The sequence below is a fragment of the Tenrec ecaudatus genome, chromosome 3 (genome assembly GCF_050624435.1).
Source record: "Tenrec ecaudatus isolate mTenEca1 chromosome 3, mTenEca1.hap1, whole genome shotgun sequence".
Taxonomy (NCBI): Eukaryota; Metazoa; Chordata; class Mammalia; order Afrosoricida; family Tenrecidae; genus Tenrec; species Tenrec ecaudatus.
In genome coordinates this window covers 75,788,900-76,880,085 of record NC_134532.1, presented here as the reverse complement: position 1 = coordinate 76,880,085, position 1,091,186 = coordinate 75,788,900, and the positions used below count along the sequence as shown (strand labels likewise).

Sequence of the window (1,091,186 nt, the reverse complement as noted above, 5' to 3'; positions counted from 1 at the left end):
TTCACCATTCTTCTCCTTAGTGTTTATCATTCTCTACCATACATTCCTATTTCCCTTATTATCTGGTCCCATCTAGAATAAAAATTGGAGAGAATGGGAATTCTTATCTTTTTAGTTTTTTTATCCCCAGCACTTGCAAAAGAGCTTGACCCGTTGTAGAAGCTCCGTTAATATTTGCTAAATATATGAATGAGTGAATTTTTCCTGGCACAAAGTATCAGTCTTCAATACATAGAAAGGGTATCTACATTGTCATATGCAGAGTGCTCCGTAAATTAGATGTTCTTTCTTCAATGAGATTGCAAATTTTCGTTTATTCATGCCATTTATGTGTGTACATTAATATGCAATGTTTTTATAAATACAGATAATATCATATATTATTATATTTTGTATGTTGTGTATTTTTGTAAATAAAAGTAGAAGTGCTGCAAGATTTTCCATTTTATTTAAATTCATTCAAATCACCATCCAATAATTCAGATCTACAGCTAATAAAATAAAGCAAAGATATAAGGAAAACATTAGATGCACACAGGTTGCTTAGATTATTCAATTAAAAATGTAATTTAAAAAGTGAAACTATGCTAATTACTGAAATTTCATATTCTCATATCAGACAGTATAAAATTCTGGAAACATGGAAAATCTCAAATCTCTCAATCCTAAAGTCTATCAGTAGATACCAGAAACTTTCAAGGCACATTAACATTTTCTAGGGGAGGGAAAATGTTCAGTAATACAGAACTATCTATAAGACACCATAAAGTATGTTTTGTTGAAATGTCTCCCAGCATGAGACTAGCCTTCAAGTGAGGCCGCCTCAGAACCAGCACTGGCTTCTTCCAGGAAAATAGCCTCAGCAGAGGACTCTAACTCAGCTGCAGACATTTTACTTTCTAGGTCAGCAGGGTCACCAGAGCCTTCCTCCTCTGCTGTACCGGGGTCATAACTCCTGGCAGCAGCCTCCAATGGGGCTGCCTCTGTGACCCCTGGGGCCACTTCACCTTTCATCTCGGTGATTCCAACCTCAGAAGCATCTGTGCCCCCCTGCCCCGTTTCAGCACCGACTGCTGCCATCCCCAACAGAACAGGGCCATTTTCTGGACAGGCTGGATCCTCTTTTATGACTGCATCTGTACTGTGCGGAGCTTCTTCGGCACCTATGACCTCTGCTTCCACAGCACACACTTCAGCGGCTTCTGAACTGGCTTCCCCTGCTTCCGTGACAGATACCTCAGGGGCTTCTGAATTTGCTTTCTCTGCTTCCACGGGATTCTCTTCTTCGCCTGCAGGATGTTGTCCGGCAAGCCAATATTAATTTAAGGAGCATATAGTACAATGGGATACTGTACAGTCATTCCAAAAACAAACCAACCAAGATAGGCTGTACTTAATGGTCACCAAGACAGATGGGAAGTTAAAAGAAGGAAAGAAGCAATGCCCAGCGAATGATACAAGTGTTCAGACAAAATATACGCATCTATCTTTGTACCTAGATAGTTGTGTTGTCAACGATTTTCAAGAATTCAAAGATACTGGTGTCACTGGTTGCCTCCGAGAAGGGGAAGTGGGGACCTGCTTTTCTGTGAACCCTTTTGAACCTGTTGAACTTTAAAAAGAAATCATTCGCATTGTATTTGAGCTTCAATTCTCAGCATCCTTTTTGCAGAAGGCAAAACCCATTTGCAGAGTCCCCATGTGGATTAAGATTGAATTCTTTCTGACCACTAACCAAGGATGTGGACAACCTTGCCCTCACACAGAGAGCATTAGAAAGCTGGCTGCCTCGACTCCAGCCCAAGGAGGTGCAGTCTCTCTCAGGGCTTGCCTGTTATGTTCTTCATGGACAGTACTGGTCGCATCATCATGAGTCAGGCCCTGACTGCTTGGGCCCAAAGACCCTGGACCAGTCTTGTAAGCTGTCCTATCTAACAGTGAATGTGTCCCAGTCACGGCCTTGTTTCTTACTTCTGTAGCCCCATGTACAGCTGTGATGTATTGATCTGCCATCAATCATGAATTTGTGATAGCTTCCTTTAAATAAAACTACCCTCCTGACTGTAATTCCTCCCATGCCATTTTGGCCTAATGCTAAAGGTCTCCTTCGTCCAGGCAATGTGTCTTTGCTCTGTTTAAGATTTAATAAATGTTCTCCTTAAACTATATTTGGGTCTCTTCTGTGGCCTAAACCAACATGCATCACTTATTCAAATACCAAGAACATGAAATGACACAGTTAACCTGTCACGAGGGAGCATGGTCGAACGACCAACTCACTAACAGTGAGACTTTGAGGAACCACACACCCTTTCTCAAGTTAACTTCCATCATCTGTCAAAAGTAAGGATGTTGGTGATACCTGTGTCATAGGCTTGTTGTGAAGACTAATTAAAATAATGTGTATGAAAAGTGTCAAGCTAATAAAGTGTTATAAAATGCAATATTTCATTATTGCCAATTATAACTGACCAATTCAATTTTTACTGAAGATATTCTGTTGTTTATTGTTATGACTAACAGGTTAACAGAATTCCATTAAAAAAAAACTAGTTTCTCTGCCCCTGGATAAATTAATAATCAGGGCACTGTATTGAGATGGAAAAAAGTGTGACAAACAGAAGCAAGTTGAAGGCAATATATGGTAGAGTGAAACAGAAATGTTCTACTCTTTTGGTCACCATTTTGTTATCAACCGAATCAGCTGAGGAACTTGATACACATGACTGATTCAGGAGTGAAGCATTCTTTAAAAAGAATGAAGCCTGGGAGATCTCAGCCACAATTGAAACAAAAATTAGGTTTGTGATTTTTTTTAAAGGCAATCTCAAACATATCAGGCTGCTGAAAGAAAGAGATACTGTATGCATTAAATGAAGCCTGAGCAGAAGGGAGAGCCTTATTTATCACACAGAGACATCAAAGCCACTGGTCAATAATATAAATGGAAAACTTTTTCCGTCACCGAATGCGCTCATCCAAAAAGCATAGCAATAGTCATTAGATTCTGGTTGCATTTTTCATTCCTGAATGAACGGCCCGGAGCTATTGTGCATTAAGTTGATAAAGAAGTCCAAAGCAAAGCTTTTTCCTTGCTGGAATAAGAAGGTGGGGAAAGACAATAAGAAATTGACTTTACCTTGAAGTGGATGTAACTCTGCTTTTCTTTTTGCTTTCAAATTTGTCACATGACCGGTGTGTTTGGATTGCTCTGCTCTGATTCTTTTGTAAGCCTGAAAGTAAAGATGTCCTTTTAGCTCTGAGATTTATCAGGGCAAGTTCAAAAGTATATCCACTTCAAGCGAGAGACTGAACATATCACACTATTTTACTTCGATGGAATTACAACTATTGTCACCAAATAAAATTTTAAAAATTTAAAAGTATATCCATTTCTCTATGTAATCGTTCTTAGAAGTCTAAACCACCACCACAAAATATTGAAAGAAACGACACAGGCCATCTGCTCGTTTACTTCCCTTTAGAAACCTTTGCCATAAAGCAGAATGGTCAGGAAAAGGAAGAAGCAAATATTCCACAAGAGTCAAAGATAACTGAAAACATGCACACCAGATACACAGCAAAAGACAGCAAGGAGAGCAGGGACTGATGCTTGAACCAAAATGTCCTGACAGGCATTTAAAAACAGCCTCCAGCATTTATCCCAGGGAAATGGACACTTTTGTTCACTTGAAAGCCCGCCCATATATTTTTATACCAGTTTTATTTGTAGTAGCCAGGATCAAATCAGCCCTGATGTCCTGCATTGGGTGAAACCAATGGAAAGGAATTGATACACACAACAATTGGGGTGGATCTCTAGGGACATTTGATGGACTGAGGGAAGAAAAAAAATCCAGTCTCAAAAGCTACATCGTTTCTGGTCCCATTTATGTAACATTCTTAATGTGAGAGGGAAAAAAGTATAGCAATGGAGGATAGAGTAGTGGTTGTCAGAGGCTGGGAGGTGGAGGTGGAGGTGGGAGGGCAAGAGGGAAGTGAGTGGAGTTCGAAAAGGGGAAACTGCAGGATCCTTGTGGTGATGGGACTGTCCTCTCTCTTGACTCGGTGATGGCGACCTGACCAACACAGGTGCGAAAGTTACATGGACTACACACACCTGCAAATGAGTACCTGTAAGACTGGTGAAACCTAAACAAGGTTAATGGATTGCAATATTGTATTTCTGTTAGGGAAGCATTACCATTGGGAGAAATGGGGTGAAGGGGGTCTCTCCATGTTATTTCTTGTACCTGTGTTTACATCTAAATAAAGTGATGGAAGCACGTCCAAACTGACATTGGCCTTGACTATCCTACATGGTCCCATCAAAGGGTTCCTAGTGATACCACTGTTGGTATGAATTGCCCTGAGTGAGCTCCAGCTGGTGGGGACCTTCTATTCTACAGAATGAAATGCTGCCTGGCCTGCTCCACTGTCACAACCTTGAATGTGCGTGAGCCCAGCATTGGGGTTATTGTGTCAACTCATCTCCCTGCTAGTTTTCCCCAGTTTCACTGACCCTACCTTGGCTCCTTTATGTATACTTTTGAAAGGTTAAACCAAAGTGTAGTCATTACATATTCTCATAATTTCTCAAAGAACATATTTGTCCTATTTTATTCATAATGAAAATTCTATTTTGACTTCGAAAACTGACGGTGAAAAAGTGAAGGAGTCAACAAGCTTATATTACTTAACACACAAATTTTCCATTATTTCTTCTTCAAAATCAGGCTCTTACATGTTTTTTGTCTTACAAATTTAACAATCATGACCCCGGCAATGAAAGAGCAGTTGGAGAGGTAAGTATGCTTTCTTATTTCATAGATGTCTATACTTCATAAAGAGAACTTACAAACAAATCTCCATTTCTAAACAGCAAAAAACGAGTTGACCTTTCAACAATATTTTCTTTTAAATGTTCACAAAAGTACCTACCTTAAAAAATTAATGTAATTATTAAATGAGCCAGGAGCTTGACATAAGAGACTTACTCAATAAATAGATGTCAGCTACCATAAGTGATATTTATAATAGCACTACTTTTACTGAATGCTCACTGGTCACACAGAGTAGCAGCATTAAGAAATGTTGATTTGATAATTTTTTTTAATTTCTATAATATTTTAGTTAATACTTCCAATGATTCAAAGTATTTTTCAAAAGTATGCTTACTGACATTTAAACCATTGGCTACATTGCATATTTAACTTATATCATGGCCTGACGTGACGCGGCTCTGAGTTTTACCATGGGCTGTAAAATCGCTGGATTCCTCAACACTCAAAGTACTCAAACACTTACATAGTATCCACCAGCACCGACTGTGACACCTACAACCAGATAATATATCATATTTGACCCAGACGATCCAGGAAATTTGTTAGATGACACCCAGCGGGGAGAGGCTAGGAAAACAAGGTTACACACAGTTAGTGCCATCACGCAAGTGAAACTAGCTTAAGTAATTTCATCTCCCCAAAAAAGTTCCCTTCAGTCAACCCAGAATCTATTAGCACCAAATGACTCTGGCTTGCGGGAGGACAGCATCACAAGGCGAGAGATGATTCGCCCTGGCAGTCTCGCAATTTAATTTGCTTTAAGTGCTTATGAAACCTGTCACCTTGATGCTCAACGTGACCACGCTCTTTCTTGGACAAGGTGCAGGTGTGGCTAAAAGGAAATGGCAACAGCATTAAAGAATTTGGACTGTGAAATAAAATTCATCTTAGCAAATAAAATCCCTTTACTGTATGTACTCTACTAGAGGGCTGAATGGGAACGATTGTTTTTAAAGTGAATTAAGTACACTTATCATTGATTTTCATAAAACTTGTATTACATGAAGGGAAACACATCACACGTTGCTATAAACCTATACTATAACATAAAGATAGGAATAAACCTAATTTTTTCTGATATAAAGCAGAAATGAATGGATAAAAGCTTATTAAAGGTAAATGTTGTAACAAGACCACCTCTGAAACAGTACAATTCTATACGAACTGGTTGAAATAAACAAATTATTTTATTTAAATATATTTATCCTGGTGGGCTACAATTTGCACATACCATCACACCTCAAAAAGTCACTGCCGTCTAGTCGATTCTGACTCGGAGTGACCACACAGCCGCACATAACAATACAGCCCAGAATTTAAAATTTTGCATTAGACTTTTAAAGCTGGAAGAAGTTTAATGTTTGTACTTTAAATTCTCTATTTTAAAGGCAGAGAGAGACATTCATTTATTCACTCAACACATTCTGTGGAAGGCCTACTGAGTGTTTGACACTGAGGATAAAACTGTGAACAGACCAGGCCCCTAGCTTCAAAAGCTCCCGGTGTGGAAGGAAGAGATGGATGTACAGACAGATGTACCGGTTAAAAATTGTGAGACAGTATGGCAAGTGCTATCTGTAACAGAGATAAGTAGGAAGTACAACAATGTAAAAACTCAGGGCAGGTCTCGCAACCGGGGAGACACTTGGCCTGAGTTTTGAAGGCAAGTAGGAGTTTGTTAGACAGATAAGAGAAGGGGTGGTGTCACGGGAGGCAGAAAGAACATGGGTAAAAATATGAGAGTTTTGTTACAGGGAAAGTGCAACGTATTGTTTATATCTCCACAGGGAAAGAGGGGCAATAAAAAATGGCAACGTTATCTAACAATAGCAGGGATGTGGGAAATAAATATCTACTTAGTATCCATTGAAAGATTTGTGAGATATGTTTTAGGGCAATGTGAAACAAATAAGCACTCTAAACCTTGCAGAAGAATATTTCCTCACATGGGAAACTCTTTACAACATGACAAGTGGAGAGTTATAGCAAAATCATCTGTAAAGAACTATCCAAATTTGCCAAAGCAAAATGAGTAAAGGCGGTGGATTCAGATGCCTATAAATGGGAAGGGGGGAAAAAAGCCTAGAGCACTGTAAAATCAATTCACAGTCATGGAGCCAATTCCACTCCAATTCACAATGACCCTGTAGGACAGACTGCCTTTGTGGGTTTCTTAGGCTCTAAATCTTCTCAGGAATGGAAACCCTCATCTTTCTCCAGGGAGGTGCTGGTGGGTTCAAACCACTGACCTTGTGGTTAGCAGCTCAATGCAGAAACCCACTACCCCACCAGAGCTCCTTGTTGGACCACTACAGATTGCCAAAAGGTTGTTAGTGGTCATCTCTGAGTGGTAAGATTACAGGTGATTTCTCTTTTCCATTTCTGTGCCCCCCCCCAATGATCTATTATAGACTGAAATTATTTACTCATTGAAGAATTTTTGAAGCAAAAAGGCCAAAACTTGATGAGGTATTGTTAAAATTATATCCTTACATACATAAAACTAAACCATTTTAATTTCTCATCAAAGTTAAGAAGTACTAAGAAAAGTTTAAGATTCGTGTCTGAAGACAAGGTTTACATTCAATAATAATCGTTCTTAAAATATACAAACAAATCGGGGTCAGACAATACAGTAGTTAAATGAAAATTAGATTAAAAAGCACCAATATGACTAGGTACTAAGAATTTTTTATCCTATTTTTCCCCACGTTGGAAAGGAAATTATTTGAAACACATGCAGCTACCAAAACCAAAAGTGTGTCTATATTTGCGCACGGTGATGCTGGGCTGCGGATACGCAAATAACACAATGCTGGGGTCAGAGGCCTCATCTTTCTTCCGCTCCCCACGGCGCTATCTTAAGCTTAAAATAAACGCATGGCTTCTCCCAATTTGATCGTTGAAAAAAATTGTTCCATCTTATTAGAAATAAAGATCTACAAAAAAGAAGACGCCTTATTTCTGTTACTTTGGGGTAACTTCTTCCCAGTTAGCATTTTATAAAAATAGAAAGTAAGCTGGATCCACCTTCTTCCCCTCCCACCCTCTCCAAAGGCCTAATCAAAGGGTAAGCTCGAGATGGGGGGTGGGAGCGGGATAGTCCCTGGCAATTTCTACAGGAGTAACGGGAATCCACACTTCGGAAGCCTCAGGAGTTTGTCTGCGACACCTGCACCCCAAGCAAGAACAAGGGAGTAAGATGGAAAGAGTAGGGTGCAAGGTAAGAATTAGGACAGAGCAGGCTGGGGCAGAACTACCGGGGGACGCAAACCTACACCCAGGTTTGATGAAAGACACTCTCTCGCTCACTTCGCTGTGCTGGGGTACCACACTAAACCCTATTTTTATTCTGTCAACATTCAGCTCTCCCGGCAAGACTTCGCCTGCCGGTGCCTTCTGAAGACGTTCCACTGCCACTTGTCTCCAATACTAAACAAAGGTGATTGAGAGGTGGATTACAAGTCAAATGATGGAGAGATAACACCCCTTCCTCCCCCCCCCCCCTCTACCTGTGGCCCCAAAGAAAAGGGACTCATAGGGCCCTTAATCCCTGCGGAGATGGTGCCCAGTGCCAACCGCTCGCCGAGTTCTTGCTGCCAAGCGAGGCCTGGACCAGTCTTGCGCAGACCCTCCTCCCCACGCCCCTGCCCGTCTGTCTCCCTGTCCCCTCCGCGCCTCTTGCAGTCCGAGCGCCAATTGGTCCCTGGACTAGGAAAGGCGGTAGGCGACACGCGTGTTAAGCACTTTCCGAAGCGCCTTTCATTTCACGAGGAAACAAGGGTGGGTTGGGGGAGGGGGTATTAAAGATCTCGTCCCAGACCAGGATTCGAACGTGGGCAAGTCAGGTCTGACTTCGGACGCCGCGCTCTAAAGTTCTCTACTTCCAAAGACAAGTAGCCCCCCCACCCCATCTTCCAGCACTTTGCCGTCCCGGCTCCTAAACCTAGGTTTCCGTTGCTTCGCGTCGGGCTGGGCAGCCGTGGGACGCGGTCCAGGTGCGCCCGCCCGTCCCGCCACGCCCAGAGCGCGGGCGCTCACCGTCCTTCGGGAGCGGCGCGGGGCTGCCGGGCGCCCGCAGAGGCAGCGCCAGCGTCTTGGTGACTGCCCGCCGCAGGTACATCGCTCGCCCTCTCTCGCTGCGCGCTCGCCACGCTGCGCACTCGGGCCCCGCCGGCTACCCTGGAGGGCGAGGCTGTGCGCCCCGCCCCGGAGGGCACCGTCCCCTCCGCTCCCCAGCACCGCCCCCCGCCCCGGAGGGCACCGTCCCTCCTCCCGCCCCACCGCCCCGAAGGGCACCGTCCCCTCCGCCCCCCAGCACCGCCCCCCGCCCCGGAAGGCACCGCCCCTTGCCCGCGCCCCAGCTCGGGGCTGCTCTTCAGGCTCTCCGGCGATCGTCGCCGGCTCCGCGGGGTCTCAGTAAAGGGATCGGGAACCCAGAAACCCTCCTGGCGCGCGCACCTAGCCTGGAGGAGCCTGGAAATGTATCCTGATTCGCACCGGGATGAAAACCCTAGGAAAAGTCTAGTGATGGGTTGGTTGGACCGGCAGCGTGAAGCGGGGCAGCCTCCGCCTTTCAGGAGGCCGGTGGGTGGTGGTCAGCGCTGCCTGCATCCAGCAATTCACTGCTTGAAGTGATTTTAAGGATCCCTCACTGCCATTGAGGCGACGCCTGACTCAGAGGGACTTAGAAGACGGAGTAGAACTACTCCGGTGAGCTTCCCACCCTGTAACTTCTTGGGCAGTAGAAAGCCCAGTGGAGCGGCTTGATGATTTTTGAATAGCAGCCCAACGCGAAACGACCACGCCACCAGGGCTCCTTGACTTTGTACAAACTCCAGCAACTCTATCTAGATTCCTTCTGGAGAATGAAATTAGTATTCCACATCAACTGAACACTCTACAGTCTGAGTCCCCGTCCCCACGACCTCCCCAGATTTCACTGACTTGCCAAGTGGTGTCTACAAGGATTTGTCACAGCTTAAATACGGAAAGCAGTAATTAATACCTATGACCTTCTCTAAATGATTAATCTTTAGAGGGAACTGCAGCAAAAATTCCACAGCTGCGTGGCTTTAGCAAACAAATTTCTTTTCTCACAGGTGAGGAATTCAGGATACTAATTCTAGGACTGAGGAGGAATTCAGGGCGTTAATTCTAGGATTGAGGAAGTCACGCTGCTCATTCTACGAAAGGGCTTTCCCTTTCCAGTTTCTTTTTAAAATCATTTTATTTGGGGCTCATACAAGTCTTATCATAATCCATACATACATCAATTGTATAAAGCACATTTGTACATTCGTTACCCTCGTCATTTTCAAAACATTTGCTTTCTACTTGAGCCCTTGGTATCAGCTGCTCATTTTTCCCCCTCCAGGCCGATGACATGGTAGTTTGTCCACCCCCATCTCTGCTTGATTGCTTCTCCGTCATGATCTTTATTTTATTTCTTTTTTATATCAAGAGTGATTGGCTGAAAACATACCCTCCACGGATATGGCCTCTTAATATAGCTAAGAAGGCCCCTTCCGTCTTGAGGCAACGTGTAACATCAACAGCAATGAAACTCAACTTTCAAGTTGCTCAGTCTGAGGAAGTAACTCCGCCGGCCGGAGAACTTAAAGATTCTAAACATTAAATAGATTTGTGAGATAAATGAGGCCACTTCCACGAAAGATTCATTTCATCTTGAATGTTCATACCTTTCAGATCAAGGGGGATTTTCTACCTACTCCACTGTTGCAGAGGCTAAGTGTCATTCTATATTGATGGGAAATGCTTTCACACACCTGTAGGTTGTCACATTCACTTTGTAGCAAGCTGCCTCTCCGGAACCTAAGAGACTCTTACAGTAGGTTTTCCTGCGGAAGACTACATAAGTCTTGAACAATAATTTGCAAGTCGTTAGTCACATTGTTATAATGCCGCCCTTGAGTGCATCCTTGACATTTTGCTTAATCTGGTTAGGAAAGCAAACAGGACAGAGAAAACTTGGCCTGCTTCAGATGACCTCCATTTAATGGAAGAGCAGATTACCAATTGCTCATAAACAAGTTCAAGTTGAAACAGCAGAAAATTAAAACAAGTCCACCAGAGCCAAAGCATGACCTTACATATATCCCATCAGAATTCAGAGGCCATCTGAAGAATACATTTGACGCACTGAGCACTTAGGACAGAAGACCAGGGGAGTTGTGGAGGCCATCAAGGACACTGTGCAGAAAACAAAAGGTCGTTGAAGAGAAAGGAGAGAAAATAGCAAAATGGGGGTAAGAAGAGACTCTGAAACTTGAAGATGAGACGCTAACGCGAATGGAGGAACCAGTGAAGTGAAAGAGCTGAACAGAGATTTCAGAGGGTGGCTTGAGAAGACTAAGTGTAAACACCTGGAGCTAGCGAACCCAAAAAAGAAGAGCATGCTTAGCATTTCTCAAGAGTTGCAAGCCCTGCTAAGGCAGTGGTTAGGCTGTGATCTGCAAGGTCAGCAGTTTGATACCATCATCTGTCTCTCAGGGGAAAGACTGGGCTTTCTATTCTTAAAGAGTAGGTCTCGGAAACTCGCAGGGGCAGTTCTACCCTGTCCTACAGGATGGCTTTGAGACAGCATCAGCTCAGTGGCCGTGAGTTTGGTTTGGATGTGAGCAGCAGCAAAAGAAGATGGAAGGAACGCAAAGTTACTGTGCCCAAAAGACTCAGTGCACATTCAGTTCAGCGTTCAGGAGGGAGCAGATGATCATGAACACATGGTGTGGAAAGAAGTCCAAGCTGCCCGCAAGGATTGCGGATACACAATGGTTCAGGAATTGATGAATACCAACTGAGATGTTTCAACAAACCGATGAAAGAGTAGAAATTCTCACTTGTCTGTGTCAAGCAATGTAGAAGACCAACTGGCCAACTAAGTGGAAGTGAATCATAGCTTGACCTATTCCAAAGAAAGGAAGTCCAATGGAATGCAGAAAGTATTAAGCAATATCACCAACATCACAAGCAAATAAAATTTGGATGAAGATAATTAAGAAATGCTTGTAGTAGGAAATTAATAGGGAACTACCAGAAATGCAAACCAGATTCAGAAGAGGGTGTGCAACGAGGGATATCACTGCTGGTGTCAGATGGATCTTGGCTGACTACAGAAAATAGCAGAAAGAGGTTTTCCTGTGTTTCATTGATTATACAAAGGCATTTGCCTGTATGAATTAAAATAAAATATGGATAACATTGAAAAGAATGGAAATAAAGTTAATTATTCTCAGGTAGAATCTGTATATAGATCAAGAGGCAGTTATTCAAACAGAACACAAAGAGAGAGTGTGTGGTTTGAAATCAGTAATAGTCTGTCAGGGTTGTGTCCTTTCATCATAACCACCCAATTTGTACAAGACCTCTTTAGAGTATTGCAGAGCAAGCATGTGACTTTGAGGACGAAGGTGCACCTGACCCAAGTCATGGTATTTTCAATGGCCTCATATGCATGTGAAAGTTGGGCATTGAATTAGGAAGACCAAAAAGAATCAATGCTATTGAATTGTGCTGCTGGAGAATATGGAAAGTACCATGGACTGTCAAAAGGACAAACAAATCTTTCAAAAGAAGTACACTAGTAACTTCGGCCATGCCAGCAGAGACCAGACTCTGGAGATGGACACCATACTGGTGCAGTGGAGGGGCAGTGAAACAGATGGAGGGCCCTCACCAAGATGCTCAAGCAGCGCAACAATTGTGAGGATGGCTCAGGACCAGGCTGTGTTTTGTTCTGTTGTACACAGGGTCATTATGACTCAGAACTGACTTGATGGCACTTACCAACAACAACCTTCATTCTGTAAGTTGAACACATAACCCAAGAAGTTGGACTTTATCTATGAAGAACAAAGCCTCAGAATTAAAGGAAGACTCATTAACAACCTACCGAGAAAATGCTCCTGAGAAGCAAGGATAATGAGACTTTGTCTCATATACTTTGGACATGTTCCCAGGAGAGACTAGTCTCTGAAGGACATAATCCTTAGAAAGAAAGACCCTCAATTAGATGGACTGACTCTGTGGCTGCAACATGGTTTCAGATACAGCAATGGTGTTGCACGTAAGCAGGAACTGAGTAGATGGCACCTAAAAATTTCAGATGACCTCCACCTACTTGGGAATGTTAACAAACTTGTATTAGAAACATATCATGACCTGATGCAAAGGGCTTAAGTGGAGAGCAAATGCTTTGAAAATGATTAGGGCAAAGAATGTAGAGATGTGCTTTATACGATTGATGTATGTATATATATATGGATTGTGATAAGAGTTGTATGAGCCCCTAATAAAATGTTTTTTTAAAAAAAAGAGTTCCCAATAAAATAAAAAATTTTTAAAGCTGAAAAAAAAAAAGAAACATATCGTAAGGTGACTCTGCTGGCAATTGTAATTACTTTTATTTCAAGCCTAAGTGCTATATATTTTAAAGCATTTTTTTTCTTTTCTTAAAGCAATTTCTTTTAAAAATCATTTTATTGGGGTTCATACAACTCTTATCATAATCCATACATACATCCATTGAGTCAAGCACATTTGTACATTTGTTGCCATCATCATTCTTAAAGCATTCTTTCTACTTGAGCCCTTGGTATCAATCAGCTCATTTTTTGCCCTCACTCGTGGCCGCCCCCTCCCTCACGAACCCTTGATAATTTGTAAATTATTGTCATGTCTGACATCTCCCTTCACCCACTTTTCTGTTGCCTGTCACCCAGAGAGGTGTATATCCTTGTGACGGGTTCCCCCTCCTCCCCCACCTTCGCTCCAGCCTCCCGGTACCACCACTCTCACGACTGGTCCTAAAGGGTTCATCTGTACTATATTCCCTGTGTTTCCAGTTCCTATCAGTACCAGTGTGCATCCTCTGTCTAGCCGGATTTGTAAGGCAGAATTGGGATCATGATAGTGGGGGGGCGATGGGTGGTGGGGAACATTAAAGGACTAGAGGAAAGTTGTATGTTTCATCATTGCTACACTGCATTCTGACTGGCTTGTCTCCTCCCTGAGACCCTTTTGTAAGGGGATGTCCAGGTGCCTACAAATAGGCTTTGGGTCCCCACTCCGCACTCCCCCCTCATTCACAATTATATGATTTTTTTGTTCTGGGTCTTTGATGCCTGATACCAGATCCCTTCAGCACCTCGTGATCACACAGGCTAATGTGCTTCTTCCATGTGGATCACACAGGCTAATGTGCTTCTTCCATGTGCTTCTTCTGAGCTAGAAGGCCGCTTGTTTATCTTCAAGCCTTTAAGACTCCAAACGTTCTATCTTTTGATAGCCGGGCAAAATCAGCTTTCTTGACCACATTTGCTTATGCATCTGCTTTGTCTTCAGCAATCAGGTTGGGAAGGTGAGCATCATGGAGTGCCAGTATAATAAAACAAGGTATTCTTGCATTGAGGGAGTACTTGAATGGAGATCCAATGTCCACCTACGACCTTAATACTAAACCTATAAATATATGCACATAGATCTATTTCCCATCCTCATATATATTTACATATGTATATGCCTTTATTAAGAGCTCTATAAATGCCCTTTACCTCCTAGTTCTTTCCTCTTGTCCCACTATCATGCTCAGCCTTCATTTGGGTTTCAGTAATTCCTCTGTTACAGTACCCTTGATCATGTCCTACCAGGTCTCCTACACCCTCCTCATCACTAATTTAGATCACTTGTTGTTCCCTTGTCCCTGGGTTTAACACCACTTCCTCCCCCTACCTCCCTTTTCCCCTGCCTCTACCCCAAACCGGTCCCATTGTTTTCTCCTCCAGATAGTTTATCCCCCCCTATCTTACCTAGATGTCCTGCAGAGATAATATGCACAAAAATAAGACAGAACAAAACAACAAAAAGCCTGTAAATAGTTCAAGGTTTGTTGACCTTTAGGAGTGTTTTCCAGTCAAGTCTGTTGGGGCGCCACACTCTGGCACCAAAATCTATTTTTGGTATTCCCTTGGGACTTCCTTGCTCTGCTCCCCTTGCTGTTGTTGCATGCCCTTAGTGTTTTACCTCAGTATGGTTGGGTCAGTTCAGGCACAATTCCCACTGTGTCTCCAGTGTTTTTCCCTGTAGGGCTATCATGTCTCATAGAGGAGCTGGCCATATGGTCCTCTCTATATATTTGCTGCTATGAGCAGGGATATCATCCTCGAGGTTTGGTGGGCCAGGATGTGCTCCACTTTCTCTTCCTCCCCCTTCATTTACTCCTGTGTGCTCTGATCAGACATGTCCCTTTCCCTGAGCTGTAGCTTAAGTGCTGTCCTCTGAAGTAATTTTTTCTGGGGGGAGGGGCAGCTGTCCACATAGTAGGGATTGGGGCCAGCCCCTCAGACCTTTTTACTGGTTCCCTGCTTCAGCCAGTATGTTGCATTCACATCTTGGAGCACTGGGCTTTTAGTCTGATCCCTTTTACCCTGTGGAGAGATAAACAATACTCTCCCCTTGGGTGGGCTAGTGCCCTGTTCCCCTGGTACCCATTTCTTCTCCCCCAACCTACCTCCTTTTTAGTTGGCTAGTATATGTATCCCTGGATTTGGCCTGGCCCCAGCCATACTACCTGGACCTCACCCCCAAAATGTTTGTATACAGTAGCTTTTTCCCTATGCCCCCTTTCCATTTTTCTTTTTTAAAAGCTTACCTCAGCGGGCTCATGTTGTAATTGTCCTTTGATGCTTGGCTTACTTCACTTAAAGCAATTTCTTAAAGACTGAATTATTTCATAGACTGAGTGATTTCCAGTCCTTGAAAAATGACATCATGCTTGGTAGAGGACCAGTGAAAAAGAGGAAGCCTTTTTTTATTTTTTTTTAACAATTAGGGGCTCATACAACTCTTATCACAGTCCATATATATACATATATCAATTGTATAAAGCACATCCATACATTCCCTGCCCCAATCATTCTCAAAGCATTTGCTCTCTGCTTAAGCCCTTTGCATCAGGTCCTCTTTTTTTTTTTTCCCCTCCCTTCCCTCTCCCCCCTCCCTCATGTGCCCTTGGTAATTTATACATCGTTATTTTGTCCTATCTTGCCCTATCCGGAGTCTCCCTTCCCCCTTCTCTGCTGTCCCTCCCAGGGAAGAGGTCACATGTGGATCCTTGTAATCAGTTCCTCCTTTCCAACCCACTCACCCTCCACTCTCCCAGAATCGCCCCTCACACCCCTGGTCCTGAAGGTATCGTCCACCCTGGATTCCCTGTGCCTCCAGCCCTCATATGTACCAGTGTACAGCCTCTGCCCTATCCAGCCCTGCAAGGTAGAATTTGGATCATGGTAGTTGGGGGGAGGAAGCATCCAGGATCTGGGGGAAAGCTGTGTTCTTCATCGGTACTACCTCGCACCCTAATTAACCCATCTCAAGAAGAAGCCTTTTAATGAGATGGATTAATACAGTGGCTCCAATGATGAGCTCAAATCTAACACTGTGAGATAACTCAGGACCCTGTGGTGTTCCCTTGTTTGACCACAAGGTCGCTGAGTCAGAATCAACTCAACAGCACCTACCAACAATGTAGAAAACTAGAAATGGACTGCATTGTTTTCCCAAGACTCCATTTTTATTGCTATAATAGATCACTGTAGGCATAAAGCAAAACAATGTAGGTAAGTACCTGGGAAGACACATTGGCAAGAAATTAAGAAAAAGTTCTGATGAACATTCAATTGCTGCCCTAAGATATTAGGTAGAATGAAGAGGAATAGGGTAATCAAGATGGTCACTTCTTAACGTACCGTGTATTTCTCATGCAGCACACATGGTGCTCACAGGAAACTAACACACTGTGGTGTTTTAGTTTGTAAAAAAAAAACACCATATAATGCACAGAAATACAATGTTCTTGGTAGTCATTCAGTATTCTTAACATTGGTTCACTTCCTTTTCTGCAGTAAAATAAATATGAAATTCACTAACACTTGTAATATTAAAGACTTCATTTCGATTGCTTTCCAAATGGTAACAATCATTTAAATGACTACTTCTGTAAAATGGCATGGTGGAATTTTACATCCTCTAACTTCTCATGCTCATAGCATGAGCAAGATTTGCATCTACACCCTAAGCCTGATTTCAGAGGCAGAAGTCAGACATGCTCTAGCCTCCAAACTTTTTTCAAACCAGTTGGGACCCCGAGGGCGGGATGAGTCAGGATCAGCACAAAGCTGATGAGGTCAGACAACTCTTTCAGGTACAGCTGTCCTCCCACAGCACTCTCCACTCCCTGCTGGGTTTCCTTACCCACTGCAATGGCCACACCGAACGCACAGACCCTACACAGTTATAAGGTTTATTAGAGAAGTCAACAGGCTATGGTTCAGGATTAGGATCAACTTGCAGATAACAAAATATAATTTAATAGTGTAGATACAATTCTTCAATCAGGGTGGCTTCCAACCAAGACTGCGTTCTTTCAGTCTGTGCGCAGCTGTGCCTACTCCTGGGTCGTGTCTCAGCCTCCGAACTGCTTGGGGAAGTGCTATATCTCGTTAGGCCCAATTCCAAGTGCTTGGGGGCTGAAAGTACCCAGTTCTGGTGTATCATGGTCAGACAGCTTCTACAGTTGCTTTGTGCTGTCTCCTGGCTCCTTGTGCTGCTGCTGCTCTTCCTGCTGTGCAGGCTAGCATCATTTTTCACCATCTTCAAAGGTTTAGCGCTCTCCTCTAGATCTAGAAGGTTCTCAGTATAGGGATCCCAGGCCAAAGTATATACTTAATACCTAAGCTCTTAATGGTGGGAAGGTTCCCCTCAACTTCTTTGCAAGTGGCCATTATGTAAACCTGTTTGTTGTCAGTTGCTGTGGAATCAGTTCTGACTCATGGTGCTACTGGGCTAGTTCCCACTCACAGTGACTCAAGACATAACACAATGCTGCACCAAGCTCATAATTGCTCCTATGCTTGAGCCTATTATTGTAGCCATTGTGTGACTCTATCTTGTCCAGGGTCTTCCTCTTTTCCACTGTCCCTCTACCAAGTATGGTAGCTTCTTCCAGGGACTGATCTTTCCTGGTAAGACCTCCAACGTACTTGAGGTGAAGTCTTGCCAACCTCACTGCTAAGCAGCATTCTGGCTGTAAGCCTACTTCTTGTCAATTTCAAATCCTGGTCTTACCACCAGACCTCCAAGTGACCAATTTCCTTAGCAAACCTCAGAAGCTTTACTTGCATGGTGATCAACCAATTCCCACAGTTGCTTTGTTATTGGATGGTTTTATATATCCCATTTGCACAGTAGCGAGCCTGGGTGGCACTGGTGTTTGCTCACTGGGTCCCTACCCTCAAGGTCAGCAGTTTAAAACCACCAGTTGCTCTTAGGGAGAAAGAAGGCTTTTAACTTCCGTGAACAGTTACACTCAGAAACCTAGGGGCCCAGTTCTACCAAGTCCTTTCTATAGGCTCTCTCTGAGTTGGCCTTGACTCAATGGCAATGATTTTTTGTTTTTAAGTTTTATAGTAACTGACCAATTGTTGCAAATTGTGTAAACTAGACCAAACCAGTACATAGAAAATAAAATGAAGCGAATATACAGAGCAAGCCTTGGTAACATTTTATTTCCAAGCCTGTTACTCCTAGGCTTGGGTGCCTTTTTGTTCTTGGGATTCAGCCGCACAGTCGATAGGTCCTAAGGGATGACTGTGCAATTGAGGAGACGAAAATTGAGACACAGACAAATTTTGGGGTACTTACCTCTGCCATGGCATCAGGAACCAGGTTTCAGCAGGAGAGAATGTATTCCTGTATCAACCCCCCTAATTACAGGTAACCACATACATAACAAAGAGTGATGTGCCCTAACCCTAGAGGTCCCTAGTTCATTGGGGCAGTAACCTAACACCAGTTCTGGGGGCAGGTAAGAGGGAGCAGGGAGAGCAGTAGCATATCTGCTCCTAGAGCTGTAGGCCAGATAGCAATCAGTCATGTACTTGTAAGAGGTAACTTTAAGGCAGCACTATTATGGGAGGATATTGTGGAGATTATTTTTATTTGTGAGAATGTGATCGGGACTCATCTCTAACTCACAAGTGTGAAGGCCTCCCTCCACCCAGACCCCTGGCCTCCCAGGCTTCTTAAATATGAGAATAAAGAATTTGCCCACACACACGGTCTTCCCTTTCCTGTTCCCACATACATCTTTATAATAACGCTTTTAGATTCGCATGGCTTGAGTCGGGTTTCCGTTTTTGGATTCAGGATGCATTCAATTGTACCTAGGCCTCCTGCTTTCCCAAAACCATATTGTAAAGAATGGGTAGTTGGATTTTTACTAAGCTCAAGAGTGGCTAGACTAAGCAACAAATCATTTCCAAGAGAAACTAGAGTTGTAGTTAAAGAATACTTCATTTCATAGTGTAAACCGGATTTCCATTTAAAAAAAAGGGGGTACTAATAGAAGTCGGAGTTGATCACAGTCAAATTTAGATCAGGGGCTGCAATGAAATGGGTTTTTCTTCATATATGGTCTTTCTGACCTTGAGTTTAGAATTCTGCTAAACATAACTGGTTGGGCTGAAGCCTGGAATAGGAGTTTTCCTTGCGGTTTTTTTGGTCTTTGCTTTCTGACCTACCAAACCTCTACGATGAAAACAGTATTTGGGTTCTTTTGTATTTTGAAAAATACAACAGTGGTGTAGTAGGAGGAGTGGTGTAGGTTAGGCATTAGGTTGCTAATTCAAGGCTGGCAGCAAAACCCACAAACTGCTATATGAGAGAAAGATGAGGTTGGTTGCCACTGTACAAATCTAGTCTTGGAAATTCTACATAGGTTTGTGATTAAGTCAGAGTTAACCTGAGAGCAGTGGGTTCTGGGCTGGGTTTGTATTTGGAGTAATAGGTTGGTTCCAGCTCCCCAACATAACACAGAGTAAGTGTTTTGGTTAGAAATTTAAAAGTTGTGATAAAGGACTCAGTGCCTTCAGCAGCGATTCTTGAATCCATTTTCATAAGAGTTTTCTTTTTTTAAACAATGTGTCCTTAATTACTATGGACTCAACTATCAGTGGCAAAGGCAATTAGTGTCCTAAAAATCACTGCACACTAACATTAGGTAGATTAAATCTGCATTGAATGTTTAATGATTAACCTTTTCCACTTGTACATTTAACACAACATACCTTCTAAATTGAAACGCTTTTAGTATTATACCTTAAAGTTGACATTTTCTGCCAAGTTATCACAAGATGCATTATCTGAAGAATAAGGAAGTAGTCTAATTTGTTTCACATAATGAAGTAATCCACAAATGCTGAGATACACATTCACAAATAACTTTCCTTTCTCGTTTACATTCAAAAGATTGGTGAATCCAGAAGAACTCCTGCAGTCACTACATGGAGCAGACCTACAAGGGGGGAAGGGGGGTGACGGGACAAAACAAAACACATGAGCATCAGCTAGCAGAAGTAGTAAAATTAAACTACTCTGAGTATAATTAATTAAACTTAGAGCTGCAGGGAAAGTCTAGAAATCAAAGGCAACCTTTCACTTTATTTGTTTAAATAAAAAACATTTTAGTTTACCATTCTTCAGAAAAAGCAATTAGTTTTGATTCAAAATCATGTTTGTTTTAAATCTCTCAATTCCTTGAATGAGACAGTGGAACAGGCAAGCTGATGAGCAATGGAAACCCAACCCCAGGACCTGAGTTTTGGGAACAGTTAAGTAGGAGAGAAAAGAGCAAGGGGATGCTAACGACTATGTTTACAACCAGGAGATAAAAGCTACCTGCTTTTGTAAACATAACCCACAGAAAGTGAAATCTGAGTGACTTTCCACTTTTCAAAAGGTTAAAGGATTTCATTTCAAGCATCATCTGAAATATGCGGAATATATAAGCAAAATAAGATCTACCTCTGTTTTAAATCACACACTATGCAGGGTTTATGCATTTTATTTGCAACTAGGTTTTACCCGGGACTCTCCAATTAGACATTGACTTCAGTTACAATCATAATTTCAGGATTAATCAGAAACCAAATCAAACCAAACCAACAACTCAAAAAACGTCTGCCCATATATTTCACAAATACTAAATAAACTCTTAGGTGGACCAGGCCAGATATTGGGCAAGTTGCAGAGTACATGATGACTCATAAAATATCCAGGGTTCCTGTACTCTAGGAATTTACAGTCAAGTATTTGAATATGTCAAACACAAATTACAGAATGTACAATTACTTAACATAAGTACTATGAAGGAAATGCGTAATATACTACTTTTAAAAAGTGATTTGTTTTCATTCTTTTTTGTTTCATGCTTAAGTATAACTTCCTCTGAACAGGAAGCCAAAAGTAGTGATAGGAAATGATTGTTAAGAGATGTCTATGGGTCAAGGTATTAAACATTATAAATTTGTCACAAACAGAAATAAGGGCTAAAAAGTAGCAGCCTAATAAAAATGTAAACAATCATTATCTAAAAAGAAGTCAGGCTACCTTGCATAATCATAAAATGGAACACTTACTGTATCAGTATTTCAATAGTTTATTCCAACCCATTTCTTCTTTTATACTCTAAAACATCTTCATTATGTTGCTTGATGAGCTAGAAGTAGGTGACATTTAAAATTAGAAATACAATCTTTCTGGCAAACTTAAACAGGAAAGGGTTACTGATGCTACTTCTAACTGTGCATCATTTGGGTGATATTTTGCAAGAGCTGAATAAGAACAGATTAAAATAATTACAACTATTTTAATCAGAAATAAAAGGCTAACAAAGTCTTAAAATGAATGCTGTACAATTGTTAATTAAAATCTGACATACTAAATTTGAGAAGGCAATCCTCAAGATTTGGACTCAATTTCTGCCAAATAAATTATTTAATGGATGATATATAAAATGTAGTGATTTACCACCCAAACCAAATGCAAACTCAACTACTAGGTAGATTCTGACACATAGCAAACCTAAAACTAAAGAATAAACCTCACTGCCATCGAGTTGATGCCAACTCACAGTGACCCTATAAGACAGGGTAGAGGTGGTCCTTGTGGATTTCCGAGACTATAACTCCTTCTGGTATTCAACATCTGACACAACAAAACTTGGCTATTTAGCACTCAAACTGGTTGGTGAGTTATGTTACACTGCTAACCTTTTCAAGTTTTGATATTATAAAAGAATGACCACCTCCACTCCTAATCTATGTGTACGAGCTGAATTTCATGGAGGAAAAACATTTTCTTTAGATTATATAACAGAATATGGAACTGGAACAATAGTTGTTACTGGGTGACAATCACTTCAATTAAAGAGCCAATTCAATCACTGTGCCCTCAGGAGAAATCAAGATTCTTTTTAGGAAAATCCTTAACTCAAATTAAGAATATGTAAAATTTCCTTATAAGAAAACACTGAAAAAGATGCATTACTCTTGCCAAGTTGTGATTTTCAACATCTTTTATCCTTTCCCATGTCAGAGCTCAACTGTTAATGAAAAAAAATCCCACATAGGAGATCTAACTGCTAGAGTGAGAGGCAATGGAAAAACTCCCCCAAACATGAGACACAACAAAAACTTCAACTTAGAAAAAGTAAACAGAGAAGCAGAGTTTCATACTAGGTTCAGCCAAGGAATCTCTACAAGCTTGTTTCTTTGTTTGTAAAAGAGCAACAGTAATCATGCCTAGGATATACAATGTTGAAAAAGTTAGATGAGTTATGAAAAGCACTTAAGGAAAGACTCAAAGAAAGAATGGGGTGGGGCTGCCATACACTACATACAATATCCAACAATGTGAATAATTTATTTACTATACACATTGAGACGGAATGTTTTGGAAGGCTTAGGGGATTTAATTTGTATGAAAGTCTTTTTAAAAGTTCCTGGAAAGAAGTCCATCAGTTCCGCTTTTCCAGGCAATGGAGGAAACCCTTGCTTTATCTTGTTCATCGCAGGTTTGTCCCTGTGGCAATTGAAAACAGTGCCTTCAAAAAGCCTTCAGTCCTTATTACAAATTAAGAACAGCAAAATATAATTCATATTTAGCAAAACCAACATCCTTTACAAAATCACATGCCTGTTAACAATGAATGACAATTTAAGCCTCAACAGGTTTTCCTAGGTCAGAGAGATTTTAATACGTTTTAGTCCTTGGGATTTCTCTCATGGAAGAGAATTTCCAGATATATCCAACTTTATTAACCTCGAGCAGCCCTGGACGGTTTAGTGGGTTACTCATTGGGCTGCTAACTTGGAAAGTTAGCAGTTCAAAAACTACCAGTAGCTCTAAGGGGGGAAGATAAGGCTTTCTACGGTGTTGGAAGCCCTAAGGGCAGTTGGCTGGCTGAGAAGAAATTGATTTCATGGCGGTGAGTTCAGTTTGATTTTATGGTTGTCATTAACACCAATATCCGGTGTGGCAATGCCATTCCTTATTGGGGTTTCGGGATATAGGGCGCAAGGTACTTACAAAGGCCCACAGGAAGACTGTGGTGCCCAAGGTCAGCCCAACCTTCAGCCAATCAGGTTTGCTATTTATCGGCTCCTGAACGTAGAACTTCGACCTCGCTGAAACTGAAATTGAGAGTGGGTAGGAACAAGTAAATCTGTAACTTTCCGCCCGGTGTGAAGAGAAAGCTAACATTAATTCTCTCTTCCACCCCCCAAGCAATCAGCCCAGCAAATAGATTCGAAGGGTGCCCGGCCCCCAGGACGCCTTCAAAGCCCCGTTTACGGCCCCGCGGACCACAGATCACTGGCAGGAGCATCTACCCTCCCCAGATCTACAGGATAAGCCTGCAGGGGTCGGTTGGGGTGGAAGTGGGTCACCCAAGGCTGCCTCGCCGAGGCCGGGCCGGGTAGCGTAGGTGGGTCTGCGGCGGGAGATGGCGGGTGAAGTCGGGATGGGAGCCGACCTGGGTTCCGGGACTAGGACCGGCGAAGGCCGCGGCAGGGATAGGCCCCGCCGACCTGGCTCCCCTGGGAGAGGTACAAGGATGACTCGGGTCTGCACGTGTAAAGAGGGACACTCACGACCGCTCGGGAGCCGGGCCGGGGTCAGCAGCCGGGAGAAAGGGCGCAGGACCGCGGGCGGCGCCATCTTGACGACTTGGCTCCGCCTTCGTGCGCCCTCCGCCCCGCCCCTCGAGGAGCCGGCGTCAGCCGAGCGCCCCCTGGCGACCGGAAGTGCAGGGCGCGCCCGCGCCGCCACCGCCCCCCTAGGAGGGTGTTCCCGCCCAGCGGGTCGCACGGAGGCCGGGTAGCCCCGCCTCCTCTAGACGCAGTGGGCCCCCGGGTGATTGGCTTAGGAAGGAGGTGATTAAAATAAAGTCGATAAGGTCGTTCATCCTCTTCTCCGCCCTTAGTGACTTTATCTCACCCTTCTAAATGAAGCAGGGAACTGATAAGAAAATGTCTTGTTGAAAGAGTGAATGTTTAGAGTTCAGTTCCAGGCCTGGGGCCCCCGGGGCAAAGAGTCCTGGCGGAGCTGTGAGTTAGACGAGGGGTTGCTAACCTCAGGTGAGTGGTACCTACCCACCAGCCTGTCCGCAGAAGATGCTGCCTGCACGCTAAAGGTTTACCGCCGTCGTCTGCCTTACTGGGCCCCCGTGAGACGGAATGTGCTCTCTGGCTGGCTGTGGGTAATGTTCTTCAAAATAACTCATGATAGGCGGTGATTATTAGCCTCACTTTATAGAGGAGATTCAAAAAGTCCATCACTTGAACAAGAGCCCCCATTCATCTTTTTTTTTTTTTTTTGCAAAACCCGTCGTTAGGACTCTGTCCTGTGAGGGACAAACTGCAGTGAGGCGGAGATGACCGGTGGAATTGCCTGCTGTCCATCAAAATACGAGAAATAGAAATTTAAGATTTGGTGTTTTAGAACTCCAAGATGGAACTGGTCCCTAGCTTGTAAACATTCCTTTAAAGCATAATCAGTAAGGATAGTTTTCTAACTCGGGAAGGTGGTAAGGAAGGCCATTACGATGGGGAGCCAGGCACGATAAGGGATGGAGCACAGTGCTTGCGGGAAGGGGGGTTGAATTACTACCAGGAGCCTCTCCACTTTTGTGTTCTTGTCCCCACTCACAAGGAAGATTTGACAGAGATCAGAGTTTATTACAGGGAACCTTCAGTATAGGATTCTGAAGTGTCTTTAGCTAGCTGAGGGCCTGGTGGAATGTAGAAATCGGCCTTTTATTCTCCTAATGGGGCTCCTTTCCCCACTGACTGACTTTCTGTGGGTCTTCTGCTATTGGCTGGTTTTCTGTAGTTTCCCTCCTCTAAGTACCCGTGTACACCAAACTTCACGTTGTGCCCTGTCCCCACACCTAAAGCCCAGGCTTCTATTCAGTCCCTGTGGGGGTAATGTGAACATCCTGCCTTTCAACAAAGAGCCTTTTCACAATCTCGTCTCATCCATTCAGGAAGAAATAGGTCGTATCTGCCCTTCATCTTCCTTTGTGCTGGGAGGTACCTGGGAAAACATGTCTCCACCTCTCTTTTGTATTAGGATTCCTGATGTCATCACCTCTTTTCCCCTTTGCCCATTTCCATCTACCTAACCATGGTCTGCTGGGTGAAGAGGTTAAGCCATGGGCTGCGATCCTCAAAGTCAGTAGTTAGAAACCACCAGCCAGCAACTCAGGAGAAAGACAAAGCTTTCTACTCTCATAAACACTTAACAGCCTGGGGAACTAGCTCCCAGAGGCAGTTCTACCCTGTCCTCTAGACTCACTATGAGCCGGTGTCCAGTCACTGGCAGTGAGTCTGGTTTGGGAACAGTGGTCTCGTCTTGGGGCGGGAAAAAAAAAGCATATGCCCAGGTAATCGTTTCCTGTGTTCGTGGCAAAATCTGCTTTTTGTCACACAGTTTAGGAACTTGTTTCATGTTATGATTGCAAAACCTGTTTTTGGTTACATAGCGTGAGGAATTGTTTCCTGTGGTCATTGCAAAGTCTGCGTTTTGTCCCATAGCTTGGGATATATAATTGGAATGATTTTTCACTGGATTTTCAAAGCAGTTTGGAGGTAACAAACGTAGCCTTCTTTCACCCACTAAAGAGGCCAGGTGCTGTAGTTGTTGTTCTTAAGTACTGTCCAGTCTGTTCCAACACTTGGCAACCCAGTGTACCATAGAAGGAAACCCCGCCCCGTCCTGCCCTATCCTCACAATGGTTATGTTTGAGCCCATTGTTGCAGCCACTGTGTCAATGCATCTTGTCTAAGGCCTTCCCCTTTTTAATGTGCCTCTTCTTTACCAAACATGATGCCCTTCTCCAGAGACTGACAACATGTCTAAAGTCCATGACCTTGTCATCTTTGCCATTAAGGAGCATTCTGGCTCCACTTCTAAGACAGATTTGTTTGTTCTTTTGGCAGTCTGGGTACACTTGATGTGCTTCACAAGCACGAGGATTCAAATTCATTGATTCTTCTTTGGTCTTCTATATTCAGGGTCCAGCTTTCACATGCATAGGAGCCTATTGAAAATACCACGGCTTGGCTCAGGCACACCTTAGTTCTCAACGTAACATCTTTGCTTTTCAACACTTGAAAGAGGTTGTGTTAGGAAGGGTTCTCTAGAGAGATAAAACCAGATTGTTGATAATTTTATATATATTTATAACGATAGATAGATAACACAAGAAATGAACTATTAAATTATAGACAGATAGATATATAATACAAGAAATGAACACTTAAATTATAAAGCAGTACAAATGGCTCAGTGCAACTCACTCCCATGAGAGAGTTGTGAGACGCTGGCAGTCCTTCAAGTCTTGAGGGCCACCAGGTAATCCTCTGTAGAGAGAGAGAGCTAGGCTATCCCAGCACAGGCAGCAAACAGCAAGGCAGGTCACCAACCGTCAGTCAGGTTACCAACAGTCAGTCCCCAGCTCCAGAGATGTACGTTCCAATTCTCTGGCGAGGCAAGTCTTAAAGGGACCTCAAATTACAGCTACGCAGTTCACAGGCTAGGTGTCCCACAGGTAGCGTAGCTTGCAAATTGAGGCACAGAACAAGCAAAGCAGCCACACACTGGTCTGATGATCAAAGAGAGAGAGACAAGGAAGGCGAGGCTCACTGAGCTATTTACCTCTCCACCCTTTAAAAAACCCCACATGTGTTTATTGGCCAGGCTGACACAATAAACTATCTCAATCCACCCCTTACCAACCTGGCACCTGTACACAATTTTTTAGTCATATATACTTATATAATTTCTGGACATTGATGAACTCGCACTTAGAGAGCGGGGATGGAGGGGGAGGGAAAAAAGAAAAATGAGCTGATTCCAGGAACCCAAGTGGAAGGCGAATTTTGAGAATGATGAGGGCAACGAATGTATAAGGGTGCTTTACTCAATTGACGTATGTATGGATTGTGATAAGAGTTGTATGAGCCCCAATAAAATGATTCATTAAAAAAATCACACATACTTATCATCAATTGTGTATCATACATATAAATGAAAACACACTGAGTCCAACTGTATCTGATATATCATACCTGAACAAAGGAAAGATATGCAATAAGCACATAAAAAGAAAATACATTGACAATTACAAACCTCGCTTTTGCAATTGATCACATGGTCATAACTTATAGGTAGAACTACCTTCTTCTATTACCCATTCTGTATTACCTTTGCCCTCAGCAAGCACCTCAGCTGGGTTTTTGCCTGGTGGGGTGACCCAGACCTTCATTCCTGAGGGGTCTTGGTCATTATAAGTCCTGTTGGGATTGGGTTGCTGTAATTTACCATTTACTTTAATCACAGGGCATGGTAACACTAAGAGTCGGCCTATGGGATTTCCTGGATTCCAGACATATTCTTCTTTACCTCCATTATGTAACACCAGTCCAATTTCTCCTTGGTAATCAGGATCAATCACACCACTTAGTACAGTGACACCCTTCCTGACCTGTTGATCCAAAGGCATGAGAAGCCCAAAGTGGCCAGGGGGCATTCTCAGCTGCCAGTTCACTGGAATCCGTGCTGTGTTTCCAGGTGGGAGAGTTCCTTCCTTCAGGACCAGGACCTCTAGGCCTGAGGAACACAGGGTTGCTGGGACAGGAAGCAAAAATGCTGCAAGTGGATCACTAGGAGTAATAGTGAATGGTGCCACTCCAGCTTCCACACCTTGGTTCCTGGACCCATGAATTCTGGCTATTGGAGACACAGTACCATATACTGGCCGCTGGTTTAGAGCATATACATCTTCCTGGAGAACATTGCCCCAGCCCCGCAAGTTGTTGCCACCTAGTTGGTGCCGTAATTGTGTCTATAGGAGCCCATTCCATCGTTCTATCAAGTCAGCAGCTTCAGGATGATGAGGAACATGATGTGATCAGTGGATTCCATGGGAATGAGCCCATTGCCTCACTGCATTTGTGGTGAAGTGCGTTCTTTGATCTGAAGCAGTGTTATGTGAGATGCCATGCTGGTGGATGAGGCATTCTGTAAGTCCACGAATAGTAGTTTGGGCAGAAACATCGTGTGCAGGGAAAGCAAATCCATATCCAGAGTAGGTGTCTAGTCCAGTAAGAACAAAACACTGTCCCTTCCATGATGGAAGTGGTCCTGTGTAATCAACGTGCCACCAAATTGCTGGCTGATCTCCCCAAGGAATGATCCCATATCTTGGACTTAATGTTGGTTTATGTTGCTGGCAAATGGGGCACTCAGCAGTGGTAGTGGCTAAGTCAGCCTTGGTGAGTGGAAGTCCATGTTGCTGTGCCCATGCATAACCTCCATCCCTGCCGCCATGTGCACTTTGTTCATGTGCCCATTGGGCGATAACAGGAGTGGCAGAGGAAAGAGGAGGACCAGTCTCCACAGCGCGTGTCATCTTATCCACTTGATTATTAAAGTCCTCCTCTTCAGAGGTAATCCTTTGGTGAGGGTTCACGTGAGATATAATTAACTTTACTTTCTTGGCCCATTCAGAGAGGTTTATCCACATACCTCTTCCTCATACCTCCTTGTCACCAATTTTCCAATCATGGTCCTTCTAATTCCCTGACCATCCAGCCAAGCCATTAGCCACAGCCCATGAATCAGTATACAATCTCACATCTGGCCATTTTTCCTCATATGCAAACTGAACGCCCAGGTGCACTGCTCGAACTTCTGCCCATTGGGAAGATTTCCCTTCACCACTGTCCTTTAGGGAGACCCCAGAAAGGGGCTGTAGTGCTGCTGCTGTCCACTTACGAGTGGCACCTGCATATCGTGCGAGCTATCTGTAAACCAAGCATGACTTTTTTAGTCTTCAGTTAAAATATGGTAAGGAACTTCCCAGGAGGCTATAGGTGCAGACTGGGAGAAAGAAGGTAATGTGACAGGAGTGAAGGCTGTGGGCATTTGGGCCACTTCTTCATGCAGCTTACTTGTCCCTTCAGGTCCTGCTTTGGCCCGATCTCGTATATACCACTTCCATTTAACAATGGAGTGTTGCTGCACATGTCCTACTTTATGATTATGTGGGTCAGACAATACCCAGTTCATGATGGGTAGTTCAGGCTTCATGGTGACTTGGTGGCCCATGGTGAGGCGATCAGTCTCCACCAAGGCCCAATAACAAGCCAGCAGCTGTTTTTCAAAAGGAGAGTAGTTGTCTGCAGAGGATGGCAGGACTTTACTTCAAAATCCCAATGGTCTACACTGTGATTCACCAATAGGGGTCTGCCAAAGACTCCACACTGCATCTTTATCTACAACACCTCTAGCACCATTGGGTTAGCTGGATCATATGGTCCCAGTAGCAAAGCAGTTTGCACGGCAGCCTGAACCTGTTGAAGAGCCTTTTCTTGTTCTGGGCCCCACTCAAAATTGTATGCTTTTCTTATCACCTGATAAATAGGTTGAAGTAGAACATTCAAGTGAGGGATATGTTGGCTCCAAAATCTGGTGTGTGTCTCCTTTTTAATCGTTGAGGCTGCTAAATGCAATAACTTATCCTTCACTTTAGTAGGAATAGCTCTACATGCCTCACACCACTGGACTCATAGAAATTTTACTGATGTGGAAGGTACCTGAATCTTCGTTGAGTTAATTTCCCAACCTCTTGTATGCAGATATTATACCAATGAATCTAGAGTCTTTCATACATCCTCCTTAGTGAGTCCAATCAGCATAATGTCATCAATATAATGGACCAGTGTGACATTTTGTGGTATAAACAGGCAATCAAGGTCCCTTTGGACTAAAGTATGGCACAGGGCAGAAGAGTTGATGTACCCCTGGAGGAGAGTTGTGAAAGTATATTGTTGCCCCTGCCAGGTGAAGGCAAACTGCTTCTGGTGGTCCTTTGAGACTGGTATTGAGAAGAAGGCATTAGCCAGATTAATAGCTGTATATCAGGTACCAGGAGAAGTACTAATTTGCTCAAGCAATGTAATCACATCTGGAACGGCAGCTGCAATTGGAGTCATCACCTGCTTAAGTTTATGATAATACATTGTCATTCTCCAGGATCCATCAGCTTTCTTTGCGGGTCAAATAGGTGAGTTAAATGAGGATGTAGTAGGAATCACCACCCCTGCATCTTTCAAGTCTTTCATGGTGGCACTGATCTCTGCAATCCCTCCAGGAGTTCGGTACTGCTTTTGGTTTACTATTTTCCTAGGTAATGGCAATTCTAATGGTGTCCACTTGGCCTTTGCTACCATGATAGCCCTTATTCCACATTTCAGGGATCCAATATGGGGGTTCTGCCAGTTACTAAGTATGTCTATTCCAATGATGCATCCTGGAACTGGGGAAATAACCACAGGATGGGCCTGGGGGCCTACTGGACCCACAGTGAGGCGTATCTGAGCTAAAACTCCATTGATAACTTGACCTCCATAAGCCCCCACTCTGGTGGGCCTTCAGGACACTTTAGGTCTCCTGAAATTAGTGTCAGTTCTGAGCCAGTGTCCAATAGTCCTAGAAAATTTTGATTATTTCCTTTCCCCCCAATGAACAGTCACTCTTGTGAAAGGCCGCAGGTCCTTTTGGGGAAGGCTAGAAGACCTTCGGTGATGTAGCAGGGTCCTCCTTCAAAGGGACCCGGCCTCCCGCCCCCTTCAAGGGGTTGTGGGTCTGTAAACTGGCTCAGGTCTGTGAATTGGTTGAGCGATCATGACTGTCTATTCTGCTGTTCACCCGATCTACCATTCTTCCACCTGTATAGATCATGTAAATATTCAGTAGGTTTCCCATCTATTTCATTCCTAGGGACACTGTGGCTAAGTAGCCAATGCCATAATTCCACACGAGACAGGTTGCTTTGGTTACTACTGAAACCTTGTTGTCTATTATAACCACACCCACCCTGTCTCTGTTGATTCAGTGCTGACACCTGACCTCTACCATCATGGGGACCAATCAGCCCCATTGTGGGCAAATGTCGGAGTTCGCTTAGGGCAGAGCCCACTGTTAATCCTGGTACACATAGAATAGCAATTACAGGAGTCTTAAGAGATGCTGGGGCCCACTTCACAAACTTGTTCTTTATGGTTGTGGTAAAAGGGATGTCCTGAGGACATTCCCTTTTTGAATCTATGGGAATATCCTGATAGATCCATTCCAACATACCAATTTCTCTAAGCTTTTGGATGCCTTCCTCTACAGCGTACCAAGGTAGGTCAGTTACTTCAAGTTGGTTTAATCTAGGCCATCTGGAAATCCATGCTTCATTGAACCAACCAAATAAAGAATTAGATCCTCTCTTAACCTCTCTCGCAGAGACATTGAAAGAAGAGTCTGTGCTTAGGGGTCCCATATCCAGAAACTCAGACCGGTCTAATATTACATTTCGTGCACCAGTATCCCACACCCTTAGTAACCATTCCCAGGAACATTCCCCAGGCTTCTGCTTGTACGTATTTGAAAACTCGAGGAGATCTTTATGAGTATAGTGTGCTTCTTCTTATGCAATCACTTCAACCTCACCTTTAGGAGCTTTCTAAGACTTAAGTTTAGTGACAGGTCTAGTGGAAATAATGGGTGGTGAGGGTGTTTCCTGGGTGTTCTCAGTAACATCTTATGAGGCATCTCCCTCAGGCAATGCTACTGCTGCAGCCCCACCTGGCATATCAACTTGAATAGTTTACCTAATCTGCTCAGGTATGGATTAAGAATTAATACTTTCAGCTGGGAGGGGTGGATCTATTGACTGGGGTGGGTCAATTGTTTCTCAGGGCTCAATATCCTCCTATTCTGGATCATCAGCCCATATGTTCCCATCCCATTTTTCAGGGTCCCAACTTTTCCCAATCAATGCCCTTAGTTTGGTTTCAGACACTGCTCTAGATCTGCAATTCAGCTGCCTTTGTAATTCAGCCACTTGTATAATAAGACTCTGGACCTGGTTCTCAGCAATGTCAGCTCTTTTACTAGAGGAGAGAAGGCTCTCCTTTGTAGCACAGAGGGAAGTTTTCAAATCCATTAGTCTGTGCCTGAGGCATGCTTTTGAGGCTCTGAGACTATCCCTCTCTTTAATCACACTTTGCATTGTAAGATGGACCAGCCAACCAGCTTCCCTATACTTGTCATTATCACAAAACTCCTGGAGATTATCAAACATACGATCACTCAGAGCCTCTCCTTTAACCAGCATCTCATCTATCGGTGGTGCTACTCTAGGTATTACCTTTGCTATTTCACACCATGGATTAGGAAGAGTAGCAGACTTATCCATGCTTTGGGGTGTCGGAAGTAGCATTACTAGTGTTAAGATGAGTCAGACTGGAGAGTCAATTTAAGAAGCCCATATTTATGGTTTTCTTTCTCTAGAAGCACTCCTGGTACTAAAATGTGTTAGATAGGGTTCTCTAGAGAGACAAAACCAGATTGCTGATAATTTTATATTTATTTATAAAGATAGATAGACATATAATACAAGAAATGAACACTTAAATTATAAAGCAGTACAAATGGCTCAGTGCAACTCACTCCCGTGAGAGAGTTGTGAGACATTGGCAGTCCTTCAAGTCTTGAAGGCTGCCAGGTAGTCCTCTGTAGAGAGAGCTAGGGTATCCCAGCACAGGCAGCAAACAGCAAGGCAGGTCACCAACCATCAGCCAGGTTACCAACAGTCAGTCCCCAGCTCCAGAGATGTACGTTCCAATTCTCTGGCGAGGCAAGTCTTAAAGGGACCTCAAATTACAGCGACCCAGTTCACAGGTTAGGTGTCCCACAGGTAGTGTAGCTTGCAAATTGAGGCACAGAACAAGCAAGGCAGCCACACGCTGGTCTGATGATCAAAGAGAGAGAGAGAGACAAGAAAGGTGAGGCTCACTGAGCTATTTATCTCTCTGCCCTTCAATTAATCCCACATGTGTTAATCGGCTAGGCTGGCACAATAAACTATATCTCAGAGGTCTTGTGCAGCAGATTTACCCAATGCAATACACTGTTTGAATTCTTGACTGCTGCTTCTGTGAGCATTGATTGTGTAGTCAATCATGACAAAATCCTTACCAACTTCAACCTTTTCTCTGTTTATCAAGATATTATCTATTGGTCCACTTGGTCCAGTTGTGAAGATTTGGGTTTTTTTTTTTTAAACATTTAGTTGTAATCCACACTGAAGGCTGCAATCCTTGATCTTCATCAGCAAGTGCTTCAAGTCCTCATTTTCAGAACACAAGGCCGTGTCATCTGTATATTGCCTGTTGTTAGTAAGTCTTCCTCCAATTCTGGTGCCATATTCTTCTTCATATAATCCAGCTTTTCCAATTGTTTGTTCAGTGTCTAGATTGAATAAGTATGGTGAGAGAATACAACGCTGCAGTACACCTTTCCTGATTTTAAACCATGCAGTATTCTCTTGTTCTGTTTGTACAACCAGTTCTTGATCCATGGACAAATTTGGCTTGAGCACAATGCAGTGTTCTGGAATTCTCATTCTTCTGAAGGCTATCCACAGTGTGTTACGGTCCACACAGTGGACTGCCTTTGCATCGTCAATGAAACACATGTAAACCTTTTCCTGGTGTATTGCTTTCATCTGACATCAGCAGTGATGGCGTGGTTCCACTTCCATTCTTGAATCCGGCCTGCACCTCTGGCAGCTCGCTGTCGAGGTATTCCTGCAACTACTGTTGGATGATCTTCAGCCAAATTTTACTTGCATGTGATATCAGTGATGTTTTTCTATAAGTTGTACATTCTGTTGCATCCCCTTTCTTTGGAATTGGTGCAGATATGGATCTCTTCCTGTCAGTTGGACAGATAGCTGTCTTCCAAATTTCCTGGCACAGACGAGTGATTGCTTCCAGTACTTCATCAGCCTGAAACATTGCTCTTGGTGTGCTGTCAATTCCTGGGGTCCTATTTTTGGCTGTCGCTTTCAGAGCATCTTGAACTTCTTCCTTCAGCACCATAGGTGCTTGCTCATATGCTCTCTCTCTCTTTTAATTATTTTATTGGGGGCTCCCATAGCTCTTATAACAATTCATAAATCAATTGTTTCAAGCACACTTGTGCATATGTTGTCACCATCATTTTCAAAATGTTTTCTTTCTACTTGAGCCCTTCGTATCAGTTCTTTTTCCCCTCCCTCTGCCACTCTCCCACCCTTGTGAACCCTTGATAAATTATATATTAGTGTTATTATTTTCACATATTACACTGTCTGCTATCTCCCTCCACTTACATTTCTGTTATTTGTCCACCTGGATGGGGAGAAGTTATATGTCAAGCATTGCAATCGGTTCCCTCTTTGTCTCCTCACCTTCCCTCTACCCTATGGTATCACTACTCCCATTATTGTTCCTGAGGGGTTGCTCTTTCTGGGTTCCGTGTGTCCAGAGTTTTTATCTGTACCAATGTACACACTCTGGTGTAGCTGGATTTGTAAGGTAGAACTGAGGTCATGATAGTGGGTGGGAGGGAGGTAGCATTAAAGAACTAGAGGAATGTTGTGTGTTCCATCGCTGCTGTACCGCACCCTGGCTGACTTGTCCTTACCTTGTGATCCTTCTGTGAGGGGATGTCCAAGTGTCTACAGATGGGTTTGGGTTCGATACTCTAACCCCTTCATTTGCTTTGATATAATTGTTTGTTTTGGGTCTTCTGATACCTGATTCCTGATCCCATTGACATCATGTCATCCCCCAGGCTGGTGTGCTTCTACCATGTGGACTGTGTTGCTTCCCTGTTAGCTGGGCACTTGTTTAAACTCAAGCCTTTAAGACCTCAGGTGCTAAATCATTTAATATATAAGCTACCTCTTGGATTGGTTAAATGTCAACTAGTTATTTTTGGTACAGTGACTGTGTATTCTTTCCATCTTCTTTTTTTATTAATAAATCATTTATCGGGGGCTTTTACAGCTCTTATAGCAATCCATACATGAATTGTATCAAACTCATTTGGACATATGTTGCCATCATCATTTTCAAAACATCTTTTTTTACTTGAGCCCTTGGTATTAGTCCATCTTCTTCTGATGCTTCCTGCATCATTCATCATTTTTGCCCATAGAATTATTCTATGTTGTAACTTGAGGCTTGACTTTTTTCTTGAGATTCTTCAGTTTCAGATATGCTAAGCATGTTCTTCCTTTGTGTGTTTCAAACTCCAGGGTAGAGCAGGGCTCAAACTGCCGAGTTCATTTTTCTGCTTGCACTTACTTTTCAGCTTTACAAAAACCCATGTTCACTGCCTTGGAGTTGATTCCAACTCATAGGACAGGGGAGAAATACCCTGGTGGATTTCTGACACTGAAACTCTTTACAGGAGAAGAAAGCCTCATCTTTCTCCTTTGGATCAACTAGTGGTTTTGAACTGATGACCTTGTGGTTAGCAACCTGACTATACCACCAGGGCTCCTACTTCAGCTACATATTTAGGCAAATTACTTGGCCTTAGTCTTACATCTGTAACACAAAACCTCTCCCGCAGGGCTATTTGAAAGTTAAGTAAGTGATCTGTTCTCTCTCTTTCTCTCTCTGTATGTGTAATAGGGTCACCATGAGTCAGAATTGGCTCAATGACAGTGGGTGGTGTATTCAAGTCTTTAATTCATTCTGATGTCAGAAGGTGATATCAAATGTTAAATCCTTTTTGGCCCCTTTTATATTTTTTGTTAGTGCTATTATTGAAAAATGGCAGCAAAATGTGAAATATGTATACTGTGCTCTCTGGATCATTTTTACATGCAACTGCTGGCAAATGGATTGCTAACTTGAAAATCACTTTATAGTTTTGTAACCTAGTTTGAGCCTCCGGGCCTCATGCACAAGTAAGCAAACCACCCAACTAATGCGCTGAGTCAGTGGTTGGTTCTCAGCTTCTTGCCCACTCAGCAACCTGTCAGCTGTATATCCTTTTACACCACCCCGCGTCAGCTTGTCCTGAGGAAGCCTTTGCGATTATCCAACAAGTTGGGACAGAAGCTCGATTAGTCAAAGTCTGCAGAAACCAGCTACAGGACCTTCCTCATCTCAGTGCTGCTGTTGGAACAGGCTTTTTTGTTTTTCTAGAACTTTGGTCCCCATGTCCTTTAACGAGTGGCTATTTTTGGAAAGTGATGCAGTATGAGTGCATTTCTTTCTCCCAGCCGGTTGGAACAGATGGGACCCGACCCTGGGCTGGGAGCAGGCAGCTGTGTGCGAAACTCCATCTTGTTAGGGGCCCCGAAGAAGAAATTGCAGTCCGAAGCTCATAGCTGCGCTCTGGTGGGAGTTGTTCCATGGCATTCCTTCAAACATCTCCAGGGTTTGAATGTTAAAATCTTCCTTATGACTCAAGCAAAAGGGTCGACACCCAAGTTTTAGTCCCTGGTGTTTCCACTGGGAAACATCTTACTCTGTTCACACTTCCCAGGGTCTGTTAAGGAGGAGCAAGAATTGAAAAGAGTTTAACACACATAATTTAAAATGCTCAAACCCGCTCCACCTATCGTTGATTGATTCATGATGAGTGCACAAAAGAACCACTATCAGGCTCGGAGAGGGGGAAGCCCCAGATGTCCCTGCACTTGAGGCAAAAAAGATCAGAACAGCACAAAGTTAATGCTTGTTAAATCTTGGTGGCCTCCGGATAGGGCAAGATATGACAAAATAACGAGGTATAAATTACCAAGGGCATATGAGGGAGGGGGGAATGGGGAGGGAGGGGGGGGAAGAGGACCTGATGCAAGGGGCTTAAGTGGAGAGCAAATGCCTTGAGAATGATTGGGGCAGGGAATGTATGGATGTGCTTTATACAATTGATGTATGTATATGTATGGATTGTGGTAAGAGTTGTTTGAGTCCCTAATAAAATGTAAAAGAAGAAAAGAGAAAAAAATGATTAGGGCAAAGACTGTACAGATGTGCTTTATACAATTGATGTATGTATATGTATGAACTGTGAAAAGAATTGTATGAGCCCCAATAAATTGTTAAAAAAAAAATCTTGGTGGCAAATCTATTTTTTCCTAGTGTTCCTATGAAAGTCAACTGTTCAACTGTAAAGATCAATAGAGAACATTGTACAATGGGTGGATGTATGGCTTGTGATAAGAGTTGTACAAGCTCCCAGGAAAATTATTTTTAAAAGACAAAAAAGAGAACATTGTACAGATATAAAGGTTAGTTTTTAGTGGAAAATTACACTTTATCTATTTAATAGAATTGAAATTTCCAGGTAAATCATTCTCTTTTGTTAATTTCTGGTTTGTTAGATGCATTGTGACAATCGGGACAGGCAAATATGTGGGATGGGATGAATGATGTAACCGGCATCATCATTTGGCCTTGGGTTTGTTAACCTTCTACATCATGTCATTCACAGCACAACTCAAGTTAAATGTTATTTTCTTTGGTCACAGAACAGTGATCAGACTAGATCCTTTATAGTTGAACAGGCTATCAGGAGCCCTAATGGGGTAGTGCTTATGTTAAAGGCTGTTAACGACAAGAGGGCAGCTTCAAACCACCATCTGCTCTTTGTGAGAAAGAGGTAACTTTTTACTTCCATTCAGAAACTTCCCAGGGGCAGCTCTACGCTGTCCTACAGGGTTGCAGTGAGTCAGACTTGATGGCAGGGTGAGTAGACTTCCAGGTTGTATGGTCCCTGCTGTGATATCTAGGTGCATTGTCACTAGGAAATTTGACCCGATGAAGGTTTGAACCACATCAGTATTCATGGAGACCCCCCCAAATTGCTATTTATTTGTTATCAGCAAAATGAATGTAACTTTTTCTGAACTATATCATTGGCTCATCTACTCAAGTACTCAGCTTCTGATAGTAACTAGTTCAAAGGCCAGCAATTCTCTTCCCACAAAGGGAAGAATATGGTTGATGGGGAAAAGAAAAGAAAACAAAACAAACCCCCATGGCACATAATAATATTGCTGTAAGAACTTTTCTATGTGAAGCCAGAGATTTGAAAGCTCAAGTTAGTCACGAAGTTAAAATGATAGCGAAGTGGGAACATTTTTCTAACTTTTAATAATTCATATATGTTTGACTGTGGATCGACTGGGGGCCGTGAGGTGACCAGCTCCTAGCTTGTGAGTCCCCATTTGATTCGACTGCAGCCTGGTGTCACTGCAGTCTCCACTTTCCCGCCTGCGAATCCCGATGGGAGCAGATTGCCAGGCCTGCAGTCTTTACCTGACAGCTGGTGGACAGACCTTTCGGCATGCAGACCAATGCCCATTCAATGCACAGCCATTGATCACCAAATAACAACTGCTTCTATGAATTCTAAGTTTGTTCTGAGGTGTGTGTGTGTGTGTAAAATGTGTCACAAAATGCTTGGGAAATGGGATGAAAAGAGAATGGAATTTTACCACAAACTCTTTGAAGCACACTTGTTTTTTTGTAAAAAACAAAAACAAATGAAACACCCAACAACTGATGATGGTGTCCCACAAAGATATGGGTGGGCTGAAAAGTTAGGATGAGAAGGTGAGAGGGAGGAAAGGGAGACAGGATACACGAGGATACAGAGAAGAGGGGCTCTGGACCAGTTGTTAGTGGTCAGCCAGTTAATCCTGACTCCTGGTGCCTCCGTGTGCCCAGAGCGGACCGGTTTCATTTGTTTCCAAGCCTGGGTGGGGTTGCCCGTGGTTAGTAGTTGGACAATTAACTGTATGCCCCACCCATTTTCTATCCTTTGGGCAAGTTTGATTCCCCAAAAGGGTCTGTGGCAGTGAGATTTTATGTTCACTTGAGGCTGCATCAAAGTGTAGGGGTGGAATCCAGCCTGTCAATCAGGTCACAGCCTGATGATGCCTCCTGGGGAGTGTGGCTTTCCTGTAAGCAGGAGACTCGGATCCTTCCCCTCTCTCTGCCACTTTGCCTTCCTGCCTGCTGGTACTCTGTCTGCAGTGGGGGCCCACAGGGGACTCTGGTGGCTGCTGGCACCCTGCCACATTGCCACGGACCTTGGATCCCATGCAAATCTGCACCTGGTATGAGATCTTCCTACTTCCTGGTTCACCTTTCTGCATCATGGCTTGTAGCTACCTGAGTCTGAAGAGCAACTTATAACCTGGCCTTGGACTAATGGTCTTGAGTTGGAGTGGGTTAGGATGCCTTTTTGATAGAGAATGACATATATATAACACACACATATGAAAGAGCTTCTTGATATAAAGCTCTTTCATATGTGTGTGTGTGTGTATATATATAGAAGGGATATATATATATAGAAGGGATTTATATATATATATATAGAAGGGATTTATATATATATATATAAGGGCTCCTGGATTTGTTTCCTTAGACAATCTGCCCCACCCAAGGGTTCCAGACTAATGCAGCCCTGCCCCCAACTCCATCAAAGTACCCTGGACCTCCTAACTTTAGAGTCCAGGACAGAAAGGGGAGAGGAAAGGTGAGGAGAAATAGGCACAGTATGATTCCATTTGTGTAAAAAAAACAAAATCCCCCCAGATAACTTCTCAAAACAAAACCCAAACTGTCCATGTTCGAAAACTCAAACATGATGCAGATAAAGTCTTCTTCATGAAATTTGTGAAGAGTAAGCATAGAATTCTGGGATGCATCAAATGGCACAAGTTGTGCGGGCCAGGCGCACATCTGATCTTCTCTGGCTTCCCTACTGCCACAAGGCAGGGGTCAAATGCCCTCGCCCTCCATCCTTCTTTAACAGCATCCATTCCCCCCAGGGCACTCTACTTCTATTCGGGGTTTGATAATGTGTTGCAAAGGCCACGCAAGACTCACAGACAATGTAATTGTGATGGTTTATTTGGAAGTTAATAGGTTACCACAAGTCAAAATCAGTAAATAGCAAGGATACAGTTGTTGATCCACAGCATCTCTCCTTAGCCAGTGGCCAAGTCTCCCGCTTGTCCTCATCATCTCAGACACATGATTCCTTGGTTTCTGCCTCTGTGGTCCAGGAAGCCAGCCCACTTGTCACTTCAACATAGCTGAGAAGGGACCCCATAGTCTCTCACTGCTCTTCTGAATTTTTGTGCCACAGGCTCTGGTATTTCTGTTCTCAGGGGCCTCAGCTACTTCAAAGATCTTGGACATGCTCTTCCAAATGGGGTTTCTATGTCCCAAAATCAAACAAACAGACCCCAAACTCACTGCCATTGGGTCAATTCTGACGTATAGCAACCGACTGAATAGGGTAGAATGGCTCTTGTATGTTTCTGAGATTGTACCTCTTTATGGAAGTTACGATCTTTATCCTGCAGAATGACTGGTGGGTTAGAACTGCTGACCTTGTGGTTAGCAACCCAGCTCTTAACCACTATACCACCAGTACTCTTATACCCCAAGGAATGGCTTCATTGGGAGGGTGGCTGTCTTCTGGCCCACCATACCCTCAAGGAAAAGGAAGGATAGTGCCTTAAACTGTATAGTAATCTTAAGGTGCCCCTAAGGAAAGGTTATGATATAGTTAACCCCTTCTATTATGGTTACGATTTAATGTCACCTTAATCATGATAGAGAACTCCGTCTAAAATGGGACCACAGCCACAGACAGAGTCCAGAATTATCACATATTACATAAGGAACTATGGCTGTAATTAATAATGTAACGATATTAATTGACTACATCTCACGACATATTCCAGGGTTTGAATGGCATCTAGAGGGTAGACACTTAGGGGATTCAATAAAATTCATAGAAAAATTCCACATACTTTTTGAAGTCTTCTTGTATTAACATGAATGACCAAAACCCAATCTTGCTGCCATTGAGTCAAGGTTGACTCAAAGCTTCTGTGGGTTTCTCAGACTGACTGTTTAAAAGAGTAGAAAGCCCAGTCTTTCCCCTGTGGATCTGCAGGTGGTTTCAAACTCCCTGTCCTGTGGATCGCAGCCCAATTCATAACCAATACGCCACCAGGGCTTCTATCTTTATTAAAGGGGAAGGCAATATATATATGATGGACAACAGTAAAAAATGACAAAGGCAGAGGGAGGATACAAGTATTAAAAGCAACAGAAAGACAAAAGACATAAATAAGAAAAAACCTCATGCTCCTAACAAATGGAGTGGGCATTCAAGATAGTAGGTAGAAAACTGAAGTTTTATTCCATATTTTTCCAGTGGGAAACATCTTACTCAATGCATACCTTCCAGGGAAGCTTACAGCAATTTGAAAGAGACTTACATAATTTTTTTTTAAAAAAGCAAACCCCACTAGTGTTTCATAGACTTGTGATGCAAAGAATGCTACATATCCTATTTTTAGGATCTGGGAAAAGGTCATAAGAAACTGAGGGACACAAGAACGCCCTGTCCAAAGAATGGAACATGCAGTGTTAGTTTTAAGAAAGTCAGTTTTCAGACCCTCACCTTCTAGGGTGACTAAAGGAGGAATAGACACATGAAACAGAGAGGGACTAGGGTATGCGATAGTACATGGAGGGACTGCAGTAAATGAGCTGGAACAAAATACATATGAATGTTTGAATGTAAAGCAGATGCGCTATTCTGTAAATCTCCACTCAGTCACAAAATGTAAAAAATACCAACAAAAAACCAAGTATATAAACCTGGATAATATGTCAGAAAGCAATAGTTTCTTATTTTTATGATTTTTTAATAAAGGTTTTTATGATTTTATAGTAAAAAAAAGCCAAGGGAAAAATTAGCTGAAAAAATATTTAAATAATCAATGAAACACCATTCTGTCAAGTAGAAAGAAACTATGTATTGAAAATGCTAATGGCAACATATATACAAATGTGCTTGACGCAATAGATGTATGTTTGGATTGTGATGAGCTGTACGAGCCCCCAATAAAATGTTTTAAAAAGAAACAAATTGCCACTGTGATACATGTATCACTGTGAGTTGTTAATGAAAAGATACAATGTTTCTATAGGAATTTAGTGAGAGAAATTTCATTGAGAGAGGTGTCTAACCTTGCCCAGACTAGCTGTACTGTGTAGTATCTTTCATAGCTTCCCTAGCTTCTAAGATTTCAGGCTTTGTGGAAGAGTTGAACTAGGCGCTAGCTTGAGGCCAGCCAGTTCTTCAGGGGAATCAATGTCGCTACACCCTCTACTCCTAATCGATTAAATAGAAGCATCTTTAACCTTCAGAGGCACCTTGGCAGAGCAAAAAATGGCACTCGGATCTGGCTTACTCTACCTCTCTGGGCTCACCTTAATTAAGCAACATTCGCCAAATCACCTACACCCCAGCTAGAGCCATTTAGCAGTCACACTCTTCAGGCTATGGAGCCACTTTCTCTCCGTATCCGCGAAGTCTTGCCCCTTTGCCCTCCGTTTCCGCTCTTTACATAGGTAGAACGCGCGACCACAGCGTTTCCTAAACATTTGCGTGTTCACTAGCACGTACGGCTCATCCTGGGATCATACAGCTCGGATGAAACGAATGAAAGGCCAGCATAGTAGGGAGGTTAATACAAAAAGGCTATTTCCCATGGGAGGCGGCAGCCACCCACCCGGAGCTGGCCGCTCGTCCCTTCTCGGCTCCTCCGTGTGGGAGCGCAAGGGCAGAGCCCGCGGGACGCTCGAGGCCGCGGCGCGCGGGCGGCGCGCCAGCTTCCCGACAAGCTCCGGGGCGAGGGGCGGGGCAAAGCAGGTCACGGCGCCTGCGTACTAGCAAGTGTGACCCGGGTGGGAAAGCCCTCCGCGGCCGCCATTTTGGTTGCCTCTGTCGGTCTGTTCAGTTACCACGTGAACCGCCGACGGAGACCCGTGGGGGGAGGCGGCGGTGGCATTAAGTGAGAAAGGAGAAAAGACGAGGGGTAGGGGGTGTCCGGTTAGGGCGACGCGGCGACACCTAAGGCCCAGGGGCGGCGGCGGAGTAGGGTTTTCAAGGCTGAAGCAGCCAAGGCACGCCGGCGGTCGGACAAACAGACTGACCCAGCCGGGCGGTGGCGGGAGCTGCGGGAGGAGCCGGAACGATGCCGGCCGTGAGCCTCCCGCCCAAGGAGAACGCGCTGTTCAAGCGGATCTTGGTAAGTGTGAGGCTCCGGGCAAGCGGCGGGTACGATTTCGCCTGTGCCCGGGCCTGTCACCCCTAACCTCGGCCGCGCGGGCACCGAGCCACCCCCGCCCGGGACCCCGCCTTCGTACCCTCTGACCAGACCGAATGCACGCTCGTGCTTCGTTCTTTTGCCTGGATCCCTCTTGGGCCCGGGCACCGGGCACCGCGGGCTCGTGCTGCGGTCCGCGCGCTTCCGAGGCCCGGGTTCCGGACTAGGCCCCGTCCTGCCGGCATCTGGAGTGCGGGTTTCTTCTGCCCGGAGCGAAAGGGGACGGCGCCGGGCCCTGAGCTGGGAAGCGGGCTGCATGGGTTCGGGTCTCGGCCCCGGCCGGGGCGAAGGCGGGGTCCCCCAGCCGGGGCCGCCCGCGGACAGGACAGGTGCGCCGGTGCAGCAGGGCTCATTCATTGCCGTAGCGCGTTTCCCTCCGCCGCGCGTCCCTCCCGCTGCCTCTCCAGGGATTCACCTGTCCCCGCCTGGCCCAGGGTCACTGGCCCGCCAGGGATGGAAAGAGGCAGCCCGGGGAAGGAAACGAAGCGTTCCACACGGCTACCTTCTTTAGTTGGTTGGATAATTGAGTGTGCCGTCCCCCGGCCTGTCGTGTTCCCTCCTTTCTGGAGTCCAGTAGAAGCATTTATTTCTTAGTTTCCGAGCGGGAAACAACCGCACCCCACCACCCTCTTCGGGAGGTGGGGCCCACTGCAAGAGGCGGTCCAGTAGGAAGTGAAAAGTTGTAGAGACAGACTTTTAGACAAAAGTGGTTCGTCCGATGCATCAGAGTGAGTTTGCTTCAGAGAATGGGGACTCTCAGAACTTTTACTCCCCTGCATTTTAATAAACCGCACTGGCCAGCAGGTTGGGAGGACTGTTTACAGTGTAAAGTGTGGCCTGTAACCTTGTTGCTGTAATTAATGTAGTGTAACACGTTTTTGTTTGCCACTCAGTGTGTAGGTTGCCCCTTGCGTGAAATGAAGAATTAAACTGTAGTTGAAACTAGTTGCCTAATTTAAGACTTTTTAAAACTTAGAATGTGCTGGCTTTCTCATCAGAATTAATTTTATTTGTTTGTGTTTCCCCACAAATCAAAGAGTAATCTATAGTAAACTAATTGTGATACTAAAGGGGGTGGGGCATGTGCCGGCTACTATGTAACCCTTGGCTACTTTGAAATCTTTTAATTTTTTAAATGACCAATAGCGTATGCAGATCAAACTACAGTATAGTTTAACAAGGTCATTAATTTATTTGAAAAGACTAATTGATGTGTAGTACTGTTGTATTGTCTAGGATAACCTTTGGTCTTTAATCCCCTGAACTCTCTATTTGGAAAAAAAAATTAAGTTGAAAAAAGAAAAGTATAAGGAATTACTAAAATCTTTTACCTAAATTTGGTAGTTGCAGTCATAATATTCCAACACAAAGCATTTCAGCAAACATCTAAGAATAAAGATAAGTCTCCTGTTTAACTCTGTTCAGGTTTTCCCATATGTTAGGGTAGTACTTTCCCTCTCTTTATTGTGAATTAACTGAAGGTTTACAGAGCAATTTTCCATTCAACAGTTTAGCCAGTTTGTTTCATGTCATTGATTGTAATCCCCAGTTTTACGTGCATTCATTATGTGTGTGTTTTCTAGGCCATGTTATGGATTGAGTCTGTATTGACCACCATACTCAAGACACCCAGAAAGATAGCTCTGGCCTGTATAGATCAAAGGCCACCTCCAGCCCACTCCCTTTCCCCTTGCCTCTCAACTTTTGGCAACCACTAATCTCTTTCTATTCATTTTAAGAATGTCTCAAAAGGAAGTACACAGTATGTACCATTTTGGATTTAGCTTTTTAAATTCAGCTTAATTCCCTTGTTCATCTAGGTTGTTGTGTAGTACATGAAAGTTTGTACTTTTTTCCCCTCCCCACCCTCCCCAAACCCAAAAGTTTGTACTTTTTAATTATTGAGTAATAGTCTCTGGTATGGATGTACCGCAGTTTGTTTAATTTGTAGGATAACAATTTTTGATGAAGCATCCTAAACAATGTTTTTGGTTTTGAAGAATATCAAGTCTTCAAGTCGTTAAAATTAAAAATTTTATTGTGATAAGTTATATGCAAAAGAAGTTCTAAGGAATGTGAAAATCACTTAATGAAGGAGGGAGGGTCATAAGAACTTTAATGTTCTTTTATATTAGAAATGAAGAAAATATTATTAGTCAAAAGGATAGTTAATGTGCTTTTAAGGCTTCTGCTTTCTCAGTTTTTTTTAGTAGCTTCTTTTGTTTTTAAACTCTTCTCCCCAATAAACAGAAAAATTGGTCCTACCATAATGCCTTGTGATCAAGTGTGGATAGGTTAGTAACACCTGCAGCATTCTGGTTTTGAGCTGCTATTTTGTAAAGCGTACTATTCTTGTTCCTGGAAAATTTGAGTAGGAGATGAAAGTAGTTTATATTTTTTAAAATGTGAGACCACAATTTCAAAATAATGAATTAGGTTTTTTGTCTTTATTTTCCAATGGAAATTTGGATTACTCACTAGTTTGCAAAAATATCAGTTCCTGCATTGGGTCTGCCTCACTTGATGTAGTCTAATACTGCATGTTAGCCTCCTTTTTCAGGTGCTACTTTTCTAAGTGTGTTTTTAGAGTCCTTCATTCTCTCACTTGTCAAGGCAGGGGAGATTGATAGGAAAGAGATGGCCTTAGATTAAGATAAATAACTTGTTCAAGGAACCAAATTATCAAACCTAACCCCTTTCCCCCCAAGTGGTAGTTACACCCTATCTACTGTCTCCTTCTGAGAGGGTCAGAGAGAGAAGGGAGTTTTTGGTAAAAGAGTTATAATAATTAGGTGAAACACATTATAGTTAAATACTTTCATTAGATTTACTTCCATTGGAGAGATCGTGTTTCTACTGTACGTGGTAGGGGTGATTTAATTGTAGATGAAAGTAAACTAGGGAATTATAAACAAGTTGGTTTCCATGTGCACATGGAATGTCAGTTGATTTAAACTAAATTTCAGTCACAAAATTCCTCATTTTGACAGTAACTGGAAAATAGGTTTAATAGACTGCCTGTACTGCTTGAAAAAATAACTAACAAAAATGGGGACAGGTTTTAAAGTTTTGAAATCACTTTTTTTGTAAATGCTTGGTAATAAAATATCCCAACCAAAATACATTTCAACTTAAAAGTACAATTGGCCTTCTGTATCTGTGAGGAACACATTCTCGGATTTAACCACTCCCAATAAAAATTATTGGCATCGGAGGGGGAGCAGTGTGGCTAAGGCGTCCTTTCAAAGACTAAGGGAGCATAAAATGCTATTTATACAGTTTGTATTTGGTACTAGAAGTGATCTAAAGATGATTTGAAGTATATAGGAGGGTATGCAAACCCTGCATCATTTTTATATAAGGGCATTGAAGAACATCTGTGTATTTTAGTATCTTAGGGGGGCACTGTAACCAATTTCCTCTGAAGATACTAGGGGATGATTATGTGCTGGAAAATGAAATGTAATTTTGCTATAATGCAGACATAATACCTTTTTTTAAAAACCATAAAATAACTTTAAATAGTCTATAAAATTCTAGTAAGTAAAAGCCCCTTTGATCAAACTAGTAAATTTACTGTTTATTGTAAAATTCTTATTAAATCTTTTTAGAATGAGATTTGGTATAAACAAGCAAATATGTTTTTATTTTGAATTCACAAAGCATATTTTAAAAATATTTTGTGTTAGAGATCTGAAAGATTTGTCCAAAGAAACAAGGATTCTTTTGTGTCAAGTGAGTATAACTTGTGCCAGTTATTTGGGGCACAGTATATTCAGATTTTAAGAAGTTAGTAGAAACAGTTTTCAATAGTAGTAGACAAAGCTATATTTTTAGAAAATACAAGGGTGTTTCAAAATGGAATGAAAAGATAACCAAATTTTCCCACAAACTTTTTAAAGCACCCTGTAGACAAGAGCTTTGGGTATTTAATTTAATGTTTGATTTTATGTTCTAAAGCTGTGCATCCCTCTGAGATGATTACTGGGCTTACACAAACTAGTTATATGATGATATTAAGAGTGGTCATCTCAACTTTGAACTATGGGTTAAAAGGAGACAGGCATGGCACTCTACGTGTTTCCAGGACTGGTGAGGTGCTCATTCACTTGCCTGAAATGAAGGCTATCTTTCTTCGGTCTGGATTCTTATTTCCTGTGGTATTTTTGTTTCTGATAGCATACATTCACATATATCATTCTTGTTCATAAAGGCATTTTTGTACATACAAAGTTAGATAATGTAAAGAATCACATGATCATATGCATTTGGGCCAATAAGCAAAATTATAAATGGAGACAAGAATCGAAGTTACCAGATGTGTTTTATTTGAACCCACAGTCAGTGCCCTTGGTGAAGCAGTCAAGAATTCAGACAGGTTACATTGGGCAGTGTGCTGCAAGAGCTCTTTTTCAAGTGTTTAAAAATGAAAGATGTCACTTTGAAGACAACTAAGTGCCCAACCCAGGCCATGGTGTTTTCAGTCGTCTCATAGGCATGCAAAAGCTGGTTCAGGAAAACTGAAGAATTCATGCTTTTGAATTAGGTGCTGGCAAAGAATATTGAATACACCACAGACTATCAACAGAAAGAACTGATTGTCTTGGAAGAAGTGCAGTCAAAATGCTCTTAGGAGCAGCAATAGCGAGGCGTTGTCTCGTAGACTTTGGCCATCTTACTAAAGAGAAACCAATCCCCGGAAAAAGACACCATGATTGGTACAATAGTCAGAAGAAGACTGGTATCTTCAATAACAGGTTCAAAAATGGCAAAGATTGTGTGGCTGGCTGTGCAGACAGTGTTAGAATTTGAGTCACTTTGAGAATTCAACTGTACCCAACAACAGCATGATGTAAAGGGCTGTTTGTTTGAAATTGTGTCTCTAGATACCTGCATCCCCCTCATTTGCTTTTCGATCTCTGCTCAAATGTCCTCTAAGTGTTAGTTATGGACCTTTTATAAAATGGAGTTCCTCTTCAATCTTTTTTTCCCTGTTTTATTTTCTTCATATTACTAATCACTATCTTGACAAATAATACTTGTTTGCTTACATGTCTTCCTGAAATTAAAGGCAATTTTCATGAGGTGCCCTGATGGGACAGTGGTTAAGTAAGAAGTTTGGTTGCTGATCAAAAGATCAGCAGTTTGAACCCAGCAGCTGCTCCAAGGGAGAAAGATGAGACAGTTTGATTAGCAGTCTGCTTCTGAAAAGACTTACAGCATTGCCTTAGACACTTATGGGACAGGTCTGCTCTACCCTATAGGGTTGAAATAGGACAGTGAGATGTATGTTTTCATGTTTATTTTGTTTTGATGAGAATAGGAACTTTCTGACTTATTTATATTTGTTAGAATGATGTTTAATAAATATCATATGAAATGAATATTAAAACTGATTACATAGCAAGAGAGGAATCTGTGGACTGTGTGCTTGTATTAGATATTTGGAGAAGAGAGGTGAACTGGGCCTTAAGCACTGTAGACTCCATTATTATCTGAGGTAATTGTAGGATATTGGGCAGACCTATACCTCAGGTCCAGTAAGACCTTGAAGAGTCATTATCAGTGAATTATAGTATAAGTTTGTTTACATGGCTTTTTTAAATCACAAAAGCGTAATCAGAGGAAAGTTTTTGTTTTCCTTTTTTGGTTGTTGTAGACTCGGAGGGAAAAATGGCATATAGCTGTTGTGAGATGTCTGCTCAATCACTGTCAAGACTGTATGGGTCAGTAAAACTCCCTAACTGATTCCTGACACAAAGTCTGGCTTGGAGACCACTGGTACACCAATGTGAAGCAAGAATAGAAAATGGAAACATGAACTGTAGTTTCAGGTTGTTTCATGAGTGTGTTTCAGGGGGAAAATACAATATAAATTCTTGAAGGTTGAGAAGGTTCACTGATAGGGGAAGAGCACTTGACTCTAAATACAGTTTGGTTATAGAGGCAATAATTCTGCTGAGAGAAAAACTGAAATATGGACCTTAAAAGTGTCAGTTGCCAATGCTGATGGTAAAAAGAAAAATTGAAGAGAGTTTAAGAGAGTGCTGATTCTTAGTATAAATTTTGGGGTGTGGAGGGAATTTTGTGCTATGGTTATATTTTTAATCTGAGGGGGTTTCCTTGAGTGCCAGCTGTGCATTTATAACTAAGTTGCTTTATACTGTGTATTATGTGAGCTTGTGTTTAAGTGGTAACTTTTGAAAAATGGCTTTAATTTGTTGGATTCCCCCCATCATTGCCCCAAGTAAGCTATGACTTAAATCATTTCTTAAACTGTTAAGCTAATAAAAACAATCTCTTTAGCTGTTTCAACAAAGAAAATTGCAATGTAGAGATATTTTTCTTACCTGATAAGTGTGCTTTCATTGATATTTTCTTTGGTTAGTACAACATGAATAAAACTTCAGTTAAGATCATTTAAAATGTCTATATTAAAGCCTGCTGGGAAACATGTAATCTTGTTTGAAGCCAGTGATGCTTTTAATCTTGAATATGCCATTTGATTTTGCTTCAGAGATTATTTAAACATTCCCACGTGACATTTGCAGAGCTGTTTTACCTGCACATACGTAAAAGGAGAAGTGAAAGTTTGCTTTCAAAAAAAAGACCTCGGGGGTGTAGTTGGGGGAAGCGTTTAGAGTTGTTCATCTGCTTCCACATGCGGTTAGCTTCCAATATTAATTTTGTTTGCCTTTATTATAATGGCTTATATTTCATATGCTAGTCTTTTTATAGAGAGATTCATTAGAGATGGAAAGATCTCCTTTGGTTATCAGGGCTTGCTGCTGAATAAGAATCTTCGAGAAAGGAAGAAATGAGGTAAAAGACCATAAACTGACATCTGTTTTGAGCCAGATTTGGTGCTAGGCTTTTTTGCAGGTCAGCCAATAGAAGCCTTGCAACGCTCCTTTGCGTAAATTAGAGTTAATGTAGCTTACACTTATGATTACATATTGAAAGTTTATTTCTATTGATTTATTTTATTGCTTTAAAGCCCATTTTTATCCATCAAGACATCAGTTTCAAAAAGTGTTAGGCAACATTACTCATGAAAAACTGTAGGGCCTGTGGGGAAAATATATTGAGAACAGCATTCAAAACTTAATTGTTAGATTCTGACTGATAGTGATCTTCTGGATAGGAACACTGCCTGACCCTTCATGGTCCTCAGAATTGTTAGGCTTGGCTTATTGTAAAGAATGTTAATTACTGACAGATTTATTTTTAAAACTAGTACACGTTTTCAATGGATAATAAATAGACATTTTACCTTGATAAAGTGCTGCAATTTGCTTGTGAAAGAGCACTGGAAGACTACAGCTTGTGATTCTGTGTGAAGTGGTTGGAGAAGCTTATCTGAAAGTTGTTGCACTCGATGGAGATGGGTGTTGCTCATAACAAACATGGTAGACTGAAGTAGCTGATAGATTTTAGAGCTAGGAGCCTATGGGAACTTATTAGTCCTCCTCACTTGGTTTGAGTTCAGTACAGTTTTCTATGTTCACCTCTTTTCTGAAGCAAACATGAAACTTGAAATTCAGTGTGCAATACATAAAATTGCTAAGAACGAGAATTTCAGAGCACTTCATAATGGAACCTGTACATAAATCAAGAAGCAACTCCAATTTTGCCTGATGGGGAAAGGCTTAATCCATTTTATGAGCCCTTTGGAAATCTTTGGTATGTATGTTTAAGGGGTATAGCTGTAATCTCTTGCTTAGTGATCACAATGTAATCGTAAGTGTTAGCTACACTTGTAGTTGCTTCCCTGGTTCTGGGACAACAGCATCTGGCAGGAAAAGCAATTTTAGGAGATTTGGGGAAGAATTATACAGTAGCTCCAGCATTCACCCCTGCCCCTGCCTCCACAGTTGCCTCGGAAATAGTAGGGATCTGCCCCATCCCAACCCCCACCATGTTGAGTGGCAGCACACAATCAGGAAGGCAGGGGAAAGGGAGCTAAAAAGCTGGAGGGTAGAGGCCTGCCTAAACTCAGTGGCATAGGGATTGTCCTTGGGCTGCTTCTGAATTTGAGTCTGCGTCCCCATTATGATGTGAGAGGTCAGATGGTGTCCTCAGGCCATTCTTGAAGTTGGTATTATTAGACTTCTTATTAGTTATGGATTATGTCTTAATCTGAATGTATTATGGATAGTGAATGTTTCGCATACCTAGATATGTAGTGGAAGAGTATTAGGTATTGTGATTACAGAGTTTGTAAACCTGCCTTCAGTTTATGGTTGACTGTATATGCTAAGTATTGAAGTTAGGAATTATCAGAAAGGAACGGGCTTTATTTTAAGCCTGTGTTATAGAGTATGGGAACTTGGTGGAAACCTGAACTCCACACAATACCTTCAGGATATTTGCCTTTGAAATGATACTCAGACCCATCCAGAACTCCTTAGAGAACCAGAGCATTAGCTCTGAAGTAAATAGCTGCAGGAAAAAAGTGACTTTGGCTTTTCAAATTTCAAGCAAGTAGTTTGTCATTGGCTACATCTAGGCAGGAAAAGTTCATTACCATAATTGAAAACTCCTTTCTGGGGCTAAACGTTAAAGGGAGCAGGAAAGCAGACAGCGTGGTATGCTCACTGGTGACCACTTAAGTCTACTTGTTGGGAAGTAGGGGAGGTGCAGCAATGAACATGTGGACTAAGTTTGGACATGTTCCATTAACACCTGTTGACTTCGTCCACAGAAGCTAGAGCTAAGCAAGCAGATTGTCTTAGATTGGGTTCTCTAGAAAAGCAAAACCAGTGATGCTTTTCTGTTTGTGTTCATTTATATAATGAAAATGGCACACATGGTGTTAGAAGCAGGCACGTTCTGCTCTAGGCAGGTTCCTAGTCAGATGGTTAGATGTTAGGCTGGAGGCTTCTCCTGCTCAAAGAGCTGTGGTAGCTAAGGGTCACAGGCTAGTTTCCAGAAGATGGGGATGAATCCAACGTCAGCAGGTCAGATTTGTGGCTGCAGGATGACCCCTAGGATTGACAGGCAATGTGGCAGGACATCGTGCCTCGAGTTCAAAGAATGGGAGATAACTGAGCCAGATGAGGATCCAAACCAAAACCAAACTCACTGCCATCGAGTCAATTCTGATTCTTACTGATCCTATGAAACAGGGTGTACCTGTGGGCATGACTGAGAAGAGCTGACCTGACCTAAGAATTGTATTCTGAGTATTTCAGGTCCTAAGTTGCAGCATTTTCACTTCTCTAATATACTCATCATGAGTATAAAATGTGAGTTCCGTGTGACCATTGCAGTGACTTGTAGCACGTAGCAGAGAAGTACAAAGTGTTGTGGGAATGGATGCCAGTTAGAGTCAGAATTTTGAGGAAAGTTGGAGTGTAGTGGTATGTCTGACCTCTACATTACAGGAATTGGCCTCCCCCCTTGTGAAGTCAAAGGAGACTGATGCCAGCCCTGTCCTCTGTACCTTTCTTACACTCAACCTGCTATTTAAACACTCTTGATATTTGAAGCACAGCGTGGCTGAATGTAAAATCCTTGGCTCACACCTCTTAAATTTCTTGAAAATAATTTCCCTGCCTGCTTTCTTGCTTGTGTGTTTCTCATGCCATCCCAATTTTCTTGTCTTTGTGGTGTTCTTGGTGATGCCAGGGTTTTTTCTGTACTGACTATTGTGAATAAATTTTCCCTAGGTATATGGTTTCAGCATGTAAACAAGTGTTTTTTTTTAATTCAAGAAATGTTCTTGATGTAGAATTTTGATTACTTTTTGTTCTTTAGCAATCTTTTCTTATTGGATCTTCACCTGTGTTCTGTAGGTATTACTTTTTCTGAATTCTTTTCACTTACTTAATTTGAGGCATATTCCTGCTTCTTATGTCACATAAGTACATATCTGTTCTCTCTAGGGCATTTTATACTGACTGTACTCTTAATTTCTCAGACCTTTTTGTTTTTATGTTTATTTTCTGGGTCTAATAGGCTTCCCATTTATATCTTATTGTTTGTCCATTCTAGCCTGCATTTTTTATTTGAGATTTTCTTTCATTTCTGCATTTGTTACTTATTTGCACCTGTTCCCCACTTACTGATAATTAAACACCAAAGATGAGGTTGTTAATTAAGAAATTCACATTAAGTGAAAACTGAGGATGATTATATCAGATCACAAAATGGAAGATGACTATATCACTACACAAATATCAAATAACATCATTACATAATGCCAAATCATTGGGAATCCTAACCCAGTCAAGCAGACTCATAACCCTGTTACTGTCTGCATTATTATCACCTCAGATCAGTTGTTGCTGCCTAACAGATGTCATTAATGCATATATAATAGTAGACCTTTTATTGTTATAAATGTAGAATGTCAGAAAATGGGGTAGTTGATAATTAAGTATGGGTGTGTTTTTAATTTGTTTAGTGTTGTACTACCTGTATCCTCTTAGGGTCAGATATTGGGTGTTTTTATCTCCCTGTGTTAGACAGGGTTCTCTAGAGAGACAACCAGATTGCTAATAATTTTATATATGTATATATATATATACACACATACAGATAGATAGATAGATATATAACACAAGAAATGAACAGTTAAATTATAAAGCAGTACAAATGACCCAGTTCAACTCACTCCCATGAGACAGTGGTGATACATCTGCAGTCCTTCAAGTCTTGAGGGCCGCCAGGTAGTCCTCTGTAGAGAAAATTCCAGCTATACGGGCACAGGCAGCAAACAGCAAGGCAGGTCACCAACAGGTCACCAACAGTCAGTCCCCAGCTCAAGAGATGTAAATTCCAATTGTGTGGCGAAGCAGGTCTTGAAGGAACCTCAAATTACAACGACACAGTCCACAGGTAGTGTAGCTTGTAAATTGAGGCACAGAACAAGCAAGGCAGCTGCACACTGGTCCAGTGATCAAAGAGCCAAAGAGCAAGACAAGAAAGGCGAGGCTCACCGAGCCATTTATCTCTCCGCCCTTCAATTAATCCCACTTGTTTTTATCGGCCAGGCTGGCACAATAAACTATCCCACTCTCATAAAGTTTTTCATGTTTTATTTCTTATAAGTAACATATTATGAGTGGTAGGTACTTTGATTAATTGTATTGTGTTGTATTTTACTGAATTAGCAATAAGGGACAACCCCCCATCCCCCGTGGTGTACTGATTAAGTGCTGGATTGCAATGTGCATGGTCGGCAGTTCGACACCACCAGCAGATCCAAGAGACGAAAACTGAACTTTCTACTCCTGTAAACAGTTACTGTCTCAGGAACCCCCAAGGAGTGTCCTTTTGAGTCAGCATGGACTTGATAGCAGTGAGTTGAGTGAGAGGTAGAATGCATACACATTGAATCTACTAACTGCAAGATTCCTGGTTTGAACCCACCATTTGCTCTAAGGAGAGGGATGAGGCTGTCTGCTCCCATAAAGATTTAAAGCCATAAAAACTACAAAAGGGGTAGTTCTTCGGTCCCATAGAATCCCTAAGATTTGGAATCAACTCAATGGTAGTGTGAGTGATATATAGGCAGTTTCATTTTTGTAATGGATTTTGAATAGCACCCTTAGTCTCTTAGTTCAAGAGTCCTATTTTTTATGTTAAAATGAAATGCAGGCTTTTACTTTAAATAAATGGCTTCTTTTGTGTCTTATATATCTTATTTTAGTAGGGTCCTTATCTTCTGTTACTTTCTTCTTTTTCTTCTTTCCCTTCACCTCCTTCTGAGATCCACCCTCTCTTCCGGAAAGCTTTGCTAAGACTGATAACCTGTAATCCTTGCATAATTTTCTAAACCTTTTAGTAGCAGCTGCTGCTCTGCTTCTCTCTCTCTCTCTCTCTCTCTCTCTCTCTCTCTCTCTCTCTCTCTCTCTCTCTCTCTCTCTATCTCTATCTCTCTGTCTGCTCTCAGTATTCTCTCATGCTGGAATCCTTTTCTGAGGGTGAATCCTTGTTAATAGTACATATACTCAGTCTCCCTGAGGACATTCATGTTTTTCCCCCTCATTTGAACAGTTCCCACCAGAACTTCTGATCTTGGATAGTTTTGCACTGAATGTGAATTGTAGTTTGATCTCCATATAGTACTGCTGGGTGGGCTATAAAGGTGGCTTTCTTTGCCCTCTGTTCTAGAGGAGTTGTGGAGAGCTTAAAGTTATAAAGTAGCCATTATCATACAGAAATGTTGGATTTGTTCTTTTGTGCTGTGCTTGAAAGTAGTGCTTGCTTTAAAATGACTTACAATTGAGTTTTTGTATAGATGGTTACATTTCTTTTTCTGTGCTCCATGGCCATTTCATTGTTCCCTGCAAACTGGGTGTTTCTCGTTATTTGTGTGATTCTGTTATATACTGAACTCTCAATCATACCTTGGGTTTTTGTTTCAACTTTTCTCTGTTCCTAGTATCATGGATGATCGCTTTTAGAATTCTTTTACACAGTTCTATTCATATTAAGTAGGATTGGTAAACCCTCCTTTAACTATCTCTTCTCAATTGGCATAGTTTAATAATGAGAAAACTAAAAATAATAAGATAAAATATTACTATGGTATGTTCACAGGGATATATGAGAGAGCTTCAAAAAGTTTATGAAGAATTTCATAAATGTTTTGAAGCCCTCTCTAAAGTAGTACCCGGGAAGTAAGATGTAATTGTCACACTTCATTCTGCTAATAGTAAGATCATATTTGTACTTTGAACTACTGGGCCCAAAACTTTCAGAGATTCCCCAATACTGGTATATTAAAATATCTTTTTATTTATTTTTATTTAAATATCTTTTGTTCCGTGAAATACTAATGATTTGTCTCCCCCAGATACCTTATTTGGAAAAATTAAAACAGCAGCCCTACTTCAATTCCCAATTTGGTTTTTGAAATGTTACTAGTTTTTCAAAATTCAGGAGTGTGGGAACAATAGTTGTTTGAGACTCAGAGCGTGACCCAGAATGTCAAATTGACTTAAAATATTCTTATAAGGTTGCTAAAAGAACGAAGATGGTTAGCTTGAATAAGATAAAATCGATTTTTTATAGAGCTAGAAATCAATAAACAACTAAAGATAGAATTTGGCTTATATTTCTAAGACTTAAAAAAACCCACCATTTTATTCTGTGTGGGATCCCTGGTGGCATTGTCAAATGTTGAGCCGCTAGCCGGCAGGCTGGCAAGTCAAGCCCACCAGCCACTCTGGAAGAAAGCTGGAGCTACCTGCTTCTGGAAATATTTATTGCATCGGTAGGTCCTATTGATATAGGATTGCTCAGAGTCAAAATTGTCTAGATGTCAGTGGATCTTTTTGGGTCTTGAGCACATGCTTTAGGTTTACATCTAAGACTTTTGACTAGTCAGCAGTAAAATGGATTGTAGTACTGATGGAGAGTAGCAGTGTGAACTGGCTCTGCACATGAGCTTTGTAACCACAACCATCCCTTCCAACTACGAAATTTTATAAAATAACGGATTGGTTGTCTCATTTTGATAGGTTTTATTTTGTTTTAAAATTTTTCTTAATATAAGAATAAGACAAACTCATTTAGAAAAATGAATATAAAACTGGAAGGACAAAAATGATCCTTAGTATTTTTTTTCATGATTGTATTAGTTTACTAAGCCATGTGACATCAAAAGGACATGTCTGCAAACAGAAACTAAAGTGAAAAGAATTTTAGGAAAGGGTGTGGTAAAACTAATTTTTCAGGTTTTTAAATTGGAGTAAAATTGTACTATTTTATCATTTTGGTACATGCATATACTCATCCACACACAAAATCTTCCAGAGGTTTGTGGAGGAAATTCCGTATATTTTAATTATTCTGTATTCCTTGTATTTTGAAGTAATTTATTTTTGTTGAATATACACAGCATCAATATGATTACATTGATTCTTCCCTCAAACTTGGCAAGAAAATGTTTTCATTTTTCAGGTGTCTAGAGATTACTTCTATTATACTTAGTCTTGCCTGTGGATCAAAGTAGATAATGTGGTTGCTGAGACTTGGAACTCTAGATGAGTATTATGCAATAGAGTTTTCTGTGATGGTGAAAATGTGCTATAGCAGAACTGTCCAGTAGAATGTCCTTTAGCCACTTTTGGCTATTGAGTATTTGACATGTGGCTAGTGTGACAATTACATTTTAATATGCAAATTAAAACAGTAATTTAAATATTATATAACCAAAGATGATAGATTCTCTGACTCTTAAGTTGATATATGCTTTCTTAATTATTTTCTGCCTCTATAGATAGGACTTAGGAAGTGCCAGTGAGGCATCTCTTAAATAAAGAAAAAATAATAGTAATGCCAGGAGTCTGCAAAGAGTTCATGGAATCAAGGGGTCAGGAGAGGAGGGAGGGAGGGAAAAAGAGGAGCTGATGCCAATGTTTAGAAAATTATGATGGCAACATGTATACAAATATGCTCGATACAATTGATGTATGGAATGTTGTTAAGAGCTGTAAGAACCCCCAACTAAATGATCTTTAAAAAAGAACTTCATGGAAAAATTCTATTCATTTAAATTTTCCACCATTTGAAGCCTCTTCATAATTCTTTTTCTAAGACTGTCAGCATAAATTCACTGCCCCGTAAGTAAACATCCTTCCTTCCCTCTCCTTCTCCCTCTCATCTCTCAAACTCCCTGTCATACAGTCGGCTCTGTGGAACTGCCCTGGTGAGCTTAGAAGCCTAGTCTTGCACAGTGACTGGCGGGTTCAAACTGCTGGCCTGAGGGTGCAGCCAAGCTCATAACCACCACACCACCATGACGTCTTCTCACCTCTGATGACTCACTAATAATCTTTGATTTCTACATACCGTTTATACTCGTGTAGAAGCTGAGTTTTTCAGCACATTTTTAATGCCGTTTTTGTGGTAAAATTAGGTACCTCGGCTGGTATTTGGGTCGGCTTATACATGAATATATGTGATAATTGCTTATTAAGGGAGACTATAAATTGTTTATCTTTTTTAATTGTTTATCTTTTTACAACGAACTTATTTATTTTTTCCAACGGACTTAAAAACATGATGTTTTAAATGTTTATCTGTATTGTGGTTTAGGTCCAGGATTTCATTTTTCTTTATGACTGAGTAGTATTCCATTGTTTGTACACTATTTTTTAATCCATTCTTCTCTTAAGGGGAATTTTTTATATATATATTCCCCAAAGTGTGACAGTGAACTTTGGTGCATAGGTTTCTCTTTGTGTTCCAACCTTTACTATGATTAGTATTGTGTGTAATTAGGATTGTGGTTGTTGAGTTATAAAGTAGTACTTCAGTTTTTTTGAGGAACTGCCAAATTGTTCTCCACAGTGGCTGAGTGGCTGCTTATATTCTGTTCTCCCCAGCAGTGGATCAGGATTCTAATTTCTCCACAACCTCACCCATTTCTCTGAAATGGAACTTACCCTTGTGGCTCATTTTCAGCCAAATGACAGACAGATCATAGCACTGGTGAATAATCAAACAAGAACAAAGACTGGAAGGGTGAGGAAAGAAAGAGGCATCCAAACAGGAAACAGGAAGTGGGATAAGGGATGCTACATTGAGTGAATCGCAATGAATGAGATGAAACAAAATATATAGAAATTGTTGAATATAAAACTAATGATCTTTCTAAGTCATTACCCAATTCATAGTAAAAAAGTTTTTGTTTTGTTTTTTAGATGCACCCAATAAACAAGATTGTAAGTGTTGTGCACTGGAAACTGTCTTCCAGCCTTCTTTTTGCAGTAGAGCACCTTACACAGCTTGTTACAGTCCAGTTCTATTAATGTCAGTAGCCAACCATCTTGGAGATTTCGTAACCTTCTTCCTGTATTGGTGAAATTAGAGACCCCCCCCCCACCTTTTAAAATGAATACTAGTGAAAGGGTGCTAACACCTATAAGTTTCAGATGCCATGCTTTCTTAAGTGCCAATAGCTCATGGTTCCGTAGTACCTAAGTGCAGAATGGCACCAGTGAGCGAGCTGCGCCTGCCGCCTAAAGAAGCGCTCCTTCTGCAATTCCTCCACACTGCACTAGATAGCAGCAACCAAAGGGTCACTTCTCCACAGGTGCCTGAGGAGTTGTTAATTAAAAAAAAAGCTTTGACACCTGCTGTTCAGATTGGATATAGTTTCTTGATCTATCTCTTTTTTTAAAACATTTTATTAGGGGCTCATACAACTCTTTTTAAAAAAAATTTTTTTTTATTTTAACAATTTATTGGGGCTGATACAATTCTTTTCACAGTTCATACATATACATACATCAATTGTATAAAGCACATCTGTACAGTCTTTGCCCTAATCATTTTTTTCTCTTTTCTTCTTTTACATTTTATTAGGGGCTCATACAACTCTTATCACAATCCATGCATATACATACATCAATTGTATAAAGCACATCCGTACATTCTTTGCCCTAATGACTCTGAAAGCATTTGCTCTCCACTTAAGCCTTCTGCATCAGGTCCTCTTTTTTTCCCCCTCCCTCCCCGCTCCCCCCTCCATCATGAGCCCTTGATACTCCACAGATTGTTATTTAGTCACCCTATCCGGAGTCTCCCTGAAGGGAGACTTGATCTATCTTTCAAGTGTACAGAGTGTTTCCTATTATCTTCATTCTGTTTTTGAGCTTATATCTTGTTTTTTTGGGGGGAAGGTCATATTTCAAATAGTTTATTATTGCTTACTTACCACTGTTAAAATAACAAATTTATAATCCTACATAAGTATAATCTCTGAATTAGCACGTATTAGTTTTCTGTTCCCATGAACGTTGATATTTTTTTACAGATCTCGTGATTTTGCATTTATCCTATACATTTTGAATATTATATTATCAGACTTTTGGTCCTTAAGAATATTGCATTATTTTAAAAGAATATTACTATTTTTATTTGAGCAAATGAATTCCAACTTTTCTGTGGACTGTGGGTCTCATGGGATTTTAATTTCCTAGGTCATTGCTTTTTGTTTGGGTTACTCTTAACACATATGCCACCTAGTTTCCCATGTGGGGTTTGAACAGTGTATTTATTAATTTAGTTGTACAAGTCTGTGGCATTGTGAATAGATCAGGTGTGTTATATTTGGTGAAGGAAAATTTTTTTTTAAAGGAAAATGTTTTTGTTACGGCATAGGCTCTTAACAAAACTCATTGCCATCAAATTGATACATTTTATTATTTCCTGTGCTTGCTTTGGGTTTAATTTGCTTTTATTTTTCTAATTTGTTTTTTTAAATCATTTTATTGGGGGCTCATACAACTTATCACAATTTGTACATACAGCAATTATATAAAGCACATTTGTACATTCGTTACCCTCATCCTCAAAACATTGCTCTCCAAGTAATCCCCTGGCATCAGCTCATTTTTCCCCTTCCCTCCCTGCTTCTCCCTCCCTCATGAACCCTTGATAATTTATAAATTATTATTTTGTCATATCTTACACTGTCCAACATCTCCCTTCACCCACTTTGCTGTTTATTTTTCTAATTTGTTAAAGTGAGTCCTTCTCTTATGATATAGGCTTAATTTTTCCTGACTTTTTTTGTAATTTTCCCCAATGTCGTCATTGCTGTTGAGTGCGCCATATCAATGTCAAATCAGGGCTACCCTGTGTGACAGTAGACGGACCTCATTGATCGTTACAGGACAGATTGCCTGGTCTTTCTTCTGTGGAGCGGCTGCAAGGGTTCAAACCATTAGCCATTCTGTTTTTGAACTTAATTAAATTAGATTAATCTTTCTCTGCAGTAGACCACCTGGATCCTCTGTTTTCTGTTATTTTTAACACTCACTGCAGCAGCTCCAATTTAACTGCAGTATCTAGTATTTAGAGTCTTTACATAAAGTTGATGTTTCATTTTAGGCATTACCATTAGAATTTTCAAAATTGAAATTAGGTGCCTTGGCTGATATTCAGGTTGGCTTATACTTGAGTATATACGGCAGCTTTATTTTTTTGTTGTTTGTGTTACATTTGGTGAAGGACAGTGTTTTGTTGCATGGCATAGGCTTTAAAGAACAAACTCCTTGCCATCAGATTGATGTCAATTCCTGGTGACTCATGTGTAGAACTGTGTTCCAGAGGGGTTTTGAAGGCTATGGACTTGGAAGTCAATCACCCAAGTCTTTCTTTCTTTTTCCTTTTTTTTTTTTTGACCAAGTCTTTCTTAAGGTGCCTTTTGATGGGTTTGAACTACCAACCTTTTGTTTAGTAGTTGAGCACTTAGCCATTTGCACCACCCAGGGGATTCTTTATGTAGGCTATATCATATGTGAATTTCATTTCAGAACAGTAAGGGGAACATTGTTGTTAGTTGCTGTCCAGTTGTTTTAACTCCGAGACCCCGTGTATAAAAGAATGAAACACTGCCTGTTCCTGCCTGTCCTCACAATAATTGCTATGTTTAAGCCCATTGTTAAAAGCACAATATCTATCTGAAAGACAAAGCTATCACAATGTAAGTTATTTGTGATTAAAAAACTAGTCTGGGCAGGGAATTACTTAATATGGGTCATCTAGCCATAGTTTATAGTGATGTTTGTAAATTCTGGCCTCTGCCTTTGGTATAAGCTTCATAATAACTTCAAAAGCTTTTGTCTGCTTCCTTGCATTATTGTCATTTCTGGGTCTGATTTGTTTTTTTGCCCCCCAGAATATATGCCACAATTTTCTACCCCTTCACATTTCTAGGAATTTTTTTTGTCTTCTTTATAATTTTGGTTATTGTGGACGCTTAACCTGTTGTCTTTCTTAATAGAATTTTGTTTTGGCAGGCAGTTAATTTATTTGCAGATCAGCTTGTTCTTTTCATGACCCCCCCCCCCATTTTTGTTTTTTAGTGTTCGTGGGTCTAGATTACTCTTAAAATTTGATTTTTCTAGGTGTCTATTGAATCCTGCAATATTTAAAGTCTTATAACTGGTTGTTTGGAACAGAAAAAGTTTCCAGCCTTGTATGAGCACCTTTAATTGTTCAGTTCACATCTGCGTGGTGGATTTTTAACCAGCCTCAAGTGTAACCTCTCAGCGGTGTAAATGGTTAAGCACGGAAAGCCTGCATGAAGGCATCGTGAAAGAGGGCAGGCCTGGCAGTCTGCCTTGAGAATCTTAGGGAACACTTCTGTACATACATGGGTTGACATGAGTTGAAATTGACCTGATGGCCACTAACACAAACAACACAGCTTAGTATTTGATTAAAGATTTCTATTTAGCTATCCCTTTACAGTTCTCTCTGGTACTCTGCCTTATAAATTGCAGTTTTCCCAACATTCCTAACTCCGATATAACTGTCAGTGAGGCTGCCACGCTCTTGTTTGGATTCTCCCTTCATGGTCTGTGGTCCAAAAACAAGATTTTGTGGGGAGGGAGTGGATTCACCTCATACATTCTCTTTATCCGAGATCACAGTCTTGCCTTGGCTGCTGTTCAACTGCTGAAAATCATTATTCTATATATACTTTCCAGTTTCATACTTGGCGAGAGCAATATCTGATAGCAGTTATTGCTATAGAATTGGAAGGATTTAGCATTGGGAATTTTGTTATGTTTTAGAATAATTCATTGTGTTTTAATTGATACTATTTTAATGGTTTCTATACACGTAATTATTTTGCAATTTAGTTGCTGGTGAAAGATCTTATTCTTTTATATGTTTAATTGGGAATTAACTTGTGCCTCTGCTATAGGCTGGAAAGTATTACAACATTCATACCATACCAAGAGTACTCATCCAAGTCAAGAACTTCAGATAATGGAATTGTAGACTAGTTCTTATTTAATGTTTTGTAATTGTATTATGGAGAACTTCATTATACTATTTTATAAAACACTTTAGAATATGAAACTTTTGCTTAAAATGCATCATATGTAATAGTATTTCCTAAGTAAAGAGTAATTAAGTTCCCTGAAGACTTTATGCCTACTGATTTGGTTAAAAAGACAACATATGAGAATCTTGTCATATCTTTCTTTAATATGGTCTTGGTTATTAGGTGCCCACAAGTTGGAGCCAACTGGTGGGCATCTAACAACCATTCTGCTTTAAAATAAGATTCTCTGGTAACAACCTGAGTTAAAGGTGAATAGTACATAGAACTGTCTATAATACTTTTGTTTTGTTTTGTTTTAGATAGGGGAAAGAAACAAACGTGATGTACTATTTCCTATTTTTGTTCTTCTCTATTTGCGACCAGATAACTGTGAGGTGGAATCCACCTGACAGCAGTGGGTTTGCTTGTCAGTGAGTAAGAGCAGTTTTAGTGAGTTTATATGATAAACTACCCTATATACTCGAATATAAGCCAACCCAAGTATAAGCTGAGGTACTTGATTATTACCCGGGAAACAGAAAAACTGATTGACTCGAGTATAATCCTAGGGTGGAAAATGTAGAAGCTGTTGGTGAGTTTCAATAATCAAAACAAATGAAAATAAAATTACTAAAAATTGAGGCGTCAGTGGGGTAATGTATTTAAATATTTATTTTAAATAAAAAACATAAATAAAAGGACAACAAGTCATTTAACATTAGTAAACCAGCACAGTAAGTGGAAAATAGGTTCAACAAAAACAATAAGGTATCAACAATGATACCTTAAGAGTGCTATCCCCTGAGCTCAACCAGCAACCAAGCTAAAATGTAGAGTTAAAATCCTTCAAAACTGGATTCCTCATCGTCATCCGTATCCCAATGCAGAGCTTCAGCTGGTGTGAGGTCATCATAGACGCTGTCCTCACTGAGATCGCCGTCATCACCATCACTGCTGTCATTTTCATACAAAGCACAGTCTTCACTGCCATCCACAGCATTACTAATACTACATTTCTGGAAGGTATGTCACACCATGTCTTCTGGAATGTCTTCCCATGCATCTCGAACCCACTTTGCTATTAACTCTATGTCAGGCTTCATGATATTTCTACCTTTTATTAGTCGGACTTGACCAGATCACATCCTTTGCACATGGTCTTTAAAGGCTTATTTAAAGATACACATCCTAGGACGGCTTTGGTTGGTTAGATGTGAGTAAACAAACATTCAAAGCCCTGCAGTGTCAGCGGGGCTTAGGGGCTTAGAATGAACAACAGAGAAACGGCAATCATCCGTGAGATAATGGGCACTCCTCCCATTACCTGGGGTTGAGGGGGGGTGGTGGTGTTGGTGGCCAGTGAGATGTTACACCTCGCTGGGGTACCACTGGCCCGTGTATAAGCCGAACCCCGGTGCTGAAAAACTCGGCTTGTACACGAATTTGTACGGTAAGTTGATTCCATTAAACTGTGAGACGAGACTTACTTATAATGAGTCACCTGTTGCAGAAGTAGGGCTTTTATGGATAAAAAAAGGTTGGGATCTGATATCATGAAACAGTGATTTTTGTTGGAAGAGAAATTAACCCTTAGCAATTATTTGGAGGAAGATGACACTAAATTTTTCCAAGTCAACCTTACAGAAGATAATTGACTTAATGCCACTGAATATAATTTTAATATGAAAGGCTGCAAATTTTATTAATTGGAAATAGAAGAGTCATTAGGAATTAAAATGTCATTACTGTCCTAGGAAGTGATAAAGTAAAAAGCCAAGCGTGTACCAAACCAGAAACCAAACCCAGAGGGTTTAACCACGTGTCACCACGTGCTGACCCAGAACCCAATCCTTTGATGGTCAGAGGAGGCTTGCCCTGTGAGGATTCCACGACTTCAATCTTTAAGGAAGCAAACAGCATCTTCTTTCTGCCTTGGAGCAACTGGTGGGTTCAAATTGATGCACTGATAGTTTAGGTAGCCCAGCATTTAAACCACATTGCCCCCCAGGGCTTCTCCAAGTAGGTACTGTAGTAGTATTCAAAGCAAAGATCCAGGTTTGTTTTTTTAATTTTTAGGTGGTAAACTTTTAATTATATGGGTTTATCCATTTAAGTAATTATGCTTGTGTGCACATGTTAATTTGCTTATTTAGTTATTAAGCAGTGAGGAAACAAAAGCTATACTAACAGTTGATTTTGTTGACAAATTTAAATGGGCTTTTTTGTTATTTATATTGATAAAATGTCTGTGGTAGAAAGAGATCTAAACCATTTCTGAGGGCTAAGATTGCAGTCTAACTTACAATTAAGTAGGTATGTCGCTATGAGTTAGTGAGAAATGATTCTGTGACAGTGTTGTTTTTGTTCTTTTGAATTAACTATGTCAAGTTGGGCGTGTTCCTTGTAAATGAGGGTTGAATTTTTTGTGTTTAGTTTACAGGATTATCAAATTAAATGTTAAGTGAGTGATCGCCTTGAAAAACGTGCTGTAAACAAATGTAGTCTTCTAAGATCAAGAAAAAACAATGGGAATTCTGATTATTTTAAGTTCACCTGTACAAAATAAAGTCACATTGTGTATGTCAAGTAAGACTTTGTATATAACTTTGCATGTGCTCATATGAATTTTATTTATGTAAGCATATTTCTACTATAGTGTAGGTAATACTGGATTCCAAAACTAAACCCAAACTCACTGCCCTTGAGCTGTGACCTCATAGGGCAGGGTAGAACTAACTGCCCCTGTGGCTTTCTGACACTGTAACTCCACATTGTCCAATGGAGCCACTGGTGGCTTCGAAATGCTGAACTTGGGTTTAGTGGGCCCATAAATTACTACTACACCACAAGGGCTCCTTAAATTTTGGATTAGAGCTTTCATATTAACAAAACATTAGATTATTAACATCAACTGTATTTCATTAGATTGTTTTGCTGATTTTTCTTGTTTGTATTAAGATTTCTGCAAAAAAGATTTCTGCAGTGGCTATATAGTGTGATAATTGCTTTATGATATTTCAAAGAACAAACTACATTTTCTTTTATTTTAATGGACTCGGCACTGTTATCGTTCATTTACAGTATAATGATAAAGTGTAGTGGCTCTGGAGCCAGATTGTCTGTGTTCAAATCTTGTATCCGACACTTAATAGCTGTGTGGCCATAGCCAAACTAGATAATCACCTTGGACTTCAGTTATCTCATTGGAAAATGAGTATAAGAGTTGAATGAGTTGTCACCATAAAGCACTTACTTAGCACAGTGCCAGGCATACAGAAAATTATTATTATAAAGTATTTTGCTTGTCATTTTCTGGTGATTTGTCTCCATGATTTAGGATGACTTATTCTCTTTGATAATCAACAAAATGGTTAGGATTCAGTAGCTAACTTTATTGCTGAAAGTCATATTTTGAAGGTAAAGTTACTTGATTTCAAAAGCTGCTTTTTTCATTACTTCACGAACTTCTCAACTATTTAAAATAATTTTTCCCGTTCATAATTTTTTGGGGGAAATAGAAATAATATTAGTATATAATGTGAGCCATTATGACATGGTGCCAGGACAGTGAATTATTTCATGTGGGTCTTCTAGTCAAAGTTTCTGTAATTCCCACCAAATGACCTATTTTCTGTAGGGGCCATGGTAAGAAGGTGAGGGAAGAGACTTCACCTGTGAGTAATTGCTAACAGGATACACTGTGATTGCCATCCTGTTGGGTATAAAATGAGCCTCTGAGAAGCAGGAAATGAAGATTCTCACTGTCAGCAAGAGCCAGGAGTGGAGCATGCCCACTGGATTCAGCAGATCCCTGCACAATGAACCTCCTTAATCCAGACGATGGCATTGACATCTGAGAAGTGGCAAAGGAGCAGGAGCAGCAGAATCAGGAGCCAGTTCATGAAACAGAGTGATGGATTTCCCAGCCCACAGAGAAATAAAGCTGCATGCTTTTGGACAGGAGGCAGACTTGTGGAGTGGAGTGCCCCTGGGCACTTCAGGACACTGGGTTCACTGACCCATACAGGTTGAGACTTACGGTGGAGTGGCATGCCCTTTTGGCACTTATTAACAGCTCTGAAAGAACTTTGTAACATGTCCTGACTGAACACCTGTATCCTGAATATTTCTCACCTACATTAAAACCCATTAATTTTCTTAATAAAACCCCTTAATCATGAATATTGTCTGCTACTTCTTTTTACTTTCTTTTTGCCTGCTACTTCTGTGTGAACTAGCAATGGATTATAGAATGGGCTGGGTACCCCCCAAAACAAAATAACTGAATTGCGCTGGGTGGAGCAGAGCTTTAATAGTATGAATTTTTCCTGCTAAGCAAGCATTTAGCAACTTGCTCTGAGTTAGTACACCCAGTGGCGTCACCCAGAAAGGTTCTCTCTGGTCATAGTGAGTTATTTCATAAGCATTTTGTCTGAACCTCGTTTTTCTTTTAAAAAAAAAACATTTTATTAGGGGCTCATACAACTCTTATGACAATCCATACATATACATACATCAATTGTATAAAGCACATCTGTACATTCTTTGCCCTAATCATTTTCAAAGCATTTGCTCTCCACTTTAGCCCTTTGCATCAGGTCCTCTTTTCCCCCCTCATGAGCCCTTGATAATTTATTATTTTGTCATATCTTGCCCTATCTGGCATGTGCCTTCACCCCTTCTCTGTTGTCCGTCCCCCAGGGAGGAGGTCACATATAGATCCTTGTAGTCGGTTCCCCCTTTCCAACCCACTCGCCCTCTACTCTCCCAGTATCGCCCCTCACACCCCTGGTCCTGAAGGTATCTACCCTGGATTCCCTGTGCCTCCAGCTCCTATATGCACCAGTGTACAACCTCTGCTCTATCCAGTCTTGGAAGGTAGAATACGGATCATGGTAGTTGTGGGGGAGGAAGCATCCAGGATCTGGGGGAAAGCTGTATTCTTCATCGGTGCTACGTCGTACCCTGACTGACTCATCTCCTCCCCTAGACCCCTCTGTAGGGAGTCTCCAGTGACCGACAAATGGGCTTTGGGTCTCCACTTTGCACTTTCCCCTTCATTCACTATGGTAAGTTTTTTTTTTTTGATGATGCCTTATCCCTGATCCCTTTGGCACCTCGTGATTGCACAGGCTGGTGTGCTTCTTCCATGTGGGCTTGAAGATAAACAAGCGACCATCTAGCTCAGAAGCAACAAAGCCCACATGGAAGAACACACCAGCCTGTGTGATCACCTGGTCCCGAAGGGATCAGTTACCAGGCATCAAAGAACAAAACATCTTATCATTGGCTGCACACCTCCACGATACGATCACCGAGGACAAACGGGTGCATAAGCAAATGTGGCAAATAAAGCTGATGGTGCCCGGCTATAGAAAGAGATAGTGTCTGGGGTCTTAAAGGCTTGAAGGTGAACAATCGCCCATCTTGCTCTGAACCTTGTTTTTAGTGTTGGCTAATTTAAGAGAACAGTGTGCAGCTGTGAAATTTTGTTTCCTGCGTGGGAAAAATATACCACAGAAACGGTTGTTATGTTTAACACAGCTTACAGGGACAGTGCTATGGGAAAAACTCAAGTGGTTTTCTTGTTTGAAAAAGGTGAAATGTTGATTGATGACACCTCATTGTGGACATCCGTCAACTTCCAGAAAGGATGAAAATATCAACTCAGTACATTTGTAGTTTGTTCCACTAGGTTATAATGGTAATCAAGCTTTCTCTTTAGAGGTTCTGAAAAGATTGCCTAAAAGGCCTGATTTGTGGCACATGGAGAACTGGTTTTGTAACCACGACAATGCACCTGCTCACGCAGACATCTCAGTGTGCCAGTTTTTGGCGAAAAACAGAATGCCTTTCTTGCGCTTCACACTTTACTTACCTGACCCCTCTCCTTGCTACTTCCTTTTGTTTTTCTGAATGAAGAGGGACATGAAAGGACAGCGATTTGATATGTAGAAGAGGTGAAGAAAAAAATCAAGGGAGATACTGTCACCCATCCAAAGAGATGAGTTTGAAAAATCTTTCCAGGAATGGAATCGCAGATTTGACAAATAAAGTGCAATGGAGAGTACTTTGAAGGTTTATAAGGTTGTTTTTTTAAAACAAAAATTTGATAAATAGCTTTGGGGAAAATTTCTCTGGGAGGTGGGGGTGGGCAAAGAGTACACCCTCACAAAAGTCCAGTGTGAGAGCACAAGATGATGGTTCTTGATGCTTTTTGTATTTTAGCAGAAAACCTAGATTCCTTTTGTATCATATTTATTATATTAACATTGTGAAGTTTAAGCCTTAGATATAAAAGCAAATTTTTCACAAAACACACTGGAAGAGATTATTGGTAAACTTTTGATGATTGACTGCGGTTTAATTCAAATATGTAATTTTTATTTTTTCATACTTTTGTAACATCACTTCATAGTTTCTATTCCTTTTTTCTCTATTTTGGTGAATGTTTCTTAATATTTTGGTTGGACATATACTTAGGATTGGAAATGCTGGATTAGAAGGCTTGTGTATGGTTATTTTTATTAGATATTGCCAAATAGTTTGTTTTTAAAATGGAGTTCATTGTGATTCGGTTATTTCCGATTTTTCAATACCTTTATTATGATTATAAAATCATAGTTTGTAATACTTTGTCTATATACATATGTATGTAACACTACAAATTATACTGAAAATGATACCAATGATAAGACCTAGATTTATAATTTTGTTGTTTACTTTAACCGCTTTTAAACATAGCATGCTGGAGATGCTTTATTGTAGCATACCAGTGTAGTACAAAGAGTACTTCAGGATAATGCAAAATAAGTCTATTGTGCGGGGGATACCGAGTTGTTCAGAATTGGAAAAGGTATGTGTCAGAGTTACACGTGGTCAGCAAAGATTAGTCCCAGAGAAGGACACCATGCTCAGTAAAGTAGAGGGACAGGGAAAAAGAGGCAGGCCTACGACAAGATGGACTGACACATTGGTTTCAGTAGTAGTCTCACACATTAAAAATATTTATGAAGATGGCATAGGACTGGTCGGTGTTACCTTCTGTTGTACATTGAGTCTCTCTGAGATTTAGAACTGACTCGATTGCACCTAACAGCAATAACAGTCACACCAGAGAAACGGGATCATATGAAAAAGAATCCGGCATGAGGGTTGGAGACAGACTCATAAGCAGTCCTACTTGCTAAAAATAAAGGTCCTGGAAGTATTTACTAATGAAGGTCAAAGAATACAGCCTTTAGATCACCCCAAAACGTGAGAAGAATAAACCTCACAATATGGACCAAGAAACAAAAATCATGATAAATGATGAAACCTAAGCTTACAAGGATTTCATTGTATTTGGTTCAACAATCGGAACCCATAGAAATCTAGAGCTAAATTCTTTGGGAAATTTTACATCTTTTTTAAGGAAAAAGGGAAAGAAGTCACTTTTTCCATCAAGGAAGACCAAAATTACCAGAACAAGACTTGCTGTTTACTAGACTCAGGGAAAATCGAGGAAAATTCTTAGATGGGTGCACATAGTAGTCCCAACAATGGACTCAAAACCACCAGTAATCATGAAGATGGCATACGGTCAACCACACTGCACTGTTATTCCTGAGTTCTGTAGGAGTTGAAGCTGACAACACTAGCAGCACGGTTACATTACATAAACTTCCTTGGGCAGTGCAAACAAGTCAATATAATTTGAACTCATCAAGTGATGGGTGATTTTTGCTGAGGGAAGGAGTTCGGTGGTCAGTTTTCTCCCACTGAGCAACTGGTGGGGTTTGAACTGCTGACTTCGCCCCCCCTTTCTTTTGACAACAGAATCATACAGCTACTGACCTTCTGGTTCGGAGTCAAAGACTTACAGAAGGGAGATTTGCTTTTCCCCAAGCCAGCTGATTTGGTCATATGTGAATAGACTAGACTGAAACAGCTGGAGTTTGCTTAAACAACTGCGAGCTGCAGCTTAGCCAAGTTAATGTAGAAAATGAATTGTCACGTCCAGTTAGATTTTAATTCTTGACTAAGCATGCTCTGAATTTCATAGCCTCACTGAGAAGTTATTTAGTTCCCACATTCTTTATGCCCAAACTGAAACAGGAATATAGTGAATAACCCCATTGAAAGTTTCACAGGGATGACATTGGTGGGATCCCAAAAGCACTTAAGAATGTTGGCAAACTGTTATTGGGGGTTGTCCTGGGCAGGGGGAATGGGGTGGATAAAGGGGAGCTGATAAAGTAGTTCAGGAAGAAAGAACATATATCACAACTTATTGTAGCAATTGTACAATACTGCTTGATGTGTTTGAACTCTGGAGTGTTATATCTGTAAGAGCTCCCAATAAAATGATTTTAAAAAATAACAAAAAACTTTTTCATCATGGTAAATGGACCTATGTCTGTATCCCGGTTGACCACCACAGGCATCTTTATGGTTGCCAAGCAATGACATAATCTTTCATCAATACATGTAACTTCTCTGACTATTAAGCTCTTGCAATGGATTATTAGATGTAACACAGCATTTAGGTTCATGAGCAAAAGTCTGCTTTGTTCTCTCTATGATGCTGAATTTGTGGCCAAAACAGGTCCAAGTAAGGAAGGTGGCATATGTTTGAGTGAAATGCCATTGGTAAAGGCACTTGGGACACTGAGCAGGTTGTACCTTGGTCACCTCAACCCAAGAATTCAGGAAATGGGACTGCTTCCAAGCCAAAGCAATGGCAGAAATAGCAAAATATGGCCTTAGTTTAGGAGGCCTCACCAAGTATACAGAACGCCTCCCCTGACAATTGCCACTACAGCCAGCAGAGCTGCAGGAGAGTGGCCAGTGCCATTTTGAAGATCTTTCTTATAATTTTTATACCAGAAAATTTATTCTGCCAGAATGGTTGTGCCAATTTTCACTTCATCAGCAGCATATGAGAATTCCAGTTGCTCCATAGCTTCAGTAATTTTAGGGGGGTTCAAAATGTTTGTGGAGATAACAGAATGTTTCTGCAAGCATTTTGAAGACCCCTTGAGATTTACCTTTAATCTTTACCTTTTAAAAATATTAAGCATTAAAATAACCTTTTTTAAGAATGGAGTTTTACTTGTTTGTTTAGAGCTCTTGCAAAGTTTGTTGTTGGACTGCCTGCTTACTGTTATTTATTGATTTGTAGAAGGTTTATATACAGGATATAAGATCTTTGTCAGATATCTTGCAAATATCTCTTCTCTGGCTTGCTGCCTTTCACATTCTCTGTTGAACTTTTAATTTTCCTCTTTAATGCATCTTGCCTATTCCTGTAGATGCTTTGTCATTTTATCTTCTACATTTAGATCTGCACTGTTTCACAATTTTTTTTTTTTTTGTGGGTCTTGTAGAAGGGTCACTGTGCCTCTACAGGTTTCTTTTCTCAGTGCTTCAGTTTGGGTAGTTTCTATTGCTGCTAACAGAACTTTTCTTCTGCAGTGCTATATTTCTCTTTTATCTTGCCAACTTTTCATTTTAGAAACTGTATTTTTCTGTTTCTAAAATTTAGTTTTCCCACTTTTCTCATCATATATGTATACTTTCCTGTAAGTTACTGAGCATATTTATAATAGTTGTTTTGGAATTTTTACCATAATTCTATTATTTCTCCTGCTTATGGGTCATGTTTTCTGCTTCTTGGTACATGTATTAATTTTTTACTGGATGCTGGGCATTACAAATTTCATGATGCTTTAATGGGATTTAGTATTGGACCTTGTGAAGGCACTTGTTTATCAACCTTATTTCTTTTGAGACTGTTAGAATGGGTCTAGAGTAGCGTTTACTATAGGCTCTGTGGGAGAAAGGAGCTCTGGTGGTTTAGTGGTTATGCATTGGGTGCTAATGGCAAAGTAAGCAGTTCGAATCCACCAGCCACTCAGGGATAAAGATGGGGCTTACAGTCTTGGAAACTCACAGGGCAGTTCCACCCTTCCGATAGGGCCGCTATGAGTCAGAATGATGGCTTGAGTTCGGTTTGGGTTTGGGTGGGAGAAAGATGAGGTTGCTTCTGTAAAAATTTATTATCTCAGAAACCCGTAAGGTGTCGATGACACTGGGTTTTGGGGATTTATGTCTACTAGTCAGGAGCCCTGGTGGAGCCATGGTTTACACACTGGGCTGTGATCTGCATAGTCGGCATTTTGAAGCCACCAGCAGCAGCTCCTGGGCTTCTACTCCCGTAGGGGCTCTGCGTCAGCGTAGACTTGCTGGTACTGAGTAAGTGCTTAAACTTTTTTGCAGTCTTTACTGAAAACTGACTACCAGTAGTTAGAATTCCCAAACCTTTGTTAGACTTAAGATAATTTCACCTTCCTACTTTTTACAGGCGTTCTTTGTGTGGCCTTATGGCATTTCACCATCCATATATGTGGCTCAGTTAGGTGGCATGGGGGCCCTGTGCATGTTTTAAATCTTTTTTTCAGCATGCCTCCAGCATTTTCCGTATTCTGCCCTGAAGAAGACCTCCGCCTCTTTGAACTTTAATTTCTGTTTTCAGCTCTATTGTCAGCTGTGCTCTACTTGGAATCCCTTTCTCTGTTCTGTAATCCAGATCGTGCTTCCAAGTGTAATGCCAGGGACATGTCTAGAGATCATCTTGTTCCATCCCCTCTTGCATGGTTGACAAGCTTGCACAGTCTGTTGTCTCATGTCTAAAGACAGTTATTTTATATATTTGTCCAGTTTTATTGTTTATTTGGGAAGGCAGGTTCAGCCTCACATTACTTTACCCTAGCCAAAAGTAGAAGTTTCCTAACTATATAATTTTTTTCCTAGCTATATTTTTATAAAAGTAGATTTTCTGAATACTAATAAGGGTTTTAAGAACAATGATAACTAATGAGTATTGTTCCAGAAAAATGACAAGTCAAGATTAATTCTTTGATTCTTTCCATCATACTTCTCTTGAATGTGCTTTGTTTTGTATTATACTTATAAGAAAATTATGTCTTTAAGCATTCTGCTAAGTAACTAGGGAGATTACATTTATTTCATCTTATGCCTCCTTAGCACATGTGAACAATGAACTCACTGTGCAGAGTTGATTCTCGGGGCAGAGACAATATTTGCACACCAGTTTGGAAATTATTGTACAGAAACTAGTACTGATAAAGATCCTATTTGAAGATGGAGGCATGGGGGGAAGGAGAAATACCAAAGGTGATTAGGTTTTTTCCTTTGATTAACTTGTTAAGTGAGTTGAGAGTAAGTATCTTGAGATGGCAGTGATTTGGTAGGGGATAGGATTTGGGAAAATAATCAGTTTATTTTGGATATATCAGGTTTGAGGCGTGAAACAAGTTAAGATTGTATCTGCTTGGACTGTAGTGGTAAACTTACTAAGCCCTCGCTTTCTTGATCTGAACTATGACATTTTATGCTGTTTCCATTCATTCTGTTATTACTGAGCAGGGGCACGCCCTTTGGGAGGTCCCACAAAGAGACAGCACTTCAATTATAAAACGATTATAAGAAGCACACATGGGCAATTTTATTTCTTGCTAGCCAAAAGGAAGTGAGAATTTCTTGGAAAAAGACTGCCTCAGAAGAGGCGAGGAGGGTGTTATAAGTTGAGAACAAAGAAATATACATATTCATAAAGTATTTGGTGGACTTTACCTATTCTTAAGGATTTATGCATTATTTATATGGGGCTGGGCTAGGTTTTGGGATAGATGTGACTTGGGCCCATGGCTTTAGAATTGGGTCCAGCAGGAAAAATTTAAATAGCTGTGGACAATTTTGGTTCTTTGACCTCAGTTCCATTGTAATCTGGATGGTTGAGGAACAAGGCCATGTCTCCTTTTCACGGCAAGTCTGTTTCTAGCCAGCTGCCTCTAAAGGACATTGTTTTGGGGGGACAGAGGGGCACACTTTTTAACTTCTTGATCCTGACAGAAACATTTCCTAGGCAATTTATCGCATACCCACCCAGGGGAGTAGACACTGTTTTTGAGTTAATTTATCTATGCAGATGGGTTTTAGCGTAAACAAGTGGTCTTTTCACGTCCAATTTACTCACTGTCTCTCCCCTGTTCAGTAAGCAATTGGTGCGGAGGGTTTTCGCTTAAGCAAGGGGAACGTTCTGTTCCAACCCTTTCATCGTCCTTAACCTCATTGGTTATCATCATATGCATTAATTATCCCTCCAAGTTTCAAATACATTGCTTTAAAATTTGTAATTAAAACTTTATGGCAGAGAATTCTAGCATTGATTAACAAAAACTGTGGATACAGTTTTTTTCCTGGGACAGTGTTTTAAAACTTTTTTACTATAAAAGCACATTTTGATAATTCAACCATAGAAGTAATAAAAAGTGTATTGAAAAAATAAGCCACTTAATTGCTCTTTTAGTTGTTTTTTCTGGTAACATTTCTGTTATACATTTGTTCTTTTAGCCTTCTGAGTATGGATTGATGCGAACTTATAACTAATGTTTTCTCATTTCCCCAACAGACGTCTATTACAGGGTTTCTTTGTTTTATAAACTCATATGGAATACTTACTTTTTAATAACTATGCGTTTAACACTGTTACCAAATATTACACTAAAATCACATATGTAAGATTTTGTTCTCTTGGATGATTATGCTCCTCCCATAACGATATAGAAAACTTTGAAAATCCTATGGAAGGTTGCTATGAGTTAGAATTGACTCAAGGGCAGTGGGTAATCCATTAATTAGCCATTTTCTCCAAATTTGTTTATGTAATACATGATATTTTTTCATATCACCAAATACACCAGTTCCATTTGCTGCCCTGTTGGAAAACTATTCTTTTTGGTGACTTGATTTCATGCTCTATTTTAGTCATGTTGTCTCTAGTCCTTTTTGTCTGTGTTAGATTCTTTTTCACAGAATTTCCACATTCTTTCTTTTTAAAATTCCCTTTCAACAGTTCAACAAGGAAGAGTTTTATTTTATTTTTGGTGGGAGGGTGAGGGGACGGTAATGCACATTGCACAACATACACCAGTTCAGCAATATTTGCCTTTTTGTGATTGACTCATTTCACTTAGCAGTGTTATTAAAGTTAATGTATGTTTAGGATTTCATTTCATCTATGACTTCATTCTTTATTGCTGAGTAGTATTTCACTATTATGTGTGTACCTCATTTTAAAAATCCATTGATGAACATTTGGATAATTTTTACTTTTTAATACATACACTTCTTTGTGTTACTACCCTTAAATATACACCTAGGTGTGGACTTGTTAGCGTCATATGGTAATTCTAAGGAGCCCTGGTGGTATGGTGAAATGTATTTTCATACATCCTCACCAGAATTTGTTATTTTCTGCCTTAACCTCCCTGGCGGTCTAATTACGTCAGTAATTTTGTACCCAAAGTAGTACATTGTTTTTCATAAAATTTGTTGTTTTATATTGTAGGCCTGAAATTCTTAAGAAATTACTCATTTTAATCTCTCTAGTAGACATTCCAGGTATGAGAAACTTTAATACACAGTTAACATTTACCCTGAGCCACACTCGGGATTACCGCCAGGGAGGTTAGTATTTTTTAATTCAAGAATTTAAAATTCTTGGCCAACTTAGGAGGGGTGACAGGTAATAGTTTTGATGGCTAAAAACTTTTGATATCTTTACATGTTAAAAACAGATCCTCCTCTAAAAGTTAGGACTTTTTCTTTATTCCCAGGCTTTGACCACAATGTGCTATAGTGTGAGTATTTTTTTCCACTCATGTGCAGGTACTCTTTCAGGCCTTCTTGCTTGAGAAATTTTTGTCATTCAGTTGTAGAAAAGGAAACATAGTTTAAAAAATAGTTCTTTGCTTTTATTCTGTTTTCACTTTTTAGAACACTTTGAATTTTGTAGAATGAGTTTAAGATTTCCTTAACCTTTTTCTTCATCATATTTTACAACTTCAGACATTTTAAACTAATTTTTTAGTGAGAAACTCAACTGCTATCAAGTCCATGCCAACTCATATGGACCTTGTATAGCAGGGTGGAACTACCCCTGTGATTTTCTGAGACTTTTAACTGTTTTATGGGTAGAGAAAGCTCCATGTATCTCCCTCGGAGCAGCTGGTGGTTTCTAACTGTGGACCATGTAGACCACAGCCTAGCATGTAACCACTGTGGCACTAGGGCTCCCTTGGTGAGGAGAGGAAATGGGAATAAAATTAAGTCATACTTTTCTAAGGGGGTGCTATAGTTTATTGTGCCAGCCTGGCCGATAAACACAAGTAGGATTAACTGAAGGGCAGAGGGATAAATGGCTCAGTGAGCCTCGCCTTGGTTTTTCTGTGCCTCAGTTTAAAGGGGTACACTACCTGTGGGATGCTTAGCCTGTGGACTGTGTTGTTGTAAGTTGAGGTCCCTTTAAGCCCACACGATTGGAATGTTCATCTCTGGAGCTGGGTGGGGACTTACAGTTGATGACAGTTGGGGACCTGCCTTGCTGTTTGCTGCCTGGGTATATATAGCCCAGCTCTCTCTACAGAAGGGGACTGGCAACTGGCAGCTCTCAAGCCTTAAAGGACTGCTAGTGTCTCACTGCTTTATAACTTAACTGTTAATTTCTTATCTATCTCTGTATAATTTAATGGTTCATTTCTTGAATTATATATCTATCTTTATAATATATTTATATATAATTACTAGCAATCTGGTTTGTCTCTCTAGAGAACCCTGTCCAATACAAGGGGGGGGGTTCACAAAGTTTGAAATTAGCACAAGACTGGTCCCAAAAGGTGGAAGTTATGCATCCCAACGCGTCTCACCTTTCTCAACTACTGTACCACTATCATCTCTGACACCATCACCTTCAGTTCCTTATGTCCCAGGGTTCTGCAATTCATTGTAATGACCACTCAGAATTCAAAGGGTAAAGGGAAGCCTACATGTTTTACCGTACCCTCTGTCCCAGATCCATGCATGAAAAGGTCATTTGGTAGGAGTTACAGAGCTTGACTAGAAGAGCCACATTAAATAATTCACTGCCCTGGCAAAGTTCATTTAAAAACACCATTTTTCTCTGAGCTCTTTAAAGCTCCCTGGCATATTTTGCATCAGATGTTAAATGTTGCACTGCTTGCTAAACAAAAGTCTTTCTTTTATTTTGACAGAGATGTTATGAACATAAACAGTATAGAAATGGATTGAAGTTCTGTAAACAAATCCTCTCAAACCCAAAATTTGCAGAGCATGGAGGTAGGTGTAAATACCTTATACTTGTGTTAGTATATTTGTAGATGTCTTTCAGTTGACTTGTATTATTTCTAGCTGCTTAATTAATTTCTAGAGTGAGTGGTAAGACCCTTTATTGTCCCAACTGACTCCTGTGAGGAAATAGTATACATTACATTAAATATAATGCCAATAAAATGTTAACCTATTTTACTTGCTTTAATGTTTTGAATGTTAGCTCTGTGAAAAAAGGCAAAGGGGCACTATCTTTGTACAGCAAAAATTGGTTTTTCAAAATTTAATTAGAACTTTGCTTTAGCTTCTTGAGAGTATAAGCTTAATTTTTTTAAGATTAAGCTATCTTTAAGATATAATTTATGAATATATTATGTTGAAAGTAGAAGATTGATCATGAGATATGTGACTAAACTTGTAAGTAGGTGTTACCAGATCTGATTTTGTAGGCTCAAAAAATATGATTCTTTGTAAATTAAGTTGATAAAGTGAGACGTATCCAAACTTAGTTATTTTTCTTTGTTAAAAAACAAATTCTCTTTGAAGCTTGCCTGCTGGGTATTAGATTATTTTTTAAAATTTATTTCCAACATAGGAATCCTGGTTATGTGAACTGAAGAGTACCAAACCTCATTGATTTGAAAATAGTTTCCCCACGTATTTTAATATACCCCAAATCAAGTTTGCATAGCAAGTATCATTATTTAACTGGCAGTATTTTAATGATGTTTTTCAAAGATAGTGTGTCATATTTGTAATGGCAACTTGGGGGTTAATAAAATATTGATTTTTATTATGAATATTTAAATTTTAATATATAAAAAGATTTGTAGTAACATTTGTTGGAGTAGGTTTCGTATTTATGGCAACAAAGGGTTATTTTTAAAGATACCCTTCTAGTTTGGCTCCTTGCCAAATGTATTTTGTATACTTCTATATCTCTTATTCCTAGTTATTCTTTAAATAAATTGCAAATATTTGGTCCTATTAGGCAAATACAAATCTTTATTTTTAATTCTTTTATGGGCCATGAGATACATGTACAAATTAGAGATCTTACTTAAGGACTAAATGCTTTCCTTAACTCTGTCTTAATCTATTGATTTCAAATGATAGGTTTATGCTTTTTCACTTCTGTTTGCTTGCATATGTAATAGTACTCTCCAGGAATCATTTTACAGTACATCTATGGAAATCAGGCATGTAGGTAATTTGTGTGTGTTCTCATCTTTGAACAGTGCCTTTCACCTTTATGTGACTTGGGTTCAGAAAAGTAAAACCTATTTTCAAGTTAAAATTTGTCGTACTTGTCATGAGGGAGGGAGTGGCAAGGAGGGAGGGGGAAAACTGAGCTGATATCAAGGGTTCAAGTCGAAAGAAAATGTTTCGAGAATGATGAGGGCAACAAATGTACTTGACACAATGGATGGGTTGTGATAGGAATTGTATGAGTCCCCTAATAAAATGATTTTTAAAACGTTTTTGTCGTACTTGAAAGAGTTCAATTACTCTACAGCTCTAAAAGAACAGAAATAGAGCCATTGGATTTTGACAGTATATGAATTGCTAAATGTAGCTTTCCAATGCAGTTTTGGCTAATACAATCTAAAAGGGCTTGCTTACAAGAAAAGATTTAGAAATATATTTACTTGGTTACTCAGGTTTTTTTTTAATGTTTTAATTTTGCAAATACATGGGCATTTTCCCAGTAATCATCTGGGTGTTCTTAAATTCTGTTACTAATATTATTTCTTTATTCTTTTAATTAGAAACTCTGGCCATGAAAGGATTAACATTGAACTGTTTGGGGAAAAAAGAAGAAGCTTATGAATTGGTTCGGAGAGGTTTGAGAAATGACTTGAGGAGTCATGTGTGTATCCTTTTTGAGATATTTATAAGTGTTAGACTTTTAAAAATTCATATTCTAGCCAATGCAGAAGATTTTGTCAGCTTGATTGTTTTCTAAATAAAAATTTGATGTCAAATATGTTTTTTAGTTGAATACTATCCTAGATTCTGCATTTTATGGACTGTTGAAGATCAAAAAGAAAAAAAAACCATTGTGATGTTCTAGAAAGGGAAGTGGAATGACCTTATTAAAATTATTATTGACTTTATGTGTTTAGAAAGATTACTGGGCAGGGTTTAATAGAAGGAAGAAATACTGAAAGGGATGATGTGGTGATTTGGCAGTAATCCAGATCTAAAGTGAAAAGACCTCTGTTAAAACAGTGGAGTAGTTATACATATTTTTTTCCGTTGTAGCATTTCATGACTTTTTTTTTAACCACAATTTGCTGAATTGAATGTGGCCCTTACTGGACTTAAGTTCTTGGAGATAGATGGCTGTATTTTGGTCACCTACATAAACCTTACACTAGGTTTATAGGACTTGTCGTTTTGACATATTTCAATTCCCTTAATGAAAGACACAGAAACCATTCACCTCCTACCATTTGTACTTCCTTTTATCCAATTAATGAGAAAATATGTATCTAAATTAATTTTCTTCTAACCTTTCTAATCTCTAAGTTCTATGTGTAGAATACCTATCTCCGTGGATATGCAGCAATTTGATGTAAATTGAGTATCAATCCCAGTATATCAGTTGCATTCATGATACCATCAGGAATAAGTATAAAAACCAAACTCAGTGCCATTGAGTAGATGGCCACTCACAGTGGCCCTTAGGACTAGTTAGAACTAGTTAAGACCGGAACTCTTTATGTTTGTGGCTCCTTAGGAACTGTTGGTAGTTTCCAACTGCTGACCTTGCAGTTAGCAACCCAACTTGTTACATAGTCATAAAGTTCTTAAGGAGTAAACAGCCAACATAGAGACAAAAATTGGTGGAATATGATTATGTTGTGTTTAAACCTTTTAAAAGAAAATTTGTGGTTTCATTCATTCCATTCACATGTCAATTTCACGTGTCGATAGAAATAGTATAATATGTCCAGAAGCCTAGTGTTAAGAATTCTTAATAAGTACCTGTTAAATAAGTGAATATTTTTTATTTTATACTTTGTTGATTTTTTAGAAACTTTGTAACACATTAACATGAAGAGGATCTTGCTAGTTAAAAGAAGTCACATTGATTTTATTGGCATCTCATTTCTCATAATAAGGCTAATTCCCAGCAGTCATTGGGTATTTTACTTTGTGTCAGCCCATTGCACCCATTGCCCTGTTGTTTCCCATTTAGCACTTACTATGCACTGCCGTGCAAGCACTTCCATTTCTATTTCAGTTTTATAAATGAGAAAACTTGTCCTAGGTAGTAGTGTTAATAAAACAGACTCTGCATAATTCTGGATAGAAAACTTGTGCTTTTTAAAACGATATTCAATTGCTTTCTGTCCTCACATTCCCTCCTGTTTTAAAAGCTTGTGCTATGGTATTTCTCAAAGTTTCCTGGGCGATCTTATGGAATATTATTTTTGGCTTGTAGAGTGTATCCTTAACTAAATCTTCTAGGTTGGCATGTTTATGGCCTTCTCCAAAGGTCAGACAAGAAGTATGATGAAGCCATTAAGTGTTACAGAAATGCTCTAAAATGGGATAAAGACAATCTTCAAATCTTAAGGGACCTATCTTTACTACAGATTCAAATGCGAGATCTTGAGGGTTACAGGGTAAGTAAAATAGAACATTTATTTTTGTTTCTAAGGAGAAAATACTGTCATAGTTCTTAGAACTTCTAGCGCAGCAGTTCTCAGCCTGTGGGGAGGTGGGTGTTGTCGAACGACCCTTTCACAGGGGTCGCCCGATTCGTAACAGTAGCAAAATTACAGTTATGAAGTAGCAACAAAAATACTTTTATGGTTGGGGGTGACCACAACATGAGGAACTGTGTTAAAGGGTCGCAGCAATAGGAAAGGTGAGAACCACTGCTCTAGAGTAAGAACTTCTAGAGTAACTCAAAATATATTTTACATTTTTTAAGGAATATAACTGTTCTTTTCAAAATATCCTTATGGCGATTCTGTTTATGATAAGACTTTAAAAATTATTTTGCCATATAAGACAAATCTGGTGTATTATTTTGAACTGATATAATCTATTCAATGAAAATTCGCATTGATGCTCCTCAAGTCGGAGCTTTGATGGCATAGTGGGTTTGCACGTTGGGCTGCTAACCATGTGGTTCGTGGTTCAAAACTACGAGCTATTCTGGGAGAAAAAGGTGAGGCATTCTGCTCTTAGTAAAACCTCAGAAACCTACAGGGGCAGTTCTACAGTATCTTATAGGGTCACTGCATTGGAATCAACTTGATGAAAGTAAATTTGGTTTAACTCTTTAAATGGTCAGTAATTTTGTATGGTTTTATATGTAAATAACATCTTTACTGTATTTTTCAAGAAAACAAATTTTACAGTTCCTATGAGTCTAAGTCTTTGTAGCTTTACTTTTAATTTTAACCCCATTGAATATATTTAGTCCTTTTTCATATTTTTTTTCATGTAGTACATGCTGAGTTGTTTTCTATATGTTAACTCTAATTAGGTGGGTACTTTATTATTTTTTTAATTATATATTTTGGGAGAACTTTTGAATAATTTTTTTTCCCCTGATACTGTATTTTCTATCCTATCTTAATTTTTAGGATAAATATGTCAGAAAATAAAGAAGGACATTGCAAGTTTTTAAAAACATAAGAATAGCTTGGAGGCTTCATTGTACTTACGAAAATATTTCTTAGACTCCATAAATATTATACAATATGGATATTTAATTTAAACTCTTCTGTTATTCCCAGTATTGTGTCATGAAGCCTTTGACATTGTGGGAGTAAATTGATGCCATCTTTTAAGCGAGTATGTAACTAAACCTAAGTAAAAGGGGTGTTGTTACTTTATTTATTTATATTTTTGGTGTGTTCCTTTAAAGGAAACGAGGTATCAATTACTTCAGCTTCGACCTGCACAGAGAGCTTCATGGATTGGATACGCTATTGCCTACCATTTATTAGAAGATTATGAGATGGCAGCAAAGATTTTAGAAGAATTTAGGAAAACACAGCAGGTAATATCCAAAAGTGCTTTCAATAGATCTATTTTAATTATAACTAATAGATTGTGTGCAAAGACTTGCTCATTTTTAATTTTGAAATAGTTTCAAACAGGAAAATTGCAAGAAAAGTGTAAAGAATTTCATATACGAGTTCACCAAAATAACCAACTGCTAATATTTGACCCATTTCCTTTAGATTTTATCTCAATTTTCTTTCTTTATGTATTTGAGAGTAATTGTGTACACCTCTTCTTTTTACCCTCCCCCCTTTTAATGCCAAATACTTCAGTGTATATTTCCTCTGAAATAATTTTGCCGTTGTCACCTTTATCAATATTTTTGTTTCTTAACAACCATGCTCTATCAGTATGGTTGTTTAAAAAAACAAGACATTCAACATAGTAGGCTTCTATTATTGAATTTACAGTCTTTATTTCAAAATTTATTGTTCTAATTATATCCCTCCTGGAAATTTTTTTCTTTATTTCAGGACCCTACTTTGTGTTTATAATTTTTCTTGTATCTTTTAATATAAAACAATATAGAAGAATTTTTTGCATCTCACGATATTAATAGCTTTGGGTCATTGCTTTTATAGTAGTCCTTCAATTTGTATTTGTTTCCTCATTATAATTTTACAGTGTTGGTGGGAAAAAACCACAGAAGTGGTGATGTTGTCACCTTTTACTGGTTCATCATATCAAGAGGCATCTGATGTCTGTTCCATTTGATCACTTGGTTAAGGCCCTGTCTGCTAGGTTTCTGTACTCTTAATTGCAGATTTTTTTTCTTTCTAGTTAATAAGTAAGGAGATAACTGAGATTTTCTGTTCCTCATAAAATACTGAAAATATTTGGAGTTAAAAGAACACTTATTTAGACATTCGTTTATTTATTTATGTGGTATGAATCAATTATTACTATGATCACTGTAAAATGGTGATTTTCTAACATTGCTATTACTTCTAGATTTATTGTTTGGCATTTTACTGTTAAGCACGAATTTCCCTTATCTTCCATTTGCTTATTCAGGATGTGTGAGGCCTTTCTGATTCTTTGATTCTTACTTTAGTCATCAAGTTTTATGAGCTAATATTGTCATTATTTGTTTCTCCATAGAAAGATATTTAGATGTTTAAAACTCAGTTTTATGTGTCAGTTGACATCCTTTAACTTGTGTGATTTTGCAAGTGTATCCAATTTTCTAATAAAGTAAAATTCTTACTCTTAGTATCCCTTTATATCTATATACAGACATCCCCTGATAAAGTGGATTATGAATATAGTGAATTACTTTTATATCAGAATCAAGTTCTCCGGGAAGCAGGCCTGTATAGAGAAGCCCTGGAACATCTTTGTACTTATGAAAAGCAAATTTGTGATAAACTTGCTGTAGAAGAAACCAAAGGTAATTTATTAAGAATGCAAATTATTATAGTATGTAGTTATAACAAAGAGTTAACCTGAAAAATCATTGTGTTGCTCATGACAGTTTCATATAATAGACACTTTTGGTGTTAAAATTTTATTTTTTACTCATGCTCTAATTTCTCACTGTGGAAATACTGTGTATGCTTTTGTATAAGCCGAGTTTTTCAGCACTTTTTTTATTTTAATACTTTTCTGGGGGCTCTTAACATCTCATCACAATCCATACATTCTTCCAGTGTGTCAAACACATTTGCACATATGCTGCCATCATCATATTCAAAGCATTTTCTTCCCCCTCCCTCCCCTGCCCACGCTCCCTCATGAACCCTTGATAAGTTATAGATTATTTTTTTCCATATCTTACATCATCCTCCATCACCCCTCCCCCACTTTTCTATTATTCACCCCCCTGGGAAGGCGTTCTAGTTGATCCTTGTGATCAATTCCCCTTTTCTCCCTCCACCCTCCTCTAATCCTCCTGGTATCTCTATTCTCCTTATTGGCCCTGAGGGGTTTATCCTGGATTCCCTGTGTTGTGGGCTCTTACCTGTAGCTGTGTGCATGCTGTGGTCTAATCCGATTTGTAAGGTAGAATTGAGGTCATGATACTGGGGGTAAGGAAGCACCAAAGAGCTCTTTGTGTGTTTCGTCGCTGCTATACTGCACCCTGACTGCCTCATCTCTTCCCTCTTCTGACTACTCTGAAGGAATGTCCAATTGTCTACAGATGGGCATTGGGTCTCCACTGATTACCACACCTCCACTCTTGCACCCCATTCACCTTGGGTATGGTTTTATTCTGGGTCTTAGATGTCTGGTACCTGATCCCATCGACACCTCGTAATAACATAGGCTAGTGTATTTCTTCCATGTGGGCTTTGTTGCTTCTGAGCTAGATGGCTGCTTGTTTATCTTCAAGACTTTATAACCCCCGACACATATCTTTTGATAGCTGGGCAGCTTTCTCCACCACATTTGCTATATACCCATTTTGTCTTCAGCAGTTATGTCCAGAAGGTGAGCATCACAGAATGCCGTATTGTTAGAACAAAGGATTCTTATGTTAAGGGAGTACTTGAGTCGAGGCCCAATGTCGATCTGCAACCTTAATTCTTAACATATAGATACCAGTACATAGTTCTGTTCCCCTCATTATATATAGTTACATATGTACATGCCTGTATTTAGGCCTCTATAAATGTCCTTTGCCACCTCCTGGTTCTTTCCTCTATTGCCTTTTTTATGTCCCCCTTGTCCCACCATCATGTTTGGCCTTCATTCAGGTTTAATAATTCCTCGCTGCTACATTGCCCTTGATTGAACTCCACTCGGCATCCTACAGCCTTCCTTCCATTGATTTTAGTTCACTTGTTGTTCCAGTGTCCCTGGATTGGTCCCCTTTTCTTTTCTCCTACCTCCCCTTCTCCCATATCCCCCTGGAACCATTGGTCCCATTCTTTTCGTCTCTGAATTTTTTATCCCTCCTGTCTTATCTAGATAGATATGCAGATACATTAATAAGTGCAAAAACCAGTCAAACCCAAATAATACAACAAAGGAAGTCAAAACCAACAAAACAATAACAGAAACAGGAGAAAGCAAGAACAAAATAACAATAACAAAGAAAGCCACTGACAAAAATGGAAAAGCCTATAAATAGTTCAAGATCTGTTTGTTGGCCTTTATGAGTGTTCTCTAGTCGAGTCTGATGGGGTGCCACACTCTGTCTCCCAAGTCTATTTTTGGTATTCCCCGGGGGTGTCATCAGTCTGCTCCCCCTGTTGCTCTGCTTCATGCCCTCGGTGCCTTGCCCCTGCATGATGGGGCCAGACCATTCACAATTTTAATGCAGTTTTTGTGGTAAAATTAGATGCCTTGGCTGATAATCAGGTAGGCTTATACTCAAGTATATAAATACACATTTAAAAGATGGATATTGTTGCTATTGAGCTGATATCAGCTCATTGACATAGGAGAATAATTGCAGTAAATAAAATGTTACTGAATGAAAATAAAGGAAATGATCACTTAATTTTATAAGGCAGAATATTAAATTTTCTCACTGTATATACTCGCGTATAAGCCAACCCAAATATCAGATAAGACACCTAATTTTATGACAAAAACTTCATTTAAAATGTGCTGGAAAACTTGGCTTATACTTGAGTATATGCGTTAATCTTTTTAAGTCAAAATTTCTTGTTAGTTAAAAGTACTGGCAAATCATTTTTTTCTAAAATATAGTATAAAACTTCCTTATGGTATCCTTTATCGCTTTCTCTGAATGTTTTGGTGTTCATAGAAAATTCATTCTGAAAGGAAAGGAAACCAGACTTTTAGGTTTATGTGTATAGATTGAGGTAAGAGGGGTGGATCCAATGATACCTTTTATTAGATAACGAATACACAAGTGAGCTTTATACAGAGTTTTTACAGCCGAGGTAATAATTATTAAAGAATGACGATCAGAAAGACAAGTAATCTCTAAGAGTAACCATCTGAAATGTTTTGCCTTTACTGACCTGTAGACTTGTGCTTATTGGTTACACCTTTTATTCGCTCCTTTTGAAGTTTAATCCTTGGAATATGTTATATCTCTATGCCTAGTGTTATAACTTGTTTGTGCAATAAAATTTCAACCTAGTGTCATGCAGTTGACCAGAAAATGTGGGAGTCTAGGGATCCTGCAGCTCAGCTGTGATCGAGATTTCTGACTTCATGGAAAGATCCCAAGACTGGCAAGAGCTGCCCACTGGCTACTAACTAGCTATATGATTAAAGGCAAGGACTAAGCTACAGTTTCTTTAGAAATACATGAGAATTTTCAAAGTGCTCTTATGTATATTGTTACTATGATATCCTTATTAACTTGGTAGTAAAGAAGAATGGCAGATAGGTCAAGATAGTTAAAAGACTCAATTGACCGATGGAGTTTAGCAATTTGGAAATTGTTGGTGACTTTAACAAAAGTATTTTCTGAGCAATTTGGATGCAGGGTGGTATGACCCAACATTACAGATTTAAGTGAGGATAAGAGTAGAGGAATTAAAGAGAGAAAAATGACTCTTACAAGTTTTGCTATAATGGGAAGCAGAAATAGGGTCATAGATTAAATGGATGGTTGATTAAAAGAATGTTTTTACTTGTTTTTGTGCTTATTTCAAATGCTCCACAAAACGTTGAAAAGTAGAGATAGCAGAGGAATTATAAACTGGTTGAAAGTTAAAGAATTATCTTAGATAAGAATATAGGTTTCAAAAAAAGAATAAATAGGCAATTGGGTATATAGATATAATGGGTGTTTATGGAGATTCTCTCCTGTTTCCATTTATTCAGTGAAACAAGATGTAACGCTACCAGGTAATTAAAAATACATATGTATGTTTTGAGTGTCTATAATGTATTGGATATTAAGCATAGTGTTAGGGAGAAGGAACTGACAGTAGTCATTGGGGACTCCATAAATATAGAGTGGTTTTGTGGTTTTGTGATAGGGAGAAGAGACCAGGATGACACGGCTTACTTAGGAGCTCGATCCTGAGTAAGTTGACATAGTTAAATAAAAAAATAGTTGTTGTTAATGTTTTAAATAGTTTTATTCACAGATAATTCCCACACCATGCAATTTATTGACTCAAATATATTTAAAAGGGTTGTACAATTATCACCATAATCAATTTTAAAGGATTTTCTTCATTCTGGTACCCATTTCATCATTTTTGTATCCATTGCCCCTAACCTCTGCCATAACCCTCAAAATATATTACTCTAGTTATTGTCTCTAGATTTACCTATCTTGAATATCATAAAGGAATATCATATCAATACACACACCCCTAATAAAAACCTAACAGAATAAAGAAAGGAAAACCTCAATGCCAATGAAGCAGAAAATAAAAAAACTTGAACAAGATTAAAATATGTCAAATGGTAAGCTATTAAAGTTTAAGCTCACTATGCAGTAATCTACTTTCCAATGTACTCTGCCTAAGGACAAGACTAGTCACATCCCTGATTAGTGATTTGAGTTGCTCGTTGGAGAGGCCTAATCTGAGAAGGGGACTCAGCGAATGGGTTTGGGGTTTTCACTGTCATCATACTAATAATTCTCTGATCCTACTGGCTGGTGTGCTTCTTTGTGGGCTTCGCTGACACTTCACTTGGGTGGCTGCTTGTTCTAAGATCCTGAACACTATGTCTGATAGCTCGCACCATCTGATTTCTTGCTGTGGTGTTCTTCAGTGGTCTCTTCATGAGGACAAATAGTGAGCAAGGACCACATTCTAATGACAAATTGTTCTTAGATTACAGTTTACAATTAAGTAAGAACTCAAGGTTCATTTGTATATCAAAGGTTTATATATATCCCTAGTCTACTTTGGAGGCAGTATTATCAATTTCTTGAGAAATAATATAAATAACCTATGGAACATTTGCTAATTCTAAAAACCACCATCATAGCAATAATTCCTAATATATTAATTTAGCCAATGGCATAGAATGTAAAACACTATCCAAAAAGGAAAATAAGTATAGGAATATTCATTAGACTAAAATATATGGAATATCCACTTGTACAGATTAGAAGCTGATGTGACTGAATGCATTAAGAAACAATCAAAAGTTGGACACAAGGTAAAATGTTCATTAGTGCTCATTCACAAAGGCAAAACTATGTCTATAGCCAAATGTCTACACAAAAAGCAGTGTGCAAAGAGTACTTCAGTTCCTTTAATATGCACCAGGTGTGTTTAAGGTAGCTTGTGGTTTACTTAATAGACTTTCCAAATCAGATACTTCTCATGTACATATACCACTGAAAGACAAAACCTAAAATCCAGGTGGCCTGTAGTATGAGTTCAGGTTCCAGGGTCACCAACAGCTGAATAGAAACTGGGTAAAAAATGCACGATTAGGGGAGGGAGGGGAAAAAAAAAAGAGGACCTGATGCAAGGGGCTTAAGTGGAGAGCAAATACCTTGAGAATGATTGGGGCAGGGAATGTATGGATGTGCTTTATACAATTGATGTATGTATATGTATGGATGGTGATAAGAGTTGTATGAGTCCCTAATGTAAAAAAAGAAAAGAGAAGAAAAAAATGCTTAGGGCAAAGACTGTACAGATGTGCTTTATACAATTGATGTATGTATATGTATGAACTGTGATAAGAATTGTATGAGCCCCTAACAAAAAAAAAATGCACGATTAGGAACAATCCAGGGCAGATTCTCCCATGGGAGATGGGGGAGGCACTATGTAAATATTGTTGAGCATTTTCCCCAAGGGCAGGTTATCCCTCTTTGGTTTACCTCACAACCGGAAGTCAGAATTACTTTTGAGCTTTATAGTGAGTGAGTAGGCACAGTTAGGCAAAATATTTTATTGTTAAATCTGAAATTTCCAAGTCCTCCCATGCACAAAAAGGTGGAGATTCGGGGAAAGAACTGAAAGTGTGTATTACATTGTGTATGGGAGAAAAGGTAGAAGTTATAAAAATGTTCTCAGTGAAGTGGGTTTTTGCATAGAACACAGGTGACAATTTGAGTCATAAAACTCTTCATTTCAGAGGATAGACGCCTGTAGCAGTCTTTTGCCTCTAACTACTATTGGATAGCAGTACGGTCCATTCTCCACCCCACCCCTACACCACCCCACCCCATCCCCAGAGTGAGCTATGACAACTAGAAATGCTTCCAGATATTGCCAAATGTCCCTTGGGTGGCAAAATTGCCCTAGTTGAGAACCACTGTACAAAGGTTAGGAATACGAGCTCTTCCACTGTATACCCTAGCCCAGGCACTATCCAAAAGATGCTGGACAAGTCATCCTAAGTCTTTGAGCTTTAAGATGGGGAAAATAATAACCTGTGTTGTAGACATGTGACTATGGAACTAGTGAACACATGTGAAACATTTGAAAGAGTCTTTGACACACGGTGCTGGAGCCCTGGTGACATAGTAGGTTGTGCTGCATTGCATGAGACCTATGAGGCCTATGTCGTCTTTGGAAACCACAGGAGCAGTTCTAGTCTCTCTGGTGGTTTTTTTAATCATTTTATTGGGGCTCATGCAACTCTTATAACAATCCATACATATATCAGTTGTGTAAAGCACACTTATATTTTCGTTGCCCTCATCATTCTCAAAATTCGCCTTCCGCTTGGGTTCCTGGAATCAGCTCTTCATTTTCCTTTCTTCCCCCCCTCCCCGTTCCCCCCTCCCTCATGAACCCTTAATTTACAAATTATCATTTTATCTTATCTTACACTGCCCAGCGTCTCCCTTCACCCACTTTCCGGCTGCCCATCCCCCAGAGAGGAGGTTATATGTAGATCCCTGAGATCGGTTCCCCCTTTCTACCTCCCCTTCCCTCCCAGTATTGCCACTCTCACCATTGGTCCCGAGGGGTTCATCTGTCCTAGATTCCCTGTGTTTCCAGATCCCAACTGTAACCGCTGTGCAGTCTCTGGTCTAACCAGGTTTGCAAGATAGAATTGGGATCATGGTAGTTGGGGGTCTAGTCTGTCTTGAAGGGTGACTATAAGTCAGAACTGACTAGATGGCAGTGAGTTTGGTTTTGAAAGGGCTCAATTGTCTGATAAGAGTTAAAGTGTGCTAGAATGAAGTAGTGGTTTTTAAACAATAGCTTTGTTGAATGGATGCCCATGAAGGATAAAGAAGGATTCCTGACCTATGTTTAAGATTCTTGAGAGTGGTCGAAGTACATCTGTTGCTAGTGAAATCAGTGCATGCCCCTGGCCCATTTGTTTCTCCCTTCCATGAGAGGATATACAGAGCAAACGGGAGCTAGGTTTAAGATTGATTTGACCCTCCCCCCAGAAGAATTTGTTTCAAAGGACGACATTGATTCTGCAGCTCCGGGAGAGAGACCTATCTGATCAGAGCACACGGGAGCAGATGAAGGGGGAGGAGGAGAGGGTGGAGCACAGCCTGGCCCACCAGGCCGTGAGGATGATGTTCCTGAGTAGAGCAGCCAGTCCACAGAGAGGACAGCATGACTGGCCCCACTATGAGACATGATGCCCCTCACTGACCCATAGTGCTACAGGGGACAGCACCGGAGACACTGTGGGAATTGCACCTGACCTGATCCCACCACACTGAGGCAAAGCACTGGGGGAGTGCAGCGGAACAGCAAGGGAATGGAGTGGCAAGGTCCCCAGGGAATGCTGAAGGTGGACTTTGGGGCCAGGGTAGGGTGCCCCAACAGACTGGACTGGAAAACACTCCTAAAGGCCAACAAACAATCCTTGAACTTAAAGAAGAAAAAAAAAAGATTGATTTGAATACCTAGGACTGCTGTTTTTTAGTGGTGTAATCAATAATGGAATCCAAGAAAGCCAAGCAGAGAGTATTTAGGTTTCTGATAGACCTGAAGAAAAGGGAATGGGGTTTTATCTAAGGTAGAAGGGTAGGATTCATGAAGAAGCCAAGACAGTTAAGCCTAAAGCAGGATCCCTGCGTGATCGTGGTCACTGGGAGAGAGTCAAGACTGTTGCAACACTGTTGTCTTTGAAAATGTGGCCATGACTATCAGCTGTTAGAGCAAAGTCATGTTGTAACTGATGAAGGAAGCTTAGCTTAGACTATGGGATGGGTCATTCATGTGGATGCTGAAAGTGCCCTTATGGTGGCAGGAATAATTGTGGACAAAGCCCTATAATTGAGTTAATCCTGACTTCGATAGGGTCTGGTCCTGTAAATCTGTAATGGCCAGTGGGTCTCAAGAAAAGCTTGTGGCTTTTGGTCCAAGGCATAATTCATAGCACCACCAGGACTCAGTGGAAGACTGGGTGATGGCATGAGAAGCCCCATTGTCACAATGGTCAAATACTGTGCTGGTGTCAGAAGGGCTGGTGGCTAGTTCACATTTGCCAGTGCTCCCTGGGAGAACAACCTTGGCCCTCTCTCCCTGTAAGGAGCCACAGCTTAGGAGTCCAATAGGGCTGCTGTGAGCTGTTGTCTACTCAAGGCATCTGACAAGATCAGGTGATGTTTGGAGATGTTGTGCTTAGTGAAGGTGGGAAAGCGGTCTGGAGCTGGACACATATCTGGGTAAATAGGAAGATGGTATTTCTAAAGAATGTGAACGTCAAAGGAAAAGTGGATCATAGAGTAAAGAGTGATCTTAGAGGGAGTCAGGCAGTGCAGTAGTTACCAAATCTACTCACCTCCCTACCTTCATTTATAAGGAAAAATTAAAATTATGACTAGAAGGTGCTTTTGTTTTGTATTTTTAAATAAATAGTTAATTTAAATTTCCCTCTCCATCAGGAGAACTTCTATTGCAGTTATGTCGTTTGGAAGATGCTGCTGATGTTTATAGAGGATTACAAGAGAGAAATCCTGAGAATTGGGCCTACTACAAAGGCTTGGAAAAGGCACTCAAGCCAGGTAGTGTTGTTTATGACTTCTTTCTGTGTTGTTTGTTTATTTGTTTGAAATGCACTTGTATATTGTTGAAGAATCCAAGTCCACTTTAGGTTTTACTTTTCTTCCTTTTATAGTCACTCAGATCAGTGCTTAAATCTGAGGGGGAAGGAATCTGGAGGGTTTGTGGCTGTGTGAGCATTCACCCTTTTTAAAATTTTAAACTCTTAGTTCGTTTTTTAAAGAAAAACACATTCGGTATAGTTACACAGTTCATCTCATTAGTTAAGTCAGTAATAGTATCACCTCAAAGCCCCATAAATGTGTTCTAGTTTTCTTTCTTCCCACCTCTCCTCTTTCCATAATTGTCTTTTCCCCCCAAGATTAAATTGATTGCCCATGATAATGGATGATACCTAAGTTACAGGTCCAGCTACAATTTTACCTGCTACAATTATTCAATTTAGATATATCACATAGGATATGCCAACACCATTTTTTATAACCAAATAAACTCTATTAACTTGCTTTGGCGACCATTTTTAATGATGAACTCCAGGTTGCATCTCAGTAATGATCAGTTCAACTACAACCAAGGTTTCTGAAAACACTGGCCTCTGCCCCTAAGCTGTCTTCTAAAGTTATTTATATTTCAAATCACCCTGAAGAAGTTCTACCCGTCACACTGTTGGGCTAGTTTATCAAGAGGGCTTAAGAGTAGACTTCACACAGCACATTTAAAAAGTACATTCTATTCAGCGTCGTGATCAGACTATTACATTTAGCAATCAATAACATGGACGAGGGAGGAAAAAAAGGGAAAGAAAACTACACCAAACCCTTTGTCAGATTGCTTTACACTTTCCACAGAACAGAAACTAAAATAACCTGTTACTCAGTCACAAATACAGTCCTCAAGTTCTTTTGCCCATATACTGAGTATTGTCTAAAACATTCCTCTTTGTAGCTGGGAGGCCCTGCCACAAATGTAGTTGGCTGCGTTCACAAATGTGTTGTAACCCTTAGCTTCCGTCACTTCTCTGACTCTCCTCTCCTGCTAAGCTTTGTTTCCTGGTAGTCAGTAAAATCTTTTGCCACTGCCATAACTACTGCTGCTGTTTGAACCACCATAGCCACCTTAGTTTTGTGGTTTGGCAAAGTATTGACCTTCACCCCTTTAAGTGCCAGAGCTTCTGCCTCCAAAGTTTCCTTCCTTTGTCAGCCTAAAATCGGAAGATCGATTGTTGTAATTGCCAGATTTTTCGTTGTAACTTCCGCCACTTCCAAAATTGTTTCTACTACCCCTGCCAAAGCCACTGCCTTGGTTTCTATAACCTTGTCTACCACTTGCATAGCCTCTGTTTTCTCCAGAGTAACCAGGGCCACTGCCTCTATGATCACCATCACTACCAAATCCATTATAACCATCCCACTGCCACCATATCCACTGAAGTGTCCATCCCGAACAAAGTCGTCATTCCCACTAAAATCACCTCCTTGGCCACCACTGAAGTTTCCAGAAGCATTTTGAGCTCTTTGGCTGGAAGAGTCACTGACTGGCTCTTGCTTTGGCTTTCCTTCCATCACAGTTGTAACCATTCACAGTACGGTGTTTCTGACTGACACTCTCATCTATGGAGTCGTCATCATCAAAAGTCTCTCCTGTTGCCACTGCCTCAGTGTTCCCATATTACTTAAAATAATCTCATAGGTGGTGCTCTTCAGTGTCGTCTTTGATGTTACCGATGTATTTTTTTACAGTTCCGTGGGCACCCAGTCTTTGAGCGTCTTCTCGTGAGACAGCTTTCTTTGGTGTCACAACTCTTCCTTGTGTGGCCTCGCCTTCAAGTTGCACCTCCTCCAGAGTAGAGTACATGCCAAACCCAGCGCCTCTGGAGCGCTTGGTGTTTGCATCGCTCATGACCACACAGTCTGTGAGCATCCCTGTTGCTCAAAAGGGCTCCACAGACTCTCATATCTTGTTTCAAAGCTCAACCCTCTGATGAAGAGTTTTTGCAGAAGTTTGGACTTTTTTGGAGACTCTGATTTTGACATGACGGCAGTGGGGCGTGGGGTGGGCGCTGAGTGCTTGCTCCGTGCATCCACTGGCAGAAGGCTCCCTTCTGTTCATCCCCTCGCCCTGCCCCCACCCCATCCCTGGCCTCTTTGTAGTCTTATTAATATGTGTGTGCATTTTAGATTTTATAATATAAAATATTTCTCTTTAACAAAGTTTGCCATGTTAGTAATTTCTAAATCCAGTTGCATTAACTATGTTCACAATGTTGTACAATCATGACCCTTGTTTCCTAAACATTTTGATCACTCCCAACACTCCAACCCATTGAACTGTATCTGTCTCCCTTTTCCTCCTCTCTGAGAATATTATTATTGCATATATATTAGAAATAGAAGTCATAAGTATTTGGCTTTTGTCCCTGGCTTTTATCATTTAACTTAATGATCTTAGGTTCGTTCATGTTATATATACTAGTGCTTCATTTCTCTTAATAGCTGAATAAATTTTTTTCTATGTATACTACATTGTATTTATCCACTTCTTGATGGACAAGTGAGTCATTTTCACCTTAAGGGTATTATGAATACTGTAATAGTGCTATGAAATAAACACTTGTTAGTATCTTTATGCATCCATGTTTTTGATTCTTTTGATTACATAGGTAGGAGTGGAATTACGGGGTCATGTAATAAATATCTTTATGGTCAACTTTTTGAAGGACCAAACTTTTCCATAAGTAGCTGGATCAATTTACGTTCCCAGCAGCAATGCATACAGGCTCTCCATATCTTCAGCAACATTTAGTATTTTCTATTTTCTTGAAATAATAGCTGTCCTAGTGGGTTTTAAGTGGTTGTCATTCTGATGGTTAGTATGTTTTATTAGCTATGAAAAGCACAACAGAAAAATAATGGTTAAGAATTAGTTCAAAAACCGAATATAAAAGTGCATTTGCAAACTTTTCATCTTATGCAATAAGCCAAGCACTTTTCTGGAACCTTTCCTATTACAGATTCTTAGAAATGGTTGAAAAGAGAACAAATTTAAAGCCGCTCTTAGGAAAACAAACAATTTTCAAAACTTGAACATGAACCTTCCACTGACAGAAAAGGTGTTTCTCAGAAAGAAAGAGTAATTTGAGTGTGGTAAGCTGTGGTTGTACCTGAGTCGCCAGCCTGGGGCCTACCAATGTATCTTGGCACCGCATATTGTTCTCTATGTAGAGACAGGCGCTCCATTTCTTCACTCAGACAAATGGGTTCAGAGACTTTCTCTGCTTCTCTTCCCTTCCCTCCCCTCTGAATTGGACAGTCCCTCACAACCTGGAAATCAGCTCTGTAGCAGCCAAATGATCTGATGTGGTGCTGCTTCCTCAGGGCTAGCTCTGAGTCATTCTTCAGACTGTCGAAGTTTGTTACAGGAAGTGGAAACTCCACTGGGAACACTAGCATAGTGAATTAATCAGCAGTGTCTTCAAAAGGAAAGTTAGAGAAGATAGAAGATATTTAAGAGAGGCAATTGTAGCAATGAAACATGAACGGGGCTTGGGGGGGGGCAGTTACCATTAGAAATCTGAAACGAAAAGCAGAATCTCAATAGATTGAACAGAAGAGAGTCTATAACTGAGGGGAAACTGAAATTCAGCCTTGATTATTAAGAGGTATATAAAAAACAGATGAAAGTAGAGGGTAGATGGAGAATATTCAAAATAAGTCAAAGGTGAGGAGTTAGGAAAGGCTAAAGAGAATGGTAAATAGAAAATACATAGGAACAAAACCACGTGACTTTCTTGTAACTTGAAGAAAGACCTTCTCAGCCTTTGAAAAGATACTTAAAGTACTCTTCATGTTCCAGGTGTCTTCAAATTCCTAAGATACTTACAATTAGTTTAGGTCAAGTTACTGGTTTTGTATTTGAAATATAAAAATATTGGAACAAAACATTCTAAAATAATTTGAGTTTGGGTGGTAAGATTACAAATAATTTTTCCCATCTTATAAATGTTCTGGTAAATGGAATACATCTTAACGTACTTGGAGAAATTTATACTTTTGTAGGGAAATGTAGTTTGTGCTATAGATCACATTATATATATATATATATATATATATATATATATATATGAACTTTCTTTTTACTTTGCAGGTAATATGTTAGAAAGGCTAAAAATTTTTGAGGAGGCCTGGACTAAATATCCTAGAGGACTGGTGCCAAGAAGACTGCCATTAAACTTTTTATCTGGTGAGTGTGAAGAATTATAGAGGGATGAAAATGCAATTATGATTTAAAGTTCCTTTCCTGGGCTTTAAATGTTAAATATGCATATTAATAGCAAGGTGAGCATTGTTCAAGTTGTCTGGGTAAACTTAAGCAAACAGGATTTTTTTTCTTTTAGGTGAGAAGTTTAAGGAATGTTTGGATAAATTCCTGAGGATGAATTTCAGTAAGGGTTGCCCGCCAGTCTTCAACACTTTGAGATCATTATACAAAGATAAAGAAAAGGTAACGAAAAAGCCAGTGATTTCTAGTAGCGGTCATGTTTGCTCAGTATTTGGAACAGTTGATTCTTGATGTTTTGTGCACAGGATATGTTTTATGAATCTGGTATCAGTCTTCCTAGCTTGCCATTTAAATGTTTTATTGCCTTCTTTTCACCTTTTCTCTCTAGCTGGATAATGTGCTGCTTATTTGTTTTCTGTCTCTTGTCTCTGTTTATGTGAGGTGGCCTCAAAAAGATCATGGCAAAATGGAATTTTCCCATGAATTTTTTGAAGTTCCTTCCTATTTCAGTGAGTCAGTGTAGATATGAAAAATTGGTAAGGTAGTGTTTTTCCAACCTTTTCTTTTATCCCTGTTCATGGTGAAAGTCAGACGTGATACTTTTTTTTTTTTAAGACAAGTTTTAGTTTAGTAATCTTTCTCCTTTTTTATTTGGTAGAAAAAAAAAATCTGTCATAAGAGTTTGTTTGCTGTCCCAGTAAGTCCAGCTTACTCTTTCAGCTCTGTGTTATAATATTGCAAATGCTTGTTTAGAGGATGGTTGATTCTTCTTAACTTAGATGATTTTGCCTGCAAATACAATGGTGTCAAGATACGGGTTGTTGTTTTTTTTAATGAGTTACAGTGAAGAATCATAATGATGGAACAAATGAAACCGGTTAGACAATCTAACTTAAAGCACATAATGTGCATGTATTTGCCAGTCTTGATGAAAGACCTTGAATTAGAGTTTGATTGATTGGTGGTTCACATTTTTCCCCCCTGCATAAATTATGTATGTCCACAAAATGTGCTTGGTTATTTCCGGTTTTGGTAGAGGGAGAACTGAGATCTTTGTGAAGTACATTTGTCATGTGGAGTCCAACATTTTATTAATTTTCTCATTTATTCTATATGTTTCATTTATACCTAAATTGATTAGACGTCTAGTTTATCTGGTTCTCTTTCATGGTATTGATTCTGTAGAAGCAGGTCTTTCCTTTTCTCATTTCTTAAGTTGAGGTAGAACTGAATTAAGTTATGCAATCATGGTAATAAACGCAACTGATTCAAACAGGTTTGAGGGGAAGAAAGTGACTCTTAGTAAGCATATAGTTCAACTTGTGGGAGCAGAAGGACATGGGCACACCAGAGTAACCTAGCTGCGACCATTCAGTTCTGACAGTTTACTGAGGTATTCAAGAGAGCTGGTGTTAATCTGTTAAATTGGCTCAAATGTAGTTATTTACGAGAACTTCTGTAGTAACAAATCCATTAAGGATAGATTAACTAAAGAATGGGAAATACACACATATGCATATTTTCACTGATCCTCATGAAGCTAGGAAGCAAGTAGTGCAGTCCTGACCAGGAGCAATCTGAACCTGCATGGCCATGGATTTTCCTGGAGCTTGTGAATGGGGCACACCCACTGTTGGTGTTGCTGCTTCTCGAATGTTGGGTCACCGGTTATAAAATTAAAAGTTGGTTCCTGTTGTCTCCTTGTGGAGTTTTTTTCTTTGAATTTAGCATTTATTTTTGGAATTTTTTTTTATTCTTGAGCAAATATTAGCTCTGGATGTTGTTTATGTAGATTGAGTTTAAAAATGAATCAAGACATAAATCATTCATGATATTGCTTTTCTTTTTCCAGCCCTTTTCTGATGCTTAGTTCAGCTTGGTGCTTTATTTCCTATCGTGGGAAAAGGGATTACCAAGAAGTTCTTAGAAAATTTTCCTAATACACACAAATGGATAACTTTAAAATTTTTATGCAGAGATTGAGATCTATAAGTGGGTGTGCGTATGTGTGCGTGTAACTGGCTATTTATTTAGTCCTTTAATAATAACTACTTTTCCATTAGAATCGTGGAGCTGTTTTTAATGGAGCGTGCTTGTGTGTTTATGCTCTAGGTGGCAATCATAGAAGAATTAGTAGTAGGTTATGAAACGTCGCTAAAAAGCTGCCGGCTATTTAACCCAAATGGTAAGTGCTCAAGTTTAAAATGTTTTGAGAATTTTAATTAGCCAGTTAGTATTATTAATTACTCAGGGTAAGCACAGGACATTAAAAACTTTTTTCCCCTAGAACATGCTGATCTTTAATTTGCATATTATATGGAGCTATTTCTCTGTAAGTGCCACACGTGTGCACTTTTTTTGGAGAAGGAACTTATGTAAAATGTAAAACATCTACTAGATGTTATCATATATAGCTCCCCATTTCCTCAGCATCCAGCTTCCATAATTTTTATTTATGACTAACTTCACTTCATCTATATCCTTCTAAAGTAAATCCCAATGGTTACATGATCTCTTTCATGACTTTCAATATCTAGAAGGTAAAGGGCTTAAATATAGCTGTACCATTATTATTGTGACAACCAAAAATTAAACCATTAATGTCAAATATCTAGCCTTTTTAAGTTTGTGTTTAAGGATGTGTGGTGGCACATTAGTTAATGCTCAGCTGCTAGCTTACCCAGTGACTCTGAGAGAGAGCCCTCAAAATCTGCTTTTATAAAGGTTAGGACCAAGAAAACACTTGCCAAATGAGGTTGATATGATTCCTAATCACTGCAACAGCTTACAACGTTCACATTTCCAGATGTCTTACAACTGTGAGCATTTTTTCTATTCTTGTTTAAATCATTTGAACTGGGATCCAGTAAGATCTGTGCTTTGATATTGGTTGATAGTCTCCTACGCCTCTTTTAGTTCATAGATTTCTGCTCTATCTTACTTTCTGACTACACGTTTAAGGAATCACTCTTTATTTCTTTGAATTTTCATATTGTGGGGTTTGCTGGATGCAGTCCCATGGGGTTTAACATGTTGTTATTCCAGCCTCTGAATTTGCTGGGTAGAGCTGTGCTGTACCTGATAGCCATTTCCCACATGACTATTAAATGTTAAATTAAGTAAAATTTAAAATGCAGTCCCTTAGTTGCATTAGCAATATTTTAATTGCTGCTCAAGAGCCACATCTGGTTAATGCCTACATAGTAGACAAGGTCGGTTTAGAATGCTTCCATCACTCCAGAAACTTCTATTTGGCAGGCTTGGTTGGTTTGTTTATCTTTTTCTATAAAAGAAATGTGAGCAAGATGGCGAATTTAAAGGTATACGTGTCTTCTGTATCAGGAGGCATCAATCATTCATTTTATTATTTTAAAAGGGAAACTTTCACACTGCTTACCCAATTAGGCTGCTAACTACAAGGTCAGTAGTTTGAACAAAGGGATAAAAATGAGGTTTTCTGCTCCCATAAAGATTTGCAGCCTTGGAAACCCACTGGGGCGGTTCTATTCTGTCCCATAGGTTGGGTCTCTATGAGTCGGAGTCAGCTCAATGGCAGTAAGTTTGGTTTGGGGCTCAACATTGCAGTTTGTATGGATGGGAAAAGCATGATAAGTGTTGGTGTCCCCAGTCCCCCCCCCTTCTTTTCTAACCAATTTTCAAAATAGTTGGTTTAGTCGTACTCTTCAGCAAAGATGAAATATGTATTTTTGATGTATTAAGAGTTCAGAAGTTGATATTTTAAATCACTATAACATCAAATGATCCCAACTTTGAGGTACTCTCCTAGTAGTAGGTGACAGCGTCCTTGACAAGACATTCAAGACGAGAGTGCATCTTCGTATTCCTCCTATACCCTTGGAGCCAGTTCTTTTCTCAAGGAGCCCAGTTTTTAGTATAAAAGCCCAGAGGGAAATTTGAATGCTCATTGCTGTTAGATCATTTCTAGTTCTCAGATTAATTCTAGCATTACTTTTTAAAAGGCTTTGCCATGATTTCATTGGTTAATCATCATGATATTCCTTTGATTATCAGCATTTTTCTACACATTTTACAAATGTGGAAGAGGTTCAATGACATGCCCAAGAATATGCAGCACTTTTGTTGCAGATCTATCAGATCGGGAGTTGGTGAGTTCCACTCCTATTGTTTGTCCATTGAGCCGTTGTGCTTTTAACTAGGCTGAAAATAAGCATCTATTGCTTTCTCTGAAAGCAAATACCTTGTCAGATTTAAGACATTTGTATTACAAAACCTTTTTTAATGTGTGGGTTGTAGATTTAACTTACACATTTTTCTGAATATTAAAATTAAATCATGAGATAAAATACAGAATAAGCATCCTTTGTCATCTTGTTTTTCTGATATAGGTCTTATTCCGTAAAACTGTGCATCTGTACAGATTTCAGCATATTTAAAATCTAACATTAATGTTATAATTACCTAAGTTGAAAATAACCGTATCACAAGTATATTTGTGTATAGTTTAGCACATTAGCTAGAAACCCAATTCAGCAGTCAGTACTTTTAAAACTCTCATTATTAATACAAGTTCTTTTGACTTAAAAATTTTATCTTCTTATAAATAATCATCAATAATGCATTCCTCATTTGTCTTACCCAATCTTTTCCGTTTTCCTTTCAGGTAATTATTTGCATTTTCTCTCATTTATCTGTCATGTTTAATAAAGTCCATATTATATGCAAGGCACTGTGCTGGAAGCTATAAAGGCACAAAGCTGAAACCATATTTCTTTTCAGAGAGCGTATAGATAGGGGCAGTTTTATAGCTAGATACTGAAGTGACATGGTTCAAACTATTTTACATTTGTAATAAAAATAAGACCATTTTCAGCTAGGGAATTCTTTTACCATATATAATTGCTAATATTATCTTCATCTGTCCCTCTCCCCCTTTTTAAGATGATGGAAAAGAGGAGCCACCAACCACGTTACTTTGGGTCCAGTACTACTTGGCACAACATTATGACAAAATTGGTCAGCCTTCGATTGCGCTGGAATACATAAATACTGCTATTGAAAGTACACCTACACTGATAGAACTGTTTCTTGTCAAAGCTAAAATCTATAAGGTAATATTCTCTTCTGCCCTCTTAAATATGGTAATGAGCCACAATAAAAATATTTTATAAATTCTAAATATTTTCATGAAAGTCACATTGAATGGTTTGAAAAACATGAAATAATGAGTACAGTATTTTCATCCTCAGTTTATGTTTTTAGAGTCTAAATTTATGGTAGTCTGGTCATTCATTTATGTGTATGTGTGTTTGCTCCTAAGTCCAGAAGTATTGCTATAAAATCATAGGAACTATTGTTAAACAAAAAAATCAGAATAGGAAACAATTGTTTCTTGTTGTGACCGCCATCTGGGCCTTCCCAGAAGAGCGCTGCGTTTTTTTATGCTCCTTCGAAATGGCAGCTTTGTGGCGGCTTCAAGGGACTCAAATTGTGCTCCTTTTCAATGCTCTCTGAGTTTGGGGAACAGAAAGTCTGATGTGGCAAGTCAGGTCTGGAGGGTAAATGTAAGGTTTCACAAAGTAATTCTCATAGGACAACCTTTGCTAAACTTGTAAGCAAACAGATGCATTGTTGTGATAGGAAAAAATTCTTTCGTGCAACTTTCCTGTTTTTTCCTCACCAATGCAGTTTTCAGTTTTCTTAACTTCTTCCTAATGAGCCTCTGCCCTTTGAGAAACTCTATCAGGATTACTCTTTGAGATCCCCCCAAAACAGTCACTATCACTTTCTGAGCGGACTTCTACCTCCTTGATTTACGTTGGCCCAGCCGTTCCCCATGGAAGCCACGCTTTTGATTAGACATTTTGGGGGGTGGGGTGGGGTGGTACACTAAGGACACTAAAGACAGATATGCTACTGAGAGAAACTGACTGTAGCCATCTACTGATTGCAGGAACTTTTAAAACTATTTTATATACAATAAACCCATGGAACTGTGAACTGGAACGCAAATAGCAGTAGTTTTCCTTCTGTCTTACCTTGCTTCTGCACATGTATATTCTATGCTATGAGATGCCCTGAGTTGTACATTAATATATCTTAACATATTTAAGTGTGATCACATACCAGTATATGGTCATGTTACTAAAATGACAAGATTCATAAATGTATCTGCAGATAGCCTACTCTGGTAATATACTTAACACACTTTTAATTTATTCTACTTTCATGTTTGTAAGCATGCTGGAAATATTAAGGAGGCTGCAAGGTGGATGGATGAAGCTCAGGCGTTGGACACAGCAGACAGATTTATCAACTCCAAGTGTGCAAAATATATGCTAAAAGCCAATCTGATTAAAGAGGCTGAAGAAATGTGCTCAAAATTTACCAGGGTTTGTATACCTAGCGTTCCTTTACATGAATACACAGAACATCTGCCACTTTATACTTATGGTTCTCGTTTATATTGATAGATGTCTGTGATTTTTACGAGCAAGGGAGCTAATTTATTGAACACTCGTTACGTGCTGTGTTCTTTTTCTTCTGTTGGTCTCTGCTCCCCACTTTGCAGACTTTTGTTAATCTGTTGCAAAGGACCTATTTTCACAGTGGTTGGAAATGGATTTAATTTTGTTTCCCATAGTTAACTATTAACTCTTTTACTCTCAGAATGTTTTTAAGAAATACAAAATTTGAGAGAACTTTTTAATAAGGTGCAATGAATGATATGAAACAGTGTGTATGAGTTATTACTGGAAAACTTAATTTGCTCTGTAAGCCCACTTTACCCAATTCACAGTAAAACTTACTTGAAGTGGGAAAAGGATTTCAAGAAGGAAAAGACTGCCAATTCATTTAAAAAAATTTTTTTTTTCAAAATCAATTGAATATCTTTCCCATTTTACATTCTGTGGTGAAACTGTGTATTGGCTCAGCAGTGGTGTTGACTATATGTGATTTTCCTGTAGGAAGGAACATCAGCAGTAGAGAATTTGAATGAAATGCAGTGCATGTGGTTCCAAACAGAATGTGCCCAGGCTTATAAGGCAATGAATAAGTTTGGTGAAGCACTTAAGAAATGTCATGAGATTGAGAGAGTAAGTACCTTATGTGTATATGCGTTTCTCATTTTATGCTTGGTCAAAGCCTTTTCATTCAGAGTTCCTGGTGTGTTTTGTATGTTGTTATAGTTTGAGTCTTTTCTGATGCCTCCAGGTGTGAAGAACAGAAACTGAGCACTGTAGGGTCTCTCTCAGGGCTGTGCCTTTTGCAACAGTTTAGTGAAGTGCCTTGGTGCCCCTCAAGGATTCCTGATTCAGAGTGGGTTCTCTCAAAGATCAGCATTCATGGTTTTCCATTTTTAAAATGGAAATGACGATAGAGTGTACATTTCCTTTGCAAATTTTAATGGAAGTTTATACTTAGTTATATTTTTATTTATTATTGAGCTTTTTTTTTAAATGGTACCGTGTCTTCAATACAAAGCTCAGTAATTCAAGGATCCTGTTTGTTGAATAATGATACCATGTACTCTTGATTTTATACAAATATGGTGTAAGCTTTGAAGCCTTTTTACAATATTTTATAACATTTATAATTTCTCGTTTTTGCGTGCACCTCCCCAATTAAAAAAATGATATTTGAAGAGGATTAAAGAACAAATAGAATATGAGGGCGATCTGGCAGCGACATCTGTCACCCCATTGATTTGGCAGGGTTGATTCCGTTATCTGGCTAGCTAGACAGCCGTCCTCCTCCTCCTCCCTCACCACTCCTTTTGTGTCCTGTTAAAGAAGACAACTTTCCACAGCAGTAGAAAGCTGGCTGTGCTTCAGTCAAGGGCGGATGAGTAGCTGTTCTCTCCTAGTAGAACCTCCAAACAAGCTCTAAAGGAAATAAATGAATTAGCCACAAAATGAGAACTTTCATATGCTATCAAAATATTGTATTATCCATATGCCAGAGAATTTTTTTTCATTTTTCACATATATAGTTTATATAATTGCATGTTTGTGGTATTACAAGTAAGTAGAGAACACCAAAGCCTAGGGAAAGTGGGAAAATTGTTTCTTGACTTTGTTGCTGATTGTTTGTAATCTTTTATGCCAGCTTCATATTGCATAGGGTTCATCTATGTACGTCAGTAAAATGGCCCAATAGAATATACTATAATTCTTTGGAAATGGTTCATCACATCATTATATATACTAACAATTGTTGATTTGTTACAATAGCTTATGTACGTATGTTTAAGAAAGGAATACCGTGTATACTCATATTCTTTTCATTGTTATACCTTTCCATTCAACAAATTGTGTAGTGCATGCTTCTAGCCATATCCAGCGCTAGTTGATTGCCAACTGAATTTGCCAGTTTGATATGCAAAGTACTTTTATTGAATGATGACGTTTCTAATGTTTTTTATCTCGCTGAATTTTTTCATGCTAAGAAAATTAGTAATGTAAGGCTTTGATTTTTCTAATTTTCTCTTACATTGCTAGTTATTTAAATTAATGTAATGAAGTTACCGTAATTAAAAGAGATGGTTTTGTTAGCATTTTATAGAAATCACTGATGACCAGTTTGACTTTCATACATACTGTATGAGGAAGATTACCCTTAGATCTTATGTGGACTTATTAAAATTAGAAGATGTACTTCGACAACATCCATTTTACTTCAAGGCAGCAAGAATTGCTATAGAGATTTATTTGAAGCTTCATGACAACCCTCTTACAGATGAGAATAAAGAACATGAAGCTGATACAGGTATCATATTTACTTTGAAATTCCTTATTTTTTTGCTCTGGTTCATATATGTGTGTTTGTAGTTTGAAGTAATGTATAGACTTTTCTTAAGCTTTTAAAAAAGGTGCTACATGCGTGGTAAGAAGATGATAATCATTATGAATTTCTCTAAGCAATAGAGTATTTTGAATGGAAAATTTTAAAAATAAGACATTTCTATGTACTGATGCTTGCATTTAAATCATTTGAATTTGATGAGTTTTATCTTTAATATGTTTTATCCAATACTCACTATTGCTCACTGTTAGGATGTGTTCTGTTTGAAGTTGAAATTCTCTATGATAGTGTCTATTAATAGATCCTGTTCTCCTTTCTACGGTAGTTTATGTTTCAGTTACTAAGCGGTAATTGCATATGGACAGGCAAAGCTCACTTGGATTAACCTAGAGAATCTGCTAAGATAAAAGTAACCCAGGCCCTTGCCCATTCTTTCCACTTCCCCTTCTTATTGTGGTCGTAGATGTATTGGAAATTTTGTAATTTTAGCTACTTTCAACAGGGGAACTTCTAAAGTTAGAAAAATGGATATAAAAGATAATGGAATTTTTCCAAGCCTTTTTGAATCCCCCTTGCATAATTAAGTGACCTTAATTACATTCACGATGTGTGCAAAGAGCATCACTTTGCAAAACTTCTTTTATCGTCCTTAACAGAAACGTTATTACCCCATAAGCAGGAACTCCTCCGTCTCCTCCTTTTACCCATTTTTGGTAATCAATAAATGTTCTGTAGGCATTTGCTTATTCTACATATTTCACATATGTTAGTTCATATAATGATATGTCCATTTGTATCTGACTTTTAAAAAATAATTTTATTAGGGGCTCATACAACTGTTATCACAATCCATATATCATCAATTGTGTAAAGCACATTTGTACATTCATTGACCTCATCATTCTCAAAACAGTTGCTCTCCACCCAAGCCCCTGGCATCAGCGCCTCATTTTTCCCTCTGCTCCTCCCTCCTTCATGAACCCTTGATAATTTACAAATTATTATTTTGTCATATCTTGCACTGTGCAACTTCTCCCTTCACCCCCTTTTCTGTTGTCCGTCCCCCAGGGAGGAGGTCACATGTAGATCCTTGTAATCGGTTCCCCATTTCCAACCCACCCTCCCTCCACCCTCTCAGTATCGCCACTCACACCACTGGTCCTGAAGGGATCATCTGCCCTGGATTCTCTGTGTTTCCAATTCCTATCTGTACCAGTGTACATGCTCTGGTCTAGCCAAATTTGTAAGGTAGAATTGGGATCATGATACTGGGTGGGGAAGAAGCATTTAGGAACTATTGGAAAATTGTATGTTTCATCGTTGCTACACTGCACCCTGACTGGCTCATCAACCCCCCAAGACCCTTCTGTAAGGGGATCTCCAGTGGCCTACAAATGGGCTTTGGGTCCCTACTCCGCACTCTCCCCCTCATTCATAATGACATGATTTTTGTTTGATGATGCCTGATACTCTGACTTACTTTTTGCTTAGCATGCAATCAACTCTCACGTCCAATTGATTACCAGTTAGCAGTTCTTTGATTAGGATTGAAGATCTAAGCATGATTAAGGAGTGATTCTCTATGACCCTTGAAGTTTTGGGTCTACATTCTGAATAATTTTTCCTTATAACTTGCATTTGTTTGCAATTAGAGACCTTTTTCAGCTTGTTTCTTGCCAGTAAAATTTTGAGGGGTCCGAAGGTCTGTTTTTATTTTGTATTGTCTATTTCTTCCCATCTAAATTGGCAGTATTTCTGTTCATGTAATTCTCTTCCAGACATTCTATGTCTTTTATAAATCTTATTAAAATCCAAAAAGCTTAACCCTTAGCTTTATCTCGGCATGTATCCTGGCAATGCCCGGGATTTGATCTTTGTTCGTTAGCCAGGCCTGGAGAGATTGAGAATTTTCAAAATCATCACGTCCCTTCCTTGACGTTACTTTTCTCTTGCATCTTCGTGAGCAGCAAGCCTAGTCAGGTAGTACTACCGTCAACACATTGCGTCACCTTTCCTTCCCTGGAGCCCCGGTTCATCTGATGTGTTTTATAATGGTTGCTGGACTTTTCTCATTATATGTAAATGGCATGTACATCATCTGCAGCCTCCTGCATTTTCACTGACAATCTGAAGCTGTTTCAGTGTTGACTAGAGCGCTCCTTAAGAGTCTGTCCGCCTTTGCCCCTCCCTGATTTCAAAGCAGCTCCAACATTGTAGATGTTTTTCAACTGTATTCCCAATTCATGTGCCAAAGTTCATTGCTGCATAACAAAATACTAAAGAAACACTTGGCTCTAAATACTAAATGTTTATTATCTTGCAATTTCTGTGGACCAAAAATTCAAAAGTTGCTTAGCTAGTAATTCTGAAAGCAAAGTGTCTGTCATGAGGTTGTAGTTGGGGACAGCTGACGAAGTGACCTGGACTCTGTTTCCAAGATGCCTCTTGATCGTGGCCAGAGGTTTCCGTCCACAGGGTCTTTCCCATAGAGTTGCTTGAGTTTCCTCACAACATGGCAGCCAACTTCCTCAAAAGAAGCAAGTAGGAATCTACCAAATATCCAACTGCCATTGAGTTGATAGTGACCTTTTAGGACCGGGTGGAACTACCCCTTGGGGTTTCAAATGCTGTCCATCCTCACAGGAGCAGAAAGCCTCACTCTCGCAGAGTGGCTGGTCGGTTTCGACTGCTGACTTCGGAGTTAGCAGCCCAGTGCGTAATGTGCTCTGCCACCAGGGCTCCCCAGGCGGGCTCTACGGTGCCTTCATGCCCTGATCTTGGATGTCACCTATTCTTTCTTTGAAAAGAGTTGCTTTTACTGAGGCATAACCTTTTGAAGAGAAGAATTTGTGGACTGAAACAGTGGTAATTTGACTCTTTTATGTTTCTCAATATTAAAATGAATTATCCTAATACTCACTGAACATGTAGCGTTTAAAAATAGTGCTTGAAGTGGAACAATATGGATTATTTGCTTTATCAGTGATTTCCAGTCTGTTTTGATACATCCCAGTTTGTGGCATAAGGGATATTGTTACGTCTCATCATGTATTAATTTTCTTATTCCTTAAATATATGAGTTTTTTTTTCTGTATATTTCAGCACGGGGTTAGGCCCTACCTAAGAATATAACAATGAGTAAGACAGGTCTCTTCCAACAAGGAGCTCAACAGTTAAAGCAATAGAGAAAATATTTGTGTCCAGCAAAATATATGACATAGTGCTAATTCAGAGAGGAGAATGGTTAAGTGTTTGCCAGGTTCTGGAAAACATAAGTCCAGCGCTATAGAGATAAGAAACAGTAGATTGAAGTTATAGAATTATAAGTAATTTGATATTGCTGGAGGAACATGAGCGCTTTGCCGTGGATACATTTTATGTCTATATCCCACTTGGATTAAAAAATAGTCTGAGGAGATTACTTTGTTTTCTAATGTGGAACCATTGAAAGGCTAAACACATCTAGTCGTGTGTGTTCCTACCATCTCTTTAAAAGGGGGGGGTAGTATGATATTAAATAATAGTGCTCTTATACTTACTAATCTGATTAACCTGCTTATAATTTCATTATTGCTTATTGCCTGCAGCAAACATGTCTGATAAAGAGCTAAAGAAACTACGTAATAAACAGAGAAGAGCTCAAAAGAAAGCCCAATTAGAAGAGGAGAAAAAAAATGCAGAAAAAGAAAAGCAACAGAGAAACCAGAAGAAGAAGAAGGATGATGACGATGAGGAAATTGGAGGTCCAAAAGAAGAACTTATCCCTGAGAAGTTGGCCAAGGTATTTACTGGTAGTGTTTAGCAACAATTGAGTCAGCAGCCTTACCACTGTCTTGTTTGAAGGATATAATGAGAACCGAACAGTGCCCTGTTCCAGAGGCATCCTAGTGGTCGGGTATACACGGCAGCCTCTCACTTGACCGAGCTCCATGCCAGCACTTAGGTATTTGGTTTTTTAACCAGCACTTCTTTTTGTTCGTCGATTCGGATGTAGCCAAATACCTCTTTTTAAAAATCCCCCCTTTTATTACAATATCTTTCTAAACCTCATCTTTGAATATCAGGTACTGAGCATCTGAGCATAATGTCAGCACATTCCATGCTACAGCACTGTGTATAGTACATATTACCACTGAGACCAAAGAAAACCAGCACGCTAATGGGTGTGGGTCTTCATACTTGAATAGCTTGTCGATTGAACTACCTGGAGTGGGAAAAGTTTGTCATTCAAGTCATTGTTATTCAAGGTTTGGCATTTGCATCATGTTGACCTGAATCTAGATCTTAGTCCTGGCACTTTAGTCACATAACCTTGGATGGATACGTTTAACTTCTGCTTGCTTCTTCATTGATAAAATGGGACTTTACAGGCTCATAGGCAGAGCTGGTCATTAAAATATCACGTGTAAATTTTCGTAGCTAGCCTACTTTGAGCTTGTTAATAACAGTCCTACGTGCTTTCTTCAGGTCCTTCACGGCTTTGTGTTCCAGCTGTAGATACTTGAAGAATTTATTTCATAAAAGCAATATGGTTAATCATATGGCCCTAGAGTTCTTTAGCCTTATTAGTAAGTGAAAATTCAAAACTACATGCTCAACTGCTTTATAACTGAGAGAAATTATAACACAGACATGGCACATTGCCATAAGAAATGATTTTCTGAAGGACATATGGGCACCCTTTCATAAAGATAAAGCATGGTGTGCCCCAAGGAACAGGAGTACTAGTTTTAGTATTTAGAGTTTATTTGAGTGGCAAAGGGAAAAAAAATTATATGTGTGTGTGTGTATATATATATATTGACCTTGTTGATCTCATAGAGGATTGCAGTCATTCAGCACGATGACAACTATCAGGCTTCTGTCATTATGCCTTCTGTATTTCTTTACCACCATCATGCCTGCCTGCTACCATCACACTATTTGCCTTCCTGTAGCTCCTGACCACCTTTGGTAGAGTTCTTTGTAACTCTTCTTGCCTTGTATTGTAGCTCTTAAAAGGAGGTTCTCTTTGGATTGTTAGGACCCATCTAGGAGAGTTTAATATCCTGGTGCTGCAGCGGATTATGTTTTAGACTACTAGCTAAGTTCAGCAGTTTGAAGCCACCAGTAACTGTCCAGGAGAAAGATGTGCTTTCATAAAGACGTATCCTCGTCACCTCATCAGATCCGATTGGAAAACATTCTTAAGGGTCAGCAGACAGACGTGGTGCTATTTATAAGCTTTTTGTTTTGCTTTTTTTTTTTCTTTCGTTCCATGTCTATCTGTATAAGATGGATAAACAATCCCAAGGAGAAAACAATGGGACTTGTGGTTCCCAGGGGCCATGGGAGAGGAGGGGGTGGGGAAGGGGAGCAGGGAGCCAACAAACCCAGGGACAAGGAAACAGCAAGAGAGTTAAAATTGATGATGAAAAGGGCATATTATGCCTAGTGGAGTTTGATAAAGCACAATGTAACCGAGAGGAATTACTGAGAGCCGAATGGAGGGTGAGCAAGATAGTGGGACAGGAGGAAGAAGAAAGAAAACAGAGGAAAGAACTAGGAGGCAAAAGCTGTTTGTATAGGTATAGGGATGCATATACGTAAATATATTAATTTGCGATGATAGGGATATAGGTCAGTATATATATTTATTTGTTAAGTATTAAGGTGGCAGACAGACTTTGGACCTCTACTCAAGGCCTTCCTAAACAATAGAACACTTTTTTCTAATAATCTGGCACTCTTTGATACTCCTTCCCGAAGACAAAATGGGTGCATAAACAAATGTCAAGAAAGATGATGGTGCCCAGCTACCAAAAGATAGAGTGTCTGGGGTCTTAAAGGCTTGCAGCCATGTAGCAAGGACGCATTGAACCCTACACGGAAGAAGCAAACCAACCTGTGTGATCTTGAGTTGTCGACAGGATCAGCAGGTATCAGGTATAAAAAGACCCAAGCCAAGCAATTATATTGATGCAAATTAGCGGGGGGGGGGGGGTGTCGGAGTGGAGAACCAAAGCCTATCTGTAGACAAATAGACATCCCTTCACAGAAGGGTCGTAAGGAAGGGACAATTCAACCAGGAGGCAGTACAGCACTGACAAAACACAATATTCCTCTAGTTCTTTAATGCTTCCTCCCCACCACTATTATGATCTAATTCTACCTTACAAATCCAGCTAGACTGGAGTACACACATTGGTATAGATAAGAACTCTCAACACATGGATTCCAGGACAAGTAACGGTAAAGGGGCGGTGGGGAGGATGATTGCATGGTTGGATATATAATGCCCCCGTCCTATGGGGAACGAATAATAGAAATATAGGTGAAGAGAGGCAACAGACTGAGATATGAAGTAACAATAGATAATTGATCAAGGATTCACAAGGCTGGGAGGCTGAGTTAAAAGAGGAGCTGATGCCAAGGGCTGAAGTAGAAAGAAAATGCTTTGGAAATGATGGTGGCAACATCTGTACAAGTGTGCTGACCATAATTGAACGATGGATTGATATAAGATCATAAGAGCCCCCTAATAAAATGATTACTGGTTATAAAAAGACAGCCTCAGGAACTCACAGGGAGAGATCTACCCTGTTCTGTAAGGTCGCTATGAGTGAGCATTGATTTGATGGTAGTGAGTTTGCTTCCATAGAGCAGAGTTCTTGTATTTGAGCATCTTACAGGCTTTGGGGATTTTTGTGTACAGCCTGTAATGATTGCTTGTGGGCCAGCTCTGGTTATCTATAGTCAGGGTGGTGGAGTTCAGAACAAAATACTGACTGAGGAAGGCACTTCTGACTGCTTTGTTTGAAAAGTCCCTTGACTCTATCGACACTTGATCTTAGTCAAAAGGCCAAGAAGCGACGACTCACTATATATACGCTCTCCTGTCTCTTTGACCAGTTGGCTCTAGTATGCCCCTTCCAATAGCAGTCACGTTTGTCTCAGTGCTCTGTCCAGGAGTGTAACAGTTACGTGGTAAACATTGTATCTGCCTTGTAATGGTTACAAATATGTTTATAATTAATGTCATGTATAACTAAAGGATCAGTTGGAGCAAATTTCTATGGATTACAACTTTTCTAATGTCATCTCATCTTTAGTTTAACATTTAATAAGTAATGCATTTTTGTTGAATTTGAGTTAGAAGCAAGACTGGGTTGATAGTGCACTGTTTTGAACAGCTGACTTCCTGTCACTTGATTTGAATTTATGAGCTGTTCACTTATTCTGCCATGTTCTATACAGCCTCCTTTCTACCTCGTCTTCCTCTTAACCCTTCTTTCCCCTTGCGTCTTCCTTGTTTCTCCTCTTTTCTTTTTTCCCCTGGTGTTATTTTTTGTTCTTCCTTGTTTACTGGACCATTGATCTCTGTGGTTAAAAGGCCAGTGAAAGATTCTGGACTTTAAGGTCCCTATCCTTTAGGTTAGAAAACGTTACAATATGACAGTGTATTTATGGGTGGCTGGTAAACGATTAATGGGAAAAATGTAATAGAGTAACATCACACTCCCTCCCAAGTCTTACTTCTATTTTTATAATTTCTCTTGTGTTAGGTGGAAACTCCACTGGAAGAAGCTATTAAATTTTTAACACCATTGAAGAACTTGGTGAAGAACAAGATAGAAACTCATCTTTTTGCCTTTGAGATTTACTTTAGGAAAGGTAGGCAATTAGAGCGTAGTGACCCTATTTTGGGGTCAAATGCCAGTGTAGCGGCTTCTCAGAAATGTCTGCTCTGAACAAATGTTTTAATGGCTATAAAGATATGGTTCTTTATTCGAGGAAATGAAAATCTATTACAGATGTGCTTTAAAAGTAGGATTTAAGGTCCAAATTCAATTATGGAAATAGTCAATCAAGGCTTTTATAACTGGTGAGTGGGTTGACAAAACTCATTAATTTATGTATAGCTTAGAATGGTTCCTGGCACAAAGGAAGCATTAAATAAATGTTTACTTTCTGTTGTTATAAAGATTAAAAAGGCGGTCTTTGAACTGTATTTTGAAGGAAGGTCCGATTTCTAAAGTTGCACAGAGGGCTTTGGGAGGTGGGCCTCAGTTAAGAAGACGTGTGTGTATATAAATTATGCTGGAATTGTTCCCATTGCTTGGAGCCAGAGAAAAGATCTTTTGAAGGATTTTGATTGTTGGGTATAGAATATGATATACCATATATACTCAAATATAAGCCAACCCGAGTATAAGCCGAGGTACGTAATTATTACCTGGGAAACCAGAAAAACTGATTGACTCAAGTCTAAGCCTAGGGTGTGAAATGCAGAGGCTATTGGTGAGTTTCAATAATCAAAACAAATGAAAATAAAATTACTAAAAATTGAGACATCAGTGGGGTAAAGTATTTAAATATTTGTTTTAAATAAAAAACATAAATAAAAGGACAAGTCATTTAACAGTAAACTAGCACAGTAAGTGGAAAATAGGTTCAACAAAAACAATAAGGTATCAACAATGATACCTTAAGAGTGCTATCCCCTGAGCTCAATCAGCAACCAAGCTAAAATGTAAAGAGTTAAAATCCTTCAAAACTGGATTCCTCATCATCATCCATATCCCAATGCAGAGCTTCAGCTGGTGTGAGGTCATCATAGACGCTGTCCTCACTGAGATCGCCATCATCACCATCACTGCTGTCATTTTCATACAAAGCGCAGTCTTCACTGCCATCCATAGCATTACTAATACTACATTTCTGGAAGGCACGTCGCACCATGTCTTCTGGAATGTCTTCCCATGCATCTCGAGTGCACTTTGCTATTAGCTCTAGGTCAGGCTTCATGAGATTTCCACCTTTTGTTAGTCGGGCTTGACCAGATGACATCCATTCATGCCACATCCTTCGCACGTGCTCTTTAAAAGGCTTATTCAAAGATACACATCATAGGTCGGCTCTGATTGGTCAGATGTGAGTAAACAAACATTCAAAGCCCTGCAGTGTCAGCGGGGCTTTGAATGAACAGCTGAACAGCGGAGAAAAGGCAATCACCTGCAAGATAATGGGCGTCTGTTACCTCGGGGGTGGGGGAAGCAAAATGTTATACCTCGCTGGGGTACCACTGACCCGTGTATAAGCCGAACCCCAGTTTTTCAGCACATTTCTTTGTGCTGAAAAACTCGGCTTATACTCAAGTATATACGGTATATATGCTAGTAACATGCCAACCATCATGAAGATTTCACAGCACTGGACAACATTTTGCTCTGTTGCACTATACACACATTGTAGGTCTCTGAGTTGAAAATGGTTCATGGTCAACGGATCAGATTTTACAGTATTGAGTGGATGTAATTGAGGTGGTAACATATTAGATGACAAACTAGTTAGACCAAATAGAAGATGGTTACATAAAACAGTATAAATAACTGATTCAAATAAAGTGGTACCCCTCTCTGAGTGTCCATTAAGAATTAGGTTTATCAAATAATGTTGGGAAAAGCTTACTATGTTGCAAAACAAGGTCCTAAAATAGTTATGGTATCATTTTAGGTTAGGCTATTATTTAATGTGTATAAATTGAAAAGTGGTTGTGAAGAAACAGCTCAAAAGATAACACTTTGCCTCTTGGTAGAATTTTGAGTGGTTCAAATATTTTTTACTGTTTTATTGTTTGGAAAGATATCTATTTTCTACTGTACTTTCTGTTTTTTACAATGATCCATTCTAATTTGAAAAGCAAAGTTTATTAGCTAGTACAGTAATGCTCTCAAACTTCACTTAACAATTCACCTCTTTAATAAGTATTCATAAACTTTTGAAGTGCAAAGACTATTCAGATACCAATTTTTGTTCATCATGTGGATGTACTTCTAAAGTTTGGGGAAGGTGGCAGACAGCATAGAAAAGGTTTAAACCGACTGAGAGCCTAACCTTGGTCAGCACGTCACTTCGTAGGGGAAGAACATCCAGGAATTGACTGGAAAGGAACAGGTAAGTAGACGGGAAATAAATCATTTTTCATGTCGCCAGATAGAATAGAAGTAGTTTGAAGCATACATCGTGGGATTTTGTAAGTAATGGAGAGGAAGTGGAAATTATTTATATGATGAGGTTAGGAAACAAAATGGGTTATTGTATCAAATGATTACAATCTTTCCCTTTTTTGTAGAAAAGTTCCTTTTGATGCTGCAATCAGTAAAGAGGGCATTTGCTATTGATCCTAGTCATCCCTGGCTTCATGAGTGTATGATTCGCCTCTTTAGCACTGGTATGTCTTGTTTTACATTGCGTTACTCATTGATAGTGACTGTATACGTGATGTGCTCAAGTTTGTCGTTAATTGTTTTAAAGCTGTTCATCATTAAGTTAGCAGAGGGAACACCAGGGATATCTTTCCTTGTGCTTAGGTTCTTTATTTTATTGCTAGAAATGTTATTTGACTTTGTTGTGGAATGGTTCAGTTAAGGTAATTGAGAAATCTACTTTTTCTGAGTCAAAAAATGTTTATGTAATTGAAGTTTGAATCATATTTCAATATGCTTAAAATTTCTTAAGGTTTTTAAGTGACAAAAAGGTCTTTGAGATTGACTATCTCACTTATGTGTTTTTAGATTCATATCTTTATATTTACCATTCTTAAATAACTGAGTGGATATGAATGTTTATTTAGCATAATTATTTACATCTGAAATAGTTTTATGTTATGGAGGATAGGTTAAAAAGTTTAAAACAATTGCCTGTGCTTTTTGAACATTTGATAATCAAATCTATAAATTAGCTCAACACAATGGATAGATGCATGGATTGTGATAAGAACTGTATGAGCCCCAATAAAATGATTTTTTTAATCTATAAATTAATTTTTAAAATCACTTTATTGGGAGCTCATACAACTCTTATCGCAATCCTTACATATATCCATTGTGTCAAGCCCATTTGTACATATGTCATCATCATTCTCAAAACATTTGCTTTCTACTTGAGCCCTTGGTATCAGCTCCTTATTTTCCCCTCCCTCCCTTCCCGCTCCCCCTCCCTTATGAACCTGTGATAATTTATAAATTATTATTTTGTCATATCTTACACTATCTGATGTCTCCCTTCACCCACTTTTCTCTTGTCTATCCATAAGTTAATTTTTATGCGATGTTGAGTCTTAGAACATAAAAAAGTCAAGGTGTTATAATTATTTTATAATTGAGAATGCTGGGTCCTTAAAAGGTAAAATTACTGTTTAAGAAAACATAGCTAATTTGTATCTTAGTAATGAAGCCAGCATTAGGAGCACAAGTCTTGTATATTTTCCTTTCTCCTACAGTTTTCTTTTCAAAATTAAGTGCCTCCATAATCAAGGAGCCCCAGTGGCATAGTGGTTACACATTGGTCTGCTAAGTGCAAGGTCAACAGTTTTCAAAACCACCAGCGGTTACACAGGAGAAAGATGGGGCTTACTACTTCTGTGTAGAGTTAAAGTCTCGGAACCACACAGGGGCAGTTTTAGCCTGTCTATATTATAGAGTTGCTTTGAGTCTGTATCAACTTTGAATGAATGAAGAAGCCACCTAAAGTCCAAGAGATTATAGAATTTCCATTAATGTGATACCTACAGACATTGAGGTCTCACATAATACAGCATTTTCAATTTTAAGTTGAAATGTTGGCCTCAGCAAACTTTGTGTTCCATGGGTGTCAAAAGCTGTAAAGTCAAACCTTTTTTTTTCCTCTTAATATTGTGTACCTTATTTAATATAAAGTGAAATGGGACAAGTAAAGGAAATGGAATCGTGTGACCTTCTTTAAGCTCCTGCCATGTAGACTTTTAGAGGAGACACAGCCCCAGGGGCTTAGTAGGCTGTGAACCAAATCTCTTCGTAGTAGGCTGTGAACCAAATCTCTTCGTACGTTGTTTCTTTCTGGAAATGAATGGTGTCACTGGAGTATTATTGGATGCCTTTTAAACAAATGCTAGCTTTTTTTTCCTGACACTTACTCCTTAAATTTATATGGTTTTCATTTTTCAAAGGTGGATTCGTCGGTTGGTTTTCTCTAGGCCTTGCTGTTCATTAGTCTCAGTAAGTACATATTTGAAAGCTGACAGCATTGTATCTAACGAGAAGTTGTCTTTAATTACTCAGCAGTGTGTGAAAGTAAAGATTTACCTGATGCCGTGAGAACAGTATTAAAACAAGAAATGAATCGTCTTTTTGGAGCAACGAATCCAAAGAACTTTAATGAAACGTTTCTGAAAAGGAATTCTGATTCATTGCCACACAGATTATCAGGTAATCACGGTATTTTACCTTTATCTTAGTAAACTAAAATAAATGTAGGCTTTCGTTTAATGAATCAGTGACAAGTTCATGCATGTTTTAATTTGAAAGAAGAAATATGTATATGTCACATTTTATTTTTTAAAAGCTCACTGTCATTGAGTGAATTCGGACTCATAGCAACGCTACAACAGATAGTTTGCTTCTTACAAATTTTTTAGACAAAATTATTACTGTGAATTAAGGTCAGTCGTTTCCCTGGTTTGGCCTTCTAGAGAAGTGAGTGAGGGGAAATGAATTTACTGACTTTAGCTATATGAAGTTGCATACAATAAAGATGAATTCTTCTCCCATGAATATGCCGTTGAAATTCACCTGGATGTTGCTGTCATCTTTTTTATATTTTACGTTATGTACTTATCAAACGTGACAGTGCTAAACACCTGAAAACGCCTCATAGTCAGTGAGAAATTCAAGTACATTGAGCTGAAATAGGACTTTATGGCACCATCCTTTTAAACAACTTTCTGAGAAGCCTACTTAGTGTTTGACCCATGTGAAATTTTTCATTCTACCTTTTTGCTCATATTTCCCCCCTTATAGCTAGTAAAGTACTTTCCTCATCCCAAATTATAATGCTCATTCTAGAAAGAAAATTATTCATGGCCTCCACCACATAATAAAGATATTGTTAGACTATGTGGAGCGTTTCATTTTTCGGTAATTATGCATCGTTCCTCTATACATTTTTATATTGAACAGTGAGACTATTTCTGATCTACCTACAACTCTTGATTAACAAAAAGTAAATTTCTCAAATGATTGCTTCCATGTTAACCAAGCATTGTGCCAAGTGTGCATATGTACTTTGCGATTTGAATTTGGAGAGATAGAGGGTAAGATACTGGCTTTGAAATAAAATAAGTTTCTTTCCCTCCCCACCCCCCATTAGCTGCCAAAATGGTGTATTATTTAGATTCTTCAAGTCAGAAGAGAGCTGTAGAGTTGGCAACAACACTTGATGAATCCCTTGATAACAGAAACCTCCAGGTAACTTTTTTCCCCCCATAATCTCGCTCTGAGTTTACCTGCCTGCTCTTTCTGTTTTCAACAAGATAATTCTCACCAAGGCAAGGTAACTTCTTGTTACTTCAAATCCTTATGAATCTGAATCAGGAACTTACCTTATTTGTATGTCTGACCGTTGTTAACTAGTTTGATATCGGCTACTCAAAATAAGTTGTTTCCGTGCTTTTACCAAAACCCATACATTCCATAGTTATCTTAATTCATATTTGTATTTGTCTGAGTAAGAAGTGGTCTCAGTGAGGATTCGGATGTATTTTAGAATTGCCATTTCTTTTTATTTTCTCTTCTATTTTTTTATCAACTTTTCAGACAACTTTTATTGCTCCAGGAAAGGGAGAAGAACGGAGCCCAGGGGCACCACAGGTTAAATACTCAGGTGCAAAACTGAAAATTCAGTGGTTGAAACTCACCAGCTCCCCCAAGGGAGAAAAATGAGGCAGTTGGTTTCCTTAAAGATTGACAGCCTCAGAAACTCGGTGGGACAGTTCTGCCCTCTTTGATAGGGGTCACTTCTAACAGGAAGCTTCTTAAGAGCAGTGGTTGGTGATGGGTCAGGAAAGGCAGGCAGGCGGCCCCCACACCCACCCAAGGCTCCCAAGGCCCTCACTGTTTCTCCCATTGCCATTGATGTACTCATGAGAGGCCAGGAAAGTCTTGAGCTTGGGCCGGGCGCTGAGAGCAGGAGGAAGGCGTCCATTCAGCTGGGGGCCAACACCTAGTGGATCAGCAGCAGGTCCACCAGGTTGTAGTTGGCAAAGGAAATGGTTTGACCACCTTTGTTCTGGGACAGCAGGGTCTCAAAGGGCTTCAGGTGCCCAGGTAGTGCCTTCAGGTAATCTTCCTTATCAGCCTCTTGGTATAGCTATTCCCATTCCTGTTCCTGAATTCCATGTGTTGTGAGCTGTGACCTCTTATCTACACCTGTGTACATGTTCCGGTCTACCCTGAAGTAAGAGAGGCAGCACAGGGGTCTGGATGGTGGGAGTGAGGAAGCCTCAAGGAACCAGAGGAATATTGTGTGTTTCATTGGTGCTTTACTGTGTCCTGGTTGACTCATCCTTTCCCTGTGACACCTCTGTGGGGAGTGTTCTATTGTCTGCAGGTGGGCTTTGGGTCCCTGCTCCATTCCCTCTTGTTCTCAACAATATGTTTTTGCTTGTTTGTTACGGGTCTTCTGATGCCTGTTATTCCATCCCATTGACACCTCAAAATTGCACAGACTGGTGTGCTTCTTCCGTGTGGGCTGCTTGTTGTTTTCTGCTGGATGGCTGCGTTTTTCACTTCAGGCCTTTAAGACCTCAGACGCTATATCTTTTAATAGCCGGGCACCATCGGCCTTCATTACATTTGCTTATACACCTATTTTGACTTCAGCAATTGTGCTGGGAGAGAGAACATCACAGAATGTCAATTTGTTAGGACCGAGTGTTTTTGCATTGAGGGAGGGTATGAGCAGAGGCCCGAAGTCTGTCCATTACCTCAGTGTATTGCCATATAAATAGATGTACATAGGCCAATACCTCTATTTTTATGAATTAATGTATTTACATATGTACACACCTACGCTTATACCTCTATTCATAGTTTTGCTTCCTAGATCGCTCCGCTGTTTCCTCTTACCTTCTTCCTGCCCCACCATCACGCTCACCCTACTTCCACCTCTTAGTAATTCCACTCAGCTAATTCCTGCTTCTCCAACACCCCTAGGAGCTATATGCCTTCCTCGTTGTTGATTTTAATGCCCTAGTTGTCCCCCTGTCTATGGTGTTGTTTTCTCACCCTCTCACTCCCCCTGCCTCCTTCTCCCCCAACTCCCTCAGGGACCATTGCCCCCATTGCACCTTCCTCCAACTTGTTTCCCATGCCTATCTTTTTTTTCCCCATGCCTATCTAATATAAGTAGGGAAACCAACAATAACCTAGACCAAACAACAGGAAAATAAAAGAGTGAAAGGAAAAAACCCAACATAATTCCAGGTCTGTCTGCTGACCTTTATGACTATCTATCTCCTCACTGTTCCTGTGGGAATTCCGGGAGCTGTCCCTTCTAGCCTGAAGTCTAGTTTGGGGGTTGTTTATGGCTTTGTGGCTTTGCTTTGCTCCCATTGCTGATCTGTTGTGTTCCCTTCTTGTTTTGCCTCTCTGTGGGGGTCCAAAACCAGACTAACTCGTTTTGAGCTGTTGTCAGCTGTACAGTCCTCTCTGCCCTAGCAGCTCAGTGCAAGGATGTCATCCTTAGGGCTTGGTGTGTCGATTTGAGGTCTAGACCATCCCTTTCTCTTTTGCCTTCTTGGTTTGCTTCCTTGTGTGTATGGCACGTTGGCCCCTCTCATGAACCTGTAGGTTTAGTGTTGTTCTGTGTTGCACAGACTTTTAGGGAGTGCCTCAGTGTGGCTCGGATTGGGGCTGAGCCTGCAGCCCAGTCTCTTCATGCATATCTCCACGTGGTTATTGCCCTCACGGTTTGGTGCGCCATGGTGGAGTCTGTGTGCACACTCCAAATTCTGTGGAGACATAATCGGCACTCTTCCCCCTGGTGAGTTAGGGCCTGGTCCCCCATGCTGTCATCTCCTGGCTTCCCTCCCTCTTTCCCCCCTCCTCTTCTTTGTATTGGAATAACATGTGGCGCCGTGGGTTTGGTCTGACCTCCACCTGACTGCCTTTACTTTAACCTGTTTAGTGTGAGATAAGTGGCTATTGTGCTGATTATACTTACCTCAGGGGACTCAAGTTGTACATGTCCTTTTGTGATTGGCTGACTTCACTGAGCATAATTTCCTTCAACTCTTCCCATGAAACGACGTGCTTCTTGTGATCATCAGTGTTTTTTAGTGATGTGTAGTACTCCCTTGTGTGTATGTGCCAGAGTTTTCTTTCTCTTTTTTTCTTCAGAGTTTTCTAATCCGCTCATTTATTGATAGAAATTTAGGTTGTTTCCAATTCTTTGCATTGTGAATTGTACCACGCAAACGGCTGGCCGTGGTTTATTTCTTACGCATTCTGGGTATGTGCCCGGTAGAGGGATAGCTAGGTAGGTCATAAGGTAGCACGATTTCCATTTGCTTTAAATTTTGCCAGATCACTTTCCACAGAGGCTGTACTATCTACACGACCACCAGCAATGGAGGAGAGTTCCTATCTCGCCACATCCCCTCCAACATTTGTTGCTCTCTGGTTTTCCGATTTGGGCTATCCTCCGTGGTCATGGATGGTATCTTATACTTGTTTTAATTTGCATTTCTTTGATGGCATTTTCTCATGTTTGTTGGCCATTCGAGTCTCCTCCCTAGTGACATTTCTTTTCATGTCTTTTGTCCAGTTCCTCGGGGAGGGGGGGGCTGTTAAGCTATTCTATTTTGCAGGCTAGGAGGGTATTATAGATTTTAGTAATAGTTTGTTTGTCTGTTGTGTCATTGCTAAAAGTCCTCTCTTAGTCTGTGGGTTCTCGTTACCCTCCTGGTGAAGCCTTTGATGCACACAAGTGTTTTATCTTTAGTACATCCCACTTGTCAACTTCAGGTTCACCTGTCTATGTATCCTTCCCTATTACAGTTAGCCTATGTAATCCCTGGGCCAAGGTTCATAGGTTTGTCCCGATTCCTTCACTGATGGTCCTGATAGTTTGGGGTTTTACTTCTAGGTCTGTGATCCACCGTGAGTTTGTTCATGTGCATGGGGTGAGGTAAACATCTTGTTTCATTTTTTTTTACAGGTGGATATCCATTGATTCCAGCACCATCCCCCTCCCACTTGATGCTTTTTAGGCCCTTATTGAAAATCAGTTGTCTATATGCTGGTGGTTTATTTCTGGGTTTTCTGTTCTTTTCCATTTGTCTGAGTATCTGTCATTATACCAGCACCACACTGTTTTAACCACGGTGGCTATGTAGTAGGTGTCAAAGTCAGGTCAAGCGAGCCTTCTGACTTTGTCTTCTGCTAATTCTGGGCTTCTTCTCTCTCCATATGAAATTGGTGTTCAGTTTTTCCAATTCTCTGAAGAAGGTTGTTGGTATTTGAATTGGGATAGCATTAAACTTATACAGTGCCTTGGGTAAGATTGATGTCTTTGACATCTCTACTATAGTGAGTCTTCCAATCCACGAACATGGGATATTCTTCCATTTGTGGAGGGTGCTTTTGGTTTCCTGTAGGAGGGTCCTATAGTTTTCCTTGTATAAGTCTTTTGTTATTGTTGTTAAATATATCCCTAGCTATTTCAATGTGTTCTTGACTATTGTGAAGAGTACTCCCTTCTTGATCCTCTTCCATGGCCTTGTCCAATGTATATAGCAAACCAATAGATTTCTGTTTGTTGATCGTGTATCCTGCCATGCTTCCATGTTCCTCTATCACTGTCAGTACTCCAGTTGTGGAGCTTTGGGGATTTATAGAATCACGTCATCTGCAAATAGTGATAGTTTTACCTCCTCCTCTCCCAGTTGGATACCTTTAATGTCCTTCCACTGTTTTGTGTTGTTAGCTAGGACCTCCAGTACGATGTTGAATAGAACTCTGGGGACTAGGGTCATCCTTGTCTGGTCCCCTTCAGTGGGATTGTTTTGGGCTTTTGTCTATTAACTGTGATGTTGGCTGTTGGCTTTTCATAGATAGCTTGTATTAACTTGAGGAATTCTCTTTCCATTCCTATCTTCTTGAGAGTCTTAATTAGGAATGAGTGTTGGATGTTGTCAAATGCTTTTTCTGCGTCTATCATTATTATGGTGATTCTTATACTTTTTCTTATTCGTGTGGTGTATAATATTGATGGATTTTTGGATGTTAAGCCACCCCTGCATCTCTGGAATGAATCCCACTTGATCATGGTGGATGATATGTTTAATATACTTTTATATTCTGTTGGCCAATAATTTGTTAAGGACTTTTGCTTCTATGTTCATTAGAGATATTGGCGTGTAGTTCTCTATTCTTGTGGGGGTTTTGCCCTTTTTGGGTATCAAAGTTCTACTGGCTTCATAGAATGAGTTTGGGAATTTGTCGCCCTTTGCTATGCTGTGGAATACTTTGTAGAGGATCAGTGTCAGCTCTTCTGTGAATGCTTAGTAGAATTCTCCTGTGAAGCCATCTGGTCTGGGAGCTTTTTGTTGGTAGTTTCTTGATAGCTGTATCTATTTCTTCCTTTAATATACTTACTTAATAGCAAATCAGGGACATGGTTTTTCAAAAGAAAAGTTATGACTTGCTAGTTTCTAACTTATACATTGTTTAGATCAAACCTGGATTATTTAAATACCTTTCTAGACTAGGCAAAGTTGACAGGGTGTGTTTCTAGAAGCTAAACATCTCCCAAGTGAAAATAATATAAAGAAAATAAAAGTCAACATGACTCATTTAAATTAGAAGAAGCAGACCTCTTGAGTTTTGTTTTCTATATGTTTATATCATTTTATTGAGAGGTATTACAGATACCGTAACATTGCATAGTTCAGTCACATCTCTTGGGGGTTTTCAGTGAAGGAATTGCCCATTTAATCTTCCTTGGATACAAGGGAGCTTTGAAAATTTTGTGGAAAAATTCCATTATCTTGAAATTCCGTTTTTCCACAAACTTTTGAATTTCATACCTTCTTCTATACCACCACCACCCCCTTTAAATAAAACCATTTTATTGAGGGCTCTTACAGCTTTTATAACAATCCACACATCAATTATAGCAAGCACATTTTGTACACGTTGCCATCATTTCCTTAGCATTTATTTTCTATTGAGCCCTGGTGTCAGCTCCTCTTTTTTTCTTCCCTTTCCTCCCCCCACCCCCTGTGGCCCATTGATAAATTATAAGTTACTTTCATATCTTTTTAAAAAGTCATTTTATTAGGGGCTCGTATAACTTTTATCACAATCCATGCATAGATCCATTGTGTCAAGCACACTTGTACATTTGTTGCCATCGTCATTCATATCTTACACTGACCACTGTCTCCCTTGCCCCTCTGTCTCTGTTGTGGTCCCTTCCCACCCCCCAGGGGGCGGGTTATATGTTGATCATCCCAATCGGTTCAGTCGTCCTCCCTTCCTCTCTCCACCTTCCCCCTGCCCTTCTGGTACCGCTGTTCCCATTTCTCTTCCTAAGTTTAATGTCATGAAATCTTATGTCTTATCCATATCTGTGCATGGGCTCTGGTCTAGCCTGCAGTGAAAGGCAGTTCTAGGGTCATGATAATGGGGGATGAGGAAGCGTCAAGGAACCAGAGGAGTATTGTGTGATATACCCTTTTCTATCTAGACACTTTGCTGCTTAGGATTTTCTTTTAATTTCAATAAAAGGTTGTAAATAGTAATGCTTGCTGACCTGCTTTGGGCCTCAGAAAATATTAAAAGGCAGTCATTGTAACATTTGACATTTATATTCTTGGCCTGGGACTTACTGAGTCAAGGTTTCCAGATCTAAGGAGGTGCTAGCTCCAGGGGCTGTGCTCTCGGTGAACCCTTCCCGTACCGTTCCCATGACAACCCTTTTGTATATACCCTGCTCTTCTGAAGAAAGAAACCACTACAGTAACTTTCAAGAACATTCTCATAGGATATACTGGGGTGGGAGGGGGTGCTTCAAAAAGTTTGTAGCAGATAAAATTTAAAGATAGTGGTTTTTCCGCATGAACAAAGTGCTTTTGTTTTCCTTAAAGATATGTATTCACCTCTTATTTTGAAAGTTGAAGGGTCTTACTGAAGTGTCTAATAAATTTTCCGTAAAAGCTTCTTCGAGAAAAGTTCTAACATGATGTTTTTTCTTTCTTTAGACATGCATGGAGGTGTTAGAAGCCTTGAGTGATGGTAGCCTAGGAGACTGTACAGAAGCTGCTGACGTTTATAGAGCACATTGTCATAAGCTTTTCCCTTACGCTTTGGCTTTCATGCCTCCTGGTTATGAAGAAGATATGAAGATCACAGTTAATGGAGATAGTTCTGCAGAAACTGAAGAACTGGCCAATGAAATCTGAACATCATTAAAACAAGCAAATGGAATGACTTTGGACCATATCTAGTGTATAATATTTTTGTCACGCACCTGCTGCATTGCTCTAACTTACACAGAATGAGAGGAGTAAATGTTCTGCCTTCAAATAGTGTTTTACTTTTTTTATCCTGCTGAAAAAGTATATATAAAATATCTAACATATTACAGGATATAGGTTCAGTTTCTTAAAAAAAATTAAAAGCTGCTAAAATTGAGAGGTTAAAAAAAAAGATACCTTATCCTATTCCTACATGCCCATCCATGTTTTTAAGCTAATTTATATGAAATCTGGAGGCTGTTACAGCTAACAAAGCAGGTGTGTGGCGGAAATATTACTTTAAATTTGTCTTGTGAGATTTTGCTATATCTCAGACAGCATAAACGCTGTTTCAGCACTGGATTCTTTCACTGAGCACAAAGAGTTGTTGGGGCTTTAGCATCTGACTGATTTTGTTACGGGATTGATTCTGACCATAGGAAGTACTCAACGTGAATCACTATTTGCAGAGAAACCTACAACAGAGACTGACTGCTGTTGTAGTAACAGGGACATAGAGATAGAAAGCAGAAGAACTAAGAAACCTAGAGGGTGTTTCATATGCTTGTTGTCTTTCCAAAATTGACTGTACATGATCAGTTTGGTGTTCTTGTACCACAGTTTTTAACTGAAGGAACCAGTTGGAACAATCTCAGTTTTCACTAAAACTTGAAGAAATAAAATCACAATGCCAACCTTTCAGCATTGTTTTGGCCAAACTTGTTAAAACTGTAATGCAAGAACCAAATGCACTGTGATGTGGCACCAACTAATTAGCAAGCATGAATTTTCACCCCCGAGTGAAAACAAACCTACCACGGCTTGAAGTTAAGAACAGAACTCCTGGCTACCATTCTCTGACTGATCAAGAGACTCCTAGTTAAGAACCTCAGCAGGCCTTGTTCACGATATGCAGAAACAAGTGCTGCAGTTTAGATACCTCTGGGATTTTTCCACAGTGTCACAGGTTTGTAATACTTGAAGCCCTACATTTCTAAGAATATATTTCTTGCTCAGTTGTTTCAGGCAAGCCCAAGACTTTGTAATTTTTAAAGGGCCCAAGATTTTTTTTTCTTTTTCAATAACAGACCAGCTTTTTTTCCCCCTGCAGTTACAGTTGTAATTTCCTTTTTGTTGTCAAACATAAGGTACCAAATACGATGCAATAAATTGTTTTGAAAAACAGTTGTGTGAATATTTCAACGAATCTGTGTTGGGCTTCTGTGAGAATACATCGGTGGAAACAGCTGTAAACCAGAGGCAGTGTAATGTGTTATAAGTTCACCCACTGAAGCATCGTGACTGGTAGTACAGATGGGCTAACTGCGGGTGTCGGAAATCCCATGATGGACTCGCAGTCCTGCTCCTGAGGGATTAAGGCTTTGGTGAGGGCCAGGATGGTGGCAGGTACAACGAATGTAATGCATTCTTTGACAGGACAGCAGAAAAAACTGCTATTTTGATTGAGAAAATGAGCCTTACCATTTAAAACCCGTATGCTGAGAACCAGCCTTGGGCTCAATATTCTCATTGAATTTGCAAGATCTGAACAAATAAGACACCTACATAAAAGTGAATCGCTTGTATATATAACTGACCTTTTTTGCGGTACTGTTAGTTTATAGGAAGTATAAAAGGGGAGTTTTCAGGATATTTCATCCTTTTACTGACCGAGGAGTTGTGCTAAAACCCAACCTTTCATAGTACATGACTGTAGTCTACTCCCCAGTCTAACAAGTGAGTGATAGGAGACATACAAACAACTCCAGTGCTCTGTTAAATTTTATTAACTGGCCCTGTCTCAGGAACATCTTTACAGATGGCAAAAAAAATAAATAAATAAATAAAGCGAACAAACTTTTTTCAACTTCTCCTAAGAGTGGCACCTGGCGTTCTCACTGTTGCGAAAGAACACCAGTGCTACCTCTGCCACTGAGGCGCGTTTGGAGGAGGCGCCAGCCATAGAACGGGGGTGGGGTGTGAATGATGGTGTAACTCTACTGTATATGGAAACGAAATTCCTATATTTGTCTTGACAATGTTCAAATGATGTAGATTGTCTTAGAATGAATATTCATGAGTCCTCGGAACTCTTGAAGCTGATGCCATTCTGAGGAGCTAAATTCCTAACATGTATATTGTATTCCCACCCAATTTTACTGGAACTATTGAATAAATCTTTTATTTTCTTTCAGGTTTACTTGATAGTGGATACATTGTCTGGTGTCAAAAGGACCTTGACTGCATTTTATGTCCAGACATCACCCCTCTAAACCATTGTACTGTACTCTGTTGCTCTGAGTAGAATTAACTGGATCATCTCACATTTGCCTCTTTCATTCTATTAATTTCAAATGCCTTTGGTGGGGTGGGATAAGGGGGGGGGACAGGGTTAGAGAAACAACGTGGAAAGAAATGGAGTGCTGTTGTAATCTAAACAAGTGCCTTAATGTTCCTTGCTGAGAACTGGTGTTTTCGGCCCTTTTGAGAAGAAAGGGTCCCTTGACCTGTATTAATTAACATAGGAAAGTAAAGTTCTCTTTGTTTTTCTTTATATTCAACTACTCTTGTCATTTCTCATTTAAAAACAAAAATCTGACTAGGTTAGTTTACTCAGTTTACTTGGTTGGCTGAGTCATAAGGTTTAGACATTTTGCTGTATAATATGCTTAAGAATAAAGCGTGAGCTCCACTAGCGTGACTGAGAGTAACTTAGTGGCTGCCCTTCCTCCGGAGTTCCCAGGCCCTTGTTTTCACAGCATAGCTTGCACGTCTGGTCTTGTTCACTGCTGTTAGAGCTATGCTTGGAAGAGACCAGGAAGGTGGGGTCCTGATTCAGGTAGATTTGGGTCAGTTCCAGGAAGTCACCTGTACAGTTTCTAGGGTGATTTCTCTTGCCATGTGGGGCATTTATTTGGGAGAAGGTGGAAAGTGAGGTGTGTTGGACTTCTGTAAAAGATAATGTACGTGCTCAGAGAATTACCAGCATGTTAGTAAACGAATTGCACAAAGTGGTCTTCAATTGGAAAGAAGGCTGTCTTCCATTTCAAACTCATGCGCAACTTTTAAATTACAGACGAGATACCTTGACTTGTGCGCTTACCCGCTAAACCAGCGGTTCTCACCTGTGGGTCGCGACCCCCCTTGGGGGGGGTGACAAACGACCTTTTCACAGGGGTCGCCAAATTCCTAACAGTAGCAAAATTACAGTTATAAGTAGCAGCGAAAATAATTTTATGGTTGGGGGTCACCACAACATGAGGAACTGTATTGAAGGGTCCAGCACTAGGAAGGTTGAGAAGCACTGATCAAAACTATGCCAAACTCACACTCAAAGGCAGTTTCCCAGAATGGCTACATTTTGCACTCTTGGAAATGGAAACCTTAAAAGTTTGCTTCTAATTTTTATAATCATGACTTGTGGCAGTAAAAGGTTTTTAAAGGTTATTTTTATTGAATTATACCATTATCTTTCACTATATGACCTATTAGGCGCTAGTGTGCAAGACTAAGAATGCTCACTCCAATATAGCACAAGGGGATTACACTGCTCAACACTGCCCCTCCATCAGCACATTGCCTTCCTTGTATGAGGACATAAAAATAGAAGAAGCAGGTGTTGGTTTAAAAAAAGGGGGGGTAAGAGCCCCCAGTAAAATGATTTTTAAAACCAAAAAGGTCTCAAGTTTTTTCTAAGTTCATCCAATTGCTTTTGAAGAGACTAGAAGAAAAAGATGATACTTTTGGTAAACTTGTATTACTAATTTGTCAACTACAGACAAGCTTAAAAATGTACATCCTCAGTGCTCTTCAGGACAGCGTTCTGTGTGCCACAAATGGACCACTCACTGACTTTCAAGCCTGCTTGTAGCAAAACTAAAGTTCCTACTTGGGTATTTTTAAGATGATGCTGTGGTTCTTAAATGCTTTTAATTGGGCCTCTCTTTCTCTAGCTTAGGGTTCAGGTTAGTGTCAACGAGTGGTATAGTTCTTCCTAACCAGGCTGTGGGAGTGGTGATTGTGACGGATCAATATGGTGGACAAGATAATGTGAAAATGTCTGCACTTGCTGGTTGAATCTAATGCTTGAACTAAGCACTGCAGATGACACCCTTTATCAATTAGATCAGAAGCAAAGGAATCATGGGAATATCTTCTGGACCCCCATGACTTTCAATAATCGCATTACTGTGCATATTTAATTGCCTGTGTGCTGGCTTCACGGGCCCCCATCCCTGATGGACACAGTCTAAGTGTTCAGCTGCTAATGGAAGGATCAGCAGTTGCATCCCACCATGATGCTCCATGGGAGTGAATGCAGGTGGTCTACTTCAGTAAAGAAAGCCTAGAAAAGTATGGGCAAGTTCTTGCCCTATCTTTATAGATAGGGTCGCTGTGAGTCGTCAGGAAACTCTATAGCCATGACTTGTTTAACAGACTTCTCTTCCCATTCTGTGGTTACCTTCCCATTCTTCAAACATTGAGCTTTCCTATAAAAAGTTGGAAGTGGCTTTGACCTGCAAGTTGAGTGCATTGGCTAGTGTCTGATGCCTACTCACAAATGGGATGTTCTTCAACACCTTTTTTAAAAAATCATTTTATTGGGGGCTCATACAACTCATCATAATCTATACTTATATCCATTGTGTCAAGTACATTTGTTGCCCTCATTCTCAAAACATTTGCTTTCTACTTGAGCCCTTGGTAACAGCTCATTTCCCCCACTCTCTGGCCCTTCCCCCCCAGAACCCTTGATACTTTATGAATTATTTTGCCGTGTCTTACACTGTCCGATGTCTCCCTTCACCCATTTTTCTGTTGTAAATCCCCCAGCGAGGGGGTTATATGCAGATCCTTGTAATCAGTTCCCGCCTTCCTTCCACTCTCCCGGTATTGCCACTTTCACCACTGGCCCTGAGAGGTTCATCTGTCCTGGATTCCCTGTGTTTCCAGTTCCTATCTTTAGCATTGTACATCCTCTGATGTAGCCAGATTTGTAAGGTAAAATTGGCATCATGATAGTGGGGGTGGGGGCAGAGCATTTAGGAACTAGAGGAAAGTTGTATGTTTCACCATTGCTACACTTCACCTTGACTGACTTATCTCCTCCCTCTGACCCTTCTGTAAGGGGATGTCCAGTTACTTACAGATGGGCTCTGGGTCCCTACTCAGCACTCCTCCCTCATTCACATGATTTTTTTGTTCTTTGATACCTGATCCCCAACACCTGTTTCTTAATGAAATATTAGCCTCCGTATCTCATTTTTCTTAGAACCACTTCCTTGTTTTTGATTATTCCTGCCCGATAACTTTAGATAACAAAGATGTCTCCCAGATTCTCCCCTCATTTTCTAAGCTATGGAATACTAACAATTTGCTTCATTAAAGTAGTAATTTACTATGCTTTAACAGTAGTATTCAGAAATACTTAATGTATTGTGCAGCATTTCATTGAAAGCTACGTAAGAACAAGTTAAAATCAAGCCAGTTCTCACTAGTCGTTATGCTTAAAACTTTCAAGAGTTTATTTCAAGCCTCCCATATCACGTAGCACTTCCCATTCACCTGTTGAGATGCCTTCTATTTGGGATTGTCTAGTGATAGGAGTAAATGAATACCCTCTCGAGAGGCACTCTGAGTCAGAATAGGAACTCGGGTGCTATGGTGAGTAGTTGGGTTGCTAACTGGAAGGTCACCAGTTTGAAACCAGCAGCGGCTTTTCAGGAGAAGACTTGTGTAAAGTGTTGCCAGAACCCACAGGGGCAGCTTTACTCTTGCCCTGTAGAGTTGCTATGAGTCAGAACTCAACTGAGTTTTTATATCTGTTGATAGTGCAGAGTACGGGCACCTATGAATGACAAAATCCAACAGCCTACAGTTAAACCAACCTAAAGTGTTAAATGACAATCCTCGGGTTGTTTAATGAACTAGTACGGAGTATTAACAAGGTAAGCCCCTGAGTATCCACCTTTGGGTTCTATTTCATTTGAGCGGCAATCCTTTTTGAATTGATGAGACAACAGAAAGGAAAGTTAATTGCAGACACATTGTCAACAAAACAAAATTGATAGGCAGCTAGTCAAAGGTAGGAATTTGAATTCAGCCTGTGTTTTCCTGCTGCTGGCCAGTCCAGGATCCACCGTGCTCCCTCACCTGTAGGTCTGACTGGCATGGCTATGGTAGCGCAGCCATACAGCACTGGGCACCCCCTAGAAGTGGCTGCGTCCCAGCAGTAACTCCACCACTGCTCAGTCCGTTCACAGTGGCATCAGCTTGCCACAGCCACCTGACTCCTCCAGGCCTGAGGTATGTGCAGTGGTGGTGATAACAGGTCACAACTTGGCATTGCCACATGAGCACATTTTTACTACTGTGGCATACTGTCTACGGGTTGGACGGCTAACCACAAGGTCAGCAGTTTGAAAGCCACTGCAGAAGAAAGGAGGCTTTCTACTCAGGCACAGTTAAAAGTCCCGGAGGCCCCCAGTAGTAATGCTAGCCTGCCCTGTAGGATCGCTGTGGGCCAGAATCCACTCAATGGCAGCGAGTTTATTGTGTTAAACATTATTTTTACCTCAATAGACTATAGACCCATTGTACTCCTGTTAAGAAAGGATTTCTTACAACTAATTTTTAGTTTACTTATGTTTCTCCCTGTAGTTTGTCAAAGTAACATACTACCTTGTAGGAAATGGCCTTTCTGGGTCATCTGGTCATTGGATTTCTTGGTCAGCAGTGAATCTACTCGTTCTTCATGTTGTTGGTACCGAGTCACCCAGGTGAAAGCATCCCAGAGAATTTGTTCATGCAGAGTTTTTCACCTTTCCAACATTTTGAGGGGATTGGTAACACACCATTTACTTGATAGATATTTCTTGCAATTAACACAAGTAAGCAGACTCCAAGACTGTGTCGTCCATAACTAATTTCCTGTACTGAGGTTCCGCATTGCATCCCTTTGAGTGGTACCCTAGTTTTATATTAGAACCCCAGTGGAACTATTGAACAGCAAAACCAACCCAACTTGGTACCCAGCACCACCTGCAAAGGTTCTGATTTAAATGCCCTTAGGCAGGCCCTGGAATTTGTCTTTCTCTTTCTTAAAAAATGACATCAGTGATTCTAAGGTACACCCAATGTTGTGGACCACAGCCTTTGAAAAATTGAATATTTACTCAGAGAAAAAGGCCAAACAAGTATGTGTGCGTAGATTTCCCTGCCTTCTATTAGAAGAACCTAGGTGAGAACCCCTTCTGGTCAACCTTAAAGCCCATGCTTTGCCCTATTGGAATCATGCTCTTACTACTCTTGTTGAGACATTAGTTAGCTCTCAAAGGGGAGAAAACACCTCTCTCTCTCTCTCTCTCTCTCTCATATATATTATATATATATATATATATATATATATATATAATGTCATAGTGACTTCCATTGAAACAGCCTTTTACACGGGTGTGCCCTCGGTAGATGTATGTGTTTTAAAGTATATGGATCCAAAGAGAACGAGCAAGCAGGCTTTTAAGTAAGGTGAATGGTATATATTCCTCTCTGAAAATACACAGCCTCTGAAGCAAGTAGATACTCCTGTTAGCCCTCAAGAGCTTTTCTCTGTAATGAGTGGATCATTAGTGAAAATCTCAGTAGAGGATGGTGCTAGCGATGCCTGGAGGGGCTGGCGAGCAAGATTGGAGGCCCCTGGAGCTGTCGTGTTAGCAATAGCTCACTGAGCTCTTCTGTGTCCCAGGTAATATGATGCTTCACCTTTGCCCAATCATTTAATCTTTGTCAAGCCATAGGAGGTTTAACAGAAATTTAACCGTTAACAGACAGTGGGGGCCCAAAGAAGTCAACTTGACAGTCACACAGCTTGTAAGGGATAAAATCTGATTCAGGCCCACAAATTTTTGGTTTCTATTCACAAGACAGTGGGACCTCTGGCAGAAAGCAGGGAGGACAGCAGGAAGTGTGGGGAGGTTAGAGATGGTGAGGAGGTAGAACCCGATGAGCTGGCTCTGTGATGGGGACAAATGAAGGTGAAGGAAGATTGAACAGTGATGTCCGGAGCTTCAAACCCTAAACCTTTCATGGTATGAAACAAAAGGAATTGGTCAAAGTTTGGGGGAAAAAACCCTTATTTGACATGAATTCTAAGAAGCCCTGGTAGCCCAGTGGTGAAATGGCTGGCTGCTAATGGAAAGCTCCAGGGTTTACACCTATCCAGCAGCTCAGCAAGAGAAAAAACCTGGCCCTTCACCCTCAAAGACTGCAGCCAAAGAAACGATCTACATGTGTGCACAAAAGCTGCCATCAAATGGATCCTGACCCTTGGCCACCTCGTGGTGCAGTGAGGCGCTGCTCCCCACTAGGGTCTCTGAGACTAAGTCTTTACAAGGGCAGGCAGTGTTGCTGCTCTCCCGTGGAGTGGCTGCTGGCCTTGATCTGCTTACCTTAAGGTTAGCAGCGTGAGGCTCTACCAGTGCTGCTTAGGAGAACCCTACAGGGCAATTCTATGTCCTGTAGAGTGGCTATGGGCTGGGATCCACTCAGCAGCACACAACGGGGAACATCTAAGTGGCGAGGGTCACTTGGAAGGTATATGGATCTGGAATTCTGAGGTGTGTGGCTTGAGGTTGAGTGTGATTGTTAGTGGGTGGCCAGGACAAGCCTACTCAAAGAGCCGTAGAACAAAGATGTCTAGGCAATCCCCATGAAGGTAGAGAAGAAAACAAACGTTGCCATTGAGTCGATGTTGACTCACTGATCATATAGAACAGGACTGAACAGCCAATGTGAGTCTCTGGACTAATTACAGGAACAGAAAGCCCAGTCTTTCTCCCTAGGAGAGTAGCTGGTGGTTTTGAACTGCTGACCTTGCAGTTAGCAGCCCATCACGTAACACACCACCAGGACTCCTGAGAAGGAGAACAGGAACTAGTAAAAGAAACCAACAAGTGGTTTTCAAAATACTAGAAGTAGAAGATGCTGCTGTTGAGGAATCATGGTATTCAAGGATTAATTAATAACAAGGGCAAAATCAGGGTATTAGAATTCACGCCATTGTTTCTCGGCCTTTTGGCTAAGATCAAGTGTAGAATTTACACCTTTGATTATTTTAAGAGCTGTCTATCAAATTTTGACAAGGATGTTGATAATACAGCAACTCTCAGAAACTCTGATGTATAAATTAGCATAGTCAATAGGAGGGCAATTGGCAATAGGCAGAAAATTAAATATGCATATATCTTATGAACCAACAATTCTAATCCTTACTATATGCCTTTTAAACATTCTCACTCACTTGCTAGGGAGACATGTACAAGACTGATGACTACAGCATTGTTTACAAAAATAAAAGTTCATAAATGAAATGTCTGTCAACATACTGTTCAGCGTTACCGAGTTAATCCTGACTCACAGTGAGTGACCCCACAAATAACAGAACGAAACACTGCCCGGTCCTGCGTCACCCCACGCCACTGTTGCAACAATTGAACCCTTTGTTGCAGCCACTTTGCCAATCCAGCCTGGGGAAGCTCTTCCTCGTTTGTTTTTTTTTTTACCCTCGAGTTTAGCAATCGTGATGTGCTCCGGGACTGGTCTCGCCTGGTCACATATCCAAAGAGCATGAGACAGAGTGTCACTCCTAAGCAGCATTCTGGCTATACTTCCAACGCGAAAGGATTCACTCTTCTGGAAGCCCATGGTCTGTGTAGTAGTCTTTGCCGGTACTAGCCATCATTCCAAAGCCTCAGTTATTTGGTCTTCCTTGCTGATTGATTGTCCATCTTTCTTCTACAAATATATGAAGCCATGGAAACCACCGTGTCTTGGGTCAGGCACACTTTAGTTCTCAAAGTGATATCTTTGTTCTTGAACACTTTAAAGACGTCTTTTGCACTTCGTTAGACTTGCCCAACACCATATGTTGTTTGATTTCTTAACTGCATGCTTCCCTGGGTGTTGATGGTGGAGCCAAGTGAAATGAAATCCTTGGCAGCATTGTCGTGAGGCTGTGTATTGATCGAGTTGTAAGGATTTTGGTCTTTGTGTTGTCTATGTGATCCATATTGAAGACTGTAGTCTTTGGTCTTAACCAGAAGTGCTTCAAACCCTTTTGCCTTTCAGTAAGCAAGATGTGTCCTCTGCCTAGCATAGGTTGTTGTTAAGCCTTCCTCCACGTCTTTACCAATTTTGAACCACATGGTATCCCTTTGTTCTGTCTGCATAACTGCCTTTTGGGGTTTGTTTTGTTTTTTAATTTTAACAATTTATTAGGGGCTCATACAATTCTTATCACAGTTCATACATATACATACATCAATTGTATAAAGCACATCTGTACAGTCTTTGCCCTAATCATTTTTTTCTCCTCTTTTCTTTTTTTACATTTTATTAGGGACTCATACAACTCTTATCACCATCCATACATATACATACATCAATTGTATAAAGCACATCCATACATTCCCTGCCCAAATCATTCTCAAGGCATTTGCTCTCCACTTAAGCCCCTTGCATCAGGTCCTCTTTTTTTTTCCCTCCCTCTCCTTTCCCCCCTCCCTCATGTGCCCTTGGTAATTTATACCTTGTTATTTTGTCATATCTTGCCCTATCCGGAGTCTCCCTTCCCCCCCTTCTCTGCTGTCCCTCTCCCAGGGAAGAGGTCACATGTGGATCCTTGTAATCAGTTCCCCCTTTCCAACCCACTCACCCTCCACTCTCCCAGCATCGTCCCTCACACCCTTGGTCCTGAAGGTATCATCCACCCTGGATTCCCTGTACCTCCAGCCCTCATATGTACCAGTGTACAGCCTCTGTCCTATCCAGGCCTGCAAGGTAGAATTCGGATCATGGTAGTTGGGGGGAGGAAGCATCCAGGATCTGGGGGAAAGCTGTGTTCTTCATCGGTACTACCTCGCACCCTAATTAACCCATCTCCTCTCCTAAACGCCTCTATGAGGGGATCTCCATTGGCCGACACTTGGGCCTTGGGTCTCCACTCTGCACTTCCCCCTTCATTTAATATGGTATATATACATATACACATATATACACATACTTATATCGTTGGTTTTTTTTTTTTTTTGCATGATGCCTTATACCTGGTCCCTTGGGCACCTCGTGATCGCACTGGCCGGTGTGCTTCTTCCATGTGGGCTTTTTTGCTTCTGAGCTAGATGGCCGCTTGTTCACCTTCAAGCCTTTAAGACCCCAGACACTATCTCTTTTGATAGCCGGGCACCATCACCTTTCTTCACGACATTTGCTTATGCACCCATTTGTCTTCAGCGATCCTATCATGGAGGTGTGCAGTCAATGATATGATTTTTTGTTCTTTGATGCCTGGTAACTGATCCCTTTGGGACCACTCGATCACACAGGCTGGTGTGTTCTTCCATGTGGACTTTGTTGCTTCTGAGCTAGATGGCCGCTTGTTTATCTTCAAGCCTTTAAGACCCCAGTCACTATCTCTTTTGATAGCCGGGCACCATCAGCTTTCTTCACCACATTTACTTGTTCACCCACTTTGGCTCCAGCCGTTGTGTCGGGAGAGTGAGCATCATAGAGTTCCAATTTAATAAAAGAAGGTATTCATGCATTGAGGGAGTGTTTGAGTAGAGGCCCAAGGTCCTTCCGCCACCTTAATACTTGACCTATAAAATAGACACATAGATCTATTTCCCCATCCTCCTATATATATTTGCATGTACATGTCTTTGTCTAGACTTCCATGAATGCCCTTTGACTCCTAGCTCTTTCCTCCATCTCCCTTGACTTTCCTCCTGCCCTACTACCATGCTTCATCGCCACCTGGGCTAGAGTATACCTCTTCTCTAAGCACCCTTACCCTTGATCATTTCCCACCAGGCCTGCCACTCCCCCTTCTCTACCATTCGGGGTCCCATGTTTTTCCCTTGTCCCTGGGTTTGTTAACACCACTTCCTTTGCTCCCCTACTCCCCCATCCCAAGTCCCCCCGGAACTGTCGGTCCCGTTGTTTTTCCTCCAGATAGTTCATCCAGCCTGTCCTATTCAGAGAGACCTGTGGAGACACTAACATGCACGAAAACAAGACAGAGGAAAACAAAGCAACAGTATACAACCAGACAACAAAACAACAAAAACAAACCACTGACAAAGAACAGAACAAAACAGTTCACAAGAGAAAAGCTTGTAGTATGTACAGGTTTCATTCACAGGAACACAATTAAGTGTTCTGAACCTCTCCTTCACAATGAATGCCAATATAACAATAAATTGTGTGACATTAATGCAGTGGAATGCTGTCAGTTAAAGTAGTATTAAGTGAACCAATAAAAAGTTTAAAAGAAGGCATTGAAATTACAAACAGAATTCATGACAGTATTTCTCTTAGATGAGGCTAGGGCATATAAGTGGCCTTACACACTATCTATAAACTTTGTTGGTTTTAAATAGATTTTGGTTAGATATGGCAAAATGTTAAGTGTTTCTTTGTTAAACTATTTGCGATATATTTTTAACTTAAAAGGTAAAATCATTTAGTTTCTTTCACTGGAAGTGCTGGTGGATAAGAATGGTGAATAATATTAACTCACTCAGAAAATAAGGAATAATCTATAACTGAAGCCAATGCTGTTTTGTTTTTCACATTTATCAAGAGATGGAGAGTGTTTTACTGGTTTATTAAGAAAACTAGAAAATGTAAAGCAGGAAGTTTATCTGCATGTGTAACATACTTAGTTAGAAAAAAAAGGCTCTGGTAATTTCTAAAGGATGATTAGTCACGGTCTTTCAAAAATCCTTTTCATATACAGTACCTCATACACAGGTACGGTACCCCTTCTTTAAATGGACTCGCAAACAGACCTGTACTTTCAGTATCAGGACACAGAACAATGGAGAATAGAGCAGGAACTCGAATCCAGGATTCGATTTTCCAGGCAAACTACACCTTTTTTCCAGATCCCACTGTTTTATCCATGTTTATTTTGGGTGAAAACATAGCAAACAAAACATTTACCAAGTTAACAATTTCTACATGTACAATTCACTGACACCGATTGGCTTCTTCACGATTTGCTGTGTTCCTTGATACCTGAAGAAATGGCATGGGGCCCACATTGACCTCCTCCGAATCCCCACCTGCCTGGGATGATTGATTCTAATGAGGCAGAGGTCAGAGGTGCCTGCTTTCCCCACCCTTTTCTGACCCATTCTGCCACCGAGCAGCCCTCCCACGGAATTCTCCTCTCTGCTGGGTTTGAGAACTCATTGCAATGGCCTCAAAGGCTCGGGCCATACTCACAGTGCGGGCGGGCTGAGGACATCTCCAACTTAAGAATCCCGGGTCTAAAGGACGTGCTCCACTCCAGGGTTTTCTCTGATGGTGGTTGAGACCAGGCCCCAAGATAAGCTTCCATGTACCTGAATGCATGGCCTCATCCCTCCTGGGGGTGCCATGCATCTCACGGACATTATTAGCAAGTTATTCGTTCCCCTGGTGGACCACAAGCGCGCACCAAGATTCACCTTGTTCTACACAGTCTTTTGGTGTGGGTGACAAAGACTGTGGAGAAGGACTGGAGTAATTCACTGCACAGGTGGGAAAGTGGACAGCGACAGAACACCCAACCCAAATTTCATTATCCATTTCATCAGGAGCTCTTAGGGACATCATCCATTCATCCCAGAGTTCAATCACATCGAGCAGTACTGGACAGTTGCTACCACAGTCAGGTTCAAGACATTTTCTTCCTTCGTGAACTCGGTATTGGCTCCCCTGTACCGCGCACCCCCCTGCTCTTCACCCCAGGACCCTTTATTCTACCTGTTGTCTATAGGTTCATCCATCCTGGGTTTCATCTACTGAAAAACAGAAAAACATCACATAAACTTCTACCCATAATGACAAAGTAAATCAGAGAAACCCCAATCTGAAAAAAACAAAAACACAGAAAATCTTGGAAACCAGATCAGGCCCACAGTGTATCTCAGAGGGAGGGATCAAGTGACAAGATTTTAACTGTTCAAGTCAGGTTTATCCTTTCAACCTCCTACAGTCATCTCTTCAACACTCTTTGGTAACCAGCTTACTCCCATACCTTCGTTATGGATCCAGGAAAACCACCGGAGACCAGAGAGGCAAGGGTGGGCTGGCCCTGGGGAAGGGGAGGATCCGCCTGGGCAGTGGTAGGGGAGGCACAGCGGGGACGCAGGTGGCCACCAATGCTAAAGAGGAGTCCATAACTGTCAGCAGGCCTTGCTGATCTCCAATTTTCAAAAAAGTTTGGCACATAATCCACATATCACACAATTCAGTAGTTCAGTCACATCAAGAAGAGTTGTAGCATCATTACCATGAGTAAAGGGAAATCAAGCGACGTTAAATTTTAAACTGTATCTGCAATATCCCACTTTCCAATGCGCCCCCCAGTAGCAATGCTATTCCTACCCCTGGTCTAAGGCCAGAGGGGATTCCCCTAAGGCTGAGTCTACACTTTTTTTTTTTTAATGGACCCAAGGGAGTGATGTCCAATTTTAGGAACTTTGCTATCTTTAGCTTGTAACATGCTTTTCTGGTTTCCAGGGGTCCCTCGTGCTGGGGTCTTTGCTGGGAGATCTTCCTGCACTTACTACTTGTGAGTCACGTTCCTCTGCAAATCCAAAGGCTTTCTTCTTCTTTTCCTTAGTCTTTCTTATTATATGAAAATCTTTTTTTTTATAATAGTGGTCGGGTACAATATCTGTCTTTTTGTGTTTGCCTAACTTCACTCATCATTATGCCTCCCAGATCCACTTCATAAGGTGCTTCACAGTTTCACCATTCGTGCTTTAACAACGTATAACAGGCCTTCATGTGCAGGTAACAGAGTTTATTGATCCATTCTCCCATTGATAGGCGTTTAGTACCCTGGTTCTCCTTGTACCCTGGGAGTTGCTTGGCATCCCTGTCGTTCCTGGGTGTGTGTTTCTGTGCCTATTCTTTTTTGTTAAAATCATTTTATTGGGGGCTTGTACAACTCTTATCACCATCCATCCATCTATCTACCCACCCATTGTGTTAAGCACATTGGTACATTTGTTGCTCTCGTCATTTTCAAAACATTTCCTTTCTACTTGAGCCCTTGGTATTAGCTCACTTTTCCCCTCCCCTCGCTACCCTTCCTCCTCATGAACCCTTGATAATTTATAAATTATTATTTCTCCATGTCTTACACTGTTCGATGTCTCCCTTTACCCCCTTATCTGTTGTCTATCCCCCTAGGAGGGGGTTATAGGTAGGTCATTGTGATCAGTTCCCCCTTTCTCCCTACACCTTCCCTCTTCCCCTCCCCCTCCTGGTATAGCTACTCTCAATATTGGTCCCGAGGAGTTTATCTGTCCTGGATTCCCTGTATTTCCAGCTTTGATGTGTACCTGCATCTCTGTGACTATTCTATTTTGGGGGGGGGGTTTTCTGAGAACCATTTTATTAGGAGCTAATCCAGACATCATACTATTCCATAGTTCAGTCACAGCAAGTCGTGTTGTACAACTGCTACCACAATCAGTTTCAACACAATTCTTACTTCTTCAGCTCCTTCACATCAGCTCCCCGTTACCTTCCCCCACCTCCCTCATGTACCCCCCAGGATCCCTTACTCTAGTGGTTGTCTCTACAGGTATCCTGATCTCTTTAATAAAACCCACCTCAGAAGTGATTAGGTTTAGGATCTTTGGTACTCTGGTACTACTTGATGAACAAAACAAAGACAATCTCCATGCCTAAACAGGGTTACAGTCATACAGCCATAGGTACAGGGGTTAGGGCCTCAATGCAGCTTTGGGTCCAGTTGGTCACAGGACAGTGTTAGGAGAGGGAGGAATAGCTCAGAATAGCTGCCTTAGTTAGTCACTTGCTTTCTCTGCGCATAGCTTGCTGTGAGGATAAAATGAGGCAATTTATCCAATAATAATTTGGCAAAACCATATACTATAAATAATCATAAAAAACCTTCAGAGATGTTAGACAGTGTAAGATATGACAAAATAATAATTTGTAAATGATCGAGGGTTCATGAGGGAGGAGGGGGAAAAAAGGAGCTGATACCAAGGGCTCAAATAGAAAGCAAATGTTTTGAGAATGATGATGTACAAATGTGCTTGACACAATGGATGGATGGATTGTGAGAAGAGTTGTACGAGTATGAGTTTAATCATTTAAAAATGATTTTTAAAAAACAACCCTCAATAAATGCTTGCATGGATCCCTGGTGCCACAGTTGGCTATGCATTGGGCTGCTAACTGCAATGGCTGCAGTTCAAATCCATCAGCTGCTCAGTGCGAGAAAGATGAGGCTCTCTGCTCCTGAAGAGATTTATAGACTGGAAGCCTTAAGAAAGCTGTTCTTCTCTGCTCTGTAGGGCCGCGGTGAGTCTGAATTGACTTAATGGTGGTAGGCTTTTGGTGTTGTCATTGTCGCTAACAGTTTAGCCTAAGGCAAGTAGTTTAGACTTTTACACTTTATTTTCTTATCTACAAAATGGCGTGTAAAACAAGTGGACTCTGAATAGTTCACAACGTTATCTTTTGAGGATTACCATTTAAGGTGAAAGAAGAAATCAGGAACCTCCCCGTGGTAGCAGTAATCAGGAGCCTAACTGCTAACAGGTATCAGCAAGTCAGACCTGACTCTTAGAGACCCTGTGTATAACACAAAAGACACTGCCCCGTCCTGTGCCATCCCATGATTGTTATCTTTGAGCCCATGTACAACGCAACAATTGTTTCTATGGTCCTAGAATTTAAAAGTATGAATGATCTGATAAATATGACTGTACGGACGAACCACTTTACCATCTTACCCAATTATGAGTGGCTTTAAAATGTTCATGGACTGTGTTGATGCAAAATATGGGGGTCGGGATGGAGACCCAAAGCCCATCTGTACATAATTGTGTATCCACACACAGAAGCAGTATAAGGGATGATTCAACCAAGGTGTAATAAACACACATCATCCCTCTAGTTCCTGAATGCTTCCTCCTCCCATTACCATGACCCAGTTCTACCTTACAAAGCTGGCTAGACCAGAGAATAACCATTGGAACAGATAAGAGCTCTCCACACCACAGGGAACTGAGGAAAGATACCCCCCCTGAGGGACAGTAGTAGGAGTAGTGATATCATGAGGGTAGGGAGTTGGTCAGGGAGAGGGAAGGGTGAGAAAAGGGGAACCCATCACAAGATTGGATATACAGCCCCCCTCCAGAAAGGGATGAATAACAGAAATGTGGGTGAAGGGAGACAAAGGGCAGTGTAAGACACAAAATAACAATAACAAAATACAATTGATATAGGAGGGTGGAAAAGCTGGGGAGGGAAGGGGAAAATGCAGCTTACATCAAGGGCTCAAGCAGAAAATGTCTTGGAAATGATGATGCGATGTGTGGAATGTCATAAGAGCTGTAAGAGCCCAATAAAATGATGATGGGAAAAAATGTTCATGGAAAGAACCCATTATCTTTTAATTCTATTTTCCATTTTTGAAGCTCCCACATATATCTGAGAGAAAATTTCCAAAAGAAATTTCTGAGCCAAAGGACATGCACTTTTTTTTAAAGGCTTTTGATATGTGTCAAATTGCTTTCCAGAAATGTGTGGATCCCCCACCCCTTGAACATGTTGCAACTATTTATTTCTCTATTCACTCATGAACCCACACTGTCAAGAACCTGCAAAGGAAAAAATAGAATCTCATCATTGTTTAAAGCTACTATGATTTCTCATAATTAGTAAGAAGGCACTATGTTAGTCCAGGTAGACTAGAGAAACAAATGCAAGGAGACTCGTGTATAAGAAAGAGCCTTATATACAAGAGCAATTGAACATTAAGAAAACATCCCAGCCCAGTCTAGTTCAAGTCCCTAAGTCCAATATTAGCCCATATGTTTGATATCAGTCTATAAAGTCTTCTTCAGACTCATGCAACACATGCAATGACATCAAACGCAGAAGGATCACAGGCCGGTGGGTGGAAAGTCTTATGGATCCAGTGGTGGCAGAAGCATCTCAGCGCTGGCAGGGGTCCCCACATGGCTCCTTCAGATCCAGGGCTCTAGTGTAGCTCCATGTGCCCTGTCCACAGGAAGGTCTCGCAGTGAGCGGGTGTCCCGCCTTGAGCAAGCTATTTATCTCCTTAGTGCCTCCAAATGAGGTCATCAACCTACGACCTGATTGACAGTCTAAACTCCACCCCTTCACTCTGAAGCCTCAACTTGACACCAGATGATGTAACAACCACTGCCCTCTTCAAAGTCTGGCGCTCTTTCCAGTGCACATAGGTGTGACACTTATAGTTGACAGGTACACACCAGAGGGCACAGGGGCCGACAGAGTAAGATTTCTATATTCCACTTGAAAATAAGTTGGTTCTAAAACTTGAAATATGTGTGCCAGCAGTTTGTGAAACTCATTTCTGCCTCATTGTCTTGGTCACTGCTGCTCTCTTTCCCAGAACACCCGTTCCTTGGGTGTCAGCCAACGTTTGAGTCAGAAGAGCTAATCCTGTCCCTCACCACAATGTAAAAGTTATTTGAGAGCCAGTAATATATTTCAACAGGCAAATGAAATCACCATTATCTGAATAATATCCTTCTAAGAGTTTCTAAATGAAACGACGATCATTTTATTCTCATTTTCAGTTTTACTTCAGAGCCAATGTGTGAGTTGAAAGCACTGCATAGGACCTGCTCCTGCCCCGCAGCTCGGCCCCTCCTTGGGCAAGGCTTCCCAAGGTCACACAGCCGCCTCGTGCCAGCGCGACGGCGTTAGGCCTCTCCCTGAGTTTTCTTCCTTTGATTACCATTCTTCGGTTTTCTTATGCTTGTGTTAAGTTCCTTAGATCTCTCATTAGTGTGCAACCTTACCCAGTGAGCAGATTTTACCTCCTGTTTATTTGTGCCCCCAGTGCCAAGACCAGCCCACTGGATGCGCCCTCGTGGCACAAATAGATGAGCACGTGGCTGGTAGCTGAGAGGAGGCGGCTTGAACCCTCCCGGTCCTCCGCAGGGAAAGACCCCACGATCGGCTTCGGCGGCGATGACAAACTGTCTGGGCAGGCCTACTTGGTCAGACTGGGTTACTACCAGCCAAGCACAACCCCCCTCCCGCCCCCACAATCTAATACAACCGCTGATATCAAAGAGCTCATGGGGAGAGCCGATGCTTCAAAAAGGATTGTAGAAGCAATTGTACAATTATACTTGAACTACTGGAATTATGGATTATTGTGACATCTGTAAGAGCTCCGAATAAAATGAGGAATTAAAAAATATCTACCAGGAAAGGGATTTCTAGGGTGTGTCCTCTCACCATATTTGTTCGATCTGTATGCTGAGCAAATAATCTGGGAAGCTGGGCTCCATGAAGAATGTGGCATCAGGAATGGAGTAAGGTTATTAACCTGTGGTGTGCAGACGACACAGCCTTGCTGGCTGAACGTGAGGAGCACTTGAAGCACTTGCCGATGAAGATCAAGGACTGCAGCTTTCAGTCTGGACTATAACTCAATGTAAGGAAGACCCAAATCGTCACAACTGGATCAATAGCTATTGTTGGTAGGTGCAATTGAGTTGGTTCTGACCCACAGCGCCCCTATGCAGGAGAGAAGGAAGCACTGCCTGGTCCTGTGCCAGTCTCACCGTTGTCCGATGCTTGAGTCACTGTTGGAGCAACTCTGTCAATCCAGCTTGTCAAGGGTCTTGCTCTTTTCCCCAGACCCTCCACGTTAGCAAGCATGGTGTTCTTCTCCAGGGACGGGTCTCTCCTGACAAGATGTCCAAAGTTTATAAGACAAAGTCTTGCCATCCTTGCCTCTAAGGAGCACTCTGGCTGTCTTTCTTCCAAGACAGATTTGGAGTCCTTTTGGCAGTCCATGGTACTTTCAATATTCTTTGTCAGAACCACAATTCAAATGCATCGATTCTTCCATACCAGGGATCAGGAAACTTTTGACATGGAAGAGCCAATCCTTACAACAATTTAAAAAGTATTATTCTAGGGCCATAAATAAAACATAAAAACAAATGAAATCACTACTATCTGAATAATGCCATTAAATTTTTTATAAATGAAACTATGATAGTTTATTTTCATTGAAAATTTTACTGCCGAGCCACATGTACACACCGAGAGAAATGCATATGGCTCTCAAGCTGCAGGTTACCAACGCTCGTTCTAGACCAGCGGTTCTCAACCTGTGGGTCGCTACCCCTTTGGGGGTCCAACGACCCTTTTACAGAGGTCTCCCGATTCATCACAGTAGCAAAATTAGTTTCGAAGTAGCAATGAAAATAATTTTATGGTTGGGGGTCACCACAACATGAGGAACTATTAAAGGGTCGCAGCACGAGGAAGGTTGAGAACCACTGCTCTATTCCAATAGGTAACACACTAATACACAGAGAAAAGATTGACGTTTTCAAGGACTTCATTTCGTTTGGATCTACAGTCAATGCACACAGAAGCATCAGTGAAGAAATCCAAAGATGCATTGCATTGGGCAAAGCGGTTGCACAAGATCTCTTTAAAGTATTAAAGAGCGGGCTGCCCTGCTAACGGCGCGAGCGGCGGCGGTCCTTGCCGGCAGTATGCCCCCCTTGTCGCTGCTGAAGACGGCCCAGAATCACCCCATGCTGGAGGAGCTAAAGAACAGCGAGAGGTACAACGGCCACCTGGTGAGCTGTGACGACTGGATGAACATCAACCTGCGGGAGGTCATCTGCACGTCCGGGGATGGCGACAAGTTCTGGCGAATGCCAGCGTGCTATATCCGAGGCAGCACCATCAAGTACCTGCGCATCCCCGATGAGATCAGTGACATGGTCAAGGACGAGGTGGTGGCCAAGGGCCGCGGCCAGGGTGGCCTGCAGCAGCAGAAAGGCCGCGGCATGGGAGGCACTGGCCGAGGTGTATTTGGTGGTCGTGGCCGTGGCGGGATCCCAGGCACAGGCAGGGGCCAAGAGGAGAAGAAGCCAGGCCGACAGGCAGGCAAGCAGTGAGCTGCATCTGCCACATCCTGGGAATTGGGGGCGGAGGTGGGGGTACAGCCCATCCCGAGGTGGCATCTCTGCCTGCGCGCAAACCTGACCAGAAAACAGAGGTGGCAGGGGCTGGAGCTGCCCTGTCGGTGTTTCCTTCCAGACCCTCGTCAGAAAAGCCCTTTTTAAATTTTCCAAGCAGCGATGCGAGTTGCACCCATCTTACTGTTTTTGATTTTGGGATGTAGTTGTGGGACACCCCTCCCCAAGTTCCTGCATACGCGTGGTCCCATGTGTGGAGCAGCCCAGGTGGATCCCTGCACAGCAATAGGCGGGTGGGTTTCCCTTTCTCTGGGTGCAGAGAGCCTTCTCCAAACCCGAAGAGGCCAGCGTGGGCCCTGGAGTGGAGTCGGAGCTGCTACACTGTGTTCTCAGAATAAAACCAGAGGCGCTGGCCTCTCACTCCCTGAAAAAAAAAAAATTAAAGAGCAAGAATGTCACTTTGAAGACTAAGGTGTGCCTGACACAAGTCGTGTATTTTCTTTCTTTAAAAAAAATAATTTTATTGGAGGCTCCTACAGCTCATCACAATACATACATACATTCTTTGGGTCAAGTACATTTGTACATTTGTTGCCATCATCATTTCAAAACATTGTCTTTCTACTTGAGCCCTTGGTATCAACTCATTTTCCCCTCCCTCCTTCACGAACCCTTGATCATGTATAAATTATTATGTCTTACACTGACTGCTGTCTCCCTTCACCTACTTTTTTGTCCATCCTCCAGAGAAGGAGTTATATGTAGATCATTGTGATCTGTTTCCCCTTTCTCTTCGCACCTTTCCCTTATCCTCCTGGTATCACTACTCTCATTATTGCTCATGAGTAGTTTATCTGTCCTAGAATCCCTATATTTCTAACTCTGATCTGTACCTGGGTAAGTGTTCTGGTCTAGCTGGATTTGTAAGGTAGAATTGAGATCCTGATAGTAGGGGGAGGAAGCATTAAAGAACTAGAGGAAAGTTGTATGTTTCATTGGTGCTATACTGCACCCTGACCTCCTTGTCTCTTCCTTGTGACCCTTCTGTAAGGGGATGTCCAACTGTCTACAGATGGGCATTGGATCTCCACTCTTCACTCCCCCTCATGCACATTCATATGCTTTTTTGTTCTGGGTTTTTGATGCCTGATACCTGATCCCATCGACACCTTATGATCACAGAGGCTGGTGTGCTTCTTCCATGTGGGCTTTGTTGCTTTTTAGCTAGATGGCCGGTTGTTTATCTTCAAGCCTTTAAGACCTCAGACACTTTTATCTGTTGATAGCTGGGCACCATCAGCTTTCTTTACCACATTTGCCCATGCACTCCCTTTGTCTTCAGTGATCGTATAAGGAATGTGAGCATCACAGAATGCCAGGTTATTAGAACAAAGTGTTCTTGCATTGACGGAATACTTGAGTAGAGGGCCCAATGTCCCTCTGCTACCTTGATAGTAACATATTAATATATGCGCATAGATCTATGACCTTATCGTTATAAGCCATGTATTTTCAATGGCCTCCTAGGCAAGTGAAAGTTGAACACTGAATAAGGAAGCCCAGGAAAGAATGGAGGCATTCCAATTACGGTTCTGGTGACGAGTGTTGGAAGTACTATGGACTACGAAAGGACAAACAAGTCAGTCGAATCCAGGATAGCTACACTTTGGACATGTCAAGAGAAACTAGTCCCTGAAAAAGGATATATGCGTGTAGAGTGAGAGGGCTGTGAAAAGGCGGCAGGCCCTTAAAGAGATGGACTGACACAGGGGCAGCAATAGTGGGCTCAAGGACATGAACGAGTGTGGGGATGGTGCAGGCCTGGGCAATGTGGGGTTCTGTTGCACACGGGGTCACTATGAGTAGGAACCGACTCGACAGCACCTGACAAAAACAATAAAAAGTCTAAAATGTTAGGAGGAAAGAATGCCCCTCTCTCCTGGATCGAATTGTGTCCTGCAGAAAACTTGCAAATCCACAGCCTGCTACTTGTGAGGGTAACTCAGTTTTCAATCAGGGTTAATGAGGCACATGAGTGTTTTAAGTCAATTGCCTTTGAGACATACAAAGAGATGCGCATAAATGGAGGGACGGTAGATATTCACCAAGGGACGCTACAGAAGCTGAACAGTCGAAGTTCTTCCCCTGGAGTTCTAAAGACGCAGGCTTTCAGTGTCCCTGTAAGACAGGGTAGAACTGTCCCTGTGAGTTTTCAACTGCCACCTTGAAACCACTGTGACACCAGGCCTCCCAGCTAGAGGAGCATATTGAATTCAGACTTCTAGCATCCTCACTGGAGGCCTAGTGGCACAACGGCTAAGCCCTTGGCAGTGAACTGAAAGGTCAACAGTTAAAGCCACTAGCTGCTCCAGTGGAAAGATGGGGTGGTCTGTTTCTGTTACAATTATAGCCTAGGAGACGCTATGGGGCAGTTCTACGCTGCCCTGCAGGGCCACAGAGAGTCCGAATTGACTCGATGGCAATGGATTCCAAGTTTGGTCTTAGCTTTCTATAAGAAAACAAATGTCCGTTCGTCAAAACGACCTGCTCAAGGCACGTGCTATTCCTGCTTCAGCAACACTAGAGCACTCTCATTTACTCCCTCCATTCTATTCTCCTGAAATTCCTAAAATCCTAGGGGTTTTCCCTGAAATGCTAGGTTTCTATATCCTAGCATCTAGGTCTTTTACTGTCTTTCCCATATTTTTAGTTCCCTGTCTTTTTTTGCACACCGATATTCTCATTTATTCTGTCTGCATCTACAGCTAATTTGCTTTTCCCATTAGGTTATTTTACTTCATTTCTAAGTCGCCCCCCCCCCCCCCACTTTCCAACCTGCCAGGGCAGTCTGGTAGTCTCTTGCTCATCTTTTAAGTACATCACTTATTCTTAAAAAAAAATGTGCTCGCTTCGGCAGCGCATATACTAAAATTGGAACGATACAGAGAAGATTAGCATGGCCCCTGCGCAAGGATGACATGCAAATTCGTGAAGCGTTCCATATTTAAAAAAAAATTACGGTTCTGGACCTGGACCCTTCCTCTGACCTGAAGGTTTGGGGACATGGGACAGAATCTTGCCATCGTTCCTGCTTCTCTGGACATTGTCAGTCTCAACACCCTTGAGGAAGAAGGCTGCCATTGTATCTGCCATCTGGGATTCATCACCCACCGGATCTACTTGATCAAGGGTAAGAGTCAAGACGGAAGTCAGCCTTGTGAGCCTCTGCAAGGGTGTGCTGACATAGGGAGTAGCATGAGAATCTGTGTAGGGAGGGGCCTAGATGTTTGATGGCGGGGTTTCAAGCTTGTCTCTGGAGCCCTATGTGAAGTGAGTGCCACCAATGTGTTGCCATTCTTGCCTCTAAAGAGCTCTTTGTCCATGTGTGCCTGCACAGTCCATTTCAAGAGGGACTATAGGGGATGGATAGATAGTTAGAATTACAGAATTGACACATAGCTTAAATCACTGAATCTGAACTGATGATTTCCAGCATAAATCACCACTGATTCACGATCAAGAATCAATTCACAACAGAAAATAAAACAGAAAAAAAACATTACATTTTGTATGTATTCTATACCCAATATCTGTTAATTCCATTATCTATAGCCCGTAGAGTGAACCCAAGAGACATCATGAGTTATGGACACATTGAGCTGCTAACCACAGGGTCAGCAGTTCGAAGTCACCAGCTGCTCCTTAATAGAAAGAGGAGGCTTTCCACTCCAGTAAAGAATACAGTCTCAAATAAATTATTGATGCTATCAATGGAGTCACCTTATACCCAAGGATGATTGATAAGTTTTTTAAGTATAAAATGATAATAAGACCACTAAAGTAAAACTGAGTCATATTAATTAATTAATTCTAGCCCCAATCCAAGAACAGGTAGTACTATGACATGACCTTGCTGGATACTTGCCTTCATGAAAACATCACTCAAGATAAGGGTGCTACAGCAAAATGTGGTGAAGAAAGCAGATGGTGCCCTGCTATCAATTGGATTCGTGTGTGGGGTCTTAAAAGCTTGTATTTAAACAAGCAACCATCTAAGCGAGGAGTCAACTAAGGCCACGTAGAAGAAGCACACCAGCCTGTGTGATCCAAAGATGACAAACAACAACATCCAAATATGAAAAAGGGAAAGGTTAAATTGTAGAAGCCAATTTGTAGAGGGCTGTGGAGGACAGTAGGATCCCAAAATCCAGGTCCCCTCTAACCAATTGGGGATGGGAGCAGCCTTATTATCAGACAGAGATTATTGTAAACTTGATGATACGATACCTGGTCAGTTGATCTCCCACTTGACCCATACTGAATTTCTGTTTTAAATATTTCTCGCTTGTTCCGCGACAGAAATTTTCTCTCGGGCTTATTTTAGTATCGCTAGTGGGCTTTTCTTTCTTCCTTTTTAGTCCTTTGTTTTAAATTATGCTTCCCAGTTTACAGAGCACAGAAGGAGCGGCTGCATAGAGACAATAATTCATGTAATAGCTTATCACAGATATATAGAGGTGGGGAGGTTAAGGGGAATTGGGGAGTAAATAATGTATTTGGGTGGGGGTGCACTAGAAATGATTGTGATGATATATATGTAACTCTTTTTATAAAAGCCACTTAACTTTGGAAATATATGTAGATTTTACATCAATAAAACAATTGGAAAATAAGGTCTCAAACACAGAGGCAGTTCTACCCTGTCGTATTGGGTCACAGGGTCAGAATGGTCTTGTGACCCAAGTCAATTGCAGTGAGTTTTGAATGAGTTATGGCCCGTGGAAGTCTGTATCTATTATTTTTGCTGATTGTCAGATATAGAGGTTTAGCTTCTTGGTGTGTGGTGTCCTTTGATTATGAGCTCATTGCCTGACCTTGAATCTCAGAAGAGCCACTTGTTATTTCAGTGAGGGTTTACACAGAAGACTAGGCTTCCTTAACAATTTCTTTTTTCTTTTTTGAGTTAGTGAGAGAGTGAGCGAGTGAGAGAGAATAAAAGAGTGAGAGTGAGTGAGAGCGAAAGAGTGAGAGTGAGTGAGTGAAAGAGTGAGAGAGTAAGAGAGAGTGAGTGAGTGAGCGAGTCTTTCTTAACAATTTCTACACACTTATTTTAGCTTTCTCGTTGTTCCGTTCTGGCTGTTCCATCTCAGTGATGCTGTCTTATGCTACCTCACTTTCTCCTCTTCAGAGGAAGCGCTGACCACGTGGTCTCATACAGCTGATTTTTTTTTCTTAAAGAACCTTACCGTTGAGTTGTAATATTTATTTTCAAGTCAATTGGTGGTTTTTTAAACGCTACCTTTTATTGTGAATTAGATGAAGGTTTACAGAGCAGATGTTTACATTCAACAAGTCATACACATTTCATCTCATACATTGCAGTCCTCCAGGGTAACTGCACTTATCCCACATCCTCCCTGGGCTTCCCATTTCCAACCATCCTTCCTTCCTAACTCTTTGGAACTTGGTCCTTGAGTCAATGCTGCTTCTTTGATCTCCACGGGTTGATGACTCAGAAGGATGCTTATCTCACTGGTATTTCTTGTTCCTCTTGAGCTATTGTTGGCTGAACACTGAGCCAAGAGGGTGAGTTCAGCTCGTGACTACCTGACTTGAAGGGTGACCAAAGGCCATAGTCTCAGACATTCCACTAATCAGCAGGTCTGGCTTCTTTTATGATTTTGAGTTTTGTCCAGATTTTTCTCCCAGTCTATCTAGAACCGCCTACGGTAATCCCTTTCAGAGCAGTTGGTAGTGGTAGACAGGCACCATCTGGTTCTTCTGGTCGCAGGGGTCTCCATGTTCATTTTGGTCTATTAATTCATTGGACTCATTGTTTCTAAGCATCTTCAGTGCCCCACGCCCCATTTGTCCTCTGAACAGGCAGAAACCAAGTTACATCTTAGATGGTTGTTCACAAGCTTTTAAATCTCGTCACTACTGACCAAAGTAGGATATAGAATACTGGCTTTGTGGACTGTTATGCTGATTGATTATGCTGTTCTCCAAGATGTTGGACCTGAGCCCCCAGGCTCAGTGATTCACTTCCTTAAGGTGTTTGGCTATGTCTAAGAAGTTTTCCTAACCTTGTCCCTGCATGCTCCACCACACCCATGCATCTATTGACAGCTAAGTGAATATATCTATGTACAATTATGTTCTGTCAATCTTTGTGTGCATGCTCCCATGTTCGTCCCCCCACCCCCCACAGCCATTCAGCCTTCATGCCTAGTCAATGTGCATTATTTATTAGCTGCTCTGTTATTTAGCTAAAAGATAGCTTCAGAGCCTTGTTTCAGTTCAAGGTTTAAAAAGTGGTTCAGGGCAGATCTCCAAGCTCAACTGGTCTAAGTAAGTTTGGTCTTTTAAAGAATTTCTTTCATACTTTCTATTCTATCAGGATCCAGAGCAAGAGAGCGGTGTAGAAGGGTTGTATCCTTTCACCATATTTATTTAACCCATATACTGAGCAAATAATTCAATGATGGGTTATGTGAATATCAGAAGTGTAGCCTTCAGTATGAACTTCAATTTAATGTAAAAAACGAACCAAACTCACTGCCATTGAATCAATGTCAACTCATAACGACTCTACAGGACATAGTAGACCTGCCCCTGTGAGTCTGCGAGACTGTAACTTTACAGAAGTGGAAGCCCCATCCTTCTCCTGTAGAATGGCTAGTGGTTTTGAATTGCTGAACCTGAGGATTGCAGCCCCACTTGTAACCACACCACCACCAAAGCAAATCCAAATCATCCTAAGTAGACCAATAGACAAAACCATGATAAACGGAGAACAAAATTAAAGTTGTCAAGGATTTTATTTCTTGGATCCCCAAGCAATGCTCATGGAAGTAGCAGTGATGAAGGCAAACAAGGTGTTGCATTGGGTGGGTCTGCTACACAAGACCTTTTGAAAATGTGGTAGTGCCAGGATGTCACTTTCAGGACTAAGGTGCACCTGGACTCAGCCATGGCATTTTCAGTTGCCTCAGATGTGTGTGAACATTGGACAGGGAATGAGGAAGACCTCTGAAATATCATGGCCTTGGGAAGAATACTGAAAGTACTGTGGACTGCCGTAAGAACCAACCAACCTCTCATGGAAGAACTGCAGCTGGAATGTTCCTTAGAGGTGAGAAGGGGGAGACTTGATCTCACGTGCTTTGGACTTGCTATCAGGAGAGACCATTCCTTGGCAAAGGACATCATGGTTGGCAATGTAGTCAGAACTGACTCTATGTCACCTAACAACAGCAAGAGACCCAGTTACCACGACTCTGATCATAAGGATCAACATGGTAGCTGGGCACCATCTAGTTTTCTGGTTCATGTATACTTTTTTGCTCTGGATGAGTAGACACCAATAGTTTCTTCTTCGATGGCCTCTTGCAAGCTTCTAATGCCTCAGTCACTAAACTAGGATGTAGACCATAAGTTGTATGGACTACTATATTATCATTTGACCAAGTTGTTGCATGAGATTGTGATCTTAAGTCTTCAAACTCCTAAAACAAACTTTACTAGGTATTTGGTATGCCTAAGATGTATCACTGTGGCCCCTGTGTACCAGATTCTATATATAAATATATGCATGCACACCAGGGAGTCCTGGTGGTACAGTGGTTACACACAGGTCTGCTAACTGCAAGGTCAGTAGTTTGAAACCATATGTACCTGCAAGAGAATGATGAGGCTTTTTAGCCAGTAAAAAGATAGTCTTGGAAACTCACTGGGGCAGTTCTACCCTTATTGGGTTACTCTGAGTCTGAATTGACTCAATTCTAGTGAGTTTGGTTCTTTTTGAATATGCATGCACACACACCTGTACATTCATGCAAGGGGGCTTTTAAATGTTTGTGGGAAAATGGAATGAAAGGTAATGACAAATTATCACAAACTTTGTATACCTCATATACAAATATAAATCTATGTATACAGTTGTACATCCACACACCATATTTGTTATTGTTGCTGCTATGAGCCAGCAAGTCAGTTCTGACCCAGGACGACCCTCTGTACAACAGAATGAAGCACCATCTGGTCCGGCGCCATCCTCACAGTTGTTCCTGTGCTTGAGCCCACTGTTGCAGCCACTGTGTCAGTCCATCTCCAGGAGGGTCTTCCTCTTTTCACTGCCCCTCTACTAAGCATGATGTCCTTCTCCAGGGACTGGTCTATCCTGACATGCCCAAAGTACCACCCTCTAAAAGTCACTCTGGCTCTGTATGGGCACGTGTATCTACCCATATACATACATACATACATATGTAGCCGACACGTTTTTGGTTGTTGTCACATAATGTGCCTTTTTCTTTCCTGAAAGTGTCCTCCTAGCGTATGTCTTAGTTGCATCACTTAGCTTGGCCAAGCTATGCACCTCTCACCCACATTTAGTGCTATTTTCTCAACACTCCTAATAGTCAATGTCTACTATCTAGAGAATGACGTCCCCTTTCCCCACCCCTACTAACTACCAACGAACATTGATCTCTGTGTATATAGCTCTTCTTGTCTTTTAAAGAAAACTGTTTCATGGGCATCTGCTTCACCCATCGCACCATCCGTGGGTTAAATATACTAAAGAGGGAGGTGCATGCTTGCTTGCTTCTAACAGTGGCATCAATCTCGCTGCTTTTCACGCAGCATGACCTGTAGACTCCCCCACATTACGTTCAGGGTGGAGAATGCTGGAATGAGACCGTGCAGGAGGAAGGAGTCTCCCTGGCTGGTTGCTGCTCTTTCTCGGCGAGCTCCTGCAGCAGCTTCTCCAGCACCCAGCTCCTGCAATGCCTGAAGCTTTTCCTTGCCCCCCTCCGGCAGTGCAGATGTCTCTGCTAGCACCAGGCTTTCCAGCAACAGGCGCCAACAGTGTGGGCAGCTTCCCCAGCCCTGCTTACAGCTTTGTAGCACAGTGACTTCTGCAAGACATCTACCCATGAACAGCTTTCTCTGACACCCTGGAGGGCAGCTTTCCAGTAAGTTCCAGAAGGCAGATTTCCACCAAGTTTGCCGGCACACCACCATAGCAACTTCCCTGCCGCTTATTCAAGTTTCTCTCTCAGAACTGACACTCCTGTAGGATTTGCTTTACTTCTTATGGAGAAAAGGTTGATGCCGGGATTTTACCTGAATTAAAAAAGCATTTCCCATGGAAACGGCAATCAGATGAGGTAATGCACTGGAGAACTCTGCCGCACAAGACCCCCTACAGCAAAGACATCAGTTTGAAGACTAAGGTGCATCTGACCTGTCACCTCATATGCAGACTCGTATGCTGGAAGGAAGACTTCAGAATTGATGCCTTTGAATTATGCTGTTGAATTATGGTTGCCGGAAGAACGACCCTCTGTGGGGTGGTTCTTTCGAACAAACCAGAGCTGGGAAGTTCTTCAGAGGTGAGGACGGCAAGGCCGTCCATGTACTGTGCACACGTTATCAGGAGGGGCCAGTTCCTGGAAAATGACCTCATGCCTGATAGAGGATGAGTGAGACAGAGTAAGACTTTGGGGGTTGACACAGTGGCTGCAATGAGCTCAAACTTCGGAAAGATTGTGAGGACGGCCCCGGACTGGCAGTTTTCTGCTCTTTTGTATATAGGGTCACTATGAGTCAAAACATTCTCCACAAACCAACACACTGTGCCGTGGAGTAAATGCCGACGCATAGTGACTCTACCTGGAGGACAGGCTAGAACCCCTGTCGTGATTTTCTGAGACGGTAACACTTTACTGGAGCAGAAAGCCCCGTCTTTGCCAGAGAAGAGGCTGGTGGTTTTGAACCACTATGCCACCAAGGCTTACTCAGGAGCAGGCCAAAATCCAGCATTCTATTGTTTATTTTATTCACTGCAGATTTCCTGTGCACTTGTTTCTGTGGCTTACTTGATAAATTCTTCGTGGGGTAAAGTCAGAAAGCCCACCTCACAGCCACTAGCCAGTGCTGAGTACATAGTTAACATGATGTAAACCTTCCATGACTCGCTTTGCGAAGACTGACTTGAGCAGTTCTGAGACTCAGCACACTAAACTGTGCGATGATAATAGCAATTTACTGTCTGTGGTTGTTGGTTGCCATCAAGTTGATTCCAACTCAACGCCCTTCCATGTGATAGACCCAAGAGTATCATTTGGCCCAGAGGCTGTTCTTGGCCGCCTTCATCTTCGTCATTGTTTGACTTCTTTGTGTGCGATTTCCGTGAAAATTTACAGAGCAATTAGGTTTCATCAATTCATACCCATTTTGCTTTGTAGCATTGACATAGTCCCCACTGGCCTGGTTATCCTGACCATTTTCTTCCTATCAGTAAGCTTTATCCCTGGTACATGCTTCCCCTTTTCATCGCCTGCGGTTGATCATTAGCTCTAATATTCATGCGAGCAGATCGCCAGCTCTTTCTCCCACAGAGCCAAGGGGTGGGTTCGACTCCCAATCTTTCTTTAGTAGCCAAGCACTTAACCTTTGACCTCTGGCTTTTGACATGACTGTTTGGATACTCCAGTGAAAGTCCTTGCTCTGTCTATTCCTTTTATGATATTGGGGATTACTGTTAAAGCAATGTGGTAGAAGCACTGGAGACCAAAACCATATTTCTCTGAGTAATTGAATATGTCTTTAACGGAAAGGTGATTTTATCAACTGGTATGGAAAGCGAACTAGAACTGAGAGAAGAGTCCTGACGAAGCCTTGGTGGGTCCATTCACTCTCAGGTGGTATTTGCCAATGTCTGGAGACTTTTCTGATTGCCATAAATGGGGGTGGAGGGGGCTCTCCTGGCACCTGGTGGGCTAGCAGCCAGGGATGTTGCTAAACACGCTGCAATGCACATCGTAGTTCCCACGACAAAGTATTAATACCTCCTTGAAAACGGATTCATCCAGAGATGGAATGAAAAGCCCAATGTAAGCAGTACAGGAACCCTCCTCTGCCTCTGTGCTCAGGCTTTCACTTCAGTGAGCTATCTGAGAGAGGTTCTGTGGCCAGACCTGCTTTAAACATGGTCTTTACCATGGGGTAGAAGCACGAGGGCTAACACAGTGGCACCTCTGCATTAAACCAAAGCTGAAAATGGGTTTATTTTGTATGTCAGTGCATCTCTTGTATTCTACATCTCTAACATCCCTTCGGTTTTTCTTTTCTCCTGACCCTAAACAATGTATAATTTTCGAGTTTAAGTTAGGACGACAAAGGAGTCAAAAGGACAGTGTCTCCCAAGCTAGATAAGCTTAGTGCTACAGAAAAAGCTGTATGGTCCCTGCAGATGAAGTGGTCAGGGCAGCACTAAGTAGTGGAGTCGTCCAGACAAAATGAATCGTCCAGAAAATAGGGCTGTATAAGCCCTCCACTCTTCCCCACAGCAGCATCTCCTCCACGAGGCAGTGCAGGAGGGTCTCCGGTTAGTCAGCTCAGGAGAGTGGGACCCATGCGTCGGTCACTCTACTCGCAAGCTAAAAATCCGAAATTTCTCTAACAGTGTCAAGTAGCTACAGTGATTTTCCAAGTGGTGCCAAACCGTGTCTGAGACAGGATTCACACTGTCAAAGCTTAAACAAAGAAACTCTTCACTCACGGATTCATCATTCGCTGAGTCACAATGAACTTCCAGCCAAGAGCTGGTAGTTGGCAATCGAGGTAGGCCACCACATATAATATCTCAAAAACATGAACCACAAAAGGCAGTATTCAAAGATGTTCAAGGCCCAAGGGGGCCATACTCCCCAAAGTGGCACAATGCCAAATTACAGCAAAGCACACCCTGAGCTGGAGTGATCTGGGTGCGCTTCAGAGAAAGGGGTGTTTTGGCATAGGATGTGAACAGCTAGGATGTGGGCAGATGATACCCTCTGATTGTAGAACAGCAAGAGCAAAACCAAACTCACTGCCACTGGGGAGTCAATGGGACAGCGCAAGCCTATGGCACAGAGTAGAATCGCCCTTTGGGGCTTGGGAGATGTAAATATTTTCGGGAGTGTAAAGCCTCATCTTTCGTGGATCTGCTAGTGAGCTGGAGCTGCTGCAGCCCACCAGGAACCCACTCCATCACTAGGGCTTCTCTTTCCCTAGTGGGTCTAAAAAAACTGCCGTTAGTCATACTGAACGGGATATCCGTTACCTGATATTAACTGTACAGGCACTGAGCCATCACTAGGGCACAGTAAGTTTAATTACCAACAGAGGCCCTTTCGTAACAACGCCTGCGGTAAATGCCCCAGGGGCCCGTGTGTGACCAGCTCTTGGGCTGGGGGCATTAGGCCTGGGTCCCAGGACTGGATATCCACGGAGCACCGGGCTTCCATCTATCGCCTGCTCACCGACTACAAAGCAGCCGCAGAGCTGAAGGCAGCACCTTCGGCGGCGCCCGGAGCCCACCTCCTAGTGCATGCACCCCCTCGCCCGGCGGGTCCCAGGCAGCGACGCGCGATCCAGTCCGTCTAGTTCTGGCCGCCGCCCCAATTCTCCGCAGGAGGCAGGGCACGCGGCAATGATCCCGCAGTCCCCTTTCGAGGCAGGGGGGCCGGGCCTCACGTGAAGCAGCCCCACAGACACGGCTGCCACGGAGTTAACTCGGCGTCAGCACCCTCAGACCACGCCCCCGAACGAGGCGGCTTCCGGGACCTCTCGCGAGAGCTTGCCTGCCGGGACCACCTTCCCCAGCGGCTGCCATTCTCGCCCCGCCCCCGAAGTCCTGACGCGACTTCCTTTAAGGAGCGGGAGCCTTGGACGTGGCGGGGGCCGGACAGCTAGGGGACCGGGCCGAGGTCGCTTTGCTCCGCCCATCCGCCATGCGCCGCCGCAGTCCGCCTCTGGACGGCCCCTCACTGTGGCCCGGGCGTACTGAGAGTGGGGCAGCCGGCGGGAAGGGCGGGCGTAGCCGGGCGGTGGGCCCCGCCCGCGCAGGGGCGTGGCCGGCGCGGTGCGCACGCGCGCGGCCCGCGTGGAGGGCGGTGGCTCCCGGGATGTTGCGCGGCCGGGTGGGCGGGCGCGGCGCGCTCGTTCCGGGTGGCGTAATATCCCCGCTCGTCCGTGTCTCCGCTCCTCCCCCTCAGTTTGGGGCGGGCGGGGAACATGGCTTCGGAGATGGAGTCATCGCTGGAGGCAAGCTTCTCGTCCAGCGGCGTGCTGCCGGGGACCTCAGGGTTTCTGCCTCCGGCCCGTTCCCGTATCTTCAAGATTATCGTGATCGGTGACTCCAATGTGGGCAAGACGTGCCTGACCTTCCGCTTTTGCGCTGGCCGTTTCCCGGACCGCACCGAGGCCACTATCGGGGTGGACTTCCGAGAACGAGCGGTGGAGATAGATGGCGAGCGCATCAAGGTGAGCGGAGGGAGGCCTGCCAGGGAGGAAGCAAGCCCCGGGATGGCAAGGGTCCCAACCCTCCCTTGGCCTCAATCGTTTTTTCTCGTGCCGATGTGGAGGCTGGAGTTGGGGGTCGTCAACATTTGGATATGGCAAACTTAAGACAGTATGCCTAAAAGTTGAGTGTGCATGCGATTTACCTAGGGACTTTGATTTTAAAGAAATGCAGATTCCGATGTATCCAGCTTCTGGGGGATGCAAACACAGCTGGACCGAAGAGCACCCGTTGAGTAACCTGGGTGGAGGGGCTCTCCTCGACCTCAATGGCTGTCTTAAGGTGTTTCCTGTCAGTGGAGTCAGACCGAAAGAAATAGAATGAGAGTTCCCGAACCTGGAAAATCCCTTTACTAACTTAGTGTAATTATTAAGAATTCTTTTGAGCACAGCCCTAGCTCCTGTGGATGTAAACCTCTTGCCTCTGAGGAATGACCTAAGTTGCTGTTCTCTTGCATATAGTTTGAGAAAAGTCCGTTTCTCAGTGGAAACATCTATATGTGATAGCTGTCAAGAGTATAATCTTTGGGCTCCACTTCAGATTCTTATCACAATTTTCCCTCCTTTGAAGTCCATATTGGTGGCTTCTAAGACTGGGGACACCAAGTCATAGTAGAGAAAGTAATAGGCTCAATGGCCAAAGTTGGAATGGTAAGGGTCTCATTGGACAATGAGAATCAAAGAGAGGGTTTCGATGGTGTAAACACACCTAATTATTCCAAGCTACCACTAGCCCCTCAAACACTAGTGAATCCCATACCATAAAGCATATCAGACCCAGGGAATCCAGGACAGATGAACCCCTCAGGACCAGTGGTGAGAGTGGTGATACTGGGAGGGTGGAGGGGAGGTAGGGTAGAAAGAGGAAATGATAACAAGGATTTACATATATCCCCCTCCCTGGGGGACGGACAACAGAAAAGTGGGTGAAGGGACACCTCGGATAGTGCAAGGCATGGCAAAATAATAATTTATAAATTATCAAGGGCTCATGAGGGAGTGGTGGGGAAGGAGGAGAAAAATGAGCTGATACCAAGGGCTCAAGTAGAAAGCAAATGTTTTGATAATGAGGGCAACAAATGTACAAATGTGCTTGACACAATGGATGTATGTATGGATTGTGATAAGAGTTGTACAAGTCCCCAATAAAATGATTTAAAAAAACCCCCAAAACATATCAGCCTCAGGAATTGGCTGGCCTGCTTTATATTTCCCTTCCCTTTCGCTCCCTGGTAGGGTATTCATCTTTATTAGGTGTGCTACTTCTCTCCCACCTGCACCTTTTTAGGCAAGAATGATTTAATTTTTAGCTCTGTAATACCTCTCACCCCCATCAAGAGGTTTTATAGCTAATGGTGGCAAAGGAGAAATGACCAGTTGCTGTGCAGTGTGTGTCAAGCGTAGAACCATGCTCTGTTAGGCCGATTGACTAGAGAAACAAATTTAGGGACACTCATATTTGTATAAAAAAGAGTGTTATATCCAAGATCAATTGTATATTAAGAAAACATCCCAGTCCAGATCACTTCTGTAAGCCCGATGTTAGCCCATACGTCCAATACTAGTCGTAACTCCCTCATCAGACTCGCACAGCCACATGCAATGATGCAAAATGCAGGAAGATCACAGGCTTGTGGGTATAATGTCTTGTGGATCCAATGGCTGTGGATGCATACAGGCTGCCATCAGCTTTGCTCAAAATGGCTCATCTAACAAGAAGGTGAAACAGGTCTCAGCAAGACTCTGTATGGCTTGTCAACAGGAAGGTGAAGACACAGAGAGGAAGTTCCCAGAATCCTCATGAGAAGACCGTGCCCATCAGGCTGTGACCTGATAGGTTAGATTCCACCCCATTCACTCTTAATATCCTCAAGTTGACATGAGATTATGAAACTACAGTATAGCTTTCAGTGGCCAATTTTTGGAAATAGATCACCAGATCTTTCAGCAGCTGGGAATGTTAACCACTTGTACTACCCAGGGGTCCCAAAGGAGAAATAAAACCAACCCTTCTATGGGCCTTTCTGCAGGAAAAACCCAGACAAGTCAGTAACAATTCTTTGGGTGCACTGTATTAAGGAGTTAAGACAATTTTTCTACGTTAAAGAGAAAGAAATAAGAGGTGGGCGGAGGGCAGAGAGGGCGGTAAAAAAAAAAAAGAAAAATAGAAGAGGCTGGAAATTTTTGCACTAGAATTAGGCTAGGCCAGGAAACCTGTGGAGGAGGGGGCAAAATGGGAGGTAGGAGCTTTAGAGGGAGCTTAGATAGAAACAGGTGTTCTTAGTGAAACTGCAGTGGCTTTGGGACCTTATTGACCTGGGTTCAAATGTAAACCTATCGAAAGTATAGGCTTGGTGGGTGGAGGGGCAGCGAGGAAGAGAGGACCCTGGACAAGATGGATCGGCTCAGTGACTGCAACAGTCAGCTCAAATATGGGCATCAAAATGTTCTCAAGGATGAGGATGGTGCAGGACCAGGCAGTGTTTCATTCTGGTATATATCGGGTTGCTATGAGTTGGAACCAACTCCACCACACCTGACAACAATACACATCTTTAGTAGGGTGACCAACGTTGGGGTTGTTCCTCTTTTAAAACTGAAGTTCCACATCCCCCAAACCCCATAGTCTCGTGGAAACCAAGACAGTTGTCCCCCTTCTACCTAAGCAAGCCTCTTAATCTTTCCATCTGTTTTTCCTTCTGAAAACGTGGGACAATGATACCTTCTCTGGCCAGTGTGGGGATTAGATGTGAACATATGGGAAACGCCTGGCACAGAGCTGGTACCTTGGGAAGTTTTTTGCCCGCCTTAGTGGTTAGAGCATTATGGCTCCTCCTTATTGGTACTGTCAGGGCCACCTGCGTGTCTGGAAAAGTAAGCAGTGATGGGCGGAAGGCATACACACACAGCAGAAGGGGAAAGCAATTCCCAATGAGCGGGAACAGGAAGTTTGAAACAAAACAGCATAAAACGACAGAGGTGAAAGGAGTTAAGAGTTTTGTTTCCCCTTTGCTTGCTCCCAAGCTGCCATTTATACACAAAGATGAGTCAGGTGCAGATTGGCTGGTATAAACTTCATGTACCTTGACTGGTAACCAAAAGGTTGGAGGTGTAAGTTCAAGTCCACCCCAGAAGAAAGGCCTGGTGATCTATTTCCAAAGCACCAGACATTGAAAACCCCTGTAGAACACAGTTCTGTATCACTGTGAGTCAAGACGGACTAAATGGAAATGGCTTCTTTTTGATTTTTGTAAGAAAGAAGATGTATCCATTGTACAGAGTTGAGTGCTTAACTACTGGTGTGAGTGCCAACAGGCAGTGGTGATAAGTAAACCAGGGCCACAGGTGTGATGTGTGCGGCAATACAGAATTCTTTCTGTGGTTGAGGGGAGTAAGAGGAAAACTTGATTGGGGATTACTGTCTGTTCCGCCCTCCCCAAATAAAGCATATGTATGTCAGAATCGTTTTACTTAAGTCTCATCACTTGTGTGTTTGTGATGTGCATGGACATGCTATGTTACAAAAGCATGCGCCCCCCCCCCCCCCCCCCCCCCCGCCCCAGGCTCTAGCCTTATCTGTTTTGATGAATGGCTAGGTGGCAGCTGGATTTGGCTTCTGAGATTTTCTGTCTTCTTCCTGAAGCCCTAATCATTAATTTTTGCCCCCATGCAAAAATGGCATCCCTGATCTCTGTTTTCCTTATTGCCACGAGGCAGAGGTCAGACAGGCCTCCACCCTTCATCCTCTAACTATCCTGACCCTGACCACTTCTCCCTTGGTTCTCCTATGCTGGTTCGGTGATCCATTGCAATGGCCACACAGAACCTGCAGACAATACAATACTCACAGTTTTGGGGGTTTCTGAGGAGCACTTCTCTGGAGAAGGGCATCCTGCTTGGTAAACGGAGGGACAGTGAAAAAGAGGAAGGCCCTCAATGGCCTGGATGGACACAGCGGCTGCAACAGTGGCTCAGGAGTGGCAACAATGGGAGGATGGCACAGGACGTACGATGTTGTGTTCGGTGGTACGTAGGGTCACTATCGGTTGGAACTGACTCAGTGGCACCTAACAACAACAACAGCAACAGCATAAGGGAAGTTAACAGGTTACAAGTCAGGGTCAGTAAACAATAAGGATACAGTTAGTTATTGGTCCGTAGCAACACTTCTCCTCAAGCCAGCAGTCAAGTTTCTTACAGGTCCTCAGCCTCTGAGCCACACAGCTCCACGGCCTCTGCCTCTGTGAACCAGAAAGCCAACCTGCTGCTTGTCTCACAGTCTTGGCACTGCTTGTCTGTTCTGTCTCATAGCCTCTTTGCCTCAGTGTCTGGTCTTGGCCTGGTTCATGTGATCTGGCCCATGGTCTGTCTCTGTGCTGCAGCCGCTGTGAGCGATCTGGAGCATGCTCCATTGGTGGCTCTTCTGTGATTGCCGGGGGACTTCTCTGCATTCCCGCCTGCATTTCCCCTCTTCTAGGGGGTGTGTTTTTTGTCTTTCAGCAGACCATACACCCAGGGAAACAAAGGGCTATGATTTGGTTCACACCCTCCAGTCCGGAAGGCCCTGCATCCCCACCCCCACCCCCTAATCCTGCTCATTTGCACACAGAGAGCTCCCTCCAAAGTGGAACCATCACCACAAGAACAGAGGCTAGACGCTACAGTACATCAAAGAGGGGGTGATGGCCGAAGGGACATAATAATGGACTACCTGCCCACCACTCACTGCATTGAGTTGCTCTGAAGGGTTTTTCAGGGCCTGGTTGTTCAGAAGTAGAACACCTCACTTTTCTTCCACATGCCCTCTGGGTAGACTTGAACCTCCAGCCTTTCAGTGAGCCAACCATGTTAATTCTTTGTACTACCTATATGAAAATTTAAAAAAGCCCATCTCCCTGCCATCGAGTCAATGCCGACTTGATGCCGATGCTGACTTGATGTCAACTCATAGGGACTGTAGGGCAGGGTAGAACTGCTGTGGATTCCTCAGACTAACTTTGTTTTTTTAATACATCTTTCTTTGATGTCAGAACAACCTCCAGTAATCAAAAGAAATATAAAGCACCAGCATAAAGCAGTTGTTAATTTTAATATCTACAATTGACATCTTTTTCAAATTTGCAGGAGATATGACTGATTTAGGAAATGTTTCTGGAAGCAGGGTAACTTTTGAGACTGTAACTCTTGACGGGATTCGGAAGCCCTGCCTTGATGCTGAGCCGCCACTGGTGGCTTCCAGTTCTAGCCTACCACGTACCCAGTATACCACCAGGCCTCCAAGTTGTTAGCAGTCATTAAAGGGAAATCATGAGAACCTCTTAGTAAATCAAATATACAGTAGATAATTGCTGAAGACAGTTTGTTATGCAAAAAGAATTATGAAATGGTTCAGGGGAAGTTCAAACCCTACCAGCTGCTCCGTGGGAGGAAATAAGGCTCTCAGCTCCTGTAAAGGTTGACGGCCTGGGAAACCCTGTATTGGGTTGCTCCGAGTCTAAATCAACTCGATGGCAGTGGGTTTGATTTTGCTTTGGGTGGTCCGTGTGTCCACAATGAGTTTTGGTGGCACTGTTGGGTATAAGCATTAGACTGCTGTCCACGTGGTTGGTGGTTCAAACTTGCCCATTGCTCTGCAGGAGAAAGAGGGGCTATCCGCTCCTGTAAGACTTAAAGCCTCAGAATCCACATCTTAGTCCAGATCAACTCAGTGGCAGTGGTGGTGGTACAGTGGCCCTTCAGTCACCCTTTAAGCCTGGAAATGAACTCATCCCGCTGGCCCATTTTCAGCCAACAATAGAGGTCTATTTAGTGAACCAAGAGTTGGTGAGCCCTGCCCAGTGGAATCAACCATTGAGGTCAGAGGGCAGCATTCAGGACAGAGTTGAGAAGGCAGGCAGAGGTAGCAGAGGAGGAGGTTTGGAAGAGGGAAACAGGGAGAAAGTGGAATAAGGATGTCACATTGTGGGGATTGCAGTTCATGACATGAAACAAAATGTGTATGGATTGTTGAGTGGAGAACTTATTTTCTCTGTAAATTTCCCCAATTTATCATAGTAAAGTTTTTTTTTTAATTTTAAGTGTTAGAGACCTAGATGAATGATTTGTTAAGAAATGATAGCATCACATTGGGGTTTGTTTTGTTTAATACAGGTTTCTCTGGTTCCTAGCAGTTCTTTTGACTTGTGTTCTGGTACATGTAGAGTTTTGTGAGGAACTACAATACTCTTCTCCAGAGTGGTTTTACATTTGTACAAACACTGGTGGGAGTTCCAGATTCTCCACATCCTGATCAACACTTGGCATTATTCATCTTTTCTATTCTAGACATTCTGTCCAGTAGAAAGAGGTACCTCATTATGACTTGGGTTTGTGTATCCCTGCTAATGAGGTTGACCATCTTTTCATGTGTGCATTGGTGATTTGCATATCTTCTTTGGAGGAAGTCAGTTCATGTCCTCTACTAGTTCTTAAATTGGATTTTCTTTTTGAGTTGTGTAATTTCTTAAGAATTCTGACCACTAGGCCTTTATCAGCTGTATGATTTGTAATTTTTAATGTTCTATGGGTTGTCCTTTCACTTTCTTGACGTATCCTTTGAGGCACAAACATTTTTAATTTTTAAAATGAATGTCATCTGTCCAGTTTTTCCCCTGGTTGCTTGTACTTTGGGTGTCATATTTAAGAAACTATTGACTAACCCAAGGTCATGAGGATTTACTTCTATGTTTTCTTTGAAGAGTTTAATAGTTTCAACTCTTATATTTCCTACTTTGCTCCATGTTCAGTTAATTTTTGTATATGTGTGAGTTAGGAGGTCCAACTTAATTCCTTGCACGTTGTCTCAGTGCTCTTTGTTGAAATAATAACTGGTTTTTGAGGCCTCATGGAGTTGTCTTGGCATACTTGTAAACAACTAGTCATGGAGGAATGGGCTTCGGTCTGGACTCCAAATTCCATTCCATTCATCAGTATGTCTAACCTGCTAATACCACTCTGTCATTGTCGCTCTGTGGTGCGTTTTGAAATCCACAGTAACAAAATTTTAATTTTAGGTTGAGTCTTGGCATGTTAATTAGTATCAAAATATAAGAAAGTTTAAGGAATTGCATATTGATTCTCTCTGTAGTCAGTGTAAGTAGTATGTGAACGTTTATGTTGAGGAAGCTAAGACCTGGAGGTCTGACTAGTTGGCCCATAGCAGGTGCTGACTATTTGCCGACTTGAGTAATTCTACATGTTAATAAAGGAGTCCTGCTGGCAGAGCTGTTGCATATTGGGCTGCTTACCGCAAGGTCAGCAGTTTGAAACCACCTGCCACTCCCTGTGAGAAAGACGGGTTTCTACTCCCATAAAGAGTGACTGCCTTGGAAACCTCCGGGGACAGTTCTCCTCTGCCCTGTGGTGCCAGTGGGAGTTGCCACTAACTCCACGCCAGTGAGAGAGTTTGAGATGTTGATAGCTGTTAGTTTGCTTTGGTAACACTGGTTTGCTTCTGTCTCTCATTTATGTGACATCGAGTCTTTGGACTGTCTGCCATTAGGTTGTATACATGACAAGGTGGTATAATGATTAATCTTGTGACAGTCCATATGCACAGTTTTTGCACATGACTTATTAACAGAACACAGTTTTTGCACTTGACTTATTAACGGAACCGTTTGTACTTCAAACCCGCTCTCTAATGCTGCCAACCAAGAAAACTCCACAGAACTCAGTTGTAGTGCACTGGATTACCATAATAAGTTGGAATTACTTAATAACAGCAGGTTTAGGTTGGTTTCTGGTTGTTTTTTTCCCCTCACTTGTAATATGACCTGTAGGGGTGCATTGAGGAGTAGAACCTGTGATGGCCTGTGTAACTATTTGTGAAAATATTAAATCATATGTGCAATGAGGAGTATAAGTATTAAATAGTACCGTATGTGTAACTATGAAAATAAGTATTAGATAAACTCATTACCATTGAGTCAATGCTGACTCTTAGTGACCTTATAAGACATGGTAGAACTGCCCCTTTGGGTTTCCGAGACTATGGGAGTAGAAAGCCTCATTATTCTCCTATGGATTTGAACTGCAAACCTTGTCGTTAATGGCCCAAGGTGTAACCACTATGCCATCAGGGCCCCCAAGTATGAAGTAGTATGTGTAAATATGAATATAAACATTACATAGTATATGTAGTGAACAATTGTGGGATGTCATTCAGCGACTTGTCAGATAAATCCATGGCCCCTGGGATTGCAACTGATTAAAGCGCTTAACTGCTCACCAAAAGGTTGATGGGTCAGGCCCACCCAGAGTTACCTCTGAAGAAAGACCTGACTTTCTAGAAAACCCAACCACTGAAAATCCCATGGAACATGGTTCTTCACTGACATACATGGGTTTGCCGTGCGTTGGAATTGATGGTACCAGACGGGTAAGAGAAATTCAGTTAACCATATATTTGAAAAAAAACAAAAACCTAACTTACTGCCATCAAATCAATTCAGACCCTTAGCCACCCTGAGAGGCAGGGTAGAACTTCCCCTGTGGGTTTCTTTACTGGAGTAACTCTTCACTGGAGTAGAAAGCCTTCCTTCCCCCGGAGCCGCTGGTGGTGTAGAACTGCTGAACTTGCAAGGAGGGAGCAGTGGCATGTGTGACCACTGTGCTCCAATGAACCACATAAGGTTTTATTTTCTCTTTTAAAGGAGTGCAAGTTGAAAGGAAATTTGGGGCAGTGGGTTGCTACTACTCAGGGAGTCTCAGAATGAGTGCCCAACTGAAAGAATGTAACCAATGTCACTGAACTGTGCATTAGAAATTAGTGAATCAGTATATATCTGCTCTGTATATTTTCAACAATAGGAATAAAAAGAACTAATTTTTCAAAGCAAATGTGTTTATTCATGTAATAAAAAATAAGACTAGCCCAAACCCACTGCATATGCTAGGTACTGGCGTGTTCCCAGCACTGAGGTGTCTTCATGCCCTTCACCACTGGGCCGTTTACAGTGTTCGAGTGCTCTATGAAAAATCACCCACTGAGCCTTTCAGTTCATGCTTCCAGTCTATTACAGTACAGCCTGGAGTTGTTTCCACTGGGGCCAGTACACTACCATATTTTTCCCTGCAAATAGCACACCTATGTAAATAATGCATACACATATACATGCTGAAATTATGTTTTAGTGGTTTGAGCATAGTATAACATACAAACACCAAACATGTCTCACTATATTTCCAGAAGTGAATTTTGACCTTGAAATTCCCAAATGTTGCTCTTGATCATATTTCTATCATAAAGGTATAAATCCTGGTTGAGAAGTTATGGAACAAGTTTGATAGTAGTCCTCCAGTAATTTGAAAATCAAAACTTGAAATTGCACACTTGCTCTGGGACTGGTTGAGGTGGGGCTTGATAGCTGTGGAGTTCCTGGCCACGGATCTGTGCCCAGCAAGAGCCATGCCCAGGGCTGCGCCCAAGATGGAGCGCGAGAGACATGCCTCCCTTCTGTGTCTATTTTGGGAGGTTCAGATGGCCAACAAGATATATACAGCTGCAACACATCAACCTTACCCACCAGAGTGGCCTCTTGGGCCTCGGGTATGTAGACCCACCCACTGCTTGGGCTGGAGCCAGCCACCTTGGAAAGGGATATGTGATGGTTAAAGATTGTATCAGCTAGACACTCTTGGGTAAGGGTAGGAATGGAGCTCCACCTATCAATTGGCTTTGCAGCCTGATGCCACCTCCTTAGTGTCATAAGCCTTTTTGTCTAAGAGAGAGACCAAGCAGGATCACATCCTCTAGCCCTTTACCCTCTGCCGGAGCTGGATCTTTGATTTCCGTTTGTGTCCCCTGCTGATCCCTGAAACTGTCAGCAGATTACTGAAGATGGATTCATTTAGCCAGCTTTGGACCAATGCATCCACCAGCCTGTGCCCCTTGCTGTTTCTGCTTCATCATCCTGCTTCCTGTTCATCAGCTTCCAGGATTCAGCAGAAGCCTGACTTGAACTAGCCTGGACTTATCTATTTCTACAAGTGTGGAAGCCATTTCTTTTCTTTTTTTTAATTAAAAACAGTTTTATTGCTATTTCTTGTTACACATATAATGTCACTGGTTTTATTTCTCTAGAGAACCCAGCCTAACAGGCTGTTTCTGGAGGAAAAAGTGATTTCTTTCTGCATCAGGGAAAATCGTTTACAGAGCAGGGAACGAAGCCTGCTACTGTAGGAGCAGCTGTAGAACTGGAGGGTGATCTGGTGGGGGCCTGCTGCTGGGAACCACAGCCTCATGTAAAAGACTCCAAGACAAAGACAGCAATAAATCCACTGGGCAAGGGAAAAAACCCCAAATGCTGAAGTCCCCACCATGTTAAAAAATACTGGTGTGGTGCTCTCTGAAAAGAACATACAAAGGCTCACAGTATGAAAAATATCTCATGTGTGTGGTCTTGTTAAGTGCCATAGAGTCAGTTCCGACCCATATTGACCGTATGTGCAACAGAAGGAAACAGTACCCTGTCCCACGCCATTCTCACTACTGTGCTTATACTTGAGCCCATTGTTGTAGCCACTGTGTCTGTCAGCCCGTCTCCCTGGGGGCCTTCCTCTCTGCTGCCCCACTACCCACCATGAATGATGTCCTTCACAGGGACTGGTCTTTCCTGACAACGTGACCAAAGTATGTAAGGTGAAGTCTCACTGTCTTTGCTTTAAGGAGCACGCTGGCCATACTTCTTCTAAGACATACTTGTTTGTCCTTTTGGCAGTCCATACTACTTCAGTATTCTTCGCCAGCACCACAGTTCAAACACTTAAATTCTTTGGTCTTCCTTTTTCAGTGTCCAACTTTCATAAAGCATATGAGATGACTGGAAAATACCATGGCTTGGGTGAGGCACACCTTAGCCCTTAAGTAACCTCCCTGCTTTTCAACACTCTGAATGCATTCTTGTGCAGCAGATTTATCCATTGCCACCCATTGTTTGACATATTAACTGCTGACTCCATGAGCATTGATTATAGATCCAAGCAAGATAAAATTCTTGACAACCTTAATCTTTTCTCCATTTATCGTGCTGTTACCTATTGACCCAGTTTTGAGTATTTCAGTCTTCTTTATATTGAGTTGTAATCCACACTGAAAGCTAAATCCTGATCTTTGTCAGCAAGTGCCTCAAATGTGTATTATATGTATAAAATTAAGTGGTAACTAAATCTACAGGGATTAGATACTTAACATATTTGGTAAATATTGATACATTTTCTCTAACACTTGAAAGACCATTTTATTCAGACAAATTTGATGTACATTGATTTATTGAATGCCAAGTTGAAGAATTGGAGCATGTAGTTCTTGTGCCCGCACTATAACTTCATTGTGAGGTAACTAGGCTAGTGCCAAGGATCCTTGGTGAATCATTGGTAAGTTCGTGGCTGAAGACGGAAAGCTTAGCTGCTTAATGAACCTACCCTGGAAGGAAAGACCAGGTGGCTGGCTCTGGTAACGCAGATAGCCTCAGGGCTGTGTCGGCAGTTCTGTGTCCTATAGGGCCACTGTGAGTCGGAGTCAAACTCAGTGGCACACTACCACAGTGGCGGGTATCAAGTCTGGGTTCTGAAGAGACTTGATGGAAGGGAGTGATCAAAGCCTTTTAAATAAACACTAAAGACCATTTAAAGGCGATTACATTTCTCAACGTGTAATTGGAATGAAATGAAATGTTTTCTTTCCCTTTTCAGATCCAGCTATGGGACACAGCAGGGCAAGAGCGATTCCGAAAGAGCATGGTGCAGCACTACTACCGGAATGTTCACGCCGTAGTCTTTGTGTACGATATGACCAACGTGGCTAGTTTCCATAGCCTGCCCTCTTGGATAGAAGAATGCAAACAACACCTGCTCGCCACTGATATTCCACGGATTCTCGTTGGAAATAAATGTGACTTGAGAAATGCCATTCAGGTACCCACAGACTTGGCACAGAAATTTGCTGACACACACAGTATGCCTTTGTTTGAAACCTCTGCCAAAAACCCCAATGATAACGACCACGTGGAAGCGATATTTATGACCTTGGCTCATAAGCTTAAGAGTCACAAACCATTAATGCTAAGCCAGCCCCCCGATGATGGGGTTATCCTGAAGCCTGAACCAAAGCCTGCAATGACGTGCTGGTGCTAAGTGACAGTCTTCATGGTGCTGTCTCATTTTGACTAAGAAAATATGTCTGAAGTGTTGACAGTGATAAGTCAAAAGATTTGATCCCAACCTAGTGGATCATCCTGGCACCTTACTGTTTTATCATTGTCATGCTTACTTTTGTACTCTGGTATCAACTTAATCAAGTCTGTCACTGTGACAGCACAAGGCACAGTTGGTCTTCAGATGAGGGTGAGGTGAAGCAAAGGTAGGATGAGTCAGCTGCTCTTTCCGCTGAGAGCCTGTGAAGGAAGCTTCGCAGGAGAATGTGATGTGTCTTAAGGGCCAGCAACTGTTCAATCCCCCATTGGTAGGAGTGGAAAATGAATGGGGAATTTAGTACATAATACTGGTCTACCTTTTGATGGAATGTGTTCGCACTGGGATAAAGACTGGCGTTCGCCTCTCCACAAAGTTCTTCATTTTTCAGTTACAGTTTTAATTGCATTGGTATTGGCACAGGTTTGAGCCAAGATTTTAGGACCAGTGGAAGAAGGAGTAGAATGTCTTCTGGTTCTCAGCCCAGAAAGGTGTCTGCTTTAATAGTTCTAGATTTCTCGATGTTTCTAATTAATATCAGTCAGTCAGTTCTATAGAGATCACTTTCTTTTAAAAGAGCCATTTGAATTGTTTTCTTACTAAATCCTATTAAATTAGCCCCCCACTCCCCCCCCCCAAAAAAAGTCAGATTTAAATCAAATGAAGTGATAGAATTTGGTGCTTTATGTTTTGTTTCAGCCTTTTAAAAACAATGAAAAGTGAATTGGAAACCTCGGAAGAGTTGTAACACGGGGGACAGAGGTACATATAGTTCTTGGCTGCCAATAGCAGGCCTATATTTAGCTTCAGGACATTGTGTGTCTGGCATAGGTTCTTTTGCTCTCTCCTGCCTTCACTCCCCATGTCACCTTGATTGATGTACAGTAACGACGAAAGAATGACTTAACAACCTGAGCTTGAATTGTAGCACTAAGGGTATAGCTCCGACTGCTGCGAGTCTGTGTTTCTGCAATAGACTTGTGATAAAGCGCATCCGTTTCAAATTTCCTTAAGATGCGTGCTTACAGCAAGCTGTGTCTCAGGGTGAAAAATAAATATTGGAAAATGTCTATCCCTGTGGAAAGAATATTTCAAAGAGTCTAATCCTGAGTATTTTTCATATGGATTTAAAGTTTTGCACAAAGAAAATAGCAAGCTGCATATGCAGCTGTGTAACATATATGGAATATGAGCCATGAACTTCAGCTGAAGTGTGCATACTCACTGATTCTGGTAGATTGCTGTCCTTGGGAAGTTTCGAGGAAATTAGGTTAAATACATAATCTAGTTGGGGATTTGGTTTAGTCATCCTGGTGGTTCTTTCAGGATAACTGAAGCTTTAAAACCTAATAATTGTATTAATGGAACTAATTTAAAATGATGATGATTTAAAGGAAATCATCTTTGAGTTTCCAACATGAGAAGTTATAGGAAAACAAATTTGGCTCTATGTGATTGTAGGGTGATGAGTCCATTACTCTTAGTCAACTTACTCTTAATCAAATCGACTTTCTCTTTTTAAATTCATGTTCCTTTGTAACTATTTTAATGGGAAACAAAGACCGCTGTCATCATTTTGATGTGATGGTGGTATCTATCCAGTTGTATCTGGTCCTTGTGTTCTAAGGAAGGGGATTCATGTGTTCAAAGACATGTTCTAAAACGGAGGGAGAAAGTTTACAAATGCTTCAGGCACATTTTTGTTTTTCAGTACTTCCATTAATGGTTTAAGAAACAATTATTTAACTTTAGTTCTTTTTATAAGAAATTAGTGGCAAGTATACCTTCTAGTTCTGTGATAGGACTTATATTTTCACCCTATTTATTAATCTTAAAAGATTTGTATCCCATTTGTAACAATTTGTTCTAATTTTTTTGTATGTATCCTTACGTTAAGATAAAAATAACATCTGTCAATAAAGCTTCTAGATATTTTTCCAAAATATTTATAAAATGCTTCATTGACTGTTGAGACATCACTTTCAGAATGGCGACTATCTAGAAACGAATCATTAACTTCCAAGCACAAGTCATACGTTGGGTAAACTATAAATTTCTTGTACTTGTGCTCATCAGTTGACCTCAGGTATATTTTGGAGAAGTGGTAAATCGAGAGTACCAAAAGAAAGAAATAAGGAAATAAATGCAGGTATCTATTAATGACTTTACTTTATGGAAAGCTTATTATTTCTTCATAAAACCCCAACTCAAATAAATTTGTTATGAAATAATCTCACTGTAACATCACCTCCCCCTCCCTGCCCCTGAGGATGTAGTTCAATAAACTAACTTTGCCATAAAACATTGTGTTTTATTTCTTGGTTATTGAGGTGAGTATAAAATAACTAATCTCTCCCGCCCCCCGCCTTTTCTGGGTTTCCTTTCCACCATGATTCAATGCGAAGAATGGACTAAGGGGAAGGTATTTAATGTGACGCCTCAAGCTCCAGGTACCTTGGGCCAGACTTGACTGTTCGTTTCTCTTGTTGTCTTACCTGGGAATAAAACAACAAAATTAACCTCATGGCACTTCATTTTTTGCTTTGTGCATCTGGGCCTAAAGAACAGTTCAGGAAAAACAAGCAGCCGAAAACAATCCTCATGATAAAACTTTGCTGCTTAGGCAGTTTCTTAATACCTTAGTGTGAAGGGCAGCTGCAACAAGCGTGATTGGCAGCGGTTTCAAAGTAAAATAGTTTAGTGGGATAAATGATAGGAAATTATATTTTTAAAAAGGTGGAGACAGGGTGTGGCATAGGATGGTAAGCTTTAGATCAGGGGTCCTCAAACTACAGCCCGCGGGCTACATGCAGCCCTCCATTTGTCCGGCCCACCAGGTGTTTTTGCCCCGTTTGGTTTTTTACATCAAAATAAGATATGTGCAGTGTGCATAGGAATTTGTTCATAGTTTTCTTTGTAGTCCGGCCCTCCAACGGATTGTGGACAGTGAACTGGCCCCCTGTTTAAAAAGTTTGAGGACCCCTGCTTTAGTACTGATTCGGGCCCTTTATGAGAGTATATATTTTGGCTTTTGGGCCGCCTCGGCTAATTCTGCTCCTTGTGGTGAATTTATTTCACAGCTAAGTTACTACTCTCCTGTTCAAACACAAAATTACATTATTCATGAAAAGTTGTTTTCTTGATTGGTGATTAAAATTATGGGAGAGAGCAGGGGAATGTGCTAGAACTTGTGTGTCAGGGACTAATTCATTTCTTTTGTTGGATTAACAATAATTTATAAATTGTATGAAATATCCTGTACCTTCAATATCTTTCCAATTGTGTTAGGCTAGGGAACTACATCGATGAATAGGATTGTGATTTGAACTGAACCAAAAATAGGAAAACAGGAATTCTGCAATATAATGTGAACGTCATCAAAGAAGCATATAGGAAGGACAGTAGCTTGGAATGGAGTGGCCTTTGGGCTTGGATGCAAGGGAATTGTCCTTCAGTGCCATTGAGTTGGTTCCACGTGCAAATGAATGCTGCCTAGTTCTGCACCATTCTCGTAGCTTTTACTGTGTTCAAGTTCATTGTTGCAGCCACTGTGTCAGTCCATCACACTGAGGGTCATCTTTTTTGCACCCAAGGACTTTATCCTTCCTGATAACATATCCAAAGTTTATGAGACAGAGTTGCTGTGTTAGTCTGGGTTGACTAGAGAAACAAATTCATAGAGACACTTGTATATACGAAAGAGGTTTTTATACAAGAGCAATTGAATATTGAGAAAACACCCCAGCCCAGTCCAGATCAAGTTCATAAGTCCAATATTAGCCCATATGTCCGATACCAATGTATAAATTCCTCTTCAGACTCACGAAACACATGTAATTACGCCAAAATGCAGGAAGATCACAGGCCAGTTTTTGGAAAGTCTTGTGGATTCAGTAGCAGTAGAAGCATCTCAGCACTGGCAGGGGTCTCCATGTGGCTCCTCCAGCTCAGGGCACTAGCATAGCTCCATGTGTCTTGCCAGCTGCAATGTCTCGCAGAGAGTGAGTGGGTGCCCTTCCTCAAGCGAACTATTTATCTCCTTAGCACCTCCAAATGAGGTCATCAAGCTGTGACCTGATTGACAGACAAAACTCCACCCCTTTACTCTTAATCCTCTCAAATTGACAACAGATTGTATAACTACACAGTCGCCACCCTCTTTTCTAAGGCACATTCTGGTTGTATTTCTTCCAAGACCAATTTGCCCATACTTCCTGGCACTCTGTTCAGTAATCTTTGTGAACACTGTACTTCTTCCTTATTCAGTGTCCAGCTTTCCCAGGCATATGAGGTGAATGCAGATATCATGGCTTAGGTCAGGTCTACTTAATCCTAACTGCTACCAAACCAGGACTCACTGCCATTGAGTAAATTCTGACTTTGAATAACTCTTTGGGTTTCCAAGGCTGTAAATTTAATATATATATATATATATATATAATTTATATATATAATCATTTTATTGGGAGCTCATACAGCACTTATCACCATCTATCTATCCATTGTGTCAAGCACATTTGTTGCCATCATCATTTTCTTCCTACTTGAAGCCCTTGGTATCAGCTCATTTTCCCCCCTTCCCCACCCTCTCTCCCTCATGAACCCTTGATAATTTAGGAATTATATATATTTTTCATGTCTTCCATTGACTGATGTCTCTCCTCACCCACTTTTTCTGTTGCCCATGCCCCTGGGAGGGGGTTATATATAGATCATTGTGATCAGTTCCCCTTTTCTCCCCAACCTTCCCCTACCCCTCTTGGTATCGCTACTCGTTTTTGGTCCTGAAGGGTTTATCTGTCCTAGATTCCCTGTGTTTCCAGCTCTTATCTGTACCTGGGTACATGCTTTGGTTTAGTTGGATTTGTAAGGTAGAATTGGGGTCATGATAGTGGGGTGGGGGGGGCAGGGAGGAAGCACTAAAGAACTAGAGGAAAATTGTATGTTTCTCGGTGCTATACTGTAGCTGTACATCTTTAAGGGAGCAGGAAGCCTCATCTTCTGGGTAGGGGGTGGTTGTTTTGAACTGAAGGTCAGCAGCCCAACTCAGTTCACTAGGCCACCAGGCTTCGTGTTTTTTAACCTGTTAGGGAGGGGGTTTGCGGCAATTTGTCCAATGCAACACACTTAGATTTCTTGACTGTTGCTTCCATGAATGTTGGTTGTGGATCCAAATAGAATGAAATCCTTGACCATTTCTCTCCCATGTTTATCATGATCCTGCTTATTGGCTTCACTTTTAGCAAGCAAGATTGCCTGTCACAGGTGGTTCATGAATCTTTTCCAATTCTCTTACTTCATTCTGATGCCTTGTCCAGCTTCTTAGATTATTTGCTCCGCATAGGGAAGAAGTAGGTTTCAAGATCTCATGATGGAGGGGACACTTAGACTATGCCTTGAGGTAAAGTTGTGGGCATCCTTTGGGTCAGGAGGAGGGAAGGCATCGAGGAGACCCTAGCAAAGGCTCCGGGGAAGAGCTGGAATCAGGATGATTAGCAGACTGGTGTGGGTGCATGTTGGGGGGGTACGTCCTCCGGGCATTAGGAATGAAGCTAGCAAGATGAGTATTAAAATGCCAGATCCAATGCAGTTGTATTAGCACCAGCTTGGGGACAGAGGGCAGAAATACAAATCAGCCTAAATGAGAGGATGTTTTGTAAGGTGTCTGGCTTGTTTCACGGGGACTTGAAGACATGGCTATAGCTAGATTCAAAGAAGAGCTGAGACTGAACATTTGAATTCTTTATGCTCAGCTTCTCTGTACATCTTATGTTTATCTCTTATAACTCAGTTCCTTCACTTTTCTAGTTCAGTTGATAGGAAGCACTATCATTGCTTCCAAACTTGGATGCTGCAGCCATTCAGAGAGACGTGAACCGATTGTTCATCCTAAGTCAAAACTGTTAGGATGGACTATGTTTGGTCTGGCTAGAGTTGGGTGTTGCGTCCAGTGATCAGTTGCGGTCTAGTTGATTCTGACTCTTGGTGACCCTGTGTGCAGAGCACAGCTCCGTAGCATCTTAAAGGCTGAAGCCGTTTGGAAGCATATTGCGACACCTTTCTTCTGAGGTGTACTTGGCCTGGGACTACCAACTTTTCAGATGTCCTTAACCATTTGTACCACCCAGGGACTCCTGCCAAGTTCACAGTACCAATAGCTGAAAGGAAAACACAGGTGACTCCCAGGTTTGAAGGTCAAGGAGTTGTGGAAGAGGTGGAGGGAGTTGTAAAAAAAGGAGGAAAGCTGCTACAGCTACACTAGATAACGAATGAGAGCATTTAAACAAGTAGTGAATGAGACCCACAGGTCTATTCTAGACATTCTGATGGCAGTGGGAAGGATATGTGGCCAATTAGCTAATTGCAGTCGCCCAGCAGAAAAAGCTTTAGCTGGGACTCAGCTAGAGAAGAGTACAGACAGGAGAAATTTCAGACTTAAATCCTCTGGAATTGGAGGCTGGTTAAATGTAAATTGACAACGCCAAGGTCAGAAATGTAATTTCATGAACTAGTAGACATCATTCTTTTGTAGGGCCATACACTACAAGCAATGTAAAGGAACCAAAACCTCTTTCACCTAGACCGAAAGACAATATCATGATAAATGGAAAAGATGGAAGCTGTCAAGGATTTCAATTTGCCTGGCTCCATAGTTGACGCTTACGGGAGCACATCAAGTGAGGTATTGCATTTACAAAGGGCTGCTGTACAAAACCTTTAACAGGTTGAAGAGCAAGGATGTCCCTTGAAGGACTAAGGTGCTCCTGCCCCACTCCACCTTAATTTTGATCACCGCATACGCATGTGAAGATCACCGCATACACATGTGAAGGTTGGACAACAAAGAATCCCGCACAAGGACTGGTGCATTAGAATTCTGGTGTTGGGGAAGAGTACTGTGGCCTGCCAGAAGACTGAAAAAGCTGTCTTGGAAGAAGTACAACCAGAATGATCCTTAGAAGCAAGGATGGCAAGGTTTTGCCTCATGCACTTTGGACATGTTGTCAGGAGGGACATGTTCAGTCCCTGGAAAAGGACAGTAGGTTAGGTATAGTAGAAAACCAAACCAAACTTGCCGTCATCGTGTTGATGCCAACTCATAGTGACCCCATAGGCAGGGTAGAACCGTCCCTGTGAGTTTCCAAGACTGTAATTGTTTATCGGAGTTGAAGGTTCCTACAGAACAGCCAGTGGTTTTGAACTGCAGACCTTGAGAATTGCAGCCCATCTCACAAGCACTCCGCCACCAGGAACAATGGAAAAAGAGGAAGACCCTTGATGAGATGGATTGACACAGCAGCTACAACATAGAGGAACAGTTACAAGAATGGTACAGGACTGGGCATGTTTCCATTTGGTGTACATAGAAGTTGCTATGAGTCTCAATGGTACTTAACAACATTGTTGCCTTTTATTGGTACATTTAAAAACCACATCTCTATTTGTCTTTGGGGGTTGGCAACATTATATACAAATTTACAGGTGTATTTTAACATTTGAAGTATATAAGTAAGGGTAAGATGTAACAAAAACAAACCAATGAAAAACAAAAGCAGCAACAAACCACTGCAAGTATGGTTCATGGTAACTCAGCCACTGCGTGAGGCGTCATTCTAAATATTCTTTCCTCTAAATATTCTTTCCTCTGCACCAAATGATGGGGGAGAAGGGAGAGGGCTGATCTCATTAATTCCGAATACAGTACCCTTGATTATATATAATCATCTCCACATCTTCTTAGTCAGTATTTCATAGTTGAATGTCATTTGTTTTTTATACAATCATCCTCTCCCCCAAAGTGCTCACCATTTGAAAATCACTTAAAGTCAAGTGATTCCTCTTGATTCTTTTATACTTTAGCTTCAACGGCTTTACGAGGGAAAAGAATTCTGATGTGGTTGAGTCATGCATGCTTCGTGAAAGCGAGCAGTTTATACCAGCATGATGCCATAGCAATATTCCACGAGGACTTTGCAGCGACATGTGTCTTCCTGGTGTTTTGTCACTCTGCTTTTACCCTCTTGGCTAAGCTTAAAGCAATGTTTTCTAATTGTTAAAAGTGAATCAACTTATAATACTGAACTCCCTCCATATTTTTCTCTTGGTCGATGGTAAGCAAGGTCCAGTTCTGCCAGCTCAATCTTAGCAAAACCCTATGAGCCACGTCAAACATTTTTTATGGTCCCATCTGCACAATGGGACAATACCATTGCTGGTTCCCTTTAAAAGCCTTGGTGGTGCAGTGGGTAAAGTGTTGGGCTGCTCACCACAACATCAGTGGTTCAAATCTACCAACTGCTCTGACAGAGAAAGATGAGGCAGTCTGTTCTAAAGATTTACAGTCTCAGAAACCAGAAGGGCTTCTGAAACTCGGTAGGGCTGCCAGGAGTGAGAATTGGCTTGACAGCAGCATGTCCGTGGGTTTGAAGACGGTTATATTGCCTTGTTGTTGGTGCGACTGAGTCGGTTCTGACTCTGAGCAACCCTCCGTACAATGGAAGGAAAGACTGCTGGTCCCGTGCTGTCCCCACAACTTTTTATGGTTGACACAGTCACTGGGTCAGCCCATCTTGTCAAAGGTCTTCCTGTTTTTTGCTGCCCAAGCATGATATTTTTTTCTAGGCCCTGGTCTCTTCTGACAACATGCCCAAAGTACGTGAGACAAAGTCTTGCCTTCATTACCTCTAAGGAACATTCTGGCTGTACTTCTTCCAAAACAAATTTGTTTGTTCTTTTGTCAGTCCATGGTACTTCCAATTTTCTTCTCCCACACCACAGTTCAAACACATCGGCTTTTCTTCAGTCTTCCTTCACCGCCAAACTTTCACATGCATATGAGGAGATGGAAAAGACCAGGGCTTGGGTCAGGCACACTGTTGTCCTCAAAAATTGACTTATACAAATTAAATCCTTTCAGAAGCCTAAGTCAGACTTCATATTTCTACAATTGATGATATGGTTCCTTATACAATTGTCTCTGCTACTTAATTGTGTTGTCTCCCATCATCTCCAAATTTACTACAGAATTTGTTCTTGGAATGTTCTTGGTCTTCTGCTTGGAATTCAGATAAATAGCCTCAACTTTCGACGTATTCCTAATCAGAAAAACAAAACAAAACAATGACCTAGCTCTTCTAAACGTTCTGTCTTCATCTGGAGCCTCTGACCAGCTCAGACCGGTTTGCTTGGATGACATGCTGTTACCACTTCTAAAAGAGGTGACCACTTCTTGCTCAATCGGGAAAATAATGAGTCTTTGTTGTAAGGTGCTTTTGAGTTGGTTCTGGCTCCTAGTGACCCTCAACAGAATCAACACTGCCCCATCCCTCTCCATCCTCACGATTCCTGTGCTTGAGCCCACTGTTGCAGCCACCCGGTCCATCCATCGCAGCGAGAGTCTCCTTTTTCACTGCCTCTCCATTTTACTAAGCATCAGGTAGGAGCTAGTTCTCACCAGTCTGGCAGAACCAATACCTAATTTTTTGTTGAGCTCGTTCAGTGAATCAATTGTTAAAATCCAGGGTTCTGTGATTTCCAGGCTGGCTGGAAATCACAAATTTACATTCCTTACTCTTTTTGAATGTTCATCTGTATAACAGCATATTCTAAGTGCATAATCTTTATTTCATGTATAGAAATGAAACTCACTGCCATCAAGTGAATGCTGATTCAGTGACCTCCTGCTGGGTTTCTGAGACGATCGCTATTTCTGGGAGTTCTCCCAAGGAGCCGCTGGTGGATTCTAACTGTGCACATGTGGATGACAGTTTACTGAGCAATCACAATACTACCAGGGCTCCTTTATTCCCTCCACAGGCAAACAAAACAAGACAGAACTCTGCTTGTAATATGTATTTATTAATTTAATAAAAGTCATTATACTTTTGATGGAATACTGTATTTCTACTCCCTTATGTTTACTTCAGTAAATAAATATGGAATATACAGAGAAAAAGTGTCAAAAAACCCAAGGATGGCACTGTCATTCATTTCAGCTTGTGTTATGCTCCAAGTTCCCATGAGATATTATGGGTGAATTATGCAATTCCTCAAAGTGTTATCTTGTGAGGACAATTGCTACAAGTTCAGCAGAAGCAGAAAGGGCTTTTTCCCCCAAAGAAGAGAAGTTGCCCGCTTGTGCTTATCAAACGCACCGACTGCTGTCTGGTTGGCCTGCCTCTAAAGGAGTGGGATCCTCCTCCTACTGTGAACAGATGGTCCAGGAGAAATCACACGGCTGATGATGCACGGATCAAAGTGGAGACTATTGCAAATGAGGACACCAAGAACCAATATGGGGATATCTTAAATAACACTTTCATTGTTTTGTGTCGGGTATTATTTAATATTTTCCATGAATATTTTAAAAATCCTTCCTTATTGCATAAACTAGTTTTGTGGACCTTACTTTTATTGTTCTTATTTAAGTATTAACTGTATGAAATAAACTGCCTTTTGGTGTACCTTTTTTGCTTCTTAAAACGGTCATTAGGACAGTGAACCAATTGTTAAATTATTTGAATCCCACCTCTGTCAGTAGGCTGTCCTTCTACACGGACTGGTCTCTCCTATCAACCTGTTCAGAGTACCAGAGACAAAGTCTTGCCATTCTCGCATCTAAGGAACATGCTGGCTGTACTTCATCCATGACACATTTGTTTGTTGTCCTGCCAGTCCACGGGACTGGCTGTATTCTTCTCCAGCACCACAATTCAAAGGCATCGAATTCTTCTTCTTTGGTCTTCCTTATTCAATGTCCAATTTTCACTTGCATCTGAGGTGACTGAAAATACCAGGTCTCCTTAGAAACAGCTTTAACTTCTCTTCCATTCTAAGCCTCAGGACATCTCACTGTAGGCCAATTTGGGGAACCTGCCATAGGGATGAGGTCTTAGTTTAAGTTAGTGTCTATTTTAGAGGCTACACACTGGGTCACCTACCCATTTGTCCCCACAAGGTCCTTTGAATGGTTAATAATAAAATTGAATATCTGTTAAGTGAACATCTAAGAATGAGAATGTTAGCAAAATATTACTAACAATTCTAGAAATAAAACAAAACCACCTCATTGACAAAGAGTTGATTCCAACTCACAGTGACCATACAGGGCAGAGTAGGACTGGCCCTGTGGGTTTCCAAAGCTATCAGCAAGTCTCATCTTTCTTCCACAGAGGGTTTGAACCACAGACTTTGAGGTTAGCCACTCAACACAACCCAATATGTCACTAGGGCTTTTTAAAAAACTAACATTAAGATGTTAAAAAAAAGATGTTGTAAGTTCCGTTAGTGGGAATTGGAATGCATCCTAACTTGGGTCTACCAGGAATCCGCACACCACATACAGAGAGAGAATAAAGGAGATGAAGTATCAACAGTTGAGCATAGGCCGGGGGCAGACTGAAGCGGCGTTGTTTGGAAAAGCCTCTCAGAGCACAGCAAGCCACGTGGAGACATTTCAGACACAGGGCAGAGGGCATGTACAAAGGCACCAAGGCAAGACTGTACGATACTTGATCTTGTCCAATTTTTTCTTCTGTTTTTGTTTAATCTACTGAGAATAAAATGGTCTCTAATGATGCTAACTTGTACCTCCCTGATTAAAAATGAGCAACATTTTATAATTTATTTTTCATATGCATTTCATTTTCTGCAAAACTCCTGTGATGCCATTTTGGCCATTTTTTTCTACTGGGATGTTTTATTGATCTGCGAGTGTTTTTAATATATCTTCTGGATATAACTGCTGATAAGATGTGAGGCAAATATCTTCCCTCTGCTTCAGGATTGTATTTTCTTTCTTTTTTTTTAAACAATTTATTGGGGCTCATACAATTCTTACAGGGCTCATACAGTTCATACATATACATACATCAATTTTATAAAGAATATCTTTACAGTCTTTGCCCTAATCACTTTTTTCTCCTCTTTTCTTTTTTTACATTTCATTAGGGACTCATACAACTCTTATCACACAGGATTGTATTTTCACTCTTTTTATACTACCTTTCAAAGAACAGATGTTCTCCCGTTTTATGAGGTTGAATTTATAAAAAAATTTTTTTTGAAATAGTTTGTGTTTTTGCAACTTATGAAAATCTTCTTATTTTACAGTAAAAAAAGATATTCCATGTATATTTTTCTACATTTCTTCTACATTTTTTGCGGTTGTATTTTTCACAGTCAGAAGTGACTCGAAGGCAGTGAGGCTTTTTTTTTTAATCCACTTGGAATTTATATGTACCCCGTATACACTCGAGTGTAAACCGACCTGAATGTCTCCAAGGCACCTAATTTTACCACAAAAACTGCATTAAAAATGTGCTGAGCACCCTGGCCCACCAATCCTTGAGGACAATAACTCTGCTCAGAGCAGCTAATGCAAAGAGAGGATCATATGGCTGGCCCGAAAACGACATCCCTCACTGACTCATGACCCTACGGGGGACAACACTGGAGACACCGTGTGGGAATGGCTCCTGATCTGACCCCACCACACCAAGGCAAAACGTGAAGGGCAGGGCGTGCAACAGAACAGCAAGGGGAGCAGAACAAGGAAGTCCGGAGGGAATACCAAAAATAGACTTTGGGTCCAGGGTGTGGCACCCATCAGACTCGACTGGAAAACACTCCTAAAGGTCAACAAACAGACCTTGAGCTACTTACAGGCTTTTTATTTTTTTGTCATTGTTTTTTTATTGTTGTTTTGTTTTCTTTGGTTGCTTTGTTTTGTTCTGTCTTGTTTATCTCTGCATGTCTATATAAATAAGTTAGGTGGGATAAACAAACAATCTGGAGGAGAAAACAACAGGACCAAAGGTTCTGGGGGGACATGGGAGAGGGGTAGGTGGGGAAAGAAGTGGGTGTTAACCCCAGAGACAAGGGAACAACAAGTGATATAAAATCCATGGCGAGAAGGGTGTAGGAGGCCTGAGAGGGCTTAATCAAGGGCAATGTAACCGAGAGGAATTACTGAAACCCAAATGAAGGCTGAACATGATAGTGGAACAAGAGGAAAGTAAAAGGAAATAGAGGAAAGAGCTAGGAGGTAAAGGGTATTTATATAGGTCTAAATAAAGGCATGTACATATGTAAATATATATATGAGGATGGGGAAATCAATCTATGTGCATATATTTATAGATTTAGTATTAAGGTAGTAGATGGACATTGGGCCTTCACTCAAATACTCCCTCAATGCAAGAACACTTTGTTCAATTAAACTGGTATTCTATGATGCTCACCTTCCCGACATGATCATTGAAGACAGAATGGATATATAAGCAAATGTGGTGAAGAAAGCTGATGGTGCCTGGCTATCAAAAGCCATAACATTTGAGCACTTAAAGGCTTGAAGATAAATGTGCAACCATCTAGCTGAGAAGCAACAAAGCCCACATGGAAAAAGCACAGCAGCCTGTGTGATCACAAAGTGTCAATGGGATCAGGTATCAGCCATCAAAGAACAAAAAATTATTATATCATTGTGAATGAGGGGCAGTGTGGAGTGGAGACCCAAATCCATCTTTAGGCAACTGGACATCCCTTTACAGAAGGGTTGTGGGGAGGAGACAAGACAGGGTATAGCACCGATGAAACATACAACTTTCCTCTAGTTCTTTAATGCTTCCTCCCCCACAGTATCATTATCCCAATTCTACCTTACAAATCTGGCTAGACCAGAGGATGTACACTGGTACAGATAGGAACTGGAAACACATGGAATCTAGGACAGATGAATCCCTCAGGACCAGTGGTGAGAGTGGCGACACTGGGAGGGTGGAAGGAAGGTGGGATAGGAAGGGGGAGCCTATTACAGGGATCTCCATATAACCCCCTCCCTGGGGGACAGACAACAGAAAAATGGGTGAAAAGAGAAGGCAGACAGTGCAAGACATGACAAAATTATAATAATTTATAAATTATCCAGGGTTTGTGAGGGAGAATGGGTGGGGTGGGAGGGGAAAAATAAGGAGCTGGTACCAAGGGCTCAAGTAGAAAGGAAATGTTTTGAGAATGATGATGGCAACAAATGTACAAATGTGCTTGACACAATGGATGTATGTACAGATTGTGGTAAGAGTTGTATGAGCCCCCAATAAAATGATTTAAAATAAATGTGCTGAAAAATTCAGCTTATACACAAGTATATATGGTTTGAAGTCAGGATCTAATTTTTACCCTCCCCCCCCCCCCACACACACACATGAATTGTCGACACCATTCATGAAGTAGGCTTTTCTGACTGACCCGTTACTATTGTTAGTTGCTGTGGGGTCAATTCTGACCACATGTGTCCACAGTAGAACTGCTCCATAGGGATTTCAAGGTTGTGACCTTTGGGAAGGAGGTCAACCACAGCTCTCTTCAGAGACTCCTTCAGGTGGGCGCTAATTGCCAACCTTTCAGCTAATATTCGAGCACTAAACCCAAATTTGCTCCTTACAGTGGCTGCTTTATCATCAGGAAAGCTTCCACATGGGTCTCTTTCTGGGCTGCTTCCTTCTGTGAATCTGGTTGACTAGCCCTGGGCCACTACTGCAGATGCTTAATGTCTGTCACTTTGGATCTTGATGTTTGGTAGAGCAAGATCCTTGTCTTGTGTTTCTTTTATAATCTCGGTCTGCTCTTGGATCCCTATTCTTCTTCACTAATTTTAGATTCCTTTATCAAATTTTATGAAGAACCCTAATGAGATTGCTTTGCATTCATCCATTAACTTTGAGCACTTGACACATTGACAATGTTGAGTCTTTACTCAGATTATGGTAGCTTGTTCCATTTATTTAAGTTTCCTTTCATTTTAATAAAGTTATATCATTTTCTTACAGACTCAAAGATGGGCTAACAGAGTTAACCCTACTGCTCCATCCTTTTGTTGCTTTTAAAAGGTCTCTTGGCTAGTTCCATTTTCTACTCGTTGGTGTGTGGAAATAGATGTAGTTAATTTTTGAATGTTGAGTTTTATATCCATGGGCAAAGTAAAACCATCTACTACTTCTAATTATTTATTTGTGTATTCTTTTTCTGCAGCGTAGTCTACAGAAATTACCATATCATTGAAAAATGCGAACAGCCTTTTTACCTGTTTCCCAATTTCTCTACATCTTCTCTGCATCTTGCCCTTCATCTGTTGTCCGACACTTCTCAAGCTCCTGCACTCAATTATCAAATAGGAGAGAGGAGAGCTGACACCCATGCCTTGTTTCTAATCTTAAAGAGAATGCTGCTGTTATTTCACCATTTTATGTAATGCTTGCTCTTGTTTTTCATGGACAGTGTTTCCTCATTCTCATTAAATTACTGTCAATTCGACTTTGCTGGTTTTGAAGTTAAGAGCCTTTTTATTTTATTCTCTAGAGCAGTGGTTCTCAACCTTCCTCATGCCGCAACCCTTTAATACAGTTCCTCATGTTGTGGTGAGCCCCCCAACCATAAATTATTTTCATTGTTGCTTCATAACTGTCATTTTTCTACTGTTATGAATCGGCCAACCCCTGTGAAAGGCTCATTTGACCCCCTAAGGGGCGAAGACCCTCAGGTTGAGAACTGCTGCCCTACTGGGTGAAGTGCTGGTTTTAGAATGTTTTACAATATTGACACTCTGGTGACTTAGTGGGCCACGTATTAAGCTGCTGATCATAAGGCCATTGGTTTGAATCCACCATTTATTCCATGGGAGAAAGAGGAGATTATCTACTCCTACAAATATCTAAAGTCTTAGAAATCCTATAGGGTCATATAGGGTCACTGAGTCAGAATTAACTTGAGGTAATTGAGGTGGTTTTTGATTTTTACTCTCAGCAGTAACTCTTACAAGCTAGGTCTGAATGCTTCTCTTGGGAAAGTGAAATAGATTTTCTAAAATGATACTGCTAGAAAAGGATGGAGCAAGGATTTAACATCAGATCCGTCAGACAAAAGAGTCCCTGCCTGTGTTAGACAGGGTTCTCTAGAGAGACAAAACCAGATTGCTAATAATTATATATATCTAGATATATATAGATATATAACTCAAGAAATGAACAGTTAAATGATAAAGCAGTACAAATGGCTCAGTGCAACTAACTCCCGTGAAACAGTTGTGAGACACCGGAAGTCCTTCATGTCGTGAGGGCCACCAGGTAGTCCTCTATAGAGAAAATTCCAGCTATACGGGCACAGGCAGCAAACAGCAAGGCAGGTCACCAATAGTCAACCAGGCCACCAACAGTCAGGTCACCAATAGTCCCCAGCTCAAGAGATGTAAAGTCCAATTGTGTAGCAAAGCAGGTCTTGAAGGAACCTCAAATTACAGTGACACAGTCCACAGGTTAGGTGTCCCACAGGTAGTGTAGCTTGCAAATCAAGGCACAGAACAAGCAAGGCAGCCACACACTGGTCCGATGATCAAAGAGTGAGAGACAAGAAAGGCTAGGCTCACCGAGCCATTTATCTTTCCGCCCTTCAATTAATTCCACATGTGTTTATCAGCCAATAAACTAACTACCCCACTGCCCTTTCAGGACTCTTTGCTGCCTTATTCTTGGGTTGAAATGTATCCAGTACAGAGAATCCTAATGGAGATGCATGCGAGCAATTGGTGCTAGATAGAGGAGGCATTCAAGGAAAGGGCATGGAAAGAAATGGGAATGTAAATGGACCTTGAAGGCTGCTCACCTTTGGGATGTGAGGTTGAGTTCTCCTTCCTTTCCTGCTGCCCACTCCCAGAGCCAGGTGATTGACTGCTCTGGGAATTCAGAGAGTGGCTGGGCCATGATGGTGGCTCCACACCTCCCACTTGATTCTGTTCTCATTCGCTCATAATTGCTTTCCTGCTTTATAATTGTTATTGTTGTTTTGCCAGAGTTGGCTCTCTTGTGGACCACAGGTGTGTGTGTGTGTGTGGTGGGGGGCATCATCTGAGCCTCCTGCATGTCCTGCAGGTTATTCGTATTACTCACTCTTGGCCAAGCATTTCTTGTGATGGAAAGTCAAGGATGAAATCCATAGGGAAGACTCAGTTATGTTTGAATAGATGTCTCCGGTGTTCCAAGCAGTGAGGATGAGACTATTGCAATAAACAAAGCTAAGCTCTGACCCCAGAGAAGTTTATATTCTAGTGGTGGCAGACACACAACCAACAAATAAGTATGCTGATTGGATTGGAATAAGTGCTAAGATGGAAACAAATCAGGTGATGAGCTAGAGGGTCAATGGAAGAGGCCTACTAAGACTGGATGGTCAGGTATGGTTTGAGCCGATCATTGTTGAAAGTTATGAGAGAGCTAGCCAGCAAAGAACTGGAGGGAGAGAAGTAGTAGCCAGAAGAGCTTGCAGGCCTGAAGCCAGGAAAATGGTTGGCAGGCTTGAGGAGCAGAAGGTCTGGCTGGAGTCCAGTGAGTGGTGAGAACAGGCTGAATGGTCCTGGAAACACACAGGGGTCCTCAGCCTAGGCAGTCACGTGGGTTGTATTCTCATGGCAGCAGAAAGCCATTGAAGGGTTTTCAGCAGGGCAAGCTTGTGACTGACTTGGCTGTTTTAAACAGTCACCTTGAGTTGCTGTGGTAGTGGGTGATTTTATGCCAACCAGGAGTGGAGTTAAACCTATTAACCAAGTGGTAGCTTGATAATTTCTCCTTGGGGGCATGATCTTTTGGATGAGAGTGAAGGACACTGGGAACTGCCTCTCTCTCTGCCACTTCACTTTCCTTCTTGTTGGGATGTTGCCAGAACTCTGCCTGCCATGAGGGTGGAGGTGGGGGGGCTCCTTGTGGGCTACATGACTCTGGGAGCTGTTGGTGCCCTGCCCGGTCTACAGCGACCTTGGCTCCACATGGCCCTGCGCCCACCAGCCTGTGATCTTCCTGTGTCTCCATTCTGTGTCACTGACATGAAGCTACATGAGTCTGAAGAAGGATTTATGGACTAACATCAGACTTATGGATTGGAGTTGGACAGGGCTGGGATGTTTTCTTGATAAATAATTACTTCTTGATAAAAAGCTCTTTCTTACACATAGATGAGTGTCATTGGATTTCCCTAGACAGCCCGATCAAACATCATTGTTATGAGTTAGAGGGTAAGAGGCGAAGGCAGTATGTCAATGAGTCTCTGTGACTTATATTTCTTATAGGCTTCCTTCAGTGACCACCACCCCGACATCTTCTTGGCCAGAGCTGGGTCTGGAGGACATCAGTGGCTACAAGGAATTCTTGGAAGGTGAATTGTTTAGTCAGGAAGGCATGGGAAAAGTCACTAACCCACAGCAGCTGCCACTGGGACTATCTGAGTTATGTTTACAATCGGTCTGAAGTGAGCAGGGCACTTGTCACTAGGCAAAGGAGAAAGCACGCAGGAGCACCGAGCTCCTAGGGATGGAGTAAGGGTAATAGGTTCTACGTCAACTTGGGTGACCAGGATTCCCATGATGTGCTCTCACATGGAGGCTCTGCATTGGGCAGGATCGGCAGTTCAAACCCACCAGCTGTCCCTGGGGAGAAAGGCAGGGCTGTTTACTCCCATAAGGAGGCAGTACTACTATGCCCTACAGCAGCGGTTCTCAACCTGTGGGTCACCACCCCTTTGGGGGTCGAACGGCCCTTTCACAGGGGTCACCAAATACATCTGGCATATCAGATATTTACATTACGATTCATCACAGTAGCAAAATTAGTTATGAAGTAGCAACGACAATAATGTTATGGTTTGGGGTCACCACAACATGAGGAACTGTATTAAAAAGTAATGGCATGAGGCAGGTTGAGAACCACTGTCCTGCAGGGTCTCTGAGGCCGAATGGAGTGGATGGGAGTGAGTGGTCAGCTCCATGATGTGATCTTCGGTAAAGCAGCCATGCAGTTGTGGGGAGAATAAACCCCAAACTAAATTCACTGCCATCAAGGTGATGCTGACTCATGGCGACGCGAAAGGACAGGGTAGAACTGGCCCTGGGGGTTCTGGGCCTGTAAATCCTTATGGGCATAGAAAGTTCTGGTTTTTCTCCCACGTTGTGGCTGGGAGTTAAAATCGCTCCCCTTGATGTTAGCAGCCTAAATTGTGGGGAGCACAGGACTCCTCAGTCTGGTCACAGGCTTGATACGACTGAGGGACCTTTCATTCCGAGTGTGTCCTACTCTTAGTATAAATCAGCAGTGTTGGGAGGCTGGCTCACGTCGACTGCTGGATCTGAATCCTGCATCTGGTTCCTCAACCTCCTGTTACATCACCTGCTGACTCCAGGAGCCACCGGCAGACCTTCGACCTGGGAGTCATTCACTTCGGCATCCACCAGCCTGTGGTCTTTCTGCTTCTTATTCGTCAGCCTCTGAAGCTGCAGGAGTCAGGAGAAGGCTTCTGGTTACATTGACCCATGGACTTGAACTTCACTCTTTTACAGCGGCGTGAGTCATTTCTTGATACAAATCTCATTCTATACACAAACACAACCAAGACTCACTGGTGTTGCTTCTCTAGAGAACCCAATGGAACAGGGCTTTTCCTGACCTTTATAGACTCACAAGTGAAAACCAAACTCAGTGCCATTGAGTCAACTCCGACCTAGAGGAACCCTGTAGGACACAGTATAGCTGCCCCTGTGGGCTTCTAAGGCTGTAAATCTTTACTTCTCCCTCCCCTCGAGCAGCTGGTGTGTTTGAACTGCCAACCTTGTGGTTAGCTGTCCCCGCATAACCTATTACTCCGCCATATTTTGCCAGCACACTGTGAGTAGTCCCACCATTTAGACTACACTCATTACCCAACCTCCTTAGGCCAAGGTACAAAATCCAAATCCTGCCTTACTTACACTGAAGACCATGACTGTCATGCTGGCCAGACTATTTTCTCCCTGAAGGCAGATTGATAATTAGAGGCACTCAGGCTGAGCAGACAAGGAGCCCTAGGAGTGTAGTGGATATGCGTTGGGCTGTGAATCGCATGGTTGGCAGTTTGAAGCAACAAGCAGCACCTCCGGAGAAAGACTGAGCTTTCTACTTCCAGTTACAGTCTTAGAAACCCAAGCAACCAGAGAGTTGTGGAGAGAATAAACTAAGAGCCCAAATTACAGCCCTCGAGCCGATGCTGACTCATGGCAACCCTAAAGGATAGGGTAGAGCTGCCCCTGTGACTCTTCATGGGACTAGAAAGCTGTCTTTCTCTCATGGAGCGACTGGTAGTTTTAACCTTGACACTCGCAGCCCAGTGTGCAACCACCACATCCCCAAGGCTAAATTATGGGGAGACTAGAACTCCTTAAGCTGGTCACAGCCTTGATTCTGAGGGACCCTTCGTTCCGGGTATGGCCTAGTCTGTATGAGTCTCAATGAGTCAGCATTGACTCACTGGCAATGAGAGAGGCTGAGCAGGGACTCCAAACCCAGGGATTTGTCACATCTATTAATGGCGAGCTCACTGATACCTGATACATCCATTTGCTAATAGGAGCAGAAAAGGCAATGGCTCTGACCATCTCAGGAAAGGTAATGTTTGCCTTTGTGACATGTCTTTTCTGAGATGTGTCTAACCAATAACTCTGCTTTTTAAAAAAGTAAATACTTTTATTGGGGGCTCTTACATCTCTTATCACAATCCATACATTCATCCATTGTCTCAAGCACATGTGTATACATGCTGCCATCATCATTTTCAAAGCAATTTATTTCTACTTGAACCCTTGATATTGCAAAGGTGAAACTGAGGTACAGGGAGGAAGACGGACATAACTGACAGGACAAGGGAGAGCAGAAACAGAAATAGCTTTATTGGGGGAGGAGGGGAGCACTCGGAGGAGGTTCCGTGACCTGGGCCAACACATCAGGAAGTGGTGCTCAGCAGCTGGGGCGAGGGTTTTTAAAGGGGTGGCGAGGAATGTATGGCAATTAGCATATGGGGTCTGGAAACCGGGAGAATTGCTCGTCCACTCCTTGCGGCTTTCTTCCAACAAGGAACATCTGGTTTCACTGGTTATCTTATCTGGCGGTTATCTATCTGACACTGTCTGCTGCTGTCCTTTGGGATGCAGGGACTGGACCTGCTTCAGCTTTTTCCAAATGGGGGCTGCCTAGTTCAGACCCAGCCCAAACAGATATCAGCTCCTCATTTCCCCCCCTCCCACCTCCACCCATCCTCTCTCCTGAACCCTTGATAAGTTATAGATTATTATTTTTATATTTTACATCATCCTCTGCCGCCCTTCACCTACTTTTCTGTTGTTTGTCTCCCTGGGAGGGGGTTATGTGTTGATCCTTGTGATTGATTTCCTCTTTCTCCCCCACCCTCCCCTAATCCTCCTGGTATCTCTATTCTCATTGTTGGCCCTGAGGGGTTTATCTATCCTGGATTCCCTGTGTTGCAGGGCTCTTATCTGTTGCAGTGTGCATGTTTTGGTTTAATCCTATTTGTAAGGTAAAATGGGAGTCATGATAGTAGGGGGGAGGAAACTTTCAAGAACTAGAGGAAAGCAGTGTGTTTCATCGGTGCTGTACTGCACCCTGATTGGCTCATCTCTTCTTTTTTTTTTTTTTAAACAATTTATTAGGGGCTCATACAACTCTTATCACAGTTCATTCATATACATACATCAATTGTATAAAGGACATCTGGCTCATCTCTTCTTTTTGACACTTTTGTGAGTGGATGTCCAGTTGCCTACAGATGGGCTTTGGGTCTCCACTCAGTCCTCCCCCTCATGCACATAGATAGGATTTTTTGTTCTGAATCTTTGATGCCTGATACCTGATCCCTTCGAAACCTCATGATCATGCTTCTTCCATGTGGGTTTGTTGCTGCTGAGCTAGATGGCTGCTTGTTTATTTTCAAGCCTTTAAGACCCCAGATGCTATATCTTTTGATAGCTGGCACCATCAGCTTTCTTCACCACATTTGCTTATGCACCTGCTTTGTCTTCAGTGATCCTGTTGGAAAGGTGAGCATCATGGAATGTCAGTTTAATAGAACAAAGTGTTCTTGCATTGAAGGAGTACTTGAGTTGAGGCCCAATGTCCATCTGCTACCTTAATACTAAATTTATAAATATATGCACATAGACCTATTACCCCATCATCATATATAAATATATTTACATATGCACATGCCTGCATTTAGACCTCTATAAATGTCCTTTGCCTCCTAGTTCTTTCCTCTATTTCCTTTTATTTCCCTCTTGTCCCACCATCATGTTTGGCCTTCATTTGGGTTTAGTAATTCCTCACTGCTACATTGCCCTTGATTAAGTCCCACTAGGCATCCTACGCCCTTCTCTCCCTTGATTTTAGTTCACTTGTTGTTCCCTTGTCCCTGGGTTGGTTTTCCCCCACTTCCTATCTCCCATCTCCCCTTCTCCCATATACCCTCGGAATCATCGGTCCCACTGTTTTCGTCTCTGAATTGTTTATCCCACCTTTCTTATTTGGATAGACATGCAGAAACATTAATAAGTGCAAAAACCAGGCAAAGCCAAACAAAACAATAAAGGAAGTCAAAACCAACAAAACAATAATAACAACAAAAATACAAAACCAAAATAACGACAAAAAGAAAGCCACAGACAAAAATGGAAAGACCTATAAATAGTTCAAGTTCTGTTTGTTGGCCTTTATGAGTGTTTTCCATTCGAGTCTGATGGGGTGCCACACTCTGTCTCCAAAGTCTATTTTGGTATTCCTAGGGACTTTATCACGTTGCTCCCCTTGCTGTTCTGTTGCATGCCCTTAGTGTTTTGCTCCAGTGTAATGAGGTCATATTGGGCACAAATCCAGCACTGTGCCTCTAGTGTTGTCTCCCGTAGCATGATGGTTCAGTGAGGGACATCATGTCTTGTAGCGGGGTTGGCCCTATGGTCCTCTCTGTGCATTGTCTGCTCTGAGCAGGACTATTGTCTTTGGGGCTTGGTGGGCCAGGATGTGTTCCCATCACTTTCTATCCCTCTTCATTTCTCCTGTGTGCTCTGATCAGACGTGCCCCTCTCCCCAAGCTGTAGCTTCAGTGCTGTCATCTGAAGTGCATTCTTCTGGGGTGAGTGGGGGGTGGAGGGTGTAACTCTGATTTTCAAAAAAACCTCTTTCAGAGAGGGAGGGGAAAAACGAGGAGCTGATGCCAGGGGCTCAAGTGGAAAGCAGATGTTTGAGAATGATGAGAGTAACAAATATGCAAACATGCTTGACACAATGGATATATGTATGGATTGTGATAAGCATTGTACAAGCCCCCAATAAAATGATTTTTTAAAAATGGGAGTGGAGGGAAACAAAACAAAACCTCTTTAACATTTTATTATAGAGAATTCAAAACATAGAAAACACACAGTTGAGGTGACTGAGTGTTATCAGGAGAAAGCAGTCCATGGAGATGGACGATACCCGCCCCTCCCCTGCCCTCCATGAGACGGGTTGACACAGTGGCTACAATAGTAGGCACAAACATAGGAGCATTGTGAGGCTAACGCAGGACTGCTCTATGTGTGGCTCTGTTGTACAACTAGACAGCACCTACCAACAGCAACAAAGCCCTGTATGCCCCTCACCCAACTCCTGTCATTATCAACACCCCTCCCTCCAAAAATCTGGCTCCATCATTAGTGCTACCCACCTCCCACACCACCTGGATTATTTTGTAGAAAATTCCAAACTTTTCAATTATTTTTAAAGATATTTTATTTAGTCAGGTCCTATAGGTTTAAGAAACTTTCTCTTCTCCCCTCTCTCTCTTCATTAGATATAATTGCTGATTTAAAAATTACCTCTGGAAGGTAAAAGGAAATAGAGGAAAGAACTAGGAGGTAAAGGACATTGATACAGGCATGTACATATGTAAATATATTTACAGGCATGTACATATGTAAATATATTTATATATGATGATGGGGAAATAGATCTATGTGCCTATATTTATAAGTTTAGTATTAAGGTAGCAGATGGACATTGGACATCCACTCAAGTATTCCCTCAATGCAAGAACACTTTGTTCTATTAAACTGACATTCCATGATGCTCACCTTTCCAACAAGATCGCTGAAAACAAAGCAGGTGCATAAGCAAATGTGGTGAAGAAAGCTGATGGTGCCGGCTATCAAAAGATTGGGGTCCTAAAGGCTTGAAGATAAACAAGCAGCCACAAAGCCCACATGGAAGAAGTACACCAGCCTGTGTGAACATGAGGTGTTGATGGGCTCAGGTATCGAACAAAAAATCATATCATTGTGAATGAGTGGGAGTGCAGAGTGGGGACCCAAAGCCCATCTATAGACAACTGGACATCCCTTTACAGAAGGATCATGGGGAGATGAGTCAGACAGGGTGCAGTGTATCACCAATGAAACACACAACTTTTCTCTAGTTCTTTAATGCTTCCCTACCCCCACCCCCCACTATCATGGTCCCAATTCTACCTTACAAATCCGGCTAGACCAGAGGATGTACACTGGTATAGATAGGAACTCGAAACAGAGGGAATCCAGGACATATGATCCCCTCAGGACCAGTGGTGATATCGGGAGGGTATAGGGAAGGTAGGGAAGAAAGGGGGACCCAATCACAAGGGTCTTCATATAAGCTCCTCCTTGGGGGACAGATAACAGAAAAGTGAGTGAAGGGAGATGTCAGATAGTGTAAGATATGGCAAAATAATAATAATTTATAGATTATCAGGGGTTCAGGGAGGGAGGGGAAAATGAGCTGATACCAAGGATTCAAGTAGAGAAAAAGTTTGAGGATGATGATGGCGACAAATGTACAAATGTGCTTGACACAATAGATGGATGTATGGATTGTGATAAGAGTTGTAGGAGCCCCCAATAAAATGATATTAAAAAAAGGTACCACTGAAGAGTTATTTTCGAGGTCTTGGGTGAAGCCGGCATTCTGATGGTGCTCACCATGTAGTCAGCACGGTGCAGTATATGCACTGCGCTCTCTACAGAACTGCTCAGGAGCAGCATTTGAGCATTGCAGGCTGAAGGTGCTGTGCAGCAGCAAGGCCAGGTGTCTGTGCGTTCTCAGAGAACTTACCCTCTGGGACCTGAGCCCCAGAGCCTGCAGATATAACAAGTTCCCTGGCGATTCTCATGGCCGCTGGAGGCGAGCACCTCTGACCAAGAATGTTTTCAGAGATTCTTGCGGTAGACAGGGCTCCTGTGTGGTGCTGAAAAAATGGGGACAGAGGCTTCAGAGAACCAGTTGCATTTCTCTCATGCCTCCCTGTCCACTTTCTCTTGCTGGCTCCCGTCCCAACTGGGCCAGAGGCTCTGAACCTTCCAGATGCTCCACCTTGACTGGGTCAGGGCGGGTAGGCTGCCACAGAATGAAGTGTATGCCCTTTGACACTCCTTGTGGCTGCTCGGATGTCACTCACAGGCAGGTTTCTGCCTTCCACACAGCGGTGACTGCGGTTGTCTACCTAGATAAGAAGTGTTTCTGTATAAAAACACATGCACACGTGCCCACCCGCACAGAGAATTTCTCTGGTGGCTCCATTCTATTGGGATAACTTACTTTCATTTTTAGGGACTGATGTATTTAAACTGTTAATTGAGCATCAAGGAAGGGATTATAGAGCAGGTGTCAGATTTCCATTCATCATTCATGCACACTTTGCTTTAGCTCGTTCACTGCGATTCAGTGTACCGCTGACGACTTCCTTCCTTCCTAACCCTCCTGAACTCTATCAGGGAGTGAGTGTTGCTGCCCTTTAGTCTCATTCCACCTATCATTCGAAGGTGTGTGCACTCCACCAGTGCTGTCATTCTCCTGGAGACCCGCCTACTATTTGGATGCCTGCTGAGCCTTGAGAGGGAGTTCAGGTCCCAAACTGAAGTTTGGGCCATCGTCGTGGGGGTCCCACCAGTCTTGAGTTGATCTTCAGTATGGTGTCTTTTATGATTGTCAGTTTTGTCCCACCTTTTTCTTTAGGGACCAGTTAAATAGATATGGAATGGGTACCATGCCCTGCCCTGACGCCCAGCTTATATAGGACCCACAAGATAAACTGCACCATGACTCCATTTTCTTTAGACTTCCAAGCGCTGTTTCAAGCGACTTCCAGCTTTTCCTGTTTTAGAGGAACTACATATCCCTCTGCCCCAGCCAGAAAGCTAGAGACTGGAGGAAACGCAGGCAGTTGCTGGTAGGTGAGAGTATCTACAGGCTTGCATTTCATTCTGCACAGCTTGTGCTTATGTTTAACAAAAAGGAAACCTCCCTGGAAATCCAGGACTCAAAAGGGAAAAACGGTGATAGGTCATGGAAATACAAGACTACATTCTTGACCTGTGTTTTGTAGAGAACTGCCCTCCTCAGATAGAGATTTCAGAGCTAGTTGACATGAAACAATTTTGTTTGTTCTTAAAGACAAGCTAGCAGGTTTCAAAACTGATGTTTGGAGTGACTTGAAAAATAGGAAAGCCCTGGGAGTTGGGGTCCTCTCTTTGACTGTTTCAAGTCCAACGTGGTATGTTTGCATTGTCTATCCTTCACAACAGTTCTTTCTTCTCCTGCCACAAGCCAGGAACAGGACAAGAACAAATCTCCTCCACAAGAGGGCGCTGAGCCCTGAAGACTTTAAACCAAATCAAAACCACCCAGTAAATCTTAACCCAGCAATTCTGTAAGGCATAGCTGAACTGTACCCGCATGATTTCGAGGCTGCAATCTTTATGGATTAATAGTTCAGTGCTTAACCACTGCAGTGCCAGTGCTCTTGAAGAGCTTTGTTTCTGGTCATGGGGGTCTCCGATGCTTGAGTAATCTGAATTCGTCCACTTGGGGCCCAGAAGATATAGGGAAGTAAATGTTCCCCTCTCATTCACGAAGGGACATCTTCATGAATTGAGTCTATCACAAGTTATAAATTTTATGAATTCAGACTGGAGCTTACAAATTCAACTTTGAACCAGCTGAAGTGTTTCTTCCCCCACCCCCCCAATTTATTACATGGTAAAGAAGGTTTAGGGGGTTATTTAAATTGAATGAAACCCCTTTCCTGTAACCAAAACACACACACACACACACACACACACACACACACACACACACACACACTCTCTCTCTCTCTCTCTCTCTCTCTCTCTCTTTGTAAGGATGGTCCCATAGTGATGATGTGTTGGGCTGCTAACCGAAAGGTCAGCATTGTGAAACCACGAGGGAAAAGGACAGGCTCTCTGCTCCTGTAAAGAGTTACAGCCTGGGACACCCCCAAGGGGCGGTTCTCTCCTGTCCTATGGGGTTGCATGGACTCGTTGCTTGAGGGCATGCCAGTCATTGTTAAGCTAACTCCAACTGGTCTGTCTTCTAATTAAAGTGATCTCTTGTGAAACATTTCCTAGGCAAGACTTTGCTGACTTTGGATTAGATTGTGTGCATGAAAGCAACAACATACGCTGCATGTCCTCCATGCTGCCATTCAGAGTCCGTATTTGAGATCATTTACTATCCTGGTCAATGCTCTGTTTTCTTCCTTCTTCTTCTTTAAATGACTACTGAACCAAATGGCCAGAAACTCTTAAAACACAGTGTATAAACAACCAAACTCATGACCAACAGGTTGGTTCCACCTCATCGTAACCCTATGGGACAGAGCAGAACCATCTGACGGTTTCCGAGGCTGCAAATCTTTCTGAAAGAGAGTGCCTCATACCATGTGCCTCTTCCCACCTCAGACCAGCACACCTCCTGACCTCCCTCTGACTGAAACCCCTTTCCTCAGACACAGGTCCCCAGAAGTTTTCCTCTCAGTTCCTCGTGTGCTGACATGGCCCCTTCTTGGGGCGGGGGGGCCTTCCCTACTCTTCCCCAGAAGATAGGATCCTCCTTCCCCCTGCCCCTCCCCCAAACACTCCTAATTTTTCTCTTTGTTCCACCTTTTCCACAGTCTTTTACTTATTCATCATCATTTTTTTTCTCTACTAACATGTAAGCTCCACAAAGGGCAAAGTACTTTGATTTTATCATTGCTAAAAGGAATACTGGTGGCATAGGGATTACACATGGGCTTGTGATCTACAAGGCCAGCAGTTCAAAACCACCAGCCTTTCTTCAGGTGAAGACAGGGATGTCCACTCTTATAACCAGTTACTCCTATAAAAAGTGCCACCCCGTCCTGTACAGTGGCTCGGAATCTGTCTTGGCTCAATGGCAGGGAATTTGGTTCTGTTTTGGTACAGTTAATAATAACCAGGGGCAAAGCTTGGTAATTATTTATGGAAGGAAGCACAAACCAAGAACATGCTTTTTAAAAGAGACACTGCTCGGTCACTCTCCTGGCAAGCATTTGGATGGCTCGCTGCACCGAGACAACTACATTCAGGGTGACTTGTGTACACAGAATGAAGTGCATCGGCCTTGCCACCACGCCCATGTTCAAGTCCATTATTATGGCTACGAGGCCAGTTCCCCTGCCGTGTCTCCATGACCCTTTGCTTCACCCAGCAGGGTCTCTTTCCCCAGTGATTGAGCTGGACAGTGTTCTGTTGTGATTCATTAGTTTTCACTGGCTGATCCTGGTGCAGGGTGTAAGCACGGGGTCACGGTGAGTCAGACCTGACTCAGCAGTACCTAGCAATAGCAATCATCTATATACGGGCTGGCTGAAAGGGGCACCACAGCCAGGGAGACCAGCTGGTTGGTTGTCTAAGCGAATGATCAAGAGAAAAGAATACGTGGTATCACTGGCCATGTCTGTGTGTCTGGCGAGTGAACAGCAAGGACAGAGCTCTACCGTGGGGGCTGGAGGCTGGCGGGAGGTCCAGAGAGAAGCCGGGATCACCATAGTCCAACTACACACCCATCTCTATCACTTCCTACTTTGAAGTATGGCCGTGTTACCCAGCTTCAAGTCAGCTATCGCCCCCATGCGTCAGTTTTCCCACCTGGAAGGGGAGGCGATGACAGCAGTTGATCTTAGCTTGCTGAGACAGTTACATGGATAATCTACAACACGTAAGACTGCTGTCTGAACGCTGGCCAACGTACCTGTGTAGTTGTACCCTTCGCCACCATCTGGTTGATTCACTTCTTTCATTAATTTGAAGAGACTACCTTGTTTTATCTCCTGCAGAAATAACCCCACACGATACCAGCGAAGTAGATTCTGTGGACAGCCCACCCCATTGTCTCTTCGGTGCTAGGAGAACCCCAATTTTGTTCAGGCGAGCCGCCCTTCTCCACACAGCCACGTGCTTGCCTGAGAGGATCTTGGAAGAGGCAGAGATGCTGGCGGTGGTTTGGGATAAAAGGGAGCGTCTTGAGTTTGTTGGCTCAAAGCCATTCTAAAGATCACCAAAATCTGCTATAACACCTCATTACGTCCCTCCAGCTTTTAAAACGCAGCTCAAGCTTCTCGTTTTGCAGATACTGTCTCTCATCATCTTACTGATGTTCATCCCCCCCACCCCTTAGCATTTACGTATGCAACTCATGCAGTTAATTAATCAACCGGACATCTTCGGTTGATGTTATTAACTGTTCAGGCATCAGGCGTATGCACCACGTGAGTCCCAAAGATACAGCAAGCTCCTTACCTTTCTCCAGCCCACGTTAGCTCTCCCTATATATGCTTCTAACAAGAGCCGTGATGGTATGGTTTGTTACACGTTGAGCTGTTCACTGCAAGGTCAGTGGTTCGAACTCACCAGCTGCTGTGAGGGAGACAGGTGAGACTGTTTGCTCCTGTAAAGATTTTCAGCTTCAGAAACCCTATATAGGTTGCCAGGAGTTGAAGATGAGTTGTTGGCAGTGGGCTGGGTTTATAGGCTTTTATGTGGGCACAGTGGTTCCGTGGTAGAATGCTCAACATCCATGCAGGAGACCCGGGTTCAACTCCTGGCCAATGCACCTCAATACAGCTACCATCTGTCTGTCAGTGGAGGCTTGAGAGTTGCTATGATGCCGAACAAGTTTCAGTGGGGCTTATAGACAAAGGTGGACTAGGAAGAAAGGTCTGGTGATCCACTCCCCCAGATCAGCCTATGACGCCCACGTTTCGGGTCCACAACCCATCATGCGGTAGTGCAGGAGCAAGCAGTGTTTCCTTCTGCTTTACATGGGGCTGCCAAGAGCTGAGGCCAGCTTAACCACCGCGAATGGCAATGCTTTAAAATAGCCAGTGGTGAGTAAGACTTTAAAGCAAATTAGAGCATAAGATGCGCTTAGGTCATTTAAATATGCAGATTCTAATTGAGAAAAATGCAACTGCCTTTTGACCCCAGATGAAAAGACACCATGACAGAGGATTGTATAATTTGTTTAATACTTGCATTGTTTCTATAGCGCAATTATAGCAATCTTTAAGTTTACTTTTCATTACAAATATTTGTCAAGTTTTGTTTCAGAAACATTTTCCCTACTCTCTTGCACATGCACCCAGACACACTACAAAAAACTCACTCATTACACAGTAAGGGCAAACATTATTCATGTAAACATCTTTCATTAATTTCCCATAATTAAAAAAATCATAGATATTGAATAAGGCTCATAGATTTAGTTCAAATTCCATAAAAGCCCAGTGAAGGACGCTTATTAACTCGATGGGGTTAACTTCTTGTCGCAATCAATGCTGAAAGCTGACCCCTGGCTTTCGATCCTTACACATGCTTCACAACCTGATCAATGGTTTTCAGGAGAACAGGAGAACACAGAGAAAACTTGAGCAGGGAGCTCAGAACCATGGGCGGAGCTTTCTCAGATGGTAAGCACACATGACTTCGCCCTTGTAGTTTCCCAATGCCCAACAGACATTCACGATCCTAACCCAAACCAAGCAGGTATGTTAGGCTATACTGGCCCATGTGTACATATTGCTAGCATACACAGTGAAAGTTGTCAGACAGCTGATCACTTCATTATAGCCAGGACCAAACAAAGCAAAGTAAAAGAAAGAGAGAAATCCAACCCATGTTGGACCTGGTGATGAAGGGTTCAGTAATGTGGAAGTCAGGTGAGCTGGGACGTTGTCCCGGGGATGGGAGTGGTCTAGGTAGTACAAGGAGTTTGGGTGATTGTGTAAAGTCACAGACAGAGGAAACAAGGGTTCTCGTGTTCCGCTTCCCGGCTCTCTCTGGTTGGAAGTTTGGTGCGAGGTGCATAGTCTTCCAGAGTGAGACTGGAAGTGGGCTGTGCTGAGATGTGCCCCTGGCCCCTGCTCCCGCCTCCTTCCTCTTTGTAAGGTGGAGGCCTGGAGGCAGGGGGTGCACATGAGACGTGAAGTCCCACCCCACCCCCACCCCCGGTCGGGGCCCCAACTCCACCGAGGGCGGTCTCCCTGACATGTGGGATCAGGCAGTAAGGGTGGCGGTGTGTGGTGGCCTAGAAAACCAGTTCCGAGGTTCACACGGCCAAGTCTGGCTTCAGATTCTGCTGCCCTGCCCCCCCAAAAAACAAAAAAACAAATTGTGCTCCGGATAACTGCACCAGTGTCTCTGATCCATTCTCGGGCCCCTCCGGAGCCCACAGTGATATCACGGAAAAGTGAGCGCACCGCCTTTAGCACCTAACTCACCACCTGGTAGCGGCTGAGGCACTGGGAACGCCTACAAGCTCTTTCCCCATCAGATGCAACCGCCCCAGAGGAGTTGCCCCGAGTCAGAGTTGTTTGTAGGCTGTTTTGAGTTCTAAAAATCAAAATTGATCTGCATTATATCTCAATAGACTCATAATTCTCACCAAAAATTTGTTGGTAATTTGTTTAAATAGCACTGGAATAATTCAACTTCATTTAAATATAGTCACTCTGCCATGAAAATATTTCATACAAACGTCTATTTACATACAAGCACATTAAAATGTGTGAGAAGGGTGTCCGCCCCTGTGGTTGTATGGCTTGAAATCGCTTCATTGCTTTGAATATGTATGCACACATCTGGGAAAGTAAAACCATTAAAATTTAGTATCTTTAAAGTTAAAAGAAAAAGAAGACATTGAAGTTCCAAATTCCTAAAGGGAAATTTCAAAGAAAGAAAGAAAGAAAGCAAAGAACAATCTATCATGGTACCTTGAGTAGGGGTCATTTTGTGAACCTTTGATCTGTGACCAAAAAAAAAAAAAAAAAGGAGAGAAAACATTACAACTATCATTCTTGCAACACGGTTTTGCTTTTTTCCAAAACAACAACAAAAAACCGCATTGTTTTAAAAGATGTTTGGATTCGAAACCACTACTCTATGACAGAAACTTTAGGCAAACATTTTAAAACAAAGCAAACCAGAATTAGACCTCTACCTTCTTGGAAGATTTTTTAAAAATGTATTTTGCCATGAGGGATTGTAGATTTCATAGGCGAAATCAATAGAAGTGACTAACCTGCCACCAACCGCCTCCCCAAGAAGACAGCCCTTTGTTTCCCTGCCAATGAAAGCTGGCCAGTGCTTACACCTGGCCTTCCGGTTGCCCCTTTGCGGTGGTTGGCTACAGCAACTGTCCTTGCAGCGTGATGACCCTCCAGGACCCAGGTTCGAGACAGCCTCGGAGAGATTCCAAGAGAGCTAGAAAAAACGCAGTTCCCTCTTTTAATTTTTTTTTTCTCAGCTAGACCATGGTTGAAGCTGGTTAAAGGTCCTATAAAACCTCAGCCTCTGCCATCCGTTCGCTTTTCATGTCATTACTTTGTGTCAGAATTGTAGACCTTACGGTTCTTTTTGTGAGTCCGTTTGAGCTGTCCACCTGGGGGGCGGAGTCCTAGTGCTGAGCCCCTATTCCTAACGCAAACACAAGGCAGTATTCCAGCCGGGAAGGCGCGGAGGGAGGGTCCGCATGCGGGAGGTGGGCACGCACACTGTGGCTGCTGGGGGAGAGGGCCCACCATGTGCCAGCGTGCCACCCTCTGAGTTTCTTTCTCTACCATCAAAACCCCCGCCAGACTGAGCCGCTGTCCTGATATGTCTGCTTCCATGGTGGATTTAAAGATTCGGTAGAAAAACACATTCCGGAAAACCCCCCTCATACTTTGGCTTAAACAAGGGCTGGCCTTACCCCCCCACCCCCCACCCCCGCCGTTGTTTACTTCCTAATGGAACGACCTGCTGGCTGGACTTGACCTCCGTTACCCCAATCCCAAACCTACACCGGCTGCTGTGGGGTCGACTCTGCCTGAGTGCAGGGGTAGGGCATGCTCAGGAGGGGTTCTCAGGAGTTGACCACCAGGCCTTAACTCGGAGGAGACGCTAGGTAGACCTGAACCCCCTACCTTTCACGGAGCAGCAGCTGGGTGCATTAACCCTTTGCCCCCACACAGGGCCTCCTACCTACATAAAGAACTCTGTCACTATCAAGCCCCCTCCCATTCCACCCTTCCACAAAATCCTGCACTTGCCAATGTGTGTCACAGGTGGGGTGGGATGGGGCTGGGTGGTGGAGGAAGACAGCCGACTTCAGAGAAGCGGAGAAAATGGAGAGGGAAATGACTCCCAGAGAGACACGCAGTCTCATGTGAACAGAGAATTCAGACCAAAGTTCGAAAGAGCGTGGCCGAGATCGGCAGGGTGTGTTCCCAAGAAGCCAGGAAGCAAAGAAATGCAGGAGGAGAAAGAAGAGCCGAAGAAACCAGGAAGTGTGAAGACAGGAGGAAGAGAGAGGCCCAACATGGGTGTATTTCCCCCCTCTGATTTGTCTGACTCCAAGGTTCCCTTCCAATATTGTCCAAAAAAATCGAGTAGCTGGTTAATCATTATTTATAGCCCTTCAATCAACTTTATACATATCTATTAAAAAAACAAACAAACTAGCCATTCCATTGCACAAATGGTTGTGCTGTGCTGCACCCTCCCCCTCAGGAACAGAGTCTTTGAGAGCATCCCTACCTCACAGTCTACTGCCTGCGATTCAGGACAGCCCTCCTTCTTCTGAGAACTCACTCAGTTTGGGGGCACACACGAGTTAAAGCACCCAGCAGATGGCAAGTCCAGAAACTGCCCACGGGGCATCTTTTACAGAAAGACTCCGTCCCTTAGAATAGAAGCGATCCTATCCTGGGGTTCGGTTGGTCATCTTTTGAGTGAAAATCCCCTCCAGACCCTTCACGGCAGAGCTTCCTGGAAGCCCTGACAACCCTTCCCAGGTCTGAGTCATTCGCTGACACTCATCAACAGGGATCAATGGCCCTCTGGTAACTGCTGCCAGCGACCTGGCGGCAAAGTGGGCGAGCCGTGCACTTCTGCACTGTGGGTGCCGAGAAGATGGGAGTGTGGGCAGCCCAGCCAAGCGGGGGAAGCTCCCTGTTTGCAGGGCTGAGTTCCACACTCAGGGGCCTCCAGAAGACACCACAGCTCTGGATCAGGAACACTGGGGTAACTTCTTCCTGAGAGGGGGGTACCCTGGACAAGAAACAGCCTTCTCCCGTCTGCCCATGTCTCCACCTTTGCCCAGTCCTGGGACCCTCCTCATCAGCTAGAGGCCAGCACTTGATGCCGTCTAGATGGAGGGCGCTCTCCTGGAAAAAAACGCCATGGACAGGTCTGCTCTGCTCACCTACCCAGCTACCTCCTCCAGGCGCCCAGAGATGCCTCTGCGGGGGCACGTGGGGACCAGGCCATTGCCTTCAAGGTGGGATGGAGGGGTTCCAAGGATGCACTCTGGGGAGCTGGCTGCCTTTCTCTCTAGGAGCAGCAGGTGGGTTCAAACAAGGGCAGAAATGCTATCCACGTGGTTGCCTTTAAGTGGTGACAGGCGTGACTCTTAATTGACAGTGCGCAGAAGCTGGTGAGGGCTTCGAAATGACAACAAAGAAGCGCTTCCTCCTTAGGGCTCGATTGATAGCTCGTGATCAGTATGCCTGCCTTAATAGCAAGGATTAAAAATAATAATCCAAACAACAACTTGTCAATTCTGCGTGAGAATTCAAGTTTTGTGACTTAACTAGAGTTCCATGCCCAGTGGCCCACGCCAGATGGCCCTGGGTGGACGTAAGTTTAAAGTGGACCCAAGGAGACAACCTGCGGGCACTGTTGAAGAGACTGCAAGAACTGCCAAGGAGCTACTGCTCAGAAATATTCATTTCCCTCCCTTCTTTCTGAAAAAATAGGTTACAATGCTTTCATAACTTAAAAGTAAACTCATTTCTTCTCACATCTGAAAGCAAAGGTATCTTTGTTTACATGCGAGAATAATAATTCTGTAATAATAGACAGGCCCTAGGGGCCAGATTTTTTTTAATATGAAGACAATAAGAAGGAAACAATGACCTAAAAAGAGGCAGAGAGACCCACACACTGCCTCTGACACAAAATGCAGGTGGGAAGGGTTCTCTTAGAAAAGCGATCTAAGAAACGGAATAGGCTCAAGGGGTGAAAAAAGTCAAGAAACAGGCTTCGGTTCACTAGGGGGAAAACCCAAAACAAAGCCATTCTACTGCAAGATACAGATCAAAGGTTAAAAGGCAAGTGTTACTACATTGAGAGAATATAAAAATGTAGTAATTCTCTCCTCTCCATATGGCGCATATGCAAGTATAGTAACATTTTGCATTGGCCATGGGGGTGGGGGGAGATCATGGAAAACCACTGTCTAAAAACGACTGAAAAGCCCCATTTCCCTTTTTTTTTCAGTCTAGTCATTTGGCATCTCTGAGTGCAGCACAGATTTAGACTTGAACCACGAAAGAACATCATGCTGTCTTATGTCAAATGCTTGACACTACCTCTCAGTAGGACGTTGTTGCGAGGCTAGCTAATTTTAAATCTGCTATGAGTCATACAGTCAAACCTAGTTAGTATGCAAGAAAGTCGTTGCTAAACGCGGGGTGAGAGGATGTGATGTCACAGCATGAGCAGTCCCTGGTTGTCCCGTTGTCGGATAAACGTAGTGCATAGATCCAAGTTTCTCCTCCGGGTCTCTGAACCCAAGCGCCGGCCGCCTCTCACTTCTGCTTGGTGTCTTGGAAGGCCTTCAGCTCCACCTGGTACCAATCGGGGGCTTCGGGCCCACTCTTCCCCGGGGGGCTGTGGTCGTAGCCATAGGCAACGGTGAGCTCCTCGTCGGCCTCCACAGCGTGAAGTGTGCGGATGCACTTGATGGGTCCAAAACGGGGGTGGACAAACCTAAAGGGCAAGGTTCACACAGTCATTCCCCAGGCCAAGATCAGGGGCGCCAAGCAAAGGCTGGTCAACAGAGGATGCGGACATGAGAATCCCTTCACCTGCCCCCTGCTGGACACGACCACTAGGGACTCCGCTCATGGGCCAGGGTCAACAGCAAGGGGGAATGTGGTAAGCCAGAGAACCAGGTATTGGTGCCAGCTGGGATGCACACGGAGCAGCCCCATGCATGTCAGTGTAAAACTGGGCACCCTCAGACTTTCAGTGGCAGGTACTATGGGAGCAGAACACCAGGCCTTTCTTCTAAGGTGAGCTGGGGTGGGCTGAAGCTACCTGCCTTTCAGCTGGCAGTGAGTTGTGTCTGAACAATACGATTTCATTAAAAACATATCACTCCTAAAGTGGCTCTCTGGTTCACATGCGCTCTCTCTCTCTCTCTCTCTCTCTCTCTCTCTCTCTCGCTCTCTCTCTCTCTCTCATACACACACACACACACACACACACACACACACACACACACACACACACACCATGTCTTGATTTTCTGTCCCTGAAGCGTCTCTTCGACCCTCTCTGTTCTGGTGTAGTGGGTAATGCATTGGACTGCTAACCACAAGGTTGGCATTTCAAACTCACCAGTGGCTCTGTGGGAGAATGACGAGGCTTTCTGCTCCCATAAAGATACACAGCTTGGGAAACCCCCAGGGCAGTTCTACTCTGTTCTTCACGGTCACTGTGAGCCAGAATCGACTCACCGGCAGTGAGTGGAGTTTGCGCTAATGGACAGACTGTCAGGCGGGAACTCAAGGCATTCAGATCGGGAGCTAATCCTTCAAGGTGGAGGTAAGGCATGATGGGTAAGGACACTGAGTCACTGGGACCCCGGGCCTGGATTTCCACCTGTGTGTTGGGAAGCAGCCATAGCAGCTGCTCGACTGGATTATGGAGAGGCAGTCTACTCTGGAATAACCCTCAGGAAGTAAGTGCTTCGTAAATGGAAATTGTATTACAAGTAGTCAAATCACTCCTCGGCTCCCAGTGGTTGGACCCCTTACCAACATGCTCCCTACACTTCGAGCCAGGAATAGAAAGGCATCCGGGCCCTGCTGCCCCTTTGGCCCTTTCGGCCAGACCTTAGGAAAAGAATGGAAGGAGCTGTGCCTTTGCTTCTGTGCACATGCGCACAGCAGGATCAAGGATTCTAGAAACAAAGGAGGGTCACAAATTGGTGTTGGCTTTTGCATCTGGCTGTTATTCAAACAGCCCCCAGTCACTGAGATTTGGTCACACTGGGTCACAGAGGAAAGCTTCAGAGGGCACAGCCGCTCATCCCACAGCTGTACCTGCTCTGGGATTCTGCGCCCTTGTCCTTTCGGTGAGGAAGAAAAGGCACGAAAGCACAGAGCTGTGTCGCGTTTATTATCGGTAGCCGTTGCCGCCTGAACGGGCTGCGAGGCTGTGTGCAGATCGGCATGCTGCCGCCATGGCCTCATTCGCAGGGGCCCTGAGAGCCTTGGCGTGACTAACAGGGTCACTTTCATTCCACAGGACACAGGTCCTTTGCCATTGCCACCCACATTCAAACAGCAGCTGGCGCTTCAGTGCTTGTTGATCAACTGCCAAGAAGGGCAAGTCGCTGCCGGAGCAGTTTCTAAACCATCTCGAGCACGCACAGAGGAACGTTACTGAGGAGTCTCCGAGTCCTGGGAATTTGTCGACAGACATAATATACAGGCTCTCTTCTCACATGGGCTACAAAACGAGGGGCCTGCGGGCCTCCAAGTTCTAATGGAGCATCAAAGCTTGCCCGCAGCTCAGTGACCCCCGGAAGAAGTGGCATCCCCCTGGGCAATTAATTGGAGAGCAGCCAAGATGACACAGAGACTCCCAATTGTATGCTTCATGGGATAGTCGAAGAAACCAGAGAGGCCTGGCTTTGGGGAGAGAGCATTCAGAGAGCATGTGGAAACGGCTAACGTATTTCCAGGAAAAGATGTGGACATCGTGCATAGGAACGGAGATCATTAGGGCCCAGAACTGAATGTGCTGGGGCGCAGAGTTTGGGCTCAGTAGAGGGGATTTTTTAGCCAGAGTTCAAAGGCTAATTTTCAAATGTCTCTTTCAGTTGGTCTAAATTCCTCCATGGATAACAGTCAGTTCTCCATTCAGGGAAATTTTCCAGCCCAGCTTCAACGAACAGTTGGAAAAACAAAAATTCACTGCTATGGCATCAATTCTGACTCACAATGGCCCTATAGGGCAGACAGAACTTTATGGGAGTAGAAAGCCTCATCTTTCTCCAGAGGAGTGGCTGGTAGTTTCAAACCGCTGACCTTGTGATTATCAGACCAACGCATAACCTGCCATGCCACCAGGGCTTAGGACAGTTGGAAGGGGCAGCTCAAATCTTGAGAAGGTAGTAGGGTTCTCTGAGATTTTAAAATACTAGCTGGACTGAGGTATAGTTGACACGTCATTGAATTCACCATGTTAAAATAGACAATTCAGTGGTTTCTACTAAGTTCACTGAGTGATGCAGCCCTTCAGAGGTCAGCACTGAAGCTACAGCTCAGGGAGAGGGACATGTCTGATCAGAGCACACAGGAGCAAATGAAGAGAGGAGGAGAGTGTGGAGCACATCCTGGCCCACCAAGCCCCAAGGATATTCCTGCTCAGAGCAGCCAATGCACAGAGTGGAGTATAGGGCCGGCCCCACCACAAGACACAGACACAACTTCCCTCACTGACCCACAGTGGTACGGGAGACAACACTGGAGACACAGTGTGGGAATTGTGCCTGCTTTGACCACACCACACTGGGGCAAAACACTAAGGGGATGCAACAGATCAGCAAGGGGAGCAAAGCAACGGAGTCCCCGAAGAATACCAAAAATAGACTTTGGGGCCAAGAGGTGGCACCCCATCAGACTCGACTAAAAAAACACTCATTAAAGTCAATAAACAAACATGGAACTATTTACAGGCTTTTCTTTGCTGTCTTTTGTTTTTTTTGCTTTGTCTTGTTTTTGTGCTTATTATTGCCTCTGCAGGTTTATCCAGATAAGATAGATGGGATAAACAATCCGGAGGAGAAAACAATGGGACCAGCATTCTGGGGAGGCACGGAAGAAGGGGAGGTCAGGTAAAGGAAGGGGGCTGCCAACAAACCCAGGAACAAGGAACAACAAGTGATCTAAAATCGATGGCGAGGAGGGCATCGAATGCCTGGGGAGGCTTGATCAAGAGCAATGTAGCCAAGAATTACTGAAACCTGAATGAAGGCCAAACATGATGGTGGGATAAAAGGAAAGTAAAAGGAAATAGAGGAAAGAACTAGGAGGCAAAGGACATTTATAGAGATCTAAGTACAGGCATGTACATATGTATATATGTATATATATATATATATATAATGATAGGGAAATAGATCTATGTACATATATTTATATGGTAAGTATTAAGGCAGCAGATGAACATTGTACTCCCTCAATACAATTGTACTATCTCAATACAAGAATTATTTGTTCTAATAACCTGGCATTCTCTGATGATTAGCTTCCCGACATGATCACTGAAGACAAAGTGGGTGCATAGGAAAATGTGGTGAAAAAAGCTGACAGTGCCCAGCTATCAAAAGATATATCACCTGGGGTCTTAAAGGCTTGAAGATAAACAAGCGAAAATCTAGCTGAGAAGCAACAAAGCCCACATGGAAGAAGCACACCAGCCTGTGTGATCACGAGGTGTCGATGGGGTCAGGTATCAGGCATCTAAGACCCAGAACAAAAAATCATATGAATGTGCATGAGGGGGAGGACTGAGTGGAGATCCAAAGACAATCTGTAGAAAATAGGACATCCCTTTACAGAAGAGTCACAAGTCAGGATGAGTATAGCACCGACAAAATACACTTTTCTTTAGTTCTTTAATGCTTCCTCCCACCCGCTATCATGACCCCAATTCTACCTTACAAATCCAGCTAGACCAGAGCATGTACACTGATACAGATAAGAGTTGGAAACATAGGGAATCCAGGACAGATAAACCCCTCAGGACCAATATTGAGAGTAGGGATACTAGGAGGGTAAGGGGTAGGTGCGGGGAGAAAGGGGGAATCGATCACAAGGATCAACATATAACACCCTCCTTGGGTATGGACAACAGAAAAATGGGTGAAAGGACATAGCAGTTGGTGTAGGACATGAAAAAAAAATTATCAACGACTTATTAGGGAGGAAGGGTGCAGGAGGGAGGGGAAAAATAAGCTGATACCAAGGGTCCAAGTAGAAAGAACATGTTTTGAAAATGATAATGGCAACAAATGTACAAATGTGCTTGACACGATGGATAGATGGATGGATGGATTGTGATAAGAACTGTAAGAGCCCCCAATAAAATGATTTTTAAAAAGTTGTACAACTATCACCACTATCGTTTTAGAATGTTTTCATTATTCACAAAAGAAACGTCCCTACTCAATAGCATGTACTCCTTAGTCCTCTGGCCCCGCAGCCCCGGGCAGCCGCTAAGCTCTTTTCTGTACCTTTCAGATAAACGGTATGAGACACAATCTTTTTCAAGCTTCACCAGGCAGCACATACCAGAATTTTATTTCCTTCCATTGCCAAATAGTGGGGAGCCTTTGATTTTATAAGGAGCCCTGGTGGCCTAGTGGTGAAGTGCTTTGCAGTGAACCGAAAGGTTCAAATCTACCAGCTTCTCCAGGTGAGACCAATACGGCAGCCTGTGCACAGAGCCTGCAGCTGCGCCCAATGGGCTCCTTACGAGTGGGAACTGACCCCACGGCAGTGGGTTGGGCTTGGGGTCTTACTTTCCGTTACCGGTCCCTGTCCCATACCAACACCTCACAGTCTAGGCTCAGGATTGTAATTTTCTCCTCCTCTCACATCATACAAGGCTTCCCTCCCCCTCTCCATGAGGCAGAATCATGTCGAGCTTTTGGAAGAACAGTCTTTCGTCTTCCAGAATGAGGAAACAGGACGAGAAAAGCAGCGGTATACGGCACTTCCACAGCGTTTCCAACTCTCCCGTACACTTTCCCGATTCCTAGCTCCCCACGGCCAGAGCGGATGGAGGTGAGCACCCGAGTGCTTAGGTCGCCCCCCTAAAGCCCATGCCCTGGTTAATCTGGAGGAGCAGCCTTGGAGGAGAGCGTCACATTCCACGTTCATATACCAGGCTCCCCCTTCCGGGGCCAGGGCCAGACGCGGAGACTCAGCCGGGAGGTTCGGTGCCGTACTTACATGTCGTAGATGCAGTTGGGAGTAAAGGAGTGGTTTGCCTTGTGCCCCAAGGAGGCACAGTACTTGGACACGTGATTGTAGGGCTCAGGCACGTCAATGACCGTCTCTTCATCGAGGGAGAGGGTGTTTCCATTAAGGGCCCAGTCCCTGCTGTCAACCTGCAGAGAATAAGACATCGAGCATCACCACACAAGAGCTCAAGGATGTTGAGGATATTAACTCAGTTATCCTTCATGGACTGACGGGAAAGGATGTGAAAAATATCCGGAGCATCCCTCTGTACACGGAGACCAACAGCATCCTTGGGCAGCACCAAGCAGTTCAGCTTATATCCAAAAACAAAACAAAAAACAACCCCACTTACTGCCATTGAGTTGAGGCTGACTCATAAGGACCCTCTAGGGCAGGGTTGAACTGTCCCTGTGAGTTTCCTAGTCTGCAACTCTTCACAGGAGTAGAAACCTTCCCTCCCCCCAGTACTTTCTCCCACTGAGCAGCTGGTGGTTTCAAACTGCTGACCTTGCGATTAGCAGCCCATATCTACGCATATTGATTTTTTTCCCCACTGACCTTAATATATATAAGGAGTCTTGGAGGCATAGTGGGTTAGTGTTGGACTGAAAACCCCAAAAATAAGCCATTCAAGCCCATCGGCTGCTCCAAGGGAAAAAGATGAGGCTTTCTGCTCCTGGAGAGATTGCCAGCCTCAGAAACCCAGGGGCTCTTCTACTTTCCAGATCTCTCTCTATAATCCGGATCTATCATATGACTTTGATATATGGCATCTGGTCTCATCTACCCTACATTGAAGAAGCCCTGGTAATGTGGTGGGTTAAACACTGGGCCTCTTAATTGAAAAGTAGGCAGTTCTTACTCATCACCTGCTCTGAAGAAGCAAGATGGAGCTGGCTGCTCCCATAAAGATTTACAGCATCCGAAACCTACAGGGGCAGCTCTACTCTGTCCTATAGGTCACTAGGAATCAGAATGGACTCAATGGCAATGGAATTTCCCGCCCCTCCTCAATTTTGCCATTAGTTCTGCTTTTGCCCCCACCTTCACCCTCAACGTCTCTTCTACAGACGCTAAATTTCCTTAAGGCAAGGGCAGTGTCTCATTCATGCCCACAGTCCAGCAGGGCAGGTTTCAGCACAAGGCCAGATTCGGCTATTTGAAATCCTACTTGAATTCTGCACCTTACTAGCTTTGTGGCCTTGACAATGTTGGTTAACCTCTCTGGGCTTCAGCTTTGGCTTCCTCTTCTATAGATTGTTCATGGAATGAATAAGTCAAACAATATCCTGAAGGTGCCTGTCACGTGGGGACTTCTTTGGACTTTCCTATGTTGAGGTCCAGGCCCATCACCTGGGGACACCATCTGCCAGACCCCAGCTCAGCTTGAGTGACCTGCAAGCTCCTGTCAGTGCAAACTCTTTGGGAGCCCTCGGGGCACAGGGGTTATGTGCTGGCTGCTAACCCCAAAGCCAGCAGTTTGAAACCACTAGCCAGCTCTTAGGGGGAAGATGAGGTTTTCTCCTTCTGTCCTAGAGGTTCACTATGAGTTAGCATCGACACCATGGCAGTGAGTTTGGTGGGTTTTTGTTTTAATCACTTCATAGAAATATGTGAAAAAGGGAAAACATAGAAGAGGGATGTTAGCAGCCAATTGAAGTCCCACATATTGAACAGAAGTGCAACCCACGATGAAAATCACTCTCTGTGCTCAGTGTCAACCCTTTGCCCTAAAGCAGACACTTACAGAAATTCATCGTGACATGAAAGCAGACACACATACGCACAACAATCCACAGGATATCTCAAAAGATGGAACAGATTGTACTTTACAGACAAGAAGTGATTCAACTCTTTTTTGTTGCCAATTAAAAAGAACACAGCAACTTTTCACTGTGACTTGGGTGAAGGCTTGGGTGAAGGCTTACAGAGATCAGCTTTCTGTGCAACAGTTCACCCTCCTGTCATTGTCTGCAATCCCTACAACTGAATCTCATTTCCCCCTGTGTTTCCCATTTGGATTCCCCCTTTTTTCCTAAGACTTCATGCCTCTTGCATTTTGTCCAGGGACAAATGCTGCCCTATCATCTCAAATCCCTCGTTGTTGTAAGGAGTGTGTACCGCAAGGGTTATTGTTTACTGTATAAGTCTGTATTTTTAAAAACAGTTTTATTGGCACTTCCTCCACAGATCATACATTCAATGGTTCAATCATATCAAGAAGAGTTGTACAATCATTACCACAATCCATTTTAGAACATTTTTCTTTTTCTTTGTACTCATTGTGATTCCTGTAATTATTTTTTTTTTCATTGTGGCAAAAATTATACACAACAAAACATTCTCCCATTCCACAACTTCTACTTGTATAATTCAGGGCCTTTCATTAGACTCTTTATGTTGTACACCCATTATTGACATCCTTTTACAAACCACCATCATTAACGCAAGCTCGGTGCCCCCTAAGCAAATGTAGCCTATATTTTTAGAGTTCAAAATTTCCTCTAGAGGTTCCTCTCCCTCTACCCAGCACCTTCTAATGGGATGCTTGTCGGAGCAGTAGGTGGTGGTTGTGGGGTACCATCCGGTTCTTCTAGTCTCAGGGTTAGGGAAGCTTTTCATATCTAATTTATTTCTAAATGGACCTCTTGTGACAGAAGGTCAGCTATTGTGTGATTGTGATGCAAAGATTAGCATTGGGCTTTTGGTCTTTAGTTTCTTAAAAAAGAGCCCTTAAAATTCTTAGGCAATTGAGGTGCCTTTATGACTTACAACCTCTGGACAGCACCCGAGAATGTGTACTGAGCCGAGAAGGAGTAGGGCCTCCAGAGACCCCCACCTGGCAATAGACAGGAGAGGAGCACAGTCAGGCATGCTTAGTCAGTGATTGCAGCAGGCATGATTATGCAATGAGGCCCCGATCATGACTATGCAGTGAAACCAGCAAAAGCCTTGAACATGGAAATTCAACAGACTCCATGTGTTAGTGAGACCATCCCTGCGTGCCAGAGGAGAACATGGCCCCGGGCACCACAGAAACTGCATGCCAGGACCAGGAGCAAACCTTGCCGGATGCATGTCTTTGGTTTTGTTTTGATGTTTTTAAAAAATCATTTTATTGGGGGCTCTTACAGCTCATAACATTTCCATCATCTTTTTTTGGGTACATTTATTAGGGGCTCATACAACTCTTATCACAACCCATACATATACATACATCAAATTTGGTTTTTAATTCTTTGGGGCTATACTAAACCGATCACGGTAAACTCGGTGATCGTCTCAGTGAATTCTGTGAGCTGTTCCAGAGAATGAACAAACTGACAGGGGCCGGTCTGCCAGCAGAGGCTGCTGTACCCCTGTGGCAGCTGGGATGGCTGTTCTTGTCACTGCTCTGAGTGGCTGGGGACGGAGAAAGACTGCATGGGTGGTTGACAGGAAGAACGGGTGGTTGACAGGAAGAACAGGGTTCTTCTAACTTGCAAGGTCTGACCTGAGTCGGGGTGGTTAGGGGCAGAGAGAGTATCATGTGAGTGGCTGGCGAAGAGGATGATGGAGATATGGAAGAGTGAGATGAATGCGTTTCCAGGTGGGAATTGGATTCTGCTGATCCTTACCACCCAGTCCACAATAAAGGTGAATGTCCCCATCTTGTCCCTTTATTAGGGAAATGAATTTTGCACAAACAGAAGTAGGGGGCCTTCCTACAAAGCATCCTGCCCCAAATCAAACATTAATCATTGACAGAGTTTTCAGAGATTGGGTACCAGCCTGCAATGACTGTCTCATTGACAGCACTATCCAACTCTCTACAAAATAGTTGACGAACTTTAAAAGAATCCCCCTGAAAGAAAGAGGGGGGGTAGGACATGGGTAGTGGGGGGAGCAGGGCACTAATCCACCCAAGGGGAGGGTATTGTTTATATCTCTACAGAAGAAGGAGAGAGAGACCAGGCTTCAACCCGGTGCACCAAGACTTGAATACAACTTACCGGCATGTACCAGGGAACCAATAGAGAGCTCTGTAGGGCTGGCCTCAATCCCGACTATGTGGACACCTTCCCTCCCCCTCAGAAGAATGCACTTCAGAGGACAGCACTGGGGTTACAGCTTGGGGAGAGGGTCGTGTCGGATTAAGAGCATACGGGAGAAACACAAAGGGATGGAGAGGGAGGAGAGGACATCCTGGCCCACCAAGCCCTAAGGATGATATTTCTGCTCAGAGCAGACAATGCACGGGGAGGACCATAGGGCTGGCCCCACCACAGGACATGGTGTCCCTCACTGATCCATGATGCTGCGGGGGAGAGTACTGGAGACAGTGTGGGAATAGTGCACAGTCTGGCCCCATCATGCTGGGGCGAGGCACTGATGGCATGCAGCAGACTCATGAACCCTCTGGGGAATACCAAAAATAGACTTGGGAGACAGAGCGTGGTATACTATCGGACTCAACTGGAAAACACTCCTAAAGGCCAACAAACAGACCTTGAACTATTTATAGGCATCTCCATTTTTGTCAGTGACTTTCTTTTTGTTATTGTTATTTTGTTCTTGCTTTCTGCTGTTTTTGTTTTGTTGGTTTTGACTTCCTTTGTTATTTTATTTGGCTTTGCCTGGTTTTTGCACTTATTAACATATCTGCATGCCTGTCTAGATAAGACAGGCGGGATAAATAATTGGGAGTTGAAAAGAACGGGACCAAAGGTTCCAAGGGGATATGGGATAAGGGGGTGGGGTGGGAGAAAGGAAAGGGGGGGGGAGGGACCAACCCAGGGACAAGGGAACAAGTGAACTAAAACCAATGGAAGGAAGGTTGTAGGCTGCCTAGTGGGACTTAGTCAAGGGCAATGTAGCAGTGAGGAATTACTAAACCCACATGAAGGCCTAACATGATGGTGGAGACAAGAGGGACATAAAAAGGAAATAGAGGAAAGAACCAGGAGGCAAAGGACATTTATAGAGGTCTAAATATAGACATGTACACACACACACACACATAGAGGGGAATAGAACTATGTACTCATATCTATATGTTAAGAATTAAGGTTGCAGGTGGACATTGGGCCTCAACTCAAGTACTCCCTCAACACAGGAACACATTGTTCTAAACATCTGGCATTCTGTGATGCCCATCTTCCCGACACAATCGCTGAAGACAAAATGGATACATGAGCAAATGTGATGAAGAAAGTTGATGGTGCCCGGCTACCAAAAGGTATAGCATCTGGGGCCTTAGGGGCTTGAAGATAGACATGCAGCCATGTAGCTCAGAAGCAACAAAGCCCACATGGAGCAAGCACACCAGCCTGTGTGATCATGAGATGTCGATGGGATCAGATATCAGGCATCTAAGACCCAGAATAAAACCATACCCAAGGTGAATGGTGGTGGGGGAATGGAGTGGAGACCCAATGCCCACCTGTAAACAATTGGACATCCTCCCACTGAGGGGTCACAAGGAAGAGATGAGCCAGTTAGGGTGCAGTATAGCACCGATGAAACACACACCTTTCCTTTAGTTCTTTGGTGCTTCTTTCACCCCATTATCATAACCTCAATTCTATCTTACAAATCGAATTAGACTATAGCATGAACACTGCTAAAGATAAGAGCCCACAACACAGGGAATCCAGGATAGATAAACCCCTCAGGGCCAACAAGGAGAATAGAGATACCAGGAGGATTATGGGAGGGTGGGGGAGAAAGGGGGAATCAATCACAAGGATCAACCTGGAACTCCCTCCCAGGGGGATGAATAACGGAAAAGCGGATGAGGGGTGATGGAGGACGATGTAAGATAAAAAAAAATCTATAACTTATCAAGGGTTCCTGAGGGAGGGAGGGTGGGGGCGGAATGTGGAAGAAATGGGGAGCTGATATCAGGGGCTCAAGTGGGAAGAGTATGCTTTGAAAATGATGATGGCGGCCTATGTGCAAATGTGCTTGACACATTGGAGAAATGTATGGATTGTGATGAGATGTAAGAGCCCCTAATAAAAGTATGTAAAAAAAAAAAAAAAGAATCTCCTTAAGGCTCAAAATAAGGAGGAAAAAATAACTTAAATAATAATTTTTCATAAAAGCCAGTAAATTTGTCCTTTTATATCTCTTATGGACACTGAATAAAGGACTCATGAGAAAGTTGAGTGTCAAAAACAAAATAAAACAAACAAAAAAAAAACTCCCCAAACAAACAAAACCAAAACCAAAAATCCCACAAACCAAACTCACTGCTGACTCATAGTAACCCTATAGGAGAGGGTACCATTGCCCTACTTTTAATAATGGCACAAATAGGTTAAAATTAAAATAGTGGAAAGAGGTAGATCTTGTGCATTGAAATGGAAAGAAAACAGTCTATTAATATAAAACAATATGACATAATATGAGACAGATTTTATGAAACACACAACTAAGGTATTCCATTATTATAAAGGGGTCAATTCTTCAAGAGAACAAAACAACCCTCCTTGGTTATGCCAATAATAACAACATTTCAATATGCATTCCATGGAAATTGACAGTCCACCAAAGAACAACAGAAAATCCCATATTTATGGTCAGATTTCTCCTTACTCCTTTCTCAATAATCGATAGAACAAAACAAAGACAAAATCAGTTAGAACACAGCATATTTTGAACAACACTATCAATCCATGGGCGAATGATGAAGCTTCCTATTTCAGGCCTCCATGCAGCCTTGGAAACCCAAAGGTGAAGTTCTAGGAGCTAGAATCAACCTGATGGCAGTGGTTTCTAAAAAGTCTTATCCCCCAACCAAGAATGGTTGTACCTATATAACCACACGATATAATACTAATGAATGACTGACATTTGGGAAAACAAAACCAGATGAAGAGAATTTTAAAAATAGCTTCGGAGTAGCCTCTTCCTAAGTTAATGTCTGTGCGGTTGTAGTTCTGTGTTGGTCTCCTCGTTGGTCTTTCCCTGTGTGTGTGTGTGTGCCCCGCTCTCTGTTCAGGGAGCACACCTCTTCATCTCTAACTTTAGTGTCTGAATTCGCCCTTGTCTCACATTGCCAAAATGGATCCCTTCGTATTTCAAATCCTAATTGTTCCGATTATTTATTCCCTCCAATCATCTAGTCCCTTAGCTTCCCAATGTTAATGTCCTATTCTAACTGAACACCATTCCCTCCTGAATAAATTATCCTTATCATTTCTCCCTCTTCTTTTTTCCACTTCTCTTTTTTATCCATTGGATTATCTGGATTGTCTGAGTCAGTAACTCTTTACTGAATTAGAAAACCTTGTCTTTCTCCTGAGGAATGGCTGGTGGTTTTGAACTGCTGACCTTGTGCTTAGCAGCCCAATGTGTAACCACTACACCATCAGGGTTCCTAAGAGTATTTGACAAAAAGGCCTTTAACCAATCTAGTCAGTTTACCACTTGTATGCCACTCACCTCTTGGTGTGTAATTCGGACTCCATTATAAAATGACATAACAGTATTAGGCCCCACAGCTACCTTTGAAAACAGCCCTTCTCCAGCACGGGAAATGAGAGATGCAGCAACATAAACCCTAAACGGGAGGGGGAAAAATCAAAACACAATAATGACTTTAAAGATTTGATATGCTATTCTCTAAATCACTTTTCAAAATATGATGGTTATTGAATTAAAAACATGCCAGTTCCTAATTACTAAGAAGGAAGAGAGGAAGAAGAGTGCTGGCAACATTGGCAGGAAAAAATATGTTGGCACTGGGAAGAGGAGAGTCGTGTCTTTTTAGCAGCAGTGTTTAAAATTTACCTGCTAATAAGACGAATATTAGAATTCCGTTAGACCGAGCCTCAATAGTCTGCCAATTTGTTTCCCATCTCTCGTTTCTCTTTGACTCATCTGCTGAATAAAACTTGGCTTTCTCCCCACTATTATAATTCTGTGATGATTTCCCCCTAGACATGACTGTGGGGCTGGGTTTAACACAAGAGCCTATACTCCATCAATAGTTATTGCGGTTCTGGAGATGCACCTGAGACTGGTCATCGGTAATTTCTGTTGCTTTCATCTTGCCTTCCAGCTTAAGATCTGAGCGCTAGGCTTGCCGAGGGCTATGATTGACAGTGGGAGCCTCTACATCTATTTCAATTTCCACATTGATTCTGCCTCCCTGAAGCCTTTCTGACCACTGAAAAGCGAAGTAAAACTTTGCCCTTCAGCAGAGGCGTTTGCAGAGACTCCCCCAGCCAGCCCAGGGAGGGGTCCTCTGGAACTTGCCTGGGCGTGATGGACACTGTGGGAGCCCTGGTGGGAGAGACTTAAGACTTGGATACGTGTTGGGCTGCTTACAGCAAGGTAAGCTGTTCAAAACCACCAGCCACTCTGCAGGAGAAAGATGAGGCTTTCTATTCCTATAAAGATTTACAGTTGCAGCAAACCAGCAGGGGCAGTTCTTCCCTGGCCAGGAGCATCACTATGAGTTGGAATCAACTGGAAAGCAGTGAGCAAGGTGGTGGTGGTGGTGGTGGTGGGGTGGGGAGTGAGCACGCACTAGAGTCAGTGATCAGGCCATGTGGTCATGGATTATTCTCTAGCCAAGGAGGTTAGAGAGTCCTGAACGAATCTTGGAAACCTCTCTAATCTGCATCCCATTCATGGTCCCGTTCCTGCTTCTGTCGTCTCAGCTGTGACTTTAACGGACAGATCTGTAGTCCGTCGTGATTTTGTGACAATCTCCTTGGCTTACATGTCTTGAGCTGGCCAGTTCTTGTCCGTGAGAATGTACTATCCAAACTTAGCTTTCCCTCATAAAAGCTTACGTTCACTTACGATCTGGCTTTTGCCGTGTGGATTTTTTGGAGTTGAGAAGCCAGAACTCAGGGAAAGCATCCCAGAACCTAGTAACTAGTCAGAGGTGTGAAGAGGCAAAGCGAGCTCTTGCCAGCCTCCCCCAGGGTCTCTGTTCTTCTCCCCAGGGCGATTGTTCCTTGAGCCTGGATCTTGGAATGAAGACATGTGGAACAGACCTGAGCCCAACCTGAACCCTGGAATCCAGCCTGGCCCAGCTGAGCCAAAGTGGCTGAGCCTCAGCCAACCTACGGGAACCTGAGTGTCAAACAGAATGTTTGCTTTCAGGAGGCGCTGTTGGTTTAGAAGGTACTGTGACACAGCAGCCGCACAATGCCACAAAGGCTCCTTCCTGTGGCTGTGGTGCTGTTGTGTTTGCGGATAATGAGACCAAGCTCATCCTTTTGTAAAGGAGCCAGAGCTTCCCTCCACAAAGAGGCCCTTCTCTGTGTCTAACACCACCGCCTGGGGAAGAGGCCTGCTCGCAGATGGGGACAGAAGGCTCAGCGAGAGGTCAGCGTCACACTGACAAAGAGAAGACTGCTGACTCCGAATCCTGGGTAAAGCACAAAGGAAATGCACACACGAATCCAGGACTAGAGTTTAGCTATCCACCTCACTTGGTGTTTGGCTCTGTTGACGCAGGGTCTCTATGTGTTGGAATCACCTGATGGTACCTAAGCACATCAGCGTAGATTAGAACGGAACAGGGCAGGGTTTGCCCCTCTGAAGATGAGCTCATGGGACCGGAAACGGGAAGGCCTTTATGCTTCATTCATCCCCCTGGGTGGGCACAGGAATGATCTTGGTGACAGGAGGCTCTCTGCTCCAGAGGACACAGAGTGTCCGTGACGGCTGTCGGGAAAATCTGGGCAAAGGTACAAGTGCCGGCCAAACACCATGAAGGGTGGAGTTGATGCTATTGGTCTGTCTGTGTGAAGGCGGAGGGGCGGCAAATGTTTCCTTCCCTATATTACTAGGCCACTTAAAGTCAGTAAGTGTTTTGGTCAGTGCCGCGGCTGGAACAGCGAGGCGTGTGCCATGCAACGATGTGAAGTCTCTCTCAGCAAGCTGCAAGCAGCAGTTCTCCTCTGTCCTGTATGTAGGGTTGCTAGGAGTCAGAACCCACTGATGAGTTTTGGGGAGCCTCAAGAAAGGGCACACTTATGGGGTGAGTTGGCCTAGCTGCTCTTTCTTCTGAGGTCTCCTTCCAGGCTGGGCCTGTGAGCTGCTGTGTGCTAATGGTGGAGAACCTCTCCCATAGGGATGGATCCTTTGAGACTAAAACCCACTGCAGAATACGGGCAAAACACGTTTCCTCAGGAGATACGAAACACATGCTTCCTGAGAAAATTTGAGTACTGATTTGGAGAATCCCCAAAGGAAAATCATATTTTAATGCAGAGCTGGGTCTGACCACGACTCTGGTCTGAGCAGAAGGCACAGAAACCACCCTCTTCCCACCACTGGGGCCCATTAACCTCAGATCAATCGAAGCCACAGGAACAAAGATACCTCTCTGATTCATACGCATCCGGAAGAAGAGCATTGGTGGAGATGCAAGAGGAAGTCGACTTATCAAAATGGTACAGTGAACCTACAGAAAGAAACAAGAATTTCAGTCCGGGCAGAGTTAGCAACGAATATCACAAACAGTGCTGCACTCGACGGGGCGGGCAAGTAACAAAGAATGCTACTCACGGTAGACCAACTGGAGTGAACTTCTTCAAGGGAAAGGTCTAGCTTTTGGATTTGCCCTTATGTTTTATTTTCGGGTCTTAATGATTAGCCATCAACCCTAGCTCTTAAAATCCCAATGTGTTCTCCAACTTCTTTATTCGAGTGGTCTAAATGATGTCGGCATAATTAAAATTCATAATCGAGAGGCTTACAACCTTGGAAACCCTGTGGAGAGGTCTCCGTTGTCTATAGGGCCAGTGAATTGGAATAGACTCGCTCACTGTGGGTTGAGTGTCACTGGGGGTGACCCAGGGTTAGTGGAAGCCACACTGGCCCCTCCTGGTGGGGGGTGGAGCCCAGAGACCCCGCTTAATGCAGCCAGGGCTTCTCTTTGACCCCTTCCCTCTCTCCATCTCCCACCAGCACCTCTGCAAAAATGGTGTGGGGTGGGATCTACCCTAATTGCACAAGGACAGGAGAATCAAGATCAACAATGCAAAACTGATCCCTTAAAATGGAGGTCAGACATGCTTCTAGCCACCAACCTGATCACCAATCCGGGTACCCATGTCTCTCCCAGAATGCTCTCTACTTCTCTCTATTTGACAGTTTGTTGCAATGCCACACACAACTCTCAAACAATACTCACAAGTATGGGATTATCAGGTTAAAAGTCAGGATCAAAAGAGACTGCAGATACAGTTGTTTGGCCAGGATAGCTTCTTCCTGGCTGTGCCTCTCTCTGGCCCTTGGCCTCTCACTCCCATAGCCCTTGGCCTCTGTCTTTCTTGGGCAAGTGTTACAGAGCTCCGTGGTTCGGCCAGTAGGTTTCCAGAGGCTCTCCACTCTGCCAGCGAGCCTGCTGCCCAGAGGTGCTCGGCTCTCTCACTCGGAGAATAAGAAGCACCGCACGGTGCCCACTGGTCTGGGGCACCACTGCTCTCTGAGGCTGCTTCTCACCGGCTCTCATCATCTCCAGGGTTACAGCTCTCTCCCTGTCTCCTCGGACTGGAGCTTCCCAGAGCCCAACAACATGCTCCCGCCTGGTGCTTCCTTCTCAGTGACCCTGAGGCCTCCCCTTTGTGCCTCTAGGATGGCTCAGGTGAAGCCCAGCAGGATGGCAAAACTGACCGATTTCCTCATCAGGCTTCCACGCCATGCCCCCTATTTGCATACCCCACCCCATCATTTGGTTGGCATTACAAGACCAGGGCTAGAAAGGCTAGATAAAAGCGACCCTTCACACCACAGTTTCCCTGGGGTCAAATCCCGTCAGGTGCTACAGACACCTGGGAAGTTCTTCTGCAGGAAAAGGGCAAAGAATGCCGTCTGCTAGCAAACCAGTTCAGCATAGCACAACACACGGATGGGTTCCCAAGGCTGCAGAGCCTGATGGGAGCAGACAGCCCCATCGGCAGGTGGGTTTGAACCGCTGACTTGGATTAGCGCCCCATGCTTCACTCCCCCATGCACCAGGGCCCTTTGTCCTCCAAAAGGATACATCCAAATCTTTAACCAGGTACCTGTGCATGTGACCTTAGTTGGAAATAGGCACTTTGTAGATGTGATCGAGTTAAGATGCGCCCATACTGTATTAGAGCCTCCCCCCCTCCGCAAACAAAAACCATGGCTGTTAAACTGATTCTTATAGTTTCTGAAGTTGTTTGATCTTTACAAGGGCAGAAAGCCTCCTCTTTCTCCCATAGGGCAGCTGGTGGGTTTGAACTGGCGACCTTGGGGTTAGCAGTCCAACGTTTACCCAACAGCACCACCAGGACTTCTTTGTTGGATGGGACTTAGTCCTAGTCCTATATGACCAGTGTTCTTGTCAGGTGAGGCGAAGACACAAAGAGATACACACATGTAAAGATGGAGGCAGAGACTAGACTGATGAGAGAGCTAGACGCCAAGGAACCAGAGATGGCCAGGAGTAGAAAAGATGGGAAGGATTCTTGCCAAGATCTTCCAAGGGAGCATGGCCTTGCCAACACCCCGATTTTGGACTTCTGGCCTCCAGAAGGGTGAGAGAACACATGCCTCTTGCTTTAAGCCACTTAACTTGTCATGGTTTCTTCTGGCAACCCTAGGAACTGGAAATATGAGTTTGATGGCCAGGAAGCTAGCTTGTGGCTCTGCCTCAGCCTCTGGTCTCAGCCTGGCTCCTTCACTCGGTCCCATGGTCCCTCTGCTGGAGCCTCTAGTGTCGCTGGTATTGGCCCCTGCCACTTCACACAGCGGTCTCAAACTTGTTTCCCTGGTGGCTCTTTTTACAATGCTCCTGGGACTTCTCTGTGTTTCTGAGATGGCTTTGTAGAGGTGTCTTCCAGCAGACTGTACCCCTAAGGAACCAAAGTTCCCACCTTCTACACTAAAATGAAGCCTTAGAGTATTGCCCCACCTTAATCTTGTAACAGAGAAGGCCCTCCAAAGTGGGGTATGACCACAGGTCTAGAGGCTCAGGTTAATGATGCATCACAAAGGGGATTGTGGCTAGCAGGGCCGTATTAATCAGCTATATCTCAGAAACTAATACACAGCCTGTAAGACCTAATCTATTGGCCAGTTCAGTAGTTAAAACTAGAAGAGTGAGTGGCTTGTAGCGCCAGTGTCTTACAGATCTGCGCACGGCCCTTCTGAGTCCTCTTCATCACGGGTCAGCAGTCATGGTCCTCACTAGCTTGAGGCCCAAACTGGTCAACATTTCCTTGAAATGCCTGGGGAAGCCCCTCTGACTGTGGACCAGAGGTGGGAATGGCCGTGGTATCTGACAGTTCATTGGGAGGGCGGATGACTGCAGTTGTGGGTGGGTCAAAATCCGACACCTTGGACTTGATCTCCCTCTTGGGTTCATGTATGTTTGCTCCAGTCTCTGCTCTGATTGTGTGTGTGGTGGTGGGCTGGGGGGAGAAGAAATACCCTGGAATTGATTATGGTGATGGTGGAGGCACAAGTCTTAGGAATGTGATTGAACTATTGAAATGTATGATATGTGAATTGTATGTCAGTGGAACTGATAAACATAAGCAAAAAAATAAAAAGAGCCCTGGTGGTATGATAGGTAAGTTCAGCAGTTAAAACCACCGGCCGCTTGGAGGGACCAAGATGAGGCCTTCCACTTCCATAGCTAGTTATAGGCTTGGAAACCCACGGGAAGCCCATTAAGTTGCTATGAGTCAGAATGAGCTCAATGGCTAGGAGTGTGAGAATTCAAAAAAGAGGTCCCTGGCTGGTGTGAAGTTAATACCTTCGGCTGCTAATTGAATCTGGAGGTTGATTCTTCCCACAGGTACCTCTGAAGAAAGGCCTGGTGGTCTGTCTCTCCAAAGTCAGCCAATGAAAGCCTACGGAGCACAGTGCTACTCTCAGAGGCGTGGAGTTGCCAGGAGTCAAAGTTGAGTCAATGACAACTGCTTTGTTTTTCTCTGAAACTACTTGAGGCTTACCAGAATCCTATCAATGAATTCTCTTCCTCATTTTTCTGTTGCCTTGAATGACTTAGAAGCGATGTCTATTATTTGTAACCAGGAGTTCTAAGAACACCAATCATCCCTTGTGTTGTAGAATTAATACTCTCACTTCACAAAGTCTGTTACAGGACAGCAGTGTAATCACAGCAGGAACTTTTGTGACCGGTGGTTGTTCTGTGCTGTGGAGTCAATTATAACTCACTTACCAGACCCTGCAGGACGGAGCAGAACTGCGAATATGGCCCCCTTATGGGTAAGGAAGACAGGAACGCTAGGGGCATAGTGGTTACCAGTTGGGCTACTAACTGCAAGGTCAACAGTTGAAAGCCACCAGTTGCTTCAAGGGAGAAAAACGAGGTTTTCTACTCCCGAAAAGAGTTATAGTCTTGGAAACTCACAGGGCAGTTCTACCCTGTCCTATAGGGCCACTATGAGTCACCATCGACTCGATGGCAGTGAGTTTGGTTTTAGTCTTTGGTATAGGTGAAGAGACCAGTGCTGACAAGAGAAATAGCTTATCAAAGACTATGATCTAGTAAAAGTTAGCACTGGAGCGCAAATTCATTATTCACGGTTCTTTGCAATCAAAATGTTGCCACTTCTGACATTTTAAAATGCGGATCACCAGCTGCATACATCCTCCCTTATGGCTGTCCCCTGCAGGGTCTCAATTTGAAACATTGTAACACTGCTCTCTTTCAGAATACACATGAGGAGCCCAGATACTAGAATGTGAAGTTCCAAAGTTACTGTTGCACTTAAACAACAACAACAAAAGGTAAAAACTTTGGAATAATTCCCCATGTATAGAAAAGGTACAAAGATAGGTGTCCAGATTCCCTTCCCTTACAGTTTCTTTCCATGGTAACCTTTTTACATTCCCATGATAAAAGCCCCAATCCAAACTATTGCGGTTGATGCCTCGCAGCGGCCCTGGGGGTTCCCAGGTTGTAAATCGTTATGGAGGTCGACTGCTCCTGCCTCTTTAGGAGCAGCTGGTGGGCTCAGCCACTGACCTTGGGCTAGCAGCTGAACCATCAGCTCGCTGATGCACAGGTATGGAAGTTAGTGTTCCAACGCATACTCTGGGGGCATACAATTCAATGTATAAAACACACACACACACACACACACACACACAGAGCTTTCTTACACTAGGCACTTCAAAAATGCAGCATACTGATGTCTCTCTGTATTTTTCTGTATTTGCCAGATTTTCGACAATAAATATTTCTATCCTCAGAATTTGCTTGTGTGTTTGTGCATAGCATATTGCATTTCTAAATGGAACTGAGATTTCCCCCCTGCCCCCTCCTGGTATGGATGCTATCTGGTTCACGCACATATTAAATATGTACTCCATGCAAGATGCTGGACCCTCCAGAAAGCAGGCGATGTCGTCCAGAAAGCAGGCGATGTCTCGTATGCTTGTCTTTTCCAGTCAGAGTGTGGAGCTCAGATAGCACAGTGCATTGGAAGTTGAGCTACTAACCTCAAGGTCAGTAGTTCAAACCCACCAGTTGCCACCCTGAGAGACACGTAAGGCTGTTTGCTCCTGTAAAAGATCCATCATCTCCGGAGCCCCTGACAGGGCCACCTTGGAGTCGGAATCAATTTGATAGCAATGTGTTTTGTTCTGGCTTAATCAGAACTTGGACTGAGTCAGCTTCATAATTTGGGCCAACTTGGAAGTTCTACTTCATAATAGCTCTTCACGATCACTCAAACGCATGTGAGCTGTTCAGGTATAATCATCTGAAGTAGATCAAGTGACTGCGCTCATTTCTCTACTCTGCACTGCCACCATGACAATTTCGGGCTACTATTCCTTCAGACTGGGACCAGATCTTAGACAACAAGAGCAGACTCCACCATCACCAGAGCCCTCCTGTCCAAGCTGGCTGAACCGAACAGCCTAGGCCCGTGGCAGGACAGCCGGTCAGCTGGCCTACATCTGCGGCTGTGGAGCACTGGGTTCAGGAGAGGCTTTGGAATGAAAGCGACACATCTGGAACACATTCTACTTACTGCCAGGCACCACTTCAAAGTGAGGCCTCCCTTCCTCAGTGGACGTAAGGGTGGCCAGCTTTCCTTCTATCATCTCTCCATCAATGAATCTTCCGTAAAGGGCGGTCCTCTCATCCGGGTACACGTAGGCGATCTTCTCTCCCGTCATCTCCCCATCCTCATTGACTTCTCCTACCAGGCTACCACCATCCTGAGAGGAGAAACCACAGAAGGGCCCAGAAAATATCACACGGAGTGTTTATCAATGTAACTCGAAGGCAGACTTTTTCTCTTTTATATTTCCATTCTTAGCAGCATGAACACGGACAATCACAGTTTAAGAACTCTGCACTTTTCACGTGAGTAAGAAAAACGTGATGCGCATCTTCTCACCATCCCTGGTACAGACACACGTCTAGGTGAAGGTAGGGGTATGTACAAGGAGCATGGAAGCCTGATTCCCAGAGGAAGGGATTGGGCGGACCTGTTACTGGTTTGGTCATGTTAGTTGTCCTGGACAATGTAGACTATAAATCCTGGGCAATATATCCTTAGATATATTCCATCTTGGTTTATTATTGAAGAAATAATAACAACTCACCTAACACATGTTCTGTTAGTCACAGGCATTGAAAGGATGTGTAACCAAATGTCACATGCGGCCAGTACCCAGGGTAATGCAGATCTCAGCAAGGCAGCCTTGCCCCCTTTTACCCAGTCTCTCTCCTCCACTGTAAAGTGATGAATGTCGGTAGGGTCAAGGCAGAGGGACCCCGGGGGCTCTGTGGATAGGAGCTGAGTTAGTCACTACATCTCTTTCCCTGATCTGAGGGACAAATGTGGGGTTTTCTACCCTGTTCGGCGCTGGCAGTCTTAGAAACCGCAGGGACAGTCCTACCCCGGCTCATAGGATCCCTACAAGTCGGAATCGATTCAATAGCATATGTTGTTTTGGTTTTTAATTTGGTCAGTTAAGAAAGTCTTTTACTCCTGACATACATCAGAGTGATTTTAAAAAAATCATTTTATTGGGGGTTCTTACACCTCTTATCACAATCCATATATACGTCGATTGTGTAAAGCACACTTGTACATTCGTTGCCCTCATCATTCTCACAACATTTGCTTTCTGCTTGGGCTCTTGGAATCAGCTCTTCAACCCTCCCACCCCCGCGTGAATTTTTATGTCTATTTGCAAAGATAGAGTTGTCTGCCCTTCTAAATCAATAACTATCTCCCTCACACTTTTTGTCATCACTCTCCCTTCCTGTCCTTCTTGATCCTCTTTCTCTCAGGAGCCAGCTTTGTTTTCTGTTTCTCTCATTCCATAAGGGTCACTCAGCTTACCAAATCATTCTGTATCTAGGAGGATAGTTGGTAACGATCTGTCGAGTTGACTGGGCTACCAAAATTCTATCCTAGCAAGCAAGCCAATGACTCTATCTATCTATCTATCTATCTATCTATCTATCTATCTATCTATCTATCTATCTCCACCCCAAACACCCTCAGAGCATAGCTTTGGAAATCCAAGACCTTTATGGATCCACTAGGAGGACAGTAGTACCATGAGGTCTTCTAATGCTGGTTGTTTTCTCAGCTCCAAGGTTTCTGCTCTAAGTCAGGGCTGTAGGGTGCCTTTGTGATTCCAAAAACGCTGCTTTACCAAAGACAGCAGGAACAAAGCCCCTAGTCCTCCATGCGTGCTTTCACAGTCAGTTAATTGCTCTTTGGAGGGGAGAAAACAAGATGATCAATTAAAAGCACATCAAAGCACTGCACATAGAAGAGAAGTAATTGGAAGCACTTGTCATGGAAAGACAGCGGGTTAGGGATATCTTCATTGTTCTCTGTCTTCTCTGAGATCTTTCTTTACCAGCCAGCCCAAACGGAGGCGGTAAACTTGCCTTCAGGCTTGCAGGGAGTGTGTTAGACTGCCTGGGCGTCCCGCGCTCCAGTCCTGGGAGCCAGAACAAATAGAAGCCTTCACCCTCTCTCCAGCCTCACACCTTCTCCTTCAAATGCTTTACACTTCTGGCTTGGGAGAAACTGGGTTTCGCTGTGTGCAGTGATAAAGCCGAGTTTCTTCTTCTACTGCCAAAGGGAGGGAGGGATCTTTCACTAAGACTCTGACATCACTGTGCCAGAGTAAATTTCTCAAAGAAATAAATTATCCTGAGAGGGCACTTGCACACACTGTAGGGAGAATCATTGCTTTTCCCTTCTCTGGCTCCTGCTCTTGGAGCCCCGCTAGCATCATAGTTACACATTGGGCTGCCAACCTCGAGGTCGACAGTTTGAAGCCACCGACCGCTCCATGGGAGAAAGAAGAGGCTTTCTACTCTTGTAGACAGTTACAGTCTCAGAGACACACAGGGTCAGTTCTACTCTGTCCTGTTGTGTGAAATCGACTCGGTGGCAGTGAGTTTGGTTTTCTTTGGTTGGCTTCTGCTTTGGCCTCAAAACCTTCGTCTGATGGAGAGGGAAGTATCAGGGGAAAGCAGGGCTTTCTGGGGTTCACTGGCTCCCCCCCAACCCCCTGTAGAAGGAGGAAGCATACATTTGATGGAGAAGAAGGTACTATCTGGTTACACCCATTGACACCTATTCCTCTCCAGGGTGGGGCTCACAGGATAAAAGCTCGCTACTTCTCCACGGCCTGATTGTTTTACTCATTCGCTCCTGGCTCCTGGGAACTGGCAGTGGCTGCAGAGCCACCCGTTCCCTTCTCCAGGCGGCCCTCTCCCTGGGGAAGCTCACGCGGTAAGCCCGCACCCAGGTACCTGCAGCATTCTAGCTGCTCCGTCGGCAGCAGGCCTATCTACTCAGTTCAGAGGGGCCGGGGCAGTCAATTTGACATCACCGAGAGGGCTGAGAGGTGTCATTTGTCCTCTCAGTGGCTGACAAGTCACTGTATGTAAAGCAAGCGCATCAACCCAGGACCGTGTAAAAACTCATAACTCTTCAATGTGTCCTTCCAAGACAGTCTTCTCTTGGGATCTTATGAGATAATACGACTACAGGCTAAACTCAGTAATTAAATCTAGAGCCATTTCCAGGTGTCAAAGGGCAACTGCATTGAGCAGGATGGACCCATTCCTCCACGGGAGTACATCTTTGATCTCATCTCAGCACTTGCATAAGGAGGCTTGGGCTGCTACCCACAAGGTCAGCAGTTCAAAACCGCATACTGTTCTTCTGGAGAAAGGTGGAGTGTTCTATTCCCACAAACAGTTCCCGTCTTGGAAACACCCAGGGACAGTGCTACCCCGCCTTGGAGGTCGCTATGAGTCAGAATGGTCCTGACGGCAGTGAGTTGGGTCTTTGGTTTGAGGGATGTGCATGGATCATGGTGGTGGCTGGGGCCCTGGGAGTCAGTTCCGACTAACAGCGACCTCTGTGCAACAGAAGAGAACACTGAGAGCCACAGGTCAAGTGATGGAAGTGGGAGCCTATGGTGACCCGTCTGGCCACCTTTTATCCACCCCCACCACACATGCACCCCAACTTTCTCTGGCTTCAGGATTCACATCAGCAGTCCCAGCCACTGGGCAGAGAGAAGTGCCCTCTGGCCAATCACAAAGCAGGTTTGTCTTCCCAGCCTGGCGAGAAGCCCCACGCACAGCTTGTTCTTCTTGTCTTCCTCTAGCCAGTAACTAGACTGGCTTCTTATCCATCACAGAGCCTACCAAGACGACGTGGAGAGTCTTAGTAATTCCTTAAGAGGACACTTGACAATCTTTGTGCCCTATGCCCTGTTCCTAGGCAAGGAGCCCTGCTGGCCCTGCAGCAAAGCACTCAGCTGCGCCCCTGAAGGTTGGCTGAACCACGTTGCTGTTTGTGCCTCTGAGATGGCTCTGCCTCATGGCAACCCCCTGGCACCACAGGACAGCAGCCCGGGCCTGCGCCATCCTCACACTTGCTACGTTTGACAAAACTATCCCTGGAGTTTAATTTATATAGTTAGCTGAGACTTCCCAATCCACTCCACAGCAACCAACACCCCTGTCTTTTAATGTATATTAATTTATTTTTAACCAATGTGTTTCAGGCATAGCATATGGGATATCTTAAATGCAAACAAAAGTTAGAGCATTAAGCCCCAACCATGGTCTTGCCACATTTTTACCTTAATAAACATCATGCTTTATTGCAGAATGTTAGCAAATCAAGTTCCATTTAATCACCTTCACCGAATATAAACCCTAAAGCACCTTAAAAAGTCAGGAATAGAATTACAAAATCAAATAAATCTTTAAAAACCCTAACACCCCCACTGCCAGAAATTGCTAGGTTAGTTCTTACATATGACGATAATAAAATAGCAAAACCAAACAATTTCATTATTCTTTTCCACATGCCAAAGGAATGAAAAGCAATAGAGATTTATTAGTGGTACAATAAGGTGAAGTTGTCCCAATTTGTCTTTTTACAATAGAAACCTGTATTTTTTATCCCTGTTCTACTGTAATTCTTTTTTTTTTTAATGTATAACTACCACCACAACCAAGACTCAGAACACTTCCATCACTCTCGGGTCATTGTCCAGGCTCCAATCTAGGTTGAGCATGGTGAATCGTTTGTTTCTAAAGCAACACTGAAAAGTAATAGCAGATGTCCAGGCCCACAGTGAAGCCAATAGCGAGTAAAAGTGTGAGAACATGCCTCAGAAACGGCTGCTCCTGTGATTCTCAAGAGTCGCAGCTCCATTTCCAACCGAGAGAAAATAGTTTGCTCTCTATTATGAAGAGTCCAAGAAATGTCTGAAAACCCATTGCTTTCCAGCAAAACAAACAACCACGAGGCATAAACACACACACACACACACACACACACACACACACACACACACACACACCCCAAAGCCAATGCCATCGAATCGATTCCAACTTAGAGAATCCTCACCGGACAGAGTAGAACTGCCCCATGGAGTTCCCAGGCTGAGAGTCCTTGTGGAAGCAGACTGCTACATCTTTCTCCCAACGAGCGGCTGGTGCATTCGAGCCCCCTCCCCTCGCCCCAATTTGTCAATAAGCAGCGGGGCTCCTTCAGAAGACTTACTGGGTAATAGATCCAACAAACTCCATGCCGAATGTTATCTTTATATTGCCCCTTGAAGACCAGCCTCCCGTCCGTGTCGTATTCCTGGGCTGGGCCATTCAGCTCTCCATCTACGTAGGTGCCTTGGAGAACACCCCCGTCTTCGTAAGTATATACTCCCTGACCCTGCAGGGCGTCGTCCACATAATACCCTTCCAGGGTGCTGTGAGAGAAGGGAGAACAGAAAGGGAGGGCAGTCAGAACACGGCTCAAGGCTCTGAAAAGAAAGGCCACATTCAACGAACGTTGTACCCAGCTATGTTTCCACTGGAGAGGGTGATTTAATTCCTAATCTCACTCACTCACTCACTCACTCACTCACTCACTCACTCACTCACTCACTCACTCACTCACTGCCATTGAGTCGATGCTGACCCATAGCGATCCGAAAGGACAGGGTAGAATGGCCTCTGTAGGTTTCGGAGCCAGTAACTCTTTGCAGAGAGAAAGCCTCGTCTCATAGCTGGAAGCTGGAAAGCAAGCCTTGCCTGACCATGCTCCCAAGGATAGATGCTTGGGAATACCAGGAAGCAGAAATTCTGCTGTTCCCTTTCCCACACATAAGCCCCTCGTGCTTAATTTCCCACTGAAAATTAAGTTCAGCTCAGTCCAGAATGCAGTGGTAATTCTCATGGCTTATATGGTGGTCTCTAATAATGAAAATGTAGTTTAGAATATGTAAAGGTCTATGTTGTTGGTGTATTATTTATTAGTGACACCCAGAATTAGCTTAGTAGCTAATCAAAAGATCTCCTTTCATACCTTTGTCTCTAAAAGGGATTTGCTTCTTCTGTGTATTTGAGTGTGTGTGTGCATGTGACAGAGAGATAGAGAATGAATTTGAGTCTGCTGATGGTTTCACTAAGTACCCTGGGTGGCGATGTGGGTTAAGTATAGGTTTGCTGACTGCAAGACTGCAGGTTCTAACCCTCCAGCCGCTCCGCCCTCAGGGGAAAGATGAGGCTTTCTGCTCCTGTAAAGATGCATAGTCTCAGCAACCTTCCATAGGTGGCGATGAGTTGAAAGCAACCTAACGGCAGTGGGTGTGAGTCTTTTGGCAATATCATTGCTGGCCTGGAAAAGCTGAAGGCCAGTGGTGCCAGCGCCAGGGAAAGCTCATAAAGTGCTCCCAGCGTCTTCCAAGCCCCGCCCCACTCTCTTCCAGAAAGAACATCTGGGGGAAGGTCAGGGACACCTCTTCAGGGCTAGCCTCCCAATATGCAATTAAACGAATTTATTAAAAAACCCCATCATTTATTTTACCTAATAAGTTTAGAATAAGGTAAAGAATTATTCTTTTTAATGCAAAAGGTTAGTATCACATAATAACAAAATATGTGTCACACTATTATTTTAACGCAGGTCACTATGAGCTGGAATCAACTGGCACAGAGGCAGCAATAATGGACTCCAACGTGAGAATGATTGTGGGATGGTGCAGGGCCAGGCAGCGGGTAGTAGCTCATCCTATTGTCCCAGGGTCGCGATGAGTGGGAACTGGGCACCTAACAACATCATGCTAATGCACGTAGTCAGCGTTCAGTCATTAATTCAACTAGTAAATCCTTATGACTACAGGGTGCCCTGTAACCACAGGTATTATGTGAGGCTCGTCACACAGGGTAACAGGGACGCTCAGACATCTATCAGGGGGCAGGTGGGATGCAAAGGGGGCTGTGGGAGCCGGGGAGGCTGCACCTGGCTCTGCCTGGCAAATTCTTGTCACTAATGAATGAGTGCGAATGATCTGCAACTGGGTGACAAGAGTGTCCGATTACACATTGTGATTGCACTAGTTGGAGTCTCCCAAGGAGAGAAATAGTTTCCTTTCCGTTTTGTTTGCATGATCAATGACGAACAGGCTTACTCACTTCAGGGTGAGAATAAAGTGCACTTGAGCACAGCGCCTGCATAAATAATCAAAATTCAAACCAGCAAGGTGGGATTGATGCGATTCTGCTGTCATTAGACTTCCATAGTTAAAAGAAACAGAAGGACTCTGGTGACAGAGAGCACATCAGCGGACAGACTGTACAATCGAGCATTTCAGAAAGTACTCATCACTTATCTGCATTCTTGCACTGCTAGCTACAATCCAGGATGCCCAGTTAAATGGGAGTCTTAGGCATATTGAATATACCATGGACTGCCAAAAAAACGAAAACAGAACAAAACAAGCAAATCTGTTTTGGAAGAACGATAGCCAGAATGTTCCTTCCAGGCAAAGATGGCAAGACTTCATCTTACGTACTTTGAACATGTCAGGAGAGACCAGCCACTGGAAAAGAACATCCTGCTTGGCCAAGTGGAGGAGCAGAGAAAAAGAGGAAGGCCCCCAAGGAGATGGACTGACACAGTCACGGCGGCCATGGCTCAACCAAGAACAATTGTGAGGGTGGCGCGGGACCAGGCAGTGTTGTTCCCTTGTACACCCAGGGCCACTACAATTGGAACCGACTGGAAGGCACCTAACCACACTACCTCATAATATCAGACTACAGACCTCATCACTTTATATCCTTCACACAGCCCCAAGTCAATCTGCATTGAAATGCCTCTTTCTTAATTATCAGCCCAGGATCGATGAGAGGACCTACTAAATTGTCTTTAGGTTCATTAAGTCCCAATTACCTTGAGAAAAATGAAGGAAAAACAACCAAAATCAAAACCCAGTTCCTATCTGTACCAGTGTGCATCCTCTGGTCTAGCCAGATTTGTAAGGTAGAATTGGGATCATGATAGTGGGGGGAGGAAGCATTTAAGAATTAAAGGAACGTTGTATGTTTCATTGTTGCTATACTGCACCCTGACTGGCTCATCTCCTCCCCGAGACCCTTCTGTAAGGGGTTCCAAACTGGAAACACAGGGAATCCAGGACAGATGACCCCTTCAGGACCAATGGTGAGAGTGGCAATACCTGGAGGGTGGAGGAATGATGTGGTAGAAAGGGGGAAACGATTACAAGGATATGCATGTAACCTCCTCCCTGGGGGGTAGACAACAGAAAAGTGGGTGAAGGGAGATGTCGAACAGTGTAAACTATGACAAGACAATAATAATTCATAAATGATCAAGGGTTCATGAGGGAGGGGGAGCATGGAGGGAAGGGGAAAGATGGGGAGCTGATATTAAAGACTCAAGTAGACAGCAAATGTTTTGAGAACGATGATAGCAACAAATGTACAAATGTGCTTGACCCAATGGATGCATGTATGGATTGTGATAAGAATTGTACGAGCCCTCAATAAAATGATTTAAAAAAAATCCAAATCCAGATTAGAGATTAGAATAAAAATTAGAGATGTTAACAATTTTTGTTGCTGCTGTGAGGGTTCATTTTGTGTGTCAACTTGGCTGTGCTATGGCTTGACCTGCGCTAGTCTAATTGCAGGTACTGAATACAATACACCCTCATGAACTCAATCCCCTTCCAACGCGATGGAATCAGTTCACTGGAAAGGAAGTAGCGTCCTTAGCATGTGCCCTGTCTCCAGACTATATACATTTTGACAGAACCGTCTCCGGGCTTTGTTCTGTGCTGTAGCCATCTCTTGACCTAAGGGTTTTGGGGTTCATGCCAGCGGAAGTCCTTAGGCTGAGGTTAGATCTCCAGAGTTCGCCCCTGCCGGCCCCCTACACAGGCTTGCAAGCCTGTAGGAGTCTCTGACCTGGAACTTAACTTTTCAGTTTTGGACTTGCCCGCTTCAACGATCACACGAGCCAATCCCCTGAAGTAAAGATTTCTCTCTGTGTATTCATTGATGGTGTCCTGGTGGCAGTGGGTAAAGGGCTCCGCCGCTAACTGAAAGGTTGTCTGTTCGAATCTACCAGTCCTTCTGTGACAGAACGTTAAGGCAGTCAAGTTCTGTAAAAATCTACAGCTTTGGAAGCCTTGTGAAACAGTTCTGCTAGGCGCCATAGAGTCGCTATGGGTCAGAACCCACTCAGTGGCAGTGAGTTTGGTATATATACCAAACCATATATATGTGTGTGTGTGTGTGTGTGTGTGTGGTAGTTACATAATCTCATGTCAACTTGAAGGTATTAGGGATGAAGGGGTGGAGTTTAGCCTGTCAATCAGGTTGCAGCTTGATTTGGAGGGCCACCGAGATACATAGCTAGCTGGAGTCCATTCCCTCCCTCTCTCTCTGCTTCAACTTCTAATTGACAAGCCATGCGGAGCCACACTGAGACCATCAAAAGCCCTGGAGATGCTTCCACTATCACTGGATCCATCAGGCTTTGCACCCATTGGCCTGTGACCTTCCTACATTTTGCATCATTGCATGTGGTGCGTGAGTCTCATGAGGAATTTTTGGGCTAGTTTCAGACTCATGGACTTGATCTGGACTGGGATGGGATGTTTTCTTAATAAACAATTAATCTTTGATATAGAGCTCTTTCTTAAACATATCTATGTGTGTCTCTGGATTTGTTTCTCTAGTTGACATGGCCTAACACAGGGAGCTTCAAGAAGTTTATGGAAATGTGGAATTAAAAGGTAATGGAATTTTCTCCCTGACTTGCAGAATGTAGAAATACACACACACACACACACACACACACACACACACACACAGATCATTTGTGGGATAATTTATCAGAGAAGGGATGCGGGTCTAACTTTTAGTTTCCAACTTAAAAAGGGTAGTTGAAATAAACAGAACAGTGACTCAAAACGACAATTCACTGCCATGGGGTTGGGCAGAGAGAACAGCCCTGGTGGGTTCCTGAGACGGCAATGCTCTACAGGAGCAGAAATCCGGTTTTTCTCCCGATGAGCTGCTGGTGGTTTGGGGTAGCAGCCCAACGAGTGACCACCACGCCACCGAAAGCTCCTTACAGGGCAGTGGCTCGTTAGTAGTGACCTTCTCATCTGCCTTGCACACCGAGGCCCAATTCTTTCTACAGGTTGCCTGGAGCTTCCAGATTAAGGCAGACTGGGGGGGGGGGGGAGGAATCTGACCAAAAAATCAGCCAATGAAACCCCTTGTGGACCACAACAGTCCGATATCATTATGCATGGGTTCCCATAAGTGCGATATCATTATGCGTGGGCTTCCCTAAGTGCGGGACTCAAAGGACGCGGCCGACCGCAGAGATGGGTAGCTGTTCCCGTAGTGGGACTCAGTCCGCTTGCACCGCTTTGTTCTTTACACTTTACAGTGATCCTTAGGGCTGCGAACTGGTTGTTAAAATATTTAAATCCTTCTGCTGGATATTTCCCTATTTTTTACCTTGAATTTACTTTCTTGCGATGTTTATCCTCTCAGCCGACAATGGTCCCCTTAGTGACATGGGAATGGGAGTTTAAAAAAGAAATGACTTTCACCTTATCTATTTGTTAGAGTTCTCATTCCAAACTTTTGTTACAATTTCAATTTAAAATACAATAAAACAAGTACGATATCTAAGTGTGGTGGCTTTTAAAAATTCCCCTTCAGATCTGTCAGTCTGTTTCAAAGGTCCCTGATGGCACAGTGGTTAAAGTACCTGGCTGCTCACCAAAGAGTTGTTAGTTCGAACCCACCAGCCACTCTGCAGGAGCAGGATGCGATAATCTGTTTCTATAAAGATTGAAAGCCTGAGAGACCCTGTAGGCTGCTCTGTCCCTAGAGAGAGAGAGTGGCTATGTTGCGGCACTGACGCGGCCACAGTGGGCTGGGTTTTGTTTTGTGACATGTTGCTTTCTTGGACTCTCAAGGACAGGCTCGGGATTTGGGGAAATCAGAGTAAGGCAAAGCCAGCTCAACCCCCACAGTAAGTTTTGTGTGTAGCTCAGAGAGAGAGGTCAGGAGTTGGGGAAATGTGGCTTTGACCCTGCTCAGTCACCATTAACTTCTATTACACAGCGAGCCTCCTGACACACCTGGAAATCAGGGCATGGATCAGACAGACTCTGCCCTCAGGGCACTCTCTGTCCTGTAGGGGAAACAGGACATTTACAGTAACACGTTTGTTGAAAGAAAAAATAAATCATTATAATATGAGGTCAAAGGGACATTGCGCAGAAAAGTACAGTAAACACCCTGCCATGGAAATACAGCAGGAAAAGTTATCCTCTGGGGTGTTGAGAGATCCCCAAAGGTCTGGTACCAAATCTTGAATGAGATACTGAGCTTTAAAAAGGGCCTGGCTGGGCAAAGGAAACTGTCACAAAAGCATGACTGGTGGCAGCTCAGTCCATCACAGCGACAGGTGGGACAACACAAGCAGGGATGGGACAGGTAGATTGTTAGATAGAAGGGCTTACAAGATCGGTCCTGGACCTTCCGACCAAGGCTGCCAGGGTGAGGCTGCCAGGGCATGACTCATGACTATGCGACCCTATATTGTCCCTAGTACGGTGACCTTCATTAGGGTCACACCTAGGCAAGACCCTAAGAGACTGCCTCTCCCAGGACAGGCCAGGCCAGAGAGGGATGGAGACACTGCACTCTCCAAGGCACTGTCCAGAGGAAAGGTTCTCTACATCTTTGTTTAGGGATCAGAAAGCATTCAACGGAGGCGTAATCTACTTGGGGCCCTGCCAAAGGAATTTGGGCTGTCTCAGCCATCCATAGCCTTTTGCAAACCAGAGTGCTCAGAGTTTCAGCTTGAATACATTATAATGCCCAATAAGCTGGTGTCGAAATAGCAGTCTTCCCCCAATGTTCTTAATTCCTCTAAATCAGTGGTTCTTAATCTTCCTAATGCGGAGACCCTTTAATACACTTCCTCATGTTGTGGTGACGACCCCCCCCCAACCATAAAATTATTTTTGTTGCTACTTCATGACTATAATTTTGCTACTGTAATGAATTGGGTGACCTCTGTGAAAGGGTCGGCTGACGCCCAAAGGGGTCACGACCCACAGGTTGAGAACCACTGCTCTAACTGCTTGAAAACTTGTTAGAGCACATGGCTCTCTTCTGTAGCGATGTGAGTTCAAAGTCATCGTTGGAAGCTGGGGCCACGCAACCCTATTTCTTCTCACAGAGAAGGGTCCTGCAGCCAGTGACGCCATCACAGCAGCCGCACAGAGAAGGGAAAACAACCTGCAAACGGCCCCGCTGTGACCTGGCTTACAGGTCAGCCCTGACGCGGGCACAACATAATGAAATGCTGCCTGAATGTGCACGATCCCTGGGATGCGATGGTGGAGCGAACTGCTGTGATCTATAGGGGTTTCCCACCACTGGGCCTCAAAAGTAGATCATGAGGTCTTTCTTCGTAGTCTCTCTTAGGGGGTAGCCCCACTGAAAGGAGTTTCACATCAATAACACCCAAGTTTCCACTGATGGATGGATGGATGGTGGCTACACATAGTGTATGCACTTGGAATTGAACCTGGGTCTTTCATCTGAAAGGAGAGCGTTCTCCTGCTGCATCACCAAGAGACCCCTATGGCCCAAAAGCCCCCACCGCTGTGGCCAAGATACCCTCCTGTGAAAACCATTTTAACTACGGGCAGAAAGTAGATCAGAATGGTGAGGACACCGGTGTGAAGGGATTCTCACAAAGGCACATCATTCCAAAGACAAATGTTTTTAGGATTGTCGAGTGCTACCTGCCGTCAAAGAAGAAGAACTTGCCCCGGCCGTTCTTTTCTCCGTGGACAAAGCTCCCCTCGAATCTGTCTGTGGAGGAGTAGGTGACGGTGCAGAATCCGTGCGGCAACCCGTCGTCATCCAGCTGCCCTGGGAGAGAGGGAAGCACAAGGCAAACTTTAACCTTCCCGGTGCTCCCTGACCGAGGCGGCAGCAATCGGATGTCCCCTGACCAACATCCCCGAGCTGGCAGAGACCCTTCCCGGGCCAGGTCCGCAGGGAATGCAGAGGGTTCCCCCTCCCCTGTGTGGGCAGGAGCAACTGAATCGCTCTGTATATGCTGTGGGAGTGGTTAGGGCCGCATCAGAGGGCCCTAGACACATGTCTGAGTAAGAAACCCCACTAAGGCTGGTTATTGTCAACACATGACCATTTACAAAGTACTTGCCTGCATACTACTCCTAGAGGCTCATGCGTAATAGGGGGTGCGGTAGTGGGTGGGTGGGAGATTGTTGGGGGGATAGCACTGGTTTATTGCCAGATACGTTGCCTTTAAAATACATGTTCTAATTTCTGGAAGCAAAGTAAATAATACGACGTTTGCATGTTACCACACAGTGCTTAACCTTAAACTTCCTGTTTTTCTTTACAAAATCTTTTAGCTTTGCGCGTTTAGCAAGCAACCTTGTCCTCTGCCGCTTTGTTCAGAGGGGTTTTCACTGTATCTGTGCCCTCACTGACAGTGAGTGGATTCCGACCCCACAGGACAAGGCAGAACTATCCCACAGGGTTTTTGTGACTGTAAATCTTTATGGAACAGCTGGTGGGTCTGAACCACTGACTTATAAATTAGAATCCCCCATGGTGCTTAATCCCCTGTGTTCCAGGGCTCCTTGATGTATCTTCATGGCCATTTAAGCAATAATTGAGTCGATTTTGCTCATAGGACTATATAGAACCAGGTAGAACTGTCCCTATGGGTTTCTGAACCTGTGACCTCTTTTTTTTTGTTGTTGTTGTTGAGGCTGTAACTCTTCATGGGAATAGAAAGCCTCATCTTCCATCCCTTGGATGTAGCTCCCAGGAGGCCCACAGATGTAAGATGTAAAGAGAACATACTCCGTGCTACCCAGAGAAGGCTTTCAGCTTCCAACGAGAACAAAGAATCATTACTTCCTGTGGAAGTAATGGTGAGCAAGGACTCTTATAAACTATTCTTTAAAAGACTTTTTTAAGGAGCCCTGGTGGCACTGTCAGGTAAGCTATGGGCTGCTAACTGCAAGGTCCGTGGTTCAAATCCACCAGCTGCTCCTCAGGAGAAAGATGAGGCTGTCTGCTCCTGCTCAGAAACCCTACAATAGGGTCACTATGAGTAAGAACCAATCTGATGACAGTGGGCTTGGTTTTGGGTGTTTTAATTAGTATTGCTGAAAATTTAAAATCAAAACCAAACAAAAAACCCCAATATTTTATGTTTTGGGGTTACAGACATGTGTTACCAGGACACAGTACAATAAAACATGACAATTTGAATAAAATCCTAAAAATGTAATTCCTTTACACAGACTATAAACTTTCTGCCAAGAGCTAGAAAAGTAAAAGGGTTAGAAGGAATTGTTCAGCCCTGGTGGCAAAGTGGGTTATGCGTTAGGCTGCTAACAGAAAGGTCAGCAGTTTGAAACCACCAGCGTTCCCTTCCAGTAAAGAGTTACAGTCTTGGAAACCCACAGGGGCAGGTCTACCCTGTCCTATCGGTTTGCTGTGAGTTGGAATCTGCTCATTGGCAGTGAGGTTTTCTTGTTTGTTTGTTTTTTTCCCCCGAGAAAGAACTGGGTCATACCTGCTTTCCTTTCTTTCCAAACTCAACTGTATGAGCGCAGGACATAATTCAATGGCACTCGAGCCAAATGGAATAATTTGAACAATTATTTTCTAAATACCTACTGATATTTTTCCCATTAAAATAAAACAAAGTCTCTTTTTCCTTTTAGTGAAAAAAAAATACTGCGTATAGTTAACAGTTTTTCTTTTATAAAATGTTGGTGGGTTCAAATGAGAGCCAGCCTTTAACTTTCCTCCGCAGTCAGCTTCTTCCTTTCCCTGTCGGTGTCCACGTCAGAATGACCCGTTCAGTCTCACAGCCAAGGACGTCCTACTTTGCTGAAAGGACTTCCCTCACAGAACGTCACGTACTTCAGATTCTATACACTTGGTGTTGGCTAATGTCTGTTGTCCCACTCTAACTTCGAGCGAAGTCTTCCAATAAACACGAATATGATGGGAGAAAAAATACAGAGTCCATCTCCCTCCACTGCCCGTCCATCACAGTACCCAATACCCTGGAGTAATGCCCACTCCCAGGGAGCGAGACGGACAACTGCTGCCCAGGGCTGGAAGGCTTTTAAAAAAAAATAGTTTTATCGGCGCTTCATCCAATTATCATACAATTCAATAGTTCATCCAAATCAAGAAGACTTGTAAAGTCTCCACCACAATCAATTGCAGAACATTTTCTTTTTACCCATATACTCATTATTATTCATCATTTTTTTCAATGTTGGAAAAATTGAAATTTTTTTAATGTTGACAAAACATTCACTAAGTCAACAACTTTTACCTGTCTAATTCAGTGCCATTAACTATAATCTTCGTTCTGTATGACCATGATTGATATTCTTTTCCAAATTGTTCTGCCACCATCGACACAAACTCAATGCCCCCTAAGCAACAGCCCTTCCCCCTTCACCCATGGGAACCATAGGTCAAGTTTGATTTTTTAAGTTTCCTTGATATAATATTCATATTTCACATACGTCTATAGTTAAACTGATTCTAAAGAGTTGTATATGCCCCATCACAATCCATTCTAATGTTTCCTCCCACACCCATTGATTGCTCCCCAAATCCTCCGCCCCCATTCCAGATCAACCATTCATTGCATCAGTTATTGTCTCTGTGCATAAGCTGCCCACCACATCTTTCTCCTACGGAATGGCTGGTGGGTTCGGACCGCTCACCTCTAGGTTAGCAGTGGAGCTTAACGCCTGTGCTTCAGGGGATCAGTCCCAGAGTCCCCAATCCTACGTCTCAACAAAACACCCACAGCACTGGAGGTGGGATATGAGAGCAAAGCCTGGAAGTGTCACATCCCCCTCACAGCACTGAAGGGACAACACGGATCTCATCTGACCTTCCATCCTGCAGCACCAAGGGCGCTGTCTCAGATCAGTGAGGAAGTTCCAGCATTCTCTCTCTCTCTCTCTCTCTCTCTCTCTCTCTCTCTCTCTCTCTCTCTCTCTCTCTCTCTCTCTGTGGAGAGGCACACATAGAAGTTACTGAACTCTGCCTGTGTCTCTGGTGACACTGCAGACAAGATATGCTGAAATGGGTGGCCTTTCCTGGTCAGAATAAAGGTTTTCAGATTGCACAGTGTGCGCCCTGGTGGTGCAGTGGTTAAGAGTTGGGCTGCTAACTGAAAAGTCAGCAGTTTGAAACCACCTGCGGGCTCTGCGGGAGAAAGAGGACGCTTTCTGCTCCTGTCAAGGGTTAAAGACTTGGAAACTCACAGGGGCATTCTACTCTGTCCTACGGGGTTGCTATGAGACACACTGGACTTCCTGGCAGTGAGCTTGGCTGAGCCCTTTGATTGTTTTTATTACTGGGAGGAACTCTGGAAGCTTCTTCTAACAGGCCTCTGGGCAAACAGCTCTTGTCCAGCAGCCTCCTACTCACGGCAGCCTCACCTGTGTCTGGAGTTCTCTGTGGCAGGTGGAGGCGCTAACCATTTGCACTCCCCAGGGACTCCCTAGCACACCTTGCAGGACCCTTTGTTGGCTTGTTTCTTAGTGACCAATTACCAGGAGCCGAAAGGAAGCGCTAAAAGTACAACCCAGCAAAGGGGATTCCTTCCGGGTCAGACAGCAGGCTGCTTCTGGAAAAAGGCCCTGCCTGTAGCTTTCTCATGAGAGATCTAAGAGTGGGGTGTGTGTGTGTGTGTGTGTGTGTGTCCCTCAGCACAAGCAGACCTTACATGCCTTGTTGGTTTTGCAGATTAGGATACACCTTTTTTTAAAGAAAAAAAGTAATAATAAAAGCCAAGCTTATTCTGTTTTATGGTCACGTACTTAGATTGGCTGTTAAAAAGCATAATTTGATTTTTAAGATGAATTCTCTGGGGGAGCTCAATTATTCGTTGTTGGGGCTATAATTTTTCACGTGTGGCCCACACCGCGAGAATGCTGCCAGGACCCTTAGCATGCATTCTTTTTAGGTACAGGAGGAGCCTTAGCGATCTTCTTAGATGCACACAGGGCCATCTCCCAGGGCAAGAAGAAGAATGAATACTTTTAAAAACATATCAATATGCTGAGGGAGTAAGACAACACTGAGACTCTGATTTCCATTTCTAGCACTTTATTTGCGGGGATTCTGATAGCTGCTTGCTTTGAAACCTCCCCCCACCCCCACCCCCCTCAGTGTCTCCTTCACGCTCGCAGGCATTTTCCAGGAAGAAACATATCAGCCATGGCTGCCGCTCCGGGCAATCATAAGTGCCCATCAAGGGGCACAGTGGTTGAGGACTTGGCCGCTAGGCCAAAGGCCCGTCATTGGAACTCACCAGCCGCTCCACCAGCGAAGCCGAGGCAGCCCGAATGCAGGAAGATCTAGAGCCTGGGAAATGCTGTGGGGCTGGGCTAATCTGCCCTACTGGGTTGCTGTGAGTAGGAATTGCCGGAAGGGGTTGGCTGGTTGGCTGGCTTGCTAAGTGTCTTCGGAGCCCCCCAACTGCTCTGATTATCGGTGCCTTTTAATCATGGGAGAGCAAAACGCAGAGGCTGCTCGGCTGCCCATGGCTCCCAGCAGTCTCAGCTCTAGGCCTGTGCGCCGCCAGCCTCCTCTTCCTGTCTCCTTCCCCACACCCCGCCCTCCCTTTCCCTGGCCTCAATCCCATGCTTCAGCAGAACCGACCAATTACTCTCAGCGGAATCGGCCGCACAGCTCCGTTCTCCTGTCTTTCCTCACGAGGTTCCCCTCTTCCACTCTTTCATTCTTCTTCTAGGAAATCTATTTACGCCCTTGTCCCCCTTCCTCTCAACCACACGATTCACCTGTCTAGATAGATTGACATGGCATTGTCTTACTCGGGACCATAATCTTTGTAGCTAGGGGCAGACAAATAGATACAGTAAGTAACACATAGTTCTCTTCCCCACAGGCCTTGAAGAATAACAGCATCGTTCTCCACTGAACCAATGAGCCGCAGAGTTTTAAAAAGCCCCAGCAGGAGCTCATGAGGTGCTCTCAGGGCCTTGAGCACAGGGCAGACGCAGGGCTACCAAATGCCCCCCTTCTCCGCAGGGACTCCTCGCATCCATCCGCACAGAGGTGAGACCGTCCCCGAACTACCATCCCACCCTTACCGAGCTCAGAACGGTCTGTGTCTGTGAGGTGACCACGGACATTGAGATCTGTTTCTTCCCCACAGGAAAGGCTTTCTGCCAGAGTGAGGATGCCCACTGCTGACTGTCACGTGAAGTTCTCTTCCCCACAGAGTGTTCTAAAAGTCACACGAGTCTTAACTATGTTAGCTAAGGTGAGGAACAGTTAGTTCACAATAATCCGATGGCACCAGGTGGCGGACACGGCTGAGCACGACACCTTTCTCCTGAGCAGCAGGTGGCTTCAAACTGCTGACCTTGTGTATCACTCAGCTCAATAGTAACCACTTCTCCACCACCACTCCTCACACTCGACCACAGCTAACCGCTAAAGAATTGTTCTGATAACAATACCAGCATATTATCTATCGGTTACTTCGAAACTCATTTTAATGTACCCGTTTTTATGCTTAATTGGCTCATTAAAAATATATAATATATTAAAAATATATTTTAATGTGGGGAGGCAGTATAATACAGTTCACTGGGGTTTTCTGGAGTCTTTGAATCTGTCTCCCCACTTAGCTAAGTGGCCGGGGAAAATGTTCTTAACTTCTCTCACTTTACTTCACTCCTTTATTAAATTCAGAATCAAAACAGTACCCTCCACATAAGCCTGGCTGGAAAATATGTATGAAACACAGCACAGAGCCCACACAAAATAAAAACAAAACCATTATCACAGTATTGATAGATCTGACAATGAAACTCATGAGAACAGAGGGTCTGTTTATGGGGAGACTAGTAGCCCAAAGGGTCCTGAAAGCCAGCATACCAGGAGGAGGTGCTCTTTGGGAAAGTTCACCACCCGCCCTCATGCCTGTGCCGAATGCTGACAAGCTGAGCTGTGGGGAGGGGGGTGGCCGACTGCAATCAGAAGGGCTGGGGAAAAGTCCCTGCGTGCAGTCTTCTGCACGTGCCAGCTAGATTTGGCTCCTGAGATTCTCCTAAGGATTTTTCAAAGATTCTATGTTACTCTGCCGGCAGGTTAGTACGGCCGAGTCACCATGTGCCTGGATTGGCCCAGACACAAAAAGGTTAAGCCAGTTGTCCCAGCAAAATTACGAATAGTCTCTCTCCTCACTCATCTAAAGAATGCTCTGATTTGGACAACAAAGCTCATGATCGCCCTGTGCAACTACTAAGAGCCTTCCCTGTTTATAGTTCACTGGACAATCTCAAACACAATAGGGAGACATGTCTAAAGCTGCCTGTTAATACTCTGCAAAGGAGATTAAGGGTCACGGGGTGCCCGTCCACACCAGGGAAGGTGCTTTGACCTGGGAGAACTGCCCTTGACTAAGAGTTAACTTGGGAATTTTATAAGTTAAGCTTTGAATACGGAGAGCAAGCCGTAACTATTCGTGGGTGTGTTTTATCTTTTATAACACGGAGGCACAAGTGAATTCCTTTAAAATTCCACTGATCAACTGAATGCTTTGGGACCCCAAGAACTCCCTTTCTTTGGCATTATTTAACAGAAAGAGAAATCTCCCTATGTGTTCACAAGGTTGTGCAAATTTTCTTAAACAAACAAACAATCAAAACCTTTCTGTTTTTTTTGAGTCAGCTTTGGAGCTGGCTGACCAAATGTTATTAGTTCCATTGGGATGGGTACCATGTCAGAGATTCCAGAAATACTACTCATGCCATCTTGAACCTCCTGGTGCACTTTGAAAGGGATCAAATGTGTTTTATAAAAATGAGTTGCTTGTCTCCACTCAGAAATAGCGATGCCCCGACGCATTCGTACACTGTCACCACTTTTTGCCCCCTTTACTGCCCGTGGAACTTGTTTATACACGTTAGAAACGGGAATCAACTAATGGTTAAAAATCATTTACCTAGATGTCTGTTTTCAAAGATTCTGGAAGAATCCAGTGTTTGCAAAAACATCACGATGTCTGGAGGCAGAGCCAAATAAATACACACTCTGGAGTATTTTCCAATGTTCCCTGGTACAAAATCATAGCATCCCAAGAGACAAACAACCAGATTGTATAACGTCCCCACCTCGTTTTTCTCAGAACTGGAAAAGGTGGAGAAACTCAGCAAAACAAAGTGGTGAGAACACTCAGGGGAGGGGCACTGGGAGGGAAGGGGCGGAGACACACGCCACCAGCGCGGTGATATCACCCACAGCCAACTGCATGGAATTCAGAAAGTTAAGTGTCACTCAGCGGGACTGGTATCGGCGAGCCTGCTCAGCGTGGCGGCTGCACCAGGGCTAGGAAGCTGCAAGGGGCGGGGGGAGAGGACGGTGTGCCAGAGTTCGCTCGGGGGCAGCAGAGGGAAGGGCCCCCGGGCTCCCGGAATGTGCGCGTTCGAGTCCCGAGTCCGGACCTTAGTCCATCGCCTAGCAAAGATTTCCTTTTCTGCGAGAAGCGTCGCTCGGGCCCCGGCTGCCACGTGCCTGCTCCGGCCCGGTGCGCTGCGCCAGGGAAGGGACTCGGATCGGCCTGGGTGGCCGCAGGGCTCGGCTGGGAGCGGAAGGAAAGGGCTGGCTGCGGAGAGGGACTCAGGGTTGCCCAAACAACAGGACAGGGAGATTGCTCACGAAGATCGTTCCCAGGGCTGCCTTTCTGGGCACAGCTCCGTCACCGAAAAGAAGGGGCCCAGGGTGCCAGGCAGGTTTCGTAACTCCGAGGGTGGCTGCCAGCGGAGTCCCGGCGGGCCGGAATCCGCCGAATCTTCCCAGGGGCCCTGGGTCCCGTCCTGCGCCCTGCGCCCTGCCGCGTGGTGCGCCCCCCCACCCGCTCCCCGAGTCTGGCGGTCCGCCACCCGCGTAGAGGACATTAGCGGCCGCGGGGCCCGTGGCCACCCCGGCCACAGCCCGGCACTCCTCCGGCGCTTCGAGCCCTCCGCGCCGCCTTCCCCCGGAGAAAACCTTGTACCTTCCACCGCTTCCTCCGCGATCTCCTCGTCGCTATCCATGGCGGCTGGGGACCCTGCCCAGCTCCGGGCCGCACGGCTGCCTCGCGTGCTCCCGGCGGCTGAGCGAGCTCTGGGGCTCAGCCCTGCGAGTTTGGAGGAGGAGGAGGAGGAAGAGGAGGAGGAGGGGAAAGAGGAGGAGCAGTCGGGGCTGAGTCGCACGGCCTCTCCCTCCAGCCCTTTCAATTCCTTGGCTTCCAAGGGCTGCGGCAGCGGCCGTTCTGCCTTCCGTCGCCCACTTGCCGCTCACCTCCGAGGCTCCCCGGGCCGCGGCGGGCGCCGCCGCCGCCGCAACTTTCTCCTGTAATCCTCCCTCTTTGTTACCGAGCAGCTGATTCGCTGACATCACCCAGCGCCCGGGCGCGCCCTCCCCCGCTGACCGACAGCTCCCTGTCCCTTCCCCGAAGTCAGGTTCCTGAAAGCGAAAGGCGAGCGGGCCGCGCGCCCCAGCCCACCGCCCCCGGGCCCAGCCGCGTGGGTCTTTTGCTTGGGAGCGCCCTGGCGAGCGCAGGGTGCGCCATGCGGTCCTGGGCCACGCGGGTCTCTTGCGAGCACTTTAGGCCACCTGGTACCCGCGGGGGGGGGGAAGGGGGGGAGTGAGCCCCCGACCTCCAGTTATGCCTGGAGTCACTGGGAAGTCCTGATGCTCAGTCCCTCCGGGGTCAGCCTCCCCCAACCCCCTCCAACGCATCCCTCACGCCCGCCCGGGGCCGGAGGAGGCGTTTGACGTTTAGGAGCCTCGGCGCCCGTGTCCCCACTTCACCCCGTCTGACCCCCAGGTCTGCTGAGTGCGGCACGCACCGGAGCGCAGGCGTCCACGCCACTCGGCGCACAGATGCTAGCCTGTTTCCCTGACGCCAAAGGGTGTCATTTGGAACTAATTCCGGTGGACTGTGGTGTCCCCTGCGGCCCCCACCCCCCACCCCAGGGCGCCCGGTGGACAACCTCCTCCGGACCGCCCATGGAGCGCTTCGGCCTGATCGTGAAAGTCACTAAACCAAACGGCCGTGGGTTCTTCATCCGGCAGGGAACCAGCCGCACGGAAGGCCCGGCCAGGTCCTACTAGCGATGACTGTCAGAAGTAAAGCAGCTACGAAGGAGGCGGAACCTCCGGGCTGGGGCGCCACCTGTCCCTGTCTCCTCCTGGATGTGCGTAACGTCCCCCGGCTGCCTCCCTGAAGTGCCACCACTTCACAGAGCGTCTTCAAGTGGAGAAGCCCCCTGGGTGTCAGGTTCTTAGTGTCATCATGGCGCTGCCTCTTACAGGTGGCGGCGAAGGGCGGCCGTAAATAGATGGTTAAATGGCTGCAAATGTGCCACTGTGCTGTGGAACGCCGGGTGCCTTGCCGGGTCACTGCCGCGGCACGGTGGGAGGGGGCGCGCGGAAGAGCCGCGAGGCTTAAAGAAAGTTGTTTTCATTTCGTTTCTGAACAATGAAGGAGACTTTGGTGATTTTAAAGTACTTCTAAGACGCCAGAGAGGCCACACCTCACTTTTAGCTCTGTGCCTAGAGGGCGGGTTGTAGGCCCTCGTGTTTTTGTTTTGAAATTCAGCTTTCCCTGGGGGTAGGGGGTGGGGAAGAGCAAGGGCTGGGACTTTCGCCCTTACTGACCGCCAGGAATTTGATGCCGTTTTGACTGGTGGTACCGTGAGTTCGAGCTGCTAACTGGACCCCCTGGCTGCTCTATAGAGGACGATGAGACAGTTTCCTTCCTTAAACATTTACAGCCGTAGAAGCCCTAACCGAGCAGTCCCGCGCGGCTCTATCGGGTCTTGGGAAGACAGGGAAGGGCTGAACCAGTAAGTAGAACACTTCAGTCTTGGTGCAGTTTCTACAGCAGAGGGACCAAGGGGCCTCACATGCCTGGGTGGATTCCTCCGCCGGGAAATAAGTTTAGACTACAAAACTGTAAGCTCCCTTCTGAGGTTTTATCTCTGATGTTCTACCGGCTCAGGTTAGCCCACCCTCCGCTACACGAGACTAAAACACCAGCTTAGATTAGAGCTAGCTTAGACTAGTTCTAGTTTAGACTGGCTTAAAACTAGAACTCCTGTGCTCGGTCTCACAGAACACTGTGCTTTCATCGCTAGGTTCATTCAAGCATCTCAGTGGCTTCACAGAATTCACAGACAGAATAAACCGTCTATTAATGATTTATAATTCAGGTAAGATATGCTCAGGATACAGTTGTTCAGTCAGGACATGTTCCAGAGTTCTTTCAGGGCTGCTAATAAATACCCAGAGGGCATGACACTCTGCTGTAAGCCTCAGCCCAAAGGTACTCAGTTTCTACTCGGTGGGTCAGTGTGGTAGTCTGGGTACTTTAAAGAAACACATCCACATAAACTCATGTATAAGAGAGAGTTTTATATAAAGGGTAAGTGCACATTAAGAAAACATCCTAACCCCACAAGTCCAACATTAACCCATATGTCCAACACCAATCCACAAAGTCCTCCTGCATCTCACAAAACATACGCAATGATGCTGACTGCAGGAGGAAAGCTGAATCAATGAACATGCACGCATCTCAGCCCTGGCAGGGGTCTCCACACGGCTGCTCCAGCACCCAGGTCCTTGCGGCATCTCCTCAGGGATGTCTTGCAGGAAGTGAGCCTTGCCAGCTGAAGCAGGGACCTGGCTAAGGCAGCTGCACCCTGGTGTGGCCATCAGAAAGCAAGAGACCCAAGAACTAGAAAGGGGAGGCTCATGGAGCCATTTATCTCTCTACCCTTCAATTAACCCTACATGTGTTTATCGGGCAGATTGGCACAATAAACTGGAACTGTATCAGTCAGCAAACTCAGCGCTCCCAATTAAGTATGCAGAGGTACCTCACTCCGCAAGCCAGAGTTCTGCCCCAAAGCGCACAGCTTTACTTGCTCTGCTCTGCCTTATGCGCTGGTTCTGTGGTTGCTGTTGGCCCTCTGCCACTCCTCTGAGGTCAAATCTGGCTTCTGGATCCAGGAGATTCACTGCACAGAAAGCTCAGGGTCCAGAGGATGTACTCCACTCCTGCCTCTTACTGGTAGTAAGATTCCCTCTCCTACTTCTCAGAAGGCTCATTTTATACCCAGCCGGATGACAATCCAACGGATCCTGTTAATTACTTGAAGGTGAATCCTGTCCGTGTTTCTCCTCACCTACAAGGAAAATGTAGTTTGGCGGGAATTACAGAGACGTTGGTTAGAAAGTGAATTAAATAATGAAATAATTCATTGACCTTGCAATTCTGAAGACCTCGGTCAAGGCTAGACCACTCTGAAGTCGTTAGGCTTAGGGCTGACTACTCTGAGGTACTGCAACTCAGTCTAGACCTCTCCCAAGTCTTACTAAAGTCTTCTTTAGAGTTCTCCAGTATAGGTAACTGGGTCTCCGGATATGCAGAGAAGGTTTTCCTGCACTGAAGATTAAAGAGCCTCTTCTGCTTGTGTTCTTAGGAACCCACAGGGGCGGGGCAGTTGTACCCTGTCCTAAAGGGTTGAAATCAAGCTGATGGCAGCGAGTTTTTGTTGTTGTTCTGGTTACATCATATTCTAATACCGAAAGAAGATTTTATGTCTGTGTTTGAATCACTTACTAATCTTGGTCATTCATTTTCCGGTAATATTGGCTTGGTGGTGTACTGGGCTTTATGTTGGGCTAACCACCAGGTGAGCAGTTCGAAACCATCGGCCACTCTGCAGGAGAAAGATGAAGCTCTGTCCTTTTGTAAATAGTTACGGTGTCAGAATCCCACAGGGGCACTTCTACCTTACCCAGTAGGGCTGCGATGAACCAGAACTGACTCAATGGTCATGAATTTTGTTTTTGAGGTAGTTTTTCTTCAAACACACTATTTCCTCCTTTACATGCATGTATAAAAAGCTTCCCCAGCTTGCAGTATTTTCAGAGGTAACAAGGATGTTGAAAATTATATGCAGCGGCAAAAAGAATGACTTCCTTTATTCAAAGGCAGCCAATGTGGGAAGAGTTAGAACCAGAGAGAAGCAAGTTCAAGGCAGGTGGTTTTGTGTGTCTATGTGTGTGTGCATATGCACACACAAGCAATTATATATGTATGTGAGAAGAAGAGAGAGACTCACGTCACAAAGCACCTTGCTTCTATTTTCAGGTTTAGGAAAATATTCAAAATGCTCCTTGGTGCTGGGAGGTTTTCTCAGCCTGCACTGCACACTCAAGCAGTTTGGTGCTCCCTTTGACCTTGGGCAGGCCTGGAAAGGGGCACACAGTTGACCCACTCTGGACCTGCCAGTGGGTGGAGTGGTGAGCAGGGTCTTCCTGGGGAATGGGGCTTTGTACCGGAAGCCAGAACTAGTTGGGGTGCAGCCCCATCTTCCCTCTACCACCCTATATGCCTGCTGGCTCTGGGCCCAGAGTTTAGGCAACATGTTTTTATGACTTCTTTCAGGCACACTTGCACTTTTTTTATTTTTTACAACTTATTGTGTTATATTTTCAGTCTCTAGATGGACTGATTCTTATTTATAGCCCCAGAACTCAACACAAGGCCTTGTAAAGAAGGGGAGGGGGGCGGGGGCAGGGCATGCCTTGTCAGCGATGCTTTTGCTGACAGGATTTTACTGTTTTATATAAACAATGGTGAGTCTTTCTCCCAGATGGGATGCACTTCCTGTGTTTTGCCAAAGAGCTTTGTTTCAGCTCAAGTCTAAAGGCATTTATGAGTTGCTTTAATTTCCCACATCTCCTGGCCCCAAATCCGCTTCTGTCCCATTCTTTCCCATCATGTTCTTCATCGAGCGCTCATTTCAGAAACCCTCTTTCCACTTGGCTTCCCTGTCGTATTCTGTCCCCAGCCCATGTGGTCATGGGCTAGAAAATCAATAAAGCTCTTCATCACAAACAACGAGCAGCAGCAGCAGCAATAGCAGCAGCAGGGCTCAGCTCAGATCCTAACTCTGGAAAATCCCAGCTCCGTACAGAACGCCACCCCAGAGGCAAGCGCCCCCCCCCAGCCCCCCACTCCCTACAAAGCATAACAAACTGGCCCTGAGCCTAGGGCTTGCTCCATGACTCTCCTAAACAGCTCTAGCTTAACTTCCCCGCCTCTAAAGATGTGTCCTCGCTCTGTTTACTTGGGGGGAAAGAAGTCTCTCTTTCACTAGAGCGAACAGTCAAAATACTGAGTTGATTTAATTCTTTTCACCACCCATGTCTTTCCTTAGAGAAGGCTGATGTTTACTCACAAGACTCCTATTAACTGGTGCAATAAAGATGCTTTTTGCAGGCAGAGAATGTGCCTTCCTATATTCAGGGGAAGCAGGTGTGTCGGCGCACCACCATGCATGCTATGTGAACCACCAAGAGACTAGCCAGTGTGCACTGGCTCTTACTGGCACTCCATCCTGAGCCCAGCGAGGGGTCGGAGGGCGCAAAGCAAGCTCCCAGGTCTCCATCTTCTTGGGGCGGCAGAAGCCTCAGCATAGGAAGTCTCAGGGACCTCTCTATAGGAGCCCTTGGTGGTGTGGTGGCTCCCAAAAACCGTGCGATTTGCCTCATCAGCCTCTCTGCACAAGGGAGGAAAGTGTGGCAGCCTGCTCCCATTAAGATTTACAGCCTTGGAAACTACAGGACAGTTCTACTAGGTCCTACAGAGTGGCTGTGAGTCAGAATGGATTATTCTTTGGGTTTTTGTTTGGGCCTCTCGGGGGACCTTGGATGGTGTAAAATGCTAAGGGCCTCCCCGTGGAAAGAAAGGTTGGGGGGGTTGAGTCTATTCTGAACTGCCTTGAAGGAAAGGCCTGGTGACCTACATCCCCAGCTTCAGCCAACGCCGTGGCTCACAGGTCTACTCCGACACATGTGGGGCCGCCATGAATTGGAAATGGCTCAATCGCAGTTGGCTTGGTGTGGCGCGCACGTGTGTGTGTGTGTGTGTGTGTGTAGCTGTCTCCAGAGTGTGATGGCTGGTGTCTGGGTTCTGGCTTGCATGCTCTCCACGCATCTCTCACACAGGACAGGGACTGCTTGCACCAAGGGACTCTTACATAATTGCCATGGCCCCTTTGCACTCGCCCACCAATTTGATTGCGTTTCCCCGTATCGACTTTGATTACACCAAGAATTAGCTGAGCAAACTGGCCAATTATGCTTCTCCAGGCCTTCATGTAGGACCGAGTAGAACTGTCCTGTAGTTTCCAAGGCTGTAAATCTGTGAAGGAGTCTGGGCTCCACACTCTCTAAGCTCATCTTTCCTGGAGAAAAGCTAAATAGAGCAGGAAGAGCCTGAGCCACACGTGGACTGTGGAAGAAGTGAGGGCAACTCTGAGGACAACACGCAGCAGCCCCGTGTGTTGCATGGGGATGGGGGGGCCTTTATGTCCACTCTGGGAGGAGAGGCATGGGCATTTCGGGGGAACAGAGGTCCTTCCGTTCTGAATCACTGATTAAGTCATCAAGTGGCTAATTGTGTTAGTGACTACTGCAGAACCAGGGGGAGGGCCCAGAGAGGCCAAGCGAGGAGAGCGTGTGGGGGAGGAGCCGGGAGGAAGGGGATGAAAGGGAGACATTTAACAGTTGCTGCTTGCTGCCTGTGGAGCCCAGAGGAGAGCAACAAAGGAACATCAAGGGCATCAAATAAAGGTCTGGGAGCAAAGGAGGATACGGAGCCATTCTTTCTGCTGGAAATAGCCACTGACTGCAGGTCGGGTTGGGAAGAGGACTCACAGATCCAGGCTGACCTGATTCCAGCAACAGGAAGTGCAGGAGAGAGAGAGAGAGCAGAAAAACCCGACCTGGGGAAGTGAATTAAGAACAGAGAGCATCATCGTTTCCATGACGCTAAAATACCTCGAGAGCCACCCCCACCCCGGGCTGCTTGATTTCTGTTCTTGCAACCTGTTCACACCACCGAAGCCTAACTAGTAAAGTTCATTGAGACCATCTGGGATATGGGAAAGGGGAGATGCAGACTGGATCCCCCTGTCTGGTTCATCAAACGATGCAGTGAAACACGTGAAACTGGGCAGCACTGATTAGTAAGGCAGCATAAGCAAGCCTGTGCTTAACTGGGCAATCCACTCCTGCTGCCTTGGTTCCTTCCGTTGGATTCCTTGGATTCACTGGGCATGCCTTTTTCCCTAGCTGAGCTTCCCGAGGTCAACCTGATTCCCACTCCTTGGGGAAGTGCCTCTTTTTTGTGCCACGAGTCACCAGCAGTAGTCTAAGCTTCCTCAGGATGCCCGACACCTTACGCCAATGTTGTCAGGAGCCGTATAGTCGGTTCCGACTCATAGACAACAGCACGGACGAACGAAACACTCACCTGCCCGCACCAGCCTCACAGTCCTCGCTATGTTTGAGCAGCCACTGTGTCATTTCATCTGGTTGGAGGTCTTCCTCGTTTTTTGCTGCCCCTCTGCTTTATGGAGCATGGCGGCTTTCTCCAGGGACGGGTCTCTCCTAATTGACCAGGCTTATTAAGATACATGTGCCCTGTCTTGGGATAGAGTTGTCTGTGTCTCCCCGGATGCCCAGCTCATGACTCTATCCCTCTTCTGCAGGAGAGTAAGGAGTGCTAGAATGAGCCAAGAGGAATCATTTCACTTTTAGGATGCAGACCTCACCTATGAGGGGGCTTCAAGAAGAATCGTGAAAAAAAAAAAAGACACAAAGTGGTAATGGAGTTTTCCATGAACGTTGGAAAGCCACGCTGCAGATGGATAGGAAAATGTCTCTGTGTTCTCCAAACGGGACGTTCTGATTTTGAATTCAATAACCAGACAGAAGAATTTTCGTCTGGCTTTGTTAAGTCATTCACCAACAAGGACGAGTTGATGCGATGTTGCTGTGGTGCCTGGCATGAGATGATCACCTAGACTTTGCGGCTGCTCACACCCAGAGGGGCTTGGCACGAAGACACCTTTATCAGGCCTCCACTCTGCTGGGGATCTGCTTTGTAGTCGTTTGGAATGTGGACTGTCCTTGCAGGTCCTATTGATCCTCCTTGCTGAGCTCATCGATCAGTTCCTAGGAAAAGATGCTGTGTCCAACCTTTTGAGATATCTTTTAGGCAAACTGAAAGAGCCCTACTCAGATGTACCTAGGCTGAAGACACAAGTCAAAAAGTACTGCTATAAGAGATAGAGGCCTTTTACGAAACAAAAGCAGCAAATCTTGAAACTGTTGTTTCGGAACATATCCCCCATCAAATCCGTACATTCCCGAGGTTTCCATAGCTCTTACCCTACCTTGATTCAGGCCACATTAAAGCATCGGTTTTGCCACCCCTGGGAGACTCACATGGTGTTCCCTTTGCATGTTTGAATTTGGGCAACACAAAGAAGTCTGAAGGGTAAAAGTAAGGCTGGATGGTGGATGGGTTAAGGTTTCCCAACAAAATTCCTGGAGGACAACCCTTGTTTGCTACCTTCACAGATTGAGCAGATTTATTGTTATGGTGGAAGGAAATTCTTTGGCACAACTTTCCTTATCAATCGTTTCCAGCTTTCTCTAAAACTTCTTCATAGGGAGGAAGAGAGAGTGGAGCACATCCTGGCCCATCAGGCCTGGAGGACAATATCCCTGCTCTGAACAGCCAATGGACAGAGCGGACAATATGGCTGATCCCACTACGAGACACACCATTCCTTGATGGCCCAGGGTCCTAAGGGGGACAACACTGGAGACTCAGTGTTGGAACTGGCCCAGACTGACCCTGTGACACTGAGGCAAACCACTAAAAGTGTGCGGCAGAGCAACCGTGGGAGCAGAGAAGGGAGCCCCTGAGGGAGTACAAAGGACAGACACTGGGGCCAAAGCATGGTACCCCATTGGACCTGACTGAAGGACATGCCTAGAGATAAAAAATCAGACCTTGAACTATTTACAGGTTTTCTTTCTTTAAAAATTTTTTTCTTTTAATTAATTTATTCTTCTATGGGTAATTGGTTTCCTTTTTTATTGTCATTGCTGTGTTTTCACTCATCGCCTATCTTGCTATGGCTTGATTTTTGGTGCATATTATTATCTCTACAGATCTATCTAGATAAGATAGACTGGATGAATAGTCTGGAGGAGAAAACAATGGGACCAATGGTTCTGGGAGGACACAGGAGAGGGGGAGGAGAGAGTAAGGAGGTGGTGTTGACCAACCCAGGGACAAGGGAGCAACAAGTGATCCAAAATTAGTGACAAGGAGGGTGTGAGAGGCCTGGTATGGATTCAGCAAGGGCAAGGTAGCCAAGAGAAATTAGTGAAACCCCAATGAAGACTGAGCATGATAGTGGACAAGAGGAAAGCAAAAGGAAATAGAGGAAAGAACTAGGTGACAAAGGGTATTTACAGAGGTCTAAAGACTGCAATGTACATATGTAAATATATTTATGTAAGATTCTGGGGAAACAGATCTATGTGCATGTATTTATAGGTTTAGTATTAAGGCAGCAGATGGACATTGAGCCTCCACTCAAACACTTACTCAATGCAAGAACACATTGTTCTATTAAATTGGCATTCCAGGATGCACACTTTCCAGACATGATTGCTGAAGACAAAGTGGGTGCATAAGCAAATGTGGTGAAGAAAGTTGATGGTGCCCTGCTATCAAAAGATATAGTATCTGGGGTCTTAAAGGCTTGAAAATAAACAAGCAGCCATCTAGCTGAGAAGTATCAAAGCCCACATGGAAGAAGCACACCAGCCTGTCTGACCACGAGGTGTAGCAGGGACCAGTTATCTGACATCAGAGAATTAAAAATCATATCAGTGGGTGCTCACTTTCCTGATACGATTGATGAAGACAAACGTGTGCATAAGCAAATGTGGTGAAGAAAGCTGATGGTGCCCGCCTATTAAAAGATATAGTGTCTGGGGTCTTGGAGGCTCAAAGATAAACAAGTGGTCATCTAGTTCAGGAGCAACAAAGCCCACATGGAAGAAACACACCAGCCTGTGTGACCACAAACTGTCAAAGGGATCAGGTATCAAGCATCAAGGAACAAAAAAAATCATATCATTGTAAATGTGGGTGAGTGCAGAGTGGAGACTCAAAGCCCATTGTTGGCCAACCAGACACCCTCTTACTGAAGGGTTGTGGGAGGAGATGGGCCAGTCAGGGTGCAGGGTAGCAACGATGAAACATATAACTTTCCTTTAGTTCTTAAATACTTCCCCCCCCCCACTATCATGATCCCAATTTTACCTTACAAATCTGGCTAGACCAGAGGTTGTACATTGGTACAGACAGCAACTGGAAACACAGGGAATCAAGGACAGATGACTCCTTCAGGACCAGTGGTCAGAGTGGCGATGCCTGGAGGGTGGAGGGAATGTGAGGTAGAAAGGGGGAACTGATTATAAGAATCTACGTATAGCCTTCTCCCTGGGGAATGGACAGCAGAGAAGAGGGTGGGGGAAGACATCGGACAGTGTAACATATGACAAAATAATAATAATTTATGCATTATAAAGGGTTCATGAGGTAGGGGGGAGTTGGGAGGGAGGGGGAAATGAACAACTGATATTAAGGGCTCAAGTAGAAGGCAAATGTTTTGAGAACGATGATGGCCACAAATGTACAAATGTGCTTGACACAATGGATGCATATATATGGATTGTGATAAGAATTGTATGAGCCCCCAATAACATGATTTAAAAAAACCCCAAACTTCTTCATAATAAGTCCGCATGAGAAAAATCTAGCAAGTTTGGCCCTTTGGGGTACCAAGGAAGCTGCTTATATTATCTCTCAAAAGTGATGATGCCGCCACTAAGGTAGAACAGGGATAGATATACCCCGAGACAGATGAATGGATTTTGAGCTCACACCAAAAAGAATCAGTTCTTATGATGTGGCCCTACTCAATACTTACCATCATTAAGGGATCATTGAAGATATGGATGTTATAACACAATGTGGTAAAGAAAGGGGATTGTGCCCTCTATCAGAAAGAATCTCAAAAACTTATTTTAAAACAAGCGGCCATCTAACTGAAGTGTCAGCCAAGCCGACACAGAAGAAGCTCATCAGCTGGTGTGATCCAATGACTGTAAATAATAAAATCCAAGATCAGAGGAGGGAAATGTGTTACAGCTGAAATGATGAGCATCAGGTTACAGAAGGGTGTGGAAGACAGCCAAAGCCCAAAACCTATCTGCAGAGACCTAATAAAGATTAAGACTCCCCTGAATTCCCTTGGACCCTTGACTAAGAATGTGAAAAGTCTTATCTTCAGACAGAGTGTATCTGAAAGTGAATTAATGCAGATATAGTTAAGTAAAACTTTAGCATCATATCATTTGTTTTTAATTTGATCTATTCTTAATTTGTTCTACCTTTTATTGTCTTCTGCTTTCTTTTGGATTGGGATTTTTCTGTGTTTTAGTTTGTTACTATTGTCGGAGGTGTTTCATATGGTTTTCTTTATATGAAATCCCAAACTCAAACCAAACTCATTGCCATTGAATAGATATGAATCATAGCCATCCTGTAGGATAAAGTAGAACTTCCCTTGTGGGTTTCTGAGACTAACATTTTGTGGAAGTAGAAACTTACAGGTAAGTAAGTTTCCAGCAACAGTAATTAGATGAATAGTTTCTTAGGGTTATGGCAGGAGAGATTGGGGGGAAAGGGGGAACGACTAATAAGGAATACAAAAGTGAAGAAAATGTTCTACAACTGATTGTGGTAGTGATTGCACAACTGTTTTTAACACAATCAAACCATAGAATTGTATGGTATGTAAACTATGTCAATAAAACTATTAAAACAAAGACTAGCCCTTTGGGGTCCTCAAAGCAATTGTCATAAGCTTCTCCCTTAAAAAAATCATTTTATAGGGGACTCTTACAGCTCTTATAACAACCCATACATCAATCTAACAAGCATATTTGTACATATGTTGCCATCATCATTTTCTTTTCTTTTTAATCAAATACTTTATTGGGAGCACTTACACCTCTAATCACAATCCATACATTTATCCATTGTATCAAGCACATTTGTACATTTGTTGCCATCATCATTTTCAAAGCGTTTCTTTCTACTTGAGTCCTTGATATCAGCTCCTCATTTTGTCCCATCTGTCCCCAACCCTCCCTCCCTCACGAACCCTTGATAAATTAGAAATTATTATTTTCATATCTTACATTGGTCACTGTCTCCTTTCACCCATTTTTCTGTTGTTCGTTGCCCCGAGAGGGGGTTATATGTTGATCCTTGTGATTGATTCCCCTTTTCTCCCACACCATCTCCTTCCCCTCCTGGTATCTCTGTTCTCATTATTGGTCCTAAGGGGTTTATCTGTCCTGGGTTCCCTGTGTTGTGAGCTCTTATCTGTCGCACCATACATGTTCTGGTCTAGTCAGATTTGTAAGGTAGAACAGGGGTCATGATTGTTGAGGGGAAGCATTAAAGAACTAGAGAAATGTACGTTTCATCGGCGCTATACTGCCCCCTGATGAGCACCATCATCATTTTCTAAATGTTTTCAATCTACTTGAGCCCTTGGTATTAGCTCCTCTCTTTTCCCACCCTTCCACACTCGTGAGTCTTTGATAAATTATAAATTATTATTATTCTCATATCTTATATCGACCACTGGGTCCCTTCACCCACGTTTCTTTTGTTCTTCCCTGTTGGTTGTATATGGGGGGTTGTTAATATGTCAATCATTGTGATTTGTTCCCCATTAATGTTCCTGGTGGGTTTATCTGTCCTGGATAGCATGTGTTGAGAGTTCTTATCTGTACCAGTGTACATGCTCCAGTAGGATTTGTAAGATAGAACTGCGGTCATGATATTGGGGGCTAAGGAAGCCTCAAGGAACCAGAGGAATATTGTGTATTTGTTGGTGCTGTAGTGTACCCTTGCTGACTCATTCATTCCTTGTGATCCTTCTGTGAGAGAATGTCCAATTGTCTAAAGATGGGTTTTCATCTCTACTCCAACCTTCCTCGTTCTCAACAATATGATTATTTGTTTTGGGTCTTCTGATGCCTGTTTCCTGGTCCCATCGACACCTCATGGTTACACAGGCTGGTGTGTTTCTTCCCTATGGGCTTGTTGCTTCTCTGCTAGATGGCCACTTGTTAAACTTCAAGCCTTTAAGACCGCAAACGCTATATCTTTTTATTTTCTTTTTAATTTAATCATTTTATTGGGGGCTTATACAACTCTTACCACAATGCATGCATACATTAGTCATGTCAAGCACATTTGTGCATTTTTTGCCATCATCATTCTCAAAACATTTGCTTTCTACTTGAGCCCTTGGTATCAGCTCCTAATTCACCCCCTCCCTCCCCGCTCTTCCCTCCTTCATGAACCCTTGAAAATTTATAAATTACTATTATTTTGTCATATCTTACACTGTCTGATATCTCCCTTCACCCACTTTTCAGTTTTTCATCCCTAAGGGAGGAGGTTATATGTAGATCCTTATAATCAGTTTCCCCTTTGCACCCTACCTTCCCTCCATCCTCCCATTATCGCCACTCTCAATACTGGTCCTGAAGGGATAATCTGTCCTGGATTCCCTGTGTTTCCTGTTCCTATCTGTACCAGTGTACATCCTCTGGTCTAGCCAGATTTGTAAGGTAGAATTGGGATCATGATAGTGTGGGGTGGGAGGAAGCATTTAGAAACTAGAGGAAAGGTGTATGTTTTATCATTGTTATACTGCACTCTGATTGGCTTGTCTCCTCCCCTCGACCCTTCTGTAAGGGGATTTCCAGTTGCATACAGATGGGCTTTGGGTCCCCAATCTGCACTTCTCCTTATGAGGTAATTTATTGTGCCAACCTGGCCGATAAACACATGTGGGATTAATTGAAGGGCAGAGAGATAAATGGCTCAGCAAGCCTCGCCTTTCTTGCATCTCGCTCTTTGACCATCGGACTAGTGTGTGCAGCTGCCTTGCTTGTTTTGTGCCTCAATTTGCAAGCCACACTACCTGTGGGGCACCTAACCTGTGGACTGTGTAGCTGTAATTTGAGGTTCCTTCAAGACCTGCTTCGCTACACCTTTGGAATTTACATCTCTTGAGCTGGGGACTGTCAGACCCTGTCATCTGGCTGACTGTTGGTGACCTGCCTTGCTGTTTGCTGCCTGTGCCCAGACAGCCTGAATTGCTCTTCAGAGGACTACCTGGTGGCCCTCAAGACTTGAAGGACTGCCAGTGTCTCACAACTGTCTCACGGGAGTGAGTTGCACTGAACCATTTGTACTGCCTTACAATTTAATTAACTGTGTATTTCTTATGTTACTTATCTTATCTATCTGTATAAATATATATAAAATTATTAGCAATCTGGTTGAACCATGTCTAACACAATAATGATTTGATATTTTGTTCTTTGAAGCCTGATACCTGATCCCTTCTACATCTCATGATCACACAGGCTGGTGTGCTTCTTTCATGTGGGCTTTGTTGCTTCTCAGCTAGGTGGCTACTTGTTTACCTTCAAGCGTTAAAGACCCCAGACACTATATCCTTTGATAGCTGAGCATATGCACCCACTTTGTCTTCAGGGATCGTGTTGGGAAGGTGAGCATCATGGAGTGCCAGTGTAATAGAACAAAGTATTCTCACATTGAGGAAGTACTTGAGTGGAGGCCCAATGTCCTTCTGCTACCTTAATACTAAACCTATAAATATATGCACATAGTTTGATGTCCTCATATATAAATATATTTACATATGTGCATACCTTTATTTAGACCTCTATAAATGCCCTTTGCCTCCTAGATCTTGCCCCTATTTCCTATTAATTTCCTCTTATCCCACTATCATACTCAGCCTTCATTTGGGTTTCAGTAATTCCTCTTGGTTACATGCCCTACCAGATCCTACACCCTCCTCACCACCTATTTGGATCACTTGTTTCCTTGTCCCTGGGTTTGTTAACACCACTTCCTTTTCCTCCACCTACCCCTCTTCTAAGTTCCCCCAGAACTGTTGGTCCCTTTGTTTTCTCCTCCAGATTGTTCATCCAGCCTATCTTATTTAGACAGACCTGCGGAGATAATAACATGCACAAAAACAAGACAGAGCAAAACAAAGCAGCAACAGAAAACAAAACAACAGCAACAAAAAGCCGATAACAACAACAAACTCCACAACAACAAAAAAGAAAAGCCTGTAGTTAGTTCAAGGAGTGAACATTTGCTTATCTACCCATTTTTGTCTTCAGGGATCCCTTGTCAGGAGGGTATCACAGAATGCCAAGTTAATAGAACAAAGTGTTCTTCCATTGAGGGAGGGCTTGAGTAGAGAGAGGCTCAAGTCCATCCACTTCCTGAATGTATTGCCTTATAAATATATGTGCATAGGCCCATGCCTCTATTTTTATGAATGACTATATTTACATATGTAGACAACTATGTTTCTACCTCTCAACGGTTTTGCTGCCTAAATCTTTCCTCTGTTTCCTTTGACCTTCCTCCTGCCCCACCATCATGAGCATCCTTCATTTGCTGCTCTGTAATTCCTCTTGGCTAGGTTGCTGTTGCTGCAACACCACCAGGGTCCCTACACCCCCTCACCGTTGTGCCATAACCTTCTGAGCTGGCTTCTCTGACGTCAGTTGAATTGACTCAACAGATCCTCTTGGAAACCACTATTTTCATTGGACCAATCCTTGGAAACCCCAGGGGGAAGTTCAACTCTGTCAACAACATTGGTCTCTGTCACTAAGAGTCAAATGTCACCAGAGTTACCAGAAATACATATGTGTATATAAAATCCAAGTTACCAGATGTAGGGGGTGGATCAGTGGTAGAATATTCCCCTTCCGTTTGTGACACCCATTTCAGTCCTGGCCAATGAATCTCAAGAGCAGTCACCACCTATTTGTCAGTGCTGTGTTTCTATGACACTGACTAAGTTTCAATGGAGTGTCCAGTCCAAGATAGATTAGGGAGACCTTGGAATTTATTCCTCAAAAATCTGTGGAGCTTTACATCTGGATCTGCAACCCAAACCAGTCATGTGGATGGCCCAAGATTGGGCAGTGTTTCTTTCATGTGTGCACAGGGTCATACAGGAACCCATCAACAGTGAACAACAACAATTAACAGTTAACAGCAGGTTCATGCATAATGTCAATAAGAAGGGAGAGGGAAGCAGGCCAATACTCTTTCCCCCTCCTAAGATATGGGCTATTTACACAGACACTCCTTAGTATTTAGAAACAGCCCCTCAGAAAATGCTTTGGAAATTCTTGAGTTATACAGCAGAATTTACTTGTTTGTGGACTTTTTTTTTTTTTTTTAATACAAGGGACTTCTGGTATACAGTTTCCTAGTATTTGGAGAACTTGACCTTGACTATAAAGTAATGTGGCCTCCATTATCTTATTTGCATTCACAGTAATCCCAAAGATCATAAAGGATTAAAGACTTGTCTCACACAAATAGTATGTGCCCAAATGAGGCCCAAATTAAGGGCCACTGGGCCTTAAGCCATGCCACACATTATGCAGAGTTATAAACCCTTCAGAGATTTGGCCAAGGAAAGCAAGAGATAAGTGAGAACAGAACAAACAGTCTACGGTGTTCTAGAAGCTTAATTCACAAGATACCATTGAATCCTTCCTGAGAAAGACCCAAGACAACTGTTGTTTCCATTTATAGTTGTGAGCCTCTGAATTTAAATAACTTATCTGTGGTCATATAACTTGGGAGAAAGGGATCGCCCAAATCATGAAGAGGTAGGTACAGACAGAATGGAGACAGGGAAGTTGTTCATGAACAATTTTAGAAGATGACCAATTAAGGAAAATTCTTAAGGAAACTCAACATTAATTTTGATGGTGTTGTGCAGGGTGGACTGTATAGAATTCCTGATTATCTAGTAGTACTCTAACAGAAGGACCACAAGTGAGTGTCTTTAAAAAACAAAAATTTAGTTTCCCACAGTTTAGCATGCTAGAAGTATGTAGGTGTTCTGGATGCTTGCTCCAGCGAAAGGCCTTCTTCCTGGTCTCTGCTCTGTTTCTGCTCCTGGGCGATCTCCACGTCTCCAGATCTCTCTCCCTCCATCTCTGCTCTGCTGGTTTAGTCTCTTTATATCTTAAAAAAAAATCATTTTATTAGGGCTCATACAACGTATCACAATACATACACACATCAATCGTGTAAAGTACATTTGTACATTCATTGCCCTCATCATTCTCAAAACATGTGCTCTCCAACCAAACTCCTGGCATCAGCTCCTCATTTCCCCTCCCTCCCCGCTTCCCCCTCCCTCAGGAACCCTTGATAATTTATAAATTATTATTTTGTCATATCTTTCCCTGTTGGACGTCTCCCTTCACCCACTCTTCTGTTGTCCATCCCTCAAGGAGGAGGTTATATGTAGATCCTTGTAATCAGTTGCCCCTTTCCAACTACCCTCCCTCTACCCTCCCAGTATTGCCACTCACAACCACTGGTCCTGAAGGGATCATCTGCCCTGGATTCCCTGTGTCTCCAGTTCCTATCTGTACCAGTGTACATCCTCTGGTCTAGCCAGATTTTTAAGGTAGAACTGGGATCATGATAGAGGGGAGGAAGCATTTAGAAACTAAAGGAAAGTTGTATGTTTCATCTTTGCTACATTGCACCCAGACTGGCTGTCTCCTCCCGAGACCCTTCCTTAAGTAGATTTCCAGTGTCCTACAGATGGGCTTTGGGTCTCCACTCTGCACTCCTACCCTCATTCACAATTATATGATTTTTGTTCTGATGATACCTGATACCTGATCTCTTCAACACCTCGTGATCACACAGGCTGGTGTGCTTCTTCCATGTGGGCTTTGTTGCTTCTGAACTAGAGGGCCACTTGTTTGCCTTCAACCCCAGACGCTATATCTTTTGATAGCCGAGCACCATCGGCTTTCTTCGCAGTCTCTTTATACCTTAAAAGAGATTGACTCAAGACATTTTCTGTACTTGATCCTGCATCATTAACATAAATGGACAGATCCCATTCCCAATGTGGATTATAACATTAGGCTAAAAGGTTAGGAATCACAACACACATTTTTTTCTGGAAACATAATTCAGTACAAGACATGTTGGGGGAGGGGGGACTAAGCCACAAAAAAATGTGTGTGTGTGTGTGTGTGTGTATGTGTTTTGTGTATCTCAGAGAATAACTTTGAGTTTGCATCTGGTGGCACACTTTTAGGGGGTTGTCTCCAGAGGCATCCACTTCTTTGAGATGACTCTGCTTGGTTTGTACTTCTGGTTCTGGTGTGTCTTCGCTGATGTGATCCCCTCACAGTGTACAGCACCGTGGTAGAGAAGTCAGTGTCCAGGAGGCATGTGCAAGCTTAATGGCAGGAGGTGTCTCTGCCATTGGACAACCAATCTAATCAAGCCCAGAAGCTGAAAGAGAACTTTCAAACTATGGAAGTAGACCAAATTGTGCTTTTGGAAATTTTCATGAAATTTTTTTGTTAAACACTCAGTGTTTGTAATTTAAAATGATTCACTTTATTACTCTTTTCCCCCCTCCCCCCCAATTTATTACTCTTGAGAGAATAAAAACATTCATTATAGAAATACCAAAAGTAGGAAGATTTCTGGGAAGATGGAGACAGAGTGACACATACCAGAGGGACTCCGCAGAATTCAGCCCAGGAGAGTTGCGTAGAGGGAAATTCAAAGTTACTGGAACACAGGAGGAGCATCATAAAGATAAGTAGGCATAGACCCATGGGGTTTTGAGGGGCTGGGGGCTTTTGGTTTACCTCTGTGAAGGCCAGCTGGGGCTTGACCTTGGCCCCACCACTGTCTCTGCCGGAGTCTGGACCATTTGGAGCCCAAAGGGGGGCTTGGTCTCAACACAGCCACAGTTTGCTGCTGCCTGCCTCAGGGCAGGAACAGGACCCTTGCAGCTGCACGGGCAGGGATCCGGGTTCAGCAACATTGTTACTTTTGTTTCCATCTCTTTACTCTATCTCCCCACAGTCTTGGAGGCTGCTCAGGGTTATCGACACAGTCACAGCTTGCTGCCACTGCCTCAGGGCACGTACTAAATAAACCCTTGCAGTTCCAGGGACTGGGATTGGGACTCAGCTACACTGTTCCCTTTGTTTTCCTCTCTTCACTATATCCCCGCACAGTCTCAGCTGGCTTACTTTAAAATTTTTTTTCTCCTCTTTGTCTCTTTCCTGCTCTCTGAAACTCCACTGCTGACCTCCAAACCATTCCCCTTAGCCTGGGGTATTTATGCCTGCGTCACAGCCAGCTAGTTGAGCTCCAACCTGTGTATCTAGCCTGAGGCTGGGAAAGCCCTGCTGACTTCCACCAGGGAGCACTCTGTCCAACTTCTTCCTGCCTGTGTGTCTGGGGGCCTAAGGCAGCTGGGTCAACACTCATCAACATTCCAAGCTGCTGTAGGAACTTCTGCCCAACCTCCGCAACACCAAAGCAGGCAACCCACCAGCCTTCTGGGGCACTCCCCTGAGAGGGAAGCCATAGGAGGATAAAGTGGTAGGTTAATTCCATAGTGAAGTTAGCAGCAGGCAGTTCGAAGAAGAATTACTACAAGTCTCCCAGAGACAGTCAGTGCTCTTTGACTCCCTGGAAAATGCACTTGGCTCCAACACAACACAAACAGCCATCAGTCCCAACGACCTCAATGAAAAAACAGGATAAACAAAAAACAATGGCAGAAGCTGTTCTGAACATAACATCATACATAGAAGAAGCAAACATTGAGCTGCCACAGAAAGAAAATTTTCAGAATGCCTACTTGGAGTCATACAGGATATGAGAAAAACAATACAGAAAAAGGATGAAATGATAGAAGAGATAAAGGCCATACACCAAAAGGAAATACTGGAGCTTAGGAAGGAGATAACAAAAACCAGTAGGAGAAACACTGACCTCGAGAATTGACTGGAGGAAGCAGAGAACCGCATCAGTGACTTGGAGGACAGTCAAGCAGACTTTAAGAAACGTGAACAAAAACCTAATAAGATCATCAGAGAAGCTGAAGAAAACTTAAGAGCTATGTCTGATCCTATGAAGCGGAACAACATTAGAATTATTGGCTTACCGGCGGAAGACACAACAAAGAAGTCATCTGCAATAATTAGTGAGAGAATTCTTGGAGGAAAACTTCCTCAGCTTAATGAATGAAAACCAGGCAGCCATTCAGGAGACTGAAAGAACACCAGCTAGACTGAATCTCAAGAAGAAGTCACCAAAGCACATAAGTTAAACTGTTCAACTTTGAGGAAAAGGTGAAAATCATGAGAGCAGCTAGGGAAAAACAAGCAATCACATAAAAATGTTCCCAAATAAGAATATGCTCAGACCTATCAGCAGAAAATATGAAGAAGAGGAGAGAGCGGAGTAACATATTCCAAAAATTGAAGGAAAACAATGCAAACTCAAGAATACTCTACCCAGCCAAATTATCTATCAAGATGGATGGAGAAGTAAGAGTCTTCCCAGACAAGGGAAAAGAATATGTTAGAAGAAACCCAGCCCTACAAAAGATTCTTGTCGACCCAGTATGGGCAGAAGAACAACACTCACCACGCATAAATAAGAGATGACCACATATAGCAACCTCATCCAGAGAGCAACCAAGAGAAAACAGACCCTAAGATAGCATTGGCTGAAGGATGGAAAGAGTTCAAGAATGATACACATACACACACACACACACACACACATACAACACACTATTGAGAAATGAAAGTAGGACAACAACCAACATAAAAGATATAAGGTGACATTACAGAGTCTGCAGATGGAGATAATAACCCTGAATATCATTGGCCTGAACTCAGGCATTAAAAGACTAAGACTGGCTTAGAAAACACAACCCACCAATCTGCTGCCTATAGGAGACACATCTCAAGGCTACAGACAAAAATAGGCAGAGACTCAAAGGCTGGAGAAAGATATATCAAGAAACAACAATTCAAAAAAAGAGCATAGGTTGCAATCCTAATCTCCGATAAAATTGACCTGAAGGTGCAAACCATAAAAAGAAATAAGGAGGGACACTAAATGATACTCAAGAGAATGGTAGACAAAAATCCGCTAAGCATTGTAAACATAAATTCCCTGATTGAGAGACCCACTGAATATGTCAACAAAACACTCCAAAAGATGAAAAAATAAATCACAGCCTCAACAATTATAGTGGGCAACTTCAATACAATGCTCTCTGAGAAAGATAGATCACAGGAAAAGAAACTCAGCAAGGAGGCTAGAGATCTAAGCACTACAATTAGACAATTTGACCTGATAGATATTTATAGAGCTTTTCATCCAAATACAAAAACAATTCACATTCTTCTCAAGCCCATATGGCACAAAATCCAAGATAGACCACATGCTGGGGGCATAAGGTGAATCTACATAAATTTAAGCACTTTGATATCATACAGACCTCTCTCTCTGCCCACTGTGCCATAAATCTGGAAATAAACAGTAGGAAGATGAAGAAAACAAGGGCAATCAATTGGAACATGAATAACTACTGCAAAAGGAGTGTGTACTGGCACAGATCAGAGATGAAATTAGGAAATGTCTAGAAACCAATGAGAATGAGCACACGGCATACCAAAACTTATGGGACACAGCAAAGGCAGTTATCAGAGGAAGTTTCATAGCAATACATGTACACCTGAAAAAGGAAAAGAGACTCATATCTGATATGCTGGCACAAAATTTACAACAACTAGAGCAGAGTTAGCAGGACAATCCTACTAATAGTAAAAAGAAAAGAAATTATAAAAGTCAGGGCTGAGATTCAGGAGAGGGAAAATAAGGAAACTGGAAAAAATTAATGCTGCTAAAAGTTGGTTCTTTGAAAGGATAAACAGAATCAACAGACTGCTGGCAAACCCAATGAATGAAAGGAGGGAACAAATTTCAATAGCAAGAATAAGGGATGAAAGAGGGGATATTACAACAGACCCTAATGAAATCAAAAGGATAAGTACACAGTACTACGAAGGATTGTATTCCAATGAATTAAAAAATTTGGACGACATAGACAAATTCTTGGAAAAACAATCCCTCCCTAGATTATCCTCGATGGACGTCAAAAATCTCAACAGACCCATAGCATTGGAAGAAATAGACAAGGTTATCAAGGGATTACCAACAAAAAAATCCCCTGGACCAGATGGCTTCACTGGAGAATTCTACCAAGCATTTAGGGCAGAACTAGCACCAATCCTACACAAACTCTTCCAGAACATAGAAAAAGATGGCACACTCCCGAACTCCTTTTATGAAGCTAGTATAACTCTGATACCAAAACCAGGCAAGGATCCAACAAGAATTGAGAACTACAGACCAATATCCATAATGAACAGCAATGCAAAAACCTTAACAAAATACTAGCCAACAGAATACAAAAGTATATAAAACAAATAATTCACCATGACCAAGTGGGATTCATACCAGGGATGCAGGGATAGTTCAACATACGAAAGACCATTAGTATTATTCATCACATTAACATGAAAACTATAAGAACCATGTGATAATATCGATGGATGCAGAAAAAGCATTTGACAACATCCAACACCAATTCCTGTTTAAGATAGTTGAGAAGATAGGAATGGAAGGAAAATTCCTCAAGACAATACAAGATATATATGAAAAACCAACAGCCAATGTGGTAGTCAATGGGGAAAAGACTAACACAATCCCACTGAAAAAGAGGATCAGACAAGGATGTCCCTTGTCCCCACTCTTATGTAATATCATACTGGAGGTTTTCGCTAACAGCATAAGGCAAAGAAAAGACATCAAATATATTCATCTGGGGAAGGAAGAGGTGAAACTATCATTATTTGCAGATGATATAATTTTATATATGGAAAATCCCAAACGTTCCACAAGGGGAGTACTGGAAGCAATAGAGGAGTTTGGCAGAGTGGCAGGATACAAGATCAACAAACAGAAGTTCATCGGACTATTATACACAGCGGATAAGACCACAGAAGAGGAGATAAAAAAGGTGGTACCCTTCACAATAGCCAAATACAAATTGAAATATCTAGGGATATACCTGACTAAAAGAACAAAAGATCTATATGAGCAATACTACAGAACACTATTACAAGAAACCAAGAGCGACTTCAACAAATGGAAGAATATCCCATGCTCGTGGATTGGAAGACTCAATATGGTCAAGATGTTAGTTCTGCCAAAGGCACTATATAAGTTTAATGCAATCATGATACAATTACCCTAATCTTTCTTTAAATAAATGGAAAAACTGATTACCAACTTCATATGGAGAGGGAAGAAGCCCAGAACTAGCAGAGAACTCAAGAAGGACACAGTGGGAAGGTTTGCTTTACCTGACTTTAGCACATACTATACAGCCACAGTTCTCAAACCACATGGTATTAGTACAATGACAGATACTCAGACGAATGGAAAAGAACTGAAAATCCAGAAATAAATTCATCAGCATACAGACAACTGATCTTTGATAAGGGCCCAAAAATATCCAATGGGGAGCAGATGCCCTCTTTAACAAGTGGTGCTGGAAAAAATGGATATTTACCTGCAGAAAAATTAACCAAGACCTTTATTTCACTCCATGCACAAGAAGAAACTCAAGGTGGATCACAGAACTTGAAGTTAACCCTCAAACTATTAGGGCCATCAATGAGGGAATTGGGACCAACTTGAGAACTTTGGCACAGGGAATACATAGGCTATCAGAAATAGGGAAGGACACAAACACAGAGGAGGCATAAATTGATAAATGGGATATACTGAAGATAAAACACCTGTGTACATAGGACGAATTCACCAAGAGTGTAATAAGAAAGTCCACTGACTGGGAAAACATTTTTAGCAATGACACATGAAACAAAGACCTTATTACTAAAATCTACAATACTCTGCTAGCTTCCAACAAGAAAAATACTAATTGCCCAATGAGGAGGTGGGCAAAGGACCTGAGCAGAAGTTTCACAGGGGCCGAATTCTGAATGGCCAACAAACATATGAAAAAATGTATCTGTTGGCCCTGAATCAAGGCTAACAGTTTGATGGAGCTGTTGGCTTCAAGCAGGAGCCTAAAGAAATGTCTTCCTATGGTCTGTGGGCCATTTCAGAACTTGGAAATGTAATGACCAATTCATTAGAAAGAAACATCTGGGGAGGGGGGGTGGAATGTATCTGATCTTTAGCCATAAGAGAAATACAAATTAAAACAACAATAAAGTACCACTTAACACCCTCAAAGGTAGCCCAATTCAAAAAATCAGAAAGCAACAAGTGTTGGAGGGGATGTGGGGAGACAGGAACTCTCATCCACTGCTGGTGGATGTTAGCGAGCGAGACCCTCACCCAGACCACTCACTGAAACAGAGATGGAAACAGTAAAGCTTTATTCAGACAGATTCAAATCTGGGCCCTCACCCGCAACTGAGGCAGGCTCAGTCTGTAAGGCGAGAGCCCCGAACAGCTTCAAAGGGAAGTTATTATACATCCCTGTGGGGTGTCTTGCCAAGCAAGGGGAGGGGGAAGGCAAGTTCTTGTGTGAAACTGGCAAAGCATTCTCAGAAAAGTGAAACAAAACAGTTTTTAAGTCTAACAAAGTAAGTTCTACATTTAAGATCAGTTTGTCCCCAGTGGTCTGCCAAACGATACTGTAGGTAGGCTAGGCTGCTTCTTGGAGCGTAAACATCCTGGGCTGGGCTATACCTGTTTCAGGCTGCAATTTAAAAATTTTCCATTTCTGAACGGGCAGGGGGTGAGCTGCCTGTTACTGTTACAGGGCACCCATTCCTGACCGGGCGGGAGAGTGAGCTGCCTGTTATTGTTACAGGGCACAGTGTCACAGTGGACCTGTAAGTATGTACAACCAATATGGAAATCGATCTGGCGATATCTAAAACAGATAGAAATTGAGTTACCATACAAGCCAGCAATCCCCCTACTGGGCATATACGCAGAAGAGGCAAGAAACAAACTAAGGCCAGACATCTGTGCTCCAATGTTCTTTGCGGCACAGTACACAATTGTAAGGAGTTGGAAACAACCCAAATTTCTATCAACTGATGAGTGGATTAAAAAGCTGTGGTATATACATACAATGGAGTACTACACATCCCTGAAAAAGCAGGGATGAACGTATGAAGTACATCACTGCATGGAGTTTAATTTGGGGGTTGGAGAAAAAGCAACTAGAAATAATGTGATATGACTGCCTAGTTATCTTCAGAAACATCCCAGACGTGTGAAGAGAAGGTGGTTGGAGGTGAATAAGCCATTATTTGACAAAGATAATTTATTTAGTTAATCAAATCACTCACCAGCCATTTATAGACCACTTACAATGTGCTGGGTGCTGTTCTAGGTGTTCCCTTGACAACTTGGATGAGATAAAGTACTTGAGTGGTACCCCAATGACCGTCTGCTACCTTAATACTAAATCTATAAATATATGCACATAGATCTATTTACCCACTCTCATATACAAATATATTTGCATGTGTACATATCTTTATCTAGACTTCTATAGATGCCCTTTGCCTCCCAGCTCTTTCCTCTATTTTCTTTGACTCTCCTCCCATCCCACTACCGTGCTCAGTCCCCACCCGGGTTTCAGCAATTTCTCTTGGTTACAATACCCTTGGTCTTGTCCTACCAAGCCTCCCACACCCTCCTCACCACCGATTTGGGTCACTTGTTTTTCCCTTGTCCCTGGGTTTGTTAACACCACTACCTTTCCCCCCACCTCCTCCTCTCCCATGTCCCCATGGAACTATCAATCCATTGCTTTCTCCTCCAGATAGTTCATCCAGCCTATCTTATTTAGACAGACCTGCGGAGATAATAACATGCACAAAAACAAGACAGAGTAAAACCAAGCAACAATATACAACAAAACAACAACAACAAACCAATGACAAAAATGAAACAAAACACAACAAGAAAGAAAAGCTTGTAGTTAGTTCGAGGATTGTTTATTGGCCTTTAGGAGTGTTTTCCAGTCCTGTCTGTTGAGGCACCACACCCTGGCCCCAAAGTCCACCTTCAGCATTCCCTGGGGACCTTACTGCTCCATTCCCTTGCTGTTCTATTGTACCCTCTTTGTGTTTTGTCTCAGTGTGGCGGGATTAGATCGGGAGCAATTCCCACACTGTGTCTCTGGTGTTGTCCCCTGTGGGGCTATGGGTCAGTGAGTGGCATCATGTCTCATAGTGGAGCTGGCCATGTGGTCCTCTCTGTGGACTGGTTGCTCTAATTGAGAACATTGTCCTCAAGTCCTGGTGGGCCAAGATGTGCTCCACTCTCTCCTCCTTCCCCTTCATCTGCTCCCGTGTGCTCCGATCAGATATGTTCCTTTCCTGGAGCTGCAGATTCAATGCCGTCCTTTGAAATAAATTCTTCTGGGGGGAGGGGGAGGTGTCCACTTAGTAGTTGGGATAAGTAGGTAGTCATATAACTTTATTTCTAGTTGCTTTTTCCCCAACCCCTAAATTAAACTCCATTGCCATTGAATGGATTCTGACTCACGGTGACTCCACATGTGACAGAGGAAGCTGTGCTCCTAAAGTTGACCTTGACTGTAATATTTATGGAAGCAGATCACCAGGCCTGGCCTTTTAGATTTTACTATTTCTGAAAGGTCTGTCTTGAATTTCATGTGTCAAACAATATTTATTATACAAATGAACATACCCCGGTCTAACAAGATTAATGAGGTAAAACTAAGACAATAATAGTAAGGGGAGGAAATAGTAAACTACTAGAGAAAAGGTATGTTTCATCAGTGCTATATTGCACCCTGGATATGTCCCTTCTGTGAGGGACTGTCCCATCATCTTACAGGTGGACAGTTTTGAGTCTCCACTTTTTCTGTGCTCCTTCATGTCAATTTGATTGTTTGTTTTTGAACTTCTGCTACCTGCTCCCATCGACATCTCGTAACCACACAGCCTGACATGCTTCTTCCATGTGGGCTTTATTGCTTCACTGCTAGAGGGTCACTTGCTTAACTTTAAGCCTTTAAGACCCCAGATGCTCTATCTTGCAATAGCTGGTACCATCAGCTTTCTTCACCACATTTGCTTATGCACCCATTTTGTCTTTAGTGATTGTGTTGGGAAGGTGAGTATCATTCATTGCCACATTATTAGAACAAACCATTCTTGTCAGGCCTGACTTCTGAGGTGCTGCTGGGTGGGTTAGTTGTCCAATGTTTAATAATTCGTGACATCTAGAGAGCTTCCAAACTGAAGAGAGGATTACAAAATAAATAAAATAAAAACCAAACTGCCTGTTTTTCTAAATATGGTGGGCCAGAGTAGTTGATTTGCTCCCCAGATGAAGACTTTCAGAATACAGACTCCCCGATTTGCAAAGAGAACTCTTGTAGGCTTCCACGCTGATACACCAGGCTGTCCAGGCAGTGCCGGCGCTACAAAGAGGCCGTGTTCCCAAAGTTGCTTTGTGTATGTTGTTTGTTTCCAACACAGAATGCATTTTTCATCAGGAACAATGTTCCCCTACGAGGCCACAAAAGCCTATTTAACCCACAATACACAGTAGGGAAAAATGAGTTGGCATTCTAGGACACAAGACCGAAAATTAATAAGAAATACAACGTAACCATTTATGCTGGATACCAGTGCGGAGGGAAAGGAGGTTGAGGCATAAGGAAGTGGGTAGTGGAAGTGCAATTGAGACGATGGATAAGAGGTCTGCCTCGTCAGGGGCAGCTGGGTGGGCCTGAGCCTGTCAGAGGGAACATTCTGGTAGCATACCTTGGGAAAGAGCAGGCAAGCTCTCGGCAGTACTACTCCCCATTGAAGTCTACAGCCTGGACTCAGCCCATGAGGCCTTGCCCATAAATTGAGACTTGAGAGTATACGTGGTACTGGAACTTAGGGGGGCCAAAACAGGGAGGTTCAATTTTGGTTTCGTCATTGTTCTAAACACCCAAACCAGTTCCTAGGGAGTAGTGATGACTCAGGGCAAGCCTGTTGGTGTTTCGTGGCTGAGCATTTCCAAAGGACAGTACCAGGTCTTTCTGTGCATTAAATATCACCAGCGTTTGACGCTTTCATCGACGTCTCTCGTATGTTGTGGTTAGCTGCCGTCCAATCAGCTCTGACTCCTGGCGACTTACTACACACCAGAATGAAACGCTGCCCTGTCATGCACTGTCCTCATGAAAGCCGGCTCCCGCGAGTCCCTTATGGTGATGGCGTAACTCCCACAACAGGTTACACAGCAAACCTGCAGAGGCAAAAAGCTGTGTAAAGTAAAACCCGTTAGAGGAAAACAAAAAAAAACATTCTGCACTAAATATAGATCAACATAAAGCTGCTTATGAACTGTGGTATACTCAGACATTCTCACTATGGTCCTAGGGCCATTAGGAAGGAGACACCAGTCCCTGATAGTGGTTCCTCCATGAACATCACATCTGTCCAATCACAGCCTGATCATAGGAAGTGCTTCAGAGCATCAGCACATGGAAGGTACATGTACAGAAGGAAGCAGAGAGCACTAGAGAGCAAACATGGATCCATTTGGGGCCAGTTTCTCCTTGGACTTGCAAAGGCTGCCTGGGCAGAGATGATGGCTCTTCCGTGCAGTCCCACTTTGCATGGTAGGCGAGGGACTCAGAGGTTCTTTCATAGCCACATGGACTAGTTAGGTAAGAAGGAAATCTCTGCTATATGTACTCCCACCTGGCACCATCGGAGAGGGACCCCAAAGTCCCTCCTCCAACTATTTTTATGTCCCGAACTCTATGTGACTTACTACACAGAATACTATGTAGATTTTCTGCCTGATTGCGTTGGGTGGGTGAATGAGGGAAGTGGTGAGACATTTGGGGATTAATTCACTTGTTCAGACAAATTTTAGGATCTCTGGTGGTGCTGTGGGTTAGGCATTGAACTATTAACCCCCCAGCTTCCCTGAGGGGGAAAGATGAAGTTTTGTACTCCTGCAGATGTGCCCAGCCTTGGAAACCCTGTATGGAGTTGCTATGAGTTGGAATCGACTTGATGATAGTTGTTTTTTGGGGTTCATTAGGCCTCACAGGAGTGGGGTAGAGGGATTCTCTGAGGCTTAATGATGCCAGCAGGGAGGGAAAAGTAAATAACTGGCTGATTGAGCCATGCCAAGGACTGCCTCCTCTCACTCAGACTTTTGAACCTCCGTTGTTTAGTCTATAACATGGAGTGGGATGAGACTTGGAATCTGACATATGGTAGACAGTCTAAAAATGGTGGGGGTGCTTTTTCATGGGACAGAATGTTTTGAAGTCTCCTTTTCTGTTAGTTTTTTGGGGTCGTCTGCACATGTTCTTTTGAGAGAAGGACAGTAAGCCTGTCTAGTGGATTGTCCAGTTGACTGGCTCGTGGTGCATCCAGGTTAATCAGAGTAGAGCATTGCTCCATAGAGTTTTCAATGGCTAATTTTTCAGAAGTATATTCCCAGGCCTGCAGGGTGCCTCTGGCTGGGTTTGAAGCTCCAACCTTGTGATTAGCAGCTGAGTGAGGTAACTGTTTGCAAACCCCACAGACTCCATACTAGAGTAGACAGTATGATGTGAATGTGACCCTAAGACGCTAACAGTCAGAAATGTCACCTTGTTAAAGGAAAGAGATTCATCTCTGGCCAACCCTATCCCTTTCTGGTCTACCATTGATCAGCAGGTATGAAATTACATCCCGTGACTTTGCACCAATGAGATCCATGCAGAGAACCGAGTTCCACTTGGGAGAAGAAATCAAGTGAGAGGCCCAGGGTGGACCAGTGTAGTGGTTCTTGACAGGACCCTGAAATCAGCCCAGAGACGGCAAGGTGAAGACACAGGGCTGTTGATAGAGACAACCTCTAAAAAGGAACATGGCAAGGAGGGACAGGCATAGAGGTGGTGGCAAAAAAGGAAACAAAGTAGCTGTGGTCATTAGATTTTATGTCAACTTGGATTTGTGTGAAAGTGTAGGGGTGGAGTGTAACCTGTCAATTAGGTCACAGCCTGATGAAGTCTCCTGGGACATATGGTCTTCTTATGGGGCAGAAACTGGGAGCCGTCCTCTCTCTTTGCCCGGCCTCCAGGGGTGGCCTGCTCAATCCCAAAGCTGTCAACACCCTGTCAGGTTTCCACTGACCTTGTACCCATGAGGCTCGGATCCACATGCCTCTGACCCTACCAGCCTGACATCTTCCTGATTCACCTTTCTGCATCTTCAGCCCATGGTTATGAGAATCTAAAGAGGGACTTAAGAACTAGTGTCAGACCCATGGACTTAAGACACTCAGGGCTGGGATGCTCTCTTGATATATAATTACTTCTTGATATGAAACTCTTTCTCAGACACATATGAGTGTCCCTGGATGTGCATCTCTAGACAATCCAGCCCAACACAATAGCCTTCTTTTTCTTGGAATCTCCCCGGGCCCATCCTGTCTGGAAGTCTTCACTTCAAGTTTTGAATTCCTTCCTTCCTTATGACTGGTTCACGTGGGCAGGGTGCTCCTTACCAAATCCCAGCTTTCTTATCGCTGCTCACTGCTCAAAGCTATCGAGTCGATGCGGACTCACAGTGACCCTATAGGACAGGGTAGAACGGCTCCTGTGGGTTTCTAGGAGTGTAAATCTTTACAGTAACAGAAAACCCTGTCTGTCTCCCACAGGTGGCTTTGAACTGCTGACCTTGAGGTTAGCAGTACAAAGCATAACCACTATGCCATAAAACCCAGGACCTCCCTCATCAATGAATTGGAGGAAATAAAGAACTGCCAAAGTCATTATTGTATTCCCCTTGGAGCTTTGGATGAAGCATACTAGAGCCTTGGACAGGTCTCAGAAAGTTTTATGGGAGCAAAGAGTATCAGCTCTTTTCTGGGATTGTGGCTGAACTAGTTAAATTGCACTAACAGAGAAAAAAAATGCTGAATTATGTGTGAGTACCTTCTTTATCACTCAAACACAATGCCCAGGTGTTATATCCCAAATCCATTGCAAGCAGTCCCTAGATTATAAATGTCTGACTTATGGACAATTTATATGTGTCTTTTAATATTATGCAAACTTACCTTCTTTTGAAACAACTGAACAAACCTTTGCTACTGTTGTTGTTGTTGGTAGGTGCTATAGAGTCAGTTCCAACTCATCGTGACCCAATGTACAAAAGAACAAAGCATTGGTTGGTCCTGTGTCATCCTCACAATTGTTACTGTGTCATTGTGTCAATTATTACAGCCATTGTGTCAATCTAACCCACGGAAGGTCGGCCTCGGTTTTGCTATCCCTCTGCTTTCGCAAGGATGACACTCTTCTTTGGGGATTGCTCTCTTTTGATAACAGACTCAAAGTATGTAAGATGAAGTCTCACCATCCTTCCTCCTAAGGAGCATTCTGGCTGTACTAGTCCCGAGACAGATTTTTTCCCCCTGTTCTTCTAGTATATTCAATAATCCCTGCCAATATCATAATTCAAAGGAATCAACTCTTTGGTTTTATTCATTGCCCAGTGTGATAGTTACATAATCTGGTGTCAATTTGGGACTTGAGAGAACCAAATGTGAAGGGGTGGAGTCTAGTCATCAATTGGATCATAGCCAATGAGGCCTTTGTGTGAACATGGTCTTCTCTGAGAATTATCAAATTCCTGGATTGCCTCCTTGGAAGTGGGAGACAGTCTCTGTCTCTCTCTCAGCTCACTCCTTGGGAGACTCTCTACTGACAACACTCACTCCCGTAAAGATACTCTACTGACAAGACACATGGTACTATGCTGAGAGACCCCATGCCCTGAGAAGTGGAGAAGCCACGTGGAGACCCCTGCCAGTACTGAGATGCTTACACCGCCACTGGACCTACAAGGCTTCCCACCCACTAGCCTGTGATCTTCCTGCGTTCACCATCATTGCATGTGTTTCGTGAATTTGAACAGGGCTTTATAGACTGGTATCAGACATATGAGCTAATATTGGATTTATCGACATAATCTGGACTGGACTGGGATGTTTTCTCAATATTCAACTGTTCTTGTATATAAAGCTCTTTCTTATATGCATATGAGTGTCTATGAATTTGTTTCTCTAGTCTACCCAGACTAACACACCCAGCTTTCATATACATATGAGGTGATGGAAATGCCATGGCTGAACAAACGATCCTTGAATTAACTACAAGCTTTTCTTTCTTGATGTGTTGTGTTTTGTTCTTTGTCGGTGGTTTGTTGTATACCGTTGCTTTGTTTTTCCTCTGTCTTATTTTTGTGCATGTTATTATCTCCACAGTTCTGTCTAAATAAGATAGGCTGGATGAACTATCTGGAGGAAAAACAATGGGACCGACAGTTCCGGGGGGACATGGGATAGAGGGAGGTGGGGGGTAAGGAAGTGGTGTTAACAAACCCAGGGATAAGGCAACAACAAGGGATCCAAAATGGTGGTGAGGTGGGAGTAGCAGGCCTGGTAGGGAATGATCAAGGGTAAGGTAATGAAGAGGTATAGCTGTAACCCAGGTGGGACAGGAGGAAAGTCAAGGGAAATAGAGGAAAGATCTAGGAGGCAAAGGGCATTTATAGAGGTCTAGACAAAGACATGTACATATGCAAATATATATATATGAGGATGGGGAAATAGATCTATGTGCCTATATTTATAGGTTCAGTATTAAGGTAGCGGAAGAACCTTAGGCATCCACTCAAGCACTCCCTCAGTGTATGAATACTTTCTTCTATTAAATTGGCATTCTATGATGCTCACCTTCCCGACACAACCGCTGAAGCCAAAGCAGGTGAGTAAGCAAATATGGTGAAGAAAGCTGATGGTGCCCGGCTATCAAAAGATATAGCACCTGGGGCCTTAAAGGCTTGAAGATAAACAAGCGGCTATCTAGCTCAGAAGCAACAAAGCCCTCATGGAAGAGAACACCAGCCTGTGTGATCACGTGGTTCCGAAGGGATCAGTTATCAGACATCAAAGAACAAAAAATCATATCATTGGGTGCACACCTCCATGATACGATCGCCAAGGACAAACGAGTGCATAAGCAAATGTGGCGAAGAAAGCTGATGGTGCCCAGCTATCAAAAGAGATAGTGTCTGGGGTCTTAAAGGCTTGAAGATAAACAAGTGGCCATCTAGCTCAGAAGCAACAAAGCCCACATGGAAGAAGCACACCAGCCTGTGCGATCATGAGGTGTCGAAGGGATCAGGTATAAGGCATCATCAGAAAAAAAAAATCTTACCATAGTGAATGAAGGGGTAAGTGCAGAGTGGAGACCCAAAGCCCATTTGTTGGCCATTGGAGATACCCTCGCAGAGGGCTCTAGGGGTCAGGGTGCGATGTAGCACCGATGAAGAATACAGCTTTCCCCCAGTTCCTAAATTCTTCCTCCCCCTAACTACCATGATCTGAATTCTACCTTGCAAATCTGGATAGAGCAGAGGATGTACACTGGTGCAGATAGGAGCTGGAGGCACAGGTGAATCCAGGGCAGATGATACCTTCAGGACCAGGGGTGTGAGGGATGATACTGGGAGGGTAGAGGGTGAGTGGGTTGGAAAGAGGGAACTGATTATAAGGATCTACGTGTGATCTCCTCCCTGGGGGATGGACACCAGAAGAGGGGGTCAATGGAGACGCCGGATAGGGCAGGATATGACAAAATAATAATTTATAAATTATCAAGGGCTCATGAGGGAGGGGGGAGTGGGGAGGGAGGGGGAAAAAAAGAGGACCTGATGCAGAGGGCTTACGTGGAGAGCAAGTGCTTTGAAATTGATGAGGGCAAAGAATGTACAGGTGTGTTTTACACAATTGATGTATGTATGGATTGTGATCAGGGTTGTATGAGTCCCTAATAAAATGTTTTTTTTTTTAAAGTATTCACTTAAGGAAAAAAAAAAAGAGAATGCCATGGCTGTTAAGATAGCAGATGGACTTTGGGTCCCTACTAAAGGCCTCCCTAAACACGAGAACACTTTGTTCTAATATCCTGATACTCTTTGATACTCACCTTCCCAACATGATCGCTGAAGACAAAATTGGTGCATAAGCAAATATGGGAAGAGAACAGATGTTACCTGGCTATCAAAAGATATAACATTTGTGGTCTTAATGGCTTGAAGTTAAACAAGCAGCCATATAACAGGGAAGCAAACAAGGCCACATGGAAGAAGCATACCAGCCTGTGTGATCATGAAGTGTCCACAGGATCGATCAGGTACCAGGCATCAAAAGATCCAAAAGAAACTGTGGGAAACAGAAAGATTTCTCCCAAGTTGTCTCCCTTGTACATAAGTAATGTATCCCAAACTTAGTTGCTTGCTACCTGTGGCAAATGACTATATACTTGGAGGTCAACAGAAGTAGGTCAGGGGTTATTCTCTCTAAGGGTTATCAGCCATCCAGAGCAAGCAGTCACCACTGTTTATCCCACAACAAATAGGACCCACTCCCTTCTGATAAGGAAAGTAGTTGACTGTTTCCTTGTAGGAGACCCCAGAGCGGGCAAGCCTTCCTCAGGGTGACCAAGGTTAAGCTGCCATCATGAATCTAGGGTCCGCCCATCTTGTCACATGTATACCTGTAGTCCCTCCCATTCCTGTGTGCATACCTCTAGCTCATCCCCTTCCTGTCTTGCCTATGCCTATCTTATATCCCCTTCCTATGATGTGTATACCTATTGTACTGCCCCTTCCTGTGACCTGTAATCACGCCTCCCTAAGTAGTTATAACCCTTGGTTAGCAATAATGTTGGTCTCTCTTGCTCTTGTGCTTGGGCTCTCCCCATGAGGACCACCAAGCGGGGCTGAGATGAGCATGCTACCATGAAATGTGTCTGACTCCATTACTTCAATCTCTCTTCTATCTCTTCTGCTCTCTACGACTTCACTATAATCTTTGCTTATTATATCCATACAATTTTGCCTACTGGACCAGTGATCATGTGTTGGGGGCCCTCCTTTCTCCTACAACAAACAATTATATCAATGTGAATGAGGGGGATTGGCATGGAGACCCAAAGCCCATCTGTAGACTTCCTCCCACAGAAGGGTTACAAGAAAAGGACAACTTAACCAGGGTGCAGTAAAGCACCGATGAAACACACATCATTCCTCTACTTCTGGAATGCTTCCCCCCACTACCATGATCCAGGTCTACCTTAAAAATCAGGCTAGACTGGAGTACACACACATGGACACTGATAAGAGCTCTTGACACATGGAATTCAGGACAGATAAAACCCTCTGGAACAGTAGTGGGAGTAGTGATGTCATGGGGGTAGGCGCATGGTGGGCACAGGAAGTGGTGAGGAAGGGGAAAAAGGGGGGAACCCATCACAAGGTTGGATATATAGCCCACCCCCTAGGGGGATGAATTACAGAAATGTGGGTCAAGGGAGACAATGGACAGTATATGACATGAAATAACAATAATATATAATTGATCAAGGATTCAGGAGGGGGGACAGGGTTGGACACGGAGGGAGAAAAAGAGGAGCTGATACCAAAGGCTCAAGTAAAAAGAAAATGTTTTGTAAATGTTGATGGCAACATATGTACAAATGTGGTTAATACTATTGAATGATGGATTGTCATAAGATTTGTAAGAGCCCACCAATAAATGATTAAAAAAACCCAACCAAACAGGAAAATGCCATGGCTTCGGTCAGGTGCACCTGAGTCCTCCAGGTGACATAATTGTTCTTCACACTTCACCTTGTGCAGCAGATTTGACCCATGCAATGTATCATTTGATTTCTCGACTACCGCTTCCATGGGTTGGATTGTGGATCTGGGTAAAATGAAATCCTTGGTGATTTCAGTCTTTTCATGATGTTGTTTGTTGGTTCAGCTGTGAGTATTTTCCTTTCTTCATGGGTAAGTGTAGCCCATCTTGAAGGTTGTAGTCTTCGATCTTCATCAGGAAGTGCTTCCACCCTTCTTCTATCAAGCAAGATGGTGTCATCTGCATATTGCAGGCTGCTAATGAATCTTCCTCCAATCCCGATGCCATATTCAAATCCGAATGCTCAGCAAATTACCTGAGAAACTGGACTATAGGAAGATCTTCATATGGATCTGCTTGATACAATTTCCACATATAGAGATCTTCATGTAGTCCAGATTTTCGGCTTATTTGCTCAGCAGTTAGATTGAGTAAATATGATGAAAGGGTACCGCCTTGATGCAGTTATGCAAGCATAATCTGGCAGTTATGTAACGATGTAATCATCCTCCAGTTTGCAATCTGATAGGGTCATACTCTCTTTTCACATAATATCGACTTCCACATACTGTCTGAGCCTTTGGGACCTAGGCATGCTGACAAGCAAAGAGTAGGTGTATACTAACATGGACGTTTCTAGGTTATTTTTCTCTGGTTCTTGGATTATCATGCACAATAAGTTTGCAAGCAACAATGATGATTATTGTGATCAAATCCTGGACTCAAGAAGCAGTAGCCTTCCTCAGTCCTTGGTGGGATTAATGCAGGTGCTCAATCACAACATCTGTGAACAAAGGGGGAAAAATGGGTCCATTGAGCATGTAGACTTCATGGAGGGACATGAAGAAAAGACTCGGTACAAAAGGAGCAACCAAAGGAAGCAGACGACAGACCACTTGGACAGGGAATGCTGAAACGCTGCTCGCTGAACGAGGGGACAGAGATTGCCACCAGGTACCCTTTGGCTGATCTAATTTCAAAAACCCCACCTACTGCCCCACCTCATCCCCCACTGTAATGGGCCATCCTGCCGGGAGGGGGGCTTGCATATTGCTACACTACCAGAAGTTATGCCCCTGGCATTTTCAACCCCATCAGGGTCACCCAGGGTGGACAGACTTGGGCAGAAGTTCCAGACTAACACAGACTAGAAAGAAATGCCTGGCCATCCCCGTCTGGAATGTAGCCTATGCTCACAACTGAATCCGCTCTGATATGGCTCTGCAGGATGAGATACTTGGAGCAAACAGTGGCTGCAGCCATGGCTGTGCGGGCATTAACGATGGTGAAGAGGGTGCTGTACTGGGTGGGTTCATTCTGTTGTGCATGGGGTCACCATGAGTAGGTCAAACACCCCCCATAACCACCTTTCATTTATTAGGGCCCTGCTCCTCCCCCAGCACTCTATGCTGAGTTCGCTAATCCACCGCAATGGCCACACCGAACTCACAGATAGCACGCACAATTAAGGGAGTTTACTAGGGATAGTAACAGGTTACCACGTCCAGGCTTCTCCTCTGCCAGGAGCTGAGCCTCTCTGCAGACCTCAGCTTGTCAGGCACGTGGTCCCTGGGCCTCTGCCTCTGTGGGCCAGAAGCTGTCTGCTGCTCGGTCTCACAGCGTCACAGTCTGGGTGCAGCGCCTCTGTTCTGTCTCGGGGTCTCCCGGCTTCAGTCTGGCTCCTTTGCTGGGCTTGCTTGGGCCTGCGCTGTAGCCTCTGGTCCCTGTGGTACTCTGTGCTACTTCAGACAGAGATCGCGAATGTGCTCCATGGGGGGTGGGGGGGGTGGGGTTGTTTCTTCTTCAAATGGCCACGTGCCACGCGCTTATGTGTGAGCTCTAAAATCCCTAGGTACCACAGGCCCCTGACATCTCTCCCTGAGTTTGGGAGAAGGTGGGTAGAGATTGGGCCGATCCGATGATATCTACACTTGGCACTTTAGGTCCAACTCTGCCCTAAAATCCACTTTCTTTCTTTAAAGTCAACTTTCTAGATTACGTAATGAAGCGCCCCTCACCCGTCCGTGATGAAGAAAGGGGAGGTTAGTGTCTCTCAGAAGTCACACACAGCAACAGCAGAAGCTTAAGGAAGGTCCCCAAGTCACGTGATGCCTCAATAGCAGACGCAGGGAAAGGATTCTGGTTTCTGGTCCTTCCGGTTTAGCTGCTTCAGCATTCAGGGTCTTGTTTTGTTTTTAAACTTAAAAAAAACCAGTACAGAGCACACTGCTTTTCCATTCCACAATTCATGGCATTTGTGTGTGTGTGTGTGTGTGTGTGTGTGTGTGTGACACAGGTTGCCAGTTCCACAAAGTAACAGGACTGCCCACTTCCGTCTTCTGGTTGCCATTTCCATCCCCCCCCCCCCCCCCGCCTTTATTCCAGTCCCTTTCTGCTTTCTGAGCTTTAGTGTGGGCGCGCGCGGCCCTTTTAATCTTGTATGGGTGGTTTTTCCACGGAGTGCATGCACTCCTGGGGTTATTTTTGCCCTCTAGGCCTGATGGGGTGCTGGGCTTCCACAGGGTTGGGCTGCTAATCACAAGGTTGGTCATCCAAAACCACCGGCCGCTCCACCGGAGAAAGATGAAGCTCTCTAGCCCTGTGAAGAGCTATGATCTCTCAAACCCCCGGCCAGATGGACCCTGTCTAGTAGTGTCACAGTGAGTCAGGATCCACTCGATGGCAGGGAGTTTTTAAGGCCCATCCAGTGTTTGGCTGAAAGTTGAGCCACTGGGGTGAGTATGGTCCCAGGCTTGAAGGGTGACTGAAGTGCACAGTCTCAGGGATCCACCAGTCACTGTCTGACCAGTTAAGGAATTCTGGTCTCTTATGAGTTTGTCTCCCAGTCCGGCCAGGACCAGGCACCGTCTGGTTCTTCTGGTCTCAGGATTGTGGAGGCTGTGGTCCATTACTTCTTTGGACCAAATGTTTCCACGGGTCCTTGATTTTCTTTCCTCTTTGCTCCAGAAAGAGACAGACCAATAGTTGCCGGCATTAAACCTCATTGTCCCCTTAAATCTTGTATTGTGTGAGGGTTGAGGGGCTGTAGCTTGGGGTTGGTCACATTTTAACTTTCCTCCTGAGAAAGTAAGTGGGTAACCCTTACTGATCCTTAAGTGCATCTGAGATATCTGGTATTGCTGTTACTGAAGCAACACAAGTGAGTGACTTCAACAAACAGATGTATTCTCTTGTAGTGAGGTGGCTAGAAGTCGGATGTAGGGCCCTGCCTCTAGGGACAGGCTCTCTTTGACTGTTACTGGGACGTTCATCCCCAGCCACCACTACTGCAGAGAAATCTTGTCTCTTCCCAATGGAAAATCATCAGGAGATGAGAACTTTGCACATGAACAAAAAATGTTCATTAATCAGCAAGCAGGGGTGGGGAAGGCCTGAGCCCTCATCTCCACAAGCCAAAGTGTTGTGAGGATTTTTAGAGGTTCTGGTGGGAAGGGGCATTATGTTTCTTGATGAGCTAGGTAGGGATTCTCAGGAGAATAGCCCATTTAGGTAGACCCATATTAATTAATGTACACGCAGCAGGGTCTCATCAGAGAGGTTTCGGGTACTAATGAACAAGACTTAGTTTGGGATTCACATCTTTGTTGGTGGGTCGGGTCCTTAGTCCACATCCCTGAAGGTAAGGCTGGTGGGATCGCATCCTTTGCAAATGCCCAGACTATTGAATCAATTTCCTTGTCAATCAATAACTAACAACATGCTTTGTTAGTTGCCAATTATCTTAGAGGAGATTCCAACAAGGCGCTCACTGTAAGGTAGAGAGAAGATTCAAATCAGTCACGATGTCCTGTGGGTTGCAAAGAACAAAGTTTATTTCTCGCCTGGGTGCAGATGAGCTGAGACAGGATAGTCCATCAGTCGGGCTGAGTCTATACCAGGCATCAGCCCTGAGCTTGGGGACTGGTGCCCTTATGGACTGTCCAGAGATGAGGCTTGGCTCCTCTGGGGGTGGAAAATACAGGCCGGGGGCTTCTTGATCCACTGGTGTCCTGAGAGCTCCAGGTAGCCATTTTCGGTCCTCCTAGTTTGTGGTTCGCTGACTCCACTTCCCTGTCCCTGCTGGAATTTCCATTGTTTGGGACTGACGCCCACCCTGCTGTTGCCCACCATGCCCCAGTCTGCCACAAACTTAATGGCACATATCACCTTACCAACCATGCCTTACAGCTGCCACCGCATCCTATCATCCCTAATCCATACACGTTCCTTTCTCTTACTCTCTCCACAACAACCTTTTTCTCAGGTCTTGACCTCAAGATGCGGCCTTTACCATTCCCCATCCACCCTGACTCCCAAGGAATCTCCTTGACTCAGAACAAGTGCAGCATCACCTCTGAGCAACCAACTCTCACAGCAAATCTCCCAGTCTCCAATAACAAACAAACTCTCCTCTCCTTTCTTGGCCCTGTTGGATTCTTTTGCTTATGGGGACCCAATTTTGCTCACTTCTTTAAGCCACTATACCAGGCAACCAAGGGCCCAATTGATGAGTCCCTAGATCCTGCACATCCCATACAAGTCCCTTTCCAAACCCCCCAGGAAGTCCTTCTGGGGGTTCCAATCCTCACTCTGTCACATTTCTCTGAGCCTTTCCTGCTGTACACTGATGGAAGGCAAGGAAGCTGTGGGACTCCTAGGGCAGAAACATAGGTCCACTCTGCAAGTTGTCCAAAACTTATCCAGGCAACTAGACCCCGCCCCCCCCCCCAACACCCGTCCCCAATACAGGGATGGGTTGCCTTGCCTAAGTTGCCATAGCAGCTGTCCCAACCCTGGAGAGTCAGAGCTCACACACCATGGATCGACCACTGTTTACTTGGCAAACCTCCTTTAAACAATTTACTGGGGTGGAAGCACAGTTCTGCACTTTCTTACTCTTCTTTATCATTTATCCCTTATGGAAAAGTCAACTTCTCTTTTTATCCCCACAGCATCCCGAACATCATGCACCCTGTACCCCTAACTTTAAGAGACCAACTCCTAACTCAGCTTGCCTAACTCTACTTTGCACCCCAAACATCAACTCCCAGCCCACCCACAGTATTAACAGTAGCCAACCTTACCCCAAAGATGGACACTTGTTTCAGGTTGGACCCAAACAATCTGGCAACTGTGGGAAACAGCGATGGGAAGAGAGTGAATGCAGACAAATTCTTTATTTATGGAGGGAAGCCTTTACACCTATGAGTTAGAGATGAGGCCCAATCATATTCTTTTTTTTTACTTTTTCTTTCTCCTCCTCCCACCCTCCCCTTCCATTCTTATGACCAAGATTAATCCCGACAATATCCTCCCGTAAGAGTGCTACCTTAAAGTTACCTCTTACAAGCACGTAGCTGATGGCCATCTGGCCAGAGCTTTAACTGTAGGAGCAAATGAGTGAGACTGCTCTTCCTGCTCAGGGGATGGGCATGCCCCCTTGCCTGCCCCCAACACTGGTGTAACTCAGGGACTTTTAGGGTTAGGGTACAGCCCACTTTGTTCCAGGTATATGGGAGCTGTAACTAGAGGGGTTTGCATGCGTATAAGTTGTATATAAGTTGATGTTCAGAATACAATACTCTCTCTCTGCTTCGACCTGGCTTCTGAAGCCATGGCATAGGTGAGCACCCCAAAACTTTTGTCTGTCTCTTAATTTCCTCCCTTTAATTACACAACTGTCCCTTAGGACCTGTCTGTATATGAGGCTAGGTAACATTTCAAGCCATGCCTGATCCCACTCCTGATGCCCATATATCTTTGTTTTTACTTGTCACCTTGGCACCACCTCTAATAAAAAAGGGCTTACAGGCAGTCCAAGACATAGTCCAAATGTTAGCCAACACATTGAGGCAATATGTTCTTTTGCAGACTCACAGCTAAGAGGTTGCCCCTCGTCCTATCTATAAAGAAAACCATCTGGAATGTAAGGTGTAATTGAGTCTGCTAAGAACTAATGTTCCTCCATGTTTACCTCTGAGCACACTCTATGAAGTCTGCCCCAAGGCTGACCAGTAAAACGTCCTGCACAAACAGGGAAGAATGTGCCTTTGTCAGATACCAGCAAACCAAAGACAGTGAGGCCCACAAAGGAATCAGTGAACCAGGAATGATGGCGACTGAAAATGACTGCCTGGAGCTCTCGCGATGCTGATGTATCAAGGAGACCTCAGGCTGGATTTTTCACCCCGAGGGGCCAAGCCCACTCCTCATTTCTGTATAGTACAGAGGGCCCTAGTCTCTGTGCTTGGGGCTGATGCCTGCTATAGCTTCAGCCAGCCTGATGCACGGTTCTGCCTCAGTCCGTCTGGAGCCAGGCAAGAAATAACCTTTGCTGTTTGTAACCCACCTGGCCTCATGACTGAATTGAGTCTCTTCTTGTTGGGTTTCTGGCATTGTTTACCTCGGCTCTTGCTTCTTAACACTGAAAGAATTCACGTGGGAGAAGTGAATTTGACTTTTATAAATCCAGGTACCTTTTATGAGGGTAAGGGAAGTCTAGGGAATTACAGTCTCAGATAGTTCACGCTCTCTCTGGAAAGCATGCAAGGCCGTTTGGGGGATCACACAAGATTTCAAGACAGGAGAGAGGAGGAAGTGGAGGAACGGGAGGGGTGAGCCAGCCAGCTAACCCAGGGACAAGGGAACAACAAGAGATCTAAAATTGATGGCAAGGAGGGCATAGAGTGCCCGGTGGAGTTCGATCAATGTGCCCTACAAAGGCCATCTTTGGCACAGAGGAGGAACTTCTCCTTGTTTGATCCCGCGCTTGCCTTAGAGAAAGGCTGGAAAGGAAGGGGGTTAGGCAGTCCTGGAGCCTGCCCCAGGTTTAACAACAGGGGTGTTTCCAACATTAAAACAAAGCAGACTTGGGTTCATTTGCTTCCTGAACATCACGTGCTTAAATTTGGAGATGTTAATCCTCTTTTTAATTAAATGGAAAATCAGATCAAAGTTATGGCTAGTCCCACTAAATTATCTTATGCTCACTCTGGGAAGAAATTCTTCCTTCATCTTCTGTAATCGAGGGTTTTGTCTTTCCCCTATGTGTCTGCTCACTTGTCAAATCTGTTCTTTTTACATCTTAAAAAGCAATTAGGTTTAAGACACCCTCTACTCTGATGTGGACTCATTAACATAACAAAGAACACTCTGTTGCCAAATGGGATTGTGTTCTCAGGTTCAGTCATGAGGATGTCAGACCTACTTTGGGGTTGTTGTTAGATGCTGTCCAGTCGGTGCTGGCTCACAGCGGCCCTGCGTCCAACAGGTCTTCCACCAACCTCACAATGGTTCTGATGCGTGAGCCCACTGTTGAAGCCGCTGTGTCCATCCGTCTTACCTAGGGCCTTCCTCTTTTCCTCTGCCCGCCCACTTTACCAAGCACCACGTCTTTCTCTGGGGACTGGTCTCTCCTGAGAACAGGTCCAAAGTATGTGAGAGGAAGTCTGGACAGTCTTACCGCTAAGAAGCATTCTGGCTGTCCTTCTTCCAGAAGAGATGGATTTGTTCTTTTGGCAGCCCATGGTACTCTCAGTATTCTTCTCCAGCACCATAGTTCAAAAGCATCGAGTTTTCTTTGGCCTTCCTTATTCCATGGCCAACTTTCACATGTATGTTTGGGCAGGTCCGGACCGGGCAGCCCCCACCTCCTCTCAGGCTTCTCAGGAAGATGAAACCTCAAAGCCCCTGTTCCAAGTCTCTCTGGAGGAAGGATGACCTATTGAACTGTGAAACTCCTGCCCCAACACCCCAAAGAGCTTCTCTCTCCAAGCCGGGTTTGTGTCGCCCCGTCCCAGCACTCCAGAGAGCAGGTTTGCAAACAAGATGACTTCTCATGGACCGCATGCTAACTCAAGGTCCCGCAACTGCAAGCGATAAAAGTTCTCCCATCCTTCTGTCAACCTATATTTCCTTAGCTTGAGCCCTATATATCTCCCACAGCCTCACAGACAAGTTGCAACTTTCCTGACCTAACTCGTTGGGTCGTGAAATTTGCCCGGGAGTTTCTCTTAGCCTCAATAAAGCCTTTCTTTACTTTTCTCTCTCGGCTGAGCTCTATCTTCGTTCTGTGCCTTCGTTTCAACCTCACAATGTATAGGAGGCAACCGAACATCCTATGGCTTGGGTCGGGCTCACTGTAGTCTTCAAAGTCACATCCTTGCTTTGAAACACTTTAAAGAGGTCTCATGCAGTAGACTTACCTAATGCAATGTGTCCTGACTGCTGCTTCCACGAGCATGGGTTGTGGATGCAAGTGGTAGGCTTCTGGCGTGGCTTTCCGGGGTTCTTGCTCCATAATGCTGAAAGACGCACTTTTGTGATCCAAATGACTTTTATGAGGGGAAGAGAAGTTTCAGATAGTACAATCTCAAAAGTACATGCTATTTCTGGAGCGTGTGCAAGGCCGCACCAAGAACCACGTGGAAAGAACACCGGAGCAGGGGCTCAAAACTGTGTGTAGATTTGAAGCAAGAGCAGGAAAATCACCAGAGGCCAAGACTCAGAGGAACCTCTGCTCACAGCTCGAGGCTTACAGAGAGAGGGCGGCCTGCTACACACTGTTTTTACCCCTCCTTCACCACTGGCTGGGTGGTGTGGCTGAGTGTATTGGCAGACCATATTGGCTGAGTTAGCGCACCTGTGTGATGTCATAGTGTGATGTAATTTTGCTGGTGCCTAGCATTGTGTGTGCGTGCAGGTTTCTCTTTACTTGTGTCTGAGCATGCTCAGGTCTGGATTTTCCCATGGGTTTCTAATTAGTGTGCCTGATTTCTTTCCAACTCCTTGATTGTGGCATGGAGAGCTAGTTTTCATTTATTAGGGAAGACAAGCCACTTTGCTTCTAATCTATCAACTTGTCCTGAGCAAGATGAAATCCTTGGCAACTTCAATCTTTTTTTCTGTTAATCATGATGTTACCTCTAGGCTCTGTGGTGAGAATGTTGGTGCTCTTTACATCGAGTCATAATCCATGTGGCAAACTGCAATCCTTGATCTTCATCAGCAAGTTTCAAGTCCTCCTCACTTTCAGCAAACCAAGTTATGTCATCTGCATCCTTAGGTTGTTAATAAGCCTTTCTCTAATCCCGATGCCACATTCTCCTTCTCTGATGATCTGCTCAGCATCCAGGTGGGATAAGTATGGTGAGAGGATACAACCCCGATGCACACCTTTCCTCATTTTAAGCCATGCAGCATTTCCCTGTTCTGTTCCCATGATTGCCTCTCGATCCAGGTACAGGCTCTGCACGAGCATAACGTAGTATTCCGGCATTCCCATTCTTCTCCAGGCTATTGGTCGTCTGTTATGATTCACATAGTTGAATGACTTTGTATAGCCAATGAAGCACAAGTAATCATCTTTCTGGTATTTTCTGCCCTTATCTAAGATCCATCTGACATCAGCAATGATATCTTGTGTTCCATGTCTTTTGAATCCATCCTGAACCTCTGGCTGCTGCCTGTCAATGGACTGCTGTGACTGTTGCTGGACGATCTTCAGCAAAATTTTACTTGGATGTGATGTCAATGCTATTTTTTTATAACTGGAGCATTTGGTTAGGTCACCTTTTTTGGGGGAATAGGTACAAATATGGATCTCTTCTGGTCAGTTGGTCAAGTAGCTCTCTTCTAATTTTCCTGGCATAGACGAGTGAGTGCGTCCAGTGCTTCATCAACTTGTTGAAACACTTTAATTGGTATCCCATCCATTCCTTTGACTGACTAATGCTTTCAGTGCAGCTTGGGTTTCTTCATTCAGTACCATTGGTTCATACTCACAGTCCAACTCTTCAAATGACGGAATATCAGCTAGTTCTTTTGGGTACAGTGACTGCGTATTCTTTCCATTTTCTTTTGGTGCTTCCTGCATCATTCAATATTTTCCCCATAGAATCTTTCAATAACTCATCTAAAAGTTTGAATTTTTTCCTTGAGTTTTTCAAGGTACTTTGGGATGCATCACTCAATCCATAAAGCCTTGCCTTCCTGACCTTCTATAGCAAGCCTTCTTTATATCTGCACTGAGCAAGGCCAACAGGGATTGCTGTGTTTTCTGCTCAGGACATAAGAATGTTCCATAGTCTCTCAGTTATTGGTCTTCTGGAGCAGGCCCCCAGCGGAGCCTGGACAGCTCCCACAGGACAGGCCGGAACCCCAGCTGCTGGGGAGCAAGTGTTCACTATTTATAGCAGGGAGGGGGGCTGCAAAGGAATGGAATTTTCCCCTTCTTAGTCGTTTGATACAACCATTAGGAAGTAGGCTCTCATAGGTGCTAACAGACGACATGAAGCAGGGCTGTTTACAGTGCTTCTCAAGCTTGCATGTGCATGAGAACCACCTGGAAGATTTGTTAAAATGCAGCCCGAGGGCCTCAGCCTCCGGTTTCTTGATTCAGTAGTTGTATGGTAGAGCCTGAGAATCTGTGTTACTGACAGCTTCCTGGGGGATGAGGATGCTGCTCTATTATAATGGGTGCAGGGTCCTGCACATTGGACATGGAAGACGGAAGAATAATCCGTGTGTTTAAATTATGATGCTGGCAGACAATATTCAAAGTACTATGGCTTGCCAAAAGAGAGAGAAAAACTCTCTGTATTGGAATAAGTCCAGCCAGCATGTTCCTTCGAGGCAAGGCAGGCAAGGCAAGGATGGAGAACGACGTCATGCAGGGTGAGTAGGGGGCAGGGAACAAGAGGAAGGCCCTCAGCAAGATGGATCGACACCGTGGCTGCAACAATGGGCTCAGATATCAGAACAGTTGTGCATATGGTGTGGGGCGGGGCGGGGTTTAGTTCTGTTGTACACGGGGTCTGCCATGAGTTGGAACCAAGGTGACAGAACTGTGAAGAATCTGAGGTGGCACCTTCCTTGCAAGCTAACAAACCGGTTTTCAGGTAAGTGACACTGGATCCCTAGCTCAGAGATAGCTAGTGCATTATTCTTTGTGCCGGTTCTCCTAGCCCAGTTCCCACAGGGTGATGTGAGGAAGGTCAGGGCGTGTCTATACAGAGTGGGCTGGGTTACTTGAGAGGCATCCCTACGCTAAGGAAAACTGGATCTTCATAACAGTCCTGCTTAGGCATTTGTACCTAGGCCTGAGGTTTATGTTCCAAAGCCGTTTGCTATGCAAATGTCCTTGACAAGATAGCCCAGGTCAAAGTGCTTCTGCTCACAAGATGTGCAGAAATGCAAGAGGCCTGTGGAGGATCATCTTCCAATAAATCAATCCCACTGATTTCCTGTTCTTGAATTCATTATATTCTGCTTTTGCTCTGGTCAATTTCTTCCTATTTTCCTCCTACTTCTTTGTTTAACAATTTTATTGGCATGTATTTCACATAATATACAATTCAATAATTCGATTATCTTGAAAAGGCTTGTGCAATCATCATCACAATTTTTGAACAAGATCTTCTTTCTTCTACTCATTATTATTAACTCCCCATCTCCCCAACCTCTCCTGACACACCCCTAAGAAACTATTAATCAAATTACTGTTCAGAAAAACACACACCTAAAACAAAGCCAACAATAACAAAGTAAAACAGAGAAAATCCTCAATTGAAAGAAAGCAGATATCTGGTCCGATATCACAAATTTCATACTGACAAAGCTAGGTTTAATCTTACTAATAAAAATGATTCATAGTCTAAAAGAAAAAAGTGGAAAATTTTAAAATTAGAACACATTTAAAATGAATCAAAAGGGAGAACAAATGATAAAATGTTAGATTTTACCCTGAGCATTTCTGCATGAATCCACTTTTCAGTGCCCTCTGTCGGCTAGTAGGGCTCTTCACCCCTCTGGTCAGTGGTTCAAGGGGATTCACTGGAGGCTGAATCCATGTGGGGTCCCTGCAAATGGATTTGGGGCTTTCACTGCCATCCACCGTCTTCGGCAAACATGGTGCTCAGAATTTAAACTCTAATACCAACCCCTCTTCCTGTGGATTTCTTCTACTTTTCCTAGCTTCTTGAGTTGAATCATCATTTCCTTTACTTTTCTTAAACTCAAAACTCCACGAGGCTGTTAGTTTCCTCTGGCCAAGTCTTTGGCTTCCTCTCATAGCTTTTTAGTGAGAAGTGTTTTCCTTATTATTTTGTTGTCAAGTGATAGCTTTCCTTTCTTATTTGCAGAAGCCAAAGGGTTTCAGCAAAAGTAGTCCTCCTCGGGGCCCCTTGCTCTCTTGGTTCACTCAGGACACGACTTCCTCAGCCCACTTGCTATGCTCCTGGGAGTTTTCTTCTGGTTGACTCTGGCTCCCGGTGACCCCACGTGCAGAGGAGAACTGCCCCCGGGTCCCTGTGACTTGTGTGGGCTAAACACGGTCAAACTGCACTTCACTGCATTTTAAGGAGGAAATGGGATTTGGAAGGTGAAGGGTAAACTCTTGACTGATTCCAGCGATTGAAAAAAAAAAAAAAGTCACTCAGAGTCTCACATTTGTCTCTAAATGTGGAATTGAATTGCATTACCTCTAAACCCCTTTTCCGTTTACAACCCTAAGAGATTTGCAATTGGTTTCAATTAATCTGCTTTAAACAGTTTCAGATGGGAACACATGAAACTGCTCACAACAGATCAGTCAGTAAGCACAAATAAACCCGTGCTTACCGTGCTTATTGGGTAATCTGTTTCTGGGCTGACTAATTACTGGACTGACAGTCAAGGCAACGGGGTAGAGTAGAATGGTCCCTGGCTGTAGAAATTAGAGAAGCTGATTCAATCTTTATCCTGGACAAGCAAGGCCACAATTCCCTCAGATAGTTCCCTATGAGACTCAGTGAGAAAAGCGATCCTGATGATAGGCAGTGAGCAAAGAGGGGTTCATTTCCTCTCCGTTTGTAGCAAGAAAGCAGCTCAGCAGGTTGGAGTCATTGTAGGGGACAGACTGATGCTGGGGGCTGAGCTGTGGAGTCTCCCTCCCTAACAAGGCCGCTTCCTGGTTCAGGCTGCTCCATCAGTAGGAGCATCATTAGGAGACAGAGCATAGGCTCCCAAGATCACTGGGTGTACAATTCCCTCTTCAGACTAAAAACAAAAATTACTCAGTGCGATCCTGACAATGAAAAACTTGGCACTGTAGCATACCATCCAGATTAAAGTGTAGGCATCTGCTTTTGCAAGCCCCCTGGGTTGTTCTCGTGGTGTGGCTCCTGGGTCCCCCCCCACTCCCCTCAGGGAATCTCCCACTTTTGGAAGCGCTCTATAGATGTGCCCACCTCCCTATTTCCATGTATAGAGAGCATGGCCAGGATGTTGGTCCCTGAAAAAAGTTCCCCAAGTAACCCTATTTTCAATTTGCATCGTGGACACATAATAATATGTGTGTTACTATCCTTTTTTTTTTGCAACCTCGGTGCCACCAGTGTGTTTCTCTTTGTGCACAGTCCTCACTATCTTTTCACATGATGCTGAGTGCTTTACCTATATCGTACTTACATAAATATATAATAATACATTTAATATATTGACCAATGTAAGCCTGCAAATCAGTTTGAGAGTTAGGTATATCATGCTGCTTTACGAATGGGGGGCTGTAATACTCGGAACAGTGAAGCAGTTTGCCCAAGGTCACACAGCTGGGAGAGGCAGCGCTGATTTGAATCTAAACAGCTTTGTTTTAGAGTTTAATGGCATTGCAGACATCGATGCAATTTTACCGCAGATGGCACGACCAGTTTATTATGGACACTTTTGAAGAGCTGGAGGTAAAGCGTAATTTTCCCCAATTGTCCAAAGAGTCCCAGATGGCCTAGCAGCAACCTTGATGTAAGATGACTGTGTCACAAGAAACCCGAACCAAAAGTAGGATGGATCCCACCCATGTTTTCCAGAGCAGAACGGCTCCGGCGAGTTTCCTGGTCCCTCATCTCTAATGAAGCTCATGTCAGGGCCTTTTGGTACTGCCACTGTGGCAGGGCCGACCTTTACCTCGATAGATGAGTCTGACTCATTTTCACCACCTAAGGGCCTTGGCTGCTTCGTAACCTGTGAAACGCTGCTGTTGAGGGTGGGCCGTCTCCTAGAAATCCTACAGGTCAGAGCAGAACTGCCACGTAGACTTCCAGGGTGACACATCTCTACAGAAGCGGATTGCCACAAGGAGAGGCTGGTAGATTCAAGCCACTAGCCTCATGGCTAAGAGCTGAGAGGGTTGTTTTTTAAATCATTCTACTGGGGGCTCATTCAACTCTTATCACAATCCACACATCCGTCCATTGTGTCAAGTATATTTGTACATTTGTTGCCATCATCATGCTGAAAACATTTGGTTTCTGCTTGAGCCCTTGATAGCAGCTCCTCATTTTCCCCTCCCTCCCCTCACCCCCTCTCTCATGAACCCTCGATGGTTTATAAATTATTATTATTTTGTCATGCCTTAACACTATCCAACATGCTCCTCCACCCACTTTTCTGTTGTCCATTCCCCAGGGAGGAGGTTATATGTAGATCCTTGTAATCGGTTCTCCTTTTCCACCTCACCCTCCCTCCACCCTCCTGGTATTGCCACTTTCACCACTGGTCTGAAGGGATCATCTGTCCTGTGTTTACAGCTGTGCTTACAGCTCTTATCTGTACCAGTGTACATCCTCTGGTCTAGCCAGATTTTTAAGGTAGAATTGGGATCATGATGGGGGGAGGGGGAGAGGACACATTTAGGAACTAGAGGAAAGTTGTATGTTTCATTGTTGCTACACTGCACCCTGAATGGCTCATCTACTCCCCCGGGCCAGTCGCCTGCAGATAGGCTTTGAGTCTCCACTCTGCACACCCCCTCATTTACAATGATATGATTTTTTTGTTCTTTGATGCCTGATCCCTGATCCCTTTGACACCTCATGGTCACATAGGCTGGTGTGCTTCTTCTATGTGGGCTTTGTTGCTTCTGTGCTAGATGGCTGCTTGTTTACCTTCCAGTCTTTAAGACTCTAGATTCTATATCTTTTGATAGTCAGGCACCATCAGCTTTCTTCACCACATTTGTTTATGCACCCATTTGTCTTCAGCGATCATGTCAGGGAGGTGAGCATCATGGAATGCCAGTTTAACAGAACAAAGTATTCTTGCATTGAGGGAGTACTTGAGTGGAGGCCCAATGTCCATCTGCCACCTTAATACTAAACCTATGAATATATGCACATAGATCTATTTCCCCATCCTCATATATAAATATATTTACATATATACATGCCTTTATCTAGACCTCTATAAATGCCCTTTTCCTCCTAGTTCTTTCTTCTATTTCCTTTTCCTTTCCTCTTGTCCCACTATCATGCTCAGTCTTCATATTGGGTTTCAGTAATTCCTCTCGGTTACATTACCCTTGATCGTGCTCTACCAGGCCTGAGCTGAGAGGTTTAACCACTACCAACAGAGATTCTGATCCTCTCATGAAAACAAAAAAACCACACAAGTCCCCCCAATCCACTGTTATTGAATCAATTATATTAGCAACACTCTAGAATTATAGTATAAGGTAGAACTGCCCCTTGCGGGTTTCCTAGACTGTAACTCTTTATGGGAGTAGAAAGCCTCATTTTTGTCCTTTGGAGTGGTTAGTGGTTTTGAACTGTTGACCTGCAGTTAGCAGGCCATCCCATAGCCCATTGCTCACCAGGGCTCATTAGCACTTTATAGGGTTTCTGAGGCTGTAACTTTTTATGGACTCAGAAAGCCCCATATTTTTCTTGTAGGGTGACTGTTGAGTGAGCTGCCAACCACGGGCTTTCTGGCTCACCTATTACCTGATAGGCCCAAATAACTCATTGCCGTCAAAGCCAATGATGATTCACAGCCACCCTGTAGGACACTGCAGAACTGCCCCTGTGGGCTTCTGAGACTGTAAATCTCTACAGGAGCATAGAGAGCCCCATCTTTCTTTCATGGAATTGGTGGTTTTGAACTGTGGACCTTGGGGTCAGCAACCCACCAAGTAACCACTGTACCATCAGGGCTCCTATCCTGACAGCACTGGAGGCAAGTAACATGAGGTGGGGAATATTTTTTCCTTAAATTTTAAAAAAAGAAGTACTCTCCAGTTTTTATTTGGAATTTTTTCTTGTAATAAGTGTCTGCATGTGCTAGCTTTCATGGTGACGAGTTTATATCATATAACAAAAGTTTGCCACGTCAAAAGTTTTACACAGGCAATTCAGCAACGCTCATTGCTTTTATCATGTCGTGCCGAACATGTTTGCCTGCCTGTTTGTTTGGCAAAATGCTTCATTGAAGACAGTCACCCTCCCGAGCACATGAAGGCTTCATGAGTGTGCTGGCTCAGAGAGACTAATGCCTAAACCTGGGCGGTCCCAACAGCAGGCCTACCAGGATCCCCCAGCACCTCTGGCAGGCTAATTTGCCAGACTTCAAAGGGGCATTCTCGGGATCTTGGGTGTCTGGGCGAGCTCCACAGCACTGGGAATGCTTTGTTGTCTTATTGTAGGTAAGGCAGTCTGCCATTAGGAACACATCTTTTAAAACGGCAGACTGTAATCTTATTCTGTTTCATGAGCTAAAGACAGCCCTTGAGCCCACAGTGTGTCAGACCCAGGAGGGACAGCAGCGACCCTCTACCTTCCCAACAGCGTTTTGTTACAAAATAGCCTTTAATGCTTTCCCATAAAGCCCAATGCCCTACTTCCACATGCTATTTTCAGGTTTTTATTCACCCCCTTTTTTATGTGAACAAAATGCTTTTCTGAGATCTGCCAGCATTCATATTAACTCATTCCTCTCTTTTCTCAGCGTTGCAGCAAGCGGATGATTCCCTGGGGTTCAAGCAGGACCTGCCCTTTTAGATTTTCCCTCCGCCTGGCTCTCCCCTGGCTTAAAGCTAAGATGACTGCAGGGCCGCGGGTAGCTCTCCACGTGCCCCAGGGCCTGTGGGAGTCAGTGCACGTGTGCCCATGCTCAACCTAGACATGTGCCCATATGCCTAAATAATAGAATGTTCCCACTGACTTGCACAGCCAGACACAAGGCTTTGCTGTCACAGTGTACATCCACCTGCATGCCCACTTAGACAGACAGAAAGTCAGTCACACACACACACACCCCATACCAATACAGGTCCATTCCCCAGAGAAAGCATATGGATTCAGGCAGACCTTCCTATAAAACCCAACTCAACCCATTGCCATCGAGTCATTGCCACCTCCTAGCGACCCTATGGGACAGGGTAAAACTGCTTCTGTGAGTTTCTGTGACTGTAACTCTTTTTTAAAAAAACATTTTATTAGGGGCTCATACAACTCTTATCACAATCCATACATATACATACATCAATTGTATAAAGCACATCTGTACATTCTTTGCCCTAATCATTTTCAAAGCATTTGCTCTCCACTTAAGCCCTTAAGGGAAATAGAAATCCCAGTCTTTCTCCCTTGAAGCAGCTGGTGGTTTCGAACTGCTGACCTTTTAGTAAGAGGCATACAGAAGTCTTCACAGGCTCTTAAGTTAAAAGGATGCCGGGAACTAGGGGAAAAACCAAATAGGTACAAACCCACGAAGAGAATTACTGCCTGGATAAGAATAAGTTCATGGCCGGCAAAGCAACACAAGGTGGTGGTTGTCAGTGCTGTCCAGCCTTCACCTGAGATGGTTGCAAATATCATGGCTTGGACTAGCACCTTGTCCTTAAACGACATCTTTCCTTTCTAATATTTAAAGAGGTCTCGTGCAGCTGATCTACCCAAAACAATATGCCGTTCGATTACTTTTTAGAAAAAGAATTTTTGTTAGTGTGCCTTGGTGGGAGGACTTACATTTCAGACCATCAACTCTACATTCAGCACTTCAATCGACTCATGAGTCCCCCGTATTCTATTCTACCTTCCTCCCTGGTTTCTCTTCTCCCTCTCTTACACCTCCACCCTCCCCTTATTTCTCTTCTCTCTTTCTTACACCTCCATCCTCAAGTCCATACCTCCCAACCTTTTGAATCCGTTGCTTCATCTTCCCACCCTTGTCCTCCCTCCAGTCTGTTCCCTTTGGTATACCAGTCTTTGTCCTGGGCTTCGTCCTTATAATAGTGGCCTGATCCAATATTTGTCTTCTTGTGATTGACTAACTTCACTCAGTATAATGTTTGGTTCTCCAGGACCATTGATGTCAGGAGGTGTTTCCTGGTTTCATCATGGTAGCCCAGTTTGACTAGAGAATCAGTTCCAGAAACACTCATGTATGTGTAAGAGAGAGCTTTAGAGCAGAGTATTTTTATATTGACAAAACATCCCAGCCCAGTCCATATCAAGTCCATAAGTCTGAAATTAGCTCATAAGCCCGAAAGTCCCTCTTCAGACTCACACAGTTAAAGGCAATGATGCAAAATGCAGGAAGGTCACAGGTTTTGCACAGGTGGCAGTGGAAGCATCTCAGTGCTGGCGCAGGTCTCCACGTGGCTCTTCAACAGGCAGTGAAGTACTGAGAGGGAGGACAGCCTGCAAAGAGCCTTTTATCTTGGTAGTCCTCCAATCGAGCTGCGACCTGATTGACAGGAAAAGCTCCACTCCTTCACTCTTAATACCCTCGAGTTGACATGAGATTATGTAACTACCACACATACTATTCCGCGGCATGTATCAAAGTTTCTTTATCCATTCTACTGTTGGCCATTTGGACTCTTTCCAATGTATTGCTATGTGAGCACTGCTGTAGTGAACAATGGAAATGCACATGTCTCTTCAGACTCTGACTTTTACTTCTTTAGGACATATACCCAGCAGAAGTATTGCTGGATCATAAAGGATTTCTGTTCCCACTTGCTTGAGGCAGTACCATATTGCTTTCCACAATGGTTGTACATATTTACAGACCCACAGCACTCTATGAGAATTCCCATCTCTTTGCCTCCTCTCCAGCATTTGTTGTTGTTTTAAATAGCCTTGTCCGTGTCAGGCAATAACTCATTATTATTCTGATTAGCAGCTCCTGGATAGCTAATGATTGTGAGTAATTTTTCATGTTTGTTAGCCATTTGAATGTAATTTGGGGTGAACTAGCTGTTCATGCCATTTGGTCACTTTTTAGTTGGATTGGTTTTTTTTCTTATTGAGGTATTACAATTTGTAGATTTAGAGATTAGTCCCTTGTCTGTTGTGTTGTTGCTAAAGATTTTTCTCCAGACTGTGGGTTCTCTTTTGATGAAGTTTTTTGATACACAAAAGTGTGTTATTTTTAGTAGGTCCTAGTCATCTATTTTTGTCTTCTGTGTGTTTCCTTCATTATATTTAATAATATGTCTATACCTTGCAACAGGGCCCTTACATTTATCCTCATTTTCTCATTGATGATCTTTATGGTTCTGGGATTTACATTTAGATCTTTGCTTCATCTTGGGTTCATATTTTTGTACATGAGGTGAGGTGTGACTCCTGTTTCATTCTTCTGCAGATGGAAAATTGATCTGTCCAGCACTGTTTGTTGAAGAGACTATTTTTCCCATTTAATGTTTCATTTTATTTCCTGACTGCTGCTTATCCTTGCATCCACAATCAATGCTCATGGAAGCAGCTGTCAAGAAATTAAAGGACGCATTGCACTGGGTAAATCTGCTGTAAGAGATCTTTTTAAAGTGTTTAAGATCAAAAATAGCATTTTGAGGACTAAGGTGCACCCGAGCTAAGCCATGGCATTTTCAATGGCCTCATATGAATGTAAAAGTAGGACATTGAATAAGGAAGACTGTAGAAGAATCAGTGTATTTAAATTATGGTGCTGGTAAGAATACTAAAAGTACCAGGATGACCAAAAGAACAAACAACTCTGTCTTAGAAAAAGTACAATGAGCATACTCTTTATGAAGAGAGACCAGTCCCTGGAGAAGAGCAGAGACAAAAAAGGGAAACCCTTGATGAGATGCAGTGACACGGTAACTGCAACAATGGGCTCGAACATCAGAACCACTGTGAGGGCGGCCCAGGGCTGGACGGGGTTTCCTTCTGTCGTGCCCAGGGTCGGTATGAGGTGGAAATCACTTGAAGGCATTTAAGAGAACAGCAGCTTATACTGGCATTTATTATAGAGCTAAGTAAAATGAAATCCTTGGCAACTTCGTTCTTTTGTCAATCTAACATGATGCTGTCTCTTGGTCCAGTTGTGAGGTCCACTTTTTTCCCATTTACATTTAAAAAAATATGGAGTTACAATGCATACTGATGTTCTTGGTCTTCATTAGCAAATGCTTCAAGTCCTCCTCGCTTTCAGCTAGAAAAGTTGTGTATCTGAAGTTGCAGGCTTAAGATGAGTGTGGTGGTTAGAGTTTATGCCAAGTTGCTGGTACCTGTGTGGAGGTAGGGATGGAGTCCAACCTGTCAATGGGGGGGTAGCCTGTTGATCCCTCCTTGTGAGTGGCCTTTTAATTAGAGAGGTAATGAGGAATTCTCTCTCTCTCTGGCCTTCACCCTACCTGCTAGCTGGGATTCTGTGTCTACCTCCAAAGGCAGCCCATGTGGACTGCTGACTCTGGGAGTTAACCTTTTGGCACCTTGTCATGTTCCCACCAACCTTGGATCCACTTGAATTGATGCCCCTTGGTCAGTGAATTCCTGCTTCTCTAGTAACCTTTCTTCACCATCAGCCTACAGCTACATGAGTCTGAGAGGGTTCCGCCTAGACTCAGACCCATGGACTTGAGCTGGACTTGGCCTGGGATGCCTTCTTGATCTCAAGCTTTCTCAGATGTATATGAGTGTCCCTGCTTTTGTTTCTCTAGTCAACGCAGCCTAACATAATGAGCATTTTTCTAAACTTCATGCCATTTCTTTCTTCATCCACTTTTGTTTCTCGGTTTATTTCAGCTACTTGGATGATTTGCTCAGCATACAGATTAAATAAATAGATGCAAGGATACAACCTCAAAACACATCTTCACTGATTTTACTCCATTAAAACCATTGGACTTCTTGTGTTCCAATGACTGCCTCTTGATGTATGTCTAAGTTCTGCATAAGCAGAGTTAAGTTTCTGGAATTCTTATTCTTTGCAATGTTACCCATAGCAAAATAATATAGTCCTGAAATTTCACATCGTTCTGAGCTTAGAATCTAGGAAGCAGACCAAGTTGAACAATGTGATTTGCTGTGACTGTTTTGTGTGATCATGAGCGGAGAGAACTCTGGTCTTCATAGGAAAGTGATTTGGGGAAAGTTGTAAAATGGCTTGTCTACTTGTCCTTTAAATCTATTGATTTAACATTTTACTGATACCAGTTTCTTCCAATAATTAATTTGGCTCCTGAGAGGTCTCTAAGCACTCCTCAACTCAATGGAATTGTAGTGATTACTGAAGATAATTCCTCTTGGAGTTCCTTGGGATGCCTTCTAGGGAACTATTAAATCAGGTATATTGCCACTGCAAAATAATACATGTATCTAGGCATATAAATTAGCCTCCTGATAATTTGGTTAATATAAATGCATTTGGTAGAATTGGAACTAAGAAAATTGAGTTTCTGATCTTTTATAGAGCTTCCTCAGAGGTCCTCCCTGACCTTTCAGATAGATGCAATCTCATAACTTTCACTCACTCAACAAATATTTATTCAGCACACAATATGGACTAGGCCCCATTCTAGTGGTGATAATCCACCAGGGAACAAATAAAGAGACATCCCATCCAGGTGGAGTTTATAGGGAGCCCTAGTGATGCTGTGGTTATGGGTCAGGCTGCTAACAACAAGGTTGGCAGCTCAAAATCACCAGCTGCTCCACAGGAGAAAGAGGAGGCTTTCTACTTCCGTGAAGAGTTGCAGTCTTGGAAATCCCCAGGAGATGTTCTACCCTATCTTCTAGTGTTATTATGAGTTGGAATAGAGTCAATGGAAGTGCGTTTGGCTATTTTTAAGTTGATTTTGTTTCTGGTGGAAATAGACACTTTGGACTCTTCTTTTAAAGACTATCTTATAGTATGTAAGTTGTTCATTTGCATGGCCATATGATTGTCAGTTTCCCCCTCTAGAATGTAAGATATGGGGGCTGGCTTGGTTTTGTTAATCACTGTATATCTGGCTTTCACAAAATAGCAATTTATAAAAGGTACTGAAGAGATACTTGCTGAATGAATAAATTAGTATTATCAAAATTTCCTAATGGAATGTTGAAGCCCAAGTAACTGATTCTAAATCTTTCAGAAGTATGCATGCTGGGGATTACTAAGGTACTTTGTCATCTTGTTCCCAGGTCTGTGTCTCATACAAACTTTGATCTTGCCATAGAAGAGTAAAACTGTCTGATTATAAAAATAAAGCCCTTGGAGAAAGATTACGCTACCTGCTTCCATATAGATTTATAGTCTTGAAAACCCTGTCTTAGGTGACTGAGTTGGAATCAACTCAATGGCCCTGGGTTTAGTTTGTGGTTATGATTGTCATATAGATTCCTGCAACAGCAATGACAACTAACAATCCTTTGTGAGTAGATACACAGGTAAGTATGTATGCTAAATGATGAGGTATGTTGCATGGGAGTATACCTGCATACATATATAGGTGCACGTATACTCATGTATATAACAGAGCACAGAGGCCACAGTTAATGCTTAGACATTGGGACTGAACCACGAATCCTGAAGGCTGAGGCCCATAACTTCAGAGGAAATTTAGGTCAATCGGCAAAACACAGTTTATAAGGATAATGGTCTACATTCTAGTCCAGTGATCAGCACCTGGGGTCTTAAAAGTTTCCAAGTTGTCATTGTGTTAGGCATGGTTGACTAGAGAAACAAATCCGGTAACACTCACATATGTGTTGATATAAAGAGCTTATCAAGAAGTAATTGTACATCAGGAGAACATCTCATCCCAGTCCAGATCAAGTCTACAAGTCCAGGACTAGTCCCTAAGTGCCTCTTTAGACTCACACAGCCACATGCAATGATGCAGAATACAGGAAGATCGCAGGTTGCTGGGGGTAAAGTCATGTGGATCCAATGGTGGTTGCCTCATCACAGGGCTCTGACTGCCATCAGGGTCAGCCAGCACGAAGGCTGACAGACAGAGAGACAGAGAGGGAGGTTCCCAGGGCCCTCCTTATGAGATGGCCATGCCCACAAGGAGTCCCCATCAGGCTGTGCCTTGATTGACAGGCTAGATTCTACCCTTACACTTTTATGTATCAAGTTGACATGAAATTATGTAATTGCCACAGTCATCTAGGAAGCAACCCTTGGTTTCGTCCTATCAGAAACACAGGAGAACAAAGAAAAACCTAAACTCAAGGGAGCAATTCATTCAAAGGAGTAATGGCCCACATGAACCACACCCTCCTCTAACCTAAACCAGAAGAACAGGTTACCACCACTACCGACTACTCTGACCAAGACAACAGAAGTTCCCGGTTATAAAGAGTAGAAAAATGGGGAGGCAATGTAGTGATTTATTTAATATAGCTCTGCTAGCCAATGCCTTTGTTATTCCCATAAAACAATCTTCATTTACCTGATGGGTCTAGGTAAGAAAGTGAGGGGAAGATATTGATTGGATTATGTGATTAAACTGTGAATGATGGGTAACAGTTCATTGTGATTGCCATCTGGCTGAGTGTAAAGTTGGCCATTGCAGCAGCAGCGGGAGAAAGAGGAGAAGGAGGAAGAAGAAGAAGAAGAAGACAAAGGAGGAGGCAGGGATTTCACTTTCAGCAAGAGAGTAAGAAGTACCAGGAGAAGAGGGTGTCCTTTGGACCCTGAGATTTCTGCACATTGAATCTCCTTGATTCAGAAAACAGCTGAGACCCCAGAGGAGCAGCAACAGAAGAAACCAGGAGCCAGAGTGGTGGACTTCCCAGCCCACAGAGCAAAGACAGCAGAATGCTTTGGGGCAAGAGTATGGCTTGTTGTGGAGTTAGGTGCCTTTGGGCACTTAATTGGGGGAGCTGTATTTGCCGGCCCACAGAGCTGGAGCTGAGTGTCTTTGGGCTAAGGCTTAAAGTGGAGTGCCATGCCTATTGTGCATTTATTCGCAACCCTAAGGAGCTCTGTAACATTTCCTTAAGAGGACAGGTGCTAGGCCAACAGGCTGAGGGCCAGACAGAGGCCTGTCTGTGAGCATGGCCAAGAAAAGGCTGCCCTGACTAAATAACTGCATCCTGAATTGCCACTCCTGAACTTCCCTAACAAGCCCCATAATTGTGAGACTCTTCTGTGAGTTCGGTGTGGTCATTTACAATGAATCACCGAATTCAGCCACCAAAGGAGAGTGCCATGGGAGGGTCAGAACAGGGTAAAAATAGATGGAGGGAAGGCGGTCTGACATTCACCCCAAAGGAATCAGCCTTGAGCAGCTGATGATGGTGATTTTCCTCCCCATTGGTTGGAGGAGGTCAGACACCAACCTTCATTTCAGGTCATTCTTTTTTTACAGTCGAACAAAGTCCAAAGCCCAAACAAACAAGACACCAGACTTATCCTTAACTATATACAGACTGATATAATTGTATGTAATAAGGTTGTGCATTAATAATTGCAATGAAAATCCAGCATAATGTTTTAAGACACTAAACAATGTTCAATTTCTATACATATATTTGTGGTAGAGACATAAGAGCGATCAAGGAAATATTTTTTTTATATTTTATTAGGGGCTCATACAACTCTTATCACAATCCATACATATACATATATCAATTGTATACAGCACATCCGTACATTCTTTGCCCTAATCATTTTCAAAGCATTTGCTTTCTACTTAAGCCCTTTGCATCAGGTCCTCTTCTTTTTATTTCCTTTCCCCCCCTCTCTCCACACTCCCCCTCCCTCACGAGCCTCAAGGAAATATTTTAAAGGAAAAACATTAACTTAACATTTTATTGGGAATGGCAGAAAGAGGATGGAAGAAGCTGTCAGGTACCAGCCTGTGTGATCACGAGGTGTTGATAGGATCAGGCATCAGGCATTGAAGACACAGAACAAAAAATCATATCAATGTGAATGAGGGAGAGTGCAGAGTGTAGACCCAAAGCCCATCTGTAGACAGAAGGGTCACAAGGAAGAGATGAGCCAGTCAGGGTGCATTATAGCACTGACAAAACATACAACTTTCCTCTAGTTCTTTGATGCTTCCTCCCGCCCCTCCCCACCACTATCATGACCCCAATTCTACCTTACAAATCCGACTAGACCAGAGCATGTACACTGGTGCAGATCAAAGCTGGAAACACAGGGAATCCAGGACAGATAAACCTCTTAGGACAAAAAATGAGATAGAAATACCAGGAGGGTAAGGAAAAGGTGGAGGGAGAAAGGGCGAACCAATCACAATGATCTACATAAAACCCCGCCAGGGGGACGGACAACAGAAAAGTGGGTGAAGGGAGACATAGGTCAATTTAACATGAAAAAAAAAAAAAAGGAAAAATTGCCAAGCATTCATGAGGGAGGGAGGGTGGGGAATGAGGGAAAAAATGAGGAGCTTGGTATCAACCAAGGGTTCAAGTAGAAAGAAAACTGTTTGAAATTGATCTATGTGCATATATTTATAGGTTTAGTATTAAGGTAGTAGATGGAAGTTGGGCATTCACTCAAGTACTCCCTCAATGCAAGAATACTTTCTTCTATTCAATAGGTATTCTATGATGCTCACCTTCCCGACACAACCGCTGAAGACAAAGCAGGTGAATAAGCAAATGTGATGAAGAAAGCTGATGGTGCCCAGCTATCAAAATATATAGCATCTGGGGTCTTAAAGGTTTGAAGGTAAACAAGCGACCATCTAGCTCAAAATCAGCAAAGTCCACATGGAAGAAGCATACCAACCTGTGCGATCACAAGGTGTCAAAGGGTTCAGGTATCAGGTATCATCAGAACAAATAATCCTACCATAGTGAATGAGGGAGGGGGGAGTGCAGAGTGGAGACCCAAAGCCCATTTGTAGGCCACTGGACATCCCCTCACAGAAGGGTTTTGGGGAGGAGACGAGCTAGTCAGGGTGCGATGTAGCAACGATGAAAAATACAACTTTCCTCTAGTTCCTAAATGCTTCCTCCCCTCCGCACCACCCACACACACTGTCATGATCTGAATCCTACCTTGCAAGTCTGGCAAGACCAGAGGATGTACACTGGTACAGATGGGAACTGGAAACACAGGGAAATCCAGGGCGGATGATCCCCTCAGGACCAGTGGTATGAGTGGCGATTCTGGGAGGGAATAGGGAGGGTGGGTTGGAAAGGGGGAACTGATTTCAAGGATCTACATGTGACCTCCTCCCTGGGGGACAGACAACAAAAGAGTGGGTGAAGGGAGATGTGGGACAGAGTAGGATATGACAAAATAATAATTTATAAATTATCAAGGGTTTGTGGGGAGGGGAAAAATGAGGACCTGATGCCAGGGGCTTGGGTGGAGAGCAAATGCTTTGGGAATGATGAGGACAACAAATGTACAAATTTACTTTACACGATGGATATATGCACAGATTGTGATAAGTTGTATGAGCCCCGAATAAAATGATTTTTAAAAAAAGAAAATGATGATGCCAACACATGTACCAATGTGCTTGACACAATGGATGTATGTATGGATTGTGATAAGAGCTGTATGAGCCCCAATGAAATGATCAAAAAAGAAAGAAACCGTGAGAGCATGTTGCCCTGAGATGACCTTCTCACCGTTCCCCTTTGTAGCCTGCTAGTCGATGGACGTGGAAAGCATACAGCAGCATCTATGAAAAACGTGCTGTGCAGAATCATCGACTATAGGAGACCAAGGGGCAAAGCTTACCTGAAAACACAGATGGGAAGACCGGGAGGGACAGAGGCACTGGGGAAAAGAAAACCTGCCCTCAAGGAGGAGAGGATGCAGGTGCTGACGCACTGCAGTGGGGACTGCAGCCAAGGTCATGGAACAACTTGCGTATGAACTATGGGCTGGGAAAACGAATTTGCTAAGGAACCTTTCACCTAAAGCACAGATATTTCCAAAATGGAAGGTGTGTATTCATCCACCCCCTGTGACAGTGCTGCTCTCTGCTAGATTGGAGGCTCTGGAAAAATGTCTCCTTTAAAGATCCCGCGCGTTAATAGGGTAGGTTTTGTGGGTCAGAAACTGTCTCTCTGCATAGTTTTAGTTTTGTGTATTTAACCTTTAAAAAAATGGAAAACTATTCTTAACTGGAGGACTGTACAAAAACAGGCTAGGGAGGATTTAACCCAACCAGCTGGCTGTAATTTGCCAGCCCCTGTCCTAGATAATTAAAACACAACACAACACACCAGTAAAAGGAGAATCTCCAGTACAGCAAGCAAAGGGCAATTGAAATAATGGTGTCAATTATGAAACAGAGAATGACTCAAATGTTTGGGTAACAAACTCCTTTGCAAAGCAGGTGGCTTATTTCTTTTTAAAAAAATAATTATTATTATTTGGGAGTTAATACATATATCATATTGTTAGGTTTCTGGGGTGGTTTACCTTGGTTCTTGCTTCTCAACGCTGAAAGAATTCCTGCAGAAGCACTTTTGTAAATTTAAGTAGTTTTTATGAGGGAAAGGGAAGTTTCAGGTATTACAGTCTTAAAAAGTACACGCTATCTCTGGAAAGCGTGCAAGGTCGCATGGTGGGGCTGGGGAAAATTTGGGACTGAAAATGAACCCAGAGCATGAAAAACCCTGTGAAAGGAATGCAGGAACCAGTGTGCGGAGCCAAGAGCAGGAAATCCCAAGAGAGTGAGTGGGTAGCTAGAGGGCAAGCAGGGGCGAGCGCAGGAGGAATCTCACCTTCTACTTGCAATGCGCACCTGAACTAGAGAAGAGAGTACCACTTGCCTGTGGCCTGCTTTTATCCCCTCCTATCCCACTGGCTGGGGAGGCGTGGTTGAGGGTATTGATCTTCTTGGCTGCCTTCATGCGCACCTGTGTGATATCATGTCTCTGGTGTCTGGTCTGTGCGCCCGGGTGGACCTCCCACCTGGGCCTAGGTGACTTGGGTCTGAGCATGCTCAGTTCTGGATTTCCCCACAGGTGTCTAATTAGTGTGCCCGATTTCTTTCCAACCGTTTTATTGTGGCATGGACAGCTAATTTTCGTTCAGCATTTGTTGGAGACAACCCCGTTTATCCATAATCTGGCTATCTTTCTATATAATTCCATAGTTCAATCATGTCAAACAGAATTATTCAATTGCTACCACAGTTGCCAAATATTCTTTTTCTTCCTGGACTCCTTGATATCATCTTCTCTTTATGCCTCCCACCACCATTGTACCCTCCCCCTCCCCCCTCCCCACCCCGTGGCAGACAGGTGGCTTCTAAGTCTTTGCTTTCAACAGTATTTAAGGAGAATCTAATCAAGTGTTCAGCTGGTAGAGCATAAAATATAATTTTGGATGATAGATTCCTGTGTGATTGTTGCACTATAATTTGGAAAGCATTCAAAAAATTAAGTAAAATGATACTTGTGAAACTCATTCCACTCTCACCTACTTATTTTAGCTCAATAATATTCCTTGGTACTTACATCTATAAGAAATTTTAGAATAGAATTCATCTATAAGTCTGCTTTATTTTAGTAATGAGTAACATTAACATTCAGGTACTAATTGGGGGCAAGAACCCAGCTGATCTTAAGAAATGCATTTCCAGTAAAATTTTACTTATGACTTTAATAATTATTTAAATATAATTATATAATATTGTTCAATTGTATACCAATAATTGCAATGAAATTTTAGGAAAGCATTTTAAAACTCTTAAAGCCTTATTGGATAGAAGTTTTCTGTTTTTGATAATTTTATTGGAGACTCATACAACTCTTATCACAATCCATACATCCATCCATTGTGTCAAGCACATTTGTACGTTTGTTGCCATCATCATTTTCAAAACATTTTCTTTCTACTTCAGACCTTGGTATCAGCTCCTCATTTTCCCCCCTCCCTCCCTGCCCCCTCCCTCATGAACCCTTGCTAATTATAAGTTATTGTTATTCTGTCATGTCTTACACTGTCCAACATCTCCCTTTACCAACTTTTCTGTTGTCCATCCCTCAGGGAGGGGGTTATATGTAGATCCTTGTGATCAGTTTCCCCTTTCTACTCCATCTCTCCTTCCCCTCCTGGTATTGCTACTCTCATTATTGGTTCTGAGGGGTTTATCTGTCCTGGATTCCCTGTGCTTCCAGTTCTGATCTGTACCAGTGTACATCCTCTGGTCTAAGAGCCGGATTTTTAAGGTAGAATTGGGATCATGATAGTGGGGTGGTGGAAGCATTAAAGAACTAGAGGAAAGTTGCATATTTCATTGTTGCTACATTGCATCTTGACTGGCTCATCTCCTCCCTGTGGCCCTTCTGTAAGGGGATGTCCAGTTGTCTACAGATGGCCTTTGGGTCACCACGCCACACTCCCCCTCATTCACAATGATATGATTTTTTGTTTTTTGATGTCTGATACTCGATCCCTTCGACACCTGGTGATCACACAAGCTAGTGAGCTTCTTCCATGTGGGCTTTGTTGCTTCTCTGCTAGATGGCCGCTTGACCTTTAAGACCACTCCCCTCCTGCGCCCCCCCCCCTTACACACACACACACCACCACCACCACCACCACCACCACCACCACCACCACCGCCTGCCATTTTGCTTGCCTGCCTCCAGAGCTGGTCCTATGTGGGCTGCCCAACTCTCAGAGTCGCCTGCCACATTTCCACCAACCTTGGATCCACATGACTCTGCTCCTACCAGCCTGTGATCTTCCTGAATTCTGCCTGATCTTTCTGCATCATAAGCCTGCAGCGATGTGAGTCTGAAGAGGGCCCTAGCTTGCTTCACACTTGTAGACGAGTTGGACTGAGCTGAGAGGCATTCTTGTTATAAGATTATTTCTTGACCTAAAGTTCTTTCTTATACTTGTCTGAGTGTCATTGGATTTGTTTCTCTAGACACTCTAGCCTAACATACTCATTCTAAAAGATTATTTACAAAATTAGTCATACAGTCTGGCAAGTAGTCTTCAGGGCGAAGTTACTCTGATGCCAGCCATCCGAGTTTGCAGTAACTGCTCATGCTGTCTGGTCAGGTTCTTCCAAAGTTGTCTCAATGTCACCCTTCCTTCCCCTGATCAAATTTAACTGAGGGAAGATTAACCCCTTGCTCTGAGTCTCTTTTGAGGAATAGGCATGTTAGATTTCCCCTGCTGCATAATCCATTCATTGATTCCTTTACCTTCAGCTATGATTTCTCTTTCCTTCCATTTTTCGTTTATTTTTTTACCCAAACTTTTCCACCTGTGAAGGAACATCAGTTCTGATGGCTGTACCCATCCAGGTTGCTGGTAGCGACACCAGTCTAGCGAGGGCTCCTCCCTCAGTCCATTCCCTTTCATGTTGGGGGAGGCTATGTAGATACAAAGCCGGTGGACTATCTCGATCAGTAGACAAGACAACACTATTCATAGCCAATCCCCATTTTGCCAATTGGGGTGATACAATTCATCTCATCAGGCCCTTGGGAATTTGGGCACACAAGGTGGGCACACAAGGCCAGGAGTATAATTAGAGTTTCTTGCTGAAGGATCACCCTGGCTTCTGGCACTTGCAGTTGCATCTCTGGTTCTGGAACCCCAACAGCTGGCAGGAAAGAAATCAATCTCAGGCGAAGTGGGGAGGAACTCTACAGTGGCACCAGCATGCTCCCCGCCTTCTCTTCTCCCCACCCTCCCAAGAAAAGCAGTTGTCTGTTTGGTGGGGATCCTCCATTTGTCCATGCTGAGTGTGAGCACACATGCATGGAGGTATGCAAGCCAGCCCTTCATGCCTGTATCTCCCACCATTTCAGATAACAAAGGTTTCACTGGCCTATTCCGGTGCTCTACTGAAGGTGGTACGCAACATGCTGTGTCCATCTAGTATGATGTTTCCTGTCCCAGCATCCTGTAAAGTATGTTCCTTGGCCTGAGGAGATATAATCCGAAGGTTATAATTGGTAGAGTTTCTTTTGTTCTTATACTTCGATGGTGTTTTTAGCAATTTTTCTGTTAATGGATATGCAAAGCCCAGTCCAGAGTAAGTGTCTATTTCTGTGAGGACCTATTTGTGGCCACCTGGTGACACTGGTATCATTGGTCTGATATGATCAACTTGCCAGCAATGTGCAGCGCATGCTTCTGAGGGAATCTGCCCCACAGTCATCTGCAACTTCTCTCTTGCTGGCAGACCGAGCAGTCCTTATCGACGTTTTGTACCTCAGGGGGTGTGATGGTTAGATGTTGTGCCAACATGTTACACCTGTGAGAAGGTGAGTGGAGTAGAGAATACAATCTGTCAATTACTGTATTACTCAAATATAAACTGACTCGAACATCAGCAAAGGAACCTAATTTTACCACAATAACAGCATTAAAAATGTGCTGAAAAACTTGGCTTACATATGACCATATACGGTAGGTTGTCCTGCACATTGCTGGCCAGTGATGCCTCTTTGGGCTTGTGGCATTCTCTCTCTCTCCCTCTCTCCCTCCCTCCTCATGTTGCTGGTGTGGATTTCCCCACAGTTGCTATCTTCTGCAGCTGTTGCCCATCCCACTGCTGCTGTCACAGCTACCACCATCACCTGTTCTAGCTCTGCTTCTTGGCTCTTCCATCAGCAACTTCCTGAGTCAGGAAGGGCCCTTGGCCCAGAATCTGACTCACAATAGTAAGCCAACTGGCTCTGCTCTCTGGCTCTGGGAGCCACCCTCCTGATATAAATTCCTTTTCTGATGCTATAAGCTTTTTTCTTTATATACATATATTAGTGTCCTGCTTTTGCTTCTCCAGAAAACCCAGCCGAATACAGGATGCAAGAGGGATGTGTCGAGATCCAGCCCATCTCTGCATTGCTGCAGCACTGCCATGCCCGCTCATCCCATGGACCCAGTTGGCCACCTTAAGGGAGCATACCAACATGTCCACTTGCTGATTCTAATCAGCTTCTGATCTAGGAAGTAGGGTTGTCTGAGGAGCACTGACATGTTCTACTCTGATATCCCCTTTACATTCTCATAGTGCTTTCTATAGGCGTTTATTGAATGGTCCATTTTTTTCCACTGCCCATTTGCTTGACCATATATAGCCAGGCCATTGGTCACTGCTCATGAATCAGTAAAAATCCAAGCACGTGACCTCCACCATTGTCTAATTCTTCCATCATGGCTAGGAACTCAACTTGCACTTCAGCCCATTGAGCTGGCCTGTTCTTGCCTTCTTCAACTAAGGTCTTTCCATCTGCTAGTCTTCACGCAAGGGCTTTCCACTCACATATTGTGCACATAATCTGGAGCTGCCATCTGTGAACCAAGCAATCTTCTGCTGGCCAGCAGAAACTTGTTCATAGGGCACTGTCCACGTGGCAGTAGGGTTTGGCAGCTTCTCAGATGGCTCCAGGGGAGGACCTATGGGAAAAGAGTTACCTGTTCATGGATATGATGGTGCCCCTGGCTTATTCTTGTTGGAACCATTTCCATTTTATTATGGTACTGTTTTGGGCACTACCTTTCTTATTTGACTCTTTTTCTGGAATCACCCTAGACATGATAGGTGTCTCACATCTCATGTCACCGAGGCAGTTTCCATCAATCCCCAGTAGAAGGCAAATAATTGCCTTTCAAATGGTGTGTAGCATGTCGTAGCTTCAGGAAATGTCCTAGTCTCAAGGGTGTGGTAGAACACTTTTCTCTCAGGTCTTTGCATAAGTTCAGGCCTGTATAAGCATGCGTGGTGTTTTGTTGTTAGGTGCTATGGAGGCGGCTCTGACCCATATGACCCTAGGCACAACAGAATGGAATCCTGCACCATCCTCACAATTGTTCCTATACCTGAGTCCATCAAAACAGCCACTGTGTAGATCCATTTTGTCAAGGACCTTCCTCATTTCCACCACCCCTCCTCTTTACCAACCATGATGTCTGTCCTTCTCCAGGGCCTAGTCTCTCCTGACAATATGTCTACAGTATGCAAGATGAAGTCTTGCCATCCTTGTCTCTAAGAAGCACTCTGACTTTACTTCTTCCAACACAGACCTGTTTGTTGTGTTGTCTATGATACTTTCACTGTTCTTCTCCCGCACCATAGTTCAAATTCCTCTACAGTCTTCCTTATTCAGTGTCCAAATTTCACATACATATGATGCAACAGAGAATACCATGGCTTGGGTCAGGTGCACCTTAGTTCTGAAAGCAACATCCTTGCTCTTCAATACTCTAAAGGGGTCTTTTGCAGCAGGCCGAATGCAATATGTCTTTTGAGCTCTTGACTGCTGCGTCCATGAGCATTGACTTTGGATCCAAGCAAGACAAAAATATTTGACAATGTCAACCTTTTGTTGGTCTTCCTCACATTGAGTTGTAATCCATACTGAAGGCTACAATCTGTGATCTTCATCAGCCAGGGCTTCAAGTCCTCCTCATTTTCAGCAAGCAAGGTTGTGTCATCTGCATATCACAGATTGTTAATAAGCCTTCCTCTAATCCTGATGCTGTGTTCTTCTTCATATAATCCAGCTTCTCTGATGAGTTTCTCAGCATACAGAATGAAAAAATATGGTGAGAGGATACAAGCCTGACACACATTTCCTGATTTTAAACCATGTAGCATTCCTTTGTTCTGTTTGCACAACTGCCTCTTTATCCAAGTATGAGTTCCTCATGAGTACAATCAAACGTTCTAGAATGTCCATTCTTTCCACGGTTATCCACAGTTTATAATGATCCACACAGTCAAATCCCTTTTCATAGTCAATGAAATACAAGTAAACATCTTCCCGGTGTTCTCCACTTTGAACCAATATCCATCAGACATCAGCAATGATATCCCTTGTTCTGTGCCCTCTTCTGAATCTGGCCTGAACCTCTGGCAGCTCCCTCTCAATGCCCTGCTGCAATTGTTGTTGGATGATCTTCAACAACATTTTACTTGCATGTGATATCAATGACATTGTTCTATAGTTTGAGCATTCTGTAGGGCCAACCTCTCTTTGGAAGGGGCACAAATATGGATCTCTTCCAGTCAGTTGGCCAGGTAACTGTCTTCCAAATTTCTTGGCAGAGACAAATGAGTGCTACCAGTGCTTCTTCAGCTTTCTGAAATATTTAAATGGATGTCCTGTCAATTCCTGGAGCCTTTGTTTTGGCTAATGCACTCAGTGCAGTTGGAACTTCTTTCAGGACCATTGGCTCACTTTCTGAAATGGTGGCATGTCGACTAGTTCTTGTTGATACAGCGACTCTGTGTGTTCTTTCCATCCTCTCTTGATGCTTCCTGCATCATTCAATATTTTGCCTATAGAATCTTTGAACATTGCAATTCAAGGCTTGAAATTTTTCTTGACTTCTTTCAGTTTCAGATATGCTGACTGTGTTCTTCCCGTTTGGCTTTCTGATTCTAGTTCCTTGCATATTTCATTATAACATTTGCCTTTGTCTTCTCGAGCTGACTTTTGACATTTTCTGTTCAATTCCTTGACTTCATTCTTTCTTCTATTTGCTTTAGCTTCCCAAGATTAATAGCAAGTTTCAGAGTCTCCTCTGACACCCACAGTGATCTTTTCTGTCTTTTTAATGACCCTTTGCTTTTTTTATGAATGGTGTTCTTGATGAATTCCCATAGCTTGTCAAATCTGTTCTTTGGATGTTCTTAAAATTCAGGTGGAATAGACTCATAGTCGTATTTTGCCTCTTTTGGGCTTGTTTTAAATTTCTTTAGCTTTATCCTAATTTGCATATGAGCAATTGATGTTCTGTTCCACAGTAGGTATCTAGTCTGGTTGTAGCTGCTGATATTGAGCTTCTTCATCGTGTCTCCCCACAGATATAGTCAATTTTATTTCTGTGTATTCCATGTGTATGAATGCCTTTTGTGTTGTTAAAAAAGGTATTTGTTATGAACAAGTCACTGGGTTTACAAAATTCTGTCATGTGAGCTCCAGCTTAATTTCTATCACCAAGTCCATACTTCCAACTACTGTTCCTCTTTGTTTCCAATTTTGCATTCCCATCCCCAATAACTATCCATGCAGCTTGATTGCATGTTTGATCAATTTCTGACTAACATCATTGATAGAATCCTCCAATTCTTCATCATTCGTTTTTGTGGTTGACGCATAAAGCTGAATACTAGTTGTATTGAACAGATTTCCTTGAAGGCAAGTAGATATGTATGATCCAATCATAGACAGCATTGTACTTCATGATGGATTTGGCAAGACTCTTTCTGACAATGAATGCCAGGCCATAGGTCTAGCATAGTGAATCGTATGATTTTCTGATTCAGAATGGCCAACACCTGTTCATTTCAGCTCATGAATGCCTAGGATATCAATTTTCATGTGTTCCGTTCCTTGTTTGCTGCTTCCAATTTTCCTACATTCCTACTTTGCATATTCTAAGTTCCAATCATTAATAGATTTTGCAGCCATTTCTCTTTACTTTAGTCATGTTGCATCAACAAACGAAGACCCGGAAAGCCCCACTCCCACGGGACACCTTCTCCAAGAAATAGACTTTGCTTCAGTCATGCTTTGAGTGCCCGAGGAGCCCATCCGTATTAGACAATGCTCTGAAGCTATGCACAGGCCTTCAACAGCTACGATTCTAGAAGATATGCCACTGGTATTTCAAATGCCCACAGGATCACCTCAAGTGGACAGGTTTCAGTAGAGCTTCCAGACTAAGAACAGACAATCTGTAGGAAGAAGCCACTGAAAACCTGTCTGAAGGTGGATCACCAGAGTAGGCTTGCTTTCTGCAGCTCAGTGGCTGCGTGTCAGAGAGAGACTTGTTTGTTTGCTGAGAAGAGGTGTTTTTGTGGTCCAGTGACTGGATCCTTATCGTTTATGGATCCTGACTTATGATAACCTGTTACCTACCCTAATAAAGCCCCATGATGGTGAGTTTTATCTGTGAGTTCTTTGTTGCCATCGCAACAAATTAGTGAATCCAGCACAAAAGTAGAGTGTTGTGGTTGGAGCAGGTGGGGTCAGAATAGGGTACAAGAAGGACTGAGGGTGGAGGCACATTTGACCTCTGCCTAATTGGACATTGGGGTGGCGTGGGGGTGAAATCTCCTCCTCCTTAATGAACTCAGAGGAGGCCAGCTGTGATATTTTACTCACTTTCAACCAGAGTATGACAAACTAACAGACTGATGATGGACTGGAGAAATAGGATGTAAATAGTAATTCAAAGAGAGGAAAGAGTGATATGAAAATTTTACATGTCAGAAGAGTTTATTCTTGTGATTTAAAAAATGGATTTCTTAGGCTGGACTCCCTAGAGGAACAGAATCAGAAGCTTATATATGTAAATATATAATAGGGAGATTTATTTTAAGGACATGGCTCATGAAGTTGTGGAGGCAGGCATGCCATGTGTCAGGCTGGAGGTTTCTCCTGACTCACAGGGTCACTGGCACTGATGAACTCCATACCTGCAGGTCAGATGGTAAGCTGCTGGCTCATGTTCCTAGAACTAGAAATCAGAGGATGAAGAGTTTGATGCAGAATTGAGAAGAGAGTGAACTTTGCCAGGACATCCATCTACATCGGATGCAGTCCATACCCCTAAGTTGTTTGCCCCTTAGGTAAATGAGACAGGACCACCTCCTTCTATGGTTCATGGTCCAGGGGAGAATGCTGATGGCTCAGCCATGGGAGCTTATGACGCAATGGTTGGGCTGTTTTTCTGCCTGAAATAAAAGGACACTTGCTTCCTGCTTGCTGAGTAAAGCTGCAGAAGGCAGAAGTCTGCAAACTTATCAGTTACTTCATGTTCCCAGCCTCATCCGCTCCTCAGGTCTGTGAATAACTTGGCTGATATATTAATGCTTCTATGTAAACCTTCCAGTTGTGAACTGTCTCTCTTGTGTGCAAACCTGTCATGTGTTGCAGGCTGTGTGGAGGGAAGGTATTTACGTCTGCCTTTCATAAAACTCTGGGACTTGGAGTGTCTTACTGCAGGGAACCTCACACCTTAACGTTGTCTATCTCTTTTGTATATAAGTTTTCTCTTTGTAGATCGTACCCCTTCAAACCCATTCGATTTTTAAGATAAGAGCTGCTCTCTCCATGGTCTTGTACCTAAGGAAACTTATTGGCTTTCAACTGATTCATTTCAACATGTTCCCTTTGTTTACATCAGTTCACAAAATGGAGGATGATTACATTATATTATATGAAGAGCAATTGGTGGAGTGTCTGCCCAAACACAGAATTGTAGTCTAGAATTAACCATCACAGATGATCTGGCACTAAAATGACTGCCATCTTTCTCCCAGTATGGTTCACAGAGCGATTTGACAGTTTTATTTTAAAATGCCAATGTGCATAATGCATCAGATCAGCAGTTCTAAAAGTTTGGTCTCTGAAACAGCAGCATCATTTGGAATTTGATGTTATTTGCCCTATGTAGGGCTTCCAATGCTGTAAATCGTTAAGGGGGCCACAGAAATATGAATTCTGAGGGTGGGACCTAATAAGCCTTTCAGGCGATTCTGCTGTAGTTGAAGTTTGCAAACCACTGACTAGCAATTACTGCCCAGGCAGCTGCTTGATTTTCGAATGGAAATATTCTCACAAATTTCCCCTCTTCTTCTTTCTGTTACCACTCGGTCTATTCCAACTCACAGTGCCCCTGTGAGGACCGCGCAGAGCTGCTCCGTAGGGATCTCACTGTTGTCAACCTTCACCGAAGCAGACTGCCGTGTTTTTCTCCCATGGAGCAACTGGTGGGTTTGAACTGCTGACCTTCCAGCAAGCAGGCAAACAACTAAAACACTGCTCTACAGAGCTCCTTCACTCCAGGTGTTCGTAAGCAAAGGACGCCTGAGGACCGCCGCTCCATAGCTCCATATCCTGTGCCTGTGTCCACCTTTACCGAGATTCCTTCTAAGGAGGGAGAGGAACTCAGCGGGAAGTAGAAAGGACCAGGTTGGGGACGGAGGAGAGAGAGAAGCGCACTGCAGGCAGAGACACGAGCAAGAAAGAGGCCCTGAGGTGGGGAAGCACGGATGTGGGTGAGGGCCGGTATGCTGGGTTGAAAAAGCGGCGGAGGTCGAGCGTAGTTGGACATAAATTTGGACCGGCAACGTGGCAGTGAGGTCAGAATTAAGCGCCTTTGACTCAGCCGACCTGGAACAGGTGGGAGAAACAGATAGTCAGTGAGGCCAGATGCTAGCGGGTGGCCCTGGTCGCCTCCTCGCTCAGGAGGGGTGCGGCCTTCCACAAGCAGTAGGAGCCCCTGCTTCATCTGACTGGGGTGGACACCAGTGCCTCCCGTGACCCTGGACAATGCCACCGCGTCCTCCCCTCCCCGCAAAGCCGAGGCTTAGAGGCAGAGGCATGCTGGTGTTCTGCGGCAGCGCTAGTCCACGTGTTGTTTGGGGGTCTCGCCTGCTGCCACTTCGTACATGTTTGCCATTCCCCAAGTAGAGCGCGTGATCACCTGCTGGGATCAACAGCCGGAGCTGCTCAGCCAGAAGGAATGCGCCGACTGCTGATCTTTCTTTCCATTTCACCAAGGACACGCCCGCCCGGGAGGAAAGGCATTATGTCATCAAAGCCCTGCCTCATTGGCTGGCCATTTCCCAGGGGGCGGGTTCCCTTTCCAGTTGCTTCGTTCTCCTAAGTGTTAATATGCCCCACCGGGGCACATCCTGTCACTTAGCGTTCCAGATCCAATGCCTCTGATGTCATTAGGTTACGGCAAGACGGTGAGATCACACTGTGCTGGTAAATTTCAGATGACAGAAAGGATGCACCTTAGCGGGAGCTGCCCGAGCCTCCTGTTTCCCCCTGGAAGGCAGCCGTGTCGATTTTGCATCACCATGTTACATTAATTCAGAATGCAGTATGCATGAGGGACAGAGGTAATGAAATTGTGACACTAGCGCTTCTATTTAGTGTCCTATAAAATAGGATGCAAATGAATTGGTCCTGTCCCTGCGTTTTATCACAAAGCTTCGATTTACGGTTGCTGCAAGGATTGGCGTCTGCATGCTTATGGGGTTCAGCTGCCCTCTCCGTTCTCATTATCCGTCTCATTTCTTGAAGCACAATAACGGAGCTGGTTAAAAAAAAAAAAAAAAGGTCTTATATAATTATTTAAAGAAAAGGGTGGGGGCAGTTGTCACAATTTCTTTCTCCAGACTTGAATTTGATGTTCCTTTTAGATGAAAAGAGCGGAGATTAATACTGCTCCCTCCTCCCCCTTCCTGGGAGTTGAAAAGCAATACGATTCCAAAGTGAAAGTTCACTGAATTCATCAAACAATCCCACCATTGGGGCTGGGGGGTGGGGAATGGTATGGGATAAAATTTCAAAGGAATTTTATTTTAAAGTAGCCACTGTGCCTTAGCAACACTCTTAATGGGCCCTTGACTTTGCGTTTCCAAGCACATGTTTAGTGAAATGCTAGATGGTGAAGGGAACCCGAGTGCTGGTGTCAAAGACTAAAGGCCTTGGGTTCTGCAAGAGTAACAAGAAGGGCATCCTCTAGAGATGAAGACTTTGCTCCGTCAGAGCCAGTGTCCAATCTCCGGCACGTACCCTTGGGGCTGGCTGTGGGGAGGATTGCCCTGCCTGCCACCTCCTGACCATCGAGATGTGGGGTTGGGAGGTGTACTGACTTTTCTGTGGCGTCAGTGCCAGCTCACGTGACCACATTTTGTGTCAGAGTCAAACTGCACTCCGTAAGGTTTTCAGTAGCTGAGTTTTCAAAGGCAGATTGCCAGGCCTTTCTTCTGAGTGGCCTCTCACCAGACTTCAGCCACCGGGTGACCCTTCAGTTAGCTAACAGCGGAGTGCATTTGCTATTTGTGGCACCCAGAGACTCCCCTCTTGGGAAGAGCCCTGTCCGCATTTTACATGGCTCTCCTTGGGAGTTACAACAGAGTAGCTTCACATTCTGCCATAGTTAGGTTTTTTGTGTCAACTTGGCACCAGTAGAAACCTGTGGGTGGAGGTTAGCCTGTCAATCAGGTCACAGCTTGATGACCTTTTTTTGGAGGCAAGATGAAAGATAAATGGCTCTCTGAGGTCAGCCTTTCCTCTTTCTCCCTGGTGGTCAGCCTAGCACACTGCCTGAGTTAGCTGCCCTGCCTCTACACGTATACTGTGCTAAGCAACTTAGCCCTTTGTTGCAGCCACTGTGTCAATCTATCTCATTGAGGGCCTTCCTTCCTTCCTTCCTTTCTTTCTTTCTTTCTTCAATGTCCTTCTACTATACCAAGTTTGATGTCCTTTCCAGTGGCTGATCTCTCCTGACAACATATCCGAAGTATATAAGATGAAGTCTTACCATCCTTGCCTCTAAGGAGCACCCTGTTTGTTCCAAGACAAATCTGTTTGTTCTTTTCGTTGTCCATGGCACTTTTGATATTCTTCTCCAGCACCACAATTCAAACACATCGATTCTTCTCTGGTCATCCTTATTCAATGTCCAAGTTTCACATGCATGCGAGGCACTGGCAAATACTCAAAGGTTTGGGTCAGGCTCACCTTAGTCCTCAAAGGGCAAGGAGAATCCAACTCTAAAACAACACAAGGTCAGCACATGGCAGAGGCCAGACATGCCTCCACTCTCCATCCTTCTTTTACCCTATTGAGATGCTGACTGTTAGTATGACACTACTTCTCCACTGAGTTCAGTAATCCATTCCAGTGGTTACACAAAACTCTCAGATAATACTCATGATTATTGGAACTTGTTAGGAAAGTTCATAGCTCACCACGAATCAGGATCAGAAAACATTAAAAACAGAATCTTTTTGTTTACTGCAACACCTCCACTCAGCCCGTGGTCAAATCTCTCTCTCGTCCCAACCTCCCCGTCACACAGTCCCTTGGCCTCTGCCAGGAAGCCTGTCACTCTGTCTCATGGTTTTGGTGTTGCTTGTGTGCTCCGCCTCATGGACGAGCCCTGGTCCCCTGCTTTGCCTCATGGTCTCATTGCTGCAGCCTCTGGTGCCTCCACCACCTCAGACAGGGATCTCACATGCACTCCACTGGTGGTTCGTCTTTCTTGGTTGTCCCGAGGTTTTTCTGATTCCTGATTCTGAGATGACTCTCATACTCAGAGGAATGACAAAACTGACCAATCCCCTCTTTGGATGGTCCCACCCAATCATTTGGTGAGAGTTACAAAGACACAGATGGAAGAGCCATAAGTAAGTTTTGTTTCCCCATTTCACTACAGTTTTAAAAAATTTTTAAATGTTAATCCCTGAATATCAAAGACCAATATGGCATGAAAAGCTCAGTTTTAGAGTGATACTGGGATTTTCTTCTGGTTTTGACATATACTGGCTATATGACTGGTAAGTAAAAATTTTCTGAGTCTCTATTCACTTTTCTGTGAAATTAGAATAATACACCTCAAAGTTGTGTGTTAGGAAGAGTTCTTTAGAGAAACAAAACCAGGACACTTATGATTATATATATATGGATAGCTTTATATAGCAAGAGGAATATGACAGCTAATTAGTCCATACAGCAGTAGAGAGGGTTCGGTTTAACTCACTTCTGTGTAACAGTTGATATACTGGAAGTCCTTCAACTCATGTGAGCGGCCAGGTCCAAGGTCAAGGAAGCAGACAGTCGAGTCTTCTTTTGGGCAAGGCAAGCAGAGTCTGTCCACAGGGAGCAAACAGCAGGGTGGGTCACCAACAGTCAGTAGCTTGGGAGCTTAGCGAAGCAGGTCTGGGTGGGATATCCAACACAATCTATGCAAGGTGACAGGATCCTCCAGCCTCAAGCTCAAGCGATATACACACCAGCAGTATGGTGAAGCAGTTCTTGAAGGAGCCTCAAACTTAGCGACATGATCCATGTGTTTGCTTGACCCACAGATAGTAGTATAGCTCACAAGTTGAGGCAGACAACTAGCTAAAGCAACAGCATGCTCCAGCAAGCTCTGATCCCCAGACGGCAAGAGAGAGGGGGGAGGGCCTTGCAGAGCCATTTATCTCTTTGCCCTCCAAACAAACTGCAACCTGATTAGTCCCTCATGGTCCTATTGGCAAAGTTGGCACAATAAACCTAAATATCACTGTTCATCCCTTGCCAACTTGGCCCCTGTACACAATTCTTTAGCCATATATAATTTCAAGACATTAATGAAATCACACTTACATCTAACATCAGACATTTATCATATATAAATGAACACACACGGAACCTAATTGTATTTGGTATATTGTACATGAACAAAGGATAGAAATTCAATAAGCACATATAAAGAAGAAATGCTGACAATCACAAACCTCTTTTTGCAATTGATCTCATGGTCATAACTGATAGGTAGAACTACCTTCTTCAACTACCCATTCTGTATTACCTTTGCCCTTGGTCAGCACCTCAGCTGGTCATGGTTCTTTGCATGGTGGGGTGACCCAGACCTTCATACCTGAGGGGCCTGGGTCATTAGATGTCCTATCAGGATTGGGTTGCTTTAGTTGACCCTTTACTTTACTTATAGGGAATGGTAGTATTAAGAGATGGCCTATGGATTCTAGACATATTCTTTGCCTCCATTATGTAGCAGCAGTCCAATGTCTCCTTGGTAATCAGGATCAATCACACCACTTAGTACAGTGACACCCTTCCTGACCTGTTGATCCAAAGGCACGAGGAGACCAAAGTGGCCAGGGGGCATTCTCAGCTGCCAGTTCAGTGGAATCCATGCTGTGTTTCCAGGCGGGAGAGTTCCTTCCTTCAGGACCAGGACCTCCAGGCCTGAGGAACACAGGGTTGCTGGGACAGGAAGCAAAAATGCTGCAAGTGGATCACTAGGAGTAATAGTGAATGGTGCCACTCCATCTTCCACCCCTTTGTTCCTGGACCCATGAATTCTGGCTATTGGAGACAGCACCATATATTGCCCGCTGGTTTAGAGTATATACAGCTTCCTGGAGAACATTGCCCCAGCCCCACAAGTTGTTGCCACCTAGTTGGTGACGTAATTGTGTCTTTAGGAGGCCATTCCATTGTTCTATCAAGCCGGCAGCTTCAGGATAATGAGGAACATGACATGACCAGTGGATTCCATGGGAATAGGCCCATTGCTGCACTGTATTTGCTGTGAAGTGAGTTCCTTGATCTGAAGCATTTTTACGTGGGATGCCGGCCAGTGGATCAGGCATTCTGTCAGTCCACGAATGGTAGTTTTGGCAGAAGCATCGCGTGCAGGGAAGGCAAATCCATATCCAGAGTAGGTATCTACATGAGACATGATTATCTTTACTTTCATGGCCCATTCAGAGAGGTCTAGCCATATACCACTTCCCCACAAACCCTTGTCACCAATTTTCCAATCATGCTATTTCTAATTCCTAGCCATGCCGCTAGTCACAGACTGTGAATCAGTATACAGTCTCACATCTGGCCATTTCTCCTTCCAGGCAAATGGAACAGCCAGGTCCGCTGCTCAAAGTTCTGCCCATTGGGAGACTATCCCTTCACCACTGTCCTTTAGGGAGATTCCAGAAAGGGGCAGTAGTGCTGCTGCTGTCCACTTATGAGTGGCACCTGAATATAGTACAGAGACATCAGAAAACCAAGCATAAATGTTCTGTTCTCCAGCTAAATTATCATGAGGAACTTCCCAGGAGGACATAGGTATAGACTGGGAGAAGGAAGGTACTGTGACAGGAGAGGAGACGGTGGGCATTTGGGCCACTTCTTCATGCAGCTTACTTGTCCCTTCAGGTCGTGCTTTGGCCTCATCTCGTATATACCACTTCCATTTAACAATGGGGTGTTGCTGTTCAGACAGTACCCAGTTCATAACGGGCAACAGAGGCCTCATGGTGAATTAGTGGCCCATGGCGAGGCATTCAGTCTCCTCCAAGACCCAGTAACAAGTCAACAGCTGTTTTTTCAAAGGGGGAGTAGTTGTCTGCCATGGATGGCAGGACTTTACTCCACAGTCCCATTGCACTATGTTGTGATTCACCAGTAGGGGCCTGCCACAGACTTCACACTGCTTCTCTATCAAACACTGACACCTCTAGCACCATCGGATTAGCTGGATCATACGGACCAAAGCAAAGCAGCTTGCACAGCAGCCTGAACCTGTTGAAGAGCCTTTTATCTCTTTGCCCTCAATCAAATGGTGACCTGATGAATCCCACATGTTCCTATTGGCCAGGTTGGCACAATAAACCTAACTATCGCAGCTTGGTGTATGACTTGAGTGAGAGAATGTATATGCCTAGCCCAGTGCCTGAAACAAAACAAACTCTCTGCCCGCAAGTAGATTCCAACTCACAGAGACCTTATAAGAGAGTGGAACTGCTCCTGTGGGTTTCCAAGACTGTAATCTTCATGGGAGGAGAAGCCTCATCTTTCTCCTATGGAGCAGCTGGTGGGTTCAAACCACTGACTTTGTGATTAGCAGCTTAAAGTTCAACCCACTACACCAGCAGGGCGCCTGCCTGGAACACAGTCAATACTAAAAATATTTAAAATTTATTTTGATTGTTAACATGACTGCTGTTAAAATTTGACCCTCCTTGGAAAAGCTCTGGGCTGCCGGATCCCTTTCTCGCTGTAAAATAATGCAGGCAGGAGGGGCTGGGGTGGAGAAGGACCTCGCTTCACCGAAGGCACCCACCGCTGTGGTTGGGTTGGGTGAGGGCTGTTGTAATTCCACTGGTGTCCCTGTGAGCAAGTCATAGCAAGCTGCCAGCTTTCTACGAGGCAGGAGGGCTTCAAGTTCTGCAGGAACAGTGAGGTCTCTCTTCCAGGGCTCTCCCAGCTGCTCCTGGTCCCCCACAATTTCTGCAGTTTTCTGGAATTGGAAAACAGCCTATTGTACTAGCCATATAAAGGGCAGAACGTTTCCAATCCTTAAAAAGAAAAACTCCGAAGGAGTGTTACAGAATGTCTCGGCTAGAGACAGAGGAGGCTCAGATGATCTGGTAGGTCAAGTTAAGTAAGCCACAGTCTTTTCTCCCATCCATCAATTCACCCAACGGGTTCAAGGGATGAGGAGCGGCTGGCAGTGAGGCAGACTCAGCTGAAAGAGTTTTCCAGAGCAGTGCCCCACCCAGAAGCCAGGATGTCCTGGAGAAAAGACCTTGTGACTAAGGCTTGGAAAATTCCAAGGCTCAAGAACCCTTGGGTTGTCAATCTAACTGCACGTTACTGGGGAATACCTTACTTCACAAGCAAACTGAGGCTCGTCTCCCACGTCATGTCGAAGAGGAGCCCCAGCTCCATAGATAGCAGGTGAGAGCGAGAAGCCAGGGACCCTCCCAGTGGGGCAGCGAGGGACTCGGGACATGCTGAGAGGCTGGAGCAGCTTCTCTGGGGTGGGGGCTGAGGTCCCAGCTCGGTCAAGCCTGCCGCTTTAAGGACACGATAAATACATACATGTAAATACATACTGAAAAGAAGAGCATTTGATATCCCACTGTGGTGGCTGTGAGGCATCAAGTTTTGGATATTAATATTGATGAAATCACACGTGTATCACAGATGGGGGAAGCCTGAGCTAGCTTAGCAACAGAGACATAGAACCAAAAATTTGCACATGATGTGTTCTTCAGGATTTAGCCCTCATGGGTCTGACTTGGCCATTCATTACCCTTCTCTAAGGAGAGCAAGAATCTCAAAAGATTTAAGCTGGGTCTTTTGGATGCCCACTCAGTGGAAAATTCAATCAATCATCTCATGCTGCTTTCCCTGACTACATGACAGCTGCATTGATTGATTGATGTGGCCAGATGTTTGGCACTGTGTAACAGACGCTCAGTCAAAACGGTGGCGTAGAGGGAGCTTTTCACTTGTCACATTGTTGTCCTGCTTCCTGAGGGGACGGCGCTATTTGCTAGCATTTTGAGACCATTTCACGGAGTGATTGTCTTCTCCATGCCCCCAGTGCCACTGCAGACGAGAGAGCCTCTCTTTGCATCGGGAACTCCAAATTAGGAAAGTGGCGTGCTTCAGGACGATAGCTCCAGACGCAACCTTGCCCGCTCCTCTTGACCTTGTAGGGCTGCGGCGACTATGCCTCTCTTTCCCACCTGACTCATCCGCACAAAACCGCTGAACCCCGGCAAAAGGCTTTGTGTTGGAAAGCAGGCACAAGACACTTAAGAGATTAGACCTCACTGGAAGATAACGACATTAGCAAGAGCTTCTAGTGGTCGTCACTGGCGTTGCCATATGGGAAGGGAGAGAGGAAGGGTGACATGCCATGTTACAGGAAATTGCAGGAAAAACGTCAAGTTGTATAGGAAACCCTAGGTCTGAGAACTTGTAACGATGTTGCCAAAGTTAGAATAAGATGTTGATCACCTCTTCACTTTGAAACAATGTCTTCCCCTAGCTCCCAAGAGTCCCCTCCCATTTCTCCTCCTACCTCCCCTTTCAGCCTCTACGCTGGTCTGAAAGCTGCCCTACCCGGGGACTCAGTTCCCGTCACACTCTTTCTCTGGTTAGATCACTGATCTCAGGCTGGATTCTAACGGCTGCCTTACCTCTTCCCGGAGCTCCAGGCTCAATCACGCAGCTGCCGGAGCGACATCTCCACTGGTTGTCAGGATGGCATCTCGCCATGCCCCACTGTGAGCTCCTGGACTCCTCTCCCAAACCTCTTCCACCCTCAGCCTATCCAACCCCGGTGAGCAACACGGCACGTTCAGCATTGCAGCTGCTCTTAGGGGCCCTATAGTGCTACCTGCCCAAGATCTGCCCTTGCCCAACCCCCTGGATCTTGTGAATGTGACCTTATTTGGAAACAGGTCTTTGCAGATGTCATTAAGTTAAGGACCTGGAGATGACAGTGTCCTGACTTGGCTGGGTGACCCCCAAATCCAAAGACAAGCATCCTATTAAGAGGCAGAAGAGGAGAGGACACAAACATGTGGGAGGAGTATGCCATGAGAAGCCAAGCATTGCCCGGAGTCACCAGAAACTAGAAGCAAGGAATCGAACCTTCGCTTCCAAGTTCTTTTCAGATTTCCCCTATGGTACTTGTTGACTATCTGTCTTGTGCCCTTGAATCGAACCGTCTCAAGAGCCTGTGGGGTAGGCGAGCCCTGCCGACCATTTGTCTTGGTTTCGGAATTCTGACCGTAGAGAATACGTTGCTATTGTTTCAGCCACCACGGTGGACAGTAACAAGTGATCACTCACGTTCGGCCTGCGTACTGCCCAAGCGAGCACACCGTGGCAATCAGCTCTCCTGGACTTGGCTTTCTCCTGCGCCTGCTCCTTCTTTGACCCTGCTTTCAAGACATATCCAGAACCTACTACCTACATTTTGCCCACTTAGGATATTGTAATCTTGCTAGTCTCCTCGATTCTGCGGCCACCCAGCCTCCTCACCCCTACATAGCCCCTTTGGGGATCTTATTTACATAAAGTCCAATCATGGTAGGAGCCCTGGTGGCAGAGTGGCTTATGGTTTGAGCTCCCAACTCCAAGATCAGCAGTTCAAACTCACCAGCTGCTCCTTGGGAGAGAGGTGAAGCTTTCTGATCCTGTAAAGATGTGCAGCCTCCAAAACCCAAAGGGGCAGTTCTACCCTGTTCTAAAGGGTTGCTATGAGTCAACAGCAGTGAGTTTGGCTTTTTGTTTTAGATCATGGTTCTAGCTACCATCTCAGAATAAGAGCCTCACCTCAGTTACAAGGGCCGCGTGATCTGGGCTACCCCTGTTGCCTCTCTAGCCTCATTTCAGACCATCTCTCCCTTGCTCACGCTACAGCCACAATGGACCCTGTGCTGTGCCTTGGATACCATCTGTGGCATTCCTGCCCCAGGGCTACCATATAGGAGTCCCCTCTGCTCTGAAACCCTCTTCCCCTAGATGCCCATGTGGCTAAATCCTGCTCGATGAGCCGTTCCCCAACCACCCTCCTTGAAATTTCAGCCCTAAGTCACTCAGGATCCCCTTCTGCCTTACTTTTCTCCATAGCTCTTCTTCCCACCTAAATGCCACATGCTGGCACGATTGATGGCATTTTCCCATCTACTGATAGGTATAAATGAAACCCTGGTGGTGCTATGGGATGGTATTGGGCTGGTAATCACAAGGAGGGCGATTCAAATCCACCAGCAGCTTTAAGAGAGACAGATGAGGCTGTTTGCTCCTTTAAAGATGTGTGGTTTCAGAAACCCTGTACAGGGTCACTGGGAGTTGGAATTGACTAGATAAGGGGATGGCCAGCCTTTGAGACAGAAGAGCTAATCCTGTCCCTCACAACAGTGAGAAAATTATCTGAGAGCCATAAATATAATTTTAGAAACCAAATGAGATAATCATTTATTGGAAAACACCCTTAAAAAATTTTTTTATTATACTCCAGAGCCACATGTTCAGACTGGAAGAACCACACCTGATGGAAGCTGCAGTTTGTTGACTACTGGATGGAGGAAGGTGAGGCATGGTCTGGGTGATAATGCTGTGTAAGATTCCCACTGGAAGGGGCTTTAGGGACCCTTTTGTTTTTGTTGGTCACAACTGTGGAAGTCTGGTTTTGTGTCAGTTTGGATGGGCCAGGGTTCTGAGTAGTTGGGCAGCAATCTCCATGCTGTGATCTAACACAATATAATCAACTCCATGATGGGCCTAACAATGTAATTACTTGTGAGAGCAGTGAGTAGCTGTGGTGGAGTGTAGCTTCTTGGTCAGTTAACAACCTGGATAAAATTGGAAGAAAGACTCCTGGGGGAGGGGGTAAGCAGATCCTCTTTGCATTAGACCAGTTGACTAGAGAAACAAACCCAGAGACACTCATATATGTATAAGAAAGAGCTTTATATCAAAAGTAATTGTATATGAAGAAAACATCCCAGCCTAGTCCAGATCAAGTCCATAAGTCTGATACTAGTCCATAAATCCTGCTTCAGATTCACTCAGCCACTCACAATGATGCAAAATGCAGGAAGATCACAGGCCAGTGAGTGCAAAGTCTTGTGGATCCAGTGGTGGTGGAAGCATCTCCAGTGCTCTCAGCATGTTTCCATGTGACATGTGACCTGTCACCTGCCTCCAGGGAGACAGGCTAAATTCAGCTCACATGTCCCTATGGGAGCCATGTTGGCACAAAAAACCTAACTATCACAGCCCACCCCTTCACTCTTACACCTTCAAGTTGACATGAGATTATGTAACTACCACACTCTTCAGGCAAACTACATGGGCAAGCCTCACTTCGGTTGGCTCTGGATCCTGCATCTGATTTATGGACCTGTCATATTGTCTGCCAATTCCAGGAGCCATCAGCAGAGTGCTGGCCTTGGGGTCATTCAACTGCATCCTCCAACTAGTGGTCTTCCTATTTCCCGGTTCATCAGCCCCTCTAGCTACATGAGAGAAGCCTTCCACTCTCCAGCTGATCCAATGTTTTAAACTTCACTGGTCTTATCCTCTTCTGTAACTGTGCAAGCCATTTATCGATGTAAATCTCTTTCTTCATACACACACATCCAAATGTCACTGGTTTGCTTCTAGAAAGAACTGAGCCTGTTACAATGTGTCACAATGACTGAACTCTAGCCTCTCCTACTGAGCCTGGATAGTGTGCAATACACATTTGTTTAACGAATAATTGATAAATCACATAACTTCAGCTCAGTGGCCTATAGAAATAAGTGAAACAAGATGGTATATCTTATCTGCTATCTTATGCTCCCTCATCTTCTAAAGACAAAGAAGAGAGAGAATGTGTGTCATCAAAAGCTAAACTTTCAGTCCATAGTAATTCTTCCCTGAGACTCCCTGAGATCACTAAGTCTCTTCATCACATCCACTGTCTGGTCCAGCAAAGGGTAAGTCACTAGACTTTGTTCCAGGCTGGAGTAATGATGTTAAAATACCATATGTGATAGAGTCTCCTATATGTTCTTGTTCCCTTGGTGTTCAGTCAATCAGCTTTTCTGGACTTACTGCAGTCCCTGGGTGATGCAAGTGGTTAACATGCCTTACTACTAGCTGACAGGTTGGAGGTTCAAGTCTACTCAGAGATGCCTCAGAAGCAAGGTGTGGTGATCTGAAAGATCAGCTACTGAAATCTGCTCCGATGCATGCGTGTCAGCTTTGACTTCTTGCCCACTGGTTGGTCCCGAGCTTCACGAGACTTGGCCCTTCTGCTGAAGTCAAAGAGGCGACCATGTAGGTTTTGCACTTGGAGGCAGCCCTGCCCCTGCCATGGTACCCTGCCAGTGCCCCCACACATAGGGCTTTTACAGGGCTGTGTGCCATTTGAATGGGTACAAATCAACTCATCACCCTGTGAAATCATCTCTGTAGATTCTCAGAATTAACTCAGATGGCAGGAACTCTGTTAGACCAGAAGCATGTGTCTTTCATAGTGAAATTTATTCAAGTGGTCCTTCTGGTTTAGACAGAAAAACAACAACAACAAAAAAAAACTGGAAGAAAAAAACTCAAAAACACCCAAGCCAAACTCATTGGCATCAAGTCCATTCAGACTCATAGCAGCCCTATAGGACAGAGGAGAATGCTCTCTTTGGGATTCTGCGGCAGAAAGCTTCCTCTTTCTCCTGTGCGGCAGCTGATGGATTAGAACCTCCAACCCCATAACTACCCAGCAGTCCAATGTGTAACCTACATGCCATTTATGCAGAGGTGATGAAATGGCCAGAGAAGGCTGGCTATTCAGTAAGAATTTTGAATACATGAGGGGTACCCTCCAAACCCAGAATCATACTTGGCAGAGAGAAACTTTCGTAGTACCCATTTCCCCCCACTAGGCAAGCATTGAGCAACTGGCTCTGAGTTAGGGCCCCCAGTGGTATATCCTGGAAAGGTTCTCTCTGGTCACAGAGAATTTTTTTCTGAAAGCAGTTATGCTCAAACCTCATTTTTTTGTGATGGCTGATTTAATAGAACAGCAAGTGGCTGTGACATTTTGTTTCCTGGTCAAGGAAAAATGCGATAGAAACTGTTGTGATGTTGAACACAGCTTACATAGGACAGCGCTGTGGGAAAAAACTCAAGTGTATGAGTGGTTTTCTCCTTTCAAAAAAGGTGAAATGTTGACTGATGACAAACCTTGTCCTGGACGTCTGTCAACTTCCTGAACAAATGAAAAGGTTGACTCGTAGTGCATTTGGAGTTTGTTCCACCTGTTAATCTAGCTTTCTATTTAGAGGTTTTGAAAGATTGCATAACAGTGTGCAACATAAAAGGCCTGATTTGTGGCAGATGGGGGACTGATTTTGCCACCATGACAATGCACCTGCTCACACAGCCATTTCAGTGCGCCAGTTTTTGGCAAAAAAAAGTGATTTGCCTGTTTTGCCCCATGCATGTTACTCACCTGGCCTCTCTTCATGCAACTTCTTTTTATTTCTGTGAATGCAGAGGGATATGAATGGGCAGCAATTGGATGGCATAGAAGAGGTGAAGAAAAAACAAGGGAGGCGCTGTCAGCCACTCAAACAGATGAGTTTGAAAAAATGTTCCAGGAACGGACTTACAGATTTGACATATGTAATATGTGTAATGGAGAGTTTTAGAAATACACAGCTTTGAAAAAGAAATTCCTTTTGTGGGTGGTACCCTCTCACATATAATTGAGAATCTATATCATCTATGTGCGTTTTCTTTCTTTATTTCCCTTTCTTTCCTCTTGTGTGCCCAGCATTGTTTTAAGGGCTTCACACAATTGATGCACTTTAATTATCATTTTTTAAGTTGACAATTTTATTTTCACATGTCACAATACAAACACAGATTATTCTTGTTGTGTTTTCTTATCCACGACTCCACTCCCAAAGCAATTTCCTTTTTGATAGAATGAGCGGGCAAGTCTTTCACGTGGTGCTGTTAGAAGACACCCCACGTCACAGCACCACGATCTCCTGCTGATGTGGGACAAGTCATATACAACTGATACAGAGAGGTGCCCCTGCCCCTACCTGTCTGCTCCAGTCATTCTGGCCTGAGTGGGCACCATCATTAGGTGGGTGGCGCCGCATCATTGGGGTCCCAGGCATCATTGGCATGTGGCTTTCCATAGGTGGCCTAATCCTAGGAACAGGTCCCACTGACGTCATTCCAGGAGGAGAAGGGCCCATCACTGGAATCATGGGTGGGCCCCTCATATAGGGTGCTGGCATCATATCAGGGTGAGCAAGACTCCGGAGGCTGGGGGGAGGTGGGGTCATCGTTCCTGCTGGCAGAGAAGAGAACGGAGTAGGCGTCACCTTTCCTTGTTGAAAGGCAGCCCTTACTTTGCCAGTCAGGCCCTGGGCTTGCTCTTGAATCCATTCCTGACAGTCCCTCACATTCTCTTTGTGTTTCCGACCACCGCCTTTCTCACAGTTGCAGAGTCTTGGGTGAGGCATGTATCACAGTAGTCAAAACTTGGGCACGTTGCTCTGCCATTCAGATGCTACCCATTTTACTCCTTATAACAACTTTAAGACCTAGGTGCTGCAGTTATCATCTTCAGTGTCCAATGTTCCCGTGCAGAGGAGGCAATGGGAAGCACCATGGCTTGAGTAGGTGCACGCTAGTCTTCAATGTAGCATCCTTGCCTTTCAATATTCTCGGAAGGTCGCGTGCAGCAGATTTCCTCAATGGAATGCATCCTTTGATCTTCCATAGGCATTGATTGTGGAGCCAAGTAACATGAAATCCTGCACCAGTTCAATCTTTTCTTCATTTATCAAGATGTTACCTATTGGACCAATTGTAGGATGCTGGTCTTCTTGACGGTGAGTCATAAACCCTATTGAAGGCTGCTGTCCTTTTTCTTCATCAACCAATGCTTCAAGTCTTCCTCACTTTCAGCAGGCAAGGTGGTGTCATCTGCATATCCCAGGTTGTTAATAAGCCTTCCCCCAATGCCGATGCCACACTCTTCTTCAGATAAGCCAGCTTCTCTGGTGAGCTCCTCAGCATACAGATGGAACAATTATGGTGAGAAGATGCAACCCCGACCCACACCATTCCTGGTTCGAAACCATGCAGTGCTCCTTTGTCCTGTTCCCACAACTGCCTCTCGATCCCTGTGCAAGCTTCACAGGATCACAGTGAAGTGTTCTGGGATTCTCATTTTTATGAAGGTTTCCCACAGTTTATTATGGTCTGCACAGTCAAATGCCATTGCATAGTCAGTGAAACACAATTCAACATCTTTCCGGTATTCTCTTTGAGCCAAGATCCACCAGACATCAGCAACGAGATCCCTTGTTCCGTGTCCTCTTGTGAATCTGGCCTGAACCTCTGGCAGCTCCCTGTCAGTGTCCCGCTGCAATCTTCAATATCTTACTTGCATGTGATATCAATGATATTGTTCTATAGTTTGAGCGTTCTGTAGGCCACCTCTTTTTGGGATGGGCACACATGTGGCTCTCTTCCAGTCAGTTGGCCAAGGAGCTGTCTTCCAAATTTCCTGGCATAAACGAGTGCTTCCAGTGCTTCATCAGCTGATTGGAACATTTCAGTGGGCATTCCATCAATTCCTGGAGCCTGGTTTTGGGCTGATGCCTTCAGCGTGGCTTGAATGTCGGTCTTCAGCACCTTTGGTTCTTGCTCATATGCTAGCCCCCCTCTCCCCCCCAATGTGGCAAGTTGACTAGTTCTTTTTGATCCAGTGGCTCGGTGTATTCTTTCTCTCCTCTCTCGATGCTTCCTGCATCACTGGGTAGTTTGCACGTTCAAGATTGCCACTGGAGGCGTGGCTTTTGAGCTCTTTCAGTTCAGGTGTGCCCAGCACACTCTTCCCTTTCGGTTGTCCAATCCTGGGTCTCTTGTTTACTTGACTGATAATATTTCCAAAGACCTTCAGTCCGGAGGAGGTCAAAGGAGCAAGGCTGAGGATACCGTCATGATGCTGGAGGGACGCCGTCGGAGCCGCAGTCCCCGCACACTGGCACCTCGGGAAGAATCAGAGCATCTTTCTGAAGGCCACGGCACCTTCAGATGTTGCGCTGGCTATTTTCGGTAAGAAGCAGAGCGGGGATGTCAGTGTCCTGCGGGTATTTACAGATGTGCAGTGTTGGAGCACATAAACAAGTGAGAATCTGAATGTACAGAGTGAACCAGACGAGAGTGGCTGACATTATAAAAGAGCTCTTTGCTTCAGAAAAGAAAAACCGCGTCCCACTCCCTGAGACAGCAAGTTCTCTATCCGGGTAGCCACCGGAGGCAGAAAAGCCTTACACACTAGCACTGGAAGCCGCTGGCGTTTGGCGATCCATCAGACAGGAAGGTAAATTCTGGCTAAGAGGACGATGCCACCATGAAAGAAAACGAATTTCGTCTCTTCCCTCCATCCTCTCAAGTCATCTTAAAATGACACGTTGAAAAACACCTCCTTGGCCCAAAGCTGAGCAGACTCCTCCGTGCAGCTGCCGCGTGGAACAGCCTGGCGTGGCAAGGCACCAAGAATGAAAAGCAGGAGACAGCGTAGCTGTCAGCATTTTCACAGACTCGGGGATCAGTGAGCCGGTGTACGGACACACACAGGAGACCCAGAGCTCCTCATTTACCAACAGGAGACATGCCATTGGTCTGTGTTTGTGGCGTGTTAAGGACAAACAGTTGGTTTCTCACCCACAACATAGGCTTGAGGGCTTTGGAAAGCTTGCAACACCTCAGTGATTATGAGCACTCACTGACAGTTTCTCCTGGTGACAGAGTGGATTAGGAGTTGGCCAGCTGACTGCAAGGTCAGCGGTTCAAATCCACCCACCGTTGGTGGGGAAAGAGAGGAGGCTTTCTGCCCTGGCTATAAGTCAGGATGGACAGGTGTTTGTGTTTTCAGAACGTACACTGCTAGTTTTCTAGATGATAATAAACTGTGACCATGAAAACCATGACGATTGGAGGGAAAGTGTGAACACAATCTGAAATTTTGCATTCCCCAAGAAAAATCTTACTAGTTGAAAACTACAGAATCAAAAAGACCCCTGCAGTCTTCAGAGACTGTGTGCTTTCAGGGGCTTTGTGAAACTTTGACCGTTTTCATGGTTAAGAGTGTAATTCCAGTAGATTTCCGCCAAGGATTTAATGAGGAAATCCCCCGCAGCTTCAAAAACTAAATTTGGATCAATCCTGACAGACTCAGACATGAGACAATTAATTCCAGACACCAGAGGGCACCAAAGCTCAAGTTGATTTTACACACACACACACACACACACACACACACACACACACACACACACACACACACAGAGAGAGAGAGAGAGAGAGAGAGAGAGAGAGAGAGAGAGAGAGAGAGAGAGAGAGAGAGAGAGAGAGTGTAAAACACAGGGTCACAGTAACAGGGATTAGAAAAAAGTCTTTAAAAGGTCATTCCTGTTGTTTTTAGACAAGACCTGACCTGCTTATTTCAAGGACTGCGAATGTTTCTTAACGGGAAGATCATCTCTTTTTATTTCATAGCTCGATCTATTATTTCACAGCTCTGCCAGCCAGGAAACTCTCCATACCAGCTCCCGTATGATGCCGCTGCACACCTACTACACGTCAAGCCCCGGGGAAGCCAGGTGCGCCTGAAACACAAAGTCCCTGCCCTCGTGGTCCAGAAGGGAAGGTTGATTTACACCAGTCCCTACCATCAAGCCTGCTGTGTTTTTTCTGTGGACGGGGCAGTCCCACGGCTTTGGGAGCAGCGGACAGGGGACCTAACCCCATTGATGAGGTCAATGAAGGCATGTTAGTTTCCCATGGCTGCTGTGACCAATCACCACAAGGTGGGTGGCTGTAACCAACAGACATTATTCTCTGCGGTTCTGGGAGGCAGAGTCTGAAAGGGAAGCGTGGCCTGAGGCGGCTTGACCCCAACTTCCTCCTCACGTCTGTGTGTCCATTTCATAGGAGTATGGCTACTCCCCAGATTACGACTGGATTCCGTGCTCAAGACTAGCTGTCTTTAAGTTTTGTTTATATGCAAATTGGAAAGTATCCCATAACGTCAAGAGGACTTTATAGATTGGTATCAGACATATGGGCTAATACTAGACTTATGGACTTGATCTGAACTGGGCTGGCATGTTTTCTCAATATTCAACTGCTCTGGCACATAAAGCTCGTTCTTTTACATATATGAGTGTCTATAAATTTGTTTCTCTAGTCTACCTGGACTAACACACACATGTTGAAAGAAATTCTAATCAATGAATCAATTAGGCTTTTCTTGAGAATGGAAAGCATTCTTGAACAGGGAGCCCTCTTCAGAAGAGATGAGCTTGTCTCATGGCAACTTTGATGATCTTACATTTACTGCAACTTTTAAAGGAGGGTTGTCATATCGACTTGATGGGCAGAAGACGGGCTCTCTAAAGCAGACCTTTAGTTGGGGTTGGTTTATTCAATTTGTGTGCCTGCGTTCTATTGGCCACTTATAGTTTGGTCCAATCCTTTGCAGTCGGGTACTTTCTAACTTTGTTATTTTCAAATTCTTAGTGTACTTCTTCCCAGAACTGTTTCTATCACTGCAACAAGGGTTAAATCTTTATCAGAGATTCTGGGAAGGGTCAAGTCTTGCTCACAAGTTTCTGGGACGTGCTAAGCCTGGGCCAAGCTGCTACTCTTGCCAAAAGTTCTGTTTATTCAAACACTTGTCCCTGGTGGCTCTGTGGCTTAGATTAGGCTCCCTAACTATCAAGTTAACCAGGGAGAAGGCACATAAGTAAGCAGGGGTTTGTTCTCTTGCTGAGCCCATGAAGGCTCTGCTGAGGCTGGTGTGCACACAGCTGATCTCTTTTCTGCAGCTCGTGCCCATGTGCTGAGGAGCTGCAGAAAGGGTACCCAGGAGCGAGGCTGGTGACATTGTGCTGAGTGCTCTAAGAGGTAGGCCTCACCTCTCTCAGCACCAGAGAGGTTTGGTTGGCATGACTTGTCCCATTAAGTGTGTGCCACCTCGGACACTGTGTGTGGACTCCTCACAGCAAAACCATGACTCCGGAATGACCAGACAGCACTCTCGTAGAGCTTGAAAGAGGAGAAGTGTATTAGCTCATGACCAAGAAGAACTAGCCCTCCTGGACCCTGAATGGAGCGCTAGCGAGCTTAGCTTGCATACCTTGCCTGTAATAGGAAGTTGTCGGGTAACAGAAGCAGGAAGGGCTGAGTGGAAAAGTCCATTGCTGAGGTGACCAGGGCAAGGCTGGGGAGTTCTTGGGCCCCGGCCCCGTTACAGAGCACTCCTCGGGTGAATGCTCAGGGACTTTTTTGACAACTTCCCTCTTCAGAATAACAGGGAAGCCTTCTGGACCCCCCTCCTTCTTCCCGGGAAGAGTTGCTTGCTCCCTCCTGTGCCTCTCTGCTCTTTGTACCCCGGTGATGACAGTCCACACAGCCTATTATAATCCACGTGTTTACACGCTTGCCCTTTCTGCTAGACTGTGCGCTCCCTGAGGGTAGGGGCTGTGCATTATCCAACTCCGTACCCCCCAGCCCCAGCACAGGGCCTGACATATTGTTGTTGTTAGGTGGCTATGGAGTCAATTCCAACTCAGAGGGTCCCTCTGTACAACAGAAGGAGACACTGCCTGGTCCCGTGCCAGCCTCACCATTGTCATGTTCAAGCCCATTGTTGCGGTCACCACAGGGTCTGCTTTTCCGGCGCCCCCTCTTGGCTTAGTTTACAGCGAAACCCTCTTTACTGTATGGCTGTCCTCGTCCTGTCTTATTAGCCAATTGAAATGAAGTGTACAACAGAAAGGGATTTATTGTCTGCACAGATAAGGAGCGGCACGGGGTCTCATGACCAGAATGCCACAGGCTCCCCGAGTTGGGAGTACCTGGGTCCCTTTAACCCTCCACCCTCTAGCCAGTCCCTGTCTGCTTGGTGAGTCCTGATCTCCCGGATGTTCTCTAGAGGAACTCTGGGTTGAGAAATGGGCCCTGGTAGAACGGTGGGACAGATAATTGTGGTTCTTTCCCGTGAAGTCTGGGTTAGGGGTGAATTGGAGGATACTGATGGGTGTACTGAGCATGCTCTCAGCCCCAGCCCAAACTGGGAGGACCCAGGGGACATTCCTTGTGAAGAGTTCTTGGGGTGGGGAGTACTGTGCAAGATGGACAATTAATTGAGAAGGGGGGCAGTTAGAGTAAAGGAGATGTTCGTGTAGGGGCTTCCATTGGTTCCTGCTTGCCTCCTGCACATTGGTTTTAATAATCTGAACTCTTGATCTGATTGTATTCTGTATCCCTTCCCTTTCTGAAGTTCTTTAACACTTCCCGTCGTTGCCATTCAGGTACAAGGCAGGCTGTGCTGGTTACGTAATCTGGTGTCAATTTATGAAGGCGTAGGCTCTAGCCTGTCAATCCGGTTGTTACCTCGATGACCTTATTTGGAGGCAAGAAGAAGATAAATAGCTCACTGGAGGCCAGATACACACATACTCTCTGCTTCTGTCTTTCCTGCTGACAAGACACATGGAGATACACTAGAGCCCTGGAGCTAAAGGGTCTCTGGTGGAGACCCCTGCCAGTATTGAGATGCTTCCACTGCCACTGGATCCACAAGACTTACCACCCACCTGTGATCTTCCTGCTTTGGCATCATTGTATGTGTTTCGTGAGTCTGAAGAGGACTTTATAGATTGGCATTGGACATATGGACTAATATCAGACTTATGGACTTGATGTGGACTGGGCTGGGATGTTTTCTCAATATACAATTGCTCTTTTAGATAAAGCTCTCTCTCACACACCTATGAGTCTCCCTGGATTTGTTTCTCTAGTCTACCGGACTAACACACAGGCCAAGGCTCACAAGATATAGCTTCCAGTCTTCACCCACGCCCCCATTCCCTGTGCTCTTCTCTCTCTGAGACAGTCTTCCAAGATCCCCACACTCCTTGTCAACTGTGGTCATCCCTGGGTGCCAGTTAGTCTGTTTTCAGCAAATACCAGCAAGATCGTGACTTGGGAATGATCAGGTGGCACTTTTGGAGAAATTGAGAGAAGAAAATCTATTAGCTAGCGACACAAAGGAGCTAGCGTTCAGGAAGCTCTGGGCCCCTGAATGGAGGGTGGGTGTGGTGTTTATATTTTATCTGTAGGATGTCTAGTGCAGACACGGCCCTTAGTAAAGGAGGCAGGGCGCTCTCAGAAGGAGGAAGTACATGAGAAGAGGCAGTGCCCTGGGCTTTCTTTTCCAACGGTGAAAAATCCCCCTTTAGGATTTTCATTATAAGCTTATAGTGACTGTCCTGGTCAACCACTACCTGGAGCACGTCTCACTGGCATTACCACTGGTTAACTTCCTTCATACAGTCTCTCGTCATGAAGCTTGACTGAGGTCTGTGTAGCCATTGCAATGGGCATTAGAAATCAGAGTGGTTAAAAAAGAAGAAGCCAAACTCACTGGCATCCGGTTGACGCCAAGCCTGCACGGTCCCTGTGGGTTTGTGAGACCGTAACCCTTTATGGGAGTAGGAAGGGCAGTCTTTCAGAGCGCATGGGTGGCCACTACACTTCCAGGGCTCCAAAGAGGTCAAATAGGCAACACAGATCAAGGCAAGAGGAGGAGGTGGCCATCCCCGAGGGTTTGCTAGGCTGTGACCTTCCGGAAGCACCTGGCGAGGTCTTTGATGAGTGGGGCTCCTCAGTAGGTTGGAACGGTCAAGCTCTCAGCAGCCCGGAGTGGAACCATTTCCACACCAGGGCTCCTGATCGAATGCTTACTTAGCCTGTTATTCTCGGTTTAGATGGCACGTCCTATGGAAACCTTCTGAATGCTAATGGTAGTCCTGAAATACCTAGTCTTGGTCCAGTTGTTCGGTGCCGGCAGTGGGTTCGGAGGCACAGGACCCGCTTCACCGCAGAATGAAGTGCTGTCTGGTCCTCCACCATTCTCACAATCTTTGCTATACTTGAGCACATGGATGCAGCCACTGTGTCAACCCATCTCCTTGAGGGCTTTCCTTTTTGCGGTCCTGTTAGGCAGCTTAGCTTAGGGATTGGGAAGTCCATTTACGCATGCCCAGGAGAGCCAGCAAAGAACAAAGCTGGATCTTCCTGCCAGTGGGTGGAGATGGGTGTTACACCTGGAGCAGCCCACCTGGGCCAGGTGACTGCAATTCAGCCAATGGGATCCACCTGGGGTCGTTCACCATGCCTCCCCAGGGAACCCTTAAGAAGGCAGGAACCAAGAGGGAGAGAGTCTTGTTTGGGTGGTCTGGTTGTCTTCGTGGGAGGAGAGAGATCCTTGCGTGACCTGGGGCAGTCTGCCAGGCCACATGGTCAGAGGAATCCTATGGGTGCCGCGTAAAACCTGAAGTTTCTTTTAACTCTCATTAAATTCACTTGGATCACGAGCCCGGCTCCAGCGTGAATTCTTTCTCGTGTGGAGCCAAGGACTGAGGCTGAAATCTAGCCAGGAGAGAGAGACCTAACACTCCCTCTGGGCAGTGGTGGCTCTGGTGAATGGCATTTATTTCTGTGGCCTGCCGAGCCAGGCGTCCAGCTGAAGTGTGACGAACAACACGGAGGGGGTGGGGGCGAGTGGGGGGGGTGCTCTTGAGACAGACAACTCTTTCACGGAAGGGAGGCTGGATCAGGCTAGAGGTGGCAGAGTAGTGGACGTTGAGGGGGGCGGGTTGTTTTTATTTTGAAGATGGGAGAAGATGAATATGCTTAACTACTGATGGGAAGTGTCTACAGAAAGGGTCCCAAAGACACAAGGGAGAGCTCTTCTGCTCCTGAAGAAAGGCCTGCAATCGACTCAGGGAAGTTCATGGCCACCAGTGCTCCCCTGGTCGACAACGCTCCACAAACTGGTCTGTGTGGCATATTTCTTTCTCCCCTCCCGAAAACATAATTGCAAACTAAACTAAACAAAACAAAGGCAACTCAGTGCCATTGAGCCCATGCCGACTCATAGTGACTCTGTAGGACAGGGTAGAACTGCCCCTGTGGGTTTCCCAGACTGTCACTGTTAGTGGGAATAGAAAGCCCTGTCTTTCTCTCTCAACACTGGTGGTTTCAAAGGACTGACCTTTCAGATCGCAGCCCAAAGCGTAACCATTATGCCACCAGGACTCCTTGTCAAGCTGCGTTAAGATGTAGTTAATCAGATACCCGAGCAGAAAAGCAATGACCAGAAACCATATACCAGTCAGCTGTGCAGTGAAGGATGGTGATGGCAGCTGGAAAAGTCCACAAAGCCATCCGTATGGTTTGTAGAAGGTTCTGAGTACGAGCGGCTGACTTAGCTTCAATGTCAAACACAGTTTGTGTATCATCATCTGGACCTGCATTACCTATACCCTGGCTCCCTTTTCTAAATGTGCATAACCCCAAACTGGTTAAATCTCCACTCCGAATGTCACAGTTAAGCCTCATAATTCATTCCTGTCTTAGCAGAAATGGAAGCGAGTTGATGACTGTACTCCTCATAATAATTTTAATATTCTTACTGAAGACCACTATTCATTTTACACACCCCACCTTCTTCATTTTCAAGATAAATCCTACTGCTGTTATCTCTTTTGCAGAATGTCTCTCTCTACTCCTTAATAAGTTTCTCTGTAAGCCCCAAACGGCAACTGACTTGATAGAATCGTGTGTTTGTTAAGAGTGTCTAAAAGCAAAGTCAGTACTGGAATATCAGAGACATTGTGTCTAAGAAGATTGTTAAAATGTAACAAGGTTTTTTCCCCCCTCCAGGTAATTTTTGCCATCCCATAAGCATTCTCCAATCTTCAGCCCGGGAGGGATTTCTTTTTATAAGCAAGTCCGCTGGTTAGCAAGTTGCAGTTGTATAACAGTACAGCTGCTGCATACCCTCAGGGTCAGAGTAAATCAGCGCCTGACAACATCACGGGTCCATAGACACGATTGTACAGTGATAATATAGAAAGACATAGTAAAGTCATAGACGATAGGAGAGGTAGGAGAGAAAGTAAAAATAAAGGAGCCAGACACATTTCATGGTAGCATGCTCATCTCAGCCCCGCTTGGTGGTCCACATGGAGGTGGGAGATGAGGGGAGGAGAGAGAGGGAGGGAGGGAGGAGGGTTTATTTCTAACCAAGGCTTATTTTTATACACTTAGAGGTATATTTACTGATTACAGGTAACCACATATGTCACCCGAAGGGGTTGTACCATAGGCAATGGGAGGGGGATGACCTAGGGGTGTGCAAGCAATAGGAAGAGGAGGGATTAGGGGTACACATGTGACAAGATTAAGGTGACCAGACATCCCGCTTTGGGAGGGACAGTCCTGATTTTGAACAATTTTTCCCGCATCCTGCGGTGTTTTAAAAAAGTCCTGATTTTTGGAAAGAATGCACGACAAAGGTTTCCGGCTGCCATGTGGCTATTTCACCAGGATATGAGTTTTATCAATGGTGTCCCGCTTTACCAATGTTAAAATCTGGTGGTTGTCACAAGATGGATAGATCCTAGATTCAAGATCTACCTTGATCATCCTAACCTTGATCATTTTTGGGCATGCTAGACTTATTCTCTGGGCTCTCCAGGGAAATAGTCACTAACCTTATCAGTGGAAAAAACAGTAGTGTCTGATTGCTCTGGATAGCTGAATGCCTTCAGGGAGATAACGTCTAAGTAGCTGAACTCACAGTTGGCTGGCAAACAGTAGGACAACCTGGGGAGAAACCTTTCTGTTTCCCACACATTAATGAGGTGTTACACTTGCCAAGTCTGGGCTAAACATTCCATAAACACATGTAATTTAAAATTATGGCCAGAGTGCTCCACAGATGCAAGGATGGCGAGACTTCATCTTACCTACTTTGGACATGTTATCAGGAGAGGTCAGTCCCCAGGGAAGGACATCATGCTTGCCAAAGTAGAGGGCCAGTGAAGAATGGGAAGGCGCTCAGCGAACGGGATTGACACAGTGGCTGCAACAGTGGGCTCCGTATAGGAACCATGACAAAGACGGCCCAGGAATGGGCAGTGCTTCATTCTGTTGTCCTGGGGTCCTTATGGGTCAGAATGCACTTGATGGCACCTAACAACAACAGCAGCAATAATAATTCAAATGTCACAAAACTCCATGTGATAAGTATTTCATTTCCCTCATGTTATGGACTCAAATAATCTAAAAGAGTGGACGTGCTTGCTTCATGGATACAAACAAATAAAATGGAAACTGTGCATTGAATGTCAGTCCAGATTAAATCTCAAATCCATGTCATTAATGATCTGGCTGGACCCTGGTGTCATAATGATTAAGCACTAGTCTACTGACTGGAAAGTCAGTAGTTCAAACCCACTAGCCACACATGGGAGATAACATGGGGATCTGTTTCCAGATGCCATCGAGTCAGTTCCAACCCATGGCGACCCTGTGCAGAACCAAATACTGCTCGGTGCGACACCCTCCTTACAATTGTTCCTGTGCCCCAGCCCATTGTTGCAGCCACTGTGCCTCTCCGTCTCCTTGCGGGCCTTCCTCTCCTTCGCTGCCCCTCTGCTTTACCAAAGATGATGCCCTTCTCCAGGGACTGGTCTCTCCTGACAGCATGTCCAAAGGACATGTGACAAAGTTTCACCATCCTTGACTCTAAGGAGCACTCTGGCTGTACTTCTTCCAAGACAGATTGGTTTGTTCTTTTGGCAGTCCGTGGTGTTTTAATATTCTCCAGCACCACAATTCAAATGCATATTTTCTTCTTTGGTCTTCCTTCTTCAATGTCCAACTTTCCTATGTATATGAGGGGATTGAAAATATCATGATGTGGGCCAGGCACACTGGAATCCTCAAAACAACGTCTTATGTTTTAATCCTCAAGAGAGGTCTTGCATGGCCATAGAGACAGCAGCCCCAGAAACCCTACTGGGAACTTCTACTTTGTCTTGTAGCGTCAATGTGATCAGAATGAACTGGACGGCCCTCCGGGACTGGACTACTGCTGTGATAAGGCATGTATCGTGGTTGCTGCTGCTGCTGCTGCTGTCCAGTCAGTCCTGTCAGGATCCTGTGTACAGCAGACAGCGCCCTTCCTGGTCCCGAGCCATCAGCACAATGGTTGCCATGCTGAAGTCCATTGTAGCAGGCATTGCATCAATCCATCTTGCTGAGGATCTTTCTCTTTTTCATTGACCCCCCCCCTTTTATTTAACCAAGCATGATGTGTGATTGGTCCCTTATATTCAGGTTTTGTGTCAACTTGGCTGGGCCAGGATTCTCAGTGGCTGGGCAGTTAATACTTACTAATTCTCCAAGATGTGACCTAAGATAATGTAATCACTTCCATAATGGGATTTCCTTTGAGCAGAAAATTAGTTGTAAGAAGATTAGGGTGGGATGCAACATTCTTATTTAGATCACAGCCCTGTTGCAATCAATCAAAGGAAAGGATCCTTAGAGCTGTGGCCTGCATCTAATATAAGTGGATGCCGTGGAAAAGCAAGCTTGCTTTTTCGATGGGTCTGGATCCTGCATCTGGCTCATCCGCTGACCTCCAGTTCTTTGCATTTCAGCCAGTGCGCGGCGCTCTGATCTGCCAACATTGAATTCAGTTGCTTCTGCAATCACAAGTCTGAACTTTCCCTACCAATCTTGGGTTGATCAGCCTCGGCGGCTGCACAAGTCAAGAGCAGCCTCCAGTCTGACAGCTGATCCATGGACTCAGAACAGCTACAGTTGTGTGAACCATTTTTTTTAATGTAAAATTTGCTCTCTATGTTACCTATATAAACTTCACTGATTTTACTCCTCTAGAGAACCCAGTCTAAAATATCCCTTCTGATAACATGTCAAAAGTTCATGAGATGAATTCTTTCCAACCTCACCTTGTTTGGACTTCTTCCAGAACAGACTTGTTCATTCATCTGGCTGTTCATGGCACACTCAAAATTCTATGTCAACACCATAATTCAAAGGCACTAATTCTTCCTCCATCTTCCTTATTAATTATCCATCTTTCACATACATATGAGGTGACTGAAAATGCCACAACTTGGAAAAACAGAGAAACAAAACCCACCGTCAGGAAGCTGGTTTGACTCCTGGTGGCTCGATAAGAGAAAGTAGTGCTGCTCCACAGGTGTTCTGCGGCTGTAAGTCTGTGTGGAGGCAAATTGCCTTCTCGCTGTCCCTCAGAACAGCAGGTGGGTTTAAACGGCTAACTTTTTGGTTCGCACCCACATCGCTTAACCCACTGGGCTACCCAAACTCCTTTGACTTGGGTCAGCAAACCTTACTCCTCAAAGTGACATCTTTGCTTTAAAAACAGACAAAATAAACCCAAGTCCAACACGATCAAGAGGTCTTCTGTGGCTTCAAGATTTCCTCGCTGCCTGATAGTTTGATTTCCTGGCTGCTGCTTCCATAGGCATTGATGTGAACCCAAGCTACACGAGATCCCGGACAACGTCACTCTTTTCTTCATTCAACACGATGCTCCCTATCGGCGCTTATTGTGAGGATTTTGGTCTTTTTCTATTCATTTATTTTTAAAAATCATTTTATTAGGGACTCATACACCACCCATCTCGATCCATACATACATCAATTGTGTAAAGCATATTTTGCACAGTCCTCTGTCTCCCTTCACCCACGTTTCTATTGTTCGTCCCCTTGGGGTTGGGGGGTTGTATGTCAATCATTGCAATCAGTTTCCCCTCCTCCACCTTCCCCCTACCCTCATGGTATTGCTACTCTCATTACTCGTCCTGAGGGGTTTATCAGTCCTATTTCCATCTTCTTTTGATGTTTCCTAAATCATTCAGTATTTTTCCTATAAATGCTTTCAATTTTGCAATTCATCGCTTGAATCATTTCTGATTAAGATATCCTGAGTGTGTTCTTTCAGTTTGGTTTTTTAACTCTAGGTCTTTGCACATTTCATTATAACATTTTACTTTGCTTTCTGGAGCTGCCCTTTGAATTTTTCTATTTAGCTCTTTGGCTTCATCATTTATTCCATTTGCCTTAGCTACTCTATGATTAAGAACACATTTAAGAGTCTCTTCTGACATCCTTTTTGAGCTTTCCTGTCTTTTTAATGACCTTATGCTTTCTTCATGAATGATACATTCTTGATGTCCTTTCATAGCTCATTAGTCTTCTGTCATTAGTGTTCAATGTGTCAAATCTATTTTTAAGATGATCTTGAAATTCAGGTGGGATAGACTCAAGGTTGTATTGGGGCTCTCATGATCTTGTTTGACTTTTCTTCAGCTTCAACCAGAAATGAGCAGTTGATGGTCTGTTCCGCAGTTGCCCTTGACCTCATTTTAGCTGCTGATATTGAGCTTCTCCGAGCTGTGGTCTCTTCCCACAGATGTAGTCAGTTTGAATTTTTTCCATTACATCTGGAGAAGTCCGTGTGTATGGTTGCTGCTTGTGCTGTTGAAAAAAGATATTTGCTGTGAGCAAGTCATCTGTCTTGAGTGATTCTATCATGTGATCTCCAGCTTCATTTCAATCACCAAGAGTATATTTTTTAACTATTATTCTTTCATCTTTGTTTCTGACCTTTGCCTTCCAATAATTATCAGTGAATCTTGATTGCATGTTTGGTCGATTTCTGACTGAAGACATTGGTAGGATTCTTCAATTTCTGAATCACAAGACTTTAATGCTTAGTTCACAAATTTGAAAAATAGTTGTATTGATTGGACTTCCTTGTGTGTAAATATACATTATCCTACCACAGAAAGCATTGTCCTTCAAGATTGATCTTGAAATGTCCTTTTGGATGATGTGGCAGTTACATAAACTTCTGTCAACTTGAGCAAAAGGTGGAGTCTAGGCTGTCAATCAGGTCATAGTCAATGATGCCTCTGTGTGGGCACAGCCTTCTCCTGAGGATTCTGGGAACCTGGAGTTCAGACACACAATCTCTCTGCTACATTCCTGTTGACAAGCCACATGGAGCCATGCTGATGGCAGCCAGAGCCCTGGAGATGCTTCCATTACCACTGGACCCACAGAACTTTACACCCCCCGACCTGTGATCTTCCTGCATTCAATGTCATTGCATGTGCTGTGTGAGTCTGAAGAGAAATTCATGGGGTAGCATCAAACATATTGGCTAATATTGAACTTATGGACTTGATCTGGACTGGGCTGGGATGTTTTCTTAATATACACTTACTCTTGGATATAAAACTCTCTCTTACACATATATGAGTGTCTCTGGATTTGTTTCTCTAGTCTACCCAGACTAACACAGATGATGAATGCCATGCCATTCTTCCTGCTGTGTTATTCCCAGCACAGAAAACCATATGACTTTCTACTTGAAAATGGCCAATACGAGTTCATTTCAGCTCACGAATGCCTAGAATGTTGATCTCTATTTGTTTCATTTAAGTTTTGACAACTTCCAATTTCCTCGAGTCATACTTCATATGTCCCAAGTTCCAATTATTATCTAATATTTTCAGCTGTTTCTTTTCATTTTGCCTCGTGCCTCCCCAGCAAATGAAGGTGCCGAAGGCTTTCCTCCCACAGGCTTTACCCCATCTGAGTCATTATGGTCAACTCTACTTGGAGAATGAGCTCTTCCTCCGTCATATTTTGAGTGCCTTCTGACCTGAGGGACTCATCTTCTGGCATCATCTCTGTACAAGGGTCTGTTTTTATTCATTAGGATTTTAGTAACTGACAATGTTTTGATGTTATCCATAGCCCCCACCTCTCCCCAGTGACTAATTCTTCTAACGTGGGTAGCTTATTCCTTCTTCATAGCCTGTTCTTATTCTGGAAGCTCTGCTGAAATCTGTTCACTTTGAAATACCAAGACATATCCTTAAGCCTCACAGCCACATACAAGCCACCACAGAATGAAAAACTGACAGACAAGTGGTAGGTAAAAGTGGAATTATGCAATATTTTCCTGGAGGAAATACAGCCAGAGTGTTCTTTAGAGGCAAGGAGGTTGACTTTGTCTGACATACTTTGAACATATTGACAAAGTAGAGGGGCAGTGAAGGAGAGGAAGGACCTCATGGAGATAGGTCGACACAGTGGCTGCCACAATGGGGTCCAGCATAGGAACAAGTGTGAGGATACTGTATCCCAGGCAGGATTTCCTTCTGTTTGTGTACAGGCTTGCTATGGGTCAGAACTCACTTGACGGCACCCAGCAAAAACATGCAGTCTTTGTCTTTTTGTGTTTGACTTATTTCACTCTGCCTGTCTTGGCAGACATTCATCTATGCTGCAAGATGCACTTACATGGACTTGTCATTACTCTTTATTGATGTGTGGTATGCCATTGTATGTATGTACCTCAATTTGTTTATCTGCTGATGGACTCTTAACAATGTTCTGAATTCCTTATTTGCAACCAACTCTTTTTCAGGGATGAGCAGACTCCCATTCGAAAGCCAGAGGAACTGGCTGGTGGTTTTTCACTGCTGGCTTTGGGGTTAGTAGTCCATGTAATCACTATGCCACCGAGGCTGTGTATCCACACAGGGATTCCTCAGATGGATCTGGACTTTCACTGTTACCTCTATTCATCTGCAAACTTTGCTCAGAATTTAAGCTCTAACGCAGTCTTTTTTGAAGCTATACATAAAATCCAAAAAAACCTGAGGAACTTGACCATGGATCACGGGACTATTGTGGAAACAGAAGAAGGCAATATTGCCTGGTTTAAAATCAAGAAAGGTGTTTGTAAGGGTTGTATCCTTTCACGGGACTTGTTCGATCTGTATGCTGAGCAAATCATCAGAGACTCTGGATTGTTTAATGAAGAAGAATAGGGCATCAGGATTAGAGGAAGGCTTATTAACCACCTGTGATATGCAGATGGGACAACCTTGCTTGCTGCAAGTCAGGAGCACTTGAAGCTCTTGCTGATGAAGATCAAGGATTACAGCCTTCAGTATGGATTACAACTCAATGTAAAGAAAAACAAAATCCTTATAACTGGATCAATAGGTAACAACATGTTGAATCCTTGAAGTTGTCAAGGATTTGTCTTGCTTGACTGCACAATCAATGCTCATAGAAGCAGCAGTCAGGAGATCAAACGATGAAACCTTTAGGTATTCTGCACAAGACCTCTTTAGAGTATTGAAAAGCAAAGATGTTACTTTGAGGACTAATGTGTGCCTGATTCAAGCCACAGTATCACCTCCTTGGTTTGTGAAAGTTGGACACTGAATAAGGAAGACCATAGAAAAATAGATGCATTTGAATTATGGTGCTGGAAGAGAATATTCAAGGCACCATGGGCTGCTAAAAGGACAACAAATCTGTCTTAGAAGTATGACCAGAGTGCCCCTTAGACACAAGAATGGCAAGACTCTGTCTTTTTTTTTTTTAATTTTTTTATTTTAACAATTTATTGGGGCTGATACAATTCTTTTCACAGTTCATACATATACATACATCAATTGTATAAAGCACATTTGTACAGTCTTTTCCCTAATCATTTTTTTCTCTTTTCTTCTTTTACATTTTATTAGGTACTCAAACAACTCTTACCACAATCCATACATATACATACATCAATTGTATAAAGCACATCCACACATTCCCCGCCCCAATCACTCTCAAAGCATTCGCCCTCCACTTAAGCCCCTTGCATCAGGTCCTCTTTCCCCCCCCTCCCTCCCCATTCCCCCCTCCCTCCCTGTCTTACATACTTTGTACATGTTGTTGGGAGAGAGCAGTCCCTGGAGAAGACCATCGTGTTTGGTAAAGTGGAGGGGTGGCAAAAAAGAGGAAGCCTTCGAGGAGATGGACTGACACAGTGGCTGCTATAATGGGCTCAAGCACAGGAACACTTGTGAGGATGGCGCAGGCCTGTGCAGCATCTCATTCTGCTGTGCACGGGACCGCTAGAGGTCGGAACCGACGCAATAACACCTAACGATGACAGCAACAGTCTTTGTCTTACATCACTTTGACCATCTCATCTCACTCCTTGTGTTAGTCTGTGGTGACGAGAGAAACAAACTCAAGAGAAGGAGAGAGACTCATCATCAATATCAGCCTAGTGGAGATTCCTGTAACGTGGAGGTCAGACAGACATAGTTCTTCCTAATTTTTACACCATTTCTGATACTCCCTATTCCTCCCATACCTCTATTTCTCTACTGGGTTAGATTACTAATTGCAATGGACATGCAGAACTCACAGACCACACCTCAGTTGTGGGCTTTATTAGGGAAGTAACAACTTACGATTCAAGATCAGGAATAACCCGGGTTACAGTTCTTTAGTCAGGATAGCTTCTTGGCCATGCCTGCAAACTGATCTCTCTCCATTTCTTGGTTTGTGGCCCCTGCCCTTGGGTGGGTTTAGGATGAACTCCACCTGTCACTTTGTGATTCTGTGTGGTGGTTTGTGTATTGTTATGATTCTGGAAGCTGTGCCAGTGATATTTCAAATACCAGCAGGATCAACTGACGTGGACATAGTTCAGCAGTTGTTAGCCTGACACTGGCTGACTAGAACGAAAGGTCTACCACCCAAGGGGAGGTTATTGTTTGTGTCTCCACAGGAAAAGAGGGACCAGATACAAAGCCAGTGCCAGATGAATGCAGTGTGCCGGCAAGGAGTGGGGAGCCAGTGGAGGGGTCTGAGGGCTTGGCCCCCATACCAGCCATGTGGACAACTGCCCCTCACTTCAGAAGAATTTAATTGAGAGGATGGCACTGAAGCTGCAGCTAGGGGAGAGGGGCATGTCTGATCAGAACAAATGGGAGCAAAAGAAGGACGAGGAAGAGAGAGTGGAGCACATCATGGTCCATCAGGCCTGGAGACCGATATCCCCACTCTGCACAGCCAATGGACAGAGTGAACAATATGGCTGATTCCACCACGAGACATGCCATCCCTTGATGGCCCAGGGCCCTAAGGGGGACAACACTGGAGACTCAGTGCTGGGACTGGCCCAGACTGACCATGTGACACCGAGGCAAACCACTAAAAGTGTGTGGCAGAGCAACCATGGGGGCAGATCAGGGAGCCCTTGATGGAGTACAAAGGACAGACACTGGGGCCAAAGCATGGTATCCCCATTGGACCTTACTGAAGGATACGGCTAGATATAAAAAATCAGACCTTGAGCTATTTACAGGTTTTTCTTTCTTTAAAAAATTTTTTTCTTTTTTTTGTTTTTTTTTTAACAATTTATTGGGGCTCATACAATTCTTTTCACAGTTCATACATATACATACATCAATTGTATAAAGCACATCTGTACAGTCTTTGCCTAATCATTTTTTCTCTTTTCTTCTTTTACATTTTATTAGGGACTCATACAACTCTTACCACAATCCATACATATACATACATCAATTGTATAAAGCACATCCATACATTCCCTGCCCCAATCATTCTCAAGGCATTTGCTCTCCACTTAAGCCCCTTGCATCAGGTCCTCTTTTTTTCCCCCTCCCTCCCCATTCCCTCCTCCCTCATGTGCCCTTGGTAATTTATACATCGTTATTTTGTCATATCTTGCCCTATCCGGAGTCTCCCTTCCCCCCTTCTCTGCTGTCCCTCTCCCAGGGAAGAGGTCACATGTGGATCCTGGTAATCAGTTCCCCCTTTCCAACCCACTCACCCTCCACTCTCCCAGCATCGTCCCTCACACCCTTGGTCCTGAAGGTATCATCCACCCTGGATTCCCTGTACCTCCAGCCCTCATATGTACCAGTGTCCAGGCTCTGTCCTATCCAGCCCTGCAAGGTAGAATTCGGATCATGGTAGTTGGGGGAGGAAGCATCCAGGATCTGGGGGAAAGCTGTGTTCTTCATCGATACTACCTCACACAAAAATTTTTTTCTTTTAATTAATTTATTCTTCTATGGGTAATTGGTTTCCTTTTTTGTTGTCATTGCTGTGTTTTCACTCATCACCTATCTTGCTTTGGCTTGATTTTTGGTGCATATTATTATCTCTACATATCTATCTAGATAAGACAGACTGGATGAATAGTCTGGAGGTGAAAACAACGGGACCAATGGTTCTGGGTGGACACGGGAGAGGGGGAGGAGCGGGTAAGGAGGTGGTGCTGACCAATCCAGGGACAAGCAAGCAACAAGTGATCCAAAATCAGTGGCAAAGAGGGTGTCAGAGGCCTGGTAGGGATTCAGCAAGGGCAATGTAACAGAGAGAAATTACTGAAACCCAAAAGAAGGCTGAGCATGATAGTGGGACAAGAGGAAAGTAAAAGGAAATAGAGGAAAGAGCTAGGTGACAAAGGGTATTTATAGAGGTCTAAAGACTGGAATGTACAAATGTAAATATATTTATATAAGAGTGTGGGGAAACAAATCTATGAGCATATATTTATAGGTTAAGTATTAAGGCAGCAGATGGACTTTGGGCCTCCACTCAACCACTTACTCAATGCAAGAACACATTGTTCTAATAAATTGGCATTCCAGGATGCACACCTTCCCAACACGATAGCTGAATAAAAAAGTGTGCATAAGCAAATTTGGTGAAGAAAGTTGATGGTGCCGGCTATCAAAAGATATAGTGTCTGTGGTCTTAAAGGCTTGAAGCTAAAGAAGCGGCCATCTAGCTAAGAAGCATCAAAGCCCACATGGAAAAAACACACCAGCCTGTCTGACTACGAGGTGTAGAAGGGACCAGTTATCAGACATCAAAGAACTAAAAATCATATCAGTGGGTGCCCACCTTCCTGCTATGATCAATGAAGATAAATGTGTGCATAAGCAAATGTGGTCAAGAAAGCTGATGGTGCCCGGCTATCAAAAGATATAGCGTCTGGGGTCTCGGAGGCTCGAAGATAAACAAGTGGCCATCTAGTTCAGAAGCAACACAGCCCACATGGAAGAAACACACCAGCCTGTGTGACCACGAGCTGTCAAAGGGAATCACGTATCAAGCATCAAGGAACAAAAAATCATATCATTGAAAATGTGGGTGAGTGCAGAGTGGAGACTCAAAGCCCATTGGTAGCCAACCGGATACCTCCTTACTGAAGATGAGTCAGTCAGGGTGCAGCATAGCAATGATGAAACATATAACTTTGCTCTAGTTCTTAAGTGGGTCCCTCCCGCCCCACTATCATGATCTCAATTCTATCTTATAAATCTGGCTAGACCAGAGGATGTACATTGGTACAGATAGCAACTGGAAACACAGGGAATCCAGGACAGATGACTCCTTGAGGACCAGTGGTGAGAGTGGTGATGCCTGGAGGGTGGAGGGAATGTGGGGGTAGAAAGGGGAAACTGATTACAAGAATCTACATATAGCCTTCTCCCTGGGGGATGGACAGCAGAGAAGAGGGCAGGGGGAGACGTCAGACAGTGTAACATATGAAAAAATAATAACAATTTATGAATTATGAAGGGTTCATGAGGTAAGGTGGAGTGGGGAGAGAGGGGGAAAACAAGCAGCTGATATTAAGGGCTCAAGTAGAAGGCAAATATTTTGAGAATGAAGATGGCAACAAATGTACATATGCACTTGACACAATGGATGTATGTATGGATAGTGATAAGAATTGTACGAGCCCCCAATAAAATGACTTTTTTAAAAGAAATAAAGATCTACTTCTGAAAATTATCCAATGAAAATCGTATAGATCATAATAGGATATTGTCTAATGTAGTGCTAGATAATAAGCTCCTAAATTGGAAGGTACTCAAAATATACAGTAGCCCAAACAATAAATTTAAGCTTATCAATAATCATGAAGATGGTACAGGACTAGACAATGCTTTGTTCTGTTGTGCATAGGATTATCATAAATAGGAGCCAACTTAATAGAAACTAAGAACAACAGTGTGTGACAAAAGATGCTGTTTAGTTCTCTTACTTGAGGATTAGTTAATGCTTATCTTGAGAACTTGCTTGTATCTGCTTGGTTGTATGAAAGGGTGTGCTTTCTGTCTGTCACTTCCATCTCTTAGTGCATTATTATGTCTGTACATCACATTCTGGTTTAATGCTTATTCAATAATAAAATGTTTTTCCTCTTCTGCTTTTGTGGAAGGGTTTTCTGCATTGGCAGGAGATTTTGTTTTTAATTATATTTCCCCAGCACTGACCTCTGGAAAAGCCTCACTAATCCACCCTCTCTGGAGGACAAGACAGATGGTCTGTCTCTCCACATGCTCAGTGTGGACAATAGTTGGAAAATAGATAGAGGGACTGGAATAATAACTCATATTCATATTTAGGATTTAATTCACATTAAAGGATTAGAGAAGGTTATTTATCTGGAAACTCCTAGATTGAACTGTTTAATGTGCCATTATCAATACAATAGTAAAGAGAACATAAAGTCTTATTTCCAACACTTAAAATGCTGGCAAACAATTACAGTCTTTGCATTTACTTCGCCCCTGAAACTGAGCATGCTCTTAGCTGACAATAGCCGTAGTTTGCTCCTCTCAGCCCCTGTCCATCTGTGGTAGAAAATGGCTGGCTGCATGGGAGTTTCTCAGAGGTTGAACCAACGGAGGCTTGAAAGGGCGATGCTTCTGGAATGAGGTCTGGAATGTCCATTTTATTTTCATTAGAGGAAAGCCTGTCTTTGTATCCACGGCCCTGCTTTTGTTGGCCTCTGCAGGCATCTGAACCTTAGGCCCCCTGCTTTAAGATGGTGGCATATAAGGGAAATGGTCGATGGATTGATTCTCTCCCACCCCCCAGTTCATACATGCAGATATTCATTCCAAATAAAACATGTTTAAATGTCCTCTGGGCATACTGGGGCCTTCGGACAGTTTGTGGGATTTTGACCATTATCTTTCAGTTCTAGTTTTCCATGACATTTTCCCCAGCTCCTTCACGGATGTGAGCAAGGACTGCTACTCAGTCCATTCTGACTCTTAGAGACCCTCTGGGACAGGCTAGAACCGTCCCTGAATTGTGTTAGACAGGATTCTCTAGAGCAACAAAACCAGAATGCTATTAATCATATATATATTTATACAGGTAGATAGATATTGTATAAATACATATAAAATCAGTTGACCTCTAGCATCTTTTTTTGCAGAAGATCTGTGTATCCTGTCTGCATAGTCCATCATCGTGTTGGAAACCCCCAATTGCTAATTGTTTTGTAAAGTAGATATGCAGGGCTTTCTTCTGAGACATCCCTGGGTAGACTCGAACACTCAACCTTTCGATTACCAGTCAAACCTGTTAACCATTTGCACCACCCAGAAACACTTTCCCAAATCCCCTTATTCTACTTCTTTTTCTTTTTGATAATATTTTCCACCTTCTAGCCAGAGCTTGTTCATGTCATCAGGAGAGATTAGTCCCTGGAGAAGGACATCCTGCTTGGTAGAGGAGCAGTGAAACAGAGGAAGGCCCCCAAGGAGATGGACTGGAAGGAGATGGACTGACACCATGGCGACAACAATGGGCTCAGGCAGAGGAACAGCTGTGAGGGCGGCACAGGACTGCAGCACTTCATTCTGTTGTGCAGAGGGTCACTGTGGATCAGAACCAACTCAACGGCACCTAACAACAACCAGGGTTTTGAACGGGCTCATTCTGGCTTTTTCTCCTGATGAGAATTTGCCTTTCTCTCCCAGATATATGGAATCAGAAACTACATTTTAAGAAGCTTCCCAAGTGACATTTTTGCCATCACATTTTATTATTATTTTGTTGATTATTATCTTTCCTATTTTAGCTCAAACAAAATGTTTTCTTTTTTTCTCAACCTATTACATTTTAAAATCATTTTATTTGGGGCTCATACAACTCTTATCACAATCTATACATCCATCCATTGTGTCAAGCACATTTGTACATTTGTTGTCATCATTATTCTCAAAACATTTTCTTTTTACTTGAGCCTTTGGTATCAGCAACTCATTTTACCCCTACCTCATGAACCCTTGATAATTTATAAATTATTATTATTTTTCATGTCTCACACTGACTGATGTCTCCCTTCACCCACTTTTCTGTTGTCCATCCCCAAGGGAGAGAGTTATATGTAGATCATTGTGATCAGTTCCACCTGTATCCCCCCACCTTTCCCTTTTCCTCCCGGTACTACTATCTCATTATTGGTCCTGAGGGGTTTATCTGTCCTGGATTCCCCGTGTTTCCAGCTCTTATCTGTACCAGTGTACATGCTCTGGTCTAGCTGGATTTGTAAGGCAGAATTGGGATCATGACAGTCAGGGGAAGAAAGCATTAAAGAACTAGAGGAAACTTATGTGTCTCATTGGTGCTATACTGCACCGTGACTGGCTTATCTGCTCTCTGTGACCCTTCTGTAAGGGGATGTCCAGTTACCTACAGATGAGCTTTGGGACGCTCTTTTTCTTTGATGCCTGATACCAGATTCTATCACTACCTCGTGATGACACAGGCTGGTATGCTTCTTCCATGTGGGCTTTGTTCTGAGCTAGATGGATGCTTCTTATCTTCAAGTCTTTAAGACTCCAGACTCTATATCTTTTAACAGCCGGGTACCATCAACCTTCTTCACCACATTTGCTTATGCACACATTTGTCTTTAGCAGATCGTGTCGGGAAGGTAAGCTCACGGAATGCCAGGTCATTAGAACAAAGTGTTCTTGCATTAAGGGAGTAATCAAGGCATTCTTATGTATACATAAGGTTTTATGTATTTATAGGGTTTTATGTTTACAGATGAACCACCTGAAAATGTGGATGCTAATTCAATATATCTGAGGTAGAAATAAAAATTCTCCATGTGAGAGCATGTCAGAATGAAGTCATTTGAAACCTTGCTTCTAATATACTTTTTGACTGGTTGTTCTAATAACTTATCATGTTTAATAATAAATATGCCTTAATTTCTAGTGGGTTTTAGATGTTGTTGATTGTCTTGGTTCCTACCCTACTCCCTCTGAGCCATTTTACTGCTTTATAATTTAATTAACTGTTTGTTTCTTATGTTATATAGCTATCTACCATAACATAAGAAACAGAGCGAAAAGTGGATTGAATACTGACCAAGAGAGGGAACTGAACAAAATCAGGGAAAGAAAAGACCGACAGACACACAGGGAAAATTGTCTGCTGGTCTGATGAAGCACAGGCATCTAGAGCTTTTGCAAGTAGCACTAGACTGGGACAGCAGCTAACAGCACAGATGTCCAACTGGTGTCACCCTCCTCACATAATCCTGGTGACCAGAAGCCTGACTAGCTCCTGGTGTCACACACCTAGCAGCCAGTGTATGTCTTTCTGTACAGCCCCTGCTCTAAGTGAGCTTGGAGCCAGGCACTGGGGACTGGAAGCCAGGTGTACCACCTCCTCGCCTGGAGGATTGTGAACACAGGCTCATCTAAGCAGCAGAATGCACCAGTCCCATCCCCAACTACCCCTGGACAGGCAAGAACTTCCATAACCAGTTGCCTTGCCTCAGGCTGTCCTCCGAGTCTTCTGGGAACAGGTACCTGATCTCAGCCACCTCTGAGCTGGCACAAATTACTTCTGGATCAGGTCCCTATCCCCTGACATCAGTTAGGTTGGCAGTAACTTCTTCAGGTGTGGCCTTTAATGAATGCTTTGCTCCTTGAAAAAACATAATCTAAGTCCAGGTTGCCTGTAGCATACAGCCTAGCTCATCAAGAGCTAGATAGAAACTAGGTCAAAATTGCATGAGTAGGAACACAATACAGGGCAGATTCTCCCACTGGGCATTCTAAATCAGTAATATCAAGTGTTTTTCCCAAGGGCAGGCTGACCCTTCTGGTTTACCAACCAACAGAAATGAAATGACTTGCTCAGAGAGAAAGGTATCACTGCTCCACTGCCCTTGGTCATTCATTTCCATGGAAGTTTACTGAGCACCATGGCAGGAGTGTCTATTGATTTGTGGTAACTTGGGGACAATCCTATATGTGGGAGCTCTGGTCTTCTCCTTATTTTCTCTCAATGAAACACAGCCCCCAGCTGAGGGGAGGCCTCTGAAGTGTTTTTTCAGATGTATAAATCAAATCATAGAGACACAGTGCTCCATGTATTTCAGTCTAAAAAGTTTCCTATATATGTCTATTTTCCTTTTCTCAAAAAACGTCTGTGCCAGTGGCTAAATTAATATTATTATTATGAGGATTATCAAATGTCCCATGAAAATTATATATATTATTTCTCAAGAAACTGATAATAATGTCTCTATAGTGGATCATGGATATAAAAAACTGTAGATATAAAATGGATTTTGAGCTTATATTTATTCATAAGTCTTAATCTCAGAATACTTGGTGCTTATGATGTGGCTCTGCTTGACACTTGCCCTCATGAAGTGATCCCCGAAGATATAAGTACTATGGCCATGTGTGGGAAAGAAATCAGATGGCGCTCAGCTTTCAAAAGACAAATAGCTTCTGGGTTCTTAAAGGCTTGTCTTAAAAGAAGCAGCCATCAAAATGAGATGACAGCTAAGTCCACATGGAAGAATCAGAAGAAGTGCACCAGCCAGAGTGATCAAAAGATTATCAACAAAAAAAATCCAAGATCAGAGGAGGGATTGGATCTAGCTGCGCTACTTGTGGTAGTCTCAGCCATATTTTCTTTGTTTACAAAGTTAACTCTGCCCTCTTCCCTCTCCTTTTCAATCAGCATCAGTCCTTCTGATGCAGGTACCCCAACAGGGGCCTGAAAGACCCAACCAGAGTGGTGCTAGGGACTCATCTGCCTAGATGATTAAGAGCAGCACCGAAGGCATAAAGACACTGGAATTTCCTTTGTCTCTTTCTCCTCTCGCCTCTCTTACCCCTACTCGCCCCCTGAAACAAATGCTGCTCTCTGCAAACTCCTTTCTCCAATTCTACCCTTTCCCCACCCTTTCCTTCCTGCTTGCTACCCCACTGCTGGCTGCGGCAGGACTATTAACCTCATCTTTGCCAAACTCTATTCCAGTTTGGTTGTGGGTCTCCATTGAACCCTGTTTGCCTCTATTGTCCTGCTGTGGGCCTCTTATACCCTCTGTACCTTTAAAGTCAGCTAATTCTTTGGTTTCAGACAAGAGACCAGCTCCAATCTTCCTCTATGTAACTGTCTTGAATTCCTTTCACCTTACCTCCTTTGATTTCTCCTTCCCGTGAACATTGTTTCCCTGAATACAGCTTATTAATAAAAATCTCGTTCCGTCTCTTGTTTCTAATAGAGGGAAGACTGTCTTAGACCTTAAATTCTGAGCCCCCAGTTTGCAGAAGTGTGATGCACTTATACCCCCAGTAGGCTTCTGGGAATTCCCACTAAGCTAAAGACCCAAACTTCAACGAATGAGTTATTAGTAATATGCAGATCGGTCTCATCTAGATGCTTGGATATTAGACAGAAACAGAGATTTTTTAAAAAACATTTTATTAGGGGCTCATACAACTCTTATCACAATCCATACATATACATATATCAATTGTATAAAGCACATCCGTACATTCTTTGCCCTAATCACTCTCAAAGCATTTGCTCTCCACTTAAGCCCTCTGCATCAGTCCTTTTTTCCCCCCTTCCCTCCCCCCTCCCCCCTCCCTCATGAGCCCTTGATAATTTAGAGATTGTTATTTTGTCATATCTTGCCCTATCCGGAGTCTCCCTTCCCGAAACAGAGATTCTTTATTCTTCCATTTGATATATCTCATTTAGGTACTTAAGTTACTAGATCAAAAGGTCATCCATAAAACTGACTATGGGTAAGAATGTACAACGATTAAAATAAAAGTTAGGTGTTGATGCTTTTGAAAGTTTGCTGTTAGCCACTTTTCTTTTCTAAAAGACCTGCATGATTACCTGCTTTGGTTACTCAAAAGAAATCAATAAAGGATTTTTGCTTTTCTGAAGAAACAGAACAAAAAAAACTAGCATGCATATTGGTTTTGTGGCACGGTATTAATGCAGTAGCACGTATCCAGAGCCGAGAGGGGGAAACTTCCCCAGGAACTCAACAGTGCATATGTTATTTCTATAGGTGATGGGAAATGCATAAGGCTTTTTGCCTGCTCAAAGAGGAAACCATTGTCTCTTCAGCTTCTGTTCCTTGTGCCTTGGTGGCCATGTGTCAGGCCATCTGTCTTGCTTCATTTTTGCTTGCTTGCTGTTTGTGTAGCTTGCATTTTTAATGTCAAAGAGCATTATTTAAAACATATCCTACACAAATATTGCCACGCCAGCGTTACAAAGAAGACCCATACCCAAATGATAGAATAACCAAGAGCATAGGGGTTAGGAACAACACACCGCATCTATGTTTTGAGGCACAATTCAGCGTATAACACCCACTGATAACATTTGCCATTTCACTTTTTGTTGTAGTTTTAGGTGTCCTGGAGTCAGTACCAGCGCACGGGGACACTGCGTATCATTAAAGAAAGACCGTCTAGCCCTGCACCATTTTCACAATCGCGGTTATGTTTGCGCCCATGTTTGCAGCCCATGTCTCCAGGGATCATCCTGTGTTTCACTCAGCCTCTCTTTAAGCGAGGGCTATGGAACATCTGGGCATGAGCAGCACTGAGAAGAAACATAATCCTCCGGGAAGTGAACGATGACAGGAAGAGAAGGAGAAGTTGCTGCTTATAGCCCACTTATATGTTTTTGAAATATAGGTCAGATCTAGAGGAAGTGAAAGAAACTTCCTGTTGAATTTTCCTTTGTTGAATGTGTCTGGAAGTCTCTAAATGTAATTTCTTGGTGTAAAATAAACTGCAGAGATCTGGGATGTGTCAGTCTGCTTTATGTTTATTGAAGCCATTCCATTGAAGCTGAAATGTTGTAAAATTATATAGTGGAGTGAAGAGCTACAATTAGTGTAACAGACATGACCATATTCCTCAATCGAAAGCTGTCAAGACCTCAACAATCAGATACAAGAAAATATCCCGGAGCCCCATAAAATCATTTCTCCTAGGGAGGATAACATTTTCCTCTGATTGCTACACATGCCTTTGCATATTTTACTACCTTCTACTCTCCTCTTCCTGAGTTAAAAAAAAAAAAGCATGTCTTCAAAATAAACAGCCTTAAATAACGTCGGAGATTCTGAACTGGTTGTTTAAACTAGGAAGTTTAGATAACCGTGGCTAAGCTCTCAAAATTAAAAAGGTTTGGGCAGCAATGTAGAAATATTATCATTCCACTAAGGTAAACATCATTTATCTAACCTGGGGTCGACTTTGATTTTGGGGTTTTCTTCCAAAATGTCCTGAGGACTCTTTTAGCTCTTCAAGTAATGCAACTTGATGCAGCGCTGACAGCAGGCACTGCTGATTATGTAAACAACCCACAGCGGGAGTTCTGATTTTGTGCTTGTGTCTACTCTCATTCTTCTGATCATAAACTCTGTGAAGACGGCCTTGTTTTCCACCCAGGAGTAAATCATGTGGTAATCCCATTTTCATCCCCAGTAATGTATTTGAGTCGGGCTTCTGATTTAATTAAGTCAGAGTTCTCCTAGGAGGCTACTGGAAGAGGGGAGGAGGTTGTTCTGGGAGGAGGTTTTTGTATCTGTATACAACACCTATGTGTTGGGTTGGGTTCTCTAGAGAAGCAAAATCAGTGCCACCTGTATGTGTTGTCTATAGAAAGAATTTCTAACAAGGAACAGCTTACATAGTTGTAGAAATAGGTAAGTGCAGTCCGGTTCAAGTCAGGCTTTTCCTGACTCCTGGAAGCTGATGAGCAGGAAGCAGGATGATGAAGCATAAGTGACAAGGGAGCACAAGCTGGTGGAAGCAATTGTCTGAAGTTAGCTGAATGAATCCGTTGGTATCTGCTGATAGCTCCTATGGTAGGCAGGCAACAAAGCAGGAAATCAAGGAGGCCGATGCAAGATCCTGCAGAAGGTAAAGGTACCAAAGAGAATTCGACTCTGCTCAGTCTCTCTCTTACACACAGTGGCTTAGAACACTCAGCAGATGTCCTCAGGCTGTGATCCAATTGATAGGTTGATAGATTGATACTCAGGAGGAGTATCAGTTGACATAATCCTAAACCATCATAACCAGAAAGAGCAGGATCCATCTTGTGACCATGGCAAAAAACCAACACCTGGAGTAAGGGAAGGAGAGAGAGAAGAAACCCAGCCCCTCCTTCATGATATCATTAAACCTCCATATCAACCAACTAGGGATATTATCTTGAGACTTTTAAAAGTGAGAGATAGTTTATTTTCTAAGGTGTAAGTCAGTTGAGCCTGGACTTCCTGGTTTTGCTGCCCCAAACGTTGTAATTAGTACTTAGCAAAAAACAAACAACAACAAACCCTCTCTAATATGTTATTGGCAATAGAGCCTTCTGCTTTGTGGATTGAGCAAAGACTTGGTTTCTTCACCTTCTCCTATGGAGTGACTGGTGGCCTTTAACCAGCAACTCTGGCTTCCCACATCCTAGCTCCTTCTTTAGCTAGTGTGTCTTTTTCTACCCTTTTATTTTTATGTTTTAAAATAACATTTTGTTGTGTTTTTGGTGAAAGTTTTCAAAGCAAAGTAGGTTCCCCGTTAACAACTTCTACGCACATGTTCCCGTGTCATTGGCTGAAATGTTCACAATATGTCAGCGTTCTCATCATTGGCATTCTGTTGGTTTTATTTCCATTAATCTACCTTTCCTTACTCTCCTTGCCACATCATCTTGGCTTTGGGGTACATGTTGACTGTTTGGTCTCATTCTTTAGGGAGGCACAGTAATAAAGGCGATACTGTTTATTTTATACACCAGACTATCATTTGGCTGAAAAGTGACCTGCGGAAGTACCTTCACTTCTATGTTCCAAGGTTATCTTGGTTAGGGTGATGGTCTTGGGGGCTCCTCTAGCGCTTATCTGTTCAGTAGGTCTGGCCTTTGCTAAGAATTTGAGTTTTGTTCTATATTTTTCTCCCATTCTCTTAGGGACATTCTATGGTATTCTGGGTCATAATGGTTTATCGTGGTAAGTGGGAATTATCTAGTGTGTTAATCTAGGTAGACTAGAGAAACAAATCTAGGGAGATTGATATGTGTATAAGAGAGAACTTTATATCAAAGAGTAATTGTGTATTGAGAAAACATTCCAGCCCAGTCCAGATCAAGTCCAAATCCCAATATTAGCCCATATGTCCGATAATAGCCCATAAATTCTTCTTTAGTCTCATGCAGCATATGCAATGATTCTGAATGCAGGAAGATCACAAGTCAGTGGGTAGAAGGTATTATGGATCCAGTGACAGTGGAAGCATCTGAACATGGGCACGGGTCTCCACATGTCTCTTCCAGCAATCTGGATGTCTCAACAGCAGGAAAGGGAAGGCACAGAGAGTGGGCCTGACCTCTAGTGAGCCATTTATCTCCATTGTGCCTTCAAATGAGGTCATCAAACTGTGGCCTGATTGACAGGCTAGATTCCACCCCTTCACTCAAGTTGACAGTAGATTATGTAACTATCACATCCAGTTCTTCTGGTCTCAAGTTAGAAGAGACTCTGATTCATGTGGCCTATTAGTCCTGTGAATTGATTTCTTCTCTGAGAGAGGATTTTCTTCATTCTCTTTTACACTATGCAAATATAGACTAAGAGTTACAGCCCAGATGGCCACTCACAATCTTTTAAGACCCCCTAGAAACTACTCAAAAATCTAGAATGTAGAACATTATTGTTGTGAACTACACAATTGACTAAGTTGCCCTCTAAGACTATAGCCCAAAGCCTTTTGCTCAGTGAACCAATCCTGCAAGTTGATTGGGTATGTTTAGGAGGCTGCTCTCTATGTGCTTTGTTACACATATGGACATATATTCAGCACTTGCAAACATGTGTATACATAGACCTACAGATATATCTGTACATGCATATGTGTATGCTTACATATGTCTTTCTACACATATGTATTCATATTTACCCATGTAATCACATCTTTTTGGTTGTTTTCACTGTTAAAAATTATATATGGTATATTATTGAGGTAGTTAGTTTATTGTGCCAACCTGGCTGATAAACACATGTGTGGTTATTTGAAGGGTGGAGTGATAAATGGCTCAGTGAGCCTCGCCTTTCTAGTTCTCGGGTCTCTTGCTTTGTGATGGTCGGACCAGGCTGCAGCTGCCTTAGGCAGTTCCTTGCTTCAGCTGGCAAGGCTCACTTCCTGCAAGACATCCCCAAGAAGAAGCTGTATGGACCTACTCTGATGCAGCCCTGGGTGCTAAAGCAGCTGTGTGGAGACCGCTACCAATACTGAGATGCTTACACATTCACTGATTTGGCTTTCCTCCTGCAGTTGGTATTGTTGCGTGTGTTTTGTGAGATGGAGGAGGACTTTGTGGATTGGTGTCGGATATATGGGTTAATGTTGGACTTGTGGGCTTGGGCAGCACTGGGTTGGGATGTTTTCATGATGTGCACTTAACGTTTATATAAAACTCTCTCTTACACATATGAGTTTCTGTGGATTTGTTTCTCTAATGTACCCAGAGTAACACAATTATTTACAGAGTGTCCCTTTTTCATGTATTTCACCTTCTTCTTCTTTTAAATCATTTTATTGGGGCTCATACAACTCTTATTGCAACCCATACATCCATCCATTATGTCAAGTACTTTTGTACATTTGTTGCCATCATCATTCCCAAAACATTTGCTTTCTACTTGAGCCCTTGGTATCAGCCCTCCTTCCCCCCCCCCCACCCCCCGGTGAACTCCCCTCATGAACCCTTGATAATTTAGAAATTATTATTATTTTGTCATGTTTTACACTGTCTGACATCTCCCGTTCTTTTGTCCATCCTCCAGGGAGGAGGTTATATGTAGATCCTTGTAATTGGTTCCCTCTTTCTACCCCACCCTCCCTCCACCCTTCGGGTATCGCCACTCTCACTACTGGTCCTGAAGGGATCATTCTCTCTGGATTTCCTGTGTTTCCAATTCCTATCTGTACCAGTGTACATCCTTGGGGCTAGCCAGATTTGTAAGATAGAATTGGGATCATGATAGTGGGGTGGGGGAGGAAACATTTAAGAGCTAATGGAAGTTGCATGTTTCATTGTTGCTACAATGCACCCCGACTCTCTCGTCTCTTTTGTGAAGTGATATTTCTTATTATGGCTCTTCGATCCATGTCTTTGTAGCTGCCATCAAATAACTGCGTGGAACTATCAAATAAGGCATGTGAAACATTAGTAGATGGAATGGTCCGTTTTAGTTGCTGTTCCTTCATCAATATAACAGGAACTTCCGAAGTAGGAACGGAGAGAATTTCTGGGACTGTCAAGGAGGAAGAGCACATTGGAAATCCCTGCCTGAAGTGGTGGAGGCAGATGCCACGCCACACCAAGACCAGAGGCTGAGCCAAGGAGACTATGATGCAGAGCAGAAGAACTATGCTGACACCATGTGACTGAAGCAGAGCAGTGGCAGGGCTTCCAGGCCCAAAAGGCATCAGCTAAGGCTGAGAATATGAGGCCCACAGAGATTTGGCTCCTGGCCGTGAGAGTCACTTTTATAGACTAAAGGTTGCATCCTTCATGTTTTATAATCTAACTAGAGGTAACTTGAATAACTTGAGTATTATGTGAGTTCGGTGTGACCATTGCAATGGATTATTAAACCCAGCAGAGTAGACTGCCATGAGAAGAATGGATAGTATAGACATGTCTAAACTCAGCCTAATGGCACTTGGCCTTGGGTTTGTGGAGAGATGGTGTGGTCAGAGGAGATCAAAGATGGCCTCCCTGACATTTTCATATGCGTTGTCATGACTTTACCCACATTCAGTTTTGTCTTTCAGACCACTATCCAGAAAGTAACTCTTCCTCCCTCTCCTTCCATGCCTGATCATTATCAAAGATCTTTGCTTTCTGTGTGTATACCCGATCTTGACTTTTTATAACACGGGGATCTATACAATATTTGTCTTTTTGTGATTGACTTGTTAGCTCAGCATAATGTCCTCCAGATCCATCCATGTCATGTTTCATTGACTCCTCATTGCTCTTCCAGTTGCGCAGTATTCCATTGCCTGTATGTACCACAAGTTGTTTCTCCGTTCATCTGTTGATGGGCACCCAGGTTGTTCCCATGTTCTTGGTATTGTGCACAGTGCTGCAGTGGACCTGGGTATGCATATGCCAGTTCCCATTGCTCCTCTTATATACCTAGCCTATATACCGAGGAGTGGAACCACTGGATCATGACGTATCGGATTGCTAGACTTTGGGGGAAGTGTCGTTTAGGAAGTCTGTTTTTCATTATTGTGGTTGTTCCATACCCATCAGCAATACTTCTGCAGCCACACCAGAATTAGCTATTTTCTCATCAGTACCATTTTGGCAGAGGTGAGATGGTATCTCATTGTACTTTGCATCTCTCCAGTGGCTAGAGGTTGCTAGTATCATTTCATATATTTGCTGGACTCCTGAATGTCCTCTTTTGTGAAGTACCTGCTCATGTTCTTTGTCCGTTTTTTGGAATGGATTTTTTGTATTTTTCTTGGTAAATTGTTGAAGATTTCTATATATTTTAGAAACTAGACCCTGGTCGAATATGTCCTTGCCAAACAATGTCTTTCTAGTCTGTAGGTTCTCTGACCATATAGTCTATCATTTGATCTTCCTTTGGACTCATCTTCAAGTTGTATCATTTTTTAGTTATTTTCTGCTGAAGCAGTTACATAATTTGTCAACTTGCAAAAGGGTGGAGGCTAGTCTGTCAATCAGGTCACAGCCAATGAGGCTTCTGTGTGGGTATAGCCTTCTCCTGAGGATTCTGAGAACTCCTGTCTTCCTCCCTGGAGGCAGTATACACACTCTCTCCCTGTGAGACATTTATATTGACAAGCCACATGGAGCTATGCTGATGGAGCCAGATGCCTGGACCACACCAGCGCTGAGATGTTTCCACCACCACTAGATCCACCACTTTTCACTGACCGGCCTGTGATCATCCTGCATTAGGCGTCATTGCATGTGTTGCGTGAGTCTACAGAGGAATTTATGGACTAGGACTTGAACTGGACTGGGCTGGGATGTTTTCTTAATGTACAATTGCTCTTTGATATAAAGTTCTCTCTTACACACATATGAGTGTCTCTGGATTTGTTTCTCTTGTCAACCCAGACTAACACATCTGCTTTCTCTTTAAGATTTTTCTGTTTTATCTAGTCATTGCTGGGTTTATTTGTCTGAATGCTTTGTATGATATTGTATGATTGTATTTTGTTTTGTATGAGATCCAGGATAGGTAGATCTATAGAGACAGTTAACTCGATAGGGGCATGGGAGGGGAGGATGGGGGAAATGGGAAGCTAACAATTGGAAGTACAAGAAGAAAATCTTCTGAAATGGATTGCGGTGATGACTGCATAAATCTTCATAAGACTGAGTGATTAAATTGTATGATATGTAGAAAAAACTGCTATGAGCTATCACTTCATAATTTCTAATAAAAATCACAGACAATAACAAGTGTTGGCAGAAATGTGGAGAAATTGGGACCCTTTTCCATGGAGGTCATGTGTGTAAGTTTACATAAAACTGTATCTTGGAAGCAATTGGTAACTCCTCAGAAAGTTAGATATATACTTTTCAACTGAGATTTTTCTTTGTTTTAGTTGGTGATTATAATTGGGTTTTTGCTTTAGTTGTGCTTTTAGTTGTCATATATTTTTCTTTATATAAAATCCAGGGTAGGCGAATATAGAGAGACAGTAACAGGATTAATATTTTCTTGGGGTCGAGGGGAAATGGGGGGCTAGTAACAATTGAATGTAGTGACGACTCCACAACTCTACTCAATATGTTTAAACTACAATATGTGAATTATATAGCAATGTGTCAATAAAATGGTTAACATTTAAAACTAAATAAACGTCCATGTAGCTTAAAAAAAAGAAATATTTTTCTATTTAGCTTCTTGAAATAGTGCTTTATAGTTGTCATTGTGCAACTCCTTTATATCCCAGATTAGGTTTGTCCCTGGGCATTTTATCCTTTTAGGGTTGATTGTAAATGGCACTGTTTTCTTAATTTCCTTTGCGGAGTCCTCCTTGTTAAGGTAGAGGAACAAACCTGAATTTTGTATATTAACATGATCGCTTTGCTGAATCCTTCTATGAGTTACAGTAATTTTCTTGTAGAGTCTTTTGGGCACTCTATGTTTAGGATCGTGTCATTTGCAAATAAGGATAGTTTACTTCTTCCCTCTATTTTGAATATTCTTTATTTGTCATTCTTGCCTTATTGCTCCAGTTAGGGCTTCACGTACATTATTGAATAACAACCATCTTTGTCTCAATCTTATTCTCAATGTGAGTGCTCTCAGTTTTTCTCTGTTAACACTGATGTTGGCTGATGATATTGCATATATGTCTGTAATTAAGCTGAAAAAAATTCCCTTCTAGTCTTGTTTTTCTGAGAGCTCTTATCAGGAAAGGGTGTTGGATATTGTCAAATGCATTTTCTGCATTAATCGTGATTTATATGGTGAATTACACTCATTGATTTTCTAGTAATGTTGAATTATCCTTACATTCATGGTATGAATCCTGTTTGATCATGATGTATTGTTTTTGATATGCTGTTGAATTCTGTGGGTTATAATTTTGTTGATAATTTTTGCATCTATATTCATGAGGGAGCTTAGTCTGTAATTTTTTGTATGGTGTATTTGCTTGACTTTGGTATAAGGATTATGCTGGCTTTATAGAATAAGGGAATAGTCCTTCATTTTCTATGTTCTTAATAGTTTGAATAAAATTGATATCAATTCTCCTTTGAATTTTCAGTAGAATTCTCCAATGTAACTATCAGTGCCAGGGTTCCTTTGTGTTGAGTGTTTTATACTGACCCATTCAATTTTTCCTTTGTTATAGGTCTGTTCACATTTTCTACTTCTGCTTGTGTTGGTTTAGGTATGTAGTGTGTTTCTAGAGATTTCTCCCACACTTTCCATTGTGTTTTTAAAACGTTTCAACAAACTGATTTGGTGCTAGAGATACTCCTCTTCTTTGCCAAGAAATTTGGAAATTTAAGCCACTTGCTCAAGTGACTAGAAGAGACCTATAGTCATCCTCATCTTAAAGAAAGATGCTCCAACGAAAAGTAGACATTACCAAATAATAGCATTAATATCATACACCAGTAAAGTTTTGTTGATGGTGATTTACAACTGGACGCAACAGTACCCAGGGATCTGCCATCAATAGGGAGTCACCAGAACTTCAAGCCAGTTTCAGAAGAGGACATAGAATATGGGATATCATTGTAAATGAGGGTGAGTGCAGAGTGGAGACTCAAAGCCCATCTGCAGGCAACTGGACACCCCCTTACTGAAGGGTCACAGAGAGGAGACAAGCCAGGCAGGTTGCAGGGCAGCAATGATGAAACATACAACTTTCTTCTAGTTCTTAAATGCTTCCTCCCCCCACTATCATGATCCCAATTCTACCTTACAAATTTGGCTAGACCAGAGGATGTACACTGGTACAGATAGCAACTGGAAACACAGGGAATCCAGGACAGGTGACCCCTTCAGGACCAGTGGTGAGAGTGGCAATACCTGGAGGGTGGAGGGAAGGTGGGGTGGAAAAGGGGAAACAATTACAAGGATCTACATATAACCTCCTCCCTGGGGGATGAACAACAGAAAAGTGGGTGAAAGGAGACATCAGACAGTGTAAGATATGACAAAACAACAATAATTTATAAATTATCAAGGGTTCATGAGGGAGTGGGGAGTGGGGAGGGAGGGGGAAAATGAGGAGCTGATATTAGGGCTCAAGTAGAAAGAAAATGTTTTGAGAATGATGATGGCAACAAATGTACAAATGTGCTTGACACAATGGATGTATGTATGGATTGTGATAAGAATTGTATGAGCCCTCAATAAAATGATTAAAAAAAAAAAGAATTTGGGATCTCATTGCCAGCATCAGATGGACCTTAGCTGAAAGCAGAAGATATTAGAAAGAGGTTTGCTTGTGTTTTATTGATTATGCCGAGGTATTTTATTGATTGTGTGGATAGTCACAAACTATGGATAGCATTGGAAAGAATGGGACTCACAGAACACTTCACTGTGCTCATGCAGACTCTGTGCATAAACCAGGGGGCAGCTCTTCAAATAGGACAAGAGGACACTATGGGGTCGGGGACACTGCTTGGCTTGAAATCAGGAAAGGAGGGCGTCAGATTTGTATTCCTTCACCATAGTCATTCAGTCTGTATGCTGAGTAAATCATCAGAGGAGTTGTACTCTATGAAGAATAATAAGGCATCAAGATGGGAGGAAGGCTCATTAATATCTTATGATATGAAGATAACACATCTTGCTGGATGAAAATGAAGAGGACTTAAAACAATTACTGATGAAGATCAAAGACTGTAGACTTCAGAGTGGAGTGCAACTCTATGTCAATAAGACAAACATCCTCACAATGGGGCAATAAGCAAAATCAGAATGAGCGAGAAAAAAATAAAAGTTTTCATATACGCATGTAATTATGGATTTCATTTTACTTGGATCCACAATCAACACTCCTGGTAACCAAAAACCAACCAAATTCACTGCCACAGAGTCAATGCTGACTCACAATGACTCTATAGAACAAGGTCAAATTGCCTTTGTCAGTTTCTGAGACTTATCCCCATCCCCTCTCTGAGACAAACTCTGCAGGAGTATAAATCCCTGTCTTCCTCTGACTCACGGAAATAGCAATAAAAAAATAAAATGACAAATGCATTGGGTAAATCTGTTTGCAAAAGACTCCTTTAAGGGCGAAGAGCAGAGCTATCAGTTTGAGGATTTAGCTGTGCCTGACCCAGGCCACAGTATTTTCAATGGCCTTATACGTATGTGAAAGCTGGGTGATCTTTGACTTGTGTTGTTGGCAAAGAACGCCGAGTAAACCATGGACTGTCACAAGCACCAATACACCTGTCTTGGAGGAAGAAGAGCTGGAATCCTTCTTAGAAGCAAGGATGGGGAAACCTCACCTCCTGTGCCTTGAACATGTTGTCAGGAGGAACTGATACCTGGAGAAGGATGTCATGCTTGGTAGAGTCAATGACAGAGGAAGACCCTCACAGAGATGGCCTGACACAGTGGCTGTAACAATGCACTCAAACCTAGCAATGACTATGAGGGTACTGGAGATTTGGGGTGTATTTCATTTTGCTATATGTAGGGTTGCTATGAATTGACACCAACTGGACAGCCCCAGGGTAGGAGATTTGGTGACATAGTTGGTTATGGGTTCAAGGCACCAGCTGTGACTGGGGAGAAAGATGGAGGTTCCCTCCCATAAAGATTTACAGTCTCAGACACACAGGGGCCAGTCTACTATGTCCAGTAGAGTTGCTATGAGTTGACATTGAGTTTAAATAAAATTGAGCTTGAGTATTTTTGAATGGTATGTCCCAACAACAAAAAACTTTCAGGAAGCAGCCTGTCCTATCTTTGTCCTGGGAAATATACGGTGGGTTGGAAGTGCAAGCTTTCAATCAGAAGTCCAGTCCATGCTCAGCCATGCAGAGCTCCTTCTAAAAGCCCCACTCTGTATAGAATTAATCCAATCATATTCTGTTATACCCTTTTGGGGGTCATTTTAACTGATGAATATTTGAGTAATTTGCCACTGTTCTCTATTTGTAAGCATTCTTGCTCCATCCATGTAACCACTGCCATCCAGTCTACTCTGGCTCCCAGAGATCCAACAGGACAGAGCAGAGCTGCTCTTTAGAGTTAGTGAAGGTGTAAAGTCTCAACTTTCTCCTGGAGAGTGGCTGGTGCATTTGAATTCCTAGCCTTCTACGGAGCAGTCCAATGCTTAACACCCTGTGCCACCAGGGGTCTTGTGTTACTGTTGTTGTTACGTGCCATAGAATCAGTCCTGACTCACAGTGACCCTGTGAACAAAAACGTGAACCATTGCCTCATCCTACAGCACCCTTAATATTGTTTTCACGTGTAAGCCCATTGCTGCAGCCACCGTGTCAACCCATCGTGTTGAGAGCTCTCTTGATAACATGACCCAAATATGTGAGATGAAGTCTCACCATATTTGCCTCTAAGGAACGTTCTGGGTGTAGTTTTTAAAGTTTAAACAGTTTTATTGGCATTTCATTCACATGTCACACAACTCAATGGTTCAATCAGATCAAGAAGAGTTGAACAAGCATCACCACAAACAATTTTAGAACATTTTCTTCTTTCTTGTACTCATTGTTATTCATGTGATTTTAAAAATTGTGGCAAAAATATACACACACAAAAAAGCCATTCTCCAATTCAACAATGTCTACATGTATAATTCAATGCCAGTGGTTGTACTCTCCTTGTTGTGACTGTACTTCTTCCAAGACAGATTGTTGATCTTTCGGCAGTCCATGGTACTTTCAATATTCTTCGCCAGCATGATAATTCAAATTCAAATTCTTTCTTACTCAATGTTCAACTGTCACATGCATATGAGGCCAAAGAAGATACCATGCTTGGGTTAGGTGCACCTTAGTTTTTTAAGTAACCTCCTAGCTTTTCAACACCTAAAGAAGTCTTGTGCAGCTGATGTACTCAATGCAATTTAAAGTTAAGTCTCTTGACTGCTACTTCCATAAACATTGATCATGGATCCAAGCAAGACAAACTCTATCTTTCTCCATTTACCATGACGTTACCTCTTGGTCTAGTTGTGAGGATTTGCATCTTCTTTACATGGAGTTGTAGTCCATACTGAAGGCTGCAATATTTGATCTTCATCAGCAAGTGCTTCAAGTCCCCTTCATATTCAGCAAGCAAAGTTGTGTCATCTGCATCCCACGAGTTGTTAATAAGTTTTTCTGAAATCCTGATGTCACCTTCTTATTCATATAATCTAACTTCTCTGATTATTTACTCAGCATACAGATTGAACAATTATGGTGATAGGATACAATCCTGATGCACACCGTTCTTGATTTTAAACTATGCAGTATTCCCTTGTTCTGTTCACACAACTGCTTCTTGATCCATGTGCAAGTTTCCTATGAGCTCAATGAAGTGTTTTTAAAATTCCATTTTTCTCCAGGTTATCCATAATTTGTTAATATCCACACAGCCGAGTGCTTTGGCATAGTCAATAAAACATAAGTAAATATCTTTCTGGTATTTTCTGCTGTGAGCCAAGATTCATCTGACATCAGCAGTGATATCCCTTATTCCATGACTTCTTCTGAATCTAGCCTGAATCTCTGGCAGCTCTCTCTCAATGTACTGCTGCAACCATGGTTGGATGATCTTCAGAAAAAGTTTACTTGCATGTGATACCAATGATATTGTTCTGTCATTTGAGTATCCTGGTGGGTCATCTTTCTTTGGGATGGGCACAAATATCCACCTCTTCCTGTCAGTTGGCCAAGAAGCTGCCTTCCAAATTTCCTGACATAGACAAGTGAATCCTTCCAGTGCTCCACCAGCTTGTTGAAACATTTCAATTGGTATTCCATCAATTCCTAGAACCTTGGTTTTGGCTGATGCTTTTAGTGCAGCTTGAACTTCTTCCTTCAGCACCGTTGGTTCTTGCTCATATGCTACCTCCTGACATGGTGGGATATTGACTAGTTCTTTTTGATACAGTGACTCTGTATTCTTTCCATCTTCTTTCGATGCTTCCTGAACAATGCAATATTTTCCCCATAGAATCTTCCAATGTTACAACTCAAGGGTTGAATTTTTTTCTAAAATTTTTTTTCCTGCTTAAGATATGCTGAGTGTGTTCTTTCTTTTTGGTTTTCTAACTCTAGGTCTTAGATACTTTGTCTTCTTGGGCTGCCCTTTGAAATTTCTGTTCAGCTCTTTGACTTCATGATTTCTTCCGTTTGCTTAGGCTAATCTATGATCCTTATCACAATCTATCCATCCATTGTGTCAAGCGCATTTGTAAATATGTTGCCATCATTATTCTCAAAACATTTTCTTTTTACTTGAGCCCGTGGTATCAGCTACTCATCCCCCCCACCCCTCCCTCATGAACCCTTGATAATTTATTTTTAAAACTTTCATGTTCTACACTGATCGAAGTCTCCCTTCACCCACTTTTCTGTTGTCCATCCCCCTGGGAGGGGGTTATATGTAGATAATTGTGATCAGTTTCCTCTTTCTATACCACCTTCCCATTAACCCTCCTGGCATTGCTACTCTCATTATTGGTCCTGAGGGTTTTTCCCTGTGTTTCCAGCTCTTATCTGTACCTGTGTACATACTCGGGTCTAGCCAGATTTATTAGTTAGAATTGGGGTCATGATAGCAGGGTGGAGTTGGGAGAAATCATTAAAGAACTAGAGGAAAGTTGTACGTTTCATGGGTGCTATACTGTACCCTGACTGCCTCATCTCTTTCTTGTGATGCTTTTGTAAGGGATGTCCAATTGTCTACAGATGGGCTTTGGGTCTCCACTCCATTATCCCCTTCATTCACATTGATATGGTTTTTTGTGTGCTGGTTCTTTGATGCCTGATACCTGCTCCCATTGACACCTCATGATCATACAGGTCCGTGTTCTTCTTCCATTGGGCTTCGTGGCTTCTCAGCTAGATGGCCGCTTATTTATCTTCAAGCCTTTAAGACGCCAAATGCTATATCTTTTGACAGTCCGGCACCATCAGTTTTCTTCAACACATTTACTTATGCATCCATTTTGTCTTCATCTATCATGTCAGGGAAGGTGAGCATGTCGGGTTAGTAGAACAAAGTGTTAGTAGAGTGTCAGGTTAGTAGAACAAAGTATTCTTGCATTGAGGGAGTACTTGAGTCAAGGGTCATTGTCCATCTGCTACCTAATGTACATAGATCTATTACCCTATCATTATATAAAAATATATTCACATATGCTCATGCCTGTATTTATACCTCTATAAATGTCCTTTGTCTCCTAGCTCTTTCCTCTATTTCCTTTTCCTTTCCTCTTGTCCTGCCATCATGTTCAGCCTTCATTCAGTTTCAGTAATTCCTCTCACCTACATTGCCCTTGATCAAGCCCCAGCAGGCATCCTATACCCTCCACACCATCGATTTTAGATTGCTTGTTGTTCCCTCGTCCCTGGGCTGGTTGACACCTCCCTTCCTCTCCCCTTCTTCCCCCTCTCCTGTGTCCCCCTGGAAATGTCAGTCCGTTGTTTCCTCCTCCAGATTGTTTATCCCGCCTATCTTATCTAGATACACATGTAGAGACAATAATACGCACAAAATTAAGCCAGCAAAACAACAAAATAAAACAAAACAACAACAAAAAACCCAATGACAACAAGAAAAGCCTATAAATAGTTCCGGGTCTGTTTGTTGACCTTTAGGAGTATTTTCTGGTTGAATCTGATGGGGTGCCAGGCACTAGCCCCAAGTCTATTTTTGGTATCTCCTGGGGTCTTCTATGTTTTCCTCCCCTTGCTTCTCTGTTGCATGCCCTTAGTGTTTTGCCCCAGTGTAGTGGGGTCAGATTAGGCACAATTCCTGCACTGTGTCTCCAGTATTGTCTCCCATAGCATTATGGGACAGTGAGGGATGTCCTGTGTTGGGGCCGGCCCTATGGTCCTCTCTGTGCATTGGCTGCTCTGAGCAGGTATATCGTCCTCGGGATTGGTGGGCCAGGATGTGTTCCACTCTCCTCCCCTCTTCATTTGCTCCTGTGTGCTCTGATCAGATGCACCCTCTCCCTGAACTGTATCTTCAGTGCTGTCCTCACGTGCATTCTTCTGCAAGAATTGGGGGTGTCCACATAGTTAGTATTAGCACTGGCCCCACACATCTCTCTATTGATTCCCTACTTAATTCTGGTATGTTGTATTCACGTCTTGAAGTACCGAGTTGAAGTCTGGTCCCTCTCACCCTCTCCTGTGGAAGTATAAACACTACCCTCCCCGTGGGTGGGTTAGTGTCCTGTTTCCCCCAGTCCCCATGTCTTTTTCTTCTTTCTTTACCCCTCATTTTCAGTTGGCTGCCATACCTATCGCTGGATTTAGTGTGGTCCCTGCCATACCTATCGCTGGATTTAGTGTGGTCCCTGCCATAATACCGGGACCTCACCACAGGGATGTTATGTATACAGCAGCTTTTCCTCTTTGCTCTTTTTGCATTTTTAAGCTTACCTCAATGGATTCATATTGTATTTAGCCTTTTGTGCTTGGCTTGGTTAACATAATTTTCTCCAAATCTTCCCACGTGGAGATGCATGGCATGCATTCATCACTGCTTTTGGGGATGTGCAGTACTCCATTGTATGTATGTACCACAGTTTTTTAATCCATTGATGGAAATTTGAGTTGTTTCTAACTCCTTGTGATTGTGAACTGTGCTGCGATGAACATTGGAACACAGATGTCTGGTTGTGGTTTGTTTCTTGCCTCTTCTGAGTACGTACCCAGAATGGGGATTGCTGGGTCATCTTCCATTTGTTGAGTTCACTCTTGGTTTCTTGTATGGTAGCTCAATTTGCATCTGTTTTAGATATCACAAAATCGATTTCCATAATGACTGTTTATACCTACAGTTCCACCAGGAGTGAACAAAAGTTCCTAACTCACCACAGCCCCTCCCACACTTGTTATATTCTGATGTTTTTAATTTGGCTACCTTTGAGGGTGTTAGGTGGCATCTCATAGTTGTTTTAATTTCCATTTCTTTTATGGCTAATGTTTGGGAACATTTTCTCATAAGTTGTTGGCCATTCTGATTTCTGCCCTTGTGAAACTTGTGTTCAGGTCCCTTTGTCCACCTCTTCAGTAGACAATTAGGTTTTTTTTCTTATTGTAAGCTAGCAGAGTACTGCAGATTTTAGTTATAAGGCCTTTGTCTAATGTGTCATTGCTAAAAATGTTTTTCCAGTCTGCGGCCTCTCTTATTACTCTCAGGGAATTCTTTGGATGTACACAAGTGTTTTATCTTCAGTATATCCCACTTGTCACTTTGCGCTTCCTCTGTATTTTGTGTCCTTCCCTCTTTTCAATATCCTATATATTCCCTGCACCAAGGAAGTGATTACCCTAGTAGTTTGGGGTTTTACCTCAAGGTCTGTGATCCACCTTGAGTTTATTTTTGTGCAGTGAGTGAGATAAGGGTCTTGCTTCATTTTTTATGCAGGTAGATATCCATTTTTTCCAACACCACTTTTTGAAGAGGCCATCTGCTACCCATTTGATATTTTTGGGTGCTTATCAAAGATCAGTTGTCTGTATGCTGGTGATTTTATTTCTGGGTTTCTCAGCTCTTTTCCATTGGTCTGAGTATCTGTCATTATACCAATACCATACTGTTTTGACCACTGTGGCTGTATAATAGGTGCTAAATTCAGGTAAAGCAAGCCCTCCAACTTTGTCCTTCTTCTTGAGGAGTTCTCTGCTAATTCTGGGTTTCTTCCCTCTCCAGGTGAAGTTGGTAATCAGTTTTGCCAATTCTTTGAAGAAAGATGATGGTATTTGTATCAGGATAGCATTACACTTATAGAGTGCCTTGAGCAGAACTGACATCTTTACTATATTGAGTCTTCCGATCCACGAGCATGGGATAGTCTTCCATTTGTTGAGGCCAATCTTGGTTTCTTGTAATAGTGTTCTATAATTTTCCTCAAACAAATCTTTTGTCTTTTTAGTCAGGTATATCCCTAGATGTTTCAATTTGTGCTTGATTATTGTAAAGGGTACTACCTTTTCTATCCCCTCTTCCATGGTCTTGTCCAATGTGTATAGCAGTATGATGAACTTCTGTTTGCTGATCTTGTATCCTGCCACTCTGCCTTGAACTCTTGAACTCTTCCAGCACTCCTCATGTGGAGCTTTTAGGATTTTCCATGTATAAAATCATATCATCTGTGAAGAATGATTGTTTCAGCTCTTCCTTTCCCAGATGAATATCTTTGATATATTTTCTTTGCCTTGTGTTGTTAGCTAGGACTTCCAGTACAATGCTAAATAGGAGTGGGGACAGGGGCATCCTTGTCTGGTCACCTTTTTTCAGTGGGATTTTGTTAGTCTTTTCTCCATTGACTACCACGTTAGCTGTTGGTTTTTCATATATAGATTGTATTATCTTGAGGAATTTTCCTTCCAGTCTTACCTTCTTATGCAGCGGTTCTCAACTTGTGGGGTTCTCAACCCCTTTGGGGGTTGAACTACCCTTTCACAGAGGGCACTCGATTCAGAGCAGTAGCAAAATTATAGTAATGAAGTAGCAACAAAAATAATTTATGGTTGGGGGGTCAACACATGAACTCTATTAAGGGTCATGGCATTAGGAAGGCTGAGACCTATTGTTCTTGAGCAACTTAAACAGGAATTGGTGTTGGAGGTTGTCAAATGCTTTTCCCACATCTATCGATATTATCATGTGGTTCTCATAATTTTTCATGTCAATGTGTATAATAGTAATGGTCTTTCATATGTTAAACAGCTCTGCATCCCTGGTATGAATCCCAGTTGGTCATGGTGAATTATTTGTTTTATATAATTTTGTATTCTATTGGCCAGTATTTTGTTAAAGATTTTGCATCCATGTTCTTGATTCTTGTGGGATTCTTGGTCAATTTAGGTATTAGAGTTATACTAGCTTAATAGAAGGAATTTGGGAGTTTGCCATCTTTTTCTATGTTCTGGAAGAGGTTGTTTAGGATTGGTGTCAATTTTTCCCTGAATGCTTGGTAGAATTTTCCTCTGAAGACATCTGGCGTGGCAGATTTTTTTTATTGGTAATCCCTTGATAACCGTGACTATTTCTTCTATTGCTCTGGGTCTGTTGAGATTCTTGACGTACATATGGGACAGTCGAGGGAGGGATTGTTTTTCCAAGTATTTGTCAATGTCTTTTAAGTTGTTGAATTCATGGAGTACGGGCCTTCATAGTACTGTGTCATTATCCTTTTGATTTCATTAGGGTCCATTGTAATTGCCCCTGTTTCATACCTCATCCTTGTTATTAAAATTTTGTTTCTTCCTTTCTTTGTTCTGTTGCTTCTGTCAATCCTTTCAAAGAACCAACTTTTAGCTGCATTAATTTTGTCCATAGTTTTCTTGTTTTCCCACTCATGAATCTCAGCCCTGATTTTTATTATGTTTTTCTTTTGCTATCAGCAAATTTTTCCTGTTGACTCTGCTCTAATTTCTGTAAATCTTTGTCAGCATATTAATCATAAGTCTCTCTTCCTTTTTCATGTGTGCATGCAGTGCTAACAAATTTCCTCTGATAGCTGCCTCTGCTGTGTCATATTCTCATTCTCGTTGCTTTTAGAAACGCACTAATTTAATCTCTGATGTGGGTCAGTACACACTCTTTGTGCAATAGAGAGTTATTCATCCTCCAATTGTTTGCCCTTGTTTTACTCAGCATCCCTTTGTTGATTTTCAGCCATACGACATAGTGGTTGGAGAGAGAAGTCCGTATGTTCTCTATGTGCTTAAATTTACACAGATTTGACTTGTATCCCAGCATGTGGTCTACCTTTGAGTATGTGCACGTGGGCTTGAAAAGAATTAATTTTTTTTTTTTTGCATTTGGATGGAGAGTTCTGAAACTATCTATCAGGTCAAGTTGTCTAATTGTAATGTTCAAATCTGTAGCCTCCTTGTCAAACTTCTTACCCTGAGATCTATCTTTTTCAGACAGTGGTGTATTAAAGTCAACTACTATAATTTTTTTAAAAATTTATTTTAACAATTTATTGGGGCTCATACAATTCTTTTCACAGTTCATACATATACATACATCAATTGTATAAAGCACATCTGTACAGTCTTTGCCCTAATCATTTTTTCTCTTTTCTTCTTTTACATTTTATTAGGGACTCATACAACTCTTACCACAATCCATACATATACATACATCAATTGTATAAAGCACATTCATACATTCCCTGCCCCAATCATTCTCAAGGCATTTGCTCTCCACTTAAGCCCCTTGCATCAGGTCCTCTTTTTTCCCCCCTCCCTCCCCATTCCCCCCTCCCTCATGTGCCCTTGGTAATTTATACATCGTTATTTTGTCATATCTTGCCCTATCCGGAGTCTCCCTTCCCCCCTTCTCTGCTGTCCCTCTCCCAGGGAAGAGGTCACATGTGGATCCTGGTAATCAGTTCCCCCTTTCCAACCCACTCACCCTCCACTCTCCCAGCATCGCCCCTCACACCCTTGGTCCTGAAGGTATCATTCACCCTGGATTCCCTGCACCTCCAACCCTCATATGCACCAGTGTACAGCCTCTGTCCTATCCAGCCAACTACTATACTTTTTGAGAATAAGATTTCTTTTTTTTTTCTTTTGAAGTGTTTGATTGACAAATTTCACAGGTCTCTCCTTGGGTACATATACAGTTATTATGCTCACTGGTTCTTGGTCTACTGTTCCTGTGAGTATTACATAGTGTCCCTCCTTATCTCTTGTTATGGCTTGCACCTTGAGATCAATTTTGTCCAAGATTAGGATTGCAACCCCTGCTTATTTTGAATTGCTATTTGCTTGGTATATTTTTATCTAGCCTTTGATTCTCAGCCTACTTTTGTCTGTAATCTTGAAATGTGTCTCCTGTAGGCAGCAGATTGACAGGTTGTGTTTTCTAAGCCAGTCTGCTAGCCTCTGTATTTTAATGCCCGAGTTCAGCTCGTTGATATTGAAGATTATTACATCCATCTGTGGAGTCTGTGATGCCATCTTGTACCTTTTGTGTTGGGTGTTTTCCTACCCCCCTTTCTTATCAGTGTGTTGCGTGCATGTGTATGTGTATATTTCATGTTTGCCTTTTTTCTATCCTTGAGCCAATGCTGTCTTGGGGGCTGTTTTCTCACTGTTGCCCTCTGGGTGGAGTTGTTCTAAGTGGTGGTCCCTTATTTGTGCTTGGTAAGTACTGTTCTTCTTCCCATATTGGGTCGGCAATAATTTTTTGTGGGGCTGGGTTTCTTTTAATGTATTCTTTGAGTTTTTCCTTGTCTTGGAAGATTCTTACTTCACCTTTCTTGATAGATAATTTGGCTGTTCACAGTATTCTTGGGTTTGTGTTATTTTCCTTCAATTTTTGGAATGTGTTACTCCACTCTCTCCACTTCTTAATAGTGTTGGCTGATACGTCTGAGCATATTCTTATTTGGATGACTTTATAGGTGACTGCTTGTTATTCCCTAGCTGATCTTGTGATTTTCTCTTTTTGCTCAAAGATGGACAGTTTGGCTATTTTATGCCTTGGTGACTTATTCTTGAGATTCAGTCTAGCTGGTGTTCTTTGAGCCTCCTGAGTGGTTGCCTGGTTTTCATTCATTAATCTGGGGACATTTTCCTCTAAGAATTCCCTCACCATTTTCCCCATTGTCTTCTACATTGTGTCTTGTTCCGGTAGTCCAATTATTCTCATGTTGTTCCTCTTCGGAGCATCAGACATGGCTGTCAGGCTTTCTTCAGCCTCTGTGATTATCTTATTTCAGTGGTTCTGAACCATCCTAATGCCATTACCCTTTAATACAGTTCCTCATGTTGTGGTGACCCTCCAACCATAAAATTGCTACTTCATAACTGTAATTTTCCCACTATTATGAATCAGTTTACTCCCCCCACGAGAGGGCCATTTGACCCCCAAAGGGGTTGCAACCCACAGGTTGAGAAGCACTGTTTCATTTTAATGTATTTCCCACTTGTTGAAGTCTGCCTGGTCATCCTCTAGGACACTGGTGTGATTCTCTGCCTCCTCATGTCTGTTGGTAAAGTCTGTGAATTTGCTATTAGCTTTTTAAAAAAGTCATTTTATTGGAAGCTTGTACACCTGTTATCACAATCCATTGTGTCAAGCATATTTGTAAGTTTTTTTGTCACCATCATTCTCAAAACATTTGGTTTCTGCTTAAACCCTTGGTATCAGTTCCTCATCCTCCCCCCCTTACTGACCTTTGTTATCTTGTTCTTTAGGTTTTGTATTTCCTTTGGTGCGTGGCCTTTATCTCCTCTATCACTTCATCCTTTTTCTCTATTGCTTCCCTCTTATCCCGTATGACTCCAAGCAGTATTCTGAAGATTTCTTTTTATGGCAGGTCAATGTCTGCTTCTTCTATGCATATTGTTAGGTTCAGAATGTCTTCCAACGTTGCTTTTTGTTTCTCCTGTTTTATCGTTGAGGTTGTTGGGGCTGGTTGTTGTTTGTGTTGTGTTGCTTTTGAGGAGACTGGCACCATTTTCCAGAGTTGAAGAGCACTCAACTCTCTCTTTGGGAGACTCATAGGGATGCTTCTTTTAAATGCCTGCTGCTAACTGCACTGGGGGGGAGTTTGGGCTACTGCTTTATCCTCCTCTGGTTTACCTCTCCCTAGCCAACTAGTATTCTGTTATTTGGTGGAAAAGTTGGTTTGTTTTCTCAGGGGACACTGGTTGGGTGGTTGTGGATTTGAGAGCATGTTGCTGCACTGGATGATCTAACATAAAGCTGTGGTGGTGTGGCCCATGGAAGCTCGGAGTGCCTCAGAAGGCATATGGGTGTCCCTACTGCAATGGTGTGCGTAGAGTGCTGGCGTGCCTGCTTTGTCGTAGCACATTGTGGATGTAGGGTGGAATTGTCCTAGTTGGTAAGATCGCCACAGAGATTGGGCGGAGGTTCCCACAGCATCCTGGAGCTCTAGAGAGAGCTGGTCATGCTGCCTTAAGCTGTGTGATGGGCTACAGCAGGTAGGTGAAAGTTCCCTCAGACATGTGGGACTGGAGAGTACAGACAGGGGCTCCCCCAGCCACATGGAGTACTGTGGAAGGTGGGAAGAGGTTCCCCCAGCTGAGTGGAGCACCACAAAGAATGGATGGGAGTTCCCTCAGCTGCTTGAAGGCTTTGGAGTGTAGGCAGGAGTTCTCCTGCAGCAGAAGGCGGGCCGCATTTCCCCAGACCCATGTAAGGCCACAGAGGGCAGGTACTGAGTGTAGGGCAGGCATAATTTCCCTACTTGAAGGGGACTGGTCTGGAGGCTGGCAGTGGCATGTGAAAGGAAAGAGAAGAGAAAAATAACAACAGAGGAACAAACAAACAAAACTGAGCCCACTGAGATTGTGAGGGGAAAGAAAGAGAGAGAGAGAGAAAAGTAAAGAAACAGCTGAGCCTTCTGACCTGAGGAACTCATCTTCTGGCACTATGTCTGACCAAAGTTCTGCTTCTACTCATTAGACCTTTAATATAAGACAGTGTTTTGATGCTATGCATAAGGTTTTCAGTGGCTAATTCCTCCAACATGTGTAGCCTATTCCTTCTTAGTAGTCTGATTTTCATTTGGAATGTCTGCTGAAACCTGTTCACTTTGGGTGATGCTGCTGGTGTTTGGAATACCAATGACCTTGCCTCCAGTATTACAGCAACACACAAGCCACCACAGTACGACACAGTCACAGGCAAATGGTGTTAGGAGTACATATTTCTTTAGAGCATAATTTGTTCCTCCTCCCTCCTTTTTTTCCCTTTCACAGTCTACTGTCTTTTTCAAGAGGAGAGAATGCTAGGGTAAGAAATCTTCCATCTGTTCATCCAGGAAGGGCATTTGTGTACACATCCTTCCTGTGATAAAGCCAGCTAGCAATCTCGCGTCTAAAGCAGACAATCCATGAATATGTACAGAAGGATCACAGGATGGGGGTGATGGGGAAATGGGGAAGGTGTTACCATCATACAGGCTTTTGCAGGAGAAAAGAAAAGGAGTCAGTTCATTGCTAAAGGAGAGATTGTAATGCAAAGCAGAAAACACATACAGGAATATGAACATGAGTCTCCACAAAGCGCCACGGACCCTGAGACAAAGTGAAAAGGCCATTGTGACTCCGATCACAAAGATGATAGCCTGGCCATGATTAAAGATTACACTGGAGAGTACGGGATTTACCCAGAAACTCAGGAACTTGATGGACTGCCTTCTCTCCAAAATTCAGAGGAGGAGCAGCATGGCTGGCTTGTCTAGGGAGGGGACCCAGGGGAAACCTGCCTGCAGGGAACCAATCATCACAGTGCTAGTGAACAGGGAGGCTTTTTAAGGGTAGCCTGCAGGGATGAGTCACTGTCCTTCCATTGTAAGCCCATCAGCTGGCTTCACATCCTGTAGGGACGGTGACTAGTCAGAAAAGAAGATAAGTTGCTAAGCAACCAGGGACTATGAGGGAACTCTCCGCCTTCCTAAGGAGGCAAAGTATTGAGGAGGCTCCAAAAAGGATTTAGCTTTTAAAAACAATCAAAGGCAACTCCATCCACCAAGATGGAAAGATTAAGTGCTACCCTGAGAAGTAGTAGGGAGCACTGATGATTCAGAGATAGACTTCGCATCTGGGTTCACTTCCTAGCTAATAAATCTCATACTCAGCCAACAAGAGCCTGCCTCTCAGCAAACCTCTCTTGTTGCCACGGTGCTGAACCGATTGCAATGGAGTTTCTAAGGTAGACTGGGAAAAAAGACCTGGTGATTTACTTACAAAAATCAGCCAACGAAAATGCTTAGGGATCACGACAGTTCAGTCCCACACCAATCATGGGTGGGGGGTGGGGAGCAGTGCCTGGAAGTATTTTTTCCCACTGTACATGAGATGGCTATGAGTTTAAGACTGATGTGAAGGTCACTAGCAATAACAACAAAACTACAACCCACTGCCATCAAGTGGATTCTGATTTTTAGTGATCCCGTAAGCACAGGAGATTTGCTCCCTAGGATTTCCAACGTTGCAAATCTTTACAGAAGTAAACAACCCCATCTTTATCTCTTGGAACAGCTGGTGGGTTCGAACTACCAACCTTTCAGTTAGTAGCTCAACACCTAACCCACTGCATCAAAACACAGGAGTATTCAAAACCCAAACCCTAAAAGATAGTGTAGTGTTTGCATATCTCTAGGTTAACAGACAAGCACTTAGATACTTTGCTTCCTTAAAGTAGTAGCTGGATCCTTTTTTTCTAAGGTGAAGCCTGACTAGAAGGAATTACTGTGGCCTGGGAGTAGAAGGAGAAGGGAAGAAAGGGATGAATAAGGCCAGAGAGTAAATAAGAAGCAGATATTAAAGAGAGAGAGGGAGAAAATTGTGGAAGAGAAGGCATCTCTTTCAGCATTAGGAATGGCCCGGTCATCACAGGACTGGGCCGTCAGGGCTCCTGTGCCTCCCGAAGCAGCAGTGTAGACATTAGGCCAAAGTGGTTCTCAAAGTGTGGGCGGTGTGGATAATAACAACTATGGATGACCTTGAGAAGAATGGGAATCTCAGAACACTTCCATGTGCTCCTGCAGAACTTGTACATGGATCAAAAGGTGGCTGAGTGAACAGAACAGGGAAAAGTGTGTGGTTTAAAATCAGGAAAGCTGTGCATCCGGGTTATACTCTCTCATCATGTTTCAATCTGAGTACTGAGCACATAATGAGAGAGGCTAGATTATTATATGAAGAAGAATGAGGCATCAAGATTGGAGAAAGGCCTATTAACCACCTGTGGTATGCAGATGACATGCTCTTGCTTGCTGAAAGTAAGGAAGATTTTAAACAGTGGCTGATGAAAATCAAGGCTTACAGCCTTCAGTCTGGACTATGACTCATTGTAAAGAAGACTCCAATCCTCACACCAGGAACCAATAGGTAACATTATGGTAAATGGAGGAAAGTTTGAAGTTGTCAAGGATTTCATCTTGCTTGTATTCACAATCACCATTAATGCAAGCAGCAGTCAAGATCAAACGATGCATTGTGTTGGGCAAATCTGCTGCACAGGACATAACTGAAAAGCATGGGTGTTACTTTGAGTGTTGAAAAGCAGGGATGTTACTTTGAAGACTAAGGACTAACCCAAGCCATGGTATTTTCCATTGCCTCATGTGCATGTGAAAGTTGGGCATTGACCTGCCCCTCCCCCCAGAAGAATTTATTTCAAAGGATGGCATTGATTCTGCAGCTCCGGGAGAGGGACATATCTGATCAGAGCCCACGGGAGCAGATGAACGGGGAGAAGGAGACAGTGGAGCACATCCGGGCCTACCAGACCCTGAGGATGATGACCCCAATTAGAGCAGCCAGTCCACAGAGAGGACCACATGGCCAGCCTCACTATGAGACATGACGCCCCTCACTGACCCATGGCCCTGCAGGGGACAGCACCGGAGACACAAGTGTGGGAACTGCGCTTGACCTGATCCCACCACACCGAGGCAAAGCACTGGGGGAGTGCAGCAGATCAGCAAGGGAATGAAGCGGCAAGGTCTTCAGGGAATGCTGAAAGTGGACTTTGGGGCCAGGGCATGATGCCCAAACAGACTGGACTGGAAAACACTCCTAAAGGCCAACAAACGATCCTTGAACTAATTACAAGATTTTCTTTCTTGTTGTGTTTTGTTTTGTTCTTTGTCAGTGGTTTGTTGTTGTTGTTTTGTTGTATATTGTTGCTTGGTTTTGCTCTGTCTTGTTTTTGTGCATGTTATTATCTCCGCAGGTCTGTCTAAATAAGATAGGCTGGATGAACAATCTGGAGGAAAAACAGCGGGACCGACAGTTCAGGGTGGGGGATGGGATAGGGGGAGGTGGGGGGTAAGGAAGTGGTGTTAACAAACCCAGGGACAAGGGAACAACAGGTGATCCAAATCGGTGGTGAGGTGGGTGTGGCAGGCCTAGTAGGGCATGATCAAGGGTAATGTAATGAAGAGGTATTGCTGAAACTCAGGTGGGGATGGAGCAAGATAGTGGGACTTGAGGAAAGTCAAGGGAAATAGAGGAAAGAGCTGGGAGGCAAGGGGCATTTATAGAGGTCTAGACAAAGACATGTACATATGCAAATATATATATATATATATATATATATATATATATATATATATATATGGGGAAATAGATCTATGTGCCTATATTTATAGGTTTAGTATTAAGGTGGCAAAAGGACATTGGGCCTCTACTCAAGTACTCCCTCAATGCCAGAATACTTTCTTCTATTAAATTGGCATTCTATGATGCTCACCCTACCAACACAACTGCTGAAGACAAAGTGGGTGAATAAGCAAATGTGGTGAAGAAAGCTGATGGTGCCCGGCTATCAAAAGATATAGTGTCTGGGGTCTTAAAGGCTTGAAGATAAACAAGCGGCCATCTAGCTCAGCAGCAGCAAAGCCCACATGGAAGAACACACCAGCCTGTGTGATCACGTGGTTCCAAAGGGATCAGTTATCAGGCATCAAAGAACAAAAAATCATATCACTGGTTGCACACCTCCATGATACGATCGCTGAGGACAAATGGGTGCATAAGCAAATGTGACTAAGAAAGCTGATGGTGCCAGGCTATCAAAAGAGATAGCATCTGGGGTCTTAAAGGCTTGAGGGTAAACAAGTGGCCATCTAGCTGAGAAGCAACAAAGTCCACATGGAAGAAGCACACCAGCCTGTGCGATCATGAGATGTCGAAGGGATCAGGTATAAGGTATCATCAGAACAAAGACATCTTACCATAGTGAATGAAGAGGGAAGTGCAGAGTGGAGACCCAAAGCTCATTTGTTGGCCACAAGAGGGACTAGTTTCTGGAGAAGGACACTGTGCTTGGCAAAGTAGAGGGACAGCCCCCAAACTGGGTCTGAGGGACATTGAACGGGCCCCTGTTTAAAAGTGTGAGGATCCTGCCGTACACTGTGACAGGTACACTTGTGCTCAGAACAGTGAGGTGGGTTGATTAGGGCTTCTTGACTCTCAAGCTTCAGATGGGTTGATCTGAGTACCCATGTCCGCTACAACCTATCCCACGTATAAGATGCTTTTGCCCCAATCAAAAGGTGGCACTGAATAAGTAAAATGGCTGTGAAAATATCCACCATGATCATATTACGCTATAATGATTTGTTTACCTTGACTATGAACTAGAATCTGTCCAGTAAATACCCTTGGACAATGTCTAGGTAAAAGAATGAATGAAATGTCCCAGAATCCCTTTCACTTATGCTTGGCCTATTTCCATCTTGCATTTCATCCACCACAATGTTGGTGATCTCCAGAGACAAAAGGTGACACTTTCTGTGTCACGCTGAGCATTTGAGACTTGCTGTCAGAACTGTCCGAAGATTGGCCATCTTGGTAACATTTAAGAACCTTGGGTGGTCACTGAGCACAGGGCACCAGTTTTTGGCTGTACTGTTGATCATGTGGGAAATCTCCTCTGTGAAGGTAAAATGTACAACACGGCCCAACTCACACTTTAGAGTGTAAACTAGAGTCTAAAGCCAGGGTCCTCAAACTTTTTAAACAGGGGGCCAGTTCACTGTCCCTCACACCTGTTGGAGGGCCAGACTATAGTTTTTAAAAAAAAACTATGAACAAATTCCTATACACACTGCACATATGTTATTTTGAAGTAAAAATAAACCAAATGGGGCAAAAACACCCGGCGGGCTGGATAAATGTCCTCAGCAGGCCGCATGTGGCCTGCGGGCTGTAGTTTGAGGATGCCTGGTCCAAAGCATAATGCAAACCAGCCACAAGAAATTCATCAAGGAATTCCCCAGGAGCCCTGGTGGCACAGTGGTTACAAATTGGGCTTTGATCGACAAGGTTAGAAGTTTGAAACCACCAGTCACTCCATGGAAAAAAGACGAAGCTTTCTACTCCTGTAAACAGCTACCATTTCAGAAAATCACAGGGGCACCTCTGTGCTATCCTGTACGGTTACTGTGGGTTGGCATCAACTCAATGGTAGTGAGTTTTTGGATTAGTAGATGCTTACAGAATGCTTGGAAACCATCTGGCCAGAGCCAAAAATACTAAGACCAGATGCCAAGACCAAGTTCCCCTCAGGCCGGTCTTGGTAAACAAGAGGCCTTAGGGTGAGGCCTAGCCCACTGAGCCTCCAAACTGCACACATGAAAATAGCATTGTCCGGTACATAACAGTTTTAAGAGACCCATTCAAATGGCTCACTTAAAAAGAAAAGTCGGTCTTATTTTAAAGTGTTCGCCCTGTAGAGTAGAATGAGTTTCCTCCGGCCACAAGCTCGGAGCACAGTTAACCCATGGTGATCCAGTTCATTCCCCCATAGAACTGTCCCACGAAGGTTCCCAAGGCTCTTACAGGGGACCTCCCCTTCTTCCTCCCCCGGAAGCAGCAGCCTTGCACTTAGCAGTGAGCACTTTAACCAGTGTGTCCCCTCTGGGCTCCCGAATGCAGCCACACAAACCTAAGGATGTTGCTGTTGTTAGGTGACTCAGTTATTGTTGGCTGCAAAGATTAAGTGAAGCCAGACCAGAGAGAAGAGAAGGGAGAGGAGAGAAGGGAAAGGGAGAGAAAGAGAGGCCCTGAACTCCCTGGTGAACTCCACTGTGGTGGAGACTGAGGTTTCAACTGGTGGGTGGGGGTGGGGTGCAGGGTAAAGCAATAAAGGGAGTGGGTAGAAGCCACAGATGGGCAAATAAAGAGGAAGGGGAGAGGATTCTCAGCTTCTGGGGGCTTTAAGCGGGTCTCCATCCATAAAAATTCCGAGGCAGGGTGTTGCTTTGATCGTTCCATTTGGCGCCTAGGCAGATGGCGCATTGATTTGCGGCCCCCTGCTCTGCTCAGGGAGGCAGGCCATTCCTCCTCCGACAGGTGCCCGAGCCAACATCACAATAGTGGGTTCAGACCCATAGCAGCCCTATGTACAACAGTAAGAAACACTGCCTGGTCCTGCGCCATCCTCCCCATTCTTTTGCTTGAGCCCATTGTTGCAGCCACTGTGTCAATCCATCCATTTCATGGAGGGCCTTCCTCTTTTTCGCTGCCCGTCTACTTTACCAAGCAGGATACCCTTCTCTAGGGACTGATCCCTCTTAACCTGTCCAAAGTAGATGAGATGACGTCTTGCCACCCTTGCCTCTAAGGAGCACTCCGGCTGTCCTCCTTCCAAGCCAGATGGGTTTGTCCTTTAGCAGTCCATGGGATTCCATCTTTTTCTCCAGCACCACAATTCAAACGCATCGATTCGTCTTCAGTCTTCCTTATTCCATGTCCGACGTTCACACGCATAGGAGGCAGTTGAACGTATCATGGCGTGGGTCAGGCCCACTCGAGTCCTCAAAGTGCCCCCCCTCCTTTCCACCCTGGGATAACTACGGAGAAATTGGTTCTGGCCATCCGAGGAGAAAGCTGGAAACAAACCAAGCGCGACCCTTCCAAGTGTCTTTTTTGCCACCCAATTCTCAGAAGCGATCTGGGCCGCTCTCACAGTCATTTGCATTGCAAAGCAGGCTGGAAATTGGCCTTATTTAAACACGAGCTCCCGGCAAAGGCCCTCCCACGCGCACCTCTGGCAGCCGTGACCCAGCCACAGATAAAAGAGGCGGCCACGTGAGCGGCTGCCGCTGCAAAGACGCCTTTGAGCTGAACCGTGTAACTAATTAATGCAGCTTGCTCTCGCTCAGGTTATAAAGAACACCGAGCGATCCTCCACGCTTGGGCCTTTTATATGCACGCAGTGAGAGACACAGGGTGTACACGCTTCCCCCCTTTCTTCCAGAGAAATCTCCGCTAATCCCCGGCGCTGCGCCGGATCACAGCCAGGCCTTGGGCTGCAGCAACAACAGGAACGATTCCTAAGCTTCTTTTGATCCTGGCATCAGGCGGAAAGGGAACAAAAAATAATAAATCCACAACTCCCCCGTGGAACGTCAGCTATCACACTGGGATATTTAAACAACAGAGCGAACCTGAACCTGAACCTTTGACTAGGAGTGACCTGCAATCAAGGGAGTGAGCAATTGTTTTTCCTGGGGCTGAGTGTTGCCTCAGTCTGAGGACCAGCTCAGAAACCCAGGGGACCCAGGGCAGCAACCTGAGTCAGGATGGGGTGCGGTGGGGTGGGGCTAGCGGGGGCCTGGCCCTGTGGGAGCCGGCATCCTGCTGCGCAGCACATCTGGACGTGCCTGCTCCTTCCCATCTCCCCTCCCCTTTCCAGCGATGGCCCCAGAGGCAGGTTCTGTGCAAGACTGAGAAGAAACAGGCAGGTTCAGCGGCCTGTTGTTAGTTGCTTTGGCGTGGATTCCCACGCACAGCAACCTCATGGGTGCAGAGTGGAAGTGTTCTATGTGGTTCCCAAGGCCGTGACCTTTCAGAACCTGATCACCAGGCTTGTCTTCCGAGGTCACCTCTTGATGGCAAGGCCACCTCCTGGTGGCTTTCGATCTCCAACCTCTCAGCTAGGAGTCCACCCTGCTCGCCCTCCCCACCTCCTGCCACCGGATGCCTTCAGCAACCTTAAAACTCCACCAAACCCATTGGTATTGAGTGAGCTGGACCATAGAGACTCTATAGGGCAGGGTGGAACTGGCCCTGTGGGATTCTGAGACTTTTTACGGGAGTCGAAAGCCCTGCCTTTCGCCCAGGGAGTGGCTGGTGGTTTCCAACTGTGGACCTTGCAATTTGCAGCCCAACTCATAACCCTGCATTACCAGCATCTTAAATAACTTGTCTTTATTAAAAAAAAACAAAACCAAAAACAAAGCCCAACTCTCTCTCTTCTTTCTTCGCTTTGCAAGCATGTCCCCAGCTTTTTTCTGAAGTCACTCTATGGAAGCCTTCATTGGGAAAGGGCTCTGCTGGCACCACCCCCAGGCACAGGGAGGGTGGGAAACTGGATGGCCAGAAAGAGCCCCTTGTTTCCCATTCCTCTAGCTCAGCGGTTCTCAACCTGTGGGTCGAGACCCCTTTCACAGGAGTCACCTGATTCGTAACAGTAACAAAATTAGAGTTATGAAGTAGCAATGAAAATAATTTTATGGTGGGGGGGGGGTCACCACAACATGAGGACCTGTATTAAAGGGTCATGGCATTAGGAAGGTTGAGAACTACTGCTCTAGCTGCTAGAGTCTAGCAGGTAACTAGCTGTTTGCCTGGCAGCCGATTCGGTGTGACTCCCATATGTCAGCAGAACGGGCATGGAATGGCTGCTATTTCAGTGGTAGATCATCTGCCATGCCCTTCATCCCAGGTAATTCCCGGGCAACTTGAGCCTCTCGGTTAACAGCCAACATCAACCGTTTGTACCACCTAGGGGCGTCTCTAGCACATACCGTGCTGCCACCCCCGAGTTAACTGTGTACATCATGACAATCTGTGGACAACACTGAGAAGAACGGGAATTCCAGAGCCCTTCATTGTGCTCCTGTGGAACCTGTACACCGATTAAGAGATGGTGTGCACAGAACAAAGGGAATATCGCACAGTTTAAAATCAGGAAAGGTGTGTGTTAAGGGTGTATCCTCTCACCATATGTGTTCAGTCGGTGTGCTGAGCAAATCATCAGAGAAGCTGGAGTCTATGAAGAAGAACGTGGCATCAGGATTGGAGGCAGGCTGATTAACAACCTGTGATACGCAGATGACACAACTTCATTTGCTGAAAGTGAGGAGGACTTTATCAGCACTTGCTGGTGAAGATCAAGGATGGTAGCCTTTGGTATGGATTACAACTCCACGTAAAGAAGATTCAAATCCTCACAAACTGGACCAATAGGTAACATCATGATACATGGAGAAAAGTTTGAAGCTATCAGGGATTTCTTGCTTTCATCCACAATCAATGCTCTTGGAAGCAACAGTCAAGAGCCCAAAAGATGTGCTACTCCAGGTAAATCTGCTGCACAAGACATTTTGAGAGTATTAAAAAAGCAAAGATGTTACTTTAAGGACCAAAGTGAACCTGACTCAAGCCATTGTATTTTTGTTTGCCTCACATACATGTGGAAATTGGACTAGAGAAGAATTGATACAATTTAATTTTGGTGCTGGAGAAGAATATTCAAAGTACCAGGAACTGCTAGCAGGACAAACCGATCTGTCTTAGAAAAGTTAAGGCCAGAGTGCGCCTTACACTGTGGTCATGTGGTCAGGAGAGACCGTTCCCTGGGGAAGGGCATCCTGCTTGGTAAAGTGGAGGGGCAGCAAAAACAGAGGAAGGCCCTCGATGAGATGGTTTACACTACAGCTGTAGCAAGGTGCTCAGGAAGCGGTACAATTGTAAGGGCCGTGCAGGACTATGCAGGGCTTTCTTCGTGGGGTTACTGAGTCATTACTGACTCTATGTCACCGCCATCAACAGTGTTGCAGAGTGCACTGGAAAGTAGATTAGCTCCTCAGTATCTCCAGCCAGCCCAGTGAGGGCCAGTTGCTTTGAAGGGTTTGCCTGGGTGTGTCCTTGATGGAGATAACCATATTGCAGACAATACTGAGGGTCAAATGGTCACGAGTCAGTCCCTATCATCTGTACCCTGACTGCCTTGGTCACAAGGTCCTGGACCAAGCTTGTAAGGTCTGCTATCTAACGTAATATATGTGTCCCTATTATGGCCCTGTTCCCACTTCTGCAGTTCTACCTGTAACTGATTTATTGATCTGCCATCACTCATAAATGGTGTTCCATGCCTTATTTAACTAGTACCCTGACTGTGAATTCTTGGATGCCGTTATGACCTTGAGCTAATGCCTTCTGGATGATGTATCTGCCGTGTCTTTGTCTTTCTTAAGAATTAATCACTGTTTTCCTTAAATTATATTGAAGCTTGGGGTCTCCTTTGTATTTCAATGTAGCGTAAATGTAGGGGCTTGCAGACAAAAAAGGTCCCGTGATCACTAATCTTTGCATCTCTTCCTTAATTTTTTATTTAAAGCATTCCATTCGCTCATCTCTACCATTAGCGAAAAGGCCAGTGAAAGACCCTCAGCAAGAGGGGTTGACGCCGTGGCTGCAACAACGGGCTCAGCCCTAGGAAAGCTTGTGAGGAAGGCACAGGACCAGGCAGTGTTTCTTTGTGTTGGCACCAATCAGAACGGACTCAACAGGACTTAAAAACAACACCAATCTATCAATATGTCGCACTTACATATAATGTCTGCTCACTCACTGTGACTCTAAGAATGATCAACCACCCTGCATTTCTAACCCATTGGCTCTCTTACCTGCACATTGCCCTTCCTGCTTCCGTAAACTCAGGTACCTGTGAATTCCTTGGCCATTCATTGAAATTACCTTCAGCTCTGTTGCCTTCCATCAAACATTCCTGGAAAAACTGCAGTCCCACTTGCACCCAACTGGCCACCGATTCGGTGTCTGTACCTGAACAACACGATGACACACCTCCTGACTGGCCTCCCTTTACACTCCTGAGCTCATACTTCAAGGAGGTTGTGTTAGTCTGGTCCAACTAGGCAAAGCAAGCATACGCTAAGTGTCTAAAGTGGTGGGGGTGTAGTACAGGGAACTGGTTCCATACGTGGAAGAAAAACTGAGAAATCAATCGGGCTGATGAGGCAACTTAAAGGCTGCAGCAGTATAAAGGTGCATCAGAGACAAAGATGGAGGCATGCCCGGAGAGCCAGCCCCTAACAAGTCATCACAGGCCCGTCAGGCACCATTGGAAAATGGTAATATGTAAATATTATAGTAAAGTCATAGAGAAAAAGAGAGATAGAAGAGAGAGGAAAATAAAGGAGTCAGACCCATTTCATAGCAGCATGCTCACCTCAGCCCCACTTGGTGGTCCGCACGGAGGATATGGAAGGTGGGAATGGCAGGGGAGAGAGAGGGTGGGGAAGGAGGACAGGGGAGAGGATGGGGGAGAGAGTGAGTCTTTATTGTTTTGGGGCTTTTATATGTAGCCATTAGTCATTCAGGAGTAGTTACATACATCGCAAGGTGGGTGGGAATCACAATAAATTTCCTGAGCACACAGGTGAGGAAACCTAACACCTGAATTGGGGGAAGACTTGAGGGGGCATGGGTGCCTCGGTAGGAGAAGATAGTCAAATAATGTCTGCCTCTACAGGGAGACCGAATCAACCATGTGCTCACTTTAAGGCAGCATAGCTGTTGGGGGCGAAACTTTGGGAATGAAGTTGGTTAGTTTCCCACCAAGGCAGGACCACCAGAGCTCTGGACTAAAGTTGCCGCGTGGCAGCTAGACCCAGGGTGCCTAGAGGCTGATGAGTCCCACCTCTGGTCCTTAGAGCAGTGGTTCTAGGCCATCCAGGTATTCAGATTCCCACTGACACTGCACTGAATGCTCCTTAGATTCAAGGCTGGCAAGACTTTGTTTCACATACTTTGTACATATTGTCAAAGAAAGTGGGACAAGAGAAAATTAAAAGAAAACAGAAGAAAGAACTAGGAGGCAAAGGACATTTATAGAGGTATAAGTACAGGCACATACATATGTAAATATGTTTATATATAATGATAGGGGAATAGATCTATGTACATATATTTATATGTTAAGTATGAAGGTAGTAGAAGGACATTGAGTCTCTGCTCAAGTCTTCCCTCAATGCAAGAACACTTGGTTCCAATAACCTGGCATTCTGTGATGCTCAGCTTCCCAACATGATTGCTGAAGACAAAATGGGTGCATAGAATTTGGTGAAGAAAGCTGATAGTGGCTGGCTGTCAAAAGATATAGCATGTGGGGTCTTAAAGGCTTGAAATTAAACAAGCGGCCATCTAGCAGGGAAGCAACAAAGCCCACATGGAATAAGCACACCAGCCTGTGTGCCCATGAGGTGTCAATGGGATCAGGTATCAGGCGTCAGAAGACCCAAACCAAACAAACATATCAATATGAATGAGGGATGTTGGAGTGGAGACCCAACGCCCATCTGTAGACAATTGGACAGTCCCTCATAGAAGGGTCACAAGGAAGGATGAGCCAGCCAGGGTGGCATATAGCACCAAAGAAACATACAACATTCCTCTAGTTCTTTAATACTCCCCACCTCCACTATCATGACCCCAGTTATACCTTACAAATCTGGCTAGACAGGAGCATGTACACTGATACAGATAAGAAACCCCAACACACAGAATCCAGGACAGATAAACTTTTCAAGAACAATCATGGGAGTAGTGATACCATGAGGGTAGGGGAGAGATGGGGAGGGAAGGGGGAAGCAAATGCAATGATTGAGATATAGCCCCCCACCCCACCCAGGGTGAGAAACAACAGAAACGTGGGTGAAGAAGGACAGCGGATGGTGTAAGATATGAAAATAATATATAATTTATAAAGGGTTCATGAGGGTGGGAGGGCAGGCTAGGGAGGGGAAAAAAGAGGAGCTGATACCAAGGGCTCAAGTAGAAAGAAAATATTTTGAAAAGGATGATGGCAACCTATGTACAAATGTGCTTGACGCAATGGCTGTATGGACTGTTATAAGAGCCCCCTATAAATAATTTTTTAAAAGGATAATTAAAAATAAAATAAAGCGGATGGTTTTAAATGGAAATAGATGGCCTCACATTCCTGAAGGCTAGAAGTTGAATTCAGGGAGTTGACAGGTCATGTTCTCTTCTGAAAGCTTTAGGAGAATAGTGTTTTCTTGTCTCTCTCGGGTTCTAGTAGCCCCAGGTGTTCCTGGGTTCACACCTGTAGCAGAAGTCCACCTCTGCTTCTGCCTCCGCAAGGCTCTCATGCCTCTGTGTTTGTTTCTTTTATACACTCACCATTCTTATGATCGTTTTGGGTTAGAATCCACTCCAATCTTCTATGACCCTGAATTAACTTTACTGGTAGCATCTTCCAAGAGCTTCTTTCTTTAAAAAAAATCCTTTTATTGAGGGCTCTCACAGTGTATTACAATCCATACATCAACTCTATCAGGAGCATTTGTACATGTGTTGCCATCATTCTTTTCTAGACAATTATCTTCTATTGAGCCTTGGTCTCAGCTTCTCTTTTTCCCCCTTCCTTCCCCACCCTCGTGACCCCTTGATGGATTATAAATTATTATTTTCATGTCTCACACTGACCACTGTCTCCCTTCTCCCATGGTTTCCATTGTTCTTTCTCCTAGAGGGGTGTTTGTGGTTGTGTCAATTATTATGATAGGTTCCCTCTTCTTCCCCTCCTCCCCCTTCATCCTTCCCATTTGGTATCTCTCTTCACATTCCTGTTCCTGTGCACATGCTCCTGTCTAGTCAAAAGTGAGAGGCATTACTGGGGTCATGGTGGTGGGGGTGAGGGAGCCTCAAGGAACCTGAGGAATATTGTGTGTTTCATTGGTGCTTTACTGCACCTTGGTTGATTCATCCCTTCCTTGTGACCTCTCTGTGGGGGATGTTCCACCATCTACAGATGGGCTTTGGGTCTCTGCTCCGACCCCCCTCGTTCTTAACCATATAGTTTTGTTTGTTTGATTGTTCAGGGTCTTCTGATACCTGTTACCTGGTCCCAATGACACCTCATGATCACACAGGCTGGTGTGCTTCTTACATGTGGGTTTGTTGTTTCTCTGCTGGATGCCACCTGTTTCACTTCAAGCCTTTACAACCCCAGACACTTTATCTTTCAATAGCCGGGAACCATTTGCCTTCCTCACCACAGTTACTTATGCACCCATTTTGTCTTCAGCGATTGTTTTGGGAGGTTGAGCATCTCAGATTATCAATTTGTTAGAACAACATGTTCTTGTATTGAGGGAGGGTATGAGCAGAGGCCCAAAGTCTGTCCACTACCTCAGTGTATTGCCATATAAATATATGCACATTGGCCAGTACCTCTATTTTTATGGATTAATGTATTTACATACAGACACCCCTATGCTTATACCTCTATCCAGAGCTTTGTGTCCTCGCTCATTCCTGTTTCCTTTACCTTCCTGCTGCCCCACCATCATGCTTGCCCTACTTCTCCCTCATAGCACTTCCTCTCAGCTAGATTGCTATTGCACCCGTGCTTCCCAGGATCTCAATATCCACCTCATTATTGATTTTATTCCCTAGTTGTTCCCCTGTCTATGGTGTTATTTGCCCACTGCACCTTTCCCCTGCCCCCTTCTCCCCACAATCCCCTCTGGGACCATTGGTCTTGTTGCTTTCTCCTCAGGCTTGCTTATGATGCCTGTCTCATGCAAGTAGGCATATCAACAACGGCATAGAGCAAACAAATAGAAAACAAATGGGGAAAAAGCTCAAAGTAAGAAGAAAAAAAAAGCAAAACCAAAAGAAACACAACAACAAAACATGCATGCTTCCAGGTCTGTCCACTGACCTTTATGATTATCTCCCCACAGGTCCTGGGGGACTTCTGGGAACTTCCCCTCCTACCTTGAAGTCTATTTTGGGGGGCTCTTTAGGGGCTTTGTGACTTGGCTTTGTTTTCATTACTGATTTGTTGTGTTCCCTTCTTGGTTTGCCTCTCTGCCGGGGGATTCAGATCGCACTTCCTCCCTGCTGCGTGTCCCCAGTATTGTCCTCTGTCCCAGTATATTCCTGTAAGGAGAGAACAGGTCATGAGCTGTTGTCAGCCCTACAGTCATCTCTGTGGAGACATAGCCAATATTCTCCCTCTAGGTGCATTAGGGCCCTACTCCTCCCATGCCATCTTCTCACTCTCACACCCCTTTCTCCCTTTCCCTTAACTCATTTTGGACTAGCATGTACCTCCTTGGATTTGGTCCAGCCTCCACCCAACTGCCTGCAACTCGGTGCGTAAGTTGTGAGAGAAGTGGCTTTTCTTCTGCACCTACTGTGCTGGTTATCCTTACCTCAGGGGACTCACATTGTACTTGGCCTCTGTGATTGGCTGACTTCACTTAGCATAATATCCTCCAACTCTTCCCACGAACGTACATGTTTCATGAGATCATCAGTGCTCTTTAGGGATGCATAGCACTCCATTTTGTGTATGTGCCAGAATTCACTAATCCACTCATCTATTGATAGAAATGTAGGTTGTTTCCAGCTCTTTGCGGTTGTGTATTGTGCAGCAACAAACACTTGAGTACAGACAACTGGTGTGGTCTGTTTCTTACCTCTTCTGGGTAGGTGCCCAATAGAGGGATAGCGGGCGATTCCATTTGTTTTAGATATCACCAGATCGCTTTCCACAGAGGCTGTACATAGCTACACAACCACCAGCAACGGAGGAGAGTTCCTATCTCACCACATCCCCTCCAACATTTGTTCCAAGACCTTATTTCTAAACTAGGTCATGTTCACAGGCGCCATGCCACAAGTTGGGACTTGTATGGAATAAAGAACTCGGTTTGGCCTTGGTCTCTGTTTTCTACAAACCAGACTTTGGAAGTCCCTCAGCAATCCAGGTGTCCTTGTCTTTCTCAAACAGCCCAACCCCCAGCCAATCCCACTGCCATCTAGTGGATTCCAACTCACAGAAATGCTGGCCGTTAGTGTACACTGTCTCTGTAGGGTTTCTGAGGCTGTAAATACGGAAGGGAGAAGATAGTCTCATATTTCTCCCATGAGAACAGCCAGCTAACACTTCCAGGTGTATAAATGAATGGAAAGCCTTCAACTTAACACCTAGTAAGTACCCTCTGGAAGGGGGGAGAGTATATTCATAGAGTTATGCATGGGCGTTGAGGCGCCAATGATTATAAGGGGCCCTGGACCTCAGATCTTCCTTGGAGGGCTTCCTGGATTGGGAAGAGGGGACAATGGAGGACCTGTCCTGGGATCTCTCCAAGACCTTGCCAGATGCCTTTCTTCACGTGTAGCCTTTCTAGTTACAAGCAAAGAACAGTTATATGTATAGGTGATTATCTTCATGAATTTTGTTAGACGTTATGAAGCATTAATTAGCCTACAAGGGCTATCAGGACAGAGTTATAACTTGGGGCCCAGGTTGGGTAACTCACTCCCTGCCATCGAGTTAATGTCAGCTCATAGTGACCCTATACGACAGGATAGAACTATTCCTGTGAGTGTCTGAGATTGTAACTCTTCACGAGAGTAGAAAGCCCTGCTCTTCTGCTGTAGAGGGAATGGTGGTTTCAAACTGTCGACCTTATAGCTAGCAGCCCAGCACATAATCACTATGCCACAAAGGTTGTTCTCTGGCTGTCCAGTAGTCAAGAAAAAAGCTGTCGGGGCAGTTGATGAAGAAGGATAGCATCCTTCTTGTGAGTTGCAGGGAGGGAGTAGGGTAGCAGATCTGAGGAACAGGTCATTGCATAGACTCCTGAGCCCGTAGCTTGTTTCTGCCACCTGGTTCAGATAGCCAGGGATGTTTCTACCTGGCTTAGGGTGGCTAGTGATGCCACTGGTCTGAACTCTGGGTGGTGGGTGGGTGGGGGCGGGGACCATGGAGATGTGGGAGGTGAAGTTTGGATCTCTTTCTGGGTAGGAACTGGAATCATGCTGACCCTGGGCACTTAATTCGTGATAGAGAGGGGGTTGCTCACCTTGCCACTTGCTTACTGCAGTTGGCACAAGACTCCAACACACGTTTTGTGGAGGACACAAAGCTATGACCCCATCCAGTGCCCTCTCCCGTGTATAACAACACTAGGGAATGAAGGATGTCTGGGACCACCAGGTATGTTCTGCCCTGGAGGACATTCAAAGGAAAAAAGGTTCAGCAGCGCTTTCCATAAAGAAGTAATCGCCTCGGTGTTATGGACTGAATTCTATTTTCTCCCAAATATGTTGAAGTCCCAATCTCAATCACTGGGAATGTACTGATTACACATAGACAGCCAGTCCCACTTGGACAGCTTTCTTTCCTAGCCACTCTGTCTTAAGTTACTTCTAAGACAAGTAGATTTTTTTCATCATTATTGCCTTTTATTATCAGTATCTTTAAAAAATTTATCTTTCTTCTTTCCTTGGGGAGGGGAAATAAGACATACTAGTATGAAGCCAAAACTCACTGGCCTTGAGTTGGTTCTGGTTCAGATGGGCTCTGCTGTGGGTTTCCCAGACTGAAAATCTTTATAGGAGGAGAGAACTTCATCTTGGTCTTTGGGTGGCTGGTGGGTTTGAACCACCTGCCCTATGGATGGCAGCCCCATGACTTACCCCCAGCGCCATCAGGGCATATTTTAATACATACATGAAATATGCAAGTCATGAAAATGTGCTTCAGTGATGAAGGCGAGTTGGGCGGTCTTGTCATTTTGTCAGTTGTGGTAATAACTCCACTGTGGAAGTTTCTGGATCCTGTGTCATCTCTGCGCACGAGGATGGCGTTTTCCATCAAAAAGTGAGTGAGCTTTGTTTGTAGTTTCCTTTACTTTTTCCTTCATCATTTCACACAAACCTTAGATGCTCCCCACACCTCCCTGTGACTTTCAGAGAAAGTCAGGCTTTGGCTGCATGCTTTCAAGGAACTGAAACCCCTAATTTAGTTAGAAAGCTAAACTTATATCGTAGTGTTTTGAAGAGTAAATCATTCAACTGGACATATTCAAGTGAAAAACTGAAAATGAAAACATCAGCAAATGATGAAGTTCTTTTACTTTATCATTTCTTCCATTTTTGGTAACTTCAAGGGCAAGTGTCAGAGTCTCCTCTTGTTATTTTCTCCTTTTCTGATGTTTTAATGACCTTTTGCTTTCTCCATCTCTGTCATCCCACAACGTGTCTGGCCTTTATTCAGTAGCGTTTAATGAATCTGTTCACATTTTTTCTTGAGATGTCCTCTAAATTCAGGTGTGTTAGACTCAAGGTCATACGAGAGTGTACCCTCCCTTCCCCACCAAAAACAGAAAAAGGAAAAAGTCTCCGCTGGGCGGAGCTTTTATGCTACACATTTTCCCACTAGGCAAGCAGCAAACAACTCACTTGAGCTAGTGTGCCCAGTGGCATTGCCTGGGAAGATTCTCTCTGCTCACAGGGAATTTTTTCATAAAAGCAGTTTTCCTTAAACCTCGATTTTTGTGATGGCTGATTTAAGAGCATGGCATGCGGCTGCGAAATTTTGTTTCCTGCTCAGGGAAAAATGCCACCTTAACTGTTGTGATGTTGGACGCAGTTTACAAGGACAGCGCTATGGGGAAAACTCAGGTGTAAGAGCGGTTTTCTCATTTCAAAAAAGGTGAAATGTTGATTGCTGATAAGCCTTGTCCTGGATGATGTTGACAAAATTCATGCACGTGTGCTTGAAGACCCACGATGGGCCACTGAAGAGATGGGGGTTATCTGGACTATCTTGTAGCTCATTTCAGAGAATTTTTAACAGAAGATTTGGAAATGAGAAGGGTTGCTTAGAAATATGTGCCTTGGGTTCTGCCTGACCAGCAAAAAAGAGCAGAGCATCCAGTGGAAACATGGTGTGACAGGGTGCAGTATAGCACCGACCAAACACACAACATTCCTCTAGTTCTTTAATGCTTCCCACCCCCTACTATCAGGACCTCAGATCTACCTTACAAATCTGGCTAGACTGGAGCATGTACACTGGTACAGATAAGAGCTCTCAACACAAGGAATCCAGGACAGATGACCCCCTCAGGAGGTTTATGGGAGAATCAATACCATGAGGGTAGGGGGAAAGTGGGGCAAAGGGGGAGAAAGAGGGAAGCTGATTGCAATGATTGACCTGTAACCTACCCCTTACCACCACAGGGAGATGAACAAGAGAAACATGAGTGAAGGGAGATAGTGGGCGGTGTAAGATATGAAAATAATAATAATTTATAACTCATCAAGGGACCATGAGGGTGGGAGGGAGGGGAAAAAGAGGAGCTGATACCAAGGGTTCAAGTAGAAAGAAAATATTTTGTAAGTGATGATTGTAACATAAATACAAATGTGCTTGATACAACTGATGTATGGATTGTTTAAGAGCTGTAAGAGGCTCCAATAAAATGCTTTACAAAAGAAAAGAAGAAAAGAAAGAGCCACTCCGAAGTGACCCAAACTTTCCCCCCCAAGGTCATTACTGGTGATGAGGCATGGTGATATTCTTTACAACTCCCAAAGCAAACATCAGTCAAGCCAGAGGAAGACTCCATTGTCACCTTGCCCCAAAACATGTCAAGTGAAATCCAAGCTCAAGTTGATGCTCAATTGTTTTCTTGTCATGAAGGGGATAATACATTTGGATATTGTTCCACCCAGTCAGACTGTTCATCAAGCTTCCTATTTAGAGGTTCTGAAAAGATTGTGTAACAGTGTGTGACATAAAAGGTCTGATTTGTGGCATACTGGTTTTACCACCATGATAATGCACCTGCTCACACAGCCATCTAAGTGCGCTAGTTTTTGGCAAAAAACAATATGTGTCTCTTGTCCCAACCACATTACTCACCTGACCTTGCTCTGTGAGACTTCTTTTTGTTTCTGCAAATGAAGAGGGACATGAAAAGACAGAGATTTGATGATAAAGAAGTGGTGAAGAAAAAAATGAGGGAGGTGCTGTCAGGGATTCAAACAGATAAGTTTGAAAAATGTTTCCAAGAATGGAATCACAGATTTGACTCTAAGTACAATGGAGAGTATGTTGAAGGCGGTAAGGCTGTGTTGTTAGAAAAAAAATTAAATACAAAGCTTTTGGTGGAGGGATCCGGGTTTTTATTTTTTGGGTGGGGTACTCCTCATATTGGCTCTGGTGGAATTGTTTTCATATTCTTCAGTTTTAAGCTTACCTTGCATGTGCGTCCACTGAAAACCTCATGCTTGGGCTCTTGGTGCTGCTGTCTTTGCTGACGCCTCTTCTCTGCTGCGCCTCTGGTTCACGTCCTCTGATCCTGAAATGTGGAAGCTCAGTGCACAGGGATCTCAGGGTCCAGAGGACATGCTCTACTCCCAGCTCTTACTTCTGCATGGCCATCAGGTTGTTAATTCCTGCTTGTGAGATGGTTCATTTTCAACTTAGCAGAATGACAAAAGTGACCAATCCCCCCAATCTGCTGCCCCACAGCCTGGCACATCCAGAAGCTGAAAAGGACGATAAGAGAACATGGCATTGCCAATGTCTTAAACAGGAGTGCTCGACTATGGGACGACAGACAGTAAATCCCTGTTCATATAAGTCACTTTATTTGTAGTGGCTTACAATGGTGGCACTAGGAAACGAATGCATGTGGTAATGTTCTACTTGATTTTTCAGTGGAAACCCAGACAGTTCCTTTTTTAAAAAAACACAAACCTTAATAGTTTTGTTGGCATGTAACTCATATATCATACCGTCCCCTAGTTTAAACCTATTAAAGAGAGTTGTGCAATCAGTATCACAATCAATTTTGGGACATTTTATTCTTTCTCACACTCATTATTAGCATCCCATTATCCCCAACCTGCCATTTCCCTAAGAAACTATAGTTTTAGTTACTGTCTCTATAGATTTACCTATCCTGGATTTCACTGCAGCAAAAAAGAAAGAAAGGAAAAAATGCAATCAATGAGAACAATGTAAAACACAGAAAAACCTCGGTGGAAACATAACAGAGATAATAATAATAATAATAATAATAATAATAATAATAATAATAAACTGGAACAAATTTAAAATGGGTCAAAAGGGAGAACAAATGATCAGGCATTGACATTTACCCAGCTGCATCTTCCTCAGGGCTCTTCAGGTCATGCTCCGTCCCTCAGAGTTCTGCAGCTGTGGTTCTGGGTCTTGTTGCCGTCAAGTTGGCCCTGCTTCATAGCAGAACAAAGCATGGCCTTGTCCTGGACCATCATTGCGGTTCTTGGTCTGTTGGAGGCCAGTCTTTCAGCTGACCATTGCGGCGTAATGCCTTCTAAGCTACCTGCTGCTGTTGGGTCAATTCCAACTTGCAACAAACCTGTAAGACCGAGAAAAACTGCCTCACGGGGTTTCCAATGCTGCAATCTTTGCAAAAGCCTCCTGCCTGATTTTTCTGCCATGGTACAACTGTTGGGCTCAAACCATCAACCCTTTGGTTAGCAGATGGGTGTGTAATCATTGCTCCACTAAGGGTCTTCCTTTCTAACTTGTTGTTTTTCGGTGCCATCAAGTCCGTTCAGACTCACAGCATCCCTCTGACAACAGAACGGAGCACTGCCTGGCCTGCGCCAGCCTCACAATTGTTCTTGTGTTGGTGCCCATTGCTGCTCCCCCCACATCAACTCATCTCGTTGAGGGCCTTCCTCTTTTTTGCTGGCCCTCAACATTACCAAGCACGATGCTCGTCTCTAGGGACTGGTCCCTCCAGATAACAAATCCACAGTTAAGTGAGATGAAGTCTTGCCATCTTTGCTTCTGAGCATTCTGGCTGTGCTTCTTCCAAGACAGATCTGTTTGTCCTTTTAGCATCCATGGTACTTTCAATGTTCTTCCCCAGTGCTGTAATTCAACTGCCTCCATTCTTCTTCTGTCTTCCTCATTCAATGTCCAACCTTCACATGCATATGTGAAATGGAAATATCAATGGACAATGTCACAGCTTAGGTCAGGCACACCTTAGTCCTCAAAGTAACCTCCTTCCTTTCAACACGTTTCAGTACACTAAAGGGGTAGCACCCAGTCCTCCAGCAGTACCCGATAATGTTCTGCTGCTCTGCGTAAGTGGCCAATTTCTCTGAAGTGGACAGCTTCTTCCTCCAGAGGAGTCTGTTCTTAGTCTGGAAGCTCTGCTGAAATGTACTCATTTTGGGGTGACCCTGCTGGTATTTGAAATGCCAGTGACATAGCTTCCAACAACCCATAAGCTACCACAGTGTGACACATTGACAGACAAGTGGTGGCCTTCTAACCGTGGGGCCTCACTTTCCAGCTCGGTGTCAGTTTGCTGTGATTCTTGAGGATTTCATGGCCAGATTCTGTTGGATTACCAGACCTTTCTTTCTGAACCGTCTTAGTCCAGGAACTCTGCTGAAACCTGTCCCCTGTGAACAACTCTGCTGGCATTTGAAATCGGGGAAGCCTAGCTTCCAGCAACACAGCAACACACAACCCCCCACAGTGCAAACAACCCGACAGATGGGGTGTGGTTTCAGCCATGTTGACCCTCAACAGCACACAGTTGATGCCACTTGTGAAGTCGTGTGCATGCTGTGACCAAGTACTTTTTTCTGTGATCTTCTGGGCATTAACCTCAAGGTCAGTAGTTTGAAACCACCTATCACGCTTCAGGAGAAAGATGGGGCTTTCTACTCCCATAGAGAACTACAGTTGTGCAAATCCACAGAGGCTGTTCTGTTCTGTACTATAGGGTCACTAGGCGTCCACATCAACTCCATGGCAGTGAGTTTGGTTTTTGATCTGGATAGTGTTGCTCGGAGTCAGAATTGACGTGAAGCCAGTGGTAGTTACATAATCTGTTGTCAATTTGAGACTTAAGAGCAAAGGGGTGGAATTTAGTCTGTCAATCAGCTCGCAGTTTGATGACCATTTAGAGGTGCTAAGGAGAGAAATAGCTCTTTGGAGGTGGGACACATGCTCACTCACTAGGAGACATTCTTGCTGACAAGACACATGGAGCTATGCTAGCGCCCTGGAGCTAGAGGAGCCACATGGCGACACCTACCAGCACTGAGATGCTTGCACTGCCACTGGATCCACAAGACTTTCCCCCTGCTGGCCTGTGATCATCCTGTATTCAGTGTCATTGCATGTGTTGCATGAGTTTGAAGAGGATTTTATAGATTGGTATTGGACATATGGGTTAATATCAGACTTACGGACTTGATCTGGACTGGGCTGGGATGTTTTCTCAATATTCAATTATTCTGGTGTATATAAAGCTCTTTTTTACACACATGAGTGCCTATGAATTTGTTGCTCTAGTGAACCCACACTAACATATTATGGTACTTTGGGAGTGGGGTACTAGAGAAACCAATCATAAAGATGGAGAGTGGGTGTTTGTTCGGCCTCTGCTTCATGGTAGTTTTGCTTTGGCTAGCCAGAGGTCAGATAAAGCCACACTGTCTACTCCACTGTTTTCTGGAAAGAATGTGGGAATTTAAAGTTCTGATTCCTATAAATTGTCTTTGGTTAATCCTGTCTGACATGGTGAAAGTGATTGTGATAAATGTGAATCTTGAGCTCAGGTGGCAAAATCTCAGACCATGCTTAATGAAAATGGCTGACAGAAGGTTAAAATGGCTGACAGAAAGCCTGGATCTGGCTTGATGCTGTCAGATACCATGATAGGTGGATTTATTGTGCCAATCTGGCCAATAGGAACATGTGGGATTAATAAGGTCGCAGTTTGACTGAAGGGCAAAGAGATAAATGGCTTGGCAAGCCCTACCTCGCTGTCTCTTGCTCTCTGGTGATTGGACCAGCATGTGTCTGCTAGTTCTCTGCCTCAACTCATGAGCTACACTACCCGTGGAACTTCCAACCCATGGATCATGTCGCTAGAGCTTGAGGTTCCTTCAAGTCCTGCTTTGCCATGCTGCTGGTGTATCCATCACTTAAGTTTGGGACTGTAAGACCCTGTCATATGGCTGACCCGCCCTGCTGTTTGCAGCCTGTGGCGGAACTGTCTGCATTGGTCCATGGAAGACTCAGCTGTCTGCTTCCTTGATCTTGGACCCAGCCGACCTTGTGAGTTGAAGGACTTCCAGTATATTAACTGTTCCATGGATGTGAGTTGCACTGAACCCTCTGTGTGAACTAATTACCTGTTATAGTCCTTCATGCTGTATATATCTATCCATATATCTATAATCATAAGTGTCCTGGTTTTGTTCCTCTACAGAACCCTGTCTAACACAGAAGCCTAATTCCATACTTTGTATCAATGGAATAGTTTAGATAAGAATTAAGAAAAATTAGATAAGAATTGAACTTTACTGTTTTAAGAATTGAGATTAGTATCTGATTCTACCTTGTTCATACTGATTTCTTCTACTTATTATGGTTGATATAATGATTGATAGAAATGATTATTCAGAAGTATGAATATAGAGAGTTGTAAAGCCTTGCCTTCAGCCATTAAAATTTGAATCTTTAAATGGGTTAGGACAGGCCTGCAAAGAAGTCTCTGAAAAGATAAACCCCATCCAGTGCTTGGGATTACTCAGGATATTCACATTCCAAGAGACTTGCCTAGGGGGCTGTTGACAGATTGAAGAAAAATAAGGAACTTTTTGAATTTTGTTCTATTGGTTTGTCCTTGAGGCTGGAAAAAAATCTGGAACCATGAATAAAACTTCTCTCTAGGATTGAAATTAAAGGAAGCCTGTTGGCAGACTGAAATGCTTGCTAGGTGACCACCCAGATCCACTTGTTGAGTGGAAGTGGGAGGAAACCAGCAATAGACATGGGTTGAGTCTGGTCACTGACACCAGTGGACCTGGTTTACAGGAACAAGAGGAGAAGACAAGAGTCTGGTCTGAAGTTCATGACCTAACACAAGGGGGTTAGGGTTGTTGAAAATTTATGATGAGTCATGGTCTAAAGGCAAGGCGACCAATGGGCACCCTAGTGAGGCTAAGTGAGGCAGCCCACACTGAGTTGACCAGAACCAGACCAGATGAAGAAAAGATTTTTTCAGCCCGTGAACTGGTGCATATTACTGCAGATTTTATGGATGGCCTGTCTTGATTTGACTTTGCTTATAGATGTTGTTTTCACAAGGTTCCAACTGGAATGAAGATTCTTCATGTCAAAGAATAAGATTATCTCCTGAGAGCCCTGGGTTGATATAAGTGGGCAGTTCAGAAATTGGATACCCAAAATGGGGCGGATAAAGGCATGAAGTGACTAGATTACAGACTTTCATAGGTGGGGGAATGTATTTATAGGATTATAGGCTTAAGGTGTAGGTGTTACTTAACTGCAATTGTTAGATGTAGGGGGTTTTTTTTGTTCACTTATAGAATGTTATGTTTAAATGAGGGTGGCACATTTGTGAATTGTATGCATTTTAGTTTTATCCTGTTAGCTGCAGATATGGTTTATTATTATTTATTTGAAATATATATATGGCTAAAGAGTTATCTGGAAGTGTCAAATTGACAAGGGGTGGACTGTGGTAGTTATGTAATCTATTGACATTTGGAGACTTAAGCATGAAGGGGTGGAATATAGCCTGTCAATCAGGTCGCAGCTCAGTGACCTCTGTTAGAGTTGCTAAGGAGATAAGTAGCTTGCTGGAGGTGGGACACAGACTCACTACTTGTAATACATTCCTTCTGACAAGAGACATGGAGCTATGCTCATGCCCTAAACTAGAGGAGCCACATGGCGACTCCTGCCAGAGCTGAGATGCTGCACTGCCACTGGATCCACAAGACTTTCCACCTGCTGGCCTGTGATCCTCCTGTATTCAGTGCCATTGTGTGTGTTTTGTGAGTCTGAAGAAGACTTTATAGATTGGTATCAGACATGTGGGCTAATATTGAACTTATAGGCTTGATCTGGACTGGGCTAAGATGTTTTCTCAATATGCAATTGTTATTTTATATAAAGTTCTTTCAGTGTCCATGAATTTGTTTCTCTAGTCTATCCAGACTAACACAAAGCCTGTGAGTTTTTTGGTTGAAAAGTCAGGATTAATAGAAAAAAGTGTAGCAACTGGATTGCCTGGATTAACATAAGTGTGTGGTATGGTGCTGTGGTGAGTGTGTATGTATGTGTGCATACATGTGGGGTGAGTGGACAGGAAGGGATATATGGGGAATGGCCAGTCGGTTGTTATGGAAAAGGAACAAGCTTGGATTCTTCTCACCCCCCCAGCTTGGCTGATGCCCTCTCTTCAGGACACACTATTCTCTGATGTGGGTGAGACTAGTGGCCTGTGTTAGAGCTGGAGAGAAAATAGCATCAGAGATGTGGGTTAGCAGTAGGATGGAGAAGGGAGACAGAAGCAAATTCATTTATAGTCTGCTGAAAGCTACCCAAGGATCCCAGTGGGAGACAAGGGCAGGGAGAAGGCTTGACTTTCCTAAATAGAACTCTGTTTTGACATTCGCCTTGCAGCTGTTCCTCCCTCCCCCCACCACACTGGCGGCTGGCCAAGTGCATGAATAAAAAGCTGCAGGCGGTTTGCCTCTCCCTGCGCCACCTGGTGGCCCTCAGGGTGGCTCCTGTGCATCTGCAGCCCAACCCCCCACACCAGACCCTTTGCCCAAGAGTGCATTCTGATTCATCGTAACTCTACCAGACACAGCAGAACTTCCCCAGCGTTTCCAAGGCTATCATCTCTAGGAAGGCAGACTGTGTCAACTGCTTGTGGAGTGGCTGGGGGTGGGGGGTGTTGAACGGATGACCTTTTGGTTCACAGCCTCTCAGATAACCACCAAAGCTCCTTCCCATGCAGCACAAACAAATACACAGACAGTCATGTGTCTATAGGACAGAGTAGAACAGCCCCTGTGGGTTTCTGAGTATGTAACTCTTTAAAGGAGTACAAAGTCGCCAGTCTCCCACACCCAATAGTTTTAAACTGCAGACCTTGCAGGTCGCAGCCCAATGCATAACCCCTGTGTCACCACGGCCATCTTCCCATGCAGCCCAGGTCTCCCAAATCTTAGACGGGCAAGAGCGGGTTGGTTGGGGCAATGAGCCCTGGATTGAAGTTCAACCCAGACAAAAGAATAAATCCACTGCCATTGAGTTTATTCTGACTCACAGAGCTGCATAATCTTGGGCAAGTTTTACATCGCTTTGCACCTTGGCTTCTTGATGTAAAAAACTAATATGAAATAAGCCAGCTGCATCTAGCTGGGAAGCAACAAAGCCCACATGAAGAAGCACACCAGCCTGTGTGATCATGAGGTGTCAACAGGATCAAGTATCAGGCATCAGAGACCCAAAACAAGCAATCATATTGATGAGAATGAAAGAGGGCGGAGTGGAGACCCAAAGCCCATCTGCAAACAGTTGAGCATCTGTGGGAAAGTAACACTGAGGGAAATAGGACTGGGACTCTATTCCCTAACTTATAACAGAGGGAACCTGGAAAGCTAGTATTCCATGATAGGAAAGTCAGCACTTTGGTAAGTTAGAGATAAAGTCCAAGTACATTATTCTGCTTCAAATGTCATTCCCACAGATTCTCCCCTATCAGCTATGATGCCTTAAAGTGAGCACATGGTTGATTCTAGCTCCCTATAGAAGCAGACATTCTTTTGTTATTTCATCCCCCTCATACCTTCCTCCAATGCAGGTAATAGGTTTCCTCACCTGTAAGCTCAGGGACCTTATTGTGGTTACTACCCACCTTGTGATGAATGTAACTACTGAATATGCATGGCTGATGGCTACCTATAAATATCTCACGACAATAACACACAGAATCCAGGATAGATACCCCCCCTCAGCAACAATAATGGGAGTAAGTGATACCATGAGGGTGGGAGAAAACGGGGGCAGGAGGGGAGGCAGGAGGAACTGATCACAATGATCAACATATAACCTCCCCCAACCCAGGGTGAGGAACAACAGGAATGTGGGTGAAGGGAGACAGCGGATGGTGTAAGATATGAAAATAATAATCCTTTACAATGTATCCAGAATTAATGAGGGTGGTAAGGTGGAGAGGGCAGGGGAAAAAAAGGGAAAACTAATACCAAGGGCTCAAGTAGAAAGAAGATGTTGTGAAAGGATGAGGGCAACAAATGTACAAGTATGCTTGACACAAGGATGTATGGACTGTTCTAAGAACTGGAAGAGCCCCCAGTAGAATGATTTATTAAAGTTAAAAAAGCAAAATAGAATCAGCCAGCTGTTGCACAGTGCACTTAGGTTCATGGTGAGTCCTGGGTACTGGAGTAGAACTAAGCCCCGGGGGGTCTCAGGGGTGCTTTTTCACAAGTAGATCTTCCAGCCTTCCTTCTAAGGGCTGTGTGGGGAGCACCCCAGCATCTCCACATGAAAAGATATGGGGCCACTTATATCAGCGAACTTTAAAAAAATCATTTTATTGGGGGCTCATACAACTATTATCACAATCCATACATCCACCCGTTGTGTCAAGCACATTTGTACATTTGTTACCATAATCAAAATATTTTCTTTCTATTTGAGCCCTTGATATCAGCTCCTCCTTTTCCCCCTTCCCTCCCCACCTTTCCTCCCTCATGAAACCTTGATAATTTATAAATCATTAATATTTGTTATGTCTCACACTGTTCATCGTCTCCCTTCACCCATTTTTCTGTTGTCCGTCCCCCAGGGAGAAGGTTATAGGTAGATTATTGTGATCAGTTCCCCCTTTCCACCCCACCTCCCTCCACCCTCCCGGTATCACCATTCTCACCACTGGTGCTGAAAGGATCATCTGTCCTGGATTCCCTGTGTTTCCAGTTCCTATCTGTAGCACTGCACATCCTCTGGTCTAGCAGGATTTGTAAGGTAGAATTTGGCATGGGGAGCAGGGGAGGAAGCATTAAAGAATTAGAGGAAAGTTGTATGTTTCATCATTGCTACACTTCACCCTGACTGGTTCGTCTCCTCCCCAAGACCCTTCTGTAAGGGGATGTCCGGTTGCCTACAGATGGGCTTTGGGTCCCCACTCGGCACTCCCCCTCCTTCACAATGGAGTTTTTTTGTTTTTAAGGAATCAATCCAATGACAGTGGGGTTTTTGGTTTGCACCTGTTTAGAGAGTGTGTGGTATGGATGTTGTGGTGATGGTAGGTGCATGCATGCAGGTGTAGGGGTGTTGTGCATGGTAGAAAAAAATATTGGGGGGAAAACCAAAATGTTATTTTCCACTTATGCTTTGAAAACAAATCCAGTAACTCCAGCCTAACAGCTTTGAGGTGTAGGGCTCATGGACACAGACACCACACCCTTTCCTGTCTTCTTTAGCATAGAAGATGATCACACATGAACCAGTTGGATGCAGACCACAGCCTCGCACTGGGACAGTGCTCATCAGACAGCAAAGAATCACCAGTGACATACATCACATCCTGTGGTAGTTAAATAATTTCATGTCAACTTGAAGATCTATAAAAGGGCAGCGGTAGAGTTTAGTTTGTCCATTAGGTCACAGCCTGAGGGTGTCTCCTTGTGGGTGTGGTCTTCTTCTCATAAGAAGGGTCCTGGGAACTTCCCTCTCCATCTCTGCCTTCACCTTCCTCCTGGCTGACCCTGGTTCCTGTCAGAGCTCGGGAGATACGGCCACCACCATGGGACCCACAGGCCTTGGCGCCCATCAACCTGTGATCTTCCTGCATTCTGCATCATTACATGTGCTGTGTGAGTCTGAAGAGGGATTATGGACTGGAGTTGGACTGTGCTGGGATGTTTCTTGATTTATAATTATGTCTTGATATAAAGCTCTGTCTTACACATAGATGAGGGTCTCTGGATTGGTTTCTCTGGTCACCTGGCCTAACACATGCCCTCTCATGGGCCCTGCAGTTTTAAGAGGACTGTCCTTGACCACCTCTGACGACCATGGTCTGCCTCTTCTGGCTACATTCCACTGATTTACCCTTTAAACCGACTCTTCCCCTTTTGTCTAATTTTGACACAGTCAATCCTGTCATGCCTGATCTACTCAGCGGCTCAAGTTAGAAACCCCAAACCTGAGGCTCTTCAACTCCTCCTGTTCCCTTCCTCACCCCCCCCTTACCTTAAACATCTAGCTCACCATGCCCACTTTCTGGGCCCCATCTGTCTGCTCAGCCATGGATTCCACCACAGTGCCACGGTGGCATGTGGGCTCGCTGTGGGGACCTCTGCGGTTCTGTCACGTGAGGACCCCTAGCCACATGCCTGGCATCCCTGTCTCCTGTCACTACAACCCTGAGGACATGAGTTTCCACCAAAGGGCCCGTGAGCCTCACTCTGAGACTAAGAAGCTGACTTCTCATGAGTTATATGTGACTGTCAAGGTAGGACAAATCACCACACAGCCCAGTGGCCTAAAACCACTATTGAATCAAACACTGCGCTCGTGTGGGCTGTGGGCCTTTCTCTGCTCCACGGGGCCTCAGCCCTCAGCTGGCAAAGGCTCTTTGACAGCTGAGGCTGGAATCCTCAGGAAACATCTTACTCCCAGGTCTGGGGCACTGTTGGCAGCTGGCTGAGGTTTCCATGGCCTGCCAACTGTAGCTCGGACTGTGGCCGCCTGGCCTGGGCTGGGGGTTAGCATATGTGATTCTTGGAGCCAAAGGCTCCAAGCACAAGCGGCATCCACGCCGCCTTTCAGGACTGTTTTGCAAACCACACCCCCCACGTCCGCTGCATCCTCATGGTTACCAGTGAGTGACCAGTCCAGCAAAGCCAGTTCAGCTCCACGAGGGCACACAGTCCCCATCACACGATGAGACAAATGCCACGGGATCTGCAGATAGGGTTCAAAGGCGGAAAACTTGAACCCCAAGGCAATGGGGTAGGAGAGAAATCCTCTCCTTTCCCTCCCTCCATGGGCTGTTGGGGGAGCCATGAGGGACGCAGCAGTTACACTTGGGCTGCTATCCCAAAGGCCAGCAGTTCAAAACCACCAGCTGCTCCGAGGGAGAAGGCGGAGCTTTCTACTAAAAAAGTCACAGGGCAGTTAGACCCTGCCCTGTGGTGTCACTATGAATGGGCACCGACGCGATGGCAGCGAGTCGCAGTTGTGAGGTCTTCCTTCTCCGTACCATCTGCCCACACCTATCCCGTGCAGCGGGGTGGGCTCGGTAGCCAGCTGTGTCTCCTCGTGGCTCACTGTGAAGCAGGTCACTCATCACTGTCAAGCATCCACTGAGTAGAAGTCAGAGAGGCTGCCAATCATTTACAGTGCACAGAACTGCCTCTCCTGCTCCCTCTCAAGACACAGAATTCATATCCTACCCACGGGGTCGATAATGCCAAGGCCGAGAACCTGGGATGAGTCGTAAGGGTGAGCTGTGCTGTCCTGGGATGGCAGCCTTCAAGCCTTGCCTCTCAGGGCCTGGGTGAAGACCTGCCCCCCCCACCCACCCACCCAATAACCCCTCAACTTCGTCACTTGTTCCCATGGATTTTTTCACAATCAAAGAAAAGAGCTTTTAACTTCCTGTGTGTGACCTTCTCTGACCTCTGGCCTCTGGCTAGCCAAAGAAGAGAAGCTACCCTGAGGCAGAGGTCAGATCAGCGTCCACTCTCCATCTTCATGATCAGTTTCTCTAGTACCTCTATTGGCTGCTCAAGGCACCATAATGTGTTAGGCTGGGTTAACTAGAGACACAATCCAGAGACACTCATGTATGTATAAGAGAGAGCTTTTATATTAAGAAGTAATTATGTATCAGTAAAACATCCCAGCCCTGTCCAAATCAAGCCCATAAGTCTGATGCTAGACCCTAAGTCCCTCTTCAGACTCACGCAGCCACACGCAATGATGCAGAATGCAGGGAGATCACAGGGCGGTGAGTGCAGGGTTGTGTGGATCCAATGGCGGTGTCTCTGGCAGCTCTCCGAGTGACTTGACAACAGGAAGGTGAAGGAGAGAGACAGAGACAGAGAGAGAAGGTTCCCAGGACCCTCCTTATGAGAAGGCCATGCCCACAAGGAGGTACCATCAGATTGTGACCCGACTGACAGGCCAGACTCCACCCCTTCGTTCTATTTATCACGTTGACACGAGACTATGTAACTACCACACTACTGATTTGTTCTCCTAACTCTCTCTCACCTCCAGTCATTTTTCTTCAGCTTAGTTCAAGCGAACCGTCTCTTCTTGTTCAGACAACAATCTATTTTCCCAATCAATCCTTCACTTTTTTTTTTTTTTGGTGATCCACATTCCACATCAAAGCCAGAATGGTCTTTTTTGAAATAAGTTTTTCTCCTACAAAATTTTCCAATTCAAAAACGTTAAAAGTTTCCTCCTTATGACAAAGCAGGGTGTCTCAACTTTGGCATTCTGGACATTTTGGGCAGGATGCTATTCTTTATTGTGTGCGTTCGTGTGTGTGTGCTGTTTAGTGCATTGTAAGAAGTCCAGCAGCATCCCTGGTCTATATCGACTAGATCCTACTAGCTCACTCCCCTTCCCTACTCGTGAGGACCAAAACCATCTCCAAACATTACCAAAGGACCCCTGGGAGCAAAACTGTCCCCCATTGAGAACTTCTGGTATAACCCAGCTGTTGCTATTAAGTGGACTCTGACTCTCAGTGATCCTAAATATGGGTTCTGAGGCTGTGAATCTTTGTGGGAGCAGACAGCCTCATCTCTGTCCTGACAAGCAGCTGGTGTGTTTGAACCACAGCATGAAGTAAATATACTTGACAAAGACCTGTGTCGCCTGGGACTGGCCAAGGACAAAGCAGGTCTGCCCTCTCACCGGTCTCTACATGGCAGCTGTACTGGAGTCTTCCTGGATTCTTTGGTCACGCTCCATTCTTTCTCTCTTCAGGTCCTTTGGCAACTGTTGCTTTGCCTGGAACATTCCTTCTGCCTCCACTCACTCCCTTCTCTTCCTACCGTCCACCTGACTAACCTTTTGTTGCCAGTCCTCAGGTAAGACGGTCACCAATCCTAGTGGGAAGAGCTAATGAGAGTGGTGGCTGCTTGTCAGTGTTGTCTTTGTTTCCAAACCAAAAAACAAACAAACAAACTAGAGCAAACACATTGCAATTGGGTTGATTCTAATTCCTAGAGACCCTAAAGGACAGAACTGCCCAAGTGGGGTTGTGAGACTTAAGCTCAGTGGTTCTCAACCTGTGGGTCACCACCCCTTTAGGGGTCAAATGACCCTTTACCAGGGGTCGCCTGATTCATAACAGTAGCAGAATTACAGTTAAAATTACATACCCTTTAACAGGGGTCGCCTGATTCATAACATTAGCAGAATTACAGCAATGAAGTAGCAATGAAAATAATTTATGGTTGGGGCACCACCACAAGAGAAGCTGCGTTAAAGGGTCGGCATAAGGGAGGCTGAGAGCCACTGCTTTAACTCTTTATAGAAGTGGAAAGGCTTGTCTTTCTCTCTCACTGTGTAACCACAATTTGTAACCACTACGCTACCAGAGTCTCCGTCTTCCTCACACCCCGTTAAATGACTCCAGATCAGAGGTTCTGCGTATCTTTTATCCCTGGGCCTGGGAGAGCTTGGCATAGGGTAGGTGTGCAGAGCATTTGACAATAAATACACAAACAAGTCAATAGACACCACCAGTATCTATTAAGAAGACACAGGACTCCTCTATTTTCTTGCTCTGGATTTTTTGCAGTTTCTACAAAGGATGCCATGGTTGGTAAAGTGGAGGCAGCAAAGAAGAGGAAGGCCCTCAACAATATGCGTTGATGCAGTGGCTGCAACCAAGGGCTCAGGAATAGGTCAATTGTGCGGATGGCCCGGGCCCGGGCAGGGCTTTGCTCTGTCGTGCGTAGAGCTACTGTGCGTCAGAACTGACTCGACGGCACCTAGCAAGATCGACAACAAAGTCGGATCCTCCACTCCGTGTGGATAGTGTCCCATTCTCTGCTGTTTACCTGCCAAACTCTCTGCTCTGTCCTGCCACTTTCTCCAGGCTCTGTTCAACTTCCTGGCCTGCATTTTCCCAAAGAATTCCCACAAACTGTCGGGTTGTGGGTTACACAATGGCCTGCTAATTTCAAGGTCAGCAGTTCGAAACCACCTGCTGCTCCTCAGGAGAACAATGAAGTTCTCAGCTCCTGTAAAAATGTACAGCCTCAGAATCCCACAGAGGAGGGGTTCAGTTTTGTCTTCTGGGGTCACTGTGGGTTAGAATCAACTTCATGGCAGTGAGGTTTGGGTTTACCGTGTAGAGGATCCTTCCTTCCGTCCCCTCTTCCTTTCCCCTTGCTCCCTTCCCTTCCTCCCTCCTCCCTTCCTTCCTTCTCCCTCCCTCTCTCATGTGTGCATACTTCCTCCCTCTCTCTCTTCTCCCCTCCCTCCCTCCCTCCTTTCTTCTTTCCTTCCTACCTATGATCAACCAACTGAAGGATTAAATAAAAACCCTCAAATATTTATCTCTTACCTCTAATTGTTTACAGAAATATGAACACAAACATAAGAATAAATACAAACACAAGCATAACACACACACACTCCATATCTGCATTGTTTCACTGTTCATGGCCCTGGGTACAGAGGCCACCGAATGGGACTGCCTTCACCGTTTCTACCTGACACTCCTTATTACTTCCGCACCTTTCCGAGAAGGGAGGCCAAGTTGGAAGTGTCTTTTTTAGATCTCTTTGCAGCGGATGTGTGTCTCTCAGGGCAGAGACCGTTTGGCTTGGGTGTAGCTTGGAGGGAGTCAGATCCAGGGAGGACATCTTGAGAGTGTTTGCATACACACAGGTGTGGGTTTTGAGCAATTGGATGGGCACCTGTGTGTCACGCGGCTGTAGCTGGAAGGATCCATTTGTTGATCTCTGGAAGCTTAGATTTTTAGAGGGCTTCATCTGGAAATGATTTCGACGAGAAGTGTTTGTTCACTGATGTGCTACACATTTGCCGGCATACATTGTCTGGGATGATTTTAAGCCTGGGAGAGGGATTTGGAATGGAGAACTCAAGGATTATTTTACTTGACAACTACCTCCTTTTCCGTGATGTGAAATCCCCGGAGGTTTGGTAAACCTGGGAGGTTTTGGTACTCCCCCTAGTGGTTAGATGAAATATGAAATTCCCTAACAGAAAGGACAGCCTGGAAGGCACAGCTCCCACTGTCAACAGTGACTGCTGAACCCTCTGACTGCCAGTGCGGGAAGAGACTGGAGGGGGCAGTCTGTGGCTTCCCTGAGAGGAGTAATGGAGAATGAGTTCACCAAGGCAGAGGCAGACTTTAGGTGGTGGGGAGGGGGCATGGATGCCTTCTTACCCTGCACAATTTGGAAGCGGTTTTGTCTGGAATTTCCACCCCAGCTAAGTTTAGTTAAGGGCCACTAGAAAGGAAGCCAGTGACAGAAAGTGCTGACAAAGTCCCAGAAACAAAGGTGAGAATCAAGCACAGCTTACCCATAGTCCGCAGAGACAGTCTCTAAATTCTTCTTGGGCTAGTCGTCAGTGACGGGCGCAGTGAAGCTGTGAGTGGTCTTCTAAGGTGCAATTATTGGTCCCCCTCTGTCAGGAAGAAGGAAGAGCGATGAAAATTGAAGACACGTGGAAGCAATTAGTGTAACGGACTGACTAATGGACCATCAGTCTCCATGATGCTGAGACTGGAAGGAGTAGAAGGTGCCCGGCTACCACTACCAACTAACTGCTCTGAAGGGACCCACATTACAAGATCTTGTAGAGCGTGAGAGAAATATTTGGAACGAAACTCAAAATCATAGAATAGGCCAGACTTACTAGTCCAAAAGAGACAGGTGGAATCCCCCAAACGATGGTTTTTAGTCACTCTGCAGGTCTGCAAATGAACTTTACTCCATGGCTCAGTTCTCAGTCAAACACCAGACAGCTGTGTATGAGGAACACTAATACTAGTGAGGTTCAGTCACCTCAGACTACTCAACCACTTGAATGATAAAGCAGCCTTTTCCCAAAGGCAACGTTAAGATGTGTAGTGGATATGTGATGTCACATTGTGGGGACTGCATCAATATGAAATAAAATGTGTATGAGTAGGTGGGTGAAAAGTTCTGCCAGCCTTCACTCAATTTGCTTATTATATATTATATAAAGTTAAAAATATAAAACACACATAAGGGATAAATAAAAGAAAGAACATGAGAATAACTAGCCATTCAATCTCCAAAGCCCTTTACCATCTTGGTATAATCCCTGGGTAATGCAAATGATTATAAATTCTGCTACTAACTGGATGGTCGAAGATTTGAGTCCACCCAGAAGTGCCTGGAAGGAAAGGCTGGCAATCTTCTTTCCCCCATATCAGACCTTGAAAATCACTTAGGGTAACTGTCTAGTCAATTAACTCAATGGTAAACAGCCAGTTACCATGTTGCTGAGGTTTGCTGTTGGAGGTGGGAAGTGCTCTCGAGTAGCTTCTGACTCCGTCAGTTCCGATTCATAGCAACAATATGCAGGGCAGAAGGAACACTGCTCTGTCCTGCGCCTGCCGTCCTCAAACGCTCTTACGTTTGAACCCATTGTTGCGGTCACTGTATCAATTCATACCGTCAAAGTCTCTCTTCTTCCCACTGTCCCTCTACTTTACCCAGCCAGATGTCCTTCTCCTGATAACACGTCCCAAGTACATGAGACGAAGTCTCGCGATCCTTGCCTCCAAGGAGCATTCTAGCTGTACTTCTTCCAAGGCAGGTCTGTTTGTCCTTGAAGCAGTCTGTGATGCTTTCAATATTCTTCTCCAGCACCATCATTCAAATGCATCCATTCTTCTTCAGTCTTCCTTATTCCATGTCCAACTTTCACATGAATGTGAGCCAACTTAAAATACCATGGCCTCGGTCAGGCACACTCAGTCCCCAAAGTAACATCTTTGCTTTTCAGTCCCTTACCATCGGAGGTTTGGTGTAGCAGATTTACCCAATGCAATGTGTCCTTTGACCTCTTAACTGCTGCTTCCAGGAACATTGATAGGGGGTGAAAGCAAGACAAAATTCTTGACGACTTCCATCTTTCTCCATTTACTATGATGTTACCTATTGGTCCAACTGTGAGGATTTTGATCTTTACATTGAGTTGTGATCCTGAAGGTTGTAGTCCTTGATCTTCTTATTAAGATGGGAGAACAGAATAGACCAATGCCTTAACGTCCGCTGCTGGTGCACCAGCATTTCCAGTGGGAGCTGCTGTGTGTGTGTGTGTTTAATTTCCATTTTTTCTCTTTGTTTCATTTCTTTTTGGCAAGACTTGACTTGGCCTAGGAGGTGTTCAGATGGGTGTCTTGGAGAGCCACACGATGACAGGCTCGTGCGCGTTGTAATTGCTGTTGGTCAGAGTGTCAGTTCAGACTCAGGTTTAACACCACCTTGTCCAGCAATTCAGAGCTGCTTTTAACTGTCTACTGATTTTCAATCTGTCAACCTTTTGTATTTTCTCATCGGGGGGTGCGGGAAGGGTAGCTTGCCCTTTTCCCTTTACCTTAACAAGCCCCTGAGAGACATCAAGAGAAACCACAGTAGCCCCGTTTTTGAAGTCACCCAATCATTCTGCAGCTTCCTTGGGCAGATTCCTGCACAGACTCCGTAAGGTGCTTAATGAAGGAACTAGGGCAGTGCACAAAGGACAAAATAACATGGGAGCCCCGGGGAAAAACGGAAGAGAAATGTTATGCTGTGGGGTCAGAGGAAGTAAGCGCTCCTCCTCTGATGCGTGGAGATCTGAGTATGTCCTCTGAGGCAGGAGCTGGCCCATCCTAGTGTTGGTTAAATTAACTGGTACTCTCTGGGGTGTGTGACCTGAGTGTTGATGTCTATTGTCTACATAATCTTGTTTCTATTGTGACAACTACTGGTCTAGAGGCACGTCAAAGCCAGTTAGCTGGGAAGCACAGGTAGGGCTGACAAGTAATTAGATGTGCTTGGGCCCCAGACTGACTCATGGGTGCTGGGGTCTTGGAAGGCCTCTGCCCTTCTTACTTCAGCCTGAAATTTCCCGTCATTGGCTGACATCCTATCCCTCTCCACTGAGCTCCCACTGAGCCCCTCAAATGAAAACCTCTCCACAGCTTTCCATCCTTATGAGCTATGCATGACATCCCTCCTTCCTTCTAATGCTGCTGGAGCCCTGGTAGCATAGTAGGCTATGTGTTGTACTACTAACTGAAATGTCAGGAGTTCAAATCCACCAGCCATTCTGTGAGAGGAAGAATCTACAGGTTTTCTGCTCCCAAATAGATTTGTTGTTGTTGCATTTAGGTGCTATCGAATTGGTTTCAACCCATAGCAACCCTATGCACAACAGAATGAAGCATTGCCCTGCCCTAGACCATCCCAACAGTCGTTCCAAGCCCATGTGGCAGTCACTGTGTCAATCCATCTCATTGAGGGCCTTCCTCTTTTTCACTGCCCTTCCACTTGATCAAGCATGATGGTCTTCTCCAGGGACTGGTCTCTCCTGACAACATATTCAAAGTATGTAAGATAAGTCTTGCCATCCATGCCTTGTAGGAGCACCCTGTCCGTACTTTGTCCAAGACAGATTCGTTTGTCCTGTTGACAGTCCATGGTACGTTCAATATTCTTCTCCAGCACCTCAATTCAAATGCATCCATTACTCTTTGGTCTTCCTTATTCCATGTCCAACTTTCACATGTGTATGAGGCAGTGGGAAATACTGTGCTTGGGTCAGGCACACCTTAGCTTTCAAAGTGACATCCTTGCTCTTCAACACTCTTACAACATCTTGTGCAGCAGATTTACCTAACGCAGCATGTCTTTTGATTTCTTGACAGCTACTTAGAGTCAGAATTGTTGGCCCTTCAATACCCTGCCCTTTTCCTCCATGGTACCACTGCTCAGCTTGGTACCCCGAACCTTTCATCCAGATCTCTTGGGAGGCAGTGAGATGAAGGGATGAGGCAACCTATTGAAGCTTTCTGGGCCTCAGTTTCCTTATGTTTAAAATGGGAATAATTTACAATCACATAGGATGGCTGGGAGATTTTTATGAGACTGTAATTGTTTAGCTTGGGTGTTGTAGATAGATGCTCAGCAATGGATCTAGGATGAGGCCTAGATATTAGGTGTATTTATGTCAGTTCAGGCCATAAGGATAAGGACTCTACTGAAAAATACTGGCTAAGATAAGGTTCTTCACCTCCACAGTGTTTAGAATCAGTGGGGAGTTTTTAGAGTCCCAGTGCTCAGGATGTACCTAGGATAGAGACAATTAGAATTATGGTGCTGGGGAAGAGTAGTGTGTAGCCAACGTTAAGAAAAAGGATCAGCACACTTGGGCTGGACGCTATGTAGGCTGATTCTGTAGAGAGGCAAATCCATAGATGTGTGGCTCACACCATTGAGGAAGTGGGTAAGCCCAGTCCAGTTCAGGTCTGTGAGTCAACTATAAGCTGAAGGCTTCTCCTGACTCCTGTAGCTGCAGGGACTGACAAACAGGAAGCAGAAAAACAAAGCAGGAAGGCCACAGCCTGGTGGATACAGAGCTGAATGAAGCCAAGGACAGCAGTACACTAATGACTTCTGGGATCTGAAGGTGACCTAACAGGAGGCAACGAACCAGATGCTGCATCCAGATCCATTAGTAGAAGCAAGCTAGCTTTCCCACACTGTCAATTTATACTGAGTGGGCCCCACCCCCAAATGATACCTCCCTTAGGTGTATCAAGACTGTGACAGGGTTAAGGAGCTGGTAGTCCCCTCTATTCTTCCACAACTGCTTGACTGCTTCACACACGAGCCCATCATAGAGTTCACTAAACACTGAGATATATCATATGGAAGAATCCTGGCCCACCCAAGTCCCCCTGCCCCAAATCAAACACTGCCATCGAGTTAATTTTGTCTCGTAGTGACTCTATCCAAGTTGACATGAAACCCAACCATCATAGACTCCAACTCCACCAAGTGTGAGCCACAGTTTCTTCGTCTGAAAAGCAGGAATAAGATAGAATCATTGTTTGATCAAATTGAGGTTATTTAAAACCATGGACAGCATCTCAAAACCAAACCAAACCCACTGTCAGCTCACAGAAACACGACATAGGATTTACGAGGTTGTGGATCTTTTGGGGAGCCAACAGCCTCATCTTTCTCCCTTGGAGTAGTTAATGGGTTTGAACCACTGACCTTAAGAGCCCAACGTGTAGCCCAAGATGCTTCCAGGAACATCAGGCCTGGCAAAGTCTCAAATCAAAGTCCTCTGAACAGCCTCGGTCTCTGAACTCAGTGCTCTTATGTCCGTTTCAGCTTTGGTCCCAGCAAGTTTATAAAAGAGGCTCTGAGGGTGGTCCAGAGAGAGCAGCTGACTTCTCTTAGTCTTTTAAGTACTTAATTAAAAACACTATTCAAGTTAAAAAAATGAGTGACAGTCCACCTGAGGCATTCTCCACCATGAGGTACTGCCTCCTTCTGAGGCTCCCTTCTCCCCATGTGGTGGCAGGTCCCACCTCTGAGCTCAGGTCCCTCCCACCACCCACTTGTGGCTCCAGAAGCTGTGGCCAAACCCTGTTTGCAGGTTGCCTGTAGTAAGTTTAATGACCTGTGGCCATGGCAGCTCTCCCCACCATTGCCTGACACCCACCCACACCCTGAAGTACCAGTGGCTCCTCTCCTCCCACCAGCAGCGGTAGTAGCAATGGCCTATCCCACACCCACATAGCATGCCCTCCCTGCAACAGTAACAGCTACCCCACTGGTGCCTGGCACTCCCACCCTGTGTCAGTGGGACCTGCCCTACTGTCACTCAGCACTTCCTCCCTCATTAACAGGGCCCCTCACCCTGCATCTGCCCAGCACCTCCACCCACAGCAGGGAGGCCTTCCCCGGCACCTGCACCAGCAGCAGTGGGGCAGATCCCACCTCACTTGGCACCCCCTCCCATGGCAACAAGGCCTCCCCCACCATTGTTTTCTATTTGGTGCCTTTTTATAAAAAGGCTTCAAATCATGGCCTGACAGCCAAAACCAGATCTATGGCCAAGCAATAAGCCTGTCCCAACTTGGCCCAGGGGCATACATACAGTCACCAGCCTAGCCCAGTCTCTGAGGCCCCCACCATCATCGACCACTGAGTGCCATGGCACCCTGCCTACATAGCAGTCTGATCCACTACTATTGTAAGCCACAGGCAGCCCTCAAAACAACCCTTATCAACCACACAGAGAAAGGGCTCAGGGTCCTTTGGTCTCCCAGAAACATGGCACCAAGTCATTCCAAAAAGACATGAATCAGCAATATATCGCAACACCTTTAACAAGGAAACAAAAACGAAAAAACCAATAGTGGAGCTAACAACACTCATAGAAAAATCAGATGTGGATCGGCCACAAAAAGAAATCTTTAGAAGGCTGCTTGGTGTAAGACAGGAGATGAGGGAAACAACACAGTGTAAGGACATAATGTTAGAGAAGATGAAGTCCACCATAGAGGGGATGAAGTCCATGCACCAAAGGGAAATACAGAGGAGCTAATGGATGTGATAACAGAAGCTAAACACCAAATCACAGATCTCAAAAACAGATTAGAGGAGGCAGAGAATCATACCAGTGATCTCAAAGACAATCAGGCAGACTTCAACCAATAGGAAAGACAGTCAAACAAGATAATCAATGAGGTGGAAGAAAACCTGACATCAATGACAGATGCTATGAATAGGAACAACATTCAAATACCGTATATACTCTAGTATAAGTGGACCTGAATATCAGATGAGACACCTAATTGTACCACAAAAACTGTATTTAAAAATGTGCTGAAAAACTTGGCTTGTACACGAGTATGAACTGTAATTGGTCTACCAGAACAAGACACAATGAAGTCAATGGCTATATTAGTGAGGAAATTTCTGGAAGCAAACTTCCCCACCTCAATGAATAAGAATCAGACACTCATACAGGAAGCAGAGAGGACATCAATTAGACTAAACCTCAGGAAAAACTTATCAAGGCATATAATAGTTAAATTATCTAATATGAGAGAAAAGAAAAAATTTTAAGAGCAGCAAAAGAAAAAATGTGACCACAAAAAAATGGCGCTCAGGTAAGAATATGCTCAGACCTATCAGCAGAACCATGAAGAGGAGGAGAGAGTGGAGTAACATCTTCCAAAAGCTGAAAGAAAGCAATGCCTGCCCAAGAATCCTCTAACCTTCTAAAGTACCTGTTAAGATAGAAGGCAAGGTAAGAGTCTTCCAAGACAAGGGAAAACTTAAAGAATACATCATAAGACACTCAACCCTGTGGCAGATCCTTGCCAACTCACTATGGTCAGAAGACCAACATCCATAAACAAACAGGAGACCACCATACAGACCAGTTCTACCCAAAAGCCAACACGCTGATAATAACTACCAATATAACATGACCTCAGAGGGAAACGAAGGCAAGAATGAAGTCTCACACACAAACACAGCACACTGATATGAAGGGAAATAGGAAAACACCCAACACAAAAGGCACGAGATGACAGCAATGAATCCAGAGGGTGATAATAACTCTGAATGTCAATAGTCTCAATTCATACATTAAAAGACAAAGGCTAGCAGACTGGCTCAGAAAATATCACCACTAATCTGTTGCCTGCAAGAGACACATCTTAAGCTTGCAGACAAAAATAGACTAAGAATAAAAGGCTGGCATAAAATATACCAGGCAAATGGCAACTTAAATAAAAGCAGGAGTTGCAATCCTAATCTCCAACAAAATTGACCTGAAGGTGCAAACCATAACAAGAGATAAGGAGGGGCACTATATAATGCTCAAAAGTTCAGTAAATCAGGAACCAGTGAGCATAATAATTGTATATACACCTAATGAGAGACCTACGAAATTCATCAAGCATACTTCAAAAGATGAAAAGAGAAATCACAGATTCAACAATCACATTGGGTGACTTTAATACACTATCATGGAATAATAGATCACTGGGATATTAGTTCATCAAGGAAGCTACAGAGCTAAATACTACAATTAGGCAATGGACCTGATAGACATACCTATATACTCATGTATCAGCCGAGTTTTTTTAATGCAGTTTTTGGTAAAATTAGGTGCCTTGGTTGATATTCGGGTCAGTTATACTCAAATACATGCAGTATATAGAGCTTTCCATTCAAATGTTTAAAAAAATTCACATTCTTTTCACGTGCTCATGGCTCGTTTTTGAAAATAGACCACATGCTGGGCACAAATTGAGCCTCAGTGAATTCAAATACATAGAGATTATTCAGATCTCCTTCTCAGATCACCACGCCATAATGCTGGAGATCAATAAAAGGATGACCAGAAAAACAGGGCAAACAATTGGAGGATGAATATCGATCTTCTGTGACATGAATGGGTCCTGGCCAAGATTATAAAGGCCAAGATTATAAAGGTGTTTAGGAAGTTTCTAGAAAGTAATGAGAATACAACATATCAAAAGCATATGGGATACTGCAAAAGCAGTTATCAGATGTAACTTGTTAGCAATGAGCGCATATATGAAAAAGGAAGAGAGATTTATGATTTATGTGCTATCACAAAACCTCCAGCAACTAGAACAGAGTCCACAGAACAATCCCTCCAATAGCCAAAGAAAATAAATAATAAAAATCAGTGCAGGGTTAAAGTAGTGGGAAGACAAGAGAACAATGCAACAATCCATACAGCATAAAACTGTTTTTTTAAAAGGATCAACAGAATTGACAGACCGCTGGCAAGCCTAATCTAGGAAAGGAAGGAGTAAACATCAAAAACCAGGATAAGGGAAGAAACGGGAAATCACAATGGATCCCAACAAGATTAATTTAAAAAAGGATAATCACAAAGTACTATGAAAGTTTGTATTCTAATGAATTCAACAATGTGGAAGACATGAACAAATGTTTGGAAAAATAATCCCTCCTCAAATCATCCCAGATACAGGCCCAGAACCTCAACAGACCCATAGCAAAGAAGAAATAGATATGGCTATAAAAAACTATCAACAATTTTAAAAAGCTCCCAGACCAAATGGCTTCCCAGGAGATTTATACCAAGTTTTCAGGGAAGAGCTGACACCGATCCTCCACAAAGTATTCCAGAATGTAGAAAAGGATGGCAAACCCCTAAACTCATTTTACAAAGTCAGTGTAACTTTAATACCCAAACAAGGATTCCAGAGGAATAGAGAACTACAGATCAATATCGCTAATGAACATAGATACAAAAATCCTTAACAAAATATCTGTCAATAGAATACAAAAGTATATAAAACATATCATCCACCATGATCAGGTGGGATTCACCCCAGAGATGCAGGGATGGTTTAACACCTGAAAATCCATCAAGACTATACACCACATTGATAAGAAAAAGTATAAGAATAGCATGATAATATCTATAGATGCAGAAAAAGCATTTGGCAACATCCCTCACCCATTCCTAACTAAGATTCTCAAGAAGATAGGAATGGAAGGAACATTCCTTAATACAAGCTATCTATGAAAAGCTAACAGCCAACATCATAATCAATGGAGAAAAGACAAAAACAGTCCCACTGAAAAAGGGGGCCAGACAAGGATGCCCCTTGTCCTCACTTCTATTCAACATTATACTGGAGGTCCTAACTAACAACATAAGACAGAAGAAGGCCATTAAAGGTATCCAACTGGGAGACGAGGAGGTAAAACTATTGCTAGGAGTACTGACAGCAATAGAGGAATATGGAAGAGTGGCAGGATATAAGCTCAACAAACAGAAGTCAATAGGTTTGCTATATACTTCAGACAGGACCATGGAACAGGAGATCAAGAAGGCAGTACCCTTCACGATATACAGGAAAAAATGGAAAATGGAAATATCTAGGGTTATATTTAACAACAACAAAAAAGACTTATACAAGGAAAACTACAGGACCTTACTACAGGAAAACAAAAGCAACTTCCACAGATGGAAGAACATCCCATGCTTGTGGATTGGAAGACTCAATATAGTAAAGATGTCAATCTTACCCAAGGCGCTATATAAGTTTAATGCTATTCAACTGAAATACTAACAACCACCAATTTCACATGGAGGGGTAAGAAGCCCAGAATTAGCAGAGAATTACTCACAAAAAAGGACAAAGTTGGAGGACTCATTTGACCTGACTTTAACTCCTACTACACAGTCACAGTGGTTAAAACAGCATGGTACTGGTATAATGACAGATACTTAGAACAATGGAAAAGAATATAAAACCCAGAAATAAAACCATCAGCATATAGGCAACTGATCTTGGACAAGGGCCCAAATAGCATCAAATGGGAGGTGGATCTCTCTTTAACAAAGTGGTTTTGGAAACAATGAATATTCATTTGTAGAAAAATGAAACAATGTTTACCTCACTCCATGCATAAGAACAAACGCAAAGTGGATTCACAGACCTTGAAGTAACCCCCCAAACTATCAGGACCATCAAGGAAGGAATCAGGACAAACCTAAGGGTACACACACAGGTGAACTTAAAATCAACAAGTGGGGTATACCAAGAGGGTAATAAGAGAGCCCACAGACTAGGCAAGGATTTTCAGCAATGACACAACAAAGGGCTTATTACTAAAATCTACAATACCCCACTAGCCTGCAAAAAGAGGAAAATGGCTAACCCCCTGAGCAAGTGGGCAAAAGACCTGAAAAGAAGTTTCACTAGGGAGGAGACGTGAATGGCCAATAAGGACATGAGAAAATGCTCCTAATCATTAGCCATCAGAGAAATGCAAATTGAAACAACCATGAGATACCATCTAACACCCTGGAGGTTAACCCAAATCAGAAAATCAGAGAACAACAAATGTTGGAGGGGATGTGGCAAGATAAGAACTCTCCTCCATTGCTGGTGGTCTACACATCTAGTCTCTGTGGAAAGCGATCTGGTGATATTTAAAGCAAATGGAAATTGAGCTGCCTTATGACCCAGCTAACCATCGACTGGGCATATACCCAGAAGAGGTTAAAAAAAAAAACCACAACCAATTGTATGCACTCCAATGTTTATTGCAGTGCAATTCACAACCACAAAGAACTGGAAACAACCTAAATTTCCATCGATAGACCAGTGGATTAGTAAATTCTGCCACATACACACAATGGAGTACTGTGCATCACTAAAAAGCACCGGTGATCACACGAAACATGTTGTTTCATGGGAAGAGTTGGAGGAAAGTATGCTAAGTGAAGTTAGCCCATCACAAAAGGACAAATACAACATGAGTCCAGTGAGGTAAGTATAATCAGCACAGTCGGTATAGAAAAAAAGCCACTTATCTTACAATAAATGGGTTGAGGTATAGGTCAGACCAAACTCAAGGAGGTACATGTTATCCCAACACAAAGAAGGGGAAAAGGGGGAAGGGGAAGGGATAACAGGAGTGGAGGAGGCAGGGAGATGATGGCATGGGGGGCGAGGAGCAGGGCACTATCCCAGGGGGAGAGTACTGGTTATGTCTCCATAGAATTGGGAGTGTGCATACAGACCTCACCATGGCTCACCAAACCATGGGGTCTGTAGGAGAAGAACACATGGAGAAATGCATGAAAGGCTGGGCTACAGGGCCGGCCCCAGGCAGAGCCAAGCTGACCCCCCCCCCCCCAGAAGTTTGTGCAACACAGAACAACACTAAACCTAAAGATTGGGGAGAGGGGCTAGCATACCACACCCACCCAGAAGCAAACCAGAAAGGAAAAAGAGAAAGAGATGGTCCAGACCCCATATTGGCACACCAAACCCGGAGGATGATGTTGCTGCACAGAGCTGCTAAGGTGCAAAGAAGACTGTAGGGCGGACAAATGCTCAAGACATGTTGTCCCCTTACTGGAGCATACTGTGACAGAGGACAATACTGGGGACATCTGACAGGGAGTTAGTCAGTCTGAACCCCCGCAGTGTTGGCAAACCGAGAAGGGAACATAACAGATCCGCAAGGGGAGCAAAACCAAGCCACAAAGTCCCGAAGGAGTCCCCAAAATAGACTTCAGGCTGGGAGAGCCAGCTCCTGAAATTTCCCCAGGACCAGTGGGGAGATAGTCATAAAGGTCAGTGGACAGACCTGGAATTATGTATGTTTCCCCCCCCCCCCCCGAATCTTTTGTTTTCTTTTTGTTTAGTCTCTGTTATTGTTGGTTTGCCTACTTATATAAGATAGGCATGGGATGCAAGCTCGAGGGGAAAGCAATGATACCAACAGTCCTGGAGGGGGTTTGGGGGAGAAGGAGGTGGAGGAAGGGAACAATGCCATAGACAGGGGAACAACTAGGGAATTAAAATAAAAAACAAGGAGGGCGTAGAGATCTTGGGAGTGTTGGAGCAACAGCAATCTAGCTGGGAGGAATTACTAAGGGGTAGAAGTAGGGTGAGCATTATGGTGAGCAGGAGGAAAGTAAAAGGAAACAGAAGAACCATCTAGGAAGTAAAGCTATGGATAGAGGTATAAGCACAGGTATGTACATTGTAAACTCATAAACACAGAGGTATTCGCCTCTGTACATATATTTCTACTGCAATAATCTGAGGTTGTGGAGGGACTTTGGGCCTCTGCTCATATTTTCCCTCAATGCAAGACACTTTGTTCTAACAAACTGGCATTCTGTGATGCTCACCCTCCTAGCACAATTGCTGAAGACAAAACGAGTGCATAAACAAATGTGAAGAAAGTGGATGGTGCCTGGCTATTAAAAGACATAGTGTCTGGGGTCTTAAAAGCTTGAAGTTAAACAAGCATCCATTTAGCAGAAAAGCAATAAGCCCACATTTGCTGAGAACGAATGGGGTCCGAGCAGAGACCCAAAGCCCATCTGTACACAGTGGGACATATCCCCACAGAAGGGGCACAGGGAAAGGACGAGTCAACCAGGGCACAGTAAAGCACCGATGAAACACACAATATTCCTCTGGTTCCTTGAGGCTTCTTCACCCCCCACTATCATGACCCCAGTGCTGTTCTCACTTAGGGCTAGACCAGAGCATGTACACAGGTACAGAGAAGAGCTAAGAGCTCACAACACATGGAATTCAGGAACAGGAATGGCTATATCAGATGGGTAGGGGGAAGGTAGGGAGAGGATGGGAGAAAAGGTGAACCGATCCCCTCTAGGGGGAAAAACAACATAAACCATGGGTGAAGGGAGACAGTGGTTGGTGTAAGATATGAAAATAGTAGTAATTTATCATTATCAAGGGGTCACAGGGTGGGTGGGTAGAGTGTCTAGAATGTCTAGAAAAGAATGATGGCAACATATTTACAAATACGCTTGATACAATTGAAGTATGGATTGTTATAAGACTTGAAAGAGCCCTCAATAAAATGACCTTTGAATAAAAAATTTTAAAGATGATATTATATATAAAAACGAACTAGAAGAATGTTGTGTGTTCCGTTGGTGCTCTGCTGCACTCTATAGTTCTTCCATTGTGACCCTTCTGTGAGGGAATGTCCAGTTGTCTACAGATGGGCTTTGGATTTCCATCCAGACTCCCATCATTTGCATCGATATATTTGTTTGTTTGGGGTCTTTGATGCCTGATATCTGAGCCCATGGACACATCATGATCACACAGGTGGGTGTGCTTCTTCCATGCGGGCTTTGTTGCCTTTCCTCCTAGATGGCCACTTGTTTAACTTCAAGCCTTAAGACCCCAGATGCTATATCTTTTAATATCTGGGCACCTTCAGCTTTCTTCACCACATTTGCTTATGCACCCATTTTCACTTCAGCAGTCGTGTAGAGAAGGTGAGCATCACAGAATGTCAGGCTATTAGAACAAAGTGTTCTGGCATTGAGAGAGTGCTTGAGTAGAGACCCAATGCCCATCTGCTACCTTAATACTTAACTTTTTTTTTAACTAAAAGATGATTTTATTGGGGGCTCTTACAACTCTTATTACAATCTATACACCAATTGTATCAGGCATATTTGTACATGTGTTGCCATCATTCTTTTCTAGACAATTACTATCTATTGAACCCTTGGTACTAGCTCCTCTTTCCCCTACTCTCCCCACCCTCATGACCTCTTGATAGATTATAAATTATTATTATTTTCATATCTCACACCAACAGCAGTCTCCCTTCTCCAATGTTTTCTGCTGTTCTTCCCGCTAGAGGGGTGTGTGTGGTTATGTGTTGATCATTACAATTTATTCCTCCTTTCTCCCTCCCACCCCCCTCCTTCCCACTACCCTATTGGTATAGCTATTCCCGTTCCTGTTCCTGGTCTCCATGCATTGTGAGTTTGTTTTTCTCATCTATACCTGTGTACATGCTCCTGTCTAGTCTGAAGTGAGAAGCAGAACTGAGGTCATGAGAGTGGGGTTGAGGAAGCCTCAAGGAGACTGAAGAATATTGTGTTTCATCGCTGCTTTATTGCGTCCAGGTTGACTCATCCCTTCCCTGTGACCCCTCTGTGGGGGGATGTTCCATTGTCTACAGATGGGCTTTGGGTCTCTGCTCCACCACCCAACACCCCCTCATTCTCAATGATATGTTTTTTTGTGGTTTGTTTGTTTTGGGGTTGTTATGAGTCTTCTGATGCCTGTTATCTGGTCTCAACAACACCTCATGATTTCACGGGCTTATGTGCTTCTTCCATGTGGGCTTGTTGCTTCTTTGATGGATGGCCTCTTGTTTCACTTCAAGCCTTTACAACCCCAGATGCTATATCTTTTAATAGTCGGGCACCATCCGCTTTCTTCACCACATTTGCTTATGCACCCATTTTGTCTTCAGTGATTGTACTTGGAGGAATAATTAACATTTAAATATATGTACATAAACCTATATCCCTATTATTATATATTAATATATTTACGTATGTACATGCCTATATTTATACCTCTATAAATATATTTTGCCTCCTAGTTCTTTCCTCTATTTCTTTTTACAGAAAAATGTATTTCTTTTGTTATGTTAATGAAGCCCTACCAGAGTAGAGTGGGTTCTAAACCTAATCTCTTCTTAGTGGTGATTTATTAAGGAGAGGGGTAGTGGTGAACGCAGAGATACAAGATACACAGATCTGCCCTATCTCTTACCATCAAGTTGACTCTGACTCCTAACAATCTTATGGGTTGTTGAGACATTTTGGTTGTTGAGACTATAAATCTTTCCAGCAGCAGAAAAGCCTCATCTTTCTCACTTGGAACAACTGGTGGATTCAAACTGCTGACCTTGTAGTTAGCAACCCCAAATCCATAATCCATTTTACCATCAGGTCTCCACTATGTGACCACAGAAGTAACTGGAAAGGAATGCCACACATTGCCAACGTTCTTCGGAAACCAGGAGAGAAGCCCACAGAAGGAACAGACACAACTGAGCCCTTGGTTTAGGCTTTTAGCATCCAGGAATTTGAGAAATAAAATTCTTCTTTAAAGCCACTCGCTTGTGGTACTTTTTGTTACGGCAGCAATAGATAACTAAGATAAATATCTTTCTTTATACGACAAGTACTCTTCCAGATACTGTATGTACTTATTTAACACGCGCAGAGCTCTCGCTATGTGTTGGGTGATATTTTTTAAGCACTTAATAAACATTAACTAACTCGATTCTTGTTAAAAGCCTTATTTCATTTAAACTGCCCTTCAGCTCTGAAAACGTGTTCCCAGTGCCATTTGGTAAAGCTGAGGCTCCGAGAGAGTCAGAAGCTGGATGAAGAGTCCATCATGGTAAGTGTCTGGCCGGGAGCCCAGGCCCTGGCTAGTAGGAAGCTGAGGCAAGCTGGCATTCCAGCAGCCCTGGGGCCTCCCTCTGAGCCTGGCATGGAAGGAGGGAGGGAAGACAGGGGGCCCACAAGAAAAGGAAGCCCAGTCTTGTGTTTTGGAAGCTGAGTTGTTAAAGGGCCCACTGACTGGGCTGACAGAGAGAAGGGAACTGTGAGGAGTGGACTGTCCAGAGCAGGCATTGTCAAACTATGGCCCACGGGCCACATGCGGCCCACCGAGGACATTTATCTGACTTGCCAGGTGTTTTTGCCCCGTTTTTTTTACTTCAAAATAAGATATGTGCAGTGTGCATAGGAATTTGTTCATAGTTTTTTTTAATTTAACTATAGCCCAACCCTTCGACGGGTCTGAGGGACAGTGAACTGGCCCCCTGTTAAAAAAGTTTGTGGACCCCTGGTCCAGAGGTTGGAGGAGTAGGGGCGGTGGGAAGCCGGTGTTTTTTCTGGGAGGGGTGGGTGGAGCATCGCTCTGACTGTGGAGAGGTGGTGAGCTTCCTGTGACCTCTGGTCCCTAGTGTCCTAACAAACCGGGTGCTGTTGAGTTGACGGTGCGTCAAGGTGACCCTGTCTGTGTAGGGTTTCAGGACAGATTAATTTGCGGATGTAGGTCACCAGGCCTTTCTTCTGAGGCACATTGGGGCGAACTCAAACCTCCAACCTTTGGGTTCACAGCCAATGTGTTCACGATTTGCACCATTCAGGAACTGCAATATCCTACTGGTGGTGAGACGTAAATCACCAGTAGCTGAGGAAGCTCTGCTTTTTTAGAGTATGTGTTCTAGTTCCTTTCATTAAAACCAGAAACATAGTCAGCAGGATGATGACAGCGGGAGGCTGGGCTTAGGGATCTGCTGGGCCTGGGCTCAAATCCTCTGTCTGTCTTTACTGGATGAATTAAATTAGCATCCGCATAAATTAGTATTTATATCTCAACACAACCCAAACCAAGCTCATTCTCACCAAGCCCATTCCTATTCCTAGGAGGGAGTAGAACAGCCCCTGTGGATTTCTGACACTGACTGGACAGCAGCCCACTGAGTCGCTCCATTCTTCCACAATGGATGGCAGAAAGGCTTGACAACGCTGCGGGGAAGTAGGGTGGTGGAGACTGGCTGGCAACAGATGGATCTGGAGGTTGTTGGAGGAGGAGAAATTGTAAACTTGCTGATCAAGCTCAGAAAACCTCCTACCACCGAGTCAATTTCGATTTATAGGGACCCAATGCGTTTCTGAGAATGTGAAACTAAGGGAGCAAAAAGCCTCATCTTTCTCTCTGGGAGTGGCTGATCTCATGGTTAGCAGCCAATCCCTGGAAAATAAAACTCTGGAAGCCACTCCTGTGATAAAGACCTGTGATTGGCATCCCAGTCTTCCTGCTTTCCGGATCTTGGTTTCTAAGCAAACGTCGCTTGGCTGCTTGAATCATCGTAGAGTCAGATGTGTGCTTCTTGTCTTTCTCTGCCTCTTGCTTTCTGCAAATAGCTGAGCAAACCCGGAACCTCCTGTGAAAGATGGAGAATTCCATCCTGCTGGCCGCCGTGGCGATTCTCTCTGCCTGTCAGCAAAGTAAGAGTCATGGGACTGTGTGTGTGTTTGGTGAGAGAGGGGGGGTGGTGGGGGAGAGAGAGAGAGAGAGAGAGAGAGAAAGAGAGAGAGAGAGAGAGCGCTCTTCGGGGAGGGAGGGCAGGAACCCCAGGTCTGAGTTGCATACTTGCCGGTCACTCTGGGCATCAGTAAGAACACAGCCCACTTAGGCTCATCAACCTGGGCACATGGCACATTGAGGGCCTTCGGAGGCCAGCGACTCTGCCTAGGGTGTGGTTACAACCCACAGCATCAGTGCAAAGGGACAACCGCAGTGTGCAAACCTAGAGGAGATGAAGCATAAACATTTGTTACAAACAAATGTGCCAAAGGGAACGCCGTGCCTGCTTCTAAGCATGCTTGTGATTTCTTCCTGATATTTTAATTAGTGTGTTTTCTTAAATAAATTGCATATGGCAGGCATGATTAAAAAAACTCCCACAGAAATATAAGCCTCAGATTAAATAATTAATTCTAAATTTAAGAACACCATCCCAATAGGAATATTTTCTATCCCAATTGCCTGCTTAAATAGGGGTTTTTTTCCCCCCGCAGTGGGAGCCACCATTTCTCAACGATATTATCTTATCTGTGATACCAACTTCAGATGCATGCTAAGTGGGGTGGGGGTGGGGGACATCTAAATCCTAATAAGCAAGACTTCTAAGGAAAAGTGTCTATGCGGGGCTCCAAGAGGTTCCTGGGAACATTCCTTTATCTTTTGAATCATTATTTCCCACAAAGTTTTAGAAGCCCCCTCATATTGCCTTATTTTTAGAAGAGCATTTTCAGGAGAAAGGCTTTCCACTCCCACAGAGTGTTACAGTCTCAGAAACCCACAGGGCCAGTTCTACGCCGCGTGTAGGGTTGTCTTGCATCAGAATTGACTTGAAGGCAGCGAGTTAAGTTTCATTTCGCGCACCAGGAAGTAGGGCCGAGTCGCATGGCCCAGGTTAGCCGAATTGCCGGAGTCAGGAAACACCCCAAGAAGAAAGTCCAGATCTCCAAGCACACCTCATATCCTGCCCAGCCACTCTGCCTTGTGCATTTATGCAAATTTACCTGCTGGCACACATGTTGTGGTTTGGCTCACAATCATCTCCAGAATTAGGCAGGACGTTTATTATCAACTAAAATAGCACTTGATGCCTAACCCAGCACCAAGTTCACTGCCATCGAGTCAACGCCGACTCATAGTGCCCCTCTAGGATAGGGTGGAACTGCCCCTGTGGGTTTCTGAGATGACAGCTGTTTACGGGAGTAGAAAGTCCCATCTTTCTCCCTCAGAGCGGCTGGTGGTTTCCAACTTCAGACCTTGCCGAAGGCAGCCTGACAAGTAACCACGCTGCCACTAGTGGCCTCTCCTCACTGCCATCGAGTCAAAGCTGACTCACAGAGACCCCCCCCCCCCCATGGGGTCCCGAGATGGTAACTGTTTCCTGGAGTAGAAAGCTCAGTCTTTCTCCCACAGAGCTGCTTGCTGGTGATTTTGAATTGCTGCCCATGGGATTGGGGAGCAATGTGTAACCACTACACCACTAGTGTCCTTAGCCGAATTTTAGGGTTTTGCAGAAGAACAGAACTGGTAAGCTATATATGATAAACCAAAAACCCAAACCTCCTGCTATTGAGCTGATTGTTTCCCATAGTAATTCTAGTTAAGGTTTCTGAGGTTGTAAGATGAGACAGCCTCATTTTTCTCCTAAGGAGCGGCTGGTAGGTTTAAACTGCCAACCTCAAGTTCATAGCCCAATGCTTACTGCAAAGCATAGAAACCTGGTGCTTTCAACTCATGGGGACCCCATAGGTATCCTAACAGAACTGTGCCTCGTAAGAGTTTCAGCGGCTGAGTTCTCAGAGGTCGATCACCGGGGCTCGCATTCGGTTACAGCTGGTGTATTAATGGCTTACACCCCCCGGGGACTCCATGTGACGGCGTGTGCATTTATTTTGAAGGAACTGGTGCATGTGATGATGGGGGACTGCAACGTCCAACCTCTATAAGCCAGGTGGCAGGCTGGAGGCTGCTGTAGTCCTGTGCCCCAAACACAAGACCGGCTGGTGGAAGGAGAAATGTAGCAGAGTGAGGGCACAAGGACTCTGGAGGCAGAATACACCCTAGCGCAGTGGTTCTCCACCTTCCTTTAACACAGTTCCTCATGTTGTGGTGACACCCAACCATAAAATGATTTCCGTAGCTACTTCATCATTTGGCTACGGTTATGAATCGTCACGTCCATATCTGATATGCAGGATGTATTTTCATTGTTACAAATTGCACATAATGAAAGCATAGTGATGAATCCCAAAAACAATATGTAATTATATACTGTGAAATATTTATTTCTAATGACAAATAACTGAAATTTTGCCTTGAAGCATGTTGTAGCCGGGGTAACAGTCTTAGATTAACAATAGTAAGCTACATTGCTACATGGGGCGACAGTGTGACTAGAAAGCCCACGTCAATGGGAAGGTTGAGACAGCATCTTTCGCATCAGATCAGCATAGCTGCATGTGGGCGGACCTGCCTGGAGAGGGATAGAGGAGTGATGTCTTGGGTCCTAAGACCATCAGGAATGTGTGTTTTCCGATGGTCTTAGACAACCCCTGTGAAAGGGTCATTCGACCCCTCAGGGGCTGCCCTGACCCACAGGTTGAGAACCGCTGCCCTAGAGAAACATTCTCCTCTTGCTCTTAAGACCTTCGACCGATCAGACGAGTCTCACCCACAATTAATGGAGGGTCATCGGTGTTACTTAAGGCCAACTAATTAAATCACCTGTCACACGTAGCTGCTTCACAATAGCGTTGGGACGAGCGTTTGAGCAAACATCCTGGCCCGATCGCCTGGCCAAGCTGACACGTGAAACTCAGGACTGCAGCGGTCAGCAGGGAAGATGAACGATGAGGCTGGACAGTGAGCGGGTATTAGTTATCGAGCGCGGCTACACCTGAAACACTACAGTGGACAGATTTTACAAACACATTTAGTCTCCCACAGTTCAGGAGAGAGACTGGGAGTGCACTTTGAAGGTGCTTACTCCAGGGGAAGGCTTTCTGTTGGCTGGCTTTGGAGGAGCTTCTTATTCCTTGCTTCTTTGGGGATCTTCATGTCCTAGGGTGTCCCTCGTCTCCCACCTCTGCTTTCCCTTGCGGAAGAGACAGCCCATTCCCAAATGAAGCGATAATATCATGATCACAGGAATACAGGGATTTGGGGCACACCCAGTCTAGTCCAAAACAGAGAGAGAGGAGGAAGAATCAAAAGACATAATCGATGATCTGGCTTTTGCATTGTTTTACAAATGATGGGTATGTGTTGGTGGTAGAAGCACCTCGGGGTTTGAAGCCAGACAGATCCTAATCTGTCTGGTCGAAGCATTTATCAGCTGGGTGGCCCCGGTCTGGACATTCTGCCCTTCAACGTCCTACTCAAAGGGCATGGTGCTCAGCAGAGCACCGCAGAGGTAGTGCTCATTCCGGCTTCCTTCCCCACAGAGGGCGAACTGCTGCTGGACCATTGTGGGGAAGACGATGACTGAGGCTGGATGGGTGTCGTGGGCTTCTCCATTAACGCAATCCCAAAGCCCTTGTCCTTTGGACAAAGTTAGCAAGCAATGCACCTGGAGACTGCCTCCCTGTAGCTGGGGCTGCTGTTGCATAGCCCTCGTGGCATCGTGGCGGCGAGTTGGACTGCCAAGCCCACGGTCAGCAGTTCGAAATCACCAGCTGCTGCTGCTGCTCAGGAGCATGTCGGGGCTTTCTCTTCCCGTCAAGAGTGGCAGTCTTGAAAACTCACAGGAAAAGTTCTACCCCGTCTACAGGGTCACTATGAGCCCGACTCCATTTGATGGCAGTGACTTACATGCCGTAACATAAAAATGACAAATAGGTACAACGTCATAGCACCTAATGAGCCAGGTACACGTGAGCTGACTTGGGTGTATTTGCTGCTCCAAAGTGAACAGATCCACATCCCCCCTCCCCGCCCCACCACATCCAAGATTTTGACTCTCTTTCAGCTTTCCTACAGAACCGAAACCTCTTTTCAAATGTACAGTCTTCAACAAGGATGGGGTACCCACAGTTTTACTTGTGCTTACTGACTAATCTGTGGTGAACAACTGGACATCTTTGCTATTGCTTTGTAGAAAACGTTTCCTTGTGACTTTAGTACCGGCGTGTTCTCCATCCAGCAATTCATGTGCACGTTGTTTTATGGAATCGTGGTCCCCACCAGGTTACAGCCTGATCCCCGCTTCCTTCCTCAGATGGTTGCTCCTCTCACCCTCATCCTCGCTCCAGCCTCTGGCCTTTATCCCCGGGCAGATGCTGCCCCTTTCACCCACCACGGTTGTTCTGAGGAGTGCATGCTGCCCAGGGGTTGCCGTTCCCCGTGGGTCTGTCTAAACAGCTTTGATGTCGGCTTTAAAGGAAGAAAGAAATTGCTTACTATAGATTCGCCAGTCAGCACAGGTTAGCCTGTGTTTAACTTGCTTATTGGGCAACCTGCGCCTGAGTGGATGGCATGACGGAGTAGACATTTATTCTCTTCGAATCTAGGAGGCCCGTGGTCCAATCTCAGGACACTTGTTCCAAAGGAATCTCTCTGCCTGTTCTGGGGGAAGGTCCTTGTCACTCCAATGCCTGTGTCTCAGTTTGTGGTGATTAGGTGGTGGTGTCTCCTCATGTGTGTGTGTGTGTGTGTGTGTGTGTGCTTCCTCTTCTCTTTTCTATAGCAGAACAGCATTGATTTAAGCACACCCCACCCCAATACTGCCTCATTCATGTCCCTGGAGCCCATTTCCCAGTGGGATTATAACCACCTGTAGGGATTTAAACCCATATGTTGGGAGGAGTGGGTGTGGCAGAATCCAGCGCCAACAGAGGCTGTCCTCCCCTCGTGCTTAGTGGGTTCCCCAGAGGGAAACCCTCCGCAAAAGGAGGCAAAGTAGTGTTTGCAGTCTCATCAGGTCAGCCCATTCTCCTGAAGTGGTCACCACAGCCACAGCCTCCTGAAGTGGTCGCCACAGCCACAGCCTCCTGAAGTTCCTAACCTCAGAGAGCAGACGGGCCTTCCTCCCCTTTGGGGCCTGGACTGGAGAGCTCAGGGGGCTGGTGGTGGGAGGGGGCCCCAATGCTGCTATCAGTGGATGTATTTCATTTACTGAAGCCCCTCCCGCCCAGTTGGAGTGGTCCCCTAGGGAAAGCAATCCTTCAAACACTCACACTTCATTTGTTGGAAGCTCTAGGTTCTTGGCCGTTGCTAATTTAGAACAAACCCCATGAGTATATGTGCTTCATTGTTTCCATGTTGGAGGGGAACGAAGAACCTTGCCAATTTTTTTTCTCCCCTCCAAAATTTGGTCAAAGTACATATAGTACATACAAATAGCAGAATTTGGAATAGCCAAGTCCTGCTTTTTTGTTGCCCCCCTTCCCTCTCAATAAACTTCAAAACAAACTCATTGCCATTGAGTCCCCGTGGGTTTCTGCGACTGCAGCTTTCTACGGGAGCCAACAGCCTCATCTTTCCCTCTCAGAGTGACTGGTGGTTTTGAACTGCTAACCTCTGGGTGAGCATAACCACTATGCCACAATAGATCCCCTCAATAGATCAAAAGAAATCAAACCAAACTAAACCTACAGCCACTGAGTCAATTCTGACCGACAGTGACCTTAGATGGGGTTCCTGAGATCTCTACAGGAGCAGACAGCTTCATCTTTCTCCCTCAGATTGGGGAGTGGATTTGAACTGCTGATCTTGCAGTTAGCAGCCTGATCTTCTTAGTAGATCCAACTGGATCCATGAGCAAAGTTGGTCTCTCCAGACGCTGGCCGCCCTGGGTTGAAGACTCCATGCCTCCATCCTCTGATAAATCTCTCAGGCTTTGGATAAAGACCCCAATCCCAAGCGTTCACACACTTCTGATGTTCAGCTACACCTTTTGAGTCCTAAACAACCGCTTGTTTACAGCAGAGGGGGTTAGGGGAGGGGGAGTGCCCTGCTGTGAGAGCCCTTTCTAAACCAGATTCAACATTTGCAGGCTTCTTGATGGAAGGGAGATAATATCCTCTTTCAGGAGGGAAAATATCACTCCTGATAGTATAACACACAGCCAGAGGTCTTAGCTACACACTTGGTGTGCAGTTTTCAAAGGACGCTATTTTCAAAGCTTTGGCAAGTAAGAAATGGTTTGGGCACTCTAAAAGAAGTGAAAAGGGAGTAGTATTGGGAAGAAGCTGAAACTGGATGAAATAACCCAAAGGGAAAAGAGTAGAACCCAGAAATTAGCTCAGGGAAAGAAGGACAGCCGGCGAGAACTAGTACATTCAGAACCAGACGGAAGGTGAAAGTACACGTCTGAACATGAGAGGCTCACAGAATTAATTATAAGGTCAAACCAACCTGACATTAGGCTGTTAGCCTCAACGTTAGCCTTTCAAAACCACCAGCTGCTCCATGTGGGAAAGACGAGGTTTCCCATTCCTGCACAGAGTTACTGTCTCAGAAACCTCCAAGAGGTCCTGTAGTTCGATCTGTAGGGTTGATTTGGCGACGGAAAGAAGGCAAAGGTAGAAAACAGTTTCAAAGACTTATTTCAGAGTTCCCGGAGAGATTCACAGGTCCCTAAATCAGGAACAGAGAGGTAGGGAAGAGCAGAGAAAGGGATGGGATGGGAGCATCCTGAGCTCCCTGGCAAAGGTTCACAGGTCCCCAGTTAGGGGCCCATGAAGTCACACTGTCCGGGTGAGAGGTAGAGTTTTATAGCTCAGGTCTGGGGGAAGGGAGTAGCTGAGGAATTTTTCATTGCAGATCTGTAGCTGAGCAACAGCATTCAATGTTATCTGCAAAGGCTGGCTCCATGCTTCTGCGCTTGAAGGCCACTGAAGAGGAGGAGGGAGGCCTGGTCTCCCACAGTCTTGAAGTACTTTCACCAGCTCCTAGTATCTCTTCACTCACCTGCCCTGTCAGCTCCTGCTCCCGCCTGTCCTATCGGGTCTGCAGGAGTCGGGATTGACTCGATGGCAGTGAGCTTGGTTTTTGAGGGCAGCATTATTGTGGCCGAGTGGACCTGACTCATAGTGAACTCAGAGGGCAAAGCAGAACAGCCGCATAGGGCCTCCCTGGCAAAGGGCACAACTTTGTTTGCTGAGAAGGGAGAGGACTGGAAGCATTTACAAATAAAGATCGAAGGCTTCAGTAAGGATTGCACCTCACCACAAAGAAGACAAAAATCCTCACAGCTGGACCAACAAGCCACATCATGAAAACAGAGAAAGGATTAACATTGCTAATGATTTCATTTTATTTGAATCCACAATCAATACCTTTGGAAGCAGTAGTTCAAAAAAATCAATCGACATCAGAGCATTGAATATATCTTCTGAAAAAGACTTCTTTAAAGGGTTAAAGATGAAAGTGTCTCTAATGCCCCCCCCCCGCCACTATCATGATCCCAATTCTACCTTACAAATCCGGCTAGACCAGAGGATGTACACTGGTAGAGGTAAGAGCTGGAAACACGGAATCTAGGACAGATAAACCCCATCAGGACCAATAATGAGAGTAATGATACCAGGAGGGGAAGGGGAAGGTGGGGTAGAAAGGGGGAACCCATCACAAGGATCTACATATAACCCCCTCCCTGGGAAAAGTGGGTGAAGGGAGACATCAGACAGTATAAAACATGAAAAAAATTTAAATAAATTATGAAGGGTACGTTAGGGAGGGAAGGTGGGGAAGGCAGGGGAAAAATGAGGAGCTGATACCAAGGGCTCAAGTAGAAAGAAAATGTTTTGAGAATGATGATGGCAAGAAATGTACAAATGTGCTTGACACAATGGATGTATGGATTGTGATAAGAATTTTATGAACCCCCAATAAAATTATTTTTTTTAAAAAAAGGATCAAAGTGGTCACTTTGAGGACTAAATGTGCCTGACCCAAGCCGATCACTTCCTGTGCACGTGAACGCTGGGCAGTGATTACGGAAGAAGACTAGATACCTTTACATTATGGGTTTGGTGAGAAATCTGGAAAACCACTATGGACTTCCACAAGAAGAGAGACATCTATCTTGGAGGAAATGCAGTCCCAGTGCTCTGTAGAGCCAGGATGGCGAGACTTCGTCTCTTGTACTTTGGGTATGTTCCCAGGGGAGAACACGCCAGGATAGGGAGAGCATGCTTGGTAAAGCGGAGGGTCAGCAAAAGGAAGGAAGATCTTCAACAAGATGGATTGACACCGTGGCTGCAGCGATGGACTCAAACAGAGTAACCGTCGTGAAGACCCTGCACCAGGCAGGATTGCATTCTGTTGCAAACAGGATTTCTGAGTCGGACCTGACGCAAAGACATGGAACAACAATCATCTTGATGGAAGGAGCCCTGATGGCAAAGTGCTTGGCCACTAAAAGGAAGGTCAAGGTTGGCATCTCATGGAGAAACACTGTGGAGGAGTTCAACTCTATTCTGTACATGGTATTGAGTTGGTTCAACTGGTGGCAACTGCTTTGGTTTGGAATCTGTACAGAAACTCAAACCAATCTCTCTGCCATTGAGTCAATCGACTCATAGTGACCCTAAACGACAGGGTAGAACTGCCGCTGTGGGTTTCTGAGACTCTACCTCTTTATGGGAGTAGAAAGCCCTGTCTTTCTCCCACTGGTGATTTCGAACTGTTCACCTTGCGATGAGCAGCCCATGGCTGAACCATTAGGCCACCAGGGCTCCCAATCTTTGCAGAAGCCGATTGAGCATCTTTTCTTTGCATCGAGCAACTGCTGAGTTTGAACCTCTGATGTTTCAGTGAGCAGCTGAGCACTTAACCATTGTGCCACCAGGGATCAAGGATTCAGGGGTTCTAGGATTGATACTTGTATTCACCTCTGAGTCAGTATCCACTTGCCAGCAACTAGCGACAACACCGCAAATGAAGGAGAAGCAAGCCCCGGCCATTTCCTAATAGGGAAACCGAGTCAGGCAGGGAGTCCATGGGAGACACAAATGGGGCAGGAAGAGAAAGAGCTACTGCCAGAAGAAGGAAAGCTGTGTGGGCCGGGGTGTCTTCAGAATTCAGGTGGAAAACTTCCAACTGCTCATTATTTGTGGACCACAACTTTTTGTCAGAATCAACTTTGTTGAGGAATATTGACAAGCACATATTTAAAGCATACAATTGGATATGTGTAACATAAAACATATTCACTGCCATTGGGTCCGTTCCAACTCGTGAGTAATCTAAGTTGTTGTTGCTGTGAGGGGTTGTCGAGGCAGTTCAACCCGCAGCGATGCTGCGTTCAGCCAATCGGAGTGCTGCCCAGCCGGGTCATCCTCGCAATCATTGCTATGGCTGAGCTCGTTATCATCAATCGCTCTGCCAATTCATCTCGTTGAGAACCTTCCTTCTTTCTCACCGATCCTCTGCTTTACTGAGCATCGTGTCTTTTTCTTGGGACTGTTCCCTCCAATTGTTTACCGTGCATATGTTGATGGGTCCGTCTATGTCTATCGAGTCCTGGTTGCACAATGGCTAAATGCTTGCATACTAACAGAAAGGTCGGTGATTTGAACCCACTGAGGTAGTTATTGTGCCAACCTGGCCGATAAACACATGTGGGCTTAATTGAAGGGTGAAGGGATAAGTGGCTCCGTGAGCCTCGCCTTTCTAGTTCTCAGGCCTCTTGCTTTCTGATGGTCACACCAGGGTGCAGCTGCCTTAGCCAGTTCCCTGCTTCAGCTGGCAAGCCTCACTTCCTGTGAGACATCCCCAAGGAGAAGCCGCATGGACCTACCCCGATGCAGCCCTGGGTGCTGGAGCAGCAGTGTGGAGACCCCTGCCAGCACTGAGGTGCTTACACATTCATTGGCTCGGCTTTCCTCTTGCAGTCGGCATCATTGCATGTGTTTTCTGAGATGGAGGAGGTCTTTGTGGATTGGTGTTGGACATATGGGTTAATGGGTTAATGTTGGACTTGTGGGCTTGGGTAGCACTAGGTTGGGATGTTTTCTTGATGTGCACTTAACCTTTATATAAAACTCTTTCTTATACATTAGTTTCTGTGGATTTGGTTCTCTAAAGTACCCAGGCTAACACACCCACCATTCTCATAATTTACTCCTGTAAAAGTTACAGCATAGGAAACCCTATGGGGCCATTCTATTCTGTCACATAGGTTTAGCATGACTTGAAATCGACATCAGGGCAGGTACACAGCAAAAGCATATTGAGACACATGCACATCAGGCAATTTTATTAACAGATGATTCATGTGCCATACAATTCAATGGTTTGAGTATGTTAAAAAGAATTGTGCAATCATCACCAAAATCAATTTTAGAACATTTTCATCCTCATTTGTTATTAGCTCCCCAATACATATACTAATTTAGTTGACTCCTGAGATAATTATCATCATCAAGCTAATGAACATATCCGTTATCTCCCAAAGTGTTCTTCTGCCTCTTTGGAACCTAGCCCCCCATGCGTCTCTCTCATCTCCAGGCAACCACTTTATATCATGCTTTATATCAATAAGAGTCATTGAAATATTGAGAATTTAATAGGGATGAAACCACAGAGTAGGGCACACCCCACTTTAGCTTGGCTTCTTTCATATATATAATTATTCTGAGACTCTTCCATATTGTTCCTTGCATCAAAAATTCTTTCCTCTTGAAAAACATGTTTGGAGATGGGTTATGGAAACAACTGTACAATTCTGTCTCACATGATTGAAATATAGACTGGTGTGATACATGTAATAACTCCAAATTCACAGCAAATTTAAAAAAAAGCATAGATCCAAGAATGGGTTTAGGACTCAAACTAAATCTTAATTTAAGAACAATTCATTCTAACGTCATGGGCCTGTTCAATACTGACCTTCAGGAAGGTAACACAGAAGATATGAATTTAGATGGGGTCTGGCTATCAGATAAAATAGTGTCTGGGGTCTTAAGGGCTTGTCTCCAAACAGGCAACCATCTAAGTAAGATGTCAACTAAGTCCACATGGAAGAAGCTCACCATCATCAGTCACGAAGGATTGGAATCCATATAATCAGAAGTCGAAGGAGGGATCAGAATCAAAGTCTAAATTGTGAGAATGCGGTGTGCAAAAGGCGATGGATGACAGTGGGGGTCCAAGATCCATTTGTGGAACTCCCTAGGAAATACGCCTCCAGAGAACACTCCCTGTCTAACACTGAGAGATGGAAGGAAAGTGGTCACTAAACAGAGTGCTTGGGAGTGGGGTGTATAGAAGATGAAACGCATGAATCTGACTTGAACAGTTAAAATTGTGTCAGTACATCCCCTCTGTGATGCAGGCTGCACCTGATCTGGTTTCCAAAATGTTCTGTATTTTTGGCTTGTATTGTTCAGTTTTTGCTTATTCATATTAGAGTGTATCTCAGGGGTGCTAAGTCACTGGAGGTCACCCTCTTGAAGCTGTGTTATATGCTTTCCCATCTTTCAGTATATGAAACCCAGGACTGATGAACTTATAGGGACAGCAAGTCCAACTAGGGGTCCTAGGGGAGGGGGATGCAGTGGTGGAGGTAGGGTACGACAGAGATGATGTTAAGGAGTCCATGTAGAAAAAGATTATTTGGAAACTGATTGTGGTAACAATTGTATGAATTTGCTTGATGTGATTGAAATATGGAATGATATATGTATTAAATCCCAACTAATTAAAAAATTGTGACAAAATTGTTCTTTCCTTGTTCTTAGGTGTTGTCAAGTTGTGTTTGACTCACAGAGATTCCAGGAGACAGAGTTGAACTGCCCCATGGGCTTCTTGGTTGTAATCTTTATGAGCCCAGACCTGTAGGCCTGCCTCTATTGGAGTGTCAGGGTCTTTCGCTCAGCCGCTAGGCACTTGGCTTTTCTGTCACTATGTAGCTTCCCATTTTATAGACGTACCACAATTTATTTATCCGTTCACGTGTTGATGGACATTTGAGTTGCTCCTGTTTCCCAGATTCTATCCACGTGTGTCTACAAATCTTTTATGGGAATATGCTTTCAGTTTTCTTGGATTTCAATGGCTGTGTATGTGATTTATTTATTTTTGGACAATATATGTCTAACTAAAAAATGTATTCCTAATTGTTTTTCCAAAGTGGTTGTATCATTTTATATCTCCCTAGTCCTCTCTTGGTGTGGTCTGTCTGTCTATTTTTATTTTTAGATTTTAGTGTGTGGGAAACAGATGAGGTCTTCTACTTCCGTAAAGATTTTCAATCTTGAAAACGCACAGGGGCAGTTCTACTCTCTCCTGTACAGTCGCTATGAGTCGGATTGACACCATAGCTGTGGTTTGTTTTAGGAGTAGCTGTGTAGTGTTCTTTGTTGTGGATTAAATTTTCATCTCCTTAAAAACTAATGAAAGATTCCTTGTTATTTGCAGGTTATTTTGCTTTCCGGGTTGGAAAGGCAAGTTTAAAATACAAAGTCACCCCCCCAGAAGTTACTGTGTCACCAGCGTTTGAGAAAGTCTATCATGCACAGTAAGTTCACAGTAGAAATTTTCATTTAAAATTTGGGAAAGTCAATATGTGAATGGAGAGTTTCCCCAGTAACATGTGCTGACTGCCCTGGGGAGGCCCTGGGACCCATCTTGGGAGCTGCTCTGTCTTCAACCAGGTATGTATCCCAACCGTAGCCCCATTTCTGCTCTGGGAACCCCCCGGTGCCAAAGATGATTTCATTTGCTACCGATCGTGCATGCAGGACAGTTTTCTTCAACCTCCCATGTCCTTCCTAAAGTTCTATATATCAGAAAACCCTTGGGTATCACTATGACCCTGTGCCAAGGGTCTTTGCCCTCTGGATAATATGTCTTTATCTTCCTCTTGGATTGTTTTAGATGATAATGACTATTTTCTTTAAAAGAAAAGAAGGTGGTCCTGAATAGTGGGAGCAAATGTGGGAACCAAACTAAAAATCATAGAAAAGTCCAGGTTTACAGATCAGACAGAGACTAGGGGATCCTCTGATACTATGGCCCAAAGTCAGCCTTCATGTCTGAACTCATCTCGGTGGTTTAATCGTCAGCCAAACAAAAGCTGGATCTATAAGGGGGAACAATAACTCTGTTGAGAAACATCTTAGAATCATTAGCCAAAGGTGATCAAAAGGACACCCTTTCCCTAAGGACAAAGTTCAGAAGGTTAGGAAGGAAGGAGGCATAGATTAAGGAAGTAAGTAGGAAGTGGGATACATGATCTTGCCTTGTGGAGGGCTCCCCACAACATGTGTATGAACTGCTTCAATGCAAAGTCAACGATCTACTCTGTAAACCTTCACCAATTCACTATAACAAGTTAAAAAAATACTCAAAGCCATGAGGCTGTATGAAATCTTCAAGGGAGGGGGTGCAGATGAAGAGAGGAGGGCCAAGGATTGACCCTGGAGCCTTTCAGCATCAGACCATCAGGAAAATATCAAGAAAGGGGTCCAGCAGTAAGGCTGAGGTAAAGGAGGTCTTCAAAGCTTTTTTAGATGTCTGGTGCTTCCTCATTGGGTGGCTCCGTAACTTTAAGAATGAGGCATTAGAAAGCAAATGTGCATGGGTGGGACTTCCTGGAGAGTGGGGTTGATTATTGAATAAAGAGGGCTGATTAGGAGGGAACCTTTCTTCTGTAGCCCCCTCCCCCCAAATGCCAGGTCATCTGTCTGACACAATTTAGCTTCTCCACAGAAAACTCTTTAAACCTCCAGTTGTGAATGTGGGGCAGGGATGGGCCTGACTTCTAGTGGTCTTGGGTGTGAGCATAAAGATTGGTGGGGTGGGAAGGGTAGTGGCAGTTGGATTTCCACTGTGTAGAATGTAGATTTTCAGTGTAAAATTTCACTCCCATCCTCCATGGGTTGTGAAGTACCCCAGCCTGGTTCAGTTTAATGACGATAAATCTCCCACCTCTTCCTGACATGGAAGTTGGGTTTCCAGGTGGTGGTGGAGTGGAGTGGAGAGGAGTTGTTTAAATCCTCCTCTTTCAACAAATTCTTCTGTTTTCAGTCTTTGGTCACCAGATACGTAGTGCCTCTGATTCCCAAACCTCTTGGAACAATGATTGCTCCTATCTTCACTGATTCTGGTGGTGCATGTGTTGGGTTGCTTGTCACTGGGGTGGTGGCTTGAGACCACTGGCTGCTCTGTGGGCCCAAAGTGAGATTTTTTTTCTTATGTAAAGATTTACAGCTTTGGAATAGACCAGGGGCAATTCTATCTGGTCCTGTAGGGTAGCTATGAAACCAAACTGACTTGATGGCAATGAGTTTTTGGTTGATCGCTCGTTCTTACTTCTTCAGGGACTTGTGTTTCATCATTCTGCATGCTGCCATCTCAGCTAGAGCCCTGATTGTATAGCGGGTATTAGTTGGGCTGTGGTCCACATGGTCAGCCATTCAAAACCATCAGCAGCTCTGCAGGAGAAAGACTGGGCTTTCTGCTCCTGTAAACTGTTACAGTCTCAGAAAGCCCACAGGGGTGGTTATGCATCAATATTGACTGGATGGCAGTAAGTTTGGATGTGTTAGGGTTCTCTAGAGAAACAAAACCAGGACACACATATATATGGATAGGTTTATATAGTGAGAATGAATATAGCAGCTAATTAGTCCACACAGCAGTACAGAGTGTTCAGTCCAACTCACTTTCGTGGAACAGTTAAATACTAAAGGTTCTTCCTACTCACACCAGCTGCTGGTCCATGCTCAAGGAAGCAGACAGCAAAGTGGCCAGCAGGAAGTATGGAGTCTGCCTGCAGGCAAGAAGATCAGAAGCTCAGAGTCGGCCACAGGCTGCAGACATGACAAGGCAAGGAGGGGTGGCAGCAGTAGAAAGATGAGATGTTGAGACATAGGAAAGTTCATTAGCACAGCAGTGGAGCCAAGGAGGTCACAACAGAGCCTCAGGACATAGAGATGCATAGCCCAGCAACAGGATCCACCTCAATCCACAGTTGGCTCTGGCCACAGGTAGTATGTAACTCAGGCAGCAGCAGGCTGGTCCAATCACCAGGGAGAAAGAGGAAGAGGACAGCCTCACAGAGCCATTTATTTGGCTGCCCTCCAATCAAGCTGCAACCTGATTGACAGGCTCAACTCCACCACCCACATGTCCCTACGGGAGCCATGTGGGCACAAAATTCCTAACTATGACATTGGAATTTCAGGTTTTGTGCCATCTGAGCTGTTCTCTCCCCTGCGCCCTGCGCTCCCTCAGAAATGTGCTAGCAACCCTCTTTGCCTGTGTGTCTGTCTCCCTTCTCTTTGTTCGTGCTGGCTTTCTACCTACTTTTTATGTTTACTGGCATTTTACGGACGTTTAAGGGGAGAGAGGAAATAAACATGGGTTCATGAGAACCTCCTAATATGATTTCAACATCCCTTGAACATTAATTTCAACCAAAAAGGAGCCCATACGCAAAGCCCTTAGTAATCAATAGTATCTAACGAGAATTTAGTGCATTTTTTAAATGTTAGGTTTATTTTTATCTTAACCCTTTATTCTGAAAGTGATACTTTTTATCCACTTAGGAGGTAAATTTTTCTCTTTTTAATTTGCTTGATAGGAGCTCTGGTGGCGCAGTGGGCTCAACTTCAGACAGCTAACTGAGAGGCCAGTGGTTGAAACCCACCAGCCACGACTCACGGGGAGAAAGAGGCGGTGTCTGTTTCTGTAAAGATTCGTAGCCTGGGAAACCCTTTGGAACACTTCACTCTGTCCAGCAGGGTCTCAGGAGTAGGAATTGACTCAGCAGCAGGGGGCGGATAACTTTGTTGAAATAATAATAATAATAGATTTATTGAAAAACATTACGTGGCATGTGGAAACACTAATATTTCCACTATGGTATGTCAGTGTTTCAAGTTGAGACATACAGGAGCCCTGGGTGGTCTAGTGGTTATGAGATCTGCATGGTCAGCAGTCCCAAACCACCCGCAGCTCTGAGGGGAGAAAGCCTGGGCTTTCTACTGCCAGGAACAGTTATAGTCTCGAAAGCCACAGGGCAGGGTGGGTGTGTGCTCTGAGTCAGCAGTGACCGGTTGGCAATGAGAGAGAGACAGTGGTACTCTTAGAAATCTCACCAGCGGAGAACATTCTGCATTTTCCTGTTGGAGAATGTTGGGCAGGTTAAATCTCTAGTACTACTTCATGGTTCTATGATCTGGGTCCTGGGAAATTCTTCAAACCTAATTTTCTTTCAAGTGTTTGCTCTGTCCCCAAATTTTATAGCCGGCCTCCCCTTGTCCTAGAGATACAGCTGAACACCATTTCCAAACATTTCTCTGAAGTGGTTACTTATAAAACAAATGCACAGGGCCCAATTTTTGTTAGAAGTATCTTATTTGATTACTTAGGGCAGGGCAGGAAGGGTTAAAAGCAATAGGCAGCCAATAATGGGTGGGAGGAATGAGGAGGTGGTGGGGTCACCTTTCATCTCTGAATTACATTGAACAGCTTTCTGTTGGTTTGCTATAAACCTTTTTTCTATTTAATTTAAATTTTAATAGTTATATTAGCATACAATTTGCATACCATGCAATTCAATGGTTTGACGCTACTAAAAAGAGTCCTGCAATCATCACCACAATCAATCTTAGAACATTGTCTTCATTTTCGGACTCTTCCTTATTATTAGCTCCCTATTTCCTAGCAACACCCCCTGCCATAACTCTGAGAGACTATTCATCTCGTTACTGTCTGTATAGATCTCCTGTAAAGAAAATCAAACGGCTCTCCCTTCACCCCAACAACAGTAACCAAAGAAAACACAGAAAAACCTCAATCCAAATTATTTTAAATTTTAGCCATTAATTCATTTTCCAGTGAACTCTTTCTAAGGGCAAAGTGATTCACATTCCTGGTCAATGGTCAAAGGGGATTAACCGGAGGCTTACTCCACATAGGGACCCTGAAAATAAATTTCCTCCCCTGATCTTAGATTTTATTATTTACAATCCTTGGATCACACTGGCTGGTGTGGATTTAGCTGAGATCTCTCACTTAGATGGCTACTTTAAAATTTTTATTTTATTAGGGGTTCATAGAATTCTTATCACAATCCATACATATACCATCTACTTGTTTTTAAGATAAGCTTTTAAGACCCCAGATATTATTCTTTCTGATATCTGGGTACCATCTGATTTTTCACTACACTTTGCTACAGCACTCCTATCTTTAATGATCCCTTCACGAGGGGAAGTATAAAGCAGGAATCATCAATAACAACTGATTGTTCTCAGATTGGAGCTTACAGTTAAGTGTGAGCTCAAAATCCATTCATATATCTATATTCTATTTTAGGGGCAGCATTACCAGCTTTTTGAGAGATAATAAAAATAGCCTCCATGGGGTCTTTGGTAATTCTAGTAATAAACTAAACTCGCTGCCTTCTAGTTAGTATCAACTGAAGGCGCCCCGATAGGACAGGGTAGAACTGGCCGGTGGGGTCTGAGACGGTAACTCTTCACAGAAGTAGAAAGCCTCATCTCTCTTCCATACAGTAGTTGGTGGCTTCAAAGTGCTGGCCTTGTAGTTAGCAGCCCCAGGTGTAACTGTTACACCCCCAATAGTGATAGCATTACATTAGCCAATGGTATAGAATGCAAAATACTATTGTGATAAGGGGGAAATTCACATATGAGATAGCTTTGTAGAGGAAACTCTGTTGGTTTTCATTGGCCAAAGCAGAGCACCTGGCCTCTTTGAGTCCCGTTTCATCCTCTTTTCCCAGTCTGTTTAGTCTATCAGCTCACTGAAGCCTATGTACTATGGGTGACCCTGCTGGTATTTGAAATACCAGGGACATAGCTTCCAGCCTCACAGTAACCCACCACAATACGCAAACTGACAGACAGGTAGTAGGATCCCTGAATTAATGCTTGGATATGCTACAACCCTTAACTTGCCTTAGGGTTATGATGAATCTGGCCAAAGCAGATTAGATTTCCTGCTAATAAAACCCTTTAGACAGGCTCATGTTAGTACAGCATACTCTGGGAAAACTCAGAGCCTGTTCGGCTACCCAGTCCTCCATGGGAGCTTGCTTGTTGTTGTTAAGCGCCACTGAGTTGGTCTGACCTACAGCCAGTCTCTGCACAACATAAAGTAGCACCGCCCAGTCCAGCAGCACGCACACAGCTGTGCTTGACATCACTGTTGCAGCCATGGCACCAGTCCATCTTGTTAAGGGCATGCCAATTTTTCAATGCCTCTGTTCTCCATCAAACATGTCCTTCCACAGGGACTGCTCTTTCCTGACAATATGTCCAAAGTATGGAAGACAAAGTTTCACTACCCTTGCCTGTAAGGAGAACTCTGACCTTACTTCTTCCAATACAAATAAGCTTGTCCTTGAGCGGTCCGTGGTACTTTCAATATTCTTCTCCGGCAGCATAATTCAAATGCATTGATTCTTCGTTGGTCTTCATTCATTGTCCAACTTTCACATGCATATGAAGTGACTGAATATACATACCATGATTTAGGTCAGGCACATATTAGTCCTCAAAGAAACTTCCTTGCATTTCAATACTCTAACGAGGTCTTGTGCAACGTATTTACCTAATGCAGGATGTCTTTTGATCTCTCGACTGTCGCTTTCATGAGCATTGACTGTGGAGCCAAGCAAGACAAAAATCTTTGACAACTGCATCCTTTTCTCCACGTATCATGATGTTACCCATTGATCTAGTTGTAAAGATTCTGTTTCTCTTTACATTGAGTTGTAATCCACACTGAAGGCTGCAATCCTTGATCTTCATCAGCAAGTGTCTCATGGGCTTTTCATTTTCAGTCAAGGTTGTATCATCTGCATATCAAAGTACGTTACTGAGCTTTGTTCTGATCCTGATGCCACCTTCTTTTTCATATAATTCAGCCTCTCTGATGATTTTCTCTGCATACATATTGAACAAGTATGGTGAGAGGATACAACCCTGACACACACCTTTCCTGATTTAAACCACGCAGTCTTCCCTTCTTGCATTCCCACAATTGCCTCTGATCCATGTTCAATGTCTGCATAAGCACAATGAAGTATACTAGGATTCCCATTTTTCTCATGGTTACCCATAGGTTGCTAGGATCCCCATAATCTAATGTCATTGAATAGTCAATAAAACACAAGTAAACAGCTTTCTGGTATTCTCTGCTTTGAGCCAAGATCCGTCCGACATCAGCAAATGATATCCCTTGTTCCACGTCCCCTTCAGAGTCCAGCCTGACCTTTTGGCAGCTCCCTATTATGTACTGCTGCAACCATTGGATGATCTTCAACAACATTTTACTGGCATGCGATATCAGTGATGTTGTTTGTTGATATCTGCTTTGTGTCACATCACCTTCCTTTGAAATGACCATAAATATGGATCTCTTCCAGTCAGTTGGTCAAGTAGCTATCTTCCAAGTTTCCAGCCACAGAAAAGTGAGTGCATCCAGTGCTTCCTCAGCTTGTTCAAACATGTCATTAATTTCTGGAGTCTTGTTTTGGGCCAATCCTTTCGATACATCTTGAGCTTCTTCCTTCAGCATTATTGGTTCTTGCTTCTATGCTACCTCCTGGAATGGTGGACTGTGGGCTAGTGGGATGTAGTCACTGCAGTGACTGTGCATCTTCCCATCTGCTTTTGACGCTTCCTGCACCATTCAATATTTTTTCCATAGAACCTTTCAATATTGCAAGTCAATGCTTGATGTTTTTCTTGAGTTCCTTCAGTTTAACATATGCTGAGCTTGTTCTCCTCTTTTGTTTTTCTACTTCTTGGTATTTACACATTTCATTACAATAGTTGCATTTGTCTTCTTGGGCTGCCCTTTAAATGTTCTGTTTAGCTTTTTGACTTCATAATTTCTTCCATTTGCTTTAGCCACTATACAATTAAGAGCAAATTTCAGAGTCTCCTCTGACATCCACTTGGTTAATTTCATTCATTCCTCTGTTTTTAATGACCTTTTGCTTTCCTCATGAATGATCTTGATGTCCTATAGCAGCTCATCAGGTGTTCTGTCACTAGTGTCCAAAGCTTCAAATTATTATTGAGACATTCTAGAAATTTAGGGGCAAATCCATAGAAAATGAATGTGCATCCTTTTCTGGCTCCCTAGCTTCCTGGGAACAAAACTTTTAGTCCCTCGTCCTTTTTTTGAGGGCCTTTATTGACTTGATCATTATAGAAATAACACCCTTTCCTCCTGATGGTTTTGGACTAAACATAGCCAAGAAGCCTGCAGGCTGGCTCATTTTCTCTTGAATGGAACATGAGGTCTCCTCCCCAGTCATGGCAAAGTCATTCTGATGTTCATCGGAACATGCTTTCCTCATTGAGCCTCCATCCAATGCTATTTCCTGTCTGATAGTCAAGGTCAGCAGTTAAAAACCACCAGTCTCTCCAAAAGAGAAAAACAAGGCTTCGTACGTTGGTGAAGAGTTAGTCTCAGAAACCCACAGGAGCAGTTGTGTGCTGTCCTGTAGGCTCACCAAGATGAGTTGGGGTAGATGTGATGGCAGTGAGTTTGGATTTTTGGTTTGGTAATGGAGCCAGCCTCCTGAAGTCAGTAGGCTTGCCCCCTTTTCTGAGTCCCCAGTCAAATTGCTCTTTTCTTCTTAAAGGGAAGTGGTCTTACCTCAGTAGATGACTATCTAAAGTTTTGTGGTGCTTGGCCAGAATACTTGCTAAAACATGGTGAAGACAGCAACTCTAATTTCTCCAAAGGCCCTTGCTTTATAGTACGGCTAAACTTAGAAAATTCTATCCTGTCTAATATGAGCCCCTGATCCCTTTAGATGAAAGGGTTTCACAAATCGGGAAAATAGATACAAGCAATCAATCGATTTGGTTGCAATTTAAATACATTTCCTCTGACTCTAGGCTCCCCGACGAGGAGGCTCGTCGCTGACGGTACTCTTCCTCAGGCCATTGCTCAGAGTATGTCGTCTTTGATATTTTGAGGCCAGGCAGGACCAGCTCTTCAGCTTTGGGGTTGTTCTTTTTCAACCAGAAATTTTCACACTATTTCTAATTCTAAAGCATGCAAATTTATGTAGGATCCCAACAATGGTTTTATCAGTGCTGGTAAGACAGAAGAATTACCTGCTTGTTCTTTCTAGAACCCTGCTTATGTATTGGGTTGCTATCCCCTTTGATGCCCCTAGGTAATTATTAATCCAGCTACTCTCTATAGATTTACCTAGCCTGAATTTCATATGTACAAAATCACATAAAACACAAATAGGAAGCTAACAAAAAAACAAAACCCCGAAAACCACAACTAGACCACAACAGAGAAACCCCAATAGAAAAGAAAGCCGATTCAGACGGTTGCAAATTGTTCGTGAGATGAGCGCCAGTAAACCCACATCCCCAGGCCTCTCTGAGCATATTAACCCATCACGCCGGTCTCCGGCCTGTGTAATAAGCTGGTCAGCTTCCCAGGGTCCAGCATCAGCATCAGCCGGCGGAACCTGGCCCAAAGCAGAGCTCAGTCCATGCTTCCCAGCAACAGGCACGGAGACAAACAAAGAAAGTAAAGGGCCAAGCAAACACTTGACAAAAGAAACCCTCAAAGAAGGTCTTTGGCTTTTAAAAATAGATGCCACCCTGTGAGTATGACCTTGGCCATGTTCTCTGCCTGTCAGGTTTCCTCTCTGGAGATGGGCTCAGAGGCTTTGTAAGCAACGTTCTAGCACACCTGTCTGTCAAATGGCAGAAATGCTCAGAAGTGCTTTCAACTGCAGGTCTCCCCATCTCAGGGTGGGGTGGGGTAGGGACACTATATCATCTACTGTTGGGGGTGAGGAACATATTGGAGCTTTGAGTTATGTTCAGTCTTAGAAGTTTATCCTAAAGTCTCTGTTTTGTGTATTTTTAATAATGCTACATGATGTTATTTCCCAAATAAATGTACTAGCTGTACTAATTAGGCAAGCTGCAAATTCTCAGTTGTTAACACAATGGAAAGAGATATGATGTTTACGCCCCAGTCCTGTATGGCTGCACCTACTGGACAGCTGTCCTTTGACGTGACCATGGACAGACCCACATTCCTACCTGGCTCTGCTCTCATTCAGTCCTCAGACATCTGTCCTCTCAATCAATGCTTGGGCAAAGAGACCTTGGGACACAAGCTGCTTAACCACTTAACCTATAGGGAACATGTTTCATTCTCCATTACTGTCCATCAGCAAGGGACATGACAGAATGTGGGTGAAGGCATATGCTTAATGTGAGCTGAATTATTCTTTACGTTCTTCAGCTAAGACATATACATGCTCTTTAGGGTTCACAATCAGGATCATGTTGGAGCCTGATTTTTTTTTCTTTCTTTTAAAGAGTTATGATTAATTTGGACTCATGTACTCCTATAATTTATATATAGAAGATAATTCTTGGGCTTGAGGTTTAAACCATGCCTGAGTTCCACCTTGAAAGACTCTTAAATGAAAGGATGGCTTAAGCCCGTTGTGTACAATCTTACGTAGTTTTTGTGATGACAGAGTGTACCCTTACCTCTAGATGAATAAATGGCTTCTTTCTTCCTGCAGACAAAACTGTGTGGAGTTTGATCCCCTCTTTATGATTACATGCTGGATGGCTGTGTGGCACTTCAACCCAGGTAATTTAAAAATATAGTCAACTCTGTTCTAATGATGACTGGTATTTAGAATTACGCACTGCCGTACTGTGTTAGGATCCAATACACACTGTTGTGGATCCATTGCCGGGGGACACATCTCAGCGCTGGCTCCTCCAGTTTTCTGAGTGTGGCTCTCCAACAGGAAGGTGGAACAGAGAGAGCGTGCAACCTGCCTCCAGGGAGGAACAGAGAAAGTTCCCAGAGTCCTCATGAGAAGGCAACGCCCACCAGGAACCATCATCAGACTGGGTCCTGTTGGCCAGTCTGGACTCTACCCCTTCACTCTATTTATCAAGTTGACAGGAGATTACGTAACTATCACACAAACCTTTGCTGATCCTGGAAATTATTATTTTTTAAGTGAATAATGTCTATGTCTACCAGAGACAACTCAGTGCAAATAGGCTCATTTTTGTTCGATTACAATTAAATTCAATATATGTGTGTGCATGTATATATGGATATTTTATTGCTATGAGTCAGAATTGACTTGACGGCAGTGTTTCTATTTCTTATTCATCATATGCATATGTTGCGAACAAACTATATAGTTGATATTCAAGTTTGAAAAAGTCATGAACTTAGTCTTCAAATCTGAATGTCTAACACTAATTTGACTCCAGGGCTGGGGGGGGGGGGAACCAAACAAAGAATTAGCAATTGAATGTAATGATTATAGTAATTAGAGGGTCTCTCTAACATACATCTACTGGCCTATAAGCATGGAGAACAAAGAAGAAAGACATGAAAGACTCAGAGGAGAAACTCGTCTGCAGTGCTAATAGACTAGTCTAAGGAACGTTGTACCAGGATCCATCATACTGGGTGCCAGTACTGACTGCTCTGAGCAGGGACATAATAGTTGGTCCTGGATAAAATGGGAGGAAAATGTAGCAGCCTCTTTCAGTTCCCACTTTTTTTCCTTCTTCCATAATACTTTCAAGTCTGTATGTTATTTATTATTATTATATATGTTGTCTGTCTGCTGATAAAAACAAAAGCACCATAAAGGCAGATAGCTTTTCTATCTTTTCAATGGCTAGAATAATGCTTCATTTATAGTGGAAGTAAAAGGAGCATGTGCTGAAATGAAATGGTGACTGTAACATCAGGAATATCAGAGCCCCATAGATAGACTCCAACATTTACCACAAAAAGTTCTGGGGGTTTTCATCTGGGAGTTGATGAGGGGAAAAAGGTCTCTAATGTAGGAATGAGAAGAAACAGCTGCAGACATCTATTAATAACCAGAATGTAGAATTTCTGAAGTATGAAGCAAGGAAAGTTGGAAGTTGTAAAAAATGAAACAGAAACTTGCAGATCAGCATACTAGGCATTAGTGTGCTCCGGTAGACCGGTGAGGGCCCTTTTGGATCAGACCATCGAATGGTCTATATGCCTGGAGTGTCATATGGCCAAAGAACAGATTCATACTTGTTGTCAAAAAAATCATTTCAAGATCTATCCAGAAATACAATGCTATCAGTGATAGGATAATATCTATATACCTGGAAAGAAGACTGGTCAATACAATTACTACTCTCCTTTGCATGCCAATCCCTAATTCCAATCAAAGTAAAATATTTTTGCCATATTTTGCAGTCTGAAATTGATCAACATACAATTGAGACTTATTGATCATGATTAGACATTGGAATTGAAAAGGTGAAAGTAAAAAACACAGATTAACAGCTGGAAAGAAAGGTTTCGGATACAGAAACCATGTGGGAGACCACACGATAGGATTTTGCAATACCAAATGAACTAGTCACTGGAAATGCCTTTTTTCAACAACTGTAACAGTGACTGTACACACGACTCCACTGGGTGAGCTACACGCGAATCAAATTCACTATTTGATGAGAAAAGACTTGATGAGGAAGCTCAAAATCATAATTCAGAACAAAGCTAGGCATCATCCAGAATGCTTCTTAGAAGGGATGATGGGGCGACTTCATTTCATGTATTTTGGACATGTTATCATGAGGGACCAGCCGGTCTCAGGAGAAAGAGATCATGCTCAGTAAAGAGAAAAAGAGAGAGAAAGGGGACAGTGAGAAAGAGAAAGCCCTCAATGAGATGGATTGACCCGATGGTTGCAACAGTGGACTCAAACACAGCAACAGTGCTGCGCGGACGGCGCACGACCAGGGGGCATTTTCTTCAGTTGCCTATAGGGTTTCTGTGAATTGGAACCAGTTTGATGGTCCCTCATATCAAAGTAAGAAGGACATTCATGTTTTTCATTGGATAAAAGAGCAGAACATCACACCACCTGTTCTTTTCTCACCTGGTAAAATCTCCATTAGAGTGAAACCCACACATGTTTAATGTAACATTGGAGTTTTGAGACGCGCATGTAGCTGTGTGATCAAATCTCTATCCAGACGCAGGATGATCACCTCCCAGAAGGGTCGCTCTTGCACCTCCTTGCTAGTTCCACTGCTCACTCACTTCAAGACGAGAGACTAAAATTGTTCTAACGTCGTCATTGTGTTCGTATTTCCCATTCTAGAGCCTCACATAAGTAGAGTCATACAGAATGTACTCTGATGTCATGCTTTCTTTACTGAACAAAATGATTTTTTTATGTTCACTGTGTTGTTTTATATACCAGCATTTACCTTTTTATTATGAAATACTTTTATTGGGAGCTCTTACATCTCTTCTCACAATCCATACATTGATCATCAAATGTGCTAGTCAAGCACCTATGCTGCCATCATCATTTTCAAAGCATTTTCTTCCCACTTGAACCCCTGATATCAGCTCCCCATTTCTTCCCCTCCCTCCCCCACTCACCTTCCCTCATGAACCCTTGATAAGTTATGGATTATTATTTTCATATCTTACACTGTCCTCTGTCACCCCTCACCCACTTTTCTGTTGTTCATCCCCCTGGGAGGGGGTTATAGTTTGATCCTTGTGATTGATTCCTCCTTTCTCCCCCCACCCTCCCCTAATCCTCCTGGTATCTCTACTTTCATTGTTGATCCTGAGGGGTTTATCTATGCTGGAGTCCCTGTGTTTCGGGTTCTTATCAGTAGCAGTGTGCATGCTCTGGTCTAATCAATTTGTAAGGTAGAATTGAGGTCATGGTAGTGGGGGGAAGGATACACCAAAGAACTAGAGGAAAGTTGTGTGTTTCATTGGTGCTACACTGCACCCTGACTGTCTCATCCAGTATTTACTTTTAAGTGTTAATTAGTTATCTTTTGTATGATTGTACCCCTGCTTGGTTATCCACTCTCCTGTTGATAGACCTCTAGGATAATTCCAATTTGGGGGTATTATGAAAAAGGGTCAATTATGATTCATATACACATTTTAAGTGGCATGTGCTTTTATTTTAGGGGTGGAAAATATATAGGAATAGAATTGCTTAGTCAAAAGAGAAGTGTATGTTGAGAAAAGGAGCAGACTTTGCTCAAAGTCCCCGGACTATATTGCATTTCCACCGACAATGTATTAGAATTCCAGTTGCTCCATCTCCTCAGCAACATTTTGTGTTGTCAATCTTTCTATTATAGATGTGTGAGGAGCCTTGCTAACACAAGGTCAACAGTTCAAAACCACCTGCTGCTCCAGGGGAGAAAGACTGGGCCTTTTACTTCTATAAAAATTTACAGTCTCTAAAACTCACTGGGTCAGTTATACTATGTCCTATAGAGCCACCATGAGTCGGCATAGATTGGATGGCAGTGTGGTGGGTGTGCATTGGTGTCAACTTTTAAGTTGCTGCTGTGGATGACCAACGATGCCGACTTTCTCCGCTGATGTGTTGATCTTTTTTTTTTTCTTGTGTTGATCTTTTGATGTAAAGAGTCTATTCAAATTCTTCCTCTATTTAAAAAAATTGTTTTGTTTTTCTTACTAGTGAGTATTAAGTGCAAATAAGCTCTATATTTTGGAGACAAGTTGTGGTCGTGTTTTGTGAATATATTCTCAGTCTTCATGACATTGTTTGAGAGTCTGCTTTCCCATTCTGAATCTTTTTTATGTGTGTTTCCAGTTCTCGCCATGTTTTTAGGCCTGACATACATGTATGCCCGTCACCAGTACTATTCTGCATGTTCAAAAGCTGCTCAAGAAAGGTAAGAAGAACCCCAGAGCTTCACTAGTAGGCAAAAATTAGCTGGATGGAGTACGGACTCTTTTCCCATTGGCAAATGGATTTGGATGCACGAGAGGCGTTCATATCATTGCTGGTCCAAGATGGGAGCCTTTGTGGCATAGTGGTTATGGGATGGGCTGCAGTCCTCAAGGTCAGTAGTTGGAAACCGCCTGTCACTCCTCGGGAGGAAGACAGGGTTTTCTACTCCTGTAAAGAGTTAGTCTCAGAAACTCACAGGGGCAGTTTTACTCTGTTATATAGGGTCACTGTAAGTCACTAAAAGTCATGACCAACTCAATGGCACGTATTTGCTGCTTTCAGCCAAACAATTTATGAGTCTATACAAGGAACTAGTGAGGCACCCAAAAATTTTAGGAAAATAAATTACTTGAGATCAAAAGGGCAGCATTTGCCCAAGGATGATGTTCAGAAAGCTTAGGAAGAAAGGAAGAATGGATATAGGAACTATAGAGAGGAAATGATATAAATGATATTTCATTGTGGGAACTGCAATCAATGAAATGAAACCAAATGTGCGTGAATGGCTGACTGGAAAACTGATCTATTTTGTAAACCCTTACCCAATTCACAATAAAATGGTTGGAGAAGAAATGAGCTAAGCCTAATTTCGGAGGGAGTTGGGCTGGAGATAGGTTAATAAAGGAGGAATCAAGAGAAAAGTGCAGGGCATAGAAGTGGTGCATGAGATTGGGGATGACCCATCAGTGAGGGTCTCTGCTTGTGGGGACAAATGGGACCACTGCTTGGGAGAAATGGGTACAGAGCCATGGTTCTAAATTGCCCAGTTAGTCCAGGTTTGAGGGTTACATGAGTATCCTCATTGCAATCTGAGAGGCAGCCATCCCACAGTGACATCCTTGCTTTTAATTCTTTAAAACTTTATTTAAATACTTTAAAGAGGCCCAGGGCAGTAGATTTATCCAATACAACCCATCATTTAACCTTCTGACTACTGCTTCCTTGAGCATTGACTGTGAATCTAAGCAAGACAAATTCTTGACAAGTCCAATTTTTCTCCCATTTATCATGATGTTCCTCTTGGTCCAGTTGTTAGGATTTTGGTTTCCTGCACATATAATCCAGCTTCTCTGATTAGTTGTTAAGCACACAGAGGGAATAAGCAGGGTAAAGGATTACAACCCCGATGCAAACCTTTCTTGATTTTACATCAGGCTCTAGTCCCTTGTTCTGTTCCAGTGCCTGCCTCGTGACCAATGCGTGAGTTCTGCATGAACACAGCGAAGTGTTCTGGAGTTCTAATTCTCCTCCAGACGGTCCCTAGTTTGTTATGGTCAAAGTCAAAGGACTTGCAAAGTCACTGAAACACAAGTGCACATCTTTCTGGTATTCTTTGTTTTGAGCAATGTGCCATCTGTCATCAGCAGTGCTATCCCTTGCTCCATATCCTCTTCTGAATCAGGCCTGAATTTCAGTGTATTGTGTATTGATGCCATCATTGTTGAATGATCTGCAGCAAAATTTTACTTCCACGTGGTATTGATGAGACTGTTCTATCATTTGATCATCTTCATGGTTCATCTTTCTTTGGAATGTGGATTTTTTTGGGTCATTTTTCCAAATTTCTTGAAATAGACAAGTGAGTGCTTCTGGTGCTTCTTCAGCTTGCTGAAACATTTCATTGATATTCATTCAATTCCCAAACCTTGTTTTTGGCCAACAATTTCAGGGCAGTTTGGTCGTCTGGTTCTTACTCTTCTGCTACTTCTTGACATGGCTGAATGTGAACTTGTGCTTTTTGGTACAGTGACTTCACTGTATATTTTTTCAACGTCTTCTGATCCATTCAGCATAATTCAATATTTTGTCCATCGAATCTTTCAATATTGCAAATCTAGCTTGTTTTTTTCCCTTCAGTTTTTCCAGTTCAAGATATGCTTAGCCTATCTTTGTTGTTTTTTTCCCTAACCCCAGGGCTTTGCCCATTTCATCATACTACACTGTGTCCTTTTTTTCATTTGTAATCATTTTATTGGGAGTTCTTACAGATACCATAACATTCCATAGTTCAATCACATGGAGCAGTATTGTGCAATTGCTGCCACAATCAGTTTCCAAACATTTTCTTTCTTCTTGAACTCCTTGTAAACATCTCCCTTTCATTGCCTCCCCCCACCCTACCCTTAGGACAAATAAATAAATAAATAGATAAATGGATGAATAGATAAATAAAGAAATAATGTGGAACCCTTATCTAATTTTCCCTATCCACCAGAAATGCTTATTTCCCCCCTAGAATAGGTAGTCCCCTCCCTCACCCATATCTTACACAAGCCAATATATCCATCCACACTTTGTCTTTCTGAGCAGTCCTTTGAAATTTTTTTGTTCAGCTCTTTCAATTCTTTATTTCTTCCATTGGCCTTAGCTACTGTATGGTTAAGTGCAAGTTTCCGAGTCCCTTCTGGTGGCTTTGAGCTGTTGACCTTGCGGTTAGTAGCCCAGTGTGAAACGCACTGTGCCATCAGGACTCTATCCACAAGTGGGATTTCTAACACATCGTTTTAGGGGACACCATTTGATCCACAAGAGTCCCTTTCTACCCCGTTTTACATAAGAGACCCAAAAGCCCACAGGCATGTTCATTTGTGCAGACAGACAGCCAAACGGATGCAGGAGCACAGTGTCTGCCCCTGAGCTGTAGTTTTGAGCACTACTGCTTCAAGGAGATCTTTGACTAGTTAGATTTTTTTCCATCATGAATAAAGTGGGTTACTTTCAGAGTTGCTTTAGGAGGGGAAATCATGGCAGCCAGTTTTGAATGTAAACAAGTTGTAGAATAACTCAAGCAGCCCTGAAATGTAGCATAACTGTTGGGTTGGACTGTGAATCAAAGCTGGGACCACTAGTTGACATCTGAAAGGCCCTTAGAAACTCAGTGGCGGAAAAGTGTGACATGTTCCTCAGCCACTGCTCTCTCTCGCTTTGTGCAAAACAAATCGACAGGTTTAGCCAAGGACAAGGGAATGCTAGGACGCCATTTATTTTTTCTACCCAACTAACGTTAATCTCTACTGCAGAAAAATGAGCCTTTCTGTCCCCACAGAGACTTACAGACTTGAAACACATAGGTGCAGTTCTACTCTGGCCTATAGGCTCTCTATGAGCTGGCGTCCACTTGTTGGCGGAGAGTGAGTGAGTCTGGTTTGTAGCTATACAATGTTTTAAGTTTTTTTCTCTCCAGTTAATCTGCTATAGCAACCTACAAATTAAGAAAGTAATTAGCAGTAAGACAAACTCTGGAAGCAAAATAATGCCAAAGATAGTAAATCCATCAAGACTCTTCAGAGAATTCAATCAGAATCAGAAGAACACAAAGGGGCTTCAAAATGCTCATGGAAAAATGAAGTTACAAACAATGGGATTTACCCACAAACTCTCTGGAGTGTTTTTGTATGTATACAGTCATGTCCTGCACAATGTTGGTGTGGGCAACATTTCAAAGACCTACGATGGGTTGTGATAACAAACAAGCACTACTTTGTGACACACATCTAAACACTGTCGCTATTATTGCTCTATTATGAGAAAGGCAATTTAATTTTTGTGTATTTAAGCTTTCTATGAGTAGAAAGGCACACTATTGTATACTAAGGTAGACCTTTGACTGATTAGCTATGAATTGTATCTAACTGTTCAGACTTACGTACAAGTTCAACTCAAAGACAGACGGGAACCGAATTGGCTCATGATCCAAGGACTAGCTCCATATAACGGTCATGTTTGCAAACATCTAAATCCTATTTCGCAGATTGTAACGTGACACCAAGAGACACACACCCATATATCCCCCAAGGAATTGACTAATTTGACTGTGTGGCTGGCAAGTCCCAAATGTGTAGGCCATGCTGGGAGGTTAGAAATACAAAGGCTGGGCTTGACACTGCTGCCTGGAGGTAGAAGATCTTCCTCAGGAATCCTTAGTTTTGTTAGGCCTTTCAACTGATTGCATGAGACATAAACAGATTATAGGGGATTGCTTCCTTAATGCATTGTTAATTGACTCTAAAAAATATCCTCATCACACCAGCTGGATTAGTGTTTGATTGGGTAACTGCCAGCCCTGGTGGCACTGCTATGGGGTAAGCATTAACCCACTTCACCACAAGGTCTGTGTTTCGAACCTAGCACCTGCTCTGTGTGAGAAAGATGAGGCTGTCTACCTTCAAACAGGTTTACGGGCTTGGCAACCTTTACAGGGTTGGTGTGTGAGGGATTAACTTGATGCCGTCGTTTTGGTTTTGTAGCCAAGCCGATGCCAACCCCGGTCATCCGAGAGAAGACAGCTGCAGGAAAAGCAATGGTCTCTTCTCTGAGTGCTAGGGAGCCGTGGCCATGGTGGTTTGTGTGGACATCTACCTTAGTTTCTAGACAAAACGCTCCTTGGGTGGCTTTCTACCTCTAATGATGACAGAAAACACAACGAAGGGGACATTGTGCATCCATGTATCATCGGTTCTGGGTTTCTAGGGCCTTGCGGATCTCTCTCATAGCTCACAGAGAGCTGTGTCGTTAACTCACATCCATCTCTGCTGGAGGGACGAAAATCTTCCTCTTGTGCCTCAGGACTCTTCCCCAGCCAAGATCACTATAGGAGCATTGAGTTTGGGTGATGACGGGATTCCCTCCCGGGGCTTTAGGAGATGATTGGATAACATGGAGGAGCTTTTCCTCAAGTAGATGAGGCATCAGCTGATATGATTGAGCTAACCCAGCCACAATGCCCTGTTGAATTGTGGGAAATGAGGAGAGAATGACGGTCTGCAGTTATGCTATATGTCTTTTTGTTATTAAGGGAAATAAAAAAGATCACCCACGGGGGCCTGGACTAGACGACCCAGGTCTTCAAGGAACAGCATCAACTATTTTCTGGGGCAACTCTCTTGTAACTTTAACTCCATGACCCTTAAGTCTTTCTGGCAGGATACAGAATCCTCATAATCCTGCAGATTATGGCTTTTCTACCAAGTCTACTCAAGACCTCATTACACATTACATTAATGTGATTTCTGATTGCAATGTTGTCTCCAGAGAACTCAGCTAACCTAACCAAGACCACTTGGAGATGGAGCCCAAGAAAGACGATGGACACAATTCGTGTCCACCGCCTTTCTTGCATGTAGATGACTAGCTCCCAAAGAATGATTCCCTTGTCATTAAAATAGTGTCAACCTTTCTACCCAAGTCTTCTCTGAGAGAGGAAATTTGAGTTGACTTGGAATCTGAGATTCTCTACATTTGGTTCTTTCTGAATCACAGCTTGGGCTCTCAGATGTCTATGTCTTTCTGAGAAAAATGGGATTGAAATATACACAGTGATTTACTTCAGGAGGTCTTAGAAGACGTGTTTAAGGATCACTTTTTTAATGTGCTCAGTAACTCAAATGTAAGGCAATGGATATGAGATAATTTAAGGGAAGGAATCTACTTAACATGAATTGATTTATTTTTTGTTTCTTTAGATAAGATATAAAATGCCGATTAGGATTCTGAATCAGGATTTCCTTGAAGCCTGTATTTGTTTTGAAAAGAGTTATGATTAATTTGGACTCCTGTAACATATATAGAGGAGTAATTCTTGGTCCTGAGTTTTAGAACATGAGTAAGTTCCATCTCAAAAGACACATAAGTGGAAGGATGGTTTAATCTCTTTGTCTACATTCTTATATGGTTTTGTAATGACAGAGTAGACCCTCACCTCTAGATGAAAAATGGATTCTCTAGTCTGTGTTTTTCTCATAAAATAACCCCTGACTTCTTTCTTCTTACAGACAAAGCTGTGTGGTGTTTGATCCCATATTTATGGTTACATTCTGGATGGCTGTGTGGCATTTCAACCAAGGTAATTAATAAATATAGTCAACTTGGTTCTAATGATGACTGTGGTATTTAGAACTTCATGTAGACATACCTTTACTGATCCTAAAAAAAGTTTAAAAAAAACTGTCTATGTCCATCAGAGACAACTTAGTACAGATATGCTAATTTTAGTTGCATTACAATTAAATTCAATATATATGTGTATACAGATATGTATATACATATATATTGTATATCAGAATTGACTTAATGGCAGTGTTTCTATTTATTTTTATTTTTCATCATATGTATATATATATACATATATATATATATGGAACAAACTATGTTCTTGATACTCAGATTTGAATAAGTCATGACTTTGTCTTCAAATCTGAATGTTTAATACTAATTTGTCTCCAGGGTGGTGGACAAATAAAAGCAATTGAATTTAATAGTAATAGCTAATTAGAGGGGCTTTCTAACATGCATCTGCTGGTCTATATGCATCTGGAGCAAATGGAAAGAAGAACATCAGAGACTCAAAGAAGAAACTAGTTTGTAGTGCTTATAGACCAGATCAGCAGCTCTCAACCTTCCTAACGCCGCGGCCCTTTAATACAGTTCCTCATGTTGTGGTCACCCCCCAATCATAAAATTATTTTATTTTTTCCATAAAATTATTTTCATTGCTACTTCATAACTGTCATTTTGCTACTGTGATGAATTGGGTGACCCCTGTGAAAGGCCACCTTCAGGTTGAGAACCGCTGGACTAGACTAACTAATGGTGTACCAGTATCCAGCATTATTGGGTATCATTACTCACTGTTCTGACCAGGGACACAATAGCTGGTCCTGGATAAAATGAGAGGAAAATGTAGTAGCCTCTTTCAATTCCCACTCATTCTTCCATAATACCTTCAAGTCTGTAAATTCTTTTAATTAGTATTGTATGTTGTCTGTCTGCTGATGAAATAAAAACTCCCTAAAGAAAGTGTTTCTATTTCCCCATGCTTAGAACAATGCCTGTGATGAAATGAAACAATGAATGTGCTGTCAGAGCCCCATAGATAGACTCCAGCATTTACCACAAGGTTCTGGTGATTTTCATCTGGGCGGTATCGGGGGAGGGGGGAAGGGTCTCTAAGCTCGGAATGAGAAGAAACAGCTGCAGGTATCTATTAATAATCAGAATGTGGAAATTTCTGAAGTATGAGTCAAGGAAAGTCGAAAGTTGTCAAAAATGAAACAGAACATGAACATCAGCAGTCATGTGCTGTAATGCACTAGTGAGGGCCCTGTGGATCAGACTACGTGTGGTCTACTATGCCTAGAGTGTCAAATGGCTGAGGGACAGAGCCATACTTGTTGTCAAACAGATCACTTCAAGGCCTACAATTACTATTGTCCTTTAGATGCCTGTTACAAATGCCAAAGAGAACGAAGTTATTTTGGCCATATTCTGCGGTCTGAAATTGATCAAACATGCAATGGAGGTACATTGGTAATTACTGGTCACTGGAATTCAAAAGGTGGAAATAAAAAACAATGATTGACAGTTGTAAAACATGCTTTGGTGATAGAAAAAATGTGGGGAACCACACAATAGAATTCTGTAATACCAAATTAATTAATCATTGGAAATACTTTTTTTTTTCAACAACAGAAAATAATGACTACAAACATGGACCTCACTAGATGGGGTATGCATGAATCAAATGGACGATTCCTATGGAAAGAGTTGATGGGAAGCTCAAAATCATAATTCAAAACATTGTGAGGCATTAACCAGAATTCCTCTTCGTAGGGATGATGAGGAGACTTCATTTAATGTACTTTGGCCATGTTATTAGTAGGGACCAGACAGTCTCTAGAAAAAGAGAGCATGCTTGGTGAAGTGAGAAAGAGCCCCTCAATGAGATGGATTAACCAGGTGGTTGCAACAATGCACTCAAACACAGCAACAGTTCTGAGATGGCACATGACCAGGGAGCATTTCTTCAATTGCCTATAAGTTTTCTGTGAATTGGAATCAGCCTGGTGGCCCCTCTTATTAAGGTCGGAAGGACATCCATGTTTCCCACTAGATAGAATAGCAGAACATTGTGCTACCTGTTCTGATCCCACTGGATACAATTTCCATTATAGTGAAATCCACAGATGTTTAGTGTTACATTTGAGGAGTTTTGACACTTGCTTGTAGTTGTGCGACCAAATCTCTATCCCGATAGTGTATATGATCACCACCCAGAGGCTGGCGAACCTCGTTAGTTCCACTGCTCATTGCCTTCAAAATGAGCGACGGGTATTGTTCTAACTTCTTCATTTTCTTAGCTTTTCCAATTCTAGAACCTCACAAAATTAGAATCATACTGTATGTACTCTGAGGTCATGCTTTTTTCAAACAGCAAAATGTTTTTTGGGTTCACTAAGTTGTTTTACATATTACTTCTCAGTGTTGATTAGTATTCTGTTCTATGACCATACCCCTGCTAGGCTATCCACTCTTCTGTTGATAGATTTCTGAGATGTTCCAATTTGGGGGTACTATGAATAAATCAGCAATGAGATTTATTTTTGAAAAGGGATGATTTTCCTAATTTTATTTTGTTGAGAGTATACACAGTTTCTTCATTTGCAATTGAGTGATATTGATTACATTCTTGCACTGTACAACGATTCGTCCCTTCTCTCATTAACAAACTCATTGCACCATAATGTTTCTAATTTTTCAAGTATGTATTGTAAATTTGATCCCACGTAGACTGGTGTTAAAAATATGCTCAAATGATAGTAGGGCAGGAGGAAAGTCAGGGGAGATGGAGGAAAGAGCTAGGAGTCAAGGGGCATTTATGGAAGTCTAGACTAAAGACATGTACATGCAAATATATATATGAAGATGGGGAAATAGATCTATGTGTCCATATTTATAGGTTTAGTTTTAAGGTGGCAGAAGGACCTTGGGCCTCTACTCAAGCACCCACTCAATGCATGAAAACTTTCTTTTATTAAATTGGTACTCTACGATGCTCACCCTCCCGACACAACTGCTGAAGCCAAAGCAGGTGAACAAGTAAATGTGGTGAGGAAAGCTGATGGTGCTCGGCTATCGAAGGAGATAGCGTCTGGGGTCTTAAAGGCTTGAAGATAAACAAGCAGCCATCTAGCTCAGAAGAAACAAAGCCCACATAGAAGAACACACCAGTCTGTGTGATTGCGTGGTCCCGAAGGGATCAGTTATCAGGCATCAAAGAACAAAAAAATCTTATCATTGGCTGCACACCTCCATGATACGATTGCCGAAGACAAATGGGTGCATAAGCAAATGTGGCGAAGAAAGCTGATGGTGCCCGGCTATCAAAAGAGATGGTGTCTGGGGTCTTAAAGGCTTGAAGGTGAACAAGCGGCCATCTAGCTCAGAAGCAATAAAGCTCACATGGAAGAAGCACACCAGCTGGTGCGATCACGAGGTGCCAAAGGGACCAGGTATAAGGCATCATGCAAAAAAAAATGTATATATATATATATATATATATATATATATATATATATATATATATATCATAGTGAATGAAGGGGGAAGTGCAGAGTGGAAATCCAAGGCCCATTTGTCAGCCACTGGAGATCCCTTCATAAAGGGATTTAGGAGAGGAGATGGGTCAGTCAGGGTGCGAGGTAGTACCGATGAAGAACACAGCTTTCCCCCATTCCTGGATGCTTCCTCCCCCAACTACCATGATCTGAATTCTACCTTGCAGGACTGGATAGGGCAGAGGTTGTACAGTGGTGCATATGAGAGCTGGAGGCACAGGGAATCCAGTGTGGACGATACATTCAGGACCAGGGGTGTGAGGGCGATGCTGGGAGAGTGGAGGGTGAGTGGGTTGGAAAGGGGGAACTGATTATAAGGATCCACATGTGACCTCCTCCCTGGGAGATGGACGGCAGAGAAGGGGGGGAAGGGAGACTCTGGATAGGGCAAGATATGACAAAATAACAATCTATAAATTATCAAGGGCTCATGAGGGAGAGGGGAGCGGGGAGGGAGGGGGAAAAAAGAGGACCTGATGTAAAGGGCTTAAGTGGAGAGCAAATGCTTTGAAAATGATTAGGGCAAAGAATGTACGGATGAGCTTTATACAATTGATGTATGTATATGCATGGATTGTGATAAGAGTTGTATGAGCCCCTAATAAAATGTTTTTAAAAAATGCTCAAGCAGGCAGGCTAATTTTAAGATGACTTCAGAGTATATTTTTGAGGGAAGAAGAAAGATTTTTATTATCATTCCAGGAAAACTAGTCTATACATCTTTGATATAACACCCAAGGGACAAACGATAGTTTCACCAATACTTTAAAATATCATTACATTAAAACTAATTGGACTTGTTAACTTATATTGTGTGTTAGTACCAACACTTGGAAGATGTTGGTTAACCATGTAACGCCTTATGCATTACTTTTGAATGTTGGCATATGACAGTATTCCAGAAGTTCATGGGTTAAGGTCACCATCTATCTCTAGTGCAAAGAAGTTGGTGGCAGAAAAGTGTTCTCCGTAATCCTAATTTCTGCATAATAACTTACATTTTGTCATGGAAATGAGCACTGCCAGTTGTTCATTTGAAGCAGCAGATAGTTTGAGAACATGTCTGCCACATGACTAGGTTTATTAATCATCACCTGTCTGCTACTCGTTCTCTCAGTAAAAATGGTCTGTGAATAAAGTGGGTAGGCCAACTCACAGATCCATCCCACAAGTGCTTTCTGCAATTAAACCATCATACTTGGGTCTGCAGCAAAGCACATTAAATATCCCTCCCAATTTGTCACATGGGCTACTCAAATGATTGCACTTTAGGATCAAGACTCAATAAAATGAATGACTTTTACCTCTTTGACAATGTTCTTAAGATTCTAAGTAATCCTTTTGATTTTCTTGATAGCACTATGAGTTTGTAATTTTAATAATGTTTAATGTCCATAAATTTCTTTAGCGTTCTCTATTCTTTTTGTTATTGACTTGTAGCTTCAAATTTTTTTCTGGTCAGATTAGATGCTTTTAGGTTTCAATCTTTTTAAACTTACTGAAATTTATTCTGAAAATTGTCTGCATCAAGCATATGTTCAGTGAAGTAGCATGTGTACAGTGCTACTGTTGAGTGGTGTGATCTACGTCTTGTAAGTCCAAATGGTTAATATTACGCAGGTCTTCTGTTTATTCCCTTTTTAAAATGGTTCCATCCATCATCAAAAGATGATGCATATAATGTCCTCTGTCTCACAATCAATTTTAACTTAAAACTTATTCTCATATATTAACATTGTCACTCCTGTATTAGTACTTACTTGTTATGTCAAGTATTTTCATCCCCACTTTAATTTATTTATACACCTATGCTTAAGTTGTGCCCTTTGTCATATACATGTGTCATATTTGTAGTTCAGCTTACCGCTGTTTCTTGACTAGAATATTTATCTATTTATATTCATTGCAATGAATTATCAATAGAGAAGAATTTACTTCAAACATTTTGTTAAAAATTTTCCCCATCCCCTCTCTTGGTGAGATTGATGGCTTTGTTTTCTATCTTCAAAGGTGAGTTCTTTTGAGGAATATATTTTTTCCGTTGTTATTATTTTTTGGAGGATAATTTTTATTATCACTTAGATTCCCTTTAACACCTGAAAGTTCTCTTATCTATACCAATTATCTCCATTTTATTTATATGTTATTGTAAATTATAATTATATAGCCCAGATCCCTCATCTCATTGTCAATTAATTTTATTATATGTATTCAGATAGTTGTTTAGTGTCAACATTTTGGATGCTTGGGTTGGGATTATGTTTTCTTTCTAGAGAACTCGCTTTAATATTTCTTGCAGGGCTAGTCTGGTGGTTATAAATTCCCTTATTTTCTATTTATCTGGGAAAATCCTAATTTCATCCTCACTTTTGAATGATAATTTTGCTGGGTAAATTATTTCTGGTTGACAGTTATTTTCCTTTCAAGGGTTTGGAAATGTACCCCATTGTCTTCTTGCTTACATAGTTGTTGATCAGAAATGTGCACTTAATCTCATTGATGCTCCTTTGTAAGTGACTTTTCCCTTATCTTGTGCTGCTCTTAAATATCTTTCTTTATCTTTTACTTGGTAAGTTCAATTATAATATGTCTTGAGGTGTTTTCCTTGGGGTTTAACCTATATGGACTTTGTTGAGAATCTTGGATGATAATCTCATCTTCCAGATTTAGAACATTTTCTATAATTATTTTTCAAAATTATCTCTGGACTTTGTTTCCTCTCTTCACTTTCTGGAATTCCCATTATGCATATATTATTTCTCTTATGTTGTCCCACAGAAACTTTATGTCCTGTTCATTTAATCTCAGAGTCTTCGTCTTCTAGTTCACTGATTCTTTCTTCCATGGTGTCCATTCTACTTCTGTATTTGCTGAGGTGTGTTTGATTTCGGTAGTTTTATTATTAAGCTTAGGAATTTCTAGTTGTTTTTTATTTAAGATTTATATCTCCTTGCTAAACATCTTGTTTTGATCTTTATTGTTTTTCTAAATTATTCTAAAAATTATCTCCTCAAGAAAACTTAATACTAGCTTTTGGATGTCTTTGTCAAGAATTTCATAGTACTAAGTGTCTGACATTAGGTTTGCCTTTCATTGGGGAGTAAACAGGAAGCATCCACTGCCCTGAAGATTCACAAACTTCCATATCTTTCACAATTCCTTCCAAAAGTTTCTTTTCTCCTTTCGGCTCATTGGTGTTAAGTGATGCAGAAGTGTTCTGAGAGACTGCCTTCTTGCTGGTACTGCTGGCTGAGGCTCCAAATTGAAACGAACCTACTGATGACCTCCCTCGAGCTCTGCTGCTTTCCCCACCCCACCACTCCACCCCCATGGCACAGATTTGGAGAAACCGGATGGCTGGATGACACAGAAGTCTCTCTGGTTTGAGACATCCCATCCAAGTCTGTTACTACCTGAGGGTGCCTCCTGAGGCTGCTGCCTTCCACCAACCTCGCTCCTGGCACCCAAGATGTTCATTCAGACACCAGTCTCCAAAGTGGCCCCTGCCTTGAAGGAAGAATTGGCAAATCCTATGGACACAGTTAGCTTGAGGAGTGATTTTCACTAAGTCCTCAAGACAAAATTGGCAATGAGTATTCTTATACACCTTTTATAAAGTGACTTGTGCTTTTATTTGGGGGGAGTGGGAAAATATATAGGTATGGAATTGCTTAGTAAAATAAGTGTACGTTTAGAAAAGTAGCAGACTTTTTTTCTCAAAGTGCCTACATTTTATTGCATTTACAGCAAAATGTATTAGAATTTCAATTGCTCCATATCCTCACCAATATTGTGCATTGTCAATCTTTTTATCAAAGATGTGTGAGAATCCTTAATGGCGTGGTGGTTACAAGTTGGAATGCTAACTTCAAGGTCCACAGTTCAAAACCACCAGCTGCTCCAGGAGGGAAAGATGGGACTTTCTGTTCCTATAAAGATTTACAGTCTCAGAAACTCACAGGGTCAGTTCTACCTTGTCCTGTAGGACCCCTATGGGTTGGCATTGACTCAATGACAGTGTGGTGGGTGTGCAGTGGTGTCAAGTTTTAAGATGCTGCTTGCTGATAACCTACTGATGCTGAATTTTCCCCCTCGTGTGCTTATTTTTCCATGTAAAGAGCCTATTCCAATATAGATCTTTCCACCGTTAAAAAAAAGGAATTGTTTTTATCTTACTATTGAGTTGTAAGTACACATTTTCTTTACATTTGGATAAAAACCTTTGATCATGTTTTGTGAATATTTTCTCATTCTTCATGTCATTGTTTGAGATCATTTCATTCCAATATGAATCCTTTTTAATGTGTCTGCAGGTCTCGCCACGTTTCTAAGCCTGGTGTATATTTTTGCCCTTCAATACAACTTTTCTGGATATTCAGAAGCTACTAAAAAAAGGTGAGAAGAACCCATCAGATGTGTCAGTAGACAAAGAGTAGTCGGATGGAGTGGGGACCTATTTCCCATTTGCAAATAGAATTGGATGATTGAGAGGCATTTGTATTTCCTGTGGTCCTAGAGGAGACCCTTGGTGGCATATTGCTTATGTGTTGGGCTGCTGTCCTCAAGGTCAGCAGTTTGAAACCACCAGCAGCTTCTCAGGAGAAAGGCGGGGCAGTTTTACCCTGTCCTATAGTGTCCCTATAAGTCACTGTATTGTCCTCATCAATTTAGTAGCCACAGTATTCTCTCCTTTCAGTCAAACATTGTATGTGCCTATCAGAGGAATAATAATACTAGTGAGGCACACTAATCTTAGAATAATCAACCATGTGAGATCAACAGGGCAGCATTTGCCCAAGGCCATGTTCAGAAGGGTTAGGAGAGAAAGGTAGATGGAAATAGGAAATACAGAGAAGAAAAGATATATGTGACCCTTCATTGTGGGAACTACAATCACTGAAATGGAACCAAATGTGTGTGAATTGCTGAGTGTACAACTAATCTGTTTTGCAAATTCTCACCCAATTCACATGAAATGTTTGGGTAAGAAATGAGCTAAGTCTAATTTCAGTGTGAGTTTGGGATGGAGAGATGTTAATCAAAAAGAAACCAAGAGAAAGGTGCAGGCATAGAAGAGGGCCATAGATTTGCCCAGCCTAGCAGTGAGGGTCTGCTTGTGATAATAAATGGGACCACTGCTTGGGAGAGGTGGCTGCAGACACATGCTTCTAAGTTGCCCAGTTAGTCCAGGTTTGGGTGTTTCATGTGTACCCTCATTGGAATCTCAAATTACATCCCAAAGAGAAATCCTTGCTTTTCAAAACCTTAAATAGGCCTGGGCAGCCTTTTTATTCAATGTAATGCATCATTTAAGCTCTTGACTACTGCTTCCTTGAGCATTGACTGTGAATCTAAGGAGATGAATCCTTGACAAGTCCAATCTTTTCTCCATTTATCATGAGGTTACCTATTGATCCAGTTGTGAGGGTCTTTGTTTTCTGTGCATATATTTCAGCTTCTCTGATTATTTGTTCAGCACACAGGTGGAATACATAGGGTGAGAGGACACAACCCTGATGCAAACCTTTCTTGATTTTAAATCATGCTCTAGTCCCTTGTTCTGTTGGAATGCCTGCCTCTTGACCAGTGTATAAATTCTGCAGGAGCACAGTGAAGTGTTCTGGAATTCCAGTTCTCCTCAAGACTGACCATAGTTTGTTATGGTGCACACAGTCAAATGAACTTGCATAGTCAATAAAACATAAGTAAATAATGATTCTTTTTAGTACAATGACTGTATCCATTTCATCCTCTTCTCTTTTTTTAGGTCATTTTTTGGGAAGCTCTTACAGCTCATAACAATCCATGCATCAATTGTATCAAGCATATTTGTACACATGTTGCCATCATTATTTTGTAAACCTTTATTTTTTATTTGAGCCCTTGGTATCAGTTCCTCTTTTTTCCTCTCTCCCACCTCCCACCCTCATGACCCCTTGATAAATTATAAATTATTAGTATTTTCATATCTTACACCAACTGCTGTCTTCCTTCCTGCATGATTTCTGTTGTTCAACCCCCGGGGGGGGGTGTTATGCATCGATAATAACCTCTTCCTCCTGTCCTCCCCCCCACCTTCTCCCTACCCTCCTGGTATCGCTACTCCCATATCTATTTCTGGGGGATTTATTTGACCTGGATTCCATTTGTCATTAGCTCTTATCTGTACCAGTGTACAAACTACAGTGTAGTCAGAAATGAAAGGGAGGATTGTAATGGTGGGGGGGTGATGAAACCTCAAAGAACCAGAAGAATATTGTATGTTTCATCGGTGCTGTACTGTGCCCTGGATTACTCATCCATTCCTTGTGAGCCTTTTGTGAAGGGATGTCCTATTGTCTACAGATGAGTTTTGGGTCTCTGTTCTTATCCACCTCATCCTCAGCAATATGTTTTAGCTTTTGTTGTTGTTGTTTGTTTGTTTGTTTGTTTGTTATGTGTTTTCTGATCCCTGTTACCTGATCCTGTTGAAACCTCATGATCTCACAGGCTGGTGTCCTTCCATGTGGGCTTGTTGCTTCTCTACTAGATGGCTGCTTATTTAACTTCGTGTCTTTAAGACCCCAGACACTGTATCTTTTGATAGGCAGGCAACATCAGCTTTCTTCACCACATTTGCTTGTACACCCATTTTGTTTTCAGCAATTGTGCTGGAAGGGTGAGCCTCTCAGAAAGTCAGGTTATTAGAACAAAGTGTTCTTGCATTGAGGGAGGTAATGAGCATAGACCCAAAGTCCATCAAGTATCTCAATGTATTGCCATATAAATATATGTACATAGGCCAATTCCTCTATATTTATGAATGAACAGTTATATATGTACACATCTATGTTTATACCTCTATCCATAGCTTTTCTTCCTAGATCTTTCCTCTGTTTCTTTTTACCTTCCTCCTGCCACTTCCCCCCAACCCCATCACGCTTGCCCTTCTTCTGCCTCTTAGTACTTTCTCTCAGCTAGATTGCCGTTGCTCCAAGACCCCCAGAATCTCTACATGCTGTGCTCCTCCTTGTTGATTTTACTTCCCTAATTATCCTCCTGTCTATGGCATTGTTTGATCACCACTCACCTTCCCCGCCTCCCCCTTCCCCCAAGTCCCTCCAGAACCATTGGCCCAGTTACTCACTCCTCAGGCTTGCTTCCAATGCCTGTCTCTTAATTTTCTGGTCTAATGACAGGAGTGCTGGGGGGGTGATTCTACCTGGAGGCCCTCTTGTCTCCTCCTCCCTCTTTTCAGCCTCTTCTGATGCCTGTTGCACCGTTCCATAGTTTGTTTATAAAACCTTCCACTGTTGTCCTCTCACTTGAATTGTTTCCTTCACTTCCTCCAGCTTACGATCTTAGCATGTTCTTCCTCCTTGGTTTTCTAACGTTAGCGTTTGCGCATTCCATCACAATACCCTACTTTGTCTGTTTGAGCTGTCCTTTGAAATGTTCTGTGCAGCTCTGTGTTTCTTCCATTTTCCTTGGCTACTGGATGATCAAGTGCAAGCTTTAGAGTCCCTTCTGGTGGTTTTGAGCTGTTGACCTAGTGGTTAGCAGCCCAGTGTGTCACCCACTGTGCAACCAGGGATCTATGCAACAGGGGGATTTCTAACACATTTTTTAGGGGACAAAATTTAATACATAAAGTCACTTTCTACTTCATTAATGATAAGAGACAGCTTATCATGAAGAGGCATTTGTGTCGACAGACAGCCCAAAAGGATGCAGGTGCCCAGGTTCAGCCTCTGAGCTGTGGTTTTGAGCACTATTCTTTCAAGAAGACCTTTAAATAGGTAGATTTTTTTAACATCACAAATAAAGTGGGTTGCTTTTCAGGGAAAATTAATGACAGGAAATTGTGAATGTAAATAATTTGTGGAAAAACAAACACGCCTTAAATGTGCATTAAAAAGTGTGATTAAAAGACTTTGAATCAAAGCTGGGACCCTTGGTTTGTGTCAGAAAGGGTTATTGAAACTGGATGGTCAGAAAGAGTGGCATGGTTTTCTCCTATTGCTCTCTTTCACTTCATGGGCTACAGTTCTACAGTTTTTGCCAAGAACAAAAGAATTCTGGGAGGCCATTTATTGTTTTCACATCACTGAAGTAATTCTCCTCTGCAGACAAATGAGCTTTTCTACCCCCATGAAAAGTTACAGTGTTGGAGACCAATAGTGGCTGTTCCACACTGTCCTGTGAGTTAGCAATGAGCCTGCTTTGACTTGATGGCAGTGAGTGGGCGAGTGAGTGAGCGGTTTTTCTGGTTTGTAGCTAAACAATGTTTTAAGTTTTTTTCTGTTTAACCTGTAACCTGCCATAACAACTTACACATTAAGAAAGAAATTATTAGTAAGGCAAACGCCAGAAGTAAAGCAATGCCGAGGACACTAAGCCCATCTAGTCTCTTCAAGGAACTAGAATCAGAGTCAGTAGGAGAACACAAAGGCCTTCAAAATGTTCATGGAAAATGGAATTCAAAGATAATAGGACTTCCCCATACACTTTCTGAAGTGCTTTTGTAGGTCTACAGTCACGTCCTGCACAATATTGGTTTAGGCAACATTTGACTGCATATAGGTCTATGGTCCCAACCTTTAGCAAGGCTATTCTATTAATAATTCCAAGCATCTACGATGGTTTGTAATAACAAACAAGCAATACTTTGTGACACACACCGAAACACTGTTGCTGTTATTGTCCTATTATGATAAAAGTGATTTGATGTTTCTGTATTTACCCTTTCTATGAGTAGAAAGACACACTATATACTGTATACTAAGGTAGACCTTTGACTGATTAGATATTAACTGTATCTAACTGCCCTGACTTCCATACAAGTTCAACTCAAAGACCACTTAGGCACAGAATTGGCTCATGATCCAAGGACTCTCTGTATATAATGGTCATGTTCGCAACACATCTAAATTCATAGATTGTAATATAGACATTAAGAGACACACAGCCATATATTCCTCAGTGACTCGGGGGCTGGCAAGTCTAAAATGTATAGGGCCCTGCTGGCAGGGGGGATGTCCCCAGGCAGGAGTTGATGCTGTTGCCTGGAGATAGAGGTTCCTTGTCAGCAATCCTTGGCTTGCTGTTAGGCCTTTCAACAGATTGAGTGAGGCCTACTGAGATGATTGACCTCCTTGACTGAATGTCCATCATTCTAAAAAATGCCCCCACTAAACCACCTAGAGTAGTATTTGAATGAATAATTGGGAGGCCTGGTGGCACTGCTATGGGGCAAGTGTTGACCCACTTCACCACAAAGTCTGCGTTTCAAACCTACCTTCTTTCCTGTGGGAGAAAGATGAGGCTTTCTACATTCATAACGGAAACCTTTACAGGGTTACTGTGTGATGGGATACCTTTGATGGAAGGAGACTTGGTGGTTTGGGTTCGTAGCCAAGCCAAGCTGACACCAAACTTTGTCGTCAGAGATCGAAGACTACTGAAAGAAAAACGTTGGTTCCTTTTCTGAATCCTTGGGCGTGTGTCTGTGGTGGACATCCATCTTAGTTTCGAGAGAAAACACTCCTTGGGTGGCTTTCTACCTCTAATGGCAACAGTAAAAACACAATGAAGGGGACATTGTGCATCCATATGTCATCCGGTTCTGGGTTTCTAGGGCCTTGCGGATCTCTCTCAAAGCTCACAGAGAGCTGTGTCGTTAACTCACATCCATCTCTGCTGGAGGGACGAAAATCTTCCTCTTGTGCCTCAGGACTCTTCCCCAGCCAAGATCATTTGGTGATGACGGGATTCCCTCCCGGGGCTTTAGGAGATGATTGAATTAACATGGAGGAGCGTTTCCTCAAGTAGATGAGGCATCAGCTAATAAGATTGAGCTAATCCAGCCACAGTGCCCTGTGGAATTGTGGGAAATGAGGAGAGAATGACCTCTGCAATTATGCTATATGCCTTTTTTATATTAAGGAAAATAAAAAGATCATTCATGGTGCCCTGGACTAGAAGACCCAGGTCTTCAAGGAACAGCATCAACTATTTTCTCGGTCAATTGTCTTGTAACTTTAACACCATGACCCTTAAGTCTTTCAGGCAGGATACAGACTTCTCATAATCTTGCAGATTATGGCTTTTCCACCAAGTCTACACAAGGCCTCGTTACAAATTACATTAATGTGCTTTCTGAGGGCAATATTGTCTCCAGAGAACTCAGCTAACCTAACCAAGACCACTTGGAGATGGAGCCCAGGAAAGACGATGGACACAATTCATCTCCACCGCCTTTTCTCATGCAGATGACTAGCTCCCAAAGAATAATTTCCTTGTGATTAAAATAGTTTCACATTTTAAAATCCAAATCTTGTATGAATAGAGGCAATTTGAGTTGACAGTAGGACTAGACTTTGGAATTACAGGTTGTCTACATTTGGTTCTTTCTGAATCAAAGCTTGGGCTCCTAGGTTTCTGTGTTTTTCTGAGTAAAATGGGAATGAAAGATACTTAGTGATTAACTTCAGGAGGTCTTTGGAGACTTGTTTAAAGAGCACTTTTTTAATATACCGAGTACCTAAATGTAACACAATGGATTTGAGGGAATTTTGAGGAAGGAATCTACTTAATATTAACTGAGTTGTTTTTCTGGTTCTTTAGATAAGATGTAAAATATATTTCGAGTTTAGAATCAGGATCATCTTAAAGCTTTTTTTAATTGGAAAAAGTTATGATTCACTTGGACTCCTGCAGTTTACACAAAGAAGAGTAATTCTTGATAGTGAAATTTAAGCCACGCTTGAGTTCCACCTTGAAAGACTCATACATGGAAGGATGATTTAAGCCCTTTGTGTACAATCTTCGGTGGTTTTTGTCACGACAGATTGGACCCTCACCTGTAGATGAAAAATTGATTCTCCGGTCCTTGGTTTCCTCCTCAAATAACCCCTGGCGTCTTTCTTCCTGCAGACAAAGCTGGGTGGAGTTTGATCCCCTCTTTATGGTCACCTTCTGGATGGCTGTGTGGCAGTTCAACCAAGGTAATGAAAAAAGAGAGTCAACTCTGTTCTAACGGTGCCTGTGGTCTTTAGAACTGTGTGCAGCCACACCCTTACTGATCCTGGAAGTTCTTCTAAATAAAATAAATAACGTCTATGTCCATCAGAGACAACTCAGTGTACAGATGCTCATTTTGTGTTAGATTAAAATTATACTATATGTGCATATGGTTGCTGAGTCAGAATTGACTTGAAGGTCAGTACTTAGGTTTCTTTTTATTTCAAACAAACCATGTACTTGCTACTCAGATTTGAAAATGTCATGAACTTTGGCTTCAACTCTAAGTGTCTAATACTAATTTGACTGCAGGGGAAAAAACCCCAAAGAATTAGCAATTCGATGTAATAATCACAGCTGATGTGAGTGGCTTCTACAATACACCTACTGGTCTATACGCGTCTGGAACAAAGGGAGAGAAAGAACCAAAAACTTAAAGAAGACATTAGTAGTTACCAGTAGACAGACTAACTAACGCTGTACCAGGATCCATCACACTTGGGTACCAGTGCTGACTGCTCAGAGCAGGGACACAATAGTTGGTCCTGAATAAAATGGGAGGAAAATATAGCAACCTCTTTCAATTCCCACTTCTTTTGATTCTTCCATATTACTTTTAAGTCTGTAAGTTCTTTATGATTATGTTATATGTTGTCTATCTGCTTATAAAATAAGAACTCCCATAAAGGCAGATAGCTTTTGTATCTTTTCAATGAATAGAATAATGCTTCATTTATAGTGGAAGTAAAAGGAGCCTGTGCTGAAATGAAATGGTGACTGTAACATCAGGAATATCAGAGCCCCATAGATAGACTTCCACATTTACCTCAAGGTTCTGGGACTTTTCTGGGAGGTGCTGAGGGAAAACATGGTCTTTAAGGTAGGAATGAGAGGAAGCAGCTTCAAACATTATTAATAATTGGAATGCGGAATTTATTAATACGAATCAAGGAAAGTTGGAAGTTGTCAAAAATAAAACGGAACACTTGAAGATCTATTTACCAGACATTAGTGTGCTAACTGGACTGGCGTGGCCATTTTGAGTCAGGCCATCAGATGGTCTACTATGCCTGGAATATCAAGTGGCAGAGGAACAGTCATACTTGTCAGAAAGATGATCTCAAATCTATCCTGAACTACAAGGAGTCAGGGAAAGAACAATGTCCATCTACCTGCATGAAGACTGGTCAGTACAACTACTCTCCCCTTGACATGCCGAGCACTGATGCCACTGGAAAGGAAACTGGTTTTGCCATATTTTGCAGTCTGAAATGGATCAACATGCAATCAAGACACATTGATCACGACTAGTCATTGGAATTGAAAAGGTGAAAATAAAACACACAGATTGACAGCTGGAAAACATGGCTTTGGTGACAGAAACAATGTGGAAGACCATGTGATAGAATTTTGCAATACCAAGTGAACTAGTCACTGGAAATAGCTGTTTTCAACAACAAAACAGTGACGATATGCATGAACCTCACCAGATGGGATACACATGAATCACATAGACTATTTCCGTGGAAGGAGTTGAAGAGGAAGCTCAAAATCATCATTCAGAACAAGTTTAGGCATCACCCAGAATGCTTCTTAGAAGGGATATGGGAGACTTCATTTCATGTACTTTGGACATGTTATCACGAGGGACTAGCCAGTCTCAGGAGAAAGAGATCATGCTCGGTGAAGTGAAAAAGAGAGAAAACTGAGACAGAGAGAAAGAGAAACCTCCTCAATGAGATGGATTGACCCGGTGGTTGCAACAATAGACTCAAACATGGCAACAGTGCTGTGGACGGCACATGACCAGGGAGCATTTCTTCGGTTGCCTATAAGGTTTCTGTGGATTGGAATCAGCCCGGTGGCCCCTCATATGAAGGTAGGAAGGACATCCCTGTTTCTCATTAGATAGAATAGCAGAACATTGTGCCACCTGTTCTGTTACCACCTGATAACATTTCCATTATAGTGAAACCCACAGATGTTTAGTGTAACATTTGAGGCGTTTTGACACATGCTTATAGCTGCGTGACCAAATCTCTATCCTGATACTGTACATGATCACCACCCAGAGGGTCGATCAGACGAACCTCATTAGTTCCACTGCTCATTGCCTTCAAGATGAGAGACTGATATTGTTCTAATTTCTTCATTTTCTTAGCTTTTCCCATTCTAGAACCTCACACAATTAGAATCATACCATATGTACTCTGAGGTCATGCTTTTTTCAATTGGCAAAATGTTTTCAGGCTCACTAAGTTGTTTTAGGGTTCAGTAATTACTTCTCAGTGTTGATTAGTATTCTGTTGTATGACCATTCCCCTGCTGGGTTACCCACTCTTCTGTTGATAAGACTCCTGGGATGTTCCAGTTTGGGGATATTATGAATATTGTGGCAATAATGATTCATATGCACTTTTTTAAAGCAGCATGTGCTTTTATTTTGGGGGGTGGGAAAATAGATAGGAATGAAACTGTTTATTCAAAAGGTAAATATGTGTTTAGGAAATTAGCAGACTTCACCGGGCAGTGTAAGATATGATAAAATAATAATGATTTATAAAGTATCAAGGGTTCATGAGGTGGGGGGGGGAGTGGAGAGGGAGGAAATAAATGAAATGAAAAATGAGGAGCTGATTCCAAGGGCCCAAGCGGAAAGCAGATGTTTTGAAAATGATGAGGACAACAAATGTACAAGTGTGCTTTACACAATTGACGTACGTATGGATTGTAACAAGAGTTGTATGAGGTCCCAATAAACTGATTTTTTTAAAAAATGAAAATTAGCGGACTTTTGCTCAAAGTGCCTGACTATACTGCATTTCCACTAAAAATGTATTAAAATTCCAGTTGCTCCATATCCTCACCAATATTTTGTGTTGGTGACCTTTTTATTAAAGATGTGTGAGGGCAACAGAGCAGCAAGGGGAGCAAAGCAATGAAATCCCTGAGGAATCCCAAAAATAGACTTCAGGGACAGGGCGTGACACCTCATCAGGCTCAATTGGAAAACACTAAGAAAGGTCAACTGACAGATATGGAACTATTGATAGACTTTCCTTTTTTGTTGTTGTTTTGCTTTGTTTTTGTTTTTAATGTCTATCTAGATATAATAGGCAGAAAAAACAATCCCTAGGAGAAAACAATGGGACTTATGGTTCTGGGGGGGTATGTGAGAGGGGGAGTGTGGGCAAAAGGAAGAGGGGAGTCAACAAATCCAATGTGAGTGCATAAACAAGCATGGTGAAGAAAGCTGATGGTGCCCGGCTATCAAAAGATATAGTGTCTGGGGTCTTAAAGGCTCAAAGATAAACAAGCGGCCTTCTAACTTGGAAATAATAAAGACCACATGGAAATAACACACCAGCCTGTGTGATCATGAGGTATCAATGGGATCAAGTATCAGGCATCAGAAGACCCAGAACAAACAATAATATAAATGCAAACAGGGTACAGGGAGGGATGGGGGTAGTAGAGACCCAAAGCCTATCTGTAGATAATTGGACATCCTCTCACAGAAGGGTCGCAAGGAAGGGATGAGCCAGTCAGGGTGTATTATAGCATGGGGAGAACATACAATTTTCCTCTAGTTCTTAAGAGGAGAATGGGGAACTGGTCACAATGATTGATGTATAACTGCCCCTCCCCAAGGGGGATGATCAACAGACACGTGGGTGAAGGATGGTGGTGGTTGGTGTAAGATATGAAAATAATAATAATTTATAAATTATCCTGGGTTCATGAGGGAGGGTGGAAGAAAATGAGGAGCTGATACCAAGGGCTCAAGTAGAAAGAAAAGTTTTTGAAAAGGATGATGGCAATAGATGTACAAATGTACTTGACACAATGGATGCATGGATTTTTAATAATAATAAAATAAAGATGTGTAAGGAGCCTTCCTGGCCTACTGGTTACAATCTGGAAAACTAACCGCAAGGACCACAATTAGAAACCACCAGCTGTTCCAAGGGAGAAAGACGGGCCCTTCTACTCCCACAAAGTCGACAGGGCTGACCACCCCGCCCTGTGGGACCACTCTGAGTCAGCATCGAGTGGGTGGCAGTGGTGGGTGTGCAATGGTGTCAACTGTTAACTTGCTGCTTGCCGATGCCCAATGATGCTGAGTTTGCCCCTCAGGTGCTGATCTTCTTATCTAGAGTCTATTCAAACCTTTCTGCCATTTAAAAAAATGATTTTTTTTGTTTTTACTATTGAGTTGTAAGCACACATTTTCTTTATATTTGGATACAAGTCTTCAGTCATGTTTGGTGAATATTTTCAATTCTTCAAGCCATCGTTTAAGAGACTGCCATCCCAATCTGAATCTTTTAAATTTTTTTTATTCTGCAGTTCTTGCCACATTTCTAGGCCTGGTGTACATGCATGCTTCTGACCAGTACTTTTCTGGATATTCACAAGGTGCTAAAAAAAGGTAAGAAGAACCCAGTAGCTACACTGGCAGGAAAAAAGAACCGGATGGAGTGTGGCCTCCTTGCCCTTTTGCAAATGGATATGGATGGGTGAGAGGCATTCAGGTCACCTGTAGGCCTAGCTGGGAGCCCTGGAGGCATAGTGGTTATGTGTTGGGCTGCCATCCTTAAGGACAGCTGCTTGATACTGCCAGCTGATCCTCAGGACAAAGACAGGCCTTTTCTTACTGCTGTAAAGAGTTACATTCCCAGAACCCCAAGGTGCATTTCTCTATAGGGTCACTATAAGTCACTATATGTCCCCATCGACTCAATGGCCCATGTTATTCTCTTTTCAGCCAAACATTAGATGGATCTATAAGAGGGACAGTAATACTAGCGAGGCACACAGATCTAAGAACAATCAGCCATTTGCCCCAGGACCACGTTGCGAGTGGAAATAGGAAATACAGAGAGGAAATCATATAAGTGATATTTCATTTTGGGAACGGCAATCAATGAAATGGAACCAAATGAGTGTGAATTTCTGAGTGGAAAACTAATCTGTTCTGTAAACCCTCACCTAATTCACAATAAAATGTTTGGAAAAGCCCAATTTCGGAGGGAGTTGGGCTGGAGACAGGTTAATAAAAGAGGAACCAAGAGAAAGGTGCAGGGCATAGAAGTGGTGCGTGAGATTGGGGATGGCCCAGCAGCGAGGGTCTCTGCTTATAGGGACAAAAGGGACCCTTGCTTGGGAGAAATGGGCGCAGAGCCATGGTTCTAAATTGCCCAGTTAGTCCAGGGTTTGGGATTTCATGAATATCCTCATTGGAATCTCAATGGCGTCTACCCCAAAGTGACATCCTTGCTGGTGGACACTTTAAAGAGGCCCGGGGCAGATTTAGCTAGTGCAATGCATCATTTAATCTGTTGACCACTGCTTCCTTGAGCATTGACTATGAATCTCAGCAAGACGAATCCTTGACAAGTCCAATCTTTTCCCCATTTATCATGATGTTCCTCTTGTGTCCAGTTGTGCAGATTTTGGTTGTCTGTGCATATAATCCAGCTCCTCTGGTTATTTGTGCAGCACACGGATTGAATAACTTGGATGAGACGATAAAACCCTCATGCAAACCTTTCTTGATTTTAAATCAGGCTCTAGTCCCTTGTTCTGTTCCAGTGCCTGCCTCTTGACCAATGTGTGAGTTCTGCATGAACACAACCAAGTGTTCTGGAATTCCACTTCTCCTCCAGGCTGTCCGTAGTTCATTACGGTCAAAGTCAAAGGACTTGCATAGTCACTGAAACACAAGTACACATCTTTCTGGTATTCTTGTTTTGAGTCATGATCCATCTGCCTTCAGCAGTGATACCCATTACGCCTCCCCCTCCCCGACCCTGTATCCTCTTCTGCAGCAGGCCCGAATTTCTGGCAGCTCTCGGTCAATGCATTTCTGCAATCAATGTTGAATGATTTTCAGCAAAATTTTACTTGCATGTGATCTTGATGAGACTGTTCGATCATTTGAACATCCTGCTGGGTCATCTTTCTGTGGAAAGGGCACTAATATGGATTTTTTCCAGTCAATTGTCCAAGTAGTTATTAAACATTTCTGGCTATACTTCTATAAATAACTTTTGCCTATTTCTTTCCTCCATTTACTTTCACCTTCCTCCCATCCCACTATGATGCTCACCCTCCATTCGGCTCTCAGTAATTCCTCTCAGATACATTGCACTTGATTAAACCCCATAAGGCATTATACAACCGCCTTGCTTTCAATTTTAGAATCTCTTGTTCCCTTATCTCTGAGTTTGTTGGCCCCCTCCTCTCCCATGTCCCCAAACCCCACCCCACCCTGAATGCCATTCCCATTGTTTTTTCTATCCTGCCTATCTTATATAGATAGAGGGAAAAAGAAAGAAACAAAATAAGGGAAAAAACAAACAAACAATAGATAGTTCCAGGTGTTTGCTGACCCTTATACAATCAAGTCTGTTGAGGGGCCAAGCCCTGTCCCCTGAGTCAGAAGTCTATTTTCAGGATTCTTCAGGGAGTTGGTCATTTTGCTTTCCTTGCTTCCCTGTTGCAAACCCTTTGTTTCACCCCCCTGTGCATGGGGCAGACTGGGCACACTTTCCACACAGTATCCCCAGTGCTGTCCCCTATAGCACTATGGGTCAGCAAGGAAACCTCGTGTCTCCTGGTGGGGCTGGCCCTCAGTCCTCCCTGTGCATTGGCTGTTCTGAGCAGAGATGTCATTTCTCTCTCTCTCTCTCTCTCTCTCTCTCTCTCTCTCTCTCTCCCTCTTAATTCATTCCCATGGGGTCTGGACAGGTCCCCACCTCTCTCCCCAGGCTGTCTCTTCAGTGCTGTCCTCTGTATTGCCTTCTGTGGAGGGGTCAACATAGCACGCTGGGGCCCGGCCCCATCTGAAGGAGTAAACTTGATGCCGTCGTTTTGGTTTTGTAGCCAAGCCGACGCCAACCCCGGTCATCCGAGAGAAGATGGCTGCAGGAAAAGCAATGGTCTCTTCTCTGAGTGCCAGGGAGTCGTGGCCGTGGGGGTGTGTGCGGACATCCACCTTAGTTTCTAGACAAAACGCTCCTTGGGTGGCTTTCTACCTCTAATGACGACAGGAAGAACCAACCAAGGGGACATTGTGCATCCATGTATCATCCGGTTCTGGGTTTCTAGGGCCTTGCTGATCTCTCTCATAGCTCACAGAGAACTGTGTCATTAACTCACATCCATCTCTGCTGGAGGGACGAAAATCTTCCTCTTGTGCCTCAGGACTGTTCCCCAGCCAAGATCACTATAGGAGCATTGCGTTTGGGTGATGATGGGATTCCCTCCTGGGGCTTTAGGAGATGATTGAATAACATGGAGGAGTGTTTCCTCAAGTAGATGAGGCATCAGCTGATATGATTGAGCAGTCCTGAAATTTAAACCATGTCTAGCTCCACCTTGAAAGACTCATAAATGGAAGAATGGTTGAAGCCCTTTATGTACATTGTCATGTGGTTTTGGTAACGACAGAGTTGACCCTGACCTTTAGATGGAAAATTGATGCTCTAGCCTGTGGTTTCCTCATCAATAACCATGTCTTCTTTCTTTCTGCAGACAAAACTATGCAGAGTTCAATTCCCTATTTTTGTTTACATTCTGGATGACTGGGTATTATTTTGACCAAGGTAATTAAAAATATAGTCAATTAGGTTTTAATGATGACTGTGGTAATTAGAACTGTAGGCAGGCACACTTTTACTGATCCTTGAAATTATTTTAAATGAAATATCTATGTCTATGCCCATCAGAAATAACTCTGTAAAGATAATGCTAATTTTAGTTGAGTTACAATTAAATGCAATATATGTGTGTAAATAATATGCATATATATAGTTGCTTTAAGTCACAATTGACGTCAAGGCAATGTACGGTTTCTTTTTCTTTTTTTTGTACGGTTTCTTTTTCATTATATGTGTGTATATGCATATATATGAAACAAACCACGTATTTGATACTCAAATCTGAAAAAGTCATGAATTTTGTTTTCAAATCTGAGAGTCTAATACTAATTTGAGTGCAGGATAAAAACAAAAAAATGAGCAATTCAATGTAATAATCATAGCGAATGCGAGTGGCTATTTACAATACATCTACTGGTCTATATGCATCTGCAGCAAAGGGAAAGAAAGATACCAAAGACTCAAGAAGGCATTAGTTTGTCGTTACTAGTAGACAGATCCTGGTAATGCTGTACCAGGATCCATCAAACTTGGGAACCAGTGCTGACTGCTCTGAGCAGGGACACAATAGTTGGTCCTGGATAAAATGGGAGAAAAATGTAGCAACCTCTTTCCAGTCCCACTTCTTTTAATGCTTCCATAATACTTTCAAGTCTGTAAGTTAATTATAATTAGTGTTTTAGTCTGGGTAAACTAGGGAAACAAATTCACAGAAACTCATATATATCTATATGAGAGAGTTTTATATAAAGAGTAAGTGTACATTAAGAAAGCATCCCAACCCAGTGCTGTCCAAGCCCATAAGTCCAACATTAACCCATATGTCCGACACAGATCTATAAAGTCCTCCTCCATCTAAAAAAAAAAAAAACAAAAACCAAAAAACACAATGATTCCTACAGCAGAAGGAAAGCCAAATCAGTGAGCATGTAAGTATCTCAGTGCTGGCAGGGGTCTCCACGCAGCTGCTCGAGCACCCAGGGCTGCATCAAGGTAGGTCCATATGGCTTCTTCTTAGGGATGTCTCGCAGGAAGTGAGTTGAAGCAGGGACCTGGCTAAGGCAGTTGCACCGTGGTCTGACCATCAGAAAGCAAGAGACCCGAGAACTAGAAAGGCGAGGCTCACGGAGCCATTTATCGCTCCACCCTTCAATTAATCTCACATGCGTTTATCGGCCAGGTTAGCGCAATAAACCTTAACTCTCTCAATTAGTTTTATATGTTGCTTGTCTGCTGAAAAAGTTTAAAAGTCCATAAAGAAAGCTTTTCTATATTTTCCATCCTTAGATTAATGCCTGGCTTTATATTAGAAATAAAAGAAGTCTGTGATGAAATGAAATGATGAATATCAGGAATATCAGAGCCCCATAGATAGACTCCACCATTTACCACAAAGTTCTGAGGGTTTCCATTTGGGAGGTGCTGAGGGGGAAAGGAGGGCTCTACAGTAGGAATGAGAAGAAACAGCTGCAGACATCTATTAATAACCAGCATGTGGAATTCATGAGGTGTGAGTTACTGGAAGCTGGAAGTTTCACAAATGGAACGGAACACTTGAAGATCAATATACTAGACATTAGTGTGCTGACTGGGCTGGCGTGGGCCATTCTGAGTCAGACCGTTACATGATCTACTATGCCCAGGGTGTAAACGGCAGAGGCACTGAGTTATATTTGTTGTTAAAAGATCTTTTCAAATCTATCCTGAACTACAAGGAGTCAGGGAAAGAGCAATGTCCATCTACCTGCGTGAAGACTGGTCAGTACAACTACTCTCCCCTTGACATGCCAAGCACTGATGCCACTGGAAAGGAAATTGGTTTTGCCATATTTTGCAGTCTGAAATTGATCAACATGCAATCGAGACACATTGATCACGACTAGTCATTGGAATTGAAAAGGTGAAAATAAAACACACAGATTGACAGCTGGAAAACATGGCTTTGGTGACAGAAACCACGTGGGAGACCACACGATAGGATTTTGCAATACCAAGTGAACTAGTCACTGGAAATGCCATTTTTTTTTTCAACAACAGAGTTAGTGACAATGCACATGAACCTCACTAGATGGGATACACATGAATCACATAGACTATTTCCGTGGAAGGAGTTGAAGAGGAAGCTCAAAATTATAATTCAGAACAAGTTTAGGCATCACCCAGAATGCTTCTTGGAAGGGATATGGGAGACTTCATTTCATGGACTTTGGACATGTTATCATGGACCAGTTGGTCTCAGGAGAAAGATCATGCTTGATAAAGTGAAAAAGAGAGAGAAAGGGGACAGTGAGAAAGAGAAAGCCCCTCAATGAGATAGATTGACCCGGTGGTTGCAACAGTGGACTCAACACAGCAACAGTGCTGTGGACGGCACATGACCAGGGAGCATTTTCTTCAGTTGCCTATAGGGTTTCTGTGAATTGGAACTAGCTCAATGGCCCCTCACATCAAGGTAGGAAGGACATTCCTGTTTCCTATAGGGTTTCTGTGAATTGGAACTAGCTCAATGGCCCCTCATATCAAGGTAGGAAGGACATTCCTGTTTCCCATTAGATAGAAGAGCAGAGCATTGTGCCACCTGTTCTGCTCCCACTTGATACAATTTCCATTATAGTGAAACCCACAGATGTTTAGTGTAACATTTGAGGCATTTTGACACGTGCTTGTAGCTGCGTGACCAAATCTCTGTCCCGATAGTGTACATGATCACCACCCAGAGGGTCGATCAGCTGACCCTCGTTCGGGGCACTGCTCAAGATGAGAGACTAATATCGTTCTAACGCACAATTAGAATCATGCAGTATATGAGGCCATGCTTTCTTCACTCAGCAACATGATTGTAGGTTCACTATGTGGTTGTACATGTTAGAATTATCATTCAGTGGTGGTTAGTGTCCTATTATATGACCATACCCTACTTGTTTCTCCTCTCCTCTGTGGCTAGACCTCTAGATGATTCCAGTTTGGGGTGTTATGAATAAAGTGTCAATGATGATTCAGATACATATTTTTAAGTGACATGCGCTTTAGGAATGGAATTGTTTAATTGAAAGGTAAGTGTATGTTTAGAAAACTAGCAGACTTTTGCTTAAATTGACTATACTATATTGCATTTCCACCAATCATTTATTAGAATTCCAGTTGCTCCATCTCCTCACCAACATTTTGTGTTGTCAATCTTTTTATTAAAGGCCTTGGTTGACATAGTGGCTGCAAGTTGGGGTGCTAATCACAAAGGTCCACTATTTGAAACCACCAACTGCTCCAGGGGAGAAAGACGGGACTTTCTACTCCTATAAAGATTGACAGGCTTAGAAACTCTCAGGGCCGGTTCTACCCCATCCTATAGAGCCACTAGGAGTTGGCTTAGACTGGATGGCAGTGTGGTGGGTGTGCACTGGTGTCAACTTTTAAGTTGCTGCTGTGGATGACCAACGATGCCGACTTTTCACCCTCGTGCGCCAATCTTCCTGTCTACAGAGTCTATTCAAATCTTTCCACCATTAAAAAAAAGAATTGCTTTCTCATACTATTGAGTTGTAAGCACAAATTCTCCCTATATTTGGATATAAGTCTTTGGTTACTTTTGCGAATATTTTCTTATTCTTCGTGCCATTGTTTGAGCTACTGTCATCCTCTTCTGAATCTTTTATTTTTGTCTATCTTCTGCAGTTCTTGCCATGTTTCTGGGCCTGGCGTACATGTTTGTCCGTCACTGGGACTTTTCTGCATATTCAGAAGCTGCTAAGAAAAGGTAAGAAGAACCCAGTAGCTGTGACAGTATGCACAGAGTAGCTAGATGGAGCGTGGCCTCCTTCCCCACTTGCGGGTGGATTGGGATGAGCGAGCGGCATTCATGTCACTGTGGGACACATGTGCTAGATGGGAGTCCTGCTGATAGAGTGTCTGTGTTGGGCTGCAGTCCTTTGCTTTGAAACTGCCGGCAGCTCCTCGGGAGAAACCCAGGCCTTTCTACTCCTGCAAAGAGTTACAGCCTCAGAAACTCACGGGGGGTACTTCTATCCTGGCCCCACAGTGAGGATCTGCTTGTGGGGACAAAGGGACCATTGATTGGGAGAAGTGGGTGCAGAGACATGGTTCTAAATTGCCAATTGGTCCAGGTTTGGAGGTTACATGAATATCCTCACTGGAATCTCAAATTACATCCCAAAGTGACATCCTTGCCTGTGGACACTTGAAAGAGGCCCGGGGCAGTAGATTTATCCAGTACGACGCATCCTTTAATCTCCTGACTACTGCTCCCTTGAGCATTGACTGTGAATCTAAGCAGGACAGATCCTTGACAAGTCCGATCTTTTCTCCATTTTGGGGGGACAAAATTCCATCCATTAGAGTCACTTTCTACCCGCTGAAGATAAGAAGCATAAGAGACCACAGGTGTATGTTCGTTTGTGTCCACAGACAGCCCCAAAGGATGCAGGTGTCCGGGGTCCTGCCTCTGAGCTATAGGTCTGAGCACTGCTACTTCAAGAAGACCTTGAAATAGTTCGGTTTTTAATTTTTTGAATAAAGTAGGCTGCTTTTAGAAGTGCTTTTTTGTGGGGGGGGCGGGTTGTTGCAGGCAGTTTTGCATGTAAATACATTGTGGAAAAACTCACCAATAAAATGTGTGTCAGGCTTGGAATCAAAGCTGGGCCCACTGGTTTGTTTCTGAAAAGGTGACAGAAAGCAGGTGGCTGGGAACAGCAGCGTGTTCCTCTCTTTCACTTTGTGGAAAACACTTCCAAGGAAATAGACCAGAAGAAGGGAATTCTGGGAAGCCATATTTTAAAAATATAACTAACGTTATTCTCCACTGCCAAAAATGAGGCGGTCGAGCCCCTTAAGAGCTACATCTGGGACTCTCATAGTGACAGTTCTGCCCTGACCCTTGGGTCTCAATGAGCCTGCTGTGACCTGACGGCAGTGAGTGAGTGAGTGGGTTAGTGAATCCGTGAGTAGTTATTCTGGTTTCTAGCTATACAATGGTTTAAGTTATTTTCCCCCCACTTAACCTGTAACCTGCCATAGTAACTTATGGATTCAGAATGAAATTAGTAGCACGGCAAATACCAGAAGCAGAGTAATGCCAAAGATGGCAAGTCCATCAAGACTCTTTGGAGCAATCGAATCAGAATCAGTAGGAGAATACAAGGGGACTTCAAAGTGATCATAGAAAAATGGAATTAAAAGACAATTGGATTCTCCCATATACTTTCTGAAGCACTTTTGCATGTACAGAGTCATGTGCTGCATAATATTGGTGTGGGCAACATCTGACTGTATTTGTATAGGTCTGTGTTCTCAACCCTAATAAATTTATTGTAATAATAAATTATTGTTAATAATTGCAAGGATCTACAATGGTTTGAAATAACAAACAGGCACTACTTTGTGATACACATCAAAACACGGTTGCTATTATTGTTCTATTATGCTAAAGATGATTTCGTTTCTCTGTATTTACATTTTGTATGAGTAGAAAGACACACTGTATACTAAGTAGCCCTTTGAAGAATGGATTAGATATGAACTGTGTCTAACTGTTCTGACTCACATACAAGTTCAACTCAAAGACGGACTTAGGAACGGAATTGTCTCATGATCCAAGGACTATCTGTATATAATGGTCATGTTCTCACCACATCTAAATCTGCTAAATCCTATTTCACAGATTGTAACATGGATGTTAAGAGACACACGGCCATATATCCCTCAGTGACTGGGGGACTGGCAAGTCCAAAATGTGTAGGCTCTGCTGGCAGGGTGGACATTTACAGGCAGGAGTTGGTTCGGCGGCTGCCTGGAGATAGAAGTTCTTCCTCGGGAATCCTTAGATTTGCTTTTAAGCCTTTCAATGGCCTACTCAGATTATTGAGGATGACTTCCTTTATTTAATGACAATGGATTCTAAAACCATACTGCCCAGATTACTATTTCATTGAATAACTGGGATGCCTTGTGGCACTACTTTGGGGTAAGTGTTACCCAGTAGACCACAAGGTCTGTGGCCTGAACCTTTTGGGGAGTAAAATGAGGCTGTCTCTATTTATAAAGGTTGACACTTGCTTTGTGAGGGAGTAAACTTGATGCCGTCGTTTTGGTTTTGTAGCCAAGCTGACGACAAACCCGGTCATACGAGAGAAGACAGCTGCAGGAAAAGCAATGGTCTCTTCTCTGAGTGCTAGGGAGCTGTGGCCGTGGGAGTGTGTGCCGACATCCACCTTAGTTTCTAGACAAAACACTCCTTGGGTGGCTTTCTACCTCTAATGACGACAGTAAGAACCAACGAAGGGGACATTGTGCATCCATGTATCATCCGGTTCTGGGTTTCTAGGGCCTTGCGGATCTCTCTCAAAGCTCACAGAGAGCTGTGTCGTTAACTCACATCCATCTCTGCTGGAGGGACGAAAATCTTCCTCTTGTGCCTCAGGACTCTTCCCCAGCCAAGATCACTATAGGAGCATTGCGTTTGGGTGATGACTAGATTCCCTCCCGGGGCTTTAGGAGATGATTGAATTAACATGGAGGAGCTTTTCCTCAAGTAGATGAGGCATCAGCTGATATGATTGAGCTAACCCAGCCATAATGCCCTGTGGAATTGTGGGAAAGGAGGAGAGAATGATGCTCTGCAGTTATGCTATATGTCTTTTTGTTATTAAGGGAAATAAAAAAGATCACCCACGGGGGCCTGGACTAGACGACCCAGGTCTTCAAGGAACAGCGTCAACTATTTTCTGGGGCAACTCTCTTGTAACTTTAACTCCATGACCCTTAAGTCTTTCAGGCAGGATACAGACTCCTTTATAATCCTGAAGATTATGGCTTTTCCACCAAGTCTACTCAAGACCTCATTACAAATTACATTAATGTGCTTTCTGAGGGCAATATTGTCTCCAGAGAACTCAGCTAACCTAACCAAGACCACTTGGAGATGTAGCCCAAGAAAGACGATGGACACAATTCATCTCCACCGCCTTTTCTCGTGCAGATGACCAGCTCCCAAAGAATGATTCCATTGTGATTAAAATAGTGTCAACCTTTCTACCCAAGTCTTCTCTGAGTAGAGGAAATTTGAGTTGACATTAGGACCATGCTTTGGAATCTGAGATTCTCTACATTTGGTTCTTTCTGATTCACAGTTTGAGCTCCTAGGTCTCTATGTCTTTCTGAATAAAATGGGAATGCAATATACTTAGTCATTTACTTCAGGAGGTCTTCGAAGACTTGTTTAAGGATCACTTATTAAATGTGCGGAGTAACTCAAATGTAAGGCAATGGATATGAGGGAATTTGTGGGAAGGAATCTACTTAACATGAATTGAGTTGTTTGTTAATTCTTTAGATAAGATTTAAAATGCAACTTAGGCTTCAGAATCAGGGTCACCTGAGCCTGTGGGTTTTGTTTTTAATGGAAAGGGCTATGATTAATTTGGACTCCTGTAATGTATATATTGATGAGTAATTCTTGGTCCTGAGATTTGAACCATGTGTGAGTTCCACCTTGAAAGACCCATAAATGGAAGGATTTTTCATGCCCTTTGTATCCAATCTTATGTAGCTTTTGGAAAAACAGAGTGCAAATTCACCTCTAGAGGAAAAATTAATTTTCTAGTCTATTGTTTCCTCCTAAAGTAACCCGTGGCTTCTTTCTTCCTGCAGACAAAACTGTGTAGAGTTTGATCCCCTCATCATGGTTACATTCTGGTTAGCAGTGTCGTATTTCAACCAAGGTAATTAAAAATATAGTCAAATCTTTCCTAAAGATGACTCTGGTATTTGGAACTATGTGCAACCATACCCATACTGAATCTAGAAATTATTTTAAATAAAATAATGTCTATGTCCATTAGAGATAACTGTGTGCAGATATGCTAATTTTAGTTTAAATTCAATATATGTGTATTTAAATATATTTAATGAATATAGTTAATATTTATTATATATTGCTGCTTTGAGTAAGAATGGACTTGATGCCAGTGGTTCTGTTTCTTTTTCATCATATATACGTATATGTATATATATTTAGAACAAATTATATATTTCATAGTCAGATTGAAAAGTCATGTGTGTGTGTGCTTGTAACAAACCATGTACTTGATACTCAAATTTGACAATGTCATGAATGTTGTCTTCAAATCCAAGAGTCTAATACTAATTTGACAGCAGGAGAAAAACCAAAGAATTAGCAATCCAATGTAATAATCATAGCTAATGTGAGTGGCTCTCTACCTTACATCTACTGGTCTATATGCATCTGGAGCAAAGGGAAAGAAAGACATCAAAGACTTAAAGAGGAGGATATACTTTCCCTTTCTCAAGCTGAATGAACTGAAGAAGATGTGAGTCTGGAGTGGTAATATTGAAGGAATGGCAAAATATTGAATGATGCATTAAGCATCAAGAGCCAATGAAAGGAATATACAGAATCACTGCCCAAAAAGAATTGGTTGACATTCAGCCATATCAGGTGGTAGGGCGTGCTTAAGAACCAATGGTATTGGAGGAAGAAGTCCAGACTACACTGAAGACATGGTCAAAAACAAGGCTCCAGGAAATGATGGGATACCAACTGAGATGTTTCAACAAATAGATGCAACACTGGAATCGCTCATTGGTCTATGCCAAGAAATCTGAAAGGAAGCTACCTGAACAACCAACTGGAAGAGATCCATATTCCTGCTCCTTCCAAAGAAAAGTGGATCCAATGGAATGTGGAAATTATCAAATGCTCACGATAACCCCAAAGCAGTTCCTTGCATAGACAAGAAACTTCCAGAAAGTTAAAGCTGGGTTCAGACAAAGAATGTGGAGCACTGCTGATTCCAGAGGGGTTTTGGCTAAGAGCAGAGAATGCCAGAAACATGCTTACCTATGTTTTCTTTGACTGTGCATAGGGATTGGACTCCGTAGAGCATAGCAAATTATGGCTAACACTGGCAAGAATGGACATTATATAGCTCTTACTTTTGCTCATGAGACCGGTGGGCCAAGAGGAAGTCATTTGCACAGAAAAAGGAGAAAATACCTGGTCGAAAATCAATAAAGGTGGATGTCAAGATTGTATGCATTCACAAAATTAATTTAATCTGCATTCTCTGCAAATAATCTGAAGTGCTAGACGACCAAAAAAGAATGTGGTAACATGATTAGAGAAATCCTGTTCTTTAACAATTGGCTAAGCTCACTGCCATTGACTCATCATGACCCCATAGGATAGGGCACAATTGGCACTGTGGGTTTCCAAGACTGTAACTAGCAAGGAGTAGAAAACCCATCTTTCTCTCCCTCAACTGCTGACAACTTTCGGAGTGCTGCCACAGTGCTCCTCATGTCAAATGCAGATGACACAGTTTTGCTGAAAGTGAAGATCAAGGGCTATAGCCTTCCGTATGAATTACACCTCAACACTCAGAAGACAAACATTCTCACAAATGGACCAATAAGTAATATCCTAAGTAAAATATTGAAGTACCTATGATTTCATATTACTTGGATTCAAAATCAAGGTCCATGGAAGCAACCGTTAGGAAAGCAAACAGCACATTACATTGAGACAACATGCCATAAAAGACCTCTTCCAAATGTTGAGAAGCAAGCATGTCACCTTGAGGCCTGAGGTGTGCTTGACTCTACCCATGGTAACTTAAATTGCTTCATCTGCGTGAAACACTGGACAATGAAAAAGGACCATGGAAGATGAGTGAATGCCTTTGAATTATGATGTTGGTGGGGAATATTAGATATCTGGGTTTGGCATATTTCATGGGCTACAGAAAGAATAACCAAATCTATGCTGGAAGAAGCACAACCACAAACTCTTTAGAGGAAATGATGGAGACCTCATTTCATGTGTTTTGGACATGTTATCAAGAGGGACCAGTCCTTCGAGGAGATGATTATGCTTGGTAAAGTGACACAGAGAAAGAAGTGGCAATTGTTTTTCTTTCACTATTTAGTGGTAAGCACAAATTTTCTCTATCTTTTGGCTTGGTGGTGTTTAAGCTTTGGTCATGGTTTATGCATATTTTCTCAGTTTACATGCCATCCTTTGAGAGATGGCTATCCCATTCTGGATCTTTTTCTGTTTTGTTTTGTCTTTTGCAGTTTTCGCCATGTTTCTAGGCGTGGCATACATGTATGGCCGGCATCAGTACTTTTCTGGATATTCAGAAGCTGTTAAAAAAAGGTAAGAAGAACCCAATAGTTGTGCCTCTAGGCAAAGAGTAGCAGAATGGAATGTGACCTCATTTTCCATTTGTAAAAGGCTTTATGTAAGTGAGAGACATGCATATGCTTCACCTGTGGTCCTAGATAAGAGTCCTGATTGCATAATGGTTATGTGTTGGGCTGTGATCAAGGTCAGCTGATTGAAACCACCAGGAGAAAGGGATTTTTACTCCTGTAAGAGGTTTCAGTCTTGGAAACTCACAGGGGGAAGTTCTACCTTGTCCTAGAGGGTCATTATATAATGGGGTGCCCCCCGCCAAATGGAATTGTGCTGGACAGAGAGGAATTTTCATATTAGGCATTTTCCTGCTAGGCGAGCATCCAGCAACTCACTCTGAGTTAGTGCACCTGGTGGCATCACCTGGGAAAGTACTCTCTGGTCATAGAGAATTTTTTCATAAAAGTAGTTTCACTCCAACCTCATTTTTTGTGGTGGCTGATTTAAGAGAGCAGGGTGTGGCTGTGAAATTTTTGCTGCAGAAACTGTGTCTGTTGAACACAGCTTACAAGGACAGCACTATGGGAAAAACTCAAGCGTATGAGTGATTTTCTCATTTCAAAAAAGGTAAAATGTCAATTGATGGCAAACCTTGTTCTGGACCTCCGTTATTTCTTCAAATGGATGAGGCTGTTGTCTTCTAGAGGTCATTTCACCAGGTCAGCCTGTTAATCAAACTTTCTGTTTCGAGGTTCTGAAAATTTTGTAACAGTGTGTGACCAAAAGGGCCTAACTTGTAGTGGATGGGGGGTTGGGGGTTGCCACCATGACAACACACCTGCTCACATACCCATATCAGTGCACCAGTTTTTGGCAAAAAACAGCATGCCTCTCTTGCCTGCACTCCCCCACCCCCCGCCTGACTCACTGACCGTGCTCAGTGCGACTTCTTTTCGTTTCCTCGAATGAAGAGGGACATGAAAGGGCAGTGATCTGAACACATAGAAGGGGTCAAGGAGATACTGTCAGCCATCCAAACAGATGAGTTTGAAAAATGTTTCCAAGAATGGACTTGCAGATTTGACAAATGTATTAAGTATAATGGAGAGTACTTTGAAGGTGATTTGGTTGTTTTGTAAAAACAACAAAAAACAATGAAATACGTAGCTTTGAAAAAATTTTTGTTATTTTTTTGGTAAGTCTTCACGGACTCAATGGCTGAGAGTTTTTTTGAATGGTCTTAGATGCAGAAAATGATCCGCACTGCCTGAGGCCATACGCAGTCAGCAGTGAGATGGGAAACATGTCACTGAATGTGCCCTCCCTGGGTACTAACTAGAAATTCTTGCAAAAATTTTGCAATTGCCAAGGAAATAATCCTGCCTGGTCTTGATCGTTGTGTGAATGTTCAAAGAAGCCAATTAACCTCCCTGACTAGACAGTTCCTTTAATTTACGTGGTGAATCAAACTGGCCAAATGGCAAAAACCATGCATGTCCACGGCTCTCTAGCTACGACTAGATGTCTTTACCCTTCCCCTCACTTGTCACTTCTCTCTCTCTTTCTCTCACGTCTGCAGGGTGACCCGCTTCCGGTTTAGGCTGGGGATGTTGGCTTTGCTGACTCTCCTGGGCACCGGGGCCATCGCAAACCACTCTCTGGATGCACGTCTGCACGTCCACATTGGCGAGAAACTGAGGGAGCTCTTCCCCTCCCCTTCCTGTAACACGGTGTAGCAGGTGTTTTCCCCTCAAGACAACACAGAATCAACGAATTACTTAACTAATAAATAAAAATCTCATTCCCCCGCCCCTTGAAATGACGTGGTAAAGACAATACACATCCTTCTTAATTGTTGAAGAGCCGAGTCTTCTTTGGGGGAGACACATCTCCACCCTGACTCTAGATTTCCAGGAGCTTCCTATGATTGTGACTGCTTGTATCTGACTAATGTGACCCTGGAGCACAGTTCCGTGGGCCGCACCAAGCGCTCCCTTGGAGGAGGATGCCTGGTGCAGTGGTTACATGTTGGGCTGCAAACCTTAAGATCAGCAGTGAAACCACCAGCCACTCTGAGGGAGAAAGTTGAGGCGTTCTACTCCCATAAAGAGTTACAATCTTGGAAACCCACAGGGGCAGTTCTACCCTGTCCTGTAGGGTCCTTAGGAGCCGGGCTGGACTCAAAGGCAGTGAGCTTGGGCTTTGGTTTGGCTCCCTTGAAGGAAAGTTCTAGACAAATGAGGATGAGCTGCCAAGCCCTCTTCATTACTTGTAGGAAAGCAATTGAGAGATGGCTGGCACTGAAGGATCGAAAGTAGCCAGGCTGTGTAGCCAGAGAAGAGAGTCATTAGCTAAAGAACACAGAAAAGGTGCGGTGAAAACGTACTTTATGAAAATGAAGATGGCAGAGGGAGAGAGAGGGGGGGATCAGGAGCAGGAGCAGCAGGAAGAACAGGAGCAGGTTCAGGAAGAGAAAGAGGAGGAGCAGGAAGAGGAGGAGGAGCAGGAAGAGGAGGAGGAGTAGGAAGAGAAGGGGGAGGAGCAGCAGGAGGAACAGGAACATCAGGAGGAGAAGGAGGTGGAGGAGCAGGAGCATGAGGAGGAAGAGGTGGAGGGAGCAGGAATAGGAACAGGAGGAGGAGGAGCATGAAGAGCAGGAGCAACAGGAGGAGGACGAAGAGGAGCAGGAGCAGGAGCAGGGGCAGGTACAGGAGGAGGTGCAGCAGGAAGAAGAGGAAATAGATAGAATTTTCACGGAGCCACCCAGAGACCAGGGCTCACTAAGTGGTCTAAAACTTTGGGAAAGGAAGCACGGTGAGGCCCTGGGCCTCCCTGTCCATTCTGTGCCCAGGACACACGATCTTTCTCTGGCACAACAGAGGGAAGTCTCCTTTCCTGTGTCCACTTGTGCAATGAGAATGAGCCCAGCAGCTAGGCTTCAAGGACCTTAGAGAAAAGGAATGGTGAGTGTCCGCACCACAGTTTGAGGCTCCTGGTGGCACTGCAGGGTTGGCACTGGGCTGCTAATTGCGCGGGCCAGAGCCCCAACTTACCAGCCGATATGGGAGAAAGTTGAGGTTGCCTGCTGCTGTAGAGGTTTAGTCTCAGAAACCCCACCAGGGCTTCCTGCTATGAGTCAGATCAGTCTGTTTGGAGGGGGTTTTGGGTTCACACATTTTAACATCAGAGAAACATCCCTCTGTGTATTTTTCCAAAGAAAACGAGACAACCTTGAATCTAACGTGGGCATCTACACTGGGTTCTCTCTCTCTCTCTCTCTCTCTCTCTCTCTCTCTCTCTCTCTCTCTCTCTCTCGTGTGTGTGTGTGTGTGTGTGTGTGTGTGTGTAGGGAAACTGAAAAGGAAAGGTATTTTAGTAGCAGAGTTTCCACAGTGACGTTTTGTATTTCACATAGCAGTGCAAAATGTTACTGAGAACTACTGAGAACCTATGAACCTGGGTCTGGAGATATGAGTTCAGATTTCCCCAATGACCAACTAAGAGAAAACTTAAGAGTGAAAAAGAGAGGGGTCCCGGGGAAGACATAGGACTGTTTATCCACACAGGAAAGGCCGTGTTGGCACAACGGTGAAGCTTGGGTCACATCTTTCCAGTGGCACCATGGGAAAGGTTGGCAATCTGCTCCGGTGAGGCTCAAGGTCTAGACTGTCCTGTGAGGCACGCCTTCTCTGCCACAGGGGTCCTCTGAGTCACGATGAAGTCGACAGCAACAACATGTACATTGGCCCTTGATGAATCAGAGCCTGCTTCCTTCATAGACATTTTGTCCCGCGTCCACTTTCCCTCGTCTTGTAGTGGTTACGCATCGGGCTGCTAAGCGCAAGGTCAACAGTGTGAAACCAGCCACTCCGAGGGAGAAAAGAGAGGCTTTCTACTCCTACAAAGAGACAGAGCCTTGGAAACCTGCAGGTCGGCTCTGTCCTATCCTATAGGGGCACTACGATTCGAAACTACTTGCTGGCATTGAGTTTGGGTTGGTTTTCCTCTAGCAGGGACTGGGGGGTTAGGAGGAGCCCTGGTGTTATAGTGACTGCCCAGTTGTTAGTTCAAATCCCCCAGCTGCTCTTCAGGGGACACATGTGGCAGTCTGCTTCCTTGAGGATTTGTAACTCCCAAACCCTAAGGGCAGGTCTGTTTTCTCCGATCGGGTCACTGAGTGGGAACTGGCTCCATGGTAGTGAGTTTGGCTTGGTGGGGGAGTTCTTGAGGGAAAAGACCAAGTATCCTTCTCCAGACAGTCTTTCTCTTCCTTGGAAATAGCCATCAAAGGCAGAAACAGCCCACAGAATGCTTTTGAATGCATATTAATCCATCTGCAGGGGTCCCTGGATGGTATCAATGATGCTCAGGGGCTAACCAAAAGGTTGGGCACCCAAGGCCACCCCAGGTGCCTCAGAAGAAAGGCCTGGGATCTATGTCTAAAAAGCAGCCATTGGACACTGTGTGGCATCATCCTACTGGAACACACAGCGGGGGGCTCTGAATCCAAATGGCCTTGACTGCGACCTCCTTTCTTCACCTATCAGCCATGAACTGCCTCTTTTGCGCATGGGCAGACACCCTGTGAAAGGCCAGTAGTGACTGCCTAGAGAGGTGCATTTCCTCCCTCTGTCTCCTTCTCCACACACTGACCACCCTGGCGGCTTTTGAGAACCGCAAGAGCACACGGAAGAAACCGATTTTAAATGGCAACGTTGTTGCCTCCATCTAGGAAACCCATTTAGAATAACATGCCCGAATCAGGGCTGGGTATAGGCCATACCTCTCCGAGTGCCATGCTTCTACTTAGCAGCCTCTGCCCTGGCTCACGATACCTGGCAGAGGCTATATAGCTAAAGTCTGGTGTAACCTTGCTCGCTCTGTGGGATCATTGACCAGACAGTCTGCAACCACGGCCCACCATGGACTGGGCTGACCTCAGCTTCCACAATCCAATTCATTTTTGTCTCCTTGGCTTGTATATATTACAACTTACCTTCGTTAGGGTCCTCTTTTGCTGATGATTCTAGTGGCTGTCTTTTCTGTAAGGCCCAGGCAGTTTTAACACTGGTTGCTTTATCCTACTTTCTAAAGTTTGCTGGGGAGTCTTCGGCTACATCTCCTAAATGCAGACCTGGACAAGTGGATTCCTATGTCTGCAATGGATCAAGGTCAGGGCCCGAAGGATGGGCAAAAGGAGCGGGGGAAGCAGGACAGAGAAGGGCCAACCACTCAGCAAGGGTGCCCTTTCCAGCCAAGTTCAGCCTTGGCCCGATCCTGCAGGAAGCTCTGGAGTAAAGTTAACATCCTGGGGTGTGTCCAGGTAAGTGACCTGGGCTCTCAGAGTCCTCGCCAGTGGGCATTGGGAAGGGCAATCTGGAGATATGTGAATTTCTAAGTTTGCTCACCTTTTTTGGGCGGTACAGAAACATGACAGCAGTCCAAGGGCAGCCCTCCAAAGGCAGCGCCCGGATGGGCTGTCAGATGACACGTGCACAGCATGGGGAGAAGGGCTTACTTACAGTGTCCACTACAGGGGGCCAGGCCCTCCTAGGACCACCCCCCCCAATAGTCCTTGATATTCCCCTCCCCACGTACTTTCTTTTACACAAACCTTTAACTCTCAATTTCCTAAATTCTGTGTATGAACCAGTTAGAAATTGTCATTGTACTGAATCTACAAATGGACTGACTTCAGGATGCTCCTTTCAGCCTTGAAAGCCCCCACCCCAGCCCCCAGCCCGGGGATGCCAACGTTTGTGTTGGGCCACTAATGCGAAAGGTTGGCACTTTGAACCCAGCCACTGGTTCCAAGGAAGAGAGGCCTGGCAGTCGGCTTCCATGAAAGAGTACAACCAAGAAAACCCTATGGTTGCCCTCAGCTCTACTCCCTAACCCACAGTGTCATCGCGAGCTGATTTCTACTCAACAGTAGCGGGTTGTTTTTGTCAAGGTTTTTCAAGCTTGCTCTTTCTCCCTTCCCTCCGCCACACTCTCGGCACGCTGCAGCAAGTTTGGAGTGTCTGGCTTGTGTGGTGGTGTGCAAAAGGCTGCAGGTTTCTCGCGGCGCTGGAATCTTGAGACAAGAACTGCAGGTCCTGAGCTCACCCCCAGGACTAACGTGTGTGCCTGCTTGAGGAAGGTGCAGCCCCAGGGATGGTCTTATACTTTGAGCTTATTCAGATTAATGATCTTTTATTTGCTTTTTTGTTCTTTTCTTTAAAAGTGGTATGTCCACCTCACTTCATTCCCACATGTTCGAGTTCTGTACATTTCTCCAAAGGAAAGAAGCAATGCTCAATGTACAAAGTGAGAACGGAACACTAGAAAAATCTGAATAAAATGGAGCAAGTCGCCATCCGGTCATACAGTACAAATTAGCAAAATGTCCTCTGAAGCACAATACCACTGCTGTGAGGATGAGTTAAGGAATGAAATAAAAATACTCTATTTTAAACAAACAGTATATATATATATATTTATATGTATATATTTTTTACAGATAGTAGACCCAATGATATCTGCAGTATTGTAAAAACTTATTTACAAATAACCTTTTTTTTGACATTACATATACATCAGCACCTTCGTAAAAACAAAAACGAAATGACTTTATTAAAATCTACCTCTCTATGAGTTGGTCCCGGAAGTGAGCATTTGGAGGAGCTCTTTTCAAAGATCCAGGTGCCCCCACTTCCTCCCCCAGTCCCCCAATTTCTCATCATTGCTTATACATTTACTTCCTGTGCCTCTCAGAAAAAGGCAATTATGTATTCTGCGTCTTCTTGTTCACTTACTTTTAATTTTTAGTTTATTTATTTGGTTTTTTTTCCCCCCATCTTTTTCCAACTCAGTGTTTCCCTGGCTGTAGCCCTCATGGTGACCCACGGAGTTCACCTTCACCTTGCCTAGGTTCTGGCCACCTCTGACCTTACATCCTGTTGAGCCCACGTGTGTCCCCTGCTCTCTGTGAACAAGTCAAGGGTGAGCTCGGCCTGCCTCTGCCCTGGCATTCTTGTCAACCTTGCATCCCCAGCTGCTCCCCCAGGACAAGCCAATGAGGCCCAGAGGCTCAGCTGTGGCTGGGGGAAGTGGCAGAGCCATGCACAGGAGGGAACCAGCGTCCATGCCGCTCCCATTTATGAAGATAGTTATGAGTGGGGCAGGGGGGGGCAAGCATCAAGGGGAGAAATAAGCCTACAGAGTGGGGGCTCAGAAGGGGGTGGGGACTCCTCCTGGGAGACTTCACTTAGGGGAGAGGGAGGGAAGGACAAAGAATGGTGACAGAGAACTTTTGAAGTGGCTGACTTTGCCCATGTGGCAGGGACCGTAACCATCTCCCTTTGATCATCCAAATCTGTCAGGTATATAGTAGCAATGGATTTTTAAAAATTGTTTTTAATTTTCTTTATTATTATTATTATTAAAGCTCCTAATATCCCGGGGTTTTGTAGCCATCTTTTGGGTGAGTAGGGATTAGGGTAAACCAAAGGCTGATTTCAGAGGCTCACTCCCCCCAGGAGTCAGGCCTGCCCTGACAGGAGCAGGGTTTGAACCCGCCCCCCAAACCGCAGAGCTGCTCTCTCAGTTCTGGGCGGAGCAAATGCCATCCACTCTCCACATTTCAGAGAATGCAAACTCCAGTGTCTCCTTTGTGGTTCCGGCATTGTCTAAAGTCTCCTCTCCTGTGTTTGAAACGACTCAGTCCAGGCTCCTGAAAACCCAAAACTCCATTTCTTCTTGGTCGTCTGGGAGGCAGCCAGAGAGCAGGAGTACTTGGGCGGGGGGTGGGGGAGCACACGTGGAGACCCTCTGTGACCTCTCCACCCTGCCCACAGCTTCACTGTGTCTGTGTGGCTGTACTTGGCCTGGTGGGACTCCAGTCCCTCTGCCTGGAATGATGGCCACGGCTGGTCACCATCAGAGGGTTACCCTCTCTGGCCAGGCCGTGGGTGGACATTCCTCCAGGCTCAGGTGGCCGTCCTCATGAGACAGCTGAGAGCCAGGTCTCTACAATTCCTGAGGGTCATCCTGGGCAGGAGGCTGGAATGCCTGTGGAACCCTTTATCTGCTTCCTGTAACGCTATCCCAGGGCTTGCCTACTCTCCAAATACTGGGGGTGGGTCTTGTCTTGAAGCCTCGCCTCTCCTTCCATCCGCGTGCAGTGTGTTTCTGCCCCCCACATCCAGCAGAGTGTGGCCCTGGCTTCGGCAGGCGGCTCCCTGGCTCCAGGATCGTCTGTGGTGCGTCCCACCAGGGCTAGGGGCAGAGGGTCTCGCTGATGCCTCACTTGGGCCAATAGTCTCTCTTGACTTGAGCAGCTCTTGCTGGGCCAGGTGATTCCAGGGGCTGCTGGGCTGAGCGCAGGGGCTCAGTCTCCCCAGCCGCCCCTCAGTGCCCCCACCGCCCCTGCTTCCACTGGAAGTCTGCATGGCGTCTTGACTGTGGTGTGAAAATCAGGTGGTTCGAGGCCCACTGGTGAAGTTCATCATCACCGGGGGCTTCCCCTCGACGGACACTTGCAGTTTTTCTCAGTTTATGTGGATTTAAAAAAAAAACATGGATAGGTCAACATCCTGTTTTTTTTTTAAATTTTTCTTTTCACTTTGAAAAATGATAACCCACTAGAGTCGTGGTTCACGGTGGGGGTGGGTGGGGGGTGTCCCCCAGCCCCCGACTAGGGGTTTCCAAATAATTCGTCCAGCTCCTGCATCCACTCATCGCCTGGCCCACCTTTGATAATGGAGTCCACCAGGTCGGCGCTGTCCGGGAGGCCCGGGAAGGAGGCGCCCGCACCCTCGCTGCCATAGTTGTAGGACATGTCCTGCGGGGGGTTCCGGTCATAGGCCTGACTCGGCGTGCCTGGCACAAAGCTGCCGCTGGGCATCTGCTGCTGGGCAGGGGGCTGGCTGAAGCCCGGCATGCCGGGGACGCCCTGGCTTAAGCTGGACATGACCATTGGTCTCGCCTGGCCGGCGCCTTGCTGCCCTGGGAGCGTGGGCATCATCTGCCGCCCCATGGCAGCCGGGTTGAGGGTTCTCACGGCACCGGTGTTAGAATCCACCACGGACTGGCTGAGGCCCTGGGGGAAGTGTTGCTTGGTCAGTCTCGGCTGCCCAGCGGGAAGCGGGTAGCTGGCGCCATTGTTGAAGGGTCCCAGCTCTCCACTAGTCCTCCCGGGCATCGTGGGCAAGCTCCTCTGCTGCCAGCCGTGTGCCGCTGCCTGGGCCGTTCCCACGAGGTTCTGAAGCCTGGGAGGGCCTTGGGGCCTTGCCAAGGCCTGGCCCACAGGCCCTTTCATCTGCGGGTGCTGCTGGGCCATGCCCGCGTTCACCAGCATGCTCTGGCCAAAGCCACTCACCATGGCGACCGCTGGCCCCGAGGCGGGCTGCCTGGGCCCCTGGGCCTGGCTGTGGGTGATGCTCATGCCTGTTTGGTTTGGGTGCTGCAACATGGGTGCCATTCCTGCGCTCACGTTGTACATTCCCGGCTGGCTGCCCGGCGGGCTGCTGTAAGCGGCCAGCCCCATCTCTGACTGGGCTGTGGCCGTGGCCATCGCCCCGGGGTTCTGCGCGGGCGCCATGCCCAGCATGCCCGCGTTCTGCGCCATCAACCGTGAAGTCCGCATGCTCTGGAGGGCGGCGGCCTGGTTTCTCGCGGCTGCGATGTCTTGGGGGGCGCCTGCGGGGAGGAAAGCACACGCGTCACTCAGTGTTCGCCATAAGGCAGGCCCCTTCGTAACAAAACCTCTACTCTGAGCACGCATCTTTCACGAGAAGTACTGTTTTAAAGCGAGCCTCCTCGGTGGAGAGGGCAGGAGGGTCGGTAAGTGCTTAACTGCTAACCCACAGGTCAGCGGGTTGACCCCACCAGCTGTTCCCCGGGAGAAAGATGCTTCTGGAAGATTTACAGCCTGGGAAGCCTCTGGGGCAGCACCATTCTGTCCCAAGGGAATGCCTCTGTGTCACAAGGAGTGATGGCAAGGGGCCTTTTGTTCTGTTATTGGGATGGCTGTGGAAAAACTGGAAAATACGGACAAGCACAAGGAGGAGAATGAAAGCCAGCAGTGCCCGCTGCCCAGAGATGATCCCGATAACCTTTACATATGAACACACAGCGAAGGTGGCGCCATGAAGCACACACATTTTTATAGTTTACTTTTCTGTACACGGTAGAACCCCGGTCCTCGACCGCAGCAGGACTCGACAGAATCAGATTTCTAGGTGAAATGTCAAGAAAACTTTGCATAAGAGCTTGAACAAAACCGAATCTGGCCCAACGCACGGGATTTTTGGAAACAAAAGCAGTTCTTGGTTCACCTGGCATTAGTTGGCATTGTTAGTTCGCCTTGTTTAAAGCTTTTGCACCGGTATTCCAAGCGTTTTGTGATACTTTTCTTAGTTTTTACGGCTTTTTTGTACTGTTTTTAGATTTAAAAAAACCATGAGTCCCAAGAAAGTTGTTTTTTTAAAAGAAACATCATGAGAAGGAACTGGTTAACTGTGTCATTGATATTGTTGATGATAGTTTAGTAAACCCTTTTAGAAAACAGTTAAAGAAATGCCAACAGCAGACTACATTACACAGATTTTTTTTTTATTACTTCTTTTAAGAAAAAGCCAGCCAGGTCCTAGCGAAAAGAGGGAACGGGGACAAACCCTCCTGAGCAGCAGCTACCAGTTGATTTGATGGAAGGGGATCCCCTTTCAAACCCCACCTCTCTCTCCATCTCTCCTCTCCACATCCATGTCCACACATCCCGAGCCACACATCCCGAGCCATACTGTAGTTATTAAAAACTTTAAAAAATGTTGTGCTTCTTATTTAAATTATATTATCTAACTCTGAACTTATTTACTTTGACATTTCTGAGTAATGTTTCGTATAAAAAGGCAAGGTTAGGATGAAACTTGGGGGTTGAGAACTGATTAGTCCATTTCAGTTAATTCTTATGGGAAAAATTGATTCAGAACTCAACTGCATTGCATCTCAATGCTCCTTCTAGAACGGATTAGCGTCGAGGTCCGGGGTTCTACTGTGATACACTCTAACGACGGTTTAGTTACCATTCCCAGAAACACCCTGTCTCTAGCTCTTCTGCATAGGAAGCCCTCCTCAACTAAGACCATCTTCCTCGGAGGTCAGGGGGAATTCAACTCCCAGGCTGATCACTTTGCATAGTCTGTGTGCAGCATGGAACACGGTCCAGTAGAGATTGCTCCCAATCAAAGCCATTAGACTAATTTCCCGTAAGACGAGTAGGATTGGAGGGGTTAAAGGTCATTGCTTCTGCTAAAAAGCTGTTTTGACAGATGGGACATTTTTTGGATCCCCTCTGTAGACTTCCCACAAGCTCCAGATTTCTCCGCCGGTTCCCATGTCAGTGCACATGGACCGGCCAGCTTCCAGAGCCAGAAAAGGAGATCACGCTGCTCTTTGCCACTTGACAACGCACTTCACACATCTCTCCAGCAAAGCCCACCGCTTCCAGGCGGCAAGGGCTCCCCCTCACAGTTTTAATGGGGCTCTTAAGAGCTGGCCAGCGTATCAACACCATGGCACTCAGCCTTCATTAGGCAGTTGGGTGAGTTCTTCTTTGCATATGTTCAGGAAATTTCCAAACTGGCCGAGAGAACGGAAACGTCACCCTCAGCACACCGGTCGACGTTTTGAAGGCACGTGTGTGTGCACGCACCCACGAATGGACTTTCCTACACGGACTTTCTAAGTCTCATAGATTAAGTCTATGAGAAACAAGAAACAGCTTTTTGGTTTTGTTTTGTTTTCCTGGACATTTAGAGAGGACGCAGCATGGGAGCCAATCGATATGAGAAGCAAATTTTATGCAGCTTGGAGCCATGCTGCGAACCCACCTGAGACTAGTCACCTTGTTAGGCCTGGCACCTGGGTGGCTAATTAAGCATGGGTTTTGTCTTTCTGATGCGCTTATTGATTTCCGGGCAGAAAAGTACGGGCTTTCTGATGATGATTAAGTTTGGGGGGCTTGGGATGAGGGGCACACTGCCTTCCAGAAGGTAAGAGCTGCTGTGGGGAGCGTGAACAATCTGGGGAGCAGGTCCCTAGAGAGAGTTGTCCGAGTACTGGTTGCTAAGCAAGTCTTGAAAATCCCCGCATCCTGCTTGTCTGTCCCGCGCAACTTGCAATGTTGTTACGGAGGGGTTTGGGGACCTCGTGACGGAACTTGTATTGACTGCGTGACCCATCTGATCAACTATGGTGACATGGGTTGTTGAGTTGTTTATAAATAAATTAAAAAACTAAGGGGAAAATATCGCTGACTCGGAGATTGATTGGATAGATCCAAATACATAAACAGGCCTCCAGGGTGCTGGAAGTACGTGAAAGAGCCTTCTGCATTTGGACGTTTTTATAACGGACGGGGAGAGGGACTGGACTCAATGTGTGCACGAGAGAGGGGGCTCTCCCTTTGGGGGGCAGAGAAGCTGCCATGCCCTCAGCAGACAGTGAAACATTAACTCAAGCCACCTTCATTCTTCCTGTGTGCAAATGAGGGCCTTGTCGAGATGTAACTCTCCGGGAAAGAAAGGAGCATTTTGGAAATCAGCGGCCTCTTTCCAACCTGAGCAACAAGCATCTTTTTATTTAGTGTTTTATGCTTCCTGTCCTTAAATAAAACTCAGAGGCACCCAAAGAATTAACTTAAAGTCTTTATCTGATCACCGCCAAACCAAACTCAACTCACCACCACTGGACTGGGCACGCAGCAGCCTCACAGGACAGGGGAGGACTGCCCCTGTGGATTTCCGTGATTGTAACATCTTATGGGAGTGGAAAGACTCATCTTTCTCCTGTGCGGCGACTGGCTGATTTGAACCGCTGACCTTGCAGTTGGTAGCAGCCCAACACGTAACCCACTGTGTCCCTCAAGGGCTCTGTATCTGATTGTTAGACATCTTTTAAACGATAGATTACTGGTGCTTAAAAAAATTATAGATATTATTATGAGATGCCGACATCAAAATAATTTTCCTGTCTGCTGGTTGGCATCATAGCATCGAAGACCATCGTCCATATTCAAATGGAAACGATCACATGCATGGATTTCCTAGGAAGGCGCTATGCTCTATTTTCAGCCACAAGAAAACTAGATTTGTGGGTACAAGCACTTCCCTATAGGCCTTGGCACTACCAGAGGCACAGAAGTCAAGGAGAGAATGAGTTAGTTACTCAGACCCCTGAATCGTGTATTGGTGAGAAGACCATTGGGGACCACATGCAAGTCCTTCCTCGCAGAATCGCTCTCCGACAGGGTGGCTGTGCCTATCGACGTGCTTGTTTCTCAGGCGTTTACGACCATGATCTCCAGGGTGTCAGTAAAATATACTGAAGACAGAGCAAAGCATGATCATCTTTGAAATCCATCACGGGTTGACGCTCAGGTGTAGCTACAACACGCCTCAGTGCTCTGTCAAGGCGCCAGGTTGAACACTGTTAGACTAGTCACACCCAGTTTCTCATCAGCGTTCCAACAAGGTGGGATCACCTGCGGTTGGGGCCCAGACAAAAAGCTCAAGGGGTGTGCGGCTTTTAAACTGGACCCAAAGGGTTCAGACTCACACCTACAAACCTATGTCTGTCTCACAAGGCAGAGCAGTGACCCCGTTTTGGTCGACCTTTTCTTGGACAAAGTAAGGAAATAAATGAGCGGTGAGCCCGAGAGGCTCCTGGTGGCACAGTGGGTTACACACTGGGTGGCTACCACGAGTCAGCAGTTTGACACTACCAGGCGCTCCTCGGGAGAAAGATGGGACTCTCTATCCCCTTAACACCTGGAGCTCCCACAGCCGAAGTTCGGTGCTGTCCTGAAGGGTCGCTGTGTGTTGGGACAGACTTGCTGGCTGTGAGATGAATCTAGAACACTCAGAAGAGCGGAGGGATGCCAGGTTTGCAGATCTCCCTTTCTCTGGGTGGTGGTGGGGGGGGAGGCACCCTGACCAGCAACACCTGGGAACTTGCTTATTAAGAGCAGGCTCTTGGGCTTCATGCTGGCTCTGTTCTATCAGAACACATCTTGGGGGGCGGGGGTGTGGACCCCCAGCTAGCTCCAGTTGAAGACGCGCCAGTGCGGGCCGTCCCGTGTTTCATGCTGTTGTACCCAGGGTTGCTATGGTGACACCTAACAACAACATGGGGATTCATTTTCTATCCAGTCTACGGAGGGCGTTCAGGAGGTCCGAGCACCTCGTGGAATATGCCTACGTGACGTCTGTGAGTATTGACATAGGTGCATGTTTCTGCAGAAGGCGCTTCTCGCAGATTCTTAAAGGTTCCTGTAACACCTGAGGAGTTAGGGCACCAGGGTGAAGATTTCTGCTGCCTGTTGTTGTGTTGGGTATCCCTGTCCCCCCAGGGTTTCCTACACTGTGACCTTTTCAGGCCGGAGAACGATGGGGCAGTTGGCTTCCACAAAGGCTTACAGCCTCGGGGAGCCCCGTAAAGAGTCACAGATGGGTTTGGGGGTTTTTCGTCTCAAGGGGTGCAGATCGCCACATCACTTCTCCTGCAGAGTGGTGGGGGGTTCAATCAATTCACAACTTTCCGTTAGCGAGTGTGCGCTTAACCATGAAGGTGGAGGCTACCAGCGGATGGGACTGGGCCCGGCTCTGAGTCCTCCTCCACCCCAGACAAGATCCTCCGGGGCTCTGCTCTGCCACTGGCAGGGCTTGAGATGTGAGGGGATCATCCACGTTCACAAAGCCATGGCACCGTCATCTGCTCGCTGCCACCAAGGCCCCGGCCGAGGGTTCTCTTCAAGGGCAGTGGGACTGGGACAGTGAGATGGCACAGTCGGCATCAGGGCCCCGAGTGTCTTCTGACCATTCAGAGAAGTCATTGGCTGCTGCCATCCAGGGAATCTGCCCTTTCAGCTCTTAGAAGCGAGGGCTTTGGCTCGTGGCCCTGACTCGACCAGCAAGTGAGATTTCCTCAGGGGGCCATTTTGAGGAGGATCTAGACCCAAGTTTCTTAAAAGGTGGGTCTTAACTGAAAGTAGGAGCTGTGAAAAAAATCTGGGAACTGTAAACAGTTTTTGAAGGCTCAGCATGAAGGGCGCTATAGTGAATCCAAGGTGGAAGAAGTTGAACAAGGCTGATCGTGGCCCATCAGAAGGCAGCAGGTCCTTCCGGTCAATGTATGGTTTTCAGCTCTGGGGTGTGGCAGTGGTTAGGCACTGTCGGTGGGTTGTCACGCGTAGCGACCCTATGTAAACAGAATGGAACTCCATCCGGGCCCGCCGCGTCCACACTTGTTCTTCTGCTGGAGCCGGTTGTTGCAGCTCCTGTGTCGATCCATCTCCCCGAGGGCCTTCCTCCCTTCCGCTACTGCTGCACTTTACCCAGCATGACATCCTCCATTCTCCTCCAGGGTCTGGTCTCTCCTGACAACATGCCTAAAGCACGTGAGATGAAGTCATGCCATCCTTGCCTCTAAGAAGTGCTCTGGCTATACTCGCTCCGAGACAGACTGGTCTTGCTTCTGCAGGTCTTCGTCACCAGTAGTTTCCTCACAGGCTTGCTGATCCCTCCCCAGAATCTTTCCAGAGACCAGAAGGTGGATGCCTAGTTCAGAAGGAGACCGCCCCCCAGGAATTCATTCTGTACCCTACCAGGGGGCCTACACCCGGCATCCCAAGGCAATGTTGCTACACCTGGCATCCCAAGGCAATGTTGCTACACCTGGCACCCCAAGGCAATGTTGCTATACCTGGCATCCCAAGGCAATGTTGCTACACCTGGCATCCCAAGGCAATGTTGCTACACCTGGCATCCCAAGGCAATGTTGCTGGCCACACGCGTGCCTGTACTATACAATGGGGAGGGATACAAGGAAGGGGCTGTGCTCCGGCCTCACCTTGAAACTGATTGACCTGCTGCACCGGGTACGGGTTCCGCTGCTGTTGGAGGTGCTGACGAGGTAAGTGTGATTGCTGCAGCTGCTGGAACGACACAGGACCCAGGGGAAGGCGGGAGCAGGAAAAGTGGAGATAGAAAGAGAGCAAGCAGTTAAATATACTCACAGTTCTAAGGAAGACTTTTTCTTGAAGTGTAACAAGCATACACATAAGTGCACAGACATGAAATGTACCGGTGGATGGACTGCCACCACATGGGCAGCCGCCAACACCCAAAGCAAGAAAAGTTGGGTGGCCCAAAGTCCTCATGTCCATTCTGCCCAGGACCACCGCCTCCCCCTTTTCATACCTGGGCAACCACTATCCTGACTTGTAACAACATGGATTTGTTTTAAGGCGCCCTGGTGACAAACGGGATCCCTGGTGATACTGTGGGTTACACATTGGGCTGCAAACGACCAGGTCAGTGGTTCGAAACCACCAGCTGTCCCACAGGAGCAAGAGGAGGCTGTCTAGTCGTGTAAAGAGTTATAGCCTAGGAAACTCAGAGGGGCAGTTCTCCCCTGTCCGATAGAGTCGCTGTGAGTCGGCATCCACTGGATGGCAGGGAGAGTGCTTGGCTAAGCGCTAGGCCACTCCTCAAAAGGTGGACATTGGATGCCCTGTTCCCAGTAGCTCCGTGAAAGAGAGATGGAGATGAGCTTCTGTAGAGGTTGCCGCCTTGGAAACTCTCAGGGGGGAGATCGACTTTGTCACACAGAGTCCCTGTGAGGTGACAATGGACTGCCAAGGCACCCAAGAGACTCGTTTTATGGAGAGAAACCTTTTGCGTCTGGCTTCGTGTGTTCCTCATTGTATTTGTGTGATTTGTTGCTCTTACTGAATGAAGGAGGCGTGGATGGTTCGCTCGCACCACGGAACGACAGTTCACCGTGGGAACAAACCACCATGTGCGCATCCCCTCTGGGGGGGCCGCTCTGAGGTTGCCAGGAGTACTGTTGCCCTGCCCTCTCTGGGGCAGCTCTGGTGGGACATGGGCATGCACCGTGAGCAATGCTGACGGAGGGAGGCAGGTCTGCACACTTCCCTTCGCACAGTGGGGCTTAGCTCAAAGGGAAGAGCAGCTAATTGTTAATGACCTAAATAGATGCTCCGGAGGAAGATGGGATTTTCTAGGGCTATAAAAAACGCTAATCTTATTCCCATGAGGTCCCATGTATGCCTGTAACATACATCTCCCCCCACCCCCCAGCAGAACACACAGCATTTACTGCCCCTAGCAAAGTGAGTAGGATTCCGCATATACCGAGAGCCAGGGGGCCAGCACGCAGCCTTTCTTCTTCCACTCCTGGGGATTGAGCACTTCTAGTGCTGTTTTCAATATACGGGGAAGCTATTGTGATCATTATCGTGCTGCATGTGCAAAGGGAGGAGGCCGGAGCAGCCGAAAAGGGCTTCCGTTCTAGGTTGGCCATCAAGTCATCGCCTGACCTCCGGGCCACCCACTTAACCTCCTTCCTGCAGCTGCTGAATATTCATGGCGCACCTTTACCGGGCCAGGGCTGTAAAGAACACACAACAAGGTTGTCTGCTCTTTATTGTTCATGATAAAAATAACACACTCTGACCCCTTCTTCACATCTGGCGTGGAATTCTGTTTTTCTTTGTTGTTTTTTTTTGGAGGGGGGGGGCTCCTGGGCAGCCCCGTAAATTTCTGTTCCCTCCGCTCCCACTCTGTACAAAATGGTTGAAGCTGATTAATTAATTAAAGTATAGGCAAACCCTGCAAATATTTTAGGCAGCAATGAAGTCACAACACAGAGTATGCTAGAACATTAAAAGCTTCTCCCCAGCTGAGCTTCCCATATTAATAAGACAATTCCCTGCCCTGCTTATAACGAATGAGCCGCCCTACCTCCCTGATAGCTTGGGGTGCAACCAGACCAGAATCATGAGCCTGGAGTTCGAGATTCCAGTGCTCGTGATGCACTAGGGCCAACCACATCAACAGAAGGTTCCTGATAGGTGACATGACGGGACATCATGCGATCCACGTTTCTTTCAGAGCTAAAATGTCTAGTACTTCGGATCTCTGTGAATGAGGGGGGCAGCATGCTTCAAACGCAGAGAAGGTGGCATTAAACGCTCACTCAAGCCTGCTTCAACCTGTCCTTCTCTGGTTTCCAACTCCACTGAGAATCATTCTGAAGTTCCCAGACACGGGCACGATCCCCAACCCGCCTGCTTTTCCTCAGGGAATCTCTGGGGCTCTGCGTCCATTGCTTCCAATAGGAGTGAACTAGGACCCTTTCAGTCCTGTCAGAGATGAGGAGCAATCAGCTTGGGATTGCTGGGTCAATCTTCTTCCTCACAGCGAAGTGTTGCGAGCCTGCCTTGGGGGTCCTCTTGGACAATGCTGACTTGTGGCCACCCTAGGTGTGTATGCGCCAATGATTTTCCACTGGCTGATTTTGCTAAAGTAGCTCGCCAGCCCTTTCCTCCGATGTGCTTCTGGGAGAACCTGAACCTCCAAGCTTGTGGTCAGCAGCCAAGTGCTTTAATCATTCACGCTCCAGACCCCCAGGCAGCCCGAGTGAGCCAGTGCTGACTCTTCAGGAGCCCCTGAGTTGGTTGCTACGCTGACTTGAGTTTTTAAACATAGTCTTTCCGATTCACTTGTGGTCTGGTCCCAAGTGATGGCTGCCCCACGTGGCTGCAGCTCTTCCATCACCTTCCCTAGCACCAGCAACTTGTGACAGGTCCCCACACGCATCTGTGGGGCGTGTGCATTTCCCCAGGATTGTCACACATACCTTTGGTGCGTCACCGTCTCGACGCACACCGCTATTCAGGAACCCCCTCCACTCACTCTCCCATTCCCTCATCCGATCCAAGCAGGCTGGGCTGCTGTCTCTCTCTGTGGCCTAGGCTCTGAAGGTTCCCTCCACCTGTCATTTGGATGTAGCTCTTCTTCTCACAGGCTTCTCCCTCTATTTCACAGCATCTGACTGTGCACCCTGCGGTGTGTGGGGGGGATGCCCCTGGGGCCATCGGGGCTGAGGGCTGCCTGGTTGTTCCTGTGTGCCTTGGTCACTGCACACAAATCAAAAGGCACCCTCAGAACTTGGGGCCCACCTACAGTCCCCCTGGGACTGGTTGAGGAGAGAGGCTTTTCAGAGCCCGGCTTCCCCTCAGCAGCTCCATTTATCACTGCCTGGGAGAGATTAGCACGGCTCCTTGTCACACACCTTATGCAGGGCGAGAGGGAGGGAGGTTTGTTTGTACAATAGCTGCCAGGAGGCTGACTGACCTTGGCAAGAAAGGAGATAATTACACAGCTGTTCAGGAACAAAAGCAAAAGAGAAGAAGAAGAACATCAGTGAATCATGATGGGGGGGGGGGGAGACAAGGTGTCTGTGTGGGACTGACTGGTGCCCCCTTAAGGGCAGCTTTGAATTGTCAGGACCCCAGCATGCCCATGCCCCGCCCAGCATCTTGCATATATGTGGTGGATGCTTGGTCCAAGTCCAAAATTCTGATCCCCTAAGGAATCTTCAAGAAGGCAGAGGTATGTTGGGACCTTGGACCTTATGTAACCACATTCCTGCCTCCTATAATAAATGAGCCTTAAAGTAAAGGAAAAGTTTTGAAAAGGATGATGGCAACATATGTACAAGTGTGCTTGACACATGGCTGCATGAATGGACTGTGATAAGAGCTGTAAGAGCCCCAATCGAATGATTTAAACAAAATAAAAGAGCCTGGCAGTGGTGGGGGTTCTGGGCCCCACTGGAGTCATCTAGGGACAGACATCTGGTAGAAGGCCCAGGGATTTTCCCTGGGGTGATACTGAATCAAGCATGGGCGTCTTTAAAAACAAAGTAAAGGGAAACCTGCAAGAGCAGTCCGCCCGGGGAAGGCTTTCTTTCGAAGCTGGAGGAATTACAGGGCCAGGGAGGACAAAGATGTCTAGGGGAAGCTTTATCTGTGCTAGGCCTTCCTCTAACTCAAAGAGTTTCCTGCGCTGCTTTCAATGCTGCTGGGACTTCTCTTGAGTTTGCACCCTCTCTGTGACCCGGTTCCGGTTTCCAGGTAGATCGGCTGGCCCCATTGTTCTGCTATTGTTTGACTTCCATTGTTCGTGATCAATTCTGCAAAATTCTCCTCCTGCCACTTCCTTCCAAGAAACAGAGTTCTCTGAATTAGTTTCCTTTTTGGCTGTCTGCTAGTAATAGGTGGGCTTAGGAAGAATGCGAGCCAGCCCTCCCCTTACCGCCTGCTGTCCCAGTCCCCCTAGCCCCTGCATAATGGTTAGGTAGACCCCTGTATCAGAAATGAGAAGAAAATGGGTCAGGCTTGGGTCGGAAAGGCATCTCTAGCAAACGGGCCTTCAAATGGATGGCAGATGCCATAAGAATAAACTGATGATCCATTATAGGAAAAAGCCTAACTAAAGGAAAGGGCCTCGTGTGGTCCTGGTCATGGTGGACAGTGATGAAGGACGCGAACTGTGCCTCCCTCCCAAGCAGCAGGCACTGAATAAGCGCTAGCTGAACAAATGCAGTCCTGCCATAGGTGTGGGGTACCTGCTCAGCCAGGAGCTGCTGCTGCTGCTGCTGCTGCTGCTGCCTCTGCTCCCGTAGGAACTGCTGCTTCTGCTGCTCCATCAGCTGGGCCCGCTGATCAATGAGCATCTGCTTCATGATGGCTGCCTGTGGCTGGCTGCCGAGGAAACCGGGGCCTGCAGGGCTGGCTCCGGAGACCATGCCGCCCGAGACTGGGGGCACCGGGGGCTGCAGGGGGCCTGTGGTCCTGGGAAGCCCCACCGGGTGCTGCTCCTGAGAAGGCAAGAAGAGAGTGATGGCCGAGTTGACGTGGAGCCTCCATGCTGTCTGAAGGGAATGCCCAGCTTGTGGACCATGAGGGTCCCAAGGGACACACATGTACACATGTACACACACATACACACACATTACATTTCCTGAAGAACAACTCGCTTAGTCCTTATGCCTGGCTGTTCCCCAGTGGACTAGAGAGTTGACAGGCGGGCAGTCACAGAGCAGGAGCAAGGCTCTGGGAAATTGGAGACTACCTCCGTGGGCTTCAGGCAACACAGAGGAACGGCGGAGGGCAGGGATGTCCACCAACACCCTGGATTCCTCCAAGGGAAGAGAGATCCTCAGCATGGGCTCACCTCACGCTTACTGCCTCCTTGGTCAGAATGGACTTCCCATTAGCACATAGGAGAAATATTTACCGAAGCCCCCTGGAATCCACGGACGGATTCTCATTGAGCAGAGAGTTTTGACTACAGAGCTAAAGGCTGTGGGAAAAACCCCATGATCTTTTCATGCCATTCTTCCTCCAACTTTATGCAGCCTCCTTCCGAGTTTGCATCTGATGGCAAGAGCTGTTGATGGGGGAGATTTAGGAATCAGTGCCACAGACCCAAGCGATACCATCTGCCAACATCTTTAAACATAGGGTTGAGTCTCATGTGCCTGGGGTAATTTCAGTGTGGGTGGTTGGAGTTAAGTCTGTTGATTCTATAATTGGGTGTCAATCCGTTAAGTGATGGCAACTTTGAAGGGTTGTTCCCCCGGGGACTAGAAGGTAAAGTGGTTAAGGACCTAATCACACGCAGCCTGAGTCACTGCTTGGAGGCTGTCCTCAGAAGCAAGTCTGTGACAATCAGTGCAGAGGCCTTGATGAGAGAAGCATGAGGGTGTGACCTCAAGAACCCATTTCTCAGTGAGGACAGACACTCCCTGCCCTGTTCGTTCTGTCCAGCACACCTGGCAACAGCTGATAGATACTGTCTGAACGTCCCATGGCCATGTGCTTTGGAGTTCATCAGAGTCTGCACTACCAGGGCCTGTTGGAGTAGCCCAGCAAGGGGCAACAGAGAAATGAGAGGGCCCAGAGTCCCTCCCGGCTCTGGGGAGTCCCATTCAGGACTGTTTGCTGCTCAGCTTGGCTGCTAATCCAAAGACCTGCTGAGCCGCTCTTGTAAGAAGTGTGGCCTAGAAACCCCAATGGGACCCTTCTACTCCATGGCATGGGGTCCTGTGAGTCACAATGGACGTGGCAGGATCCATGACAACAGGCCGTTTCTACGCAGTATGGGTGGTTGCCTGTTTTTCCCTTTCTCCATCTAGCCAAAGGCAACAAAAACAAGCGCACGCACACATCCCACTGAACATAAAATAACACCTACCACTCCTTTCACGCTGGCAACAGTAGTGACCAGGTTCATCAGCCCAGTTTCCCAGTGTCAAGGCTAGTACATGAAAGCACCGGAAGTGGAGCACTGAACTTGATCATAAAACACTCCCAGACTCGGGGGCATCACGATGTGCAACTCAGGCAGACTGTAGAGCCTGTCTCCCCTAAATGTGAGCTGCTCCGTTTTCCCAGTGTGAGTAAATACTGTTGCAGAAGTGAACCAAAGTCAATTTCAACAGAGTTTGTCAACCTGCACAGTCGCCATCAAGAGTCATTAGGTCCAGAGCTAGGAAATATTTTTGACATTAATAAAAAGAACCTATGCTCAAAAACACGCCAGGAACCTTTATGTTTGCTACCAGGAAGATAACTTTCTGACTGACTCATGGGAGGGTCTACGTATTCAGGACATTCCCTCTTCTCCACTTGTGTCCCTGACTGTTTGCCAAGCTCTTCTTTCCAATGGGAATGAAGTTGCTTTCTGTTTTGGCATTTTTAGGGACAAATGGCTTACCACTTTAATGCACACGTCAGTTGTCTTAACCGAACCGCACACCTACGGATGTGCAGATGTTCCGATATGCAGATGTTCCTTTTCTGTCTATATCAGTGTATTTGGCATGGAATCCAGTCTGGTTTTGATAAGGAGGGGAGAGGGGAGAGGAAGAGAGACCCAAGGGAAGATAAAGTTTTCTTCAGCTTGGTTTTATGAGTGGGCTGGTCGGGGTTGGCCCTGCATATCTTGGTGCACTTTGAGATATTCTGGTCCCATGTGACCCAGAACTGGTAAGCTGAGAGGTTTTGCTTTCCCAGCTTCCCCTTCACTCAGAGAAAGAAAGGGAAGGACAAATGGGGTTAAGATGAGGGTACTCTTTCCTACTTTTTGCCCTTGTCTTCCCAGAACAAAAGGACTACTTCAAACCTACACACACACACACACACACACACACACACACACAAACACACACAGACAGCTTTCCCCCAAATGAAGAGCCCATCACTTCTCAGCTGTACATTGTCCCCAAAGACAACACACACACACACACACACACACACACACACACACACACACACACACACACACACACTTTCCCCCAAAGGAAGAGCCCACGCACCACTTCTCAGCTATACGTTGTCCCCAAAGACCCTCTACCAAGGTTTTGCCTTCCTGTTTCTTCACCTTAGAACTGAAACCCTGGAGGCAAGGAGGGGCTGAGTTGAGTGCAGGGGGTGGGGAGTGGGGGTGGGCCTTCCCAGAGTTCATAGAGAAATCCCACTATCTTTGAATTTCATGTTTCCACAAACTTGTCGGAGCTCCCTTATATCCTTAATGAACGACCTTCTGTATTAAAAACAACCAAACCAAACCAACCCTGCACCTGTTGCCATCAAGTCACGGGCTACAAGGTAAAGCTGGCTGGCAGCGTTTTCCTAGCCGAATGTCGAGACTTCCGTGGTGTTGGATGGCCCTCCCCTTCAGGCTGGTAAGCCGAAATCCTGGCTGTCTGTTGGTTCTGACTCATAGCAACCATCGAGGTCCGAAGAGTACAACTCCGTAGGGTGTCTGAAGCAGTAGTACATCTTTAGGGGAGCAGACGTTACCCCTTTCTGCCATAGGGTGGCTGCTGGGTTTGAACTGACCACCTTTGGGCTAGCAGTTCAGCACTTAACTCACCTTACTACCAGGGCTCCTTAAGTTAATAGGACAGGGTAAAGCATTTCTGCCACCCTGGGGCCTTGGGTTCCAGATTAAACACAGACAACTCCAGGTGGATGAGCCTTTACGATTTCCCCAGAGATCTTTGCTGCATTTAAGAGTGGGTGAAAGGACCACCCCCAGGCCAGCTTTAGGTGTGCAGTCCAGAGGGCGAAGAAGCCTCCTGACACTGGCTGAGGCTATGAACTGCTTCTCATGACGCAGCTCCCTTCAACCTCCGGGTCTAAGAGGGCTTGAGGAAGAGCCTGTCACATTTTGGCATGTGCAGGCACCCCTCTCTTGTATCTAAGGAGTGCAATTAGCTGGGGTGGGGGGGGGGAGCAGCTTGAGCTTTCCGCATGCGAAAGGCAATGTCTTCAAGCCAGATGATGCAGTATTTTTAGTTTTAATTACTGGCTTGCTCTCCACTCCACCCCCTGCCCAATGACCTCCCATGCCTTCCACCAAGAATCTTAATACAGTCTCTTCCCCTCAGAAATCCAACTGGCTACATCTAACCATTCCGCCCGCCCTCTCCTCCTCATCCTTCAGCAAGAGAAAGGGCGGGGAATCAAAACCAATAAACCTATTTTACATCTGGTCCCCTCTGGGGGGAGAGGGAGGGGGAATCTTAGCACTTCCCTAAAGGTTAGAGAGAGGTAGGAGGTGTAAAAAAAACATCCTCCTCCTCCAAAGAGGCAGTTTTTGACTTAAAAAAAGCAAACAGCTGTGGTAAAAATATCTCCCAAGATCAGCCAGCTGTTTATTTATAAATCTGTGCATGCGTCGGGAAGCTTTATTTCTCTGAAGTGTTTTCAAGAAAAAGCAAAGTGTTTGGGTGAGAAGGGCCGCGGTTGCTGGCTCCTTGGGGACCAGGGGGGATGTAGGGGGGGATCACAAGGCTGCTCTTGGGACTGAGAGGAAGGTGCCAGGCCCTGGCGATAAGGGGCTCCAGGATGCCCAGGGCCTGCCTCCTGTTCAGGCATTCCTCGTCTGGGAAGGCGGAGCAGCTGCTGTTCGCTCTCTGGCCCAGCAGATGGTGGTGTCCGCCCGGCCGTCGCCCCGCAGCCCGCCCCTCAGCCCCCCTCACTTGCAGATGGCTTAATCATGACTCTATCCTTCCCCCCCCTCCCATCCCACGCCTCCCCCTTCTTCCAGGCGGCGCGGAGCCGGGCAGTCAAGTGTTACTGCGTACAGCAGGTAGCCTGGCAACTGAGGGCATAATACCGAGCAGATGGTGTTCGCACTGCGTGATGGACATCACACACGACAGCCTGAGACAATCCAGGAATCCCCTGGTGACTCGAGGCCCTCCTTACACAAAACCAGTCCCTCGCTCCGTGGCCGCGCCTCTCCAGGGGTCTCGCCCACCCCCTCCGCTGACACTGGTTTCTTGTTACCCTAGGGGAGGGCGACGGGGGGGTGGGGGGTGGGGACGGGGAGCGCGGGAAGAGGAGGACAGGGAGGGAAGGGGAAGGGCTGGGGCCGGGGGCCGGGGCGGGGGGGGGGGGACAGTGGCGACCGGAAAGCGGGAAGAGAGGGTGGCGGGAAGCAGATCTCCCGGGACGGGCGGCCCAGGAGGGTCCCTTGTCACCCATCTTCACAAAGCCCGCCTCGGGTCTGCGCGCCCCCCTCTGCCTGGACTTCGTCTTTTCCATCGCGTGGCCTTCGGATTTCGAATGAAATTAGGGTTTTATTTTAAAAGTCCCCTGGGGTATAATTTAGCCTGTGGACTCTAGCCGCTATCCTTACAAGCCCTTAGGGGATTCGGACTAAGAAGTCCGGAGTGGAGCCCTGGGGCTCCCGGGGCCTGTGGAGGCCTCTGCGCCCGCCAGCTTCACTAACAAAGACGCAGCCCGTGGCCCTGGGCGCACACCGGTGGGCTGGCCGCCAGGGGTGCCCATGCCATGGGGGGTTGGGGGGTGGTGAACGTTGGGATAGAGACGGAAAAAGTAAAAGTAAATGCAGGAGGAGCAAGAAGAAAAAGGATTCTCCACCATGCAAATCTTTCCCACGCACTGACACCCGTCAGATAATTAAAGGAAAACAAAAAACTCAACTTCAATCTGAGAGGCATTTTGACAGTTTGTGAGGCGTGAGCCTGATATGTCCAGCTGCTCACCAGTATCCACAGGCTTTCTGGCTGGGAGAAGGTGCTTTTCAAGGTTCAGATTTCAGGTGGAGGAAGGAAGTCTCTTTCAAAGGCCAAGGTGAAGGCCACCGTTTCTCAGGAACATCACATTAGCTGGGACCAAGTGCATAAGTCTCCCAGGATCCAACACCCACAGTGGAGGCTGCTTGGAGCGCCCCACAACTGTCCCCCACGAGGTGGTGAGGCTCTGGGAAGCCGCCTGATCTCCCAGCTCAGTCCCCACCATCTCAAAGGAGAGTCATCTTCTGAATAATTCCTCTCTGACTGGGGAAGTTTTGGCGATGAGAGAGTTAATGCAGTGCTCTTGAATAGCAATGGTTAAGAAGTTACTAAAGGGCGCTCTCCCCTGCGCCCCACCCCCTACTTCAGCGGGCCAGTTTGGGAAAATAATGGGCCACACTCAGTAGTTCTGGTAGTAGCAGCAGGCTTCTCCACCTGGGAGCTCTTTAGAAATGTGAATTCTCAGGCTCCACCTTGAGGCCCACAGAAAGAGAGCCTCTGGGGGTGTTTTAGGAGCCCTCAGGTGACTATGATGTGTGCAGGTTAGCAAATCATTCTGGTTGATAGGCACTGACTGTACTCTGCCCTGGTGAGAGCTGGAAAGCGTGCATGTTGCTATAGCAGGCCAGAGGGTGAGCTGCTTCTGATTTCTCTCTCAAGGTCGCCCGCCTTTGCAGGTGGGCTGCCCTGCTCAGTGACATACGCAGCGCAGACTAGCGCGTTGCCCCGTTTTTCGGGAGACCTTCAGGAAGGTGAAGGTGTGACCCTGCCGACGGCTGAGGAAGCATGGAACATCATTCCATGTCCCCAGGTTGGACAGAGGTTGGCTAGGGATGGCAGTTCAGTCCTGTCTCTGTTTTTCCTTACAGGGAGACCAGAGACAACAATGGAAGAAGACAGTTCACACTTGAGGGACACCTACTAAGTACACTCAAAGCACTGTGTTACGTGGTGTAAACTGTGTAATTACACTCATTTCGTGGATTTAGAAAGGGAAAAAAAAGAGTCTTGGGCTCTGAGAGGCTGGGTAACTTGCCTGAGTGGCCACAGCTGGTGGGGGCGTCTTGGGCATTCTGGCTTTTTCACCAACCCTAATATGCATCTGGTCTGAATTGAGCAGACCACCCAAGAGGCCTCTGGAGTAAAAAGAGATGGCAATGCAGAGGTGGGGGGTGGGGGGGTGGGGGGGCGATGGACACAGAATGGAAGGTAGAAATCTATTGGAATTAAAGGATGAAACAGCACCAAAGATATATATGTATACATATATACACCTTTAAAAAATAGTTTGCCTGATATCCCCAAATTGGGGTGGGCCTGTGGTATCAACTTTGGCATTTCACAAAAGGGCATCTGGTCAGGCCATTTGACTATAAGCAGAAGGAAGAACCAGAAACAAAAGAAACCCTTTACAAGGCCTTTGAAGTTGATCAAGAGGGCAGAGATTCGGTGTCAGGATGGTGGCTTCTTTGAGACATTCTTTTTTCCAGAACAAATGTTCCCCCTGGGCGCTGAGAGTTGTTTACAAGGCATTTCTGTAGCACAGCCCCAACAGGGCCTTCCCTGTACAAACACCCCTTCCTTCAGCAGATGAGCGAAGAAGCTTGGAGAAAAAGGCTACCTTTAGGATGTACCTTGATTGGTTTCCCAGGACGGTTGAGATGGGAGGCCGAGTTTATCAATTTAGGAGGCTTATCACTGAAATGGCAGTCGCCTGGGGCCCAGCTACAGTTGCCAACTGGGCTGGGCATAGCTCTTTGTTCTCCTGCAAGGAGTAAGACATAGGGGACCCACGGGGCCTGGTAGACAGGGCACCCAGCCCAGTGACGGCCCAGCCCAGCCAAAGACAAACAGATTGTGATTAGAATGCCCACGATTGCTACGATCTCTCAGTCATGCCTGCAGGGAAAACAACACATAAACAAGCAAGAGCTGCGGAGGGCGGTCTGGTTGCAGCTTCCTTATGTGCCCTTCAGACGAGGGCTATGATTTGAAATTTGGTTTTCTTTCTCAAGTCCTCAATGAGCAGAATAGAGCCCTTATTACTTTTCTTAAAGTTTTGCTGCTTTTTCTTTTCCCTTTAATTATTAGAGCCTTTGGGGTGTAGCAGCTCACACGTTGGGCTACTAACAGACAGGTTGGCGGTTCAAATCTACCAGCCAATTCTCGGGAGAAAGATGAGGTTTTCTGCCCCCAAAGGATTTAACAACTTGGAAATCCACAGGGTCCTTTCTATCTTGTACTGTAGGGTGAGTATGATTTCAGAATCAAATCGACCCTGGTTTGGGTTTCGATCACGGGGGAGAATTTGAAAAGATACACATGAAAAAAAAATCGCCAGAAAAATTGCCATCCTTTATATTTTTGCAACACTTAAAAATAATAATCCCTGTTAATGTTTTCATGTGTTTCTGTATTTCCTCCAGAGCCTTGCACTGGTTCCACTCGCTGCTGGACTTGGCTTTTGCACGCAGATGTACTAAACCTGAAGGTCATCAGGAGACTCTTGCAGGTCTTCTGTGTGCATAGGATCTTCCGGATATCTTCTTAAAATGTAGATTCAGATCCAGTATCTCTGTGGTGGAAAGCCAAAATTCCCAGCAGGGTGTAGCCCTCCGGCTTGCCTCCCAGTCTCCCTTGGCCCCGTATCATGTGTTTTCCACACTCAGGATCAAGGTCCTTAAAGGATGACACGCCTACTGTGTTTTCCTAAGAAACACCATCGAGGTAGCAAGGTTCAGGTTCAACCTTCTAAAGGCCCCCAAGTCGTAGTAGTTTTCTGGCAGGTTGATACCTTTGTGACATCATTCCGGCAAGGTCTTTAGATCTTGCAAGCTCCGAGTCTTGCTGGCATCCAGCTCAGGGTTAGGCCCACAGTTACAGTGGAAGAAACAGTTGCTAAATTAGAAATGGCTGATTGGCTATGATGAGCTTCAGCATCGATGCAAAAAGTGCCAGGTGTGACTGGGGAGGAGACCATCTGATGGCCCGAAGGATCCCTGGGGGCATAGTGGGTTATGCATTGGGCTGCGAAATCAGCAATTAGAATCTACGAGCTGCTTCCTGGGAGAAAGAGGAGGCTTTCTACTCCCCTAAGAACCACAGTCTCGGAAACCCACAGGGACATTCCACCCTCCCCTCAAGAGTCTCTCCGAGTTGGAATCGGCTAGATGGCAGTAAGTTTGGTTTCATTTTGGGGGAACAGGCTGCCCCCCTAAGCTACTGGCCAGATTCTCCTCTGAGGATTAAAGAGAAGACTCATGTTGGCAGTTCCGTGTAAGATGTGAGAGTGCCATCGGCCACAGGAAGGTCAGGCTTCAAGGACTTTCTTGGGGGTAAAAACAACAAAAATACCATTTGTCCTTATCAGCACTTTGAACAAAGTTACCAGTGGTCCCTCCAGTGGAAACACAAGTTGGAAAGTTATGTTTTCCCTCTGCCTGTCATATAAATTAGAGAGTCCTTTTGATCTCTTTGTTGTGAGTGATTCCACGACCAAAGCAACTCTAAATTGGTTAAAAGTTCATTAGTGTGCTACAATAGGAATTTGATTACATAAATTATGGCACATCCATGCCACAACTGAAAATTCAGCCAATAAAAATTCAAGCCATCCTAGACAATCCAATTACACAGAACAACAACAACAAAAAGCTTATAACACATAGTTGAGTGAGAGGAAGAGAGAAACGTTTTTTAAACCACTGGCAAGAGAAGACTAGTATTAGGCACTATAAGTGATTTTTAATTTGTATACTCTTTCCACTTTTTCTGTCATCAACATCAATTATGTGTGAGCATTGGGCTGCTAACCGCAAGGTCACTTCACCAGATGAGAGATGAGGATGTCTGTTTTTGTCAAGATTTACGGTCTCAGAAACCTTCTTTTGGATCTTTAGGAGTTGGAACTGGCAGTGGGTCTGCTTTTTTGTGAGAATCCGCCGAAATGTAATGGATTTAAGCGGGACCGGGCCACATTGGGAGCTTGGGTTATTTGTGATCTAGAGTGGACAATGATCACAGCCATTGAGTTGATGCCCATTCAGTGACCCTATGTGACAGGGTAGAACTGACCCTGCAGGTATATTTGAGACTGTACATCTTTATGGGAGTAGAAAGTCTCCTCCTCTCACACAGTAGCTGGTGGGCTTGAACTGCTGAGTTTGTGGTTAGCAGCCCAACGTGTAACCCACTATGCTACCAGGCTTCATGGACTGGGACTAAGATGTACCTCTGTTGAAAGTCCCCTGTCTGGGCCTAGACATGGCCCGCACACACTGCGTTTAGCAAGAGGTTCAGCAACTAGGCCAGCCTATGTTTCTGCCTTTGAAAAGGCGTAGCAAGCCACTGGCCATCTTCCAAGAATTCTTTGAATCCCCCCTGGATCATTTTGCCCGTCATCCCACTACCCTGCTCTGTGGTTACCTTTCATTCTAGGCTTGGAACCAAGGACATGGCCAGAGCCAACCCTGCTGGGCGAAGACCACCTCTGCCTCTACCACACCTGGGTACCAGGGCTGGGAAGCCTGCCCAGCAGCTGAGCGCTGGGTTTCTGTGTGGATGGCAAGTGGTTTGTCAGATGCTCCATGAATTAGGCTTTTTTAGGCATCCGTTTGCTACTTGTTTCTCCTAGACTTAAAAACTGGGGTGGCGGGGTTTGGGAATGGGTGGGGGGAGGTGAGGATGGAGGAAGGAAGAAGAATCTCAACTGCTAGAGCTGTGCTTCTGGAAAGATTTTTTGTTTCTTCTCCTAAGATGCCCCCCGCCCACCTCCCCTCCACTCCCCCTATCCCATGGTACCTTTCTCTCTTCTTTTGCCCCTCCCTTTCTGATGAAGTCATCAAGCCAAAGATTGCATAACTGGTGCATAGGCCTATCTTGTGTTATACTGGGAGATGGGCCAATGTTTCCATTTATAGACAAGAGCAACACTGGGCTGCCAAGTGGAGCTCTCTGCTCAACTACTACAGACAGGAGAAGGAGAGAGAGAGCAGAGCAGGGTGCTGGAGCGCCGGCGTGAAGGGAAGGCAAGGGCTTTGTCCGGCATCCCTGGCATCCCTGTCGCTGGGTAGCCTTCCGAGGAGGGCTAGGTGAAGAGGCCAGCCCTGGTGACCTGGGAAATGCCACTGCTCCAGAGCTGCTTGCTCTGTGACCCTCTCCTCTCCCTCCCTCCCCAGGCTGCTAAAGGGAGGGTGATGTCAGCTTGCTAGGCTGGTTTTCTGAAGGCTGAGCCTATCTGTGGGCAAACCCAGGGTGATCATGTGACTCACGGCTGCAGCTGCCCACATTCCTGAGAGCAGGAACGGCTCCGGCAGTTGTGCTAGTGTTTGAGGAGGCTGTAACTCCAAGCTGGACAGTGATAGAGGCAAAAGGGGACAGAACATTTAGACATGGGAGCTGGCACTTTACATGTGTAGGGATTGGGGCTGAGCGCCAGCTTGTTACAAGAAGCAGGTCTAGCCTCTGAGCTCACCGTTTGAAGGGGGTTTGGGTGTTGGGGGGTTCATGATATAAAGACCATCTGACTGTGGGCTTTACATCCCCAAAGATCCTCCAGTACAGATGTTCACACACTTTCTCCCAAGGTTTAACATAGAATCACCGAAATACCCAATAGATTAGAAAGATAGAATCTATTTTATAGCTTTAGCAGCCCTGGTAGTGTAAATGGTTATTAGTTTGGCTGAGATCCAAAAGGTCAGCAGTTCAAGACCACCAGGAGTTTTCTAGAAGAGAGACAGGATTTTTCTACTCCCATGAAGAGCTACAGTACTGGAAACTCACAGGGGCAGTTCTGCTCTGCCCTCTAAGCTTACTATGAGTCTGCATCCACTCGATTCTTTTTAAAACTTATTTATTTTACAGCTTTAAACAGCCCTGTTATCAGATCAGATTGCTCCTGGGCCAGTAGGAATTAATATTCTTTAATGTATTCTCTGAAGGACGCAAGTACAGGACTCTGCAAACAAAGAAAAGAAACAAAAAGAACAGAAGCATTTGTGTTCTAAAACCTGCCGGGTTTCTTCTCCTTCATTTAAAAATTATACCTGGTGACGCCAAGACTTGAAAGTGACTCAGGTATAATTTTCTTCAGCCTCGTGAAGTCCTGGGGATAGGATAAACTGGGATAAAGATTCTCAGAGGAAGTAGGGGCCTCAAAGGGACTTCTCTGAATTCCATTTGTGGTGCAATAAACACAGCTCCAACTCCATGCGCAGTCTCCATGAAGGACGCGGTAAGGAGTCATGATCCTTTCTTTTCACAGTATCGTCAGCTCCGTGCATTTCATCAGAATGCGCCTCCCGTTCCCAAGACTGTAGGTCTTCCTGAGGACAGGCAGCTTTTTCCCAAGGAGAGGCTGGTGAGTTTGAACCACCAACCTTGTGGTCAGCAGCCCCACCCCTTACCCCCTGGGGTAGCAGGACTCCTTGGGCATACAGCAGGGGCTCAGAAGTGCTTTCTGTTATCATCATCCCTGGGAACGATGGTGAAGCAATGGCACACTTTACCAGGGGGCCTGCATTTTTTGCTCACATTTTGATTCTTTCTTTAATGGTTCATCAGTCTTATGAAGGCAAATCTGTCATTCAAAAGTGCCGCCTTTGGCTTACACCCCAAAGTAAGCTTCCTGCTACATAGGGAGCGGCAACGCAGGCTGAAATGTATGTGTGGCTTTGATCGTCCCAAACCCCTGCCCCACTCACTGCCATTGTGTTGACGGAGGACAACCGCCCCCTGTAAGTTTCTGAGGCTCAATCTTTATGGGTGCAGACAGCCTTGTCTTTCTCCATGGGGTGACTGCCACTTTTGAACAGCTGACCTCGCTCAATGCTCACTATACCTCCAGGGATTTTTATTTATTCCCAACAAAACAGAACAAAAACAAAGAAACCTCATTGCAATCAAGTTGGGGCTGACTCATAGCAACTCTTAAGACGGAGAAAAACTGTCCCTGTGAGTTTCCGAGACTAACTCGTTATGGGACTAGAAAGCCTTAGCTTTCTCCCACGGAGTGGCTAGTGGTTTCGAAATGCTGACCTTGCGTTTAGCAACCCAACGTGTAAGCACTATGCCACCAGGGCACCTCCACGTATCCTTGTGAAGGGATACGTATTTTGCTTTAGCAGAAAGGATTGATCCCCGGTTTCCTGACATCAATACTACGAGGATGTCACTTCATATAGTCTCCTCCCTCCTTTCCCCCCAAGTTCCCTGTGTTCAATCTTCCTCTAGCAAGTTCATGTAACGACCGCCACCCCCCCTCCCCTCTGCATCTGGGATTCGGGTGGGCTCCTCCTGAGAAACTCTTAAAAACCACACAGCTCCTTGACGAGCTCTCCGCATGACCATTGCTTCGCTGGCATGTGTCTGCTGTTTGGAGGCGGGACACTGAACCAGAGGGCTGGGCTGATGCATGCTGGAGGCGGGCAGGGAGATCTAACCTGCTGCTCAGGGCACTCATGCACCTGCGAGAGCAAACCCAGGAATGGACGCTCCCGCTTCTGTCTTCTGTGTCCTGTGACCTCCTCCGTGAGACACGCATTTGTTTCTTTCACCTCGGCCCACCTGATAACGGTCCCCTTGAGTTTCTTTTCCTTCCTTCCTCCTGCCAAGAGGCCAAACGTCCTAGAAGCGGAGATGAAATCTAAATGGCTGGACGCTTGCTGGGGAGTGGGAGAGTGGGACATTGAACCTGTCCCCGTCGCCATCGTGCAGCCTGCGGGAGACTCTGACTTAGGTCTTCAGGCTCCACTTTGCCTGAAGCTCATTTCCAGATCAGGCTCAGCGCACACCAGCTCTTATTTCATATCTAGAAGCCTCTATAAAAAGGCCGGCGAGGCAAATCTTCCACTCCTTTTTTGAGGCAGTCATAGAGAGGGACAAAGGGGTCCCACTGCATCAGCACGCCCATGCCAGAGTCATGCCCAACTCAGAGGCTGTGGATCTTTCTGGGAGCAGACAGCCTCAACTTTCCCCCGCAGAGCAGCTGCTGTGTTTGAACTACAGGCCCTGTGCTCAGCAGCCCCACATTTACCCAACAGCAGCACCAAGGCTCCCCACTAGTCACTCCTTCGGGAGTGAAGAGCAGTCCTGGTGGCATAGTGGTCACACAAGGTCAGCAGTTCAAAACCACGAGCGGCTCCATGGGAGGAGGACGAGGCTTTCTACTCCAGTAAAGAGTTCTAGTCTCCGAAAGTCACAGGAGCAGTTCTACCCTGTCCTGCATTCAAGTCACTGAACAACCTGCTTGCAGCCCTCAGGACACTGTTCTAAGTATAAAATAAGATAAACCCCAAAGTAGCTTATTTCAGCATGCTCGCAGAATACTGCTGTGGTGCAGATGGACGTTAACAAGGAGTAAGGCATGTAAATTTGCGATTGTCATATTGGGCAGCAGTTAGTGAGAATCTGATTGCCAGACTCAACAAAAAATTAGGTATTGGTTCTGCCAAAGCGATGGGATACGGCTGAATCCCACCCCTGCCTGTGGCCACCGAGCCCAGGCACCGTCCCCTGGTAGTATGTGGGGCTGTCTGCAGCTAACTGCAAGGGTGGCTATTCGAACCCACGCAGCACTGCGTGTGAGCAGAACGACCTACCCGGCAGTGTGTTTCTGTAAATGTTTCCGCCAAGACAATCCCGGGGGTGGGGGGGGGGGAGTTGTGCTGTGTCCATGAGGTCACTATGAGCTGGAACGCCTCATGACGACTAGCAACAACAACTGCAGGGGACTCCTCACTCCCAGCACTTCCCAGACTTCCTGGGGACAGAACCCCAGATATCCTGCTGCCGGAGAATATGCACCCACCCAGTGTAAGAAAAGGCTTCCTACTGAAGTGCATTTTCTGCTAAGGGACTCAGATAAGGGAGGGTAACTAGGCAGTCACAGACATCCCAAGGCTGCCAACCCAGGATGAGTTCAGGGGTCACGGTCAAGAACTGGCGTCATCTGCATCTGCTTCTCCCTGGAAGCCGTGCATTTTCCACAGTTTCACTTTTTTTTTTTTCACTTTCTCGATCTTAGGGTTGATTTTTCTTTTTAAGAGAATATTTTAGGAGCAGCTAAAACCAACCCAAAGGAGTATTAATGGCTCTGGGCTGCAAACTACAAAATCAGCACTTCGAAACCACCAGCTGCTCCTTGGGAGAAAGACGGGGCTTTTCAATCTCAGCAAGAGGTACAGTCTGGAAAACCCACAGGAGCAGGTCTACCCTGTCCTATAGGGTTGCTATGAGTTGGAATCGAGGCGATGGCAAGGAGTTTAGAGAAAACCAACCAATAAAACCCACAGACCAACAATTAACCGACTGGACAGTTGTGTGCATACTATGCTTTGGATGGGACGTGAAGCAAGGGCTGCGGTTTATGGACAAGATACAGAAATCAAGTACATACCACACATAGGAAGTAAGCTCATACCACAGTCTCACCCTGGATTGGACCATAAAATCAAGGGTGGACTGGATAGGTTGCCGTTAATGGTTTTATTCTCTACCCTACACACACACACACACACACACACACACACACACACACACACACACAACCCCCCCCCCCCCCAAATCTGTGTCTTGCTTTTTAAAAAAGCTTTTGTGGCTCAGGGAGTATCCGGGGCCTTCCAAGAACCATCTGTCACACTGGCAGTGTCGCGGGGGTTGGGCAGGGGGAGGCGGACAGAGGGGAGGCCTGGTCAAACCAAGCCTGTTGCCCTGGGACCAATGACCCGAGAGAACCTAGGAGAACTGTTGGTTAGGGTTTGTGGGGTTGTACATCTTCACGGGAGCAGGCAGTTTCCCCTTTCTCCTGTGAAGCAGTTGGCGACTTTGAATCCAGAACCCTGGGGCTAGCAGCCCAATGATGAACAATGTTACATCAGGGCTCTGTAGTGGGACCAGGGCACCTCTAACTACTGCCATTGAGTGGAGTCGGAGCCGTACCTGACTCTAGAGGACAATGCAGAACTGCCCCAAAGGGTTTCTAAGGCTGGAGTCCTGGTAGTCCAGGGGGTTGAACTTCAGACTGCTAACCGAAAGGTTGGTGGGTCACACCCACCCGCCGGTTCTGTAGGAAGATGATGGGATTTCTAGCATCCGAAGCCCCATGGTGCAATTCTACTCTTGCCTAGAAGGTCATTGGGTGTCGGCATTGACTCGACGGCTGGTAGGTTTGAACTGCTGTCTGTTTTGGGTGTTGAGCAGCAGAGCGCTCCAACCTCAGTGTCACCAGGACTCCTTTCTGTACCACAGGGAAATGGGAATCCAAGTAGAGAGGCACTATTTACTCTGATCGACACGTTTGAAAAGGATGTCAGCTGGTCAAAGTCCACTGCTGGAGGATCAACAAGCAAGGTAAGCATGAAGGGGTTCCTTGAGCTTGCTTATTAATCTGTAGTGAACAACTTGACCTTGTAATCAATGCAACTAACCTTCTGCCTCTGGGTATGGCTGACATCTGTCTCTCTCCCAATCCCACAGTGCCTTGCTACAGAACCAAAGTCTCTTTTCCAATTTGCCGTCCCACACAGTGGCTCAGGTGTTTACTTACTAACCTGTAGTGAACTCTCTGCCGTTCTCCTTACTTAAGAAAATAAAAGGAGGAAATTTACTTAACTATGAGATTAGCATACAGTGTCTTAAACATACTAACTGGCTTTTAGTGGAGTATATGATATTGGATGGACATCTGGAAGATTTTCACAGCCTCACAATATCAAACTAAGGTGTGTCTGACCCGAGCCTCCTATACGGGTGGCAGTTGGACACGGAATACGGAAGCTCAAAGAAGAATAATGTATTGAGTTGTGGTGTTGGCAAAAAAAAAAAAAAAAAAAAATCCAAACTCCCCCAGCCTGACAAGAGAACAAACAGCTCTGTTTTGGAAGAGGTGCAGCCAGAATGCTTCTTAGAGGCAATAATGGTGAGATTTCATCCCGCCTTATGTTGGACATGCTGTCAGGAGAGAACAGTCTCGGGAGAAGGACCTCGTGCTTGGTCAAGCAGAGGGGCAGTGTAAAAAAGAAGGTCCTTGGCGAGATGGCCTGACAGTGGCTGTCACAAAGGGCTCCAACATAAGAGCAATCGCAAGGACGGTGCAGGATGGCGCCGTGTTTCCTTCTGTATGTGCACTGGGTCACCGTGAGGTGGAACCGGCTAGAAAACACCCGTTGCCGTAGAACTGGTCGGCCCCACATCCGTCAGAGCAGAACTGTGCTCTGTGGGGTTTCCAGTTGCTGCTCTCCCGGAACCGCACAGCGAGTCCTTTCTGAAGAAGGGCCTCGCGGTGCACTTGAACTCCTAACCTTACAGTGGCAGCTGAGTCTAATAACCAGGGAAGCCCAAGCAGCCCAAAGAGCCCCAGTTCTGCGTGGGGAAGTGCTTCCATGGTTAGGTGGATTTGACTAGAGTCCTTGACATGAGTTGAGCTCGGAGTTGAGCATGCCCAGAAGAGCAGTCAGCTGGGGCGGTGGGGGGTGAGGGGAGTGGGGAGCTTACGCTGGGGTAGGGAGAAGGACAGCAGTGGGGCAGGTCTGACTAGGGTCTCAGAGACAAGAGACTCAGCCCCAGGGCACCCAGGAGCCACGGCGGGCTCTTGGAGAGAATGAAACCATAAACCCATTTGTTAAGAAGATTACACTGGTGTCAGGTACCACCGAGCTTACAAGGGGACTGGACGAGGAGGAGCAGAGGACAGAGGAAGACTTACACGGCAGCCATGCTGGTCACCCAGCCAGGCGGTAAATGGAAACTGCCCCAGGCTGGTGACTGCCCAAGAGTGGAGAGTCCAATGTAACGGCAAGGTGCAATGACATAAGAATAAGAATTGGAGGACGCCCCCAATACCATATGCAAATATCTGGGGTCACTCTCGGGTCTCCTGGTTCCTAAGTCCTCCTCCTCCTCTTAAGTCTCTTGGTCTCACTCTGCCCAGCCCACTGTTGACAACTGGCAACCTTGAATCTGGTGTCAATAAGTCCAGTCTGTCCTGTTCTCCCTACTCTAAAACAAAATAAATAAATGCAAGGTAATAAAGCAGGATAATACATCAATAAAACTAAGTAAATGCAATTTGCATGTCTTAAACTACCGCCAGCCTTTGAATGGGGGATATAGGGAGTCTTATGCACACACCTTGACTACTTTCCACGCTCTAACAATATAGCCTTTTTACTAAGCCCTAACAACGTACATCCTAGGAGCTCTGTGGACGGCTAACCACAGGGCAGCAGTTAAAAGCACCACCTGTTCCCTGGGGGAAGGCGAGCAGCAGACAGGCTAGGAAACCCACAGGCAGATTTCCTCTGTCCTGGAGGGTCGCTGTGAGCTAGGCTAGACTCCAGGGCAGTGGGTTCACATTGGAGTCTTTTTGAACCGTAGATTCTGGGGATGATGAGAAGGTGCCAAACAAGAACAGGATAGTTGACCAACATTCCTTTGAGAAGAACATTCCCTTTGGATCTTTCTGCTTCCTTAGCTCGCTTTTCCAACCGTGTCCTTCCAACGAGGGCCAATGGTTTCGGTAACATTTTCCAAGTCAGTCTGATAAGTCATAATTAAAGTTGTCTGTTGGAAGGGTTCAGTCACAAGTAGGAGGGGCCATTGGTGGTCCAATGGCAGAATTCTTGCCTTTCATTCCCGGCCCCTTCACCTGACACAGGCCACAGCCCAGCTGTTGATGGAGGCCAGGGGGTGCTGCTCTCAGGATGAACAGGTTTCAGCAGAGCTGCCAGACTCAGACAGACTAGGAAGAAAGGACTGGCAATCTACTTTGGAAAATCAACCAATGAAAAGCTTAGACGTCACAATGGCCCAGTGCTGTTTTGTGTGTGGCTGACATGAGTCAGGCCTTGCTCAAGACAGCAAACAAAATAATCCCTACCACCACCACCACCGCCACGACCGGGGGAATCCACAAACAGTCCCTACCCCACTACTCGGAGTCCCTGGTTGATTTAAGTAATAGATGTGCGAGCAGCTAGGTGGGAAATGTGAGGCCAACCAGAAGTACCTCCGAAGAAAGGCCAAGTGACCTGCAAAAAAATCAGTGACAGAAAACCCCCAGGAGCACAGCACTACTCCGACACACAAGGTCCCCGAGTCAGGAGAGACTCAACCGCAAGGTTAGGATGCACAACAAATAGGAGAACTCACTGTTTCCTGGGCCCAGTCAGGGGGGTGGAGCTCTGCGTCCCTGGGTAAACATGAGAAGTCCGAAGACCATTGCCTTTCGCTGCATCCTGTGTGCTGGCTGGACAGACACTGGACTGTGAACTACAGTGGTGCAGTGGGAGAAAGAGGGGGCTGCCTGTTCCCATCAAGATTTACAGCCTTCGGACCCCGACACGGGGGTCCCGAGGAGCTGGAACCGACTGGCCCGCCACGTTTTGATTGTTTCTTTGCAATGGAACCGGTCCTGTATGGTTCTACGGGGCAGTTCAGTGGCATTCATTCGTAAATCTCTCCACTCAGCTAGGGGTCAAAATTAAAGCAATTTCTAACAAAATCGTGACTCCCTACAATACGAGCCAGGGCACTGAACTTTACTGATGGCGCAGAGATGAGGAAGAGCAGATATATTCCAGTCGAAGCCACTCTGGAATTACCTCTGGGCTCTGGACAATGGACTGCTCCCCCTATTTGCTCCATTTTCCAGTCTCAGGGAGTTGCTGCAAACCTCCTCAGCTGCCCCCCTCACTCACTAGAGGGCCCCTTCGCTGGGGTCTTTCCCACAGTGTTTGAGAAACCAAGATTGCGCTGACCTTTGACACTGGACCTCCGCAGGCAGCCAATCTGTTTGCCGTTCACCTCCCCCCTTCCTCACGTCTCTCCCTGTTTAATATGACATTCTTTCTGTGCATCCCACCAAAAGTAATATGTCGGAGCATGATTATGTTTTCTTTTATTCAAACGAGTACAGGACAGACCAATTACTTTCCTTCCAGGGAAGGCTTAGGGGGCGGGGGGAGTTGCTGGCATCTGCTGTCCTGGGTTAGGCTGGCTCGCCTTGCCAGTTCATCTGAAGGTATTCTGGGCCACCCGTTCCTGATTTTCAGAGCAAGCGGCCAACCCCACTCGTGTCTCAGCCTTTGTTGATTAGGAACCGCCTGAGTCTATGCTGTGCACTCGGCTAGTTTGGCAAATGTGCTCGGGAAGGGAGGAGCCGGGATGGGGGGAGGCCCTGCCCTTGATGTGTTCAAAGGAAAACAGCAAGGGCAGAAAGGGCTCGGGATGCCATTTCTGTACAATGGGCTGCCTTTTAAGACTCCAGACCATCTGGAGGAACTGGTGGGTGGGGGGAAAAATAACCCATTTTTGATGCTTAGGGACTATGTCCCGACTGCTTCTGCTTTTCTAGAGGACCCCACCTGACACACTATTCAAAACCCCTTAAAACTCACTACCACATGGGCACGATCCGTTCAACAGAGGCAGGAATTAGAACGTGGGTGTCTGAAGGCGGGACCGAGGCGACTGGCAGCGGTTCAGAGCACACGTGACAAGGACGGTGAGGCTGGGAGGGACCCGGCAGTGCAGTGTCTCCTCTAGTCGTTGTCGCTATGGGTCAGAACTGGCGCCATTGGCACTGAACAGCAACAACAGCACGGACAAGAACTTCTCCTTCCAGCATCTGTAAAGGAATGAGTTCCTTGGGGAAGCATTTTTGAAAACATGGTCTGATATTTATCCCTTGCATGCATGCGTTTATCACGGATGCTGATAAGGAGCATTGTCTAGCACACAGACAGGTGTGCTGGGCTTTTGAAGAGGGGGCGGGCATTGAAAAACTCCCTCGGATCTGCTGTCCCTTAAGTGCCCACCTCTGAGAGCATGCGCATCCCTTCAAATTATCCAGGACTGACAAAGAAGACGGTGGTGGTTTAGTGGCTATCAGGCTGATTCCAACTCTTGACGGCCCCACGTGGACAGAGTAGAACTGTCCCATGGGGTCCTCAAGCAGTGGCCTTTGGGAGGCAGACTTCCCCGGAACCTTTGGGTGGGTTTGAACTGGCAATCTTTTGGAGTAGCTGAGAACTTGACCACTGGCACCACACAGGGCCTCCAAGGGGCGGGGGACACCAGAAGGAAGGTCTGGGATCTGCCTGCGAGGGTCAGGGCTCAGATGAAGCAGAGCTGGGGAAATGTTTCTCTGCTTGGGGGCACAGGGAAAGATGGCAAGGAGGACAAAATGCAAAATGGACATCACTAAACCTGGGAGCAAGATGCTGCCAGGCAGGAAAGGCTTCACCCAGCTGGGAAGAAAGAGGCTAAGCAGAAAGGCTGGCCAGTAGCCACTCCCATCCCAGTCCCCAATGCAGGACAAGGCTTGGCTTGAGATGGTCTTAGAGTCTTACACAAAGCTGCCCTTTCTGTGGTCTGTGTGTTTCCGGGGAGGTCATGAACAAAGGAACAATTAGGGTGGCATTTCTTAACTGTCTCTCAGTCCCAATGCGGCTTGTTTGGGAGCATAGAGCAGCTCTCACGTGATTGATCCCCAGGTTTGGGATAAAGAGAGGAGGGTCTTAACCTGACCAGCTATGTTGTTGGTATCCGGTTTCAAAGTCTGCAAACTGAGCTCAGCTTTGCTGACCTCAGAAGCTTGCCTTGCCCGCCCACCCTCGCAGGGGCTCTCTTGGTGCGTGCACATTCCAAGTCCTGGCTCAGAGCAGAGGCATGCTTTGTGGCTGCCTGAGTCCTGCAGTGCTGGGGAGCACCGCCTCCTTCCCACCAGGCCCCCACCCCCAACCCCCCCAAACCACCAGTGAAAAACAGCCCAGCAGTTGTAAGCCCAGCTCACCACCAAACCAGTCTTATCCTCCTTAGGAAAGAAGCACTTCCCCATACAGTGGAAAAACAACGAGGGGACTTACAAACTTATTGTTTCTATATTCACCAAGAGACCACAATAAACAGTGGCAATATTCATATCTGTAGTGACACTTTTGTCTTTCTGGTTTTTTGTTTATCAACCAATGCAGATAAACGGCTAAGAGGCTTTCGGTAAGAGAATGAACGACTCAAGCCCCATGGGGCCCATGGATGGGTCAGGTGGCATCCAGCCGGTATTGGCACACATTCGCTTCCTAGTGGTTGTTCTCACAAATCCCAGTGAAAACCCCATGGCTATTGGAGGCCCCAAACGCAGCCCGAGGAACTAGCTCATACACCTCACCACATCCCGGCTCTCAGGGCCACCGGCCTCTTTCTTTCCGTGTCTGAGCTCTGCTAACTGTCACGTGGGGAGGCTACCGATCAGAGAAATCTGGAAAGACGTGGGTATGTCAGGACACGGGAGAGGCCCCGACACGGAGACCACAGCCGTGATGCACAATTTGCACGAGCACTTCTGGACACATTCTGTTTTCACATGCAATTCACAGAGCCGGGGCGGCAGCACTAATCGGGCGCTTGCCATGCACATGTGCTAGTGAACAGGCGCTCTCGCTCCAAGGCTGGGAGCCATGCAAGCAGGAATTCTCCCTTCTTCTGCATCACCCCATTCTGTGCTCTCTGGCTCCTGGCCCCCAGCCCCCTTGTGGCATTCAATAATAACAACACCAAACCATAAAAGCAACACAAAACACCTGCACTTCCCACCATCCGAAAGTGGGTTCCGTGCCGTTTAGAATCAAGCAGCTTAAATATCGGAAATGAGACGGCAAGGGTAGCTATCGTTTCATCAATGCAGACAGAGTCTTCGTGTCACTAGAATGACGGCGGATTTGATTGTACCCTCAAGTGCAAGTGCAAGTGAGATGCACAGCCATAAACAGCACAGACACTTGGAATGGCAGGGGGCTTGGGAATGCATCGGCAAGGCCCCCCATCTCCTAAGATTAGGAAGCTCCTTGCCCACCTGGTGTTTAAATGCTGTGTGAAGGAGAAGGAGGTGGGGCTAAGGTCCCCTGGGAATTTTCTTTGCTCTATGAGGGGAAGGGAGTGACAATTCCCAGCTCCTTCCCTGGCAGTGTCAGGCGCTTTAGAAAGCATCAATGAAATCCATTGATTTGGAGGGGAGGACATGCCTTCCGGTGGTGGGTCACGAGTCCCCCTCCTGAAGACAGTGTAGGGCACTTGCTGCCTCCGCACGAAATGCAAACCAGACGGACTCTGGCAATGGCCTTGAGTGCGCTTGTGGGCTTCCTCGTCCTTTGTTCCTTGGAGACACGAAGTCTGAAATCCTCTTTGGATCTGAGAGCTCACCAACTGAGCTGTATCTACACCCCATCATGTCACGTGCTGAAATCTGACACACTGGAATTCACTCCTTCATTGTTCCCTCTGCCTGACTCCTGTGCAGGCGTGGAGCCAGTGTCCAGAGAACAGACAGATTTAAGGAGCCAGTTGTTGGGAGAAAGATGGGGCTTTCTACTCCTATAAAGAATTAGAGTCTCAGAAATCTATAGGGGCAGACCCTGTCCTGTAGGGTCGCTACGAGTCAGAATTGACTTGATGGCAGTGAGACTTTTTTGAAGCTCACTGAAATTCTTCTCATATTTTACCTAAAAGCGGTCTCCTTAGGACCACCAGATTCAAAGGAGTGACATGTTTTCATCCTAGGCATTGCCATTGGCAAGCTGCATCATCACCATACAATTGTAACCATGGGGGCAGGGAGGAGGTTTTGGAGAAGAACTTTTGTTTTGCTTTACATTTCTAAGTTTGGCCTTAGGCAGAAATGGCTATTTTTTTCCGGGTCATAGGAGTGGGGGTGTCTACTGCTGGCAAGTTGTCTACAGTGGTCCAGTCACCTTCCCACCTGATCATCAGTCCTCATGTTCCAGCTCTCGTTCCAGACACAGCATTCTAAGGGAGCAAAGGGTGGTCCTTGACCTCTAAGTGTCGCTGGGCCAGCAGTTGCCCCTTGCTATGGTTTCCCAGATAATGAAATGCCACTTAAAAATACCATGCCCACAGTGCTGTACCATGATGTCACTCTCACCTATGGGCTTAGGTCTTCTGTGGAGCCCTGGTGACGTAGTGGTTGGACTGTGACGTGAAAGGCCAGCAGTTCAACACCACCCGCGGGCAACTCTCACTGAGTTCTTAAAGTGATTGCTATGAATCAATGCTGACTGCTGCCTCCTAGCGACCTCCTGGGGGTTTCCAAGACTCTGGTGGTTTATGGTAGTAGAAAGCCCTGTCTTTCTCCCGAGGAGCTGCCGGTGGTTTCGAATTGCCCATGATGCAGATTGCAGTCCAATCTGTAACTATGACACCACCAGAGCTTCTTCCTGAAAGATTTAGAACCTCAGAAATCCACAGGGGGCATTTCTGTCTACCCCTGCCCTGTAGGGTCACACTGTGATTCGGCATCGACTCGATGGCAGAGAGTTGGGTGAGCAGATTGCTGTGAGGTTTCAAATACTCCTTGTCATGCTTTCACCCTCAGGATGGAACAGCTGTTGCTGAGTTGATTTCCAGTCGTGCGATCACCAAGGTCTTATTTTCAGGGATGTCTTACTTTCAGGGAAACAGAGTAGCTCCTCACTTTGACAACAAAGTACACCCTCATAGCAAAGAGCTCCAGGAGCCCGGTGTAACGGGATGCTGCACTGCTCTTACTACACCTGTGGTCTGAGCACAGCAGCCGGAGCCGAGACCTTGTAAATATCTGTCAGACTCGGACACAGACTGGTCTCTTCCCTGGTCTGTGGCTCCGGCTTCACATTCTAACTTTCCTTTCAGGTAGAGATTTCAATGATGCTGCAGAATGTTACAGATGGCAACCCCCGAGGTTCTTCCTAACCTATTGTTTTTCATGGCCTCTAGGATGCTGGCATTTTAAGGAATGCTTTGTGCCTTCCTAAAGATGCAAGACCACCACCCATCTCTGTCAGTTCGTTGCACTGTCATGGCTTGTGTGTTTCTGTGAAGCTGTGCCACCAGTATCTCAAAGATCAGCAAGTCCTCCCTGTGGACAGGTTCCATCAGAAGTTCCAAATTAAGGCAGACTAGGAAGAAAGGTCTGGCCATTCCTGCCCAAAATTTAGTAAACAAAAACCTTATGGGTCACAACAGAATGCTGTCCTATGTAGTGCCGGGAGATGAGCTTTTTACAACAGACTCACTACCATCGAGCTGATTCGGACTCACAGCATGCCTGTTAGACAGAGTAGAACTGCCCCTGTGAGCTTCTGAGGCGGTATCTCTTTACGGGAGTAGAAAGCCCCATCTTTCTCCCATGGAGGGGCTGGTGGTTTCGAACTGAGGATGATGTGGGACAGAGCGACATTCCATTCTGCTGTAGGAGTTAGAGCCAGCTTGACGGCAACGGGCACGAGCGACAGAAAGGTTCAAAGAAAGGAAGAAGCTGCCTGATAAACGGCGGCATGCTCTCAGCAGTAAGATGCATCCTGATCGCACAGATGGGAAAACGTGCACTTGGGAATCAATGCCATATGACACTTATGTGGGCTGATTCTGTGGCTCAGGTCTGGGCCACCCTGTCCAGAGGTGGAGGTCAGTCCTCCTCCAACAGGTGGCGCTAACCCTGCACCAGGAGAGGTCTCTGTGCTCCAGGTCCCAGAGAACAGCAAGGCGTGGGGAGCACCAGAAGCCAGAGCTAGCTAGCCTCTCCCAGCTCCATTTGGGGGAAGGCTCACCACCAAACGCCTTCTGTTTTTCTTGGTCATAGTTTGAAACACAAACAAACAAATACCTCACCGCATAGCATTGCGCAGATTTAGGCCAAGCAAATACAACAGGAGTAGCACCTACATGATTTTAGTTTGATTCCAGAAAGGGAAGGGGAAAAATAGAAGCTAAGAGCCGGCAATAACTTTCAGGGGGGGGAAATCACCCTCTACATTGATAACCATACTTCCTCAGGCTGTTAATGCTTAATGGTCATCAGATGCCTCCTTGTCCTGACACTGGGAAGAGTTAACAGGGGTAAATAAAATGGGATGGCAAAGTTTTCACAGGCCGGGGCAATTTTTTTGTTGACCCATCTGCTAGGTCAAGATAATAGGATACACGCCGAACCCGGCAATTCATTCTTTCTGTCTTCAAAACGATGTACTGCCGTCCTGCACCTTGTTCAGGAGAGGCCTCTAGCAGGAAGAGGCAGATTTATAGAAAGAGTGGGTTCTACACTGCTCAATTTTCCCCACTCTCCCTCCCTTTCTTCTTCTATTATCGATTCAGAGGAGCATTTCTACTGCTCTTATAGGTATCGATATAAATTTGACAAAGAATATGGCAAATGCTTAATAGGAACTTTGACTGAAAAGGTAAAAATGAGTTTTAGGCCCTGTCAAGAGAATTACTATAGGCAGGTCTCTATAGCTCAGATTCTAAGACTTACCACAAAAATGAAATATCATTTTACAAACTAACTAGAGGCGCTAATATAAACGTGTTGGGGCGATTACAGACCTATTATGCGCCTTACCTACATACTGTCCTGCAGCTGAGGTCAGAATGCATCTGCAAGCCTTATTGAGACAGAGAGGCATGAAATCATCACTATCTAGTCCTCTTTGTGTCTGTGCGTCTATTGTCCCTTCGTCAAGCCCAGTGTGACACATGTGCTAGGTGCTACGCACGGCCACAAAGATCCCTACGCCATTACACCTGGTCACCCACCCCATGCCCCAGTAATTCCTAAGTCGTTGAGAGAGGCAATCATGGAAGCAAATAATTTTGGAATAGCCAAACACAGATGAGGGAATCACGCGCCCCGCCCTGGACTGTGTCGGGGATGTTACTGCTATTTGGCAATGTTGAGGCTACTGATCTGACCCTTTGTGTCACAGACTGCGGGCAACAATGTTGCAAAGGCAAGGTCAGCCGGTGGTAATCATGAAACGACTTGATGCCTTTCCTTCCGGCATTCAGTCAAATAAAACAGGGCTCCCCGCTGCGTTACATCCCACTGTATGCCGGTGTTCACAATTAGTTGACCATCTTTTGATGGCTGGGCGTCTACATCATTTGTAACCTTTCACCCATGTATCTCACGCTGTGACCAACATCTTGGCCCCTGTCCTTGGTGCACCTTGCTGATGATTATACTCAAATGCCTTCCTTGTGTGTAAGAGTGAGACTATTTCTAAGGCTCCCGTGTGGATACAGACTGCCAAACTGCTGTCTAGGAAGACTTGACTTATTTATGCTCCTATCGGGAATACATGAGGGTCTCTCTCTCTCTCTCTCTCGTACACTTGAGATTCCGTTTTTCAAAATGGCCAGGAGCCCCAGTGCAACAGCTATCCCTCCTGATGACCAGAAGACAGACACCATAAAACGATTAACTTGTAACACAGAGCCTCCCTAAGCTTCTCTCTCACTTCCTCTTCCGTTAGCCCAGGAGCAGGCACGGCCAGCCTTTGCCCTCCTCCATCAGCACGGTGACAACAGATGTGTCTGCCCTGCCTCTCCTGGGGTGCTTGGCCACCGCCAGCGTGACTCCCCTGGCCTGTCACCTGAGAGCCTTCAGCTGTCTACTCAGAAGCCAGCCCCCGCGTGTCCCAGTGAAAAGGCACATCTTTATTCCTGTAGTGGGCTTGGCCAGCTGGCCGGCACCAGTTCTTATGAATGACAGCTGGCTTGCTGCTCCATATTTCAACAGCCTTAAGCCAGGATAACACCTGTAGGCTCTGGGAATGAGAAGGGCCTGGAATGACATTGGAGAAAGCTTGCTCTTATTATTTGGCTTGGACTTGGCTTTACTTCAGCATCGTGGATCTAAGGCGACTTTGCCAGCAAGGAGGGCAACCAAACGAATTAGAATCTGATGCCGTGTTCCTACTGGTTTGGGAAGGGGTGGAATAAAGATCAGGACTTCAAATGGCTTTTCCATAGATGACTTACTCTCAAAAATAAAACCGCTGCTCGGATCGGTTCAGACTCATTCATACCCTCTGGGTTTCTGAGGCGGTAAATCTTTCCAGGAGCACCCAGCCTCATCTTTTCCAAGCGGAGTGAGCGGCTGGTGGTTCCAATCGCTGATCCTGTGGCTAGCAGTCCAACCTGTAATCCCTGTCCACCCCCAGGACTCCCGTGCTGGTTGATTCTGTGAGAGAGTGAGTGTCTGTGAGTTAGCATCCGCTGACCATTGGCTCATATTGCAGAGACATGGCGTCACGCTGCTGGGGAACTACTGGAGGTGAGGGGTTCTAGTAAGTTCCCCATTTGTCTGGATCTTAGCCAATGAGGGTTTCCCGTTTTCACTACTGTTGAAATGGAAAACAAAACACTAACTCACACAAATTCTCAATCACTTTAATGCACACTGGGGCGCAATGGGGTGCGTGGGTGCCGGGACTGGTTAAATGCTCAGCTACTCACCATGGTGGTGGCCTGGGCTATGCAAGGAGCTGCTAACCACAGGGTCAGTGGTTTGAACCCACTAGCCACTCTGGGGAGTAAGACGAGGCTGTCTCCCCTGTGGCAAGCCCTGGTGGCATCGAGGGTACCTGTTGGGCTGCTGACTTTAAGGTCAGGAATTCAAAACCACCAGCCACTCCGACGGAGAAACAGTTACAGTCTCAGAAACTCAGAGGGGCAGTTCTACCCTGTCCTGCAGGGTCACTGTGATTTGATGGTAGTACGTTTTTGGTGTCTTTTTTTCTATCCAAAAGGGTGGCCCTGTGAGTCTACCTAGCCATCTTAAAAAAAAAAATCATACTCACTGCCACTGGGTCAAAGCTGACCTAGATCAAGCTGCACAGTACAACAGGGGGTCAACAAAATGAGGAGGGCGCCCACTAAGACGGATGGACACACTGCCTGCCACAGAGGAACCTTCACGAGCCTGGCGCAGGCCTGGGAGTTTCTGCTGTGCACAGGGAACGCTGTGAGCTGGAGCCAAATCGACGGCACCTAACAATGACAACAGAGGCACCTCGGAGGAAAGGCCTGGAGATCTGTTTCTGAGAGATCAGAGCCACTGGAAACCACCCCACCCCCCCTGCCCGGTGTGAAGTTCTACTCTTCTACTCTCGAGATGCACGCACGCACGAACGCACGCGTCAGCCAGAAATCAGATTCAACGATGTAGCCGAATTGAGTGCGTTTTGCTGGTGAATTCATAGCAGGTGGAAAACAGGTGTGTGTGGTTGAAGTGAAAGTTCTAGCTCACCAGATCTTAGTCGGCCATCCTCAGAGATCTCAGGGTGCCTAAATCTGCGCATGAGAATGGGAAGGGAGAAGTTTCCTCAGGCAGTGACTTGAATGACTGGGAAACTCATTAGGAGAGAAAGAAGAGCCGCTTCCAGACGAGGGCATGCAGGTGGCCTGGAATTAAACGTCTCCTCCCGGGTTACTAAGGGGTCGGCATAACATAAAAGTAACGCCATGCCCGCCTGCCTCCATTGAAGGCGTTGAGGTTTCTAAAATAAACAAAAATGTGATAGGTCTGGCTAACCTGTTATCCTGTGCATCTACCTCGTCGGGGAAGGAAATGGATCTTTCCCTGTGGGGATCTTTTTCACCTACCACCCTGAAGATACCGGCTCTCAAGCCTGAAGGATGTCCGTTTGTAGAGCAGCATCACATAGGGCGGGGATGAGAGAGACGGTCTTTGAAAAGGCCCTCCACATCCTCCCAGCTGGCCCGACAGTGCTCTACGAGAGAAACCCAGGCGCTCCAGTGAGAAGCGGGTGTGCACGGGCCGGCTGGCAATGGGATGCGTCTGCAAATGATGGCGGGGTGGCTGGGCTTCACTGGGTTAGGATCCGGTCAGCATAGGTGGCCCTTCATTCGACTGTCCAAGACACACAGCGCTTTGCTCCTGACTAACGAAGTACCCATCTGACAGCTTGCCTCCCGAGAAGCCGTGGTGTGACTGTGAATCTCAACGCACACTATTCTTGAGAAGAAAATGAAGAATCAATCCCTACGGAAACATTCAGGTTTTGCAGAATCCCACCTCTTGGCTCCCTTTCTCCCCCAGTGCTGTCGCAGGGGGTGGAGCCCAGCTTTGCAAGAACTTCTGTGAACCATGACTAAGTCCCCAGCCAGTGCAGCTGCCACCAGCAGCTTGGAAGCAAACTCTCACAGCAAACAGATATTCACAGCTATTCTGGGTCCTCCCCACCCAGGTCTCAAACTCACGCTCGTGCTCAAAAGCTTCTCCTGCCATTTTTCTACCCATATTCTTTACCAGCACCAACCACAATTCAAATGCCTACATTCTCCTTATTTAATGTCCAACTTTCACATGCATATGAGGCCATTGTAAACACCAGAGTTTGGGTCATTAGAAACAAGTAAAACAAAACAAAAAAAACCCCAACCCGAACGTATTGCCAGCAAGTTGATCTCGACCCTTAGCGACCTCATAGGGCAGGACAGAACTGCCCTTGTGGGTTAGCAGACCCTCACTAACTCTTGGCTGGAGTGAGCTTGGGAGTGCTTGGTGGTTTTAAACTTCTGACCTTGTGATTAGCAGCCCAACATAGAACCGCTCTGTGACCAGGCCTCCTCAATCCTGTAGAGAACTCGTGGCCCTCAAGTCCATGTTGACTCACAGCGACCCCATGGGGCAGGGTAGAACGACTTCTGTGAGTTCCTGAGAATGGAAGTGTCTACAGGAGTAGAAAGACCTGTCATTCTCCTGAGGGGGTTTTTAACTACTGACCTCGCAGTTTGCCTCCCAACACATAACCACTATGCCACCAGGGCTCCATTAGAGAAGGTGGTAGATTTTTCTGCCCTTAATATCTGCCCATCACAATGATCGACACATAACCACCGCCCCACCCCACCCCACCCCCGGACAATGAACAACAGAAACTGTGGGTGAAGGGAGACTGTGGTCAGTGTAAGACATGAAAATAATAATAATTTATAATTTATCAAAGGGTCCCAAGGGTGGGAGAGTGGGGAGGGAAAAAAGAGGAGCTGATACCAAGGGCTCAAATAGAAAGTAAATGTTTAGAAAATGATGATGGCAACATATGTACAACTATGTTTGATACAGCTGATGTATGGAAGGCTATAAGAGCTGTACAAGTCCCCAATAAAATGATCTCTTAATTTATATATATAAATATATCTTAATATAATATATATATCTCCACCCACTTGGCATGCCAATCCACATCATCAACACTTCTCTTGGATCTCTGCTCGTCTCCTCCCTGGTTTTCCATTCTCCTCCTTTGCTGTCCTCTGGTTTCCCAGCAATGTCCCCTGCAGACACCTAGCCATTGGGCTGAGCAGTCTCATCAAGCTGTGGTCTTCAGTGGCTCCTTGAACTGCCTGCTGGAAAGGTTCACATTCCCGAGCAAGCCAAATGAGGTCCTTCCTGAGCCAGCTCTCACAGGGACCACCACCCGCCTCACTCCAGCGCTAAAGTGGCCCAGGGAAATGACGTGTCTTTATCTGAAGGTATGTGTTCTCTCCTGTCTGCTTTATCTAGCTCCAACTGCCTGAGCTGTGTTCTCACCTGGCTATTCCTTCTATGTATCCTTTAGCACTGAACTCTATTGCCAACGCGCCCCTTGCCAGCTTTACCTTTTTACTCACTTGTCTCTTGTAATGCCTGCTGGCATAAGAAGGACTCAGTGAGGGAAAGAGGGCCGTGATTAGCTTCCCGATACAACTTTTCCTAATTGCTCTATGAACCCTCCACAGGTCAACATAGGACAGAGGGTCTATTTTCTCAGGAGGTTTGCCATGGGGTTCTTCTCCATATCCCAATCCCAAGTCTCCAAGGAAGGGCGGGCTAGCCTTCCTATCTATCCTGCAGACGTGGCCATGCACGCATTGCTGAATAAAAGCAAGAGGTGGGGATTCACTGTAGGATCTGACACATGCCTTTTGATAATATTCTAAGCCATGGCTACTAGGGTGGACAGTTAGCCATCTGTGTGTTCTGAGGTGGCCAGAAAGACTGATGTGTGCCCAACGGTTCGTCTGGAAAGCTCCTGCCCCATGGGTTCCCTGGGATGCACCTTCTCCAGCAGCGGACTGCCACAGCTTTCCCCCACAGACCAGCTGGGAGGTTAGCGGCTGAGCATTTAACCACTGCGCCACCAGGGCTCTGGTTCATCTGCTACCAGACACATAATTTGCGCTGCATCTGGCAGCCCTCTTTGCATGGCCTGCTCTTGCTTTAGGAGCTCTGGTGGCGGGTCCGTAGCTCAGAGCCACCACTCGCTCCTCAGGAGAAAGACAGGCCTTTCTACTTCCGCCAAGAGTGACAGTCTCGCAAACCCGCAGGGGCAGTTCTACCCTGTCCTTTAGGGTTGCTATGAGTTGGCCTAGACTCGATGGCAATGAGAGTTGACTCTTGCTTTGGAGGTTCAGCTCGGCATGATGGTGACTCTAGTTCTCCTCTATCCTTTCCTGCAGTAGTCGGCTCCTGGAATATGTTTTTGTATATTATCAAACATTTCTTCTGACCCTTTGTTTTCCGTAGCTAACTCCCCGAGGTCAGGCTTTCCCAGGTGCTTGTCTCTGCTATCTGATAACTATTTGTCTCTTCCCCAAACTGCCTCACAAGAGTCAGGCCCTCCTCCAGGTTTTATCTGCACCGTTCTAAAGTTTAGCAAAAGTGCCGGCCCTGGAGAAATACACCAAGTGATAGCCCTGCTTCTTACATACGAATCCCATCTGAAGGCCCACTGAGCTGGAAGGGGCCCTGGGCAGCACTGCACCTGTACTTCCCTTGATGAGAAGCTACAAGACACTTGGTTAGAGGTTTTTCCATCCATCCATCTGTGAAAGATCACAGTGATTGTTGGAGAGCCTGATTTGAAAGGGAACATCACGTATTTGGGAGACAGATGTCCAACAAACCAGTCACCCAGGGAGAATACTGTTGCCCATATGATCTCTCTTCCCAGCCTTGATGTTCAAACTAATGTCTGAGGGGGACAGGGAATGTCATCCAGATAGAACTCCCAAATGGGATCTGATGGGGCACCACAGTGATGATGGGAAGAGAAAACCCATAACAGAGGGGCATCCCTGCAATGCCCCAGAGGAAGCAACATCAAGGGTTGTGGGGCAACATTGCACCCCCCTTGGCCAACAACACACTGCAGTACACAGCATGAGGGAGCACGCCTGCCTGAAGAGAGGGGGGGGCTCATAGAGCGTACACAGTAGGGAGACCTTGGCCTCCTACCACTCCACCACCTATCCCACCCCTTACCCGGAGACCAACCTCCTTCTTCACCGTAGCCTTGTTCCTGTCCCTCACGAAATTCTATCGTCCCAGCTTTGGCCACCTTAGCACCGTGGCACCTTGCTTTCTAGGTCATGAAACGAATAAGCCGCAGTCAGAGGCTACCTCGAGGATTACTGGCCCATTTGGTTCTGTGTTTGCTGCACCTATTTTTGTGCTTCGCATATTTTCTATAAGAGGAGGCACTATTTTGCTATCTGGGGAGAGGGAGGGCGATCTTACACAAATGGATGTTTGGAGCTGTGGTTGTCCGAATGCTGCTGAGGTTTGGGATGAAGGAATAATGGAAGAGGGGCCAGAAGACGAGAGCCAAGTCAAGGGCCTGCTTTCACTCACGAGAAAAAATGAGCATGGCATTGACCTCTGGGAAGGGTTTTAGAAGGGAAGCTTAAGCACAGAATGTTTGAAAATCTGTACAAGAAAAGGGACACACTGCCCCTTTCTGTCCGCCTGCTGGAGCGAGGGAAAGGCTGCATCTAGGAGGGAAGGAACAGCAGAACTGCTGCAAAATCATAAAATCCTTGATTAAACAAAAATACCAAAATGTGAAGTGATTATTTCTTGATATGTCCTCTATCTAGGTAATAGACTCCCCCCCATCCAGTTTTCTTGGTACATAATTAACATATCATGCAATTCAATAGTTCAATCAAATATTGAGAATCACCTCAATCAATGTTAGAACCTTTTCTTCCTTTCTGTACTCATTGTTATTAGTTCCCCATTTCCTCCCAACAGCCCCCCACCCTGTCCAGGCCCCCAAGAACCCATTAACCTAGCTACTGTCTCTCTAGATTCCCTCTCCTGGATTTCATATACTGGACAACATACCCCAAAATGAACACACAAAACAAACAACAATAACAAAGCAAAACAGAGAAAAATCTCAATCGAAAAGAACACAGAAAATATTCAAAGGCTAGATTAACTTTAAAATGGGTAGGAAAGGAGATCAAATGATAAGGTGTTGAATTTTAACCTAACTGCACCTGCGAAGATCTACTTCTCAATGCACTCTGCATAATAGCAAGGATACGCACATCCTTGGACTATGGTCAGAGGGGATGGATTCACCAGAGGCTTTGGCCACTCATATTTTCTCTTCCCTTTTGAAAATAAAAACAAACAACTTCAAAAATGGGTTAAAAAAATGGGTTAAAAGAGATATCAAATGATGACATTCCATGTTAACCTAACTACATCCATCTGTCATCATCAACTTTACGATGCCCTCTGTCTGACAGCCAGGCGATGTACATCCTCCCACTGTAGTCAAGGTATGTGACCAAGTCAAGGGGCTTAATCCATGTGTGGACCCTGCAAATGGATTCTGCGTTCCCACCTGTACACTCTTTGGAGGGCTGCATTTCCAGTGAAATTCTAGAAAGAGACCCCTTGCTACCCTCGAAGAACGAGCAGGTGCATTGTCCTGATGGAAAAATGTTCTTCGGCGCAACTTTTTTGGCATCAGAAACAATGATTGAAATCTGAGTGGGGGGTGGCGAAAACTCTACCTGTGGGGTTTCGAAATGTTGATATGGATGGGCAAACCCAACAGAGACAGGTGTAGAATTTAGCTTCAAAAAACAGCTGCCAAACTTCAGGCTCCAAGGCGGTGTGCTAGATAGAACGTGGGCTCTTGAATCAGTCCGCCGGGCTCCATCTCACACTGCTGAACCTCCGTCAGTCTCAGTGTAGATGGGAAATTAAGCACAGGACAGCTTGTATGCTGTTTAGCACAGCTCCTGGCTTCTGGGCACAGGTTGAGCTCAATAACTTGTCGCTGCTATTACTACAATGGTAAAATGTAGCTTGACAGGCGTTCACCTGGTGTGGAATACTAAGGTGTTTCATGGCTCACCAGAGGAGGACGACTTGGCAAAGGATGTCCCTGTAAAACTGGTGAATTCAATCTCAGGCTGCAGCTCCAGGAAAGAACCGCAGCCTGCGGTCCATACTGACCGTAAGCCATCGGGGCGAGGTTCGGCTCAAGACACCGTGTTTTCACAGACACATGGAAGAGGTCAGAGGGCATCAAGGGGTGTCTGAAGACCACCCTAAGGAACTAGAAGTCTCTGCCTTACAAAAAGCAGGTGACTAACACAGGCCTTCCCCATTCCCTTCCGACTTAGGAAGGGTGGTTACATGCAAGAGACAGTAGAATTCCTCTGCGTTGTTCTGCAGGACAATCCACTATGAGTCTGCAGCAGACCCACCAAAGGGACAGATTTGCCAGGGGAAAGAGTGTGTCCTCTGTCCCTCTAAGGTGTGACGAGAGAGAGAGAGAGAAAGAGAGAGAGAGAGAGAGAGAGAGAGAGAGAGAGAGAGAGAGAGAGAGAGAGAGAGAGAGAGAGAGACTGACGGGGTGAGTGCACCTTAGGTGTGTGGGGAAGGCTTCCCCACCACTGTCCCCTTCCCCCTTCCCACAGTAGGAGTCCCCCCAGCCCCCCATTGGTTTCACCTCTGGATTCCTAACCCTTTCAAAAGAAGGTAGAGGGGACAGATTCCCACACACAGGTGCCCAGCCACCCACTAACCGGTAGAGCATTCTTCTACATGGCAGGGACTGGGCAACTTGTCAGAGGCTACGAAAGATGGGCAGAGGGCGTACTTAGGGAGCATCAAGCCAGTGGGAAACAGAGCCCTGCAAAATGACCAGGCATGTGGAGTGAGAGAGATTTGAATAAGGTGCCTTGGAAACTGAAAGGAAGTTCAACTGAGCCAGACTGCCTGGCGCCAGGAGGGTTTTCTGACGAGTAGATCACTGGAGGCCGGCAAGGGTTTGTTCCGTCAAGTATTAGAAGCAAAGGAAGTTGGTGAGAAAGAGCCATGTGGACAGGCAGTTGCACATTGCTGACCTGTCAAGCGTATGGCACGGGCTGGGAGGAGATGAGGCTGAAGAGACCCCTGTGGTCTGTAGGTGTTGACATGTTATGTGCTCAGACTCCCACGCATGAGGAACTTTTGCTCAAGCTGCAGAATTTCCACCACTCACTCACTCACCCACCCACCCACTCACTCACCCACCATTCACTCACTCACCCACCCACTCACTCACCCACCATTCACTCACTCACCCACCCACCCACTCACTTCCCACCATTTACTCACCCACTCACTCTCATTGGCATCGAGTCAATGCCAACCCACAGTGACCCTATTGTGTTCCCACGACTGTGGACTTCTGAGACCTGTAGAAAGCCCCACCTCTTTCCTTCAGAGAAGCTGGTGGTTCCAAACTGCTGACCGCGTGCATTGCAGCCCAGGGAGTAACCTCTGCCACCACACCTCCTTCACTGGCCGTTGGCCTCTAGAAATAATCTAAGCAAGCATTTGTTTCATCACTGTGCATCAGCTCTGGTCTGCGAGGGCAGGGGCCTTGTCTGGCTGGTTCACTGCTGATGATTGTCAGTGTCTAACACCGTGCCTGGCACACACAGGTGCCCAATAAAAACTGAATGTCTTCGCTGAAACAAAGAGTAGCCAATAGAAAGCCACCTCATGGGGCTGCTGGGGGCTTCAGTAAGTTACTGGCTCTAGTTAACACGAAATAAACTGAAAATCACACCCACCGCCATTGAGTCCACTCAGAGTGACCCCATAAGGCAGAACAGAATTGCTCCACAGGGTTTCCAAGGCTGTAACATCTTTCTGGAAGGAGGCTGAATTATGTTTTTACAGGATCCTAGCTGGTAGGTTTGAACCAGGGTTTCCAATGGTTACCTCCTCGTTGGACGCCCAGCTGAGAACTTGCATTTCTATCTCTGACCACTGTCTCAGAAGCTACATTTTAACAAGAACCCCATAAGAATAATCTGGGAACTTCTACAGATCACCCCAGGATCTTGTTAAAATGTAGGTTTTGACACGGTAGATACTGGATAGAAGTGGACATTCTCAGCTGAGGGTAAAAGAGGGATGAACCCATTGGTAACATTAAATTGAAGGATTACTTTCCATTGAGCCATTGAGAACTTCAACCACTGTACACGTGGGGCACTAAAGAGGGAGATCTATTTTCATGACGGCCTTTCCCCATTGATCATGTGGCCGTTGTGAGCAGACTGCTTAGCACCTTTGTTTTGAGTGCCTGCCCTCACTTATTATAGGTGCCATGGTGGCGTCTTGGTTCCATGTTGATCCGCTAACCACAAGGTTAGTAATTTGAAACCACCAGCCACTTCATGGGAGAAAGAGGAGGCTGTTCACTCTTGCAAAGAATTACAGTCTTGAAAACTCACAGGGCAGTTCTACCCTGACCTACAGGGTTGCTATGAGTTGGCACCGACTCAATGGTGGTGAGTACTGGCATTTTACATGGAGATAAGCATTTGTCCTGTGGGTTTGAACAACTGACCTTGCAGTTGCAGTCCAATGCATATTCATGACACCACCAGAGCTCCTAGGAGCTTACGAGAAACCTCCAAAGGGCATTTACAGAAATATCCACCATCATAACCCACAAAAGATACTTTCCTTGGAGAAAACACTGGCGTCCTCCCTGTCCCCTGAATAAGGAAATCCCTAGTCGGGGTTGGAGAAGAGTCTGGATTGTACAAGAGTTGGTTGCTGTGGGCCCACCTGTTTAGCTGAGATGAAGGGACAGGCTAAGAAGCACCTGACATTAAATCATGCAGGTCCCTATGGCAGGGGTCCTGATGGAGCTGGAAGCTGGAGAGCATACGGAATCATTGGTATCACAATGACTTCATGTGCCCAAACAAACCAAACTGTTTAATTAATCTAATGAAAGAAAAGAAAAACAACCCCCCCGCCTAAACAACATAACAAAACAAAAACCCCTGTTCAGCGCGGGGTTAAAATAAATCCTGTTGATGCTGCCCCTATTTCTTTGGCGGAGTGCTGGATGAGAAGTGGGTTTAGCTCCCGTGTACTTGCAGGATTGCATATTGCAGCTCAGCAGGAAAGCTGTGGAGTCACAGCTAGAGATACCTCCACCTGTTCAGAAGTGGACCAGCAGCTCCAAGTGTGCAGCTAGGGTGGTCAGAGGCCTGGAACGGCCTTCCCTCTCAAATGAGTGAGCCTCCCAATGAGACACTCGAAGACACCAGGTTCGTGGCCGGCAGCGGGCACCTGACATACTAAAAACAGCCAACGTGGAAACTCTAGAGACCTTTTGTTAAGATAATACGGAACCAACATGCCAGGTTCTTACACACGCACGCACATGCACACACACACATATGTTGGGGGTGGGGGTGGGTAGAGGGATGAACTCAGACTGAAAAAAAAAACATGTTCAAGGGAAGGAAGTCATTTCTTTACCTTTGCCTATTTTCAAGAATAAATCGCTTCCCTAAGCCGCGTAAACTTCAGCAGAAGTCATCAATATATTATTTTTTAATACCATGAGCCCGGAAAGGTTGCACCCAAAAGATGTTGCCTACCTGGCCCTGTCCTGCTGCTGACAAGCAATTCTGCTGACTAGGAAGCCTTTTCTATCTTGGTCAGGAACCATTTATTTTTAAACATCATTTCCCAAGATGCCCTTATCAGCAACCCCACGCCCTGCTCACGATAGCCCTGCTGGAAAGGTCCCCACTTACCCGTGTGTGCACACGCCTGGCAAAAGCTGCTTGCTTAAGAGTCTGGATAAAGGTACGTGCGTGTGAGTGCATGTTGCTAGGCAGGCCAGGCCACTGCCCTTTCCGGAATGGCCGATAGACCCAGGAGCAACCGAACTCTCATCCTGTGGCCCCGGGCTTGCCCTACTTGTTCCAAGGCTCACTCTCTCTTTCATGTGATACAGAGATCATCAAGAAGACCTGGATGGCTTTCAAAGGTGGCTGTGGAGATTTCGCGAGCTAGTGCACCATGCACCTCTGTGAAGTCTGAAGAGGGAGGCTGTTAGCAGGCCGGGTGAGAATGCGTGGTTAGGCAATACTCTGCACGCAGGCAGCTGTGTCCTGCTTGCCCCACCACCTCTAAGCAAGTAAAAACACTGTCCACACTGCACTCCCGGGGACCCAGTGGCTACTGAAATCTGCCTACTCTCCAAGTCACAGTTACCTATTCTCATCACTGCTGGCTGGCTTCCTGCTCCAGAGCCTTCTCCTTCTGGTAGCTTACCAAGCAGCCTTGGGCCTGGAGTTTTGAGGAAGAAGGGACAACGGGTTAAGACTTGATACAACTGGCTGCTAGGAGATGCCCGGCGCCTTTGCTGGAACCGGTCCTCCGGCCGGTTAGCTGTCTTAGCTGGGAAGATGAGTGATGCTCGCCTGCTCTAAGGGAACCCATTCAGTGCTGCTGTTGGGCTTAGCACTCCGGAGGTGCTTCCCAGCATTTTCTCCCGGGTCCAGCAGCTCTTCTCGCTCCCTGCTATCTCTCACACAGGGCACGTTTAAAGCTGATGCATGCTTCTAGGACGCTTAGCTGGTGTGCGGGGCCCCCGATGTTGTGTGCGTGCGTGTGTGGTCCAAGGCTGAAAGGGCTATGCCGAAGCAGAACGTTTTCATGAGGATGGCGGGATGACAAATGCTTTCTTCTGCCCTTTCCCACCCAGGCTGTAACATTGTTGAATCACCTTGAAACTAAAAATGGAAGGGTCCTATAACTGGAGTTTGACTTTTTTTTTTTTGCTGGCTTTCTGGGCTGAAAAGCAGAGAATTAAAGAAATTCCATGTAGGCTTCAGTACTTCAATGTAATAATTACAGTTTTAGCCATAGAAATAGTTTAAGAGTGGCTGCCTTCATTTTGAGGTGTGTGAGTATGTATCTATCTAATAGATACATACATGGCAAGGGAAATGTGATGTTTAGAGATTGGAAATGGACTCTTGTTTGTGTGTGTGTTTTGTTGTTGTTTAATCTAGAAAATGCTTCCATCTTGGGTCTCCTGGTAGCGTCTATAATTGTTTTAATCAATAAAGCATTTATTGATCACCAGCCACGAGCTGAAAATGGGGCGAGGGATCATGGTGAGCCCATGTGCATCGGAGCAGAACGGAGCACCACAGGGCTGTCAGCGGCTGGGACTGGGGAGTAGATCACCGGCTCTGGAGTAGGTCCGCAGTGTCTCTGGATGGAATTGGACCTCTAGCCTTTTGGCTCGCAGCCAAGGATGTGAACCGTGACACCACCCCAAACCGCACATGTCCCCTTCGTTCACCCTTTCTCTTCCCCTGTAAAGCGGTTATCACTGGCTGTTTTCTAAAGCACTTGCCAAATGGTCTTGTTTTTTTAAGCCCCAGGTGCCATGAAAGGGCTCTTCTGAGGACCATGCTTAAGGATCGCAAAACGGCGTTTGGTCCTAAGGCAGCTGGCCACCCCAGGATGCGACAGTGGGACCAACAGGGACTCACATCCTCTTGCTTTTCTTCAGCCTCTGCGGCCCGATTTTAACGCTCATTTGCTGTATATGACAGAGGCAGAGGAAGACGTGGAAGGGGGGAGGTTCTGTCTGACCCGGAAAAGTAGGACTGAGCACAGCACCGAGGTGTGCCTTCCGTGTGCGGTTGTGTAGAGAAAGTGACCCTCATCTGACTTTGGCTGTGAGGGGCAGCTAGTTCCTTGTGCTCCAGGTTTCTGAATCCACACATGAAAAAATGAGTGTGATGGGGTGTTCCTCTCTGCTTCAAAAACCCAAGATGTGTTCACAAATCAGATACACAGCAACCCCTGCGAGGAGCCCTGGCGGCCTAGTGGTTATGCATTGGGCTGCTAGTCACCCAGACGGCAGTTTGAAACCACCAGCCCCTCTGGAGGAGCATGATGGAGTTTTCTACTCCTATAGAGTTTGGTCTTGGAAGCGCACGTGGGAAGTTCTACTGTGTCCTGTGGGATCACTATGAATTGGCATGGACTTGATGGCAGAGAGTTTGTTTGTTTGATCTCTACGTATTCATCTAGAAGAATTCAAGTCTTTCAAATGTATTCTCACATCGTATTTTTGAAGCCCAAAGTTCTTAACTTTGGTCTAACAGCCTGGAGTTATCCATGAATTAGCAGAGTGTGGACATGCAGGCCCGTTGTCGGGGTAAAGGATTCTCAAAGGAGTCTGGATCTCAGCAAGGCTGAGAACCACTTCTCTTGACCCCTTGGCTCCTCTTTTGAATCTCCTGTGGTTTGGGCCAGTCATGTCCTCAGCCACATCGGCCAGAAGGGCGTACCATATTCCAGAGGAGGCGATGTCAAAACTTGAGCAGAATTAATTCGTTCTATCTGTAATCCCTTGTCAGATGATGTTTGCTACATTGGCAGACTGCTTGGGGCTGCCGCCCCAACCTGGTGGACTCACGGTTTACGGGAGTGGTGCACCTTCATTCCCAGGGCTGTCTCCTGAGCGGGGTCCGATACCTGGGGATATGCCCGTGTCATCCGTACCACTTCATTTGGATTATTTTCCCTATTTGCATTGCCTTACCCTGCTCTAGAGTGAGTTCACAGCCAAGTCCTGCCACAGCTGCTGGAAGCGGGTAATTAATAAAGGCTGTCTTGACTTCTCATTTTGGAATGGTCTCCTCTGCCAATGTGCATATTCTCCTATGGACCTTTTCCCAAAGTGGCAAGTCCCCGTGCCAGAAACAGCTACCGTGCCACCAAACATCACGCTCTCCTTTCTACAGGAGAGAATGATGACCTGGAAGCACCTATAACTTTGGCTTCTAATCAGCTGCTGTCCAGTCTGTTTGGACTCATGGTGGCCCTATGGGTGTCAGAATAGATCTGTGCTACATAGGGACTCTAAGCACTACGTTTTTGGAAGCAGATCGCCAACCCTTTATTCGGAGGCATTCATGGGTAGACTGAAACCTCTGACCTTGACAGCTGAGCACATCCACTGTTGGCACCACCCAGGGGCTCCACCAGTGGGGTGGAAGCAGCAGTGGAAAGTGTTCTTTCAGTGTGAGTTTGTGGAGAGGTGATAGTGCCTTTTAATCTCCGTATCCCCCATCTGCTAACTGGACACAGAGGACGCTGGGAACCTGGCTACAGCAGAGGCCCAGGAGGGGACAAGGCTGTCTTCCTGGGTCACAGGGTGAAGAATGAAGGCATCACCAGAAGCACCCATGTCAGATGCAGGTGAATGAGAAATGCATGCTGGAAGCCCCACTGAAACGTAAAGTTGTATTTATGATAGCAGACAACATTCAGCGGGGCCGTCACTGGGACTGTTGATGTCTACAGCAAAACCCCTTCACCTTAGCCTTGACTTAGTATTCATATGATTCATGTCATTTTCCCCTTCTCAAGAAAAAAGGGTCGCATCCAGGTTCTAGTGAAACACATCTCTTTCTAAAGCTTAAAAAGCACCTTGCTTTCGAATTCCCAGACATTCTTATTAATAATTGCTCAGATTAATTTGTTCTTAACAATGTAACAGCAAGGGTTCTATCAGCCAGGCATAAACACCCATTTTGGTTGATCTGGCTAAGTGCCTTCTTAGGAATCAATTTCAATGTAGATAGAAGCAATAGCATGCCCTTAAACTGGTGGCACAACGTCTAGGAAATAAGGGCTATCCGTGTGAAACCTCAGTGTGGCGCTTCACCCCACAGCAATGAAAGAAGATGGCCTTGGGGGCCAGAGCAGAAACCAGGTCTGCAGCAGTGTGACAGGGTCCTGGCTGATGGGCCAGGTTCTGGGGAGGCAGCTGTCATGGCTCTATTGAATCGGCAGCTGAGAATCTGCTCTTCAACAACTTGCTTCCCCTTTGGTCAGCGGTTCACTTCCTCCTTGCCTCTCAAGTAGAACAGAACTGCTTCAACTCACCTGGTCTTGGTATTGACATAAAGAATGCACGTCCTGTTAAGAATGGGTTTTGTTTAGAGCCCTACCTCTATTAAGGATGAGTTCTAATCTCTTCCCAAAGCTAAGGCCCCCCTGAATTCACTAACGGAACCCCAAGTCTCAGCAGGAGCCCTCCTATTAGCAGGACTTGGGAGGCACCCCAGGTTGGTAAGGAACCCAGGAGCTGCAAGGCCTCAGTCAGGAGCTCAAGGTGACCAGGCAAGTTCTAGAACTGCCTGGTGGATGATCTTTTCCCAAGTGAGAGCAGATGCCTCCCTCCCACCCAGAGAGATTCTGAGGTCCCTGGATCGTGATATAGTAGCAAGTTCAAATGCCATTATCCTAAGGACTCAGCTCAGGCACAGAACACAACACCTGGTCAAGAGAACCCAACTCGGTTCTCTTGTCTGAGATATGCTGCAATCTTTGGGAAGGGCAAGGTGTTGACACTTGCTAGTTTGACTGTGATGAGCCCTTCCTGGGGAGTTGATTTTGAGTTGTGTATTTTATAGGAGACTGAAAGAGTTGGTATGATCACCGGGAAAATCTACATGTACACGAGATGCTTATCAACTAGCAATAAATTAAGGTGCTATCGAAGAACTTGCATTTCAAGGCACCTTTTCACAGTCAAGAGGTTGCAGAGACCACCTGAGAAATATTGTCACCATTCATGCATCAGTCTAAAGTATTGAAGATGATCCTGAAGGAAAGACATGTTTTTTAAAGCTTCAATGGCCTTACAATGGAAGCGCTCTAGGGCCCACCCCCCATTATTCTCATGGATGGGATAAAGACAGGGGAAGGGAAGGTCCTATTTTAGTACTCACACATCTTCTTTCTTCCTTTAAAAGTATTACATAAGAAAAATATACCTTTTAAGACATTTCAATATTTGTAGTCCAGGTCAGTGATATACTAACCATGTTGTCCCGTTATCCCTCTTATCTGTTGCCAAAAATTCCCATCCATTTAGTTTCAGTAAGTCATGACTTCCTCTCCATGACTGCCTCACCTTTGGTGACTAAGAGTCTCTTTTCTTTGAGAAAAGCTGGCCTGCTGGTAGGAGCCCCGGGCCATAGTGCTTACACGTGGGATTCTGCACTGCAGGGTCAGTAGTTCGAAACCATCAGTTGCTCCAACAGAGAAAGGCAGGGGCTTTCTACTTCCATAAAGAGTTACCACCTCAGAAAGCCACAGGGGCAGTGCCATCCTGCCCGACAGGCTTGCCGCGAGTCGGCATCTACTCGAAGTCAGTGAGTGAGTGCGTGAGTCTGTTGGTAATCTGTCTGCGAAGAAGCGAGGTTGGCAAAAGTGTGTCTCATGTACTTTGCACACGTTGTCTGGAGAGAGCAGAGCCTGGTGTAGGACATCGTGCTGGGAAAGGAGAGGGTCGGTGAAAAGGAGGTAGATGCTCCCGGGGGCCGTTTGGCACAGTGGCATGCTGCGATGGGCTCAGACACAGCCCTGTTTGTGGAGAGGGTACAGGGGCAGGCAGCACTTTGCTGTTGTCCATAAAGTCTCTCTAAGTTGGAAGTGACTCTACCATGCCTAAGTCGGAAGTGACACCACCGCCACCACCACCAGTTTCCTGTTTCTGTCCTGACACCAGCCCTTCCAGGCTCCTTGGGTAGCTCGTGGGCAAGGACAGCGCAGAGATGGGCGGTGGCCTTGCTGACACGGCACGGAACAGGATACTAACGTCAGGCTGTCCGTTGGAAAGTTGCTCTTTGATCCTAAAAATATCACATCGGACTCTTGCTTTCTAGGATTCTCCCCCAGAATGAAGCCAGCACATGGCTGGCCTCCTTTTAGGATTAGCTCAATACTTGAGCCCAAAGGTGAACTCCAAAAGCCCTCTAGCTATCCCGCCCCTCGAGAAAATGTGACACAATTAAGTAAGTGACAGAGGGAAAGCTTCTGTTGGGTGAATACAGAGGCAGGATCTCATGCAAAATGGAGTGGACAGAAAGGTCGGGGTGGTACCGACATGGAAGACAGGGAGGGGGAACCAGGGGAAAAGGCTGCCCAGAGACTGTGAGGCAGGAGGAGTGGGGGTGGGGGGTGTGCTGCAGCTTGCTTTAGAATATTTACTAGAAGGGGGAGAGCCTGAGGACATTTCCTAGAAAGAAAAGTCGTCCCTGAAAAACCCACGTCACACCGTCCTTCTAGAGAACTTCACTCTCACACTGCCTCTTCCCTAACTTTGCTTGTTCTTCATTCATGAAGCGTTCACCTGAAGTGAAGGCTTCGGATTATAACATGGCCAGGATGTATTACGTTGTGATAGCTAAACGAATGCAGGGCATGCATTCCCGTCCTTTAAAAACCCTCTGTATTGTGGGGCAAGTTCTGGGCATCCAATGTATGGACAGTGGGTGCTGCTGTTGGTCCCACACAAATACCAGCGGGTCCCCTGGGCTGGGGGTTTCGTGAAGCTTCCAGACTGGGACAGAGTAGAAGGAAAACCCGGCCATCTACTCTCAAAAGTTAGCCAAAGGAAATCTGGGAATGACAACAGAACATCGCTCTGTTCAGGGCTGGAAGATGAGCCCTTCAGGTGGACGGGCACTTGAAATGCCCAGTGCCTGCACCGGTAGACACACGCACACCAACGACTGTGAATGTGGTGCAAGAGGACTGGGGAAGGTTTCACTCTGTTGTACCAGGGGTTATCCTCAGTCAGAGCTGACTTGATGACAACTGACAGCAGACACTGCCAGGAATGCCCCCCAAAATGAGCCTGGGCAAAGCAAAATGAAAAGGAGATTCTGAAGTTCCCCAATTAGCGAGAGCAACAAGAAGGTCAGGCCAATGAAGATAAATGGGGAGTGGATTTGTGGAGCCTGACTCAGCCAGTAGAACCAGGCCCATTTATCACACTGATCGAAGGACTGTCAAATCGCCCCCACTTCCAATCGTGTTGGGTGAGCTGGACACAAGCACCTTGATGCGTTGGTCTCAGGCTTGAAATAAGAACTCGGAGGAAGCGAACAAGAGGGCAGCATCCCACGTGACCGGAAACCACAAGTAACAGGACCATGGTGCAAAGTCACATTTACGATTGGCTTCTAATCGTACACTGGACCTCTGAGATGGCTTTCGAGCTTCCAATTGAGGAAGCAGGAAATGGGCAGGATTCGATTTCCTAGTTGGGATAACTGTACCTCACCTTCCTTGGAGGCAGGCCATGTGACCTTGGTTTTCACAAAAGAGAACACAATCTCTCAGAAGCGCCTGAGTCGGAGAACAGTGGAGTGAGTGCCAAGACGTGGCACCACTCCCAGCCCGGAGTGCTGACCTCCAGGCTCCTCTGTTCTGGGATGTATAAAGGTCTAAACTCTCCTACCTCCTGTGCAAATCCTCCTCCACAGCGACCCCAGTGGTCAGGACTGGGAATGATTTTCTTATTTGAGCGGTTATTTGTGTCTTGTCAGTTTGTTTTACTGTGTGTTCTGGGATGTTGGAAGCTATGCCATCGGTGTTTTAAATTCCACTTGGGTTACCCAATGGGAACAGGTTCAGCAGAGCTTCTATGAAGACAGAACGGACTGGTCACTTTAGAGGAATTAGTCACTGAAAACCTTATTGATAGCATCGAAATGTCTGATACTGAAAAGCTCATGAACAGAAGGAGAACACTGTCTTAGATAGTGCCAGAAGATGACCTTCTCGGGTTAGAATGCACTCAAAATATGACCGAGGAAGAGCTGCCTCCTCAAAGGTGAGGTGATCGTAATGACATGGATGGAATAACGCCTGTCTGTGGGATGAAAGTCTTTGGACTTTCATTTGCTGATGGTGAGTGGCTCAAAATGAGAATAAACAGTTACAAAGAGCAATTAATAATTGGAACTTGGGATGTATGAAGTATGACCCTAGGGAAATGGAATTGTCAAGATGGAATGGAATGTGTAAAGGTCTATATTCTAGGTGTGAGTGAGCTGAAGCAGACTGGTATTGGGAGCTGTGAATCAGAAAATCACAGGGGGTACTTCACTGGAAATGACAGACTCAAGAGGAATGGAATCATATTCATTGTCAGAAAGGACATTTCAAGATCTAGCTTGAAGTACAATGCTGCCCGTGATAGGTTATTCTCTATTCTTATCCAAAGAAACCCAGTCAGCAAAACTATTATTCAAATATATGCACCAACCACCAAAGCTAATGATGTATGAATTGAAGAATTCTACTAATGTCTTCAGTCTGAAATTGATCAAACATGCATTCGAGATGCATTGCTAATTATTGGCAATTGGAATGCAAATGTTGGCAACGAAGAAGCAAGCATCTCCGTAGTTGGAAAACTCGGTCGTGGTGACAGAAACGAAGTTGGAGATTGCATGATAGAATTTTTCAAGACCAGAAACTTCTTCACTGAAAACATCTTTCTCCAGAAACACAAATGGCGACTATCCACATGGACTTCTCCAGAAGGAGTGCCCAGAAACCAAACTGACCACATCTGTGGGAAGAGATCACTAAAAATCAGCAGCTAAAGCCAGGCCAGGGATCGACTGTGGAACAGATCATCAGTTGCTCATAGGTAAGGTTAGGTTGAAGCTGGAGAAAATTAAAACAAATGTACAAGAGCCAGAATATGACCTTGACTCTATCCCACCTGAATTTTAAGAACATCTCAAAAATACATTTGCTGCATTGAGCACTGGATGACAGTCCCTACGGGCTGTTAGGTGACATCAGGAACATCATTCAAGGAAGGAACTATCAAAGTGGATGTTAGGAGAGACTCTGAAACTTGGTCCTCATCATAGAGCAGCGAAGGCCAATGGAAGAACTGATGAAGTCAAAGAGCTGAATGGAAAATGTCAAAGGCAACTCACGAAGACAAATGAAATCATAATGAAATGGGCCCAGGCCGAGAGGTAGAAAACCCAAAAGGAAGGACATGTTTAGCATATCTTAAACTGAAAGAACTAAAGAAAAAAAAAAGAAACCTCAGATTGCCACACTGAAAGTTTCAATGGGCAAGATATTGAATGACGCAGGAAGCATCGAAGGAAGATGGAAAGAAGACACAGAGTCGCTGTTCCAAAAAGCACTAGGTGATATGCAACCATTGAGGGAGCATTTGAGCAACAACAGCTACTGGTAGTGAAGGAAGAAGTTCACATTGAACTGAAAGTACAAACAAGGTACAGGAGCTGATGGAATGCCAACCGGGATGTTTCCACAAGCCGACGAAGCACCAGCAGCACTCGTCTATGCCAGGAAATTCGGAAGACAGCCACTTGGAGAAATGACTGGAAGAAATCCATTTTGGTACCTATTCCAAAGAAAGGTGACCCAACAGAACACTCAAATTATAGAATGCTATCCTTAATGTCACATGCACGTAAAATGTTGCTGAAGATCATCCCACAATGGTTGCAGCACTACATTGCCAGGGAGTTGCCAGAGGGTCCGGCCAGGTTTAGAAGAGGACTTGGAACAAGGGCTATCATTGCTGATGTTATATGGTTCTTGGCTGATACCAGAGAAGCCCAGAGAGATGTTTGCTTATATCCCATTGACTATGCCACGGCATTCAACTGTGTAGACCTTGGAAAACTATGGGTAGCTTTCAGATGAATGGGAATTCTGAGACACTTCATTGTGCTCATGTGGAAATTGTACATGGATCAGGGTGAGGTTCTGTGAGAAAACAAAGGAATGATGTATGGTTTAAAAGCAGGAAAGGTGTCTGTCAGAGCAGTACCCTCTCACAATACTTATTGAATCTGAACACTGAGCGAATCATTAGAGAAGCTGGAAGAATGTGGAATTAGGATTGGAGGAAGGTTTATTAACAACCTCTCCTATGCGGACGACAGGGTCTTGCTTGTTGAAAGTGAGCAGAACTTGTGGCACTTGCTGATGAAGACCAAGGATTGCAACTTTCAGTGTGGATCACAGCTCAACGTAAAGCAGGCCCCACATTTCACAACTAGACCAATAGATAACATGATAAATGAAAGAAAGACTGAAGTTGTCAAGGATTTTGTCTTGCTTGGATCAGCAAGTGAAGTTCATGGAAGCAGCGGTCAAGAAATCAAATAATGCATTGCACTGGCTAAATCTGCTGCACCAGACCTGTTTAAAGTGTTGAAAAGCCTAGTTGTTACTTTGAGGACTACAGTGTTACTGATCCAAGTCATGGATGGCATTTTCAATTATCTCAAACACGTGTGAAAGTTGGACACTGAATAAGGACTGAACTAATCCGTCTTAGAAGAAGTACAGCCGGAATCCCCCTTAGCGGCAACCATAGGAAGAGCTGGTCTCGTGTACTTTGGACATGTTATCAGGACAGAGCAGTCCCTGGAAAAGGGCTTCATGCTCGTGAAAGAGGGCCATGAAAAAAGGTGGGAAAGACCCTGAGCAAAATGGATGGACCCAGTGGCTGGGACGATGGGCTCAACTATAGGAACAATTGTGAGGAGGGCACCGGACTGGGTACTGCTTCCTTCTGTCGTACATAGGGTTGCTATGAGTCGGAACCAACTAGACGGCACTTAACAGTCTTTGTTATTCTCCTGCATGCGGTCCTTCGGTGGTGCACACAGTTTAGCCTGAAAGCCTGTAGTCTGAAATCGTCCAGCGGCTCTGCAGTAGAAAGGTCTGGTGAACTGCTTTCAAGAGTTCTACATTGTAACACATAGGGTCCACCATGACTCCCAACCAACTTGATAGCAACAGTTGATTTCCCGCTCCATGTCTGTAAAGAACATGTGGGCAGGGATGACATCTATTTTGGTCTCCCTTGTTTCAATTGCCCAGCACCAGGCCTGGCACAGCAGTGGGTTACCAGCTGGGCTGCTAACTCTAAGGTCCACAGTGCAAATCGCCAGTCCCTCCGCAGGAGAAAGAAGAGGCCCGAGGAGATGTGCGGCAGCTGACACACCGGGGCCAGTTCTACATTGACCTATAGGGTCACTGAGTTGGAATCAACTTGGTGGCACTGAGCTTGGTCTGAGTCTAGGGGGCAGGTGCACAGTAGGACCGTACCCCATCACCTTCAAAAGGATGAATGAATGGATGGATGACTGACTCAGGAGGTAAACAGGTCTAAACTGTGCAGCCCACTTCTAAGAAGAACTACAATCTAAGGGATGCCGGTTCCTTAAATTCATATCTTGCAGATGTGAAAAGGATTTAAATCCCATGTTGCTCCATTAATGATTGAGACAGGAAGACTCCGCAAAACAGGGGAGGAAGAAAGCGGTGGCGGGAAGGGCGGCAGGAGAACGGTCATCTTTAAGGGCTAACTGAAGACTCGTGGCGGTACTTTTGCAGCCAGGGACGTGAATTATTCTGAACCATGAGAACCGATTTCAGCACAAACGGCAGGCTGCGGGATGACTTGGAATGTTAGATGCCATTTTACTGAATCTTCACACTGCAAAATTGGAGGGAATTAGGCTGTTAGCAACTTTACTCTAAGGACTGATAAATAAATGCATGTAGGCATGCTCATCAGGTCGGCGACCTGTCTGTTGGTGTAACTTAATGGCTACACCTGGGCTAGAAGCCAACCTCCTCTGTGTGGGGTGGGGTGGGGTGGGGGGAGAAGTGGGGGGGAGGGGAGACTTCCTTTTAGAATGCGGGCAACCCCCAAATCCATCATGGAGAATTACACGGGTCTGAGGGACGAGGAAAAGTCACCATGACTAGGGTAAGAGGCTAATGCGGGGGACTTGGCAGCATGTGGCATGCGATTCCCCGGCTCTCCATTGCGCCTTCCTCAGCCTTCAGAACTCAATCCGAGTTTCATTGCCCTGGGTGGACTGGGAGATATTTTCTCCTCCTGGACGTCAGTTACACCATAAACATGTAATAAACATTTCACTGCCCCCAGCCCCCTCCTGCTAGGCAGGCAGAAGGAAGAGGCAAGGCTGTGCCCAGAGTGGAGCACAGGGTAAACTGTGGGGGTCCCGGGGCGCCAGTCTCCTTAATGAAGAGCACCCTCCCTGGGTTCCAGCACTGACTGGGCACTGCTGGGCACAATAGCTGGTCCCGTGGTCCACATTCCTCCCTGCTGGAGGCTAGCAGGGACGAGTTGATTTCACCAAAAGGTAATTTCATTGCCATTTCCAAGCCCTGTCTGGCGACCTTAGGGATGAGGGATGAGACCAGAGTGTGCAATCTCCCAGGTGAAACCCTGGCCGGCTGCAACAGCCCCGATAAGCAAAAGAAGGAGTCGACCAGCGGCAAGCGGTTCTGGGCAAAGGCAGGGTAGGCTTGATTTCTGCTTTGTGTGGTGTCCCGGCCCCCCAGCAAATTCTCGTTTCATTGTGAAGGTGTGTGCGCTTCTCCGAACGTCACAACCAAACAGTAGGCCCTGCCTGCTGGCTCCGGGAAAAGCACGGCAGACATCCCTCTCCATCCTGCTTTCCCACTGCACTCCAGCTGGCCTCCAAAGCCCATGACCTTCAGTGAGTTTAAAGCATTTTACGGTTTAAGCTGCTTAAGAAAGATTCTCGCTTTCTTTCACGCTGGAGGTGCAGTTCTGCTCTTGGCCTCCTCCGAGCCTCCCCCAGCTCAGGGAAACAAGGGCAGAGTCAAATAAAACCCGAGAAGATCGGCTTCTCCCCATAACATTCACTCACTTAGGGGAAATAAAGATCTCACTTACATAACTATTTCCCACCCGGTAGCAAAGGGAGGCAGGCATCAAAGCGCAGTGCAGGGTCCCAGCCCGTGGAAGTGGAGGGAAAGGAGGCTTTTTGTAAATCAAAAACAGTTCCTCAAAGCCGAGCGCTCTGGATTTATAGGGCTTTGCTCTAAATCTATTTGGGGATATTAATTTTTTTGTTGTGTTTTACGGCAGGTGTGCCGTGATGCCTGGCAAGAAGGACAACACAAGCGGACGTGCCCACAGAGGTGCATTTGAGATCCGAGGGCTCCAGGGCGGGTGCTGCCTCCACACCTGAAGGGAAGCAGATGGGGCGGACGCCTGATGCTGTCGCCAACGTGTCAGAGGACAGCTGTGCTCCACTGGGCCTTCGATGGCTGGGACCACTGGGAGCCGATCCAGGGGTGGCCTTCAAATATGCAACAAGCAACCTGATGCCCTGATGACCACTTAAGTATCACAAGGGGGTCACCAAAGCATAGTTTCTTACTGTATACGGTTGAGATGTAAATAAGAACAATAAAGGAGGAACACAAAACTGGATTGTGACGAGTTTTAAAAATTAAAGAACAAAATATTCAGCATCACAAAATAATAAAACTGTTCAGATATTTCCAGATTGCTTTTTGATTGGCATTCTTACTCGCAATCGCCTTATAATTGATCCAAGCATCATTGGCGGTGTGATTTATTCATAACCATCTTTTCACTGGAGGAGTAAGAGCTCACTCCTCTAGAAGTAGGCCAAATTAGACAACGGTCCCTGTGTCTGATATATTAAAAACAGGCGACATCTCTTCTCTGGACGTATCAGGTTCCTCTTAGAAAAACCCCTTTCCGCTTCTGCTGAATTTGCAGCCATTGTTCTGACAGTATTGTTAGCTTTTGGAAAAGTACAGGAATTGCATAACTCACTCATAATATCTCATGGCAATGTGGGGCAGAACCCAAAGCTGAAGTGAATGACCACCATGACCCCTTCTGGTCTTTTGTCACTTTTCTCTCTATGTTCTGTGTTTGTATACCGAAGTAACCAATGCAGGGCATCAAAATGTTATATTTCATCAAAGGTATAATGAGTTCCATGAATGCATAAATAACTATTACAAGCAGAGCTCTATCTAATTTTTTTTATATGAGTGGAATGAACATTACTCAAGGGTGCTTTGAATCCACTGTTGTGCAGATGAATATGCAAAAAAGAGAAAGGGATGTAAATCTGTGATTTCCACATTGGACAGCTAGCTAGCTGCCAGCCGCCCACCTCAGAGAGAACCCTGATTTCAAGTACTGTTGCAATAACCAGTTTGCCAAACTTTCTGCCAAGCTGGTTCAAACCAGCTGAATCCCTCCTACTGAACCAATCTTCGGGCCTGTCTCCCGAGGCTTCTCAGAATGAACTGGAACCACCGACCTGCCCATTGTAGATGAGCACTTGGCCATTTGTGTGCCATCTTGGGATCCCTGGGTGTGATGCAGCATGGCAGAAAACCCAGACACCCCCTTCTGCTCCGCCTTCTCTTTGGAGAAACCAAACTCTCTTTCTTGGGAGGGTTAAGGAAGTGACTGAAAAGTAGATAAGTGGCTAGAAAGCACTTTAAAGACACTCACTGAGAAAAATAGAGCTCCCAGTGGCCATAGGAAACAGTTCAGGGCTAGCAGCCAGTTTGGCAGAAGAACTCCAGTGAATGATTAAGTTTCCCCCTGAACGGCCTCTGGGTGATTCCTACAGACACTGCGTGGACTCACATTCTAGGCAGATGCTGGTACAGTGGAGCCTGGAGGCCCGAAGACAAAGGGCCCAAAGGCCAGAAGGCAAAGCAGGGGTTTGAGGCCCAGGATGGGGATTTACAGGTGGACTTGGATCAGATGTCATCCTGAGTGAGGTCCACAAAGGGTGATGAGTGACCTTTCTGAGGTACAGGCATTCGGAGCCCTGGTAGCAGTGTTTAAGGTGCTTGCCTGCTATTGGCAAGGTTGGTGATTTGAACCCACTGGGCGATTCTCAGGAGAAAGGCAAGTCTTTCTGCCGTGGTAAAGATTTGTCGCCTCAGAAACCTGAAGAGGCAGTCCTACTCTGTCCTAGGGGATTGATTGCTATGTGTTGGAACCTACTCGATGGCAGAGGGGCTTTTTTGGTAGTCGGATATCACCATTCTCTGTCCTGCTTTGGCTCTAAACCAAAATAATTCACTGCCATCAAGTGGATGCTGACTCATACCCACCCTGTAGGGCAGGGTACAACTGTCCCCCAGGAGTTTCCAAGACTGCGATTCTTTATAGGAGTAGAAAACTGCAGCTTTCTAACGAGGGGAGGCTGGTGGTTTTGAACTGCTGAACTTGTGGTCAGTAGTCCAGCGTGTAACTCACTGAACTCAGGATCTAGAGCAGCCTTTCTCAATCTGTGGGTCGCGACCTCTTTGGGGGTCGAAGGACCCTTTCACAGGAGTCGCCCGATTCATACCAGTAGCAAAATCACAGTTATGAACTAGCAACGAAAATAATTTTATGGTTGGGGGGGGGGGTCACCACAGCATGAGGAACTGTATTAAAGGGTCACGGCATTAGGAAGTTTGAGAACCACTGATCTAGAGGCTAGGAAGTAAGAGCCATGATTAAAAGGATAGAAAACCGGTCCTCTGCAGTAAGATGAAAGAAATTGGGTTGTTTATTCTGGAGATAACAGGATAAGGGGTGACAGTGACCATATTCAAATATGAGCAGGATCTTCAAGCACAGCGGAGACATACGGGCTTCATTATAAAGTGGGAGAGCACTCCGCATGGCCAGGCGGGGCTGTCAAAAGGACACGTGGGTGGACAACAATTTCCAACAGGATTCACCAGTAGAGACTTTCTGGCATAAACAGACTATCAAACGAAGCTAAAAATATAACAATCACAGAAGAGAAGCTAGGTAACTGGGGTCTCCTTCCAAACGTTTACCAAGAGAGTGAAAAAAGAATCCACAGACTGCGGGGGGGGGGGGGTTATGCGGAAAATCTGCCATCAACATTTCTGACAGGGGTCTGAACTGCAGAATACATGGAACATTCTAACCAACTCAACAAGAGAAAGGCGAACCATCCCATGCAAAAAGAGGCAAAGGACACGAACAGACACTTCAGCACCGTTCAAGTGCCCCGCAAATACATGAAAAGCTACTCTCAATCATTAACCACTGGAGTGTACACACAGAACTATACGGACAAAATACCACCTCACCCCTGCAAATATAGTAATAACCAAAGCAAACCAAAACAAACCCAGAAAACTGCAAATGCGGATGTGGTTCTTGAAGGATTGGAACTCAGACATTGCTAGTAGGACGGTCCGTTGGTACAGCCATTATGGAAAGCAGGACAGCACTTCCTCAACAAGCTAGAAACAGAGACGCTTGGTGACCCAGCAGCCCCGCCTACATGTCGACATCCTAGAGATATGAGAGCAGTGACTGAATCCGACATGAACGTACTTAAGTGAATTGCAGTGTGTTTTCATAATAGCAAAACCATGAAGACAGGCTTTGGGGTCCGTCGACAGATGAACGAGCCGCAGTACACACATACCCTGAAATACTACACAACTAAGGGATAATAGAGATGAACCAGTGAAACATCCTACAATAGGGATGAGTATGGAGGACGTTATGCTGGGGAAGAAAGGTCAAAAGTAGCTGTACACACCAGAAAGGCCCAGGGAGGGAAGGGCGGTGGCGGCAGAATCACTTTCTAGATACCAGACCCTTGTGACGGTTGGTGACGGGAGAGACTGGACTAAGGTGGGTGAAGGTACACAACCTGACCAAGGAAAAGAAAGACACTAAGAAGTACGTGAGAAGGAGACCCCTGCCGTCTGTGCATGCTCCCCCACACACAGTTTTACAACAGCAGAAACAAGAGAGTCTAGGTGTGGAGTTACTAGATAAGTAGCTATGCATGCAGAGGAGGGCACTTCAAAAGGTTTCTGAACCAATTCCATGACCTTTTTATTCCATTTCCCCACAAGCTTTTTGAAGTGTCCATATACACAGATGCATACTAAGGCTCATTCAAGTGCATACATAGGCATGTACATGTGTGTCTGTAGGTATATGCTTCTGTGTACAGCATATATATCCATGTATGTCTCCATCTATCAATATTTACTACAAATCACATGGGAGCATAGTTATGGAGACTGCCTACACATATCCAAAGGACTTGCGGGGTTGACTGGATTAAAACGGCTTGAGTCTCCGGGGACAACAGAATCAATGGGCTCACTAGGATAATGCTCTCTACCCTGGTTTGGTAAACAATGTCTGATGTCTTAAAAGTGTGCATAAGGCTATCTAAGATACAGCTGTTGGTCTCTATTCATATGGAGCCAATGAGAATGAAGAAAACCAAGGCTTGAAGAAAAAACTAGTCCCTGACACTAATAGTCTACATGAATGACAGCCTCTTCTAATCTTAGAGATAAGAACGAAATGGTGCTTGGCTACCACCACTGACAGCGGTGGGCACACTAGAAGGTCCTGGATAGAATGGGATGGAACAACACTCAAATTCCTAAGGAAGGCAGGACCATTAGAGACTAGAACTTCCTAGACTATTATTGCCCCTGGATACCTTTTGAACTTGAAATTAAAGCAAGTTCTGCTCGTCACCATTCAGTCAAATAACAGGCTAGTCCATAAAATGCACAATATCACCTGCGAGTAATGTGCTCCTGTGGCAGTTAGATTTTATGTCAACTTGAAGATACAGGAAAGTGTAGGGGTGGAGTCCAAGCTGCCCATCAGGTCACAGCCTGATGATGCTTCGTTGGGGGGTGTGGTTTTCTTATAAGCAGGGAAACCAGGGTCCTCCTGCCTCTCTGCCCCTCTGCCTTCCTGCCTGCTGGGATTCTGCCTCCCTCTTTGAGCAGCCCCGTGTGGGGTGCCTGGCTGTGAGAGCTGTCAGTGCTCTGCCTGCCCTGTTTCCACCAGCCTTGGATCTGTGAGGCTCTGAGCTCACAGGCCTGTGAGCTTCTGGCTTCACTTTTCTGCATCACTGGCCTGCAGCGACAGGAGTCTGAAAGGGGCCTCAAGGACTGGCATCAGAACTATGTACTTGAGTTGGTCTAGGATGAGATGCCTTCTTGATATGAAGCTCTTTCTTTCATATAGGTGAGTGTTTATTTTGTATATGTGAGTGGCATTGGATTTGTTTCTCTGGACAACCTGGCCTGACACGGTTACCATAAACAATCAATTATAGGAAATCCAATGATCAACATTTGCCCCCACAGCAAAGCTGAGAAGGCAAGGCAAAGGGAGCTAGAGCAATTGAAAGAGAAAAGAGCAGAAAGGAAATAATAAGAAGGCCAATGCATTGTAGAAACTGTAACGATGCCATAGCACATTTTGTATAAAAACTGTGCAAAGGGAACCCAATTTGCTGGATAAACTTTCATCTGAAACACACATTTTTTTCTTTCTTTCTTTCTTTCTTTTTTTAAGTATACTTGGAAACTGGAACCTTATTTCTCAAGGCTAGCAGAAGTACCTGACACACCGGGATAACCTTTGCCTGGACTAGATGCTCTCTAAGCCCTGGTGGTTCCATGGTGGAGCACTTGGCTGCTAGCCAAAAGCTCTCTGGGAGAGATCTGGCCATCTACCCTTGTCAAGTCGACAGCCTAGCAATCCCTATGGGATCCCTGTCGTGTGGGCTCACTGCAGTCTGAATCAGCTCAATAGAAACAACCATGGATGAGATTTGGGGTGAGATGAGACTTCGAGGGCTGGCACCCTTTAAAAGTGGGTGCTTTACCCAAACTATGTATGTCTCAGAGAAAGAGAAACTAAGTCATGTGTACTAGGATTTCTGGGGAAGCATCCTGAAGCATAGAAGACTGACCATGTCAGACCCCTACTGTGTTACACCAGGAGAACATGAAGTTTCCCTTTTCCTTCTTGATGACGAGATAGGAGAGCCTGAGCGATTCGCTGACTTTTCCTGAGAGCTAGTCAATCCTTAGTTCTACCTGTGTTTCTAAGACCCGTGGTTCTAAGGAGCCCTAGTGGTGTAATGGTTACACGCCGGGCTGTGACCCACACGGCCCGCAGTTTGAAAGCACCGGCTGCTTCTCGGGAGAGAGTCAGGGTTTTCTAGTCTTGCTGAGAGTTAGTCTCAGAAACGTACAGGAGCAATTCTACCCTGTCCTATCGGGTTGCAGTGAGGCTGCACTAAGGCCGTGGCAATGAGTTCATATGTATACATTGGTGGTGGTGCTTCTAAGTTCCCATAAGAAATGGCACGCCATCCTAAATCTACCTTCACAAAGCAGCCCCCCTTGACGCAGGATTGGACTAGAGAAGAGCGGCAGGGCCGGCGGAAGGATGTCTGGAAGCGCCGCATCAACGGCTTGCTTTCTCCCCAACTCCCGGGTCACTGGGAGTCAATCCACTTGATGACAGCGAGTGTGAGTTTGCCGGAGTCTCAATACCTTCTACTTAGTTTTGCTTCTTCATGTTCCCAAATAGCCGAGGACATCTTTGATGGGGGCCCCTGCAACGTCCTTGTCTGACTGACCCACAGACCTCACAGCGGGCATACATCTGGTTGACTTTCAGTGCAAAATCTCGAGGGGCTGATAGGATAATTGGAAGACATTTGCAGACTTAACGTTAAGTATCATTTGTGTCTTGTGGGTTTTCAGGGCTTTATGACCTCCCTTCCTTTCAGAGAGTTCCTAAAAGGCTGAGAAAGGCCAGCTCCACTCCGCTCAGACGTACAAACGCCCACTCAGATGAGGATCTGCGGATCATTTCGAGACGCATCCCTCAGCCTCAGTCGGCACCGTGGGATTTGCCTGAGGTACTCATGACCATGGGATATGATGACAGGCTGGGGCATGACGGGATGCTTCACCAATCAATAATTGGAGGAGGGGTGAGGGGCGGCCTGCTTTGGCGAATGCATCTTCAGTCACAGCTGGCCAGATTGCTTACTGGACAAGAAAGGCCACGGCAAATGGAGCTGGACAATAACCAGGGTTGTCCGTGTAGATGCCCGCTCCATTCTCTACCATTAGACTGAGGGGAGGGCGTGGGGCGGGAGGCCGCTGGGAAAGGCTTTCTCCCTTTGCGGTCACAGAGCGGCCTTGCTGTATTCCACAGGGCACAAACCGTCTGTTGCTCACGTGAGTGTTATCCTCTTCTCAACTCGTGGCCTCTGCCCTGGTGGCGGGCTCTGAAGCCAGCTGAGCCACGCCTGGTTCTGCCCTCCGGACCCTTTCCGAAGCGAGTTGGGATCCAGAGCTGTGCTGTTCCACGCAGCAGCCACTACTGCAATTCACCCGGTGTCAAGGTCACAAAGAAGGACATCCATGGATGGGCCAATCGCATTCCATGTGCTCTGTGGCCATGAATCCCTAGCGGCTACTGTACGGACGGCACACACACAGCCCCCTCCCTACATCCCAGAAAGCCGGAATGGACCCAGCCTGGCCCAGAAAATCCATTCTGTGCCACGAGGCCCTACCTTGTGTGTGCAGGGTTGCTTGGATCACGGCGACTTTTTGAAGTTGACAATTCTTTGGGTACCCGGCCACCATCAGTTGGAAAGCAGGTGCGCTGAGAGGGTGAGTCGGGAAGCAGTTCAAGCAACTCCAGGCAAGGAGTCTGGGCTAACCTAGGCTCTCTCAGGAGAAGCACCAGCTGGTTTGTGTTTCTCCTGCCCAATTGCACTGCGGGCAAAGGTCATGTGGGATGCTTCACCTCCTAATATAGCCCCTTTCAGCTGCTAATCACAAATGATCCTAAGCAACACTGCTTTCTGTCCCCATCGGTGTGACTGTGTCCCCACTGCTGACGACAAAGATGGACAGAGGCATTGCTAATTCAGTGGCTGGAAACACGGTTTCAGCCTTGTTAGGATGCTCGAAACGTCTTTCTCTGTAGCCAATCACACGGGGTCTTTCCGGCTGACGTATGACCCAGAAGGCACCACTCTCTGGTCCCTGCACACACTGGACAGTGTGGACCCTTACGCTCTTAATTTAATTATCACCCTTAGAAGGGTGACACATACCATCACGGGGACATAAAGGTTGCTGCGGAAAACTCCGCCCGAGGAAGCACTGCCACGCTGCCTTTCCTTTGTGGATCAGAATTCGTGCTGCCTGAGGCCCACGTGGCAGTCGCCCTCTGCGGGCACACATCCACCGGGAGAAAGCTGTGTGCGTACGGAGGGACACAACACAGGGAAGTCCTGGAATTCTGAAAAGAGGGGGCATGGAGTCTAAATCTGGTAAGCTTTCCTGAGATGTAAATCTTGCAAGTCACAAAATCCTAAATCCGCCACTAGACTGAGCTTATGGGACGGGCTAGCTTCTAATGATCTCAGAGTATTTTCATACATGCAATCTGCATTCACACCCATTATAGCTATTTTCTCTGCACTGGCCTCATTTGTTCTCCCACATTAGGCAGGATTAGCTGCTATTACCCTAATTTCATAGGTGGGCAAACCGAGGCCGAACGCAGTAAAGGACTCGGCTGCTCACTGGGCACTAGTTTTTCTTCCAGGAGACTAAGCATTGCAAAGCGAGCACTCAGCTGGCTGTGGCTCCCGGGCTCTGGCTGGAGCCCCTATTCCGTTCATGGTGATGCTGCCTGTCCCGAACGCTTCAAAAGCTGCCTAGCACCACATAGTGAAGATGACTGAGGAAAATGAAGAGCGAGAAATGTGTACAACCTCCGCGCAAGAATCTTCCCACGCCTCTAACAATGCCATTGGTTACATGCCAATCTGATTGGCAATTGGGCCCAACAGGATCTGAGTCTGAGCGGAGGAGGACACGGGGCTGTCTGGGTAGGAGGTGGACGTGAGTTGAGAGTAAAAGCTGTAACTATCTACCCGATTCAGTGTATTACAATGATATTGGGCTTAAAAAGTTAGCCAAAACTGTTTAGGGACAATTTAAGCTGACCTTTAGGCCAACCTGGTGCAGTGAAACTCAGGTTCATGTGGACACATGTGTGCACAAAAGCAACTGGTGACTTTGAACCACTGACGTCGGATTAGCAGCCCAGTGCTCAACCCAGTACACCACCAGAGCAAGTTACACACATACAAGCATGTATACACGCATACATATATACGTGTATGTGTGGGCTTCCATGACTGATACTCTTTGTGGGAGTAGATAGCGTCACCTTTCTCCCAAGGAGGGGCTGATGGGTTTGAACTATCAACCTTGGGATTAGCAGTGCCGCCAGGGCTCCTTTGCACCTCCTTTAGTAAGCCTATAAGGTATGGTGAGGTTTGGCTGAGGAATGCCTGCTGAGCTCTTCCACTTTGGAGGAGCTGGCTGGAGCCCACGCGTGTGCAGAGCGAAAGGAGGTTTCCATTTAAACAGGTAGCCTCTGCTGTCAACCCTGCAGCTCTGGACTGCCCGGCCGAGTTCAAGGCTCAAGGTGAGAAGCAGCCCTCACCCCAAGACATTCTTTCCCCCTCCATCTTTCTGATGGAGATTTGAGACATTCAGTGCAGGGGTCTGCAATTTTATTTGCTGCTCTGTCCGGCTTTGGGCTGCTCATTTTCAGTGGCTGGGAACCTCCAGGGAAGTGCAGTGTAGAAAACCTCTGACTGAAACGCAGCCTTGGCATTTAGCCACAGCTCCAGCAGGCATTGCAAATTACAAAAAACAAAACAAAACCAAAAGCAGCACAGGAAGCCTCCCTAAGTCCGTTGGTCTTAAGGACAAGGGGGTCTTTCAAAGTCCTTTTGTCCTCTGCCGGGCTGTAGCACAGGACAATGGAAAGGGATGTGCGCTGCCTGTGGCTCTCACTCACCCTGAGGACACAGTCCTCACCAGGCAGATGGTGACTTTCTCTGCCCTAACCTCATTTCTCCAGTGCTCCCGCATTAGTATGATGTCCGGCCCCTGGAGTCGGTGCCTAATTGCTGTCAAATGTTTGGGAGACAAAAGTGGTGTCTACACATCACTCTGGCGAAGGCCGTAACTGCCTGGGCCCTGCAGAGGCGCCCGCTGCAGCACAGACCGGGTGGCAGGGAGTACCTGCTCACACCGCCTTTTCTGCTCCCAAGTGCCAAGCTGAACATGTCCCTTTGTTATGACTTCTAACACCCGGGTCTCCCATGGGTGGCGACCAGGTCTTCGCTTCCTGCAGGGATTCTCTCTGCCTGGGACCCTCAAGTGGCCTCATCTGACCGGGACACTTTGGGCAGAGCCAAGACAGTGCCCATTTGCCCATTGTCGCCGATTGGAGCGCGGGGGAGGGCTGGTTAACTTGTAGCCCCACGTCAGCCCCCACTGCTGTGGAGCAGACAGGTAATACTAACAGCCGGGACCCTGCCAGTCAGCCACGGGCCGTCTGATTGGATGCACATTCATCTTCAAATTATGTTGTGTGACAGCCCGCACCGCTGAACACCGTTTTAACATGCAGATTGACTCCTCCGAGGCTCTTCATTATGCATTTAGCGGTCTGTTTTCAGACTAAGCAGCATGTCACAGGGGCCCGCTCTCCTTTTCCACCCGGGTGGAGGAAAGGGCTGCCTGACTGGAGGTGGGGGTGGGTGGGGGGTGGGGGAGACACACGCCGATATCAAAATGCATATGTGTACTTTCCCCGGGCACCCGCACACAACAGCCTTCTCAGATTCCGGAGAAGACGCTGGAAAGAAGAAGAAGGGCCTGGGTTCCGACATTCCTGGGAAATGGCTTTTGCAGCACAACACGAGCCTTTGTGGAAGGGAGGAGGCCACAGGCCAGCCAGCCTGGGTGCGCCCGCCCTATGAGCGATGAGCGCCCCTCTTATCGACACACGGCCCTTTCTCTCTCGCGCACAGAGCTGGGAGTATTTTCAGCTCAGCCCTTCCAATTTCCTGTTTCTAAAACTGTCTCGCGTCTGGAGCGGCATTCCAAGCAATCTTGGCGAGTCACAGGGCCAGCCAGATCGGAGGGAGCGGCGCAGGCTGTTCTTTGGTGGCTTCCACATCTGGGCTCTCTGGTTACCTTGGGGTGGTGGACAGGGCGCTTTCCGTCCCCTGCGGTTCGCTCCCACTGGCGAAGCATCTCTCTCTAGCAGCGGTGCTCAACCTCCCTAATGCCACGAGACCCTTTCATACAGTTCCTCATGTGGTGGTGACCCCCTACCCATAAAATGATTTTCCTTGCTACTTCATCACTGTCATTTTGCTACTGTTATGAATCGGGTGACCCCTGTGAAAGGGTCGTTCGACCCCCAAAGGGGTCACGACCCACAGGTTGAGAACCGCTGCTCTAAAGCCTCAGGCCACCCTTGCAGGAGCACAATATTTTTCTGTGTGTGTTCACACCTGTATGGTTTTCCTAACAGGAACCGCGTTGACTTGGCTTTAAAAAAATAGCCATCTCTTCCTACTTCCTCCCCTCTTCCAAAGGACCACTAAATCTCGAAGGACACCCAATTCCTGGATCTTTACTTGGGGCTCTGTCTTTGCCTCAAGGCAGCGGTGTCCATCTGCAGCCTTTGAGCCGTGGACGCTCAATCTGGAGGAGGGCAGTAGTCCCGCTTCACTTCTTCCTTGCTCGGGAGAGAAAGTACCCGCACAGGTTTAGAAAGGCAGCTTGAAGACAAAAACTTGGGGTGCCGGGGATCACACCTAGATCCCTGCCTGACAGCTTCCAGGCATGTATCTTGGGGGCTCCTCTTGTCTGAACACAGCCTCAGGGTCTTCCCAGGAATTTCTGGATCCTGGTACCCAGGGCTCACAAAACCCAGGGGACAGGGTGCACTGCCCCTGTGCGTTTTGAGACTGCAAGTCCTGATGGGAGTAGAGCCCATCTTTCTCCTGGGGAGCAGCTGTGGTTTAACCTTGTGCTTAGCAGTTGGGATAGGCGCGATGGCAGTGAGTTTTCTTTCTTTCTTTCTTTCTTTCTTTCTTTCTTTCTTTCTTTCTTTCTTTCTATCTAGGAAACAGACCAGAGTTTTTGCTATTTACAGATGTAAGCCATTAAAAGCACCGTTGATTTTATTAGGGCTTTGGGCAGAAAGCAGGATCCCTGCTGGGGTAGTGGTTATGCATTGGGTTGTAATTCTCAAGGTCCGGAGTTGGAAACCACCAACAGCTGCTCAAGAGAAAGATGGGGCTTGCCACTCCCATCAAGAGGTACAGTGTCAGAAATTCATGGGGAGAAGTTCTTCCCTGTTCCATAGGGCTGCTATAAGTAGTCAATGACTTGATGCAGTGAGGTTTTGTTGGTGGTGTTTGGGTTTGGGGTGGAAAAAGAGTCCTGTTGGCACAGTGGTTATGCAATGGGCTGTTAACCGTAAGGTCAGCAGTTCAAAACCACGGGAGATCCATGGGAGAAAGAGGCGGCTCTCTACTCCCATGATGAGTCTCAGAAACCCGCAGGGGCAGTTCTACCCTGTCCTGCAGGTTTCTGTGAGTGGGCATGGAGTCGATGGCAGCGAATTTTGATTTGGGTAGAAAATAAAACCGACAACCGAGCTGTGTCCTAACTCCCCTGGAACAGCTAGCTGGGCAGGAGGATCAGGTGGTTTCCGCTGCTGGCTCTGGCAGCAGCACAGTGACCCTGAATTGGGTTGTAAACACAGCCCTCATTTTTGCCTGGCGCGTGGTGATCCCCACTGACAAGAACAGGCTGCGGGTGGTTGCTGGGCTGCTTGAGCGGCTGGGGCTTGCCCTGCAGAGTTGCTTGGAAAGGAGACACGCAGAAAGAATGATGTGGCTCCCCAGGACCTGAGGAGGCATGTGGGGAGGTTCTAGTTCTTCATTCACACATCTCCCACCCCCTCCTGTGGTAAAGCAAATGTTGTTGTTGGTTTTTTTTTGTATTTAAATCGTGACAGAGGGGTTTTGTGTTTTCAGAAAGGTCTCTGGGCAGCAAACGAGCATGAGGCGGTTTTAGGACTGGCAAGCTTCTTATTCACGATAGAAGGACGCTGTCAACTCCAACTCCAAACTCCAAAAAGTCTCCCGTCATGACTTGCCATCTGGGTCAGGGAGCATCACTACATCTTGAGTGTTAACCCCCAAATCTAAACTCACTGCCATCGAGTCATTGCTGACTCACAGTGACCCCCGTGGGTTTCCGAGACGGCACCTTCTTTCCTGGAGTAGCAATCCCAGCCTTTCTCCCGAGGAACTGCTGGTGGTGTTGAACAGCCGACCACGCGGATCGCAGTACCACGTGTGGCCACTAGGAACACGAGTGGCGAACGGGCTGTACCGTGGCGCGCAAGACCCAACTGCGGCGGAAAGGCAGTTCACAGAATTGACTTTATGGCCGGCGTCGGGGGTGGGGTGGGGGGGTGTTTTCGGTTTTCATTAGCTGATATACCCGAGGAAAACCTTAAACAACCAACCCACCTCCAAAGCCCAAAGTCACCGCCACTGAGTTGATTCTGCCTCTCGGTGAGCCCGCAGGACTGAGCAGAGCTGCGCTGGGCGGTGTCTGAGCCTGTCATTCAGGAGGAGAAATCATCGTCTTCCGCCTGCAGAGCAGCCGGTGGTCTCCTTCCACTGCCTTTGCAATTAGCAGCCCCAGGTGGCCAGTCCAGCTCGGCCCAGGTGCACATCCCACAGGCACGAGGTACAAATGAAGGGCGGTGCTGGCGCAGTGGCTACAGGCTCAGCTGCGGACCGACAGGCTGGTGGGACAAACCTACCCTTTCCAGTAGCTCCGCCCGCGGAGAAGGGCTAGGCAGCGGCTCCTATAAAGGCTTACTGACTCAGAACCCAGGAGCCCGTCTCCACTCTGTCCTACAGGGGCGCCAGGGGAAGCACCTGACCCGTCAGCCATTGGTTTTAGGAGGACGTGGAAGAACCCAGTGGCCACTGTGGTTTGTGACCAGCTCCTAATCCCAAGGTTAGTAAGAAGAAGCCCCTACCCTGGGAGCCCAGACCCGACTCAACAGCGGCTGACAGCAACAGGTGGAAATTGGGATGCTTTCTGGCAGCAAAATACCTGCAAAGCTGCAGTTGTCCTCAGCTCCCTGTTCCCAAGGCAAAACTGACATGTTGAACGGAGCCATGCTGCGAAGGACCTAACTGCCCCTTCAACTAAATCTCTCGATTTCTGTGTGAGCCAATCAATTGCTTCTCCAAGGTGTCCACTGCTAACAGACAGATCTGTCAATACAACGGCCCTGCCGTCACCGGGCAGATTGTGTTCACAGCAGGAGACGTGGCTCGGCACTTAGCTTCTATTGGGAAAATGGCTAACGTGAGATGAAGTGTTTCCGGAGGAGAGGTTAAAGTGGGGTCAAGGAGCCAGGTTCACAGTAAAATGGTGTCTGTGGGAGAAAAGGGAGGCTAAGACACCGACGTCAGGGAAACGATATGTTGCCAGTTTTACCAACCCTGCTTCTCATCTGTACAGAGACCCACTCTGGCACAGCCACAGGATTGCCCCTGGTAACTGTTGCCCCCAGGAAATGCCGAATCTCTAGGAGAGCAGAGCCATCAGAAAAAGATCTAGCCCAGAGGTCATCGAAACAAGTAAATGACTCCGCTGGATTAGGCCACACGCGGCCCTTTCGTTCCATTTTATCTTACCAGCTGTGCGTGGTACTCAGCCAACACCCCCCCCTCCCCTTGTGCCACCCTTGGTCCAGTGCCCCACAGGGATTTTCCCGACACTTCACTTACTCACTCTCCGTGGAGCAGACACAAATGTTAATGCAATTCAGCGCTCCTTAATCAAATATAGGGCCCCTCCTGGAACAAGGAAATCTGGAACCTGAAAGAACAGCGGGAAAGGACTGTCGTATGCCTTTGTTTAATCGTCTCTTCTGTCAATTCTCCAGTGGTGCTTTGCCACACCAGGACCCGGGAGGCCGAGTCCCTTTCTGGAGAGTTTTCCCTGCTCCTTGCCCCGCCCTCCTCTTTTTCCTTCGGAAGTGCCCTTGGCCAAGTTGGAGCACTTCTATCAATCTCAAGTCTCATGATGTCTCTTCATTCTTTTATAAGCCTCTTTCCTGGGATTCATGATCTCTGATGATAACCACAATCGGACACAGAATGGCACTAATGTTTTATATGTTGTCTTACATTTTCGATCTGATTTTTTTCTTTTAATCCCACCCTGGCCCTGAGAATTCTATGGGCTTTTTAAATTGCCGCTTCATGCCTGATAGCTATTTTCCCCAAGTTATCAGCCGCGACTCTTAACATTATTTTACTAGGGGTTGAGAGTCTATCAGAGATTATGAGAAGTTTAGATGATGTTTCCCAAAGTGTATTATTTCACACTTAACCAAATTAAATTTCATCTCTTTCCACATTGCCTAATCCCCTAGTTTGTTTAGCTTTGCCTGAAGTGTCTCATCGCAAGCCTTAATTTTTTATTAACCGTGACAATCCAGGCACTCACACGGAATGTTCTGCTTCAGAGCTTTTGCTGACGGCTCACTTTGCACTTTTGGAAATCAGTGGCTTTGGGAACGTGAGGAAGGAAGCCTGGCTTGGGATGCTACTCTGTTCTGTGAAAAGTAAGCGATCCAACAAGTTAATAATGTACAGTCCTCCTGAGAGGGACCCTTTAGAATCCAGCCTCCATTCTTGTTCTGAGAACAAATGGCTCCCGAACGTTCCTGCTTTCATGTGGGCCTCCCATACAAGAGGCAGAGAGGCAGCCTAGCGGCCTGCTGATTTTCCCATAGGACCGTCCTCCATTCAGCCTTCCTGCCCCAGAACTCCTCCTTCGGCAGGCGGTGGTCTCACGGAGCAGAAACCAGGACCAAAGGGTCCCATCGGATTCTTTCTCGTGGCTGTTTCTTGAGGAAACTGTGAAACATCACATGACACGGGTGGATTCAGAAGACCGTGCCTTGGGGGAAGTTAGTCCATCCCAACAAATGCTGTAGGAGACCACTGCTGTATTAAAAAACATGCAGACAAAGCTTATCACCCAAGGAACAGACTTTACGGGTTACCAGGAAGGAAGGAGATGGGCGGGGGTGTAATCAACAGGCTAGAGCAAAGGTTGGCAAACTTCTGAGGTGGAAGAGCCAATCCTGTCCCTCTCAACAGTTTACCAACTATTCGAGAGCCAGAATGGGCATATTTTTAACAAACAAATATCCTTTCAACGAAACTATGGTATTTTTATCTTCATTCTCAATTTTACTTCAGAGCCACTTGTATGGCTCCTGAGCCGCTATTTGCCGACCCCTGGGCTGGCAAGGGGACAGGTATAACCTTGGGTGAAGAGGAAGATCATATCCCATACCAGGGCGAAGAGGGAACACAAAGGGCCTTGGATGGAAGTGGGGGTGGGGAAGACTAGCAGAGACTGCTGCTTGCCTACCAAGCTCCCATCGCTCCCATTGTTGGCTGCACCCTTCGCCTCCCAGTCCCAACTTCCACTGCAGTTCATGGTAGCCAAGAAACCGGGTTCTGGCTGTTTAGATGTCAGTGAAGGTTCGGGTAGCTCTTCAAAGACGGAATGCCTCTTTCTCCCTCTGCTGCCTGGCACTCACACGTGCCGCTGGCCTTCTACGAGGGTCACACCATAGGGAGCAGAGGGCTGGGAGAAGAAGACTGCCTTCCTGCAGACGCAGTAGAGCTGCTCTCGGAGCTTGGAACTGCTCACGTCTGGACTTCCTATACAAGAGCGAAGAATCGCCTATGTTGCTTTACCTACAGTTGGGAGGCAGATGCACCTCACGTTTACGGACACTTGGCTTTGGCTCCCTGCATAGAACCAAAGCCGTTTAATACAAGACAGCAGGTGTAGAGAAATCACATACGATTTGTAAAGACCCAGTCCAATTTATCTTGCTTATTAAATGCCCATGTTGTTAAAGGCAATAAGTTAGATGTCGCGAACAAGATAAAACTGGGAGGAATCTGATTTTTCTTTGAAATGAGTTTTAATCACACCATGGACAGTCACACAAAGCAGAGGAGGCCTACCACCACCAAAGGGGAAGGATCTTTGTCCTGTGGCAACACAGGGGACCTGACAAGTGTTTGGGAATTGCGGGGGGAGGTGGTCTGGCCCCAGGAAGGCTTCTCAGTGGGTGTTGAAAGCAATCCTGGAGGAGGAAAGGGAAGCAGCGGGGACTTCCATCCAGACCGCGCCTCTTGAACTATGAGAGGCAAGGAGCCAGCCAACACAGCTGCAGCGCATGCTCATGGCTTCAGGTGGATGTGATGCTGTGGCAAAAGTAAGGCCTGGGTGGGACTTTCAGTAGAGGAGCCTGCAGGGCTTTGGGCGTCATCATTTGTTTGCGTGGAGGAGCCGTCACAATTCTCTGACCCAAGAAGGGATATCATGTAACAGTTTTTCGGCAGCTTTGGAACATTTGGGGTCAGAGGAAACAATTCTAGAGGTTCATGTGGAGCTATATTTAGAATTTCAACTAGGGCAGTGTCAGGGAATCTGGCAATATACAAGGATCTGGATGTGAGGGTTGAAAAATGAGATCATTTAATTTGGGGGGAGGGTCGGGCTGAGAAGGCTGTGAAGATAGTGCCTAGAATTTGAATATGCCGAGTGTCATGAGTTACATTGTGTCCCCTCAAATATACATCAACTTGGCTGGTCCATGATTCCCATGGCTTTTGCAGTTAGGCAGTGAAATAATCACACCACACTCTCACCCCCATGATGTGATCTGCCAATCCATTGGAAGGAGAGTTCCCCTGGGATGTGGCCCGCATTGTTTTTTAACTCATAAGAAAAGGGGCGAGAGCTGAGACAGCTGGGAAGAGGCAGGCATAACTTGGGAGGACCAGGCAGGGATGAGGGGTAACCCAAGTGTCCTGTGCGATCGGTGGGTTTAAATTAACCCCAGAGGTAGCAGAGAAACATGATTTCAAAGAGATCATGCCATGTCTGGAACAGCACAGGAGGAGTGGAGAAGAGAGGTAAGCTCCGGAGCCACTCGCTCTGCGCTGAAAACTGAACGTGCCTGGCGAGCAGGTCAGGGAAGTGTGAGGAGACAGGGATAGCACCAGGACACCTTAAGTGAACTCACCATTGTGTTTAAGGTTTGTGCAAAAGATGAGTGGGGAGGAGAGGTCAATGATAAGACCAAGAGCACGTCTTTGGGGGCAATGGAAAAAGAAGGAGGGATGCATGGGATGGAGAGTTTCCAGAGGAAATGACGTCCGCAGGGAAGAAGTATGGTCATAAAAAGAGCCTACGGCTCGAACTCAGTAGACCTTGTGTGGATCTTGACTCCACCACTTAGTGTCTTGCCTTCATGAACCCCTACATTTTATTACTTTCATATGCAACATTGGGGCAATGAAAGTTCTAGTGCTTAGGGTTGGGGTAATTACTAGGAGACCTACACCAGTACTCAAAAGTGGCAGTCAAACAAACCAACAATACCGAAAACCCCAATAAAAAACCATACTGACATGGGCTTTTCCTTAGCCAGCCTGCTCCTAAGTTTCCGCAACACAGAGAAATTTGAAAAAACTTTAATCGTCTCTCTTTTTCGTTCCAGGTGCTTTGCAAAGGAGAGTGTACCATTTCAAAAGACCATATTGAAAAAATTAAACAGATTTTGAATAGCGAAGCGGATGGTATGACATCAAATTAGAATTTAAAATTATTTACATAGAAATTTTTGCTTGAATATCTTTGCAAACTATTGATTTGCGCTGAATTTTAAGCGTTTTTATAATTGAACCTTGGTGGCGGTGCTGCTGGTGGCGTTAGGGCCCTGCACTTGCTGTGACTCATTGCGACGGAACGAAGCACGGCCGGTCTCGTACCACTCACCCACTCGCCGCTCTGTCTGCTTCCGCTGTTGTAGCCACTGGGACAACCCATGTCCTTGAAGTTGCTGTTTAGCTCACCCTCTACTTCCCCCAGCATGATGTTCTTCTCCATAGGCGGGTCCTTACCAGTAACATGCCCCAAATAGTTGAGACGAAGAACCTCCTTATTCTTAAAGAAATCTTTATAGTTTATGAAGTACATTCTCACTCATTATCCTTGAAGAAAACAAGTCACTATTATTGAAACAGACCATGCCACCAACATATGAAAGTTATACAGTTCTTCTGAGTTATAATAATAAGCACTTTCATAATATACTGAAGGGCTCTTTTCAGTGTATTTATTGACTTTTTAAAACTCTTCATTTGAAGATGCTAATTAAGGCAGCTTGACTCATAATGCAAGGAAGTGCCCCTCCTGAAACTTAACGGCTGAGATGTTTGGTCACAAGGCACAGTATTCCAAAACTAATATTATTCAAGAAGCTTGAGCACCTGAGACAGCATCGGTAGCTCGCTGTGCTCTGGCCACATGTTTGGAGCTTCCTCACCAACACAAGCCATCGTGTAATAGCCAGGTCGCTGGCATTGTTACTGTAGATGCAAGCGTTCCTTCCAGAGCAGCTGGCTGGAGACAGATAGGCATGGCAAATATGAGACCCTGTCTGCAGAGGGGGTGGAGGATAGACTGGAATCTCTCAACTTAAAACTCGGCAGTATTCGGAAAGAGTGATGTTGTAGGGTAGTGAGATGCTAATGCGGACAGTGCTAGAGATGCTGTTTTGATGATTAAAAACAAAACAAAACAAAACAAAACCATCGGTTCAGTCCAACCAATATCTCTCTAGCACCTACGAAGTCTCGGGCCCTGTTCAGTAAGCCATGTGTGCAATATGGCTCATGGAAATGTGGACAGAGAGACTGATCATTGCCATTGTCAACTCTAAGGCATGAAACCCAGGTTCTCAGGATGGTATGTTGAATGAATCTATAGAGACAATAACTAGAATGAATGAATGAATGAATAAACAAACAAACAGACAATAACTAGAATCAAGATTCCAGGGGAGTGTGGTGGGGGAGAGAGGAAGCAACGGGGAGTTGATATCAATGAGTACAAGAGGGAAGAAAAAGGTTTGTAACAGTCATGTTAGTGATTGTACAACACAGCTTGATGTGACCGAATGGTTGAATGGTATGACGTCTGCATATTGTCCTAATAAAATAATTTGGAGGAAAAGAAATGCCTGACTGAATGAATGAATAAATTAATTAATTAAAAAAAGAGACCTGAAAGGCCATCTACTCAAGTCTTTAGGGAACAATGGGCAAACTCTCTCCTTTACAAACACTGGTTGCTGCCCAGGCCATTCCAGCTCTGGGGACAGCATGGGGGCCAGAGTCGCACTGGTCCAGGGTTTTCAATGTCTGGCTTTTCACTTGGCCTTTTTTCTGAGGGAACTTGGGGTGGGTAGGAGGGAACTCTCACCCAAGGACTCCATCCATCCTTCACCAAGAGGGGGTTTCAAACACTGTAGACGGTTTGGGAACAGAAATTTAAGCTGATGTCATAACACCCATTCAGGTTGAAGACAGTTATGATAGGCATTTGGAATGATATTGACTTAATTATGATTCACATAAATGAAATATGCTCTGGATTACGCAAGCTCTATCATTCTCTCTTGGCATTATACAGAGGTCAAGTGAATTGGCAACGATTGCACAATCATTCTGTTCCGGTCTGTCTTTCTGGATACACAACATTCAGAATGCCATGCCCTTTGTGTGGGAAGCCATTCAGAGAGCAATGGCATGAGCGGAATCCTCTAAGCGCCAGACTGTGCCAAAGTCCTTCTTCCGGTTTCCCCCTTGTGTTTATTATATCACTTCAACATCAGTAAAATTGTTTTCTTTAGAAAGGTCAGACTGGACTTTACTTCACCGATAGAACCCATTCTTATTTATCCCCAAAAAATCAACCCCAAACCAAATTCACTGTCGAGTCAATTCTGACTCATAGCACCTCACCCTAAAAGGCCGAGCAGACCCGTCGTGTGGGTTTCTGAGACTGTAACTCCACAGGAGCAGAAAGCCCAGCCTTGCTCCCGAGAACGGGCTAGTGCTGTACTGCTGCTTATCTTGTGGTTACAACCCAACAAATAAGCTCTATGTCTCCATGGCTCTGGTCCAAAGAAGGAGTGTGGATTTCTCTGCTTGCTGGTGGTTTAGTTGCCGACTCCTGGGGACCCACATGTGCTTAGCAGAACTGCTCCAAAGGGCTTTTAAGGCTGGGACCTTGCAAAAGGATGTGTCATATATTAATGTATTTACATGCATGCATGTCTATTGTTATATTATTTGAACTGTCAGCCTTTTAGTTAACTGACCAACATTTAGCCATTTATACCATCCAAGAATTCTTAACTACCAATAGTAAGAATTACATTATTATGCTGTATGCTCTTGATTCACCTCTCTCCACAGACCACCCAACCTAAACTAAGAGTCCCAGTTCCAGGGAAAAAGTCATCCTGCTCAACAGAGAGACATGAGCACAAAGACTCGGAATGACTGAGCCCTGTATATCGCCTGCTTCTGAACTTCAAAAAAAATTATTTTATTGGGGCTTCTTACAGCTCTTATAGCAATCCATACATCAATTTTATCAAGCACACTTGTACATATGTTGCCATCATCATTTTCAAAACACTTTCCTTCTATTTGAGCCCTTGGTATCAGCTCCTCTTTTTTCCCCTCCCTCTCTTACCCACCCACCCTCATGACCCCTTGATAAATTATAATCATATCTTACACCATCCACAGTTTCCCTTCACCCACGTTTCTGTTCATCCCCCTGAAGGAGGAGGTGCTAATGTCAATCATTATGATCAGTTCCCTGTTTCCTACCCCCCCCCCCCACCTTCCCCCTACCTTCATAGTATTGCTACACCCATTACTGCTCCTGAGGGGTTATCTGTCCCTGATTCCATGTGGCAAGAGCTCTTATCTGTATCAGTGTACATGCTCTGGTCTAGCCGGATTTGTAAGGTGGAACTGGAGTCATGATAGTGGGGCAGGAGGAAGCATTAAAGAACTAGAGGAATGTTGTGTGTTTTTTGTTGCTATACTGCACCCTGGCTGACTCATCCCTTCCTTGTGATCTTTCTGTGAGGGGGTGTCCAGTTATCTACAGATGGGCTTTGGGTCTCCACTCTGAACCTCTCCCTCGGATGCATCAATATGATTGTTTTGGGTCTTCCTATGCCTGATACCTGATTCCCATCAACACCTGCGATCACACAGGCTGGTGTGCTTCTTCATGTGGTCTTTGTTGCATCCCTGCTGGATGGCTGCTTGCTTAACTTCAAGCCTTTAAGATCCCAAACACTATATCTTCTAATAGCTGGCACCATCAGCTTTCTTTACCACATTTGCTTATGCATCCATTTTGATTTCAGCGATCGTGTTGGGAAGGTGAGCATCACAGAATTACAGGTTATGAGAGGAAAGTGTTTCTGCATTGAGGGGGGACCTGAGTAGAGGCCCGATGTCCATCTGCTACTTGATACTTACCTATAAATCTGTGTACACAGACCTATATTCCTATTGTTATATATTAATATACTTACATATATGCATGCTTATATTTATACCTCTATAAATGTCTTTTGCCTCCTAGTACTTTCCTCTATTTCCTTTTACGGTCCTTCTGTCCCACTATCGTGTTCGACCTTCATTTAGCTCTTATAATTCCTCTTGGTTACATTGCCCTTGATCAGAGCCCACCAGGTGTTCTACACCCTCCTCACCATCGATTTTCGATCTCCTGTTGTTCCCTTGTCCCTGGGTTTGTTGGCTCCCCCCTCCCTTTCCCCCACCTCCTTCTGTCCCCTGTCCCTCTGGAACCAGCAGTCCTGTGTTTTCTCCTCGGGACTGTTTATCTTGCCTATCTTATATAGATAGACATGAGAAAAAAAAAAGGAAAGAAGATTTTTAAAAAGGGTCTTTAAATAGTTCCAGGTCTGTCTGCTGACCCTTATATATGTTTTCCTATCCAGTCTAAAGAAGTGCCAATCCCTGCCCTCCGAGTCTGAACACTATTTTGGGGATTCCTTGGAGACTTTGTTGCTTCGCTCCCTTTGGTACTCTGTTGCACTCCCTTTGTTTTTTACCCTGGTTGTGGGGGGGGGGGGCGAAGGGGTCATACTGGGTACAATTAATTCCCACACTGTGTCTCCAGTACTGCCCCCTGAAGCGCTGTGGGTCACTGAAGGGACTTTGTGTCTCATGGTGGAGCTGGCCCTATGGTCCTCTCTGTGGTTTGGCTGCTCTGAGCAGGAGTGTCGTCCTCAGGGCTTGGTGGTCCAGGATGTGGTGTGTTTTTCTCTCTCTCTCTTTCTCTCTCTCCCTCTCCTGGGCAGACCCACCACTCTATCCTGGCTGTATCTTCAGTGCTGGCCTCTGTAGTGAAATTAGAAGGCTTTTTTTTCTTAAGCAGGTTGCAGCACAAATGAAAAACATTGGTGTACACTCATTCTGGTAGTGGCCCCTCCAAGTCTGAACATTACTTCCTGCCAGAAGATTCCCAGAGTTGCCCTTATTCCTGTGCTTCCCAAGCCTGCTTATCTAGGCTGAGTCCAGGAATACAGCTTCTGGACATTTCTGGGCATTCCATACACATTCTTCTATATAATTCATTGGTGTATTATCATCAGCAAACAGCTACAGTAGCTGTTGGAGTGTGCCACCTGTATTGTTCATTCAGGGGCACAACTTTAGGCGAGTCTGAATATGTGTGCCCAGCAAGTATGTTAGGGTCCCAGTTAAAGGGCCATAAGCAGCACTGCACACTCGGGGCTCATCACATGTCAACATTAGCCAACACTCGCTGTCAGGAAGGACTCACGTACCGAAAGAACAGTCCTATGTGGTTAATTGAGGATCCATCTCATAACTCCCTGACCCCATTGTGGTCTCGAAGTAACCTTTAAATCATCGTCAAAGAAAGGTTATAGTATATTCTCTTTGTTTAATATCATGTATTTTATTTGAAATTTTAATAATGTTCATGCTCAGGATTTCAGTGACTCCAATAAGACTAACCAGAATACTACATCCCCTGATAAAGCCATCACACATACTTGGTTAAACGCTTCGTTACCTGGAAAGGCTGTCTTTCTCTAGCTTTGGGTGCAGCGCCAGGAGAGTAACATGTGGAATGATAAGAGGGACACTCTCAGCTGGTCAGTTGGTTACATGGGCAGAATCAACCCAGGCAACCAATAGGGTGGCCCTGTCCCAGCAGCATCATTCTTATACTCTCCTGACTCTGCTGTGGATGCTCAGGCACCAGACTAGCTACCCCCTAGTCCTGGCCCGAAGAGCCCTAATGACATAGTGGTTGTGAGTTGGGCTGTTAGCTGTAAGGTCAGCAGTTCGAAACCATTAGCCGCTTCTTAGCAGAAAGATGGGGCATTCTACTATCATAAAGAGTTAGTCTTGGAAACTCACAGGGGCAGTCTCCCCTCTCCTATAGGGTTGCTATGAGTCAGCATCGACTTGATGGCAGTGAGTGAGTGAGTCTTGGCCCTGCCTACATGTAGACTCACAAGGCCTCTATCAAGCACATTGCTCTCTCTAACCATTTTCTTGGATATTTCGCCTCCACTCTTTAATGGGGCTCGCCTGAGATGACCACACCTGGACCCTCACGGGGCCTGAGGGGCTGGCTTCTATTCTCAAATGGACTTCCTACTGGGGAAATGCCAGCCTGTCTGCTCTCATCTAGGTGGGTAAAATAGTTTGAAGAGGGCATGTCTGCGCTCCTTACTGGAGCCACACATCTGTACTCTGTTCTTTCAGCCGGCACTGCCAACAGGCTTAGCTCCTCTGTGGAAGTGGCCAAGTCTATTCCAGTCTTCACACGATGTAATAGACTCGGGTCAGGTGCCAAGAGGGTGCCTTCCCTGAAGGCTTCTTTTCTGAAAGGAGGTAAGAATTGGTGGCAATGACACCTAGAAACTCCCAAATAGCTGAAATTTTCTAGGAAAAAAAACTTATTCTGTCTCACCAAGATAGTTGTCTCTGCTTAGGCTGTGACTGAGACAGCAGCGATATTGCTTCTTCCCGGGGGCTCAGAGAGGGCAGCCACGCAAACTTGGGTGAGAAGGCCCAGTGGAAGTGATGAAAGCATTTGCATCTTGCCTGTCAGGGATGTCAATAACTCGGCCTGGGATTCAGGAAAGCCGGCAAAACGGTCTGACTTGAAATTTCATTACCAATAGTCATAAAAATAAGACTAACCTAACAACTACCTTCATGTAATGTGGAATTTCATAGATGGTTTATTGAGGAGGAAATCAGTCAAGCCAACTCAGAAGCCCCTTAAAGGGGAGCCGGCTGGCTGTTGTTTTCTTAAAAAAAAAAACAAAACCATGTGATGTCAACTACATTTGAATTCAATTGAATGGATCATGCTTTGTATGTCATGCATATTATACATGAAATGGTTGGGTCTCTTTTTGTTTTAGAAATGTGTTTTAGTGAGTGTTGAGGGTGAAATTAGAACGGTTTAAAAATCTAAGGCAATTTCCTGTGAAATTGTCAGGGCGTTTCTGGGCGAGGAGGTTCTGGGGAATTTCCAAGGCACTGCAGTTCGTGTGTCCCTTTCACAAGAAGCGGGGGAAACGGCAAGAATACTCAGCGTCACGTTTTCCAGCCAGGAAGGGCCTCCACTCTCTGCCCCAGAAACACACGGGCCTCCCTGGCTTCAGGGTCACAAACTGAGCGCGGGGACGGGGTGTCCTGAAAGATGCGCACAAGGAATGGCCTTCGTCATTTCGGCCGGCCCTGCTGAATGCCATTTCAAATAGACCCCCCTTAACCGCATGCTGCTGCGGGCGCATCAGGGCAGAAAACGTTTCTGGATGGACCCTAAGCTACCCTAGGGGCATGCGGTGTGTAGGCATGTTCCCCTGCGTATATGGACACACACACACACACACACACATACACACACACACACACACACACACGGAGTGTCTCTCTTACAGACAACCCCACTTCAGGAGCACCCTCGTATCTTTCCCACCGCCCACGGAGCACAGCACAAAGGCATTCTCATAGGCGAAGTGTGAGGAAGTTCCTGGGGACCTCTTGCCCGGGGTTGGAAAAACCACCGCTTCACTTGGGCAGGTAAGCAAGGGGCAGTGAGATTTCACGGGACATGGAAACTTGGGGATCTTCATTTGTCTATTTTTGTTTCGCGAAACAAACGAAGGATGAAATCCATGCCTGACATTGGATCGGGTTCGTTATGTGCTTATAATCCTGGGCTTACAGATGGGATGGACTATTAAGCGGCACCAGGAACGGCTGCGATCTGCTAGGGCTTTAGAGAGTGAAACAAACTTTGCAAAAAGACAATCTTTTACGCTTCACGTGCCTGACAAGGGTGTGTGGGGCCAATTTACAGCAGGGGCTTAATATATTTTTGATGAAAATTGCTGCAATGTGGCACACAGATTAAAGAGAAAACAGCTATTTTGTAATGACAGCAGAAGATGCTGAAATGGAGCCCAGCTGGTACAAAGATCCTACATGGATTTCCAGAGATGCCAGCTTCTACCCTGGCTTGCCGGCGGCGGTTCAAAGCCCTCAAGTCTGGAAATACCTCATCAGAATTTCCTGTGGGTGTAAGCTCTGTGGGTCCAACCTGTAAAGGAATTGGTCCAGTAGAACTGAAAATCTAGGTCTATGAATGTGTCGGGAAACAACATGGATTTGGACAAGGCATCTCGATCTGAGCCTATCTGTACGGGTCAGCTGGACAATAAATAAAGTAGACTGAAGAAATATCCATGCCTTTAAATCACGCTGTTGATGGAGCCCACTGAGTACGCCATGGGCTCCCAGGGGTACAAACCGATCTGTCTCAGAAAAAGTATGGCCAGGATGCGCGTTAGGAGAGGGGATGACGAGCGTTCGTCTCACAAACTTTGGAGATGGTGTCAGGAGAGGCCAGTCCTTGGGAAAGGACCTCATGCTTGGGAAAAGCGAGGGAGGCCCTCTGCAAGACAGACTGCCACCGTGGCTGCAACAATGGGCTCGCACATAGCAACTGGGAGGATCCCTGCAAGTCAGAGATGATTCGAGATTCGACAACATCTACCCATCACCACCACAATGGCCCGCACCTATAGTAAACACCTAATATTACAGACTGCGACATGAGAAGAGGCTAAAATGGTCCTTCTACAGCAGCAACACCAGGTAACGATATATGTGCTTGAAACACGATCACAAATCAAAACAGAAAGGATGCTCACCCAAATTGAGCCCAGTCTCTGGGACAAAAGACGAATGAACGAGTGCATAATGGTAGAAAGAATAAGAAACCCAGCACTTCGGTTTTTTGAGATTTTAGTTTTTATCTGAGCACTGAACATGGGTCTCTAGAGTCTCAGGTAGGTTATTTCCTTCCCATTCAGCTCAATCTCCTCACCTAGAAGATGGAGGTGATCGTTCTGTTATGGTTGGGATGCCTGACAGAAACCAGGGCAGAGTGCCCGGCCAGCATCTGGGACACCGCACACACTCTCCGTAGCGTGAGTTATGCCACTGCCTCAATGTACTCTTATAATGGAAGCAACTAATTTAGATGGCAGCCGAAATTTCCACAGTTTTATTGTTTATCTCACTCCAGTTAGCTTATCTTTACCAAGTTAGCAGAATTTTAATGCACTAAAACCACAGCAGATATACGGGCATGCGCACGCTTATCTTAAACTTAGTACGGTTAAGTGGTGACCCTGGCCATCTGAAAGATGACCATGTCAGCTGGTTGTTTTTGCTGCAGGCTGGGTGCCAGGGCTCAGGGAAGCAGGGCAGGGCGTGAGGCTATGGCTCAGGATCACTTACCCTCTGGACCGTGGGTCGAACTAACACCACTAAGCGACACTGAGCAGATGAATCCAGAACGTGACATTGGACAATACCCCACCTTCTTCAACAAGTTGATGGCAGGTCATTGGAAGGAGACAAGAGAGGTGCTGCCCCTGATTGAAAGAGCCTTAAAGATGCGAGAACCAAATAACTGGATTTTATTTGGCTCTTGATATGAACATACCAACCATAAAAACTGCTTGGGGCACTGTTAATATGGGCCAAGGGATTACGATTAATTTATTAGGCGCAATAATGGAATGATGGTTACTTAAGAAACGATCCATATTATAGGGACTTATGCTGAAGTATATAGGGATGAAGTGACGTGATGTCTACGATTTGCTTTAAACTATTTCCGCCAAAAGGGGAGGGAGAGCAATTGGTCCATGAAGTGTGGCCGTGTATAAGAATTTGGTATGCATATGAGAGTGCATGGTAATAGTCCCTCAACTCTGGTTTAAAAGGGTCATAATAAAATAAGAAAGAACAAAGATCGCGTGTCTTTCCATCCCCACATTTCTATCTATTTCAAGGATATGGTGTGAAACAGGCTGAATGAATCACATGGAACTGTAATATTTGCAGATAAAAAGCAGTTGAATATTAGCAACTACATATGATTCCAGGCGCCACCATGAACTAGAATAGTGTGCTTTAACCTTTGTCATTCGATCCATAATGGTAGACTGCTAACCTCGGCACACGTTCAATATCAAAAGTAGGTTATGAGTCCCAAATCTACAGAACAGCACCTAAAAACAATGCAACAGGGCAGGGCAAAAAGTGAGACACATGACTAGCCATCTTCCATGACAGCGTCCATTATTTATAACTGTAAGCTTTCTCAGAATTTTCGGTGGGTGTGTTAGTAGGGAAAGTGTATTTCTGTGGGATCATTAGTAGGGAAAGGCTTGGAGAACTTTGGGACTTTCCATGACCAGACTGCAGAAGAATTGATGCATTTGAATTACGGTGCTGGAGAAGCACATGGAAAGCGCCATGGACCGCCCAAAGGACAAACAAGCCTGTCTTGGAATAAGTACCAGCAGAGTTCTGCTTACTTTGGACATATATTGTCAGAGAGACCACTCTGCCAAAGAGCATCCTCAACCAGATGGATTGACACAGTGGCTGCCGCAATGGGATCCCCACAATAACAATTGTGAGGACGGGCAGTGTTTTGTTTTGTGGTACAGAGGGCCACTATGAGTCAGAACTGACTTGATGGTACCTAACAGCAACCACCACACCACCACCACCACTAAACCACTACCTCCACCACCACCATCACACCACTACCATGCACCTCCAGGGGTATGAGCCCAATTTTAAAACAAGGACAACAATCCTACCTTTCTCCCGGATTCTTTCAAGTGGTAGCAAATGAATAAAAATGGACAGTTTTTTTTTTAAACATCTCTAGAACATTAAAGGCAGTATGTGACACACTAGTTAAAAAGTGCAAAATTTCCATGTTCATTGCCCATTGTAACTCAAATCTTAGGCATGCAAACCACAGTGGAAATGTGAAGTCAACACAAGGGCCACAGCTTGGCTTTCGATGGTGGAGCGTCAAAGGTCATGACGCTCTTTCCCAACGCTGTTTATACCAGGACTCTCCCTTACACACATATCATGCCACGCATTGTCCACGTGATAACCTCATAAAAACACAGCTCCTCCCAGTGCAGCAGAGCAGAAGCCCGCAGAGACAGATATCCTGCCAATGTCTAAATGTAATCTTATCCTCCTTCTAAAATTGAACAGAATGCCAAAACCAGTCTTGGTATTATACTTCAATTAGGGCCTGGCGTCCAGTTTGATAGGGACATAGAAGCAGTTTCTTTTTATTTCAGGTTCCTTTGTAGCCTTTACCCATTACATTTGGGAGTCTTAGATATCTTCCCTGATGAACTGACAGAGCTCTGATGGTGCAGTTGGGGAAGTGTTCAGGTTGATAACTGCAGGGTTGGTGGTTCAAACCTAGTAGCCTCTTCAAGGGAGAGACAAGGTCATTCATGCCTATAAAGACTGATAAAATGTTTTGAAAATGATGATGGCAACAAATGTACAGATGTGTTTGACACAATGGATGGATGGATGGATTGTGATAAGAGTTGTATGAGCCCCCCCCCAAATGATTTAAAAACAAACAAACAAACAAACTAACTAACTAAAAAAGATGGATAGTCTCGGAAACTCTACGGAGAAGTTCTACTCTGTCCTACAGGGTCACTGTGTGTCAGAATGGACTTGATGGTGGTGGGACCAAAGAAAGGCTGGTACTTTGAACCCAACCAGTGGAGGAAAGGAGGAAAGGCCTGGCTTTGTTAGAAATACATGGAAATGCCATGAAGTTGGAATCTACTCAATGCCAAGAGGTTTTTGTCTTTTGATTTTGTTTTGTTTTTTAAATCTAAGAAGTCTATCTATTTGTCTAAACCAGGCAGATGAAAATGTAACTGAATCTCCCCGTGTCTATGTGGGTAACTCAGGGAGTTCAAGTAGCCTTAAACACACGAGTAAGGCTTTTAGCTGTTTCTCCGTGATTTGGGGCTTGTAAACGGTCACCCCTGTTCCAGGGTTCAAAAGGGTACTCCAACCTCAGTCTTACCGAATCCCTTGCTTTCCTGCCAGCAAAGGTTGGGTGAGCAACATGAGCTGAACTACTTGCAGGTGAGTAGCGCGGTTTGTCTATGTCAAGGACCACACACAATTAAATGGCCAATTCTACTACAGTGAATCACTTCCACGAGTCATAACCATTTCCATTTGCTTGTGGGCAACAGTTTTGTTGATTCTTACAAGAAAACATATCCTGACATTATACATCCATGTCATGTCTCAAGTGGGGCTTTGAACCAGTTCTTCCTGGTTCAGTCATGATTGATAAAATGAAGCTAGGATGCCGGAAAAACGACCAGTGTCCCTGAAATGAGACTCTGAAGAGGTGCAGGGAGCCTGTCAGGATGAAGATGATTACATCATTGCCAGGTTTGTGGACAGAAGCACACACATTCAAGGTGATGAGGTTAGAGGGGATTCTCCAGGTATGTGTAGATTCTGCAAATGGATTCTGGGCTTCCACCATCATCCACGAGCTTCTGCAAGCCTAGTGTTCAGAATTTAAGCTCTGATACATTTCCCTCCTCCAGATTTAGATCTTATTATTTCCAATCCTTGGAACATACCGGCTGGGGTGCTTCTTCTTGGTCGACATCCACTAAGATAGCTGCTTGTTTTAATACAAACCTTTAAGACCCCAGTTGGGCATCATTTGAGTCCACACTTTGCTATGACACGTATTTCCATCCTCTGATGGTCGTCCATCGATGTGAACAACCTTCCTATCAGTCAGAAAGCCTTGTAAAGACAGTTATGGCAGATGTCGTTAAGTTTAAATGTAATAATTTAACATTTAATCTCCCCTTTGATTAATTTCAAAGTCGTTTCCGTTTTTAATATTTTCTGCTTTCTTTTCAAGTGAGGTTTTCCTCTGTTTTATTTTGTCATTGTTGTTGGGTTTCTTTGTTTCTTGCTTTTACTTTGTAAGATAGTTTGTATATGAAATCCAGGATACGCAAATAGAGACAGTAACAATTACTAATGACCTAGGGGCATGGCAGGAGAGGTAGGGGAGAAATGAGGAGCTAACAATGAGCTCAAGGAAGAAGAAAATGTTCTGAAATTGATGGTGGTGTTGATTTTATAGCTCTGCATACATAATATGTTTGGCTATTAATTGTATGATATGTGAATTATATGCCAATAAAACTATTAAGAAACAGTGGGTGCATAAACAAATGTGAAGAAAGCTGACGGTGCCCGGCTATCAAAAGATATAGCATCTGGGGACTTAAAGACTTGAAGGCAAACAAGTGGCCATCTAGCTGAGAAGCAACAAAGCCCACACGGAAGAAGCACACCAGCCTGTGTGATCACAAGGTGTCCATAGGCTCAGGTATCAGGTATCAACGAACAAAAAATCATATCATTGTAAATGAGGGGGAGTGTGGAGTGGAAACCCAAAGCCCATCTGTAGGCAACTGGACATCCTCTTACAGAATGGTTATGGGGAGGAGACAAGCCAGTCAGTGGGCAGTATAGCACTGTGGAAACATATAACTTTCCTCTAGTTCTTTAATGCTTCCTCCCTTCCACTATCATGACCCCAATTCTACCTTACAAATCTAGAGCATGTACATGGGTACAGATAAGAGCTGGCAACACAGGCAATCCAGGACAGATAACCCCCTCAGGACCAATATTGAGAGTAACGATACCAGGAGGGAAAGAGGATAGGGTGTGGAGAAAGGAGGAACCAATCAAAATGATCTACATATCACTCCCCCACCCCCAGGAGGACAGAAAACAGAAAAGTGGGTGAAGAGAGACATCGGTGAGTATAAGACATGAAAAAATAATAATAATTTATAAATTATCAAGGGTTCATGAGGGAGGGGAGGGGAGGGCTATTTTTAAGAATCAGACTTTAATAATGAGTTTTTAAAAGATACACATGACACGCACCATTCCAAGTATGTGGACGTGTTTAGATGTTTTCTGGTGAATGTTGATTGAGTACAAAGATTTAGGAGCCTTTATAAGTGGAAGAAGGTGCCCTGGTCATGTAGTGTGGGCTACAGTGTGGCTGTATCCACAAGATCAGCCGTTCCAACCCAGCAGCCACTCCTCAGGAGAAAACTGAGGCTGCTCACACACAGCAGGCTCAGAGAGCCTAGGGAGCAGGTCTACTCTCTCCAACTGGTTCGCTGGGAGTTGGAACAGACTCGACAGCAGTGAGTGGGTTGGGACTGGAAGATGGTCATTCAAGTGCCTACATTGGCTTCACAGTTACCCGTCTCATCATGCTTAAAAGAAGTAGAGAGAGTAACACATAAACTTCTCTGTGGGGCCCTGGGAAAGGCAGTTATAAAGATGTAGCGTTTCCCTGATATAGACTCCCAATCCCTAGAGAGGGACCTCATGTTTGGTAAAGGAGAGGGACAGTGACCAGAGAAAAAGGCACTGGATGAGATGGATGGACGCAGCAGCTGCCACCACGGGCTCCAGCAGAGGAATGGTGGGGACGGACGGGGCTAGACCAAAGGAACGGTGGGGACGGACGGGGCTAGACCGGAGGAATAGTGGGATGGACGGGGCTAGACCAAAGGAACGGTGGGGGTAACGGGGCTAGACCCGAGGAACGGTGGGGACGGACGGGGCTAGACCGGAGGAACGGTGGGATGGACGGGGCTAGACCGGAGGAACGGTGGGGACGGACGGGGCTAGACCGGAGGAATAGTGGGATGGACGGGGCTAGACCAAAGGAACGGTGGGATGGACGGGGCTAGACCGGAGGAACGGTGGGGACGGACGGGGCTAGACCGGAGGGACGGTGGGGATGGACAGGGCTAGACCGGAGGAATGGTGGGGACGGAGGGGGCTAGACCGGAGGAACGGTGGGGACGGATGGGGCTAGACCGGAGGAACGGTGGGGACGGACGGGGCTAGACCGGAGGAACGGTGGGGACGGACGGGGCTAGACCGGATGAACGGTGGGGACGGACGGGGCTAGACCGGAGGAACGGTGGGATGGACGGGGCTAGACCAAAGGAACGGTGGGGGTAACGGGGCTAGACCAGGCAGCGCTTCATTCTGCCATGCACAGGGCAGCTATGGCTCAGAGCTGACTCGATGGCACCTAACGGATGTCAGGAACACCTGCGTAGTGAGGAATTGATTCTCGATTGGTGATGAAGATGAAGAAGGATGGCAAAGAGGAGATGTCGCTCGTTGAAAATTATAAGGGATCTATATGAAAAGTTTGATGGGTCGGAGAGGTTTACTTACAAAGGGAGTGGCGGGGAGGAGGGGAGAGGGAGCTGCCCCTTCACTGGCACTTGAGCCTTGGCACCAGAGGAGACCCCCATCAAGGGGAGGCTTGGTGCACTGCAGGTAACAGCGTCTCCAGAAAAGGCCTCTGCTTGTTTTCATTTGGAAACTTCCAGCCAGCTTTAATTTTTGAAAGGAGCGGAGAGCATGACTAAAGCCCGGCAGGCTCGTTTGACAAACCACCCTTTGCCGCAAATGAATCAGAATGTTTGGAAGAGATTGTGAGCTGTAAACAACAGTGATTTCATCTGTTTTGCAACCAGGAATCCTGTCGGGGAGAGCCAGGCCTGGCAAATTGCGTTCGTTATCTCCAGTGCTGCTGGCCCTTATTTGCAAAGTTGGAGGAGGAAATCTTGGCGGAGAGAGAAACGTAATGACATTTTAATGCTTGTAACAAGCTGCACCCAGATTGGGAGCGTCTTTAGAACTCTGGTGCTTGTTGGCTTTCAGATGTCGGGGTTGCACTGACCCACTGGATTGAGATCTTTAATTCTCCGAACTAATTACACCTCAAAGGGTGTCTACAAGCCCACTATGAGAAAAGCTGCAGGCAAGGGCCAAGACCACCTCTTGTCCTCCCTGAGACTTTCTGAAGGGCCCAGCATGGCTTCCTAGTTAGGCAGCCAGAGAAAATACAGTGCACCCAGCTAAATTCGAATTGCAGAGAAATACCAAATAATTTTTTTAGTACAAGTGTGTTAGTAAAGTTATTTGAAATTAAAATTTAGCTGGGTGTCTTGGTGGAGTTTTTCTTGTTTGGTTTTATTTTATTTTTCCTAAATCAGACACCCCTTCTCCTTCGGCAAGGTTGGCTTACCACAGGGCAGGGTTCAGGCTGCATGGCTGCTGGGAGTGATGATGCAGGAAGTGAAGCAGCATAAGATATGGGCTCAGACGCTCTGAATTTGTCACTGAAAGGAGGCCCTATGTGTCAAGGGGGTCCTAGTGCAGACGGCAGCACTGAGGATGGCTTTGAGATGGGTGTCCCAACTCCAGAGCACAAGACAGAGATGTCCCGGAGGAGTGCTGTGTGCACACACTTAGGGACACGCAGGTCTTGAAGTCGCTCGACGCCTTTCATTTGGTTCCAGCTCATAGCCCCCCTCGGAAGAACAGAACAAAGCACTGCCTGCTCCTGTGCCGGCCTCAACCTTGCCGCTGTGTCTGAACTCGCTGCGGCAGCATGCACATGTGGTTGGCCTAGGTCCAACTTTGGAAATCCTGGGCAGCAATGATGGTTACTCTCAGGTATGGACCGTGAAGTTCAGCAGAAAATTGTTTAAGGTGAAAAGAAGATGAGACCTAGGGGTTCAATAAGGTACGAGTTGGTTCGATTCCCAAGGATAGGGGAGTCAAGATGAGAGTCACTCAAACCCTGTAGGCAGTTGTCTTGTTTATGTGGGTTCTCTGTGAGTCAGACCCTACCCCAAGGCACCCAACATGGACAGCCAGATAAAAGGGTTTGTTGTGTTGTTTTTTTAAAGGCAGGGGAGGGCATACCGTCATTCTTCCAATTTACGGATTACTACTTTTTGGAAATTTTTACATTTCTGTACCACCACCCATCTGCTGGTTCGTCATTTTGTGATGGCTTCTGATGCTGGAAGGTGGATGATGTTGCTCTCATGCGGACAGGTGGACCACAGGGGCTTCAGAAGTCAGCAGGATCACCCACGGTGGCCAGGTTTAGCCGAACTTCTAGACTACCACAGACTAGGACCCCACACCCCAAAAAGACTCCCAACAATCGACTTCACAGATCAGCCCAGGAAAAACGTCTAAGACTGAAAGTCCAGAGCAGAACATCACCATCCACCTGGCTTGCTTTGGCACACCGTCGGTGGGGGGGGGGAGGGGGGGAGATCAACAGCTAACGAAGAAGAGCATCATGCTTGCTGATGCGAGGAAGACCCTCAGTCAGGCAGAGGGCACAGCAGCTGCAGTGATGGGCTCAGATACCACGTACATCCTGCGGGTGAGGAAGGACCAGGCAGGGGTTTGGTCTGTGGGGCACACGGTCACCAGGAGACCCTGTCTCCTTCACGGCAGCTATCTGTCTATAAAACCAGACAGCACCCTTACTGTGCCATTTTCAGAGTTACATGGTCTTTGTTTTTTTAAGGCAAATCATTTTGAGGAGCGTTTCTGTCGGTGAATGTTTGGGAGCTGTGTGTAAGCTAATGATGCTGTCTGCGATCAGAGAAGTGCGGTGGGCTAATTAGCACAGGAAGGCGGGCCGTGGTGGAGGCGGGGAGGCTGCCGCAGGAAGTGGCACTTAAGGTCCCGATGCTGCCACGTGCCTCCACTGCGCTCCCATTGCTGCGGTTCTCTCTCCCAGAACAGGCTTGAACATAGCAGCTCACGCTCTCTACTACTTGGCAGTTTATAAAGTACCAGGGCATGTGTGTGGGTTCAAACATCTTCTCATTATATTCTGTTAAAATCCCCGTTTCTTAATGGGTTTTGATAGGTTATAGTCACAGAAGAGGAAATCGAGGGATCCAGTTGAGTAACTTGCCCAGGGTCACACGACTGGTGAGTCCGGCTCTGCCCCCCATTTGGGAGGCCGGGCTCCAGAGGTTTTCCTAGTTCCACCACGCTCTGCTCACGTGGCGGAGGACACTGGCTGTGCGGGATGTGACAGTACTTGCGTACTTGGTGTGTAGAAAGGTATGGCAGAAAAACAACGGGGGAAGCAGATGTTTCTACATAACGTATTTATATAGAAGGATAAGCAAAAAAACAAAAAACATTGCTACAAAACCTTAGGAACCTTTATGAAACAAACAAATCAAAAATACAAAGCTCTTCTTTGTCGATATAGCAGCCATCTAAGTAGGTGTACACACTTCAGCGGGCAGTGTTCCCCACCCTCCCACCCATCCCCGCTTCTTGAACCCTTCCCTATATGGATCACAACTCAATGTAAAGGGGAAAAAAATCCTCACCACTGGGTTGATAGACAACACCATGATAGAGGAAAGTTGCCCAGGCTTTCATTTTGCTTACATGTGCTGCACATACAGCCGTGACTACAGCGGAGTATGCAGGGCGTAAAGTTCTGACTACACCTAAGCCATGAACAAACACCTTCGTGACACGGAGGGCTCAGGACCACAGCCTTAGATGGGTATCAACATCAGTTGGGACAACATAATCCACAAAGACAATATTCTGCATCCTACTTTGATGAGTAGTGACTGGGGTCTCGAGCTGTTGAGTAGCCATCTAAGGTGAAACTAGTGGTCATGGGTGGAACACAAAGAGTGATGAAGACCATGGGCTGTACAAGGAAAAATTAGTTCAAAATACTAATGGGCCATAGGACCGTCAGGCTCCATGAGTTTGAGATCAGAAGAACTAGATGGTGCCCAGCTACCACTGCTGACTGATCTGAAAGGGATTGTAGGAGGTGGTCCTGGATAGACTGAGGTAAAAATGTGGAATGAAACTCAAAATGGTAAAACATGACCAGGTTCACCCATCTTACAGAAACTGGTGAACCCCTGAGACTATGGTCCATAGACAACGTCAAGGCTGAACTGGCACACCTTTCAGCTGAACGGTAGATAGGCCTATGAGATGCACCTCAGGCATCTTATAGACCTATCTTACCTGCTCTTTAGAACAACCAACCATAAGCAATCAAAAAGGTAGTCTAGGGATAGAGCTCAGAAGGCCAGGTAAAAAGAAAGGTTGGAAATGAGTGACGGAGAAAGGGACAGAGGGAGGGAGGGAGGGATGGAAGGAAGGGAGAGAAAAAGAAAGGTGGGAAATAAACTCAGGAGACCAGGCTTCTTGACTTAGCTCTGCCTCTGATTCGCTAGCTCTGTGCCCGAGATACTTGAGAATGTGTCGAGAGCTCAGCCATTCTCAATTGTTTATCGGTTTTATACGCAATTAAGAAACAAAACAAAACAAGAAAACACCCCAGCAATAGACTTCACCGATTATCCCAGGAAAAAAGTAAGAAGAAAATATAAGAAGAAAAGTCCACAGCAGAACACCACTATCCGCCTGGCTGGCTTTGGGCACACCATCGGAGGGGATCAACAGCGAAAGAAGAGCATCATGCTTGGTGAAGCAGAGGGCCACGAGGGCGAAGCAGGCCCTCAGCGAGACGGAGGGCACAGCAGCTGCAGTGATGGGCTCAGACACCACGGCCATCCTGCGGGTGAGGATGGACCAGGCGGTGCTTTGGTCTGTGGGGTAGAAGTTGGCAATCATGTGACATTCAACTACCGTTTCTCCCTTTGGTGACATGCCACAGAGGAGCACAACCTGATGAACAATTACAAGGGAGCTCATGGATTCCAGGTAAACTAGGCGAGTTTTAAAAATCTACTCAAAAACTTCCTCAATGCATGAATACTTTCTTTTATTAAATTGGAACTCTATGATGCTCACTCTCCCGACACAACTTCTGAAGCCAAAGTGGGTGAACAAGCAAACGTGGTGAAGAAAGCTGATGGTGCCCGGCTATCAAAAGAGATAGTGACTGGGGTCTTAAAGGCTTGAAGATAAACAAGTGGCCATCTAGTTCAGAAGCAACAAAGCCCACATGGAAGAACACACCAGCCTGTGTGATCGAGTGGTCCCGAAGGGATCAGTTATCAGGCATCAAAGAACAAAAAATCATATCATTGGCTGCACACCTCCATGATAGGATCGCTGAAGACAAATGGGTGCATAAGCAAATGTAGCGAAGAAAGCTGATGGTGCCCGGCTATCAAAAGAGATAGTGTCTGGGGTCTTAAAGGCTAGAAGGTGAACAAGTGGCCATCTAGCTCAGAAGCAAAAAAGCCCACATGGAAGAAGCACACCAGCCAGTGCGACCACGAGGTGCCAAAGGGACCAGGTATAAGGCATCATGCAAAAAAATATATGTATATGTATATATGTGTGTATGTGTGTGTGTGTATATATATGTGTATATATATATATATATATATATATATATATATATATATATACCATATTGAATGAAGGGGGAAATGCAGAGTGGAGAAGTGTCGGCCACTGGAGATCTCATAGAGGAGATGGGTCAGTCAGGGTGCGATGTAGTACCGATGAAGAACACAGCTTTCCCCCGAATCCTGGATGCTTCCTCCCCCCAACTACCAGGATCCGAATTCTACCTTGCAGGACTGGATAGGGCAGATGTTGTACACTGGTACATATGAGGGTTGGAGGCACAGGGAATCCAGGGTGGACGATACCTTCAGGACCAAGGGTGTGAGGGGCGATGCTGGGAGAGTAGAGGGTGAGTGGGTTGGAAAGGGGGAACTGATTACAAGGATCCACATGTGACCTCCTCTCTGGGAGATGGACAGCAGAGAAGGGGGAGAAGGGAGACTCCGGATAGGGCAAGATATGACAAAATAACAATGTATGAATTACCAAGGGCATATGAGGGAGGGGGGAGGGGGGAGGGAGGGGGGAAAAAAGAGGACCTGATGCAGAGGGCTTAAGTGGAGAGCAAATGCTTTGAGAATGATTGGGGCAGGGGATGTGCAGATGTGCTTTATACAATTGATGTATGTATATGTATGGATTGTGATAAGAGTTGTATGAGCCCCTAATAAAATGTAAAGAAAGAAAAGAGGAGAAAAAAATCTGTTTAAGCTCTAACGTTCTTTACTACATCCTCTGTCTACCTATGTTGCTGTCCTTAGTCGCTGTTGAACAGTGTGTGTCGCATGCGGCCTCAGGTGTCCCGGAGTAGGACTGCCACATGGACCTGGGGTCTTCGTAACTGCCATGGCGACGGGAGCAGATTGTCAGGCTCTTTCCTCCACAGAGCTTCCGGGGGGATTGAATCATCGCTCTTTTAGGTTAGCCACCTAGGCACGTTCCTGTTTACATATGTGTGTACATATGCATATACTCTTACCTGCATGTATAAATTCAAGTAGCATCCCATCAAGATACCCACTTTTGCAGTAGAAAATTGTATGTTTTGTGAAGTCCTAAGAAACATTTTCCTGAGCTAAGGAAGATCTGAGTCTTGGCTTCTGACAGAAGTGTGAGTTCAACAGTGGTGAATAGTGAGTCAAGTACATTACAAGTGGGTCACGGCAAAGAGCAATTTGTTTAATGATTACTTTATTATAGGCATGACGTTCATTTATTTCTCCCTTATGCATTGACTAAGAGTGGTGGATTATTCAGGGTAGTCACTGATGGTGATATGAGAACAACAGTTGGGCATTTCTTGTCTGAGAAATAATACCTTAAAATAGGTTAATTTAATCCAATTAGTTTTCAGATGGAAATTATTTAATTACTAATGACTTCTTGCTTGTCAGGTTCTGTTGGGTTCTCTCATAGTCTAACCCCAATTTAGCTAATCAGCACCCTCCTTTATAAAATGCCACGATGCCATGATTTCAGAAACAGAAATAATTAAACACTTCAGTTACCCAAGAATAACCTTAATAAGAAATGAATAAGAACTATATGAAGAAAATTAAGGAATTCTAAAAGAAGACTTCAGTGAATGGAGATAAATTTCATATTTCTGAATGGAAAGATTGTACATTGTAAAGAACAAACTTCTCCTCAAATTATTCAATTTAATTTCCTGTCATTCAAATCACCACTCCAAAAGGATGCATTTAGGATTTTAATGAAATATTTTCATGGTTATTTGGGAAAAATAAAACTGGGAGGAGGAACCAAGGAAGAACAATGAGAAGTATTAAAACCAACAATAAAGCTTCAATAATTAAAAATTATGTCATTCATGTAAGAATTAATAGGGCAGTGAGAGACAGGCCAATGATATCCCAGAAAGAGACCTTAGGAATTCACTACACATTGAATGTATGAAGAAGAAAGAAATCGCTAAATAAAAATTGAGAGAAGATGCAAAGTTAGATCTGTACCTCACACATCACCAAAATACATCCCATAAAGTACAGTTATGTGTGAAAAATGTAAAAAACATCAACAAAAAGTCCGTATTTAATGAAGTTATTGTAGAGCAAGTCTTCCCAAGTATAAAAGCAGCAGTAGCTAAGGAAAGGTTAATGGTTTTAATTACGCAACACTTTTGAAACTGCCCAGTAAAAAAAAAGTCTCTTAAATATTATCTAGGATAAAATATTTGAAATCCTAATGAAACTTTTTTTGGGGGGGGGTTGAAACTTTTTCAAGAAGTGGAAACATACAGACGAGTGTAAAAATGGACAGCAGGCCTGAATAGAACACAGTTTATGGAAGAGGAGAGGTCATTTAGCCAATAATGCTTAACAAAGATATGCCCCTCACTAATGACCACCCAAATTAGCTATAAAAACTTAGAATATAAATAAAACACAAAAATGCATTTTCACTATGCGATCACAGGGTTTTTTGGAGAAGTCATCCTTCTCGAAACAGGAAAGGTTTCCTACGACTATATCCATCTTCACACAAGCAGACCGTCACATCTCTCCCTCGGAGCAGCTGCTGGGGTGGAAGCGCCAACACTTCTGCTAGTGCCAGGCGTGTCACTAAGTTCCTAATCTAACAAACACAAATTACAATGAAAACATACATTTTCTACTATGCTATGACAGGATGTTTTTGTAATTGTCCAGACTAGAGAGGGCGTGGTGGGCTTGCTCGCTTAGAGGGGTGGTAAAATGACTAAAAATCTTTCTGGAAACCAAAGCAGAGCACATGTCAACATCCTCCAAGACTGTTACTAATTTTCACCCCAGTGATTCTTCTGCTGTGAATATGTACAAATACCACAGGGACAAACAGATATTCCAGGGATTTGTTTACAATGATGTTCATAAACAATAAAAAGCTAAACAAGTAAAATGTTCAACAATAGGGGATAGATTGGATTTTAAATAATTTATGACAGAGCCATATCATAGGAAATTATGCAGGCATTAAAATCATGTTTTATAGATAATGTTTAATGACAAGGCAACAAAATAAAACAAAAAAGTCTTGATAAAACAATAAGGGAAAAATAATGCTGTCTCGCTTAATACTATATAAATCAAAGTCTTGTACTAATCTTGGGTGCATTAAAAATGATTTGAACTAATGAATTCCAAATGATAAGAGAGCAATCAGCTTGGATGATGGGATTAAATAAGATTTAAAAAATTAGCAGGTGTATATTTCACATTTTGAAACAAACAGACCTTTTAATGGTTAAAATAGCATGTAAAGGTAAATTGTTAAAAGTCACCCTAATAAGTTAGACAACGTACAAGACCACTGTTCTGTTACCTAGCTTCCAATCCCATCATTGTCACTCAATTACTCTGTGACCCTGTACAAGTCACTTAACTCTCTCTCAGCTTTGGTTTCTTAAACAGTGGCAGATTTTTTAAAAACCTGCTTTTCTAACTGTAAGTTCTTATACAAGAATCAGATATTATGATTACTTCATTTTGGCTACTGAGCTTATTACTTCTGACCTAAAATGACCTAGCAGATTAGGGCAAAAATTTAGTGAGCTGTCTTTGAGACTCTGAAACTTGCTCTAGAAGGTTAAGAAGCTAAAGTAAATGGAAAATATAAAAACAAAAACGTGAGTAAGGAAAAGATCCCAACAGAGGCTTTCAAGAGACTCCCGGAGAACGCCGAGTAAAATATTACAATAAAATGTGCAAAGCCTAGAAGTACAAATCCAAACTGGAAGAATGTGCGTGGAATTTCTCAAGCTGAAAGAACAAAAGAAAAAAGAAGGCGAAACCTTAAGTTGTAACAGAAAGCTGCTACGCACTGTGAGGGACAACAATGGAGACACAGTGCAGGAGCTGCGCCTGAACTGACTCCTCCACACAGAGCGGAAACTCTAGGGGTTGCACACAGAGCGGAAACTCTAGGGGTTGTGCAACAGAACAGCAAGGGGAACAGTGCAGCGAAGTCCCCAGAGAATACCAAAAATAGACTTTGGGGACATGGCTTGGCACCCCATCAGACTCGTCCAGAAAACACTCCCAAAGGTCAAACAGAACTTAAACTATTTACAGGTTTTTCTTTCTTTGTTGTTGTTTTGTTTTCTTTTGTTGCTTTGTTTTGCTCTGTCTTATTTTTGTGCATATTATTATCTCTGCAGGTCTATCTAGATAAGATAGGCTGGATAAACAATCTGGAGGAGAAAACAACGGGACTGACGGTTCTGGGGGAACATGGGAGAAGGGGTGCCAGGGGAAAGGAAATGGGTGTTAACAAACCCAGAGACAAGGGTACAAAAAGTGATCCAAAATCAATGGCGAGGAGGGTGTAGGAGGCCTCGTAGGGCTTGATTAAGGGCAATGTAACCGAGAGGAATTACTGAAACCCAAATGAAGGCTGAACATGATAGTGGGACAAGAGAAAAGTAAAAGGAAATAGAGGAAGAAACTAGGAGACAAGGGGCATTTATAGAGGTCTAAATTCAGGCATGTACATGTGTAAATATATTTCTATGTGATGATGGGGAATTAGCTCTATGTGCATATATTTACGAGTATTAAAGTAGCACATGGACATTGGGCCTCTACTCAAGCACTTCCTCAATGCAAGAACACTTTGTTCCATTAAGCTGGCATTCCATGATGCTCTACTTCCTGACACGATTGCCACAGACATTGCCACAGACAAAGCGGGTGCATAAGCAAATATGGTGAAGAAAGCTAATGGTGCCTGGCTATCAAAAGATATAACATCTGGGGTCTTAAAGGCTTGAAGACAAACAAGGGGCCATCTAACCAAGAGGCAACAAAGCCCATATGGAAGAAGCACACCAGCTTGTGGGATCACGAAGTGTCAATAGGATCCGGTATCAGGCATCAAAGAACAAAAACTCATATCATTGTGAATGAGGGGGAGTATGAAGTGGATCCCATCTGTAGGTAACTGGACATCCCTTTACAAAAGGGTTGTGGGGAGGAGACAAGCCAGTCAGGGTGCAGTGTAGCACTGTTGAGACATACAACTTTCCTCTGGTTCTCTAATGCTTCCTTCCCCCAACTATCATGATCCCAATTCTACCTTATAAATGCGGTTAGACCAGAGATGTTCACTGGTACAGATAAGAGCTGTAAACACAGGGAATCCAGGACAGATAAATCCCTCAGGACCAATAATGAGAGTAGGGATACCAGGAGGGTAAGGGGAAGGTGGGGGAGAAAAGGACTACCGATCACAATGATCTACCTATAACCCCCTCCCTGGGGGAATGGACAACTGAAAAGTGGGTGAAGGGAGACACTGGGCAATATAAGACATGCAAAAATAATTTATAAATTATCAAGGATTCATGGGTGGGGGAAGACTGAGAAGCTGATGCCAAGGGCTCAAGTAGCAAGAAAATGTTTTGAGAATGATGATGGCAACAAATGTGCGAGTGTGCTTGACACAATATATGGATATATGGATTATGATTAAGAGTTGTATGAGCCCTCAATAAAATGATCTAAAAGAAAGAAAGAAAGGAAGGAAGGAAGGAAGGAAGGAAGGAAGGAAGGTGCTATGGACAAAACCCAGAAACCCTAGCTAGTGGCACTTTAGGGACATTGAACTACAAACCACCAAGTCAATGGTTCAAACATACCCGCCAACTCTCTTGGAGAAAGATGAGGCTATACATCTTATGGGAGCAGACTGCTATAGGGAAAGGGAAACCCTATATAGTGTTGCTGTGATGTGGAATTGACTTGATGGTCTTGAGTCGATTTACGGGCAAAACATCAAACAATGCAGGAAGCATCACAGAACGATGGAAGGTATCTACAGAGTCACTGTACCCAAAAGAATAGCTACCATTTCAGGAGGTAGCACAGGCGCAAGAACTGAGTACTACAGGAAGAAGCCCAAGCTGTACTGAAGGCTCCGAGAATTGATGGGTCAACAAACTGATGCTGCACCAGAAGCACCCCGTCAGTCCACACCAAGAAATCTGGAAGACAGCTACGTGGCCATCTGATTGTAAAGATCCATCTGTGCACCCCTTTCAAAGAAAGGCAAGCTGATAGAGTGTGAAAATTATGAATACCCTTAATATCACACGGAAGTAAAATTTTGTTAGAGATCATTCAAAAACAATTGCAGCAGGATGATGACAATTAACTGCTAGAAACTACCGCCAGACGCAGAAGATACACTACGAGGAATACCATTGCTGACTCTTTAGAGAAAAGTAGAAAATACCAAAAAGATGTTACCTGTGTGTAGTCGTACGTGCAATGACATACACCAATGCGGATCATCATGCGTTTTGCAAAGAATGGGCTCATCCAAAACTTGCACGTAGCTCAAGGGACAGAACAAGGTGAGAATGAGCGGTTTGAAATCCGGAAAGGTGTGTGTCAGGGTTGTGTCCTTTCATCAGACTTGTTCAACTGTGTGGCTGAACAAACAGGAACCCTGGGCTACAGAAAACAGAACATGTCATAGGACTGGAGGAAGATCCAGTAACAACCTACAGTATGCAGATGACTTCAGCTTGCTTGTTGAAAAGATGGCTTGAAGTGCTTATTGATGAAGAGCAAAGATTTCATAAGCCTTTAATATCAACTATGCCTCCATATAAGGGGAACAAAATCCCCCTCAGCAAGGCCAACAAGCAGCCCCACAATACATGGAGTAAGGAATGAAGTTGTCAATGTCAACAATTCCCTTTTCCTTAGATCCACAATCAATGCACATGGAAGCAGTAGTCAGGAACACAAATGAAGCATTACATCAGGCAAATCTGTTGCAAAAGATCTCTTTAAAATGCTGAAAAGCAAAGAGATTGCTTTGAAGGTTAAGGTGCACCTGACCGAAATCATATTATTTTTAGTCACCTCATATGCCTGGGAAAATGGGATAATGCATAAAAAAGACCAAAGAAGAAGTGATTCCCTTGAATGCTGATGTTAGCAAGGAATATTAAATACGCTTGGAACTTGTAGAAGAATGAATAAATTAGTCTTGAGAGAAGGACAGTTGGAATGTTCCTTAGTGGCAAGGATGGCGAGACTTCAACTCATGTACTTTGGCCGTGTTGTCAAGAGGGATTAGTCTTTGCAGAAGGACGTCGCGTTTGGTACAAGAGTGCATGGCTAAAGGAAACAAGGAGAAGCCCATCAGCAAGATGGATCGGCACGGCAGTTGCAACAGGAGCTCAAAAGCAGCAACAGTTGTGAGGCTGGCACTGGACAGGGCAGTGTTCCCCTCTGTTCGATTCCTCTGCCTTGCAACAGACTCAGTGGGATCGACTAACAACATATCTGACAGGGCTCAGGCTTGAAATCCTTAAAATATATGTGTTTGCTTGATCAAGTACAGAAGCCATATTTGGGGAATGTAAATACTTACATTGCCCTCAGGTAAACACTTGTGTTGATCTGTACAATAAAGGGCTGGCTAGCCAAGATCGGTAGGTTTCAAAAGAGAATGGATGAGCTCTGATACTACCAGGTACCTCAGTGAGCACACACTTACCTCAAACACCCTGCCTCTCTGTGGTAGAAACGACTGGTGGCACGGAACACAACCTAGTTTTATGGCAACAGGTGAAAAGCAATTTTGGGGGGAGCCAAAATCTGTTCTCTCTCCTTTCAAAGTTAGATACCCAAACCCATGGCCAGGAGCCTGACTCACAGCATGCCTATCCTCACAGGGGGACTTCCAGACGCAGACTGCCACATCCTTCTGCAGCGGTGGGTTCTAACCACCGACTCTTCGGTTTGCAACCAAGCACTTTAACCTCCGGGCCATTGGGACTCTTTCCCAAGTTAAACTTCCTGCCATGGAGTTGACGCTGATGCATAGCGACCCTACAGGGCAGGGTAGGGCTGCCCCTGTGAGTTTCTGAAATTGTGTTTATGGGAATAGAAATCCCTGCCTTTCTCCCATGGAGCGGCTCGTTGTTTCGAACTGCGGACCTTGTGGGAACCAGCCCAACCCATAACCACTGCACAACCAGGACTCCTCCTTGGACGCTAAAGGGTTGCTCTCAAATACAGTGGGAAGTCAAGATAGCCTTTCTGTTTGGTTTGACATGGCTGAATGGGCTCTGGGCTTCTGGGTAGAAAGCACGTAACTGATGCCCTTCGTATTTCTTTTTTTTTTTTTTTCATCAAACAAAGCAAATGGCCAGGTCCTGTGGGCACAGGGAAGGGAGGCCGGATGCACAGTCAGGCTGAAGGACAGGGAGGAATGTGCACCTCACCCCACCCATTCATCTGTACCACTTTCCTGCCCCCACCTTCTCTCCTCCATCTTCGGGCACAAGGCTGAGGGCAGCCGTAACTTACAGTGGGTGCACTGGGACCAGGGGCTCATATCTGTGTGCAATTTCCCTGGCTTTGCACGCTTTATTAAAAATCACAATGCTCATTCATCCATTTATCCATTCACATATTCATTCGTTCATCAAACAGTGATGTGTGCTCCGGGGATCCCTCCATCCCTACCCCCGCAAACCTCTCTGGAGTCCATGAGGACGGATCAGGGTGTATATCACCAGCCTGTGGCCAACCACTGCAGGCACCATACCACTTCGAAGCCCGGTGATTTGATGATCACCCTCTTTATTGGCCACAGAGGGGAAAGGATATTATAGTTTTGCGGCTTTGGAGTTGGGTCCTCAGTGAACACTGCCAAGCCGCAGCGGTGGCAGCAGCAGCTCCCAGATCACATGCGTGGGAATCTTGACGACCACATCTCCCGTCTCCTGAGCAGAGGCAGAGAGGAGGCGGCCAGGGACACCCTCTGGAACCCGCTGCGATGGGTAAGGCGAACAAAGCCAGAGCAGAATCATCCCCTGCCTTACCTCCATGTGTTCGCTCCCTCCTGCTTTTTCTGTCAGCCCTCCCAGCGGCCCCTCCCAAGCTACACTCCTGAAGAATTGAAATAGGCTCAACCTCAGACGCAAGGAAACAGAAAACTGCTGATTATATTCTGTGCCATACGTCTCTGGCTCGCTGAGCCCACGCTGGCTGGAGCCACTCGCTCAGCGAGCCCTCCAGAGAGGGGCGTGCAAGTGGGTGTGTGCATGTGTGTGCGTGGCATGCTAGCCAGAGTGGCATGGTGTGAGTGTGTGCGCATGTGTGTGCAGAAGAGAGAGAGAGAGAGAGAGAATGAGACCTCCGGTGTGCACTCCCCCCACCCTCCTCTGCAGAGCCTGCGAGTCTCTCCTCTCTGAGCAATTACTACAAATGATTTATGTGGCCAGTCAAGAGGGCCTGCCAGGGTTCTTATTTCATCTCCAGAAAAAGGAACTCTGCTGGAATGTTATCAGGGAGCTGGGGATTAAACTGACAGCTGCCTTTTGTTTTCCATCTGAAAGAGCTGCTCCTTTGGACTGCGGCATTTGGTGCTACACTGAGCCAGAACTAAACGCAGGCAAGGGCCGGTGAGAAAAGGGCAAGTCCGCGAAGGGACGGGCTTGTAACAGGAGGGAGTTCTTTCTTCCTTCCCCTTCCCTGTTTATCTTGGGAGGGAGTGTTCCTCGCTGTCTGTTTCAGGGAGGCAGCCGGGGCTCCTGAGGGACTGAAGAAGTATCTTTATTTTTTTGCTTTCTCTCCACTGTACAGAAACAATCACAGCACCAAGCCTTTACCCCTGTGACCCACGCTCATTTAGCCAGAGGGAGGAAAACCAAGGCCCTTCCGATCGGGATTGATGAATTGGGACCTGGGCCACCAATGCTAGACTGTGTGCCGGCACCTGCTGGGTCACAGGGCAGAGGGTGTGAAAGAAAGCACTCCATCGAATGGACAGGAAGGAAAACTCACCGGACATGAAAGCCCAGAACACATGTGCGCTCTCACCCTCCGTCAGCCCACTCCAGCAGCCTACTGCAGTTTCCATCAATCTTCCGTGGTAGGCTTGGTGGGGCCATACCCGCTCCTCACCTCGGGCCACCCCCATTCTGAACTGGTGTCTGAAAGGCCTTGACACAGCTTTGTGCAGAGCAGAGAGAGACTCGGTCATTGGATCTGACTCAAATAACACACACACACACACACACACACAATGATGGCCCAATGCCTGTGCATGGTAAAATGTCATAGATAGATATTAAAAATGAAAACTCAACAAAAGATCAACAACAAAAACAGATGTGGTCAAGTAAATACGAATGCAGGAGCCTCTCCCAGAATCCAGAGAAGAGTGTGAAGAAGGGAAGGCGGTGGGTGCGATAGCTGTCCACACAGGGGAAGGGGTTGTAAGGAAGATGAAGAGATTACAATAGAAGCCGTGGTGTGGAAAGCCGTCTCTATGACTGTATCTTCTCCTTGTGTTGTCTCCACTCATCCGAGGCTAAAGATGTCCTTTCTGACCAGTGCTCTCATTTTCACTACTGTTTTCTCAACAGGTGTTGTGTAATGTTCACAACCCAATCCGTGCTGACCGAGGACACCCATCTGTGGAGGTCTCTGCAGCATGAGCTGCTGTTGGTGTGTTCAGAAATGAAGGCAACATCCAGGATTCCGGAGAAGGGGAAGGACATTTTGTAAAGGGCAAATCCTATGCCAGGCACGATGCTATGCATTTTATAAGTGTCTTCTTTATTCCTCCCTGACACGCGACGAGACAGGTATTTATAGTCTCACTTTAAAGAAAAGGCGAGGGATGGTCCATGAGATTGGCTAACTCCACCCAAGTGCACGCCGGGTGGGAGCACATGGTTTATGTGCTGGGCCACTAGCCAACACACTGGAGGCTGGGGTTCATCTACAGGCTCTTCAGCAGAAAGACCTGGGAATCTACTTCAGAAAGTCTTCTTCAGTCAGGGGAAGCCCTCTGGGACACAGTTCAGTTCTGAAACCCGTGTGACGTCCATGAATTGGATAGATAGCAACTGATAGTGTGGCAGATATTAAGAACCGCCTGGCCAATACTTCTGCCTTTCTTCAACAGAATTCCATCTTTGAAGGAAGAACCTGTACAGCTCGGCTGACTCCGTAACACAGCTTTGGCCAATGAGAAGAAGTATGTGGAAGAACTCAGGGGGTCTGGGAATTGATGACTGACCTCATCACTTTCTCCTTGTTACTTTCCATTTTTTCCCCTTGGGCTTGCAGCACAGATGTAAGGCAAGGCTGGTGGTGAAGACACCCTCTTGTCCCCTTGGGATAACACGCGTGAGAAAAAAAGCCATATCCACCCAACACCCACTGCTGTCAGATCAACTCCGATGCATCACGACCCCTTTATAGATTTCTCTGTGGCTCAGTAAGTCTCAATGGGAGCAGATTGCCTCATCTTTCTCGTGAGAAGCAACTAGTTGGCTTGAGCTACTGACTCCATGATTAGCAGTCCAGTGATGACCTGACAATGGCCCTGAGTGAGGTAGACAGATAGGAGGCTATGGAAAGGTTTTTGCATCATGGAAGAGTCGTACTTCCTTTCATCTACCTATCTCATCATGAAGAGAAAAGTTTTGTTTTATTGGCCCTCTGTAATCTGCTGCTTTTTACATGTAGCATGATGCAATCCAAAGTAGTGGAAGGGTTCAGAATCCAGGTGAATGATTTTCTGTGAATCATAGATCACTTATTGTTAAGCCACAGCAACCTAATCTATGTGACCCAGGCTAGTTCTATGGAGCCCTAGTCAGAACATGTTGGGCTGCTATTTGAAAGGTCAGCAGTTCGAAACCACCAGCCACTCTGTGGGACAAAGATTGACCTTTCTACTCCCGTAAACAGTTACTGTCTCAGAAACCCACAGGGGCATTTCTGCCCTATCCTACAAGGTCACTATCAGAGAGTTGAGTTGAGTTGGGCTAGTTCTGGGTCATAGTGCGTCTCGTAGAGTGATCTGCTGGAGCGCTGCAATGGCATCCCAGGTAGGAATCCTGGCTTCAAACAGGTTCAGTCATGGCTGACAGGACGGTCTGTGTTGCATAGCAACCAAAGCCTTGTGCATGGGATTTTGACCCAAATAGGAAACAGGCAGGGGCACCCCACTCAAAGAGTTGGACTGACCACCTGCTTCGAATGAATGTTGCTCGCCCGCCTTCTTTGAGTGGGATTCCCCTGCCGGTTTCCTACTTAGATCAACATTGAGCAGACACAAGATTCGGTTGCTATGCAACCTTCTGTTGGCTATGCCTGAGCCATTTCGAACTGGTTAAAAACCCTGGTAAAAATATTTCAGGGTGAGGGACCTGTTAACTAACCCAGACAGGCTCACAATGATATATAATGGCATGTTAGAAACAAAGATGGCGTTCTTAAATTGTAGCAAAGTCTAATTGAATACATGATTATCTTCACTGCTTTCTACCTTGCATCCTCACGCTCCACAAAAATGAACAAAAAAGTGGAGGGGGTATTATTTTAAAACAAAACACATAAAAAGCATTGGAGAGGTGCCCAAAACAGACATGAGATGTCAACATAATTTTGGAAACTAGAAAGTATTTGAATGCATGATGACTAATTTAGCAGAGCAGATCGAGACAGAGCCTAAGCTTTCAGTGGGGATAAGCTAAGGAAAAGCAAGCCAATGTATAAAGGGAAGTGAAAAGTCTTGCTATTGCTACACAATTTGTAGAAACCTTTCTTAAACAAAACTATCAAACCGTGAGGCTATTGTTTCTTGGCCTATCTTTCATCTGGGTCTCTGTACTTCTGAAGGTTGTGTGTCCTTCTCTCTAACTCTGCCCTAAGAATTAGTTCAGCATCCGATCATGTTCCTGTTCAATGCTCCTGGAGTATGGAGAACAGAAAGTAGTCTGAAGGGGCAAGATGGGGGCTGCAGAGGGATGGGTGAGGTTTCCCAAGGAAATGCCCCTAGGACGGCCCTTGCTACCTTTGAAGAATGAGCAGGTGTATTGTCAGGATGAAAACAAAAAATCCAGAGTGCAATCTTCCTGATTTGTTTTTCCCTCACCAATACTGTTTTCCATCTTCTTAAAACTTCTTCATAATAAGCCCCCATGGTTATCTGTGTCCTTTGTGAAAGCCTATCAGTATTACCCCCTGTGGCATTCCCTAAATGGATGGCATGACCTTCTGAGCTGACCCCTGTCTTGAATTTAACTGGCCCCGCAGTCCCCTCAAAAGCCACTTCTTTGATTGGACGCCACCTCTCCCTTTTTTTTGGCCAGCGCCCTAGGGAGTCTAAGACAAGTGTTACTAAGAGCCCTTGTCTGCAGCCATCAGAGACATGTTTAAACACGTTTTATTTGGATTACATCTCTGCATGTGTGAACAGGAACCACAGTATGGATATATTTTTTAATGTACCCTCCTTAGGAAGTCCCTTAGGAAGCTCTGGAACAAGCATTACTCAGGCCCCTCTGATGGTGGGGTGTGTATGGGTTTTTAAACTAGAGGAATTGGGCTTATAGCAACCCGTGTTGTGGGATAGAACTGACACTAGAGGGTTTCCATCTTTAAGGAAGCAGATTGCCAGGCCTTTCTTCTGCACTTCTGCGGGTAGTTCAACCTGCCATGCATTCGGCTAGCTGCTGAGCGTCACCCATTTGCACCACTCAGGGACCTCCATGTAACAGAGATGCATTCCACTAAACCGGGGCAGGACTCAAGCTAATGAGGCCTTGGGCACTCCCAATAGGGAAACCAGCTAGGAGGAAGGACAGAGGAAGGCTCAGGACCACTGCCTGACAGCAGTCTCAAAGGGCACCAGCTCACATCAAGCAGATTGGTGCAGGGCTCAAACAAAATGAAATAACTCCAAGAAGACACAGCAATGGACATTTGCAGAGGGATTGAGAGTGGATTTATACATTGGACAACGATTGTCTGAGTGATATACTGATAAAGCACCTCCCAATTATGAACTGCAGGGAAAACAAAGTTGTACAAGGGAATCAAGACCTACCATTTGACTCATCTGTGAACAGTATTTGTGGAGTCATCACACACACACACACACACACACACACACACACACACACACACACACTGACTTAACCAAAGCTGTGCAACAGAACTGGGAAGATGGGGAAGAAGGAGGGAGTGTGAGGGCGCTGGGAGAAGCAGAGCTGCACTAATCCATATATCCCATGGCAGGAAGGCAGTATCTCAATCATGAGAAGCAGGCAACCGCTGTATGTGAGTTCCCAACAACAAGGAGGTTCACACTAGGTGGTGCAGCTAAAATATGTTGGGGGGCAGGACCAGGATGGGAAGAAGAGTGGGGCAGGATTGCTCTTTATCATGAGGCCTCACAGAATGATGTGACTTCTCAAATTATGTGGCTGTATTACTTGAATAATGAAAAACCCAACCAAACGCACTGCCATTGAGTTGATGCCAACTCATGGCAACCCCAGAGGATAGGAAACCGGTGGGTATTCAAGACGCTAACTCTTTATGGGAGTGGCGTCTCATCTTTCTCTTGTAGACTGGGTGGTGGTTTTGAACTGCTGACCTTGTGGCTGACAGCCCAACGTGTAATCACGACGACACCCGGACTACTCAACTTGAAAAAAGGCATTGATTCCAAAACAAAGAGCCAAGTTGGCACTACCAAACAGCTAAGGAAGATCAAGGTGACTGGGTGTGCCTCGTTCCCCTAGCCAGGCTTTGGGCACCATAGTCAGGGAATTTCCTCTTTGGGGAGCATTTCAATGGTGTAGCACTGCTCCCCATTGGCTTGGCAACTGTGTCCTGATTTGTGACTGTCATGTAGATATGTTAACTTCAACAAAGCATTGCTCAAATAATATTAGAACTATCCCTGGCAGGTGAGAGGTGGGTGCAGCCTCCCTAGATCTGAACAACACTGGTTTTAACAGAGGGTCACAGAAGTTACTGAGAGTTTTCTGAGAACGTCGCAGATCCCACCTGCGTCTAATTCTATGACCATCCCTGTGGACAGACTGCTGCCCACAGTCTAGCTACTGGCCTTCCTTCCCACATCTAATAAAGAAAGGGCTTGTGGTTTGGGTTGATGGAGAAACCTACGTGGTCGAAGACGAAAGGAAGAGCTACATGGAGAATGTTCATGATGGGGTTCCCATGGCTGCTCTACAGAAACGAAAGAGTATCATTAGCATTGAGACTCGAAAGAAGGTACGCCAAGCAGACAGCATGGTTATTGCATTGTGGTGGCTGCGTTAAGTGTCATTGAGTGGGATCCGACTCCTGGCAGCCCTGAGCACAACAGACCTAGACACCGCCGGGCCCTGCGCCGTCCTCACAATTGTTCCTGTGCTTGAGCCCACGGCGGCAGCCACTGTGTCAGTCCATCTTGTTAAGGACTTTCCTCTTTTTCGCTGCCCCTCAATTTTACCAAGCATGATGATCATCTTCAGGGACTAGTCTTCTCTGATAACAGCGCTTTCCTTGTTCAAAGTACTTAAGACAAAGTCTCACCATCCTGGCCTCTAAGGAACACTCTGGCTGTACTTCTTCCAAAGACAGATCTATTTGTTCTTTTGATAGTCCATGGCTATTTTCAATACTCTTCACCAGAACCATAATTCAGCCCCATTGATTGGATTCTTCTCCAGGCCTCCTTATTCAACGTCTAACTTTCACATGCATCTGAGGCCACTGGAAATATCCTCTGTTACTGTATGGAAGAGACAATTGTTTGGAGAAGAAGTAAGAGTTCCTGGCTGTAGACGATGTGACGGCCAATAGCTAACTGTGATGAAATGAAACTCAAGTCCCGGGTATGTCAACGGAAGAGCACAGAGCTAGAAAGCTCTACTTCGAATTAAAGACCAATAGGTCTGTCTGTAGCTTAGTTCTCACACTCATAAAAGGACTTGTAAATTCAGAGGTATGGGAAGGTACACTCCCAAGGCGTCTTCCAGCTTGTGGAGAGAAAAGTCTTTGGAGGACTCAGTGAATCATTGCTCCTGGAAAAGGTAAACATGGTCTGTTGAATCATTATCGCCAACATTTATTGAGAGCTTATTATGTGCCAGACACTGTTGCAAGTGCTAGATAAATATTTAGTTATTTAATCCTCACAACTCTATGAGTTGTACAAGATGACATATGTATCAAAGGCAAACTATTTTATAGAAGAGAAAATTAAGACACAGAGAAATTAATTAGATAGTCCAAGATGAAAGGTACAAAGTGGCAGAATGGACTTCAATTCCAGGCTCCCTGAGCCCACGCACTTAGCTGATCTCTATATTTATGTTGTGGCGGTGGTTGTTGTTAGTTGTCAAAGAGTCAATTCTGACTCATGGTGACACATGTGGAACTTATGGCGTTATCTTGGCTAGAATCTTAATGGACACAGAGCACCAGGCCTTTCCTTCCGCAGAACTGTTAGGTGGGCTGGAACAGCCCACCTGTAAATTAGAAGCACAAACCATTGTGCCACCATACAAATGAGGCTTCTCCTCCGCTAAAGAGTCACAGTCTCAGAAACGCACAGGAGCAGTTAGTTCTCCTCAGTCCTACAGGGCCACTATCCGTGGGCATCGACCCCATGTCAGTGAGAGGACTTTACCAAGAAGCTTTGGTGGCGTTGTTGGGTAAGTGTTCGATGGCTAATCTGAAGGCCAGTGGTTCAAACCCACCAGCTGCTCCTAGGGAGGAAGATGAGGTTATCTGCTCCCATAAAGATTTACCATCTCACGACATCCCTCACTGACCCATGGCCCTACAGGGGACAACACTGGAGACACAGTGTGGGAATTGCACCCAATCCGATCCCACCACACCGAGGCAAAACATTAAGGGGGTGCAACAGAACAGCAAGGGAATGGAGTAGCGAGGTCTCCAAGGAATGCCGAAGGTGGACTTTGGGGCCAGGGCTTGGTGCCCCAACAGACTGGACTGGAAAACACTCCTAAAGGACAACAAACAGTCCTTGAACTAACTACAAGTTTTTCTTTCTTATGTTTTTTTTTTGGTCATTGGTTTGTTGTTGTTTTGTATCTTGTTGTTCTGTTTTGCTCTGTCTTGTTTTTATGCATGTTATTATCTCTGCAGATCTGTCTAAATAAGATATGGTGGATGAACAATCTGGAGGAGAAAACGAGACCTACTGTTCCCGGGGGACATGGGAGGAGAGGATGGGGGGGGAAAGGTAGTGGTGTTAACAAGCCCAGGGACAAGGGAACAATAAGTGATCCAAATCGGTGGTGAGGAGGGTGTAGGAGGCCTGGTAGGGCATGATCAAGGGTAATGTAACCAAGAGGAATTACTGAAACCCAAATGAAGACTGAGCATGACAGTGGGACAAGAGGAAAGTCAAAGGAAATAGAGGAAAGAGCCAGGAGGCAAAGGGCATTTATAGAGGTCTAAATAAAGGCGTGTACATATGTAAATATATTTATATATGAGGATGGGGAAATAGATCTCTGTGCATATATTTATAGGTTTAGTATTAAGGTAGCAGAAGGACATTGGGCCTCCACTCAATTACTCCCTCAATGCAAGAATACTTTGTTCTATTAAACTGGCATTCTATGATGCTCACCTTCCCGACACAATTGCGGAAGACAAATAGGTGCATAAACAAATGTGACGAAGAAAGCTGATGGTGCCCGGCTATCAAAAGATATAGCGCCTGGGGTCTTAAAGGCTTGAAAGTAAACAAGTGACCATCTAGCTCAGAAGCAACAAAGCCCACATAGAAGAAGCACACCAGCCTGTGCGATCATGAGGTGTCGAAGGGATCAGGGATCAGGCATCATCAGAACAAAAAATCATATCATTGTGAATTAGGGGGGTAGTGCGGAGTGGAGACCCAATGGTTTCGGGGAGGAGATGAGCCAGTCAGGGTACGATTGAGCAATGATGAAATATACAACTTTCCTCTGGTTCCTATGCTTCCCCCAACCCCCACTATCATGATCTCAATTCTACCCTACAAATCTGGCTAGACCAGAGGATGTACACTGGTACAGATAGGAACTGGAAACACAGGGAATCCAGGGCAGATGATCCTTTCAGGACCAGTGGTGTGAGTGGCGATACTGGGAGGGTGGAGGAAGGGTAGGTTGGAAAGGGGGAACTGATTCCAAGGATCTACATGTAACCTCCTCCCTGGGGGACCGACAACAGGAAAGTAGGTGAAGGGAGACATCCTACAGGGAAAGATATTTTAAAATTATAATTTATAAATTATCTGGGGTTCATAAGGGAGGGGGGAGCAGGAAGGGAAGGGGAAAAGTGAGGAGCTGATGCCAGGGGCTTAGGTGGAGAGCAAATGTCTTGAGAATGATGAGGGCAATGAATGTACAAATGTGCTTTATGTGATGTATGAATGAGCCCCTAATAAAATGATTAAAAATAATCAAACAAACAAATTTACTCTCTCAGTGATCCTAACTGACTTGATGGCAGTTGGCTTTGGTAGGGGCCCTTATCAATAGCTGTACACTATAAAATTAACATCATTATCAGGAGCCTTGGTTGTGGCGTGGTTGCCAAATGGTTGCTAACTGCAAGATCAACAGTTTGAAACCACCAGCCACTCCGAGGGAGAAAGATAAGGTTTTTTTAGACATCGGACAGTGTAATATATGACAAAATAATAATAATTTATGAATGATGAAGGGTTCAGAGATAGGGTGAGTGGGGGTTGGGTGGGGGGAAATGAGCAGCAGATATTAAGGGCTCAAGTGGAAGGCAAATGTTTTGAGAATGATGATGGCAACAAATGTGCATATGTTATTGACACAATGGATGGATGCATGGATTGTGATAAGCATTGTATGAGCCCCCAATAAAATGATTAAATTAAAAAATGTATATAATTGTCATCATGCAAAGATCCAGGCAGAAAAAAATATTCTGCCTAGTGGTGTATTTTTTTTAAAAAAACAAGGCAATTGCGCTGAGTATGTGTTTAGGAACTGCTCAGGTCTCCATGAAAAGTTTCAGCTCAAAACCAAAGTTTTCTCTGAAGATCGGGTTTCAGAAATCAAATGGAGGACTCCCTTCTTTGCCTACAATCCATCTTGGGCCCCAGGAGATTAAACTGCAGCTCCAGCTGTACCAGGGCGACCATCAGGATGACGAGGAGCATCATCAATGATACCGGTAACCTTGGCACCCTCACAGCTGTGCCACATTCGCCCCAGCCCCAACATCCTTCTTACATGGAGTCTGCTGAGCGGGGCTCAGAGACCTAGACACAGTGAGTCAGTCAGGAGGGGAAGGGAGGGGCGTCGGGAGCCAAAGATTAAAAATAGAGATGTTGATTGCATTGTTACTAATTTAGCGGAGCTCCAACAGCCAGGGCCTGGTGAGCCCACGACAATGACACGAAACACAAAGAAGAAAGAGGCGGGCGCGCTCTGCTCCGTGGGGCTCAGCAGAGGGGAGGCTGCTGGCCACCACCCCGCGCGCGCAGCACGCCCCAACCGTTAGAAGGGCAGCCAGAGCCTGTGCGGAGAGTTCAAACGCCACCAAGTGAAGGGTGGCCAGGGGTACGGTGCGCCCAAACCAAGGAGCAGCAGCGCGCTGACCCTTGGGTGCAGCAAGTTCTTTTGTGAGCAGCCCCTGATTGTGGGGGATGGGGGCCTGCCCACTGCTCAAGCGGAGCCTTGTGTTCTCTGGGGTGTGAGGCTGACTGTGATTCCAGACTTGTCGCCATGGCAGCCGTGGGGGAGGGTGTGCGGGAGGTGGGACAGATGGGGGTCACAGAGGTCCGACTGCTCACGCAGGAGCCCCATCGTCCTCCCCTTTCTCCCGTCGGCGTCCATGATGGCGCTGCACCGGCTTCCCTGCTTCACCGGGGCCAAGCCGAGACCCACTCAGGGGTCTTCCCGAGGGCCTACTAGGTGCAGACCCTTCCGTTCTGCTTCATAGGAGTGCCGGTGAAAATGCCCGGCCTCTGCTTGGTGGAGGAAAGCTGGCAATGGCAAAATATGGCACCTGAGCGTGGCTTCTCCTACGTGAACGAGAAGTGATAAGGCTTTGCTCCTCCGGCAGCCCAAGACCTGGCCATTATTCTTCACCAACACTGCAATGCCAGGGCATCGATCTTCTGGGTTCACTGCCCAGTTCTCACATGCCCATGAAGAGAGGGAAATGCCATGGCGTGGGCCTGGTGCTCCATAGTCTTCGAAGCGGCCTCTTGGCTCTTTAGCACTTTCTAGAGGCTGTATGTAGATTTGTCCAATGCGTCCTGTCAGCTGATTTCTCGAGTTTGTTTCTCTGGGTGTTGGTTTGGGATCTAAGTAAAATAAAACTCTGACGGCTTCAATCTTTTCTCCATTTTACCAGGCGTGAGCATTTCTGTGGTCTTTGTATCCACACGGATTCTCTTACTTACGCCAAGCAAGGCTGTGTCCACAGCCCATCCAAGGTCGTGAGGGAGCCATCCTCCAATCCTCCTGCTCCTTTCTTCTTCATCTAATCCAGCTTCTCGGAATCCTTTCTCCCCACACAAACTGAACAACTACGAACAGAGCATACAGCGCTGACACTCCCCTGGCCTTTGACACCACTCAGCATCTCCGTGTTCTGACCCAACCACTGCCTCTTGGTCTATGTTCTGGCTCCTGAATGCAGTGTCCCAGGATTTCCATTCTTTGCAATGCTAGCTGTAATCTGTATAGGTATACTTCAGTCGTCTTTAAGAAAAGACCAGTCCTTGACTCAGAGTTCTCTTCTAATGGACTCCTTTCCAAATCGGAAGACTTTCTTTTCTTCAGTTTACTCTGAATCCTTATATTTTTATTACTTTCTATATGACGCTGAGCCTTCCTAGGACACATAGGGTGAGAGCTGCTTTCCCATCTATGGAAGAACCTGCCCAGTGCTCGCTGTTCTGGCTCCTCGTAGAGATTGGATTTGGTGAGTGTGGACTTTCGATTTCAGTGTGCTGTGCTCAGCACTCATGCTCCCCCACCTCCTCCTCGCTCCTTCTCCCACAGTATGGAGGCGAAACGTCTCCTTGATCCACAGGAGTGCTACAAGACATCCACAGCCACAGGGCTCCCTGTCAGCAGCGCAAAGCGACACCTTATTTCTGATAAAGAAAAAGGGTGGGTTTTTTTGGGAAACACAGCCAACTTGTTTCAAGATCTTAGCAAGGAAGTACCTGTTAGACAACATGTCAGTGTTGGCTTTTCTTTGAAAGAGTGTGCTTTGGAGGGAACACCAAACAGACATCAGAAATAACAGCTGGTATCAGACTATAACCCCAGCTCCATGTATTATTGTAAGAAAAGGGAAAGTTGAACTAGTTTCCAGAAGGATGTTGGCCTACCCTCCTGCTCCTCTTTAACTGGGAACTGAGCTGGTGAGAGAAAGTTTTAAAGAAATCAAAGGGGGCAAATACAGGGAGAGCTTGGGAAATGTGCAGCTTTGTCTTTGCAATGACTTTGGGAGTTAGGCACCCCAATGCTGGTTTAGCTTCCTTAGAAGAGTGTTGGTCACATGCTGGCACTGGGACATTGTGGGTCTATGGAAGAGCCCGGGAGGTGGTTAAATGAATGCTCAGTTGCTAACAGAAAGGTTGTTGTTTCGAACCCTGCAGCTTCTCCATGAGGAAGCAGAGTCAGGCTGTTTCTGTAAAGATTCCAAAAACTCTCAAACTCACTGCGATTGAGTCAATCCCAACTCATAGCAACCCTATGGGTCAGGGAGAACTGCCCCTGTGGGTTTCCAAGACTAGAACTCTTTACTAGAGTAGGAAGTCTTGTCTTTTTCCCAAAGAGTTTCTGGTGGTCTTGAACCACTGACCTTGGGTTTAGCAGCTCAATGCTTAACCACTATGCCATGAAGACCCAATCATATGGCAGGCAGTCCTGCTCTGTTGTGTAGAGTTGCTATGAATTGGAATGGACCCGGTTGCATTGGGTTTGGCAGGTTTATGAAAATGATCTTTGTCAGGACATGATGCTTCATGCCGTGTTGTCCAAAGAACCACTGGCAAGGGCAGGAAAGGAGGCCAGGAATCTTGCGAGGGTTCTACAACCGAACAAGGGCTGTAGATGCTATCCCCCCTCCCAAGCAACCACCATCTCGTCCACACTCAGAGCCTGCACAGTGATACACACACACACACACACACACACACACACACACACACACTGAGCTGCTGGGGAAACAATAGCAGCTGTATATTAGCTCGGCTTCCCCTATCCTTGATGCTTGTGTGGGGTGCTCTGCCCTGCACGGAAGGCAGTAAAGGGTTGGTATTTAAAGGTGCTGGACCCCCAGTTCAGGCTCCTCATGCGTTGAACTTTTGCTTTTTCCCATAGCACTTATTGTTGTTGCTAATCGCTCTCAAGTTAGGCCCCGTTCTTGGAAGCGCAGTGACAACCAGGATGGGAACCTTGCGCTGCACAGGATTTTCAATGGCCGATTTTCAGAGGCAGGAAACCCGGACTTTCTTCCTAGTCTCTCTTAATCTGGAAGTACCACTGAAACTCGCTGGGAAGCAGAGCAGCACACAAACCTCCACCTGGGTCACCTGCGTGAAGGGCATGAATTCTACCAGAGAACCACCCCTGCCCCTTCCGTAGCACTGACACCAACGGATTATGCTTACTGTCTGCTAGAATATCAACCCCAAGAGGGCAGAGAGAGAGAGTGAGAGAGAGATGGGGTTTCTGTCTCTTATTTTAAACATCCAAACAGTGGCTACTGGACAACAGACTGCTGTTAAGTGCTGTCCAGTGTTTGTTTATGAATCATTTGAAATTTAGATCCCAGTTCAGCAATTTATGTAGTCTCCAGGCCAAGACCTGTTTCTCTCTGAAAGAATCAGGCTCAACGCTGTTTCTGGTGTCCACCAAATGGTTGGTTCCAACACTGCCAAACCGTCCCTGCCATGGGTAAAATTTGGGAGGAAGTGAAATATTTGCCAAAGTAGAAATGTGGAGGAGACAGTGGTTCCTGGTGGCGCTATGGGTTAGGCGGAAAGCGGCTAACTGCAAGCTCCCTGGTTTAAACCCACCGGCCATCCAGAGGCTGTCTCCGCCCACCAAGATTGACAGCCTCGAATGCCTGGGAGTGGAATCCATTCCATGGCCTTGGATAATCAGGTTGACTCAGAACTCAACAAGCCAGGGGATGATTCTGATCTGTGATTTATGGATCATTAAGGGTTTTTGCAAATTGCTTATATTGTCACTGACCAGAATCGGTGGTGATCCTAGTTCAAATGCAGCTCTGGCGTCAGCATGCCTTGTTCATTTGTTTCCAGTATACATTTGTGAACAGAGAATGAAAACACAGTCGTACCAAAGCTAAGAAGTGCTCAGCTTCTCCCAGGCGTTGAGAGGTATAATCAGGGGGAGTATATAATTCTTTCCCCTAAAGCACGATACCTGGCATATACCGGGACCATCTTGGGCAGTCTACCCACGGCGGCCTTCCGCATAGCCGGCTTCCATCAGGAGAGGAGCTGGGAAGGCTAGCAGTGATTAGTGCCTCCGAGATGTCCAAAGCCCAGAGCTTTGCATCCTGCTCGGTTTGAATTCAAGGGTCGCAGATGTTGACCAAAATATTCATATTGCCAATTTGCACTAATTTCACTAGTTTGTAAGTATCAGGCAAGAGTGTTCAATAAATGACCTAGCAAATTAATCTATTCCCCCCATTAGGTTCCTACTCTTCACCCGACAGTATCAGACACCCTGTTAACAAAAGAGCCCCCGCTCCTGTGGGACTGACAGTGCTGTTAGTCTCCTCGGAGACGCATCTGTCTCCTTAACCCGCCCCCATCCAGCGCGCACCCCCACCCCACCCCCACCCCCGCCATTCTGCCCAGACCTCCAAGTACAATCAGAATAAGTGAGAAAGGACCCTGGTTTTCCGGAGGGACCAGGAAGTCTGAAAAAGTATGTCTTCAACATCATTAGCTGTTCATTTTCGAAAACCTCAGGGCAGCCCCTAGGCAGCCCCTCCTGCAGGTCCCCTCCCCCTCTGCCCACCCGCTACCCCTCGCTTTTGGTGTCTGCTTATCAAATTAATGAAGCCCATCTAGACAGGAGGAAGTTGGGGTAGAAGACATTGGTTTAAGAGCAATTCAACTCGAGTCCCTCCCTCCCTTAAAAAAGGGGGGGGGGATTGAATCAGATTTTCTGTATCTTAAAATGGGAAGAGGAAAAGGGAATGGTGTTGGGGTGGGGGCTGAGGGCTGCTGGATTGTCTCACGGTTCCCTGAAGGAGGAGAGAGGGCTGTTTACTTTCTCTGACTGAACATTTGCATGTTAAAAAGGCTGCGCCATGCCATTCCTTTGTGGACAGGATTTATCAGGGCCTCATTTTCTACTTCACAGAGCAGAGTGCAGGGTGAGGACTGGAGGAAAGGGCTGAAATAACTTCCCGTGACCTTCCCCTTCGCGTTTCCTAAGATCCTCACCTCTACCTCACAGAAGATCAGGGAGGCGAGGGTGACATTTCTGCGATGTACTTGGTGGTGCAGGGTGTAGGCGGGGTCAGTAGACAGATCCCTGGGGCCAGCAGCCTGCTTTGCTGCAAGACACAGCAATGCAAGGCAGCTCCTTTAGGGAGCACCCCCCCTCCCGCATTACAGAGAGGCAATTTTCAGCATGAGGTACACAACATAGCAACAGCTCTCAGCACGTCACTGACCTGACTATAGACAAGGACTTCAAGGAAGAAGAAAGTGGGGGGCGGGGTGGGGAGCGGAAGTTGCACGTTTGATTTTGTTTTGTTTTGTTTAAAAACCGGCAAATACCACGGAGCTTTTCAAACCAGCAATGGCAAAGAGGAACAATAGATAAGCAATGAGATGTGAAGGGGGAAGAGAGGAGAGATGGGTGTTCTAGAAGGATTGCCCTGATAAGGCCATTAAGGTCTCTCAGCTTAACATCAATCCTCATTTGTAACCCAGGGTCGGGCTATCACTTTGGGAATGGTTTTGTGTCCCTTGCCAGTTGTTCCTCAGGGAGCCCTGCGGGCGGACGGGGGCGTCTGCCATAGATCTTCACCGCTAAGTGAGGCTGTCCGGTGTGGAGTAAGGCAGCTTCCTGTGCCTAGAGAGGGACCGCTTGACTGCAGGGGCATCCCGGCCCATCTGAGATGAGAATGCGGTTGACTTCTTTGTTACTGAACAGGCTTTTCCAGCAGCGGCTCTGGGCATGTCCAATCCCCAGCCTTCCCCTTGTGCATTTCCAGTCCAGTCCTTCCTCCAAGGCATTTTAGGGGAACGCCCCACAAGGGCTCCAGAAAGCTGGCATAAGCTAGGTGAGGTAGTTAATTTATTGTGCCAACCTGGCCGATAAACACACGTGGGGTTCATTGAAGGGAGGGATATATGGCTCCGTGAGCCTCGCCTTTTGAGTTCCCGGGTCTCTTGACTTCCGATGGTCGGACCAAGGTGAAGCTGCCTTAGCAGTTCCCTGCTTCAGCTGGCAAGAATCATTTCTTGGAAGACAACCCTGAGGAGGTCACATGGACCTACCATGATGCAGCCCTAGGTGCTGAAGTACCTGTGTGGAGACCCCTGCCAGCGCTGAGATGCTTACACATTCACTGACTTGGCTTTTCTTCTGCAGTCGGCATCATTGTGTGTGCTTTGTGAGATGGAGGAGGACTTCGTGGCTTGGTGTCGGACATATGGGTTAATGGGTTAATGTTGGACTTGTGGGCTTGGGCAGCACTGGGCTGGGTTGTTTTCTTGATGCGCACTTAACCTTTATATAAAACTCTCTCTTCTACATGAGTTTCTGTGGCTTTGTTTCTCTAATGTACCCAGCCTACCACATGAGGTCATCTGTTAACACGAGGCGGGTCTGGGAAGGTTACTTGCTTGTAGTAGTCTGAACTCAGAGCCGGGTCAAGTCCTGTACTGCTACATTCATAGGACTGCTGACCTTCTTATTAACCTGGGAACTATCCACCTGCAGGGTGAACGGAAGGGCAGTGTTAGAAGATCCTGAATCTCATAACTGGGGGACGCGGTAAAAGGATACCTGGATAAAACATTAGGCATAGGTGGATCAGGGAAGTCAGCAATGAAACCAGGAATGTGGGCATTCCCTGGAGGAAGCCACATGTCTCTGCCATATTTCTCACGCTCTTCCTGTTCACTGAGCAGCTTTCTGCAGGAAAGCAGCCTGCACAGAGGCTCCATGAGAGCCACACAATTGTCTGTTAGGCCACCAGCCAGCTGCTTCAGGTTGGCGCTGTCCAGGACGCCGTCCCTTCGGCGGATGCACGGACCCTACTCTTCTGTGTTAGTGAAGCACCCCTAGATACAGCCTAGGGTTTGTTTCTTCAGAAAACACCTTAGCAAGCCTTGCAGAACCATCTTAGACCACCAGAAGCAAGGGCGCTAGCCCTTGGAAAGCAGCCAGCCAGCAAGAGCCCTGTTCACAGAAATTAATGGAAAGGATCCCGATGCCACCGAAGATCAGGACGAAAAAGGCACCATTCATTATGCATGAAATCAAACAGAAGCGATGGAAGAACCCCGGCAGGAGCCGAGGATAAAAAAAAGCGAATCAGAAGCTTTAATCAGAATGAAAAACAAACAAAAACAAACAAACAAGGAATGCTTCGTGCTGACGCGGGGCCCACGGTTAGTTTAATCTCAAGGCAAGACTGTCCGGGCATGAGCATCTCCAAGTGCAGTGAGAACCACTGGACGAGGCTGGATTCAAAATATCTTCCAGGAGTAAGTGCCCACAAACGGAACAGGAATCTACTGGGTCAAGGATTTGTAAAAAACAAAACAAAAAAGGATTCCCAGCACTGCCTTTCACCCACAGACTGACTGTCAGCTCAGGGTGTCTGAAAAGGAAACTGGGAAATGGCCTCAGGTGAGAGCCTGACACAAGCAAGTAGGAATTCTTTTGCGGAAGTCTGTTTAGGTTTCTGCTTTCCACACGCACTGCCATCGAGTCAACGCTGACTCATAGCAACCCCCTGTGGGTTGGCAAGACTGCAACTGTTGATGAGCGTAGAAAGCCCAGTCTTTCTCCCGGGAGCTGCTGGCCATGAGAATCGCAGCCCACTGAGAAACCACTAGGCCACCAGCACCCCGAGCTTCCGATACCGACCCTTGGAAGTATACTTTGTGGGACTGGCGAATGTGATGAAAAATTCCCAAGGACCAGAGCTCCAAGTAGGAAATAATTTGGTAAGAAGAAATAGACTCGGCGTCATTTCCCCCCCTTCCAATTCAGTATCTTTGTTACTTAAGCATTTGCCAACCTACGGGGAGACGACTTAAAGTAATCTCAATCTCTACTATTCATCACTAATGAAATATATTTATAAAATGGAAATATAATGTGCCCACTGCTAAAATGCAGTTATGAATGACTTACGCTGAGCCACCATTTAAGATGGTTTGAGAAATGAGTCTTTAATAAAGCATTGATGAGGACGATGACTGCTGATAAGCATTCTGTTTGGTAAGATTAGGTGGTTTGCTATGGCAATTTGAGCCGAGGTGATTGCCTCAAAAATTACTTCGAGTAACTAATAGGGGGAAATTTAATTGATGATAAATACAGCGTGGTATGTCGACTCTTGGAAAAGTAAGCAGGCCATTGACAAGTGCCGCATCCTTGTCGTTCCTGAGCTCTCTGTCGAGATGCCATTTGCCTGACACATTTACACACAGTAGGGATGTAGAAGGTGAGAGAATAAGCACCTCACTCTGTGAGTTCCTTATAAATTAATAGTTATTCTTAAGTTAAGGTGACCAGAAGTCCTGATTTTGAACAAGTTTTCCACATCCTGCAGCATTTTAAAAAAGACCTGAGTTTTGGAAAGAGTGCACAACAAGCTAGGGTGTATGGTTTTCAGCTGCCGTGTGGCTATTTCGCCAGGATGTGAGGTTTATCAATGGTGTCCCGCTTTACCAATGTTAAAATCTGGTCACCTTAGGAAGTCCATTAGCATTTGGGAAAGCAGCAGCTGACACTTAGCTTAGGGAAATGTTATGTTGGGATTTATAATCATGGAGCAGATGTTCAGTGTGGTCAGAAAGCCTTGATACTAGGCTTGGCTTTCAAATAGGCAGCAAAAACAAGAATACTGAGACCCATTTTAATGCTATTCCTACACAAACGGGTCATGGTATCTTGACTGGAGCAAAGCATTTCACAAAACCCCTTTTGCGATTTCTTTGTGCAAAGTTGAGTGTGTACTAGTAGATTTCGCAGCTACCATGCTTGCACGAGACATGGTCGTAGACAGGGGGACACCGCGGAGCAAGCAACACCCCAACTGCCAAGGAGTTGACAATCTAGTAGGGAGACCAAACAAATGCGCCAGCAGTTAAATACAGCATGTTAAATGATAGGCTGATAATGGGCCAGGGGAAACTTTGAAGAGGTGATTCTTGAATTGGGCCTTAAAAGATGAGTAGCTATTTCGGAGTCAAAGTGTGGCTGAAGTTTTCTAGGGAAACGGCCTGCTTGAAGACATGAAGAACATGTGTTGGCGGAACTGCTTGGGCTAAGTCCCAGAGGAGGCATGCGGGAGGGGAAGGAGAGGGGCCAGTGAAGATTGACAGGGGGCAGACGATATAGTTGCCTGACATACCGAGGGGTCTGGGCTCTATTGTGAGGTGGCTGACAGCCTTTAAAGGAATTCTGTTCTCTGTTTGCACCCACGACTTGAATAATGGCAGAGCAAACAGGAAGAACGACAATTAAAAGAGGGGGAAAAAAGATCTTACAGGAAAGGTAAGTATTCCTACCGGAACACAGGGGTTCACAAAAGCTAACTGCTTGTGTACCAGCCTCAGAAAATTTGTCTAAGGGCACTTTACGTTAAAAGACTTGAGGTTTTTAATTGACGCACGCACCTTTAGGCTGCTGGCAAGTTGTGGTCAGTTTTATTGTGCTGTGCGTAAGCCAAATCATATTTGGATTCATATATATATACAACTGGAAGCCTCACTGGAAAATAAAAAGCTATCAGTTGCTACGATCTTGTCAGAAGGAGAACAACCTTTGTGGCAAAGATTCCGCTAATTGCGTGAATCTAAGGAACCAGGGAAGGAACGGGGATGTTCCAGGTCAGAGAAAGAAGATGGAGACAGATGAACGCTGTAATCGGTCCTCTGAGGTTGCTCACGGAAAAGGCAGTGGCTTCTCTGAGTCAACACATAGGAACAGGTGGAGGCTATATGGGAGAAGAGCTTTCCAAGGGCGCCATGTCCCCAATATAAAGAGATGACAAGCACGGGTCTGAAAGTCACCCTGACAAGGAGGTCTTGGAGGAGACTCCTGCTCTGGACAAGAGGTTGAGCTAGATGACCTTGAAAGTCCTTTCTCCCCAAAGATTCGGTGAAATGCCTGGACAGCCTGGCGGCATCAGATACTTGCCATTTCCAAATAGTCAGTGATTCCACACAGTTTACATCTCTCCGGAAAGCTCCTTGATGGTAAGGGATCACCAACTAGCTTTGAGCGCCGTGCAGGCTTTTTCGAAAGATGCAAAACAGACAACAACACAAACCCTACGACATGATCCATCTTCACCCCTCTCTCCTCGAGGAGGAGGCAGGCGAGCTGACCTCACAGACCACCTCTGACCTCTGAGGTTGTGGCTGGGTATCACGGAGTCAGTTCCGACTGGCAGTGGCCCTACATGCAACAGAGCAAAGCCCCGGGCCACCCTCACGAGGGTTCCTGGGCTTGCTTCCACTAAGGTAGCTCCTTGTGTCGGTCCATCTCGTTTTCCACCTTTTTCCACCACCCCTCCACTTTAGCAAGCACAATGTCCTTCTCCAGGAATGGCCAACCTCTTATGAAACTGGGCGGATGGACCGTCACGATTTGCTATTCATTCTGAGGCAAAAATCCCTCAGAAATCGTTAATGGCCAACAATGGTACAATGTACTTTGAGGACACAAAGGATTTCTTTGAGTGACAAAAGCAGTATTGATGGACTTCCTTGAGCATATCCCGTCCACAGCATTCTGGCTGCTAGGCTTACGTGGAGATTGGCACAGGGAGATGAGCCGTTTTCTTTTCCAAATTTGTGCGAAGGACACAATCATTATAACAAAGTCGCTCAGCGAGTGGGGGCGGTTTCGACTTTCATCACCCAGGGACATCGATGAGGTCATGGGGAGGAGGTGTCCAATTACTTCTTGCTAAAACCGGGTAAGTATCATTTTCATACACCCGAGATCTATTTCCACCTCTTATTTATGATAAACTCCTCAGAGTAAAAATTAACTTCGGGCTGTTGTTTTGAATGATGTTTAAGAGCTCCAATGACGGCCTTTATTCTTCGGGAAAAAGCGAGCTACATCTTGGGAAAAGGAATCTATGTCTAAAACTCTCAGAATTATTAAAAAAAACAAAAACAACAATCTGAATTAACCAAACATTTTCAGATTCGTTGACACCAAGTCTCCCAACAAAGAGTTAGATGGAGCCTTTAGATTGCGAATCCTTTCTCACTGTAGTCCGTTTCCCCATCTCACAAACACATGTGGCCTTTTTATTGATAAAACTAGGTGGAATAGCAAAACTTTTTCCCCTCCTATTCCTGACCAAGAGAAAGTGGCCTTTCTGATTGCAGTGCCTAAGTGAGAACAGGAAGAATATTTCTTACCTTATAAAGGTATCAACTTATACACCTACATAGAAACCTGTGGGCTTCCAAGAATTACAGCTGTTTCTAGGAGCCGAAAGCCCAGTCTTTCCCCCACGGAGCTGCTGGCGATTCCCAGCTGCCGACCTTGCGGATCGCAGACCAGCGTGTGTAACCACCACGCCACCAGGGCTCCTGATGAACCTTAATTCATTCTCCTTCTTACCGCCTTCAGAAGGACCTGGAATTTCCCACCCTTTTCTCTGGTATGAACCGGCAGGCATTCCATCTGTGATCCTCTTCTTGAGCTCTCAACCTCAAAAGTAAAACTGTACAAAAGCTACTTAGAAGGATATGAAAACGGTGGACCAGCAGTCTTCCACATGTTGATACCAATAAACCACCTTGCAGGATACTGAGGAGCAAGTGGAAGCATCTGAGGTTTGTGGGGGTCTCACCCTAGCTTGGTCAGTCTGGGCGCTCGTAAAATGTAAATAATCACTTGTTGGGGTGGGGAGAAGGAGGGGTGTGTGTGTATGGGGAGGGGGAGGGAGAGGCACATCCCCTTTATAGCTCAGAAAAACAACAACAGGCCAGAGAGCCTAACAGTAATTTCTGATTTGGCTGGTGCATTATCATCCGGTAATAAGTGCAACTAGAAACCGCCAATTATCTCCTAAGAGGGCTACCACCTTTTCTGTTGTGAATGACTACATCAATAAACGTAGGTGCAGCTCACTCACTCTGCGTCGCCCTGTCACCAGCAGCCTTTCATCAGCCGAAATGAGCCAGGGGAAGCAGAGGACAAACACTAGCAGTCAACACAAACACGCTGGGTGCGCCCCGGCCTCTGGCTCGGGACGCAGGAAGAGCCGACAGGAGGGGGAGGGGAGCGTGTGGAATCGCCCAGAGCAGTCGGTAGGTCACACACACACACACACACACACACACACACACACACACACAGTGCTCGGCAGCAAACTCGGTTTACAAAGGGACATCTGTCCCATTACTCCAGTGCATTGTGGCTAATTATATCCCGGCCCGTCTGTGAAATGACAGCCACTTACTCTCCAGTGAACCGTAAAATCTGTACATGTTCGATTTGGGGAGTGGGAGACAGAGGCGTGGAGGCCAGGGTGGGTGGGAAGGGGTGCGGTGAAGGGGAAAGAGAAAGGACAGGAGAAAGCCCCAGAAGGAAGGCTTCCCGGCCCGCCGGATCACGGTCTTGGTGGAAGCAGCAGGATGAGAAATGGAGCGTCTCCACTGGGGTGGACAGGCCCCACATTGGAGATGAAATGCACTGGTCGGTCGTAACAGCTGTTGCGTTTCCAGCGAGGGCTGGTGGCTCGCGGGTCTCCATCATCCGCATCTTGGGTTTTAACCGACTGCGAGCCCCTGGCTGCAGTCTCCAGGGGCTGGTGGAAAAGGCAGCTGGTCAGAACCAGGGTGTGGTTACTGATGCGGTGCCGGGAAGGCGTGAGGCAGGAGGAGTTCTCGCCATGCTAGCTTTTCAGAAAAGTAAATAGCTGGATCCATTCTCATAAGGCCAGCCTGTCTTAGACAGCAGAGCCTTTGATGGATTGTGGGTGGTGGGGGCGGGGAGGTGGCACTTCTAGAGGAAAACCTACAGGAAGGATTTGTGAGAAGAGGGAAAATCGGGAATGGCAGTTTAGGAATAAAAAGGTGGGAAGTAAAGTAGGTTGGGAGGGAGGGAGGGAGGGAGGGAGGGAGATGCTCCTTCATCTTTCGGTTGACATGAAAACAATCCTAAACCCAAGTCCAAAAATCACTTCTGTAACATGGTGACAGGTACAAGAGAAATAGAAATGGAAAGCACAGAACAGGTTGAAATTAGACTTCAACTCACTATAGGTTTTAAAAGGAAACATTTTCATTCCTGCACGACAGCTTTTTCTCTGAAGATTTATACACGTGAACTGGGTGACCCGGAGTGGAATCAACTCGGTGACCGTGGGCTGTTGGAGTCTGTGAGATTAATCACAACTGATGATATTAAGGGGTGGTAGAGAGATGAGGCTTTCTACTCCCGTAAACAGCTCCAGCCTCAGACCCCACAGGGGCAGTTCCCCTCAGTCCTGTAGGGTCGCTGTGAGTCAGAATGGACCGGGTGGCAGTAGGTTTGGTTTGGGGGTTAGTGCGGTTAAACATCTATCATTCTTCCTCTTGAAACAATACTTGGGGCTATGGATCACATCTGCCTGCTTGAAAGACCTGGCAGTTCTCTGGAGAAGAGGGCTGTCCTGCATCCTCTGCCTCCACCGGACAGTCTTTCCCGCTCCTGGGAACACAGGTTGCCCCACAAAGGTCAGCCTATGAGTCATGGTGACCTCATTCACAACGGAATGAAATGCTACCGAGTCCGGTCCCAGGATTCATTGGGGACCAGAAAATTGTGACCCACAGAGTTTTTCACCTGGCTGTCTGACTTAGATAGCCAGGCCTCTCTTCCTAGTCTCTCTTCCTCTGCAAACTGCTTACATTGGTTCAGCGCCATCGCTAAATGCAAACCACCACCGAGAGGCAGGTAGTGGTATATTGCCTGTGACCTGGACCTTGGGCTTCTGCAAGGAAGGCAAGAATTCTGCCAGGGCATCTGGAATCTTACCACCCTCTGTGTGGTGGGATTCCCTGGGGTCAGGCGGTGCCTCAATAGTTGCTTAATCAACTTAAAAATGCACCGCAATCCGTGGGCTGCTGTTACCTGCATTCTGATTCTGCAGGTGGAGGCAGAGGCGGGTTGAGACTTCGTAACACACCCTCTCAGCTCTGCAACAGGGCTCTCCATGCCCCCCTCCCCCTCCCACCTCCCTGGTGGCCTCCTGCTCAGGACACTAGCTACATGGGAGACAATGGTGGTGGGAGGGCGAACACAGGAAGTGTGGAATACAGTGCACAATTGTTCAAGGAATTTGACTGATTTCGAGTCACAGCCATTTTAACAACTCTGTATTGCCTGCCTACAGAGATCAAATCAACTTTATTCCCCAAGAGGGTCGGAGTGTTCAGTAGGGCTAGACAGAGGTGGAAATAGTTCCCAATTCTACTGCATTCCGTTCACAAGGGACACATCATCCTCTAGAAGTCTGGGGCTTCCGCTCCTGTCCCGCCTCCCAGCCCACCCCCAGGTGGCTGGGGAAGAAGCAGCGTTCTGAAGGAAATCCTGGGGCTGGAGAGATGGCAATGAGAGCAGAGAACACTTTCTCTGGATGAGGGGTTTGCCTAGTGAGACGTGGCCAGTTTGGATATAACAGCAGTGAACAGCAGAGATCAAGGGCGCATGGCGCGGAGACTGCCCCACGTGCCGCAGTGCACACGGGTAGACTTGGTTGCATAGATACGGGCGATTCCTCGCATACGATCCAGGACACCTGGCTAACCCCACCCATTGTCCATCACATCCGGCACACAGTGACCCCATATAGGGTTTCTGAGGCTGGCAATCTTTCCAGGAGCAAACCACCTCCACTTTCTCTCTCAGAGCAGCTGGTAGCTTTGAAATCAGCAGTCCAGCACTTACCTGGCAGCACTGGCAAGGTTCTGCTGAATGGCTAAACACCACCAGCCAAAAAAACCAAAACAACAACAACCCTAAACTCATTTCCATGGGGTCATTTTGACTCCTAGCATCCTTATTGGGCACAATAGAACTATTCCTTTGGGTTCCCCAAGCTGTAAATCTTTACAGAAGCAGAAAGCCTCATCTTTCTCCCATAAAGCAGCTGGTGGGTTCGAACTATTGACTTTGCAGTTTGCAATACAACTCATAATCCATTACGCCACCAGGGCTCTTTGTGGAATGGCTAAAGTCATGTAAGTTAAGCTTTCATTTATCATTTGAAGTGTCCTAAGATGGACAGCACCTAACAGCACAAGATTGATTTAAGAGCATAGTGGTTACAAGTTGCCCTGTTAACCTCAAGATCAGCAGTTCGACACTCCCAGCGGGTCAGCCAAAGAATTATTAAACTTTCTGCTCCCCCAAAGAGAGACAATCCTGGAAACGCACTGGGGCACTTCTGCCCTGTCCTATAGGACTGCTATGAGCCAGAATCAGCTCGATGGCAGAGTTGGCTTCGGGGTTTGGGTGGTGGTGGGTTTTGATTCGAGAGGTGGAGCCGTTCTACTCTGTAATATAAGATCGCCGCGAGGCAGAATCAACTCAACGGCACTGGGCTTGGTGCAGTGCAAATTAGTTTTCTTGTGGTCCTTGCCCCCCCCCCCCCCCCCCCGCAGGAAAATGTCCTTTACTGTAGGACATGAAGTAGCTGTTCTTCTGCTCAGGAATAAAAGGGTCCCTCCTTCTCGTACTTCTTCATGAGTATTGAATCTATGCCTTTCTATAAACCAAGAGACTGCCTCGCCTGAAACTGAGCCCAGGCAGTACTGAGAGGTACCATGCAGATGTCCAAGACCATCATACATAGTCCACGTGGGAATAACAATTTTAAGGCTAAAATGAGTCCCCTCGTTTTACTGACGAATTTGAAGTCATTGAGATTAAGTAATTGTGACGTACCAGCAGTTTGGCTTCAAACCAACCTTGCTTCGTTGAATTGCGAGGTTCCCTCCCCTTGCCCATCACATTCTGCTGCCTCTCCCCCAGATTTAATACTGCTTTTCCAAATAGCCTCTTCATTTCCTTCAGGCAGGGACAGAAGAGCCAAATATTATCTTGATGAAGGGGTTTATTGTGGCTCAAAAGAAACGCATTTAAATGCAAGGATTACAAGATGAACTCCAGGAATATGGGTTGACACAGTGGCTTCATGGATGGGTTCAAAGCTAAGAACAAGTGTGAGGATGGCACAAGAGCTGGTATTCACGGGGTGGTTCTGATACTTGCTCTTGAAGATAAGGGGCCCTGGCATGCCAGGAGACGTTAACGGGCTCCTCAGAGGAGAACAGAGTCCATAACACCTTAGCAGGGAGGCTAGTGAAGGGGTAGGGTCCTGGGGCTCTTCACTCTTTGGAGCTAGAGGGCCAGTAGGAGGACATCACCTCTCACTGTTTCCTTATCTTCTGTAGCAGCTTCTACAGATAAACTACAAAAGCACACCAAAATGATACACAAACCCAGAGGGCAGATACACACAGGCCCAGGAAGGTGTTTTCTACAACCAGACTAGCACCACCATTTCAGCCCCTCAATCAATGGCTCTGCTTCACCAACTCATCAGCAAAGGAAAAAAGCTCACAAGGGAAGTTGGGAGAAATGCATCAATACAAAAAAAAAAATCATAGATCTAGGCAGTCTAAGCTTCCAAGGTCGGGAGTTAGGCCAGTGACAGGACATGCCCTCTGAGGGCCGTTAGAACTGTTTCTGATTGAATTCAACCGTGGCGATCATCTTTTTTCAATGCCATGTCAGGTTACCAGTTCAAAATGGGGCGCCGTAGTTCCCAGCAAGCAAGTCTCCAGGACTTTGGCAGGGTGGTGAGTCCTCCTTCAATGGTGTGATCGGGGACCCTTCCTAGCTTCCTGGCACGTATACATTTCTCCAAAGGCCGTGGAATTCGGGAGATCTGTGGCCTAGCTTTATTCCTGGTGGACTAGATCATTCCTCTCACTTTTAAAACAATGCTGTTATGCTCTCGCCACGCAAGCCTGAACTGTTTACAGAACGTTAGCGGAATTAAGTTGCTAACCCCAACCCTGTCCTTAGCACAACCGCTTTACCCTCAGGAGCACAGTTGCCATTTCTCAGGGAGCGCAAGAGAAGGCACTTTCATAAGGAATGAGCAGCTCTCTCATTTGCATTCGATGAGATGGGAGGATGCTCTGTTGGAGGGATCGGCCCATGTTTAGATGATACTCCAAAGAGGGCACAGCCTAGATTTGCCAACGATCGGGCTTGTGATACATTTTCCTAGTGTTGCTTAATGCTGCACACAACTCTGATGCATTCCCCTCTGACCATCGAGCCGGGCTGTAAACAGCCTTGCTCCTCACGCAGAATGCATTGGAAAGTGCTCAAATTTAACATCTTATCATTTGTTCTCCCTTTTGACCCATTGTAAATTTGTTCTAGCCTTTAATATTTTCTACTTTCTTTTTGATTAAGGTTTTTCTGTTATCGTAGTTGATTTTGTTCTTGTTGTTTTTTTTGTATGTTTTTTTCCTGAACATGAAATCCACGATAGGTAAATCTATAAAGACAGTAATGGGATTAATGTTTTCTTGGGAGTCTGGCGGGGGAGGTTGGGGGGAAATGAGGAGCTATTAACAAGGAGCAAAGGAAGAAGAAAATGTTCTAAAACCGACTGTGGAAATGATTGTACAAGTCTTCTTGATCTGACCGAACTATTGAATAGGAGGATGTGTGCATCGGCAAATAAAAGTGTTTGAAAATAATTCTGATTCCTGGCAGCCTCCGGGTACACAGGAGGCTGTGACCTTTCAAGGCAACGACCTTTGGGAAGACGTTCACTAGGGTTGACTTTCCAGGGGCTTCTGGGTGTGTTTGAACTGCCCACTATTTGGTTAGCAGTTGGGGCCTTGAAACATTTGGACGGCTCCGGGGCGGCCACTTCTTTTCGGTCATGAACCAGGAGAAAGCAACGTAGCTCAAGGCAGCCCTGCAAGAGGAAGCTGACAAGTTTTCCTCGTTTAATAAAGGAGCTCTTCATTTGTCCCAAGGCGACTCTTAATAGTGCTATTAGCATGCATGCAAATCTACTATTAATTTCAACCAGGCGGGAGATTTTGAACTTTTTTTTTCCTAAGCAAAGACTGCATTTCATGAGCATTTCTCAACTTGACTGGTGTTGCCCTAGTCTGTTCCTTCCAGGGTCATCTGAGGATCTAGTTTGGGGGAGGTTACTATGCATTAGTCTAAACGGGGTGGGGGATGTTTATAACATGATTTGTGGGCCATACTGGTCAACCATCTAAATAACTCACCCCTAATGTGATATACTCTGGAAGCGTTATCAGGAGAGACCAGTCTCTGGAGATGGCCGTCGTGCTTGGTCCAGTGGAGGGACAGTGAACAAGAGGAAGGCTTTCAACAACATGGAGTGGCACAGTGGCTGCAACAGGCTCAAACACAAGAACGCCTGTGCAGGACCAGACAGTTTCCTTCTGCTGCACACAGGGGCGCGGTGAGGCTGAACCAACTCGTCGGCTCCGAGCCACAGGCGATGGCTGGAACTGCTTCTCTCTGGTGAGGTGCTTGATGCTAGCTGCTAGTCGTGCTTTCAAGAGCCTTGCATGGCCCCTGGGCAAGATGTTCCCAGGCCTGCCTGAGGTAGTGTTTGATTCATCTTCTTCACTTCGAACACCCTTGCTTTTGTCCATTGGATTCACTGGGTGGGGGGCGGGGCGGCAAATGGTCTTTCTTAGGATAAAAAGAATTCTAAGATTAGTAAAATGTATTTCTGGGGGAAAAAAAGTAGGAACTTCTGTAAGTGTCTCTGTTCAAGGCCCAGAATCAAACATTTTTATTTTGGGTTCTTTTTACTCATCGGCTTTCAACCCATTCTCTTGGGAAATGAGTATGTTCCTCAATCCCAACCGGTAAAGTGGTGTTATGTTCTCGACAAGTGTCTTTTCTACACACTCCAGTTCCTTCCACCCGAGAACAAGACAATCTCCAACATCCTCCTGCTCCTGCTCCTCACTGAACGCCCATTCATTTCCCCTAAAATCAAAGCGTCCCCATAAAATCAAGCGGTGATGCGCTTCTGCCCTTCTCCCCAAGCCCCCAGCCCCGCCCCAGAGTGCAGTGCGGGAGCTTATCGATGGGGAAGTGACCAGCCTGGAGGTTGTCCCTCAGTGTCCGACATCATTCTAAAGAGATAGTCAAGGTCTTTTCTTCGGCGTCTCTGCTCAAGTGGTTTGAAAACATTCACCCCATGTGTGAGTCTGGGTAGACTAGAGAAACAAATCCTGAGACACTCATAGGTGTATGAGAAAGAGTTTTTATGTACAAGAGCAATTGAATATTGAGAAAACGTCCCAGCCCAGTCCAGATCAAGTCCCTCAGTCTGATATTAACCCATATGTCCGATACCAATCTATAAAGTCCTTTTCAGACTCATGAAACAACACCAAATGAAGGAAGATCATAAACCAATGGGTGGGAACTCGTGTGGATCCAGTGACACTGTAAGCATCTCAGCGATGACAGGGTCTCCACGTGGCTCCTCCAGCTCCCAGAACTCTGGCTGCATCAGGGTAGCTTCATGTGGCTTCTCGTCAGAAACGCTCGCAGGGAGCGAGTCTGTCTTTTGCCTCCAGCAAGCTATTTATCTCCTTAGCGGCTCCAAATGAGGTTATCAAGAAGCGACCTGCTTGACAGGCTAAACTCCACCCCTTCACTTGTAAGTCTCCAATTGACAACAGATTATATAACTATCACACTCTAAAAAACTGAGGTAGGCGTGAAGTGTGGAGGCTGAAGCAGAAATATAAGTAAAGCAGGGATTTCTTTCCTGAGTGCAGCCGAAAGTCAGGTGGGCAAGTCTGACTCAGGGACACCATGTGCCACCAAGAACCTGCTGGTCAGAAGAGCTATGGACCCACCCCAGGGCCACAATCCCCTACCGCCAACATTCTGCCTCCCCAACCTGCTCCTTACACATAAGAGCAGCTGACTGAGGTGCCTGGTTCTCCGGCATCACAGAAAGTCCACCTGCGTCGACTGTCACCCAAAGCAGATCCCCCCAAGCAAGGGGACCAAGGGATAAAGCACCGTTGAGGCACTGTTCGTGACCAGGATGGGGAGTTGAGATTCAGTCTCTCTGGGCATGGTACCCACACTTTCTCCAATAGGAACTACCGGGACGCGAGCTCCTCCTTGGCCACGCTGTCCTGGCGCCCTAGCAGGGAGGACGTAAGGAAAGCTCCCGTGTTGGCACGGCTTCTGCGCCTCCCTCAAGAGGAATCCAGTTTGGGAGCGGATCCGCAGCGTGTGTGTACACCCAGCATGTGTTTTCTTGTTCCCACCCTACATTGTTTGTTGAAATAAATATGGAAATAAGGCTGAGCGAGACAGCCAAGCCAGCCAAACTGAAATAAATTCATCACTCATGGGCTCTCGAGGGAAAGGAGCCGTGCAGTTTTTCCTAAATGATTATTTCGGAAGCACTGAAGGAATGGCCATCTTCCTAATGAGGCCTGTACGCCACGACTGCTGATTATAAATGACCGGCAAGGAGACCAGGAGCTGGCCGGGGCGGGAGGGCACGAGGGGCAGGAGCTGTCGCTAGAGGCCGCCGCCCACGGTGGTGGCAAGGAGTGGAATTTAGGAGTCATAGTCCTTTCTGATCCCCCACCAGTCCTCTGGGGCAGAGTTGACTTACTCTACCGGAACTCAAGCCAATAGAAAGGGGCCCAACGCCTCTTAAAGTCAAGAGACACATTGTGTGTCAAGGTCCTTGTGCCACTGGGAACACCTCACTTCTCCTGGGCCTCCGAAATCTTGGCGGGGTGGCGGGACCCAGAGAAGACCTCAATGGAGACTGCTTTGACCTGTAATCACACAAGCCGTGGCTTTTGGAATCCCGCATGGGCACATGATACAGGGGACAAAGGTGCAGGCTCAAACCTGTTCCTGGGATGGCAGCTTTCTCCAGAGGAGCCACGGATGAATTCTGGGCCAGGCGGACGATATTGAACTTGCAAACCGGGTACCGGTCTGTTTCAATGGAGCAGGTTGTGACGGCGCTTAAAAACCTGCTCCGAGCTGTGGGACTGCACGGCTGTGACTTCACATCATCTGCTTCAGAGAAAGCGCCCGAATTCTTCCCACCATCACCGGCCCAGAAGAACCATTCAAACAAGAGAACCCACTGGGAATGCTAACGCCAGCAGCCGGAGGCAAAGGGAATTCCTGACAAATGAAGTGACCTAGTTCCCAAGGGCAAAGGCAGGCTGATGCTCCAAACGGGTGCTCTTTAAGGCGGGAAGATGCACAGACCGCCCTGTATCTTCAAGGAGACGTCGAGGTGGGCGGAGCTTTTGCTGTGCGCCATCCAGGGCACATAACGGAGGTCCCGTTCTGAGGGCAGAGGATGGCTCTGCTTACTGTTGGCAGCCGGTGCAGCCCATGCCAAGCTGAGAGCCTCATGGCATGCTCTGTACACGGACTCTTTGATGCTGGGCCGGAGGTGGGCTCCAGCTCTCCTTGCCGGGTGTGCTGGACCCACTATCGGTGAGAAGCAACTCCCGGCCACAGTGAGTGGGCACAGTGAGCCAGCGATGCCAGGATTTTATCGCCTGCCCCCTGCATGTTTTTGCACCAGCAATTGCTTGTCATCCTTTTCCCTAAACATTCAAAGGGACAATAAAAGCAGAGCCCAATGATCATGTGGCTTCAAGTGTGATGAAGGAGTTCTGGTCAAGAAACTTATCAAGGGAATTCTTATAAATGGTGGCGGGGTGGGGCAGGGGTGGATAAGATGAGCAGAGACCTCAGCTAGGATGTCATATTCAGCACTGCTTGCCAAGCAGGGAAGGCCCGCCTCCTCTGAGGCCCTCCTGAGCTTCACACTGGCCACGTGGAGACCAACCCCTAACGCCCTCATTCGTCATCCCCGGGGGACACCTCTAAGAGCAGACCTTTCTTCCGCTCACATTTCTGCCACCTCGTCTCAAGGAATCGACAAGACTTCCCAAATACCCCCTCCCCACCCAAAACCCTCCCCAAACAAGAAAACAAACACAGACTCACACAGTGACCTCGGAGGGCAGCGTAGAGCTGTCCCCGTGGGTTTCCAAGACCGTAACCCTGTACCGGAGTAGAAAGCCTCGTCGTTCTCCTGTGATCCCCACAAGGATGAAGGAGAGAGAGCCACCCACGGCAGCGTGCAGACTCCTCGCTCTGCTGCTTCCGACGGGGGCACACAGAGAATCCCACCAGACGCTGCCTCCCTCTCGTCGCAGACGCACGCTAATGAATGTGACCCCCGGCCGCAGCTCTCAAAGGGGGCAGCCGTGTGTCAGCGTAAACAGCTCAACCCAGTGTCATGTCAAGTGGTAACAAGGCCACCGCTGGCTTTTTACAAGTGCTATGCACTTAGCAGATAAAAACGAGCATCCCGGGGCTGGCCTCCGCCAGTCACACTTATCAGCAGTGAGAAGAAGCAGTGCTTTGTTTGAGAGGTGTTGCTTGGTACCAGGGATAGGGAGTTAAATTTCATACGGGCTGCCCACCAGCATGATGAAAAGGCTGCCTTAGCACCATCTTCTCAGCCCGTGTCCACTGGTAAGCCGCAGGACCCTCCACAACCACGCGCAACCCTCCGCTTCAGCCGGACACAACCAACTGCCGGGAAAGGGCGCTGACACACATGTCTACTTGTTCAGGACCAAGTGCAGGGCCAGCACCTTCCATTTTTCCTGGTATCTCAGTGATGCCAGATGCACAGGGAATCAATAAAAGGTCCAGAGTTCACTTAGGGCTGCGGCCGCACCTGCAGACAAGGCATCCCCCCCACCCCGCGCCCCGGAGGAACAGGGCTTCCGGTCACAACCCCCAGAGTACAACCCTGGTCCACACCATACCAGGCACTGGGCCGATGTGCTCCTTGGAGGAAAGCTAGAGGCCTGGAGTATGGTCCACAAGGAATAAGAGCTAAGTGGAGTATGTGTGTGTGTGTGTGTGTGTGTGTGTGTGTGTGTGTGTGTGTGTGCGTTGCTTGATCTATGCCACGGTGCCTTCTTTTGAATAGAGAAATTTTAAGCAGATCAGCATTCGTTGAGATTACTGTCCCTTGTTTCACATGTAAGGAAAATGCCATAGAGAATAAATGAGAGGCTGCCTTTCGAGTCTAAGAAAAGGCCACTCGCATGTACTGAGCACCTTACACACAGTCTAGCTTGATCACTTCTGCAAAGCTAGGAGGCAAGTGTTTACACACACACACATACACACACACACAGGCAGAGAAAATGGAGGCTTCAGGAGATTAATGGACGTGCTCAAAGTCACCCCATTTGGGCTGGATTTTACACATGGCCCCGCCTATCGTTCAAATCCTCACTCTTTCCTGTCTAAGCTTCTCAGAGTCCTAGTGGGGAAAGCAGGCATCTGATTACTGGAATGCTTTTGCCAGCCTGCTGGGGCCTTCAGGAAGCTTCCAGGCTGTCCGCCTGCCTAGTCCATCAGCAAGCCTTTCACGAGACAAACAAGCGCTGCTCCTTTTGTTGGCTGCTTTCTTCTCCCGCCACAGAGAAGGTGAGACTGAACCCATGACGCATCACATCTGTTCCTCCTCTGCGCTCTGTGGGGACCCATTTGATAATGGCACTCAGGGAATCCGCCTTCTCTCCCCTGCACCACCTCTTCCATTTACTTTGCAGAACTCAGCATGCAGCCGGCAGCACATGGGGTCTCTCTCTCCCACAACGTGAGCGAGACATTTCTCTCCTTACGTGGGCTCACATTTACACATCGCACCATACCAAAAAAGGGGCAGGCTTACTGGTCACACTGGACTGCTGGAAGCCCGGAGACTCTGGCCCTTAGTCACCCTTCAGGCCTGGAAATAAACTCACCAACCTGGCTCAGTTTTCAGCCAAAGGATAGACAAGTCTAAAAAAAGAAAAGAAAAAAAAAAGAAAGAAAAGAAAAGAAAAGACAGGGTCTATCGAGGGTTTCAACCATGGTCTTCAACCCCACAACACGGTGTGGCTGGCTCACGGCCGAGCAGTGTCCTGTCCTGTTACACACAGTGTAGCTATGAGTTGCAGTCCACTCAGGGACCCCTAACCACACCATCCACCTCTGAGAATCAGTAACACTACTGCTACTGGGTCGTGTTGCTGATTACTGCATACTGAGGTACACTCACTTTAGAATAACCGATGATTTGAGACAAAAAGAGCAGCAGTTGCCCAAGGACAAAGTTCAGGAGGGGTGAGGGGAGAAGGAGGGAGGGCTACAGGAGGAGGGAGTGAACTAAGTCATGCATCGCGGCGATTGCAGTGAATGCCAGGAGACGATGCGGACGACCCGTTGAATGGAAATCCAAGGTGCTCTATCTATTTTCATCCAGCTCACAATGAACAACGTTTAAATAAATAAAAAGATCCCAGAAGACAATAACTCGATGTATCCCACTGTCAGATCTCCTCCCCGGTCACAATGGAGTCCTGGTGGTGTAATGAGTTAAACAGTGGGCTGTTGACCACAAGGTCAGTAGTTCGAGTCCACCCGTCATTCCATGGGAGAAAGATTAGCCTATCGGCTCCCGTAAAGATTGGCAGTTTCAGAAACCCAAGGTGCCTGAGCAGTTCTACTCTGTCCTATAGGATCTCTATATCAGAATCGATTCCAAGGTAGTGGGGTTTGTTTGTTTGTTTGTGGGTAGGTGATGGGTGTTTACCTAGTCCTACCACAGAGCATCAGAGTGTTTCACAAACGATGAAATAAAATCCCAGTGTACTGTATTGTCAGGTCCTACCTTCAGGGCAATGCCAAATAAACAAAACATGAAACCCACACAATTACAGTTAGCGTTCACGATCAATTTCCTCTATAGTTTTACCTTCTTACCTCACCAAGTCTTTTGTCACAAGAAGTTTATGGACCAGCTAGTATTTGATGCCAGTAAGTAAAATACACACGGTTGGGCCTCATTCTATAAATCACTCCAACGCAAAAAAGCAAAATATGCCCCCAGCAGACCCATCAAGCCCACTCTGACACACGACCACCTTATATATATAACAGTAAATTGGGGTTCTCGTAGCAGTTTCAATGACTGCTCTATAAACTTTATAGAAGTTGACCAGACTTCTATATTCTCCTAAGGTGCTTCTGGGGTGGGAGGGCTTGAACCTCTAGCCTTTGAATTACAGCTCAGTGCGCTAACAATCTGCACCACTCCTAAAGGACCTCAGCCTAGTGAAAAGGCTGGCATCTTCAGCTTCCTAGCCGACACTCTCCCTGGCTTCCTCACTCTTTAGGCCTGATGAGGCTCCCTCCTGTGGGTGCCATTATGGTCATGGAGAACAACCCCACCCACCAAAGGAAAGAGCTTTGCCCACAGGGCTCCTGGGAGGTGCCATTTTCGTCCTCTATTGCACTGCACTGACATTTTTAAATTATAATGAGTCCATATCCCAAATGAGTCCTAAGAACATTCTGAATCTGCTAATTAATAAATCAATTGCTCTTCATGATGGCATTTATCAAATTCATAACGAATATGGGAGGTGAGTTCAGAGTGAGAGCCGGCAGCTGCTATACCCCCGGCCCCAGCAGCCTCCATTTTGGTCAGACGCAGCTAGTTCCAAAGCCTTCGCCATCTCTGCCTGCACATCAGGAGCCCTGGTCGTGCAGTGGCTGCACACTGGGACTCGATCCGCATGGTCGGTGGTTCAAGAGCACCAGCAGCTCTGAGGGAGACAGTGACAGTCTAGGCAACTCACAGGGGTCACTCTGAGTCGACATTGACTGAATGGCAGTGAACTTGGTTTGAGCCACCCCAGACATCTTCCAGTGTCTGTGCATCCTATTGGAGCCTGTTGGGGGATGATCTCATTGATGGAGACAATACCTCCCAGAATAAGGAGGAGTTGCTTGGAAGAAAGAAAAACAGGAGCGTCCCCACTAATCAGACACTCTGTGTCCCAGATGGTGGAGGTAATTGCAACAGCCCTCTGGTCACACCGCTGAACTAAGATTAAAATCAATTAGATGCCATCATGTAGATGTTGGTAGCATTCTGGTGTCTTTATCTTGTTCATAAGGGACAGATATGAGGTGGAGTGGTGTGTGTGTGTGTGTGTGTGTGTGTGTGCGTGTGTGTGTGTGTAAGAGTACCAAGCTGGCCATACACCTTTGCAGAAAGTAGACCAGTGGCAAAATTTTTAATCCCTTGAGACCTGGTACTTTTCTTTTACCGGCTTCAGACTCACTGCCAACACCTTCTGAGGTCGGTTGTGACAACCAGAGCGGCTTGTGCCGCTCTTAATCGTCCCCTTAGCGTCTTGTAAAATCTCTGTTCTTCAGTTACAGCCAGTCCCCTTCCCTCCCCACCACTGCAGTCCCATGCTGCTGAGGCCTGGCTTTGACAGTGCACAGGAGCCGGAGGAGCTGTGGGAGATCAGTCTGTGTGGGGCCGGAGGGCTGGGCTAACGCCTGGCGCTGGTTTAGTCCTTCAAAACCAACCAACCAACCAACCAACCAACCAAACAAACAAACAAACAACCGCAACACACCAAACTCACTGCCAGGGAATCCATTCCAACCTGCAGGGACCCACCCGTCAGGACAGGGTTCAAATGCCCTGTGGGTTTCAGAGACTCTAACTCTTTATGGGAACTCTTTCAACTGTAGCTCTACCTTGCCTCTTCTTCCTCCTGTGGAGCACCTGGTGGTTTTGAACTGCCGACCTTGCAATTCACAGTCGAATGCATAATCACTGTTCCACCAGAGCTCCAGGGTTTAGTCCTGGGCCACATTATTTCACTTCTCCCTGGCCTTCCTTCTTTAAGTATATTGTCGATACGATTGTTCTTCTGGAGGGGGTCTGTCTTTCTTTTTAGAGATAAATGGCACAAATGGATAACGTGGCTGCTAACTGCAAGGCTGGAAGTTCAAGTCCACCCAGTGACATCTCCAAAGAAAGGCCTGGTGATCCACTTCTGAAAAACCAGCCATTCGAAGGCCTGTGTGGAGCACAGCTCGACTCTACACACCAGTGTTATCATGAGCCAATCAACTCAACAGCCAACTATGTTTTATCTAATGGGGTGTTGATGTTGCGATCAAAGAGACTCAGACCTAAAAACCAAAACCAAGCTCACCATCGAGTCGATTCCAACTCAGAACTGCCCCTGGAGAGTTTTTGAGACTTTACTTCTCCACGGGAGCAGACAAGCTCAGCTTTCTCTCCTAGAGAACCTGGTAGGTTCCAACTGTTGACTTTGTGGTTATTAGCAATTCAATGACTAACCCACAGTGACACCAGGGCTCCTTCTCAAACCTCAGGCTCCACAAATGGCTTAGAGCAGCAGTTCTCAACCACCTAATGCCACGACCCTCTAATTCCGTTCCTCATGCTGTGGTGACCCCCAACCATAAAATGATTTTTGTTGCTACTTCATAACTGTCATTTTGCTACTGTTGTGATCATAATGTAAATATCTGGTGTGCAGGATACAGTTTCATTGTTATAAATTGAACATAATTAAAACATAGCGATTAATCGCAAAACAATATGTAATTATATATTGTGAAATACTTATTTCTAATTGCAGATAAATGAACTTTTGTCTTGAAGCATGGTGTAGCATGGGTAACAGTCTTTGCACCGGGTACACGCATGTGGGTGGACCTGCCTAGAGACGGATAGAGGAGCAGTGTCTCGGTTCCGAAGACCATCGGAAATATGTGTTTTCTGATAGTTTTAGGCAACCCCTGTGGAAGGGTCATTCGACCCCCCAAAGGGGTCGAGACCCACAGGTTGAGAACCGCTAACCTAGAGCCTAATCTTGGTTGTAGATAACAGGAGAGAGCATGAGTGGAGGACTCAAAAACAACACCCTACACAACAGAGAGGGGGAAGGAACAAGAAATAAGGCTGAGTGGATAGCAGAGAGTTGGTTTGTTTGTGTGAGACAGAGTCCACAGAAGGGTGTGCCAACTCGGCACTGGGAAGAAGCCTCTAGACCAAGAATGGAAATAGAAGACAAGACTATCTCTTTTTCCAAGGTCAGGATTCTGAACCACGTCAAATTGGGCTGTTAGGAACAGAAGGTATTAAACATGAAGCAATGGTCAGGAAATCATATTTTACTGCATAACACGTCCAATTCTGAACATACTGATTTCTGAAAGTTTCAACGAATTTCCACATCTTCCCATGACCGTACCCCAGACCCACCAAGAAAGTGACACACAGGCCAGACTGGCTTGAGATGGGGACAGAGCAGGAACTCTGTTTAAATAACTTTACGTGTGGCAGTATCTTTGGGTTTGACACGGCTGCTGTCTCTCGGAACCAGAAGGCATTTTGGACGAGGGGTTTTCTCGGTCGCACCTGTCTACAACGAGTGGTCTATGATTGTTTCATTGGCGCCACCACCTCCTTACGCCCCACATTATGATAATTCTGCACCACAAACTGAATAAATACATAGGTAGGTCATTTTGAAAATGAGTCTTATTTGCTCAAGAGATTGAATCTGTGCAGTAGTAAAATTACAGTTAGTTAAGTAAATTTTGCATCTCAGTTCGGTTTATTGGGGTAATGTTGATCTTTAGCCCCGAAGTCTAGAAGGTATTTGTGAGGGTGGGAGGGAGGCAATCCCTAGATCCACATAGCCAGAGAATGCATTTAGTTTGAAGTGCTCCAAGTGGATTTTCTTCTTCTTCTTATTTCTAATCATTTTATTGGGGGCTTTTTACTGGTTTTATAACAATCCATACATACTAGTGACAGTTTGGCTATGACCAAAAAAGAAAAAAAAAAGAAATCAGGAGCCGGAATGCTGCTCCCTGAACCTTACGACGATGTCTGCAGGCTCCATGGATAGATCATTTTTCCCTTAATTTCCCTTTCTGCAGATTGTCAGAAGCCCTGTTGACTGAGCCATGAATTATAATAAGCTAGCAAGCACCGTGCCTTATTTTTATTTTATTAACCAGACTCTTTCCCCAAACTAAGCATTTTTTTATCTGCAAGGAGAAGAATTTAAGAGATGATCTATTAAAAAATAAGCTAAATATTATTATATCTTTAAAGAGGCATTATAAAGACAGTGGTTAGTTTATACAACTTTTGGTTCTAAATAGAGATATTTTTTTTCTTCACTTGCAGTCTTTAAAAACAGCTTCATTTAGACTTCCCTGGTGTTTTTTTTTTTTTTTGTCTTTTAGCCGCTTCCCCTAGATTTAAAAATACCTACTGCATTGCAGTATCAGGATATCCTGTAATTTAGAAAATGGCGGTGATTAATTTTGATATTTGGGAAGAGCGTGGCATGGTCGTCCCCATGAAACTACGGATCCGTGTCACAGCTCTCTGACAACACACAGGTGAGCGGTGTCTACGGAGGCCCCCACGGGCTGGCTAGATCTGGGGCTTCACGTCATTCAATAAGACCTTCCCAGTTCACCCTAGCATTTCCTGAATCCATAAAGAGGCCGGCCCGGGATAGGGTAATGGAGCCGAGTGCTAACTAACTTGAAGTGTGTGTAACAGATCCTTTCTTCCTCCCTCCTTCCCTGTGCCCCACCCCCTGAACCCCATCTTCCTTCCTTTCTCTTCAGATTGGGCCTGGTGGCACTGTAGCTTAAGCAATGTGGTCCTAACTGCACGGTCAGGGCTTCCAACCCATCAGCCACTCCATGAGAGAAAGATGAGGCTGTCTGCTCCCCCCAAGATGGACAGTCTTGGCATTCCGATCCAGAGTCTCTGCGAGTCGGGGGCAACTCAATGGCAGTGGGCTTGTTTTCTGGGGGCGTAAAGCTGCCAGGGCCCGGTACTGAAGTGACTGTGCGCAGGGCTGGGCGCAGGGAGCAAGCTCACTCGCCTCTTCCATCTGTCAAGCAAATCATATAAACATATTTCAAACATGGGTCCTCCAAAGTCATCAACCTCACCCTATTCACTGCCATGGGGTCATTTCTGACTCGTAGCCACTCTGACGCACAAAGCAGGGCTGTCCCTGTGGGTTTCTGGGACTAAATCGTTACAGGATCCATCTTCTTTCTCAGAAGCTGCTGGTGGTTCTGAACCGCTGATCTTGTCATCAGCAGCACAGCACGCAGTCCACTCTGCCGCCAAGGCACAGGGATCGGGAATGTCGGCGTTAAACTTGCTTAAGCCTGGCATGGTGGCTCTTGCTTCATCATGGACAGGAGGGTCGGGAGGTAAGCTGGACCACGTTTTTCTAGGCCCCCCACCCCCATGGGGCTGCATGCTGTTGAGTCCAGCTGGACTCGGAGCAACCGGCTAACACAGAGGAAACTGCCCCATCGGGTTTGCTACTCTATGGCTTTGTGGGAGGAAACTGTTCCGTCTTTTCTCTCATGGTGGGTTCAAAGCACTGACCTTCCAGTCAGCAACAGAGCACTGGATCATTGCTCCACCAGGGCTCCTTAGGCCTCTGTACAGCCCCTTATCATATGGTTTAGAGAGCTGGGAACTGGCTAAGCAACCCAGTGCTGTGGCTAGCGCCGGGGCCTTGAGGGTGCTGCTGAACAGCAGGAGAGATGTTTGTCAAAATATTTTCTAGCCAGGCCCGTCTGCTGGGCACCAAACTCATGGTAATGAAAGAACACGGATTCCACCTGATCCTCGCGGCAGCAGACGACGTGCTGCTTCTGTTGTTGTGGGAGAGCGGCTTGCAGAGGAAAGGAAGGCCGCCTCCTGAAGGACTGGGACCAGTTAGCGAGGAGCCTCGTTCTGGCCACCAGTGTGTGTGTGTGTGGGGGTCTGTTCTTCACCAGAAAACCGCTGGCCTGGTGGGACTCACAGCAGGAAGGGGATTAGATAGATTTTGTCTGTTGGTTTGCTCATTTTATTTGGTGGCTTGCCTGATGTGGGTGGGAGACGATTTTAGGACTCACCAGTCTCCTCTGTTTGATCTGCTTTTCTTGTAAGTGTGTGTGCTTAGTAAATTGTATATCGGAAGTGACCCATGGGTGGGCAATCCCATCTCTTTTAATACACTTTCCCCCTTAGCTCCCCCAGGGAGCTTGCGTGGCTTGGAATAATCCTCTTCAATCGACAAAAGAAGCCTCCAATCTCGAAGTTTTTAAACCATCAGTGGCTGATTAGTTGCAACAAATATGCTGCCGCTGCTGCCGCTGCCACTGCTGCACCTAATGATTGAATTTTAAATATTCATGACGGATGGGTGTCTGTGTGTATGCACAGAACATGACAGCACTGATGGCGGCTTCTCACCAGGGCACCGTGCAGGCGGAGACAGAAGCTGCACGTGTGAGAGATGTCCTGGTTAAATATTCCAGTCATTAAAAAAATTACTCCAACCTATAGATCCAGCAGTGCTGCTGCGAGGGGTCAGCAGCTACCAATGCAACAACGTTAAAAGGAGCTGAAGTCTCGCTTCCAAACTCAGCCCTTGAATCATGAAACAACCCAAACGTCTGAGCACCCCGGCCACTTGGACCGCTGCTATTTCGGAAGACATTTCATTAGGAGCGTGTCTGTGTGAAAGAAGATGTTTTCTAGAAGAAAGGTACATCGTTTGGGCTGAAAGACAAAAGCTCCTTTTTTTAAAGAAGTCCTAAACTAAGCGAAGTGACCATGTCGTAATGAAATGCTAACGAATGAAAAACAAATCGATCAAAAGGATTCTTTGAGATATATGCATAAGTAGGTGTGGAAATCAAGGAAAAGGGAAACAGTTCATTTGGTCCGTGTTTCAGCTCTACATGTAAGGACGGTGGCCAGTCCTCTGAGTCTAGGGGGCGGGGGGCAGAAAAGGCTGGTTGATTTTTAAGAAGAATTCAGTAGAAAGGGCATGGCGATGAGAAAAGGGACAGGTTTTACTTATGTTGTAAAAGGACACCAAAAATATGAGTGCTTTGGGGGGCACTATGTGTGACTGAGATTCTAAACAGCGGAGCAGAAAAATGCCCCCACTTCAACCGCTGGGACCTAACCCTGCTTCTTTCTGTCTGTTTCTCTTTGCATTCTCACTCAGCAATATGTAGGTTCTTTTTAAAAAATCAATATCAATATCTGTTTCTCTGCTCTCCTCAGCAATGAATGCTCTTCCTGAAACATAGATTTAAACACTATCTCACGTCTTACTGGTTCTTTTCCTTGGCCCTCCTATCATATATATATTTTTCTCAACGAGTACAAATTCATAGACGACCTGCCTACCCTGACCAGGAAACAGTACAAAACAGCAACCAGGCACCGGTGGAAAGGAGAGCAAAACCAGACACGCCGGAACTGCCCTGTGTTGTGCGAGCGTGCCGGTGTGGGCACAAATAGATGGGCCATCTATTTCCTAGTAGAATTCTATTCGCTCTCCAGGCCAGTGACTAAGGGGTTAAAGGGTGAAGACAGTTAACTGCTGCGCTATGATTGGTGCCCAGAAACTTCCTGTAGAAAACAAGATAGCCTCACAGGCCTGGGAAGGAGGGATCTGATTCTGAGAGTCAAGAAACACAAGGTCTGAGCTCCTGGCTGCTAAACTGGTTAAACTGCACATCCACATCGGGGCCGGGCTCTCTGCCGCTGCAGGATGATATCATGGGTCTGTGCAGAGGAAGGAGGAACTGCAGGGATGGAGAGGGAGGAAGGCACGCAGCACCTTATTAGGAAAGAATCCGTTTAAATTTGGAGCCTGCAAACGTCTTGAATTCTAACGACCCTGAACCTGAGGACAACAAACCCCTGAAGCAGATGAACCCCACTCTAATGCGCCCCTCGGCTTCCCGTTTGTCACGTCTCTCCATCCCATCAAAGGCTTCCCTTTACAGTTCACTTGTGGTTCACTGTGTTGCCTCAAAATTCTGCACAAAATTCTGAGTGGCTCTTTCAGTTGTTGCTAACATGTTACATATTTGGTACATGTATGGATGTTATAGAGAACAAAAGGAAAAAATAAAATGTGAGAGAACATGGCTTAGTATGGCACGCCTACTAGAAACAACATGTGCATACAGTCATTTGGACCCTAAACATGCATGTTTCATGACTTATGTGAGCGGTGCAGGTGGAGAACATGACCAATCTTGTAGAGCATCTCTTTAATTTTCTTCAGATTCTTAGAACCCAATTTTATTTGGATCCAGCACCCTTCCCTCTGAACCCTGGGTATTTGTAGCTAGTGAAGTGCCTGCTCTCAGAACAAAAATGAATTCATTACATTGTGAGCAGTATCGGATGAAATCTAAACTTTCATAATCCTGGGTTAAAAGACAAAAAGAGAGAGATGAACATGTAAGCAACGGTGTAACAAACATCCCCAAAGAGCGTTTCCTGTCCTTCCGACTGCTGTGGCACTCTCGACGTGACCAGTTCCATTTGCTGCGCACAGTCACGGCGGCCGACGTCCTGGAGACGTGTCCCGTTCACTCCCCAAAGTGTCTTGTTCACTCCCCAAAGTGTCTTGGTCAAGGAAATGGTCATGTGCAAGCTTCCCATGAACCCATAAAGACACGCCAGGTTGTATGTCAACAGCTAGGGCTGGCAAACCTTCACCGTGGATCTGGCCTTTGTTTCCAACACAATTGTCCAGAGTAAAGCTTGGGAGTCACTAGCCATATATATGTTTAGGAGACAGAGAAGACACTCACTTGCAAGATGGAGAGAAAGACAGAAGACGTTGCCAAAATGTAGAATGTTGTTAACCATACAAAGTGATCCATAGCTGGCCTGGAGGGGCAGAGGGTTAAGCATGGGCTACTAAGTGCAAGGTCAGTGGTTCAAATCCACTGTCTACAGGGGGAAACTGAAGTTATGTTCTCAATGGGGATGCACAGTCTCAGAAAACCCTACGGTTCTACTCTGTCCGATAGGGTTGTTCTGAATCAACATTGATTTAATGGCGGTGGGAAACGATGATAGCTTTAGACAACTCGGAAATAATGGCAGCGTTTGATAAACATTTCTTTGGACTCTGAAGAGTCATTACTTAAGCAACTTGAGTTCTAGCACCTTCTTAATTTCCTGCATCTTTTAAGCACTGTCCCTCTAAGTGTCTTCCTTCTGAAGGTACCAAACAAGACTTCATCTTGTAAACAGCCCACTTCGGAACCTAGGACTGACCAGAACCAGCGACCGAAGGAAGGCCAACTTCTTTCAGAGATAGAGCACCACAGTTATTACACGCTGGCTTTCTTTGGGGTGCCTTTGATCTCAGGTCTAGGTCTGCTACTACAATAGACTCAATGATCAAAAGGGCAGTGCGGGACTGAGCAACATTTCATTCTGCTACCCACAAGGGCGCCGCGAGTCGGGGCTGCCTCATTTGGCAGCGAGCAATGGCACCAACGGCCTGGCTGTGGGCTGACACGCTTGACATTGCAGATTTAAAATGCCACCTGGACTGTATTCTTGATCTTCTGGGCTCAATGAGACTCCTCAAAGGAGAGTCAGATTCCTCCAGTGCTAACGATTCACTTGATATCGCTAGTGTTCAATATGCTACCAACACTAACTTGGAGAAAGAGATTCGTCACAAAATACAGGATGTCTTCGAACTCCCTCTCCTGCTAAACATTGACAATCAACAGAAAGGAGAATTCATCATTTGCATACATGCTCATATTTAGCAATATGGGCTAATCTAAACTGAAGTAGGTTGTGGGGATCCATTGGCTCAGGCTCTTGAGCAGAAAGAGGATCCGTGTACATGGCTTTAGGATACCTCTTGAGATAGCAAAAGAAACAGGACAGGAGGGCCACGCTTGCTTTTTCGGTAGATGTTCTCAGATTAAAACAATTCATTCAGGGAGGAGGAGGGCCAGCTGGACTCAGAGACCTCTCGAGTGCACAGCTGAAGGACCAGTGATGGGAAATAGGGCCGTGACAACTGGCTTATAAGTTTGCGTGTGGTGTCTCTCCAAACCACAGAAAGCTCTTCTAAGATCCTGATTACCTCAAGGTTTGCTGCTACTTGCAATCTGACTCGGAGCAGCCTTGTCCCTGGTTCTACCAGCTAGGTCACAGCCTACACTAACCAGAGACAGAAAGGGATCTGTACCTTCCTTAGTTACCCATGACAACACTCAGAGGGCCAGGGACGTCCAGTGGCTTTCTCAGTTCCACAAAGCCCAAATTAAAGGCAAAATTTAACGATAACCTCCCTCTCTTTTGCCACGACTATGTATTATCCCTGTACTGTCTCTGTAACGCTCCTGCACAGTCACCTGTTGTGCGGACTGGATAAGGTCTAAGGTCCCCTCTGGGTCGACAGAATTCAGTGATGTTATCCAACAGAGGAGTGCGTCCAACTATTTCTCAATTTGATCAGTTAATGGTGAGGAATGTTTGTTGCATATGACCCCCTTCATATGGGCACATGGGTTTGGAGGCAATAGCAGTGGGCAAAACCATGAAGCCCAGTCCATGAAATCTCTGTCCAGGGAGTTGTCCTGCTTACTGCTCGAGGTTACTTCTCAGAGCTGGATGCTGCTTAGGGAACAAGGCTGCTTGGAATTTACAGACAGGGAGCTGTATATACACAAGTATAAGCCACGTTTTTCAGCAAAGTTTTAATGCAGTTTTTGTGGTAAAATTAGGTCTCTCGGCTGATATTTGGGCCGGCTTATATGTGAGTATATACGGTACTCAGACATTTTGTTACCTAGGAGCCTTGGTGGTGTAATGGGTTATCAGTTGGGACCACCACAGGAGCAGTCGAACCTGTTCTGTAGGGTCCCTCTGAGTCAGGATCGATGGGGTCTCTCCAGCACCTGTAGCTACCAGACAAAGCCCACTGGGAGGAAGTCTTACTCTTCCCATGATCCCAGCCTCACCGTGGGATGTGAGCATTGGGCGCATGACCGTGGTGTTCCTCGTGCTTCCTCAGAGCCACACTCCACTTTCCCAATCATCTGTGTGCTGTCCTCCAGGAAGAAAGGCTTAAACAGCTTGTTTAATCAGTCATCACAACTAGGTTCAATTCCAAATCAATGGAGTTGGGCCTGAAGGTGCATCTGCGTCCTGGGCTTTTGAGTTGGGTGGGCTGAGTTTCCTAAAAGACTCAACGAGAGAGACGCATGGGTGTCCCTGAGGTGGTGTCACCTGCTAAGCAAGCCTGTCCCTAATCTCTTTGAAGATGAAGTGCATCCGCGATGCCACATAGTTAGTGTTCTTGTTGTTAGGTGCCATCTGGTTGGTTCCGACCCACAGGGACCCTGTGCACTACGGAATGGAACACTGTTCCATCCTGGCCATCCTCACAACTGTTCCTATGCTTGAGCCCGTTGTCAGTCCATCTGCCGAGGACCCTCCTTTCGGTTGCTGCCCCTCTACTTTACCAAGCATGATGTCCTTCTCCGGGGACTGATTTCTCCTGATAACATGTGCCAAGGATGTGAGATGAAGCCTTGCCATTCTTGCCTCCCAGGGGCACTCTGGCCATCCTTCTGCCAAGCCAGACGTGTTTGTCTTTTTGGTAGTCCCACCGCGCTCTCACTACTGTCCCACTAGTGTCTCACTACTGTCCCACAGCACCACATGCCTCGCGCGTCAAACCCAAACCCAAAGTACTGCTCTCTAGTCAATTCCGACTCATGGTCACCCTATAGGGCAGGGTAGAACTGCCCCTGAGGGTTCCCAAGTCGGCAACTCTTTATGGGTGTAGAAAACCACATCTCTCTCCCACAGAGTGGCTGGTGGTTTCGAACTGCTGACCTTGCGGTTGGCAGCTCAACCCATAACCACATTTTGGAAGTCTGAGGGAAGGAAGTGGTAGCCACATGCAAAGCATTTCATATAAAGAGATGAAAGAGTCTCAGAACAAAACGCTTACCAACGCATTCAGCACAGGGAAGAATTGGTCCAAATAAAATGGCTTCTGGGATGTTTTACAGTTAAAACCATTTCTAGAAAGCCGCTTTCGGTTTCTCTGCCCGTTCCTGAACACATCGACTGGATTTATCGTTCTATTACACGTCTACATGCACTGCCGAGTGTTGTTTCTTGCTTCATATTTCCAAAGGATTTCAGTTCTTCGGGTTTAAAATCACCAGGGAATTTGTAAGGAGTGAAAAATATTCCAAAGAAGGATGTTTGATAGTCCTAAACTCTTACATCTGTAAGGGTGTGCTCTCTTTTACTTTACAAAGGGCTGTGGCATCTATCGTCTCATCTTTCCCAGGAGCATCAAAGGTTTGGTGGCATTTGGAGAGCCTGCGCCTAGCTGAGTTCTGTGGAGACTGCATGGCGAAGCAGCCCCCTTTGTCTCTAAGCTCTAGTTTTCCTTTGGCAGCACAAACATTTTATAAGTCTACAGGAAGACAAAATAAACATGTTAGGAGGTTATAGGCTTCCCGAGAAAAATGCCTTTAAAGAAGTGTTCCAGTAGATGCCGTCTTCAACATGCGGTGCTGGAAAAACTGGAGCCCCACCTGCCGGAAACCGAAACAAGACCCTGACCTCACTCCATGCACAAGAATAAACTCAAGGTGGATCACAGACCTTGAGGTAAAATCCCAAACTATTAGGGCCATCAATGAGGGAACTGGGACAAACCTGAGAACCTTGGCACAGGGAATACATAGGCTATCGGAAACAGAGAAGGACGCAAATACAGAGGAGTCACAAATTAACAAGTGGGACATACTGAAGATAAGACACCTGTGTGCATCAAAAGACTTCACCAAGAGGGTAATAAGAGAGTCCACAGACTGGGAAAACATCGTTAGCAATGACACATCAGATAAAGGCCTTATTACTAAAATCTAAAATACTTTCAAGCTTACAATAAGAAAAAACTAACTGCACATTGAGGAGGTGGGCAAAGACCCTGCGCACAAGTTCCTCAGGGGCAGAAATCTGAATGGCCAATAAACATATGGGAAAATGTCCCCGATCTTTAGCCATAAGAGAAATGCAAATTAAACAACAATGAGGTACCACCTGATACCCTCAAAGGTAGCCCAATTCAAAAAATCAGAAAGCAACAAGTGTTGGAGGGGTTGTGGTGAGATAGGAACTCTCATAGACTGCGGGTGGACCTGTAGGTATGTACAGCCACTATGGAAATCGAGTTGGTGATATCTAAAACAGATGGAAATAGAGTTACCATATGACCCAGCAATCCCCCTACTGGGCATACACCCGAAGAGGCAAGAAACAAAACCACGGCCAGACATTTGTGCTCCAGTGTTCATCACAGCACAGTTCATAATTTCAAGGAAGTAGAAACAACAGAAAAATGGATTTAAAAAACGGTGATACATACATACAATGGAGTACTATGCATCCCTAAAAAGCAGCGATGAAGGCATAAAACACTGAAGGAAATCATGCTAAGCAAAGCAAGCTAATCACAAAAGGACAAATCCAACATGAGTCTAGTGAGGTAAGCTTAAAAAATGGGACATAGGGGCAAAGCTGCTATATACATACATTCCTGGGGTGAGGTCCAGGTACTATAGCAGGGGCCAAACTCAAGAGATACACATGGCAGCCAAATAAATAGGAGGGGGAAAGAAAGAGAGGGGGTGGGGAAAGGACATGGGTAGGGGTGGAGCAGGGCACTGACCGACCTAAGGAGAGAGTATTGTTTATTTATTGTTAACAGGAGAGGTTAGAGTGAGACCAGGCTTCAACCTGAAGTGCCAAGGCGTGAATATGACATACCAGCATGTTCCAGGAAATCAATAGAGAGGTCTGTGGGACCGGCCACAATCCCAACTCTGTGGATACCGCCCCACGCCCCTCGAAGAAGACACTTCAATGGATAGCACTGAAGCTACAGCCTGGGGAGAGGGGCGCGTCTGATTAGAGCACACGGGAGAAATGAAGAGGGGTGGAGAGGGAGGTGAACACATCCTGGCCCACCAAGCTGCCAGGGATGATATTCCTGCTCAGAGCAGACAATGCACAGAGAGGACCATAGGGCCGGCCCCACCACGAAACATGACATCCCTCACTGAACCATACACTATGGGGGACAACACTGGAGACACAGTGCATGAATTGTCCCCAATCTGACCTCATCATACTGGCGAGAAACACTAAGGGCGTGCAACAGAGCAGCAAGGAGAGCGAAGTGATGAAGTCTCTGGAAAATCCCAAAAATAGACTTTGGAGACAGAGTGTGTACACCATCAGACTCGACTGCAAAACACTGGTAACGGCCAACAAACAGACCTTGAACTATTTATAGGCGTTTCCATTTTTTGTCAGTGGCTTTCTTTTTGTTGTTGTTATTTTGTTTTATGTTGTCGTTATTGTTTTGTTGGTTTTGACTTTCTTTGTTGTTTTATTTGGCTTTGACTGATTTTGCACTTATTAATGTCTCTACATGTCTATCTAGATAAGATAGGTGGGATTAACAATTCAGAGAGAAAAAGAACCAGGCCGATAGTCCCAGGGGGGTAAGTGAGAAGGGCAGATGGGAGAAAGGAAGGGGGACGGAAACCAACTCAGGGACAAGGGAGCAACAAGTGAACTGAAATCAATGGAATGAAGGGTGTAGGATGCCTAGTGGGGCTTAATCAAGGGTAATGTAGTAGCGAGGAATGATCAAACCTGAATGACGGCCTAACATGATGGTGGGACAAGAGGGAAATCAAAGGAAATAGAGGAAAGAACCAGGAGGCAAAGGGCATATATCGAGATTTAAATACAGGCATGTACATATGTAAATATATTTATATATAATGAAAGGGGAATATATCTATGTACTTTATATTTATATGTTAAGAATTAAGTTTCAGATGGACATTGGGCCTTGACTCAAGTACTCCTTCAACACAAGAACACTTTGTTCTAATAATCCGGCATGCTGTGATGCTCACCTTCCAGACTCAATTGCTGCAGACAAAATGGGTGCATAAGCAAATAGTGGTGAAGAAAGCTGATGGTACCAGCTATTACAAGATAGAGCATCTGGGGTCTTAAAGGCTTGAAGAAAAACAAGTGGCCATCTAGCTGAGAAGCGACAAAGCCCACATCGATGAAGCACACCAGACTGTGTGATCATGAGGTGTCTATAGGATCACGTATCAGGCATCTAAGACCCAGAACAAAATCATTCTCAAAGGGTTAGGGAGTGGAGTCCCCTACAGAGGGGTCACAGGGAAGAAATGAGCCAGTCAGGGTGCAGTATAGCACCTATGAAACATACAACTTTCCTTTAGTCCTTTGATGCTTACTTCCTCCACGATCATGACCTCAATTCTACCCTACAAATTGGATTAGACCAGAACATGCACATTCCTACAGATAAGAGCCCGAAACACAGGGAATCTAGGATAGATAAACCTCTCATGGCCAACAATGAGAATAGAGATACCAGGAGGGAAAGGGGAAGGTGGGGGGAGAAAGAGGGAATCAATTACAAGGATCGACATATAACCCCCTCCCAGGGGGATGAACAACAGAAACGTGGGCGAAGGGCTACAGAGGATGATGTAAGATATGAAAACAACTTATCAAGGGTACATGAGGGAGGGCAGGCGTGGGAGAAAGGGGGAAAATGAGGAACTGATATCAAGGGCTCAAGTAGAAAGAAAATGCTTTGAAAACGATGATGGCAACCTATGTACAAATGGGCTTGACACGATGGCTGAATGTATGGATTGTGATAAGAGCTGTAAGCGCCCCCAATAAAAGTAGTGAATAATTAAAAAAAAGTTTTCCATTTCAAATGAAAGGGAAAGCGAAGGGTCAGCAAAAAGGACGAAGACCCTCAAGGTGGATGGACGCAATGGCTGCAAAAACAGACTCAAATGTAAGAATTGTGAGGATGGTCAGGAGCTGGCGCAGAGTTGCGATGAATCACAGCCAACTCAATGGCACGTCACCTGCACACGTTTCAAATGAATGTTCAGGAAAATCCATATTCGCGCTCAAGACTGGAATTCCCTTCTGCTACAGGCTCTGCTGCGTACTGGCTGCATTCCTATAATTGACCTTGGGACTCCCCATGGACTTACCAATATCCCAGCTCATTTCTCACAGGCCTATAAGCTCCCTAAGGGCAATGCCAATGCCTTATCCTCTTTCTCTCTCTTTGGGTCTTCCACACTGGAGAGGTGTCAGTAAGTAAAGAATGGATGGACAGAAAATCCCATGAGGAAGGAATTCTCTGGAAAATGTATGGTGTGAAGTAGGTATCTTTACTGTTATTCAATGTCTATGGTAAGGCAAAAAGATGTCCTCTAGCACTGATCGTTTGTCAACTTCACACTCAAACAGACTTACGGGAGGATTTTCCTGTTGGAAACAGTCAATTGTATGGATCTGCCATGTGGGGAACTCAAAGGAGCACCAGCAGTGATGCGTCTAACCTCGCCCTTCCCCGGCAAGGCGCCACAAGGAGAACAGTTTACAGACAGGGAGACACTGGGAGAGCGGAGCCAGCAGGTGGAGCTCCAAGAGTCAATTGTCGCTGACTAGAAAGCAAAGGAATGGCTTCCTCCTGATCTGTTACAGGGCGAAGGAAGGCCTCTGGTCTAAGTCCCATGAAGCTGTGAAGTGCGAGACTGGGAACTCAGGGTGTGCACAGGCTGTGAAAAGCTTGGACCTCCGAGGACAACGCCTTCTCCCTCTACACTTCGCTGCCCTGGGGACAGTACAGGACCATCTGGGAGCCCCATCCACCCACGACAAGAAGGCAAGTCCGCCATGGTAATCATTTGCTGTTATCAAAGAATATCATTTCTATTTCTTAGGAGACTGCAGCTAGCAAACCCTAGCTCTCTGCTATTTTGGCATGCTGGCAAACGCTGCAGGCGGCGATAAATAAAAACACACTCCGGGGGCATAGAGCAGTCTCTGAGTGTCTCCGTGGTTTCCAACCTTACATCACCATGCTACAAGAATGAGAGCACGCAAGCCCAAATAACGAGACGTCAGAAAAACACAGCATCCGAGCACATAATTAATTAGCATAAGCATAATGAAGTTCTGTCATTTTAAACAACAAACAGAACCCAGAGCAAATAGGGAAGGCAAATATCGGTGACATTAAACACCAAATGAGAGAGGAGTGGGGCGTCAGCTTAACCTCTGCAACTGGTTTTACTGCTGGCTGAGGCCGGAAGAGGTTTAAGGGAGATTAAGACAGATAAGCACTAACCCTTCTGTTGAGCTGCTCTGCGCTGGGCTGCACCCATCCAGCTAACAGGAAGATCTGTTCTTAGCTAGAGGGCCCACCGACACCCAGGAAGCCAGGAGGCAGACAGAGAGGAAGTACTGTCTCTGAACACCATGGTACTCCCTAGCCTGGTCTTCCCCCTGGAGGAAGCTGACCAGAAAACGCCACTACCAGATTCTGAGCTGCTCTTCGTATCTTTTAGGACAACATATTCTTGTCCCATTTACTCTCCGGATGACAGAAAGGCAGAGACTGATGGGCATTAAAGATCATCTGATCTACCTAGAAGAATGCCCCCTGGCACATGTCCAAGCTTGCCCCAAGTGTAAAGTGAAAGGGGGGCGGTTCAAACCCACCCACTGCTTCAGGGGAGGAAGAGGCCTTCTGTTCTCAGGAAGATTCACAGGCTCAGAAGCCTGCAGGGCACAGTGATTGCTGGGCTGGAATGGACTCGACAGCAGTGGGGGTTTTCCCCCATTTGTGTTTGTGCCTTGGCCTGTCAATTCATCAAGTGGCTGCTTGGCCTATGATTCCTCTCACGGGACCCATGTCTCATTTCCTCCCGAAGCAGGGGGCTGGCATCAGGATCCGCTCTGATGATTAGAGAACCCAAAATTTGTCTTTCTGCAACGTCCACCTTTGGCCTCAGGGCAGGGAATAAATCTCAACCTTCTACAATATGAGAACCTTTCAAATATCAGAAAATGCTATTATGTCCTACCGGAACCTGCTCTTCTTCGGGCTAAATATATTCAGTTCTTTTAACCTTTCTTCATATAATATGATTTTAAGTTTTCTCACCATTACGGCTACTTGCCTCTGAATTCAATCTAGTTCTCTCTTAGAGTGGGACGTCCCCTGGACACCGACCATAGAATGCCGCCTGACAAGCACCAATACCTGTGGACCGTGCTTGCCTGGTTTGGATGGCCATGCATGTCCATCAAAAGGACTGCGAACAGAGTAGAGGGTTCGCTGTGTTTCCACAGCACGCACCCTGTGGCGGGCCTGGTAATCAAGCGCTCTCCCTGCACTGGTTTTCACACTGAGGCCCACCCCCCGGTGCTGCCACGGCCCTGGCTGCACAGCCAAGGGCACAGAGACAAAAGCAGGTGAAGTCACTTGTCTCAAGTAACACAGAAACTGGCAAGGCCATCCTTGGTTTCTGCTACCCTTTATTTTCCTTCCTCCTACTCAGTGCTGCACACTGTGGTGATGCTTTTAGATCTCCATTCCTTCCTCCAACCTATTGTCGTCCTCCTGATTCCTGCCCGCCTCATGTCGTGCTCAGTGTGATAAATTGTGCCCTTTATAATTTTACCTAAGTCATTCATAAAAATGTCGAGCACTGTGGCTGGGCTGGCCTGACAACTCTGGGCATCTTTGTTTGCAGGGCCGGTGGAAATCATTCCCCTTGGTCAAATTCTGGGACTTCAGTTACAAATGAATCCCGTGTATGTTTCTTGAATGCCCAGACCATATCCCAAGTTTCTTTGCACTCCACGCAGCCAGCAACGGCACGATCAAAAGCATGGAAGGAAAGTTGTGTTGGAGGGGGGCGGGCATGGACTGCCTGCGGTCTGAGGGCAGTATTCAAACGGCTTCTCTACTGCTGACCATTCTATCAACATACAACCGACACTGTGCTGTGCTTTCCAAGGGCCAAAGCGCCTGGGCGGAGAACACATGCCAGCCGAAGTACCGTGCACACAGGAGATATAATCGGACACTGAGAAATTTTATAAAGGAACGCATTTAAGAGTGCATTCAGTCTGCTTGGATGAGAGGACACATCCTCTGTAATGAAAGGCTGGTTCTATGCGGAGAAATCTCCATCTACCATAAAGGAGGCTGACGTCTGGACACAGACATAAAAAGGAAGCGGAAGTCGAGGTACATCCCTGACCTCTGAGGACACCATCACGGATGAGTGCTATGGAACCTCGCAAAGCACATGCTGGAGAGACAGACCAAGTCCTCCGGATCATGCCAGAGAGCACCTCACAAAGCCAAGTGCATTGGCTAATGGGGCAGGTCTGACATCCTCAGGTACATTCATTCTTACTGAGGGAAAAAAAAATCTTTGAATTTCCTTGAAAAGTTTTGCCTTCAGACACCAGTGGGATCAGAGGTTCTGCTGTATCTCATATGGAATACTGAAGTCGATTTGAAAAGAATGCTAACCTCAAAAAGCATCACCGCCATCGAGCCCTCGCCAAGTGTGCAATGCTCTGCTTGTTTGTCTTTTTGTGTGTGCATATTACTATCTCTGAGGTCTATCTAGGTAAGATAGGCAGGATAAACAATCAGGAGGAGAAAACAACAAACAGAGGGGGGACATGGGAGAGGGGGAGGTGGGGAAAAGGAATTAGGTGTTAACAAACCCAGGGAGAAGGGAACATCAAGTGATCCACAATCTATAGTGAGAAGGTGAGGAGGGTGTAGGAGACTTGGTAGGGCGGGATCAAGGGCAATGTAACTGAGAGGAATTACTGAAACCCAATGAAGGCTGAACATGATAGTGGGACAAGAGGAAAGTCAAAGGAAATAGAGGAAAGAGCTAGGAGGCAAAGGGCATTTATAGAGGTCTAAATACAGGCCTGAACATATGTAAATATATTATATATGACGATGGGGAAATAGATCTAGGTGGATATTGAGAGGTGAAAAATGGAGACGCAGAATGGAGAAAGAATTTAGCCAGGAATGTGAAGTTGAGAAAGATTTTATCGAGGGAAAGAACTCCCGGGAGGGAGGGGAGAGCAGAGAAAGGGACAGGAGCATCTTGAGCTCCCGTGTGGGCTCTGTGACCCAATGAGAGAGGTCAGGGAGACTGCACCTGGCAGTGAGGAGGTGGGCTTTTCATAGGGTCTGAGCCAAGGACATGTGTTCTGATAAGAGGAAGGAGGCTTTTAGTCCTGCAGCTGCAAGGCCTTGAGGCTGGGAGAAGGGGCTGTGTGGACCTTGCCCAGAGAGATAAGCTCCTTGGAATGCTGGAAGCAGGGGCTTTGAAGTACAGCAGGTCATCCATCCCTCTGAGAGGCTGGGGTGGGGTGGGGTGGGGTTGGGGGTGCTTCATGGTCCAGACCCGGCCCAAACGCATATATTTATAGGTTTAGTATTAAGGTAGCACCTTTACTCAAGTACTCCCTCAATGCAAGAATACTTTGTTCTACTAAACTGGCATTCCATGATGCTCACCTTCCCGACAGGATCACTGAAGACAAAGCAGGTGTACAAAGCTGATGGTGCCTAGCTATAAAAAGATATAGCGTGTCTGGGGTCTTAAAGGCTTGACGATAAACAAGCGACCATCTAGCTGAGAAGCAACAAAGCCCACATGGAAGAAGCACATCAGCCTGTGTGATCAAGAGGTGTCGATGGGGTCAGGTATCAGGCATCAAAGAACAAAAAAATCATATATCATTGTGAATGAGGGGAGTATGGGGTAAAGACCCAAAGCCCAACTGTAGGCAACTGGACATCCCCTTACAGAAGGGGGAGATGAGCTAGTCAGGTTGCAGTATAGCACCAATGAAACATACAACTTTCCTCTAGTTCTTTAATACCGCCTGTCCCCACTATCATGATCCCAATTCTAGCTTACAAATCTTGCTAGACCAGAGGGTTTACACTAGCAGAGATAAAGAGCTATAAACACAGGGAACAAGGACAGATAAACCCCTCAGGACCAATAATGAGAGGAGCGATACCAGGAGGGTAAGGGGAAGGCGGGGGAGAAAGGGGGAACCCATCACAAGGCTCTCCATATAACCCCCTCCCTGGGAGATGGACAACAGAAAAGTGGGTGAAAGGAGACGTTGGACAGTGTAAGAAATGACAAAATAATAATAATTTATAAATTATCAAGGGTTCATGAGGGAGGGGGGAAGGGAAAGGTAGGGGAAAAATGAGGAGCCGATGTCAAGGGTTCAAGTAAAATGCAAATGTTTTGAGAATGATGAGGGCAACAAACGCACAAACATGCTTGACACAATGGATAGATGTATGGATTGTGATAAGAGTTGTACAAGTCCCCAATAAAATGATTTTAAAAAGAAAAAAAAGAAAAGTCAAGGCGATCTTAAGGGAAATATACCAGCATTATTTCTAATTTGCAGATGAGTAAACTGAGGCAAATTCTCTGGCTTTTAATTGACCAGAAAGTTAAAACGGGAATCCAGCATCCTGTGACATCAAAATTCTCACTCTAATCCTCGTAAATGCCTTGTGTGTCAAACCAATTCTTCTGAGAAACAGACACCACGAAAGTATTAAATATAAAAGGGTTTTTGTTTTAAGAGAGAGAGCCAGGTAAGATGCCGTCCAAAGTGGGCATGAGTAAAGGAGCTAGGGGAGGTCAGGGTGGAGATCTTGCATATGCACCCAGCCTTCAGTTTCATCGACACTGGTGAGTCTGCAGGGGGTCTGGGCTCTCTAGCAATGAGTCTGGGTTAGTCAGTCTTTACCAGTGGGGAGCTCAGGAAAGAAGCGGCAACAGGTGGTTGAGGGCAGAAGCTGGGCTAGTGTCTGGGTCTGTCAGGTACATATATCTATGAAGTCCCAGGAAAGAGGCACTTAACGTGTTATTTAGGATGTGAAATGTACAGCTGATCAGAAGGGTTTTCACTGATCAATAAAGATACTTCACAAGCCCCGCCATCCTTCCTGGAACCCCAAACTAACCCTCAGAACCACAGACAAAGAAGGGTGCTACCCCGGGTCACAGGGTCCTGTTTCCATAAAGAAGTCGAAGGGAAGCCCAGAACCCAGGAACTGGACTTAGAGTTCTGTGCTTTACTGAGGAAATACAAGGACAGAACTTGGGATCATCGGGCCACAGCTCAGGATGATAATCAGCAAACGGATAGGCCAAGTCTGGACGACTCTCCCAGAGAGAGGGCATTGCTCCCTTGTTTAGTGCAGGAGCGCTTTCTCAGGTAGCTGTCCACCAGCCAGCCCTTCTCTCTGCCATGCCGGACCCCACTCCTTCTCCCTGGATGACCGGGAGACTACATGCGATTCATATGCCAAGGTTCAACCCTTGACCACTTGACCTCTCAAACATTCTCTCTCAGAAACGTCTGTCTTCTGGATGATAACGGATTTGCTGTTCTGTTTTAATATGTTTGGGTGAATGTTTGCTCAATATCCAGCTTACTACCAGGTATTAGACATCTCTTCAGTCTTACCACCATCACACCATAGCTCATTAAACAGGATATTATTATCAATTGAGATCTTATTCATTCTCTGCTACAGACAGGGAAACTAAACCAATCATAATATTAATAATAAAAACCCAAAACAAACTCATTGCCATCGAATCAATTCTGACTCACAGCAACTTGACAGGACAGAGTAGAACCACTCTTGTGAGTTTCCAAGGTGGTAAATCTTTGCAGGAGTATGTTTTTCCAATGGAGTGGTTAGTGGGTTTGAACTGCTGATCTTCAAGTTAGCAGCCCAATTTGTTCCCACTGCACCATCTTGCAAGTTACAGTTGGCAAAGGGAGGTCTTTTAAAAAATATGAACGTAAGACATTTTATTTAATCAATGGATTATGATTTTTTTAATGATTCCCTTATTGTATATATATAGCAAAACCCACAGCGATGCCGATGGGTTTTTACATATACCACTGAAGTGCAGCCAGAATGCTCTTTCGAGGCAAGGATGGCAAGACTTGGACTCCTGCTCTCTGGACCTGTTGTCAAGAGAGACCGGTTTCTGGAGAAGGGCACCGTGCTTGGCAGAGTGGCAACAATCAAGAGGAAGGCCCTCAACGAGATGGGTTGACCCAGTGGCAGCCACATGCGCTCAAATATGACAACAATTGTGTGGACGGGGCAAGGCCTGGAGGTGTTTTCTATTGTAGACAGGGTTGCTAGGGCTCAGAACCAGCTCACTGACACCTAACTTTTGCCATTCCACCTCTTCCAGGCGCACAACTTATTAACAACATTTATCACCATCAGGTGCCCTGAACGAATGTGGCATTTCCACCACTATGAACCCTCCAACGCCCCCAAAGGGGGATCTTTAATACGATCAAAGTCTGCCGACTGCTAAGAGCAGCCTCCCTCTGTAGAACTCCAGCAGGCTGGTGGTCTTCAGATACAACCCCCCCCTCCCCCCGCCCCGGTGAATGTACCAGCAGGGTAGCCAGTTACTTTCTCCAGGGGTGCATATGACCAAACCTCTCCTTTTCTAGAAGCCCCTGTTGTTGACACCCCAGGATTCAGTCATATCCGGCCGGGGGAGCCACAATGGTATAGTAGGTTATGTGTTGAACTGCCGATTATAAGAAATCACAGATGAGGCTTTCTACTCCTGTAAAGATTTACACTCTTGGAAATCCACAGGGGGCTGTTCTACTCCATCCCATAGGGTCAGTATGAGTCAGAATTGACTCGGTAGCCGTGGTTTAAGGGTCAGGCCACTGACAGAAAGTTCAGCAGTTCAAATGCACCAGCTGTTCCCTGGAAGAAAAATGGGGCAGTCTGCTTCTGAAACTGGTCCAACTCTCCCTGAGTCACCACGCTGGACTTGACCCTACGGCAGTAGGCTTATTTTTAACATGTTATCTCCTTAGGCTGGTACTCACCAGATGTGTGTATACATTGGAGTAACCTGGGGAGCTCCTCAGAAAACAGCAACCAAAAAGCCAAAACCAAACCTGTGGATGTCTGTCTCATCTTCAGGGGCTCTGAGTTCAAGTCCAAGAGAGAGTCTGGGTTCGGACAAATGTTTAAAATCCGTAGGTGATTCTCATCGACGAGCAGGCTTGGAAACTACAGGAGTGGGCTCTTCATCTTCTATCAAGGTCATCTGTCTCTGGCAACTACTTCCCTCCCGGCAAACTCCATTGTGCCAGTGGCCAGAGTCCCTAGGCCTGGAAGAGGGAATTCTCTTTCTTCTCTTTAGCAATTCCTTCCATCCTGTGAAATTGAGCCAAACTGCCACCAATCTCTGCCCTAACCACTCCTGGTGCCCTTATTCAGCTCACAACCCGCCAGTTTCCCCAGACGGGCTGGCTGATGGTAGCTACGGCTCTTGTCTCTTTCTGTATCTGCCGGGCAAAAAGGAGCACACCTGTAACGTGAGTTGAACGGAAGAGTAAATACTTACACAAAACCATGTAAAGAACTCCGTCGAGGGCCCTGGACATCTTAATCTATCAATGACGAGTGGAAAAACCTGCGCTCTGCAACTGGACAGACCGGAATTTGAGCTCTGGCTCCAGCTGTTGGCCATGTGATTCTTTTAGGTCCTAGCAACTCCCTGAGCCTCAGTTTCCTCTCCTATGATATGGACATCACAGTAATAGTTCATTAAAGGGTGTCTAGGAAGTTAGGAGTTGATGTTATGAGATGCTTAGTGCATCATCTAATACATAATGTTCTTCACAAGTCCTGGTTAGCGGACTCTTTTGCTTTATGTTATCTATTTTTTCGTGTCTTCCCTCGCCCACCTCCTCTCATCTAGAAAAAGTGCACAGAACTCTTGTTTCTCCCTCTCTCAAAAAGAGGAAAGTTGAGATTGTCGTAATGAACAATTCAAGAGAATCTCAAATGCTCCACAGACACAACGCATTGCATTGGGCGCTCCGGGTCTTGGGGTCGATTTTCTACATCTCAAGTCACCCTATAAGGTACTAGTAGAGCATGCCTTTCCCCCGGTATCACAAGCCATTGTCATTTGTAGAGAGGTATCTGAAAACATTCTTGAAGCCAAATTTGGACATATTATGAGAGCAGATAATTTCCCCTATAAGACATAACAAGTTCTAACTGAATATTTCATGTAGAGCATCCTTCTGATTCATAATGACTTGACACAGGGCCATAGAAATGTACTGGCTTATAAAATTTATAAATTCATAAAAGGACATCTGTCACACACACACACTTCTCATTATAGGTATCAATGACATCACTTGTGCAGTAATTCGAGGCATGGATTTCAGGACTAATTGTGATAGCGTAAATCTCTTAATATGGTTCTTCTACCCAGGTCTCTGCAACTCCCACGAAACGACTGGGTGGAATTTTACCGATCCGGCGTGTGCAACACTGAAAGAGGACATCCTTTGGTTTTCGTTACTAAGCTCCTGGCGATAAGACTGAGCCATTGAAGCAGCAGGACCAAGACAAAGCCCAGGACCATTGGACGAGTACACTCCAGATTCAGTCTGAAGTGGCAGCGGCTGAAACCAGAGACTGTGCCAGGGAGACTAAGGCGCTGTGAGGCAGAGTGGCAGGCAGGCCAGGGGACCACGTGACTGAGAGACTGAGGACCAAAGAGAGATTCGGTTGCTGGCTGAGGCGAGGCCTTGCTGTGGGTCAGTGACTCTAACCTGACTGTTTATGAACCCTGCCTGAGGGTGACCTGCTAAAATCCCCAAGAAACTCCCATTATTGCGAGTGGTGTCGGTGGTTTCTGTAGGGCCACTGCAGTGAATGACGGAACCGGCCCAGCAGTAAAGTGTTGTGGGAGGGTCGGCTGGCGTCGGAGTAGGTGAAGAAGGATGGAGCTTCGAGGCCTAGCTGATCCCTGCCCCTCGGTACTAGGGAAGGCAAAGGAAGTCAGACATGGCCCTCCAGGACAGTCACTGCAGGAACTACCAATTATCCTTTCATCAAATGTCATTCAAGCTGGATGGCACGAAGCTACAGACCCCCGCCCATTGTGTGCCTTACGCGCACGTTCATCACTTAGTCCTCAAACTGGCCTCACTTCTAACACCCTAATAAAGTGATCGATTACTCATTGATGACTCGGGGGCTTTGTTGTTTGGGATCGAAATCCTGAAAGATAAATTCCTAAGGATCCCAAGTCAACCAAGGTCACTATTTCTTCCTACAGTTGGTGTGGGCATGACTGGGAGCAAGGAGACCATGTTTGACAGGGTTAGCGGAATCTCTAGCCACCTGAAATTCTGTCTGCTCACGGATTAGGCCCAAAGCTATGTGTGGACAAAAATACCCCTGGGGCCATAATAACACCACCTTGGATTTTCTTTTTTTTTTGGCCTGGGCACTTTACCTGTTGCCCATTTTCTTTTCTTTTAAAACATCCAAAAGTTTTATTTATCAAACAAAAGAAGACTGTGTACAATGGAGATGAACGGAAATATATTTCCATTTTCTTCACGCCTACAAGTATATTTATATACAATTTAAAATATATTTCCCTCTCCAACTCTGAAAACAATGGAACTGCAAATGCGGCAACTGTCCTCTCTTTTCAGCTAAATATTTAACAAGACTCTTCAGCAGTGGTTCTCAACCTTCCTCATGCCGCAGCCCTTTAAAACAGTTCATGTTGTGGTGACCTCCCAACCAGAACATTCTTTTTGTTGCTATTTCGTAACTGTAATTTTGCTACTGTTATCAATTGGACGACCCTGTGAAAAGGTAGTTCAACACCACCACCCCCCAAAAAAGGGGGTCGCGACCCACAGGTGGAGAACCGCTGCTCTTCAGGCTTACCTTTCTCAAAAGTTGTACTTTATCATGGGAGAACCAAAATAACCTTCGGGGTGTCCTCTCCTGAAGGACAAAATACAGTGGGATTTCCCCTTCTAAATGGGCCAAGAGAGAGGGGAAAGGTGCAGGAAGAACAGGGATCCCAGGGACCGAGGGAGGCCAGTCTTCCCTAACCACTGCTCTTAGCCCCCCCAGCATCGTTCTTATTTATTTGTTTGTTTGTTTGTTTTGGCATGCCTTGTCTGGGAGGCATTCTACTCCTTTCAGGAGTTTCAGTCTTAGAAATCCATGGGGACATTTTCACTCCCATGACAGGCCTGTGAGTCAGAATCAACTCAATGGCAGTGAATTTGTTTTGTTTTGGGTGTTGTTTTGGGCTCTAAGTAGGTATTATTATTTTCTATTCTCGAACTAAATATTAAGAACCACTGCCTTTGTAGAGGGCGCTCTGGGTGCGCCATGGTAGAATGCTCTCTCTGATGCAGGAGGCCCCGCTTTGATCCCTGGCCGATACGCTACCTGTGCAGCCCCCACTTGGCTCTCACTGGAGGCGGACAGGCTGCTGTGATGCTGAGCAGACTTCCGCAGGCTTTCTTCCAGATTCGGGGAGCCCAGGAGGACGGCCAGTGAGCCATCTACTCCTGAACACCAGTCAGTGCTAACCCGGCGGTGCACTGGGCTCCATTCCGTTATCCACGGGGTTGCCATGAGTCCAGGGCTGACTCCGCGTCTGCTAGCCATGTCTCTGCAGAATGGGTCCAGGTTCCACTCTTTCCTGTCTTTTCCGCAGCCTCTCCCCCATCGTGTTTGCTTCCCTCCCCAAGAGCAAGAAGGAATTGAGGAGTCTTTATGACTTTACCTTCCACAAGGCTTCCGCTTTCTCAGGTGCGCCCTTAGACACAGGCAATGGGGAGCGCCTTGCTCTCGAGGTCCCGATCTGGCCCTCGCCGGGCCACACTGCAAGGAGTCTGCAGGGCCCGGGGGATGCGTCTACCCACAGGCCGTGTCCCCAGCTCTATACTGTGCAACTCCACATTGCCATCGCACATCTACTTCCTCAGGTCTGTCCCGAGGGGTGTGGTGGCTGTGGGGAGAGGAACACAGCTGAGCACACCTCTGGGCCCAAAGAAAGACCGAAGGGGGTGTGGATGAAGTTCGGCACACCGTAGATGGGCCACTGAACCACTCTGCGGCGCTGCTGCAGTGTCCCGCGAGTGTATGTGAAGACCCTGCAGTCCCATGCAGAGTCGGGGAAGGAAAGGCAATTGGGTGGTCCAGGCACACGGGCTGCAGCGCCCCCCAGAGGCACAGACTCTCCATTGAAGCTTGGCCTTCTCAGTGACTTTGACAGGTAGCCTGTCAAGGTTGGAAGACAGAACACATTTCACTCACTAGTTTAACTTGAGGTGCACTTTCAAAGATGAGGGGTGCAGCCTGTCCACCTGCCCTGCTGCTCTTGCCTCATCTCTCATCACGTTAGGGACCTGCCTGCCCCTCGGCACTGGGTCACCGCGCAGATCTTGTGTGTTCAATTCCCAAGCCGTCGGGGCAAGGACTCTGTCACCAAGTGTAGACCTTCCATGTGGCTGATTCTTCCTCCTCCTGCTGGACTCCCGGGATAGTGCCAGCGCTTAACTGCCCGGCTGCTAGCCCAAAGGCTGATGTTTTCTTTCTTTTTCGCCCCTTTCTCCTAAGGAGTGTCTGGGTGGGAGCCAGGCTGTCTTCTTTGTACCATCTCTTCACCATCTTTTCGGCGGTGGGTGACAAAGGCCCGCTGGTTAGTGTGTAAACAGGAAAGATGCGCTGCTGTCGGTTTTAGTAAGAGACGTTCATGAAGCTCGGGTGAGCTGCAGGCAGACCTGCCAACAGGGAAGCAGATGGCAGCAGTAGCCACGACAGACACCATCAGGTGCGCTGGGGTTGACCCCAGCCACGGCGGCCCTGGTGTGTGTTTGAGAATTGCGCCCCATCCTTTCTGTTTTGTTTGTTTGTTTGTTAATTGTGGCAAATACATGTTTAAGACAACAGTTGCCATTTCCATAATCTTCCGGGACATTAATGGTCTTCATCATATGGTTCAATCATCACCCTTATCCATTCTCAAAATTTCACTATGTTCCATAAGGGAGTTCAATGGTTGATTTTTCTCCCTGGCCCCCTTTCTCCTAAGGAATGTCTAGGTGGGCTTGAACCTTCAGCCTTTGGGTTAGCAACTGAGCACTATTCAGGGACTCAAACAGACCAAAAACCCAAGCCAAACTCACACCGAGTCAATTCTGACTCAAAGCAACGCTACAGGTCCAAACAGAACTGCCCCTGTGGGTTTTTGAGGCTGTGAATCTTTGCAGGAGCTGAAAAAGCCTCTTTTTTTTTTCCTGTTCCTCCAGACAGGTGACCTCTTATTTCCTTAATACATTTTCTCTCTGCCTCACAGTGCTGCTTGATCCCCTCTTTTCTAGAGTGTGTTTCAGACATCCAGGGAGAGGCTGTGATGGAAGTCTGCCAAGCAGAGACGAGGGGTGGGGGAGCAGCCGGCAATTCCAGTTTGACGCTAATGATTTGTGTACAATTCAAGGTCAGAGAATGATCTGTGAGGCCTGCGCACCCACCCACACAAGCATACACAATTTAGTACCTGAGTATATGAGCATATAACGCAAATACATCTAAGGCTGCCTTGTTCGCTTGCCTCTCCAATTAGGAAGAAAACGCTGAGGGCAGGGACCACATGTTAAGCTTCTTTTGTTCCCCACAACACCCACTACCTTATTAGGCACATAATAGGCATTTGATAAATATGTTTGGTAAAAGGGGCTTGCCTCTCTTAATGAAATAAGTGCGTTCCTGGAATGTTCTGAATAAAACGATTTTTTTTTCTTTTTTGGTAAGTAGCATTCTATTTCAAGGATACTGGGAGAAGTTGCAATGGTATACAACCACACACACTTTTACAAGTAGAGAATTGTTGGTGTATCTGTTACACAATTGGGCCTAGGCCAGCGAAGCTTGAATTAGGGCTGGGGGTGGGGGGTGGGGGGATTGTCTAGGAACCTTCTGCAATTTTAGCCAAATTTACTTTGGGAATGTGTATTTTCCTAATGCTATTGCTGAAGATTTCATTCTATTCTCTAATGGGAGTGCTATATGTTCAAACTCAAAACAGAAACAAACAAACAAGCAAAGACATGGGTCTGGGGAATGCCAGAGGAATGATTCTGAGGCTGTAATTCCCCAGTGGTGGCACGTAGGGAGTCGGAGTCTGGGTATGGTGCTTCACAGTCCCTTGCTTTATCTGCCTTTGAGGTGGCCCTATCATCGCACATTGCGACGCAGAAGCTGGAGCTTCCACAGTTAGGTGGCTTATCCCAGGCACTTGGTTATTAAAGGTCAAGCGGTTATGCGTTGGGCAGCGAAACAGAGTCAGCAGTTCGAAACCACCAGCTGTTTCTTGGGAGAAAGACGGGCTTTCCACTCCCAGGGCAGTTCTACCCTGTCCTCTAAGATCACGATGAGTTGGAAGAGACTTGATGGGGGTGTGTTTTGGTGTGGTGAGAACTGAACCAGGATCTTTCACTTTTTGTTCAGTGAAACGACCCCTGAAGTAGTACTAATGACAATAATGAACAACTTTGAATATCTTCTTATCCCCATCTCACAGATGGGGACACTGAAAGGAAACCATATTGAGGTTCGGATTTTATTCAAATAACAGTTGGATATCATTCCACAGAGATGGAGACTTGCTGGAGGTTCCGCAGCCAGTGCAGTGAAGGGTCAAGGGATGGATATTTAAACAGAGCATCCTACTCCCGAGTCTTTCCAGTTCCAAGGTACCACAAGATTCTTCTGGAATGCAGTGCCTTTCCTTCACGTGAGTCCTGTCCTTGCGTTCCTTACAAAGCACTCCTTCTATGTTAGCTATTGGAAGAAACACACACACCACACACACACACACTTTTTACATATAATTTTGACCCAAACTCCTGGAAGTCATCTCTGATTTCCATGATTGTACTTGGGGCTATTAAGGAAAAGGATGTCTGCCTAGCAGTCCCTCTTCAATCCTCAAGGAGCACACGCTACCCATTTAGCAGGACTTCGGCACAATCCTGTCGACAGTGGATGTATATGCAAGGCTGAGCACAGGATCACTCAAGAATCATTTGAGATTATGAATTCATTGCACTCAGCTACTCAGCTGGATACCACGAGACTAAATTAATACGGAGCAGTTCCCTCTTTGAAATATGAAAGAAAATAATACTGAACTACAGGTAGCCTGTCTAAATCGGAAGGCAGTTTTGCGTAGATGTTAAGCAAAGTCAGGGCCCTGAATCCAGGTGGCTCTGAGTTCAAATCGTCACTCTGCACGTGCCCTTGGAAAAAACAAACAAAATAAGCTCCAAAGCAACAAAAATCACTTGGCCTTCCTCAGCCTCTGTCTTCTCACCTAAAATAAGCCCCGTGGCTCAAATAAGGAAACGTGTACACTAAGGAAGTGGGCAGAACAATGAAGCATTACCTGCTCTCAAAAAAGATGGCAATTTGTCTTTACAGCTTGATGTTCACATAAATAATATGCGTATGCATAATGAATATATAAATTTCCTTCTTTAAAAAAATCAAAACAGGATAGAGAATACAAATGATAGCTCTGATACGGAAAAGAAACATTCAAACTTCACAGCACAAGCTGACGGGAAGAGAATTCTAAAATCAGCCTTTTCCTGTGCACATAGGTTTATCCAAATTTTCTCCGCAATTTTGTTTATTACTGTTGACATGTTATGGCTTAAAATAACCTTGTGTGGAAGTAGGTGGGGCACCCGACATGTGCCCTGGTATTTCTGCACATGCTAACATTAGACTGATTTCCACCCCACGCTCCTGTGGACAGCAAAGCAAGGGGGAACGGTAGATTGGCGAGTGAGACAAGAACTTTGCCACCGATGCTGGAAATTCTTGAAAATCCAAAGTTTCAATTAAAAAAAAAAGGGGGGGGTGGGGAGGCCAATTCAACAAATGGATCCTCATCAAAACAGGAAAAATCATGAAACAGGACTTCAAGCGTATATGGAAACGGGACTCAGTGGGTCAGGAAAACTGGGAGAACTCCTGAAACGAATCCCCAGAAATAATGTTGACAGTGTGAATTGAAACTATCCCCTGAAGGCTTTGCTAGTTTAAATAACAGGTTAGCCTGATGAATAAATACAAATTGGTTTGGAGCGTTGCGTTCTGATAAAGAGCTACCTAGACGGGCTTCCTTACTCAGTGTGGAAGCTCAGATAGATAACTGTCTGATCGACTAGGGAAGACTGAAAAAGGATCGAAGTGTCTGCATTATGGTGCTGGAGAAGAATATTGATAGTACCATGGACTGCCAAAAGAACAAATGAATCTGTCTTGGAGGTAGTACAAACAGAATGCTCCTTAGACGTGTGCTTTGGACATGTCGTCAGGAGAGACCAGCCCCTGGAGAAGGGCATCATGCTTGGTAAAGCAGAGGGGCAGCGAGGAAAAGGAAGGCCCTCACGGAGATGGGCAGACACGGTGGCTGCCACATTGGGCTACAGTCCAAGAACAATGGATAGGATGGCACAGGAGTGGGCAGGGTTTCGCTCCGTTGGACGTAGGGTCGCTCGGAGACGGAACCGACTCCACAGCAACTAACAGCAACCCTGTGAGCTTGGTCTGACCGCAGCTCAGCTGAGGGGCTGATGAGGCCGTTCAGGGACAGGGCGTCTGAATTCATGGCGAGGAAGCAATGGGGAGGACAGGGACACAAGTTGCAGCATGCCACAGTGCGACTGAACAGCTTGTGTAGAAATTGCGAAAGGGTGTGCGCCTTTGGTTGTGTACGTCCTGCCACGCAGATTAAATCCTTTTAATTTTTCTTCAAGAAAGGTTTGGTGCTGGCAGCAGAGCAGAAATCTGTCTGTGGGAAACACCACCCTGTCCTCCCGGCTGACAAGCAGACAGTTCGATCCACCTGGTTGTTGATCTATGTTTAAAGGGCCCCAGGAAGGCAGCTTTCTAAAAGCAGTAACACGGTTGTGTTCATATTCAGCGCTCTTCATTGTGACTGACAAGGAGGTGCAGTCAGCTAGCATGCCAGAGACAGGAATTTTCTACAGAGATAGTGCAGGGAAGACGGAGGAAGTTGGACGAGAAGACCATATGCAAACATCCACCCCAGAGAGTGAAGACTCAATTCTTGATGCTGTCAGGCACTTAGTTCTCACATATTTTCAGACGGCTTCTCCATGCCCCCTGCTGCCCCAAATCCCATAGTCCCATCCCAACTGCCCCAAACCCCATAGCCCCATCCCAACTGCCCCAAACCCCATAGCCCCATCCCAACTGCCCCAAATCCCATAGCCCCATCCCAACTGCCCCAAACCCCATAGCCCCATCCCAACTGCCCCAAACCCCATAGTCCAACCAGCCACATCCCAACTCCTGTGCTGACAAAGAGCACATTAAAAAACAACACAAAAACAAAACCACTACACACCCAGCTGAAAGACAGGACACGGGGGTGGAAGAGAATGGGATATTGCAAAGTGGTGACGTTCACCTGAGTAGCTATCCTGTGCTCAGACCAAGAAAGAAACAAACAAACCCAAACCCACGCTCAGTGCCGTTGGGTCACTGCCACCTCCAGCAAGCCCCTGGGGGTTCCTGAGATTGCAGAAATCCAAGTCTTCCTCCCGAGGAGCTGCTGGTGGTTTCAAACTGCCAACCATGCAGGTCACAGCCCGATGGGTAACCACACCACCACCAGGATTCCTAGGCAAAGAAAAATGACTTTGAAGCTTAAGAGGCCGAAACCCAGGCCAGGGAAGAAGTGTGACCGTGTCTGGTGTGCTCCCCAGAGGCCCCTCTTTGTTCCCCGCCGTTCCAACTGGGAGGCAACCTTGCAAGTTTAAGGGCTCAGGTTTGATCCCGACGGGCTTGTTTGAAGGACTCCCTACTGCCCGTGCCTTGGGACCGGGAGCAGTTTGCTTCACTTGATATGCATGGGCTTTTCAAGATTCTTTGATGACATTAAATGATTCATGTTAAGTCTCGTGTGCTTTGAGTAGGTTGTTGAAGGGACCGATCCCGGGAAAATGAGATCATGCTTGGAAAACTAGGACAGCGAGGGAGAGGGAGCCCCTCGGCAAGAACGGGCTCCCACCTACTAACAATGGCGAGGAAGGCGCGGGACGGGGCGGAGTTCCATTCTGTTGTCCATAGATAGGGTCGTCTGACTCAGAACCACGGACCGCACCAAACAACAACATTCACCACAGCACAGATCTTGGCACATAGAACATTCCCAGGATCTCATTCACTATCATTGAGTAGATTCCAACAGTGACCTTGTCGAACAGGGCAGAACTGCTTGCCCTATGGGTTTCTGAGCCTGCAACTCTTTTTTTTTTTTTAACAATTTATTAGGGGCTCATACAACTCTTACCACAATCCATACATATATATACATCAATTGTATAAAGCACATCTGTACATTCTTTGCCCTAATCATTTTCTTTTTTTCTCTTTTCTTTTTTTACATTTTATTAGGGAATCATACAACTCTTATCACAATCCATACATATACATACATCAATTGTATAAAGCACATCCATACATTCCCTGCCCCAATCATTCTCAAAGCATTTGCTCTCCACCTAAGCCCTTTGCATCAGGTCCTCTTTTTTTTTTTCTTCTTTTTTTTTTATAAGAGTAGAAAACGTTATCTTTCTCTCAGCTGATGGTTTCCAATTGCTCTTCTTACTGATCTTACATTAGTAGCCAGAAGCATAACCATTACAATCAGGAGAATAGCTGTTAATATGTATCTCCCTTAGAGCCATGGTGGCCTAGTGGGGTGTACATTGGGCTGCTAACCAGAAGGTCAGCAGTTTGAAGCCACCGGCGATTCTGTGGGTGAGCTTTCTACTCCTGAAAAGGTTTATAGTCTCAGAAACCAAGAGGAACAGTTTCGCTGTCTCATAGAGGATCCCAATGGGTCAGACTGGACTCTACTTCGGCAGTGAGTTTGGGGTCAGGGTTTTCAACCTCGGCATTACTGATATTTTGGAGGGATCATTTGTGTGGGGGGGGGAGGGGGGGCAACTCTGTGCACTGTAGGATGTTTGGCGACCACTGGGGATCAGAAGCAATACCTCCCCGAGGTATTCTAACACAGGAAAGTGTCTTCAGATTGCCAAATGGTCCCTGAGGGGGGAGGGCCTCCACGTCACCTCTGGCTGAGAGCAACTGCTTTGTAGCTAACCAAGGTCTAGCCGAGGAGGCTAGCACACCGTTAAAAAAAAAAATACAGACAGACACACCCAGGAGAGGACTTCAAAAACTGTGTGGAAAACAGAATTCAGAGAGAACGGACATTTTCCACCAATTTTTATTTTAAAAAATTGCACACTTAAGTTATTTATTAGGAATGCCTAGTAACAAACAAATCATATAACTTGCCTAGAAATAAACAAATCATGTAACTTTTAGGGGTCTCGGTTTCTTCATTTGAAAACATAACTTTTAAGGTTTCCTCTTGTACATTCTGACCTTAAAAAACATCTATTCCTTTGTCATTCATTCTCCCTCAAGGACCTAAAGTGATATTACTTTATTAGGAAACATAAAAGAAAAAGGAAATCCAATTGGATAGGTTGGAAAATTCAGAGAAGCAAAAACAAAGGAAAACGGATACTTATAATTCTAGAAGTTTGACCTAATTAGGGTTAATGTTTTATGAATGAGTTTTCAGATATTTTTCTGATACATACATCTGTATACATTTTAAGGAGCCTGGGTGGTGCTAGGGGTTGGGGACTGGGTTGTGAACCACAAGGTTGGAGGTTCAAAGCCACCACCCATTCAGCAGGCTTCTAGATGAAGCTGTCTGCTCCCCAAAAGAGGAGGCAGTCTGCTAACAGTTGGAATCGACTGGCAGTGTGTTTGGGTTTGGGGTACCAAAACAAACAAACAAACCAAAAACCCACAAGCTCACTGCATGGAGTCATTACAACTCCTAGTAACCCTTAGGAAAGGGCAGTAGGGTTTTGTACGAGTTTCCAAGACTATAATTCTTTACAGGAGTGGAAAACCCTATTTTTCTGCCACAGACTGCTGGTGGTTTTGAACTGCTGACTTGACCTGTAACCACTATGTCATTAGGGCTCCTGGGTTTGGGATACAATTTTTAACAACTGCCTGACCCCTCTGGAGCTACATTCCTTTGTCAGTTATATGCATGTGTATTATTTATGCCCGCAGTTATATGCACAACAATAAACAAACAAGAGAGACTTGGAAGTCAAAGTGGACTCCGCTCTTCCTTCTATATCCTTGCTCTTGCCCTTGATCCCTTCCACATCCCACACCTCCTTATTCTTCCTTTGGATCGGTTTCCAGGGTCACACTCAGTCACCTCCTAATTATTTTGTTCCAGGTGTGCTGATACCTGGCAGGGCTCCTGCCAATCAATTTGATCAAGATAGTACTCTCCTCTTTTCAGAAACCCACAATGACTGCCCATTGCTTTGGTATCACAAGTTAGATCTTAATAGTGAGTGCCCAGGGCCGGCTCCCACTCTCGTCCCCATTCCAGGGCCGAGTGTTTTGCTCTCCTCAGCTCACACTCCTTATTCCTTGCCTACCCTTTACAATTCCCTCATGTTACCATCAGCACAACAGTCCGTTAAAGAAGACATAAATCAAAGCACAGGGTGGATGGTTTGAAAAACCAACAATAAATTGCCCTCTTCCTTGCCAGTTACCAGTGTAGCTAATCGGACGTGTCTTTTTAAAAAAAACCAGATCATTCACAAATGCTCTATTTTGGTTTCAAAACCACATTTGAATTTTTATCAAACTGGGGGACATGAGAGTCAGACTTGGGCAAAGACTTGCTTGTAGCAGTATTTCTCATCAAGACATTTATATGCATTTATATCATCCAAGAGAAGGGGCCCTTACCCAATACTTGTCCTCATGAAGAGATCACTGTAAATACGGGTGCTAGAGCAAAGTGCGCTGAAAAATCACATGGTACCTGGCGTTCAGAACGAATAGCATCTGGGGTCTTAAAGTCTTGTCTTAAAATTAACAGCCATTTAAGTGAGGTGGCACCTACGTCCACACCAGGAAGAAGGACAACACCAACATGATCAAAGAATTATTAACAGTAAAATCTCCGATCAGATGGGGAGACTGTATGAAAGCTTAAATTCCGAGCATCCAGTTTGCAGAAGGCGATGGAGGACAGTGAAAGCCCCAAACTCATTTACAGAGCCCTCTGCCCAGCCCCCCCCCCCCTGCCCATGAACTAAGTCTCCTATGAATCCCCTTGGTCCATTGATGACGCATATGATTAGTCTTGTTCCTAGACAGAGTGGATCGTAATGAGTTTCTGCCGATATAGTTAGGGTACAATTTAACCTCTTATCATTTGGTTTTCCTTTTAACCCATTTTCAACTCGTGCTAGTGTTCATTGCATTCTGCTTTCTTTGGGATCGAGGCTCTTCTTTGTTTTATTCTGTTTTAGTTGCTGGGTTTTTGCTGTTGTTGTTGGTTTTTGCTTGAATGCTTTCCTTTGCACAAAACTCAGGACAGGTTAAGTCTATAGAGACAGCAATGGTATTAATAGTTAACTAAGATAATGACAGAGGAGGTTGGGGGGAAACAGGGAGAGGATAATAATGATGGATATAAGAATGAGAAAAATGTTCTAAAATTGAGATGCTGAAAGCACACTATCTTTAATGGATTTAAATATATTTGAAAAGTTATATTGAATTATAAAAAATTGAATTGTATGATATGTAAATTATGTGTCAATAAAACTGTATATATAAAAGAGAAGATGTCCTGGTACCATAGCGTGCTTTGTGTTGGGCTTCTAACCCCAAGGTCCCTAGTTTGAAACCATTAGCTGCTCCCAGGGAGAAAGATGAGGCTTTCTACTCCAGCAAAGAGTTCCAGTCTCGGAAACCCGCAGGGGCAGTTCTACCCTGTCCTATAGGTTCTCCATGAGTCAGGATCAACTAGACAGCAGTGAGTCATCCAAAGGGCAGCTATTGTTTTCAATCAAATGGTATTCAAAAGAGTAGCCCATGAATTTGATGACTGTAGCTTCGACAAACGTCAATCAATTGAATATAATCAAGCATCTGCATGCGGTTATACTGTTTAGTCTCCCCCCACTTCCTTTTTTTAAAAAAAAATCCAGCTCTTCCTAGGGAACACACTTCCCAAGGGTGGGGACTGGGTCTCTGACTTCCTTGATGATGCTCACAGTGATGGAGTACGGCTTTGTGTGCAACTGGTCTTCACTAAATGTTGCTAGGTGATTCACACTGGGAAAGGAAAGCCTGCAGGACTTCAGGGCTTCACATGCGTGCATCCTGCTGTGAATCATGCAAATGTGGAGCCAGATGACTAAGTGGACGGACGGCATGCGCTGTGGCCCCTGAAATATTCAGTGAGAGGACGTTACCAATGTGACTCACGGCAGCATGAGGCTGCGAGATGGAAGGCCAAGGAAGCGGATGGAGATTGAGCTGGAAGAACTGCGGCCCCCGCAGGAGGGAATGAATGTTCAGCACCCCATTTGTCCCCGGCCTGTCAGGTGGAATCCTCCAGGAGGAAAGATAAGGCAGAGACAGGAAGAGATATTTACAAGAGGGGCTGGAAAATGCCTTCAAACGAAAAGGCCAGAGCAAGAATTCTTGCATCAGAAATGAAAAATCATCAATAACCAGGTTGGGTCACCAGTGAACAGGGTAATGGCTTGGATGGCGTGGGGCTCCGAAGGCTGACTTCTTATTTGGAATACAAGCAAAGGAGTCGCTGTGTAACCCCAGAACGGTTCATTATTCTCAGCCACGCAGCATCGCTTCAATGATTAGGCCCAGCACTGCTCAGTAGAAAGAAATAAAATGCCTCGGGAGTTCGGAGATGGTGGCTTTGCCTACCTCACCACTCAGCATGCCAGGTCGACCCACACACTGCGGCAGGCCGGCTCTCACCCCTGCCAGCGCTCAGTGCTGTGCTCCCCCCCTTCCCCCCAACCTTCCCTGTGCCGTGATCACCTAAGCACTTTAGGAAAGGTCAACCCCGTGCTTGCTACTTGGGGTGGTTTAAACCATGTCCACAGATTCCTTCACACCCCCTTCTCTGAGTGGACCCTCATCAGCCCATTCCTTGAGTGTGCCTGCACTTAGAGACTTGTTGCTCACTAATGCCACTTTGAGACGAGGTCATAAAGGATCTGCGCTCTCCTCCCTGCACACCCTGAACTCGCTCTGTTGGAGGCTGCCATTGGCTGGGACGTGAGCACGGCCCAGCAGCACTGGGCAGAGGGCCCTGTAGGGAGGAACTAAGGCCTCCCTCCCATCAACAGCCCTGGGAGTGAGCCATGTGAGAAGCAGGTCGTCCAGCTCTAGTCAGGCCTTCAGATGACTGCAGTCCCAGGTCACCTGACTGGAGCCTTAGAAGAGAGCCACCAGCTCAGATGACCTCAGGACAATAAATGCTCACCGTTTGCTAACTTTGGGGGATACTGTGTCACACCACACTAGATAACAAACATAATCCTTTCTGATAGACCTATTCTTTATTGGAAGTTGCAAACGGTGACATGTTCAGTTGCTAACTGAAAGGCTGGAGGTTCAAGGACACCCAGAGGTGCCACGGAAGAAAGGCCTGGCAAACCCTTCTGGGGAAAAACCACCCAGCCATTGAACACTCTATGCAAGGCGGTTCTATTCACGGGGCCACCGTGAGTATGAAGGGACTCGGGAGCAATTTGTTCCTGGCTTTGGCTTGTGGCTAAGTTTTTAAAGTTGTACTTAAACAAAAACATTTAAAATTCATTTCCCTTCTCCTCTCCTCCTCATGTAGAAGAAAGCTGGTTGCTATACATCTCCCCTTGAATTAAATCACACCACCTTTTTCACTTTCTAATTTCAAGAAAAACAAATGGTTTTTCTCATGAAAGGTTCCAGAAACAAAGAATTAGAAGCACTCTGAAAGTTGGGGGTGGGGTGGGGGGTAGAGGGGGGGTGGCAGGCAGATTATCTTTTGAGGGTCTTCTCAGTAAGGATCATCATCAACACACACAGAGGAAGGTGGAATTTTCCTGTTGTACATGAAAGCACAGCAAATAAGCAGTTTTTATTTCCGATCAAGGTAATGCCAGGAACCATCTTGTCATGACCAGGATGAAAGAAAGCTCTTTTGATCAGTTGTGAAAAAACCTGCTAACTGTTGACTTTTAAAAGAGAATATTATAGCACGCTTTTGCCATTTTGTGTGCAGTCTCTGTCTATATAATTTTCACAAGTATCTGAGCACAACATTGCTTTCCCAGGATCTTCCATCATGTGCATCCAATACCCATACACCCAGGCACTTGTGAAAAAGTAAAGTCGGTTTATAAGTAAAAAAACAACATAACTAAATACTCCTAGATGATTTTTAAAAATGTGAAGCGCATATGATGCCATTAATTTTTTAAAATGTAAAATATATATATGAAGGGTCAGATACTATCCTAAATGTTTGACATAAAATACACAGAGTTGCCATAATAACGCTATTCTCTCTCTCTCACACACTTTCTCTCTCTCTCTCTCACACACACACACACACACACACACTCAAGGGGGCTTCAAAAATTCATCGAAAAATAGAAGTAAAAGATAATGGATCCCCCCCCCCATTTTTATACAATACCCTCTATTTTATAGAAGAGGGGGAGGGAGCTTCTTTTCCTGCCCAGGGCCATTGGGATATCTTTAATGCCATTGAGGGAGGACCATGCAAAGTTACTGATGTCAAAATCAACCTATTATATTTGGTCAGACGTTGGATTATCTCACCCCTGCAGTGAGGGCTGGGACTGCTTCTCTTGCGCATGATGTCAGCTGGTGCTGAGGTTGGTCCCACCCCTGTCTGGATCAAGGCTCCCTGGCTGCTCTCAGCCACTCACCTAAGATTCCCGGGTCACACACAGCCAGCTGTTCCATGGCAGGCCTCCTGGCTACCTGCCTCTGTAGAGATGAAAGCTGTCGGAGCAGCACCATGAGCAGGAAGTGAGTTGGCAATTCAGGGCTGTTTTTCTAGATGCAGGAATCGAAAGCTCAGAGAGGTTAAGTAACCTGCCCCAGGTTCTGGAGGGAAGGAAGTGGTGAAGATGGGATTTGAACATGCACCTGAGCCTCAGAGCCAACTCCTAACCTGAACTGAGCTCAGGCTATCTCACAAAAAGACAGTTTTCAAGTCAAGAGGGCTTGGACATAGCGAGGGTCCAGCAAAGGCTGAGAGAACGATGGCTGTTTTAGGGAGCTGTCTTTGCACGTGAGCTTCTCTGGGTAGACACCCAATTGAACACTCTGCCAACTGTCCAATGACTCGTGGTCCCTTGGACCGACAGGGTTTTCTCCAGCTGCACACCTCTCTTTCTCAAGCTAATTAGCGAAGCTCATCAAAACCCTAGCCAACAAGCCCAGAGCACCAGTCACTCTCATTGACATGCTAATAGATCAGGTGCTTCTGACCTCTCTGCAAGATGTCTATAGAGCCTCAAGGTTGCTCACAAATCTACCATGTTGATGCTAGGGTACGGACGAGTGAATCGCGAAGCGGCCACCGTACACACAAATGACGTTCGAGGGCTGGAACGCTGTGGACCACACAGATCGGGTGCATCCCAATGACAAGCGTGCAAAGCCTACGGAGGCAGGCTGTCTAGAGGCGCGGGCTCCAGGGGTGCTCTGTGGCCAGGTGGCGGCTGCAGGAAGCACCAGATGGGGAGGAAGAGCACTCTGCTTCAGGATACGGCGCAGCACAGGTGCCCACTGACCTTCAGAAGCAGCTCAAAGGACAGGTGCAAAGCCTTCAACCAACAATTTGTCGTTCACTGCTCTTGTCAGGTCCCTTGGAGTCAGCAGCGACTCACAGGGACCTCTGGCTCTACAAAGAAGAGAAGGAGGCGCTGCTTGGTCCAATGCCGACCTCAGCATCCTTGCTAAGTGAGAGCACACTGTGGAAGCCACTGTGTCAATCGATCCTGTTCAGGCTCTTCCTTTGTGTGTGCGCTGACCCTCCACTTTACTAAGCATGATGTCCTTCTCCAGAGCTTGTCCCTCCTGATCACGAGGATGAAGTCTCACCATCCTTGCTAAGTGAGAGCACACTGTGGAAGCCACTGTGTCAATCGATCCTGTTCAGGCTCTTCCTTTGTGTGTGCGCTGACCCTCCACTTTACTAAGCATGATGTCCTTCTCCAGAGCTTGTCCCTCCTGATCACGAGGATGAAGTCTCACCATCCTTGCTTCTACGGGCCATCTTTGACTGTGATTCTTTCGAAACCCTCTTCCGGTAGGCTATATTGTATTCAATATTTTTCAACACCATATGTCAGGTGCCTGCATTCCTCTCTGGTCTTTCGTATCCCTTGTACAGCAATGATAGACACAAGTGGATTGGAAAGACTGTGACTTAGATCCGGCCCACCTTAGACTTAGGGATGCTTGCTTTGCTTTTTAACATTTCAGTTAACGTCCCGTGCAGCAGATTCGGTCACTGCGACACGCGGCTTCCTTTCTTGACTGGGCTTCCATGGGTGCTGATGGGGCGACAAGTAAAATGAAATCCTTGACGACTTCAATCCTTTCTCAATTTATCACGAGGCTGCTTACTGGTCCACTTATGAGAATCTTTGTTTTCCTTTTGTTGAGATGTAATGCACACACACACAGCTGTAGTCTTTGATATTTATTCTTACAAGTGCTTCAAGTAGTCTCCCCTTTCATCAGCAAGATTCTGTTATCTGCATATCCGCAGGTCATTGTTACTGAAATCGTCCTCCAATCCCAGTGCTGTATTCTTCACAAAGTCCTGTTTGTGATGATTTGCTCGGCACACAGATTGAATAAGTTGGGTGAAAACTTATTCCCTAATGATTAACATTTTCCTAATTATTAACCACGTACTTTCCTCTTGTTCAGTTCTAACAACTACTGTCTGATCTATGCATAGGTTTCTCATGGGAAGAATCACGTGTTATGGAATTACCCATTCTTCCCAACATTATCCATAGGTCACTATGATCCACACTGTCAAATGCCTTTACACAGTCAAAAACAAACCAAACCGAAACAGCCCCACAAGATAACCTTTTTTTCTGGTATTCTCGGCTGTAACTCAGCATCTATCTGATGCCTCTCCTTCCAAGGCCTCTTCTGAATCTGTCTTCACTTTCTGGGAGTTCTTGTTAGCCACTGTGAATATTTTTAAAATTACATTCACCCTCTTTTACTTGTGTGTGATATGAATGATATTATTTAGCAATGCTCTCATTCTGCTGGGTCACCTTTCGTTGGAATAGGCATCTATATATAGTTCTTCCAGTTGGTTGACCCATAGATGTCTCCCAAATCTCTTGGAATAGACTAGTAAGTGCTTCCACTTCTGTGTGTGTTTGCTGAAAACACCTCAGTGGATCCTTCTTTAATTCCTTTAAAAGGCAAACCACTCACCCCCAAAATGTAGCGTGGACCTCTTGCTCTGGTATCATTGGTCCTTGATCCTATGCTACCTCTTGAAATGGCTGAACATTGACCAATTCTTTTTGGTACGGTGACTGTGTGCTCCCCTTCTATCTTTCCTTGAGGTTTCCTGCTTCATTATTTGCCCATCCAATCCTCCAACATCACAACTCGAGGCATGAATTCTTTCTTTAGTTCTCCTGGATTTGCAGATGCGGAATGTGGGCTTTCATTTTGGTTTTCTGACGCCAAGTATGCGGATGTTTCATTGTAATATTCTACTCGGTCTTCTCCAGCTGCCCTTTGGAATGTTCGTCTCAATTCTTTAATCTTTTTCCCCTTTCCATTTGCTTTAGCGACTGTTTGTTCAAGAGTAGGTATCAGAGTCTCTCCTGGACTCCATCTTTCCCCACCTTTTCTGTCCTTTTAACAATCTTTTTCTTTCTTCACGATGTCCTTGATACCAACCCATAACTTGTTTGGTCTTCTGTCTTTAGCGTTCAATGTGTCATATCTATTCTTCAATTAGTCTTTGAAGTTAGGCGGGATATGCTGAAGCTTGTACTCTGGCTCTCGTGCGCTCATTTAAAATTTTCTGCCACTTCAACTTGAACTTGTATATGAGCAACTGATGGTGCGGCCTTGCTTTGACTGATGAGACTGAGCATCTCCATGGTCTCTTTCCTCAGATGGAGCTGAGGTGAGTCTTGCGTATTCCACCTGGTGAGGTTCTCGGGTCCGGTTGCCTTTGAGCTGTTCTTTTTGCATTCGTCTGCATGAATCCGTTCTGCGCAGGTTAAGACTACCCCCTTTTAAAGCGCTACACAGCGCCACGGGCTCAGGACCAGCACAGACGCAGCTGCTCGCTTGCATTCGGCCTCAGTCTGCTCCTGCCTATTGCCTTCCTTGCTAAGGAGTAAATCTTCTTTTCCTTATTTTTCATAGTTTGTTCTAGAAGGTTCTCTTCCAGCACAGTAGCCTCTAGTTTGTTCTAGAAGGTTCTCTTCCAGCACAGTAGCCTCTGGGCACAGGGTGGCTACTGAACACCCGAATTGAGGCTAGTCCCCCATGGTTGAATAAAAATATCATCTTAGAATGGATTTTAGGTGTTTCTGGGGTTTTTTAATACCTTTTCTCGTGTGGCCAGTGGGCATGCATAGGTTGCATGAGTGGCTCCTACTTCACTTTCATTGGACAGGGCTGCCCCATCACGGGTTTGGATCCCCTGAACCTGTCCGTGCAGTGAGCTGGCGACAAAGGCCAACTCATTTCCCAAGGCATAGCTGCTTCACTCAAGGAATGCATCCTAGTCTGTGATCCCATCACAGACCTCAGCATGATGGAGGCGGCTCCCCAGTCAGCTGTGCACTGCCCCGCATTCTAGAGCCTCACCTTCCCCTCCTGGAGGAGCAGCAGGAAACACCATGGCGGGTTTCTCTCTACAGAGCGCACGCACACCCACCATGAGCCGAGAAGCTGGCTGTTGGCCCTGCATGTGGTGAGGACCCGGGGTCACTATACAGCTGTGCCATTTTCACATTTCACAGCGGTGCCGAAGGGAGGGGACAAGGGGGTTGCGTCCCACCAAGGGCGCCTTGGGGCACGGCTAGGCCTTCAGTTCATCTGCCCAAGGAAAGGGCAAACAATCCCAATGACGAAAATGCGCCCACTGAGCAAATGGGCCCTTTTCTTTTATTTAAAAACATTTTACTGGGGGCTCATGCAGTTCTTATCACAATCCATCCATCCCTTGTGTCAAGCACATTTGTACATATGTTGCCATCCTCATTCTCAAAACATTTTCTTTCTTTTTGAGCCCTTGGTATCAGTAGAATACTGATTTCCCCCTTCCCGACCCTTCCTCCCTCATGAACCCTTGATAATTTATAAATTATTATTTTTTTCATGTCTTATACCAACCGCTATCTCCCTTCACCCATTTTTCTGTTGTCCATCTCGCTGGAAGGGGGTTATATGTCGATCACTATGATTGGTTCTTGCCAGGCTATCAAAAGATATAGCATTTGGGGTCTTAACAGCTTGCAGATAAAAAAGTGGCCATCTAGCTGAGAAGCAACAAAGCCCACACGGAAGAAGCACATCAGCCTGTGTGATCACGAGGTGTCAAAGGGATCAGCTATCAGGCATCAAAGACCCAGAGCAAAAAATCAATGTGAATGAGGGGGAGTGCGGAGTGGAGACCCAAAGGCCACTTTATAGAAGAGGCACAAGGAAGAGACGAGCCAGTCAGGGTGCAGTATAGCTCTGACGAAACATGGACCTTTCCTCTAGTTCTTTAATGCTTCCTCACCCTACCCCCGACAATCAGGACTCCAAACCTACCTTACAAATCTGGCTAGACCAGAGCATGGACATGGACACGGAAAAGAGCTGGAAACACAGGGAATTCAGGACCAAGAATGAGAGTAGCAATGCTAGGAGGGTAGGGGAAAGGTGGTCGGGGGTGGGTGGGGAAGAAAAGGGAACCAGATTGTTTCACAGTGATCATGTTACAGAGCAGCACTGCTCCCCGGGGTTACCAGTGTTCATTCATCCTTATGGGAAGAGATGGCCAAGGAGCTGCTGGGGCAGGGGCAGGGTTTGAACCACTCACCTATAGATGAGCTGCCAATTACAAACCATTTGCATGAAACAAAGTTTTTCCCTCTGCCACTAATATTCTCAAAGGTGCATGGAAGACTAGCAGATTCGGTTTCTGCTCCCAGGGAAAAACTTCTTCCTTGCACCACTGACTGGTCAGCTGGGCACCACCAGCTGGCAAGCTGACCTTAACAAGCCCACGGAACTGGTCTTTCCATAAGCTGGCTATAGTGCGTGCCCAAAAGAAGTGCAAAGAAACCTCTGAGCATCTCCGCTCCCAAACCAAGGAGGAGATACAAGAACCCGTATACAGCCTGTTCCAGGGGATCATAATGTTAATAGATGATGCTAATAGTGATCAGTTTGGGTGTTATGAAAGGTCACCAGTTTTTGCTCAGGAAATGAAAATGTGTGGGTAAAATGTGCACTCTTGTGTATCATGGTAATGGATCAGGACAAGGTATTGGAAACACTAACACGTAAGGCATTGTGATACCCTTCTTCACTGGGTCGGACGCAGACCATTTGATGGCACACACAAAAAGATGTATTCTACAGACAGTTGCTCAGGAGCCAAGCTATAGCAGAACACATTTGCATATGAAAGCAGAGGGTTTTCAGAGAGCGCTGGTGCCCGCGAAAGACCAGAGCGGCTGTCCATAGTCAACAGGTGATGACACAGTATTCTAAATCTGTAAACCTGGCTCATTTCATTATGTGCATACCGACTGTCTTCAGAGAATGTCTCTCTTCAAATAATAGATAGGTGCGACCAAGTAAATGCTCATCAGCAAAGGGGCCCCTTGGTAGTCTGCGACTGCTCTAAAGAATAATGGGAATTTTTGAAAAGTAAACACTTGTAAAAACAAAACAAAAAAATTTGAGAGCATGAGTTATGTGTGGGCCAATTTAGTGTAAACTTTAAAAAGAATTTCTCACTTCACACTTTTTACAGGGTGAAGAGTGTGTACCTTAGCAAATGAAAAGGATAAATCAAAAGAATAACCAGGTAAACAACAATTGTGTTGAATAGCATTTAAATTCAGATGTGGCTTGATATTTTTGCTTACATATAATCATACCCTCATCTTTCTGAAACTCTTACCCCTTCTTAGTTAGTATTCAACCTTAAGACCCTACACATTCGATTCAGTTCCATTTCTTTGCATCATTTATTCAATCACCAAATTTGATGGTTTCTTTCTTCTGCTTTTGTCTGTTTTCCCTTGAATTTCAATCGCCACATTCAGAGAGAGATCAATACTGTTTCACAATTCACATGAGCACGGTGTCTAGCTCTTCTTCGAGTCAAATGTCACGTCAGAATTCCCCGCCACGAACACTTCCTTTAGGGTCTGTGGAAGGAGCAACTCTGCCTCCACCGGGATGCCTTCCGATCACCCTCCCTTCATCTAGTTCCCACTCTCCTTGCTCACCTCCTTCTTGATCTGCTCCTGGCTTCTCTTCTCCATGACCCCTAATGTTGGCTTCAGTGAGGCAGCACTTAACCAGCTGCTGCCTTCGAATGACTTAACCCTCATTCCTCCTTACTTCCCCAAGAAGGCTCTACCCACCTGGACACTGTCTGCTACCTAAAATGAAAACAACTCATTGCCATTGAGTCAATTCTGACTCATGATGAGTAGAACTGCCCCTGTGGGTTTCCGAGACCGTAACTCTTTATGGGAGTAGAAACCCTTACCTTTCTTCGGAGGAGTGGTTTCAAACAGATGACCTCAAACCTAGCAGCCCAATGGGTAACCACTATGCCACCAGGGCGCCTACTGGCTACTCCGGATTAATTATCTGGGGATTCCTTCTGGGTCGCGAGACTGGAGATTTTAGAATGACTATTCAGAGAGTTGTTTATTGTTGTGGCTAGGTGCCCTCAAGTTGACCCCATGGACCACAGAAGGAAACACCCCCTGGTCTGGTATCATCACACAATTATTGTCATGCCTGAACCCGTTGTTGCAGCCACAGAGAGGGTATGACGCATCAAGTCTCATAGTTGCCTTTACTCGTGTGAGGGCCATATGCTTGCAGGCTCCTGCTGGTAAAACAAAACAACAGTCTAACTTACTCTTCTCATGTGTGAAAGCACTACATGTCCCTTGAGGAGCACCAGGCAGGGGCCCAGACACCTGGAAAGGAAGGGAACACCTGGGGAAGGGGTCAGGATGCCATCCTTAAGGCAGCAGAGGATGAGAACCGCAGCTCCAGGTGGCGGTCCTACCACAGTGCTGGAGAGAAGTCTGTGCTTCCTTCAATTCTGTATGGTCTATTCCGCTGCAGTGTCCCTTCCCAGAGCTCTCCGGGATGCCAGCTTGGCACATGACACAAGCCCTCCTTCATAGATGCTAAATGGGAGAATGAGTAGCCAACTCTTTCTCCAAGAAGGACGGGGCATGCTACCCTTGACCTTCACCATGCGGGGGAGAGGAGGTAGGGCAGGTGCGAATGGCACATGGCTTTGTCCTATTAAGAAGACCAACAGGAACAATTCTATGATTTACCAAATATAGGTAGCCAGAATGCTCCTTAGCATCAATAATGGTGAGAGTTCTTCCCAAGTGCTTAGGACATGTTATTAGGAGAGATGTGTTATTGGGAGACCCTGGAGAAGGACATCGTGCTTGGTAAAGCAGAAAGGGAGCCAAAAAAGAGAGGAAGAATCTGGATGGACACAGTGGCTGCAACAAGGGGCTCAAACATAATGACCATCGTGAGGACAGTGCAGGACTGGGCAGTGTTTTGTTCTGTTGTCCACAGGGCCGCTACGAATCAGAACTGACTTCACGACCCCACACAAGATAGGGACCACAAGATTTGGTCTTGTAAAAAAAAATTTTTTTTAAGCTCTCTATCTTAAAAGAAATCCATCAAGTAGAGAGGAAGCTAGTTTGTCCATTTTCTTTGGGTGGATACACATTTTCGATTTGGCAGAATGTGTAGGTCCACAGACAGTGACTGCCGCGATTCAGACAAACGGTGAGCAAAGAAATTCACATAGGCTGCTTTAGCAGTAGCTCCATCAGTGACCGTCTCTGTAGGAAGAAGCAATGGTCCTAGTAGGGCTGCTTTTTACAATGCACATGCCCAGCGTCAGTCCCACACCTACTGATTCAGCGTGTTTGACAGTGGAGTCGGATGGTCGGCATCTTAGACCATGTCCGGGGTGAATCTTAGGCGCATGGACACTCGGAACCCCTGCGTGAAGGGTGGCCACCACCCTTGGCACACGAGCATATTCCTGACCCACTAAACCTGTGGAGAGTGTCTGTCTTTAAACAGGAAGCCAGTTAGAGCATTTCTTCCACACTATGATTATGAAAAGGTTTCTTCTCCTGCTGTTTACGCTGAGTCTCATATATCTGAGACTCTGACAGAATATCAATCAGGATTTTCCAAATATGCCAGATGTGTATGGAAATGATTTATGCCACCCATCCAGAGGCGTGTTCCATTTATTATCTGGATTTTGGTAGCGATTCTGTCGCCGCTTTCCCTCAGCTGGACGGCCCTGGGCCCCGTCAGTGATGGGTGCTCTGTCAATGCTTTACCTTTGCTTCTGAGTTCCCAGAGCCTATGGGCTCAGCCAGGGTCACGGAGCCCAAACGGTTTCTATAGACCTTGAAGGAAGTCAATATTTCCAAGATTTTAAAAACGACTCGACAGTTACAGTCACACCATCGTACGCTACCGTCGCCGGGTGGTGATGTGCACTGTGCCCCTTTGAATGCGAGTCCTGGACCAACGTAAGGTTGATATTAGAAAAGCACTTTCGGTTTCATCAAACTCACCCTACTAAGCGGCAAACATTGGAGGCAATGATGTTCGACAGTACTGTGAGACTTTCTGTACAGTATGTACACTTTCTGTGTATTTTACATAGATATGTACATATAGACAACGGAACCTGTTGGATAATACGCACTATTGAAACAGACAGGTGTAGAAAGTCATAGGAGAGTCTCCTTTATTGACGTTTTTCTCCCATCCACTTGTATTTCAGCTTCTTCCAATGGCCCAGTCCAGACAAGCAAGGGTTAAACTGATATAACCCGCGGATCAAGGAGCCTGGCCACAGCACTGGGGGCTCCTCTGCACACTCAGATGGCTGTGGGGGTGGTGTAGTTATGTGATGGGCTGCGGCTAAGCACAGGGTCACTAGTTCAAAACCACCAGCTGCTCCGAGGGAGAAAAATGAGACTTTGTCCTCCTGTAAGGCATTTCAGTCTCGAGAATGCACAAGGGGGCCATTCTACCGTCCTCTGGGGCCACTCGGAGTCAGCAAAGGCTTGATGGCAGTGAGTGTGTCGTTGCAGTTGGCATCTAGTTGTATTGAGAGGATGAACAAGAGAGAAAGAGAACCTTTGGGGGTACAGGAAGACATTTTGTGAATGTGTGCGTGGTGTGAGGGGACAAAATCCTGAGCTACGGAATTGAGGAGTTGGAAATCTGAGCAACAGCACCTTCATGGAGATAAACAAAGGAAAGCAAGTTAATCGATTAAAGTAGTCGCCTTTGGGAGGCAGCTACTGAGACTGGAGGGTGTGAAGCACGCTGATCGCACATTCGACTGCCTGAATTGCGCACTCGTGTTCGGGGGAATCAAGGAAACTGGAGATTTTAAGAGAAGCGAACAAAGGGGCTTAGGATTTTTAACATTAAGGGAAATAACTTCACAGAGAGTCCCCTGATGGCTGCAGACATGGCAGCTCTGTCCTCTCGGTTGAGATTCTTTGGCTAAGCAGTTTTTCATAATCGACCTGAAGAGGCACCCAACGAACTTCAATTAAGTGAAATGGGACGAAGACAACTCTGCTTACGCAATGAGCGTATCGGTGCTCCCTCGACACAAAAGGTGCTGCGTAGAAAACAAACATGCAAAGGACCACGCGGCAGCACGGGTTTAGGAGTCTCTGGTTCTGTGGTGGCAGCCACTAAAAAGTAGCGCCCCCTCTTTGAGATGGTTTACCTCTCTCCTAGTCACCCCATTGTTCTCTGTGCATCAGACGGAGATGGAGTTTGTGGTCCTCCCAGTGATCTCATGGTTGTGTTCCTGTTCGAGACAACCAGCTCCTGTCACAGGAGTCTTTTTAGATCCTCCCTCCCATCCCTTCCATCAGACCTCTAAATCAACCGTAAATGTACTTTGGGCCCAAACTTCTGTGCTCCACCTCCTCCTGTATCTGAGTGCGGTGTTAGGTACGCGGGCAGAGTATTTCATCAGAGGAAAAGGCACATCAAACGAAAGGAAAAAGCTAGGCTTCCAATGCCCGAGAATTGATTTTTAAAAATTGTTACGATAGCTGAAGATTTATGTGAATTAAGAGAAGAGGGTAAGAATCACGTGAAAAGGGAGGGTGGAGAAAGAAAGAGAAGAAAGAGGAAGTAGTTGAGAAGAAAGGCCCGGAGACTTATTTCTGAAAGTCAACCAATGAAGAACTCTCCAAAAAACTGCACACTCACCGCCATCGGGTCAACGCCGAGGGTCTCCTGGGCACTGGACAGTACAGCTTAGGACTGCCCCTGGGGATCTCCGAGATCGTAACTCTTTATGAGCATAGAAAGCCTTGTCTTCCTCTCTAGGAGCAGCTGGTGGTTTTGAACTGCTGACTCTGAGGTGATCAATCAGCCTAATACGTAACCACTACACCACCAGGGCTCCCTATGAAGAATTATATGACCTAGTAATTTCAGAGAGAGAGGGAGAGTATGGGAGGAAGATTGTAGATCTCCTACAGTAAAAACTGGCAACTAACATGAACTAAATAAAACACAATATCACCTCAATCCAAAAGAAGTAGCAAGATGTAAATTAAAAAAAAAACACAGGCATTTCCTTTCCTTAAAAAGTTATCTTTACTGACTGTAAAATTCATACAAATGCATAAGAGGGAGTTTGGAAAATCCAGCCTCGTATGAGTAAAGTGAAGATTGAGTAACCGACCGTCTCTGACAAGGGCCGGGAAATGCCACCCTTCACCACGCAGGAGAGGAGCTGGGGCGGGTGCGAGAGGCAGACACGCTCTGTCCTGTATTAAGAAGACTGACCGGAGTAATGCTACGATTTACCAAATCTCGCGGACCAGAATGCTCCTCTTCATTGAGAATGGTGAGAGTTCATCTCTGGTACTTTGGACAGGTTGTCGGGAGGAAGAGTACCTGGAAAAGGTCACCGTGCTTGGTAGGGCAGAGGGGCAGCCAGGGCAAGGAACACCCTGGACGGGCTGGGCTGACACAGGGGCTCCAACAATGGGCTCAAACCATAAGATCATCCTGAGGATGGTGTAGGACTGGGCAGTGTTTCTTTCTGTGGAACGTCAGGTACAAGCTAAGAGTTGGAACTGGCCTGGCAGCACTTAAGAACAACAAGCATTTGGGTTATTTGCTATTTACATATTAAAAGACCCAGACTGGATTATAACCTCCCAATTATTATTTTAATCACTTTACTATGGGCTCATACAACTTTCATCCCAATCCATACATACATCAATTGCATAAAGCACATTTGTGTGAACAAGCGGCCATCTAGCTCAGAAGCAATAAAGCCCACATGGAAGAAGCACACCAGCTGGTGCGATCACGAGGCGCCAAAGGGACCAGGTATAAGGCATCATGCAAAAAAAAAAAGTATACATTATATATATATATATATATATACCATAGTGAATGAAGGGGGAAGTGCAGTGTGGAGACCCGAGGCCCAAATGTCGACCACTGGAGATCCCCTCATAGAGGGGTTTAGGAAAGGAGATGGGTCAGTCAGGGTGCGATGTAGTACCGATGAAGAACATAGCTTTCCCCCAGATCCTGGATGCTTCCTCCCCGCCAACTACCATGATCCTAATTCTACCTTGCAGGACTGGATAGGACAGAGGCTGTACACTGGTGCATATGGGAGCTGGAGGCACAGGGAATCCAGGGTGGATGATACCTTCAGGACCAAGGGTGTGAGAGGCGATGCTGGGAGAGTAGAGGGTGAGTGGGTTGGAAAGGGGGAACTGATTACAGGGATCCACATATGACCTCCTCTCTGGGAGATGGATGGCAGAGAAGGGGGGAAGGGAGACTCCGGATAGGGCAAGATATGACAAAATAACAATCTGTAGATTATCAAGGGCTCATGAGGGAGGGGGGAGCGGGGAGGGAGGGAAAAAAAAAAAGAGGACCTGAGGCAAAGGGCTTAAGTGGAGAGCAAATGCTTTGAGAGTGATTAGGGCAAAGAATGTACGGATGTGCTTTATACAATTGATGTATGTATATGTGTGGATTGTGATAAGAGTTGTATGAGCCCCTAATAAACTGTTTTTTAAAAAAAGTACATTTGTACATTCATTGCCCTCATCATTCTTAAAACATTTACTTTCCACCTAAGCCCCTGATATCAGGCTCCTCATTTTACCCCTCCCTCCCTGGTTTCCCCTCCCTCATGAACCCTTGATAATTTATAAATTATTATTTTGTCATAACTTGCACTGTCTGACGTTTCCCTTCACCCACTTTTCTGTTGTCCATCCCCCAGGGACCCTCCCAATTATTTTGTGATCTGTTTATTTCACTCATGTAATGAATTTCCTTGTGGTCATCCTTTCATGTATTGATTTTCATGAACCTTATTTTACCTAATTCTGATTTTGTTTATCATTCATTATTATAAGTCATACCAATCATTGTACATAAATTGTCCCATTTTGTGACTATACGGAACAGTAAATAAATTCTGAAAAGTAGAATTACCAGACAGAAGATTTAAATTTTTGCCTCTGCTTCTAGTTTTGGCTTTAACCTTTTTGAATTATCCAGGAACGGAGTGTTTTTCTCTTTATTTCTCAGAGAAACAGCATTTTCTACAAATGTGCAGGTTACCAGGAGAGCCGAGTCCCTGGCGAAGGACGTCGCACTTGGTAACGGGGAGGGGCAGTGGACGAGAGGAAGCTCCTCGGCAATTCAGGTTGACAGAGCGGCTGTAGCCATGGGCGGGAACATCTGAACAATTGCGGGGATGGCTCAGGAGTGGGTGCTGCTCCGTTCTGCCCTTGGCAGGGTCGCTGTGGGTCTGAGTGGACTTGAGGGCACCTAACAACAATAATAACCAATGTCCTAAATAAGGAAACAATCATGTAAATAGATGCTGTGGATGAAATAGATGCTGTGGTGGAGCAATGGTTACGTGTCTGACTTCCAACTGAGAGGCTTAATGCTCAAACTCACCCATTGACTCTGCAGGAGAAGACACTTGGGCACCTGCTCCCAGAGAGATTACACACGACAAAACCCCTATGGAGCTACTATGTCTCATAGCGTTGCTGAAATTGACTCAGTGGCCCAAGGTGGAATTGCCTCAGTGGCCCACAAAGAGATACACCACAACAACAGTCTCAGTGGCTCAAACAGGTTAGCAAGCAATAAGTTGCCAGTGTGAACCCACCCATGGGCAGGAGGGCCTGACAACCTGCTTCCCTAAAGATTACAACCTAGAAAACCCTCTGCGACCGCTCCACGGGTGTAGGCGTGAAAAACGGCCGGCAGTATTCTTCTTCTGGTTGCTTTCGCGCTCCAGTCATTTGTGAAAAACAAAGTTGACCTGGCTCGGTGCTCAGACAGGTACTGGTAGAATCTTCGAGGTTCTGAGCCTGATTCACCCTTCGGGCCTGCAACTGAACTCACCCAAGTGTCTCAAATTTCCAGCCAAACACCAAGCATGTCTATCAGGTGAACAATAATTAAGGGAAGTGTGCGCCAGATCCATTTGGGATCAAATGGGCAGCCTTGGCCCAAAGACAGCGTTTGGAAGGCAGGAAGCCTTAGGGACGAGGGAGGGACTGGAAACAGGAGACACAGGGCAGAAGTGGGCAGAGTTGAGGGTCCGCTGCGGGGATGGCGATCAATGACATGAAGCAACGTGTACCTGAGTCGTCGAAAGGAAGACCAATTGCTCTGGACACCTTCATCCAGTTTACAATAAAATAGATAAATCAAAAACACAAACCAAAGGGTTGCCCGTGACTCAGAATCTACTGAATGCAAGCTAGCAAGCGCAGCACACACAGTTTGACTACGCTGATCTCGAAGCACATTTTCTATCTCGCCAGTAATTTGTGCTAGTATTTGTGCAAGGTACCTGCCTCCGGTGTAATTAACGATGCTCAGGACTAAGTTAACACCACACCCCGTTCAGATAAAGCATGAAAGCAACGAACCGGAATGTTTGCAGAAAGACAGTCACGTGTTGACTTGTGCGTTTTGAAGCTTGGTTCAAAGAGGAGCGAGGTGATAGTTCGTTAGAAAATGTGCTTTTGGTGATGGCCCTTCATGAGATTACGAACTGATGATGCTGAGGACTCACACGGAAGATGTTGTGTACCCTGAAAGCAGACAGAGGAACAGGGACGCTCGGGCCTGAAAACCATCTCTCTCGCTTCTTGACTGGACAGAACCCGACAGAAACCTTTTGGAGCACGACCCCTCCGGCGCAAGGCTTCGGCTACTCACGGTTCCGTCAGGCAAGCACATGGACCTGAAGTTCATGCTCCAGCTAAGACAAGCACTTCATCCTAAGCTAGTTCATTTCAGAAGACACTTAGTGAGGGAGGGTGGGGAGTGCAGGTGGGTCCAGAGCAGGCGGCTGGCATGCATCACCAGTGCTGTGGCTGGTACGTCTTCTATGGTCACCAGGGTGTGGAACTGTGACTGTGGCATAGATCACGTCACCTCAGCCCGTTCGGCAGCTCGCCGTCTCATAGACCTTGTGGCAACCTGGCTTAGAACCAGTAGTCCTGTGTATCGCCTGCTTCTGAACTTCTTTTTAAAAAATCATTTATTGGGGACTCTTACAGCTCTTACAGCATTCCATACATCAATTGTATCGAGCACATTTGTGCATAAGTTGACATCATCATTTCCAAAATATTTTCTTTCTACTCGAGCCCTTGATGTAAGCTCCTCTTTTTCTCCCTTCCCTCCCATAGCCTCCCACCCTCCTGAATCCTTGCTCAATTATATACTGTTTTTATTATTTCGTATCTGACACTGCCTGTAGTCTCCCTTCATCCACATTTCTGTTATTCGTGCCCATCTGGGGGTGCTTCTGTACTTAACACTGAAGTGTATGCGATGTTACATTTTCCCAAGGGATAGTTTTGTAACGAAACCATGCTCACACAGAAGGGTCACATTTCAACGCTTATTTTTCTTCCCCCTTTCTCTAACCAGCTACTGATTATTGTGCACGCATAAGCCAAGTTACATTTTTAGTCATCCAGAGAGAATCTCGTTAGGGCCGCTGGCATGTACAGGCAGGAAGGCCCAGGGAGACTGTGGGATGGGAAGGAAGCGAAGGGCCAGAACCCAGCCGCCGAGCTCAGATGTGTCTCTGCAGGCCGGGACCCCAACAGGCCGGGCAGCCCCCATCACGCGTGGGTGCTGGCTGTGTGTGTGCACGCGCACCAGGAGACAGAACGTGCAAACCGCCACCCCAGTGATGCAAGCTCTCCCCGCAGCGCTTCCCAGGGCTTCTAATTCACCAACCGCGAACACAGCCCAGCGCGAGTCAGAACCTGTTCCAACACGGTGGCCGTTACAGCAAAGCTCCAGCAGGTATGTCAGCAGCTGCTTTCCACAAGGAAGGGGGCACCGACTCAAAATGGGCTGGCAAGGGATCCCCCCAGCACTGAGGCATGCAGTGGAAAGGTCCTGTTTTCTCGACTTGCCCCTTTCCATCAGGGCCGAACAGCATCACACGCGAGGCACGCTGACTCTGGACCCCGGCCTCGGAGCGGAGGGCTGGCTAATGCGTAAGGCACGCTCACCGGTTTCGGTGTCTCACAGGCCACCCTGCACCTCTGAAGTCTGAAGTCATCCAGGAAGATGGTGGGGAGGGGCGGGCGCTTTTGAACACAGCACGGCCACGTACCCGTATTCACCCTCACCCTTCCCTGAATTCCAGCCGTGTCGACGAGGACTCCCACTTCGTGCCCACGCCACAAGGTTAAAACAGCGCGTGGGGGCTCCAGACCAGCGACACCTGGTTGAACACTGGTTCATCAACACATGTAGATACACACACATACACACACACACACACACACACACACACACACACAATCTTATCCTCCACTTTAGTTTGAAACCACAGAAAACTCTGCCACATTTGAAAAGTGCGTTATCAAAATTTCCAATTATTCATCGTTCAGCAGGGCGGATGGAGGATTTTCAGGACCCCACAAATCAGCTGTCAACCCAAAACCAAACCCACGGCCACTGAGTCGATTCCAACTCACAGGGAGCCTCTAGGTGAGGACCGTGGCTTCTGTCCAGGGCCAGGTGGCTATTTCTATCGAGGGCCATGCTGGTCAAACGTTCAATTCACACTCCCCTCATGCAGAGGCTGGAACTTCTCCTCTGCGATGCAGAATGTGATGGTAGCTGCTGCAGATGCTTTTGTGGGCCTCAGACGGCCTCTGGGCGGGACCTTCCCCACACCTGCTCTATAGGGTTTCCAAGACTGTAAATCTTTACGGGAGCACACGGATGCATCTGGTTCCCAAGGAACTGATGGGTTTGAACTGCCGACCTTTCAGTCGGCAGCCCAATGCTCACCAGACAGCACCACCAGGGCTCCTGTGAAATGGCCACAGGTATCTCTAGGTATCTATGTCTACACTGACAGCCCCGGAGCTCGTGCTGCCCTCTCCCTCACAGTGTGGACTACACGTACGAGGGGGCTTCCAGGAGTCGGTGGGGAAACGGACTCCAAAGGTAATGAATGGCTCTCCCCAGGGCTTTCCGAAGCCCCCTCTTGGAACTTTTGGTTTCTTATCTCAGGCCAGGAGTAAACAAAGTTTGACCCTGGGGAGGCCTTCAAATAGAGGGGTGTGAAGTGTAAGTCCCACCCTGCTCCATCTCTGAAAGGAAGAAATCCAGCGGCAACAGCAGGAGGACACAAGGAACATGGCTGCAGGTAGTTACACCCAGGACGGCTCCAGCAGGGGCCTGGTGGTGCACCCGCGAAACACATAAAGGGTCCAGCCTCCAGAACCCACTGGCACAGTCCTCATCTGCCCTCTCCGGTGGCTATGAGGTGGAATCGACCCGGCGGCACCTTCCCAGATAAGCTACCGCGAAGCATGAGGGCATCACTAGAACTGCTGGCGATGCGTCTCCCTTTTGCACTCACCTGACCATGAGCTGGAAGTGCGGTGTAGGCCAGGGGCTGGTTCAGCACCCCTTTCTGCTTCATGAGAAGCATGCGTTTCTGCTCGTCACTCAGGTGTGCCCTGGGGGCCTGGAGGTGCGGTGGAGGTGCTGTCTGCTGCTGCTGCTGCTGCTGTTGTTGCTGCTGCTGTTGTTGGTGCTGCAGATACGGCATCAAGGGGCTTTTGTTGGGGTTGGCCATTGGCGGCGTCATTCTCTGACTCAAGTCTGCGTTAAAATGGGTCAGAGGCTTCGTGTTGCCGTAAGTAAGAAGATTGTGCTGCTTGTTTAGAGAGTTTGTACCCAAGTTATTTGGCTGCTGATTGATCATGTTCATGTGGTTCTGAGGGAGGTAGTTACTCATTGTCGTCTTCTGCAGGTTGTTTGCCATCGAAGGCACTATAGGATTTTGGTTGTTAAAGGCTTGGGGGTACATCATTGGGCTATTTGGTTTTTCGGCAGCGAAGGTTGCTCCGTACGGACTGGATGGAGGGCCTAAGGGAGACCAACTTGAAGTTTGATTTGAGTGTTGCTGTTGTTGCTGCTGTTGTTGTTGTTGTTGTTGCTGCTGCTGCTTCTGCTGCATGAGTTTGGCCCGCTGTTGCTGCTGTACAGCCATCTGCTTGAGCTGCTCGGCTGGGGACATGTCAGAGCTGGGCACAGACACAGAGCCCGACCCGGACCCTGCCACCGTCACTGGCGCTGGGTTAAGAAGATAACCACTTCCAGGCCGTGGGGGAGCTTGGCCTGGAGTGTGGGCTTGGTTTGGAGTCTGGGGGGACTGGACAGCACAGTTTGCTGGTGAGCTGGTGGGGTTTGCAGCTGCGGGAGTGCTGGCGACAGAAGGTACATTGGTGGCGGTGGAGACAGTAGAAAAGGGCGGACCGGAGGAAGAAGGCCTGGTCTGGGGCGATCCCAAGGAGACGTGCGCAAAAGGAGAATGAGAGGGATCGCTCTTCACACTGGTACTCTCTTGGGAGAGAGGGGTCTCGGCGGCTGGCCGGGAGAATTCCGGCTCCTTCTTCTCTTCAAAGTCTTCATTGAAGAGGTCCTGTATGTCATCTTCGGGCACGGTGTTAGCCAGTTCATCTATTAACTCTTGCCACTCCTGATCATTCAGGTTGATGTCCGAGAACAGTTTGTTCTGATTGGATAGAGATGTTTCGGATGTGTCTATGCAAGTAGGGTCATCTAAAGGTTCTTGTTTGAGGTCTTTGCTCTGCAGGATGGTGAAGCTATCTTCCAAGTCATTGTAACCATTCACTGGAAGTTTAATCTCAGGAAGTCTGCCATTCTTACCTAGGTCTTCTAGAAGCCCGGGGGTGTGAGCCCCACTATTCTGCAAGGGCAAAGACGGCTTCAAGTCAAGTTGGTGAAGAGGAGACACTGAAGGCAGTGGCATGTTATTGGGCAAACTGCTGATGGCATCCATCCCGGCAGGCATGTCCTTACGGATTCGCTTACTAGTCGGAGAAAAGCTCCCATCACACGCACCATTCTGTTGGTCTCCATTAAGCGGTGATCGGGCTCCTTCCAACTTCCTTTTCACAGTCTCTTGTAGCTGCAAACGACAAAAGAAGGAAGATCACTAAATCTCAAAGGCATCGTCTACTCTTTGTGAGTTCTGATGTGCATCGCCACGAGTGAGATTTTATCGAACCCAACAGCCTCAATAGCTTCCCTAGGCAGATGACCCCCTGCCTACCCCCCACCCCCACCCCCAGCCAGGTAGCATGCCCAATCTCTCCTGCTGACTATACAAGCGCCAAGCATCTCCTCTTCGACACCCATGGACATCTAGATCACTTCCCATCTCAGGGCTGTGTTGATCATGCTTTGCTGCTCAATATTCCCCATCACAGTCTCTATCCAGTGAGCCAGCTCAGAGACCACGCAGTTTTCCCCTGAGAAAGTCCGCATCATCAATCGCACGTATCCCCCAGTGATAGGAATTGGACTCCAAGGACAGAACCTAAATACATCCCCTCATCTCCATCCCCCTTTCACTTTTCTTGCTAAATGGCTGGAACAGTTTCCTAACTGATCTCCATGCCCCGCCTCCAGGTACCATCCATTCACTCATTCATCTGAGCCTTTACTCACTGGTTTGCTCTCCATCAACTACTTTGTATAGAGAATAGTCATCGCCCTCCTATTTTTTTTTAAAGTGTCTTGGCCTTCCTGTTTGTAACCCTGCTTTGATTGCCAACAGTCTTTCCATTAAAGTTCAATGGGAGCCTTCTTTACCTGACTCTGGCTCATCTTCCTAGCCCCGCCTCCTCCTCATGCCTCTTCTCAGCACCAGCTTCCCACCCCCCAATCCAGTTTCCATGAACACTTCTGAAAGTCAATTCCTTCCATGTGTTCACCTTCTTTCTTCCTTCAGGGCATGTTGTTTTCTTTTCTTGGAACATGTTCCTTCCTGCTTCCTTCCTCCCTCCCTCCCTCCCTCCCTCCCCCAGTGAGTCACTATGCATCTTTCAGGTCGGAGTCTCGCTTTCACTTCCTCTAGGAGGTCTCTTACATGCCTTCCCCACTCTGGGTCGTGCCTTTCTTGATCTACCTGTCCTAGGTTGGCGATCCTCATAAGGCTATCCCCATATTTCCAAGCAACCTACACTTGCCCCAGCATAATTTTATTATTATTAATTATACTGTGAGGACACCCTGCCGAAGTGTCTGTTTAGCATGCCCCAAGAAGAAGCCATGCCCTGGCTCATATCCATGGCCAATAAACATCTGCTCATTGAATGAATGGGTCTATTGTTTAATTCATAGGGGCTGAAAGAGATGAACTTACAGCAGAGCAGGAGGAAGCCCACCGACCATAGGGATTTGGGACTTAGACGCTCAGTGTTCTGGGACCCATGCTCTGGGAAGTGTGATGTCAATTTAATGGGAGGACAGCCCAGTTAAGAAAGGCCTTGGTAAGGTATGGGCATAGTAACCAGCAGGCCAGCTCATCTCTTTGTTCCTGTCCTTTCTGCCTCACAGGGCCAGACCCAGGGCTTTGGTGAGACTCTGGCAAAGAGAAGGTACTGGGGAGATACTTGCTGAAAGACAAAAGGAAACTCCGTCGGATGAGAAGGGATTGCTGTACTTTATACATTTGAAGGTACCCTTCCAGTCTTCTACCCTCGAGAAAGACGCCGTACATTACAGATCCAATGGGAAAGACTAGCAGGGGTGCCTCAGTTCGATACCTCGGCACTCGCAGTGGTACTGTCTATGGTTAATGAAGCCATTTTGGGCATGAGGTCATGAATTCCAAGCAGTATACCACTGTATTAGTAAGTGCTTTCTCAGACAAGGCGCCCTGGTGGTAGAGTGATTACGCTTTGGGCTGCTAACCGCAAGATCTACAGTTCAAAATCACCAGCCTCACCGCTCTGCAAGAGAAAGACAAAGCTTTCTACTACCATAGAGTTCCTGTCTCGGAACCCACAGGGGAAGTTCTAGCCTGTCCTGTTGGGTTGCTCTGCGTCAACATCGATGACAGGGCAGGGAGTTGGCTTTGTGTCATTTGTTAACTCTTGGCTTCTCCATCTCTAAAGTGGGCTACGAACGCCTACCTCAAGGAGATCCTGTGAGGATGTACAGCAGGAAAACCCTACAGAAAGCATTTAGCTTCATGCCTAGCGCCACTAAATTCCCACTAACCCTCGGGACCCCCGGGAGCCACCACTGCAACTGAGGTACACTGGTGCTCCCAGGTCTGCAAAAGGCAAACAGGTAGAACGGTGACATTTCTGTTCCCTAGCAGGCAAAACCGACATGTTATCCAAGCATCTGGCCTAGCTTGTAAAATATGAACAACAAGAATCAAATTTGCAATTCAAGCCCAAGTCCAAGTGCTAATGCATTCATGGCCTAGATTGTAGAACAGCGGCGGCTGGATTGCTGAGGTTCAATCAAATGCATTTTCAGCCTGCCGCCTGAATGAAGCTGCTGAGTGAATTTCGTTATTCTTCAAGGCCTGGCCTTCTCCACCACTGACCCCCTCCAACCCAGATCCTGACAGATGGATCTTCCATGTCTCAGCATTTCAGAGTATCAGGAATTCATCACTGAATAGATGCTGCGGTGGGGTGTTGATGTTTTGTTTTGCTGCTTCCAAAATAGCAGGCTGATCTCAGCACCCCCTTCTGCCTGCCTCATCATCCTTTGCTGCATGCAATGGTGGCGTGCGAGCCTAATTTTCTCCTATGTGCCTCTAGGGAGAGAGGAGAGCAGCAAGAAGACAGAACCTGTGTGTTTACGATGCGTACCTCATAAGCACCCCACTCAGGTGGCAGGAGACAGCTGACTGCGTGCAGGGACGAGCCCCGGTGAGCCCCCCAGAGGACGCAAAGGGCTCCCATCAAGGAGTTCTATCCCTGGCAGCCTGATGCCAAGACACCCCTGGCCCTTCTGCCCTCCAAAGCCTGAAACCTCTCAGTATGATTTGTGCCCTCCTGGAAGAACTACAGAAACTCTTTCCTCTGAGCACTGGGCCCCTTCGCTCCTGTATTACTGTTATTACATCTAAATGTTTCTTCCTATTAAGGGAAGCTGTGGGGCCAGGAGCTGAAGTGTGTTGTTCATCCACTTGCCTACGCCAGTATGTGTCGCTATCATGCGTCAATTACTCAGAGGGAACTAATCCCTCCTCCACAATGGCTCCAGCGTGAGCCTCTCATCTGCAATACGCCTCGTGTTTCTGCTAAGCTGTGTGTGTGTGTGTGTGTGTGTGTGTGTGTGTGTGTGTGTGTGTGTGTGAGATTGAGAGAGAAAGAGAAGAAACGCACGCTAGTTGGAGAATGTCATTATACCCACACCAGGAGAAATCAGGATAGTTTGTACTCTGGGATTTACAAAGCATTTTCACATTAAGATCATATTTTATCCTCATAGCAGACCTTTGGGTCGGGGCATGCACCAGACTAATGATTCCCCAGCAAAGAGAATAAGTAGCATGGAGGAGGAGGAGGAGAAGGAGGAGGAGGAAGAGGAGGAGACGTTTTAACAAAGAGGAACATGGCTCTGATGACCAGGCCTCTGTTGACACCGTGAGGCCCTGTTCCCAGCAGAGTCTTGCAGTGTCTCCTAGGTCACACTGTCCGTGTACAAGAAGTATTTCCTTCCTTTAGACTTGTAGCACGAGGCTCTGGTGGGTAAGCTCTTGCCTGTTCACCTATAGCCAGTGGTTCAAACCCACCAGCCACTCCATGGAAGCAGAGACCTGGTCATTTGCTCGACCGGGCAGTTCTACCTCATTCTAGAACAGTGGTTCTCAACCTGTGGGTTGAGACTCCTCTGGGGGTCGAACAACCCTTTCACAGGGGTCACCCGATTCATAACAGTAGAAAACTCACAGTGATGGAGTAGCAATGAAAGTAACTTTATGGCCGGAGGGGTCACCACAGCATGAGGAACTGTATGAAAGGGTCGCGGCATTCGCAAGATTGAGAACCACAGTTGGGACTAAGTCACTGGTGCAAAACAAACAAATTGCAAGTTCGAATGTAGCAGTGGGAGAACTCGTGTCACCCACACTGGAGATCCAGGTTTGACTGCAACCAGCATCCTATGCACAGCCCCGCCCATCTTTCAGTGAAGGCCTGGGAGTAGCTATGATGCCGACCAAGTTTCAGTGGCGCTTCCAGACTACGACAGGGAAGACTAGGAAGAAAGGCCTGGTGGTCTACTTCTGCAGATCAGTTCCCGAAAACCCTATAGATCACAATGGAATAATCTGCAATGGAGCACAGAGATGGGCACTCTATATTTCCTGACTCTGTTGGGGGTTGACTCAGTGGCAGCTAACCACCAGCAAACTCAAAGCAGCCCTTCTCGTCCTGTCCCTGATTTACATGAATACTGGTCATGCTACCACTATCCATAACGAAGGCTTAAAGATGGGAGACATTAGGATAAACTATCATATAGCTCCTATTCCTAGTGACTCCACAATGTCGATTTTAGCATAACCATCTTACAACAGAAAAATGGAAGGAAGGGAGAGATTGAACAGTGGGTCCAAGATGCCCTGGCTGGGGCTGGGGGAAACGTCTGTCTGCCATTGTTCGGTTTGGATAGTTCTTTCTAAGTAGAGTGTCTCCTGGCCAGCCCTCTCAGTCACTCCTGATCTGAATATGGAGCCTGCCTATACACACCCAAGGCAACTCAATGAGGACCACACTGTAACCATGGTCTGGTTCTCCCCGCATAGTATGCCATGGATGACTGCTAACGCGGGTTCTCAGCCCTGCTGAGTTTATATAATCACCCCTAAAGCAGACACCGGGCATGCTGGCCTCTCCGGGCCTTCCATGAGTCAATCTGCAAGTTCTTTCAGATGGCTAAAAATAGTAGGAATGACTCGTGGACTGCCTGCCATTCTTCTTGTCACATTTTGAGGATTCTAAAGTTCCAGGGATGAAGCCATGATGGCATAGTGGATTATCTGTTGGGTTGCTAACCGCAAGGTCAGTAGTTCAAAACCACCAGCCACTTTTCAGGAGAAAGATGAGGCTGTCCGCTCCTAAATAGTTCTACCACCTTGGAAACCCCAGGGAGTTTTGCTCTGCCCCATACTGTCGATTTGAGTCAGGGTCTACGTAAGAGCAGTGGGTTTCCAGGTAAAGTACAAAAGAGCTCTCTCCTTCATTGACTGCTGGAGAAGTACCTATTTCCTCAGAAAGGAAGATGAGTTGGAATCTGAGCTTGCAGAGAGATACTAAAACTAATTTAGAAGCTCAGAGAACATTTTGATCTGCTTTGGTCAAACCAGAAGATGATTTCGCTGGAATCAATTTTCACATGATTATTCTCTTTCCATTCTACCAGCAGATAATAAGCAAATGAACACATGGATGAATTTGACTTGCTTATTTAATGTATTTGATAAGTGACCCGGAATACAGAGATGTTAGATATTTCAATTAGTAGAATATGAATAGTGTGCAAAACCCTTCCCGAACTGTCTTCTAGACTTAAGGGCCCTGACTAATGATCTTTGGAAGTCTATTTAGAGGGTCTATTTTCCAGGCCAGTGATTTTCCAACTTTCATGTGACTAGTTACCTGGTGAGCTGTTGAAAATGCAGATTTCTTGGTTCCCCCACCATGGCTTCTGATTCAGCAGCCCAAAGTGGGGCCTGGAGTGGGAGTGCTCTTCTCTCTCTCTCTCTCTCTCTCTCTCTCTCTCTCTCTCTCTCTCTCTCTCTCTCTCACACACACACACACACACACACACACACACACACTGTCTAAAACCTCTGCTTGAATATAGAACGATCCTCACACAGCTTCCCTGGACCTAGTGAGTGGGTAATGCTGAGTCTCTGGAGGGACGTCAGACACATACAGTTAAAAGTCTCCACTTAGAAATGCTCACAGAAGAAAGGCCTCATTTCAGAAATGAGCGCCACCTTCTAGCAGGTCTCAGAAACAACAGCGAGCTAGGTTCAAGGGAGCCGAGGGCCCTGGTGAGCTCCAGCCCAGAGTAAGAGGACTATTCAGAACAGTTTAAAATAATCACAAGCACCAAGTGGTGTAGTGGTTATGCTTTGGGCTGCTAGCCACCAGGTCAGCAGTTTGAGACCACCAGCCAGTCTGTGGGAGAAAGATGAGGCTTTCTACTCCTGTAAAGAGTTCACAGTCTTATAAATTCACAGGGGCAGCTCTTATGAGTCAGAGTTGATTCGAGGACAGTGAATTGGTCCCTAAATAAAAAGGAATGCTGGCAACTCAGTGGTTAAAGAGCTTGGCTGCTAACCAAAAGTTCGGTGGTTTGAGCCCACCAGCTGCCTTGTTGGGGAGCAGTGGAACAGTCTGCAGCCATAAAGATGTGCAGCCTTGGAAACCATATCGGCAGCTCTACTCCGGTCCTATTAAAAAAAACCAAGTCACGGCCATTGAGTGGATGCCAACGCACAGTGACCCTACTGGACAAGGCAGAACTTCCCTGTGGGTTTCCAAGACTGTAACTCCTTAAGGGTGTAGAAAGCTCCATCTTGCTCCACAGAGAGGCTGGTGGTTTTGAACTGCTGACCTTGCCGTTAGCAGCCCAATGTGTAACCACTATGCTGAGAGTGGCCCCTGGAATCGGAAGGGTCTCAACAGCCATGGGTTTTTCCTGTGCAGTCTTGGGACCATCTTCCTTCTTTTTCTATGTTGGGAACCATGGAAGCTCACCCAATTTTATATGTATGACCGAATAAGGTCATTTTTTACTCTTCGAATATATTTTACATCTTTTTCTTTGCATGTGGCTAAATTTTTAGGTATAGTTTAATATTTTAAGCCAGGGTAGGGAATGTCCAAGCCAAGTCATGAATCCTAGCTAACATCGCATGCCTTCCCAAAGAGAAGTGATCTCAGTCATCACATTAAATCATCAAAGGCAGCAGGCCAATTTTTAAGTTGATAATTTTATATGGCCTGTGAATGATGTTATAAATAGGTAAATGGCCTTTAGCAGGAAAAAAAGGTGCCCTGGTGGCATACTGGTTACGGGTTGGGCTGTGACCTACAAGGTCAGCAGTTCAAATCCACCAGCAGCTCCAGGAGAAAGACCAGGCTTTCTACTCCAGTAAAGAGCTACAGTCAAGGGGGAATTGATCACAAAGATCAATCTAGAATCCCCTCCTATAGGGACAAACAACATAAAAGTGGGTGAGGGGTGACAGAGGACGATGTAAGATATGAAAATAATCTATAACTTATCAAGGGTTCATGAGGGAGGGTAGGCGGGGGAGGGAGGGTCAAGAAATGGGGAGATGGTATCAGGGACTCGAGTGGGAAGAGAATGCTTTGAAAATGATGTTGGCAGCATATGTGAAAGTGTGCTTGACACAATGGATGAATGTACGGATTGTGATAAGAGATATAAGAGCCCCAATACAAGTATTTAATAATAATAATACAAAAAGAGCTACCGTCTTAGACACCCACAGGGGCAGTTCTGCCCTGCCCGATAGGGCTGATATGAGTTAGTATCAACTCAATGGTAGTGAGTTTGGTTTGGGTTGACCTTTGCTTTAGTCCAAATCATAGTAACCCTATATGGGTTTTTGTTTTTTTTATAGTCTCATCTTTCTCCTGCAGAGCAGCTGCTGGGTTTGAACTGCCAATCTGGGAGTTAGCAATCCAATGCTTAACCCATAGAGGTACCAGTTTCTTTACTCGTTAACATGCAATAAAAACCAACCAAAATCAAACTCACTGCCATCAAGTCAATTCAGAACCATGGCAACCTTATAGGACAGGGCAAAACCACCCCTGTGAGTGTCCAAGACTGTAACGCTTTACGGGAGTAGAAATCCTTCACAACACTGGGAATGGAAGATTAAAAAAAAACCCAGAGTGGTGACAGAGAAGGCCACTGACATTTTGAAAGGCTGAGTCCCAAGATCTCCTGCCTTCTCCAGGTTTGCACACACATTCAGCGTGCCACCGGCTCTTGGCTTCCGTCCTCCCAGTTGAATGAATACATTATATTTTCATCACAAGCCATGCCCATCCGTGTACTCCTCACATCAGAGGTTTCAAGTTTTTCATAAGCTTTGTACCTGCAATTCAGATCGGTGCTTCACCAGAATGATTAACGACTCATTAGAACGGACGCGGCTACCTTCACAGATACCAACGCCGTGGGCTTTTGCATCTCCTACCGTTGTCTGTAAGTAGAAAGCCCGCGTCTAAGTTTCTATCAGCTTACGGAACTAACTCACTGCTCACATGGTCACATGATATTCTAATTGGCCAGGAGAAGTCCGGTACATGTATTGCCGACCTGGATCCTCACAGTAACCCTGCGAGGGATGAGGACTGAGTTCTGAGGGGTGAAGTACTTTATCTTAGGGCACACAGCACGGCCCTCTCCGCGGTTCTGCGGTCCTCTCAGAACTCTGATGTCCCCTAATCTGCCTGCCTCGGAAGACTCCAGGCCTGATCAACCACCAGCACACTTGGCTTAGCACGCCTGGGGAAGTGTTTTAGACACCTGTGTCGTGACAGGCGAAGGAGGATGTGCGTGCGTCCTTGAGTCAGATCTGCCTGATTCACAGGAGAGCGCTGTGCACCCCTACAAGTTAAGACGTTACTTAGCATGTGTTTGAGAAGCGACGATATAGCTCCAGCCCTGGAAGCTTCGCCAGGGAGCAGACGTACGCATCCCAGTCAGGAGCGCGTGGCAGCTTTCTGCAGAAAGAGCTCCGCGGGGCTGTAGTTACCAGCAGAATACCTCAGCCTGCGCCCTGCACCGCGTGGGCTTTTCATCCACATGCGCACGCGCAGGCATGCACGCTCGGATGGCATTCCGTTTATTTTTAAGACACCATTTCCTCAGGAATGTTCCCTGATCGCTCTCACCGCAAGTCATGCACACATGTTCCCCTCAAGCTCGCCTGTGCTATGCATGACCTTGTATTAGAATCTGAAGTTCTTAATGGGGTTTTATTTCGGGCTTGAAAGCAAGGAGGCGGAAGGAGGGAAATCCATAAGGTAAGAAGAGGGCCGATGAAGAGATTAGATCTTATCCGCATCCTCACAGCGGGACACTGACACCAGTAACACAGACTGGAGGATGAATAGGCATGTTGGAAGGCAACACGAAGTTTCCATTTGTTTATTTGCTGGGAGGAGGGGACAGGCGGAGCTGAGGACTACTTCAGGGAGGCTGGGTACTTTCCTGTCCCTTGGGTAGGGACCAGGAATATTTTTATTTCCCTGTTTACTCAAAATGTCCCAGCTTTTCAATGAGAAATTCTCATTTTTGTGTTTAGCCCCTATCAGGAGACCATTTTCCTTAACTGCAAATAGCCCAGAGCGCTTGGACCTGACACTGCTTTTGAATACAATCCCAGCATGTGTTTATCTCCCTTTGGAAAACAAAAGTATTGAAATAAGATCTCGTAGTCTATAAAAAGCCTCTCATTTTCCCCTAAAGTAGCCAGACACTGGCCTTCCTTGTGAGTTGTAGTTTGCATAAAACCATACTCGCAGGCAGCTACCTCTGAGAAATCTCTCTCTCTCTCTCTCTCTCTCTCTCTCTCTCTCTCTCTCTCTCTCTCTCTCTCTCACACACACACACACACACACACACACACACACACACACACAGAGCATCTCTGAGTGAACGCATAGGATGTTATTCTTATTTCTAGACTGCATCTGACTCTGCGACCTCCATTTCTTAGCAGGGTTTTGTTTTGCTTTTTTTTAAAACACCAGGACTGATGGCTGAGGGAATTGCCTTCGTGGACCAACTAGGGAATTGCCTTTATGCCTGTCTTTTTAGAGCAACTTTGTGCACCAAAAGGTAGAGCACAAGGCATTCTCTTCCCGGGGCAGGCTACACGTGGGCCACGGTGTCCACATGCAGGCAGGCACAGCCTTGTGCACAGGCAAAACCTGGGTGTGACTGCGTCTGGCAGCGTCCAGCCAGGCAGCGGCATGCACAGCGCTCCGCCCCAGTCTGTGCATGGCCCAGTTCTGGAGGCTGTCTGCAGAGCTGTCATCTGTGCGGGGAAGCTGCTCGGCTCCATCCCATCAGCTAAATTCGTTTTCCAAGAGAAATTAGACCAAGGTACTGTTGTTATAGCAACAGTCAGAGTCACTTACACAGCTGCTTCCCCACACCCTCAACCTGACTTCTTCGGGCAGACCTTTCCATTATGTAGAGGGCGTGCCCATGGCAGAGGCTGGGCAGACCCTTCACGAGCCCTCTAAGCAGAGGAAGCTTAATCCTCTCCTAGGCCTCCAACCTGAAGCCAGGAGACAGCACTTCGTCTTATGACCCAGTGCTGAACATCTATGAGCAGTGAGGAGAGGCAGCTACTCAGCTTTCGTCTCTTGGATGGGAGCTGGACAGGCTTCCCTGGGATTTCCTGCGCTTAAACAAGCACTCCTCATTTCAGCATGAGCAATGCCCAACACAGCCTTTCCCATTCTTAAGAGTTTGCAATGCTTTAGTCTTCCGAGAGGAGTCCTGGTGGCATAGTGGCTATGAGTCGGACTGTGAACCGCAAGGTCAGCAGTTCAAAACTGCCAGCCACTCCTCTGGAGAAAGCTGGAGCTTTCTACTGCTTTAAAGAGTTACAACCTTGGAAACCCAAAGGGGTAGTTGTACCCCATCCCAGAGGGTCGCTAGGAGTCAGCACCCACTTGATGACAGTTCGTGTGAGTGCTCCAGCACTATAGTCAAAGGGGTCTGGAGTTCCAAGAACCCCTCCAAACAAACCCAAGCCCTGTGACATTGGGTAGATTCTGACTCATCAAGAGTTGGCTTCTGAGACTGTAAATATTTCCAGGAGCAGCTAGCCTCTTCTTTCTCCCAAGGGGAGGCTAGTGGGTTTGAACGGCTGACCTTGGGGTTACCAGCCCAAAGCCTAACCCATAGCACTACCAGGGCTCCTCATTCCAATTCCGGAAAACAAGAGCCAGCACCAAGATACCCTTTTCTTGACCAAAAGGTGTGCTTAATTAGGATGGAACCTTTACGGTGGGTGAGTTCCAAGAGAAGTGAGCCAATACAAAAGTACATTCACCCCAAAAACTACTAAATGACCCAAACAGGTAAGGGTCACTTCTGACGCATGGCAGCAACCCCATGCGTGCCAGAGTAGAACTGTGCTCCACAGTTTTCACCAGGTCTCCAGGTGTTTCTGCTGAGGCGCCCTAGAAGAACTCACACCTGCAGGCCTTTGGTTTTCAGCAAGTGCATAAACTGTTTGCACTAACCAGGGACTCCAAAAATTGAAGAGAAATCTTCTTTCGAATCAAGCAAAACCCTTTTGTTAATTCCAAACCATGGTGACCCCACGAGTTACAGGGTAGATCTGAATTCCACCAGCGTTTCTTGGCTCTCCTCTAAGAAAGCAGAGCTCCATGCCTTTCTCCCGCCGTGCTGCTTGCTGCCAATTAGATTAGAACGGCCAGCTAGGTTGGAACTGCCAAACTGACTGAGTGCAAATGTTGGGGCATTGCCCTGTCAACCTCCAAGTACTTGGGCCTGGCCGGAAACAGAGTGGAAGGGAGAAGGTGCCAGCACGGGGCTGAGGAAGAGATACACAGATTATTTGAACTTTACTTGGAAGGTGTTAGAAGCCACGGAAGGAATAAAGTCACCGCCAATGCTAACTTCCGATGTCGTAATGATGCACGTTGGATATATAACTGGTTGTGAAAGGTAAACTGTTCGAAGTGATCTACGTCACTCCTGCACGGCCAACCAAGCCAGCGATAAAGCTATGCTTGGTTGACATATCCGTCCAGCACAGATTTGGTTCTGAGGCAGGTGGCTGAACTGTACTTGGCCTGGGACTTAGCCCCTGTGAGTTTCCAAGACTGCAACTGTTCACAGGAGTAGAAAGGCCCATCTTTCTGCCGAGGACCTACTGGCATTTCGAACTGCTGATCGTGTGGATCAAAGCCCCACCTGTAGCCACTATGCAGAGTTCCCAAGGCTGTGGACCACCCCATCTGTCTCCTGCCACAGAGACTGGTTCAAACCACCAATGGTTCAGTTAGCAGCCGAGCGCTTAATCTATGTGTCACTAGGGATTCTTGGATGGCTTTAAGAAGTTCTGAATAAGAGCCCTTCTGTCTCCAGTACGAAGACAAAATTAAAAAAACAAACAGATCCACTGTCATCAAGTCAATTCTGACACGCAGCGACCCTGTAAAGGCCTCTGAACATTTCCCTGTAGCAAACAGCCTCCCTCTTCTTCTAAGGAGCTTTGCCAATTCACTGTGATAATCCACCTGATGTCAGGCAGGTGCACAGAGGGGAAACCCGGGCACAGAGCGACTAGGGGCACAACTCAGAGAAGGGAAGAGGAAGGACACGCTCAGGATGCCGAAGGTCTTGCAATGAACCCTTTTGTCCTTAGCAGGGAAGGAGCTGATCATCTTTCTGGTGTACTTATTGTGCATGGACTATGAAATGCGGGAGTCTGAAGTGCTTCAATGGTTAAAGCTTTCTTACTAGCCATCCAAATACGATTGGCGCAGTTCCCATTGAACACATTTTCTGAAACTTCCCCTTTTGCATGGCTGTGGCCCATTAAAACCCCCTAGGACAGAACTTTCTTCACTTTGGTTCAGAAGGGGGAAAAAAACTGTTGTTGTTAATGATAAATGATGACGTGACAGAGATTTTTGAACTGATGGGGATGTGACAGGAAGGCGGACTCGACGATTTTGCTACCTTTAGTCTAATTAAACACCACAAATTGAGAAGAGCCGCGCATCAAGGTATCAGGCAAAGAGGCAATGTAACAGGTTTCCCCGCAGACTGCCCACCTGCCAAACTGAACGAAGCGAGGCTGGCATTCACGTGGTTGTCAGCATTTCCCCGAGTCCACGCAACACAAAATGCCAGGAGCTCGAAAGGCAAACACACGCATGCGGTGTTTCCCAGACCACATGAAAACACAGCCACCGAACTTAGTTATGTGATGGGGCAGCAGTGCCTCAGCCTCATGGACCTCCGAGCCCTCGATTCCCAGACCAGGCAGGCGGCTGCACTCCGTGATCGCCTACGCTTACTTTTAAAAGCACCGTGCAAGCAACTTAGAAAAATTTGCACCCCAACCCCCTCATGGCCACTGAGTCCATCCTGACAAAGAGAGACCCCATTAGGCAGGGCCAAACCGCTCTGGTGGGTTTCTGAGCCTACAGCTCTTTCCAGGGTCGGACAGCCTCCCTGGTCTCCCCATTTGGGGGTTTGCACCATCAACCTGCAGTCAGCAGCCCAATGCTTAACCCCCAGCACCATCAGGGATCTGCACGCAGCCTGGAAGGCACCGCCAACTCTGATGAGCAGAGAGCTCCGGAGGCACCCGAGGGGCTTCGTTTAAGTCAGAAAGCAAGATTTCCTGACAGTCCTGGACAAAAGTTCTTCAGCCTTGGTCAATTCGAAAGGGAGATTACACTTAGAAGCCCAATCACCATGATCATTTTTTTTAAAAGAAAGAAAACAAAAGCTAGCGTACACAATCGAGGACTCATTTAAAATCATTTTTAAGAATCGCCTAGTAGTGTCTTCTGTCAGGAGGGGAGCTGGGCGCCGAGGAGGTGAAAGACGCACAAGGGAATGCCCAGCCTGCTCCACATTCATTTTACTCCTGGTGTCCAAGTCCCTCGGGGCCACACATAGTTACATCTCTCTGGAATGAAAATCCAAAGATTGGAAGATAGAATCCATCCAGAAGTACCTCGGAAGAAAGGCCAGGCAACATATTTCCCCAAACCCAACCACCCAAATCCTTGTGGAGCACATATCTGCTCAACACACAGGGGTCTGCCATGAGGAATGAAATCTGTGCTAGTTAGGGAGGATGTCAACTAGACCCTCCTGGTAAGGGGAGGGGTGGCGGAGCTCAACCTATCAATGTTGTCGCAGCCTGATGACACCTCCGTGACGTCATAAGTCTTTTTAGATACAAAAAGAGGCTGAGCTGAGTCAATCCTCTTTGGCCCTTCATCTTCTGCTGGAGCTGGCATCTGGTTCCTCCATCTCCTGTTGCATCACCTACCGATTCCAGGACTCCTCAGCAGACTACGGATGGAGGATTCATTTGGCCAACTTCAGACTTCTGCATCCACCAACCTGTGCCCCCGACTGTCTCTGTTTCATCATACTGCATCCTGTGTGCTAGCTTCTACAAATCAGGGAAGCCTGGCTTGAACCAGATTGGATTTACCTATTTCTACAACTGTTTAAGCCATCTCTTGAGGCACAATTCTATGTACAACATATATAAACATCAAGGATTCTGCTTGTCTACAGAAGCCAACTTAACACAGGGTCTATTAGAAAATGTCCTGGTGGCACAGTCAGGTAAGCATTTAACTGCTAATCTCAAGGTTAGAGGTTCTAATCCACCATATTCTTGGGCCTGTGTGCTCCCAGAGATTCAGTCTATATAGGTTTGCTCTGGGTCAGCATCCAACTAGATGGTGGTGGGTGTGGGTGTGATTGGACAATGCTGCTGCTGCTGCTGCTATGCATTCCACTGGTCAGACACAGAGAATGATGTTGTCTTCGGTTCCAAGGACCACAGTTGGCTAACAAAACGAACCTCAAGAGGAGCCAAGGCAGACAGCTGGAAGGAATGGCTTTCACTCACAGAAGGGTGTGTGATATGAAGAGCCTGGATGGTTCTGTTTGGGTAATTTGATGCTGGAAGCAGTTCAACTTCAACTAAGGGGCTGTCTGCCTTGTCTGTATGTCCACGACCGTGTGCATCACCTGGATCACGCAGATAGGCTTGCAGTCAGGAGCCCTGCATCAGGGTCTCCTCTCCCATGATTGAGGGGTGCGTTTTCAACATCAAGAATCTAAATGAAGCCAACTTACTATTGAGTCCATCCCAACTTACTATTGAGTCCATCCCGACTCACGGAAACTGCATGTGTCCGAGCAGAACTGGGCTCCATTTGGTTTGCCATGGCTGAGTTTTGCCAGGCCTTTCTTCTGAGGTGCCTCTGGGTGGGTGTGCACTTGTTGGCACCCCCCAGGAATTCTGCATATCTTCAGGAAGAAGATCGGTGACTAGTCTCTGACTCCATTTTTGCCCTCCACAGATTATTTCCCTAAGTCTCCTCTAGTCACAAAAGCCTCCCATTTTATGATCTCTCTTGGTTAATAGGGGGTGGATGAGAGATGAACAAACTGACCTGTTAGGATTCCCCTGGCCCTTGTGATTATCTTCTGAAATATGTACCTGGTGTCTAAAATTGAAAGAACGAAGACACTTGAATCTCTTGCTTGTTTCTATGCATTGTGCAATAAAGCCTGATTAATTCAATTTCTGCTAATTTTGTCTTTAGCTGTAACTTGGCTCGGGGCCAACCTGGTATTTATCTTCACTTACCAAAAAAAAAAAAAAGAGCGAGAGAGAGCGAGTTTACTATGTAACAGAGTACTGTAGAACACAGAATATAAGAGAAATGCTTAACCTACTTAAGACCGAAATGGGTCTTAGGGACTATTGAGGCTTAAATTTAAATAAACAATTGATACAGCATTATGAGCTCATCTCATATATTAATTAAACTAGTTCCTCGAGGACATTCATTTACTAACAGTTTGATAGTCTAGTCTGAATTGCCATTGTTACTTTGAAATACGCTACATCCACTATATATTTACCACTACACTCCAGTTTCAGCCTTTTGTCAATTCATGCAGCTGTTGTACTCACATGCCCAAATTATTTTAAATTAGGGGGAGTCTATTGTATTCATAAACTCTCGTCTCAGCGGGCCGCAGTGATGACGATAGAATTTATCTGAGGGTTTGCTGGAACTCTGCGGCTTAACTTCTAGTCTGAGTTTCGTGCAGAATGAACATGGAATGATTAATGGCCATTACTGATTTCTTACAGCTGTAACTTATCAGAATATGTATACTCTAATACTGTACCCATGGTAATTATCTCATTACTATGAAGTGTCACAGAAATGCATTATGCCAAGTGCGCGTTGAATTACATCTAGCAATTTCTTTTTATGTTTCAAAAAACCAGAAGCTTAGTGCTCTCTAATAGTTGGAGCTTTGCACGGAAGCCGGGGGACTTTGCAATGGGAATTGGGAACTCTGCATGGAGCTGGGACTTTGCATGGGAGCTGGCACTTTGCACAGGGATCGTGGTCTTTGTTGGGGATGTGGGGTGGCGGGGCCTATGCATGGGCATCAGTGGCTTTGCCTGGGAGTCCACACCCCAACAGGAGTTGGTTAGCAGAAGTAGAACCACTTTGTGGCTCCAGAGGCACTTTGAAATTTTTCTGTGCCTCAGTCACTAATGTGAAAAAGGGGCATGATTCACATCGGATCCCTATAGTGTCTCAGGGATGAGAGTGAGGCAGATTCTGTGTATAAAACAGCTGGTCACCTCGAGGAAAGGCACAGAGGAAATGACTGGGCGTACTGCAGTGGCGGCGTCTCTAACTGCAGGAGCAGGTACACAGAACGCTTGACGCTTGTTTCTCTGGAGCTTTTCCTGCAAGCGTCTCAGCATCACTCCAGGAAATGCACAGAGACAATCAGCAGACATCTGAGGAGCATCCCCCGCTGCTGGACACAGAGGGCAGCTCACACTTGTAACATGCCCGTGGCTCCTGTCTGCGGGTCATGGTCAGCCCCTGGACCTGGGGACAGGGCCTTGGACAAATGGGTGCATCTCTTTGGGAGGAATCCACCCACCCGTAGGCGGCAGCCCGAACCAGGTAGCCATGTGCAGAAAACCTTGGGAAGATGAGCTAGGTGGAGCTGTATCTTGCTAATTAGATAAGAGGCATCAGCCAAAAGATGGGGAAAGAGGCCCGGTGGGCGACACGCGGGGAAAGCAGGCCCCAGTGGAAACCAGGAAGAAGGGGCTTCCCCCACGTTCCTGGGAAGGTGGAATCCAGCGAGGAGGGCGTTGTCCACACGTTTTGAAGCTCCCTTGTATGCGTTCTGACGCTCAGAAATGAGAACTGAGTAATTCCCTGGGAATCTACAAGGGGCTTTCTGTAGACCACCCAGCAGCTTCAGGAACACCTGGGCAGCATGGGGCGTGCCCATTGGTAGGGACCTTCACAGACCTCTTGATGAGAAACTGGAGGCTGGGGTCCCAGGTCTTCGAGATAACCAGCTGCCCAAAGGACAGTGCCCGGAGGGAAAGTTTGAGAATCCTTGCTCTAGAAGAGGGCTGGGCACAGAGCCCGCCCGCTGAAGCGGTGCACAGGTACCCTGTCTGCACTGCCTCACCCAGGCGTCGGTGGAGCGCTGGGACTGTGGCGGGCGCTACTCGGGCATTTTTACTCTTTAATTGATTAGAACTGATTTAGATTTAAATAGCCACGCCGAAGCCAGGGGTGGTGTAACTCTTTAACTAACTTGGATGCTAACTGAGAGCTTGGTTGCTTGAGTCTACCCAGGGGCACCTTGGGATCAACACCATCCCCGCTGACACACAGGGGGCTGCTCTGCATAGGCCTGGACTCCGGGGCCACTGGTTTTTGTGTTCGGCTGATGGGTACCGTTCTAGACTAAAGCTCTAAATGGAAGCCAGGTGCGGGGTCAATACAAGGAAGCACACACTCAAGGATGGACACGCCCGGAGTGACCTTGTGTAAAAAGATCTAGTTTGGAAGCGCAGGAGGTTCAAGGCGTCACTTTATATGTCGTGTGTTAACGATGTCTTCAAGAAAAGGAAGCTCTGGCTGGGGGGGAGGGGGTGTCTGAGAGCTTGGTTGACCCCAAGCAGGAAAGGGTGAGTATAAAATTAGAAAAGTCCCCGATGTAGAAGAGGGAATGAGGTGCTTGTTTCTGATCCACTCAAGAGTGATGAAAAGACACGCGCGGGATCGAGGTGGAGATGGAGAGGGTGGAGGGTCAGGGCAGCTTGCCTGTTAAGGTTTCCATTTTCTCCCTGGCAGTTGACACGAGGTCATCCGCCTGCAAGGAAGAACAGTGACCAGGGGCAAGCCAGGGCCTGAGGAGAGAAGGGAAAGGCGTTTGGGTAGAGCTTGTCCAATCAAAGAGGGACAGGGCCACTTGCTGAGGAGTCCGGGCGGAAGTATGGGCACAGGGCATGAATGTGAAGCAGGCCAAGGTCATCTGGCACCAAGGTCAAGATGAGCATTGCTGCTGCTGTGGGTGCCAGCCTCTGAGCAGTATGCTTTCTGGCACACTGATGGCCTAGGTAGCAAGTCAAGGGAGGGGGTGGTGTGTGTGTGTGTGTGCGCGCGCACGTGTGCGTGTGTGCGCGCACATGTTCGTGTGTGTACCACAGTCCTTACTAAAAGGTACTCAACTTTAACTCTTTCTGGACACAAATGAGACCTACATGTCAACACATTACATGCTTCTAAGGACCGAGGGGAACACGGACTCCCAGGGGCGGAAGTAGGAGGAGTAGGGAATGTTCTTAGTTTTCCTAGACTTGGGCCTTCTGGATTTTATTTCATCTACATTTGGCCTGCGCATTTCTTGTGAATCCTCCCCGCCCCCCTGCCTTGGGGTTGTACCCCTGACTGGAGTCTGGTTTCCCCTGCAGATATCAAAGCCTGCTCTAATTTTTGAAACGACTGAATTTGTCTGCGTTTGCTTATTTTGGTCTTCATCCTAAGTGCCAGTGATTTCTGGAAAAGAGTTACTCTAATAATTTCCCACTTGTACACTTGGTGGGCTTTTGTCAGCTCGAAGGCACCGAGTGCTAACAGGCAAAGTCATTTAACAAGCAGCCAGTGGGCGCCTCCCTCCAGGAGGGCCAGAGGCTGGAGGAGGTCAGGCTGACTTTGCCCTCAGCGGCAGGGCAGACCCAAGTCGAATTCCTTGACCGGCCTCCACAGTAAGGTCTGCCGGGTGGGCCTCGGAAGGGCCAGGCCTGGAAGCGACGAGGCCCCTCTCGTTCAGCAGTGGTACCAACGTGGACCTTGCCAAGGCAAAACACAGGCGAGAAGCACCTAGCCAAAGCCTCACCCTCTTCCCTTCAAAACGTGCCTCTTGATTCTTTTACAAAGTCACCTACAGCCTAGTCAACCAGGGAGGAGAACAGCTGGGGCTGGTTGGCTCTTAAAGCAAACAAAGATAGCACATTAAGACAACAAAGCAAAGCCACTCCCTCACAAGAGAAGCATCCACTTAACAAATGTCCCTCCCCACCCGGTCCACAATTCCGGAGAAATTTCCCAACAATCACCACACGGGTGGTTGGGGGAGGAAATGGTCTTGTCGAGGGCTTGAAAGCGGTCGCCCCATGTTGCCATGTGGAGCCTCTTTATAAATTATGAATGGCCTTTTGCAAAAATCCGTTCCTTCATTCAACACCCGCTCACGGGGCATCATTCATGCACCAGGGCCTTAGTGCGAAGCTGGCGACTTGAGGATGAATAAGGCTTGGTGTGCCGGGAAGAGCCCACCACAGAGAGAGCCGGTTATTACTATGACTCATTATCATGCGGCTGGGCTTGCGCGCCCTACTCCTACCTCCCGCCCCAGGAACCTGGATTTTAATTCGCCAAGAGCCATTTGTGAGGAAGGGGGGGGGGAGGGTTTAAAAGAAAATGTCTACAGTCAATCCTGTAAAGGTGGCAGGTCTCTCCAGAAATACAGCTCCACGGTGAGACCTGGGCCGCCTCTCAGCTCAGGGCAAGGACAGAAGAGAACACAGCGAGGCGCCTGGCCCAATGGCACCAAACGGAACCGCAGCGAACATCTGGAGCCAAATCAGAGAAGGCAAACGCTCACGGAGGGAAAGTGATCATACACAGAATCCATTCAGAAGAGAGGTGGAACTCATGGGAACGCAGTCAAATCATGGTTGTCTGTCATCTGCTCTTTTTCCCTCAGCATCGTCCCTGTACCTCCCGATCCACTGCATTGAGCTCTCACCCAGAGGCCCAGTTCTCCATCGATAGCCCCATCCTTAAGGTTTGCACTCAGATGGGTCAACTCCGCCACCGAAGCGCAGGTTTTTCTGATGTGATTTAGTCTGCCAAAACCTAGCGCTGAGGAGGAAAATACACATCCCTACATCTAATGTCACTCCAGAACCTGAAGTCAGCTGGGCGGCTGACCGTTACCAAGAACAGCCCGATTACAGAGACACGCAGATGGCCCCCACGTTGCAAAATCATTTCCCGGTGGTTCATTACTCGGTTCACAGGTGTCGGAGGAGCAAGAGGAGACGCAAGTTTGATCCTGACAATACGGCGTGTGTCCACGGGCAACGCACCGTCTCTGGAATTAACTGCCCACAGGAAGGGAACGATTTCAACTCCTCTTTGGAAACAGATACATGCTGCAAAATTATCCAAGTTAATTTCCTTCAGTTAATTAAGCCGGTTTCCTTATTAGCAAAAGGAGATGACCAAGTCTAGTCTACATCTAATGACTCACAGGATGATGAGGTTAGCTGACCCCGTCTCTATTTTTAAACGTAACTTGCGGATGGATGACAGTCTCACAGAATCTGTCCTGGCAGGTACAGCCCCACCCAAGGATCTGTTGTTGCTGTTGGGGTGTGTGGTGCGGTGACCCCACAGGGTCTGTCTCCGAGGCTTTCCTGGGCAGTCATCTTTCTGGAAACAGATCAGGTCTTCCTCCCATGGAACTCTGGGGAGATTCAACAGCTTGCTCATCTGTTCACAGCGAAGGGCTCGTGCCATCCTGCCATCCGGCACTTAGTTTGGTTGTTTCCTTCTGCTTAATCAAGGACGTGCTTGGAAATTTCCATGTCAGCTGCCAAATTCCACACACTGTCTGGTTTCAGAGATCCCCCCCACCCTCCCACCCCCAGTGTACTATAACATTGAGAATCCTTTCACAAGGGTTCGGAGTTAAGCAACATCAGAGGGGCGCCTGCCATGTGACACCTCTGCATGGGGCATGGGGCATGGGTCCCCCTCTGAACCTGCTCCTTATCTTGTGCAAAATGGTGCTGGTGATGGTGACTGGGCACAAAGGCTTCCTCTGGAATCTCTCAGGGTTCCAGGTTTCAACCAGAGTGAACCGGAGAGTATGGCTAGATCCAGTCTTCTGTCCACCAGACTGGCCCCTCAAATGTAGACTCCTCCAAGTTACTGGTGAGCAGCAGGTGTTTATTGTGCCTCCATTTGCCAAAGATTTGGCAATATCAGTGCCCGTGGGTTTTAGAGACTGTAACTCTTTGCTATGGGACCAGAAAGCCTCATTTTTGTTCTGAAAAACAGACGGTGTTTTCAAACTGCCAACCTTGCACTAGCAGCCCACCTTGTAGCCTCTGCACGCTTAGCGTTCCTCAGCTCTGCAGAGTAGGTTAATAAACAGTTATACAAATGAGGAGGCTGAGGTTCGGGGAGACGAACTAAACTGCCCAAGGTCACACATCGAGCATGGGGGAGCTGAGATCTGAGTTTGGGAGTCCACGCTAACCACCTCCTAGGCCTCCTATTTTGAATGGAATGTGGCATTTTCTAACTACTCCAAAGCATGACTCCCAAGTGAAACCGGAGAAGCGGGGAGCCACTTCCGGAACCGTTCCCTCCCCTTGGTGTCGGCTAGTGCAGAAGAAAGAACTCTCAGAAAGCAGATTTCCTATAAGTGTGCGGCCCTCAGACCTACCTTCCCAGAACAGCTCCGGAGCTGAGTGGCCATTATGTATTTATGCCTGAAGAGAACGGGGCTGCTGATGGCCTGTCCCCACGCAGGCCCAGGAACGGCTAATCAAATTGATGGCGACTTTGCAGGGCACTCTTACACCACATAAGCACACACCTACAGGGACCCCAAGCCTGCTCCTCAGCATGGGAATGCTGTAGGTACATCCAGGTACATATATGGGCACCCATGTTCCTCACGGCACTATTCCCAGTAGCAACACGATGGAAGCAACCAGAACGCCCAACAGGGAAGGCTGAGCAAACCAACGTGGGTTCACAGCCACGACAGAACACCATGCATCGCTGCAGAACGGCGAGGAGGCTGCTCCACAGCTCATCCTGTGGGGGAACTTGGCGGACACCATGCCGAGTGACAGCGGTCATACACGATGGGCTGAGTTTACTCTTACGGAAACAGAACAAACAACTCGAGGAAAGGTTTTCCCACGGAAAGAACCAAATGCTGATGGTGACCAGGGGCCAGAGCAGGACGTCGTGCTTGGGAAAGTAGCGGTGCGGAGAAAAGAGGAAGGCAGTCCACAAGATGGACTGGCACAGGATCTGCCCCGAGGGGCTCAGCACAGGGACATGTGGGAGCTGGCGCAGGGGCATGCCGTCTTCCACGCTAGGGTGCACCGGGGTGCTGTGGGCCGGAACTGACTTAATGGCACCTAGCAGCAGCGGGGTGGGACGGAAGGGAGGCGAGGGAAGGTAGTCAGAGGCTAGAAAGTAGATCAGGTGTGAGCTTGGGTGAAGGGGAAGAGGGAGATGGGCGACACATGACGGAAAGAGGACAAGCCATTGGGCGGTTTGATGCGTTGTTGAACGTGAAATCGATGCTCTGCTCTGTAAACCTTCACCTAATGCACAGTGAGGCAACACGAAAGTCTCACGGGCCATCTACCGCGGTCATTTGCTGGAGCGGAAACCAGGATGGTGCTTTCTTCAGTGGGGTCTGTGCAAGTCTCTTTATTTTTTTTTCTCATTAATGTCTCTAAATTTAATTTTCCTTACAAGTAACACAGGGCTAATATTACCTCCTTCAGAAGATGGCTGGAAGGATGAAAAGAGACAGCACAAGCAAATGCAGCCACGTCAGTTAAAAGCCTTTGTCACTGCCCTCCGCTGTTAGTCATTTGGCAGTCACCTCTCGGGGTTTCCAACTGGGATCAGACACAGCAGCAATGCAAATGCCCAGTTTTATAAGACAGAGCCGATGTCTCTGCAATCAATTCCATTTTTTTTTAAACTTGAGGTTTACATACAAATGGATTTTAAGCGCTCCCAGCACTCAGGGAAACTGTAGGACAGGTTTCCTAGCTGTGTGCCTTTTATCAGATGAGAACGTTCAAAGCTATGATCAGCTTTTTCACGTGGTCTCTGAAGCTGCACAAGGTCCAGAACCTCCCTCCTTCGGGCTAACTGGGGTACCCACGATGATTTGGTGGGTCTTACTCTGAAGTCTGGAACTGCTGGTGGGTGGCGTAGTGGTTGGGCATGTGGTTGCTAACCATAAGGTCAGTAGTTCAAAACCACTAGCTGCTCATAGGGAGACAGTCGAGGCTTTCTGTTCCTGTAAAGAGTTAGTCCTACACTGCCCTGTAGAGTCACTATGACTAGGAGTCGACTCGGTGGCAGGGAGTCGAGTCGAACTATAAACCCTTGCATTCAGGGCAGGAAAGCCCTGTCAGCAGGCTTGCTTTCCCCGAAGTTCAAGAGCCTCTAGGCTCTTCGCTTGCATCAATGAGTGGATGTTGTCCAAATGCAGAGTCTGTGTATGATCTGCACAGCTGGTGCCTGGATGCGGTGCTTCGTTGTGGAGTCCGCGCTCACCCAGGCACCTAGTCGGGTCACAGTACAGCTGAGGGCCCAGTCCGGGTAAAGGCACCAGAGAAAACCATGTCACAGAAGAAATAGAGGGGGGAGCTGAGGATATTGAGCTGGAGAGAGAGCAAAGTTGTGTATGTGAGCTGTCTTTTCTAGGTTTAAACATGTGACAACTACAATGTTGGAAGAAGCTCTTGGGTGGGACAAATGGCCAATACCTTCCCCTGCTAACCAAAATGTTGGAGGCACCCAGAGGTGTCTTGGAATAAAGGCCTGGTGATTTCCTCCCCCCCCCCCCCCCACCAATTCAGCCAATGAAACCCCATGGAACACAGTTCTCCGTGGCCACGCAGTTGCTGTGAATCAGCATCAACTCTGTGGCTACTGAATATGAATGCAGGAGGATTAGATTTAATCTATGGGGCTCCGAATATGGAACTAAGATCATGAGGTTACGCAGAGAAGGAATTCAGCCTCTGTATGAGAAGGAACTTCCAAAAACTATTAGTGATATTCAAAATAGAAAGGGCTGCCTTGAGAAGCTAATGGACTTCTGGTGCCGTGAAGTTTTCATACCCAGACTGGCTGCTCATCTGCCGGGGATTAGTAAGGGGGTTCCTCATTGGGTGGAAGGGTAGAGAAAATGACCTCTATGATTCATTCTAATTCCATGATCCATCTATTAAGGTTTTATATCTCTTATTAAAATTTATAGTCAAAGACTTCTACCTGTAGTCTCTTACTTTTTATAATAGATCTTTGTGGGAGGACTCCCTTCATAAAGGTGATAATCACACTCCTTTCGAAGCTTCTGCTTTTTTTTTTTACGTTGTTGTTTGTTGTGCTTAAAATATATGCATGAAGTACTGTCCTCATTTCCAACCCATCTGTCTCCTACGGCCCTACTGCTCTGACCAAGGAGCACACACATCGCATCTCTGCCCTGGATTCTGCTGTCGTTGTTTGCTGCCTTTCCGATGGCCCCTCACTCATGGTGACACCATGCACAACAGAAGGAAGTGCCGCCCCGGCCTGCACCAGCCACACGGTCGGTGGCCGATAGGAATCTGGTGACCCATGGGGCTGATCTTCCAAGAAGAGCGCTCTTGGCTTTTCTTCCCGGTCCTTCATAGCTAGATGCTCTGCGGAAGCACGTTTGGTATAACAGCAGCACACAAGCCTCCATGAACAGACTGCAGGTGGCTGCATATGAGGAGCATGGGCGGGGAATCGAACCCGAGTCTCCACCATGGCTGCCCCAGTTCCGCTCGCATCCCTGTCCAAGCATCCAGAATAATTTTTCTACAACTCTTCATGAATCAGGTCCATGTTCTTCCGGAAGTCATTGTATGCATCCCCCTTTCTCGTAAAGTCAGACTGCTAGTGGTTCCTGCCGATGTCCCCAAGGACATGTCATACCCCTCTCCCCTCCACCACCAGCCACGACTGGCCTCTGAAGGTGCTAATCTGTGTGTGACAAGTGCGTCCCATCTTCCGGCTGGGCTGCCTCATGTCCTGGCCAGGCCTTTGCTCAATGATTTCCCTCAGAGAGGCTGTCCTACTGAGTCCAATGGCACTTCTCCAGTGATGCTTAGCTCCTCACCCTGCCTGATTTTCCTTAAGCCACTTGACACAATTCATAATCACAGTCTCCTCATTTTATTACCTGCAATTTCCCCTCCCCCCCCTGCCTTTGAGTGTCGGATCTATGACGACAAGGGCTTGTCTGGGGTATGTCTGTCTCGTCCAGGGTCGACCATGGCTGAGGGTCTAAAGGACCTTTTGTAAGGACAGAATGAACGAGTGCTCGCAGGGACGCGTCTGTCCAAATCGACAGTCAGCTGTGGGGAGGTGTGTGAACACACGGGTGAATCTTCTTGCAGATCGGACACACATGAGCACGCTCCCTCAGGGCCTCACCAGTGGAGCTAGGAGAGTGCCGTGCCCAACCTCCTCACATGAATTTTGGGTTGACCTCCAAGGAACCCGCAAAATGACTGGGATGTTGACGAGTAGAGAGAACCATCTTTTCTTTGGAGAAAGAGCTTACCATGCCTCTGGGTGTCTTTCTGTGTCAATGGGGTCAAGTCCTAAAGACGAGGAGAGAGGACTCTAGAGGAGAGAGGACTCTAGCTCCGGGACAGTGGTGCCGTTTCCCCTTCTCCTCGGAGGGCTCTCAGAGGGGAAAAAAAAAACACCAAATACATTCTGGCAGCGAGGAGCAGGAGATGTTGGAATGGGTTGCTGAGGAGGTGACAGAATCTCCTTTTCTGGAGATCTTTAAAAATAGAACCGCCATCTGGGACGATTTAGATATGGTCTTCAATGGAGAAGGGGGATGGAGGGGGGTGGGAGGGGGATGGGAGAGGGGTGGGAGGGGGTGGAAGATCGAGCTAAGTTCTACATCACCCTTGGATTTCTGGGCTTTTCCTTTAAAGCTTGATTCAAGGCAAAACCCTGAAAAGATCTGGGAATTCACTTTTCCTTTTCAACTGAAGGCTAAGTCCCAGTTTATTCTGAGCTGGCATTCTGCTGGAATACTCTCCTTCTCTGTTCAAATGCGCACTTTGGATGCCATCCCTCTTTTTGTTGTGTCGAAAGTTTGGATGAAACTGAACTTGCATTTTCTTATTTCCTAGAAAGGAGAGTAAGGGAAGGGAAGGGAAGATGGCAGAGACAACAGCCCGGGGAGGAAAGTCTGTGTGGGTCTTGCTCATGCTGCTGAAAGGGGCTGAGGAGAAGGAAGCAGCAGATACCCCCCACCCTCTATCCTCCATGGGGGACAGGCCAAGGTCCCCCTCAAGAGTCCTCCATGAGAGAGGGGCTTGGGTCTCCCCTCTGTGACCTATGTCAGAGACAGGCCAGGGTCTCTCATTAGGGTCCTATGTGAGAAACAACAGGCCAGGGTCTCTCTGTCCATAGTCTATGTGACAGACAGGCCGGGGCCTTCCCTCAGAGTCCTACAATGGAAACAGACTGCAGTAGAATATCACACTTCAGCCCCGGGGGTTTAGTCCACTGCCTGTAACTATTGACTTTTTGTTGAGCTAAAGCTTGGACAAGTAAAAATGTAAACATTATGAGGTTTAGTCTCCTTTTATCTGGTTATGAAATGACTGTAATTGAGCTGTTTCTTACCTTTGCTTTCAGGACTCTTGATTATTTGTCAAAGTGGCTAGTCAAAAGAATAATAGAGTTTAATACACAGGAGGCTTCATTTGACTATTTTACCCACAGAGGCCACGCGAGGAGTCTTGTGAAATTAGTTTCTCAGCAGTATTTGCAGGCCATCACTGTTTTTCAAATCTTAATGAACTTGGTTGTGATTATCAAGTATATTTATTTTTAAATGTGCATTACAAACTAATGGCTGACCTAAGTACCTGTATTCTCCCCCACTCCCTCCACCCTCAGGAGGAGCAGAAATAGCTTTCAATGATGACATTAACATTTTTGTCCTTTGGTAAGGTTAATGAACAATCCATCTTTTTATGGGCTGTCATGTTAGAAGGAAGTGTGGCCGTCTTCAGAAGCCATTCTTAAAAACTGGCCTTGTCCTTTGAGATGACGTCCGCCGCGTACACCTGCTCCTTCCTTTGCTCCATGGTGCCGTGAGTCGGTGGTGCGTCCACTTGTGGCAGGTCTCTGTGGATCTGTGTGCTTTGTTGGCGTGACAGAACCTCAATGCCACGAAGTCCACGGGAAGCACTTCTAAGGGGTGAAATAGAAGAACTCCCGACGTCAAACAGGGGGGAAAGGAGTAGTGTGAAAGAGAACCTCAGAGGGCCTTCAGAGCACCAAGTCCACACACTATTGTCCTTCGAAAATAGCCCTGCTGGCATAAGGGTTATGTGTTGGGCTGTGATCTGCAAGGTCAGCAGTTCAAATCCGCCAGCTGCTCTGCAGAATAAAGCGGAGGCTTTCTCCTCCTGTAAAAAAGGTGCAGTCTCAGAAACCCACTGGGGCAGCACTGCCCAGTCCTAGAAGGCTGTCATGAGCCGGAATCAACTCAGTGGCAGTGCTTTTGGTTCGGTTGTGCGTTGGGATGGCCTGCTTGAAAGCTCTTTGTTGAAGTCGCCACTTCCACCACCCAACGCTCATTAAGAGGAGGAGGATACGTGTTCATCCAGGGCTGAAACATCTGCTCTTTCAGCAGAGCAGAATCAAATGCGATTTCTACAGAACAACTTTGCATAGGAGCACAGTTCCTGGGATTACCGACTGTGATCTGTGAAGCACAGGGGCGGGCTCTGTGACAGTATCTCGGAGCCGTGGCAAAGTGGGTTTGATCCCTGGGATGAAGACCAATTGGTTTGGAGCCCTGAGATGTACAGAGAGTGAGGCCCTTGGGCACAACATCCTCTCTTCTTTATAATCTCCCCTTTATAGCTCCAATACCAACGTGGGTGGGCAGCATTGAGGCCAATGCCCTGCCTTCAAGTTTCGCTGGCTCGGTCCTTCCCCATTTTTCTCTTTTCTCCAAATTTGCCCTCTCCAGGAATCCTGACCAAACTCCCAAGGACAGGGCAACCCTCTCTGGGAGCTCATCAGCCTGGGTTCTAGACTCAAGTCGACTTTGACTTACCTCCCAATGTTTTCCTTCCCCAGGACAAGTCTCTTCCCTCCCTTTGGCCCCCTGGCATTTGAAATCTGGCCACTTGGTGATCTACAAATGACAGTTTTCCTTCTCACTCACTCTCTGGGGATCACAATTGCTCCTTTGGGGCTTTCTCTCACAAATTCAACACCACTCCCTCAGTGTGGAAACAAGCCTGTGGGAGGCCAGGAGCTTGCTGGGGCTTGCAACTGGGCAGGCGGGGAGGTGGGGGGGGGGGGTGAGGCGGGGAAATTAAAAAAAGAAAGGACGAGAAGGAACATAGGCGGCCCTGCTGCTTTTCCTCAGAGCCCACCCTCCGCCGGCACTGCACATGTTAACACGATCTGCGGGGAGATTGCAATTCTAACATAATGAGATATTAATGAGCTTTGCACATGTCCCTAGCCACAACACTTCTCGCCCCTCCCCCATCCCTCGTCGTGCGCAAGTCTGAGGATGGGCTTCCTTTCTGCCACTCCAGTTCCTCCACTCCCGCGAGCCTGCCCTGTCTGCAGCGGCGGGCGCCCTCAGGCACCCTGCTCACCTGGAGCTGGCAGACTGAGGAGCACCAAATGGGCCGGCATCGCCTTGTTTCCCCGCCTAATGGATGCTTGTTTAAACACTGGAGCTGTTTGCATTGCTGCGGCTCGCTGCATGTTAAACACAGTCCTCTGAAACCCTATGCCAATCCAATAAAGGTATCGGCAGTGCAGTGTGGGGAGGCAATTACTATAGGGTCCCAAGTGTGCCTTCTAAGCTCTAGGAAGGAAAATGTGATCGAACAACTAAAAGGAAAATCGGATTCGGCTCGGCGTCACGTGGAGGACCCAGGGCTTCACTGCAGCCAGGTCTGCGGCAGAGCGGGATCGATGGAGGAGCTGGGCTGGGCTGTGTCTGCGCACTGTGCAGAGGGCTGGAAGCCAGCCTGTGCCTAATACTGTCGCCTGCCTTTGTCGGGAGACAGCCGCCCGTCCTCCCACTTCACTTCCCTGCTCCTTCCTTCTTAAAAAAATTAATTCCAAGGGGTATACTTATTTATTTTTTAATGACAAACTGTCATCCTTCTGAGCACCCTGCACCTTCGCTCTCACCTTTGATTCCTTAAGACGGAAAAAGGCTTTTCTCCTGCAAGATCATTACCATATCAAAGGCGATAAAGAGAGAGCAAAAAATGATCGAGGGATCCTACGCAGGCGGAGAGAGGAAAGCAGGCTTGCTTCAGGGCGAAGGCGAATCTCTAACCTGCAGCGAACGCTGCCAGTCGATAGTTCAACCGACTGCCTTCCTGCCTTCCCAAAGTCTCAAAAAGAAAACAAAAAACAAAGCTCAGAGGGCTCAGCCCCGAGGCTTAAATGAATTTCTCGCCCAAGAAACGGAAGTTTTGGAAAGGTGACTGGAGTCCCTGGCTGTTCAGTCCTGGCGATTTCGAGAGAGGCGGGGCTTCAGTGAGGCGGGGAGGGCTTCCTTCCTTCCGCGATTTCCCCTCTTGCACTTGAAACCCTCCCCCAAAGGACCCTTCTTTGCCCAGGACGAGTGTGCAAGCAGCCATCCGTGTATCCCACAAAAAGGCGACACGCTCTCACAAGGCTCCCCGGGATGCCAGCCATTCATCAGGCATTGTGCCAAGTCCTTGTCTATTCCCAGGGCTTTCTGACACAGGGGACACAGCCAAGATGGAGTCCGGGCGCTGCTGGCAGCGTTAGCCAGCGGAAGCTCCTAGCTCAGTCAGGTCAGGTATAATATGTTGTCTCTTAAGGCTCCCTGGTGGCTCAGTGGTCACGAGTTGGGCTACTAACCACAAGGTCAGTGGTTCAGACTCACCATTGCCTCACTGATTTTTCTTCGCTCATTAAACAGTTAGAGTCTCAGGAGCTCCAAGGGCAGTTCTACCCTGCCCTATAGGTTGTTATGAGTCAGCATCTAAGGCTCATTAACACTGAACCGTCCTAATCTTACCTTCCGATGACAAGGAACAATAAAGGGTCTGGCCTTGCTCCCTAGACTGGACTTTTGGTTGTGACTGCCAACCTGGTCGCCAAGCTCCGCCAGGCAAGGGGGCGCAGGGCTCTGCCCGCCCCACCCCTCCGGGAGGCAGTGCCCTCCACTTTGCCGCTAATGGGAAAGCCATGAGAACACACAGTGGACCACACTCTTCGATGCCCACAGCTACGGTGTCAGGTAAGCTACCGCTGATCTCATGTAAGCCACAACTAATGCCTTTGGGTCATGCAGTTACTCTGGGTCTCTCGACTTAACATTCACAGAGGCGCCTCCTCATCCTAGGCCTAGACATGCGGGGCAGTGCAGTATGGCAAAATGCCTTCTGAAAGTTGTAATACATTTCTTGCTTGTACTGCACCACTGGGAAATGAGATAGTCCACTTAATATCTGTTTGCCTATCTGTATATGCATGTGGGTTACATGTTGCGCTGCTATCTTCAAGGTCAGCAGTTCAAAACCATGAGCTACTCCATGGGAGCAGGATAGGTTTTTCTACTCCCATAAAGATTTATAGCCATTTCTGCCCTGTCCTATGGGGTCACTATGAGTCAGAATTAACTATAGCAGTGAGTTTATACACACATATACACACACACAGAGCTTCAGAAAGTTCATGAGAAAAAAAATGGAATTAAACATAAGGCAATTTTCAGAAACTTTTTGAAGAGCCTTTGTGTGTGTATGTGTGCGTCTGTCCAAAGCTGTTCTTTTCAAGTATCGAAAAAAAATTTTTCTTTTAAATCTCTGTGATATAAACACTTTCTAAACATATTTGGATATATCTTCCCTGGTCTATTAAAAGATAGCTTTTTATCTTTTTCCTTTTAAAAACATAATACCTAAGGGTCATAAATTATCGACCCTGTCACTAGTTAGAGATTTGTTTTATCTGTTTAGGGGGGGGGGGAATAGTCTAGTTATGTGATACCAATGACCTTGAAAAACTGGTCGATCAAAAACAAGCCCTTGAAAAAACAGGTAGATCAAAATGTCTATGATGCTATTTATAACCCAGTTGTAAGAGACCACCTTGCTGCTTGTCCAGTGTAACGTCTGTGGGAATGCGTGATGTGTTTGTTTCCAAGAGCTGAAGGCTCCTTCCTCTCTACTGTGCAAGAACAACACAGCTTCATTTCTGTTTTCTTCTTGGCGTTTAAAATCTCACCAAGAGGGATACTGCTTCCAAACTTCTCCAACTCACTTGCATTTCTCTCCCCAGACATAGGATCTTCAAGTCCCGGCTCTGATAGGGCCACTCAGAGTCAGAGACAGTGGCTGGACTGTAATGAAGTCACAGGGAGATGTTATGTTCCAGTGATGGAGAAGCGTGGTCGGAGAAAATAGTTTGTCAATTCTGACAAGACCAAAGTGGAGGGAACCGTGGATGGGCAGGTCCTTGTCTTTCAACTGCCTTTTTCATGTGTGCATTAAGAAGTCTTGTTAACTTAAAAGTTAGAACGAATCATTTCTATGAAACCTTCACCTTTCAGAGCCTTTACCTAAATACCTTTTCTCCTTCTCCACATTTTTAACACGTGGCTATTTCTCTCCGCCACGAACACGGAATCTGGTTGGCGATGGACTCAACAGACGGTGAGCCTTACTTTTTCGTCACCGTAAAACAAAAATCATGTCCTCGTGTAAAACTGTTGGATGAGTCCTCACATCATCAGAGGCAGGTCGGCCAACGCCCACTGGCATCACCTGGCAAGTTACCCTGAATCAGAAGTGAAGAGGGTTCATGGTTTTGCGCCCGGCTACAGCCTTTCTGGAAGATGTAGGGCTTCACACTTGGGTAGCCAGCTTGGGTCTGCAGATAAAAACCTCAGGAAACAAGCATCTAATTCATTTACCACCTCTACCTCTGTGAACAGTTGCTGTGATCTCATTTCAGGACCCATTTAGACCATCCCTTCCCAGGGACCAAATAGTGCCGGCCCACTGTGTTAGGAAGTAAACGTGAGATTCCTACACCTGAGTTACTGATGATGGAATACCCCAGTTTAACAACTGGAAGAACTCTGGCTCGGTAACCCTTCATTAACCCCTTTCCTGGAGCGTTTAGTACCACAGTGGCCTAATCAGTGATACATGGTTTCAGTTTCCGTTAGCAAAATTAGACCATTAAAACAAAGAAGTGATTTTGAAATTACAGCCAGAGCATGAATTAGATTCTGAGCCCATGAGCAACAATGTTGCAAGAAGCTCCTCTTTCATCCTGGGTGCCTAGCAATGCCCAGAGTCTGCACTGAGCAAAGGGCAGGCCGAGAGGAAGGCTGGGAGGCCATGCCTCTGGATCAGAGTAGGTGGCCAAGACAAGGCGTTGTCCCAAGACTAAGAGCATAAAAGCAGCACAGGATTGGGGGCCGACACTGTCACCTTTGCCCTCCACCATGGAGAACAGGTGCGGGACCATCAATGGCATGTAAGGGGGTATTCACCTTAGCTTTTCCTTAGTGGGGAAAGCTTTCTGGTTAAGAAAATCTTATCATTGTGAATGAGGGTGAGTGCCGAGTGGAGCTCCAAAGCTCTTTGTAGGCAATTGGACATCCTCTTAAGGAAAGGTCTCAGGGAGATGAGCCAGTCAGAGGGCATTGTAGCAACGATGAAACCTAAAAATTTCCTCTAGTTACTAGATGGGGAGGACCCCACCACTGACCACTGTCATGATCCCAATTTTACCTTACAAATCTGGTTAGCCCAGAGGATGTACACTGGTACAGATCGGAGTTGGAGACACGGGGAATCCAGGGCAGATGATCCCTTCAGGACCAGTGGTGAGGGTGGTGATACCGGGAGGGTAGTGGGAGGGTGGGGTGGAAAGGGGGAACCTATTACAAGGATCTACATATAACCTCCTCCCTGAGGGATGGACAACAGAAAAGTGGGTGAAGGGAGACATCGGATATGACAAAATAATAATTTATAAATTATCAAGGGTTTATGAGGGAGGGGCTAGCAGGAAGGGAAGGGGGAAATGAGGAGCTGATGCCAGGGCCTTAGGTGGAGAGCAAAAATTTTGAGAATGATGAGGGCAATGAATATACAAATGTGCTTTACACAATTGATGTATGTATGGATTGTGATAAGAGTTGTATGAGCCCCTAATAAAATGATTTTTTTAAAAAGAACAAGGTGACAAGGGGTTGATGATGGTTTCCTTGTCTTTCTGACTCCCCACGGATGTGTCAGTTTGTCATACTGTTGCTGTGATGTTCAAAGTGACTCCACGGGTATTTTCAATAGCAGCAAGGTCATCCTTGCTGGACAGGGTCCTGTGCAACTTCCAGATCAAGACAGATAAGACAAAAGACCCAGGGGTCTACTTTGGAAAATTAGAGGATGAGAACCTAGTGGATTATAATAGGACACTGGATAACTCTCTCCCTTTGGACACATCAGCAGGAGGGCTCAATCGCTGGAGGGTGACCTTGTGATTGATGAAGTAGAAGCCCATTAACGATGAGGGAGACCCAAGAGGAGATGGACTGGTCCACAGCTGCCACAATGGACCGGAAGATGCCAGAAATCATGAAGATGATGCAGGGCTGGGAACACTTCATTCTTTTAAACAGAAGGTTGCTGTGAGTGCGGGTCAGGAAAGAGACTGGGCTTTCTACGCCCTTAAAGCGTTACAGGCTCTCAAACTCACAGGGCCGTCATACCGTCCTATAGGATGAGTCGGCATCGAGTCAATGGCCGTGAGTTTGGTTTCGTGTTTTGGTGAGTCAGAATTGACCGTAGCTATCTGTCTGTCTGTCTATCTATCTATCTATCTATCTATCTATCTATCTATCTATCTATCTATCATCTATCCATCCATCTGATCTACCTCCCTACCAACCCATATAACTCCCTACCATCTATCTTCCTCTATGTTTGAACATTCCTATATAAAAAAGTTAGAAGAAAGCATAAGTTGTAGAAACACGTGGAAAGAAGAGATGAAAGACATGGAAAAGTGTAGGGAAGAGAAAAAAATTCTTAAAAAAAGGATATTTTATGGCTTTCCTTCCTCTGAAGGTAGTTTGGAGCCCCTTTGGTGAAGGAAATGTCTACATGATTAATTTCTAATAGCCTCTTTACATAAAAGGCATTTTGAACTCTTTTTGACTCATAGTAATGTTACAAAAATAAGACAAAGCCCCTTTTCTCCTTTACCCTGCTTCTCTTCATGCCAACGTCTTCCTTAACCTTAGTGCTGTGTAATTATCAAGAACAGGAAATTAACATTCATACAATGGTATTAATTAAACCACAGATCTTATTAGGGTTTCCACCATCTTCTCCACTAATGTCCTTTTTCGGTTCCTGGATCGTATCCAGGATCTCGCATTGCCTTTTTTGCCTTTAGCGGTTCTTTCTCTGACTCTTCCAAGCCCACACCCAAACCCACAGCCCTGGAGTCCATTCTGACGCATAGCGACCCTGTACAACCCTATAGAAAGGTTCCAAGACGGTGAGCCATTTGTGGGAGCAGAGAGCCTCGCGTTTCTCCCTCAGAGGCGGTAGGTTTAAACCATGGACGTTGCGGTTACCCAACTCACACCATGCTCTCTTCCACTTTGCAACACTTCTTTAATTTTCCCTTGCCTCTGGCCTGCATACACACTTTTTAAAAGTACTGCAAAATCCTTTGTTTTAGAAGGCTCTTCAATTTTGGTGTATCTAATGATTTTTTTAATACCAGAATGAGGTTCATGAGACCTGGTGGCTCAGCAGGTGAATTGTTGGGCTACAACCTTAATGAAAAGCAGGTAATTTGAACCCACCCCTCTTGTCTTGTACCTTTAGCAAGAAGACCTCACAAATGATGTGCTGTCCTTCTCAGCGCCTCTTACTTAAGGGGCCTGGAATTTCAGGGCATTTCTGATTGGTGAGCACACTCCCTTGATCACTTGGTTAGGCTGGTGTGCACTTGTGTCCCTGGGTTTGTAAGTAACTACCTTGGTGGACAGATGTGAACACTGCAAACCCTGCTTTTTAAACTGTGTCTAATGTGGTGACCCACCTGCGGGGCATCACAGGGGACTAAATAGTCACCCATTAGTGAACACCTTGATCAGCCGGATGCTTCCTACATCCACCTCTGGAGCTTGTCTGCACAGGTGAGCTTGCTTTCCACGTTCCTGTTTTCCTTCCCATTTATTGGCTGGAATTCTTATTTGCTAGACAGCTGCTCCTTCTCTTTTTTATGTGTTTATTATTCATTTCATGGCTAGGGACTCCTGGAGGTTCACGCCTTTCTATGGGTTGACATCCAGCACTTCCATTCTTTATACTGTTGCTCCAGTGTTGGCCATTGCGAACAGATCTTGGTGGATTGCTATGTTCTTTCCCACAAGCGGCAGCCTGTATTTGTGTAGTAGCTCCTTAGCTTCTGACACTCTCGGTGTTTCAGAATCGTTTTGTACAACTATATTCCCTGCCCTAGTCCTGGAATCAGTGTTCATCAGCTAGGGCTGGTTCCTTTTATTGGATAAAGGTATTTAGAAATAAGATTATAGGTGTTGAATGGCGTGTTGCTACTGGGCTGTCATTACGTGTGGGCCCTCTCAGAAGACAGAGATGGGAGTAGCTGCATGCACACTGGCCCATTGATACGCGCAGATCTACATTTCCATATTGATCTGTGTGTGGCCGTCACCTGCTGTCAAGTTTGTCCCAGACTCCCGATGACCTCATACACAAAAGGGTCTGTTTTCCGTGGCTGGTTTTTGAAGAAGATCACCAAATTTTTCCTTTGAGTCCATCTTCGTCTGGAAACTGCCTGAAACTTGCTCAGCCTTATAGCAACACACAAAGCTTTGCAGACAGACGGGTGTTGGTGGCACCTATGGGCACTGCTTGGGAGTCAAACTGACATCTCACTGGTGGTAGGAATTCTACCATTGAATCACAACCATTTTATATATGTGTGTGTGTACGTGTGTATGAGTATATACACACACATGTATGTGCATATAATTAAAAGCAGAATTTTATACTACTACTCTGGTTCCAATCTAACATGTTAAGAATTCATTTAAACCTTCCTCTTCCCCTATGGATACATTTTCGCTTCACTGCCATCAAGTCTATGCTGACTCATAGAGAACCTTTGAGTTTCCAAGACTAATGTCTTTACAGAAGTAGAAAGCCCTGTCTTTCTCCCAAGAAGCAGCTGGTGGTTTCGAACTGGTGACCTTATGGTTAGCAGCCCACCATGTACCCACTGTGCTACCAGGACTCCTTGCTCCATCAGTAAGGAACCTGCAATTACCACTTTTAAACTTTCTTCTAGTTCCAAAGCTACTCGTGGATGAGGTTGAAAGTGGGATTTACTGATGGAGCAGACAGACACTGGGCAAGGACCATATTTCTAGTCCCATACACAAAGCCTTCATTTTGAGGGAACATGGAAGAATCTTACTAACACCCTTGAGGGCGACCTGAGAACATACAAAAACACGGCCAAGAATAAGGAACCGGAAGAGAAGCAAACTCATTGCCACGGGCATATAGAGGATGGGGCAACACAGTCCCAGCCAAGGCAGCTGTGGATCTTTGAGAGTGTGCACAAGGCGGATCTGCAAGCCAGGGCAAGGGCAGGGAAGGGTGAATGTGGAGGTGGGACGAGACCTGGCAAGAAGCACCACAGCTGTGTCTGCGTGAAGCCAGCACGGGTGGAGTTGATCCCCTCACTCCACCACCACCAGTGGGCCCCGGAAAGCCCCCAGGGAGAAGGGACCAGGAAGTGGCCCAACAAGAGTGCGGATGGGATGCAGTGGAGCTCTTTGGAGGAGGGAAATTCATTTTGAATCTGCAGAAATCATTCAGAGGAACAGCCTGGGTCTGACCCGGGGCAGGGACAGCAGGTACGCAGAGAGAGGGATAGATAGGAAGCGTACTAGCTAGCACGAACACGTGGCCCCTTGCTGGTCCCAATAGCAAGCCCAAAGGCTTGTGGATCAAAAAATAACAAGCCCAAAGGCTGGTGGATCAAACCCACCCAGCAGCGAGCTCGGTGGAACAAAAACCTGATGAGACTGCTTCCCAGCAAGATGACAGCCAAGAAAACGCAATGCAGCCGCTCTGCTCTGCCACACACGGGGCCGTGTTGAGTCCGGAATGACTGGGTGGGTGGCAACTGGCTTCTGGTTTGAGTCCAGAATGACTGGGTGGCAACTGGCTTCTGGTTGGGTAGTGTGCGGAAAACCAACCACACCTGGCAAGAGGCCAGATGCAGAGAGGAAGAACAGAGCCAGAGGTAAACCGAGGTGCAAACAGCTGACATGCTTGGGTGCTACCACATGGCTGGAGGTTTGACTTCCCCCAGGGAGGCCCCTGGAAGGAAGCCGCAGGTGAGCGATTCGGAAAAAGCCGGCAAAACCCTGTGGGGCACAAGTCTACTTGGACACAGTGGGGCCAGGTCAACGTGAGTGGGAGTCGCTGGAGTGCCACCTGGTTGACTTGTGTTCACGAGGACCAGAGTTCAAAATGGGGCTCTGCAGAAGCTGCTGTGAGGTGCCATGGAGTCGGTTCAGACCCACAGCCAACCTGTCCAGATGGACGGACACGTGGCTGCGACCATGGGTTCAGAGAGAAACAATTGGGAGGATGGCGCAGCTCCAGGCGATGTTCCGTCAGGGCGCAGGGGGTGGCTATGCGAGGAAGACAGCCCCAAACGGCTGAGCAGAGACAGACGACGCTCCCACGGCCACACGAGTGCTTTCTGACGAGTGGACAGGAGAGAAAATCAAACATCACATCAAAGGACAGTGTTACTTTTTAGCAGCCACTAAATCGGCAAGAGGGTAGAAAACGGCAATAAAATGCCAAATGAAATTTTCAGATGATAATGAAATTCAATTTACCCAGGGAGCTGGTTAGCCACTGGCACTGATAATCACCACATAGCTGTATTTTCTCCTAAGTTAGATAGCTAGCATGCCCTAAACTAGAAATGGCTGCACTTCACCCATAATGACTCAGAGGCTATTAGAACGGAGCCGTATCGGTTTAGTCACCGGGGAGTTTTAGAACACTGAAGTCCAAATGAAGCCAGTGCAGCTACTCGATTAATGGGGTATCACTGTTCAGATGCGATAGTTTATCTCCGGGAACAGCTCACACGCAAATTTACTACCATCTAAACACTCACGACAATGCTTAGTAGTGAGGACGTAATGCACAGACACTGGCTGTGCTGGCTGGGAGAACACTGGTCTTGCAGGCTTGGAAAGCAACAACGAGGCCACGGGTACTGGGCCAAGTCTCTGTTTCTTAGGTTCTCTGTTTCTCAAGGACGAAAGAAAAGAGGCAAATGCGTTCATTTGCTTTGCAAGATGCCGGTCAAGTTGACCATGCCGTAGGGTAACACGAAGACCAGACATGTGACGGGAGAGTATGCATGTGTGTATAACTTTTCTTCTGTTAGATTTTGCATAAGTTTAAGTTGTAGACCTCTCATGCCAGAAGACAGTTGGATGTGGGTGGTCAGCCTTGCTTCAGCCAGTGACCCGCGTGGGCTTCGTCAGCATCCACTGTGGCCTTCTCCTCCCCACAACTGGATTGCCTAGGTGGGCACATGCCACCTCTTGTCTGAGGCAATGTCTTCCTCCTACTCCCCAAAGGCTCGCTGTTAAAATGCTTCCTACAATACACACTCATCCGACGGACATTGAGAACATTTCATCTGAAGAAACCCAACTCACTGCCGCCCGGCCTATTCTGACTACTCGTGATTCTATAGGATAGGGCAGAACTGCCTCTGTGGGTCTCCGAGATGGGAAGTCTTTACAGGAGGGGAATCTCTGTGGAGCAGCTAGCTGGTGGTTTTGAACTGTAGACCTTGTGGTTAGCAGCCCCAAACATAACCCACTACACCACTAGAGGTCCTCCACCGGGTCCTAGGGCTCAAAGAGGTGGAGCAGCAGTCCTTAAGGAGCTCAGCAACGTAAAAGATATTACACAGAGATTCTTCCAGGAATTAGTCTCCTTCATTACAAAATTGCCAGATTAAAAAATAATTTAAAAATTTACAAATTAGGGGAAGTAGAATTGGCAGGACTGAAGGGTCACGCCCTCAAGCACAGTACGGAAGAAAACAGTTCAAAAGGCAAAAATTTGTGAGGCAGTTAATATCCAGCTTTGTCACGCTCTGTCTCTCATTCCTCCGCCACAATGGAGGTGCCGTCTCTTGTCTGTCAGAGACCCTCTTCTAAGCCCCCTTTCTGCCCCCGTGTAATGTGCAGGGAGCCCCGGTACACAGCGGTTATGTGCTGGCTGCGGACCACGAGTTGCTGGGTTCAGCCCCCCAGCAGTTCAGGCCGAGAAAGAGGAGGATGTCTCCTTGCGTAAAGAATGAGCCTTGGACCCCAATGAGCAGCTCCCTTCTGCGCCCCAGGGTTGCCCCGGGTAGGAACAGAGGTGGTGGCAGTGGCTTCCCTGCTGCAGGAGTGCATTCCGGTACTGAGGAGCCCGGGGTGCAGTGGGCAAGTGCGCCCCTGTTAGCCCATAGGTCGGGGGCTGGAATCACCAGGATCTGTGGGAGAAAAGACCGGATCTGCTCCCGGACACGGAAGAGCGTGGGAAACCCTAGGGGACAGTTCTACTCTGCGAGGGGGCTTCAAAAAGCTCACTGCAAAACTCCATTCTTTTTATGCCAGTTTTCCACAGACGTCTGGGAGTCCCGTTTTATCCCTAAGGGTGCTGAGTTGGAATGTTTCAATGGTGTGTGTGAGCGCACACACACAATCGAACACTAGACCTTTATTCTTTTTTGATTAATACATACTTCAGTATGTTGGTTACTTATGTTACCTTTCAAATAATTATAAACCTGATTTTTCTTTGTCTTTAAGTGAAACCAAGGAACTTTGGTGGCACAGAGGGTTAAGCCTTGGGCTGCTACCTGAAAGTTGGAACTCACCAACCAAGCTGAGGGAGAAAGATGAGGCTTTCTGCTCCCACAAGACTGATCGCCTTGGCACCCACAGGGACGGCTCGACGCTGTCCCGTAGCAGTCACTATGACTTGGAATCGATTGGAAGGCAGTGACTTCGGTTTGGTTTTCTGCATTGAAGATGCACGTTTCCTTGCTGCTATAAAGGATTTCAAGTCTTACCTGGTAGACCAATGATTCTCAACCTGTGAATCGTGGCCCCTTTGGGGGGCATGTGTGTGTGTGTGTGTGTGTGTGTGTGTGTGTGTGTGTGTGTGTGTCAAATTACCCTTTCACGGGTTGCCCGATTCCTAACAGTAGCAAGATGACAGTGATGAAGTAGCAACGGCAATAATCTTATGGCTGGGGGGGGTCACCACCACATGAGGAACTGTAGGAAAGGGTCACGGCATTCGGAAGGCTGAGAACCTCTGTGGTAGCCCCCACATCACAATGTGGGAGAGTGGAGAGCATTTGTACGTATCCCAAAGGGAGGCGAAGGTGGGAGATGGACGAGTTGTAAAGAAGGTGGATGTCTCCTTCCGAAACGATTGAGGTTATGGTCCGCGTGGCACAAGCTGTTGTAAAGGAACTTGCTGTTCCTGCAGGGGCTGCTACCCAGTTTGAGGGGCCCGATACAAACTGGAGCGCTGGGGCGGGTGTGGTGGTTCCTGTTGGGCTGCTAACTCCAAGGTCAGTGGTCGAAACCACCAGCCAGTTCGCTGAAGAAAGACAAGGCTTGCTATCGCCCTTAGAGTTACAGCCTCAGAAACCCACAGGGGCACTTCTCTAGGACCCTATGTCCCAGAGGGTGACTCTGAATCACCAATCCCCATCAACGGGATGGCAGGGCGTTTGGGTTAGGAGTGAAACAAACTGAACGCGCAATGCCCCCAGATCAAAATTTCTCCCCAATATCGAGATGGCAGCGCAGAGCATGAAACCAAGGCAGCGTCGCCCCTGAGCTGGGTTCCCGTGAGCTGTACAGCTCAGAGCCCTGGGTTCTAATCCCACCAGGCCCCGCAGTTCTGGAGTTCAGGTCTTCCTCGGGGCTCCTCATGTGTCTCAGGCATAGGTCCACAAATCTGAGCTGGTTGAGAGGCGTGGGTTCCAGCAAGCCCATTGTTCGTAGAACTGAGAAGCAGTCAAGGGTGCTTCCTGCTGTCTGCTGTTGTGCCTTCTCACCTCTCTGACGCCTAGGGCTGCAGACACCTATCAAGCTGTTCTTTTCAATAATATGAAACGCGCCTTCCGATGTCTTAGAATGTGTCCCCGTGCCGCTCTAGTTTTGTTTGTTTTCGATGACACTGGTGTTCCTGCCGTTAGTGCAGGTCGGTGGAATGCCCTCTCTTCATCACCAGGTGCGACGACTTCCTTTCCCAACAGGCTCCAACCAAAACACCCAACCCACTGCCACCCAGTCGAAGCCGACTCACAGTGACCCTCCAGGGCGCGACAGAATCTCTCTGTGCGTTTCCGAAACTCTGAATCTGTACGGGGGTAGGATCAAGCTGCTGCCATGCTTCCTACAGCTGACAGTCTCCCTGTAGACATTTAGATCATTTTAATCTGAAGAAACTCAACTTGCTGCCGTCAAGTCGACCTTGACTGACGGCAACCCTATGGGGCGGGTAGAACTGCCCCTGTAGTTTCTGAGACTGTGACTATGTGCGGGAGCAGAAAGCCCCATTTTGTCCCCAGAGAGTGGCTGGTGGGTTTTGAACTGCTGACCTTGCAGCGAGCAGCCGATGCCTCCCCACTTCCGCAGAGAGCTCCCTTCAGGAGCCTACATCTTTCTCCTGCTCAAGCCTCCTCACCAGGACCCTCCCTCCTCCCCTGTTGCCCGCTTCAGCGATGCCTCTTTCTGAAGTCACCTTCTGGAGCGTAAAAAAACCTCACTAAGTTCGAGATAGAGTCCCCTCACTTGCAGGATACTTCCCATCGCATTTTTGCCTGCATCTCGTTCCAGAATTTATGTTCCGAAAAGGCCACACCAGTAAAAGGTGTTCCTGCTGCCGCGCCTCACCTCAGGGTGCTAAGCTTTTCCTATGCTGGGAGAGAGTTGCACGGCTTCCTTTACCAATCAGCTCCTCCCTTGCATGGACGTTTTTCATCTTGAGGTTTTTTGATATTGTGAAACTATTCGCTGGTTCCCTCGGGACTAACCGGAAATGGTAGAATGTCATCATGTAGCAAGAATAAATTATAAAATACTTTAAAGGAAATTAAGTCTATTGATCTCCAGATCATGTAGTACCTCCAGCTCAGGTTAACAGAGTGTTGCTTAGTTAACAGGGACTTAGAGTCAGTTAAGTGCTTTAATAAATAGATAAGGCTGGTTTGTAATTAGCATATTGATTGTTTACATACAAACGAGTACTTCTAAAGTGCTCGAGGGGGGTTGAAAAACAGCTTGTTAAGAGTTTTAAATACTCCTCGGCAAATAAAGTATTTCGACACTAACAGACATGATCTTCAAAGTCTTTCTCCCTGGGCCAAGGAAACGTCAACCAGAAAGCAAAGAGTGACCACAGGTCCATGGAAATTCAGTCTGCAGTAACACGATCACGAGCCACAAGGTTGAGGGGCTTAGAAAGGACTCGGAAACAATCTCTGCTGTTATGAAAAGTTCCTTAATAGTGGGTTTGCACGCTTGATAAGCAAGCAGTTGTCTGACAAGTTAACAGGTATTCATAGGACAAATCTAACTTTTGAACTCTTTTACCAATACTGTTGGTCTCTCATACCTGCATTTACAGAGAAATAGCCAGTTTGCAAATTCTGCATATGAATCCCCCGTCCTTCTTGGTCCCAGCCAACAGAAGCAGGGATGACCCGAGCCATAAGGTGGCTCCGTAAAGACGCGCTTGGTCCAGCCGACTGCCACTCTTCAAAATGGATTAGGGACAGAGAACACACGATGCGGCAGTGCCAACCCCACTGCCGCTGAGTCCATTCTAATTCAGACCAATCCTAATCGGGTTTCCGAGGCGGTAAATCCATGGAGCACTCGGCTGCCTAGTCTTTCTCCAGCAGAGTAGCTGGTGGGTTTGAACCACCAACCTTGCGGTCGGCAGCCAATGTGGGACCTGTATTCCACCACAGCAGGGGAAGCCGAACCAAATGACACTGATATAACAGAAAGGCCAAGGGGTGGGCCGAGCCACATAAGAGAGCCATGTGACAACAAATTTACTCTGAGGAGACGGAGAGATGTTGAGAAAGAGGCGCACTGACAAGACAGATGGGGCTGGACCACATGACCAGAGGAGTGATGAGTCTCCCGGGATTCCCTTGTGAGAAAGAAGTCAGTAGGCTGGTCCAACGTTAGCACACCGAGAGCAGCAGTCAGGGAGTTACTAAATAACCAGGGCACCGATTGATAACTCGTGGAGCAATCTCTAGCCAGACCTCAGTCAGGCACCTAGAATACGGGACGTGGATGGGAATGGGATGAATTAAGAAAGTGGCAGGGGGCATGGACGCTGGGGGTAGGGGGTGTGGTACTTAGGCTAAGTAAGGGAAAGATTGTTAAAACCCCATGGTACTCAGTCAGTGAGGGGAGGGGGCTTACGCACAAGGGGATAAAAATGCTTCCAGCGATGAGCACGTGTCCTCCACCTTGCCTGATTTGTCGCTGGGCTTGGTTGGCCCATTTTAGAGAGATGAACCCTTGCTGCGTTCACACTACAGTGGATACAGACTGGATTTCTGAGTGATCAGCGGTTCAAATCCCATGGCAGCCCATTGGTAAGCTTGGATGGGTAAGGTAACTCACCCCAGATCTCTCTTGAGGCCCGGGGTTTGCACTGATCTGCCAGTTCCTAAGAGGAACCAATATGGTGCCCAGGATTTCGACCCCATTTCTCACACTCTGGTTGGCCTTTCCCATCCAGGCCCATCCCAGAGCCCCCTTGGAATGAACCCTCTTGTCCTCTCAGGTCAGTCGAGGGTGACTCTGTCCCTTTCTACACAACTTGCTGTTGAAAGAAGACGTAAGCTAACATTCCCCAACACATCGTCCCAATAGGCGCCCTGCCCGGACACTATGGGGTTGTATGTGTGGTGAGAGGCAGGCTGGGAGACCCACCACACAAAACACTTAAACCTTATTCATGTGAATCTGCTTACATGTGTCTGCATTTTCACACACACGGAGGAGCCTCTAAAGCAGTGGTTCTCAACTTGGGGGTCGAATGACCCTTTCACAGGGGTGGCCCAATTCATAACAGTAGCAAAATGACAGTGATGAAGTAGCAACAAAAATAATTTTATGGTAGGGAGGGGTCACAACAGCATGAGGAACTGTATGAAAGGGCCGTGGCATTAGGGAGGTTGAGAACCACTTTCTCCCCCTGGGATCCTCTGGGCCCAGGTCAGGCATGCGAAGCGGACTGCCTCATGCCAGCAGTGGGTGGGGGGCTGAGTCTGTCATGGCTCCTTTGATGTGCACAGTCAGGGCAGCCTCTGCCTGCTAAATATTTATCTAATCCAATTTAGCCAATCAAACTTCAGGTCTAATCAATGATTACAGTAACCGGCAGCTCTTAACCCAAAGCCCCCCTTCTTTCTGAGGTCAGCCTGGGGCTTTGTGTGCAAACAAGGAGCCAGCACAAGGGGGTTGGGGAGAGGGTTGGCAAGGAAACCCAGCGAAGGAAACGTGTGAGTAGGTGTGTGAGAGTGTGTAAGAGGCGGTGTGAGTATACACATGAGTGTGCGGCTGTGTGTGTCAGACTGTAGGAGTGTGCGCTTTTATGAGGGTGACTTTCTATGCAAGTGTACAGTGAACCCCTGCGCTTGTGACACCGTGTGGAGTGGGAGAAGAAGAGGAAGAAATGCAGGAGATTGCAGGGGAACGGGGAGGATGTTCTGCAAACACTGCCCGACTGGAAGTCCAGATGACATGTACAAGAAGTCTGTAAATCAGAGGGGCTTTCGCTTTCCGCCCAGCGGTGATGTCATCCGCCACACATCAGGAAGCAGAAGCCCCTGACTCGCCCACCGCCCACCGCCATCCTCCCAGCACCAGGGTGAGGACGTCCAGAGGCCTTTGGCGCTCTCCTTTCCCCTCCTAGGAACAGACAAATCGGATCCACCGAGCCCTCCCCACCCCCAGTGAAAAGCACATGTCACCGGGGACCTCCGCGCCCCCTATGGGGAAAGGGAAAAAGACCAAACTCGCTTTGTAGAGCCTTCCCCCCCGAGGGTCCAGGACACCCGAGGGCTGTGGGGGAGCGTTTCCCACAAACAAACCCTTTGTCCTCCCAACACTCAGAGCCCATGCTGCACCCCGGCTTTATCAGAGGAGAGAAAATAGATCCTCAGGTGCACAGCCGTTTGCTGCGTGTTGCCTCTTGTACCTGCTTGGCCTCCCCAGAGCCGGGCATCCTCCGCATCGAGGGCCCAACCCCATCCAACCGGCACTGCCATGCGTGTGGAACTGTGTTTAGCAAAGGCTCTCTACTTTGCCAGAGACTTAATGTCCTGGGCAACATACTGCTGCCAAAATCCACTCAATTAGAGGGTATTAATCATCCATTTTACTGCTCTCCCCTCCTGCCCATCCTCCCTCTTCCTCAGCACGACTGGAATTCCGCAGCCTTGCAGGCTCCGGCAGTTACACGGCACCCATAAAAACATTGTGCCTTCTCTGTCTTTTTTTTCTACCCCCAGTCCAATATTCTATTAATCCTTACATTTTTATTAGTTCTGACTCATAACAATCCATCAGCCATCAGTGCAATAAATGATGCTTGGAAATTAATACCCACATTTCAGCAGAGAATTATCCTTAAAGTTATAAATAAATAACATACGTGAAATAGAGCTAAGCAATAAACACATATTCGGCAAACAATACTCAGTCAGCTTAATGTTCAGCAAGTTAAGGCCATCTCTGAAAGACCTTGCGAAGAGGCCTTCCACTCCCAGGGCTCCTCCTCCACTGGTAAAACCATAAGCCATCACATCAAAGACCTGCGTCTTTGCCCCTTTCTTAGGAAAAACACAAATGGTGTTTATCTCTCCTCTAACCCTCGTTCCCCATGGGTGTGCCCGTGTGCCTCGGTATCAGAACTGTTTGGGGCTCAGAGAAGAACGCAGCCCTCTTCTGAACCATCTGCGTTTGGCCCACACCTCCTCTTCCTAAGTCTCTTCACGGCCCGTCCCTGCAACAGAGCCACCTGAGTAGCATGGGGGAAGGGAGCTCCTTAAAGGAAATCCTGTTGAAATCATGGCTTCAGTGTCCTTTTCAAGGATCGAAGCCACTGGAAAGTCATTTGCTCCTGGAAGCCACAGACTGGTTTCAAAAGTTAGGAGTTTACTCTGTGGTGAGCAAGGCAGAGTGTGGTTTCTGCCAAGCGGCAAACACCTCACGTCAACCGTCATCATCCACGCACAAGTCTGAAAACACTTGTTAGGCTTTCTTTATCCTTCCTTCCTTCTTTTTTTTTGGGGGGGGGGGTTAGGATTTAGGGTTAGGATTAGTGTTAGGTTTTGGGTTAGGGTTAGGGTTAAAGTTAGGGTTAGGTTAGGGTTAGGGTTAGGTTAGGGTTAGGGGTTAGGGGTTAGGGTTAGGGTTGGGGTTAGGGTTAGGGGTTAGGGTTAGGGTTGGGGTTGGGGTTGGGGTTGGGGTTGGGGTTGGGGTTGGGGTTGGGGTTAGGGTTGGGGTTGGGGTTGGGGTTAGGGTTAGGGTTAGCCTTAGGGTTAGGGTTAGGGTTAGCGTTAGGGTTAGGGTTAGGGTTAGGGTTAGGGTTAGGGTTAGGGTTAGGGTTAGGTTTAGGGTTAGGCGTTAGGGTTGGGGTTGGGGTTGGGGTTGGGGTTGGGGTTGGGGTTGGGGTTGGGGTTAGGGTTAGGGTTAGGGTTAGGGTTAGGGTTCTCGTCCTTCCTTCTTAACAAAGAGAATGGGAAAGAAACAGGGGCCCACTGTTGGTATCTGAGAAACTTGTTATTTCTTGCTAGCTGCTTTTTCTAAAAGATATGTTCATAATTAACAGGGAAAAAAATTTCTAGAGATACCGTTTTAAATTTTTCCCCCTAGTCCTGAATTAAATCTGCATAATTTCATCAAAGTTTGCTCATGGAAATGTAATTATTACGCTCTTGTTTCCTATATCTAAATATTTTATTCTTCAGCTCACTCTTAGTTGTAACGCACAATAACAAAACACCACAGGATTCATGTCGGTGACAATTTAAAGTGAATTAAGGCTGGAAATGCCAAAAGTCTAGCTCAGACAATAATATTATCAAGGAGGTTTTTTTGTTTTGCTTTGTTTTGTTTTTAATGACTTCACCTCAAAGGCACCAAAGAGAGAACTCAACTTTCTACTGGCTACCCCCTGGTCTTCTTTGCCTCCCCCCCTTTATAAAGTGTCTCCTGCTTCCTGTCCTTCCGTGCACACAGACACATCCCCGGCTTATGGATTTGGGAGCATTGGTTCCATAAATCACATCACACTTTCCCTCCTTTATTCAAGTTTCCCAGAATTCAGAAATTCTACATGCCAGACAGACCGAGATGCACAGACTTCAATTCGACGTCCCTGCTGGTTGGGACCCTAGACACACCACCACTGCTATAGTGACTGTGTCTGCGGGGTCAAAGCTTGTATCTGAGGCCACACCCAGGGTGCGCACATGGTAACACTCCTGAGTCTGGGTGGCGCGGGCTGTGTGTATCCCCCAGGTGGGCAGATTATTAAGTATAGGGTGATAGTCTGGGTACTTTAGAGAAAGAAATCCACAGAAACTCATATGTACAAGAGAGAGTTTGATATAAAGGGTAAGTGCACATCAAGAAAAAATCCCAACCCAGTGCTGCCCAAACCCAGAAGTTCAACATTAACCTATATGTCCGACACCAGTCCACAAAGTCCTCCTCCATCTCACAAAACAGACCCAATGATGCTGACTGTAGGAGGAAAACTGAGTCAGTGAATGTGTAAGCATCTCAACGCTGGCAGGCATCTCTACACGGCTGCTCCAGCACCCAGGGCTGCATGGGGGTAGGTCCATGTGACTTCACATTGGGGATGTCTTGCAGGGAGTGAACCTTGCCAGTTGAAGCAGGGACCTGGCCAAGGCAACTGCACCCTGATCTGATCATCAGAAAGCAAGAGACCTGAGAATTCGAAAGGCGAGGCTCACCGAGCCATTTATTCCTCTGCCCTTCAATTAACCCCACATGTGTTTATCATCCAGGTTGGCACAATAAACTAACTACCTCAATAGGCAATGGGGGATTCTGAAACTACACTAGCAAAGGTAGGAATTCCCCTTCGTCCTTGGGAAGATGATTAGGTCTGGAGCTCAGAGGAGAACTGGACAGGACTGCTAAGTCCTGGATGTCAGGGGCACAGGGCCCCTTCTAGGTAGGTGGCCTTGGTGACCACTCTGCCCACCCCCCGTCCGTTTACAGAACAAGGAAAGCGAGGCCCAGAGCCATGATCTTGATCTGCGCAAGGCTACAAAAATGGAGAAATGACCACATTTCACAAAAATGGCCACATCTGGAGAAAAGTTCAGCCTGAGGCTGGATGTACCATCAGCTAGGAAGGCTTCTTACACTGCTTCAAGCTAGCTCTCCCCATGGACATCAGAAAATATCATGATGTTCTAATGCATACAGCCACTATTTCCTGAGCATCTGACGGATGCCTAGGGCGTCTGGGTGCTGGATGCGATGTGCTCCGGTCTGGTGTGGGAGTGGAGTAGGGTGGCGAGGATGACTGTGGAAGGGGCGAAGATATTCCGCGAGCCTGCTGCACTGTGGAATGATGGCCTCCGTCGTTCCACAGAGGATCAAGATAAAAACAATACGTTGAAACAAAAGTGAATCCCTTAGGTCTAATGAGGTCATTTTTCCCTGAAAAAAGGGCTTTAAAGACATATATTATAATTTGTAAAAGAGAGCAATGTAAATGTATTATCAATGATAGAGTGCCTATGCTGTAGTCAAACATCTTTGGACAAACCCCGTTCCAATGAAGGTAGCGTGTGGTACACACGAGGTCGCTATAAGTCGGAACAGATCCAGTGGCGGGGATATCCACCTGTTGCTTTCCCAGACACAATCCTACTAGTCTTTCATTGCCCTTGATGTATGCGACCAACAATCCTTCCCTTCTCTGCTTAGGACGAAGACGGTCTTCTGATTTAACTGGCTTCTAGGAATGGCTTTAATCCTTCCCCTTTCTGGAACACACGATACCTTTAGGCGCAGAGATCTCTGTCTCCATCACGGACTCGGGCAGCTCGGCATTCTTCACCACGCATCCCAGGCTGCCTCTTCCCTGGCTGTCGCTTGCATGTGTTCCTTCTCTCTTCACGGCCACAGACTTGGTCACGGTTCCTTCCTCTCCCGTGGCTGTTGCTGCAAAGCCTCAGAGTGCTTCACACTTCTTTACAGCCTCAAGAGGAGCATTTGGATCCTCCTCCAAAGCAGCCAAACGGCAGCCTTCCTGAAGATGCTCAAAAGCCTGCCCTAGCTCCTCCTGGCTACCTGTAACCTCCAGACTTCTTGGCATGGTGTTCCTGGTCCTCCCCAGAGATCCCTGCTCATTTTCTCTGTCTTGTGCAGGAGTCCATTCTCCAGGTGGCCGCTTGGCTTTCCGCAAGCACGATCATGCCATTTGCCTCCCCCAGGCTGCTCCCGAGTCTTCCTCTAATCAAATCCCGATGCTGCCTTCTAGTCTGCCTTCTTGGATTCTTCACTCAGCATGCTGACTGAATAAAGATGGTCACAGGACGCCGCCCCGATGCACACCTTTCCTCGGTCCAGGTCGCCTTCTTCTGACGCCTGCCGTTGCTACTGTTCGGTGTCATGATCCAGCCTATTGAGACTCAGAGTGCCTGGACGGGCTTGGTTCAAGACAAGGACAGCACGGACATGTGGTCATACTTTGTGGGGTCAGTTGTGACGCACGACTACCCCTGTGCACAACAGACCCAATACGCTGCTGGTCCTGCCGCCTTCTCATCACCCCTGCGTTACTGGAACCCACCAAGCCAGCCACGGTCAAGTGTCTCTGAGGGTCTTCCTTCCTATTTTTTTTGGGGGGTGACCCTCTTTCCCAGCATGATGTCCTTTTTCAGGGACTGGCACCTCCCAGGGCTCCTTTTCTGCGTGATAAACCACCCAAACCAAGCTCACCGCCATCCAGTCGAAGCTGTCTCACAGTAGTCTTATGGGACCAGTAGCACTGCCCTGATGGGCTTCTGAGACTGGAGTAGAAAGCCCTGTCTTTCTTTCACGGAGCACAGGTAGCTTTGAATTGACCTTGTTTTTCATTTCGCTGACCTGTGCCTAGCAGCACACCACGTAACCACGCCACACCGCAGCTCCTTCTGCGGAATAGGCTCCCAAGCAATCGTTGCTGAAATGATTTTAAATGTACTTGTAGATGACAAAGTCTTTGTTCACGATCTAATCCCCCGTCCGCTATAGCTCTTCTGCACGGTTTCAAAGTGTTCTTGAGGTCAATCCCTAGAGCCTCCTTTCATCCCCCTCCACCGCCCTCGCCACGAACACTGACCACAGAGGCTTCCCTTGCCTCCTCCCCCGACCTCAGTGTGGAGAGCTTGTTTCTCTGAATGCCTCTTACCCTCTCTGCACAACAGCCAAGGCTTTCCCTGGGGCATGGAGACGGAAAGGAAGAAGGCAATCTCCACTCCTTCTCTGGTTTTATGACTTTGAACAAGGTATTTAATTGCTGTGAGCGCCCATTTCCTCATCTGGAGAAATAGATACCAAGACCTCCAAAGGTTCCTGCAGCCGTCATAAAGGTACATCACCGACTGTCGAAATGACATTTAACAATTACATTAAAAGCCCCAGCTTGCTGCCATTGCGACAAGTCCAATGTATAGCAGCCTGGAGGACAGGGGAGAACTTTTCCTGCGGCTTTCTGAGACGCTAACTCTCTATGGGAGTAGAAAGCCGCTCTTCCTCCTGGAGGGTGGCTGGGGGTTGTAGGACAGAATAGAATTGGCCCCTAGGCCTTCTGGGACTATTAATCTATCCAGAGACAAAAAGCCTCATCTTTCTCCTGTGGATTGGCTAGTGGTTTTGAACTGCTGGCTTGGCAGTTAGCAACCCAACACATAACCCACTACATGGTGTTACAGACTGAACCAAAGAATGCTGAAATCAAAGGCAACCGGTGTCCACCAATCTCTGGCGAGTGCTTCATAAGTGATCCCCTGTACTTACACTCATCGCTGAAACCTGGCTCCATCCTTGGGAACATCTCCCTAGCACCCTCAAACAAAATAAAGAAATAAAACCCTCGAACTCACTGTCATCGAGCCAATTCTGACTCATAGCAAGCGCTTGTGGGGTTCCGAACTGGTAACTGTTTACAGGAGTAGAAAGCCCAGTCTTTCTTCTGAGGGGCTGCTGGTGGTTTCAAACTGCTGACCATGTGGGTTGCAGCCCAATGTGTTCCCACTGACACCATCAGGACTCCTCCCTAGCACACTAGGTTTCTGATCCCTCTTCACAAGCAAAACACACCCTCTCTTTCCCAGCACAGGACAGCGCAGGGCTCCCTCGTCAGCCGCAGCGCAGCACACACAGACTACCAGGGAGTTGCAGCTCATTAAGATTTACTTGTACAACTCAGGAGTTGGCTCGATTCTCAGACTTTATTATTAATGATATTGTCCTGTAATCTATGTTAAATATAGATCACGAGTGAGCTGATGAATGAGTTTGATGTCACGTTTGTGTGCGTTCAATTTACAATCATAAATTAAAATGCTCTCTACCCCTCCTATGCAGATTTAGTGTAGGGGTTCATTATCATGACATAATACCCTCTACGTTTTCATAAAAAACACGCTGGCTTTTTCATTTTGTTTTCTATTTCGAGACTTTGCGAGGCGTTATTGGTGTGCGCCAGATTGCAGAATTTGGCTATAAATTATATTTATACTGTCTCTGAAAATTCTTCTCAGGGAGGGCGATTTTTCTAGCCTAAATGGTTACATATATTTAATTTTCTTTGGTTCTCTTCAATACTATTCAGATTCTGTAAAATGATCTGGGGACTCATGAATGTAGCATTGTGAATCAGTTTCCCAAGAAAAGCCCCCAACACCCAAACGAAAATGATAATTTAGGTCTAGAGGTTTCAATGGTCCTTGTATTATGTGTGGTAGAATTTTTTTCTCCCTGTGCTATCAAGCTGGAGTTTAATTCTAATATGTAAAATCAAAGTGCCACGTCTACCCCGTAAAAAGGTACTGTCTCAGAAATCCACCGGGCCCATCTTACGAAGTCCTGTCGAGTTGCCAGGAGTCAGCATCACCTGGGTGTCGGTGGTCTAGTTGGTGATAACTTTTTGCGGTCTCCCCCATAAACCACGGCCATGGAGTGAATTCAAATTCACAGTGACCCTGTATGGGGTTTCTAAGACTGTACATCTTTTATAGGAGTAGAGTATCTCCAGTTTCTCCTGTGGAATGGCTGGTGGGTTTGAACCACTAACCTTGTGGTTAGCAGTTCAATACTTACCCAATAGTGCCACCAGAGCTCCTATGCTCTTGGTAGTGGTGACTGTCTTGGAGTCTCTTTTGGTGTGGAGAGGTGCATGCTGAAGTTAGCAAGAATGATTACTGGTCCTTGGCTCAGGCAGGTGTATGCATGTGTGCATATGAGTGTGTCTGTGTATAAGCATTTGTTGTGTGAATATGCATGTGTTGGGGTATGTGTGTGTGTGTGTGTGTGTATTGCTATCTACCTCTCCAGGGACAAGGCATATAGTAATGATCAGCCATTTGTCCGTGTATTTCAGTCTGAGTACATACAGCGGAATGAACTACCCAATCCTCTGGTAGAAAGCTTTAATGCCCAAACAAGGAGCCACAGCAGCAAGGAGGATGCACACTAGAGGATATTTATTGCTTTTTTTTAATGACCCAGATAAGAGTCCATTCCTACTTACTCACCCTCAACTCAGAGCAACCCTATCGTTTTGGGGATAGACAGCCCCATGTTTCTCCCATGCGGTGGCTGGTTGTTTCGAAGTGCTGACCCTGCAGTCAGCAGCCCCACAGGTACCCACTACCCCACCAGTCGACCCATTCCAACTTAAGGTGCTCGCATAGTGTTAGAATTGATAACAAATGATGGAAGTGTTACCATGTCGCCTCCTTGCCAATGGGTAATTGCTCAACTACCAACTCAAAGTTTGGTGGTTGGAAACCACCCAGAGGCCTCTCTAAGGGTTACAACTTTGAGAGGCCTGTGGTGGAGAGTTCTTGTCTGCAGACAGACACACACACACACATACACACGGCCAGTATGGGTCAGACTTGACTGGATGTTAGCTGAGGTTGTTCTGGGCTGTAGACTGGAACTACTATGTGGTGCTCAAGTAAGTTCTCCGCGATTATATTCCATGATTGTGTCCAGAAACATCAGACTGGACAGGGAGCTCATTTTAGAGCTACCCTCGTCAGACCATACTAATGATTTTTAAAATCTCCCTGCCCTAGGAGGCAGGTCCCACTCACAAGGACTCTAACCAAGTAACTCACTACCATCGAGTTGACGAGGAATCCTCATGCCCTTAGAGGGCAGGGGAGGACCCCCAGGAGCTTCGCAGAGTTTCTACTCTCTGTGGGAGGAGGAAGCCCATCTGCCTCTGGAGGAGCAACGGGTGGTTTCGAACTGGAGTCCTTGAGGATCACAGCCCAACTCGTAACAACCACCCCGCTCAGGCACCCTCAGGGTGAGCCTGGCGCGAGCTGAAAGCACCCGCTTTCCCTTGGGTGACATCACAGTGAAGTCCTGCATGACAAAAATGATGGAAACCAGTCTTCTAGGAGACAATCCCCTTTCTCTTGTCCTTAGACAACACGGTCATCTAGGGCTGAAATATCAATCGCAGGCAACCCCAGTTCATCGTTTTCCCACGTAAGGATGTTACATGTTGCATGCGTCACATAGCCAGAAGCACACGTGGGACAGCTGCATCCGACAACTGAACTGGGATGTGGTGATGGGATCCCCACAGCTGAAGAAAGCAGGGTTCGGTGCAGTCCTGGGAGACAGACGTTTTCATTTGACAGGTTAATGTGGGCGACGCTTTTGCTCTTGTGTGTGAGAAGAACAACCGCTGTAACACCGAGCAACCGATTCAAGCTTCTTGACAAGATAACCTATGTTTATATTGTAAACCTTTTCCTTCCACAAAGCACATGTAATTATTTTAACAAACGATAAAAATCCATTTTTACTTTATTTGTACATGTGGAATGGGGTACTGACAAAAATTACCGAGTGCTTCACCTCACTGAAAAAAACACAAAAATCTTCCAAAATGAAACACTGAGAACCTCGTCTGTCTCGACTGCTGCCTTCCACGGCAATGCTACCTGACTTTAAAAAGCAGGAACGCTCTTCTCTTCGTCGACAACGAAGCTTATCATCATCACCACAAACACACGTCAAAGAAGCTTCTGAAGGCTTGCGTGAGTGGGAGACAAGGCCTCGCACGATGCCAGGGGCTGGGAAAGTACACTGGGCAGGCTTTGACAATAGGGGAAGAAGAAGAGAGGGAACAAACCACATCCCATTCAGAGATGAAGGCCAGACAGGCAATGCAAGTTGAACCTGAAAGTGTATGTGTGTTTGATCTGTAATGAAAGGGGCTATCGCTCCATGCCATGGAGTCGATGCTGATTCATAGCCATCCTATAGGACTGAGCAGGACTGCCCCAGTGGGTCTCCAGACTGTAACTCTTCTTAAGAACAGTTTGATGGTCACTCTGCAGGGGCAAAAAGCCTGGCCTTTCTCCCTCGGAGCTGATTGGTGGTTTTGGACTTCTAAACGCTGTGCTCCCAGGACTCCTGGAAGACGCTACAGGGGGTGGTAGAATCATGCAGGGCTTACGAAGTTAAGCACATTCCTGGAATTCTGGGGAATGGCCAGCTCTGGATCCTGGTGGCTGTGTAGTGTGTCATGCTGGCCAACGCCCCACTAGAAAGGAAGAGGACAACAGGTTCATTTCTTGAGCCGGGTGTGCCTCAAGGTGGATTCAACACCTGCACTCAGTGTGTGTGATTCAGAATTCAGAGTGCGGACAGTGGAAAGCCTCTTGCGATAGGGCAAGTTCTGTCAGCTCACCGCTAAATAGCTCCTTCCATACATCCGCTGACCATCCACTGAGAAAGGCTGGGGTACGCTATGGTTATCTATCCGAGGGTGCGTTGTGCATTCCCAGACTCTTGGAGAAGATGAGGGCAATTTCCCGGGAATCATGAGTGGAGGACTGCTCTGGGAAGTCTTGTAGCACTCTCCCAGGCTCCCTTCATCCTTCTTAGTCACTGGGACTATTCCTGGGAAATGAGCTGCCCTGCTTTTCAAATTCCAGTTTCTCAATTAAGACTGAATTATTCCAAAGCGCACAACTCTTCCATTTCCTGCAGATTACTTGCATGATCATTTTAAGTGTGGCTGATGGAGTCAAATGTTTAAAGGACTTTCAGCAATACACAGATGTGACTTTGCCTAAAAGCTCACGGAGAGACATTTTTTCAAGATTTACCCGGAAACCCTGCAGTTTTATGTTTGGTATTACAAACCGAAAACAAAGTTGGCTGCTGATCTCAAGGTCAGGAGTTTGAAACCACCAGTCGCACTGAGGACGAAAGACAAGGCTATCTATTTCTGTAAAGAGTCTCAGTCTCGGAACATCAATAAGGGATTGATCAATCCTGTCTTATGAGGTGGCTTCCAGTCGGCGTCCACTCGACGGCAGTGAGTTTGGCGTACCAATTCCTATTTTTTTTTAATAGCCAGCCACTTAGCCTTAATACCACAGCCAGCCTCACCAAAGCCACGGGACTGCAGAGTCCTCGGCAGAGGTCTGTGTAAATTCCGGTAGAATTTACTCTCATCAGTGTTTGAATTCCGTGACGAACGTGCCCATTAATACAGTATCGCATTAACTGTACATTTGTTCCACAAACTTGTTTTCATCGGGATTATACTCCGTGTGATACAGGAGGAATATTTAGTAAATATTTGTCTGAAACCTACCCAACCCCCTCACTCCCATTAGCAAAACTAAATCAAGTTTTTATTTAATTGTCAACACATTTTCATTGCTTCAGATCATGATGCCACTACCAGCTCCATCCATTTCATCGGCTTTATCCCTCTAGGTCAGGATACATTTTCTCAGATGGTGGGTTCTTAATAAACCGCCACGTGAACCAACCAGGCGACAACAACAAACCTGTGCCTGGGAACTAATAGCAACAACGAGCCAGCGGATCGCTCCTTAATAAGTGTGTGCACCGCACACCTCCTCAGTCCTGATTAACTGCGTTCTATTTTCACTCCAGACATCTTCTAATGAGAAAATGTGACGTTTCCCCAAACGGTCTCATGGCAGAATCCGAATGGAAAATACCAATAAGCCATGCAAACACTTTCCCCCGAGCCCCCAAATGTGGGCTTGTACCTGGTTTCATCCAGCTGGGCGCCACAGTTTCTTTTCAATTAACCACAATGCTGGAAATGGACGATGGGCGGGAATAACGTGTACATCAAGATTCGTACTGAAAAGTGGTTTTCAAAGGTAGGGGGAGTGGGTCAACTATCCAGGCAAACCATCAGGCGGAGTCCTTCAGACTCAGGGTAGGTGGGCTTGGGCATGTTTTCAGGGATCCTCGGAGGGGACCTATGGCGAGAGACAGTGCTTTTCCATCTGTAACAGGAGCCTGGTCATGTGCAAGATGCCAAGGCAAGGTTGGGGTTGCCTTTTATTTTTTCATACGGAACACAGAGACGTGCGCAAACACACAAAGGTAACCCATGGATTGTCCAGATATTCCTATGCAAACATGACCGCGAAGGCCAGTGCTGATCTAATGAGCAATCACAGGTTTTTAAAGCATAGATTCCCATGCTGGATAGGTTTTCAGAAGGTTCTTTACTGCCTTACTCAGGTAAAAACAAACGAAACCTTCTGGACGGCTCAGTTGATGCTCCTGGTTTCATTCATGAACACACAGCAATGGGAGGATGGCTCTGCTCAAGGACTCTGGCCGTGTTGTCAGGAGAGACCAGTCCCTGGAGAAGGACATTGTGCGCGGTAAAGTGGAGGGGCAGCGGAAGGGAGGAAGATTCACTGGCACAGTGGCTGCACCTAGGGGATCCAACATAACCATGATTGTGAGGGCAGTACAGGCCCTGGCACCGTCTCCTTCTGTCCTACCTTGGGTCACTATGAGCCTGCAGCACCGACCTGGCAGCATCTGTCACCAGGATGGTCCGAGTTAAAAGAGATGGGAAAAACATGCTTCCTGCCCTCAGGGAGCTTACTTTCATTGAGGGTCAAGAAACAGCATGCTACTTAAAGTACCTTCCTGTTGCTATGAAAGAAAAGCAAAAATAGCACCTGGACTTCTCTCGGCAGACTAAGACTCTGACTGACTCTCTCTCTCTCTCCAAATGCAACGTGCTATCAAATGCTCACATGCTGACAGTAAAAACATGAAGTTTTATTCTAAATATAGACGACACTCTCCACAGTGTGCAACCTCTCTGATTTTTTTTTAAACATGAGTCACTGATATGTCACTGTCCTCCTTGGCATTAAAAAAAAAATCACTCTGGAAATTCACATGCATTAGACATCGACATTGCTCTGCTTTGGTGTTGTGGTCTGGACACGAGACTTTCTGAAGCTCTCTGGGAAATGTTATCCTTGCTTGCCCTTCTTCCAGCGCCGTGCCACTATACCCGAGTGGCGCTTCCCTTCGTCCTCTGAAGACAGCAGAGTGCTGCTTGCTACATGGACATGAACGCCTGACTGTCTGTGGCCCACTTCATCAGGCCGCAGTGGAACACCAAGCTGTCCCTCCGCTCTCCTCCAGAGGTGAAAGTCATCCCATGCCGAACCCTCCTCCGGCAGCCAGCAGCAGGGACCCAGGCCAATCCGGCTCAGCTAGCAGGAACACCAGCATGGCAATGAGGAACTTCTCAACAAGCCAGAATGTACTCAATGTTATCTTGTAAGAGAATTAAAATTCCTCAGAGCTGCTCCATCCACACCTTGCAAAGCACCTCTACCAGGTGTCCCTGGTAGAAGGTAGGGCTAGCTTCAATGGAGAGGACTCAGAGAACATTCCAGAGTAGTGAGTGCTTGAGCTCCACGCTACCTACTGTGCACCTGGAGGAAGTTAACTCCTCTGAGTTTGTTTCTTCCCCTGGAAGTGCTTGGAGGATTAGAGGGGAGGATGCCCTAATATGGGGCGGCATGTGTTAAGATCTCTAATTGGGATTCTTTGTGCATTCGGATTTTTGAAACAAGGAAAGCTACCATCCAAAAAGCCCAGCCTGTAAATCAACGAGTCAAAAAACGATGTGGGGGGAAGGGTGCATGTGAAGCAGACACACTGCTCGCCACCCCTTCTCTCGGCTCCTCCACGTCATTCAGCGGTTAAGAACAACCGACAAGCCTTTAGGGAAAATATTTCGCTTTCAAATAACTGCTTAGGAAAGGGCTGGAGACTATATTTAACTGCTTCTCAGGTAATTAGACCATGGCCCCTGCCACATCTGCTATTTGCTCATCAGGAAACTGCTTCCAAGACATTTAACATTCATAGGTGTATTAGCTCATTAGTATTACCCTGGAAATTCTCCGTGGCACTTAACTACAGTGCAGAGTTTGATATAAGGAGACTCCATCTTGGGTTCAATTCATCTAAGAGGACTAATGGAGTGTTGAAAAACAAGGGGGTTTCTTTGAGGATCAAGGGCCCCCGGATACCAGCCATGGTGTTTTCAATCGCCTCATAGGCATATGAAAGTTGGACAGCGAATAAGCAAGATTGAAGAAGGATCGATGCATTTGAACGGTGCTGCTGGAGAAGATGGAAAGTAACCATGGACTGCCAAAAGGACAAACCAATCTGTGTAGGAAGAAGTAAGACTGGAGCGCTCTGAGAGGCCAGGCCGGTAACACTTCATGTCACCCACTTAGGACATGTTGTCCAGGGAGAGCAGTCCCTGGAGAAGGCAGCATGCTGGTAAAGTGAAGGGTCGGTGAAAGAGGACGGCCCTAAGGAGTGGTTGGGGGCCCAGCCTGCAACAATGGCCCCATGCCCAGGAACGATTGTGAGCATGGTACAGGGCGGGCAGTGTTTTGTTCTGTTGTGCATCGAGTTGCAACGGTACCCAACAACAACAAGAAGAGGCTTGTGGAGAAATTGCCCAACGAACAACACCCTGAAGTGGTGTCAAATCTGGGAGGACGGGTTAGTAAAGTTCTAAGACAGACTCTTTATGAAACATGTTCCTTCCACGGTCTCAATACCCAGACCTGATCTCGCCATCTGCCCAGGAAGGAATCTACTGCACGGCAGTGAAGGATAACAATCGTCCTAATGGGGATATTGATGACTCCAGGGTAGAATTTGTACCTTCCCTAAGGGAGACCAGGGTTCAAGATCCAGCCACTGTGCCGCATTCACAGCGGGGTTTGTGTGTCATTGCCTTACTGTGTGTTTCAGCTGAGCTTCCCGACGAAAAGAGATCAGAAAGAAAGGTCTGGCGATCTACTTCTGCAAAACAGCCAAGGAAAAGGCTGTGGATCACAACGCCCTGATCTGTGTTGACCACAGGGATGTAACAGCAACCACAATCACGATGGTCCATACTTACCGGGCGCCACTCTAAGCATGTGTGTCTGTCAGTGGCTCTCAACCTTCCTAACTCCACAACCCTTTCATACAGTTCCTCATGCGGCGGTGACCCCCCAGCCATAACATGATATCCGTTGCTACTTCATCACTGTCATTTTGCTACTGTGATGAATCAGGTGACCCCTGTGAAAGGGTCGTTTGACGCCCCCCCCCAAGGGGTCGTGACCCACGGTTGAGAACCTCTGGTTTCAGAGCCTGCATTTAATCCTCACAGCTGCCTATGAGATAGAAACTACTGCTAGTGTCTGCAGTTAACATGCGAGGAAGCTGAAGCTCAGAGAGGTTATAAAATATGCTCTCCAGGATCCACACCCAGGACATCTGATGAAGGGGCTCCGCTCTCACTGTGGCCGCACGTTCTGTATGGACGGCTGACGCTCGTCTAGAAGCCCTGTGCTCACTCACTGCCTTCGGGCCCATGCGGGCTCAGAAGGAGCCTGTAGGGCCGGGTAGAACTACCCTGTGACGTTCCAAGACTTAACTGCTTACCAGAGTGGAAGGCTCTGTGTTTCCCCTGCAGAGCAGCTAGGGGTTTCAAACTGGTCCTGTGGATCACAGCCCAGCACGTAGCTACACCACCACCGGGGCTCCCTACAGCACAGAGCGGTGATGCAAACAGGTTAGTGAGAGTTCATTCCATGTGGACTCTTGACATATGACAGAGGCCATATCAGTTATCGAACTAATGTCACCAACACTTGCCAAGCTATGTTCAAAGAACACCCGATGGATCAGAGGCTGTGCCCTACACAATTGGCAGCAAGGGGGTCACCGAGACGGCCTGGCTTACTGCAAAGTGTTCTTTCTGAAGACATTTCCAGCACACGACCGATGAAAATCATGACGAACCGTTCCATTTTCAGTGTAAAAATGCCAATTTAATCTATGTGCCTGTTGGCCAAAGGTGGGGCCTACAATTACAAATAGCATCTGAGATTCACCATGACTAGACTGCCGGCAGCTCCAGGAGCCATGCCGAGTGCCCCCAAACCCCCCAGAACCCCGATGTTATGTCCGCTCACATAAGAGACTCCTCTCAGTATGTCCTGTTGGTGGCTCAAGTCCTCATCTTGACTCCCCAAGCGTTTTTGTGAGCAACGATGAAAAGCTGGCCACCCTACAGAACAGGACCCAGACCAGAGACCTTTCTGCAACTGGAGAACAGGCTCTCTCTTGGTTCCATCGTGGTAAGTTGGCATCCCCCGTCCTCTGTGAAGCTTGTGGCCTGCCAGGCTATGAAGTCCCACGCCCTGGTCTGTGGAAGTCTCCACACAGAACAGCGCTCTAGAGCCCATGGCTGAGCTGCTCAGCGTCATCCAGCCAGGCCCTCCTGTAGGAATGGTGCCCCCGGCCTGTCTGTGACACTGGAGCTAGACTAACGACTTGGAGAGACAATTCACTTCATCAGTGACCCAGGTGGTACTGTGGGTTAAGTACTGGACTGTTTACCTGTAACGTCAGAGGTTCAAACCCACCAGCTGTTCTGCAAGAGGAAAATGAGGCTGTTGGCCCCAGTGAAGGTGGATCATTTTTGGAAACATAGGGCCACGGAGCATGGGAATCAACCCAGAGACAATGAATTGGATGTTTTCTCCCAAGATCACAGAGCATGACCTCGTTGCTTCAAGTCCATTATGACTTGTGCTGAAAACCCGTGTGAGAGAGCAGCCCCGCCTGCTACCTCAAAGTCTCGCACCGCCATGGGGTCTGTGCCGGCTCATGGCAACAAGCATCTGTGCTGCAACCTTGATGGGAGCGGACAGCCCAGGTTTTCCCTCGGACAGCGGTGTGGTGGGTTGGAACCCACAACGCTGAGGCTAGCAGCCGAGCGCTTCACTGTGCCGGGCTTCCTTGTTTTTTGAGATTTTTTTCTTCCATTCCCTTAAAGAGCAGTGCTAAACCCCTGCCGCGGAGGCTGACTGAGCATGAATCTCTGGGCAAAGAAGAACTGCTCCTTAATGTGTCTCGGGCTGCAGTCCTTAGGCACGTCGCCTGCACCATCTTTCTCCCTCCTCCCTTCAAAGGTGGTGGGGTTTGAACCACCGGCCTTTTAGTTCTCAGGCCAACACTTAATCCGTGGTGCCACCAGCCTCCTACTGCCTGCTGTTGTCAGGTGCCACTGAGTCGGCTCCAACCCCGCCGAAACTGCACCGCAGAGCAACCCCGCCTGGTCCTGCGCCATCCTCACCATTGATCCTCTGCTGGAGCCTATTGGAGCAGCCGCTGTGCCCATCCAACTCCTTGAGGGCCTTCCTCTCTTGCATGGCCCCTGCCCAAGCAAGATGTCCCTCTCCAAGGACTGGCCTCGCCCGACTCCATGTCCACTGCCTCGTGCCTCCCAAATGCTATCTGTCCAGGGGCTTGGCTATCTAGCCTCATCTTGGCTCAATGGCCATGTTCCCATTTCAGCTCTTCAGGTAAAACAGTTTCAAATTCCTCTTGTCTTCTAGCCACCGCCCTGCCTTTGCCCAATGGGCCCTGCAGGAAACCCATGTAGGCCCCGCAGGAAAGCAATATGCATTCCCTTCCGACAAGATCCCAACAAGCCCATGCTCCTCCTCTTACTCCCCCCCCCCCCCTCAAGATCCTACTCAAACCGCAAAGCCGCCCTTTGTAAGGGGCCTGGGCAGGGAGCGAGGCATATGTCACACCAGGAAAATCCACCACCCTTGCCCAGAGCTGTTTGCCTTGTGGCTTCTTCAGTAGCAGGCCACACCGCCCTCACTGTTTACAGTCAGCAATTTGAAATGTGCTGACATGCAGAACCTTCGCCACAGAGTTCACGCCCACAGCAAGGAAGGGAAAGCAGACCGGGACATGCCGCTGGACGTCCCCACCAGGGAGGCCAGCAGGAGGCTGAGAGGGAGCCGGCAGCCTCCCCTCCTCCTGCCTTTCCCTGGCCACCACAGGGGAACCTCTCCCAGGGCGAGGCACAGCAGGCCCATCTCCTGGCCCCCCAGCTGGCTTGGCCTGAGAGGTGGAGACCAGGACCCAGCCACCGCAATCCCAGCAGCCTTGTGAACGTCTCCCTCACCAACGTTAACTTCACAGAAGTTCTTTATATTGCTGATTTGTTTGGGTTCATTTTTCGCCCCCTCCAGTGGCAAAGGAAAGTTTTGTAAGCAAAAGAGGGTGCTGGAAAATTGCTGGGTAGCCAGTCTAGTACTAAAAAAAGAGAGAGGACGATGCCACCAAATTAAACGGGAAAAGGACTGTTCGATATTGCTATCATGATTTATAGGCAGACTGGGACTTGGAGATTCTGGGAGCCCTCTAGTCTCGGCTGGCTTGACCTATAGCAGATAACGGAGAAGGCCTTTCATTTGAGGAGATTCAAAACTCAAACCGGGCCAGTGGGCAGTGGTTCTCCATGCCCACAGAAACGGGCAAGTGGGCAGTTAAGGGAGCTGAGCTTACAACTCATTGCCATCGATTCAATTCTGACTCACAGCAAACCGATAAGGCAGGGTGGGCCTGCCCTGTGGGTTTCTGAAGTTGTACATCATGACAGAGCAGACAGCTCCACCTTTCTCCCATGGAGCAAAAGGTGGGCTCAAACGGCTGACCTTGCAGTTGGCAGCCCAACAGGGACCCACTACACCACCAGGGCTCCTTAGCTTACAACTCCCCAAACACACCAAGCTCACTGCCATCGACTCTACTCTGCTGCATAGCAACCCGATAGGGCAGGTCTCCGAGACTGTAACTCTTTACAGGAGTAGAAAGCCTCGTCTTCCTCCCCTGGCTTATACCAGGCAGGAACAAACAGCTGGGCTTAATCTTTGGCCTCCTGGACAGAGTAGTAGGTCTCAAATCTCATTCACTACCATTTAAAGAAAACCAGGGCCACCCGACAGAAACGGCTGGCTGTGCTCCAAACATGTGCATCCCAGTGAGTTCTGGCGGTGGGATGGGTTAAGCCTTCCGCTGATCATTAACTACAAGGTGGCATATGAACCCACCTGGCAACCCCATGGGAGAAAGATCTGGTGACCTCCTTCCATGAAGATCATGGCCAAGAAAGCCATAGGGGTGGAGTGGGGATGAGAGTTCTACTGTCACATGGGGTCACTATGAATTGAAACTGACCTTAGGGTACCTCCAATGGACATATGTGCTGTTGGATAATTTAACAGTTCATTTCTTGTGTTACATATCTATCTTTCTAAACATCTATATAAAATGATCAGCAATCTGGTTTCATCTCTCCGGAGAACCCTGTCTAACACAGCACCTAAGAACAACAAGTAGCTGCCCGGCCAGGAACTGTGATTGCTCAGTCCCTCCGGCATTTGAAAAGGAACAGATGACTCCGTTCTTGCCGAACTTTGTCAAGAGGAATGATGGGTGCCATGTCTAGGTTGGCTCATCAACATCTCTAGCAACATGCCCAGGATCCTCTAAGAAGATCTAGACTCTGGACCACAGGTTCGCAAACTTTTGGGCCTATTGCCCCTTTATCAGAAAAAAAATTCGTCAGTGCCCCCCTGGCAATGCAAACCTTTTGTACTCTCGCCCATAATGCGGAATAAAGTGGAGGTATCTTGCTTTGCGATGTCCCTGCCGGGCCGTTCCAACACCCTCCAGGGGGTGGCATTGCCCACTTGGGGGAAACACCAGTCTAAATTCTCTCCTTTCCTACCTGCCACCTGGAAGCAAAGTATAAAGAGACCCCTTGAAAGAGCCACAAGATGGAATGAGCCATGGCCTGTCCACACTGGATTGCCGCAGTATAAAGACTGTCCCTCGGCAGCTCCAACATTTAACTACCGGGATTTCAGAATGTAACTGTCTCAAAGGCCAAGTTAGCACACCACCGGTAATTGACAGCAGCGGAAACCGATCGCTTACATACAGGGACGTAGATACTAACAATAAATAGACATTGTGTGCTACCATTTGTATCTTTTCTCAACATCTGTCCGCATATATATTTATATGTGCTTGGGGCGCTCCTGAAGAAACCACAGGCAAACTCTCACAGCGGTCACCTCTGGGGAAGGAACCTGGGAGATGGGAAGCAAGAGATGACGGAGAGCGTTCTCCTTCACCACATTCCGTTGTGAATCTTCTGAATCTTGCCCTGTATGTGTGTCTCACTCAAGAATATACAAATCCTGCAGTTCTCAGCCCATCAGAGAATGCTCGCAGCGCCCCTTTGGGAATGGTACGGAGTGTTGACTCGCACACGTACAGCCAGCTGCCATGCAGGCGAGTCCTTCGGGCACCCCTTCTCAGCCCTTGAGAGCCTCCCCTTCCTTACCAAGGGTACCGAGAGGCTGAGAGCAGATAGACAGGAGCGCCCCTTCTGCCGCAGCAGCTTATTCCTACCTGTGCGGACCACAGTCCTCCACAGTGCCCATACAAAGGAGCATCTTCCCTGAAACTTCAGGTCCAGCATTTGCTAAGGGACACCACTTGTGTGTCAGTTTGTTGTACTGGGGGCAGGGGGGGGGGTGGTTGGCTAGCCTGTGGTTCTGATGCTGAGAGTTCTCTCACCAGGATTTTAAAGACCAGTAGGGTTGTCCAAGGTGAACAGGTTTCAGCGGAGCTTCTAGACTAAGAACAGGCAAGGAAAAAGGCCTAGGCTTTTCCTTCGGAGAGATTAGATTGAGGAAGGTTAATAACAACTTGCAATATGGTATGACAATACCTTGCTTCCTGAAAGCAAGGCGGACTTGAAGCGCTTGCTATTGAAGATCAAGGATTGCAGCCTTCCGTACAGCTCAATGTAAGGAAGACCCAAATTCCCACAACTGGAGGACCAATAGACAACATCATGATAAACGGAGGGCTGGTCCAAGTTGTCCAGGATTTTCCCTTGCTTGGATCCACTGTCAATGCTCATGGAGGCAGCAGTCAAGAAACCAAACATCAGATGGCATTGTGCCAGTCTGCTGCTCAAGACCTCTTGACCATGTCAAAGAGCAAAAACGTGGCTTGGAGAAGTCAGGTGACTTGACCCAAGGCATGGGGTTTTCAATCGCCTCCTACGTATGCGTGTGAAAAGTGGACATTGACTAAGGAAGACCACAGAACAATCGAGATGCATTTGAATTATGATGTTGGCAACGAATATTAAAAGGCCCAAGGGCTGCCAGAAGAATAAACACACCTGTCTTGGAAGAAGTACAGCCAGAATGCTCCCTGGAAGCAAGAATAGAGAGACTTCTTCTTATGTACTAAGAACATGCTATCTGTAGAGGCCAGTCTGGGGAGAAGGATGGCACACTTAACAAAATAGAAAGTAAGCAAAAAATAAAAAAAGAGGAAATCCCTCAAGGAGATGGTCTGGCACTGTGGCCACCACAACGGGCTCAAACACAGCAATGGTGGAGCGGAGGGGGCAGGAGCAGGCAGGGTTTTGTTCTGCTGTGCCTAGGACTGGGGCCAACTCAGTGGGCCCTCACCACAGCTCCAGCTCTTAGGTGAAGTTCAGGAAATGACATTGGTAACAAGCGGCTGGCTATTAGGCTCACACATCAAAGCTCCTCATCCGTCCCCGTGTTCTTCTGTCCAGGTGTCCGTTCTGCCTCCTTGGACACGCTGTTTTGACTTTCACACTGCCTATCCATGGAATGCACATCAGATTTCTCACTCTAGCCCCGGAACACAGACGAGTCCTGGGAAACCTCCCCGTGTCTGCTGCGGCTAAGGTAATGTCTGTGGAAACGGCTGAATCCTCTCCCAAATGACAGTCTCTACAAGTACCAATTATGAACATCATTGCTAGGGGTAGCGTGTGCATTTTCTATTGCTATTGTATGTTTTTGAATTCACTTTATCAAAAAATAGTTCATTGTGTGTGTGGGGGGGGAGGGCTGTTTCCATAGAAAGCCTTTGGAAGAGCTTCTGCTGTGCTGCTAGGCAGTAGTCCTGAGTTCACATCAGCTGATCCTCTACCCACGACAAGTGTAACTCCTTTGAGAATGCACCGAGTGGGGCTGAAGGAAAGCCCTGCATGTCAGCCCGATGGCTGAAGCCAAGGGCAGTTCAAACAATCAATGCAGTGATTGGTTCCAAGGTAGGTGGATTTTTGTGGATCAGGGATGGAGGGTAAAGTTGCTTCACAAGAAGTGTCTTAAGGAGTCTCCTCATTGCCACTGAGTGGATTCCGACTCATAGTGACTCCACAGGACAGAGGAGAACTGCCCCAGTGGGTTTCCGAGGCTGTAACTCTTTGCAGGAGGTGGCAAGCCTCCTCTTTCCCCACAGAGTAGCTGGTGGTTTCAAACGGCTAAATTTGAGGTTAGCAGCCCAGTGTGTAACCCACTACACTACCAGGGCTCGTTTGGAGACTAGGTTGGCTTTTTCCTTTTTCTTTTTGCCCCTGTTCAGCCCGTAAGTCCCACCTCACCTCTGAACAATCTAACAGTCTTGTGGCTCAAAGCGTCATTCCTATCGAGCTGCACCCTGCAGCTAACCAAGTCACGTCTCTGACTGTAACTTTTCCATACAGCAACGGCCCCAACATAGGAGGGGATGCATAGATGATTATGTTCTGGGTGATTAAGAAAACTTGTTTCGAATGAGTCACTAGGTTTTTCTATACTATCTTAGAAGTGAAAATCTGGAAAGTTTCGGTGAAGTAACAAAAATATATATATTTTTTTAATTATTTGAAAGTTTCTCTGTAAAACAGATTGGGGAGAAAGGAAGCTGTGGAGCCATTCAATGCAAATGGTAAGTTTTCTGTCCAGTGTTTGGAGAAAACCCCCGTTTGGAAAGATCAGATTCTAAAACGGTGAGGTCAAGATGACCTCGAACAAGACCACAAATTGTTCTCTTTTCCTTTGGGGCAACTCTGCCATGTACCACGTGCTAAGATCACATCCTCCCTCTTATCCCTCTCAGAGGAACAAAGTGCCCACATGGAAAATTTATTAAGATGCCAGCACAATTCCAAATGAGCCCATGTATTAACATCTTAAATTTTTTTTCACTTTTTTAAAGAGTCCACATATTGCCCAACATCTTCCCCCGCATCCCCCCCCCCCCGCCAACTTGTCTCCTGTTTTGTTCTAGATGCTGAGAATTAGACGTACACCTCAATTCTTTGGGCACTGTCATCTTTGGCACACAGAAGGCCTCTCATTAACTCGTCTTCCTCACTTTCTTCCTTGTTTTCGTTCCATCTGCTACCTTTTGTCTCGTTCCCCACTGTTTTCTCCCATCGGTGGTAAACATTCCAAAGGGTTGGCTGTATACTCCTTTTGTTTGTGCGAGGGTCTTCAAAAATGTGTGGGAAAATCTAATTAAAGATCCTGGGAATTCCCCACAAGCTTTTTGAAGCCCTTCCTACCTGCGATTGTTTTGAAGCTGGCGCATGAACTGGTGGTCACTTCGCCTTCCAAGGGTGGAACCTCATTCCTCTCCTTTTGAGTGTGGGCCAGACTTGCTTCGAACAAACCAAATGTGTCCGAAACTAGATTACAAAGAGACCGTGCATCTTCCTCTTGGCTCTCTCTTGAGTACTCAGTCTGGAGCAGCCCAGCTATTTCATGAATAGTCCTCTAGCCACTAAAACCTCATGAGACTAGAAACTAAAGCATCAGTAGCCAGCCCCAACTTGCCAGTCATGTCAGGGAGCTACCTCAATAGTGGATCTTTGGGTCCCAAACATTCAGAAGCTGCAGCTCCTGCTGACAGCCAGACAGCATCCTTAGGAAGCACCCGGAGCCAGACCATCCAGCTAAGTGGCACAGCATCTTCAAACGGACTATCTGAAAGTCTGAGAGGAGGGATTCGTGGAGTCCATCGCAGCTGGTCTGTAGTCAAAGGAGAAGTGTCCTTTCTGGGCATCTAGAAAGATTTCCCAGGATGCCATGCGCTTACTATGACTCGTGCTGGCCAATGGGCTGTGAGTGTACATTCTTCCTACTCCCTCCCCCGTTACAAGCAATCTTGTCGCCACGTGTCTTCAATAATAGAGGCTCTGTCAGCCTGGGGCCCAGCGTGAGTGCAGGGAGCAGAGCCTTCTCAGTCTTCCCGCTGGTGCCTGCTGGGAATGTTCCAGAAGCTTCAGTGGTGATGTAAAGCCAGTGGAATCTGGAGTCCATCGGTTACTGAACATTATCTCGTCTTTTCTGATTAATACAAAACTGTTAAAATCTCAGTTTTGTTGATGTTTAGCTTGAAATGGGAACCATCATTTCTGGCATGTCTACGCTTCGGAGCCACGTGAGAACCAAGTGAGCTTTTCTGAAAGTATCTTGCTATCTGTAAATCACAGCCCCAGAGCTGAAGCCCTGCTGCTGTGGCCAACCCTAGAAAATGGGAGGGGCCAGAACGGCAGCTTCTTTGCGGGGGGTGGGGGTGGGGGTCAGTTACTAGAAGTCATTGCTCCGGCTTCCTTAGGAAGTCAAGCCGCACAGTTCACTGGTAGATCCGGATCATGAGAAGTCATATGCTGGCCGCGCCTGCAGAATCATTTGTTATCTTAAGAACGTCAGGGCTAGCTGACTGGTTTCCGAAGCCTGACTTCGAGCAAGCAAACTCAACTACTGGCCTCTGGCATGAAATGAGAGGAAAAATACAGGCCCCCAGTGAAAGGCTTGGCACCAAGCCTCTATTCCTCCCACAGCCTGTCAGAGTAGGCGAGGAGGGCGAGCACAGGGATTGGACATTCCAGACTCCACCCCTGCACCAAGAAAGGGAGAGCCAGCACCAGCCGGGTCCTGTGTTGCTCTGTACCGAGGAGACCCAGAGGAGAGTGGGCACCAGAGAGATGGCACCCACATGGAGACTTGGGGTAGGAAGAGACCGTTTCCCCTGCTGCCTCTGAAAAGAACAGGGCACCCTGCGTCCACCCAGGAGAATTGGCTTCCTGATCACGAGAAGTGATGGACAGTGGTCCATAGATGGACTTGCCAGAGCATTTTCACCCAGCTATTGGGGTATGCAGAGATTAAAAGCTGACTTTTTGTTGTTGTTTTGGATCCCTAAATGCTACCCGTTGACATTTTCCATGCCAGGAAACACACAGAGGCACAGCAAGGCTAAGTGACTTGCCTGAGGTTCTTTAGCTGGACGATGGCCCAACTTGGAATGACACCCTCAGGACATTGTGGTCTTTCCCACAGCAATGAGGGAGGAGGGGAAAAAGCAAAACAGGCAGGGAGGGCAGCCCATCTTCCTCCGCTGGCCCTGCAATGGGTTTCAGACACATTCCTTCAGTTCCTCCTCCTGTCTGTTCTATCTGTGGCCCCTCCACTGCACTGGTGAAGAGATGGAAGCTCAGAGAGGCGAATGTGCCCAAGATTACAGGGCCAGTGGCTGAAAAAACAACAACAACAACAAAACTTAAAGGGGAAAAAATAAAAATTCATTAAGAAGAGAGAAAAAACCCCCAAAACAAACTCACTGCCATCGAGTCGATTCCAAACCCTGTAAGACAGGGTAGAACTGCCCGGTGGGTTTCCGATACTGTACGTTGCTCTCCCTCGGAGCAGCTGGGGGTTTCGGACTGCTTGTGGTTAGCAGCCCAACTTGTTCTCACTACACCACCAGAATTCATGAAGAAAGGGGGAAGAAAGACCAGGAAGGCAGGCAGAATTTGTTACTTCTGGGTCCTGAGCAATGGACCGGATCTAAATAGAACAGAATGCCTCTTCCACAGGGTGCTCTTATTCTAGAATGGTTTTGTCGATAAAACAGGAATGGTGGCGAATCCAGGGTTTGCACCAAAGAAAGGTAGAGCCACACCTCGCTAAACCTTCATTGCCATAGCCCGTGGAGAGTCCCTTTGGAAGTAGGCAATTGTTTCTCTTTGGCTGTCACACAGCTTCTTGCACTAAATTGTTATGATCATATACTTCCACATCTCCCAAACTTATGAATCACCGAATAATTGTTAGTTGTTTTGTTGTTGTTGTTTTGCATCGTTTGCTAATCCGCATCGAAAACGTTTCCCCCAGCCTTAAGCTAGATGGGAGCAATGCAATTACGACACGGGAGCAAAGGAAGCTCATTAGCATATCCGTGACTGACACTGAAGATCATTAATTAGGCATTCCGAGCATAAGTATATATGTATAAATTAGCATCTATTCACCATTTAAACTGTAAGAGAATTTTCATATCTGAATATTAACTATGTTGGAAAATTGCTAAGTTTTCCTGAGTGAATTCTGCAAACAATGGCCACCCCTGAGAAGGAAAAGGAAATGATGAACATAGGCTTCTGAGGAGCAGGACTGGACACGGTAGAAGGTGTCACGTGATGGGGCTGCTCTTCATCCATCCGCGCCTTCATTGGCCTCTTTCCGCATTTTGGTGTTCCCGACTATCCCACCTGTTGGGAGCTTTTCTACCCCGAATGTTCTGGCATGCACCAACTACCACTGACTGACACACTAAAAATGTGTGTAAAACTGGCCTATGTCAGCCATCGTACGTCCCTTTGTTTAGTCTTTCAAGGATTAATTCTTAGGCGTGACCTACGTACAAAGGACAAGGCAGAGAATACATATGTGTACATGGCAGAGTTCCTTCCCTCGAGGGCTTCATCATGTAGTGCGCATGATGGGACAGACAGTGTCCACATCAAGCTACAGTGTAAGGTCGAAAGCTACGCTTGACCAAGAGCACACACCCTGCTCCAAGAAGAAGCTAGGACCGGGGGCTGGGGATGTCATTAACACTGCCATGCATCAAGCGCATCTCCATTCACAGCGGCCCCATAGGACAGACAAGAAGAGCCCCTGTGGATTTCTGAGACTATTTATGGGAGAAGGGTCACTATGCGATGGACTCAACCTAAAGACGCTGAAAGAGGAGTCATAAAAGAACCTAAAGGACTGAGCAGAGGAGGCCCTGTGTGGCACAAAGGGTTCCATGCTCACCCAATAACCCAAAGGTTGGTAGTTCTAACCCACCCGGAGGTACCTAGGAAGAAAGGTGTGGTGCTCTGCTTCATAGCCGTAAAAACCCTCTGGAGTACACACAGGATTACCATGCGTCAGACTTGACTTGGCATCAACTGGTCAGAAAAAGCAGATCTGGCAAAAAGCAGTTTAGGAGAAATCCATGGAGTCACCAACTTGAGACGCCAGAGCCCGAACACAGCCAAGCTGGTGCCTGCTCTCACCCCAGGTCTTACATGGAGCTATTGTGGTAGCCAGCCAAGCTCCTCCTCCATTTCTCGGAGAACTCGAAGTTCTTATCCCGTCAGGCCCCTGGAAAACTACCAGTATCAGGGCTGCCCTGATGGCAATATTCTTTTGTTCTTCACATATATGACAAGGACGCTAATTACTCTGTAGAGCTTGTGTTTGCAATTGTTTTTCTACCAGTCCTGTTGGATTCACGCCAGCTTGTCTCTCGCTCTCTCCTGATTTCCCTTGTGACCGGTGGCACGCTTTTGTTGGATGGCTATCCCGGCTGAGGGCTTCCATCCGCAGCTCTTGGACAATCTGCCCTACATTGTGCTAACAAGTCTGCGTGGAGAGGGAAGCAAGGCGCTTGGGTCATTTGGCACCAGACTGTGTGACCACCTGAGCAGACCGGCCACATGCATTGCCCCAGTGTGTCTTTTCCAGTTGAACAAGCACAGCATTTAAATCAAGTCTCTTCCACAAAGAAAGGCAGGCGTATGGTGGTAACTTGCCAATGGGGGTGAATAGCAACTCCTACAGTGCTCTAACCAGCGACCTGTACCCATTAGCCGGCCCTCGGGCCAGAGGGCTCAGGAAGAAGCCTGGACCCTAGAACATTCCTACCCTGATTCGGCATCCACCTCCAGCAGCGGGGCGACTCTCAGGCTGAAATCCTCCATGGCCCCTCCGTCCCTCCAGTGCCTTTGATAGGATTTAAGACAGATTGGTTTCAGACTAGAAACTCCTCCGTGCCGAAAGGGAGGTGGTTATCAAGGTCCAATTTCAGGCGCACTCAAGAAAGAGATCTCTAAGTGGCCGGCAGTAGTTCCTGTGAGTGTGTCAGCCACTTCTGCCCCTGCTCGTGGTGGCTCCTGAAGTGTCGGAGGCACTCTGGGCCCCGAGCGACACAAACAAGTTACCTGTAATAGATGAATCCAGAAACGCAGCGACTGCTACGGAGGGAAGAACCGTCTCAGATCATGGTGGTGGTGTCTCTTCTGCTCTTTGCGGAGGAAAGATCTATGCAGATTCATGCACAGGTATCCACCTTCCATCTTTCCAATGGAAGTAGACTTTTGGGAGGCCATTCGTACCCATGATAAAAATGGGTGCCTTGTTCCTGATGTTCCCCGATGATGGTGACGGGATGAAGGGAGCCCCAGGGGCACCATAGTGCAGCACTAGCCCGCCAGAGGCACCACGGGAAGAACAGGCCGGGCACCATGCTCCTGTGAGAATGTCTCCCCTGGAGACAGGGTCTCTGGGAGTGGGACTCAACTTGACAGCACCCAACAGTCGAGTGGATAATAGTTGGACCATTCAGAAAACACCCACTAAGATCTTGTCAGATACCCTGCACCACGCCTGGCACCAAGTGGACACAGAAAAAGCAGACGGTACGACTGGCATGGATAAAACCCAAGCACGTAGTTGCCTTGGGAAATCAGGAGGGAAGGCAAGCTCGTGGTGGGCTGAGGTCCTTTGCAGAAGTCTAGCCGGGGAGGGAAACACAGAGTTGTGCTTCTAATGGAAAATGAGGCTTGGTTTACAGGACCTTCTGGGCAAAAGATGGGTTGAGTGAAATGTACAAGAGGAAACACATCGGCGATCATCTCAATGGAAAATCCACAGCCTGGGTCAAAGGAGGGATCTCAACAGTCCGCACGTGGGGGTCGGCCGTCTTGTAACTGCTTTCAGTGACCAGAGGTGGCAGCCATGGTTGTGTTTGTGGCCCCTCCTCCTCCACCTTCTAACGTTAGGCAAAACTTTCCCCATGGCTGTCTGCCAATGAGAACCGCCCTCTGCTCACGCAGAGCGGAGCTGGCTGGAGCTTCACAGAAAGTGATGTTCTGGGCCCATCCTACAGAGACATGCTCCAGTTTAGGCTGTGGAATGAAAATTACAGGACAGCCACAGAAGTAAGTTTAAAATTAGGACAAACTTCACGTAGGGTCTCTTAAGCCTTCCAGAGTTAGTAGACGAAGCAAAAGGGAAATATGGGAATTTGAAAAGTAAATTCCCTTCACTTCTATTCCTCCCTGTTGTTCTCTTGGTGTGGCAAGGTTTGTTGTTGTTGTTGCTGATGCACACCTGAGTATCAGCAGCAAAGCCTTTCTTTGGATTCCCAGCACAGCATAGGAGCCATCGTCCCCTCAAGCTGTGCCTGTAAGGAAATCCTGAGGCTAATAGGCCAGGATGAACCTGGCTGGGGCAGAAAGAAGAGGAGGAGAACTCGGAGAACCTCCCAGGCCTACGGCCTGACCCTCAAGTCCCCTCCACCCAGTCCACGACCTCAGACAGAATCATAATTGTCAAGATGCTGCAGGACGGAGCAGTGCCTCCTGTTGAGCTGACAACAACAAAATGTTTGCTTCCATATTTCGACGAGCCTGAATCGGGTAAGGAAGCAATCTAATGTGGAGGAATGGTTAGGCCGGCTGATGGTTTGAGGAATAGGGAGCCCCAATAGGGGTGGTGGTGTAGTGATTACACGTTGGGCTGCTAGGTACAACCACAAGGTCAGCAGTTCAAAACTACCAGCTGCTCCTTGGGAGGAAGAGGAGGTTTTCTACTCCCCTAAAGAGTTAGTCTCAGAAACCCACGGAGGAAGTTCTACCCTGGCCTATTAGGTCTCTGTGAGTCAGAATCCACTTGATGGCAGTGATTTTGAATTTGGAATGAAGCCCAACAAAGGAAATGTCCCTATTTTGTGATGTCACTCTTTGAAAATGCATGCCATACCCAATCCCAGGCAATCTCATCCTGTCTTTATAGATCTTTATGGAAGCATATCACCACACCTTTCTGCCTTGGAGCAGCTGGTGGGTTTGAACTGCCAACCTTGTGGTTAGCAGCCCAACAGCTATCCAACAGGGAGACGAGAGCTCCATCTCCATCTGTCTCCTCAACTCACTGACATCGAGTTGATGCCAACTCATGGCGACCTAGAGGACAGAGGAGAACTGCCCTGTGGGTTGCGGAGACTGTGACTCTGGGTGGGTGTAGGGCGCCTTGTCTATGAACTGCTGGCCTTGTAACCACTACACTCCAGGGTTCCATTTCAATACATAGCAAACAGAAAGCCTCTTTAGAGGCCCCTGGGCAGTGCAGTTGACATGCCCAGTTGTTGATAAGGCACCTTGAAAGAAAGGTCTGGCCATCTACTTCTGAAAAATCAGCCATTGAAATCCCCATGGAGCACACTTCTACTTTTGACACACATGAGTGAGACTCGACCCAGTGATATCTGGCCTATGATAGAGGGAGTCCCTAAGGAAAGAGCCAATGGGTCCCCTACAGCACTCACCATGTAAATGAAGAAGCCTGGTCTACCTTTCACCTAAGGTTGTTACACAAACCTATAACTCAGTCCGCAGAGCGTTGATAAATCAAATCACCATATTGTGGGCTTCTCCCAACAGGTGTTCCCTGCTAGGCCACAAAACTCACTTTGTCAGAGCTCTTTCAGCGCAAGTTAGAACACAACTAGTCACACAACTTGATCTCATTGAAATATTTGGTGCCTGCTGATATGTTCAAACAAATTCACCAGATCTTGATTATGTTCTGGCAATTAAAGCTATTAAGTCAGTAGATAGACAGCAGGTTATTTCATTGCTGGTTGAAAAAGGCAGCTTTCTTTTCTCCCCCTTTTATGTGACAGCCCTGTAATTAGCTTTAATCAAATACTATTTGTGTTAGGTGGTGTCGCTCTGTTTCCTTAGCCAGGAGATTCTACCAATCGAGAACTACATCTCTATTCAAAAGAGCAGGAAAGATGGGCATGCAGTATATGTGAATTCTCTATACCATCTTACCAACTTCTATCTATCTATCTATCTATCTATCTATCTATCTATCTATCTATCTATCTATCTACCTACCTATCTACCTACCTATCTACCTACCTATCTACCTACCTATCTACCTACCTATCTACCTACCTATCTAACCAGTCCGCACAGATTGGACTGCACATCTCTCTCCGAGGAGAAGCTCAGAGCAGGGTTAGCAGCCCTATGCTTAACCTCTGTGCGACCTAGGCTCCTTAAGTGAGAGCAAGAGATGCTATTTGATGTGAGACTTCAACTTAAGCAGCTGTGGAGTAAGCTTTGCAGTCATTGCCATTAGTTGCTGGGGACCTGCTCTCAACTCAAGGTGACCCCGTGTACGTGGGGCTTCGGGTTGTTGGTGGAAGAGGATGCGTGTCCCCACAAACATTTGGAGGCACCTCCGTTGTGTCAGAACAGGGCTGCAGCCCACCAGCCTAAGCAGCAGACAGTAGGAAGCAGATCACAGGCTTATCTCCCGAGGCACAGTTGGGGGTATTCCACCCACTGATGTTTCTTGGCCCTGCCAGCTGGGCACTTAACCATTGGTCCCACTCAAGGATTCCAAAAGTAAGCTTTAGCGGTAAGCAGAACGTTCAGGAAATAGGATCCCTTTGTCAATTCGGGAGCCCTGGTGGCACAACGGTTATGTGCAGAGTGGTTACGCTGGACCGCTAACCATTGAAAGTCGGCAGTTGAGTCCCTGCAGGAAGGAAGAAGCTTTCTACTCCCGTGAAGATTTACAGTCTTGGCAACCCACAGGGGCAGGTCTGCTCTGTCCTAGTGAGTCGCTATGAGTTGGAATGGAAACAGTGGCAATAAGTTTGGTTTGGGGGTTGCCAATGTTAGGTAAGGTCTTTCAGGCTACCTCGGCTACACCTGGGTGCTACCCTTTTACCCCCGCAAATAAGTTCATAGTGGGCATTAGAAGCAGGTGAAAGAAAGCATGCTAACGGAGACTCGGGCATTCCACCTTATATACAAACGTATACTTTTCTTCTTTCTTCCTCCCAATCTCTCTGGGAGAATGGGCTCTTCACACAGTCCCGGAAGGAAGTCAGTGAACAGGAAAGGCAGTGCTTCCCATGCTTTAATGCACATTCACATTACATGGGGAGCTTTTGAAAAGCCACATTCTGACTCACTAGGTCAAGAACATCCCAAGGTTCTGTGTTTGTAGCAAACTCTTACCCACCACACCACCCACGCCCACTGAGCTAATCAGGACTCACCGTGACCGTAGCTACCCCATGGGACAGAGTGGAGCTGCCCCTGTGGGTTTCTGAGGCTTTACAGGATCAGAATTTCCCCCACATTCCTCTTGTATTTCTCCCTCAGAGAGGCTGGTGGGTTTGAAGTGCCGACCTTTCAGCTATCAGCCCACACATACCCATTACACCGTCAGGGCTCTGATAGCAAGCCCCTCGCTCAAAGGCCCAGCCCCTGGTCATCGGGTGTCTGCAGACTCATAGCGCCCCTGCAGGGCTGGTAGACTGCCTCTCTGAGTAACTGTTAACGGGAGCAGAAGGCCCCAATAGATGCCATGGCAGCTGCCCCAGGAAGTGAACCTAGTAGCCAGGTGTGAGAGCAGTGACATGTGACCGCAAACCGGCCAGGGCCAGGACCACAGTGTCTTGCCTCCAAAACTGACAATCAGAAGTCTGCACAAAGCCCCCCACCCCCACCCCCCCACACACAAAGACACCCAATTCTTGTTTTGCTTGGCTAATAATTTCTGGTGTCCCATCTTGAAATTACATCGATAGAACGGCATTTCACCACGGGCCAGATTGTCCATTAGCTCAGAGAATCCCAATCATTGAAGTAACCATTCTTCAAAGTACCTCAGCTATTATAGGGCAGTATCCAGGACGAGTTTAAAAAGCACCGACGAGATCTTTGTTTATCATTTTGACAACGCCTCATACCTGAAATATTAGCTTTTACAGCTAGTCATAGTTTGAATTCAGGAAAGAAACGCCATGGACTCTCGGAGCCTTCTGGAAAGCAGGCCCTGATGGGAAGAGACGATCTTAAAAGAAGTCACATTTGTAGGAAGGGAGAAGGAGCATTCTGCCGTATGGCCGCCCCTCGGGGGCCAATGACATGATTCACGCTACTCCATCCCAAATGGTCAGATCAGGCTCCCACCGACTTCGGATAGCTAAAATCCACATTTCTTACAACTTGTAGCGATCGTGGTGGCAACTGTCCCAAATGTCACATGCCCACTTCTCCTCTGTTAAGCTCTGTATGTTCTTTCCAACTCCTGCGCTACATTATCTCCAACAATGATTCTTTTCCTTGTTTGAGGTTCCCTCCAGTCCTTGATTAATGCAACTCAGTCAGTTCCATGGTCTGTACGTAACTGCGTAACGCCACACCTCTAGGGAAGAAACACGAGCGAACCGAGGGTGTAGCTTCTGCCGATTTTTATGGTGTGAATATTCCCACCAGGCTAATTGCAAGGATCAAGACTCAATCCAGCCCCACTGAACACAGCATTGAGAAGAAATGTCCAGAACCACAAACGTGGACACACCTGTGCTAATCCACTGTAGCAAGCGACCCCAATGTAACCATGGTTTGACTAATCAAATTATAATCATGTAGGAGCTGTAAGAAGGAGCCCTGGTGGCGTAGTGGGTACACGTTGGGCTGAGATCCTCAAGACCAGCAGTTCAAACCCACCTGACGTTCTGCAGGAGAAATACTGACACCCAGACTGCTCTCCCCTGTCCTATGGGGTCGCTATTAGTCCGCATCGACTAGATGGCATTGAGTTTCATTTTGGGTGAAGGATTAAAATAAACAAAACAGCATTCCATGATTCCAAGAGAGTCCATCTCTTAAAATATCTTAGTATTATTGTTATGGAAGAGCAGAAGTCCGTAAGCTCTGGTGCTTTGAAAAACCAAAAATAACTCAGTGCTAGGGTTATATTTTAATGACAGTCTTGCAATCTGTATAATTACCACGAGAGACCTTCTAAAGTAAGACATTTAGCTCTTAACGACCTAAACTGCTGAAAGTACAGAATCCCTCTGCGTGAAGCACAGAGTTTAAATTCCTTCTGGGTTTTTTGTTTTTTTTCGCTCATCCCAAGCCATTCACTCCCCAAGCTAAGGAAGCTCAGCTCAATTGGTCTGTGTGGCTGAGCAAGGCATTGCCCTGCATTTTACTCTTCCCCGCAACTATCTCTGAGAATCTTGGAAATGTAATCTTCATTTCCTTTCTCTCCGCTGTAAAGAAGAATGAAGGACTGATATGCTTTAAAGAGTTGTGTGAATTACATATGGGAAAAAACCCACCATTTCTGTTAAGAGTGTGAATGTGATTTCACATCACCTTATACACTTGCTGATGCCCTGTGGGTTCTCAGAGAAACGCAGAAATGAAGAAGGCTACAGGTCACAGGATGGAGAAAGGGACGCAACGGGAGGGGCAAAACTGGAACCCAAGAAGGTCATGAACTTGAAGGAAAACATCTCCACCAGGATGACACCCGTGTCTTTTTCTACCTGCAAAAACCCAAGCCAAGCCAACAAAATGCCAGTGCCATTCAGCTGCCCACCCGCTGATCACGCATGATTGTGGAAGAGTCGTCAATGTGCAGAAATACCACTTTGGAACAAACTGGGGCTGGGGGGCAGGGGAGACGGCTTCAAACCTACTCTTCCTACTGGCTGTGATGGTGCTGGTCTTTGCATCTTCGGGGGGCGCTGTGCACTTTGAGTAGGACTGGCCCTGCGAACCACCAGCCGCTGCACAGGAGAAAGTGGAGGTGCCCATGAATAACAGTCCGAGTCTCGGAAACCCACAGGGCCCGTTCTACTCCGGTCGAGAGGCTCACGATGAGTTAGAAAGGACCCGGTGGCAGTGGTAGGTTATCTTTTGAGTTCTGCACACTGTGCTTCTGGTAACGATTCTAAAATAACTACATCGTTAAAAATCTTCCCAACCTCTTGGAACTTTCGAAATCCCCGTACTGCATACCCCACAGGGGTGACGGACAGGTTAGGATGTAACACGCCCAGAGCAGCAGCCACTCCCCTACCACGCTCCAGATGTTACATGCTGGACACATATGAGAGTTTCTCGTTTTAGCAAAATGGAGGGAATGGGCAGAACCGGTCTCTGTCGTTGCCTGTCCTCAGATGCACTGAGATGCACTCGGTCCATCTCCAGGCTGACAGGATTATTAGTGGGATACGTTCCCCATTCCTGGGGTGAATCCGTTAACCATAGGAACATAACCTTTTCTCACCCAGGACGTCCCTAACCCAATCCTGGTGACAGGCCGGCTAGTCTTCACATTAACCTATGATTCTGGCTGGTGGTCAGCTTCTAACAGAAGAAAACATGTACATTATTATTTCTATTTGGAACAGATGATTCGATGAGCAGGCTTGGACTAGCTGGTTTTCACTAGTCAAGGGTGACAAGACAGCCTTCCTGAAAGATAAGCTGGCTCTTCTTGCTTGAGTGTAACAAAGACCCCGACTTCCCACTCATCAAACATCCGAGGCCTGGTGGGGTTCAGCTGAAGTCACATAAGGATATTTAAGGGGGTGGAGAGTACAGGATAAAGATCTATTTGAGGGCTGCGGAGATACAGACCCAAACATGGGCAATGACATCGAGGTAAATGAACAAGTTCTGACTCTTATTTAACGATCTAAATACAGTTCATTGTGTTGAAATTAAGAGCACAATGAAACAAACACAATCCTTCTAGTCTCTATCAGAAAAAGAAACGAGAAGCAGCAATACTTAAGGGAAGGGAGGGTAAGTGACTCAATAGATGAAGGGGTGCTAGGTGCTCCAACACGTAACCAACGAGACCCAGCCTGGTCCTGTGGCACCCTCATGCTGCTGCCATGTGGCAGGCATGTTGTAGCCATGGTGTCCGTCAGTCTTGTCAAGGGCCTTCTTCTTTCTTTCCCTGCCCCTCTACTTTATCAAGTCCCCTTTCCAGGGACTGATCGCTCCGGATAACATGTCCAAAGTATGTGAGACAAAGTCACGCCAACCTCGCTTAGCAGTAGCAGTCTGGCTGTCCCTTTTCCAAGACACATCTGCTTGTTCTCTGGGGCGTTCCGTGCTACGCTCACTCGCCTTCTCCAGCACCATAATGCAAATGCATCCACTCTGCTCCGGTCTCACAAAGTCAACGGCCCACTTTCACAGGGCACGGGAGGAGACTGGAAACATCGTGCCTTGTGTGGCGCCCAACGTCAGTCCTCCAAGCCACATCTCTGCTCTTCGACACATTAAAGATCATTTGTGCAAGAAAGGTACTCAATGCAAAGTGCCATTTGGTGTCTTGACGGCTGTGTCTATGGGAATTAGTGCCCCCACGGGAACTGGGGGAAGGGAAGGCAAGGGACAATCCGAGGGAAGCTGGCGGCAGAGGAAGACACAGGGAGGTGTGCAAGAGTTCAAGGCAACAGAAGTAAGTGCCGTAGGAGCAAATAGAGAGGGAGATCAATATATTAGGGCCTAATGGAAACGAGCTCTCTTCACCAATTCTTGGGAATTCCTCACTGCTGAGTAAGAAGCACAAGAGAGGAAAGGGATGGGCAGAGGGAGGGGGTAAGGTACCAGGGTTCCAGGAAAGCACTCACTTCCACGGTGCCCACACTGTGTTCTCTGTGGTTAAGCTCTGTCCTTTCATTTGTGGCCCTCGTGTTGGTAGCATTGAGGGACTGAGTGTTAAGCTGGCCTTCAGTGCAATCTTATCCCATCTCCCTGCAGCCTAGCACACTTTGCTTTTTGAAAAGAACATGACGGACCATCAAGTTGGTTTCCTTTCTAAGGGAAACATGCCTACACATATGCTCTCTCCTTCATCCCCGCACAATTTCCCAAATTGAGATCTGCTCTCATGAAGCAATGGAGCCCTGCTGGCATTGGTGGATGGCTAACTGAGACGTCAGTGGTTCAAACCCTCCTGCTGATCCTTCCTCAGGAGGAAGATGAAGCTCTCTGCGCCCATAAAGAGTTACAGCCTAAGGCGCACTCCTGCTCTGGGGACAGACTCCATTGCGGTGGGTTGGTCCTGGGGCTGAGTGCAGAAGGCAGGGAGAGGGGAAGTCTCCCAGCCCAGCCTTAATAGTTCCTGAGACACAGAAAACTGAAAGCTTTAGTAAAATACAGATAGAAGCAAACTGTGATATCATGGTGTCTGCAGGCCTGGGGTCTGGTTGACAGGTGTAGTTAGTCTTTCAACCACCTGGGCAAAGGGGCACAGAAGCAGCTCTGCCTCTGGGCCAGCCCCGGGCTGCGTGCTGAGCTCACTCCTTATCATTTTGGCTGTGCCTTGGCCTGAACTTACTCTCTCTTTCCCAACAGACACGCACACAGCTCCATCTGACTTCAGAGCCCCATCACTTGGGTGCGGTCCATTCTTGTTGAAGGATCTGTGAGTGTGACAGATGCCCGGCACGGGGGTCAGATGCAAGACTGTGGACCCCACACTTTGAACTCCACTGGCCAACCTCAATTTGTCCTTCAATGAAGGTGGCTACTGACTTTCTTGGCACATTCATTCCAAGGACCATAAACTGGATTCTAAAAGCAACGGCAAATCCATTTAAATGGTACTCATTATGGGCCGAGCACTCATCTAAATGCTATAAGGATGAACTAATCTTTAAAAAGAATACAACTCGTCTTATTAAACCCATTTTAGAGGTGAGGCCACGGAGGCATTAAGAGGACAAGTACTCTGGGATCAGTGAGAAGTAGAGAGAGCTTAATATCCAGGCAATGGTGGGCATGCCAGAGGTAGACCCAACCTTTCACTCTCAGTAGGAATTTTTCAAGCAAAGAGGACGGTGGAAACACATTCATCGGAAAGGGCTATAGTGTTAGTGGGAAGTACTGACAGCAAACGTCTACTTTGGGGACATCTGAAGAACTGGGGAGGGTATCAATCTCTGTACTCTTCCTTCCAAGGAAGCAGACAAGAAGCCCAAGGACACTAGAGAGAAGTGGAAAGCAATGAGAAGCCAGGGCGAGGAGGGCTGTGGATGCAGCCGGCCCCGCCTCAATGAGGTCTCCTATTGAGAAAACGAAGACACCTCAGACAGGTGCTCCCGCAGCTGCAGGCCGGATCCCACCAATGATCTCTGACCCAGCAGAAGAGATTGCCAACACCCCTCTCGCTCATGGCCATCCAGTGGATTCTGACTCAGAACCGCCCGACAGGACCCTGTCTTAGTGTCTTGGGAGACCCACAGCCAGAACACTCCTTCAAAGCAAGGATGGCAAGACTTGATCTCACGCTCTTTAGACGTGTTGTCCGAAGAGGCCAGTCCCTGGCAAAGGACGTGGCGCTTGGGAAAGCAGAGGAGCAGTGGAAAAGGGGAAAGACCTTCAGGAGAGTTCAAACGGAAGAACAAGTGTGAGGAAGGGGCCGGGCTGGGCAGGGGTTTTCTTCTGCTCTCCACAGAGTCTCAGTGAGTCGAACCGACTAGACAGCACTCAACAACAACAAGAGAACCCAGTGGAACTGCCCCTGTTGGTTTCCCCGGTGATAAATATTACCTGGAATTGAAAGTTGCGTCTCACCGAGCAGCTGGTGGGTTCAAACTATAGACCTCGTGGTTTGTAGCCCACTGGCAACCTGCTGGGCACCAGGGCTCCCCGCTGAGGGGACTAGGGAGGGATGCTTTGCAATCCCCTGCTTCTCCTTCCAGGGGCACACGGGGCTACGGCACATGCCCGGAGCGCCACTGAGCGGTTTCTGTGAACCATCGGTGGCCATTGGCAGCTGAGAGAGATCATTCGGGCGAGTTAAAATGAATAGTTTTGTACTTGAGAGCCTCTGTGGGTCAAGGCCAAGTGTGTGGCCTGACTGGGTGAGGGGTGACTTTGAGAGCAGCAGAGCGCGCTTTTCATCCGCCACGCGAGCAAGGAAGGTGCCGTTGTCCTTTCCACTCCGCGCTACGGAAATGATTAACGAGCTCGAGACTTCTGTTTTTGAGCTGATATGTTGGAAAAGCGATCCTGAAGATGGGAATCAGATGTGTGGATGGAGCCACAATTCCAGGTCTGTAGCTACAGCTCTTCGTGTTGGGCAACACTGGCATGAGCAGAGCTGGGGACACGCTCCTACCCCTATCATGGTGTAGAGAGAGACAGAGGGATACGTGTTCAGAGAGAGGTTGGCTTAAAATCCCAAAGCCTGAGCCAATTGCGCCTCACTTGACACGGCCCCCCTCCCCTTTGCTTGCCCACACGTTAGCCTCGGGAATTACAGTTGAAAAAAAAAAAAGAAGCAACACGCACACACCCCACTCTAATGCCTTTCAGCACATTCTTTTGTCAAGGGCCTTTATAAGCAAGAGGAATTTCCACAATTCACAATTTACAACAAACTTTTCAGCTGGGTATTAAAGTGGAGCCATCTGAAAGCTCTCTGACACCACTTCTCCCTATAATGGTAACGTATTTATGTAAAAGCATTGGCAATACAGATTTTATGTTAATATCCCTTAATCTTTACTTCTTGCATTTCAATTTAATCACCCTCAAAGGAAACAGCTTCCAGCCTCCCCTTCAAATATTCATAGGGCCTACTCCAAGCAGGGGAAACACGCTAAGCGTAAACACATCCATCCCTGGGCCACCTCCTGGCCCTGGCTGTCATTATGAGTGGTGGTGTCATGTCAACACGGGCAAATCTGTACCCCTGGCTCACAAAGAGGGGTTTGCAATGTTAAGCAACTAACACTGATGGAGTGGACTTGCCAAGGAGTCGCCGGGAGTCCCTCAATGTCCATCTAATAAGAAACGAGGTTTCTAGCCCTGGATCCGGCCTGAATCTGACCTGGAGAGAGATGTTCAACAGCACCTGGAGATGGCTTATTGACTAGTCAAGGTGCTCTAAGGGATATACCTCGAGTTCTTCCAGCAATGTGTTGCATTGGTTACATCTGCTGCGCAAACCTCTTTAGAGTGTTGAAAAGCAAGGATGTTGCTGTGAGGAACAGGGTACGCCTGACCCAAGCCATGGTTTGCCCAATTGGCTCATAAGCACGCGATAGTTGGACGTAGAATAAGGAAATTGAAGAAGAATCGACGCATTTGAACAGTGGTGCTGGAGAAGAACATGGAAAGTCCCATGGACTGCTAATAGGACAAACAACTCTGTCTTGGAAGGAAGACGTACAGCCAAGGTACTCCTTGGAGGCAAAGACTTTGTCTTACATTCTTTGGACCTGTTTTCAGGAGAGACCAGTCCCTGGAAAAGGACACTGCATGATAAAGGAGAGGAGCAGGGAGGGAAAAAAAAGGTCCTCACAAAGATGGATTGACAAAGTGGCTGCCACATGGGCTCGGGCGTACAAGAGCCGTGAGGACGGGCAGGGCTGCGGCGTGCACTCTGCTGTGCACGGGGTCGCCGTGGGCTGGAATCAACTAGATGATGCCTAATACGACGACAACAACTTCCAGAAATTCGCAATTTAGAGAAAGGGGGTCTGTCTACTCTCGTCATAGCCAAAGCAGAAGGCAGCTCTGGCCATAAACGTGGCCTGTTTTGTTTATTCGTTTGCTTGTTTATTTTGTTGGAAACACACAGGATCAGCAATGAAATCCAATGAAGAGAGTCACAGTAGGCTTCGTGGAGCGGGTAGCATTTGAGCTGGGCTATGGAGAATCAACTGGACTTTGATAGGTGGTGAAGGCAAGCAAGTGGGAGAAGCCTGAGCAAATTCTGGACGTGGGAAAATACTTCCAGGAAAGGAGGCGCCGAGGCCCTGCTGCCCAGCTTGTAAAGGAAATGCGCTGGGGTGTGGGGTATGGGGTGTGGTGGGGTGGGCTGAGAATCGTGGGAGGGACTCTGGGCTTATTGTGCAGGCAATCAAGATCCACTCCAGGCTTAAGAGGAAGTGGAACAATAGTTTGACGAACCGGCCACAGAATGGAAAAGATTAGTAAGCAGAAGGGAGGTTAGGAGACTACCCAAGTAGCTTGGATGAGAGATGATGAAGAAAGTCAGTGAACTTCTTACTGCTTCTGCCTGATTTCTTTTCTCCCAAGGAGGGAATAAGGTCAAACCTGGAGACAATCAGTGGAAGGAACTGGTGGCCCTCTTAGGGGCGTATTCTCCCACCTGGGCGTGGTGCATGTCTTCATTTCAGCAACTTCCCCTGACTTCTCACACTTCAGCTGTCTTCTCACTGCTAGAAGGGCCTTATAAAGAGGGTCTACATCTTCTTATAGGGCCCTGGTGGCGTAATGGGTACACGTTGGGTTGTTTACACGGTCAGCAGTTTGAAACCACCTGCTGCTCTAAGAGCGAAAGATGAGGTTTTCTACTCCCACGAAGAGTTACAGGCTCAGAAACCCAGAGGCGATTCTACCTTGTGCTCTTGAGTCATGGTGAGTGGGACTTGACTTGGTAGAAGTGAGGTATGGTGGTGAGTTGTGTTCTTGTGTGTTCCAGACACCACGGTAGTACCTAGTACATAGATGCCGGTCAAATACCTAAAGTATTCTGGTCTATTTGCAACGTCCAGACTGGAACCTGGGATCCCTGGTGAGCACAGATGAGAAAACTCTTGTTTTCCTTTTGGATTTGCACAGTTACCTAGAAACTCTCAGACACCGGCTTGGAAAGCCTGAGTTCGGATGTACGTCTGTGGTTTAAGGGTCTTTGAGTTGGTATGGCAATCTCTCTCTATGCCCCAGGTTTACTTTCAAATTCAGTCCATTTGAATCATGGCCTCTCCAGTCACTTCTGTGCCCCATTGGCTCTGCTGACCTACCTGCATGGATTGGCAGCCTCTCTCAATTAACCGGCATCCCAAAGACTCTAAAAAAAAACTACTGCAAGCACCCAAAGGGCTCTCTTCACCTCTCGCTCAACAGATTCTCTTTCAGATGTCCGCTTGCCTGGACATCTGGACATCCACCACGTGTAATCATAGCTAATGAGGCTGGTAGCGAAATACCAGAATGGAACTGACGAAGGAAACCCTGAATACTCATAAATCCCCCAATTCAGATATGCAACCGTCCTCCTCTCTCGTTTGCTTTGTGCTCCACAGTAACATAAACGTGCCGGCAAACACAAGGGACCTCTTCAACCCCTAATGACTTCTTTCTCCCTTGAATGCTGACTTGTTCATTAGAAGGAATCATCTCTGAAACTGGATTAAGAGTTGGGGTGTATTTGGTAAAATCGTTTATGACTAGCACCTAACTCAAATGTTTCCCCCTGTAATGCGCACAATAGGTCCCACATATTCCTCATTAAGAGCAATTGCTTTGGTAGTCCTCTTCATGTTCACCTTTACCTTATCTGGAAGCCACTTTCACTAAGATGTCACATCTTTATCACTCTATGAAAATGGCCCATTCAGATCTGGAATCAGCCTCTACTGCTCCTTTGAAACTGGCGTGACTGGCAGCTGGTTAGGTTCACGTACTAGTAAATCCACTTATTCTTTCACTCCAGTTTGTAATAGTCAAGCACCCAATGCATGCCTTGGGAAAACGGCAAGTTTCTTTTTATCTCAGACTTGCGTGTTGTTTTTAAACACATAAACTCTTAAATCTGCCAAGTAACCAGGGCTCTGTTAAGTCATAGAACCATATTCAGAGACTAAATGCTCAAAATGCTTGTCTTTCTTCTTTTAAAAAATTAATTTTAATAAATCCTTTTATTGGGGGCTCTTATAACAATCCATACATCAACTGTATCAAGCACATTTGTGCACGTTACCATCATCCTTTCCAAAACATTTTCTTTCTACTTGAGCCCTTGGTATCAGCTCCTCTTTTTTTCCCTACCTCCCCCACCCTACCACCTTTGTGAGCCATTTACAATTTATAAATTATTTTTATTTTCATATTTCACATCATTCACTGTCTCCATTTACCCACGTTTCTGTTGTTTGTCCCCCTGGGAGGGTGGTGGTGATGGGTAGATGATTTCAATCAGTTCGCACTTTCTCCCCCCTTTTCCCCATCTTCTCCCTACCCTCATGGGATCACTACTCTCATTATAGTTCCTGAGGGGTTCATCTGTGTGTCGAGAGCTCTTATCTGTACCAGTGTGCATGCTCTGGTCTAGCCAGATTTGTAAGATAGAACTGGGGTCATGATGGGGGGGGTAGCATTAAAGAAATGAAAGAATGTGTGTTTTGTCAGTGCTCCACTGCACCCTGGCTGGCTTGTCCCTTCCTGTGACGCTTCTGTGAGGGGATGTCCAATTGTCTACAGATGGGTTTCCAGTCCAACACACCTTGCTCACATAGAAATGATTGTTTGTTTGGGGTCTTCTGATGCTGATACTTGATCCTATCAGCACCTCATGATCACATGAGTTTGTGTGCTTCTTCCATGTGGGCTTTGTTGCTTCCCTGTTGGATGGCCGCTTGTTTAACTTCCAGCCTTTAAGACCCCAGGCCCAAATAGGCCATATCCTACTTTCTGTGCACGGGGATCCCGGTGCCAGAGAAGAATCTGCAGCCTGAACACCTCATAGCCAGCGCTCCCAGCGGTGTCTTCTGCCCGAGGCTCCTTGTGCCTCTTTAGCTCAAAGCAAGGGCCAACCCGACTTAAGCTCTCCTGCAATGACCAAGCAGCTTGACTGTGACCTGGAGACCACTGAGAACAAAGCAGAATCCACCCTCGCCAAGGTTACCAAGTACCTCTGAGGCCTGCAAGGTTTCAGGAAGGCCCTGCGCCTGACCATGCAGATGGAAGAGCAAGCCCGCAAACAAACCAGCAAGAACTAGTCCCAGGGAGGACTGCGAATCATTTTAAAATGGAAGTCTCCCACAAACTCTTTGAAGCCCCCTTGTATATCTATCACACAACTTTTGCCAGTTCAGTTATTTACAGGTTTAAGTCTTATCGACAGCAATTATAAGAATATGCTTGCAAGCGTACCATTCCATGATCCGTGTAGTTTTTCCATCCCCGCTATCCTCCAGCCCCCACTTTCTGTACACTGACCCTAGTAGCCACTAATAAACTTTGATATCTGTTAAAAAAATAAATAAAACCAGACCCTATATCTTCTAATAGCTGGGCACCATGAGCTGTGTTCACTACATTTGTGTCTGCAGTCATTTTATCTTCCACGATGGTGTTGGGAAGGTGAGCATCACAGAGTGGCAGGTTATTAGGACAAAGTGTTCTTGCGTTGAGGGAGGGCTTGAGTAAAGCCTCAATGTCCATCTGTGGGGTAGTTACATAATCTGGTGTCAATTTGTGGAGGGGTGGAGTCTAGCCTGTCAATCAGGTCAGAGCCAATGAGACTTCTGGGTGGGCATGGTCTTCTCCTAAGGATTCTGGGAACTCTGGAATTTCCTCGTTGGAGGCGGGGGACTCTCTCTTTCTCTCCACTGACTCCCTTGGAGACTCTCTACTGACAAGGCTCAGTCCAGAAGCCACATGAAGCTACCCTGAGGCCATCAGAGTTTCAGAACTGAAGGAACCATGTGGAGACCCCTGCTAGCGCTGAGATGTTTATCCACAAGACTTCTAACCCACTGGCCTGTGATCTTCCTGCATCTGGTGTCATTGCATGTGTTTCATGAGTCTGAAGAGGACTATATAGATTGGTATTGGATTTATGGGCTAATATTGGACTTATGAACTTGATATGGACTGGGCTGGGATGTTTTTCTCAATATTCAATTGTTCTTGTATATAAACCTCTTTCTTATACACATGAGTCTCCCTGATTTGTTTCTGTAGTCTACCTGAACTAGCACAATGTGCTACCTTAATATTTAACCTATAAATATATATAAATAGGTCTATGTCCCTATTGTTATATATTAATATATTTACATACGTGCATACCTATGTTTATACTTCTATAAATGTCTTTTGCCTCCTAGTTTTTTCCTCTCTTTCGTTTTACTTTCCTCTGGTCCCACCATCATGTTTGACCTTCATTTGATTCTCTGTACTTTCTCTCGGTACCAGGCATTCTATGCCCTCCTTGCAATTGATTTTATATCTCTTGTTGTTCCCTTGTCCCTGGGTTTGTTGGCTCCCCACTCCTTTTCTCCCACCTGCTCCTCTCCCCTTCCGCCGTCCCCCACCCCATGGTCTTTTTCTTTTCTCCTTGTGATTGTTTATTCTGTCTATCTTACATAGAAATGAAAAAGAAAGAACAACAAAATAAAAAATAGCCTGTGAATAGTTCCAGGTCAGTCTGTTGACCTTTACGAATATTCCGATGCGACTGCCCCCCATACTGCTGTGGTTCCGTAAGGGGATGTCATGTCTTGTGGTGGGGCCAGCACTAAGGTCCTCTCTGTGCATTGGCTATTCCAAGCGGGAATGTCGTCCTTGAAACTTGGTGGGTCAGGATGCTGTTCTCTCTCTCTGTTTGCTCCCGTGTGGTCTGGGAAGACCTACCACTCTCCCCAGGCTGCTTCTTCAGTGCTGTCTTCTGTAGTGCATTCTTTTTGGGGAGGTGGGCAGACGTAGCTGGGATAGGGGCTGGCCCCTGGCAATGCTTGTTTTTCTGGAGTTCAACCTTGAAATGGTCCTCAGGAAAGTGACCTGGGGTTTTTCAGTCACATCTTGTTTTTTGGCCCAAATTCAAAGCACCAACAACTTTAGCCATATCTCCTAGTGCTTTTTCATGTCCTATACAAGTCAAATCCACTGACACTGTGAACCATTCCACAGTGATTAAAATCACAGAGGATGTGCGGTAACAAGGGACCTTTCAGAAAGATGGATGTGTCCTACGAATTAATTGTGATGATAGTTACATAAATGTATACCTGTTTCAACTCAGCAAAGTGTACATTGAAAATTAGTGAATTTTACTCCATGTACATAATATCACCACAATTTAAAGAAATGAAAATAATACAAACTCTAGAGAAATTTTCCAAAGAAGATATCAGCATGTCTTAGGTATAACGGGAAGGTTTTATAGCTTTTGATAATTCTGAGGGGTCAAGACTCACTTAGAACAATTAAAGAGCATATCTTATGTAAATTTACAACCAGAAGGATTAGAGAATATTCTACTTATAATATGCACAACAATACCAGATATTTAAGTTTATTTTACATACCCCAAATCCACTGATAGTGAGTACAATCTGATTCACGGCAGCCCTGTAAGACTTATCATTCAGATGAAGATACTATCTGTATTATTTTCTATAAAACTATGTTTTTGATGAGCTCACTGTTAACTAGACTTTACCTTGGATTTGGGCCCACTTACCTTCATCTGTTAGAAGACTAGTGAGCTAAGAGTCCAGTGTGTGACCATCAATCAAGCTGTTTGCCTCCTACAGGTATGTCACTGTCCATGTTACATTTGCCCATCCCACTCATGTGGCGGTCAACAACATTACCTTACCTCATCATAAGACAGCACCCTGGGTCGCTCATACTGGACTTTAAAGAGCTCTCAAAATCACCAGGAGTTTCCCAATGAATAGCAATCGCTGCATGCACATTCTTTGCTTTGCTAGGTGTGGTGCTCATAAGGAGGGGTTTAAAAAGTTCATGGGAAAATAACAGCAAATACTGGAATTTTCCCACAAAATTTTGAAGCCCCCTTCTATGTGCACTGTACTTTCATAACACTGGCAAATAACACTGGCCTTCTCCATCTGTTTGCCAACTGCTCCCTCCCCCTGAATCTTCACAGCATCATGGAGAGAAAATGGCATGGCTGTGCCCAGAGAAAACCCCTGGGGTGGGAGTAAGAGGAGCGGGAGGTGTGCTATTTGAGCAAAAATGCAGATGCAATTAAAAGCAGGGTCCAGTTTATTGGCAAAGGTTCCAACATCAGCTAATCTTTATCTATTTGCTTGGGTGGGTCTACATTTTAAAGGTTAAGCATGATTAGTATATTCTGGCCCAGAGACCCTTGAAAACCACTTTGCATACTTGAGCATTCATTACTTGAAGGACCACCACCACCACACGCACACATGAAAACTCTAATTTCAACTCCGACCTCGTGGTCCAGAGGGCATTTTGGGTCAAGGATACATCCAGCCTCCTGAAACAGTCCAGGAAGGCCGTCAGCATCCCTGGACAGCACAAGTTCATGTCTGCCATCAAACCCACTCACCCTTCAGAGAAAGAGCTCAGAAACAAGGGCTCAGTCAGGACTGTCTTTCTGTAGTGGACCAAGAATGGCAAGAATCACCTTGTTTTCAATCCACAGCAACAAAACTAGGCACCTCATGAAGGGCAGCATTATCAATTTACCATTCCATAAAACTAAAAGCTTCCACAAATGGCAAACATATTAACCTTCCCATTCAGACACTTGCTTGGCAAACCCCTCCTTCATATCCAAAGCACGATGACATAAAAGCACTTCTGTATCTAGAATCAAAGGATTCAAGGTTTGGTTGATGAACGATGGGGCTCTACGCCCCATTTAAAAACAAAACAAAACAAAACAAAATCATGTACTCCTAGACTTAATTGAATGCAACTTGTTATATAAAAAGACCAGTGAGAACTCTAAGGAGCCCAGGTGGTATAATGGTTACTCCTTGGGCTGTGATCCTCATGGTATGCTGTTCGAAACCACCCGCAGCTCAAAGGGAGAGAGACTGGGCTTTCTACTCCCTTAAGCAGTTCCAGTCTCAGGAACCCACATGGGGTCGCTTTGAGTCAGCACTGACTCAATGGCAGTGAGAGAGCGAGACCTGGCTATGACGAGGAAGCCGATCAGAGAAGTAAAAGGAGTGGTGTCACTCTGGAGTGGACTTTAAGTGGCTGTCATTAAGAGAGGCTAGTGACATCTGAGTAAACCTGAGCCGATCCCTAAACTCGGTTGGGCTGTCTTCTCACGTGTAACGTGAAGGGATCCGAAGCGACGATCACGGGGGCCCTCCAGGTCGTAAGTCCTGTAGACCTGTTGGTAAGACCCCTGGGAGACCCGTGCAGAAGAGTGTGAGGCAGTGTACCTTCGAGCCCAGACGCGGCCAACAGCGAGCACGATAGGCTGTCAGAGCAGAGCGGAAACGCATCGGGGCTGGTGAAGGTTTCCTGCGAGGCAGACGGGTTAGCTTGGTGTCAAAGGTCGGTCCCAAGGAGAAGGGAGGGACTTAGTTTCACTGAGTGCGGAGAACACCTGGCAATGTTTTTACGTCGAGCAGGAAGAACGAGACGTCTGCATTTGCCTCTGCGGGTCGGGGATCATATGTTGTGAGGTGATACGTTTTAAGCAGAAGCGATAGAATGATCTGATGATACCTCTTCGTAACTTACAGGGCAGATCACGCTTGTCCTCTTTTCTCTCGGATACAGGCTAACCTCCGTGCAGCGCTCCCTGTGAGGTCCTACATTGCCTGCTCTCCCCTAAACCTCCCCTTTCCCTCCCACTGCTCGCCTGCACTGACCTCCTCCGTTTCTCAAGCACCAGACAGTCATTTCCTCTGCCTGGTCAGGTATTCCCCGTAGCTGTCGACATGTCTGGCTTCCTCTTTGAGCATTTTCTCAACTGTCACTTTCTGAAGGAAGCCCACTCAATCACCGCGTTAAATTTTTCAGTCCACACTTTCCATGCTCAGAGACACAGGGAGTCAATCTCAATCTCCCTCTCTCACACACACACCAACGCTAGTTCCATGCCTCGCGTTATATTCTCCATTACACCTTTCAGACGATCCTGTCCCACCACGCCGGAGGAGCCTTCGTGGCATAGTGGTTACACGTCGGCCTGCAATCCGCAAGGTCCTCATTTCAAAACCACCAAGCGCTCCTCTGGAGAAAGATGCGGATTTCCATTGCACTAAATGGTTACAGTCTTGGAAATTCACAGGGGCACTTCGACCTTGTTCTGTGAGGTGGCCATTACCTGGGCATCGTGAGACCCTATGATGTAAGGACGCTCTCGTGGCCCCGTACTTACCCCCTGGGCTGCTAGCAGCAAGATTGGCAGCTCGGAAACCAACCAACCAACCAACCACCAGCTGCTCCTTGGGGGAAAGACAAGGCTTTCTAGTCCCCTAAAATGTTAGTCTCAGAAACCCACGGGAGCCGCTCCACTCTCCTTTCCCGTCTCTCTGAGCGGGGACCTACTCACTAGCAGTGTGTTTGAGAATTTTCTTTTTTACTCTCATCTAAGAAGTCCTGGTGACACTACTGGGTAAGTCTTGGACTGTTAACCACAAGGTCAGCGGTTCAAACACACCAGCTGCTCTGTGGAAGAAAAGCCTGGTGAACCATACATACGGGTCACTGTTTATGGGAACTGACTCTATGGCGGTGGACTTGGTTTGGCTGTCATGCTACAGAACTTATTTATCTTGTAACACTTGTCTTTCTGCCCCGCCCCCACGTGGAATGCGAACCCGGTGAAGACAGGGATTTTCATCGGTTTCATCCAAAAGTGGCCTCTGACAAGAAACAAGAGCCCGAGAGCTATTCATCATCAAGTGACTATCATTTAAAAAGAAAGAGTGAGCGGAAAGCAGCCTCCCAGGTCGGACGGCAAGGGGAGGGCCTTGAAGTGAGGACAGTCATCCTGCTGTGGAGCCTTGCACCCTTGGACGACAGGGAAGGCAGGCAGAGAGAGGCCTGGAGGAAGAGGCCCAGCGCGGGCACAGAGCACAGGAGAGAGCTGCTGTGAGAGGGAGGCGAATGCTCAAGAGCAGAACTGGAAGCGAGCAGCCATTGATGAGAAAAGGATACGCAAATACCAGCTCCGATTTCACGCCAGCAGATTCTCAACCTAACGGATGGCCATTTTCTTCCTGCTCACGTTTCTGCGAAGGGCCGAGGGGGGATTCAGTGTGTGCTCGCCTCCGCCCGCCTGGCCACCCAAGGAGAATACAGGAAACACAGAGCCTAGTCTTCAGGGTTCGCATGTGGGCTCTTTCCTGTCTTTCTTCTCCTCCGGGTTTCTCCTCCCCGCACACAGTACTCGATGAGGACAAGACATCTTTCTAACATCAGCCTCTGTTCAGTGAAATCTCTTCAAGGGAGAAAGAATGTTTCGCAATGCAGTCTTGGCCAGACTGTGCAGATGCTGAGACCTGACGACACACGGTCAGAAGATATTCTGAAGTGGAGGTTACTGGACTGTTCATGTATGTCTTAGGACATTCATAAAACATGGTGCATTTGCGTTCAGTAGAAGCCGAGTTTTTCAGCACATTATTTAGGCATGCTCGGTGGTGAAAATAGAAGCAGAGAAGCAATGAGTGGTATAGGACAGCCTCTGCTCTTTCTCCTTCATCTACACCCTCCAGGCATCCCAGGCTTCCCTAGGAGTGAATGTATGACCCTGCTCCCTCACCAGGGGCTTCAGTCTAGGCCCTGGTGGGCTGTCCAAGACCCTCCCACTCACTCTGCTCCCCAGCTCTCTCTGTGCACTCCCCTCCCGTGGATGACCTCTCGTCCAGAGACCATGCGGACCCACCCCCTGCATTCCAGCTGCCACCACCTGGCCTCTCCGTCCCAGAACTCCCCGCAGAGCAGAAAGTCGAGTTTGCCACTTCTCCGTTTCCAGATGGCACTTGAGCAAGTAGACTTTCCCCTTTCACTTTCAACGGCTTTACAACTGGTCACGTATGGAGACGATCGAGAGCAAAAGCAACCACCGTCCGCCACTGTTATCCCAACATCATTTTTAAACCTCTGTATAAGGAAAGTCCCTGAGTCGTGTAAGTGGTTTGTCCTCAACTGCCCCCTAACAGGCTGGCAGCTCAAACCCAGCCAGTGGCACTGTGAAAGAAAGGCCTGGCTAACTGCTTGCATAGAGGTCAGAACCAAGGCAACCTTATGGAGGGCAGTTCCGAAATGTGACCTGTTGGGGTTACCACCACGGACCCGACGATGATGATAGGCTGTTCTTTTTGCAGCAACTCTGCAAGAAAGTCTTTTTATTCCCACGTTTCAAGAGGAGGGAACTACAGATTAGACAGACAGATTTAAGGCCACCGAGCCACCTTCCCTCCAAGCGGCCCGGTTTCTTCCATATCATGTGCACGAGTCTAGGCTTGACTGGCTCAGAGCTCCATCGTTAAATCTTTCATCATCAAATGTGCGCATGTGCTTGACACGATGCATGTATGGATTGTGATAAGAGATGTACGAGCCCCCAATAAAATGATTTTAAAGAAAAGAAGTGATAACAGGTTCTCTTGTCACTGCTGAACTCTGTTGTTTTAACATAAAGCAGCCACAGAAAGGAGTGAGCATGACTGTGTCCCAATAAAGCTTTATTTTTAGGCACCCGTATTTGAATTTTGTATCATTTTCACCTGTTACAAAATATTATTCTTAAAGAAAACACTTAAAAAATCTTTCATCATCATGTTCTCTTACATACACATGCCTTCTCACACTTGTTGATTTTTAAATTTTTATCTTTAGTCTTCTCACGTTTTTTTCTTTTTTTGCCAAGGCCCAACTCATCAATTATCTCCTCTGAGAAGACCACCGCCTCCCTACCTCCCTGTCTGTCAAGCCCATGGTAGATTGTCCACAGTGATGTTCTCCATCTAACCCCTGAGCTCCATCCAGGTTCATCAAGTTACAGCTGGGGCAGAGATCCAGTGAACCACCACCCCATCTATAAAGAACTCTGCCTGCCACTGAGTCAAGCCTATAGGACCAATCAGAACTGCCCCTGTGCCTTCTGAGACTGCAAGGCTTTGTGGGAGGTGAAAGCCTCCTCTTTCTCCCAGGCGTCAATCTGCTAACTGTAACAGCCCAAGAATAACCACATTGCCGCCAAGGCTCCTCCATCAGTAAATAGGGTCCAGAAAGCCCCACTGCCTCACACCACAGTTGTGGTGGGTGTGCACAGAGTCTCAAGCATGGCTTAAATAAGCACTGAGTTCTAGTCCTGCCAGACTATCCCTATCTCTGCTTAGCTGGCCTGCCCCAGAGTCCTGCCAATGTCCCCACAGGTAGCTCTCTTAGGCCCTAGTTTATGATGATGGTGGTGGTGGTGGTGCTAGATACCATCGAGATGGTTTCAATGCACAGTGACGCTGTGCACAACAAAATGAAACACCGCTGGTCCGACACCATCCTCACAATTGCTGTGATGTGAGCCATTGCTGCGGCCACTGCGCCATCCTATCTCCTGGAGGGCTTTGATTTCCTTCACGGTCCACTTTACCAACATGCTGCCCTTTCTCCAGAGACCGCGCTCTCCTGACAACATGTCCAAAGCAGGTAAGATGAGGTCTTGCCATCCTGACCACTAAGGAGCACTCACACCAGACTTATTCCAGGACAGACTAATTTGTATTTTTGGCAGTCCATTGTACTTTCAGTGTTGTTTGCTAGCACCAATGATTTAAACACGTTGATTATTCGGCAATCTTCCTTATTCAATGGCTAACTTTCACATACATGTGAGGTGAAGGCAAAATACCATGGCTTGTGTCAGGACTAAGGTGTGCCTGACCCAAGGGCCTAGTTCATACAGCCTCTTTATCCTAGGATGGGAATATCTTGAAGGGACCTTTGGCTTCAAAACCTTGATGTCCACAATTAACAAAGACCAGCCTATCTTCAGAATTAGATGTCATGTTCCATCTGGGTCCCAGGCTATTTGGCTGTTACTGTAGGCAGGTTAGACTTGGTCATGAATGGTAGGAACAGATCAAGCAAAGGTCCTGGGATGGGAACACAAAGGATGCCTGTGTGCTTTTTGTTTGTTTGTTTGCTGGATTGAGTTGAAAGTAAGAAGCTACTTTAGAATCAGCTTCACTTTGCACACACAAAATACGTTACACAGATAGCACCAAGTTCTCATATCCCCCACACTCTGCTCTCCCTATGACTACCTTTTGCAATGGTCTGGAACATTTGCTACGATTAATGACCCTGTATGGATATTGATCACTATTATTAACCAAAGCCCGTACTTTATTTAGAGGGCCTTGGTTTTTCCCTAACCTCCTTCTTCTGTTCTAGCCTCTTATCCAGGCTGCCACAGCACATCTAATCCCAAGTCAAGGAGAAGCCAGGGAGAGTAGCATTTGGAAGGTGAAACAGCAAAGGAGCCCCAGAGAGAAGAGTGACTCCGCCCAGCATGGGAAAACCTGTGGTCACGACTTCCAGGGGCAGAGCCAGCACCACCGGGGGGTTTGTCCAGTAGCGTCCAGCTGTGTGGAGGCAGACCCATGGTGCTGGATAGGGAGATTTCCTCAGGACTTGGACTCTGTCAGCCAGTCAAACGGAGAAAGAGGCACCAGAGGGAGTAATGGGTCCATGCAAGGGTGCAATTATGATAATGAACCATTGGGTCTAAGTTAGTCTCAGAAGAAGATCAGCGGAGAAAAAAGAAGCTATGAGTCAGGAAAACATGGTAGGATGATGCTGATGAACTCAGGCAGTTGTTGGAGCGTAGGGTGTTTAAACATAAGTTTTGGAAGAGGTGGAGACATGGCTGATGACTAGGTCATGGGTGTGTCCTAAAGAATAGAAGGTTGATCTGAGCTGGAGAAAAGGGGCTCGCTCACACAGGAGGAGGTCAAAGCGCCATGACATCATGGAGCTCGATGATGGCGATGTCATCCAGTCGAGAGCGTGAGATGGGGACAGGTAGAAAAAGATGGTGAACTAGGTACTAAAACGAACTGTCAACCAGGAGGAACCACCCCGGGCTCCATCCTCAGGAAACTTAGGTATCAGCTTCACTGTTCTTACGGCTTCACCTATGCAAGTCAACCCATCTCATTTCCCTGATCTTGTCCCAGAACAAGGCTCAGCCATTCACTCTCGGCCTTTCAAATACTACACCACTTCCGGGGGACAAATGGGAGTGCACACAGAAAGGGAAACAGCTATTTCAGCATCCTGCCATTGATGACAGCAGACAGAGATTCTGGATATTCTTTTTTCAATAGAGGATACTCGCTCTTCCATGGAAACTCCATGGAGTTGTCCTTTACCGCCACAAGGCAGCGTTTCTTCAGCATACTAAGACATTCCCAAAGACTTGTCTCAAAAAGCCTTTTACAACTGGCCGAACGGACAGTTTTCAAAGTTTCTTAATAAGTGACAGGCATTTGCATAGCACAGGCCAGGTCTAGAAGTTTCCAGCAATGGAGCTGAACTTACACACTGGTTGCTATTTTTGTTCTCAATGTCGGCGACTCAAGTGAGCATTGGGGGAAGGCAGGGCTACCAGACTCTAGGGAAGAAAAAGCTTACCAGCAAGGAGAACTCTGGGGGACAAAAGATCAAATGTTTGAGATTTCAAAATCAAGTCCATCACATGTTAGATAACAAGCAGAAGAAGGAGCCAAAACTCAATGCACATATTTGTCTAGTGGGAAATGAAAGACCAGTGCTTTAGTGTAGTGGGCGCACATTGAGATGCTAACCATAAGGTCAGTGGTTCAAAACTACCAGCCATGGGAGAAAGACGAGGCTTTCTACTCCCATTAAAAGGCACAGTCTCAGAAAGTCATAGGGGGCAGTTTGGCCCTGTCCTAACGGGTTCCTATGAGTCGGTATCAGCTCAACACCAGTGAGTTTGTTGGGTGTGTGTGTGTGTGTGTGTGTGTGTGTGTGTGTGTGTGTGTAGAATCCATTTATGGGAGCGAGAATGGATCACAACCTACTGTGAAACATACTCCACTAACTTGAGGATCACTTAAGCCAGCTGTCTAGTTATTTAGCTAAGAGGCCCCCAGTGAGGGAGACATATGTACATGGATTAAGAGTCTGCTCTCTAGAAACTGTCATGTGCAGGCAGGTGGTCACTGAAAGCAGAGCACACATGGACACGCTTGCCTTAGCCCACCCAGAATGGGCCAAAATCCACGGTGTGCTACAGATACCGGGGGGTGGGGGGTGGGGGTCTAAACACAAACACACAAGAACCACCAAAAGAGACAACAAAGATCTCTACCGAGACCCACCCCCCACCGTTCCCCTGCTCCCCATAGTAATTTTTGGCTAGACAGTTTGGATTATGAAGACGCCTCCTCATGCTTGCCTCAAATCTCTTCCCTACTCTGGTGGGCCTGGTAGCACTCTCTAGTAGACACCCACCATGTTGTTCCTCCATAGTCACTGTGGGTGGAATAAGGACAAACAGAGAGGCAGACCAGGGAGGGCTTTCAATGCCCCCCACCCCCACCCCCAGGAACTCTTGTTATTCTCTGTAGATTGCTGAGTGCAAACTGCTTCTTCAGAGTTTGATCCTAAGCAGTATCAGCTGTCATCAGAATGCTGTCGTATCATTTGTTTATTCTTTGCCTCCCCGCTGACCGGCCACGCTCTCCTCCTCCTCCTCTGATTGTGTTCTTTCTCGATTGTCTCTCAAAGTTCCCTAGTGTACATCAGGGACGGATCTATTTGCCAAGATCCAAGCATAAAACCTCTTGGCAGGAAGCCGAGACAATAGGGTAGTGACTGAATCTCTTCTTCTTTTTTTTAATAGCTACTTTTAGTCCTTACCACTGGATTAAACACACACACGCACACGCACACACACACACAAACTGATTAGTTCTGGCTGTTATTCATTATTCTTCCACTTCTTGTTTCTAAAAAAAAAATCTGCATTACAAACAATCTTCTAGGATCTTTGTCCAATCAACCTACCTCTAGCCTCACAATTAATATTCCTAATACAACTGAGATGCCATTCGACTTCGTTTTCTTTCTTGTAAAGCAACGACAACAAAAAAACCAAACCCAGTGCCCACGAATCACAACTCGCCATGAAAAAAGAGGCTAAAGGGGTTAGCCAGAGTGAACTTGACACTGCAAGCCGGAGTGAGACCCTCGCTGGCGTTTCACTGCTCCCTGAAGCCGGTGGCTTTGGTTAACACAGGAAACTCAGTAAATACACAGTAAATTGTACACACAAAGCAGACATCGGCAATTTGCCTGGTGGGGTCGGATAGCATGTGGCTGATCGGTCTCAGGAGATGAGGAACAAACAGCCATGATGGATTAAGTGATTGCTATTGGCTGTGTGCTTGCCCTGAATATTTCACCGTGGACAGTAATCAATTACTAGAGACCAGTAATGATACCAATCAAATGCACTTAGCGCTTCTGCGCCATCAACGTGAGGGGCGGCCCTGCCAGTTTGAGAAGGCACGAGGCTGGGTGAGATGTGATGTGTGAGACAGAAAACACGGGAGCCCTGAGATGGAGCAGGGGTGGGGGAGCACGCAGGGAAGAGGGGAGCAGGCTCCTTTTCCTTCAAGTTAAAAAGATAAATGGAGAAATTAGGCACTCACCTGCCCTACATTAAGGTTTATTTTGAACCAAGCACAAGTCTCCTTCCCCCTCACTCCCAGAGGGATGGCAGTTTATAAATATTCGGGTAGAATATTTATATTCTATATATCCTGGTCAGCAGTTTCGTGCGAACACACAGCCTGGAAACAAACCGGCTGTGCTGCCCGGCAGTGGAGCCTGTGGGAAAATCCAGCAACATCACTGCTTCTAAATGCCCTGCCGCTGCACCGTAGAATTCCGAGGTTCTCAGAGCACTTGCCGCCTTTTCGTTCTGTCTTCTGTGTAGTACCAGGGGTCACCACCTGCTGTCCGGAACTCCCCACTTGAGACTGCTGGCTTCTTGAAAACCAGCCTCCCTCTGTTTCTGGCCTGTTAAACTGAGAGTCAGTTCCATCTCTTCTTAGAGTTTGGCACGCCCCTCCCCCAGCCTCCCTCACGGTCACCTTCATCCAAGTAGGATCTGGCCTGCACGACCCGAGGGTGAAATGCATGGTTGTGCGTGCTGCGTGGGTGGGGTTGTCAATCTCCATTCCATCCGGGTCTTTGATAACACTGGGAGTGGGCGGGAGGGCGATTACTACTTTGATGGACCTACCAGGCACCTAATTAAACGGAGGCAGAGGTTGGGTGCTCACAACAGCCTCAACTTTGGGTATTGGAGGTTGAGTTTTAAAGATTGGAGGTTGATCTTTAATGTGTCTTAAACGGTGGTTTCTAGACTTGGGTACATTTGCTTCTCATGAGCGGGAGAAAAAAGGTCTAAATGAAAAAGGTCCATCCAATCACCCTTTTGGAAATTTTCCAATCCTTAGTTGATCTGCCTTCGGGGCACACAACACACGGGCAGGGAGGAGTAAAGGAGAGCATATTCGGATGGTGGGACTTTTCTACGATCTTGAACAGGATGGTCCCATGTCAAACTCAAATGGTACACCTAAACTTTGCGGTACATGCTGCATATAAATGTTACCTTGATCAGGATGAAAAAATGCCTGCAGACACTCGCTATCAACTCCTAACACGTGGGTCTGTGGAGGTGAGATGAATACCCCACTTATCTTTACTCCTGTTATCTAGACCCTTACCTATACCCCTGGCAAGACAGTGCCCTGGCAGCATAGCGGGTTACATGTTGGACCTGACCACAAGGTTGGCAGTTCAAAACCACCAGCTGCTCTGCGGGAGGAAGATGAGACTTTCTACTCCCATAGAGTTCCAGTCTCGGAAACCCACAGGGACAGTTCTACTCTGTCCCGTGTGGTCACTATGAGTCTGAACTAACCTAATGTCAGTGAAATTAATTGAATATAATATTAATTGAATATCTAACCCTAGGACGGGACAATCATTTTCACATGCCTCATATTCCCAGGGGAAACAGTCTTCTCTGCCCCGCGGTGTGCAGCTCAGAATGGAAGTAGGTGCTGGTTGGTTGAACCTTCTCCTCCTAAGCAGAGCTACCGGTGGTGCAGTTCTTTACTGCCTTTCAAGTGTCTCGGTCGGCACGCCTTCACCTCCCCAGCACTGTATGACCTCTGCCCGCCCAGGAGCACAACCCACAGGCAAGTGACGGTGCAAAGACAGAGGCAGGACCCTTCGTTCCAGAGGCAACTGTCCTGGAACCACTCAAACTCTGTCCCTAACAACATTCTGGATGGGGCCACCCAGGTCCCATGACCAAGACAGTCCCTAAGAACAGGTGCTTCCGGCCCTCAACCACAAGGGCATCGTGAGAATGAAGGAAATGAGCCCTGGGGAGCCTTTTCCACAGCTGTGATTCCATGGGAATCGGCGCCATCAGCTTCCCATGAGCCAGCTTTGAGGGACAAAGCACCCTGAATGGCTTCTGTCATCCTCGTTCTGTTCTTCCTTCCTAGGGTGGTAGCTCCCAGGGTAAGGACCCTGGGGGATCCAGTGTGTGTCCAGGTACCAGCCAAAAGGTGGGTGATTCACTCACCCAGAGGTGCCGCAGAACTAGATCTTGGGATCTGCTTCCAAGAGGAAAGGAAACCTTAAGAGGGCAGTTCTACTCTGCACACATGGAATCACCATGAATCAGCATGACAGCATCTAACAACAAACCTTCGAGTTGGCAGTTTGAATCCACCCAGGGACACCACCTGAAGATGATCGTCAAACAAGGCCTGCTCTACTGTAGGATGGGGTTGTCATGAGTGGGAATTGATTCCACACAAAGCTTTCATTTTCTTTCAGGGGGGGATATGCACCCCCAACAAAGATTTTGTTAAAATTTCCATGGAATGTTTATCACTTTTCAGCTGAACTCTCTTGGTGTGAGATGCTGTTACTTGCAGCCCATGAGCCATGCGGTCCCTTTGGAGCCAGAGATCGATGCCCATCTCTCATCCCACCCACATCATCAAGGGACCTTTGAGGAGCTTCTTTCTGCTCCAGAGGATCCACAATCGGATTAGCTGTCTGCCCAGATGTTCTTTCAGGTGATTCTTTGCCTCTGAAGCCAATGGTCCAGGCCCTTAGAGGGCTGGAAACTACATGCTATTGTGACAAGCAGAGGGTTTAATATTGCTCATCTAACCCCTATCCTTACCACAGCACAACACAGACACACGCATGCAGAGAGGAAGAAAAGGAGAGGAAGATGCATGGCAAGAACAATTTAACAATTTGTGTGTGTGTGTGTGTGTGTGCGTACCCACAGTTAAAAGAAAATCAGCAGAGCTGTAAGAAAGAAGTAAGAATCAGAAGAGGTTAAATGTTCTACTCTAGCAGTAATTTAATCTTCTCTTCATTTTTTCAGACTTCCCAGGATCTGAAGTATTTACAACTTTTATAACTAGCCTCACTATACAGAAACCTTCGTCTATTACCTCACCAGACTTCAAATCACATATCAGGAAATAAAATATGGATGCTGCACTATTCCTAATGACTATGAATCACATGTACATAGTAGTATTTAACAGGTTGACTAGTAATGCCGTTAACTTTTGGTTTCAAGACAAATCTTGTTCTTGGAAGGAATGTTATTGAAGGTGAAAAGGTCTTCCTTGGTTGTAGCATAAAAATATTAGCCTGATGAATGCATAATGAACAAGCAATGCCAGTCCCCCACTGTCAGGATACAAACCAGCTGTTTGCCATTGAATCAATTCTGACTTGCAGCCATACCACGTATGTCAGAGTAAGCATGTATTTATTTGTAGGGTTTCTTTGGTGATCAGGTCTTACTTCCGAGACAGCACTGGCTGGATGCGACCTTCAGCTCCCAGCCAAGGGCACACCTAGGGGTCTTCTACAAGTATACAATTTAATCATTCTAATGAACTTGTAGTATAATTACTTTTCCAAAATCCAGCTGCAAAAGATTTCCATCGCTTCAAAACACGGGTGGGGACATCGAAAGCCCTTGATACGGTCTATACCAGTGCCCATCATGGGCCTCACCAGAGAGAAGCAGAGAGCAGCCATCACATCAGAGTGAGCTGGTCAGGTGGTTGACCGCAGACAGCAGCCGGTGTTTACGTTGCTCATTCTATGTGGACCACGGATGATGTTGTGAGTGTCCAAATGGCCCTCCACAGGAGGACAGTTCCCACACCTACTCTACAGCATTTCCTCATGGATATTTGGGTAACCTCTGCGCCCACAACTACTGATGGGCCGTCCCTATCAATGTACCGTTCCTGGACATTTCACGGGAGAAAGATGGGGCTTTCTACTTCAATAAAGAGTTATAGCCTTGGGAACCCTCAGGGGGCAGTTTTCTACCCTGTGTTTTAGGTAACAATGGCAGTGAAGTTTGTTTGTTTTGTTTTTAAGATAACGGATGTGGTGTTTTGCATCTGGATACTTTAAATTATCTCATTTAAAGTGCTTTTGAGGAGACATTGATATGACATATATCAACAATTAGTTCCTTTGGGTTGTTATACACTATTCTCTTGTATAGCTATCATATTTTGCTTAGAACTCTCTGCCATTGAGTCAATGCTGACTCAGCAACCCTATAGGACCGGAGAGAAGTCCCCTTGTGAGTGTCGGAGACTCTGACTGTTGACGGGAGTACAGAGTCCCATCTTTCTCCCGCAGAGTGGCTGGTGGTTTCAAACCGCGGACCCTTTGGGTCAGAGTCCAGCCCATTGCCACTGTCTACTTCCTAAGGGGCAAGCATTTAGATCATTTCCAGACAGTAAATGGTCTAGTTAGAATAATTCCATTTGAACAATTGCATACGTTTTTTCTTAATGCTTTTATTTCTTTGAGGAAGAATTTTAGGAGTGGGACTGCTGATGTGGCAAGTTTATTTAAAACATTTAAAGAAAAACTATACTTCCCTCCCAACATTTTATATTCTGCCCTCCCCCCAAACTATTAGTATTCCAGATTCCACATCCTCACCAGCACTTGTTATGATATGTCTTTTGCATGTGGTCACCCCAGTTAGGAATGAAGTAGTATCTCACTGCGGTTTTCATTTGCATTTCCCCAGTGACCAATGATGCTGAGCACATTGTCATGTGTCTCTTTTTGGTGAGAAATCCATAGCACATTTTTCATTGAGTTGTGTCTCCTATTATTAAGGTTTGTGTATCTTCTGTCAGATGTTTTTCTTATTTACTGTTGTGTACCTGGTGATGCTGTGGGGTTAGGATTGGGGCTGCTACCCATCAGGTCAGGGGCTCAAACCCACCAGTTGGTCATCAGGACCAAGGTGAAGCTGTCTCATCCCATAAAGATTAATCCCTCTTCCAGTCTGCCTAAATTTCCACCAAATAACAGCCAGGTCTACAAGGGGAACAATGACACTGATGAGGGGTGCACCCATTAGAATAATAGACCAGTTGGGATCAAAAGGACAACAATTACCCAAATGTTAGGCAAGAAGGAGGAACATTGAAACAAGAGGCATGGAGGAAGTGGGGAAGCAAAGTGGGGGTTGCCCTCTGTGCGACGAAACAGAATGTGCAGGAATTGTCGAATGTAAAACTGATCTGCTCTGTATACCTTCCACCCTATTCACAATAAAAAGTTAAAAAGAAAAAAACCCAGACATTGTATTATGGCACAAAAATCCTATCCAGGATTGCAACAAGAATCAGTCAAATGTCGGTAGGTTTGGTTTCATTTTACACAAGGTGTCCCAGACCCAGCCTCCTCATCTGAATATACAACCTTTATCAGACATAGGATTTGCCAATTATTTTTCCCACTCAGTAGCTTGTCTTTTTTTTTTTTTTAAAATAAAGATCTTGCTTTTGGTTTCCTACCTAAGAACTCTGCCTGGCCCTAGGTTACAGAGATTTTCCCCCGCTGATTTCTTCTAGACAGTTTTAGCGTTGACATTTAGGTCTATGATCCATTTTAAATTAATTTTAGTATGTAGTGTGTTGTGTAGGATAACTTTCTCTCCTCTTACCTGTGGATATCCAATTATTTCAACAAAATATGTTGAAAAGAGTATGTTCTCCCATTACCTTGCGTTCGCATCTTGACCGAAAACCGTCTCCTCGTGATATAAATGTTTATTTCTAGACTCTTCATTTTGTTCTGGGAGCCCTGGTGGCACAGCAGCTTACAAACCAGGCTACAAACTTCAAGGTCAGCAGATTGAACCCACCCGCCGCTCTCCTGGAGAAAGAGGAGGCTTTCTGCTGCCTCAAAGAGTTACGGTCTCGGAAACCCCTAAGGGTGGTCCCAGTCTGTCCTATAGGGACATTGGGTCCGAATTAACTCGATAGCAGGGAATTTTTTAAAATTACGTTTCATTGATCTATATGTTTACTCCTGTGTCTCTATTGTGGGTCCACTAGCTTTATGTCGCTCAAAACTCACTACCATCGAGTCAATTTTGAATCATAGTATAGTACATTTGGAATACTATATGGAGAGTCAGTAGGTCCTTTACCCTTGTTCATCTTTTTCAAAACTGCGTTAGCTATTTGAAGACTTAGTTATCCAAGGAAGGAAGGAAGGAGGGAGGGAGGGAGGGAGGGAGGGAGGGAGGGAGGGAGGGAGGGAGGGAGGGAGGGAGGGCAGACAGACCAAAAGGATCTTTTCAAGGATCATCGTGTAAAAATCAGTTTGGGAACAATTACTATCTGGCCACTATTTATTCTTCCAGTCCCTGAGCTGGGCGGTCTTTTCAATTTGCTCATATCTTCTTTCTGCCGCATTTTGGCGCAGTCAAGGTACATGTCTTACAATGACTTTTGTTAATTATATTCCTAAGTCTTCTGTTCCCCGCCCCCCCCACCCCATGCTATTAGCAATGGAAGTGTTTTCTTACTATAATCTTCAGAGTGTTACTTACAATAGAAATAAAATGATTTTTGAGTATTGATTTTATAGCCTGCAACTTTGTAAAGCGCATTTATTAGTTCTAATTAGGTGTAATTAGGTGTGTGTGTGTGTGTGTGTGTGTGTGTTACAGAGAGAGAGAGAGAGTATTCAGGGATTTTCTACAGGATCACGTCATCTGCAAATAAATCATTTTACTTATTCCTTTCTAACCTGGATGCCTGTATGTTACTTCCCACTGCGTTGTATTGAGTGGACCTTCCAGTACAATGTTGAAGTGCAAAAAGTGGACACTCCTGCCATGCACCCTATCTTATTTGGAAAAATTCAAATTTTCACCACTGTGTCTGATGTTAGGTGTGTATTTTTTTTCTAAAGACTCTTTGTTGGGTTAAGGAAGTTCCTTTTTTCTTTCAATTCCCACTTTGTTGAGAATTTTTATTACAGTTGTGCACTGAATTTTGTCAAGTGCCTTTTCTGCAAATTGTCCTTTGTTTATGACCACGGTAATTAGATTAATTGATCTTCGGATGTTAAAATAACTTAGCATTAATAAGATAGATCCCACTTGGTCATGGTGCATAATCTTTTTTCACATATTTTCAGATTCTGTGGGGGTAATATTTTGTTCTGGATTTCTCTGTGTTCATGCAAAATACTGGCTTTTCTGTATAGCTTGATCTCGCTTTGATATCAGAATGATACTAGTTATATAAAATAAGATGGGAATGTTTCCTTTTCTGTTTCTAGAAAGATTTTGTAAAGGATTGATTTTTTTTCTTGCTATAACTCACAAGGATGTAATCTGTGCTTGTGTGGTAAGGCTGTAAAATAATCATTTAGTTTCTTTACGACTAGACCTCTTTCTATTTTCCTAATTTGTTTGATGCATGTAATTTGTAGACATGGAATTGTTTGTGATATTTCCACATAATTGTTTTAAATTGTGTTGTGTTGGTAGTGATGACTCATTTTTCTTTCCTAATCCTGGTGACATGTCTCTTCTTTCTTGCCTCCTCAATCTGGGTAAAGGTTTACAATGGTCATGATCTTTGTCTTAGCGACTTTCTCTGTTGTTCTCCTGTCTGTTTTAGTGATTTCTAGTCTAGTCTTTCTAATTTCCTTTGTCCCCCTTGCTTTGGGGTTAACTTATTGTTTTTCTAGTTGCATAAAGCAGCAGCTTACGTTATTTGAGACTGTTTATCTATTCAGTGACGCAGGTGATCAAAGCGGTAAAATCCCACCCAAGCATTGCTCTGGTCACATACCATTTTTAATATGTTATGTTTTCATTTTCATTTAGTTCAAATTCTTTTCTAATTTTATTTGCATTTTTTTAGCCGGTGGATTATTTAGAAGTACACTTCTCTATTTCCAAATATCTCCATTATTGCTTTCTAATTTAATGATACTTTGTTGGAGAACATATTTCATATGATTTCAGTACTTTCAGATTTATGGAGATTTGTTTTATGTCCTAACATATAGTATTCTGGAAATTGCCTGTGTATAGTGAATAGAATATGCATTCTGTTGCAAAGGAGTATATTGTTCTACATATGTCAGTAGGTTATGTCGGTTGGTTGCAATGTTCAATCTTCTATAGCCTCGCTGATTTTCTTTCTAGTTATCCAATCAATTATTGAAAGTGAAGTATTGAAATCTTTGCCTATTATTGTTGAACTGCTCATTTCTCTTAGCAGTTCTGCCAGGTTTTGCTTCATGAGTTTTACAGAACTATAGTTAGGTGGATATGAATATATAATCATTAGACTCTCCTGATGTTACTGATTCTTTAAATCACTGGGAAATAGCCCTGTTTCTCTAGTTAGTTGGCTTTTAAAGTATATTTTGTCTGGTGCTAGCAGTTAGTATTTTCAGAGTATATAATTGTTCATCCTACTTTTGCTTTTACTCCAAAGTGTGCCTTTTGCAGGCAATATATGCAGTTGCATCTTGTTTTTATTGGTTGTTGTTTTCTTTTTATGCCTGTTTGTTTTTTAAGACCAGTCTAATAATCTCTGCCCTTTGATTGGGGGGTTTCAATATACTTTTGAGATTTCGCTTAATGTCTTACAGATACAGGTGAATCTACCAAGGTCGATTTGGCATTTGTTTTCAATATTCCCTGTCTTTACTTTTATTATTCCACTGTCATTTGTTTACTGGTTCATTTTGTGTGAAATATATGTTTTCTAGCATACCATTTTCAATACTTTGTTGATTTTTTAACCATATTTATTTTTAGCTATTTCTTAGTGGTGACTCTAGGGATTATAATATACATGTTAACTTATCACAATACATTATGAATCGAAATTAATTCAATACCACTAAAATACAGAAAATTTTCTCTGATAACACTTTTATTCCCTCCCACTTCCATGGTACTAGTAATATTATACACAGTATATTAAATCTATCTGCATTATACACCTTACAGTCCAGTGCTATAAGGAGCACCTAATATAATGGTCACTTAATGAAATACACCCAATGAGTAACATATTAACCCACATTTCCTGGGGAGTTTTCTAGTCTTTTTTTAAAAATCATTTTATTGGGGGCTCTTACAGCTCTTATCACAATCCATCCATCCATCCACAAGCACATTTGTACATGAGTTGCCATCATCATTTTCAAAACATACACTTTTTAAAATCGTTTTATTAGGGGCTCATACAACTCTTATCACAATCCATACATACATCAATTGTGTAAAGCACATTTGTACATTCATTGCCCTCATCATTCTCAAAACATTTGCTCTCTACTTAAGCCCCTGCCATCAGGTCCTCATTTTTCCCCTCCCTCCCTCTCCCCTCTCCCTCATGAACCCTTGATAATTTATAAATTATTATTTTGTCATATCTTGCCCTGTCCGATGTCTCCCTTCACCCACTTTTCTGTTGTCCGTCCCCCAGGGAGGGGGTCACATGTAGATCCTTGTAATCGGGTACCCCTTTCCAACCCACCCTCCCTCTACCCTCCCAGTATCGCCACTCACACCACTGGTCCTGAAGGGACCATCCGCCCTGGATTCCCTGTAAAACATAGACTTTCTATTGAGCCCTTGGTATCAGTTCCTCATTTTTCCCCTCCCTCCCTGCCTCCTCTCCCTCAAGAACCTTTGATAATCCTGCCCCGCCCCTACCCCAGAGTTAACTAGTTATCTTCCATTTTTTCTGTGCATTTTTCTCTCTCTTCTCTTCTTAAAACTCCCATTATGTATGCTGGATAATGTCCCACAGGTATTTGAGGCTCTGTTCATGTTCCTCACATTTTTGTACATCTTTATTTTTCAAATTGGATAATTTCCACTCATTGGGTTCACTGATTCTTCTGTCGTCTTTTGTCTGCTGTGGGATTCCTCTAGTGAGTTTTTCATTACAATTATAGTGCTCTCTGACTAGTATTTCTGTTTAGGTTTTTGTTTTAAATACTTTTTGTTTTCTGACTGAGGTTATCTCTTTGTGGATTTGTTATTGACATACATTCCTTTCATGTTCAAAATCAGAACTCTTCTACTTTTTGTCCTTCTTGGTTTGCCTTCTTCTCTCTACCTTTCTTCTATTTGTTTTCTTCATAATATTATATATATTCATAATAGCTGCTTTGATATCATTACCTGAAAATCAGTCAATATCTGGAAACACTGAAAGAAACTTCCTACTTACTGTTTGTATTGCTGAGTATGGGGACAGTCTCCTCTCTCTCTCTCTCTCTCTCTCTCTCTATCTATCTATCTATCTATATACAATTTTTAATATGTGTTATTATTGGTGCTGCTTTTGTTGTTTTTGAAAATTAACATTAAATACAAAATCAAACCCATTGCCAATGTGTCAATTCCAACTCATAGCGACCCTGTCCTACAAAGTAGAACTGCTTCTTTGTGTCTCAGGGGCTGTCAAACTTTACGGGGGCAGACAGCATTCTCTCTCTTGCCTTTATGATATCATTTTTCCCTGGAAGCTGTGGTTGCTGCCGCTGCTGCTTTTTTGTTTAGCAACTTGCCTAGACTAGATTTATGAGTGCTCTCTCCCCTGTGAGTTGCACTGTGTGTTAGTCTGGGTAGACTAGAGAAACACACATAGCTATTTATAATCACTGATATATCTACTTATCTGTTATTTTATTTCTTTCTTGTCTTGATTTGTAAACTTGGCTTCCTAGCTCTCTCCACCTCATCCTTGTCATCTGTACAGTTTATTGGCCAATGATTAGCCACAGATTGTGACCAAGTAGCTCAAGCTGGCTTTTGTTTTCTGCCAACACATCTGCTGGTGGGTTATGGAGCATGCTTAAAGTTCAGGCCATTTTAAGTGGCTCCCAATTTTGACTTTCCACTGTGTATAAGAAAGAGGTTTATATTCAAGAGCAGTTGAATGTTGAGGAAACATCCCAGCCCAGTCCAGATCAAGTCCATAAGTCTGATATTAGCCCATATGTCCGATACCAAACTATAAAGTCCTCTTCTCACTCACAAAACACAATGATGCCGAATGCAGGAAGATCACAGGCCACAGGATGTCTCATGGATCCAGTGGTGTTGTAAGCATCTCAGCACGGGCAGGGGTCTCCATGTGGCTTCTCCAGCACCCAGGGCTCCATCAGGGTAGGTCTATGTGGCTTCTCCTCTGGGATGTCTCGCAGGGAGTCAGCCCTGTCAGTTGAGAGTCTCCAAGGGAGTGAACTGGGAGAGAAAAGTATCTCTCACCTCCAAGGGGGAAAAACAGGAGTCTCCAGAATTCTCAGGAGAAGGCCATGCCCACACAGAGGCCTCATTACTTTTATCTTGATTGACAGGCCATACTATACTCCTTCACTCTTAATCCTCTCAAATTGACACTAGATTGTGTGACAACCACACACTGGTTCCATTCATGCCTCCATTGTTAATGGGCTAAGCCTTAGGGTTGAACAGGGGAGTGTGGATGACCTGAGTCCTCTTTATTTACTGGCCTCACATGGGTGGTTGCAGCTAGGAACTTTCTTTCCCCTATCCCAAGATAGTAGAGCCTCTGCTCTCCCCACACCTGCTACCAAGATACTTACATCCATGGACAATGTCGCTGGGCATGGATATGACTCACTGTTTCAAACTGAAGGAGTCCTATTTGACAGCAATCTGCCGGTCCCTTTGGACAATTCCTTTTCCCAGCACAGTTTCCATGCCAACAGAGTTTGGGGGGAATGGGTGCATTTTCAGGTAAGAATGCCACAGACCCTCCCTATCCTTAGCAAAAGTCTAGCCATTTTCCCAGTAGAAACATGCTCTGCTTGGTGTGTGAGTTCCATCGATTTGAAGAGCAAGGCAGTGCTTGCTTTTGCTCTTTTTTGTCCACTTGCCTTACATTTGATTTCTTGAGAGCAGATTGATAGCCCTCCTCACTTGGCCACAATGGAAAGTCCAGCCCCAATTCTGTTTTTTAATGCTGTGGGGGCTACCCAAAAATATGGCCCTCTTGATTATTCATTTACCATCCAATATAACTTCTATAGTGTCAACTCTTTGTGGGTCTGAAAGAACATTTCTTTTCAAGTGATGAAGACCCAACTAATACTGTAGACTGCTATCTTATGAGATAATAAAAACAAAATCAATAACTTAAAGATATATGCCAAGGAGTTTGGGGGCTTCCACCTGCTCACTGCCATCGAGTCGTTGGCAACTCATAGTGACCCCATAGGACAGGCTAGAACTGGCCCCGTGAGTCTTTATGGGAACAGAAAGCTCTTTCTCCTGAGGAGTGGCTGGTGGTTTCAAACTGCTGACCTGGCAGCTGGCAGCCCAACCCGTAACCACTACGCCACCAGGGCTCCTCCATTTGGGGGCCTAGTTCTTGGTACAAAATAGAAACTCAGTAAATGATCCCTGATCCACAGATGTGGATGACCATGTATGTTGTGGACAGAAAAGAGCTTATTTTTCTCCCCATTTCTCTGATATTTCTGCCTCCTATGTTTAACCAAGTTTTTATACCAGATGAAGTATCTCATTATCCCATTAAAAAAAAACCACCCAACTCCACAAACATTATGCAATCCTGGCTACATTTCACATCTTGGCGTGCTCTGCCTCCTGAAAGTCACAGTGGGCTTTCCAGTTAATCTCAAGAAGCATCTGATTGCCACATCCCTGATGCTAAACAGCACCGCCATGTGATTAATGTATTAAAACAGTCCCGGGCATCTTCATTTACCTCGATAAAGCCTGTTCATTGCACTCAATGGCTCCTTATTGCTGTATGGCTGAACTTCAGCGATAAAAGGAGCCAGCAGAGCAGGAGGAGATCCATAACCTCTATCCCGCCATCCCTGAAGATAAAAAACAACACAGCACTTCCTGTGGCAGGATCCAACCTGGGAATAGAAAGGGCTTTGCCAACAGCAACTAAAACACACCACAGCTGGTGAAGTGAAAAATCAATACCACCCCTTAAAGGAACATAAACGCATTTGCCTGAGATCCTAGAGCAAATTAGTACAACTGCCCGAATGGCCCAGAATGTGTATCCTTTCATCTCCACACAGCTGTCTCCCTCGGCTTCCCTCAAACTCAAACCGCAGGGCCAGTTAACCGAGACATCAGTGCAGCCCCCACTTCTGCTTGGGAGTTTTCTCCCCCAAAGAGATGAACTGAGACGGGGTCCCTGGTGTTCCCAGCACTTCCACTGGGAGAAAAAGGTGCAAAGAATGAAGAAATAGCTGGCGTTTTTTTCCTTCCAACGCACTGCAAGTATATGTTTGTACAACCAAATCTCAACAAAACTCACACAAACCATAGCTCAATCTTGCTGTTTCTGGCCAGAATGAAATGGATGCTTTGTCACCTGTGCTGCCCACAGCTCCAATTGTCCCCACGAGCAGGTGTGGTTTTAGCCCCCATCAGTTCGCCCCAGGTGAAGACACATTGTCGAGCTGCTGCTCTGTAATGAAAGCCCTTTGATGGTTCCAAATTGCTTTCCCCCGGGGGATGCTGTCCCATATATCGCGATAACTGTTATAATATTCATTTAGGGTCGAAGGCAGGTGCCATCATTCCAGGGAAAGGAGAGCTAAGTGCTTAAAAGATTCCTCCAAGAGGCCTCTTGAGTCAGTAAGTGGCAAAAGGGGAACAAGTCCAAGTTGCTAGCGTGTGCACCAATCACGCTGACCCACTCTATGAGTCACCCACTCTAGGGGTCACCCACTCCAGGGGTCACCCACTCCAGGGGTCACCCACTCCAGGGGTCAGAAATGGGCCCACATGCCAGGTGAGAAGAAGACAGGGGAAGACCCCAGCTGCTCTGCACATGCGCACCAGGATTTATCATGCATTTTACTTTGCATCTGTTTTTTGCTTATCAACTAGCCCAACGTGGTTTTCCAATCTATCCAGGTGAGTTTGCGGAATCTCCAGCGAGTCCTTCCCCTTCATGGGATCCAGGTGTGCCTCACACAAGAGTAACGCCGTTTATCGTTTCTTGTGCAGAAAAATGCCCAGCAAAACCTGGTTCACACCTGGACTCCCCAGACTTGCTCACTGCCACGCGGAAAAAATGAAATCCATCCAGATGAGCACGCTGGTTTTCCATCTGAAGCTGTTCTGTTTAACCGATAATTACACTTGGATTAAATTTCAAATCGGAGAAAGGTATTTCGGTTGTGTCAGAAATGGAGAAAGCACATAGAAGCAGAAGCAGAAAGCACAAATCATGACTTTTAATAAGTCACAGTGGGAAACAGTATGACTGGTCAACTCTTCCAAGACACGTGTTTTCATCGCAGATTCATAATAGTCCATTGACAATGGCTTTGGATCCCACTGGGCTGGAGTTTCTGATTCCTGGACTTCACATCAGAAGATACAGGATTCGTGCGCATCGTCACTTATTCTTTATTAAGAAGGTACTCGTTGCCTAACTCTGTCTTCCTCCATGGCTGCTCTTAAGGAGCTTATGCTCCGGGGTGGGGTCATAATAGCTAGAATAGTCACACCACACGGAAGACCAGAACAGCATTAACCGGGCAACAAGTAGCCAGCCCTTGTCTTGTTTACTAGATATGACCAAGCCAATTTGGCAGAGAGGAAAAGTGGGTGCATTAAAATTCATTTCCCAATTACACAGCATCCTTTGTACTACAGAACACCCCGAGGTCCCACTTTAGCAGGCGGCTCTGATCCCGAGAGCAAGCTACAGCAGAGTCAGGTTGGAGCGGCTCCCGTCACGACTGCAAGGCAAGTCCCGGTTCCAAAGCTGAACTAAAGAGCCGGGTTTCCAGGAAGCCTGGGCCCTTTGGGACAACTGGTTGACGTTTCCATTGGCCGATTCTCTCTTTAAACTCCTCCCTGCAAATATATATGTGCAGATGTAGGACTTCAGAGTTGGAAGGAACTCTGCATAAGAGCACACAGGCGTCATCGGTGCTAGCTATTGATTTGATCTTCTGCTCCACACCAGTTCTGTTTTTACTACACTCTACAAGGCTAGGGTATATTTGGAAATGACGTTAGTTCTTTAGGTACATGGGTGAGGTCTGCACTGCTTCAGTGAAAACTCTAGAAAGAGATCAGAAACAGAGTTCCAGATATACTGGAAGAGGGAGTTTTTTAAAAAAAAAGCCAAATAACTGTTGCCATTGAGTTGATTCCAATTCATAGCAATCTTATACGGGGCTGGCAAGGTTGCGAATCCTTACAAGAGCAGAAAGTGCCAGCTTTCTCCCACGCAGCAGGTGGTGGGTTTGAAAGGGCAGCCTTTCGGTTAGCAACCCAACCCCTTTGGATAGAGCCAGCAGGGTTCCTTCCTGGAGGAGACCTACCCAGTCAGAGAAATCCAGAGCACACCTTGGCTGTACGGAGATACAGAACTAACTGGCGCAAAGGGTTGGGATGGGCTGGAGAGCAGAAGCAGCAGAAATGTGAACCTTGGATGGTTGGGGTCAAGGTACAAGATGCGCTTATCAATACAACCCACCTGGAATCATTTAGGGGGCTACAGGAGAAACATTGTTCTAACTAGCTTTCCACGGAGGGGCCACCCTGGGGAATTCTCCCTCGTTGCTTTAGCCTGCCCCACTTTTAAAAAGAGCTTAATAATATTTTGCCATGACATTTTTCAAAGGGGACCGAGGTACTAAGCTGTGCCCAGAAGCAACACAAAGAAGAATCTTGAGGGTGGAAAAACCAAGCCAGATTTGAATCCTAGCTTTGTCTTGCACCGGCCCTGTGTCTCCAGGACCTGTCCCTCAATGTCCCCCAAACTCTCAGTGAGAATCTCTATGAGAACTAAGGGGAAGAGCTGTCTGGATGAAGGTCCGTTCCACCTCTGGGGTTTCCATAGGTGACGTGCTTTAAGCTTCCCCAAGGAAAGGTTTTGTTCAAATCACAAATGGCTCTAAGAGCCTTTCAGAGTCTTTCTCCCCTCTCTGCTGTCCTCCTCTGCAGGAGCAGGAGAATCACTTAAAAGGCAGTGTAAGCTGCAGCTAAGGGGACGGAGAGAAGGCAGAGCTTGTAAATGGGCTCTTTAGATTCAGGCCACACCAAGCCATTAACACTCTCCTTTTCACAAGGCAGAACATGGATCTGGGCGGATTTCAGAAGCCTTTCTGAACGCCCTACACCTTGCTATTTAAACCCACCTGTTCGTATTAACAACGGCCCATAAGTCAGGCTACACGGACACTTCTCGCCATTGCTCAGAAATCTGGGGGAGAGGATGCCCATTTCTTTGACGTGTAATTGTTGTGCTACTGAAAGTCCACGTTCCCTCCTCATCCTCCCCGCTAGAAACCTTTCCATCAAGAACACAGAACTCTCCACGCCAGTTCCCTGCGAGCGTTACAGACATCTATCTATCTTGTCCTCTCACTCACTAGACAGCCAGCCTCCTGTTTGAGCGCCCACTTCACCCAAACCTCTCAAATTCCTGGAATCACAAAACCAATGCCAGAGGAAGGGGTGGGAGGAATATTAAGGAAGGAGAGAAAGAAGATCAAGGGAGGTGACGACAGAGGAGCGTGTGACACGGCGACCCCCGGCAGACAAAGAACACCAGCAGACTGGCAAGGAGACAATGCAGGCTCCCTTATAAACACACACCAAGAAGGCTGGGCTCTGCTCGGCCCCTCCTCAAAACCACCCGCACCTCTGCCGGCTGACACGCTCCCCACAGCTGCTCCACCGACTGGAGCGACAGAGTCATTTCCCCGTTAAAGGGACTTCTCCTGGCTTCATCAGCTATGTGGCTTTGTTTTTCAACGATGAGAAAATAACACGATGCAGCACTGACTGCTGCGTTTCCCCACCCCACCCCTGCCCCCAACACACCCCCACCCCACCTCCCGCCAGTTACCAGCTCTATTTTCAACCAGCTAACCCACACATCGAATGGCTTAGGCATCTTTGAGACATTAGGATCCCTTGGGAAATACAGTCAATGATGAAGAGAAGAGAAATTCAGCAAAGGAACTCAAAGTCTTGTCCTTGTAGGGAGCACACCGGTAGACAGACACAGGGCTGCAAGGGTGATGGGGTGAGGGATGGGCTGAGGGGCTGTTACCACAGCCGGGTGAACCCCAAACCAACACCAACAAGCTCACTGCCCTTGAGACGATTCGGACCCACAGTGACCCGGAGAGAGGACAGAGGAGAACTGCCCCTGTGAGTTTCCGAGACTGTCCTGTGATGGGAGCAGAAAGCCTCTCTGGGCCACGCTTGGTCCTACTGTAGTTACATGCAAAGAAGTGGCATTAAAAATATATATATATATTTCCCTGACAAGGATCTAGAACAGGACAATTCATGACCAACCGAGCCCTAGTCAACCTAGTCAACACAAAATGAAGTAGTAATCTCTAAAATCCTCCTTCACCTTAACAAAAAATGGGGGAGGATCAACTCTGAAGGACTAAGATCAAAGACTAGCACTGGAACCAGGAACAAAGGAACAGAGCAGCTGCCCAAGAGCCACCTGCAGAGACTGGAAGCAGGGTCACCTTAGAACTAGGCCTTCTTAAAACCGGCCATGGACTTTCAAGTGTGTTAAGGTACTAACCCCCCAGGTAAAGTAGATGCCCAAGGGTACAGAGTTTGTTCTTTCGAATAAGAATGGATTTGGAGGGTGGGCAGGAGGAAGTAAATATTTCAATAACACCAGACAACCAATTAAAAGGAAACATCTTTTCTAACTGGACAAATACAGATCTAGCTGAGAAAATTGATTTCCATCCTCTCCCCACCCTCCCCAAAGGAGAAGAGAAAACAGAGAGGCAAGCATGGTGTGGGTGAACTTTGGCAATGAACACGTTGAACATTCAGAGGGAGACATGTTCCTGTTTCACAGGGTTTTGGGGGGAAAATCTTTAATATGCACATGCGACTCAAACGCTCGGCAGTAAAATCTGTCTCCTGTTTAATTTTTTCTTATGCGCTGCAAGAGAGTCGAGTCTTGTCACTCACCTGATGAAATCTGAGCACTCTCAAATCATCTCCCCCAACATTGCTGAAGGGACATAATTCAACCGCAAGACATCTTGGGGGAAGCAGGTAAGCTTTAAAGTACCAGGTGGATAAACAGACGTTATTTCGTCTCCTGACCTGGTATGTTAGGAGCCATATACACATCCTCTGCAAATCCTAAGTCAAATTTGCATTCTTAGAGACTGCTACTTAAGAGCATGCGTTATGCTAGACCTTTAAGTTTTAAGTAGACTTTATGGTAGCATTTTGGTTATTCTTGGGCCGCTAACCATAAGGTCGGCAGTTCGAAACCACCACCAGCCGACTGGGCTGGAGAAAGATGAGGCTCTGTCATCCTTTAAAGAACGACAGTCTTGGAAACCCACCAGGGCAGTTCTGCCCTCACCGATAGGGTTGCTATGAATCTGAACTAACCCAATGGTATTGAGTATTCTGTGGAATAAATGGGTTCTTCTTCATCAGAACAAATGGCGTAGTGCAATGTGACAGTGTTTGTATTATATATATACACACACACACGCACACACATATCTCCTTCTGCGTGCTCTAAGTTCTAATGTGGTAGGAGGGTAAGGGTGGAACCCTGGTGAGCCGCTAGCTAGACTGTCCTATGGGGTTGCTAGGAGTCCGCTGATTCTGGCTTTATGTGAGCAGACTGTCATAGGGCTTTGGGTTAGGAGGGGAAGGGATCTACAGGTCCTTGATTTTCTGGTGGGTATGACAGGAAGATTAGGGCACATTTCAAGAGACCGGGGCAAGCCACGCAAAGGAAACTGGACAGGTTTCAGTGGGGCTTCCACACTGACCAAATAGGAATAAATGGGTGTAGATATACGTCTTAAACACAGGCCTGTGGCCTCCTTATGAACCCCTTAACAGAAGGTGAGCCCCTTAGGTTGGGAAGATGCTCAAAATACACCGAAGGCTGACGTGAAGAGATGACGTGATGACGTAAAGTTCTGAGAATTTTCATTTGCTGATGTGCCACCCCTGAAAGTGAGAAGAATCATCTGCCCACATCCATCAGTAAGCAGAACATGGAATGTACCAAGCATGACTCTAGAAAACTTGGAAGTTGTCAAAAATGAATGGAATTCATAAAAACTGATCTCCTAGACCTAGACCAAGCCCTCGGGCTCAGAGCAAGCCTATAATAAAGACAGAGTGGCATTGCTCCGAAGGGGTTCTGAGACTGTGAGCAGACTGCCTCTTTTTTCCTCTAAGGAGAGCTAGACAGTCCTTGCCACTTCAGCCTCGGTGTGTGAGTCTGCGTACTTTAGAGAAACAAATCCACAGAAACGCATATGTATGATAGAGTTTGATATAAAGGGTAAGTGCACATCAAGAAAACATCCCAATCCAGTGCTGCCCAAGCCCACAAGTCCCACATTAGCCCATATGTCCAACACCAATCCACAAAGTCCTCCTCCATCTCACAAACACACACTATGATGCCGACTGCAGGAGGAAAGCCGAGTCAGTGAATGTATAAGCATCTCAGCGCTGGCAGGGGTCTCCACACGGCTGCTCCAGCACCCAGGGCTACATCGGGGTAGGTCCATGTGGCTTCTCCTCAGGAAGGTCTTGCAAGAAGTGAGCCTTGCCACTGAAGCAGGGAACTGGCTAAGGCAGCTGCACCTTGGTCCGACCATCACAAAGCAAGAGACTTAAGAACTAGAAAGGCAAGGCTCACTGAGTCATTTATCCCTCCGCCCTTCAATTAACCCCACATGTGTTTATCGGCCAGGTTGGCACAATAAACTAACTAACTCACTTGGAAACCCTATGGGGTTACTCTCTCTTCCAAGATCGCTGTGAGTTGGAAGAGTGGCCGCAATCACGGAATCAAAGGTAGGAACGATGGTGAGGAGGGCGCAGGACCGGGCAGCGAGTGCTTTGCTCTTTTGTTCATAAGGCCACTGTGTGTGAGAGCTGAGCTGGCGGCGCCTAACAACACCATGAGCTGGAATCTACGGGGCTGCGCACAACAGAATATGCTGTCAAGGATAAACGCTCTCAAACCTCCTCAATTAAGCCCACTGCCATCGAAGCCATTCCAATTCAGCAGCTCTCCATAGGGTTTCCGAGATTGTCAATCTCCAAGGGAGCAGACAGCCTCATACTTTCTCCCTCGGAGCGGCTGGTGGTTTTGAGCCACTGACCTTCCTGTGAGCAGGCCAACGCTTACCCCATAGGGCCACCGGGACTCCCCAAAGACCGCACAGCAGCTGAAAATCTGTCCCGGATTTGAGGACAATTGCTTATAGTAGGTTAAAGTGTAGAAATTTTCAAAAAGCCAGCCCGATCCTTCTAAGAAATCAATGTAATCATTACAGCTTTCATTTCCTGGGATTGTTCTTGATGTCAGTTCCTAGAAGCTAACATAATAACAGGGACATGGAAAACGAGAGAGACTAGGCCAGGCTTTCAATCTTCCTCCCTTACAACTGGAGAAGAGTTGTACGGGATCCATTATGAAGAAGTTCCCGGGTCAGTTATGTGGGCTTCCTTATCCATTTAAATGCAGCTTGGGGACCAAAAGGGAGAAGAGAGAAGGGACTGGTCAAGCCAAGACAGCCTGTGTGGAAAGCTAGACTGCCCAGCGTCCTCCCTCAACACCTGACTGAGGCTACACTGCCCAGTGTCCTCCACCAACACCTGACTGAGGCTAGACTACCCAGAGTCCTCCACCAACACCTGACTGCGGCTAGACTGCCCAGAGTCCTCCACCAACACCTGACTGAGGCTAGACTGCCCAGAGTCCTCCACCAACACCTGACTGAGGCTAGACTGCCCAGCGTCCTCCCCCAGCACCTGACTGAGGCTAGACTGCCCAGAGTCCTCTACCAACACCTGACTGAGGCTAGAATGCCCAGAGTCCTCTACCAACACCTGACTGAGGCTAGACTGCCCAGAGTCCTCCCCCAACACCTGACTGAGGCTAGACTGCCCAGAGTCCTCCACCAACACCTGACTGAAGCTAGACTGCCCAGCATCCTCCCCAGCACCTGACTGAGGCCTGTACTCTCAGCATGCTCCGCCCGCCATGACGTCTGATTTCCGTACAAGCTCTGCTAGTGGTCAGTCGCCTGGGCACTCACCCTGCGCCATGTGAAGTGCCGTGAGTCGGACCTCCAGTCTCTGCTCTCCTGACTCAAAACTTCCTGCCCCTTAGTCATTCCAACACCCAGAGACACAGTTGTAGTTCATCTCCGGCTTACACACGATCTTTCTGTTGTTGTTAAAGATCACAGCCACAAAACCTGAGTAACCGTTCACATCCAAAAAGCCAGCCCCAAGATGGTACACGCTTTTGATATGAGGGATTTGGGAGTTAATACTGGAGATACACTGGTGGTGCAGTGGTTATGATTTGGGGTGCTAAGCTCAAAGTCAGCAGTTTGAAACCCCCAGCCAGTCCTGTCAGAGAAAGGCCAGGCTTTCTACGCCCTTAAAGAGCTACAGTGTCAGAAGCTCACAGGGGCAGTTCCGCCCTTTCCTAGAGGGCAGCTAAGTCAGAATCAGCTGGATGGCAGTGAGATTGGCTTTGTTTGTTTTAGTTTTGTTGTTGTTGTTTACTGTCCTGGCTGGGGATCCAGAAAGCTCCCACAAACCACAACAAAGAAATTAGAGACGCAGGACCTCTGGTCATCGAGAAAAAAAGCAGCTGACATGAAAGGCTTTGATGCTGCAAACCAACGTGTCAAGGTGTTACCTGGTCTGTTAATGAGGTGGATTGTGTTTTGTTCACACTCCCTGGGTTCTCGACAGGAGCCCCGGTCATAGTAGGTCATCAGTTGGGCTGCTAACGGCAAGGTCAGCGGTTTGAGTCCACTTGTCTCTCCATGGCAGAAAGATGAGAAAGCGGCCAGGGCTTTCTAAGGGTGGCCCTGGTTCTAAATCAGCCGGGTGGCAGCGAGGGACGGAAGGAATTTTGGCCAGGGAGGGGTGCTGTTAGGTCAGAGTAGGGCATTTCAAGCCCACCTGCAGCTCCTCTGGAGAAAGAGGAGGCCACCTGCTTCCATAAAAGTTAACGACTTCCCTAGGGTTGCTATGAGTCAAAACTGACTCCAGGGCAGTGGGTTTGGGTTTGGGGGTTCTAGATGTGGTGTATTGTGGGGTATGGCTTTCAGATCTTCATCCTTTGCTTTGCTTGTTGAAACATTAAGGTGCAGGTTTAATTAAAGAAGGGAAGGGGGAGGGGAGGAGAAAAAGAAGAGGATGGAGGTGGTGGTGGTGGTGGTGGAGGCGGAGGCGGAGGAGCAGGAGGAAGAGGAAATGATTGAGAGTCAAGCCAACTACTAGTCTTGCTCAGCCCCCTTCCTTGGCCCCATGCTTTCTTCCATACCATTCTAGAAGGTGCCTGCTTTCATCCAAAGGCCTTGTCTGCTCTTTCCCTACAGCCTCTGGTAAAGCCTGCCTGTTTAAGGGCTGGCTCTCTCCCCCAGAGCTAGGTCACATTAATCCAGTAACTGACAGCTATTTATTTAGCCCAACTGTCAAAGGGAATTTTTCATCAGTAAGAAATGCATTGTTGGGTGGTGTTAAGTCAATTTGGACTGCAGAGGAAAGAGACTCCAAATGTCTAGGATTAATATTTGTGATATTTACCCTGAGCCAGTCCAGAGTTAGAATTTTTTTTCAAAAAATGTTTTTTTTTTTCATGGTGTTTCCAGGTTGTTAACCTTTCACAATCACAAGATGCAGGCCAAACATTTTCTGACCAAACATTTATTTATCTCTTTTGGTCCTCGAATAAAGCAGGTTTATTAGGAACACAGTTGGCTGGCTATCATTCCCCAGTGACACTGGTCCTGGGAGAAACAATGAAGAGAAACTATAAGCCGAGAAGAAAATGCAAATGATAGATCTGATTCTTGTCCGGCCTCCGCCCCCTCGCATGTTAAAAGCCTGCCTTCATATTGATTTTCAGATACTGAGTATACATAGTTCATCTTCCAGATAATCTCACTGTGTCTTATTTTCACAAACAAATAAAATTTACGAGAATGGGGGAGAAAATAGATGAATCGACATCTGTAAACAACCTTTGTACGTACATACAAGCATTAAGCTAATGTTCAATTGACTCCTTGCAGTGAAAGAGGCATGTCTGCCGGCCTGCCCGGGCACCAATGTCCCCTTCTAGCTCCCCCACAACAAATGCTCCTTACCAATGAGGTTAACAGGAAAAGGACAGTAAAATCGTTCCCATATGAACCTTTTTCTGTTCAGCCTACAAAAATGAGTTCTTTAGGATCCAGACTAAGAATATGTATATCTTTCCCTAAAAATTCTACCATCTTTCAAACCGCGATCTCATGTGAGTACAAGTGTTAAAGTCCTCACTGTAACACCAAGATAGATGGCTGCAATCTGGGCTGCTCATCGTAAGGCCAGTGGCTGAGGGGAGAAGGAGAGGCTTTTGTGGTAGTTACATAATCTTGTGTCAACATGATAAAGAGAGTGAAGGGGTGGAGTCTAGCCTGTAAAACAGGACACAGCCTCATGATGCTCCCTTGTGGGTGTGGCCTTCTAAGGAGGATTCTGGGAACTTCCTCTCTTCCTCCCTGGAGGTGGGACATACTCTGTAAGCTTCACCTTCCCGTTGAGGAGCTACACGGAGACCTGAGCCAGTGCTAATGTGCTTCCACCGCCACTGGATCCACAACTTTTCACGACCACCACCCACCTGTGATCTTCCTGCATTCGGCATCATCGCATGTGCTCCGTGAGTCTGAAGAGGGATACCAATAGACTGGTAACGGACATATAGGTTAATCTCGGATTTATGGACTTGATCTGGACTGGGCTGGGATGTTTTCTCTATACGCGGTTGCTCTATGATCTAAAGCTCTCTCTTACACATACCTGAATGTTGATAGATTTGTTTCTTGAGTCAAGCCAGCCTAACACAAATTCCTATTCCCATAAGGAGTTAAAGGTTTGGGAATCCACGGGGGCAGTTCTACTGGGTCCTATAGGGCCACTTCAAGTCAGAATTGCCTTGATTGGAGCGTGTCCCACAGTACCAGGCACCAATATGCTGCAGCCTGACCGCAGCTCTTCCTGAGAAACACTGCTTGTGCCTATTACTTATCAGACCCTGTGCATCTCAGACACTTCGTATCAGGGGTTAACAAGTGGGAATTGCCAGGAACATACGAATGGGTGTCCTCTTAGCAATATTCCAATATTCATCTCCAGCACCACAATTCAAAGGCATTGATCCTTCTTCAGTTTTCTTATTCAATGTCCAACTTCCACATGCATTATGAGGCAGCTGAAAAGACCATGGCAAACCCTCTGCCTCAGAAGAAGTACGGCCAGAATGCACCTTAGATGCAATGATGGTGGGGCTTGTGGTAGGAGACCAGGCCGTGGAGAAGGACGTGATGCTTAGTAAAGTAGCGGAGCAGTGAAGGAGAGGAAGGCCCTCAAGGAGATGGACGGACACAGTGGTTGCAACAATGGGCTCAAGCACAGGGACAACTGCCAGGATGGCTCAGCATCGGGCAGTGCTTTGTTCTGTTGTGCACAGAGTTGTTATGGTCGGAACCAACTCGATGGTGCCTAACAACAACAACAACAACAACCAAAGGCAGGCAGAGAGAAGGCTCCAGGTTAGGAACCAACAATTCCTAGCTTCCCATCAGCCTTGTGCAACAGCAGATCTACAGAACCCTTCCCTTGACTCTGCCTGCTGGTTCTGACCCACTTTCCCAAGCCTGGGCCACAGTTCAGGGGAGAATGTGTTCTCCCAGCCTCCTACTCTGCTTAGTGAGCAATCTCGTCCTGTAACAATTTTTTTTAATTCTCCTTTCTCTTTAAATCAAGCAATCTATTCTCAGTTGTCCAGACTCAAGAGCAAGTCATTCATTTAATTAAACAAATGTTTATTGAGTACTGGTTAAGTGTCAGGAAGGCTTCTAAACGCTAGAGGTGTAGATTTGAATAAGGACAAAAGTCCTTGCTCTTAAGAAGCTGACATTCAAGGCACCTTCTGGATTCCTTTTAACTAGAGAGGAATCTAGATTCTTAGGAACTTAGGAAAACATTGAGAATCACAGGAATTTTACCAGTTTAAGCTAAACTCATTTGGAGACTGTATCTTAGTACAATATCATTATTTATACCTTCTATGGCTTGTGCTTACCAGTAGTTAAGTACTAAAAATTTTAAAATAAATTTTGGTTATCCAAAGAAATAGCTTTTGACTACACAGTGAGAGGAAGCAGGCATTTTTTAATTGGGTGCTTCTACAACTTGGAAGACTTTTCTGGGGCAAAAGCTAACATCACCTTCACATGCATGACGGTGGCATAGAAAATGATGAACAAAGTAAAGGTATATTAGATAAATATCATTCTTTATTCTCCACCATGCTGCACTGAAAAAAAAACTCACTAAAGTTAGCTACAAATGTGAGGGCCCTTTATAGACATTAGTTTTGTAGTTTTTAGCTGCTGTTGAGTTGCCCCTGATCCCCAAGTTCTTTAGGACCCCACACACAGTGGGATGGGGTTACTGTAATACAATAACTGATTTCTTTTCTTTGGGCACTAGATGACCCACCGAGCCATTCTTTCTAGCCCATCTTAGTGTGGAAGCTTTGGAGATAGTGGTTTCACTGTAGCTGAAAGCTGCTCACGATCACAGCAACCAACCAGATCAACTGGCTGATGGAAGGTGGAATTCTACCGCCGGACTTAAGTCTCAACTTCCTGAAAGAGGTTTGTTTCACTTAATTCTAAACTTCATATCAGTCATTCAGGAGGAAAAAAAATTAAAAGTTGTGATTGGACGTTTGTATCACTGATAAAGACACATGAATCCTGCCAGGTGTATAAGGGCCTATGCACCATGCGTGTGCCACTTAGCAGAAATACTTGGCATGCGATCATTCATTCATAAATAATATGCAAGTATACAGATACTAGTTAGGACGGTCATACACCATAAAACAAATGATCAAACGGCTGAGTCAATGCCCACTCAGGACCCTGTAGGACAGGGAGGAACTGCAGAACTGCCCCTGTATGTTTCCGAGACGGTCAGTGACCACGGAGTAGCCAGCCCCCTTTCTCCGATGCCAAAGTTGTACCCACAACGCTACCAGGGCTCCTCACGAGAGTCATACTTGTTCTTAATTCTTTCTCTTTGTCGGGAAGATCAGTCTGAACCAGTTAATAATGAGAACTCAGTATTTAAAGAGAACGCAGCGTGTTGCCGAACCAAGTACTAACTAGAAGCCTGTCAATAAAATGAGTGGCTCCGTGCAGGAAGGCCCAGAAGCATCTACCTGAGTCTATGGCATTGAGTCTGTTCCCATCTCCACAGCAGTTTCAGGTCTGCTCATCCTCCGAGAAATCCTTTAGAATCAGTCAAAACAAGTGACGTGTCAAAATATTTTGAAAGGGTGGTGCACTCGATAAAGGCGCCAAGTCATTTCTAATTTGAATGAAAGGAAACAATCGGAATAATGACTATTGACGATTATATGAGAGGCATGCAGGTACTAAAGGACTTGAAGAAGCAGAGAGAAACGTATTAATTAGTTTTACTCCGAGTTGATTCTCACCCGCCCCTTGGTTTAAATGAACACAGGCTCTAAGTCAGCAATTGTTTTTCGTGCTTAAGGGCTGATTTTGTCTCTGTGCATATCTGTGCAGCCTCTGCCCATTTTCAGATCAGCATGTGTCAGTGTACGCGGGTAGGGAGGGGTAGGTTGTCATTCCCAGCTTCAGGATCTGCATGTGTGTTTCCATAGTGCCTACTGGAGCACCTGTTGAGAGAGATCGAGAGAGAGAGAAAGAGAGAGAGGGAGAAGAAACCCCTTTCCATGGTGTATTATCATGGAAATTTCTCCTGCCTTACATTACCCAGAGTTCTGATTTAGCACATCTACATTATTTTTTGGCCCCATATTGGGGCAATCATCTAATGCTCCAAAAGTACAGAATTTTTTTAAGCCATTACCAAGTACTTCCTACATCTTCAACCAGATGAACGTTCTTGCTGAGCAGGGCGATTCAAAGAAAACGTTTGGTGAGCCACAGGGAGTTCTTCGCAGTTCGGCAATCACTGAAATCTTACTTTGGAATGATAACAGTAAAAGAAAAGACGATGCAAGAACGAGGACTGTGTCTACTCAAAGGCAAGTTTTCCTTTTGAAATGTGAGCTTTAGCACACATGCTCCATATCGCATGATTTAGTCTGTGGGCACAATATAAGTTGGATGTGTGACAGTTGTGGATGGCAGACATCTCACGTGTCTAGATGTCGCTGAGGCTGGCAGGCAGCCTCAGTGCGGCCAGTTGCGACGCATGGTGACCCCATGCACAAAGGAACAGAGCACAGCCCCGGTCTTCTGCCACCCCCATGTTCGGCTGCAGATCAGGTAGCGTGGTCATAGGGTTTTACTAGTGGATTGTCAGAAGTGGATCACCAGGCCTTTCTTCCTAGCCAGTCTTAATTTGGAAGCCCCACTGAGACCTGTTCAGCATCTCAGCGATACACATGTAGTTGCCGACAGATTGGTGGTAGCTGAGCAGGAGGTGCCCTGCCGGAAATCAAACCAGGTCTCCCACATGGAAGATGAGAACCCCACCCCCCGCCACTGACACCCCCGTTGACAGGCAGCCACCCATCCAGTCCAACCAGGATGGCACTCCCTGTTCTTCCACTCCATCAGGGAAGAAAACCTCAGACGCTTTCGTGAAGCAGAGACTGCCCTCCGTCAATAGGGGAACATTTGGGAGACACAGAAAAAAACAAGGCCGTCTGTTGAGTTTCCACATTTACAAGTTTCATTGTATCTCTGTGGCAGTTACATAATCTCCTGCCAACTTGCGAAGGGGTGGAGTCTACCTGTCAATCGGGTCACAGCGTGATGACCGCATTGGGAAGCACGGCAGAGATAAATAGCTCACTGGAGGCCAGAGACAGATTATTCGCATGGGAACTCTCCTGTTGACAAGCCACATAGCTCTGTAATGACAGCCAGAGCCTGGGAGTTGGAGAAGCCACATGGAGAGCCATGCTTCTACCACCACTGCAAAGACTTTCCACCCACCGGTCTGTGATCTTCCAGCACTCGGTGTCATTGCATGTGTTGCATGAGTCTGAAGAGGAACATACAGACTGGTATCAGACATATGGGCTAATATCAAACTTATGGACTTGATCTGGACTGGGCTGGGATGTTTTCTTAATGAACAATGGCTCTTTGATATAAAGTTCTCTCATACACCCTTATGAGTGTCTCCCTGAAGTTCTCTCATACACCCTTATGAGTATCTCCCTAGATTTGTTTCTCTAGTCAACCCCAACTAACACAATCTCATTTTAGCACCGCAGAAGTAAAGAAAGATATACCTACTTCATTGATGGGAAACCGCTTTCACTGATTCTCTCTGTCTAGAAAATGCTGAACAAATATTTAAGAAGGCAAGAGCTAAGAGCCTCTCTGTCCCACTAGGCATGCTCTTGGTCTTTGGCACCTGCCCTACCTACTGCCCCGTGAGCGCACACTGCCGCCCTCTGCTGTAGACATGCTTCCCCTGCCCCTGCTGCCCCTTCTTGCTTCTTTCCCTCAGTCACGTGCAATTCGGAACGGCCTTTAAGATGATGGTGATACTCCTCATTTGCTCTGTAATATCTTCCTCACTCTCACCAGCCACAGGTAATTGATGTCCTCTGAAATCCTAACCTATCACTGACACGGAAGCGTACTGTCTCGGTTTAGGCAAAAATACATACACGTGTACCCACCATCTCACTCCAAGCCCGGGACTGAGAGTATGTCATGTAGCCTCTGTTTATTTCCTCGTCAGAATCAGCTCAGGCAGCATATTTTATTCAGATTCATCATTTTATTTACAGGTGAGGTGTGTTCTGCTCCCCAGCAGTGGGTGTGTGGGGTGTGGGTTACTGAGGACAGATGCCTTGCTCACGGCCACACAAACAGAAAGGGCAGGTTCACACCCAAAGAGCAAAACCAAGTTCACTGCCATTGAGTCCATGCTGACTCGCAGCAACCCTGGAGGACAGCAAAGAACTCCCCCTGTCAGTTTCTAAGACTAACTGCCCGTGGGAAAGCACCGTCTTTCTCCCCTGGAGCAGCTGGTAGCTTTGAACTGCAGACATTGTGGATTCCAACCCAACTTGTAATCACTAAGCCACCGGGCTTCAGGGCTCCACCCCAGACGTGTCTACCTCTGGAGGTGGAGTTTTCACCACAAAACCATAGCCTTTCAATCTGACCTCCCCATCTGGTGTCAGTTCCCTGTATCTGTCTCTCCTGAGTGCCCAGCAAGACTCTTTCTTGACCATAACACACACACCGGACATGAATGTTGATGATGATGCTGACAGTCCTGGGCGACCCTTAAGGCAAAGTGGTGCAGATGCCACGCAACTTCAACTGTCCTGGAAGGCACTACTGCCGGGCAAAGCCTCCTTCCTGGTCTCCGGGCAAACCCGGTCCCTGCAGGTGGAGCACAGCCGCAGTGACTCCACTCAGACTCACCTTTCTAGGATCCTCTGAGAAAGCAGCCTTACATACTTTAGTCATAGCTTTTAACTGTTTCCTGGCCCGCTTCTTTCTAAATTCTTCTAACGGGTTCTGACGCCTCAGCACCAGTAAAGCAGCTAGGCAAGGCCATATGCTCATTTGTGGAGCAGCTTGACATAAATACCCAGCCAAACAGCCAGCGCATGGAGTGATTAAAATGAAAGACACTGGGATAATTAAAACGTGACGAATGTCCAAAAGCCTAGTATGGACATAATTTAATTTAAAATGAGATGACGCTCAAAGCAAGAGCGGGTACTCAGTTAATTGCAGGCATAATTTATCAGGACAAAACCCAATGTCCAAGAGTAAGGAGCTGCTTAAATAAAGGATGGACGTTGGGGCATACAAACAATGGAGTACTACACAGCCATCATAAAGCCACTTAACCAATACTTACGCAGTGTCTCCTCCATCAGAAAGAAATGACACCTAACCGTATAGAGTACAGCAGGGAAGCAGGCAATGATAGTTTCATTTTTGTTTTTATGTTGCTGGGTGACAAACATATTATCTATATGGTTACATTTGTTATGAAAAGCTTACCTTGCGTATAATCAGTACGAATGACTTACCCAACCTACTGCCTTTGAGTCCATGGCGACTCATGGTGACCCTATGGAACAGGGTAGAACTGCCTCTGTGGCTGGCTGAGGCTGTAACCCTTGATGGAAGTAGAAAGCCTCCTCTTTCTCCCACCAAGTGGCTGGTGGTTTCAAACTGCTAACCTTTTGGCTAGCAGCCCAAAGGATAAGGATTAGGCCACCATGGCTCTTTGAATGACTTACAGGAAATGTTAAACTTCCTCCCATTCCTAATTGCTTCTGTTGTCCTCTGGTAACTAATGTCCAAAAGGCCACCACCACGATGTAAAAACAAACCAAAAAGAACCTTTGATAAATTTAACTTCACCAACACTAAAAATGGTTGCTTTACAAAAGACACGCAAAGGAATAGCAAGACACATTACAGAGTGGAAATAAAAATGTGCAAACCACGTAAATGAAAGAGGATTCGTATCCAGAATGTTAAAAAACAAATGAAACAAAACAAAAAAACCCGCCCAAACAGAGTAATAAGAAAACAAACAATAAAAAATGACAATAAGACCTGGGCAAACATTTTACCAAGAGGCTATGCAGATGGCAAATAAGACCATGAAAAGATGTTCAGCATCATGAATCACTAAGGAAATGCAAATTAATGCCACAATAAAATATAACCACCCACCTGCCAGAATAGTTAAGCTGAAAGTGGCAATACCAAATGTTGGGGAAGATGAGGGCTCACTGGAGGGCTTGTGGGAAAGTAAAGCCATACAGCTGCCCTGGGAAAGTCTGGCAGGTTCTTTAAAACCTAAACATAAAACTATTGCATGAAGCAGCAACCGTACAAGTGAGCATTTAACCCAGAGAAATGGAAGCTGATGCCGACAGAAAAGCCTGTACATGGCTCTTGACAGCAGCTTTATGCACAATAACTAACATCTGGAAACACCCCCAATGTCCTTAAAAGGATGGATGGGTGGGTGGATGGATGGATGGATGGATGGACGGACGGTCAAACTGTAAAATCCATCCCGTGGGATACTACTGAGCAGTACATAAAGGAATGCGCTCCTGACGCACACCACAACGTGGAGGGAGAGCCAGAGAAGTTTGAGGAGTGAAAAAGGCCAACCCCCAAAGGTTGCGTAGTAATCTGTCTCCATATATATAAAATATTCCTAACATGACACAAATAAAAAATAGATTAGTGGTTGCCGGGATGAAGGGGTGAGGTGAAGGAGGGCAATCGGGTTCAACTGTAAAAGGTCTACTGTAATATCGGTTTCTAAGACATTCCCGCTCGGGGGAAAGGGTGCATGATTCATAATAGCAGGTGAACCCACCAAACAAGAAGAAAAGGTAAGTGATTGGTGGTGGAGTTGGCTACTTTTCTCCAGGCCTAAGAGACTTTTGATAAACAACTACTGAGGTAGGCATTCAAACTTAAATGACCTAGTGTTTTAATTTGAGAAGTCACCCTGATTCTAATTTCAACCCTCCCGCCCCCTTTACTAATGTGGTCGTTTCTATTGGTACGTGCAGTGATGTAAAAACAAAGTCATAGAACACACTGTAAAACAACCAGAACCTTTACCCAACACTGGAAACGTGGCAAATGAACAGAGACGGAGGCATACCTGTCTGCCCTGGTACTGTCGTGGGCTGTGCGCCGGGCTGCTAAGCTCAAGATCAGCAGCAGCTCCTCGGGAGAACGATGGAGCTTTCTGCTCCCCTCAAGTCTGGGAACCCCTGGGAACCCCCACCCCCCACCCCGGTCAGTTCTAGTCTGCCTGTAGAGGGTCTCGGAATCAGAATGGACCAATCGTGGCAGTGAGTTTGGTTTAGCTTGTGTCACAGGAGGAACAATTAAACAAAAGTACACTATTGGGATGATATCACATTTGGAAAAGCAGAGGGACAGTGAATGTGAGGAAGAAAAAGACTGAGGGAAAGGGCCGCCACAGTGGTGCCCACAGAGGCTCGCACCTAACACCGTGAGGATGGCACACGGCCAGGCAGTGCTTCATTCCGTGTCGCAGATCGGGCCGCGTCGACGGGAACTGGAGCCTGGTGGAGTGGTGGGTTACTCACTGGGCTGCAAACCACGAGGTCTGCAGTTTGAAACTCCCAGCCCCTTCCTCAGGAGAAGGTTGAGGTGGTCTACTTCCATCCAGCACACAGTCTCCGAAACCCACGGGGGAAGCTCTGCTCTGTCCTGTAGGCGCCCCATGCGTCGGAATCGACTGGACCAAGTGGAATTGACTTGACATCTCATCACATTTTTTAATAGGAATGACAGAGTATGTACTAAGAAGCATTTACACTACCAACCTGGTTTATTTTAATATACTAATGCCACTAAATGGAAAGTAATAAAAATCAAAACATAATATAAAAAGTATAGGACTTGATCCTGAATTAACTTACTTTAAGCATTGCATTACATTACTTAAAATAGTTTTGGCCAGTGCCCTTTCTGAAGTCAATCCCTATGTTTTCATAAGCTATCATATCCAGTAGTTTCCTGTGGCCACACATACTTTTCCCCACTCATCATTAAGGTATTCGCAAGTATTCTGCAAGTGCATTCCCAGGAACTGGATGACACTGAAGGAGGCAAAAAGATGGCTCAGAAATGGATCCTACTCGCCACACATTAATAAGCATTTAAAAAAATTAAATGAATTGAAAAATGAACAATTCTATTCAGCTGTTTTCATAACATCGCCACATACATACATAATGCTTACTGATCGTCATTTATGCAACCAATCCCCCAATGCTGAGCCCCAATGCCACAAAGATTAGTGCTTGGTTCCTAACCAGAGGTGGCTAGTTTGAACCCACCTAGAAGCTGTGTCTAAGGAGCCCTGGTGCTGTGCTGGGTCCCTGATGGTGGTGTACTAACTGCAAGTTTTACAGTTCGGAATCACTAGCCACTCCATGGGAGAAAGACAGGGCTTTCTACTCCAGTAGACAGTTATAGTCTCGGAAACGTACAGGGCAGTTCCACCCTGCCCTCTAGGGCTGCTATGAGGAGGCATGGGCCCAATGGCAGTGAGTTTATTTTTGTTTTAAGTGGCTCTGTGGAGAAGGACCTTGTGATTGGCTTCCTTAAGGATTACAGTGAAGGAAACTCTGTTGGGGCAATTCAACTCTCCATTCAGGAGCACAAGAAGTTGGAATCATTTCCAAGGCTCCAAACAACAAGAACAATCTGACTTTAAACACTAAGTGATGACGGTGAACACAGAGTAGCGATGATTACACCTCAACCTAAAGGAAACACAAATCCTCACACCTGGACTACTAAGTAGCATTGTGACACACAAAGAAAAGGGGGAAGCTGCTAAGAATCCCATTTAACGATGATCCATCACCAATGCCCATGGAAGCAGCAGTCAAGAAACCAAACAACCAATGTCATTCATCGGTCAGCTCCGCTGCAAAAGGTGTCCGTAAAGAGTCAAAAAGCAAAGATGTCACTGTGAGACCTGAGATGCACCCGAGCCACACGCGACATTTTCACCCCCCTGGGGTGCATGAAGAAGCCAGGAGGCGGATCGGGAGGAGGGAAGCACGGATGTGTTTGTTGACGAAGAACAGTGACTATACCACGGACTGCCAGAGGAACAAACAAATCTGTCTCATAACATGTACAGCCAGAATGCTCCTCAGAAACGAGGCTTGGGAGACGTGGTCTCATGCACTTTGGACACGTTATCCAAAGTATATTGGAGGCACCGGAACCTGAAGAAGGACACGTGTGGACACGCGGAGGATCAAGGAAAAAACAGGAAGGCCCTCGACCAGGGGGATGAACCCCGTGACTACGGCAATGGGGTCAGACACAGAGCAGGATCGGCAGTGTATCGAGTTCTGTTGTGCCCGGGGTGACTACGGATCAGAACCGATTTGCTGGCGCCTAACAACTACAGCGTTGGATTCCCTCGCACGAAGCTCTCAGCTCCGATGGCTAATGTGGGGAAAGTCATTTATTAGAGAATGATTTATCTCTTTCAAAGTATTTAAAACCTCCACTTCCTGACCATCTTGAGTTTACAATTTCAACTCTCAATGGCTTTCTACCTCCTCTTGAGTCAACTGCCGTAATGCCACCCTCCAGCCCTCCTGAACACCGGCAGTTTCTACCTGCCAACGCCTTTTCCAGGGACTGGGTGACTGGCCTCAGGATGGGAACCTCCCTGAGCAACACTCGACTTTGCATTTTTTTTTTCCTACCTAACCCTTTGACTGACTCTCAGCTGAAGAAGGCAGTCTTCTAGGAGGCCTTCACACACTGAGTAACCTGGGTGGAGCCTACCTTTTATGCTCTGTACCAATTTCACTGTCTTGTAACCCCCCCCCCTTTACTCGTCTTTCCTAGTGTACTGAGAGCTCTCCCCCCAGTGTAATGCCCCCCCTTTACTCGTCTTGCCCAGTGTACTGAGAGCTCTCCCCCCAGTGTAATGCCCCCCCTTTACTCGTCTTTCCCAGTGTACTGAGAGCTCTCCCCCCAGTGTAATGCCCCCCCTTTACTCGTCTTGCCCAGTGTACTGAGAGCTCTCCCCCCAGTGTAATGCCCCCCCTTTACTCGTCTTGCCCAGTGTACTGAGAGCTCTCCCCCCAGTGTAATGCCCCCCCTTTACTCGTCTTGCCCAGTGTACTGAGAGCTGTCCCCCTAATGTAATGCCCCCCTTACTCGTCTTGCCAAGTGTACTGAGAGCTGTCCCCCCAGTATAGCGTCCTTCTTACTCTACTTTCCCAGTGTACTGAGAGCTCTCCCCCCAGTGTAACACCCCCCTTTACTCATCTTGCCCACTGTACTGGGAGCTCTCCCCCCTGGGCGGGGACCATGCTTCAGTCGCTCTCTTACCCCACCACTCAGAAGAGGACCTGACCCATCGCAGATGCTCAATACACATCCAATGAGTGATGAAAGAATGAGTCGCGAATGAATTAACAAATAGATTCTTAAACCTCTGGGCAACTCGCTGTTCTCCTACGGACTGGTCCTTGCCTCCTGAAGACAAGTCAACAATCTGAGGAAGTTCCCTGGGGACACCCCAAGTCCATTTCAGAGCCTCAGCTTTCCATGGCTACAGCTTAAGCGCCTTTCCAGAAAAACAATACCTAACCTAAGAGGCCTCTCAGGAGAGCTGCTTCTGGAAGTAACAAAGTCATTTTTTTTTTTTTTGCAGACACTGCAAGGTCCTTGGAAGGATGCATCCTGCAGCAGCTGTGTGCAAGGCAGCTGGGAGCGTTCTGAGACACGGCGTAGAAGCCCTCCTAAATGCACTGCTGAAGTGGATTCATTCAAATGCTTAATTTACCTGGAGAAATATTAAGAGCCTGGGTACTTGAAATGGAGGAGGATTTCCTGGTACTAAAGTCGGTCACTAAGTTGCCCCCTTTCTCAGTATTGAAACTACAAGTCCTCACACACCAATTCTGCGAGAGCTTGGCTGGGCTCCCAGATGGAGGTGGGGCAAAGACATGAGAGGTGTGTGTGTGGGGCATGTTTTCACTCCTCTCCTTTCCGAAGGTTCTTCCCACGGCAAACAGACACGCTATTTTTTTTCCTCCTTCCGGATATTTGTTAACTGTGTTGCTGCACTGCATTTGGAAGTATTAACAATGGGCATTACCTGCCCTGTTTATTCAGTGTTAAGTATTAACAGGGCCTGCGCTATCTCAGCTGCTGCCGCTTTTCCTATTTCTCCAGGAAAGAGGCGCCTGTGTAAAGGTCCAAGTGCAAACAGGGGCCCGGCCCTCTCGTACAGGGGCATGTGGAGACAACCTGGAGGCATCGAAAACAGAGAACACTATTCCATGAACACAACATCAAGGCTGGTTGGGGTCTGTGCCTTTGGTCTCTGTAAGCCGTGATACAAGCAAGGATGCTGTAGAGCCCACATTTCCCAATTTGTCGTGACTTCGGTTTAATACTGGTACAATAAATATTTTACAGAACAAAGGGGTAGGGGGTACCCTTAGCATTACATTTCCGTTGTGTAGGGTCTGTATGTTTGGCTCCTTGTGGGGACTAGCTACGTCAGAGTGGGTGAGAGCCTCCTCCTTCAGAGGCCTGAAGGAAGTTGACAATTTCACTGGAGCACAAAGAAGGGAGAAGACTTTTATTAAAAACTCAGATCAGATATTGCTTGTGGAGCAGGGAAATTGCCAAACTTGCAAAGAGAAGGGCCAAACGCCGTGCAGAAAATATCAACTACAAATAAAAACCCGACTGGGGAAGAAAAGTCTTTTACTAGAGTCAGCTTTTCTGCAAAAACATAAACAAAAATAAAACTGGCACACACTCATAAATTTACCTGCGTATGCCTGGGCCAGGTGAGGCGGCACAAGTCTATCCTCAGAAAGACACGTGTCCCCACATGAGACTTGCTTTACACAAAGGTGTGACTCACCTTTCCATTACTAGTGTCCATCCATCCACATCAAAGGTGTCAGAAATACCTACATTTACTCTGGAAGACTACTTCTTTTCTGTGGGTAAAGCCCGAAGACGTAAAGCTACCTTCTAAAGCTGATAGGGGAATTCAGCAGAGTTGCAGAGTATAAGGTCAACAAACACAAATCAGTTGGGTTTCTACACACCAGCTTTGAGAAGCTTGAAGAGAAAATTAGGGAAACGATTCCATTTTATAAAAGCATCAATAGAATAAAATACCAAGGTATAAATCTAGCTGGGATTCACCGGGCGTAGACAATGAAAACGATAAAACACTGCTGAAAGAGATTAAAGAAGACTGAAATAAATGGAAAGATGTCCCAGGCTCATGGATTGAAAGACTTAATATTGCTAAGATGCCAAAGCTACCCAAAGGGATCTATAGATTCAACACAATCCCGACCAAATTTCCAACAGCCTTCTATACAGAAGTAGCAAAACCAACTCTTAATGTCATATGGAAAGGCAAGAGGCCCCCAATTAAGAAAAACAACACTGAAATAAAAGAATCCCAGGATTCGCATTTCCTGATCTTAAAACTTACTGTACAGCTACAGTGATCTAAATGGTCTAGGAAAGGTAACCACAGGGGCAGAGATCGTGGAGGAAATCTGAAGAGTCCACATGTGAAACCATACTTCTATCGTCAACTGATTTTTGACAGGGGGGCTAAGTGCATTTGAGACCGGGAAAGGCATCCCGTTAATAATGGTGCTAGGGGCGTTGGGTTCCCACACGCAGAAAAATGAAACCGGGTCTTTGCCTCACTCCATGCACAAAGACAAACGCAGAGTGGACTGAGAACCCAAATGTGCACACTGAAACCATAAAATTCGGAAGAACAAAAAAATGGGTAATGCTCTCAGACCTAACTTTCATCGATGGATGACTAAATGCAACAACATGAGCACAAACCGCAAAAGGCGGAACCAATAAATAGAAGCTCATAAAAATTAAAATGTTTGTTCATCAAAGGGCTTTACCTAAAAAGTGAAAATCCAAGCTACCACCTGAGAAACGGTATATCTGACAAGACACTAATGACACATATGTACATACACACATCTGTAATTAGATTCGTAGTACTACATAGATAGCTACATATATGTATAGCTACATATAGGTTATTAAATATATAGTGTTATATATAAATATACATAAGATAAAAGTTCAACATCTTAACAACGAAAAAGACAAAATAGCCCAATCATAAACTGGGCAGAAACCAGAGAATCTGTGGCACCAAGGAGGACAGGCAAATGGCCACCAAGCATACGCAAAGGCGCTCAGCATCATTAGGCATCAGATGCAGATCGGAGCACTCTGAAGCACTGTTACGTTCCCACTCCGATAGCTTCGATAAGAAAACCGAAAATCGTGAATGTTGTGAAGGATGGGGGCAGCTGGCCCCCTTATTAACGGCTGCTGGGATGCTAAATGATATCGTTGCCGTGGGAACAGGGAGGTGGTTCCTTAACACTGCAGAGTGAACGGCCACAGGGCCCAGTAGTTCAATGCTAGGTTCATCCCCCAAAGACCTGAAAGCAGAAAAGCAAAAAGACACATGTCCCCCAGTGGATCTCTGCACTCATCTTTCTCCCTCTAAGCGGCTGGGGGTTTTGAACCCTTAATCTTGAAGCTGGTAGCCTAATACCATGTCTTCTAAAGTTGTTATCGAAGGCACAATAATTGGGTTCTATTTACTTTGAACCACAAAGTGCAAAAAAAAAAAAACAAACCCACCACCAACAAAGGAGAGGCGGAAAGGCGGCAGCGAAGGAGAATATAGAATGGTGAGCGTACTCGCCTCGATGAACAACTGCCTCCAAGAAGAAGGCGGTGCACAGGACCTGGTTACCGTTACTGAACATTTTGATCAAAGATCCCATGGAAGCACTCTCACCAAGAGAGAAAATCTAAAACAGAATTTCCAATCCTCATGGCCTTCAACTCTCTGACGCTATGAAGGTTGCCTGAACCCTGAACTGATTGCCCTGAGATAATCTTCAACCCTTAAATCAAATAGCTCGATAGATGATAGCTAGATAGCTAGAGGCCCTGAAATATGTGTGTCTAGTATAAGAGCTTCCATTCTGAGCACCCCAGCTTGCAAAGGGTCATGGATGGCAGCCCAAAATACATTCCCAGAGTCCCTATGTGGATTAAGCCAACATTGAATTCTTCCTGATCCTTAACTAAGGATGTAGACAATCCTGCCCTTAGGCAGAGTGCATTGGAGAGCAGATCACCTTCACAGGTCCCCTGCCAGCCCAGGGAGGGGCAGTCTTTCTGAAGGGCTTTCCTGGGTGTGTCATTGATGGGATCACCACACTGAGGACAGTACAGGCATCCCATGGTCATACGCTGACTTGCCTTGGTTGGAAGGCCCTGGACAGATCCTATAAACCCTTCAATCTAACATAATGTATGTGTCTCAATGATGGCCCTGTTCCCGCTTCTGTCCCACCTGTAACGGTGATCTTATAATCTGCCACCAATCATGAATTTGTGTCAGTTCCCTTTGTTCCAGAGGTTGTTTAACTAGCATCTAACTGGTACTCCTTGTGCTAATGGCCTCCCCCATCCAGATGGTATGTCTGTTTCCTTGTGTTGCCTTTGTCCCTTTTAAAACTTAATAAATGTTGTCCTTACATTATATTTGAGATTGGGGTCTCTTTGGGGGTCTCATATATATAAAAAACAATATGTATGTAACACTCCGTGAACTAGTCTTCAAACCAAAAAATGTTAGCCTAACCTGTAAAACACGGTCTTCCTTGTACACGATGTTTTTTTTTTAAGAACTCTCTCTAAATGAGCAAATTGACAACAGCAACACCAAAAAAATTAAACAGGAACCTTAGGGGGTGCTGAGCTGATGTTAATGAGGAAGGAAGGTGAGCGCGAGCGGCTGCCCCACATCAAACATGTCATCGCTTGGCTCTCATTAAATGGTACCGCGAGGAATACAGCATTGGGCTATGTTTTCTATTTATAGTCTCAAAAACAACAAAACAAATAAAATTTAAAGGAAAAACATTCGACCCTCCAATCTGTAGTGTAGAAAGCTCAAGACTCGCTGCTTCAAGTCAACCCTGACTCCTGGTGACCCGATGTGTATGGAGAAATTAAACTCTGAACCAACAGGAACAAAAGGCAGAAGGAAGGTGAGGCTGGGGGCAGGAGAGAAAGGGAACAAATGAATGCCAGGTGATAATAATGCTCAGGAGATTTACAGGTCTGTATGTTAGGAATGTGTGTTTGGGAATTACACTCCCAAACTTCAAATCCCAGTTTAACCATTTAACAATTGTGTGACCTCAGACAAGTTACTTAACTCATTTTCATTTGCTGGGTTTTGAAAAGTGAGCATGGCTTACACAATAAAATAAAACTGTCACTCACTGCCATAGGAGTCGATGGTGGCTCATTGGGACCCCACAGGACAGAGGAGAACTGCCCCTGTGGGTTTCTGAGTCTGTAACTCTTTACGAGAGTAGAAAGCCTCCTTTTTCTCCTGAAGAGTGACTGGTGGTTTTGAACTGCTGACTCTGGGGTTAGCAAGCCCAGTGTGTAAGCACTATGCCACCAGGGCCCTCTAATAAAATTAATAGGAAAAAGAGAGATAGCACCCTATCTCTCTAGATCCTTGCGATCCGTTTGCTTGTTTGTTTGTTTTGGTCTGTGTCTGCTAGTTTGGTTTTAATCTTGCCATTTTTGTCTCTAAAGTCACCACATAAAAAGACTGGCTTTGAGTCCATAGAAAGAGCACGCCACAGACTTTAGAAGTCAATGAGGTCATAGGAAGGCATCACTGTTGGAAGTCATCAAGGATGCGGCCTTCATTCTTACCAGGAGCTCATATCTGAGATTAGATCTTGGTATACAATATATAGTAGATGGAGAAACCACACTGTGGGTCAGATAACAGTACGGAGAGTTCTTGATCACGAATTCTATGTAGTGGCAAAGTGACAGCACCTGAGCGGCGCACTTGTGAGACGGCACACTGAGGAAATGCCATTGAATGAGGTGGCTGGATCATGTGAAACAGTTTCACTTGGGGACTGAGGCGGGAAAGGGGTTCTCTGGTTACATTTTAGATGATAAGCGGGTAATGCATGTAGAATAAATTCTAAACCTGTGAAACGGAAGATAAAACATCAACTCATTATAATTGCACAGAATACCATCGATTTCACGTTAAAAAGCCAGGCTCCGACTGTCCAACTTGAATCTTCGGTTGGAAGACGGACGGCTTGGAGAGGTGTGTGAGGTTCAACTTTCGGCCTTCCCTCCATAATTAGCCATAGGAATTACTTTCTGCATGTATACATCCAGGAGGGAAATTCCAAGACTGCTTTCCTTCTCAAGCATGTGTCTCTGTGGTCCCAGAAATACTTGTACTAATCAGTTTCACAGCCATGGTCATACGGAGAGAGACAGTCTCATTTTCTAACTCATCTTTCACTTTGAGAAACACTGGGCAGGTACAACAAAGTTGTGAAACTGCTTGGCTGTGCCAACCAAAGCTACATGTTTACATACCTGAAGACTCAAACATGCCTTCCCTGAATATGAGCCCAAAAGGGCTGCCTAACGACATGGTTCTAGAACGTTCATAGCCCCCTTGGTCATTGTAACGAGCACCTGGGACCACCCATATAGCTACAAACACGAGAATGGCTGTGTGATTGTGGTCTAGTCACACATAGAATGATATACAACAATAAGAATGAATAACTTACAGCCACACACAAGAGAGTGAAGAAATTCCACAAACAATACTGAATAATAGAAATGAGATAAGGGAGGGAGGGGTGGGGAAAAGAGGAGCTGATACCAAGGGCTCAATAGAAAGTAACTGTAGAAAAGAATGATGGCAACATATGTACACACATACTTGATACAATTGATGTATGGATTGTAATAAGCATTCTAAGAGCCCTCAATAACATGATAAAATAAAGGAATCAGATAAAAAAGGAGGTTTTATGGTTTGACTTACATAAATTACAAAGGGGCAGGTGGATGTGAGACTGATGATCTGCTCTGTAAACCTTCACCCAATTCACGTTAAAAAACAACGGCAATCGGTGTTTGTTTTGAGAAGTAAAATTAGTGGTTATTCTTAGGGTGAGGGTGTGGCTTAAGTGACTGGGGGCAAAGGAGGTGGGCTCCTGGGGCTGACACCGCCCTTTTCAAGGTCAGGATATGTCTTTCATGAGTGTTCAATCTGTAACTATCTTGAGATGCATACTTAAGTGTCATTTTCTACAAATATATTATACTTCATCAACACCAATTACAACAACTAACACTCTCCCAGCTCCAAATTATTTAACAATATTAAAAATAAGGGGAGCAGGAAATCAGGGTTCTTGACATCCATGTTCATTCCACATCTGCTGAGCTAGACTGATTCCAGTTGTGACTGAGTCTTCAGATCACAAGGATAGGGAAAAGAGTGACTTGCTGAAATTGTCTTAGTAACATAAACCTGCACATAGGATTAAATGCTACCATTCAGTGGGGGCTTGATATACGCCCGGGGCAGACATTTCAGACACATCAGCCTCTCTTTATACGACCCTGTAATGGTAACACTATTATTCCCAGCTAAGAAGATGAGAAAATTGATGTTCAAAACAGCTAAGTAATTTGACCTAGGTCTAAAATCTGGTTAGTCGCAAAGTCATTTATCGACCTTCCTTTCGTCTTCTTTTGGCCAATTTAACGTTCCTAAAGTCCTAACTGGAGAAGGACATCATGCTCGGTGAAGTGGAGGGGTCATCGAGAAAGAGGCAGGCCCTCAACAAGGTGGACAGACACAGTGGCTGCAAGGATGGGCTCAGGCACAGGAACAATTGTGAGGACGGCACAGGCCCCAGCAGTGTTCCGTCTGATGTGCACAGGGTCACTGAGGGTCAGGACAGACTCGATGGCACACAACAACAACAACAAATTCCTCTTGACTTTGGTACCGCTCACCCGTTGCTTCTACCCAATGTGATGTGGCCTCTGCTCCATCTTCCACCTGCTTCTCTATCAGATCCACCTCCACCAGCAGCCCCACCAGAGAGCAAACACTTATTAGCACTTGGCTAGGTACTGGGTCCCTTATGCTGTAGGACTATCATGTCCCATTGTCCCACTCTTCTGAGAGAGGTGGGAATGGAGGGGGGGGGGAGGAACTGAAGGCTAAGTAACCTCCTTCCAGAGGCCCTGGGGGAGTGGTAGAGTTGAGGTGCAAGCCTCTGGCTCCAGAATTCTTGGTGCAACCCAGAGGTGAATCTCAGGTTTGGCAGGTAGGAAGCATGACCTGGACACCTCTTGGAAGGATGCCACTTAGCAAATTCTGTCACAACCATTGAAATTCCCATCGCCAGCTGTGTGAGATCACTCAGGAAGTTAAAATGAATACTTTTGTATTTGAGAGTCTCCAGGGGTCAAGGCAGACGGGGTGTGCTCTTGCTCTGCAGCGTGTAGAAAGAGAAGAAACTGGGGCGACAACTTGACTTTGAGAGCCTTGGAGACCAGTTTGCAGCGGGGAAAGCAGGGACGGCACAGCTGTCATTTCATGGAGCGCTGGGATGTGGTCAGTGAAAGAATAACGAGCTTGACGTGTGATGTCATCAACAATATGGGTGCTCAATGTGTGACCTGCGCTGCGGCCTCGGTGCCGGCCCTGGGTGCAGCCGTCCCCTGACACGCTTCTTTCTGGCAGACCCCTTGACTCTGCCACCTCCGTTGTCTCAGGTTGACCGAATGGAAGCTCTTAGTTCTACAAACTGAGTCTGCGCCGGAGAGGGGAACATCTACTGGAAAACGTTGGGAAATCTACATAATGATGCTTGGAACAAAATTGCTTCCCTTTGATTATTGCGAATCTGTTTTTTTCAAATAATGTGAATCAAACAAAATGTCAAGTAGGTTAACTGATGGCCATTGCTTTTATTAAACCATGTGACCTGAGGTCCAGCCCCATGCACAATACAAAAAAAAAACTAGCGGACAGCATCCTTACAAGTTGGGGGCCTCTTTTGTTTCTGCACAGTTAAAGTTGAGGAAGAAGGAAAAAAAGTGGAGGGGCGGGGGTGTGGTGAAGAAAGCTTTTTCATTCCGTGTAGATTCCTGCCCAGCAGATTGCAATCTGGATAATACATTCCAACTTTCTAAATGTGCTAAAAATACACGTAAATGGTTCATTAGAGCTCATCTGGCAGCCAAAAGTGAATATTAATAACATAGGCGATCAATAAGATGCCTAGCAAACAACAATGGATTAACTCGGTTCTAGAAATAGCAAACTTTGTGTAGGCCAGGGAAGAGGCCGCGGGACAAGCGGAGTAGCCAGAAGAGAAAATCATCTCTTCTTTTATAAGATTCAAGGAATTAAAAATAGCTAACACAACACGTCCATCCCACTTTGGCTCTGCCCACACTACATAAGCACTTGAATCCATTGTTACCTTTCCTTCCCTGCCTACGGGTGCCGCTACTAGCTCGATGGAGCAATGGCCATCCTGCATAGTCTAGCTCACGCTCCTCGTTGCTCTCTCAGTCCTTGTTTTACGTCCCGACGGAAGTAAGGACAGGTGTGTGCTATGAAAACGAAATGGGTTCCATGGTCACACGCACTTCAGATATGGCTGCCGGGCAGTTCTTGCTTTTTACATAAGGAAGGAGTTGGGAAGTCTCGCAGGAGGCACGCCTGTTTCATACCCCTACCCCAGTGCTTCTGCGACTTTTTCAGTCTAATCTGTTTTACTTAACCCCTGTTAGCATCTCTGCGCAGCATGATGGTTCGCATGCTGGCCCAGGAGGAAAGCACACGGACCTGGGGCTCTCAACTCCCCGTGTGACTGAAGGAAGGGGTCTCTCCACTTCTCTGGCTTCAGCGCTCCAAGGACACTGGACTGCTTACTGGACGACTGGAGGCCATCCACTGGCCAAGTGGCCACCATCAGAGGCCTGGAAGCCGGAGGTTGTGAAGGCCCTTTGGAAGGGCTAGCTCGCTCCTGCTAAGCCCACATCTTGGAAGCTTCTAGCATCACCCAGAACTGTCTGGACAAAATGGTCTCTTTTCTAACCTTTTCACATTCTGTCTTTTCGGCTCAGTCTGAGCTCTGAAGCTGTAATGACTGCTTTGGAGGGGGGTTGGCGAGTGGGGGAGGGAGTTTATAGAGAATTGTTCAAACAAGCTTACATTTGTTCTTTGAAACATTTGCTGGCATTCATACATGGCTTTTTAAATAGTTTCTTGTTCACGTCCCTCTCTAAATATGCAAGTTTAATAAACATTATTCGCCCAAATCAGAGACATGAAGCAAGCTCTCATAACGGCCGTTCTTTCAACGGCATTCCCAGATGGCTTCACTGGAAATACTGATCATCCTGACATTTCAAACTTTTCTTATCTTTTAGAAAAGTCATTATCCGGGATTGTTTTAAATCATTGTAAAATAAGACTTGGCATGCAAGTGCACAAGAATATCCCCTCTTTACTTTTATTGACATACTATGCGCTTTAAAAATAGTCAACAGAAATTAAGGGTTGCCTATCTATAGGCCGAGGTTGATATTTTCACTCTTCAGTTTTAACAAGCTCATGTTATCGTAACAAAAATGTCTCAGACTCATGAACGTGCTTCTCATCATAGGCGGTAGTCTACGTCATATGTTTGTGTGAATTTTTAAAAAATCATTTTATTGGTGGCTCATACAATTCTTATCACAATCCATACATACACCCATTGTGTCAAGAACATATGTACATTTGTTGCCATCATCATTCTCAAAACATTTGCTTTCTACTTGAGCCCTTAATATCTGCTGCTCATCTTTCCTCTCCCTCCCCACTCCCCCCCACCTCATGAACCCTTCATCATTCATAAATCATTATTATTTTGTCATGTTACAATGTCCGACGTCCCCCCCAACCTTCTTCCCTGCTGTCCCTCCCCCAGGGAGGAGTTTGTGTGAATCTTAACAACAGCTCTACGAAGTAGGTAGTCTTATTATCTTAATCTTACAGATGTGGAAAATGAGGATCAAGGTGACTTGTGTTTTAGGGTACAAAAGAGACCCCAAATCTCAAGTGTAATTTAAGGAGATCAATTTAATAATTCTCAAACAGGACAAAGACGAAGTCAAGAGGTCATAATGGCGTCCAAGGGTTTGCTACAGACTTTAAAAGGCCCTAAAGGGCAAAGGACACTGCCACAATAGCATTGTGGTGGCAGATCACAGTTCTAGGCGGGACCACAGAAGCTGGAACGGGACCATGATCGAGACATGTTATGTTAGAGAAGAGCTTATGAGATTGGTCCCGACCTTAAGTCCACGGTAGTCAGGGCAAGACTCAAGACTTTGAAACCCCAATCTAATGATCTCTGTCAAGAACACACCCAGGCAGAGCCTGAAGGGAGCCTGCTGGTTAGTGGGACGGTGGTGGTGATCCACTTTCCAATGCACTCTACCTGAGGGCCAGGCTGCTCCCATCCCTGGTTAATAGTCAGAAGGAATTCAGTGGAGGGTAAATCCATGTGAAGACTCAAAAAAATGGAATTTGGGTTTTCACAGTTATAGCCTCCTGCAAACTTGGTGCTCAGTATGTACGCTCTAATACGCATGTTCAAGATCAGATCACTATGAGATTTGAATCCACCAGTCTTTGCTCTATTTACTGTGCCCATATGAGCATTTCCTTAAATGTGTGAAACAATAGATCCATTACCATAACAAACACAGAAAAGAGTTGAGGGCATACATGGAATTCATTCTATAACTAACTAACAGGTCTATAACTGACCTCTTGGTTTTACTGAAGTCAGGTCAAGAGAGAAAGGCCTGACTTATGGGATAAGGATACAGATACCAGGGTGAAAAACGAGAGCAAGCTCACTACCACGGAATTGATGTCAACTCACAATGACCATATACGACAAGGTGGAACAGCTCCTGGGGATTCCCAAGATGGTAACTTTACAGGAATGGAAAGACCGGCCTTTCTCCAAGATATGGGTTAGTTTAGACATTGAGAAGAAAAAAAAAAAGTCTGTTCAATGTGTGGCTTATTTAAGGAGCTGGCTTATTTAAGGAGCCTGTGGTGTCTCTTTTCAAATGTTTATGACCAAGACTGGGAGAACCTTCTTAAATATTTTAGAAGTGTTTTCTGCAGATGGTTGTTAATAGAGGCCGAGTGAGTGGGTTCTGACCCATAAGTGATCCAATGCACATCAGAACAAAACACTGCGCCATCCTCACTGCTGTCCCCCGCTTGAGCCCAGTGCTGCAGCTCCTGTGTCGATCCATCTTTTGAGGGCCTTTCTCAAGCATGATGTCCTCCTCCAGGGGACCAGTCCCTCCTGACAATACGTCCCAGTATGTAAGGCAAAGTCACAGGTACGTCAAATGCGAGCTGGCTCACCCAAAGTGAGCAGGTTTCAGCAGAACTTCCACTGAGAACGGACAAGGCAGGAGGTCTCGGCTTCCCACTTGGAGGAAGCAGCCACTGAAAACCTTATGCAGAGCCTACAGAAGGTAGAAGGAGAGAAGGCACTGCCGTCAGCCATGTGCCTGGTCCCCTCCTCCCCCACTTTCCAAATCTATACGTTCCTATGAAAACTTCTGGAAACTGAAATGGCAGAAAGGGAAGAAGGAAGTATCATTAATTTACATAGGGAAAAAAGACCCACAGAGTAACTTACTCAACCGGACCAGATAACACGTAAAACCTGAAAGACCACTACCACACAGTGCTCAGAGCTGCGATGACTCGGGGCCGAGACGCAGAGCTCAGGTCCCGGAGGAGTTGGCCATGCCGTTCTCAGAGCTGCCTCTTCAACCCCTCGTGAAAAAACAAACACTGATCACCTGGCTCCCGTTTTACCTGGTTTCTCCTCGCATTTCCTTCAGTGGCAGAAAATAAGTAGGTCTTGCATAAAGGCAAAGTGTCATATATGGAACTTTTGAAAGAAGAGGACACCTGTATTCCAGTTTCCCCTGAAAGAGTACTTCCTCTAGGACTACTTTTCCAGGTCACTTAAAACATATGATCTTCAATATGTCAGTGAGGCTTGGGGAACGGAGGCGAGGAAGCGGGGATTGAGAGTAAAGTGATTTGAGAGACACAGCCAATGTAAGATGTAGGCTTTGGGTCCTGATGGAGGGAAGCCATGTGAGTGTGTGTGTGTGTGTGTGTGTGTGTGATTGAGGGAAGCCGTGTGTATAAGAGCGAGAGAGAGAGAGAATTCCATCCTGCACTGGATGACAACAAGTTTTGATAGTTCTGAGCAGCACACTGTGGTTCTCTGAGAACACTCCATATCATTCAGTAAACAAAGAGGGGTGAATGACACACTGTCTGGGGTTTGCATCGAGACACAGTAAGGTGGGGTGATCGATGAAGTAAGTGTTGTAACAAATTCATGACAGTCACAGAACCCGAGTCATGGGCGATGAGGGAATCTGTGCAGCATTCTTCCTTTGTTTCTGCATATGCTTGCAAATGTTCACAAGTACTTTGATAAAGAATATGGAAAGATGTGTATCCTGATGAAGCATAAGCAGCAAAACAGCTCAGACGAAGGCCAGGAGCAGAAAGTGAAGGAATTAGAGGGAAGGGCAACTTGAGAAAGAGAGAGATTGAGAGGAGAGAACCATATCAAGGGTCCGAGACCGCTTCAGGGAGGTGTGTTAGGACTGGCCGGTGAACTCCAGCTGTGTTGGTCCGTCCTCAACTTCCTTTGGAAGTGTCTTTTTCAGTCAGTCCTCTCAGCCCTGTTGAACAAAACTAATCTGGCTGCCTATCTTATATTTTGACATTTATAAACTAATCCCTTTAGTGGCTTTCAATCAAACCTGAGGGGGGTGTGTTTAATATCTGTGTGTGGCCTGTAACTCCTTTATCAATGTGTTCAGAGTATATATATCCTCATCTTTACAAATCCAAGATCTGGATTTCTATTTGATATTCTAGGTGTGCTTACTGTGTGCATTTATCTTTAGGGTTGACTGATATCCCTCAATAATTAGGTGGTTTTATTATTTTTTAACGAAAATGGCCATATAGTGAAATCAGTACACTTTACCTAAGTAAGTTTATTAGAGGCTCATCAAAGCACACATTAAAATGCAAATAAAAAACAGAGAGACAGGAATAAACACTCTGAGTAAATAACTTGGTCGGACTCATTACACACATTTTTCTAGTATCCCTCATCTTCATGAAAAGCCAACCATCGTTACATTTTCTTCCTAAATACACCAGGGAGTGAGTAGAGCCTGGGATCATAAAAGCTTGTGAGCAGCCACGTGCAGCCAAACTACTGGTCTCTAGTTGCCCGAAACAAAAGAATAAGAAGCTAACCAAAGGCTCTGAGAAGAAATAAGTCAATAAAACCTCATCTACCCAAGGACCAGAAGAGCTAGGGAGTGCCCAGCCACTACTGACCATTCTGATAGGGGCCACAATAGATGGGCAAGAACAGACTGGAAGGAAAAATTATAACAAAACTCAAATTATACATATATATATATACACATACATATATATACACATATATATATACACATATATATGGATATCCACAGAGAGAGGGGGAGAAACAGTACAGAACAGAGGACTTCTGAGACCCTCTGTAAACCTAGAAGTGAGCCTCTGCCCTGAGATCACCTTTTAGCGAAATAGCGGAGTGGTACACAAAATAAAATAAACCTATTACCTGTTAAATCACTGCACTACTGTAAAAGCCCCAGGATGAAGCCAAAAGATCAAATGCAACAATGAGATGCCGAGGGGTAGGGAAGCTAGAATACGGGAAAGGGTACATGCAGAAGAACACACAAAGAAAATGCTGACACATTGTGCTCAATGTCACTGATGTCATTGAATGATTTGTGTTTTGCTTGTTTGCTCTTTAAAGAAAATGACCACATGGCTAAATTGTTACACTTTACCTCAGTAACTATATTACTGGCTCATCAAAACACATGTTGAACCACAAATTAAAATATTTAGTGACCTTAAATATTTATTTAAAATCAACCCTCTAAATGAATCATTTGGTCAGCTCAACAAACACATTTCCTAGTAGTTCTTCCCTTCCCGAAAAGGCAATCTGTGCTACGTTTGCAAACAGGAACTTATTTTGTTGTGCAAACTTTCATCAAAAAAGCCATCATATATATACCAGCTTGTTTTTTGCTTTGAATAGCCATCTATGACCAAGTTTCAACCTAGCGTTTTTGTTTTAACCTCATATTAAAATATAGATTTTGTTTTCTGTTCCATAGCTTTAAAAACATCCATTAGTAGCTGGAGAAGACCCTGTCAAGGAGAGACGGTCAATTTTACTTCAATGCCCCCCAGCTATTAAGACATCAAGGAGCACTGGTGATTAAGTGGTTAAAGCGCTTTTCTGCTAACTCTGGAACCACGAGATCAATTTGTCCAATCCTAGGGCGCATCTCCACTCTTCAGTGGATTCTATAAACTCATTCTCCACTTCTACATCGCTGTCAAACCCAGGTCTACTGCTTTGTCCAGGGCCAATAGGTCGAATACATAGCAGGGCTGATTGGTGCAAAGATCTTCAACATGTAACACCCTGAGCCCAAGCCCTCCTGCAAGTCCGGGGAGGGCAGGTGGTGTCTTATTTGGAATATTATAAGAGGGCTTCACAGCCCTTAATTAATTCCATTTGATTTAGGAACAGGTTCCTTTTTGTGTGTGCAGGGAAGAAATTGTAAGTCTTTCTCTTCAGCTTCTTTAAGGTGTGATATGGACATACGGTTCCATGTGGGAACCAAGCCATGCTGACCTTTCGCCTCGGTCTGCCAGGTACGTCTCCTCCTCCACCCCGCCCCGCTGCAGAAGCAGCCAACTGTGTCTGGAAGTCGGCTGACAGAATGCTTCAACTGTAGAACAATGTCATGAATATCGCACACAAGTAAAATTTTACTTAAGATAATCCAACAATGGTCACAGCAGCACACTGAAAAGGAACTTCCAGAAGTTCAGGCCGGATTCAGAAGAGGATGGGGAAACAAGGGATAGCATTGTGCGTCAGACGGATCTTGGCTCAAAGCAGAGAGTACCAGAAAGATGTTTCCTTGTGTTTCATTGACTATGCATGAGAACCCCACTGTGTGGACCATAATCCACTGTGGATAACCTTGAGAAGAATGGGAATTCTGGAAGGCTTCCTTGTGCTTTCTCAGAACCTGTGCACAGCTCAAGAGGGAGTTGTACGCTGAGAACAAGGAACCACTACATGCTTTAAAATCAGGAAAGGTGCACGTTGGGGTTGTATCCTCTCACCGTCCTTGTTCAATATGAGCAAATCGCCAGAGAGGCTGGCTCGTATGAAGAAGAGTGCAGCAGGAGATTTGCAACCTTCAGTATGAACAACCTTTGATAAGTGAGGAGGACTTGAAGCTTTTGCTGATGAAGACCAAGGATTTGTAGCCGTCAGGGTGGATGATGACTCATTGTAAGGAAGACCAACATCCTCACAACAGGGAAGGACCGATAGGTAACATCATGGTAGATGGAGAAATGATTGACGTCATCAAGAATTTTATCTTGCTTGGATCCACATCAATGCTCATGGAAGCAGCGGTCAGTGGAACAAAGGACACGTTGCAGTCGGTAAATCTGCTGCACAGACCTCTTTAGAGTGTTGAAGAGCAAGGATGTTTCTTCAAGGACGAAGGTGCACCTAACCCAAGCCATGGTATTCTCCGGTGCATCACATGTATGTGAAAGATGGACACTGAATCAGGGAGACCACAGAATAGATGCATTTGCACTGTACTGAAAGAGAAGAATAGTTAAGTACCATAGACTATTCAAAGGACCAACAGGTCCATATTGGAAGAAGTATGGCCAGAGTGTTCCTTAGAAGCAAGATGACAAGACTTGGTCTCACACACTTTGGCCACATTGTCAGGAGACCAGTCCCTGGAGAACATCATGTTTGGTGAAGTGGAGGGGTGGCAAAAATGAGGAAGGCCCTCAAGGAGATAGACTGACCATCAATGGGCTCAGGACCGTGTTCCATTATGCTGTGTATAAGGTCCCCGTGGCTCCATGCTGACTCAATGGCACCTAAGCAGGGGCTGCAGATGGAACCCACCAGGCGCTCCATGGGAGAAAGACAGCAATCAGCTTCCGTCAAGAGTTACAGCCCTGGAGACCCGATGGGGAAGGTCTCCTCAGTCCAAGAAGGTTGCTATGAGTCAGAATATACTCAACAGTAATAGGCTTTTGGTATTAGACATCAATTTGCTGCCATTTGCGCATATTATAATACTTGAATGAGCATCCTTATATGCGATACTTTACTACATAATTCTATCGGCTTCCATTGATGTATTCCTCCAAGTAATGTAGAAAAACGAAGTTAGGAACATTATCTAGTACTTTGGCATACCAAACAAACAAAAATCCCCACTCACTGTCATTCAGTCGATGACAACTCATAGCAACCTTAAAAGACAGAGTAGAACTGCCCCTGTGGGTTTGTGAGGTGGGTAACTCTTTACTGGAGCAGAAAGCCCCATCTTTCTCCCAAGGAGCAGCTGGTGGTTTTGAACTGCTGATCTTGCAGATGGCAGGCCGACACGTAACCCCTATGCCACCAGGGCTCCTGTTTAGCTTACCACAAGGGTGGAGGGAGAGGGGGAGGGGAGACAGGTCCCACTGAGAGGTGACAGAGCTTCACCAGGGTCCAACGTCCCGACCCAGTATCTGCAGCTCCCTGGGTGCCGGAGAGAAAATGCCACTCGTGTGAGTTGCGTTCCAGGAGCACTTGGCTTCTCCCTTGATCTAAGCCTCGTTACTTGGCCGGATTGCTTCTTGCTCCAATTGCTTCTTTGCAGGTGAACATGCAGGCCTGACTGCTCTCTTTAGAACGCAATCTCTCCACAGCACTTCCTCCATCCTCCCGGGAGGGATCCTTAGTGGTTTGCATTCTCTGTCTGCAGAGACCGTTTACCTCATCTTTTAATCCCGACCATGGCTCGTAATGTGCTTTGTGCCCAGCAAGCTCAGCGGAAGCAGGAGCTGATTTTAACAAAATTATTACAGTCATTCTGTTCCTGGAGCAGGCTTCTTCCTTTTGTGTTGTCTTCTGCCCCACCCAGTGCTGGAAACCGCCTCCCTATTTAGCTTCATCTACCAATGTAATGAATGTGCCGCTTACACCCCTTCCCAGATAATTAATGGAGCTGTGAAGGAAGACCACAGTGAACGCACTCCCAGCCCCCTCTAGACTCAATGCGTCGCCATTTATCATTGCACTTTCACTCCTTCAGGCAGTTTTCAATCAATTTGACATATCTAAGTCAATTCAAATTCATTTCCTAAACTAGATTTTCAGGAGACCTGGAATCAATTCTTCCATTAATCTCTGCATGTATTTGGAAATAGCAATGTATTTAGTTCATATTTTTGTTTTGGTCCATTTTTCCAATTAAAAAAATCAATTAAGTTGGTCTACAATGGTAAGCTTTATCCACCTCTGCTGTTTGTTGCCTATGGCTCTCATATCTCCTGGATGTTCATATTCAGCCCCTCAAATGTTCTATTATTTGGTAGCAAATGCAGTTTTCCTAATTCACTTCTTTGTAGTTGTTTTAATGGCTATCAGGTACTTCCTGTGGGCGGGTCCAGGAGGCCTCTTGGCTTAAGGGGGTTATAAATTAGGCTGGCGGAGTCAAGGTCAGCAGATGGAAACTACTAGCTTCTCCATGGGGGAATGTCAAAGCTTTTACTTGGGTAAAATGTTACAGCCCCAGAAATCCACAGGCGCAGTTGCGCCCTAGCCTGTAGGTCAGAATCAACTCAACGGAAGTGACTGTGGTTTGGGCTTATATGGGAGGGCCCTGTGCTTGGAGCGGGATGAACACTGATCCTAAACGAACTTAACTCCTCTGGGGCTCTCATTTTATGAAATACTCACACAGCCATTTGCTTCAACGCCTTCCCTAACCAGATAGTTTACCACACGTGCGAACGGTCAACCGGAGGCATCGCTGGGGCGAGAGGAAGAAATCAAGCTCCGTGTGGCTTCTCCTTGATGCCTAAGACAAGCAGGAGTCTCAGCCAACTGGCTAACATCGGTGATTAAACCGAATCTTTGGATTCTACTTGATGCACTGTGTTTCCTCTGGGCGCTTCAGAATGGGAGATACTTCCTTAACTCCAGCGTGTCTCTGTCTAGCTGCTCACCTCTCTCTCTGCTTTCCAAACGAAAATGCCATTTCCGTAGTTTGATGGATTCATTACTGCTTCCATTAACACCGGCTAACATCATCCCGGGCCTCTCGATTTGTTTTCTTCTTCTTCTTTTTCTTCTTCTTTTTAATGAAACAGGTCTTCATTACTGCTTAATTATCCTTATTTATCTTCTTAAAGGGCACTTCTAAAAAGCAGTTCAGAAGCTCAACCATTTTGCCATCAATAGCTCAGTCATTTGAGCATAATCATTTAGTGTATCTCCCCATTCATTTAATGGTAGGCCTCCTTTCTCTCCCCGTGCCTTCCTTTCTCTCCTTTATTGTGTTTGTATTATTGCCCTTTGCACCACTGATCGCCATAAATACTTCTTGGTTGTAACTCTGGAACCTCTTTGATGATTCATGCCCTCCTGTGAGAGTCCTACAGACAGACTTCATTGACTCTCAGGTTTCTCTCTCTCTCCCTCCCCAACCCCTCCCCCCCACCCACCACCATCTTTACATAGTTGTCAAGGCCACTTGGAGGCTGTCTCTGGTGGTTCCAAGGATGTCTGGCCTTGATGGTGGAATTGCAAGCCTGAGTGATAAGCCGGCCTCTCTTTACAGGATGGGAAGAACTGCAGACCACAGGATGTAGCTAAATGGGCAGGAGATGTGCTTACATTCAAAGTGTATACAAAGCAAAGTGAACTCAGCACAGGAAAGCAGCCATGCTGACTCAACCAGGAAAGGGGAGCCCAGTGCCTTGATCTTGTGTATTACCTCCAAATCATACCTCTGGCTACTTCCAGCAGGCAATGACTCCTCCCTCCAAGACTGCCACTGCACTGCAGGTAGGATAACCATGCTCCCAGTTATCCGTTATGCCCCAAATGCTACAATCTACTCAGAACACCAAATTATCTTTCCGAGTTTTAGATGTGCTCTTTTTTTTGTTTGCTTGTTTATTTTTAAATCCTTTTTTTAATTGTCTGATTTCTGCATGTGTGGTGGATAACTGTTAGGCTGGATTAATTACCAAGTAATTTTTCCTCTGTATTGTGGCAAATTACTTTCTAGAAAGGACAATTTTAAGGGGAGAAAAAAAAAGATTCATTTTAAGGAGCCCAATAAGGAAGAAATCCCACACCGCAGAAAGAGAGGGAGTATTACAATATCCGTAACTATCATACTGTTTACAAATATTACATCTATCTATCATTTCAATTATATGCTTCTCTTTAAAAGGCTGAAATGGCACCCGTAATTATTCCATAAATGTCATTTTAAATCCGTTTAGCAAGTGTGTGCATTTTCCTGTGCAATGTGCCACTTTCGTACAGTCTTAAAAAATTCAGACCAAATAAATCAATCAAAAAATTTTGGTCCCCCAAATATACTTTTAACCAGAGTTAAAGTGGATGATTTGAGAAGAACAAATAAGATGAGGAAGGCAGTTGCCTTTCCCCTCCTCTATCTCAGTGATACCTCTCTCTCACACACACACACACACACACACACACACACATTTTATTTTTCACTTGGGCTTGTGTATGGCATTCCTATGAAGGAGCAGGACCGAGTAAAGCGAAGTACAATTCCTTCTTCCCTGCAGATCTTTCTCTCCGTCACCCGGCACCCGTGTGCTTTTGCTCCCCAACTTACTTCCCCCACGATTCTTTTCTTCTCCATCTGACACTGCTCCCTGACATGGTTCCTTCCACCCTGCTGGGCTCATCGCTTGAACAGGTTCCAGAGGAGCTTGTGGAATCAGAAAGACTAGGGGGAAAGGCCTGGTGAACGACTTCCAAGAACTCAGCCAATGAACGTTCTGTGGATCACAGCAGTTCCACCCTACTGTGAGGTTACTATGATAGGAGTGGATCTAGCAGCAACTAACATCCGATCATCAGAAACTTTGGCAAGACAGACACCTGCCCTCGGGCTAGAAATGAATGCCCACAGGAAGCCAAAACCAATGGATACTAACGGGTTAGTAAGGGCCACGCTCTGCATAGCTTGTCGCCAGGTGTGGTGAAATGCGTTCCTTTGTGCGGCCATTTGCTTTGGATCCGGAGGCTCCCCTCCTTCCTTCCCCAGACCCTTAACTCTTCTCTTGGGAGTCAGCATGGACTGGATGGCAGTGAGTTTGGACTTCTGACTCATAGGTCCGGTTACTTTTGTTCATGCTGACCTGAAGTTCCTGGGTACATTGCACACAGCTCGGGTTGATATTCTGGGTCTAGCCCTAAGTTGTGTCTGTCCTGTCATTGGTACAGGCCTCGTAGGGATGGGTCGATCGATTATGCAAATAACCTGCATGGTAGTCCAGCAACCCACTAGAGACGCCCAGGGCTGCTGTAATAGACCTGCAGGGTCAGCAGTTGGAAACACCAGGTGCTGGGCAGTTGAAAGATGAGGCTCTCTGCTCCCACAAAGATGTGCAGCCTCAGAAACCCAAAGCAGTTCTCCTGTGACCTAGAGAGTCACTGTGAGTCAGAACTGACTGTCAGTGTATTTCATTAGGGGGAGTGCCTACTATGTAAATGAAGTGTCTGAGGCTTACCGAGAGGGGTTGGTCCGCTCATTATTGCAAGGGGAGAACCATACCTTGAAATTTATGCTGTTTGTAGACATTAGCAGTCAGTCCCACAGAGGTTAAGCAGACAGTAAGCAGCAGACAGAGAGGAAGCAGGGACCCCCCTAAAAGCTGTAACTCTGAAAATGATGAAGGGTCTCGAAGGGGTCCAGGGACAGGGGCAATGGCAGCAGGTGGCAAGGCCAAGGGCAGGCCTGTCTGCTGTGAAGGACGGAAGACTCCGCTTGCTTCTTGAATGTTAGCCTGCCGCTCTTGACCCCGAGTTGTACCCTGTTCCTTCACAAACTACAGGCCTGTGGTTTCCCGTGATAATCCCCTGGAATGAGCTATCAAACACAGAGAAGAAGTAGAGAGTGTGCGGGAGAACTGGCTGTTGTGGGAACTGTAAAAAGGTCGGAGAGTTAGTTACGGTGATGTGTCTGACCCTCACCCATGGGAATCAGCTCAGGGTTTCTCCTGGTCATCGATTCCCCCTGAAGTTAGAGAGGAAACCACGCCATTTGTGCTTCATCTCCTAACCCCGTAATTCACACCAGCCACGCCATTCTCACCTCCTCGGCGTCTCTCAGCCCCTCCATTTTCTCGGCACATTGCTTTTTCACCATCTCCGCTTTCTTAGTCCCTGTACAGTGTAGCTTCCTGGACTTCAGCACCCTGTCAACTCCTTTCCCTTCAGTTCCTAAGGCCTTTTACCTCCCCCTCCCGCCCATTCGTGGGTCTCCTTGCCCGTCTCCCAGCTTGCTGAGACACACACACCTGCAGGCTTCTAGCTGCTGTCAGGGAAATGCTTCAGAGGGCAGGAGTTCTGAGTTTAACTCCCTGCCAGTGGGCAGGCTTCCTAACAGAAGAGAGATCGTTTAAACCCGAGGGATGGGAAAAAATCATCATCATTATTACCAGTCTCGGAACGGGGGTGTTAGGCAGAGATGGAGGCGCTCACCTTTGATCATGAAAAGATCAGAAATTACACAGGTTGGCAACACAGCATCAGCATATGATGCCCTCTGGAAAACCCAAGCTCCCATTAGCTAAGGATTGGCAGTGACAGCAAAGATGAGGCAGCCTAACAGCATCTGCAGACTATCCGGGTCGGTCCCGTGCGTCTGGACGGAATGGCCCTTCTCTCCAATCTGTTCCCTCCCATATTTCCCAGCTGAACTCATCCTATCAGAAGCAGGGAAACAAAACTAGGGTTAATGACCAAAGACACTTTTCCATCTTTCCAGGGCTTATTCACTCTTCACAAACATAGCCAGTGTACGTCCATCCAAAGCCATCGGAATGCTGGGCCCTCTGCTCTCCTCTGCGGGGCAAAGCTGAGATGCCTGCGTATATAATATTATGATATCAAAAATAATATTTTAGAATTAACCAGGTGATTTTCTCTTGCAGATTACCAGTGACAACAGCATGTGTGCTCACGTATGAGGAGACTGGAGAGGTATCCGGAGAGAGACAGCAAACCAGGAGGCTGTCACAATGCTCTCGTCAAAATCTTACTGCATTACATTTTGATTCCAATAAGCAATCACTCCACAAGGCCTAGTAAACATTGGTTACGCAAAACTTCAGTGAATGGCATTTGTTGAAGTGAGATTTAGCTTAAATTTTATTCTAGCCTGGTAGCAATGGGGAAACGCTTCCCTGTGGATTTGGAATCTCATAAGGTTAGTCTTTCTGCCTGGTGCTTTACAGATGGCGTGACTCAGACTGAGTTCGCTCAGCCAGAACCTACCTTCTTCCTCTGCCTGCCAAGGGGCATCTGAAGGCTTCCCTTCGCTCCCAACAGGACGCGATCCTTCATTCTGTGAACCATGCTTAAATTCTCCTGCGTGTCTACTTCCAGCTGCCCTGCCTTCAGCCTCACTCACTCGCAACCCTTACAGTTAAGTCTGCAGCCTCTGTCCTCACTGGCTGGCCAAGGGTGTACACCACACACACACACACACACACACACACACACCACACACACCCTATCATCAAGTTCATTTCAACTTGTGGCGACCCACATGTCCAGAGCACAACTGCTCCATAAGGTTCCCAATGGCTGTGACCTCTCAGAGGCAGATGGCCAGGCCCGTCTTCCTCGTAGTGGGTTCAACTCTGTGGGCTCACCTGGCACTCACTGATGTCGAGCCAATTCCGAATCATGGGAACCCTATAGGGCAGGGTAGAATTGCCCTTGTGGGTTTCCACGACTGTAACTCTTTACAGGAGTAGAAAGCCTTGTCTTTCTCCAATGGAGCAGCTGGTGGTTTCAAACTGCTGACCTTGAAGGCCGCACTATGCCACTGTGAACACCAAGGAATTAAACATTGGCCGAGGCAAATGGAAGCTCTGGGTCTTAAGTCTAGCCAGACTCAAGTGTACCTCGCCTGCAGTCACCGATGTCCCATAGCAACTCCAGCAAAAAGTATTCCCAGGGCCCTCCTTGCATCCCTTTCCATCTGGGCGGGCGGGTTTAGAATCACAGAACTGGAAATGGTATCGGCTATCGTTCAGTTCAACCTGCTCACTGGAAATAGCACGAGGCGAAGGGGGCGCAGAGGTGGTGAGTGATCAGTCATCACCGTTAGTGATTACGCTCAGGTGCAATTGAGAGTTGGCTGCTCACGTCTTTCTCTGTGGCAGGCATCCTGATTTGTTAAACCTCTAACGTTGCCTGTAGAGATGTTAACCTTGGTGAGAATTTTGAATTTGAAATTCTTTTGTTCGCAAGGAGACGGAAAGAGTTCATTCGTGTTTGGTTAAACCATCTCGCTTTCATTCGGTTTCACACCAAGGCCAAGCACACCTCAAGCACTTGGAGGATCAAAATGACTGCCTATCATGTCACTGGACATCATGGAGGGGTGTTTTTGTTGTCTACTGCGGTAAGGGATGAGCCCAAACAAACAAACAAACAAAACCCAGAATGATGTCTAGTGGCACAAAACACTGGTGTGGCATGTTTTTAGTTTTGTTTTTTTTCTATTCTTTAATTTTAAATCTTTTCAAGAGATATCATTGCGGTACCTGCCTCGGACACATTCCAACAGCCTGAAATAAACGCACTCTCTGTCAATGACTACACACTGCTCTTTGCAATGAGCCTCAGCTCCGTTGCTGTGCATGGCTCTGCTCCCCATGTGGAACTGCACTCTTAACCGCTTTGCCAGCACCCAAGTGTTTCCAAAGGGCTTCCTTCTCTCCTTCCGAAGATTCCCGTGAGGCAAGTCGGCCAAGTGTCGGGAGAGAGGCGAGATGAGGCTTTCTGCATCCTTGGCCAGGGCTCTTGAGAGCTTTCCTGGGGACAGGCTGACTACAGATGGATCACTTGATGCACCCTGGACCTTAATTCTTTATAAATGGGTACCGAATGTGAGAGAGCTTAGCAGTGATTTGACTCTGACCGAGCAGAAGGGATTGTCTAAACTTGTGAACCCCTACTGCCGTAGTGGGATATGCGTTGGGTGGCTACTCCACAGGGTCATCAGCAGCTGGTAACCACGAGCCACACATGTGGAGAAAAGCGAGGCGTACTACTCCCCCAAACATCGACAGCCTCGGAAACCCACAGGGGCAGTTCTTGTCTGCCCTGCTGAGCCGCTGAGTTAGAAGGGGCTCAATGGCAGTGTGGAATTGTTTGAGCTTTACTGTCCAGCACTCATGCAGCTACAAAAACAATTCTGTAACTGAGCGACTTCTATACTCTTTTGGATTGGAGGGGTGGGGGGGATAATAAAGAAGGCATTCTTCTTCTTCTGTGTCTTTAGTCTCCCTGCTCGCCCCATCCGTGAATCCCAGTTAATGGCATCGCCAAATGAGACACCGGGCTGATGGGCTCCTACCTGGTGAGGAGACGGGCAGAGGAGCATCCAGAAACCCCGCTGGAAAACAGTGGTCCCACACACGGTCACGGATATATTTGAGCTGTCCCACAGTATCGGCCAAAGAAGTTCTAAGATCGAGGCCTCCAAGATCTGCTCCAGGCCTAGCTTCCAAACAAGTGAAAATGGCACCTGGATCGGACTCAGTGTTTTATCCAACAGTATACTTATCAGAATCAAAAATGAATACAATAAAACTCCTAAGAGACAATCCAGGTTTGGGGATACATGGGAAATGTTTTCGTCAGAACGCCAAGAAACAAACCCCTAAATCTCTCCATCCGAGGTTGCGCGGCCAAGCTGTCCTGAAATTCCTTTCAGACCCAATGCCTGCTCGGCTTTATCCTGGTGATTCTTGTTGAGGGGCCCAGAGAAGAAGTCTCGGCAGCATCAGGAACACACGCTGAGACAAACTTGCCCCTGAAACAAAGCATGCTTCTGAAAGGGAATGGATGTTACAGGCGAGAAAGGATTGGGACATAGTGCTTTCATAAAGGGCTTCTCCCTGTATGATACCCTTCTTCTGTTGTTAATAGTATTTCCTCTATTCGCTTACACACCCTGTTGGCCAAACAAGCGAGTGAGTGAGTGCCCCGAATGCATGTGGGCTCAATCTCATGAAGTACGTGTTCATGTGTGGAGGAGAGGGATCTAACAATTGCCCATGTCTCGGGGGCCCCACAGCTTTCCTGGATTCTTTTGCCTCAGGTGACTACAGCAGAAGGGGAGAGGGCTGTACAGACACCTGGGTCACCCAGCATGCAGGAACACCAGTATTCACTGGCTCCATCTTCATTGTCAGGGAACATTACATAGAGGATGAAAGGGCCACCGTGATTGAAAACCCGGCCCTCCTGAACCGTGCCAGGCCACTGCTGGGCCACACAATGACCCTTTCAAGTCCAGTGCTGAGCTGGTGCGGCCCCTCCTCCTCGGGCCCTTTGATGCCTCCAGGCGAGCTGTGCAGTGTGCCAGCCACTCCAAACACGCCCGGCAGCGGGCATCTTGTGCAACCGAAGGAGAGGAAGACGATCAGAGGATGCTGCTGCTTGTTTTTCTACCTCCAGCACCGCTCCACACTCCGGCCTTCCTCTGGCCAGGCCGGAAGAAAGGCCTGTCTTTCTGGAAAGGATGCCGTGTTATCCAGACAGCTGGGCTTCCTTTAGTCTCTCTTTCGGACAGTTTCGTCTCCTAAAGTTCATCTCTAAACCATCGTCTGGATGAGTCATTCAAAACCCACCTGGGAAGAGGACAACATGACACAGACAGCAATTCCGGCCATGCCTGGGCTTCTCAACCACAACCCCACGTCTCTAGATGGACTGCAGCAGGCGTCCTCAAGTGACGGCCCGCGGGTCACATGCGCCTCACCGAGGACATTTATCCGGCCCGCCGGGTATTTTTGCCCCATTTGTTTTTTTGTGGTGTTTTTTAAACATTTTATAAGGGGCTCATACAACTCTTATCACAATCCATACATATACATGCATCAATTGTATAAAGCACATCTGTACATTCTTTGCCCTAATCATTTTCAAAGCATTTGCTCTCCACTTAAGCCCTTTGCATCAGGTTCTCTTCTTTTTCCCTCCCTCCCTGCTCCCCCCTCCATCATGAGTCCTTGATAATTTATAAATTGTTATTTTGTCATATCTTGCCCTGTCTGGTGTCTCCCGTCACCCCCTTTTCTGTTGTCCGTCCCCCCGGGAGGAGGTCACATGTAGATCCTTGTAATCAGTTCCCCCTTTCCAACCCACTCACCCTCTACTCTCCCAGTATTGCCCCTCACACCCCTGGTCCTGAAGGTATCATCCACCCTGGATTCCCTGTGCCTCCAGCCCTCATATGCACCAGTGTACAACCTCTGCCCTATCCAGTCCTGCAAGGTAGAATTAGGATCATGGTAGTTGGGGAGAAGGAAGCATCCAGGATCTGGGGGAAAGCTGTGTTCTTCATCAGTGCTACATCGCACCCTGACTGACTCATCTCCTCTCCTAGACCCTCTGTGAGGGGATCTCCAGTGGCCGACAAAGCCCCATTTGGTTTTTTTACTTCAAAATAAGATATGTGCATTGTGTATAGGAATTTGTTCATAGTTGTTTTTTTTTAAACTATAGTCCAGCCCTCCAATGGGTCTGAGGGACAGTGAACTGGCCCCCTGTTTAAAAAGTTATAGGATTCCTGGACTGGAGCATGCTCCTGCAATGATAATTTATATCACCCCTGATGTTGTCACTGCTGGTGTAGTGGTGACTCGCGGGGCTGCTAACCCTAAGTTCAGCAGTTTGAAACCACCAGCTGCTTGGACTGAGGGTGAGGCTGTTTTCTGCTCCCGTAAAGGGCTACATTCCCAGAAGCCAGCAGGGGCAGTTCTAGCTGGTCCTACAGGGTGGCTATGTGTCAGCACTGGCAGTGTGTTTGGTTCTGAAAGTTTTTTGTTTGGGGTTTCTTTTTAATGCCACCCATTCCAAGGGTCTCAAGCATAAGCTGGCATCACTATAGGGGCATCACTTGTTTGGGGCAAGGGAAGAAGGTACCCTATGATTGTATTGGCATCTCTCAGTTAGAAAGGAGGGGCTAAGAACCTTGACTCTCTTCCCTAGGGAATCTCAAAAAGGACTTCTGGTTTTTGACCTTGGCTTTACGGGGGAAGGGGGGCTAAGGAGAGTTGAAACTAAGCAGTGATCGAGCGGTTCCTTGAGCTAGGTTTTAATGTGAATTCTGAAACCACGATGATTTCTCGGCTCCACAACTGGGTTTGCACTTTAAGCAGAAGTCAGCAAACGAATTCCTGAGCTACAGAGAAAGGGGCTTGCTGTTAATGGTGAAACAAGTGACCGGAAGATGCTTTCCTCTAAACTGCCCGAGCAGCGCGAAGAGAAAACAAACCGATAAAGGAGTCTGAGTAACAGCCAACGCCTTCGGGACGCATCGAAGGCAAGCCATGCCATGGCATGAGGTGGCTCACAGGAGCCATGCGGCTTCAGCTCAGAGCAAACGGAGCGCGCGTTTTCCTTCAGCATGAGGCGAACCAGTGGCAGGTATACAGCTACATAGCTCTCCGGCCCTCCAGGGTTGAGCCACGGCCAGAAGCATACCCTGCCTTCCATATGACAAGGCCCAGTGAGCTTAAGGGTGACCTAAGGCATGCGCCTTTCAAGACATGTCAAACGACACTTTTCAGAAAATCATTTCATTTAACAAACTCTCAGCAGGCCCCCTGACTAGACATAATCTATAAGAGTCTTTTGTCTCAGGCGGCGCTTCTCGGCTATATGGAGCTCGCTTTGCGGTGATAATTGGTTTGGCTGTCCATTCCACCCATCAGGTGATAGAAAACTATCAATCAGGCTAAATGCAATGTGAGAGAAGTCTCTTTAGCCAATTAGTCAGTAATGAGAACATTAGCCACAATATCTTCTGCAGAGGGCACCTTAGCCATTCCACGAGAGTCTGAGAAGATGACAGGCGTCCCTAGGTGATTAATAAGGATCACAGGATACCTCAAGAATTCTACATGGGTGAAGACAAGAGCCAGAGAAGCATCTGGAGGCGCAAGAGCTCCTTGACATCTACCCGAAAAACGCACACACATACAACGTTGGGAGCTGAATGGGCCCTCTGAGGCAATCCCAGCCAATCCCCCCCTTTGACAGATAGGAGCGAGGCCACAGTGACTCATCCAAAGTCACACAGCTCAATCACAGAGGTGTACACCTAATCGCTCTAGATAAAAATTTTTAGGGTTGTTGGACACAAAGATGTCCATTCACCAGTCTTGGAAGACCCCTTCATGGCTTCTGGTAATCCGTCTATCTGTCCTTGGTCTGTACGTAGGGTGAGGACCTTGTGCTGCCCTTCTCTAGTTTCCGGGAGCCCAGCGCCATGACCCTGACCAGTCCCTTCAAAGGGAATACTGTGTGGATTTAGAGCAAGGACATCTAAGTCAGTCTGTCTGGGTTCACAATGTCAACCTGGGCACTTATTAGATGTGGGACCATAGGCAAGTATGAACTGCCTGCACCTCAGCTTCCTTGCCGTCAGGCGGTGAGAATCACAGTACCAGCCTCACAGCCCAGAAGGCGTCAGTGGTCCAGTGGTGTCATTCTTGCCGTCCAGGGGTGAGACCACCCAAGTCTGATTCCCTGTCCAGGTTCAAGCACAGCTGCCACCCAAATGCTCCTGGAGGTGCGTGTGTTGCTATGACGCTGAGCACGTATCAAGGGAGCTTCCAGACTGAGATAAATGGAGGAGGAAAGGTAGGTCTAGTAAACTCCTTTTGAAAACCAACCATGGAAGCCCTATGAGTCTCAATGGTTTCATCCCAAACCGATCTTGGGGTCTCCATGAGAAAGGAGCCAAGTTCACCGTTGTTGTTAGGTGCGGTGGCGGCGGTTCCAACTCAGGCAAAACACCGTCTGCTCCATGCCAGCCTCACAGTCCTTGTCACCGTTGAGCCCATGGGTGCAGCCACCTTGTCACTCCCTCTCATCACGGTCCTTCCTCTTTTCCGATGCTCCTCTACTTTACCAAGTCTGATGTCCAGCAAGATCGAAAGCTGCTCTAGAACGCAAGGCCTATGGTAGGAAAAGCGCCGAAAGAAGGCAGTGAGACTGCCCGACTTCTGATGCTTGTCCTGTAAGTAGCATGTCTATCTGGCTTCACAGGAGAAAGAAAGAGGAGGGGCTTTATCCGATCCTGAAAGAAAGGATCTTTTCTCTTTCCCCCCCGTTGTATCTATACACGTACACATACATATCACCAAGATCTCGGCTAGCTCAGGTTCCACGCAGGCTGGAGGTGGGATGACAGACACAGCTGGCGAGAAAAGGAAGGAAGGAGAAGGCCAGGCAACAGGGGCAGCTCTTCGAAATGGAGCCATTGAGATGAAAAGCCATCCCTCTACCTCACACACTATCAGAGAAAATATCGACCATCGTGTTAAACTCATCCTTAATCATCCAGCGGTGTGAATGGCTTGGATACTGGGTGAGAAACAGGAGAAAGCAACGAAGGTATCTTGAACTTAGATGGCAAACCTTGAAGCTGGTCTCAACTCCTCTCCGGTGAGCAAGACACTCATCGTGTGTGGTAGTCAGTCTCCTTGTAGAATTCACGCCTAGAAGTCCTCTCTAGATAGGGAACAATAGTTCTTCCCATGCTGGATATCATGTGAGAGGTCGTGCAATTCTCTCCCATAGAGGTCAACACTTACTCTCCTTTCTGTAGCCCTCATGTGCCACATGGTACTATGTTCACTAGAAATTAGAAATTTCAAGTCACACGTGCCGCCACCCCCTCAAAAAAACCCCAAACCCAAACAACACTGCATTACATAAAGCATTCAACCAAATACCATCATCATTCTGTGGTGGAAAATGCAAATGTTAAATTACACATGGTATAATTGCCATATTGATGTCTTTTATCCTGACCTTATCCTGCGGGACTATGGGAATCCGTGTCAGGGGTGAACCACTCACTGATCTGAATAGGATGCAAATATAGATATAAGGCATAATAACAGTCTTCTTTATGCTATTATCTAAACCTAAAATATTACCCTCCTTCTCTTCTTGAGACGTTATGACAGTCTGAGCGAATATATTTAATTCCACTCAAGTCCCTGAGAGAAGAGGACTACAATTAGTATTTAGCAATTATTTGACCCATTCGGCTTGTCTCTAAACCGTATTCTATGGAGGTTCCTGGAGGACACCGTGGAAGCGCTGTGCTGTGTGACACGCTGCAAATGCCTCTGAAACTTCCAGCTTCCTGACAGCTAAAGGCAGACTTTCCTGTAGAGGGCCCAGCGCGTGAGTAATGCTCAACAATAGGCACGCATGTCTACAGGAATGCAAACTGAGAGATCCTAACTTATGAAGAGGTAAAACACACTGTTTTGTGAGTAGTTCCTCAGATAGCAACTATGAAATGGCACACACACACACACACACACACATTCTCTCTCTCTCTCTCTCTGGAGATCTTGGCTCGCTGGGGCTCCTTAGAGGAGGTAAGAGGTAGGATGATCAACAGCCGGCAAAAAAAGAAAGAAAGAAAAAGGAGTAGAAGAGAAAGAAGAAGGCAAAGCAAGAGGGTCGGTTACTCAGAATGGAAATAAAACTCCATTCCTCTCCTTCGACCAACCAGAGAAATGATCTCATCTCTAGCACAATTTTAAAACAGGAGGGCCATTGTTTTAAAAAATCATTCAAAGAAAAATGTAGCTCTATAAGTGAAAGGAAACGCCCAGATCCCATCATCCAGAGACTCCAACTATTTCGTGAGAGATCTTTAACTACAGCTAACTGGGAAGCTGGCTCTTGGACACCAGGTGAGTGAAAGAAGCAGCTAACCTTTATGGATGGCTGACCGTATCAGGTGCTGCTCTATGCATATGTTAGCACAATGAATCCTCACCAGACTCCTGTGAGTAGGAATTTTATTATCTGCATCTTACTAGCATGTAAGGAATGGGCCCAAATCACACAGGCAATGTGACACTATTAGCCATTGAGTGAATGAGTGAGTGAGTGAGCGAATGCAAGAATGAATGCAACCTGTTTCCACTGTGTACCATGAACTGTCTTATCAACAAACCAGGACTTAACACTACCCCACCCCAAAACAAAACTGCCACATTTATATCCCTCCCCTCAGTCTGCCCCCACCCTGACTTAGTAGCTCCATCTTTAAAAGGGTGAAGTTAAAAATAAGGTTGATGTCTCCTTCATCCGTCTGCTCCAGTGTTACAAGGTCAGGCACAAGGCGATATTTCAGGGATCTGGCTATGGGATGGGAAGTGTCAGGTTCTGCGGAACTGTGGGCCCCACATGCATCCCAGTAGAGGAGAGAGATCTGTTCTACTGCCCTGGCAACCTCCCAGATGGGGACCAACAGTGACATGCCTCCAAAGTTTCTGCCAGTGACAGAGTCCCACTTGCTGGTTGGGGTGATTAGCTGACAATTTCATAGTTCGTATGCCCAAGGTGTCTAGATGTAGCTCCCTGAAAGGCCCAGAGACCCTGCTTTCCAAGCCAGAAAAAGGTCTCCAGTCTAGTAGCAGCATGTATACTGATGGGGAGGAAGATAATCGACTGAAGTTCCAGCCTGTTCCAGCATGCATAATAACACTAAGCCCATGACATGTTGGCCGTGAAACAGGTATTTAATGTATTCCTCTGACCCTCTTCTTCTCTCTCTATTTCTCTTCTGTCTGTTAAACCGGTCTTCATTTGCTTCTTCGATCCCGGACAGAAAGATTTTCCTCATCCAGTCACGTTTTCGTTGTCCTGTATTTAGGACCGGCTCCCTGGGGGGTACACACAGCATGTGCTCACCCATCAGCCTCAATGGGGAGTCCACAGAGCAGCACTGCCAAAGACAAGCCCCACACTGGCGTCTATCAACATGGCGGCCAAGAAACCCTAGAGAGCCTTTCTTCTCTGTTACAGGAGCTAGCTGGAATCAACTTGAAAGCGGTGGGATTGGAGTTTTTTGGTTCTTCTCATTGACCTGTGAGAAATGGGTTGATTCACGTGCTCCAATTTACACGAATGCTGAGAAACAGAACCTGGGGAAGCCACATTGTAATCGTGACATATTCACCAAGCAGTGGGCAGGAGATTAATGACTTTACACGGAGTCACATGGTTTCTGACACCCAGACTCTTCCCGGTTCTAAACTCTCCAACCCCTCATTGTCGGCCGTAGATGAGGTTTTGTGTCAGGGCCGGTGAAACAAGAAATTTAAAAGAGAGATGGTGCAAGCGTCTTACAGCCTCCATGGTTTTCATTTTAAAACCTCAGCTGTGCGCGGGGAAGGGCTTGTAGGAGTATGCCCAGTATATTTCAGTCATATCAACGGAGCTCACCTAGATTTAGCTCTTGGGGAAAGTCTAACAAAGACAACACTCTCAATCAGTTTAAAATCACCTAGTGTGACAGGGGAAGTCCCTTGAAAACCAGGGAAGACTCACATAGAACCAATTTCCCCTCTAGGGGAAATCAGTAAATAAAAATTCATTAGAGGGGTTACTATCTCCCCTGTAAACAGCTACTGACATTACTGGAGGGTGGGGGGTGGAGGGTGGAGCAAAGTACCCTCTCTTAATCAACACATTATGGAGCCAGAAGTGAAGAGAGGTGGGTTCTAATTGCGCTTCCAGGAACTGATCATTCACATCCCTTTTTCATGAGGGTGTTTTAAAAATAAATCAGACAGGTAGGTATTCAGACTTGGGGCTTGTCCAGGCAACACCCTACCCAATCTTAAACTATTTCTATCGATCAGTGCATTCACTGCCACTTCAAGGAGAGTTATGGTCCCAACAAGGTTTTAAAAGCAAAAAATGGCTAAAACTGGAGCTACTATGCAAACGCATCCCCCTCTGGGGCAGAAAGGGAAAGAGGGTGGGCTTAACAGGGTGGAGCGGAAAGGAATTGTCGTCAAAGCATTGTTAATATGAACTGAATGATATTACCATGGCGATGCTTCAACACAGGGAATGAAAATTGTTCTGCATTATTGTGGATTGACAATATGACAATCGCTCACTGAACGTGGGTGACAGCTGTAGCATTAGAGCTCAGTGCGCAGCACCAGATGAATGAGTGCTACAAGTTCTTCCAGAATGGGCCCCTGTGTCACAAGACTCCGGATCCTCCCAAAATAAATACGCGTACGTGCCAGTTTTTCCACTATCTCAGCAAGTTTAGCATCTCTTTACAAAACCATGCGCTACCAGCAGCCTCAAAGTGCCAATGTCATGTCCCTGCTTAGTGGATTTGCAGCAGCTGTGAAATGTCAAGTCAAAATGCCATGGAAGATCTATACGGTGCTTCGGCAGGAGAAAGGGCAAGGGATGGGAAATGCCTATATCTGGACATGTGTGAACCGACGTCAAAACATCTCCTGCTCCACAGGCGCACGCTACTGAACCCTTCCTCGGCTCTGGGCTCACCGCATCCGGCACAGGAGCCATCTGTGTGCAAGCTCCTCACCCAAAAGGCACAGCATCATACATCCTACTAACGTTATTAACATCCACTGTTTGCGACTGGAATCAACATCCTAGTACATGCCCCTGGAATCAGAATGGGCTCAATACAAGAGCAACATGCTCCTGGACGTGGCCATAGCTCCTGACCTTGATCTCTGTGCAACAAGAGGCACTCATGTTTACTAAAAAGAAAAGAGAAAGGAAAGAGAAAAAGAAAAAATCTTCAAAGCATAGTATTTTCACAAAGTGCTCAGCCCCCTTCATACTCACGCTGCTACTAAAGTTCGTTTTCCAGTTTTAAGGCATCTTCTACAAGCAGTCTGCTAAGGATTCTCTCCTGTCACCTGCTTTTTCCCCCCTTCAAGTTCGTAGTCAATGCATGGGGAACATTAACCAGTTTACTAAATATTTTTTTCAATTATCATTGCATCCCATTTCCTAGACATACCCTAATTTCCACAGCCGATCACCTACAGTTGGACATCACGGTTGAACTTTCAACGTGTTTACTATGAAAAAGAATGCATCTTTTATGTAATAGGCCGCACTCTCCGACTAATTTCTTAGAAGAAGTTCATAAAACCTTGCACTGATTTCCCAAGATCCTGATTGTGACAAAGTGAACCTGCGGGCGATCCTTGGATAGGTGCCCAGGGTGTCATTTACCTTTCATAAGAGCTTTGAAGGATTGGTCAGGGCCCTTGGAGGTATCAAGGCTGGGTAATTTCTCCATGCTATACTGATAGGGAGCAGAAGCGAAGGCCTCACCCTTCCACGGTTGAGCCCACCTTCTACAGGAAGTACAGGGGCTTATCTTGGTGGATGAGGGCAGGGATGGTATATGCAGGGGGAGAGGAGTGAGGTCAATGGTCTCCACGCTTCTCAGCTTAGTGTCCATTACGATCTTCCATCGGAAAGGCCTTTGAATGAATAATATCACGTGGGAGTCATTTACGTTATTGCCCCGATAAACTTCATATCCTGGCTCCCGTGTGCTTGTTGTCGTTGCTGTCAGGGGCCATCGAGCCCAGTCAACTCTGACTCAGCAAACCCACGTAGAACAAAGGAAGACCCTGGCTGGTCCTGCGCCATCGACACGATGGCTGTTCTCTAGGAGCTGATTGTAGCAGTCACTGCGCCAAGCCATCGTTGAGGACTGACCCTCTACGTTACCAAGCAAGATGTCCCTTTCCAGGGACATCATGTGGTTAGGCGTGTTTGCGCGTGTGTGTGTGTGTGTGTGTGATACCCTTAGTTCCGACGATCAGTGTGCAGAGTGACAGGTACCACTTTCAGCAAATCTGACAGCTGCTGTTCGATCCTTTGCAGCTCCCTTTTAGCATGGCCACGCATGTGAGATAAACCCCAAACACCAAACTCATGGCCACTGAGCATCCGGATGCCGAGCAATAGTGACCCCATGAGACATGGTAGACCTGCCCCTGTGAGTTTCTGAGACGGTAACTCTTTATGGGAATAGAAAGCCTCTTCTTTCTTCCTCAGAGTGGCTGAGGGTTGGGATCTGATGGTTTCAAACTGCTGACCTTGCAGTCAGCAGCCCAGTGAAGAATCACTAGATTGAGGCGCTGGTCTTTTTATCAGAATGAGTTCCAGAGCCAGGAAGACAAGCAGAGCCCCTCCCTCTGCACATCATCCCACAATAAGCACACCCAAGAAGCAAAATGTGTACAGTTTAAGCCACTCAGATGTAAAGCTTCCTTGTTACTATATTGGGGTCTTGGTGGTGCTGTCAGGGGGGCACTGCACTGCTAACCATGAGGTCGGCGACTCAAACACTACCCCGAGGGATTTATACGATCGTTCAAAACAAATGGGTGCATAAGTAAATGTGGTAAAGAATGCTGATGGTGCCTGGCTATCAAAAGATATAGAATCTAACATGTGACCTCCTCCCTGGGGGACAGACAACAGAGAAGGGGGTGAAGGGAGATACCAGATAGGGCAAGATATGACAAAATAATAATCTATACATTATCGAGGGCTCATGAGGGAGGGGGGAGCGGGGAGAGGGGGGAGGAAGAAGGACCTGATGCGAAGGGCTTAAGTGGAGAGCAAATGCTTTGAAAATGATTAGGGCAAAGAATGTACTGATGTGCTTTATACAATTGATGTATGTATATGTATGGATTGTGATAAGAATTATATGAGCCCCTAATAAAATGTTTAAAAAAAAGATATAGAATCTGGGATCTTAAAGGCTTGAAGGTAAATAAGCAGCCACCTAGCTCAGAAGCAACAAAGCCCACATGGAAGAAGCACACCAGCCTGTGTGATCACGAGGTATTGAAGGGATCAGGAATCAGGCATCAAAGAACCAAAAATCAAATCATTGTGAATGAGGGGGATTGCAGATTGGGGACCCAAGACCCATCTGTAGGCAACAGGACATCCCCTTGCAGAAGGGTCATCCTGGAAGGAGTAGAACCAGGCAGGGTGCAGTGTAGCAACGATAAAACATACAACTTTCCTCTAGTTCTTTAATGCTTCCTCCCTGCCCCACTATCATGATCCCAATTCTCCCTTACAAAACTGGCTAGACCAGAAGATATACACTGGTACAGATAGGAACTGGAAAAACAGGAAATCCAGGACAGATGATCCCTTCAGGACCAGTGCTGAGGGTGGTGATACCTGGAGGGTGGGGTGAAAAGGAGGAATTGATTACAAGGATCTACATAAAACCTCCTCCCTGGGAAATGGACAACAGAAAAGTGGGTGACAGGAGACATCAGACAGTGTAAGACAAGAAAAAATAATAATTTATAAATTATCCAGGGTTTGCGAGGGAGGGGAGAGCAGGGAGGGAGGGGAAAATGAGGAGCTGATACTAAGGGCTCAAGCAGAAAGCAAATGTTTTGAGAATGACGATGGCAATAAATATGCTTGACACAGTTGATATATGTATGGATTGTGCTAAGAATTGCTAGAGCCCCCAATAAAATGATTTTTTTAAAAGAGAGATTTACAGCTTCAGGAACCCTAGAGAGGGTTGCTATAAGTCGGAATCAGCTTGGGGAATGGGTTTCGTTTCTATACCATCATCTAGCCTGCCCTGACTAATCAATATAACACTTTCATAATCTTCTGCGGTCATCCAATTTCATAAATCGTAAGTTTCAAGTATCCACATCAAATCCCCCTCTTTTCCACACATGCAGTGAATAAGCATAATCTGTAAACTTCCTGGGGTCACTCTGCGACAATTCAAACAACTCCACATCCATTAAGTATAAGACATACACCTGGCCTTGAGCTGCTTAAAATTAAATGGAGACTATGAAGCGGTGGTTTCAGAACGTCTATGGAGGCAAGGTTGGTTGTATAAGAGACGAACATGCTAATGTGCCAACCAAATGGGTCCCAGGGTTGAGTTTATCCAGAGGTGCCTGAGAGGATAGGCCTAGAGGTCTACTTGCCAGCTGAAAACAATCAGTCCTTGAACCCCCCTGGAGAATGAATCTATTCCCAAACGCAGGGGGTCGGGTGCCAGGAGTTGGGAGATGAGGCAGCCACAACTAATGTTGGCTTACTCCACCGCACAGGGCAGCCCGGGAGGTAGCTGTGAAGCTGTGTTCACAGAGCAAATGCAATTTGTATTTAATTATCCATTATAAGTTATATAAACACACATATTTGGTTATACCTATTTGTGGGGAATTTGCAGGGAGGTGAATGGGGAATACAGGAGAGGAGCTAAAAGATCTCCAGTGTTGCCACAAAATACAGCAAATACAAATTAAAGCAGGGAAGGGAACGTTCTGAGAGCGAGGCGGGGGAAGAGGCTTCGGAGTAGAAGGAGCACTGTAAGTGGGGGAGACTGAGGGAAGACTTGCGTTTGAGGACACCCTACTTGCGATGGGCTGTTGAGGCTGGTTTCTGCAGGGAGAGGCTGGGGGAGAGAGAAGCCACACGGAAGGCAGGCCTCGTGTAAGTCAAGGCACAGAGGGGGGACGGGGCAGTTGGGTACAGAAGTTGTCATGTCTCAAAAGAAGCTTCCCTCTGCCACTGAGTTGTTTGTGATTCACACAAAACACAGCCCCACTGCCAATTTCAACTTCTGGTGATGCTGGATAGGGCTTTCAAAGCTGCACATCTTTACTTAGGCAGATAGTCTCACTTTTCTCCCGCAGAGCAGCTGGTGGGTTTGAACTGACCACTCTCCAGTTAGCGGTGGACGCTTAGCCAACAGCACCGCCAGGGCTCCTTTTAAGGAAGAAGCTTCCAACTGAAAAAAACCAACCTCACTGCCCTCCAGTGGATTCCGGTTCATAGCGAGACTGTAGGGTGGAGTCGAACTGCTCCCCCCACGCCCCCCCCATGAGTTTCTGAGGCTAGAACTCTTTCCCGGGGTCTCTTCGAAGACCCCACCTTTCTCCCACGGTGCAGCTGGTCATTTCAGAGTGCTCACCCTGTGGCTCGCCAATCCGTGTATCACCATCATGTCACCAGGGCTCCCAGAAGGTCAGTCAAGTGCACATTTAGGGGGAACGTGGGAGCAACTGAGAGGGCTGTGCGCGTTGGCAGCTGAGTTAGGAAATCCAGCCCAGCAGTGGTGAGTAGGAAGCAGGCACTTGAAGGAAGAGATTTATAAACCCCGGGAGAAGGCGACAAGCAGGAAGAGCTGGTTGTGGCAGGTTTATTTGGCCCAAGGACAGAGCCTGCACAGAAGAAGGAAGGAGGGGGAGCTGAGAGGGCTTCAACCTGAGAGGGCACGCAGCCCAGATCCGCTCACACTGGCAGCGCGGGCTGGACATGCAAGGGAAGAGCGGTGAGGGGTTGTTAACAACACAGCTCATCGGCGCGAGGACAAGTCCAAGTCCGTGTAACAGCTCCTGCTGGCCACTCCTGTCCCTTCTTTTAAAAAACGCCTCTGTCCAAGTGCGGAGCTTGGCTTTGTCAATGACGCCTGCCTTAGAAGACGGCCAGGCTGACGAGAAAGGCACCCTGAGCTCTGAGCATTTGGTGACCTGTCAGGACACAAACCAAACACTGCTACCGAGACCACCACGCAGTCCTACTTTAATCTGGGGGCGATGAAAAGGACATTAAGAAGTGTGGAGGCCATCTATGAATTTTAGCTTGAAACCACCAGCCACTCCAAGGGAGAACGGTGGGGCTTTCTACTCCTGTTAGAAGTTCGAGTCTCACAGGGGCAGCTCCACCCTGCCCCATAGGGCCCGATGAGTGGCCATCGGCTGACGGGCAGTGAGTTTGGTTTTTCGGTTTGTTAATCACTTGGAGCTGGTGGGCCTAACGTTGACTCCCTTTTTCTTCAAGGCTAGAATAATAAAGACAGGCTCCGTGCAGGAGCTAGCAGGTGGGGTGAAAGCGTCTTACTAAGTCTGTGGACTGGCTTGCTGGCCTAGGAGTGAGGCAGTGTTTCAGATATAAAAGGGAAATTTGAGGTACACGCACAGTTTAACCATCGTTTTGAGAGCTCATCAAAACCTAACATTTTTTTAAAATCCAAGAAGAGACTACAAGCTTCAACATCCTTGGCTCACAAATAAACACATGAAAAAAAAATTTTCCCAAAAAACACACAAGTGACCGAATAATCAAGCTATCCCCCAACAGCCAGGAGTCCGTTTACTGAGAAGCTGCTGAGCTTAGCGCAGAGCTGAGACGGGGATAAAGCCTCATTTTGATTGGCCTTCACATGGTGACAAACACAGCGAAGCTGCCGCCACTTTTATCACCAAAGACAGCCAACATGTTTCATGGAAACTGAACTGGAAGCTGTTTTGCTCTAAGGTCAGGTCTACAAAGCCATAATTAACCAGGTAGCTTAGGTCTGATGTTGCCTAAAATATCCAGGTAATTACAGGAGAAAGGTCATTTCCTCTGTATAATCTCCACCAAACCAACGGCTGTCTACACTGGCACTTCTCCAGGTTCCAGCAGCCTTTTATTTCATTTTGTGCTGGCTGCATAGATCTTAAGGCGGGGGCGAGGGGTGGGGGATAGGGTAGAGGTGGGAGGGGGGGTTAGAAATGAAAAATTCTGTAAAATTGTTGAGAGATTAAAACATTGTTTTTGCCTTTATAAATATCCCTCCTCTCTTGCTCTGTTCCCTAAGATGATCCGAAGGCTTCCTCGCAGGAAGATAAATGAAATAGATTGTGCTGAGGTTTGTCAAAGGAAATCCCGTCTGAAATGGGAGGAGAGTGCTGTAAGGTAGGGAAGAGAGAAGAAAGAATTAAAGGAAGGAAGGACAGGAGAGGTGACGGGAAAGAATGAACCCTGGCTGCCAAGATGCACAAAGCTGTGGGCATTAAAAGATGCCTCCTTCCAGAGGGGCAGAGAAAGGCCCAGCAGATATGCAGGTCACCAGACAGTCACCGTTGAGCCCTGACAACAGCGCAGTTTCCAGGCCGAAAGAAGCTCGTCTGCCAGTCTGTGACTGCGCAAGAGAGGCGACCATGTCTTTTTCTTCACAAAGGAAAAAAAAATGGCATTTATCTCAAGTACAGCAAGGCATATTAGGATTCACCTCCCCCATTCTCTTTCTTCCCGCTTCCTCCTGCTGGCTCCCTCACCTCCTCCCCTTCCTGTTGGAAAAGAAAAGGTGGGAGGGGACAGGGAGGGGGAGGAGGACCCACCCGCCACAGACAGCACTGTGGGATTCTCTTTCTTCAGCTTTTACCAGCCTATGGGGGTCAGGATGCTATTGGCTCAGCTTTATGTGCGATATGGTGCCTCTCACTTAGCAACAGCGAGCAGGCGAGGCAGGAAGCAACGCCACCTGGCTCAGCCAGTGTGCAGAGAGGGGGTTTCAACCAAGCCACTCATTCAGAGGGAGACAGAAGGGGTGAGAGAAAGAGAGAGAAAGAGCAGTCTGAGCTTAACATATTGTACCGGTAAGAACAAGGCTTAATCAGGGTGTTAACAACAACTAACAGGCACGGGCGAAAGCCAAGAGGACCGAGCACGTTATTTTTAACGAGTATCCGTGTATAAGTCACACAGAGACGAGGAACTTTTTGAAGCCCCTCGAACACAGCCTTCTTCTTCTTTTTTGAAGAGGCATCATACTGTGTTACAAGGATGGTGGGTGGTGAGAGAGATGGTAATCTTGGCAAAAAGTACATGAGAAGATGAACATAAAAACCTCTGCAGTGAGCTTACTAGGCTTTGTTGTGTTCTCACACCAGGGTGTTACTAGGAAAGAAAGAGTCAAATTGGATGCACTTGAAAAAGCAATCGGCTACGTAATCACAGGATTTTTTTTTAATTAGTCAACAGAGTGGCTATTTCTACCCCCTAAGTTCTATGTTAGCATTTGAAAATTAACTTTGGGGCGTGGTGCATGGAGAACGGAAAGGACGCCCTGCTACAAGGAGACCACCCTCCCACCTACTCCCACCAGGCCTGGCTTTTTGCTTGCTTCGTGGTGAAAGGGGCATTTCTGAGGGGGAGGCTGGCAAGCTTTGTACTGCCAGAACGGGACAAGGCTGGGGCGAATAACACGCAGCCAGGAAATGGGTCTGCTCTTCCAACCCTTTCATTCGTGTCTCTTCATAGACGCTTGCTTAGGTGCCCATCAAACTTCACAAGGATCGTCACACTGAGTTTTCCCACCCCCACCCACCCTCTCCTCTCCCCAACTTAGCCTAGCTTTACATTCTCCAGGAAGGAGAGAAAGAGCCTGAGGCAAGCCCCGCCCTTCCCTTCTCAGAAGAGTGTCTTAGCCCTTAGTGGCTTGGGCCTCTCACTGCAGTCTCAGAGACAAGAGATGCAGAGTTGGCAGGGGCACCGAGGTGCCTCTACCTGGCCTTCGGAACCGACCCAGTTAACCCCTGAGGCACTGCGTAGCAAAAGCCACTGACTACAGTGACACCTACTGCTCAAGCACAGCTGCACAACCTCCTACCACCTACCAGCGTCGCCAAAAAATGGCCATCAGCTCCCCATGGATGGGCCTCCGGGCTCTGGCAAGGGAGCTGCGGGTGGAAAATTTGTGCATTACGGAAGCTGTCTTTTGCTGGCCTCAGATCCTGTAACTCAGGGCTGGCTAAACTCCAAGGCCGCGGATCTCAAAGTGCACACGCGCCTGAAGGGCAAGGTGCTCACTCAGGGATGCTGTACCGGCATACACACAAGTCCATGGCCACAGAGTCAGTTTCCAAGTACGGCAGCCCAGGCACTAGCCCACGGACACCTTCAGAGTTGCCTGGGCTTTTGACCGAACCTTCCTTTTGGGGCACCACAGGTGGACTCAACCCGCCAATCTCTGAGTTAGTGGTTGCGTGAAAACTTTGTGTAGCTCCCAGGAAGGGAGTCTGATCAGGCCCCACACCTTCTTCAGGAGACAGGACCCTATTGGGCAGGGTAGGACTGGCCCTGTGGGTACCCGAGGCTGTAGTGGTCTCTGGAGGAGTCTTTCTCCGGTGGGCCAGCCGGTGGTTTGAAATTGCTGACTTTGGGGTTGGCGGCCCCACGCTTAACCACTTCACCACCAAGGCTCCTGGCTCAGCATCAAGACTACAGTTTAAAAAAAATCCCTTTATGCATTATCCTCTCTGATACCTGGTTCAGTTATCCTGTGAAAAGTGAAAGTTAGGGGTGCTAGTTGCTGAGTGCGCTCTATGGGGAGGGCAACAGAAGTGCTGGAGTCACTGAGGAATTTACAAACAATAGCCTGTTAACTAGCCCATACTCTTTGTAGCCCATGGTTGACATCAAAAACCAGGACATTCTTCATATTTCGGAAGCAGTTCATCTAGTTACAAGAAGTCAGTGGCACGCAAAGCACAGTGGATGTATTGATGGCAATGACAAGAACAGTCATAAATCTATGGCTCTTAAAAAAAATTAGTGGGCCTTAGGTGAAAGTGGAAGGAGCCCCGGAGGCACTGTCTAGTAAGCATTGAACTGCTAACCTCGAGGTCAGTGGTTTGAATCCACCAGCCGCTCCATGGAAGAAGTTCAGGTTACCTGCTCCTGTAAAGATCCACAGCCTTTGACTCTGTATTTCCCCCATATGTCCAAATGGACTTGAAGCCAGTAGGGTTGGGTGTTTCAGTGCAGGTTAAAATTTACACATCAAACTAAGTTCCTACTTGACCATTTATTATTATATTAGGGTTGGTTTGGTCACAGTAAAATTTTATTTCTCCTTCAAATTAGGAGAGATATTTTATCTCTGTTCTTTTAATGATTTATACTGATGTTTTACATGTGCACAAATTCTCTAGACACATTATCTGCCATGACCGATTTTTAAAAAGTGTATTGACATATCATTCACATACCATACACTTCAATGGTGTAAATATATTAAAAAGAGCTGTGCCATCCACACCATCATCAATTTTAGAATACTTTCTTCATCCTTGTAAGCTGTATTATCAGCTCTCCGTTACTCCCATCCAACCATGTTCATATACATTGTCTGTGGCACTGGCTACAAGGGTCACAATGTGTTAGCATTCGCATCATGACCATTCTGCTTGGTCTGCGCCTGGTGATGTAGCTTCCCTGACTGGCCCTGTCTTCCCTTTGCTTTTAGGCGAATGTTGAAATTCCATGACTCTTGTCTCTAGTAGGAGCAAAGAACAAGGCCATTTACAGAATCCATCACTTCCACAAAACTAGGCGACAAAAGGTCTAAATGGTGGGAGGATGTAAGTTGTCAAGGATTGCGTTTTACTTGAATCCATAATCAATGGTCACGGAAGCAGCCGTCCAGAGATCAAATGGACGACACATTGCATTGAGCAGACAGTGCTGCTCAAGCCCTATTTAAAATGTTGAAAAGCAAGGATGTTCCTTTGTGGACTAAGTTGGGTCTGACCCAAACCTGGGTATTTTCAATTGCTTCGTATGCATGTGAAAGGGGCCCACTGGCCAAGGAAGACCCACAGACATTCAATGCATTTGAATTGTGATGCTGGGGAAGAATAATTAAAGGACCATGGAGTGCCAAAAGAACAAGCAAGCCTGTTTTGGAAGAAGTACAGCCAGAATGCTCCTTTGAGGCAAGGATGAGGAGACTTTGTCTCACATACTTTGGACATGGTACCAGGAGAGACCCGTCCCTGGAAAAGGGTGTCGGGCTTGGGACGGTGGAAGAGCACTGAAAAGAGGCAGACTCTCCAGGAGATGGATTTGATAGTGGCTGCAACAATGGGCTCAAACACAGGAACAATTTTAAGGGCGGTGCAGGACCGGGCAGCGTTTTGTTCTGCTGTACAGAGGTCCCTATGAGTCAGAATCAACTCGGAGGCACCTAACAACAACCACAAGGTTCAAAACCACACTAACGATGCCAGGAGCCATGTGGGCTGGAATGGTCATCAAAGTAATAGGTCAGGAAGCCCAATTGGTTTCGTTTTTAAGAGATACCTCTCACGCCTTCACCAAGACAGAACACATTGAATAGAAGGCAGCAATACAAAAATTCACTAATCAGCCTTCTTGTGGGCGGATCAAAGGGCCTTGACCATATTTTGCTTCTTACCCCTAAGCACTCTGCTTGGAACACCTGGATGTGATATTGTGATATTCGCACTTGTCAGTTTATTCAAGGTCACAGAGCGAGCTTGTGTAGGCGTCGTAATAAAAACCCAAGAGACTTGATTTAAGGCCCACAGCTTAGCCACCAGGCCACGGGGACCAAGCAATTCTCCGCCTCATAGCTCCCCTGGACGCCTCATCCCCAAGTGCTAATTTGTCCTACTGCCTCAGAGTTGGGATGCTCCTATTATATCCTCCTTACAGTCTCTCATTTTGTGATCACATTCATCAGTTCCTTTCATGGGACAGTTGAAGGGGTGGGGCGGGGGTGCAAAACCAAGGTGTCGAGGCTTCAGTGTAACCTATGACAAACCTAGAGATAGTCCAAACATAAGCTCGACAAAAGGCTAAATTTTAATCTGCCCCGACGACACCTGTTTGTCACTAGAGCCTGCCAACCCCAAAGCGAGCAGGCACCGAAAGGGTGGTGGGAAGAGTAGCCACCTGAGTGCATCCCCAAGTCTCACATCCATAAGATGGCACCACGATGGGGGATCCAGCCACGGGTATCTACCACTCACTGCCATCCAGTTCGTGCTGACTCATAGCGACCCCCTGTGGGGTTCGAGACTGGAACTGTTACCCCTGCAGACAGCGCGGTCTTTCTCCCATGGTATAGATGGTATGTAAATAGTAGCCAAACAGTGGAACTTGCCTTCTTCCCCTCGGAATTCCACACACCAGGACAAGGCTGGACACAAGCCTGTGATATGCCTATAATGTAGAGCTGTGGGACTCAGCCAGGAATCACAAAGGCCATACACAGAAATCTGTTCAGCAGGGTGAAGATGGTAGAAATGACATCCTTAATGTCACCCCAAAACCCTGTGTGTATCTATTTATGGAGCGATTCTTTCCTTCCAACTATTCTTCAATCTAAAACAAGTTTCTCCGAATGGAGAAAGTTGTTTGGGACACTTGTAGGTGCTGTTGAGTTGGTGATGACTCATAGCGACCCTGCATACAACAGAAGGACACACTGCCTGGTCCTGCACCGCCTTCACAATCATCGCGATGTCTGACCCCATGGTTGGGGCCACACTGTCAATCCGTCTCATTGAGAGTCTTCCCTTTTCAATGACCTTCTACTGTGACGGAAGGAGGGAAAGTAAATAGTAATGAACTAAACCCAAGATTTATTTCTTCCTCTGATACTGCATTTTAGCATAACCTCTGAACGCCCACATTGATTCTAATGGGCATCAGTTATTTTGATATATATAATTCAAAACAGGCACATAAAATTTCCCTTGTGCAAAATACGTAAGTTGTATTTTCCAAATCAATCAGAAACTATGCAAATGAGCTGTGAAGGATTACGAAGGCTTCCTATGGATAATAGAAATGGCTATTTAATCAAGGCTACTAGGACTCCTGGTATATACTACTGGTACCACCAACTGGAGCTCATGGTTAGTGTCGGATAAGCTAAACCCAAACCAAGTCCTTCTGACTCGTGGAGACCCTCCGTAAGGTTTCCAAGTAGTAAATTTTTACAGGAACAGGCAGCCTCATCTTTTTCCTGTGGAGCAGCTGGTGGATTTGAACAGTTGACCTTGTGGTTAGCAGTCTGATGGTTGCACCACCAGACTCTTTACTGTAGCATAGCTCAATTCAAATTCAGTACTTTCCAAACTTGCCTTCCAAAACCAAAAGATCCCTATTGATCTTCTTAATGTCTTCCACCAATATTCCATCCCAATATCAACCAGGCAATTGGGAGGCACTCTGACTTGCCCCTTGCCTGGTCGGTCTCCCTCCTGAAGCAGCATGCCCCTCAGACTGTCGGTCTTGTTGTGAGGTGTCATTGCATCAGTCTGGACTCGACTATTCTATGGGAATGTCTTACTTGGGGCTCTCCCACTCTTGTGTCGACTCAAGTCATCATTTTACGTCTGGATCGTCAGAGTAGGTACATGTTTGATGCTTGCCTTTCCCCCTTGTGCCATCCGACTCAGAGACACCATTGACTGTCAAAACAGTGACTCTTACTTATGCAATCACTTCAGATCTACAGAGCTTTGTTGCAATATGTTCATACAATCCCTCTCTCTGGACTTCACACAGAGTGTTTTATTGGTAACATTAAACTCACTTCCGGATGTTAGATGATTGGTGTTGATGGAAGCCAACCTGCCCTCTCCTGAAACGCAGAATTATCCTGAATTTCTCTTTCTAAATTGCCATTATTAAAATTCAGTGTGGATCTCTGGAGCCATTTTATTTTATGCATCTGGGGTAATTAGGTACCATACTCTTTTAAAATTAACTACCAATATATAATGGATCAGGAAGAAAAAAGGAAGTGTGATTCATTTAAAAAGTGCTATAGGCTTATATTTAACCTTGAACACTTCATCTGCTATGGGGAGAAGCCCTTCAGTTTAGAATGTTTTCTTAAATTACTGACTTAAGCTTCGTTACTAAGGGGAAACTGGCTCACATCTGAGAGCGTCGTCTCCTGTTCCCTGCTAGTTTGGGTCAGTGGATTCAATCCTGTACATATGCATTCGTGTGTGATGATGTTGCTCAGAGGATATATACAATGATATAGATACATTTGCACATGTTGCAGCCACTGTGCTTGCCCATCTCATTGAGAGGCTGCCTGTTTTTAACAAACTAGATCCTTCTTGAGGATCCGGTCCACAGCATGGGAGGCAAAGTTTTACCATCATCCTTTCTGAGGAAAACCCAGACTTGCTCATTGGTCAGGCAGTCCATGATGCACTTAATATTCTTTACCAATATCATCATTTGAATGCATCAATGCTTGTCCAGAATTCCTTATTCGCAGTCCAGCTTTCACAGAGGTGATTGAAAATCCCATGGCTTGGGGTAGGCTCACCTTAAGCCTCAATGTGACATCTTTGCTTCTAACATTTTAAAGAGAGATTTTGCAGTAGATCTAAACAACGCAATATGTTGTCTGATTCTTGACCTTTGCTTCCCTGAGCAGTAATTGTGGATCCAGATCTAATGAAGGCCTTGAAAATGTCAAGACTTTCCCCGTTGCTGACGATGTTGCTGTTTGGTCCAGCTGAGAAGAGTTTTGATTTCCTTATGTCGAGGGGCAAACCACGCTGAGAGCGGCAGTCTTCGATCTTCATCATGGGTGCAGTAAGTCTGCTCCACTTTCAGCACGCAAGGCTGTGTGTGTCCTCTGCACATGGAAGGCAGTTCAAGAGCCTTCCCCTAATCCTGGCCCACATACTTCCTAGAGTCCAGGTGATCAGCTGATTCGCTCAGCCTACAATCTGAATGAGTAAACAGAAAAGATGCAACTCTGATACACACCTCTCCTGATTTGGAACTGTGTGTTACCCCTTTCTCTGTTCTAATGAGGGACCCCGGGTCTAGGTATGGATTATAGGTTCCACATGAGCACAAGTCAATGTTCCGGAATTCCCAGTTTTCACATGCATATGTTTACGTATATGTATATGCAATGTGGCATTATTGTTAATCCCCATATAGTCACAGTGTTTTTATCCTGCCTTTGCAATATGATTCCATGTTCCCATGTGTCAGTAGAGTGTTCAATTCACCATGCCACGGCTCTCTGATGTTTCATTCTTTTAAACTACTATCTTTGGGCATTGCTCTTTCTCTATTGTGGAGCGTTTAGTTTGCTTTACTTGTTATTATTATTTTGCTACTTGTACAAAGCACCATGATGAATATTCTCCTGCAAATTACTTCCTCTTTTCAATGAATCCTTTGGATCTTTGTGTTATTCCCCGCCCTTCTCCCACCCCCTCCAAAAAAAGAAAATCCAAGCACAGTTAAGAACGAGAAATAAAGGACAAAAAAAGGGAAAAAAGACCACGTCTAACAGAAATGAGAGGAGCATGTAATGCTACCTCTTTTCCTGAGAAGACTGTGTCTTGTATCTAAAAAATCTGGTAAGCAAAAAAATTAATTAATTAATTTTAAAAATAAATAAATAATATATATTTTTTAATCTGGTAAGCTCTGCTTTCCTGCAGGTAGTAGGTGACACTCTGCGTTAAATAAAAGGTTTTGTTTTTGTTTTAAGGTGATGTTGGATATTGACAACATATTATAAATGTAGAGCCGAATCAGAGCTCAATGATTTTGAAAACAACTTCCATTCTGTTAAGCTGGGATTTCGTTTTGTCATTTCCTTATCTAAATGTGGCTGAGTGCTGGAAAGAAATAGATATCATTATATTACCTTAAGTCTGAGGGGGGAGGTGGATTTAAAACTGAAAAGAGCTATAAAAGTACATCTTTCTTATTCCTGCAGTATTCCCAGGACCCAGTCCAGTCACAGGAACATAGTAAGCGTCCAATACACATTCCCCGAGGGAGGATCAACGTCACAATAGTGTGGCGTGTGCGCACACGCGCGTCTGTATGCGTCTCTGATTTATAAGGGTTTTTCCCTTGTGAATTTTATTTTGGTGTTGTTGTGGAGAATACACACAACGGAGCACACACCTATCGCACAGTCCCTACGTGTACAACTCAGCAATGTGGGTTATGTTCTTCAGGTTGAGTCACCACCGACCTCCTTTGCAGAGTGGCCCCTTTCACATTGACATACAGGTTCGGCTCGGGAGGTGTGCCGTTCTAAACTTCTGAGTTCCTATTTTCCATTTGATCCCCTGCAGGTCGCCCTTGGAAGCAATCATGCTCAAGGAATTACGGTTGAGCCTTTTCCTTTACTAGTTAAGCTAAACGGTTGTACAGTTTTAAGATTTTTTTTAATTAAGGTTCAAAATTTTTCTCAGTGCAATAAGTTTCAGGGGTTAATGAACTCTCCTTGTCTACAGAAAGTCTAGAGTTTACGGACATTTGAAATTCTGCTCTGCATTTTCCCTCTTTTGATCAGAATTCTTCAATAGTTTCTCTAGTCCATAATGTTGGTCAGGCACCATCTAATTCTTCTGGTCTCGTGGCAAAGGAGGCAATTCTTTACCGAGGCAAGTAGCCACCTAGCACATCCTCCTCATTTCTAACTCTTCTGTTTCTTCTATTGGTCCAGGTGAATAGAGAGCAATTGTGCTAACTTGGATGGGGATTCTTGCAAGTTTTTGAGACCCCAGACAGCACATGATGGTCTAAGTGGTAGAACAGAAACACTAAACACATTAAACAGGCAAAATACTAAGATACCTCATGAAACCATAACCCGACACCCCCGAATCAAGGACCTAAATCCTCGGAGGTGTCTGACTGCACGTGGCAGCCTCGGCAGCCATCACTCTTTTTAATCTGACCATATGAACACAACTACTGCATGTCCACACATGCCACTCCATTTCAGCCGAGGACCCAATGTCTAGCTGAAATTCCATGATCAAGAGGACACTCCTTTCCCTGAAGAATATCAGCTTGCCCACTAAATAGCTTTTTTAATGGGTGGAAACATTTCAAAATTCTGACAAGTTGCAATTCCCAAGGAATGTGCTTAGGAACATGTGCTGGCTGGGGATTTAGGTCAAAGTGGAAAATATGGGAGCTGACATTCTTATTATCTGATTATTATGGAAATAAAACAAGTTCTTATTGTAAGTCAAAGCATAAGATAAATGCACCAAGAAATGGCTGAATGTTCAAGAGAGGGATTACAATATCTGAGCCAAACATTAGTTTGATAGAGTTCAAAATTCATAAAAAAAGTCTTAGTATAGTCCAGACTGAAAGGAGTCAGTTCCCATCAAAGTAGCTGGGGTGGAAGAATGCCCTGGGTGAGTGTAAGTTTGTCTATCAGAACCAAGGGAATTCCTTTGGAGCGCAAACAGTTAAGCACTAAGCTGCTGCTAGCCAAAGAGTGAGTGGATGGAGCCTGCCCAGAGGATTCTGGGAAGACAGGGCTGCAATGTGCTTCCGAGAGGTCCGGATGGAGCAGTTCTCAGCACACATGGGGGCACCATGAGTTGGAATAGATTCTTCAGTAACTGCGACAACAAGGTAAGAGCAAAAGACCAAGATGCGAAACAAAATCAAGCCAGTGTCATTGAGTCAATTCTGACTCCTAGCAAACCTTAGGTCAGGGCAGAACTGCTTCTCACAATTTACAATGATTACATCTTCCACAGGAACTGAGAGCCTCAGCTTTCTCCCTCAGAACCTGGTGGGCTTGAACTGCTAACCTGTTCAATGCTTTCCCCACGGTACCACCTAACCCAACCGAACCAAATTCGTTCAATGCGTACCCAACAGTAACACTCAACCCAACCCAACCAAACCAAACTCAGCCATTGAGTTGATTCTGATTCACAGCGACCCTACAGGGCAGAGTACAAGTGCCCCTCTGCGTTTCTAGGACTGTTCATCTTTACAGGAGTGGGACACCTCATCTTTCTCCCTTGGAGCGCCTGGTGGTTTAGAACAGGTGAGCTTAGAGGTAGCAGGCCAATTTGTAATCCACAACACCACCAGGGATCCTCAACAATACCACCAGGACTCCTTAAGACTATGAAAAATAATCAAATGCCTCGTCTTTTTGTAAAAACTAGAGGGGCTTTGGGGTTGTTGCTGATGTTCAGGCTGCAGTGCATCCTCCAAATGTCTGTTGATAACAGTTTGTCCTTGTTTTTGTTAACGAGACCATCTCTTAAACGGAAGGACTTTGATGCCATAAAATGAGCATACTCTATGCAGAGAGTACCAAGCAAGAGGAAAAAGGGAGAGAGACATAGGTTGGACACGGCCAAGGAACTGGGGAACAGAAGCTAAAGAGACAAAGATTTTTTTCCATCAGAACAGAAAGAGAGCTGACAACAAAATGTTAAAAAAGAAAGAAAGAAATCAAATTCACCACCATCGAGTCAATTCAGACTCACAAGTGACCCAGCAGGCCAGGGAAGAAATTCTTCTGTGAGTTCCTAAGACTAATTCTTTACCGAAGTAGAAAGTCACATCATTCTCCAGAGGAGTGACTAGTGATCTTGAACAGCTGGCCTTGCAGATTGAAACCCAACTCATCACTCCTAGAACTTCTAGCTTCCTACGCAGTAAGGAAACACGGTCCTGTTCATTAAAGGACCCACTTGTGACCAGTATGTCACAGAGGCACTTGGACCTAAGACCACATGTCAGCATTACAACGCTGAGCCAGATGCACACAATTTTCGGGCAGAAATGTGAGAGACTTGCAGAACCTGGGCAAACATACCTTTCTCCAAGAAAACAGTTCCCATATTTGAAGCCCAAAAGATCTCTAATTTTTAAATACTATAAGATATATGTGAGAGATGGAACAATAGCAATTCTTAAAAGTAATGAGGCTCTGCAAAAGTCTAGCTGGGATTTGCAAAGGCATCAAAGAAAGGGACCATGAAGCTATTCAAAGTCAGGCATCACTGGCGCACGCCTAGGATGGAAGTCAACACTGCGAGCCAAGTTGGACACACGTCTCTTAGTTTAACCCAATACCCTGCCCCTGACACAGTTCAGTAACACACATTGTAACATTATACATAAAGCTTTCTCTGAACAGGGCCTTAGATCAGAGCTTCCGTGGCCAGTCACAGTACATGTATAGAATTCTACGTCAAAGCCTGACACTCAATTAAAAGAAAGTTAAGGGTTTTGCTTTTTCCATGGATTTCTCCAGCAGAAAGTGTCAGACCCCACGTGGTATTACCGCTAGAAAGTGGTGCTTGACTGGCCCGGGTGCCTCCCTATAAATATCGCCGTTCTGGATGGTGATGTTCTTAAATACTCTGAGATCTAAATATGAGTTCCGAACATGCTGTATTGTTCATACCAGAGTAAAAGGTTTGACCCATCCTAATTATAGAATCAATGCTATGATCAGCACGATCATAGTTAACTAGAAACCGACCTCCACATGCCACTGGATTTCAGCCACCGGGTCTGGTTCAAGCAGAAATTCAGTGATAACAGGTAAGTCCCAATCCAGTTAGCAAACTGTGCAGGGAACAGAAGCAATTGCGATCATAAAACGCACTGCTTATGTTCCACGTTGCCGTCAAGAGCAACACGATGGCTCAGCTCTGGTTTCTTTATGTCAGGAGGGACAAAAAGCTATTCGCGTGTAATATGGGTTTCTGCATAGCGCCCACAAGCAGACAGATTTTCAACACCCTACTCATCTCCGCCTTTCTTTCTGCTCCCAAAGTCAGACCCACAGAGTAACATGTCATTTCCCAAAAAACACCCTGAGAACAGTCACCACTTCTGGCCAGAACTTGGCTCAACAGAAAACACCATCCCTACGTGAGTTCGGTGCACCAAGGAAATTGGTCCCCGGGAGAGCGTTGTTTAATGGAAGTACCGCCACCAGCGGCGGCAATATGGAAGACTGCGTTCTCTCTTCGGTTCAAAGAAAGACAAGCCAGCAATCACACTATGCCTGAAAGAGGAGGGAAATGGAAACCAAGCACTTCTAAGCTTAGCAAGGAACGAAAACGGGGCTGTGGGAAGGCAAACCTTCTGACCACAAGAATCGAAGTGGATTCTACAGGCTTTCTTTCACGACAAATGATGGCTCACTTTCACCTGGATGCAAGGGCTCTAGAGTGTGAACCCAGAGCAAGAACCAAACCACATTTGCACACAGTCATTAAAATCCATCCCTGGCCAGTGAGCATGTTGCCCACCTTACACCTTTGAAATAGAAAAATAAGAAAATGCTATGCCCAGGATGGGACCAGTTTTCAAGGGGAAGGTTGTGGTCGCTCAGAAATGGTCACCTGAGGCAGGGATTGGTTCCTTAGCATTGATTTGGCATTGGCAGAAACCACCAGGAGCTGGCAAGAGCAGCAGGCAAGCGGACGGCAATATGGTGCCTGTATGTGCAACCGCCACTGCGCCCAGTGTTTTGACATTGTTACCGAAACAAACCCAACTATTTCTGAGAGCGAAGTTGCATTAAACAGTTGGTGTGGCAGGAAAACATCTGTTTCCGAAGGCTTTTTTGTCTAGAAAGTCACTGAGAAAAGGAAGACAGAGCAGAGCAACCACCAGAAAGAACACAAAGCCCTCCCATGGTCCTGGCAAGTGGTAGCAGACACCTCGGAGCCCCAGCGGAGCCCCACACAGCCGACTGACTACCCGAAGGCTGAGTCAATGCATCAGGTCGCACATCCATCTTTTCCGTATGAATTTCAGTTTTCCTCTAGCGCTATGCCACCCCCCCCCAATGTTTTAATTAGCGATCTTGCATAGCTGTGTGCACAGCTATTTCCAGAATGAAGTACACATTCTTTTGCCATCTTAAACAGAGATCAACAGTAAACAGTTTAAACTATTTCTGGATATCCAGTCAAAACAATAACCCTCAAGTTGCCTCTGACTCACGGCGACCTACATCCATGGAGTAGAACCAGGCTCTGTACAACTTCCCGGCGGTGCACTTTCAGAGGCAGCTCAATGCTGCAGCTCTTTCCAGGGATCTCTGAGTGGATTCAAACCACCAAACTTTCTGTTACTAGCCAAGTGTTCCACCTTTATGCCCCCTAGGGGCTCCTCTTGATCATGGAAATTAGTCAGCATGCCATGAGATGGTCTAGGAGCCCTGATGGTATAGTGCTTACTGGTTGGGCTGCGATCCGCATGGTTGGCAGTTCAAAATCACCAGCAGCAACTCAGGGAAAAGATTGGGCTTTCTACACCCTTCTCAACAGTTATAGTCTCAGAAACCCACAAGGGGATGGGGGTCGCTGTGAGTCAGTATTGACTCAATGGCAGCGAACTGGGTTTCGGTTGGGTGCTTGGACATGTGGTGGTCTAGTGTCTCCTACTCCAGTGGGGTCCGTGGACCAACAGCAGCAGCAGCAGGACTGGGAACCCTAGATTTCAAGGACTAGGTGTCATCCCTAAACAGCTGAATCAGATATCCTTGGGGTAAGGTGCAGTAACCTTGGTTTTAACAAAACCTGAGGGTGATTTTAACGCACCTCAAAGCTGAAGAGCCAGCATCGGACACCATGTCTCTGAGCTGCTGTGTTCTGAGAAGCTACTATGAGATAGTTAAAGTTTATTGTGCCGACCTGGCCGATAAACACATGTGGGCTTAATTGAAAGGCAGAGAGATAAATGACTCCGTGAGCCTCACCTTTAGGGTTCTCAGGTTTCTTGCTTTCTGATGGTCAGATCAGGGTGCAGCTGCTTTAGCCAGTTCCCTGCTTTAGCTGGCAAGGCTCACTTCCTGCAAGACATCCCCAAGGAGAAGCGGCATGGACCTACCCTGATGCAGCCCTGGGTGCTGGAGCAGCCGGGTGGAGACCCCTGCCAGCACTGAGCTGCTTACACGTTCACTGATTCGGCTTTCCTCCTGCCGTCGGCATCACTGCAAGTGTTTTGCAAGATGGAGAAGGGCTTTGTGGATTGGTGTGGGACATATGGGTTAATGTTGGACTTGTGGGCCTGGGCAGCTGGGATGTTTTCTTGTTGTGCACTTACCCATTATATAAACCTCTCTCTTATACATGCGTTTCGGTGGATTTGTTTCTCTAAATACCCAGACTATTACATCCTTTCTGCTTTCTAGGGCGTCCATTGGACTTGTTACAGTAGTAATTTCTGACCACCAAGCAGCTGCGCCGTTGGTCCCGCCCCTCTTCTAATTCGCTGTATCGAATCAGCTCTCCACTCAGTAATCAGTTGTCACAGTTGTTAAACCCATGTGTGAAATACAAACACTTAGGCTCAAATGAGTAAAGAACTACATTAAAATGCAGACAACGCCCCCCCACCACCGTGGCCACCACACACACACCCATTGTCTATCAGGAGAATGCTCAATTCTAGTCTGAATTGACTGGCTGACACTGGATTTTTTTGTCGGGGGGGGGGGCGTTAGGGGGGTTGTTATTTAGACAGCTTTTCTGTTTATTTCCTCAGTTGTATATTACGTAGTTAGTTTTTGGTTTTGCCAGTTCCAAATCAGGGACATGGTTACTGAATAATTGAGCTGCACTAAGTAAACTGTTTCTGTGGTCTATAAATGGGTCAAGGAAGCATTCCTCTTGGACTCTGGACCATGACGACCACCATTTCCTAGCACGGTAGGTGTGCTGGGCACTGAGATTTACTATAGTGCTTATTTAGACCCTCACAACAAGGAGACAGTATCTCCATTCTAGATAAGGAAGGGGGCGGAGCTATCGAGGATCACTGGGTTTGTAGGAAGCGAGGTTAGATCTCCAACTCGGGATTTCTGGATTCTGAAGCTCTTATCATTTTTAGCAAGAGATAGCTGGTCTGGCGATAAAGTTGAAAAGAAAGAGGGAGGACTAGAGAGTCAGGTGAGTCTGCGTCTCAAGACTAAGGCAGATCTATGACAGATCATCAAAATTCCTAACAAGGATAAATGTATACCCTGGGAATGAGTTATAGGAAGCAGTGGTTGAGTGGTAAAATTCTGGCATTCCATGTGACAGACCTGGGTTGGATTCCCGGCCATCGCTCCTGAAGGGCAGCCACCGCCATGCTCCACCTCTCTGTCGATGGAGGTGCACCTGTCGTTCTGAAGATGGCTTTAGACAGACCAAAAGGACAGGCCTGATGATCTATTTTCCCCCCAAATCAGCCAATACAAATTCTGTGGATCAAATGGTCGAATCCCATTCTTCACGGACTCCTCGTGAGTTGGGGTCAAGATGAAAGAAAAGCAAATGCCCCCAATGTGGAAAACTAAAACCTACCAGTGACCAAGGTGAGGAGGGCCTCTCTCTCCCGGATTCACTATGGTGTCCCACCAGCTTTCGCTCAGCTTTCTGCCAGAAGATTGGTCCACATTTGGACTGCCTTGAAGAATTTCCTCATCTATTCCCCACACATAAATGAAAAACAGCACAGTAGAGTTCATCTCAACTCATTGCCACTCAGGGGTCCCTCTTGCCTTTGCTATCCTATGCTGGGGTTCATTTAACACATATGATATTCCCTGAGGACTCTAAAGAATCATGAAGCCAGCCAGCCCCCACTAGGAAGAGAAGCCAACAATCCCCCGGCAGAGTGTCTGCCTGAGGCGGGGGAATAAATGTGACGGACTAGGGAAGAACTACTGTGAAAGTGCCTTGCACTTTGACCCTCTCTGGCTGCTGCTTCACAGCCAGACTTGAAGCAGCAAAGACTCCGGGGGTTGATCCGCCAAAGGGATGAGTGAGCAATGCTCAGCAGGCAGATCTGTCTGAGGCAGTTTCCCTCTCAGTGGGATCCTGCGAGGGAGAGAGAGAAGCACCATGGGAAATGACTCAGGCTGTCCAGCGGGGAAGCCGATGTTCACCTTCTGGAAGAAAGTCTCCACCGCACGTCTCCCTAAGGGTGTGGTGCGGCGATAGCTCCCATGTGGCTGTGATGCTGGAAGGTAGGACATTGTGACTTCAAATACCTCCAGGGTCACCAGGTGGACAGGTTTCAGGGGAGCTTCCAGACTAAGACAAGTGATGAAGGAGGGCCAGGCACTCAGCCTCTGGGAAGAATCAGCCGCTGACTGCAAGTGAACATGGCCTGGCATAGAGCCCCTCAGGAGGGAGACTCTGAACGCACAAGGGAGGGCGGGGAGCTTCCCTAGAGCAGAGACAAGGTGAGTGACATGCACAGGACAACACCTAAGGAACCTGCATTGTTGATGTAACACAACTCATGATGAAAAAAAATACAGCTGCAAACACCCATTAATAACCAGCGCATGGTGAGACGGGCTGTGAAACTACACAAAACGTGTCTCTTTAAAAATCAAAGAGAGAGAGAGAGAGAGAGAGAGAGAGAGAGAGAGAGAGAGAACACCCAGGGGAAGGCCCACAGGCGTGAGATCCCTCCAGATTCCCCCCCCCCTCGCCCTGGGATCTAAATAAAAGTCCAAGTATCTGAATAAAAGAGAAAAACTAAAACTGAGGTGTCTTTGGAGTCTTTAGAGACAGAAAAATTAATTTGGAACATATGAAAAAATCATGGAAACGAATTGAAACATGGAATGTGAGAAGTAGGAATCTCAGCGAAGTCTAAGTCCTTCACAGTAAAATGGGAACGCATAACAGATCGATATTCTCAGCATTATTGGGCTGAAATAGACAAGTATTGGCCATTGTGAATCAAACAATCATGTTGTCTGCTATGCCGGGAATGATAAATGGAAGAGAAATGGAATCTCATTCATTATTAGAACGAACATTTCAGGACCCATGCTGAAGTGAAGTGCTGTGAGTGAGAGGATAATATCGAACCCCCTATCAAGAAGACAACTTAATAAGACTTTATTCAAATGGACGTACCAACCACGAACGCCACAGATGAACAAAATTAAAGATTTTTTACCAACTTTTGTAGTGTGAAATGGATCGACCATTCAATCACGCTGCAGAGCTGTTTGCTGGTGCCTGGGCGTAAACGGCGTAAACAAAGAGAGGGATCCACAACTGAAAAGACAGCCTGGCCGATGAGATGCCACCGGAGGTCACAGTACCAACATTTTTGGCAAATATGTATTTGACGTATTCTTGGCCAATAACTTTCCTCAAGAACACAATCGCAACCATACGGGCGCACCTCACCACATGGAACACACAGAAGTCAAGTTGACGGCAGCAGAGGAAAGGGACCGGGGAGAAGGTACAAGATCTGTCCGAACAAGTCCAGGATCAACTGCAGAATGCAGCACATCAACTACGCAAGGTCGGCTTGACACGGAAAACATGAAAGCAGGCCCAGAAGAGCCCGAGCATAGGCCACCTGAATGGAGGGAGCCTCCCCAGAATCGATTGAATGAATACATGAATCACGAATGACCACAGACCAGGCAAGTTCTGGAATGACATCAAAGATTACCTGCAGGAAGAAAACAATGTTACTTAAAAGATAGAAAAGACCGGGGTAGACAATAACAACAAAAACAACAGGGGAAAAACAAAAATCTCAGAAGAAACTCTTAATATTTGTCTTCAATGTAAAAAAAACTAATAGAAAAAATGATGAGATAAAAGCTGGACAGAAGATTTCAATGGCAGCTTTGCAATACTGCCAAAATATTGTATTAAGCCAAAATCTTGCGTTAAAATGTGCAAAGACCTGGAGTTACAAAACCAAGAGGGTTTGCACACTCACTCTCACCACTTCCAAGCCTGAAAGAAGAGAGAAAACAATTCAAGCCTCAAGTTGAAATGTTGACAAAATATCGAAGGAATCAGGAATCCTTAAAAGAAGATGGAAGGATTACACAGTGTCACTGCACAAGAAAGAATTTGTCAACATTTAACAATGCAAGAGGTAGCATGTGTTCAAGAACTAATGATACTGAAGGAAGAAGCCCAAATTGCACCGAAGGCGTTAGCAAAAAGCAGAGCTCCAGGAACGGACGGAATACCAATAAGAAGTTTCAAAAGGGGGATGTGGGACTGGAGAAGTTCATTTATATTCCCCCCCCCAAAAAAAATGGGGAAAAAGCTTTCTGGCCAACCAAGTGGAAAAGATTAAAATTCATACCCATTTCAAAGACAGGTGATCCAACAAAATGTGGAAGTTCCTGAACAACAGTATCATTAGGATCACACGTAAGAAAAATGTAAATAAAGACAATTCAAAAGGCTGCAGGTATACCAACAGAGAACTGTCAGACATTCAAGCCTGATTCAGAAGAGGCTTTGGAAAGAGGGAGATCATTGCTATGTCAGATGGATCTTGGTTAAAGTCAGAGAATACCAGAAAGATATTCACCTATGTTTCATTGACCATACGTAAGTATTTGACTGTGTGGGCTACAACAAATTATGGATAGCATCATGGAGAAGAAAAACTCTAGAACACATGGCCGTGCTCATGTGAAAGCCGTGCACAGACCAAGAGGCAGTTGCAGCAATAGAACCAAGGGATACTGCGTGGATAAAATCAGGAAAGGTGTGTATCAGCCTTGTATCCTTGTGTCAGATTTAGTCAATCTGTATCCTGAGCAAATAATCCAAGCTAGATTACAGAAGAAGAATGCAACATCCGGATTGGGGGCAGACTCATGGACAACTGTGATAAGCAGATGACCCAACCTTGCTTGCTGAACGTGAAGAGGGGTTGATGTACTCACTGATGGTGATGAAGCTCAAAGACAACAACCCTTCACACGGATTACCCCGAAAGAACAAACAGAAGCCTCCCTCCCACCTGGACTGATGCACAATACGATGATGTAAGGAGAGCAGACTGACGTGATCGAAGCTTTTATGTGACTTGGATCCATAACCAACACTCATGGAAGCAGCAGTCAAGAAATCAAGAGACAAAGTGCACGGACCCAATCTGCTACAGACTACCTCGTGACAGTGTGGGAAGGCAGAGACAGCACTCTGAGGACTAGGGTGCGCTCGACCTGAGCCAGGCTCCTTTCAGTCACCTCATATGCCTGCACAAGTCTGACAAGCAGTCACGAATCCAGTAGCATAATTAATGCCCTTGAATTATGGGGTGGGTGAAGCATATTAAACACACTACGGAATGTCAGAAGAGCTACCAAATCTACGTGGGAATAAGTGGAGCCAGAGGATGGTAAGGCTACATCTGATTTATTTTGGACATGTCATCGGGAGAGACCTGAGGAACATTGTCCTTGTAAAGTAGATAACGGATGGAAACAAGGCAGACCCTCAACAAGATGGGTTCATACTGTGGCTGGGACAATGTGCTCAAACACAGTCATTATCGTGAGGCTGTTGCTGGATCAGGCACTGCTGTACTTAGATCGCTCTGAATTGGCGCTAACTCCATGGCATCTTACAACCCTGAAGTTTGCATGAGCTTCCTGCTTGAGTCTATCGTGAAGTGAAAATCTTTTGACAGGTGCCTGAAATACTCTGACAATAATTGATCAGTCAAAATACTACCCATTGAAATGCCCTTTTACTTTACTATTTTAGAAAAGTAAAAAAGAATAGATTTTAAACTTACCTTTCTTTTAGCCTAAGATTTTGAGAAATATACAGAATTGCTATGATATACTGTTTCTCAAAAAATAAAATAAAATTTAAGCACATTAGTGCCATCAAGTTGATTTAGGCTCACAACAACCTTATAGGACAGAACAGAACTGCCCTGTGTGATTCCAAGACTTGTTCTTTCTGGAAGGGGAAAGCCCCATCTTTCTTCTTCTGGGCTGCTGGTGGTTTCAAACTGCTTACCTAGTGGTTAGCAGCCCGATCCGTAACCACGACACCACCTGGGCTCTTTGCCTGGTGTTTAGAGATACTGTGTAGTGGTCTCTAAAATGTTCATTAAAAAGCATAAGCTATCACTGGGTCCTGGTAGAAAGTCCAGTTAAGTGTGTTGAAGGAAATTATTAAGCCTGTTTCCTGAAATGTCAAAGTAGACTCCAAGTTTGGAGCCTTTGATGAAATTTCATTTCTTAGCTAATCTCAATTACTTATTGTAGAAATCAGAAGCAAGCTTCTTAGTTCAACAACTTGATTAGAATCCATATTGGATCACATAAATGAATCCTTGCCTTCTAAACTTCCAACAATCCCCTTTGGTTTGGCTCTCTTAAGAATCTGTATTTGTGGGAGGGGGAATGCTTCCAGTATATAATTACCCTTAGGAATGGCTGCACAGGGAGGGAACCAGCCAGTTGTTTCATAAGCACACTTGGGCCAGGGAAAATGTAAGAAGTATATTATAAGCCTTATGTGGTTTGAGAGGGAAGACGCATAAGAAAAAATGTACGAGGAAAACACTCTTCTCTACCATTTACTAAATTGGTGGCATAAGAGGTGCCTTGCAATAGGATTTTGCTTAACTTTAACTTTTGTTTGTATAGTTGGGTTGGGGATGGTTTTTCCCCTTCCCACAAATGTAGTGCTTGTTTGTTGGCTGACTTCTCAGTGAGAAGCAAAGAGTAGCCAATGAGCTTGGGGCCTCTAGCTTTTGGCAGAGAGATAAGGTAGAAAAGCTGAGCCCTTTTGATAACACTGTAGGCTTAGTCTTCATTGGAAACTATTTTTTGAGAGTCTCGACACTCACTGCCATTCAGTCAATTTCAACTTATATTGACCCAGTAAGACAGGGGAGAATAGGGTTCTGAGGCTGTAACTCCAAATGCGAGTAGAAAGCCTCATCTTTCTCCCTCAAAGCGGCTGGTGTCTTTGAACTACTGAACTTTCGGTCAGCAGCCCAACATGTAACCATTGTTGGTTGAGTAGTTGGTTATGCAAGGCCATTCCATCCTGTCCCACAAAGTCACTATGGTCCCTGGTCTATACACTTTTTGACAGAAGTGTACACAACTCAACTCAGATGGTTTATAAGAAGTCGTACAATTTCCCCATCTCCGTATCAGAAAAGCAACCACTTTCCCTGATTGATCTCATCCTTCTTCGCCATACCAAAAACTCGAAAAGGTTTGGTTTCTCAAAGGTCTTTTCTCACTGAACCCACGCCTCAGTGACCCACGTGGTTTGGTTCCAAAGAGCAGCTTGTTACAGTAAGTCAGCATATGCAAACATGGAGCGTGAAACCATCAGATTTCCAAACTAGAGATGGCTACAGTGACGTAACTGCCAAATTACCTCATCACATAACAAACCACTGAGAATCCTGCCCAGTCAAGTTGCCACAAGACCTTAACCAGCATAGCCTGTGTTACTCTCACCTCACCCCTGGGCGGTCTTTACAGACCGAGGTACATTGCTCATGTGCAAAACAGTCAGATGTAAAAAAAAAAATTATCACTATTTTCATAATTGGAAATATCAAATGATTAGATAGTCGACAAGGGAGGAGCAGGTGCGCTAGAAGGTTCTATCAAGGTGCTTTTCAAAATGTGAATGATCTGCGCTTCCAATCTTGGGGAATTGAAAATTCTTTCACCCAAATTACCAAGCAGAGTCCTCGAGTGAATTACAAGGCCCCAAATCCACTCATCACCAAGACAATTTTGACTCACGACTCCTCCTCGTTTGTCAAGCCGATCTGGGTTTTCCATGGCTAATTTTTAGTTCAGTGGTCAGCACCAGCTAATCTGCTAGATTAGCAGCTCAAACCCACCAGGTGCTCCACAGGAGGAAGATGAGTCTGACAAAGTCCCTGACAGATGTGAAACAGTTCGCTTCTGAGCTGTACAGTGTTAGCAGTAGAGATTGGCCCCATGGCAGTGGGCGTGGTCTGGCCATCAGATCATCAGGGCTTCCTTTGCTTTCTTCAGCTGCCAACCTTTCACTTAGCAGCTGAGTGCAAAAGGCTTCAGCATTAACTATGGCACCACCCAGGGAAGCCCCAGTGACAGAAATGAAAGGTTTTCAATTACCCTGCCAATCTTGACCTTTCCATGACAAGGATCTTACTGGGTAGAATGCTTATCTATGAATGTATTGCCAGAGAGGTAGAGACTTAGTTATTGTTTTTTTAAAAAATCTGGAATGTGCCAGCAAACTTGGAAAGGTATTTTGTAAAGGATGCCTACCGTATGTACTCAAATATAAGTCGACCCAAGTATAAGCCGAGGTACCCAGAAAACGGATTGGCTCAAGGATAAGCCTAGGGTGGAAAATGCAGAAGCTATTGGTGAGTTTCAATAATCAAAACAAATGAAAATAAAATTACTAACAATTGAGACATCAGTGGGGTAATGGATTTAAATATTTATTTTAAATAAAAAACATAAATAAAAGTACAACAAGTCATTTAACATTACTAAACCAGCACAGTAAGTGGAAAATAGGTCCAACAAAATATAAGGTATCAACAATGATACTTTAAGAGTACTATTCCCTGAGCTCAATCAGCAACCAAGCTAAAATGTAAAGAGTTAAAATCGTTCAAAACTGGATTCCTCATCATCATCCGTATCCCAATGCAGAGCTTCAGCTGGTGTGAGGTCATCATAGATGCTGTCCTCACTGGGGTACCACTGACCCATGTATAAGCCGAACCCCAGTTTTTAAGCACATTTTTTTTGTGCTGGAAAAACTCGGCTTATACACGAGTACATACGGTATATGGAAGTGAAGTATTCATTAAGTTGAAATGAAACACACAGCTGTATTTGGACAAAGGGCTTATTTTACCCTTCCCTTTGTAAGATTCTATCAAGAAAGAACTGTGTGTGTTGTGCCCTATTCTTCTGACTACCCTCCCCTCCTCCTTTTTAGTGGGATACCACACACATTAGCTTAAAACAACAAAAGCCACATGGAAAGAGCACACCAGCCTACCCTGACACGATCGCTGAAGACAAAGCGGGCGTGTAAGCAAATGCGTTGAAGAAAGCTGATGGTGCCTGGCTGTCAAAGGATATAGAAACCGGGGTCCTATAGGCTGGAAGATAAACAAGTGGCCATCTAACTGAGAAACAACAAAGCCCACATGGAAGCAGCACACCAGCCTGTGAGATCATAAGGTGTCAAAGGGGTCAGGTATCAGAGACCAAAAAAAAAATCATAGCATTGTGAATGAGGGGTATGCAGAGTGGGGACCCAGGGTCCATCTATGGGAAACTGGGCATCCCCTTGCAGAAGGGCCGCGGGGAGGAAACAAGCCAGTCAGGGTGCAGTGTAGCAACGATGACACATATAATTTTCCTCTAGTTCTTGAATGCTTCCTCCCCAGCCCCCACTATCAAGATCCCAATTCTACCTTACAAATCTGGCTGGACTGGAGGATATACACTGGTACAGATAGGAACTGGAAATACAGGGAATCCAGGACAGATGATCCCTTCAGGACCAGTGGTAAGCATGGCAATACCAGGAGGGTGGAGGGAAGGTGAGGGAGAAAGGGCGAACAGATTATAAGGATCTACATATGACCTCCTCCCTGGGGGACAGACAGCAGAGAAGAGGGTGATGGGAGACATGAGATGGTGTAAGATATGACAAAACAATAATTTATAAATTTATCACGGGTTCATGGGGGAGGGGGAGCGGGAGGGAGGGGAAAAAATGAGGAGCAATACCAAGGGCTCAAGTAGAAAGCAAATGTCTTGAGAATGATGATGCCAACAAATGTACAAATGTGCTTGTCACAATTGATGGCTGTATGGATTGTGATCAGAGTTGTACAAGTCCCCAATAAAATGATTTTTAAAAGAAAATATTAAATAAGAAAAAAAAGAACTCCCATATCTACTTGTTCTAAGTCTTTTTCCAATACACATTGGCAGTGTGTATTTTATTGAGGTGGAAGGGCGAGAAATAGAACTACTGCACACTTCAGTTGCCTCTTCAGAGGGTGCTCTTTCTCCCGTAAAACCAGGAGACCCTGCTGCCTTTGGGCATCAGGAGCCACCTCTCACCCGCGGGCTGCAACTTTTCCAAATCAGTGTCTCTTAGCCTTAACATCAGCAGGACCTGTTGGCCAAAATTCAGTGCAGACAGTCTCTACTGACCTTCACGACTCACTAGGCTTGGAAAGCGAGGCGTTTCCTGTGAAGCTCTGGGCCCTGACTCATCAGCATTCAGGCTTTTGAAACTTCTGGCAGCCTTGTCTTCAAAGTCCCTGCGAAGCTGCCTTGGGGATGTCAAGAGAAGAATGATGACGTAATGGGAAGAGTGTAACCTTCGTCATTCACCTGCTCGTCTAAAAAGTGTTGGATGGGTTTGTTTTGGTCTCTGTACATTTTCACCCACATGAAAAAGAATCAAATTAAATACTAGGGAATGCTGTTCTACTCTGACCCCATGGGGCCATGAGCAATAATGACCCTGCCCCCAAGACTAACTGCCATAGTTTGAACAAGACTGGAAAGACAGCTCAACTTCGTGCAGTCCACGGACCTTTGCTTTGATCCTGACTCAAAGGAACACACGGACACAATATTCATGGCCCTTAGAGGATAAAGAAGGAGCTCTGGGTGGCACTATGGTTTGGGTGCTGAGCTGCTAAACCTAAACATCAGCAGTTCAAGTACCAGGCTGCAGCAAAGCTTTGGGAACCTTCCTTTCCTGCGGAGGCATGACTTAAGATGAAACAGCTGCAAACATCTATTCATAACTGGTATGTGGAAGATACCAAGCATATGCCTAAGAAAATTGGAAGTCTTCAAAAGTGGAAGGAAACACATTAAGATCGATATCTCAGGCATCCGTGAACTCAAATGGACTAACATTGGCCATTTTGATTCAGGCAATCATGTGGTTTACTACACAGGGGAAACGACAGATTGAAGAGGACTGGTGTCCCATGTATCATCAAAAGAACGTTCATCCTGAAGTCCACTGCCATCAGTGACAGGACAACAGTTTTATATCTACAACAAAGGTCAGTAAGTAGTACTACTATCGTGCAAATTCACCCACCCACCACGAAAGTCAAAGAAGGAAATTCTGACAGCACCTGCAGCCTGCATCTGATCTTCACTGGTGATTGGAATACAAAAGTTGGATGCTAAGAAGGATTAAGTCATTGGGAATGATGGTCTTTGAGATGGACATGATGTTACACATCACATGATAGTGTGATGCAATACGCGCTTGCTGCCATTGAGTTGATTCCAACTCATGGTGACCCTAAAGGATTCCTGTAGGAATTGCCTGTGTGGGTCTCTGAGACTGTAGCTCTTTACAGGGGTAGAAAGCCTCATCTTTCTCCCATGGAGTAGCTGGTGGTTCCAAACTGCTGATCATGTATTTAGCAACCCAAAATATCGAATACCTTTTTGTCAGAGCACAATAAACAGTAACTGTACATGGGAACCATTCCAGATGGAATACACAAGAACCAAATGAACTACATCTGTGGAAAGGGGCAATGGTCTAGATGTTCCATATCATCGGTCAGACCAAGGCCCAGTTCAAGTCGAAGCTGAAGAAAATTTTTTAAGGTTTGGGAGAACCAAAGTCCAGCCTTGAGTACATCCCACTTGAATATAGAGAGCAATTCAAGACTAGTTTCGATGCACTAAACACTAATGACTTAAGACAAGAGGTGTTGTGGGATGATATCAAAAGCATCATACGTGAAGAAAGCAGGTCATTAAAAAGGGAGGCAAGAAACAAAAGACCAAAATGGACATCAGCCGAGACTTGGAAAGTTGATCTTGCATGCAGAAAAGTGAAAGGAAGAAATGATGCCATAAATTTGCTGGGCAGAAAATTTCAAAGAGCAACTCAAGAAGACAGAGTAAAGCAGTACAATAAAATGTGCAAAAACGTGGAGAGTTAGAAAGCCAAAGGAAAGAACACACGCAGCATTTTCTCAAGCTGGAAACTGAAGCAAACAAATAGCGTTGCATTACACTATTGAGATTCAACAGGCAACATACTGCATGGTACAAGATGCATGAAAAGAAGACGGAAGATGTACTGCACCAAACAGAGTAGATGGACATTCAACCATGTCTAGAGGTCACATATGAAAAAAACTGATGATACTAAAAGAAGAAAGCCCAGATGCACTAAAGGCATTGGCCAAACATGGGGCTCCAGAATTGAGAGAATACGAGTGGTGTGTTCCAACAAGCCAAGGAAGAGCTAAAAGTGAGCTCTCGTCAATGCCAATAAGGTTCAAAGACAGCTACCTAGCTGGAAGAGACCCATGTTCTGGTCCCTTCCAAAGAAAGATAATCCAACAGAAGTTAAAAATTATCAAACAATCTCAGTAATATCAGACACAAGACAAATTTTGTCAAAGATCATTTCAAACTCTGTTGTAGTAGTACGTAGACAGGAAACTGCCAGAAATCCGAGACGGATCCTGAAGAGGGCATGGAAGGAGCGGCATCATTTCTCACATCAGATGGGTCGTGTCTGAAATCAGAGAATACCTACAAGATGTTTACTTATTGACTATGCAACAACGTTCAGCTGTATAGATCCTAACCAGCTCTGGATAACATTGAGGACGATGGGAATTCCAGAATACTTCATTGTGTTCGTGTGGAACGTACAGATAGACCAAGAAGCAGGAGTTGTTTCCGTGGCATAAGGGGCTAATGAACGGCTTAACTGAGGGTGGGGTGTGCAGGGTTTCCCATACTCATTCAGTCTGTATGCAGAGCAAATAATCTGACAAGCTGGACTCTACGGAGAAAAATGAGGCATCCTGATTGGAGGAAGTCTCATTCACAACCTACAATATGCAGATGAATCACCCTTCCTTGGTGAAAAGGAAGTACTAAAGCACTTACTCATGAAGATCAAAGACTAGAGCCTTCCATTCCGATTACCCCTTAATATAAAGAAGACAAAAAAAGCCTCACAAGTGGATCATGGTAAAGGAATGAAAGATTGAAGTTGTCAGGGATTTCATTTTATTTGGATCCACAATCAGTGCCATGAAGCAGCAGACAAGAAATCCAAGGTCATACTCCACTGTAATCATCTGCAAAATATCTCTTTGAAGTATTAGAACATTAAGGTGTCACTTTGAGGACTGAAGTGCCTCTGACTCAACCCAGGTGTGGTCGTTACATAATGTCATGTCAACTTGATAAAAACAAAGTGTAGGGGTGGAGTCTAGCCTGTCAATCGGGTCACAGCCTGATGATGCCTCCTTGTGGGTATCAATTTCTCATGAGGATTCTGGGAACTTCCTCTCTTCTTCCCTGGAAGCAGGCCACACACACTCTCTCTCGGCTTCACCTTCCTGTTGACAAGCCACATGGAGCCACACTAAGACCTGAGCGAGCCATGTGGCAGAAACCTGCACCAGCCCTGTGATGCTCCCACCACCACTGGATCCACATGACTTTCCACCATTGACCTGTGATCTTCCTGCATTTTTGGATCACTGCATGTGACTGAGTGAAGCTGAAGAAGGCTTTATGGACTAGTATTGGACTTATGGGCTAATATCGGACTTATGGACTTGATTTGGACAGGGCTGGGATATTTTCTTGATAGCCAATTGCTCCTTGATCTAAAGTCCTTTCTTACACAATATGAGTGTCCATGGATTTGTTTGTCTAGTTAACCCAGACCAGGGTATCTTCGATCCCTGCATATACACGAGAAAACTGGACAATGTATAAGGAGACGGAAGAAGAGTGGATGACTTTGAGTTATGATGTCGGTAGGGAATATTGACCATCCCAGGGATCGCCAGAAGAATGAACCAAGTTGTCTGATAAGAATTACAGGCAAGATGCTCTTTAGAAGCGAAGATGGCCAGACGTGGTCTCATCCATTGTGGACATGCTATCTGGAGTGGGCAGACCTTGAAGGAGGTTGGCATGTTTGGTACAGCAGTTGGTCACTGAAAATAACCAAGACCGTCTATGGGATGGCTTGACTGAGTGGCAGCAGCAGTGGGTTCTAACATCGGGAGCAAAACTGTGAGGAAGAGATGGGGCGAGGCAGCGTTTCATCAGTGGTAGAAAGGGTTGCTATTAGCCAGAACGATGGCAACCAACCACATACACATATGCATATATATCCACATATGCATGTCTCTCTGTCTGTGTCTGCGTCCATATCTCTGCATCGATCTCTATATCCACATCAGTATCCATATTTATACCTCTGTCTGCACACACAAAGTCAAACCTAGAAAAGATGGCATCTATGTAAGAAAGACTTGGGCCACTAAATCGAGTCATAGACAAGTGGTAAACTGTGCCCCATCAAAGGCAACAGGCTTGGCAAGACAAAAAGAATATGCCAGTTCCATGGAGTTCCAGCTCTCATCGATTTACCAGGTGCCACAGGGTACTAGTCTCGGGGCGTTATCGGACAGCTATGGGCAGATGTGATCTAGAGATCTTGGTAAACAGTGGCACCAGAGTCACCCATCCAGCCAGCGTCCTCCTCATTCCAGGCCCTGAGTGGTTGTTAGGTGCCATCCAGCCAGTTCTGACTCATAGCCACTCTCCGTCCAACAGAACCAAGTACCTACCCTGCACAATCCTCACAAGTGTTATGTTGGAGTCCAGGGTGGCAGCCACGGTATCCCTCCATCTCATGTCCTTCTACTTTACAAGCATAATGTTAGTTTCCAAAGACGGCCTCTGCTGACAACATGTCCAAGAACATCCTGGTTGTCCTTCTTCCAAGAGAGAGTTGCTTGCTCTTTTGCCAGTCACGTAAAAAACTGCCACTCACAGCCATCTAGCTGACGCCGACTCACAGAGACCCTACGGGAAAAGGAGGAGCTGCCTCTGTGGATTTCCAAGACTAACTCTTTATAGAAGCAGCAAGCCTCATCTTCTCACTTTAAGCAGTAATTTTAAGGGTCCTGAATTTCCAGCTGTCTGAAAAGTAGAGCTCTGCGGAAAAGTACAAACCAGGAATTCCAAAGAAGCAGTTGGGCAAATAAGAAGTAAGATATTAATTGAAGGGCATCAGTCTGGGTAGCTCAGGCAAAGAGTTGTATGTTAAAGAATTGTGAGAAAGGGTTCCACTGAAATACAGCCCTTTCTATCCACTAGAACAAAACAAACCAACAAACAAACCAGCTTCGGTTCCCCTGTGAGTCCCCATTCAATTTAAGTGTCGTTTAGTACCGCTTTGAACCTGATACCTTTAGATCAGTGTTAACTGTTGAACCACAAATCTTTTCCTGTTTATCATGTAGACATCGAACGAGGGCAATTTATACCGCTAGGGCTGTTGTCAGCATCAGGGACTTGCAACTGCGGCAGGACAGAAACCCTTCTATACGCTTACATGAGCATCTCAACAACAGTGTTTACAAATAGCCCCCTAAGTGATAGACCTTAGCATGCTTTTCCTCCATTCGGAGTCTTGGTATCACAGTACTAGCTTACTCGTTGGACTGCTAACTGTCCCAGGGTCAGCAGTTCAAAACCACCAGGTCCTCAGTGGGAGAAAGGCCAGGCTTTCTACTCCCATAAAGAGTTAAAATCTCGGTAACCTTCAGAGGCAGTTCTACCCTAGCCTACAGGGTCGCTATCTCTTTCGATCAGAATTGACTCGATGGCAGTGAGTTTGGTTCTTGATGGTTTTTCCCTTCATTTCCAAGACTTTCTGGAACATTTTCGCTAGTTTGAAAGTGGGGAGAGGAATGCAGGACAGTATCCAGCTACGTGGGATATCATCGAATGTTTCAATCCCAGGGGACCATTTAGGATAGGATCATAAAAGTGTGTGTGTGTGTGTGTGTGTGTGTGTGTGTGTGTGTGTGTGTTGGAGGTGTGGGGGAAGTCCTGGTGGCACAGTGAGTTAAGCATTGGATTGCTAACCATAAGGTCAGAGGTTCAAACCAGCAGCTGCTCCAACGGAGGCTATAAAGATTTAGAGTTGCAGAAACCTTAAGGACAGTTCTACTCTGTCCTGTAGGGTGGCAACTTAATGGCAGGGTTTTTGTTTGTTTTTCCCTCTTCCTGCATGTGCACAAGAGAGAAATTGAGAACAAATGAAAAAGACGGAAAAGAAAAGGGGAAGTAAGAAAGAGAAGAGTCGGGGGAAAGAGATCCAAGGTTCGCAGGAGAGATTAACTTCATTTACTGCTCAGGGACATGATTTGAGCCGAGTGATCGAAATGGTCAAGAGTAAGCCCACAGCAAACACAGTCTTAGACATTTCAGTTTGACAGGTCAGACATTAAGAGCTCCTTATGGCCCTTCTTTATACTCTGAAGGAGAAATGGAAATCAAAAGACAGATATCCAGGAAACACCAGTCTTTGTAAGGAGCCTGGATGCATCGTGCAATCGACGCATGGTTCTAGCAGCTTGGACTTGAGACAAGCAGAAGGCTTTTGGCCTCCATTGCTGCAACTTCAAAACGTCTCCACTTCTAGAAGGAAGGCAAAGCATGGGGTCTTGCTCTGCTGACAAGGTTCTACAGCGGAGCGGCTGGCTCTTCAGTGGTGGAAGTCAGGGGGCAGAGAAAGCCTGGATGGTGAGCTTAAAGGAGTGAGTGTGCTGATAGAAGGAGGAGGAGAATCATGCCATGAAGAATAATCATGCAATGGAGCACACTGGAGTGGTTTTCGAAAATAAACTCACTGCATCAGTGGATGCTGACTCAGGGCAACCTGCAGTACAAGGTAGAACTGACTGGCCCTGTGAGTTTCAGAGACTATGACTGCTTTTATCCCCCCACCTTATCTTTTTGTTTATTCTATCTCCAGGGCATTTCTTTTTATCCCCCTCAATAGTCTCATTGACATATAATCCACATATCATACAGTTCAATAGTTCAAGCGCATCAAGAAGAGTTCTACAATCATCATCATCACAATCATTTTTAGATCATTTTCTTCATTCTTGTACTCATCGCTATTAGCTCCCCATTTCCCCCAGCCTCTGCTGCCATGGCCCCAAGGAACCATTCATCCAGTTGTTGAGACTAACTGGTTGTGAGTAGGAAACCTTGTCTTTCTTCCGTGGACTGGCTGGTGCTTTCAAACTGCTGGCTTCGTGGTTAGCCACGTAACATGTAACCCGCTAGATGCCACCAGGGACCCATAGTTGTTTTCAAAAATATTTTTTTAAGTGGTTGTTAGGTGCTATTGAGTTGCTTGTCAACTTTCGAAGGGGAGGGTCATTTTATAATGGAAAAACAGAAGTATCAATAAAAATAAGATTGTCTGTAGGTTAAAATTTACTAAGGTCAGAGGCTTAAAGGGTTCCACGCTGGAGCATTTATTTTAACATTGACTTATGAGATTCATACAATATATTTCTTACACTGCCTGATGTCCATCCCCCAGGGAGAGGGCTAGATGTAGATCCTTGTGATCAGTTCCCTTTCTCCCCCACCTTCCCCTTACCCTCCTGGTATTGTGACTCATTATTAGTCCTGAGGGGGTTATCTGTCCTGGATTCCCTGTGTACATCCTCTAGTCTAGCCGGATTCCTAAGGTAGAATTAGGATCATGACAGTGGGGGGAGGAAGCATTAAAGAACGAGAGGAAAGTTGTATATTTCATCATTGCTACACTGCACCCTGACCGGCCTCTCTTCTCCCCATGACCCTTCTGTAAGGGGATGTCCAGTTGCCTACAGATGGACTTTGGGTTTCCACCCTACACTCCCCCTCATTCACAATGATGTGATTCTTTGTTCTTTGATACCTGATACCTAATCCTATGTGTGAGACATGAAAAAAAATAATTTATTAATTATCAAGGATTCGTGAAGGAGGGAGGGTGGGGTTGGGGAGGGGGAAAATGAGGAGCTGATACCAAGGGCTCGAGTAGAAATAAAATGTTTTGAGAATGATGATGGCAAAAGTTACAAATGTGCTTGACACCATGGATGGATGGATGGATGGATGGATGGATGGATGGATGGATGGATGGATGGATGGATGGATTGTGATAAGAGTTTCACGAGCCCCCAATAAAATTATTTAAACAAACACGGATTTTTGAAGTATTTATGATTCATAGTGACTCCATATGACAGAGTCAAAATGCCCTATAGGGCTTCCAGGGCAAATCAGGAAGGCTTTCATCCCGAGAGCTACAGTGGTAACTGAGATCCACATTGAGATAGTTAAGGTTTATTGTGCCACCCTGGCTGATAAACACATGTGGGATTAATTGAAGGGCAGAGAGATAAATGGCTCGGTGAGCCTCACCCTTCTAGTTCTCAGGTTTCTTGCTTTCTGATAGTTGGACCAGGGTGCAGCTGCCAGCTCCCTGCTTCAGCTTGCATGGCTCACTTCCTGCAAGACATCCCTGAGGAGAAGCTGCATGGACCTACCTCAATGCAGCCCTGGGTGCTGGAGCAGCTGTGTGGAGACCCCTGCCAGCGCTGAGATGCTTACATGTTCACTGATTCTGCTTTCCTCACTGATTCTGCTTTCCTCCTGCAGTTGGTGCCATTGTGTGTGTTTTATGAGATAGAGGAGGACTTTGTGGATTGGCGTCAGACATATGGGCTAATGTTGGACTTAGAGGCTTGAACAGCTCCGGGATGCTTTCTTAATGTACACTTACCCTTTATATAAAACTCCCTCTTATACACATATGGGTTTCTGTGGGGTTGTTTCTCTAGTCTACCCAGGCTAGCATACACATAAAGAAAGAAGCAAATCCACAGCCACCGAATGGATTCGAACTCATAGCGACCCGAGTTAGGGTTTCTGAGGGTGTAAATCTCCCCAGGTACAGACAGCCTCGTCTTTTTGCAGGGGAGGCGCTGGTGAGTTTGAACCGCTGACTGAAATCAGTACAACACTTACCTAAGAGTGCCACAATGAGCTACTCTAAACTGTGCGGACGGGAGCACTGGCTGGCTGGCTCCTGGGTGAAGTTCTAAACCCGGTTCCGGATTTGGCAATGAGCCAGCGCTTCAGAAAGGCGCACGGAATGAAATGCCGAGATTCGTGTGGACATAAAGACCTGCAAAGGGCACCCGCTACATAGATCAGTCTGCTTACATTTTCACCTGCGGCCCCTCGACCCCACTCCTGTTCTCAGGTACAGAAACGTGTCTCCCCTTTGAACGTGAACTCGCCTTTGAACGGAGTGGCAGCCGTGCTGGAGAAGCTCACGATGGAGGAAAAGCCCAGCTTCGGAGCCGAAGGCAGGCAACCACAGACACAAACAAACAAGTCTATGCCTGCTGCTTTGCAAGCGGTTCCCAAGAACCGACGCTTTGCTGAGCAAAGCCCAAATTAGAATCACGAAAATAATTCCTTGAAATAAAAATGGCTCCCACGTCACGAGGAATAACTTTTAAAGGCCCCACACAGGGGGAGCGAATGCCGCCAGCAGAGGGGACAGGGGGCGGGGAGGGCACCGACCTCAAGAAACCTTCCCCCCAACCCCACCCACCCCCACCCCTGTTTCAGCTCATTGTTAGCGTCACTCAAGCTTGACTGGACCACAGAGCTACCCCGCTCCCTCTCCCACCAGCTGCCTCTGACCAAGGCCAAGTTCACTTCAAAATCATGAAAATCACCAAGAAAGAGAAATGTTTTCTTCACTCTGCAAACAGAAAAGGGGCCACCTCCCCCTCCCCCCCCCCGCATGCTGGTAAGCACCACCCAGAGGTGGCTGGCCTGGCCTAGCCAGCCTGACAGCCACAGGGCCAGGGTCTTTATGGGGCTCAACCTACTTCCCCCAACAGGCAAGAGGGGCTGTTCTTGAGAGGCAGAGGGCACCTTGCTGCCCCCAACTCAAGCAGTGAGGCTCCCTTGTCCAGTCGGCTCCTGTGCTTCGTCATTGCTGGGGAGGACTAACCTAGCTTGGCAGTTAACTTCTCGACAGCTGTCTGAAAGCAGCAGCCGGGGACACGTGTGTGTGTGTGTGTGTGTGTGTGTGTGTGTGTGTGTGTGTGTGTGTGTGTGTGCGCGCTGGGGCTCAGAACCACCCCGGAGAGGAGGCTGCCAGGCTGCCCTGTGCGCCCTCCATCCTTCCACCCTAGGAAGCCTGCTCTTCCAGCCTCCTGATGGCTTTGGCCCTGACACTCACATGAGACCCCTCCCCTGGCCCCTTGTGGCAGGACCCCTTTAGCTCATTGCCTGACGCTCAAAGGCAAACACAGCAGGACGGAGTAAAGACACTGACTTGGTTGTCTGTTGGTTCTTTTTAATTGAGGAGTCCCAAGTGGCATTATGAGAATTAAAAAAATTTTTTAAAATTATTTCTTCTCTTAGACCGCTAGGCTCATGATAGCCACATAAGAAAGAAGCTGGCACGCAATGAAATGTATACACAGGCAGGCGCTTCCTCTCCCGCTCAGGAACAGGAACCTTCACATCCGTCACTTCACAGGGACGGGGAGTCAGAAAGAAAGAGAGAACCGAGCATCTGCCTCGTGTTCTCGGTGACCCGCTGGACAGATGGGCAAGGATATCCTTACGTAAGAAAACCCTCGCTCACTCTCGGAAGGTCCCCAGGGGCAGGCTGGGGTGGGGTGCAAGAATGTCCCAGGATCTGCTATTTGAAGAATGTGTTCGTGTGGCAGATACGAGGCCAGGCGGTAGCTGTGGGGTTGGAAGGGAAGAACAGGCCACCCCTCGTAGCCCAAACAGCAACTTTGGTTTGTCACCCAGGCACCACCGGCTTTCATTTCATCCAGCCCTTCACAGCGAAGGGAGCCATTTATGGGTCAGGGGAGCGGCCATAATCCCTCCTTCTCAAGACAAAAGTATCCCATCAATGGAGACATATAAAAAGAAAAGACTTTTTTGGTACATTTTCTGGGTTCACGCCAAAGATGAAAAAAGGAAATCGTGATTCTGATATTGAAATTGGAAAATATATATATATAGATGTTTCCAGTGTAAAAAATTCTTGCAGCTTAAGTGAGGAGAATGCCCCCTGTATAATTGTGTGTGTGTGTGTGTCTGTCTGTCTGTCTGTCTTTGGATGAGAAAGCACGAGGAAACTTGAGGGGAGGTCCAGAAACCAACAGCTTTCCAACAGTGCGGTTTTCTGTACCAATTTACAGCCGCCTCTTCAACTTCATCTCTCTGAGCCTCCATCTGAGGGGTGCGGGCACCCACAGGGGAGTTCCTTGGTCCTTGCCAGCTTGTTTCCCACCCCCCACCCCCCGCCGGGAGTGAGGTGCCCCGTGAGGCTTGGTGCTGGGACCCACAGGGAGAGGACACCAAAGAACGATCTGCCATTGAGGAGGGATGCGAACCAACACGTGTGCAATCTCAGCTCCCGAAGCAGGAACATTGTAAACATTGTAAATGGACAAAGTAATCCCTCTATCTGTTTTCCTTTGTTTGTTTGTTTTCTAGCAACTCATTCTAGTGTTTTGACTGGAAAGTTCTGAAAAGGAAATAGGGGAAGGGGGGGGGGGGTTGAATCCAAGTAGAAACAAGGGTCAGCAAAGTCAAATAGGAGGCCAGCTCTGGCGAAGGGAGCAGATAGATCAGGAAAAGGAGCCATATTCTAGGAATGCAAGAGGCATTACTCATCCCTACTCCTCCACCGCTGTTTTCCTTCAAGTTGCCGACCTGTCAAAAAGCAAACCAACTCACGGCCATCAAGTCAGCGCTGACTCCTGGGGCCCTAGAACTGCCCCTGGGGCTTCCCGAGACTGTAACAGTACACTGGAGTAAAAAGCACTGCCTCTTTCCCAAGGAGCTGGCTGGAGGTTTTGAACTGCTCGCCTTGCTGATAGCAGCCCGACCCATAACCACGAAGCCTCCAGGGCACCTGCCAGCTTTCCCTGGTCTTCAGAAAATTAAGACAGAATCCTCAGCTGCCACTACACCTGGCCTCTAAACCAAATCCACGGCTGTCATGTAACTTCGGACTCACATCAACTCCATGGATCAGGGTGGATCTGCCCCCAGGGGCTAGAAGGCTGTACGCACACCTTTATGGAAGCTGACTGCCACTGAGCTGCTGGTGGGTTCGAACCACCAACCTTTTAGTGAGCAGCCACCAGTTTTAACCCCGTGTGCAAGCAGGGTAAAATGAAAACTAATGGCAACAATCGTAGTAGCAGCTTCCTGTGTTAAGTTCTTGCAGGAGGCCAGAGACCCTGCTGCACCCACTAAATCTATCCCCTCATTAGTGCTCCTGCTCTCCCTTCCTCGGGGGCAGGTAGTATTCATCATTTGCATATGAGAACACTGAAGATCAGAGAGGTTAAGCAATTCGCTCAAAGTCACACTGCTGGCAAATGAAAGAGGCCGACACTTGGCCCCAGTATGTTTTGTTCCAAGCCAGGGATTGTAAACACTTACTCCACAGAGCCTTTGCTGTATTCCGGCTGAAATGTGGCTGGAGTTTTTCAAAATTAACTTTATTACACAATTAAGAGAAAAACAAAACATGATTACCTAGAAAGCAGGGGGTGAAAACAAACAGGCAAGTTTACAAAATGCAAGACACCAAGTACTCTAATCATCAAAATGTAGGTATCTGACAAGAAAGTATGCTAACCAATTTTCCTCACAGGATATGATTAATAGCATATGTATATGTACTTGACATATTTTAAAGCACAATATAAAAGTTATTAAAGTTATGCAATTCCCCAATCCATAGTCTGTAAAGATCAAATACCGGTAAGCTGTTATGGAGGCTTAGAATTCTGCCTAACATCTTTCACACAATCCGTGAAGGAAAAAAAAAGGGAAGAAAAAGCATATTTATATATGTTATAATATATATATTACCTGTTAATTTTATATATTCAAAATTTTAATGTGAGGGACAGTTACAAAGTACGGGGACTAAGGCTCAAGTTGATACAATCCAAACACAATCTATTTAAACATATCTTTGTGATCGGTGATGGCTAAGTTATCTGAGCAATGCACTTGTCTTAGTTTCATTAGTAGGAGCCCTGGCCATGTAGTGGGTTACACACTGGGCTGCTAACCACAAGGTCAGTGGTTCGATGCCACCAGGTACTCCTTGAGAGAAAGATGAGGCTTCTGTGCCTTTAATGAGTTGTCGTCTCAGAAACCCACAGGGCAGTTGTTGCATGTCCCAGAGGATCCCTATGAGTCAAACGGAACGTGATGAGAGTGAATTCCATTTCCGGGCTTTAGTCACGTTATGTCTAATGAGAACAGTGCTTTCTGAGAGGCTAGGCTGAATCAAATTCCAGGCACAGAGGTCAGCTCAGAAGGTTACGGTGACTGTATTTTGGAACTCCAAAGGGAGGAATCTTGATGGATTTTCTCAAAGGACACGGGATGATCACAGGGACTTGTGAAAAAGAAATGTTAGAAAAACAGACCATTGCATGGGTGAGCGAAGGGCCAGGAGAGGTGGGTTTGCCTGCAATAACCACACACGTGCTCATCCTCGTGGGCAGCCACAGAGGTCTCAGGAGAATTTTGTTAGGAAGCCTTCACACCATCCACCTAAGAGGCCTGATCTTGCCCCTTGAGCCTTCTTTTTTGTTCCCCAAACTCAAAGAATGTTTTGTATTTGTTTTTCAAAGAATGTTTTTAAAGCACATGATTTGAATCCTTTGGGGAGTCCCAAATGGCCGTTTGAGGTGGCGTGAGTGGCAGGGGGCAGAATTCCTTGGGAGAGGAGTTCAAGAGGCAGAACACTGCCACAGACCTAGAGGGTGGGCATGTCGGAAGCCAGTAGCTGCGCCGTGTTCTCCATTTAGTTTAATAAAGGTTTACCTGTGACTTTGGACTTCCCCCCAGCTGCATCTATTGTTTGTGTCAAGTAACTGCAGAAATAACGCTGGGCACCATCTTCGTGGCTGTTACAGATGTTCGGATGGGTGTGCCCGGGAAAGTGAGGCAAAGGAGATGCTTGTGTTTAGACTGAGCAGTTTCCATGTCACCTGTACTGGCTTTGCAGTGTTTGCCTCCTTCACCCTCTCCAAGGTCTCGGGGCTCCCATACCCATGGCTATCAAGTTCACTGGAACTTCAAGAGACCCTGCAGGGCAAAGTCCAGCTGCCCCAGAGGGCTTGCAAGGCTGTGATCTTTAAACAGACTGCCAGGAAGCAGCCAAGCACTTAACCACTGTGCCACCAGGCTCCTTCTCTGGATAACCTCCTTCTCCTGGGACCTTTTGGCTTGCATGACCTAGTGAAGACTGCTTCTACCTTTCTAGAAAGTTCATTTCTTTTGTCACTTGCTCTAAGCTAGCATTTGCGCTCCTTCAGCTCCAGGTGGTCATCATCTTTCCCTGAAATCTGTCTGCGTCCCTTCCAACCGTCTTCTTCTCAGTCTACACTCACAGTGGCGGTGGGGGGGGGGGGGGGGGCGGGGGGGGGGCGGGGAGCTGCCACTGCAGCGGAAGTGCGGCTCCAGCTCTCTGCACAGGAGCAAACACAGGATAGGAACCCTTTCCCCACACACGACTCTGACTTCCTTCATCTGAAACACTTCCTTGGACACGTGTTCTCATCAACGTCTCATCAACGTAGTCTGTAACACTCGTGCTCCCAGTTCACACGACATCCCGGGGTCAGGCCTCCAGGAGAGGGCTGCTCCCTCCGCAGCCATGAAAACGCTGGGATGCACATCCACAGGAAAGCAGCCGTGCAGCTGCAGGCCGCCGGGAGAGGCCGCCCCTTCTCATTCCCCTCAACCAGATTTCCCCTTACCCTTCAGCTCTTGCCCTGCTTGGTGACCCACTGAGACGCCCCCCCCCCCACCAAGCCTTCATCTACTCGCCCTCCAAAGGTGGCTGATGATCATACAGCCTGGTGCCTGTAGCCTTTAGTAGGGATAATGCATATCAAATGTTTGCACAGAGACCCACAGAAGTAGGCTAATATTATTTTTATCAACATATCCATGACACAGTTCAAACCCACCAGCTGCTCTGTGGGAGAACAACGTGACAGGCTGTTTCTCTACAGAAAAAGTGCCACATGCCATCAAGTCGGTTCCGACCCACAGGGACCCTCTCCAAGCACAACAGCACACAGCACTGCCAGGCCCAGCGCCATCCTCACAGTTGTTCCTATGCCAGAGCCCAGTGTTGAAGCTACTGTGCCCGGGCCTTCCTGCTCGCTGCCCTTCCATTTGACCAAGCATGATGTCCCGCTACGGGGACTCATCTCCCTTGACAATACATCAGCCACGGAAACCCTATGGGACAGTTCTGCTCTCTCCTAAAGGGTCAGTAGGAGGTCAGAATCCACTTGATGGCAATGGGTTTTGTTGGGTATTGTTTACTCATAGCCTTGTGAGCAAAGCAAAGTTGGGGGTGGGGGTGGGGGTGGGTGGAGATTACAAAAGCAAACAGTCGGGTCCTTCGATCCCAAATTCCGCAGGAAATACACTAGTGGCGACGAGGAGTCTTCTCCAGCAACCTTGCCACAGCAGGGCTGGCCCTTCTAGATTAGGGTCCGGAAGGCCCCCGAGCAGCCCACTCTCGCACCAAGCAATCGATGGTTCAAGTTTTTTTCAAAGAGTGATTCACCCACCCTCATGCCCATCATTTCCAGCTCCATCCCATGATGAATCACAAACCCCTAAAACACCCACTTGAGTTTAGAGATGGGAGAGGAACCCTAGAGAAAAATAAGATACTTTCAATCATCACCATTTGAATTATGCTTTTTATGTTGCCCACACAGTGCTCTGAAGAAAGCGGCAGGAGCTGGGGGTGGTTAAGGGGACAGCAGCTACACGGTGGCGATCAGAAAGGCCTGTGCACATAATGCTGATTTTCGGGGCCCGGCCTGCCCAGAGGGCAGAGGGAGGTGAGGCTGCAGCCAGCAGTCCCCCTTGTTCAGGTCCTGAAACCTTCCAGGGTTTGATGGGCGTTTAGTGTTCTCAGAGGAAGATGCAAAAGATGGGCAACTGAAGAAGGGAAGAAAGGAGTGATGAAAGCAAGCGGAGACCAGAGCGGCAGAGAAACAAGCAGGAAGTTATCCAGTGAAACAAATGCAGCCTTGTCTCCAACTTCCACTGCCAGGAGGGAAGAAAGACAGTGCTTACCACCAGGGTAAGAGAAGAGAACCCCCACAAGTCTGCACAGACTCGCCAGGGGCCCTCCTGGGGGCTGGAAGGGACAGGAGAGAGAGGAGGGATTCCTACCAGCCTCAGGTCTGTGGTGCAGCGGTTATGCATTGGGCTGAGATCCCTAAGGCCGGCAGTTCAAAACCACTGCTGGAGAAAGACGGGGCTTTCAACCCATGTAAAGATTGATGGGGATAGTTGTACCCTGTCCTACAGGGTCACTATGAGTCAGCATCGACTCATGGCAGTCAGAGCAAACAGGTCCTAGACACCATCGTCCCTGGAGGGAAAATAGGCAGGTAAAGGAAAGAGAGACAGAAGTCTGAGTGGACCCGATGTTACTCAACATGGCATGTCCACAAGGACATAGGGCATCATCCCCCTGAAGTGGGAAACTGATCTTCCCAATCCTCCGCTGGAGTCACTAAGAAGGTAGGTTAAAAACTAGAAATCAAGAGCTCAGAGCTCTCTTTTTTTCTGGGGACCCCCCCACCCCCTGAGCAGGAAGCCTTGGTCTCATCCTTCAAAAAGAAAAACAATCTCTTCAGCCAGCATCAACTGTCTTTAAAAGCCTGGACATGGGGGGTGCAGTTATTGTTCTTAGACTGTTGAGTTGGTTCCAACTCATAAGGACCCTAAGTACACAACAGAACAAAGCACCGCCCGCCGGGCACCGCCCTGACGAACCTTGTTCCCTTACAGCCCATCACTGCTTCCATCCGGCCAATTGTCGGGGTGGGCGTGGGGGATTAAGCTCAGGAACAAATGGTTTTCTGAAAGTTTGGATATTGAAGAAACAAGTGGCAGTTCTATAGCTTTATAGAAGCAGTCCTCAAACTTTTTAAACAGAGGGTCAGTTCACTGTCCCTCAGACCCGCTGGAGGGCCAGACCATAGTTTAAAAAAAAACTATGAACAGATTCCTATGACACTGTACATATCTTATTTTGAAGTAAAAAAAAATGGGGCAAAAACATCCGGCGGGCTGGATAAATGTCCTCAGTGGCCGCATATGGCCCGCGGGCCATAGTTTGAGGACCCCTGCGAATTACTTTCTTTGGAAAACTTACAAAGTGGGCAGCCCACCCACCCCTCCCATGCTCAAAAAAAGTTTTCTTATGTTTCCTGAAAAATATTTAGCCAAGGTCCATCCATAGATGAGGCATCCATTAACTGGTCACTATTGACTAGATTCTGACCCCGGGCGACCCTACAGAACAGAGGAGAGCTGCCCCCCAGGGCTCCTGAGACTGCAAATCTCTGCAGCAGCAGACAGCCTCAGCCTTCTCCGGGCAGCTGATGGGTTTCCACCACAGCCTGTGGGGTCAGTGGTCCAACGCTGCACCCGCTGCGCCACCAGAGCGCGTCTATCTGAGGCAGAAGTTCTTATTTCCCAGATGATCGCAGACCAATGAGCCAAATTCTAGACTGCTCTTCCATGACTTCTTATTCACTGCTCTGTCTAGAGGCACGTCATTGTTATGTTAAGCGTCTCTGACTGACCAGCAAAATGTATGGAATCGGGGAAGGTGTAATTCACTGGAAACATTTGTTTACAAGATGCAAGACAGGTGTTTGGGTTTATTTCAAATGTATTTAAGCAAAACAAAACAATACGCTCCCAGTGTTCCCTTCGGCAACCAATTCCACAGAGTGGGTGAGATGGTTAATTTGGGGGGGAAGGAGTGCATGTAATCACTTACAGTTTTGAAGTGAAGGTTAATTTACAGAAAGGGGGATGTTTAAGATAGTGTAATTAACCCAAAGGTACAGTCTATGAAGAACGGAAGGCAAAGACGAATGAAGGAGCCAGAAGGAGCGAGCCTAGGAAAAAGGCTTGCACAATAGCTCCTTGCCACCCTCAGTCATCACCCACAGAAGCTCAAGGCACTGGTCAGAATGGCCGCAGAGAGTGTTGCTGCCACTCAAAGTCTGGTCCAAATCCTGACACCCAGCCTGCATTGTTCACGGCCCACACCTGCAGGATCAGTACCCATGCTGAGCATGCTCAGTTAGAAGACTGATGGCAATCTGTAATGGAATGAACGCCCAACCATGGCCTCGCTTCTCTCAGGATTTCATCTTGAGGGAGTCTCTGGAATGGATGGGGAGTCGAAACAGGTCTTTTCACCGCATGTAAGTTTGCCAAACCTGGTTAAAACAATAACTAAAAATGTAGTGAGTGGCGTGACGAAGGCATATTGAAAAAATCAGTGTTTCAGTTTTCCACCTTTAATGTGCATTTTGTATATGCAGAGGGCCGACTGGCTTGTGCCAAAACTTGGGAGAGAAAAGTGACACCTTACTTTCCCATGCTTATGCATATTTAAGCAAAACCAAACCAACCTCACTGCCATTGATGCTGACTCATAACGACCCTGTGTGTTTCCAAGACTGCAAGTCTCTAAGAGCGTAGAAAGCCTCATCTTTCTCCTGGATTATGCATATAAGTTTAAAAAAAACATTTGCACGTATAGAAAAATGATTTTGGACTAAGCAGTCTTTCAGAGAGAGAAAGAAAACAATTCTATTGTTACGCTTAGTCAAATATTTGTATCTCGTGAAACAATTAAAACAAACTACATGGACAGCTAGCTGGGTTCTTTTATTGTCAGGCTTTCCTACATAAGGGAATCGGTTACAATGCAAGGTTCAGATGGCATTCTCTCACTCTGGCTTTATTTTTTATTTTGCTCTCTATGCCTATAGCAACATCACTTTTTATCTTTTAAAAATGTGTTAGCCTCCCTTTGCTTGTATTTCCCATGGAATTCCATTTTCGAAGAGGCACACGGAGATCAGATGGAAAATAATATACACCTGTCCTAGGTTGCAGACATCATGAATAGGATAATACATCTACACGCAAATCTGTACCGGAGCGCAAACGTAAACCCAAATCTGCAATCCACTCCAGACGTCCCCGCGGCGAACACCTTGTTTTCTCAGGCATGCTGGAGTATCACAGGCCAGGGCGCCTGAAACTTCTTCCACTCTCGACTCCTTTAAGCCCCAGAAGTTTGCAACTCAGGCAAATGCTGCCAGAAGCCCCTCAGGTTCGGCACTCGTGGGAGTTTGAATTCGATTTGGGTGGCTGCATGTTCAGAAACCTTGGGCTGTTGCCAAATTTCTCACGGCCCCCAAGTTCAGCTAATGGCACCCCCATAGGGGAACTGGACCCCCAGTTTCAGAGGCTTTGCCACAAGAAACAGGCTAAAAACCAAACTTCTTAGCTGTGGCATTCGTTCTATTAAGCAAGCTGTTTTGAAGGTCAATATGTAAATGCACATCTCGCTAACTCTCCACCCCTTGGGTGGCTGAGGGAGCCCTGGTGGTGTAATGGTTCAGGTTGGGCTTCCAACCACAAGGTCACAAGATCAAAACGACCAGCTGCTCTGAAAGAGAAAGTTGAGGCAATCTACACCTGGAAGAGTTACAGTCTTGGAAATCTACAAGAACAATTCTACTCTGTCTTAGAGGGTTGCTATGAGTCAGAATTGACTGGAAAGGCAGTGCGTTTGGTTTTTCGGTTTGGTTGGCTAAAGAGAGGCATGGCCTTGGATGAGCTGAGGGGAAAGCAGAGAGAGGGGTGGGGGTAGAAACAAATAAACAATAACCCTATCTGAGAAATCTTAGTAACAAATATTATCCGGAGCCCTAGTGGCATAGTGGTTACATGTTGGGCTGCTAACCACAAGGTCAGCAGTTCGAAACCGCCAAGAGCCCTGTGGAAGAAAGAGGAGACTTTCCACTCCCATAAAGAGTCATAGTCTCAGAAACCCAGAGCAGTCGTTCTGTCCTGCCCATCAGAGTCACCATGAGCTGGAATCGATGTGATGGCAGTGAGTTTTGTTCTGAAGTTTGAATAGCAAACAGAGCAGCTCATTGTGCTCTGCTGCAAATCAAAAGAAGCACAGTCCAGAGACAGCTCAGAAGAAAGGCCTGGCAATCTAATGGTGGCAAACCATATAGGGCACAGTTGTAACTCGGCAGTCCATGGCTTTGCCAGGAGTTGGAACCAACTTGAGGGCCACCGGTTTGGACGTGGGTCTTATTTACTTATTTTTGATAGGAGTGAAGTCTTGCTGGCGTGATTTCTTCCCGTGTCTTTAATAAACAGCTGCTATGACAAACGCTGGATCCTCTGGTCAGAAGGGTAAGAAGCAGACCCTGAGCCCTGCGACAGTGGCGGATGTGAACATCTCAGCCTGCCCGCTGCATCTTCATAAACGGGGCCTTTCCCGTCAAAAGGGCTTTGTGGAATGCAGCCCACCGTTGTTTCTATGGCTTTCTTTTTCTAGTAGGTTTACTCTCCGGAAGTAAACCCCTGTCAACTTTACTGCCCAGAAATGCTATTCTTCAGAATAGGGCCTTGTGCTTTGAAGACTCCTTTTAAGAAATGTCAAGGGGCAGTAAACATAAAATGGTATCCATAGCACTACCATTGACAACAAAAGCGGGCAGGCGCTAATCAGTGGCCCCATAAACTGCCGCACTGGCATGGCTCACACACACAGTAGCAGCCCTGTGAGATGTGCTGAGTGAGTGTAAGCAGCCGGGTAGGAAGCAGCTGCAAAGAAAGAAATCCTGCTGTGTTCTCGCCTTGTGCCTCCTTCCCCTTCAAAAGAGTTCAAGGGAAGAATGCTTCCTTACAGGCCGCTAGCAGTGCACGTTTACTCTGCCTCGGGGGCCCAAATGGGGCGAGTTTGGGCATCTCCATATGTTCTCAAAGTGAAAGTCTGCCCTTTGGCTCTTGCATTTTGTGGGGACTCATCCAATTTAAAATGAGGGCACGCATGAGCACGGCTCCAGCCGAGGAGCAGCGAGCGTACATGAGAGGGGATACCAGAGTGACCGTCATGACTTCGCGGGGACCCTTCAATGGCATGTGTGCGCAAGGCTCCATCTCCATACCTGGCAGCCTCTTAGGCCAACACGGAGCTGTGGCCAAAGTAGGTGCCAGCTGCCATGACCACAGGTCTGCCTTAAGTGACCCCCTATGGCGAGGTCAACACACGCACTCTCAGGAGACACAGGTGCATGTGGGGCAATCGCTGAGCCCCAGCCAACCCCAAACTTCCCCTGGAGGAGAACCAAACCCCTCAGGGATTTAAAACCCCGAACCTGAATTTGAGACTTCTCTGAAGCTGGGAGATGCTGGGGCCTCCCTGGGACTTGGCTCACACCAACTGTTCCAAGATCAAGCAGAACCAGAAAAGAATTCTGTTGACAAGTACATTGGGCTTGTGAGACAGAGTCTAGAGCAGCGGTTCTCAACCGGAGGTGGAGAACCCTTTGGGGATCAAAAGACCCTTTCACAGAGGTCGCCCGATTCATAACAGTAGCAAAATGACAGTTATGAAGCAGCAACGAAAATAATGTTATGGTTGGGGGTCACCACAACATGAGGAACTGTATGAAAGGGCCGTGGCATTAGGAAAGCTGAGAACCACTGGTCTAAATAGAGTCTAGCAGGCAATCTCTTAAGACAGGTGAGGCAGGCTAACATTTCTAGCCTGCTCTGGGCCCAAGGATCTGGGGGTGGGGGGTGGTCTTGTTGTTTGGTGCACAGAGTGATTCTCAGCCTACTGTGCATTTTTTCCACACACGATTTCCTAGAGACAGCAAGCCCCGCGTGGGGAGGGTGGAAACAAACTCTGTATCACAGAAGAGGAACCTGATGCTCAGAATTGCTAAGCAACTCGTCCACGCAATCTAGGGGATTCCCACGCATGGCAGCTCCCCGTGCTGACGCCAGACTAGAAGTGTGCTCCACAGGGTTTGTGATGACTGATTTTTCCACTGGAGATCACCAGGACTTTCTTCCAAGACACCTCGGGATGGACTTGAACCTCCAACTTTTCAGCTAGCAGCCATAAACCATTGCTAAACTCACTACCATCAAGTCGATAGATACCGACTGACAGCAACCTTATGGGCCAAGGAAGGATTGCCACAGTCGGTTTCCAAGACTTTAACTCTTTACAGAATAGAAAGCCCCGTCTTTCTCAAGGAGTGCCTGGTGGTTTCGACCTGCTGGCCTTGCCATTAGCAGCCCAATGGCACCAGGGCCTCTTTCAGCTAGCAGCCAGGCGCATTCAATGTCTGCAACAGGCAAGGCTTCTTCGGCTATTAAGTAGGAAGGGAAAGCTCATTAACCCCACGAGCCTCTTCCCACTACAGCACAACGCACATTCTGAAAGAAGCCTTTCTTGTTAGCATCGGAGAAGCAATTCTCTTATTTTCCCGTAATAGCCTGTCTTCTGCGGCAGGGGAGGGAATGGCCACTTTATGCGTATAACTTATGCACGCCGACCACTCAGCGCAGGGCTTCTGAATAAATGAGCAGGCCCTCCGCACGCCATCCCAATACGTGGTCATCCTTCCAGCCCGGGCCAGACTTAGGAGCGTTCAGTGCATCTAACATGGAAGCACAGGTAGTGGGACAAAAAGCAAAGGAATGCAGAGGATATAGGCCGCCTTTGCACATGCATGCCATTGGGGCTTCTCAGACCTGACACTTCGGATCCTCCTGAACCCGGTGCTTTTCTCGCTTGGAGGGCTGTCTGCGACACGATGCCACTGGGCTGTCATCACCTCTCTGGCGACTCCAGTTCCTCCCGTTTCACCTCTCTCCTTTCACCAGAAGCTCCCCCGCCCTCCATCATTCCTGTCTTAACTAGGCCCAAGGATGTTGTGTCAGCAGCGGGGTTCGGGATTTCTGTTTTCTTTTTAAATCAGCACACTCCCCTCTGTTTTTCCCAGGCTGTGCAAGAGCCGTTTGGTCCTGTCCTCTCCACCAGGCCTGCCGGCTCTCCCACAACCGACTCCCAGGGCTTCAAAGAAGAACGGTGACAAACGAAACACCCAGGTTAAAACCAAACCAAACCAAAGCTCTGCTCGGCTCTAGGGACCTGGGGTCAGGTGTCACTTACTAGTAACCTTGCTGTCAGCAGAGACGGGCCGAAGTCAGCTCTCTAATTCTGGGTTCTGGTTGTTTCTAGAAGTTTTTTAAAAGCCAGGACAGGCACCGACACTCGGCCTCCAGCCAGTACTTCTTGGGTGAATGGATGACTACTCTTGCCGCATGGAATCCAGATGAGAGACGCTTTATCAAAATCTTACTGAGAACTTAAATTGATGGGCAAGCAAACAGTCCACGAGCACCCATTTATTTCCCTTTCAGTGGAGTATATGCCTGAAAGCCAGGCTTGTCTCGTTACAATCATTTAAAATGCTTTATTCCTGTTTGGAATTTGTGTTCGTGACAATGTCTTTGGGGTTGACTGTCCTATGAGTAGCCATGTAAAGAAAGCACGAGGCTGGCACTCGGTTATTGCACACTGACGGGCCCTCAGCCCTCAGAGACGGCCACATGGTTGCATAGTCCATTCTCCATTTTTACTAGTGCCTTTGTTTCCTCCTCAGTTGCTCAACTTTCTGAATACTCGGACTATTTATGCCAACACCTGCCGTCACCTCTTTCCCCTTCCATTTATTCCATAGATTTCAATATATATGGAATATATGGGATATGTTTCTATATATAGGAATGAACTCCATATATTTCTACATATATGGAATATATTCTATATGTGTCACTTCTCACCTCATGTTACTAATATCAAATGTTATTTCCTGCAATAAAAAAGACTCCTCCATAAGTAAATAAAATGGAAGTTGTTTGAAGCAACCGCATTTGGACCTCATACGCAAAACTTAATTTTTCCAGATCTATTCCACCCCACTTCTTCCAGATAGGATCTTTTCATTTTTGTTCAGAACTTAAAAAAAAAAAAAGGCTTGAACCTCCTGTATTTGAGTCTATCATAAATGAGAATTACAAAGGTCTACTGTTTAGAGGAGTTTTTTATTTGTATCCATAGGCACCTTAGCACAACCAAAACTTCTGAAAACCCCAAACGGGTATTATGTGGTGTGGTTCAATGTTTTGTTCATGTTACTGTTGTTGATACTGCTGCTGATGCTCCTAATTGAAAATAATCGGGAAGACTCCCAATGCTTGACTCTGTCCTATATTGTCGCCAGCATCCCTTGTGCCAGGGCAAGCGGCTTGGACCCTCTACAGGTCTGGAGGGCCACAGGAGCTGTGGAAACCCACGGGGACAGTTCTACTCTGCCCTGGAGGAGAACGATGGGTCAGAATTGACTCAGTGGCCCCAAGAAATGGTCACAGAAAGTTAGAAGACTTAGTCACAGCAAGGAAAACATGGACAAATCATCTGGTAAAATGGAGAGAGGTCAAATTAAGAGAATAACCGGAGAAGTCCCAACACAACATTGTTCCCTCTAATGCATAGGTTCCCAAACTTATTAGGCCTACTGCCCCTTAAAAAACAATTACTCAGTGCCCCCCAGGTGATGGAAAACGTTTGTATTCTAGTCCATAATCCAGGATAAAAGGTGGGTCAATGCTTTGGGAGCCGCACTGGCTCATTCTAGCACCCCGCCCCCAGGGGGGTATCACCTATTTTGAGAAACATGGATCCAACACTTTTCGCATCTCAAAATCTGTCCCCAAAGTACAATGAAACTGTTGGCAGGTATGAAAAGAGTTGTCCTGACTGGTGATGAGAGAGAGAGAGAGAGAAAATTTGCTTACAGGCCAGCCAAAGTATGGTCCAAATTATAGTGGTCTAACCTGTTTTTGTGTTTTCTTTGCTTATACCTCCACAAGCTCCTTATGAGATAATGGGTAATTAAACATTCGGGACTAGTTACTCATCTTGCTTTGCAGTCACAGGGCTGGTTCAAGCAGAGCCGCCAGTAACTTCAAAGGGCACCCCTAGTTTGTATCCGTTTCACGGGGTCAGAGTACAGACCCACGATCTGCCTTGTAAAACTGGAGGAGACAATGACTTTATCCGCAGCCCCGGGCTCCCTGTGCCCACCAACGAATGAATGATTACTCCTCAGGCCCAATGCAGGAGATTTCCCTATGCTGTCCCTATTTGACTAGATACAAAAACCTAAAACAGGATGCAGATGGCTGCCCCGGTCCCTTCCAGGTCTTACCAGCCCTCGTTCTCTCTCTGCTCTGGCAGAAGCTATTTGGGAAAGTCAGGTTTCTAGAGCTGCCTGGCCAAAGGAGATGAACATGCAAGGTGAAATGGAGAATTCTGAAAAGATGGGATTTTTAAAAATCATTTTATTGGGGGTTCATACAACTCTAATCACCATCCATCCATCCACTGTGTCAAGCACATTTGTACATTTGTTGCCATCATCATTCTAAAAACATTTGTTGCTTTCTACTTGAGCCCTTGGTATCAGCTCCTCATTTCCCCCTCTCCCAGCCCCCCTCATAAACCCTAAATACTTTATAAATTATTATTATTTTGTCATGTCTTACACTGCCCGGCATCTCCTTCCATTCACCCACTTTTCTGTTGTCCATCCCCCAGGGAGGGGGTTATATGTAGATCCTTGTAATCGGTTCCCTCTTTCTACCCCACCTTCCCACCATCTGGTATCGCCACTCATACCACTGATCCTGAAGGGATCATCTGCCCTGAATTCCCTGTGTTTCCAGTTCCTATCTGTACAGTGTCCATCCTCTAAAGACGGATTTTTCTTGCCTGAATACAAGGACATGCTTAACCCACAGGTGCCTTACAATTTTTAATGTGTGGGACAGTTTCAAACTATAAAATTAGACACCCACGTGCTACTTGGAGGGAGCCCTGGTGGCGTCATGGTTACGTATTGGGCTCCAATCCCAAGGTCAGCAGTTCAACCCACCAGCCTCTCTGAGAGACAAAGATGATGTGTTCTCCTCCTGTGAAGATGGCCAGTCTCAGATACTCACAAGAGCAGTTCTACCCTGTCCTAAAGGGTCACTATGAGTCAGAATCAACTCCATGGCTGTAAGTTATGCTGTTTAGAAACAGATGGAAGACATAGCTGCCGCCTTTGTTAGAATCACATGTTCCTGAAATGGTGGCTTCAATTGTACTGAACACTATCATTGCCTGTTTGTATCTTTGGCCATTTGTCCTCCAGGTTGCTTCTTAGGCCCTGCTGTCTTTTGTTTACCGTACATACTCAAGTATAAGCCGACCTGAATATCAGAATCTCACATGGGCACCTCTACCCGGTCGTGGGTTGGCACGGGCAGGATGGCAGGGAGTTGGAGTTATGAGTCATCTTGACAGAAGCAGACTGCCAGCTTCTTCTCCCACGAAGCCACTCAAACCCAAACTCAGATCATTGCTATCGAGCCTACGCTGGCTCACAGCGACCCTTATAGGGCAGGGTAGAACTGCCCCCTCCTCCCCAAGCTGTTAGGCAGCTTAAACCACCAAATCTTCCTGTTAGCAGCTCACATCATAACCACTGCACCGGGAAAAGTCCTTACTTCTTTTTTCCTTTAATTCCACTTCCAGCAACTACAAGTTCAGGGACTCAAGCTTTCACCAATACAGGATTGGTCTCCATTTCTTTTCTTTTGTCTCTCAGTAGAGTTAAAAAACAACTGTCTGGTTTTCAGAATGCTTGGAACTGGTTTCATTTCCATGATCTTCTCAGTCTTGAGGTAAAGAGCAGAGAAGACCAGGAAATTGTGACCTTTCTTTATGACAAACAGAGAGGGAGAGGGGCTTAAAATATTCTAGATGTGGCAGGATCAAAACTTAAGCACCAGCCGTCATGTTCTCAGAGGTACAGTCACTCCATCACGTTGTGCTGTCTTGAAAATATATAGTAAGCACATATGGAACTGGAGAGGGAAGCAGGGAGGGAGGGAGATTCATGGGTGGGAGTGAGAGAGCGAGATTAATAAACAGTGAACAACCTCACGAGAAACGGTCTTCTTTCGTTTGACTATGCCCCCATTTGACTTACTGAGCAAAACAAGGAGGGCACAAAACATTCACTTCTTATCCCTAGCCCACATGATATCTCTTTATTTTTCTTTCTAGGCTAGTGGAAGAGTCCTTGGGTGGTACAAATGCACTCCGCTGTAACTGCAGGTTGGAAGTTAGAATCGATCCAGAGGCACGTTGTAAAACAGGCCTGCCAAACTACACAGCGCCACTGATAAGCCCGTGGAGCATGGTCGACTGATGCACATGGAGTTATGAGTCAGAGTTTATTCGAGGGCAATTGGTTTCAGCTCTTTTGATAAAATCACTTTCTGTCCCACACAAAGCAGGCACGTTGTCTCCTACATCTTGGTACTACTAACTATTGCTCTTTCTTCTCTGTCAGGATATTCCACCCAAGAGCAAAGAAAACATCCTTCTTATACAAGGCTTGCCTCGATACTCTGTGATTGGTGATGTGTACTGCTTTTGCTTCCTCACGCTTATAAAGTATGCTGCCACGAAAAACTCTGTTCTGAATATTTATTTAGATTTTTTTTTAATTTGGCATAGTGGTTATCCACTGTGCTGATAACTGCAAGGTCTGCAGTTGGAAACCAGCTGCCACTACAAGGGGAAAAGACAGGGCTCAAGAGTTGCAGTCTTGGAAACTCACAGGGGCAGTTCTATCCTGTCCTACAGGGTCGCCATGGAGGGAGGGAGGGAGGGAGAGAGGGGAAGAGAGGGAAGGAGGGAGCAATGTCTTTTAAGTATACAACTTCACCTAAGTCGTCTTAATAGATGTTCCCTTCGCTTCGAACCAGGGTGTGTACTTTTCAGAGTGGTAATTTCATCCCGTGGAAACACAAAGATGCCCTTCCTGAGTCACACGGTCTCTCTGTAAGTACTGGCTCTTATCACAGCTGGGAGAAGGGGTCAAGACTAACTGTTCAATTGTAACAAACAATACAACCAACTTTGGGAACCCCAAACCAGAATTCTGTACTCAAAAGAAAATGGGCTATAAATATGCTTCTTGAAATGAGCAAACATCAGCTATACATATTTATTAAAAGTACATATACACATCTTTATAAATATTAGGCAGATTCTAAGTATACTAAACGATGAAGTTGAATGTGTTTTCCTGTACTCATTTCATGGTACCTACTGAAATGCAAGCTTCTTAAAAGTGCTGCCTTAATTATATCTCATATAGTTAAGTCTGCATGGTAGGTGTTCCACAAATAATTGGTTACTAAAGGAGCGAAGAATCAATAGCGCTTACGTCTGATCTAGATCCACTAGCTGTAGCTGCTGGGAAGAGCCACCTAGAAATCTATTGGCATGTTACGCATTAACAAAAAGGATGAGCAGGACATTCAGAATACACCCATACATTTCTTATCAAAGGGAAATGATTACAAACACAAAATAAATGACACGCTATCAGGCTCCTTAGAAAGATTAAGTGTTACCAAGACACTACCCTGCATGCTTTCTAAACCAATCTCACCTCCGAAAAACCTACTCCTTCCAAGGTTTTTATCCTAAGTCAAGCTCAGTTGACTGGATCAATAACAATAATAATAATAATAAATGGACCTCCCCTCTAAAAGCTAGCTAAATATTCTTCTTAATCACAGCCGGATTGAACAGGTACTGGCTAGGCTAATGGCAGGGAATTGCAAGCTCGTGGTCTCTCTTTCTTTAATTAGGTTCCTGACCTTGGTTAAGTCACTTCACCCTTGGGGTCTGTTCCTTCGTCTGGAAAATGAAGACTGACTGGCCCTGATCCTTCAGACTGTCTCCGGCTCTAGAATGCAATGATTTACGAGCACTAGCCCTAACACGGTTCACATGCAACAGCCTGAATGAATCTCAAACGGACTGCACGGAGTGAAAGAAGCCACTCTCCTTTTAGCCAAACTACAATAGAAAGGAAAAAAGAAGCAGCCGAAGCCAGGCTCCATGGCTACATAGCCTATGATTATACCTAGACAACATTCTAGAAAAGGCAAAGCAGATTGGTGGTTTCCAGTGCTTAAAGGGGCTGTCTGACGACAAAGTGAGGGGGGGGAGGGGTGGTTGTAAGGTTGACTTTTGACTAATGAAGACCAGAGGAGCATTTCCCCAGGGAGTTTCTAGACTCTAATCTTTACGGAAGGAGATGTTCCCCATCTTTTCTCCCACAGAGTCACTGAGTGGGTTCCAAGGGCCCACGTTTGCATTGGCGGTCAAGTGCCTAACCATTGTGTCCCGTAGGCTCCTACAAAGGGAAAAGCCAAAAACCTAGTTCATTGCCATCGAGTCAACGCTGACTCATACCGACCCCCTGTAGGTTTCCGGGGTGTAACTGCTGACGTGAGTAGAAAGCCCATTCTCCCATGGAGCTGCAGGTGCCTTCGAACTGCTGAACATTTAGATCAAAGAGCAACGTGTAACCCTGGCTCCACCTAAGAGACAGCATGAAGAAATGTTCTTTAGGAGGTGTGTTAGTCCAGGTAGACTAAAGAAACAACCCCAGAGACACTCTCATACGAAAGAACTTTATATACAAGAGCAGTTGAGTATTGACAAAACATCCCAGCCCTGTCCAGATTAAGTCCATAAATCTGATAGTAGCCCATATGTCCGATACCAATCTATAAAGCCCTCTTCAGACTCAGGAAATACATGCAAAGACACCGAATGCAGGAAAATCACAGGCCAGTGGGTGGGAAGTCTTGTGGCTCCAGTGGTGTTGTAAGCATCTCACTGTTGGCAGGGGTCTCCACGTGGCTTCTCCAGCTCCAGAGGTCTGGCTCCATCAGCTTCTCTCCATGTGTCTTCTCCACAGGGATGTCACAAAGGGAGTAAGCAGAGAGAGTGTGTGTTTCCAGCCTCCAAGAAGGAAATACAGGAGTTTCCAGAATCCTCAGGAGAAGGCCAGGCTCACACAGAAACATCATTGACTTTATCCTGATAGACAGGCTAGACTCCACCCCGTCCCTATACTCTTAATCCTCAAATTGACACCAGATTATGTAACTACCACAGGAAGGAAGGGGATGGAAGAAGTATTGTCTTGGGATGTATGCATCTGCCACAATTACACAACTATACATGAAAATGTGTAAATTTTACTGTGTGTAAAATAGGTGCTTTTCCATTGATTTTTCAAAGCCTTCACATTTCAAAGATAATATCATTTAAGGCACTGTAAAATGTATTTGTCCAAATTGGAGGTGGTTTTTGACCCCATACTAAATATACAGTTTCCCTCAAAAGTTTATAAGCTTCCTGTGTGATGCTGTACGATTGGGGCATTGTGCAAACAAGTTTAAAACTCAAGCAATGGATCTTCCACCTTTGCCTTGTTTAATCGTGTTTTGTTTTCCATACAAGTATCTCTTTGTCTTCTGTGGCTGTGATCACTAACATTGGTGTTGCCATGTTTGGGAGGCAGGAGATAATCCACGTCAATATTTTTAAAAAGAAAATTAAGCAGACAGATATTACTGAAACGCTCGTGAGCTCAGCACTGCTGCTGCCCGTGTCTACATCAAAGCGTACCTCGTTAGGTGGCAAACTGTGTGTTTTTAATTAGAGAAAGTCCACATAAAAGTAAAAGGAAATACAGTGCAGTGTGCACATGAGCCAATAACATAGGGATTGACTTGGCTATCAAGACATATTCAAGGAGGCTGTACAGTTCATGGAAAAATGGAATTAGAAGATAATGGAATTTTTCCATGAATGGGTTGAAGCCCCTGCTCATATATATATTCTGTACCATTACATTCACGTTACATACAAGAGACATGAGATACACATGTTGTGGTGCGGGGTGGAGTGGGGTAGCTGTCATGTTCTCCAGATACTGTTGTGTCTACTATGTCCCAATATCCAATCAGGGTTTCTGAACTCTGAAAGAAGCACTAGTGGCAATAGTTGGTAACACATTGGACTGGTACATACAAGGTCAGTGGTTCAAACCCATCCGTCGCTCCATGGGAGAAGATGAGGTTGTCTGCCCTCGTGAAGATTTACATTCTCAGAAACCCTACATAGGAAATGCTGTGGGTCAGCGCCAACTCCATGGCAGTGGGTTTGGTTGGTGGGTTTACCGGGTCCCTAGGAGTCAGAATGAACCCAAGAGCACTGGGTTTGGTTTTGTTGATGTTAGGTGCCGTCAAGCCAGTTCGGACTCACAGCTACACTATTCTGTGTACTACAGAACAAAGCACTGCCCGCTCCTGCACCATCTTCACAATTGTTCTCAGAGTTGAGTCCATTGTTGCAATCATTGGGTTGATCCATCTTCTACTTTACCAAGCATGCTGTCCTTCTCCTGGAACTGGTCTCTTGATAAAAGTACATGAGGCGATGTCTCCCATCCTTGCCTCTAAGGAGCGGTCCAGCCGTGCTTCTTCTAAGACGGAGTTGTTTGTTCTTTTGACCGGCCATGCACTTTCAACAGTGACTTTGCCAACACCCTAATTCAAATGTGTCCATTCTTCTTCAGTCTTCCTTATTCCATGTGCACCTTTCATGTGTATATGAGGCAATTGAAAATACCATGACTTGGGTCCAGCGTACCTTAGCCCTCAGAGTAACATCTTTGCTTTTCAGTACCTTAAAGATGTCTTGTGCAGGAGAGGGTTTGGTCTGATCACTGCTGCTTGTGGGAGCATCGATTATGGATAAACCCAAGATGAAATACTTGACAATTTCAATCTCGTTTCCATTTATCATGACGTTCCTTGTCGTTCCAGTTGCTAGTGTTTGGGTTTTCTTTACACTGAGTTGTCCTCGTACTGGAGGCTACAATCCTTCACCGGAACGTTACACAGCGCGTGACCATCTAATGATGGTTCTATATTCGGCATCATGGTTCTGTTCCAAAACGGATGTGCCTAAGAAATGTGCCACCTGTTTCCACTGCTTAGCTCTCGAAGTGGACAGTCTATGGAATCCTTCCTGTGTAGCACGATTTTCCAGCGTCGCACCTCGAGCAATGACAAAGTGAAAGTAAGCCCTGAGCATCATGGTCCCTGGGCCGCCCAGGACTGCAGGGAAGGCTAAAGGTTATTGTTTTTGTGATTCACGTGAAAAATATAAGGTCCAGAACACGAACAACAAAAACAGAGCAGTAACAGCTGCTCACATTTAATTAGCACTTACTACATCTTCACTCTTCTACAAGGAGCCCGGTGGCAACGGGGTTAAGTGTTTGGCGGATAAACGAAAGGTCCGTGGTAAGAATCTACTAGACATGGTGCCAAAGGGAGACATGGCGCTCTACTTCCATGGAGACCGCAGCCTTGGAAACCCTGTGAGGTGGGACCAACTGGGGACAACAGGTCCAGCCAGCTTTGGGGTCTTATGTTGCAAACATTGTTCTAAGTTCTTCCACACAGCCTTCCTGCGTGCGTGCTACAGTGACTCATGTGCAGTTCTCACAACAACCCTGAAAGGCTTTCGCCCTCCCCCATTTGATAGCTGAGAGACGGAGAGCAAATCATTTTCTCAAGGTCAAATGGCTAGTAGGCGGCAGAGTCAGAATGCAAGCCTAGTCAGTCTGACTCTTCACCACAAAGATAAAATCCTGTGCAAAAAGAGCTTTATTTCAAGGAACAATTGACTCATCTTCCTGGAGCTACTCCTATGCGGCTCCACAAATTCTGACTCAGGTTTTCATCAGAAATCAGGCAGAGGGCCTGTTCTTATTAGACCCAGCCAGCCAGCATCCCCTCCTCTGCCTGCTGACGTCAGGAGCAGGTGTGCAGATCACCAAGCCTTGCAAAGACCAGCCGCAACCAGCTACTTTCTTTCCCACACCAACCTCCTCGCCTATAGCAAAACTGGTCTTGGGGAGAGGAGGGCTTTTCTGAAGGTCTTCTCCTAAACGGACTCAAGAGAAGGGTTCACTCTCTGCGGTTCTCGTCTTTAATGGGTTTGCTGTTTCACAACTGTTTCGGTAGCTAGGTAAAAATGTGTCAGCAGACAAAGTACCTGATGCTAAAATGACCAGTCTTCCACACAAGGAGGAAGAAGCTGGTAAGAACCACTTAAGCCACTGAGTTTGATTAACAGAAAATGCTCAAGCAACCCAAGCTGAACAAACTTAAAACAAACCAAACTGTGAGCCCATCAGACAGTACTTCTCAGGCATTTCAACCCCGGAGCAGAAGAAAACATTTGCACGTAGTAAAAGGCAGATGATGTCAGAGAAAGGGCTCTCAGCCAGCCAGGAGTTTGTTTTGTCTGCGTATCTCAAGCTAATCCTCCTAATGGTTCTTTATGGCCAGGACAGGCCTGTGCAAATGGCCTCTGGTGGAAAGGAATGGAGGCTAACCTACATTGCAAGCGTGTCCTCCCTCCACAGGGCTCCGCCCTCTCTCTGGGAAGGGCCAGCACTTCCAGGAAGTAAAGGGAGCAGAGCCTAACCTGATCTAATTCCCAGCTCTCTCCAACCAGAATGCAAGCTCCAAAAAAGACAGGTGAGGTGCCACCTGCGGGGCTCATGGTTTATCTCGAGCACCCGGCTAAAGAGATCTTTTTAAAAATAAAAATTGTAAAAAAAAAAAAAACAACAATCCATATACCAGAGGGTGAAGTGACCGGCTGCCTAGAGAGAAAAACGGCAAATGGGTTTGTTTTTCTTGCTTACCTTGGAGTCAATTCCACCGCATGGCAACCCCCGGGTCATGACCTTTCAGAAGCAGAGGGCCAGGTATGTTTTTCTGAAGCATTGTGCTGCTAGCGGCAAAGGAGAGGTTCAAGCCCACAAGCCGCTGAGCGGGAGGAAAATGAGGTTGTCCACTCATAAAGATGACTCCGTTCTACAGGGTCCCCGATGAAGGCTATTGACAGTAGCAGGGACTGCCAAGAGAACAAGCAAATCTGCCTTGGTGTGCGTGCAGCCAGAATGCTCCTAAGAAGAAAGAATAATGAGACTCTGTCTCACATGCTCCGGGCACGTTGTGGGGAGAGACCAGTCCCTGGAGAAGGACATCCTGCTTGGTAAACCTACCAAGGCACCGGGAAAAGAGGCAGGCCCTCGACAAGAGGGATTGACGCCGGCCGGCCACCGCCACTGTGAGCTCCAACAGGGCAGCGCTTCGCTCTGAGTCTGGCCTGACCTGATGGCACCCAACAACCACGCAGGGTCACGAGGAGCAGAAAGCAACTCCCTGATAGTGGGTTGGTCTCGAGAGGCCCCTCTGCGTGGGTTCCAACGCCAGGCTTTAGGTGAGTAGTCAAAGGGGTTTAATGGTTGGTGCCACCAAGAACACCTACTGTTTAAGGCCGGCATCGCCCCCAGTAGACCCTAGAACCTGCTTACATGTTCCCGGAACAGGCCAGTGGGCGGCTACAAAATCTTCCACCTAAAGCATCGTCTACCATGAGGAAGGCCACAGCTGTCGCTAGTTCAACCCCATGAAGGTGAGTGGAGGCAGCGGCAACGCGGTCCTTCTCCAAGCTAGCTACGCCCAGCCCCAGGAGCAGAGCCACAGAGAACCCCGAGCGAGCATGTTAACCGGGGAGCCCTCCTCCAATTAATGTGTTATTGCTCTTTTAAAACCGAGAACAAACGGCCTGGCCGCTCCTGATCCCGGAGGCTGCAGAGCGGTAATTGTCACTTAGCCACTTAACGCCCTGCGCACAGCTCACTCACTGCTAGCTCACTGGTCCTGGGTTCTCTCTCAGCCAATTACAGCTGTCATTGGTGGTCCAGTGTGTGCCGGCCTCTGGGGCCCAGGCCCAGTCGACAGCAGCGTAACAGGACACACCAGGACCCAGGCAACCGACTTCCCAGGCTGGTGGAGCCCACCTGGGGGCCTCGGCGCGGTGGGGGGCGGGCGCTGCCGATGCTGAGTGCACAGAACATCCCCAGAAGGCCTTCCGAGCCCCACTTTGCACGTTTGTTCCGCGCCTGGGTCTCCCCGAGGCGGGCAACAGGAAAGAAAAAACTCTGACCCGAAGCCAGTAAGAATTGTGATATGGAAGCCCTAGAAACGCGGTTTTAACAAGACCGTAGTAAGAGACAAGTCAGAAGTAGCAGGGATGCCGGAATAGGTTCCTGTGACATTAAGGCAGCCACAGTTTTCAGCACTCGAGACAGAAAACCTTAATTCTTGAAAATTTCCACAGTGTTGTTCTCCACCTATAACTTGGTCCTAAAGTGTGAAGAGAGCTTCTGAGTTGGGGGGCGGGGGTTGGGGTGGGAAACGGGATGGTTGACACCTGGGTGACTAGCCTAAGGGTTAGTGGTTCAAATCCCAGAGCCTCTCAGAAGACAAGCTGATGACCTGCTTCCAGAAAACCAGTCATCTAAACCCAGTGCAGCTCAATGGGGTCACTGGAGTCAGCATGAAGTAGGGCAACTGGTTGGTCATAGTGTAGGGGGCGTGGGAATGCTCTTGGGCAACCACTACCCCACCCCACCCCCATCCCGAAATACCTAAAGACTATTCATATTTCTGTTGTCCTAAGCTTGTAGTAAATTTCATAACTATGACCAGATGTGACGATTTACAATTACATCAGGAAAAAGGAGACAAAAGAAAGACATGAAAGGCTTTGCCGGACACATGTGTCTCGATATTTAAATTTTGAAAGATAAATTTAAAATGTCCTTTCTGGTTGCTTGGGGTGGCAGTGGGAGGTGGGATCCTAACTACAAAAATAGCCACCCTTTTCTCAACCATGTGTTTACTCTGCGCTCCTGTTTGCAGGGGCAGTGTCTTAACTGAAATCTGTTGACCTAGTCTGAGCCATCCTTTCAAATGCGCTCGGTCTGCTTACAAAGGGATGGAAGCAATAGGGTTTGAAACCCTGAACATGATTGGAAGAGGAGAAAGAAAGGGAGGCTGACCAGCAGAGCAGGACGTTCCTGCCTCAGCTCCTGCCCTGCCATTACAATTTGAGAGCGGCTGAGAAGACAGGGAGCGCCAACGTGCAGGGCAGGCGATCAGCGAGTTGGGTGGTGAGCAGCGATCTCCGGACTGTCAGCATCTTCCTGTGGCCAGGCTGATTAGCAGTGAGGTCTTCCTATTCTGCCTGCAATAGGCAGCAAACTCCCTCTGACATTCCATCCGCTGAAGCCCCAGCAACCACAGGGAGGGAGGGCAAGCTGGCAGGCTGCAGAGGCCGGCCGGAAGAGACCTGTCCTAGCTGGATCTGCACCTCCTGGTCTCTGGGTCTAAAATGAGAGCCTTAACTTCTCTGCCAATGAGCTTCTCACAGCCTGATGACGTGGCTGGTGGCGTCAGTTCTATTTGCAGACAAGGGCCATTTATACCAGGATTTCATCAAGGTAAGGAGGAACTGGGGAGGGGGTGTGGGGGAGGGGCGCTCAAGGGGATGGCCTTGTCTCCAGTCAGGGAACAGAGGAAGGTCTGAAATAACTGGTGAGGTGCCAAAGTCACTGTCCACACCATCTTCGGCTGTGCAGAGAGACCTGTTCCTAAACCCACTGCCATTGAGTCCATTCTGACCAATAGCCTACCCTACAGAGCACAGAGGAGAACTGCCCCTTAAGGTTACTGAGGCTGCCATCTTCACAGATGCACAAAGAGATTTCTCTCCTGAGGAGCAGCTGCTGGGTTAGAACCACTAACCTTCCGTGAGCATGCCCTTCAGCGCAGCGCCATCGGGGAAGCTCCTTAGAGCTGGCTTACCTTAACAAACCGCTGTCCTCTCGGAGCACCAGAGAGGAATCAGTGCATAACAAGGAAAAAAAAAGGGGGGGGGGAGGAATCACAAGTAAAAGCAGCTAACCAAGGCCACAGCCTTGGATCTAAGCCCCACTCTTCTCTGTAGCCTTCTAATTAGGAAAACCTTCAACTTAGAACCAAAGCATCACCCTGCCTTCTCTCTGCTGGAGAAAGAGTGCTTCCAAAAGATGGAGCGTAGTCCTGGTGGCTGGACTGCTGAGCGCTCACTTAATGCAAAGTTTGGAGGTTTGACCAGGTCTCCATGCTCTGCTCCGGGTGAGAGTACAGTTCACTCTGACTAGTGCTGGTGCTATCAGATGGGGGTGCTGTGAGTCACAATTGTCTGGACGGCCCCAGTCCCTCAAACGGCTATTAGCCAGCATGTGATCTTGTGCTGGAGGACCCACATAAGTGTAATTTTCTCTACCTTTTGGCTGTGTGTGTGTGTGTGTTTAAATGCTGTTTCAAGCTAAACAAACTAATTGAACACTCCCCCCTGTGTGCGTGTGTGTGTGCGCGTGCACGTTTCTCAGCTGATCAATAGCTGGCTCTCTAGTTGGTGAAGTGTGCGATAAGCTGTTCTTTTTCTTTTGTCTCAAAGCCAGAAGACACTTTATGGAGAAACAAGTTCCTCTCGCCACTCCCTCCGCGCATTGTAAGTGGCAGCACGGGAGCTTTGGAAACTTGCCACCGTTCACCCAGAACAAAACCCAGGCCAATCAGCAGGGCCGGGCTAAGCCCACATCTGCAGAGGAGCCGCCTTCCCACCGCGCTGGCTGCTCCTATCAACTGCCCCAGAGCTGCCCGCCCCCCTCCGACCTCCTTCAGGAAGGAGCAAGTCCAACTCTGCCACCGCACGGCCCCAGCTCTAAATCTGCCCTGTGTCCCTCGCTGTTACCATCCGTGTGGCAGAGCCAGGGTGTCCCTCCACTGCCCCTGCAGCCCCTGCCAGCAGAACCGAGCAGCTGCCCGCCCCCTGCTTTCACCCAGCCCCACCTTCCCCTCAGCACCGCTTACCCTGGCTAGGCCGTGGCTCAGGCCCCCTCTCATTTTGACCCCATCCCACGGGCCTCTGGTAATGCTCACACCTCCGTTGGTCTTTGCATCAAGTTCCCCAAGGGTGGGTGGGGGGGATGCACAATAGGTCTCCAGCTTCTCAGCACCCCCATTAGACACGGAGGAGGGGGGAGGGCACCTGTTACCCACAGTAGGCTCTTGGCAATTGGGGTGCTGCCTCGGTGCTTTCAGACTGTGAGCAAATGCCACTGTTACTCAGCACGGGGCAAGCACTGCCTTCGCAGTCCCCGTTAGATCCATTTCGGTGGTATCTATTTAAAGGCTGGCGCTGAAACACCAAGGCCTGTGCTGCTGTCACACATTGTGTCTCCCCTCCCGTGTCTGTAATTTTCCCTCAGGGGACTGAACAGAGTGATGGGGTTGAAGCCGATGTGGGGTTGAAGCCGATGACGCTCCCAATGACGTCAACCATGACAGGAAACTCGAGATGATTCGACATCCTTTTAGTCTCTGGGGCTGCGTGGCTGCTTAAAACAGTGCCCGATGAGTCACAGAATGACAGCTCACTTTATCTTGAAGCCTTAACCAGAATTCTGTCTGGATCCTCAGTCCAAGGGGCTTCTGAGAAGTCAAAATACGTGGCAGAAAGTCCGAGCCCTGGAGCTCACAGACAGGGAGCACTGACGGAGGGGGGTCCCCGGGCCTGCAGTCCAGGTCCTCTCGGTTCTTACTTTACGTCCATCCTCCGAGCCGTTGCATTCTGGGGCACACGTACATACTGGAAGAGGGTGAGGTAGAAAGGGCTCCCAGGGGCACAGATGGTGGTTGAGAGGTGTGGCATGCTAGCTGCGTGCAAAACAGGAGGCCCACAAACGTTCAAAGCACACACGGTGTACGGTCGCTCTGGGGACACTCCGCCGCATCCAGGAATGATGAGTTCCACACAGATGAACAGGCCCTCCGGGACCACCACCACCCCACCCCCCAGCACGCTAGTGATGACGGAGACCAAGACCGAGGGCTGCCTTCTGCCCAACACGATCTATTTATGAAAAGAAGAAAATGTAGACTACTTTAAGGAAGGGGTATATTTATGAAGACATCTTATTTGTGTTTGTTTTTAAGTGGTAGCACTTAATGGAGTTGTTTTGTCTATCTGGAAATATCTCCAAGCGCTAACAGATGACCCATTGCTCCACCCCATCAAATGTGGTCCCATAAAGTAACTGCCACCACAGCCCTGGCCCCCGACGACACAACCTCCAGCAACCCACGACCCAAGAGGATTCTTCTGTACATGCCGTTTTATTTTAAAGCACAGAGAAACAGGAACTCCCGTCTCCCAGAAAATTACCAAGTCTAGCAGGCCGTACACCTCCTCACCCATACAGAGCACGGGCGGGCTAAGATTTAGAGTCGGGTCAGTAGCGCACGATCAATGAATTCTGAGGCAGGCTCTACTTCTGAAGCCATTTTCATTCTGTCTTGACCCTCTTCGCTGGTCTCTTTCTCTCTCTCTCTCTCTCTCTCTCTCTCTCTCTCTCTCTCCCCCCCCCCTCCCTCCCTCCCTCCCACTATCTGATCCCACAGCCCTCACACACAATGGAGCAACTTAGCTGGAAGCCAGTTGATGGTCCCTGGGTAGAGTTTTCACTTTCCAAACAGGAGACCAGGGCCTGATTCCAAGTCCCGCCGCCCCTCCGATGTAGCCAGCACCCATCTACCAGAGGAGGCTGCCAGGTTGCTATAACGCTGAACAGGTCTCACTGCAGCTTCTAGTCTAAGACAGGCTATGAAGAAACACCTGGCAATTGATTTGAAGAAAGCCAGTAAGAACCGTGTGGACCCCGTCCAAGCCCATTGTATATGGGGCTGCCCTGCGCAAGGGGCAACACCTCCGCTGAGGACAAAGACTAGGAATAAAGTCTGTTCACTTCCTTGCAACCACATGGGCACCACGTTCTTAGTGGGTCAACAGGCGCGAGCCAGGGAAATCTAAGGACGGGGAGGGTGAGAGATCTTACCTAGCGAACCTCCACAAACGCTCAGAGTCTGGAAATGGGTTTAAAGGGGGAAGAAAACCAGTTGTGTTAGAAGCAGTTGAGGGAAAAACTATTTCAGAAAGAGCCAGGCAAGACTGGATGTGCCCAGGGCAAAGGAAGGGTGGAGTGCGGCCCGTCGTAAGAAATGGGCACAGCCTGTGAACGATCTCTAAGCGGTAAGGAGAAACCACGGCGGGAAAGAAGTTAAAGCTTGGCCACTTATCCGACCATTCCTGCAAAACTGGAACCATCACAACGACAGCTCTTGGCTTTTCTCCCGATGACAAGACAGAATGGGACCTTCCCAACAAGAGGGGAGAAGTGAGCACGCTACTCCCAATATTGTGTTGCGGACCCCCGAATGTCCTCGAACAGACAGAGGGAACAGTAACCCATGGCCATTGACTGGTTTGGCATTTACATACCTGGCTGTACCAAGAACCTTTCCTTGAAAATACCAGTTTTATTTAAAGCTTAAAAGCCTTCCGATCTTCTCCACCACCACCCAAGATTGTACCACCCATGGGGTAGCCTAGAGAGAACTTGGCATTTAGTCCATTACACCCTTGGCCCGAGCAGTTCTTGACGCACTCACGTCTCCCCAAATGGGGAGATTCTATTTGTCACAAGGGAAGTGTGACAAATCCGACACAAATAATAATTTGATAAAGAATATAACAGTGCAGAGACTGTTTTACTATGTATGCTCGCCATAAAATAAAATCTGCCCTTTTCAAAAAAATAATCATTTAACAATGAGGTACTAATGGATACACTGATCAACACCCAAAATGAACAGGGGCGGGAAAGCCAACGGGACTCTCCCCATGAACATCCAGGCTCGGCAAAGGGTATTTCAACATATCTACTCGCCTGTGCTAAAAATCCATCCATGAATATAGTACCGCATGCAGGGCAGAAAATTATGAACATTTCTTAGTTATAGGCAGACACCTTGAAGAATTAGTCACCAGGGCTTGGGGGGGGGGGGAGCTCAGGACCATCATCTTAGGGGACACCAAAGTCAACTGGCATAGCATAGTCCACAAAGAGAATGTGCTACACCCTACTGTCCAACTGTGAGAAGCGGCTGGGGTCTTAAGAGCTTGTGAGCAGTCAGTGAAGGGCATTTGGTCTCTTCCTATCGCCAGCAAAGAAGACGGCAGAAAATCAATGATGCAGACAAGCAATGAGTCTAGGGATGCCAGTATCCAGGACCCTGAGAACAGAACAAGGGGATGGTGCCTGGGCTCAACCACTCTGTGTGTTACATGTAACTCATACACCAGCACTCAAAATCATCCAAAAGACTAGGAGGACTGGTGGGATAGAGGCTGATGGAACCCCGTGGCTCTGGGCATTAGATACCTACCCCTCAAGGACAGAACTGAACTCAACCCCGCCCCCAAAGCATGCAAAATCCCCAGGGCCACATTTCCCAGGGAGAAAACTCGGGGAAAAGGCAAACACAGGAAGAAAGTGGAAGGGATACTGTCACATTGTGGAAGGATGGCCGTCAATGCCACAAAACAAAATGTGTATGGATTATTTCAGGAAAACCAATTTGTTCTGTAAACCTTCATCCAAATCATAATACAAAGTAAATGGCAAATAAATAAATAAAAAGGCATTTGATGATGTACACGGTTAAAGGGGCTGCGGCTTGTTGTTGCTGGGGAACCTTACGCTACAGTATGAGTGTAGGGACACAAAGCTAAGTCTCAGTCGAGCTCTCTTACTTACAAACGAACCGCCTAACCTTGAGGGGATTCCTTAACTTCTCTAGGAGTGGATCTCTCTCTCTGCATTACTGGAATTGAGGTTCACAGTTTTGTTTAAGGAGTAGAATGAGTTCTCAAGCAGATGTAAAGAGCGCCCATCTGTGAAGCCTCACCTTTCTCCCGTGGAGCAGCTGGTGGTTTCAAACTGTGAACCGTGTGGTGAGCAGCCCAAAGCGACATGTGTACCCCACTTAAACCGCCAGGGCGCCTTCTCTTGGTCTACTGCCCCCCCCCCCCAACTGGCTTCTCGGGCTGTAGTCTGGTCCTCCTCCAATTCACCCAACACCCTGCTGCTAGGCATCACGTTCAAAATCAGAAACCTGATCATGGCCCTCCTTGCCACAAATCCTTCTATGGATATTACGTTCAGAACAAAGTCCACCAGCCCCCAGCCCATCTGTTCAGCCTCACCTCCCAACCACTCCATGTCTGCCCCCTGGCCCCTGCATCACAGCACCCCGATGTTCCAAGAGCTCGGGCATTGTCTGCGGATCACACCATCTGTTCTGCTGCGTGTTCTCTTCCTGCCCCTCCTCCTGGGATGCTATCCCCCACCTGCCCCCTCCCATCTTTACAGACCACCCTCCTCTGCAAGGCTCCACTCCAATGCCACGTCCTCTCTGAACCTCCCCATGATGCCCCTGGGCAGCCCTCTCCGGTCTCCGTTCACCGGGGATCACCCCGCGCCCTATAATCATTGAGTCCTACACTTACCCAGACCCCCGATGCCGCTGTCCACACCGAAAGCAAACCTTAATTCGTTTTTTAAAAGGACCCTCGAGAGGGAGGCCCTCAACGAGAGCGAGCGACCCAGTGACTGCGACAGTGGACTCCCGTAAGAACAGCCAGGCGCAGGGCCGGGCGGCATTTCCTTCGGGTGTCCACGGGCTCGCCGGGTGTCGCACGGTGTCTTGTCCCCCAGTCTGACCTCATAGGAAGGTCACGCAAGTGTGAGTGCTCTATACTAGGTGACGCCTGGCTATATGGATTACCATCTTGGTCAAGAGCGCACTGCACTAAGCACCGTTCTTTGAGACGGGAAAGACCGCACACCCTAACTGTGCAAAGATGGAGTTGATAGCCTCAGGAACACCCCAGCAGAATGTCTACCGTTTCCCCGAAAGTAAGACATCCCCCTAAAATAAGACCTACTTACAGTTTTGCCTCTCGCTGAAATACAAGGCACCCCCGAAAATAAGACCCCCCAAAAATAAGCCCCCCAAAGCTACCATGACTCTGGACCATAGGGCCGGGTGCCGCTGCACAGCTCACTGTTGGCCACAGCGCAGCTGGAGCAGGCAGGAAGTGCAAGGTCTCTTTTAATACAACAATAAATGTGTATCACATTCTTCTTCAGGGAAAAATAAAGACATCCCCTGAAAATAAGACCTAGCGCATCTTTGGGAGCAAAAAAATAATATAAGACACTGTCTTATCTTCGGGGAAACAGGGTACTCCTACATTCCATTCCTTGTCCCTGCAGGGACATAATGACACCAAGTGAGGGGACCAGGGGCCAGGGCGTGGAAGTGAAAAAGAGAGGGGAAGAAAAGTGGCAGGGAGCGAGTGTAAAACTGACTCAGCAGGGCAGGAAATGCAGCCCAGACCCAAGCCTCTTCCTCCAGGGCAGGCAGGAGCTTCCCCTTCCTCTCCTTGGACTCTGGTGGTGCAGCAGGAAGCTTCCCGCCCCCACCTTCCCCTCAGAGGGACTGGCTCAGGGCTCTCTCCTGCTGGATGCCACTGGCAGGGGGACACACCCACTGGGGCTCCAAAAACTTTATGGAAAGGCAGAACGGGGAGACTGGGGAATTCTCCCACCGACTGTTTTGTTTTTTCCTGGCAAGATAATATACACCTTAATGTTTTCATGACATTTGTGTAACCAGAAATAAGCACAACTAGTAAAGATTTTCCGATTAGCCAAAACACATTATATTAAAAAATATTTTTAAAGAAGCAAGACATGTTTTGTTTTGTTTCCCTCTTTCAGATAACGCAAGGAAGCCTCTTATATTTATAAAGCTTTCGACTATATTGATTGTTTTTTTTTTAAGAACAATCACTTAAGGCGGCTGCTAGCAGAGAATTGTTAGGTAGATTTAACAGCATCGTTGCGTTCTGAAAATCTTAATTGGAACCCTTTTGTTGTTGTTTATGCACGTGTTTGTTTGGGTGCTGAGGGAATGTGCGGAGAGGCTCTTTTGTGCATGCGGAAGCTTTCATCTGACATGCTGGCTTCTCGCATAAAATTATAAACGGCATATTGGACAGACAGTGCTGCATAAGGCATTAATACGCCATGCAGGATTGCCTTTATAAAATAGGACAAATAAAAAACTCGATGCACATCCTTCTAGGGCAAATATGGGACGCAGCAGGCAGGCCTCCTGTCCCTGGAAGGCAGCGCGATCTGCCTTAGCCCGCCTGAGATCCCCTCCCCGCACCCTGCCAGGGCACAGATGGTCAGCCCTCACAGCTGACCCTAAGACGTGGCTAATGAGGTCACAACGCTGCTCGGTCTTCAGTCTCATAAGTCACAGCTCCATTAACGTGAAAACCACATTACCAGCTCCGACGCTGTCAGAAGCCAGAGTTGCGCTCAAAAGCCAGCCCAGCCGACCAGGAACAAAATGGTTCAAATGATAATATTCCTCCAACGTGTAGGGAACCCACAGGGGCCCTTCTGCCCTGTCCTGCTGGGTCGCTATGAGTCGGAGTCTCATAGCAGCGAGACAAAGTGGTCACGCGCAGAAGAAACTGACTCCCCAGCACACAACGGCAGCCGTTGTATGCATTGTGTCAGTAACACCTATTATTGCGTGTACTCACTTGAACTAAACAACAGTCATAAAGACAATACGTGCATACAGTATCTCAAGCCAAAGAACTGCACGGAGCCCTGGTGGTGACGTGGATTAAGCCTTAGGAAGTGAACCGAAAGCCACCCGCCCACTCCATGCGAGCAAGATGAGGCTGTCTGCTTCCGCACAGATTACAGCTTCGGGGACCCTAGAGAGCAGTTCCACGCTCTCCACCTGGGTCACTATGGAATCGCAATCAACTTCACGGCAGTAGGCAAGAAAGAGAATTGAGGGATCATCGTTTTAAGGGAACGAAATAACTTAAAATTACATCTGTGTATCTCTTTCATTTTAATAAATCATTTTATTGGGGACTCTTACAGCTCTTAGAACAATCCAGACATCAACTGTATCAAGCATATTTGTATATATGTTGTCATCATTTCCAAAATATTTTCTTTCTACGTGAGCCCTTGGTATCAGCTCCTCTTCCCCCGCCCCCCACCCTCCCAAACACTTGATAATTAATAAATTATTTTTATTTTCATATTATTACAATCTGCTGTCTCCCTTCACACGTTTCTGTTGTTCATTATCATGGGGGTGGGGTGTTGTATATCAATCATTGCAACTGGTTCCCCCTTTATCCCCCTATCCTCATGGTATCGATACCCTCATTATTGGTCCTAAGAGGTTTATCGGTTCTGGATTCTGCATGTTAAGAGCTCTATCAGTACCAGTGTACATCCTCCGGTCTAACCAGATTTGTAAGATAGAACTGGGGAGATGATAGTGGGGGAGTGGGGAAGGAACATTAAGGACTAGCGAAATGTTGTGTGTTTCGTCAGTGCTGTACTCCACCCTGGCTGGCTCATCCCTTCATTGTGACCCTTCTGTGAGGGGATGCCTCACAGACGGCCTTTGAGTCTCCATTCCAACCCCCCTCATTCACATTGATTCTTTGTTTTGGGTCTTCTGATGCCTGACTCCTGATCCCATCAATACCTTGTGATCACATGGGTCAGTGTGCTTCTTCCATGTGGGCTTTGTTGCTTCCCTGCTGGATGGCCTCTTGTTTTACTTCAAGCCTTTTAGACCCCAGCCGCTATATCTTGCAATAGCCGGGCACCATCAGCTTTTTTCACATTGGCTTATGCACTGATTTTGTCTTTATCACCGTGTTGGGAAGGTGAGCATCGTGGAATGCCAGGTTAATAGAACAAAGTGTTCCTGCATTGAGGGAGGCCTTGAGTAGAGGCGGAATGTCTGTCAAATTTGTACATTTTAACATATATGCTTTAATAGGTTTATTGGCACATCATTCACATATTGCACAATTTAATAGCTCAGTCACACCATCACAATCAAATTCAGAACACTTTCTTCTTTCTTGTGCTCATTATTAGCTTCCCCCTTCCACATCCCTAGGTAATTATTAATCCAGTCAGCGTCTTTATGGACTTACCTATCCTGATTTCAGGTGCAGAAAAATCATACAAAGCACAAACAGACATGTGAAATCAACAGCAAAGACAAAACAAAATAGAGAAAAGCCTCCATCGAAAATGAAGCAAAATATACTAAAAACTGAAACAACTTCAAGAGGGAAATCAAATGATCAGGTGCTACCTTTTAACCTAACTGCATCTTCCAGAATCGACTTTACAAATGCACTGTGTGATGTGAATGCGTATGTTTTAATACTGTTAGCCGCACTGCCATTCATCCGAGACATTAACTCAAGGTCATTTCAGTGCTTCCTCTGTACACTTTCTAAGTGGGTGCTTATGTTCGCAGGAAAAGATAGCTCTGATATTTTTCCCAGAATCCTCGGCTGAGTGGGCGCATGCTAGAGGGTCCTTGACCCAGCCTTAGTTGACCTCATAAAGAGCGGCTACCCTGACCAAGCCACCTGCCCCGGCATGTTAACCCCCTCATTGGTCACTGTGTCGGGTCTAGTCCAACTCATAGCACCCCCCCATACGATGGAGCAGCGCTGCCCCATAGAGGAGTCTAGGCTGTCCTCTTCATGGGAGCAAATGGCCACCTGGCCTTTCAGTTTGCAGCCAAGCACTTGACCACGTGCACGGCTGTTGCTCCTTCCAAAGTCCCAGTCTGAGAAAACGGTCTGTCCTATCCTACAAAATACACTATGTAAAATAGAGTCGCATTTCTTCTATTCCATATTCTTCGGTAAAACCTCTTCTTTAGAATTTAAAGGTGGGGGGAGGGGCACACTTAAAAACTCTGCCCCCAAACAGTCTTGATACCAGATTTTGGCCAGTGGTGAATCTGAAGGTTTTAAGTAAAACTAAATGATCAAGGTCTAAGCCTGAGATCCATTTGAAATTCTCATCAAGTCCGAATTTTCTGCTCTTCATCAGAGCCAGGCAAGTGTCAAGAACCCCTACAGAACCTTCCAGTGCCTGGCGGAATTACTGATTGGAATTAAACACGAAAAGACCCAACAGGTGAGGTCTGTGTGTGTCTGATAAAACAGGTGTCCCCTAGAGGTCATTTTCTACTCAGATCAGATTCAGTTTTTCTGGTTTACAAAGGCCCGATATTGATAAAGTATAACTAACAGCTGCCTACTGGAATAGTTTCATTGATGAATTAATAAGTAAGCATGTGACTCTGGGAAGCAGCTTGTGGGAGACATGGAAGGGGAACAAACAGATCCCTTTTCCAGTCTGGTCAATACTTCCAAGACACATCCATCAAGTGATGGAGAGACTGCCACTAGTGAACAATCCACTGGTCTGCACACGCCCAGTGGGGGAACTAGCAAAACATTTCTGTCCCTGAAGAAATGACAACCGCAGATGAGTTCGCCATCGTTTCCCCCAGTGGCTGCAACGGTGGCCTCACACGCACAGTTGTGAGGATGGGGTGCACGGGGCACTGAGTTGGAGCCCATTCGACAGCACTCCACAACAGCAGCAGCATTTCAAGTCGAACTCTGAATTCTGAATTTGCAGGCAGGCATGGTTTGTCTACCTCGGTCCTCCTAACCCCACTGAGAGACTCCTTGGGGTTCTCCTATCTCTCTGCATATGCTGTGTCCCCAAGGACGTTGTGGTGGGATGCCAGCCTGTTGATTCTGACTCATAGTGACCCTCTAAGGTTTTGGGGGCAGAAGTCTTTCCAGAAGGCTCAGATGCTTACTGAAAAACCAGTAGTTCAAACTCATCAACTGCTCTGCGGGAGAAAAGCCCTAGCAGCCCGCTTCCCTAAGGATCACCAGGTCTTACTCTCAAAGAAAGCCTTTCTATTACAGTTAAGTGCTTGACTCTTACACTACCAGAAATCCTTAGGAATTCCTTGTCATCTTTATTTTAAGACATCCTCATTGAAATCAAACAAACAAACAATAAAACTGACTTTCCTTGGGGTGGAACGGGAGATTTCCTCCTGAGACTTGTAAAAAGAATGGGGAAGAGAAGGCTCGAGTTAATTTTCCATTTTCTGTTGTTTGTAGAATCTTTCCATTTGATTAGACATCCCCTCCTTGGAGGCAAGGCTGTCAGAGAAATATCCTTTTCTTTCTGCTTGCTCTTAACTATCATAAGCCCCAGTTCTGGTCAATGGGTTTATAACTCTCTGGAGTAAATTTCCTTACAACAAGATACGTGGTAAATTGCTACACGCCACCAGTCTTAGAAATATCACTCCAACAGACGCATACGTGTGTGTGTGTGCGCTCATCCGCCTGTGTGCAGGCACATGAGCTGTAAAACTCAAGAAGAATCTTCCTACGTAACTGGGCCTTCAGCTCTGTTTGAAATTCTTCCCACGAACAAGGATGTGAAGTTTTAAGTTAACATCACAGTTGAGAGCAACAGGGAGGCTTGGCTTTCACAATCTCCCAGGCTTGTTGTAAAATAAAGGTGCCCAATCACAGCTCGAGGGCAATTGCTTTTGTTTTTTGCTCTTAAATGAAAAAGGCTCAGCAAGTTCGGAGGACATTTTCTCCTCCGAGACCTTAAGGTGTAGACCAAGAACCGAGAAAGTGTGGAGTTGGGCAGCATTATTGTTTGGAGGGCCAACTCTGAATTATGGATTAAGCTGGCCCACAATTACCATAAAAATTAAACCGGGTGCTTTATTATTTTTTATTGTTCCCTGTCTTTGCTCTTTCTGAATCCAGTTTTTAGACGGATATTTGAGGCTTACAGCTAAAGAACGAACCGTCACCAACAAGCTCGCGGCATATGCATAGCTCCCTCCTCTTAATCACTTAAAATAACAGACTCTTGGCCTGTTCTGCCTTAATAGCTCCATTTCTTTAGGGCCTGGCCAGGACCCACCAATGGTGGAGAAAAAGGAGGTCCCTAGATCAGAATCATTAAAGAAAAACAAGGAAAGGTAGTGGCTGGGTCAGCAAGAACAGATCCTAAGAAAAAGGGTAAGCATGAGCAAAAAATCCACCAGCCTCTGCAGGGAAGGATCATGAAGCCCGCAACCTTGAGGTCATAAGGACTTCAGAGAACCACCCCGCCCTCAACGTTGAACTCTAAATCACACGTGCAACAGAATAGATACTGGGCCGACTCTGTGCAAACGCTAGAGAACCACCCTCTCCACCACATGCACACACACAAGTGTGCCATTCCAGAGCGCACCATAGCTTCTTCCTCCAGAGCCTTTATGCATGCCATCTTTCAGCCTGTAATGTCCCTTCCTCCTCACGGCCCACTGATCTACCTGTCCTCTACTAACCAGCTGCACCGCGAGTTCTTCTGGGGAGTAAAAAGCCCCAGCTTCGTACGCCTTAGTGCAGCTTTCTTAGATACACTTAACAAACGGTGTCCTGATTTGTAAGTCCTTCCCTAGGTCTCCAGTGAAACCAGGAGCCTTGAAGGCAAGGCTGCGCTTGTACATCTCTTGAAAGAACGTGGCAGGGAAGAGGGAACAAAAATCCATGGTGTCTGGAATGAGACACACCATGCTTGAGTTCTTGGTTTTCTCAAGTTTCCGATGTGTAATAACAGACAGGCACCTTTTCAAGATGAAATACTTTAATCGTGAGCCTTAAATACCGAAATTACCTAGCACATAGTAGGTGCTCTGCCACAGATGTCAGCCTCTATTTCTTTGGGAATACCAGTACTGAGCAAAACATCCACCATTCCATGCCTGCTCCAGACGTGTGTATTCCATTCAATGGAATCCCTTCTCCTTGGATCAATTAGATACCAATGGTACACAGAGGCGATGCCACTTACCCTTAGACTTGAATATTCAGTCATGTGCCAGATAACACAGCCCACCCTATGGCCTTCCCTGTCTGTTGTGCCTGGTTCTCCGTCGAACAAACTGTCCTACCCAAAGGACTTCTTTTTAAACACCATGACACCTCTTTCCCCTCAAGGCTAATACTAAGAATACTACTTACTGCTTCCCTCATCAGATCGTACGATTCAAGGAGACTTTTATAAAGCTAGTTCCCACTCCTGAAACCAGGAGACACATGTGCAAGCAATCCTTCCTCCGGCTTAGTTTGTGGTTGTTTTGTTAGATTCCATCAAGTTATTTATGACTCATAGCAACAGGATGTATGAGCGAACAAAACCCTGCCTGGCCCTGCACCGTCCCTCCACCTGCCCCTCTGCTGGAGACCACTGTTGCAGCCACGGGGTCCGTCCATGCCGTGGAGGGCCTTGCTCTGTCACTGGCATTATGTCTTAAGGTTGCGGGGGGGGGGGGTGGAGTGGCGGAGGAAAGACTGAGAAGAGAGGGGAAGGAGGAGAAGAAGCAAAGGGAGGCTTGACAACGGTGTTTGACAAAAAGAAACCACTCCACACTGGACTGTATGGCGCTCTGGACAGTACTCAAAGGGCTCCCTTAGGAGTCTACGATCGTGATGTCTTGCCACTTCTTCCCAGCCAGAAGTCAGCCACGCTCTCTGGAAAGAGCAGGCCTGAGTCTCTTTCAATGGACAGAGCCATTCCCAAGCCCCCGAGCCAAGCAAGGAGACCACACAGGGCCTCCTGGCTCAAAGGGGAAACAGGACGCCATTGTGTTAATTACAGGGATGCAGACAGCAATGCAACATCCGGAGACATGTGCTACTTTCTTTGACAAGTCCATCTTCCTTAACAAAAGGAGAAAAACTCCAACTTCCTCGAATCACCTAGAGCTTTTAAAGGAAATCTTTGCCTCAAGTAGGCTAGCTTTTCTCCAGCTGATCCTATAAACACTGCTGGAAATTTTTTTTTTTTTTACCCAATGCTTCTAACATATTTTCACTTAGCACCAGTTTGATGTATAAGATCTGACAGCCCGGCAGTTATAGGCCACCTGCATCACTGTCGCCATGACAACAGTGAAAGACAATCCATGATCCCATGCCCTGGTCACACGTTTCAATGCAGCTTATCTGTCCAAAGCCACTGAGTCTAATGGAAGAGAGTAATTACCATCTTCCACTCATTGTCAAAATTCCCACCATATAATGCTCTTCAAAATTATTTTATTCCTCTCACATGGCTGCTTTGCAAAAACCAAAAGAAATCTTGAAGTGGGAAGGGGAGGAGGGTGGGAGAGAGAGCGAGGAGGCTGCGATGGGTATAAATTGTAACCCACTGCGCCTGAACTGTCCCTTTGCCGCTGAGGAATGTGCCAGCCAGCGAGAGGGGGACAAAGCATCCCTGGCTCACTGGTGACCATCTTAACATTCAAAAAAGACAAAAAGAAAAAGAAAACCCAAGCAGGGTAATTAGACTATAAAAATTCCCGATTTGGGTCTATTGCCAGCCATTTCATTAGCCCCGCCGTAACCCGGCTCAGGTAACAGGATCACCGGCAGCAGGCTGAGCAGCCTGCAGCTTACAGGGGAGAGACCAGGGAGAAAAGGAGCTTCAATAGGGACCCTTCTTCTCATCACACAAATGGGTACCTTTGGAGTCAGCACCGCACCTCCGGTGTGATGTCTGTGAGGAACGTCTCATTCGTACAGTATTGAAGAAGTGAACTTTGTCCAGCAAACACTTGTGTGGAAACTGAAGGAGAAGCACTTACTGGAAAGACTAATTAAATTTAGCAGTGAAGTCAAAAAGTCGCATGGACCGGAAAAGCCATCGGCAAAGAACAGAAATGCCAAAAGGGCCCGGAGGAAGATAACCATTGAGGCTCAGCTCCTGGTCAGACGCCCCGCCCAGAAACTTCAGTTATTTGCATCCAAGTCACTGGCTCCTGAACTGCCGAGAACGTTACATAAAAATGAAACCTAGCTTTGTGGTTCACAGAACATACACCTCATAAGAGAAAGTAAGTCATTCGCTAGGATTGAATAAATATTAATCCACAAAAAAGGCAAAAGTAATGGGATTTTAAGTAGAAACCCATAACTCTTAGGTTAGTATTTGTACACCTGGTGGAAGGAGCCTGAAATATTTTATTTATGGCTAAGTGAAGAAAAAAAGAGAGAGAAAGAAGTCACAAAACAGTTAACCAGCTGTGAAAACATTATAATTAAGAACCTGGTGTTACCTACACTGTGCATGACGCATGGTATTCGGTATCGTCTTCAACAGCCATGGAAGCCTGGTGGAGCAAAGCCCCCTGAGACAGGGCCACTGTCATTACTTGGTGCCTGGTGGACAGGTCTTTTTATCTCTCTCTTATCACTCATTGGCCACCTCACCGCTCATTAGCAGGTTTCAGAAGAGAAAAGAAGAAGACGGTAGGAGCTGAGTCTTAGCTTCCATGGGGAACAAATTAAACGGCTTTCAGAATTCTATTCAGGGCACTGTACCTAGGCAGGGCTATTCCGTTATCTCTGGCCAGGATAGCTAGCCCACAGCCAAACTTTCAGATCAGTCTGGCAACTAAAGACCCGTGGATGAAATGTTTCCGTCCAATCACAGTGCGTTTCCCTTGGTCATCCTGGCTTTGTCCCCCTCCCTTTGACATCAGTCAGGGGGAGATAAATGTAAATATCTTGATAGAAGAAGCGGGAAACTGCAAGTTGTCATTGAAAAAGTTCCCCTATCTTGCCTACGAGGAGGCAAGAGAACTCAGTGAGGGCTGTTAAGGAAGTTCTGACTCAATGAAGTCCAGTATGAAACCATGATTAAGGTATTCAGCTGCTAATCATAAGGTTGGAGGTTCACGTCCACCCGCTCAAAGGTGCCTCACAAGAAAAACCTGAGAATCTTAAAAAAAAAAAATTATCTTCGCCACATTTGCTTATGCTTATGCACCCGTTTGTCTTCGGCGATCGTATCATGGAGGTGTGCAGCCAATGATATGATTTTTTGTTCTTTGATGCCTGGTAACTGATCTCTTTGGGACCACATGATCACACAGGCTGGTGTGTTCTTCCATGTGGACTTTGTTGCTTCTGAGCTAGATGGCCACTTGTTTATCTTCAAGCCTTTAAGACCCCAGTCACTATCTCTTTTGATAGCCGGGCACCATCAGCTTTCTTCACAACATTTACTTGTTCACCCGCTTTGGCTTCAGCAGTTGTGTCAGGAGGATAAGCATCATAGAATGCCAATTTAATAGAAGAAAGTATTCATGCGTTGAGGGAGTGCTTGAGTAGAGGCCCAAGGTCCTTCCGCCACCTTAATACTAAACCTATAAATATAGACACATAGATCTATTTCCCCATCCTCATATATATATTTGCATGTACATGTCTTTGTTTAGACCTCTATAAATGCCCTTTGCCTCCTAGCTCTTTCCTCTATTTCACTTGACTTCCTCCTGCCCCACTATCATGCTCCATCCCCACCTGGGTTACAGCTATACCTCTTCTCTATGTGTTGATGCAATTTTGATATCCATATAAATCTTGGAATACTAACTTTATTAAACAGGTCAGGATCCATTATCTTACTTATTTTGATATTCAAGTTCTATTTGGTCAGTGGGAGACCATCGCACTGGCTCTCCTGAGTCCTTTTGATTCCTGGAGTACTTTCCTAATTTCCTCACCAGTGTTCTACTCTCTCTGCCCCAGCCCAGAGCTGTTGTCTTTTCTCCAGGTCAGGCTCCAAATTTTTTTAATTCAAGGGTAAATCAAAAAGTATCCCTATAAAACAATAGAAAGCTTCATTAAACAAAAATACCAAAATGTGACCCGACTGCAGTTCAACGTCCTCACCCCTCCAGATCTGTACATTTCTGAAGACTGGCTTTCCACCTCTCTAACCCTTCCCAGAAGAACTCTTCACGCTTCAAGCTACATGGTCAAAACGGCAGTTTGCAGAACTTTGAGGGACTCCAGTTGGGTTCCTTGCCAATGAGCTTTGTGTTTGGAAAACAAAAAGAATTCGGACAGGGCAGGGTCAGGGCTGCCGGGTGGATGGCGTGTGGGGTGCGGGTTCCCCAGTGAAATTCTCCTAGGATAGTGCCAGCTACCCTCAGAGAACGAACAGGTGCACCATCCCAGGAGAAAACAATCCCTCCGTGCACCTCCGCAGGCCTTTTCTCCCCCATGCAGTTCTCACTGTCTGAGTAGCAACACTTCGTGACATAACACATCCAAAGAAGCCAGGGCAAAGTTTAGTATCCGCCTATGCAACCTAGAATGGAAACCTCCCTGACCACGCTGTAGAGAGGAGCCTTGTTCAGGAGGTATTTTCTAGAGGTGCCAAGACTGACTTTACTTCTAGTTTCACAGCACGCCAGGGCTATGGAAGCAATGGACAGTTTAGGGTCAGAGAAGGATGATCTGAACAGAGCCATCGACACCCCAAAACAGTGGTGAGAATGGTGGAGACACGAAGCTTTGAAGACTTCCTTGGGCGGGGCCCAATGCTCCCAAGATGCTTTTCAGAACCAGGAAACCCTCCAGGAGGATGTGTGGGTTCCTATCCATCACCCTTCGCGTGTCATGAACTTGCCCAGAAAATTCACTCACTACTGTATAAGGAATCCGTGACCAAGCTGTGAAGTTGAAATCATGATCGTCATTTCTTTTCAGAACGAAAAAATAAATAAATGAAGCTCAGCGAAGTGGGTGGCTTTCCACACAAAGTTTAGAAGCCAGGACAGGCTTCGGTTTTGTGGGGCCAGCCAGCTGGAGTTTCATCCCTTAATAAAAGAAGTGAACACAAGTCACTAACTTGCGACTGCAGGAACAACTCTCAGGGCCTCTTCTGGGACTCAGGGAGGACCTCTAGCACGGGAGAGGCCCTGAAATTTAAGCTTCATGAGCCTCCTGCGAAAAGTCCTCCTCTGTTCAGAAGTTCTCCTAGTTCCTGCTGCTCAGACCTGACCTCAGGGTTGAGCAATAGCCGAAGAGCTCATCAGGAAGGCAACCCAGACAACTGCCACGGGTCTCGTCAACTCTGACGCCCCAAGGGCTCCCCCAGTAAACACCATCATGGACACACCTGCTTCGCCTATGTACAAATGCCAGGCTGTCCACCACATGAAGTGTCATGACAGCGAGGAAGCCCACAAATCACACGAGGCTGACACATTGAAACCAGACCTGGAAATTCAAGCTAACAGGTCTAAGTAATGCTGCTCTACTGACCAGGACAAGAATGCACATGCTATTGTTGTCTCAGCCTCGTTCTCCACTGCTCCCCCCACCCCACCCCACCCCGACAACCCCAGACACGCACTGAACCTAGAGCCCGTTTGCTGAACCTCTATAGCTCCATGCTAGTAATCCTGAAATCCCTTTCCAGTAGGGAAACCCCTACTTATCCTAGAAGACCCAGATCAAATGCCCACTCCTTGTACAGCCTTCCCTGGCATGCTCTTTACCTGCTCGCTTGCCCCGCCCTACAAGAGTTCAATTAAATCGTGCCAACCTCTGTGTTCTCACACGCCTGCTTTCCACGTCCGCTCGCACCCGTATCGTGTTAGACTGTGGAGAAAGCGCACCAGCTACATCAATGCGAGGCCCATATCCGCGTTCCTCTTTGAACCTCCAGCAATCAGTACCTGGCACAGAGAGGGACTTTAAAATGTTTGCCGAACTAAACACTGTTGCCAAAGTGCAGGCATGCGTTCCCCTTTAACGTAAGCAGAGGCCAATCTTCAGCAAAAGGAACGGCACTATTCCTGGGTTTTGACATCATGTCGCTGGGCGTAACTTTGATGCCATCGAGCATCTGATTGATGTTCTCAGGTGCCTTCTTCTCCTGAAACCCTTCCTAACTATTTTTGACAGAAGTATCAATGTACCACTACTCAAGTCCTTGTGTATGTGTGTGCTGCTTTAAAACTTTTTATTATTGAAATGATCAGAACAATATAAAGATCCCAACATCAATTTTAAAACTGTCAACCAGTGACCTAGCTTGTTTCATCTGTGCTTCCTTCTTGTATATACTATTAAAGTAAAAGCCAAGCCCTCATATCACCTCTGTAATTATTTAAGCATGCACCTTTAACTGTTATGGTCTGTTCTCATAAGGAACTTCCAGAACCAAACTCACTGCCATGGGCTGTGCACTGCAGAGTCCAGGGGTGCAAATGCACCAGCTGCTCCCCAAGAGAAAGAGGCTTCCTGTTCTCATGAAAGATTTCCAGTCTGGGAAACCCATGCAGGCGAAGTTCTGCAAACCCTTCTCAAAAACATAATGCGATTTATCACACTTTACAAGCCTTTGGAAAGAACTCGTAAGCATATTCAGTTAGTGTTCAAGTTTACAAGTTCTCCATTCTTTTCGCATTAACTGAAGACACACTGCTACTTTATACAACTTATAACCAAATTGTCCCATTTAAGTAAAAAGCCCAATCTCACGTCCTATGGAGCCATAACATTCCGCCAGGCAAGACACATGCAGCCCCACTTCAACGCAATGTATTAATTATGCTGCTGAAATTTGGTTCAACATTTGTCCTATCCAGATATGTAAAATAATTTTTCAGTTCATTACTTCCTACTCAAAGACTCTGTTCCACCCAGACTTCCACATGAGTTACCACTCCTATGGAGTTATTCATAGCCCTTCTTGATATGTTTTATCTTATTCTTTTTTTAAGTTGTTAAATACCTACTTTTCTTCTTGCTAAAAGTCAAGGGCTCATTCTTAAACAGCATATATTCTTTCACTCTCAGTTTTGACTTTTAAATAAATGTATCAGCCTGGGAGAAAAAGGGACTTCAATGAACAATTCACAAAGAAGCAAAGCAATGCATAGTTACAAAGTATCCCTTGTAATTTTTCCATGGAGATGCACATTAATACCTAACAGTAAATGTCTTCGAAACCACATCTGCTCCAGTCAATGACTGGAAGGGACCAAACCAGGATCACTCTGAACTAGTCAGTCTTTGGGCAGTCCCAGGGTCTCAGGCATGCTCAGAGGAAAGCAAGTCTGACCCTCAGAGAGGATGTGTATAAATCCACTCCTTGATGAGCTCATGTCAATCCACTGCCAGGCAGTTGTTTCCAACACAGTGACCCAGTATGACGGAGCAGCATGGGTGGTCCTCTCTGGAAGACGGGCAGCTCTGCGGGAACCTCCTTCTTGCACACTCGGGGCTACCGCCAGTCACAAGAAGTCAAGAGGGCGCCTATTCTGCCCGAATACAAGGACGGTCAGACTGAGAAAGAAGCGCCAAAGAAAACACATATTTTCTTTGACACAAGTGACTGGATTCAATTCCTTCAGAAAGTCACGTTAGATGCTGGCACTCGAACTTCAGGTGCCAACTCCACCGCTTCCCAAAGTTTCTGTTCCCTCCACCCCTTTCAGCTCTGGCCCCTTCCAGACTTAAAACCAACGAGTTAGCTTATGGCCCTAGGGCAGGAAGCAAACCCGTGCGTGCTTTATGCAAACCACACTGCAGCCCGTTTAGAGGAAGCGAAATGCCAGACTGGACCAAGAAGCACTCCCCTCATGAAGGCATGCCCTGAGACATCGTTCCTGAGGACAAAGGCCGAGCACATTTGGATTCACGTCTCCCCTGCCAGATTGGGCTTTCAAAAGTGCAGGGCACTTGACATCCGAGCACTTGACAGTGGCACTGCCTCTGTCCCTCCCACAGCTCCGAGCACTTGAACCAGTCGCTCACCGGAGAACCTCGAGCTTGCGGGACAGTCCCAGTTCCAGATGTCCTGTCTTTCCTCTTCCTAAGGGACTGAAGAAGAGTTTCACTTTCTGTCCTCAAAATGCAAACTCCCTCTAGTCCTTCTTTCTGTCCTTGGTGTGATTGGTGCTGACATGTAGTGTCTTTGGTGGTTGTGGTTGTTGTTAGGTGCCTCTGAGTTGTTTGCGACGCTCAGCAAAGCCGCGCACAGGAGAATGAGACACTGGTCCTGCGCCATGCTCATAAGTCGTCCTATGTCAGAGTCCATGGTTGGGGTCTCTGCCTCAATCCAGCGCATGCCTCCTTTTCACTGATCCCCTACTGACAACAAGCCAAACCCTAACTCTGGGGAAGGCTATCGTCTTCCACCTTATGTCCCATCACCCAAAAGCAAATATTTGAGGTTCTGAATTATGTTGATCCAAATACTTCCCTCCGGTTCTCTTAAACCACTCATTCTCTCTCAGGGAAGCTGTTTAAAGAGTATTTCTAATAGGCAGGATACCTAAATTCACACATTTACTTATAGCTGTGGACTACATGAAGAAGCTACGCCTCCGAAAAGAAGTTAAGCTTGAATGTGATATTACCAGTTACAAAGCCAAGCACCCCAAATCAAAAATCTTCTGGGAAGCACAGAGCTTGCTTTAAAATTCACTAAAAAACACATCAAAAATCAAGAGGATAGAGAAACTGGTCTGGTCTGATGCCAGCTTTCCTACAACAGCAGGTGAAAGCTTCTAAATTACGGCGGCATCTTTACAAAGGGAATCAAAATATATATAACTCTGAGATTCTCAAGGGAGCAGAGACGGTCAGAGGTCAACACTTCAGATTAAGGAGCAGAGCCATATCTGGTCATTCTCAGGCCAGTTTGCGTGTGACTGATCTTCAAGGCCTTATATCCCAATCTAAAAACCCTAAAAAGAACACAATGTGGTCTCCCCACCCCACCTCCCACCCCAATGCTCTAAATGAAGACCCATGATACCCACTGCAGCAAAAACCTCAGAGGCCCTGGTTAGACTTTTGCCACAAAAAAGAATGTTTCTTTCTGGTATCAGCTACAAGCTGTGAGTCTAAATACTGAAGGGCTTGAGTTTTTGTTTCGATTTTCTTCCCACTGTGTTCACTCTTTGAAGAAATGATAGTCGTGAGCACAGGGTGGGACCAGGGTTTAAACACCAGCTCTGCCCCTTGAGTCCCTGGACTTCTCTGTTCCTTCGTTTCCACAGCCTGCCTCACAGGGTTGCTCTGAAGATTCAATGAGTAAAGCGATGTAACATGCTTAGAGTCTTTCCTGGCCCAGGAATGTGAAACAATGTCATCATTCACATTAAGTGGGAGACTTGTAATCTTGACTATCTTTGGGACGTCTGCATTCTCCACTCAACAGCAATTTAGTGTCATTGAGTCCATTCTGACTTATTGCGACCCTGTAGGACAGGGTGGAACACCTCTGTGGATTTTCGAGACTAACTCGTTACAGATGCAGAAAATCACATCTTTCTCCCGAGGAGCGGCTGGTGGTTTCGAACTGTGGACCTTGTGGTTAGCAGCCCAACACCTAAAGCAAGTTCCTAATAAGAGAGAAGAGTCCCTGGGTTGTGAGACCTGTTAAACACTCCGCTGTTGTTGTTCGGTGCCAAAGATTCAGTTTTGACCCACCGTGATTCCATGCTCAAGAAAGCACTGCCTGGTCCTGTGCCATCCTCCCAATTGTTCCTCTGCTTGAACCCACTGGGTCAATCCATCTCACTGGGGCCTTCCTCTTTGTCGCTGTCCCTCTTACTTTACCGAATGTGATTGTCCTTCTTTCTCCAGGGGCGGGTCTCCCCTGACACCATGTCCACAGTATGCAAGGGTCATTCTGGCTGTACTTTTCCAAGACAGATCTGTGTGTCCTTTTAGGAGTCCATGGTACTTTTTAACACTCTCTGCGACTAATGAAAAGTTTAGAGGTTCAGATCTACCCAGAAAAGCTTCGGAAGGAAGTGGCCTGGTGATCTTGAGAGAAGTCGGCTGTTGAAAATCGTCCGAAGCAAAGTTCTACTCTGACTCACACGGTGTTGACTTGATGGCCACCTTTTAAAACGGTGGGTGGCAGGGGTAGGGATGGGGAGAAGTATGTGGCACTGCAAACACTTTAGAAAGCCTCGATTCAGTCCTCCAGTCACTATTTATATTACAGTGAACGAATGGAACAAGCCCTCACAGCAGAAGAGAGGACACTCTCACTACCTGCTAAAATGACACACAGAAGAGCCACCTCTGATTAGGTAATCCAGGCTAACTAGATGCTCTCCCCAAGGCCTCGGGTGACACAGGGGAAGCATCGATTCTAGATGGAGCCATCCAAACCAACAGAATTACTGTTTGGCACTAGACTTGGAAATTAATACAGGAATTCTAACCAGAGGAATGGGAGTTGGCAGCCGCTTCAGTTACAGTTAGCATCAGCCCATACTCTAAAAGTCAAAGTCTGTGACAGGCTCTTCCCGCAGAATTCAAGGCCAAAGGGAGGGTGTGCTGGAAACCAGCTTTCGAAATCCACCCTGATGAGATCAACCTCAAGATCATCTCACGTCCAATCCCATCCAATAGAACAGCCTACTCGGTTTTCCTGTAGAACCCTTCCTGTCAACCAATTGAAAAGATGTTACGATGACTAGTACTTTTTAATAGGTACGCTTGAGCTGGAATGGTAACCATTGGTCTACTGATTTCAGTTGTACGCCAGAGGAACCTAGACTCAATAACCACTGTAGCCTTAGATAGAAATCTATTTAATTCCACTGATGGAAGGTCTTCCTGGATACACTTTTTCTCTCAGCCTCCGTGTATGGATCTGAGCGAGGACCTAACTCTAGTCCTTGTGGATGTCTTCAACGTGACCCTCTCAAGCATCACTTTGGGGCACACATGCAATGTTTGTGCATTTGAAGACAGGCACTTTGCTGCGGTCAAGCAACTTTCAATCTCTCCGTTTAGTCAACAGCTAGTAGCTCTTCCCGAAAAGAAAATTAATAATTATTGCGGGCTTGAGAAGAGGTTTCCAATCACAATCAGGTTTGTTTCCAGAGGTTAAAAGCTAACTAAAGTGGGGCGCCGACAACGGGCATCTGAGTGCCTCTCCTAATGAGGACTGAGCAGTAGTAAATTGCAGGTTACTACTGATACCTTCTACGAAACGCCACACATCCAAGCTCGCTGATGGCTTGTAAAAGTAGTTATTAACATTAGAAATTTCACGAAACCTTTGGTTAAGCTGCTAGCGTTCCTGTTTCTCTCTTGCCTCTTGCTCCATGGCCCTGTGTGAATGTGCCTGATGGAGATTAGTATTGTAAGGATGCCCAATCCTTAGGCATCATGCTTCCACGTTAATCTTTTGCATTTTGTTGCACATAACCCTTTCCCCACAGTTCTAATTTTGGATACAGTCAGTCCATCAGAATTAATCTTTTTCTCGATCTAAAGGCCAGTCACAGCGCCAAGATCTGGTAGTGTCTCCTTCATTTTTTTCTCCCTCACCCTTATGGACAAATGTATGGATTATGTTATTGATTGTGCTTTTTATTCCCATTTTTCTTTTCAAAATTATGAATAGGGGGAAACTCACGACTTGTCCTCAGCGTCGCAGCACATCACTTTTACATCTAGTTTGCGATTACACAGCATTAGAAACGGGCTACATTTTGATGGGTTTTAACTTTTTTTAAAAAAAAAATCCGTGTACACATAGTAGTTTTAGGGAGGGAAATGTGTTTCCAGTAGCAAAACAAAACAGTCTGGGCTAAAGGCTGAATCTAAACTGAGGGACAGACTTAACTGTAAGCTTTTCATTTGGTCTTCATGTTTCTAAGTTTACAGAAGAGTTATATTCTGCCAATAGATATGTGCTGTAGGCAGAAGCCTCGAAAGGCAAAGCGCGACATCGGGGCACATGACTAGGGTGAGCTCCGGCCCAATGACGTGGATTCTTACAGCTTTTGCTTGGTTTATTTTGCACAGTGGTCTCTGCAGCGGAGGGATCTGGCTGTCCCTGATGGTGTCTCGCAGTTCTACTCCACCGGGATCCACTCTACCGGGATGCTACCGGGATGCATGCGCGGAAGCAGCATCAAGGAAAGGACTCAATGGCAAGTCCAACGACAGCAACTCACAAGCCGTCCCCCAAAGAACAGAGCTCCGCATTGACACCGCACCAATGTGGCAGTGTGGGCATCCTGAAAGACTCGTGCCACGCTTTTAAATGTTCACTGAGTTTGGAGAAGAAAAAGGATGTGGAAGCCGTAAGGTAGAGGGTTTCGTATTGAAGTACAGCGGAGAGCCCTGGCTACTCAAGTAATAAGTAGGGGAATTCTTGAGAGAGAACAAAATGTTTCTTGGCATAACCTACCTGGCCCCTTGCTCAACAATGGTGTTTGCCGTGCTCTGAAACCATCTGCAGAATAAGCCTCTGTGACAGCCCTGTGACCTTTGAGAAAACCTATCGAAATTTTCCCTTTGGAACCAAAAGACAGTCCTCACAACCTTCTGAGCCGACCTCTCCGTCTTGAATTGAACTGGCCACAGAGATCCCATCCACATCCACACTGAGTCCCAGGGACACCCCTGTGTGTTCCCGTGACAGTCATTAGGTAAGGGAGCTGAAAGCCCAGCCTTTCTCCTGTGGAGCCTCCGTCATTTCTAATTGCCAACCACGAGGCTCACAGCCCAACGCACTTTTCACTGAAGCTACACTACTAAGACTAACCCAGGTGTGTTACTGAGTGAACAGGTCCGCAGCCATCCAGACACAGGTAAACGCATCCCCCCCGCCGCCCCACCCCCATAAACCCGTGCGTGCAGAGGAAGGTCCTCGACAAGGCGGGTTAACACGGTGGCTGCAACAATGGATTCAAACATCAGAACGATTGTGAGGCTGTCTCGGAACTGGTCGGTGTGTTCTTCTGCTGGGCATTGGGTCACTATGAGTCAGAACGGACTCGCCGACCCCCTAACACAACAACACGCCTGCATGAACTGGAATCCTGACAGCAAAACGTGCACAAAGACGTCTGAAAATTACACAACCAATTGCTTAGTCCATGCTACGCCTCAAAATAATAAAATTAGGGGATTTTTTTTTGCAAAAATAAATAAGGTATTAAATGTTTTTAAGTCGACTAGAAAATTGATAAAAAAGATGTCCAGTTGGTTGAACTTCCGTGAACATACTTTCATATGTATTCCTGAGTGCTCCTTCCCTCCTGCTCTCTGTCTGTCTGTCAAATATAAATGCATTCAGGCCTTCTATTTTCTGGTCCCTAAATTCGATCATTTCAGAGGAATGTTCTTCCAAGCCACAGAAAGAGAGGAAAAAGAAGTAAACCCTAGCCAAAGCCGTGAGTGTTTGAAGGTCACTGTCACTCACTCACTACCACATAGAACTGAATGAGTGAGCAGCAGCATTTTGAAAGGTTAAAAAAAAAACTTTTTAAAAATTCTTTGTAAGGTTTCTAGGGTGGGATACACTTAGACCTTTTTTTTTTACATTTTATTAGGGGCTCATACAACTCTTACCACAATCCATACATATACATACATCAATTGTATAAAGCACATCCGCACATTCCCTGCCCCAATCATTCTCAAAGCATTTGCTCTCCACTTAAACCCTTTGAATCAGGTCCTCTTTTTTTTCCCCTCCCTCCCCGCTCCCCCCTCCCTCATGTGCCCTTGGTAATTTATACATTGTTATTTTGTCATATCTTGCCCTATCCAGAGTCTCCCTTTCCCCACTTCTCTGCCGTCCATCTCCCAGGGAGGAGGTCACATGTGGATCCTTGTAATCAGTTCCCCCTTTCCAACCCACTCACCCTCCACTCTCCCAGCATCGCCCCTCACACCCCTGGTCCTGAAGGTATCACCCTGGATTCCCTGTGCCTCCACCCCCCATATGCATCAGTGTACAACCTCTACCCTATCCAGTCCTGCAAGGTAGAATTTGGATCATGGTAGTTGGGGGGAGGAAGCATCCAGGTTCTGGGGAAAGCTGTGTTCTTCATCGGTACTACCTTGCACCCTGACTGACCCATCTCCTCTCCTAAACCCCTCTATGAGGGGATCTCCAGTGGCCGACACTTGGGCCTCGAGTCTCCACACTGCACTTATGGAGCCTCAAGACAAATAGTTCCCTGTATGACATTTCACTGCAAATCCCACAGGTTTAGAATTCAAACCCGTCAGTTTTACTATGATCTTCACTTTAGGGGAAGCCCAGGCATATTTCCTTCCTCGTATTTCAAACATACAGTAGTAGCCAGGGTTCTCCTTCTCGAACTTCCGTATTTCCCCTAGGTGATGTCAATGCTTTTGTTTCCAGCAGGCGGGCTTGCACCCTTTTCATTTAGGCTTCTTAACATCATACAACTTGCTGTTTCTCTATTTTCTTGTAGCTCTTAAGACCTCGAGTCTTTACCCACCATGCTGTGCACAACTGTCTTATGTTGGCATACGTTAGCCTCAGGAAACTGTGACTGCAGAGCCAAACAATACGGGCTACTCTGAAACAATGCCCAAGAAACGACTTCTGGACGGGCAGCTGGACGCATTCAAGACAGCTCTCTGCGGCTCCTTGCAGGTGATTCTGCCACTGTTGGATGGTGGTGGCTTGGCAGTGGTTGTGATGCTCGAAGCTGTACAACTGATATTTTAAATACTAGCAGGGTGTCTCAGGGAAGACAAGTTTCCAGTCTATGAAGGACTAAGAAGAAAGGCCTGGCAATCGACTTCAGAAAATCCGACAGTGCGAACCTTCTGGAACACAACACAGCACTGTCTGACTCGCTTGCTGTGAACGCAACATCAGGAGGAGCCACCCGCTAGAGGAAGGCATCATGTTTGGGGAGGAAGATGGCCAACAAGAGCCAGGGAGACTCGCCTTGTAGAGAAATTGGATTGGAAGCCTCAATGATGGGCAGGACCATGCCAGCAATCACAGGACCATGCAGGACTGTGGAGCCTCCCATTCTATTGTACATAAGCTCACCAAGAGTTTAAGTTGGCATTTCTATCTATATCTCTATGTATCTATCTATCATCTGTCTACCCGTCTAACAGGTACCTAATGTAGTACTCTTTGCTTACAGAGGGATGCCAACTCCTTTAACGACAGAGATGAAGTCCAGCTAGAAAATCTCCCTTTAGGAGGGGAAGACATTCTAAGAGGCATTTCCAAGTCCCCTTAATTTATGAAGAAACTGTGTTGTTGTTCTTAGGTTCGTCAGTTGTTTCCACCTCACAGAGACCCAATAGAACAAAACACCACCCAGCCCCCCCGCCTCCTCACAATTGTTCTTCTATTTGAGCCTATCGATGCAGAAAGAAATCATAACCAATTAGAATTGTGTGTGTGTGTGTGTGTGTGTGTGTGTGTGTGTGTGTGTGTGTGAGAGAGAGAGAGAGAGAGAGAGAGAGAGAGAGAGAGAGAGAGAGAGAGAGAGAGAGAGAGAGAGAGAGAGAGAGACAGAAAGAGAGAGAGAGATAGAGAGATAGACCCCTGCAAAGTTATCCCCAGGAAGCATGATGACATCCAGGGAAAGATGAGAAGACGCCAAAAGCGTCTGCAAGACAGAAACCCAGATGCCTCTTTGGAAAGCAAAACAGCCAAGGGAAGGTGGAGTGAGTGTTCCCCACCGCAGCCTCCCCCAGATGCGGAGGAAACATCCAGGGCTCCGGGGCTTGTTTCCAACCCCAGTAAGTCGCATGTTGTCCCTTCTTCACAGGTCTCTAGCTGGCAGACTAGTAGGCAATGTCCTTAATAAGGTCCCTAACTCCAGGCACGCCCATGTCACAGCAGCAAAGCCAGCCAGGACGCTACGACTCAGCCTCTGAATCGAGCAACTGCTCAGCACCTAAAACAGATGAAAAGAGAGGGGAAAAAAGGCTCTCCAAGGTGATATCCAGTCTGCAAATGCCCTATATTCAATGCCAAGTCTGGTTTTGTAATGCAGAAAAAGCCAATCCTTCCAAGAGACAGTTCATAGAAATTAATTGCTCTCTAATGTTCTTTAATTAAAGAAACTGGGCAGTGACTTTCATTTTTAATTAAGCCCATTTAGCTTATTTTTCAATATCCTAAAGTTTAGATGCTCAGTTCATGTATGTCCAATCAGAAAACACTTCAGCTCAGTACAGAGCAGAAATCAATGTTAAAATATGTAAATGGATAAATGCTCAAAAAGCCTATTTTCAAAATGAAAGCTGCTAAAACAAATACTCAGCCGTAAACCAGAGAATGGTTACAAAATACGAGACATCTTTCTGAAGGAGAAATGCTAACATGCCACGCTGTCGTTTCTGGACCCGTCCTCCAGCTGGGTCGGTGCTGAAGGCAGTACTCCCGTCTCTCCGGCCTGCCCTGAAGAAGACAGGGTTCTTTGACTTGCACCGCAGCCAACGAGCAGCTCTGGCACCCTCCAGGGCTCAAATTGTGTTCCTTTCAAGTATCCAACAGTCTCCTAATTGACCTCCCCAAGTTCAATTCTTGCTTGAAAGTCATAGTCGCCTAAGTGCCTCATCTAAAGTCTATTGACTTCTTCACTCCCTTGTTTGTAACATTGACTGATTTTCCTTTTCACCTATGTCAAGGCTTAAAAAGGTTCCCGTCATTTTAAAAATTTTATTGTCCTAAAAATCATTTTATTGGGGCTCATACAACTCTTATCACAATCCATCCATCCATCCATTGTGTCAAGCACATTTGCACATTTGTTGCCATCATCATTCTCAAAACATTTTCTTTCTACTTGAACCCTTGGTATCAGCTCCTCATTTTTCCCCTCCCTCTCCTCCCCTCCCTCACGAACTCTTGATAATCGATAAATTTTTATTTTGTCATATCTTATACAGTTTCCCCGCCATTTTTTTAAAGGCCCCCGATGTCCTGATGCCTTCCTGACTTCTCTGATGAACCTCCCACTTCTTTCTACCCAGAACCTTCTGCTTCAACACCCTCAGCACGGTGATTCCCACTCACACGGCCCTGCGCTCCCACATCTGTCCTTCACCCAGCCGCACGCTCCTCAGGCTGCTCCAGGGAAGGGCAGGAGCACAGCCAGGGCATCAGCTCCATGTTTAGCCAGCATGTGGCTCCAGGAGGTGCCCTGGTAATACCGGTGATCGATCAAGGAAGACAGTATGGGGTGAGTCCATGAAAGCACACACCGCACAACATGGCAATGGGCTTCAACACGCTCAGCATTTTCCGCACAGAAGAGGCATGCGAGGGAGCAGGCAAAGCCTCCACACCTCCTTCAAACACCCACCACAAACCCAGCCATGCTCTCTATTTTTGAAGAAAACATGTTGGCTCCCCACCGAGCCTCCCCTCACAAGGTACAAGGGTGGACATCTGGGGGATGAGCGGATAGTAACAGCCGATATTTATAGAGTTCTTAACGTGGGGGTCCAGAACTCGACTGAAATTTCTGTGTGAAGTGCATCACTCAGAGCTCAAATCCCCACGCTGTGCAGGAACTCTAGTTCGACCACCCACCCCGCGCCCCCTTTACATGTCCAGAGACTGAAGTCCAGATAGCAAGTCACTTTACTGAAGGAACAGAGTTTCGGAGAAGGATGTTGTTAGCGAGAACACAGGCGAGGCCTCTGCCTGTATGCACTCAGTACACAAAGTTGTCTGTATCTGTCAAGACCTGACTGGGAAGGAACGATGAAAAGAAACTAATGTCATCAAACATTTGCACCATGCTCCCATCAAGCAAAAGGTCTTCAGTAAATTCCAGAATCGCTGCCTTCACCCCGTTCTTCACAGAGACGCATCAGCACATCATGGAGACTTGAATGACAGCCTGCGCCTCTCCCCCTCCTTCTCCTAGCCCTAGTCCTCTTTGGTTTGCTTCCAGCGTCATCTTCTGCTTTCGATTATGAAGGCAGGCTGCAGGTAGAAACCCTTGGCCATCTTTTGATTCCAAAACATAGCTATCCCGTAGGACAGCTGGACCTAGCCCCACAGGACTTCCAAGACTACAAATCTTTATGAAGATCGCCAGCTTTGGCTTCATTGTTCCCTCATCCTCTCATGGAGTTGTGAACAAGGGGGAACCACGGGTCTTCCGGTTATCCGCAGCGTGCTTACCGAACTGTGCTACCGTACCTCGTCAGAAGGCAACAGAGTATCAACAACATATCAAAAATGCACACCATCTTCACAAAAAAATGTGTCGCCCCTTCAGGAGAAGCAGAAGCCAAAAAACATAAAAAGCTCCAAGAAGGATTTAGATGAATTCACAGGTAAGAGCCTGTCGGTGGTTTGTAAAAAACGGAAAGATGGAGAGGGCAGTATGGACCTTTGAGAAGAACCCGTGTGCCAAGGGGAAACCACACGGAGCTATAAACATAGTTACATCAACAGATATTGATTGACGACCGCCTATGTCTGAAAGGAGCCCAGCATCCGTGATGAAGCTCTCCGCTGCTAATACAAACGCCGGCAGTTCCCACCCACCAGCTGGGTTTCTGTGGGGTGAAGCTTTAGCAGTGCTTCTTCCCTAACGATTCCCAGCCTTCGTCTCTGGGATGACGAGGAGTAGGAACAGACTCAACTGTGGTGGGACCGATGCCCAAAGCACGATTCGAGTCCCAGCAGATGGAGCAGACGGCAAAAGGGGCAAAATCCTTGCCTTCAGGGAACCTCATGCTCTGACCACTGCTCCCTTTCAGGGACCACAGGCTCGAGCTCAGCCCAGGCCGCAGGACTCATAGGACAGAAGCTTCTTCCAAAGCACCCATGTGCTCTCAGAAAGAGATGCACCACATGGAGCTCCAAAGGCAACTGTCCTGGGGCTCGAAACCCAACTAGGAGGTCGACACTGGCAGGGTGAAAAGGGGGAACACATTGGCAGAGATGGTGCATCGTGAGAGCAAGCATAGCTAGTGGGCCAGAGGTAAGAACCAGAGCCCGAGCTGACACCCAGGCAGCCCCGAGCATCGCCTGGTCCTCATAGTCAAGGCAGAGTACAGAGACCCAGTTGGGGATATGTGGTATCAAGTGGCACCTGGGTGTGGGTCTTTGCAGTCAGTGACGTGAAATAAAAAGTGTGTGTAAACTGTTGAAGGGAAAGCGGATCTATTCTGTAAACCTTCACCCAATTCCAGATAAAAAGTTTAAAAACAAATAACCAGGCTTCGTGACACAGGTAAAATGGTCTCCTATTCGTACATCCATCAGTGCCCACCTGGGACCAGTGCAAATAGGTGATCAGATGATCAGACAGTCAGTCAAACAGATTCTGCGGCCATCGTGTTTGGATCGGAATCCCTGTTCTGCAACTCCATTTACCTTGGCAGGGAGCCCCACCTTGTCCGTGGAAATAAAAATTATAACAACTTTTCAGGGTCCTTGTGAAAGGGGGAAGCCGTGCCTGGCTCTGAGCAAGCCCTGGAGAAATGTGAGCTGTTGTGTGCGTGTGAGGACTTTTCCCATCAGGAGTATCAGGGAAGCCCCCCTCCGGGTCATGGCAAATTCTGGAAACCGCAGAAGTACTACAATGATGAATAACTGGAAGCATGAGTCAGCCGTCTCGTTTTGAGGCAAAAATTGAAATTCCATGTAGAGTTTCCCCCCAATTCTTCCACGCACCTTCTTGTGCTGTGCAGGACAATGATTTTCTAACTGGATTAAGCGAGTTTGATAGTGGCTGCCGTGTATATTTTCAGGAAGGGGCCCTGGTGGCAGCGAGGTTAAGCATGCACTCCAGGGAGGCAGCCAGTCTGGCATAGCTACTGTGAAGGTGAAGGACGGGCAGTCAGTCAGCTTCTGACTGGGATTCTGCTTGCTCCTACAGAGTCGCCTTGAGTCAGAGCTGACTCCGCAGCCACAGGTTGTCTAAGTAAATTTTCAGAAGATGGGGCAAGAAGAGCAGGTGGATTGTGCCTTCCTAAGACCTTTCCCGGCTCTCTGGAAAGAGGAGCTGTACTATAGTCTGCCGTGGAGCTGAAACAAACAGAAACAAGAGACTTGGCTTTCTACTGCCGTGAAGTCTTGGAAACCCACAGGGCCAGTTCTCCCGGGTCCTATCGGGTCGCCGTGAGTCAGCGTCAACTCGCTGACGGCGAGTTGTGAGTGGAAACACGTGTTAGGAGGAGGTCTGGTGGCATAGTGGGTTACTCGCCGGGCTGCTAACCACAAGGCCGGTGGTTTAAAGCCACGGCTTCCAGGCAGAACGATGAACTTTGTTCCCATAAAGAGCTACAGCCTCAGAAACCCACAGGGGCAGATTTACTCTGCCCTGCAGGGTCCTGATGAACGGGAATGGACTCAATGGGAATGAGAATACTCGTATATGTTATTACTGAGGGCATGAATGATAATGAGCTTTAGATGCTAAGTAGCCCTGATGGGTCAAAAATGCCCCTGTGGGGTTCCGAGACTACAACTCTTTATGGAAACAGAAAGCCTCATCTTTCTCTGACCGAGCAGCTGGTGGTTTCAAACTGCCAACCTTGTTGTTAGCAGCCTAATAGGTAACCACTGCACCACCAGAGCTACTATAGGAGAAAGACCTGGTGCTACACTTCTATAAATTATAATCTATAGAGAAAAAAAGAATTATGATCTAACAAGCCTCATGGGAACCATTCTGAACTGCCACATGGCCTTGTTATGAGTCTAAAATTTAGACTCTAAGTCAACTCAACAGCACTTAACAACTATGGCATATTGGTTATGCATTGAGCTGCCAACACAAAATGAGCAGTTCAAAATCACCAGCAATTCCGAGGGAAAAAAAATCTTCCCTTTCTACTCCATAAAAGTTAGTCTGGGAAAACCACAGGGGCAGTTCTACCCTGTTGTGCAAGTCTGGGTACTTTATAGAAACATATCCACAGAAACTGATGTATAAGAGAGAGTTTTATATAAAGGTTGAGTGCACATCAAGAAAACATCCTAACCCAGTGCTGCCCAAGCCCACAAGTCCAACATTAACCCATATGTCTGACACCAATCCACAAAGTCCTCCTCCATCTCACAAAACACACACTATGCCACCGACTGCAGGAGGAAAGCCGAATCAGTGAATGTGTAAGCATCTCAGAGTTGGCAGGGGTCTCCACACGGCTGCTCCAACACCCAGGGCTGCCTCGGGGTAGGTCCATGTGGCTTCTCTTCAGAGATGTCTTGCAGGAAGTGAGCCTTGCCAGCTGAAGCAGAGGTCTGGTTAAGGCAGCTGCACCCTGGCCCGAATATCACAAAGCAAGAGACCAGAGAACTAGAACGATGAGGCTCGTGGAGCCATTTATCTCTCCACCCTTCAATTAACCCCACATGTGTTTATTGTCCAGTTTGGCACAATAAACTTTATCCAACTCGCCTGTCCTGTATGGTCACTATAGGGGTCAGATTTGACTTGATGGCGGTGAGTTTCATTTTATGGTTTGAACGACTAAGTAGATGTAGGTGAAGCACAGACACAAGAGAAGTACAAGGAAAAAAAGAAACAGAAAAAAAGCCCTTCCACCTGCAAACGTAAAATCAAGTAGATAAGTGACTTTGTTCTATTTTATTTGCTGCAAAGAACAAGAAGTTTACCAGTGCATCCCAGTAATCGAACCACCTGCGTAATCGCCAGGCCCAAAACAAACATCATACTCAAACAATTCCGCTCTCTTGCCCTTTAATTTGATTGGAGCTAGTTTCTTTCCACCTTGGATGTGTGAAAGAACACGAGTTGTTAGCAAAATCATCGGAACCTGGCTTAATTGTGAGGCTTTCTCCTGTCTTTGCATATGCTTGTCAAAACGACTCACAGAGAATTAGGAAGAAAAGATGCTTGCCAAAAGGAGACAGAAAAAAATGGTTATATGTATGCCAACAGGCTAACCGGCGTACTACATCTGAAAAATCTTTTGTTTGTTGGGTTGCTTTTATGGAGACGCTCCAAACAGTCACTTTCACGGCTTACTTATGTAGAGAGAATTGCTAGACATCCTCTACGGCTCACCATATGCATGTCTTTCCATCTCTCTGAGTTGTACCTTCTACTGTGGTTTGGGTGGAAGTTCACAGGGCTGATCCGTTTTCTACCCACCCCCTCATACACACATTCGTTGCTGGTTCCTCTGTATAACAGCCCTCTTCCCACCTCCCCTTGCGGTTCCCACTGCCCCTTGCTGCCTTCTGAGCTTTGCTTTGCAGCAAATGCTGCCCCTTTGGTCTGGGATGGCTGCCGGTCCCCAGGGGGAGGTCGTTCCCTGTTTCCACTGTTCATGTGCTCAACCTGCCTGTGGTCTGGCTGAAAAGCGACCACGGGGCCGATTCCCTTTGGACGCTGCGTCCCCGCTGCGCCGGGCAGCGGAGGGAGGAAGCCCTAGCTCGAACTAGCTAATAAACTCCTTTTGCCGCTAAAAAAAAGAAAAGCAACCACAAGGGGTGAGTTAGGTTCAAGGTTTGAAGGGTCTCTAAGGGACAGTCTCAGGGGGAGGGGCGGGGGGCGCTCAACCCGAAGACTCTCTCAAACCACTGTCTGGTCTTTTTATCATTTGAAATTTTGTTCTGCATTTTTCTCCCACTCTGTCCCAAGACTAACTATCTTTCGAATTGAAGAAATAATATCCACATGTAGGGAAGTTTCATCATTTTGAAGGCTGCAAATTGGCCCTTGCCCACTCATAATGTTGTCTGTCCAAACACTTCTCTCGGACCAAAAATGCGACAGAAAATGTGAGAGCCATATGTGGTTTGCTATCACTCACTCACCGCCAGTGAGTCGATGCCAGCTCATAACGGGATGCCGATTCGGCCGGGGAGGGTGGAACTGCTCCTGTGGGCTACCGAGGCTGTTAACTCTTCAAGGGAGTAGAAAGCCCTGTCTTCCTCCCGAGGAGCACCTGGTGGTTTCAAACGGCTCACCTTGAGAACTGTAGCCCAACACATAACCACCTTTCTGAGAGGATCTGCACATCTGCTACCAAGGCCAATGGACTCCCCATCCGCTGCTGCCATTCGGGACATATAAGAATTTAAAACATGGGTTACATTTGGAAGGATCTGATTTGCCCTTGTCAGAGGAAGGTTGGACTTACAAATATTCGGGAAATGACAAACCTGGATTCAAAATCACCTAGGGACAAGGTAGGGGGTGGGGTGGTGGAGGGGAATGAGGTGGGGCAAACAACAGTGAGTCCAAGAAAAAAAGAAAACGTTCTGAAACTGAACGTAGTTATGTGACTGCACCACTTTTTCTAATATGGCTGAACTATTGAGTTGCATGATAGGCGAATTAGATGCCAATAAAAATAAATAAGTGGTGCAAAAAAATCTGCCTGGGTTTCACTACTGGGTGGCAGATGGATGCGTGCTGAATGAACGATGAGAGAAATGGCCCTTGCCAATGGAGAAATAATTCCCAAACTCAGCATCTACGTCCCATGTAAGATTCCAACTTTGTAGTTCAAGACAGATAGCATAATTAATAAGGACAAGATGAAATATCTCAATCAATAGAGTTCAGGTCCACTCAAGACACATTTGAGTTACTCCTATGAGTCAGGTCCAATCCGGACTCCAAAGCAGCTCACCACCCATGAAGGGCCTCTCAGCCATAGCAGCACAGGCAACCCCCCTGCACAGGGCACTCAGAGAGCATGATGAGCGAAGGCCCGTGAGTCGAAAGAGAGAGGAGCCGCAGAAGGAAGGAGCATCCCTCCATGCCTTCATGTCTTGCCTACATTTACATAACACATTTCCAAGCGAAGCAATGCACTTATCTCTTGAATTTAGAAACAGCAATCTGCCAGATGAAACTCCCCAGTCGTCCCAGGGAAGGTGAAATCTTTTTGCAGGGCTAGGGAGGTGGACTCCAGAGAAAAAGACAGACATAGCTATCCCTTGGGGTGAAGGTCAGACCATTCTGGCCCCACAAAATCCTTCAACTCTGGCCTTTCGGAGATCTGTGTCCTTCCTACTATAGAGAGTCCTGACAAATCCATCCAATCAAGACATGGGCTTGGTGGGTTTAGGACCTCGGTGATTAAGTAACTTTCTCACCGTCACAGTTTGTTATAGCAGGACCTGAACTAGACCTGATTGCTCAGCTCCTAATGTCATAGTCTTTGAGCTAGGTCAGTCATAGAGATGAGGCTCAGAGTCGGAAACAGTAGGGGGAGCATTTGTTATATTTGATAATCAGGAGTTCTACCTGGGAAACCGAGAGCCCTGGTGGCCCGGTGGTTACACATTGAGCTGCAAACTGCAAGGTCAACAGTTCAAAACCACCAGCCATTCTGCGGGAGAGAGATGGGACCTATCTACTCCCATAAAGAGTTATGAGCAGCCTTGGAAACCCACCGGGGCAGTTCTCCCATGTCCTATAGGGTCACCATGAGTCAGCATGGCCTCCGTGGCAGTGGGTCTGGTTTTGTCTGCCAAGCCCAGCTACTATCACCATCCAGAGGAAGCTACTGGCTTGCTGTTGACTTGGGAGGCAGAAACCCAAAGAGCATGTCAGGACAGAAATGTGAAAACCTTCAGAAGCAGCTGAACTCCCCGAAACCAAAACCGGGGGCACCCACAGCACAGCACAATGGGAAGAGCAGGAGGCAGTGGGATAGGTGGAGTGGGGGGGGGGGCGGGTGTCCCAAACATGGCCCCCACCGCCAGAGGGACTGGCGGACGCACTGCCCAGAGCTGCTCCCACTTGAAACAGGCTCCGTGCGGGGGCCAGGAGGCTCCTCGGAGTTTAGCAGACTTACAAAGATGTCTCAGAAAAATCACACGCCGGGAAGGAACCTGAGAATGGAATTTCCCCAGGCGGTCTCCAGGAGGAGTGAAGAAACCTTCCCTCTCAAGGATTTCAAAACCAATTCGAGGTCATGAAGAGCCAACCTCCAAAATATCCCTCAGCATTGCTCGCCTCGACTTACTTCTCTCCTTCCCCTCGCATTTAGCTCTCCTCTCCGAGGTCCATCGGATGCCCCTGCCACCTCCATGACCAGCTTCAGGAGCCAGTTGCCATGGCGGTTGGTTGGTCAGGGGTGAGCCCGGAGCCAGACCATCTGGGACCAGCCTGTGGCCCAACATGAGCCCAGGGGCGAGGAAGCCACGACGGGAAGGGTGGTGTGGATCCAGAAGCGGCCCTTCCCAGCCACCTCCATTCATGAATGTGATCTCAATTATCTAGGGCAGCCCTCAGAGGCGTCGTGGTTTCCCAGGGTTTCGCATCTTCCTAACACCGTATTCGGCAGGCGCTGTGGTCCTGAGAGGGCGTTGCCATTAGGCAGGCAGGCATTGTTTACCATAAGGTAGTCCCGGGGTGGGGCCTCTACCAATGTAATCTTCTCAGGCCTGTCCACAGCTTGGCCCTGACCTCTTCTTGGCACGCGCGCTTCACTAATAACAAGTTTGGGTACACAGCAGAGGAGAGGCGCAGCCCTCAGAATGCATGGCCTCCCTTGCCCTTCGCTTCTCTAAACATAGAGCTCAGCAGGCAAGAGGCGCCCTCAAACTTGGTGGGGGGTTGGGGGGCGGGCGGAACAAGTCCTTAGCACGTCCTGACACCCGCCACACTGCTTGACCTACCGCAACTGCGGGTCTCCTGACGTTCACACGGAACCGGGTCTGCACAGGACAAAGAGAGGAAAACAAAGAAGCCTTCTTCTCGGGGCTGGGCCATCCGGAGGGGAGAAATCCTGCACTTCGGGGAGGCTATTAGAAGAAGGTTAAGTATGAGACTGGGTGATGGCACGCCAAGGGACTGGTGGCAGGCTTGTGGGAACGCTGCTCAGAAGCAAGCGCTATTGAGAGTTGGTGTCCGCTTTAAAGAGCTCGGGAAGCAGACGAAGTGGGCAAGTAAAGGCCTCGGCGCGGCCCCGCCCGGGCGGAGCAGGCTAGAGACACAGACGTTCTCCACAGCCCTTGTTCTGCGTTCTGTAATTAGACGATTACTGGGTACCCATATCTAGTAATTATTTACTATCTGTGGCATATTTCCTTGCATTGTTCTTGCTTAATTTTAGTCTTACAAAGACATCGATAGGTCTACATACCCAACAACCCCCTTCCCCCATTCTTTCACTGTCAGCTATCAAGGGGTTTGATGGACATCGCTAGACTTTATATTGCTTGTATTCTGGGGGGGGGGGCGCAATATCATTATAACAATGACAGTTTACTTCAAAAACCCTACTGTCGTAAAAGTCAGTAGGTAACCCTTTCCTGCCTTTTATTTTAGAGCAGTCCCTACTTATAAAATCTAGTGTTGCCCAAAGCACCTTGTGCTATCAACAGGGCTGCGAGCATCCAGCCACTGAGCTATCTGATTGACTTAATGTCCCCTGGTGCCTGGCAATGATAACTACATGGTCTATAATTACGTGGTCCCTAGAAGATACTTCTAATTGAATCACAGGCAGTTTGTGAATGTTTGGGACAGTGATTAGAACACCACAAAGTGGCAGGACCGTCCCTCGCACCAGCTACAATGCAAATGAAGCACCCTAAAATTCAATTATAAGAGTCCTTTAGGTATTAAATAATTATAATACAAATCACATTGGGGGAAGGGTTTTTTTTTTAATTGAACCTTCCCTATAACCCCTGAAGATTACATTTCCTAATAGTTTGTAAAAAAAAAAAAAAAACAGCTAGATTTTCAGAATCCCTGTTCTTCATCCAACTGGAGAAACTGTACCAGAGGTAGACCATCCCAAAACCCATTTCAGATTCTTGGCTCCGCCTCCTACTGACTTGGTGTGTCCTAGGGAAGCTGAATCTTTCTGTAGCCTAACTGGTTCCATTAATGTGCTGCTAATTAGAATGTCTAATACTATCTTGGTAAGTGTAAAAGGTCTATAAAGATAAACACAAACATTTTTCTTACACCAAAACAAGGACACCTCATCTATCCATAAGGTCACGGACCCTTCACACTCCAAAATGCCTGACAATGGCTTTCTCTCACCTTTTCTCCAAAGTAAGCTCACTGCCATAGAGTCAATTCTGACACATACAGGGCAGGGTAGGGCTGTCCCTTTGAGTTTCTTCTGAGACAAACTATTGAAGCAAAAAAACCTCATCTTTCTCCCAAGGAGTGGCTCGTGGTTTTGAACTGCTGACCTTGTTTTTAGCAGCCCAACTTGTATCCACTACACCACCAAAGCCCCATACCTTTTTCTCCAGTTTTCTCTCCTAGTTTTCTTACTGTTTCCCCACTCATCCCTCTGCCGTCCTGACCATGAGCCTGAGCAGACGCTTCCTGGTTGCTGTCGAACAGTCACAGAGGCTGTGCTTGGCTCCGAATGGCTCAGGACACAAATACGGAATCGTCTAGAGGGTCACCTTTTGCCAGACCATACAGCTTTGCCTCCACTTCTGAACTGGAGAGAAGCCTCAAGTCGATTCCCCACTCACTCGGGAAACACAGGGAAAATAAAAGCAGAAGCATGCCTCCCTGGCTTTGACTTGTGTAAACACATTATCAAGGGAAGGTTGAAAGCATATTCACACTTGCCGGGAGCTCAGACCATCAGCCTAGCAAGTAAACAGAGAACAGCATCCCTGCCATCCCTCCGGATGCTCTGAATCACTTCCAGGGCACGGGCTTGACCTTTCCAGCTCCCCTGGGAGTTCCCGCAAGTGCATGTCCACTCCCAGCAGATGTGTCAACAAATCTATTCTCCTCCACTTAAAAACAACGCTTCGAGTCTGCGGTCAACAGTCATATGGCAAAAGCCTAAAGAAGCCAGAATACCAGAATACTATCAGCTCCCCGAGCAGAGCCCTAACATTCAAATATCTCGGACTACGAATCCTTGGAAAATTCGAGACATAAATCCATATCCATACACCTACATGCGTATATTTTCCTTCCCAATAGAATTGGCTTGAAATATCTGGCCCATGAACATGTGTTCATGAGAAAAAGAAATTCACTCATCTCAATACCATAAGGCAAACTTTACAGGGGCTCAGCCAAAAAAAGAGGCAGGGGGGCTGGGTCTAAGAGACCAAGACTATGGGCACTAGCTGGTGTCCCTGGAGGAGAGCATGAACACTGCCCATTTTCTCCTTTTAGCTCCGGGAATAAAATTATGCTCCCGCACGGAGCTCGAGAGCTCAGACCACAGCCCTTCCTCATGGAGTGTGATTCTCTCCGAGACTCGCCGTCTGTCACGCTCGCAGGAGCCACTTACTCTCCACGGCCACTCTGCCTGTTGGGATTTTCCCTCCCACTCCGGAGTCGAGGAAAAACGACCTGCCGGGATGGCCGGCCAGGCCTGCAAGGAGAATGGAGCCACAAAGGATGCAAGATGATGGCCCAACGTTGGCCAACGAGAAGCGCCCTCGCGGGGCAGGCGAGGTGACCCCTCCGGAGGAGACAGAAGTTAATGAATCTTTTTATGCACATACACATGCTGACTTCACACATTAAAAAAAAATAGACCCGTGCTAAGTGAAGGGCTTATTTTAGCACTGTCTCATAAAAACGAGATAGCCGGGCACTCTTTCTCCTTCCTAGCAGCAATGCTGGCCCTAGCAGACATGCCGGTCTTCGCTACTCAAACCTTCAGAACGAGAGGTAGTGTGTAAAATGCACCCAAAACCATGAAACACACACACGCACATCAAGCCACCTTTCACTCTCATAAGCAGTACTGGTCACCTTTGCAAGAATACATCTAGTCATGAAATGGCATTCCACAGGAATAGTTCCCTTTATCGTGTGGGCAAAGGCCACTGTAGAAAACGGGCCCCAACTTATACTTGCTGAACAAATGATTTGATTCGCGGGCAAGAGGCTTCCCGTGCGGCCTAAGTCAGCCACCATACAGCAAGGCTGGCCCGGCGCCAGAGGCCCCCTGCCAACGAGGCTAGAAGTTTCTGAAGAGCTACCACGCTGCCAATGCTGTGACAGTTTCCCAAACAAAAGCCGGCCACCGAGTTCAACAACTGGCTTGCAATGGCGCCATATGCTCCGCAATATTGCCCTGCTGCAGCCAGGAGCCCCGTCCTCAGCGAGCCCGCGCTGCTGCACAGCTGTTGGCCCCAGATCTGTGCTGTCATTGTTTTCTCTGCTTTATGACTTTTCTGGGAATTCAAATCAGGGGAACTGCGCTTGATGCACTGGGTGAAAAATGGTGTCTCCCTCCTCCCCCTACTCCGGCAACCTAATGAATTGCCTTTTTTCATATCAAAGAGTAATGAGCACGGAACCACATAATATTTATTCATGGAACAAAAGACACAGGAATGGAGGGGGTTAGCGAGAAACGGCTCCTCCTGGGTACAGACAGAAGAAAAGCTGGACGTTTGAAATGAGCTCCTCTCTTGGATCCCTGATGAGGCTGCGCCCACTGAACTAGGAAATGCAAACCTGTCCGCACTCCCTGTCCTGTCTCTGGGGCCTTTCCTCAAGCACAGCCCCTGGTCCGTGCTTAGTGGTCCTGCTGGGGAGAGCCGACAATCACCCAATGTGACAAATCCCACGGCCTGGGCAGCGCCCCTTCTACACATTTTCTTTCTCAGTCAGCTCCCCCTGAGGAGCTTCCGCTCACTGCTCCCCGGTGCTAGCATGGTCCAGGTCAATTGCTTTGCCCTCTGTTGCCGGGCTCGTCATGACCTCCACTATTGATCAGGGTCACAATCTGGCCCAGGAAAGAAGAGTTGTAGAAATAATGGCCATAGCAGAACCTTTCTTGCCTCAGAAGACATAGGTTTTGCCCCCTCCTCTTTGGCCCATGGAACCTTAGTAATGTAGTGGTTACACATTGGGCTGCTAACCACAAGGTTAGCGGTTCAAAACCACCAGCTGCTCTGTGGGAAAAAATGAGGCTTTGTACTCCTGTAAAGAGTTACAGTCTCAGACACCCACAGGGACAATTCTGCCCTGTCCCTTAGGGTTGCTATTAATCAGCATGGACTCAAAGGCAGTGTATTGAGTTCTTTTGGCCATCATCCATCCTTCTGATGAGTTTTTGCTTCTATTTATTTACTTTATTCCAGAAAACAGATCATGTGCAACAGTAGGAGTAGTTTAACTCAGTTCATCGCTAGTCCTTTGCTCTTAGACACTGAGACCGTTGTTGGCAAAGTGCCTGCAGAGATGAGGAGGAGCAGGAGGGCCTACTAAGGTAATGTTGAAAGAGCTGTTTCTTGAAGACTAAAACCTGAAGTCAATCCCATCACCTTAAAGCTGATTCTGACTGTGAGAGACCCCACAGGACAGAGTCGAACGGCCTCCTGGGAATGCCAGGATGGTCCCCTTTATGGAAGCTGCTGGTCACATCCCTTTCCTGTGGAGAGGCTGATGGGCGTCCAACCTTTCCCGGTTAAGAGCAAGCGATTCACCTTGTCTGGGCCTCTGGGCTCATTTCTTAAAGACGGCTTCCCAAACTCATGAACTGCCAAATTGGAAGAAAGAAACACTCACTCTGTTTAAGGTCAGAGAGCCACTAAATACAAGTGCCTCCAAACTGATAACATACACTGAACAGGAGGTTCAAGTTAAAGGGTTCTTTGAGTAACCTGAGGGGCTCTTAACACTAGTGTGCCAGCATCGCTGTTTCTGCCTCCCACCTCAAAGAGAGGACTCTATATCTAAATTTCCCCCTTTAAAAATTCAATTTTGAAACATGAAACAAAAAAAAGGAGGTTGTTTTTGTAAAGAAAGAAAAATTATTAAATCATCAAAGCACCACAAAGGTAACCTCCTTCCTATCACTTACAGCACCCAGATGTTTGGGAAATTTAAGGCTGAAGAATGTTCCACGGGGAAGCATATTCTAGCGGGAATGATGTTCTGCAGACCCAGCAAACGATCCTTCTCTTAAGCAACCACCTTGCTGCCTCTCTTAGAACCTCGCTTCTGTAAGTTTGTCAGAGTTAATTATCTCTCTTCTCAAATTTATGACTCTTCGGTGTATCATAAACACATCTATTACGAAAAGTTGAAGAAAACAAGTGAAGTGTGCATTGCACTGTAAAGGAAAAAGACGACACAAATAAGTATTCCAAGTAGCCATTATCTCTGTTCATCAGGACAATGGCAGTAGAAAAGGGGGACCCGAACACCACAGCCAGCCAACCCCACTGTCCTCTGCCATATCTAGTTGTCCCCACCCCCAAGAGCTAATACCAGAAACTCCTATCACTTCTGGGTAAAGAGGGAAGCAAACCACTCCGGCTTGCAATCCCCTGCCCCGGCGAGACCACGGAGAAGCCTGAAGCCAACCAAACCGGAACAGCCATGAGGCTCCCGAGCACACGCCGTCAGCTAAGCATCCTCACTGGAAGCCACTGTGGGTGCCAGCTGCCCCCGTGTGATCCCCACTCGTGTCAGCCCTATGTGCAAAGAGGGGAGCTGCTCCATCAGGTGTGCAAGGCTGTGGCCCGGGAAGCACTTCTGGGAGGGACTGAACCGCCAACCATTCCTCTTGCAGTCAAATGCTTTACCCTTTGCGCTGTCCGGGGGCCACCTACTGGAAACGGCCGTTATCCCTGTCTGAGGGCACCAATGCCAAAGTCTCCAGGACCAAAATCTTAAAGTTCCTAAAAGTCTCTTTAAATCTAAGAACAGAAACAGGAGAGGAAAAGCCCATTTGCATTTCAATCACCTCGGTGCCAGGTATTCCTGATCCCCAAAGCACATGTTTGTCACACTTTGTCAACCCCAAAGCCACCATGATGTGTTCCTAAGTCACTGTGGACTCCAGATATATTCCAGCCTAACAAAAATTACCTGCCAGAAGTCAATCTTGAGTATGGTTATTTACTTTTACAAGAAACAACTTCTTCCACACATTCCCTCGGTAGGTTCTGAGAATCCAGCAGCATGAAACTCTTCTCTAAAATTATTTCCCAGGCCTCATTGGGGGGGTGGGGGTGGGGAGAACGTCTTTTTAAAAATCCAATAGCAGCTGCCAACTGTTTGGAAATTCTAGCTAACCATTTCATGACCCACGAGATAAGGATTGCCCACCTATAATTTCAACCTCTCAGATTTCTTGGGAAGAGACTACCTGCCTGGTAGGGGCTTGTATAACTGTGAATCTGAAGAAGCAGGCCCTACCCCACCAACCTTACCACCAAAATTCACTTACACCTGGCCTCCACATAATTGTATCCAAATCCCGATTACCTCCAAAATGCGCCCCACCCCCACCCCCCATCCCCAGATTTCGGCCTGAGGACACATGACATCAACAAAAAAGCTCAAAGCAGAAGAAAAACAAGGGGCACACATGGGTTAAATAGCAAACAGCTGTTTGCACTGTTTGGCCAGGAGAACTCCTACACTGAGCAAGTTGCTTGTTTATCAAACCACCTCTGGTGAGCAAACATCAAGAGAAGCTCCCTGTAAAGGACCACTGCAGGGTGTGACTAGTGAGGGGATGTTACCATCCGTCTCCCAGAATGATGTGCTACTCTCCACACACCACCATGAGGAAATCCCTTCAGCGGTTAAAGACCAACACCACCTGCAAGCTTGCCAAGTGTCCGTCCACTGCTGCAGCCAGGCTCTCTGCTTACAAGGGGAACAAGAGGGGCAGGAAGAGAAGCTGGAACCTTCAAAGGGCACGTCTATTTCTCTGCCCCTGGAAGAGACTGGGAACCCTGGCACTGCTAAGAAGCCCTCCTCAAGCCAAAACACACACAAAAGCAATTAATATTTTATCGAATTTCCTTCACATCGTGCCCAGAACAAAAAAGTCTGTAAACGTGTTGAGCTCTGACATATATCAAATTTCTTTGCTTAAATGTAGACACGGGCGGCCCTCGCCCAGTCCCCATACTCCTCCTTAGGAATTCAGAGGCATAGTTACCAAGATTGGATATTTGGTCAAGATTCGACTTGAAATTTCACTTCGTTGAAAAAAAAATAAACAAGTAACAAGTTTGACAGACTATCTTTTTGTAGCATATGCTTTAAAAACTAAATCAAGAACTCCCTAATAAGGTAAAATCTGGTTCTAAACATCTATTATGTCACAAGTCATTCCTGGACTCATCTGAAGAAAAGGTTTCAAATTCATTTTCCAAAGGAATAAAAAGTGTACTACAACACAGCCATGCTCTCAGTAAACCCATAGGCAGCGAGCCATTCCAACTCTGGACAAGCGATAGGACGGCGGAGACCTAGTGAGTTTCTGAGACTGCAAATCTTTGCGAGTTCAGATGGCTGCATCTTTCTCCCATGCAGGTGGCGGGGGGGTGGGGGGAGGATGTCAATTGCCAACACGGAGGTTAGCAGCCCCCCCCTCCCCGTTTCACCCACGGTGCCACCAGGGTTTCTGATCTCAATCGCCTTTGGGAAATAGTTCTTACCTCATAGTATAATTAGATGTCTATGATACAAATAATATCCAAAACAGGTAAACACCGCACCTGAGGTCTACCTTGTACGTCGGTACAAGAAAACAACCGAGTGCCAGATAGCAAAGCAGCAGGTGTTGGAACAACTCGGAAGCAAACACGCACACAGTCAGATGGCACACCTCAGAGGGTTAAAAGTGTCTTGCGTGGCCAGAGCAGCAAGGGGAAAGCCTCTGTGTTCAGCATCCTTGAAGGCCCAGTTTCAAGATTGGGAAGGAAGGACCTTATTTGATGTACACAGCCACCTCCTTGCTATTTCAGCTACTGAAAGAAAAGTCACCCAGCTGTCTTCCACCACCATCTAGCAACCCTGGGCACAACAGAATGAAACGCTGCCTAGGGCTGTGCCATCCCTGGGTTGGGCTGGCGACCACCAGGTCTTTCTTCCTCATCCCCCTCGGTCTGAAAGTGCCACGGAGATCTGCTCAGCGTCACAGCAACGCAGAAGACCGCTGAAGGATGGGGCAGCGGTGCCGTGAAGGTGGATTGGCTAGAACTTGAACCTGGTCTTCTGTCTGGAAGACGAGAATTCCACCCCTGGCGCACCATGCCCTCCACCGAATACGGAATCTCCGTGACCACGGTGTCTGTGTCAGACAGCTGAGGTGCCAACGGTGAATGGGAATAACCAGGGACCCTGGTGCAGGGCAGACTTTGGGCCACCTCAGCACATGTGTCTAATGAAAACTGATAGGCCTGCTCACTGCCTAAACAAATGCTATAAAGTGACTGTCGAAGCAAGTCCATTTTGATGCTTTCTCTCCAGTTGGCCAGGTCAGCAGGTAGTTATTACCGTGTTACACAGATGACTGGATTAGGCAGGGTAATTTAACCTGTAGGCAGTAGGCAGACTCACAGACCCGAGAATTTTATGACCAGCCAAACCTGCACTCACTGACACCGCACGCACTACATCACAAGCAGAAAGACACTTTACAAATGGAGCCGCCCAATCAGGCCTGGGAAAGCCAAAGCTCGGGCAAGATGGAGACAGCTGCAAATATGTTTGGGAAAATGAATTTCCCACTTTCACTGAAGGAGCAGAAGCCGGTCCGCCGGGCGTCTCCAACACGAGCCTCCTCTTGAGGACCAGACGAAAAGCAGGGACATCACGTCCCTGCACGGTGTGCTGTTTGCCAGCCACACTGCCTTGGGAGACTCGTGTCTGCAGGCGACTGCAAAGACCAACACCAGAGCTGTCCTGTTCCCTAACACGGGTTCTAATAAGATCCTGGTGCTGTATGGGAGTCTGAGATTCTCTAAATACTTTTTCTGTTTATGCATCTTCTATCTAAGCTGGAGAAACTGGGATCTCTGGTCACGGAGTGGTTACACGTTGGGTTACAATCCAAAAGGTGGGCAGTTCAGAACCACCAACTGCCCCATGCGGCTTTCTACCTCCGTCAACAGTTTTAGTGTCAGAAACCCACGGGGCAGATCTGGCCTGTGCTGTAGGGTCACTGGGCGCCAGCCACAACTGGATGGCAGTGAGTCTATCAACAGGTGACCCCTGCGGGAGGCTGGGAGGATGAGGATACAGCAGTGCAAACAACAATAAGGGGAGCATCTCTCCGCAGGTACTGACACGGACAGAAAATATACTAAGTGCAAAAAACGAATCTCAGAACAGATGCATAAGGTGATAAGAGTTCTATATAAACAGTGAATGTGTGTTCATGTACAATCTACGGTGTGCAGGTAGAGGAGGAGGAAGAGGTCGGAAGAGCTGCATCTCAAAACTGTTGGTCATGATACTTGTGAGAAGAGGGACACTGAGGAGGAAGAGTTACTTCTTAATCTATTTCTTTACGCACAGTGATTCATCCAACACATACTGATCGAGTTCATACACTGTCCGGGCTGTCTTTGCCTTGTCACGAGGACACAGCTATGACTGATGGAAAGACAAGGTTCCTCTTGTCAAAACAACAGAACCGTTGCTGTCCTGGCGATTCTGAAGCTTGGTGACCCCATGGGTGTCAGAGTAGAACTCTGCTCATGCACCTCAACTCAACTTCTCACTCGCTTCGAGTCCCTTCCGACTCACAACAACCCTAAAGGACGGGGGTTTTCAATGGTTGGGTTTTGGTGGTTGGCAACTGGTCTCTCTCCAAGGCGTCTCTAGGTGGATGGAATCTCCCTCTTTTGTTAACTGCCCGTGCTAACGATTTGTCCTGCTTGGAAGTTCCTATGGTCACCAAACAGACACGTTCCTCCTTTACTGTTAGAAAGTTTTATCATTTTCAAAAGATGTCTACACCCCTTCTCCAACTTGTGTTAGAGGGCATGAGACCTTAGAAAAGCTGGGATAGTCTCTTTCTCCCTCGTCCTTTCTTCCCCCCCCCCCCCCGCTTCCTGTATCTCTCTTTTTAATCTAAAGCCAGCCCCCAGCTCCTAATAACCGCCAACCGCTGATCCAAGATGGAGCCCCTTGCAGCCATAAACAGAACATCCAATCCTTTCTTCACATGACAGCCCTTCGAATATTTTAAGAAAGCCATTGCATCACCCCCTAAATCAGACTAAACACCCCAAGTCTACACGGGGCATGCTTTCAAGGCCTATATTTTCCCGATTTCACTCCTTCTTCCCCTTTCTCTCTGAATGTTTCCCTCTTTGTCTGATTTCCACTAAAAGCTAGATGTCCACGCCTGGCCATGCCGTAAGTGCCACTTGGTCCAAAAGGAAGACAGACCAGCATCTGCTTCGCTTTGTAACTACCAGGCTTCACTCTGACTTGCCACCACACCAACGAACCCGCGCTCGGGGAAAATTAAAAACGATTTCCTTTGGAAGATAATAAAACAATTTTTAGTATAGAAAGCAAGGCTCACAAGAAGAGACCAAACATTCAGCAACCCCCTTGGGATTTTCCTACATGTTACTTTATTCATTGCTTCTATGAAGGCGTTCTAAGAAAACCGCAGATACCATTTCATACAGCTCATTGGGGATGTGAAACTATGCCCCGCTGTGGATGCCAGGCGAGCAAGTGGCCAACACAACATGGTCTTCAACACACGCTCATGACACCTCGGCTCACAGCGGAGTGGAGGGAGCCTCAGATCCCTCAACCTCAAGCCTGCAAATGGGCAGCAGGCAGCCACCAGGTGAAGCAAAAGTAATTTAGAAAATTATGGCTAGCATTCGTGTCGCATATGAAGTCTTTGGGACTCAGACAGATGACGGCACTGGATGGTAAGTCATTGCACCCTATCAATCACCCATGAGGTAGGAAGAGTGAGGACCGTGTACCTTCCTGACAGGCAGGCAGACAGAGGCAGGGAGCCAGGAACCGAGAAACGGGAATGGCACAGGCCTGTGTCCCTCATTACTGTGCCTCCTTCCTTCTCCACCCCGTACCAATACCGTGGGGAAAGCTGGAGTCAAGCCATCTATATCCCGCAACTCCAACCTTCTGTCATCCCGTCGATCCTGACTCAGAGAATGGTCCCTGTGGGTTTCTGAGTGTAACTCTTCACAACAGTGGAAAGCCTCATCTTTCTCCCCAGGAGTGACTTTCCCCTGAGGAGTAGTTTCGAACTGTAGACCTTGAAGTTAGCAACCCAGTGCAACACCCACTACACCGCCAGGGCTCTTCAAAGGCATATTTTATATATAGATCAATCCACCGCTATCTACTTCATGATGGCGTCTTTCCAACGTCTTTGTTGAACGTAGGAGACGCAAGGCCGCTAGGAGTCAGAGTCAACTTGATGGCAGTGAAGTTGTCGTTGTTTGGAGGTGGGGCGCGGGGGGAGGGGGGTTGATGAATGCAGGATTTCTCAACAGCAACAAGGCTGATCTTCAGACAGACAGTCTTGGCAGTGGGGGCTGCCTTCCGCACTGCAGGCTGCTTAGCAGACTACTCTCTAGATGCCAGTCGTTTCCTCCCCACCCCACCCCCCCAAGCTGTGACAACCAAAATATCGCCTTCTAATGTTGTCACATGCCTGGGGGGCGGGGAGGAACAAAATCACCCCTAGTTAAGGATCACGGATGGAGCTACAGTAAAGCTGGTCAAAGGGAATTACGTTACAAACATGATTTCCTCCAGATAAAATACCCACAAAACATGTATATGTATATATACATACACTATATATATTGTGTACATATCGTATATATATATATATATACTATACATGCACTGTATGTAATATTGTATGTGTGTGTACATATATACGTATACATATATATTTGAAAATGGCCATATGAAAGTGGTAGTAATGCCTCCGGGCTTAGAATAACGACTGAACACGTACTCCACTGCCACAAACTCCCAGGGCACCAGGGCACTTCCTGTCTCTTCACCAGAAATGCGTAAAGTCCATCACCTCAGACATCTGTCTCCCCAGCTGTCCAGATAGAGGATGCTTCGCAAACCATCATCCCCCTTTGCTCTCCTACCTTATCACTCGCACCCCCCTCCAAGCCTTTCGCTGGGTCCCCAGCCCTTCAGGAAGAGCCCCAGTGGCAACAATAGCTAAGACCCCGCCAGCCGCTGCCAGGGAGAACGATGTGGTAGCCTGCCTCCGGTTACGACTTGCATGTTCAGAAACCCCAAGGAGCAGTTCTACTCTGTCCTGGCGGCTGTGGGTTTGGTTTGGTTTTGGGTAACCCGTTAGGTACACTCCCAATCACTGAGCTATATTCAGCATCAACAAGCAAACACATGAAAGGCAAATAACTAACCAGTGCAAGACTCTAGGCCACAAGCTGGGCTTGTCTCTGAAAGCTGCGTGATCCTTGGGGCCGCAGCTGTAACCCAGGTTGAACGTGTCCAAGCAGCCTCACACCACTCACTCGGGCCTTTTTCATTAAATTGTGCAGACTTGAGTGTTCGGGGGTGGAGAAGGGTATTTCCAGGAGGAAGGAGAACTATCCAGTGATGTAACCTATTAACATCTTCACAAGCTCAAACGAACAGCTACGTAGTTGAGAGCAGCAGGGTCCATAAACATGTGTTTTAATAACCAGATTCTACTCAGTCTATTAAGGACCCCCGCTCTGGTTGCACTGAGGGCTAGGTGTTGGGTACAAACTACCAGGTTGGTGGTTCAAACCCACTAGTCACTCTGCAGATGCATGAGGCTGTCTGCTCCCATAAGGATTTACAGCCTCGGGAACTCTACCAGAGGGTGGCAGTGAGTCAGAATGAGCTTCATGCTAGTGAGTCAGAATGAGCTTCATGCTAGTGGGCTTAGGGCTTGGGGCTTGACTTCATGGGGCTTTAAAGAACTGTAAAAGAAATTCTGAAAATTGTCAGCTAAAAATTAAATAGCTCGCTTGATTAAGTCATCGTGGCAGGGAAAACAAACTGCTAGTTGTTCAGATATGTTTTAAATGCCACATCAGAGGGAGATGCCTTTTCCAACCATTGGGAGGCCCGATATAATTAAGTAGAGGCGCCTACATTATTTTTGAGGGAGGACTTTCCATGTGCCAGAGGAAGTACTGCGAGCCTGTTGAGGTTTTTATTAAGTTCCCACAAGAACAGTAGGCACAGCTTGCCTTTAAAGAAAAGCAAACCACCCTGAACCAGAGCAGCCATTGCCCTTTCCCGACACGTGTGTGCGTGGTCCTCAGGGAAGACGGAGCTCCTCTCTCCAAAGTCCCTCAGCTGTTAACAGACGAAAGAGCCACGGAAACTCAGAGAAACAACCAAACAGTGTCCCTACCACATCCACTCAATGCAGCCATGTGATCTTTAAGGGTTTTACAGCAGGAGCTCATTGCCATTTACTAGGCAATTTTATCCAACATTGTTTCGTTAGTTCTTTGTAGTATTTCTCAGAAAAATAAATTGTTCTAAGTGAAGGAGATATAGCCAGTTCTTGAAAATCATTCGTTTTCTGGAAGCGACATTCCAACTCACATACATGATTAAGAATTTTGGGAATGTACGGGCCTTCAAACCCTGTTGCGTTGTTTACTGTATTTTAATGGAGGCAACCTAATACCACCACTTGGACTAGACACTTGTAAATGGGTTTGTTTTATTTAAAAAAAAAAAAAAAAAAACCAAGCCTATACCATTGAGTCCACTCTGCCTCCTAGCAATGCCAGTGTTAAATTCATTTTGAAAAACAGGAAAGTCATGCTTGAAGGCCCTCCTAAAGATGGAGTGACACAGAGGCTGCAACGATGGGCAAACAGAAGCACCGTGGTGAGGATAGAGCAGAACAGGGAGGCAGTTCGTTCTGCTGGGATCGGGTCGCTGTGCGTCCGGCTCGGTGTGATGGCGCCTAACAACATCACCATCATCAACATCAACACGTCATGGTGCCGGGATGGCATCCAACTGAAGTGGCTGAGAAGTCTTTGGCGTCATGCCTAATGTTGATTTGAAAATCAAAACCTCTTATCCCAACTAAAATACTACTGAACATGCACAAAGGATCCACCTTGTTGAAATCTTGTACACAAGAGTATGATTTAGCGTTTTCATTTCTATGAAGCACTGTGCTCCAGGTATGGTTCGGTGAATGCATGGATGGATGGATGAGAACGCAGCCTGTTCATCACTGTATGCTAACTCAGTGAACAGTGTTGAACATCGAATCCATAATTAATCCAAAATCATAGCAAATCCAATTGTCTCCCCAAGTGTGAGGTAAGCACCAAGATTAAGTTTCTCCTCTTCGTGGTTCTTCCCACTCTTTGATAAAGGTGCTAACGGTCAGGGAAAGGGCCAAAAGGGCCAGCGGGAGGTGGGAAGGACAGAAAGCAAGTAACCACTGGAACTGAAAATCCCCTCACCAGCCTCTGAATAACAGAGCGAAAAAGGCAACACTATTTGAGAGACTCAAGTGACAGACACATGAAATCCCGAGAATGAGTCTTAAATACATTCTTTATACGAGTTTAATGATGTTCTTAATGATGTTCAATAGATAGATGTCATAGGTCTCCCTGATCTGCCACGTGGGAAAAAAGCATTTAGCTAGTGGGTTGTGCTTTGGGCGGCTAACCAAGGCCCAAGTTCAACCCCATCAGCAGGGAGAAAGGAAACGCTTTCTGCTTCTGTAAAGGTTTATAGCCCTGGACACACATGGAATCGTTTTACTGGGGCTCATGCTCAGGAACAATTGTGAGGATGGCGCAGGACTGGTCAGTGTTTCGTTCTGTTGTGCACAGGGTCACTATGGGGGGGAACTGGCGCGAAGGAAGTAGGAAGCGCCAGCATGTAGTGCCAGATGATGAATTACCAAGCGAGTCCTGGTGCCACAGTGTGCTGCACACTCAGCTGCCGACCGAACCAGGTCAGAAGCTGTGAAGCAACGCCCATGAAGCTATTAAGTCAGTTCTATCTACCCTGGCCTCTGGGATCCCGGTGGGTCGGTATGGACTCAATGGCAAGGAGATTGTGTTTTTAACAAACAGAGGACACGAATCACAAATGAAAATTCCATTAGTAACATTGAAGTAAAACAGAAATCCTACAACTGTGCCCAAGAATAAAACGGTAATGGGCAAAATAGCTTGTTCTACCCGATCTCTTCTACAACTCTGGCACCAAATGGGCAAGAAAATAAACCCTATCCCCACACCCACCCACCCTCATTTGTTCCACCCTGTAAGAAAAGAACTCCCCTCTTAACAAGAGCTGGCTACTGGTCTCAAAGAAATATTCAGAAAATAACTACATACAGGTCCACTTTAATGTGAACATCGTCTTTATCTTATAGCAACGTCAGAAAACCATCTACCTAGCCTCCTCATTCCCGGTGCCAGGAAAGCCACAGAGATGCTAAGGTTTGTCCTTACATGTCTAACAGGACAGGGTGGAGAGGATCAGACACTCTGAACGCTTGAAAGTCCCTTTCCCTGGGAAGACCTGAGGAGCATGCTGCAGGTGATGCTGAAGGATTAATTGGGCCTCTACTTTACTGATGGCCGCCTGCCTGTAGGACAGCACAGAACTGCCCCCTGAGAGTTTCCAGTATTGTAACTCTTTAGGGGAATAGAAAGCCCCATCTTTCTCCTGAGGAGTGACTAGTGGTTTCGAACTGCTGAACTTGTGGTTAGCAGCCCAACTGGGAACCCACTACATCACCAACCTAAATAAAATGCACTATAACCAAAGACCATAGGGAATAGTACTAAATATGCACTGAGGGTTACCTCGAAAATACTCTAGAGCATTAAAAGAGAAAAGGCAAACACGCATAAAGCAGGGAGAAATGAAACTTGCAAACTGTTCACAAGTTTTCAGACAGACCCTTCGTAAACTACCAGGCTTTTCAAGATCCTACTGTTGATTCTTTCACTCTGGATAACAGCACTCCCTGCCTTCGAGTTGATTCTGACTCACAATGACCCTATAGGGCAGAGTAGAATTGCCCCTATGAGTTTCCAACACGGTAAATGTTTATGGGAGTAGAAAGCTGCCTCTTTCTCCCTCGGAGCAGCTGGTGGTTTCAAACTCCTGACCTTGTGGATTGGAGCCCAATGTGTAAACCATTACGCCACCAGGGCTCCTTGTTAACAGTGGAACAGGGCAAACTAGTGGGCAAGTTAGTATAGGAGCGATCGAGTGTAGGACACATCCAGGAATGGTTTGATATCACAAGCTTGCAAACCAGTCTGAGACAGAGCCAGTAATTTACCTTCCCCAGGATAAGCATCGGGAAAGAGGAGTCATCTATAAAGCGGTCTCACGTGGGACTAATATGTTGTACATGTTAGTGTTTCATGGCTCTATCCCAGGAATAAATGAGAACCGTTTGGATGGGCAATACTTTTCTCCAAAACTCGGGAATTTTCTATGAATTGATATATACCCTATGACATGAAAATGAACTTTATATGATAAACAGATCTGTATAGGGTTGACATAGGAAGATTTAAGTCTGCACACTCTGACGTTAAGCAGACTTTAAGTTATAATAGTACAAATACAGTTAAAGAGGTCAAGAAAACAATATGGATTTTTTTTGAAGACTGGATTTGCATGCATTGTGGTATGCCTGAATGATTACACCCTTGTCCGGTCCATCTATCTTTGGGTGAAAATGAACTTGGCAGTTTAAATTTACCTCAGTTCCAAGCACAGCATATAAACAATGTCTCCTTTTGTTACCACAAAACTTTAAAACAGTCATTTAGGAAAAGGCCACTTCTCAACGGGGATTCTCTAACAGGTGAAATCAAAGTTTTCTTGCTGACTCCTTGGAGGACCCAAACCTTTTATATAAGGGAAAGGGGAGGGGGGCTGTATTTGCCCAGAAGAATCTTCACCTGAGGTGACCCAGTTTTAAACTCAGGCCTGTGTGGCCTACTCTCTGAGGAGAGATTTTCAGTGCCCCTTATGTACGGCTCCACCCCACCCCAAGAACCCAACCCCCTCCACAGTAGCCTGAAGCCAGGGAGTATTTCTATTTCACCTCATTCCTCCTGCTTTCTGTTTGCTTAGTTGTTTTATGATTGTTTTTAATGCCTGTGCTTGTAAATGTACATGATAGGAAAACAAATCAAAAGAGGTAAAACGTTCATTAGACTGCCTCCTTAACCCAAGCCAGGCAGAAAGAGAACGGATCGATATTTAGTACTTTGGACATATGGCCCTAAAAAGGTAAACAATAGCAATAAAACAGAAGAGAATCCTATTCATCTTCGTTTTTATCATCACTATGATTATTATTATTTTTCCTTTTTTGGCTCTGGATGGCCATCACTTTGCTTTAGGGTTTTCCAAATAAAGAGCCCGATCTGAGAGGTGATTTTTCATTGCCCGGTGCCCCACTAAGAGTCCAAGTCAGACCCCCAGTCAAGAAAATAAAGACCAACGTTTACTTTGCAATCTCCATTTTCAAGATTTTCTCTCCCGTGTCGGCCAAGTGGAGTCACCGCATTCTAGGGGCCAAAGCGAATTTTCAAACCAGGTCTTTTCAAAGGACCTACAGCTCGTCAGGGACCAGGTTCTCCCTTTTCCTCCTTGTGGACGGATTTTACAACCACTGCATTGCTTCCGATGCAAGGCTGCTTAATTGCACTCATGCACACGTCACACTGGTACCAGTGAGAGACACCTATTACAATGTGAAGCTGGAATATACTATTCCGTATACAACCGTGGCCTTTACATCAAGCCTAATCAGAAAGTCTAAGACACTGTCACAGTTGATTAAAAAAAAATCTTATCATCGGGCAATCACTTCGCAAGTCTCTCCGTGGTTAATCTGCTGAACTGGAAGTCACTGGGAAATTTACAGGTGTTCAAGGAAGCACTGTCTTCATTTCAAGTCCGCTCTGGCTCAGGCCTCCGTCCAGGTAATGCTTGCATCTGGGTTTGCTTCCACCTGCGAGTGTGTTACAACCCATGCACAAGCAACCCAGGCACCACCGCCCACCCGCCCTCCTTTGCCATCCCGGTGAGAACCTAAACTGGAAAACAAAACTTTCTGGCCACCACCTCTACTCCTCTGGCCCCACACTGGCCTTTGTCCCTCCTATGCCTGTGGGATGAAGAGCCAGAGCCGCTGCAGCAGCCCAACCCGAAAGGTCCTGAGCTATTTTCTGGGATTGTAATTTTGGAGCCTCGCGGAAGAAACCAATTTTCTACGCACGGTGTGTGTGCGCGAGGTATCCAAATACACGAGTGAGCGTGGGGTGGACCGAGATGGAATTCTGCCTTTCCAATTCGATTTTCACTTTAGGTTCAGGAAGGCTCCACGTCCGGGGGGCGGGGGGGCGAGAGCTCTCAGAAGGGCAGGGGGCGGGGAGTGGGAGACCGCGGGGCCTGGATGGAGACCCAGGTACCAGGAAGCAAGAGCTGCCAGGGAGCTGCAGGTCCAGCCCCTCCTCCGGGTACAAGCAGAAAAGCTACAGTGTCAGTGGCTTTCGGCTTCCTGTTTGTAAAACGAGAACCTCTTTCCCTGCCTTCTGTGATCGTGGTGCTTCCTCCAAACCGAGTCCGCCTCTTCTTCGCGCTCAGCGGCGGGGGGACGGGGGGGGGCGACGGGGCGGAGACGGGCGCGGGGGGAGGGGCAGGGCCGCGGGCTCCGCGATCCCCCCCCTACCCCCCCACCCCGCGGCCTCCGGGGCTGAGCAAGGCCGCGGGCGGACAAAGCGCCTCCTGCTCCCTCCCCCACGGCCGCGTTCCAAAAGGGAGGGAGAAGGCGGGCAGGAGGGGATGGAGGAGGAGGAGGAAGGGGAGGAGGCGGGAGAGAGAGGAGGAAGAGGGGGGAAGGTGCTGCCGGCGGGACTGGGCAGGATCGCGCCGAGGAGGGAGGAGGAGGAGGAGGAGGGGCCAGGACGGCCCCGAGATCTGGGAGGAGGGAAGGATTCTCGAAGCCCAAGATAAACAAATTGTTCCTGCTCACGTGCGGGGTGGGGGAAGGTGGGCGCGAGCGGGCGAGCGCGGCGGCCTCCCCTCCCCCAAGCCGCCTCTTTGTCACCGAGCGCCCGGTCGGAGCCCGCGGCCGCTAGGCACCCACCCCCGGCGCCGGCGCCCCCGGGCGGGAGGCGTGCCCGGCTCTCCCCGCAGCCGGCGAGGGCCGCCGCCGCGCACTAGGCTCGGTGGGTCGGGAGCACGCTGGAGGCGCGCCCCGGGATGCCCGCCCGGGCCCCGAGCGCCGTGCGATGCCCGCTCTGCGGCGGGTGCGGACACCTCCGCGAGCTTCCGGCCGCCCCGCCCCCCAAGGAGAGAACAAGGACCCGCGCGCCGAGATAAGAGAAAGGATTCTCCCCCGAGGGTTAAGGGCTGGGAACTGCCCCTTCCTCCCGAGAAGTTAAGTCATTGGCTGCTCATCCTCCGTGGAACCCACCCACCCAGCCATTTAAGCCTCGCTCACCTCCCCTCTACCTGCCACTCCTCCGGGTTTAGGACGCGCGCCCGGGAAGTTGGCGGGGAGCGGGGGAGCGGCGGGGAAGGCTGGTGGCGAGGCAAGTTTAAAAAGAGGCAAAAGCAGCCCGAGCGAAGTTGAGTGGCGGAGCCGCTCGGCACCCCGGGCTGGGACTGGGGAGAGAACGCTCCCTCTTCCCGCCCGGACCCGGACCCCGGGCCGGTCGGCTCCCGCACCCCAGCCCACCCTCCACCGCCGCTCCACCTGCCGGGCCCGTCCCGGGTCTCCGCCGGAGCGCACCCGCGCCCCGCGCGCGCTCCCGGCCGCGAGCGCGCGCACCCCCCCTCGCGTCGCGTTCCCACTTCAAAGTTCATTCACAAAACTCTCAGACTTTCTCAGCCCCGAGGGGGTGAGCTGGGGGAGAGGCGTCGCTCTCCCTCCCCGCTCTCGGCCACCGGGGGGTGGGGGGTGGGGACACGAGGGCCCGGCGGCCGCCCCGAATCTGCGACAGCATCAATTTCTCCCCGCAGCCGGCGGATGTGCCTCGAGGGGTGGGCGAAGGGGGACGAGCCTGGGGAGGCCCGGCGGCGCGGCGAGGGGTGGGGTGGGGTGGGGAGGAGGAGCGAGCTTTCAACTCTAGGTTCGCTCGCTTTCAAATTAGCATCGGCGAGAAGGCGAGCAGGGGGGGAAAAACTTTTGCAGCGCCTCACTCCGCCGCTCCCGGAGGCTCCCTCCGCCCCTCGCAGTCGTGACTGGCTTTTCCTCATTCGCCCCCTCCTCCCCAAATCTGACAACAACCCTGACAGATTAACAGGTAGCGGCGACAGCAGGCCATCCCCCCCACCCCCCTCCAGAAAAGTTGACGTTAACCCTTCAGCTTCGGCCACCTCTCCACCGAACAAACCCGACCCCCACACCCCAATGCAAGGCGTTCCACGCCCCCACCGCCGCCGCCGCCGCCGCCGCGCTCCCCGTGCCCGCTGCCGGTGCGCGCTCACCATGATCAGCGTGTGGTTCCTCTGCTCCGCCGAGGCGGCCTCCGCATCTTGCTGGGGTTTGCTCGGGTGCTGCTGCTTGCCGCCGCTGCCGCCGCCGCCCGATTTCTTGGCCCTCTGTTCCAGGGTCCGCTGGTAGAGGCTCACGGTGTCCCGGCGCTCGAGCTCCAGCTGCTCCACCTGAGCCTGCTGATACCTGCTCTCGCAGTTGACGTGGTGCCGCCGGCAGCCCTCGATGCGCTGGCGGAGCCGCTCCACCACCGTGCTGTGCTTGGGAACCGCCGCCGAGCCGCCGCCGGGGCCCCCGGAGCCGCCGCCGCCGCCGGCAGCGGGGTGATTGCTGCTCGGAGCAGCGGGAGTACTATTGGGAGTAGTATTCACACCGATCCCGGCCCCGCCGAGGCTGCTGCTCAGGCTACTGTTGATGCAAATACTACTGCCATTCGCGGCAGCAGTGGGGGCTGCGAAATCCCCCATCCTGCTCCCCGGGCACACTATTTTGGAAGAACTTTTTTTATCCACCCCCCCACCCCCCCTATCAGCCTCCTGCTTGGGTCCAAGGATTAAAATAGTTTAAGTGGAACGCGGGGGAGACGCAAGCACATGGATGGAAACAGCGATCCCGACGGGGCGGAAAAAAAAGGGGGGGTGAAATTTTGGGGTGGTTTTTGTTTCCTTTTTTTTTAAAACTGTAAAGCTCGAGGGAAAAAAAAAGAGGGGGTGTTATCGGAATACCATCAGACACCTATCAACAAAAAGAATCACAACAAACTGAGCCAGCAGCAAATCGGGTTGCAACTCCAGGGGAGATCCGCTCCTCGCCTGCTTTCTTTTTATAATCCATTATTTTCTAATAAATTCCAGGAGATTTCCGGTGGTTGGCAAGCATTTTCTCCCTACGTACCGAAAAACACACCCCATGTACACACACAAGCATATGCCTCCAGTGCGGACACGCGCGACACACACTCACTCCACACCGCATCGGAAAACGGCAAGCTTGCTTATTGCATTTTCCTTCCACAAAAAAGTTTTGGTGTTTATGCCGCCCCGTGTTCTCAAAGTACTTTGGCTGCTCAGTTGCATTTCACAGGAACCTAGATATCGAATCCTCGGGCTGGGGGAAGTAAACACATGGACAGTCCGAGGCGATTGCAAAAGTAGATCGGTGAAGTCCTTTGCAAAACGCCGCGCGGAGAGCAGCCCCTAACGCTCGGCTGGGCTGCCGCTGCCGCCGCTGCTCCTGCCACCATCACAATGATCAACTGCTCGCCGCCGCCGCTGCCGCCGCCTCCTCCTCCTCCTCTCGCTCCTCCACCTCCTCCTCCTCCTCCATGCCAGCGGAGTGATATCAGGACGCGCGAGCTCAGTAAACACGGCAGCGGCGGCGGCTGGAGGCCGTGAGACAAGCCCGGGGACACAGCGCAAAACCCGGCCCGGATTCTCACCCGGCAGGAGCGGGCGCGGCACGCACCGGCACCCGGTCCCCTCCTCGCTCGTCTCGCCCGCCCCCGCCCCTCCCACGCCCCCAGCCTTACTACGAGTCTGACTGGGAAGCCAGAGCTGCCAGAATCCAGAAAAGGACAGACCCAGGGGGATCCGGGGAATGAATCAACTTTTGACCTGTGAGAGCAAAAAGAGAGATCCAGAAAGCACGGACGCGCCTGGCTGGATTTCCTTATTCCAAGTGAGGTATCCTGCGAGCTCAAGTTGTTGTTAGACATGTGTGCATCCTATTGCAGAACTGTGCATGAGCAGGCAGAAACATCGACGCTTCACAGCAGTTGTCTCATCCCGACCCATGAAGGGGTGGGGGTGGGGGGTGGAGAAGAACCACAGGGATGAATGATTTGCTTTTAAAACCCACGTAATAAGTCTTAACTATAATAACCCCGCTTATCGACACTTTGTTCAGACTGTAGGCCAGTCTTACAAATCCCGAACCCTGAATAAATACAATAAGCATCAACACACCTGGAATATTGTTGAATTCAATGCCCATAATAACTGTTGTTATTGAGGCAATTATATCCCCCCCCCCTTACTCTTAGGGGAAGAAAAAAAACACTAAAATAAAGCAAGCAGGGAGTTGGAGGTGAGGCTAACAGTACATTTTAACAGACTGTTTTGAACACTAGGTGCTAATGACAGTAGTAATTAAGGGTCCTTCGTAAATCAAGTGGAAAGATTGCAGATTTCATGGACTAGAACTATAGGAAAAACACAGCATTTCACAGTTTGTCATGACCAAAACAAAAACAAGCAAAAATAACAGGCTCATTTAACTGCTGGATATATTTCTTTCTGTTTAAATGAATTCACAGTAAGCACAATTAAAACAGAATGGCGACCCCAGAAAACAATCTACACTTTTCATTTTATTAGGGTGAATCATTCTTCTACATATGGGGTATCTTACAAAACAAACAAACAATAAGGATCAAATATAAAATCCCTGGACCCAGACTTAACCTGTTACATACACAGAAGTTTAATAAATTAAAGTGGAAAACGGCTAGCATTTCTGTGATCACCAGTAGAACATAAATATTGATTGGAAGATGTTAATAAGAAAACATTCCATATTATCACAATAAATCTTATAGAATTGTTTTTTAGGGTAAAAGTACACCCCAGTTTTCTAAAATAACCAGGAATAAAAGAACTTTGGATCTCATGCATTAGTCATGAGATCTGATTTAAACCATCTTCATTTCTTGGCATTGCAGATTAGCATAGGATGCTATTTCTAACCTCATAATGTTAGAGCTATATTTTTCTTCATTAATCAGATATATATGGTGAACCATATCATTAACCTCCACTGGATTATGTGGTAAAATCGGCAGGAATCTATTGATTAGCATAGCGTAAGGTTATCTCGAAGGAGTAAAGCCAATATGAGAAAAGATCTTTCGCTGAAGTTGCCATACTTTTTGGGTGTGGAGGGAGCTCTTTAGCTAATGCATCATCTTCTACATCAAAAAATACCTTTTCAAGTCCCAGCTCAAAATTTAACGGAATGAGTTCTATAGCGTCAAGTCTGTGCAGACTCTACAAACATGTAAGAAATATTAAGAACAAGAGGTAGCAGAATTGGCTATGGTCCCTTTACACATATTCACTCAGTAATGTCTCCATTAACTCAGGAAACACATGGCTTCACCACAGAGAGGAAGCTATGACTGTGCACTCAATCGCCTCTATCTTCACCATAGTTTAAGTCTTAGCCCTCCTCCTGCCTCAACGGTTTGCACCCCCCATATAAAGACTGCAGCTTGATTTACAGGATGCAGGGAAATTGAGGGTCCTCCATTCAGAGACCCGGGTTCTAATTCAGCCTTCTCCCTGTCCCTGAGAACTTATTTTTTTGAGATCACATCCCTGTGAAAAATAAACTGAAAAAATAAATAAACAAGAGCAGCGCCATGTATCCCCATCAAGCCATCTCCCTAGCTTATTATCATGAAAGGAAACCCCCAAATACCCAGGACTTTGCGTCCCTTCCTTTGGGGAACCGCACTGACAGAGGGGCTGCCAGCAAGGGTGGGGTGCTGGCACCTCTTATGGCTTAAGATCTCCATGAAAACAAAGAGAGTTGCTCTTGTTTAACTACAGTGTGGTTTGCTGCCTGACTTTCGTACCTGACTGTTCCTGTGTATATATGCGTACACACCGATCTTAGTTCTCCTTGAGGAGAGGGAGAGAGGCAGGCACAACCCCCCAGTGGCAGGCACCCACGCAGATGAGGGAGAGGACTGGAACTGTGTGGCGAAGAGAAAGAAGACTCTTTGAGGAAACTGCGCTGTGCAGTACTCCACTGTGACATACTCAAGATCAAACCCCTTCCTAATGAGGCTGGAGCATGAGAAGAAGCAGGAAGTCAACATCAGTTGAGTGTTGAGCAACACAGGCCAGTCCTTGACGAGAGATCCTAATCTACTCCAGTAACTTTAGGAGAAGCAGAGACCTCTAAACCAGGTCCTCTTTGGGATATATCCCCCCAAGGTTTCCTGTTTTCTTAGTCGCCGTCCTAAGTGACTCCTTGAACGTCATTGCCACGTCCAAATGCTGGAGAAGCAATTTATAGTTCGTCTGACTACCGGGCACCCAGACAGTAGGACCATCTTTCTCTTTTATCTGAGTCTGCTGTGGGACAAAACTTCAGGATGGGAGTTCTAGATCTATCTTTAGTGCTGTTTTAGAAGAATCCCAACTAGCGATCCTATAAGAGTGAACAGAAAGAAATCACTCTGGTTACCTCTTTCGCTGATCATAGCTCTCTGGATGCTGAAGAGAGAGGTCTTGATCAATCAGTACCTGCTCCGGTTTAGCACTAGCCCCGAGCCGATGGTAGCAGTTCTAAGAAGTTGAAGTACATCCCTTTTCCTTGATCCCACTGTGTGTCATTGCCCTACCTATGTCCAACTGGCAGGGCCCTGTGTCCTGGTGACAAGAAAGAGGCCATTGTGTAGACATCTCAGTCTATGTGCTACTTCTGCTTCTCTGTTACTGTGCATCAATAAAACAAGTTTAATCATTTTACCCTAAAGGAGCGTTTGCACCAAGATAGTGTAGGAATCCGACCTTTATATCTCCTCACAGAAAGAGACCTCGGTATCCACACTTACTAGCAGCAGTGAGGCCTGCCCTTAACTCTAGCAATAGCCTGCTTTCAATAACAATAGATGAATATAGTTCTGGCCTCCCATGTGTCAGGTCTTCCATGTGCGTCCTCTCTCCCTCACTGCCCGCCACTCTGACTCATAGTGACCCTGTAGCACAGGGTAGAACTACCGCTAGGGGTTTCCAAGACTGTAACTCTTGACCAGAGTAGAAAACCTCATCTTTCTCCCGCAGAGCAACTGGTGGTTTCAAACTGCTGACCTTGGGCTTGGCAGCCCAATGCATAACCATTATGCCACCAGGGCTCCTAAGCTCTCTTGGCACTGGGGATCCCACAGTGGATAGAATGCAAGGCCAAGCTTGGTAATGGCCAGTTAGAACTTGGGGCCGTGGATGTGGTCATGCACCGAACACAGTGCCGAATGCATAGTTGGGGCCGTCTAAGGAGGTGTCTTTAGAGACATAATGTCAGAATTCACCGTGGAACATAGGTAGACGTTAACAAAGCAGTGGCTGGGGTGGGTACACAGTGGGAGCTATGGAACAGTTTGGACAAGGCTCCGAGACCCGTCGTTTCAAGGAAAACAAAAACACAAATAGCACCAGCAGTTCCCTCTGCTAGACTCATGAGTGGGAATTGGTGTGATCAGAAAGGAGCTTTAGAGGCTAGGAGTTAGATCATGCAAGGACATCCTCGGAATTTCGACAAAGCCTTTGGTTCAGTGGCTGTCATTAGAGGGTTCTCACCTGGTTTCCATTGTTTACTCTGGTAATGTGGTGTATTATTAAAATGTGTTCGATATGATTTAAATGTTTTCCAAAGTGTCTTTTGAAGAACCTGATCCATTAAGGTGCCTTACCAGACAAGGTTCTGAGCCAAGAAAGCTTAGAAGATGATCTGTTCTGTATCTCTCTTTTGGAAATTCATTACCGCGTTGAAGGCCATGTGCATTCAGGCGGCAAAGGATGTCTACCTTTACCCTAGCATTTCCAATATACTGTGCTGTGGTAGAGCGAGGAACAGGTGGCCGGAAGCAGAAGCACTGTGAAGGAGAGAGTTAACACTGAAGGCAATTCTAAATCCATTGAAGTTTACAACGGCCTGGACCTGCGGCCTGTGTCAGACACCATACTCACCTGGCCATCTACTCTGATGACGTAGTGGCCACAGCTCAAGGCCCTCCACTCACTTTAACTGGATGGGTTGAATCTGAACCTGTACCTCGTGGAGAAGTAGCAACACAAGGCTAAAAATCCCAAGAGGGTGAATTTCATGAGCCTTTTGCAGCATTGGTACATCATATGAAAATTGTATTTATATAATCTAGCCTTTTTATTGGGGGAAAGGTCAGCCTTAATTAATTGGAAAATCTTAATCATGTAATATCTTTAAAGGTATAATGTTTCATTATATTTGAAGCCTGTGCTGAATTTAGCCTAATAAATTCTGGTCTCTTGGAGACATTTGTATGGTTTTCTTCTGCCCAGGGTCCTGATTCTGTGTGGACACCCAAGCCCCATGGACTAGGGGTGTTTCCTTAGATATTTAAATATTCCTGGCAAGATCCTATTTCCATGATCAGTTTTCTTTCTTCAGTAAGAAGGGTTTGGCGAAGTAGAAGGACTTGTAACTTTTAAGAGGAATTAATGGGACCTATTTTGTTGTTCATGTGTTTCTAACATGTATTTCAAAAATTCCAAACTCCCTACCATCTGACTGATGACTCATAGAGCAGAACTGCCCCTGTGTGATTTTTCCAGGCTATCACACTACGCGGGAGCAGAAAGCCTCGTCGTCCTCTTGTGGATCTGCTGGTGGGTTCAAACTGCTGACCTGGGATGAACAACTTAAATGCAACTACTGTGCCATCAGGTGTCCTTTTACAGTGGATTTATGATGATTAGAGAAAAGGTGACTTAACGCCCGGGGCAGAGAACTGTTTCAAAGCCTTTCATAGTTGTCTACATCTTCAGTACAAACATACTAAATAAAATAAGGATCTGCCTTGATCTGAGTCTGGCTTCCATATAAGATGTTCAGGACTTCAGAAATTTTGAGGAATATGTTTTTAATTCAATGAAGACCTCTAAACCGCTGAAGTATCAACTTACTTCAGAAACAATGATTTAACAAGCAATTGAAGAACTCAATATGTTTTACTTTCCTATGGACATTTTCAAGGCATTCGGGTGGCATAGTGGTTACAAGTTGGGTTATTAACCGCAAGGTGAGCAGTTCAAAGCCACCAGCCATGGGAGAAAGATGGGGCTTTCTACTCCTGTAAAGAGTTACAGTCTCAGAAACTCATAGGGGCAGTTCTACCGTGGCTGAAAATGTCGCTATGAGTTGGCATCAACTCGATGGCAGTGAGTATAAACATTTTCTGGCCATCTACAATAATATAGGATATAATTTTTGTTTAAAGTTGGATAACAGCCCTAACCTACCTTATTCCATTCCTTTTGAAAATCATTTTATTATTGCTTTTGTTACTGTTGATAAGAAGCAGAGCACTCAACAACTCACCCTTTGATGCCTGATCACTGATCCATCCCCCAAAGTGGCGCTTTGGGGGATCCAGCCCCCAAAGTATGTGGGACAACATTCCCGTGAATCTGTTGCAAAACTTCGGTGATTTAGCAAGATGTCCAATTGAGTTTTCTTTCAAAGTGTGCTAGTATCCCCAACCTCAAAATCATTTTTCCCCCATGACCAAAAAACATCCTTCCTATGAAGGCATGCTAAGGATACCAAGACCAGAGAATCACTGAGAGCACTTGTCTGCTGCTATCCACTGATCATAGAGCCATGTTTAATCATGTTTTCTTCAGAATAAGCCCATGCATGCATTAACTGAAACCCAGTAGCAATACTTTTCACTCACCTATACACACAGATATATGATCACATAAACATATATGTCTATATATATATGTGTGTGTGTGTGTATACAGATATCTACATATACAGTGTGCAGGCAAGATTGAAGTTGATAAAGATGGTTTTATGGAATGAGTCATAACTGAGAATGAGGCTTGGATCTACTCACACAATGCTGAGAGTAAGGCCCAATCAAAAGAGTGATTTTGGAGGTGACCTTCTGCCAAGGGTTCATATGTAATCCCAGGTGGTACAAATGGTTAAGTGCTAAATTACTAGCTATAAGGTTGGGAGTTCAAATCCACCTTCGGAGGAGGCTCCTTGACAGGTAGGCCTGTATATCAGCTATGAGTATATATATACAGATGTAAATATATGAGGAACCTCAAAAGTTCATGGAAAATGGAATTAAAAGATGAAAATTTCCTACAAATTTTTTGTAACTCCATCATATATATGATCAACTATATAGTATATATATCCAAAGTGTGTGTTTGTATATGTGCGCGTGTGCATATGTAGTACACATTTTTCCCACTAGGCTAGCATCCTTGTTCTGAGTTAGTGCACCCAGTGGCATCTCCTGGGAAGGTTCTCTCTGGTCACAGTGAGTTTTTTTCATAAAAGTAGTTTTGCTTGAACCTTGTTATTTGTGATGGCTAATTTAAGAGAATAGTGTGCAGCTATGAAATTTTATTTGCTGCTAGGAAAAAATGCTGCAGAAACTGCTGTGATGTTAGACACAGCTTACAACAATATGGGAAAAACTCAAGTGGTTTTTTTCATTAAAAAAAAATGTTGATTGATGACAAACCTTGTTCTGGATATCCCAAATGGACAAAAATGTCAACTAATGGTGTATTTGGAGTTTGTCCCACCAGGCAGACTGTTAATCAAGTTTTCTATTTAGAGGTTCTGAAAAGATTGCACAACAGTGTGAAACAAAAGGCCTGATCTATGGCAGATGTGGGACTGGTTTTGCCACCACAACAATGCACCTGCTCACACAACCATCTCAGTGTGCCAGGTTTTGCCAAAAAAAAACAGCTTGTCTTCTTGCCCCATGCACTTTACACACCTGACCTCACTCTGTGTGACTTCTTTTTGTTTCTGGGAAAGAAGAAGAACATGAAAGGTCAGAGATTTGATGACATAGAACAGGTGAAGGAAAAAATGAGGGAGGTGCTATCAGCCATCCAAACAGATGAGTTTGAAAACTGTTTCCAAGAATGGAATCACAGATTTGACAAATGTATTAAGTGCAATGGAGAGTACTCTGAAGGTGATAAGGTTCAAAATTTTAAAACACATAGCTCTGAAAAAAATCATTGGGGGGGTTACCCCCCCCCTTGTATGTTATGTGTGTGTATATATACATATATAAAGTTTGTATATATGTATGTGTGCATATGTGTATGTATGTTTATACAATTATTTTCGTGTGTGTGTGTGTGTGTTTCGATGCCATCTAATTGGTCTGACTCACGGTAACCACATCACAGAAGGAAACATTGCTGCCTGGTCCTAAACCATGCTTACAACCCTTCCTATGTTTGAGTCAATTCATGCATCTTATTGAGGGCCTTCCTCTTTTTAAAATATGCTCTACTTCACCAAGCATGAGGTCCTTCTCCAGAGACTGGTCCCTCCAAATAATAATAGGTTGAAAGTCTATGCGTATATGCACATTGTGTTAGTCCGGGCTGACTAGAAAAACAAATCCAGGGAGGCACTCATATGTGTACAGGAAAGAGTTTTATATACAAGAGCAGTCGAATATTGCGAAACAATTCCAGCCCAGTCAGATCAAGTCTATAAGTCCAGTATTAACCTATAAATCCAATAGCAACCTATAAAGTCCTCTTCAGATTCACGAAACACATGCAATGATGCCAAATGCAGAAAGTTCATAGGCCAGTGGGTGGGAAGTCTTGTGGATCCAGTGGTGGTGTAAGCATTTCAGTGCTGGCATGGGTTTCCGTGTGGCTCCTCCAGCTCCAAAGCTCTGGCTGCATTGGTATAGCTCCATCAGGCTCATAGTCATAATGTCTTGCAGGGAGTGAGCTTATATCTGGCCTCCAGTGAGCTTCTTATCTCCTTAGCACTTCTAAGTGAGGTCATCAGACTGTGACCTGATTGACAGGCTAAACTCCACCCCATTCACTCTTAATACTCTCAAATTGACAACAGATTATGTAATTACCACACACATGGAATCTGGGTAGTGAAAAAAATAAGGTAGAACGGAATGTATGGATATTGGTTGTGGAGGAATGTTGAATATGGTATAGACTCCCAGAAGAGTGAATAAATCACACGTAGAGGAAATGCTCCTTAGCAGGGAGGATAGTGAGACTTTGTCTTCCTTACTACAGGCCCACCATGAGGAAAGGCGATGACATCATCTAGACCATCGTCCAGAGCGAGATGACCTCAGTAGAAGGTGACAGCAGGATTGGCAAAGATGGTGGTCAGTGAAAACAAGAAAATTCCTTAGGGAGAGGAATTCACATAACAACCTAAACAGTGGAATCAGAAATACGAAAGAGGACTGAGGTGACACAATGATTTGTTGTGTTATACACAGGCCACCGCAAATCACAGCTGACTCAGCAATAACTACTACATAGATGGGGTGTGTGGATGCAGATAGTCTACAACAAGTCCATTCGCTTTATCTGTGTTCAAAACTAGACAAAGGTGGGAAGGGGACTAATTCAGAACTTCTGGGAACACAGAGGAATGAACCAAACCCTGTGTACTTACCTCCAACTGTGAAGTGTCAAGATTTTTAAGATACTTAGAGCTACTTGCCGGAGGAAAAACGTAATTTGACCATATTATTTCTTCTCTTTTATAGATTTAAAACACAAAGACATAAAAAAAGTTGCATAACCTGCACTCAAACCAGGTCCACCGTCTGTTTTGCATACTCTCTACAATGCATCCTTCCTTTGCAGAGGCGGTGGTATTGTTAGGGACCTCCTCAAAACCATTCTGTCTCTGCTAGGCCATCCATTAAGCAAATGCTTATTGGCTATTGACAAGTCCTCTTCCAGGTACAAGGGATACATAGTTGAAAAGAAACATTTCCCTCCCTAAGGGAGACTAACAACCCAACAGTAAGAAGGAAACAAAAGTCATACAACAAGCTAATACAAGTCAGCTCTTGATTGGCCCAAGACTTAGGGAAGAGGTGTGTGTGTGGGGTGGGGGGTTATAGTAGATCATACTAATGACAATGGTATTTGAAGAACAAATTTAACCCAAGATTAGTTAGCATTCGACCCATCATCCCGCATATGTCGTTCAAAAGGTAATACTAATACACATTAGTCCAAGAAGACAAAGCATCATTTTCATTGTCTGATGAAAAACCACCCAAAGGTATCTATTTAATGGTTTGCTAGTGTCTGTGCCTTAGCGGCACGCTCCCTTTTTAACATTGGAACAAAGCCTAGGCAACATCAGTTTGTCTCTGAACAAACTGCACTCTGCACTTTCACTCTGGTAGACAGGCTAGGTCAGCATTTTTTAAGCTGTGTTGAGCCCTAAGAATTCCCTGGGAGGGGCCTCCGGGGCTGGGTCTTGGCCCCTCTTCAACCCAAGCACCTTCTTTTTTCAAATTGGAGTAAGATTTCCTTTGAATAAAAGGTTCCACCGCTGCGAAGAGTTGGAAAATAGCTACTTCAAGCTTTCCATTCTGTTCTTGATGGTGAGGTGTCCTTCCCTTCCCTGGTCTCCCTCCCAGCATTCACACTGCCTCACACTTCGTACTTCCACTCTTAAGGCCACCATCCCCCCACTGCTCCCCCCCCCCCCCCCCGGTTCGGATGACTCCAAATTAAGTCACTTTGCTTCAAAGTTCAATTAGCCACTTACTCCCTCGAATTTCTCTTTAGTGCTCTTGAGTAGAGCAGGATCAAGCCTAGCCAAGCTACGTGTGCAAGGCCATGGAGAACATGATCTCCACTAGAATTTCTGGGGGGATGACTGACCGTGATGAACAGGAACGTCTTGATTATCTGGGTGGTGCCTCTGGGTGGCATAAATGGCTAAAAATTGGTGAATAATCCAAAGGTCGATGGCTTGATTCTACGCAGGGGTGCATTCTGTTCATCTCAGCCATTGAGTGGATTCCCTCAGTTACAGTCCTTGAGTCCTCCTCTGCCGCACACTAGCTGGAGTCAGAGCATCCTCTCTGACAACTTGTCTGATTTCCTAACGGTGGTGGAATGTGCTTTCATAGACCCCAAAGCCATGCTCCAGCAAAGGTCCCGTATTAGTGAACTTGTTAAAAGAAAAACATGTCTTTTTGTCACAGAGGTTTTGTCTTATTGAGTAGGGATGCACGTTTGGGATCGTGAAGCTGATGACTATTAACCCAGCCTTTCCCACTACCCTCAGTTTCTCCTTTGAATAAATGCCAAGCAAAATCATTTCACAGCCCATCAAATGTCTAACCCATCTAGAATAGCCACCTACCTTGGTGCAGTTATGCCTGGGGGATGTCCATTGATTTTTGGCGAGGTTGGGGAATAGTCTAGTATGAAATGCAATGATGTTAGGAGTCATTATCTCCCAGGAGATTCAAAACAAAGGTCTCAGCTTTGGGCTCTATTTCTTCAAAGGCTTTCCCCCTCCTGCCTCTTGTCCATTAAAGAAAATCTTCAGGATAAGGAAAAGGAGGGAGTCTGTCATATTTCAGCTGCCATCAGTATAGACTTGGGGCTCAGAGATAAAGTAGCGGATGTCCAGGACAGTGGAAGTTCAGTGATGGGGAGGAGGGGGCTCTGTTCCCCGTCTGTGGGTGAGTAGCTGACAGATGGTTCAAAGAAACAGGAAGACAGGTATGATTGGCAAGAATCTTCCAACCTTGAAGTAAAAACAATGTAGCATCTGTTGGTTAAAAGGAGGTTCTAAACCATGGCAACATTCTAACAGGTCAAGGTTATACAGATCTGTGGTCATTCAGCATTTTTTGGTTACAGTTGCAAAAATGCATGGATTTTTTAATGGTGTTAATGTGCCTTAATTATATATTAATATAAGGTAGGGTTTTGTTTGTTTGCTTCTCAAGAACCACTCCTATTCCCGCTGTACATTTTTGCAACCTTCTTACTTTCTCGATGCTGGAAATTTGGAAGTGGGTGAGAGAAAGAGGTAGTTGAATCTGTCCTGGATCCAGGGGCATCTTGGCCACTCAAGCCGTGTGCCCATAAACCGGTGACTAATTCAAAGATAAACCTGGGTTCATGCTGGTTCAATGAAGACCGGGGTGTTAAAAGCCTCTAACAAACCTAATTGTACTTGGATGGGAGACTGCCTGGGAATACAGGGTGCTCTGGCTTCACCACCACTTCCCTGCCAGTCTGTCATACTGTGGTGGCTGTGTGGTGCTTGTGACTCTGGAAGCGGTGTCACGGAGACTTCAAAAGCCATCAGAGGACCCAAAGCTAAGCTCCAGGCTTCCGCAGAGCTTCCACATGAAATACCAACTCTACGAAGGGAATTGGCAGAGCCTCGGGCATGGAAAGACTAATGCAGAGAAGCGGAACACCGTTGGAGATAGTGCCAGAGGATGGGACCCTGGGGTCGGAAGGGATTCCACGTGTGTCTGAGGAGGAGGGAGCTGCCTTCTCAAAGTAGAGGGGACCCAGGTGTTGTGAATGGAGAGTAAAGCCTGTCGGAGGAGGAGAGCCTTTAGGAACTGAAGTTACTGCCGAAGCACAACTCAAAATAAGAAGAAACATCTGCAAAAAGCTACTAATCATCAGAACGTGGAATGTATGAAGAATGCATCTAGGAAGCCTGGAAGTCATCAAAAATGAAGTAGAATACGTAAGGATCGATATCCTAGGCATTCCAAAACCAAACTCACTGCCATCGACTGATGCCAACTCATAGCAACCTTATATAACACTGCAGGACTGCCCCTGAGAGTTTCCAAGTTTAAATCTTTACAGCAGCAGAAAGCCCCGTCTTTCTCCCACAGAGCTGGCTGGTGATTTGTAACTGCTGACCAATATGCCACCAGGCTCCTCGACCCCAGGGATTAGGGACGTGAAATAGACTGGCATTAGTCATTTGAATCAGAAAATCTTATGGTTTGCTATGCTGGCAATGGCAAATTCCAGGGAAATGCTGCTGCATTCGTGGACATGAAGGACATTTGAAGGTGGATCTTGAAGTGCAATGCTGTCTGTGATAGGATTATATCTAGTCCTTGGCCTTCAAAGAAACCCAGTCAAGACAGCTATTATTCATAGCTATGCACCAACCACAAATGCTAGTGATGAAGGAGTTGAGGAATTCTGCCAACGTTTTAATTCTTAAATTGATCACACATGCAATCAAGATGCATTGATAATTATTGACAATTGGAATACAAAAGTTGGAGACAAAGAAGAAGGTACAGTAGATAGAAAATGTGGTCTTGGCGCCAGAAATGTACCTAGAGATCCAAAGACAGAGTTTTGCAAGACCGACACATTGCACGTGGCAAATCCCTTTTTTCAACCACACAGGCAGCAACTGTACACGTGGGTTTGTCCACATGGAATACACAGAAAGCAAACTGACTACAGCAATGGGAAGAGACAGTGGAGAAGTTCAACATCAGCAGCTAAAACCAGGGCAGGGGCGGGCTGTGGAAAAGACCACCAATTCCTCATAGGTAGGTTCCGGATAGAGCTGAAGAACTTTAAAACAAGCCCACGAGAGCCAAAACAAGGCCTCGAGTCCATCCCTCCTGAATGTGAGAGCACCTCAACAGATTTGACACAGTGAGCACTAGCGACAGAAGAGCCGAGGAGCTGTGAGAGGACAGCAGGAACGTCATTCAGGACAGAAGCAAACGGGCAGGAAAGAAAGAAAAGACTTAAGTGGATGACAGAAGAGACTGAAAGGTGGTCTTAAGAGTAGAGGAGCTAAAGCCATTGGAAGAAAGGTTGAAGTCAAGAAGCTGAATAGAAAACTTCCAAAAGCAGCTCAAGGAGACAAAGTATACTATTATAACGGAACAGGCAGAGTCTGCCTAGATTCAGAAGAGCAGAAAGGAAGAACACGCTCAGCGGACGTTAAGCTGAAAGGACAGGTCAAGCCTTGGGCTGCCATCTTGAAAAATTCTATTGGCAAAATATTGAGCGATGCACGAAGCATCAAAAGAAGGAAAGATGCACAGAGTCCCTGTTCCGAAAGAACTAGCAGACGGTCCGGTGTTAAAGAAGAGCGCATATAAGCAAGAACCAACAGCGCTGAAGGAAGAAGTCCATCAGCCAAAAACAGGGCCCCAGGAATTGATGGAATACCAATCGAAGTGTTTCAACAAGCTGCTGAAACACTTATTCATCTCTGCCAGGAAATTTGGAAGACAACTACTTTGTCAACCGACTGGAAAGGATTCCTATTTGTACCCATGCCCAAGAAAGGTGACCCTACAAAATGCTCGAGTTGTGGCACAATATCATTGATAACACATGCAAGTAAAAGCTTGCTAAATCTTGCTAAGCATTGCCAATAATGATTACCGTAATGCATTGGCAGGGAGATGCCAGAGGTTCAGGCCAGATTCAGAAAAGAATGTGGAACAAAGGATCTCGTTGCTAATGTCAAATGGATCTTGCCTGGAAGCAGACCAGAAAGATGTTTGATTGTGTTTCATTGACTGTGCCAAAGTGTTCGACTCTATGGATCTTAACTATGGATAGTCTTGAGAAGGATGGGAATTCCAGAGCACTTCCTTGTGCTCATGCAGAACTTGTACATGGCTCCAGAGGCAGTTGTGTGAACAGAACGAGGTTTAAAATCATAAAAGATGTGTGACAGGTTGTATTCTCTCACCATACTTACGTAATATATATGCTGAGCATATAATCAGAGCAACTGGCTGTGTTAGGTTGGGTTGACTAGAGAAACAAATCCATGAACATTCATATATATATATATATATATATATATATATATATATATATATATATATATATATATATATATATATGAAAGAGAAATTGTGCATTGTATATATAAGAAAGAGAAATTGTATATTAAGAAAACATCCCAGCCCGCTCCAGATCAAGTCCATATGTTCAATCTCAGCCCACATGTCTGATACTAGTTTAGAAATTCCTCTTCAGTCTCACACAGCACACACAATGATACCGAATGCAGGAAGACCACAGGCCTGTGGGTGAAAATCTTGTGCATCCAGTGGGATGGAAGCATCTCAGGGCTCTGGCTACCATCCACATGGCTGGAAGTGGTTTGTCAACAGGAAGGTGAAGCAGAGAGAGTGAAATCCATTTCCAGGTAGAAAACGAGGCAGTTCCCAGAATCTTCATGAGAAGGCCATGCCCACACGGAGGCATCATCAGGCTGTGACCTGATTGACAGGCTAGACTCCACCCCTTGACCTATTTATCAAGTTGACATGAATTATGTAATTACCACACTGATTTTATGAAGACTTCATCATCAGGATTGGAAGAAGGCTTATTAACAATGTGAGCTATGCAGGTAACACAACCTTCCTTGCTGAACATGAGGTGGATTTGAAGCATTTGCTGATAAAGAACAAGGATTTCAGCCTTCGGTATGGATTGGAGTTCAGTGTTAAGAAGACCCAAATCCTCACAGATAAACTAGTAGGTAACATCATGATAAATGAAAAAAGATTGAAGTTGTCAAGGATCTCACCTTTCTTAGATCCACAATTACTGCTCACGGGTCAAAGGACAAATTGCAATGGGCAACTGTGCAGCACAAACCCTCTTTAGAGTTCTGAAAAGCAGAGGGGTTGTTTTGAGGACTAAGGTGCAGGTGACCTAAGCCATGGTATTGTCATTTGTCTCGCCTGCATGTGAAAATTGGACTTAGTAGAAGAATTGATGTATTTGAATTATGGCACTGGCAAAGAATATTGAAAGAACAATGGACTGCCCAAAGGACAAACACATCTGTCTTTGAAGAAGTGTGACCAGCATGCTCGTCACAGGCAAAGATGCTGACGCTTTGTCTCATGTCCTTTGGACATGTTGTCAGGAGAGACCAGTCCGTGGAGAAGGGCATCATGTTTGGTAAAGCGGAGGGGCAGCGAGGGAGAGGAAGGGCCTCAAGGAGCTAGATCGACACAGTGGCTGCAGCATTGGGCTCCAGCAGGGGAGCCATAGTGAGGCTGGTGCAGGAGCGGGCCATATTTTGAGGTTGCTATGGGTCAGAACAGACTCACTGGCACCTAACAACACCCAGAATGTTGCTGTAACATTCAGGAAAGGAACACTTTCGACTCCGGCACTCATAGGAGCTTAGGACCATATGAGCTTTGAGCTGCTGGGATCCAAGTTTTCTCATAGTTTAAGATTGTGAAATTGAAGGATTTTGATAACACTATTTTGGTCCAAAATTCTCTTGGGCCTAAAGCCAGGGCACCCCAGAAGTGTTCATTATATAAGGCAATAAATCACTCCTAAAAAAAATAATAATTTGCTCCCCTCTTGCATTTTTCCTTTCCTCTGTGCTCCCAACTGTGTGTGTGAGTGTGTGTGAATGTGCTGTGCGACTGAAAACAGCCTACATATTTCTCAATTGGGGATTGGTTGAATAAATTGTATTATACATAAATAATGAAAAACACCATGCACCCATTAGAAAGATTCATGCAAAGCAATGCATCAGTCTTTCAATTACCTATCACAGCAAAACAAAGGAATCACACCTGAAAGTCATCAGTAGAAGACTGGCTATGCACAGTATATTATTATGGAAATATGATTAAATAAGCAACTGTGCAAATGAATTCTATTCAGCTCTATTGACTGACAGGAAGAGATCTTCATGGATTTGTATTGCTTGGAAGAAGCAGGTTGTACTACAAGGTATACAAATAGTTTTAGAAAAATTATGTCACTTTGTGTGTCTGCACATAGATCTGGCAAGGTCCAGAAAGCATGCTGGCTACCATTGCTTTCCGATTGTAGGTGTGTTCTTCCCGTCTTATTCACTATTTTCAGCAGGACTTGAGTTACATGTGTTTGAGTACATACAACAGAGGGAAAACAAGTGGCATCATCGAGAAAGAAGAAAGGGGGAGAGGAAGAATCTCATAAGAAGGAAGATGAATGAAGTCTGGCATTTCCCTACATGATTCTGGAAGAGGTTCACTGAGGAGGTGGTTCCAGTTCTTGAGTCTTAAAAAGGCATTTCTCAGGTGGACAAGTGAGACTAACAAAGCCTAATTGCCATCGAGTCAATTCTGCCTCCTATCGGACAGAGTAGAACTTCCCATTTGGGTTTCTGAGACTACATCTCTTCATGGGAGTAGAAAGCCTCATTTTTCTTCCAAAGAGCAACTGGTGGATTTGAACTGCAACCCAACATGTAACCAGAATGACTCTCAGACTCCTGGGTGAATGAATAAAGGAGGTCCAGAGAGAGGACACGGCAAAGACAAGAAGCTACACCCTATAGAACACATTGTCAGATAGAGTATGATGAGTGCCAGTCAATGAACAATTTGTCCATAATAGCTGAAACAGAGCAAACTAGAAGCGACACTGACACAAAGAATTTTAAGTAAGGCTTGCATATGGGTTGTACAAGGACAAGAACGAATATTCTGCGGTTGTTCTCTAATCACACATCCCTTTGGAGATCTACTAAAGACCTCCAACCTAACGAGTCCCAAACAAAACTTTAGATACCATCTCCAAATCTGTTCCCTTCCCCCTGTTCAGTGTCCTCCACCCTACTAAGGAAAAAAAAGCCAAAATTAGTCTACCTTGATACAGAAATATGGGAGGCATCTTTGACTCCTCTTTTTCTCTCACATTGAACATTCAACCCCAAGCAAGACATGTCAGCTCAACCTTAAAAAGTACAACCTCCAGAGACTCAGTGTGAGAATTGTGCCTAATCTGATCCCGCAACACTGAGGCAATACACTAAGTGGGTGCAACAGGACAACAAGGGAACAGAGCGGCGAGGTCCTCAGGGAATGCCAAAGGTGGACTTTGGGGTCAGGTCTTGGTGCCCCAACACACTGGACTGGAAAACACTCCTAAAGGCCAACAAACAGTTCTTGAACTAACTCCAAGCTTTTCTTTCTTGTGTTTTTGTTGTTGTTGTTGTCATTGGTTTGTTGTTGTTGTTGTTTTGTTGTATATTGTTGCTTGGTTGTGTTCTGTCTTGTTTTTGTGCATGTTATTATCTCTGCAGGTCTGTCTAAATAAGATATGCTGGATGAACAATCTGGAGGAGAAAACAATGGGACCGAGAGTTCTGGGGGGACATGGGAGAAGGAAAGGTGGGGGGGAAGGTAGTGATGTTAACAAGCTCAGGGACAAGGGAATAACAAGTGATCCAAATCGGTGGTGAGGAGGGTGTAGGAGGCCTGGTAGGGCGTGATCAAGGGTAATGTAACCAAGAGGAATTACTGAAACCCAAATGAAGACTGAACACGATAGTGGGACAAGAGGAAAGTCAAAGGAAATAGAGGAAAGAGCTAGGAGGCAAAGGGCATTTATAGAAGTCTAAATAAAGGCATGTAAATATATTATTATATGAGGATAGGGAAATATATCTATGTGCATATATTTATGGGTTTAGTATTAAGGTAGCAGAAGGACATTGGGCCTCCACTCAAGTACTCCCTCAATGCAAGAATACTTTCTTCTATTAAATTGACATTCTATGATGCTCACCTTCCTGACACCACCGCAGAAGACAAAGCGGGTAAATAAGCAAATGTGGTGAAGAAAGCTGATGGTTCCCGGGTATCAAAAGATATAGTGTTTGGGGGTCTTAAAGGCTTGAAGGTAAACAAGCAGCCAACTAGCTCAAAAGCAACCAAGCCCACATGGAAGAAGCACACCAGCCTGTGCGATCACGAGGTGTCGAAGGGATCAGTTATCAAGCATCAAAAAAAAATCATATCATTATGTGCTCACCTCCATGATACAATTGCTGAAGACAAATGGGTGCATAAGCAAATGTGACTAAGAAAGCTGATGGTGCCTGGCTATCAAAAGATATAGTGTCTGGGGTCTTAAAGGCTTGAAGGTAAACAAGCGGCCATCTAGATCAGAAGCAACAAAGTCCACAGGGAAGAAGCATACCAGCCTGTGGGATCACAAAGAGTTGAAGGGATCAGGTATCAAGCATCATCATGTGAATGAGGTGGGGAGTGTGGAGTAGAGACCCAAAGCCGATTTGTAGGCCACTGGACATTCCCTTACAGAAGTGTCTAGGGAGGAGACAAGCCAGTCAGTGTGCAATGTAGCAACGATGAAACATACAACTTTCCTCTAGTTCCTAAATACTTGCATTGCCCTCCCCCCACTCTTATGATCCCAATTCTACCTTACAAATCTGGCTAGACCAGAGGATGTACACTGGTACAGATAGGAACTGGAAACACAGGGAATCCAAGGCGGGTGATCCCTTCAGGACCAGTGGTGTGAGTGGCGATGCTGGGAGGGTGGGTTGGAAAGGGGGAACCGATCACAGGGATCTACATGTGGCCTCCTCCCTGGGGGATGGATGATGGAAAAGTGGGTGAAGAGAGGCATCGGACAGGGTAAGATATGACAAAATAATAATTTATGAATGATCAAGGGTTCGTGGGGGAGGGGGAAGTGGGGAGGGAGCAGAAAAAATGAGGAGCTGATGCCAGGGGCTTACGTGGAGAGCAAATGTTTTGAGAATGATGAGGGCAATGAATGTACAAATGTGCTTTACACAATTGATGTATGTATGGGTTGTGATAAGAGTTGCATGAGCCCCTAATAAAATTATATATATGTATATACACACATACATACATAAAACCTGAATCTGACCATACATTATTTCCTCTTTCTGCTGACATATTGGTCTACACAGTCATCCTCTCTACCTGGACCACTTCCACAACCCCATAGCCAGTCTCCCCGCTCCACTCTTGCCTCTTACCAGTCGTTTACCTACAGAGGAGCCACAATGTCCCATCGGACTCGTCAGTTCATGGCTGTCTTTTGCCCCCAACCCACTAGTGGTCCTGTCTCGAGGGAGTAAGCTCCACAGTCTTCATCTTACCCTGTGAGGTCCGGCGGATCTGGCTGCCCCTACTTCTCCCCTGTCCATCTCTTTCCATTCTTCCATTCCACACGCTTAACCTCTTGATCATCTACCCCACCCCTTCTTTTGTTAAAATTCACATGTCTGGCACAGGTCTGTGTCCCATTCCCAAATGTCCACATGACTCCTTACCTCATTCCTTTCAGGTCTCTGCACTTCAGGGGACTTCTTCCCTAAGAGCCAACGCCAAAACCAAACTCACAGCCATCTCGTGGATTGCAACTCATAGCCACCCTATAGGATAGCTCTTTGGGTGCCTGAGTCTTTGGAATTTTTACAGTAGTAGACAGCCTCATCTTTCTCCAGCTGAGCAACGCCTGGGTTTGTCCTATTGACCTGGTGGTTAGCAGTTCAATGCATGGCCCATTATACCACCAGAGCTCCTTGGCATGGGCTTTGGACCCTGGTTATAGATGCCTCATAGCAGGTGGGAATTGGTCCTTCTCCATCTTTTCCCTACTGCTTCTTTCCTGTCTTCTCTGAGCCCCCTTTCACCACCAGGTATCTAATGTCTATTTAACATTTGTCTATCTTCTGAATCCCCTTCTAAATGGCAAGGCCAGAGAGAGCAGGGGCCTCTGATGTCCTCTGTCCTGTGTGTGGGAGTAGAAGTTGGCACATGAGTGTCATTCATAGCTTAGGAATGAGGTGAAGGAAACCGTACGTGGTTAGTGTAATAGTTGCTAATGTTTCTTGATCATGTGCTATTTACTAGACCTTGCACCAAGTTCCAGGAGCCTGGTGACACAATGGTTAAGCTCGGAGCTGCTAACCAATAGATCGGTGCAAACCTGCCAGTGACTCAGAAGGAGACAAGACCTGGTGATCTGTCTCCTTAAAGGTTACAACTTCGGAAGCGCTATGGTGTCCTATAGAGTGCCTCGGGGTCAGGACCGATTTGGTGGCGCACAAAAACAAACAGCAATTCACCATACTTCTCTACAAACGAGTGCATTTAGTTCTCACAACAAGCTTAGGGGGCACACAGCATTTTTCTGAATGAAGAAACTGAGGCTTGGGCGATTTGGCCAATGGCCCACAGCTGACAAGTGGCAGAGCCTGGCTTCTGGTAGATCCCAGAGACCACGGTTGGCTGTAAGTCTCTCAGTCACAATATCCTGCTTGAAAGTTCATTAAGAACCTGAAGAGCAGTGAGACATGGCAAAGTCTTAGTGCCAACATTTATTTTTCAGGGGTAAAGGATGTGCCACTAGATAGTCTATCTACCAGGTCCCAACTAAATAGCACAGCAGAGAGGAAACAAACACTGGGAGCTCGGTGTTTTCTTCTGCAGATCAGGAATCACAAAGTCAACTTTGAAGCAACTGGGTAACCCGAACAAAGTCAGGATGAAGACCTGTTTGAAAACCTTTCGTGCGCCTTGCACACCTGGTCCATTAGACAGGAGGCTTCCAAGTCCATGTGAAGATGAGGAAGACCATTTTACCCTTGTAAATGCATATTCATTTGTGTATCCAAAAAATACTTATTAAATACCATTAGAACTGCCAAGAGCAGTTCTAGACATTGGTGGAGTGTGTGTGTGTGTGTGTGTGTGTGTGTGTGAATAGCTTCTCTTGTAAAATTTTTACTGTGATATAGGTGGAGGTTTACAGAGCAGATCATGAATTTTCCATTCAACAGTTCCACACAGTTTGTTTTGCCTCATCCATTTCAATCCCCTCAAGGTGCCATGGCTTAGCCTACTTTCCCTCAATCTCCATTCTTCCTTCTTCCCTCACCTTCTGTCCTTGGGTAAATGCTGCCTTTTTCAGCTTGGATGGTTGATTACTCTGAGGCAGGAGTGAATTCAGTTTCAGATATGAAGGGTGACTAAGGGTCATGGTGAGAATCTTATCAATAAGGCTGATCACTTTTATGCTGAGTTCTTTTCTATACATGTATGTTTTACTATTCTATCCAGTAGCTTCTAATGGGATCTTTTCCAGAGCAGTTGGTCCTGGTAGTTGGGCACCATCTATTTCTTCTGGTCTCAATTCTCATTTCCACCTATAACAAAATGGAGCTTGGATATCCTGCTGGTTTAAAGCTAAGCTCTGGAGTCAGAGGGACTGGGTCCATGCATCCTAGTCTTTTTGTCATTGGCTACTTGAACTCAGGCCAGTTCTGTAATTTGTTTAACTCTCTGGTTACTTGGTTTATGAAATGGAGACAGTAGCAATTATAGCACCTACCACCCTATATTATTAGGAGGATTAAATGAGATTGCTTGATATACAGTGTGGACTCATGAATATATTTGTATTAACCATGATGATGTGGTTTAGCATATGTTTGTTATGAACTATGAATTTATAGAGTTTTGTATTTTCTCTGTATGTGTTAGGAGTTTGTTCTAATTATACTCTCTTGAAAGAATGCAAGTTTAGTCAACATTTCCAACTGTAGTGCTGTCCCTTGTGATGAAGTTATAGGGTCTTACAGTAGCAATTAGACATCATAGTAGAACTATTAAAAGAACTCTGATTCATTAATGTGTTGATTCCTTTTTTCCTTCTGGGGTTATCTGGGAAACCTGCCCATTTGCAGATAGCTCCTTTGGCTATCTTCCTCCGCCTTTCAAAGTTCTCAAAACAAAGTTCTTAAGTACCTCATAATGGGTACATAGATTGTTGATTTTGTTTATAACATGTCAGAAGTAACAATTTTTATATCACTAATAGGCTCATTTAAAAGTTTAGTGATTTCTCGAGTGGTTTTGGAATGAACCAAACACTTATATTTATCATTGGGCCCTTCTGAATTCCAGGACATTAGACCAGGAATCGGGAGACATAAATTCTAATTGCTAGCCCTAACAGTAGAGAGTTATGAATTGGGCTGCTAACCACAGGGCCAACAGTTCGAAACCATTAGGTGCTCTGTGGGAGAGAGTTGAGGTTTTCTACCATCATAAAGACTTAGAGTCTCAGAAAGCCACAGGGCAAGTCTACACTGCCCTACAGGATCCCTGTGAGCAGGCCAGGAGACATGCCTGGTGCCACTTGACTGATCTTGACCTCTCAGTGCTTTGTTACTTGTACTACAACAATCAGAGGGTTAATACCGACACCCTCTTCTACTCCGAAGTCCTATGATTCTCAGTTTAAGAAACCAGGAACTTCCCCTACCCTGGAGGCATTTCACTGAACTTGAGGTTACAAGAACGGGTCAAGGAACAGAAAGCGTGCCCTGCACGGCAGCACTCACTTCTCAAGTGGGACAGGTTCCAGACCCGTGCAGCAAGAAAGTCTTTAGGGCAAAGGCAGTAACGTACATACGTTTTAATAAAAAATATAAACATACTCAATTGCTATAAGACATCTTGAAATAAATTTGCAGAATTTCGGGCATAAAATGTCTATTGCAAACATAAACACGCATGTATCTGATACCAGATTTGAGGGTTAAAAACCAAGGGCTGCTTTGGGTATTTTTTTTCAAGTGTCTCTCACCAACCTCTAGGCACGCTTAGTTAGATTCGGTATTAGATTTGAGACTCAGACCAGAGCAGCGCTTCAGAGGATGCCGGCCTTCAGATGAAGAATTATCATCTCAGCACCAACCGAAATTTTTAAAGGCTCTGGCATTCTTTGAAATCAAAGGGTCACGTTGAGTCTGAAGCCCCGATGAAACAGAATTCTAAAAGATCGTAGGTTGAAACCACTACACTCTTGGGGAACAACAACACACACGTGGAATAAGCGGCTAGATTTTGTGGATTGAGACGGACCATTGAAAACGTGCTTTGGTGAGAGCTTCCTTTCTGCAAGGTGCACGTCTTTGGATAAGAAAGGGAGTCTGAGGTGCCTCCTCCAGGGCACAGTGGCTAAGGCAGCCGTGTTCTGAGTCCACGAACTTACTGACCACTGTTGGCGGTGGTCCTTGAGCATCTTAAGAAGAAAGAAAGAAGAAGTCAAAGTAGTCATATGATTACTTTCTGACCATCTTTCAGGATCATGTCCTGGAGAGGTGTGTGTCCTGTGCGTGTGAGTGATGCCGGAAGATATTGATTCCCTGAGCTCAGTGAACTACGGAGCTACGCAAAAGAGTCAGGGTGGGGTAGCGGGCTGCTCATTGGGTTTTTAACCACAAAGTTGATGGTTCAAATGCACCTCAGCTTTTCTGTCGGAGAAAGACAGGGCTTTCTGTTCCTGTGAAAGTGAGGCAGAGGATGAAGTATTTTAAGAACAGTTAGAACTATAGAGGAGTGATCTTTACACAAACGAGGCACTCAATGTATGACTCTTTTAACGACGACTCCAGGAAGAATTAAAAGCATTCAACAACACCCCCAGTGCCCCTGCTGCCCGTCCCCCCCACCCGCCCCAAATGAAGCTGGTCAGTATCCTGACATTTTTTAATTTTTCTGAACCTCCTTGCCTCAGTGTGGGTATTTACACAAATGAGTAGTTTGTAGACAATAACTAAAAATAAACATCCTCAAGAAGTAGACATGAAAGAGAATGGATTAGAAATGTTGGTCCTGGAAAAAAGAAGTTTTCAATCCAAAATCATGGTGGATGCGATAAAGCTCTGGCCTGGAATAGGTCAAAGAGGGAATTGGAGAATCGTGCTGAAGAAGTGCAGAGAGCATGGCACAGAGAGACAAAACCGATGAAAGAGCCTGTAGGAATTATGAGGAGTAGATTTTGAGATTCCAAAATAAATCAAAAGGAGTTCCGGGGATAAATAGATGAAAGAGAACCAGAATGAAATACACATATCCTTCAACTAAATGTTTGCAAAAATTCCAAGAACTATGCATAAAACTAGACCCATGTTGTTGAAGAATGTAAAATATTCAGAGAAAAAAGAACAATCTTAAAAACTCCTGGAGAGAAAAGGATAGGTTACCTACCGAAGATCCATGACTCGGCTGAGAACAGACTCCTCATCAGCACTGATAGATGAAATAATGATTATTCCTTGAGCCTAGTAATAATAGTATTAGCTAACATTGGACATGCACCAAATATTTTCCTACAGAAACCCTCTGAGATAGGCACATTTTAACTTGGTGTTATAATGAAGCTGAGGTAGGATGATTTGGTATCTCACAGTTGGTAAGAACTGGAATTTATACAAGGCAAGATGTGAAGACTTTGGGTGGAAAAAAAATGAAGAAATTGATAAGATATATGGATACAACTCAAGTGACCACGGACTATAATAATGAACTTTTTTATGCTAAAAAAGGGAAAAAACCCAAATTTTATTTAATGTCAGTCCATTTCAGCTCACTACTGTTCTTAGGCATTATCTATCAACAAGCATTCCATTTCGACAACTTCTAGTCTTCTTGCAGTCATACTTCCATGTTTCAATTATTAATCGATATTCGTAGCTGTTTCTTCTCATTTTGAGGTGTGCCACATCAGTACATGAAAATCCTGAAAGCTTTATTTCCTCCTGATCATTAAGGTGGACCCCACTAGGGGAGGCAGCTCTGCCTTCGTCGTATTCTGAGTGTCTTCCTGCCTGAGTCCAATATTGGACCAAGATCCGCTGCTATGCATAAGGCTTTCAATGGGCAGTTTGTTTGTGTGTTTTTTTTTAAGACATAGAGAGTAAGACCCTTTGTCTTAGTCTGTCGTAGTCTGAAAGTACCACTAAAACCTGTCCACCGTGGGTAACCCTGCTGGTATTTGAAATGTCCGTGTCAGGGTATAGCTACTCACTCACTGTCATCCAGTCAGAGTTGACTCATTGTGACCCTACGAGGTGGGGTAGAGCTACCTCTGTGGGTTTCCACGAATGTAATTCTTACAAAGTTAGAAAAGCTAGAAAGTGGTAGCTATAGAAGTCATGGCTCATAGTAGTACAGAGACACAAAAGTCAGCACAGTACAACAAACTGACAGCCAAGTGGTGACCAGGACGCTGGAAATGCAGGACAACTTTCGACCAAAAAATATAAGGCAATGGCAACAATGGGAAAATGCCATATGGTCTTGAATCAGCAGAAGAAAATTAAAAATGGAATAAAAACATTAATCACTTGGGCACAAAGTACAAAGAAAGAGAAAAAATTAAAAAGATAATGGTAAGCAGAAAATAAACTAAAGAGGGTAGAAATAGATTTTGTGTATCAGTGATCACAGTAAACAATTGTTCAATGAAATTCACTCATTGAATGAATTTGTTATCTATTGTATTTTAAATTATCCAAGTTTTATGTCTGCTTTTGATTATTTGGTACTATTTTAATAAAGGATACATTGAGAAGACTCAAGAAATGAACCTTGTATTTATGATTTTAAAACCTAGACTTAAAAATTGATGCTTGCCTTTATATAACTATGATGATAAGAAAAATTAGACACCAAATGATAGGACATTTATACAAATAGACATTTCAGGAATGGACTTGAGTAAATACTGAAATATTTCCAATTTTTAAAATGGGGGAACAATTCTTTTAGAGCCAATTTTCCTTACTTCCACTCCAAAGTATGTCCAAGGGAAAAATTTAGAACCTTAAGATGTTTTACCTCCAACATTTTAGATGTGTTGCTTTTCAGGTTGCTTTTTAAAAATCAACATTATAGGAAATATTCCATGCAGTAAGATGCTGAGTGCTCTAAAAAATTGTAAACAGTGTTATCATCATGATCCAGAAGGAATATATTTCTTTGATTATTTATGTACTGAACAAAAATGAAAATAAAATGCAGTTTTTATTGATGACCAATTTTGTAGGTTCTGTGTCCTGATAAATTCCCAAACCACAAATCTCTGTATCCCAAATGAAAGGTATATTTTTCCTCTGTAACAATACTCTCAAAGTCTTCTCAGGTTGTCTTTAGATTCTGATTCCTGCACCAAACATTCCTGAACATGCACTGTGGTAGTCCGGGTAGACCAGCAAAACAAATCCATAGAAGCTCATATGCATATAAGATAGAGTTTTATATAAAGGGTAACTGTACAATAAGAAAGCATCCCAACCCAGTCCAGGTCAAGCCCATATGTCCAATATTGGTGCATGTGTCTGATACCCATCTATAAAGTCCTCTTCAGTCTCATGAAACACATGCAATGATGCCAAATGCAGGATGATCACAAGCCAGTGGGTAGAAAGCCTTTGGATCCATTGGCATTGTAAGCATCTCAGCACTAACAGGGGTCTCTACATGGCTTCTCTGGCTTCAGAGGTCTGGTTGCATCAGCATAGGTCCATGTGGCTTCTCCAACTCTGGCCACTTAGGTAGTTCCAAGAGTCTTGTCAGCTGCAATGGCTCCCAGGGAGAGAGCAGAGAGAGAAGTGTCTTCCACCCCCAAAGAGGGAAATCCAGGAATTCCCAGAATCCTCAGGAGGCTATGCGCACACAGAGACTTCATTGGCTATGTATGATATGATTGACAGACTAGACTCCACCCCTCACTCTTAATCCTCTCAGGTCCCAAATTGACACCAGCTTGTTGGGATCCTCAAGTACCTGCCAGCACAGGCAATACAGAGAAGCACAAAGGTCTCCCATAGTATCCCTTCGAACTGATGTGCACCTCTTCTTTGACCAATTCCTAGACCCGCTACTCTGTTCTGCATTGCTATAATTTTGTTATTTCAGGGTCTTAAGTACTTTGAATCATAGAGTATGTCATATTTCCTCAAGTTTCATCCAAGTTGAGAATAGTCAATAATCAATAATAAATAGTCTGTTCCTGGTTGTTGCCAAGTAGTATTCCTTGTGTGGAAGTACCACAGTTTTGCTGTGTTTGTTGGGGGGAGGGTAGCAGTTGGTTTTTATCCACTCCCTCACTGAAAGACAGTGCATAGTTTTCAGTTTGGGGGAAACTTTGTACTCTCAATAATGAATACAATTCCCATGAAGGAGCTCTCACGCATACCTTCTTTATCATTTCTTTGTGGCAAATGACCGAGTGTACAATTGGAATCTCTTATACATTTGGTTTTAAAAGAAACTGCCTCCTTACTCTCCCTTTTAGCCACACCATTGTACAATCCTACCACGTTCTTGCCAGATTTGGTGGTAGTTATTATTTTTCACATCAGCCATTCATTTGTTTTTTTTAATGTGATGCATTTTTTGTAGTACATTGTTAAACAAGATTCTACAACTTTAAATAAAAAAGAGCCAGACACACACACACACACACACACACACACACAGTATAGACTCAGATATTTAAAAAGAATGCAATAAATATAAAAAAGATCAATATAAAATCAAAATGGGAACCTACATAAGTACCAAGACCCTGAAATGTATAATATGATGAGCTTCTATGCAGTTGAAAAATCGAGAGCCTTGCTATAAACAAAGCAAAATCAACATAATATAAAGGTAGTTAGACAAAACGCGGTGGGATTTTTTTAATCTTCCATTATGGGTAGGCATTGGACTGCTAACTGTGAGGTTAGCTGTTCAAACTCACCAGTCATGCTGTGGCAGAAAGAGGAGGCTATCTGCTCCATACAGAGTCACAGTTTCTGAGCTCCTGGAGAGGGTCGCTATGAAGCTGAAGCAATCAGATGACAGTGGGTTGACGTCAGGGTTTGATTAAAAAACAGGCAGGTAAACAAAAAAAAAAAAAAAAAAAGGAGGAGGGATAGATGTTCTGAAAAATCAAGTTCTCAAGGCTGAGCTAATGTGTGTGTACACACATGCATCTTCCATCAAATTCATAGAAAACTGTGTGTTCTTTTCATGCATCAGTGGAACCTTATAAAATCAGATTATACAAACTAGGTTCCAAAGGAAATCTCACCCAATTCCCAGGTAAGTTGACCATCCACCCCCCTGCTGTTGAGACAACTCTAACTCACAGAGACCCTAAAGATCCTCTACAAGGGGCTTCTGAAGTTGTAAATCTTTACGAGAGCAAACTGTCTCATCTTTCTTCCTGGGGAGCAGCTGGTGGCTTAAGTCAGAACTTCTTAAACTGTGGGTCATGACCCCATATGGGGTCGCTTAACTGAATGTGGGGGTCAAGCAGAAAATTTGGCAATAGCAAAAGGCTGCTGAGTGCACAACCACTAAAAATCAAATCAACATCAAATGCATAATGAATTGAGGGGGTTCTGGCAGCTCTTGCCTGTTTGTTTCAAATTTCTCAGGTGAAAAGGAGTCATGAATGGTGAGAAAAATGTTTAAAGTCCTGGTGAACCACCAAGCGTGTGGTGAGCCCACTGTTTCAGCCAGTGTGTATGCCAACAGGGCTCTGACAGTCGGCCAGGGAGAAATACATTCTTTCGTTAGAAACCACCACCACAAATGACAACCTAAAGTCACACATGTATGGAACACTCAGGGAGACATTTCATCTAAGGATTAAGTAGGGAAACATAATGAAAATGATAAAAATATTAAGAAACATGACTACTATGAAATTACTACTTTTCAAAAAGCTGAAATACAGTGGAAGCCCTTTTGAAAGATAAAGTGTGGCCTTAAATTCACTTATTAAAAAATATTAGAAAACTCAAAATAATTGAAGAGGGATAGCTTAAACCTAGATATAGGGAAGGGTGAGAAAGAATAAAATATAAAGGCAGAAATTAATAAAATAGAAAACAAAGAAAAAAGAGAAAGGACAAGCAAAGCAAATCTGATTCTTTTAAGAGTTTTATTCTTTTTTATATATAATTTTCATGGCTCAAATTCAAACTGTGTGAACAGATATGCAATTAAATTTTTTTTTTTTTACTTCTGTCACAGTTACCTAAACTCCCTCCCCACAGGCATTCAATGCGATTATTTCTTGTTCATCTTACCTATTGTGTTAGTCTGGGTAGCCTAGAGAAACAAATTCATAGACACTCATATGTGTATAAGAAAGAGCTTTATATACAAGAGCAGTTGAATATTGAGACAATATCCCAGCCCAGTCCAGATCAAGTCCATAAATCTGATATTGGCCCATATGACCGATACCAATCTATAAAGTCCTCTTCAGATTCATGAAACACATGCAATGACGTCAAATGCAGGAAGATCACAGGCCAGTGGGTGGGAAGTCTTGTGGATCCAGTAGTTCAGTGCTGGCAGGGCTCTCCACATGACTCCTCCAGCTCCCAGGGCATGGGCTATATCAGCATGACACCATGTGTCCTGTCAGTAGAGTGTCTCTCAGGGAGTGAGGAGAGAGAGTGTGTGTCTCCCACCTCCAAGGAAGAATATAGGAGTTCCCAGAATTCCCTCGAGAACACCATGCCCACACAGAGGCCTCCTTGGCTATGACCTGATTGACAGGCTAGACTCCACCCCTTCACTCTTAATCTTCTCAAACTGACAAGCGATTATATAACTACCACACCAGTGATTTATTTTTGTTTGTAAATGAAGCCAGTGTGGTTAATGTAGGCTCTTCCCTCCTCCCCCATTTTTTAGCTTAAATAAAGCTGCGTGTAGTTCTCAGAGCTGTATCTATTTCTTCTTTGTAGTGAGTTCTTCTCTAAGCTCTGCTAAAACCTGTTCACGATAGGCGATCCTGCTAGTACCTGAAATAGGGTACAACCCCAGCCTCATAGCAACGTGCAAGGCAACAGAGTACAACAAACTGAATGGACTCCGCTGGAACAGCCAGAGAACACCAATCAACGTTAGATGGGAAAAGAGGACATAACCACCGATATGGTTATACACACACACATACACACACACACACACACACACACTCCACCCATTACCATTAAGCTGATTCTGGCCCCTGGCAACCTCATGTGTCAGAATAGAGCTGCCCCATACACGGGGTGCCAGTCCCACCCCACCCCAATGGCTTTTTAAAATCAAAGTTATGCATTAAAATTTTTTTTAACAAAACAAGCTTCTCCATTACACTTAATCTATTTGTGAAATCTGTGACTCCATTCTTGTAAACATTTTTCAAACTCATCTGTTTGGATGGCTGACAGCACCTCCCTCATTTTTTTCTTCGCCTCTTCTATGTCATCAAATCACTGCCCTTTCATGTCCCTCTTCATTCTCAGAAACAAAAAGCAGCTACATACTCAGAACGAGGTCAGGTGAGTAAGGTGAATGGGGCAAGAGAGGCATGCTGTTTTTGCCAAAAATTGGTGCACTGAAATGACTGCATGAGCAGGTGGCAAAACCAGTCCCCCACCTGCCACAAATCAGACCTTTTCTGTCACGCACTGTTATGCAATCTTTTATTTATTTTTTTATGAAATCTTTTCAGAACCTCTAAATAGAACACTTGGTTAACAGTCTGACCTGGTGGAATGAACTCCAAAATGTGCTATGCCCCTCACATCATGTCCAGTTATAGAGGGTTATCCCCTCATATATGGAAGCAGATTTCCAAATCTTTCTTCTGGGGTGCCTCTGAGTGGGTTTGAACTGCCAAACTTTAGGTTAGTAGTCCAGTGAAAACTGTACCACACAGGGCATGCATAGACATGCTCTTCAAACAGACTATGATGCCCCAAAGTTTTTAAGTGTGTGGCAATAAACTAGAAAACCCAAATGAAGTAAATGATGTTTTAGAAGAATATGAATGGATACTGGAAACAATGGAGTGATCATGGATGAAGTTAATTAATTGCGAAGTCGATTTTCTGAAAATTAATCTAATAATTAATATAGCTTCAGTTAAAACCAATCGATTTTTTGCCCTAACAGTTTTATTGGCATATAATTCACATACCATACAATTTAATAGCTCAATCACATCAAGAAGAATTGTTCCATCTTCAACACATCTGTTTTAGAACATTTTCTTCAATCTTGTTCTCATTGTTATTGCCTCCCCATTTCCCGCCAACCGCCCCTGCCATGCCCACAAGGGAAAAATCTGATACATTTTTTGCAGAAATTGACAAGTCAATTCTAAATTTTATTTTGAAGGGAAAGGGGGAAGAATTAGCAAGGAACATTGTTTAAAAAAAGAATAAAGCATGAAGATCCCAACTAATATCAGTCTAAATTAAGATTGTGTGATTTTAAACCAAGAGGAAGCAAATATACAGAGCACCAAAGTATGGAAGTCCAGAAATAGATGTACAGAAGATCTGGTGAAGGATACAGATTATAACACAATGCAGTCTATTTGGCTAATGATGCTAAAATAATTTATATGGAAAAGATATGAGTTTGACCTCACACCATATGAAAAATTCCAACAGTATTTTAGAACTAAATGTGAGAAGCAGCATTTTTATAATAAAATATGTAAGTTTTAGTACCAAACTACAAAAGAAATATTCATAAGTGTGACATTGTCCGTTTAAGCTATTCTTCGATACCAAGAATAAGAACAAACACGAAATAATAACAACTAACCCCACACCCCCAAAATTGTAAAAACCAGCTACCAATCGCTTAAAAACACTTGCATGCATCTAATTCACAAGGAGTTAGTAGACCAAAAAATCCAATAGACAAATGGGTAGAAGATAAAAGCAGATAATTCACAGAGCCATGTGTTAAAATGGCTAATCTGACTCGTAAGCAGAGGAATACAAATAAACCAAATGATTGCCAGGCTCAAGTAGTCAATACCAATCCATCCCAGCTCACTAATGCCTACGATAGCACACTTTATGTGTTCTATTCCATTTTTTATTAGTTGGGATTTAATACATAGAACACATCATTCCATATTTCAATCATGTCAAGTAGAATTGTACGATTGCTACCACTCTATTCCATTTTGACAGCTTCCCATTTTCCTAGGTTCCCACTTTGTATAGTCCACATCCTGATTATTAATGAATGGTTCCAGTTGTTTCTTCTCAGTTTGAATAATGAATCCCCCAGCAGCCAATGTAGTTTCCAAAAGCTTTGCTCTGTCCATGTGGTTGCTACCAATTCTACTTTAAGGTGAGTTCGGAGCCCTTCCTCAGGCATAGTGTGAGTGTCTTTCTACTGAAGGGACTCGCTTTCTGGCCCTTCATCTGCCAGTGGTCGGCTGCAATTTTTAAGGTTGTCAGAGGTTAATTCCTCAGAATTGACCTGGCTATTTCTTCTTTGTAGTGAGTTCTACTAAAGCCCGTTCACTCTAGGCGATCCTGCTGGTATTTGAAATACTCATGGTTCAACTCCAGCCTCCCAGCAATGTGCAAGGCAACAGAGTACAACAAACTGAACGTACATACACCATTGGAACTTCCAAAAACCGTCTTCTGAGCCGACCGCTCTGCTCTGAACAGATCCTCTCAGAAGTCACTCTTTTGATTGCATCCTTTTTTGGAAGGTGCTCTGAAGAGACTAAGACCACGATAGTGTGGAGAGAACTTATTTTCAAATAGCAACTGCTTGCAGAGACTTGTTTAAACATGTTTTAGTTGGAATGAGCCCATTTACAGGGGACCAGCACCCCAGTTACAATACTTTCTGATTTATCCTAGTCTAGTGAAATACGGTACAGGGGGAAAATGGACATCTCAGAGTTATGTTTCCATGTTGATGGATCATAGTGTAATGTCAAGTGATAAGGAACTTAGAGACTATATCCATTACAATAATATTTATCCAAAATTTAAAGCAAAAAAAACCCAGTGCTATAGGTGTTTATGGATATATTATAGAAGTGCAAAACTACACCATTATAAAACTGTTCATGAGAATGCTATATAACAGATTACATTTAGGGAGAGGATAAATGGAATTGGATTAGAATGGGGTACAGGACACTCTCATATTTATATTGCTTTATTTCTTTAAAAAATCTGATCTAGCTATGGGAATATGCTAGAATTTGTTAATATCCAGTGCCAGGCATACAAGTATTCATCATACTATTTTTTTACCCTTTTGTGTATGTCTGAAACATTTTATTTATAATATTTAGATTTTAGTTAAATATCAAGAAAAGGAGAACTGATCAAATTGTTCCTTCCCTACAAAACCACCTACATGGAACCAATGGTTCAAGTCAATATTAGAAGAGATGGGCTGCCCATCATTTTCAATATCACATCTTGCATTTAGATTATATGGCAAAATACAAATAATTTGTTGAATAAAAATGGCTCAAAATGTTATATACATTTACATACCAGAAAACGTTAGATAAAACTTTGAAGTGCCTAACAATTTTAAGCTCTGGATAGTATTTTCTATGATCACATATACAGTATTTTTTGATCATATATATGTAATCTATATAGAATACTAAGACTTTAATCTTTAAATTCACCTATCCAAGAAATCTGAATGACAATGAAAAAGAAATATATACCAATAGGCCTCCAGATGCTGCCCTTTCCAGGCATGCTATATCTTTCCTAGGCTACACTGGAAGAATTCCATGTGGGAACCCTACTAAGTGACCTGGCTTTACCTCCAACTCACCTGTAGAAGATTTAAGGAACTGATGCTCTCCCTTGGGCTTAAAGCTGAAACGTCCTCAGCAGATAGCCGCTACTCCCAGGTTATGGAATTGGTGGCTGTTAGACTTTGGTTCAGAGCTCTTTCTTTGACAGTGAAATAAAATGTGGCCCTGGACCACCATGTATTGACAGTTTCAATGCCCCTTTGCTTTCTTATGACATGTATCAATCTGGTAGGCATGGTTCTGCCTTTGAGAATAAGGGTGATGGAAAGTTTTGCCCTATCACCAACCCCCATTTTTTGTGGAAATAATGTCCAGTCGCGTGAGAATTTAATCTGAACAGGTCAATAATTCATGTACTTCTGTCCGAAGCCAGCCTATACTTGTATAATTTCCTTTTCTTTCTCAACAGTGGTTTAATTTCTATACCATTGGCTAAATTGATGACACTATCAATAGAAATACCTTATGCCCCAAGGGGACGGTTTATAAAAATCTATCATAAAATGAACTATGGATGGTTTATAATGTTCTCTGTCTTAAAATGAATTCTCTAAAGTATGCCAGACATGTATGAACCACAGATATGAATGGATCTGGGGCTTGTACTTAATTCTAGGCCCCATCCAAGAGCAATTGGTTCTTATGATGTGGCCCTGCTCAAAGATGGCTTTCATAAAGACATCACTGAAGATATGGTGCTATAGCAAAGTATGGTGAAGAAATCATATGGTGCCTGACTATCAAACAGAATAATGTCTGGGCTCTTAAAGGCTTGTCTTAACACAAGCAGCCATCTAAATGAGGCATCAACTAAGTCCCCATAGAAGAAGCACATCAGCCTGTGTGATCCAAGGATTGTCACTAATAAAACCTAAATCCAAAGGAGGGTATGGTATCAGAGCTTAAATTGTGAACACCCAGTTTGCTTAAGGCTGTGAATGACAGTGGAAGCCCTAAATTCTTTTGCAGGGTTGCCTACGTGGACTAAGTCTTTGGTGAATCACCTCTGACCATAGTCAGGGATGTGGACAGCCTGTGGTCATGGCGGATGTCGTTAGGCTAAACTTTAATGCCCATCATTTGATCTCCCTTTGGGCTCATTCAATTTATGTGGGTTTCCCCCCCCCCCCCCGCCGCTTTCTTTTTAATTGTGTCCACCCTCACCCCCCATGTTTTGTGTAGTTATTTCGGTTGTTCTTTTTGTTTGTTTGCTTGCTTCTTGCTTGTGGATTTTGTTTTTGTTTTTAATAAATCATTGTATTAGGGGCTCTTACAGCTCTCATAACAATCCGTACATCAATTGTATCAAGCACAGTTGTACATATGTTGCCATCATCATTTTCAAAATATTTTTTCTATTTGAGCCCTTGATATCAGCTCCTCTTTTTTTCCTCCCTTTCCCATCCTCCCACCCACGTGAACCCTTGATAATTCATAAATTATTATTATTTTCATATCTTACACCATCTGCTGTCTCCATCCACCCACATTTATGTTGTTTGTCCCCGTGTGTGTGTGTGTGTTTATACATTGATCATTACAATCCGTTCCCCCTTTACCCTGATCTTTCCCCTACCTTCATGGTATTGCCACTCCAATAACTGTTCCTAGGGGGGAGCGGGGAGTAATCCATCCTGGGTTCCATGTGTCAAGAGCTCTTATTCGTACCATTGTACATGCTCCCGGCTAGCCAGGTGTTCCTATCAAGGATAGGTAGACCTATAAAGACAGAAACTGGATTAGTGATTACTTGGGGACATGGCAGGGGAGGGGAGGCGAAGTGGGGAGAAACAACAACGAGCGTGTAAAGAAAATGTCCTGAGATTGATTGTGGCCATGACTGAGCAACTCCTCTTAACACGACTGGATGAGTAAGTGGTGTGCAATGTGAGCTATGTGCCAATGAAACGATTTTACAAATCTAAAAAGTACAAAGAAAGCAAGCAAGCCAACTTTTACGTATTCAAAATGTTCCCCCATTTTTAATATTGGGTGTGGCCAGGGCTGCAGTTGAATTGACTTTCCATCGCTGCTCTTAGTCATCAGTATCACATTTCTGAAAAGTACTTTGGTCAGATGTACTAATGTTCCAAGAGATCAACTCTAACCACTAGGGGAATTATCCCAATCAAATAACCAGAGATACACGCACGGACTGTTAGAGTAGTAAAGAATCAGCATCAATGGAGACGGGCAGCCACAGGGAGGGAGTCCAATACGTGAAGGCATGGACACAATGAAACGTGATATCGCCAACAACAAGTTGGTGTTGGAGCAAGATTGGACAAGATGGAAAATGCTCATAAATAAAATAGGAGATGAAATATCTTTTCAAAATGTCTGTGTCTACTTGTACACACGGGTTGTTGCCAAGTTGCCTCTGATTCATGGTGAGCCCAGGGGAGTTGGAGTAGACCTGCTCTCCATTGTGTCCTTAGTGGTAGTAGATGCCAGGCCTTCTTCATAAAGGCCCAACCTCCGGTCTATTGGACATTTGCCCCATCCATGGTATCTATCTATCTATCCATCCATCTCTCCATTAGCTACCCATCTATCTCTCCATCTTTCCATCTATCATCTCTACCATCTTTAAATATATATAAATATATTTAAGATAATAAAACCATACTAAAACTAAAAAAACTGATTACCTCTGGGAAACTTTTGCAAATCATAACCACAAACATTTCTGTGTCAGCACTCTGTCCCTCTCCTGGGTCCCACCAGCACTGACCCAGAGAGCACTTACAGAGAGCTGGGTGAGAGTCGCTGCAGGCACCTACAAATCAACCACCATTATAAATTGCTCGCTGTCTAGAATTTTTTTAAAAAGGTAAGCAAGGTTAAATGAATGCTTGGCAGGCCAACAAACAAGAAATTCTAGGGAAGGACCAGCACTCTATCCCAATCTTGCCCATGCATAAAAATATCCCTTATTATCCATTGCCCAAGGTGCATTAGCCAATGCATCGTCCTAGACTGGTTTCTGACATGAGTTGGGAGTATTTGTTGCCTTAGGGGAAGGGTTAAATTATGAGAAAGAGGAGTGGATTAAACAAGGAGGGAAAACTATCAATATGTCATAAAAAATACATGCTATTTCTAATATATTCCTGGCCATTTGAGGCAACGTATCTAATGTGGTACAAACATTTCTGGTAATATGATATGGTTGTTCCTTTTAATAATGCGTTAGTGTTTGCAACTCACATTTGGACTTGGTGAATTACTGTTTTAGTTAATGAAAAAAAGATAAATTGTCCTTGATTTGTATTTATTAATTTCTCTGAATTTGGTATATGACATTTATGAAGGCTTAGGCACATAATTTCTCCTTTCTTTAATTTACAGTTGGAGCCCTGTTTAAATATAATTTTAAATGATGCATAAAATGCTTCCTGACATATTTGTTTTCTGAATTTTCAACATGCATATTTGCCATTTCTCTATGAACAAACACTGTCTCAATTATGGAGAAAGACAAATGTTACCTGTTTAGGATTCCTTGATTAAATCTTAGCTCTTATTTTTCTATGGCAGTAGGAAGAATTTCCTGGCAGTTGATACGTTTCCTTATGGTCACCGTACAGTTCACGTTAACTCAATTTGATAGGTAAGGCTTTCCAGGTGTGGCAATCATCCATTTGGTGCCAAACCCCAGAACAAAGTTTAAAAATAGATGTCACTTTTATAGCATTTGGGAGAGTTAGAACTAATCTAAAAGAAAAACACCCCAAAAGCCCCCAAACTCACTGCCATCGGTTGATGACAATTCCTAGTGACTCTTACAGGGGTAGAGAACACTGCCACTGTTTTCATACAGTGTAACTCTTCATGGGAGTAGAAGACTCCCCTGTCCCCAGGTGGTGGGTCTTGAACCACAAACCTTGGGGGAAATCACAACCCAAAGCATAACCACTACGCCACAGGGCTCCTTTGGGGGAGGTGGTCTGCAAGAGGTTAAATAACAAGAGAAGTAAATTTCTTACCGAAGGTTGTTATTTTCCCGGTGACTCTCTTAAGTAAAAAGTGACCTGCATAATCAAGTGAGTCTTTTTCTTCAAACTTAATTTCTTTCCAATGATTTTCTTTTTCCTATCCAGTATCTTGGTTACACTGTTTTCTCACTCCTTTGAATAGCCCTATCGCTATTGTTCACATAATGCTCAAGTAAGCGGAAATAATTCCAGTTTTCAAATTGTGAAGTACATGTGCGCTTTACAGGGTATCTTTTACCTGCCGTCAGGGTTGGAGTCCATTATTTGGTTTGCTTTCTTTTTAATCTAAACATATTTGTTTTTAAAAAATCACCAGCTTTTAAGAGCAATCAGGAAATAAAAAAATGGTGAGGCTCAAAATGCTGTTCTTCTACTGACTTCTGCCACTAAAACAGATGTTCTCTATAACCTTGACCAAACAGCTCCATCCTCTACTCAGAAAGGAGCAGCCTTGTTTGCGGATTGATGACAGGTGTCTGTGCCAGCCCTCTGAGCACTTTCTAGGTCCGTGGGCTCGGGAACGCTCCTCTTCCCACTGAAATCTGGCTTGTACTCTTATTTTAATTTGTTTCATATACTTTCACCCAAATGTGACTTTGCTTTTCTGCTTTTTTAAAAAAATAAAGCTCTTCCTATTAATTGGATATTTCGGATGCGTCCTTCACAATTATGAGTTGTTATAGCTTTAAATATATGATGGACTTGCTGGTGTCAGCAGCTGAAAACGAATGCTGCTGATATCCGCTGACAGGACACTAATTACTAGTTATGTGGCTGTTGCCTGCTTAAGGAGCTCTTCAGTGAGTTATGATTCTGAAGAACTGGAGAGCGCCAGGCTGATTTGTGAAGGGCTACGTAATATGAAAATACCACAGGCGTTCTCAGATTGATCCTCCTGACAGAGATCTGTCTAATTAGGAAGCGTCTATTTTAATACGAAACCACAGAAAAAGAAAAAAAAAAAAGCCCAGCTGGAAGAGAAGAATTTATAGGAAGACCCAGAGCCATCGCTGGTTCGGCTGCGAGTAAATGCAACCTAAGCGCGTTTGCTAGCGTTTAATCAATAGCGGCTGTAGGACAATCACTCCCTCGCAGACAATCCATCTCCTCATATCAAGAGGGAGGGTCTTTCCAGGCGATCTGTGTGGAGAAGCCCTACGCAGCCACATGCCTCCCTTTGCGTCAGGGCCGAGACCTCCCTGGAAGCGGGGCACTGACTAAACCACCCCTCAGAAGATAGCCGAAATGGCCACTGCTCGCAGGAAGCCACTCTTGCTTCTGAGAGCCCAGGAGACTTGGCCATTGGGAGGGGGGACTTGTAGTCCAACGGAGGGACTAGCCCGGCACAGTCTGCGAGTAGACCGTACAATTTTCGGAAGAAAAGAGCTTGTGGCTAAGTTGATACTCGGTTGTGGTTGTTGGTGTTAGGAGCCCTCCCGTCGGTTCTGACGCAGAGCGACCCTCTGGACCACAGAATGAAGCCCCATCCGGCCCTGGGCCATGCTCACGATGGCTCTTAGACCTGAGAAATTTATAGTAGCCACTGTGTCCGTCCGTCTTGTCTGGGGCCTTCCTCTTGGTCCCTGCCCCTCTGCCAACTTCTCCAGGGACTGACCAGTCTCCTGATGTCCAAAGCACGTGAAATGAAAGCTCACCATCCTTGCCTCTAAGGAGGCAGTACTACATTCTATCCTGGCTGTACTGTATCCCAGGTGTGTTTAACGCCGACTAACTGAATGGACTTAGAAAGATCTCCTCGGGCTGGGTGGCGGTGAACACACAAGTAGAGAGTCGCTGGGTGGTGTGAATGGGTAATGTGCTAATCAGAAGGTGGAGGTTAGAGTACCCCCAAGAACGCCTTGGAGGAAAATCCCGTGTCAATGTACTTATGAAAAGACCAAGACTGAAATCACGCGGAGCACCCAGTTCTTCGCTGACACGCAGTGGAGGGTCACCGGGAGTTGGAAAGGACTCAGCAGCCAGTGGCAGGGCTTCCCTCCCAGGTCTCAACCACACCCAAACTCAAAGCAAACAAACAACTATGCAAACAAGATCCTGCCTTTGGTTTGCCAAATAAGAGAAGACCCCCAAATTGTCGCCGCGCCGTCTTTCTCTGTGGAATCACCAGGGTGGCCTGACATTTTTGCCGGGAAGAAGCCTCAGCATGTAGGCGCAGCCATCGACCTTTATACCTCAGCCTTTCTCACCTCTGTCTGTGGTAAGAGTCCCACGGCCCAGCCTGCCTAGCCGGCTGCCCGTGAGTCATGCCCACTCCCTGCCTTCGCTTTGGCACGGGTTCAGATTCCACAAAGGGAGCTAGAACAGAGAGTGGAAAGGTGTTTTCACAACACTGGCGTGTGCTGATACATGTCTGATTGTTGCTGGTCTGTCCATGCAGAAGGGGACAGGATGATAAACCAGCAGAGGTCAACCCAGAAATGTGAACAAGTGGATCCCCCGCATAGTCCCGAGTCTCTCACAGAGCGCACAGCCCTGGGCTAGGCCACTGGGTCGATGGGAACAGGATGGACCAGCAGGTCAGATAGAACGGGTGCGTATTCAAGCATCTGGCTCAACTGGTGAGGAGTCATGTGACTGGGTTGCATATCTCAGCTTCAGATTTCTCGTTTATGAAGTAGCTGGCGATGCAGCACGGCTGTGGGGAGGATTCAATGAGATCATGCCTGTAACATGCCCAGGAGGAAGCCTTTGCACAAGAAGCATTCTTTAAGTGTTACTTACCTGCCATCCTTGTCTTATTTGAGGTTCCCACCGCGACACATCCAGAAACAGAGGTTTCAGGATAAGGTGCAAGAGACCCTGGGGGGAGCTTAGGGAGATGGAATAGGGACTGGCAAGTAGGTGGTGGCACCAGGGACAGGAACTAAGTCGCACAGGGACATAGTACCACGCAGCGTCTCTGAATTATCCCTCCCAGGGGTAAGAACACTGGGGTATTTATATACCCACTTCCAGGAAGCACTGGAGGAGGCTGCTGGCAGGAGAGTAGATTAATTCTGGCTTCCTGTATCCCCAAGTTGTTTCTGGCAGCTGGAAGAGAACTGGAATGTCCTGGGGACACGGGTGGGGCAAAGGCAGACACCGGGGAAGACAAGGACGTGGAAACATGGTAGTTTTCCCCAAGGCGCTGCCCCTCTAACAAGGAAGATGACACGGTTGCCGCTTCAAATGAAAAGGTGTGTGATGCTGAGATGTCTGCTAAGAGAGATCAGAAACTCCATCTCCCCAGCGTGCCATGCACGACCTTAGGGCCTCTGGCTCTCAGCCTGCCATCTGGTTTGTCAGCATCTAGAGGGGGGTTTCAGAGAGACTCTCAGACTCACATTAACCAAAGCCCACAGAGTCTGAGAAAAACCCCAGAAGGGCCAGGTATTGCTCCCTCTGCAGGCAGGGAGCTCTGGGAGAGACTGGGTTATAATCTAGAAGTGGGCTGATCAGTGGAGATTCAGAAAACGGATGCTATTAGGAATTACTCTTCACTTGGGCTGGTTTAAAGAGCTCTGCTCCACCGCATGGGTAGGCTTGTCAGGGGGTCATTTCAAGGAAAACATTTGGGCCCCCAGTTCCTAACCAGCACTGGCAAGGGATCTCCTGCTCATGGCTTCCAGAGAGGCAGGGTGGAGTGGAGAGTGTAGGCCCAGGTGGGCTCCCCTGCTTCAAATCTCCGTCCCTCTATGTGACAGCTGTAATCTCAGGCGGTCATTCAATCCCTCTGTGCCTCAGTTGTCTTACCCATACACTGCATTGCCATCAATTTGGATTCTGCCGCATAGGGGTTCAGAATCTTTACAGGGACTGAAACCTCTCTGTACAACGTGGTTCATGAATTCAAATCGCTCACCTTATGGGGCAGCCCCAAATGTAACTGACTGGGCCACTCGCTGCTATTGAGTCCATTCTGGCTCATCGAGACCCTGTAGGACAGGGTAGGGCAGTCTCTGTGTGCTTTGGAGAAGTAGTTCTTTGCATGCGTAAAAAGCCTCATCTTTCTCCTGTGGAGCCGCTGGTGAGTTCAAACTGTGAACCTTGTGGTAGGCAGTCGACCTAGTAACTACGATGCCACCAGGGCTTCTACTAGTCCACAAGTAGCACCTCTTTTATAATGTTATTTTTGGGGATAAGCATGCACACATCCACAGAGTCCAGAGTAGTACTTGCCATATAGTTGCTTTGGTTGGTAACTTTCATTGAGTGAGCCCTAATCCCAGTCATAATTGTAGGACTTTCATTGGCTGATTTTCAATCGATTGCCAGGCTGGCTTTTTTGTCCCTAACCGATCTTAGTCTGAAAGCTTTGCTGAAATATGTTCAGCATTTTAGCAACATGCATGCCTCACCTGCTGGGAGTTGAACTTCGACCTCCTGGGGGGAAGGCGGAATCTCTTATCATTGTAGCTGTTATTAAGACTCCCCTTCTGGGAAAGGGGTGGGGGGAGGGAAGAAAGCAAATACATAGTATTTATTTAAAGAACAACTCAACAGAAACGAATACCTTTCCAAATTGATATAGTCTTAAGTATGTTAATCGCTTTTAGCAAGTTTTACAGGTCCTTGGAACCAATTGATTTCAGTAAGATGTTTTTGCCTGTTTTCTCCTAAACACCTGGCATTTGTGTGTGGAAGGAAGGTCTCATGTGTGTTCATTGTCCTGATTATACCACTGCCATTGAGTCGATTCTGACTTGTAGCAACCTTATGTAAGGTTTCTTTATTTTTTAATAATTTTATTGGGGGCACTTACAAATCTTACAATGCATCATTCAACTGCATTAAGAACACTTGTACATATGTTGCCATTAACAGTTCCCAAACATTTTCTTTCTACGTGAGCCCTTGGTATCATCTCTGCTTTTTCCCTCTCCCTCCCCCACTTGTGAATCCTTGATCAATTATCTATTATTATTGTTATTTCATGTCTTACACCATCTGTTGTCTTCCTTCACCCCTATGTAAGGTTTCGGAGACTGTAAATCTCTATTGGAGCAGACAGTCTCATATTTCTCCCACGGAGTGGCTGGTGGTTTTGAACCACCGACCTTTCTGTTAGCAAGACAATACTGCTTGCCTGAGAGCAACACCACTCTTATAATGAAATGTTTAGCAAGCCTGGATTATAGGTAAATGCAAAGCCACTCACTTGCAAAGACTTGGTGCAGAGATCAGGAGAAAGTCGCGAAGTGTAGGAGAGGGTCATAGTTCAGAGGGCTCCCCAAAGTCTGAGCAGGAGCTCAGCAACTGCCTTTGACTGATGGCTGAACAAGCCGCAAGCCTCAGATTTGATGTTGGAAGGGCATTTTTCAAAGGTTGTATAATCGGGAACATCTTTAAGTGTTTGGCTGTGGAATGCAGTCCGGGCCTCTGCCGAGCATATCTGTCTTACAACTTGGGGGCAAAGCAACAAATCAAAGCCACTGTCAGACAGAGGCCTGAGAAGTGAAGCATGCTCCTGACGGAAACATGGCACACACACCACACAGGGGGACAACAGGGCTCCCCGAGAAGCGAAGGGAATTCATTGATAAAGGAGAGCCGACACCGCAGAGACGGATCGAATGCCGACCCCGCTGGCAGTGGGGTGGGAAGTATGTTCCCGTCCAGGAGAATAAACAGATTCCTTGAAGGTGCACACAACAGAGCACTGCCGGATGTAGCCGTTAAGAGAGGGAAGCCCGTCACCATGAAGCGCTGTGGGAAGAATGTTTGACTCAGGCTGAGAGGCTCTATTCTCAGAAGGGTCACAAGGTCACTAGCTGGCTCTCAGACTCTCGGTTGCTTATCTGTTCCGTAAAAAGGTTTGCAAGTTGTTTTGGAGGATACCGTCCAAGTCTCACAAGACTCTGATTCTGAATATGGAGACCAGCAGAAAGAGTGGAAGGAGCCGTTTCAATGAGAAAGCAAACATCACATTCCGTGTGCCTTACACCGTTCCCGACCCATCCGCAGTCCCCGGCAAGAAACATACATGGGCTAAAATGAATGCAATTAACATTCCTTACCACTGCTCTGTCATTCATCATTGTTAACACAGAGAAGGCCGAAGGGTGAGCGGCCTTCAGACACGGTCTTAAAGATTGGTTTGTTCCTATCCCCTACATTTAATTTCATAAAAGCAGAACGCCATTTCCATTTTTCAGAAGCACGGTGCATTGTGTAAGCTCCCAGCATGCACCGATGGAAAAGATGCTGATGAGTCACGTCGAGGAAGACTGAGCGCTGCCCATGGGAGCTGAGCAACTCGGAGTCATTGGTGACCGCAGAAGAGCCACATGGGTGGGGAAAGCTGATGGAAGTGGACTTAGGGAGAAGGGAGGAGATACACGGAAAACCGTGAGACTGGACAGAGCTTTCTGCTGCAGAGGGAATGAGATAAACAGGGGGCAGTGGAATCGTGAGAAAGTTTTTTAAATGGGGCAAACCCCAACCTGCTGGCAAGCTGATGAGAACTCCCCAGTGGAGAGGGAACAACTGACCATGCCAAAGGGAAAGGCGGCACTTGGCTGAAGGACTGTCCTTGCGCAGAGGCAGAGGGAGGTCATCTTTGGGAGCATTGACACTTCACCTGGTAGTAACAGGAGAGAAGTTAGGGCCAGGAAGAAGCGAACGCATGTGGTATTGGGAAAATGATTTCCATTTCTCTCAATAAATAGGAAAAAGGAAGCTATCCCATCAGCAGAGAGAGCAAGCATGGGAGAGGAGATGGAGGCAGTTTGAGGAGCTAGACGAACATGAGACCCATTTGCCTGGGAGCGTGGAGAAATGAGTGAACTAGGGAAATATAGGCAATGGTGAGGGTCACTTGAGACTCCCTGCTATCATGTCCATTCTGACTCATAACCACCCTCTCGGGCAGAGTAGACCTACCCCCGTGGGTTTCTGAAACTAAGCCTTTACAGACTACAAAGCCTCCTTTTTCTCCCTTGGAGTGACTGGTGGTTTCAAAAGTACTGACTTTTCCACTAGCAGCCCAGATTAGAATGCTGACCACAATCAACGATCCTTCCTTTCAGCTTAGTGCCATGAATATGAAGGGATATCAGTGTGCATGTTTAGCTGCGAGAGGCAAAGGCACCCAGTCGACAGAGAGTTGGAATTTAACTAAAGCTTTGATGTAGCCAAGCCAGTACAAAGGAGAAAGGAGCATGGGAGGCAAGGCAAGATGCAATCAAGGAAGGCCAGGCCAAAGGGATGGAGGCAGAGAAGACGCAAGGAGGCGTGCAGGAGTTAAAGGCTTTAAAAGTAAATGTTGCTGTATGCATGGCCCTACAGTAACTTCTTTTGACAAAGTGGCTCCAACCATGGGCTTAAACATAACAACAGTTGTGAGGATGTTTCGTTCTATTGCACATAGGGTCGAAAGCAATTCCACAGCATCTAACAACAACAAAAACAACAACACAACTGTGATCTAGGAGCAGATACATGAGTAGACACACAGCTTGAACAAGTGTGGAATGGAGAGTGGGAAGATATCCACAAATATCTATATGTTTGACCAAGGAGAGCAGTACATGTGTGTTTATATATGTTGCAAATGTATCCATGAAGGTGATGGAGCAGGCAGAAAGGTTATGAAAACATCTTACATATAATTAAGCACCTCGATGAAATGGGTCACTGGGTCTGGGGGCTCAGGACCAATGTCTTGGGCAACATCAAGGTCAACTGGTATACCATGGTCCACAAGACAGTGTTTTAACGCCTTACTTTGGTAATTAGGCTTGGGTCTGGAAAGGTTGTGAGCTGCCATCTAAGGTACAAATATTGGTCTCTCCCTGTTTGGAGGAAAGAAGAGTGAAGAAAATTGAAGAGGCATAGAAACAATCATTCCAATGAACTGATAGACCAAGCGAACTTCAGTCTCCCAGAGACCATTGGACTCCGGGATCCGGAGACAAGAAGCACTAGATGGTGTCCGGCTACCACTACTAACTGCTCAGAAAGAGATCACATTAGAGGATCTTGGGATGAGTGGAATAAAAATGTGTAACACAATCAAGATCACAGTAGCGATCAGGCTTACTGGTCAGATGAAGACAGGTAGGACTCGTGAGACTACAGCCTTTAGCCACCCTTCAGTTTTGGAAATGAGCTCATCCGCATGGCCAAACAGCAGGCATAGGAAGAGAGTAATAACACCAGGGAAGTGGGTACACCTTAGAATAATTAGCCATTTGAGGTAACACAAACAAACTTCATTCACCCGAGGACAAAGTTCAAAATGACTAGGAAAGAAGGAGACATTGGAAACAGGAATTGCAGGGAAAGAAATGGGATAAGCAAGGGTGCATTTGGGGATTGCAATCAATGACATGAAATTAATGTGTATGGATCGTTAATGGAAAATTCGTCCGCTCTGTAAACTACTTCACCCAAATATCTCTCTCTCTCTCTCTCTCTCTCTCTCTCTCTCTTTCACACACACACACACACACACACACACACACCACTTTAAAAACTCAAACACATGGAAATAAATAAAAGTGTATGTAAAGAAAGAGTCATAGGAACGTTGTCGGTTGCTGTTGAGTAAGTTGGCTCCACTTCCTAGAAGAACATTGACCAGTCAGTAGTACATCATATTCATAATTTTTGCTCTGTTTGAACCCATTGTTGCAGCCATTGTGTCAATCCACCTCTTGGGAGGTGTTCTAAAGGCAAGGTAGCCAGGAGAGGAGAGGACGTTTGCTCTCCTAAGGTGGCCTGCTTCAGAAACCCCAAGGAGCAGTTCACCGTCCTTGTGGGGTCGCTATGAGCTGAAGTCGACTCGGTGGCAGTGGGTCTGGATTGGGGTAGAGACAGCTGCAGGGATGAACCATCCTCAGGGGAGAGCCAGGTGTCGGCCCGAGGAGGGTGAGAGAACATCCGCGGGAGAGGTTGGAACTACAGGGCAGAGTCCCTGGAATGGGTACTGTGAATAGTTGAGGCTCTCTCAGCCGCAAACAGAAACGCTGCAGCTTGGCCACCCCTCAGCGTTGCCTCCGCAACCTGCTTTTGACAAGCCAGTCCTTGAAAAGCCTGGAGTACAGCTCTCCCCTGACACATAGGGGTCGCCGGGCACTGGACTCCATGACACCCGGGCATTGTTGGTTTGGGTCAGCAAACCACAGCCCGGGGACGCTGGCTTTGTAAATAACATTTTGCTGAAACCTAGCCTCGCTCACTGATGGATGCACGGGCGCTGGCTGTGCCTGTAGGAACTCTGGTGATGCAGGGGTTGAAGCGCTGGATTGCAAGTCCAAAGGTTGGCGGTTTGAGCCTACCCGCTGTTCTGCCAGCAAGAAATGAGGCTGCCTGCTTCCATACAGACTAAGACACTGGGGAAGAGCGTCGGGCAGTGGAGGAGGTGCTCTGGAGGGCTGGAATTCTTGTGGGAATGACACAGAGAGCAATAAACGTGTGTGATGAGCTAAGCCTGACACTCCCGAGGTAGACTGTGGTGGAGAATCTACGAACAGGGATGGCAGGGAGCAAAAGGACCTTGGGGTGCAGAGATGAGTGAGTGAGTGAAGGTGTGGCCTCTGCCCTGGGAGCTTACTCTGAGTATGTCTGCCAGTCAGTGGGTGCTGGGGGTAGGGGTGTGGTAGTCTCAGGTTACAGAAAGTAGTCTTACATTCGATACCCCCTCAGCGGGCCAGTTCCTTCTCCCCTCTTGCCAGGCTGGGCGTGGCTCAGCAGATCCTCCTAATACGGAATTTGTTTATTTCCACTTCCTTATGGAGCTCCCTTACTTGCAAGGCCTGCCCTTCAGCATGACCTTCAGTGAGATTAGCTTGATTCTACCTTATGACAAATGCTGCTCAAGACCATCCATCCGTGTGCAATAACGTTACAGAATTAAGTTAACTATGCAAAGGCGGATGAGTCCGTAAAGCAGTTTATGGTATTTTGAAGATCTTCTGACTGCATTTGGCCCTTGTGCTCAGGCTTGAGAAGACATCGTGACATGGAAAGGTGTTTTTATTTCCTGTTTTAAAGAGAAAAGAATAAAATGAGAGGCCTTTTGTATCCCAGCAAGTTGGAACGAACAGATCGCTCAGCATATGGTCACGGTTGGCTCTGAGGCTCTAACCGGGAGGAATGACTCACTGACCAGGCAGCGCTTTCTCCTGCTCCCAGAAGCCATTGCAGTGCTTTGGCTCCACTGCTGACCCTTGGAATGCCTGCTAATCACACATGCAAGGAGCAGGGAAGAGAGCTGATGTGTGGGCATGCATCGCCGGATTACACGTGCTGATCTGGTCTATTTGTTTCCTAGGCCTGGAGAAAGGAAACAGCACACACTGAGCGGCTTACACCATTAGAAACGGACTTCCTCACAGTCCTGGGACTGTATAGCTGGATCAAGGTGCTGCCGGGCAGTGGAGTTCCTTTTGGAGGTATCGAGAAGAATCCTTGGCCTCTTCCTGGATTCTGGTGGATCCTTGACAGTCCTGGACGTGTTGCCACACCAGGCCATCTTCATCCTGCCTTGTCTTTGTGTCTTCACGTGGCCATTTTCCCTGTGTGTGTGTGTGTGTGTGTCTGTGTGTCTGTGTGTCTTTGTGCCACACACGGCCTTCGTATCAGAAAGCCAGTTGTTAAAGGTAGGGTCCGTCCTAGCCCAGGCTGACTTCATTTTAACTTGATTGCATCTGCAAAGACCTTATTTCCAAAGAAGAACACAGTCACGGTTAACCGGGGATTAGGGATTTAATACACCTTTTGTGGGAATATGCTTTAATCCACAATATGAGGATCATTTCACTGGAGCTGTCTAGAAAACTTTGTTAGATAATGATCAGCTACTTTAAAATTCAACCGTTCATTTCCTAAACATGCATTAAGCCACTACTTTTTGATTTTCCCCCAACAGTGCTGAACAAGACAAATGAGAAATGGTTCTTGCCCTTGTTTTCCAGAAGGGATGAGGGCAAGGTGAGCACGGATTCTGGAAATCAGTAAGTTTACAGAGATTTCAGCCAAGGTTGCAGAAAAGATTATTAAGCAGATGTTTTGTGAGCACTTAGGCAAGAGAGCAGTGATTATTGGGAGTCAGTGTGAACCCACCAGGGACAAGCATTGAGCCTAACATAATTTTCTCTTTTGATAAGGTTACTAGACTAGAGGATCAAGGAAATAATATAAATCAGGTGGCTTAAGTAGCATTTGAGAGCCTTTCACAGTATCCTGTGGACTTACAGGAAGATGAATAATAAAACAGTAGGTGGACTCTGATGTTTAACCCTTCCTCCCTTCCTTCCTCCCTTCCTCCCTTCCTTCCTTCCTCCCTCCCTCCCTTCCTTCCTTCCTTCCTTCCTTCCTTCCTTCCTTCCTTCCTTCCTTCCTCCCTCCCTCCCTTCCTTCCTTCCTGCCTGCCTGCCTGCCTGGCTTCCTTCCTCCCTCCCTTCCTTCCTTCCTTCCTTCCTTCCTTCCTTCCTTCCTCCCTCCCTCCCTCCCTCCCTCCCTTCCTTCCTTCCTTCCTCCCTCCCTCCCTCCCTTCCTCCCTTCCTTCCTTCCTTCCTTCCTCCCTTCCTTCCTTCCTGCCTGCCTGCCTGCCTGCCTGCCTTGCTTCCCTTCTTTCTTTGCTACTCATTAATTCAACAAATTCTCATTGCACCAAATAAGGAGTACATAAGGCAATGTGTTAGGTCACAGGGAACTTACCATCTGTGGTAGGAATGGGACAGGAACCATACAAAATGCACACCACATGACTGGAAAGCCACAGGGGGATCACCTAGAATGTTGGTGGATGGATTAGCACAATCCCCAAGAGGAAGTTTCAAGTGGCTTGGGTAGCCGACTACCTCCTCTCTGAATTTTCCCACAGTTTGGTGGGGTTTCTGTTTGTTGGTGACAATGTCCCCAGTTTCACCTGCTCCCACTCTGTAGTTTCTAGACATCATGGTCAGCAACATTGGGGACATTCTTCACATTGTGCGAACAGTTGCTTCTGTGCTGTTTGCTTCATTTCCACTTCATCTCCCCTGCCCCCTCCTTCTTATCTTTTGAAATAGCGATGACCCTTTGAGTTATATGTATTCAGTATTCAAAGGTGGCACTCTTTACTCTTCGGACTAAGCTGTTACCTCCTTTGGCAGTGACTACGGAGAATAGTTATGATTCAAGTTTGAAGAGAGACTCAGGACCATAGTCACTAAAAATCCAAACCCAACCCAAACCCAGAGCCATAGAGCCAATTCCTCCTTAGAGTGATTCCCACTTAAGTCCTACCACATAGTAGCAGGTGGCCTCACCTACTTGGCTAGCTGTCGTGAACAGAGGGTCTTGACGTTAGCAGTCCACTGCTTACCCAATAGTGTCACTAGCCCCTATCAGTCCAGTAAATCTGAATTCTGAAGAAATATGAAGTTCTGACTCCATTAGTGTGAATTTTTAAAAGCAGGACTCATCTGTTGGGTTATGATCAGCCTGGTCAGTTGTAGTAGTCAGGCATCATCTAGTTCTCTGGTCTCAAAGTGGAGGAGATGGGGGTTCAGCTAGACAATTATTCCGGTAACCCAATTCCATTTTGAATTCTTGGGGTTCCTTCCTGGCTCCAGATGAACAAACACCAACAGTTGTGTAAAATGTTCCCATAGTCTACCAGTAATTTGGGTGTTAATTCAGAAAACATTGTTTTATTTTAGGAGAAAATCAATTTATGGATATTTGCTAAATAGCATGGGATAGTATTCCTGGATTGATGGAAATCACAAAAATTAAAAAAAATCAGAATTATGTGAAATCCTAGTAGAGAAAACAATAAAATTTTTGAAGATCTGTGGAGGAATGATGACATTCTCAGTTTTAAGGCAACATAACATTCAAAACAGAAATGACTGACAAATGACAGGTTTGAATAAGTAAAAATTTTCAAACATCCATACAATGCAAACCAACATCATTAAATTAAAAGGCATCAAAGATCAGACTGTGAAAAAGATTTACATCAAACATGACAGAACACTATCTATGAGATCTAAAATACGGGCTCACGTTTATCAGAAAAAAACATGATGACTACAAATCACACTTCACAGAAGATTAAAACATGATGTTTTTACAAGGCACATTCACAGAGACAATAGTTCACTCTTGGCAGAGCCTGCATGTCTCAGCTGGGTCTCACCGTCCACCCACCAGAAGGTCTTTCTGCGTATGGACAGATGACTTTTAGGAACAAACTCAACCAGCAGAAGAGATGGTCACCTGCTCCGGGCACCTGTCCTGACCTCACAGCTGCCACCACTGTTGGATGCTTTTCCGTCATGAGCCAGCATATCCTTGTAGGTTTCCCTTGCTTTGCTGGCAACTTGGTGGTGTACATTGATGCTATATGCCCATCTTCCAGACTAGCCTGGAGTCCGTTTGAAGGAAAGAATCATAACAGGCATCCTTCTTGTCCCATCAGCCAACCCAGTACCTGCCGTTGTTAGATGCCATTGGGCTGGTTCTGACCCAGAGCCACCTTACATGCCCAACCGAACAAAAAACCACCTGGTCCTGCACAATTGTCACCATTAGACCTGAGCGGGAGCTGATCTGTAGCCACTGTGTCAATTCACCTGGCCGCATGCCCCCTCTTTTTGGCACCCTCTCTACTTTACCAGGCAAGATGGCCCTCTCCAGGGACCGGTCTCTCCTGACAGCAGCAGCAACATGTCCAAAATACATGAGACAAATGACCTCTTAGGGACCCAATACTTGAGAGTTAAATAAACGATATGCACATTCTTTTTTTTTAATTAAGAGAACCCTGGGAATTAATCCCTTGATGACGAGCTAAAGGGCTGGAATTTAGCCAGAGGAGCCTCTGTAGACAGGAGGCCTAGCCATCTGCTTTCAGGACCCTTAAGAACCTCCCTGGAGCTGTTCTACGCTGCATAGGTGGGGTTGACAAGGGTCAGAATCAACTCCACAGCCTTAACACCATCACGTTCTTTTTTCCAGGGGCAGTCGTGGGTCTTGGGAAGCCAAGGAACGATGTGAGCACAGCAGGAAAAAAAATCAAGTTACCTACAAAGAAGACCTACCCTCAATCCCTCTATTGGTTGAGTCAAAGATTAGACCTTGAGTATCGTGCAGTCAGGAAAACAGAGCCTCTCCCCAGCCCTCTCCTCGTCATTGGAAGAGTGCAGTTGGCACTAGACCGTTCTATGCTGTTTACCCTTGTGTCCACCACTGCAAACATTCGCAGCCCCACTGACCTAATTTGTCCCGAGACTTTCAAGCTCAATCCCTTCCTGGCCTTTCTTCCACCGTGAGACATGTGTACCATCCTTTGTCCCCAGGACTCTTATCCACATGGGGAAGGATGCAGTCATGGTGTCCCCCCATCACCCTCACGCTATTAAGAGGCCCCTTGCTTGATGACCTTGGGTTGTGGCAGGGGGCATGAGTTCAAGATATATATTCCCTCCCCTTCTTCTTGGCTTAATGGCCATGGATGGCCCTCTCCATCAATCTGCTCTCATGGGTTCTTATAGCCACTCTCTCCTTTGGCCCTGTTTAGTCTGGGTAAAGTAGAGAAACAAATCCACAGAAACACATACGTATAAGAGAGTTTTATATAAAGGGTAAGTGCTCATCAAGAAAACATCCCAACCCAGTGCTGTCCAAGCCCATAGGTCCAACATTAGCCTATATGTTCAACACCGCTGACAAAGTCCTCCTCCATCCCACAAAACACATGCAATGACACCAACTGCAGGAGGAAAGCGAAGTCAGTGAGCATGTAAGCATCTCAATGCTGGCGGGGTTCACCACAGGGCTGCTGCAGCACCCAGGGCTGCATCGGGATAGGTCCATGTGGCTTTTGCTCAGGGATGTCTTGCAGGAAGTGAACCTTGCCAGCTGAAGCAGGGAACTGGCTAAGGCAGCTGCATCCTGGTCCAACCATCACAAAGCAAGAGACCCGAGAACCAGAAAGGTGAGGCTCACCGAGCCATTTATCTCTCCGCCCTTCAATCCAGCCCACATGTGTTTATCAGCCAGGTTGGCACAATAATCGTTAACTATCGCAGGCCCCGTATGAGGCAAAGCAACATCATGTTCTCATCGCTCCTCGCACTCGAAGGCAAGTCATCCTATTTAAGTTTCCTGGAACTCCACCCACATTTGTAAGTAATCGCTTTCTCACACTCAACCCCCTTACCCAGTTTGAGTAAGCCACCGTGTGCCATTTAGAAGTGATTCTGACTGGAAAATGATTTGCAGACTGAAGGGATGACTGTGAATCTCCAAGAGAAAATTGTGCCCCCTAAGAAGCGTGGTAGGCTGATGGAGACGAAAGCAGGGAGATCCTCCCCGACTGGTGCATGCTGACGCTGGCAGCACACAGGGAGAAGCAGCGACCCGTCTTACAAGGCAGAAGACACCAAGACCCGAGTCCTGAGGCAGAGAACTCACTGCAGAGTGGCCACCGTTGGAGCCGCAGTGAAGGAGATACTGCCTGACAGTCATCTGCAGGCAACAGTGAGGCCCCTCAGGAAATGGGCAGAAGGAAGCAGGTGGCATGGGAGGCCACGCTATCCTAATCCCAGGGCTGGAGGAGGGTCCAGAGCACCGTGCCCTCTCTCCCTTCCCTCAGCGTGTCCTTGGCCCCCATCCTACTGCTTCCTGGTGACCTCGACGAAAGGGAATCAAAGAAATGACTCTGAGAGCAGCCTTGACCGTATCCCATCTGCACAACCAACAAAGCTATTTAACTGCATGAAGCGAAGATCCTCGTGGACTCTGGGAGCATTATAAATCAAGGTAACTTCTTCAGATATGTCCTCATGGGACCTGTGATTCCCCACTCTTAAATGTTCGCCCCAAAGACAGTTTGTGGAAGAAAATTTCCAATTCAGCATCATCCCTACCATGGAAACATGGATACTATATGGTAGCAAAAATATTTTAAAATAGTCATATAGACATGATTTAAAGAGAATACGCAGAAAGGAAATGATCAAAAGCATGGAGTTTGAAATAGTTCCCTCCAACACACCTTTAATGCTGCTCTAATCAATTTACACACAATGTATTCCACACAGTCTATGTGTATATGTACCCTCACAATACATTATGTGTAAAGATATTTGAAATGTTAAGTCATGAAGCCCAAGAAGGGCATATCACTCCCCTCGCTAAAACGCCAAACTCTCAGTGGTTTCCCTCTGTAATAACACTAGCCTGCGCAGTTGGGGAACTGCTACATTCTCTTTCACAAAAGCAATACCATTTCGCATACCCATCAGTAATGAGTAAAGATTCCAATGTCCCTAAATGTTTGTTGTTTTGTTTTTCATAAACATTTTTAAAAAATCATCCTGTTGTTGTCATTGTTAGGGGCTCTCAATTTGGTTATAGCTCATAGTGACCACGTACAACATGACTAAGCACTACCCAGTCCTGCACCATCTTCATAATTGCGGTTATGCAAATGCTTAAGAAAACCCACAAAGCCCAGTCACTGCCACTGAGGCAATTCTGACTCACAGCCATCCTGCAGGACAAGATAGAAGTAACTGGGTGGATTTCTGAGGCTGTCACTCTTCACAGGAGTAGAGAGCCTCGTCTTCCTTCCGCAGAGCCACTGGTGGGTTTGGACTGCGGATCTTTCATGTAGCAGACCAATGCATAACTCACGACGACACCAGGGAATGTGGGAGCGAAATGGTAATTGGGCTCTCTTGGATGGCTCGTGTGATGCTGTTGGGTATGGTCAGCGTTTTGAAGACATCAGCTGCCCCATTGGATAAAGATGAGGCACTCTGGTCCCACAAAGAGTTAGCGTCTCAGGAGGCCTACTCTACGGGGTCAGTCTGCGTCAGAATTGACTTGATGGCAGTGGGTTTGGTGGCTAGTTGAATGTCTTCTTTGGCAAAATGTGTATTCAGTTCCTAGACCCATTTTATAGTTGGGTCTTTCTGTTATAAAATTGTTGAAATTTCCTGGCTGTTTTGGTTATTAATTCCCTCTGGGATATAGGTTTTCTGAAGAGACTCTCCCAGTTGGTGGCAGTTCCACTTGTAGTGATGTACATAGTCAAAGATGAAAGCAGAGGCTCAAGACGCTTGTACACCAGTCTTCATGGAAGTACTATTCACCATCTTCAGGTGGTAGAAGCAACCTAATGCCCATCCATAGTGTGGACAAACAAAATGTGGGACCCACATACAGTGGACTATGTCAGGAGGAGAGATGAAGCCCCAGCTGTATGGATGGGGAGGGAAGAGATTATTCTGAGTAAGAAAACCTGCTTGCAAAGGGATAAATATTGCACAACCTTACTTATCTGAAAAGACAAGATAAATGTATAACCGAGATAAACAGAGTTTATTAGTGGTTGCTAAGGGTGTGAGGTAGGGAGAAAGGGAGGGTGAGCTAACAGTGATGGAAAAATCACAGTTAATTGATTAAGGGTTGGGTTGCACAGACGATGGCTGAAATTGCGATATACCTGTAAAAAGGTAATTGGCAAAATATGTATGGTAGCTATATTTATAATAATGAATAAAAATGAGTAGGTGCTAAAGCTGCCTATGTATAATGAAAGCCTCATAGGATGGAGTCGTGGTTTCCTGAGGAGCCAAGTGAATTGTTTAGTGCCTCTGTTCTACTATATAGTAGTTGGGTCTTAAACACTTACAAGCATCCGTCCATGGCTCAATGCTGGGTCTCTACTCACCTGGAATAATGGCCGGAGGAGGAGGGGCAGGTCTGGGAGGAGGATCGTGGAATGTGTGGCTAGCGGCCTCCTTGAATCACTGCTCTCTTCACCATGAGACCAGAAGACCATGAGGGTCCCCAATGACCATTGTTGAACACTTTTTATCAAAGAGTCATAGAATAATTTGGATCAAAGTGGGAGGAATGCAGAACAGAATTTCAAAAATTCTAGCCTATCTGGGAATATGGCAGCTATGTAAGAGCCTGGAAACAGCTGCTCTGAGATAATCTTTAAACCCTACCCCCAAATAGCCCCTGAAGCCATCTTCAAGTCAGAATATAATTTTAACTAGAAAAAAAGAAAACAAACCAAACATCTGCCTTGAGCTTGGTACTCTTCAAAGATCTAGTGATGTGAGATCAATGGGCAACAGCAGCCAGGGATGGGAATGTTGGGGAGATACGTGGTGAAGATACATTTCCGTGAGGACAGCCGTTCAGGAAAGGAGTGTGAACTTGGTCGCACACTGTGAAGACTAACATCCATGTTACTGAAGGCTACATGCTGACTTGGCATGTATTTTGCTTGGTATATTCCCAACAGCCACAACAAGATAAATAAAATTATGCAGGTAATTAAAAAGAATTTTAAAAATATATAACAGAACCCAAACTAGCCAAATCTCTTCTCATGGTCTTTCAGCTTCGACATGCCTGGTTTCTGAATCAGATCTGCTGATTCTCTTTGTACTCTGTTCCAGCCGTGCAGGGGCTTTGTGTTCTTAGAAAACGCTGCTCTGCTCCCTGCCTCTACTTTGGGTACTTTCTTGACCCGAATGTGTTTCTTCCATATCTTCCTATCTGTCATCTCTCATTATTTAAGTATCACTTCAATTTTGGAAGGCTTCCTGATAAGATCATTTCTAACCCTCCATTACCCTCTGTGGCTTTTACTTAAAAAAAAAAAAAGTCACCTTTCTAGAGAGGTTGAGGAGACACTAGCTATTGTTCTGCCCAACTACCGAACATGCCTATTATCAATTTAATCTCCAAACAGAACATCCAGGAGCCCCTAGAGACAATCATGCTGGGCAGGCATTTGCTTCCCTGCCTGTGGCCACAAGGACAAGAACACTCAAAAGCAGCCAGTGGTCCCCGAGGTTGTGAGCTGCTCAGAGGTTGGGACAGCTACAGCTTCCACAGGTGCTCTGACACCACGGAGAGTCCAGTGGGGTATGTAAGGTGGCCACACTTCATCGCAGCGATGATGGGGTGGTGGTGGTGGTGGCAGTGGCTGGTTGAGCTGGGAAACAGTCCACCACGCTCCTTTCTCTTGGCTCTGCTTTGTCTCCCTTGAGTCCCACCCAAGACAGTTTCCCGCACCTACATATCGATGTAGGTCTCTACCCGAAACCCCTGCAAAAATGTCTTTTCTGCTTAAGCTAAGCAGAGTTGTTTTCACTTGCGTGCCACCAAGGACTTGTACAAAGAAAGTCCATGAATCTACGTTCAGCAATCACCCCCCTGTCCTGCCCTGGTTATTCTGTGTTACATTCCTAATTGCTGGCCTGTTTGCTCCTTAAAACCATTCATTTGGGTATCTGTTCTCCAGAAACGTCAGCTCCAGGGGAAAAGCAACAACAACAACTTTGGTTTGAATCCCCAGCATCTAGAACAGTGCCTGGGACCTAATTGGCATTGATAAATATTTGTTGACTGCATAACTGAAAGCGGCACAATAGAATGGATGGCAGGAACCATATTCAAAAGGATTAGAGGTAACATGAAGCAATTTAACAGAATAAATATCTGATTTTAAGTTGAAGAAGAATCCATCACACAAACAAAAGATCAGGGCGGCCTTACGTAGGCATTTTAAAATAAAACAACCAAAATAGCCCCACACATTGAGAATGCAGACTCACTAAGACTTGGCTTAGAAGAATTTCCAAAACCAAACTGAACTCATTTCCATTGAGGGTCACTCAGAGTGACCCTCCAGGACAGGGAGCACTGCCCCTGTGGATTTCTGAGACTATAACTCTTTACAGGAGTAGAAAGCCTCATCTTTCTCCCACAGAGCAGTTGGTAGTTTCGAACTGCTGACCTTGTGGTTCACAGTTTAATGTAATCACTATGCCACGAAGGCTTCTTAGAAGACTCCCCCAAAAAGGTCAAAGCAGCCTTAGTCCACACTAGGAACTGGCAAGCGTCTTGAGCCTCTGCTTTCATCTTTGACTATGTCTTGTGAGCCATATTCGGCTCTTTCAGTACATACATGCCGCTCTCAAGTAAACTTGAAAATGCAAATGAAACTAACAGGGTGGCCCGTTATAAAATTTTTAAAGGCTATTATTCAAATAATGGTGATTTCATTTGTAAAGTACATTTATGGCTATCAGACATTTTTAAATAGTTGTGAGGGACAGGATTGACTCTTGGGCCTCAAACGTTTTCCAATCCTTGGTCTCTACTAATAGAAACACAGGGTTGTTTGTTTGTCTGTTTGTTTTTTGCTTCTAGCCTTTAGGGATCAACAAGGACACTAGCTACTTTCTCACATCCAACAAATAAAAAACTAGGGAGGTTATGTGACAGAATTTTTTTTGGACATTGGATACCAAGCAGCACAGGGCACTGACCACTGGAGGGTGGCACAAATGAGGCGATTTCATACCATTGTCCCAGCAGCCTTCCTGGAGATAGTTTCCAAGTGCTACTGCAGACGGGCAAAGCCAGGCTGAGCCTGGCGGTATTCCCGAGTGGAGGAGATTGGTGTGGGGACTTCAAGGAGGCTAAGATTCACTGGGCAGAGAACAAGGAAAAAGGCGCCCACACAGAAAGACATCTGCGGAGTATAAACACGCCTGGCAGGTACGACGGTGTAAAGAAATCGCTGAGGAAAGACCACTCAAAGAATCAATGCTATCAACTTGTGGAGAATCACAGGGGAGTCACAGCACGTATTCCCCCAGCTGCGGTAGAGAATCCTCCGTGCGCCTGGGCCGTATTCAGAGGTTACTGCTTCAGTTAAAAAAAAAAAAAAATTCGCCGGAGCCTTGGAATCCACTGCCATTGAGTTGATTCTGACTCAGAAGATGCCTTTGGGACAGAGTAGAACTCTCCATAGGCTTTCTGAGATTGTACATATTTACAGAAGCAGACAGCCTCATTTTGCCCCCAGGCAGCAGCTGGTGGGTTTGAACCACCAACATTGTGCTGACCCGCTTAACGCCTGACACACCATGCCAATAGGGCTCCTTATTGCTGCCATATCTTGCAGTCACCTAGTTGACTCTGATTCTAGTGACCCTATAGGACAGAGAGGAAGTGTCCCTTTGGGTTTCCAAAGCTGTAAATGTCTCCAGGAGCAGACAGCCTCCTCTCCCCACCCTCTCACCCCCCGCCAGTCTTGGAGTTTGCTGCTCCACATTTACCTGACATTGTGACCAGGGCTCCTTTATCATGTCAATCTTGGGGCAACATGTGTCCTATCAGAAGCTCTGGCACTGCCTCGCAGCCTTAGAAAGGAAGGCTTGAAAGCTTCAACTTGCCTCAGAACCAAGCTCAAGAATGTCTATTCCACTGCCAAGGAGTGAGCTGACTCGAAGGGCAGAGACGCACTGTCCCTTTGGGTTTCTGAGGTTGTTAACCTTTAGAACCATCTTTTTCCCGCAGATCAGCTGGTGGGTTTGAACTGTTGATCTTGCAGTTAGCACCCCAACTCGTAACTCACTATGCTACACAATGCCCAACAGCCGATACCAAATACTAGGCATGCAAAGAGTCAGAATACCACAGCCATAAATCAAGAGAAAAACCAATGGAAATCAGCCAGAAATGATACAGATGACAGAATAAATATAGAGAAGGATTAAGATAGTCAATGTAACTGAATTCCATAGGTTCAGGGAGGTAGAGAAAAACAGACAGTAAGGAGACACACAGAAGACATGTCTCTCTCTCTCTCATACATATATATTTCCATAGATGAAAATAAGAGTGCCTGAGAGAAAAATATATTGGATGAGATTAACAATGGATTAAACATTGCCAAAGAAAATGTGAAGACAGAGTAACAGAGTCTATTGAAGATGAAACAGGGCGAAAGGAGCATCGAGCTAAGGAAGAATTTCAAGCAGCTTAATCAAATATATCTAGAATCTCTGAAGGGTGGTGTCAGCGTTTGAAAACAAAATATGTGAAGAAATAAAGGGTGAGAATTCCCCAAATTTGGTGCAACTTATAAACTCTTAGATCCAAGTAACTCAATAAATCTCTGCACCCAAAACATAACACATGGATAAACTAAACCATGATAATCAATTTGTTTAAGAGCAGCAAGGGCTAAAGAGAAAAAATATATAAAGGAGCCAAAGTGAATATATACAGAAATCGGCAATAAAAATGATTGCAGACTTCCTGTGAGGGAAAATGTGAGCCACGAGAGAGTGGAGCAGCATGTGTTAAGTACTGAATAAAACATAATTTAACCTCGAATTTTATAGACGGTGCTTTCCCTGGACTTCCAAGAAGCATCCTGATGCCCGATCCTCACTTGAGTGTGAGCTCCCTCCCTGACACACTGCCCGGGAGAGAATGAATCCTTGTGTGTCCTGCCTCACATTTTCATCAACCAAACAAAAACACTGTTGCCAAGGAGATTCAGACTCCCGGGGACCCCAGGCGCGGCTGCAGAGGCTTTTGGATGACAGGTACCTTCATCACCAGCCCTTTCTGCAGAGCTCTTCTGTGTGGACTAGCTCCCCCAACCTATCTGGTAGTCAAGCACGTTGGGCATTTTCACCACCCACTGGCCCACACTGGCTTATTTCTCAACCCTTGTGGTACAGACACTCTTTCGGCCCCTACTGGGCTCACAGCATTTCTATCCAGGTTCATCCAGTTTTGAACCTGGAAACCGGGACAGGAGGGGACTTGTTTCTCCAGGGAATGAGACCTTGCTGCAGAAGTACAAGCTTTTGCCAAATGCCCAAGGCTTGATGGCATAGTGGTTAGGCACTGGGCTGCTAACTGCAAGGTCAGTGGTTCGAAAGCAACAGCCACTTCCATGGGAGAAAGGCGAGGCTTTCTACTCCTGGACAGAGTTATAGTCTCAGAAACTCACGGGGTCAGTTTTCCGTTGTCCTTTAGTGTCGCTAAGACTTGATGGCGCTGAGTTTTTGGTTTGGTTGGTTTTACAAGAGGTAACCACTTTATGCTCCCACATAACGAATGACCACACCCTCATGGCTTCAAACAATGTACACTTATGACCTCTGTTTCAGTGGACCCAGAGTCGGCATGGTTTAGCTGGGTGCACTGCTCAGATGTGTCAAAAGGAGGCCAAGTCTTGACTGGTTGGTGTTTCTCTCTGGACCTCAGGGTCCTGTTTCAAGTTCAACCAACAATCTCAACCTTGTCACTGTTGTCCCGAAATGCCCATATTCTAATGCCAGAGGCCCCTGCGGTCCCTTCTCATGTGGCCCATGCTAGGTCCTCTCCCAGCACAAGGCCAGCAAGACACCCTCTCCAGCATGAAGGGTCTTCTCTTTTAAGAACGTTTGCCTGATTAAGTCAGAGCCAACCAAGAAAATCTCTCTTTGGATGGACTCAGAGTCAACTGACTTGGGAAGGTCATTACATGTACAAAATCCCCTTCCCATTGCCATATTCTATCGGCTAGAAACAGGCCACAGTACTCCCTGCTCCCCAAGGAAGAGGTTCCCACAAGGGTGTGGACTCATGGGTGTCATCTTCACACACTGCCCATCAGGAAGGGGGAGTCTCTATAAAACACGGCACTGGATCCAGAGGCACAGAGCGGGAGCCAGGGTGCATTATGCTCATTGCAGTAGGAAGCCTGGGAGCCCGTTTTCACGGCATCCCTGCCATCTGAAATGGACACACGTATTCACGTGTTACACGTTTCTTGTCTGTCTGCCCCCCTAGAATGTAAGTTACATGGGGAGAGCGCCGATTTCTCTTTCCCTGCTTTGTCCTCATTGCCAGTGGTTTGGATCAAAGTGTTTGTAGAGGGAATGAATGATCCAAGGTAAGTCACCGAGTCTCTTTCCTAATGACTGTGGGTCAACGCTTGGGGAACCATGCTCTGGGTGGCTGAAGCTGTACCCAGTCACTAGGCACAGGCTGGCTTCTTTCTGCCTGTGGACCAAGGTGCAGAGAAGCAGGTTTATCACATGAAGATGAAAGAGAAACAGAGAGCACAGCTAGAGCCCCTAATGGGCACCAGGCATGGACGCATGCTTTTCCTATGCCCTCTTCCTTGACTATCAAGAGACGCCATGCTTTCCTACCCCGCAAACGTTGTGAGAAGTAGCTTGAGTTGGGCAGGTGCTCCTATGCAATGGTCTGTGGAAGCGTTAGAACGCAGTGTACTGAGCAGCCCCCTGCAGTCTCAAGACAGCGTGCCCGGGCTCAGGCTTAAGGAATGAGAAGAACACTTCAGGAATGCCAAAGCCCACTCTCTAATGGTCAGACTGGGCATAAAGGGCAGAGGCCAGGGAATCTGCCCGAGGAGAAGCAGCTGGAGCCTCAGGGGCAGGAGACAGTGCAAGGGGGTGTCAAACAGCTGCCTTGGGGAGTGGAGGGTGGGAACTGGAAAAGCATCGTTATGCCTCAAGTTGACTGGCTCAACCTGTCAGATCCCGTCAAGCAGAAAGAAGATGCTCCAGTCTTGGGAGAGGGTGTTGTTTTGCCCACCAAAAGTTCCTACTTAAGTTAGAGATGCCAACCGAGGTTTGCAGGCCATGCTCTCCTACATGGACTCCAGCGTCCCATTAGGGGCCATCGCAGAGGCTCCGAGGCGACGGAGTAGGAGGTCTGGACACAGATACCGAGGGCAGGAAACGAGAGCGCAGAGTGGAGCAGAACCAGCAGAGTTGTGAGGAACGGAACGGTGACTGGGCCAAGAGGGACAATTTGGCGTCCTCGTCGGTGGAGCAGGTGGGAAACCAAGCCTAGCAGCGTAGCTTTTTCGACTCCAAGTGAGAAAGAGGGTAGAGAAACATATGCATTTCTTGAATCATTCATTTGCTCAGAAAATATTGATGAGCCGCTCTTTTGTGGCAGGCAGTCTTTACACAGTGCCAATGCCATGGTGAACAAACAGCCAGGATCCTTGCCTCCCTCAAGCTAACTTCCTCATGAATCTCTGCGGGTGGAACAAAGCTTAGCGTATTACCCATTATCCGTGATCAGCAAAGGACCGGCACCTTTAACACGCGGTGGGCCGACCTCTCCAACCTTACCACCCTCAAGCGGATTCCCAGCCACCCACCCCACAGGACAGGATAGAGAGCTCTCGGGAGTCCCCAGGATGGTCGGTCCATCTTTACGGGAGTAGAAAGCCGCATCTTCCTCCTGTGGAGGAACCGGAGTTTGTGCGGTTAGCAGTCCAGTGTGCAGCCCACTAGACTACTAGGGCTCCTTCCACATGGGTATTTTCCAGCTCCCAGAACTACCTGTAAAGAAGCTGCGAGTGAGTGAGTGAGTGAGTGAGGTGAGAGGTGGGAGGTGGGAGGTGGGAAGTGAAGGCTGGGGTGGGGAAGACCAGGCAAGAACACACGGAGAAGGACCTTTCCCTCGGAAGTCAAGCTCTTCGTGGCAGAGAAGGCTCATGTACCCCCAGAATCACTCTCCCCTCCTTAGGAGACAAGCAACTGCCCAGTCAAGGGCAACAAACCCCATTATGTCTCAAAGCAGCCTTTGAAAAGGTTGTCATGGGAATCTGAAGACAAGCAATGTAGTCATTTTAGGACAGACGTTTTATATTCAAATCATAGACCGATCGTTCGTATTTTAACATTCTACATGTTGGGACTTCACCTTTCCCAGATACACACAGCAGCATGTTTATTCCATAAATATTTACAGAATGATGGGATAAAGAATTTCAAATAATTTTCATACTGCTGTTACATTAAATTTTCATGTGAAGTAAGAGCATACATACATATTTTGAAAATACAACTAATTACTTTTCGAAATGGAATGTATGACTCACTCCGCATCTAACAATGGTGTGTGGGAGAAAAACAGAAAATTAAAATAAAATCATCCAAATTAATCTCCACTGAAGATAAGCTCACAAACAAAAACTGCAAAGCACTCAAGGCAACAAGCCATGGTGGAAAAAAAAGAAAGAAAGAAAGCAAAAGTCAGCAGAAGCTCCAACAGAACCATCAGATAATGCAAACTGAAAACTGCAGTAAGTTACATGAAAAATGACGCTGAAGTATGACATAGAACATAAAAATAAAGGTACCTATCGGGGTCCAGTGGCTCCCAGATGGTATGGGAACCTATGCATCAAGCTGCTACCGAAGGTGTTCTGAGAAGCGCCTGTGAGATAGTTAAAGTTTATTGTGCCAACCTGGCTGATAAACACATGTGGGCTTAATTGAAGGGCAGAGGGAGAAATGGCTCTGTGAGCCTTACCTTTTGAGTTCTCAGGTCTCTTGCTTTGTGATGGTCACACCAGGCTGCAGCTGCCTTAGCCAGTTCCCTGCTTTACCTTGCAAGACTCACTTCCTGCAAGACATCCCCAAGGAGAAGCCACATGGATCTACCCTGATGCAGCCCTGGGTGCTGGAGCAGCCGTGTGGAGACCCCTGCCAGCGCTGAGATGCTTACGCATTCACTGACTCGGCTTTCCTCCTGCAGTCGGCATCATTGCCTCTGTTTTGTGAGATGGAGGAGGACTTTGTGAATTGGTGTTGGACATATGGGTTAATGGGTTAATGTTGGACTTGTGGGCTTGGGCAGCACTGGGTTGGGATGTTTTCTTGATGCGCACTTAACCTTTACATAAAACTCTCTTATACATGAGTTTCTGTGGATTTGTTTCTCTAAAGTACCCAGACGAACACAGTGATTTGAACTTGCCAGTGGCTTTCTGATTTCAAGATTTCATGTCTCAGAAACCTAAAGGGGGCAGATCTACCCTGTTCTACGGGGTCCTTATGGCTCAGAATGGATTCAGCGGCGCGGACTTTGTTGTTGTTCTTCTGGCGAGCACAACTAATTAATGGAAGGGAAAGAAACAGAGGGAGGAGGAGGAGACCGTTTCCGTTAGTGGATTCATCAGTTAATTCTAAAGCAGTGTGCTGGGTGTGGGCAGGGAAGTGGCAAGAGCGTGAGAAGGAGCCACCATTGTTTGGGGCTGCGGAGCCAGTTCCGACTCGCAGTGACCCTGTGCACAACAGAGCCCAGCACTGTGCGGTCCTGGGCCATCCTCGCAGGTGTTTGGTTTGAGCCCATGGTTTTCGTGCCTGCCTCAGTCCATTTCATTGAGAGTCTGGTTCTTTTTCCTCCTGTCTACTTTCCCCAGGGCCTGACCTCTCCTGAAAACATGTCCAAAATAAGCGAGGTGGAGGCAGGAAGAATCAAAAACGAAAGATGATGGGGGTAAGGGGATGGGAACAAAAACTTAGCACTGCATTTCTTAGTAACCAAGACACTTGGTTTCCCCACATAATAATATAAAAAGTCATAGTTCACCAAGGATGATCAGTTTTTCCTGGCCCTGAGGCCTGAGAAAGATTGATTTTGAGAGCATCTTTGCACCACGAAAATTTAGTAATTGTGTGTATGCCCTTAACCGTAGACTCGCCAAAAACTGCAGAAGGCTCACATTTTGTTTTTGTTTTATCAGGCCTGATATGAGCTGAGGCTGTGACTTAAATCATAAAGGAAATGCTCCAGAGAGTAAGGGTGATTATGGATTTCCCAGGACAATCTTACAAGAGAAACAAAAAAGGAAGCCTAGTTCCAGTGAGTACCCTTACGAAGCAGCATGCATATTATAGAAACGTCATTAACAATTGGGAGTAACAGCAAAGAGATCCTGCTAATTCTGGGTTTTTCACTCTGGTCCTATTATGATTTGGGACAGATAGCTCTCTGTGGCAGGGGCTGCTTTGGGCATTGGGGAGAGTTCAGCAGCGCCTCTGGTCTCTGTCCACTAGATGCAGCAGCATCCCCGACCCCATCCCAACTGCGACAATGAAAAATGTCCCCAGAGATTGCCAAAACTTCCCTAAGAACCACTGCTTTAAGTGTCCCTCCTAGATACAATTTCTTTCATATCTGAAAGCTTGTTGCAATGTATTTCATATGCTATACTATGTATGTAAATATGTGTGTGTACATAGTACATATGTTGTATTCTGCTTTTTTCACTAACTGAAAAGAAAAACATGTCGTGGATGACTTGAGTGGACCCCTGGCATTTGAGAAGAACCCTTAAGACCTTTGCCAATTCCTGAACAAATACCACGTTATCATACAATATCTCTCATAATTTGTGTTGAAAATGAAGAGAGAATAAAGCTGCTTCAAGACTCAGATTGGGAGGAGTTGACTGGGTTATTCAGCAGCCAAAGTATCTTGGTGTCTCCTTTCCAACCTGGCAGCTCACTTTAATCAAATTTGTCTCAGCTAAATTACAAATCAGTATAGGTTAGGGGTCCTCAGGGTCTCTCTGGAGTAATTCAAGCAATGAATTCAAACTCTTCTAATGCCCAAGGACCTGGCGTTCTCAGGGACCTGAGCGAAGAACACTTCTTCGAAATCCCGAAAAAGATCCAGGAGCTGTTTTAAAGTTGAAATTAAACGATGCATCCATTTAAGCAAAATTGGGTCATGATTGCATTGAGAAGAATTGATGCATTGAATTATGATGTTGATCACAAAAAATATTGACTATCCCGTGGGCTGCCAGAAGAATAAGTAGACCTCTCTTGGAGGAAGTACAGCAAGAGTGCTCCTTAGAAGGGAGAATGATGCGACTTTGTCTCACTCCCTTAGGGCGTGCTATCAGGAGATAACATATTTCCAGTCCCTGGAAAAGGACACCATGCTTAGTAAAGGAGTGGACCAATCAAAAAGAAGAAGACTTGGGCAGATGGATCGGCACAGGGGCGGCAACAATGGGCTGAAACCTAACAACAGCTGTGGGGATGGTTCAAGATCAAGCAATGTTTCGTCCTCTGGTACACAGGGCCACTACGATTTGGAGTCAATTCGATGGCACCAAATGACAGCAAGGCTTTAAGATCTACACGTGCCTTCTTTCAGAAAATATTTCAAAACACAGGATTTGGGGGGGGGGGCGGTTAAATTACAGGGAACATAAAGTGGGTGTTTCAGATGGGCACGGCTCCTTTTCACAGCATCTCCAAGTCCCCTCAAGGTACCCTCATTGTGATACAGCCCCAGGACTTCAGGCCCAGGCTGGGAAATTCACCTTCTACAAGGAGAAAGCCTCCAAGAAGCTCGGGGCTGAGCTCTGTGGTTGAATCATGCAGATCCAGGATCTCCCTAACTCATCTCTCAGGTATAAATCAAAGTCAAATCCAAACTCACTGCCATCGAATCATTTCCAACTCATACAGACCCCTCTGCGGGGTAGAGTTGCTTCTGTGGATTTCTTAGATGGTAACTCTTCACGGGAGTAGAAAGCCCCATCTTTCTCCTGCCAGGTCTGCTGAAAAGGAGAACACTGCGCCAGGAGTAAGGAAACCTCTGTTCCGAAAAGGCTTGTGTTCTCACGGAGCTACCATCAATTCCTGCCAAGTCCAGGTTCACCGTGGAGTCCGTGCTACCTGTGGGTGCCGCTGAGAACAGAATGAATGAAAGCAGAGTCGGGAAGCGCTCTGAACACTTTAAAGCGTAAGGTCTTTGTGGCAGATCCAAGTTCATCTGCAAAGTTACAGTAAGCAGGTTCCGACCTTGGCTTTTCATGTGGCCTGTGTCGCGGTTGGCGACGCCACCTTTCTGCAAAGTTGTTAGGAGGATGAATTTGGAAAATCCAGAGGCAATCCCCAAATGTCACTTTATTCCTTGATCTCTCCGATTTCCTTCATTCACAAGCAGCAATGGAGCTGGTAATGAATGATAATTTGCCAGATAATACCTGATGTTTGCAAGAGCCCTTGTGCTTTCCATCATGCAAGCACCTCATTAGGCAAGGGTCAGAAGTTAAATCAGGGTGTGCTGTTGATGAAACATCGGGAAAAGCTGTTCATGAGAATTTAAAATCTTTCCAGCCCTCTCTTCGCTTCTCGTTTCCCATTCCCCATTATTTGCCAAGTGCAGAGCAGAGGAAACATGTTGGCTTTTGTACCTTTCCTACAGAGAAAGGGGTCCTAGCGAAGCCACCTAATCTCTCTAAACCTCAATTCCCTCACCTACCCAACTGGAACATTGGGGCAGACCTATCTTCTCTACCTGTGATGGGCATTAACTGTAATGAGGTGCTTGCATGATGGAAAAGCACAAGGGCTCTTGCAAACATCAGGTATTATTTGGCAAATTATCATTCATTACCAGCTCCATTGCTGCTTGTGAATGAAGGAAGTCGGAGAGATCAAGGAATAAAGTGACATTTGGGGATTGCCTCTGGATTTTCCAAATTCATCCTCCCCCCCGCCCCCCACCATGAATAATTGAGGCTTAGCTATCAATTGAGGTTCCATTCTACTGCCGCGAGAAGGAAATGTTTGCATCTCAACATGGGTGAATCACAACATATTTTGTACAAGAAAAGGGAGAGCGTCATAAAAAAGAGAGAGTATAATTTCATTCATATAAAATTCAGAGAAACATGCACAGCCACACAACAAGCAGCTTAGTAATATGGACTCACGTGGAAGAAGGATACATAAAGATAAGGGAGAGGGACTGTTTTGGGGCATGCATAGAAGGTGTCTTCAAAGTGTAATAGGGAGCTGGCTAGGGGCGTGGCCATGTATTACTCTTATTTAAACTACCGTTTAAATAAGAACAGTTCAAGAACATAATTCTCAATATAAATACAGTTGTTTAAATGCTCTACATGACCCTCTATCTCTTCAGGTCCCTGGTGGTGCAGTGCGTAGGCACTTTCCTGCAAAGTGAGAGGTGGCCAGATCTAATCCACCTGGCCTGGCATGGGGAGGTAAACCTGGTGATCTGGTCCTGTAACAGTGACAAACAACTCCTGCCTATTGAGCTGAGTCAGAGTCGTCCCTCAGGCAGACTCCGACTTCCCCGTCGGGTTTCCAGAGCTATCAGTCTTTACAGAAACAGCCAGTCCCATCTTCCTACGGAGGAGCGGCGCCCCGGGTAGTTGAGTTGCCCCTCTCTCAGTGAGCAGCTGGGTGTTAACCACTGCACCACACCGCCCCCCTGGGGCAGTTCTACTCTGCCAAATGGGCCATTGCGAGTCAAAATTAGGTCAGTGGCATACGACAACTCTGATAGAGGTCTCATCTATTCCTCCTATATGATAAATCTATGATAACCAATGTAAAGATCTTCCATTCCTCTAGAGTCCTACTGTAATGGGACCTTATTAATACAATCCTCTTTTGTTCCTGATGTGTTATTCATGTGGGGACTTGACTTAAACAGATAAATGAACCCCCCGCCATGGAGTTGATTCGGACGCATAGCGACCCTCTATAGGGTTTCCGAGGCTCTGAATCTTTAAGGAAGCAGACAGCCTCATCTGTTTCCCATGAAGCTGCTGGTGAGTTCACACTGCTGACCTTGCGGTTAGTAGCCCAATGCATAAGCCAGTATGCCACCAGGGCACCTTTACATAGGTCCATTCAAAAAACCAAACTCACTGCTATCCAAGTCTACGCCAACTCACAGTGACCCCTGCAGGACAGGGTAGAACTGCCCTTGTGAGTTTCTGAGACTGTAATTCTTTCTGGGAGTAGAAAGTCCCATCTTTTTCCAGAGGAGTGGCTGGTGGTTTCGAACTACGCACCTTGAGATCAGCAGCCCAACTCTGTATGCACTAAGCCCCGAGGTCTCCTCGGAGAGATGGAGGACCGTCGACATGCTGTGTTCTCCATATAATATGGAGCAGCGCCCTGGGAGCACCAGCAGGCCCCACCTTGTCCCACTCTCCCTATTTCTGTCTATCTGCCAGCCACTGTGGATGAGCTTCTCACAATGGCTCTGAATTTCCCTGACTGCCTGAGGAACATCTGTGGCCGGTCCTCTGCTGAAAGGGGTTCCCTCCCTATCTTCACATCCTTTAGATGTCAGTTTCACTATCCTTTCTGTAGGGCATCTTCTTGACTCTCCGGCTAGCTTAGGATTTCCTGGGAGCAGCTTCCGGAGTCCCTTGCAAGTCTGCTCCAAACCATCATTCCCTGGGCAGTGCACTGGTGGAGCCTTACTCACCCTGTCCTCCTAACGGACTGCAGACCCTCGGCGGCCATGGCCACATCTGCTCCGGGCTCAATCACCAGGCGATAACACAGGCTCCAGATGGGCGGGCCGCAGTATGTGTAGAAGGAAGGCGTGAATGAATGTACGCCCAACCCAACGCATTCTCACTGAGATTTAAAAATAAATCCCACCCACTATATTTTGGGCAGTGTCTCCTCCCCCTTTCCGAAGAATCTGATGACCAATTAACACCAGCTGTAAACAACAGAAAGAGCTGTCACTGAGCTCTATCCTGGTTGTATTTCATCTGGCCTAGCAATTGTTTCTTCCTGGTTGTAATAAATTGGGATCGGCGTGGTGATGTCACTTTAAATGCCTCTCTGAGGTCTTTTCTTCCCTACTGCTCTGTAAGAAGAGAAAAAAAGAAAAAGGAAGCGGATCCCTCTTAGAAAGGGGCACAGGGTAATACATTATGTGAGTTATCACTGTTCGATCAAAAAGTGCACGAAGGAGCCACATAATTCATCTCGACAGCAATCACCATGGAGTTATGCAGGTCTCTCATGTAGGTGAGGAGACAGCCAACTTCCCTGACAGTGGGGATTTCTTCCTGGTGTCACTAACAGCGATGCCAAAGGAAGCGCCAAGGCCACCGATGTGAAGCACGGGGATGTCTTCAAACAGCACAAGTAGACATCTGATGTTTTATTGCTTTCTTTTAATCTTGGTCATTGGGATTATGAAAGAAATTACAAGGATGCTAAGCCTAGCCTTTGGGTGGGGTGACTCATTTCCACCTGGCAGTGGGGTGAGCACAGTGCCTTCTGTCCAGGTCCGGCCTGCTTTGGGCCCCTTGGCCTCGCCACTCCCCCACCTTCCGTGTGGCTCAGCTGGCAACTCAGCTCCTCACAAGGGGTGAGTGACATATGGGACCTCTTTCGCTTGCATTTATAGGGAAATAATTCGGCAAATCCACGTCCTCACTCCTCCTGTGGTTGAAATATTGACCCAATACAATAAATCTACAATTAAAAACAAAACAAAAAAAAACACATTGTAGGGTGGGATGGGAGATAGGCTCACATAGGTGTGAAATCGGGTGATCAGCTAGCGTACTGAGTACTTTGGGTCAGCCCGAGTACACCATCACATCCTACGAACATTCTTAGTGTTTAGTTAAACTTTTCAATGCCATAAGAGGCCCTTCAAATACTAAGCATAATGCAATTCCTGGGCTTGATTTCATTTCAGGCAAGTTCCCACTAATAATGTGACACCACCCATAAACTTCCTTAAGAGCCCATAACGTTAAACTGGAAACAGAATCCTTAAATGACACTCCTTTTCCATTTATCCATGAAATAAGCAGTACAGTCTTCCCACAGCTATCTTTAATAGACATTGTTATTAAAAGAATATTACATAAAAATAAATGTAGACTGTTTGTCTAGCAAACTTACTGAAGGGAAATGCCTACATATTCAGATAATCATGTCTATACTTAATTGGGTGGAGGCAAATCTATGGGCATTATCATCCTCGAGTACTGGCCATCTGCTCCTGTCCACATCTAGCTCATTATCCCAGATTAGGATTTGTTAGGGCATTCACCATCATAAGCTTTGATTTTCAGGAAATTAGAAGCTGGTCAGAATAAAGAACTCCACTTAATAAGCATCAGGCTAAGAGTAAATTCCTTATAAAACTCTTGGGGGATGGGATGGGATGGGGAAAATTCTACTCTTTTCAGTTATGAGTGAAGAAAATGTTGAAGCTTTGGGAAATTTTAAGTTTTTCAACTTGAAAATAGGCTAGAATTTAAGCACAAAAAAGAAACATCTCGCTCCATAACCAGGGTTAATGCTTGTGGTCGTCTTTGAAGATGACAAAAAGCGAGTAAAAACTAAACTGTATGGAAATATGCTGAATCAGGTATAGGGACATTTCCCAAAACACTACTACTTAGATGGGCATTGAATTCTGAATCCTGCCTTTTGCCCAATGGTATGAGAGATAGTATCCATTATCACTGCATCCTTTCATCATCCTTCAATCTGTATGTTCCCATAAACTGAGAAACGGGACTACATGAAGAATTCAGCATCCGGATAACTCATTCACAGCCCGTGGTATGCAGATGACACAATTGTGGTGAGTGAGTGTGAAGAGGGCTTGGCGCGTACTTACTGTGGAAAGTCAAAGACTACAACCTTCAATACGGATTCTATCTCAACTAAGATGACAAAACCCCTCAGAACTGGGCCAATCCATAACCTCACAGTAAGTGGGGAAGGATCAGCGATGGCGACGTGTTAAAGATTTCATTGTGCTTGAATCTAGGATCAGCACCCATGGAAACAGCTGTCAGGATCAGCTAATGACCAACAGCATGAGGCACACCTGCCGCATCAGACACGTTCGAGGTGTTAAAGGGCGTAGGTGTTCTGAAGACTAAAGGGTCAGTGGACCTGACCCACGCCCCGGTAATTGTCACGTGTTTCCCGTGCATGAGAGAGGTGCACCAGGGATAAGAGAGGTCTTCGGAGAAAGGATGCTTTTGGTCTTGGTGAAGAATATCAAGTTTACCGGAGGCTGCTGGAAGAGTGAGCCAATCAAACTTGGAAGAAGTACAAGGATCCTCTCTGGAAGCAAGAAAGATGAAGATTTTTTTTTCAGTTTCAACGATTTTATTGACATATAATATAATTCAATGGTATAGATATTTAAAATTAAAAAACATTTTATTAGGGACTCTTATCACAATCCATACATACATCAATTGCATAAAGCACATCTGTAATTCTTTGCCCTCATCATTTTCAAAGCATTTGCTCTCCACGTAAGCCCTTTGCATCAGGTCCTCTTTTTTTCCCCCTCCCTCCCTACTCCCCCCTCCCTCATGAGCCATTGATAATTTATAAATTATTATTTTGTCATATCTTGCCCTGTCTGACGTCTCCCTTCACCCCATTTTCTGTTGTCCATCCCCCAGGGAGGAGGTCACATGTAGATCCTTGTAATCGGTTCCCTCTTTCCAACCCACTCACCCTCTACCCTCCCAGTGTCACCCCTCACACCCCTGGTCCTGAAGGGATCATCCTCCCTGGATTCCCTGTGCCTCCAGCTCCTACATGCACCAGTGTACAACCTCTGCCCTATCCAGTCCTGCAAGGCAGAATTCAGATCATGATAGCTGGGGGGTGGGGGGGGGAGGAGAAAGCATTTAGGAACTGGAGGAAAGCTGTATTCTTCTTCAGTGCTACGCCGCACCCTGACTGACTCAACTCCTCCCCTAGACCCCTGCAAGGGGATTTCCAGTGGCCGACAAATGGGCTTTGAGGGTCCACTCTGCACTGCTCCCTTCATTCACTATGGTAAGATTTTTTTTTTCTGATGATGCCTTATACCTGATCCCTTCGACACCTCGTGATCGCACAGGCTGGTGTGCTTCTTCCATGGAGAGGTGAGATTTTGTCTCGTGCTATGGATCATCAGTAGCACTGGGAGCGATCTGCTAGTGGATGGACCACACCTGGAGGAAGGAGCAAGGGGGAGGCTGGGGTCTGGATCAGACAAACCTCGATTGGATTCTTGTTCTGGATTTTATTGATTAAGGGACTGTCAGCCTCAGTTTCTTCATCTGCAAGTGGTCGCAAAAGAAGTCTTAACCTCGCGCGTCGTGGGTTTTGCCAGTGGTAGCATTCAACAAATGCGAGTTGTTATTGTCATGGAAGGGGACCTGGCGCTGGGTAGACTCT

The 1,091,186-nt window shown here is 45.6% G+C and overlaps 7 protein-coding genes, 2 non-coding genes and 2 pseudogenes across 10 annotated transcripts; 6 read left to right on the top strand and 5 right to left on the bottom strand.

The window, feature by feature from the left end:
* Window positions 1-543: 543 nt before the first annotated feature.
* Window positions 544-9,026, bottom strand: MGARP (mitochondria localized glutamic acid rich protein). Its single transcript, XM_075544814.1, has 4 exons — window positions 8,886-9,026; window positions 5,308-5,411; window positions 3,140-3,233; window positions 544-1,289 (listed from the first exon to the last, which is right to left on the bottom strand). The coding sequence occupies exons 1-4, from the start codon at window positions 8,965-8,967 to the stop codon at window positions 802-804; spliced, it is 768 nt and encodes a 255-aa protein (XP_075400929.1). The 5' UTR covers window positions 8,968-9,026; the 3' UTR covers window positions 544-801.
* A 10,900-nt stretch (window positions 9,027-19,926) lies between these two features.
* On the bottom strand, window positions 19,927-23,986 carry NDUFC1 (NADH:ubiquinone oxidoreductase subunit C1). Its single transcript, XM_075543772.1, has 4 exons — window positions 23,852-23,986; window positions 23,289-23,392; window positions 21,338-21,417; window positions 19,927-20,214 (listed from the first exon to the last, which is right to left on the bottom strand). Exons 1-3 carry the CDS (start codon window positions 23,916-23,918, stop codon window positions 21,358-21,360), a joined length of 231 nt encoding a protein of 76 aa, XP_075399887.1. The 5' UTR covers window positions 23,919-23,986; the 3' UTR covers window positions 19,927-20,214; window positions 21,338-21,357.
* An 18,914-nt stretch (window positions 23,987-42,900) lies between these two features.
* NAA15 (N-alpha-acetyltransferase 15, NatA auxiliary subunit) lies at window positions 42,901-129,095 on the top strand. Of its 2 annotated transcripts, none has more exons than XM_075543771.1 (20): window positions 42,901-43,233; window positions 78,229-78,313; window positions 80,074-80,178; window positions 81,782-81,939; window positions 83,196-83,330; window positions 84,572-84,725; window positions 93,045-93,164; window positions 97,306-97,401; window positions 97,556-97,662; window positions 99,553-99,625; window positions 102,361-102,530; window positions 103,659-103,811; window positions 104,388-104,516; window positions 105,975-106,188; window positions 109,812-110,005; window positions 113,769-113,877; window positions 116,339-116,437; window positions 118,308-118,451; window positions 119,392-119,489; window positions 126,287-129,095. In XM_075543771.1, exons 1-20 carry the CDS (start codon window positions 43,180-43,182, stop codon window positions 126,485-126,487), a joined length of 2,598 nt encoding a protein of 865 aa, XP_075399886.1. In that variant the 5' UTR covers window positions 42,901-43,179; the 3' UTR covers window positions 126,488-129,095. The 2 variants fall into 2 exon arrangements, with proteins under 2 accessions (XP_075399886.1, XP_075399885.1); XM_075543770.1 differs by having other exon boundaries at window positions 118,305-118,451.
* An 18,058-nt stretch (window positions 129,096-147,153) lies between these two features.
* Window positions 147,154-147,564, top strand: LOC142443442 (U6 snRNA-associated Sm-like protein LSm4 pseudogene; annotated as a pseudogene).
* A 2,922-nt stretch (window positions 147,565-150,486) lies between these two features.
* LOC142443972 (U6 spliceosomal RNA) lies at window positions 150,487-150,593 on the top strand. The gene has a single exon (XR_012783669.1). It is a non-coding gene; the product is annotated as a U6 spliceosomal RNA (small nuclear RNA).
* A 9,950-nt stretch (window positions 150,594-160,543) lies between these two features.
* On the top strand, window positions 160,544-175,468 carry RAB33B (RAB33B, member RAS oncogene family). Its single transcript, XM_075543769.1, has 2 exons — window positions 160,544-160,899; window positions 172,669-175,468. Exons 1-2 carry the CDS (start codon window positions 160,651-160,653, stop codon window positions 173,107-173,109), a joined length of 690 nt encoding a protein of 229 aa, XP_075399884.1. The 5' UTR covers window positions 160,544-160,650; the 3' UTR covers window positions 173,110-175,468.
* A 29,890-nt stretch (window positions 175,469-205,358) lies between these two features.
* SETD7 (SET domain containing 7, histone lysine methyltransferase) lies at window positions 205,359-251,632 on the bottom strand. Its single transcript, XM_075543768.1, has 8 exons — window positions 251,364-251,632; window positions 243,052-243,181; window positions 235,464-235,665; window positions 230,424-230,613; window positions 224,764-224,845; window positions 221,863-221,980; window positions 214,423-214,580; window positions 205,359-209,161 (listed from the first exon to the last, which is right to left on the bottom strand). The coding sequence occupies exons 1-8, from the start codon at window positions 251,401-251,403 to the stop codon at window positions 208,981-208,983; spliced, it is 1,101 nt and encodes a 366-aa protein (XP_075399883.1). The 5' UTR covers window positions 251,404-251,632; the 3' UTR covers window positions 205,359-208,980.
* A 23,732-nt stretch (window positions 251,633-275,364) lies between these two features.
* Window positions 275,365-275,500, top strand: LOC142444159 (small nucleolar RNA SNORA2/SNORA34 family). The gene has a single exon (XR_012783817.1). It is a non-coding gene; the product is annotated as a small nucleolar RNA SNORA2/SNORA34 family (small nucleolar RNA).
* A 63,415-nt stretch (window positions 275,501-338,915) lies between these two features.
* LOC142442288 (U1 small nuclear ribonucleoprotein C-like) lies at window positions 338,916-344,101 on the bottom strand (annotated as a pseudogene).
* A 97,861-nt stretch (window positions 344,102-441,962) lies between these two features.
* On the top strand, window positions 441,963-509,082 carry MGST2 (microsomal glutathione S-transferase 2). The gene is made up of 13 exons (XM_075544812.1): window positions 441,963-442,178; window positions 454,618-454,717; window positions 464,765-464,835; window positions 468,869-468,950; window positions 474,781-474,851; window positions 482,715-482,796; window positions 489,316-489,386; window positions 493,753-493,834; window positions 496,942-497,012; window positions 500,739-500,820; window positions 504,729-504,799; window positions 507,174-507,255; window positions 508,814-509,082. Exons 1-13 carry the CDS (start codon window positions 442,124-442,126, stop codon window positions 508,968-508,970), a joined length of 1,077 nt encoding a protein of 358 aa, XP_075400927.1. The 5' UTR covers window positions 441,963-442,123; the 3' UTR covers window positions 508,971-509,082.
* Window positions 509,083-513,495: 4,413 nt separating this feature from the next.
* On the bottom strand, window positions 513,496-1,017,964 carry MAML3 (mastermind like transcriptional coactivator 3). The gene is made up of 5 exons (XM_075543767.1): window positions 1,016,705-1,017,964; window positions 719,270-720,847; window positions 527,713-527,964; window positions 523,126-523,210; window positions 513,496-516,915 (listed from the first exon to the last, which is right to left on the bottom strand). The coding sequence occupies exons 1-5, from the start codon at window positions 1,017,176-1,017,178 to the stop codon at window positions 515,912-515,914; spliced, it is 3,393 nt and encodes a 1,130-aa protein (XP_075399882.1). The 5' UTR covers window positions 1,017,179-1,017,964; the 3' UTR covers window positions 513,496-515,911.
* Window positions 1,017,965-1,091,186: the final 73,222 nt, after the last annotated feature.

What these genes read in the sequence shown, in the direction of transcription:
- MGARP (XM_075544814.1), bottom strand. Translation starts at nt 8,967, where the DNA reads ATGTACCTGCGGCGGGCAGTCACCAAGACGCTGGCGCTGCCTCTGCGG. An exon ending in CGCGCCGCTCCCGAAGGACG is followed by an intron (nt 5,412 to 8,885) that starts GTGAGCGCCCGC and finishes TTGTTTTCCTAG; the next exon opens with CCTCTCCCCGCTGGGTGTCA. An exon ending in TCGGTGCTGGTGGATACTAT is followed by an intron (nt 3,234 to 5,307) that starts GTAAGTGTTTGA and finishes CTTTACTTTCAG; the next exon opens with GCTTACAAAAGAATCAGAGC.
- NDUFC1 (XM_075543772.1), bottom strand. Translation starts at nt 23,918, where the DNA reads ATGGCGCCGCCCGCGGTCCTGCGCCCTTTCTCCCGGCTGCTGACCCCG. An exon ending in GGCCCGGCTCCCGAGCGGTC is followed by an intron (nt 23,393 to 23,851) that starts GTGAGTGTCCCT and finishes TCTCAATTTCAG; the next exon opens with TTTCAGCGAGGTCGAAGTTC. An exon ending in CAGTCTTCCTGTGGGCCTTT is followed by an intron (nt 21,418 to 23,288) that starts GTAAGTACCTTG and finishes ACCTACTTCTAG; the next exon opens with CTCATCAAGCAACATAATGA.
- NAA15 (XM_075543770.1), top strand. Translation starts at nt 43,180, where the DNA reads ATGCCGGCCGTGAGCCTCCCGCCCAAGGAGAACGCGCTGTTCAAGCGG. An exon ending in TGACTTGAGGAGTCATGTGT is followed by an intron (nt 80,179 to 81,781) that starts GTATCCTTTTTG and finishes TAAATCTTCTAG; the next exon opens with GTTGGCATGTTTATGGCCTT. An exon ending in GAGATCTTGAGGGTTACAGG is followed by an intron (nt 81,940 to 83,195) that starts GTAAGTAAAATA and finishes GTTCCTTTAAAG; the next exon opens with GAAACGAGGTATCAATTACT.
- RAB33B (XM_075543769.1), top strand. Translation starts at nt 160,651, where the DNA reads ATGGCTTCGGAGATGGAGTCATCGCTGGAGGCAAGCTTCTCGTCCAGC. An exon ending in TAGATGGCGAGCGCATCAAG is followed by an intron (nt 160,900 to 172,668) that starts GTGAGCGGAGGG and finishes TTCCCTTTTCAG; the next exon opens with ATCCAGCTATGGGACACAGC.
- SETD7 (XM_075543768.1), bottom strand. Translation starts at nt 251,403, where the DNA reads ATGGATAGCGACGAGGAGATCGCGGAGGAAGCGGTGGAAG. An exon ending in TTTGTTGGATCTATTACCCA is followed by an intron (nt 230,614 to 235,463) that starts GTAAGTCTTCTG and finishes TTCTCCTCTCAG; the next exon opens with GATGGTGGTAGCCTGGTAGG. An exon ending in CTTTGAAGTGGTGCCTGGCA is followed by an intron (nt 224,846 to 230,423) that starts GTAAGTAGAATG and finishes TTCTTTCTGTAG; the next exon opens with GTTCACTGTACCATTTTGAT.
- MGST2 (XM_075544812.1), top strand. Translation starts at nt 442,124, where the DNA reads ATGGAGAATTCCATCCTGCTGGCCGCCGTGGCGATTCTCTCTGCCTGT. An exon ending in TCAAAAGCTGCTCAAGAAAG is followed by an intron (nt 468,951 to 474,780) that starts GTAAGAAGAACC and finishes TTCTTCTTACAG; the next exon opens with ACAAAGCTGTGTGGTGTTTG. An exon ending in TGGGTATTATTTTGACCAAG is followed by an intron (nt 497,013 to 500,738) that starts GTAATTAAAAAT and finishes TATCTTCTGCAG; the next exon opens with TTCTTGCCATGTTTCTGGGC.
- MAML3 (XM_075543767.1), bottom strand. Translation starts at nt 1,017,178, where the DNA reads ATGGGGGATTTCGCAGCCCCCACTGCTGCCGCGAATGGCAGTAGTATT. An exon ending in GGAACCACACGCTGATCATG is followed by an intron (nt 720,848 to 1,016,704) that starts GTGAGCGCGCAC and finishes TGTCGTTTGCAG; the next exon opens with CTACAAGAGACTGTGAAAAG. An exon ending in GCAGGTCAATCAGTTTCAAG is followed by an intron (nt 516,916 to 523,125) that starts GTGAGGCCGGAG and finishes TCCTCCCCGCAG; the next exon opens with GCGCCCCCCAAGACATCGCA.